At 48.0% G+C, this 1,153,433-nt stretch overlaps 1 protein-coding gene across 2 annotated transcripts; it reads right to left on the reverse strand.

Annotated features, from left to right (window-relative positions):
• Positions 1-256,898: 256,898 nt before the first annotated feature.
• Positions 256,899-974,251, reverse strand: XPO1 (exportin 1). 2 transcript variants are annotated; one of them, XM_069234402.1, is made up of 25 exons: positions 973,959-974,251; positions 967,469-967,600; positions 937,134-937,235; positions 920,026-920,098; positions 886,811-886,872; positions 886,669-886,713; positions 826,389-826,570; positions 775,220-775,268; positions 716,451-716,570; positions 680,593-680,721; positions 677,556-677,714; positions 656,635-656,832; positions 611,246-611,384; positions 520,651-520,832; positions 457,577-457,733; positions 420,216-420,379; positions 395,874-396,008; positions 379,752-379,935; positions 349,071-349,177; positions 332,467-332,661; positions 332,209-332,377; positions 319,213-319,347; positions 299,264-299,423; positions 299,088-299,184; positions 256,899-257,908 (listed from the first exon to the last, which is right to left on the reverse strand). In XM_069234402.1, the coding sequence occupies exons 2-25, from the start codon at positions 967,592-967,594 to the stop codon at positions 257,762-257,764; spliced, it is 3,216 nt and encodes a 1,071-aa protein (XP_069090503.1). In that variant the 5' UTR covers positions 967,595-967,600; positions 973,959-974,251; the 3' UTR covers positions 256,899-257,761. The 2 variants fall into 2 exon arrangements, with proteins under 2 accessions (XP_069090503.1, XP_069090502.1); XM_069234401.1 differs by having other exon boundaries at positions 973,931-974,068.
• Between the last annotated feature and the right edge of the window lie 179,182 nt (positions 974,252-1,153,433).

Raw genomic sequence — 1,153,433 nt, forward strand, 5'->3', positions numbered from 1 at the left:
TCTTTTTGAAAGAATAGAATGGACTGTGAGGTGCATAGACAGCAACAGTATTTTACACAATGTATAGGTGAACGAGAATAAACAAAACACAGGTCGTTTTTGTACATAGATTAAAATTGATTGTACATGTACATTTCGTCGGCGTATCGCCTGTTTACAATCGAACAAATGTTAGCACAACAGACAAAGATTTGATGTTGCCAAACAGGGCGTAGTATATGGCACATGAAGAACTTATAAGAATGTTATGGAGAGATAATAGTAATGGAACAACAATAGATAAAATGTAGAAATACAAAAAAGGGAGAAAGTTAAACTTGAGCAGCAACTCACTAACATACGAGTAGCTTGATAAGTGACTGTTCGTCGTTTAGTACTCAATCGTAGGGGGCTGCGAGAGGAAAATACGTCACAAAATGTCATGTATTTCAGACAGAAAGAAACAACGATCTCAAAGTGAGTGCATAATACGGAAAAGGGCAAGGCCATCTCGATTAGAGAAATACATGTAGGTCCTTATGTATATTGAGGCCTTGTTCCACCGCTCGCAGTTTAATGATCCACCTGCTCTCAAGGCATCTTAGAGCCAATGTGCGGTTGCCTCCTCAAGGCATCCTATTGAGAGAGTCAATCCCATGGATATGGATATCCAAAAGTTCTCTATGCCCATTGGTCTCATTATAGTGAGTCGCGAAGGGATAATTAATGTTAGATGACCGAATGGCTCTCAAATGTTCTTGAATTCTCTTTTTTAAAGGTCTGATGGTGCTTCCAACATATATGAGCCCACATATGCAAACAATGCAATACACCACAAAACTAGTGTTACAGTTAATAAAATGTTTAAGTTTGTATGTGATTTAGGTGTTGTACTGAAAACTTACTGTCTTGTCTTTGCTATAATTACAGATGTTACAATGTCCACATTTGTAAGTGCCAACTGGCGGTCTAGGCAGACAAGTATCCCTATTCACAGGTGGTAGAAAGCTGTGACATAATTGGTCCCGTAAGGTGATACCCTTCTTGTAGATGATGCTGGGGTTTGTAGTCGGACCATTTTTTAATGTATCGTCTGTTAGTAGTAGTGGCCTTTGTTAACGGACAGCAATCTTCATACGACGGGTGAATGGGTCTGACGGACTTGTATGGCTACTATTGGGCCACCCACACTGCTACAATAAATGGCTGGCTCAATGGCAGTTGGGATGACTCCGCGTACGGCATAGAAGTACACCTACTGGGCCTACATGGCCTGCTGGGCATCCTCGATGGGAATCCAGTTCCTCCATACCCAGACTGTATCCAGGTGAATTTGCTCAGTTGGAGAGTGGCACTGCATCTCATTTCATGGGACCATAAATTCACCTGTAAAACTCCGTTGTGGCAGGACACCTGGCTGCACCAGGTAGCTGAGCTGCAGGGTTTTGCCCTATGGGCCAAAATAGGAATTTTCCATCTGGAAGATATCGGCCGATAGAGCCATCCCAATGTCCTTTCAGGAGCTCTGGGTACACTACTGGCTTTCCCCTACACAGTACTACTGCTACCTTCAACTACACCATGGATTGACAACACACATTCCCACTGGCACACCCATACCTGACTTCAACTATCTTGAGGGCAAGATTTTGATGGGAACGGGCAGGGGTGTTTCTCTCATTTACCGAGCCCTCATCATTAACACCTGCGACTGATTCACCGCTCTCCTTTGGAGGTGGGAGACATTGGTGGGGGAGCTGGATGATGGCGACTGGAGCACTGCCCATATGGCCCCAAGACGTCTGACTATTTCTGCCTGATTAAGAATGGTTCAACTCAACTATCTACATATGGCCTATTTGACTCTCTAGCATTTACACTGAGCTGGGAGAACCTCACATGCCCACTGCGCTAGCTGCTCTCTGCCTGAAGCTGACTTCTTTCATATGGTTTCGCCTGTTTTTTAATCTCTTCCTTTAGGACTGAAATTGGGAGGGAATTATCCCGGGTCCTGGGGCGTAAGATAGCACTTACTCCTAGGGTGATGCTGCTGGGACTCCTGGGAGATAACAGAGGGCTGAGGTTGTAGAGAATATTTTTGGGGGTGGTCACACTGGCAGCCAAGAGGGACACTGCCCGCAGGTGGAGTCAGCTGGACCCTCCATCGTTGATGTAGTGGAGAAGGGGGTGGACTGGTGCACTTGCTTAGAACAACTAATCTTCTAGGGAATATCCTCGAAAACATGATCAAATCTGGGGTAAATGGGAGTGTCACGTACTAAATGAGGGACCATGATTGTGCCTATCAGTCAAATGCTGCCGAGTATATCATACTTTAGGGTGAAAGAAATTGACTGTAATGTTCAATTTGAAAAACATTAACATTTGGTTATAAAAAAAACACCGCCATATCTAAATGTACCTTGGGGACAGAACCAAGTAAATTCAACCTATTTTAAGATGAATGCCCGAACCTCATTCATTAATACTGAGTACAAACTGCCTCAGAGGGAAACCTCTAAAATCAGCCTGCTCTAATTCAGGCAGCTCTGGTTTGGAAAAGAAGTTCTGAAGAATAGTTCGACAGAGATGTCACAGGTGGTCCGGCAGTATCAATTAGCAAATACTACCATCATATTATTGAAAGAAATAGAAGGTAGAAGCCCTAGCAGTGGGATGACCAAAATATTAATTAGATATAGACCATGCGTTAGAAACTGATATCCACGGGTGTGGTAGGGATCGGGCTTTGTCCACCTCTGGGTCTAGTTTTGTATTGAAATCCCCTCTTTCCCTCAAAAACACAGAATAAGACTGAGAGACCTCAAGCGACGTATATCAGCATGAAGACTCAGAAAGATTTGGGGCGGTCTACATAAGGGCTGTAACTACTCAGGAACATGAGCATAAAATTCTTTGTAGCATGCTAGGCTTTAATATAATGCCCCTCATGGTCAGTACAAAGTAGAGTGTAATTTGTTTATGTATTAGAATTGCTACGCCATGGGCACGTTAAGTACAGGATACAAAGTTAAACGGAGAAGCATATATGGCACGAGTTGTTTAATTTGTGACATCCAAAAACGGAATAAAGCTAATTTTTTACATAAAGGCGGTATAGTATGCAGAGCAGAGATAGTTGTCACATTTCTATGCAAATAATAATACTGCTGAGCAGCAAGATGCGTTTCAAGTAAAAAATGCAACATTAGTCTTATGCTTCTCTAAATATCCAGCGCCTTTCAGGCAATACTGAGACCCTGCGCATTCCGATGATCAGACTTAGTTGAGCATCACCCCATTGTCAATTTTCTTATGTTAAAATTGTTTGACATCTTTGAAATGCCCCATTTCGTACTGTTCGTTGCTGGCCAACAGTTCTCACCCAGTAGAGAGGTGCTACCTATCCACCTAGATGTGGAAGTACAAACAATCTATCCTTCACCATCCGCATCAATTACCTCAATGAACAATTAATTACATTGTCTTACTCTTGTAGCCCAATACGAGCAAAACAACGTGTTAATAAACATGCTCATCTTGAAGGAAAAAGAAAAAGAGATCTCTTTAAACCAGTGGTAACCAGTGCCAGTCACCATTCCTTCCCTCAGACCTTGCCTGACTGCAAGTGATGTTTCCTCTCCTAGTTAATCGCAGAAAACCACCAATAATTAAGTTTTGTGTGCTGGATGGGTATGATAAAAGGAACTGAGAGTAGGTTATTAGACACATCCCCTAGATTCACTTGAGGAAATGATGTAGGGGGAATATTCTGTTCTACTCAGTACTACAGAATGAGCCAAAATAAGAAGTAATTTGAGCACATAAAACGTTGGCGAGGTCCATTTTAGACAAGTCCGTACATAAACAAGATTGTTTATTGTCAGTAAGGCCTTCGCTCTGTGAACTGGAAATTGGGGGTTTCTGCAGCATTCCCCCATCTGCTTATAACGGCCACTGCAGATTGTATCATTAAAAGGAGTATCTTTCCCTTCACATGCAGTGTAAGGTTTGCTTGAACTTAGAACAGCACATTATATTTCTGGTGTTTTTTTTTTTTTTTTTTTTTTGTACGCTTGTGTGCTTCTACGCTTCATTAGTGAAAGAAGGATAAAGACACACTGTTTTGTACCTGCTCCCATTTCTCCATTGTTAGCCGTAGCACCAAATCACTGGTCCTGTAGTTCAGGAAAGGAGTGATGATCGGGTGAACCTGGACATCTGAAACCAGACTAGGAATATGTGTATCTTGAGCAATCACTACAATAAACATCGAGCAGAATAGCAAACTGCTAAAAAGTTCAAAGTGTGAATGAAGGTTTTCAGCTTGCTTATGTTTACTGACCCAGGAATTTCTATAATTCTTGCATTATTGCAGCAGGATTGGGCTTACATAGCCTTGTTTTTTGTTTTGATGATTTATAATGCCTTCTCCATTTAGAGTAATTTATTTTTCCTTACAGTGTTTGGTATCTGCGATACAATGCTTGGTCATATTAGGATGCATTGCCTGTTTATAAAACCAATCTCATGTCTGCACAAGCTGTGAACGTGTTTAGTCTTGAAAGAACGTAGCTTGGCTGTGCCACTACATATCTGAAACAAGAACGTGAAAGGGTGGTCACTTCTTGGAGGTCACATTTTGTATAACATGATGAAGTGCTTTTATATAATTACTACACTGCAAAGCATATGAGTGAAATGCACCATGCATATAACATTTAAGTAACGGTTCATGTATATCTGTTTGAAACTGATGCTTTGAAAGTATTAGTCTGAATAATCTTTTTTGTATATTCTCACATGTAATGCTTATAATTAATTTAATCTGAAGGTATCGTCATGTTTATGTACTTGGCTGGAGTGAAGGCCTACACATATATTTTTCATCTCACAGTTAACTTTCAAGTGAAGTGGTTTTTCCTGAACACTTTCTCTCCGAGATGGAGGTGTTAGTAGCTGAGACGGAGTTAACAAGAATCTTATTGTGGGTGAGAGATAAGAGAGCCTGAGACGAGCTGTGCAAGGACAAAGAAGATTATACTAGAAGTTGGCAGCCATAACTCATTTGAAATTGCTGATACCAAAGAGTATCAAGATCGGATATGAGGTCTCTGAAAGTTGTAACTTCTAATTAAAATTAATTGGGAGTTCAGTCGAGAAGGTTCTATTGTGATGTTTTTCGTCTTGGGAAACTTTGATTTAAAGAAGGTTTAGTTAGTGAGAGAAGTAGATTCTTTTCACCCTTTGAGCTGAAGGGACCCTTCTGGGGTACAGACCTCATATTTTCTATGTGTGTTTATGCCACCGCACCTCTCTTAACAGAATATTCTAGTGAATTTCTTTTTGCAGACCCTTTCTTAAATACTCTTTTAGAATAGTTAGGTTTTAGTTTCAATGTTAGGAAAAACTTGGTTCTGGTGCCCATAAACCACACGCTTTTTCTGATTTTCTGTATTATGGCAATAGAAGTCTTGGTGTTGTATATGCTGACTAGGTTTAACATAGTCTGATGCTTTAACTTTTCATTGGCGATTTTATATATCTATTCTATGGTTTTGAGACTCATTTATGTACAGTTGACTTTGAGTCTGTAATAAAGCTCCTATGAATCCCTGATTTGACTCAGGATATTATTGTTTGGCATTTAGGTTGCATATACATTGATTGAAATTATTTAATAAATGTCTCTCTCTACCCTTTGGAAGTGAAAATTAAATATTCATTGGACCCTAGAAATGGATATAGGGCCCCAGGCTCCATCTGTCTTGTTAATCGTTTTCAGGTTGTGGCTCTTTTCAAGGGGGCGGGCTTTAACATAAGTCAGTCTTTTTCCAGGCTTTTCTCCAAACATCTGCAAGGCAGAGGTTATTTCTATTCTTCTAATCCAGCATAATGAGTCACTTAGCAATTTGGTCTCTTTCAGATTACTTTTACCCATTGTCAGCATTAGTAAGGTAACCCAGGCCAGGCGGGGTTAAAACTGAAGGACTAAACCACTTTTTCAGTGTTAAATGAGGAATGCCACAGCAAGGGTCCAGATACCCCCAAATCTGCCAAGATAGAGGCGGCTTCCACCTCAGCTGTAGTGCATAACTTAGCCAAAAAATACAGAGCAGAGTGTTGTAGTTTCACCTCAAATAACACCAAAACGAGGATGAGTAAAAGAGAGATTTATTGTAACGCCACAACTCTCTGCAGCGTCAGAATCAACTGCCACTACAGAGAACATTCACAACAATCCCCCCCTCCAAAGCATTCTACATTATGAGGAAGAATACTGAAGGGAATACAACATCATCCCACAGAAGCCTCAAAATGCCTAACGTTCTGGCGCCAAAACAATGTGTGACAGAGCCATCACTACATATCACTCATTTCCAGTGTTCCATTGAAGCAGTGTAGTTTATGGCCCCTAGTAGTGAAATGTACAGCAGTAACAGCCAACCAGCAATTGGTGTCTTAGTACTACATTCGGGGTGAAGCTCACTAGATGGCTTCATCAGGCAGAATCAAACCTCCAGGCCTGTCATGGGGCAAGAATAGTCCGCCCAGAAAGCAGGTCCACAGGCTTCCAGTAAATCAAGATTTAAATCAAGATGCCAGTAAATCAAGATGTAGCTACCTGCCATATCAGCAGAGATGGGGGGTCAGCCTCCACTGAGGCAGGATACCTTTTGAGTCCACAAAAAGTCGACACCCCCACCTTCTCCAATCTCTGCCTCTGTGGTCATGGGGAAGACCTAAGCGATCCAGCAGGACAAAGCAGCACCACATCCAGGTTACTGTCTCCACTCCAGTTCTCCCTCATGTAGACGCTGCACGCACTGCACCCCTCTCTTAGTTGGTTCTGCCACGCAATGGTCCCCAGTCGTTCACTAGAGACGAGGGAGCTCCACGATAGTCACAGGTCTGCAACTCGGTGGGCTGCTGTCATCTGTTCAGGTAGGCTGTCTCCAGCACCACATCCGTTTGACCTGTAACAGAGCCTGCCACACCGCTGTCAGTTGTGCAGCCACCCACAGCCAAGCAGAAGCAGTGAGCAGACTTACACCACTCAAATAGAGACAGATCCACACATATTATGTAGGACTGCAGGGAAGGAAGGAGGAGCCTCAAGTTAGTGTAGCAACCTTGGTTCCTCCAGTGCCATTGATTCTAAAGTAAATATCAGTCAGCAGCTGGCATAAAGTATAAGGGGTAACGTTTGCTGTCAAGACTTATTGGGTGTTTTTATACACGAGGCGAGAATGGTGAGGGCCAATGAATAGGTTGAAGAAACATGGTTGCAAAGACTCTGTAGGCACTAAATGTAGCCTCTAACTATACTGTATTATTTTCATAGCCTCCTCGTGCCTTGCATGCTTCTTCCAGATTACCTTATTACCCAGTTACCTCGGTTTTAATGCAGATGAACCTGATAAACTTAAAAAACTAAGTGGACACCGGATCTGAAAATGACCATCTGCATCCTATTCAACATACAGGGCCTGATTCTAACTTTGGAGGACGGTGTTAAACCGTCCCAAAAGTGGCGGATATACCACCTACCGTATTACGAGTCCATTATATCCTATGGAACTCGTAATACGGTAGATGGTATATCCGCCACTTTTGGGACGGTTTAACACCGTCCTATAAAGTTAGAATCAGGCCCACAGTGTAGAATGAATTGTGAAGACCACCAATAGAACAGTGTTCAACTTGACCATGACTGGAAAGGAGGTCTCTCAAGTAGCTGAAACAATTTTGATCCAAAAACAAGATAAAAGATAGCCTGGTGTCCCCAAACAGAAAAACTGATTTATTCATACATAGGTCCTTGAACTGATTATCTGTGACATGGCTTTCTCATCTCCTGATCTATAGAACCTGTCAACTAGGGATGGCTGATGATGCAATAATTCAAAAGGGACATTGGTGTCTTGTTACAGGGTTTAGAGATATTCATCTTTTATCTATACAATTTACCACAAAAGTATGTTCCTAAATCAGCCAGTTAGAGATTTCATCAGCTGAGCACACACAAGCATGATAAATTAGCTGCCAAATGCACAGCACTACAGGAGTAGCAGTGAGGCACTCCAGAACAAGGTGATGATGCCAAGAATAAATCCCAAAGGAATAATCTACAAATTGAGGGTATAAAGAAGGACCTAAAAACATATGTCCAATACATATTTAGAGAGAGTAGATCTCAGATTCTACTTACAGTTTGAGGGATGGTTTCCACTGTGATCATGACTTGTAGTCTGCTGGAAGATCTATTCAGACTGTAGGTTTTTGTTTGTCTAGTCAGACAAACTCTTGAATTAGTACAGTACACACTTTTCAGACCTATTCATGAATTCTGTTACCAGAATGGACAATATCTAATTCAAAACAGGAAATGCCACACATTTCTTAGCAGCATATTTGTATCTGTTTTAAAGATACAATGTAGTTACCCCTGGGGTCCATCTGCCAGTGTTCTGATTTATGAGCTCCTGTTTCATATAGAGGAGGTCGTGTGTTTAATCTATAACAGAGCCTGTTCCCTCTCTTGTAGTGGTACTTTAGCCTCCTGCAAGGTCCCCACCTTCACTTGCTCATCGCTGATTGCCGTTTAGATTTTGCTGTTTTACGTCATGCCTGAACAGTCATTCATAGAAATCAGTGAACCCAGTCTTCCTGTTGCATGTTTGATCCCCACTTGCTGTTTGCCATTGTGATGCCGGTGCACTGGGGGCATGTTTATTTGCCAGTGTTTCAGGTCTCCTCACCCTTTTGTTTGTTTAGGAGTTCCATTCATGACCTAGTGGGTAAGATCTCAGAATCTTAGCCTGCAAGTTGAGTTCAAGGCCTATTACAGCTTTGAGCATGCGGGTGCTTGGAGAACTGTTCAATAATAAAATGTTTCTGTAATAAGTGACAAGTCATTGAGTTTCGTATGAAGAAGTGTTGCCTACAATGGTTGTTATGAAGCTTTTCATAAGGTCATTTTAGCCAATTGGTCCTTTTGTTTGTTCTGGGGTTGTTACAATGAGTATTTTGTGATATTTTGGCTCTATTCTACTGTCCACGCTCTGTAATGGGAGATGTCCCTTTTACATTGACTCAGCGTATCTTCTGTATCTTTTTTTTTTTAGTTAATGAGGATGAGCTGTGTGATCTATTCCTCTACCTTTCTTTTTTCTGTACTGAAAGTGTTCGGTGGATAATTCCTTGTCCACCTTGAACACTCTGGCACAGAAGTTTTGGAGATTTTGGCTGGTAGGCTGCTTGAGCTCAAGGTTTCTGGACTACACTCAGCTATATCCTTCAAGTTTTCATGCTATGTTGGGCATTATTACAGACTTCTGGAAAAACTCTAGTTAGTGAGGTATGCTTCACCCAGATCAGTTACGAAGCAGGCCTAAGTCTCATCATCCAACAGTGAGTTATTAACAAGCATCTGCAATGCAATATGTCTCGCATTTTCTTGAGTTAGAGCTATTGGCATTGTAAATTCAGAACTGGGCTTTTCTTGCCACATAAATTGGTCAACCCTGTCTCATAATTGCGTCTTTTCCTGCCATGTTTTGGTGGTCACTGGCAGCTACTGACCTCAGAAATCACAAGCCCTTCAGGAGAGATGAGAAGATGACTGCCTTACCTCCAGTTGTGTAAGTGTCTGAACAGAAATTGGAAAATAAGGCTGGAAAAGTATTTTATTTTTATTTTAACAGAATGAAAAGTCTTGCAAGCATTCTTGCCTCTCATTTCGGCAAGCAGAGCAGCCAGAGTAGATCTATGGCCCCAATAAAGGAGATAAGCAATGCCCTGTGTGCGATGGCATGAGTGCTGGGAGGGAGGGGCCCTGAATAGAGAGACTCAAGATGCAATAAAAGGCAAAGCAAGTTTCACATCATTGCTTCTAGGTTTAGCTACATTATACCAGAAAGAGCGTAATGTGGCTTTCGTGAGCAGTGAGCTAAAGGACCAGGTGTTTCTTTTGTAAAATCAGCTTACTTTAGGAGCCTGAGGTAAAGGAGGACAGCACTGGAATAATGCCAAAACAAATGTCAGCGACATTGGAGGAATAGAATGCTGCAATAAAAGACAGGCAGCTACCAGCATAGAACACCCAGAGTGAAAGGGGAACACCAAAGAAATAACAAAAATGGTCTGTCACAGTAACAGATAAAGAAACCAAAGTAGACTAATACAGTAGTTGGTCACTGCTCTGAAACAGAAAAAGGCAGAACTGACTACTAGCATTTTTCTAGGACACTGCAACCAACAAATGAAATCACTTTGAGCCATAAGAAGTATAGTAAAAGTATACACAAGGTCGAACGGTTATGCTCAACCTAAAAAAGAGAGGGTTGGCTTTTGGTTCTCCTTGAATAATATTGGGCCAGGTGTACAAACATTAGGAATTCCGATTTCCTAATTGTGATTTTCCCCAAATTGCAATTAGGAAATCGGTATTCCTAATGTATGAAACTTATTGAGTTTCATTTAGGGTTTCCTTGTGGGTCTCAAATCGACCTACCTCATGAATATTATTGAGGTGGGTGCAGTTTGCGACCCATTAAGAATGACAGCCATCAAAGCCATCTGCTGAGATCAGCAGATCACCAAGTCTGTGATTGCTTTCTAATAAAGCAATAAAAAAAAAATGCAACACGTTTTCCTTAAACAAAAACAGGATTCTTTTATAACATACCATATCGATTTAGTATATGGAAGGGACACCCTAAACACGCCCCTTCCAATTATCAAATCACAAACGTGATTCGGTAATGTTACTGAACTGCTTTTTGCACTTTGTACATTTGAAAAAGCGCGTTTCAGGGCTCAAAGGGCCCATTTCTGCTAATTGGGCTGTTTGCGACTGCAAAAATGCTAAGTATATGTGGCCGTTAGACAACTTCACAACTCACCGAGGCCATCAGAAGTTCAGGATTGGTATGCTGGAATCAGTCCTTCTAGTGCACTGCTTCTCAGTTTGATCATGCGTTTCAGTGAACTTTGGTGAGGCCATTCCCTTGCAGATCCCTTGCTTTCCTTAGTACTCCTTCCTGTCTTTTCTCCCTGTGCAGGTGGGGCCACTATCTCTCTTTATACCAGGTAAGAGCTTTTCCTCTCTGCTTTTGAACCATTATTTCTTAGACATCGATCCTCAAAGGGCTCTTGCAATTTTTTTCTGGTAGCGTTGCACTAGTTCTGCTGTATAATACTTTGTGTTCCCTTTCTGTGATGACAAATGTTCAGATGGCCCTAAACTATTTAGATTCCTGTTGCACGAGGGAGACTCTTGCATTCTCAAATAGTCGCACATCCCTTTTCTCAAGCCCGGTTGACTTTCCAATCCTTCAGAGCTCTGCTTCCTCTCTTTGGTTGGTTTGATCTTGCTTCTGGCTGAGTGCACTCTATTTTATGAGGCTTAATGGGTTAGTTCCCTATCTTTCCTTCTGGGTCTGTTGCTTGTGGTGTCATTCCTTATGGGTTTCTCCTGACGGTCTTTGGCATTCGAGTCTCCTGGACATTCCTGTTTATACCATTTCAAGGTCCTCAAGATGTAAGGACTGGGACCAGGAAGAGAGACGAGGAGGTAATGCCTCGATTACTTACTGCTAATATTAATTTCTCTGTGTCCTAGTCTTCCGGGTCCAGTCCTAAATACCCACTCTCCCAGTCTGATTGGTTTTGACTATTGTGCCTCTGACCTGTATGGTATTTTAGGAGCTATGGTAGGTCAAGCTCTTTTTAATGACTCCCAGGCAGTAGGTGAAACTTAAGTTAGAGACTGGGTATAAGTATTTGTTTTTATGTTTATTTGAGAGTTACAATAGAGATATCCTGTCTTTGTACTGAGACAGACCTCAAAATTTAAAGACTAGGACACGCAAGATGGATGACAAGGTAATTGGTTGTTCCAAACTCTTGCTTTGATGCAGTGCCCATTGGGAGAGGCAATTTTATCTGAACTGTAGTCTGTTGTTAGTGTTGATATATTTATTGAAATGTTCAAACAGCTATATCATTGTAATGTTGTTGTCCCATGCCTTTCAAAGAAACTTTGTAACAACTAAACAAACATATCATCTTAGTTTTGCTTGCCTGTGTTGTTTGGGTGGGCACTTGGCTTCCACTCAAGGTCATATATTTAACACTGAGGGTCACTGGAATTATGCAATTCTGTGTCCGCTCCTTTTTTCGCATAATTCTAATTTTACCGCATTAGCTACAAAAACTATCATCTGCTGCATAATCTGCAGATTTTAACAAAAAAATTGCTTCTAGCTCAAATGGCTCAAAAGTTACCAAAAAACCTGGCAACGTGTGTTCGTGCAGATTGGAAAGTCCTTTGTAAAAGTTAACTGGTCACCTTGTGGTTGCTTTTTTACTACTGTATTTAGTTTTTAAACTGGTACTATGAGGTCAAATCTTTCTTTGCCCAGACAGTGTTAGTATGTATAATGACAAAATAATGAAACAATAATACAAACAAATGTGCCAAATTATGCTGCATAATTAGCATTTTCTTGCTGCATAATTCATTAAACCCTGCCACATAATTTGGTACTCCCCTGCCATATAATTCTAATGGCACTGGTAATACTGTATGGAAATATGGGAAATAAATATAAATACTACCTAGACTCTATCATTAACTTGTTTCTTTAGCTGATTTGTAAAAATAAGACCTACACAAACAGCATGGCTTGGGCAGGCCAGTTTGTCACATGGTAAGAAAAATATAAAAAACAACAAAAATTGTAATTAAGGACACTTTACTATAATGCTAATGCTGTATATATGCAGTGGGCAAGCATGGACTGAGTTAAACTAGACAAGCAATCAGTGATCAGCTCCACCAACACATCGAGGACAATAACATACTGGACAGCTCCCAATTAGGATTCAGAACGAATCACAGAACTGACACTGCCCTGCTTGCCACCATAGATGACATTTGCTCTCTCCTCGACCGCAGCCGAACTGCGGCCTTCATCCTACCTATCAGCCGCCTCCGATACAGTGTCCCATTGCACCCTATGCGCCAGACTCCACACAGCAGGAATACGTTGCAAGGCCCTTCTGTGAATACACTCCTACCTGACTGGCAAAATGCAGAGAGTCAGGCTCCTGCCACACCTATCAGAACCTACAGTAATCAGCTGTGGAGTACACTCCGCTCGCCCCAATCATCAGTAAGTACGGTCTGAACATTGTCTCCTATGCTGATGACGGGCAGCTGATCATCTCCCTGACTGAAAACCCCTCAACAGCCAAGAAGAAATTCAAAGACAGGATGAAAGCAGTTGCCGTCTGGGTGAAGGACAGCTGCCTAAAGCTGAACTCCGAAAAGACCAAGATCCTCATTCTGGGACCATCCTCCTCAGCCTGGGACGACTCCTGGTAGCCCTCAACACTTGGCAGTCCCCGGACCCACATAGACCACGCATGAAACCTCTGCGTCGTCCTCAATTCAGCATTCACCATGACAACACAGGTCAATTCCGTCACCTTCACCTGCTTCCACGCCCTCCGACTCCTACGGAAGATCTTCAGATGGATCCCAAGTGACTGCTGCAAAACTGTAACACACTCCATGATCACAAGCAGACTTGACTACTGCAATGCCCTCTATACCAGAACCACCAAGAAGAAGCTGAGCAAGCTGCAACAAATTCAGAAGGCTGCTGCCAGACTTGTCCTGAACACACCCCACTGAGAACACATCCCAGGACAACTGAGAGACCTCCTCTGACTCCCTGTCGAGAAGAGGATCAATTTCAAACTCCTCTTACACGCCTACAGGGCAATCCACAACCTTGGACCCAGCTACCTCAAGCACTGCATCACCTGTTACTACCCTGCCAGACCTCTCCGGTCCTCCCAGCAGTCGCTCACCACCGTACCCCGCATAAAGAAGTACTCGGCTGGAGGAAAATCGTTCCCCTATCTTGTGGCAAAATGTTGGAACAACTTACCTCTCCTCCCTTAGACATTCACCATTTCTACCTCAATTCAGGAAGGACCTCAAGACCTGGCTCTTCAACTAAACCCTGAGGACCTACCCCAAAGCGCCTTGAGACCCTATGGCTGAGCAGCACACTCTAAAAATGACTGATTGATTGATAGGTTGTAAGCCCATCAGCCCCCTAAACACTCCAGTTGTATTTAGTTCCCTTATCCTTGCTCTTAACTCCATAGCTTTCTTCAATATCCGGCCTTAGACACTTGCATCACCCCTTGCACAACTCATTCATTTTCCTGATTCACTCACTGACATTTAACTCTCTTTTCTACCTCTGTTCTCTACCTAACCCATTCACTTGTCTAACTTTATTATAATGTTATTTTTAACAGGAAATCAAAATACAGATATAAGAAACCTCATGTGGAAAAACAGTTCCCATGATACAGCTAACTTCGGAATGTCTACTTACAAAGAAACTGGGAAAATACATTTTACAATGTCCACAACAACTTACTGCAAACTGAACTGTAGTGGCCTAAGACCAAGCAGTGATCTGAGAGGATAGGTACGGGAAGGGATAGTCAGGGGAAGAGTACTGATGCAGTATAAAGAATGACCAAAGGGACTAGGATTTTGGTATTTGGTTTATTAGTCCTTCATCGTGTTACACTAGTAGGGATACTGTGCTTCACCAACTCTCAATTTAAAGACTGATGTCTATTAAACTCTTACATTCTGCTCCTATGGGGTTACTGGAGAGCCTTCTTACAGGAGTAGGCTTTTAGTATTTTGCCATTTGCTCATGGTATGCTGAGCCTTTGTGACGTTGGAGAACAAGAGTATGTTTTTTTTTTTTTTTAATAAATCTTTTTATTAAGTTTAAAGACATACAACATAACAAAGCCAGTAAAGCATTATCATGGAATCCCCACAGGGTATTGTCTCAATGAGGCTACCTTGTATCAATTATCACATTCAAAGTGTCACACAGTAATGATCTCATCAGCAATCTCTCAACAGAATCCAAAAAAGTGTCCCTGCTATGGGCTCTGGGAACCCTCAACGGATCCCTCCTCCTCCACCCCTCGGTGTAAGCGCCACAGGAACCAAATTGTCACCCATTTTTGGGGACACCCCCTGCCCAAATAGATCATTTTTTCAGCTAGCATGCACTATTCCATGTCATGCTCCGATTCCGATACAGTTGGTGCTTCTTGCACCCCCCCACCCCCAACAAGTGTGCTATATTTAGTTTTACCACTGAGTGGCCTAGGGATGCCAACCATTTGTTATATCTCAGGGGTGGTTAACAGAGGTCAAGGCACACGTGAGTTGATAAGTAGGATCTGTAGTTCATAAGTACTACATTAACAATTCAATGATCAAGTCTGAATAGATGTGCAGGTTGGCAGAAATTTCAATTAAGTCCTTAAGGTATCAAGTTCGTCCTTTAATGAAACAGAGAACCAGCAAGAACATCCAACACGTGTTTCGTCATAGGAGAGAATACTCCCGGCGACTTCCTCAAGGCTGTAGAAGATACCAAAATCAAATAATTACAGGACACAAAGTACATACATCAAATAAAATAACTTTTAACCTCAGATTTTATGAACACAAAAGAGAAAACCCCGGTGACTCAGTGAGAATCACATTATGTACATCGCAAAGTGCTCACAACAATATGTGTAACCAAAAGTAATGAGATAAAACATTTCTCTCAAAAAGAAAGGAAACTGCCCGAACAGGAGAAAGCGACAAACCCTACGACACCACGTCGAAGAAGAAGAGAACCATTCCATCTCCAGATTCCAAAAAAACAATTAAAATTACTTGCAAAAAGAGGAAAACAACAGAAAAAGCCTCTCGTAAAGAACCCCTAAGTATTGAAATTAAGATGGCCCTAAGTCATGCCGTAAAGCTAATAACTCTAAGGCAGAAAAACATACCTCAATAACACTAAGTGCCCAGTTTAGAGTCATAGGTGGTTGCGTATTTCTTTTAAGCCTTTAGAATCCATAACTGTGAACAAAAGTAAGTTGCCAAGTAAAATTATAAAGGAGACAAGCTCCAGGTGATATATCAAAGCGTAGTGCATAGATTAGTTCCCGCTAGACTTTAACAGTTACCAAACACAGGCCCGTGCGCCATCTTGGCCGGCATACAAGATAGAAAATTACTAAGAAAAAACAGGTGCCATCTTGTAGTGTCAAAGGAACTACTCTATTTAGATAAACCCCATAACTTTATAGATAAGAGTTAAATAGCGAAGGACCCAAAATCAATAAAAGACAAGTAAGTTCAAAGCCAATAAGAGGAAAGAAAAGGGGAGATTGACAAGTTGCACCCATAAGTGTACCACTGTTAAGGCAAAATATAATCAATATGTGATGTATAATTCCCCCAGTGTCTGTACCAATTACCTGCCCCAAACAGTTCGGATAGTTTTACATATTGTTTTACAGTTAACCCTTGCCAACACTATCGGGTTTACAGAAAATACATTATATGAAAAAAGAGAAAAAAGAGAAGAGGGTAGAAGAAGCAACATAGTGATATACATTGAAATTCTTTTGTTAGGACAGTAATATTCTCCAGACTAAATAACCATAACATAGCAGTTACACAGCCGAATTGAAATAAGACTCACAGTGGTTCTATAACAGAATTCTGTAGATTAACCCCCAAAACGAAAACTAACTATGTGCAACAGTATAAGTGACACATACATTGACATAATGGTAATTACAATAGTTATACATTACTAATAGCAATCCTTCATCTAATACCCAAGTATCAACAGGAACAGTATTTTATGCTAATGTAATAATACATTGAGTGACAAATAACGTTTGTGATAACTCAATATTAGCTCAAAAATATTCCATCTCATGGTTAGTGTTAAGGCCCATCTCCACCGCCCTGAGTTTAAGGATCCAATAACACTCTCTTTTCCTGAGTGCTAGCTCCCTATTGCCTTCCGCGGATTCCTATGTACACTCTCAAAGCCCAAATATTCAAAGCTCTGATTTTGACCCTGTTTAGGGCATAGACGTATGTGTGTAGCGATGGGATATCGTTCATCCCCCTGTCTAAGGGCCCTGTAATGTTCACTCACTCTCGTTTTTAATGGCCTGATAGTGCTGCCCACATAATAAGTCCACACTTACAGACAATCATATATATCACAAAACTACTCTCACAAGTGATATTTGTGAGAATACAAAATCGATCACCCGCCTGGCTATTAAAAGTGGAAATCCCAGACTGGGTCCATTTGCACATACCGCAACGTCCACACTTATAGAACCCCTTGTTACGACGTGTAAGCCAATATTCATGTTGACGCATAAGCGGATAGCTAGGACACAATATGTTTTTAAGAGTTCTACCTCTACGGTACGTGAAAGTAGGTGAGTCCAAAAATAAACCCTTGAGGGTATTATCAGCCTTAAGAACGTTCCAGTGTTTAATCATGCATTTTCGTAGATTAGCCGAAGCATGTGTGTAGTTGACTATACACTGTAGATTGGTGTTGGTAGTTTTAGCCTTTTCTCTAAGGGTGTCCTCCCTAGTTAGGTGCACGGGTCTGTTGCTTACTTTATCCAGAATACTGCGAGGATACCCCCGTGATTTGAACCTAACCTCCATATTTTCAATGGTTTTCCTAAAGTCCACATCCAAACTACAATTTCTTCTTGCTCATACCATTTCACCATAAGGAATCGAGTTAATGTGATGTCTAGGATGTGAGCTTGTTGCGTGCAGTATTGAATTGCAAGCAGTACTTTTTCTGTAAAGACGACTCTCAATTCTATCATTGTGGATAAAGAGTTCTACGTCCAAAAATGTAATGTTGGTCGTGCTATGTTCCAAAGTGAACCTAATGTTCAAATCATTGGAATTAAGATAAGTGATGAAATCATTAAGGGGGTCATTTTGACCTCAGCGGTCTTTTAAAAAGACTGCTGAGGGACCGCCGTGCTGAAGACCGCCAGTGGTGGCGGTTTTCCACTTGGCGAATTATGACTGCTGGCAGCTCTCCGTCCTTTTTCGGACGGAGAGCTGCCAGCAGCCATACTGGCGGGCGGCGTGGAAGTGGAGGTTGTTCCACGCGCATGTCAACAGAACACCGCCCACCGAATCACGTCCTGTGATTCGGCGTGGCGGTGTTCTGTTGACGGTGTGGTGGCGGGGGAGCTGCCCCATGGATCCCGTCCCCTCCCGGAGGATCAACGGACCAGGTAAGTTGATCGTCCGTTAGGGGAGGGGGGTGGGGGGGTGTGTTGTGTGGGTACATGGGGGTGTGCGTGTGTGCATGTATTGGGGGTGTGTGAGTGCGTGTATGCTTGCGGGGGTGTTGTGTGTTTGGAAATGAGTGCATGTATGTCTGTATGGATGTGTGCGTGTATGTCTGAATGTGGGTGTGCGTGAATGACTGTGTGTGTGGCTGTTCGCATGTATGTTGATGTGTGTGCGGGTATGTGTGTTGGTGGTGCCTGTGTGCGTGTTGGCTGTGTATGTGTGATGTGATGTTGGGGGTTGGGGTGGGGAGGGGGTTCCTGCCACCTTTGGGGGGTGGTGGGGGGTGTAGGGGAAGGACTTGGGGTGGGGGAGACCCCTATCACTGCCGGGAAATGAATTCCCCGGCACTGATAGTGCTTACTGCCATAGATTTCATGGCGGTTCAAAACCCCATGAAATCCATGGCGGTCAGCCGGGTCAAAATACCGCCGGCGGTATTGTGACGACCGCCGGGCCGGAGACTCAGGTCTCCAGCCCAGCGGTCGTCTCCTCCCTGGCGGGCAGAACGGAGAAGTGGCGGATGACCATGGCGGTAACCGCCATGGTCATAATTGCAAAAATTTTACTGCCAGCCTGTTGGTGGTAAGACCGCCGCTTCTTCGCCGTCCGCCAGGGTCGTAATGACCCCCAAAGTTTGGTGATTTCTCCCGTCCATATCATAATGCAATCTTCGATATATCGACCCCAAAAAAGTATCTCTGAGTTCCAGGTGTTACCTGGCTTTCTCCAAATTACCATCTGTTCCAAGTACCCCATAAAGAGGTTGGCATACGCTGGTGAGAAGCGAGAACCCATAGCTACCCCCCTTTTTTGGCAAGGAAAAAATTGTTAGCCAAAATCATTTGAACCATGTCTAGTATCATATCCGTTTGTCCATATAAGCTAGCTGATTGGTTATATAGGAAATGGCGCAAAGCAGTCATTCCCCAATCATGCTTAATACTTGTATAAAGGGAAGTCCTATCTAAGGTCACCAGCATCATCCCCTGTTCCCAAGTGATATCGGTAAGGATACTAAGAATATGTTTGGTGTCCTTAATGAAAGAGGGGAGGTTAGTTACAAAGGGTTGTAAGAAGATATCGACATATTCAGAGAGTCTCTCTCAGTCGGACCACCCATGCCCGAAACAATAGGTCTACCGGGTGGGAAAGAAGAATTCTTTTGAATCTTTGGTAACGTGTACAAGCATGGGTATCTGGGTCTGAGAACTCGTAAATATAAGTACTCGTCCTCCCTCAATAGTTGTTGTTCAAAATACAAACGTAAGAGTTTATTGATCTTATTAGTAAGACTGGGTATTGGATTTGAATCAATCTTTTCATAGCAGGATAGGTCCCCTAGTTGGCTAATGATCTCTGATTCGTAATCCTGAGTATCCATAATCACAATATTCCCACCCTTGTCTGCCTCCCTAATAGTGATATCATTACGAGAGCGCAAATGTCTCAGAGCCTCTAGTTCCCTTTGGTTCAAGTTATTAGATTGGATGTGATGATGGACGCGGTTCTTATGTTCCAGTTTATTGAGATCTCGCCATACTAATTTAAAAAAAGTGTCTACACAATTCCCGCTGCTGAGAGTGGGTGTCCATTTGGATTTAGACTTCAATCCACTCAACAGTGTATCAGATAGAATATCCAAATCATCCAAGATCTTTGAAATGGAAGTGGGATCCTGTTCAGTCAGTAATGATAATAATGTGACTGTATCTAGTATTTCCTTGATAGAGAGAGGATGGTGATCCTTACTGTGATCATACATGTTACCCCTATCCTTAATCTCAGTATGAATACTGAAAAATTTCTTAAGTTTAAGACGTCTGATATATTTGAAAAAATCAATTTTAGTTTTTTGATAGTCACCAAATTCCCCCGGACAGAACCCAAGGCCCTTACTCAGTAGTGAGGTGCGCTGCGTAGTAAGCTCTAAGTGGGAAAGATTAACAATAGAAATTGATTTGTCTTTCGCTTGTTCCAAGACCTGGTTTGCATCCCTTTCTTTTTTTCTGTTTGACCCCCCCTCTTTTACCCCTCCTTGTTTTGCGGGGTCTTCTTTGCACCTGTTTGCCTCCCACTGTCCCTGTCTGATCCTTTGGACCTCGGCTAAAAAAGATGTGGTGCCTTGTTGAGCCGTAATGTCATGTCTAGAGATATTGAAAATGTCACTAAGGTCACTACTGCTGACTGAGGTGTTGCTAAGTGAAGATTGAGAGCCCTCTTGTCGTGTGCGTACAGTATCCACTAACTTAACTAGATGATCATATTTGTGAGAAAATGTAAAGATCCTGCCACTACTGTAGTCCTGTTCATCACGTTTCAATTTACGTGCCTTCTTACGTGTTACTTCGTTTTGGTGTTGATTCATGATTTCATTCAGAATTGCATAGTTCTTGACGGTTGCTTCCTCCATGTTCATATCTTTAATTTTAATTTCTAAATCGTATATCTCTTCCTGAAGCTTTGTTACTTTCCTTTCGGAATTTTCAATAAGGATATTCATCAGTCTTAGTGAGCTTGAAATCAATTTCTGGTCCCAACCGTTTAATAAATCTGGGTCCAGATCATCAAACGTGGGGAAAATATGAGATCTTAAACCTCTGGGTAGTCTCTTTAATTTAACATAGTGTTTTAATGTGCTCCATCCCACCACTTCGAGACCTCCTGTTTTTTTAGTTTCTCTAGTTTGATAAATATATCGCGTAAGCCAACCCTCACAGGTTGATTGCCAGAAGAGTTGGATGTCTGAGCATCCTCCATTGATTTGGAAATCCCCAAACAGATCCGCTGCCAACTTGGCACGGTCCATAATTAGTCAAAGATAAAGAAAATGAAAATTTATATATACTTAATAGGTGTTCGGAGCTGCTCACCCTTATATATACAGCTAAACAATAGACAGCAAGAAAGGGAAGAAAAACAAGGGAATGTAAGCGCTCACAAAATTCACCCTTTCTTATTCGATGAGTTCAAACTATTTTTAGGAACGGTGCTCTTGGCCGGAGGATCTTCCCCCTTCTCCAAACTTATCTCAAAGAGAAACTACTCTATTTAGATAAACCCCATAACTTTATCTATACATTTATGGGGTTTATCTAAATAGATTAGTTCCTTTAACATTACAAGATGGCACCTGTTTTTTCTTAGTAATTTTCTGTCTGGTATGCCGGCCAAGATGGCGCACGGGCCTGTGTTTGGTAACAGTTAAAATCTCGCAGGAACTAATCCAGCCCAGCGATACTTCAACGGAGGCAGGCAGAACGCCACCTGCATACCGATCGACCGGAGCCTTGATTTTGGCTCCGTAACATAGTACTCTATGCGTTCTCTTCACAGCGAGGTGAGCGGGGGTTAGTCTTGTAATACACGCATTGGTTGCATGTAAAAAAAGAGGGGTTTACGTCGGTAACCTTGACAACCCGGTGATGATTTCTTTTTCACGCAGTTCTGATGGTGTGTAATCTCACACCATTCATATCTATCTCGCACGGACTATGTTTACAGAGCCAAAGAACTTGGTATGTTTTTCTTTGGTATGTACTACCCATTGATATATCACATGGAGCTTGTCTCCTTTATAATTTTATTTGGCAACTTACTTTTGTTCACAGTTATGGATTCTAAAGGCTTAAAAGAAATACGCAACCACCTATGACTCTAAACTGGGCACTTAGTGTTATCGAGGTATGTCTTTCGGCATTACAGTTATTAGCTTTACGGCATGACTTAGGGCCATCTTAATTTCAATACTTAGGGGTTCTTTACAAGAGGTTTTTTCTGTCATTTTCCTCTTTTTGCAAGTAATTTTAATAGTTTTTTTAAAATCTGGAGATGTAATGGTTCTCTTCATCTTTCACGTGGTGTCCTGGGGTTTGTCGCTTTCTCCAGTTCGGGCAGTTTCCTTTCTTTGTGAGAGAAATGTTTTATCTCATTACTTTTGGTTACACATATTGTTGTGAGCACTTTGCGATGTACATAATGTGATTCTCACTGAGTCACGGGGGTTTTCTCTTTTGCGTTCATAAAATCTGAGGTTAAAAGTTATTTAATTTGATGTATGGACTTTGTCTCCTGTATTTATTTGATTTTGGTATCTTCTACAGCCTTGAGGAAGTCGCCGGGAGTATTCTCTCCTATGACGAAACACGGTGTTGGCTGTTCTTGCTGGTTCTCTGTTTCATTAAAGGACGAACTTGATACCTTAAGGACTCAATTGAAATTTCTGCCAACCTGCGCATCTATTCAGACTTGATCATTGAATTGTTAATGTAGTACTTATGAATTACAGATCCTATTTATCAACTCACGTGTGCCCTGACCTCTGTTAAGCTTGTGTTTTCTCTTTGAATTCTTGCTCTCTATTGTTTATCTCAGGGGTGGGTTATCTTCCCAAATGTGCAGAAGACATCTTTTGGCCAAATTCTGTATCTCCACTCCCATGACCTCTCCCGTTAGTTTCTGTATTGTCAGCCAGTAGGGCTGTATCACCGGGCATGGAAGAATGTGCCCCTCTCCCCACAATCTCTAAGGCATAGGTCTGTTGGGTTGTGCCCTATGGAATGTACATCGATGCGGGAGTAATAGGAGCGATGTAAGATGCATAGGTGTATGAGACAGAGCCACACATTGATTGCCACTTCCTTAAAGGCTCCAGTGGCCTCTGCCCTTTCAACCTTTTTGGTAGGGGCTCTGTGAGGAAGGACTCCAAGGGTGTGGTGTCCTCAACAAGAGTGTGCATGGGGATATGTGACTGTAACGTGTGACGGAGCTGGATATATTTAAAGGCTTCTTTGGGCTTTGGGTCATATTGGGCTTGCAGGTAGGCTAGACTAATCATTGAGTCCCATTTGCAAACATCTTCCAATGTATCTATGCCAATGAGGCTCCATTTTGTGAACCCTTGTATTTTCCATCGAATATCACTTGACCACAGGGGTGGTCATCTTCGTTTGGTTTCACTTTCCACCCCAAAAAGACCGTTGACGCCCTCCACACACACCCCACGATCAAGGTTTGAAGCAAAAGCATACGAATAGTGGATGATTTGTAGAGTACCCCTTGGTAGCCTGCATTTCCAAACTAAAATCTCTCCAGTCTGTGTGTGCTGGGTCATCCCAGGTGCTGAACGCCCAATCATTGACCACTGGTAGTTGTGTGGGCCAGTAATATTTTTTAATATCCTCCCGTCATAGATCCCACGTGTGAGTTTTGGAAGAGCTATGTGAGGTGGGCTTGTATTCCATAGGAGTAGATGGATTAAAGACTCCGTCTTTCGGAAGAATTCATCAGGTATCTGATATGGACTGTTTTGGAGGGTGTATAGCATCTGAGGTAACGTCATCATCATAAACAGCACCACTTTGCCCAGGAGGGAGAGCGGCAAACACCTCCAGTGCTGTACATCTGCTGTGAGGCGGTCCAAAAGAGGAATCAGATTAAATTGGTAAATGAGATGGGGGTCCAACATGACATGAGTCCCCAAGTATTTGAAGCTCCCTGTGGCTATGGACATTTGGATGCCCCTAGGCAGGACGGGCATAGGGCCCGTAATCATATGTATAAGGGACTTCTCACAATTGATGGTGTATCCTGAGTGTTGCTAAAAAAATGAAGGATCTGTGGCAGCCGGGTAATCATCATGTGGGGATCAGTATCATGAAACAGGATATCATCAGCATATAGGGAGATACACTCTTCCCAATGCTCCCCTCAATGAATACCTTGTACCAGTGGGTCACCACTAAAGGTTCTAAGGCCAGGATGAAAATCGGCTAGGAGAACAAGCACCCTTGTCACTCCCCCTGCAGAGGAGAAAACTCCGGGAGATCATCCCATTCACCTTGACATGGAACATGGGCCATGGGATCCCTGAATAGTAAGCGCAACCAACCTAGAAGTTGGGTCCAAAGCCCATCCGCTCTAGTACCCTAATCATGTAGTTCCACTCCAATGTGTCGAATGTCATAGAGGCGTCCATAGACATCACCAGCGTGGATATAGCCTGTAGGAAAGAACCCTCTTTTTGGCATGTTACCCCCAATTTCTGCCTGATGTCAGTGTGTTTGACTGTGGTCACTGGGATCCTGCTAACCAGGACCCCAGTGATTATGCTCTCTCCTCAAAATTTTGTCACTGCATACTGGTAACCCAGTGTCTCACCCAAAATTGGCATACTGGTCACTCCTTATAAGTCCCTAGTATATGGTACTTAGGTATCCAGAGCATTAGGGTTCCAGGGGATCCGTATGGGCTGCAGCATTACTTTTGCCACGCATAGTGAGCCCAAGCAAAGGTTTCTACAGGACTGCCATTACATTCAGCAAGCACCCCTCTGCATCGACGACTGGTGGCTTAGGTCCCCTCTCCTGAAGAAGTGCGTGGATCCAACAACACTGGTGGTGGACTGAAGTGGTCCGATGGTCCAGACATCCAACTGTCCAAATGTATGGAGGTAAGAGCTTGCCTCCTCACGCAAGACAGTACACCTGTGCACCATGTGTTCTGCAGTTGCTAAGGCGTGTTGGCATCCTTCCATGAAGTTCTTCCTGCAGCTCTGGCCCGCAGCACTCCTTCATGTGACGTACAGCCTCCTGCATGGCTCTCCGGCGGCGTGGGATCCCTTTGTGTAGTGCTGCGTGGGCCTCCATTTGCACCTTCTTTGTCCTTGTGCTGTGGGACTCCTGTCTCTGCTGCCTGGTCTTCTGAGGGCTCTCTGAGTTACTGAGAGCCCCGTCTGTCTCCCTCTCTTGGGTAGAGGCCACTAGATCCCTCCTGGTCCCGGGCAGCGCTGTTTTCCACTAACCGTGAGCTTTGGTGTTTTCTAATACTCTGTGCACCCCTCTACACACTACACTTGCCTAGGTGGGAAACAGACTTTCGGATTCCACTTTCTTAGTATATGGTTTGTGTTTCCCCAGGCCCATTTCTAACTATTGTGATTTTCACTAATTGCACAGTTTTCACTGCTATTTCTGCATACTAGTGTATATAATGTGTGTATTACCTCCTATGGTATTTTTGGCATTTGTGTAACCAAAACAAAGTACCTTTATTTTTGTAACACTGAGTATTTTCTTTCATGTGTGTGAGCACTGTGTGACTACAGTGGTATTGCATGAGCGGTGCATGTCTCCTAGTTAGGCCTTGGCTGCTCTTCCACACTACCCCTAAAGAGCCTGGCTTCTAGGCACTGTCTACATTTCACTAGTAAGGGATAACTGGACCTGGTATAAGGTGTAAGTACCTTAGGTACCCACTACAAACCAGGCCAGCCTTCTACACAGCCCTAACCATGGACCCCGCCATGATTCCGTAAAGTATACAGAGATTCAGCCTTGTCCCTCTATTTGGCATAAAGCAGGATTGATCAAGATGAACTAGCGATGTTATCACCTGGCATAGACGATTGGCCAGGAGTTTAGCAAGGAGCTTTATCTCCACATTGAGGGAGATGGGCCGATACGAGCTCCATTTGTCCTGGGGTTTCCCTGCCTTGTAAAGTACTGCTATTGTTGCCTGTCTCTGGTCCTCCGGGAGGGAATCTGCGGCCCGTGCCTCAGACCACAAAATTCAGAATGTGGGAATCTAGGTGACTGGCTAGGCACTTATATAGGTCGATTGATAGAACTTTTGGGCCTATCGCTTTGCCGGAGTTGCAGGCGCGTAACCCTTGGCCTGCTTCATGTATGTCTGCTTCTAGGAGTTGTTTTTGCTCTTCAGCGAGTTGGGCGAGATTGATGTCCATTAGAAAGGCCTGAATGTTGGAGGTAGTGCAATGTGTTTTGGTGGAATAAAGATGTTTGTGGTATTCTGCAAATGTTTCAGCTATTCCCTCAGGGTCTGATATGGTGTCCCCCCTCACATTAGTGATCTGCAATACCCAACTACGTGCTTAGTTTCTCCAGCCAAGCCAGCATTTTTCCCGCTTTATTACCTATGTCATAAAGTCACCTTTGGGCCAGTATGTGGCATGTTTTCACCCTTTCTTCTGCTAGGTCCCTGTATACCTTTTGTTTAAGTTTGAGGGAGTGAACTCGCCAAACGTTCATTTCCGGCAGGTTCATTTGTTACAGGGCCATTATGTCCAGTTCTAGGGCAAGGAGTTGGTCCAGCCGTTGTTTCCTTCCCCCACAGTGAGGCAATAGGCCAGATCACCGTTTTGTATGCTTTCCATAGCACTGATTGTGAATCGACTGATCCCTCGTTTACCTCACAGTAGGAGACCGTGGCCAATTCCAGTTCATGCATGAGTGATTTGTTTGTGAAATACAAGGCATTAACAGGTTGGGGTCCTAAAGATCCAGAGGACCGTCCTCATAGCTCTAACCACACTGGGGAAGATCAGATATCCCTCTAGCTAAGTGACATATATCCGCAACGTGAGTCATGTTGGCGGTTTGAGTGAATATATAGTCTAAACTTGAGAGGCTGTGGTGTGCACAAGATAGAAATGTGCATTGGTGCAGTGGCGGAGGCACCAAATGTCTGCAAGTCCCATCGCCCCAACGAAGGTGGCCAGTAAGGGGTCCCAGTGTGTGAGTCGGGCCTGCGTGTATCAGTCTCGATCTGCAGATAGAGTGGCATTGAAGCCCCCCTCCATAACTAGTATCCCTTCAGGTAGCTGCAGTAAGATGTCTCCCAGCCCAGGCAGCTTGAGAAGTTGGCGGCGGAGTGGATCATATATCAAACATAAGTTAATGGAAATTCCCCCCCTATGTGCCCGACTGGGCTACATAGTTCCCTTGGGAGTTGGTCCAGGTTTTCTGTGAAATAAATGGGACCAAGTTTTTAATCAGGATCCCCACACCTCTGGAGTCAGTGGTGTACTCCACATGTGCTACCGTTGTGTATCCCCCTTTAGTCATGGACTAACAAGAGTTACCTAGGAGATGAGTCTCATGTAAGAGTACTATGTCGGGACTGTGTATTTTGTATATTGAAGTACCATCCCCGTTTAATTTTATCGCCTAGGCCTACTGCCCATAAGAACATGATAGTTAACTTATAACTGGGGGTGAAAACGTTCCAGCTAGGCCCCCCTTTCTACCTCCCTCCACAGCGGATCAAAACCAATTTGTCCCCTCTGCATGTATCTGAAACCATAATACCACACAGTTCCAGTCTGTGGTACCAGTCTTGTTGTCGTGACAAAGTTCCCGGCCCATCATTTGCAGTAGGCGTGGACCACCTGTGACAGCTGACTGGTCTGCTTGTGTGCACCTCAATCACACTGCGCCGTTGCCAGCCCCTTCGTTCGAGGTCCCACCTCGGTGGCACCTCTCTTTCTGCTGCCTGGGGCCGGACGCCATCTCTCCAGCCACTCCCAGGCTGCCTCTGGAGAATCAAATTGCCATGTTTTCCCCTCAGAGATCAATTGCAGCCTTGCAGGTAAGAGCATCATGTATTTAATGTTCTGATTCCGGAGTTCCTTTTTGACCTCTGAGAGCTGTGGTGCTGTTGTTGAACCCTGAGCATAGAGGTCTGGCTAGAAGTTGACTGTGGAATTTTCAATTTTCAGACCCTGTTTGCGGCATGCCACCTGAAGTATAGCGTCTCTGTGGTTAAAGATTCTTGCATTGATGATACAGGAGGGCGCCCCAGGACTAGGAGCAGTCATGGGCACCCTGCAGGCCTGCTCAACAGAGAAAAATAAAAGCTAAACACAAATGATGGACGGAATGCGGAACCAATCAAACATTCACCCCCAGTCACAGATCTGGGTTTAATCCATCATTTCTTTGCTCACCATGCCACCCCAGTTTAGACCCAGCCGTATGCAAATCAGTCTTGACCCGGCTCCTCATGGGAACAGTCCAGCCCGAACTGCCAAGCCAGGTCCTCCCTGGATCGGAAACAAGCATCCTGGGACCGGTTTCAGGGTTTCACCCTTCATCAGCCAGGTGTTCTGCTTTCCTTCTTATCTCGTATCAGAGCTTACAGAACATATCAAGAATGCACTTCTGAGTTCAAAGAAGACCTTTATTGTTGTTAATTCTTCCCCACCCACAAGTTCGTGAGAGACGAATTAATAGATTTCAAGCACACGTTCAATGAAAACAAAACATATCACAGTACTTCTCAGTTGCAATGTACACAGCAGGATATATATATATATAATGCAAAGCAAAACAAATACTTCACCGTGTGAGAAACTATTTACAGCTTCATCTTTCTGGGGTCTGCAAGTTGATGACTCCGGTCAACTGCGAGAAAGAGATTATCTACCCACACGGGAGACTGGTAACTGGCACCAAGTTCCAGTCCGAAGTCAGGCAGATTCGAATCTAATTCTCTGTAGCCCGAGTCATCCCTACAAAAGCGTGCCCCCTCCTCTCAGACTCGGGAAAACTACGCAAGCCTTTGGAGACTGGCCAGATCTCCTAGACTTCTCCTCTTCCCAAGCCTGAGCAGAAAGGAAAACACCAAATGTACTCTCTCTTATCAGGTCTAGTCTACTGTGCGAAGAAAACAGCTTGGTTCATCTTGTGGAAAAACACAGCTTGGAAAAATACAGCTTGGATTCTCAACTGCAATGTCTAACTCCACATTAAAGGCAATAGGCAGCTAACCTAAATATCAAATGTAATGTCTAATGTCATGTCAAAGCCAATAGGCAGCTGAGCTGAATACAAAATGCAATGTCTAATATCATGTCAAAGCCAATAGGCAGCTGAGCTGAATACAAAATGTAATGTCTAATATCATGTCAAAGCCAATAGGCAGCTAAGCTGAATACAGAATGTAATGTCTAATATCATGTCAAAGCCAATAGGCAGAATACAGAATGTAATGGCTAATGCCATGTCAAAGCCAATAGGCGGCTAGGCTGAACAAAACATATAGGGGGTGATTCTAACTTTGGCGGGCGGCGGAGGCCGCCCGCCAAAGTTCCCCCAACAGAATACTGCTACGCGGTCATAAGACCGCCGCGGTTATTCTGTGTTTCTCGCTGGGCTGGCGGGCGACCGCCAGAAGGCCGCCCGCCAGCCCAGCGGGAAACCCCTTCCCACGAGGAAGCCGGCTCCGAATGGAGCCGACGGAGTGGGAAGGGTGCGACGGGTGCAGTAGCACCCGTCGTGATTTTCAGTGTCTGCATGGCAGACACTGAAAATCTTTTAGGGGCCCTCTTACGGGGGCCCCTGCAGTGCCCATGCCATGCCAATGGCATGGGCACTGCAGGGGCCACCAGGGGCCCCATGACACCCCTCACCGCCATCTTGACCGCCAGGAACAGGATGGCGGTGAGGGGGTCGGAATCCCCATGGCGGCGCAGCAAGCTGCGCCGCCATGGAGGATTCCTCAGGGCAGCGGAAAACCGGCGGGAGACCGCCGGTTTTCCGTTTCTGACCGCGGCCATACCGCCGCGGTCAGAATGCCCTTGGGAGCACCGCCAGCCTGTTGGCGGTGCTCCCGCGGTCAATGACCGCCAGGGTCAGAATGACCCCCATAATGTGCTACTGGTGAACATTGAGCAACTAATATGCGCAGTGGTGAAACACAAAGTCATTGGTCAAACTCCATTAATAGCATCACACCAGGCTAGCTTGAATCCAGTGGCATAGTTGGCCCAGGACCCTAGTCTGGGCATACCCGCGCACTTAGGGTTGCAAAAGCAAAGCAAAACACAAATGATGGATGGAATGCAGAACCAATCAAACATTCACCCCCAGTCACAGATCTGGGTTTAATCCATCGTTTTTTTGCTCAGCATGCCACCCCAGTTTAGACCCAGCTGTATGCAAATCAGTCTAGACCCTGCTCCTCATGGGAACAGTCAACTGTTCTTTTTGCAACAGAGAAAAATTTGCAGAGACGATTAGGCTGCAAAACATTCATAATAAAGCCCTCTGCAAAGAGGTCTGTGCATGGCTCCTCCATGTGTTCGGACACCCCCATCAGACTGATGTTATTGCGCCTGGATTTACATTCCTTGTCTGCCAGTCACGCCTGCATGGGGGCATTACCTATTTGCAGGCGATTTACTTGTTTCTGAAGCGCAGTTGTTATGTCAGGACTGTCCGCTACGTTCTTTTCTGTGTGTCTTAGGCGCTCCTTTTATTTATTGGCCTTGGTGCAGAGCAGTGACATTTCTGCCACCACTGAATCCAGTTTGGGTTTGAGAGTTCCCTATATACTTTGGATTGCGATCATGATTTCCCTAAGAGTCCACTCTGGTGCTTCATCACCCTGACCCCGTTGAGCCTCGCCGGGAGGGGAGGGGGTTGGGAACTTTGCCCTGCTTCTCTACGCACTTTGGAATAGCATATCTGTCTGTTTGGTCTGCTGCACTTTTTTGTCGTCTTTGCCACACGCCATGTCAGGTAAGAGCCACCGGATCAGCGCCCCTTCTCTTCAGAGCCACTCCTGCCCCTACTCTACGCCGTCCGCTAGGCCCGGGGCCGTGCAACACAGATATGCGTCTCCTCTGGGGGGTTGTCCTAAGCCTGGTTGGCGTTTATGCCCCTTGCTTTCCCTCCGGAAGGGCCATCCGGTGGGCTTCCAGCATGCCCAAAACACTCACCACCAAGGGGCTAATATGTCTGTATGCGGGTCCTGTAGACACTGGGGTGACCTTCAGCCCAAAGCATTTTCAAATCCCTAGGGCCCCATGCAGTCACTCTCCAGCACTTCTCACACCTTTGGGGCCACTCTCTATGCCAGGTCCGCCCACTCAAGCACCCCCCTGGTGGGCTCGGGTCTCACTGTAGTCTGCCCTCAATGGGGCCACAGCACTGGCCAAGGGGGAGAAGGAGCATACAATCCATCTTTGCCGAGCCCCCTCCCCCACCTCCGAGCGCTCACCCTGAAGACTGGGTCTGTGTGTGGCTGTCGATGCGAAGGCCAATAGGGCCTATTCCACACAGGTACGAGGGTCCAGGGGGGTGGGGTCTCAGCACCAGAGCACAGTAGGCGCCGGCAATTACTCATTCCTCGTGTGTCCGTGCCAGGACAGGCCCCACAGCTCCAAGTCGCCGCCTTGTCCAGAATGTCAGGGGCCGGGCTGATTGCCCCAGCCCCGCGGCTCTCTGCAGGATAAAAGTGAGAGCTTTGCGACAGTCTCGCCGGGTGAGGCCTTCAGGAGCATGCCACGTTCCTCACCTTCTCCACAGCCTCAGGTCTCCTCCCGAGCAGGCCACTGTAACTTGCTGGGCGTGATCTGTCGGCTGCCCGTCACGGCCTCCATGGCCGATGGGCCGAGGGCGCCACTGGGTTGTTTGTCTTTTGGCAGGCTCGCAGGGATAAACAAGCATTTGAAATGCAACAGGTCTCGCATTTCTCCGAGTTGGAGCTATTAGCAGTATAAACTCCCAACCAGACTTTTCTTGCCTCGTTAAATGGAAAAAAACAGCGCGATTGCGCTGCTACAGTTTACTCATCAGCAAAAGTGCAATTATCTACGTTACCCGCAAAAGTGCAATGAACTATGTAACAGGGTCGATGTGATGCAAATCGCTCTACTTCTGCTATACTGATCGCGCTGCGAAAAAGGAGAAAAAGTAGTCTACAAACCGGACCGAAAACAGCGAGTCTCTTATGTTTTCAGTACTTGGACGCTGCGCTCGAGGAGGGCTAACCACTGGAAAAGGCATGACGTATACATGCCTTACACTAATGAAAACAAGCAGATTTTAAAAGGCAAGCCCATGAACCAATGAAAGACACTGACGTTACATGGACGGGGCTCTACAGCGTCTCACAAGCGATATGCATGCGCGAGCGCATGCTAGCGCAGGCTCTACCCTAAAAAGGAGTGGGAATTATTTCTGATGGTGACTGATTTAGATGGATTGCAGCTCGGGGTCAGGAGCTCCGCTAACTTTTGACCGTCATGTTGGGTCACGCCCCCCCCCCAAAGAGGATGTTATTGAGATTTTGGTATGACCTTTCAAAACTTAATAAGCGACATGACAAAGGGTGTAGGAATGTGGGAGGGTTAAAACTGGGATTCTAACCTAACAAAAAAGTTTGCTCCCAGTGCACACCTTCAACCTTTTTTGTGACATTCTCACACACACTAGGAGTGGTCCTCTGTCCTGTAACAGGGTTATGACTTGAATTCCCCAATTAACACCACCAACAGAGGAAACTCAGGCAGCACTCTGCTACTTGGAATGTGGCATGAGGGAATAGTGTTGCTAGCTCTCTGACAGTTCTGCAGTGTTTGTTGTCTCTCCCCCTCCGTATTAGTCTCGGTTTCTTCATCGGCTGGTGCCTGTCTTACTTCTGTTTCTTTTTGGCACTGTAGCCTTTTTTCTGCCAGGGTGTGTTCAGCCTCTCAAGGTTGTCTCCAGCTGAATTCCTGCCTTCGTGTTTTGATGATAGCTTAACATAGCTTCCAGAAGAGACATGTTGCTGATAGCTGCCTGACCTCATGTGTCTCTTTTCTCCGTGCTCAGCAGCCCCTGCCGTATCCTGTGTGAGAAACAGAGGGATTTAACCAGGTGACGTCTGCAAAGGATGGTGAGTTGAAGAATAAGCCCTGCCTCAAATGCCCCTCCATACCTTTGGCAGGTAGGCAATCGGAAGCACGAAACAAAATCTACATTTGATATTGACATCCTTTCTGATGAATCATTTGGAATGAAAATGGAGCACCAAGAACCAGTCCAAAAGTTAATGTTTGAAGTCCTTATTGCAGGCTAGTCAAGTCAATGAAAAAAGCAGAAACAGTGGTTCCCTCTGAGTAAGTATAACGATTTTACTTCCTTGTAAAACAAAAAATAATACAATTATGTGTACCCAATAAAGTGTCATTTCAATCACGGTCGCAACAATAATAACCATATGTACAAATATGTATGTAGGCACTGTAGAACAGTGATAGTGTTTTGTGAAAAATGTGAACCAAGGCGTGCTAGTGTTTGAAAGGAAAAAAGGACAATGTTGACTGAATGATTGTTTTAGCACAGGTTTCAAAATTTAAATGTATATTGTTACAGTCAACATCTAAGTACGTCAAGGTTTCAACCCTCTGCAAAAGATTCCTAACTGTGTCTCCAAAGCATATATTATCACCCTGTTGCATAAACAAAACAACTGAGAAAGCATATTTGTGCGACTTGAGGGAAATTTTACCTCATTAAAATTGTTTCAAAGGCAGTAATAAATCCATTTGAATCTAAGGACGATTAATGTAATAGGGTCTTAGTAAAGCAACAATGGACCCGAATGATGTCACAAATGTAATTTGACTGTGTCTCTAAAAACACGTATCAGAAGTCGTATACCCACAAGGAAGCAGATGCTTGTATCTAGTGAAACCCCTACTCTGAGGTCTGTTCCTTACTATTTATGGAGACTGAAAAGGAAAAACTGGTGACCCCTTGTTTGCTGATGTGGGGAAAATACTTTGATGGATCAGTATATATATATCAAAGACCTTGGTCATGCATACCATCTAATGTGAGAGAAAATAGCACATGAAGTGGAATAAAAAGGCCAGCTTATACCTTAAGCTTACATTGAGAAAAAAATAACACTGCATAGGATGAAGTGCCAATGTATTTGAACGACTTTGTAACAAAATTGAGGGAATCCAATAATCCACTCACCTGATTTTTCAGACCATCCTGTGTCTAATCTCATGAGTCTAAAAAGAAGATGGAAAAGAACATCCTAAATTACCACAAAAATATAAAAATTAATTCTACAGTATGTGTTTATGTTGCCATCAAGTGGAGTGTGACAATACTGGGGAACTTGCAGCGCAGTCTCAGACGCCATCACTTCCATCGTAGTTTCGACCACCCACAAGTCAGCTCACATCTGAAGAGGCAGAAAGTCAGTGTTGTGCGCACACTTGCTGCTGCAATTAAACTGTCTCAATGGTGCAAGACATTTGAGAGAAGGGGTACCTTGAAGGAAAGTGAACCTTATTGCTGTGGGGGTTTCACTTTCAATTGTCTGTTGAAATCAATCATCACCATATCAATCAGCACTACAATGGAGCTACAAGAAAAACTAGCACATTATCGTAGGATGGCATCAGCTTATCTTGATCCTTAGGCAGAGAGTGTCTGCCTAGCAGGGGACTTTCATCTGAACACCTGGCTACTTCACACTGGTGTCTCAGAGGCACAATACTAACACAGTGAATTGGGATTTCCAGGTTTCTCTCTTTGGGCACTTGACTGTCTTTAGCTAGTAAGATTTAGCAGTCATTGCTTAACTCTGCAAGTGTGGAGTGTAGACAAACATCCTAATTATCGTTGGTAACAATCTTCCTGCAGACTTTTCGCAATATGAATCTCGACCAGGTACTAAACCAGATCTGAAAATCTTGTAACACCTCCCAAGTGCCAGCAGGTAGTATCACTTCGTTCTAGTCCAGAACTGTATAAGGGGCAACCTTCTGTGCAGACATCAGTTCCCATTCCCACACAATAGCATGCAGCCTACTGCCATCTACCAGCAAACAAAAGGGAAGAACACCATTATATCCTACACAAGACATGTACCCCAGTATACAAACAAGCAATTTGCTAACAGCAAATAGTTCAATTTATAGACTTCTTTTTTTCAATAATCCTCAGATTATGCAAGTTAAGCACTCTCCTTGTGAAGACATTACCAAGACAAATAACTACTTCACTGAGAAAACCGTTTTATTTACAAAAGAAAAGGTAGTTGTGAAGTAAATATTTTTAAAGTAAACCAACAAATATTTTTTCCTATATTTAGTTGTAATGAAATTAATTACATTTGTTTTCAGTTGTAATAAAAATACTTATAGTTGTATAATACTCCATTTTTTACTTGTTTATACTTTCAAATTCATAGAACATCAACATAAAAGAAAACTCCGAAGCACTTCAAATAACAGCAGTTCCCTTAACTCATTAAGTGCGGATGTCGGCTGACACCTGCACTACCTTCCCAGGGCATCTGGCATTGTCCGACACTTGGGAGATGTATAAAGGCCCCTCTGGTGCTCTGTGCCAGAGGGAGTCTTTTATTTTATTTTTAGCTTGGGCTGCTGGGAAGAGCTTCCCGAGCAGCCTGAGTGTTTTGTTTTTGTTTTATTGTAATGACGATATGTCACGACCTACTAGCAGTCTGTGTCTGTGGCCCACAGGAAGTGTGGTGGGATTCTTGTTCTTGTAAGTTCTGCCTTGGCCCAAATAGAGGCGACCCTTTCTGGTAGCCATGGTGCTGCTGACGAAGGGAACACCAAATGCAGTCCGTGCCCCCCAGAAGGAGTCCCAGAGGGAAAAAAACCCAAAAGGGGAAAAAACCTCAACAAAAGTGAACTCCTGAAACAAAAACAAAAGTAAAAGATAATCGGAACAAAAAGGAAAAAATGACAAGGAAAAAACTGTAACAAAAGCAGAATATCAATATCTGACGCAGAAGAACAGGAGCGAAGACCACAACCAAACAGGAAGTGTTGCAGCGCAAGGAGAAAAATAAGCACACACCTTATATACCCAAGGAACAGGAAGTGACCAACAGGAAATAAAAAGGTGCCATCTTGAATTGGGATCAAGTCATAGAATTCCATAGAAAAAACACCATAGTGAATAGGGAACCAGTGCATGCAGGGAGAAGGAAAGCATGCTGGGAAAAGAGAAGGAAACGTGGGAAAAAAAGTAAGTATAAATGTAGAAGAGAACAAGATCGACAGAAAAGAAGAAAAAAGAATAGGAGAGGTGAGTGGGGAAGCAGGACCTAACGGGGGAGCGCTGCGCCAAAGGAAAAACGAGGCCCCATGCCCAATTTGGGGCCTCTACAAATATAAGAAAGGCTCACGCAGCAGCACGTCCTGCTGCTGCGGCGCGTCCCGGCACGCTGCGTGACACAATAGTTGTGTAGGATGTGCTTTTGTCATTGTAGTAAAAGTGAAAGTAAAATAAGCCAATTAACTTTTTTTACTTTCACTGGATCAGTGCTCGGAGCTGATCTCAGGACTGAGCGTTGATTCTCATGGGGGGGCGGTATCGTTAGAAAGGGTTAGCCCTTCCAATGGTATTTCTGCCCACTAGATCCCTGCTTGCAGATCACCATAGGACAGTGATCGACAAGCACTGATCTAGCAAGCAGATATCAGGGATAAGGGGTGCAACCCTTAGGCAAGAGCTTGTGATCCCCCAAGCCCCATTTGAAGTTTTGGACCCTCATTACGAGTTTGGCGGTCTGCGGGCAAGACCGCCATGCAAAATCCCACCACCATCCAGCCAGTGTTGGGAGTACAGTGTCCACCGTATTACGAGTCACAAACACCAAGCCGACAAAACACAGCCAGAAATCCAACACCGCCAGTGCCACTGATAGCGAAAGAGCGACTGTCCGTCCGCCGGGCCCGCCACGCCAACTCCATTCCGCCTGCCATATTATGAGTCACAATTCAGCACAGCGGAACATGCATGGCGGTAAACCATTGGTGGTGCACACCGCAGCAGGCTAGAAAATCACCACCAATAGAAGGCAACACCAAATTGGACAGCCCGAATACCCCACACCTGAAACACATACACACACCACACACACCTGTTCACCGCACTATAATACACACCCTCTCACCCCCCTACAAACCCTTGCGAATATCACCACGAGCCAGACATATACAACCCACGAACAATGATTTGCGGGTCATTGTCATTGTGGACGAGATCATCAGAGTTGAGCCACAACTGCTGGAGCATAAGTACAGCAAACATCAATAGCCAGGGAAATCGAGCTATGGGTGAGGATCGTCGACAGGGTGAATGCAGTCAGCAGCTACCCACGCACAAAGGAAGACATCAGAAAGAGGTGGAAAGACCTCAGGGGGAAGGTCCGTTCCATGGTGTCCAGACACAACATCGCCCTCAAGAAGACTGGCGGTGGATCCCCACCTTTTCCCTGTGACCTGACAACCTAAGAGGAGAAGGTCTTGGACTTTATGGATCCTGAGGGTCTGATAGGAATCATTGGAGGGATTGATACTGGTAAGGATCCTACACCCCCCTGAGCACTAACCAGTCGTGCATGCCTCCCATGCACCTACCACTCTCCATCATATCACAAACCACAAGAATGCACCCCCCACTAACACCCCACCTTCCTACTCTGCATGCCACATCACCCCTCTCCACACACCCACCCTGCACAATGCATGCTAAACCTTCACTATCTCTTCAACTACCATTCCCAAAATCCATCACTAGGCATGCTGGATCTGAGTCACACTCGCACCTCACAATGGTGCGCCTGCATGGACATGCATCCCACAGCCCACCCTGACTTGTAGCCAACACCACCTCACTACCAATGCCAATTACAGCCATGTCAAGCAGCAAACCCACAACTACAATTGACATGCCAAGCATGGCCCAAAGGCCATTCACCATGCATTGTCAGCATTGCTGAAAATGTCATTGCCATCCCTGGGTAACTATTCCAAGCACTGCAAGCGGCACACCATGATACTAGAATGAAATTTCCACGTAATAACTCTCACCCTTTCCATCCACAGCAAACCTGCTACTGCCATCCTGCAGGGGATGCCAGGGTCAGACAGCCCTTCCCAGGATGAAGGCCCCAGTGGATGTCTGGAGGACAACTAAATGCCTGGGCCATCTGGGGCAACTGGCCAGTCCACCTCCAGCAGCCCCAACCTAGACACTCCGGACTCACCCTCCCAAGTGGCTACTACACCACAGCTAGCCCCTCCCCCCCAAACCTGTGCCTCAGGAACCATTCAATAAGAGGCGTGCCCCACAGTTCCAGGGCCTGAGTCAAGGTCACCCGCCCCAGGGCCTTGATGTTACTGGGAGTGGGCATAGGGAGGGGGCAGCAACAACATCCGACTGGCCAGGAGGCCCTCAACCTGGTCCTGGGTGCATACCACCAAACCTAGGACACCATGGCCCAGATCCTCACTACCCTGCACGAGACCCAGAGGCTATAGAGGGAGAGCCATCAGGAGGCCATCCAGCAGTGGAAGACTCACAATGCCATCATAGCAAGGGTGCTGATGGAACTTACCACCATCCAGCGTCAGTCCACCTCCCATCAGCAGGCCCATACTATAATCCAGATCACATCTTAGCCCTCCACGTCAGCCGCAACCAGTGGAATGGAGGCCCTGCCAAGGACACGCAAGACACCAGCACCTCTTCCCCTGTAGCTGACGAGCCTCCACTGATGCCAAGACCCAAGGCCACGGCCGGCAAGTGAGCCACTTCAGAACATACCACCTTGTGTGTCACAGCAACACCCTGTTGACTGTCCACTGTCATAACACTTTTTTCACATGGCCATCATACTGGACAATGACTCCCCACAGGTGGGCTAAGTACTCTGATGATCCCTCTCGCCAACACCCCACTCATCAACCCTTGCACTTGTATCATAAAAATAAACACCTTTGAGCACAGTTTCTGTCTACGTCTTTATCTAACATGAGTACATTATGAACAGCCATCACATATGTAACCGGAAGACCATTGACCTACTAATCAATGTGACAGAGCCAGAAGGGGGAGCAATAATTTACAAGTTTTGTAATACAGTTAACAGCACCACATTTAAAGTAATTTGTACACACTACACCCACATTGAATACACAACCCTGGTAGCAGCCCTGCACACGGCAGACAATGCTACTGGTTACATAGCATGGCTCTGACACATACTTGTATGTCAGTGGCAGTATTGTTGTATCAGCTCTGCTCTGGAATCAGCTGCATCCCCGTCATCCTCCTCATCACTCCCCATGTCCCCTTCATCAGCCACTGGCACAGTTGCACCCTCCACAGCATCCAGTAATGGGATGTGATGTCTGATACCCAAATTGTGCAACATACAGCATGCTACAATGATCTGGCACACTTCAGCTGGTCTGTACAGTAGGGCCCCTCCAGTAAGGTACAGGCACCTGAATCTGGCTTTCAGCACTCCAAAGGTGCGTTTGATTATCAATCGGGTCCTACCATGGGCCTCATTGAAACAGTTTTCTGCTGCTGTAGTCTGATGCCTGAGAGGCGTCAGTAGCCATGGCAGGTTGGGATAACCAGAGTCACCTGTGTGCACAGAGGTAATAGGTATATTAAAAACTGTCGGTAAACCTGGAAGGTGGTATAGAGTGTGCAGAAAACAGAGGCACACATATGACACGATACATACCGATGAGCCAGGCACGATCCCTTGCAGTGGTGCCATCAGGTGTGGGATGCTGCTGTTCCGCAGTATGTAGGCATCATGCACCGACCCTGGGAACTGGGCTGTGACTTGAGTGATGTAGAGGTCTGCAAGACATTCCACCTGAACATTGGTTGAGTAGAAGTTTTTACAGTTCCTAAATACATGTTCACTCCTCCTGGGTGGCACCAGGGCAATGTGGGTCCCATCAATAGCCTCAATCACATGTGGCACATGTGCCACAGTGTAGAAGGCTGCTTTAACAGTGAGCAGATCGTCACGTTGGGGGAACCTGAAATAGCTGCCAATATGTTTCAGTAGGGCACATAGGACGTTCTTCAAGACTTTACTGAACATGGGCTGGGACATTCTGGCAGCCCAGCCCACTGTTATTTGGAAGAAACCTGAGGCAAGGAAGTGGAGGACTGCCAACACCTGTACTGTGGGTGTGATGGCATTAGGATGATGGTCTGACGGTTGAGCCGATAGCACTGAATGACGTGCCTCTCTTCAAGGGTGGCAAGATCAAAAAGGGGCCTGTAGACAGGAGCATTCCTCACAATCATTTTCCACCATACCTGGGAAGAGGAGGGAGTGGCAATCATTATGGGCATTAAGGACTGTTTGGAAGCAGCGGAGCTGTGCATAGGTCACTTTTAAACATCCATGATGCACCTCGTAAACTCCCTCTGTACACATTGTAGTAGTAAAATGGCAGCCGCCTGCCCTGCATGCACTGGACAGATGGAAGTGAAAGTTCCGCTGGCGTAAGACGTTATGGCGATAGGCGGTCACAACCGCCGTGCAACTCCTTATTGGTTAACATGGTTGCCTACGGGAGAGATGAGCCAATGGCGATCACTGCCGGTGGTGACGGTGAGGTCCGCGGCGGCCGTGACCGCCATTTAATGTGCTCATGTTCACTTGACTCCTGGTACGCATGCTGAGTATACCTCCACTCCGTGTGCTGCTGTGTTCTGCCACTTGTAGCCAAGATGCCACGTGCTGCAGGGGATAGGGCCCCAGCCTTCACACAGGAGGAACTTGAGAAGCATGTGGAGGATTTCCTACCCCTTTATGCGCAGTTGTATGGGGCACCGGGCAACAGGTGAGTGCACTATGATTGTACTGCCTGTCAGTGGTATGAATGTGGATGTGGGCCTTGAGATGAGGATGAGTGATTTGTGGAAGGACCTGGGTGTGGGCTGTGAGGACAACTGGAAGGTTGTAATGTGTGTCTGGTCAGGGGATGTGTTGTGTCCCATGCAGTCCCTAAGATGCCACGCTACATGACTGTCTCCTTTTCTCTGTGTTACCCGTGCAGGTGAGCGCCCACCAAAAGAAGGGGATCTGGCGTGCCATCGCCAAACAAGTGTGGACCCTGGGGGTTCATGCCGGGCAGAGCACCCACTGCAGGAAGCGGTGGGATGTCCTTCGATGCTGGGCAAGGAAGACCGGTGAGGCCCAGCTGGGGACTTCCTCCCAACGAGGGAGGGGTGCCCGTCAGACCCTGACTTCCCCTTTATGTCCCGCCTTTTGGCAGTAGCTTACCCTGAGGTGAATGGGCGCTTGAGGGCAGCACAGCAGCCACAAGGGGTTATATGGTGAGTGATAGGTGCAGCCTGTGCAGTGTGTAAAGGCTGTAGAATGTGTGCTAGGTACCTACTGTATGACTAGGCTTGAGACACATCATTGCTGGATGTGCTACATACATGTGTTCAGATGCCGTGCCGGATGTGAGTTGGGGTTACCTTTACTGCTAAGTGGCATCGATGACAGGGTAACTGTGTAGTACATGAGCAGGGTCTCAGATGTGGACAGGGTTCCTGCTTCTGGAGTTCACACACATTGTACTCCAAACTATTCAATCAGTGTTTCTGAGGCCATATCCCTATTTGCTGTTTGCTGGCATGCGGTGTATGTGTAGTCTGTAAAGTCTGAGGTTTCACATCATACAGCTATATGTGCTTGGGTTATGTGACTGTGTTAGTATGCCTCCGAATGCCTATAGAGTACAGATTTTGGGTGTAGTGATCGTATGGAGCCATGAGCCAATGGGGTGGGTCAGACGTGTTGAGGGTATGGCTTTCATCCTGGCAAAGGAAAGGGGCACCGGCAAGTGGGGAAGCTGCATCCCATGGGACCCAGGAGGCTGATATCAGCGCAGCCAAGGGGACCAGTGGGACGGAGGGCGAGTGGAGCACCACAGGGGAGACTGGAACCTCTACACCATCATCAGATTCTTCCTGCGATGGGGACTCCCTGGTGGTGGCGGATCCTTAAGGCCCTATGCCACATCATCCATGTCTGCCACCCCCTTACCAGCACCGCTCTCCCTGTAGCTCTCCACCCAGTTGCTTGTGCCCGCTCACCCAGGAGCATGCAATTTCTGCCAATTACTCGATCCTGGGCACACAAGTATACGCCCACGGAGCTAAAAGATTTCAAAGACAAATACCGTGAGCCTTCAGCCCCCATTTTTGGCTCGGCTGATCTAATATTAATATTGATCAAAATCGCACATGCTGACCAGGCCTCAGCACTTCCACGACGATTTACAGCTTACCATAGATTTTAAGACGTATCTGAGTAGAAGACCTTGATCCTTCACTGGAATCTATAGGTGCATCCTAACAGAATATCCCCAGTCCTAATGATGACCCTCTATTGATTTATGTCTACAAACGGGGTCGAAACATCAACATGATTCTGAATGTGGATTACAATTCTAAAGACATTTTATGTGACTTCAGGGCTTCCTGGATTGACAGAGCCGTTAGAAGTCCATATTTTTCTTAAACCACCTTCTGTACATATTGTATATATCACCATCACTTCTTTGCACAATATTCACCTTCACTGTGTTTTTACTATCCAGAGCACCTACCACCAAAAGTAAAAACTATTTCTTGTTGTAAAAAATGTATAATACATACTGCTGAAAATCTTGTTTAAAAAGTATGACAGTGAGCAGATCGTCACGTTGGGGGAACCTGAAATAGCTGCCAATATGTTTCAGTAGGGCACATAGGACATTCTTCAAGACTTTACTGAACATGGGCTGGGACATTCTGGCAGCCCAGCCCACTGTTATTTGGAAGAAACCTGAGGCAAGGAAGTGGAGGACTGCCAACACCTGTACTGTGGGTGTGATGGCATTAGGATGATGGTCTGACGGTTGAGCCGATAGCACTGGATGACGTGCCTCTCTTCAAGGGTGGCAAGATCAAAAAGGGGCCTGTAGACAGGAGCATTCCTCACCATCATTTGCCACCATACCTGGGAAGAGGAGGGAGTGGCAATCATTATGGGCATTAAGGACTGTTTGGAAGCAGCGGAGCTGTGCGTAGGTCACTTTTAAACATCCATGATGCACCTCGTAAACTCCCTCTGTACACATTGTAGTAGTAAAATGGCAGCCGCCTGCCCTGCATGCACTGGACAGATGGAAGTGAAAGTTCCGCTGGCGTAAGACTTTATGGCGATAGGCGGTCACAACCGCCGTGCAACTCCTTATTGGTTAACATGGTTGCCTACGGGAGAGATGAGCCAATGGCGATCACTGCCGGTGGTGACGGTGAGGTCCGCGGCGGCCGTGACCGCCATTTAATGTGCTCATGTTCACTTGACTCCTGGTACGCATCCTGAGTATACCTCCACTCCGTGTGCTGCTGTGTTCTGCCACTTGTAGCCAAGATGCCACATGCTGCAGGGGATAGGGCCCCAGCCTTCACACAGGAGGAACTTGAGAAGCATGTGGAGGATTTCCTACCCCTTTATGCGCAGTTGTATGGGGCACCAGGGCAGCAGGTGAGTGCACTATGATTGTACTGCCTGTCAGTGGTATGAATGTGGATGTGGGCCTTGAGATGAGGATGAGTGATTTGTGGAAGGACCTGGGTGTGGGCTGTGAGGACAACTGGAAGGTTGTAATGTGTGTCTGGTCAGGGGATGTGTTGTGTCCCATGCAGTCCCTAAGATGCCACGCTACATGACTGTCTCCTTTTCTCTGTGTTACCCGTGCAGGTGAGCGCCCACCAAAAGAAGGGGATCTGGCGTGCCATCGCCAAACAAGTGTGGACCCTGGGGGTTCATGCCGGGCAGAGCACCCACTGCAGGAAGCGGTGGGATGTCCTTCGATGCTGGGCGAGGAAGACCGGTGAGGCCCAGCAGGGGACTTCCTCCCAACGAGGGAGGGGTGCACGTCAGACCCTGACTTCCCCTTTATGTCCCGCCTTTTGGCAGTAGCTTACCCTGAGGTGAATGGGCTCTTGAGGGCAGCACAGCAGCCACAAGGGGTTATATGGTGAGTGATAGGTGCAGCCTGTGCAGTGTGTAAAGGCTGTAGAATGTGTGCTAGGTACCTACTGTATGACTAGGCTTGAGACACATCATTGCTGGATGTGCTACATACATGTGTTCAGATGCCGTGCCGGATGTGAGTTGGGGTTACCTTTACTGCTAAGTGGCATCGATGACAGGGTAACTGTGTAGTACATAAGCAGGGTCTCAGATGTGGACAGGGTTCCTGCTTCTGGAGTTCACACACATTGTACTCCAAACTATTCAATCAGTGTTTCTGAGGCCATATCCCTATTTGCTGTTTGCTGGCATGCGGTGTATGTGTAGTCTGTAAAGTCTGAGGTTTCACATCATACAGCTATATGTGCTTGGGTTATGTGACTGTGTTAGTATGCCTCCGAATGCCTATAGAGTACAGATTTTGGGTGTAGTGATCGTATGGAGCCATGAGCCAATGGGGTGGGTCAGACGTGTTGAGGGTATGGCTTTCATCCTGGCAAAGGAAAGGGGCACCGGCAAGTGGGGAAGCTGCATCCCATGGGACCCAGGAGGCTGATATCAGCGCAGCCAAGGTAACCAGTGGGACGGAGGGCGAGTGGAGCACCACAGGGGAGACTGGAACCTCTACACCATCATCAGATTCTTCCTGCGATGGTGACTCCCTGGCGGTGGCGGATCCTTAAGGCCCTATGCCACACCATCCATGTCTGCCACCCCCTTACCAGCACCGCTCTCCCTGTAGCTCTCCACCCAGTTGCTTGTGCCCGCTCACCCAGGAGCATGCAATTTCTGCCAATTACTCGATCCTGGGCACACAAGTATACGCCCACGGAGCTAAAAGATTTCAAAGACAAATACCGTGAGCCTTCAGCCCCCATTTTTGGCTCGGCTGATCTAATATTAATATTGATCAAAATCGCACATGCTGACCAGGCCTCAGCACTTCCACGACGATTTACAGCGAACCATAGATTTTAAGACGTATCTGAGTAGAAGACCCTGATCCTTCACTGGAATCTATAGGTGCATCCTAACAGAATATCCCCAGTCCTAATGATGACCCTCTATTGATTTATGTCTACAAATGGGGTCGAAACATCAACATGATTCTGAATGTGGATTACAATTCTAAAGACATTTTATGTGACTTCAGGGCTTCCTGGATTGACGGAGCCGTTAGAAGTCCATATTTTTCTTAAACCACCTTCTGTACATATTGTATATATCACCATCACTTCTTTGCACAATATTCACCTTCACTGTGTTTTTACTATCCAGAGCACCTACCACCAAAAGTAAAAACTATTTCTTGTTGTAAAAAATGTATAATACATACTGCTGAAAATCTTGTTTAAAAAGTATGAAAGCAATAAAACACAATTGAAGCAACATAGATTGGACATACATAATTGCCTAATCAATAAATTATTGTGGAAGTCTAGGAATACTTCCCCCTTTTTTGACCACATAACATTTACCTTTGTTCATTACCCTGGTCACAAGGGTTAAGAGGGTATTACCTCATTGTCTTACACCACCCAGGAGGGTGGGCATCTCCTTCGCCGCAGGCACGTCTGCCCCCGCCCCAGTCAGCCCTGCTGCCCTCAGTGAGGAGGCTCTTGACCTCCTGAGGTCCATCTCTGTTGGGCAGACAACCATTGTGAAAGCCATCCAGGGACTGGTGTCCCAGATGCAACAGTCAAATGCGTTCCTGGAAGGCATTCACAGTGCCCTGTCTGCCCTTCAGAGATCGTTTCAGGCTCTGGCCTCCTCATTGACGGCAGCCAGTGTTTCTTCTTCTTCCGTCCCGCCTCCAACTACCTGTTCCTACTGCCACATCTCTCTCCCATTTCCCATCCAAAGCACACTTTCATACCGGCATGCATCCCCACCACCAGACCCAGATCGCAAGGACATTCACATGCACCACAAATGCCACCACCGCCATGCGCACACCCACCATTCAGACGCACACACACCAACATCCACTACCTACCCTGACTCCCCCCACCTGCTCCCGCTTCACAGTCACATCGCTACTCACACATGCAGACACCACATCATCAGTCCCAGGTCCAGACACGTGTCCTGTCACTGCCACAGTCGCCATAACAGCTGACCCCTATGCATGCACCCCATACACCACATCCGCACGCACCACAACAGTCAACACAACCACATCCACCCTACCTGCACACACCATCCCAACATTCACTCACACATCCCCTGCCATTTCCCTGTATCTCCTCCATTCCTCCTCCCAGTACACATTTACGCCCACACTCATCCACCCAACACACACCCAGCACACAAATTTCATACACCCACGCACCAGCACCCAAACCATATCCACGTACACACCTATCAACCATCCCCTCTCTCTCCACTCCCAAACGCCTAACCCATGACCTACCCGCTGCCCCTAAAAAGAGATTCCTGCATGAGTGTTCCCTGTTTCCGTCTCCTGATCCGATGCCTGTTCCCCCCAAATGCCCTGCTACCCTTCCCAGACCCCTGCCTTCCACCTCCCTGTCCTCCTCTCGGCTGAGCCATGCCCACAGTCAGCAGTCTGCAGTGCTGCCACAACAGGCACACCTGCCCCTCACACCTCCAGCCGTGGTAGCCTCCATCTGGGTCCCCTGCTCTGGTGGCCTCCACTGCCTAATCACCTAAGAAGGCAGGAAAGGGGGGCAAGACTAAGGCGTCCCCCGACAGCAGGACAGTAGGGGGGAAGGCTGATAAGAGGAAGGACCCCCCATCCAAACCCTGATCACATCCCCCCACCCCTCATCCCTGAGGTGCCTGCATGCCCCATTGACGCCCCTGCCCTGTGGAAGTCTGCACATTGCAGGCAGGAGTCAAGTTGAGTAGCCCTCACATGCCCAGTGTGCCCGGGACATTTGAACAATGAAGCACTGACCCTTGTGGCATTTTGTATATAGTTGTTGTCATGAATTTTTTTATTTTTACAATACTATTTACCTACAACGGCACCGTTGGTGTCGATGCTACATAGCTTGTCTTGGCTTTCCTTGTGCATATATGTATGGTGACTGTGCGTTTGTGTGTGCGTGTGTGTGTACTAATGTCCTTCCCTCCAGTGTGTGCTAGGATGGGGTACTTAAGGCTGGTGTCTATGTCGGCATCGCTCGTCCTGGATGTCAGTGGCCAGCAGGAGCATTGGAAATACTTGCAATTCGCGTGCCATGGCACCTACGGACGTGCCTGTGTTCCAGAAGGTGGGTGCTTCCTTTTATGTTGTTCCTTTCCGCCATGGTTTTCGTGGCGATTAGACCGCCCCAAAAGTCTTGGCGGTGTGCAACCTTATAATACGGTTGAAACTGTCTGAGCGCCATACTGAAGGGGCCTTCCGCTGGAAACAGCAGTCCGTCCACACTGGTGGTCCGGACAGAAACTTGACTGTGTTCTGCAGGTGCCTTCCCAGTACTCGTAATATGGCAGTCTATACCGCCAGTCCTGCGGCTGTGCAACCTCCATCTCCACCACGACGGTCCACTGACCGCTAAACTCGTAATGAGGGCCTTGGTGTTTCTCCCCTCTAAGGGGGCAATTGGGGGTTGTTAAACCAATATGCCCTCGGGGGAGGAAGGGAGGGCACAAAGCCCACTAGACACCATGGTCAATAAAAAAATATAGGGGCGGGGGCTCCCCACTATGGGCATGGTCATGCCCCCACACCTAAAAAATATGGTGACAGTCTTTCTACTGCCCAGGAGGGCCATATGGGGGCAATTGCCCCCAGTCTGGCCCTGGATGGGGCAGCAGGGAGGAGAGAAATCCCACTAGACACCAGGGAATGTCTTTTCTGTTTTTCCTTTTTAATTTTATATAAAGGTGAGGGCTGACCACCCTGGGCATGGCCGTGCCCCACCCCAACTGGAGGACAGACAGTCTTTCTCGCAAGGGCTCCTATTGACCTTGTTTTGTTCCGTTCCTGTTGCGGACACTAGTCCCAGCCATACAAGTGGCACAAGTGAGGTAATGCTGGGTGGTAGGATTTTTGTGGATTCCTGTGGAATTCCGGAAGTTTCTATTATAGAATTGTAAGAAAAATATGTGCTTGCAGGCATAGTTTGAGGTTTGCAGGGCATTGCGGATAAGAAAAACAAATGGTATCCATGCAGGGCATACCACCCTGGAATCTTCTGGTTGTCTAGTTTGAAAAAATGTCTATGGGTCGTAGTTTTGCATGGGTGGTACCACAGCATAACCCCAAATATTGCAGCTACCCAACTGCTTATCTCTTAATATAGCACTTTAGGGCTTTTTTGTGTTGTGGTCTCGTGGCTCACCCACACGAGGGACTCCCTTGTTTGCGTAGTTTTCAAAAATGTGCAGGTCTGATAGGTTTCCCTAGGTGTGCCTGAGCTAAGGCCCAAAAGCCACAGCAATCAAAGGGCCAGTTTTCACTGGAAAAATGTAATGTATCCATGTTGCGTTTTGGACCGTTTCCTGTCATGGGCACTAGGCCTACCCCCCACAAGGTTTGCCAGGGATTCTAAGTAAAAAAAAAAAAAAGAAACTTGCGTGAGCCATGCAAGTGTGAGAAATTGGGCTGTTGATTGAGGTGTAAGTCCTGGTCAAGCAATAGCCCCATTCCTTGCAGGGTGAACCACAAAAAGTCACTAAATTAACCTGTGCTTAATCCTGGGTCGCTTGGCACAAAAAGCAGTCAGTAGTGGCAGTGTGTAAAGTATTTATACAGCACAGGACAAGTGATAAAGTTAATAACAAAGTTAAACCACTACACAAAATAAATCCCCAACCAATTTAGAGAAATAGAGAACATTTTATTAAACTATTTGACACCAAAAAAACTAAAATCCAATCAGAACTAGAGTTAGGAATTTTGACTTTTTAAGATTCAACATTGCGCCTAAAAGATCAAAGGGCCAACCACAGACACTTGGTCACCTTTAGCACCACAGCTAAAGGTCCAGGACAAGCAGACATGATGAGAAAAATAAAATATAGTGGAGCACTCAAGATCTATCTAAGACCCTCTTATAATAATCAATGAAGCCATAGAAAAGGGGAATTAGATCAAAATGTATCCAACTACGAAAAACATAAACAATTGAAGAAAAAATCATTAAGGTGTTGATTATATATGTTATCCTCAATTTTAATAGTAAATTAGCTATAATTACATTGTGCAATATATTGAAATATCCTATCCTAATATAAAAACACATAAGAGTTACCCAAAAACAATGCTGCAAAATGAATACCTGTCCATGAATGTAAGGATTAACTTGATACTTTAAACCCAACAGTTCATTCTTTGTAAGTCTTCAGAAATTCCAAGTGATCCTCAATCCAGGTGTGAAAACCAAGAATCCAATGGGCTATTGAGCCCCGTTCTTCAATTTTTATGAATCTTCCACCAAAAAAGAAAGAATTTCATTCCATGCAAAAATTTGCAGTCTTTCTAGGTCTTCCACCACTCGAGAACCAGTTACAGTCCATATGAAGTTATGTTTGCCTTTCAGCCCATATAGGTTTTTTCCATCACCTGTTTTGTCACGTTATGGGACTTTATCAAGGCTGATAAAATAATGAAGTCAAAAGAGACAAAGAAACTGTTTATCTTATAATATCCATATCTGTTATTGAGAAATAATGTTAGGTAAACTGCCAGCGGGGCAAACCACCTGTTTGTCCAATGTTCCGTGAAATTCTTATGTGTCAAATCATCAAATCCAAAATATATGAAAGTGATTTGCTTAACAAGAGGATACACACTAACACCTAGAAATGGAGAATGAATGTAACAATCAGATGACCCATATTAACCTTTTGGTACATAGAACATGCTAACATCCTTTGTTGTTAATAGTGATATCAAAACAGAATATCCAATCCCCAACATACACATAAAATTACATCACATAGAGGATTTTAGAGAAAATACTTTGTATTTGGTATCTAACGATCATCCAGTTTTCAGGTCATATGAGGTTCAACTCTGCCAAATTTAATAATCCACATAATGTAAGGTATCTAACATTCGTGTGCAACCATTTATAGCCCCCAAATTTTTATAGTCCAATCAATTCTGGTAATCTGTTTAAGAAAGTAACCCAGTGCATAACTCAAAATTATTATTATTTGTTTGGTAATATATATTTACAACAATGTGGAATAATAGAAAGGTGCCTTGCAGAAAAAAGTTTACCTCAGCAACAATATCTACGTATATCGCTTACATTGAGTCTTACCTCTAAATAGCATTTTATCTCACCTTCCTAACTACACATCAGTGACATTTCAAATGAAGCCACGTTCGATGCGACGGGCAGATTTTAAATGCTTCGCTATCTAATCCTCACACAAAATATGTTTTACGACATGAAAAATAAACTGTAATCGATGTTAGTCATCAATGCAACTGCCATTGCTGCTTATTATTCTATATATAGTCATAAACATGTTCACCTCTGGTATCGTTAATACGAAGTAAATCATAATCATAGGTAGGATATTTCAATAATTGCACAATGTATTTATAGATAATTTACTATTAAAATTGTGAATAACATATATAATCTCAACACCTTAGTGATTTTTTTCTCGTAGTTGGTTACATTTTGATCTAATTCCCCTTTTCTATGGCTTCATTGATTATTATAAGAGGGTCCTAGATAGATCTTGAGTGCTCCGCTATATTTTCTTTTTCTTGTTATTTACTGGTTTTTGCTTTGGTGATTCCAGGTTACACATGGTGGCAACACATGTGTTATAGTGTTTGAGTACTTTGTAGAGATATTCTGTACATTATTTTAGATGTGCAGCTACTTTAATCACTGTTGCCTTCTTTTGTTTGTAGTTTTGGTGACAGCTTGCACTCTTTGACAGGAGACTACATTGGTTACTCAACAAGACTAGAACTTATTCAAGCCTAAATTATGGATACATTTGGGGATGAAAGAGACAAGCTATTTCAAGAAATGTGTTTGCATAAATCAGGGGGGAATAGCACAAGACAGTCAGGAGAAAAACAATCAGAAGTTATGAAAAAGAAATATATACGTTTAGAAAAATTTCGCAAACATGAATTATCCCGTTGGTGTGATTCTACGATACTTAAGAAATATATAATGGACAAAAAAGTTCCACGAGGACTAAGAGTAGTGATATTCCCTTCATTTGATGATTTATCACTAAAACACATGTTCGAGTGGGAACAATTGCTTTTTGAATCATCAAAAGGAATGATGAAGATCCTGATAAAACATGCAGAAGGAAAAAGGGAAAACCTGTTGAGATAAAGACGTGACTTCGAAGTGGAAATTGACACTTTGAATTTACCGGAAGTGAAGCTTAAAAATGATAAGATCCTTCGAGAGGTTCTGGAGAAACACCAAATGTACATCAAGAATAAAAAAAAAAATTAAATACAAAGAGATGACTGGGACTATGAGAATGGGAGGGTTTATACCTTTGCTAGTAAATGTGATGGTATCTCTGCAAAGTTGGATATGAATAGTAAACAAGATGTGGGACAGGTATCAGAAAGTGAGTGAATTCTCAATTACGTCAGGAGAATCAGAGAATGATGTCAACTAAATGATAACATAAGTGGGACATCTAATACTGGCCAATTAGCTTCTTCGAATTTTCTACAAGAAGCCAAACGATATTGATTAGGTAATAAAAAACATTTTTTAGAACAAACCATCCCCAAACAGAAAGAAGAACGCATAGGGGTCAGAAGAAAAGGAGATATCGAAAGAAATTAAGCAATGGGAGTAAAAACCAGGGCTGCCAGCACCAAATTGCAGAAAAATTGACAATGTGTCTTTATGAAGGGAATGCAAGCTGTGACACTAGACAAAATAAAAACATTTTGATTTCTGAATCTATCAGAATGTAACTTATCGGAGGAACAAATTAATGTACTGGGCAAAGGATTACGATTCTGTCTTTTGAGTTATTGTAAAATAACACCAGTTCACATAGATTTGTTTAAGTTTTTGCGACAACTTAAACTTAAAAAACATTTCTTTTAAAGGACAGATAGGCATTATATGGCTACCATATGAACGTTACCCAGTAAATATATAATAAAAGATATAGAGGACATTCAAATCTTGCTCTCTTTGGACTTAAGAGATGGTAATGATATAGACAGACAACAACTGTTAGATGATTTGAGAATTCAGCAAGATCTTAACTTAAATAGCAATCTTAAACTGAAATCAAAATTTACACCAGTTTTGCCCCCTGATAATGTTATAGACACTTTTGGAAGATTGGGCAAAGAAGATTTGGACAGATTAGACCAAAGGATCAAAGTGGGTAAGTCATATATAGCACATAATATAAGAACAAAAGAGAAATTAGCTTTACAACAGCTATGTGACAATTCCAAATTGGTCGTGAAAGAGGCAGATAAGGGTGTTAATATAGTTATCCTAAACAGATGAGATTATGTCAATGAAATCAATCGCCAGCTATCGGATACGACAGCTTATGTAAAATTAAAAGAGAATCCTATATACTTAATAGTAAAAAAACTTAACATCCTGTTACGAAAATAAAAGGATGAATGTTTATTGTCCGACTTGGAATTTAGGTATATTCTAAATCCACAGCCGGAAGCACCATGTATTTATATGCTACCTAGAATACCTAAAAATAGAACGTCACCTCCAGGAAGATCTATATTATCAGGGATAGATGCGCCTACCGAAAGACTCTCAGAATATATCAACAGTTACTTACAACCTATTGTTAAAAACCTGCCATCATATTTGCAGGACACAAATGATGTGCTTATGAAACTAGGGGATATCACATGGTCACCTGAAATGACTTGGGTAACAATGGATGTTACATCACTCTATACATGTATACCTAACAAAAAGGGCTTAGAAGCAGTATGTTTTTTTCTTTCTAACCGTTCTGCTTCACGTTTAGAACATACAAACATGTTGTTACAAATGATAGATTTCAAATTGGACAACAATGTTTTTGTACACGAAGATACATGGTATCGACAAGTCCAAGAAGTAGCCATGGGCTTTCGTTTTTCTCCATCATATGCTAATCTATATACGGGCCTATTTGAAAAAATACACATTTGGCAAAAATGCTCCTTCATTTTGACTGAACACATTCTGTTTTGGGGCAGATATATCGATGACATACTGTTAATTTGGACAGTATTAGTTCCATTACTTTAGGAATTCTGTAATCATGTTAATATAAATGACTTCAACAAAAAAATGACATATGAATTCAGTAAGAATTGTATACATTTTCTTGATTTGGAAATTTACAGTATTAAGAATACAGTACAAACTAAAATTTATTGCAAACCCACTGCATGTAATTCTTCACTGCCTGCATCAAGCAATCATCCCAAGGCCCAAATATCAGCCATCCCTTTTGGTGAGATGATTTGCATGAAAAGAAACTGTAGTCAAATAGAATCAGTAGAGATGGAGTTGAATCTTTTAGAGAATAGATTTCTTCAAAGAGGTTATTCTAAGCAATCATTAGTAACTGCCAGAAGAAGGATTAACAAAATACCAAGAGAATTATTATTGAAAGCATCTAATAAAACAAAAACTAACCCATTGCAAAAACCATCATCTTTCTGCACATCGTATAGTCAAAATAGTGATGAGATTTACAGAATCTTATGTAAACATTGGAGGATTTTACAAACTGATGGGACACTACTTGGCATACTTCCTTCTAAGCTTAAAATGATTCATAGGAGGGGCAGGACTATTAGAGATTTGGTCTGTAAAAGTTATTTACCTCCGATAAGGGAAAACATAGCAAACTGGCTTCCGAACAATATCTGTGGTTTCTACAAATGTGGACTTTGTAATATGTGTAGTATGGCTCTACACAGAACGTTAGACTTCAACTTTAACGGAAGTAGGAAAAACAAAGTGGAGACATTTATTTATAAATTGTAACACCAAATTCGTTGTGTATATATTGCTATGTGAATGTGGGGAAATCTATGTGGGCAGCACCATCAGACCCCTTAAGGAAAGAATTCAGGAATATATATGTTCCTTATGTAATAATGATCCCACATCCCCATTAATGCGTCACATTAGTAAAAAACATGTGATATCAGAGACCCCAATAGTTAAGTATATGGGGATAAGCCATACCCCTGTACATCCTAGGGGTGGTGATAGGGAGATGGACCTCAGAAAAAATGAGGCTAGATGGATAATTAGACTTAAATCTGTAGAATTGGGCATTAACATAGATGATGAAATGCATTATTTTTTATGAACATCAGGTATAAACTATGATATATTTGGTAGTAAGATATTGAGGACCTTGTTCTGAACAACTAAATATATACAACAGTCATTTATTAATTCCATCATTTACATTTTAATGTCTAAAAACTTTTCCTTGACTTGTGATCTAAAATATTTAATGCCTAGTATAGAACTACTATCATTTAGGGTTTAAAAATGACAGTTGCCTTTTCTCATCTATATGTTGCAGTATCTGAACTAAGAATTTGCACCCTATATAACATTTCTGCCTTAGTAGTGATGAAATCTGGGGTGCCATGTCTCACATGTGACAAGTTGCAATTTATGTACAAATCGGTTAGTGGATTCCATTTAAGTACACTTACTTGGTTAATTCTCATTCTTTAACTACATTGACAACATGCTGATATTGCTGCTGATAAGGTATATTCAAGATAATGGTTGAAGCATATTTGGAAAACGTAACATAGGTCTCAAAATGACATTGGCCTGTCTCTCTTTTCAAATATTGAAGCATTAGGTTTATAAGCTTGCCCACTACAAAATGGCCGCTTTATTAGTGAAAATAAAATCGGCGTTTCTATGTTACATATGTGACAACATATAATTCACGTATAAATGGATTACATTCCATGTAAGCGCTATGATAACTAACTTCGTGCACAAAATGGTTGTTTCGGGAATGTTAAACATCCGTTGGTTTAATACTCATTTAGATCTAGTCATCATGACATTCTAAGGTTGTTAATGATAGGTTTGTCCGCTACAAAATGGCTGCCGCACTAATGTTTAACATTGACCATATCATACCTTTAACAATAACATATATTTGGCGTGAAGATGGGTTGGTTTAGTACTGAGGCCCTCATTACAACCCTGGTGGTAAAGGCTGCTGACCGCCTTGCTGACGGCCACCAACATACCGTGGCCGCGGAGGAAATCCGCTACAGGTATTATGACCCACATCTAGAAATCCGCCACAATACAGACACCCACACAAGTCCGCCACACCAAAGGTCAGTGATAAACTGGCGATAGCAAAACCCACAACGTTACGCCAACAGGAATATGCCTGCACTATCACGACTCACGAATCAATGCGGTGGTCTTTCAACCGCGGTAAACCATTGGCAGTACACACCGCTGCGCTCAAAATACACACACATGTCCAAAACACAACCAATTGGACAATTCGAAATACACACACCTGACACACATACACACACCACACCCACACCACTATAAAACACACACCCACATTACCCACAAGCCCTTACAACAACATTTTTGGAAGAAGCAGAGAGCGAGAATAGCAAAAACAACACAAACATCCAGAGGCACACAACACCATCACTCATACACCATCCACGCACCTCAAAAAGCACACCCCAACACATCACAGCACACATCACATCAACCATCACCTCACACATCTCCCACACCACATCATGGCACCTCAAAGACATCCCAGGTTTTCTGAGGAGGAGCTCAGGGTCATGGTGGAGGATATCATCCGGGTAGAGCCACAGCTATTCGGATGACAGGTGCAGCAGACATCCATTGCAAGGAAGATGGATCTATGGCGGAGAATTGTCGACAGGGTCAACGCAGTGGGACAGCATCCAAGAACACGGGATGACATCAGGAAGAGGTGGAACGACCTACGGGGGAAGGTGCGTTCCGTGGTATCCAGACACCAGGTAGCTGTACAGAGGACTGGCGGTGGACCCCCAGTTCCTCCCCCACAACTAACACCATGGGAGGAGCAAGCCTTGGCGATCATGCATCCTGAGGGCCTTGCAGGAGTAGCAGTAGGACTGGACTCTGGTAAGGCAAATGTTTACTACTATATCCCCCACCCTACCTGCATGACATCACAAACTCCTACCCCTACCCTCACCCCCATCACTCCACTACCTCACATATACCCCACTATCACAACCCACACGTACCAATACCAAGCCCTGCATGTCACAACAAAGCATGGGCACCCATCAGAGACCTACATGGACACCCATTACCAAAGCATGTCCAGTAGAGAGACTCAGCCAGGGCACACAATCACCACTCACACAAGAGCCAAGGCGATAATGCAAGCACAGGAGTAGAGGGGAAACACACCCACTGCACAAGATGGCACAGACAGATACAATAACTATGCATTTACACCCCAACAGGACCCCTACCCAACGTCACCGGACAGGAGGTGCCAGCCATATCCAGTCCCCCCACAGAAGAGGCCCACAGTGACAACAGCAGCTCTGCACGCCTAGATCAAGATGACCAGCCCGGCCCATCAGGGACCTCTAGACAGTTGGTTCCCCTACCAGTCCCAAACCACCACTGAACCAACCCCCCTTAGAAAACACCACAACAGCACCCACCCAGCGGGCCCATGCCACTGTCCCCAGGACACGTCCATCAGCAGTGTGTCCACCACTACAGAGACCCCAGGCAAACCCACTAACCCAGGACGATCAGGGAACTGGGGTCAGTGGGAGTGGGCACTCACTCTCCACAAGGCACTCTCAAACATCATGGGAGCATACCACCATTCCCAGGAGACCATGGGCACTGTACTAGCCAAGTTTCAGGAGACCCAGCGGCTGCAGGAGGAACCATGCATGGGGATCATGGAGGACTTGAAGTCCATTAACACCACCCTGGTCACCATAGCAGGGGTGCTGGCAGACATGGCCAACACCATGAGGGAGACAGTGGCACACCACCGGGCCACTGACACCAGCCTAAACGATGAACAGCCCTCCACGTCCGCCGGCACTAGTGGACAGGAGGTCCAGCCACAGGACCAACAGGCCACCAGCACCCCACCCCCTGCAGAAGGAGAACCACCCCGCAAACGGTCCATGCGATCCAGGCACAAGACAGAGAACATTGCCAAGACCCCCGCCAGGAAATAAGACTCTCCTGATTGTCACCCTTCTACCCCACTATTTCACCCTGACCACCTTGAACTGCCATTGCTCCACTTCCTATGCCCCCTTGGACATTACACCTGTGATACAAAGAGACTGGACTCTGCCATGGATATTCCTCCACCATTACCCCAGCCCATTGCACATCCCCCTCCACTTATTAGCACTTAAATAAACACCCTTGAATCACAAAACAATCTGGAGTCAGTCTGTACTTTCACAAATGTGCTATTACATCCTCTTTGACAAATATCAATGTTAATGTTCATTTGCACATACAAAAGTATGACAGTTGTTGGGCAGCAGTGAACATAGCAGAAGGCAGAATGTGGTACCCAGATCTGTGAAAATGAAAGCCAAAGTGTACTGTCAGGGTCCATACACATAGGTAAAAAGGCAGACTTATACAATGTCCTACAATAGTCTGATATGAGAGGAGCAGTGCCAGTCTCTTACCTGGGTCTCATTGGAAGTACTGCATTATGATGTTGCTTCGGTTGTCAATATCTTCTTCTTCTGCCTCCTCTTCTTCACTGTCCACAGGCTCCACTGCTGCCACAAGACCAACATCAGGCCCATCCTCCAGCAGAAAAGGCACCTGGCGTCGCAGAGCCAGGTTGTTCAACATACACCATGCCATGATGATCTGGCACACCTTCTTCGGTCAGTAGTATAGGGAGCCACCTGTTAAATGGAGGCACCGGAATCTGGCCTTCAGGAGGCCAAAAGTCCGCTCTATAATCCTCCTAGTTCGCCCATGTGCCTCATTGTAGTGTTCCTCTGCCCTGGGACTCCTCACTGGGGTCAGTAGCCACGACAGGTTGGGGTAACCAGAGTCACCTGCAAATGTCGAGGGATACCTGTTAGACATACAACAACCCTTAGGGACTATTCCATACCCAGACACCTATTCATACTGTGTGGGGACCTTGGGCTCTCCTATTAGCCACACACGGTGCCTCTGGAGTTGCCCCATCACATGTGGGATGCTGCTATTCCTCAAAATGTAAGTGTCATGCACAGAGCCAAGATACTTGGCACTCATATGAGAGATGTACTGGTCTGCCAAACACACCATCTGCACATTCATGGAATGGTAGCTTTTACAATTTCTGTACACCTGTTAATTCCTGCGGGGGGGGTGGACAAATGCCACATGTGTACCATCAATGGCACCAATGATGTTGGGGATATGTCCCAGGGCATAGAATTCAGCTTTCACTGAGGGCAAATCCTCCACCTGGGGGAAAACGATGTAGCTGCGCATGTGTTTCAGCAGGGCAGACAAAACTCTGGTCATGTCACTACCTACTCGCAGTCTGTGTCTGTGGCCCACAGGAAGTGTGGCGAGATTCTTGTTCTTGTAAGTTCTGTCTTATCCCAAATAGGGGTGACACTTTCTCGTAGCCACGGTGCCGCTGATGGAGGGAACACCAAAGGCAGTCCATGCCGTCCAGAAGGAGTCCCCGAGGGGGAAAAAAAAACAAAAGGGGAAAAACCTCAACAAAAGGGAACTCCTGAAACAAAAGCAAGAGTAAAAGATAGTCAGAACAAAAAGGAAAAGATGACAAGGAAAAAACTGGAACAAAAGCAGAATATCAATATCTGACGCAGAGGAACAGGAGCGAAGACCACCACCAAACAGAAAGTGTTGCAGCGCAAGGAGAAAAAGAAGCACATAACTTATATACCCAAGGAACAGGAAGTGACCGACAGGAAGTAAAAGGGTGCCATCTTGAATTGGGATCAAGTCTTAGAATTCCATAGATAAAAACACCATAGTGAAAAGGGAACCAGTGCATGCAGGGAAAAGGAAAGCATGCTGGGAAAAGAGAAGGAAACATGGGAAAAAAAAGTAAGGATAAATGTAGACAAGAACAAGATCAACAGAAAAGAAGAAAAGGAATAGGAGAGGTGAGTGGGGAAGCAGGACCTAACGGGGGAGTGCTGCGCCAAAGGACAAACGAGGCCCCATTCCCAATTTGGGTCCTCTACAAATATAAGAAAGGCTTGGGGTGCGGCGCGTCCTGCTGCTGCCCGCCGCGTCCTCCCCCCCCCGGAGCCCCTGGTTTGTGCAGAAACAACTGGAAAAAGTGACGAATCAGAAGAGGGGCGTGAACAGAAGTGGCATCTTCCCACAAACTTCCACTAAGAGGATAGCCCTTCCAATGAATTAGATACTGAAGACGGTTCCAGAATAAACGAGAGTCACATATGTCCTGTACTTCATATTCAGGTTCACCATCCACCAACAAAGGGGGAGGACAAGTATAATGCTGAGAAAAGGATCAGGTATATAGAGTTTCAACTGGGAGACGTGAAAGACTGGATGGATTTTCCAAGTTCGAGGTAAACGGAGATGGAAAGTGACAGGATTGATTTGCTGTAGAATACAAAAGGGTCCGTAGTACCGAGGTTTGAACTTATTTTGGGAGAGACGTAGGGGCAAAAATTTAGAAGATAACCAGACTTTATGTTGGATGTGATACACTGGAGCCTTACTGCGCTTCTTATCAGCCAGTCTTTTCATATACCTTTTAGTGCCTAATAAATTAGAACGAATCAGTCTTTGAATCCCTTTTAGTTGTTTGGAAAGAGAGGTGATAGCGGTAAGATTAGAGGAAGTCTTAGGAGCAGTAAGAAAAGTGGTAGGATGGAATCCATATGAACAGAAAAAAGGAGTGACCTTGAAGGCACTGTGGACGGTATTATTGTAAGAAAGCTCTGCAAGTGGAAGATAAGTGCGCCAGTTACTCTGAGTGGAGTTACAGAAACAACGCAGATATTGCTCTAGTCCCTGGTTGAGACGTTCGGTTTGCCCATTGGTTTGAGGATGAAATCCAGATGATAACGCTACACTGATGTTCAAGATCTCACAGAAGTGTCTCCAGAACCGTGAAATATATTGAGGTCCCCTGTCTGACTCAATACTTTGGGGGAGACCATGGAGGTGAAAAATGTGTTGAATAAAGATCTGACTTAATTCTTGTGAGGTGTATAATTTCTTCAAGGCAGTAAAATGGGCCATCTTAGTAAAGGAATCTACCGTTACCATTATAACCCGGTTTCCAGCTGATGGAGGTAATGAACACATGAAGTCAGTTGGTATTGTGTGCCAAGGAGCTGGTGGAACTGGCAATGGTTGAAGTAATCCTGCCGGCCTTGTACGGGGTACCTTATTTTGAGCACAAATAGGGCAAGATTACACATATCATTCGGAGTCTTGTTTCAATGTAGGCCACCAGAAGGATCGAAGAAGTAATTCTTGGGTGGCTTTAATACCAAGATGGCCAGCTACTGGGGAATCATGGCACATCTGAAGGGCCTTTCTTGCACTTTCTTAGAAGGGAGAAATAAGGTGTCATTGTGATAATAGTATCCTCTATGTTTGCGTATCTTGGAACGCAGATCCTTTAGCTCTTGGTCTGGAAGGGTTGAATATTAAGATTGTACTTCCTCGAGTAATGACTGAACTACACCTATGATCTTGTCTGGTTCAAGTAGATATGGTGACTAGGTATGAACGCTATCGGGGTAATGGCGAGATAGGGAATGGGCCAGAATGTTTTGAGATCCTGGAATATAAGTAACATAAAAATCGTACTGACTAAAGAAAAAGGCCCAACGAGCCTGATGACTCTTTCGGCACTGAAAATTGCATAGGCATTTCAGATTTCGATGATCCGTTCTTACTTCAAAAGATTCCTTAGAACCCATGAGAAACTTTTTCCACTCTTGGCATGCAGTTTTTAGAGCCAATAGTTCCCTTTCCAGTACTGAATAATGTTGTTCGGAATCATAGAGTACATGGGATAGGTAAAAGATGGGATGTTCTAAACCATCATCGTCTTGTTATTGTAGTAACACCGCCCCAATGGCTCTTTCAGAAGCGTCCGTTACAACAATAAATTGTTTATTGGTGTCTGGATGTCTCAGTATGGGTGCTTGGGTGAAGGCCTGTTTTAGGTTGTGAAAAGCCGCCTCCGCCATGTCTGTCCAGATGAACCCATTTAGCAGATTCTCGTTTTTTAGAGTTTGTGAAATTTGACTGGTTTGTTTCACAAAGTCCAGGATGTCTTTGATTAGAGGTAGGGGATAACGATCCTTTATGGTGATTTTATTTCATCCACAGAAGTCTATGCAGGGGCGAAGAACTTTCGTCTTTTTAGGTATGAAGAAAAGGGGAGCGCCTGCCAGAGAAGAAGATGGAGTGATAAGGCCACTGTGTAGATTTTCTTGTAGATAATCTTTGAGTACCTTTCTTTCTGGTTCAGTGAGACAATACATTCTCCCAAAAGGAACAATTGCTCCGGGTTCCAGAGGGATGGCACAATCATAGTCTCTATGTGGAGGTAATATAGGCTTAGATGGTTTTTGAAGTACGTCTTGGAATTCCAAATATTGGCTTGGTATCTCCTCTGGACTGCATTTATGGAAAGGCTTATGTTAGGTTCCAAGGTTATGATCTTTTTGGGAGACCAATAGGTGTCTGAAGCATAACAATATTTGTGACAGAACTGAGAAGACAAAGAGATGGTTCTGGTTTCCCAGTTAACATATGGATTGTGTCTTATTAACCATGGAATCCCTAAGATTATGGAATGATTCGGAGAGGAGATTAAATCAAAGGAGCCATCTACAGTGTGCACTTGTTCGGGAACTTCTTTAGGCAGTGTTGGAATTTGTAGTGTTTTAGCCCAAGACATGTCCATATAAATGCCACCTGCTCCACAATCTAATAATGCCAGGGTTCTTTCTTTACGACCATCAGGTAATTGCAGGAGAACAGGTAACATAAAAAAGATAGTGGCATTTTCCTTGGAAGAACTGATGGAAGGTATAGCCGATGATCCGTCCCATCCCTTCTCACAGAGGACGGGAAGCAGCGTTTCCCGAAGACTTCATAGGACGAATTGGGCAGGTACGGAGCAAATGACCAACAGCTCCACAATAAAGGCACAATCCTCTTTGTCGTCTTTCTTCACGTTCCCTGTTAGAAAGTGGACCTCGAGCAGTGTCTTCCTGCATAGGTTCTGCTTCAGGCTCTCTGGATATGGGTCGAGGTTCTTCAGGACGATGTACAAAAAGATGTGAGGTACTTGGCTGGGAAGGTCCTCGATTCTTTCTTTTCTCCAAACAACGTTCTTTGAGACGATATTCTATCGAGTGGGCTAAATCCACAGACCTCGAAGATCTTCTGCTCGGCAAAGTGTACTAATTCGTCTTTGATTTCTTCTTGAAAAACCCCTATGAAACAAAGTTACCAGAGTACGCTCGACCCAGGTTGTCTCAGCCGCTAATTGTCTGAAGCGTGTGATGTATTGTAGAACATCTTGAGTGTCTTGTTGAATATCACAGAGTGCTTCCTCGGCTGATGCTTCCAATCCCGGGCGTTCAAACATTTGCTTGAATCTGTTCACAAAGGCTGAATAATCAGACAACACAGGGTCGTTGGAGGCTACTATCGGGGTCGGCCAGGCCAAGGCAGGGCCTGATAATGTACTGATGAGATAACCCACCTTTGTCTTATCTTGTGAAAATTGTGTGGGTCTGAAAGCAAAGTAGACAGTCAGAGCATCCAGAAATTCTCTCAGCTTATGTGGGTCTCCTGAAAACCGAGGAGTAGTAGTAGGGACAGTAGGAACATCAGTACTTCGAGATGCAAAGGCTTGTCGCAAAGCCACATTTTCATTTCTTAATTGTTGCAGTTCTTGGGCCTGTTGCTGAATAGTTACGATTAAGGACTGGTCAGGATCTGCAGCCGCCGTTACTGTATCTTCCATTCCGCTTGACGAGGTCTGGTTTGTTGGGCGCTGCAATCTGTCACGACCTACTCGCAGTCTGTGTCTGTGGCCCACAGAAAGTGGCGAGATTCTTGTTCTTGTAAGTTCTGCCTTGGCCCAAATAGGGGTGACCCTTTCTGGTAGCCACGGTCCTGCTGACGGAGGGAAGGCCAAAGGCAGTCCGTGCTCTCCAGAAGGAGTCACCAAGGGGAAAATACCCCAAAAGGGGAAAAAAGCTCAACAAAAGGGAACTCTTGAAACAAAAAAAAAAGTAAAAGATAATCAGAACAAAAAGGAAAAAATGACAAGAAAAAAAACTGAAACAAAAGCAGAATATCAATATCTGCGCGACAGGTCAACACGTTACAGAACATTGGCTGTGACATCCCTGATGCCATGGCCACTGGTGTCTGAAAGGAACCACTGGCCAGGAAATGGAGCACTGACGACATCTCAGCATCTGCCCCAGCAGATGTGCCCTATGGAGGAGAATGGTGAGCAGAGGGTCATGAACCACATAGGTTGCACAAGGGTGTTTAGCACTATTGTAATGTAATCGGTGTGTGGCGCTGTCTGTCCGTACTACTGCCTAAATGTGCTGTGACGTAGTCAGGGGCCCTGCCATGTGCCCCCCTGAAATGGCGGCTGCCTGACCTGTAAGGAGGGACAAGGGGAAATGAGGTAACTGCGCTGGCGTTGTGCAGCATCGCAGTAGGCGGGCAAAGACCGCCGCGCAATTCAGCATTGGTTATCATTGGGCCCAATGGGTTCCAGGAGCCAATGACGATGTACGCCGGCGGTGACGGAATGCCTCGCCACGGACGTGACCGCCATTTTCTATCTGTTCACTCACTTGATACCTGACCTTCAACAGGAGAGGACCTACACTGCAAGTGCTGCTGTGACCTCAGTCTGGAAGCAAAAATGGCTCGAGTGTCTGGGGAGTGGGCCCCTGCCTTCACCACAGAGTAGTTGGACAAACTGGTGGATGGGGTCCTCCTCCAGTACACGCTACTCTACCTTCCTCCAGACAAACAGGTGAGTACACTGTGAGCATGATGGATGGGACATGAATGAATGGAGTGGTCTGGATGGAAGATGCCTATTGGTGGGGGGCTGTGGCCTGCTTGTGAGGATGGTCAGTGTATGTGTTTCAGGGCATGGGTGGGAACTGGTGGGCAATGAGTAAGAAGAACCGGACGGTGGAGTAAGTTGCATTCTTACTTTACCTTTCCTCTAGGTCGGCGCCTACCAGAAGAAGGGTATTTGGCGTGCTATCGCCAAGGAAGTGCAGACCCTTGGGGTCTATCACAGACGGAACACCCACTGCCGCAAGAGATGGGAGGACCCGCGCCGCTGGAGCAAGGTGGCGGCGGAGGCCCAGCAGGGGATGGCATCCCAACGTGGAAGGGGTTCCCGTCGCACCATGACCCCCCTGATGTTCCAGATCCTGGCGGTGGCATATCTAGAGTTGGATGGGCGCTTGAGGGTGTCACAGCAGCCACAAGGGGGTGAGTACAGTCTCATTCAGCTGACTCTGCGTGCTTTACAGGGTGTCTGGGTGGGGGATGTGGGCTGTGGGTTCCCCTAGGCCAGGGCGAACTTGCTAGGGTAGGTCCCTTGTTAGGCAGGGTCTGTGCCCCTTCAGCCCCAATAATGGTAGTGGTCATCTGCAATTAGTCAGGCTCCTGTGGGTTCCAGGTGTGCAGCAAATGGGGTTAGGCATTGTCCCCCATGGGCAGCTGATTTTCCTAAGAACTGTTAGTGCATGGGCTAGTGCATAGGGCTGCTCCCTGTGTGTTGTGTCCGTCAATGGTAGTGGTGTTGCTGGCATTGACCATGTGTCTCCTCTGTCTCTTCCCGCCCCTTCTTGTTTTGTCACCTGTCCTTATGTGCATTAGCATCATCTGGCGGAGGAGCAGTGGCACCGGAGCAGGAGGGACCTGCAACCCACATGACCCAGGAGGGTGAATGTACGGAGTCTGAAGGCACCAGTGGGACAGAGGGTGAGGGGAGCTCCACGACGGGGGCAGGAGGGGGCACCAGCGACTCCTCCTCTGATGGGAGCTCCCTTGCCGTGGCGGGCACTTCTGTGCCCACTGCAACAACAGGTACAGCCGCCACCCCCCCTGCCAGCACCGCCCCCCCAGCAGCCCCTCAGCGTGTTTCCCGTGCCCGCTCACCCAGGAGGGTGGGCATCTAATTCGCCCCAGGCACCTCAGGCCCTGCCCCAGTCAGCCCTGCTGCCCTCAGTGAGGAGGCTATTGACCTCCTGAGATCCCTCACTGTTGGGCAGTCAACCATTTTGAATGCCATCCAGGCTGTCAAGAGGCATTTGCAGCAAACAAATGCATACCTGGATGGCATTCATTCGGGCGTGGCGGCCCAACAGACAGCATTTCAGGCTCTGGCCTCAGCACTGATGGAAGCCATTGTCCCTGTGTCCAGCCTCCCCCCTCCAACTTCCTCTACCCAGACCCAATCCCCTGTACCTCAGCCTATCCCAAGGACACCATCAGACCAGCATGCACACACATAAACACACAAAAGTGGCTCAGGCAAACATAAGCACCACACATCCCACAGGCACTCACACAAGCACCGTACCCATGCAGACACACCAACATCCACTGCCTCCACTCTGTCCCCCTCCTCCAGGTCCTCCACATCCCTCCCAGTCTCGTCTCCACTTACACCTACATGCACTACATCCTCAGCCACTACCTCCATCACCAGCATGCCCATCACTACACACCGTTCACGTGCAATCACCACCCACACTATAATTCACACGTCCCCTGTGTCCACACCCAGTGTGTCTGTGAGCCCTCCTCCCAAAGTACACAAACGCCGGCACTCACCCACTCAACAGCCATCCACCTCACAACAGCCTCCAACCCATACAGCTTCACCCAAACTCAGCAGACGTACACCTCCTACAACCACTACCTCTTCCTCCACTCCCAAACCCCCTACATCTTCCCGTCCCAGTGTGTCTAAGAAACTTTTCCTGGCTAGCATTGACCTCTTCCCTACACCTCCCCCCCCCGTCCTTCCCCTAGGGCCAGGTTGTCTAGAGGCCCTGACCAGCACCCCAGTCACCAAATCCTTGCCAGTGTGGTCCCTGCAAGGCTGGGAACATTGAAGGGGGCACCCATCAGGACTGCCAGTGTGCCACCTAGTGAAGCCAGGGACCACACTATTCCACCACATGCCAAGGTAAAGAATGGGCCAGATTGCAGAGGAGAAAAGCCGCACCAACCACCTAGCAAGGCCTCTTCCAGAACCAAAGAGGACAATGCCAAGGTTCCAGCAGCGACTTCCAAGGTGGGGAAGGGACACAGGAGCAAAGGGAAGTCAGCTCAGGGAACGGAGCCTCCTGGTGAGGGACTGGTGTCACCCCTTCCTCAAGACAGCCCAGCAACCTGTACCGCGATGGGCACCACTGCAACAACCGCCACCTGCACGGCAGATGCCTCAACTACAGTCACCAGCCTCATCCCTAGTGGGCAGCCTTCCGAGGCTGCAGGAGACGGCCTGGTGTCTCCCTCCACAAGTACAGACACCTGCACCACCGGCAGCATCTCCGCCGCAGCCACCGCCACCTGCCCCATGACGTGCCCAGCCAGTGCCACTACAGCGCACATCAGCAGCATCCCCAGTGGGTAGGCGTCCGAGCCTGCAGGAGACGTCCTGGACCCGGCACACACTCCATGAGGCACCAGCACTGGCACTTCCAGCAGTTTGCAGCCTTAGTCATCGCAAGGAGGAGTGTGGCTCTGCCTCCATGGAGTATCATGCTACCTGTACCGGTAAATCTCATAGCTCAGACAACCATGTGAGGGAATGGGAACTGCCACACCACTGGTGCAGCATCACTGGGCACCATGCCCCCTCCAGAACCAGTGGAGAACAGCATCCACTACCACAGTCTTTGGCAGGATGAAGCACTCTGGGCACCATGCCCTCTCCAGAACCAGTGGAGAACAGCATCCACTACCCCAGTCCTTTGCAGGATGAAGCATTCTGGGCACCATGCCCCCTCCAGAACCAGTGGAAAACAGCATCCACTACTATAGTCCTTTGCAGGATGAAGCACTCTGGGCACCATGCCCCCTCCAGAACCAGTGGAGAACAGCATCCACTACCCCAGTTCTTGGCAGGATGAAGCATCACTGGGCACCAGGCCCCCTCCAGACCCAGTGGAGGAAGGCATCCACTCAAGAGGCTGTGGCTTTGCACTCCGCCGGACCAACCAGTGGGTAACCCACCCACTTGAGAGACTGTGGCTTTGCACTCCCCAGGGCCAATCAGTGGGCAACCCACCCACTTGAGAGACTTGAGAGACTGTGGCTTTGCACTCCCCAGAACCAATCAGTGGGCAACCCACCCACTTTAGAGACTGTGGCTTTGCACTCCCCAGTACCAAACAGTGGGCAAACCACCCACTTGAGAGAGTGTGGCTGTGCACTCCCCAGGAGCAAGCAGTGGGCATGGAGCCCCCTCGAGGAGCACTGGCGTCGTCCCATCATCCGGCTGAGGTGTCCCCCCCTCCCCTTCCCCCTGAGGTGCCTGTGTTTTTTTTCAACCTGATGCCCCTGCAGTGTTCTCTCCGTTTTGAAGCAGGTGTCATGTGTGGGCTTCGCCCATGCTTTTTGGGACCACTGGTCCACGGACCTTTAATGGAACAGTGTACGGACTTGTGTACTTGCTGTAAATATTTGTATATATTGATGATTTGAAGTTATCTTGGGCTACCTGTTTGTTCGAATATTACACTTGTTAAACTCATTTCATTTGGTCCTTGCGTTCTTCCAGGGGGTGACGGGGTGTATCTGTGATGTAATTGGATGTGTGTGTGTGTGTTTGTTGTGGGTGGGGGGTGGATGTGTTGCATGTTGCATGTGTGTGTCACTCTCTTTTCCCTCCCCTCCCCTGTGTACTAGGTGCAGTACTCACCGTCATCGCCGCCGCCGTGGTCTTTGATGTTCCTGGTAGATGAGGAGGTAAACCAACATTGGTAACACCTGTAGCTCGGGCTCCATGGCGTCCTGGTACCTCGTTGGGTGTCGAGAGGTGAGTGGTTTCCCTTCCATGTACTGTTTCCGCCCTGCTTTTGATGGCGTTGGTACCGCCCTGGAAAAGCTGGCGGATTGGTGCCTTGTAATAATGTGACTGGTACATTGTCTTCCACCTGGCTGTTGGCGTTTACTGCCGCAGTGTTTGTTTCTACCGCCGTGGCGATCGGAGTGTTAAAGTGGCTGTCTGTGTTGGCGGTTTCCGCCGCTTTATCACCGACCGCTAGGGTTGTAATGAGGGCCCTAGTGTTTATCTTGTGCATTGAATGCAGCTTGATTAGAAACAATTCACTTAGTTATTGTCATACGTAGACGCTGACAATGACAAGCTTTGCCCAATATAAAATGGCTGCAACAATAGTAAGAAATACCGATCATATTGCAATTTTCACGCGATAATACATATCCTACGTGATGATTGAATAACGGGCATTTAAAATCTGCCTTCTACATAGAACGCGGCTTGATCACCAATGATGTTTTTTGTGGACTGTGTAGCCAGTTAAGACAATATTTAGAGGTAAGAACCAATGTAATAGTTATGTGCAGACAGCCCTGTTGTTGATGATGCTCTCTGCAGGGCATTTTTCTGATACTTGAATAGCCAATACAACTATTTTACACACGACGAACAAGCAGGCAAAATGTGTTTCCATAGATTATTCCCAGCAAGGGAGTCCATCTATGATTATGATTTACCTCATATTAACGATACCAGAGATAAACAGCATGTTTATGACTATATATAGAATAATAAGCAACAATGGCAGTTGCATTGATGACTAACATCGATTATAGTGTATTTTTCACGTGGCAAAACATATTTTGTGTGAGGATTAGATAGCGAAGCATTTAAAATCTGCCGGTAAACTTTTTTCTGCAGGGTACCTTTCTGTTATTCCAACTTGTTGTAAATATATATTATCAAACAAATATTAAGAATTTTGAGTTATGCGCTGGGTTACTTTCTTAAAAAGATTACCAGAATTGATTGGACTATAAAAATTTGGGGGCTATAAATGGTTGCACATAAATCAATGGTAGATACCTTACATTATGTGGATTATTAAATTTAACCGAGTTGAACCTCATATGACCTGAAAATTGGATGATTGTTAGATACCAAATACAAGGTATTTTCTGTAGAATCATCTATCCAATGTAATTTTATGTGTATGTTGGGTATTGGATCTTCTGTTTTGATATCGCTATTAACAACAAAGCATGTTGGCATGTTCTATGTACCAAAAGGTCACTATGTATCACCTGATTGTTGCATTCATTCTTCATTTCTGGGTGTTGGGGTGTATCCTCTTGTTAAGTAAATCACTTTCATATATTTTGGATTTGATGATTTGACACATAAGAATTTCACACAGGTGGTTTGCACAGCTGGCAGTTCACCTAACATTGTTTCTCTATAACAGATATGGACATAATAAGATAAACTGTTTCTTTGTCTCTTTTGGCTTCATTATTTTATCAGCCTTGATAAAGTTCCATAACGGGATGAAACACTTGTCGTCAAAAAAACCTATATGGGGTGAATGGCAAACATAACTTCATATGGATTGTAACTGGTTCTCGAGCGGTGGAAGACCTAGAAAGACTGCAAATATTTGCATGGAATGAAATTCTTTCTTTAGTGGTGGAAGATTCATAAAAATTGAATAACAGGGCTCAATAGCCCATTGGATTCTTGGTTTTCACACCACCTGGATGGAGGATCACTTGGAATCTTTGACAACTTATGAAGAATGAACTTTTGGGTTTAAGGTATCAAGTTGATCCTTACATTCATGGACTGTTATTCATTTTGCAGCATTGTTTTTGGGTAACTCTTATGTGTTTTTATGATATTAGGATAGGATATTTCAATATATTACACAATGTATTTATAGCTAATTTACTATTAAAATTGTGGATAACATATATAATCTCAACACCTTGATTTCTTCAATTGTTTATGTTTTTCGTATTTGGTTACATTTTGATCCAATTCCCCTTTTCCATGGCTTCATTGATTATTATAAGAGGGTCCTAGATAGATCTTGAGTGCTCCACTATATTTTCTTTTTCTCGTTAATTACTGTTTTTTGCTTCGGTGATTCCAGGTTACTCATGTGGCAACACATATGTTATAGTGTTTGAGTACTTTGTATAGATATTCTATGCATTTTTTTAGATGTGCGGCTACTGTAACCACTGTTGCCTTCTTTTGTTTGTAGTTTTGGTGACAGCTTGCGCTCATTGACAGGAGACTACATTGGTTACTCAATAAGACTAGAACTTATTCAAGCCTAAATTATGGATACATTTGGGGATGAAAGAGACAAGACATTTCAAGAAATGTTTTTGCATAAATCAGGGGGGAATAGCACAAGACAGTCAGGAGAAAAACAACCAGAAGCTATGAAAAAGAAATACATACGTTTAGGAAAACTTCGCAAACATGAATTATCCCGTTGGTGGGATTCTACGATACTTAAGAAATATATAATGGACAAAAAAGTTCCACGAGGACTAAGAGTAGTGATATTCCCTTCATTTGATGATTTATCACTAAAACACGTTTCAAGAAGACATGATGGACTGGGTCACAACCTAATGCAGCTATGTTGCAGGAGCGGGAAACTGCTTAATAGACATGGGCGTAAAGAAGCGAGGAGAGTAGGGGGGTTTGTCTATGACTCACCATACAACCATGATAACAGAATGAAACACGACAGAGGACACCTTTATTTAACACTGACTTATCGATAATTTCAGGCTGGACATGGAAGGTTAAGGGGGGTGAGTAAGGGATCACAGGAGGGGTGTTCAAGGTCATTTCATAGTTTAAATGATTACAATGTAAGCTGTTCAACATGAAGACAATACAATTATGATTTTAGTAATCTATGCAACAGAGTATAGGATTCATAACAGACTCTTTTACTTGTGCAGATACTGTTTAATAAATATATATTTTTTTTTTAGAAACTAAGGGTCCAAGAGTGGATAAAGTCCTCTTATGGGGGCGGGGGGTGCAGGGCTCACTGTGGCTGGATCCAGGTGTGGCATCATGAAGATGGGAGCCTGTTATGTCCCTGTAGTGCTGAACTGGAGGCCAGCAAACCAGCCCTTGGAATCACTTTTGGTAGCCCTGGATGCAACTGTAGAAGCAGGGCTCAACACCAGGGCTGGGCTCTGAGGGTTGAAAGGCAGGCTGTAGGTAGCAAAGCAGTCCTTCCAGGTACAGCAGCAGTCTGGCAGAGTGCACAGAAGGTTGCAGCAGCAGGCAGTCCTCTGAGAGTCCTTGTAAAGATCCAGTAGTGAACTGAAGAGTGGGACTGAGATCTTTTTTTTATATACCTTGATGCTCTGCTCCCAGAAGGTGGGATAAGTTTCCAGAAATGTTCTTTGAAGTTGTGTGTTTCCCGCCTCTCCTTCCCAGGCTCCAAGCCGGCTGCACTGACAATACAGGTTTGTTAAGCCTAATGTGAGGGGGGCAGTCCACAGCCTATTCAGGTGCAAGGGGAGTAGTACTCAGCTCTGTTCCCCCAACCCCATCAAGCCATTTAATGGTCCATTCATGCTCTGCTAATCCCTCTATTGTATGACTGTCTAGGAAGAATTTCCAAGTCCTAATTGGCAGCTATACTCAGTTATGTGACCCAAGACGGGTTGCAGGTCCAAAGGGTTAATGGGAGGAAAATGCCAACTTTCTAAAAGTAGCATTTTCAAAATTGTATTGATAAATCTGACTTTACCTTTAAAGCGGGTTTATCATTACCATTCCACAGGTACTTCCCTCCTCTTTTTTAGGAATTACAGCTTATTAAATGTAATAAGGAATTCCCAATGTTATCCTATGGGAGGGGTAGGCTTCACAGTGGTGAAAAACGAATCTGGGAGTTTTTCACTACCAGGACACGTAAAACTTAAAAGTTCCTACCTTTTTATTACAACCCCCCTCTGCCATATGGACTATCTAGGGTCTACCGTAGATGTGACCTACACATACATGTAATAAAAGAGGAGTTTAAGGCTTGGATAGGAGTTTTAGATGCCAAGTCGACATGACAGTGTGGCACTGCAGTCAGGCTGCAGTGGAAGACCTGGAACATGTTTTAAGGTGCTGCTTGAGTGGGTGGCACAATAAGTGCTGCCGGCCCACTAGTAACATTTAATTTACAGGTCCTGGATATATGGTATGTAGGAAAGTGCCTCTTTTGACATGGTCACCCCCACTTTTTGCCTGGTTTCTGGTGTAATTTTGACTGAAAGTGCACTGGATTCCTGCTAACCAGGATCCAAGTGCCAGATTTCTTCCTCCCAAAACTGCGCAGTCGCTTTTCCCAATTGGCAAAACCTTTAGTACCCACTGCAAGGCCCTAGTGAATGGTGCCTAGGGCCTGGAGTACCAAGGAGGGTCCCTAAGGACTGCAGCACGAATTGTGCCACCATAAGGGACCCCTCACCAAGCACATGACAGACTACCATTGTAGGCTGCATGCCTTGGTGCAGACACAAGTGAAAACACAACATGGCACACAGCCTGTGTGCCATGTCAGCTAAATACTGCTTGCAACATATGTAAGTCACCCCTCTAGCAAGCCTTACAGCCCTAAGGCAGGGTGCATTATATTGCATGTGAGGGCATATCTGCACAAGCAGATGTGCCTCTGCTATGTATTTGTTGTATCTCAGACATAATAGGTGACAATGGAAGCCATTTTAAATGCATGTGCTAGGCACTGGTCACTACAAGTTTCCTAGCTACATGATGGCTTCTCTGCACATAGGGATGTTTGGTATCAGCATCTCAGATTTATGCCAGTGAGGGATTTATTAATAACTGCGCCCAGAGGCCACCTTAGAGGTGCCCCCTGAAAAGCTACCAGTGTGGCGACTGACTGGTCCTGTCCAGTTCAGGCACCTTGTGCCACCCCAAGTTGAGAGCCAGTGATTTTGAAGGCTAGAGGCAAAAGCCTGCACTGGGCACGGGTGTTAGCCCCTCACCCAGGCAAGATGGACATTCCAAGGTGGGTGGCTTCTAAGGCCTTTGTAAGGCCTTTGTAAAGCCACCTTTATAATGCGACCCAGGTCTCTCCAGATGGTGGCGATGTCTGACCACCCCTGTCCTGACCCCACTTTTGGTGGCAGAACAGGTGGGAACATTTGTCATATTAGGAGGTGTGCCCACTTCAAGCCAGTCCCACTCCTAAGGTTGATGAGCTGAAGTGGACACTACTTTTTTTAAATTCCTCCATCGTGTTTGAAAGGAAATAGGCCACTAGGGTTAGGGTTATGCGCACTTCCCATAGGAAGTGGTCATAAGAAGGGTATAGTCACCCCATAGGTGGTCAGGCGAGTGGCTACCATCTGGCACTCCCTGTAATGCCCCTAAAGTGAGTATTTAAGTGGCACTCCTGATCGCTAGAACTCAGATCCCGACTACCTACAAAGAAAAGGACACAGATGAGTCGCACCTGCAGAAGAGGAAAAGAAGAAGCACCTGACTTGGTATCAGCTCCACTGGCCTGGCTGCTGACCTTGATGCTCTCTGCCCAAAAAGATGACTCTTCCTGCAGCTGAACCGCCAAGAAACCCAGAGGACTGTCCACCTTCCATAAAGACTCAGACTCCTCTGAGCAGCTGATCTGCTCTGCAACAAAGCCTCAAGAAAGGACTCTGCAGCCTACGGATCAGCAAAGACCCGACACCCGAAGTGACCGCTGCACTGACATCCACGACCCAAGGTGAAGTCAACCAACGGTGCCAGCAAGGTTCCTCAGCTGTCCAGAATCCAAGATCACTCTGGTTTCACCCCTCTTGGACACTCCCAAGTTGACTGCAGCCACTGCATGCAGGCCCCCTCTCCCGCCACCTTGTGGTGAGAGGAAACCCAACACCTCCACCAACCACTGCACTTGTCGCCCACAACCCAAGCTGGGGTGGATCATTGGTGCCAAAGACGTCCCCTGGGTCACCTAAGCTAAAGTGCACCCTGGTTTCACCCTGCTGGACTCCCTGATGCCTGCAGCCTCAATACACAGGAGCCCCTGACAGCGAGTGCTTTCGGACAGACAAACCCGATGCCTAAGGTCACGCCTGCATCTGTCTGCCCTGAGGAAAAGGACCAAAGGTGCACCTCTGTCCCCGAACACCTCAAGTCTACAACCTACCTGCTTATTGTCCCTGACTGGTTTCCTAGCCAGAGCCTGTAGCATGTTCTCACTAGGACCAACTCCCATAGACAACCATTGGGCACCCACAGCCTTATTCCACCCCTGCACCCGGCCGCCTCAGTGTCGCCTGGAGAGACCTGCTAGTGTTGTTCTGAGCAGTGCCCAGTACTTACCTTAACTCTCTGAGATCGGCCTCATAAGTCGTTGTTAATATTGAAGAACTCTGAAATTGCACTGTTAATTTTTTTAACTAAAAAGTATTTATGCTTGGAGTTCTTGGGTTTAAAGTATATATAAACAAAAGTATTATTTTTCTAAATTGGTCTCGGATTCATTCTTTGACTGTGTGTGTCTCATTTATTGCCTCTGTGAGTACAACAGATGCTTAGCACTACCCTCTGGTAAGCCTAACAGCTCACCCACACTACCACAAAATAGAGCATTAGTCCTATCTACTTTTGCCTCTGCAAACCAATTGGGGATCCACTGGACTCTGGAAAGGGACACTTCTTTTTAATGCACCATATAGAGAGCCAGCTCCCTACAGTATTCCACTCTACAAAGGACATATAAGTAAATTGAGTACGTCAATCAGGTATATGCCAATCAAACCAGGTTTAGAGGAGTGAGCACAAGCACTTTAACACAGGTTAGCAGTGGTAAGGTGCACAGAGTCCTAAGGCACACAAGCAAAAATCTAGCAAAAATAGGAGGAGAAAGGCAAATTGTTTGGGGGTGATCCTGTGGATAGGGCCATTTCCAACAGCAAGTCATTCCATCCTGGATTCCCCTACGTATCTAGTTTACAAAATGTGGAAGTTTGCTAGGTGCTGGGTGAGCTAGGGCTCAAAGTCCAAAGCTACCCACTTTGCAAAACAAGGGTCAGTTTTGAGTGGAAAAATTTGATGTGTCTATGTTGTGTTGTGGGCCATTTTCTTATCGCGGACACTAGGCCTACACACACAAGTGAGGTACTTTTTTTATCCAGAGACTTGGGGGAATGCTGAGTGAAAGGAAGTGTGTTGCTCCCCACAGATTCTAGAACTTTCCATTACAGAATTGTGAGGAAAATGTACTTTATTTGGTCAAATTCTGAGGTGTGCAAGGGGTTCTAGGTACAAAATCCTGGTGAGCCACTCAAGTCATCCCACTCTAGATTCCACCAGGTGTCTAGTTTTCAAATATGTACAGTTGTGATAAGTTTCCCTAGGTGCTGGCTGAGCTAGGGCTCAAACTCCACAGCTACCCATTTTGCAAAAAAAAAGGGTCTGTTTTCAGTGCAAAAATGTGATGCATCCAAGTTGAGATTTGGGCCGTTTCCTGTTGCGGGCACTAGGCCTACCCACACAAGTGAGGTAGCATTTTTATCATAAGACATGTGGAAGTACAGAATATCAGAACATTTATTATGACCAATAGGATTTCGCTGCATTTGGCCTTCCAAATGTAAGCCGGCGTCTAAGAAAGAAGACATTTTAAAAAATACCCTCAAAATTGCATGCTAGTACAGGTACCCACAAATTCAGAGATGTACAAATAACCATTGTTCCTAAACTCCATATCTTGTGCCCATTTTAGAACTACATAGTTTTTCACTCTATATTTTTCACTATGGAATTGGTCTATACTCGGAATACAATGAAAAACCATTGTCCGATGCACCTCAGTTGTTAACTCTGTGTACCATGGGTTCATGGAGAACCTACAAACCTTGTGTATATACCTGCAACCAGAGGGGTCTAGCGGACGTAATAGTGCATTGCTTTTGTAAATCAGATATTGTGACAAAAAGGTACAGATGAAAATGTCACATATGGCAGGTTTTTTTCCTACTCATTTTTAATATTTCTTTCTTTCAACAGTTAATTTCTTTGGGAAAACCTTGAAGGATCTACACATATAATCCCTTGCTGGCGCAGGGAGAGGTCCAGCAGTGAAGGGGTTAAGTAAGTGGTATATATAAGTGTAGGAAAATGGCTCCTTGTTGCAGTTGCCCTCCACTTTTTGCCTGATATTGATGCTGACTTGACAGAGTGTGCTGGGACCCTGCTAACCAGGCCCAGCTCCAGTGTTCTTTCACTAAAAATGTACCATTGTTTCCACAATTGGCACACCCCTGGCACACAGATAAGTCCCTTGTAAAAGGTACCAGTGGTACCAACGGCCATGTAACCAGAGAAGGTCCCTAAGAGCTGCAGCATGTGTTGTGCCACCCTAAGGGACCCCTCACCTAACACATGCACACCTCCATTGCAGATTGTGTGTGTTGGTGGGGAGAAAAAGGCAAAGTCAACATGCATCCACATGGCAGCCATGCATACCAAACACCGCCTGTGGCATAGGTAAGTTACCCCTCTAGCAGGCTTAAAGCCTTAAGGCAGGGTGCACTATACCACAGGTGAGGGCCTAGCTGCATGCGCAATATGCCCCTAGAGTGGCTAAGCTAATTCTTAGACATTGTAAGTACAGTGTGACCATATTAAGTATATGGTCTGGGAGCTTTTCAAAACGAACTCCACAGTTCCATAATGGCTACACTGAATACTGGGAAGTTTGGTATCAAACTTCTCAGAGTATTAAACCCACACTGATACCAGTGTTGGATTTATTAAAAATGCACACAGAGGGCATCTTACAGATGTCCCCTGTATTGTACCCAATTCTTCAGTGCAGGACTGACTGGTCTGTGCCAGACTGCCACTGAGATATGAGATTCTGACCCCATGGGGTGAGAGCCTTTGTGCTCTCTGGGGCCAGAAACAAAGCCTGCATTGGGTGGAGGTGCTTCACATCTCCCCCCTGCACGAACTGTAACACCTAGCGGTGAGCCTCAAAGGCTCAGGCTTAATGGCCCAGGGCACTCCAGCTAGTGGAGATGCCCAGCCCACCGACAAAGCCCCACGTTTGGTGGCAAGTCCAGTGGGATAATAAGGAAAACAAGGAGGAGTCACCCCCTCAGCCAGGACCACCCTTAAGGTGTCCAGAGCTGAAGTGACCCCCTCCTTGAGGAATCCTCCATCTTGCTTTGGAGGATCAGGGCCAATAGGGATAGGAATGTGCTCCCCACCTCAAAGAAAGTGAACACAAGGAGGCTGTAGCCACCCTCAGGGACAGTAGCCATTGGCTACTGACCCCTGACCCTAACACGCCCCTAAATGTTGTGTTTAAGGGCTCCCTGAACCAAGAGATTTAGATTCCTGATGACCTACAAAGAAGAAGGTTTGCTTAGCTGAAAAACCCCTGCAGAGAAGAAGGAAGAAGATAACTGCTTTGGCCTCAGTCCTACCGGCTTGTCTCCTACTTCAGAGAACCTGCATCAGTGACGTCTGCCGACTCAGAAGACTGCCCCGGAACCTAAGAAGGATCAAGAACTCCCATGGACAGTGGACCTGTCCAACCAAGAAAGAAGAAACCATCTTTAAAGGGACTCCCACCTCACTCCAGAAGCGTGAGTCCCCAACACTCTGCACCAGACGCCCCTGGCCCGTGTCCAGAGAAACCAATGACCCAGAGAGGATCCCCAGGCGACTCTGACGAAGTATCCACCCTAGGTTAACCTCTCTGCACCCCCAAGACGACACCTGCAGAGGGAATCCAGAGGAGCCCCCTGACCACAACTGCCCGGGACAAAGATATCCAACACTTGGAGAAGCACTGCACCCGCAGCCCCCAGGCCCATGAGAAACCGTCCACCAGTGCAGCAGTGACCAGCAGGTGGCACTCACTCTTGCCCAGTGGATAGCTGGCCCTAGAAGCCCCCCTGTGCCCTGCCTGCAATGTCTGAGTGACCCCTGGGTCCCTCCATTGAATCCTGTTACAAACCAGACTCCCTGTTTGCCCACTGCACCCGGCCGCCCCTGTGCCGCTGAGGGTGTGTTTTGTGTGCCTACTTGGGGGGGCCCCTCCCAGTGCTCTACTCAACCCCACTGGTCTGCCCCGTGTGGATGTGGGTACCTACCTACCAGCAGACCAGCCCCAGAGCACCCCTTGTCTCCGTAGGCGCCTATGTTATTTGGGCTCCTGTTTGACTTCTGCACCTGACCGGCCCTGTGTTGCTGGTGCTGGGTATTTGGGGTTGACTTGAACCCCCAACGAGGCATACCTATGCCCTGGAGACTGAATTTGTAAGTGCTTTACTTACCGTAATAACTAAACTGTACATACCTCCCACAGGAACTGTTGAAATTGCACTGTGTCCGCCTTTAAAATAGCTTATTGTCATTTTATGAAAAACTGTGTACATTACTGTTTTGGTTCAAAGTTCTAAGTATTACTATGCAAAGTACCTTTCATTTAATGTACTTACCTGCAATCTGAATCTTATGGTTCTAAAAATAAATTAACAAAAGAATATTTTTCTGTATAAAAACCTATTGGCCTGGAGTTGTCATTGTGTGTGTTCTCTCTTATTGCTTGTGTGTGTAGAACAAATGCTTAACATTACCCTCTGATAAGCCTAACTGCTGGACCACACTACTACAAATAGAGCATCAGTATTATCTATTATTGCCTCTGTCAAGCCTCTTGGGGAGCCCCTGGGCTCTGTGCACACTATATCTCATTTTGATATAGTGTAAACCGATCCAGCGTCCTACAATCGGCATCCTTATTCTAATACAAAGCATCTTTAATTGATTTCACTCCTAGCAACAGTCATGGCCGGTTCTAGGATTTGTGAGGTCCCAGGCTGAATAGAAACATGCGTGGCTGATCTAAGAAGTGACATCACATGAGGTGACATTACAGTAAGTGACATCAATTGATCATTCATTTTTCTTGCATTGTTGAAGTAGCTTTAGAAGAAGCTAGTTACCTACAGTGGTTTTCACTATAATGACTAAAAATATATATATATATATATATATATATATATATATATATATATATATATATATATATATATATATATATAATAACCCTCATACAAAAGTACATATATGTTAAAGCTGTATTGCGTGGGAACATATTATGCCTATGTCTCCCCAAAACTGACATGACTGGTCCAGTCTAGTGGCTATATTGCACAGTGAAAACTAACTGGAAAATCTAGGATCCATTCCGGCTTCCCTGATTGATTAAAATGTGTCAGCCTAGGCAAATGCTCTAATTTATAAGCCTCAGTTGTGTTCATTATCACACATTAGAGCACTTTCAATATGTGCATTTGGTGTATGTGCTGTACAGACACTGATTGTGTTTGAAGTATATATCCATATGTAGTAGGAACCTAGCGCACATATAGGGTACTTATGAATCCTGACATGGCTCTTAGCTCATTATTACCATTATAGTAAGAGTGGGGGCTGTAATGTTTTTCAGTTGATGTTTTAAAACTCACTTTTAATGCCTATTGTGATTTAGTTGTGAACCTAGCAGGACACCCTGCTTTTAAGGGCAAGGCTCTCTTCGCACATAAGGGCACTTCAAGTACTCATCTAATTACTGTTATCATGTGGATGTAGCAGTTAGATTTATGAAGCCCTTTCAGCTCATGGCTGTGAGCCCTTCCCAAGGCACCACTACTTTCCCTGGGCCTCGTAACACTGGAGTCTCCTGAAAGGTATTGAACTTGTGCGGGACACCGTGGTTGTGAGCAGGGGTGGGTGGTGGGGCACGGGCTGGGAAGCCGCACATACAGCCCATGCCAAGGGCTGGATGTGGTCGAAATATAATATTAAAGTGAAACCATTGGTAAAAAAGTTAAAATAGAGCACAATAATAACAGTTTGCTTTTTCAGGAGAAATGGAAACAGTGCTTATCAAAGCAATTTTCTCTCAATGATTAACATAAACATGTTTCCCTCAGAGATAATTGGACAAATTAGAGACAAAAAACATTTCGCAATTTTATTTCTTTTTATTCAGAGATGAGATTTACATCTGTAAGCCACAGACTAAATAATGAATAAATATGAGGATATTTATTTTAAACATGAAATTAGTAAAATTTTACATTTTTTTAACTTTTACAATGGAAGGCATGCCTTCAGCCAGCGCTGTTCAATCCAAAAGGGGGCTATTAATTGTTAAAATACCAAGATTGCATATATTGTGAGGAGCCCCGGACTCCTTGGAGGTGTCTCGATTACTATTCAAATACTGACAGAGCAGTTACTGTTAGGGACCGTGTTGTGAGAACCACTGAACTTAACCACTCTGATTCAGTAACAGAGTATGTAGTTCGAGACACTGTACAGCAAATTAAAACATTAGCTGGCACCTCAAGTGAGCCCTGTAGATCACTGTTAAGGAATGTCTCAAGTAACATTTCTATCAATGTTGCCAGAGACTGACCCGCCATCCAAATTTAAAATGAATGAGTCATAGAAAAAGACAGGTGAGTACAACACTACCTACTCAACAAAAAACGTTCAATCATATCCTAATACCACCTATACTAAGTGAAACCTTTATCCATGCACATTCCTGTTATACGACAACCACAGCCCTAAAAAAATACTAATCTTTGATGCTCTGTACAATCTCTTAACTAGGGGTGTGCGGGAAGCTCCACTCCGCTGATGGAGCTAATGGAGTTTTTGGAGCTTGGAGCACAGAGTTATCCAAATACTCCTCCAGGGGAGCGGAGCTCATCCAGTGCACCCAGTATGGACAGTCTGCGCTTGTGCTGTGTAGCCCATAACTGGGCTGCAGCGTGCACCGGAGCAGAGGCCAGAGGGAAGCAGCAGCTGAAGACTCGTCGCTGTCAGATGACGACGAGGAGAGGAAGACCCAGGTAAGGCTGCGTCTCTTTCTTTTGTTGTCGGTGTTTGTGCATACTGGTGAACAAACAAGGACTGAAACTGCAGCTTTCGCAGTCTACGGCCCTGGCCTGAATTCAGGCCGGGGCCGTACGCAGTGAAAGCTGCAGTTTCAGGTCTCTAGTACACCGGCAGCCCTGTGTGAACTGCACACGGGACAGGCCGGTGCACAAGAGGCCTGAAACATCAGCTATCACTCCCTATGGCCCTCTCTTGAATTTACCCGATCTCGGTAGCGTTAAGCAGGGTCGAGCCTGGCTGACCAGGCCCGACCCTGCTTAGCACTTCCGAGATCAGGCACATTCAAGACTCTGTGGGTTGTGGAACTCCACCTCTGCAGAATTCCATGGAGTTTTTTTTTTTCAGCTGCGCGGAATTCTGCAGAGTTGGACTCTGAACTCCACCCACTACTATTAACCCTAGCAAGTAGCGAAACATGGATGACACATAGCATGTTTAAAACAATCCCCTATCCGTTCACGATAATTTACCCAATACATGCCAAAATTAACAATAGTATGCCTATAATATATGCATTTCTGCGAGACAAAAATATTCTACCTACTACAATTGTTTTCAATTATCAAACAAAAAACATTAATAAAACTCTTGTGAAAATAATAATTGACTCTGAAGATGTGATGATTCCAACAATAAATAAAGGATTCCCTGGAATACATATTCAGTGATGTTTTTTCCATTTTGCACAGGCCAAATGGCATGAACTACAAAAAATCCTTACTTGGAGATTAAGGCGGTCATTCTGACCCTGGCGGTCAAAGACCGCCAGGGCGGAGGACCGCGGGAGCACCGCCGACAGGCCGGCGGTGCTCCAATGGGGATTCCGACCGCGGCGGTAAAGCCGCGGTCGGACCGGCACCACTGGCGGGCTCCCGCCAGTGTACCGCCGCCCCATTGAATCCTCCACGGCGGCGCAGCTTGCTGCGCCGCCGAGGGGATTCCGACCCCCCCTACCGCCATCCAGATCCCGGCGGTCCGACCGCCGGGATCCGGATGGCGGTAGGGGGGGTCGCGGGGCCCCTGGGGGCCCCTGCAGTGCCCATGCCACTGGCATGGGCATTGCAGGGGCCCCCGTAAGAGGGCCCCTAAATGTATTTCACTGTCTGCTGCGCAGACAGTGAAATACGCGACGGGTGCAACTGCACCCGTCGCACAGCTTCCACTCCGCCGGCTCGATTCCGAGCCGGCTTCATCGTGGAAGCCTCTTTCCCGCTGGGCTGGCGGGCGGCCTGAAGGCGACCGCCCGCCAGCCCAGCGGGAAAGTCAGAATTACCGCCGCGGTCTTTCGACCGCGGAACGGTAAGCTGACGGCGGGACTTTGGCGGGCGGCCTCCGCCGCCCGCCAAGGTCAGAATGAGGGCCTAAATGTCTGATAGAAAGATTCAATTTGGACTAACCATATGTAGAAAACTGGGCTTCTTTGCAGCTGTCCTCCCACTTTTTGCCCCCTTTAGAGTCACTTGGTGCTAGTTTTCGACTCTGATAGTGCACTAAGGCCTGCTAACCAAACCTCAGTGCCTGTGCTGTTTCCCCTAAAACAAAGTAAGTCTGATTGTTTTACAACTGGCACAGGACTTTAGCACACCTGTAAGTCCCTAGTAAAGGGTACCCCTAGTACCTAGGGCATGGGTACTAAAGAGGGTCCCTAAGGGCTGTAGCATATCTTCTGCCAACCTAAGGGATCCACACACAAATTGCACACAGCCTGCCATCACAGAACGCGTGTCAGGGTGCAAGCCCTGAGTAAAAACACTACATGGCACACTTGTTGTGTGCCATGCCAAAGTCACAGCATGAATTATATATGTCACCTCTACAACTGGCCTTAAGAGCCCTAAGGCAGGGTGCATTATAATACATGTGAGGGCATGTCTGCATGAGCAGATATGCCCCTGTGATGTCTAGATTTATTACTGAATATTGCAAGTGACCAGGCAGTTATCTTAGAACATGTACTAGACGCTGGTCATCACCAGTGACCCGGCTACATGATGGCTGCATGCAAAATATTGGTGTTTGGTATCAAACACCTCATCTTAATACATCCACACTGATGCCAGTGTTAGATTTATTAATACATGCACCCAGAGGATACCTTAGAGGTACCCTCTGAAACTTTTTAGTCCTCTAGTATACTGGCTGACTGGTATCAACCAGGCTGCAACTACAGATGAGTTTCTGACCCCCCAGGAGGTGAGAACACCCCACTCTCAGGGGTCAGAAACAATGTCTGCTCTGGCAGGGGTTGTTACCATCTCCTCCAGTAGGATTCTTAGTAAATCTGCATACCAAGGCCAGGGATTTCAAAGTCCCTGGTGCCTTTGGCATTCGACCCCAGCTTCCCCCAGACCTGGGAGAGGCAACCCCCTCCCTGAGGCCCATTTGGCACCAGGACAGGCGATAAAATAAACTAGTCAGGAAGCGTGTAACACTTGTAGGCTGAGCACACCCCTAAAGTGGGCAGCCTGAAGTGAACATGGAAAAGAGAATTCCACCATCTTGTATGTGGGATAATTAGGAACCCTGGTGCAGGGTGATGATCATTGCCCACAGGAAGTGGTCATCTAAAGATTGTAGTGACCGCAAGATTAAGTCGCCCATTGGCTACCACCCTTCACTTCCTTTAATGCCCCTAAATTGAGTGATTAGGGGGCCCCCTGATACCAGAAAAGCAATTCAAGTCAAGACATTCCTACTGGGAACCGAGGAAGTAAGGGGGACCAATAGAGCGATAACTGAAGACCTGCACCAAGAGTGGCGCAAAACCCTGCCAGACTGCTTGCACTTCAACCATTGCTGGGACCGACTTCGCAAAGAGCTGGATACCCTCCCCAAAACTCTTGAAGACTGCCCAGCCCCTCAACAACTGGGACAGATCTCCCTTGGAGCTGAGGAGCTGCTTCCCTGCATCTGCAGGAACCGCTTGCAAAGTCTTGTTCTCTGTCCTGTTGGCCATCGGGCCCGCCGAGGGAACAGTGAGCCAGGAGAAGATTGTTCAGAGCCCAGGAGGTAAGCCCTACCACTTCACCGAAGTCCAGAGACGCTGACCCCTGCCAGAGTCTCCCTACATCTATACCTGGGGTACTAGACCCCTTGCAACAACCAAGGCTTGTTGATGGTCAAATCCAGACTCCAACAGCACCAAAGCAGACCTACCATCGATGGACATTGGGATCCACATGGCCAGTCAGGAGAGTGACCCCACTGCTCTGCTTCCCCTCTTCACCAGATCACTGAGACACAGAGTGAGTGTCTGACCACCGCGACCCAGAAGCCTGAAAGTACCATTGGACCCGAGCTCCACAGTCCGAGTCCAGGCAAGACAACAGTGCCATTGGAGTACTGAGACCCTTAGCAGCTGAGTCCACATTTGGGTTTGGCCTGACTGGTCCCCCAGTTGCTCTCTGCAGCCTCTTGCTGCAGGGACCGAAAAGCATGAGTGTGCAACCCAGTGCCTCAGAGCATCACTACATACAAGCCCCCCCAGCCAGAGTTCAAGTCAACTGACAGTGTCCCTGGATGCCCAAGACCCTCATGACCTGAGCCCACCTTTGGGTTCACCCAGACTGGTCCCCCTTGCAGCCTCTTTGTCCCAGGACTGTTTGACATTGAAGTGAATGGGGCACCCAGTACCGAAACACACCTCTGCACCTGGATGCCTAAGTGCTCCCTGAGGTGATCTGTTGGTCCAGAAGAACAGTCCTCTAAGCATTGCTAAGTGACACTGTGCAGTACATGTTTAATTCTGATCGGATAACATTACCGCTTGAAGTCACAGTACAGGTGTATAATATTGTGATTTACAAAGTGGTAACTCAAAAAGTACTTACCTAATTATGGGATGATCTTGATGTCTAAATTAATATAAAATTAATATAAAATCTGTATAATTTTTATCAATTGGCATCAGATTTCTTTATTAAGGGTGCGTCTCGCTTACTGGCTCTGTGTGCAATAAACATTATCCTCTGATAAGACTAACTGCTCACCCACACTACCACAAAAGAGAGCTTTTTTGGAATATAATTTTAACCCCTGGAAATCAATAAGGCTCGCCCTGGACTATCTGCATAGTGTCCCTTTACATTGTTACACTACTTAGATAGCCAGCATCCTACACAATATTATTCCCAAAATGAAGAAACGTTGTCTCTATTACTATATCACTTTAAACAAACATGGAATGGCCATCTAAGCAGACTGGGCTCACGTGTCCTCCATGATACAGAACTCACTTGTGAACTGCTACTCGGTCTATATATTTGGTCTATATATTTGGTGGGGTGCAAAAACTAACGTTGCCCTAGAGGAATGACACAACTCTTTCTCTAGTTCCCCTGGGAAAACTCACCCCGTAATGTACCATTTCCTAGAAATTTTGAAAAAGGAGCAAAGTTTCAAGGAAATGAGACAAGCACAATCTTTTGCAAATAATCTACAGCCCTGAGTAGCTAAAAGGACTAAACAGATGAATGAACAACTCCCTTTTAAAACCCAACATGTAGGGGTGTTTGGGGAAAGAGTCAGGTGTGCAAAATATGTCCAATGTTTTTCAAATAGTCTATGAAACACGATAAAAAAACTAACCATGCATTATTTTTTGTTTTGACACTATCCTTTCTTTTAAAATCCCTAAACAGTTTCTACAAATGTTAAAAAATAACATTAAAATGTTTCCCATTCTTCTTCCCTGTATATACAGCATAAATGAAGTGTTTAGTCCTACCCGAAGAAGTCTTCTACTTTCAAGTGTTGGAAAGATTTTAAAATGCTCTTGCCAGCTCTCACAGGTAATCCCCTATAGATCCACATATTGTTGACATGGAATCCCAAAACATTTTTTCATTTACAAAAAACATCCTTTGCAAAAACTAGAAAAGTAAAATGTATATAGGCAGGTGCCAATAAATGAATTGTTGATCTCAAAGCCCACCTATATACTATGTCATCAACCATCTTTGGAAATATTTAGAAATAAACCACAAAGCTAAACCATAAAAAATCGAAAATATTATTTTTTTTAAACTAAAAAAGTCCCTTTACAAGCAAGAAAAGAAATAGATTAACAAACCCTACATACAAGTAAACTAAACCATTTGAAAAACCCACCAACAAAAAACTCAAATTCAAGAACCTGGTAAGAAAATGTCAAGAATAAAGCGTTCTTAAATAACATGAAAAAATTAAAAAAAATAAACACCACTACCTAACCTCCCTTACTATCATTTACGCCCCCGCCATGCACAGTTATCTCATTAATTATTTCACTGCAAATGTTAGTGATATTATCAATGATGTCATAGAAGCTGTCATGAGTGATGTAATGTGTGGGGTAATTTGCAGTGCATGGCAAGGGCGTGAGTTATAGCTACCTTAGGGCAAGATTTATAGTTACTTGGGATAACTGTCTCAGGTTTTGTATGTGTAAAATCTGCACCTGACTATAACGTCCCTGTAACTTTTGGCTTTCTTGGTACATTTCTAAGGATTTTTTAAATTTTATTCCCTAACTATAACGTCCTGGAAGCTTTGTTTTTTAGTGAATTTCTTTGTGTTTTTTTAATGCTATTTCCTAATAATAATGCACCTGTAACCTGGGTGTGTGAGTGCGTGTGTGACTGGCTGTGTGGGTCTGTAAGTGGCCGTGGGAGTGGCTGTGTGAGTGGGTGTGTGAGTGATTTTGTAGGTCTGTGAGTGGATGTGAGTGGCTGAATGGATGTGTGAGCAGTTGTGTGAGAGAATGTGTGAATGGCTGTGCATGTTTTTTTTGTGTGTTTTTTTAATTGGGGTCTACATCTGCAAATCCACTTGAATCTGGATGGATCCTTGAATGCTAAAAAACGTTTTTGGACAATTTAGACCCCCTCAATCAGTCCCATGAGGCCCCTTCTATCACTTTTAAATTTTCATTTCCCCGCTGGGAACTGAGTCACAATGAACAAAATGGCATCCACAACTTTCCTCTCAGGTTGCAGCCAGCCAATCACAGCATTGCTGTTGGCACGTGGATCTGCAAATCCACCCGAATCTGCAGAGGATCTGCATCTAAACATATACATATATCTTTTTACTTTAATAAATACAGCTCTTGGAGTTACCAAGGCCCTCCTGGTTATCTTTTCCATGGTGGGCGTCCCTAAGGTGGTTATATCTGACAGAGGTGCAAACCTCATGTTTGGATACCTCGAAGCAATGTGGTTTAACCTACAAATTCACCACTCCTTATCATCCACAAGGAAATGGGTTGGTTGAAAGATTCAACAAAATCCTCAAAGGTATGATCATGGGACTCTCTCAAAAACTCAGAAGGAGATGGGGTGTCCTACTATCTTGCCTTATTTTTGCCCACAGAGAGGTTCTGCAGAAGGGAGTGGGTTACAGACCATTTGAGATTCTCTTTGGACACGCAGTTAAGCATCCCCTCTGCCTTTTGAAGGAGGGATGGAAGCAACCTCTTAAACCCCCCAAACAAGACGTTTTTGAGTAGGTACTAAGCCTGCATTCTCGCATGGCAGAGTACATGAAGAAGGCCACGGAAAACCTTGAGGCCAGCCAAGAGCTGCAAAAGCAATGGCATGACCGAAAGGATGTACTGACTGTTTACCAGCCAAGACAGAAAGTGTGGTCTTTGGAGCCTGTGTCCCCAAGAGCACTCCAGGACAAGTGGAGTGGCTCCCACACAATTGTGGAGAAAAAAGGTGAGATTACCTATTTGGTTGACCTGGGCACTGCAAGAAGCACCCACAGGGAGCTTCATGTGAACCGACTAAAACCTTACTTTGACATGGCTGGTGTGAGCTTGCTCATGGGCACTGACAAAGAGCAGGAAGCAGAGAGTGACCCTCTCCCTAACCTTCTCTCCCACAACCCTGTTGATGATTCAGTGGATGGAGTAGTCTTTGCTGATTGCCTTTCTGAATAGCAACAAACTGACTGTAGACAAGTTCTCAGTCACTTTTCAGAACTCTTTTCCCTGACACCAAACCAGACAACCTGGTATGCCTATGATGGGTAAACAGGTGATAAGCTGCATGTTAAGAGTAAAATCTACAGGCAGCCTGACCATGTCAGAGATTGCGTCAGGGCAGAAGTCCAAAAGAGGGAAGAAGTCCAAAAGATGCTTCACTTGGGAGTTATTGAGCCTTCAAATAGCCCTTGGGCTAGTCTTGTTTTTCTGTGCCAAAATCACATTCTCAGGGCAGAAAGAGAGAGATGAGGTTTTGTGTAGACTACAGAAGCCTCAATTTAGTCACTAAGATTGATGCCCATCCTATCCCCAGGACAGGTGAGTTGATTGATACGTTGGTTGCATCCAAGTATCTCAGCACTTTTGATTTGACTGCAGGTTATTGGCAGATCATATTAACTGATGCTGCTAAACCTAACACAGCATTTTCCGCTCCTGGCGGGCATTATCACTTCACAGTGATGCCCGGGCATACACACATTGGTAAAAACTAGACCACCTAATGCTCTAAATTTGATGGTAGCTTGGTCAAGCAGTTAGGCTAATCTTGGAGCAGTGCAAAGCATTTGCTGCACTCACAGTATCAATAAAGCAAGACACACACTCAAAAGAATAACTCAAGACCAATTTACACATTACTTCAGATTTTAAGACCAAGATCATCCAAATCGTGTAAGTACTTTTCAAGCTATGAATTTTTACAGTTTAGAAAATGTCTCAGTTCTGTGCGTAGTTACGCACCATAGGAATCAATAGAGAAATACTTTAAAAATGCATATATAATCAGGGAATGTGTTTACCAATGTCTCCTTTTGCAGGTATGTCGAGGTCATAGGTGCACCCTGTGAACCAGCACGAGATATTTGGGCAGCTCCCGGTTTTGACAGGAGCAGCTGTAGAATGTCATTGGAGCTGGTGCAAGGCCATTGCTGGGGACCACTTAGAAAAGCACTACATAGGTGGACTTCAAGGTGAGTCCGGTGGGTCGCCTTGGAGTGTCGAGGTTGCAAAGGATGGAGGACCCTTAGGGCACAGCTGGATCTTCAGTGCAGGGCACAGGGAGGCCGGGTGCAGAGCGAATCAGTGAGCCAGGAGCTGTGCGCAAAAGTGCCCTTGGCAGCAGGAGGCAGGTCACATTGAGAGTCACTTGCAGGTCAGCAGGGGCACTCTGTTGTGAGGTCCTTGTGTTTTCTGAAGTCCCTCAACTGGGGCTTTCTCCTGGTCCTTTTTCAGTCTGGAATGCACTGTCCTTCTGGGTGTCTGACGTGGAATGACCAATACCTGGGGCTATTGCACAGTTTAGCCACTGGAGGTCATAGTACCACCAAGCTTGGCACACTTGCAGGGTTGGTCCTCCTGGTCTGTCGGGTGGAGTTTGGTTTGGCTGTGGTATCCGGTGCCCTGGTCAGCAGCCGGTCAGTGAAGTGCACTTCACTGGTCTTCTGATCTTTGTTGCAGGAGAGTGATGCCTTCACTCTGGAGGGAGATCTTCGGCAATTTTCAGAGATGTGGAGGTTCTCTGGGGATTTGTAGAGTCCATCCAATGTCCAAGCAACCCCTCAATGGTGATTGTCAAGTCCTGGGTGCAGCAGGCAGGGTTTGGCACCTTTTTCTTGGTGCATTAGGACTTCTGTTCTTGAGCCTTGTGTCTTCTTTGTTGCTGGTCTTCTTTTGTCCTTGGAATCTAAATCTCTGGTCTAGGAGTGCCCACTAAATACTCTATTTAGTGGGCATTTGGGGGAGTACCCTGTAGTGACCAATGGGTTGTCTACTTTAGGGTGGCTACACCCACTAAGTGACCACTTCCAGTGGGCAGAGGTCACTTCCCTACACCTGATTGGCTATTTTTCTTCCATGCAAGATGGAGAAAAATCAAATGGAGGGATCACCTCGCATGCAGCACCTTAGGATTGGTGCAAGCTGGAGCTGACCATTCCTCCTGTCCTTTGTGTGTTTTCCTGTTGTTGCTCCCGCCAAAAGTGAGGGTATGCAATGGGGGTGGCCATCTGCTGCTAGCAGCAGGGCTGGGAGTAGAGTTTCAAAGGCGGCAAGTCTTTTTAAGCTCTCAGGCGGGGCTGTGCACATTCCTGGGTGGAGGAGGTGTAAGACCTCTGCCCAGGAAGGGCTTTGCTCTCTGGACCAAGAGAGCAGAGGCTCTCACCACAGGGTTCCAACTTCTTGACTGGTGGTGGCAGGCTGGTTGTGACTGGCCAGCAACCATGCCAGGGTTAGTTAGATGTGCAGGGGTCACCGGTAAGGTGGTCCCTGGGTACAGTATGTAATAAATCCAATACCGGCACCAGTTTGGATTTATTATTCTAAGCTGTTTGATACCAAACAACTCGGGGTTCAGAGTGGCCAGCATGTAGCTGGGAAACACGTACTGACCAGTGTCCAGCACATGCATTTAAAATGGCTGCTCTGTTTACTTATAACATCCCAGGTTTGGCAAGGACACAGTAGGGGCATATTGCTCATGCACCTGTGCCCTCACATGTAGTATAGTGCACTCTGTCTTAGGGATGCAAGGCCTGCCAGAGGGGGGACGTACCTATTCTGCATGCAGTTTGTAGTGGACAGGGCACACGTGTGCCATATCGAGTTTCTATTTTAGGATTGCTCCATGACACTCAGCCTGCAATGGCAGTAATAGGTGAATCTAAATTCAAGGGCCTAGAGGGTGGCACAATCTGTGCTGCTGCCCTCAAGGGCCTGCCCTTAGTACCCCATGCCCTGAAAACTGAAGTACCGTTTACTAGGGACTTGCAGTGGCAGCTAAGAGTGTTGCCAATTGTGTCAATGCATCACAACAGTTTAGGAAAGAGATCTGGCCTAGGGAACCTGGGCCCTGAGCACTAACAACTTTGATACCACATCAAATATCAGGGGAAAAAGTGAGGGCTAACCATAACAAAAGAGGCCTTTTCTCACGACCTCCAAAACAATGCCTAAAAAGGTACAATGGACAGTTAGCTGTCGAGGAATTTGAATCCCTGAAAAAGGCCATGTCCTCAGCTCAAATTCTTAATAGCCATGACTACTCAAAACATTTTTGTCCAGACAAATGCTTCAGAAATAGGAATAGGAGCAGTACTGTCTCAACTTAATGAAGAGGTACAGGATCAACCAGGATCAACAAGTAGCTTTTATCAGCAGACAGTTGAACACCAGAGAGAAACGCTGGTCAGCTATTGAGAGGGAGGCCTCTGCTGTGTTCTGGGTGCTGGAGAAGTTGATGCAATACCTTTTTGGCACTCACTTAATTGTTCAGACAGACCAAAAGCCCATCTTGTGTCTTAAACAGATGAGTGGTCAAAATCCAAAACCTTTGAAGTGGTCCATTTCCCTATAAGGGATGGAGTTTTCAGTGGAACATAGACCTGGGAGTAACCATGCCAATGCAGATGGACATTCCAGATATTTCCACTTAGAAAAGTAAGACTCACCTGGGTAAGGCTAGTCTTATCCTCATTCATTTGGGAGGAGGTTATGTAGGAAAGTAGCATCGTTCTAGCATAGTTACCGCCACATTTTGCCATGAGGGCCCATGAAAACTGTGACTACAGGCCTGCCATTGCAGCCTGAGTGAAATGGTGCATGCATCTTTTACTTCAGATTTAAGGTTTGCCTTATATCATGGTCACTGCACTCTGACCCTGTAAGTCACCTCTAAGGTAAGCCCTTTAGCCCAAGGGTAGGATGCATTAGTCCTGATTGTGAAGGTACCCCTGTGTGAGCAGAGGTGCCCCTACAAACCCCAGGCTCCATTTCTTGGGCTTTGTAAGTGTGAGGAAGTCATTTTAAGGTATGTAGTGGACACTGGTCAACACAAGTAGTCCAACTACATAATGGCCTCTCTGAATCTAGGCACGTTTAGTATCGAACATGTTGGAATCATGAAACTACACCGATTTCAATGTGAGTTGCATGATACCATGTATTCTGGGGGTTCCTTAGAGGATCCCCCAGATCTGCCTGTACAGCCTTGCAGGGTCTGCATGCCAGCCTGCACTGTAGCTACCCCTAAACACTGTTCTGTCCTCCTGCTGATGAGCCTAACTCAAGAAGGGGAAGGCAGAACAAAGGATTTCCTGTAGGCAAGAGGTGTGACCACCTCTCCCTTTAAAAATGGGTGTCTCTGGACTTGGGTGGGGGCAGACTGCTTTGAAGGGCACATTTGGTGGCCTCCTTGCATAACCTCGTTCACACCAGTGCAGGAACCCTCAGTTCCCGCTCTGGTGCAAAACCCCACAAAGGAGAGGGAAGTGACCACAACCCCCCTGTCCAGCTCCTACCCTAGGGAGGTGCACAGAGCCCTTCCAGATGGCCACTTGATTCTGCCAGCTTGAAACAAGATGGGCAGAGGCTCCTGGGAGCATCTGACTGGTTAGGCCTGATAGGTGATGTCCCTGACCCTCTCTGATAGGTGGGTCACCGCAATGTCCAGCCCCATTTCTGGGTTACTTGAGGGTAGAACCCTAGAATCATCGAGCAAGACTCTACAAAGAAACTCTCTGGAAGACTTTTCTGCAAACCTGGCCTCCGGAACCGCTGCTGGTCTGCCTTAGAAACTGAAACAAGGTTGTATCCTGTTGGAAGGGCTCCTACAGCAACATTGTTTCTCCAACTGCTGCAAGAATTCTGCAACATCTGTGGCTGTGCATTCTCCAGGGTCACAAGGAATCTGTTTGCACCAGAAAGCAAGAAGGAATATTCCTTGGACTGAAGGAGTCACTCCCCTGCATCCACAGGCAGTCAATGACAACGACCGGCTGGTGGATCCTGCTGTCCCACAGACCTCAAAAAAGCTCTGCAACACAATTGTTGGTTCTGTGGTCCTCTCCATGTCCAACGTTTTTTATTAAACTTGTGAGATGGTGGGCCTTTGCTGTGGCCACTGAGATGGAACCCATATGCACTGCATCTATTGCTGTTATCTAGGCTTGTTGACTCTTCCTCCATGAGATCTTGGAGCTTCAAGGACCCCCTGCCCCACGCTTTGCAACTCCAAGAACTGCATCCACCTTGCAACTCCTGCAGCATGGGACTCCTTCTTTGTTGTGCTGCTGGGGCCTCCCCATGACTCCCTGTAAATGCTGCCAGTGGGTCCTTGTTGGGGCTCCAACGATTCCTTCTGGCTCTTCTGCTTGCTGAGTGCCAGCCCTGACTCCCCTCCAAGGGTCGAGTGATCCAGGCCTTGCTGGTCCCCAGAGTCCTGCAAATTTTCTTGCAGCAGCTTCCTGCTTTTGCCAGTGCTTGTTGGTGGTTCTGCTGACTACTCGTGGGTGGCTTCAAGTATCTGCCTGCATCACCTGGACTCCCCAGCTGTACTCCTTCCTTCACTAACCTGCAGCACTTCTGCCAAAAAGGGTGGGCATTGACTACCTGCACCGCCTAGACAAATCCGAGTCATCTGGACACTGTCCCCTTCTTTTCAAGTACTTCTTGTTGAAATCCACCTTTGGGTTCCACCACCCTGGTCCACAGGTTGCAACAGCAGCTAGGCAAATAAGGCTTCTATTGACTCCAATGAATGTTTCTGACATCATTTGACCGCTATGCAGACCGGGCTGCCTGGTGTAAGTACTCCACTTGGGTATTCACGGGTGGGGGCACTATCAAACTTTCATTGTGCCAACTGGTTTCCTCGGGGGCTGCTGGGAGGGATCCTGAATCCTGAAAATTCCAACCACGACCGTCCTGTGTTAGCCTATGGGACAATCAGCTAGATCACCACCTCTGCACATGGGTGCCTGGAGAATTTCTGTTCTTTACTTTGGGTGATTTTGTACTCCCCTACCCCTGGGATCCTAACCCGCGTACATTGATTGGGCACCTCCATTCTTATTCCACTTTCTTGGTATGTGGTTTGCCCTCCCCTCTCCCCCCCAGGGTCCCATGTATAGGGTCCTCAGTACTTCTATGGTTTCCTGTTTATTTCTTAGTATATTTTCTGTGGGTAGATATCTCCAAGTGGAGTTATACTAACACTAGCATTACAATAAAGAATACTTTATTTTTGTAACACTTAGGTGGTCATTACAACCCTGGCGGACGGTGTTAAAGCTGCGGTAATACCGCAAACAGACCGGTGGACAAAAAAAGGGAATTATGACCGTGGCGGAAACCGCCAACATAGACAGCCACTTTAACACTCCGACCACCACGGCGGTACAGACAAGCAGCGCGGCGGTCACCGCCAACAGACAGGCGGAAGACAATGTACTGCCCACAGTATCACAACCCACCAATCCGCCACCTTTTCCGGGGCGGATTCACTGTGGATAAAAATACGGCGGAAAACAGCTTTTGCAATGGGAAAACGCTCACCTTCACACACTCCACGAGGAAGGAGGCCACCATGGAGCCTAAACTCCAAATACTCCCTGCGCTTGTCTTCCTGCTCCTCTACGAACACCAGCAACGGCAGCGCCGAAGTCAACGGTGAGTACAGCACCTACGACATAGGAGAGGGGGGAGGCAAAAGTCAGGGGGACACACACGCAACACCCCCACCCCAACCCGACCCTCGCACACTACAACACACACACCAATGCATTTCCAAACATCTCAGTAACAACCCACAACCCCCCCGGAAGAATGCAAAGACAAAACCAAATTAGTTGAACCATTGTAATGTATCCAAATACAGTAAGCTCATATATACAGAAATATATACACATTCCAAATATATACATCACGATTAGTAGTGCAGGTATGCACATTTCAATGTCCGTGGACCACTGGGCCCACAAAGCATGGGCGAGGCCCACAGTAGGGGCCATATTTATACTTTTTGACGCAAAACTGCGCTAACGCAGTTTTGCGTCAAAAAAATTAGCGCCGGCTAACGCCTTTCTGAAGCGCCATGCGGGCGCCATATTTATTCAATGACGTTAGCCGGCGTTAGCCGCCGGCGCTGTCTGGTGTGCGTTAAAAAAAATGACGTACACCAGGCAGCGCCGGCGTAAGGGAAAATGGAGCTTGGGCGCCAAAAAATGGGGCAAGTCAGGCTGAGGCCAAATTTGCACCGCAACCCGATTTGCGCCATTTTTTTTTTACTCCCAACCCCCATTGACATGACTCCTGTCTTAGCAAAGACAGGAGTCATGCCCCCTTGCCCAATGGCCATGCCCAGGGGACTTATGTCCCCTGGGCATGGTCATTGGGCATAGTGGCATGTAGGGGGGCACAAATCAGGCTCCCCTATGCCACAAAAAAATAAATAAAAAAATACTTATCTGAACTTACCTTAATGTCCCTGGGATGGGTCCCTCCAGCCTTGGGTGTCCTCCTGGGGTGGGCAAGGGTGACAGGGGGTGTCCCTGGGGGCATGGGAGGGCACCTCTGGGCTCCTTCCGAGCCCACAGGTCCCTTAACGCCTGCCTTTTCCAGGCGCTAAAAAACGCTGCAAAAGCGGCCGTACGTCATTTTTTTTGACCCGCCCACTCCCGGGCGTGAATTTTGCCCGGGAGTGTAAATACGGCGCACATGCCTCAGAGTCAATTTTTTAGGCGGGAACGCCTACCTTGCATCTCATTAACGCAAAGAAGGTGTCCACGCTAAAAAATGACGCAAACTCCATGGACTTTGGCGCTAGACGCGTCTAACCCCAAAGTATAAATATGGAGTTAGTTTTGCGTCGGAATTGCGTCAAAAAAAACGACGCAATTCCGGCGCAAACAGAGTATAAATATGCCCCTAGATACCTGTCCACAAACGGAGAGAACACTGCCGGGGCATCAGATAGAAATACAACAGGCACCTCAGGAGGAAGGGAAGGGGGGGCACCTCAGCCGGATTGCAGCACCACGCCAGATCCACGACGGGGCTCCATGCCCATTGATGTATCCTGGGGAGTGCAAAGCCACAGTCTCTCAAGTCTCTACAGTGGGTGGCTTGCCCACTGTTCAATCCTGGGGAGTGCAAAGCCACAGTCTCTCAAGTCTCTACAGTGGGTGGCTTGCCCTCTGTACCATCCTGGGGAGTGCAAAGCCACAGTCTCTCAAGTCTCTACAGTGGGTGGATTGCCCACTGCCATATCCTGGGGAGTGCAAAGCCACAGTCTCTCAAGTCTCTACAGTGGGTGGCTTGCCCACTGTACCATCCTGGGGAGTGCAAAGCCACAGTCTCTCAAGTCTCTACAGTGGGTGGCTTGCCCACTGTACCATCCTGGGGAGTGCAAAGCCACAGTCTCTCAAGTCTCGACAGTGGGTGGATTGCCCACTGCCATATGCTGGGGAGTGCAAAGCCACAGTCTCTCAAGTCTCTACAGTGGGTGGCTTGCCCACTGTACCATCCTGGCGGTGGTCTCCAGACCTGTGACAATAGTAATGGCGGTGGCGTCCCGGCCAGCGGGGAGGATGGCGGGCTTCTCCGCCGTGCTGCTCTTACCAGACTTTGGAGACTTCTTCTGCCCCTTCACCACCTTGGGAGGAGTCACCGCTGACTCGGCACTCCCCCCGGACCCTTGTGAGCTGTTTTGCCAGCAGGAGTCTTCACCCTCTCCCGTCGGTCACTGTCCAACTTAAGGTGCTTTACAGGGGGTGTACTGGCAGTGCTTTGGCTCCGTGTCACACTGGCTGCCCTGGTGGCCGGTGCACTCCACAGACCTCTAACACGCACCACTGGTACCTGACTTTTTTTGGCTGAGGTGCTACTACGGGACCTATGAATTGGAGGGGTGGGGGTGGTGGGACAGAGGTCAAGGTTGCTCAGGAAAGGTTTCTGACGAACACTGGGATGGGTAGCTGGAGGGGGTCTGGGAGTGGAGGAAAAGGAGGTGGTTGTAGAAGGTGTAACTTTAGATGATTTGGGTGCAGGTGCAGGTACTGGATGCTGTCGTGAGGTGGCTGGATGTTGGGTGTGTGGGTGCCCACGTTTGTGTACTTTGGGAGGGGGCATCACAGACACACTGGGAGAGGACACAGGGGACGTGTAAATGGTAGTGGGGGTGGTGAGTGCAGGTGAGCGGGGTGTGGTGCTGGGTGTTCTGGTGCGAGTCCTAGTGCCTGTAGATGTAGTGCATGCAGGTGAGAGTGTAGACAACACTGGGAGGGATGAGGGAGACGACGACGAGGGGGACACAGTGGAGGCAGTAGATGTTGCTGTGTCTGTATGTGGGCGATGCTTGTGTGAGTGCCTGTGGTATGTGTGGTGCCTGTGTTTGCCTGAGCTACTTTTGTGTGTTGAGGTGTGTGCATGCTTGTCTGATGGTGTGGTTGGGATAGGCTGGGGTACAGGGGATTGGGTCTGGGTGGAGGAAGTTGGAGGGGGGAGGCTAGATACAGGGACAATGGCTGCCATCAGTGCTGAGGCCAGAGATTGCAGGGTTCGATGATGGGCAGCCTGACAAGAATGAATGCCCTCCAGGAATGCATTAGTGTGCCTGGATGGCATTCACAATGGTAGACTGCCCAGCAGTGAGTGACCTGAGGAGGTCAATGGCCTCCTCACTGAGGGCAGCAGGGGTGACAGGGGCAGGGGCTGAGGTGCCTGGGGCAAAGGTGATGCCTACCCTCCTGGGTGAGCGGGCACAGAGCGAAGGCTGAGGGGCTGCTGGGAGGGTGGTGCTGGTTGGGGGGGTAGCGGCTGTACCTGTAGAAGTGGGGGGCACAGATGGTGCCACCACCACAAGGGAGCTCCCATCGGAGGACGAGTCCGTGTCGCTGTTTGCTGATCCGGTGACCGACATGAAGCTCCCCTCGCCCTCCGTCCCACTGGTGTATTCTGAGTCCGTGGTGTGGCCCTCCATGGCCATGTGGGATGCAGCTCCCTCGTGCTCCGGTGCCACTGTACCTCCGCCTGATGATGCTGATGCACAAAAGAACAGGGAGAACACAAAAAGGGGTGGGGAAACAGAAGAAAGACAGGTTGAGTGCATGGCTCACCGCTACCGTTGGCGGACAATACAGACACAGCAGCCCCCTGCACTACGCCGTGCTCTTGGCCTCTACAGATGCAGTTCCTGGGATATGGCCTACATGGCTATGAGTGTCATCTGTCCACATAGATGACACAGGGGCATGTATACCTGTACTTGGCACTCTACAGAGGTGGGGTGGAGTGGCACATGGGCTGCATTCTGGAGGGGCCTAGCCTACGTAACTCGCCCTGGCCTAGGGAAACCCACAGCCCTCCTCCCCCACCCAGACCCCTCCACTGCACGCAAAGTCTTCACAATGTGAGTGTACTCACCCCCTTGTGTCTGCTGTGATGCCCTCATGTGCCCATCCAACTCAGGGTAGGCCACCGCCAGGATCCGGAACATCAGGGGGGTCATGGTGCAATGGGCACCCCTCCCACGTTGGGAGGCCATCCCCAGCTGAGCCTCCGCCGTCTTCTTGCTCCAGCGGCGAATGTCCTCCCATCTTTTACGTCAGTGGGTGCTCCGTCTCTGGTGGACCCCCAGGGTCCGGACGTCCTTGGCGATGGCACGCCAAATATCCTTCTTCTGGTGGGCGCTGACCTACATGACATGTACAGGGGAAGAAGAGAAGTCATTACCAACTGCACCGTTGAAGTGAGTGGCCCCCATCCCTACCCTTGCCATGTGGCACATGCATTCACAGTCCTTCATGCTCGCAGAACTCTGCCCCCTTCCTACTGACATCCAGCCCTCTCCACCCAGGCATAGCCCATACAACGTGCTCCCTGTGTACTTACCTGTTGGTCTGGAGGACCGTAGAGTAGCGTGTACTGGGGGAGGACCCCGTCCATGAGCTTCTCCAACTCCTGTGCAGTGAAGGCAGGGGCCCTTTCCCCAGACGCACCAGCCATTGTCTCTTCCAGACCGAGGTCACAGCAGCACTTGCAGTGTAGGTCCTCTCCTGTTGAAGATCAGGTATCGAGTGATCAACAGATAGAAAATGGCGGTCACGTCCACGGCGGTCACGTCCGCGGTGGTGCGTATCATCACCGCTGGCGCACTTCATCATTGGCTCCTGGGACCCATAGGGTCCAATGTTAACCAATGCAGCATTGCGCTGCGGTCTACGACCGCCTACCGCGACGGTGTACAACGCCAGCACAGTTACCTCACATCCCATTGTCCCAGTTGAGAGGTCAGGCAGCCGCCATTTCAGGGGCCCATATGGCTTCATTTACTACTGCGTCACACATACCTAGGCCTACACTCAGCACACATACCGGAAGAATTTTGTATTTAGTGTTGTGTTCTGTGTAGCTGTGGGTACATACCTGAGAATTTGTTGACTCTGTGGTCGCTGTTGTCCTTCTTAGGCACCGTCAGCTGGGACTTTTGAGGAGATGGCGGAATCCTCTGGTGTACCGACCGCTGGTGGACCTGTTAACAATGGAGGAGCGACATTTGATCATCACCTACAGGTTTGACCGTGCCACAATCCAGGAACTGTGTACCCAGTTGGAGCCAGACCTGATGTCACCAATCCACCATCCCACAGGAATCCCCCCTGAAGTGCAGGTGCTATCAGTGCTCCATTTCCTTGCAGGTGGGTCATTTCAAACAACAGTGGCCATGGCATCAGGGATGTCCCAGCCTATTTTTTCCAACGTGTTGTCCAGAGTGTCTGCCCTGCTGAAACATGTGAGGAGCTACATCGTTTTCCCTCAGGTGGAGGATTTGGCTACAGTTAAAGGTGACTTCTATGCCCTGGGACATATCCCTAACATCATAGGTGCTATTGATGGCACCCATGTAGCTCTGGTCCCCCCTCCGCAGGAGTGAACAGGTGTACAGGAACCGGAAGAGTTATCATTCGATGAATGTACAGATGGTATGTTTGGCAGACCAGTACATCTCGCAGGTAAATGCTATGTTCCCTGGCTCTGTGCATGACGCCTACATCCTGCGGAATAGCAGCATCCCGTATATGATGGGTCAACTCCAGAGGCACCGTGTGTGGCTATTAGGGGACTCTGGTTACCCCACCCTGTCATGGCTACTGACCCCAGTGAGGAATCCCAGGACCAGGGCAGAGGAATGCTACAATGAGGCCCATGGGCAGACTAGGAGGGTGATCGAACGCACCTTCGGCCTCCTGAAGGCCAGATTCAGGTGCCTCCATATGACAGGTGGATCCCTATTCTACTCACCAAGGAAGGTGTGCCAGATCATCATCGCCTGCTCTATGCTTCACAACTTGACTTTGCGACGCCAGGTGCCTTTTCTGCAGGAGGATGGTCCAGATGACGGTGTTGTGGCAGCTGTGGAGCCTGTGGACAGTGATGAGGCGGAAGCTGAGGAAGAAGACATTGACAACAGGGAGTCAGTCATACAGCAATATTTCCAGTGACACACAGGTGAGAACACAATCCTGCCTACTACAAGTACTTTCACACTTCTACCTCTATCCTGTCTGTCAATTTGAAGTAGTATTTGCTAACTGGGTGATACATTTCCATTACAGTTTCACAGGTGTGGTTACCAATGTGTGTCATCTGCTTGCATCCTTCTTGGACTTGTGATGTGTGACATAGGTATGTTGACATTACATTTTCAAACTGATTTTGTCATTGTCATAGCTAATACACATTTTCAAAATCACAGACTGACTCCAGATTGTTTTGTGGTTCATTGGTGTTTATTGAAGTGCTAATTATTGGAGGGGGTGGTAAAATGGTCATGGGTGATGGTGGAGGAATGTCCATGGCAGAGCCCAGTCTATTAGTCTCACAGGTGCTTTGCCCATATGGGCATAGGGAGTGGAGCTGGGGCAGTTGCAATCTGGACAGGGTAACAAAGTGGGACAGTGGGAGGACAATCAGGGTGGTCTCATTTCCTGGTGGGGGTCTTGCCATCTTGGTCTGTCCTGTTCCTGGATCTCAGGGACCGCTTGCGGGGTGGTTCTCCATCTGCAGGGGGTGGGGTGCTGGTGTGGTGGTCCTGTGGCGGGGCGTCCTGTCCACTAGCGCCGGTGGAGGTGGTGGGCAGTTCATCGTCCAGGCTAGTGTCAGGGGCCCCTTGGAGTGCCACAGTGTCCCTCATGGTCTTTTGTATGTCCTTCAGCACCCCTACGATGGTGCCCAGGGAGGAGCTGATGGTTCTGAGCTCCTCCCTGAAGCCCAAATACTGTTCCTCCTGCAGGCGCTGGGTCTCCTGAAACTTGGCCAGTACCATAGCCATCGTCTCCTGGGAGTGGTGGTATGCCCCCATGATGGAGGAGAGGACCTCCTGGAGAGTGGGTTCCCTTGGCCTGTCTGTCCCCTGTCGCACAGCAGCCCTCCCAGTTCCCCTGTGTTCCTGTGCCTCCGTCCCCTGGACTGTGTGCGCACTACCACTGCCCCCAGGTCCCTGTTGTTGTTGGGGTGGTGGGTTATCCTGGGTTCCCTGTAGTGGTGGACACACAGCTGATTGACGTGTCCTGGGGACGGAGGTATGGGCCCGCTGGGTGGGTGCTGTGCTGGTGTTACCAGAGGGTGGAAGGTCAGTGTTGGGCTGTGCCTGTGCAAGGGGAACTGACTGTCCCGAGGCCCACGATGGTCCGGGCTGGTCATCTGGATCCAGTTGGCCAGAGCTGCTGTCGTCACTGTGGGCCTCTTCTGTGGGTGGAGTGGAGATGTCTGGACCCTCCTGTCTGGTGACGTTAGGTAGTGGTCCTGCAGGGGTATAAAAGCATGATTATTGCATGTGTGTGTGTCATGGTGTGCAATGGGTGGGTGTGCGTGTACCCCAGTGAAAGCATTCCTGTGTGGGGGCTTGTGTGATGATGGTTGGTGGGGTGTTATGGGTATGTGCAGTGGGCATGCTTTAGTGATGGGTGTCCATGCTTTGTTGTGTCATGCAGGGCTTGGTGTTGGGATGGGTGGTTTGTGTTATTAGTACATTAGTGAGGAGTTGGAGTGATAGGGGAGGGGAGGGGGTGAGGGTGGGGGTGTGTGATAGCATGCAGGTAGGGTGGGGGATATGATAGTTAAGATTTGACTTACCAGTGTCCATTCCTCCACCGACTCCTCCGAGGACCTCTGGATGCATGATGGTCAAGACCTGCTCCTCCCATGTTGTTAGTTGTGGGGGAGGAAGTGGAGGTCCGACGCCAGTCCGCTGAATCGCGATGTTGTGCCTGGAGACCACTGAACGCACCTTCTCCCGTAGGTCTTTCCACCTCTTCCTGATGTCCTCCCAATTTCTTGGCTGCTGTCCCACAGCGTTGACCCTGTCCACGATTCTTCGCCATAGCTCCATCTTTCTGGCTATGGAGGTGTGCTGCACCTGTGATCCAAATAGCTGTGGCTCTACCCGTACGATTTCTTCCACCATAACCCTGAGCTCCTCCTCGGAAAACCTGGGGTGTCTTTGGCGTGCCATGGGGTGGTGTAGGTGATGTGTGGGGTGGTGTATGTGTTGATGTGTAGTGGTGTGGGGTGTTTTGTGCGTGGATGTTGTATGGGTGATGGTGTTGTGTGCCTCTGTGTGGTGGGGTTGTCTATTGCTGTGCTCTCTGTCTGTCGCCTTCATCTATAGGTTTTGGTCGTAGTGGTTTGTGGGTGATGTGGGTGTGTGTTTTATATTGTATTGATTGTGTGGGAGTGGTGTATGTATGTGTATCAGGTGTGTGTATTTTGAATTGTCCAATGTGGCGGCGTTTTGGAGATGTGTGTGTATTTTGAGCGCGGCGGTGTGTACCGCCAATGGAATACCACGGTTATAAGACCGCTGCGTGGATTCGTGGGTCATAATAACTTGGGCGTGTTCCTGTTGGCGTGACGGTGGAGGATTTCTTATCGCCAGTTTATCACTGACCTTTGGTGTGGCGGACTTGTGTGGGTGTCTGAATTTCGGCGGATTACGAACAGTGGGTCGTAATAGCTGTGGCGGAATTCCGCAGCCACGGCGGTGTGTTGGCGGTCTTCTGCACGGCGGAAAGCGGCTTTTACCGCCGATGTTGAAATGACCCCCTTAATGTAGTTCTTTCTTGTGTGAACATCACTGACTGGCTACTGTGGTATTGTAAGTGCTTTACACTCCTCTCTGATAAGCCTGAGCTGCTCTCCAACGCTACCCCTAGAGAGCTTTGGTTATCTAGGCACCAAAACACTATTAAGAAAGATTGCCTGGACTTGGTATAGGGTGCCACATCATAGGTGCGCACAACATACTGAACCAGCCTCCCACGCTTGCGTTGGTGGAGGTCCACTTCACTCCCTTATGTATGCCCTTCCATTCGTAGTCTGTATGTGGGTAACCCAGTAAAAACTGCCACTTACCCTGATCTACCAGGGTACGCACTGGGACATCTTCCAGCAGTGTCCTGTAAACATGTGAAACCAGTTAGTAAGCAAGGTCACCCATATGTGTGATTCGTGGGGGGCATTGGGAAAGGATGGCCATATTCTCCTTGCTGTGGCCCTTATCTTAGCAAACTGCATAAATTGCCCTGGTCCCAAGTTAAAATCTTCCACAGCAGTAGTCAGGGTAATACATTTATCCTTGGGATCGAGCTCCACAAGGGTGTCACAAGCCCCATCACGCCACCGGTCCACAAACATCCACAAAATCTGCGCAGTGTTCCAGGGCACAGGTCCACTTAGGGAGTGCGCTCTAGCACCTGACGGCCTACCCTTTTCCAAATACAACACACCTGCCTGACCACAAATGTGACTGAGTCTGGAATCCTAACACCCAACATTTGGAGTTCTCATAAGGGTACACTCTCCATATGGATACTCCAACAAACTCTTCTCCCAATTGTTCCCTTCATCAAACCAGTGCACTGTATGCTGCAGGTGAACTGCCAAATAATAGAGCTCCAAGTAAGGCAATTCCAGTCCCTCTTACTATTCTTCCATACTGCTATTTGCTGTGGCTGCACACCCAGACACCCTTCCTATGCACCCAAACTCTTCTCCTGTACATTGAACGTCAGCAAAAGCTGCTGCTTAACACTGTGCACCACCTTCATGCATCCTCTCTTCAAGACCACCTTCATAGCACCCCATTTATTAGCCCTGGCAGTCGTGCTGTTCGAGTTCTCCTTAAAATATGGTACAGCACTTTAGAAACAGTGTGTGCAAAGACTGGATCCATGAAGTCCTCTGCTTGTGGCTGGCTTAGTATATAGTGTAAACCTATAGGTGAGGCACCCTGTAAAGAGTCCAGGCAACCCATAGAGATAGTGTTGGTGGCTCTAGATAACCAGAGCTCTCATACGGGTAGCTGTGGAGAGCAGGCTTATCCAAGAGGGTGAAAACGTGGTTGCAAAAACCACACAGGTCAGTCAGTGAAGTATACACAGGAAAGAACCACACCAGTGTTAGAAAAATATGTATTGTATTGTATTGATTTATTTATAAAGCGAGTTCCGGCAAGACGCATCGAAGCGCTAAACTGGGCAACTCAACGGAAAATCAGAAGGCTCCCTACAGGAAGAATAACACGCCTATTGAGAGAAAACCCAGGTTTTAAGATTTTTTCTGCAAATAGTGTGGGTAGCTGTTTGACGAAGCACAATGGGTAGAGCATTCCATAGCGTTGCGGCTTCCACAGTAAAAGCTCGATCCCCCCATCTAGCCCTATTAGAGCGGGGCACCGTAATCAAGTGTTTGGAAGAGGATCTCCGGTTTCTGGTAGGTTGGTACTGTTGAAAGGTAGACTTCAAGTATTCGCAGCCCTCTGACTGTATAGCTTTATGAGTTAGGCTGAGGGATTTGAATGTAATTCTCTTATTAATAGGTAACCAATCTAGCAATTTCAAGCTGCTACTAGCAGAAGAGGACTGAGGAAGATTCAGTATAAGGCGCGCCGCAGTGTTCTGGATAGTCTGCAGTTTAAAGGAAGTTTTGTTAGCATTTAACAAAAGGGCATTGCAGTAATCTAATCTTGACGTGACTAGTGCCAACACAACAGGAATTCTCAGGTCATCCTCTAAAAGATGCAAGATTTTTCTGAATGTTTTCAGGGTCCAGAAACAGACTTTAATAGTTTGATTAATCTGTAAGTCAAAAGAAAGAGAAGTATCAAATATAATGCCAAGCCGAGAGGCAAGGTGTTGGGCATCCCCGCAGTCTTCTGGCCACCAACTACTGTCCCAGGGAATATTATAACACACACTTGTAGGAAGTTGGCTCTGTATGCACTATTTCAAAGTAAGGAATAGTATGCACAGAGTCCAAGGGTTCCCCTTAGAGGTAAGATAGTGGCAAAAAGAGATAATACTAATGCTCTATTTTGTGGTAGTGTGGTCGAGCAGTAGGCTTATCAAAGGAGTAGTGTTAAGCATTTGTTGTACATACACACAGGCAATAAATGAGGAACACACACTCAGAAACAATTCCAGGCCAATAGGTTTTGTTATAGAAAAATATATTTTCTTAGTTTATTTTAAGAACCACAGGTTCAAATTCTACATGTAATATCTCATTTGAAAGGTATTGCAGGTAAGTACTTTAGGAACTTTGAATAATTACAGTAGCATATATACTTTTCACATAAAACACAAATAGCTGTTTTAAAAGTGGACACTGCAATTTTCACAGTTCCTGGGGGAGGTAAAGTATTGTTATTTTTAGCAGGTAAGTAAATCACTTACAGGTCACAGTTTTGGGTCCAAGGTAGCCCACCGTTGGGGGTTCAGAGCAACCCCAAAGTTACAACACCAGCAGCTCAGGGCCGGTCAGGTGCAGAGGTCAAAGAGGTGCCCAAAACACATAGGCTTCAATGGAGAGAAGGGGGTGCCCCGGTTCCAGTCTGCCAGCAGGTAAGTACCCGCGTCTTCGGAGGGCAGACCAGGGGGGTTTTGTAGGGCACTGGGGGGGACACAAGTCCACACAGAAAGTACACCCTCAGCAGCGCGGGGGCGGCCGGGTGCAGTGTGCAAACAAGCATCGGGTTCGCAATGTAAATCAATGGGAGACCAAGGGGTCTTTTCAGCGGTGCAGGCAGGCAAAGGGGGGGCTCCTCGGGGTAGCCACCACCTGGGCAAGGGAGAGGGCCTCCTGGGAGTCACTCCTGCACAGAAGTTCCGTTCCTTCAAGTGCTGGGGGCTGCGGGTGCAGGGTCTTTTCCAGCCGTCGGGACTTAAGGTTCAGGCAGTCGCGGTCAGGGGGGAGCCTCGGGATTCCCTCTGCAGGCGTCGCTGAGGTGTTGGTTCTCCACCAGTCGAGTCGGGGTCGCCGGGTGCAGTGTTGCAAGTCTCACGCTTCTTGCGTGGAGTTGCAGGGGTCTTTAAATCTGCTCCTTTGAAACAAAGTTGCAGTTCTTTTGGAGCAGTGCCACTGTCCTCGGGAGTTTCTTGTCTTTCTTGAAGTAGGGCAGTCCTCTGAGGATTCAGAGGTCGCTGGTCCTTTGGAAAGCGTCGCTGGAGCAGGTTTCTTTGGAAGGCAGGGTGCACTATACCACAGGTGTGGGCATAAGTGCATGAGCACTATGCCCCTATAGTATCTAAGCAAAACCGTAGACATTGTAAGTGCAGCGTAGCCATAAAGAGTATATGGTCTGGGAGTTTGTCAAACACAAACTCCACAGTTCCATAATGGCTACACTGAAATCTGAAAAGTTTGGTATCAAACTTCTCAGCACAATAAATGCACACTGATGCCAGTGTGGGATTTATTGTAAAATACACCCAGAGGGCATCTTAGAGATGCCCCCTGAATACCAGTCCTAGTCCTAGTCCTAGTCCTAGTGCTAGGCTGAGCAGTTTCTGCCAGCCTGCCACAACCAGACGAGTTTCTGGCCACATGGGGTGAGTGCCTTTGTCACTCTGTGGCCAGGAACAAAGCCTGTACTGGGTGGAGGTGCTTCTCACCTCCCTCTGCAGGAACCGTAACACCTGTCAGTGAGCCTCAAAGGCTCATGCATTTTGTTACAGCACCCAAGGGCATCCCAGCTAGTGGAGATGCCCGCCCCTCCGGCTACTGCCCCCACATTTAGCGGCAAGGCTGGAGGAGATAATGAGGAAAACAAGGAGCAGCCACCCAACAGTCAGGACAGCCCCTAAGGTGCCCTGAGCTGAGGTGACTCCTGCCTTTAGAAATCCTCAATCTTGAGATTGGAGGATTCCCCCAATAGGATTAGGGATGCACCCCCCTCCCCTCAGGGAGGAGGCACAAACAGGGTGTAGCCATCCTCCAGGACAGTAGCCATTGGCTACTGCCTCCCAGACCTAAACACACCCCTAAATTTAGTATTTAGGGACGACCCTGAACCCAGGAAATCAGATTCCTGCAACCTACACAAAGAAGAAGGACTGCTGACCTGAGAGCCCCGCAGAGACAACAGAGACACCAATGACTTGGCCCCAGCCCTACAGGCCTGTCTCCAGACTCAAAGAACCTACACAGCGATGCATCCGACAGGGACCAGCGACCTCTGAGGACTCAGAGGACTGGACTGAACCCGAAGGACCAAAAAACTCCAGAGAACAGCAGCACTGTTCAAAAACTGCAACAACTTTGCAACTTTAAAGCAACTTTCAAAAGAACTCTCTCTTCCCACCAGAAGCGTTAGACTTCACACTGCACCCGATGCCCCGGCTTGAGCTCCAGAGAACTAACACCACAGAGAGGACTCCCAGGCGATTGCGATGAGTGACCTGAGGCGACCCCCCTGCACTCCTACAGCGACGCCTGCAGAGAGGGTCCAGAGGCTCCCCCTGACCGCAACTGCCCGGTAACAAGGAACCCGATGCCTGAACCAAGCACTGCACCTACAGCCCCCAGGACCGAGAGGAACCACCTTTCAGAGAAGGAGTGACCAGCAGGCGGCCCTCTTCCTAGCCCAGTCGGTGGCTGGCCTGAGAAGCCCCACTGTGCCCTGCCTGCATCGCCTAAGTGACCCCCGGGTCCCTCCATTGTTCCTATAGCAAACCCAATGCCTACTTTGCACACTGTAATGCATCCGGCCACCCCAGTGCCGCTGAGGGTGTGTTTTGTGTGCCTGTTTGTGTCCCCCCCAGTGCGCTACAAAAAACCCCTGGTCTGCTCCCCGAGGAGGCTTACCTGCCAGCAGACCGGAACCGGAGCACCTTTGTTCTCCGCCTATGTGTTTTGGGCCCTCCTTTGACCTCTGCACCTGACCGGCCCTGTGTTGCTGGTGTGGTGACGTTGGGGTTGCCTTCACCCCCCAACGGTATGCTGCCTATGTCCAGGAGACTGTGTAAGTGCTTTACTAACCTGCAAAACCTAACCAAACTCACCTCCCCAGGAACTGTTGATTGTTTCACTGTGTCCACCTTTAAAATAGCTTATTGCCATTTTAACTAAATCTGTGTGTACTACTGCTTTGAATCAAAGTTATATACTTTCCTGTGTGAAGTACCTTGCATTTTATATACTTACCTCACATCTTGAATCTTGTGGTTCTAAAATAAATTAAGAAAATATATTTTTCTATATAAAACCTATTGGCTTGGAGTTAAGTCTTTGAGTGGGTGTTATTAATGTATTGCCTGTGTGTGTGTGTGTGTGTGTACAACAAATGCTTAACCCTACCCTCTGATAAGCCTACTGCTTAACCACACTACCACAAAAAAAAAAATATTAGCATTATCTAATTTTGCAACTATCAACCTCTAAGGGGAACCCTTGGACTCTGTGCACACTATCTCTCACTTTGAGATAGTATATACAGAGCCAACTTCCTACACCAGGGAATAGAGTCTGGGGTTTGTCGGGGCACCTCTGCTCATGCAGGGCTACCCTCACACTTAGAAACGCCTACCTTAGGGGTGATTTGCAGGGTCAGAGTGCAGTGACCATGGCATCAGGCAAACCTTTTATTCGGAGTGAAAGGTGCATGCACCATTTCACACAGGCTGCAGTGGCAGGCCTGTAGTCACAGTTTGCATGGCCCCCCCATGGGTGGCACAATACATGCTGCGGCCCATGGGGGACCCCTGGTGTACCAATGCCCTGGGTATCTAAGTACCACATACTAGGGACTTATATGGGTGCACCAGTATGCCAATTGTGGGGTGTAAAAGTTACCTTACCTTAGAACTATATTTAGGGGCAAGAGCACTGACACTGGGGTCCTGGTTAGCAGGATCTTAGTGTCCTACAGTCTAAACACACTGACACCAGGCAAAAAGTAGGGGTAACTATGCCAGAAAGGTGCTACTTTCCTACAGCCTCCCCCCTTAGTCTCCAGAGCAGGATCCTGAGAGCACTCGTACCTATACTGTAAGCAAGCAACAAGGGGGAATGATCCAATAGATAACGTGCCAGATTTGAAACATTAACTACTTTCTGTCTCTGTTACCTGATTGTAACCGAAATAAGTATGGTCCTGAGGATGACGCACCCTCCATACATCTTGTAATCTTAGTTCCCCCATGATCTTCCGGAGGGCTTCAATCATGGCTGGCTTTGTGTCGGTCTTAGGGGGTCATCAATCTACAGCCCCATCCAACATGCTGTTGAGATCTCCCACAAACAGCACCTCCGATCAAAGATACTCAGCAGCTGCTCTCATAAAATCAGCATCATCTACGTTGGGCACATACACATTTATCAAACAAAGATCCCTGGCATCCAAGGTTCCAGAGACGGTCTTGTACCCCCGCCCACTTTCACCTCTTTAGTGGAAAACGGAATCCCAGGAGCCATCTAAATTAAGCTCCCCTGGCATAACTAGAGTAAGAGGTCATATATAACTGCCCCCTCCACTGCCGTCTCAACTGCCCAACACAGTCCCCCCAGTATCTGTCTCTTTTAGAAAGGCCTCTGAGATCCCATAGCGCTTTAGATAGGAGTACACTTTGTGCTGCTTTGCGGGCTGCCCCAAGTGGCAGACGTTTCATGTTGGGAAATTGCATGTGGGATCCATCATGCAGTATGTTTCACAGTGCTCAGGACTTTTCGCCCCCCCTGTAACATTGAACGTGCCCAAGAATTAACTTGTCCCAGTATGGCAGATCAACCCCAGAACACCATAACAAGCATTAACAGTAACTCCCTAATGAACCCTCCCACCCTCGGGCAGTGAACCCAAACACCTACAGCCCATAACCTCTGGGCTGACACACAGCATCCACTGTCCCATCCACCCCAGTGAAGCCTCAGCATCCTCAACTATATTATGCAGAGGGCCAGCATACCATAGGGACGGCAAGCCCAATAGCACTCAAACCACCCCTCAGTACTTCCCAGATACCTGCCGGCCTTTACTTGAAGGCTGTGAACAATTACATATTAAAGCCACATTTATACATTCTCCCTCAAAATCTCAAAATTCTTCCACTACATATATTCTGCCAACCGCCAACTATGTACATGACTCTACTGTCCGCAAAGCTACCGACTAACATCCTGTAAGTCCTCAAAATGTCATTGAGTCATCAGTCTCAGAAGCAACAACCCAGCAAGTAATTACCACCAGGATCTGACTAGGGAGCTGACAAAGCACCACAGCACCAGCACCACTGTCCACCCCATACTTCAGCCCAGATTTTTGCTGTCACTCAGTGAGTCTCGATCTCCTCTGCGGCACAAAAAGCATTTACGAGTCTCAGGCACAAAGGCCGAGCCCTCCAGAGTACCGTCTGGGCAGTCCACGATCCGTCCTGTCTGCTCGATCCCTTTGATGACCTTCAATCTGACTGAATGTCTCTGTAAATGTGCTGATTGGCAGCTCGGACCACTGCCAGAGGGCCTACACCATGTATATTATTTTCTGTTGTGCTGCGCCAACTGTGTCCAACCAGTCTCCAGCCTCCTCGGGCATGGTGAAGAAGAATGCCCTTCTGTTATGCTGAACTCAAAGTTTGGCCGGGAACATTAAATTGTAACACAGGTTCAGGTTGTGCAACCTTTTTTTTAATTGGCATTTAGTCCTTACGAAGGTCCTGCACTTTGCATGTGTAATCAGGGAATACCATAATGTTTCTACCATCATATTCGATGACCCATGGGCACTGACATGTTGAAGGATAGCTTTGCGTTCCCAAAAATTGAAGAGGCGAGCCATGATGGCTCATGGCGACGCTTCTAGCTTAGGTACCAGCGCTAGTGCCTGGTGGGCTCTTTTGATTGCAAAAAACTTTGGTTTCAAAGAGTTTGCAATACAGTCTTCCATGAATAACTCAGCAGATTGCCCCTCCACACATTCCGGAAACCCCACAAACCTCAGGTTGTTCCTACAGAAGCATCCCTCTGAGTCTTTGACCTGATTCTCCATATGAGCTGAGTGGTATTGCAGCATAGCCACCATCTTCTTCAGGCTGGCCAACTCCTGTTGAGCTCATTAACCGTCCCCTCTGCTTGGGTGCAAGGCCTGGAAGGAGCTCACCCCTGTCTCAATGGTCATTTGGGGCCTCCTTCACCTTGGCGGACACAGGCATTAAACTCTGGGGGTGGGGTCCATGGGCTAAGGAGGATCACTCTCTCTCGCTCCCTGCAGGCCACTATCCTCATTCAGCTACCCCCTCCAGTCACAGGGCTATGGCCACAAGGTGTGCCTATCCAGGTCTCTCCCTCAGGCCCCCAGGAGTTCAGTAGTCTCCTGAGCCTGACTTGCTCATCAACAAAGGGGGCAAAAGCAAGAGCTGGCTTCGATAGATGGTGTGACCTTACTGCTGATTCTCACAAGCTGCTCGATCAATGCCGCTGCATCCACATGGCCACTCCTGTCCAGTCTACTAAGCCATGAGAGGCAGTAAGTGGGGTTGAGACCTTGATCGATTAGCTTTTAGAGACTGGAGCCTTGTTCTGCTCTCATCCCCACCATCGTTTGTTGTGATTTTTATTGGGTGTTGGGGGCAGCACACGGACATATATCAGGGCATTGGCAGTTTTTAGGTAATTTATATCAGGTGCATTAAGCACAGTTTTTACCTTTTTGGCCATCTTTTATTCTCACAGTTACCTGGCTGGTGACATTACGTTGGTTTTTCGGCCACCTGCTGCTTCGGTTTGCAGGGTGAAGGGCCTGTTAGAGCTCTCCCCCCTTTTGTTAGGCAGCGGCAGACATCTTGGAGCTAGGGAATTGGGCTAGCAGTCTAGCTGCGATATCGGCGCGCCCTTTTTGACCACCATTCGGCATTTAAGCTGAAGGGGATGGGGCCAAGCAGCGGAGAGGCAATAAGTGGGGTTGAGACCTGGATCGATTAGCTTTTAGAGACTGGAGCCTTGTTCTGCTCCCGTCCCCACTATCGTTCGTTGTCATTTTTAATGGGGGGTTGGAAGGCAGCGCACGGACAGATATTAGAGCATTGGCAGTTTTTAGGTAATTTATATCAGGTGCATTGAGCACAGTTTTTACATTTTTGGCCATCTTTTATTCTCACAATTACCTGGCTAGTGACATTACGTTGAGTATTAGGCCACCTGCTGCTTTTGTTTGCAGGGTGAAGGGTCTATTAGAGCCCTCCCCTATTTTTTTTAGGCAGCGGCGTCCATCTTGGAGGTAGGGAATTGGGCTAGCAGTCTAGCTGTGGTATCGGCATGCCCGTTTTGACTACCATTCGGCATTTAAGCCGACTGGGATGCGGCCGTGCAACAGACGAGCCAAAGGCGCGCCTAAGGCAAGCCCATCTGCGCCTGTCCGAGTCCGAATGTGCCCGGGGGCCGGACATTATGCTTCTGGGAGAGGAGCCTCCCTTCCTCTGCGGTATACTAGACAGGACCTCATGGACATCTCTTCAAGGCAGACCCATGAGGGATGTGATCGAGCCAACCTTGATCAGCTTAAGGGCTGGAGGTTTGGGGCGTGCACCTGGAAGCCTGAATTAGCACATTGTAGAGGTGGTCACTGTACTAAACATCAGGACCTGCCTCCGCAAGCTAAATTAGAGGGCAAGGTGAACAAATATGGAAATTAGGGGCATGATAGAAACCTTTAACTTAGATTGCCTCTTCATTACAGAAACGTGGGCCAGAGAAGACTCTAACCTGGATTTTCTCACAGCTTCTCCTCCTGGTTATTCGTTTTCTAGACTTGATAGAACTGGAAAGAGGGGAGGTGGTTTAGCGGCAATTTTCAGGTGCAATTTGCACTGCGCACTTGAATCTATCAATGTTAGTCCAGATATTTGTGAAGAGGGCTACTTCAAGTTGCGAATTCAACACACAATACTTATTGAGGGCCTTCTTATATATCGTCCCCCGGGCCTCAAGAATGCCTTTCTTTCTCTCTGGCCTGCTATTATTGAACCTATTGCCATTGCCCTGAAGGCCGTGGTGTTGGGAGACTTTAATATACATCTTGAAGATAAACATGACACGGCCACGGGACCTAATGTCAAGCCTTGACTGGAATCTCACAGGCATGTCGGCCACACATTGCGCAGGACATGCGTTGGATGGTGTATTTATCCGTCACTATAATTACACCCGATTTGGAAAACATTGCTTTGGATTGGACAGATCATCACTTGCTGACCTTTAAGGTAGCAAGCGCAATTATCCCTACCAATGCACCCCCTACCCAAATGCCATCCAGGCAATGGCATAGGGTGGAGGAGCAGAGCCTGGCTAAGGCCCTTAAGTTAGGCTGGGATCAGGCCAGAGAACGGGGATTTCTAAGTGGGAGAGCTTTGAGTCGGTGCTCAGGTTGGCCATTGATTCTCTCGTTCCTCCTGATTAAATTCTGTTCTAAGCTGGGGAGGACCCTTTTTTCTCCTGGGTACTCAGAGGAACTTAAAAACATACCAAGACTCTACAGACAACAGGAACGCAGATGAAAATTCCACCAGAATGATGCGGAGAAAGCTAAGCTTAGGTTCACTCTTGAGGACTACAAATTAGCTATTAAAAAAGCGAAATCTGATTATTTCTCCTGCAAAATTAAGGAAGCGGACACTGGACCCAGGGAACTTTTTAAGGTGGTCCGCTCCCTGATTTCTCCTCCCTCATCCCCGGTGTTGGAGAATTCTCTCGCATTTTGCCAAAAGGTTGCAGATTTTTTTTTTTATAAAATAATTCAGCTCCATGCCAACTTCCTGCAGCCCCCGCTGGAGCTGAGCAGTGGAGCTCAGTGGGGAGCCCTGGCCTCAGAAATCCGACCCAAGCCCACCTATTTTCAAACCTTACAGGCAAATAGAATTAAAAAATTGATGTGTAGAGTTAAATCAGGATCTCCTAATGACCCTTGCCCTCCTAAGATACTTAAGCTAGTACCCGACCTGGTCTCTGCTGTGCTTGAACTGGTCTACATCTTGAAGGAAGGGTGTTTTCCTCCATCCTGGAAGCAGTCCATTGGGATTCTGTTTACAAGGAAACCGGGTGGCGCATGAAACGATTTGAAAATTCTACGACCCATTTCTTTACTTCCTTCCACGGCCAACATTTTTGAGAAACATCTAAATATCGACCTGGCTGGCTTTCTTCAGGCCAGTGGTGGATTAGACCTTTCCCAACACAGGTTCCGTAAAGCACATAGTACGGAATCCACTCTTGTTTCTACAGCTGACATTATTCGGAGATTAGTGGATCAGGGGGAGGGTGCCATTCTTGTTCTACTGGATCTCTCTGCGGCGTTTGATACAATCTCCCATCAATTGTTGATCCAACGCCTCTCTCAAGCAGGAGTTAAAAGATAAGGCCCTAGACATCTCAAAATCCTTTCTGTTGGATAGATCCATCACAGTAAGCTGTGGCGATCATAAGACTACCCCCGTTTCAACTTCCCTGCGGGGTTCCACAAGGATCTTTGCTTAGCTCTCTGTTTACTCTCTATGTTGCCCCACTGGCCATATTGGTCCGCTCGTTCGGTTTTCAGGTGGTCTCTTATGCTGATGACACTCAGTTGATCATACCTGTCAACCAGAACTGGGAGGAGGTGGCAGACAGATTTCATAATTGCATAATTGGCTCAAAATGAACGGAGAAAAGACGGAAATTCTTTGAATTAGACACTAATTTATGGAGCTCCCGCTGGTGGCTGCCATCTTGCAATGAGTGTCCAGTTCCGACGACCAGAAACCTCAGAATTGTATTTGATAAGATTTTTTCTTTTGTGCAACAAGTGAACCACACCGTTAAATGTTGTTACTGGTCTCTGAGAATGCTTAAGAAAATCTTTTCTTTTCTTCAGGAGGAACATAGAATCACGTTGATCTTAGCTTTAGTTAGCTCTAAACTGCCAGTAGCAGTCTGAGGCAGCTGCACTGGTTACTAGTGGAAAAGCGTATTATTTTTAAGACACTCTGCCTCACGCACAAAGCTTTCCGTTTGGAAGGCTGAAATATCTTGGTTCTTCCTTACAGCAATATTTGCCAGATTTTCTGCTTATAACCTAATTTCAGTGCCCCGCTGTCGAAGGGCCAGATGGGGGGGATAAAGCCTTCTCGGGGTGGCGGCAAAACTCTCCCGCTGTCCATTAGACAGGAGGAGACCTACCTCTTTTTTCAGAAACGGCTCAAAACGTGGCTTTTTTCTAATTGAGGAGGATGTTCTTTTCTTTTAGTCACAATGATCTGTTTTGTTTATACTGGGTTCCCCCGGCTTACTCGCTCCTTAGCGCTTTGATGCTACGGCAGGGATGCGCTCTATAAATACTATACAATACAATACAACACGACTACGTCTCCCTAAACCAGGTCCGATCAAGGAGAATGTGGCCTGACAGTAGCCCCCCAAACTGGTAGCACAGTCCTCACAATAATTGTAGCACTTATGGTGGGGTTAGATGTCGCAGGCCCAGGACATTGTCAGATTCTGCTGAGGCCAGTGGAAGCTGGTCAAGAGTACATCTAAACGGCCATCTTCCATGTCACAAATGTGTCCCAGTGTAAATGGATTTTGAATAAGGAGACCTTGCCATGAGGATGACATTCACTACTTTAAGAGGAAGATAAAGTGCAGTCAAATGTCATTGGTTAATCTCCACACATGGAGGTGTAGATTGCAGAGTCCCAAGTGCAAGATCCTGCCCGACTGCTGCACAGAAGACCCTGTTGAAGTGGTAGGCTCATTGGAGGACAGGTGCTCATCCCAGAATTATCACACTCTCCTGGCCCAATCCAGAGCAAGTAGGATGACTTGGACTTGGCTTTTCAGGACTCTGGGTAGACGGAATAGTGGGGGAAAGGCATACAAGAGGCCCGTGCTCCACTCTAAAGGAATGAGTCTCAGTGAGAGAACCTTCTTGGGAACTCCCCTGTGCAAAATGATTGACATTGCACATTTTCAGGTGGCCTACAGATCAAGCCAGGGTTCTCGCTGTTGTTGGAAGATGCACTGTATCATCGTTACATGCAACCCACATTTGTGATCCACTAGGCATCGTTAGATGAGTTTATCCACCCTGGCGTTTAAAGATCCTGCCACGTTGTGCATGAGCAGGGACGTACTTTGACAATCCATCCTTTTTCAGAGGTGCAAGGACTCCTAGTACAGGGACTTCGACCAAACTCTGCCCTGTTTTTTGCATTACCACATTGCGGTGGTCTTGTCCAAAAAGTCCTTACCCAGCCTCTCTTGATGGATGGATGGAAGGACTTCAATGCCAATTGAATGGCCTGCAACTCCAATAGGCTGATGTGCAGATGGTTCTCCGCAGGAGACTGGACGCCTCTGATCTTTACTTTCCCAGATGACCTCTACAACCGAGAAGTGATGCATCGCCACAACCCTCAGATTTGCATGGAGTAGGAAGAGAGGTCAGTCTCTAGTCCAAGAGCAATCGAGCACCCACTATTGCAGATCTTTTGCAGTCCCCTCCAAAATCTGAATGGAATCCAGGTTCTTTTGGTGCTGAGCCCATTGAGACTTCAGATCCCACTTAAAAGCCCCTATGTGCACCATGCATGGTCATTGACCATGATGCAGGAGGCCGATAGACCATGTTCCATGTTCACTGAGGCCAGAGCCTGAAACATAGAGATCATAGCCTGTATATCCTGGACTCTCTGATGTGGACTGAACGCTTAAAAATGCACTGTGTCTAGGATGGCTCAGATAAAACAGTAAGGCTAGTTGAAGAGAGCATATGTTTCCCAAATGCCTCAAGTTTCTTTTTCTTTTTTTTTTTAATTTCTTTTTATTGAGCATTTATAATAAACATAACCATCATCTCCCAGTCAGGAGGCCAAAAAGTTATTCTTACAGCCAAATTAACAGGCAGACAAAGGTTAACACATTCCGCAACCAATCAAGAACAACACATTGGAGCAAGTTCCCACCTAAAACATCTCAACAAATCGATGTTCTATAGCCTCCCGCCAGGTCCACTGGGAGATTAAATGCCTCAAGTTTCTTTGACTCCCTAACTGGAGGGGTATGGGAAGCTGGCTCTTTATATAGTGGACCAAAATGAGGTACAGTGTGCAAAGAGTCCAAGCAATCCTTAGCGGTATCACAGAGGCACAAATGACATCCCAAATGCTCTCTTTTTGAGTAGTTTGGTTGAGCAGTTAGGCATATCAGAAGGTAGTGCTAAACACGTAAGGCACACACTCATGCAGTAAGTTAGACTTAAATTCAATAAAGAAAGCTGACATCAATTTATAAAAATAACATGTACTTTTATATAAACTTTGATACCAAGAACACCGGAGTCAGATGAGTACTTTTCGAGTTATGAATTTTTAGTTTTTAAAAGGAGACAGTACATTTTTCATGAAGCTGCAATGCAATCCTATGGAGGAAAACAGAGACAACAAACCAGGTAAAGTACAGCGAATTATGAGACCAATATCCTAGTCCTAAAGTGAGTTAAAAGTCCAAGGCCACACTAACAGGTCACCTGGGGAAGCTCTGTTGGGCTTTGGTCGTCTCATTGAAGTCTAAGGGGATGATAGGTCCGATTACGAAGTTGCTGCGGGAATGGACTAGAAGGGCAGTCCAGGGGAACCCACGGGGGGCTTGACCCTTGAGGTCCTCGGGCAAGTAGAGACGCAGTCAGTCCACTCCTCTTCGGGCTGTAGGGATCCGAGTGCAGGGGTGTCTTCGGGTGTAGGATCCAGTACTGGAGTTCCTTGCAGTAGCAGGGGGGCCCTCAGAAACACCCTGCAGGTATGGACTGGGGGTCTAGTCTGACCGAGCCAACAAGTGGTCTCATGTCTCCGAAGGTGGGGAGATGTGGAGACACACTTTGCTCTTTTCTCCTGGGTCTGGGGCAGACGGGTGTAGAGGTGTCCTAGGGCATCGGGTCTTTGTATCCTGGTCACTCGAGGTTCTGGGGAGGTCTGCAGAAACAGTCTACTGACACCCCTGTGAAGTCCACAGTTAGCAAACGCAGGGTGGGCTTCTTTTCTGAAGGGCTAGTGGACCAGGCTGACACAGTTGGCCCACTTAAATACAGGCCTGGCGGCTCGGGTGCAGTGGTCATGTCCGGTGTTGGGATTCTGGCGGTCCCGGTCCTCTCAGGTCTTTCTTGGTTGTCTGCGGATGCAGAGGAGCAGCTTCTCTACTCCAAGGTATTCCTCCTGGTGATTGGCGAAGCACTGGCAACTCTTCCAGTTTCTTGGAGGCTGTAGCGGCAGGACAGGTCAGTTGCTCCTCGAGGTTTGGGTGCAGCAGGCAGGCTGGCAGGGTTGACACCAAGTCAGTCGTGCTCCTTGGTTCTGGGGTTCAGCAAGCTTCTTGTCCGCTCCTTCTTTTCGGGTCCAGCGAAGATCTTAGGATCTGGTATCAGAGGGTCCCCTAAATACTCAATTCAGGGGGCATTAAGGGCAGTAAAAGGTAGTAGCCAATGGGCTATGTACCCTGGGGGTCTCTACACCCCCTAGATGTCCACTTCTTGTGGGCATCACCATGTCTAGAGTTCCTAAATTCCACCACATGCAAGATGGCGGAATTTTCGAAGTCATGTCCACTTCAGGCTGGTCATCCTGGAAGTGTGACACTCCTCCTGAATAGCTAATTTTCTTACCTGTCCAGGTGCCAGATGGGCAACACAAAAGGATGATGGACGGAGTGCTGACATTTTTCAAATACTCACCCCCCAGTCAAAGATCTGGGTTTAATCCATTGTTCTTTTGCTCACCATGCCAACCCAGTTTGGGCCCAGCCATATGCAAATCAGTCTTGACCCTGTTCCGCATGGGAACAGTCCAGCCCAAACTGCCAGGCCAGGTCCTCCTTCGGCCAGAAACAAGTATCCTGGGACCAGTTTCAGGGTATCACCCTTTATCAGCCAGGCTAGCTTGAATCCAGTGGCACAGTGAACACAGGACCCAGATCTGGGCATACCCTTCCCACTTAGGGTGACTTTAGCAACACAAAAGGATGCTGGACAAAGTGCTGAAACTTTTCAAACACTCACCCGCAGTTACAGATCAGGGTTTAATCAATGTTTCTTTTGCTCACCATTCCACCCCAGTTTGGACCCAGCCATATGCAAATCAATCTTGACCCTGTTCCCAATGGGAACAGTCCATCCCGAACTGCCAGACCAGGTCCTCCTGGGGCAGGGTTTCGGTATCTTCCTCTGAGGAAGGCCAGATCTGCATACTAAAGGCAGTGGGCATCCTGGATGTTCCCTGCCGTGGAATGCAGATCATCCTGTGTGGAGGGGTGTGTAGCCCGGACAGTCTTTTTTTCTGATCTCTTGTGAGGTCAGATTCTCATCTGTAGGTGGCAAACTGCCCAGAACTGGTCAGTGAGCTCCCCAGCAGTTTGTAGGTTTTTTAGGGTGCATTTCTATGGTGCCCTCTGAGCCCATGTATTAATACGTCCATCACTGAAATCAGTGAGGGTTAATTAATACAAGATGTATGATACCAAAAATCCCTATGTTCAGAGAAGCCATCATGTAGCTGGGGAAATCGTAGTGACCAGTGCCAGCACACGTGTTTAGAATGGCTTCCCTGCACATTTGCTATGTCTAAGAATCGACAAATACATAGATGGGGCCTATTTGCTCATGCATATATGCCTTCACTTGTAATATAATGCACCCTGCCTTAGAGTTGAAGGCCTGCTATGGGGTGACTTACAGATATTATAAGCAGTGTTTTAGGAGATGTGGCACACAAGTGTGTGTCATATTGTGTTTTCACTTTTGGGAGCACATTATCATGCAGCCTGCAATGGCAGCCTGCATAAGGTTGCTGCTGGGTAACTCAGAATGACACAAGTTGTGCTGCAGCTCTGAGAGGCCCTCTTCAGTACCTATGGCCTAAATACCAGGGGTACCATTTACTAGGGACTTATAGAGGTGCTAAAGGGCCTGGTCACTTGGAGGCCTGAACCCTTAGGCTCTCTGGAAAAAGGGTAATGTTTCAAAATGCAGGAATGCCTACAGCATGTCTGTGACCACATGCTCATTTTTACAGTGGATAGGAACAAGGTTTAGCCCAGGTCCCTATGAGGGTACCAGTCAGGGCTTTGTTGAAAGACAGCACAGGCTCAGACGAGGTCAGTATATTGGTTTTCACTTCAGCAGATGGCAATTGTAACTGTAGGACTTAAGCTCCCTGTCTGATGAGTGCAGCAAATGAGGCTCTCTCTTCTTTTGATGGACCAGTAGGAGAACCCAGTGCCATGTCAGGGGAAGTGTCCAGTCCACTGGCCTCATGTAGGTCCAGATAGAAACTGTCATCATACTGTGGGGCACATCCATCTCCATCATCTTGATCACCACCAAAAGCTGGCTGGCTTTGGTTAGAATCTGATCTGAAAAGTTGTTGGAGCTCTAGAGGGCAGCTCCTAGGCAAAGGTGCTGTTTTGTCTGAGTGAGAGCAAACAGGGGCTGGTTGCATAGGGACTGTTCCTGGACGCCACCTCTGTCAAGACGATTCAGTTCAGAGTTGGACACAACAATAGGATCGGTGTCTTCCTCAGGTGTCGGTGCCAGCATGCCACGAACTGCTGCAGATTGTGGTGCTGGATGTGGAGTTGGCTCTGCAGTTGAACTGAACCCATAGCAGGTTCAGGAGGCAAAGAATGTGCAGAGGTAACTGGAGGCCTCCATAGATCCTTGCCCCCCCCCAAATGCAGGCCACAGGGTACCAGCATGGTGCCATATATTCGCAACATGACTTCCTTTAAGACCTCAACCAGTTGTGGCATCACCAAGAGCCCTGGAAATTTAGGATGCAACAGTATCTTGCTGCGGGATGGGCCATTGAGCAAGTGACCGGAACTGACATCTCAAGAGTGTTGCGAGGTGGGAATGAAGCCCACCTACGCTTCTTATGGTTATTTTTAGATTTCAAAAGATATGTTGTGGCAGCAGTCTCAAGAGCTGAAACAGGGCCACACTCTAAACCGGTGGCAGGACTTATGTGACCTCTTCCGGTGTACAGTGAAGTACATCTTGCATAAGGGCACCCTCCTCACATGACTTGGTTTTAAGCCTGAACCCTAACACCAGAGATATACTTCAGGGGGAACTGTCACACACATCTGCTTGTGACAATCCCTACAAGGCTTAAGCCCTGTAATTTTAGGAGGGATAGGTTCTGTTGCACAATAGAAAAAAATTGTCAGAAAAAACTCAACTGACAACAAAAACATAGGAACTACCTCCAGATCCACATACAGAGGCGCAGAAAGAAAGGAACTGACGTCAGCAAGCATGAGGCTTAATTTGCCACTTCAGGGGCAGAGCGGGGTCGATGCTGAGCCATATAATAAAACCTGCTAAAAAAGTTTATAGATTCAGTCTGGACCCTTGATATATTCTAAAAGTGTGGTATCTGTGGTAAGAAGTATCCATCAGAAATGTAAGTACGATCCTATGCTTAGGGCATAGCAATTTCCATATCAGTAAGCAATTCTACAAACTCCACATACATACTGTTCTATAAATATGGCTTTGTGCAGCGTGTAAGTGGCACTAAGCATAAATACTCCAGGGCTTGCGCTACAGAACAGGGATTTTTTTAAGATAAAGACTTCAAAGCTCTAAGAACTCACACCAACGTTTTAGGTGACTCCACTGCACACATAGTGGAGCTCAACACCCTTTTACATTCAAAAAGACATTACAAAAGCTGATCCATTAGTCCTCTAGTCAGAGTTAGATTCAGCACTCTGTGCTCAAGGTTATAATGTTGATTTAGCACATTGATGTTTGAATGTATTTCAAGATTAAAAGCAAAGACAATAAATGATACGCAGCTTCAGTAGTAGGTGGCCGCACTACAGAACAAGCTACCCTTGTTCCATCTACAACATACAGTTGGACATAAAAATGAAGAAAACCATGTTAAAGGAAACTGTGTGGCTGACCTAGCTCTGTAGACAGCAGTACAAGCTTTCAAGGTTGCTTCTGTGACTATCTCTAACTAAGATTGGCACACAAATAATGGTGGCAAAACATGCAACATTAAAAGGGGAAAAGTCCCCTAATGACTTCCTCTCCAAATATTCAATTTACCTCACTAAGGACAATGTTCTTGTGGATTTTACCAGAAATTTAAGACAGGGACATAGCTAATGAGAAAGCTAGATTAGATTTGATTAGCATGGTGCGTTAGGGTTGGCCTCTGCTGGCATCCGTTGATGTGCTTCTTGAATTTTCTAGAGCATGTTTTTCTAGACACCTTAGTTCTAAGGACTTATACAATGTGCCATCCAAAGACAGAAAACCAGTTGGACCCCAACTACCTCTGAAAAGTCACAGCGATAGTTAGTGGAAATCCAAACCCTCTTTCATTTAAGAAGAGCACACTCAAGAACACTAGGAAACCATGGATACATTCTAAGATTTATTTTTAAAATCAAAACACTATCCTAGTATACACAATAAGAACTGTTACTACAATAAAGACAAACAGATTGGTAACTGCAACATGTATTTGAAGTGTGAAAGGCTATAAATATTCAATCATATTAGTAGAGTCTTTTATAACCACTCCACCCTCATTTCTGTATTTATTTTACTTAGATTAATCGCAGCACCAAAAGAAGGCCTAACTCGAGTTTCAGATGGTTCACACCTGCATATCTGTTTGAAAAAGAAGTCTTTATTTCAGTATAATATCAAGGTCTGCTTATTTTTTTATCCTCTCACAGTTGAGTTGATAAGCTCAGCAAATGAAAGCAGAATGCCTCCTGTTATTCTTCAGAAAGGATGGGTGATACGATTCAGGAGGGCCATTCTCATTTGAGTTGCCTGGTACGGGGTTCCTTTTCTAATGCTTCACATTATGTGCTGAGTGTATATAACATCATTTAGTCATTGTTGAACCCGCAAAGATAAACCTTTAGGCGAACATGGCCTGGTGAACAAGTTACTTACAAGTCGATAATTCCTTATCTGGTAAAGACTCTATGTAGCTGGTAATTCCTTACCTTAGAATATACCCCGGGTGTTAGAATGGATCCAGAATATATTTGACCAATACCCCAATACCCCTGTGTACCAGTAGATGGTGTTGTTCAGCTCAGCATCGTTCAGCTCGGCCTCTGTCGGAAGTGACTTACATAGCACCAATATAGGTGCCCCACGGTGCTCTGAGTCAGTTACTTTCATGACTTTCCATGCCAGGAGCATGCGTCCATTATGAGAACTAAAACAAAGGCCCTGAGAAGGGTGTCTCTTACACCGTAATCAGATTGTGGGGAGGATGGGAGGGCCAGTAAGGAATCTGAAGCTTACTGTTGGTAACATCCTTCAGGTAGAGACTATCTAACCGCAGATTCTTCACTAACCAACTCACCTTCCCGTTCTGTGGCACGGAACCTTACAGTCTGCTAACAAGATCTCAGGTCTCTGTTCTGCACACTGCTATTCTGATTTATATTGGCTCTGCATCCACCAGTGCAGATGGAGATTAGAAAGAAAGACATCAACTTGTGGAGATGAAGCAGATATAGCGATCAGGCACACCCAGGGCAGAACGGATCTGTCCTGGAGCCACTGGATGCTACCTACCGACGTCCAGCGGAGACTTGCTTCAAAAGTTCCAGCTCCATTTTCAGGTCTAGTTTGGCACTTGTCAAAATTCGTAAGGTAAGGAATTTGCAATTAGAGTCTCTACCAGAAAGAGAGTTACTGAAGTAACTTGTTGCCTTTGGTGCTAGTCACTGTATAAACATGTTAACATTACACTTCTCTGTAATCTACTTTTAAATACCATATAACATGCACCCTGCCTTGTGAGATACAAAACCTACCTAGACGTGATGTGACTTAATATTTAAAAGGGAGGTTTTTACTTTTTTTTAAAAGGGTTTATTTTGACAGGTCTAATAAATAAAACATTACTTACCTTTTCGCACGCCGTATCTGGTAGGGTCTATGTAGCTGCAGATTCCTTATCTTAGATTATTTCCCAGGCATCAGACTGCATCGAGAAACTTTTCATGAAACGCGGCCCCTGTGCGCCAGTAGGTCGAAATGTTTAGTTCCGCATGATGTAGTTGGTGTGGTCCACGCCAGAAATTATGTGTGCGGTGTCAAAATAGACGCCATCACTGCATGCTGATGAGTTTTTTTTTTTTTTTGTATGACTTTTCATGCCAGAAGCGTGGAGCCAAGAGGAACACTGATCATTGGTGTGTAAAGCTAGGGCCCCTAAAAGAGTTAATTCTTTAAACTATAATCAGTTCGCAGAGCGTGGAGGATTGATAAGGAATTTGTGGCAAGAGAGTCTCTACGAGATAAGGTGTTAACAAAGGTAAGTAACTTGTTCATCAGTAGAGACTTCTATCCACAGATTCCTTTCCTTAGAATAGATACTCAGGCAATACCTCCCCAGAGGTGGGTCTGTGAAAAAAAGGAAAGTCCTGCAGGACCGTATGAGCAAAGTTCTCATCTCTATGGACCCAAGTGTCCAGGCCAGGCAGTAGTATTTGGTAAATGTGTTCAGAGATACCCATGTCGCTGCCTGACAGATGTCCAGGACATGGACTCTGTGTGCTAACCCAGGTTTTGCCTCCTTGGCTCAGGTGCAGTGAGTGTGCAAGCCCTCAGGGGGTTGCTTCATGGCCAATGTGTGACAGATCCTAATGCATAGAATGATCCATCTCGAGATGGTCCATTTCTGCGCAGTCTTCCCTTTTTTAGCTCCTACATAGCCCACAAAAAGTTGATCCTCCACCCAGAACTCTCTTGTGGAGTCCAGACAGCTCATTTTGGGTCCAGATGGTGGAGTTTCTCCTGCTCTTTAGAGGTATAGAGTGGGCCAAAAAAGGTAGGCATGGTGATGCTCTGGCCTACATAGAAGGGAGTCACAACCTTAGGAAGAAAGGAGGCCAGCTTGTCACCATGGAAAGCAATGTGAGGATGGTCCACTGAAAGTGCCTGTAACCCCCTTACCTTCTCTGGCTGATGCTAGCAGATAGCAGGGTGAAGAACCTCCCCTGTTGCTGTGACGGAAGATACTCTTGAAGAGGCAGCCTGACTGGAGGACCGATGGACATGCTCATCAGCTCGGGATACCAGACCCTCTGTGCCCAATCTAGAGCCACAAGAATAACCTGGGCCCAGTCATTCCTTATCCACCTCCTTATCCACCTCCTTATCCACCTATGATCCACTAAGCATTGTTGGCTGAGTTTGTCTGCTCTGGCGTTCAGAGAGCTCACCAGTTGTTTAACCTCAAGAGAAATGCCCAGACGTTCCAGCCCTGTCCAGACTCACAGGGCCTCTTGACACAGGGTCCATGATCCCATCCCACCCTGTTTGTTGCAGTACTACATAGCATCCATGAATATCTGCACCAGCCTTCCCTTGATCAAAGGAAGAAAAGCTTTTAATGCCCATCGAATCGCACGAAGCTCCAAGAGGTTATGTGGAGCTCAGACTCCACTAGAGACCAGAATCCTCTGATCTCTACTTTTCCTAGATGGCCACCACAGCCCAGGAATGAACATCTGTCACCACCATTAGATCTGTTTGGGGAATTGAGAGGGGTCTGCACAGACCCAGTCGAAGTTCATTAGCCACCATTGCAGATCGTTTGTAGTTCCCTCCGAGATCTGGACAATATTTGAGAGATTCCCCTGATGCTGCACCCACTGGACCTTCAGGTCCCACTGCAGAGACCGCAAATGCCAATGGCTATGTGTTACCATCAGGATGCAGGAGGGCATGATGTCCAACAGCCACAGAGTCATTCTCACCAAAATCCAGGATAAAGGCTGAAACATTGGTATCAAAGCCTGAATATCCTGGGCTTGCAGCTCAGGAGGATAGGCCCAAAACTGCACCGTGTTTAGAATGGCTCTGACGAAAGGGAGCACCTGAGAGGGAGTCAGGTGCTGCTTCGGCATTTTGATAGTAAACCTCAGTGAGTGCCAAACGTTCACTGTAGTCTGACGGTGGGTGACTACTGACTAACGGGGAACCAGTTATCAAGGTATGGTAGGACTGGAATCCCCGACCTCCGCAGATGAGCTGCAACCACCACCAATACCTTGGTGAACCCCTAGGACCACGAGGCTGAAAAACAGGACAGCATACTGAAAGTGAACCGCAGATAGCATCTATGGGCTGGCATGACAGGGATGTGGAAATAGGAGTCCTGCAGGTCCAATGCTAATATCCAGTCTTTTGGGTCTAGGGCAGGCATTTTGAACTTCTCCTTTTTCGGGAAATGTTTGAGAAGGTGCAGATCTAGGATAGGACGATGTCCTCTGTCCTTCTTTGGCACCAGAAAGTTGTGGGAATAGCAACCACAACCTACTTCTGATGCAGGTGTTCTCTCTATGACCCCCCTTGGCCACGAGAGCTTGCACATCTTGACAGAGCAAGGAGAGACAATCCTCTGTCAGCTGATTGTAAATGGGTGGTATGGGTGTGTCACAAAGGGGAGGGAGTACCCCCTCTGGACTGTTTGATGTTACTGACTGCCAGTGGGAGAGGTGCTGGTGTATCCTGCTTCCCACTGGATGCCCATGATGGGCTGACTAAAGAGGTTTGGAGGCAGTGGCTGCTGGAGTGGTGGTGGATTGACCTGACCTCCTGTTCCACGTGGTCTTTGGGACTCACGCCCCTTGCCAGGAAAAGGCTAGGTAGCCTGCTAGCCATGGTGGCTGGGAGGGTAGGAGTGTGGTTAGAGACAAAAGGGGCAGGAGGCAGATGGTGTTTGACCAGAGGCTGTAGACAAGCCCAAGGACCTGGCCATAGCCCTGCTGACCCATTGGCTAACCCATTGGCCTCTGTCAGTTCCTCGTACCGGTTGTCCCGTTCCTCATTAGGAGTTTGGTACTCATATGCATAGACCCCTCGCATTTGTCTCCCTCTCCAGGTCTATCAAACAAATAAGGCACTGGCTCCAGTCTGGGAAACATGGGTCTGGTCTGTGCTGGACAATACCTATCCAGCTCTGTGTTGGATTTGGGAATAAAGATGGGGCTGGCACCGCCTAGGGGCATCCGCACTGGAGTGGGCACAGAGTAAGTCTTGTCGACTGCTCCGCTTCAGATCTAGCATGGTATCCATGGGGCCCAACTGGTGCTGAGGGCAAACCTGCCGGCATGGATCCAGTAGGGGCCCCTCCTGCGTCTGAAGTCACTCCAGAGGGGGTGGGCTGTCCAAATGTGAGGCGCAAGGCCATATAGAACTCCTTCAAATGGGGATGGGTGATCTGTTTTGGGAAAATCATAGAAGCACAAAGCGGACCCAGGTTCAGATTCCGTCGATTCGTGTGGCTTGGAGTGCCAATGGTCCTGCTTTGACTTTGATGGACGTGGAGAAAACGAAGACTTCTTCAACTTCTTGGATTGTTGTATGCTGGTGGTGCTTACCTGATGATTTAGAGCGTGATGATTGCACTCGAGACAGGCTCCTCGAATGATCCTGGAATCTTCCGCTATCGGGACCTTGAGCATTGGGGTCATCCAGCGCCTGGTGGCAAGGAGTTTCAGGGAGTTCCCCCGTAGCACTTTTGTGTGTATGGGCAGCAATCCTTGCAGGTCTTGGAGTCGCAGCCCTGCTCCAAGCACCACAAACACACCAAGTGGGGGTCTGTCCCTGACATTTGCCTGTGATAGGTCCCAAATGGTTTGAAAACAACTGGTTTCTTGGGTGACGAATCTCATACAAGGACAAAACTTCTAAAAAAAAAATATTGGACAAAAAGGCAACAAAAGCTAGTCAAAAAGTGACTGATTGTTAGCTCGGCCTGGATCAGCGCCATTTGGCTCAGAAAAGAAATAACTAACCTTAGAGTGCTTGGGTGGCACTTATATAGGTACTACCAGATGCTTCTTTACTTAATGTCACTCAAGAATATATTCTTTGAGTAAAAATAACAAATGAAAAACAAGAATATCAGCTTTTAATGGAACTTTGTTCACAACTTAATAATAACCATTTAGAACAATTTAGCAAGCTCAGATTAAATACTGTAAATATATTTGAGCAGACTTGATTATTAAGTTTCAAAGAAAAAATATTAAAGAAATGTGCATTTCATGTTACTCATATGCATTCTTTTTCAAATGATTAATATATGTAATCTAAAAGGAGAATACCTAGAAGAGAAAAGGCTCATAACATTCCCATAATAATGCTAAAGGTAAATGTGATTAATGTATGTCTGTGTGTGTATGTATACATATATATTTATATATACAAACACATATATATCCACAAAAAACACAGTGTCCCGTAACTCCCGGACGCTTCTACTCAAACGGGAGCGGGTGCGAAAAAACTGTGATGGGCCGCTGTGTAAATGAAAAAATGTTTGGTAGTTCGTTTCCGTTACCAACAAGGAATTTGCACTCCCAGATGCACTTTAAAGGGAAAATTTATTTGGCAACGCATTTCAACAAATAGGTCTTCATCACGGACATATTACAGATCAACAGTTCCATACCACCTTTAAAAACATTCAAACAAACAATAAAAATGGTATAAAGACATAGGCCCTCATTATGACATTGGCGGTAAATCCAACTTACCACCTTGTCTACTGCCGCCAACATACCGCCGCTCCAGCGGATATCCTCTAACCATATTATGACACAAACACACACCAATCCGTCACTATTCAGCCACACACACAAATCCACCACACCAAAGGTCAGGAATAAACTGGCGGTATCAAAACCCACACTGTTATACCAACAGAACAATGCCCACAACATTATGACCCATGAATCACCACGGCAGACAGTCAATGGCGGTAAACCATTGGCGGTACATACCACTGCGCTCAAAATACACACACAAACAAAACAATACCACATTGGACAATTCAAACAACACACACCTGACACCCATACTCATACCACACCCACACAACCACACCACTATGAAACACACACCCACATTACCCACAACCCTTTACCATTACAAACAATTGCCAATAGAGAGAGACAGCAAGAGCACTCACACAACCAGAGCCACATACACCACCCACGCACCTTACATCACACACCCCAACACATCACCCTACACACCCTCACCCACACCACTCACACCACACCCATGGCACCACAACGACACCCAGGTTCTCTGAGGAGGAGCTAAGGGTCATGGTGGAGGAAATCATCCGGGTTGAGCAACAGCTATTTAGGGCACAGGTGTAGCAGACATCCATTTCTAGAAGATGGAATTATGGGGGAGTATCGTGGGACAGCACCCAAGAACAAGGGACGACATCAGGAAGAGGTGGAACGATATACGGGGGAAGGTGCGTTCCATAGCAGCAAGACACCAACTCGCTGTACAGAGGACTGGCGGTGGACCCCCACCTCCTCCCCCACATCTAACAACCTGGGAGGAGCAGGTCTTGGCAATCATGCATCCTGAGGGCCTGGCAGGAGTAGGAGGAGTACTGGACTCTGGTAAGTCAACTCTATTACTATCACCCCCCTACCTGCCTGCCATCACATACCCCAACCTCACTCCCATCACTTCACCACCTCCCACACACCCCACCATCACAACCCACTCATCCCAGTGCCAAGCCCTGCACGCACCACCAATGCATGGACACCACTCACAGACCTGCATGGACACCTATCACCACAGCATGCACATTAGAGAGACTCACCTATCCCACCAAAAAACAACTCACACAAGGCAAAGCTGCCAGGGCAATAACAACCATACAGGGTAACCCACCCATGCACAATATGTCACACACACAAACAATAACACTGCATTTATCCCCACAGGTACCCCAGCCAATGTCACCGGAGAAGAGGTGCCAGCAACATCCAGTCCCCCCCAGAAGAGGCCCACAGTGATGACAGCAGCTCTGGTCGCCTGGATCTGGATGACCAACCTTGCCCATCAGGGACCTCCAGACAGTCAGTTACCCAGGCACAGTCCTATACGACCACGGTGCCTCCCCCCTCAGGAAACACCAGCACAGCACCCACACAGCGGGGCCATACCTCTGTCCCCAGGACACGTCAATCAGCAGTGTGTCCACCACTACAGTGACCCCAGGCCACCCCACAAACACAGGACGATCATGGAACTGGGGTCAGTAGCAGTGGGCACACAGTTCAGGGGACAGAGGCACAGGTCAACAGGGAGGCTGGGAGGACTGCTGTGCAACACGGGGAGGACAGGCCCAGGGAACCGACCCTCCAGGAGGCACTCACCGTGATCCTGGGAGCATACCACCATTTCCAGGAGACGATGGGCCAGGTACTGGACAAGATGCAGGAGAACCAGCGGCTGAAGGAGGGACAGTACCTGGGGATCAGGGAAGACTTGAAGGACATCAACACCACCCTGGTCTCTCTTGCGGGGCTGACAGACGTGGCCAACACCATGAGGGAGGCAGTGGCACACCACCGGGCCCCTGACACTAGCCAAACCGATGAACAGCCCTCCACCTCCGCTGCCGCTAGTGGACAGGAGGCCCCGCCACAGAACCAATAGGCCACCATCACCCCTCCCCCTGCAGAAGGAGAACCATCCCGCAAACGTTCCCCGCAATCCAGGCAGAAGCCAGAGACTATTGCCAAGACCCCCGCCAGGAAATGAGACTCCTGTTTGTCACCCTTGTGTCCCACCCTGTCACCCTGTCCACCTTGAACTGCCATTGCTCCACCTCTTATGCCCTCTTGGACAATGCACCTGTGATACCAATAGACTGGACTCTATCCTGGACTTCTTCCACCATCACCCAAGCCCATTACACGTCCCCCTCTACTTCTTAGCACTTAAATAAACACCCTTTTAAAGTATAGAGTATGTCAAATGATTTCAGTATGTATTCGTTTAACAAGGTTCAAACATTGCAATTCAACTGTACAGTAATGTATACGTAGGAATGACCTGTAGTTGGCTGCAGTCAACACACCAGAAGCGAGAGTGGGGCACATATATCTGCAAATAGAGATGCCAAAGGGTACAGTGAGTGGCCATAGAATTGGGAAAATCAGCCTGCCAGTGACAATATCAATCACAAAACTGTCAATTAAATTTTAAGTTACACTGTCTTACCTGTGTGTCATTGGAAGTATTGACGTATGATAGCACTTCTGTTATCCTCATCCTCATCCTCTGCCTCCTATTCTTCACTGTCCACAGGGTCCACTGCTGCCACACGGCCATCTCTAGCCTTATTCTCCTGCAGAAAAGGCACCTGGTGATGTAAGGCAAGGTTGTGCAACATACAGCATGCCACAATGATCTGGCAGACCTTCTTGGGTGAATAGCACAGGGATCCACCAGTTAGATGGAGGTACCGAAACCTGGCCTTCAGGAGGCCGAAGGTCCTTTCTATTATTCTTTGTGTTCGCCCATTTGCCTCATTGTAACGTTCCTCTGCCCTTGTCCTGGGATTCCTCACAAGGGTCAGTAGCCATGAGAGGCTGGGGTAACCAGAGTCACCTGCAAATATCGAGGGATAACTGTTTGCCACACACTTACCCTTCTCCCACAACATACCCATACACCAACATACACTGGGTGGGAACCAGGGCTTACCTGTTAGCCACACACTGTGCCTCTGGAGTTGGGCCATCACATTTGGGATGCTGCTATTCCTCAGGATAAAGGCATCATGCACAGACCCAGGATACTTTGCATTTATGTGGAAGATGTACTGGTCCGCCAAGCACACCATCTGGATATTCATGGAGTGAAAACTCTATCGATTTCTGAACACCTGTTCATTTAGCCGGGGGTGGGGGACAAATGCAATATGTGTTCCATCTATTGCCCCATGATGTCAGCGCCCATCAAAAGAAGGGTATATGGCATGCCATCGCCAAGGAGGTGCGGACCCTGGCAGTCTATGGCAGAGCACCCACTGTCGCAAACTGTGGGAGGACCTGAGACGCTGGGCACGGAAGATGGCGGAGGCCCAGCTGGGGATGGCCTCCCAATGAAGAAGTGGTGCCCATCGAACCCTGACCCCCCTGATGGCCCGCATACTGGCAGTGACCTCTCCTGAGCTGGATGGGCGCTTGAGGACATCATAGCAGCCACAAGGGGTTGAGTACAGTGCCCATCATTTCAACTTACGCATGGTAGGGTGGTATCCGGATGGGGGATGTGTGTCAGTGGGTGCCCCTAGGCCAGGACTGACATTGCAGAGTAGGTCCCCTGGTGGTTAGGGTTCAGAAGGGAAAATCTTGCATCCTAGCTCGTAGACATCCACTACTGGTCAGGGCTGCGTGGGTCCCTGGTGTGCTGCATTTGGGGGTGTGTGCCCCTCCCCATGCCTTGGCTGCTAATAATTTCTCTGGCAGTGCAATGCATATTGCGTAGGCCTGTTCCCTGTGTGTGAGGGTTCTGTGTACACCAACTGTGGTGTAGATGCAGCCACTGACCCAGTGTATCCTTTGTCTCTTCCCCCCCCCTTTTTGTTTTGTCATCCTGTCCTTATGTGCATTAGCATCATCTGGCGGAGGAGCAGAGGCACCGGCGAAAGAGGGCATCAGTGGAACGGAGGGTGAGGGGAGCACCACAGCGAATACTGGAGGGGACAGTTCTGTCACAGATACCTCCTCCGATGGAAGCTTCCTTGTGGTGGCGGACACTTCTGTGACCACCCCAGCTACAGGTACAGCCACCACCTCCGTACCAGCACCGCCCTCCCAGCAGCCCCTCATCGAGTTGCCCGTGCCTGCTCACCCTGGAGGGAGGGCATCTCCTTCGCCCCAGGCACCTCAGGCCCTGCCCCAGTGAGCCCTGCTGCCCTGAGTGAGGAGGCTATTGACCTCCTGAGATCCATCTCTGTAAGGCAGTCAACCATTATGAATGCCATCCAGGGGATGGCAGCCCAAAGGTATTCCTGGAGGGCATTCACACTGGCTTGGCGGCCCAACAGAGACCGATTCAGGCTCTGGCCTCCTCTCTGATGGCAGCCATTGTTCCTGTTTCTACCGCCCCCCCCCTTCAACCTCCACTGCCCAGTCCCATTCCCCTCAACCCCAACCTATCCCAAGCACACATACAGACGAGCATGCACACAAGACAACACCCAAAAGTGTCACAGGCAAACACAAGCACCACACTTCATCCCACAGGCACTCACACAAACACCATCCAGTTGCAGACACAACAACATCCACTATTTACACTGTCTCCTTCTCCTCCTCCTCCTCCACCACACTCACACCTGCATGCACTACATCATTATCCACTACCAGCATCACCATACCAAGCAGAACACCCACCTCACTGGCAGACACCTCCACCACAGCCATGCACACGTCTCCTGTGTCCTCTCCCACTGTGTCTGTCCCCCCTCCTAAAATATACAAACGCAAGCACTCAGACACCCAGCAGCCATCCACCTCACAACAACATACAGCCCATGCACCTGCACCCAAATCCAGCATACAGACACCTCCAACAACCACTCCCTCATCCTCCACTCCCATTCCTTCTCCCTCTTCCCATCCCAATGTCCCTAAAAAACCTTTCCTATCCAACACTGACCTCTTCCCTACCCCTTCCCCCACCCCGTCCTGCACGTATGGCCAGGGTAGGAAGAACCCAGCCAAGCACCTCAGCCACACAGTCCACGGGCCCAGTTCTTACTGCACCCACTCGTGGTGGAAAGGGATCCAGCCCACATGTCCTGAAGGGGAATGAGCCTGCACCAGCCAGCCTAAAGGGGAAGGAGACTGCCCCAGCAGACAGGGAGGGGAAGGAGACTGCCCTAGCAGGCAGGAAGAGCAAGGAGCCTGCATCTGCACCCCGAAAGGCCAAGGAGCCTGCGCCAGCAGGCAGGAAGAGTAAGGAGCCTGCACCAGCAGGCAGGAAGAGCAAGAGGCCTGGACCAGGAACTGTGACGGAGCCCCCACCACCAACCATGGTTTTGTGCTGCCGTCCGAGGTTGCAGGGGATGGGCAGGAGCCTCCCCCCACCAGCAGCACCACCACTGTGCGGCCGTCCGAGGTTGCAGGGGATGGGCAGGAGCATTCCCCCCCCCCCACCAGCAGCACCACCACTGTGTAGCCGTCACCCGCCGGTGGTTGGTATGTAATCCTGCCTCCATGGGCTACTGTGTGGCCTATCCCCTCCAATATAAGTGGGTATGACACCCACCTGAGAGACTGTGGCCCATCACTCACCAGGATCAAGCACAGGGCAGGTTGCCCTCTCCAGAACCAGTGGGTATGACACCCACCTGAGAGACTGTAGCCCATCACTCCCCAGGATCAAGCACAGGGCAGGTTTCCCCTTCCAGAACCAGTGGGTATGACACCCACCTGAGAAACTGTGGCCCACCACTTCCCAGGATCAAGCATAGGGCATGTTTCTCCCTCCAAAACCAGTGGGTATGACACCCACCTGAGAGACTGTGGCCTATCACTCCCCAGGATCAAGCACAGGGCATGTTGCCCCCTGCAGTACCAGCGGGTATGACACCCACCCGAGAGATTGTGGCCCATCCCTTCCCAGGATGAAGCACAGGGCAGGTCGCCCCTCCCAGAACCAGTGAGTATGACACCTACCTGAGAGACTGTGGCCCATTACTCCCCAGGATCAAGCACAGGGCATGTTGCCCCCTCCAGAACCAATGGTCTTGTTACATCTCCCGGCTGAGTAGCGCTCCCATCCCCCTGAGGTGCCTGCCTATTTACCAACTGATGCCCCTGCAGTGTTCTCTCCGTGTTGAAGCAGGTGACATGTGTGGCCTTGGACTGTGGCCTGTGGCCATGTGGCCTATGCAGATTGAGGACTGGGCTGTGTCCCTTTTTGTGTACATATGTATATATCTATTATTTTGCCTAACTTATTTTTCATACTGTGTTGATCTCATTACAGTCACCTTTACTAAATTGTTTTGTCCTCGCATTATTCATCCGAGTTACGGGGTAAAATTGTTTTTGTAATGCATCTGGTTGTATGTGTGGGGTGTGTGGTGCGTGTGTGTGTCACTGTTGTTTTTCTCCCCTCATCAAAAATACAGGGGATTAGGAGGATTAAAGGTCCAGTGTATACCCTCCAATGAAAGTTACTATTAATACAATACACTGTTCCTAAGAGACCAAGGGGAGCCAGGGTGAGTACTCTGGGATCCTATTTGGTAGGAGCAAGAGTCCTCACACACCCAGTTGTGTGTCATGCTTCATCATCGGACAAGCTCCTCATCAGACCGGCGCTGCAATGTCTAACGGGCACCACCCATCGGGGGGCTCTTTGCCGGAGATCTTTTCTCGATGATGCCACACTATCCCGCAAATGAGTAGGGAGAAAGAAAACGGGGAGAGTTCAAAGAAGGAAAGGAAAATAAAATTGGCTCAGGACCCTTACTGCGTACTAACTTTATTCTGTCTGTGTGGGGTGAAGGCCAAGGTTAAAATATTAATCAAGAGAGTGAGATAGAGATGATGCTCAACCACTCTCTAACTGTATGTCTAATAACGGGGGGTCAGGAAACTACAAGACCCACCTCAGAATCGGGTCGACATGTTTCGCGTCTCAGTGGTCCAAAAGGATCCAATGATGCTTCTTCAGGACCTAGTGTAAAAAACTTCTCCAACTCCAAGCTCAGTTAGCTATTACATATCAAGGCTGACAGTCAAAAAGAAAAAAGGTATCGTCAGTCACTTACACGAGTCCATTATGACCCTGTATTTAGTTCCTATTCGTCACCCTGGGAAATATCAAAACGTAAATTGTATCTCAAAATACTCTTGATTCAATCAAAGCAGAACGTACGATAAACTGTGTGACACACGGTGATAGTGTTGGTGATAACACAGCCATGCTGAATAAACAGAAATGTGCTTACCCTCCCAAATTGAGTCAGGGCTTCATGGGATCACGCGGGCCATAGGCCAGATTCGCATAACACACTACTTGTCAAATAGAAGAAGATAAAGTAAGGGAACAAATACAAATGTTAAAAATGTCAAGACTCACACCCTTACAAAAAATTGAGATACTTCAAAGATATTTATCAATGCTGAAAAACACAGTGTCAGGAGGTCATTTCCCTCTATTAAATGCAGCCTTCATAGTCATTTAATAATAATGTATAAGGAAACTTCATTACTAGTACAAGAAACGGATATATGGGATTTTTATGGCATGGAGACAATTGCTGTGTACCCACTTTTGGTGTTACTGCATAGGAATGATACGGGAAGCTGACCGATCAAAGGCAACAGGTGCCTGTCAACTTAACTTAGTCTTTTAAATTTAAGATTTAAAAACACCGAACTCACTACGTTAAACAAACAAAAAGAAAAACGGAGGCCAGACCTTGGGGGCAAGTATGCCGCATTTTTGATCGTATAAGTATCCCCGGTTCTGATGACACTCAGATGTGCCGTCAAAGCCTCGCAACAGCTCTGCTCAGCGGTACACTTACTTGTATGGACCTGGCGGAGGGCGGCTAAACCTACCCTTGGACGCGCTCCCGGAGGTAAATGGGAAGCGCGAAACCAGGGGTAGAAATCCCAACGCGCCCGGAAATTGTTGTCAACGTATGACGCGCGCGTTGCTAGGTGACGAGAATACTTCCCGAGCACGGCGGTCATAGATAATAGAAACAGATGACGGGCTCGCGATGGTCCTGGCTCTGTTAGAGGCACAAAGCGGCGGCCATCTTAATGTTAAGTAATTCTAGATCAGTGTCAGTCAGAGGCTAATCCAGACGACTGTAGCAAGTATCTTTATACACTGTAATGAGAGAGAAGAGAGGAATTAAGTCCCGACTAATCGTGTGTCGTCATTTAACAGCTGATTCTTGTCCCAAACGAGATGCTGTTGATAGTCATATTTTGTGGTAATATAAAATCAAGTTGTCTCAGAAACACTCAAATGTCCCGTGGACCACCATGGCTTTTTTGAGTGTTTATAAACTAAATCAAGGGGAAAGGCTCGTCCAAGGGATGTCATCATTCAATCCCTTGCGATGGGTCCCAAGTTTAAATACCCAGCGCTGTTCTAATTCGAAGAGAGACCCAGTACCTTTCTGGGCACATGTCTGTAATACAACCCACCACATGTCATCATTTCTCCCCTCCCCTCCTTTGTGTGCTAGCTGGCTGTACTCACCATCGTCATCTTCGCTGGAGTTTGTGTTCGTGGTGGAGCAGAACGTAGAATATCATCGGGAAGACATGCAGTTCAGGTTCCATGGTGGAGTGGTTCTTCGCTGTGTCTCCAATGGTGAGTCCTTTCCCTTCTGAGCTCAGTTTCCACCAGGCTTTTGATGTCGTTGGTACCGCCCCGGAAAAGGTGGCAGATTGCTGTCTTTATATGGTGGGTGGATCATTGACTTCCGCCTGGCTGTAGGCGGCTACCACAGTGGTGGCTGTTGTTTCCACCCTGGCGGTCGGTGTGGTACATTGGCTGTCTATTGGAGATCTTTCTGCCATGGTCATAATTTGGTGGTAGTTACCGCCGGCCTGTTGGCGGTATTACCGCCACTTTATCAGCGACCGCCAGGTTCGTAATGAGGGCCATAGTGTTTTGAGGAAGGATCAGATATTTTCATGGTTCGGTGCAAACTGATTATTTTCTGCCAGATAATGTTGTTGACATAAATCTTTCCAGGAATTAAGATGTTTAAGCCACATATGGGAGAGAAGCCAATGATGACGATGATAGTGAGGCTTTAATAGCTTTTAGAACAGAGCCAACCGAGTTCCACAGCATTGGTCTGAACACGGGGTACGCACATGTTAAAGTACAACTCCAATAGCAGACACTGTTTGCAGTCTGACTCTTGATAGAGCTAGTGACAGAGCAGGTGTAGCCGAGATTGGTGGATCATCATATGATAGGGGTTTCACAGTTTCCAAATCCATTGCAGTGCAGTTAGATTGATGCAATCTAATTGGTTGAATAACATCTGTTATGTTGAAAGGTACCATAGATGGTAGATGCAGAGCGATATCCAAACCTATCCCTTAGGTTCTCACTCGAAGAGCTTAAAACAAGAGTCCAATTTACATTATTGCATTCAGTAAGTCTCCCTGAAGTAGAATGCCATATTTTCTTCTTTAATAAATTATGGGCCAGATGTATGAAAGTTTTTTTGCACTCGCAAACGGTGCAAATCGCAAAAATCAGCCGTTTGCGAGTGCAAAAATGTGGTTTGCGATGCATGAAAGGCATTCGCAGACCAAAAATAAGAAATCGCCAAAATTGCGTTTTTTCTTTTTTTTTTTTTTTGCGTTGCAACCTGGTTTTGCGACTCCATTTTGCGATTTGGTATTTCCAGTAGTAAATTGCGAGGCGCAAATTGCGAGTCGCAAAATCCAAGTCGTAAATAGATGCATCAAAAAATCGCAAATTGCGATTTTTTCACAGAATGGCATTTTGCACCTGCAAAATACCACTAAGTGAAACCAGGTGGTAACCAGGTGCAACCTATATAAAGAGGCCCAGAATGCCTCAGACTCTTTTCCACAATGGCTGCATTCTACGTCATGGCGAGGAGGATGAGGATCTTGGCAGGTTTGAGGAGAGGGAGGAGGAGACAGGAGCGCATTTTCAGAGTGCGCATTACACTTTTTAACCTGACAGAGGAAGAAATATATGAGAGGTATAGATTGAACTCAACCATGATATTTGATCTGATAGCTGAGCTACAACCCATACTGCAGCGCAGAACACAAAGGACTCACAGCATACCCACCCATGTGCAGGTATTATGCTTCCTCCACCTACTCGCCTCAGGGAGCTATCAAGGGGTCATAGCTGGAGGGGTCTCACAGAGTACCCTCTCTAGATTTTTCAATGCATTTATCAACGCCATGCTGAGCGAACTACACCAGTACATCAGATTCCCCCACACCCCACAGGAAATACAGCAGACAAAAATAGTTTTTTACCATATTGCACAGTTCCCACACGTCCTAGGTGCCATAGATGGGACACATGTTGCAATCTGTCCATCATCAGCCACAGAGTATGTGTACCGCAACCGGAAATATCAACATTCAATGAATATACAGGTGATTTGCAATGCTTCCTACATCATAACTGAACTCGTGGCCAGGTACCCAGGGAGCACACATGATTCGTACATCTTTCGCCATAGCGGCATACACACAAGACTGCTAGCTGGGGAGTTTGGAGAAGGATATCTACTAGGTATTGACCCTCTATACAATGGCGCATTATGGCGTGCTTCCAGGAGACAGTGCCTACGCAGTGTGCACCTACATGATGACGCCCTACCTCAATCCTGCAACACCTGCTGAACAGAGATACAATGCAGCACACAGGGCGACCCGCAATGTGGTGGAGCGCACATTTGGACTGCTGAAGAGTCGCTTCCGGTGCCTCCACTAAAATGGAGCGGCACTACAGTACAGTCCGGAGACCACATGTAGAATAGTGGCTACTTGTGCAATCTTGCACAATATAGCTACCACCAGGGGCATACCTGTAGAAATATATGAATCTGAATCTGATGAGGATGATGATCCATACCACCCTTGCAGCCAGCAGACAGGAGCAGTGCAGCAGAGGGAAGGCAAAGGCGTGCCGACATCACACACACACCAAGTATGAATGACACAAATGCACTGACAACTGTACCTGTAGTGAATTAAATTTATTACCTTAATGTCAGGTAATGTTCGTTCTACGAATAGCAAAAAAAAAATAAGTGATAAACTAGAGACAATAGAAGTCCAGAGTAATGCACTATTACGTCATAGTGAACACATTACCCCTCTGGCCGCTACAGTTATTTTTGGTGGCCACGCACACCACTTGGGTGCCCAGTTACCTCACTGGCACCTCTATTGTCCGCCTCAGTGGCAGTGCTGTGCCTGGCACTGCGCCGTCTGGTGTCCAATGCTGGTACAGCTACACTGCTGAGGCTGGAAGTGTCCTCTGGGTCCCCCAGTGCAAGCTCACTAGGTGTGGCTGACCTCTGTCCCAGGATGTTACCAATCACATTAGTGATTTGTACCAGTCCGTTAGCCACATCCCTGCTGCTGTGTGCTGCCTCCACTTGTGCAGCCACTGCACGACGTGCAATCAGTGACGTTGCAGTAGCCATCCAGTTCACAGAGCGACAGAAGCCCCAGAACATGTTAAGGAATCTGCGCACCTGTCTGCGGTGGCTCACCCTCTCATGGCGCAGCTCCTGGCATAGTTCATGCACAGCACAAGTAAGCTCTCTAGTGTCCTGTGAAGCCTGCACCAGTCCCTCATGATGCAGTTCTATGTTAGCATTCAGGCACTCAAGCTGGCGATGCAGGCCCCCCATGCTGCATATTTTTTTGTAATCCAAGGATCCTTTTGTTTTGTAGGCGCTGCTGCTGCAACATAGCAGCTTCCAGCCCACCAAAGAAAGAGGGACCCTCACCTGCCTCATTCTGCTGCGCACTGGCATTTGTCGCCATCCGGCGGGGTGCTGTGGTCTGCTGACAACTGTCCTTCTGCCTCTGGCTGCGCCTGCCTGTTGGGGATGGTGTAATTGGCCCTTCCTGCTGCTCATCTGAGTCTTGGCTGAGCTGTGGCAGTGCCCTGGGCCTGCGTCGGACATGCGCAATGGTGAGAGACCCTCTTGTGTTGGAATCAGAGGCTGGATGGGTGTCAGTCTCGCCTACGCTGGCTGATGCTGTGGCTGCTGGGCCTGGCCCACCTGCAACGACAATATGCAGCATGTCAGTTATGTTTGTTGCAAGTAAGGTCACAAAATGGTAATAAAGGTACAGGTACTTCTCTTCACTGTGTTGTGGGTGTTGTGTTCCTCTGGGTGTCGCTCTACTTAAATACATTGTATGTGCTACTTTCAGCTCTGGGTTGTGGACTGCCACTCCCATAATGCATTGTTGTGATGCTTCTAAGAAGTGGCATGGACTACTTCTCACAATGTATTACATTACTTGCTAATTCCTAAGGGGATTTTGTGCATACACATATGGGGTTACAATTCAATATTTCACTTACCTTGGCTGGTACTTGGCGTGCCGGAGGTGTCTATCTCTGTGACCCCAGTCACAGCTTCAGGGAGGAGTGTCAACTCCACTAGGTCCTCTAATGGGGTGGTTGGTGCCTCTGTGGGTGGACCACCTCCTGTGCCCCTGGCCTCCTGGAGTCTTCTTGCCACCCTCTCCTTCGCACGGGACCACAGGTCATACCACTTCTTCTTTATCTCGTCGACCGAGCGCTGTGCCACTCCAATTGCGCAGATTTTGGATTGAATATCTGCCCACAGTCTCCTTTTCTCACTCTCCGGCACCTGGAGTGAGCTTTTCCCAAAAAGGCGGTCATGGCTCCTGACCACCTCCTCTGTCAGCACCTCAAGCTCTTGCTCGCTGAATTTGAGCTTCCTCTTTCTCTCTCCCTTCTCCTTTCCTTGGGCTGAGGTGTCCATCCTTGCTCAGGTGTGCTGCCTCCTTCAGAGTGTTGCTCAGTGTGGCTGGGCTGCTCTCTGTGGATGCTGGTTTGGGTGTGGCACCTGAAACTGCCTGGGATGACTCACTTCCTGCTTGTGATGTCATTAGGCTCCTCCAGGTGTGCTTTCTCGAACTTTCTTGCAATTTGCGATTTTCAATTACCGAATCGCAATTTGCGAAAATGTAAATTACGATTCGGTAAATGGGCCTCGCAAACCACAAATAGCGATTTTTAAGAAATTGCTTATTCCGAATCGCAATTATTGTACATGGCCTATTGCGACTCGGAAATAGCGATTTCTTAAAAATCGCTATTTGCGATTCGCAAGGCCATTTCTTCATGCATATGGCCCTATATGTATTAGGTTTTAGAGTATAACAGAATATGTAGAATAGAAGTTGTATCTGAAGTATAAAAATTACCATGTGACAAAAAGGACCTAAAACATAGTTATGTATGTAAATACAATACAGAAATCCAAAATGCCAGATATCAACAGAGATCCTAGTCTACGGTCTCGAGTTCAGGCTATAAAGGGAGTGGAAAAACATTATTAGTACTCTCATAAATATAAGATGCAAACTGGATGTGTAGCCTGAAACATGAATATGTCAATGGACATTACAACCACATAACCTGATCCTACTCACACTTGTAGGATCTATCAGCTAGTATCAAAATGAACGACCCTGAAGAAAGGGGCCCAGATACTTTCAAAATCTAGTTTGACCATTCTGTTTCTGAATCAAAGGTTCTTATAGTTCCATTTGCACAACAGCTTTGGACCACTTTTCTAGCGCAGGGGTGGTGGCAGTTTTCCAGTATCTTAAGATGTAGACTTTAACCACTACTACAGCAGAGTTAATCCCTCTTTTGATGTGTATAGTAATTTCTGATATTTTTAATGAATCGTGCAGGAGGGCTAGATCAGGAAAGGGTACCTTTCTGATGTTCATTGTGTTCTTGAGCTGCAGCCATACAGGGTTCCAATAGGTTTGTAATAAAGGGAGCAACTAAAGTGTGTAAAACATATCGCCTGTCACTGACTTATATTTCCAGCATGTATAAGAATGTGAAAATGTGTCTCTGCACAGTTTCTCTGGAGACCAGTACCAGTCGTGAAGAACCTTAAAGTAACTGAACTTCTGTCTGCCTTCTCTTAAACTCTTATCATGATTGTACAAAAGATATGCCCAGTCCTTCTCAGAGTATAATTTTGGTTGTCATTTGTGTTGTAGATGTCCGGACGTGGATTTAGAATAAAGGCTGTCTATATATGTTTTATATGGGCCAGAGTTTAATTTCTTATAGCTGCCGCATTTGGTGATGCACAAGTGTGAAATCAATTGTTGTACGATGTGATCCCATAGCCTTATATAGGCATGGATGTAATTAAAAATATTTCTACCTTTGGCGGTGATCAAAGCGAAAATCAGCTTGAAGGTCTTTAAATGTTTTTAACGAGTTTCCACTTATCAGCTGGCCCAGTTATTGTATTCTACTATTATGCTACTTATTCCAGTTGAATAATGAACCATCAATCAATAAATCTGTGCTATGCCAGACTGTGGTCTGAAGGTTCCAACTTCCGTTTTGGCTTAAATGTTGTGGCCTTGTATCCAAGATTGCCACATTTTTACAAAATTGATATTCAGCTAGATCACTTCCATTTATGTTGGTATTTATGCTGCCTTTATTTGTTAACTGAAAGAAAAATGAGGATTGCTCAAGCAGCAATCAACAAAGTAGTTGAACATCCACCAGACTTGAAAGCAGTGAACTGAAGAACAAAGGAATGTGTCTCAAAATAGCTTTAAAACTACTCAATAAGCCGGACTCTATGCTTTTAAAAACTCAAGTTATACCTGTTATGTTTGATGAATCGAAGGTTGTGTGCATTTAACTCAATAAAAGAGGTTGTACACTATCTGTAGAAACCTTTGAATTTCAGATGCAAAATGGGCTGTTTCTGAGGCAAAGGTTTATTTCTCAGAGGTTCAAGACACCTCTTTCCTGGTTAATTCAGCAAAAAGCTTATGTAGCTGATCAGAGCACATATTTGCCATGTCTATTTTCGCCCATGAAACACTTATAAACAAATTTCAGCCATTCGCTTGGCATTGAAGGCCTTCCATCTGGCCATCAAATGGGCACTGGTGCTCATTGGAAAATAATGTTGTCCATGTTTAAAGCTGAAGATAATGGTTCCCAAACAATTTCAAAACAATTGTATTCAGTTTTTACTACAATTGTTTCAACTGTAAATCTTCTGGAGGAAGATTTGTCTTTTACAGCGAGGACAGGCTCAAAAGAAAGCTATAAAAACAGCTAAAGTGGGCATTGCAAACTTTGAAAGCTAATAAAGTGCCTTGGCAGCTCATAAATGAAAGTGCCATATTCGACCCTTATAATATGACCCCAAGGTCAAAACATTGAATACTTTCTTTAGAATCAAGGAAAAAGAGTACCCCATTTTCTGTGTCAGAAGATACACATTATGTGGTTCTTAAATAGAGTAATCTATTTACCAATCGCTGTCTTTAATTTTTATGATTGTCAAAAGCACACATCCTCAGGTTGCTATGAAAATGCGCAATGCCTTTCTTCATCATGAATGGAAATTGCCATTTGAATTTCATTGCATGACAAAAGACAAGCCAGCATCATAAGCACCTATGCATGCACTAATCCACAAGGGCATTCACTCTTCAGCGATTCCATCCCTTTGCATAGGGCTTATAACCCTTTGAAGCCTGGTTTCTCTTGTAAATTACTTGCAACACCTGCTCTCTTCGTCACTTCTTATCTTACACTCTTAGAGAATAGTTCTTATTTGATAAGGACAATGAGCGTTATAGTGGGATAACTCCCGGTTTTAACTTATTAATTGCTCAGAGAACAGTAACATTTTGAGATATTCCACACACCTTCCAAAGGCTGATGTGGGGGCGAGTTTCCACCAGAGAGCAGAGTCCTCTATCTTCACATCTTCTAGATAACCACCCTAGTCCCACAGTGATGCTTCTGTCGACACTGTCAGTTCCGACTAGGGTAGGGAGAGGGGTATACTACTGGTCCAATTGCAGCCAACCAGCTATAACTGTAGGTCTTGATGAAATCTGACAGATTCCCTTGGTCATGAGTCCACCTAGACTTCAGATCCTATAGCACAGTCCACATGTGCCACCTGGCATAGTGGACAAGCAGGATGCAAGAGGCCAGGAAATCGAAGAGCCACTCTCACTGAGACCCTGGACTGAGGTTGAAATATTAGGATCACAGCCCGAATGTCCTGGACTCTTTGAACTAGAGGATAGGCTTGAAACTGCACTATATCCAGGATGGCTCAGAGAACAGGAGATTCTATGAAGGAGTCAGGTGTTACATCATCATGTTGATTGAGAACCTATGCTATCATCTGGAGGTGGTCTATGACTGACTGGGCTGATCCCACTTTTAACAGTCAGTCATCAAGGTAAAGGAAAACTGTTATCCCCACCCTCTAAAGATATGCTGCAACCACCGCCATCATATTAGTGAACACCGGCAGGGCACTGGTGAGGCTAAAGGGGAGCACGGAGAACTGAAAGTGCTCTTGGTCCACTTTAAACCTCAGGTAATGCCTATGCGACTGCATGATGGGAATGTGAAAATAGATGTCCTGCAGGTCCAGCGCTACTACAGGATCTGGATCCAGGGCAGGTAAAACTTGAACCAATGTGAGCATCGTGAATTTTTAGTTTTTTCAGAAGAAATTGAGAGGGTGAAGAACTAAAATAGGATCAAGACCTCCATCACCAGGAAATAACAGGTGTAAGACCCAATCCCTATTACTGTTGCCAGGGCTCTCACTATGGTTCCTTTGTTCAAAGGAGTCTTAATTTCCAGCTTCAAACCGGACAAATGGTCCTCTGACAGCTCAAAAGGGGTGAAACTGTTGGGGATATTGCCCCACTGGTGCAGAAAGACCAAGGGAGCACACTGTGGCCCTACGTTTCTTGAAGAGCTCAAGGGCAGAGTCTGACTTATCTCTGAAGCTACCAATACCATCAAATGGCATGTCCATTAGGGAAGCCTGAACATCACCCAAGAAGCCTGTGGATCTATTCTGCTTATGGCATCAAAGTATCCCATTGGTATTGAATGCCATGCCCAAGCAGTTAAGTGTGTCCAGCATACAGCAGATAACATACTTTACTGCATTCTGACCATCTTGAATGATCTGCGCAAGGCTGGTGCGTTTTGGGAAAAATCTAGCTGACCATATCGCTTAACACATGTATCGTCCCAGGAGGAAACTGGCACTTCCTGAAAAAAGAGAGACGGGCTGAGGAAAACATTCTCTTCCCGAAAGCCTCCACGTGCAGTAAATGAGTTAGGGTTCAGTCTCCATGTAGGTGCCTGGACCACCAAGCTTTCAGGTGTAGAATTTTGCTGGAGGAAAGGATGCTCGCCAGGGGCAGGTCTATATCTTCCAGTGACTTGTCTATTTACTAATGGAATGATCAAGGTATGGCTCAAGTGCCTATTACTGTGTCTACCACAACTTTATTAAAGGGAGAAGTGGTTCTGTGGGCCTGTCCAGGTTGAAGGACCTCTGTTAGGACATTATTCTTAACTGCAACAGATGGAAATTGCAGGCCTAAAACTTCTCTAACCTGTCTGTTTACCACAGCAAAAGAACATAATTCCTCTGTGAGAGGACAAGAGGTAGAGTTCAAACCAGTGTCTACAGAAGTACCTGGAGCACTGGCATCCTGAAGGTCAATAAACAGACTTGACACCACACCCTCCTGGCCCAGTCTGAAGCCACCAGGATGACTTTGGCACTGTCAGTCTTGATATTATTCATAACTCGAGCCAATAGGGGAAAAGGCAAAATGGCATACAGTAGCCCAGAGCCTCACTCCAGGTGGAATGCATCGCCAAGAGAACCTTCTAGGGAACTCTAGCTTGCACAAATGTTTACATTGCACATTCTTGACTGGAGAAGGGATTGAACCACAGTTCTCATATTACTGGAAAACACCCTTCGCCATCTCTGGGTGCACCAGCTATTCGTGAACTGCTAGGCATTGGCGGCTGAATAACTATGTCCAGGTGTTTAAAGATCTGCCAGGAAGTTCACAAGCTGTGAAATGCTGTGGTAAGTCAGCCACTTCCAGGGGTGCAAAGTCTTCTGGCACTGGCCCCACTTGCCCTGTTTGTTACCATACCACATGATGGTAGTCTTTGTGGGAACCTATACCAGCATTTCTTTGATGGATTGTAGGAAGGCATACTTGTAGAAAAGTACCATCTTCCTTGACAGGTTACCCCCATTTTTACCTGTATGTTAGTATGTTTTTGCTGGGATGCTGCTGGTCAGGACCCCAGTGCTCATCGTTTCTGACCTAATATATGTGTCTGTATAGTGCTTGACTGTGTCACTGAAGTTCTGCTAATCAGAACCTCAGTGCTTATGCTCTCTCTGCTTTTCAATTTGTCACTATAGGCTAGTGACTTCATTTACCAATTTCAGTTGGCACACTGGACCTCCCCTTATAAGTCCCTAGTATATGGTACCTAGGTACCCAGGGCATTGGGGTTCCAGGAGATCTATATGGGCTGCAGCATTTCTTTTGCCACCCATAGGGAGCTCAGACAAGCCCTTGCACAGGCCTGCCATTGCAGCCTGTGTGAAATAATGCACAAGTTATTTCGCAGCCATTTTCACTGCACTTAAGTAACTTATAAGTCACCTATATGTCTAACCCCCACTTGCTGAAGGTTACTAAGTGTGAGGGCACCCTTGCACTAGCAAAGGTGCCCCCACATAGTTCTGGGCCATTTCCCGGGACTTTGTTAGTGCAGGGACGCCATTACATGCGTGCACTACATATAGGTCAATACCTATATGTAGCTTCACAATGGTAACTCCGAATATGGCCATGTAACATGTCTAAGATCATGGAATTGTCCCCCAGTTCCAAATATGGTATTGGGGAGCAAATTCCATGCATCCTGGGGGCTCCACCATGCCCCCCAAGTACTGCCTAACCAGCTATCTGAGGCTTGCACTGCAGCTAGAGCTGCTGCCACCTCACAGACAGGGTTCTGCCCTCCTGGGGTCTGGGCAGCCCAGTCCCAGGAAGGCAGAACAAAGCATTTCCTCTGAGAGCAGGGTGTTACACCCTCTCCCTTTGGAAGTAGGTGTCACAGGCTGCGGAGGGGTAGCCTCCCCCAGCCTCTGGAAATGTTTGAAGGGCACAGATGGTGTCCTCCTTGCATAAACCAGCCTACACCAGTTCAGGGGCCCTTTGTCCCCTGCTCTGGCACAAAACTGGACAAAGGAAAGGGGAGTGTCCACTCCCCTGTCCATCAGCACCCCAGGGGCGGTGCCCAGAGCTCCTTCAGACTTCAGCCGCCTTGCTTTGCAAGGTGTGGGGGCACTCTGGAGGTCTTTGAGTGGCCAGTGCCAGCGGGTGACGTCAGAGACCCCTCCTGATATATGGTACATAAGTACCCAGGGCATTGGGGTTCCAGGAGATCCATATGGGCTGCTGCATTTCTTTTGCCACCCATAGGGAGCTCAGACAATTCTTACACAGTACTGCCACTGCAGCCTGAGTGAAATAACGTCCACGTTATTTCACAGCCATTTTACACTACACTTAAGTAACTTATAAGTCACCTATATGTCTAACCCTCACTTAGTGAAGGTTAGGTGCAAAGTTACTTAGTGTGAGGGCACCCTGGCACTAGCCAAGGTGCCCCCACATTGTTCAGGGCAAATTCCCTGGACTTTGTGAGTGCGGGACACCATTACACGCGTGCACTACATATAGGTCAATACCTATATGTAGTGTCACAATGGTAACTCCGAACATGGCCGTGTAACATGTCTAGGATCATGGAATTGTCACCTCAATACCATTCTGGTATTGGGGGGACAATTACATGCATCCCCGGGGCTCCAGCATAGAGCCCGGGTACTGCCAAACTAACCTTCTGGGGGTTTTTCTGCAGCTACCGCTGCTGCCAACCCTCAGACACGTTTCTGCCCCTCTGGGGCCTAGGCAGCCCAGTCCCAAGAAGGCAGAACAAAGGATTTCCTCTGAGAGAGGGTGTTACACCCTTTCCCTTTGGAAATAGGTGTGAAGGGCCTGGGAGGAATAGCCTCTCCTGGCCTCTGGAAATGCTTTGAAGGGCACAGATGGTGCCCTCCTTGCATAAGCCTGTCTACACCGGTTCAGGGATCCCCCAACCTCTGCTCTGACAAAGGAAAGGGGAGTGACCACTCCCCTGACCAGCACCTCCCAGGGGAGGTGCCCAGAGCTCCTCCAGTGTGTCCCAGACCTCTGCCAACTTGGATGCAGAGGTGTGAGGGCACAATGGACAGCTCTGAGTGGCCAGTGCCAGCAGGTGACGTCAGAGGCCCCTCCTGATAGGTGCTTACCTCTCTCTGTAGCCAATCCTCTTCTGAGGGCTATTTAGGGTCTCTCCTGTAGGTATCTCACCAGATAACGAATGCAAGAGCTCACCAGAGTTCCTCTGCACTTCCCTCTTCGACTTCTGCCAAGGATCGACCGCTGACTGCTCCAGGACACCTGCAAAACCGCAACAAAATAGCAAGAAGACTACCAGCAACATTGTAGCGGCTCATCCTGCCGGCTTTCTTGACTGTTTCCTGGTGGTGCATGCTCTGAGGGCTGTCTGCCTTCACTCGGCACTGGAAGCCAAGAAGAAATCTCCTGTGGGTCGACGGAATCTTCCCCCTGCCAACGCAGACACCAAACTTCTGCATCACCGGTCCTCTGTTTCCCCTCTCATCCTGACGAGCGTGGTCCCTGGAACACAGGAGCTGGGTTCAAGTGTCTCCGACAGTCCAGTGGCCCTTCTGTCCAAATTTGGTGGAGGTAAGTCCTTGCCTCCCCACGCCAGACAGTAATTATGTGTACTGCGTGAATTGCAGCTGCTAATGCTTCTGTGCACTCTTGCAAGACTTCCTTCATGCACAGCCTAATCCCAGGCCCCCAGCACTCCGTCCTGCATTGCCCAACTCGCTGAGTTGGACTCCGACTTCGTGGGACCCTCCTTTGTTGTGCTGAGTCGACCGTCGTGCTCAGATCTTCTGAATGCCTGTTCAGGTGCTTCTGCAGGTGCTGCCTGCTTCTGTGTGGGCTCTCTGTGTTGCTGAGCGCCCCCTCTGTCTCCTCCTCCAAGGGGCAACCTCCTGGTTCTTCCTGGGCCCTGGCAGCACCCAAAATCCTCAACCATGATGCTTGCAGCTATCAAGGCTTGTTTGCGGTCTTTCTGCATGGAAACAACTCTGTATCCTCCAGCATGCCGTGGAACATCTTCTGACCAAAGGAGAAGTTCCTGCCACCTTCTGTTGTTGCAGAATCTTTGGTTTCTTTCACCCGGAGCAGCCCTTTTGCACCTTCATCCGGGGTTTAGTGGGCTCTTGACCCCCCCACCCCCCCGGACACTTGCGTGACTCTTGGACTTAGTCCCCTTCCTTTACAGGTCCTCAGGTCCAGGAATCCGTCTTCAGTGCTTTGCAGTCAGTTGCTGTCCTTGCAGAATACCCTATCTCGACTTTACTGTCTTTCTGGGGTAGTAGGGTAACTTTACTCCTACTTTCCAGGGTCTTTGGGTGGGGTATCTTGGACACCCTTATTGTTTTCTTACACTCCCAGTGACTCTCTACACATTACACTAGGTCTGGGGTCCAGTCGTAGTTCGCATTCCAGTTTTGGAGTAAATGGTTTGTGTTGCCCCTAGGCCTATTTTTCCCTATTGCATTCTATTGTGTTCTACAGTGATTGCACTACTTTTCTAACCGTTTACTTACCTGATTTGGGTTTGTGTGTGTATATTTTGTGTATATTACTTACCTTCTAAGGAAGTATATCCTCTGAGATACCTTTGGCATATTGTCACAAAAATAAAGTACCTTTATTTTTAGTAACTCTGAGTATTGTGTTTTCTTATGATATAGTGCTAAGTGATGTAAGTGGTATAGTGGGAGCTTTGCATGTCTCCTAGTTCAGCCTAAGCTGCTCTGCTATAGCTACCTCTATCAGCCTAAGCTGCTACAACACTACTAATCTACTAATAAGGGATAACTGGACCTGGCACAAGGTGTAAGTACCACAGGGTACCCACTATAAGCCAGGCCATCCTCCTACACCTGTGTACTGCGTGTTCTTCACCTCCTGAGGCCTCTGTGCACTATTTGCAAAATTCCTCCATGCACAGCCTGGCCCAGGTCCCCAGCACTCCATCCTGTGATGCTCAACTCGAGTTGTTCTCCGGTGGTGTGGTACCTTCCTTTGTTGTGCTGCACCAACCATGTTTTTCATCTCCTTTGTCCCAGTGTCCTGGGACTCCAGTGGGTGCTGTCTGGTGTGCTGAGAGCCCCCTCTTCCTCCTCACACAGAGTTGAGGCCTCCAGGTCCCTCCTGGGTCCATCCAGCGCCATTTTGATGCAAAACGCTCTTTTGTCGTAGCCAAGGCTTGTTGTCGACCACCAACACGAAATCACATCTGCATCCATCTTCACATCGTGGGACATTTTTGTAGGCTGCGGTTGATCTGAGCTGAGAGGATGAAGTAGTAGTTGCAGAGGATTCCTGAAGGAAACTTGCAAGCAGAATCTGAAGAGAACCCACAGGAGAGACCCTAAGTAGCCCTGAGAGGGGGATTGGCTACCTTATCAGGTAAGAACCTATCAGGAGGGGTCTCTGATGTCACCTGCTGGCACTGGGCACTCAGAGCCCTCCAGAGTGCCCCCACACCTTGCAAAGCAAGATGGCTGAATTCTGGGACACACTGGAGGAGCTCTGGGCACCACCCCTGTGGTGGTGATGGACAGGGGAGTGGTCACTCCCCTTTCCTTTGTCCAGTTTCACGCCAGAGCAGGGGACAAGCGGGTCCCTGAACCGGTGTAGACTGGTTTATGCAATGAGGGCATCATCTGTTCCCTTCAAAGCATTTTTAGAGGCTGGGGAGGCTCCCCTCCCCAGCCTGTAACACCCATTTCCAAAGGGAGAGGGTGTAACACCCTGCTCTCAGAGGATATGCTTTGTTCAGCCTTCCTGGGACGGCTGCCCAGACCCCAGGAGGGCAGAACCCTGTCTGTTAGGTGGCAGCAGCTGTAGCTGCAGTACAAGCCTCAGACAGCTGGTTTGGCAGTACTGGGGGTCCATGGTGGAGCCCCCAGGATGCATGGAATTGGTTCCCCAATAACAGATTTGGAATGGGGGGGACAAATCCATGATCTTAGACATGTTACATGGCCATATTCAGAGATACCATTATGAAGCTACAGTGTATTGTTCGCGTGTAATGGCGTCCCTGCACTCACAAAGTACCGGGAAATGGCCCAGAACTATGTGGGGACACCTTTGCTAGTGCAAGGGTGCCCTCACATGTAGTAACTTTGCACCTAACTTTCAGCAAGTGAAGGTTAGACATATAAGTGACTTATAAGTTACTTAATTGCAGTGAAAATGGATGTGAAATAGTGTGTGCACTATTTCATACAGGCTGCAATGGCAGTCCTGTGTAAGGGTTTGTCTGAGCTCCTTATGGGTGTCAAAAGAAATGCTGCAGCCCATATGGATCTCCTGGAACCCCAATGTCCTGGGTACCTACGTACCATATGCTAGGGACTTATAAGAGGGGTCATGTGTGCCAATTGAAATTGGTAAATGAAGTCACTAGCCTATAGTGACAATTTTAAAAGCAGAGAGGGCATAAGCACTGAGGTTCTGATTAGCAGAGCCTTGGTGACACAATCAAGCACTATAGAGACACACACATTAGGCCATAAACTATGAGCACTGGGGTCCTGACCAGCAGGATCCCAGTGAGACAGGCAAAAACATACTGACATACAGGTAAAAATGGGGGTAACATGCCACGGAAGATGGTACTTCCCTACACTAGCTACCTGTCCTCTGGATGTAAAGGGAGCCTTATCTGAGTGACTTCCCCTCCTACTACCAGCTACACTAGTTGGTCTGCTAGGAACAAAATCATTTGAAGAACCCTGCCTTGAACCTGGAAGATTATCCTCTATCTCAAGGGTGTTCGAGTCTCCTTCCTCCTCCTCTTCCTGGCTACCAGCATGTTCTTGGTCATCCTGAAGAAGGAGGCTCAGAAGTAAACTCTTATTAGGATACTTCCCCATGTCTAGCTTCCTCTTTGAACACAGTCCCTTCACTTCCTTGAAGGTCATGCCCTCATAAGGAGAGTCCATGACCTCAGAGCTAGGTCCAGCTGCAGACATGGTATGTGTGTTAGGGTGATGTAGGGTGTACCTAACCTCTAGTCACTCAAAAAAAGAAGTTTAGAGACTAGATTTCTGCTCTAGGTACTATGTATTGTCTCTAGGTATAGAGTAGTCTTTCCTGTGGAAAGCACCAGGTGACAGAGTGATAAGGCAATTGGAAGTACTTATCCCACCTCTGCACCACCAATGTAGGAGGCTGCCCTGGTGTGTAGTGGGTACTTATGGTACGTACACCTTATACCAGGTCCAGTTATCTCTTATTAGTGAAATGCAGGCAGTGTCTAGAAGCCAGGCTCTCTAGAGGTAGCTGTGGATGAGCAGCCAAGGCTTATCTAGGAGACATGCAAAGCTCATGCAATACCATTGTAGTCACACAGTACTCACATACATGAAAGAAAATACTCAGTGTTACAAAAATAAAGGTACTTTATTTTGGTGACACAAATACCAAAAATACCATAGAGACTATACCTCCCTCATGATGTAAGTAATACAAACATGATATACACTAGTATGCAGAAATAGGCATAACAACAGAAAACAGTGCAATTAGTGAAAATCACAATAGTTAGAAATGGGCCTAAGGGGAGCACAAACCATATACTAAGAAAGTAGAATGCGAAAGTCGGTCCCCCACCTAGGCAAGTGTAGTGTGTAGAGGGGAGCTGGGAGTACTAGAAAACCCCAAAGGTAAGTACTAGAACCTACCCAGTGACCAGAGAAGCAGAAGTAAATGACAGTAACTTTCCCAGAACACACACAGAAACGAGAAGAAGAATTATGAAAAACCCAGAAGAGACTTCCTGGATGAGAAGACCCTTGGAAGAAGGGGACCAAGTCCAAGAAGCACAGAAGAGTCCAGGAAGAGCAGGAGCCCCTGCTAACCCGGATGAAGGTGCAAAAGAAGAACCAATGTTGAAGAAAAGTCATCACTGCACCGAAGAAGACGAAGTCGGGTTACTGGAGGGTGCAAGTGATGTCCCACGCCGGATGGAGGATTGTAGTTGGGTTTGCGTCGTCGGAGTCTGCCAACAAGACTTGGCATACGCAAAGCTTGCGGTTAGCAGAAAATGGCGCTTGTAGGAAAGTACCATCCTTCTTGGCGTGTTACCCCAAATTTCTGCCTGTTTGTCAGTGTGTTTTTACTGTCTTACTGGGATCCTGCTCGTCAGGACCCCAATGCTCATAGTTTGTGGCCTATATGTCAGTATGTTTTACTGTGTTGTCAGCATGCTTGACTTTGTCATTGGAGTCCTGCTAACCAGAACTCCAGTGCTTATGCTCTCTCTGTTCCAAATTTGTCACTTTAGTCTAATGACTCCATATTTCAATCCAGATTGGCACACTGGACCCCCCTTATAAATCCCTAGTATATCGTACCTAGGTACTCAGGGCATTGAGATTCCAGGAGATTCTATGGGCTGCAGCATTTCTTTTGCCACCCATAAGGAGCTCATACAAACACTCCTTCAGGACTGCCACTGCAGCCAGAGTGAAATAGTGCAAACACTATTTCACAGCCATTTTCACTGCACCAGGTAACGTATAAGTCACCTATATGTCTAACCTTCAGTTACTGAAGGCTAGGTGCAAATTTACTGTGTGTGAGGGCACCCTTGCACTAGCAAAGTTGCCCCCTCATTCTCTAGGACCAATTTCACAGACTATGTGAGTGCGGGGAAACCATTACAAGCGTGCACTACATATATGTCAATACATATATGTTACTTCACAATGGTAACTCAGAATATGGCCATGTGAGGTGTCTAAGATTGAGAAATGGTACCCTCAATCCAGTTCTGGTATTGTGGGGGCCAGTTCCATGCACCCTGGGGGCTCCACCATGGACCCCGAGTACTACCAAACCAGCTCTCTAATGTTTCCACTGCAGCCCCAGCTGCTGCCACCTCACAGACAGGTTTCTGCCCTCCTGGGGATTGGCAAGCTCACTCCCAGGAAGGCAGAACAATGCATTCCCTTTAGGAGAGCATTGTTACACCCTCTCCCATTGGAAATAGGTGTTACAGTCATGGGAGGGGTATCCTCCCAGAGCCTCTAAAAATGCTTGAATGGCACAAACGGTGCCCTCCTTGCATAGTCCTGTCTACACCAGTTCAGGGACACCCCCAGTACCTGCTATGGCGCAAAACTGGATAAAGGAAAGGGGAGTGACCACTCTCCTGTCCATCACCACCCCAGGGGTGGTGCCCAAAGCTCCTCCAGAGTGTCCGTGGCGTTAGCCATCTTGGATTCCAAGGTGTGGGAACCCTCTGGGATCATCTGAGTGGCCAGTGCCAGCAGGTGACGTCAGAGACCCCTCCTGATAGGCCCATACCTGGTTCGGTAGCCAATACCCCTCTCAGGGCTATTTACGGTCTCTCCTTTGGGTGTTTCCTCAGATTCAGTTTGAAAGACTCCACCAGGACTCAGCTTCTGACTGTCTGATCAACTGCACACTGCTTCAGGAATGCTGTAACTGCAACAAAGTATCCAAAAGGCTACTGTAACTCTGTAACTTCAGCTCGTGCCAGCAACTGCAACAGTTTCCAGGTTGTGCACGCTCTGAGGACTGCTGTTTTCATTCTGCGCCAGAAGGATAGAAGGAATCTCCTGTGGAGTGACAGAGTTACTTCCCTGCTTCAGCAGGCACCTCTCTGCAGTGACAACTGGTACTCTGGGACTCCTCTCCTGTCGATGAGCGTGATCCCTGGAACACAGGTGGTGGACCGAAATTATCCTGACTGTCCAAAGGTCCAGCTGTCCAAATTTGGTGGAGGTAAGGGCTTGCCTCCCCGAGCCAGACAGTACACCTGCACACCACGTGTTCTACTGCTCCTAGGGCTTCTGTGCACTTCTTGTAGAAATCCCTAGTGCACAGCGTAGCACAGGTCCCCAGTACTCTATCCTGCGAAGCGAAGCTCTCTGAGTTCTTCTCTGGCGGCATGGGATCCCTTTGTGCAGTGCTGCGATGACCGCATTTTGCAACCCTTTGTCCCCATGTCCTGGGACTCCTATGGGTGCTGCCTGGTCTTCTGAGGGCTCTGTAAAGTGCTGAGAGCCCCTCTCTGTCTCCTCAGTCCGAGTTGAGACCTCCAGGTCCCTCCTGGGCCCAGGTAGCGCCTTTTCCCGCCAAACCGCAAAATTTGCGTGAGCCAAGGCTTGTTGGCGGAATCCAACGACGAAAACCAGTCTGCATCCAATGATGCAAAGTGGGACAACTCTTGCACCAAGAAGGAACCAGCAGCTGTCTTCTTTGGTGCATTTCTGACTTTTTCTTCCAACTGGAGAATCCACTTTTGCACCTTCATCCGGGTTAGCAGGGGCTCCTGTTCTTCCTGGACTCTTCATCCACTTCTGGATTTGGTCTCCTCTCTCCACAGGTCTTCAGGTCCAGAAATCCAACGTTGGTCTCTTGCAGTCTTGCTTGTTTTTTGCATAATCCTTTACCACGACTCCTAGTGTGTCCTGAGGAAACTTGCTGTACTTTACTCCTGTTTTCCTGGGCTCTGGGGTGGGGTATTTTACTTACCGTTGGTGTTTTCTTACACTTCCAGCACCCCTCTACACACCACACTTGCCTAGGGGGGAAATAGACATTCACATTCCACTATTTTATTATGTGGTTTGTGTTGCCCCTAGGCCCGTTGCTATCTATTGTGTTTTTCACTGTTTGCACTATTTTATGACTGTTTACTTACCTGATTTTGGTTGCTAGTGTATATATTATATATAATACTTACCTCCAAAAGGAGTATAGCCTCTAAGATATTTTTGGTCTTGTGTCACGGTAGGAGGCTGGCCTGGCTTATAGTGGGTGTCTTGTGGTACTAATACCTTGTGCCAGGTCCAGTTATCCCTTATTAGAAGATTAGTAGTGTTCTAGCAGCTAAGGCTGATAGAGATAGCTATAGCAGAGCAGCTTAGGCTGAACTAGGAGACATGCAAAGCTCCTACTATACCACTTATATCATATAGCACTATATCAGTAGAAAACACAATACTCAGAGTTACTAAAAATAAAGGTACTTTATTTTAGTGACAATATGCCAAAAGTATCTCAGAGGATATACTCCCTTAGGAGGTAAGTAAAATACACAAAATATACACACAACCAAAATCAGGTAAGTAAAACACTTAGAAAAGTAGTGCAAACACTGTAGAACACAATAGAATGCAATAGGAGACAATAGGCCTAGGGGCAACACAAACCATATACTCCAAAAGTGGAATGCGAACCACGAATGGACCCCAGACCTAGTGTAGTGTGTAGAGGGTCGCTAGGAGTGTAAGAAAACACTAAGGGTGTCCAAGATACCCCACCCCAAGACCCTGAAAAGTAGGAGTAAAGTTACCCTACTACCCCAGAAAGACAGTAAAGTCGAGATAGGGGATTCTGCAAAGACAACAACTGACTGCAAAGCACTGAAGACGGATTCCTGGACCTGAGGACCTGCAAAGGAAGGGGACCAAGTCCAAGAGTCACGCAAGTGTCCAGGGGGGGGGGCAGGATCCCACTATACCCTGGGTGAAGGTGCAAAAAGGCTGCCTCCGGGTGGAAGAAGCCAAAGATTCTGCAACAACGGAAGGTGCCAGGAACTTCTTCTTTATCGGTCTGCGTCCCACAGCGTGCTGGAGGACGTAGACTTGTTTCCACACAGAAAGACCACAAACAAGCCTTGCTAGGTGCAAGAGTTGCAGTTGAAGGTTTTAGATGCTGCCAGGGCCCAGGAAGGACCAGGAGGTCGCCCCTTGGAGGAGGAGACAGAGGGGGCGCTCAGCAACAGAGGGAGCCCACGCAGAAGCAGGCAGCACCTGCAGAAGTACTTGAACAGGTGTTCAAGAAATCTGAGCATGGCGGTTGTCTCAGCACAACAAAAGAGGGTTGCACAAAGTCGGAGGTCAACTCAGTGAGTTGAGCAATGCAGGATGGAGTGCTGGGGACCTGGGCTAGGCTGTGCACGAAGGAATCCTTGTAAAAGTGCACAGAAGCCCTAGCAGCTGCAGTTCACGCCTTATACAGGATTACTGTCTAGCTTGGAGAGGCAAGGACTTACCTCCACCAAATTTGGATAGAAGGACCACTGGACTGTCGTGGTGACTTGTATCCAGCCCCTGTGTTCCAGAGACCACGCTCGTCAAGATGAGAGGGAACCCAGAGGATCGGTGATGCAGAAGTTTGGTGCCTGCGGTAGCAGGGGGAAGATTCTGTCGACCCACGGGAGATTTCTTCTTGGCTTCCAGTGCAGGGTGAAGGCAGACAGCCCTCAGAGCATGCACCACCAGGAAACAGTCAAGAAAGCCGGCAGGATTAGGTGCTACAATGTTGCTGGTAGTCTTCTTGCTACTTTGTTGCGGTTTTGCAGGCGTCCTGGAGCAGTCAGTGGTCGATCCTTGGCAGACGTTGAAGAGAGAAGTGCAGAGGAACTCTGGTGAGCTCTTGCATTTGTTATCTGAAGAGGAACCCACAGGGGAGACCCTAAATAGCCCTCAGAGGAGGATTGGCTACCTAACCAGGTAAGAGCCTATCAGGAGGGGTCGCTGACGTCACCTGCTGGCACTGGCCACTCAGAGGTCTCCATTGTTCCCTCACACCTCTGCATTCAAGATGGCCGAGGTCTGGGACACACTGGAGGTGCTCTGGGCACCACCCGTGGGGTAGTGATGGACAGGGGAGTGGTCACTCCCCTTTCCTTTGTCCAGTTTCCTGCCAGAGCAGGGGCTGGGGGTTGAACCGGTATAGGCTGGTTTATGCAAGGAGGGCACCATCTGTGCCCTTTAAAGCATTCCCAGAGGCCAGGAGAGGCTACTCCTTTCAGGCCCTTCACACCTATTTCCAAAGGGAAAGGGTGTAACACCCTCTCTTAGAGGAAATTCTTTGTTCTGCCTTCCTGGGACTGGGCTGCCCAGACCCCAGGAGGGCAGAAGCCTGTCTGTGGGTTGGCAGCAGCATGAGCTGCAGTGAAAACCCCAGAGAGCTGGTTTGGCAGTACCTGGGGTCCATGCTGGAGCCCCGGGAATGCATGGGATTGGCACCCCAGTACCATATTTGGCATGGGGGGACAATTCCATGATCTTAGACATGTTACATGGCCATATTCGGAGTTACCATTGTGAAGCTACATATAGGTATTGACCTATATGTTATGCATGCGTGTAATGGTGTACCCGCAGTCACAAAGTCTGGGGAAATTGCCCTGAACAATGTGGGGGCACCTTGGCTAGTGGCAGGGTGCCCTTACAGTTAGTAACTTTGCACCTAACCTTCACTAAGTGAGGGTTAGACATATAGGTGACTTATAAGTTACTTAAGTGCAGTGTAAAATGGCTGTGAAATAACGTGGACGTTATTTCACTCAGGCTGCAGTGGCAGTCCTGTGTAAGAATTGTCTGAGCTCCCTATGGGTGGCAAAAGAAATGCTGCAGCCCATAGGGATCTCCTGGAACCCCATTACCCTGGGTACCTAGGTACCATATATTAGGGAATTATAAGGGTGTTTCAGTGTGCCAATAAGAATTGGTAAAAATGGTCACTAGCCTGCAGTGTCAATTTTAAAGGCAGAGGGAGCATAAGCACTGATGTTCTGATTAGCAGAGCCTCAGTGACACAGTTAGGCACCACACAGGGAACACATTTAGTCCACAACTATGAGCACTGGGGTCCTGGCTAGCAGGATCCTAGTGAGACAGGCAAAAACAAACAGACACACAAGTAAAAGAAAAATGGGGGTAACATGCCAGGCAAGATGGTACTTTCCTACACAAAACGAGGGACAATAAAGCTAACCTTGCCCAGATGAGTCTTCATTGTCTAAGTGGAAATATCTGGAGAGTCTATCTGCATTGGAGAGGGTACTCCCAGGTCTATGTTCCACTGTATAGTCCATTCCCTGTGGGGAGATGGACCACCTCAACAATTTAGGGTTTTCACCTTTCATTTGCTTAAGCCATAATAGAGGTTTGTGGTCTGTCTGAACAATAAATTGAGTACCGAACAGGTATGGTCTCAACTTTTTCAGTGCCCAGACCACAACATAGAGACCTCTCTATGGCAGACCAACACTTTTCTCTAGGGGTCAACCTCCTGCTGAGAAAAGCAACAGGTTGATCCTGGCCCTCAGTGTTAAGCTGTGATAGCACTGCCCCCACCCCTAATTCAGAAGCATCAGTCTGGACTATGAACTTTTTGGAGTAACAAGGGCTTTTTAGGACAGGTACAGAGCACATGGCCTGTTTTAGCTCATCAAAAGCCTTTTGACAGCTAGCCATCCACAATACCTTTTTAGGCATCTTCTTACTAGTGAGGTCATTAAAAGGTGCTACAATGGAGCCATAGTTCTTAATGAACCTCGTATAGTACCCTGTGAGGCCTAGAAAGGCTCTCACCTGGGTTTGAGTTGTAGGGGGAGCCCATTCCATAATGGTCTAGATCTTCCCCTGCAGTGGTACAATCTGTTCCCCACCTACTAGGTGGCCCCGATAAACCACTTCCCCCCCTCCCTATCTGGCACTTTGAAGCCTTGATAGTGAGGCCTGCCTTTTGCAGGGCCTCCAAAACTTTCCATAGGTGGACCAGGTGCTCATCCCAAGTGGAGCTAAAGATGGCTATATCATCTAGATATGCTGCACTAAAAGCTTCCAAACCTTGCAGGGCTGTGTTCACCAACCTCTGAAAAGTGGCAGGTGCATTCGTCAAACCAAAGGGCATAACAGTGAACTGATAGTGCCCTCCAATGGTGGAGAATGCAGTTTTAGGTTTAGCATCTTCTGATAATTTAATCTGCTAAAACCCTGCAGTTAAATCAAACGTGCTTAGATACTTGGCACAAGTCAGTGAGCATCAGTTTTGGTTACTTGATTGAGACCTCTGTAGTCAATACAAAACCTAATTTCTCTTTTACATCTTTACTGTGAGGTTTTGGGACAAGCACCACTGGGCTAGCCCATGGGCTTTTTTGAAGTCTCAATCACTTCTAAGTCCAGCATTTTCTGTACCTCGTTTTATGCAATCTCTGACATGGTCAGTGTAGGAAGTTGGCTCTGTATGCACTATTTCAAAGTAAGGAATAGTATGCACAGAGTCCAAGGGTTCCCCTTAGAGGTAAGATAGTGGCAAAAATAGATAATACTAATGCTCTATTTTGTGGTAGTGTGGTTGAGCAGTAGGCTTATCAAAGGAGTAGTGTTAAGCATTTGTTGTACATACACACAGGCAATAAATGAGGAACACACACTCAGAAACAATTCCAGGCCAATAGGTTTTTGTTATAGAAAAATATCTTTTCTTAGTTTATTTTAAGAACCACAGGTTCAAATTCTACATGTAATATCTCATTTGAAAGGTATGCAGGTAAGTACTTTAGGAACTTTGAATAATTACAGTAGCATATATACTTTTTACATAAAACACATTTAGCTGTTTTAAAAGTGGGGACACTGCAATTTTCACAGTTCCTGGGGGAGGTAAAGTAATGTTAGTTTTTGCAGGTAAGTAAACCACCTACGGGGTTAAGATTGGGGTCCAAGGTAGCCCACCGTTGGGGGTTCAGAGCAACCCCAAAGTCACCACACCAGCAGCTCAGGGCCGGTCAGGTGCAGAGTTCAAAGTGGTGCCCAAAACACATAGGCTTCAATGGAGAGAAGGGGGTGCCCCGGTTCCGATCTGCCAGCAGGTAAGTACCCGCGTCTTCGGAGGGCAGACCAGGGGGGTTTTGTAGGGCACCGGGGGGGACACAAGTCCACACAAAAAGTACACCCTCAGCAGCGCAGGGGCGGCCGGGTGCAGTGTGCAAACTAACGTAGGGTTTCCAATGGGAGTCAATGGGAGACCAAGGGGTCTCTTCAGCGGTGCAGGCAGGCAAGGGGGGGGGCTCCTCGGGGTAGCCACCACCTGGGCAAGGGAGAGGGCCTCCTGGGGGTCACTCCTGCACTGGAGTTCCGATCCTTCAGGTGCTGGGGGCTGCGGGTGCAGGGTCTTTTCCAGCCGTCGGGATTTTAGAGTCAGGCAGTCGCGGTCAGGGGGAGCCTCGGGATTCCCTCTGCAGGCGTCGCTGTGGGGGCTCAGGGGGGACAACTTTGGTTACTCACAGTCTCGGAGTCGCCCGAGGGTCCTCCCTGCGGTGTTGGTTCTCCACCAGTCGAGTCGGGGTCGCCGGGTGCAGTGTTGCAAGTCTCACGCTTCTTGCGGGGATTGCAGGGGTCTTTAAATCTGCTCCTCTGAAACAAAGTTGCAGTATTTTTGGAACAGGGCCGCTGTCCTCGGGAGTTTCTAGTCTTTCTTGAAGCAGGGCAGTCCTCTGAGGATTCAGAGGTCGCTGGTCCTGGAGAAAGCGTCGCTGGAGCAGGTTTCTTTGGAAGGCAGGAGACAGGCCGGTAGGACTGGGGCCAAAGCAGTTGGTGTCTTCTTTCTTCTTCTGCAGGGGTTTTCAGCTCAGCAGTCCTCTTCTTCTTGTAAGTTGCAGGAATCTAAATCTTTAGGTTCAGGGAAGCCCTTAAATGCTAAATTTAAGGGCGTGTTTAGGTCTGGGGGGTTAGTAGCCAATGGCTACTAGCCCTGAGGGTGGGTACACCCTCTTTGTGCCTCCTCCCAAGGGGAGGGGGTCACAATCCTATCCCTATTGGGGGAATCCTCCCTCTGCAAGATGGAGGATTTCTAAAAGTTAGAGTCACTTCAGCTCAGGACACCTTAGGGGCTGTCCTGACTGGCCAGTGACTCCTCCTTGTTATTCTCATTATTTCCTCCGGCCTTGCTGCCAAAAGTGGGGCCGTGGCCGGAGGGGGCGGGCAACTCCACTAGCTGGAGTGCCCTGCGGTGCTGGAACAAAGGGGGTGAGCCTTTGAGGCTCACCGCCAGGTGTTACAGCTCCTGCCTGGGGGAGGTGTTAGCATCTCCACCCAGTGCAGGCTTTGTTACTGGTCTCAGAGTGACAAAGGCACTCTCCCCATGGGGCCAGCAACATGTCTCGAGTGTGGCAGGCTGCTAGAACCAGTCAGCCTACACAGGTAGTTGGTTAAGGTTTCAGGGGGCACCTCTAAGGTGCCCTCTGGGGTGTATTTTACAATAAAATGTACACTGGCATCAGTGTGCATTTATTGTGCTGAGAAGTTTGATACCAAACTTCCCAGTTTTCAGTGTAGCCATTATGGTGCTGTGGAGTTCGTGTTTGACAGACTCCCAGACCATATACTCTTATGGCTACCCTGCACTTACAATGTCTAAGGTTTTGCTTAGACACTGTAGGGGCACAGTGCTCATGCACTGGTGCCCTCACCTATGGTATAGTGCACCCTGCCTTAGGGCTGTAAGGCCTGCTAGAGGGGTGACTTATCTATACTGCATAGGCAGTGTGAGGTTGGCATGGCACCCTGAGGGGAGTGCCATGTCGACTTACTCGTTTTGTTCTCACCAGCACACACAAGCTGGCAAGCAGTGTGTCTGTGCTGAGTGAGGGGTCCCCAGGGTGGCATAAGCTATGCTGCAGCCCTTAGAGACCTTCCCTGGCATCAGGGCCCTTGGTACCAGGGGTACCAGTTACAAGGGACTTACCTGGATGCCAGGGTGTGCCAATTGTGTAAAACAAAAGTACAGGTTAGGGAAAGAACACTGGTGCTGGGGCCTGGTTAGCAGGCCTCAGCACACTTTCAAATCAAAACATAGCATCAGCAAAGGCAAAAAGTCAGGGGGTAACCATGCCAAGGAGGCATTTCCTTACACAACCCCCCCCCCCAAACGAAAGAGGATGAGACTAACCTTTCCCAAGAGAGTCTTCATTTTCTAAGTGGAAGAACCTGGAAAGGCCATCTGCATTGGCATGGGCAGTCCCAGGTCTGTGTTCCACTATAAAGTCCATTCCCTGTAGGGAGATGGACCACCTCAACAGTTTTGGATTTTCACCTTTCATTTGCATCAGCCATCTGAGAGGTCTGTGGTCAGTTTGAACTACAAAGTGAGTACCAAAGAGGTATGGTCTCAGCTTCTTCAGGGACCAAACCACAGCAAAGGCCTCCCTCTCAATGGCACTCCAACGCTGCTCCCTGGGGAGTAACCTCCTGCTAATGAGAGCAACAGGCTGGTCAAGGCCATCATCATTTGTTTGGGACAAAACTGCCCCTATCCCATGTTCAGAGGCATCTGTCTGCACAATGAATTGCTTGGAGTAATCTGGAGCTTTTAGAACTGGTGCTGTGCACATTGCTTGTTTCAGGGTGTCAAAGGCCTGTTGGCATTCTACAGTCCAGTTTACCTTCTTGGGCATTTTCTTGGAGGTGAGTTCTGTGAGGGCTGTCACTATGGATCCATATCCCTTCACAAACCTCCTATAGTACCCAGTCAAGCCAAGGAATGCCCTGACTTGAGTCTGGGTTTTTGGAGCTGCCCAGTCCAGAATAGTCTGGATCTTAGGCTGGAGTGGCTGAACTTGGCCTCCACCTACAAGGTGTCCCAAGTAAACCACAGTTCCCTGCCCTATCTGGCATTTGGATGCCTTGATAGAGAGGCCTGCTGATTGCAGAGCCTTCAGAACCTTCTTCAGGGGGACCAGGTGATCCTGCCAGTTGGAGCTAAAGACAGCAATATAATCAAGATAAGCTGCACTAAAGGACTCCAACCCAGCAAGGACTTGATTCACCAACCTTTGGAAGGTGGCAGGGGCATTCTTTAAACCAAAGGGCATAACAGTAAACTGATAATGCCCATCAGGTGTGGAGAATGCTGTCTTTTCTTTTGCTCCAGGTGCCATTTTTATTTGCCAATACCCTGCTGTTAGGTCAAAGATACTTAAGAATTTGGCAGCACCTAATTTGTCTATCAGCTCATCAGCTCTAGGAATAGGATGGGCATCTGTCTTGGTGACAGAATTAAGTCCTCTGTAGTCCACACAAAACCTCATCTCTCTCTTTCCATCTTGGGTGTGAGGTTTGGGGACTAAGACCACTGGGCTAGCCCAGGGGCTGTCAGAGGGCTCAATTACTCCCAATTCCAGCATCTTGTGGACTTCCACCTTGATGCTTTCCTTAACTTGGTCAGACTGTCTGAATATTTAGTTTTTGACAGGCATGCTGTCTCCTGTGTCCAGGGGTTAGGGAAAAGAGCTCAGCAAACTGTTGCAGGACCCTCCTACAATCAGATTGCTGTTGGCCAGAGAGGGTGTCTGAGTAGATCACTCCATCAACTGAGCCATTTTTAGGGTTTGATGAGAGAAGATCAGGGAGAGGTTTACTCTCAGCTTCCTGATCCTCATCTGTTACCATAAACAGATTCACATCAGCCCTGTCATGGAAGAGCTTAAGGCGGTTCACATGGATCACCCTCTTGGGGCTCCTGCTAGTGCCCAGGTCCACCAGGTAGGTGACCTGACTCTTCTTCTCTAGCACTGGGTAAGGGCCACTCCATCTGTCCTGGAGTGCCCTGGGAGCCACAGGCTCCAAAACCCAGACTTTCTGCCCTGGTTGAAATTTAACCAGTGCAGCCTTTTGGTCATACCAAAACTTCTGGAGCTGTTGGCTGGCCTCAAGGTTTTTACTTGCCTTTTCCATGTACTCTGCCATCCTTGAGCGATAGCCAAGTACATAGTCCACTATGTCTTGTTTAGGCTCATGAAGAGGTCTCTCCCAGCCTTCTTTAACAAGAGCTAATGGTCCCCTTACAGGGTGGCCAAACAGAAGTTCAAAGGGTGAGAACCCTACTCCCTTCTAAGGCACCTCTCTGTAAGCGAAAAGCAGGCATGGCAAGAGGACATCCCATCTCCTTTTGAGTTTTTCTGGGAGCCCCATGATCATGCCCTTTAATGTCTTGTTGAATCTCTCAACAAGGCCATTAGTTTGTGGATGATAGGGTGTAGTGAACTTATAAGTCACTCCACACTCATTCCACATGTGTTTCAGGTATGCTGACATGAAGTTGGTACCTCTGTCAGACATCACCTCCTTAGGGAAGCCCACTCTGGTAAAGATACCAATGAGGGCCTTGGCTACTGCAGGGGCAGTAGTCGACCTAAGGGGAATAGCTTCAGGATACCTAGTAGCATGATCCACTACTACTAGTATGTACATATTTCCTGAGGCTGTGGGAGGTTCAAGTGGACCCACTATGTCCACACCCACTCTTTCAAAGGGGACCCCCACCACTGGAAGTGGAATGAGGGGGGCCTTTGGATGTCCACCTGTCTTACCACTGGCTTGACAGGTGGTTCAGGAGACACAAAACTCCTTAACTTTCTGGGACATGTTGGGCCAGTAGAAGTGGTTGACTAACCTCTCCCACGTCTTGGTTTGTCCCAAATGCCCAGCAAGGGGAATATCATGGGCTAAGGTCAGTATGAACTCTCTGAACGCCTGAGGCACTACCACTCTCCTAGTGGCACCAGGTTTGGGATCTCTTGCCTCAGTGTACAGGAGCCCATCTTCCCAATAGACCCTATGTGTTCCAGTTTTCTTGCCATTGGACTCTTCAGCAGCTTGCTGCCTAAGGCCTTCAAGAGAGGGACAGGTTTCTTGCCCCTTACACAACTGCTCCCTTGAGGGTCCCCCTGGGCCCAAGAGCTCAACCTGATAAGTTTCCAGCTCCATAGGCTCAGTTCCCTCAGAGGGCAGAACTTCTTCCTGAGAAGAGAGGTTCTCTTTTTGTTGTTGTGTTGCAGCTGGTTTCCCAGCTGACTTTCCTTTTCTCTTGGTAGGCTGGGCCCTTTTTCCAGACTCCAGCTCTACTTTTTCACCCTGTGCCTTGCACTGTGCCCTTGTCTTGACACACACCAGTTCAGGTATACCCAGCATGGCTGCATGGGTTTTCAGTTCTACCTCAGCCCATGCTGAGGACTCCAGGTCATTTCCAAGCAAACAGCCTACTGGGATATTTAAGGAGACCACCACCTGTTTCAGGCCATTGACCCCTCCCCACTCTAAAGTTACCATAGCCATGGGATGTACTTTAGTCTGATTGTCAGCGTTGGTGACTGGATAAGTTTGTCCAGCAAGGTATTGACCAGGGGAAACCAGTTTCTCTGTCACCATGGTGACACTGGCACCTGTATCCCTCAGGCCTTCTACACTTGTCCCATTAATTAAGAGCTGCTGCCTGTATTTTTGCATGTTAGGAGGCCAGGCAGCCAGTGTGGCTAAATCCACCCCACCCTCAGAGACTAATGTAGCTTCAGTGTGACACCTGATTTGCTCTGGGCACACTGTTGATCCCACTTGGAGACTAGCCATTCCAGTGTTAGCTGGAGTGGAGTTAGAAGTGGTTGTTGTCTTGGGACAGGCCTTGTCTCCAGTTTGGTGTCCAGGCTGATTACAGCTACGACACCAGGCCTTCTTGGGATCAAAGTTTTTACCCTTGTATCCAAAATTGTTTTGTGAAGAGGCTCTGGGCCCACCCTCCTGTGCACGTTTTTGGGGGCCTGTAGAAGACTCTTTACTATTTTTGTTTTTGGCTGTCTCACCACCCTTCCCCTGGGGAGGTTTTGTGACCCCTTTCTTTTGGTCACCCCCTGTGGAAGTCTTGGACACCCTAGTCTTGACCCAATGGTCCGCCTTCTTTCCCAATTCTTGGGGAGAAATTGGTCCTAGGTCTACCAGATGCTGATGTAGTTTATCATTGAAACAATTACTTAATAGGTGTTCTTTCACAAATAAATTGTACAGCCCATCATAATTACTTACACCACTGCCTTGAATCCAACCATCTAGTGTTTTTACTGAGTAGTCTACAAAGTCAACCCAGGTCTGGCTCGAGGATTTTTGAGCCCCCCTGAATCTAATCCTATACTCCTCAGTGGAGAATCCAAAGCCCTCAATCAGGGTACCCTTCATGAGGTCATAAGATTCTGCATCTTTTCCAGAGAGTGTGAGGAGTCTATCCCTACACTTTCCTGTGAACATTTCCCAAAGGAGAGCACCCCAGTGAGATTTGTTCACTTTTCTGGTTACACAAGCCCTCTCAAAAGCTGTGAACCATTTGGTGATGTCATCACCATCTTCATATTTAGTTACAATCCCTTTAGGGATTTTCAACATGTCAGGAGAATCTCTGACCCTAGTTATTTTGCTGCCACCATTGATGGGTCCTAGGCCCATCTCTTGTCTTTCCCTTTCTATGGCTAGGATCTGTCTTTCCAAAGCCAATCTTTTGGCCATCCTGGCTAACTGGATGTCCTCTTCACTGGAGTTATCCTCAGTGATTTCAGAGATGTTGGTCCCTCCTGTGAGGGAAGCAGCATCTCTGACTATTATGTTTGGAGTCAGGGCTTGAGAGGCCCTGTTCTCCCTAAATAGGACTGGTAGGGGGGAACTTTCCTCCAAGTCACTATCTTCATCCTCTGTGTTGCCATCCTCAGAGGGGTTGGCCTTTTCAAACTCTTCCAAAAGCTCCTGGAGCTGTAGTTTGGAAGGTCTGGGGCCCATTGTTATTTTCTTTATTTTACAGAGTGACCTTAGCTCCCTCATCTTAAGATGGAGGTAAGGAGTGGTGTCGAGTTCCACCACATTCACATCTGTACTAGACATTATGTTTCTAAAAGTTGGAATACTTTTTAAGAATCTAAAACTAGTTCTAGGTTCTAATTCAAACTTTCTCAAAACTTTTAAACACTAAAAGAAATGCTAACAGGGACTAACACAAGGCCCTAGCAGGACTTTTAAGAATTTAGAAAAATAGCTCAAATTGCAAACATCTATTTCTAATGACAATTTTTGGAATTTGTCGTGTGATCAGGTATTGGCTGAGTAGTCCAGCAAATGCAAAGTCTTGTACCCCTCCGCTGATCCACCAATGTAGGAAGTTGGCTCTGTATGCACTATATCAAAGTAAGGAATAGTATGCACAGAGTCCAAGGGTTCCCCTTAGAGGTAAGATAGTGGCAAAAAGAGATAATACTAATGCTCTATTTTGTGGTAGTGTGGTCGAGCAGTAGGCTTATCAAAGGAGTAGTGTTAAGCATTTGTTGTACATACACACAGGCAATAAATGAGGAACACACACTCAGAAACAATTCCAGGCCAATAGGTTTTTGTGATAGAAAAATATCTTTTCTTAGTTTATTTTAAGAACCACAGGTTCAAATTCTACATGTAATATCTCATTTGAAAGGTATTGCAGGTAAGTACTTTAGGAACTTTGAATAATTACAGTAGCATATATACTTTTTACATGAAACACATTTAGCTGTTTTAAAAGTGGACACAGTGCAATTTTCACAGTTCCTGGGGGAGGTAAAGTAATGTTAGTTATTGCAGGTAAGTAAACCACCTACGGGGTTAAGATTGGGGTCCAAGGTAGCCCACCGTTGGGGGTTCAGAGCAACCCCAAAGTCACCACACCAGCAGCTCAGGGCCGGTCAGGTGCAGAGTTCAAAGTGGTGCCCAAAACACATAGGCTTCAATGGAGAAAAGGGGGTGCCCCGGTTCCGATCTGCCAGCAGGTAAGTACCCGCGTCTTCGGAGGGCAGACCAGGGGGGTTTTGTAGGGCACCGGGGGGGACACAAGTCCACACAAAAAGTACACCCTCAGCAGCGCGGGGGCGGCCGGGTGCAGTGTGCAAACTAACGTCGGGTTTCCAATGGGAGTCAATGGGAGACCAAGGGGTCTCTTCAGCGGTGCAGGCAGGCAAGGGGGGGCTCCTCGGGGTAGCCACCACCTGGGCAAGGGAGAGGGCCTCCTGGGGGTCACTCCTGCAGTGGAGTTCCGATCCTTCAGGTGCTGGGGGCTGCGGGTGCAGGGTCTTTTCCAGCCGTCGGGATTTTAGAGTCAGGCAGTCGCTGTCAGGGGGAGCCTCGGGATTCCCTCTGCAGGCGCCGCTGTGGGGGCTCAGGGGGGACAACTTTGGTTACTCACAGTCTCGGAGTCGCCGGAGGGTCCTCCCTGAGGTGTTGGTTCTCCACCAGTCGAGTCGGGGTCGCCGGGTGCAATGTTGCAAGTCTCACGCTTCTTGCGGGATTGCAGGGGTCTTTAAATCTGCTCCTCTGAAACAAAGTTGCAGTCTTTTTGGAACAGGGCCGCTGTCCTCGGGAGTTTCTAGTCTTTCTTGAAGCAGGGCAGTCCTCTGAGGATTCAGAGGTCGCTGGTCCTGGAGAAAGCGTCGCTGGAGCAGGTTTCTTTGGAAGGCAGGAGACAGGCCGGTAGGACTGGTGCCAAAGCAGTTGGTGTCTTCTTTCTTCTTCTGCAGGGGTTTTCAGCTCAGCAGTCCTCTTCTTCTTGTAAGTTGCAGGAATCTAAATCTTTAGGTTCAGGGAAGCCCTTAAATGCTAAATTTAAGGGCGTGTTTAGGTCTGTGGGGTTAGTAGCCAATGGCTACTAGCCCTGAGGGTGGGTACACCCTCTTTGTGCCTCCTCCCAAGGGGAGGGGGTCACAATCCTATCCCTATTGGGGGAATCCTCCCTCTGCAAGATGGAGGATTTCTAAAAGTTAGAGTCACTTCAGCTCAGGACACCTTAGGGGCTGTCCTGACTGGCCAGTGACTCCTCCTTGTTATTCTCATTATTTCCTCCGGCCTTGCTGCCAAAAGTGGGGCCGTGGCCGGAGGGGGCGGGCAACTCCACTAGCTGGAGTGCCCTGCGGTGCTGGAACAAAGGGGGTGAGCCTTTGAGGCTCACCGCCAGGTGTTACAGCTCCTGCCTGGGGGAGGTGTTAGCATCTCCACCCAGTGCAGGCTTTGTTACTGGCCTCAGAGTGACAAAGGCACTCTCCCCATGGGGCCAGCAACATGTCTCGAGTGTGGCAGGCTGCTAGAACCAGTCAGCCTACACAGGTAGTTGGTTAAGGTTTCAGGGGGCACCTCTAAGGTGCCCTCTGGGGTGTATTTTACAATAAAATGTACACTGGCATCAGTGTGCATTTATTGTGCTGAGAAGTTTGATACCAAACTTCCCAGTTTTCAGTGTAGCCATTATGGTGCTGTGGAGTTCGTGTTTGACAGACTCCCAGACCATATACTCTTATGGCTACCCTGCACTTACAATGTCTAAGGTTTTGCTTAGACACTGTAGGGGCACAGTGCTCATGCACTGGTGCCCTCACCTATGGTATAGTGCACCCTGCCTTAGGGCTGTAAGGCCTGCTAGAGGGGTGACGTATCTATACTGCATAGGCAGTGTGAGGTTGGCATGGCATCCTGAGGGGAGTGCCATGCCGACTTACTCGTTTTGTTCTCACCAGCACACACAAGCTGGCAAGCAGTGTGTCTGTGCTGAGTGAGGGGTCCCCAGGGTGGCATAAGCTATGCTGCAGCCCTTAGAGACCTTCCCTGGCATCAGGGCCCTTGGTACCAGGGGTACCAGTTACAAGGGACTTACCTGGATGCCAGGGTGTGCCAATTGTGTAAAACAAAAGTACAGGTTAGGGAAAGAACACTGGTGCTGGGGCCTGGTTAGCAGGCCTCAGTACACTTTCAAATCAAAACATAGCATCAGCAAAGGCAAAAAGTCTGGGGGTAACCATGCCAAGGAGGCATTTCCTTACACAACCCCCCCCCAAACGAAAGAGGATGAGACTAACCTTTCCCAAGAGAGTCTTCATTTTCTAAGTGGAAGAACCTGAAAAGGCCATCTGCATTGGCATGGGCAGTCCCAGGTCTGTGTTCCACTATAAAGTCCATTCCCTGTAGGGAGATGGACCACCTCAACAGTTTTGGATTTTCACCTTTCATTTGCATCCGCCATCTGAGAGGTCTGTGGTCAGTTTGAACTACAAAGTGAGTACCAAAGAGGTATGGTTTTGCTTCTTCAGGGACCAAACCACAGCAAAGGCCTCCCTCTCAATGGCACTCCAACGCTGCTCCCTGGGGAGTAACCTCCTGCTAATGAAAGCAACAGGCTGGTCAAGGCCATCATCATTTGTTTGGGACAAAACTGCCCCTATCCCATGTTCAGAGGCATCTGTCTGCACAATGAATTGCTTGGAGTAATCTGGAGCTTTTAGAACTGGTGCTGTGCACATTGCTTGTTTCAGGGTGTCAAAGGCCTGTTGGCATTCTACAGTCCAGTTTACCTTCTTGGGCATTTTCTTGGAGGTGAGTTCTGTGAGGGCTGTCACTATGGATCCATATCCCTTCACAAACCTCCTATAGTACCCAGTCAAGCCAAGGAATGCCCTGACTTGAGTCTGGGTTTTTGGAGCTGCCCAGTCCAGAATAGTCTGGATCTTAGGCTGGAGTGGCTGAACTTGGCCTCCACCTACAAGGTGTCCCAAGTAAACCACAGTTCCCTGCCCTATCTGGCATTTGGATGTCTTGATAGAGAGGCCTGCTGATTGCAGAGCCTTCAGAACCTTCTTCAGGTGGACCAGGTGATCCTGCCAGTTGGAGCTAAAGACAGCAATATCATCAAGATAAGCTGCACTAAAGGACTCCAACCCAGCAAGGACTTGATTCACCAACCTTTGGAAGGTGGCAGGGGCATTCTTTAAACCAAAGGGCATAACAGTAAACTGATAATGCCCATCAGGTGTGGAGAATGCTGTCTTTTCTTTTGCTCCAGGTGCCATTTTTATTTGCCAATACCCTGCTGTTATGTCAAAGGTACTTAAGAATTTGGCAGCACCTAATTTGTCTATCAGCTCATCAGCTCTAGGAATAGGATGGGCATCTGTATTGGTGACAGAATTAAGTCCTCTGTAGTCCACACAAAACCTCATCTCTCTCTTTCCATCTTGGGTGTGAGGTTTGGGGACTAAGACCACTGGGCTAGCCCAGGGGCTGTCAGAGGGCTCAATTACTCCCAATTCCAGCATCTTGTGGACTTCCACCTTGATGCTTTCCTTAACTTGGTCAGACTGTCTGAATATTTTGTTTTTGGCAGGCATGCTGTCTCCTGTGTCCACATCATGGGCACACAGGTGTGTCTGACCAGGGGTTAGGGAAAAGAGCTCAGCAAACTGTTGCAGGACCCTCCTACAATCAGATTGCTGTTGGCCAGAGAGGGTGTCTGAGTAGATCACTCCATCAACTGAGCCATTTTTAGGGTTTGATGAGAGAAGATCAGGGAGAGGTTCACTCTCAGCTTCCTGATCCTCATCTGTTACCATCAACAGATTCACATCAGCCCTGTCATGGAAGAGCTTAAGGCGGTTCACATGGATCACCCTCTTGGGGCTCCTGCTAGTGCCCAGGTCCACCAGGTAGGTGACCTGACTCTTCTTCTCTAGCACTGGGTAAGGGCCACTCCATCTGTCCTGGAGTGCCCTGGGAGCCACAGGCTCCAAAACCCAGACTTTCTGCCCTGGTTGAAATTTAACCAGTGCAGCCTTTTGGTCATTCCAAAACTTCTGGAGCTGTTGGCTGGCCTCAAGGTTTTTACTTGCCTTTTCCATGTACTCTGCCATCCTTGAGCGATAGCCAAGTACATAGTCCACTATGTCTTGTTTAGGCTCATGAAGAGGTCTCTCCCAGCCTTCTTTAACAAGAGCTAATGGTCCCCTTACAGGGTGGCCAAACAGAAGTTCAAAGGGTGAGAACCCTACTCCCTTCTAAGGCACCTCTCTGTAAGCGAAAAGCAGGCATGGCAAGAGGACATCCCATCTCCTTTTGAGTTTTTCTGGGAGCCCCATGATCATGCCCTTTAATGTCTTGTTGAATCTCTCAACAAGGCCATTAGTTTGTGGATGATAGGGTGTAGTGAACTTATAAGTCACTCCACACTCATTCCACATGTGTTTCAGGTATGCTGACATGAAGTTGGTACCTCTGTCAGACACCACCTCCTTAGGGAAGCCCACTCTGGTAAAGATACCAATGAGGGCCTTGGCTACTGCAGGGGCAGTAGTCGAACTAAGGGGAATAGCTTCAGGATACCTAGTAGCATGATCCACTACTACTAGTATGTACATATTTCCTGAGGCTGTGGGAGGTTCAAGTGGACCCACTATGTCCACACCCACTCTTTCAAAGGGGACCCCCACCACTGGAGGTGGAATGAGGGGGGCCTTTGGATGTCCACCTGTCTTACCACTGGCTTGACAGGTGGTACAGGAGACACAAAACTCCTTAACTTTCTGGGACATGTTGGGCCAGTAGAAGTGGTTGACTAACCTCTCCCACGTCTTGGTTTGTCCCAAATGCCCAGCAAGGGGAATATCATGGGCTAAGGTCAGTATGAACTCTCTGAACGCCTGAGGCACTACCACTCTCCTAGTGGCACCAGGTTTGGGATCTCTTGCCTCAGTGTACAGGAGCCCATCTTCCCAATAGACCCTATGTGTTCCAGTTTTCTTGCCATTGGACTCTTCAGCAGCTTGCTGCCTAAGGCCTTCAAGAGAGGGACAGGTTTCTTGCCCCTTACACAACTGCTCCCTTGAGGGTCCCCCTGGGCCCAAGAGCTCAACCTGATAAGTTTCCAGCTCCATAGGCTCAGTTCCCTCAGAGGGCAGAACTTCTTCCTGAGAAGAGAGGTTCTCTTTTTGTTGTTGTGTTGCAGCTGGTTTCCCAGCTGACTTTCCTTTTCTCTTGGTAGGCTGGGCCCTTTTTCCAGACTCCAGCTCTACTTTGTCACCCTGTGCCTTGCACTGTGCCCTTGTCTTGACACACACCAGTTCAGGGATACCCAGCATGGCTGCATGGGTTTTCAGTTCTACCTCAGCCCATGCTGAGGACTCCAGGTCATTTCCAAGCAAACAGTCTACTGGGATATTTGAGGAGACCACCACCTGTTTCAGGCCATTGACCCCTCCCCACTCTAAAGTTACCATAGCCATGGGATGTACTTTAGTCTGATTGTCAGCGTTGGTGACTGGATAAGTTTGTCCAGCAAGGTATTGACCAGGGGAAACCAGTTTCTCTGTCACCATGGTGACACTGGCACCTGTATCCCTCAGGCCTTCTACACTTGTCCCATTAATTAAGAGCTGCTGCCTGTATTTTTGCATGTTAGGAGGCCAGGCAGCCAGTGTGGCTAAATCCACCCCACCCTCAGAGACTAATGTAGCTTCAGTGTGACACCTGATTTGCTCTGGGCACACTGTTGATCCCACTTGGAGACTAGCCATTCCAGTGTTAGCTGGAGTGGAGTTAGAAGTGGTTGTTGTCTTGGGACAGGCCTTGTCTCCAGTTTGGTGTCCAGGCTGATTACAGCTACGACACCAGGCCTTCTTGGGATCAAAGTTTTTACCCTTGTACCCAAAATTGTTTTGTGAAGAGGCTCTTGGCCCACCCTCCTGTGCAGGTTTTTGGGGGCCTGTAGAAGACTCTTTACTATTTTTGTTTTTGGCTGTCTCACCACCCTTCCCCTGGGGAGTCTTTGTGACCCCTTTCTTTTGGTCACCCCCTGTGGAAGTCTTGGACACCCTAGTCTTGACCCAATGGTCCGCCTTCTTTCCCAATTCTTGGGGAGAAATTGGTCCTAGGTCTACCAGATGCTGATGTAGTTTATCATTGAAACAATTACTTAATAGGTGTTCTTTCACAAATAAATTGTACAGCCCATCATAATTACTTACACCACTGCCTTGAATCCAACCATCTAGTGTTTTTACTGAGTAGTCTACAAAGTCAACCCAGGTCTGGCTCGAGGATTTTTGAGCCCCCCTGAATCTAATCCTATACTCCTCAGTGGAGAATCCAAAGCCCTCAATCAGGGTACCCTTCATGAGGTCATAAGATTCTGCATCTTTTCCAGAGAGTGTGAGGAGTCTATCCCTACACTTTCCTGTGAACATTTCCCAAAGGAGAGCACCCCAGTGAGATTTGTTCACTTTTCTGGTTACACAAGCCCTCTCAAAAGCTGTGAACCATTTGGTGATGTCATCACCATCTTCATATTTAGTTACAATCCCTTTAGGGATTTTCAACATGTCAGGAGAATCTCTGACCCTAGTTATGTTGCTGCCACCATTGATGGGTCCTAGCCCATCTCTTGTCTTTCCCTTTCTATGGCTAGGATCTGTCTTTCCAAAGCCAATCTTTTGGCCATCCTGGCTAACTGGATGTACTCTTCACTGGAGTTATCCTCAGTGATTTCAGAGATGTTGGTCCCTCCTGTGAGGGAAGCAGCATCTCTGACTATTATGTTTGGAGTCAGGGCTTGAGAGGCCCTGTTCTCCCTAAATAGGACTGGTAGTGGGGAATTTTCCTCCAAGTCACTATCTTCATCCTCTGTGTTGCCATCCTCAGAGGGGTTGGCCTTTTCAAACTCTGCCAAAAGCTCCTGGAGCTGTAGTTTGGAAGGTCTGGGGCCCATTGTTATTTTCTTTATTTTACAGAGTGACCTTAGCTCCCTCATCTTAAGATGGAGGTAAGGAGTGGTGTCGAGTTCCACCACATTCACATCTGTACTAGACATTATGTTTCTAAAAGTTGGAATACTTTTTAAGAATCTAAAACTAGTTCTAGGTTCTAATTCAAACTTTCTCAAAACTTTTAAACACTCTAAGAAATGCTAACAGGGACTAACACAAGGCCCTAGCAGGACTTTTAAGAATTTATAAAAATAGCTCAAATTGCAAAAATCAATTTCTAATGACAATTTTTGGAATTTCTCGTGTGATCAGGTATTGGCTGAGTAGTCCAGCAAATGCAAAGTCTTGTACCCCACCGCTGATCCACCAATGTAGGAAGTTGGCTCTGTATGCACTATTTCAAAGTAAGGAATAGTATGCACAGAGTCCAAGGGTTCCCCTTAGAGGTAAGATAGTGGCAATAAGAGATAATACTAATGCTCTATTTTGTGGTAGTGTGGTCGAGCAGTAGGCTTATCAAAGGAGTAGTGTTAAGCATTTGTTGTACATACACACAGGCAATAAATGAGGAACACACACTCAGAAACAATTCCAGGCCAATAGGTTTTTGTTATAGAAAAATATATTTTCTTAGTTTATTTTAAGAACCACAGGTTCAAATTCTACATGTAATATCTCATTTGAAAGGTATTGCAGGTAAGTACTTTAGGAACTTTGAATAATTATAGTAGCATATATACTTTTTACATAAAACACATTTAGCTGTTTTAAAAGTGGACACAGTGCAATTTTCACAGTTCCTGGGGGAGGTAAAGTAATGTTAGTTTTTGCAGGTAAGTAAACCACCTACGGGGTTAAGATCGGGGTCCAAGGTAGCCCACCGTTGGGGGTTCAGAGCAACCCCAAAGTCACCACACCAGCAGCTCAGGGCCGGTCAGGTGCAGAGTTCAAAGTGGTGCCCAAAACACATAGGCTTCAATGGAGAAAAGGGGGTGCCCCGGTTCCGATCTGCCAGCAGGTAAGTACCCGCGTCTTCGGAGGGCAGACCAGGGGGGTTTTGTAGGGCACCAGGGGGGACACAAGTCCACACAAAACGTACACCCTCAGCAGCGCGGGGGCGGCCGGGTGCAGTGTGCAAACTAACGTCGGGTTTCCAATGGGAGTCAATGGGAGACCAAGGGGTCTCTTCAGCGGTGCAGGCAGGCAAGGGGGGGCTCCTCGGGGTAGCCACCACCTGGGCAAGGGAGAGGACCTCCTGGGGGTCACTCCTGCAGTGGAGTTCCGATCCTTCAGGTGCTGGGGGCTGCGGGTGCAGGGTCTTTTCCAACCGTCGGGATTTTAGAGTCAGGCAGTCGCGGTCAGGGGGAGCCTCGGGATTCCCTCTGCAGGCGCCGCTGTGGGGGCTCAGGGGGGACAACTTTGGTTACTCACAGTCTCGGAGTCGCCGGAGGGTCCTCCCTGAGGTGTTGGTTCTCCACCAGTCGAGTCGGGGTCGCCGGGTGCAGTGTTGCAATTCTCACGCTTCTTGCGGGGATTGCAGGGGTCTTTAAATCTGCTCCTCTGAAACAAAGTTGCAGTCTTGTTGGAACAGGGCCGCTGTCCTCGGGAGTTTCTAGTCTTTCTTGAAGCAGGGCAGTCCTCTGAGGATTCAGAGGTCGCTGGTCCTGGAGAAAGCGTCGCTGGAGCAGGTTTCTTTGGAAGGCAGGAGACAGGCCGGTAGGACTGGGGCCAAAGCAGTTGGTGTCTTCTTTCTTCTTCTGCAGGGGTTTTCAGCTCAGCAGTCCTCTTCTTCTTGTAAGTTGCAGGAATCTAAATCTTTAGGTTCAGGGAAGCCCTTAAATGCTAAATTTAAGGGCGTGTTTAGGTCTGGGGGGTTAGTAGCCAATGGCTACTAGCCCTGAGGGTGGGTACACCCTCTTTGTGCCTCCTCCCAAGGGGAGGGGGTCACAATCCTATCCCTATTGGGGGAATCCTCCATCTGCAAGATGGAGGATTTCTAAAAGTTAGAGTCACTTCAGCTCAGGACACCTTAGGGGCTGTCCTGACTGGCCAGTGACTCCTCCTTGTTATTCTCATTATTTCCTCCGGCCTTGCCGCCAAAAGTGGGGCCGTGGCCGGAGGGGGCGGGCAACTCCACTAGCTGGAGTGCCCTGCGGTGCTGGAACAAAGGGGGTGAGCCTTTGAGGCTCACCGCCAGGTGTTACAGCTCCTGCCTGGGGGAGGTGTTAGCATCTCCACCCAGTGCAGGCTTTGTTACTGGCCTCAGAGTGACAAAGGCACTCTCCCCATGGGGCCAGCAACATGTCTCGAGTGTGGCAGGCTGCTAGAACCAGTCAGCCTACACAGGTAGTTGGTTAAGGTTTCAGGGGGCACCTCTAAGGTGCCCTCTGGGGTGTATTTTACAATAAAATGTACACTGGCATCAGTGTGCATTTATTGTGCTAAGAAGTTTGATACCAAACTTCCCAGTTTTCAGTGTAGCCATTATGGTGCTGTGGAGTTCGTGTTTGACAGACTCCCAGACCATATACTCTTATGGCTACCCTGCACTTACAATGTCTAAGGTTTTGCTTAGACACTGTAGGGGCACAGTGCTCATGCACTGGTGCCCTCACCTATGGTATAGTGCACCCTGCCTTAGGGCTGTAAGGCCTGCTAGAGGGGTGACTTATCTATACTGCATAGGCAGTGTGAGGTTGGAATGGCACCCTGAGGGGAGTGCCATGTCGACTTACTCGTTTTGTTCTCACCAGCACACACAAGCTGGCAAGCAGTGTGTCTGTGCTGAGTGAGGGGTCCCCAGGGTGGCATAAGCTATGCTGCAGCCCTTAGAGACCTTCCCTGGCATCAGGGCCCTTGGTACCAGGGGTACCAGTTACAAGGGACTTATCTGGATGCCAGGGTGTGCCAATTGTGTAAAACAAAAGTACAGGTTAGGGAAAGAACACTGGTGCTGGGGACTGGTTAGCAGGCCTCAGCACACTTTCAAATCAAAACATAGCATCAGCAAAGGCAAAAAGTCAGGGGGTAACCATGCCAAGGAGGCATTTCCTTACAGTCAGTCTGCCTATAAATCTTACTTTTGACAGGTAAACTGTCTCCAATGTTGATTGTGTGCTCACACCAGGTAGTTGCACCTGGTATCAGTGAGAAGAGGTCAGAGAATTGGCCTAGGAGATTTATACAGTTGTCCTTCTGCTCAGCAGTAAGGCAATCTGCAAGCACCATTCTCTCCACTAAGCCATCAGCTTCAGTGGTGGAGAAGAGGTCAGGGAGAGGGTCACTCTCTTTTTCCTGCCCCTCACCAGTTGCCATGAGCAGAGTTAAGTCAGCCCTGTCATAGTAGGGTTTTAGGCGATTGACATGGAGCACCCTAAGGGGACTCCTGGCCGTGCCCAGGTCTACCAAATAGGTAACATCACCTTTCTTTTCAACAATGCGATGGGGTCCACTCCATTTGTCTTGGAGTGCTCTTGGGGCCACAGGCTCCAATACCCACACCTTCTGTCCAGGGTGGTACTGGGTCAGGACAGTCTCCTGGTTATGCCATTGCGTTTTATGCTCTTGTCTGGCCTGAAGGTTCTTAGTGGCCTTTTTCATGTACTCAGCCATTCTTGATCTTAGGCCAAGCACATAATCCACAATGTCTTGTTTAGGGGGCTTCAAGGGTTGCTCCCACCCCTCTTTGACAAGAGCAAGTAGACCCTTAACAGGGTGACCAAATTGGAGTTCAAAGGGGCTGTTGCCCACTACTTTCTGGGGTACCTCCCTGTAGGCAAAATGGAGGCATGGCAGGAGGACAACCCATTTCCTTCTGAGTTTTTCAGAGAGTCCCATCATCATGCCTTTGAGAGTTTTGTTAAATCTCTCAATCAGTCCATTTGTTTGTGTATGATAGGGTGTGGTGAATGTATAGCTTACACCACTTTCCTTCCACACTGCTTTTAAGTATGTAGACACAAAGTTACTACCTTTGTCTGATACTACTTCTTTAGGAAAGCCCACCCTGGAAAATATTCCCAGGAGGGCCTTTGCCACTGCAGGAACTGTAGTGGCCCTTAGAGGGGGTTGCTTCTGGGTATCTTGAGGCATGGTCCACTACCACTGAGATTAATCTGTTTCTAGAAGCAGTTGGGGGGTCAGGGGGAGCAACAATATCAACACCTACCCTTTCAAAGGGCACCCCAACCATAGGCAGTGGGATTAAGGGGGCCTTTAGGGTACCACCAGTTTTGTCACTGGCTTGGGAAGTGACAAGTGTTAAAAAACTATTTTGTGTTCTCTGACATGTGAGGCCAGTGAAAGTGAGGGACAAGTCTATCCCAGGTCTTACTTTGCCCTAGATTTCCAGCCAGGGGAATATCATGTGCAAGCGTTAGGATGAATTCCCTATACTGCAAGGGAATGACCAGTCTCCTGGTAGCACCAAGTTTTGGGTCCCTTGCTTTAGTATAAAGGAGATTGTTCTCTCATTAAACTCTATGTGAGTCACTGATATCCCCAGCTTGTTGCTTGACAGCTTGCTGTCTTAGGCCCTCTAGTGTGGGACCGGTGTGCTGTGCCACACTCAGTTCCTCCGTGGCAGGGCCCCCCTGCACCCAAGAGCTCAGCTGTGTCAGCTTGAAGCTCCTCTGGTGTGGGTTCTGCCCAAGGATTTGACTCCTCCTCATCAAAATGGGAATCTTCTGGAGAGGGAGGAGTAGTGAACAAGGGTTTGCCCTTTCTACCACTTGTTTTTGGGAGCACTTGGTCCATTGTTCCAGGATCCATGTTTCGCTGTCCTCTTTGCTTCTTGGCCTGAGCCCTGGTAAGAGCAAAGATGTGCCCTGGAATGCCAAGTATGGCTGCATGGGCCTCCAACTCCACTTCAGCCCAAGCTGAAGTTTCCAAATCATTACCCAATAGACACTCTACAGTTACGTCAGTGGATAGCACAACCTTTTTAGGACCAGTAACCCTCCCCCAGTTGAGATTCACAACCGCCATGGGGTGGCTAACAGTGTTGTACTGGGTGTTAGTAACTTGGTACTGATGACCAAGTAGGTGTTGCTCAGGCCATACAGTTTCTCCATCACCATAGTGACACTGGCACCTGTGTCCCTGTAGGCCTCAACCTGAACACCATTTATTAGGGGTAGTTGCTTGTACTTATCCATATTAAGGGGACAAGCAACTAAGGTGGCAACCACCTCTACATTACAAAAGTGAGCCCAGCTACACCCTTTGTTTGGCTATTTGTAGAGTTTTTCCCACCACCACTGCTATTACTAGGGGCACTAGTGGAAGAAGTGGAGGTATTGGGAGGTTTGGTGTTTTTCCTGGGACAAGTGGGAGCACTTGTCCAGTGGCCTTTGATTTTACACAAATAACACCAAGGTTTTTTCCTGATGGTTAGAAGAGGATTTGGGCCCACCACCCCCAGAGGAAGTTTGTGGGTCTGATGAAGATTCTGACTTTTTATCTTTGTCCCCACCCTTGTCACGTGATTTACCATCCCTCTTCTTCTTGACCTTGTCACCCCCTGTATGAGCTTCTCTGCTCACCCTTGTTCTGACCCATTTGTCTGCCTTCTTTCCCAATTCTTGGGGAGAGGTCAGATCTGAGTCTACCAAGTACTGATGCAACAAGACAGACACACAATTATTCAAAATATGCTCTCTCAGGATTAGATTATATAGGCTTTCATAGTCAGTCACCTTACTGCCATGCAACTAACCTTCAAAGGCCTTCACTGAACAGTCCACAACGTCTATCCAATCTTGTGAAGACTCTTTTCTGGTTTCTCTGAACTTAATCCTATATTGTTCAGTGGTTAAGCCAAATCCATCCAAGAGTGCAGTCTTCAGAACATTGTAATTATCTAAATCACCTTCTCTGACAGTAAGAAGCCTATCTCTCCCCTTGCCAGAGAAGGACAACCACAGAATAACAGCCCACTATACCTGAAGGACCCTCTGAACTTTACAGGCCCTCTCAAGTGCAGCAAAACACTTGTAGATGTCATCCCCCTCCTTGTAATGGGGAACAATCTTATGCAGGTTTCTAGAATCACAAGTATGTTCCTTGACATTGTAACTTCTAAAACTGCTATTGCTGCAGCCACCATTGGGAACTAATTCCAACCCCTGTCCTTCCCTTTTCACAGCTAGGGATTCCCTATCCAAGGCCAATTGTTGCTGCTGTAGCCTCAGTTTGGCCTCCTCCAACCTCAGCTTTCTGAGTTCCTTATCTGGGGACTGGTCCACAGGGTTGGATGTATGGGACACCTCTGACACAGTAGTGACATGGGAATGAGCAGAGGTTGATCTTTCCCTAACTTGTGTAACCCTAGTGACCTGGCCTCTAGGTGTGAAGGGTGCCCTACTTGTGTGTTCCCCCTTCCCACTACCAGCTACATTAGGTTGTTTGTTAAGAGAAAGATCTGTGGAAGGACCCTCCCCTGCATCTTCAGGACCCTCTCCTGAATATACCTGGTTAGGTTCACCCTCTACCTCCCCCCCTGGTTGTACATGACCTTCAGGATGCTCCTGGTCATCTTGCAAGAGGAGATTCAAGAGGAAATCCTTATTGGGGTTGTTCCCAATCCTTAAGTTTCTTTCTACGCAGAGCCCCCTCAGACTTTTGAAATTAAGATTTTCATAGGTTGTCTTGACAACCCTGGGGGTAGCCTCAATAGAAGACATAGTGATAGAAAAATTAGGAAAAGGAGTAGGAAGTAAGCACAACTATTCCACCTAACTTTTTAGAGAGAAAGAAAACATTCTTTAGAGTGAGATTGAGGTTGCTAGATACAATTGTATATAGCTCTAAGTGTTAGAGTATACTTTTCTTGTGAAAAGCACCAGTGACAGAGTGATAAGGCAATTGCAAGTACTTATCCCACCGCTGCACCACCAATGTGAGAAGGTGGCCTGGTTTGTAGTGGGAATCAGAGGTACTTACACCTTATACCAGGTGCAGTGATCCACCTTAGTGAAATGTAGGCAGTGTCTAGCAGCTTAGGCCGTCTAGGGGTAGCTGTAGCAGAGCAGCCAAGGCTGAACTAGGAGAAATGCACAGCTCTTGCAATACCACTATAGTCACACAGTACTGATACACAGGAAATACAATACTCAGTGTTACCAAAAATAAAGGTACTTTATTTTAGTGACACAAGGCCAAAAATATCCTAGAGGCAATACTCCTGCTGGAGGTAAGTATTATACACAATATATACACTAGTAACCAAAATCAGGCAAGTACACAGTCAGAAAATAGTGCAAACAGTGAAAAACACAGTAGATTGCAATGGGCCTAGGGGCAACACAAACCATATACTAAAATAGTGGAATGCGAATGTTGGTTTCCCCCCTGGGCAAGTGTAGTGTGTAGAGGGGTGCTGGGAGTGTAAGAAAACACCAAAGGTAAGTAAAATATCCCCCCCAGAGCCCAGGAAAACAGGAGTAAAGGACAGCAAGTTTCTTCAGAACACACTAGAAGTCGTGGTAAAGGATTATACAAAGACCAAACAAGACTGCAACAAACCAACAATGGATTCCTGGACCTGAAGACCTTGGAGAGGGGAGACCAAGTCCAGATGTTGATGAAGAGTCCAGAAAGAACAGGAGCCCCTGCCAACCTGGATGAAGGTGTAACAGTGGATTCTCTGGTTAGAAGAAAGGTACAGAAATGCACCAAAGAAGACAGCTGTGGGTTCCTGCTTGGTGTAAGAGATGTCCCACGTTGAGTCGTTGGATTCTGCCAGCAAGCCTTGGTTCATGGAAAGACGTGTTTTGCATCAAATAGGCGATGCCCGGGCCCGGGAGGGACCTAGGGGTCTTGCTCCGGCTGAGGAGACAGAGAGAGCTCTCAGCCCTTCAGAGAGCCCTCAGAAGACTAAGCAACACCCATAGGAGTCCCAAGACACGGGGACAAAGGAGTTGCAAAGTGCGGTCATCACAGCTCCACAGAAAGGGATCCCACGCCGCCGTAGAACAACACAGAGAGCTGAGCATTGCAGGATAGAGTGCTGGGGCCCGAGCTATGCTGTGCACGAAGAACTTTTGGAAGAAGTGCACAGAAGCCCAAGGAGCTGCAGAAGATGCAGTGCACAGGGGTACTGTCTGGCACGTGGAGGCAAGCTCTTACCTCCACCAAATTTGGACAACTGGACCTCTGGACAGTCAGGACCACTTATGTCACCATCTGTGTTCCAGAGATCACGCTTGTTGACAGGAGAGGAGTCCCAGAGTACCGATTGTCGTTGCAGAGAGATGCCAGCTGAAGCTGGAAAATGACTCCACGGGAGATTCCTTTGGTCCTTCTGGTGCAGAATGAAGACAGGCAGTCCTCAGAGTGTGCACAACCTGGAAACTGTTGCAGTTGCTGGCTGGATCTGAAGTTGCAGGGTCACAGTAGCCTTTCTGGATACTTTGTTGCAGTAACAGCGGTTCCTGGAGCAGTCTACGGTTGATGCAACGGTCAGAAGCTGAAGCAGAGGATGCAGAGGAGTCCTGGTGGTGTCTTGCAAATTGAATCGGAGGAAACACCCAGAGGAGAGACCCTAAATAGCCCTGAGAGGGGGATTGGCTACCTACCTAGGTATGCACCTATCAGGAGGGTTCTCTAATGTCACCTGCTGGCACTGGCTACTCATATGCTCCCAAAGGGTCCCCACACCTTGGATTCCAGGATGGCTAATGCCAGGGACACTCTGGAGGAACTCTGGGCACCACCCCTGGGGTGGTGATGGTCAGGGGAGTGGTCACTCCCCTTTCCTTTGTCCAGTTTCGTGCCAGAGCAGGGACTCAGAGTCCCTTTTCCGGTGTAGACTGGATTATGGAAGGAGAGCACCGTTTGTGCCCTTCAAAGCATTTCCAGAGGCTCTGGGAGAAAACCCCTCCTATGCCTGTAACACCTAGTTCCAATGGGAGAGGGTGTAACACCCCTCTCTTAAAGGAAATGCATTGTTCTGCCTTCCTGGGATTGAGATGCTCAGTCTCCAGGAGGGCAGAAACCTGACTGTGAGGTGGCAGCAGATGGGGCTGCAGTGGAAACCTCAGAAAGCTGGTTTGGAAGTACTGGGGGCCTATGATGGAGCCCCCAGGGTGCATGGACTTGGCCCCCTAATACCAGATTTGTATTGGGGGTTCAATTTCACAATCTTAGACATCTGACATGGCCATATTTGGAGTTACCATTGTGAAGCTACATATATGTGTTAACATATATGTAACGCACGCTTATAATAGTGTCCCCGCACTCACGAAGTCTGGGAAATTGGTCCTGGACAACATGGGGACACTTTTGCTAGTGCAAGGGTGCCCTCAAACACAGTAACTTTGCACCTAGCGTTCAGTAACTGAAGGTTAGACATATAGGTGACTTATGAGTTACCTGGTGCAGTGAAAATGGCTGTGAAATAGTGTGTGCACTATCTCACTCATGCTGCAGTGACAGTCCTGAAGGAGTGTTTGTATGAGCTCCTTATGGGTGTCAAAAGAAATGCTGCAGCTCATAAGGATCTCCTGGAACCCCAATGCCCTGTGTACCTAGGTACCACATACTAGGGACTTATAAGGGTGTTCCAGTATGCCAATCTAATTTGGGATATGGAGTCAGTAAACTCTAGTGACAAATTTGGTAAACAGAGAGAGCATAAGCACTGGAGTTCTGGTTAGCAGAACTTCAGTGACAGTCAAGCATATTGACAACACATATAGGCCACAAACTATGAGCACTGGGGTCCTGACTAGCAGGATCCCAGTGAGACAGTAAAAACACACTGACAAACTCTGGAATGTCCATCCTGCCCGGGAGAGGAGGCCACAACTCTGCCCAGAGCAGGCCTTTGTTCTGAGTCCTCATGAGCATTGGCTCTCACCTCAGTGGGGCAGAACTCTTTGCCCACACTAGGACTTGGTAGGTTTTTCAGGGGGCACCCCCAAGGTGCCCTCTGAGTGCATTTATTAATTAATCCATCACTGGATTCAGTTAGCGTTTATTAATACAAGGTGTTTGATACTAAAGATCCCTATTGTCAGTGAAGCCATCATGTAGCTGGGGAACTTGTAATGACGATGATGGGCATGGCCTGGCATGTTGCTTTTATTAGCAGGGTACTCCTCAGGGAAGAGCTTTGCAGTGCCATTGAAAGGGAAGCTTTTGCTGTGATCTGGTCCATGAAGAAGCTGAGACCATATTTGTTTGGTACTCACTTTATTGTTCAAAATGACCACAGGCCTCTCAGATGGATGTTGCAAATGAAGGGGTAAAATCCTAAACCGCTGAACTGATCCCTCTCTCTACAGGGTATGGACTTTACAGTGGAACACAGACCAGGGATTGCCCAGGCCAATGCAGATGGATTTTTCTGGTTTTTCTACCTAGACAATGAAGACTCTTTTGGGAAAGGTTAGTCTGAAGTTTTTCGACTGAGGTGCATTGGGTCCCTACCAACCAGGTCCACAGTGCCAGTGGTCTTTGCCTAAAACAAGGTAAAAGTGTACAATTGGCACACACGCCTGTACCTCTATAAGTCTACAGTAAATGGTACCCCTAATATCTTGGGCCTATGTAGTGGGGAGGGTCCCTAAGGGCTGCAGCACCTATTATGCCACCCACAGGGATCCCTCGAAAACAAGCTGCACACAGCTGCCATTGCAGTCTGCATGTCTTGGTGAAAGCCAGTCCAAAACACGACATGGCACACCCATTGTGTGCCTTGCCCCTCACACTGCATCTACATATATGCAGCTGTACCCTACAGCAGGCCTTAGAGCCCTAAGGCAGGGTGCATTGTATATGATGTGAGGACATATCTTCGTAGGCAGACATGCCCCTGTAATGTCTAATTCAATTACTGGATATTGCAAGTGAACAAGGAAGCCATCTTAAGGTATGTACTGGACACTCGTCATTACAAGTTCCACAGCAACATAATGGCTTAACTGAACCCTATGGTGTTTGGTATCAAACACTTTGTCTTAATAAATCCAAGCTGATGCCAGCCTTGGATTTATTATGATGTGCTTCCAGAGGGCACTTTAGAGATGCCTCCTGGGACCCACTAGCCTCTTAGTTAGCTGGCTGACTTGTACTGCCCAACCTTCCACCTCAGACATGTTTCTGACCACCTGGAGGTGAGAGCCTGTGCTCTCAGGGGCCAGAAACAATGCTTTCTCCGGAGGAAGGTGTTATCACCTATTCCAGCAGGATGACTAGTGAATCTGCATACGAAGGGCAGGGACTTCAAAGACTCTGCCGCCTTTGGTATGTGACCCTGGCTTCCCCTAGGCCTGGGAGTTGCCACCCCCTGTCCTAAGGCCTATCTGGTACCAGGACAGGCTGGAAATGAGTTATTCAGTAGGCGTGCCCCCTCTTTGGGCTAGTCACACCGCTAAGGTGGGCCACCTGAAGAGGACACTCGAGGAAGGGTTCCACCATCTTGATTTTGGTGGAACTTGAAATTCTGGGACAAGGTTATGCCCACTTCCCACAGCAAGTGGTCATATAGGGGGTTTAGTCACCCCCAAGGTTAAGTAGCCTATTGGCTACTACTCTACACTCCCCTAAACACCCCTATGTTGAATATTTAGGTGCCCCCTGGCCCCAGGAGAACACATTCTTCTTACCCAAGACGAAGAGGACAAAGATTAGCCAAAGGAGCGAGACCTGGTGGACACCTGGTGGACTTTTGGTGCAGAACCCTCCCTGCCTTTTTCTATCCCGACAATCGTGACATCCCTACTCATCCTGCAGCTGTAGGGACTCCAAAAGTCTCAGAGGTTCTCCGGCACTTCTCCAGCCATCAGCATCTCACTTAGAGTGAATAAGCCACTTTCCTGCATCGTGCAGGCACCAAATGCAATGTCCGGTCCACCGATCTGCTAGCCACCAGGTTCACCGACACAGCAGCCACCCAGGAGGAGGTCACTGTGCTCCAAGAGGCCAATTCCATCTCCCACACAGTGAGAAGACATCAGGACCACCTGGAGCCGTCCTGCACCCATACCTGAGGTACTAGAGCTCTTGCAGCAGCCAAGACTTGTTGAAGTCCAATCTGTATTCCAGCCAGTGAGGGAAATCAGCACCATAAAGGACATCATCCAGCGGAGTCCAGCTGCCTTATTTTATACTTCTTCTTGAAGGTCCCCTAAAGAACAGTGGGTGCCTTGACGCAGGAGCACCAATGACTAAATTTATGCTGCACCTGAGTTCCATGGTCTGGGTCCATGACATCCGACGGTGTTCACTTGCTCCCAGGACCCCCCACTGACCTAAACCCCTATTGGGAACTGTTGGACTTGTCCCCAAGTCCCCCCCTTGCAGTCTCTTTCTAGGTGCCCTTCCTCATCACCAATCGTGTGGTGCGCAAGACACCTGACTCGACTAGTACCACTGCACCCGGACATCCAAGGGCAGATAAAATTGTATCACTGGCCTTGCTTGTGATCTTGCACTAAAAGCACATTACAATCCAGAGGGGACCCGAGAACATTTTGGAGGAACCCCTTTGCAGTAAAAGTACTGTGGAATCTTTACCGCGTAAAAGCGCATATGAGTAAAAGTGTTACTTACATGCTAAATCAATACAACTGCAATAGTACTTATCATATTTGATGTTTTCTTATCTTGAAACATTATTGTAGGAATGTAGCCTCTTTCTAGCCTTGTTACCCCCACTTATTTTAGGAGGATTGGCTACCTAATCAGGTAAAAGCCTATCAAGAGGGGTCTCTGAAGTCACCTGCTGGCACTGGCCACTCAGAGGTCTCCATTGTGCCCTTACACCTCTGCATTCAAGATGGCAGAGGTGTGGGACACACTAGAGGAGATCTGGGCACCACCCATGGGGTGGTGATGGACAAGGGAGTGGTCACTCCCCTTTCCTTTGTCCAGTTTCGCGCCAGAGCAGGGGCTGGGGGATCCCTGAACCGGTGTAGACTGGTTTATGCCAGAAGGCCACCATCTGTGCCCTTCAAAGCATTTCCAGAGGCCAGGAGAGGCTACTCCTCTCAGGCCCTTAACACTTGTTTCCAAAGGGAGAGGGTGTAACACCCTCTCTCAAGGAAAATCCTTTGTTCTGCCTTCCTGGGACTTGGCTGCCCAGGCCCCAGGAGGGCAGAAACCTGTCTGAGGGTTGGCAGCAGCTGTAGCGGCAGAGAAAACCCCAGGGAACTAGTTTGGCAGTACCCAGGGTCCATGCTGGAGCCCCGGGGATGCATGGGATTGGCACGCCAATACCAGTTTTGGCTTGGGGGGTCAATTCCATGATCTTAGATGTTACATGGCCATGTGCGGAGTTACCATTGTGAAGCTACATATAGGTATTGACCTATATGTAGTTCATGCGTGTAATGGTGTCCCCGCATTCACAAAGTCTGGGGAAATTGCCCTGAACAATGTGGGGGCACCTTGGCTAGTGCCAGGGTGCCCTCACACTTAGTAACTTTGCACCTAACCTTCACTAAGTGAGGGTTAGACATATAGGTGACTTATAAGTTACTTAAGTGCAGTGTAAAATGGCTGTGAAATAACGTGGACATTACTTCATTCAGGCTGCAGTGGCAGTCCTGTGTAAGAATTGTCTGAGCTCCCTATGGGTGGCAAAAGAAATGCTGCAGCCCATAGGGATCTCCTGGTCTTTCTGCGTGGAAACAACTATGTATCCTCTAGCACGCCGTAGGACATCTTCTGACCAAAGGAGAAGTTCCTGGCACCTTCTGTTGTTGCAGAATCTTTGGCTTCTTCCACCCAGAGGCAGCACTTTTGCACCTTCTTCCGGGGTTTAGTGGGCTCCTGCCCCCCCTGGACACTTGCGTGACTCTTGGACTTTGTCCCCTTCCTTTGCAGGTGCTCAGGTCCAGGAATCCGTCTTCAGTGCTTTGCAGTCAGTTGTTGCCTTTGCAGAATCCCCTATCTCGCCTTTACTGTCTTTCTGGGGTAGTAGGGTAACATTACTCTTACTTTTCAGGGTCTTGGGGTGGGGTATCTTGGACACCCTTAGTGTTTTCTTACACTTCCAGCGACCCTCTACACACTACACTAGGTCTGGGGTCCATTCGTGGTTTGCATTCCACTTTTGGAGTATACAGTTTGTGTTGCCCCTAGGCCTATTGTCTCCTATTGCATTCTATTGTGTTATACAGTGTTTGCACTACTTTTCTAAGTGTTTTACTTACCTGATTTTGTTTGTGTGTATATTTTATGGGGCATATTTATACTCCGTTTGCGCCGAATTTGCGTCGTTTTTTTCGACGCAAATTCGACGCAAAACTAACTCCATATTTATACTTTGGCGTTAGACGCGTCTAGCGCCAAAGTTCATGGAGTTAGCGTCATTTTTTTGCGTGAACACCTTCCTTGCGTTAATGATATGCAAGGTAGGCGTTCCCGTTTAAAAAAATGACTCCGATGCTATTGCGTCGGATTTATACTCCCGGGCAAAAATGACGCCCGGGAGTGGGCGGGACTAAAAAACCCGCATTTGCTCCGGATTTTAGCGCCTGGGTCAGGGCAGGCGTTAAAGGACCTGTGGGCTCAGAATGAGCCCAGAGGTGCCCTCCCAAGCCCCCAGAGACACCCCCTGCCACCCTTGCCCACCCCAGGAGGACACCCAAGGATGGAGGGACCCACCCCAGGGAAGAAAAGGTAAGTTGTGGTAAGTATTTTTTTTTTATTTTATTTTGGCATAGGGGGGCCTGATTTGTGCCCCCCTACATGCCACTATGCCCAATGACCATGCCCAGGGGACAGAAGCCCCCTGGGCATGGCCATTGGGCAAGGGGACATGACTCCTGTCTTTGCTAAGACAGGAGTCATGTTAATGGCGTCTGGGCGCCAAAAAAAAATGGCGCAAATCGGGTTAAGACGTTTTTTTTGCCTCAGCCTGACTTGCCCCATTTTTGGACGCCCAAATGCCATTTTTCCCTACGCCGGCGCTGCCTGGTGTACGTGTTTTTTTTTCATGCACACCAGGCAGCGCCAGTCGGCTAACGCCGGCTAACGCCATTCAATAAATACGACGCCCGCATGGTGCTTCAGAATGGCGTTAGCCGGCGCAAATTTTTTTGACGCTAAACTGCGTTAGCGCAGTTTTGCGTCAAAAAGTATAAATATGGGCCTATGTATATTACTTATCTCCTAAGGGAGTATCGGCAGAAGTATCCAGTCCACTCGCTTCACTGAGTTCATCTTACCAGCCCATATTGGACTCTTCATAGGGATGATATTCTTCAGGGCCCAGTGACACCTTCCATTCTTCCCCAAATCATAGCCCATAGGAATAGGGCTCAGGCTCTGACCTGGAAGGCATGGCTCCAGACGGTACCGGAATCGTCTTCAGTTGATGCTCCTCCAGTTCTGTACTGGAGTTGGGGATGAGAATGAGGGTGGCGCTGCCAGTGGGGGCCTGAAGAGTCACCATCAGGACCACTATCAGGACCACCATCAGGGAAGGTCGAGATGACATCATCAGTGCCAGTTCAGAACTAGGAAAGGGTCCTGGGGGCCCAACTAGAACAGAGCCAGAAGCCGCGGGTGTGGAATCAGAAGGGGCGCCTGCGGACTCCTGGAGTTCCTACCTGCCACACCAGGAGGAAAACATCAAAAATAACTTGACAAAACAGCAAAAAAAGTTAGTAAAAAATGACTAGGGGTAGCTCTTCTCAGGATTAGCTCTTACTGAAGTAGAAAGAAAAGAACTGCATCAGCGCCCCTGGGTGGAGTCTATATAGGTGCCACAGATGTAATTTCCAGTGAGGCCAACAAAAAATGCAGGGAGCCGATTGATGCCAGCTACTGGTGAACAGGAGTACTGCTCACGAAAAATCTTCAGCATCTAGTCTGACACCTGGTGAAATTCTAAGGTAAGGAATGTGCAGCTAGAAGTCTCTATCAGATATGTGATGCATGGCCCCCCTAAAGGCCTCAATGCGTAGCTATGTCACTGACTGGTCTGAAAATTCAGGCTTCGGGCTCAAACTCCGAGTTGGCTGTGTAGGAGATAGGCAAGATACGTTGACACTCAGGTGCCCACTCAGGAGTTTGTGAGTGTCTACTTCGAATGGTCACTGCATTGAGTCTTCTGATGCTTGGCAACAGTTTCCTTTTGTGGTCCTGTGTGACCTTTGAGTTCATCTGGGCACAGATGCTGTACGCCCTGGAGTTGTGCACTGAGTGATAGCCGCCTTGGAAACTCTAGCGTGCAAAATAGTGGACATTGTGCATTTTTGACGGTAGAAAACAGATCTAGCCAAGGCTCTCTCCACTCTCGAAAGAGACCGAAAAACCACCTCTAGATGGAGACGGCAATCGTAATCTGCTAGGGTTCTTCAGCTGAGTTTGTCCGCCCAGGTATGCAGATAACCCACCAGGTATTGAACCCCCCTTACGTTTCAGCCATGTGCAGGGACGCAGAGCCTCTTGACAAAGGGTCCATGACCCTACCCGACCATGTTTGTTGCAGTACCTTATGGTGATGGTATTGTCTGGGAATACCTACACCAGCCTTCCCTTGATCAAAGGAAGAAAGGCTTTCAGTGCCATACAGATTGCCTAAAGCTCCAATAGGTGGATTTGAAGCCTGGACTCTGCCAGAAGCCGTAGTTCTCTGATCTCTACCTTACCCAGATGGCTGCCCCAGCCTAGGAGTGATGCATCTGTCACTAAAGTCAGCTCTGATTGGGGAAGGGAGAGAGAGTCTGCCATTGACCCAATCACGGTTCATCAGCCACTACTGCAGCTCTTTCGCAGTTCCCTAGGATATCTGGACCATATCAGAGAGATTCCTCTGATGCTGTGCCTACTGGAACTTTAGGTCACACTGCAGCACTTGAATATGCCAGTGGGCAGGTGTTGCAGGTAGGATGCAGGAGGTTGTGAGACCCATCAGCCTCAGGGTCATTCTCACTGTAATCCAGGATAGAGGCTGAAACATTTGTATCATAGATTGAATGTTCTTGCCCCGCCACTCGGGAGGATAGACCCTAAACTGCAATGTCCAGAGCAGCTCAGATGAAAGGAAGCGTCTGAGGAAGTCAGGTGTGACTTTGGCATTTGATAGTGAGTGGTGAAGGTTTGTTGTAGTGTGGAGGTGGAAGATGACCCGCCTTCCACAATCGTCTAGGTAGGGAGAGACTGGAACCCCTGGCATCCGCAGATGTGCCATAACCACTGCCACCACCTTGGTAAACACCTGAGGGGAGCTGGTAAGGCCAAGGAGAGCATGGTGATCAAAGTGCTCCTGGTCCAACATGAAGTGCAGATAACGTCTGTGGGAAGGCAAGACGGGGATATGGAACTATGTATCCTGGAAGTTCAATACTACCATCTGGTCCATCTAGGATCCAGGGCAGTCAGGACTTGAGTGAAAGTGAGCTTTTTAAATTTCTCCTTTTTCAGGAAGAGATTGAGAAGGCACAGGTCTAGGAAAAGACAAACACCTCCATTGTTTTTGGCACCAGAAAGTAGTGGGAATAACAACAACCTATTTACGATGCCAGCACTCTCTTGATGGCTCCCACAGCTAAGAAAGCCAATACTTCCTGATGAAGCAAGGATAGCTGGTCCTCCCCTGGCTGGTCGTAAGTGGGCAACATAGGTGGAAGGGTGGTCCCAAGGGTAATGGAGTGGGCCCTTTGAACAATCTGTAAAGCTCAACCATCTGATGTTACTGACCTTCAGGGATGCAGGTGATGGCGTATCTTGTCTCCTATTGGATGCCCATGATTGTAGGAGGGTGTAGGAAGTTGGCTCTGTATATACTATCTCAAAGTGAGAGATAATGTGAACAGAGTCCAAGGGTTCCCCTTAGAGGCTGATAGTGGCAAAATTAGATAATTCTAATGCTCTATTTTGTGGTAGTGTGGTCGAGCAGTAGGCTAATCAGAGGGTAGTGTTAAGCATTTGTTATACACACACAGGCATTAAATGAGGAACATACACTCAAAGACTTAACTCCAGGCCAATAGTTTTTATATAGAAAATATATATTTTCTTAATTTATTTTAGAACCACAAGATTTGAGCTAAGTACATAAAATGCAAGGTACTTGACACAGGTAAGTATGGAACTTTGGTTTAAAACAGTAGTACACACAGTTTTGGTTAAAATGGAAAAATAAGCTATTTTAAAAGTGGACTCAGTGCAAAAATCAACAGTTCCTGGGGGAGGTAAGTTTGGTTATGTTTCTCAGGTAAGTAAAGCACTTACACAGTCAGTCTCCTGGGCATAGGCAGCCCACAGTTGGGGGTTCAAGCAACCCCAAAGCCACAGCACCAGCAACACAGGGCCAGTGAGGTGCAGAGGTCAAATGAGGGCCCAAACACATAGGCGCCTATGGAGAACAGGGGTGCTCCGGTTCCAGTCTGCTAGCAGGTAAGTACCTACGTCCTCGGGGAGCAGACTATGGGAGTTTTGCAGAGCACTGGGGTGGACACACACCAGCCCACAAAACACACCCTCAGCGGCACAGGGGCGGCGTGGTGCAGTAGGCAAAGTAGGCGTTAGGTTTGCTTTTGAAAGCAATGGAGGGACCCAGGGGTCACTTAGGTGATGCAGGCAGGGCACAAGCGGGCTTCTCGGGCCAGCCACCGACTGGGCTAGTATGAGGACCGTCTGCTGGTCACGCCTGCACTGGTAGGTGGTTCCTCTTGGTCCTGTGGGCTGCGGGTGCAGTGCTTGATCCATGCGTCGGTTCCTTTGTTACCAGGCAGTCGCGGTCAGGGGGAGCCTATGGATCCTCTCTGCAGGCGTCTCTGGTGGGGTGCAGGGAAGTCGACTCAGGGTGCCCACGACGTCGTAGTCGCCTGGAAGTCCTCTCTGAACGCGAGCCGGGGATGTCAGGTGCAGAGTGTGAAGTCTCACGCTTCCTGTCGGGAAGAGAAAGTTCTTTAAAAGTTGTTTCTTTATTGCAAAGCTGATGCAGATTTTGAACAGTGCTGCTGTTCTCGGGAGTTTCTTGGTCCTTCGGGTTCAGGGCAATCCTCTGAGTCCTCAGAGGTCGCTGGTCCCTGTTGGATGCATCACTGTGCAGATTCTTTGAGTCTGGAGACAGGCCGGTAGGGATGGGGCCAAGTCAGTTGTCTCCATTGTCTCTGCGGGGCTTTCAGGTCAGCTGTCCTTCTTGTTGTAGGTTGCTGGAATCTGATTTCCTGTGTTCAGGGTCGACCCTAAATACTGAATTTAGGGGGGTGTTTAGGTCAGGGGGCAGTAGCCAATGGCTATTGTCTTTGAGGGTGGCAACACCCTCCTTGTGCCTCCTCCCAGAAGGGAGGGGGGCACATCCCTATTCCTATTGGGGGAATCTTCCAAACTCATAATGGAGGATTTCTAAAAGAAGGGCTCACCTCAGGACAGGGCACCTTAGGGGCTATCGTGATTGGTATGTGACTCCTTCTTGTTTTCCTCATCATCTCCTCCAGCCTTCCCGCCAAAAGGGGCGAGCATGTCCACTAGCTGGGATGCCCTGGGGTACTGTACCAAAAGGCATGAGCTTTTGAGGCTCACCGCCAGGTGTTACAGTTCCTGCAGGGGGAAGTGAGAAGCACCTCCACCCAGTACAGGCTTTGCTCCTGGCCACAGAGTGACAAAGGCAATCACTCCATGTGTCCAGAAACTCATCTGGTTGTGGCAGGCTGGCAGAAACTGGTCAGCCTAGCACTGGGAGTCGGACTGGCATTCAGGGGCATCTCTAAGATGCCCTCTGTGTGTATTTCTCAATAAATCCCCCACTGGCAGCAGTGTGCATTTATTGTGCTGAGAAGTTTGATACCAAACTTCCCAGATTTAAGTGTAGCCATTATGGAACTGTGGAGTTCGTAATTGACAGACTCCCAGACCATATACTCTTTATGGCTACTCTGCACTTACAATGTCTAAGGTTTTGCTTAGACACTGTAGGGGCATAGTGCTCCTACAACTATGCCCTCACCTGTGGTATAGTGTACCCTACCTTAGGGCTGTAAGACCTGCTAGAGGGGTGACTTACCTATGCCCCAAGCAGTGAGAGGTGGGCATTGCACCCTGAGGGGAGTACCATGCCGACTTAGTGATTTTCTCCCCACCAGCACACACAAGCTGTGAGGCAGTGTGCATGTGCTGAGTGAGGGGTCCCCAGGGTGGCATAATACATGCTGCAGCCCTTAGTGTCCTTCCCTGGCCACAGGGACCTTGGTACTAAGGGTACCATTTACAAGGGACTTATTTGTGTGTCAGGGCTGTGTCAATTGTGGGAACAAAGGTACAGTTTAGAGAAAGAACACTGGTGCTGGGGACTGGTTAGCAGGGTCCCAGCACACTTTCAATCATAACTGGCATCAACAAAAGGCAAAACGTTAGGGGGTAACCATGCCAAGGAAGGCATTTCCTTACAGAGGGCAAACTAATGGTGTTTGGAGGCTGCAGCTGCTGGGGGGCAGTGGTGGACTGGCCCAACCTTTAGCTACCTGTCCCACAAGGTCTGTGGGACCCGTGTCCTTAGCCATGAAAAGGCTGGGAAGCCTATTGGCCGTGGAGACTGGGAGAGTATTGACGCGGTTGAAAACACCTTCCATGGCCACGAAAAAGGACGGGGGCAGACTGGAGTTGTTGAGGGGCCATGCAGAAGCTGAAGGACCTGGCCATAGCTATCCTTAAAGTTCTCCAGTGCTGAATCTGCCTTTTCTCCAAAAAGATGAGAGCCATCAAAAGGCATTTCCATAAGCAAGGCTTGGACATCCCCTGAAAAGCCAATGGTTCTCAGCGAGGCGTGGTGCCGAAGGGCCACCAATGATGAAATCGCTCTCCTCACTAATCTGTTGTGTCCAGTTCACATCGTATAGTGGACTTTGCTGCATCTCTGCTGTTAGGAATAGCTTGGGAGATTATGGCTCAGGCCTCCCACCAATACTGTAGGCAGCACTTGTGCAACGGAACTCCAAGATCATATGGGAGTATTAGTCGAAGAGGCACGCAGTGTTCACTGACTGCAGTGCAAGGCTGGCAGAAGAAAACGTCCTCTTCTCAAAGGTATCCAACCTCTTGGATCTCTTATCTGTTTGAGTACTAGGACTGAGCCAAGGTTGACACCTAAAGATGGACACTTGGACCACCAAGCTCCCTAGGGTAGATGCTGGGTATGGAAACTGGGGTCCCCAGGAACAGGGCTATGGCGGGCACTTGTCCTATGCACAGGAGCCACTGTGCAGTGCTTGGATCAAGCCCAGAGAAGACACTGGTAAGGATGTTGTGAGGTTATGTTAGTGGCTTTTATGGGCACGCTATTTTAGCCATAGGCCTGCAGCTTGTTCCCTTTAGCTTAGTAACAATTCATTCCTTTCAGTCTGACATTCTTTTTTTGTGCTCTGCTCAAGGCTGTACCCAATATTGTTGTCAGTACAAAGTGGAACACCCGATCTTTGCCACTTCACAAGAAACATATGTGTTCTTACGTTAGGGCAGTTTTCTCAGAACACCAGCTGTTTTACTAAAAAAAACACATCTCGGCCCCCTATGTGTTAGAGGGAGAGTTCCAGCCAAAAGATTGTCGTCACATGCTGTTGCTTCATTGCAACTGTCTGCTGAGACTTGACGTCTCCATAGGAGAGAACTCTCAGTAGACCAACAGCCCTCTTCACTACTACCATATTCAGATATGGGGGATGGTGTCGTCCTGAGGATCCTGACGGGCGGATTAGGGCTAATACTGCTTTGCTCTAGTAGTACCTTAGTGACATAGGTAGGAATTCCAACACTGAGTATTCTGACACTATGGTGGGACTTTGCTTCTGTTTCACTTTCTTTATCACCGCATTGTTAATATTATGTTTTATCATCCTATTCATTGTAGTACATGCCATTTTATCTAAAACGCAGTTGACTTAATGAAGTATATTGAACAAAATTCTGCTTCTGTTTGTCTGTGCATGCGTGTGACAAATGTAACTGAGAGAAAAGGATGAGATCTGTTACACCACAATTTCCCTGAGAAATCACAATGTCATGCGCACAGCTGCCACAAATCAGCACCACTTTTAGGTGCTGGTGAGGTAATGCTAGCTGGCCGGAAGAGTAAAGCTGACAGTTCTCACACGGTGTGGAATTGAACTCCGTTCTCCACAGCCTAGTGGCCCAGAATCCAGCAGTCTCATTTAGTATAATGAGATCCAACACGACAAGGCACAGCAAACGTTTGGTCAGGCACAGAATTACGGATCTTCCTGAGTATCTCTGTCTGACTACATGCTAAAGGCACCCCAATATTATATATGGAGTCGTCCGTGGTGTTGAGGATTTCCTCCAAAGCTAGGTAGGCAACACCTAATTTAGATTGAAGGTTGTTCAAGTTTGAACCTTAAAAGGATTAATCCCCAATTGGTGTCCTTATCTCTGAACCAGTACATTCACTATGATGAAGCCGCAATGGTTGGTAATTGCAGTAAATATGAGGCACCCCTAACTAATTATTTATTAAATAATGACCTTACAGCCCAGGGGGGTGCTGTTAAATTTGTGGTTGAGGCTCATCAAGCTCATAGAAAAGAAGTGTTCTACTCTCGGGTCAATTTTCCAGCAGTTGATGGGAACACTAATACATTTCAGCATTATATACATGCTAATGCACCAGAACAATACAGAGCATACGCAAACATAGAGCTACCTCTATCTTTTCAAGACCACCACAAATGGCTTGTTGGTGCCATACCCCATACAACACTACCTGTTAGGGTAGGTCCTCTGAATAATGATGGTCCTGCTTGGCCTCAATTGGCCACATACACACTGCATCCTGATGCATACACCTTGAGGTTTGTCGCTTATACATTGAGCTTGTTGCAATATATAGACCCTTAGTACAATTTGTAATGCAAACATTAAATACAAACCCAGCACGCATTGCTCCAGTACAACCGTACGCATTTACACCCGCCATTAACCCTGCAATGGTGCATTTAATCATGGGTAAAGTACCCGCAAAATATATATTTTTTTTAACATATTTTTATTAAATTTTCAATAAAATCAAACATTTCGATGCATCCATTTAGCAGCAGTGATAGGATGTTTACAGTTACAATAGTTTGCTGGGCGCTTATTTATTAGATTTAACAAACAACCAATAACTTTCGTACACCGCTAGATCCGCGCTTTTATGTCTGTACTTACAGGCATTGCTAGTTCGCGCGTTTGATACTATCTTTCGTGCGGAGGTTTCGATGCCTGCAAGAGTTCTAGTTCAGGGCGAACCCTAAGATGGACGGGAGAGAGCGGGGGGCGGGGGAAGGGGCAACTTAACTTCTGAAGACCCGGAGTTTACTAGTTGGGGACGATGGGCTGTGTGTATTAATTGGCTAGTGTGTATTTGGGGGTGCAGTGTATTTATATCTGTGCTTAGGCACCATTGGCAGGTGTGTGCGCTACTCATGATTACTGTGGTATTGCAACCGGGGTGAAACCTACAATTGTCTATGTTATCGCGTCTGACTGCTATTCAGGGAGGTTTTTCGTCATTCTTTGTTTCTAGTTTGGAGACCAATGTGCCCCAGGTTTCACAGCCCGAGTGTCGAGGACCACCTCGCGCCAGTTTCGTTAGTACCTGATATTCAGCACGTGTCCAGCGAAGCGTAAGAGCGAGCCAAGCTCCATGGTCAGGGGCCTTAGAGGCCTTCCAGTTCATGGCTATTAGTCTTTTGTACATTGCATAAGCCAGGTCTACGAATCTGTGCATAAATTTGCTCCTTTTTGTTCTGGTCCTGAGGCCAAGTAGACAGGATTTGGGGTTCGCGTCCAAGCCCAGGCCAGTCATTTCCGACAGTGCAGTGGTCAGCGCGGTCCACTCCCCCCTTACCTGCGGGCACTCCCAGACCATATGATAAAACTGTGCTGCTGGGGTTTTACATCTAGGGCAAGTTGGGTCCGATCCAGGGAACATACGTTTAATTCTGGCTGGCGCTAAATAAGTCTGATGTAAGTAATTAAATTGTGTGTATCGGAATCTGGGGTTCCTTGAGACCTCGCGTGTGTGGCTCAGGGCTTTTGACCATTCTGTCTCTGTGATCGGGTCAGGCAGTACGGCATTCCACCTTTCTCGGGCTTTCTGCAGATTAGACTCCGGGGGCTTATTTAGTAGTTTGTATGTATTTGAGACTACTTTTTCACGTGTGTCGTAGCTCAGCATATGGTGTAGGTTTATTGAGATGTCTGGCTCAGCGTCCCCGGGCCCCCATGTACCTCTAATTGCATGACATATAGCGTGGTATGTCAGAAATTGCCCTGGGCTGATCTCTGTGAGGGCCTGTATATCTTCGAAGGACATTAGTTTTCCTTCCTCGAAGCATTCTCCGACCGTGCTTATGCCCGCTTCTATCCAGGTTGCGGATAGGTGAGAACCAGTTGTCACCCATCCAGGGATTCGTTCTAGTGGTATGAGAGGTGAGTAGGGAATTTTTTTGGCATCTTTTTGAATATACTTCTTCCAGTATGCATGTGCTGCTGCCATCAATGGGTTTGCGCATGTGCTTTTAGTTTGCTTGCTCGAGAGCCACTCAAGCAGGGGGACTCCCCGGAGTCGGGTTACCAGCCAGGCAGCTTCCGCCGACCCCGAGTTATGAATCCAATTTGAGATCCACTGCAGCTGTGCTGCCGCAGAGTAGAGCTCAAAGTTAGGGGCTCCCAGTCCACCCGCCGCCACTGGGTGATATAGTGTGTTGAGTGCGACTCGCCTTCTGCCATCACCCCATACCAGCTGCACCAATGCAGAGTTTAAACTGTTGAAGAAACTTTTAGGAATTATGATCGGCAGGGCAGCGAAGTGATATAGCAGCCTGGGCAGCACTAGCATGTTGGCTATGGCAACTTTTCCCAATGGTGAGAGCGGTAATTTATTCCAGAAACGCAATGAGCTCTTTATAGATGTCACCGCTCTCCCCAGGTTGCCATCCCTGAGGTCTTCAGCACTGTGATAGACGTTAACCCCGAGATATTTGAATGTGTCGAAGCACCATTTTAATGGGCCTGGTGAAGTGTTCTCTCGTCTCGCTGGGGACCGGCCAACCAGTGGGAATATACAGGATTTCCCCCAATTAACTATCAAGCCCGATATCTCTCCAAACTCGCGTAGCAATGACATCACCGGGGGCAGTGCCTCCCCAACACTGCGTATATAGATCAAAGCATCATCTGCATACAATGATATGACGTGGGATGTGCCGTTCCTTACCACCCCCCATTCTTCTGTTTTTGCACGGACACGCGCGGCCAGTGGAAGTACCCGCAAAACTTGAAGAAATTCCGTTTTGGTTAGCTCAAAAAATAACCATGCTGGAAGCTGTGTTTCCCTATACAGGACCCCAAGATAAACACAGAATTCTCGCTATGTGCTTGCCATTTGGAATGGTTCCCACAGTGGATAACTGCAACACTTGGAGCACAGTGTTTGCCATGCTGTACACTACCGCGCATGGTACACCAACACTTGGCAATCTTCCGGAGGTGTAAAAACAAATTCAAGATGACTAGGGGGCTGCCCCAGCCCTAGACTTGGGGATGCAATTAATGGGCAATTTTGTTACAGTGGCCTCAATAATATTAAGTAACCTTAAAGGGAAAGCAGTAGTACTAGCAGTGCGTATGAGGCTCTGGGACTTTCCTGTACAGGACCACAAATGCAAGCTGTCTAACATTATTGCTGAAACCTATTCAAGTATAGGTTGGAATAGTTTGTGCGCCAGACCTAGTAAACCACAATTACATGATAAATCCAATTGGGATTCTACCAACCAAGCAAGCAGCTGAGGGTTGTACAAAAACGCTGAGATAAGCAAAAACAAACATTCAAAAAAGGCAGGGGAGAAGCTCTACATTCAGAGACCCCTGAGAAACTGTGAAATAGGGATAATATAAAAACTCCTTATAGATATCTATATACTGATATACACCAATTGAGTTCCTTTTAGGACTCACTGGATGAATGTAGTGAGAGGTGGGTGATCGGAACAACGAAGAGAGTATGTGAAACCGCAAAAAGATTCACAACTCTCAGCAGAAGTTGCAATTAAAAAACAAGCGAAACTTCCACAACAAGAATCCCAATTCAAAAATAAGATGGCAGCTATTGCTGCACGAAATGTAAAGCAAGATGAGAGTTTTATTGAAGAACAGGAGAAACTTCCACAACAAGAATCCCAATTCAAAAAGAAGATGTCAGCTATTGTTGCACGAAATGCCAAGCAAGATGAGTTTTATTGAAGAACAGGAACTGGGTACTGACTCTGCTAGACAGCACAGCAGGGGTCACAATCGGTATCTTCTAGAGCATCTGAGGGTGAAAGCAACTGATTTTATAGAAGTCAAGACTGAGGACATCCGTGTCTCTCCTCCCAATAGGGTATACAAAATGAAAATACAATAAAGGGACACATTGAGTTCACAATTGACATTATGGTGGTCATTATGACCCTGGCGGTCTCCAGACCGCCGGGGCAAAGGTAGCGGTTTCACCACCAACAGGCTGGCGGTGAAGACCGACACATCCCCACTCATACAGCCATGGCAATCAGACCCACGGTATTAGGAGCTGCCTGTCCACCAGGGTTTCCGCGGCAGTAGCACTGCCACGAAAACCCTTGCGGAAAGGCTACCGGTGACAGGGAATTTCTTCCCTGTCACCAGTAGACCACTCCCCTCCACCCCAGCAAGCACTAACCCCCCCCACCTTCCCTCCAGGCACAGTGCCCCCCTCCCTGCATACATGCACACGCACACAAAACACGCATGCTCACAAGCAGACAGACACGCATTCACCACAACACTCATACTCGCATACACACAATTACACGTTCAGACACGCATTGCAACCACGCATACACACATTCATGCACAAACGCAGACAACACACACTAACACACGCACACACACACCACAGCTCCCACCCACCTCCCCTGTCGGAAGATCAACTTACCTAGCCCGGGGAGGTCGTCTGGCAGGTAGCGGGAAGGGGCCCTTCCAGCTCCGGCAGCACCCCGCCATCAGGACACCACCAAGCTGTATTATTGCACATAATATGGCGGGCGAAGTCCTTCTGGCGGGGTGGGGCCGGAGGTAGAACCACCCCAGCGCCTCTGCCCGTCAACACAACTACTGCTGGATTTGTGGCAGAAATCCAGCAGTACCTGTAATATGGTGGGCAGACTTCAGGCGCCCGTGGCCTTGGCAGTCTTCAATGAAGACCGACAAAGTCATAATGAGGGCCTATATTTTGAAAACGATTAACTGGCATTTATGACATTTTGTTGGCCGAAAAAGACTGGCTGACATAATTTGTCCGTGAAGTCCCACGGGGGAAGAGATCTGTAAAGAAATGGCTCCCTGTTGCAGTTACCCCCCACTTTTTGCCTGATACTGATGCTGACTTGACTGAGAAGTGTGCTGGGACCCTGCTAACCAGGCCCCAGCACCAGTGTTCCTTCACCTAAAATGTACCATTGTATCCACAATTGGCACACCCTGGCATTCAGATAAGTCCCTTGTAACTGGTACTTCTAGTACCAAGGGCCCTGATGCCAAGAAAGGTCTCTAAGGGCTGCAGCATGTCTTATGCCACCCTAGAGACCCCTCACTCAGCACAGACACACTGCTTACAAGCCTGTGTGTGCTAGTGAGAACAAAATGAGTAAGACGACATGGCACTCCCCTCAGGGTGCCATGCCAGCCTCTCACTGCCTATGCAGTATAGGTAAGACACCCCTCTAGCAGGCCTTACAGCCCTAAGGCAGGGTGCACTATACCATAGGTGAGGGTACCAGTGCATGAGCACTGTGCCCCTACAGTGTCTAAACAAAACCTTAGACATTGTAAGTGCAGGGTAGCCATAAGAGTATATGGTCTGGGAGTCTGTTTTACACGAACTCCACAGCACCATAATGGCTACACTGAAAACTGGGAAGTTTGGTATCAAACTTCTCAGCACAATAAATGCACACTGATGCCAGTGTACATTTTATTGTAAAATACACCACAGAGGGCACCTTAGAGGTGCCCCCTGAAACTTAACCAACTATCTGTGTAGGCTGACTGGTTCCAGCAGCCTGCCACACTAGAGACATGTTGCTGGCCCCATGGGGAGAGTGCCTTTGTCACTCTGAGGCCAGTAACAAAGCCTGCACTGGGTGGAGATGCTAACACCTCCCCCAGGCAGGAGCTGTGACACCTGGCGGTGAGCCTCAAAGGCTCACCCCTTTGTCACAGCCCAGCAGGGCACTCCAGCTTAGTGGAGTTGCCCGCCCCCTCCGGCCACGGCCCCCACTTTTGGCGGCAAGGCTGGAGGGAACAAAGAAAGCAACAAGGAGGAGTCACTGGCCAGTCAGGACAGCCCCTAAGGTGTCCTGAGCTGAAGTGACTCTAACTTTTAGAAATCCTCCATCTTGCAGATGGAGGATTCCCCCAATAGGGTTAGGATTGTGACCCTCTCCCCTTGGGAGGAGGCACAAAGAGGGTGTACCCACCCTCAGGGCTAGTAGCCATTGGCTACTAACCCCCCAGACCTAAACACGCCCTTAAATTTAGTATTTAAGGGCTACCCTGAACCCTAGAAAATTAGATTCCTGCAACTACAAGAAGAAGGACTGCCTAGCTGAAAACCCCTGCAGAGGAAGACCAGAAGACGACAACTGCCTTGGCTCCAGAAACTCACCGGCCTGTCTCCTGCCTTCCAAAGATCCTGCTCCAGCGACGCCTTCCAAAGGGACCAGCGACCTCGACATCCTCTGAGGACTGCCCCTGCTTCGAAAAGACAAGAAACTCCCGAGGACAGCGGACCTGCTCCAAGAAAAGCTGCAACTTTGTTTCCAGCAGCTTTAAAGAACCCTGCAAGCTCCCCGCAAGAAGCGTGAGACTTGCAACACTGCACCCGGCGACCCCGACTCGGCTGGTGACGATCCAACACCTCAGGAGGGACCCCAGGACTACTCTAAGACTGTGAGTACAAAAACCTGTCCCCCCTGAGCCCCCACAGCGCCGCCTGCAGAGGGAATCCCGAGGCTTCCCCTGACCGCGACTCTTTGAATCCTAAGTCCCGACACCTGGGAGAGACCCTGCACCCGCAGCCCCCAGGACCTGAAGGACCGGACTTTCACTGGAGGAGTGACCCCCAGGAGTCCCTCTCCCTTGACCAAGTGGAGGTTTCCCCGAGGAACCCCCCCCTTGCCTGCCTGCAGCGCTGAAGAGATCCCTAGATCTCCCATTGACTTCCATTACAAACCCAACGCTTGTTTTTACACTGCACCCGGCCGCCCCCGCGCTGCTGAGGGTGAAATTTCTGTGTGGACTCGTGTCCCCCCCGGTGCCCTACAAAACCCCCCTGGTCTGCCCTCCGAAGACGCGGGTACTTACCTGCAAGCAGACCGGAACCGGGGCACCCCCTTCTCTCCATTCTAGCCTATGTGTTTTGGGCACCACTTTGAACTCTGCACCTGACCGGCCCTGAGCTGCTGGTGTGGTGACTTTGGGGTTGCTCTGAACCCCCAACGGTGGGCTACCTTGGACCAAGAACTAAGCCCTGTAAGTGTCTTACTTACCTGGTTAACCTAACAAATACTTACCTCCCCTAGGAACTGTGAAAATTGCACTGTGTCCACTTTTAAAACAGCTATTTGTGAATAACTTGAAAAGTATACATGCAATTTTGATGATTTGAAGTTCCTAAAGTACTTACCTGCAATACCTTTCGAATGAGATATTACATGTAGAATTTGAACCTGTGGTTCTTAAAATAAACTAAGAAAATATATTTTTCTATATAAAAACCTATTGACTGGATTTGTCTCTGAGTGTGTGTACCTCATTTATTGTCTATGTGTATGTACAACAAATGCTTAACACTACTCCTTGGATAAGCCTACTGCTCGACCCCACTACCACAAAATAGAGCATTAGTATTATCTATTTTTACCACTATTTTACCTCTAAGGGGAACCCTTGGACTCTGTGCATGCTATTCCTTACTTTGAAATAGCACATACAGAGCCAACTTCCTACAAGATCATTAAGCTTTCCTTCTTGCCTCTGGTTCCTATAGAATTAATAGAGTCATACTCATTCGGTTGGTCATCGGCACAGGCCCCTGTGCTGAATCGCAATCATGATGCATGGGATAAAGATTCTCCCTACCACATAAAACCAATTAGGTCCCAACCATTGCTTCAGCCTCAATATCCTATTAAGCATGAGGCCAAAACACCTGTGAGAGAAATACTAGCACAATTAGAATATCAGGGTGTCTCACTAATCCTCTATTTGCTGTTGCTAAACCAGACCATTCATATAGAATAGTCTTAGATTACAGACATTTAAACAGTAATACACGCACATTTGATATTCAAAATGCACATACACAGTACTCATTAACCATATAGTGCTAAAAAAATACAAAACAACGTTGAATATTTCCAACGGCTTCTTCTGCCAAAATGTAGCGACTGAAAGCAGGGATTTAACAGCATTTAGCGCCACAGGTTGGCAGAAAACAAATATTGTAGGCTCCCACAGGGGTATAAAAACAGTCCTGGGCTGTTTTCAGCATGTGTACCATCCATTTTACACAACATTGACCCTGAAGTGTGGTCTTATGTTGATGACATCACATAACCTATGATGATCTCATTCACCACCTGAAGCGTGTGGCCCGCATTGTTGTGGAATTTGCTGAATTCGGCTATAAATTCAGTTTTAAGAAAACAAAATTGCCTATCTCAGTGTACAATATTTGGGTTACAAGTTATCAGATGAAAGGAAGAGCCTAGCGCCCCACTTTCTGGAAAAGTGCACACAGCTGCAACCAGCAAATACCATAAAAAATATGTCCTGACTTTTCAAGGAAATTTTGGACAGGGGAACACAGACACATTCTCAGAGCATTACAACACAACATGCTTGCAGCAAAACACTTAAACACCAGGGACAACAAGACTCATTTGGTCACCAGAGTAATTGCTGGTGCCAAGGGACAACAAGACTCATTTGTTTACCAGAGTAATTGCTGGTGCCATTAGTTTCACCTATATAACACGTTATGAGGGTGATACCGTCCCTACTTTATACAAATCACACCTGTACGCCAAAGCTTAACAACACTTTGCTCCCACAGAAAAGATTCTGACTGCTGTTCAGATGGCTGTCATTAAAGGGAGACATCTGGCTCATAAGAAACACATTATTGTCATGCCTCTGATCCCAGCCGTCGAGGCTGTCACAAAGGGCAGTGTTCCAAACGCTAAGGCATTACATCCACGTTGGATCCAATGGGCAACGTCTTTAACAGCCACTGATGTTGACTACACTTCAATCCAAAATTACAAACTTAAGAATTCCTAAAATACAAAATGCAATATCCAATATCCGCAAACACGGCCGCTACATGAAGGCTACATGAAGAATGGTGAATTCTATCCACAAAATACTTACATGCAGACCTTAGGTGTAGGAAAGTAGCCCCTTTCTAGCTTGGTTACCCCAACTTTTGTCCTGTTTGTCAGTGTGTTTGACTGTGTCTAATCAGGTCCCCAGTAGTTATGCTCTCTCTCTCTTAAATTATGGTTGTTGCATACTGGTAACCCAGTATTTTACCCTCAGTTGGCATACTGGTGCCTGTTGGAGGCTGGCCTGGCTTATAGTGGGTACCTGATGGTACTTACACCTTGTGCCAGGTCCAGTTATCCCTTATTAGTAGATTAGTAGTGTTCTAGCAGCTTAGGCTGATAGAGGTAGCTATAGCAGAGCAGCTTAGGCTGAACTAGGAGACATGCAAAGCTCCTACCATACCACCTATATCATATGAAACACAATACTCAGAGTTACTAAAAATAAAGGTACTTTATTTTAGTGACAATATGCCAAAAGTATCTCAGAGGATATAGTGGACTGGATACTTCTGCAGATACTCCCTTAGGAGGTAAGTAAAATACACAAAATATACAAACAAACCAAAATCAGGTAAGTAAAACACTTAGAAAAGTAGTGCAAACACTGTAGAACACAATAGAATGCATAGGAGAAAATAGACGTAGGGGCAACACAAACCATATACTCCAAAAGTGGAATGCGTACCACGAATGGACCCCAGGCCTAGTGTACTGTGTAGAGGGTCGCTGGGAGTGTAAGAAAACACTAAGGGTGTCCAAGATACCCCACTCCACGACCCTGAAAAGTAGGAGTAAAGTTACCCTACTACCCCAGAAAGACAGTAAAGTCAAGACAGGGGATTCTGCAAAGACAAAAACTGACTGCGAAGCACTGAAAACGGATTCCTGGACCTGAGGACCTGCAAAGGAAGGGGACCAAGTCCCAAAGTCACGCAAGTGTCCGGGGGGGCAGGAGCCCACTAAACTCTGGATGAAGGTGCAAAAGGGCTGCCTCCGGGTGGAAGAAGCTGAAGATTCTGCAACAATGGAAGGGGCCAGGAACTTCTCCTTTAGAAAATGTCCCACGACATGCTGGAGGATGCAGAGTTGTTTCCACGCAGAAAGACCGCAAACAAGCCTTGCTAGCTGCAAGAGTCACGCTTGAAGGTTTTGGGTGCTTCCAGGGCCCAGGAAGGACGAGGAGGTCGCCCCTTGGAGGAGGAGACAGAGGGGGCACTCAGCAACACAGAGAGCCCACGCAGAAGCAGGCCGCACCCGCAGAAGCACCTGAACAGGCATTCAGAAGATCTGAGCATGGCAGTTGTCTCAGCAAAGCAAAACAGAGTCCCACAAAGTAGGAGGTCAACTCAGCGAGTTGAGTAATGCAGGACGGAGTGCTGGGGACCTGGGCTAGGCTGTGCACAAAGGAATCCTTGCAAAAATGCACAGAATCCATAGCAGCTGCAGTTCACGCAGTACACAGGATTACTGTCTGACGTGGGGAGGAAAGGACTTACCTCCACCAAATTTGGACAGAAGGACCACTGGACTGTCGGGGTCACTTGGATCCACCTCCTGTGTTCCAGGGACCACGCTCGTCAAGACGAGAGGGGACCCAGAGGACCGGTGATGCAGAAGTTTGGTGCCTGCTGTAGCAGGAGGAAGATTCCGTCAACCCACAGGAGTTTTCTTCTTGGCTTCCAGTGCAGGGTGAAGGCAGACAGCCCTTAGAGCATGCACCACCGGGAAACAGTTGAGAAAGCCAGCAGGATGAGGCGCTACAATGTTGCTGGTTGCTTGCTACTTTGTTGCGGTTTTGCAGGCGTCCTGGAGCAGTCAGCGGTCGATCCTTGGCAGAAGTCGAAGTGGGAAGTGAAGAGGAACTCTGGTGAGCTCTTGCATTCGTTATCTGATGAGAAACCCACAGGAGAGACCCTAACTAGCCCTCAGAGGAGGATTGGCTACCTAACCAGGTAAGAGCCTATCAGGAGGGTTTCTCTGACGTCACCTGCTGACACTGGCCACTCAGAGGTCTCTATTGTGCCCTCACACCTCTGCATTCAAGATGGCAGAGGTGTGGGACACACTGGAGTCGCTCTGGGCACCACCCCTGGGGTGGTGATGGACAGGGGAGTGGCCACTCCCCTTTCCTTTGTCCAGTTTCGCGCCAGAGCAGGGGCTGGGGGCTCCCTGAACCGGTGTAGACTGGCTTATGCAAGGAAGGCACCATCTGTGCCCTTCAAAGCATTTCCAGAGGCTACTCCTCCCCAGCCCTTAACCCCAGCAGGGCAGAAACCTGTCTGAGGGTTGGCAGCAGCGGTAGCTGCGGAGAAAACCCAAGAGAGCTAGTTTGGCTGTACCCGGGGTCAATGCTGGAGCCTCGGGATGCATGGAATTGTCCCCCCAATACCAGAATGGTATTGGGGTGACATTTCCATGATCCTAGCCATGTTACATGGCCATGTTCGGAGTTACCATTGTGACGCTACACATAGGTATTGACCTATATGTAGTTCACGTGTGTAATGGTGTCCCCGCACACACAAAGTCTGGGGAAATTGCCCTGAATAATGTGGGGGCACCTTGGCTAGCGCCAGGGTGCCCTCACACTTAGTAACTTTGCACCTAACCTTCACTAAGTGAGGGTTAGACATATAGGTGACTTATAAGTTACTTAAGTGTAGTGTAAAATGGCTGTGAAATAACGTGGACGTTATTTCACTCAGGCTGCAGTGGCAGTCCTGTGTAAGAATTGTCTGAGCTCCCTATGGGTAGCAAAAGAAATGCTGCAGCCCATAGGGATCTCCTGGAACCCCAATACCCTTGGTACCTAGGTACCATAGACTAGGGAATTATAAGGGTGTTCCAGTGTGCCAATCAGAATTGGTGAAAATGGTCACTAGCCTGCAGTGACAATTTTAAAAGCAGAGAGAGCATAAACACTGAGGTTCTGGTTAGCAGAGCCTCAGTGATGCAGTTAGGCACCACACAGGGAACACATACAGGGAACACTTATGAGCACTGGGGTCCTGGCTAGCAGGATCCCAGTGGCACAGGCAAAAACAAACATACATATTAGTAAAAGAAAATGGGGGTAACATACCAGGCCAGATGGTACTTTCCTACAATGCCCCCTTGTAAGTCCGTAGTATATGGTAACAAGGTACCCAGGGCATTGGGCTTCCAGGGGATCACCATGAGATGCAGCATATCTTTTGCCACCCATAGGGAGTCCATGCAAAGGCTTCTCCTGGACTGCCATTTCAGCCTGTGTGAAAAGGTGCATGCACCCTTTCACTGCCATTTACACTGCACCTGGGGCCATATGTACGAACACATTTTCCCATAGACATAGAATGGGTAAAACCCTTTGCTACATCTGGCCCCTGGTCACTTATAAGTCACCCCTATAGCATGCCCTCCAGCCCTGAGGGCAGGGTGCAGAGTACCTGTATGTGAGGGCACCCCTGCACTAGCAGAGGTGCCCCCATGACCTCCAGGGCCATTTTCCCAGACTTTGTGAGTGCGGGGAGGCCTTTTTACACATGTACTGGACATAGGTCACTACCTATGCCCAGCTACATAATGGTAACTCCGAACATAGGCATGTTTGGTATCAAACATGTTGGAATCATATCCCAAGGCTTTTGCAAGCACTGGTTGTATGATTCCATGCACTCTGGGGGCTCCTTAGAGGACCACCAGCATTGCCATTCAGCCTTCTGAGGTTTTCCAGGCAGCCCCAGCTGCTGCCACCTTTCAGACAGGTTTCTGTCCTCCTGTTGCTGAAAAGCTCAAGCCCAGGAAGGCAGAACAAAGGATTTCTTTTGGAAAAGGGGTGTTATACCCTCTCCCTTTGGAAATAAGTGTTACAGGCTTGGGAGGGGTAGCCTCGCCAAGCCACTGGAAGCTCTTTGAAGGGCACATTTGGTGCCCTCCTTGCATAATCCAGTCTAAACCAGTTCAGGGACCACCAGTCCCTGCTCTGGCACGAAACTGGACAAAGGAAAGGAGAGTGACCACGCCCCTGTCCATCACCACCCCAGGGGTGGTGCTCAGAGCTCCTCTAGAGGGTCCCTGGGTTTTGCCATCTTGGATTCCAAGTTGGCAGGGAACTCTGGGAGCATCTGAGTGGCCAGTGCCAGCAGGTGACATCAGAGCCCTCCAAGGATAGGTATTAACTGTTTAGCTGACCAATCCCCCTTTCAGGGCTATTTAGGGTCTCTCCTTTGCGTGGTTCTTCAGATTCAGATTGCAAGACTCCAGCAGGAATCCTCTGCATCCTCTACTTCACCTTCTCACTGAAGAAACTGCATCTGGACCCTTCAGGAACTCTACAAACTGCAACAAAGAAGCAAAGATGACTTTTGCAACATTGTATCTTCGGCTCCAGACCAGCAACTACAACTGTATCCCGGCTGTGCATCCTCAGAGGACAGCCTGTCTTCAGTTTGCACCAGAAGAGCAAAGGAATCTCCCTTGGGGTGAAGGAGTCACTCCCCTGCTTCACCTACTGTGACGAAGAGCGGCTGCCTGGATTCCCACTCCTGATGAGCTGTGTGGATCCTGCCCTGCATCACGGGTGCAAGACTGAAGTCGTCCTGATGGTCCTGACGTGCTACTGTCCAACGTTGGTGGAGGTAAGAGCTTGCCTCCCCACGCAAGACAGTACCCAGGTGCACTGCATGTTTTGTAGTTGCCATGGCTTGTTGGCATCCTTCCACAAAGTTCTTCATGCACCATGCAGCTCCAGCCCCCAGCACTCTATCCTGTGATGCACATCTTCCTGAGTGGTTCTCCGGCAGCGTGGGAGCCTTTGTCGTAGTGCTGCATGGGCCTCCTTTTGCACCTCCTTTGTCCCCATGCTGTAGGACTCCTGGGATTTCTGAGTTGCTGAGAGCCCCCTCCGTCTCCCACTCCTGGGTAGAGGCCACCTGGTCCTTTCTGGTCCCGGGCAGTGCCATTTTCTGCTAACCACAAGCTTTGTGTGTGCCAAGGCTTGTTGGTGGACTCCAGTGATGCACACCAGACTGCAATCCTCCATCTGGCGTGGGCCATCACTTGCACCAACCAAGTTCCCGAATCTATGTTCTTGGGTGCAGTACTGACTGTTCTTCTTCACCAGTGCTTCTTCTTTTGCACCTTCATGCTGGTTAGCAGAGGCTCCTGTTCTCCCTGGACTCTTCTGTGCTTCTTGGACTTGGTCCCCTTCTTCAACAGGTCTTCAGGTCCAAGAATTCACTGTTGGTGTCTTGCAGTCTCTTCTGGATCTTGCAGAAGCTTCTTTCTCGTGTTTCTCTGTGTTCTAGGCAGGTTACTGTGTTTGAATCCTGCTTTCCTGGGCACTGGGGTGGGTTCTAGTACTTACCTTTGGTGTTTTCTAATACTCCCAGCGCCCCTCTACCCACTACACTTGCCTCGGTGGAAAACCAACACTCACATTCCACTTTCTTAGTATATGGTTTGTGTTACCCCAGGTCCATTTCTAACTATTGTGATTTTCACTAATTGCACTGTTTTTTAACACTTTTTTGCCTATTTATGCACACTAGTGTATATAATTTGTGTATTACTTACCGCCTACGGAAGTAAGGTCTCTATGGTATTTTTGGAATTTGTGTCACCAAAATAAAGTACCTTTATTTTTGTAACCCTGAGTATTTTCTTTCATGTGTGTGAATACTGTGTGACTATAGTGGTATTGCATGAACTTTGCATGTCTCCTAGATAAGCCTTGGCTGCTCAGCTACAGCTACCTCTAGAGAGCCTGGCTTCTAGACACTGCCTACATTTCACTAATAAGGGATAACTGGACCTGGTATAAGATGTAAGTACATTTGGTACCCACTACAAACCAGGCCAGACTCCTACATTAGGGGACTGCACTGCACAGCTAGCAGATATCATGATTCTGGTCATGGCACTGGATCACATGGATCCAGAACAACTAACATTGATAGTCTGTGTTTCCTACTACTGTGTCCAGCCCTTCAATGAATATCTGCATTACTGGCATCATAAAGGGTTCAGAAATTCAAAAGGCACCATCATACACAGGTTACTGTTGGGGTAAGTAGGGGATCTGAAAGAAATGCTACCCAATGCCCATGTTGTTCATACATTGGGACATCAACTTGTATGAGTACATGTTGAAGGCAATACCTTGGCTGATGGAGTGGCCAAGTCAGCAGTAGCTACGGCTTCTCTTGCTGCAGTAACTCATACATGAACAAGGTTGAATGATGAAACATTTGGTGCTGTGAAAGCTTTGGCTGCCAGTAGGCCATTACCAAAGGCATATCCTGCCAAATATTCCTACTACATAACTAGCCTCAATACTGCCTTAGTAATAATACCAGGGGTGGGCAATCATGTGATCCCCAACCAAGATCAAAGATCTGAGTTGATAAAAGTGGCACATGAGGAAGTTGTTTTTGCCCACGTAGGTGTTGCGGCTACTATTTATTTACTACAAAACGCTATTGGTGGCCAGGTCTATACAAACAGACAAAACAATATGTCCTTTGCTGTGACATCTGTCAGAAAATAAATGGGTCCACTGTTAAATGCCCAACGCAGACACCCCTTCTAATTTCAAACAAACCACTACAATGTGTGTATCTGGACCATTGTGGTCCCCTGACGGTACATACAAATACATTCTAGTCGCTGTTTACTTATGCTCCATATTTCTATGGTTCTGGCCTCAACGATCTGCTGACCCTCAAACTGTTATTAAAGATTTGCAAGTCTTTATCGCTGCATATGTAGTTACAGCTTTCCACTTAGACCAGGGCCCAGCTTTCGCCTAAAGGGTATTCGGAGACACCATGGCTTCATTAGGGGTCCAGCTACATTTCTTGTGCCCCTACCATCCCGAGGGTCAATAGTGTGGTGGAGCGGAAGAATCGAGACTTAAAGCAATCCTTAACAGCAAGAGTATTAGGCACAGGTTGTAGTTGGTTCAGTCACCTTCGTGGAGACCAGAGCACTTATAAATCTGCCTAGAAGGCCCTTGGAAGGGCTCATCCCACATGAGGTGCTTTTCAGGACACAAATGTATGTTCCAGATCTTGATGGCTCTGGCACAGAGGCAGGAGACACACCTTTTGACATAAATGAACGTGTTACTGTCTTGCAGGACTTACAACAGTTCCATGACAAAAACACGCCTGCCTGTGTCACCTCCTTGGGACTAAGGGATGCACCAATAACATCTACTGGCTGGATTCCAAAAGTTGGGGATTTACTGCGAGAAAAGATTGCTGTGAAAAAGGAGTTTGGTCCATTATATTGTACACCGGTTCCAGTCCTGGGAATACATGGTACCAGAATTGTTATTCCACCACCGCTGCCTGGATCAAAAGAAAATCACTTTGCCTCCATTGACAATATCAAACTTCACCATGTGGCCGATCCTACACAGCAGATCTGGTGGACTCCTGGGTAGTTTCCAAATCCCTGATTAGGAAGTTCCTCTGCAGGTTCTGAGCAGCAATACTGACACTTCCCCGAACTAAGGGAAGGTGGAACATTATCTTTCATTAATACCTTTATCTTCATCTACAACAAGAAACAACAGAAACATTGAGGATAACTACACAAATGCAACTCAAGCGAATTAAATCGTCTACTATGAACCACCAAGGAACACTTCCATCTGTTCTCCAATTCTTAACACAACTCCAACTAATGCACTAACTGCTACGGATAATTTTGCCGATTGAGATTATTCCTCCTTTGTCTGGCCCAGTGCTTCCGGGACACCATTGTCAAGAGCATGTAAGCTAATAAATTAACTGAAAGATACCTATTTCATTCATCCATGGGACTATCTGTGGCTTTTACTGACTATTTTTGCCTTCCTTCTTTGGATTGGGTTTGTCATCGTCTTTTTTCTTATTGATACATAGTCATTAACTTTCTGAACGCTCTGCAGTCGAACTGGTGGATGAGGTCCTAAAACTAAATTTTTCCTCACACAAGATCTGTTGAGACTTGTCCTTAGTGAATGTTTCAGCCGTACCAGTTCATGATGGGATAATGTTTCTTTTGATGCATTTGGTCCAACGGAGGTTCTTCGAATTCCATGTTTTCAAACTTTCTTTAAATGATGTAATAACACCCGGCGTTGTTTCTGATGACCGGGATGTATAAACTGTTGATTCCATACTATCTGAGTTAAAGTACTTAACTGTATTTGAAAGTGAAGATATTCACCAAAACAAAAAAGAGAATTATGGTGATATGGTCTGTTATAATTATTATGGATATAATTTTGTTCAAAGAGAAAATAACTGAAAGACTATTTGTCATTATACACAAGGGGAACATTGTCCTACCTCACCAGTGGGGAGTTCTAAAACTTATATGGATTAGTTTACATATTTGTCTGGGAATAATGTTAAAGATGCTGCACCCTATTATTTTAAATTACCCTTCATGGAAATTAACAATGTATTGTTAACTGATAAACAATTGATTTATTCTGATTCCTTTGTTTCCCGGTTGGCTATAGAAGACTATTAATATTGTATAAAGTTGATTGACCCAAAGAGTGTTTGGGGAACTAAACATTGGCAAATACAGAGAAATGAAGCTTTATTAAGAGCATGCCTGATTCCTTCGCAAATTATATTTTAAACAACATAGTGCAGCAGACAAGTTGTTTAAGCTTGGCAAAAATGTTAGTTAAATGTGCCAAGCATCCTCACTCCCGCAAAATTTTACAAATGGCAAAAATACATTAATGCAACTGAAGAATACCTTGATGGGTCCAAATTGGAACTTTTAACACAAAACTTTAAAGTCCTGGTGGGTGGTTATTGTGGCCAGTGGACACAAATGGTTGTCATGTGCGTTTTGTAAACTCCACAAGGGGGTTTTAGAGTGATCAGACCAGGCCATCACTATATGTTATCAGAACATTCAGGTATTGTGACAACATACAGTGTAGAAAAATTATGCCAGTAACAGTTAAAAAAGTTCCTCATGAGATGCTGTAAAAGAACACCTCAGACATCCTGTCAAATAACACAGACTTACAAGACTTTCTGTACAATGTAAAAAGTGCTTCTTATAAGCAATTTACAATTAAATTTGGTGTAGGAGGCTGGCCCTCTATGTAGTGTACAAACTAGACACACTTTGTAGGGGGTCCAGGCAACAACATGTTGGTTTCTAGAGGCAAAACTAGATCACCTAATGCTCTTATTTTTGAGGTAGCTTGTTCGAGCAGTTAGGCTAATCTTGGAGAAGTCCTAAGCATTTGTTGTACTCACAGTATCAATCATGCACAACACACACTCAAGGACTAACTCGAGACCAATTTTATAAAAATACTTCACATGTTTATATAATTTTTAGGACCAAGATGGTCAAGATGCGTTAAGTACTTTTTGAGTTATGATTTTTCAAAGTTTTAATAAAGTTAGTCTTTCTGTGTGTAATTATGCACCATAAGAATCAATAGGCAGTCACTTTTAAAAATGCATTAAAAATCGTACTATTGGGTTACCACTTTCTTCTTTTGCAGAATGGTCAAAGTAGTCGGTGGGCACCTTGTGCGAGCTGGAGAGCCTCGGGTGGCTCCTGGTTCCGGCGGGAGTAGGAAAGTCTGTTGGTAAAGGCACAGGGCCACTTGGAGGGGCCACCTGGAAAAGAAGATGGAATCCCCTTGGTTCTCAAGGTCGCAAGGGGTTAGAGACCCATGGAGCACAGCTGGTTCCTCGTTGCAAGGCACAGGGAGGTTGGATGCATGGCAAGTTGGTGACCTAGGAGCTGCGTGCAATGGAGCCCTCTAGAGCTGGAAGTAAGGTTCTTAGAGGGCAGCTCACGGCACAATGGTGGCATTCTGGTGGGAGGCCCGGGTGTGTTCCTGAAGTACCTTGACTGGGGCTTCCTCCTGGTCCGGCTGCAGCTCTGGGGGAGCTGGTTTTCTTGGAGCCTGATGTGCACTGGCCAGTACCCAGGAATATTGCCACCATTCGGTCACTGGAGAGCACAGTGCCACCAAAGTTGGCATATTCGTAGGTCTCATCCGGGCTGTTGTTGGTGTGTCGTCGGCTCTGGCTGCAACTTCCAGTTGCGAGACATCAGCCGGTCAGTGAAGTGACCCTCACTGGCTTGTTGGTTCTTCCTGCTTTCTTGAATGGTGCCTCTACTCAGGAGGGAGATCTCAGGCTATTTGTGAAGCCTGGGAGGCTTCGGAGGTCAGTCCAATGGTCAGCTTCTCCATAGCTGCGATTGTCAGAACACAGATGCTGCAGGAAGTGTCTTAGCTTCTCTTATGATGCAGCAGGTCCTGGGTTCTCTTGCTGTGGTCTTCTGTGGGGCTGTCTTCCTCTATGTCCTTTGAAATCTGATATCTTGGTCTAGGGATGCCCACTAAATACTGAATGTAGTGGGCGTTTTAGGGGAAACCTGGTAGTGTCCAATGGGACACTTACCCTTGGGTTGCTCCACCCACTTTAGTGACCACTTCCTGTGGGAAGGGTCATGTCCCTTAACCTGATTGGCTATTTTCCTTCCATCAAAGATGGAAGAAAATGAAATAGAGGGTCCACTTCGCAGGCAACACCTTACGGGTGGTGCATGTCAGGTGAGGCCACTTGCCCTACCCTTTGTGTGGTTTCCCGCCTTTGTTCCTGCCAAAAGTGCGGGGTTTGCAAAGGGGGAGGTCTTTTGCTTCCCTAATGACCAAGCTGAAACACTCATGCACTGACAAAAAATCTCTGGAATGCGCTTCTTAGTCCAAAGATGACATTTATGATTTAACTTTGCAAGGTTTGTAAAAGGAGATTAGCATGCTGAAAGCACACATTTAAAAATGGTCACAGCAATTAAATGAAAACATGTACAAATGATTCTCCACTGCAGTATACACAGCAAATATATGTATCTATATTATAATGCAAAGCAAATAATGAATTAAAAATTATGCATCACCATGAGGCAAGGACACAACTGCTTCATCTCCCTCCTATTCAGCATCAGAACGCCAAAGAATCAATTGAGGAGAGAGAGATCAATTATCCTCACAGGAAGGCTGACAAACCCCAGGTTCCTGGGTATGCCTGAGATCTGAAAATACTCTCAGTCCCGGGTCCATCTGGTCTCGGCCTCTTATACTTTGAACAAACAAGAGAGGAAAATTCTAGAACCTCCCTCTCACTGCAGAAGTTTATTTATTCAAAAAATGCTGATTGCTTTAGGCCAGCTTTGAAAATAATAAGTCGGGACTTGGCCACAATCCCAAGGTGCCACTTCAAAACAAGACCGTTCCCTGCCTTCTTAGTACAGAAAAGAACACGACAAATAAAACCATGAGCACAATACAACCTGGAAAACTACTTGCAGCTTTTAACGTGGCAGTGGCTAATGCTAAAATAAAGTCAATACGCAAAATGAAGTGTTGGTGGTCACTAAAGTGATGGTGTGCTGCTAGGCTAATTGCAACGTGGAGTCACTGGTCAAAACAGAAATATCACAACACTCCACCCTTTTGACCAATGACTCATATATCCTATAGTCCTAAAATCAACTTCTCTGTTTTTTTTTTTTTTCTTTTAAAAACATTACAAGCAAATCAGGTATGCATTGTACACAACAACAAAATGAAACGACAAGATCAATCACTACAAAGCAATGGAAGTGGGATTAACTTATTGATATTATAAACAGTTAAACCAGGCACACCTACAATAAAAAGACTGAAGGTTATATATTCTGACTGAATAGTGCCTCTAGGATAACGAGTTGGTATAGAGTTAGATGGAAACATCATGAGTCCTAATCATGTAAAGATACACGGTCCACCTGTAATGTTTGCTGGAATGTAAGTAAAAGTGGGGTTCCCACACAAGAACAGCCGGCCAACTGACAGCTTAACATGTTTGATGTGACTGGCAGCAGTCACGAGATGATGACAAGCCATGTGATTTGACATATTTTTACAATGTCGGTCCATTCGGTAAAAGCACAAAACTCTGTGTTCCCACAGTATGTTTTGAGAAGTTGATGTTTTCTTTTCTAAATGCAATTGAATGCATTTTCCAACATCACGAGAATTGCAGGACATGTAATAACACACATCACCAGTAGTAATGTTGTATGTAATTATCTGAGTGAGACTGTCCCACTTCTCATCGGTTCTTTCCTGATAGTCCCTGCAATACTCATAAGGACTGAAGTGGGTTTCCACGTCATGTTCTTGCACATCTTTAGCCTGGTTAGTTGCATTGAAATACCCAAACAAAATGCTTATTGGTTTTGGTATCTCGATCAAACACGTTGACAAAACATCCACAATGCTTCTCATGGAGCCCATGCAGAAGTCTGATCTGTTTAGCACGGTCTGCGCCAAATGAATCCAAATATTGTCATTCAGATGCAGTAAAGGTATTGCATGATGTGGTCGATCAATCAAGTTGAAGTTGGGGGTGTTAGGTCTTTCGCGACCCCACACGCACAAAAGGAGACCACACGGCACACTCATGGCAAAGACAAGCTGTAGTTTGATGTAAGAAAATGGCTCCCTGTTGCAGTTACCCCCCACTTTTTGCCTGATACTGATGCTGACTTGACTTAGAAGTGTGCTGGGATCCTGCTAAACAGGCCCCAGCACCAGTGTTCTTTCACTAAAAATGTACCATTGTTTCCACAATTGGCACACCCCTGGCACACAGATAAGTCCCTTGTAAAAGGTACCAGTGGTACCAAGGGCCCTGTGACCAGGGAAGGTCCCTAAGGGCTGCAGCATATGTTGTGCCACCCTAAGGGACCCCTCACCTAACACATGCACACTGCAATTGCGGATTGTGTGTGTTGGTGGGAAGAAAAAGGCAAAGTCGACATGGCATCCCCCTCAGGATGCCATGCCCATAAAATACTGCCTGTGGCATAGGTACATCACACCTCTAGAAGGCCTTACAGCCCTAAGGCAGGGTTCACTATACCACAGGTGAGGGCATAGCTACAAGAGCAAAATGCCCCTACAGTGTCTAAGTCTATTCTTAGACATTGTAAGTACAGTGTTGACATATTAAGTATATGGTCTGGGAGTTTGTCAAAAACGAACTCCACTGCTGCATAATGGCTACACTGAATACTGGGAAGTTTGGTATCAAACTTCTCAGAATATTAAACCCACACTGATGCCAGTGTTGGATTTATTAAACAATGCACACAGAGGGCATCTTAGAGATGCCCCCTGTATTTTACCCAATCCTTCAGTGCAGGACTGACTGGTCTGTGCCAGCTTGCTGCTGAGAGACGGGTTTCTGACCCCCTGGGGCGAGGGCCTTTGGGCCCTGTGAGGCCAGAAACAAAGCCTGCTCTGGGTGGAGGTGCTTAACACCTCCCCCTGCAGGAACTGTAACACTTAGCAGTGAGCTTCAAAGGCTCCGGCTTCGTGTTATAATACCCCAGGGCACTCCAGCTAGTGGAGATGCCCGCTCCCCGGACACAGCCCCCACTTTTGGCGGCAAATCCGGGGAGATAATGAGAAAAAATAGGAGTCACCCCCTCAGCCAGGTCCAACCCTAAGATGACCAGAGCTGATGTGACCCCCTCCTTAGAAAATCCTCCATCTTGCTTTGGAGGATTTGGCCCAATGGGGATAGGGATGTGCTACCCTCCCCAAAGGGAGGAGGCACAAGGAGGGCGTAGCCACTCTCAGGAACAGTAGCCATTGGCTACTGCCCTCAAGCCCTAAACACACCCCTAAATCTAGTATTTAGGGGCAACCTTGAACCCAGAAAATCAGATTCCTGACGACCTACAACAAGAAGAAGTACTGCTGACCTGAAAGCCCCGCAGAGACGATAGAGACGACAACTGACTTGGCCCCAGCCCTACCGGCCTGTCTCCAGACTCAAAGAACCTGCACAGCAATGCATCCAGCAGGACTAGCGACCTCTGAGGACTCAGAGGACTGCTCTGCAACCAAAGGACCAAGAAACTCCTGTGGACAGGGACTCTGTCCAAGAAACAAAGAAACAACCAACTTTAAAGGGACTCCAGCCTCACTCCAAGAGCGTGAGTCCCCAACACTCTGCACCCAACACCCCCGGCTCGTGTCCAGAGAAACCAACACTGCAGAGAGGACCTCCAGGCAACTCCAATGAAGTGCACATCCTGAGACGACCTCCCTGCACCCCCACAGCGACGCCTGCAGAGAGAATCCAGAGGCTCCCCCTGACCGCGACTGCCCGCTAACAAAGAACCCAACGCCTGGAAGAAGCACTGCACCTGCAGCCCCCAGGCCCTAGAGAAACCAACTACCAGTGCAGGAGTGATCAGCAGGCGGCCTTCATGCTTGCCCAGTCGGTGGCTAGCCAGAGAAGCCCCCCCTGTGCCCTGCCTGTATCACCAGAGTGACCCCAGGGTCCCTCCATTGCTTTCAATGCAAAACCAGACACCTATTTTGCACACTGCACCCGGCCGCCCCTGTGCCACTGAGGGTGTATTTTGTGTGCCTGTTTGTGACAAAAGTGCTCTACAAAAAAAACCTGGTCTGCTCCCTGAGGACGCAGGTACTTACCTGCTAGCAGACTGGAACCGGAGCACCCCTGGTCTCCATAGGCATCTATGCTAGTTGGGCACTACTTTGACCTCTGCACCTGACCGGCCCTGTGTAGGTGATGTTTCGTGTTTAGGGTTGACTTGAACCCCCAATGGTGGGCTGCCTGTGCCCCAGAGACTGAACTTGTAAGTGCTTTACTTACCTGAAAAACTAACCAAAACTTACCTCCCCCAGGAACTGTTGATTTTTGCACTGTGTCCACTTTTAAATTAGCTTGACATTTTTGCCAAAACTGTGTACATTACTGTTTTAATTCAAAGTTCCATATTTACCTAGGCCAAGTACCTTACAATTTATGTACTTACTTGAATTCTGAATCTTGTGGTTCTAAAATAAAGAAAATAATATTTTTCTATATAAAAACCTATTGGCCTGGAGTTAAGTCTGAGTGCGTGTTCTTATTTATTGCCTGTGTGTGTACAACAAATGCTTAACACTACCCTCTGATAAGCCTACTGCTCGACCACACTACCACAAATAGAGCATTAGAATTATCTAATTTTGCTATTATCAATCGCTAAGGGGAACCCTTGGACTCTGTGCACACCATCTCTCACTTTGAGATAGTATCTACAGAGCCAACTTCCTACACCTTAGCACCAGGAATTTTGTCATTTGAACCAAAACCTCTTTTTACTTGTACTTTCAGAAGGGCTGGGGCAGTCCCCTTCCTCGCCAATCCTCCAAACACTGGACTTATGACAAGTTGGGCAATTTTGTAACCATGTAGGTCAAGACCTGCAGATTCTGGTGTGGCTCTGTAAGGAGCTGAAGCTCCAGGTTTTATTTCCCAGTACACAATGGTGTTGGTGGTCACATGTGGTTGTATCAGGAGAGTTTCAGCTTTTTGTAATCGTCTCTTATTCAGAATCAGGAGGGCTTCATTTAAATGCTCTCTCCAGTTTTTCAAAGTCCCATCAGCTCATTTTTTAGACCAGAACCCCAGGGACACTCCTGTTCTTCTCTGCTTTTGCCACCTGCTCCAATCTATATATTGTCCATGGATAGTTACATGCAACACAATGTCTCCTTCCTGCACTGTCCACCAGTCTAAAGCCTGTTGAATTATTTTGTTTGCCAAATCAAAAGCACACTGCTGCTCTTCACCCCATTCAAACTCATATTTTTTTCTTGTCACTTTGTACCAAAGGGTTAAGATTTTACTCAAATGAGGGTCATGCTGTCTCTAAAAATCAAATAATCCAATGAATCGCTGTGTCTCTTGCTTAGTGCGAGGAGTATCAAACTCCAAAATCATTTGTTTTACCTGTAGCAACATCTCTCTATGTCTTGGCCACATTTTACTCTGCAAAAGCTCCATGAATATATCGTTAATATCCTTCACTTCTTGCTGGGTGTAATCTTTAAAACAATGCATTTCAACTCCTGCCAATTTCTGTGGGCTACTCTGTATTTTTCATCTACATATTGGCTGAGCACGAACTACGTTCTGCTCATGTAGCTCACACTGGCCCCCACCTTTTTTAACCTCCTCATTACTGGAATGTGAAAAATCAGATTTCCCTGCGATGGCTTGGTAGATATCAGCCTTATCTATTAATAACTTATTCTGTCAAGACAGCACAGTTACAGTATTTTTTGTGTCAGGTTGTGTCTTTAATTTCTTATTTTCATATTCTAACTGCTTACATCTCTCATGCATTTTTCTGTAAGCAGACAAAATTATCCAAACTCTCCTGTCAAGAACAAAAGTGTCATCATTCTGTTCAAAAAGCACCTTTTTTTAAACATATAAATACAGTTAATGACTCAGTTTTATCCAAGCACCCATCCCAAAATTTAGAAAGTCCGGATAAACAAGAAAACACATTTGCCAAAACATCATAGGGCATTTTAATTTCACATGCATTTTCAGACATGGTTTGCGGTGCTTCCTTTAACTCCCTGCCACACATATTTTCACTTTTAAATCGTACACTTTCAACTTCCAATCTCCCTTTAGACTGTCCGACTACGGCAAAATGTTTTGCTTCACTAATGACCGAGCTGAAACACTCATTAACTGACAAAACTCTCTGGAATGGGCTTCTTAGTCCAAAGAAGACATTTATTATTTTACTTCGCAAGGTTTGTAAAAGGAGATTAGCATGCTGAAAGCACACGTTTAAATATGGTCCAATGCTTCTTGGACTTGGTCTCCTTCCACAGTTCTTCAGGTCCAGGAATCCATCTTTGGTGTCTTGCATTCTCTTCTGGTTCTTGCAAAATCTTCTATCAAGTGTTCTTGTGTGTTCTAGGAAAGTAACTGTTATTCACTCCTGCTTTCCTGGGCTCTGGGGTGGGTTCTGTTACTTACCTTTGGCGTTTTCTAACACTCTCAGCGCCCCTCTACACACTACTCTTGCCTCGGTGGAAAAACGACTTTTACATTCCACTAGTTTAGTATATGGTTTGTGTTCCCCCTAGGCCCACTTCTAACTATTGTGATTTTCACTATTTGCAATGTTTTCTGTTTGTTACAGCTATTTCTGCATTTTAGCATATATACTGTGTATATTACTTACCTCCCAAGGGATTATAGTCTCTAAGGTATTTTTGGCATTTGTGTCACCAAAATAAAGTACCTTGATTTTTTTAGCACTGAGTATTTTCTTTCATGTGTGTGAGTACTGTGTGACTACAGTGGCATTGCATGAGCTTTGCAAGACTCCTAGTTAGGCCTTGGCTGCTTGTCCACACTACCCCTAGAGAGCCTGGCTTCTAGACACTGACTACATTTCACTAATAAGGGATAACTGGACCTGGTATATGGTGTAAGTACCTTTGGTGCCCACTACAAACCAGGCCAGCCTCCTACATTGGCGGTGCAGTGGTGGGATAAGTACTTGCAATCGCCTTATCACTCTGTCATCGGTGCTTTCCACAGGAAAGTGAACTCTATACCTAGAGCTATACATACATATACGTAATACAGGTTCTAGTCTTTTACCCTCCTTTCTAAGAGACTAGAAGTTATGTAGAGTAGGTTTTTCTTTTTCACTTACACTACTCTAACACCCACACTACACTATGTCTACTGCTGGGACTAGCTCTGAGATCATGGCTACTCCATATGAGGGCATGACCTTAAAGAAACTCAAGGGGCTTTGCTCAAAGAGAAGCTTAGATGTAAGGAGGAGCCCTAATAAGAATTTGCTGCAACGCCTTCTCCTCCAGGATGATCAGGAGCATGTTGATCACCAGGAGGTTGAGGGGGAGGGAGATTCTGAACCCTTGAAGTCAGGGTAATTTTAGGACGTTGGCTCTGAATATATGATCTCAAAGTGAAAGATAGTGTGCACAGAGTCCAAGGGTTCCCCTTAGAGGTAAGATAGTGGCAAAAAGAGATAATTCTATGGCTCTATTTTGTGGTAGTGTGGTCGAGCAGTAGGCTTATCAGAGGGTAGTGGTAAGCATTTGTTGTACACATACAGGCAATAAATGAGGAACACAAAACTCAAAGACAATTCCAGGCCAATAGGTTTTTATATAGAAAAATATATTTTCTTGGTTTATTTTAAGAACCACAGGTTCAAGATTTACAAACAATACTTTAAATGAAAGGTATTTCACTCAGGTATCATAGGAACTTTGAATCATCACAATAGCATGCACAGTTTTGGCAACAATGGCAATAAGCTATTTTGAAATTGGACACAGTGCAAAAATCAACAGTTCCTCGGGGAGGTAAGTATTTGTTAGGTTCACAGGTAAGTAAAACACTTACAGGGTTCAAAGTTGGGTCCAAGGTAGCCCACCGTTGGGGGTTAAAGGCAACCCCAAAGTTACCACACCAGCAGCTCAGGGCCGGTCAGGTGCAGAGGTCAAAGTGGTGCCCAAAACACATAGGCTTTAATGGAAATAGGGGTGCCCCGGTTCCAGTCTGCCAGCAGTTAAGTACCCACGACTTCGGAGGGCAGACCAGGGGGGTTTTGTATGGCACCGGGGGGGGACACAAGCAGGCACAGAAAGCACACCCTCAGCGGCACAGGGGCGGCCGGGTGCAGAGTGCAAACAGGCGTTGGGTTTGCAATAGGATTCAATGGGAGACCCAGGGGTCTGTTCAGCGATGCAGGCAGGCAAGGGGAGGGGGCTCCTTGGGGTAGCCACTGCCTGGGGGTCGCTCCTGCACTGGAGTTCGGTTCCTTCAGGTCCTGGGGGCTGCGGGTGCAGTGTGTTTACCAGGCGTCGGGTTCCTTGAAGCAGGCTGTCGCGGTCAGGGGGAGCCTCTGGATTCCCTCTGCAGGCGTAGCTTTGGGGGCTCAGGGGGGTCAACTCTGGCTACTCACGGGCTCGCAGTCGCTGGGGAGTCCTCCCTGTAGAGTTAGTTTTCCGCAGGTTGAGCCGGGGGCGTCGGGTGCAGAGTGGAAAGTCTCACGCTTCCAGCGGGAAACGTGTGGTCTTTAAAAGTTGCTTCTTTGTTGCAAAGTTGCAGTCTTTGTGGAACAGGGCTGCTGTCCTCTGGAGTTTCTTGGTCCTTTTAGATGCAGGGTAGTCCTCTGAGGCTTCAGAGGTCGCTGGCCCTGGGGGATACGTCACTGTTGCAGTTTTTCTTGAAGTGGGGAGACATGCCGGTAGGGGTGGGGCCAAAGCAGTTGGGGTCTCCGTCTTCTCTGCAGGGCTTCAGGTCAGCAGTCCTTCATCTTCAGTTGCAGGAATTTATCTTCCTAGGTTCTGGGGGCCCCTAAATACTCAATTTAGGGGTGTGTTTAGGTCTGGGAGGTTAGTAGCCAATGGCTACTAGCCCTGAGGGTGGCTACACCCTCTTTGTGCCTCCTCCCGGTGGGGAGGGGGTCAAATCCCTAATCCTATTGGGGGAATCCTCCATCTGCAAGATGGAGGATTTCTAAAAGTCAGTCACCTCAGCTCAGGACACCTTAGGGGTTGTCCTGACTGGCCAGTGACTCCTCTTTGTTTTTCTCATTATCTCGTCCAGCCTTGCCGCCAAACGTGGGGGCAGTGGCCGGAGGGGGCGGGCATCTCCACTAGCTGGGATGCCCTATGGCACTGTAACAAAGGGGGTGAGCGTTTGAGGCTCACCGCCAGGTGTTACAGTTCCTGCAGGGGAACTGATACCAAACTTCCCAGTTTTCAGTGTAGCCATTATGGTGCTGTGGAGTTAGTGTATGACAGACTCCCAGACCATATACTCTTATGGCTACCCTGCACTTACAATGTCTAAGGTTTTGCTTAGGCACTGTAGGGGCATAGTGCTGATGCACCTATGCCCTCACCTGTGGTATAGTGCACCCTGCCTTAGGGCTGTAAGGCCTGCTAGAGGGGTGACTTACCTATGCCATAGGCAGTGTGAGGTTGGCATGGCACTGAGGGGAGTGCCATGTCGACGTAGTCGTTTTCTCCCCACCAGCACACACAAGCTGTGAAGCAGTGTGCATGTGCTGAGTGAGGGGTCCCTAGGGTGGCATAAGACATGTTGCAGCCCTTAGAGACCTTCCCTGGCATTAGGGCCCTTGGTACCAGGGGTACCAGTTACAAGGGACTTACCTTAGTGCCAGGGTTGTGCCAATTGTGGAGACAAAGGTACAGTTTTATTGAAAGAACACTGGTGCTGGGGCATGGTTAGCAGGGTCCCAGCACACTTTCAAATCATAACTTAGCATCAGCAAAGGCAAAAAGTCAGGGGGTAACCATGCCAAGGAGGCATTTCCTTACAGTTGGTGTGATTTCACCATTACAGAGTGGCAAGTCTGGTGGTCGAACACCAGTAGATCCTGAATGTGACCCTGTGCCTGAGACCATTGTTGAGAAAGGCACTGTTGTAGTGCTCTCATGTGAGTCTTGCACTGGGTACTATTGCTATGCATGAAGCCATCATTCCAAATAGTTTCATCACCAACTTTACTATATGTGTGTCTGTAATATAGTTTAGATATGAGATTGTGAAATGCTTGAATCCTCGCTGGGTTTAGGTATGCTAATTGTGATTGAGCTTTCAGAATTGCTCGAAGATACGGTCTGTGCTGGCTGAAGGTAAGATTTTTGATAATTGATTGTGTATGTTGTTGACACATTTGAATTGAATTGTGCTGGCTTTTATGAGCCAGTAGTCCAGATATGGGAAAACATGCATGTGTTATGTTCTGAGGAATGCTGCAACTACCGCTAGGCATTTGGGGAATACCCTTGGTACTGTTGTTACCCTGAAGTGTAGCACTTTGAATTGGTAGTGCTTTCCTGCTATAACGAATGTTAGATATTTTCGATGTGCTGGATGTATGGGAATGTAGAAATACACATCTTTTAGATCTAATGCGATCATGTAATCCTGTTTCTGTAATAGGGGAATGATGTCTTGTAGAGTGACCATATGAAAGTGTTCTGAAAGGATGTATTGATTGAGGGGTCTGAGATCTAAGATTGGTCTGAGAGTACCATCTTTTTTTGGTATGCGGAAGTATAGTGAATATACTCCGGATCCCTGTAGGCATATAGGTACCATCTCTATGGCACCTTTGGGTAGTAGTGATTGTACCTCCTATTTTAATAAATTGAGATGTTCCAGAGTAAGTTTATGTGAATGAGGGGGGATGTTTGGTGGAGTAGAGACGAGTTCTAGACAATAGCCATGTTGGATAACTGACAGAACACATTGATCTGTAGTAATGTTGTGCCATAGGTAAACATTTTCCAGTCTTCCTCTCACAGCAGATGTATGCTCTGTGGGCATGTGTAAAAAGTCACTGTTTTGTTGAGGTGGAGGAACCTTTTGGAGCGGTTGATTTACCTCTTCCTCTATAATTAGTTCATCTGTAAGAGCCTCTAAACCATGGGTACTCGCAAACATTTTCCCAGGGGCCAAAAAGTTTGGTCTGTGATGTGACCGAGGGCCGCACCAATGCCAGCGGAATGGCGGTCGGGCGAGGGGGTTGGGAGGACTGGCGGTTAAGTATTGGTAGGTGAAGTGAAGGGTATACATCTAGTGGCCGATTTGAGCAATATGAAACTAGAAAACCTGGGATTAATCTTAGCTTCCCCACTTTTTCTAATTGTGTGGCCCTAGGCAATTACTTAATTTCAGGTTCAGGGTCTGCACAGTACAAATCTGCTTCTGTGTTTGATTTAATAAACTATAATGTTGTTCTCCATAATAGGAACCCAGGACACTCAAAAAGTGCATATAACATCTGACTTGCTTGTTTAATTCACTATTGGCGTATTTGTCAGGGTAGAAGTGAAAATTAATCTTTCTAAATTCTTGTTTGAAACTATCACATTTAAATTAATACTCTCATTGCACTGATACAATAAATGATACTTATGTTAAATGGACTGCGTGTTAACTTAATACACTTTTTGAAGTGACTTATATTTGTTCACTTTTGCTGCAAGAGGTCTTTAAAAATTAACTTTCTTCTAAAGTGAAGCTCAGGACTCCCTGGTTACTTTTTCCTTAACACAGTTAACCTTGAAATAAACAATTGCCTCTTTATTTACGATCCCGTGAAGAGCAACCCTGTACTCCTGTTGTTCAGGGGGCCACATGTAAAGGTGAAGTGGGCCGCATGCTGCCCCCGGGCCGTACCAAGTATCCATGCTCTAAACGAACCTCTGTTGTAGAAGTGTGGCCCTCGTATTTGTTAGGATGTGGATGGTTCTGGGGTTGATTTGAAACCACCCTAAACTGTGGCCTTCGAAAAGTTCCCCGAGTAGGTGTAGTGTATAACGCACGCATAGCTTTAGCTGTTTCAGAGTCCTTTTTGAGATTCTCTATTGTGGTATCAACCTCTTGACCAAATAATTTTGTTTATCAAAGGGCATATTTAATACTCCTTGTATTTCTGGCTTAAAACCTGAAGCCCTTAGCCATACATGTCTTCTAATGATGATGATGATGATGCTGGTGTTGACACCCCTTGCTGCTGTATCTGCTGCATCTACAGCGGATCTGAGTTGGTTATTTGAAATAGCCTACCCTTCTGCTATTTGTTGTGCCCTTTTTTGATGCTCTGGTGGAAGATACTGCAACAAATCTTCCATTTGATCCCAATGAGCTCTATCTTACCTTTCTAGGAGTGCTTGAGAGTTTGCAATCCTCCAATGGATAGCAGCTTGAGTTTTAACTCTTACCTGCTGCATCAAATTTGTGACTTTGTTTAGAGGGGGACCATCCCTTGTAGGCTGGCTATTGGCTTGCTTTCTTGCTGCACTGACCACTATAGTCAGGTGGTAGTTGTGTTCTAATAAAAACAGGATCAGAGGGTGCAGGTTTACATTTTGTATCCACCCTGGGTGTAATGATTCTGGATTTTACTGGTTCTTTAAAAATATCTTCGGCATGTTTAAGTATGCCTGGGAGCACAGGGAGACACGTCCTCTGAGTAGATGTTACAGTGTTAAATACAAAATCATTCTCAATGGGATCTGTATGTAATTGTACATTATGATACGCAACAGCTCTGGCTATAACCTGACTGTAAGCAGTGGTATCTTCAGGGGTAGATGGCCTTGTAGGGTATTGTAAGGAAATGCCTCCTTGGCATGGTTACCCCCTGACTTTTTGCCTTTGCTGATGCTATGTTTTGATTTGAAAGTGTGCTGAGGCCTGCTAACCAGGCCCCAGCACCAGTGTGCTTTCCCGAACCTGTACTTTTGTTTACACAATTGGCACACCCTGGCATCCAGGTAAGTCCCTTGTAACTGGTACCCCTGGTACCAAGGGCCCTGATGCCAGGGAAGGTCTCTAAGGGCTGCAGCATATCTTATGCCACCCTGGGGACTCCTCACTCAGCACAGACACACTGCTTGCCAGCTTGTGTGTGCTGGTGAGGACAAAGCGAGTAAGTCGACATGGCACTCCCCTCAGGGTGCCATGCCAACCTCACACTGCCTATGCAGTATAGATAAGTCACCCCTCTAGCAGGCCTTACAGCCCTAAGGCAGGGTGCACTATACCATAGGTGAGGGCACCAGTGCATGAGCACTGTGCCCCTACAGTGTCTAAGCCAAACCTTAGACATTGTAAGTGCAGGGTAGCCATAAGAGTATATGGTCTGGGAGTCTGTCATACACGAACTCCACAGCACCATAATGGCTACACTGAAAACTGGGAAGTTTGGTATCAAACTTCTCAGCACAATAAATGCACACGGATGCCAGTGTACATTTTATTGTAAAATACACCCCAGAGGGCACCTTAGAGTTGCCCCCTGAAACCTTAACCAACTACCCGTGTAGGCTGACTGGTTTTAGCAGCCTGCCACACTCGAGACATGTTGCTGGCCACATGGGGAGAGTGCTTTTGTCACTCTGTGGCTAGTAACGAAGCCTGCACTGGGTGGAGATGCTTATTGTAGGAAGTTGGCTCTGTATGTGCTATTTCAAAGTAAGGAATAGCATGCACAGAGTCCAAGGGTTCCCCTTAGAGGTAAAATAGTGGTAAAAATAGATAATACTAATGCTCTATTTTGTGGTAGTGTGGTCGAGCAGTAGGCTTATCCAAGGAGTAGTGTTAAGCATTTGTTGGACATACACATAGACAATAAATGAGGTACACACACTCAGAGACAAATCCAGCCAATAGGTTTTTGTATAGAAAAATATCTTTTCTTAGTTTATTTTAAGAACCACAGGTTCAAATTCTACATGTAATATCTCATTCGAAAGGTATTGCAGGTAAGTACTTTAGGAACTTCAAATCATCAAAATTGCATGTATACTTTTCAAGTTATTCACAAATAGCTGTTTTAAAAGTGGACACTTAGTGCAATTTTCACAGTTCCTAGGGGAGGTAAGTGTTTGTTAGGTTAACCAGGTAAGTAAGACACTTACAGGGCTTAGTTCTTGGTCCAAGGTAGCCCACCGTTGGGGGTTCAGAGCAACCCCAAAGTCACCACACCAGCAGCTCAGGGCCAGTCAGGTGCAGAGTTCAACGTGGTGCCCAAAACACACAGGCTAGAATGGAGAGAAGGGGGTGCCCCGGTTCCGGTCTGCTTGCAGGTAAGTACCCGCGTCTTCGGAGGGCAGACCAGGGGGGTTTTGTAGGGCACCGGGGGGGACACAAGCCCACACAGAAATTTCACCCTCAGCGGCGCGGGGGCGGCCGGGTGCAGTGTAGAAACAAGCGTCGGGTTCGCAATGTTAGTCTATGAGAGATCTCGGGATCTCTTCAGCGCTGCAGGCAGGCAAGGGGGGGGTTCCTCGGGGAAACCTCCACTTGGGCAAGGGAGAGGGACTCCTGGGGGTCACTTCTCCAGTGAAAGTCCGGTCCTTCAGGTCCTGGGGGCTGCGGGTGCAGGGTCTCTCCCAGGTGTCGGGATTTTGGATTCAAAGAGTCGCGGTCAGGGGAAGCCTCGGGATTCCCTCTGCAGGCGGCGCTGTGGGGGCTCAGGGGGGACAGGTTTTGGTACTCACAGTATCAGAGTAGTCCTGGGGTCCCTCCTGAGGTGTTGGATCGCCACCAGCCGAGTCGGGGTCGCCGGGTGCAGTGTTGCAAGTCTCACGCTTCTTGCGGGGAGCTTGCAGGGTTCTTTAAAGCTGCTGGAAACAAAGTTGCAGCTTTTCTTGGAGCAGGTCCGCTGTCCTCGGGAGTTTCTTGTCTTTTCGAAGCAGGGGCAGTCCTCAGAGGATGTCGAGGTCGCTGGTCCCTTTGGAAGGCGTCGCTGGAGCAGGATCTTTGGAAGGCAGGAGACAGGCCGGTGAGTTTCTGGAGCCAAGGCAGTTGTCGTCTTCTGGTCTTCCGCTGCAGGGGTTTTCAGCTGGGCAGTCCTTCTTCTTGTAGTTGCAGGAATCTAATTTTCTAGGGTTCAGGGTAGCCCTTAAATACTAAATTTAAGGGCGTGTTTAGGTCTGGGGGGTTAGTAGCCAATGGCTACTAGCCCTGAGGGTGGGTACACCCTCTTTGTGCCTCCTCCCAAGGGGAGGGGGTCACAATCCTAACCCTATTGGGGGAATCCTCCATCTGCAAGATGGAGGATTTCTAAAAGTTAGAGTCACTTCAGCTCAGGACACCTTAGAGGCTGTCCTGACTGGCCAGTGACTCCTCCTTGTTTTTCTCATTATTTTCTCCGGCCTTGCCGCCAAAAAGTGGGGCCTGGCCGGAGGGGGCGGGCAACTCCACTAGCTGGAGTGTCCTGCTGGGTTGGCACAAAGGAGGTGAGCCTTTGAGGCTCACCGCCAGGTGTGACAATTCCTGCCTGGGGGAGGTGTTAGCATCTCCACCCAGTGCAGGCTTTGTTACTGGCCTCAGAGTGACAAAGGCACTCTCCCCATGGGGCCAGCAACATGTCTCGGTTTGTGGCAGGCTGCTAAAACTAGTCAGCCTACACAGATAGTCGGTTAAGTTTCAGGGGGCACCTCTAAGGTGCCCTCTGGGGTGTATTTTACAATAAAATGTACACTGGCATCAGTGTGCATTTATTGTGCTGAGAAGTTTGATACCAAACTTCCCAGTTTTCAGTGTAGCCATTATGGTGCTGTGGAGTTCGTGTTTGACAGACTCCCAGACCATATACTCTTATGGCTACCCTGCACTTACAATGTCTAAGGTTTTGTTTAGACACTGTAGGGGTACCATGCTCATGCACTGGTACCCTCACCTATGGTATAGTGCACCCTGCCTTAGGGCTGTAAGGCCTGCTAGAGGGGTGTCTTACCTATACTGCATAGGCAGTGAGAGGCTGACATGGCACCCTGAGGGGAGTGCCATGTCGACTTACTTGTTTTGTCCTCACTAGCACACACAAGCTGGCAAGCAGTGTGTCTGTGCTGAGTGAGAGGTCTCCAGGGTGGCATAAGACATGCTGCAGCCCTTAGAGACCTTCCTTGGCATCAGGGCCCTTGGTACTAGGAGTACCAGTTACAAGGGACTTATCTGGATGCCAGGGTCTGCCAATTGTGGATACAAAAGTACAGGTTAGGGAAAGAACACTGGTGCTGGGGCCTGGTTAGCAGGCCTCAGCACACTTCCAATTGTAAACATAGCATCAGCAAAGGCAAAAAGTCAGGGGGCAACCATGCCAAGGAGGCATTTCCTTACACAACCCCCCCCCCCAAACGAAAGAGGATGAGACTAACCTTTCCCAAGAGAGTCTTCATTTTCTAAGTGGAAGAACCTGGAAAGGCCATCTGCATTGGCATGGGCAGTCCCAGGTCTGTGTTCCACTATAAAGTCCATTCCCTGTAGGGAGATGGACCACCTCAACAGTTTAGGATTTTCACCTTTCATTTGCATCAGCCATTTGAGAGGTCTGTGGTCAGTTTGAACTAGGAAGTGAGTCCCAAAGAGGTATGGTCTCAGCTTCTTCAGGGACCAAACCACAGCAAAGGCCTCCCTCTCAATGGCACTCCAACGCTGCTCCCTGGGGAGTAACCTCCTGCTAATGAAAGCAACAGGCTGGTCAAGGCCATCATCATTTGTTTGGGACAAAACTGCCCCTATCCCATGTTCAGAGGCATCAGTCTGCACAATGAACTGCTTAGAATAATCTGGAGCTTTTAGAACTGGTGCTGAGCACATTGCCTGTTTCAGGGTGTCAAAGGCCTGTTGGCATTCCACAGTCCAGTTTACTTTCTTGGGCATTTTCTTGGAGGTGAGTTCAGTGAGGGCTGTCACAATGGATCCATATCCCTTCACAAACCTCCTGTAATACCCAGTCAAGCCAAGGAATGCCCTGACTTGAGTCTGGGTTTTTGGAGCTACCCAGTCCAGAATAGTCTGGATCTTGGGTTGGAGTGGCTGAACTTGGCCTCCACCTACAAGGTGGCCCAAGTAAACCACAGTTCCCTGCCCTATCTGGCATTTGGATGCCTTGATAGAGAGGCCTGCAGATTGCAGAGCCTTCAAAACCTTCCTCAGGTGGACCAGGTGATCCTGCCAGGTGGAGCTAAAGACAGCAATATCATCAAGATAAGCTGTGCTAAAGGACTCCAAGCCAGCAAGGACTTGATTCACCAACCTTTGGAAGGTGGCAGGGGCATTCTTTAAACCAAAGGGCATAACAGTAAACTGATAATGCCCATCAGGTGTGGAGAATGCTGTCTTTTCTTTTGCTCCAGGTGCCATTCTTATTTGCCAGTACCCTGCTGTCAAGTCAAAGGTACTTAGAAATTTGGCAGCACCTAATTTATCAATGAGCTCATCAGCTCTTGGAATTGGATGGGCATCTGTCTTGGTGACAGAATTGAGCCCTCTGTAGTCCACACAAAACCTCATCTCTTTCTTTCCATCTTTGGTGTGAGGTTTGGGGACTAAGACCACTGGGCTAGCCCAGGGGCTGTCAGAGCGCTCAATTACTCCCAATTCCAGCATCTTGTGGACTTCCACCTTGATGCTTTCTTTAACATGGTCAGACTGTCTAAAGATTTTGTTCTTGACAGGCATGCTGTCTCCTGTGTCCACATCATGGGTACACAGGTGTGTCTGACCAGGGGTTAAGGAGAAGAGTTCAGGAAACTGTTGTAGGACTCTCCTACAATCAGCTTGCTGTTGGCCAGAGAGGGTGTCTGAGTAGATCACTCCATCTACTGTGCCATCTTTTGGGTCTGATGACAGAAGATCAGGGAGAGGTTCACTCTCTGCCTCCTGATCCTCATCTGTTACCATCAACAGATTCACATCAGCCCTGTCATGGAAGAGCTTAAGGCGGTTCACATGGATCACCCTCTTGGGGCTCCTGCTTGTGCCCAGGTCCACCAGGTAGGTGACCTGACTCTTCCTTTCTAGTACTGGGTAAGGGCCACTCCATTTGTCCTGGAGTGCCCTGGGAGCCACAGGCTCCAGAACCCAGACTTTCTGCCCTGGTTGGAACTCAACCAGTGCAGCCTTTTGGTCATACCAAAACTTCTGGAGCTGTTGGCTGGCCTCAAGGTTTTTGGTTGCCTTTTCCATGTACTCTGCCATTCTAGAGCGAAGGCCAAGTACATAGTCCACTATGTCCTGTTTAGGCTCATGGAGAGGTCTCTCCCAGCCTTCTTTAACAAGGGCAAGTGGTCCCCTTACAGGATGACCAAACAGAAGTTCAAAGGGTGAGAATCCTACTCCCTTCTGTGGCACCTCCCTGTAAGCGAAAAGCAGACATGGCAAGAGGACATCCCATCTCCTTTTGGGCTTTTCTGGGAGCCCCATGATCATGCCTTTTAATGTCTTGTTGAATCTCTCAACCAAGCCATTAGTTTGTGGATGGTATGGTGTAGTGAATTTATAAGTCACTCCACACTCATTCCACATGTGCTTTAGGTATGCTGACATGAAGTTGGTACCTCTGTCAGACACCACCTCCTTAGGGAAACCCACTCTGGTGAAGATACCAATGAGGGCCTTGGCTACTGCAGGGGCAGTAGTCGACCTAAGGGGAATAGCTTCAGGATACCTGGTAGCATGATCCACTACTACCAGGATATACATATTTCCTGAGGCTGTGGGAGGTTCCAGTGGACCAACTATGTCCACACCCACTCTTTCAAAGGGAACCCCCACCACTGGAAGTGGAATGAGGGGGGCCTTTGGGTGCCCACCTGTCTTACCACTGGCTTGACAGGTGGGGCAGGAGAGGCAAAACTCCTTAACCATGTTGGACATATTGGGCCAGTAGAAGTGGTTGACTAACCTCTCCCACGTCTTGGTTTGTCCCAAATGTCCAGCAAGGGGAATGTCATGGGCCAATGTTAGGATGAACTTCCTGAACAGCTGAGGCACTACCACTCTCCTAGTGGCACCAGGTTTGGGGTCTCTGGCCTCAGTGTACAGGAGTCCATCTTCCCAATAGACCCTATGCGTTCCATTTTTCTTGCCTTTGGACTCTTCAGCAGCTTGCTGCCTAAGGCCTTCAAGAGAGGGACAGGTTTCTTGTCCCTTACACAGCTCCTCCCTTGAGGGTCCCCCTGGGCCTAAGAGCTCAACCTGATAAGGTTCAAGCTCCAAAGGCTCAGTTCCCTCAGAGGGCAGAACTTCTTCCTGAGAAGAGAGGTTCCCTTTCTTTTGCTGTGTTGCAGTTGGTTTCCCAACTGACTTTCCTTTCCTCTTGGTAGGCTGGGCCATTCTTCCAGACTCCAGCTCTACTTGTTCACCCTGTGCCTTGCACTGTGCTCTTGTTTTCACACACACCAGTTCAGGGATACCCAGCATTGCTGCATGGGTTTTTAGTTCTACCTCAGCCCATGCTGAGGACTCCAGGTCATTTCCAAGCAGACAGTCCACTGGGATGTTTGAGGAGACCACCACCTGTTTCAGGCCATTGACCCCTCCCCATTCTAAAGTAACCATTGCCATGGGATGTACTTTTCTCTGATTGTCAGCGTTGGTGACTGTGTAAGTTTTTCCAGTCAGGTATTGGCCAGGGGAAACCAGTTTCTCTGTCACCATGGTGACACTGGCACCTGTATCCCTCAGGCCCTCTATTCTAGTCCCATTAATTAAGAGTTGCTGTCTGTATTTTTGCATGTTAGGCGGCCAGACAGCTAGTGTGGCTAAATCCACCCCACCCTCAGAAACTAGAGTAGCTTCAGTGTGGACCCTGATTTGCTCTGGGCACACTGTTGATCCCACTTGGAGACTAGCCATACCAGTGTTACCTGGATGGGAGTTTGGAGTGGAACCTTTCTTGGGACAGGCCTTGTCTCCAGTTTGGTGTCCATGCTGTTTACAGCTATGACACCAGGCCTTTTTGGGATCAAAGTTTTTACCCTTGTACCCATTGTTTTGTGAAGAGGCTCTGGGCCCACCCTCCTGTGCAGGTTTTTGGGGGCCTGTAGAAGACTCTTTACTATTTTTAGTTTTGGTTGTCTCATCACCCTTCCCCTGGGGAGTCTTTGTGACCCCTTTCTTTTGGTCACCCCCTGTTGAAGTCTTGGACACCCTTGTCTTGACCCAATGGTCCGCCTTCTTTCCCAATTCTTGGGGAGAAATTGGTCCTAGGTCTACCAGATGCTGATGCAGTTTATCATTGAAACAATTACTTAACAGGTGTTCTTTCACAAATAAATTGTACAGCCCATCATAATTACTTACACCACTGCCTTGAATCCAACCATCTAGTGTTTTCACTGAGTAGTCAACAAAGTCAACCCAGGTCTGGCTCGAGGATTTTTGAGCCCCCCTGAACCTAATCCTGTACTCCTCAGTGGAGAATCCAAAGCCCTCAATCAGGGTACCCTTCATGAGGTCATAAGATTCTGCATCTTGTCCAGAGAGTGTGAGGAGTCTATCCCTACACTTTCCTGTGAACATTTCCCAAAGGAGAGCACCCCAGTGAGATCTGTTCACTTTTCTGGTTACACAAGCCCTCTCAAAAGCTGTGAACCATTTGGTGATGTCATCACCATCTTCATATTTAGTTACAATCCCTTTAGGGATTTTCAACATGTCAGGAGAATCTCTGACCCTATTTATGTTGCTGCCACCATTGATGGGTCCTAGGCCCATCTCTTGTCTTTCCCTCTCTATGGCTAGGATCTGTCTTTCCAAAGCCAATCTTTTGGCCATCCTGGCTAACTGGATGTCCTCTTCACTGGGGCTATCCTCAGTGATTTCAGAGGTGTTGGTCTCTCCTGTGAGGGAACCAGCATCTCTGACTATTATTTTAGGAGTCAGGGTTTGAGGGACCCTGTTCTCCCTAGATAGGACTGGTAGGGGGGAATTGTCCTCCAAGTCACTATCCTCTTCCTCTGAGTTGCCACCCTCAGAGGGGTTGGCCTTTTCAAACTCTGCCAAAAGCTCCTGGAGCTGTATTTTGGTAGGTTTGGGGCCCATTGTTATTTTCTTTATTTTACAGAGTGACCTTAGCTCCCTCATCTTAAGATGGAGGTAAGGTGTGGTGTCGAGTTCCACCACAGTCACATCTGTGCTAGACATTTTGCTTCTAAAAGTTGGAATACTTTTTAAGAATCTACAACTAGTTCTAGGTTCTAATTCAAACTTTTATAAACTTTTAAACTCTAAAAGAAATGCTAAACAGGATCTAACACAAGGCCCTAGCAGGTCTTTTAAGAATTTAGAAAACTTTTCAAATTGCAAAAATCAATTTCTAATGACAATTTTGGAATTTGTCGTGTGATCAGGTATTGGCTGAGTAGTCCAGCAAATGCAAAGTCTTGTACCCCACCGCTGATCCACCAATGTAGGAAGTTGGCTCTGTATGTGCTATTTCAAAGTAAGGAATAGCATGCACAGAGTCCAAGGGTTCCCCTTAGAGGTAAAATAGTGGTAAAAATAGATAATACTAATGCTCTATTTTGTGGTAGTGTGGTCGAGCAGTAGGCTTATCCAAGGAGTAGTGTTAAGCATTTGTTGGACATACACATAGACAATAAATGAGGTACACACACTCAGAGACAAATCCAGCCAATAGGTTTTTGTATAGAAAAATATCTTTTCTTAGTTTATTTTAAGAACCACAGGTTCAAATTCTACATGTAATATCTCATTCGAAAGGTATTGCAGGTAAGTACTTTAGGAACTTCAAATCATCAAAATTGCATGTATACTTTTCAAGTTATTCACAAATAGCTGTTTTAAAAGTGGACACTTAGTGCAATTTTCACAGTTCCTAGGGGAGGTAAGTGTTTGTTAGGTTAACCAGGTAAGTAAGACACTTACAGGGCTTAGTTCTTGGTCCAAGGTAGCCCACCGTTGGGGGTTCAGAGCAACCCCAAAGTCACCACACCAGCAGCTCAGGGCCAGTCAGGTGCAGAGTTCAACGTGGTGCCCAAAACACACAGGCTAGAATGGAGAGAAGGGGGTGCCCCGGTTCCGGTCTGCTTGCAGGTAAGTACCCGCGTCTTCGGAGGGCAGACCAGGGGGGTTTTGTAGGGCACCGGGGGGGACACAAGCCCACACAGAAATTTCACCCTCAGCGGCGCGGGGGCGGCCGGGTGCAGTGTAGAAACAAGCGTCGGGTTCGCAATGTTAGTCTATGAGAGATCTCGGGATCTCTTCAGCGCTGCAGGCAGGCAAGGGGGGGGTTCCTCGGGGAAACCTCCACTTGGGCAAGGGAGAGGGACTCCTGGGGGTCACTTCTCCAGTGAAAGTCCGGTCCTTCAGGTCCTGGGGGCTGCGGGTGCAGGGTCTCTCCCAGGTGTCGGGATTTTGGATTCAAAGAGTCGCGGTCAGGGGAAGCCTCGGGATTCCCTCTGCAGGCGGCGCTGTGGGGGCTCAGGGGGGACAGGTTTTGGTACTCACAGTATCAGAGTAGTCCTGGGGTCCCTCCTGAGGTGTTGGATCGCCACCAGCCGAGTCGGGGTCGCCGGGTGCAGTGTTGCAAGTCTCACGCTTCTTGCGGGGAGCTTGCAGGGTTTCTTTAAAGCTGCTGGAAACAAAGTTGCAGCTTTTCTTGGAGCAGGTCCGCTGTCCTCGGGAGTTTCTTGTCTTTTCGAAGCAGGGGCAGTCCTCAGAGGATGTCGAGGTCGCTGGTCCCTTTGGAAGGCGTCGCTGGAGCAGGATCTTTGGAAGGCAGGAGACAGGCCGGTGAGTTTCTGGAGCCAAGGCAGTTGTCGTCTTCTGGTCTTCCGCTGCAGGGGTTTTCAGCTGGGCAGTCCTTCTTCTTGTAGTTGCAGGAATCTAATTTTCTAGGGTTCAGGGTAGCCCTTAAATACTAAATTTAAGGGCGTGTTTAGGTCTGGGGGGTTAGTAGCCAATGGCTACTAGCCCTGAGGGTGGGTACACCCTCTTTGTGCCTCCTCCCAAGGGGAGGGGGTCACAATCCTAACCCTATTGGGGGAATCCTCCATCTGCAAGATGGAGGATTTCTAAAAGTTAGAGTCACTTCAGCTCAGGACACCTTAGAGGCTGTCCTGACTGGCCAGTGACTCCTCCTTGTTTTTCTCATTATTTTCTCCGGCCTTGCCGCCAAAAAGTGGGGCCTGGCCGGAGGGGGCGGGCAACTCCACTAGCTGGAGTGTCCTGCTGGGTTGGCACAAAGGAGGTGAGCCTTTGAGGCTCACCGCCAGGTGTGACAATTCCTGCCTGGGGGAGGTGTTAGCATCTCCACCCAGTGCAGGCTTTGTTACTGGCCTCAGAGTGACAAAGGCACTCTCCCCATGGGGCCAGCAACATGTCTCGGTTTGTGGCAGGCTGCTAAAACTAGTCAGCCTACACAGATAGTCGGTTAAGTTTCAGGGGGCACCTCGAAGGTGCCCTCTGGGGTGTATTTTACAATAAAATGTACACTGGCATCAGTGTGCATTTATTGTGCTGAGAAGTTTGATACCAAACTTCCCAGTTTTCAGTGTAGCCATTATGGTGCTGTGGAGTTCGTGTTTGACAGACTCCCAGACCATATACTCTTATGGCTACCCTGCACTTACAATGTCTAAGGTTTTGTTTAGACACTGTAGGGGTACCATGCTCATGCACTGGTACCCTCACCTATGGTATAGTGCACCCTGCCTTAGGGCTGTAAGGCCTGCTAGAGGGGTGTCTTACCTATACTGCATAGGCAGTGAGAGGCTGACATGGCACCCTGAGGGGAGTGCCATGTCGACTTACTCGTTTTGTCCTCACTAGCACACACAAGCTGGCAAGCAGTGTGTCTGTGCTGAGTGAGAGGTCTCCAGGGTGGCATAAGACATGCTGCAGCCCTTAGAGACCTTCCTTGGCATCAGGGCCCTTGGTACTAGGAGTACCAGTTACAAGGGACTTATCTGGATGCCAGGGTCTGCCAATTGTGGATACAAAAGTACAGGTTAGGGAAAGAACACTGGTGCTGGTGCCTGGTTAGCAGGCCTCAGCACACTTTCAATTGTAAACATAGCATCAGCAAAGGCAAAAAGTCAGGGGGCAACCATGCCAAGGAGGCATTTCCTTACACTTATCACATCCCCCTTGCAGGAACTGTAACACCTGGCGGTGAGCCTCAAAGGCTCACCCCCTTTGTTACAGCACCACAGGGCATTCCAGCTAGTGGAGTTGCCCACCCCCTCCGGCCACGGCCCCACTTTTGGCAGCAAGGCCAGAGGAGATAATGAGAAAAACAAGGAGGAGTCACTGGCCAGTCAGGACAGCCCCTAAGGCAACCTGAGCTGAAGTGACTCTGACTTTTAGGAATCCTCCATCTTGCAGATGGAGGATCCCCCCAACAGGGATAGGAATGTGACCCCCTCCCCCTTGGGAGGAGGCACAAAGAGGGTGTAGCCACCCTCAAGGACAGTAGCCATTGGCTACTGCCCTCCCCCCTGACCTAAACACACCCCTAAATTCTGTATTTAGGGGCTCCCCTGAACCTAGGAACTCGGATTCCTGCAACCTAAGAAGAAGACTGCTGAGCTGAAAAATCCTGCAGAGAAGACGGAGACACCAACTGCTTTGGCCCCAGCTCTACTGGCCTGTCTCCCCCCCCTTCTGAAGAAACTGCTCCAGTGACGCTTTCCCCAGGACCAGCGACCTCTGAATCCTCAGAAGACTGCCCTGCTCTAGAAGGACCAAGAAACTCCCGAGAACAGCGGCCCTGTTCACCCAAGACTGCAACTTTGTTTCCAAAGAAGCAACTTAAAGACAACTGCACTTCCCCCCAGAAGCGTGAGACTTGCTACTCTGCCCCCGGCTCGACTTGTGGAGAACAAACACTTCAGGGAGGACTCCCCGGCGACTACGAGACCGTGAGTAGCCAGAGTTGCCCCCCCTGAGCCCCCACAGCGACACCTGCAGAGGGAATCCAGAGGCTCCCCCTGACCGCGACTGCCTGACTCCCAGATCCCGACGCCTGGAAAAGACTCTGCACCCGCAGCCCCCAGGACCTGAAAGATCGGAACTCCAGTGCAGGAGTGACCCCCAGGAGGCCCTCTCCCTTGCCCAGGTGGTGGCTACCCTGAGGAGCCCCCCACCTTGCCTGCATCGCTGAAGAGACCCCTTGGTCTCCCATTGATTCCAATTGAAAGCCGTGCTGCTGAGGGTGTGCTTTCTGTGCTAACTTGTGTCCCCCCCCGGTGCCCTACAAAACCCACCTGGACTGCCCTCCGAAGACGCGGATACTTACCTGCTGGCAGACTGGAACCGGGGCACCCCCTTCTCCATTGAAGCCTATGTGTTTTGGGCACCACTTTGAACTCTGCACCTGACCAGCCCTGAGCTGCTGGTGTGGTAACTTTGGGGTTGCTCTGAACCCCCAACGGTGGGCTACCTTGGACCCAAACTTGAACCTCGTAGGTGGTTTACTTATCTGCAAGAACTAACAATTACTTACCTCCCCTAGGAACTGTGAAAATTGCACTGTGTCTAGTTTTAAAATAGCTATATGGGTTTAATTTGAAAAGTATATAAGCTATTGTGATTATTCAAAGTACTTACCTGCAATACCTTTCATTTGAGATATTACATGTAAAATTTGAACCTGTGGTTCTTAAAATAAACTAAGAAAATATATTTTTCTATACAAAAACCTATTGGCCTGGAATTGTCTCTGAGTGTGTGTTCCTCATTTATTGCCTGTGTGTATGTACAACAAATGCTTAACACTACTCCTTTGATAAGCCTACTGCTCGACCACACTACCACAAAATAGAGCATTAGTATTATCTCTTTTTGCCACTATCTTACCTCTAAGGGGAACCCTTGGACTCTGTGCATACTATTCCTTACTTTGAAATAGTGCATACAGAGCCAACTTCCTACAGGTATAAATCAGGATCATTGCGAAGAATGGGATCTGTGTTACATATCCCATAGACCTAGATTCTTTTGAGGATCGTACAAAACATCCGTATGTTGTGAAACATGGGATTGTGGAGAGAATTGTGAAGGTGGTGGAGAAGCAGGAAGTAAAGGATAAAGTGCTGGTGAAATGCCTTTTGTTTCTCCTTTTGTTTAAATACTTTAGTAGGTGGAGGCCTAGCTTCTAACGTTTCGTGAAGTCAATTTTCATTTGATTGTTGGAGGAGTAGAGGCTATGATCCTTTCTGTATCCTTATCTATATGGATCTTTCGCTGTTTAGCGTCCATGACCTACAATGTGAGCTGCATTTCTGATGGCTCCTCAGTAGCTGGAGCTTATCTACCATCGACAGGTTTCAGCTCCAAAAAACTTGGATACTGAATGCTTGAGTTGAGCCGAAAGTGTCAGCTCTGAAAGCAATGTTACTTTTTTCGGCTCCAAGGTGGAAGAGTCAGATTTTTGGCTTGGTACCGAAATAAATATGTCATGCTGTTTGCCGAACGCACCTTGGTCTTTTGTTTCGGTGCGGAACCCGAGGGGTGGTCATCCGAATGTATTTTTCGGGTCTGACCATGGCTCGCAGGCAGTGGAGGACCAAAGACTAATGCTTAAGTCTTTTTAATCGTCTTTGGGTGATGGGCCGGGGCTGATGTACTCACGTACTGCGCCGGTGGGATGGATTGGCTGTTGACATCGGAATCTCGATCTGAATCGGAGTCTGCGATGGAAACAGCTGTACGCTGTGCTAATTCTTCTTGTGCATGTTTGCCCCCGAAGTTGTCGGGTGTTGTGTTCTGACAATTTGGACAGAATCTCCATTCGACACGCTCTTCAATCTCTAAGAGCCTTTTTGGATTATAACGACTGGCAAGTGTCAATTTTATTCTCTGTGATAAGGAGAGAGACAGATTGCACACCAAATGTTAATTGGTGTATGGAAATTTGGTGTGACACTGAGGACAAAAGCGAAACAGTCCATGGCATCAGCCAAACATTGTTAGACTAAAAAGTGACGAAGTAGGCCCAAAAAGGATGAAGTCGCCTCTAAGGGTGTGTAATCGACCCAGACGATTACAATTGGATAGACAATGAGGTTGGAAAACGGGATCAAAACTATACCGATGTTTATAGAAAAGAAGAGAGTAGTTCAGATAATACTGAACCGAGATCTACCGGAGTGAGAGGAAACACGTTCGAACCCAACGGCGGAAAGAAAACAAAAGACTCTATGCCCATGTGCAGTATCACTGAGAGGAGTCACCACTCGATCCTGTGACTCGAAAACCTTCTTTGAAGAAAAACAACTAGTAACACTCCAACCCCAACACGAGATGGTGGACTTATGCAAGGCATGTGTATCTGCAGCTACACATGCCATCGAACATATATGGAAAATGTCACTTACCCAGTGTACATCTGTTCGTGGCATGAGACGCTGCAGATTCACATGCTATGCATATCCCGCCATCTAGTGTTGGGCTTGGAGTGTTACAAGTTGTTTTTCTTCGAAGAAGTCTTTTCGAGTCACGAGATCGAGGGACTCCTCCCCTTTCGGCTCCATTGCGCATGGGCGGCGACTCCATCTTAGATTGTTTTCCCCCGCAGACGGTGAGGTAGGAGTTGTGTAAATAGTAATAGTGCCCATGCAATGGAGTAAGTATGTATGTACATAATGTGACTAAAAGTGATATATTTACAAATTTACAAGTTTATTTTTATCAACTTATAACGGCTACAGGCTCCCGGGGAGGTGGGAGGGCGCATGTGAATCTGCAGCGTGTCATGCCATGAACAGATGTACACTGGGTAAGTGACATTTTCGGTTCGATGGCATGTGTAGCTGCAGATACACATGCTGTGCATAGACTAGTAAGCAGTTATCTCCCCAAAAGCAGTGGTTTAGCCTGTAGGAGTTGAAGTTGTTTGAAATAATGTTCGTAATACTGCCTGTCCTACTGAGGCTTGTTGTGTTGTTAACACATCTACACAGTAAAGTTTAGTGAATGTATGAGGCGTAGACCATGTGGCTGCCTTACAGGTTTCTGTCATTGGTATATTTCCTAGAAAGGCCATGGTGGCGGCTTTCTTTCTAGTGGAGTGTGCCTTTGGTGTAATAGGCAGTTCTCTCTTTGCTTTAACATAACAGGTTTGAATACACTTAACTATCCATCTGGCAATGCCTTGTTTGGATATTGGATTTCCTGTATGAGGTTTTTGGTAAGCTACAAACAATTGTTTTGCGAAACTGTTTGGTTCTATCAATGTAGTACATTAGAGCTCTTTTTATGTCTAATGTATGTAATGCTCTTTCGGCTAGAGTCTGGTTGTGGAAAAAACACTGGGAGTTCCACAGTTTGGTTTAAGTGGAACGGTGATATAACTTTTGGCAAAAATGTGGGATTTGTACGTAGAACCACTTTGTGTATTTGTATAAAGGATTCCTGTATGGTAAAGGCTTGTATTTCACTTACTCTTCTGAGAGATGTGATAGCTATTAGAAAGGCTACTTTCCAAGTTAAGTATTGCATTTCACAAGAGTGCATGGGTTCGAACGGTGGACCCATGAGTCTTGTTAATACAATATTGAGGTTCCACGAAGGAACTGGTGGTGTTCTCGGTGGAATGATCCTTTTTAGACCCTCCATAAAAGCTTATGCCTGGGATCCCAAATAGTGAAGTTGAATGTGTAATTTGCAGATAAGCTGAAATAGCTGTGAGATGTATTTTAATGGATGAAAAAGCTAACTTAGATTTTTGTAAATGTAGTAAGTAGCTTACAATGTGTGTAGCAGACGCGTGTAATGGTTGAATTTGATTATTATGACAGTAATAAACAAATCGTTTCCATTTATTTGCGTAGCAATGTCTTGTAGTAAGTTTTCTAGCCTGTTTGATGACCTCCATGCATTCTTGTGTAAGGTCTAGATGTCCGAATTCTAAGACTTCAGGAGCCAGATTGCTAGATTGAGCGATGCTGGATTTGGGTGTCTGATCTGTTTGTGTTGAGTTAACAGATCTGGTCTGTTTGGTGGTTTGATATGAGGCACTACTGACAGATCTAGTAGTTTTGTGTACCAAGGTTGTCGTGCCCAAGTTGGTGCTATTAGTATTAGTTTGAGTTTGTGTTGACTCAATTTGTTTACTAGATACGGAAGTAGTGGGAGAGGGGGAAAAGCGTAAGCAAATATCCCTGACCAACTCATCCATAACGCATTGCCCTTGGCGTGAGGCTGTGGGTACCTGGATGAGAAGTTTTGGCATTTTGTGTTTTCTTTTGTTGCGAATAGGTCTATTTGCGGTGTTCCCCAGTTTTGGAAGTAGGTTTGTAGTATCTGGGGATGAATTTCCCATTTGTGGATTTGTTGGTGATCTCGACTGAGATTGTCGGGCAACTGGTTTTGAATTCCTGGGATGTATTGCGCTATTAGCCGAACGGGATTGTGAATCGCCCAATGCCAAATCTTCTGTGCTAAAAGAGAGAGTTGTGATGAGTGTGTCCCTCCCTGTTTAAGTAATACATTGTTGTCATGTTGTCTGTTTTGACAAGAATGTGTTTGTGGGCTATTAGTGGTTGAAATGCTTTCAACGCTAGAAACACTGCTAGTAGTGCTAGTTGATTTATATGAAGTTGTTTTTGCTGAGTGTCCCATTGTCCCTAGATGCTGTGTTGGTTGAGGTGTGCTCCCCACCCTACCATGGAAGCATCTGTTGTGATCACGTATTGAGGCACTGGGTCTTGGAAAGGCCGCCCTTGGTTTAAATTTATAGGATTCCACCATTGAAGCGAGGTGTGTGTTTGGCAGTCTATCAACACTAGATCTTGAAGTTGACCCTGTGCTTGTGTACATTGTGTCGCTAGGCACTGTTGTAAGGGCTGCATGTGTAATCTTGTGTTTGGGACAATGGCTATGCATGAGGACATCATGCCTAGTAGTTTCATCACTAAGTTTACTTGATATTTTTGGTTTGGGTGCATGTTTTGTATTACGTTTTGGAATGCTTGCACCCTTTGTGGACTTGGAGTGGCAATCCCTTTTTTTGTGTTGATTGTTGCTCCTAAGTATTGTTGTATTTGACACGGTTGTAAGTGTGATTTTAGGTAGTTTATTGAGAACCCTAGTTTGTGAAGGGTTTCTATGACGTATTTTGTGTGTTGAAGACACTGTTTCTAAGTGCTGTTTTTTATTAACCAGTCGTCTAGATACGGGAATACGTGTATGTGCTGTCTTCTAATATGTGCGGCTACTACTGCAAGGCATTTTGTAAATACCCTTGGTGCTGATGATATCCCGAATGGTAACACTTTGAATTGGTAATGCACTCCTTGGATTACAAACCTGAAGTACTTCCTGTGTGAAGGATGTATGGGTATATGGAAGTAAGCATCCTTGAGATCTAATGTTGACATGTAGTCTTGTTGTTTGAGCAAGGGGATCACGTCTTGAAGTGTTACCATGTGAAAGTGATCTGATTTGATGTAAAGATTTGGTGTTCTGAGATCTAAGATGGGTCTCAGAGTTTTGTCCTTTTTTGGTATTAGAAAATACAGGGAATAAACACCTGTTCCTTTCTGATTGTTGGGTACCAGTTCTATTGCCTTTTTTTGTAACAACGCTTGGACTTCTAGTTGTAATAGATCCAAGTGGTGTTTGGACATGTTTTGTGTTTTTGGAGGCACATTTGGTGGTAATTGTAGGAATTCTATGCAATAACCATGTTGGATAATGGCTAGGACCCACAAGTCTGTAGTTATTTCTTCGCAATTTTTGTAATAATCTGTGAGTCCCCCACCACTGGTGGTGTGTGTGGGGGATTTGTGATATTGCAGTCACTGTTTAGTTTGTGGGGTCTTTGGAACTTCCCTCTGGTTTTAGGGAACTGTCCACCTCTATATTGTCCCCGACAACCTCCTCTTTGATACTGGCCCTGGTATGTGGGTCTGGCCTGTGAGGTTGAGGGTTCTGTGCTTTGGCCTCAAAACCCCACTCTAAAGTGTGGTTTCCTAAAGATGCCTCTTCTCTGTGGGGAGTAGAGCGCGCACATGGCTTTGGCCGTGTCAGTGGCCTTCTTGAGCTTCTCTATTGCTGTATCCACCTCCGGCCCAAACAACTGTTGTCCATTAAAGGGCATATTAAGCACAGCCTGCTGGATCTCTGGTTTAAGTCCGGAGGTGCGTAGCCATGCGTGTCTCCGAATAGTGACCGCTGGTGTTTACAGTTCTGGCGGCTGTGTCCGCTGCGTCTATAGCCGATCGTATCTGGTTGTTGGAGATACTTTGGCCTTCCTCCACCACTTGTTGTGCACGCTTTTGAAACTCGTTGGGAAGATGTTCAATAAAATGCTGCATTTCATCCCAATGAGCTCTGTCATATCTTGCCAATAAAGCTTGTGAATTGGCAATGCGCCATTGATTGGCTGCCTGTGCGGCAACTCTTTTCCCCGCTGCATCAAACTTTCGACTTTGTCGGGTGGTGGGGCATCTCCAGAGGTCTGTGAGTTTGCCCTTTTGCGGGCTGTGCCTACTACCACTGAGTCAGGTGTTAGTTGTTGCGTGATGTACACAGGGTCTGTAGGGGGAGGCTTGTACTTTTTTTTCCGACCCTAGGTGTAATGGCTCTGCATTTGACTGGGTCTTGAAACACTTGTTTTGCGTGTTTTAACATCCCTGGTAACATCGGCAGACTCTGGAACTGGCTGTGTGTTGATGACAAATTATTAAATAAAAAGTCATCCTCAATAGGTCCAGCATGCAGTGCTACATTGTGAAATGCAGCTACTCTGGACACGACCTGCATGTAAGCAGTACCGTCTTCTGGTGGTGATGGTCTTGCCGGATAACAATCAGGATTATTGTCAGATACTGGTGCATTGTATAGAGCCCATGCATCTGGGTCATCGTGGCTCATCCCTGTGTGCGTTGGAGATTGCATCATTGGGGGTGTTGCAATTGGTGACAGTTGCGGTGATTGCTGTGGCAATGGTGGTGGCGAAAAACGTGGTGGATTTTTTTCATTAGCCACTTTTGCTTTTGGTTGTTTATCTGTGTCTTGAAAAGCAAGTTTCCTTTTCATTTTAATAGGGGGAAGAGTTCTTATTTTCTCTGTATCTTTTTGAATATGGAGCCTTCTTGGTGTATAGTCTGGCTCCCCCATCTCTAATTCTTGTCCGAATTTATGGCCTTGTAGTTGTGCTGAAAGGCCTTGTTCTTCGGAATAGGAGCTTTGTTTCGGCTCCGATGCTGGGTGTTTCGGCACTGAAACTTTTTCGGCTCCGAAGCCACTTTTTTCGGTTTCTGGGTGCCGATCTCTCGGTGCCGACTTTTTTCGGAGCCGGTATCTCGGTGTCGAGTTTGGTCAGAGCCAGTTTCTCGTTGCCGAGTATACTCTGTGCCAGTATCTCGACCAGAGTCGGATGTCTTCGACACGTGTGTGCCCTTTTTCGGTGCCGATGGTTGGTCACCGTGTTTACGGGTGAAGCCATGGCCTGCCGGCAGTGGCGTCCCCTGGGCCTTTGTTATTTTGAGGTGAGTTTTGGCCGGGGCAGTTTTACTCACGGTTTTCGCCGGCTGCTCACTTTCGGCCTCGTCCGAGTCGGCAATGGAGAAAGTCTCCTCCTCTTTGACGTCATGGTGTCCTGACGGCGCCGATGCCATTTGAAGCCTTCGAGCTCTCCGGTCCCGTAGCGTCTTCTTCGACCGAAATGCCCGACAGGCCTCGCAAGTAACTGTGTTTGGGGGACAAATACAAATTACAGACCAAATGCTGATCTGTATAAGGATACTTATTGTGGCATTCGGGGCAGAAGCGGAATGGGGTCCGTTCCATGAGCCTTTTAGACACACGAGGTCAGGCCGACCAAGCCACGCCGGGGGATAGAAGCCCCGAAGGGCTACCGGAGCTCTTCTTTTATTCGGTGTCGATCTGCTACAACTAACCCGATACCTAACGCAAACAATACCGTCTAATTTTCCGAGATTTAACTAACTTTCCTAACTGAAACATGGAGCGAAGAGGAACACCTCCGAACCCGATGGCAGAAAGAAAACAATCTAAGATGGAGTCGACACCCATGCGCAATGGAGCCGAAAGGGGAGGAGTCCCTTGATCTCGTGACTCGAAAAGACTTCTTTGAAGAAAAATAACTTGTAACACTCCGAGCCCAACACTAGATGGGGGATATGCACAGCATGTGTATCTGGCAGCTACATATATATATGGAAAATGTCACTTACCCAGTGTACATCTGTTTGTGGCATGTTCCGCTGCAGATTCACATGCTGTGCACTGTTTCTGCCATCTTGAATTGGGCTCAGAGTGTTACAAGTTGTTTTTCTTTGAAGAAGTCTTTGAGTCACAGGACAGTGACTTCCCTATCGGCTCCATTGAGCATGGGCATCGACAATCTTAAATTGTTTTCCCGCAGAGGGTGAGGTAGGAGTGGTAGAATGAGAATAGTAAAGATGTTCATGCAATGGAATAGATATGTACGTACATAGTTTGCGCTAAAGTAGTATTTACATATATACAATTTCTAATTGCAACTTAAATGGCTACAGGCTCCCGGGGAGGTGGAAGGGCGCATGTGAATCTGCAGCGGAACATACCACAAACAGATGTACACTGGGTAAGTGACATTTTCCGTTCGATGGCATGTGTAGCTGTAGATACATATGCTGTGCATAGACTACAAAGCAGTAATCCTCCCAGAAGCAGTGGTAAGCCTGTAGGAGTTGAAGTTGTTTGAAATAATGTTCTTAATACAGCCTGTCCTACTGTGGCTTGTTGTGTTGCTAACACATTTACACAGTAGTGTTGGGTAAAAGTATGAGGTGTAGACCAAGTGGCTGCCTTACAAATCTGTCATTGGTATGTTACCCAGAAAGGCCATTGTTGCTCCCTTCTTTCTAGTGGAGTGTGCCTTTGGTGTAACGAGTAGTTCCCTTTTAGCTTTTAGGTAACAAGTTTGTATGCATTTAACTATCCATCTGGCTATGCCTTGTTTGGATATAGGGTTACCAGTATGGGGTTTCTGGAATGCGACGAACTGTTTAGTTTTACAAAATGGTTTTGTTCTGTCTATATAGTACATTAGAGCTCTTTTATGTCTAATGTATGCAGTGCTCTTTCTGCTACTGAGTCTGGCTGTGGGAAGAAAACTGGGGGTTCCACGGTTTTGTTTAAATGAAACGGTGAAATGACTTTTGGTAGAAATTTTGGATTTGTGCAGAGAACCACTTTGTGTACTTGTATAAAGGGTTCCTCAATTGTGAAAGCCTGCAACTCTGTGATAGCTACTAGAAATGCCACTTTCCGAGTTAAGAATTGGATTTGACATGAATGCATGGGTTCAAAAGGCGGACCCATGAGTCATGTAAGTACGATATTAAGATTCCATGAGGGTACTGGTGGTGTTCTTGGAGGTATGATCCGCTTTAGTCCTTCCAAGAAGGCTTTAATGACTGGTATTCTAAATGGTGATCTTGTGTGTTTAATTTGCAGTAAAGCCGAAATTGCAGCGAGGTGTATTTTGATGAATGAAAAAGCAAGATTTGCTTTCTGCAAGTGTAGTAAATAGCCTACGATGTCCTGTATGGACGCATTTAACAGTATGATGTGTTTTGCTTGGCAGTAGAAAACAAATCTTTTCCATTTATTAGCATAGCAATGCCTGGTGGTAGGTTTTCTTGCCTGTTTAATGACTTCCATATACTCGTTTGGAAGATTTAGATAGCCAAACTTTAAGATTTCAGGAGCCAGATTGCTAGATTGAGCATTGCTGGATTGGGATGTCTGATCTGTTTGTGTTGCATTAACAGGTCTGGTCTGTTTGGTAGTTTTATGTGAGGTACTACTGAGAGGTCCAACAGTGTGGTGTACCACGAATGGCGTGCCGACGTTGGTGCTATGAGTATTAGTTTGAGTTTGTTTTGACGTAGTTTGTTGACAAGAAAAGGAATGAGTTTGAGAGGGGGGAAAAGCGTAAGCAAATGTCCCTGACCAATTGATCCACAGAGCATTGCCCTTGGACTGAGGGTGTGGGTATCTGGATGCGAAGTTTTGGCATTTTGATTTGTGTTCGAACATATCTATGTCTGGTGTCCCCCACTGGCGAAAGTATTTTTGTAGTATCTGGGGATGTATTTCCCACTTGTGAGTTTGCTGGTGATCTCGACTGAGATGGTCTGCTAATTGATTGTGAATGCCTGGGATGTATTGTGCTATTAGGCGAATATTGTTATGAATTGCCCAATGCCAAATCTTTTGTGCTAACAGGCAGAGTTGTGATGTGTGTTCCCCCCTGTTTAAGTAGTACATTGTCATCATATTGTCTGTTTTGACAAGAATGTGTTTGTGAGCTAGAAGAGGTTGAAAAGCTTTTAGTGCTAGAAAGACTGCTAGCGGCTCTAAGTGATTTATGTGTAGCTGTTTTTGCTCGCTGTCCCACTGTCCTTGTATATTGTGATTGTTGAGGTGTGCTCCCCACCCAATGATTGATGCGTCTGTTGTGAGAATGGCTTGAGGCACAGGGTCTTGAAAAGGCCGCCCTTTGTTTAAATTTACGGGGTTCCACCACTGAAGCGAATAGTGTGTTTTGCGGTCTATCAACACTAGATCTTGGAGTTGACCCGGTGCCTGCGACCATTGTTTTGCAAGGCACTGCTGCAAGGGCCGCAAGTGTAACCTTGCGTTGGGACAATTGCGATGCATGATGCCATCATGCCTAGGAGTCATCACAAATCTGACTGTGTAATGCTGATTTGGTTGTATTTTTGGCACCATGCTGTGGAATGATTGTACACTTTGTGAGCTTGGACTTGCGATCGCTTTTTGAGTGTAGCTCCAGTATTGTTGAATTTGGGATGGTTCTAAGTGTGATTTTTGGTAATTTATAAAAATCCCTAGTGTGTGTAGGGTATCTATTACGTAATGTGTGTGATTTTGACACTGCTGTTGAGTGTTGGCCTTTATTAGCCAATCGTCGAGATATGGGAATACATGCATGTGTTGTCTCCTTATGTATGCCGCTACCACGGCAAGGCATTTTGTAACTACTCTGGGGGCTGTTATCCCGAAGGGTAATACCTTGAATTGGTAATGTTTTCCTTGTATAACAAACCGGAGGTATTTTCTGTGAGATGGATGGATGGTGAAAATACGCTTCTTTTAAATCCAGTGTTGACATGTATTCTCCCTGTTTTAGTAATGGGACTACATCTTGTAGTGTCACCATGTGAAAGTGTTCTGATTTGATGAATAGATCGAGAGTCCTGAGATCTAAAAAATGTCTTAGTGTTTTGTCCTTTTTGGGAATAAGGAAGTAATTCCCAGTCTTCCTCCCACCGGGGATGTGTGTTGGGGAAGGGTGATGGCAAAGTCACTGCTTGATATTAGTGGCCTGCTTTGTGGTTTGGAATTTTCCCCTGGACCATGGGAATTGTCCCCTGAAGGACCCGTGAAACCCCCCCCCCCCTCTCTGATATTGTGATTGGTAGGAGGGTTTTGGTTGAGGGGTGGATGTTTGATGACTGTGGTCTAAAACCTCCCCTTATACTGTGTTTTTTTGAATGTCCCTCTGTATTGGGACAAGTAGAGCGCTCCCATTGCTTTGGCCGTATCTGTGTCCTTTTTAATGGCCATGTCTACTTGTGTGCCAAATAGCTGTTGCTGATTGAATGGCATATTGAGGACAGCCTGCTGAATCTCTGGTTTGAAACCTGAGGATCTCAGCCAAGCATGGCGTCTAATTGTCACTGCAGTGTTCACTGTTCTTGCGGCAGTGTCGGCAGAATCTAATGCAGATCGTATTTGATTATTAGATATTGCTTGTCCCTCCTCTACCACTTGCTGAGCCCTTTTCTGGTATTCCTTGGGGAGATGTTGGATGATATCGCTCATCTCGTCCCAATGAGCTTGGTCATATCGTGCAAGAAGGGCCTGAGAGTTTGCTATGCGCCACTGATTGGCAGCTTGTGTCGCTACTCTTTCCTGCAGCGTCAAACTTCCTACTCTCCTTATCTGGAGGTGGTGCATCTCCAGATGACTGCGAGTTGGCTCTCTTTCTCGCAGCTCCAACCACTACTGAGTCTGGGGGCAGCTGCTGTGTGATGAACACTGGGTCTGACGGTGGTGGTTTGTATTTCTTTTCCACTCGTGGTGTAATGGCTCTCCCTTTCACGGGCTCCTGAAAAATTTGTTGGGCATGTTTAGGCATGCCTGGGAGCATAGGAAGACTGATAGGAAGCATGTGTCGTGGACAAAGTATTACAGAGAAAGTCGTCCTCCAATGGCTCTGTGTGCATGCTCACATTGTGGAATGCAGCAGCCCTAGCCAAGACTTGAGTGTATGAGGTGACATCTTCGGGTGGAGAGGGTTTCGAAGGATAGCACTCAGGGCTATTGTCCGACACAGGGGGATCATAGATGTCCCAGGGGTCTGTATCTTCTTGCGATTACAGTGTGTGTGGGTGGGTGACTGAGCAGCGGGCGTTGCAATAGGTGAAATTGTTCTTTGCGGAGAATGTGGAAGAGAATGTTCTGGGGAAAATTGGCATGACAGATTTTTCTCTGGGCATTTTAGCCTTTGGCTGCTCAGTGTCTGAATGTCCTTGGAAAGACAGTTTCCTTTTGAATTTGAGAGGAGGTGCTGTTTGGATCGGTCTCCTTGCCGGTGTTTCATCAAACTCCTCCATTTCGTGAAGTTCCTCCTCAAATCAGTGTCTCTTAGTTGTTTTGAGAGTCCATGTTCCTCAGTGTATGAGGCTTTTTTCGGCACCGAAATGCCCATGCTGACAATAGGCCTCGGCTCCGAAAGACTCTTTCAAGGCTTCGACGACTCGATGTTGAGTTTTTTCAGTCACGGGTTCTCGGCTCGAGTCCGAAGACTTCGGTGCTGAAGGTGTTGCTTGATCACCGCTTAATTTCTTATGGGTCGAGCCCTGGCCTTCCGGCAGTGGCGTCCCCGAGGCCTTTATTTTCATTTTGGACTGACTCTGGACTTGGGTCGGGGCAGGCGTACTCACGTGCTGGCCTGCTGTGGGTGGTTGGTCTGCGTCAGAGTCGTCCGAATCAGAACCTTGGATGGAGATAGCCCTCTCCTCTTCCTCGACGTCAAGGTGCTCTGAACTCTTCGACGTCATTTGCAGTCGCCTCGCCCTCCAATCCCTCAATGTCTTCTTCGATCGAAAGGACCTGCAGGCCTCGCAAGTATCTTCTCGGTGGCCGGTGACAGACACAGATTACAGACCCGGTGTTGGTCTGTGTAGGATTACTTGGCGTGGGAATGTGGGCAGAAACGGAACGGGGTCCGGTCTATTAGGCTTGGACGTTTTCTGCGGTTGGGCTGACCAGGCCCTGGCTGGGCGCGGAAGCCCCGAAGGGCACCCGAAGCTGTGTTTCGCCGGTGTCGATGCAAGATGTTTCGCCATCAAAAGCAATTACAATGATTTTTGGTGAATTTAGTCTTTTTCCGAATCGAATACACGGAGCGAAGAGGAACACGTCCGAACCCTATGGTGGAAAAAAAATCTAAGATGGAGTCGATGCCCATCCGCAATGGAGCCGAAAGGGAGGAGTCACTCTGTCCCATGACTCGAAAAGACTTCTTCGAAGAAAAACAACTTGTAACACTCCGAGCCTAACACTAGATGGCAGGAACAGTGCACAGCATGTGCATCTGCAGCTACACATGACATCGAACATATATATATATATTCAAAGTAATTGCTTCGCATAGAAGTAGTTCAAAAAGTTATGACTGGAAGATTAAGAATCTGCAGCAGGAAGTATCCAATAAAATAATGATGCAGAGTCACAGTGAACTTCAAAACTAACAGTGGTCCTTGCATTTTTAGGAACTTACACTCTGGTCTCTCAGGGGCTATAAACTTGCCCCTCTGGTTTCTGTACACAGGCATACCAATGAGGGGGGGGTTTCTCTGAAAACAGCGTTTTCTAAATTAACTTCTGTTCTACAATTTTTAGTCCACAGCCTTACGGTAAAACAAGGTTATATTGCCCAATCTTGAGAAAAATAGGGTACACTATATATATACAAGCATTCTCCCATCCAAACAATTTGTTGTAATCTTTAATGCTTCAACTTTAAACAAACAGATTTGAGGTTTGGAATCGGGCTTATGAACTTTAATTAGCATTTTAAAATTATTACATGCACAATACAAAAAAATAACTACAATATTCAATTTTCATATCAAAAAGATCGCACTATACAACCTCATTTTCTTTAAAATATTAAGAGATTTGTGTACTTTTATAATATACATGAAGCAGGCAGTACTATTATAGAACTGCATGCCAAAACTGTATGCATTAGCAATCCCAGGTTAGACAAATAACAAATGGTTGTCTGGAATAAAAGTATGGCATTGAAAAAATAATTTAAAAAGTTGTTTTCAAGTTAAATAAGGCAGTTTCCTGAATTGTCTGCTCTCAAGTACATTTCACAACTGTAATGCTAAATTTAGCGAACTCTAAACCCAATACTTAAGTGTTATTTAATTTTTTGTATATTGCTGCAGTTATCTATTGCACTGCCACCATTAACAACCTGGATTCTTTTCTGTTTCGGCTACGTAAAATACGTATAAAATTGTTTCAAGTAGTCCAGGCTGTAAATGCAATTTGCTGTGGTTTTAATGTTACACAGCAGGACCAAAAACAGCAAGTCCAAGATATGATTGGTTTCCATGGAATGGAAATAACAGGATTCCAAATAATCGTAGTTCATTAAAGAAGAACTCAGGAAAGAAAACAAATGTAAACCGAGTTTATTTTGCTGTCAGGTAGTGTTTTAAAGCACTACAGCATGGTAAACAATGTAAATTAGTACAGGTCATCTCAATAGCCAGAGTTTGTATGAGTTGTTAAAAAGATGCAGCCTATTCTAACAGGATAAATAGTTTTAACCTTTTCACTTCTCGTTAATCAAAGCTCACAAATGAGCAACACTCCTCATTGAGGAAAACAAAAAGCTGTTGTCGACAAAGCGACAGCACACACACAAAACAAAAAGAAATTTGTAAAAATAACTAACTGTACTGTTCCCCACACTTTCTGAACTTGCTTAATACCGGGATGATATTGATATGCACATGATCTTACTGCAAACCTGCAATTCAACCTTCAACACACTTAGCCATCTATAATATGGTTCAGTCCAAAAATATAACTGTTCAGACAATGCAGCCCCTTTCTGACAATTAGCTCAATTTATTATCTTTTCTCCTAGGCTGCAGTACAGGCTAGAAAGAAATACTAACCTAATTAAAAATTTGTATTCATTACAAATATTTTTAGAGCAGACTTTACAAATATATGTTAAATTCCATTTGCCTTTCCCTCTGCTTAGCCTCAAAATGAGCATGAAGTAATATTTTGAATGGTTAATTCACCTCCATGCAATTCTAAATAAAGATGACCAAAACATAAGCTTTTAACAGTGGAAGGATTTTTCACAGAATTTGTTTTATACAAAAAACGCATAATAAGAAAAAAGGGCCACCAGGTGACATAATTTACAAATTGGCATCATTTTGGTCAACAAATATTCAGATATTGTTCTCTTCAAGAACAAAGCAGCTGTTTAGAAAAAAGGTTCAACTTGGCTTTTGATTTTCAATCGCACATTTCTTCAGGAATTTCATGTGGATTAAGGATGCCTGGCACAGACATTTGAAGTTTGTGTTTCTCTTCCTGGGCTTGCCGAAGTGCTGTCTCCCTCTCTTCCAAAAATAGGTCTGATGTGTCTTCGCCTGCAAATTCCTATAATGGAGTAGTACACAGACAACATCATTTCATTAATATTTTAGACCACTTTTTTTTTTATCAGCAGTGTCAACTAACCAATAACTGGTTTATACAAATTCAAAGTAAAGTGTAAAAGAGGAAAATGCATGTGGAAAGAAGCATGGAGGTGCAACAGAAAAAAACTTATGAGTTTGGAGGCATTCAAACATGTTTGAATCAACAAATTAGTCAGCAGAATTTTCTGATTCTTTATTATTAATTAGTAGCATCTTTTTTCACAGAAAAGTTCACAATACTGATATGTACTGTCAATCCAAGTGACAGACATCACACATCTACATTAATCACTATCTTCAGACAGCCTTTCAAAACAAAATCAGTCCATTTATAGAGCTCCCTTCTAACAACTAACACGTTTTGTTGGATATCTTGCTTTGTTAAGTTTAAATGTACTAACCACAAACTCAAGATTCAGTCACTTGATCTGTTAAGAGGATGCATTGCAATGCCATTGTTTTTTGAATAACCTGAGTTATATTCTTTACACAAATGTTATTGAATCTCAAAAGGTTTACCAATGATGTGCTTCGGTTACCCAACCAACTGGTAAGAGAAGATTAAGTAACTATCGTAGGTGTAACAGTTACTATTTCTCATACACCATTAAATCAAGAATTATAAAATTCCAGGGACACATTTAAAAAAATATATAAATATTAACTTCGAACTCCTCAAATGTTTGAAATAAATTCGAAATTGTTCTGCATAAAACATTACTATAAAGACTGTTTCAACATAAGGCAAATGCTACTTACATGTAACCATATATCTTTGAGAATTGCATTCTGCACTATCCTATCAGCTTCCAGAAATATGCAGCCCAGGCCTTAACATTGCCACAACTGAACTTTGGCAATGACGTTCTAGCTGGGTTGCCGCGATCTATCCTCTACGATAATAATCAGCTCTCTAGTACACTGCTCGACTTCATTTCTATAAGAAATGTTAACACTTTGCCCAGAATCTCACTTACATACACTAGCTACCTACTGAGACCAAGAAAACTGTAGAGCACAATCTACAAAGCAATTCACCTCAAACACACCACCCTAACTCTTCAGTGTAGTCAGGAGACAACTCAAGTTAAAACCAACTTTCTGCTTGGAAGCCGTAGTCTCAATACACCTGCCCAACATCAATCCTTCTCAAAAGCTGTAGGTGTAAGAAACTCTTCTTTAATGGACATCAGAAACAAACACTATACTGTTTTACTGGCAGTATATAAAGACTCACCCATTCAGACTAACAATGAAAAATCTGAATTCTACTGTCTTTCCTTGTTTATGGAGGCTCTGCTCCAACGGCCAGTTCTCTCCTGTCACACTATTATCCTGTATCTCTGTCCTATTGAGTGTTTTACAGCTACTGGTCTAGCCTGCTCACTGTTCACCACTTCCTTTCAATTACCAGCCTTTATCTTTTCCCATTCTCCCTATTTTTTTTTGGGGTTAACAAATTTAAAAAAACAACAAAAACAGAAGGAAAAAAAAAAGACATACAAGTATCCAAGTGGAATGTAGTAACAGCGCAGTTATGATCCAAATGTCTGATCCATGCTGCTACCCTGACAGTCCATATTAACACCATTTACCCCAGACATTACTATGCTTTTGGGGGCTCCCTTTTGCCTCACAGACTCAGATTTTTGCACACCAGTCCACGGCCGTGCGCAATTCCACCAACAAGAGAAGACTTTGGTGCTCCAGTGGCACACAGTCAGGCTAACTAGTGTGATCTCCTGAGGTCCTCCAGGAGTACCGGCAGTGCAATGCAGGGTGTGGGTACAACAGGTCTCTCCAACAAGTGGCATAAGATGGTGATACAGGCCACCAAAAGGTTGCAATCCAAAGCTAGGTCCACACTATGTGGACGAAGTCTCCGTCATCTTGGAGTCACCTAGACCATGTGAAGGGCACCCTCTTCTGTGCATTCACAAGCTCACTGGTGACATAAGCGTTCACGTAATTTGTATGATCCGAAGTAGAGGATAGAGCAAGGGTCCGTGGGGCCAATTTGGCATTCCCTCCAATTTCTCTTTGAAATGGTCTGGTTTGTTGAGGATTTATGATCTATAAATCTGTGAAAAGACCTCTTTTCCCAACGGGCCCATCATACAAGTTACTTACCTTCAGTAACAATATATCTGGTAGAGACATATTATAGTTGCAGATTCCTTACCTTTGAATCTACTCAGACTGGATCTGGGAATTTTTCTTCGAACAGTACCCTCTGTGCGCCGCCTGGTGACGTCTGTAGGAAGTTAGCTCTGTATATACTATCTCAAAGTAAGACATAGTGTGCACAGAGTCCAATGGTTCCCCTTAGTGGTTGATAGTGGCAAAATTAGATAATTCTAATGCTCTATTTTGTGTAAGTGTGGTCGAGCAGTAGGCTTATCAGAGGGTAGTGTTAAGCATTTGTTGTACACACACAGGCAATAAATGAGGAACACACTCAGACAACTCCAGGCCAATAGGTTTTATATAGAAAAATATTATTTTGTTTATTTTAGGGATTCAAGATTTGAAATAAATACATAAAATACAAAGTACTCCATACAGGTAAGTAAGGAACTTTGAATTACAGCAGTAACATACACAGTTTTAGTTAAAATGACAATAAGCTATTTTAAAAGTGGACACTGTGCAAAAATCAACAGTTCCTGGGGGAGGTAAGTATTGGTTAGTTTTTGAGGTAAGTAAGGCACTTACAAGTTCAAGTTCCTGGACATAGGCAGCCCACTGTTGGGGGTTCAAGGCAACACCAAAGTCACCGCACCAGCAACACAGGACCCGTCAGGTGCAGAGGTCAAAGGATGGCCCAAAACCCATAGGCGCCTATGGAGAACAGGGTTGCTCCGGTTCCAGTCTGCGTCTTCGGAGGGCAGACCAGGAGGGTTTTGTAGAGCACTTGGGTGGGAAGGTGGGGGTGGGGGTGGGGAAACGACGACAAGTGACTTACCCACGAGGTCGCAGTCACCTGGGAGTGCTCCCTGCAATGTTGGTTCTCCGGAGCTCAAGCTGGGGGCGTCTGGTGCAGAGGGTGAAGTCTCACGCTTCCGGCGGGAAGAGAAGTCTTTGAAAGTTGCTAAGTTGTTGCTGTTTTTGAACAGTGCTGCTGTTATCAGGAGTTTCTTGGTCCTTTGGGTTCAGGGCAGTCCTCTGAGGCTTCAGAAGTCGCTGGTCCCTGTCAGATGCGTCACTGTGCAGGTTCTTTGAGTCTGGAGACAGGCTGGTAGGACTGGGGCCAAGTCAATTGTCTCTGTGGGGCTTTCAGTTCAGCAGTCCTTGTGTGATTTCCTGGGTTCTGGGTCACCCCTAAATACTAGATTTAGGGGTGTGTTTGGGTCAGGAGGGCAGTAGCCAATGACTACTGTCCTGACAGGTGGGCTACACCCTCTTTGTGCCTCCTCCCTGAGGGGGGGGGGGCCACACATCCCTAATCCTATTGGGGGAATCCTCCAAAACTAAGATGGATGATTTCTAAAGGCAGGGGTCTCCTCAGTTCAGGGCACCTTAGGGGCAGTCCTGACTGGTGGGTGACTCCTTGTTTTTCTCATTATCTCCTCCAGCCTTGCCGTCAAAAGTGGGGGCAGTGGCCGGAGGGGCGGGCATCTCCACTAGTTGGGATGCCCTGGGGTGCTGTAACAAAAAGGCATGAGCCTTTGAGGATCACCGCCAGGTGTTACAGTTCCTGCAGGGGGAAGTGAGAAGCACCTCCACCCAGTACAGGCTGTGTTCCTGGCCACAGAGTGACAAAGGCACTCTCGCCATGTGGTCAGCAACATGTCTCGAGTGTGGCAGGCTGCTAAAACCAGTCAGCCTACACGGATAGTTGGTTAAGGTTTCAGGGGGCACCTCTAAGGTGCCCTCTGGGGTGTATGTTACAATAAAATGTACACTGGCATCAGTGTGCATTTATTGTTCTGAGAAATTTGATACCAAACTTCCCAGTTTTCAGAGTAGCCATTATGGTGCTGTGGAGTTTGTGTATGATAGACTCCCTGACCATATACTCTCATGGCTACCCTGCACTTACAATGTTTAAGGTTTTGCTTAGACACTGTAGGGGCACAGTGCTCATGCACTTGTGCCCTCACCTATGGTATGGTGCACCCTGCCTTAGGGCTGTAAGGCCTGCTAGAGGGGTTACTTATCTATACTGCATAGGCAGTGTGAGGTTGGCATGGCACCCTGAGGGGAGTGCCATGTCGACTTACTCGTTTTGTTCTCACCAGCACACACAAGCTGGCAAGCAGTGTGTCTGTGCTGAGTGAGGGGTCCCCAGGGTGGCATAAGGTATGCTGCAGCCCTTAGAGACCTTCCCTGGCATCAGGGCCCTTGGTACCAGGGGTCCCAGGTACAAGGTACTTACCTGGAGGCCAGGGTGAGCCAATTGTGTAAACAAAAGTACAGGTTAGGTAAAGAACACTGGTGCTGGGGCCTGGTTAGCAGGCCTCAGCACACTTTCAAATCAAAACTTAGCATCAGCAAAGGCAAAAAGTCAGGGGGTATCCATGCAAAGGAGGCATTTCCTTACACTAAGGTTTTGCTTAGACACTGTAGGGGCATAGTGCTCATGCATATATGCCCTCACCTGTGGTATGGTGCACCCTGCTTTAGGGCTGTAAGGCCTGCTAAAGGGGTGACTTACCTATGCCACAGCAGTGTGAGGTGGGTATGCCACTCCGAGTGGAGTGCCATGTCGACTTAGTCATTTTCTCCCCACCAGCACACACAAGCTGTGAGGCAGTGTGCATGTGCTGAGTGAGGGGTCCCCAGGGTGGCATTAGACATGCTGTAGCCCTTAGAGACCTTCCCTGACACCAGGGCCCTTGGTACCAGGGGTACCATTTACAAGGGACCTATCTGGGTGCCAGGGTTGTGCCAATTGTGGGAACAAAGGTACATTTTAGGTGAAAGAACACTGGTGCTGGGGCCTGGTTAGCAGGGTCCCCGCACCAAGTCACCATAAGTCACCCCTATGGTAGGCCCTCTCAGCCCAGAGGGCAAGTACCTGTATGTGGGCACCCCTGCACTAGCTGAAGTGCTCCCCACAAACTCCAGATCCATTTTCCCGGGCTTTGTGAGTGCTGGGATGCCATTTTACACAAGTACTCGACATATGTCACAACCTATGTCCAGCTACATAATGGTAACTCTGAACCTCGGCATGTTTAGTATCAAACATGTCAGAATCATACCTCAATACTGTTACAAGTTTTGGAAGTATGATTCCATGCAGTCTGGGGGCTCAGAGGACCCCCCAGCATTGCTACCCCTCAGACACGTTTCTGCCCTCCTGCAGCTTGATCTGATCAAGCCCAGGAAGGCGGAACAAAGGATATTGTAGGAAGTTGGCTCTGTATGTGCTATTTCAAAGTAAGGAATAGCATGCACAGAGTCCAAGGGTTCCCCTTAGAGGTAAAATAGTGGTAAAAATAGATAATACTAATGCTCTATTTTGTGGTAGTGTGGTCGAGCAGTAGGCTTATCCAAGGAGTAGTGTTAAGCATTTGTTGTACATACACATAGACAATAAATGAGGTACACACACTCAGAGACAAATCCAGCCAATAGGTTTTGTTATAGAAAAATATCTTTTCTTAGTTTATTTTAAGAACCACAGGTTCAAATTTAACATGTAATATCTTGTTCGAAAGGTATTGCAGGTAAGTACTTTAGGAACTTCAAATCATCAAAATTGCATGTATACTTTTCAAGTTATTGACAAATAGCGGTTTCAAAAGTGGACACTTAGTGCAATTTTCACAGTTCCTGGGGGAGGTAAGTTTTTGTTAGTTTTACCAGGTAAGTAGGACACTTACAGGGTTCAGTTCTTGGTCCAAGGTAGCCCACCGTTGGGGGTTCAGAGCAACCCCAAAGTCACCACACCAGCAGCTCAGGGCCGGTCAGGTGCAGAGTTCAAAGTGGTGCCCAAAACACATAGGCTAGAATGGAGAGAAGGGGGTGCCCCGGTTCCGGTCTGCTTGCAGGTAAGTACCCGCGTCTTCGGAGGGCAGACCAGAGGGGTTTTGTAGGGCACCGGGGGGGACACAGGTCCACACAGAAATTTCACCCTCAGCGGCGCGGGGGCGGCCGGGTGCAGTGTAGAAACAGGCGTTGGGTTCGCAATGTTAGTCTATGAGAGATCTCGGGATCTCTTCAGCGCTGCAGGCAGGCAAGGGGGGGATTCCTCGGGGAAACCTCCACTTGGGCAAGGGAGAGGGACTCCTGGGGGTCACTTCTCCAGTGAAAGTCCGGTCCTTCAGGTCCTGGGGGCTGCGGGTGCAGGGTCTCTCCCAGGCGTCGGGACTTTAGGTTCAAAGAGTCGCGGTCAGGGGAAGCCTCGGGATTCCCTCTGCAGGCGGCGCTGTGGGGGCTCAGGGGGGACAGGTTTTGGTACTCACAGTATCAGAGTAGTCCTGGGGTCCCTCCTGAGGTGTTGGATCGCCACCAGCCGAGTCGGGGTCGCCGGGTGCAGTGTTGCAAGTCTCACGCTTCTTGCGGGGAGCTTGCAGGGTTCTTTAAAGCTGCTGGAAACAAAGTTGCAGCTTTTCTTGGAGCAGGTCCGCTGTCCTCGGGAGTTTCTTGTCTTTTCGAAGCAGGGGCAGTCCTCAGAGGATGTCGAGGTCGCTGGTCCCTTTGGAAGGCGTCGCTGGAGCAGGATCTTTGGAAGGCAGGAGACAGGCCGGTGAGTTTCTGGAGCCAAGGCAGTTGTCGTCTTCTGGTCTTCCTCTGCAGGGGTTTTTCAGCTAGGCAGTCCTTCTTCTTGTAGTTGCAGGAATCTGATTTTCTAGGGTTCAGGGTAGCCCTTAAATACTAAATTTAAGGGCGTGTTTAGGTCTGGGGGGTTAGTAGCCAATGGCTACTAGCCCTGAGGGTGGGTACACCCTCTTTGTGCCTCCTCCCAAGGGGAGGGGGTCACAATCCTAACCCTATTGGGGGAATCCTCCATCTGCAAGATGGAGGATTTCTAAAAGTTAGAGTCACTTCAGCTCAGGACACCTTAGGGGCTGTCCTGACTGGCCAGTGACTCCTCCTTGTTGCTCTCTTTGTTCCCTCCAGCCTTGCCGCCAAAAGTGGGGGCCGTGGCCGGAGGGGGCGGGCAACTCCACTAAGCTGGAGTGCCCTGCTGGGCTGTGACAAAGGGGTGAGCCTTTGAGGCTCACCGCCAGGTGTCACAGCTCCTGCCTGGGGGAGGTGTTAGCATCTCCACCCAGTGCAGGCTTTGTTACTGGCCTCAGAGTGACAAAGGCACTCTCCCCATGGGGCCAGCAACATGTCTCTGGTGTGGCAGGCTGCTGGAACTAGTCAGCCTACACAGACAGTCGGTTAAGTTTCAGGGGGCACCTCTAAGGTGCCCTCTGGGGTGTATTTTACAATAAAATGTACACTGGCATCAGTGTGCATTTATTGTGCTGAGAAGTTTGATACCAAACTTCCCAGTTTTCAGTGTAGCCATTATGGTGCTGTGGAGTTCGGGTTTGACAAACTCCCAGACCATATACTCTTATGGCTACCCTGCACTTACAATGTCTAAGGTTTTGCTTAGACACTGTAGGGGCACAGTGCTCATGCACTGGTACCCTCACCTATGGTATAGTGCACCCTGCCTTAGGGCTGTAAGGCCTGCTAGAGGGGTGTCTTACCTATACTGCATAGGCAGTGAGAGGCTGGCATGGCACCCTGAGGGGAGTGCCATGTCGACTTACTCATTTTGTTCTCACCAGCACACACAGGCTTGTAAGCAGTGTGTCTGTGCTGAGTGAGGGGTCTCTAGGGTGGCATAAGACATGCTGCAGCCCTTAGAGACCTTTCTTGGCATCAGGGCCCTTGGTACTAGAAGTACCAGTTACAAGGGACTTATCTGAATGCCAGGGTGTGCCAATTGTGGATACAATGGTACATTTTAGGTGAAGGAACACTGGTGCTGGGGCCTGGTTAGCAGGGTCCCAGCACACTTCTCAGTCAAGTCAGCATCAGTATCAGGCAAAAAGTGGGGGGTAACTGCAACATGGAGCCATTTCTTTACACAAGCCCCCCCCAGCCCACAGGCCAGGAGACTCAGCCAACGCTGGAAGAGTCTTCCTAGTCTGTCAGGCGAGGAAGAGTAGAGGAAATGGCTGGTTTGTTGCAGGGCCTACTCTGCCTTACATCCTCCTGTTCAGGTCATTCCCTCTGGGGAACTGACCCACTTCCACAGTGATAGGACCTAGTCTGAACTGCCTCTTGTCTGTGCTTTTTATGTCTTCACCCATTCTCTCTATTTTGAGGTCAGAGGTATCCACCTCTGCTAATCTTATCTTAGCCAAGGTCACCCCTAGCTTACCCAAAGAGGTTACCCAGAGCTGGAGTAACCCCACCATGACCAACAGGGTCAGGGGGCCTAACTTGTTATTTGGCATGGGGTCAGACCACCATGCCAAGGATAGTGCAGCCATAAAGGCTAACACCCAGCAGAGGCCACTGACAGCTGTCAGTGCCCAGAACCACACCTTTAGCTCTTCACCTAAAAGGGAAGGGGCTAAGTTACAGGCTTCTTTGGGTTCAGGTTGCCTGTCTGCTGTATTGGAGTGGGGGGTTACCACATCTTGTAGTGAACACCCTTCTTCCACTCTTTCTTCTGTTAGCTGAGGAGCCACCCACTCAGGTTTAACAGTTGCCTGACTAGCCAGGACTTCTTGTGGGTCAGGTTGGACTTTATCAGGGCCATTTTTGGAGTTCTCCCCTACTGGAGCAGAATCTCCCTGGCTTGCTGTAACCTTGGCTAAAGGTTGTCCACCCCTCCTACTCTGTTTTCTTTTCTTCTTCTTCTGGGGCCTGCTTGCATTTACTGCAGAGGCAGGATTTCCAGAATCCTTGGGAGAGGACTGGCACTGGACCAGTTCCTCTCTTGGGCTCTGACTAACCTCTGGGTAGTCATTTCCAAGGAGACAATCAAGGGGGAGGTCTGTACTGACTACTACCCTTCTCCAGCTAAGAGTGCCACCCACTTCTATGGGCACTAAAGCCACAGGCCTCTTAGTGACCCTGTCTAGGCTAACTCTTACCCTGGCAGTCTCACCTGGGATGTACTGGTTCGAGAGCACCAGCCTGTCATGCACAATAGTGTGACTGGCACAAGTGTCTCTCAGGGCAGTGGTTGGGATTCCATTCACCAGTAGGTGGTGGAAGTGTCTACTTCCCTCTGGAATCTCCAACTCACCTGTTGGGCCCTGTTTCCAGTTGAAGGCTATGAAGACCTCCTCATCTGAGGAGTCATCTCCCATGGCTACACTGGTTACCCCTGGAATTCTGTTCTGGGGTTTGTTTTTGGGACAAGAAGTGTCCTTGGTGTGGTGCCCAGACTGTTTACAGTTGTGGCACCATGCCTTAGTGGCATCCCAGTTCTTACCCTGGTACCCACCTTTGTTTTGGGTTGTGTCTTGGGGCCCACCCACCTGTTCTGGTTTTTGGGGGCCTACAGAGGACTCTTTTTCTTTGTTTCTAGTGTCACCCACTTTCTCCTGGGGAGTTTTTGTAACCCCTTTCTTTTGGTCACCCCCAGTGGAAGTTTTGGTTACCCTAGTCTTGACCCAGTGGTCTGCCTTCTTTCCCAATTCTTGGGGAGAAATTGGACCTAGGTCTACCAGATACTGATGCAACTTTTCATTGAAGCAGTTACTTAAAATGTGTTCTTTCATAAACAAATTATAAAGCCCAACATAGTCACACACTTCATTTCCAGTTAACCAACCATCTAGTGTTTTTACTGAGTAGTCTACAAAATCAACCCAGGTCTGGCTCGAGGATTTTTGAGCCCCCCTGAATCTAATTCTATACTCCTCAGTGGAGAATCCAAAGCCCTCAATCAGGGTACCCTTCATGAGGTCATAAGATTCTGCATCTTTTCCAGAGAGTGTGAGGAGTCTATCCCTACACTTTCCAGTGAACATTTCCCAAAGGAGAGCACCCCAGTGAGATCTGTTTACTTTTCTGGTTACACAAGCCCTCTCAAAAGCTGTGAACCATTTGGTGATGTCATCACCATCTTCATATTTTGTTACAATCCCTTTGGGGATTTTTAGGATGTCAGGAGAATCTCTGACCCTATTTAAGTTGCTGCCACCATCGATGGGACCTAGGCCCATCTCTTTTCTTTCCCTTTCTATGGCTAGGAGCTGCTTTTCCAAAGCCAATCTTTTGACCATCCTGGCTAACAGGGGGTCATCTTCACTGGAGTTATCCTCAGTGATTTCAGAGGTGTTGGTCTCTCCTGTGAGGGAACCAGCATCTCCGACTATTATTTTTGGAGTCAGGGTTTGAGGGACCCTGTTCTCCCTAGATAGGACTGGTAGGGGGGAATTTTCCTCCAAGTCACTATCCTCTTCCTCTGAGTTGAGGGTTGGCCTTTTCAAACTCTGCCAAAAGCTCCTGGAGCTGTATTTTGGTAGGTTTGGGGCCCATTGTTATTTTCTTTATTTTACAGAGTGACCTTAGCTCCCTCATCTTAAGATGGAGGTAAGGTGTGGTGTCGAGTTCCACCACAGTCACATCTGTGCTAGACATTTTGCTTCTAAAAGTTGGAATACTTTTTAAGAATCTACAACTGGTTCTAGAATCTAATTCAAACTTTTACAAACTTTTAAACTCTAAAAGAAATGCTAAACAGGATCTAACACAAGGCCCTAGCAGGTCTTTTAAGAATTTAGAAAACTTTTCAAATTGCAAAAATCAATTTCTAATGACAATTTTGGAATTTGTCGTGTGATCAGGTATTGGCTGAGTAGTCCAGCAAATGCAAAGTCTTGTACCCCACCGCTGATCCACCAATGTAGGAAGTTGGCTCTGTATGTGCTATTTCAAAGTAAGGAATAGCATGCACAGAGTCCAAGGGTTCCCCTTAGAGGTAAAATAGTGGTAAAAATAGATAATACTAATGCTCTATTTTGTGGTAGTGTGGTCGAGCAGTAGGCTTATCCAAGGAGTAGTGTTAAGCATTTGTTGTACATACACATAGACAATAAATGAGGTACACACACTCAGAGACAAATCCAGCCAATAGGTTTTGTTATAGAAAAATATCTTTTCTTAGTTTATTTTAAGAACCACAGGTTCAAATTTAACATGTAATATCTTGTTCGAAAGGTATTGCAGGTAAGTACTTTAGGAACTTCAAATCATCAAAATTGCATGTATACTTTTCAAGTTATTGACAAATAGCGGTTTCAAAAGTGGACACTTAGTGCAATTTTCACAGTTCCTGGGGGAGGTAAGTTTTTGTTAGTTTTACCAGGTAAGTAGGACACTTACAGGGTTCAGTTCTTGGTCCAAGGTAGCCCACCGTTGGGGGTTCAGAGCAACCCCAAAGTCACCACACCAGCAGCTCAGGGCCGGTCAGGTGCAGAGTTCAAAGTGGTGCCCAAAACACATAGGCTAGAATGGAGAGAAGGGGGTGCCCCGGTTCCGGTCTGCTTGCAGGTAAGTACCCGCGTCTTCGGAGGGCAGACCAGAGGGGTTTTGTAGGGCACCGGGGGGGACACAGGTCCACACAGAAATTTCACCCTCAGCGGCGCGGGGGCGGCCGGGTGCAGTGTAGAAACAGGCGTCGGGTTCGCAATGTTAGTCTATGAGAGATCTCGGGATCTCTTCAGCGCTGCAGGCAGGCAAGGGGGGGATTCCTCGGGGAAACCTCCACTTGGGCAAGGGAGAGGGACTCCTGGGGGTCACTTCTCCAGTGAAAGTCCGGTCCTTCAGGTCCTGGGGGCTGCGGGTGCAGGGTCTCTCCCAGGTGTCGGGACTTTAGGTTCAAAGAGTCGCGGTCAGGGGAAGCCTCGGGATTCCCTCTGCAGGCGGCGCTGTGGGGGCTCAGGGGGGACAGGTTTTGGTACTCACAGTATCAGAGTAGTCCTGGGGTCCCTCCTGAGGTGTTGGATCGCCACCAGCCGAGTCGGGGTCGCCGGGTGCAGTGTTGCAAGTCTCACGCTTCTTGCGGGGAGCTTGCAGGGTTCTTTAAAGCTGCTGGAAACAAAGTTGCAGCTTTTCTTGGAGCAGGTCCGCTGTCCTCGGGAGTTTCTTGTCTTTTCGAAGCAGGGGCAGTCCTCAGAGGATGTCGAGGTCGCTGGTCCCTTTGGAAGGCGTCGCTGGAGCAGGATCTTTGGAAGGCAGGAGACAGGCCGGTGAGTTTCTGGAGCCAAGGCAGTTGTCGTCTTCTGGTCTTCCTCTGCAGGGGTTTTTCAGCTAGGCAGTCCTTCTTCTTGTAGTTGCAGGAATCTGATTTTCTAGGGTTCAGGGTAGCCCTTAAATACTAAATTTAAGGGCGTGTTTAGGTCTGGGGGGTTAGTAGCCAATGGCTACTAGCCCTGAGGGTGGGTACACCCTCTTTGTGCCTCCTCCCAAGGGGAGGGGGTCACAATCCTAACCCTATTGGGGGAATCCTCCATCTGCAAGATGGAGGATTTCTAAAAGTTAGAGTCACTTCAGCTCAGGACACCTTAGGGGCTGTCCTGACTGGCCAGTGACTCCTCCTTGTTGCTCTCTTTGTTCCCTCCAGCCTTGCCGCCAAAAGTGGGGGCCGTGGCCGGAGGGGGCGGGCAACTCCACTAAGCTGGAGTGCCCTGCTGGGCTGTGACAAAGGGGTGAGCCTTTGAGGCTCACCGCCAGGTGTCACAGCTCCTGCCTGGGGGAGGTGTTAGCATCTCCACCCAGTGCAGGCTTTGTTACTGGCCTCAGAGTGACAAAGGCACTCTCCCCATGGGGCCAGCAACATGTCTCTGGTGTGGCAGGCTGCTGGAACTAGTCAGCCTACACAGACAGTCGGTTAAGTTTCAGGGGGCACCTCTAAGGTGCCCTCTGGGGTGTATTTTACAATAAAATGTACACTGGCATCAGTGTGCATTTATTGTGCTGAGAAGTTTGATACCAAACTTCCCAGTTTTCAGTGTAGCCATTATGGTGCTGTGGAGTTCGGGTTTGACAAACTCCCAGACCATATACTCTTATGGCTACCCTGCACTTACAATGTCTAAGGTTTTGCTTAGACACTGTAGGGGCACAGTGCTCATGCACTGGTACCCTCACCTATGGTATAGTGCACCCTGCCTTAGGGCTGTAAGGCCTGCTAGAGGGGTGTCTTACCTATACTGCATAGGCAGTGAGAGGCTGGCATGGCACCCTGAGGGGAGTGCCATGTCGACTTACTCATTTTGTTCTCACCAGCACACACAGGCTTGTAAGCAGTGTGTCTGTGCTGAGTGAGGGGTCTCTAGGGTGGCATAAGACATGCTGCAGCCCTTAGAGACCTTTCTTGGCATCAGGGCCCTTGGTACTAGAAGTACCAGTTACAAGGGACTTATCTGAATGCCAGGGTGTGCCAATTGTGGATACAATGGTACATTTTAGGTGAAGGAACACTGGTGCTGGGGCCTGGTTAGCAGGGTCCCAGCACACTTCTCAGTCAAGTCAGCATCAGTATCAGGCAAAAAGTGGGGGGTAACTGCAACATGGAGCCATTTCTTTACACAAGCCCCCCCCAGCCCACAGGCCAGGAGACTCAGCCAACGCTGGAAGAGTCTTCCTAGTCTGTCAGGCGAGGAAGAGTAGAGGAAATGGCTGGTTTGTTGCAGGGCCTACTCTGCCTTACATCCTCCTGTTCAGGTCATTCCCTCTGGGGAACTGACCCACTTCCACAGTGATAGGACCTAGTCTGAACTGCCTCTTGTCTGTGCTTTTTATGTCTTCACCCATTCTCTCTATTTTGAGGTCAGAGGTATCCACCTCTGCTAATCTTATCTTAGCCAAGGTCACCCCTAGCTTACCCAAAGAGGTTACCCAGAGCTGGAGTAACCCCACCATGACCAACAGGGTCAGGGGGCCTAACTTGTTATTTGGCATGGGGTCAGACCACCATGCCAAGGATAGTGCAGCCATAAAGGCTAACACCCAGCAGAGGCCACTGACAGCTGTCAGTGCCCAGAACCACACCTTTAGCTCTTCACCTAAAAGGGAAGGGGCTAAGTTACAGGCTTCTTTGGGTTCAGGTTGCCTGTCTGCTGTATTGGAGTGGGGGGTTACCACATCTTGTAGTGAACACCCTTCTTCCACTCTTTCTTCTGTTAGCTGAGGAGCCACCCACTCAGGTTTAACAGTTGCCTGACTAGCCAGGACTTCTTGTGGGTCAGGTTGGACTTTATCAGGGCCATTTTTGGAGTTCTCCCCTACTGGAGCAGAATCTCCCTGGCTTGCTGTAACCTTGGCTAAAGGTTGTCCACCCCTCCTACTCTGTTTTCTTTTCTTCTTCTTCTGGGGCCTGCTTGCATTTACTGCAGAGGCAGGATTTCCAGAATCCTTGGGAGAGGACTGGCACTGGACCAGTTCCTCTCTTGGGCTCTGACTAACCTCTGGGTAGTCATTTCCAAGGAGACAATCAAGGGGGAGGTCTGTACTGACTACTACCCTTCTCCAGCTAAGAGTGCCACCCATGGGCGCTAAAGCCACAGGCCTCTTAGTGACCCTGTCTAGGCTAACTCTTACCCTGGCAGTCTCACCTGGGATGTACTGGTTCGAGAGCACCAGCCTGTCATGCACAATAGTGTGACTGGCACAAGTGTCTCTCAGGGCAGTGGTTGGGATTCCATTCACCAGTAGGTGGTGGAAGTGTCTACTTCCCTCTGGAATCTCCAACTCACCTGTTGGGCCCTGTTTCCAGTTGAAGGCTATGAAGACCTCCTCATCTGAGGAGTCATCTCCCATGGCTACACTGGTTACCCCTGGAATTCTGTTCTGGGGTTTGTTTTTGGGACAAGAAGTGTCCTTGGTGTGGTGCCCAGACTGTTTACAGTTGTGGCACCATGCCTTAGTGGCATCCCAGTTCTTACCCTGGTACCCACCTTTGTTTTGGGTTGTGTCTTGGGGCCCACCCACCTGTTCTGGTTTTTGGGGGCCTACAGAGGACTCTTTTTCTTTGTTTCTAGTGTCACCCACTTTCTCCTGGGGAGTTTTTGTAACCCCTTTCTTTTGGTCACCCCCAGTGGAAGTTTTGGTTACCCTAGTCTTGACCCAGTGGTCTGCCTTCTTTCCCAATTCTTGGGGAGAAATTGGACCTAGGTCTACCAGATACTGATGCAACTTTTCATTGAAGCAGTTACTTAAAATGTGTTCTTTCATAAACAAATTATAAAGCCCAACATAGTCACACACTTCATTTCCAGTTAACCAACCATCTAGTGTTTTTACTGAGTAGTCTACAAAATCAACCCAGGTCTGGCTCGAGGATTTTTGAGCCCCCCTGAATCTAATTCTATACTCCTCAGTGGAGAATCCAAAGCCCTCAATCAGGGTACCCTTCATGAGGTCATAAGATTCTGCATCTTTTCCAGAGAGTGTGAGGAGTCTATCCCTACACTTTCCAGTGAACATTTCCCAAAGGAGAGCACCCCAGTGAGATCTGTTTACTTTTCTGGTTACACAAGCCCTCTCAAAAGCTGTGAACCATTTGGTGATGTCATCACCATCTTCATATTTTGTTACAATCCCTTTGGGGATTTTTAGGATGTCAGGAGAATCTCTGACCCTATTTAAGTTGCTGCCACTATCGATGGGACCTAGGCCCATCTCTTTTCTTTCCCTTTCTATGGCTAGGAGCTGCTTTTCCAAAGCCAATCTTTTGACCATCCTGGCTAACAGGGGGTCATCTTCACTGGAGTTATCCTCAGTGATTTCAGAGGTGTTGGTCTCTCCTGTGAGGGAACCAGCATCTCCGACTATTATTTTTGGAGTCAGGGTTTGAGGGACCCTGTTCTCCCTAGATAGGACTGGTAGGGGGGAATTTTCCTCCAAGTCACTATCCTCTTCCTCTGAGTTGCCACCCTCAGAGGGGTTGGCCTTTTCAAACTCTGCCAAAAGCTCCTGGAGCTGTATTTTGGTAGGTTTGGGGCCCATTGTTATTTTCTTTATTTTACAGAGTGACCTTAGCTCCCTCATCTTAAGATGGAGGTAAGGTGTGGTGTCGAGTTCCACCACAGTCACATCTGTGCTAGACATTTTGCTTCTAAAAGTTGGAATACTTTTTAAGAATCTACAACTGGTTCTAGAATCTAATTCAAACTTTTACAAACTTTTAAACTCTAAAAGAAATGCTAAACAGGATCTAACACAAGGCGCTAGCAGGTCTTTTAAGAATTTAGAAAACTTTTCAAATTGCAAAAATCAATTTCTAATGACAATTTTGGAATTTGTCGTGTGATCAGGTATTGGCTGAGTAGTCCAGCAAATGCAAAGTCTTGTACCCCACCGCTGATCCACCAATGTAGGAAGTTGGCTCTGTATGTGCTATTTCAAAGTAAGGAATAGCATGCACAGAGTCCAAGGGTTCCCCTTAGAGGTAAAATAGTGGTAAAAATAGATAATACTAATGCTCTATTTTGTGGTAGTGTGGTCGAGCAGTAGGCTTATCCAAGGAGTAGTGTTAAGCATTTGTTGTACATACACATAGACAATAAATGAGGTACACACACTCAGAGACAAATCCAGCCAATAGGTTTTGTTATAGAAAAATATCTTTTCTTAGTTTATTTTAAGAACCACAGGTTCAAATTTAACATGTAATATCTTGTTCGAAAGGTATTGCAGGTAAGTACTTTAGGAACTTCAAATCATCAAAATTGCATGTATACTTTTCAAGTTATTGACAAATAGCGGTTTCAAAAGTGGACACTTAGTGCAATTTTCACAGTTCCTGGGGGAGGTAAGTTTTTGTTAGTTTTACCAGGTAAGTAGGACACTTACAGGGTTCAGTTCTTGGTCCAAGGTAGCCCACCGTTGGGGGTTCAGAGCAACCCCAAAGTCACCACACCAGCAGCTCAGGGCCGGTCAGGTGCAGAGTTCAAAGTGGTGCCCAAAACACATAGGCTAGAATGGAGAGAAGGGGGTGCCCCGGTTCCGGTCTGCTTGCAGGTAAGTACCCGCGTCTTCGGAGGGCAGACCAGAGGGGTTTTGTAGGGCACCGGGGGGGACACAGGTCCACACAGAAATTTCACCCTCAGCGGCGCGGGGGCGGCCGGGTGCAGTGTAGAAACAGGCGTCGGGTTCGCAATGTTAGTCTATGAGAGATCTCGGGATCTCTTCAGCGCTGCAGGCAGGCAAGGGGGGGGATTCCTCGGGGAAACCTCCACTTGGGCAAGGGAGAGGGACTCCTGGGGGTCACTTCTCCAGTGAAAGTCCGGTCCTTCAGGTCCTGGGGGCTGCGGGTGCAGGGTCTCTCCCAGGCGTCGGGACTTTAGGTTCAAAGAGTCGCGGTCAGGGGAAGCCTCGGGATTCCCTCTGCAGGCGGCGCTGTGGGGGCTCAGGGGGGACAGGTTTTGGTACTCACAGTATCAGAGTAGTCCTGGGGTCCCTCCTGAGGTGTTGGATCGCCACCAGCCGAGTCGGGGTCGCCGGGTGCAGTGTTGCAAGTCTCACGCTTCTTGCGGGGAGCTTGCAGGGTTCTTTAAAGCTGCTGGAAACAAAGTTGCAGCTTTTCTTGGAGCAGGTCCGCTGTCCTCGGGAGTTTCTTGTCTTTTCGAAGCAGGGGCAGTCCTCAGAGGATGTCGAGGTCGCTGGTCCCTTTGGAAGGCGTCGCTGGAGCAGGATCTTTGGAAGGCAGGAGACAGGCCGGTGAGTTTCTGGAGCCAAGGCAGTTGTCGTCTTCTGGTCTTCCTCTGCAGGGGTTTTTCAGCTAGGCAGTCCTTCTTCTTGTAGTTGCAGGAATCTGATTTTCTAGGGTTCAGGGTAGCCCTTAAATACTAAATTTAAGGGCGTGTTTAGGTCTGGGGGGTTAGTAGCCAATGGCTACTAGCCCTGAGGGTGGGTACACCCTCTTTGTGCCTCCTCCCAAGGGGAGGGGGTCACAATCCTAACCCTATTGGGGGAATCCTCCATCTGCAAGATGGAGGATTTCTAAAAGTTAGAGTCACTTCAGCTCAGGACACCTTAGGGGCTGTCCTGACTGGCCAGTGACTCCTCCTTGTTGCTCTCTTTGTTCCCTCCAGCCTTGCCGCCAAAAGTGGGGGCCGTGGCCGGAGGGGGCGGGCAACTCCACTAAGCTGGAGTGCCCTGCTGGGCTGTGACAAAGGGGTGAGCCTTTGAGGCTCACCGCCAGGTGTCACAGCTCCTGCCTGGGGGAGGTGTTAGCATCTCCACCCAGTGCAGGCTTTGTTACTGGCCTCAGAGTGACAAAGGCACTCTCCCCATGGGGCCAGCAACATGTCTCTGGTGTGGCAGGCTGCTGGAACTAGTCAGCCTACACAGACAGTCGGTTAAGTTTCAGGGGGCACCTCTAAGGTGCCCTCTGGGGTGTATTTTACAATAAAATGTACACTGGCATCAGTGTGCATTTATTGTGCTGAGAAGTTTGATACCAAACTTCCCAGTTTTCAGTGTAGCCATTATGGTGCTGTGGAGTTCGGGTTTGACAAACTCCCAGACCATATACTCTTATGGCTACCCTGCACTTACAATGTCTAAGGTTTTGCTTAGACACTGTAGGGGCACAGTGCTCATGCACTGGTACCCTCACCTATGGTATAGTGCACCCTGCCTTAGGGCTGTAAGGCCTGCTAGAGGGGTGTCTTACCTATACTGCATAGGCAGTGAGAGGCTGGCATGGCACCCTGAGGGGAGTGCCATGTCGACTTACTCATTTTGTTCTCACCAGCACACACAGGCTTGTAAGCAGTGTGTCTGTGCTGAGTGAGGGGTCTCTAGGGTGGCATAAGACATGCTGCAGCCCTTAGAGACCTTTCTTGGCATCAGGGCCCTTGGTACTAGAAGTACCAGTTACAAGGGACTTATCTGAATGCCAGGGTGTGCCAATTGTGGATACAATGGTACATTTTAGGTGAAGGAACACTGGTGCTGGGGCCTGGTTAGCAGGGTCCCAGCACACTTCTCAGTCAAGTCAGCATCAGTATCAGGCAAAAAGTGGGGGGTAACTGCAACATGGAGCCATTTCTTTACAGATATCCTTTAGAGAAGGGAAGTAACACCCTCTCTTTGGAAATGGGTGTAACTGGCTTGGGAGGGATAGCCTCTCCAAGCCAATGGTTTGCTTTGAAGGGTACATTTGGTGCCCTCTGTGCATAAACCAGTCCACACCAGTTCAGGGAGCGACGACCGGCTGCATAGATCGTATCTCCTGCTGAGCTGCGTGGATTCTGCATCACGGGTGGTGGTATGAAAAAGTCTTCTTGGTACTCTGACAGCTGTCCAACTTTGGTGAAGGTAAGCCTTTGCCTTCCCACGCAGGACAGTTCCCCGTGTACCGCGTCTCTTGCAGCTGCCAAGGTTTGTTTGCATCTCCTCCAAGGGATCTTCAGGCGACATGTAGCTCCAGCCCCCAGCACTCTATCCTGCAAAGCACATCCTCCTGCGAGGAATCCTCTTTTGTAGTGGTCGTGGGCTTCTTTGCAACTCATGTCCCCGTCCTGTGGGACTCCTGTGGGTACTGCCTCTGTGACACCGAGGGTCCCCAGCAGCACCTCTTTTCCACTAACCACAAGTTTGCCTTTGACAAGGTTTGTTGGTAGAATTCCTGCACAGACACCAGTCTGCAATCTGCCTTCCATTGTGGGGCTTCATCTGCATCCATCAGGAACTCTTCTTCGGCTCCAGAGCTGCAGTGCTGACCTGTTCATCACCGACCAAATACTGCATCCACAGCAGCGTGGGTAGCAGCTCCTACTCCTGGACTCCACTGTGACTCTTGGACTTGGTCCCCTCTTTCCATCGGTCTTCTTTCTTCAGGAATCCACTGTCTGGGTGTCTTTTTTTCTTTTCCTTCTTTTGGTTGGTTTGGGGGAAAATTAAGCGTTTCACTCCTGCATTCCTGGTAGCTAGAAGGGGGGTGGGGGGAGGGAGAGAATGGTACTGTGTTACTTACCTCTATGGTTTTCTCGTAGTTCCAGCTAGGGCCCTGTGACCAGGGAAGGTCTGTAAGGGCTACAGCATATGTTGTGCCACCCTAATGGACCCATCACCTAACACATGCACACTGTCATTGCCTTTTTCTCCCCACCAACACACACAATCTGCTAAGTCGACATGGCAACCCCCTCGGGGTGCCATGCACACAAAACACTACCTGTGGCATAGGTAAGTCACCCCTCTAGCAGGCCTTACAGCATGGTGCACTACACCACAGGTGAGGGCATAGCTGCATGCATGAGGAATGTGCCCCTACAGCGTCTAAGTCCATTCTTATACATTGTAAGTGCAGTGTATTAAGCATATTAAGTATATGGTCTGGGAGTTTGTCAAAACTAACTCCACAGTTCCATAAATAAACTAAATACTGGGAAGTTTGGTATCAGACTTCTCAGTATAATAAACCCATACTGATGCCAGTGTTTGATGTATTAAATGCACACAGAGGGCATCTTAGAGATGCCCTCTGTATTTTACCCAATCCTCCAGTGCAGGACTGACTGATCAGTGCCAGCCTGCTGCTGAGAGACGAGTTTCTGACCACCTGGGGTGAGAGCCTTTGTGCTCTCTGGGGCCAGAAACAAAAGCCTGCGCTGGGTGGAGGTGCTTCACACCTCCCCCCTGCAGGAACTGTAACACCTAGCGGTAAGCCTCAAAGGCTCAGGCTTCGTGTTACAATGCCCCAGAGCACTCCAGCTAGTGGAGATGCCCGCCCCCTGGACACAGCCCCCACTTTTGGCAGCAGGTCCAGGGGAGATAATGAGCAAAACAAGGAGGAGTCACCCATCAGTCAGGACAGCCCCTAAGGTGTCCTGAGCTGAGGTGACCCCTGCCTTTAGAAATCCTCCATCTTGGTTTTGGAGGATTCCCCCCAATAGGGATAGGGATGTGCCCCCATCCCCACAGGGAGGAGGCACTAAAAGGGTGTAGCCACCCTCAAGGACAGTAGCCATTGGCTACCGCCCTCCCAGACCTAAACACACCCCTAAGTTCAGTATTTAGGGGCACCCCAGAACCTAGGAAACTAGAATCCTGCAACATGAAGACGAAGAATGACTGCTGACCTGAAGCCCTGCAGAGAAGACGGAGACACCAACTGCTTTGGCCCCAGCCCTACCGGCCTGTCTCCTCACTTCAAGAAAAAATGTAGCAGCGATGTGTCCCCCAGGGTCCAGCGACCTCGGACGCCTCAGAGGACTACCCTGCATCTAAAAGGACCAAGAAACTCCAGAGGACAGCAGCCCTGTTCCAAAAAGACTGCAACTTTGCAACAAAGAAGCAACTTTTAAAGACCACACGATTCCCGCCAGAAGCGTGAGACTTTCCACTCTGCACCCGACGCCCCCGGCTCGACCTGCGGAAAACTAACACTACAGGGAGGACTCCCCGGCGACTGCGAGCCCGTGAGTAGCCAGAGTTGACCCCCCTGGGCCACCACAGCGACGCCTGCAGAGGGAATCCAGAGGCTCCCCCTGACCGCGACTGCCTGCTTCAAAGACCTGACGCCTGGTGAAGACTCTGCATCCGCAGCCCCCAGGACCTGAAGGATCCGACCTCCAGTGCAGGAGCGACCCCCAGGTGGCCCTGTCCCTTGCCCAGGTGGTGGCTACCCCGAGGAGCCCCCCCCCCTTGCCTGCATCGCTGAAGAGACCCCTTGGTCTCCCATTGATTTCTATTGAAAACCCAACGCTTGTTTGTAAACTGCACCCGGCCGCCCCTGTGCCGCTGAGGGTGTACTTTCTGTGGGGACTTGTGTCCCCTCCGGTGCCCTACAAAAAACTCCTGGTCTGCCCTCCGAAGACGTGGGTACTTACCTGCTGGCAGACTGGAACCAGGACACCCCCTTCTCCATTGAAGCCTATGCGTTTTGGGCACCACTTTGACCTCTGCACCTGACTGGCCCTGAGCTGCTGGTGTGGTAACTTTGGGGTTGCTCTGAACCCCAAACGGTGGGCTACCTTGGACCCAAACCTGAACCCCGTAGGTGGTTTACTTACCTGCAAAAAATAACAAACACTTACCTCCACCAGGAACTGTTGAAAATTGCACTGTGTCTAGTTTTAAAATAGCTATATGTCATTTATGTGAAAACTGTATATGCTATTTTGCTAATTCAAAGTTCCTAAAGTACCTACCTGAAATACCTTTCATTTGAAGTATTACTTGTAAATCTTGAACCTGTGGTTCTTAAAAATAAACTAAGAAAATATATTTTTCTATACAAAAACCTATTGGCCTGGAATTGTCTGAGTGTGTGTTCCTCATTTATTGCCTGTGTGTGTACAACAAATGCTTAACATTACCCTCTGATAAGCCTACTGCTCGACCACACTACCACAAAATAGAGCATTAGAATTCTCTTTTTGCCACTATCTTACCTCTAAGGGGAATCCTTGGACTCTGTGCACACTATTTTCTTACTTTGAAATAGTGCATACAGAGCCAACTTCCTACATGAAGGTAGGGGTGGTAGAGTGTGAGGAGGTGGAGAAGAGGCAAGGAAAGGTGAAAGCAGTGGAGAAGGCTGATTCAGTCTTTGACTTCTCCTTAGGTTTAAAGATTTTCACCGGTGAAGGGCGAGTTTCCAAGGTTTGTTGGAATGTTAGTTTCCTTTTTGTTACAGGAGAAGGAGAGGCAATAATCTTCCCTGTATCCTTTTGGATCTGTATTCTCCTTTGTTTATGGTCCATGACCTCAATAATTGATCTAATGTCCGTTTTATCAGTTTCCTGTTCTGGAGATGCAACTGGTTTGCTTCCCACCAACGAATGCTCCGAAAGCTTGCCGATAGTGCTTTAAACAAGCTGAAAAAATGGTTTGAGCCTAGATGAAAGTTCTCGGCTCAGAGGCGGAGCATGGATGTTTCGTCTCAGAAGAGGAGCGTGGATGTCTCTGCTCCGATGTGGTATGTAGCCGTCTCAGTTCCGAAGTGGAAGCCTCCATCTTTCGACTCAATGCTGAAATAGGCATGGTAGTCTGTTCGGTGGAGTGAGTATTGGCCTTTTTCAGCACCAAACTCAAGGGTCGGTCGCCGATATGTTGTTTTTGGGTTGGACCATGGCTGGCAAGCGGTGTGAACCCAAGGTGTTTTGTGATTGATTGTTTTTGATGGGAAGGGGCTGGTGTACACTCATACTGCGCTGCGCTAATAATTTGGCTGTCCCCATCTGAGTCGCAGTCTGGGATGGAGACTGCAGTCTGTGCCGGTTACTCACAGAATGTGCTGGGCATTTGTTCCGCTGACTTCGATGCCATCTCTAGCCGTCTTGCTCTTCGATCCTGTAAAGTCTTTTTAGATTAGAAGGATCGGCACGCCTCATAGGTGTCTTTGTTGTTCGGCGAGAGGCAGAGGTTACACATCTAGTGCTGGTCAATGTAGGGGAATGTTGCGTGGCACCGAGGGCAGAATCAAAATTGAGTCAGATTCATGAGTTTGTGACGCAGTAGGCCTGAGAAGGACGTGGGTGCCCGAAAGCGTGTTTAATCGATCCCAACGCTAAATATCGGATCAAGTGTGGTCAGAAACACATTTAAAAATGATACGGATGTTGAAGGAAAAGAGAGAGAAGTTCAGATAGTACTGAACCGAGATCTTCCTGAGCGAGAGAGAACACATCGGAACCAGACGGCAGAAAGAAAACAAACAAAGGACTCGATGCTCATGTGCACTATCACCGAGAGGAGGAGTCACTCGAGCTCGTGACTCGAAAAAGCTTCTTCAAAGAAAAATACCTTGTAACACTCCGAGCCCAACACTAGATAGTGGAATATGCACAGCATGTGCATCTGCATCTACACATGCCATTAAACATTAGTAAACACAAGGAAGATTGGCCACCTTAACTGGGACCATCCCTAGGGTGCCCAGAGCTAAGGTAAGACCCCTCCTGACAGTATCTTCCATCTTGTTTTGGAGCGTATTAACCAATAAGGTTAGGAATGTGCCCCCTCCCCAAAGGGAGTCGGCACTGGAAGGGTGTAGACACCCTCTGGGTCAGTGGCCATTGGCTATTGCCATATGACCCTCCGTAACACCCCTAAATCTAGTCTTTAGGGGAACCCCTGAACCGTGCTCTTCAGATTCCTGGAGACCTTAAAGAATGAGTGAAGAGCTGCACCAGCAGAGAAGACTACAGAAGACAACTGACTTGGCCCCTGCCCAACCGGTCTGTCTGCAGCTTCAAGACTCCTGATACAGAAAGGAGAGGCATCCTGCAGGACCAGCAACCTCTACAAACCCCCAGAGGACTGCCAGCCTACCCAAGAACCAAGATCTCTAGAGGACAGTGGCCCTGTCTGTAGGAGACTGGCTTAATTTATGGTGTACACCTATGATGTGGCACCCTATACTGAGTACAAGCAACCCTTAGTGATAGTGAGTAGGTGTCCAGATAGCAAAAAGCTCTGTAAGGGTAGCTGAGGCAAGAAACTAAAGCCTATCCAGGAAGAGTGTTAAGCACTTGAAATACCACAGCAGTCAGACAGTAACTCACAAGAAAGAGCCATACAAGTGTTGCAAAAATAAAGGATTCTTTATTACAGCACTACTTCTAAACTAGCATTAGTATATCTACCTTTGGAGATTTCTACACACAATATATTCACAAAATAACCATCAGAAACTGCATAAAAATACACAGGACCCTCGGGAGGGCCAAACCATTACTAAAGAAGTTTATTGTGAAACACTGACCCCAACCAAGATAAATAAGGTAGTCAGGGAGGGGCTGGGGGTAGATAGAAACCCCAGAGTTTAGCCTCTAAGTATGTCCACAGTGACCAGGTGCAAGGTAATTACCAACCCAAACGTCCCATAGGCTAACACAAAGTTGTGGTTGGAGCTTGTGGGATTCAGGACCCTTCCCAGTGGACCCCAAGGAAATCAACACAAGATGAAGGATTGCGAGTGTTCCCACTCCACGATACCCAGAAGACAGGAGTACCTACACCAGGGACCAAGATGCAGAGGGGAGAATGAACTCTGAAGTCAGTGGATGCCTCGAATTGTCCAGCTGCTGTCAAAACCTATGGACCAGGCCAGTGGATCCCAGGGACAGATTCCAGACGTGGAGGACCTGCAAAGGAATGGGACAGAGTCCAGCACCCTTGGAGGTGCCCACCCTCTAGGAGGTGAAGGTGTTGCTAGTCAATAGAAAAATTCCAGCTGCAGGGTCCTGGAGCTACAGAATAAGCCAGGAGTCGCCTATGAGCTGTCCATAGGCGGTCACCGGATTGCAGGAGGGTCAGTAACCTGCCAGGTCACCAACAAGCACTGGCAAATGCAAGCACGAACTGAAGAAATATTTGCAACGTTATGGGGACCAGCAAGATCCAAGAGAATCTACCCTTGAGAGGGGAGTCGGGGCTACACATGAAGGCAAGCGTAAGTCGACTGAGCTCCCACGAGTGAGCCACAGGCGATTGAGACAGGGAGTCACAAGGAGGCCTTACCAGCACAATAAAACAGAAGTTGCAGGAAAGACGCTGATCTTCGAGTTGTAGAGTGCCAAGGCCAGGGCTTCTTAGCACCTGAAGATCTCCTGGAGGAAGTGCCAACAGGCCTTGGCATGAGCAACAATTGGGGTGCACAGGAGTTCCAGTCCAGCAGCAGGAGCCCACAATCTTTCAAGTTGGTCAGAAGACGAGCAGGGCCAGAGGAAGCCATAGACTCACATTCTGTGAAACAGTCTTCAGATGTCCGTGGGACAGAAAACCCCCACCAGCCTGTCGACGTTTTCTTGAGGTGTCTGCGGATGCAGGGGAGTGGCTCCTTCAATTCAAGGGAGATTCCTTTGTGCTCCCTGGTGCAAACAGTCATTGTGACCCTGGTGGATGCACAGCTTTGGATGTTGAAGAATTCTTGCAGGATCCAGAGAAACAATGTTGCAATGGGAGCCTTCTCACCAGAAGCAGACGTGTTTTGTTTCCAAAGCAGACCAGCAGCGGTTCCAGAGACCAGGAGCAGATGTCTTGCAGAGAGTTACTTGGAGAGTCTTGCTCGATGAATCTGAGGACCCACCCAAGGAGGAGCCCTTAAGTAACCCTAAAAGGGGGTTGGTCACTCTTAAGTGACCCACCTATCGGGGTGGGGGGTGGGTAAGGGCATCTACCTGGCCTAACTAGTCAGATGCTACCATTGGCCTCTGCCTACCTTGTTTCCAAGATGGCAGATTCAAGGAGCCACCTGGCAGAGCTCTGTGCACCTCCCTAGGGGAGGAGCTGGACAGGGGGGTGGTCATTCCTCTGTCCTTTGTGTAGTTTTGCACCAGAGCAGGAACTGGGGGTTCCTCAACTGGTGCAAACCAGATTATGCACGAAGGGCACCAAATGTGCCCTTCAAAGCAGTCGGGTAGTGCTCAAAGGCCACCCCAGCCCTTAGACACCTAATACACAGGAGGAGGCGGTGGTCACACCTATCCCTTGCAGGCAATCCTTTGTTCTGCCTCTTCGGCTTGAGCCTGGTTCTCCGGCATGAGGGCAGAACAGTGTCTGGGGTCAGCAGTAGCGTGGGTTAGGAGCTAGACCCCGTAAGGTTGCACAGGCAGAATTGGGGGATCCTCAAAGAGACATGCACCCTGCCCTTGGGCTGAAGGCCCTACAAGAGGGATGACTTATGTCTAAGTGCAGTGGTCAGGTTTGGTGGTGAAAAGGTACATGCACCATGTAGGAAGTTGGCTCTGTATGTGCTATTTCAAAGTAAGGAATAGCATGCACAGAGTCCAAGGGTTCCCCTTAGAGGTAAAATAGTGGTAAAAAGAGATAATACTAATGCTCTATTTTGTGGTAGTGTGGTCGAGCAGTAGGCTTATCTAAGGAGTAGTGTTAAGCATTTGTTGTACATACACATAGACAATAAATGAGGTACACACACTCAGACAAATCCAGCCAATAGGTTTTTGTATAGAAAAATATCTTTTCTTAGTTTATTTTAAGAACCACAGGTTCAAATTCTACATGTAATATCTCATTCGAAAGGTATTGCAGGTAAGTACTTTAGGAACTTCAAATCATCAAAATTGCATGTATACTTTTCAAGTTATTCACAAATAGCTGTTTTAAAAGTGGACACAGTGCAATTTTCACAGTTCCTAGGGGAGGTAAGTATTTGTTAGGTTAACCAGGTAAGTAAGACACTTACAGGGCTTAGTTCTTGGTCCAAGGTAGCCCACCGTTGGGGGTTCAGAGCAACCCCAAAGTCACCACACCAGCAGCTCAGGGCCGGTCAGGTGCAGAGTTCAAAGTGGTGCCCAAAACACATAGGCTAGAATGGAGAGAAGGGGGTGCCCCGGTTCCGGTCTGCTTGCAGGTAAGTACCCGCGTCTTCGGAGGGCAGACCAGGGGGGTTTTGTAGGGCACCGGGGGGGACACAAGCCCACACAGAAATTTCACCCTCAGCGGCGCGGGGGCGGCCGGGTGCAGTGTAGAAACAAGCGTCGGGTTCGCAAATGGAAGTCAATGGGAGATCTCGGGATCTCTTCAGCGCTGCAGGTAGGCAAGGGGGGGGTTCCTCGGGGAAACCTCCACTTGGGCAAGGGAGAGGGACTCCTGGGGCTCACTTCTCCAGTGAAAGTCCGGTCCTTCAGGTCCTGGGGGCTGCGGGTGCAGGGTCTCTCCCAGGTGTCGGGATTTTGGATTCCAAGAGTCGCGGTCAGGGGAAGCCTCGGGATTCCCTCTGCAGGCGGCGCTGTGGGGGCTCAGGGGGGACAGGTTTTGGTACTCACAGTATCAGAGTAGTCCTGGGGTCCCTCCTGAGGTGTCGGATCTCCACCAGCCGAGTCGGGGTCGCCGGGTGCAGTGTTGCAAGTCTCACGCTTCTTGCGGGGAGCTTGCAGGGTTCTTTAAAGCTGCTGGAAACAAAGTTGCAGCTTTTCTTGGAGCAGGTCCGCTGTCCTCGGGAGTTTGTCTTTTCGAAGCAGGGGCAGTCCTCAGAGGATGTCGAGGTCGCTGGTCCCTTTGGAAGGCGTCGCTGGAGCAGGATCTTTGGAAGGCAGGAGACAGACCGGTGAGTTTCTGGAGCCAAGGCAGTTGTCGTCTTCTGGTCTTCCGCTGCAGGGGTTTTCAGCTAGGCAGTCCTCCTTCTTGTAGTTGCAGGAATCTAATTTTCTAGGGTTCAGGGTAGCCCTTAAATACTAAATTTAAGGGCGTGTTTAGGTCTGGGGGGTTAGTAGCCAATGGCTACTAGCCCTGAGGGTGGGTACACCCTCTTTGTGCCTCCTCCCAAGGGGAGGGGGTCACAATCCTAACCCTATTGGGGGAATCCTCCATCTGCAAGATGGAGGATTTCTAAAAGTCAGAGTCACCTCAGCTCAGGACACCTTAGGGGCTGTCCTGACTGGCCAGTGACTCCTCCTTGTTTTTCTCATTATTTTCTCCGGCCTTGCCGCCAAAAGTGGGGCCTGGCCGGAGGGGGCGGGCAACTCCACTAGCTGGAGTGTCCTGCTGGGTTGGCACAAAGGAGGTGAGCCTTTGAGGCTCACCGCCAGGTGTGACAATTCCTGCCTGGGGGAGGTGTTAGCATCTCCACCCAGTGCAGGCTTTGTTACTGGCCTCAGAGTGACAAAGGCACTCTCCCCATGGGGCCAGCAACATGTCTCGGTTTGTTGCAGGCTGCTAAAACTAGTCAGCCTACACAGATAGTCGGTTAAGTTTCAGGGGGCACCTCTAAGGTGCCCTCTGGGGTGTATTTTACAATAAAATGTACACTGGCATCAGTGTGCATTTATTGTGCTGAGAAGTTTGATACCAAATTTCCCAGTTTTCAGTGTAGCCATTATGGTGCTGTGGAGTTCGTGTTTGACAGACTCCCAGACCATATACTCTTATGGCTACCCTGCACTTACAATGTCTAAGGTTTGGCTTAGACACTGTAGGGGTACCATGCTCATGCACTGGTACCCACACCTATGGTATAGTGCACCCTGCCTTAGGGCTGTAAGGCCTGCTAGAGGGGTGTCTTACCTATACTGCATAGGCAGTGAGAGGCTGGCATGGCACCCTGAGGGGAGTGCCATGTCGACTTACTCATTTTGTTCTCACTAGCACCCACAGGCTTGTAAGCAGTGTGTCTGTGCTGAGTGAGGGGTCTCTAGGGTGGCATAAGACATGCTGCAGCCCTTAGAGACCTTCCTTGGCATCAGGGCCCTTGGTACTAGAAGTACCAGTTACAAGGGACTTATCTGAATGCCAGGGTGTGCCAATTGTGGATACAATGGTACATTTTAGGTGAAGGAACACTGGTGCTGGGGCCTGGTTAGCAGGGTCCCAGCACTCTTCTCAGTCAAGTCAGCATCAGTATCAGGCAAAAAGTGGGGGGTAACTGCAACAGGGAGCCATTTCTTTACACAAGCCCCCCCCAGCCCACAGGCCAGGAGACTCAGCCCAAGCTGGGAGAGTCTTCCTAGTCTGTCAGGCGAGGAAGAGTAGGAGCGAGGAAGAGTAGGAGAAATAGGCTGGTTAGTTGCAGGGCCTACTCTGCCTTACATCCTTCTGTTCAGGTCATTCCCTTTGGGGAACTGACCTACTTCCACAGTGATAGGACCTAGTCTGAATTGCCTCTTGTCTGCCTCTTCAATGTCTCCACCCATTCTTTCTATCTTGGTCTTAGAGGTATCCACCTCTGCTAACCTTATCTTGGCCAGGGTTACCCCTAGCTTACCCAGAGAGGTTACCCAGAGCTGGAGTAACCCCACCATGACCAATAGGGTCAGGGGGCCTAACTTGCTATTTGGCATGGGGTCAGACCACCATGCTAAGGATAGTGCAGCCATAAAGGCTAACACCCAGCAGAGGCCACTGACAGCTGTCAGTGCCCAGAACCACACCTTTAGCTCTTCACCTAAAAGGGAAGGGGCTACGTTACAGGCTTCTTTGGGTTCAGGTTGCCTGTCTGCTGTATTGGAGTGGGGGGTTACCACATCTTGTAGTAAACACCCTTCTTCCACTCTTTCTTCTGTTAGCTGAGGAGCCACCCACTCAGGTTTAACAGTTGCCTGACTAGCCAGGACTTCTTGTGGGTCAGGTTGGACTTTATCAGGGCCATTTTTGGAGTTCTCCCCTACTGGAGCAGAATCTCCTTGGCTTGCTGTAACCTTGGCTAAAGGTTGTCCACCCTTCCTACTCTGTTTTCTTTTCTTCTTCTTCTGGGGTCTGCTTGCATTTACTGCAGAGGCAGGACTTCCAGAATCCTTGGGAGAGGACTGGCACTGGACCAGTTCCTCTCTTGAGCTCTGACTAACCTCTGGGTAGTCATTTCCAAGGAGACAATCAAGGGGGAGGTCTGTACTGACTACTACCCTTCTCCAGCTAAGAGTGCCACCCACTTCTATGGGCACTAAAGCCACAGGCCTCTTAGTGACCCTGTCTAGGCTAACTCTTACCCTGGCAGTCTCACCTGGGATGTACTGGTTTGAGAGCACCAGCCTGTCATGCACAATAGTGTGACTGGCACAAGTGTCTCTCAGGGCAGTGGTTGGGATTCCATTCACCAGTAGGTGGTGGAAGTGTCTACTTCCCTCTGGAATCTCCAACTCACCTGTTGGGCCCTGTTTCCAGTTGAAGGCTAGGAAGACCTCCTCATCTGAGGAGTCATCTCCCATGGCTACACTGGTTACCCCAGGAATTTTGTTCTGGGGTTTGTTTTTGGGACAAGAAGTGTCCTTGGTGTGGTGCCCAGACTGTTTACAGTTGTGGCACCATGCCTTAGTGGCATCCCAGTTCTGACCCTGGTACCCACCTTTGTTTTGGGTTGTGTCCTGGGGCCCACCCACCTGTTCTGGTTTTTGGGGGCCTACAGAGGACTCTTTTTCTTTGTTTCTAGTGTTACCCACTTTCTCCTGGGGAGTTTTTGTAACCCCTTTCTTTTGGTCACCCCCAGTGGAAGTTTTGGTTACCCTAGTCTTGACCCAGTGGTCTGCCTTCTTTCCCAATTCTTGGGGAGAAATTGGACCTAGGTCTACCAGATACTGATGCAACTTTTCATTGAAGCAGTTACTTAAAATGTGTTCTTTCATAAACAAATTATAAAGCCCAACATAGTCACACACTTCATTTCCAGTTAACCAACCATCTAGTGTTTTTACTGAGTAGTCTACAAAATCAACCCAGGTCTGGCTCGAGGATTTTTGAGCCCCCCTGAATCTAATTCTATACTCCTCAGTGGAGAATCCAAAGCCCTCAATCAGGGTACCCTTCATGAGGTCATAGGATTCTGCATCTTTTCCAGAGAGTGTGAGGAGTCTATCCCTACACTTTCTAGTGAACATTTCCCAAAGGAGAGCACCCCAGTGAGATCTGTTCACTTTTCTGGTTACACAAGCCCTCTCAAAAGCTGTGAACCATTTGGTGATGTCATCACCATCTTCATATTTTGTTACAATCCCTTTGGGGATTTTTAGGATGTCAGGAGAATCTCTGACCCTATTTAAGTTGCTGCCACCATTGATGGGACCTAGGCCCATCTCTTTTCTTTCCCTTTCTATGGCTAGGAGCTGCTTTTCCAAAGCCAATCTTTTGACCATCCTGGCTAACAGGGGGTCATCCTCACTGAGAGCATCCTCAGTGATTTCAGAAATGCTGGACCCTCCTGTGAGGGAAGCAACATTTCTGACTATCATTTTTGGAGACAGGGCTTGAGAGGCCCTGGTCTCCCTATTTAGGACTGGAAGGGGGGAATTGCCCTCCAAGTCACTAATTTCTTCCTCTGTGAAGTCATCCTCAGAGGGGTTGGCTTTTTCAAACTCTGCCAACAGCTCCTGGAGCTGAATTTTGGTAGGTCTGGAGCCAATGGTTATTTTCTTTATATTACAGAGAGACCTTAGCTCCCTCATCTTAAGATGGAGGTAAGGTGTGGTGTCGAGTTCCACCACATTCATCTCTGTATCAGACATTATTTTGCTAAAAGTTGGAAGACTTTTTAAAGAATCTAAAACTGTTTCTAGAATCTAATTTCAAACCTTTAACAAACTTTTAAACTCTAAAAGACAATGCTAAACAGGGACTTAACACACAAGGCCCTAGCAGGACTTTTAAGAATTTAGAAAAATTTCAAATTGCAAAAATGAATTTCTAATGACAATTTTGGAATTTGTCGTGTGATCAGGTATTGGCTGAGTAGTCCAGCAAATGCAAAGTCTTGTATCCCACCGCTGATCCACCAATGTAGGAAGTTGGCTCTGTATGTGCTATTTCAAAGTAAGGAATAGCATGCACAGAGTCCAAGGGTTCCCCTTAGAGGTAAAATAGTGGTAAAAAGAGATAATACTAATGCTCTATTTTGTGGTAGTGTGGTCGAGCAGTAGGCTTATCTAAGGAGTAGTGTTAAGCATTTGTTGTACATACACATAGACAATAAATGAGGTACACACACTCAGAGACAAATCCAGCCAATAGGTTTTTGTATAGAAAAATATCTTTTCTTAGTTTATTTTAAGAACCACAGGTTCAAATTCTACATGTAATATCTCATTCGAAAGGTATTGCAGGTAAGTACTTTAGGAACTTCAAATCATCAAAATTGCATGTATACTTTTCAAGTTATTCACAAATAGCTGTTTTAAAAGTGGACACTTAGTGCAATTTTCACAGTTCCTAGGGGAGGTAAGTATTTGTTAGGTTAACCAGGTAAGTAAGACACTTACAGGGCTTAGTTCTTGGTCCAAGGTAGCCCACCGTTGGGGGTTCAGAGCAACCCCAAAGTCACCACACCAGCAGCTCAGGGCCGGTCAGGTGCAGAGTTCAAAGTGGTGCCCAAAACACATAGGCTAGAATGGAGAGAAGGGGGTGCCCCGGTTCCGGTCTGCTTGCAGGTAAGTACCCGCGTCTTCGGAGGGCAGACCAGGGGGGTTTTGTAGGGCACCGGGGGGGACACAAGCCCACACAGAAATTTCACCCTCAGCGGTGCGGGGGCGGCCGGGTGCAGTGTAGAAACAAGCGTCGGGTTCGTAATGGAAGTCAATGGGAGATCTCGGGATCTCTTCAGCGCTGCAGGTAGGCAAGGGGGGGGTTCCTCAGGGAAACCTCCACTTGGGCAAGGGAGAGGGACTCCTGGGGGTCACTTCTCCAGTGAAAGTCCGGTCCTTCAGGTCCTGGGGGCTGCGGGTGCAGGGTCTCTCCCAGGTGTCGGGATTTTGGATTCCAAGAGTCGCGGTCAGGGGAAGCCTCGGGATTCCCTCTGCAGGCGGCGCTGTGGGGTCTCAGGGGGGACAGGTTTTGGTACTCACAGTATCAGAGTAGTCCTGGGGTCCCTCCTGAGGTGTCGGATCTCCACCAGCCGAGTCGGGGTCGCCGGGTGCAGTGTTGCAAGTCTCACGCTTCTTGCGGGGAGCTTGCAGGGTTCTTTAAAGCTGCTGGAAACAAAGTTGCAGCTTTTCTTGGAGCAGGTCCGCTGTCCTCGGGAGTTTCTTGTCTTTTCGAAGCAGGGGCAGTCCTCAGAGGATGTCGAGGTCGCTGGTCCCTTTGGAAGGCGTCGCTGGAGCAGGATCTTTGGAAGGCAGGAGACAGGCCGGTGAGTTTCTGGAGCCAAGGCAGTTGTCGTCTTCTGGTCTTCCGCTGCAGGGGTTTTCAGCTAGGCAGTCCTTCTTCTTGTAGTTGCAGGAATCTAATTTTCTAGGGTTCAGGGTAGCCGTTAAATACTAAATTTAAGGGCGTGTTTAGGTCTGGGGGGTTAGTAGCCAATGGCTACTAGCCCTGAGGGTGGGTACACCCTCTTTGTGCCTCCTCCCAAGGGGAGGGGGTCACAATCCTAACCCTATTGGGGGAATCCTCCATCTGCAAGATGGAGGATTTCTAAAAGTCAGAGTCACCTCAGCTCAGGACACCTTAGGGGCTGTCCTGACTGGCCAGTGACTCCTCCTTGTTTTTCTCATTATTTTCTCCGGCCTTGCAGCCAAAAGTGGGGCCTGGCCGGAGGGGGCGGGCAACTCCACTAACTGGAGTGTCCTGCTGGGTTGGCACAAAGGAGGTGAGCCTTTGAGGCTCACCGCCAGGTGTGACAATTCCTGCCTGGGGGAGGTGTTAGCATCTCCACCCAGTGCAGGCTTTGTTACTGGCCTCAGAGTGACAAAGGCACTCTCCCCATGGGGCCAGCAACATGTCTCGGTTTGTGGCAGGCTGCTAAAACTAGTCAGCCTACACAGATAGTCGGTTAAGTTTCAGGGGGCACCTCTAAGGTGCCCTCTGGGGTGTATTTTACAATAAAATGTACACTGGCATCAGTGTGCATTTATTGTGCTGAGAAGTTTGATACCAAACTTCCCAGTTTTCAGTGTAGCCATTATGGTGCTGTGGAGTTCGTGTTTGACAGGCTCCCAGACCATATACTCTTATGGCTACCCTGCACTTACAATGTCTAAGGTTTTGTTTAGACACTGTAGGGGTACCATGCTCATGCACTGGTACCCTCACCTATGGTATAGTGCACCCTGCCTTAGGGCTGTAAGGCCTGCTAGAGGGGTGTCTTACCTATACTGCATAGGCAGTGGGAGGCTGGCATGGCACCCTGAGGGGAGTGCCATGTCGACTTACTCATTTTGTTCTCACTAGCACCCACAGGCTTGTAAGCAGTGTGTCTGTGCTGAGTGAGGGGTCTCTAGGGTGGCATAAGACATGCTGCAGCCCTTAGAGACCTTCCTTGGCATCAGGGCCCTTGGTACTAGAAGTACCAGTTACAAGGGACTTATCTGAATGCCAGGGTGTGCCAATTGTGGATACAATGGTACATTTTAGGTGAAGGAACACTGGTGCTGGGGCCTGGTTAGCAGGGTCCCAGCACTCTTCTCAGTCAAGTCAGCATCAGTATCAGGCAAAAAGTGGGGGGTAACTGCAACAGGGAGCCATTTCTTTACACACCATTTCACACAGGCTGCAGTGACAGGCCTGCAGACAGTTTGCATGCGTTCAAATGGAGGGCAAAATATATGCTGGTGTACCAATGGTGTACCAATGCCCTGGGTACGTAAGTACCCTATACTAGGTACTTACATGGGTGCACCAGTATGCCAATTATGGGTGTAAAAAGTTACCAGCAACTAAATTTAGGGGAGAGAACACAGTCTAAACACACTGACATCAGGGAAGAAGGGGGTTAACTATGCTAGAAAGATGGCACTTTCCTTACATCCCTGTCCTGGGATCCGTGGGCCTGGTTCATGGCTGGGCCTCGAACCCCACTGTCTTGGGCGTAGGGGCTGCCTTGTTTAACTTCTTCTCAGGGGGCTGGGATTTCAAGAGTTTTTGGTGGGCTTCGTACCTTCCCGATTTGTTTGCTCTGCTTTCTTCGCCAAATTCTTCACTGCATGTTTGTCTGCGTTCCCCCATCGAGGATTTTTATGCCTGATCCCCAGTGGGCTGATTTCACACCTCCAGACTGTTCGTTATCGCTGGAGAGGCCTAGGTCCTTCAGGGACAGTTCTCGTTTTTGGCTGAACATTGCTGCATAATACTCCTGTAGGAAGCTGGCTCTATATACACTATATCAAAATGAGAGTGTGCAGAGTCAAGGGGTTCCCGAGAGGCTTAAGAGGTTAAAGTAGATAATACTAATGCTCTCTTTTGTGGTAGTGTAAACAAGCAGTTAGGCTTATTGGGGGAGGGGGAGGGGTACTGCAAAGCATTTGTTGTACATACACAGGCACTAAATGAAGCACACACTCAATAACTGTAGGGAAATGCCTCTGATGGCATGGTTACCCCCTAATGTTTTGCCTTTTGTTAATGCCAGTTATGATAAGTGTGCTGTGACCCTGCTAACCAGGCCACAGCACCAGTGTACTTTCCCTAAACTGTACCTTTGTCTTCACATTTGGCACAGCCCTGGGACACAGATAAGTCCCTTGCAAATGGTACCCCTGGTACCAAGGGCCCTGTGGCCAGGGAAGGTCTCTAAGGGCTGCAGCATGAATTATGTCACCCTGGGGACCCCTCACTCAGCACATGCACACTGCCTCACTGCTTGTTTGTGCTGGTGGGGAGAAAAAGACTAAGTGGACATGTGTAAGGAAATGCCTCCTTGGCATGGTTACCCCCTGACTTTTTGCCTTTGCTGATGCTAAGTTTTGATTTGAAAGTGTGCTGAGGCCTGCTAACCAGGCCCCAGCACCAGTGTTCTTTCTCTAAACTGTACCTTTGTCTCCACAATTGGCACAACCCTGGCACTCAGGTAAGTCCCTTGTAACTGGTACTCCTGGTACCAAGGGCCCTGATGCCAGGGAAGGTCTCTAAGGGCTGCAGCATATCTTATGTCACCCTGGGGACCCCTCACTCAGCACAGACACACTGCTTGCCAGCTTGAGTGTGCTGGTGAGGACAAAACGAGTAAGTCGACATGGCACTCCCCTCAGGGTGCCATGCCAACCTCACACTGCCTATGCAGTATAGATAAGTCACCCCTCTAGCAGGCCTTACAGCCCTAAGGCAGGGTGCACTATACCATAGGTGAGGGCACCAGTGCATGAGCACTGTGCCCCTACAGTGTCTAAGCCAAACCTTAGACATTGTAAGTGCAGGGTAGCCATAAGAGTATATGGTCTGGGAGTCTGTTTTACACGAACTCCACAGCACCATAATGGCTACACTGAAAACTGGGAAGTTTGGTATCAAACTTCTCAGCACAATAAATGCACACTGATGCCAGTGTACATTTTATTGTAACATACACCCCAGTGGGCACCTTAGAGGTGCCCCCTGAAACATTAACCAACTACCCGTGTAGGCTGACTAGTTTTAGCAGCCTGCCACACTCGAGACATGTTGCTGGCCACATGGGCAGAGTGCCTTTGTCACTCTGTGGCTAGTAACAAAGCCTGTACTGGGTGGAGATGCTTATCACCACCCCCTTGCAGGAACTAACACCTGGCGGTGAGCCTCAAAGGCTCACCCCCTTCATTACAGCACCCCAGGGCATTCCAGCTAGTGGAGTTGCCCGCCCCCTCCGGCCACGGCCCCACTTTTGGCGGCAAGGCCGGAGGAGATAATGAGAAAAACAAGGAGTTGTCACTGGCCAGTCAGGACAGCCCCTAAGGCAACCTTAGCTGAGGTGACTGACTTTTAGAAATCCTCCATCTTGCAGATGGAGGATTCCCCCAATAGGGAATTGAATGTGACCCCCTCCCCTTGGGAGGAGGCACAAAGAGGGTGTAGCCACCCTCAGGGCTAGTAGCCATTGGCTACTGCCCTCCCAGACCTAAACACACCCCTAAATTCTTTATTTAGGGGCTCCCCAGAACCTAGGAACTCAGATTCCTGCAACCTAAGAAGAAGAGGACTGCTAAGCTGAAAAACCCTGCAGAGAAGACGGAGACACACTGCTTTGGCCCCAGCTCTACCGGCCTGTCTCCCCCTTCTAAAGACACTGCTCCAGCGACGCTTTCCCCAGGGACCAGCGACCTCTGAATCCTCAGAGGACTGCCCTGCTCTAGAAGGACAAAGAACTCCCGAGGACAGCGGCTCTGTTCACTCAAGACTGCAACTTTGTTACAAGGGAGCAACTTTAAAACAACTTGCGTTTCCCGCCGGAAGCGTGAGACTTGCTACTCTGCACCCGATGCCTCTGGCTCGACTTGTGGAGAACAAACACTTCAGGGAGGACTCCCCGGCAAATGCAAGACCATGAGTAGCCAGAGTTGCCCCCTCTGAGCCCCCACAACGACGCCTACAGAGGGAATCCCGAGGCTCCCCCTGACTGCGACTGCCTGCTCCTCAGATCCCAACGCCAGGACCTGAAGGATCCGAACACCAGTGCAGGAGTGACCCCCAGGAGGCCCTCTCCCTTGCCCAGGTGGTGGCTACCCCGAGGAACCCCCCCCATCCCCCTTTGCCTGCATCGCTGAAGAGACCCCTTGGTCTCCCATTGATTTCAATTACAAACCAGACACGTGTTTGCACACTGCACCCGGCCGCCCCTGTGCTTCTGAGGGTGTACTTTCTGTGCTAACTTGTGTCCCCCCCCCCGGTGCCCTACAAAACCCCCCTGGTCTGCCCTCCGAAGACGCGGGTACTTACCTGCTGGCAGACTGGAACCGGGGCACCCCCTTCTCCATTGAAGCCTATGTGTTTTGGGCACCACTTTGACCTCTGCACCTGACCGGCCCTGAGCTGCTGGTGTGGTAACTTTGGGGTTGCTCTGAACCCCCAACGGTGGGCTACCTTGGACCCAAACTTGAACCCTGTAGGTGGTTTACTTACCTGCAAAAACTAAAACTCTTACTCCCCCTAGGAACTGTTGAAAATTGCACTGTGTCTAGTTTTAAAATAGCTATACGTGATTTATGTGAAAACTGTATATGCTATTTTGCTAATTCAAAGTTCCTAAAGTACCTACCTGCAATACCTTTCATTTGAAATATTACATGTAAATCTTGAAACTGTGGTTCTTAAAATAAATTAAGAAAATATATTTTTCTATACAAAAACCTATTGGCCTGAAATTGTCTGAGTGTGTGTTCCTCATTTATTGCTTGTGTCTGTACAACAAATGCTTAACACTACTCCTTTGATAAGCCTACTGCTCGACCACACTACCACAAAATAGAGCATTAGTATTATCTTTTTGCCACTATCTTACCTCTAAGGGGAACCCTTGGACTCTGTGCATACTATTCCTTACTTTGAAATAGTGCATAGAGCCAACTTCCTACAACATGGCACTCCCCTCAGAGTGCCATGCCCACAACCCACTGCCTGTGGCATAGGTAAGTCACCCCTCTAGCAGGCCTTACAGCCCTAGGGCAGGGTGCACTATACCACAGGTGAGGGCATAGCTGTATGAGCACTATGCCACTGCAGTGTCTAAGCAAAACCTTAGACATTTTAAGTGCAGGGTAGCCATAAAGAGTATACGGTCTGGGAGTCTGTCAAACACAGCTGAGGGCACAGGGGGGCATCTCGGGCCAGCCACCGACTGGGCAAGGGTGAGGGCCGCCTGCTGGTCACTGCTGCACTGGTGGTCAATTTCTCATGGGCCTGGGGGCTGCGGTGCAATGCTTCTCCAGGCATCTGGTATCTTCGTCCCGGGTAGTCGCAGTCAAGGGGATCTTCAGGATTCCCTCTGCAGGTGTCTTCATGGTGGTGCAGAGAGGTCAGACCAGGGTGGACACGTCTGAGTCGCCTGGGGATCCTCTCTAGGTCATTGGTTTCTCTGGACACGGGCCAGGAGCGTCGGGGGCAGAGCAGTTGGGACTCACGCTTCTGGAGGGGAGGTGAGAGTCGCTTTAAAGATGGTTTCATCTTTCTTTGGTTGGACAGGTCCGCTGTCCACGGGAGTTCTTGATCCTTCATAGGCACAGGGCAGTCCTTTGAGTCGGCAGAAGTCACTGGGTCCCCAGGATGCGTCGCTGGTGCAGGTTCTCTGAAGTAGAAGACAGGCCGGTAAGCTGGGGCCAAAGCAGTTGTCCTCTTCCTTCTTCTCTGCAGGGGTTTTCCAGTTAAGCAGTCTTCCTTCTTACTTGGTCATCAGGGATCTGATTTCCTGGGTTCAGGGTCACCCCTAAATACTAAATTTAGGGGTGTGTTAGGGCTGGAGGGCAGTAGCCAATGGCTACTGTCCATGAGGGGGGGCTACATCCTCCTTGTGCCTCTTCCCTTTGGGGGAGTGAAGGGTGGAAGCACACTCCTATTCCTATTGGGCTAAATCCTCCAAAACAAGATGGAGGATTATCTAAGGAAGGGGCTCACTTCAGCTCTGGTCACCTTAGGAGTTCCTTGTTTCTTTCATTATCGCCCCGGACTTGCTGCCAAAAGTGGGGTATGTGCCCGGGGGCAGGCATCTCCACTAGCTGGAGTGCCCTGGGGTGCTGACACACCAGGCTTGAGCCTTTGAGGCTCACTGCCAAGTGTTACAGTTCCTGCAGGAGGAGGTGTTAAGCACCTCCATCCAGGACAGGCTTTGTTCCTGATCAGAGTGCACAAAGACACTCACCCCAAGTGGGCAGAAACATGCATGGAAGTGGCAGGCTGGCAGAGAACGGTCAGCCTAGCACTAGCAGTTGCGCTGGCATGTAGGGGGCATCTCCAAAATGCCCTCTGTGTGCATTTCTCAATAAATCCCGCACTGGCATCAGTGTAGGTTTATTGTGCTGAGATGTTTAATACCAAACTTCCCAGTATTCAGTGTAGCGGTTATGGAGTTCGTTTCTGACAAACTCCCAGACCATATACTCTTTATGGCTACCCTGCACTTACAATGTCTAATTTGCTTAGACACTGTAGGGGCATAGTGTTCATGCAGCTGTGCTCTCACCTGTGGTATAGTGCACCCTGTCTTGGGGCTGTAAGGCCTGCTAGAGGGGTGACTTACCTATGCTGCAGACAATCGGTTGTGGGCATGGTACCCTGAGGGGAGTGCCATTTCGACTGTCTTTTCTCCACCAGCACACAAACAAGCTGTGAGGTAGTTTATGGGCCGAGTGAGGGGTCCTCAGGGTTGCATAATACATGCTGCAGCCCTTACTGACCTTCCCTGGCCAATTTTGGAGACAAAGGTAGAGTTTTAGGGAAAGAACACTAGTGCTGGGGCGTGGTTAGAAGGATCCCAGCACACACTGTCAAGTCAGCATCAATATCAGACAAAAAGTGGGAGGGTAAACCATGTCAAAAGGGGCACTTTCCTACAGCTCTTCTCTCAGTTTTTGGCAAGCTTTTAGAGTCTTCGGCACGGCAGGCCTCAGTCCTCATCCCCGTGGTCTCTCGGCTGGCAAAGGTTGCAGACTTTGTGCGGAACGCGTGGTGGCAGTTTTGCAAAACGTAAGGGATTTTCTCCATGACTCCTACCTTGCTTCATTCTCTAGCCACGTGGAGAAATGGGGGAGTGTTTCATTTCTCGCTCGCTCTCCTCCATCTATCTTTTGATGATCTTTGATAACTCTGGTTTTATTTTGGATTCTTCCACATTGTTTGTAAAAACTTTGGAGCTTCTAATTATGCTTCCAGATTCAACAGGGGTGAAAAGAATCTGAAGATGGTTACCACGCAAATGAGCTTCCGAGGCAACGTCTGACGTCACACAGGGGACGGACCAAGCACCAAATGGAGGACTTGATTGCGGAATAATGAACAGAATATGAATCCAGAAAAACATTGTTGCAAAGCCATCACTACCCATAAAGAGATTTATTTATGCAGTCTAATCAGCCAAAAGGAGTGGATATTGTCAATTTGAGTGATCAATTATCAACCTTTCCTCTTTTATATTCGAACATTCTTACCTTAATTTGTACAAGGAAATCCCTTAGGTGTTCCTTAAAAGCTGGAATATCTTGATTTAAACTGAAGAGTCCTGTTACAAACAGCTTAACCTGGGCACTAAAATAAAAGACAACATTTAGAGCAATATACCAGACTATTTAATTAGCTTGATCTGCACATCAAACAGAATACTTACTCTTGAAGGTGTGGAAATGCAGACTTAAGCAGATTGGCAACATACTCCTGAACAAAAAGTTGATTATTTAGTGGATTTCCAGGATTTAATTGTGCATTTATCTTTCCTTCCTCCACCAAGTTGAACATGTAAGCAAGTATTGACGCGTGCATTGTCAAACCTGCAAGTGAACAAAGTTATAAATAAGTTGGTACTGAACGCACCAGAAAGCTGTAGGCTCTCTTTCTTAGTTTTCATTATTTTTGGTTGTCTCTAAAAACAAAAACATAGGAAATAACTTGCATTCAAAAAACAAGTCACCAATCTTTTGCAAGAAAATACTATTTTTACCTAATTTTAATCTCTAGGTGATTCGAGAGATCAGCCCCACTCCCTTAATCTGCTCCTTTATCACTGTTAGTTTTTGCACATCGAGGGGAAGGTCAGCCTTCCTCAGCAGATTCTCAATGGTGGATTAAAAGTTTACTTATTTTTTCTCTTCTTTACAAGGGTATGGCACTATGCTAATTAGTCTGTCTCTGATAAAAGCCTTGTAAATACCCCAAACAATGCGCAAGGGGCAGAGCCACAGTTTAACTGGAAAAAATCCCTAGTCTCTTGCTTCAAATGATCCATGACCTGCTTATCTTAAAGCAATACCTGACTAACCCTTCATCTTGGGGAGACAGGATTAATCTAAGCTAAAGTGTAAACGTACTGCTGAATGGTCAGAGAGATGTTTTGAGATAAGTCCTACTCTTAAGATTTCTGCTTAGTTTTATGCCTATTAAAATGAAGTCAATTCTAGAATGTCTGTACTTTTTAATATGAACAGTAAACTGCAAGAAGCCGGCTCTCTATATAGTGTACTAAAATGAAGTCCCCTTTGCAGAGAGCCAAGTGGATCCCCAAAGATGTGCGGAGGTAGAAATAGATGTAAGAGGCTGGCCCTCTATGTAGTGTGCAAACTAGGCATACTGTGCAGGAGGTCCAGGCAACTACACAGTTTCCAGAGGCAAAAAGCAGATCACCTAGTGCTTCAATTTTTGAGGTAGCTGGTCGAGCAGTTAGGCTAATCCAGGAGATGTGCTAAGGATTAGTTGTACTCACAGTATCAATCATGCACCACACACACAATGAATAACCCAAGACCTAATTTCTAAAAATGAGGCTCTGGGAGAGCTGTTTTTTCTGTAGTCCGAAATGCACTGACCAGTACCTGGGGTATTGGCACAACTCTGCTACAGGAGGGTGCAGTGCCATCAAAGTTGGCACACTTGTAGGTCTCGTCCGGGCTGTCGGTGTGTCGTCAGGTCCAGCTGAAGCTTCCGGCTGGTCGGTGAAGTGACCCTCACTAGTTTTGCTAGTTTCATTTGGTTCTTGAGTGGTGCCTCCACTCAGGAGGGAGATCTTGAGCTATTTGCGAAGCCTGGAGGTCCTCTGAGTCTTGAGGTCGGTCCAGTGGTCAAGCTCCTCCGCAGTGGCGATTGTCGGGACTCTTGCAGCAAGCAGGGGTCTTGGAGCCTCTTCTGGTGCAGCAGGTCCTCTGTTCTTGTGCTGTGGGGTTCTTTGGTGCGGTTTTCTTTTCTTCCTGATGAATCTGATTTCTTGGTCTAGGGTAGCCCACTAAATACTGAATTTAGTGGGCGTTTTAGGGGGAACCTAGTAGTGTCCAATGGGACACTTATCCTTGGGTGGCTACACCCACTACAGTGACCACTTCCTGTGGGAAGGCTCACTGCCATAAACCTCATTGCCTATTTTCCTGCCGTCCGATATGTAGGAAAATGAAATGGAGGGTCCACTTTGACTGCAAGCCCCTAGGGGTGGTGCATGCTCAGTGAAACCCTCTCCTCCTACCCTCTGTGAGGTTTCCTGCCTTTGCTCCCACCAAAAGCGGGGTTTGGCAAAGGGGGGGGTTATCTGCTGCTAGCAGCAGGCCTGGGGGCTTGAGTTTCAAGGGCAGTAGCCCTTTGAAGCACACCGCCAGGGGAATGCACATTCCTGAGGGAGGGGGTGTTAGCTCCTCCACACAGGAAGGCCATTGTCTTACAAGCCAGAGAGACATGGCTCTCCCCAAAGGTTTGTATATTGGCTGTCTGGAGGTGGCATGCTGGATGGAACCAGTCAGCAACCATACCAGTTAAGTTAGAGGTGCCACCTGCAAAACCTAAGGTGATCCCTGGGTACATTTAGGGATATATCCAATACTGGTACCAGTTTGGATTTATCATCTTAAGTTGTTTGATACCACACAACCCATGGTGCAGAGTGGCCATCATGTAGCTGGGGAACTCGTGTTCGACAAGTGTCCAGCACATGCATGTAAAATGGCTGCTCTGTTACTTCACTATGTCCCAGGTTTGGCAAGGACACAGTGGGGCATGCTGCTCATGCAACTATGCCTTCAAATTAGTATTGCGCACTCTGCCTTAGGACTGGAAGGCCTGCTAGAGGGGAGACTTACCCATAACATATGCAGTTCAGGGTGGACAGGGCACACAGGCAGTGTGCCATGTCTAATGTCTTTTTAGGTTTGCCCCAGAACACTCAGCCTGCAATAGCAGTGCTGGATGCTGGGCCTTATAGGGTGACACAATCAGTGCTGCTGTCCTCAGGGGCCAACCCCTAGTACCCCATGCCCTGGGCAGAGACATACAGTGATATTTAAGAGTATCTAATTGTGCCAAGCATGACAACAGATTTAGGGCAAGAGCTCTAGCCCAGGAAACTTGGTTAGCAGGGGCTCTGGGCACCATGCAAAAAGAGGTCTCCTCTCACAATAGGTATACAGCTCTATTTGTGGAAGTATGGGTGAGTAGCTAGGCTCATCAAGCAGTCGTGTTAAGCATTTTTTGTAATCCGGCATTAAATGAGACGCACATAAAGATAGATCAATTTAGAAAACTAACAGTTGCTTTTATATATGCTGTAGGAAGTTGGCTCTGTATGCACTATTTCAAAGTAAGGAATAGTATGCACAGAGTCCAAGGGTTCCCCTTAGAGGTAAGATAGTGGCAAAAATAGATAATTCTAATGCTCTATTTTGTGGTAGTGTGGTCGAGGAGTAGGCTTATCAACGGAGTAGTGTTAAGCATTTGTTGTACACACAGGCAATAAACGAGGAACACACTCAGACAATTCCAGGCCAATAGGTTTTTTGTATGGAAAAATATATTTTCTTAGTTTATTTTAAGAACCACAGGTTCAAGATTTACAAGTAATACTTCAAATGAAAGGTATTTCAAGTAGGTACTTTAGGAACTTTGAATTAGCAAAATAGCATATACAGATTTCACATAAATGACATATAGCTATTTTAAAACTAGACAGTGCAATTTTCAACAGTTCCTGGGGGAGTGAAGCGTTTGTTAGTTTTTGCAGGAAAGTAAACCACCTACGGGGTTCAAGTTTGGGTCCAAGGTAGCCCACCGTTGGGGGTTCAGAGCAACCCCAAAGTTACCACACCAGCAGCTCAGGGCCAGTCAGGTGCAGAGGTCAAAGTGGTGCCCAAAACGCATAGGCTTCAATGGAGAAGAGGGTGCCCCGGTTCCAGTCTGCCAGCAGGTAAGTACCTGCGTCTTCGGAGGGCAGACCAGGGGGGGTTTTGTAGGGCACAGGGGGGGTTAGTAGCCAATGGCTACTAGCCCCGAGGGTGGCTACACCCTCTTTGTGCCTCCTCCCTGAGGGGAGGGGGGCACATCCCTAATCCTACTGGGGGAATCCTCCATCTGAAAGATGGAGGATTTCTAAAAGTCAGTCACCTCAGGACACCTTAGGGGCTGTCCTGACTGGCCAGTGACGACTCCTTGTTTTTCTCATCATCTCCTCCGGCCTTGCCGCCAAAAGTGGGGCTGTGGCCGGAGGGGGCGGGCAACTCCACTAGCTGGAGCACCCTGGGGTGCTGTAACAAAGGGGGAGAGCCTTTGAGGCTCACCGCCAGGTGTTACAGTTCCTGCAGGGGGAGGTGATAAGCATCTCCACCCAGTACAGGCTTTGTTACTAGCCACAGAGTGACAAAGGCACTCTCCCCATGTGGCCAGCAACATGTCTGGTGTGTGGCAGGCTGCTAAAACCAGTCAGCGTACACGGGTAGTCTTAAGGTTTCAGGGGACACCTCTAAGGTGCCCTCTGGGGTGTATGTTACAATAAAATGTACACTGGCATCAGTGTGCATTTATTGTGCTGAGAAGTTTGATACCAAACTTCAGTTTTCAGTGTAGCCATTATGGTGCTGTGGAGTTCGTGCATGACAGACTCCCAGACCATGTACTCTTACGGCTACCCTGCACTTACAATGTCTAAGGTTTTGCTTAGACACTGTAGGGGCACAGTGCTCATGCACTTATGCCCTCACCTATGGTATAGTGCACCCTGCCTTAGGGCTATAAGGCCTGCTAGAGGGGTGACTTACCTATGCCACAGGCAGTGTGAGGTTGGCATGGCACCCTGAGGGGAGTGCCATGTCGACTTAGTCGTTTTATCCCCACTAGCACACACAAGCTGGCAAGCAGTGTGTCTGTGCTGAGTGAGTGGTCCCCAGGGTGGCATAAGACATGCTGCAGCCCTTAGAGACCTTCCCTGGCATCAGGGCCCTTGGTACCAGGGGTACCAGTTACAAAGGACTAACCTGGATGCCATGGTGTGCCAATTGTGGAAACAAAAGTACAGGTTAGGGAAAGAACACTGGTGCTGGGGCCTGGTTAGCAGGCCTCAGCACACTTTCAATTCAAAACTTAGCATCAGCAAAGGCAAAAAGTCAGGGGGTAACCATGCTGAGGAGGCATTTCCTTACACATGCTTTAAACCAAAGAACTTTGTTATAAGGTATACAGTTTTTAATTGAAAAATTCTTAGCCATTTCAGAAATCAATAGTGCAATTTCCAGAGTCTTCAATGTTACACTATGGAGGGAAATAAAGATGCAGTTTCACCGTTAAGCACACAACTTACGGTCCCAGTCTTCAGGGCTTTAGGCTAACGCCAGGCAAGGTTTAGACTGGTATCCATGGTGCAGCCACAGCAGCACGGTGACAGCTGGGTGCAGAGATAAAAACTGAGGTTGGTGCCTTATGTTAGTCAACAGAGGTAAGGGGAGTTGAAGCGCTGCTCACAAGTAAGTCACCACCAAACTTACACCCACAGCATCACAGGGGCGGCCAAGTGCAAAATGCCATCACAGCGTTGGGCGTCCAATGTTTTTCAATGGAGGAGATGGCTTCCAGAAACTGACTGTAGGAAAGTTCCCCTATTTGTAGCATGGTTACCCCCACTTTTTGCCTACTGTCAGTGTATTTTGGACTATGTTCACTGGGATCCAGCGAACCAGGACCACAGTGTCTCCCCTAAATTTGGTTGTTACTAACTTTAAGCATCCCAGAATTGGCATACTGGTGCCCCCATGCAAGTCCCTAGTGTATGATATACTTATGTTGCCACAGGGCATTGGGGCACCAGGGGTTCTCCATGGGCTGCAGCATGTATTATGCCACCCAAGGGAGCAAATGCAAAATGTGTCTGCAGGCCTGCCATTGCAGCCTGTGTGAAAACGTGCATGCAACCTTTTACTACAGGTCACTGTAAGTCACCCCTATGGCAGGCCCTCCTAGCCCAGAGGACAGGGTGAAAGTATCTGTGTGAGGGCACCCCTGCATGAGCAGAGGTGCACCCACAAACTCCAGCTCTATTTTCCTGGACTTCACGATGCTACACAATGGTAACTCCGAACCTGGGCATGTTTGGTATCAAACATGTCAGAATCATAACCCAATCAAAAAGAATACATTGGGGCACACTGATGTGGTAGTTAGTCTCAGGAAAGTGCAGGGACAGGCTCCTGACACTGAATGAGGCAGATTCTAAATCCTATGACATCATGACTTAAGGCTTTGGAATTACAACTGAAGAGTGAAGGATAAAGTTCGGGGAGGATCAAAAAACCCAGAACCAGACCTAGGTAGACTTTATGTATTATTCAGTAAAGATGCTGGCTGGCTGGTTAGCTGGAAACAAGGTACAAGCTTTTGATGGGCTGTACAACCTGGTCATGAAAGTGCATCTGCTTAGTAATTGTTTCAATGATAAGCCACATCAATATCTCGTAGACCTAGGTCTGCTTTCCCCTCCCGAATTGGAGAGGAAGGAAGACCACTGGGTCAAAACAGGGGTGTAAGGAAATGCCTCCTTGGCATGGTTACCCCCTGACCTGTTTTGTCTTTGCTGATGCTAAGTTATGACTTGAAAGTGTGCTGGGACCCTGCAAACCAGGCCCCAGCACCAGAGTTCTTTCCCTAAACTGTACTTTTGTCTCCACAATTGGCACAACCATGCCACTCAGGTAAGTCCCTTGTAACTGGTACCCCTGGGCTGCAGCATGTCTTATGCCACCCTAGGGACCCCTCACTCAGCACATGGACACTGCTTCACAGCTTGTGTGTGCTGGTGGGGAGAAAATGACTCCACAGTTCCATAATGGCTACACTGAAAACTGGGAAGTTTGGTATCAAACTTCTCAACACAATAAAAGCACACTGATGCCAGTGTGCAATTTATTGTAAAATACACCCAGAGGGCATCTTAGAGATGCCCCCTGAAAACATACCCGTCTTCCAGTGTAGGCGGACTAGTTTTGCCAGCCTGCCACACACCAGACATGTTGCTGGCCCCATATCGGGGGGGGGGGGGAGGAGTGCCTTTGTCACACTGTGGCCAGGAACAAAGCCTTTACTGGGTGGAGGTGCTTATCACCTCCCCCTGCAGGAACTGTAACACCTGGCGGTGAGCCTCAAAGGCTCACCCCCTTTGCTACAGCGCCACAGGACATCCCAGCTAGTGTAGATGCCCGCCCCTCCGGCCACTGCCCCCACTTTTGGCAGCAAGTCTGGAGAAGATGAGAAAAACAAGGAGGAGTCACCCACCAGTCAGGACAGCCCCTAAGGTGTCCTGAGCTGAAGGTGACCCTTACTTTTAGCAATCCTCCATCTTGTGGATGGAGGATTCCCCCAATTGGATTAGGGATGTGCCCCCCTCCCCACAGGAGGCAAAAAGAGGGTGTAGCCACCCTCAAGGACAGTAGCCATTGGCTACTGCCCTCCCAGACCTAAACACACCCCTAAATTCAGTATTTAGCCCCCCCCCCCAGAACCTAGGAAACTAGATTCCTGCAACCTTAACAAGAAGGACAGCTGACCTGAAGCCCTGCAGTGAAGACTGAGACGACAACTGCTTTGGCCCCAGCCCTACCGGCCCGTCTCCCAACTTTGAAGAAAACTGCAACAGCGACGCATCCCACAGGGTCCAGCGACCTCTGAAGCCTCAGAGGACTGCCCTGCAACCAAGAAACTCCCGTGAACAGCAGCCCTGTTCAACAATCTGCAACTTTCTTGCAACAAAGAACAACTTTAAAGGCTTCACGTTTCCTGCTGAAAGCGTGAGACTTTTCACTCTGCACCCGACGCCACCGGCTCGACCTGGGGAAAACCAACACCTCAGGGAGGACTCCCCAGCGACTGCAAGCCAGTGAGTAGCCAGAGACGACCCCCCTGAGCCCCCACAGCAACACCTGCAGAGGAAATCCAGAGGCTCCCCTGACCGCGACTGCCTGTAACAAGGGACCCGACGCCTGTGCCTGGAACCAACACTGCACCCGCAGCCCCCAGGACCTGAAGGAACCGAACTCCAGTGCAGGAGCAACCCCCAGGTGACCCTCTGCCTAGCCCAGGTGGTGGCTATCCCGAGGAGCCCACCCCGTACCTGCCTGCATCGTGGAAGAGACCTCTGGGTCTCCCCATTGCTTCCTATACAAAACCCGACGCCTGTTTCCACTCTGCACCCGACCGCCCCTGTGCCGCTGATGGTGAACTTTCTGTGCCTGCTTTTGTCCCCCCCAGGTGCCCTACAAAACCCCCCTGGTCTGCCCCCGAGGACGCGGGTACTTACCTGCTGGCAGACTGGGACCGGGGCACCCCTGTTCTCCATTGGGCACCTCTGCATCTGACTGGCCCTGAGCTGCTGGTATGGTAACTTTGGGGTTGCCTTGATCCCCAACGGTGGGCTACCTTGGACCCAACTTTGAACCCTGTAAGTGTTTTACTTACCTCTGAACTTAACCTTTACTTACCTCCCCCAGGAACTGTGGATTTTTGCACTGTGTCCACTTTTAAAATAGCTTATTGCCATGTGTGCCAAAACTGTACATGCTATTGTGATTATTTAAAGTTCCTAAAGTACCTAAGTGAAATACCTTTCATTTGAAGTATTACTTGTAAATCCTGAACCTGTGGTTCTTAAAATAAACTAAGAAAATATGTTTTTCTATATGAAAACCTATTGGCCTGGAGTAAGTCTGGGTGTGTGTTCCTCATTTATTCCCTGTGTGTGTACAACAAATGCTTAACACTACCCTCTGATAAGCCTACTGCTCTACCACACTACCACACAATAGAGCATTAGAATTATCTCTTTTTGCCACTATCTTACCTCTAAGGGGAACCCTTGGACTCTGTGCACACTATTTCTTACTTTGAAATAGTATATACAGAGCCAAATTCCTACAGAGAGGTCTCTCCCAGCCTTCTTTTACAAGTGCTAGTGGTCCCCTTTTAGGATGGCCAAACAGAAGCTCAAAGGGGGAAACCCTACTCCCTTCTGTGGCACCTCTCTGTAGGCTAAAATCAGGCATCGCAGGAGGACATCCCACCTCCTTAAGGAGGACAAAAGGTGTTTAGGGAGCCCCATGATCATGCTGTTCAATGTCTTGTTAAAAGAGAGGTCCTGTTTCCTTTGCTGTACAGAGGCTGGGTCCCCCCCCCCCCCCCCCCCCAAGTCCTCTTACCTTTTCTCTTGCTAGGTTGTGCCATTAATTCGAGGCTCCTACACTTTTTCCCCCCTCTGCTCCGTGCTCTTGTTTTTACACTCACCAGTTCAGGGATACCCAGCGTGGTTGCATGGGGTTTGAGTTCTACCTCAGCCCATGCTGAGGACTACAAACCATTCCCTAGCAAACAATGTACTGGGATTGCAGATGAGACCACTACCTGTTCCAGGCCAGTAACTCCTCCCCATTCTAAAGTCACCATTGCCATGGGATAGACCTTAGTTTCATAGTCCGCATTGGTGACTGGATATGTTTCTCCAGCCAGATACTGTCCTGGGGAAAACAGTTTTTCTGTCACCATGGCATAATACATGCTGCAGCCCTTAGGTATCTTCCTTGGCCACAGGGCCCTTTTACCTTTACAAGGAACTTAACTGTGTGCCAGGGCTGTGCCAAGTGTGTAAACATGGTACAGTTTAGGGAAAGAACACTGGTGCTGGGGCCTGGTTAGCAGGGTCCCAGCACAACTCCAATCAAATCTGGCACCAACACTAGGCAAAAAGTGGGGGGCGAGGGTGACCATGCCAACAGTGGCATTTTCTACAGTATTGTTATGGGTGTCAGTCACTTGGTACTGATGACTAAAGTAGGTGTTGCTCATGGGACACCAGTTTTTCAGTCACCATAGTGACTGACACCTGTGTCCCTGTAGGTCTCTGTCTTAACACCATTTATCAAGGGCAGCTGCCTGCATGTACCCACATTAAGGGGACAGGCAGCAAGGGTGGCAAGGTCATGCCGCTATAAGAGACTAAAACAGCTTCTGTTGCCTGACTAAGCCAGCCCTCACTGTACTTCCTAAAGTGAGCCCAGCTACACCATCCTTGGATTGGCTATTGCTACCAGACCCACCATTACTGCCATTACTAAGGGCACTAGTGGTAGAGGTGGGGGTTATAGTGGTGGGTGGCTTCGTGCTTTTCTTAGGGCAGGAGCTGTCTCCTGGCCTATTGCCTTTGTTTCTACAAACAGCACTAAGGCTTTTTAGCATGGAAGTAAGAGAAAGAGGTTTTAGACCGACCCCTATTAGAGTTTTGTGGGACTGATGAAGACTCTGTTTTTATCCCCACCCTTGTCCTGAGACTTACATGCTTCATTTTTTTTGTCACCCCCTGTATACCCTTGTCGGCTCACCCTAGTTCGGACCCATTTGTTTACCTTCTTTCCCAATTCTTGAGGAGACGTCAGAGCTCAGTCAACCAAGTATTGGTGCAACAAGTCAGACACAGTTCTCTGGGAATCAGATTATATAAGCCCTCATAATCACTGACTTTGCCGTCATGTAACCAGCCTTCCAAAGCCTTAACAGAGCAGTCTATAAAATCAACCCAATCCTGGGAGGACTTTTTCCTGGTCTCCCTGAACTTGATCCTATATTGTTCAGTGGGGAGACCAAACCCATCTAAGAATGCAGACTTTAAAACTGTCTAGTTGTCAGCATCTTTCTCTTTGACAGTGAGAAGTCTATCTCTCCCGTTTTCAGAGAAGGAGAGCCAGAGGATAGCAGCCCTCTGTCTCTGAGGGACCCTTTGTACATTACATGCCCTCTCCAGAGCAGTGAAACACCTGTCTGTCATTCCCCACCTTTTTCTGGAGTCAAAAAAGTCCTCCCTGACCCTAGGCTCCCTGAAACTAAAGTTTCTGCCACCATGGGGTGCTAACCCCCAACCTCTCTCTCTCCACTGTATAGGCCTCCCCGTCTAGGGGTAGCTGTTGCAGCAGCCTCAGCTTGGCCTCCTCAAGCCTCAGTTGCCTGAGGTCCCTGTCTAGGGAATCTTCTACTGGAGTTCAACAGTGGGTCCCTCTGATACTGAGGCGATGTGAATTGACAGAGGAGGATCGGTTTCTATCCTTGGACACCCACTCAACCTGCCCTCTAGGGACAAAAGGTGGACCTACTCGTGTGACCCCTCCCCCTCCCCCCTTACACTGCTAACAGTGCTCTTAACAGGACAGTGGGAGTGCTCAGTGTTTCTCTGATCCTCAATAGGTTCTTACTGACCCACCTCACTAGCTAAATTTTCTTTTTCCAGCACTGAAGTCAGAATCTACTTCCTCCTCCTCCTGGCTACCTGATTGTTCCTGGGTCATCCAACAGGAGCAGGCCCAGAAACAGACTTATGGGGATTTCACCCTGTCTCAGCTTTCTCTCAGCATAAATCTCTAAGTTCTTGGAAGGTCAGGTTCTTATAGGGAGAATCCATGGCCTGAGAGGTGTCCCATCCTGAAGACATGTTAGCTAGCTAGAGTGGTGTAGGATCCTTAACTACTATAAGCCAGCCCAAAGAAGTTTGGAGAATGGGCTATGCCTAGACCCCTAGCTTATGCAAACCTAAGACTACTTCCCTGATACTAGGTACAGTGTGTACTCCTAGCCACTGAGTGATCTTTCCTGTGGAATGCAAGTGCTTATCCCACCGCTACACCACCAATGTAGGAAGCTGGACTCTTGTGTGGTGGGTACCTAGGGTACTTTAAACCTTATACCAGGTCCAGGTATCCCCTATTAGTAGAGTGTAGGCTGTAACATTAAATATATACACTCGTTATCAGCATTAGGCATAGAAAGTGATAGAAAACAGTGCAAATTCAATTAGACAATGGCATCTTTAGGGGGGAGCCCAAACCATATCCTAAAAATGGAATGTGAATACACTACCTAGGTACGTGGAATGTGTAGAGGGGAGCAGGGGGTACTAGGATACCCCAAAGTTAAGTACCACAGTGCCCCCTGGCGACCAGGAAGAAAGGAGTAGGTTACTGGATTTTCCCCAAAATACTAAAAAAATAAAAATAAAAAAAATAAAAAAAATGGAACAGACAAGACCGCAAGAAACCAGCGGTGGATTCATGAAGAGGAAGACCTGTGGAAGAAGGGGACCAAGTCCAGAAGAGTACAGGAGGAGTAGGAGCTACTACCCACCCAGCTGTGGATGCAGACGTTGGTCGACGGTAGGACGAAGACAGTCAGGAATGCAGCCCTGGAGTAGGCAAAGAATTCCTGGAGGATGCAGTTGATGTCTGCTGCAAGATTGCAGTTGGGTAGTGGTGTAAAAAGCCACCAACTAGCCTTAGCAAAGGCAGAAGTTACAGTGAAGCAAAAAGTAGAGCTACTGGAGACCGGGAGAACAACCTATTAAGGGGGGGGGGGGGGGGGGGGGGGAGAAGGGGTAGTCCCAGGGGGACCCTCAGCAAGGCAGAGAGCCCATAGAAGAAGATGCAGCCCCCACAGGAGACCCACTGGACGAGGAACCAGGAGTTGCAGAGGAGCCCACGCAGCACAACTGGAGGAAGGTACCAAGCTGCAGGTGAAGCACGCAGGGGGCTGTGAATTGCAGGAAGGAGTGCTGGGGGCTACACTGAGCCTGAGGGTCCCTTGCAGGAGATGCAAACAAGCCTTGGCAGATGCACAAGATGCAGTGCATGAAGGTACTGTCCTGTGAGGAAAACAAGGGCTTCCCGCCACCAAAGTTGGATAGCTGGCAGAGAGGACCAAGAGGACTACTCTGGACCACCACCCGTGATGCAGGATCCAAGCAGCTCAGGATGAGAGGAGATCCACACAGCTGGTCATCAAAATTTGTGCCTGCGGATGCAGGAGAGTGACTTTCACTCCAAGGGAGATTCCTTCTTCTTTCTCATGCATACCGAAGACTTGCCACCCTCAGAAGATGCAACCAGGAAAATGTTGCAGTAGCTGGAAGGAGCTGTGGAAACAATGTTGCAAGCTGAGTTTGTCGTGGATGAAAATTGTCTGTTCCTGGAGGGTCCAGTCACGGTTACAGATGATAGAAGGAATGGTTTCTTACCTGTAACTCCAGTTCTCTCGTAGGGGTATTTCCATGATAGTCATAAGCACTGAATAGTTCCCCGCGCCTGCGGGGACCCCGGAGCACTGATGTGAAGTATATTCTTAAGTGCAGATACCAGCCCTTTGAAAAAAAAGGTCTGTCAAAATCACTTAAGAATAACACTGTGCAGCCTATGTGAACAGCTACACAGGCCAAATTGTTGAAAAGAAAAACAGCTGTAGTGTAAATTCACGTTCAAACACCTATTTATTCGAGAAATGTAAAAAAAATAAATTCTCATACTTTATTTACACCTCTCATGAGAATAAAACAATGCAGGGCAGTGTAGCCCATAGGCTGCCATTATACAGAATGTAAATAGAGCTGCGCCTTTAAGAAAGTAAAGTCTACCTGTATCCCATCATGCACAGCAAAAGGCAGTTGCCTCAGTTCTTTTTGAAGGCTTGTAACCTGACATGAAGGAACACCGATACTACTATGGCAACTTTTCCTATGTCAACTCCACCGGGGAGGAGGGAGGGTTGCTTATGACTATCATGGAAATACCCCTACGAGAGAACTGGAGTTACAGGTAAGAAACCATTCCTTCTCTCGTAGGGGATTTCCATGTATAGTCATTAGCACTGAATAGACTAGCAAGCCCATCCCCATAACCGCGGTGGAGTAGACAGAATACTGAAAAACATGAATCATGCAAATAAATTCTTAAGCGAGGCCTGTCCAACCTGCGCATCTGCCCTAGCGTCTGTATCAAGGCAGTAATGCTGTGTAAAGATACGGACCGATTTCGAAGTGGCTGCCTTGCATATCTCTGCCAAAGGGATATTTCTCATTAAGGCCGCAGTAGCTGCCTTCCCTCTAGTAGAATGGGCTTTTGGCCTACCACCAAGAGATTTGTTCGCTAACTGATAACACAACAGTATACATGAAACAATCCACCTGGATAATGATTGCTTAGATGTGCCCAACCCTGTTCTAACTGGGCCATAGTTAACAAAGCTGCTGTGATTTACGCAAGCATTTTGTCCTGTCCAAGTAAAATTTCAAAACCCTCTGTACATCCAGAGAATGCAGAGTTCTCTCGGCAGGGGTAGTTGGATTTTGAAAGAAAGTTGGTAATGAAATGGTTTGGTTCGGTTCACATGAAAGTCGGAAACGACTTTTGGTAAAAATTTTGGATGAGTCCTCATCACCACTTTCGCAGAATGAAAGACCGTGTAGGGTTCTTGAGCGCAAAGGGCCTGGATTTCGCTGACCCTCCGCGCTGAAGTGATTGCAACCAGAAAGGCAGTTTTCCACGTGAGATGTTGAAGTGATGCTTTATGTATTGGCTCGAACGGAGGTAGCATCAGACGCAATAGGACAACATTCAGTTCCCATTGAGGAGATGGCCTCCTAATGGGAGGAAAGACCTTTTTTTAAGTCCTCCAGGAAGTCCTTGATAATTGGATCCTAAAAAAGGAGATTTGAGAGGGGCTCTTTCTATATGCCGTTAGAGCCGCCAAGTGCACTTTTATTGAGGTCAATTGTAAACCCGATTTTGCCAAACTTAACAAGTATGGCAGGATAGTTTCCTCTCCACAGGATACCGGGTCAACGTTGTTGTCCAAACACCACACACAGGATCTTTTCCACTTGCATGCATAAGCCGATCGTGTGGAAGGGCGCTTTGCTTCTCTCAGGATTTCCATACAGTCCTGAGGTAGGTTCAAGTGTCCATATTGCACTAGCTCAGGAGCCATGCTGCCAAACTCAACGATGAGAGGTTGGGATGAGATATCTGCCCTCTGAACTTCGTGAGCAGGTCCGGACGATGAGGCAGTCTGATGTGTGGCTTGAGTGACCGGTGAAGGAGGTCTGGAAACCACCATTGGCGTGGCCATTCTGGAGCAATTAGAATCATTTTGGACTGGGCATTGGATAGCTTCTGGAGGACTGCCGGTATCAGGGGAAGCAGTGAAAAGGCGTAAAGAAATGCTCCTGACCAGCTTATCCACAGGGCATTCCCCAGTGTCCCTGGATGGTAATATCTGGAGGCGAAGTTTTGGCATTTTTTGTTTTCTGGGGTTGCGAATAGGTCTATAGAGGGGGTACCCCATAGTGCGAAAATGGAACGAACGACGTCGTCGTGTAATACCCATTCGTGGTTCTCGTCCATTACGCGGCTGAGAGCATCCGCTTGAACATTCTGGCTGCCCGGCAGGTGAGTTGCCACTAGTGACAGGTTCCTGGCTAGAAGCCAATGCCAGATTGTCTGAGCCTCTCTGGATAATATCCTGGACCTGGTGCCTCCTTGTTTGTTTACGTAATACATGGTGGCCACGTTGTCCATCTGGAGGAGGAGAGTTTCCGTTTTCAGAGAGGGTAGGAAGGCCTTGAGCGCAAGATGGGCTGCGCGAAGCTCCAGCAGGTTGATATGATAGAGACTCTCTCTCTCTCTCTGACCACTTGCCTTGGACTCGAAGATGATCCATGTGCGCTCCCCATCCGAGCAGTGATGAGTCTGTTACGATGGTTTGAGCTGGAAGCTGTTGCTGGAAAGGAATCCCCACCAAGGGATTGTTGGGTGAACACCACCACTTGAGGGACCTTAGGGCGTGGGGAGAAAGAAGGACTCTGCTCTCCCAATCGTCCATCAGTTGACACCATTGATCCTCCAGGCATTCTTGTAAGGGTCTCATATGGAGGCGAGCATTGGGAACGAGGTGGATACAAGACGCCATCGAGCCCAGTAGAGAGGCTATTACTCTTGCAGTGGTCTGTGGAGTTCTCTCTAGTTGTTTGCACTTTTGGAGAATTGATAATAGTTGTTCCTCCGAAGGAAACACCTTTCCTAGATTGGTATCTAAAATGGCCCCTAAGTAATGCAGCCTCTGAACAGGCGTTGCTGTGGACTTCAGAAGGTTGACTTGAAGACCGAGATTCTGTAGCAGCTGTTGAGCCCATTTGAAATGTTGTTGGGCCTCTAGATAGTTGGAGGCCTTTATGAGCCAATCGTCTAGATAGGGGTAGACAAATATTCGATGTTTCCTCAAATGGGCGGCTACCACCGCCATGCATTTGGAAAAAGTTCTTGGCGCTGATTTGAGGCCGAAGGGTAGAACCGCAAATTGGTAATGACTTTTGCAGACGGTGAACCTTAGGAATTTTCGATGTTTCTTGCTCACCGGAATGTGAAAATAAACATTGCAAAGATCTATCGCGCAGAGCCAGTCGCCCTGACGAAGATGCGGGTAAATTTGGTGCAAGGATAGCATCCTGAATTTCTCTTTGCGAATCCACTTGTTTGCTGTCCTTAGGTCTAGAATGGGACTAAACTCTTGTTTGTCCTTCTTTGGCACTAGAAAATACCTCGAATAAATCCCTTTCCCGCGTTGGCTGATCGGGACGGGTTCTATAGCTCTTTTTTGTAATAGAATAGAGACTTCTAACTGAAGAGCTTCGAGGTGGTGGCTGACTGGTTTGGGTGGAACAGATGGAGGACTGGTGAATCTGAGAGCGTAACCATTTCGCACAATATTCAATACCCAGGCATCTGACGTGATGCGTAGTCACTCGTCCAGATGATTTGAGATACTTCCCCCTACCGGAGTGGATAACGGAGGAGGGGGAAGCGAAGATTCAGGGCTTAGACGCGGGAGCCAGGCGAGTTGCCTGAGTTTGCGGCGTGGAACGACCCCTTGTCGACTTTCGCTGTGTCGAGAAGGCCCTTTGAATGCTGCTGTTGCTGCTGGAGACGTGAGGACATCCAGTGTGGTGTCTGATACCTGTGGGTGAAAAGTCTCCGCTGATAGGGACGGAATAATTTTCGTTGTTCTTTTGGGCGTTCGATGCCTACCGCTTTTAAAGTGTCTAGCTCAGACTTCATTCTTGACATCTCGTCATCGGCATGAGAGCTGAATAAAGTGGAGCCTGAGAATGGTAAATTCTGAATTCTCTGCTGTGCCTCTGGTTTGAGAGATGTCAATCGCAACCATGCGTGTCGTCTTAACGCTACTCCATGAGCGTAGTTATGTGCCGACAGCACCGAAGAATCAGCAGCAGCGCTTATTACCTGGTTGGAAACCATGGCTCCCTCACCCACGACCTCCAAGAAATCTTCCCTTTTGTCCTTGGGTAGGTGTTACGCAAACTGCAGCATAGAGTCCCAAAGGGCCCGATCATATCTTCCTAATAAAGCAGTGGCACTGGCTGCTTTCATTGTGATGGCTGCGGTAGAGCATACTTTTCGGCCTGCAGCATCTATCTTTCTGCTCTCCTTATCCGGAGGCGAGGAGGAAGACGGTGATGTAGAGTGTAATTTCTTTGCCGCTACTATAACCACCGAGTCCGGCACCGGGTCCGACCTTAGAAATAGAGGATCTTGCTCCGGTGGTCGATACTTTTTAATAAGTCTGGAAGGAGCAGATTTCGTTGTGGCCAGTGTCAGAAAAATATCCATTGCTGGTTCAATAAGACTCATGACGATGGTGCCGAGAGGAAGATGAACGTCTAGAGGAATGTCTGGAATGCCTTATGGATTCCGCTGGAGTCCTCGGAACAGACTCTGAAGGAGGAGCCGGAAGAGGAGCCGTAGGTGTTACTGATGTCTGCGGCAACGGCGGCTGTTGAGGAGAGAGCTGTGGCAAAGCTGGAAGTAGGATGAGTGAGGCCGAGGATTCTGAAGTGGTATAAACCCTTCTAGGTTTCTGACTGTCGCCTCGATGTCAACACACTCCGACGTCGAAGTACGGTGACGGCGGGTGCCTCTTGATGTCGATTCCCCTCGTCGCTGAGATCCTCTCGACGACGACCTCCCTCGACGTCGATGTGATGACGGCGACCGTCTCCAACGGCGAGCACTCTCTCTCAATGCCGATCGCCCTCGCCGCGTCGATGGCGAACTGGACCCAGATCTTCGACGCCGACCGTCCTCGTCGCGTCGACAGCGACCCAGACCTTCGACGGCGAGCGTCCACGCCGTCTCAACGGCAAAACGGCTGCCGACGTCTAACAATGTTTCTTTCTCGCCGGTGAACCGGTCCTCGACGGCGAGCATGTTGGCGCCGTTCCTGGTCGAGACCTATGCCGTTTCTGAGCAGGTCTGGTAGGAGTTGCAGAGGAAACAGGGTTAGCCCTGGTAGAAGACTGACCTTCTCCTTGCTCTGTGGCAGATTGACCACTTCTCCTGTCCTCTCTTGCCTGAAGTCAAATTTTCTCCCTATCACGAAGAGTCCTTCTGGAGAAAGTTCTACAGATGTCACAGGAGTCAGGTTTGTGGCTGGATGGAAGGCAAATTATACAGACCCGGTGTGGATCTGTTTTAGCCTTTTTTCTGCCACAAGAAAGACATTTATCAAAAAGTGAAGGCATTTCTAAAATAGAAAAACCTTAAATTTGTCAGAATTTGACAGAAAAGGTTAGCAAATGTTCACTCAATATTAAAAACGTCGAGTGAAATTGAAATTCAAAAGGTTTTAAATGAATTTCTGTCAAAAAAAGGCTTTGTGAGGTAGAGCTCAATGCTTCAGGGTCCTGTCAGAAAGGAGCCGGAAAAAAGAACTGAGGCAACAACTGCCTTTTGCTGTGCATGATGGGATACAGGAAGACTTTACTTTCTTAAAGGCGCAGCTCTATTTACATTCTGTATAATGGCAGCCTATGGGCTACACTGCCCTGCATTGTTTTATTCTCATGAGAAGTGTAAATAAAGTATGAGAATATATATTTTTTATTACATTTCTAGAATAAATAGGTGTTTGAACATGAATTTACACTACAGCGGTTTTTCTTTTCAACAATTTGGCCTGTGTAGCTGTTCACATACGCTGCACAGTGTTATTCTTAAGTGATTTTGACAGACTTTTTTTTCAAAGGGGTGGTATCTGCACTTAAGAATATACTTCACATCAGTGCTCCGGGGTCCCCGCAGGCGCGTGGAACTATTCAGTGCTTATGACTATACATGGAAATCCCCTACGAGAGAAGTACAGGTTACAGCGGAGTCCTGCTGGCATCTTGCAAGATGAATTTGAGGACCCACCAAAGAGAGAGACCCTAAATAGCCCTGAAAGGGGGATTGGTCACTTAGCGAGGTGACCACCGTTCAGGAGGAGGCTCTGATGTCACCTGCCTGACCTAGCCACTCAAATGCTCCCAGAGGTCCCTGCCAGCATTGGATTCAAGAGGGGGCTCTGGGCACCAACCCTGGGGTGGTGATGGACAGGGGAGTTGTCACTCCCCTTTCCATTGTCCAGTTTGGCGCCAGAGCAGGGACTGGAGATCCCTGAACCAGTGTAGACTCTTAAGCAAGGAGAGCACCAAATGTGCCCTTCAAAGCATACCAGCGGCTAGGGGAGGCTACCGATCCCAAGCCATGTAACACCTATTTCCAAAGGGAGAGGGTGTTACCCACCTCTCCCAAAGGAAATCCTTTGTTCTGCCTTCCTAGGCTTAAGCCGTTCAAGCAGCAGGAGGGCAGAAACCTGTCTGAGGGGTGGGAGCAGCTTGGGCTGCCTGAAAACCCCCAGAAGGCTGGTAGGAGCAAAGCTGGGGGTCCCCTAAGGAGCCCCAGTAGTGCATGGAATTGTACTTCCAGTACTGGCAACAGTATTGTGATATGATTTCGACATGTTTGATACCAGACATACCTAGGTTCGGAGTTACCATTATGTAGCTGGACATAGGTGGTGACCTATATCCAGTACACGCATAAAATGGCATTCCCCGGACTCATGAAGTCCAGGAAAATGGAACTAGAGTACGTGGGGACACCTTCGCTAGTGCAGGGGTGCCCTCAGACACACAGGTACTTGCACCCTGCCCTCTGGGCTAGGAGGACCTACCATAGAGGTGACTTACAGTGACCTGAGGTAAAAAGGGTGCATGCACCCTTTCACGCAAGCTGCAATGGCGGGCCTGCACAACACTTTGCATAGGCTCCCTATGGGTGGCAAAATATATGCTGCAGCTCATAGGGATCCCCTGGAACCTCAATGCCCTGCGTACCTGTGTACCATATACCAGGGACTTACATGGGGGCACCAGTATGCCAAATGTGGGGTGAAAATTGTACAAGTTACCTAGTTAGAAAGTAGAAAGCATAATCACTCGTCTCTTGGTTAGCAGGATCCCATTGAACACAGTCTAACACACTGACAACAGGCAGAAAAATGGGGTAACCATGCCAAGAAAGAGGGTACTTTCCTACATCTATTAAGTGTTAATTTCTCATCGGAAATCCAACAAGTTTGCTGTGGTATCAAGAGAGTCTTCTAAAACAACATGGGCTGTCATAAACCTACCTGCAGTATGGGAAGTGTCTGTTACAACAGAGAAAATATGCTGAAGAATATCACAGAAGTATGTCTGATAGAAACTCTGGGCAGCTGCTTCTTCTTGTCCAACATTTTGTAATAATGTGTAAAGAATTTGAAGGCCTGCAAGAATAGGGAAAAAAACAAGAGGCTATTTAACTCAAGGTTGACAGTTCTAGTCACTCATACCAAAGTAAAATACAAGAAGCATGAAGCAACTAGTTTGACACATCCTATCCCATTTACATGCTATGCCTAATCTGGTCATCTAACAGTTGCTATGTATAACAAAAAGAATCTACTTATCTTACTAATATCAGGAGTTAAACTGGGATCCTAGGGCAGTTACTGGGCCTCAAACCGAGTGTTTGAAAACAACAATAACATTGCACTCTTGAATGGACAGCCAAGGCTCTTTCTGGGTTCTGGCCTTAGGTTACAACAGGCCACCTGTCTACACTTACTTCAGGATGTGGAGCTGCTAAGAGACCAAGAATCAGTACTACCCGGTACACAATACTAAGTAACTTCACTGTTTAGTAGAACAAGTTACTTACCTTTGGTAATGATGTATCTGGTAGAGACATATTCTAGTTGCAGATACCTTACCTTAGAATTTACTCCAGGAGTCAGACTGGATACGGAGATTTTATTTCCTTGCGCTGTCAGTCGACTCCGCAGGTGTTGTGGTCACCGTGATGACTTTGTGGTCGTATATAGGCACCACCCTGGCGTGCAGACACTTGTTTCTTTTCACAGCTTTACACACTAGTAGGGCAGAGCCATGAAGAACACTGAGAATGGTGCGCCAAAACTAGGGCACTCAAAGGGAAGTTCCTGTCCCTAGATATCAGTCCGCAGAGCTGGGAGGATGGGCGTGCCAGTAAGCAATCTGCAACTACAGTATGTCTCTACCAGATATATCATTACCGAAGGTAAGTAACTTGCCCATCTGATAGAGACTTCTAGCTGCAAATTCCCTTCCTACGAATATATATGTGAGAAATACCATCCCTGGTGGGCTGAGAATGAAGATCACACCAAAAAGTTCTGCAGGACTTAACGGCCAAAGTAGCAGTCTCTGCGGACCAGACTATCCAAGAAGTATTGTTTACTGAACGTGTGCAGGGATGCCCACGTCATTGCCTGGCAGATATCCAGGACTGGAACTCCGTGTGCTAACACTGTGGTAGCAGCAGTTGCTCTGGTGGACTGAGGATGCAAACACTCTGGGGATTGCTTTTTTGCCAAACCGTAGCACATTTTGATGCAGAGGACTACCCATAGCGAGCCGGTCCTCTTCTGCACCGCCCTTCCTTTCTTCGCACCCACATAACCCACAAAGTTTATTTTCCACCCAGAAATCTTTGGTACGATTGAAGTAGAATGCCAACACTCTTTTTGGATCCAGGTGGTGGAGTCTCTCCTCCTCATGAGAGGGATGTGTAAAAAGTAGGCAAGGTGATTGACTGGCCTACATGAAAAGGTGTCACCACTTTGGGACGGAAGGAAGCCCTGGTACGGAGCACCACTGCCAGGATGGATAGCTAGAAATGGTGGCTTTGAAGAGAGCCTGGAGCTTGCTCACTCAGCTAGCAGAGGTAACGGCAATCAAGAAGGCAATTGTAAGAGTGAAGAGCTGCGGGGGACAGTTGTAGAGCGTCTCAAACGGAGCACACATGAGATGTAAGGACCAAGTTCAAATCCCACTGGGGCAATAAGAACGGGATAGGAGGGAGCTTGTGAGCAAGTCCTTTAAGAAACCTCCCAACAGTGGGAAGTTTGAACAGAGAAGGTTGGTCTGGCAGCCATAAAAAGGCAGAGATGGCACACAAATAATCATTGGGGGTGCCTGTAGGAAGCTGGACTGGTGTGTGGTGGGTACCTGTGATACTTACACCTTATACCAGGTTTAGGTATCCTCTCAGTGAAGTGTAGGTAGTGTCTAGATGCCAGGCTCTCTAGAGGTAGCTGTGGATGAGCAGCCAAGGCTTATCTAAGACATGCAAAGCTCATGCAGTTCCACTGTAGTCACACAGCACTTACACACAGAAAAACACTGAGTTGTACAAAAAACGAAAGGTGCTTCATTTTCGGCACAAATCACCACACAATACTAGACAGGTGACCCCACCCCATAGGAGGTAAGTAATACAATAAATATATACGCTAGCTGTAGGAAGTTGGCTCTGTATGTACTATTTCAAAGTAAGAAATAGCATGTACAGAGTCCAAGGGTTCCCCTAGAGGTAAGATAGTGGCAAAAAGAGAATTCTAATGCTCTATTTTGTGGTAGTGTGGTCGAGGAGTAGGCTTATCAGAGGGTAGTGTTAAGCATTTGTTGTACATACACAGGCAATAAATGAGGAACACACACTCCAAGACAATTCCAGGCCAATAGGTTTTTATATAGAAAAATCTATTTTCTTAGTTTATTTTAAGAACCACAGGTTCAAGATTTACAAACAATACTTTAAATTAAAGGTATTTCACTCAGGTATCTTAGGAACTTTGAATCATCACAATAGCATGTACAGTTGTGGCAAAAATGGCAATAAGCTATTTTAAAATTGGACAGTGCAAAAATCAACAGTTCCTGGGGGAGGTAAGTATTTGTTAGGTTCACAGGTAAGTAAAGCACTTACAGGGTTCAAAGTTGGGTCCAAGGTAGCCCACCGTTGGGGGTTCAAGGCAACCCCAAAGTTACCACACCAGCAGCTTAGGGCCGGTCAGGTGCAGAGGTCAAAGTGGTGCCCAAAACACACAGGCTTCAATGGAAATAGGGGTGCCCCGGTTCCAGTCTGCCAGCAGGTAACTACCCACGTCTTCGTAGGGCAGACCAGGGGGGTTTTGTAGGGCACATCGGGAAAAGGGGGGTGGGGGGGCATTGGGGACGACAAGCAGGCACAAAAAGTACACCCTCAGCGGCACAGGGGCGGCTGGGTGCAGTGTGCCAACAGGCGTCGGGTTTGCATTAGGTTTTAATGGGAGACCCAGGGGTCTCTTCAGCGATGCAGGCAGGCAGGCGGCTGTGCGGGGGGAGGGGTGGGGGCGGCAGCTTCTCGTGGTAGCCACCACCTGGGCTAGGGAGAGGGCCTCCGGGGGGGAGGGGGGGGGGGAAGGGGGTCGCTCCTGCACTGGAGTTCGGTTCCTTCAGGTCCTGGGGGCTGCTGGTGCAATGTCTTTACCAGGCGTCGTGTTCCTTGAAGCAGGCCGTCACGTTCAGGGTAAGCCTCTGGATTACCGCTGTAGGGGGGGGGAGGGGAGGGGGACGGGGTCAACTCTGGCTACTCACAGGCTCGCAGTCGCCGGGGAGTCCTCCATGTAGAGTTAGTTTTCTGCAGGTCGGGCCGGGGGCATCGGTTGCAGAGTGGAAATTCTCACACTTCCGGCAGGAAACGTGTGGACTTTAGAAGTTGCTTCTTTGTTGCAAAGTTGCAGTTTCTTTGGAACAGGGCCGCTGTCCTCGGGAGTTTGTGGTCCTTTTAGATGCAGGGTAGTCCTCGGAGGTTTTAGAGGTCGCTGGACCCTGGGGGACGCATCGCTGTTGAAGTTTTTCTTGAAGTGGGGAGATAGGCCGGTAGGGCTGGGGCCAAAGCCGTTGGTGTCTCCATCTTCTCTGCAGGGCTTCAGGTCAGCAGTCCTTTGCCTTCAGGCCGCAGGAATCTATCTTCCTAGGTTCTGAGGGCCCCTAAATACTCTATTTAGGGGTGTGTTTAGGTCTGGGGGGGATAGTAGCCAATGGCTACTAGCCCTGAGGGTGGCTACACCCTCTTTGTGCCTCCTCCCTGAGGGGAGAAGGGAACATCCCTAATCCTATTGGGGGAAATCCTCTATCTGCAAGATGGAGGATTTCTAAAAGTCAGAGTCACCTCAGCTCAGGACACCTTAGGAGTTGTACTGACTGGCCAGTGACGACTCCTTGTTTTTCTCATTATCTCCTTGCCGCCAAAAGTGGGGCCGTGGCCGGAGGGAGCGGGCAGTTCCACTAGCTGGGATGCCCTGTGGCGCTGTAACAAAGGGGGTGAGCCTTTGAGGCTCACTGCCAGGTGTTAGTTCCCGCAGGGGGAGGTGAAAAGCACCTCCACCCAGTACAGGCTTTGTTCCTGGCCACAGAGTGACAAAGGTACACTCCCCATATAGACAGCAACATGTCTGGTGTGTGGCAGGCTGGAAAGACTAGTCTGCCCACACTGGAAGTCGGGTATGTTTTCAGGGGGCATCTCTAAGATGCCCTCTGGGTGTATTTCACAATGAAATGTACACTGGCATCAGTGTGCATTTATTGTGCTGAGAAGTTTGATACCAAACTTCCCAGTTTTCAGTGTAGCCATTATGGTTTGGTGGAGTTCGTGTATGACAGACTCCCAGACCATATACTCTTATGGCTACCCTGCACTTACAATGTCTAAGGTTTTGCTTAGACACTGTAGGGGCATAGTGCTCATGCACCTATGCCCTCACCTGTGGTATAGTGCACCCTGCCTCAGGGCTGTAAGGCCTGCTAGAGGGGTGACTTACCTATGCCATAGGCAGTGTGAGGTTGGCATGGCACTCTGAGGGGAGTGCCATGTCGACTTATTCATTTTCTCCTCACCAGCACACACAAGCTGGCAAGCAGTGAACATGTGCTGAGTGAGGGGTCCCTAGGGTGGCATAGGACATGCTGCAGCCCTTAGAGAATTTCCCTGGCATCAGGGCCCTTGGTACCAGGGGTACCAGTTATAAGGGACTTACCTGGATGCCAGGGTGTGCCAATTGTGGAGACAATACAGTTTAGGGAAAGAACACTGGTGCTGGGGCCTGGTTAGCAGGGTCCCAGCACACTTTCAAATCATAACTTAGCATCAGCAAAGGCAAAAAGTCAGGGGGTAACCATGCCAAGGAAAATGTCACTTACCCAGTGTACATCTGTTCGTGGCATTAGTCGCTGCAGATTCACATGCTTTGCATAGTCCGCCGTCTGGTGTTGGGTCGGAGTGTTACAAGTTGTTTTTCTTCGAAGAAGTCTTTTCGAGTCACGAGACCGAGGGACTCCTCCCAGTTTGGTTCCATTGCGCATGGGCGTCGACTCCATCTTAGATTGTTTTCCCCGCAGAGGGTGAGGTAGGAGTTGTGTATGCTAATAATAGTGCCCATGCAATGGAATAAATACGTATGTACAAAATGAAGGTTTAATGTAATATATTTACAAATGTACAAATGTTCAAGATCTACTTCTAAACGGCTACAGGCTCCCGGGGAGGAGGGTGGGCGCATGTGAATCTGCAGCGACTAATGCCACAAACAGATGTACACTGGGTAAGTGACATTTTCCGTTCGGTGGCATGTGTAGCTGCAGATACACATGCTGTGCATAGACTAGTAAGCAGTTATCTCCCCAAAAGCGGTGGTTCAGCCTGTAGGAGTGGAAGTAGTTTGAAATAAAGTTCTTAGTACGGCTTGACCTACTGTGGCCTGTTGTGCAGATAACACATCTACACAGTAGTGTTTAGTAAATGTATGAGGCGTAGACCATGTTGCTGCCTTACATATTTCGGTCATTGGAATATTTCCGAGAAAGGCCATAGTAGCACCTTTCTTTCTGGTTGAGTGTGCCTTTGGTGTAATAGGCAGTTCTCTTTTTGCTTTAAGATAGCAGGTTTGGATGCACTTTACTATCCATCTGGCGATACCTTGTTTTGAAATTGGATTTCCTGTATGAGGTTTTTGAAAGGCAATAAACAGTTGTTTTGTCTTCCTAATTTCTTTTGTCCTGTCAATGTAGTACATTAGCACTCTTTTGATGTCTAATGTATGTAGTGCTCTTTCAGCTATTAAATCTGGCTGTGGGAAGAACACTGGTAATTCCACTGTTTGGTTTAAGTGGAATGGTGAGATAACCTTTGGTAAGAATTTTGGATTTGTTCTTAGAACGACCTTATGTTTGTGTATTTGAATAAATGGTTCTTGTATGGTAAACGCCTGTATTTCACTTACTCTTCTTAGAGATGTGATGGCAATGAGAAATGCAACTTTCCACGTTAAGTATTGCATTTCACAAGAATGCATGGGTTCGAAAGGTGGACCCATGAGCCTTGTCAAGACAATGTTGAGGTTCCATGAAGGAACAGGTGGTGTCCTTGGTGGTATAATTCTCTTTAGGCCCTCCATAAACGCTTTAATGACAGGTATTCTAAATAGGGAAGTTGAATGAGTAATCTGCAGGTAAGCAGATATTGCTGCGAGATATATTTTTATGGAAGAGAAAGCTAGATTTGATTTTTGTAAATGTAGTAAATATCCTACTACATCTTTTGGAGATGCATGCAATGGTTGGACTTGATTATTATGGCAGTAACAAACAAATCTTTTCCATTTACTTGCATAGCAGTGTCTAGTGGATGGTTTTCTAGCTTGTTTTATGACCTCCATACACTCTTGTGTAAGGTTTAAGTGTCCAAATTCTAGGATTTCAGGAGCCAAATTGCTAGATTCAGTGATGCTGGGTTTGGATGCCTGATCTGTTGTTTGTGTTGTGTTAACAGTCTGGCCTGTTGGGTAGTTTGACATGAGGTACTACTGACAGGTCTAGTAGTGTGGTATACCGAGGTTGTCTTGCCCATGTTGGTGCTATTAGTATGAGTTTGAGCTTGTTTTGACTCAATCTGTTTACTAGATATGGAAGGAGAGGGAGAGGGGGAAAAGCGTACGCAAATATCCCTGACCAATTCATCCATAGAGCATTGCCTTGAGATTCGCGGTGTGGGTACCTGGATGCGAAGTTTTGGCATTTTGCATTTTCTTTTGTTGCAAATAGATCTATTTGAGGTGTTCCCCAAATTTGGAAGTAAGTGTTCAGGATTTGGGGGTGAATTTCCCATTCGTGGACCTGTTGGTGATCCCGAGAGAGATTGTCTGCTAGCTGGTTCTGGATCCCTGGAATAAACTGTGCTATTAGGCGAATGTGGTTGTGAATTGCCCAATGCCATATTTGTTGTGTTAGGAGACACAACTGTGTCGAGTGTGTTCCCCCCTGTTTGTTTAAATAATACATTGTTGTCATGTTGTCTGTTTTGACAAGAATGTATTTGTGGGTTAACATTGGTTGGAATGCTTTCAACGCTAGAAATACTGCTAACAATTCTAGGTGATTTATATGAAACTTTCTTTGATGTACGTCCCATTGTCCTTGTATGCTGTGTTGATTGAGGTGTGCTCCCCACCCTGTCATGGAAGCATCTGTTATTACGTGTTGTGGCACTGGGTCTTGGAAAGGCCGCCCTTTGTTTAAATTGGTACTGTTCCACCATAGAAGCGAGATGTATGTTTGGCGGTCTATCAACACCAGATCTAGAAGTTGACCCTGTGCATGTGACCATTGTGATTGAGCACTGTTGTAAGGGCCGCATGTGCAATCTTGCGTTTGGGACAATGGCTATGCATGAGGACATCATGCCTAGGAGTTTTAATACCATCTTTGCATGTATCTTTTGTGTTGGATACATAGCTTGTATCACCTTGTGAAAATTTTGAACCCTTTGTGGACTTGGAGTGGCTATCCCTTTTGTTGTGTTGATTGTCGCTCCTAAGTATTGCTGTGTTTGACGAGGCAAAAGGTGTGACTTTGCATAGTTGATGGAGAAACCTAGTTTGTAAAGGGTTTGTATAACATAATCTGTGTGGTGTGAACACTGTTAGCGAGTTGGTTTTGATTAACCAATCGTCTAGGTACGGAAACACGTGTATTTGCTGCCTCCTGATATGTGCAGCTACTACTGCTAGACATTTTGTAAAGACTCTTGGTGCTGTTGTTATTCCGAATGGCAACACTTTGAATTGGTAATGTATTCCTTTGAATACGAACCTTAGGTATTTCCTGTGCGAGGGATGTATCGGTATATGGAAATACGCGTCTTTTAGATCTAACGTTGTCATGTAGTCTTGCTGTTTCAGTAGTGGTATTTCGTCTTGTAACGTGACCATGTGAAAGTGGTCTGATTTGATGTAGGTGTTTAGTGTTCTGAGATCTAATATTGGTCTCAGAGTTTTGTCCTTTTTTGGTATTAGAAAGTACAGTGAGTAAACTCCTGTGTTCTTTTGTGTTTTTGGTACTAATTCTATTGCGTCTTTTTGCAGTAATGCTTTAACTTCTAGTCCTAGAAGGTCTATATGCTGTTTTGACATATTGTGTGTTTTCGGTGGGACATTTGGAAGGAGTTGGAGAAATTCTGTGCAATAACCATGTTGGATAATTGCTAAGACCCAAGTGTCTGTTGTTATTTCTTCCCATGATTTGTGGAACTGGCTTAGTCTTCCCCCCACTGGTGTTGTGTGAAGGGGTTGTGTGACCTGTGAGTCACTGTTTATTTGGAGGGGTTTTTGGACCTTGAAACTTTCCCTGGTTTCTTGGGAATTGGCCCCCTTTGTATTGGCCCCGAAAGCCACCCCTTTGATATTGTCCCTGGTAGGGAGGTGGTCTTGGTTGTGAGGTGCTGGCTTCTGTGGCTTGACCTCGAAACCCTCCTCTGAAAGTAGTTTTGCGAAATGTGCCAAATGTGCCTCTGCCCTGCGGGGAATAGAGTGCGCCCATGGCTTTAGCTGTGTCAGTGTCCTTTTTTAATTTTTCAATTGCAGTGTCCACTTCTGGGCCAAACAATTGCTGTTCATTGAACGGCATATTGAGCACTGCCTGTTGTATCTCAGGTTTGAAGCCGGATGTGCGCAACCATGCGTGCCTCCTTATTGTTACAGCAGTATTTATTGTTCTTGCAGCTGTATCTGCTGCATCCATAGAAGAACGGATTTGGTTGTTGGATATATTCTGTCCCTCTTCAACCACTTGTTTTGCCCGTTTCTGGAATTCTTTGGAGAGGTGCTCGATGAGATGCTGCATCTCGTCCCAATGGGCTCTGTCATATCGCGCTAGGAGTGCTTGCGAGTTGGCGATGCGCCATTGATTTGCAGCTTGTGCTGCAACCCTTTTCCCCGCTGCATCAAACTTGCAGTTCTCCTTGTCAGGAGGTGGTGCGTCACCTGATGTGTGCGAGTTGGCTCTTTTACGAGCTGCTCCTACGACAACTGAATCTGGTGTCAGTTGTGATGTAATAAAAGCAGGGTCTGTGGGTGGTGCCTTGTATTTCTTCTCCACCCTTGGAGTTATTGCTCTGCTTTTAACAGGCTCCATAAAAATTTGTTTAGCGTGCCTTAGCATTCCCGGGAGCATAGGAAGGCTTTGATAATTGCTATGGGTGGAGGACAGGGTGTTAAAGAGGAAGTCATCCTCGATAGGGTCTGAGTGTAGCAATACATTATGAAACTCTGCTGCCCTAGCTACCACCTGTGCATATGCTGTACTGTCCTCAGGTGGTGAGGGCTTAGTGGGGTACGACTCAGGGCTATTGTCCGATACTGGAGCATCATAGAGATCCCATGCGTCCTGATCATCTTGGCTCATGGTGGTATGTGCTGGTGATGTGGCGGAGTCTGTGCCGGCGATATATTAGTTGAGGGTGGTGGAGTTACCTTCTTTACCACTTTTGCTTGTGGTGTCTTTTCTTGTTGTTGGAAATCTAGTTTCCTTTTTCTTCTGATTGGGGGAAGAGTGCTGATCTTCCCTGTACCACTTTGTATAAAGATCCGCTTTTGCGTGTGATCTACATCTGTTGTTTGTAATTCCTCCTCAAATCTGTGTCTTTGTAGTTGGGAGGACAGTGATCGTTCCTCTGAGTAGGAACTGGCTTTCGGTTCGGTTGCTGGGCGTTTTTGCACCGAAACTGTCTTTTGTTGTTTTCGGCTCCGACGAGATCTTTCTCTTTTTCGGTGTCGTACCTTCTCGGTGTCGACCATCTTCGGTGTCGTACCTTCTCGGTGTCGACCATCTTCGGTGTCGTACCTTCTCGGTGTCGACCATCTTCGGTGTCGTACCTTCTCGGTGTCGACCATCTTCGGTGTCGTACCTTCTCGGTGTCGACCATCTTCGGTGTCGTACCTTCTCGGTGTCGACCATCTTCGGTGTCGTACCTTCTCGGTGTCGTACCTTCTCGGTGTCGACCATCTTCGGTGTCGTACCTTCTCGGTGTCGACCATCTTCGGTGTCGTACCTTCTCGGTGTCGACCATCTTCGGTGTCGTACCTTCTCGGTGTCGACCATCTTCGGTGTCGACCATCTTCGGTGTCGTACCTTCTCGGTGTCGTACCTTCTCGGTGTCGACCATCTTCGGTGTCGTACCTTCTCGGTGTCGACCATCTTCGGTGTCGTACCTTCTCGGTGTCGACCATCTTCGGTGTCGTACCTTCTCGGTGCCGAGCAGCTTCGGTGCCGCTGTCTCGGTGCCGAGCAGCTTCGGTGCCGCTGTCTCGGTGCCGAGCAGCTTCGGTGCCGCTGTCTCTGTGCCGAGCAGCTTCGGTGCCGCTGTCTCTGTGCCGAGCAGCTTCGGTGCCGCTGTCTCTGTGCCGAGCAGCTTCGGTGCCGCTGTCTCTGTGCCGAGCAGCTTCGGTGCCGCTGTCTCTGTGCCGAGCAGCTTCGGTGCCGCTGTCTCTGTGCCGAGCAGCTTCGGTGCCGCTGTCTCTGTGCCGAGCAGCTTCGGTGCCGCTGTCTCTGTGCCGAGCAGCTTCGGTGCCGCTGTCTCTGTGCCGAGCAGCTTCGGTGCCGCTGTCTCTGTGCCGAGCAGCTTCGGTGCCGCTGTCTCTGTGCCGAGCAGCTTCGGTGCCGCTGTCTCTGTGCCGAGCAGCTTCGGTGCCGCTGTCTCTGTGCCGAGCAGCTTCGGTGCCGCTGTCTCTGTGTCGGCCCTTTTGTGCGGCACTTTCTCGGTCCCCAGATTGCTGCGTGCCTGTGTCTCGACCTGAGTCGGACGATCTCAGCACCAGCTCGCCCTTTTTCGGTGCCGATGGACGGTCACCTACTTTATGGGTTGAGCCATGGCCTGTTGGCAGTGGCGTCCCCTGGGCTTTGTCTGTTTTTTCGTGTGTTCTTTCTTTCGACGTCTTACTCACGGTTGGTTGCTCGTCGACGTCGAATTCTTCGGATTCCGAATCGCGGATGGAGAAAGTTTCTTCTTCCTCCTCGAACCCTTGTTGTCCTGTCGGCGTGGAAGCCATCTGTAACCTCCTGGCTCTTCGGTCCCTGAGTGTTTTTCTCGACCGAAACGCGCGACAGGCCTCACACGACTCTTCCTTGTGCTCGGGGGACAGGCACAAGTTACAGACCAAATATTGGTCTGTATAAGGATATTTACTGTGGCATTTAGGACAGAATCGGAGCGGGGTCCGTTCCATCAGTCTCGATGTTGCACGCGGTCGGGCCGACCAGGCCCCGACGGGGGATCGAAAATACCCCTAAGGGTTACCGGAGCTCTTTAAGGCTCGGTGTCGATTTTCCCTAACTATCCCGATACCGAACGAAACAATACCGACGAATTTTCCGTTGATTCTGACTAACTTTCCGACCCGAAACACGGAGCGAAAAGGAACACGTACGAACCCGATGGCGGAAAAAAAACAATCTAAGATGGAGTCGACGCCCATGCGCAATGGAACCAAAGTGGGAGGAGTCCCTCGGTCTTGTGACTCGAAAAGACTTCTTCGAAGAAAAACAACTTGTAACACTCCGACCCAACACCAGACGGCGGACTATGCACAGCATGTGTATCTGCAGCTACACATGCCACCGAACGGAAGCATTTCCTTACAATAGCGGTCTGTCCACAAAGTAACTCCAGCAAAAGTCCCCAGAACCCCCCTGGATCTTCAAGTCCTGCCCACTCTGCTCCCAAAGCTCACGGCCCGTGTCCAGGTGTCCCACACCTGTCCAGAGCAGGTCCCCAGGTGATTCTGACCAATTGTCCACTCTCTGGGTTTACCCCTCCTGGCCAACACAACAATGCCTACATCCTAAATCTGGAGAACCCCATGACCGCGAGAGAAACAGATTTCTGATGCCTAAGGGTAACCCCTGCACCCACAGTCCCTTGGCCTTATGGAATCCAACCATCGGTCCACCAATGTTTAGCAGGCGGACCTCCTCTTTGTCCAGCCTGTAGTTTTCCGGAACCGACCCCCTGAACTCAGCCTGCAGAATCTTTGTGACCCCCCGGGGTCTCTATTGAAAAGCATTGGGAGCCCGACGCTGTGTTTGCACTATGCCTACCCTGAGGGTTTGTGTTTGGTGCTGATTTGTGGCCCCCCTGGTGCTCACGTAAACCCCCAGGTCTGCCCTTCGAAGACGCAGGTACTTAACTGCAAGTAGGCATGATTCAGAGTGCCCCCATTCTCCATAGGAGCCCATGTTAAATCTTGCATCATCTTTGACCTCTGCATCCAGCCGGCCCAGTATTGCTGGGTGTTTGGGGTGAACTTCAACCCCAACCTGTGCACATCCTGACCCCCGGAAACCGGAATTTTTAAGTCTTGTACTTACCTCAGAAACATACTAACTTCCGCCCTAGTACTGTTTTTCTGAAAATTGCACACTCAACTTTTAAAACAGATTACTGCTACTCATTCTAAAACCGTATAGCTTGCCAAATTGAAACAAAGTGGTGTTGATAAATATTTTGATACTTACTTGCAAATGTACTTACCTGCAAAACGAATCTCGTGGTTCTAGAAATAAAGTAACTAAATATATTTTTGTTATATAAAAACCATTGGCCTGGAGTTAGTCATCGAGTGTGTGCTTCCTTTACTGCCTGTGTGTACAACAAATGTTTTGCACTACCCTCTGATAAGCCTAATTGCTTGACCACACAACCACGAAAAAGAGCAGTAATAGTATCTACTTTAGCCTCTGGGGAACCCCTGGAGTCTGTGCACACTATATTTTATTTTGGTATAGTGTATACAGAGCCAGCTTCCTACACTATCCCACAAAGATTAACTGCTTAATAATTCAAATAAATCTGCTAAAAGCAATTTAAGAGAGTTTAAGGAGGGTCATTTTGCTCAGCATTATTTTAGACTTACTTCCAAGACAGCAATTCAGGACAAAGACCCAAATATAGTCACCTGTGTCTGCAACATTCCTCATTGTGTGCTTGAAGGCCCAGATAATGGAATCCAACACTAACTTGAACTGAGCAGGGGGAATAGCAAGAAATGCAGGGAAACAGTGTGAATTTACAGCCTGTAGCAGCAAGAAAAAATTTGTTCTGTGTTCCGGATACTCTTCAAAGTCCTAATGGAGAAAAACACAATAGTTAAACCTACAAGTTACCAGTAAAATGGTCCAAAACTACTTACTCTCCCTTAAAATGAATTATGTACCTTGTTTATCATATTTAGTGTGCATTCAAAAACGGCATCAAAAATTTGAGGAATCTCAGCTGTTATGTGTCCCCCAAGTTTGTTTACAATTATGGCCATTGTACTCAATACTTCAGGTTCTCTTGCTGCTGGGACATTTCTCTGATAATCAATGAGAACAGCATCAAGCAAAGGAGGGACAAAGTTTTCAGCAACCTGGAAAAGAAATGTAAATAATGTTAAGGATAAATTATTGCTTCCCAACATCTCTAACAGTCCTTTTGAAGGATAAATTATCTTTCTAAATATGCTTAGTCTTTGAATGGACTATTTTAATATAGGCAGACAGACTCCAGAAAACATCTAAGGAATTGCAGTCAGTAGCACTGCAGCAATGTCAGCTGATTAGCCAGCATTTCATCTACTTAGATGGTCATTGCATGCCCTGGCATCAGAGCAATGTCTTTTTGGGCTCCAGAGCGGAACAAACAGACAATAGTAATAAAATAATTTAAGTGAACGGAAAATGTTACTTTCCCAGTAGACATCCGTTTGTAGCATGTAGTGCTGTAGATTCACATGCTTTGCACAAGTCCGACATCTGGTGTTGGGATAGTCAAGTGTATTCAACCTTGTTACCTTAAAGCTTAAAGACAACCTACAGCTCCCAGAGCACATCTCACCACAAAAAAAGGAGCTCCTAAGGCATTTTTATTAAAAATTCCTGTAGCAGATATTTGTAAAGCTGCTACTTGGTCTACACCACACTCACGCACTCTAAGCACTATTGTGAACATGTTTTAGCTCACCAGGCAGTACCAGTTGCAGCTCGCGCGCCACTCCTCTTCCTGCAGGCACAGAGCACAGTCAGTATTGGCTGGGTGCTCCCAGGCAGACTGGGAGCCTGTGCAGGCCCTCTCCAGCCCAGCAACTGTTGCTGGCCTGGAGAAAGCCTTGTGCGCATGTGTGTTTGGCAGGCTCGAGACCGCTGACCAAACATACATGCACTCTGAGAGAGCACCCCCCCCTCACACTTGCCCACCCCCCTTTCCACTAAAACGATAATAAAACAAAGATTATTATTGTTTTTGTGGAAAACTATTGCAGCCGATGCTGCTGGTAGTGTGGCAATGCTCCTACATCCTTATGGAGGAGCCTCACCTGGGCACTTTTCTGAGCTACTTCAACTCCTACAGGCTAGCCACCACTTGATTGGAGGGGACAGCTTTACAGTCTATGCAAAGCATGTGTATCTACCGCCACTCATGTCACTGAATGAAAAATGTTACTTATCCAGTAAACATCTGTTTGTGGCATGTAGCGCTGTAAATTCACATGTGCCTCCCTCCTCCCCGGAAGCCTGTGGTCATTGTAGTAGAATTTTTGAAATATTGTATATACACTGCATGGAGATATATGGAAAATGTCACTTACCCAGTGTACATCTGTTCGTGGCATGTTCCGCTGCAGATTCACATGCTATGGATATTCTGCCATCTAGTCTTGGGCTCGGAGTGTTACAAGTTGTTTTTGTGCGAAGAAGTGTTTGAGTCACGGGATCAAATGATGACTCCTCTTAGGCTCCATTGCGCATGTGTACCGACTCCATGTTAGATTGTTTTCCCGCAGAGGGTAAGGTAGGAGGAGTAGGAGTGAGAGTGTAAGGAAATGCCTCCCTGGCATGGTTAACCCCTGACTTTTTGCCTTTGCTGATGCCAAGTTATGATTTGAAAGTGTGCTGGGACCCTGCTAACCAGGCCCCAGCACCAGTGTTCTTTCCCTAAACTGTACCTTTGTCTTCACAATTGGCACAACCCTAGCACTCAGGTAAGTCCCTTGTAACTGGTACCCCTGGTACCAAGGGCCCTGATGCCAGGAAAGGTCTCTAAGGGCTGCAGCATGTCTTATGCCACCCTAGGTACCCCCCCACTCTTCACATGCACACTGCTTAGCAGCTTGTGTGTGCTGGTGGGGAGAAAATGACTAAGTCGACATGACACTCCCCTCAGGGTGCCATGCCAACCTCCCACTGCCTGTGGCATAGGTAAGTCACCCCTCTAGCAGGCCTTACAGCCCTAAGGCAGGGTGCACCATACCCCAGGTGAGGCATATGTGCATGAGCACTATGCCCCTACAGTGTCTAAGCAAAACCATAGACATTGTAAGTGCAGGGTAGCCATAAAGGGTATATGGTCTGGGAGTCTGTCAAACACGAACTCTACAGCACCAAATGGCCACAATGAAAACTGGGAAGTTTGGTAATAAACTTCTCAGCACAATAAATGCACACTGATGCCAGAGTGCACTTTATTGTAAAATACACCCAGAGGGCATCTTAGAGATGCCCACTGAAAACATACCCGACTTCCAGTGTGGGCTGACTAGTTTCTGCCAGCCTGCCACACACCAGACATGTTGCTGGCCACATGGGGAGAGTGCCTTTGTCACTCTTTGGCCAGGAACAAAGCCTGTACTGGGTGGAGGTGCTTCTCACCTCCCCCTGCAGGAACTGTAACACCTGGCGGTGAGCCTCAAAGGTTCACCCCCTTTGTTACAGTGCTACAGGGCATCCCAGCTAGTGGAGATGCCCGCCCCTCTGGCCACTGCCCCCACTTTTGGCGGCAAGGCTGGAGGAGTTAATAAGAAAAACAAGGAGTCACCCACCAGTCAGGACAGCCCCTAAGGTGTCCTGAGCTGACACACACTTTTAGAAATCCTCCATCTTGTAGAAGGAGAATTCCACCAATAGGATTAGACCTGAAGGAACCTAACTCCAGTGCAGGAGCGACCCCCAGGCGACCCTCTGCCTAACCAAGGTGGTGGCTACCCCGAGGAGACCCTCCCTGTGCCTGCCTGCATCGTTGAAGAGGCCCCTGGGTCTCCCCATTGCTTTCAATACAAAACCAGACGCCTGTTTGCACTCTGCACCCGGCCGCCCCTGTGCCTCTGAGGGTGTACTTTCTGTGCCTGCTGGTGTCCCCCCCGGTGCCCTACAAAACCCCCCTGGTCTGCCCCCCAAAGACACGGGTACTTACCTGCTGGCAGATTAGAAACCGGGGCACCCGTGTCCATTGAAGCCTATGTGTTTTGGGCACCTTTTTGACCTCTGCAGTGGACCGGCCCTGAGTTGCTGGTGTGGTAACTTTGGGGTTGCCTTGAACCCCCAACGGTGGGCTACCTTGGACCAAACTTTGAACCCTGTAAGTGTTTTACTGACCTATGAACTTAACATTTACTTACCTCCCCTAGGAACTATTGATTTTTGCACTGTGTCCACTTTTAAAATAGCTTATTGCCATTTTTGCTTAAACTGTACATGCTATTGTGCTTATTCAAAGTTTCTAAAGAACGTAAGTGAAATACCTTTCATTTGAAGTATTACTTGTAAATCTTGAACCTGTGGTTCTTAAAATAAACTAAAAATATATTTTTCTATATAAAAACCTATTGGCCTGGAGTAAGTCTGAGTGTGTGTTCCTCATTTATTGCCTGTGTGTGTACAACAAATGCTTAACACTACCCTCTGATAAGCCTACTGCTAGACCACACTACCACAAAATAGAGCATTAGAATGATCTCTTTTTGCCACTATCTCACCTCTAAGGGGAACCCTTGGACTGTGCACACTATTTCTTACTTTGAAATAGTATATACAGAGCCAACTTCCTACAACCATTGACTGTGGAACATTCCCAGGCTTCCTCCCACCGGGGATGTGTGTTGGGGAAGAGTGATGGGCAAGTCACTGCTTGGTATTAGTGGTCTACTTTGTGGTTTGGAATTTTCCCCTGGACCTTGGGAATTGTCCCCTGAAGGACCCGCGAAACCCCCCTCTCTGATATTGTGATTGGTAGGAGGGTTTTGGTTGAGAGGTGGATGTTTCGGATGACTGTGGTCTAAAACGTCCCTGTAGGAAGTTGGCTCTGTATGTGCTATTTCAAAGTAAGGAATAGCATGCACAGAGTCCAAGGGTTCCCCTTAGAGGTAAAATAGTGGTAAAAATAGATAATACTAATGCTCTATTTTGTGGTAGTGTGGTCGAGCAGTAGGCTTATCCAAGGAGTAGTGTTAAGCATTTGTTGTACATACACATAGACAATAAATGAGGTACACACACTCAGAGACAAATCCAGCCAATAGGTTTTTATATAGAAAAATATCTTTTCTTAGTTTATTTTAAGAACCACAGGTTCAAATTCTACATGTAATATCTCATTCGAAAGGTATTGCAGGTAAGTACTTTAGGAACTTCAAATCATCAAAATTGCATGTATACTTTTCAAGTTATTCACAAATAGCTGTTTTAAAAGTGGACACTTAGTGCAATTTTCACAGTTCCTAGGGGAGGTAAGTATTTGTTAGTTTTACCAGGTAAGTAAGACACTTACAGGGTTCAGTTCTTGGTCCAAGGTAGCCCACCGTTGGGGGTTCAGAGCAACCCCAAAGTCACCACACCAGCAGCTCAGGGCCGGTCAGGTGCAGAGTTCAAAGTGGTGCCCAAAACACATAGGCTAGAATGGAGAGAAGGGGGTGCCCCGGTTCCGGTCTGCTTGCAGGTAAGTACCCGCGTCTTCGGAGGGCAGACCAGGGGGGTTTTGTAGGGCACCGGGGGGGACACAAGCCCACACAGAAATTTCACCCTCAGCAGCGCGGGGGCGGCCGGGTGCAGTGTAGAAACAAGCGTCGGGTTTGTAATGGAAGTCAATGCGAGATCTAGGGATCTCTTCAGCGCTGCAGGCAGGCAAGGGGGGGGTTCCTCGGGGAAACCTCCACTTGGGCAAGGGAGAGGGACTCCTGGGGGTCACTCCTCCAGTGAAAGTCCGGTCCTTCAGGTCCTGGGGGCTGCGGGTGCAGGGTCTCTCCCAGGTGTCGGGACTTTGGTTTCAAAGAGTCGCGGTCAGGGGAAGCCTCGGGATTCCCTCTGCAGGCGGCGCTGTGGGGACTCAGGGGGGACAGGTTTTTGTACTCACAGTCTTAGAGTAGTCCGGGGGTCCCTCCTGAGGTGTTGGATCGCCACCAACCGAGTCGGGGTCGCCGGGTGCAGTGTTGCAAGTCTCACGCCTTTTGCGGGGAGCTTGCAGGGTTCTTTAAAGCTGCTGGAAACAAAGTTGCAGCTTTTCTTTGGAGCAGGTCCGCTGTCCTCGGGAGTTTCTTGTCTTTTCGAAGCAGGGGCAGTCCTCAGAGGATGTCGAGGTCGCTGGTCCCTTTGGAAGGCGTCGCTGGAGCAGGATCTTTGGAAGGCAGGAGACAGGCCGGTGAGTTTCTGGAGCCAAGGCAGTTGTCGTCTTCTGGTCTTCCTCTGCAGGGGTTTTTCAGCTAGGCAGTCCTTCTTCTTGTAGTTGCAGGAATCTAATTTTCTAGGGTTCAGGGTAGCCCTTAAATACTAAATTTAAGGGCGTGTTTAGGTCTGGGGGGTTAGTAGCCAATGGCTACTAGCCCTGAGGGTGGGTACACCCTCTTTGTGCCTCCTCCCAAGGGGAGGGGGTCACAATCCTAACCCTATTGGGGGAATCCTCCATCTGCAAGATGGAGGATTTCTAAAAGTTAGAGTCACTTCAGCTCAGGACACCTTAGGGGCTGTCCTGACTGGTCAGGGACTCCTCCTTGTTTTTCTCATTATTTTCTCCGGCCTTGCCGCCAAAAGTGGGGCCTGGCCGGAGGGGGCGGGCAACTCCACTAGCTGGAGTGTCCTGCGGTGCTGTGACAAAGGGGTGAGCCTTTGAGGCTCACCGCCAGGTGTTACAGCTCCTGCCTGGGGGAGGTGTTAGCATCTCCACCCAGTGCAGGCTTTGTTACTGGCCTCAGAGTGACAAAGGCACTCTCCCCATGGGGCCAGCAACATGTCTCTGGTGTGGCAGGCTGCTAAAACTAGTCAGCCTACACAGATAGTCGGTTAAGTTTCAGGGGGCACCTCTAAGGTGCCCTCTGTGGGGTATTTTACAATAAAATGTACACTGGCATCAGTGTGCATTTATTGTGCTGAGAAGTTTGATACCAAACTTCCCAGTTTTCAGTGTAGCCTTTATGGTGCTGTGGAGTTCGTGTTTGACAGACTCCCAGACCATATACTCTTATGGCTACCCTGCACTTACAATGTCCAAGGTTTTATTTAGACACTGTAGGGGTACCATGCTCATGCACTGGTACCCTCACCTATGGTATAGTGCACCCTGCCTTAGGGCTGTAAGGCCTGCTAGAGGGGTGTCTTACCTATACTGCATAGGCAGTGAGAGGCTGGCATGGCACCCTGAGGGGAGTGCCATGTCGACTTACTCGTTTTGTCCTCACTAGCACACACAAGCTGGCAAGCAGTGTGTCTGTGCTGAGTGAGAGGTCTCCAGGGTGGCACAAGACATGCTGCAGCCCTTAGAGACCTTCCTTGGCATCAGGGCCCTTGGTACTAGAAGTACCAGTTACAAGGGACTTATCTGAATGCCAGGGTGTGCCAATTGTGGATACAATGGTACATTTTAGGTGAAGGAACACTGGTGCTGGGGCCTGGTTAGCAGGGTCCCAGCACACTTCTCAGTCAAGTCAGCATCAGTATCAGGCAAAAAGTGGGGGGTAACTGCAACAGGGAGCCATTTCTTTACACAAGCCCCCCCCAGCCCACAGGCCAGGAGACTCAGCCAACGCTGGAAGAGTCTTCCTAGTCTGTCAGGCGAGGAAGAGTAGAGGAAATGGCTGGTTTGTTGCAGGGCCTACTCTGCCTTACATCCTCCTGTTCAGGTCATTCCCTCTGGGGAACTGACCCACTTCCACAGTGATAGGACCTAGTCTGAACTGCCTCTTGTCTGTGCTTTTTATGTCTTCACCCATTCTCTCTATTTTGAGGTCAGAGGTATCCACCTCTGCTAATCTTATCTTAGCCAGGGTCACCCCTAGCTTACCCAAAGAGGTTACCCAGAGCTGGAGTAACCCCACCATGACCAACAGGGTCAGGGGGCCTAACTTGTTATTTGGCATGGGGTCAGACCACCATGCCAAGGATAGTGCAGCCATAAAGGCTAACACCCAGCAGAGGCCACTGACAGCTGTCAGTGCCCAGAACCACACCTTTAGCTCTTCACCTAAAAGGGAAGGGGCTAAGTTACAGGCTTCTTTGGGTTCAGGTTGCCTGTCTGCTGTATTAGAGTGGGGGGTTACCACATCTTGTAGTAAACACCCTTCTTCCACTCTTTCTTCTGTTAGCTGAGGAGCCACCCACTCAGGTTTAACAGTTGCCTGACTAGCCAGGACTTCTTGTGGGTCAGGTTGGACTTTATCAGGGCCATTTTTGGAGTTCTCCCCTACTGGAGCAGAATCTCCTTGGCTTGCTGTAACCTTGGCTAAAGGTTGTCCACCCTTCCTACTCTGTTTTCTTTTCTTCTTCTTCTGGGGTCTGCTTGCATTTACTGCAGAGGCAGGACTTCCAGAATCCTTGGGAGAGGACTGGCACTGGACCAGTTCCTCTCTTGGGCTCTGACTAACCTCTGGGTAGTCATTTCCAAGGAGACAATCAAGGGGGAGGTCTGTACTGACTACTACCCTTCTCCAGCTAAGAGTGCCACCCACTTCTATGGGCACTAAAGCCACAGGTCTCTTAGTGACCCTGTCTAGGCTAACTCTTACCCTGGCAGTCTCACCTGGGATGTACTGGTTTGAGAGCACCAGCCTGTCATGCACAATAGTGTGACTGGCACAAGTGTCTCTCAGGGCAGTGGTTGGGATTCCATTCACCAGTAGGTGGTGGAAGTGTCTACTTCCCTCTGGAATCTCCAACTCACCTGTTGGGCCCTGTTTCCAGTTGAAGGCTATGAAGACCTCCTCATCTGAGGAGTCGTCTCCCATGGCTACACTGGTTACCCCTGGAATCTTGTTCTGGGGTTTGTTTTTGGGACAAGAAGCGTCCTTGGTGTGGTGCCCAGACTGTTTACAGTTGTGGCACCATGCCTTAGTGGCATCCCAGTTCTTACCCTGGTACCCACCTTTGTTTTGGGTTGTGTCTTGGGGCCCACCCACCTGTTCTGGTTTTTGGGGGCCTACAGAGGACTCTTTTTCTTTGTTTCTAGTGTCACCCACTTTCTCCTGGGGAGTTTTTGTAACCCCTTTCTTTTGGTCACCCCCAGTGGAAGTTTTGGTTACCCTAGTCTTGACCCAGTGGTCTGCCTTCTTTCCCAATTCTTGGGGAGAAATTGGACCTAGGTCTACCAGATACTGATGCAACTTTTCATTGAAGCAGTTACTTAAAATGTGTTCTTTCATAAACAAATTATAAAGCCCAACATAGTTACACACTTCATTTCCAGTTAACCAACCATCCAGTGTTTTGACTGAGTAGTCTACAAAATCAACCCAGGTCTGGCTCGAGGATTTTTGAGCCCCCCTGAATCTAATTCTATACTCCTCAGTGGAGAATCCAAAGCCCTCAATCAGGGTACCCTTCATGAGGTCATAAGATTCTGCATCTTTTCCAGAGAGTGTGAGGAGTCTATCCCTACACTTTCCAGTGAACATTTCCCAAAGGAGAGCACCCCAGTGAGATCTGTTTACTTTTCTGGTTACACAAGCCCTCTCAAAAGCTGTGAACCATTTGGTGATGTCATCACCATCTTCATATTTTGTTACAATCCCTTTGGGGATTTTTAGGATGTCAGGAGAATCTCTGACCCTATTTAAGTTGCTGCCACCATTGATGGGACCTAGGCCCATCTCTTTTCTTTCCCTTTCTATGGCTAGGAGCTGCTTTTCCAAAGCCAATCTTTTGGCCATCCTGGCTAACTGGATGTCCTCTTCACTGGGGCTATCCTCAGTGATTTCAGAGGTGTTGGTCTCTCCTGTGAGGGAACCAGCATCTCTGACTATTATTTTTGGAGTCAGGGTTTGAGGGACCCTGCTCTCCCTAAGTAGGACTGGAGGGGGGGAATTTCCCTCCACGTCACTATCTTCATCCTCTGAGTTGCCATCCTCAGAGGGGTTGGCCTTTTCAAACTCTGCCAAAAGCTCCTGGAGCTGTACTTTGGTAGGTTTGGGGCCCATTGCTATTTTCTTTAGTTTACAGAGTGACCTTAGCTCTCTCATCTGTAGATGGAGGTAAGGTGTGGTGTCGAGTTCCACCACATTCACATCTGTGCTAGACATTATGCTTCTAAAAGTTGGAATACTTTTTAAGAAACTAAAACTGGTTCTAGAATCTAATTCAAACTTTTAACAAACTTTTAAACTCTAAAAGAAATGCTAAACAGGATCTAACACAAGGCCCTAGCAGGTCTTTTAAGAATTTAGAAAACTTTTCAAATTGCAAAAATCAATTTCTAATGACAATTTTGGAATTTGTCGTGTGATCAGGTATTGGCTGAGTAGTCCAGCAAATGCAAAGTCTTGTACCCCACCGCTGATCCACCAATGTAGGAAGTTGGCTCTGTATGTGCTATTTCAAAGTAAGGAATAGCATGCACAGAGTCCAAGGGTTCCCCTTAGAGGTAAAATAGTGGTAAAAATAGATAATACTAATGCTCTATTTTGTGGTAGTGTGGTCGAGCAGTAGGCTTATCCAAGGAGTAGTGTTAAGCATTTGTTGTACATACACATAGACAATAAATGAGGTACACACACTCAGAGACAAATCCAGCCAATAGGTTTTTATATAGAAAAATATCTTTTCTTAGTTTATTTTAAGAACCACAGGTTCAAATTCTACATGTAATATCTCATTCGAAAGGTATTGCAGGTAAGTACTTTAGGAACTTCAAATCATCAAAATTGCATGTATACTTTTCAAGTTATTCACAAATAGCTGTTTTAAAAGTGGACACTTAGTGCAATTTTCACAGTTCCTAGGGGAGGTAAGTATTTGTTAGTTTTACCAGGTAAGTAAGACACTTACAGGGTTCAGTTCTTGGTCCAAGGTAGCCCACCGTTGGGGGTTCAGAGCAACCCCAAAGTCACCACACCAGCAGCTCAGGGCCGGTCAGGTGCAGAGTTCAAAGTGGTGCCCAAAACACATAGGCTAGAATGGAGAGAAGGGGGTGCCCCGGTTCCGGTCTGCTTGCAGGTAAGTACCCGCGTCTTCGGAGGGCAGACCAGGGGGGTTTTGTAGGGCACCGGGGGGGACACAAGCCCACACAGAAATTTCACCCTCAGCAGCGCGGGGGCGGCCGGGTGCAGTGTAGAAACAAGCGTCGGGTTTGTAATGGAAGTCAATGCGAGATCTAGGGATCTCTTCAGCGCTGCAGGCAGGCAAGGGGGGGGTTCCTCGGGGAAACCTCCACTTGGGCAAGGGAGAGGGACTCCTGGGGGTCACTCCTCCAGTGAAAGTCCGGTCCTTCAGGTCCTGGGGGCTGCGGGTGCAGGGTCTCTCCCAGGTGTCGGGACTTTGGTTTCAAAGAGTCGCGGTCAGGGGAAGCCTCGGGATTCCCTCTGCAGGCGGCGCTGTGGGGACTCAGGGGGGACAGGTTTTTGTACTCACAGTCTTAGAGTAGTCCGGGGGTCCCTCCTGAGGTGTTGGATCGCCACCAACCGAGTCGGGGTCGCCGGGTGCAGTGTTGCAAGTCTCACGCCTTTTGCGGGGAGCTTGCAGGGTTCTTTAAAGCTGCTGGAAACAAAGTTGCAGCTTTTCTTTGGAGCAGGTCCGCTGTCCTCGGGAGTTTCTTGTCTTTTCGAAGCAGGGGCAGTCCTCAGAGGATGTCGAGGTCGCTGGTCCCTTTGGAAGGCGTCGCTGGAGCAGGATCTTTGGAAGGCAGGAGACAGGCCGGTGAGTTTCTGGAGCCAAGGCAGTTGTCGTCTTCTGGTCTTCCTCTGCAGGGGTTTTTCAGCTAGGCAGTCCTTCTTCTTGTAGTTGCAGGAATCTAATTTTCTAGGGTTCAGGGTAGCCCTTAAATACTAAATTTAAGGGCGTGTTTAGGTCTGGGGGGTTAGTAGCCAATGGCTACTAGCCCTGAGGGTGGGTACACCCTCTTTGTGCCTCCTCCCAAGGGGAGGGGGTCACAATCCTAACCCTATTGGGGGAATCCTCCATCTGCAAGATGGAGGATTTCTAAAAGTTAGAGTCACTTCAGCTCAGGACACCTTAGGGGCTGTCCTGACTGGTCAGGGACTCCTCCTTGTTTTTCTCATTATTTTCTCCGGCCTTGCCGCCAAAAGTGGGGCCTGGCCGGAGGGGGCGGGCAACTCCACTAGCTGGAGTGTCCTGCGGTGCTGTGACAAAGGGGTGAGCCTTTGAGGCTCACCGCCAGGTGTTACAGCTCCTGCCTGGGGGAGGTGTTAGCATCTCCACCCAGTGCAGGCTTTGTTACTGGCCTCAGAGTGACAAAGGCACTCTCCCCATGGGGCCAGCAACATGTCTCTGGTGTGGCAGGCTGCTAAAACTAGTCAGCCTACACAGATAGTCGGTTAAGTTTCAGGGGGCACCTCTAAGGTGCCCTCTGTGGGGTATTTTACAATAAAATGTACACTGGCATCAGTGTGCATTTATTGTGCTGAGAAGTTTGATACCAAACTTCCCAGTTTTCAGTGTAGCCTTTATGGTGCTGTGGAGTTCGTGTTTGACAGACTCCCAGACCATATACTCTTATGGCTACCCTGCACTTACAATGTCCAAGGTTTTATTTAGACACTGTAGGGGTACCATGCTCATGCACTGGTACCCTCACCTATGGTATAGTGCACCCTGCCTTAGGGCTGTAAGGCCTGCTAGAGGGGTGTCTTACCTATACTGCATAGGCAGTGAGAGGCTGGCATGGCACCCTGAGGGGAGTGCCATGTCGACTTACTCGTTTTGTCCTCACTAGCACACACAAGCTGGCAAGCAGTGTGTCTGTGCTGAGTGAGAGGTCTCCAGGGTGGCACAAGACATGCTGCAGCCCTTAGAGACCTTCCTTGGCATCAGGGCCCTTGGTACTAGAAGTACCAGTTACAAGGGACTTATCTGAATGCCAGGGTGTGCCAATTGTGGATACAATGGTACATTTTAGGTGAAGGAACACTGGTGCTGGGGCCTGGTTAGCAGGGTCCCAGCACACTTCTCAGTCAAGTCAGCATCAGTATCAGGCAAAAAGTGGGGGGTAACTGCAACAGGGAGCCATTTCTTTACAGTCCCCTATACTGCGTTTATTTTGAATGTTCCTCTGTATTGGGACGAGTGGAGCGCTCCCATTGCTTTGGCCGTATCCGTGCCCTTTTTCATTTTTTCAACGGCTGTGTCTACTTGTGTGCCAAATAGCTGTTGCTGATTGAATGGCATATTGAGGACAGCCTGTTGGATCTCTGGTTTGAAACCTGAGGATCTCAGCCAAGCATGGCGTCTAATTGTCACTGCAGTGTTCACTGTTCTTGCGGCAGTGTCGGCAGAATCTAATGCAGATCGTATTTGATTATTAGATATTGCTTGTCCCTCCTCTACCACTTGCTGAGCTCTTTTCTGGTATTCCTCGGGGAGATGTTGGATGATATTGCTCATCTCGTTCAAATGAGCTTGGTCACATTGTGCAAGAACGGCCTGAGAGTTTGCTATGAGCCACTGATTGGCTGCTTGTGACGCTACTCTCTTTCCTGCCACATCGAACTTCCTACTCTCCTTATCTGGAGGTGGTGCATCTCCAGATGACTGCGAGTTGGCTCTCTTTCTCGCAGCTCCAACTACTACAGAGTCTGGGGGCAGCTGCTGTGTGATGAACACTGGGTCTGACGGTGGTGGCTTGTATTTCTTTTCCACCCGTGGTATAATGAGTCACCCTTTCACAGGCACCTGAAAAATGTGTTGGGCATGTTTAAGCATGCCTGGGAGCATAGGAAGACTTTGATAGTAAGCATGCGTTGTGGACAAAGTATTGAAGAGAAAGTTGTCCTCCAATGGCTCTGTGTGCATGCTCACATTGTGGAATGCGCCAGCCCTAGACAAAACTTGAGTGTATGAGGTGCTATCTTTGGGTGGAGAGGGTTTCGAAGGATAGCACTCCGGGCTATTGTCCGACACAGGGGTATCGTAGAGGTCCCAGGGATCTGTATCTTCTTACGATTGCACAGTGTGTATGGGAGACTGTGTAGTGGGCGTTGCAATAGGCAATATTGTTCTTTCCAGAGAATGTGGAGGAGAATGTTCTGGGGAAAATTGGTGTGACTGAAATTATTCTCTGTGCACTTTAGCCTTTGGCTGCTCAGTGTCTGAACGTCCTTAGAAAGCCAGTTTTCTTTTGAATTTGAGAGGAGGTGCCGTTTGGATCTTCCCAGTATCCTTATGGATCTGTATCCATGCCTGTGTTTCATCAAATTCCTCCATTTGGTGAAGTTCCTCCTCAAATCTGTGTCTCTAAGTTGTTTTGAGAGTCCATGTTCCTCTGTATGAGGTATTTTTCGGCGCCGAAGCAGTTTTTTTTGGCACCGAAATGCTCATGCCGACAGTAGGCCTGGGCTCCGAAAGACTCTTGAGGCTTCGACGACTATGCAGAGTTTTCTCGGTCACGGGTTCTCGGCTCGAGTCTGAAGACTTCGGCACAGATTTCGCCTTTTTCGGTGCCGAAGGTGTTGCTTGGTCACCGCTTGATTTCTTATGGGGTCGAGCCATGGGCTTCCGGCAGTGGCGTCCCCGAGGCCTTTATTTTCATTTTGGACTGACTCTGGACTTGGGTCCGGGCAGGCGTACTCACGTGTTGACCTGTTGTGGGTGGTCGGTCTACATCGGAGTCATCCAAATCTGAACCTTGGATGGAGATAGCCATCTCTTCTTCCTCAACGTCGAGGTGCTCTGAACTCTTCTACGCCATTTGCAGTCGCCTCGCCCTCCGATCCCTCAAGGTCTTCTTCGATCGAAAGGACCTGAAGGCCTCTCAAGTATCTTCCTGGTGGTCCGGTCACAAACACAGATTACAAATGGTCTGTATAGGGATACTTGGCGTGGCATTGTGGGCAGAAACGGAATGGGGTCCGGTCCAATAGGCTTCAACGTTTTCTGCAGTCGGGCCGACCAGGCCCTGGCTGGTCACGGAAGCCCCCAAGGGCCACCGAAGCGGTCTTTCGCCGGTGTCGATGCAAGATGTTTCACGATCGAAAACAATACCGACGATTTTTGGTGAATTTAGTCTTTTTCCGAATCGAATACACAAAGCTAAGATGAACACGTCCGAACCCGATGGCAGAAAGAAAATCTAAGATGGAATCGATGACCATGCACAATGGAGCCGAAAGGGAGGAGTCACTCGGTCCCATAACTCGAAAAGACTTCTTTGAAGAAAAACAACTTGTAAAACTCAGAGTCCAACACTAGATGGCAGGAACAGTGCACAGCATGTAAATCTGCAGCTACACATGCCATCGAACATAGATATAGATATATCTATCTATATATCTCTATGGAAAATGTCACTTACCTAGTAGACATCCGTTCGTGGCATCTAGCGCTGGGCTCGGAGTATTACAAGCTGTTTTTGTCCGAAGAAGTGTTTGAGTCACAGGATTGTGGGACTCATCTTTCTCAGTGATACTGCACATGGGCATCGAGTCCTTTGTTAGATTGTTTTCCCACAGGAGGGTGAAGTAAGCAGTGAAGAAATGTATATGTACAGATATATATATATCCCCAGGTGGCCCTCTCCCTTGCCCAGGTGGTGGCTACCCCGAGGAGCACCCCCCCCTGCCTGCATCGCTGAAGAGACCCCTTAGTCCCCGATTGCTTTCTATTGAAAACCCGACGCTTGTTTGCGCACTGCACCCGGCCGCCCCCGTGCCGCTGAGGGTGTACTTTGTGTGGACTTGTGTCCCCCCCGGTGCCCTACAAAACCCCTCTGGTCTGCCCTCTGAAGACGCGGGTACTTACCTGCTGGCAGACTGGAACCGGGGCACCCCCTTCTCCATTGAAGCCTATGCGTTTTGGGCACCACTTTGACCTCTGCACCTGACCGGCCCTGAGCTGCTGGTGTGGTAACTTTGGGGTTGCTCTGAACCCCCAACGGTGGGCTATCTAGGACCCAAACTTGAACTCCGTAGGTGGTTTACTTACCTGCAAAAACACTTATCTCCCCCAGGAACTGTTGAAAATTGCACTAAGTGTCTAGTTTTAAAATAGCTATATGTCATTTACGTGAAAACTGTATATGCTATTTTGCTAATTCAAAGTTCCTAAAGTACCTACCTGAAATACCTTTCATTTGAAGTATTACTTGTAAATCTTGAACCTGTGGTTCTTAAAATAAACTAAGAAAATATATTTTTCTATACAAAAACCTCTTGGCCTGGAATTGTCTGAGTGTGTGTTCCTCATTTATTGCCTGGGTGTGTACAACAAATGCTTAACACTACCCTCTGATAAGCCTACTGCTCGACCACACTACCACAAAATAATTCTAATGCTCTATCTCTTTTTGCCACTATCTTACCTCTAAGGGGAACCCTAGGACTCTGAATTCAAGCTTTCCACAATCTCATAACTCAACTACAACACAATCAAATGTACACAAGGTTTATCATGAAACTTTGGGAATGATGGCATTGTGCATAGCAATAGTACCCAATGCATGTCTAAACATGAGACACCTACAACAGTGTTTCTCGCAACAATGGTCTCAGGCGCAGGGTCAACTTCACGATCTAGTCTTGTTAGACTGCTACACTTACAACTCTCTGCAATGGTGGAATCACACCAACTGTAAGGAAATGCCAAGCAGTGTGTATGTGCTAAGTGAGGGGTCCCCAGGGTGGCATAAGACAGTCTCTTGATCCAAGACTGGCACCATCACCAAAGAACTGATATCTCTGGAAGTAGCAGCTCAGTCTAGGTTGCAACACAGAAGGTAAAGGTGCCCTAGGTGAGTGGAAAGACCACAAACTTGATGCAAAATAACATCTAACCAGCCCTTTCCTTAAAAAAACATTTTCCTGGATCCGAGTCTGGAGAAGTATACAAGTTGAGGAAGGAGGTGGCATTTTAGATGGATCTGGGTCATGCACAGTAGAGAGGCATATTCACAATATTAGGGAACTACTGCTGAGAAATGACTTCCCATCTAGTCAGGCACTGTGATGACATTAAAAAATAAGGAACCTGAAGAAATACCCACTAAAAATGTTTATCAGCACTGGAGATTCAAGATTAAACCAGATTCAACTGAAAAAGGAAACAGATGGACAGAAGGAAGGAGCACAGCAATGTTAAACAGGTTTTACAACTACAAAAGGGAGTTCTGAGCCATTTGAATATAACAACTTTTATAACAGACTTTGAGCTTCACTGGCAACAAATAAATTTACAGGAAAAGCATGAATGGTGCTCAATACAATTCTCTGTATGTTAATATGACACTTAACATTCTGCATGGATTCACGACTGAAATTGGTTCGATACACATTCCATACCATAAAAAGGACATACAAGATGTCAAAACAGCAGTGGGCAATACGTAGTGCCAAGGACCTAAACACTCATGTTATGACCAACATCCTCTGGCATAGCTATGGAATAAACAGTGAAGCTGGTTAATAGGGTTTAACCATTATCACTGCTAGTCCCTGCTGTGCAAGAACACGAACAAGCTATCCGAAAGTTGAAATTGTTAAAAAAAAAAAAAAAAAAAAAGGGGGGATGGGGAAGCATGTTGTCTTGGGTGACAATTGCTGCATACAATGAGAACATTTGTGCTACAAAATATAGAACTTACCATCTGAGGATCATTGGATCTGCTCACCCACCCAGAAATAAGTTTCAAAGTTTCCCTTTTCACAGTTCGCATACTTCTGATCAAAGGTTGTTTTGTAACCATTTCACCTACACAAAAAGCAAAAGCCAGGTTTAGTCAATATATCACACATACACACCAAGTACAAAATCAATAAAAAAAAAACAGTTTACCTGTAGGTTTAGTTTTGCAGCTTGAATATTTTCTGGATTCACATGCTGTGCATTATTCCGCCATCTAGTGGTTGGGTCTTAATTTTCTACTATTTTCCTACATTTAAGTCCTTTTTTACCTACTTTTGTTTGCTGGTGGGCGCCGGAGTCTTCATTTGGTGTCTCCTTGTGATATTGTCACACTTCCTCCGGATGCCTCCACCCCAATTCGCCATGATCTGATTACTTTTTTACCTACCCATCTTCTTGGTGGAGGTGACTGGGTTGCTTGTGAATCCAGAAAATCTTTAAGCTGCGAAACTACGTTTACAGTTAAGAAACGTTTTGCAGTGTGAAACTTTTCTGGATTCACATGCTGTGCATTGATATTAAAGCAGTTTCTTCTACTGCGTGTTTGTCTATTCTATTGTCCCACCTGAACGTCTTTGTTCATTTGTAAATCAATACAATAAAATTCAGTAAAGGTGTGCACCATAAAAGAAACCATAGCTCCTTTCTTCCGTGTTGAGTGCGTTCCCGGTGCTCTAGGTAATGCTTCTCCTGCATTTGAGTGGCATAACTGAATCAGTTGTGAAATCCATTTTGCGGTGGTGTTCTTTGAAACGGCTTGTCCCTGAAAGTTTACTGAGAATGCTACAAACAACTGTTGGGATTTCCTAGAAGGTTTATTTGTCAATGTTGTACATGATGAACGTCTGGCATCCAATGTGTGCAAAGGTCTTTTCGCATGAGTCTTTGGATTTTGAAAGAAACTGGGGATCTGAATAGATTGATTAATATGAAACTGAGATGCCACTTTTGGTAAGAAATGTGGATCTGTCCTCATGAAAATCTTGTCTTTGTGAATTTGAAAATAAGGTTCTTGAATGGGGATTGCTTGTAACCCACTAACTCTGCATAATGAAGTAATAGCCACTGTAGGAAGTTGGCTCTGTATGTGCTATTTCAAAGTAAGGAATAGCATGCACAGAGTCCAAGGGTTCCCCTTAGAGGTAAACTAGTGGTAAAAATAGATAATACTAATGCTCTATTTTGTGGTAGTGTGGTCGAGCAGTAGGCTTATCCAAGGAGTAGTGTTAAGCATTTGTTGTACATACACATAGACAATAAATGAGGTACACACACTCAGAGACAAATCCAGCCAATAGGTTTTTGGATAGAAAAATATCTTTTCTTAGTTTATTTTAAGAACCACAGGTTCAAATTCTACATGTAATATCTTATTCGAAAGGTATTGCAGGTAAGTACTTTAGGAACTTCAAATCATCAAAATTGCATGTATACTTTTCAAGTTATTCACAAATAGCTGTTTTAAAAGTGGACACTTAGTGCAATTTTCACAGTTCCTAGGGGAGGTAAGTATTTGTTAGGTTAACCAGGTAAGTAAGACACTTACAGGGCTTAGTTCTTGGTCCAAGGTAGCCCACCGTTGGGGGTTCAGAGCAACCCCAAAGTCACCACACCAGCAGCTCAGGGCCGGTCAGGTGCAGAGTTCAAAGTGGTGCCCAAAACACATAGGCTAGAATGGAGAGAAGGGGGTGCCCCGGTTCCGGTCTGCTTGCAGGTAAGTACCCGCGTCTTCGGAGGGCAGACCAGGGGGGTTTTGTAGGGCCCCGGGGGGGACACAGGTCCACACAGAAATTTCACCCTCAGCGGCGCGGGGGCGGCCGGGTGCAGTGTAGAAACAAGCGTCGGGTTCGCAATGTTAGTCTATGAGAGATCTCGGGATCTCTTCAGCGCTGCAGGCAGGCAAGGGGGGGATTCCTCGGGGAAACCTCCACTTGGGCAAGGGAGAGGGACTCCTGGGGGTCACTTCTCCAGTGAAAGTCCGGTCCTTCAGGTCCTGGGGGCTGCGGGTGCAGGGTCTCTCCCAGGCGTCGGGACTTTAGGTTCAAAGAGTCGCGGTCAGGGGAAGCCTCGGGATTCCCTCTGCAGGCGGCGCTGTGGGGGCTCAGGGGGGACAGGTTTTGGTACTCACAGTATCAGAGTAGTCCTGGGGTCCCTCCTGAGGTGTTGGATCGCCACCAGCCGAGTCGGGGTCGCCGGGTGCAGTGTTGCAAGTCTCACGCTTCTGGCGGGGAGCTTGCAGGGTTCTTTAAAGCTGCTGGAAACAAAGTTGCAGCTTTTCTTGGAGCAGGTCCGCTGTCCTCGGGAGTTTCTTGTCTTTTCGAAGCAGGGGCAGTCCTCAGAGGATGTCGAGGTCGCTGGTCCCTTTGGAAGGCGTCGCTGGAGCAGGATCTTTGGAAGGCAGGAGACAGACCGGTGAGTTTCTGGAGCCAAGGCAGTTGTCGTCTTCTGGTCTTCCTCTGCAGGGGTTTTCAGCTAGGCAGTCCTTCTTCTTGTAGTTGCAGGAATCTAATTTTCTAGGGTTCAGGGTAGCCCTTAAATACTAAATTTAAGGGCGTGTTTAGGTCTGGGGGGTTAGTAGCCAATGGCTACTAGCCCTGAGGGTGGGTACACCCTCTTTGTGCCTCCTCCCAAGGGGTGGGGGTCACAATCCTAACCCTATTGGGGGAATCCTCCATCTGCAAGATGGAGGATTTCTAAAAGTTAGAGTCACTTCAGCTCAGGACACCTTAGGGGCTGTCCTGACTGGTCAGTGACTCCTCCTTGTTTTTCTCATTATTTTCTCCGGCCTTGCCGCCAAAAGTGGGGCCTGGCCGGAGGGGGCGGGCAACTCCACTAGCTGGAGTGTCCTGCTGGGTTGGCACAAAGGAGGTGAGCCTTTGAGGCTCACCGCCAGGTGTGACAATTCCTGCCTGGGAGAGGTGTTAGCATCTCCACCCAGTGCAGGCTCTGTTACTGGCCTCAGAGTGACAAAGGCACTCTCCCCATGGGGCCAGCAACATGTCTCGGTTTGTGGCAGGCTGCTAAAACTAGTCAGCCTACACAGATAGTCGGTTAAGTTTCAGGGGGCACCTCTAAGGTGCCCTCTGTGGTGTATTTTACAATAAAATGTACACTGGCATCAGTGTGCATTTATTGTGCTGAGAAGTTTGATACCAAACTTCCCAGTTTTCAGTGTAGCCATTATGGTGCTGTGGAGTTCGTGTTTGACAGACTCCCAGACCATATACTCTTATGGCTACCCTGCACTTACAATGTCTAAGGTTTTGTTTAGACACTGTAGGGGTACCATGCTCATGCACTGGTACCCTCACCTATGGTATAGTGCACCCTGCCTTAGGGCTGTAAGGCCTGCTAGAGGGGTGTCTTACCTATACTGCATAGGCAGTGAGAGGCTGGCATGGCACCCTGAGGGGAGTGCCATGTCGTCTTACTCGTTTTGTCCTCACTAGCACACACAAGCTGGCAAGCAGTGTGTCTGTGCTGAGTGAGAGGTCTCCAGGGTGGCATAAGACATGCTGCAGCCCTTAGAGACCTTCCTTGGCATCAGGGCCCTTGGTACTAGAAGTACCAGTTACAAGGGACTTATCTGGATGCCAGGGTCTGCCAATTGTGGATACAAAAGTACAGGTTAGGGAAAGAACACTGGTGCTGGGGCCTGGTTAGCAGGCCTCAGCACACTTTCAATTGTAAACATAGCATCAGCAAAGGCAAAAAGTCAGGGGGCAACCATGCCAAGGAGGCATTTCCTTACAGCCACTAAGAACAAAGTATAATGTTAATATTTGAAAGTAGCTTTGTGTAACTGTGCAAACAGTCTCCTCATGAGTTGGGTAATAACTAGATTTAGGTTCCATGCAGGCACTGGAACACTCCTAGTAAGTGCTATCCCTCTTTGCCCCTTCTAGGAATCTTTTCACCACTGGTGATGTGAAAAAAACTTCCCATTTGACCTCTTGTATAAAGCTACTATAATGGCAAGATGAATTCTGTAGGAAGTTGGCTCTGTATGTGCTATTTCAAAGTAAGGAATAGCATGCACAGAGTCCAAGGGTTCCCCTTAGAGGTAAAATAGTGGTAAAAAGAGATAATACTAATGCTCTATTTTGTGGTAGTGTGGTCGAGCAGTAGGCTTATCCAAGGAGTAGTGTTAAGCATTTGTTGTACATACACATAGACAATAAATGAGGTACACACACTCAGAGACAAATCCAGCCAATAGGTTTTTGTATAGAAAAATATATTTTCTTAGTTTATTTTAAGAACCACAGGTTCAAATTCTACATGTAATATCTCATTCGAAAGGTATTGCAGGTAAGTACTTTAGGAACTTTAAATCATAAAAATTGCATGTATACTTTTCAAGTTATTGACAAATAGCTGTTTTAAAAGTGGACACTTAGTGCAATTTTCACAGTTCCTAGGGGAAGTAAGTTTTTGTTAGTTTTACCAGGTAAGTAAGACACTTACAGGGTTCAGTTCTTGGTCCAAGGTAGCCCACCGTTGGGGGTTCAGAGCAACCCCAAAGTTATCACACCAGCAGCTCAGGGCCGATCAGGTGCAGAGGTCAAAGAGGTGCCCAAAACACATAGGCTAGAATGGAGAGAAGGGGGTGCCCCGGTTCCGGTCTGCTTGCAGGTAAGTACCCACGTCTTCGGAGGGCAGACCAGGGGGGTTTTGTAGGGCACCGGGGGGGACACAAGCCCACACAGAAATTTCACCCTCAGCAGCGCGGGGGCGGCCGGGTGCAGTGTAGAAACAGGCGTCGGGTTCGCAATGTTAGTCTATGAGAGATCTCGGGATCTCTTCAGCGCTGCAGGCAGGCAAGGGGGGGATTCCTCGGGGAAACCTCCACTTGGGCAAGGGAGAGGGACTCCTGGGGGTCACTTCTCCAGTGAAAGTCCGGTCCTTCAGGTCCTGGGGGCTGCGGGTGCAGGGTCTCTCCCAGGCGTCGGGACTTTGGATTCAAAGAGTCGCGGTCAGGGGAAGCCTCGGGATTCCCTCTGCAGGCGGCGCTGTGGGGGCTCAGGGGGGACAGGTTTTGGTACTCACAGTATCAGAGTAGTCCTGGGGTCCCTCCTGAGGTGTTGGATCTCCACCAGCCGAGTCGGGGTCGCCGGGTGCAGTGTTGCAAGTCTCACGCTTCTTGCGGGGAGCTTGCAGGGTTCTTTCAAGGCTGCTGGAAACAAAGTTGCAGCCTTTCTTGGAGCAGGTCCGCTGTCCTCGGGAGTTTCTTGTCTTTTCGAAGCAGGGGCAGTCCTCAGAGGATGTCGAGGTCGCTGGTCCCTTTTGGAAGGCGTCGCTGGAGCAGGATCTTTGGAAGGCAGGAGACAGGCCGGTGAGTTTCTGGAGCCAAGGCAGTTGTCGTCTTCTGGTCTTCCTCTGCAGGGGGTTTCAGCTAGGCAGTCCTTCTTCTTGTAGTTTGCAGGAATCTAATTTTCTAGGGTTCAGGGTAGCCCTTAAATACTAAATTTAAGGGCGTGTTTAGGTCTGGGGGGTTAGTAGCCAATGGCTACTAGCCCTGAGGGTGGGTACACCCTCTTTGTGCCTCCTCCCAAGGGGAGGGGGTCACAATCCTAACCCTATTGGGGGAATCCTCCATCTGCAAGATGGAGGATTTCTAAAAGTTAGAGTCACTTCAGCTCAGGACACCTTAGGGGCTGTCCTGACTGGCCAGTGACTCCTCCTTGTTTTTCTCATTATTTTCTCCGGCCTTGCCGCCAAAAAGTGGGGCCTGGCCGGAGGGGGCGGGCAACTCCACTAGCTGGAGTGTCCTACTGGGTTGGCACAAAGGAGGTGAGCCTTTGAGGCTCACCGCCAGGTGTGACAATTCCTGCCTGGGGGAGGTGTTAGCATCTCCACCCAGTGCAGGCTTTGTTACTGGCCTCAGAGTGACAAAGGCACTCTCCCCATGGGGCCAGCAACATGTCTCGGTTTGTGGCAGGCTGCTAAAACTAGTCAGCCTACACAGATAGTCGGTTAAGTTTCAGGGGGCACCTCTAAGGTGCCCTCTGGGGTGTATTTTACAATAAAATGTACACTGGCATCAGTGTGCATTTATTGTGCCGAGAAGTTTGATACCAAACTTCCCAGTTTTCAGTGTAGCCATTATGGTGCTGTGGAGTTCGTGTTTGACAAACTCCCAGACCATATACTCTTATGGCTACCCTGCACTTACAATGTCTACGGTTTTGTTTAGACACTGTAGGGGTACCATGCTCATGCACTGGTACCCTCACCTATGGTATAGTGCACCCTGCCTTAGGGCTGTAAGGCCTGCTAGAGGGGTGTCTTACCTATACTGCATAGGCAGTGAGAGGTTGGCATGGCACCCTGAGGGGAGTGCCATGTCGACTTACTCGTTTTGTCCTCACTAGCACACACAAGCTGGCAAGCAGTGTGTCTGTGCTGAGTGAGAGGTCTCCAGGGTGGCATAAGACATGCTGCAGCCCTTAGAGACCTTCCTTGGCATCAGGGCCCTTGGTACTAGAAGAACGAGTTACTTACCTTCGGTAACGACTTTTCTGGTGGATACATTAGCTACCTGTGGATTCCTCACCTCATGAATACTCCCATGGCGCCAGCATTCTACGGAAATCTTCTTACTAGTCTCTGCACGTCGACGAGGACGTCACTGTCTCGCACGCGACGCCGTCTGACGTCATACAGGCAATAAGAGGTCCTCGACGACGTGCGGACGTCAGTACCAATCATTTTTTACGTGCATGAGAACAACCAGGCAATGCAATGAAAGAACAAAGCAACATCCATTATAATGTAAAAATACACCACATTGTATGAATAACTGTAAATCTTTTTATGTACATATATATATATATATATATATATATATATAAAACTCTCTCTTTTAAAATATATACACACACCAAGTATATACATAAAGATATATAGACATATACCTACATATATATAAATATATTATATATATACATCTATTGCACCCTCAAAGACCAAGAGGAGCACACTCAAGGATTACTTGGCAAGACCATAAAGGCAACGGGGAGGCGGGTGGGACCGTGAGGAATCCACAGGTAGCTAATGTATCCACCAGAAAAGTCGTTACCGAAGGTAAGTAACTCGTTCTTCTGATGGATACAACTACCTGTGGATTCCTCACCTCATGAATAGAGTCCCAAAGCAGTACCACGCCCGGCGGTGGGTGCCTAAATGGTCAAACCAAGAAATCCTGCAGCACTGACCGTGCAAAATGGCCGTCCCTTCTAACCTCAGAATCTAAACAGTAATGTTTTGCAAAAGTGTGAAGGGACGACCAAGTTGCGGCCTTGCAGATGTCGACCACAGGAACACCTCTGGCTAAGGCCGAAGTGGCCGACTTAGCTCTGGTGGAATGAGCTCTAATGCCCTCAGGAGGATCCTTCTTTGCCAAAGAGTAACATATTTTAATGCAAAGAACAACCCACCTGGATAGTGTTCTCTTGTGGACTGCCTTTCCTCTCCTCTTGCCCACGTATCCAATAAACAGCTGATCCTCCAGCCTGAAATCCTTTGTTCTATCGATAAAGAAGCTCAACGCTCTCTTTGGGTCCAGACGGTGCAGTCTTTCTTCCTCTTTGGAAGGATGAGGCGGAGGATAGAACGTGGACAAAGTAATTGCCTGAGCCAAATGGAAGGGTGAAACAACCTTCGGGAGGAAAGCAGCCTTGGTCCTCAACACCACCTTATCCCCATAAAAAGTTGTATAAGGGGGTTTTACTGATAAGGCCTGCAACTCACTCACTCTCCTTGCTGATGTTATAGCTATCAGGAAGACTGTTTTTAAAACCAAATACCTCAAGGGGCAAGAATGCATAGGTTCAAAAGGGGACCCCATAAGGAAAGTCAGGACTAAGGACAAATCCCATTGCGGCATAACGAATGGCTTTGGAGGATATTGATTTAGAAGACCTTTCAAGAATCTGATAACAATAGGGGATTTAAATAAAGATGGTTGGTCTGGAAGACATATGAAGGCTGACAAGGCCGATAAATAACCTTTAATGGTAGCCACTGCACAGCCTTTCTGCGCCAGAGATAGAGCAAAAGACAAAACGTCCGATAGATGAGCATGTAAAGGATCAATCTGCCTCTCTCCACACCACGCAACAAATTTAGACCACCTATTAGCGTAGATAGATTTAGTGGAGTGTCGCCTGGCCGCTAATATAACATCCACTACCTCAGGCGGGAGAGAGAAGGAACTCAGGTTGCCCCGTTCAATCTCCAGGCATGTAGGTGCAGACTCTGGAGGTTGGGGTGTAGAACCTGCCCCTGCGACTGTGAGAGGAGGTCTGCCCTGAAAGGGAGACGGAGCGGCGGGCACGTTGAGAGTTGGAGAAGGTCGGAGTACCACACCCTCCTTGGCCAATCCGGAGCTATTAAGATTACTAGAGCCCGGTCTTGGCGAATCTTCCTCAATACTCGAGGAATCAAGGGTATGGGAGGAAACGCGTAAAGCAACTGGCCGCACCAGGTCATTTGAAACGCGTCCCCCAACGCTTCCTGCATCGGATACTGAAGGCTGCAGAACAACGGACAATGCGCGTTCTCTCGAGTGGCGAACAGATCTACCCGAGGAAACCCCCACTTGTGGAAGATTAAACGGACTTGATCTGGATGGAGACGCCACTCGTGGTCTGCCGAGAAGTGGCGACTGAGACTGTCCGCACGCACGTTCAAGACTCCGGCCAGATGGTTTGCTATCAAGCAAATCCGATGGTCCTTTGCCCAGGACCATAGTCGAAGAGCTTCTCTGCAGAGAAGGTACGACCCCACTCCTCCCTGCTTGTTTATGTACCACATCGTGGTAGTATTGTCCGTTAGGACCTGTACCGACTGACCACGAAGGGAAGGGAGGAAGGCCTTGAGAGCCAGACGTACAGCCCGTAACTCTAACAGATTGATGTGAAAAATCTGTTCCTCTGGAGACCAAAGACCTTTGATCTCCAGATCCCCCAGATGAGCTCCCCACCCTAGAGTGGAAGCATCCGTTATGACTGTGGCCACTGGTGGCGACTGCTGGAACGGCTTTCCTTGTGAAAGATTGTTGCCTGCAATCCACCACTTCAAATCCACAGCAGCATCTCTGGAGATCTTGACAGTACCCTCTAGATCCCCTCTGTGTTGAGACCACTGCCTTCGGAGGCACCACTGAAGAGCCCTCATGTGCCAGCGAGCATGCATGACCAACAGAATGCAGGAGGCAAAAAGACCGAGCAGACGAAGGACCTTGAGGACTGGAACTACCGCTCCATTTCGAAACATTGGAACCAAATCCTGAATATCTTGAATCCGCTGAGGCGGAGGAAAGGCCAGACCCAATGTTGTATCCAGTACTGCCCCTATGAACAGGAGGCGCTGAGAGGGCTCCAGGTGAGATTTGGGCTCGTTCACCGAAAAGCCCAGGTCGAACAACAACTGGGTTGTTGACTGCAGATGACGCAACACAAGCTCCGGGGACTTGGCTTTGATCAACCAATCGTCCAAGTAAGGGAATACTGCTATCCCCTTCCTTCTGAGCTCTGCCGCAACCACCGACATCACCTTCGTGAAGACTCGAGGTGCTGAAGTAAGACCAAACGGAAGGACCGCAAACTGGTAGTGTTGCGATCCCACCACAAACCGGAGATACTTCCTGTGTGACTTGAGTATCGGGATATGAAAGTAAGCATCCTGCAAGTCGACAGACACCATCCAGTCTTCCATGTTCAACGCCAAAAGCACCTGTGCTAGGGTCAGCATCTTGAACTTTTCCTGCTTGAGGAACCAATTCAAGATCCTCAGGTCCAGAATTGGTCTCAAACGACCATCCTTCTTGGGAATCAGGAAATACCTTGAGTAAACTCCTTGACCCCTTTCCTGCTCCGGGACCAACTCCACCGCGCCCTTTAAAAGGAGGACTTCTACCTCCTGTTCTAGCAACAGGAGGTGTTCTTGTGAACAATACGAAGGGCGGGGCGGGATGAGGGGCGGAAACTCCCGAAAGGGAAGGGTGTAGCCTTTTCCCACAACACTGAGAACCCAAGTGTCCGACGTAACAGTCTCCCATTTGGTGAGAAAATGCTGTAATCTTCCCCCTACAGGAGAGGAGTGAGTGGGAAATGGTGGAAGCCTAAGGCTGCTTCCCCTGCTGCACCCCGCCAGAGGATGAGGAAGAGGCAGAGTGCTGCTGAGAGGCTCCCCTGGTGCGGACCCTACCCCTCCCCCTAAAAGATCTATAGGGGTGGGAAGAGGCAGGTTGCTGATATCTTCCCCGAAAGGAAGAGGAGGAAGAGCCACGCCCAAATCCACGAAACCTCCTGAAGAATCTGGAAGAGGCCGTGGAAGAAGGAGCTTGGAGTCCCAACGACTTAGCCGTGGCCCTGCTCTCCTTAAAACGTTCCAAGGCCGAATCAGCCTTAGCCCCAAACAGTTTGTCCCCATCAAACGGGAGATCCAACAATGTGGACTGTACATCTGCCGAAAAGCCCGAGTTACGGAGCCAGGCCTGTCTCCTTTCCACCACAGTTGTGCCCATTGCTCTGGCTACCGAGTCGGTGGTATCCAGTCCCGTCTGGATAATTTGGGTCGCAGCAGCCTGGGCATCAGAGACAAGATCCAAAAGACCCTGGGGAAGCTCTGTAAACGAAGAGGAGATGTCATCCATCAGAGCATGAATATACCTCCCCAGGATACAGGTCGCATTAGTGGCCTTTAACGCCAGACTGCAGGACGAAAAAATCTTCTTGGACTGCGCCTCTAGCTTTTTTGAGTCTCTGTCCCCAGGCACCGTCGGGAAAGAACCAGGCGCTGACTTGGACGAACAGGAGGCCTGCACTACCAAGCTCTCCGGCGTAGGGTGCCTAGATAGGAAACCAGGATCAGTTGGAGCCGTCCGATACCTCCTGGCCACGGCTCTGTGAACTGCTGGGGAAGATGCCGGCCTCTTCCACACCTCTAAAACCGGATCCAGCAGAGCGTCATTAAAAGGTAACAGAGGCTCCGCCGCGGCTGAGGCCGGATGCAACACCTCCGTCAAAAGGTTTTGTTTTGCCTCCACCACCGGCAAAGGCAGGTCCAAAAAACTAGCTGCCTTCCGTACCACTGTATGAAAGGAAGCAGCTTCCTCAGTATATTCCCCCGGGGACGAAAGGTCCCACTCAGGGGAAGTGTCCAGCCCACTGGCCGACTCCAGTCCACGCAGCCCATCACCCGAGTCCTCTAGCTCTCCTTCCTCTAGGGCTCGTTGGTACTCCTGCTCTTCTAGTACCCGGAGAGCACGTCTCCTCGAATGAAGTCGTTGTTCAATACGCGGAGTCGACAATGCCTCCGCCGAAGTCGAAGATCGGCGCCGATCTTCAGAAGCCACCGACGCCGCGTCCGGCGCCACATGTAACTTCGGCGCCGACGAAAGAGCAGCTGAAGCAGATGGACCCACCGGAGTCACAGGCCGAAATCCCGACGTCGACGGGATGGAAATCCCCGGGGCCAATCCTTCAGAAGCCACCGGAGCGGCCACCGGCGCCGACACTGGCGCCGAGCCCACGTTCCCAAACGGGAGAAAGGGCATAAAGGGTGCCGGCCGAAGAGGCGCAGGATCACCCAAAGAAAAGGCCAAAGGCCCAGCCGGAGCACCCCCTGGAGCCATCTGTTGGAAGATGGCATACATCGCATTCAAGAATGCGGAACTATCGGCTCCAGGGGTGGGAAAAGCCGGATACTGGGGTGCCTGTCTCGGAGGCGACCCCGACTCCGGCCTCGGCGTCTGCGCCGGAGAAAACACTTGAGGCTCCAATACCTCAATCACCGACGCCTGTCCAGGCGAAGTTGGTGACGCCGGAGAGGGCAACGGCGTCGAAGGATGCGGCGTCACCGTGGGGCTGACCTCCCATGTCTTTCGGCGCCGATCCGGAGACCTGGAACGAGCCTCCCTTGAATGACGCCGAGATTCTCTACGGCGCCGGGAGTCTCGATGACGCCGATGTTTTGGAGAAGACTTCTTGTGATGCTTCTCCTTTGACTTGGCCATAAACAGCTTCGCCTCACGTTCTTTAAGGGCCTTCGGATTCATGTGCTGACATGAATCACAAGTCGAGACGTCGTGGTCGGAGCTCAAACACCAAAGGCAATCGGAATGAGGATCCGTCACCGACATCTTGCCTCCACACTCACGACAAGGCTTAAATCCAGACTTTCTCTGCGACATTATTTCCACGGAGAAAGAGTACGCAGCAAGATATACACTGTAACCGCAAGAGTAACAGTTGCTCCCTCGAAGATAACCGTTTCGAATGCACGGAAAAAAGGGAACTGACGTCCGCACGTCGTCGAGGACCTCTTATTGCCTGTATGACGTCAGACGGCGTCGCGTGCGAGACAGTGACGTCCTCGTCGACGTGCAGAGACTAGTAAGAAGATTTCCGTAGAATGCTGGCGCCATGGGAGTATTCATGAGGTGAGGAATCCACAGGTAGTTGTATCCATCAGAAGTACCAGTTACAAGGGACTTATCTGGATGCCAGGGTCTGCCAATTGTGGATACAAAAGTACAGGTTAGGGAAAGAACACTGGTGCTGGGGCCTGGTTAGCAGGCCTCAGCACACTTTCAATTTTAAACATAGCATCAGCAAAGGCAAAAAGTCAGAGGGTAACCATGCCAAGGAGGCATTTCCTTACAAATTCTTAAAGAAGCATAAGTATGCCCTTCTTGTAGTAGATGGGTTTAATATTTAAAACGGTCTTGTGTTTTATAATCCATTTGAATAATTATTTTCTCACACACCAAAGTGTAAATCTTTTCCATTTTGCAATATAACATTTCCTTGTTATAGTTTTCTGGCTTGTCTTAGTACAGCCATTGTGTTTTCTGGCAATTTGAAGTGTCTGAACTCAAAGTCTTCACAAGCCATGCGTTCATCTGAAATATTCTGGTTCTGGGTGCATTACCTTCCCTTCTTCCATGAATAGCACATCCTGTCTAATTGGTAGGCATCCGAGTAATGTTCTCCCTGTTGAACCACACCATTTCTTTCTGCACCTACGGCACGACAACCACTAGATCGTCCCAACTCCCCGTCGCTTGAAACCATTGACTCTAAAGCCACTCCTGGATTGGTCTCGTGTAGTCTCACATGAGAGATTTAAGGAAGGCATGATGCCATCTTTCTTTACAAATTCCCCAGAGTCCTCACTGTCAGAGCTTGCCCTTATGGCAACGGAGAGTTTCCTCTAGAGTCTGAGCCCTCTTCTCACTGGCAAACACTCATGCATGAATGGAATTCAATTGTGCTCCCAAGAACACCTTCTCTTGCTCTGGTGATGACTTCTATGTTTAACGAGAAACCTAGAGTGTGTAAAATCTCCATCACATGTCAAAGACCCAGTTTGCCTTTTTCGTAAGTGTGTGCTCTCACTAGCCAGTCACTCAGGTACAGATTCACATGTATCCCTCTCCTTCTGAGGTGTGGCACAACCACCACTAAACACTGAGCACTATTGGTGTTGATTTTATTCCAAAAACCAAGACTTTGAAATGGTAATTACTTGTCGACTACCAACCCTAGATGTTTCTGGTGTTTTCCCTTCATTAGGATGTGCACATAAGCATCATTTAAGTCTATAGTTGCCAAGTAATCCTACTTTAGAGGTTGAGGAATAACTTCCTGTAAGTTTGTCATTTAGAATTATTAGTTTTTATGAGTTTGTTGATGTAGCTGAGGTCCAGAATTGGACGAAGGGAACCGTCCACCTTTGGGATTATGGAATATGTAGAGTAATTTCCCTTGTTGAGATCTTCTTTCGGTACTCTTTCTATAGTTTGCCTGTCTAGCAACTCTAAGACTACCTTTATAAGGAGATTTGTTTCTTCCTTCAAATAAATTATTTTCTTTGGTTGCCTTGCTGGTGGAAATTTTTATTAATTCTATGCAATATCCATGTTTTATTAAGTTTAGTACCCATTTGTGTGAAGCTATTTTTCTCCTCTCCTCGAGTGAATTTTTTTTTTTTCCCCTACTGGTGAATTGTGATGTAATTTTGTATTGTTGATAAGTTCTGAAGCAGTCTTCTTTGGTGCTGCAGAGCAGTCATTTATTGGTGCTGAACTCACTCTTGATGTGTGATCTCGGGCTCTTGCTCTACCCTTAAATGCATTACTTCCTTGTTGGTGGTACTGTCAGTTTTGCTGGGAAGATGCCGATTGTGTGCTCCCTTGGAAGATTTGGTGGGTACTCCCAGCCTGCAAGGTACTCCTGGAGACTGGTCTGATGGAAAGGTGATCAAAATGACCCTCAATACTGCAATGCTCCCATTGATTTTGCCGTTTCATTGTCTCTTTAATTGGTTTAAGCAACCATCCACTTGGTTCCCAAATGACTGCTGACCACTGAAAGTGGTGTGTTATGTTAAATTGCATCTCTGGTTTGAACCCAGAAATTCTTAAACAGCAGTGTCGTCTTAATGTGACCCCCATCATTAACTAGCAGTTTGAGGTGTCTGCTGCTTCTTAGGCATATTTTAAAATGTATTTGTAATGTTCTTTCCACTATCCACCAGATGTGCAGCTCTCAAATTGTTTGGGAAGGTGTTTCATTAACTCCTCTATTTCTTCCCAATGTTAGTGAGCATTTCTGTTTAAAAGAGCATTTGAATTAGCAATGTGCCATTGGTTCAATGCACTGAGTTCAATCCTTCACCCCATGAGCGCCATCTTCTTGCTCTATCTGGATGTGGTCCTGATGTTGAGGGAACATCTGGTCTCTTCCTAGCTGTTGCCTTGATAGAGTCTGCTGGGACTGTTCCTTTTATGTAAGGTGCATTATTTGAGGAGAACATTTATTTCTCCTCTGTCCTGGGAGTTACCGCCTTTAGTTGCTGGCTCTTTAAATGCTTTCCTGTCCTGGTCCAGTACACTAGGAAGCATGGGCAGATATGGTAACAGTGTTTTTAAGTGGAAACAAGGTGTTGGTTTGTTCTCTTCTAAATGAATGTTAAATTTATCTGCTGCATTTTTTTAAATGTATTTTGCCCATGTCATCTGGGGGTGATGGTTTCTAAGGCTAGGACTCGAAACATCCTTTTCAGGAGAGTCCCCTTCCAGATGTTCCCAATGACTGTCCCAGTGCTCTCCTTCTGAAGGTTGAAAATAACCTTGGTCTTCCTCTTCCTCACAATACATCTCTTCTTGAGGCTCAAGCATCATAGGTGGGTCAAATTTACTCTTCCTCAGGTATTTCTTTTGAAGTCGGGGATTTTTGATGTATTCTGAAGGCCTCTAGACTTTCAAACTCCTTCCTCTTTTGGGTGAGTGTGGCCATCTCAGCCTCAAGCCTTTTCATTTAATTCTCCTATTCAACAGCCCGGTCTCCGGGGCTAGTTGTAGTCTGTTTTCTTTTCAACGTTGAAGTCAAAGCCTCTTTTGCAGCCTGCTCTGACAGAACTTCGATGGCTTGAGTGTGTGTCGAGGGTTTGGAATGGGAATGCGGCATCTTTGGAAAGCTTGTGCTTTTTCAAGCCCTTTTCTCAGGCTGAAACCCATTCCAGGGGGCCATGGGATTCTTTTTCTCAGGTTCTGCCTTTGGACAGCAAGCATTTCAATGCTGAGACCCCCTTTTGATGTTGCAAGTCTGAATATTTCAACTCAAGGGATTTACCAAAGGTCTGAGGCTCTCTCACCTCCTTGCGGCTCTTTTTCGGCACCTCCACTCTGATCTCCTGAAGTCTCGGTCACCCTCTGAAGTTTCTCCTTTGGCAATATTTTCTTCATCTTTGCTAGGAAGAGCAAGATCTCTTATTGAGGTCAACAATTTCCGCACTCGAAGTGCCACTCTCAATTTTTGTCTGCGTCTTCGGCAGAAAAAAACGTGCTTGTGAGATTCTTCATTCCGATGGGAAGACAAAGAATGCACACTGGATGTTTGTCTTTCTGGGCGTATTTATGACGACAATTCTTACAAAATTGAAGTGGTGTCTTAACCATTCATGGCATGCTGGGCACTCCCGTACGGACATTCAATGATTTGTTGATGAAAGGAAATAAATGCTCCGGCACCTCACTTCATTTGCTCAACAATTGTGTTTCTGCCAGAATTCTTCTCCTCTGTCAACTTACTTCACAGTTTTCTTATAATTCTTCAAAACTCCACATTAAGTTGAAGACATATCCACGAAAACATCAAAGACCCAACGGAGGGGAAAAAAAAAAATATTCTGAAGATGACAAATTGTGGTGGAGACATCCAGAGCTAGTGGGTCAACGTCACAAGAACAAACCAAATGGAGCTTCCGTAAACATCCACCAACAAACGTAGAGAAAGGAGGATTAAAAAGTATAGGAAAATAGTAGAAAAGCCGAAACAAACCACTGGATGGCAGAACAATGCACAACATGTGAATCCAGAAAAGATTCACGCTGCAAAACGTATGTCTCAAACCTGCATATTACTTTATTCTAAGCTGAAATGCCAATTATGGGATGACCAAAATTAAATAATGGTCACAGAGCATGCAGTTCTATTCATATGTTTAAAAATGATCAAGTGTAGGAATTCAGGCCTCACCCCAGGCAATCCCTCAACCTCCTTGTACAAATGCCCACAGACATCTTTTCTAGCAACACTGCAATCATTTTAGATAATATATCATTAGGCAATAGTTCATCATATCAGATTTTACTTGTCTTGATTGTTTGCTCAGTCCTCAAGTTGCCTACACTTGCGTATTTGCCAGCAGGAATATTACTTTTCTCTATCAAAAATGTTCATTTAAACTATTAATCTAGAGTAATCTGGCTAATTTGCGAGGACATGTTTTGAACCAATAGTGCTTTCCTTTTGGTAAAAAGGCAACTATTCTAAACATTGTATGTAACCATATATAGGCTATTTGGCCTATTTGCTGTTATATTTCCATTAAGATTAAGAAGGCAACTAAACTTTATCATGGGATCCTATCACTGAATTGAGAGGCAAGCTAGCCATCTAAAAATCAGAACATTAGAAGATAAAGATTTAAAAAAAGTGTCAGCCATAATAATTTATCTGATTCTGTAAGGAGTCTGGAATCATTCTAGAGAGAAATGTCTAGTGAAAATGGGCCCTTAGTTTGTGTGGGCACCTCTGCAAGTGCAGGGGTGCTCTCACACACAGGTTGGGCAGGGTGCAGGTTCCTCTGTGTGAGGGCACCCCTGCATGAGTAGAGGTGCCCCTACGAACTCCAGTTCAATGCACTGAACTTCTTAACTGCCGGGAAGCCATTTTATCCGTGTACTGGCCACAGGTCACACTACCTGTGGTCCAGCTACATATTGGTAACTTTGAATCTAGGCATGGTTGGTATCAAACATTACAGAATCATACCCCAATACTAATGCCAGTATTGGTGACATGATTCCATGTACTCTGGGGTTCCTTAGAGGACCCCTGTCCCCCAGTACTGTTCCTAACAGTCTTCCAGGGTTTGTGAGCAGCCCTTCAGACAGGCTTCTGCCCTCCTGCTGCTTTCCCATCTCAAGCAGGGGAAGGCAGAACACTGGCGTTCCTATAGGAGAGGGGAAGCAACAACCTCTCCCATGGAAATAGGTGTTACATGGTGTAGGAAGTTGGCTCTGTATGCACTATTTCAAAGTAAGGAATAGAGAGTCCAAGGGTTCCCCTTAGAGGTAAGATAGTGGCAAAAAGAGATAATACTAATGCTCTATTTTGTGGTAGTGTGGTCGAGCAGTAGGCTTATCAAAGGAGTAGTGTTAAGCATTTGTTGTACATACACACAGGCAATAAATGAGGAACACACACTCCGAGACAATTCCAGGCCAATAGGTTCACAAGTCCACACAAAAAGTACACCCTCAGCAGCGCGGGGGCGGCCGGGTGCAGTGTGCAAACTAACGTCGGGTTTCCAATGGGAGACCAAGGGGTCTCTTCAGCGGTGCAGGCAGGCAAGGGGGGGGGGGGGCTCCTCGGGGTAGCCACCACCTGGGCAAGGGAGAGGGCCTCCTGGGGGTCAATCCTGCACTGGAGTTCCGATCCTTCAGGTGCTGGGGGCTGCGGGTGCAGGGTCTTTTCCAGCCGTCGGGATTTTAGAGTCAGGCAGTCGCTGTCAGGGGGAGCCTCGGGATTCCCTCTGCAGGCGCCGCTGTGGGGGCTCAGGGGGGACAACTTTGGTTACTCACAGTCTCGGAGTCGCCGGAGGGTCCTCCCTGAGGTGTTGGTTCTCCACCAGTCGAGTCGGGGTCGCCGGGTGCAGTGTTGCAAGTCTCACGCTTCTTGCGGGATTGCAGGGGTCTTTAAATCTGCTCCTCTGAAACAAAGTTGCAGTCTTTTTGGAACAGGGCCGCTGTCCTCGGGAGTTTCTAGTCTTTCTTGAAGCAGGGCAGTCCTCTGAGGATTCAGAGGTCGCTGGTCCTGGAGAAAGCGTCGCTGGAGCAGGTTTCTTTGGAAGGCAGGAGACAGGCCGGTAGGACTGGTGCCAAAGCAGTTGGTGTCTTCTTTCTTCTTCTGCAGGGGTTTTCAGCTCAGCAGTCCTCTTCTTCTTGTAAGTTGCAGGAATCTAAATCTTTAGGTTCAGGGAAGCCCTTAAATGCTAAATTTAAGGGCGTGTTTAGGTCTGTGGGGTTAGTAGCCAATGGCTACTAGCCCTGAGGGTGGGTACACCCTCTTTGTGCCTCCTCCCAAGGGGAGGGGGTCACATTCCTATCCCTATTGGGGGGAATCCTCCTTCTACAAGATGGAGGATTTCTAAAAGTCAGAGTCACCTCAGCTCAGGACACCTTAGGGGCTGTCCTGACTGGCCAGTGACTCCCTCCTTGTTTTTCTCATTATCTCTCCTGGACTTGCTGCCAAAAGTGGGGGCTGTGTCCAGGGGGCGGGCATCTCCACTAGCTGGAGTGCCCTGGGGCATTGTAACACGAAGCCTGAGCCTTTGAGGTTCAATGCTAGGTGTTATTTCCTGCAGGGGGGAGGTGTGAAGCACCTCCACCCAGAGCAGGCTTTGTGTTTGTCCTCCGAGAGCACAAAGGCTCTCACCGCATGGGGTCAGAAACTCGTCTCTCAGCAGCAGGCTGGCACAGACCAGTCAGTCCTGCACTGAACAATTGGGTAAAATACAGGGGGCATCTCTAAGATGGCCTCTGTGTGCATTTTTTAATAAATCCAACACTGGCATCAGTGTGGGTTTATTATTCTGAGAAGTTTGATACTAAACTTCCCAGTATTCAGTGTAGCCATTATGGAGCTGTGGAGTTCGTTTTTGACAGACTCCCTGGCCATATACTCTTATGGCTACCCTGCACTTACAATGTCTAAGGGTTTGCTTAGACACTGTAGGGGCATAGGGCTCATGCACCTATGCCCTCACCTGTGGTATAGTGCACCCTGCCTTAGGGCTGTAAGGCCTACTAGAGGGGTGACTTACCTATGCCACAGGCAGTGTGAGGTTGGCATGGCACCCTGAGGGGAGTGCTATGTTGACTTAGTCATTTTCTCCCCACCAGCACACACAAGCTGGCAAGCAGTGTGTCTGTGCTGAGTGAGGGGTCCCTAGGGTGGCATAAGTCATGCTGCAGCCCTTAGAGACCTTCCCTGGCATCAGGGCCCTTGGTACCAGGGGTACCAGTTACAAGGGACTTACCTGGGTGCCAGGGTTGTGCCAATTGTGGAGACAATGGTACATTTTAGGTGAAAGAACACTGGTGCTGGGGCCTGGTTAGCAGGGTCCCAGCACACTTCTCAGTCAAGTCAGCATCAGTATCAGGCAAAAAGTGGGGGGTAACTGCAACAGGGAGCCATTTCTTTACACATGGTGTAGGAAGTTGGCTCTGTATATACTATTTCAAAGTAAGAAATAGTGTGCACCGAGTCCAAGGGTTCACCTTAGAGGTAAGATAGTGGCAAAAAGAGAATTCTAATGCTCTATTTTCTGGTAGTGCGGTCGAGCAGTAGGCTTAGAGGGTAGTGTTAAGCATTTGTTGTACACATACAGGCAATAAGTGAGGAACACACACTCAAAGACTTACTCCAGGCCAATAGGTTTTTATATGGAAAAAATATATTTTCTTAGTTTATTTTAAGAACCACAGATTAGGAGGTAAGTAAAACACTTAAGTCTCAGTCCTGGGGCATAGGCAGCCCACCGTTGGGGGTTCAGAGCAACCCCAAAGTTACCACACCAGCAGCTCAGGGCCAGTCAGGTGCAGAGGTCAACGAGGTGCCCAAAACACGTAGGCGCCTATGGAGAACAGGGGTGCTCCGGTTCCAGTCTGCCAGCATGTAAGTACCTGTGTCCTTGGGGGGCAGACCAGGGGGTTTTGTAGAGTAGTGGGGGTAGGGGTGGGGAACACAAGTAGGCACAAAACACACCCTCAGCGGCACAGGGGCAGCAGGGTGCAGTGTGCAAAGCAGGCGTCTGGTTTCAGGTAGGAAACAATGGAGGGACCCGGGGGAAGGGGAGGGGCTTCTCGGGACAGCCACCACCTGGGCTAGCAGAGGGTCGCTTCCTTCAGGTCCTGGGGGCTGCGGGTGCAGTGTTGGTTCCAGGCGTTGGGTACTTGTTACAGACAGTCGCAGTCAGAGGGAGCATCTGGATTCTCTCTGTAGGCGTCGCTGTGGGGGTCAGGGGGGTCGTCTCTGGCTACTCACGGGCTCGCAGTCGCCGGGGAGTCCTCCCTGAGGTGTTGGTTTTCCGCAGGTCGAGCCGGGGTGTCGGGTGCAGAGTGGAAAGTCTCACGCTTCCAGCGGGAAACGTGAAGTCTTTAAAGTTGTTTCTTTGTTGCAAGAAAGTTGCAGATTGTTGAACAGGGCTGCTGTTCACAGGAGTTTCTTGGTCCTTGGTTGCAGGGCAGTCCTCTGAGGCTTCAGAGGTCGCTGGCCCCTGTTGGATGCGTCGCTGTTGCAGTTTTCTTTGAAGTTGGGAGACAAGCTGGTAGGGCTGGGGCCAAAGCAGTTGTCGCAGTCTTCACTGCAGGGCTTCAGGTCAGCAGTCCTTGTTAAGGTTGCAGGAATCTAGCTTCATAGGCTCTGGGGTGCCCCTAAATACTGAATTCAGGGGGTGTGTTTAGGTCTGGGAGGGCAGTAGCCAATGGCTACTGTCCTTGAGGGTGGCTACACCCTCTTTGTGCCTCCTCCCTGTGGAGAGGGGGCACATCCCTAATCCAATTGGGGGAATCCTCCACCCACAAGATGGAGGATTTCTAAAAGTAAGAGTCACCTCAGCTCAGGACACCTCAGGGGCTGTCCTGACTGGCCAGTGACTCCTCCTTGTTTTCCTAATTATCTCCTCCAGCCTTGCCACCAAAAGTGGGGGCAGTGGCCGGAGGAGCGGGCATCACCACTAGCTGGGATGCCCTGGGGCGCTGTAACAAAGGGGGTGAGCCTTTGAGGCTCACTGCCAGGTGTTACAGTTCCTGCAGGGGGAGGCGAGAAGCACCTCCACCCAGTACAGGCTTTGTTCCTTGCCACAGAGTGACAAACACACTGTCCCCATGTGGCCAGCAACATGTCTGGTGTGTGGCAGGCTGGCAGAAACTAGTCAGCCTACACAGGAAGTCAGGTATGTTTTCAGAGGGCATCTCTAAGATGCCCTCTGGGTGTATGTCACAATAAAGTGCACACTGGCATCAGTGTGCGTTTATTGTGCTGAGAAGTTTGATACCAAACTTCCCAGTATTCAGTGTACCCATTATGGAGCTGTGGAGTTCGTGTATGATAAGACTCCCAGACCATATACTCTTATGGCTACCCTGCACTTACAATGTCTAAGGTTTTGCTTAGACACTGTAGGGGCATAGTGCTCATGCACCTATGCCCTCACCTATGGTATAGTGCACCCTGTCTTAGGGCTTTAAGGCCTGCTAGAGAGGTGACTTACCTATGCCACAGGCAGTGTGAGGTTGGCATGGCACTCTGAGGGGAGTGCCATGTCGACTTAGTAATTTTTTCCCCACCAGCACACACAAGCTGTGAAGCAGTGTTTATGTGCTGAGTGAGGGGTCCCTAGGGTGGCATAAGACATGCTGCAGCCCTTGGAGACCTTCCCTGGCATCAGGGCCCTTGGTACCAGGGGTACCAGTTACAAGGGACTTACCAGAGTGCCAGGGTTGTACCAATTGTGGAGACAAAGGTGCAGTTTAGGGAAAGAACACTGGTGCTGGGGCCTGGTTAGCAGCGTCCCAGCACACTTTCAAATCATAACTTAGCATCAGCAAAGGCAAAAAGTCAGGGGATAACCATGCCAAGGAGGCATTTCCTTCAGTATCTGTCTTACGTAAATATATTTCTTAAAGAAGCCTGACCCACTTGAGTGGGTGTTTTGGCATCTGAATCTAGACAGTAATGCCTGGTAAAAGTATGTACAGATCTCCATGTGGCAGCTTTGCAAATTTCAGAGATGGGCACATTCTTAAGAAGGGCTGTAGCTACCGCTTTCCCGCTCGTAGAGTGAGCTTTAGGTTTAGCCGACAATTCTGGTTAGTTACGTGTATTGTGACTGCATACCAGTTGGCTATCTAGAAATAATCTGTTTTGAGGCCGCTCTCCCTGTTGTTATATGTCCATAATTAACAAACAAGCGATCAGATTGTCTGATTGCCTTAGTCTTATCAAGGTATAATTTCAGTACTCTCTTCAGTAGAGGGAGTGCAAGGCTTTTTCCGCCAGAGTAATAGGTTTAGGAAAAAAATGTTGGAAGTGATATTGGTTGGTTAATATGGAAGTCTGCACCACCTTAGGCAAAAACGATGGGTGGGTTCTTAGAACTACTCTTGTTATCATGGAAAACCGTGTAGGGTTCTTTTGAACATAGAGCCTGAATCTCACTGACCCTTCTAGCTGAGGTAATGGCTACTGGAAAAGCTGTCTTCCACATAAGGTGTTGCAAAGAAGCTTTGTGGATGAGCTCAAAAGGAGCAGCCACAAGTCTAGACAAGACCACATTCAATTCCCATGGAGGTGAAGGTTACGAATTGGTGGAAGAACTTTTTTCAAACACTCTAAAAAAAATCCTTAACCACTGGCATAGTAAAAAAAAAGAAAAAGAAAAAAAAAAAAGACTTTCACGAGGGTGACTTACTATAAGCTGTAATGGCAGGTAAGTGTACCAGTATTGACGAGGCCATTCCGGGGCTATGAGCATCATCCTGGTTTTGGACCTGTAAAACTTGGTCACTGCAGGTATCGGGGGAATCGGTGGAAAAGCATAGAGAAATGTCCCTGAGCAGTCTAACAGGGCATTCCCCCCTCGTCCCTGGTCGATGGAACCCGGAGGTGAAGTCTGGGCATCTTTTGTTGATTTCGTCTGCAAACAGGTCTATTTGAGGATGACCCCCATCGATGGAAAATGTCTGCTACAATGTCGTCGTGAAGCACCCAGTCGTGGGAGCCTAGTAGACCTCGACTTAGGAAATCTGCTTTTGAGTTTTGTTCCCCCGGAAGGTGGACCGCTGTGACTGACCTCCTCCTCGCTATTAGCCAGTGCCAGGTGGTCTGACTGTCGAGACAGAGGACGAGATCTTGTCCACACCTGTCTGTTCAGATAATACATCGAGGTCATATTGTCTGTTTGGACTAAAATGGATTCCCCTTGAGGGATGGAGAAAAGGACTTGAGAGCCAGATGGTTCACTCTCAGTTCCAGCAGATTGATGTGGTAACTGTTCCTTTCTGGACCATAGGCCCTGTGCTTGGAGGGGTCCCATGTGAGCTCCCCAACCTTGTAGTGACGCATCTGTTACAAGGGTCTCGGAAGGAGTGTCTAAGGAAATGCCTTCCTTGGCATGGCTACCCCCTAACTTTTTTGCCTTTTCTTGATGCCAGTTAGGATTGAAAGTGTGCTGGGTCCGTGCTAACCAGGCCCCAGCACCAGTGTTTTCCCTAAACTGTACCTTTGTTCCCACAATTGGCACAGTCCTGGCACACAGATAAGTCCCTTGTAAATGGTTCCCCAGGTACCAAGGGCCCTGTGGCCAGGGAAGGTCTCCAAGGCCTGCAGGATGTCTTATGCCACCCTGGGGACCCCTAACTCGGCACATGCACACTGCCTCACAGCTTGTGTGTGCTGGTGGGGAGAAAATGACTAAGTTGACATGGCACTCCCCTCTAGCAGGCCTTACAGCCCTAAGGCAGGGTGCACTACACCACAGGTGAGGGAATATGTGCATGAGCACTATGCCCCTACAGTATCTAAGAAAATCCTTAGACATTGTAAGCGCAGGGTAGCCATAAAGAGTATATGGTCTGGGAGTTTGTCAAATACGAACTCCATAGTTCCATAGTGGCTAAACTGAAATCTGATGCCAGTGTGGGATTTATTGTAAAATACAACCAGAGGGCATCTTAGAGATGCCCTGTGAATACCAGTCCGACTCCTAGTGCTAGGCTGACCAGTTTCTGCCCGCCTGCCACAATCAGACATGTTGCTGGCCACATGGGGAGAGTGTCTTTGTCACTCTGTGGCCAGGAACAAAGCCTGTACTGGGTGGGGGTGCTTCTCACCTCCCCCTGCAGGACCTGTAACACCTGGTGGTGAGCCTCAAAGGCTCATGCCTTTTGTTACAGCACCCCAGGGCATCCCAGCTAGTGGAGATGCCCTGCCCCTCCGGCCACTGCCCCCACTTTTGGTGGCAAGGTTGGAAGAGATAATGAGGAAAACAAGAAGGAGCTGAGGTGACTCCTGCTTTTAGAAATCCTTGGAGGATTCCTCCAATAGGAGTAGCGATGTGTCCGCCTCCCCTCTGGGAGGAGGCACAAAGAGGGTGTAGCCACCCTCCAAGACAGTAGCCATTGGCTACTGCCCGCCCCGACCTGAACACACCCCTAAATTTTGTGTTTAGGGGACCCCTGAACCCAGGAAATCAGATTCCAGCAACCTGAATAAAGAAGGACTGCTGACCTGAAAGCCCCGCAGAGACGGATACAACAACTGAGTTAGCCCCAGCCCTACAGGCCTGTATCCACACTCAAAGAACCTGCACAGTGACGCATCCAACAGGGACCAGCGATCTCGGAGGACTCACAGGACTGCCCTGAACCTGAAAGACCAAGAAACTCCTGAGAACAGCGGCACTATTCAGAAAACAACTTTGCAACTTTTTAGCAACTTCCAAAGAACTCTCTTGCCACCGGAAGCGTGAGACTTCACACTCTGCACCAGACGCCCCTGGCTCGAGCTCCAGAGAACAAACACCGTAGGGAGGACTCCCAGGCAACTACGATGACGTGAGTAGCTTGAGTCGACCCTCCCTGCACCACCACAGCAACGCCTGCAGAGAGGATCCAGAGGCTCCCCCTCACCACAACTGCCTGGTAACAAGGAACCAGACGCCTAGACCAAGCACTGCACCCGCAGCCCACAGGACCGAGAGGAACTACCTTCCAGTGCAAGAGTGACCAGCAGGCGGCTCTCTCCCTAGACCAGTCGGTGACTGGCCCGAGAAGCCCCCCTGTGCCCTGCCTGCATCGCCTAAGTGACTCCCAAGTCCCTCCATTGCTCCCTATAGCAAACCCGATGCCTACTCTGCACACTGCACCAGGCAGCCCCTGTGCCGCTGAGGGTGTGTTATGTGCCTGTTTGTGTGTCTCTCCCCCACCCGCCACACCCCCAGTGCTCTACAAAACCCCCCTGGTCTGCTCCCAGAGGATGCAGGTACTTAACTGCCAGCAGACTGGAACCAGAGCACCCTTGTTCTCTATAGGCGCCTATGTGTTTTGGGCCCTCCTTTGACCTCTGCACCCGACTGGCCCTGTGTTGCTGGTGCTGTGGCTTTGGGGTCGCCTTGAACCCCCAATGTTGGGCTGCCTACGCCCAGGAGACTAAGTGCTTTACTTAACTGAGAAACTTAAACTTTACTTACCTCCCCCAGGAACTATTGATTTTTGCAGTGTCCACTTTTAAAATAGCTTATTGCCATTTTAACAAACTGTGTACTACTGCTTTGAATCAAAGTTGTGTGAAGTACCTTGCATTTTATGCACTTACCTCAATTCTTGAATCTTGTGGTTCTAAAATAAATTAGGAAAATATTTTTCTATATAAAAACCTATTGGCCTGGAGTAAGTCTTTGAGTGTGTGTTCCTCATTTATTGCCTGTGTGTGTACAACAAATGCTTAACACTACCCTCTGATAAGCCTACCCTTCGACCACACTACCACAAAATAGAGCATTAGTATTATCTAATTTTGCCACTATCAGCCTCCAAGGGGAACCCTTGGACTCTGTGCGCACTCTCACTTTGAGATAGTATATACAGAGCCAACTTCCTACAGAGTTCTCTGGTGAAAAGGAACCTCCGCCAACAGATGTTGACGACAAGTCCACCACTGTAATGATGTCTTTGTCACAGTTGAAAGGGTTATTCTGTCTTACCATTTGGCTGTGAGCTGACTCCACTGATCTTCCAGATACTCTTGAAGAGGTCTCATGTGCAATCTGGCGTTCAAGACAATAAAAATGCAGGAGGCCATGGAGCCCAGTAGAGATGCTATTTGTCTGACCGTAGACCTCAGGGTGTGAAGAAGTGTGTGACACTTCTGTGCTATTGATGATAGTTGCTGCTCCGAAGGATACACTTTCTAGAGTGGGGTCTAGCATTGCCCCTAGGTAATGGAGTGTGAGATGGAGTGAGGATGGACTTTTGAAAATTGACCTGCAGACCCAGAGAACTGAAGATGTTCTGAAATATGTTGAGATGATTCAAGGTTTACTCTGCAGTGATGGCTTTTAGCAACTAATCGTCTAGGTATGTGTAAGGAATTGCCTACTTGGCATGGTTACCCCCTGACTTTTTTGCCTTTGCTAATGCTAAGTTATGACTTGAAAGTGTGCTGGGACCCTGCTAACCAGGCCCAAGCACCAGTGTGGTAGTCTCCTCTGCTATCCCAGTAGACTGTTTGCTTGGAAATGACCTGGAGTCCTCAGCATGGGCTGAAGTAGAACTCAAAAGCCATGCTGGGTATCCCTGAACTGGTGTGTGTCAAAACAAGGGCACAGTGCAAGGCTCAGGGTGAAAAAGAGGTGTTGGAGTCTGGAATAATGGCCCAACCATCCAAGAGAAAAGGAAAGAAGACTGGGGAACCAGTTTCAGCCCAGCAAAAGAAAAAGAACCTCTCCTCAGGAAGAAGTTCTATCCCCTGAGGGAACTGAGCCTACGGAGTTGGAACCTTATCAGGTTGAGCTGAACCTGGTGCCACTAGGAGAGTGGTAGTGCCTCAGGAGTTTAGGGAGTTCATTCTGACCTTAGCCCATGACATTCCACTTGCTGGGCATTTGGGACAGACCAAGACATGGAAGAGGTTAGTCAACCATTTCTATTGGCCCAATATGTCCCAGAAAGTAAAGGAGTTGTGTGCCTCCTGTGCCACCTGTCAAGCCAGTGGTAAGACAGGTGGCCACCCAAAGACCCCCCTCATTCCACTTCCAGTGATGGTAGTCCCCTTTGAAAGAGTGGGAGTGGATATAGTGGGTCCGCATCAACCTCCCACAGCCTCAGGGAATCCGTATATCCTAGTAGTATTGGATCATGCTACTAGGTACCCTGAAGCAATTCCCCTTAGGTCCACTACTGCCCCTGCAGTAGCCAAAGCACTGATAGGTATTTTTACAAGAGTGGGATTTCCCAAGGAGGTGGTTTCTGACAGAGGTACCAACTTCATGTCAGCTTACCTAAAACATATGTGGAATGAGTGTGGGGTGACTTACAAATTCACCACACCATACCATCCACAAACCAATGGTCTTGTTGAAAGGTTTAACAAGACATTGAAGGGCATGATCATGGGGCTCCCTGAAAAACTCAAAAGGAGATGGGATGTCCTCTTGCCATGTCTGCTTTTCACCTACAGAGAGGTGCCTCAGAAGGGAGTAGGGTTTTCCCCCTTTGAACTTCTGTTTGGCCATCCTGTAAGGGGACCATTAGCATTTGTAAAATAAGGCTGGGAGAGACCTCTTCATGAGCCTAAACAAGATATATTGGACTATGTCTAAGGCCTACTTTCCAGGATGGCAGAGTACATGGAAAAGGCAAGCAAAAACCTTGAGGCCAGCCAACAACTCCAGAAGATGTGGTATGACCAAAAGTGTGCTATGGTTGAGTTTCAGCCAGGGGAGAAAGTCTGGGTTCTGCAACCTGTGGCTCCCAAGGCACTTCATGACAGATGGAGTGGCCCTTACCCAGTGCTAGAAAGAAAGAGTCAGGTCACCTATTTGGTAGACCTAGGCACTAGCAGGACCCCCAAAAGGGCAATCCATGTGAACCGCCTCAAACTCTTTCATGACAGGGCAGATGTAAACATGTTAATGGTTACAGATGAGGACCAGGAAGCTGAGAGTAAACCTCTCCCTGATCTCCTCTGACCCTAAAGATGGCTCAGTAGATGGAGTGGTCTACTCAGACACCCTCTCTGGCCAACAGCAAGCTGACTTCAGGCAAGTCCTACAACAGTTTGCTGAGCTCTTTTCCCTAATCCCTGGTCAGACACACCTGTGTACCCATGATGTGGACATAGCGGACAGCATGCCTGTCAAACATTTTTAGACAGTCTGATCAAGTTAAGGAAAGCATCAAAGTGGAAGTCCACAAGATGCTGGAGTTGGGAGTAATTGAGCACTCTGCCAGCCCCTGGGCTAGACCTGTGGTCTTAGTCCCCAACCCTCACACAAAAGATGGCAAGAGAGATGAGGTTCTGTGTTGACTACAGAAGGCTTAATTCTGTCACCAAGACACATGCTGTAAGGAAATGCCTCCTTGGCATGGTTACCCCCTGACTTTTTGCCTTTGCTGATGCCAAGTTATGATTTGAAAGTGTGCTATGGCCTGCTAATCAGGCCCCAGCACCAGTGTTCTTTCCCTAACCTGTAATTTTGTTTCCACAATTGGCACACCCTGGCATCCAGGTAAGTCCCTTGTAACTGGTACCTCTGGTACCAAGGGCCCCGATGCCAGGGATGCAGCATATCTTATGCCACCCTGGGGACCCCTCACTCAGCACAGACACTGCTTGCCAGCTTGTGTGCTGGTGCTGCTAAAACTAGTCAGCCTACACAGATAGTCGGTTTAGGTTTCAGGGGGCACCTCTAAGGTGCCCTCTGGTGTGTATGTTACAATAAAATGTACACTGGCATCAGTGTGCATTTATTGTGCTGAGAAGTTTGATACCAAACTTCCCAGTTTTCAGTGTAGCCATTATGGTGCTGTGGAGTTCGTGCATGACAGACTCCCAGACCATATACTCTTATGGCTACCCTGCACTTAAAATGTCTAAGGTTTTGCTTAGACACTGTAGGGGCACAGTGCTCATGCACTTGTGCCCTCACCTATGGTATAGTGCACCCTGCCTTAGGGCTATAAGGCCTGCTAGAGGGGTGACTTATCTATACTGCATAGGCAGTGTGAGGTTGGCATGGCACCCCGACGTCGATCTGGCTCGCCGCTTTTCAGAAGAGTCTTTAGAGGTCTTCTTAGTAAGAGAGGAGGATGAAGTCTTCTGTCTTTCATGTAGTCCATGCAAACACATCCTTTCGGTCTCGTGACTCGAAAAGACTTCTTCGAAGAAAAACAACTTGTAACACTCCGACCCAACACCAGACGGCGGACTATGCACAGCATGTGTATCTGCAGCTACACATGCCACCGAACAAAATGTTTAGATTATTTTCCTGGCCAAATAATGAGAAAAATGAGCTCAATGCTCCATCACAGAAGGAGCAGTAAAAAAAGAATTAACCTAACGGTCACCTCACTCTCACCCCTGAGGCATGGTGGGATACTGGAAGTTCTCATGTCTTAAAGGCACAATGACAGTTTTGATTCTGATGTGTTAACCTGTATGCAGCCTATTGGCTAATAATGCTCCTTTATATTCAATGTAGTTTTTTGGATTTTATTATACAATACTTATACTGTCTATACCTTATACTTGGATTACAGCAAGTTTTGTACCTTTAATTGAAGGTTTTAATTTATGTTTTAATATTTCACATCTTATTTTTTTCTCCATTATGTATATACACATTTTATTAATCTGCAAAATTTCACAGTTGTGGATTCCAAGTAGGTGTAAGAGGTCTCTGGACCAGAGGTTAGGAACCTACAGGTTAAGGAATAGTGTTGTCATTAATGTAAGCGATAACCTTCAATGTTAAGTACCAAAACATTTAAAGACTATGCAAAGACTGAGAAAGCTCTGCCTACTACACTGAAACAAACTATCAGGGGCACAGTAGATATTAGCATAGAGTGGCATAGAGCAGATCTGAATCAGACACATAGATTTTTCAATCTAGTCACAGAAGGGAGCCATTCATAAATCCTGTCCCTTGCATTGAGAGGACACTAAAGGAGGAGTAATAAGGCAGATAAAAGTGCCCCTTGTTCAACACCAATCTAATAGATGGCACATCACGGAAGAATAAAGCATATGTGAAAATGATGCAGGGCTGAGAGATCCAGTACATTTATTACAAGTCTTTTATTAGTCATACATGAAGAAAAAAAAAGTGATCACACAGGAGAAGGGTCGATCTCATTAAAGTAAATGAGATGCTCCCAGGACTAGTACATTATATGTTGCTATTCTGAAAGCCATATGGAATTGCTATTTTTACAAACATTTATATAGCACCCTTGATTCAGGGGCGTGAAAATTTCTATTGTAAACCTCCTTACCATTAGCCTGAATGGCTGCAGAAATATTTTCACTTAGGCACTTGTACACATTCAGCATATCTAAATATATCCTTCCAAGCTGAATTACAAATGGATGACCAACTGCTTTACAAGCTCGAACATTGGTTTTCAAAATGCTACCAAGCTGCTTCACTGTTTCCGGATCCTTGAGAATATCAACATTCTAAAGAATGAAAGAAAAATATAGGTCAGGGTAGAGAAACATTTTCTTTTCATCAGACCTTTAAGTACTTAACTAGATTGTCTTGCCTCCTTCCAATAAACTGAGTAAGATAACCCATGTTTCACTAATATCAGCACAGTAATTTCAGTAGAAAGAAAAAGTCTGAGGAAATCAGAAGGTGTAGTCTGCAGATGACATGGAAGGAATGTTACTTACCCTCTAAGCATTTGTTTGTAGCACAGTGCTGTAGATTCACAAGCTATGCCTACTCCTACCATCTAGTGTTGGGCTTGGACGTTTACAACTTGATTTTGATCTAAGTCGGGGGGTATATCGGGTCATCTAATAGCTGGCAGTGCACACGGGCATCGACTCCATAGTTCAGATTGTTTTTCCTCACAGTTGGTGAGGATGAAGATAGAGTAAGGAAAGCATAAAGATGTCCAAGCAACAGAAAGGAATATTAGGCAATAAGAAGCTACCCACAACAACCAACAGCTTCTGAAACATGTGAACCTACTACAAGCAGATGCTTTCAGGGTGTAAAGAAATGGCTCCCTGCTGCAGTTACCCCCCACTTTTTGCCTGATACTGACTTGACTGAGAAGTGTGCTGGGACCCTGCCAACCAGGCCCCAGCACCAGTGTTCTTTCACCTAAAATGTACCATTGTCTCCACAATTGGCACAACCCTGGCATCCAGATAAGTCCCTTGTAACTGGTACCCCTGGTACCAAGGGCCCTGATGCCAGGGAAGATCTCTAAGGGCTGCAGCATGTCTTATACCACCCTAGGGACCCCTCACTCAGCACAGACACACTGCTTGCCAGCTTGTGTGTGCTGGTGGGGAGAAAATGACTAAGTCGACATGGCACTCCCCTCAGGGTGCCATGCCAACCTCACACTGCCTGTGGCATAGGAAAGTCACCCCTCCAGCAGGCCTTACAGCCCTAAGGCAGGGTGCACTATACCACAGGCGAGGGCATATGTGCATGAACACTATGCCCCTACTGTGTCTAAGCAAAACCTTAAGTGCAGGGTAGCCAGTATATAAGAGTATATGGTCTGGGAGTCTGTCAAAAACGAACTCCACAGCTCCATAATGGCTACACGTTTGGTATCAAACTTCTCAGAATAATAAACCCACACTGATGCCAGTGTTGGGTTTATTAAAAAAATGCACACAGAGGGCATCTTAGAGATTCTCCCTGTATTTTACCCAATTGTTCAGTGCAGGACTGACTGGTCTGTGCCAGCCTGCTGCTGAGAGACGAGTTTCTGACCCCATGCGGCGAGAGCCTTTGTGCTCTCTGAGGACAGAAACAAAGCCTGCTCTTGGTGGAGGTGCTTCACACCTCCCCCCTGCAGGAACTGTAACACCTAGCAGTGAGCTTCAAAGGCTCAAGCTTCGTGTTACAATGCCCCAGGGCACTCCAGCTAGTGGAGATGCCCGCCCCTTGGACACAGCCCCCACTTTTGGCAGCAAGTCCAGGAGAGATAATGAGAAAAACAAGGAGGAGTCACTGGCCAGTCAGGACAGCCCCTAAGGTGTCCTGAGCTGAGGTGACTGACTTTTAGAAATCCTCCATCTTGCAGATAGTGTTAAGCATTTGTTGTACACACACAGGCCATAAATGAGGAACACACACTAAAAGACTTACTCCAGGCCAATAGGTTTTTATATAGAAAATGAAAATGTCACTTACCCAGTGTACATCTGTTCGTGGCATTAGTCGCTGCAGATTCACATGTTTTGCACAGTCCGCTGCCTGGTGTTGGGCTCGGAGTATTACAAGTTGTTTTTCTTCGAAGAAGTCTTTTTTGGTCACGGGACCGAAGGACTCCTCCCTCTTCGGCTCCATTGCGCATGGGCGTCGACTCCATCTTAGATTGTTTTCCCCGCAGAGGGTGAGGATGGAGTTGTTTGCTATAAATAGTGCCCATGCAATGGAGTGAATACGTATGTACATAAGTTTATAATAATTATTTACAAATGTACAAATGTTTAAGATTTAAGATCTACTTCTAAACGGCTACAGGCTTCCCGGGGAGGCGGGAGGGCACATGTGAATCTGCAGCGACTAATGCCACGAACAGATGTACACTGGGTAAGTGACATTTTCAGTTCGATGGCATATGTTGCTGCAGATACACATGTTTTGCATAGACTATAAAGCAGTTACCTCCCCTAAAAGCGGTGGTTTAGCCTGTAGGAGTTGAAGTAGTTTGGAATAATGTTCTTAGTACAGCTTGGCCCACTGTAGCTTGTTGTGCATTTAGTACGTCTACACAGTAGTGTTTAGTAAATGTATGAGGCGTAGACCAGGTTGCAGCCTTACATATTTCGCTCATAGGAATGTTTCCTAGAAAGGCCATTGTAGCACCTCTCTTTCTGGTTGAGTGTGCCTTTGGTGTAATAGGCAATTCTCTTTTGGCTTTAAGATAGCATGTTTGAATACATCTGACTATCCATCTAGCAATGCCTTGTTTAGAGATTGGATTTCCTATGTGTGGTTTTTGAAAAGCAATGAACAGTTGTTTTGTTTTCCTGATTAGCTTTGTTCTGTCAATGTAGTACATTAGTGCTCTTTTGATGTCTAATGTATGTAGTGCCCTTTCAGCCACGGAATCTGGTTGTGGAAAGAACACTGGCAATTCTACTGTTTGATTTAAATGGAATGGTGAGATTACTTTTGGTAGAAATTTTGGATTTGTTCTTAGAACTATTTTATTTTTGTGTATTTGAATAAATGGTTCTTGTATGGTAAATGCCTGTATTTCACTTACTCTTCTGAGGGATGTGATTGCAATGAGAAATGCGACTTTCCAGGTTAGATATTGCATTTCACAGGAATGCATGGGTTCGAAAGGTGGACCCATGAGTCTTGTTAAGACGATGTTAAGGTTCCATGAAGGAACTGGTGGTGTTCTTGGTGGTATAATTCTTTTTAGCCCTTCCATGAATGCTTTAATAACTGGTATTCTAAATAGAGACGATGAATGAGTAGTTTGTAGGTAAGCAGATATTGCTGCGAGGTGTATTTTTATAGATGAAAAAGCGAGATTCGCTTTTTGCAAATGTAGTAAGTATCCCACTATGTCCTTTGTAGAGGCATGTAATGGTTGGATTTGATTGGTATGGCAGTAGCAAACAAATCTTTTCCACTTAGATGCATAGCAGTGTCTAGTGGAAGCTTTTCTAGCTTGTTTTATGACCTCCATGCATTCTTGTGTGAGGTCTAAGTGTCCGAATTCTAGGATTTCAGGAGCCAAATTGCCAGATTCAATGATGCTGGGTTTGGATGCCTGATCTGTTGTTTGTGTTGTGTTAACAGATCTGGTCTGTTGGGTAGTTTGACATGCGGTACTAGTGAAAGGTCTAGTAGAGTTGTATACCAAGGTTGTCTTGCCCATGTGGGTGCCATCAGTATGAGTTTGAGTTGGTTTTGACTCAACTTGTTTACTAGATATGGAAGGAGAGGGAGAGGGGGAAAAGCGTATGCAAATATCCCTGACCAACGCATCCATAGAGCATTGCCTTGTGATTCGCGGTGTGGGTACCTGGATGCGAAGTTTTGGCATTTTGCGTTTTCTTTTGTTGCGAACAAATCTATCTGGGGTGTTCCCCAAATTTGAAAGTACTTGTTCAGAACTTGGGGGTGAATTTCCCATTCGTGGACTTGTTGGTAGTCTCGCGAAAGGTTGTCTGCTAGTTGGTTTTGGTTCCCTGGAATAAATTGTGCTATTAGGCGAATGTTGTTGTGAATCGCCCACTGCCATATTTTTTGTGTTAGGAGGCACAATTGTGTTGAGTGTGTTCCTCCTTGTTTGTTTAAGTAATACATTGTTGTCATGTTGTCTGTTTTGACAAGAATGTATTTGTGTGTTATTATGGGTTGAAAGGCTTTTAACGCTAGAAATACTGCTAACAGTTCTAGGTAATTGATATGAATTTTTGTTTGGTGTACATCCCATTGTCCTTGAATGCTGTGGTGATTGAGGTGTGCTCCCCACCCTGTCATGGAAGCATCTGTTATAACGTATTGAGGCACTGGGTCCTGAAATGTCCACCCTTTGTTTAAATTGTTGCTGTTCCACCATAGAAGCGAGAGGTATGTTTGGCGGTCTACCAACACCAGATCTTGAAGTTGACCCTGTGCCTGTGACCATTGTGATGCTAGGCACTGTTGTAAGGGTCGCATGTGTAGTCTTGCGTTTGGGACAATGGCTATGCATGATGACATCATGCCTAGAAGTTTTAGCACAAATTTTGCTTGTATGTTTTGGTTTGGAAACATAGCACTTATTACCTTGTGGAATGCTCGCACTCTTTGTGGACTTGGAGTGGCAATTCCCTTTGATGTGTTGATGGTTGCTCCTAGATATTGTTGTGTCTGACACGGTTCGAGGTGTGATTTTGTATAGTTGATGGAGAACCCAGTTTGTGAAGGGTTTGTATGACATATGTGGTGTCGTTTGTGCACTTTTTTACTGTGTTGGTCTTGATTAGCCAATCGTCCAGGTAAGGAAACACATGTATCTGTTGTCTCCTGATATGTGCTGCTACTACTGCTAGACATTTTGTGAACACTCTTGGTGCAGTTGTTATTCCGAATGGCAACACTTTGAATTGGTAATGTATTCCTTTGAATACGAACCTTAGGTACTTTCTGTGAGAAGGGTGTATCGGTATATGAAAGTACGCATCTTTTAGGTCTAATGTGGTCATGTAATCTTGCTGTTTGAGCAGTGGAATGATGTCTTGTAGTGTGACCATGTGAAAGTGGTCCGATATGATGTAGGTATTTAGTGTCCTGAGATCTAATATTGGTCTTAATGTTTTGTCTTTTTTTGGAATTAGAAAGTACAGGGAGTAAACTCCTGTGTTTTTTTGTTGTACTGGTACTAACTCTATTGCATCCTTTTGCAGTAGTGCTTGAACTTCTAGTCCTAAAAGTTCTAAATGTTGTGGTGACATTTTGCGTGTTTTTGGAGGGATGTTTGGTGGGAATTTGTGGAATTCTATGCAATAGCCATGTTGGACTATTGCTAATACCCAATTGTCTGTTGTAATCTGCTGCCAAGATTGGTAGAATTGGCTTAGTCTTCCCCCCACTGGTGTTGAGTGAAGGGGTTTGTGTGACTTGAAAGTCACTGTTTAGGTGGAGGTGTTTTTGGAGTCTGGAATCTTCCCCTACTCCTTGGGAATTGACCCCCTCTATATCCCCTGAAACCTCCCCTTTGGAATGAACCCTGATATGGTGTGGTTCTTGTTTGTTGGCTGGTGGTGTCTGTGGGTTGGCCACGAAACCCCCCTCTAAATGGAGTTTTTCTAAAAGAGCCTCTGCTCTGCGGGGAGTAGAGTGCGCCCATGGCTTTGGCCGTGTCTGTGTCCTTTTTAAGTTTTTCAATGGCTGTGTCCACTTCAGGGCCAAAAAGTTGTTTCTCGTTGAAGGGCATATTAAGGACAGCCTGCTGGATTTCAGGTTTGAAGCCTGAAGTGCGGAGCCAAGCGTGTCTCCTTATGGTGACAGCAGTGTTGACTGTTCTCGCTGCAGTATCGGCTGCGTCCAGTGAAGAGCGGATTTGATTGTTTGAGATCGTTTGTCCCTCTTCAACTATTTGCTGCGCCCTTTTTTGGTATTCCTGGGGAAGATGGTCTACGAGAAGTTGCATCTCATCCCAGTGTGCGCAGTCATATCTGGCCAGCAGCGCTTGAGAATTTGCGATGCGCCACTGGTTGGCTGCCTGTGATGCTACTCTTTTTCCTGCCGCATCAAATTTTCTGCTTTCTTTGTCCGGAGGTGGGGCGTCGCCAGATGTATGGGAATTTGCTCTTTTGCGAGCTGCCCCTACTACTACGGAGTCAGGTGGTAACTGCGAAGTAATAAACACTGGGTCTGTGGGTGGTGGTTTGTATTTCTTATCCACCCTTGGGGTGATGGCTCTTGATTTTACGGGCTCTTAAAAATTTGTTTTGCGTGCCGTAACATCCCTGGTAGCATTGGGAGACATTGATATTGGCTATGTGTAGCCGAGAGGGTGTTAAATAAAAAATCATCCTCTATAGGATCGGAATGCAGTTGGACATTGTGGAATTCTGCAGCCCTAGCCACCAGTTGCGAGTATGAGGTACTGTCCTCTGGCGGTGACGGCTTTGTGGGGTATGAATCAGGATAATTGTCCGGCACTGGGGTGTCATATAGGTCCCAAGCGTCTTGATCCTGATTATCTTGACTTATGGTAGTTTGCGCTGGTGAGTGCATTTGTGGCGGTGTTTGTGCCGGCGATGCCTGTTGTGGTGGAGAGGGCGGAGGTGTGACTTTTTTAACCACTTTGGCTTGTGGTTGTGCGTCATCCTTGAGAAGTCCGATCCTTCTTTTCCTCATTATTGGGGGAAGGGTTGATATCTTCCCTGTGTCTTGCTGGATGTACAGTCTCTTTTGTGTGTAGTCTGATTCTACACTTTGGAGCTCTTGTCCAAATCTGTGCATCTGGCCACTTATTCCCTGTTCCTCTGTGTAGGATGAAGGTGTGGAACTTTTCGGCGCCGAGAGAGAATCTTTTTTCGGCTTCGGCACCGACAGAATTTTTGTGGCTTTCGGCAGTGTGTCTCGGTGCCGATGTTTTTCGGTGCCGGCATCTTGTTTTTGCCTCTCGGAGCCGCTATCTCGGCTCCGAGGTTGCTCCATGGCGGTCCCTCGACCGGAGTCGGGTGTCTTCGCTATGGGCGTGCCCTTTTTCGGCGCCTTCGACGGGTCGCCGGTTTTATGGGTTGAGCCATGGCCTGTTGGCAGTGGCGTCCCCTGGGCTTTTGTCTTCTCGATGGTTTTAATTTTCGACGTCTTACTCACTGTTTGTTGCTGTTGTTCGACGTCGGAGTCTCCGGATTCTGATTCCGGAACCAAGAATGTTTCCTCTTCGTCGTCGAAACGTTGTTTTGTTGGCGTGGACGCCATTTGTAGACGCCTGGCTCTTCGGTCCCGGAGTGTTTTTCTGGACCGGAAGGCTCGACAGGCCTCACAGGTATCCTCCTTGTGCTCGGGGGACAAGCACAAGTTACAGACCAAGTGCTGATCTGTATAAGGATACTTACTGTGACATTTTGGGCAGAAACGAAACGGGGTCCGTTCCATCGGCTTCGATGTCGCACGCGGTCGTGCCGACCAGGCCCCGATGGGGGAATCAAAGCTACCCCAAAGTCTTCCGATGATCGGTGTCGATGTACTTAACTATCCCGATACCGAACGGAACAATACCGACGCTTTCTTCCGAGATTCTGACTAACTTTCCGAACCGAAACACGGAGCGAAAAGGAATACGTCCGAACCAGACAGCGGAAAAAAACAATCTAAGATGGAGTCGACGCCCATGCGCAATGGAGCCGAAGAGGGAGGAGTCCTTCGGTCCCGTGACCAAAAAAGACTTCTTCGAAGAAAAACAACTTGTAATACTCCGAGCCCAACACCAGGCAGCGGACTGTGCAAAACATGTGTATCTGCAGCAACATATGCCATCGAACATATATTTTCTTAGTTATTTTTAGAACCACAAGTTCAAGATTTGAAGTAAATACATAAAATGCAAGATATTCCACACAGCTAAGTTAGGAACTTTGAATTAGAGCAATAACATACAGGTTTTGTTAAAACGGCAATAAGCTATTTTAAAAGTGGACACCGTGGGGGAGGTAAGTAAAGGTTAGATTGTGAGGTAAGTAAGACACTTACAAGTCTCAGGTCCTGGGCATAGGCAGCCCACCATTGGGGGTTCAAGGCAACCCCAAAGTTACCACACCAGCAGCTCAGGGCATGTCAGTTGCAGAGTTCAAAGAGGTGCCCAAAACACATAGGCGCCTATGGAGAACAGGGGTGCTCTGGTTCCAGTCTGCTAGCAGGTAAGCATCCGCGTCCTCGGGGGGCAGACCAGGGGGGTTTTGTAGAGCACTAGGGGGACACAAGTACGCACACAAACGACACCCTCAGCAGCACAGGGGCGGCAGGGTGCAGTGTGCAAAGCAGGCATGGGGTTTTGAATAGGTTTCAATGGAGGGACCTGGGGGTCACTCTAGTGGTGCAGGCAGGCACAGGGGGGGCTTTTCTGGCCAGCCACAACCTGGGCTAGGTAGAGGGTCCCCTGGGGGTCACTCCTGCACTGAGGTTCGGTTTCTTCAGGTCCTGGGAATGTGGGTGCAGTGCTTGGTCCAGGCGTCAAGTCCCTTGTTACAGGCAGTTGCGGTCAGAGGGAGCCTCTGGAATCTCTGCAGGCGTCGCTGTTGGAGTCCAGGGGGGTCATCTCAGGCTATTCACGGGGTCACAGTCGCAAGGAGTCTTCCCTGTGGTGTTAGTTCTCTGGATCTCGAACCAGGGGTGTCGGGTGCAGAGTGTGAAGTCTCACGCTTCCAGCAGGAAGAGTGAGGTCTTTGAATTTGTAGAAAAGTTGCAAGTTTGTTGCTTGTTGTTGAGCAGGGCTGCTGCTCACGAGAGTTTCTTGGTCCTGGGATTTAGGGCAGTCCTCTGAGGCTTCAGAGGTTGCTGGGTCCCTGTTGGATGAGTCACTGATTGCAGGTTTTCGAGTCAAGAGACGGGCCGGTAGGACTGGGGCCAAAGCAGTTGTCTTCAGTCGTCTCTGCAGGCTTGTAGGCCAGCAGTCCTTCGTTCAGGTTGCAGGAATCTGATTTCCTGGGTTCTAGGGTGCCCCTAAATACTAAATTTAAGGGGGTGTTTAGGTCTGGAGGGTGGCTACACCCTCTTTGTGCCTCATCCCCGAGGGGAGGGGGGGCACATCCCTAATCCTATTGGGGGAATCCTCCAAAACCAAGATGGAGGATTTCTAAAGGCAGGGGTCACCTCAGCTCAGGGCACCTTAGGGGCTGTCCTGACTGGTAGGTGACGCCTTGTTTTTCTCATCTCCTCTGGACTTGCTGCCAAAAGTGGGGGCTGTGTCTAGAGGGGAGGGCATCTCCACTAGCTGGAATGCCCTAGGGTGCTGCAACAAAAGGCATGAGTCTTTGAGGCTCACCACCAGGTGGTCCAGTTCCTGCAGGGGGAGGTGCAAAGCACCTCCACCCAGTGCAGGCTTTGTTTCTGTCCTCAGCACGAAGGCTCTCACCCCAGGGGGGCAGAAACTCATCTCAGTGGCAGGCTGGCTCTGACCAGTCAGTGCTGCACTGAAGGATTGGGTAAATTACAGGGGGCATCTTCTAAGATGCCCTCTGTGTGCATTTGGTAATACATCCAACGCTGGCATCAGTGTGGGTTTATTATTCTGAGAAGTTTGATACTACACTAATAGGGGATACCTGGAATAAGGTTTAAGTACCTACCACACACCAGACCAGCTTCCTACACTGGTGGTGCAGCGGTGGGATAAGCACTTGCAATTGTCTTACCACTCTGTCACTTGATGCTTTCCATAGGAAAGACCACGTACTAGTTAGGGGTACACACTACCTACTATCAGGGAAGCGATCTCTTGGATTTGGGTAAGCTAGGGGTGTAGGCATAGCCTTTGCTCCAAACTTCTTTTGGGAGACAGTAGTAAGGGATTGTACACAACTCTAGCTAGCTGACATGTCTTCAGCAGAGCACACATCTCGGGCCATGGATTCTCCCTATGAGAACCTGACTTTCTAAGAGCTAAGGGAAGATGTGTGCTGAGAGAAAGCTTATGACTGGGAGAAATCCCAACAAGACTATGCTTCTAGGCCTACTCCTCCAGGATGAGCAGGAACATGTGGCAGCCTGGGGAGGAGGAAGATAAAGTAGACTGACAACACACCGCAATCCCCCTGCCCCCCTCTCGTGCAGGTCAGAGAAACTCTAGGTACACCGAAAGTCCTGTAAGTAGCATTGTAAGCGGTGTAAAGAGGGGAGAGGGTGTCGAAGGGTAGAAATCGATCCACCTCTGCCCACTGTCACATCTCCTAGGTATTGGAGGAGACCCACTGTTCATCCCCAGGGCAAGTTTCCCAAAATTGTCCCCCCTACAAGGTGGAGGATGTTATTTACAAGTGGTTCACTGCTCTGGAGAGGGCCTGTAAAGTACAAAGGGTCCCTCAGACAGTGGGCTGCTATCCTTTGTTCTCTTTCTCTGACAAAGGGAGAGATAGACTCCTCACCGTCAGAGAGGAATATGCTAACTACACAGTTTTGAAATCTGCACTCTTAGATGGATTTGGTCTCACCACTGAACAAGATAGGATTAAGTTCAGGGAGACCAGAAAAGAGGCCTCTCAGGATTGGGTTGATTTTGTGGACTGCTCTGTTAAAGCATTGGATGGCTGGTTACATGGCAGCAAAGTCTGTTATCAGGGGCTGTACAATCTGATTTTGAGAGAGCATATTTTAAATAACTGTCTGATTTGTTGCACCAGTACTTAGTTGGCTCAGATCTGACCTCTCCCCAAGAACTGGGGAAGGAAGGCAGACAAATGGGTCAGAAATAGGGTGAGCATAAAAGCTCACACAGGGGGCAACAGCAAAAATAAGGATACAGGTAAGTATCAGTACATGGGGTGGGGCAAGGGGAGGTGGAGGTTAGAGAAACAAAAAGATTCCTCCTCAGGCCCTGGGTGTGGGTAAAAGTCCTTTTTTTACTCCCTCTAAAAACAAGAAACCTTGCTGTTACATATGTAGGCAAACAGGCCCCAGGGCAGGTGAGAACACACCCTAAAAATAGCACCAAACCTGCTACCACTACTACTACCCTCACTACCACTAGAAACCCTAGCACCCCTAGTAGTAGCAACAGTGGCAGCAGTAATCAACCAAAACGTGTAGTTGGGTTCACCTTTAGGTCTGTAGGGGGAACTGAGGTAGGTATAGAAACCCCCAAGTCAGCGTTTGTCTCTCAAGGTAGCACTGGCGTTGCCACCCTAGCTGCTTGCCCCCTTAACAAGAATAAGTACAAGCAGCACATCCTGGTAAATTGTGTTGAGACTGAGGCCTACAGGGACACAGGTGCAAGTGTTGCCATAGTAACTGAAAAGTTAGTGTCACCTGAATAACACCTACCTGCTCACAAATACCAGGTCACTGATGTGAATAACTTGACTCCGTGCCTCCCCTTAGCTGTGGTAGACTTTTGCTGGGGTGGAGTTACTGGCCCTAAACAGGTGGTAGTCTCCTCTAACCTACCTGTTGAGTGCCTCCTAGGTAATGACCTGGAGATCTCAGATCGGGCTGAAGTAGAGTTCCTTGACTATGTAGAGCATTCCCAAGCATTTGCTCACTTTAACCTAAAAAAAAGGCTAAATGGCAAAGTAGGGAAGGGGGCCTGGAGTCTGGAATTATGGCAGAGGACACTTCTAAAAACACAGACAGGAAGGATATAAAATTACCGCCTGTCCACCGTCCCACTGAGAATCCCACTGTGGAGAAAACCACCCCCAGGGTGGTACCTGTACCACAGGAGCCAAAAGCTACCACAGCTGAGCTCCCGGGGCAAATCCCTCTGGAAGGAGCCTAAGATATAACAGCAAACCTGCCCTATCTTAGAAAACTTGATTAAGCCCTCCTGCCCTTCCAAGGAAACTTTGGGGCCACAACACTGCTCTACCCCTGACAACTTAGGACAGCAAGCCTGTCCTCCTTTAGAGAATTTAGGACAACCACCCTGTCCTGCTCTACCCCTGTTAGAACAGAAACCCTATCCTGCTCTAAAACGCTTAAGAAGTAAACCCTGTAGTGTGTTAGCTGCAGGCAGACACAGACTGGTGAACCCTGCACTAAAAGGCTAGATAAAAAGTAGGGGGCATCTCTAAGATGGGCTGAGGGTGCATTTTACAATACATCCAACACTGGCATCAGTGTAGGCATATAGTGCTGAGAGGTTTGATACCAAACTACCCAGTCTTCAGTGAAGACATCATGGAGCTGTGGAGTTCGTAATGACAAACTGCCAGCCCATGTACTTAATATGGCGACACTGCACTTACAATGTCTAAGAATGGACATAGACACTGTATTGGCATATCGCTCATGAAACTATCCCCTCACCAGTGGTATAGTGTAGCCTGCCTTATGGCAGTCAAGATGCTAGAGGGGTGAGGTACCCCCTGAAAGGAGTACCATGTTGACTATCTTTCTTCCCACAGCGCACACAATCTGCAATGGCAGTGTGCATGTGTTTGGCGAGGGGTCCCTAGGGTGGCACAATACATGCTGCAGCCCTAAAATATCCTCCCTGGTCACAGAGCCCTTGGTACCACTGGTATCATTTACAAGGGACTTAGCTGTGTGCCAGAGGGTGGCCAAATGTGGAAACAATAGTACAGTTTAGGGAAAGAACACTGGTTCTGGGGCCTGGTTAGCAGGATCCCAACACACTTAGTCAAGTTAGCATTGACATCAGGCAAAAAGTGCCTGTGTGTTTTTTTTTGGGGGGGGGGGGGGGGGGGGGGGGGGGAGGAGGAGAGGATGTAACCGTGGCAAGAGGAGAGGGAGGCTGGATTTGAGTCGTTCCGTGTTTCAACAGAGAACTACACATCGACGGATGGCGTTCAGATTCATATGAGCACATTCATCGTAGACCTTGGAGTCATGTCAGACATCTGTTTGAGACAGCCCCTCAAAGGTTTATACCTTGCTGTCTTTTGGGATGACATTTTACATTGCACACAGGAAAAATTCAAGGAAACAAGTCTCTTCAGAGTGACGAACAAAAAAGGAGGCATTACAGAGCCAAATCTGAAGGCATGGAAGGATATTAACCAACATCAATGTGTATGGGTGGCAGTCATGGTTCAATGTCACTTCCAGAGGGGTAGAGTTTATGCAGTCTCTCACTGTGCCACCTATCAGAGCACAGGAGCATTGCTTTTGTGTTTTCGGGATTCAGTCTGGCACCTGTTGATATTGACAAATGTAAGGAAATGCCTCCTTGGCATGGTTGCCCCCTGACTTTTTGCCTTTGCTGATGCTATGTTTACAATTGAAAGTGTGCTGAGGCCTGCTAACCAGGCCCCAGCACCAGTGTTCTTTCCCTAACCTGTACTTTTGTATCCACAATTGGCAGACCCTGGCACCCAGATAAGTCCCTTGTAACTGGTACTTCTAGTACCAAGGGCCCTGATGCCAAGGAAGGTCTCTAAGGGCTGCAGCATGTCTTATGCCACCCTGGAGACCTCTCACTCAGCACAGACACCCTGCTTGCCAGCTTGTGTGTGCTAGTGAGGACAAAACGAGTAAGTCGACATGGCACTCCCCTCAGGGTGCCATGCCAGCCTCTCACTGCCTATGCAGTATAGGTAAGACACCCCTCTAGCAGGCCTTACAGCCCTAAGGCAGGGTGCACTATACCATAGGTGAGGGTACCAGTGCATGAGCATGGTACCCCTACAGTGTCTAAACAAAGCCTTAGACATTGTAAGTGCAGGGTAGCCATAAGAGTATATGGTCTGGGAGTTTGTCAAACACGAACTCCACAGCACCATAATGGCTACACTGAAAACTGGGAAGTTTGGTATCAAACTTCTCAGCACAATAAATGCACACTGATGCCAGTGTACATTTTATTGTCAAATACACCCCAGAGGGCACCTTAGAGGTGCCCCCTGAAACTTAACCGACTATCTGTGTAGGCTGACTAGTTTTAGCAGCCTGCCACAAACCGAGACATGTTGCTGGCCCCATGGGGAGAGTGCCTTTGTCACTCTGAGGCCAGTAACAAAGCCTGCACTGGGTGGAGATGCTAACACCTCCCCCAGGCAGGAATTGTCACACCTGGCGGTGAGCCTCAAAGGCTCACCTCCTTTGTGCCAACCCAGCAGGACACTCCAGCTAGTGGAGTTGCCCGCCCCCTCCGGCCAAGCCCCACTTTTGGCGGCAAGGCCGGAGAAAATAATGAGAAAAACAAGGAGGAGTCACTGGCCAGTCAGGACAGCCCCTAAGGTGTCCTGAGCTGAAGTGACTCTAACTTTTAGAAATCCTCCATCTTGCAGATGGAGGATTCCCCCAATAGGGTTAGGATCGTGACCCCCTCCCCTTGGGAGGAGGCACAAAGAGGGTGTACCCACCCTCAGGGCTAGTAGCCATTGGCTACTAACCCCCCAGACCTAAACACGCCCTTAAATTTAGTATTTAAGGGCTACCCTGAACCCTAGAAAATTAGATTCCTGCAACAAGAAGAAGGACTGCCCAGCTGAAAACCCCTGCAGCGGAAGACCAGAAGACGACAACTGCCTTGGCTCCAGAAACTCACCGGCCTGTCTCCTGCCTTCCAAAGATCCTGCTCCAGCGACGCCTTCCAAAGGGACCAGCGACCTCGACATCCTCTGAGGACTGCCCCTGCTTCGAAAAGACAAGAAACTCCCGAGGACAGCGGACCTGCTCCAAGAAAAGCTGCGACTCTGTTTCCAGCAGCTTTAAAGAACCCTGCAAGCTCCCCGCAAGAAGCGTGAGACTTGCAACACTGCACCCGGCGACCCCGACTCGGCTGGTGGCGATCCAACACCTCAGGAGGGACCCCAGGACTACTCTGATACTGTGAGTACCAAAACCTGTCCCCCCTGAGCCCCCACAGCGCCGCCTGCAGAGGGAATCCCGAGGCTTCCCCTGACCGCGACTCTTTGAACCTAAAGTCCCGACGCCTGGGAGAGACCCTGCACCCGCAGCCCCCAGGACCTGACTTTCACTGGAGAAGTGACCCCCAGGAGTCCCTCTCCCTTGCCCAAGTGGAGGTTTCCCCGAGGAATCCCCCCCTTGCCTGCCTGAAGCGCTGAAGAGATCCCGAGATCTCTCATAGACTAACATTGCGAACCCGACGTTTGTTTCTACACTGCACCCGGCCGCCCCCGCGCCGCTGAGGGTGAAATTTCTGTGTGGACTTGTGTCCCCCCCGGTGCCCTACAAAACCCCCCTGGTCTGCCCTCCGAAGACGCGGGTACTTACCTGCAAGCAGACCGGAACCGGGGCACCCCCTTCTCTCCATTCTAGCCTATGCGTTTTGGGCACCACTTTTAACTCTGCACCTGACCGGCCCTGAGCTGCTGGTGTGGTGACTTTGGGGTTGCTCTGAACCCCCAACGGTGGGCTACCTTGGACCACGAACTAAGCCCTGTAAGTGTCTTACTTACCTGGTTAACCTAACAAATACTTACCTCCCCTAGGAACTGTGAAAATTGCACTAAGTGTCCACTTTTAAAACAGCTATTTGTGAATAACTCGAAAAGTATACATGCAATTTTGATGATTTGAAGTTCCTAAAGTACTTACCTGCAATACCTTTCGAATGAGATATTACATGTAAAATTTGAACCTGTGGTTCTTAAAATAAACTAAGAAAAGATATTTTTCTATACAAAAACCTATTGGCTGGATTTGTCTCTGAGTGTGTGTACCTCATTTATTGTCTATGTGTATGTACAACAAATGCTTAACACTACTCCGTGGATAAGCCTACTGCTCGACCACACTACCACAAAATAGAGCATTAGTATTATCTCTTTTTGCCACTATCTTACCTCTAAGGGGAACCCTTGGACTCTGTGCATGCTATTCCTTACTTTGAAATAGCACATACAGAGCCAACTTCCTACAACAAATTAAAGAATATGCGGTTAGAAGTATCCTTCAGAAAGGTATTGATGCAATGTAGCAGAGTCTGCTCCCCCAGGTCAAATCACATATCAGGAGAGGTTGGGGGATGTTCATCCTTGCCTGAATGCATCTCTCCAAGTGCATGGTTTAAATTTTGTCTCCTCTTTATCAGTAATGGATGCTGATGAGGTGGCATTAAAGGAAGCACTAACCATGCCTCCAGAAAGTAGAAGATGCTTCAGAAAAAATCCTCAAATTGTGAGAGCCAGTTACAGAATCACCATAATTAAGACGTGCTCTGCTATATTCAAATCAAACTCTTAATATTTAACAGCAGTTCCTGTTACTTCTTAGCAGTAATTAAATAAATAAATAAAAATATATAAAGCAGAATTCTTACCTTGGTTGCTTGCTGAATAATACTGTCCCACACTTGATTGGGTAGTAGCATATATTTTTCAATCAAATGTTCTTGCACAGTTTGGTCTGTCTGCGCACCGATCATGTATCCAACAGCTTCGTAAAACGTGTGTACCTAATGAGCAAAAACAAGAGTCTGCTTTATTGGGGTGCTTTACTTTGACAATTCACTATACCAAGTGATCACATCTCACCAATGCATTAAAAAAGTTAAAAATACCTTAGGTAAATTTGGTTCCGAATCTGTAGATTCATTAACCGTAAAGGTCCGTGCAAAGAATAGTTTACCTGTAACTCCCAGTCTCTCGTAGGGGAAGTTCCATTATAGTCATAAGCACTGAACAGTCCCACTCACGTGTCAGGACCCCAGAGTACTTCTTCATAATATATCCTCTTAAGTGGAGATATTGGCCTTTCTTGCAGAAAGGCCTGCATAATCCCTTGCAAGAGAAAATTATGCAGCCTATAGGGATAGGCTACAATGATCTCAACTCCATCTTTATTTTTTTTTTAAAAAGTGACAAAGATATTACATCTATGTATAATTTGATGTTTTAGTAAAATCGCATAAATGCCTTTCAAAAACACTTTTGGATTAACAGAATAAGCAACCTAGGACAGTGTAGCCCCACAGAATGCCATTATATGAGTCAAGATAGAGTTTGTGTCTTAGAAGCAAGAGACCACCAGTATTCCATCATGTTGAGCAGGTGAGATTGCTTCAGTTGTTTTTTGAGGCGATGTGTGTGATGACAAGAGACTACGGATTAACTTTGTCGAATCCACCAGGGAGGGTTGCTTATGACTATTACTGAAATGCCCCTACGAGAGAATGAAAATGTCACTTACCCAGTGTACATCTGTTCGTGGCATTAGTCGCTGCAGATTCACATGTTGAGCACAGTCCGCTGCCTGGTGTTGGGCTCGGAGTATTACAAGTTGTTTTTCTTCGAAGAAGTCTTTTTTGGTCACGGGACCGAAGGACTCCTCCCTCTTCGGCTCCATTGCGCATGGGCGTCGACTCCATCTTAGATTGTTTTCCCCGCAGAGGGTGAGGCTGGAGTTGTTTGCTATAAATAGTGCCCATGCAATGGAGTGAATACGTATGTACATAAAAAGTTTATAATAATTATTTACAAATGTACAAATGTTTAAGATTCAAGATTTACTTCTAAACGGCTACAGGCTTCCCGGGGAGGCGGGAGGGCACATGTGAATCTGCAGCGACTAATGCCACGAACAGATGTACACTGGGTAAGTGACATTTTCAGTTCGATGGCATATGTTGCTGCAGATACACATGTTGAGCATAGACTATAAAGCAGTTACCTCCCCTAAAAGCGGTGGTTTAGCCTGTAGGAGTTGAAGTAGTTTGGAATAATGTTCTTAGTACAGCTTGGCCCACTGTAGCTTGTTGTGCATTTAGTACATCTACACAGTAGTGTTTAGTAAATGTATGAGGCGTAGACCAGGTTGCAGCCTTACATAATTAGCTCATAGGAATGTTTCCTAGAAAGGCCATTGTAGCACCTTTCTTTCTGGTTGAGTGTGCCTTTGGTGTAATAGGCAATTCTCTCTTGGCTTTAAGATAGCATGTTTGAATACATCTGACTATCCATCTAGCAATGCCTTGTTTAGAGATTGGATTTCCTATGTGTGGTTTTTGAAAAGCTATGAACAGTTGTTTTGTTTTCCTGATTAGCTTTGTTCTGTCAATGTAGTACATTAGTGCTCTTTTGATGTCTAATGTATGTAGTGCCCTTTCAGCCACGGAATCTGGCTGTGGGAAGAACACTGGTAATTCTACTGTTTGATTTAAATGGAATGGTGAGATTACTTTTGGTAGAAATGTTGGATTTGTTCTTAGAACTATTTTATTTTTGTGTATTTAAATAAATGGTTCTTGTATGGTAAATGCCTGTATTTCACTTACTCTTCTGAGGGATGTGATTGCAATGAGAAATGCAACTTTCCACGTTAAATATTGCATTTCACAGGAATGCATGGGTTCAAAAGGTGGACCCATGAGTCTTGTTAAGACGATGTTAAGGTTCCATGAAGGAACTGGTGGTGTTCTTGGTGGTATAATTCTTTTTAGCCCTTCCATGAATGCTTTAATAACTGGTATTCTAAATAGAGACGATGAATGAGTAGTTTGTAGGTAAGCAGATATTGCTGCGAGGTGTATTTTTATAGATGAAAAAGCGAGGTTTGCTTTTTGCAAATGTAGTAAGTATCCCACTATGTCCTTTGTAGAGGCATGCAATGGTTGGATTTGATTGGTATGGCAGTAGCAAACAAATCTTTTCCACTTAGATGCATAGCAGTGTCTAGTGGAAGCTTTTCTAGCTTGTTTTATGACCTCCATACATTCTTGTGTGAGGTCTAAGTGTCCGAATTCTAGGATTTCAGGAGCCAAATTGCTAGATTCAATGATGCTGGGTTTGGATGCCTGATCTGTTGTTTGTGTTGTGTTAACAGATCTGGTCTGTTGGGTAGTTTGACAAGCGGTACTAGTGAAAGGTCTAGTAGAGTTGTATACCAAGGTTGTCTTGCCCATGTGGGTGCTATCAGTATGAGTTTGAGTTGGTTTTGACTCAATTTGTTTACTAGATATGGAAGGAGAGGGAGAGGGGGAAAAGCGTATGCAAATATCCCTGACCAACTCATCCATAGAGCATTGCCTTGTGATTCGCGGTGTGGGTACCTGGATGCAAAGTTTTGGCATTTTGCGTTTTCTTTTGTTGCGAACAAATCTATCTGGGGTGTTCCCCAAATTTGAAAGTAAGTGTTCAGAACTTGGGGGTGAATTTCCCATTCGTGGACTTGTTGGTGATCTCGCGAAAGGTTGTCTGCTAGTTGGTTTTGGATCCCTGGAATAAATTGTGCTATTAGGCGAATGTGGTTGTGAATCGCCCACTGCCATATTTTTTGTGTTAGGAGACACAATTGTGTTGAGTGTGTTCCTCCTTGTTTGTTTAAATAATACATTGTTGTCATGTTGTCTGTTTTGACAAGAATGTATTTGTGTGTTATTATGGGTTGAAAGGCTTTTAACGCTAGAAATACTGCTAAGAGTTCTAGGTAATTTATATGAAATTTTGTTTGGTGTACGTCCCATTGTCCTTGAATGCTGTGGTGATTGAGGTGTGCTCCCCACCCTGTCATGGAAGCATCTGTTATAACGTATTGAGGCACTGGGTCCTGAAATGTCCGCCCTTTGTTTAAATTGTTGCTGTTCCACCATAGAAGCGAGAGGTATGTTTGGCGGTCTACCAACACCAGATCTAGAAGTTGACCCTGTGCTTGTGACCATTGTGATGCTAGGCACTGTTGTAAGGGTTGCATGTGTAGTCTTGCGTTTGGGACAATGGCTATGCATGATGACATCATGCCTAGAAGTTTTAGCACAAATTTTGCTTGTATATTTTGGTTTGGAAACATAGCACTTATTACCTTGTGGAATGCTTGAACTCTTTGTGGACTTGGAGTGGCAATTCCTTTTGATGTGTTGATGGTTGCCCCTAGATATTGTTGTGTCTGACACGGTTCGAGGTGTGACTTTGTATAGTTGATGGAGAAACCCAGTTTGTGAAGGGTTTGTATGACATATGTGGTGTTGTTTGTGCACTTTCTTACTGTGTTGGTCTTGATTAGCCAATCGTCTAGGTAAGGAAACACATGTATTTGTTGTCTCCTGATATGTGCTGCTACTACTGCTAGACATTTTGTGAATACTCTTGGTGCAGTTGTTATTCCGAATGGCAACACCTTGAATTGGTAATGTATTCCTTTGAATACGAACCTTAGGTACTTTCTGTGAGAAGGATGTATCGGTATATGAAAGTAGGCATCTTTTAGGTCTAATGTGGTCATGTAATCTTGCTGTTTGAGCAGTGGAATGATGTCTTGTAGTGTGACCATGTGAAAGTGGTCCGATATGATGTAGGTATTTAGTGTCCTGAGATCTAATATTGGTCTTAATGTTTTGTCTTTTTTTGGAATTAGAAAGTACAGGGAGTAAACTCCTGTGTTTTTTTGTTGTACTGGTACTAACTCTATTGCATCCTTTTGCAGTAGTGCTTGAACTTCTAGTCCTAAAAGTTCTAAATGTTGTGGTGACATTTTGCGTGTTTTTGGAGGGATGTTTGGTGGGAATTTGTGGAATTCTATGCAATAGCCATGTTGGATTATTGCTAGTACCCAATTGTCTGTTGTAATCTGCTGCCAAGATTGGTAGAATTGGCTTAGTCTTCCCCCCACTGGTGTTGAGTGAAGGGGTTGTGTGACTTGAAAGTCACTGTTTAGGTGGAGGTGTTTTTGGAGTCTGGAAACTTCCCCTACTCCTTGGGAATTGACCCCCTCTATATCCCCTGAAACCTCCCCTTTGGAATGAACCCCGATATGGTGTGGTTCTTGTTTGTTGGCTGGTGGTGTCTGTGGGTTGGCCACGAAACCCCCCTCTAAATTGAGTTTTTCTAAAAGAGCCTCTGCTCTGCGGGGAGTAGAGTGCGCCCATGGCTTTGGCCGTGTCTGTGTCCTTTTTAAGTTTTTCAATGGCTGTGTCCACTTCAGGGCCAAAAAGTTCTTTTTCATTGAAGGGCATATTAAGGACAGCCTGCTGGATTTCAGGTTTGAACCCTGAAGTGCGGAGCCAAGCGTGTCTCCTTATGGTGACAGCAGTGTTGACTGTTCTTGCTGCAGTATCGGCTGCGTCCATTGAAGAGCGGATTTGATTGTTTGAGATCGTTTGTCCCTCTTCAACTATTTGCTGCGCCCTTTTTTGGTATTCCTGGGGAAGATGGTCTATGAGAAGTTGCATCTCATCCCAGTGTGCGCGGTCATATCGGGCTAGCAGCGCTTGAGAATTTGCGATGCGCCATTGGTTGGCTGCCTGTGATGCGACTCTTTTTCCTGCCGCATCAAATTTTCGGCTTTCTTTGTCCGGAGGTGGGGCGTCGCCAGATGTATGGGAATTTGCTCTTTTGCGAGCTGCCCCTACTACTACGGAGTCAGGTGGTAACTGCGAAGTAATAAACACTGGGTCTGTGGGTGGTGGTTTGTATTTCTTATCCACCCTTGGGGTGATGGCTCTTGATTTTACGGGCTCTTCAAAAATTTGTCTTGCGTGCCGTAACATCCCTGGTAGCATTGGGAGACATTGATATTGGCTATGTGTAGCCGAGAGGGTGTTAAATAAAAAATCATCCTCTATAGGATCGGAATGCAGTTGGACATTGTGGAATTCTGCTGCCCTAGCCACCAGTTGCGAGTATGAGGTACTGTCCTCTGGCGGTGACGGCTTTGTGGGGTATGAATCGGGATCATTGTCCGGCACTGGGGTGTCGTATAGGTCCCAAGCGTCTTGATCCTGATTATCTTGACTTATAGTAGTTTGCGCTGGTGAGTGCATTTGTGGCGGTGTTTGTGCCCGCGATGCCTGTTGTGGTGGAGAGGGCGGAGGCGTGACTTTTTTAACCACTTTGGCTTGTGGTTGTGCGTCATCCTTGAGAAATCCGATCCTTCTTTTTCTCATTATTGGGGGAAGGGTTGATATCTTCCCTGTGTCTTGTTGGATGTACAGTCTCTTTTGTGTGTAGTCTGATTCTACACTTTGGAGCTCTTGTCCAAATCTGTGCATCTGGCCACTTATTCCTCTGTGTAGGAAGGAGGTGTGGAACTTTTCGGCGCCGAGAGTGAATCTTTTTTCGGCTTCGGTACCGACTGAATTTTTGTGGCTTTCGGCAGTGTGTCTCGGTGCCGATGTTTTTCGGTGCCGGCATCTTGTTTTTGCTTCTCGGAGCCGCTATCTCGGCTCCGAGGTTGCTCCATGGCGGTCCCTCGACCGGAGTCGGGTGTCTTCGCTATGGGCGTGCCCTTTTTCGGCGCCTACGACGGCTCGCCGGTTTTATGGGTCGAGCCATGGCCTGTTGGCAGTGGCGTCCCCTGGGCTTTTGTTTTTTCGATGGTTTTTATTTTCGACGTCTTACTCACTGTTTGTTGTTGTTGTTCGACGTCGGAGTCTCCGGATTCTGAGTCCGGAACCGAGAATGTTTCCTCTTCGTCGTCGAAACGTTGTTTTGTCGGCGTGGACGCCATTTGTAGATGCCTGGCTCTTCGGTCCCGGAGTGTTTTTCTGGACCGGAAGGCTCGACAGGCCTCACAGGTATCCTCCTTGTGCTCGGGGGACAAGCACAAGTTACAGACCAAGTGCTGATCTGTATAAGGATACTTACTGTGACATTTTGGGCAGAAACGGAACGGGGTCCGTTCCATCGGCTTCGATGTCGCACGCGGTCGGGCCGACCAGGCCCCGATGGGGGATCGAAGCTACCCCAAAGTCTTCCGATGATCGGTGTCGATGTACCTAACTATCCCGATACCGAACGGAACAATACCGACGCTTTCTTCCGAGATTCTGACTAACTTTCCGAACCGAAACACGGAGCGAAAAGGAATACGTCCGAACCCGACAGCGGAAAAAAACAATCTAAGATGGAGTCGACGCCCATGCGCAATGGAGCCGAAGAGGGAGGAGTCCTTCGGTCCTGTGACCAAAAAAGACTTCTTAGAAGAAAAACAACTTGTAATACTCCGAGCCCAACACCAGGCAGCGGACTGTGCTCAACATGTGTATCTGCAGCAACATATGCCATCGAACCTGGAGTTACAAGAAAGAAACTATTACTTCTCTCGTAGGGGATTTCCATTTATAGTCATAAGCACTGAATGGAAAAGCAAGCTCATCCCTGCCTGAGGTAGTGGAGTGGACAAGAAACAATGCCCTTTCAAGAAAACAGATTCCTAAGGGAGGCCTGTTCAACTTGAGTATTTGCTTTGGCATCTCAACTCAAGCAGTAGTGCTTGGTGAATGGGTGGGTAGATCTCCAGGTGGCTGCTTTGCAAATCTCTGGGATAGGGATGCATAGTTATATATATATTTTTTTTAACAAAGCAGTTGTAGCTGCTTTACCCCGAGTGGAAAAGTGTGCTTTAGGCTTAGCTGGTAGTGTTTTTTTGTCAGCCTTTTGATAACGTAAATGGATGCAATAAACAATCCAAAGAGGTGGATTGTTTAAAGAGATGGACTGTTAAGAGGCCAAACATGTATGGGCCAGACCATAGTTGATAAACAGCTGGTTCGATCTACGAATTTTGTCAAAGTAGAATTTTAAAACTCTTCTTACATCCAGGGAATGGAGAAATCTTTCCACTGGAGTAAAGGGATTCTAGAAAAGGGTTGGAAGAGATATGGTCTGATGAACGTTAAAATCTGAAAATAAACCTTGGTAATACATTTCTCATAACCACTTTGTTGGAGTGGAAGACTGCATGTATATGGTTTGTGAGATCAGAGAGTCTGGACTTATCTGACCCTGCAAGCAAATGTTATAGCTACAAGGAAAGCTGCTTTTAAGGAGAGTTGTTGCATGGATGCTTTGTGAATAGATTCAAAAGGATCATACATTAGACAAGAGTATAATATTAAGCTCCCAGGGAGGTGAGGGACGCCTAATGGGAGGAAACCCCTTTTTCAAGCCTTCTGGAAAATACTTGATGACTGGGATTTTGAAAAAAAGTTTGTGAAGGACATTTTCTGTGGGCACTAAGTGCTGCCAGGTGAACCTTTATAGAGGAAAAACTGCAAGACAGATTTTGCCAGATGGAGCAAGTAAGGCAGTATGACTGTCTCCTGGCAAGAAGTGGGTTTCACATTCTTGGAGAAACACCAAATGCACTATCTCTTCCACTTGAAGGAATATGAAGAACGGATGGCAAGCCGCTTAGTCTCTTTCAGGAAGCCCATGCATTCCATTGGCAAATTCAAGGGTCCATTCTGTAATATCTCAGGAGTCGTGCTGACAAATTCAAGGAGAAGAGATTGAAGTGTAGTATCTGTCCTTGGAACTCAATCAGGAGATCTGTCCTGCATGGCAGCCGCGGCATGGAAAGGAGGACCTGTGAAGGAGGTCTGTGAACAACCATTGACCTGGCTACTCTGGAGCTATTAGGATCATCTTGGCTCTTCAGCAGGACAGCTTCATGAGAACTGCTGGTATTAGGGCAATCAGTGGAAAACCCTAAAGAAATTGGCTGGATCAGTCAATTCACAGGGCATTCCCCAGCGTGTCTGGTTGGTAATACCAGAAGGTGAAGCTTTGCCATCTTTTGGTTTCTGTGGTGGCGAACAGGTTGATGGAAGGTGTGCCCCTCAGATGAACTAAGTTGTAAATGACGTAGTTGTGCAAAACCCACTCATTGTTTCTTGCAGAATCCTGTTGAGTCAGCAAGTGCATTCTGCAAACCTATAGGATACGTAGCAATGATAGTTAGATTCCTGGCTATGAGCCATTTCCATATTGTCTGGGCTTAGTGCGAAAGTGGACCTCGTTCCTCCCAGCTTATTGAGATACTACATGGAAGTCTTATTGTCTGCTTGTAAAAGCAGGGAGTTGGTTTGAAGGATGGATGAAACGCTTTTAGCGCTAAATAGACTGCGCATAGTTCCAGAAGGTTGAAGTGGTATATTGACTCACTGACCACGTGCCCTGGATCTGGCGGGTGTCCATGTGAGGCCCATAGCCTAGATGTGAGGAATTCATCACTATTGTTTGTGAAGGAACCGCCTGAAGAAATGGCATTCTCCCAAAGCAGGTTCTTTGAGAAGCACTACTGTAGGAAAGTCTTTCTGGCATGCTCACCCCCACTTTTTACCTGTATCAGTGAGTTTAGACTTTTCGCTGTGATCATGGTAACCAGGACCCCTAGTGATTGTGCTCTCCTCTAAATTTGGTTGCTCTGGTACCCTTCACACCTCACAATTGGCATACTGGTGTACCCCTGAAAGTCTCAAGTATATGGTACTTGGATACCGAGGCACCAGGGGACCCCCACGGGTTCCAGCCTGTATTATGCCACCCATAGGAGGACATGCAAACTGTCTGCAGGCCTACCAATTGCAGCCTGCATGAAGAGGAGCATGCACCCTTTCATCACTGGTCACTGCACCAGGTCACTGTAAATCACCCCTATGGTAGGCTTAGTCAGCCCAAATAGCGGGGTGCAAGTTACTGTGTGTGAGGGCTCCCTGGCTGACGCATGACTACCTGTGGTCCAGCTACATAATGGTAACTCCGAATCTAGGCAGATTTGGTATCAAACATGTCGGAATCATACCCCAGTACTAATTAAATTACCGGTGGCCTTATTCCCACCACTCTGGAGGTTCCTTAAAGGACCCCCCCCCCCCCCCCCCCAAAGTATTGGTCCTACCAGTCTTCCAAGGTTCTGCAAGCTGCCCACAATGCCACCGCCCCTTAGACAGGTTTCTGACCTCCTGCTGCTGGACCAGCTCAAACAAGGGAAGGCAGAACAAAGGATTTTATGTGGGAGAGGTGATGCAACACACCCCCTTCCTTGGAGGTAGGCATTACTTGGTTGGGGGTGTAGTCTCCCAACTTCACAGGTTTGCTTAGAAGGGCACATTTGGTGCCTTCCTTGGATAATCCGGTTTGCACCAGTCCTGGGGACCCAGGTCCCCACTCTGGCGCGAAAGCACACTAAGAAAAGGAGTGACCACTCCCTTATCCATCACATCCCAAGGGGTGCTCCCCAGAGCTCCTCCTGGGGGCCACTTGATTCTGCCATCTTGAAAACAAGATGTGCAGAGGCCCCAAGGAGCATCTGGTTGGTCAGGACAGGTAACTAACATCAGTGTCCCCCTCTGATAGGTGGTCACCCTGCAGGATGACGAAGGCCCCTGTAAGGGCTATTTAGGGACTCCCTTGCGGTTGGGTCTCCCTGATGCGGCATGCAGGACTTCTCTGCATCGACCTTGTAGGAAGCTGGCTCTATATACTATGTCAAAATTAGATGTGTGCACAGAGTCCAGGGGTTCCCGAGAGACTTAAGAGGCTAAAGCAGATAATACTAATGCTCAGTTCTGTGGTAGTGTGATCAAGCAGTTAGGCTTATCAGAGGGTAATGCAAAGCATTTGTTGTACATAGGCAGGCAATAAAGGAATCACACACTCAAATGACTAACTCCAGACCAATGGTTTTTATATAGCAAAAATATATTTTGTTACTTTATTTCTAGGACCAAAAGGATCTTGTTGCAGATAAGTACATAATCAAGTAAGTATTATTATCAAATATATGTCTCATCAGCACTTTGTTTAGATTTGGCAAAGAAAACTGTTTTCAGGCAAGTAACACTTGGGCAGAACAAAGGATTTCCTGTGGGAGAGGGAGGTAACACCCTCTCCCTTGGAAATGGGCGTTAAACGGCTTGGGTGGGGTAGCCAGCCTGTAAGGAAATGCCTCCTTGGCATGGTTACCCCCTGACTTTTTGCCTTTGCTGATGCTATGTTTTGATTTGAAAGTGTGCTGAGGCCTGCTAACCAGGCCCCAGCACCAGTGTTCTTTCCATAACCTGTACTTTTGTTTTCACAATTGGCACACCCTGGCATCCAGGTAAGTCCCTTGTAACTGGTACCCCTGGTACCAAGGGCCCTGATGCCAGGGAAGGTCTCTAAGGGCTGCAGCATATCTTATGCCACCCTGGGGGCCACTCACACAGCACAGACACACTGCTTGCCAGCTTGTGTGTGCTGGTGAGGACAAAACGAGTAAGTCGACATGGCACTCCCCTCAGGGTGCCATGCCAACCTCACACTGCCTATGCAGTATAGATAAGTCACCCCTCTAGCAGGCCTTACAGCCCTAAGGCAGGGTGCACTATACCATATGTGAGGACACCAGTGCATGAGCACTGTGCCCCTACAGTGTCTAAGCAAAACCTTAGACATTGTAAGTGCAGGGTAGCCATAAGAGTATATGGTCTGGGAGTCTGTCAAACATGAACTCCACAGCACCATAATGGCTACACTGAAAACTGGGAAGTTTGGTATCAAACTTCTCAGCACAATAAATGCACACTGATGCCAGTGTACATTTTATTGTAAAATACACCCCAGAGGGCACCTTAGAGGTGCCCCCTGAAACCTTAACCAACTACCCGTGTAGGCGGACTGGTTTTAGCAGCCTGCCACACTCGAGACATGTTGCTGGCCACATGGGGAGAGTGCCTTTGTCACTGTGGCCAGTAACAAAGCCTGCACTGGGTGGAGATGCTATCACCTCCCCCAGGCAGGAGCTGTAACACCTGGCGGTGAGCCTCAAAGGCTCACCCCCTTTGTTCCAGCACCACAGGGCACTCCAGCTAGTGGAGTTGCCCGCCCCCTCCGGCCACGGCCCCACTTTTGGCAGCAAGGCCGGAGGAAATAATGAGAAAAACAAGGAGGAGTCACTGGCCAGTCAGGACAGCCCCTAAGGTGTCCTGAGCTGAAGTGACTCACTTTTAGAAATCCTCCATCTTGCAGATGGGGGATTCGCCCAATAGGGATAGGAATGTGACCCCCCTCCCCTTGGGAGGAGGCACAAAGAGGGTGTACCCACCCTCAGGGCTAGTAGCCATTGGCTACTAACCCCCCAGACCTAAACACGCCCTTAAATTTAGTATTTAAGGGCTCCCCTGAACCTAAGAATTTAGATTCCTGCAACCTAAGAAGAGGACTGCTGAGCTGAAAAACCCTGCAGAGAAGACGGAGACACCAACTGCTTTGGCCCCAGCTCTACCGGCCTGTCTCCCCCCTTCGGAAGAAAACTGCTCCAGCGACGCTTTCCCCAGGACCAGCGACCTCTGAATCCTCAGAGGACTGCCCTGCTCTAAAAGGACCAAGAAACTCCAGAGAACAGCGGCCCTGTTCACCCAAGACTGCAACTTTGTTTCCAAAGGAGCAACTTAAAGGCATTAGCGTTTCCCGCCAGAAGCGTGAGACTTGCAACCCTGCACCCGGCAACCCCGACTCGACTGGTGGAGAAACAACACTTCAGGGAGGACCCTCCGGCGACTCCGAGACTGAGTAACCAAAGTTATCCCCCCTGAGCCCCCACAGCGATGCCTGCAGAGGGAATCCCGAGGCTCCCCCTGACCGCGACTGCCTGACTCTGAAATCCCAACGCCTGGAAAAGACCCTGCACCCGCAGCCCCCAGGACCTGAAGGATCGGAACTCCAGTGCAGGAGTGACCCCCAGGAGGCCCTCTCCCTTGCCCAGGTGGTGGCTACTCCGAGGAGCCCCCCCCCCCCCTGCCTGCACCGCTGAAGAGACCCCATGGTCTCTCATTGAAATCTATTGGAAACCTGATGCTTGTTTACACACTGCACCCGGCCGCCCCTGCGCTGCTGAGGGTGTACTTTTTGTGTGGACTTGTGTCCCCCCCCGGTGCTCTACAAAACCCCCCTGGTCTGCCCTCCGAAGACGCGGGTACTTACCTGCTGGCAGACTGGAACCGGGGCACCCCCTTCTCCATTGAAGCCTATGTGTTTTGGGCACCACTTTGAACTCTGCACCTGACCAGCCCTGAGCTGCTGGTGTGGTAACTTTGGGGTTGCTCTGAACCCCCAACAGTGGGCTACTTTGGACCCCAAACTGAACCCCGTAGGTGGTTTACTTACCTGCAAAAACTAACATTACTTTACCTCTCCCAGGAACTGTTGAAAATTGCACTGTGTCCACTTTTGAAATAGCTGTAAGGAAATGCCTCCTTGGCATGGTTGCCCCCTGACTTTTTGCCTTTGCTGATGCTATGTTTACAATTGAAAGTGTGCGGAGGCCTGCTAACCAGGCCCCAGCACCAGTGTTCTTTCCCTAACCTGTACTTTTGTATCCACAATTGGCAGACCCTGGCATCCAGATAAGTCCCTTGTAACTGGTACTTCTAGTACCAAGGGCCCTGATGCCAAGGAAGGTCTCTAAGGGCTGCAGCATGTCTTATGCCACCCTGGAGACCTCTCACTCAGCACAGACACACTGCTTGCCAGCTTGTGTGTGCTAGTGAGAACAAAACGAGTAAGTCGACATGGCACTCCCCTCAGGGTGCCATGCCAGCCTCTCACTGCCTATGCAAGTATAGGTCAGTCACCCCTCTAGCAGGCCTTACAGCCCTAAGGCAGGGTGCACTATACCATAGGTGAGGGTACCAGTGCATGAGCATGGTACCCCTACAGTGTCTAAACAAAACCTTAGACATTGTAAGTGCAGGGTAGCCATAAGAGTATATGGTCTGGGAGTTTGTCAAACACGAACTCCACAGCACCATAATGGCTACACTGAAAACTGGGAAGTTTGGTATCAAACTTCTCAGCACAATAAATGCACACTGATGCCAGTGTACATTTTATTGCAAAATACACCCCAGAGGGCATCTTAGAGGTGCCCCCTGAAACTTAACCGACTGTCTGTGTAGGCTGACTAGTTCCAGCAGCCTGCGACACTAGAAACATGTTGCTGGCCCCATGGGGAGAGTGCCTTTGTCACTCGGAGGCCAGTAACAAAGCCTGCACTGGGTGGAGATGCTAACACCTCCCCCAGGCAGGAGCTGTAACACCTGGCGGTGAGCCTCAAAGGCTCACCCCTTTGTCACAGCACCGCAGGACACTCCAGCTAGTGGAGTTGCCCGCCCCCTCCGGCCCCGGCCCCCACTTTTGGCGGCAAGGCCGGAGAAAATAATGAGAATAACAAGGAGGAGTCACTGGCCAGTCAGGACAGCCCCTAAGGTGTCCTGAGCTGAGGTGACTAACTTTTAGAAATCCTCCATCTTGCAGATGGAGGATTCCCCCAATAGGGTTAGGATTGTGACCCCCTCCCCTTGGGAGGAGGCACAAAGAGGGTGTACCCACCCTCAGGGCTAGTAGCCATTGGCTACTAACCCCCCAGACCTAAACACGCCCTTAAATTTAGTATTTAAGGGCTACCCTGAACCCTAGAAAATTAGATTCCTGCAACAAGAAGAAGGACTGCCCAGCTGAAAACCCCTGCAGCGGAAGACCAGAAGACAACTGCCTTGGCTCCAGAAACTCACCGGCCTGTCTCCTGCCTTCCAAAGATCCTGCTCCAGCGACGCCTTCCGAAGGGACCAGCGACCTCGACATCCTCTGAGGACTGCCCCTGCTTCGAAAAGACAAGAAACTCCCGAGGACAGCGGACCTGCTCCAAGAAAAGCTGCAACTTTGTTTCCAGCAGCTTTAAAGAACCCTGCAAGCTCCCCGCAAGAAGCGTGAGACTTGCAACACTGCACCCGGCGACCCCGACTCGGCTGGTGGCGATCCAACACCTCAGGAGGGACCCCAGGACTACTCTGATACTGTGAGTACCAAAACCTGTCCCCCCTGAGCCCCCACAGCGCCGCCTGCAGAGGGAATCCCGAGGCTTCCCCTGACCGCGACTCTTTGAACCTAAAGTCCCGACGCCTGGGAGAGACCCTGCACCCGCAGCCCCCAGGACCTGAAGGACCGGACTTTCACTGGAGAAGTGACCCCCAGGAGTCCCTCTCCCTTGCCCAAGTGGAGGTTTCCCCGAGGAATCCCCCCCTTGCCTGCCTGCAGCGCTGAAGAGATCCCGAGATCTCTCATAGACTAACATTGGGAACCCGACGCTTGTTTCTACACTGCACCCGGCCGCCCCCGCGCTGCTGAGGGTGAAATTTCTGTGTGGACTTGTGTCCCCCCCGGTGCCCTACAAAACCCCCCTGGTCTGCCCTCCGAAGACGCGGGTACTTACCTGCAAGCAGACCGGAACCGGGGCACCCCCTTCTCTCCATTCTAGCCTATGTGTTTTGGGCACCACTTTGAACTCTGCACCTGACCGGCCCTGAGCTGCTGGTGTGGTGACTTTGGGGTTGCTCTGAACCCCCAACGGTGGGCTACCTTGGACCAAGAACTGAACCCTGTAAGTGTCCTACTTACCTGGTAAAACTAACAAAAACTTACCTCCCCCAGGAACTGTGAAAATTGCACTAAGTGTCCACTTTTAAAACAGCTATTTGTCAATAACTTGAAAAGTATACATGCAATTTTGATGATTTGAAGTTCCTAAAGTACTTACCTGCAATACCTTTCGAATGAGATATTACATGTAGAATTTGAACCTGTGGTTCTTAAAATAAACTAAGAAAAGATATTTTTCTATATAAAAACCTATTGGCTGGATTTGTCTCTGAGTGTGTGTACCTCATTTATTGTCTTGTGTATGTACAACAAATGCTTAACACTACTCCTTGGATAAGCCTACTGCTCGACCACACTACCACAAAATAGAGCATTAGTATTATCTATTTTTACCACTATTTTACCTCTAAGGGGAACCCTTGGACTCTGTGCATGCTATTCCTTACTTTGAAATAGCACATACAGAGCCAACTTCCTACACTGTCTCAAAGTGAGAGATAGTGTGCGCAGAGTCCAAGGGTTCCCCTTAGAGGTTGACAGTGGCAAAATTAAATTATACTAATGCTCTACTTGTGGTAGTGTGGTCAAGCAGTAGGCTTATCAGAGGGTAGTGTTAAGCATTTGTTGTACACACACAGGCAATAAATGAGAACACACACAGACTGAACTCGAGGCCAATAGGTTTTTATATAGAAAAATATTTTCTTAATTTAAGAACCACAAGATTCAGAATTCAAGTAAGTACATAAATTGTAAGTTACTTGGCATAGGTAAATAAGGAACTTTGAATTAAAACATTAAGGTACACAGTTTTGCAAAAAGCTATTTTAAAAGTGGACAGTGCAAAAATCAACAGTTCCTGGGGGAGGGAAGTATTGGTTAGTGTTTCGGGTAAGTAAAGCATTTACAAGTTCAGTCTCCGAGGTATAGGAAGCCCACCGTTAGTGGTTCAAGTCAACCCCAAACACCCAGCACAAGCAACACATGGCCGGTCAGGTGCCGAGGTCAAAATAGGGCCCAAATAGCATAGGTGCCTATGGAGTTCAGGGGTACCCCGGTTTCAGTCTGCTAGCAGGTAAGTAGCTGCATCCTCGAAAAGCAGGCCGGGTTCTTTTTTGCAGAGCACTGCGGAGGGGTCACAAACAGGCACACAAAATACACCATCAGCGGCACAGGGGTGGCCGGGTGCAGTGGGTAAAGTAGGTGTTGGATTTTAGGTTGAAATCAATGGAGAGAACCGGGGGTCATGGGCGATGCAGGTAGGGTACAGGGGCGCTTCTCGGGCCAGCCACCAACTGGGCAAGGATGAGGGCCGCCTGCTGGTTACTCCTGCACCAATGGTTGGTTGGTTTCTCTCGGGCCTGGGTGCTGCGGGTGCAGTGCTTCTTTCAGGTGTCAGGTTCTTTGTTACTGGGCTGTCACGGTCAAGGGGAGCCTCTGAAATCTCTCTACAGGTGTCGCTGCACGGAGGTCGTCTCAGGGTGTCCACGTCGTTGGAGTCACCTGGGGTCCTCTCTGCAGTGTTGGTTCTTCTGGACACGCGCCGGTGCAGTGCGAGGGACTCATGCTTCTGGAGTGAGGTTGGAGTCCCTTTATAGATGGTTTCTTTGTTGCTGGTGTGACAGAGCCGCTGTCCACGGGAGTTTCTTGGTCCTTCGGTTGCAGGGCAGTCCTCAGAGTCCTCAAAGGTTGCTGATCCCGATGGGTGTGTTGCTGTGCAGGTTCTTGGAGTCTGGAGACAGGCCGGAAGTGCTGAGGCCAAGTCACTTGGTGTCTCAGTCGTTTCTGTGGGGCTTTCAGGTCAGCAGTCCTTTGTAGGTCATCAGGAATCGTGTTTCCTGGGTTCAAGGTCGCCCCTAGATACTCAATTTAGGGGTGTGTTTAGGTCTAGGGGTGGGTGACAGTAGCCAATGGCTACTGTCCTTGAAGGTGACTACAGTCTCTTTGTGCCCCTACCGGCCTGTCTCCCAACTTCGAAGAAAACTGCAACAGTGACGCATCCAACAGGGACCAGTGACCTCTGAAGCCTCAGAGGACTGCCCTGCACCCAAGGACCAAGAAACTCCTGTGCACAGCGGCCCTGTTCAACAACCTGCAACTTTCTTGCAAAAAAGAAACAACTTTAAAGACTTCACATTTCCTGCCGGAAGCATGACACTTTGCACTCTGCACCCAATGCCCCTGGCTCGACCTGCGGAAACCCAACACCTCAGGGAGGACTCCCCGGCGACTGCGAGCCCGTGAGTAGCCAGAGACGACCCCCCCTGAGCCCACAGCGACGCCTGCAGAGGAAATCCAGAGGCTCCCCCTGACCGCGACTGCCTGTAACAAGGGACCCGACGCCTGGAAGCAACACTGCACCCGCAGCCCCCAGGACCTGAAGGAACCGAACTCCAGTGCAGGAGCGACCCCCAGACGACCCACTGCCTAGCCCAGGTGGTGGCTACCCTGAGGAGCCCCCCTGTGCCTGTCTGCATCGTTGAAGTGACCCCTGTGTCCCTCCATTACTTCCTATCTAAAACCCGACGCCTCTTTGCATAGAGGGGTGAGCCTTTGAGGCTCACCACCAGGTGTTACAGTTCCTGCAGGGGGGAGGTGAGAAGCACCTCCACCCAGTACAGGCTTTGTTCCTGACCACAGAGTGACGAAGACACTCTCCCCATGTGGCCAGCAAAATGTCTGGTGTGTGGCAGGCTGGCAGGAACTGGTCAGCCTACACTGGAAGTCGGGTATGTTTTCAGGGGGCATCTCTAAGATGCCCTCTGGGTGTATTTTACAATAAACTGTACACTGGCATCAGTGTGCATTTATTGCGCTGAGAAGTTTGATACAAAACGTCCCGGTTTTCAGTGTAGCCATTATGGTACTGTGGAGTTCGTGTTTGACAGACTCCCAGACCATATACTCTTATGGCTACCCTGCACTTACAATGTCTAAGGTTTTGCTTAAACATTATAGGGGCATAGTGCTCATGCACATATGCCCTCACCTGTGGTATAGTGCACCCTGCCTTAGGGCTGTAAGGCCTGCTAGAGGGGTGACTTACCTATGCCACAGGCAAAGTGAGGTTGGCATGGCACTCTGAGGGGAGTGCCATGTCGACTTAGTCATTTTCTCCTCACCAGCACCCACAAGCTGTGAAGCAGTATGCATGTGCTGAGTGAGGGATCCCCAGGGTGGCATAAGACATGCTGCAGCCTTTAGAGACCTTCCCTGGCATCAGGGCCCTTGGTACCAGGGGTACCAGTTACAAGGGACTTACCTGGGTGCCAGGGTTGTGCCAATTGTGGAGACAGAAGTACAGTTTAGGGAAAGAACACTGGTGCTGGGGCCTGGTTAACACTTTGAAATGAAAATGTCACTTACCCAGTGTACATCTGTTCGTGGCATCAGTCGCAGTAGATTCGCATGTTCTGCAATAGCTCGCCATCTGGTGTTGGGCCGGAGTGTTACAAGTTGTTTTTCTTCGAAGAAGTCTTTCGAGTCACGGGACCGAGTGACTCCTCCTTTTGTCTCCATTGCGCATGGGCGTCGACTCCATCTTCGATTGTTTTTCCCCGCAGAGGGTGAGGTAGGAGTTGAATTGTAGTAATAGTGCCCATGCAATGGAGTGACTAAGTATGCACCTATTTAAGGTTGAGATGATACATATATAAATAATTGAAGGTAACTTCCAAACTGCTACAGGCTTCCGGGGAGGCGGGTGGGCACATGCGAATCTACTGCGACTGATGCCACGAACAGATGTACACTGGGTAAGTGACATTTTCAGTTCGATGGCATCTGTCGCTGTAGATACGCATGTTCTGCATAGACTAGTAAGCAGTTATTTCCCCAAAAGCGGTGGATCAGCCTGTAGGAGTGGAAGTAGTCTGAAATAATGTCCTTAATACGGCTTGACCTACTGTGGCTTGTTGTGCGGATAACACGTCTACACAGTAGTGCTTGGTGAATGTGTGAGGCGTAGACCATGTGGCTGCCTTACATATTTCTTGCATTGGGATGTTTCCTAGAAAGGCCATGGTAGCACCTTTCTTTCTGGTTGAGTGTGCCCTTGGTGTAATGGGCAGCTGTCGTTTAGCTTTAAGGTAGCAGATTTGGATGCATTTAACTATCCATCTGGCTATACCTTGTTTTGAAATTGGGTTTCCTGCATGAGGTTTTTGAAATGCAATAAAGAGTTGTTTAGTCTTTCTGATGTTTTTTGTTCTGTCAATGTAATACATCAATGCTCTTTTGACATCTAATGTATGTAGTGCCCTTTCAGCTACGGTATCTGGCTGTGGAAAGAACACTGGAAGTTCCACTGTTTGATTTAGATGGAACGGTGAAATAACCTTTGGCAAAAATTTAGGATTGGTCCTTAGGACGACTTTATTTTTGTGTAGTTGTATAAAAGGTTCCTGTATAGTAAACGCCTGAATCTCGCTTACTCTTCTCAGGGAAGTAATGGCGATGAGAAATGCCACCTTCCAGGTTAGGAACTGTATGTTGCAGGAGTGCATGGGTTCAAAAGGTGGACCCATAAGTCTAGTTAGGACAACATTTAGGTTCCATGAAGGAACAGGTAGTGTTCTTGGTGGTATAATTCTCCTAAGGCCCTCCATGAATGCTTTAATGACTGGTATTTTATATAGGGAAGTTGAATAGGTAGTCTGCAGGTATGCAGATATTGCTGCAAGGTGAATCTTAATGGAAGAGAAAGCTAGGTTAGATTTTTGTAAGTGAAGCAAGTAACCCACTACATGTTCTGGAGTTGTGTGTAATGGTTGTATTTGATTAATATGGCAGTAGCAAACAAACCTCTTCCATTTACTTGCATAGCAGTGCCTGGTGGATGGCCTTCTTGCTTGTTTTATGACTTCCATACATTCTTGGGTAAGTTGTAAGTGCCCGAATTCTAGGATTTCAGGAGCCAGATTGCTAGATTCAGCGATGCTGGATCTGGGTGTCTGATCTTTTGGTTGTGCTGTGTCAACAGATCTGGCCTGTTGGGCAATTTGATGCAGGGTACCACTGATAGGTCTAGTAGCGTTGTGTACCAGGGTTGCCTTGCCCAAGTTGGTGCTATCAATATGAGTTTGAGTTTGCTTTGACTGAGTTTGTTTACCAGGTAAGGAAGGAGAGGGAGAGGAGGAAAAGCGTAAGCAAATATCCCTGACCAGTTCATCCATAGGGCATTGCCTTGGGATTGTTCGTGTGGGTATCTGGATGCGAAGTTTTGGCATTTTGCGTTCTCCCTTGTCGCAAACAAGTCTATCTGAGGTGTTCCCCAGAGTTTGAAATAAGTGTTCAGAATTTGGGGGTGAATTTCCCATTCGTGGACCTGTTGGTGATCTCGAGAGAGATTGTCTGCGAGTTGATTTTGTATCCCTGGTATAAACTGTGCAATTAGGCGAATTTGGTTGTGAATTGCCCAATGCCAATTTTTTTGTGCTAGCAGGCTTAACTGCGTGGAGTGCGTCCCCCCCTGCTTGTTTAGATAATACATTGTTGTCATGTTGTCTGTTTTGACGAGAATGTATTTGTGAACTATTATTGGTTGGAAAGCCTTTAGTGCTTGAAAAACTGCTAGAAGTTCTAGGTGATTGATATGCAGTTTTGTTTGATGTACGTTCCATTGTCCTTGTATGCTGTGTTGATCGAGGTGTGCTCCCCACCCTGTCATGGAAGCATCTGTTATTACGTATTGTGGCACTGGGTCTTGGAAAGGCCGCCCCTTGTTTAAATTTATGTTGTTCCACCACAGAAGCGAGAGGTAAGTTTGGCGGTCTATTAACACCAGATCTAAAAGGTGACCCTGTGCTTGAGACCACTGTGATGCTAGGCATTGTTGTAAGGGCCTCATGTGCAGTCTTGCGTTTGGGACAATGGCTATGCATGATGACATCATGCCTAGGAGTTGTAATACCATCTTTGCCTGTATCTTTTGTGTTGGATACATGCGTTGTATGATGGTGTTGAAATTTTGAATTCTTTGTGGACTTGGAGTGGCTACTCCTTTTGATGTGTCTATTATGGCTCCCAGGTATTGTTGTAGCTTGCGTGGCAGAATTTTGGATTTTGTGAAATTGACGGTGAACCCTAGTTTGAAGAGGGTTTGTATGATCTGATTTGTGTGATTTGAGCACTGTTTGAACGAATGGGCCTTGATTAGCCAGTCGTCCAAATATGGGAACACATGTATTTGCTGCCTTCTTATGTGTGCAGCGACTACCGCTAGACATTTGGTAAAGACTCTTGGTGCGGTTGTTAATCCGAAAGGCAGTACCTTGAATTGGTAATGTATTCCTTTGAATACAAACCTTAGGTATTTCCTGTGCGATGGGTGTATTGGTATATGGAAATAAGCATCCTTGAGGTCTAAAGTTGCCATGTAGTCGTGTAGTTTTAGCAATGGCAATACTTCCTGTAGTGTGACCATGTGGAAGTGGTCTGATTTGATGAAAGTGTTCACTACTCTGAGGTCTAGGATTGGTCTCAGTGTTTTGTCCTTCTTTGGTATCAGAAAGTACAGTGAGTAAACTCCTGTGTTTATTTGTGTGTTTGGCACTAATTCGATTGCATTCTTTTGCAATAGTGCCTGCACTTCTATCTCCAGGAGATTGGAATGGTGTGTTGTTAAATTTTGTGCTTTTGGTGGTAGGTTTGGAGGGAATTGTAGAAATTCTCTGCAATAACCATGTTGGATAATTGCTAGAACCCAAGTGTCTGTAGTGATTTCCTCCCATGCTTTGTAATAATGGCCTATTCTTCCCCCCACTGGTGTTGTGTGGAGGGGGTGAGTGACCTGTGAGTCACTGTTTAGTAGTAGGGGCTTTGGGGCTTTGAAATCTTCCTCTATTTCTAGGGAATTGCCCTCCTCTATATTGTCCCCGAAAACCTCCTCTATACTGTCCCTGGTAACTGGACGGTGTGGCTTGTGAGGTGCTGGCTTGTGTGCTTTGACCTCGAAACCCCCCTCGAAAGGGCGTTTTACGGAATGTGCTGTAATTCCCTCTGCTCTGCGGGGAGTAGAGTGCGCCCATGGCTTTGGCAGTGTCTGTATCTTTTTTGAGTTTCTCAATCGCTGTGTCCACTTCTGGACCGAACAGTTCTTTTTCATTAAAAGGCATATTGAGAACTGCTTGTTGAATCTCTGGTTTAAATCCAGACGTTCGGAGCCATGCATGCCTTCTGATAGTTACAGATGTATTAATTGTCCGTGCAGCTGTATCTGCAGCGTCCATGGAGGATCGGATCTGGTTGTTGGAAATGGTCTGTCCCTCCTCAACGACTTGTTTTGCCCTATTTTGTAAGTCCTTGGGCAGATGTTCAATGAGATGTTGCATCTCGTCCCAGTGGGCTCTGTCATAGCGCGCAAGTAGTGCCTGGGAGTTCGCGATGCGCCACTGGTTTGCAGCTTGTGCTGCGACTCTTTTACCAGCTGCATCGAACTTGCGGCTTTCTTTATCTGGGGGTGGTGCATCTCCAGATGTGTGAGAGTTGGCCCTTTTCCTAGCTGCTCCTACAACGACAGAGTCTGGTGGCAGCTGTGTAGTGATGAAAGCCGGGTCTGTAGGAGGCGCCTTATACTTTTTTTCCACCCTTGGTGTGATTGCCCTACTTTTGACCGGCTCCTTAAAGATGTCTTTTGCGTGCCGGAGCATACCAGGGAGCATAGGCAGGCTTTGGTAGGAGCTGTGGGTGGAGGAGAGGGTGTTGAATAAGAAATCATCCTCGACCTGTTCTGAGTGGAGGCTTACGTTGTGAAATTGTGCTGCTCTAGCCACCACTTGAGAATACGCGGTGCTGTCTTCTGGTGGAGATGGCTTTGTAGGGTATGCCTCCGGACTGTTATCTGACACTGGGGCGTCGTATAGGTCCCATGCGTCCTGATCTTGGTCACCCTGGCTCATGGTGGTATGAGCTGGGGAGTGTGATGGAGTTTGTGCTGGTGAGACGTTAATCACAGGCGGAGGAGAGGGTGGTGGGGTAACTCTTTTCACCACTTTTGGTTGTGGTGTCTGTTCCGTCTGGAACTCCAACCTTCTCTTTCTCCTAATGGGGGGAAGGGTGCTTATTTTTCCTGTCCCCTGCTGTATGAAGATACGCTTTTGCGTATGGTCCACATCAGTTGCTTGCAGCTCTTCCTCAAACCTATGCTTCTGCATTTGGGAGGTTAGCGAGTGCTCTTCTGTATAAGAGCCTGAAGCTGGGTCGCTTGCAGTTTGTTTCGGCATCGAAACCCTGTCTGCGTGTTTTTTCGGCTCCGAGGTGACTCTTTTCTTTTTCGGGGCCGAAACCTCTCGGCGTCGATCTGTTTCGGTGCTGCTGTCTCGGCGTCGAGCCGTGTCGGCACCGGCATCTCGGTGTCGAGGCTTGTCTCCAGCACTTTCTCGGTCCCGAGAAGGCTGCGTGCCGGTGTCTCGACCGGAGTCGGACGATCTCGGCACTGTTGGGGCCTTTTTCGGTGCCGACGGGCGGTCACCGAATTTATGGGTGGAGCCATGGCCTGGTGGCAGTGGCGTCCCCTGGGCCTTGTAAATGTTCTTCTGAGTGGATTTCGACGTCTTACTCACGGTTTGTGTATCGTCGAATCCTTCGGAGTCTGAGTCTTGGATCGAGAAGGTACCTTCTTCTTCCTGTTCCTCGAACTCCCGTTGGGCTGTCGGTGCGGACGCCATCTGAAGTCTTCTGGCTCGACGGTCTCGGAGTGTTTTTCGGGACCGGAACGCACGACAGGCCTCGCAGGTGTCTTCGCTGTGCTCAGGTGACAGGCACAGGTTGCAGACCAAGTGTTGGTCTGTGTAAGGGTACTTATTGTGGCATTTGGGGCAGAAACGGAACGGGGTCCGTTCCATCGGCGTTCTTCAGCACGCGGTCGGGCCGACCAGGCCCCGACGAAGGATCGAAAAACTACCCCGAAGGGCACCGGAGCTCTTCGATCTTCGATGCGGTGTGGAATCAAAGTACGCCGATCCCGAACGCAACAATACCGACGAAAATCTTCCGAAATTAGCTAAATTTCCGTTCCGAAACTCGGAGCGACAGGAACACGTCCGAACCCGATGGCGGAAAAAAAACAATCGAAGATGGAGACGACGCCCATGCGCAATGGAGACAAAAGGAGGAGTCACTCGGTCCCGTGACTCGAAAGACTTCTTCGAAGAAAAACAACTTGTAACACTCCGGCCCAACACCAGATGGCGAGCTATTGCAGAACATGCGTATCTACAGCGACAGATGCCATCAAACTCATAATTTAGCATCAGCAAAGGCAAAAAGTCAGAGGGTGACCATGCCAAGGAGGCATTTCCTTACAACAGTCAATCATACTGAAACCAAGCATAAAATGAGGGTAACCATGCAAGAAAGAGTACTTTACTACAGCAGGACAGACAAGAGGTTCAATAATTTTCTTTATCTACTTAAGAAACATAAATATCCTGTGGTATCAAGAATTTATCAAAAGTGAATCTTCAAGTCTATCAGCTTGATTTATAGAACAAGTTATCTTTGTGATTAGCAATAAAAATATCAGAGCTTACCTGCTGAGGCTGAAGATCACAAATTATAGTGTTAATGTTGTTCAAGATCTCATCTATGAATGGCATTACTTCACCAACTTGCACCTGCACAAAATGTCTACGACACTTCTGTGCAATTTTTATAAAAGTGTCACAAGCCATATCCTGGACGCCATCATGGGTTTCTGAAAAACAGGACATATCAATTTACACATTAAGCTAAGCTCTAAAAGGCACTGTGTGTCGACTACAAGTTATATACTGCGACCAGCTAAAACAAAGTGTATGTATACACTATGCAGAAATCATGATTTGACAGTGGGGATGCTAATTCGATCCCAGGACAGTTTCAGATGAGTTGACTGATCACCAAATGAAGTTATTTACATTCAGAAGGAAAAAGCTACTTACCCTGTAAGCCTCTGTTCATAGCGTGTAGTGCTGTAAATTATGCTCTGCATAATCTTACCATCTAGGTTAAGGAATAAATAACCGCAAGTTATGTTTCCATGTTAGTTTGTTTTAGCACAGCAGGAGAGAGCACAATGGTGTGGTGTGCATAGAGTATGGTGCATACTGTAGGAAAGTAGCATCTTTGACATCGTTACCCCCACTTTTTGCTTGGTGTCAGTGAGTTTAGAGCGTAGTACACTGGGATCCTGCTAATCAGGACCCCCAGTGTGTGTCCTTTCCTTTAAATTTGGTTGCTGGTAAACCTTTACACCCCACAATAAGCATACTGATGCACCCATGTCAGTCCCTAGTATATTGGAACTTAGGCACCCAGGATATTGGTACACCAGGGGCCTCCCATAGGGTGCAGCATGAACTATGCCACCCATGGAAGCCCACGCAAACTACCTGTAGGCGAGCCATTGCAGCCTGTGAAAACCAGTGCATGAGTCTTTCTCTTTAGATTTAAGACTTGCCTTACATCATAACCACTGCACTTGGACACTAAGTTGACCTTACGCCCAGGGTCAGGGTTCCCGAGTATGAGGATACCTCTGCACGAGCAGAGGTACCCCTAAAAGGCCCAGACTCCATTTTCTGAGCTTTATAAGTGCAGGGAAGCCATCTTAAGATATGTAGTGGAAACTGGTCAACACAAGTGTTCCAAATACATAATTGCTTCTCCAAATCTAGCCATGTTAGTCAAACATGTTGGAATCATGCAACTAGATTGTAGGAAGTTGGCTCTATATGCACTATTTCAAAGTAAGGAATAGTATGCACAGAGTCCAAGGGTTCCCCTTAGAGGTAAGATAGTGGCAAAAAGAGATAATTCTAATGCTCTATTTTGTGGTAGTGTGGTCGAGCAGTAGGCTTATCAGGAGTAGTGTTAAGCATTTGTTGTACACACAGGCAATAAATGAGAAACACACACACAATTCCAGGCCAGTAGGTTTTTGTATAGAAAAATATATTTTCTTAGTTTATTTTAAGAACCACAGGTTCAAGATTTACAAGTAATACTTCAAATGAAAGGTATTTCAGGTAGGTACTTTAGGAACGTTGAATTAGCAAAATATCATATACAGTTTTCACAAAAATGGCAAATAGCTATTTTAAAACTGGACAATTTTCAACAGTTCCTAGGAGAGGTAAGTGTTTGTTAGTTTTTGCAGGTAAGTAAACCACCGACGGGGTTCAAGTTTGGGTCCAAGGTAGCCCACCGTTGGGGGTTCAGAGCAACCCCAAAGTTACCACACCAGCAGCTCAGGGCCGGTCAGGTGCAGAGGTCAAAGTGGTGCCCAAAACGCATAGGCTTCAATGGAGAAGGGGGTGCCCCGGTTACGGTCTGCCAGCAGGTAAGTACCCGCGTCTTCGCAGGGCGGACCAGAGGGGTTTTGTAGGGCACTGGGGGGACACAAGTCAGCACAAAAAGTACACCCTCAGCGGCACAGGGGCAGCCAGGTGCAGTGTGTAAACAAGCGTCGGGTTTGCAATAGGTTTTAATGGGAGACCAAGGGGTCTCTTCAGCGATGCAGGCAGGCAAGGGGGGAGGGGGGGCTCCTCAGGGTAGCCACCACCTGGGCAAGGGAGAGGGCCACCTGGGGGTCGCTCCTGCACTGGAGGTCTGATCCTTCAGGTCCTGGGGTCTGCAGGTGCAGAGTCTTTACCAGGCGTCGGGTCTTTGAAGCAGGCAGTCGGGGGAGCCTCGGGATCCCCTCTGCAGGAGTCGCTGTGGGGGCTCAGGGGGGTAAACTCTGGCTACTCACGGTCTTGTAGTCGCCGGGGAGTCCTCCCTGTGGTGTTTGTTCTCCACAAGTCGAGCCGGGGGCGTCTGGTGCACAGTGCAAAGTCCCACGCTTCCGGCAGGAAACGTGTGTGTTTAAAAGCTGCTTCTTTGTTGCCAAGTTGCAGTCTTTGGTGAACAGAGCCGCTGTCCTCAGGAGTTCTTGGTCCTTCTAGATGCAGGGTAGTCCTCTGAGGCTTCAGAGGTTGCTGGACCCTGGGAACACGTTGCTGGAGCAGTGTCTTTAGAAGTGGGGAGACAGGCCGGTAGAGCTGGGGCCAAAGCAGTTGGTGTCACCGTCTTCTCTGCAGGTTTTTCAGTTCAGCAGTCCTCTTAGGTTGCAGGAATCTGAGTTCCTAGGTTCTGGGGAGCCCTGAAATACTAAATTTAAGGGTGTGTTGAGGTCTGGGGGTTAGTAGCCAATGGCTACTAGCCCTGAGGGTGGCAACACCCTCTTTGTGCCTCCTCCCTGAGGGAAGGGGGGCACATTCCTATCCCTATTGGGGGAATCCTCCATCTGCAAGATGGAGGATTTCTAAAAGTCAGTCACCTCAGCTCAGGACACCTTAGGGGCTGTCCTGACTGGCCAGTGACTCCTTCTTGTTTTTCTCATTATCTCCTCCGGCCTTGCCGCCAAAAGTGGGGCCGTGGCCGGAGGGGGCGGGCAACTCCACTAGCTGGAGTGCTGTAACAGAGGGGGTGAGCCTTTGAGGCTCACCGCCAGGCGTTACAGTTCCTGCAGGGGGAGGTGAGAAGCACCTCCACCCAGTACAGGCTTTGTTACTAGCCACAGAGTGACAAAGGCACTGTCCCCATGTGGCCAGCAACATGTCTGGTGTGTGGCAGTCTGCTAAAACCAATCAGCCTACACGGGTAGTCGGTTAAGGTTTCAGGGGGCACCTCTAAGGTGCCCTCTGGGGTGTATGTTACAATAAAATGTACACTGGCATCAGTGTGCATTTATTGTGCTGAGAAGTTTGATGCCAAACTTCCCAGTATTCAGTGTAGCCATTATGGTGCTGTGGAGTTCGTGCATGACAGACTCCCAGACCATATACTCTTATGGCTACCCTGCACTTACAATGTCTAAGGTTTTGCTTAGACACTGTAGGGGCATAGTGCTCATGCACTTATGCCCTCACCTGTGGTATAGTGCACCCTGCTTTAGGGCTGTAAGGCCTGTTGGAGGGATGACTTGCTTATGCCACAGGCAGTATTTTGTGTGCATTGCACCGAGGGGTATGCCATGTCGACTTTGCCTTTTTCTCCCCACCAACGCACAGTTTGCAATGGCAGTGTGCATGTGTTAGATGAGGGGTCCTTAAGGGCGGCACAACACATGCTGCAGCCCTTAGAGACCTTCCCTGGTCACAGGGCCCTTGGTACCACTGGTACCTTTTACAAGGGACTAATCTGTGTGCCAAGTGTGTGCCAATTGTGGAAACAATGGTACATTTTAGGTGAAAGAACACTGGTGCTGGTTAGCCAGGTCCCAGCACACTTCTCAGTCATGTCAGCCTCCGTATCAGGCAAAAAGTGGGGGGTAACTAACAGGGTAAGTACAGTATGGCCATTTTAGGCATATGGTCAGGGAGTTTGTCAAAAACGAACTCCGCAGCTCCATAATGGCCACACTGAATACTGGGAAGTTTGGTATCAAACTTCTCAGAATAATCACTGATGCCAGTGTGATTTATTAAAAAATTGCACAAGGAGGGCATCTTAGAGAGCCCCTTGTATTTTACCCAATCCTTCAGTGCAGGTCTGTGCCAGCCTGCTGCTGAGAGATGAGTTTGACCCCCTGGGGTGAGAGCCTTTGTGATCTGAGGCCAGAAACAAAGCCTTCATTGGGTGGAGATGCTTAACACCCCCCCCCCCTTTTTTGACGGGAACTTTAACAGCTAGCAGTAAGCCTCAAAGGCTCAAGCTTCGTGTTACAATGCCCCAGGGCACTCCAGCTAGTGGAGATGCCCGCCCCCTGGACACAGCCCCCACTTTTGGCGTCAAGTCCAGGGGAGATAATGAGAAAAACAAGGAGGAGTCACCCACCAGACAGGACAGCCCACAAGGTGTCCTGAGCTGAATTGACCCCTGCCTTTAGAAATCCTCCATCTTGATTTTGGAGGATTCCCCCAATAGGATAAACGATGTGCCCCCCCCCCCCCACAGGGAGGCACAAACAGGGTGTAGCTACCCTCAAGGACAGTAGCCATTGGCTACTGCCCTCCCAGACCTAAACATCGCTAAATTCAGTATTTAGTTGCACCCCAGAACCCAGGAAATCAGATTCCTGCAACCTTACCAAAGGACTGCTGACCTGAAGCCCTGCAGAGAAGACGGAGACGACAAATGCCTTGGCCCCAGCCCTACCGGCCTGTCTCCCAACTTCGAAGAAAATTGCAACAGAGACACATCCAACAGGGACCAGCAACCTCTGAAGCCTCAGAGGACTGCCCTGCACCCAAGGACCAAGAAACTCCAGTGAACAGCGGCTCTGTTCAAAACAAGCTACTTCTTGGCAACAAAGCAGCAACTTCCAAAGACTTCACGTTTCCCGCCGGAAGCATGAGACTTCACCCTCTGCAACAGACGCCCCCGGCTCGACCTGCAGAAAACCAACACCTCAGGGAGGACTCCCCAGCAACGCGACCCCGTGAGTAACCAGAAACGACCCCCCTGATCCCCCACAGCGACACCTGCAGAGAATCCAGAGGCTCCCGCTGACCGTGACTGCCTGTAACAAGGGACCCGACGCATGGAACCAACACTGCACCCGCGGCCCTCAGGACCTGAAGGAACCGAACTCCAGTGCAAGAGCGACCCCCAAGGCGACCCTCTGCCTAGCCCAGGTGGTGGCTGCCCCAAGGAGCCCCCCGTGCCTGCCAGCATCGTTGAAGTGACCCCCGGGTCTCTCCATTACTTCCTATACAAAACCTGATGCCTTTTTGCACACTGCACCCGGCCGCCCCTGTGCCGCCGAGGGTGTACTTTCTATGCCTTAGTGTCCCCCCCCCGGTGCCCTACAAAACCCCCCTGGTCTGCCCCCCCCCCCCCAGGACGCAGGTACACCTGCTGGCAGACTGGAACCAGGGCACCCCTGTTCTCCATAGAAGCCTTTGTGCTTGGAGACTTGTAAGTGTTTTACTTACCTTCAAAACTAACCTTTACTTACCTCCCACAGGAAGTGTTGATTTTTGCACTGTGTCCACTTTTGAAATAGCTTATTGCCATTTTTACAAAGACTGTACATGATATTGTGTTCATTCATAGTTCCTAAAGTATCTAAGTGAAGTACCTTACATTTAAAGTGTGTAATGTAAATCTTGAACCTGTGGTTCTTAAAATAAACTAAGAAAATATATTTTCAATATAAAAACCTACTGGCCTGGATTAAGTCTTTGAGTGTGTGTTCCTCACTTATTGCCTCTGTGTGTACAACAAATGCTTAAAACCCTCTGATAAGCCTACTGCTCGACCACACTACCACAAAATAGAGCATTAGAATTATCTGCCTTTGCCACTATCTTACCTCTAAAGGGGAACCCTTGGCCTCTGTGCACACTATTTCTTACTTTGAAGTAGTATATACAGAGCCAACTTCCTACAGGGATGATCAATTGGAGTGTCATCAGCATAGGAGGTAGGCATAAAGCTGAATGTATGGATTAGTCTGGCTAAAGGTGTGATATACAGATTCAATAATGTGGCGCTAAGTGAGGAGCCCTGAGGGACACCACATGGTAAGTAATATGCTGGCGACTTAAGGTCGCCACAGCTTACTGTTATCAGTCTATCTTTCAAGAAAGATTCCAGGATCTTCAAAGCAATGTCCCTAATCCCTGCTTGATTGATACAGGATATCATAATCAGCGGCGAGATAGTGTTGAACGCCGCAGAGAAGTCCAACAGGACTAATATAGCTCCTTGCCCCTCATCCAACATTCTGTGAATCGTATCAGAGGTGGTGATGAGTGCTGAATCAGTACTATGTGCCTGCCTAAAACCATGTTGGGAAGAGTATAATCCTCCTGAGGTAATTAAATTGGCTAGTTCCTTGTTACCATGTTTCTCAAAGATCTTAGCCTGAAAGGGAAGTAAAGAAATGGGCCGAAAAATTGTTAAGATCTTGTCTTGCTCCATCAGGTTTCTTTTTCGAAGGGACCACAGTAGCGGCACTCCAAGATGGAGGGTAAACTCCTGTGGTTAGATCCTCGCGAAAAAAACAGGGCTAGAGCAGTCGAAACAAGATCCGTGACCTGTTGTAAAACTTGAGGACAGGGATCGCTAGGGGAACCTGATTTGAGTCCTAAAATTTACTTTTTAATTCTCTCAGGAGGGAATGGCTTAAAGTTAGTTAACAAAGAACAATCTATATCTAGGGTGCTATTAACAGTATCAGAGACACCTTCCATCCCTTCAGAAGGTTTAAATCTTAAGTATATTTGTAGAACTTTAATTTCAAAGTAAGTAGCCAACTCATTACAAAACTCGTGGGTTTTCCAACTGTGGAGGAGGCGAGTGAGTTGTCAAGGTACTTACCACTATGAAAAGTTTTCTGGGGGTATTAGATGCCCCCTAATTTTTTTTTGTTGAGTAAAATACTCAGATTTAGCTTTATTACTCGCCTCTTTATAATTTTTTTTTAGAACAGCAGTAAGTTTCTCTTTCTCAGAAAAGTTGGGATCTAACTGCCATCGCCGTTCTTGTTGGCGATATTTCCTTTAAAGCATCTTGAGGTCCTTAGTGAACCAAGGGTGACTATTTTTTAGTTTCTCTTGAGACAGAGGACTTCAACGGAGCCAGTTGACTAACAGCAACAGATATTCCCTGATTAAAATGGTCTATGACTGACAGACAGATTTAATAACTGCCCAACCAGCCTCCAAAGCTGGTCCTAACGTTTGCTTCTTGATGCAGTTCCAGTGTCTCACCAATTTCCTCTTAAAACTGTATTGCTGGGACAGGTGGACCTCAGTAATTTTTAAGGTTAATAAATAATGATCTGTCCAGCTAAGCGAGGAGTTAGTCAACAGCAGCTGATCCTCAGAGCGAGTAAACATCCCATCTAACAGATGGCCTGCTACATGAGTGGCTGATGTGACTTTCAATTCCCAATCTAGAGCTGCCATAAAACTCAAAAATTACTCAAAATGTGGGTTCTGGGTGTCGTTGAAATGAATATTAAAATACCCTAAAATGATGGCTTTAGTTGACCTAGTTAAGAGGTTTTAATAAGTTTGGCCAATGCTGCAGAAAGTTGGAGTAGGGGCCAGGTGGCCGATAAACTAGAAGTCCTTCAAATAATGAGGAATTTTTAGACACATTTTGAAATGCATTCCTACGCACGTCTCAGAAAAGGGAGTGATCCATTCCATTGACATATAAGATGTGACCTACAAATAACTGCTAATCCTCCCCCCTCTGCCAGTAGTTCTATACAATCTGTAATATGTATAACCCAAAGGTGTAGCCTCCTTGAAGTCTGGATTAGAGTCATTTATTCCCAGGTTTCCGTAATAAAAAGGCAGTCAAGATTGTGTTGCCCAAATAAATCTTCAATTTCCATTTTATGCTTAAATAATGAGCATTTATTAGTGCGCAAATTATCGCATCTCTAGTTCAGGTCAAACCCTTTGTTTGCCTTTTACATGCCATGGAAGAGAACATACCAAGAGCCCTATCACCACCTGAAATCTGGGGAATCCGCAGGCACCAACTGCAACGGCGACCAGCTGCCTGGGTCCGCTCTCCAACTCTGCGTCCATCTTGCAACTCAGGGGGGTAGTCCCGAGGGTCCCCTTGGTCCCCTCTACCAGGTGTCCAACTTGGAAGTGGTGATTTTTGCCTCTCCTAGCAGGACAGTACCTCTGTGTAATGCAAATCTTGTAGCTACCAAGGCTTGTTGACTGTTCTTCCAAGAGATCTTCAGGCTCTGTGTAGTCCCAGACTCCAGCACCCTTTCCTGCAACAGGTGGTGTCCTGCCTGCTGCTCCAGGTGTGCTGAGTGGGCCTCACTGCAACTCGTGTGCCTGCTGCCTGTGAGGGTTACATCCACAACTTCTTGCTCTCCGGACTGCTGGGGAATGCCTGGGACTCCCCTCCTTGGGTTGAGTCACCTTGGACCTTCCTGGTCCCCACAGCTCTGCAACTCCTCTTCTGCAACTGTTGCCTTTGCCAAGGCTTGTTGCTGTTTTTCACATCACAGGTGGACTGCAACTCCATCTTGGTTTGGAGGATTAGGGATGGGAATGTGCTCCCCTCCCAAAAGGGAGTGAGCACATGGAGTGTGCAACCACCCTCAGGGTCAAAAGCCGTTGGCTACAGCCCTCTGACCCCTAAATCTTGTATTTAAGGGCTCCATGAACCAAGCTAGTCAGATTCCTGACTACCTCAAAAGAAGGACTGCTTAGCGGAAACCCCAGCAGAGAAGGAAAGGAGACAACTGACTTGGCCCCAGCCCTACTGGCCTGTCTCCTGCTTTAAAGAACCTGCAAAAGAAAGGCGACGCGTCCTGCAGGTCCAGCAACCTCTGAAAACCTCCAGAGGACTGCTTCCATCACAAAAGATCAAGAAATCCCGTGGACAGCGGCTGTCCAAAGAAGAACAGAAGAAGAAACTTCTTCTGAAGGACTCCCACCTCACTCCAGAAGCACGAGTCCTAACCAATCTGCACCCAACGCCCACGGCCAGAGTCCAGGTGGCCCAACAGACCAGAGAGGACCCCCAGGCGATTAAGTGCCCACCCGGGGCGGACCTCTCCACCCCTCCACGATGATGCCTGCAGAGGGAATCCCGAGAACCCCCCTGACCGCGACTGCTGTGGACGAAGATGACCGACACCAAAGGACCCACTGCAACCACAGCCCCCAGGCCTTGAAATCAACACCAGGTGCAGCAAAGCTCAACGGGCAGCCCACTTCCCTGTTCAACCAGTGGTGTACCTGAGGCACCCCCCTGGACCTCGCCTGCAGCACCTGAGTGACCCCGGACCACCCTCAGAGTACCATGTATTATGCCATCTGGGGACCCCTCACTCAGCACATGCACACTCTGCCTCACAGCTTGTGTGTGCTGGTGGGGAGAAAATGACTAAGTTGACATGACACTCCCCTCAGGGTTCCATGCCCACATCCCACTGCCAACGGCATAGGTAAGTCACCCCTCTAGCAGGCCTTACAGCCCTAAGGCAGGGTGCACTATACCACAGGTGAGGGCATAGTTGCAGGAGCACTATGCCCCTACAGTGTCTAAGCCAATTCTTAGACATTGTAAGTGCAGGGGAGCCATAAGAGTATATGGTCTGGGTGTCTGTCAATTACGAACTCTACAGTTCCATAACGGCTACACTGAAATCTGGGAAGTTTGGTATCAAACTTCTCAGCACAATAAATGCACACTGATGCCAGTGTGGGATTTATTGTAAAGTACACCCAGAGGGCATCTTAGAGATGCCCCCCTGAATACCAGTCTGAATCCTACTGCTAGGCTGACCAGTTGCTGCCACAACCAGACGAGTTTTTGGCCACATGGGGTGAGTGCTTTTGTCACTCTGACCAGGAACAAAGGCTGTGTACTGGGTGGAGGTGCTTCTTACCTCCACCTGCAGGAACTGTAACACCAGTGACCTCCGAGGACTGACTTGCACCCAAAGGACCAAGAACCTCCCGAGAACAGCGGCACTGTTCTGAAACAGCAACAAACTTGCAACTTTGAAACAATTTTAAAGAGACTCTCACTTCCCGCCAGAGGCGCGAGTCTTCACACACTGCACCCGACGCCCCCGGCTCAAGTCCAGGACAAACACTGCAGAGAGGACTCCCAGGCGACTCCAACGACTTGGACACCCTGAGTCGAACCCCCTTCACCCCCACAGCAATGCCTGCAGAGAGGATCCAGAGGCTCCCCCTGACGTGACTACCTGGTAACAAAGGAACCCTACGCTTGGACCAATTACTGCACCTGCAGCCCCCAGGACCGAGTAACCACCTACCAGTGCAGGAGTGGCCAGCAGGCAGCCCTCATCCTAGCCCAGTTGGTGGCTGGCCTGAGAAGCCCCCTGTGCCCTGCTTGCATCACCAGAGTAACCACCCCCTCGCTCCAATGCTTTCTATAGCAAACCAGACTCCTACTTTGCACACTTCTGCCCCTGTGCCACTGAGGGTGTGTTTTGTGTGCCTGTTTGGGGACCCCCCCCTTACCTGTTACCAGACTGGAACTGGAGCACCCCTGTTCTCCATAGGCGCCTATGTGTTTTGGGGCCTCCTTTGACCTCTGCACCTTGCCGGCCCTGTGTTACTGGTGCAGTGGCTTTGGGGTTGCCTTAAACCCCCAACAGTGCCTATGCCCAGGAGACTGATTGTGTAAGTGCTTTACTCACCTGAGATACTAACCAAAACTTACCTCCCCCAGGAACTGTTGATTTTTGCAGTGTCCACTTTTAAAATAGCTATTTGCCATTTTAACCAAAACTGTGTGTATTACTATTCTAAATCAAAGTTCTATACTTACCTGTGTGAAGTACCTTGCATTTTATGTACTTACCTCAAATCTGAATCTTATGGTTCGAAAATAATATTTGTCTATAGAAAAACCTATTGGCCTGGACTTAAGTCAGTGTGAGTACCTCATTTATTGCCTGTGTGTGTACAACAAAAGATTAAAACTACCCTCTGATAAGCCTACTGCTCTACCACACTACCACAAAATAGAGCATTATTATCTCTTTTTGCCACTGTAAGGAAATGCCTCCTTGGCATGGTTGCCCCCTGACTTTTTGCCTTTGCTGATGCTATGTTTACAATTGAAAGTGTGCTGAGGCCTGCTAACCAGGCCCCAGCACCAGTGTTCTTTCCCTAACCTGTACTGTTGTATCCACAATTGGCAGACCCTGGCATCCAGATAAGTCCCTTGTAACTGGTACTTCTAGTACCAAGGGCCCTGATGCCAAGGAAGGTCTCTAAGGGCTGCAGCATGTCTTATGCCACCCTGGAGACCTCTCACTCAGCACAGACACACTGCTTACCAGCTTGTGTGTGCTAGTGAGAACAAACCGAGTAAGTCGACATGGCACTCCCCTCAGGGTGCCATGCCAACCTCTCACTGCCTATGCAAGTATAGGTCAGTCACCCCTCTAGCAGGCCTAACAGCCCTAAGGCAGGGTGCACTATACCATAGGTGAGGGTACCAGTGCATGAGCATGGTACCCCTACAGTGTCTAAACAAAACCTTAGACATTGTAAGTGCAGGGTAGCCATAAGAGTATATGGTCTGAGAGTTTGTCAAACACGAACTCCACAGCACCATAATGGCTACACTGAAAACTGGGAAGTTTGGTATCAAACTTCTCAGCACAATAAATGCACACTGATGCCAGTGTACATTTTATTGCAAAATACACCCCAGAGGGCACCTTAGAGGTGCCCCCTGAAACTTAACCGACTGTGTAGGCTGACTAGTTCCAGCAGCCTGCCACACTAGAGACATGTTGCTGGCCCCATGGGGAGAGTGCCTTTGTCACTCTGAGGCCAGTAACAAAGCCTGCACTGGGTGGAGATGCTAACACCTCCCCCAGGCAGGAGCTGTAACACCTGGCGGTGAGCCTCAAAGGCTCACCCCTTTGTCACAGCACCGCAGGACACTCCAGCTAGTGGAGTTGCCCGCCCCCTCCGGCCCGGCCCCCACTTTTGGCGGCAAGGCCGGAGAAAATAATGAGAACAAGGAGGAGTCACTGGCCAGTCAGGACAGCCCCTAAGGTGTCCTGAGCTGAGGTGACTAACTTCTAGAAATCCTCCATCTTGCAGATGGAGGATTCCCCCAATAGGGTTAGGATTGTGACCCCCTCCCCTTGGGAGGAGGCACAAAGAGGGTGTACCCACCCTCAGGGCTAGTAGCCATTGGCTACTAACCCCCCAGACCTAAACACGCCCTTAAATTTAGTATTTAAGGGTGTAAGGAAATGCCTCCTTGGCATGGTTGCCCCCTGACTTTTTGCCTTTGCTGATGCTATGTTTACAATTGAAAGTGTGCTGAGGCCTGCTAACCAGGCCCCAGCACCAGTGTTCTTTCCCTAACCTGTACTTTTGTATCCACAATTGGCAGACCCTGGCATCCAGATAAGTCCCTTGTAACTGGTACTTCTAGTACCAAGGGCCCTGATGCCAAGGAAGGTCTCTAAGGGCTGCAGCATGTCTTATGCCACCCTGGAGACCTCTCACTCAGCACAGACACACTGCTTGCCAGCTTGTGTGTGCTAGTGAGGACAAAACGAGTAAGTCGACATGGCACTCCCCTCAGGGTGCCATGCCAGCCTCTCACTGCCTATGCAGTATAGGTAAGACACCCCTCTAGCAGGCCTAACAGCCCTAAGGCAGGGTGCACTATACCATAGGTGAGGGTACCAGTGCATGAGCATGGTACCCCTACAGTGTCTAAACAAAACCTTAGACATTGTAAGTGCAGGGTAGCCATAAGAGTATATGGTCTGGGAGTCTGTCAAACACGGACTCCACAGCACCATAATGGCTACACTGAAAACTGGGAAGTTTGGTATCAAACTTCTCAGCACAATAAATGCACACTGATGCCAGTGTACATTTTATTGTAAAATACACCACAGAGGGCACCTTAGAGGTGCCCCCTGAAACTTAACCGACTGTCTGTGTAGGCTGACTAGTTCCAGCAGCCTGCCACACTAGAGACATGTTGCTGGCCCCATGGGGAGAGTGCCTTTGTCACTCTGAGGCCAGTAACAAAGCCTGCACTGGGTGGAGATGCTAACACCTCCCCCAGGCAGGAGCTGTGACACCTGGCGGTGAGCCTCAAAGGCTCACCCCTTTGTCACAGCCCAGCAGGGCACTCCAGCTTAGTGGAGTTGCCCGCCCCCTCCGGCCACGGCCCCCACTTTTTCGCGGCAAGGCTGGAGGGAACAAAGAAAGCAACAAGGAGGAGTCACTGGCCAGTCAGGACAGCCCCTAAGGTGTCCTGAGCTGAGGTGACTCTAACTTTTAGAAATCCTCCATCTTGCAGATGGAGGATTCCCCCAATAGGGTTAGGATTGTGACCCCCTCCCCTTGGGAGGAGGCACAAAGAGGGTGTACCCACCCTCAGGGCTAGTAGCCATTGGCTACTAACCCCCCGACCTAAACACGCCCTTAAATTTAGTATTTAAGGGCTACCCTGAACCCTAGAAAATTAGATTCCTGCAACTACAAGAAGAAGGACTGCCTAGCTGAAAACCCCTGCAGAGGAAGACCAGAAGACGACTACTGCCTTGGCTCCAGAAACTCACCGGCCTGTCTCCTGCCTTCCAAAGATCCTGCTCCAGCGACGCCTTCCAAAGGGACCAGCGACCTCGACATCCTCTGAGGACTGCCCCTGCTTCGAAAAGACAAGAAACTCCCGAGGACAGCGGACCTGCTCCAAGAAAGGCTGCAACTTTGTTTCCAGCAGCCTTGAAAGAACCCTGCAAGCTCCCCGCAAGAAGCGTGAGACTTGCAACACTGCACCCGGCGACCCCGACTCGGCTGGTGGAGATCCAACACCTCAGGAGGGACCCCAGGACTACTCTGATACTGTGAGTACCAAAACCTGTCCCCCCTGAGCACCCACAGCGCCGCCTGCAGAGGGAATCCCGAGGCTTCCCCTGACCGCGACTCTTTGAATCCAAAGTCCCGACGCCTGGGAGAGACCCTGCACCCGCAGCCCCCAGGACCTGAAGGACCGGACTTTCACTGGAGAAGTGACCCCCAGGAGTCCCTCTCCCTTGCCCAAGTGGAGGTTTCCCCGAGGAACCCCCCCCTTGCCTGCCTGCAGCGCTGAAGAGATCCCGAGATCTCTCATAGACTAACATTGCGAACCCGACGCTTGTTTCTACACTGCACCCGGCCGCCCCCGCGCTGCTGAGGGTGAAATTTCTGTGTGGGCTTGTGTCCCCCCCGTTGCCCTACAAAACCCCCCTGGTCTGCCCTCCGAAGACGCGGGTACTTACCTGCAAGCAGACCGGAACCGGGGCACCCCCTTCTCTCCATTCTAGCCTATGTGTTTTGGGCACAACTTTGAACTCTGCACCTGACCGGCCCTGAGCTGCTGGTGTGGTGACTTTGGGGTTGCTCTGAACCCCCAACGGTGGGCTACCTTGGACCAAGAACTGAACCCTGTAAGTGTCTTACTTACCTGGTAAAACTAACAAAAACTTCCCTCCCCCAGGAACTGTGAAAATTGCACTAAGTGTCCACTTTTAAAACAGCTATTTGTCAATAACTTGTAAAGTATACATGCAATTTTTATGATTTAAAGTTCCTAAAGTACTTACCTGCAATACCTTTCAAATGAGATATTACATGTAGAATTTGAACCTGTGGTTCTTAAAATAAACTAAGAAAAGATATTTTTCTATAACAAAACCTATTGGCTGGATTTGTCTCTGAGTGTGTGTACCTCATTTATTGTCTGTGTATGTACAACAAATGCTTAACACTACTCCTTGGATAAGCCTACTGCTCGACCACACTACCACAAAATAGAGCATTAGTATTATCTATTTTTACCACTATTTTACCTCTAAGGGGAACCCTTGGACTCTGTGCATGCTATTCCTTACTTTGAAATAGCACATACAGAGCCAACTTCCTACATTGGTGGATCAGCGGTGGGGTACAAGACTTTGCATTTGCTGGACTACTCAGCCAATACCTGATCACACGACAAATTCCAAAATTGTCATTCGAAATTGATTTTTGCAATTTGAAAAGTTTTCTAAATTCTTAAAAGACCTGCTAGGGCCTTGTGTTAGATCCTGTTTAGCATTTCTTTTAGAGTTTAAAAGTTTGTAAAAGTTTGAATTAGATTCTAGAACCAGTTGTAGATTCTTAAAAAGTATTCCAACTTTTAGAAGCAAAATGTCTAGCACAGATGTGACTGTGGTGGAACTCGACACCACACCTTACCTCCATCTTAAGATGAGGGAGCTAAGGTCACTCTGTAAAATAAAGAAAATAACAATGGGCCCCAAACCTACCAAAATACAGCTCCAGGAGCTTTTGGCAGAGTTTGAAAAGGCCAACCCCTCTGAGGGTGGCAACTCAGAGGAAGAGGATAGTGACTTGGAGGAAAATTCCCCCCTACCAGTCCTATCTAGGGAGAACAGGGTCCCTCAAACCCTGACTCCAAAAATAATAGTCAGAGATGCTGGTTCCCTCACAGGAGAGACCAACACCTCTGAAATCACTGAGGATAACCCCAGTGAAGAGGACATCCAGTTAGCCAGGATGGCCAAAAGATTGGCTTTGGAAAGACAGATCCTAGCCATAGACAGGGAAAGACAAGAGATGGGCCTAGGACCCATCAATGGTGGCAGCAACATAAATAGGGTCAGAGATTCTCCTGACATGTTGAAAATCCCTAAAGGGATTGTAACTAAATATGAAGATGGTGATGACATCACCAAATGGTTCACAGCTTTTGAGAGGGCTTGTGTAACCAGAAAAGTGAACAGATCTCACTAGGGTGCTCTCCTTTGGGAAATGTTCACAGGAAAGTGTAGGGATAGACTCCTCACACTCCCTGGACAAGATGCAGAATCTTATGACCTCATGAAGGGTACCCTGATTGAGGGCTTTGGATTCTCCACTGAGGAGTATAGGATTAGATTCAGGGGGGCTCAAAAATCCTCGAGCCAGACCTGGGTTGACTTTGTAGACTACTCAGTGAAAACACTAGATGGTTGGATTCAAGGCAGTGGTGTAAGTAATTATGATGGGCTGTACAATTTATTTGTGAAAGAACACCTGTTAAGTAATTGTTTCAATGATAAACTGCATCAGCATCTGGTAGACCTAGGACCAATTTCTCCCCAAGAATTGGGAAAGAAGGCGGACCATTGGGTCAAGACAAGGGTGTCCAAGACTTCAACAGGGGGTGACCAAAAGAAAGGGGTCACAAAGACTCCCCAGGGGAAGAGTGATGAGACAACCAAAACTAAAAATAGTAAAGAGTCTTCTACAGGCCCCCAAAAACCTGCACAGGAGGGTGGGCCCAGAGCCTCTTCACAAAACAATGGGTACAAGGGTAAAACCTTTGATCCCAAAAAGGCCTGGTGTCATAGCTGTAAACAGCATGGACACCAAACTGGAGACAAGGCCTGTCCCAAGAAAGGTTCCACTCCAAACTCCCATCCAGGTAACACTGGTATGGCTAGTCTCCAAGTGGGATCAACAGTGTGCCCAGAGCAAATCAGGGTCCACACTGAAGCTACTCTAGTTTCTGAGGGTGGGGTGGATTTAGCCACACTAGCTGTCTGGCCGCCTAACATGCAAAAATACAGACAGCAACTCTTAATTAATGGGACTAGAATAGAGGGCCTGAGGGATACAGGTGCCAGTGTCACCATGGTGACAGAGAAACTGGTTTCCCCTGGCCAATACCTGACTGGAAAAACTTACACAGTCACCAACGCTGACAATCAGAGAAAAGTACATCCCATGGCAATGGTTACTTTAGAATGGGGAGGGGTCAATGGCCTGAAACAGGTGGTGGTCTCCTCAAATATCCCAGTGGACTGTCTGCTTGGAAATGACCTGGAGTCCTCAGCATGGGCTGAGGTAGAACTAAAAACCCATGCAGCAATGCTGGGTATCCCTGAACTGGTGTGTGTGAAAACAAGAGCACAATGCAAGGCACAGGGTGAACAAGTAGAGCTGGAGTCTGGAAGAATGGCCCAGCCTACCAAGAGGAAAGGAAAGTCAGTTGGGAACCCAACTGCAACACAGCAAAAGAAAGGGAACCTCTCTTCTCAGGAAGAAGTTCTGCCCTCTGAGGGAACTGAGCCTTTGGAGCTTGAACCTTATCAGGTTGAGCTCTTAGGCCCAGGGGGACCCTCAAGGGAGGAGCTGTGTAAGGGACAAGAAACCTGTCCCTCTCTTGAAGGCCTTAGGCAGCAAGCTGCTGAAGAGTCCAAGGGCAAGAAAAATGGAACACATAGGGTCTATTGGGAAGATGGACTCCTGTACACTGAGGCCAGAGACCCCAAACCTGGTGCCACTAGGAGAGTGGTAGTGCCTCAGCTGTTCAGAGGGTTCATCCTAACATTGGCCCATGACATTCCCCTTGCTGGACATTTGGGACAAACCAAGACGTGGGAGAGGCTAGTCAACCACTTCTACTGGCCCAATATGTCCAACATGGTTAAGGAGTTTTGCCTCTCCTGCCCCACCTGTCAAGCCAGTGGTAAGACAGGTGGGCACCCAAAGGCCCCCCTCATTCCACTTCCAGTGGTGGGGGTCCCCTTTGAAAGAGTGGGTGTGGACATAGTTGGTCCACTAGAACCTCCCACAGCCTCAGGAAATATGTATATCCTGGTAGTAGTGGATCATGCTACCAGGTATCCTGAAGCTATTCCCCTTAGGTCGACTACTGCCCCTGCAGTAGCCAAGGCCCTCATTGGTATCTTTACCAGAGTGGGTTTCCCTAAGGAGGTGGTGTCTGACAGAGGTACCAACTTCATGTCAGCATACCTGAAACATATGTGGAATGAGTGTGGAGTGACTTATAAATTCACTACACCTTACCATCCACAAACTAATGGCTTAGTTGAGAGATTCAACAAGACATTAAAGGGCATGATCATGGGGCTCCCAGAAAAACTCAAAAGGAGATGGGATGTCCTCTTGCCATGTCTGCTTTTCGCTTACAGAGAGGTGCCACAGAAGGGAGTAGGATTCTCACCCTTTGAACTTCTGTTTGGTCATCCTGTAAGGGGACCACTTGCTCTTGTTAAAGAAGGCTGGGAGAGACCTCTCCATGAGCCTAAACAAGACATAGTGGACTATGTACTTGGCCTTCGCTCTAGAATGGCAGAGTACATGGAAAAGGCAACCAAAAACCTTGAGGCCAGCCAACAGCTCCAGAAGTTTTGGTATGACCAAAAGGCTGCACTGGTTGAGTTCCAACCAGGGCAGAAAGTCTGGGTTCTGGAGCCTGTGGCTCCCAGGGCACTCCAGGACAAATGGAGTGGCCCTTACCCAGTACTAGAAAGGAAGAGTCAGGTCACCTACCTGGTGGACCTGGGCACAAGCAGGAGCCCCAAGAGGGTGATCCATGTGAACCGCCTTAAGCTCTTCCATGACAGGGCTGATGTCAATCTGTTGATGGTAACAGATGAGGATCAGGAGGCAGAGAGTGAACCTCTCCCTGATCTTCTGTCATCAGACCCAAAAGATGGCACAGTAGATGGAGTGATCTACTCAGACACCCTCTCTGGCCAACAGCAATCTGATTGTAGGAGGGTCCTGCAACAGTTTGCTGAGCTCTTTTCCCTAACCCCTGGTCAGACACACCTGTGTGCCCATGATGTGGACACAGGAGACAGCATGCCTGCCAAAAACAAAATATTCAGACAGTCTGACCAAGTTAAGGAAAGCATCAAGGTGGAAGTCCACAAGATGCTGGAATTGGGAGTCATTGAGCACTCGGACAGTCCCTGGGCTAGCCCAGTGGTCTTGGTCCCCAAACCTCACACCAAAGATGGCAAGAAAGAGATGAGTTTTTGTGTGAACTACAGAGGGCTTAATTCTGTCACCAAGACAGATGCTCATCCCATTTCAAGGGCAGATGAGCTCATTGACAAGATACAGCCAAATTCTTAAGTACCTTTGACTTGACAGCAGGGTACTGGCAAATCAGACTTGCACCTGGAGCAAAAGAAAATACAGCATTCTCTACACCTGATGGGCATTATCAGTTTACTGTTATACCCTTTGACTTTAAGAATGCCCCTGCCACCTTCCAAAGGTTGGTGAATCATGTCCTAGCTGGCTTGGAGTCCTTTAGTGCAGCATATCTAGATGACATTGCTGTCTTTAGCTCCAGCTGGCAGGATCACCAGGTCAACCTGAGGAAGGTTTTGCAGGACCAGCAAGCAGCAGGCGTCTCTATCAAGACATCTAAATGTCTGATAGGACAGGGTACTGTGGTTTACTTGGGAAAGCTTGTAGGTGGGGGCCAAGTGCAGCCACTCCAACCCAAGATCCAGACTATTCTGGACTGGGAAGCTCCAAAAACCCAGACTCAAGTCAGGGCATTCCTTGGCTTGACTGGGTATTACAGGAGGTTTGTGAAGGGATATGGATCCATAGTGACAAACCCTCACAGAACTGACCTCTAGGAAAATGCCCAAGAAAGTTTACTGGACCTTGGACTGTCAAAAGGCCTTTGACACCCTGAAGCAAGCTATGTGTACAGCATCAGTTTTGAAAGCTCCAGATTATTCTAAGCAGTTCATTGTGCAGACTGATGCCCTGAGCATGGGATAGGAGCAGTCCTGTCCCAAACAAGGAGCAGCAGCAACACAGGGAAGGTCAGGTGCAGAGGTCAAACGAGGGCCCAAAACACATAGGCACCAATGAAGAACAGGGGTGCTCCGGTCCTAGTCTGCTTACAGGTAAGTAGCTACATCCTCAGGGAGCAGACCAGTTTTGTTGAGCACTTTAAAGAGGGGGGGGTGGGGGGGAAGAATTGGTGGAGACCCACACAAGCCCACAAAACAGACCCTCAGTGGCACAGGGGTGGCTGGGTGCAGTAGGCAAAGCAGATGTTGGGATTGCTATTCAAAGCAATGGAGGGACCCGGGGGTCACTTAGGCGATGCAGGCAGGGCACAGGGGAGCTTCTCTGGCCAGCCACCGACTGGGCTAGGATGAGGGCCGCCTGCTAGTCACTTCTGCACTGGTAGGCGGTTCCTCTCGGTCCTTGGGTGCAGTGCTTGGTCCAGGCGTCTGTTCCTTGTAACCAGGCAGTTGTGGTCAGGGGGAGCGCATCTGGATCCTCTCTGCAGGCGTCGCTGTGGGGGTGCAAGGAGGTCGACTCAGGGTGTCCACATCGTTGGAGTCACCTGGGAGTCCTCTCTGCGGTGTGTGTTGTCCTTAACTCGAGCCGGGGGTGTAGGGTGCAGAGTGTGAAGACTCACGCTTCTGGGGCGGGAAGTGAGAGTCTCTTTAAAGTTGTTTCAAAGTTCTTGCAGTTTCTCAACAGTGTCGCTGTTCTCGGGAGTTCCTTGGTCCTTGGTTATTTAAGTGCAGGGAGGTCCTCTGAGTCCTCAGAGGTCGCTGGTCCCGTCGGATGAGTCGCCGTGCAGGTTCTTTAAGTCTGGAGACAGGCTGGTAGGGCTGGGGCCAAGTCAGTTGGTGTCTGTCGTCTCTGCAGTGCTTTCAGGTCAGCAGTCCTTTCCTCAGGTTGCAAGAATCTGATTTCCTGGGTTCAGGGTTGCCCCTAAATACTAAAGTCAGGGGTGTGTTTAGGTCAGGGGGGGCAGTAGCCAATGGCTACAGTCCTTGAGGGTGGCTACACCCTCTGTGCCTCCTCCCAGAGGGGAGGAAGGCACATCCCTAATTCCTATTGGGGGAATCCTCCAAACTCAAGATGGAGGATTTTTAAAGGCAGGGGTCACCTCAGCTCAGGGCACCTTAGGGGCTGTCCTGACTGGTAGGTGACTCCTTGTTTTTCTCATCTCCTCCGGCCTTGCTGCCAAAAGTGGGGGCTATGGCCGGAGGGGCGGGCATCTCCACGAGCTCGGATACCCTGGGGTGCTGTAACAAAAGGCATGAGCCTTTGAGGCTCACCACCAGGTACTACACTTCCTGCAGGGGTAAGTGAGAAGCACCTCCACCCAGTACAGGCTTTGTTCCTGAAACTCGTCTGGTTGTGGCAGCCTGGCAGAAACTGGTCAGCCCTAGCACTCAGACTTTTATTCAGGGGGCATCTCTAAGATGCCCTCTGGGTGTATTTTAACATAAATCCCACACTGGCATCATTGTGCATATACTGCGCTGGGAAGTTTGGTATCAAACTTCCCAGATTTCAGTGTAGCCATTATGGAACTGTGGAGTTCGTGTATGACAGACTCCCAGACTGTAGGAAGTTGGAATGCCCTGACTTGAGTCTGGGTTTTTGGAGCTACCCAGTCCAGAATAGTCTGGATCTTGGGTTGGAGTGGCTGAACTTGGCCTCCACCTACAAGGTGCCCCAAGTAAACCACAGTTCCCTGCCCTATCTGGCATTTGGATGCCTTGATAGAGAGGCCTGCAGATTGCAGAGCCTTCAAAACCTTCTTCAGGTGGACCAGGTGATCCTGCCAGGTGGAGCTAAAGACAGCAATATCATCAAGATAAGCTGTGCTAAAGGACTCCAAGCCAGCAAGGACTTGATTCACCAACCTTTGGAAGGTGGCAGGGGCATTCTTTAAACCAAAGGGCATAACAGTAAACTGATAATGCCCATCAGGTGTGGAGAATGCTGTTTTCTCTTTTGCTCCAGGTGCCATTTTTATTTGCCAGTACCCTGCTGTCAAGTCAAAGGTACTTAAGAATTTGGCAGCACCTAATTTATCTATGAGCTCATCAGCTCTAGGAATTGGATGAGCATCTGTCTTGGTGACAGAATTGAGCCCTCTGTAGTCCACACAAAACCTCATCTCTTTCTTTCCATCTTTGGTGTGAGGTTTGGGGACTAAGACCACTGGGCTAGCCCAGGGGCTGTCAGAGCGCTCAATTACTCCCAATTCCAGCATCTTGTGGACTTCCACCTTGATGCTTTCCTTAACATGGTCAGATTGTCTAAAGATTTTGTTCTCGACAGGCATGCTGTCTCCTGTGTCCACATCATGGGTACACAGGTGTGTCTGACCAGGGGTTAAGGAGAAGAGTTCAGGAAACTGTTGTAGGACTCTCCTACAATCAGCTTGCTGTTGGCCAGAGAGGGTGTCTGAGTAGATCACTCCATCTACTGAGCCATCTTTTGGGTCTGATGACAGAAGATCAGGGAGAGGTTCACTCTCTGCCTCCTGATCCTCATCTGTTACCATCAACAGATTCACATCAGCCCTGTCATGGAAGAGCTTAAGGCGGTTCACATGGATCACCCTCTTGGGGCTCCTGCTTGTGCCCAGGTCCACCAGGTAGGTGACCTGACTCTTCCTTTCTAGCACTGGGTAAGGGCCACTCCATTTGTCCTGGAGTGCCCTGGGAGCCACAGGCTCCAGAACCCAGACTTTCTGCCCTGGTTGGAACTCAACCAGTGCAGCCTTTTGGTCATACCAAAACTTCTGGAGCTGTTGGCTGGCCTCAAGGTTTTTGGTTGCCTTTTCCATGTACTCTGCCATTCTAGAGCGAAGGCCAAGTACATAGTCCACTATGTCTTGTTTAGGCTCATGAAGAGGTCTCTCCCAGCCTTCTTTAACAAGAGCAAGTGGTCCCCTTACAGGGTGGCCAAACAGAAGTTCAAAGGGTGAGAATCCTACTCCCTTCTGTGGCACCTCTCTGTAAGCAAAAAGCAGACATGGCAAGAGGACATCCCATCTCCTTTTGAGTTTTTCTGGGAGCCCCATGATCATGCCTTTTAATGTCTTGTTGAATCTCTCAACTAAGCCATTCGTTTGTGGATGGTATGGTGTAGTGAATTTGTAAGTCACTCCACACTCATTCCACATGTGCTTTAGGTATGCTGACATGAAGATGGTACCTCTGTCAGACACCACCTCCTTAGGGAAACCCACTCTGGTAAAGATACCAATGAGGGCCTTGGCTACTGCAGGGGCAGTAGTCGACCTAAGGGGAATAGCTTCAGGATACCTAGTAGCATGATCCACTACTACTAGGATGTACATATTTCCTGAGGCTGTGGGAGGTTCCAGTGGACCAACTATGTCCACACCCACTCTTTCAAAGGGGACCCCCACTACTGGAAGTGGAATCAGGGGGGCCTTTGGGTGCCCACCGGTCTTACCACTGGATTGACAGGTGGGGCAGGAGAGGCAAAACTCCTTAACCTTCTGGGACATATTGGGCCAGTAGAAGTGGTTGACTAACCTCTCCCACGTCTTGGTTTGTCCCAAATGCCCAGCAAGGGGAATATCATGGGCTAAGGTCAGAATAAACTCTCTGAACGACTGAGGCACTACCACTCTCCTAGTGGCACCAGGTTTGGGGTCTCTGGCCTCAGTGTACAGGAGTCCATCTTCCCAATAGACCCTATGTGTTCCATTTTTCTTGCCCTTGGACTCTTCAGCAGCTTGCTGCCTAAGGCCTTCAAGAGAGGGACAGGTTTCTTGTCCCTTACACAGCTCCTCCCTTGAGGGTCCCCATGGGCCTAAGAGCTCAACCTGATAAGGTTCAAGCTCCAAAGGCTCAGTTCCCTCAGAGGGCAGAACTTCTTCCTGAGAAGAGAGGTTCTCTTTTTCTGACTGTGTTGCAGTTGGTTTCCCAACTGACTTTCCTTTTCTCTTGGTAGGCTGGGCCATTTTTCCAGACTCCAGCTCTACTTTTTCACCCTGTGCCTTGCATTGTGCTCTTGTTTTTACACACACCAGTTCAGGGATACCCAGCATGGCTGCATGGGTTTTTAGTTCTACCTCAGCCCATGCTGAGGACTCCAGGTCATTTCCAAGCAGACAGTCTACTGGGATGTTTGAGGAGACCACCACCTGTTTCAGGCCATTGACCCCTCCCCATTCTAAAGTAACCATTGCCATGGGATGTGCTTTAGTCTGATTGTCAGCGTTGGTGACTGTATAAGTTTTTCCAGTCAGGTATTGGCCAGGGGAAACCAGTTTCTCAGTCACCATGGTGACACTGGCACCTGTATCCCTCAGGCCCTCTACACTTGTCCCATTAATAAAGAGCTGCTGCCTGTATTTTTGCATGTTAGGCGGCCAGGCAGCTAGTGTGGCTAAATCCACCCCACCCTCAGAGACTAGAGTAGCTTCAGTGTGGACCCTGATTTGCTCTGGGCACACTGTTGATCCCACTTGGAGACTAGCCATTCCAGTGTTACCTGGATTGGAGCTTGGAGTGGAACTTTTCTTGGGACAGGCCTTGTCTCCAGTTTGGTGTCCAGACTGACTACAGTTTCGACACCAGGCCTTTTTGGGATCAAAGTTTTTACCCTTGTACCCAGGATTGTTTTGTGAAGAGGCTCTGGGCCCACCCTACTGTGCAGGTTTTTGGGGGCCTGTAGAAGACTCTTTACTATTTTTATTTTTGGCTGTCTCACCACCTTTCCCCTGGGGAGGTTTTGTGACCCCTTTCTTTTGGTCACCCCCTGTGGAAGTTTTGGACACCCTAGTCTTGACCCAATGGTCCGCCTTCTTTCCCAATTCTTGGGGAGAAATTGGTCCTAGGTCTACCAGATGCTGATGCAGTTTATCATTGAAACAATTACTTAACAGGTGTTCTTTCACAAATAAATTGTACAGCCCATCATAATTACTTACACCACTGCCTTGAATCAAACCATCTAGTGTTTTTACTGAGTAGTCTACAAAGTCAACCCAGGTCTGGCTCGAGGATTTTTGAGCCCCCCTGAATCTAATCCTATACTCCTCAGTGGAGAATCCAAAGCCCTCAATCAGGGTACCCTTCATGAGGTCATAAGATTCTGCATCTTTTCCAGAGAGTGTGAGGAGTCTATCCCTACACTTTCCTGTGAACATTTCCCAAAGGAGAGCACCCCAGTGAGATCTGTTCACTTTTCTGGTTACACAAGCCCTCTCAAAAGCTGTGAACCATTTGGTGATGTCATCACCATCTTCATATTTAGTTACAATCCCTTTAGGGATTTTCAACATGTCAGGAGAATCTCTGACCCTATTTATGTTGCTGCCACCATTGATGGGTCCTAGGCCCATCTCTTGTCTTTCCCTCTCTATGGCTAGGATCTGTCTTTCCAAAGCCAATCTTTTGGCCATCCTGGCTAACTGGATGTCCTCTTCACTGGAGTTATCCTCAGTGATTTCAGAGTTGTTGGTCCCTCCTGTGAGGGAACCAGCATCTCTGACTATTATTTGTGGAGTCAGGGCTTGAGTAGCCCTGCTCTCCCTAAGTAGGACTGGAGGGGGGGAATTTCCCTCCAAGTCACTATCTTCATCCTCCGAGTTGCCACCCTCAGAGGGGTTGGCCTTTTCAAACTCTGCCAAAAGCTCCTGGAGCTGTACTTTGGTAGGTTTGGGGCCCATTGCTATTTTCTTTAGTTTACAGAGTGACCTTAGCTCTCTCATCTGTAGATGGACGTAAGGTGTGGTGTCGAGTTCCACCACAGCCACATCTGTGCTAGACATTTTGCTTCTAAAAGTTGGAATACTTTTTAAGAATCTAAAACTGGTTCTAGAATCTAATTCAAACTTTTACAAACTTTTAAACTCTAAAAGAAATGCTAAACAGGATCTAACACAAGGCCCTAGCAGGTCTTTTAAGAATTTAGAAAACTTTTCAAATTGCAAAAATCAATTTCTAATGACAATTTTGGAATTTGTCGTGTGATCAGGTATTGGCTGAGTAGTCCAGCAAATGCAAAGTCTTGTACCCCACCGCTGATCCACCAATGTAGGAAGTTGGCTCTGTATGTGCTATTTCAAAGTAAGGAATAGCATGCACAGAGTCCAAGGGTTCCCCTTGGAGGTAAAATAGTGGTAAAAAGAGAATACTAATGCTCTATTTTGTGGTAGTGTGGTCGAGCAGTAGGCTTATCCAAGGAGTAGTGTTAAGCATTTGTTGTACATACACATAGACAATAAATGAGGTACACACACTCAGACAAATCCAGCCAATAGGTTTTGTTATAGAAAAATATCTTTTCTTAGTTTATTTTAAGAACCACAGGTTCAAATTTAACATGTAATATCTTGTTTGAAAGGTATTGCAGGTAAGTACATTAGGAACTTTGAATCATTTCAATTGCATGTATACTTTTCAAGTTATTCACAAATAGCTACTTTAAAAGTGGACACTTAGTGCAATTTTCACAGTTCCTGGGGGAGGTAAGTTTTTGTTAGTTTTACCAGGTAAGTAAGACACTTACAGGGTTCAGTTCTTGGTCCAAGGTAGCCCACCGTTGGGGGTTCAGAGCAACCCCAAAGTCATCACACCAGCAGCTCAGGGCCGGTCAGGTGCAGAGTTCAAAGTGGTGCCCAAAACGCATAGGCTTCAATGGAGAAAAGGAGGTGCCCCGGTTCCGGTCTGCTTGCAGGTAAGTACCCGCGTCTTCGGAGGGCAGACCAGGGGGTTTTGTAGGGCACTGGGGGGGGGGGGGGGGGGGGGTGACACAAGCCCACACAGAAATTTCACCCTCAGCGGCGCGGGGGCGGCCGAGTGCAGTGTTAGAACAAGCGTCGGGTTCGCAATGTTAGTCAATGAGAGATCAAGGGATCTCTTCAGCGCTGCAGGCAGGCAAGGGGGGGCTTCCTCGGGGAAACCTCCACTTGGGCAAGGGAGAGGGACTCCTGGGGGTCACTTCTGCAGTGAAAGTCCGGTCCTTCAGGTCCTGGGGGCTGCGGGTGCAGGGTCTTTTCCAGGCGTCGGGACTTAGGTTTCAGAGAGTCGCGGTCAGGGGAAGCCTCGGGATTCCCTCTGCAGGCGGCGCTGTGGGGGCTCAGGGGGGACAGGTTTTGGTACTCACAGTCGTAGAGTAGTCCGGGGGTCCTCCCTGAGGTGTTGGTTCTCCACCAGCCGAGTCGGGGTCGCCGGGTGCAGTGTTGCAAGTCTCACGCTTCTTGCGGGGAGATTGCAGGGTTCTTTAAAGCTGCTTCTTTGGATAAAGTTGCAGTCTTTTTGGAGCAGGTCCGCTGTCCTCGGGAGTTTCTTGTCGTCGTCGAAGCAGGGCAGTCCTCAGAGGATTCAGAGGTCGCTGGTCCCTTTGGAAGGCGTCGCTGGAGCAGAGTTCTTTGGAAGGCAGGAGACAGGCCGGTGAGTTTCTGGAGCAAAGGCAGTTGTTGTCTTCTGGTCTTCCTCTGCAGGGGTTTTCAGCTAGGTAGTCCTTCTTGTTGTTGCAGGAATCTAATTTTCTAGGGTTCAGGGTAGCCCTTAAATACAAAATTTAAGGGCGTGTTTAGGTCTGGGGGGTTAGTAGCCAATGGCTACTAGCCCTGAGGGTGGGTACACCCTCTTTGTGCCTCCTCCCAAGGGGAGGGGGTCACAATCCTAACCCTATTGGGGGAATCCTCCATCTGCAAGATGGAGGATTTCTAAAAGTTAGAGTCACCTCAGCTCAGGACACCTTAGGGGCTGTCCTGACTGGCCAGTGACTCCTCCTTGTTGCTTTCTTTGTTCCCTCCAGCCTTGCCGCCAAAAGTGGGGGCCGTGGCCGGAGGGGGCGGGCAACTCCACTAAGCTGGAGTGCCCTGCTGGGCTGTGACAAAGGGGTGAGCCTTTGAGGCTCACCGCCAGGTGTTACAGCTCCTGCCTGGGGGAGGTGTTAGCATCTCCACCCAGTGCAGGCTTTGTTACTGGCCTCAGAGTGACAAAGGCACTCTCCCCATGGGGCCAGCAACATGTCTCTAGTGTGGCAGGCTGCTGGAACTAGTCAGCCTACACAGACAGTCGGTTAAGTTTCAGGGGGCACCTCTAAGGTGCCCTCTGTGGTGTATTTTACAATAAAATGTACACTGGCATCAGTGTGCATTTAATGTGCTGAGAAGTTTGATACCAAACTTCCCAGTTTTCAGTGTAGCCATTATGGTGCTGTGGAGTTCGTGTTTGACAAGCTCCCAGACCATATACTCTTATGGCTACCCTGCACTTACAATGTCTAAGGTTTTGTTTAGACACTGTAGGGGTACCATGCTCATGCACTGGTACCCTCACCTATGGTATAGTGCACCCTGCCTTAGGGCTGTAAGGCCTGCTAGAGGGGTGACTGACCTATACTCGCATAGGCAGTGAGAGGCTGGCATGGCACCCTGAGGGGAGTGCCATGTCGACTTACTCGTTTTGTTCTCACTAGCACACACAAGCTGGCAAGCAGTGTGTCTGTGCTGAGTGAGAGGTCTCCAGGGTGGCATAAGACATGCTGCAGCCCTTAGAGACCTTCCTTGGCATCAGGGCCCTTGGTACTAGAAGTACCAGTTACAAGGGACTTATCTGGATGCCAGGGTCTGCCAATTGTGGATACAAAAGTACAGGTTAGGGAAAGAACACTGGTGCTGGGGCCTGGTTAGCAGGCCTCAGCACACTTTCAATTGTAAACATAGCATCAGCAAAGGCAAAAAGTCAGGGGGCAACCATGCCAAGGAGGCATTTCCTTACACAGACCATATACTCTTCTTGGCTACCCTGCACTTACAATGTCTAAGGTTTTGCTTTGACACTGTAGGGGCATAGTGCTCGTGCAACTATGCCCTCACCTGTGGTATAGTGCACCCTACCTTAGGGCTGTAAGGCCTGTTAGAGGGGTTACTTACCTATGCCACAGGCAGTGTGAGGTTGGCATGGTACTCTGAGGGGAATGCCATGTTGACTTAGTCGTTTTCTCCTCACCAGCACCCACACGCTGTGAAGCAGTGTGCCATGCCAAACTCACACTGCCTATGCAGTATAGATAAGTCACCCCTCTAGCAAGGCTTACAGCCCTAAGGCAGGGTGCACTATACCATAGGCATAAGCACTGTGCCCCTACAGTGTCGAAACAAAACCTTGGACATTGTAAGTGCAGGTTAGCCATAAGAGTATATGGTCTGGGAGTCTGTCATGCACGAACTCCACAGCACCATAATGGCTACACTGAAAACTGGTATCAAACTTCTCAGCACAATAAATGCACACTGATGCCAGTGTACATTTTATTGTAACATACACCCCAGAGGGCACCTTAGAGGTGCCCCCTGAAACCTTAACCGACTACCCGTGTAGGCTGACTGGTTTTAACAGCCTGCCACACTCCAGACATGTTGCTGGCCACATGGGGAGAGTGCCTTTGTCACTCTGTGGCTAGTAACAAAGCCTGTATTGGGTGGAGATGCTTATCACCTCCCCCTGCAGGAACTGTAGTACCTGGCTGTGAGCCTCAAAGGCTGTCCCCCTCTGTTACAGCACCCCAGGGCACGCCAGCTAGTGGAGTTGCCCGCCCCCTCCGGCCACGGCCCCACTTTTGGCGGCAAGGCCGTAGGAGATAATGAGGAAAAACAAGGAGGAGTCACTGGCCAATCAGGACAGCCCCTAAGGCAACCTGAGCTGAGGTGACTGACTTAGAAATCCTCCATCTTGCGGATGGAGGATTCCCCCAATAGGGATAGGAATGTGACCCCCCCCCGTCCCCTTGGGAGGAGGCACAAAGAGGGTGTACCCACCCTCAGGGCTAGTAGCCATTGGCTACTAACCCCCAGACCTAAACACACCCCTAAATTCAGTATTTAGGGGGTCCCCAGAACCTAGGAACTCAGATTCCTGCAACCTAAGAAGAAGAGGACTGCTAAGCTGAAAAACCCTGCAGAGAAGACTGAGACACCAACTGCTTTGGCCCCAGCTCTACCGGCCTGTCCCCCCCACTTCTAAAGACACTGCTCCAGCGATGCTTTCCCCAGGGACCAGCGACCTCTGAATCCTCAGAGGACTGCCCTGCTCTAGAAGGACCAAGAACTCCTGAGGACAGCGGCTCTGTTCACTCAAGACTGTAACTTTGTAACAAAGGAGCAACTTTAAAACAACTTGCGTTTCCCGCCGGAAGCGTGAGACTTGCTACTCTGCACCAGACGCCCCCGGCTCGACTTGTGGAGAACAATCACTTCAGGGAGGACTCCACGGCGACTGTGAGTAGCCAGAGTTGCCCCCCTGAGCCCCCACAGCGACGCCTGCAGAGGGAATCCCGAGGCTCCCCCTGACTGCAAGTGCCTGCTTCTAAGAACCCGACGCCTGGTAGGGACACTGCACCCGCAGTCCCCAGGATCTGAAGGATCCGAACTCCAGTGCAGGAGTGACCCCCAGGAGGTCCTCTCCCTTGCCCAGGTGGTGGCTACCCCTTGCCTGCCTGCATCGCTGAAGAGACCCCTTGGTCTCCCATTGATTTCAATTACAAACCCAACGCTTGTTTGTACACTGCACCCGGCCACCCCCGTGCTGCTGAGGGTGTACTTTCTGTATGGACTTGTGTCACCCCCCGGTGCCCTACAAAACCCCCCTGGTCTGCCCTCCGAAGACACAGGTACTTACCTGCTGGCAGACTGGAACCGGGGCACCCCTTCTCCATTGAAGCCTATGCGTTTTGGGCACCACTTTGACCTCTGCACCTGACCGGCCCTGAGCTGCTGGTGTGGTAACTTTGGGGTTGCTCTGAACCCTCAACGGTGGGCTACCTTGGACCCAAACTTGAACCCCGTAGGTGGTTTACTTACCTGCAAAAACTAACAAACTCTTACTACCCCTAGGAACTGTTGAAAATTGCAGTGTCTAGTTTTAAAATAGTTATATGTGATTTATGTGAAAAGTGTATATGCTATTTTTGCTAATTCAAAGTTCCTAAAGTACCTACTTGCAATACCTTTCATTTGAAGTATTACATGTAAATCTTGAACCTGTGGTTCTTAAAATAAACTAAGAAATGAAAATGTCACTTACCCAGTGTACATCTGTTCGTGGCATCAGTCGCAGTAGATTCGCATGTTCTGCAATAGCTCGCCATCTGGTGTTGGGCCGGAGTGTTACAAGTTGTTTTTGTTCGAAGAAGTCTTTCGAGTCACGGGACCGAGTGACTCCTCCTTTTGTCTCCATTGCCCATGGGCGTCGACTCCATCTTCGATTGTTTTTCCCCGCAGAGGGTGAGGTAGGAGTTGAATTGTAGTAATAGTGCCCATGCAATGGAGTGACTAAGTATGCACCTATTTAAGGTTGAGATGATACATATATAAATAATTGAAGGTAACTTCCAAACTGCTACAGGCTCCCGGGGAGGCGGGTGGGCACATGCGAATCTACTGCGACTGATGCCACGAACAGATGTACACTGGGTAAGTGACATTTTCAGTTCGATGGCATCTGTCGCTGTAGATACGCATGTTCTGCATAGACTAGTAAGCAGTTATTTCCCCAAAAGCGGTGGATCAGCCTGTAGGAGTGGAAGTAGTCTGAAATAATGTTCTTAATACGGCTTGACCTACTGTGGCTTGTTGTGCGGATAACACGTCTACACAGTAGTGCTTGGTGAATGTGTGAGGCGTAGACCATGTGGCTGCCTTACATATTTCTTGCATTGGGATGTTTCCTAGAAAGGCCATGGTAGCACCTTTCTTTCTGGTTGAGTGTGCCCTTGGTGTAATGGGCAGCTGTCGTTTAGCTTTAAGGTAGCAGATTTGGATGCATTTAACTATCCATCTGGCTATACCTTGTTTTGATATTGGGTTTCCTGCATGAGGTTTTTGAAATGCAATAAATAGTTGTTTAGTCTTTCTGATGTTTTTTGTTCTGTCAATGTAATACATCAATGCTCTTTTGACATCTAATGTATGTAGTGCCCTTTCAGCTACGGTATCTGGCTGTGGAAAAAACACTGGAAGTTCCACTGTTTGATTTAGATGGAACGGTGAAATAACCTTTGGCAAAAATTTAGGATTGGTCCTTAGGACGACTTTATTTTTGTGTAGTTGTATAAAAGGTTCCTGTATTGTAAACGCCTGAATCTCGCTTACTCTTCTTAGGGAAGTAATGGCGATGAGAAATGCCACCTTCCAGGTTAGGAACTGTATGTCGCAGGAGTGCATGGGTTCAAAAGGTGGACCCATAAGTCTAGTTAGGACAACATTTAGGTTCCATGAAGGAACAGGTGGTGTTCTTGGTGGTATAATTCTCCTAAGGCCCTCCATGAATGCTTTAATGACTGGTATCTTATATAGGGAAGTTGAATAGGTAGTCTGCAGGTATGCAGATATTGCTGCAAGGTGTATTTTAATGGAAGAGAAAGCTAGGTTAGATTTTTGTAAGTGAAGTAAGTAACCCACTACATGTTCTGGAGTTGTGTGTAATGGTTGTATTTGATTAATATGGCAGTAGCAAACAAACCTCTTCCATTTACTTGCATAGCAGTGCCTGGTGGATGGCCTTCTGGCTTGTTTTATGACTTCCATACATTCTTGGGTAAGTTGTAAGTGCCCGAATTCTAGGATTTCAGGAGCCAGATTGCTAGATTCAGCGATGCTGGATCTGGGGGTCTGATCTTTTGGTTGTGCTGTGTCAACAGATCTGGCCTGTTCGGCAATTTGATGCAGGGTACCACTGATAGGTCTAGCAGGGTGGTGTACCAGGGTTGCCTTGCCCAAGTTGGTGCTATCAATATGAGTTTGAGTTTGCTTTGACTGAGTTTGTTTACCAGGTAAGGAAGGAGAGGGAGAGGAGGAAAAGCGTAAGCAAATATCCCTGACCAGTTCATCCATAGGGCATTGCCTTGGGATTGTTCGTGTGGGTATCTGGATGCGAAGTGTTGGCATTTTGCGTTCTCCCTTGTGGCAAACAAGTCTATCTGAGGTGTTCCCCAGAGTTTGAAATAAGTGTTCAGAATTTGGGGGTGAATTTCCCATTCGTGGACCTGTTGGTGATCTCGAGAGAGATTGTCTGCTAGTTGATTTTGGATCCCTGGTATAAATTGTGCTATTAGGCGAATTTGGTTGTGAATTGCCCAATGCCAAATCTTTTGTGCTAGCAGGCTTAACTGCGTGGAGTGCGTCCCCCCCTGCTTGTTTAGATAATACATTGTTGTCATGTTGTCTGTTTTGACGAGAATGTATTTGTGAACTATTATTGGTTGGAAAGCTTTTAGTGCTTGAAAAACTGCTAGAAGTTCTAGGTGATTGATATGCAGTTTTGTTTGATGTACGTTCCATTGTCCTTGTATGCTGTGTTGATCGAGGTGTGCTCCCCACCCTGTCATGGAAGCATCTGTTGTTATTACGTATTGTGGCACTGGGTCTTGGAAAGGCCGCCCCTTGTTTAAATTTATGTTGTTCCACCACAGAAGCGAGAGGTAAGTTTGGCGGTCTATTAACACCAGATCTAGAAGGTGACCCTGTGCTTGAGACCACTGTGATGCTAGGCATTGTTGTAAGGGCCTCATGTGCAGTCTTGCGTTTGGGACAATGGCTATGCATGAAGACATCATGCCTAGGAGTTGTAATACCATCTTTGCTTGTATCTTTTGTGTTGGATACATGCGTTGTATGATGGTGTTGAAATTTAGAATTCTTTGTGGACTTGGAGTGGCTACTCCCTTTGATGTGTCTATTATGGCTCCTAGGTATTGTTGTACCTTGCGCGGCAGAATGTTGGATTTTGTAAAGTTGACGGTGAACCCGAGTTTGAAGAGGGTTTGTATGATCTGATTTGTGTGATTTGTGTGATTTGAGCACTCTATGAACGAATGGGCCTTGATTAGCCAGTCGTCCAAATATGGGAACACATGTATTTGCTGCCTTCTTATGTGTGCAGCGACTACCGCTAGACATTTGGTAAAGACTCTTGGTGCGGTTGTTAATCCGAAAGGCAGTACCTTGAATTGGTAATGTATTCCTTTTAATACAAACCTTAGGTATTTCCTGTGCGATGGGTGTATTGGTATATGGAAATAAGCATCCTTGAGGTCTAAAGTTGCCATGTAGTCGTGTAGTTTTAGCAATGGCAATACTTCTTGTAGTGTGACCATGTGGAAGTGGTCTGATTTGATGAAAGTGTTCACTACTCTGAGGTCTAGGATTGGTCTCAGCGTTTTGTCCTTCTTTGGTATCAGAAAGTACAGTGAGTAAACTCCTGTGTTTATTTGTGTGTTTGGCACTAATTCGATTGCATTCTTTTGCAATAGTGCCTGCACTTCTATCTCCAGGAGATTGGAATGGTGTGTTGTTAAATTTTGTGCTTTTGGTGGTATGTTTGGAGGGAATTGTAGAAATTCTATGCAATAACCATGTTGGATAATTGCTAGAACCCAAGTGTCTGTAGTGATTTCCTCCCATGCTTTGTAATAATGACCTATTCTTCCCCCCACTGGTGTTGTGTGGAGGGGGTGAGTGACATGTGAGTCACTGTTTAGTAGTAGGGGTTTTGGGGCTCTGAAATCTTCCTCTATTTCTAGGGAATTGCCCTCCTCTATATTGTCCCCGAAAACCTCCTCTATACTGTCCCTGGTAACTGGACGGTGTTGCTTGTGAGGTGCTGGCTTGTGTGCTTTGACCCCGAAACCCCCCTCGAAAGGGCGTTTTACGGAATGTGCTGTAATTCCCTCTGCTCTGCGGGGAGTAGAGTGCGCCCATGGCTTTGGCAGTGTCCGTATCTTTTTTGAGTTTCTCAATCGCTGTGTCCACTTCTGGACCGAACAGTTCTTTTTCATTAAAAGGCATATTGAGAACTGCTTGTTGAATCTCTGGTTTAAATCCAGACGTTCGGAGCCATGCATGCCTTCTGATAGTTACAGATGTATTAATTGTCCGTGCAGCTGTATCTGCAGCGTCCATGGAGGAGCGGATCTGGTTGTTGGAAATGGTCTGTCCCTCCTCAACCACTTGTTTTGCCCTATTTTGTAAGTCCTTGGGCAGATGTTCAATGAGATGTTGCATCTCGTCCCAGTGGGCTCTGTCATAGCGCGCAAGTAGTGCCTGGGAGTTCGCGATGCGCCACTGGTTTGCAGCTTGTGCTGCGACTCTTTTACCAGCTGCATCGAACTTGCGGCTTTCTTTATCTGGGGGTGGTGCATCTCCAGATGTGTGAGAGTTGGCCCTTTTCCTAGCTGCTCCTACAACGACAGAGTCTGGTGGCAGCTGTGTAGTGATGAAAACCGGGTCTGTAGGAGGCGCCTTGTACTTTTTTTCCACCCTTGGTGTGATTGCCCTACTTTTGACCGGCTCCTTAAAGATGTCTTTTGCGTGCCGGAGCATACCAGGGAGCATAGGCAGGCTTTGGTATGAGCTGTGGGTGGAGGAGAGTGTGTTGAATAAAAAATCATCCTCGACCTGTTCTGAGTGGAGGCTTACGTTGTGAAATTGTGCTGCTCTAGCCACCACTTGAGAATACGCGGTGCTGTCTTCTGGTGGAGATGGCTTCGTAGGGTATGCCTCCGGACTGTTATCTGACACTGGGGCGTCGTATAGGTCCCATGCGTCCTGATCTTGGTCACCCTGGCTCATGGTGGTGTGAGCTGGGGAGTGTGATGGAGTTTGTGCTGGTGAGACGGTAATCACGGGCGGAGGAGAGGGTGGTGGGGTAACTCTTTTCACCACTTTTGGTTGTGGTGTCTGTTCAGTCTGGAACTCCAACCTTCTCTTTCTCCTAATGGGGGGGAAGGGTGCTTATTTTTCCTGTCCCCTGCTGTATGAAGATACGCTTTTGCGTATGGTCCACATCAGTTGCTTGTAGCTCTTCCTCAAACCTATGCTTTTGCATTTGGGAGGTTAGCGAGTGCTCTTCTGTATAAGAGCCTGAAGCTGGGTCGCTTGCAGTTTGTTTCGGCATCGAAACCCTGTCTGCGTGTTTTTTCGGCTCCGAGGTGACTTTTTTCTTTTTCGGGGCCGAAACCTCTCGGCGTCGATCTGCTTCGGTGCCGCTGTCTCGGCGTCGAGCCGTGTCCACACCGGCATCTCGGTGTCGAGGCTTGTCTCCAGCACTTTCTCGGTCCCGAGAAGGCTGCGTGCCGGTGTCTCGACCGGAGTCGGACGACCTCGGCACTGTTTGGGCCTTTTTCGGTGCCGACGGTCGGTCACCGAATTTATGGGTGGAGCCATGGCCGGATGGCAGTGGCGTCCCCTGGGCCTTGTAAATGTTTCTCTGTGTGGTTTTCGACGTCTTACTCACGGTTTGTGTATCGTCGAACCCTTCGGAGTCTGAGTCTTGGATCGAGAAGGTACCTTCCTCTTCCTGTTCCTCGAACTCCCGTTGGGCTGTCGGTGCGGACGCCATCTGAAGTCTTCTGGCTCGACGGTCTCGGAGTGTTTTTCTGGACCGGAACGCACGACAGGCCTCGCAGGTGTCTTCGCTGTGCTCAGGTGACAGGCACAGGTTGCAGACCAAGTGTTGGTCTGTGTAGGGGTATTTATTGTGGCATTTGGGGCAGAAACGGAACGGGGTCCGTTCCATCGGCGTTCTTCAGCACGCGGTCGGGCCGACCAGGCCCCGACGGGGGATCGAAAAACTACCCCGAAGGGCACCGGAGCTCTTCGATCTTCGATGCGGTGTGGAATCTAAGTACGCCGATCCCGAACGCAACAATACCGACGAAAATCTTCCGAAATTAGCTAATTTTCCGTTCCGAAACTCGGAGCGACAGGAACACGTCCGAACCCGATGGCGGAAAAAAAACAATCGAAGATGGAGTCGACGCCCATGCGCAATGGAGACAAAAGGAGGAGTCACTCGGTCCCGTGACTCGAAAGACTTCTTCGAACAAAAACAACTTGTAACACTCCGGCCCAACACCAGATGGCGAGCTATTGCAGAACATGCGTATCTACAGCGACAGATGCCATCGAACATATATTTTTCTATATAAAACATATTGGCCTGGAATTGTCTCTGAATGTGTGTTCCTCATTTATTGCCTGTGTGTACAACAAATGCTTAACACTACGACTTTGATAAGCCTACTGCTCGACCACACTACCACAAAATAGAGCATTAGAATTCTCTTTTTGCCACTATCTTACCTCTAAGGGGAACCCTTGGACTCTGTGCATACTATTCCTTACTTTGAAATAGTGCATACAGAGCCAACTTCCTACATACACCATAAATAGAGCCACCGTCCTCCACTGGCTTCCTTACAACCTGCACAAGTGCAAGAGTGTGAACCCTGTAAGACACCCCCCCCCGTCCCTTTGTCATGGAGCTCCTCCTGTGGCTCTACATGATTAACAAAACCTGTCCACAAATGCAAATTGAGCACTTTAGCTTTTCAGAGTCATGCATGGGACTTTCACCCCCAAAACACACCTACACATGACATGACACTAAAGCAAGCATTGTTACTGGACTACAAGGAGAACCCTCTCAGCAATGGAATGTGCAGAGAGGCGATTGTTACTTGCCATACCAACATTTTGCTTTATCCACCTGGGATTTAACCTTTTTTTTCATGACAGCATATTGAACTGCTAACTATCCTTCTAAAGACATGCTTTTGACTCTAACGTGCATGTTTAAAGAATACACGAGAGAGCCAAAGAGAAAACCTAACCCTATGTAGACAATTTGGCAGCTTCTGTCAAGACTGCTTCCATCTGTAGCAGACAAATGCACGGAAATGCCTCAAGATATAGTTCAGTTTGACTGAAAATCAAAGATTGCCCTTCATTTAAGCTTTAGGATTGTCACAAAAGAGCAGAAGAGAAAATACATTTTTTTTAAATGAATAAATTAGTACTTTACCGTGCATGAACTCAAAAAGCTTGTTTACTACAGTCTTCAAAAACTTCCAGTGAGCCCTCAAAAATCTTGGATATTGACCTACAATGTACATAATATTTGATGCAATAATAGCTTTATTATCTTTGCCTCGTTTTTGCTCACAAAGTCCCAGAAGATCCTAAGGGAGAAACAAATCACATTTTAAAAACACTTCCGCAAAGTGTTTTGTTACATGACAAAATGCTAGTTAATGAAAAAGTAATTAATACAATGGTAATACTTGCCACTTTGACCCCAAATTGATTACATATTTTGCATACAACCAAGTGGACCACAACATCTTACAAAGAGAATTAACTCAGAACCACAATATCTTTACAGTATGCCAACTCCTACTTAAACCTGTCACAATCACAATTGCCATTTTAAGAGACATACTAGACACTGAAAAGTCCAAAGAAAGCACATAGGGGGAGCAGGGTAGGAGGTAGTGAGATTGTAGAAAAGGTACTAAGAGTAACCAGTAAAGTTGTTTAGTCACGTGGAAATCAATGATGAGTGGATTTAACTAACAAAGTATTTACTTTTGGAAACGCATTATCTGGTAGAGACTACAACTACCTGCAGATTTCTTACCTTTGAGTTTCCCAGGCATTTGAAGGGATTTGGAAGATTTCCGTGAGCAGTGCAGTAAAGTCACTTTTTTTGCCATGGTTACCTACTGTAGGAAGTTGGCTCTGTATGTGCTATTTCAAAATAAGGAATAGCATGCACAGAGTCAAAGGGTTCCCCTTAGAGGTAAAATAGTGGTAAAATGAGATAATACTAATGCTCTATTTTTGTGGTAGTGTGGTCGAGCAGTAGGCTTATCCAAGGAGTAGTGTTAAGCATTTGTTGTACATACACACAGGCAATAAATGAGCAACACACACTCAGAGACAAATCCAGCCAATAGGTTTTGTTATAGAAAAATATATTTTCTTAGTTTATTTTAAGAACCACAGGTTCAAATTTTACATGTAATAGCTCTTTTGAAAGGTATTGCAGGTAAGTACTCTAGGAACTTTGAATCATTACTTTAGCATGTATACTTTTTACATAAAACACAATAAGCTGTTTTAAAAGTGGACACTTAGTGCAATTTTCACAGTTCCTGGGGGAGGTAAGTTATTGTTAGTTTTCACAGGTAAGTAAGTCACTTACAGGTTTAAGTTTTTGGTCCAAGGAAGCCCACCGTTGGGGGTTCAGAGCAACCCCAAAGTTATCACACCAGCAGCTCAGGGCCGGTCAGGTGCAAAGGTCAAAGAGGTGCCCAAAACACATAGGCTATAATGGAGAGAAGGGGGTGCCCCGGTTCCAGTCTGCCAGCAGGTAAGTACCCGCGTCTTCGGAGGGCAGACCAGGGGGGTTTTGTAGGGCACCGGGGGGGGACAAAAAGTAGCACAGAAAGTATACCCTCAGCAGCGCGGGGGCAGCCGGGTGCAGTGTGCAAACACGCGTCGGGTTTCCTTCAGTTTTCAATGGGAGACCAAGGGGTCTCTTCAGCGATGCAGGCAGGCAAGGGGGGGCTCCTCGGGGTAGCCACCACCTGGGCAAGGGAGAGGGCCTCCTGGTGGTCACTCCTGCACAGAAGTTCCGTTTCTTTAGGGGCTGGGGGCTGCGAGTGCAGGATCTTTTCCAGCCGTCGGGAAATGGAGTTCAGACAGTCGCGGTCAGGGGGAGCCTGGGGATTCCCTCTGCAGGCTTCGCTGTGGGGGCTCAGGGGGGACAACTTTGGTTACTCACAGTCGTAGAGTCGCCGGAGGGTCCTCCCTGAGTTGGTTGTTCTCCACCAGTCGAGTCGGGGTCACCGGGTGCAGTGTTGCAAGTCTCACGCTTCTTGCGGGGAGTTGCCGGGGTCTTTAAATCTGCTCCTTGTAACAAAGTTGCAGTTCTTTTGGAGCAGTGCCGCTGTCCTCAGGAGTTTCTTGTCTTTTTCGAAGCAGGGCAGTCCTCAGAGGATTCAGAGGTCGCTGGTCCCTTGGAAAGCGTCGCTGGAGCAGGTTTCTTTGGAAGGCAGGAGACAGGCCGGTAAGTCTGGGGGCAAGGCAGTTGGTGTCTTCTGTTCTTCCTCTGCAGGGGTTTGTCAGCTCGGCAGTCCTTCTTGTTGCAGGAATCTAGTTTCTAGGTTCAGGGAGAGCCCTTAAATACTAAATTTAATGGCGTGTTTAGGTCTGGGGGGTTAGTAGCCAATGGCTACTAGCCCTGAGGGTGGGTACACCCTCTTTGGGCCTCCTCCCAAGGGGAGGGGGGCACATCCCTAATCCTATTGGGGGAATCCTCCATCTGCAAGATGGAGGATTTCTAAAAGTTAGAGTCACTTCAGCTCAGGACACCTTAGGGGCTGTCCTGACTGGTCAGTGACTCCTCCTTGTTGCTTTCTTTGTTTCCTCCAGCCTTGCCGCCAAAAGTGGGGGCCGTGGCCGGAGGGGGCAGGCAACTCCACTAAGCTGGAGTGCCCTGCTGTGCTGTGACAAAGGGGTGAGCCTTTGAGGCTCACCGCCAGGTGTTACAGCTCCTGCCTGGGGGAGGTGTTAGCATCTCCACCCAGTGCAGGCTTTGTTACTGGCCTCAGAGTGACAAAGGCACTCTCCCCATGGGGCCAGCAACATGTCTCTAGTGTGGCAGGCTGCTGGAACCAGTCAGCCTACACAGATAGTCGGTTAAGTTTCAGGGAGCACCTCTAAGGTGCCCTCTGTGGTGTATTTTACAATAAAATGTACACTGGCATCAGTGTGCATTTATTGTGCTGAGAAGTTTGATACCAAACTTCCCAGTTTTCAGTGTAGCCATTATGGTGCTGTGGAGTTCGTGTAAAACAGACTCCCAGACCATATACTCTTATGGCTACCCTGCACTTACAATGTCTAAGGTTTTGCTTAGACACTGTAAGGGGTACAGTGCTCAGGCACTGGTACCCTCACCTATGGTATAGTGCACCCTGCCTTAGGGCTGTAAGGCCTGCTAGAGGGGTGTCTTACCTATACTGCATAGGCAGTGAGAGGCTGGCATGGCACCCTGAGGGGAGTGCCATGTCGACTTACTCATTTTGTTCTCACTAGCACACACAAGCTGGTAAGCAGTGTGTCTGTGCTGAGTGAGGGGTCTCCAGGGTGGCATAACACATGCTGCAGCCCTTAGAGACCTTCCCTGGCATCAGGGCCCTTGGTATCAGAGGTACCAGTTACAAGGGACTTATCTGGATGCCAGGGTGTGCCAATTGTGGAATCAATGGTACATTTTAGGTGAAAGAACACTGGTGCTGGGGCCTGGTTAGCAGGGTCCCAGCACACTTCTCAGTCAAGTCAGCATCAGTATCAGGCAAAAAGTGGGGGGTAACTGCAACAGGGAGCCATTTCTTTACACCTACACTTTTATCCTGGCCGGTTATCAGTGTGCTTAGTTTTCATTGGGATCCTGCTAACCAGGACCCCAGTGATTGTGCTCTCCAGCCTTGGTACAATTTACACCCCACAGTTGTCAAACTGGTGTACTCCAGTATGTCCTTGGTATATGTTAGATACCCAGGTGTCAAGACCTTTCAAACCCGTCATGCCATAACCATGAAAGGTGCAAGGAAAGTAATCAGGATGCAGGTGAAGAAGTATCCCCAGACAGCGTCGTCTTAGTTGGAGGAAGATTTGCCAAGTCGTGTTGCTCTTTTTTTACAAGGCAGAGGTCTTGAATAGGAATCCAAGATGGCAGACGCTTAGGCAGACAGTTAAGTTGTAGTTCTAGTGTTGCATACAGTCTAGTTGCTACGATACAAGTGCGCTGCTTGACAGCTTCGCTCTTCAACTGTGATCTGACAGGAGTCAGGTGTTCAGAGAGAGCGTATTTTGTGAGTAAACATTTTCGTGAGGAAAATTCAACTTCACGAGTATATTGACAGAGAAAACAAGCACTGCAGTGAACGATACCCAAGAAGCAGAAAGCAAATTCTGAGACTAACTTATTTAGAAGGTTTACAAAGATTCAGTGGTAAGAGAATATAAGACTATTCAAAGAATATTAAGAGGATATATCAACAACTCAAATGCCTGCCAGATAAACAGAACATAAGAAATCTATAGCAGGAAAATAAATACGTTATTTACAATGCAAAGGTGTTAAAAGACAGTTAACTAGGTCATTCTGCTTCGTCTGCAACCGAAATAAGAAACAAATATATATTACATATGGAAAATGTCACTTACCCAGTGTACATCTGTTCGTGGCATGAGACGCTGCAGATTCACATGCTGTGCATTATCCTGCCATCTAGTGTTGGGCTCTGAGTGTTACAAGTTGTTTTTCTTCGAAGAAGTCTTGTGGAGTCACAAGATCGAGGGACTCCTCCCATTTCGGCTCCATTGCGCATGGGCGTCGACTTAATCTTAGATTGTTTTCCCCGCAGAGGGTGAGTTAGGAGTTGTGTATATAGTAATAGTGCCCATGCAATGGAGTAAGTATGTATATAATGTGTCTAAAAGTGATATATATACACATTTATTTTTATCAACTTATAACGGCTACAGGCTCCCGGGGAGGTGGGAGGGGGCATGTGAATCTGCAGCGTCTCATGCCACGAACAGATGTACACTGGGGTAAGTGACATTTTCCGTTCGATGGCATGTGTAGCTGCAGATACACATGCTGTGCATAGACTAGTAAGCAGTTATCTCCCCAAAAGCGGTGGTTTAGCCTGTAGGAGTTGAAGTTGTCTGAAATAATGTTCTTAGTACTGCTTGTCCTACTGTGGTTTGTGTTGTTAACACATCCACACAGTAATGTTTAGTAAATGTATGAGGTGTAGACCATGTGGCTACCTTACATATTTCTGTAATTGGTATATTTCCTAGAAAGGCCATTGTGGCGTCTTTCTTTCTAGTGGAGTGTGCCTTCGGTGTAATAGGCAGTTTTCTTTTTGCTTTAACATAACAGGTTTGAATACATTTAACTATCCATCTGGCAATGCCTTGTTTGGATATTGGATTCCCTGTATGAGGTTTTTGGTAAGCTACAAACAATTGTTTTGCGAAACTGTTTGGTTCTATCAATGTAGTACATTAGAGCTCTTTATGTCTAATGTATGTAATGCTCTTTCAGCTACAGAGTCTGGTTGTGGAAAAAACACTGGGAGTTCCAGTTTGGTTTAAGTGGAACGGTGATACAACTTTTGGCAAAAATTTGGGATTTGTGCGTAGAACCACTTTATGTTTGTGTATTTGTATAAAGGGTTCTTGTATGGTAAAGGCTTGTATTTCACTCACTCTTCTGAGGGATGTGATAGCTATTAGAAAGGCTACTTTCCAGGTTAAGTATTGCATTTCACAAGAGTGCATGAGTTCGAATGGTGGACCCATGAGTCGCGTTAATACAATATTGAGGTTCCACGAAGGAACTGGTGGTGTTCTTGGTGGAATTATCCTTTTTAGACCCTCCATAAATGCTTTTATGACTGGGATTCTAAATAGTGAAGTTGAATGTGTAATTTGCAGATATGCTGAAATTGCTGTGAGATGTATTTTAATGGACGAAAAAGCTAAGTTAGATTTTTGTAAGTGTAGTAAGTAGCTTACAATGTCTCTTGCAGACGCGTGTAATGGTTGAATTTGATTATTTTGACAGTAATAAACAAATTGTTTCCATTTATTTGCGTAGCAATGTCTTGTAGTAGGTTTTCTAGCCTGTTTGATGACCTCCATACATTCTTGTGTAAGGTCTAGGTGTCCGAATTCTAAGACTTCAGGAGCCAGATCGCTAGATTGAGCAATGCTGGACTAGGGTGTCTGATCTGCTGTTTGTGTTGAGTTAACAGATCTGGTCTGTTTGATAGTTTGATATAAGGCACTACTGACAGGTCTAGTAATGTTGTGTACCAAGGTTGTCGTGCCCAAGTTGGTGCTATTAGTATTAGTTTGAGTTTGTTTTGACTCAATTTTTTTACAAGATACGGAAGGAGTGGGAGAGGGGGAAAAGCGTAAGCAAATATCCCTGACCAACTCATCCATAACGCATTGCCTTTGGAGTGAGGCTGTGGGTACCTGGATGCGAAGTTTTGGCATTTTGCGTTTTCTTTTGTTGCGAATAGGTCTATTTGCGGTGTTCCCCACTTTTGGAAGTAGGTTTGCAGTATCTGTGTATGATTCTCCCATTCGTGGATCTGTTGGCGATCTCGGCTGAGATTGTCTGCCAATTGGTTTTGAATTCCTGGGATGTATTGCGCTATTAGGCGATTGTGAATCGCCCAATGCCAAATCTTCTGTGCTAAGAGACACAGTTGTGATGAGTGTGTGCCTCCCTGTTTGTTTAAGTAATACATTGTTGTCATTTTGTCTGTTTTGACAAGAACGTGTTTGTGGGTTATTAGCGGTTGAAATGCTTTCAACGCTAGAAACACTGCTAGTAGTTCTAGCTGATTTATATGAAGTTGTTTCTGCTGAGTGTCCCATTGTCCCTGGATGCTGTGTTGGTTGAGATGTGCTCCCCACCCTACCATGGAAGCATCTGTTGTGATTACGTATTGAGGCACTGGGTCTTGGAAAGGCCACCCTTGGTTTAAAATTTACAGGATTCCACCATTGAAGCGAGGTGTGTGTTTGGTGGTCTATCAACACTAGATACTGAAGTTGACCCTGTGCTTGTGTCCATTGTGTTGCTAGGCACTGTTGTAAGGGCCGCATGTGTAATCTTGCGTTTGGGACAATGGCTATGCAGGAGGACATAATGCCTAGTAGTTTCTTCACTAATTTTACCTGATACTTTTGGTTGGGGTGCATGCTTTGTATTACGTTTTGGAATGCTTGTACCCTTCGTGGACTTGGAGTGGCAATCCCTTTTTTTGTGTTGATTGTTGCTCCTAAGTATTGTTGTATTTGACACGGTTGTAAGTGTGATTTTAGGTAGTTTATTGAGAACCCTAGTTTGTGAAGGGTTTCTATGACATATTTTGTGTTGAAGACACTGTTTGTGTGTTGGTTTTGATTAACCAATCGTCTAGATACGTGAATATGTGTATGTGCTGTCTTCTGATATGTGCCACTACTACTGCAAGGAATTTTGTAAATACCCTTGGTGCTGTTATTCCGAATGGTAACACTTTGAACTGGTAATGTACTCCTTGGAATACAAACCTTAAGTATTTCCTGTATGAAGGTTATATGGAAGTACGCATCTTTGAGATCTAATGTTGTCATGTAGTCTTGTTTGAGCAAGGGGATTACGTCTTGAAGTGTTACCATGTGAAAGTGATCTGATTTGATGTAAAGATTTAGTGTTCTGAGATCTAATATAGGTCTTAAGAGTTTTGTCCTTTTTGGGTATGAGAAAGTACAGGGAGTAAACCCCTGTCCCTTTTTGATGACTGGGTACTAGTTCTATTGCCTCTTTTTGTAACAACGCTTGGACTTCTATCTGTAATAGATCCATGTGTTTGGACGTGTGTTTTTGGTGGCACATTTGGTGATAATTGTAGGAATTCTATGTAATAGCCATGTTGGATGATGGCTAGGACCCACGAGTCCGTTATTTCCTCCCAATTTTGGTAAAAATCTTATAGGAGGGAGAGTTCTTATCTTCCCTGTCTCCTTTTGGATATGGAGCCTTCTCTGTGTTTAATCTGGCTCCCCTGCCTCTAGTTCCATCCGAATTTATGGCTTTGCATTTGTGTGGAAAGCCCTTGCTCCTCTGTGTAGGAACTTGTTTTCGGCTCCGAAGCCGGATGTTTCGGGATCGAAACCTTTTCCACCATCTTTTTCTGCTCCGAAACCATTTTTTTGTGTTTCGGTGTTCCCATCTCTCGGTGCCGAGTCGTCTCGGTATCTCGATGTCGAGATTGTTCTGACCCGGTGTCTCGGGGTAGAGTCTTTTCTGTGCCGGTATCTCGACCGGAGTCGGATGACTTCGACACATGCGTGCCCTTTTTCGGTGCCGATGGACAGTCAACGATTTTTGGGGTTAAACCATGGCCTGCCGGCGGTGGCGTCCCCTGGGCTCTGATGAATTTACCGTGAGTTTTGGCTGGGGCGGTTTTACTCACGGTTTTCGGCATCTGTTCTGTTTTGGCCTCGTCCGAGTCAGAGTCAGCAATGGAGAAGGTTTCTTCTTCCTCCAATTCTTCGTGTCCTGACGGCGCCGATGCCATTTGAAGACTTCTCGCTCTCCGGTCCATTAGCGTTTTCCTCGATCGAAACGCTCGACAGGCCTCACATGTATCCTCTTTGTGTTCGGGAGACAAACACAAATTACAGACCAAATGTTGATCTGTGTAAGGATACTTGTTGTGGCATTTGGGGCATAAGCAGAATGGGGTCCATTAGTCTTGTCGACGCACGTGGTTGGGCTGACCATGCCCCGCCGGGGAACCGAAACCCCGAAGGGCCACCGGAGCTCTTAAAAATTCAGTGTCGATCTGTGTTAACTAACCCAATACCGAACGCAAACAATCCCATCAAATTTTTTCCGATATCTAACTAATTTTCCGAACCGAAACACGGAGCGTAGAAGAACACGTCCGAACGCGATGGCGGAAAGAAAACAATCTAAGATGGAGTCGACACCCATGCGCAATGGAGCCGAAATGGGAGGAGTCTCTCGATCTAGTGGCTCGAAAAGACTTCTTCGAAGAAAAACAACTTTTAACACTCCGAGCCCAACACTAGATGGCGGGATATGCACAGCATGTGTATCTGCAGCTACACATGCCATTGAACATATATATATCTATGGAAAATGTCACTTACCCAGTGTACATCTGTTCGTGGCATGTAGTGCTGCAGATTCACATGCTATGCGTACCCCTTCCGACAACTAGTGCTGGGCTCGGAGTGTTAAAAGTTGTTTTTTTTCGAAGAATTCTTTTCAGAGTCACGGGATCGAGCGACAACTCCTCTCAGTTCCACTGCGCATGGGCATCGACTCCACTGTTACATTGTTTTCCCGCAGAGGGGTAAGAAAGGAGTGATAAAGTATAGAAATATAAAGAGATGTCCATGCAAATGTAATATATATACATATGTACAAATGTATTAACTGAAACGACTACAGGATTCCAGGGAGGATGCATGTGAATCTGCAGCACTACATGTCACGAACAGATGTACACTGGGTAGGTGACATTTTCCGTTCAATGGCATGTGTAGCTGCAGATACACATGCTATGCATAGACTACAAAGAAGTTAGTCCTCCCAAAAAGTAGTGGCTAGCCTGTAGGAGTTGAAGTTGTTTGGAATAAAGTCTTTAAGATAGCTTGGCCTACAGTGGCTTGTGGCTGTGAGGACACATCACCATAGTAGTGCTTTGTAAATGTATGAGGGGTTGTAGGAAGTTGGCTCTGTATGTGCTATTTCAAAGTAAGGAATAGCATGCACAGAGTCCAAGGGTTCCCCTTAGAGGTAAGATAGTGGCAAAAAGAGATAATACTAATGCTCTATTTTGTGGTAGTGTGGTCGAGCAGTAGGCTTATCAAAGGAGTAGTGTTAAGCATTTGTTGTACATACACACAGGCAATAAATGAGGAACACACACTCAGAGACAAATCCAGCCAATAGGTTTTGTTATAGAAAAAATATATTTTCTTAGTTTATTTTAGGAACCACAGGTTCAAATTCTACATGTAATATCTCATTTGAAAGGTATTGCATGTAAGTACTTTAGGAACCTTGAATAATTACAGTAGCATATATACTTTTCACATAAAACACAAATAGCTGTTTTAAAAGTGGACACTTAGTGCAATTTTCACAGTTCCTGGGGGAGGTAAAGTATTGTTAGTTTTTGCAGGTAAGTAACCCACCTACAGGGTTCAGTTTTGGGTCGAAGGTAGCCCACTGTTGGGGGTTCAGAGCAACCCCAAAGTTACCACACCAGCAGCTCAGGGCCAGTCAGGTGCAGAGGTCAAAGAGGTGCCCAAAACACATAGGCTTCAATGGAGAGAAGGGGGTGCCCCGGTTCCGGTCTGCCAGCAGGTAAGTACCCGCGTCTTCGGAGGGCAGACCAGGGGGGTTTTGTAGGGCACCGGGGGGGACGGGGACGGGACACAGGTCAGCACAAAAAGTACACCCTCAGCAGCGCGGGGGCGGCCGGGTGCAGTGTGCAGACACGCGTCAGGTTTTCAATGAGAGACCAAGGTGTCTCTTCAGCGGTGCAGGCAGGCAAGGGGGGGGGGGGGCACCTCGGGGTAGCCACCACCTGGGCAAGGGAGAGGGCCTCCTGGGGGTCACTCCTGCACTGGAGATCCGAACCTTCAGGTCCTGGGGGCTGCGGGTGCAGGGTCTTTTCTAGGCGTCGGGATTTCAGAGTCAGGCAGTCGCGGTCAGGGGGAGCCTCGGGATTCCATCTGCAGGCGTCGCTGTGGGGGCTCAGGGGGGACAGCTTTGGTTACTCACAGTCTTGGAGTCGCCGGAGGGTCCTCCCTGAAGTGTTGTTTCTCCACCAGTCGAGTCGGGGTCGCCGGGTGCAGTGTTGCAAGTCTCACGCTTCTTGCGGGGATTTGCAGGGGTCTTTAAATCTGCTCCTCTGTAACAAAGTTGCAGTCTTTTTGGAGCAGGGCCGCTGTCCTCAGGAGTTTCTTGTCTTTCTTGAAGCAGGGCAGTCCTCGGAAGATTCAGAGGTCGCTGGTCCTGGGGAAAGCGTTGCTGGTGCAGGTTTCTTTAGAAGGCAGGAGACAGGCCGGTAGGTCTGGGGCCAAAGCAGTTGGTGTCTTCTTTTCTTCTTCTGCAGGGGTCTTTCAGCTCAGCAGTCCTCTTCTTCTTGTAAGTTGCAGGAATCTAAATTCTTAGGTTCAGGGAAGCCCTTAAATACTAAATTTAAGGGCGTGTTTAGGTCTGGGGGGTTAGTAGCCAATGGCTACTAGCCCTGAGGGTGGGTACACCCTCTTTGTGCCTCCTCCCAAGGGGAGGGGGTCACAATCCTATCCCTATTGGAGGAATCCTCCATCTGTAAGATGGAGGATTTCTAAAAGTTAGAGTCACTTCAGCTCAGGACACCTTAGGGGCTGTCCTGACTGGCCAGTGACTCCTCCTTGTTATTCTCATTATTTCCTCCGACCTTGCCGCCAAAAGTGGGGCCGTGGCCGGAGGGGGCGGACAACTCCACTAGCTGGAGTGCCCTGCGGTGCTGGAACAAAGGGGGTGAGAGCCTTTGAGGCTCACCGCCAGGTGTTACAGCTCCTGCCTGTGGGAGGTGTTAGCATCTCCACCCAGTGCAGGCTTTGTTACTGGCCTCAGAGTGACAAAGGCACTCTCCCCAGGGGGCCAGCAACATGTCTCGAGTGTGGCAGGCTGTTAGAACCAGTCAGCCTACACAGGTAGTTGGTTAAGGTTTCAGAGGGCACCTCTAAGGTGCCCTCTGGGGTGTATTTTACAATAAAATGTACACTGGCATCAGTGTGCATTTATTGTGCTGAGAAGTTTTCAGTGTAGCCATTATGGTGCTGTGGAGTTCGTGTTTGACAGACTCCCAGACCATATACTCTTATGGATACCCTGCACTTACAATGTCTAAGGTTTTGCTTAGACACTGTAGGGGCACAGTGCTCATGCACTGGGGCCCTCACCTATGGTATAGTGCACCCTGCCTTAGGGCTGTAAGGCCTGCTAGAGGGATGACTTATCTATACTGCATAGGCAGTGTGAGGTTGGCATGGCACCCTGAGGGGAGTGCCATGTCGACTTACTCGTTTTGTTCTCACCAGCACACACAAGCTGGCAAGCAGTGTGTCTGTGCTGAGTGAGGGGTCCCCAGGGTGGCATAAGCTATGTTGCAGCCCTTAGAGACCTTCCCTGGCATCAGGGCCCTTGGTACCAGGGGTACCAGTTACAAGGGACTTACCTGGATGCCAGGGTGGGCCAATTGTGTAAAGCAAAAGTACAGGTTAGGGAAAGAACACTGGTGCTGGGGCCTGGTTAGCAGGCCTCAGCACACTTTCAATTCAAAACATAGCAGCAGCAAAGGCAAAAAGCCAGGGGGTAACCATGCCAAGGAGGCATTTCCTTACAGGTGGCTCGAAAGTCCTTGTTCCTCTGTGCAAGAAGCTTTCTTGGGATCCGAAGTTTGGATCTTTTTTGGTCCCGAAAATGAAGTCAGCTGTTTCGTCTCCAAAGCAGGACGTTGAAGCTTAGACTCCAAGGAGTGAGGATGCTTACTGGAGTCCGAGGCAGAACTTTTTACTGATTTACTCAACTCCGAAGTGGACAGAGGAGTGGCCTTCTTTTGTGCCAAACATGAAGGTCGGTCGACGACAATCTTTTTTCGGGTCGAACCATGGGCTTCCGTCAGTGGTGTACCCAAGGCATTTGAATGTTTTTTATGTAGGCATGTAAGGGCAGACGTACTCACGTGCTGGCCAGCAGTGATAGACCTGTCTTCTTCCGATTCTTGCTCGGAGGCGTTTTCTCAGATGGAGACTGCTGTCTGCGCCTGTTCTTCCAGGACGTTGCGATGCTCTGTACATTTCAACGCCATCTCTAAACTTCTGGCTCTCCGATCCCACAAGGTCTTCTTGGATCAGAACGATAGACAGGCCTCACAATCCTCTTCTCAGTGGACCGGAGAAAGACAGATTACAAACCAGGTGTTGGTCTGCATAGGGAAACTTCACGTGGCACTCAGGGTAGAATCTAAATGGAGTCCGATCCATCAGGCTTCCACACGGTAGGCCAGAGTCTGGCACGCGCCCAGAAGGGCAAAATCTATATTCAGACGGTACTATCTGTTTGAGGCTAGATGGAACGCAATCGAAACAATACTGACAATTAAATGAGTTTTCAGATTCAAAAGAAAACACGTTGGAACCCGACAGTGTAAGGAAAACAATTAAAAAATGTTGTCGATGCCCATGCGCACGATAACCGAGAAGTCACTTGATCCCTTGACTCTGAAAAGACTTCTTCGAAGAAAAACAACTTGTAACACGCCGAGCACAACACTAGATGTCGGAAGAGATATGCATAGCATGTGCATCTGCAGCTATATGGAAAATGTCACTTACCCAGTGTACATCTGTTTGTGGCATTAGTCGCTGCAGATTCACATGCTGTGCACATCCTGCCAGCTGGTGTTGGGCTCAGAGTGTTACAAGTTGTTTTTCTTTGAAGAAGTCTTTTCGAGTCACGAGATCAAGGGACTCCTCCCATTTCGACTCCATTGCGCATGGGCGTCGACTCCATCTTAGATTGTTTTCCCTGCAGAGGGTGAGGTAGGAGTTGTGTATGCTAGTAATAGTGCCCATGCAATGGAGTGAATGCGTATGTACATAATGAAGTTTAAAGTAATATATTTACAAATGTACAAATGTTTAAGATCTACTTCTAAACGGCTACAGGCTCCCGGGGAGGCGGGTGGGCGCATGTGAATCTGCAGCGACTAATGCCACGAACAGATGTACACTGGGTAAGTGACATTTTCCGTTCGATGGCATGTGTAGCTGCAGATACACATGCTGTGCATAGACTAGTAAGCAGTTATCTCCCCAAAAGCGGTGGTTCAGCCTGTAGGAGTTGAAGTAGTTTGAAATAATGTTCTTAGTACAGCTTGACCTACTGTTGCTTGTTGAGCAGTTAACACATCTACACAGTAGTGTTTGGTAAATGTATGAGGCGTAGACCATGTTGCTGCTTTACATATTTCGTTCATTGGAATATTTCCTAGAAAGGCCATGGTAGCACCTTTCTTTCTGGTTGAGTGTGCCTTTGGCGTAATAGGCAGTTCTCTTTTAGCTTTAAGATAGCAGGTTTGAATACACTTAACTATCCATCTAGCAATGCCTTGTTTTGAAATTGGATTTCCTGTATGAGGTTTTTGAAAGGCAATAAATAGTTGTTTTGTCTTTCGAATTAGTTTTGTTCTGTCAATGTAGTACATTAGTGCTCTTTTGATGTCTAATGTATGTAGTGCTCTTTCAGCTACAGAATCTGGCTGTGGGAAGAACACTGGTAATTCTACCGTTTGATTCAAGTGGAACAGTGAGATTACTTTTGGTAAAAATTTAGGTTTTGTTCATAGAACAACTTTATTTTTGTGTATTTGAATAAATGGTTCTTGAATGGTAAACGCTTGAATTTCACTCACTCTTCTTAGAGATGTGATGGCAATTAAAAATGCAACTTTCCACGTTAAGTATTGCATTTCACAAGAGTGCATGGGCTCAAAAGGTGGACCCATGAGTCGTGTTAAGACAATGTTGAGGTTCCATGAAGGAACTGGTGGCGTTATTGGTGGTATAATTGTAAGGAAATGCCTCCTTGGCATGGTTACCCTCTGACTTTTTGCCTTTGCTGATGCTATGTTTTGAATTGAAAGTGTGCTGAGGCCTGCTAACCAGGCCCCAGCACCAGTGTTCTTTCCCTAACCTGTACTTTTGTATCCACAATTGGCACACCCCTGGCATCCAGGTAAGTCCCTTGTAACTGGTACCCCTGGTACCAAGGGCCCTGATGCCAGGGAAGGTCTCTAAGGGCTGCAGCATGACTTATGCCACCCTGGAGACCCCTCACTCAGCACAGACACACTGCTTGCCAGCTTGTGTGTGCTGGTGAGAACAAAATGAGTAAGTCGACATGGCAGTCCCCTCAGGGTGCCATGCCAACCTCACACTGCCTATGCAGTATAGATAAGTCACCCCTCTAGCAGGCCTTACAGCCCTAAGGCAGGGTGCACTATACCATAGGTGAGGGCACCAGTGCATGAGCACTGTGCCCCTACAGTGTCTAAGCCAAACCTTAGACATTGTAAGTGCAGGGTAGCCATAAGAGTACATGGTCTGGGAGTTTGTCAAACACGAACTCCACAGCACCATAATGGCTACACTGAAAACTGAGAAGTTTGGTATCAAACTTCTCAGCACAATAAATGCACACTGATGCCAGTGTACATTTTATTGTGAAACACACCCCAGAGGGCACCTTAGAGGTGCCCCCTGAAACTGTATCCAACTATCTGTGTAGGCTGACTGGTTCCGGCAGCCTGCCACACTAGAGACATGTTTCTGGCCCCATGGGGAGAGTGCCTTTGTCACTCTGAGGCCAGTAACAAAGCCTGCACTGGGTGGAGATGCTAACACCTCCCCCAGGCAGGAGCTGTAACACCTGGCGGTGAGCCTCAAAGGCTCACCCCTTTATTCCAGCACCGCAGGACACTCCAGCTAGTGGAGTTGCCCGCCCCCTCCGGCCACGGACCCCACTTTTGGCAGCAAGGCCGGAGGAAATAATGAGAACAACAAGGAGGAGTCACTGGCCAGTCAGGACAGCCCCTAAGGTGTCCTGAGCTGAAGTGACTAACTTTTAGAAATCCTCCATCTTGCAGATGGAGGATTCCCCCAATAGGATTAGGGATGTGACCCCCTCCCCTTGGGAGGAGGCACAAAGAGGGTGTACCCACCCTCAGGGCTAGTAGCCATTGGCTACTAACCCCCTAGACCTAAATACGCCCTTAAATTTAGTATTTAAGGGCTTCCCTGAACCTAAGAATTTAGATTCCTGCAACTTACAAGAAGAAGAGGACTGCTGAGCTGAAAGACCCCTGCAGAGGAAGAAAAGACGACACCAACTGCTTTGGCCCCAGACCTACCGGCCTGTCTCCTGCCTTCCAAAGAAACCTGCTCCAGCGACGCTATCCCAAGGACCAGCAACCTCTGAATCCTCAGAGGACTGCCCTGCTTCAAGAAAGACAAGAAACTCCCGAGGACAGCGGCACTGCTCCAAAAGAACTGCAACTTTGTTACAGAGGAGCAGATTTAAAGACCCCTACAAATCCCCGCAAGAAGCGTGAGACTTGCAACACTGCACCCGGCGACCCCGACTCGACTGGTGGAGAACCAACACCTCAGGGAGGATCCTCCGGCGACTCCGAGACCGTGAGTAACCAAAGTTGAGCCCCCTGAGTCCCCTCAGCGATGCCTGCAGAGGGAATCCCGAGGCTCCCCCTGACCGCGACTGCCTGAACCTAAAGTCACGACGGCTGGAAGAGACCCTGCACCCGCAGCCCCCAGCACCTGAAGGAACAGAACTTCTGTGCAGGAGTGACCCCCAGGAGGCCCTCTCCCTTACCCAGGTGGTGGCTACCCCGAAGAGCCCCCCCCCCTGCCTGCCTGCACTGCTGAAGAGACCCCTTGGTCTCCCATTGAAACCTACAGAGAACCCGACGCTTGTTTACACACTGCACCCGGCCGCCCCCGCGCTGCTGAGGGTGTACCTTTTGTGCTGACTTGTGTCCCCCCCCCCCCCCGGTGCCCTACAAAACCCCCCTGGCCTGCCCTCCGAAGACGCGGGTACTTACCTGCTGGCAGACTGGAACCGGGGCACCCCCTTGTAAGGAAATGCCTCCTTGGCATGGTTGCCCCCTGACTTTTTGCCTTTGCTGATGCTATGTTTACAATTGAAAGTGTGCTGAGGCCTGCTAACCAGGCCCCAGCACCAGTGTTCTTTCCCTAACCTGTACTTTTGTATCCACAATTGGCAGACCCTGGCATCCAGATAAGTCCCTTGTAACTGGTACTTCTAGTACCAAGGGCCCTGATGCCAAGGAAGGTCTCTAAGGGCTGCAGCATGTCTTATGCCACCCTGGAGACCTCTCACTCAGCACAGACACACTGCTTGCCAGCTTGTGTGTGCTAGTGAGGACAAACCGAGTAAGTCGACATGGCACTCCCCTCAGGGTGCCATGCCAGCCTCTCACTGCCTATGCAGTATAGGTAAGACACCCCTCTAGCAGGCCTTACAGCCCTAAGGCAGGGTGCACTATACCATAGGTGAGGGTACCAGTGCATGAGCATGGTACCCCTACAGTGTCTAAACAAAACCTTAGACATTGTAAGTGCAGGGTAGCCATAAGAGTATATGGTCTGGGAGTCTGTCAAACACGAACTCCACAGCACCATAATGGCTACACTGAAAACTGGGAAGTTTGGTATCAAACTTCTCAGCACAATAAATGCACACTGATGCCAGTGTACATTTTATTGTAAAATACACCACAGAGGGCACCTTAGAGGTGCCCCCTGAAACTTAACCGACTATCTGTGTAGGCTGACTAGTTTTAGCAGCCTGCCACAAACCGAGACATGTTGCTGGCCCCATGGGGAGAGTGCCTTTGTCACTCTGAGGCCAGTAACAAAGCCTGCACTGGGTGGAGATGCTAACACCTCCCCCAGGCAGGAATTGTCACACCTGGCGGTGAGCCCCAAAGGCTCACCTCCTTTGTGCCAACCCAGCAGGACACTCCAGCTAGTGGAGTTGCCCGCCCCCTCCGGCCAGGCCCCACTTTTGGCGGCAAGGCCGGAGAAAATAATGAGAATAACAAGGAGGAGTCACTGGCCAGTCAGGACAGCCCCTAAGGTGTCCTGAGCTGAGGTGACTCTAACTTTTAGAAATCCTCCATCTTGCAGATGGAGGATTCCCCCAATAGGGTTAGGATTGTGACCCCCTCCCCTTGGGAGGAGGCACAAAGAGGGTGTACCCACCCTCAGGGCTAGTAGCCATTGGCTACTAACCCCCCAGACCTAAACACGCCCTTAAATTTAGTATTTAAGGGCTACCCTGAACCCTAGAAAATTAGATTCCTGTAACTACAAGAAGAAGGACTGCCCAGCTGAAAACCCCTGCAGCGGAAGACCAGAAGACGACAACTGCCTTGGCTCCAGAAACTCACCGGCCTGTCTCCTGCCTTCCAAAGATCCTGCTCCAGCGACGCCTTCCAAAGGGACCAGCGACCTCGACATCCTCTGAGGACTGCCCCTGCTTCGAAAAGACAAGAAACTCCCGAGGACAGCGGACCTGCTCCAAGAAAAGCTGCAACTTTGTTTCCAGCAGCTTTAAAGAACCCTGCAAGCTCCCCGCAAGAAGCGTGAGACTTGCAACACTGCACCCGGCGACCCCGACTCGGCTGGTGGAGATCCGACACCTCAGGAGGGACCCCAGGACTACTCTAATACTGTGAGTACCAAAACCTGTCCCCCCTGAGCCCCCACAGCGCCGCCTGCAGAGGGAATCCCGAGGCTTCCCCTGACCGCGACTCCTTGAACCTAAAGTCCCGACGCCTGGGAGAGACCCTGCATCCGCAGCCCCCAGGACCCGAAGGACCGGACTTTCACTGGAGAAGTGACCCCCAGGAGTCCCTCTCCCTTACCCAAGTGGAGGTTTCCCCGAGGAATCCCCCCCTTGCCTGCCTGCAGCGCTGAAGAGATCCCGAGATCTCTCATAGACTAACATTGCGAACCCGACGCCTGTTCCTACACTGCACCCGGCCGCCCCCGCGCTGCTGAGGGTGAAATTTCTGTGTGGACTTGTGTCCCCCCCGGTGCCCTACAAAACCCCCCTGGTCTGCCCTCCGAAGACGCGGGTACTTACCTGCAAGCAGACCGGAACCGGGGCACCCCCTTCTCTCCATTCTAGCCTATGTGTTTTGGGCACCACTTTGAACTCTGCACCTGACCGGCCCTGAGCTGCTGGTGTGGTGACTTTGGGGTTGCTCTGAACCCCCAACGGTGGGCTACCTTGGACCAAGAACTGAACCCTGTAAGCGTCTTACTTACCTGGTAAAACTAATCAAAACTTACCTCCCCTAGGAACTGTGAAAATTGCACTAAGTGTCCACTTTTAAAACAGCTATTTGTCAATAACTTGAAAAGTATACATGCAATTTTGATGATTTGAAGTTCCTAAAGTACTTACCTGCAATACCTTTCGAATGAGCTATTACGTGTAGAATTTGAACCTGTGGTTCTTAAAATAAACTAAGAAAAGATATTTTTCTATATAAAAACCTATTGGCTGGATTTGTCTCTGAGTGTGTGTACCTCATTTATTGTCTATGTGTATGTACAACAAATGCTTAACACTACTCCTTGGATAAGCCTACTGCTCGACCACACTACCACAAAATAGAGCATTAGTATTATCTATTTTTACCACTATTTTACCTCTAAGGGGAACCCTTGGACTCTGTGCATGCTATTCCTTACTTTGAAATAGCACATACAGAGCCAACTTCCTACATTGGTGGCAGCGGTGGGATACAAGACTTTGCATTTGCTGGACTACTCAGCCAATACCTGATCACACGACAAATTCCAAAATTGTCATTAGAAATTGATTTTTGCAATTTGAAAAGTTTTCTAAATTCTTAAAAGACCTGCTAGGGCCTTGTGTTAGATCCTGTTTAGCATTTCTTTTAGAGTTTAAAAGTTTGTAAAAGTTTGAATTAGATTCTAGAACCAGTTGTAGATTCTTAAAAAGTATTCCAACTTTTAGAAGCAAAATGTCTAGCACAGATGTGACTGTGGTGGAACTCGACACCACACCTTACCTCCATCTTAAGATGAGGGAGCTAAGGTCACTCTGTAAAATAAAGAAAATAACAATGGGCCCCAAACCTACCAAAATACAGCTCCAGGAGCTTTTGGCAGAGTTTGAAAAGGCCAACCCCTCTGAGGGTGGCAACTCAGAGGAAGAGGATAGTGACTTGGAGGACAATTCCCCCCTACCAGTCCTATCTAGGGAGAACAGGGTCCCTCAAACCCTGACTCCAAAAATAATAGTCAGAGATGCTGGTTCCCTCACAGGAGAGACCAACACCTCTGAAATCACTGAGGATAGCCCCAGTGAAGAGGACATCCAGTTAGCCAGGATGGCCAAAAGATTGGCTTTGGAAAGACAGATCCTAGCCATAGAGAGGGAAAGACAAGAGATGGGCCTAGGACCCATCAATGGTGGCAGCAACATAAATAGGGTCAGAGATTCTCCTGACATGTTGAAAATCCCTAAAGGGATTGTAACTAAATATGAAGATGGTGATGACATCACCAAATGGTTCACAGCTTTTGAGAGGGCTTGTGTAACCAGAAAAGTGAACAGATCTCACTGGGGTGCTCTCCTTTGGGAAATGTTCACAGGAAAGTGTAGGGATAGACTCCTCACACTCTCTGGACAAGATGCAGAATCTTATGACCTCATGAAGGGTACCCTGATTGAGGGCTTTGGATTCTCCACTGAGGAGTATAGGATTAGATTCAGGGGGGCTCAAAAATCCTCGAGCCAGACCTGGGTTGACTTTGTAGACTACTCAGTGAAAACACTAGATGGTTGGATTCAAGGCAGTGGGGTAAGTAATTATGATGGGCTGTACAATTTATTTGTGAAAGAACACCTGTTAAGTAATTGTTTCAATGATAAACTGCATCAGCATCTGGTAGACCTAGGACCAATTTCTCCCCAAGAATTGGGAAAGAAGGCGGACCATTGGGTCAAGACAAGGGTGTCCAAGACTTCAACAGGGGGTGACCAAAAGAAAGGGGTCACAAAGACTCCCCAGGGGAAGGGTGATGAGACAACCAAAACTAAAAATAGTCAAGAGTCTTCTACAGGCCCCCAAAAACCTGCACAGGAGGGTGGGCCCAGAGCCTCTTCACAAAACAATGGGTACAAGGGTAAAAACTTTGATCCCAAAAAGGCCTGGTGTCATAGCTGTAAACAGCATGGACACCAAACTGGAGACAAGGCCTGTCCCAAGAAAGGTTCCACCCCAAACTCCCATCCAGGTAACACTGGTATGGCTAGTCTCCAAGTGGGATCAACAGTGTGCCCAGAGCAAATCAGGGTCCACACTGAAGCTACTCTAGTTTCTGAGGGTGGGGTGGATTTAGCCACACTAGCTGTCTGGCCGCCTAACATGCAAAAATACAGACAGCAACTCTTAATTAATGGGACTAGAATAGAGGGCCTGAGGGATACAGGTGCCAGTGTCACCATGGTGACAGAGAAACTGGTTTCCCCTGGCCAATACCTGACTGGAAAAACTTACACAGTCACCAACGCTGACAATCAGAGAAAAGTACATCCCATGGCAATGGTTACTTTAGAATGGGGAGGGGTCAATGGCCTGAAACAGGTGGTGGTCTCCTCAAATATCCCAGTGGACTGTCTGCTTGGAAATGACCTGGAGTCCTCAGCATGGGCTGAAGTAGAGCTAAAAACCCATGCAGCAATGCTGGGTATCCCTGAACTGGTGTGTGTGAAAACAAGAGCACAGTGCAAGGCACAGGGTGAACAAGTAGAGCTGGAGTCTGGAAGAATGGCCCAGCCTACCAAGAGAACAGGAAAGTCAGTTGGGAAACCAACTGCAGCACAGCAAAAGAAAGGGAACCTCTCTTCTCAGGAAGAAGTTCTGCCCTCTGAGGGAACTGAGCCTTTGGAGCTTGAACCTTATCAGGTTGAGCTCTTAGGCCCAGGGGGACCCTCAAGGGAGGAGCTGTGTAAGGGACAAGAAACCTGTCCCTCTCTTGAAGGCCTTAGGCAGCAAGCTGCTGAAGAGTCCAAAGGCAAGAAAAATGGAACGCATAGGGTCTATTGGGAAGATGGACTCCTGTACACTGAGGCCAGAGACCCCAAACCTGGTGCCACTAGGAGAGTGGTAGTGCCTCAGCTGTTCAGGAAGTTCATCCTAACATTGGCCCATGACATTCCCCTTGCTGGACATTTGGGACAAACCAAGACGTGGGAGAGGTTAGTCAACCACTTCTACTGGCCCAATATGTCCAACATGGTTAAGGAGTTTTGCCTCTCCTGCCCCACCTGTCAAGCCAGTGGTAAGACAGGTGGGCATCCAAAGGCCCCCCTCATTCCACTTCCAGTGGTGGGGGTTCCCTTTGAAAGAGTGGGTGTGGACATAGTTGGTCCACTGGAACCTCCCACAGCCTCAGGAAATATGTATATCCTGGTAGTAGTGGATCATGCTACCAGGTATCCTGAAGCTATTCCCCTTAGGTCGACTACTGCCCCTGCAGTAGCCAAGGCCCTCATTGGTATCTTTACCAGAGTGGGTTTCCCTAAGGAGGTGGTGTCTGACAGAGGTACCAACTTCATGTCAGCATACCTAAAGCACATGTGGAATGAGTGTGGAGTGACTTATAAATTCACTACACCATACCATCCACAAACTAATGGCTTGGTTGAGAGATTCAACAAGACATTAAAAGGCATGATCATGGGGCTCCCAGAAAAGCTCAAAAGGAGATGGGATGTCCTCTTGCCATGTCTGCTTTTCGCTTACAGAGAGGTGCCACAGAAGGGAGTAGGATTCTCACCCTTTGAACTTCTGTTTGGTCATCCTGTAAGGGGACCACTTGCCCTTGTTAAAGAAGGCTGGGAGAGACCTCTCCATGAGCCTAAACAGGACATAGTGGACTATGTACTTGGCCTTCGCTCCAGAATGGCCGAGTACATGGAAAAGGCAACCAAAAACCTTGAGGCCAGCCAACAGCTCCAGAAGTTTTGGTATGACCAAAAGGCTGCACTGGTTGAGTTCCAACCAGGGCAGAAAGTCTGGGTTCTGGAGCCTGTGGCTCCCAGGGCACTCCAGGACAAATGGAGTGGCCCTTACCCAGTTCTAGAGAGGAAGAGTCAGGTCACCTACTTGGTGGACCTAGGCACAAGCAGGAGCCCCAAGAGGGTGATCCATGTAAACCGCCTTAAACTCTTCCACGACAGGGCTGATGTCAATCTGTTGATGGTAACAGATGAGGATCAGGAGGCAGAGAGTGAACCTCTCCCTGATCTTCTGTCATCAGACCCAAAAGATGGTACAGTAGATGGAGTGATCTACTCAGACACCCTCTCTGGCCAACAGCAAGCTGATTGTAGGAGAGTCCTACAACAGTTTCCTGAACTCTTCTCCTTAACCCCTGGTCAGACACACCTGTGTACCCATGATGTGGACACAGGAGACAGCATGCCTGTCAAGAACAAAATCTTTAGACAGTCTGACCATGTTAAGGAAAGCATCAAGGTGGAAGTCCACAAGATGCTAGAATTGGGAGTAATTGAGCGCTCTGACAGCCCCTGGGCTAGCCCAGTGGTCTTAGTCCCCAAACCTCACACCAAAGATGGAAAGAAAGAGATGAGGTTTTGTGTGGACTACAGAGGGCTCAATTCTGTCACCAAGACAGATGCCCATCCAATTCCAAGAGCTGATGAGCTCATTGATAAATTAGGTGCTGCCAAATTTCTAAGTACCTTTGACTTGACAGCAGGGTACTGGCAAATAAAAATGGCACCTGGAGCAAAAGAAAAGACAGCATTCTCCACACCTGATGGGCATTATCAGTTTACTGTTATGCCCTTTGGTTTAAAGAATGCCCCTGCCACCTTCCAAAGGTTGGTGAATCAAGTCCTTGCTGGCTTGGAGTCCTTTAGCACAGCTTATCTTGATGATATTGCTGTCTTTAGCTCCACCTGGCAGGATCACCTGGTCCACCTGGGGAAGGTTTTGAAGGCTCTGCAATCTGCAGGCCTCTCTATCAAGGCATCCAAATGCCAGATAGGGCAGGGAACTGTGGTTTACTTGGGACACCTTGTAGGTGGAGTCCAAGTTCAGCCACTCCAACCCAAGATCCAGACTATTCTGGACTGGGTAGCTCCAAAAACCCAGACTCAAGTCAGGGCATTCCTTGGCTTGACTGGGTATTACAGGAGGTTTGTGAAGGGATATGGATCCATTGTGACAGCCCTCACTGAACTCACCTCCAAGAAAATGCCCAAGAAAGTGAACTGGACTGTGGAATGCCAACAGGCCTTTGACACCCTGAAACAGGCAATGTGCTCAGCACCAGTTCTCAAAGCTCCAGATTATTCTAAGCAGTTCATTGTGCAGACTGATGCCTCTGAACATGGGATAGGGGCAGTTTTGTCCCAAACAAATGATGATGGCCTTGACCAGCCTGTTGCTTTCATTAGCAGGAGGTTACTCCCCAGGGAGCAGCGTTGGAGTGCCATTGAGAGGGAGGCCTTTGCTGTGGTTTGGTCCCTGAAGAAGCTGAGACCATACCTCTTTGGGACTCACTTCCTAGTTCAAACTGACCACAGACCTCTCAAATGGCTGATGCAAATGAAAGGTGAAAATCCTAAACTGTTGAGGTGGTCCATCTCCCTACAGGGAATGGACTTTATAGTGGAACACAGACCTGGGACTGCCCATGCCAATGCAGATGGCCTTTCCAGGTTCTTCCACTTAGAAAATGAAGACTCTCTTGGGAAAGGTTAGTCTCATCCTCTTTCGTTTGGGGGGGGGTTGTGTAAGGAAATGCCTCCTTGGCATGGTTGCCCCCTGACTTTTTGCCTTTGCTGATGCTATGTTTACAATTGAAAGTGTGCTGAGGCCTGCTAACCAGGCCCCAGCACCAGTGTTCTTTCCCTAACCTGTACTTTTGTATCCACAATTGGCAGACCCTGGCATCCAGATAAGTCCCTTGTAACTGGTACTTCTAGTACCAAGGGCCCTGATGCCAAGGAAGGTCTCTAAGGGCTGCAGCATGTCTTATGCCACCCTGGAGACCTCTCACTCAGCACAGACACACTGCTTGCCAGCTTGTGTGTGCTAGTGAGGACAAACCGAGTAAGTCGACATGGCACTCCCCTCAGGGTGCCATGCCAGCCTCTCACTGCCTATGCAGTATAGGTAAGACACCCCTCTAGCAGGCCTTACAGCCCTAAGGCAGGGTGCACTATACCATAGGTGAGGGTACCAGTGCATGAGCATGGTACCCCTACAGTGTCTAAACAAAACCTTAGACATTGTAAGTGCAGGGTAGCCATAAGAGTATATGGTCTGGGAGTCTGTCAAACACGAACTCCACAGCACCATAATGGCTACACTGAAAACTGGGAAGTTTGGTATCAAACTTCTCAGCACAATAAATGCACACTGATGCCAGTGTACATTTTATTGTAAAATACACCACAGAGGGCACCTTAGAGGTGCCCCCTGAAACTTAACCGACTATCTGTGTAGGCTGACTAGTTTTAGCAGCCTGCCACAAACCGAGACATGTTGCTGGCCCCATGGGGAGAGTGCCTTTGTCACTCTGAGGCCAGTAACAAAGCCTGCACTGGGTGGAGATGCTAACACCTCCCCCAGGCAGGAATTGTCACACCTGGCGGTGAGCCCCAAAGGCTCACCTCCTTTGTGCCAACCCAGCAGGACACTCCAGCTAGTGGAGTTGCCCGCCCCCTCCGGCCAGGCCCCACTTTTGGCGGCAAGGCCGGAGAAAATAATGAGAATAACAAGGAGGAGTCACTGGCCAGTCAGGACAGCCCCTAAGGTGTCCTGAGCTGAGGTGACTCTAACTTTTAGAAATCCTCCATCTTGCAGATGGAGGATTCCCCCAATAGGGTTAGGATTGTGACCCCCTCCCCTTGGGAGGAGGCACAAAGAGGGTGTACCCACCCTCAGGGCTAGTAGCCATTGGCTACTAACCCCCCAGACCTAAACACGCCCTTAAATTTAGTATTTAAGGGCTACCCTGAACCCTAGAAAATTAGATTCCTGTAACTACAAGAAGAAGGACTGCCCAGCTGAAAACCCCTGCAGCGGAAGACCAGAAGACGACAACTGCCTTGGCTCCAGAAACTCACCGGCCTGTCTCCTGCCTTCCAAAGATCCTGCTCCAGCGACGCCTTCCAAAGGGACCAGCGACCTCGACATCCTCTGAGGACTGCCCCTGCTTCGAAAAGACAAGAAACTCCCGAGGACAGCGGACCTGCTCCAAGAAAAGCTGCAACTTTGTTTCCAGCAGCTTTAAAGAACCCTGCAAGCTCCCCGCAAGAAGCGTGAGACTTGCAACACTGCACCCGGCGACCCCGACTCGGCTGGTGGAGATCCGACACCTCAGGAGGGACCCCAGGACTACTCTAATACTGTGAGTACCAAAACCTGTCCCCCCTGAGCCCCCACAGCGCCGCCTGCAGAGGGAATCCCGAGGCTTCCCCTGACCGCGACTCCTTGAACCTAAAGTCCCGACGCCTGGGAGAGACCCTGCATCCGCAGCCCCCAGGACCCGAAGGACCGGACTTTCACTGGAGAAGTGACCCCCAGGAGTCCCTCTCCCTTACCCAAGTGGAGGTTTCCCCGAGGAATCCCCCCCTTGCCTGCCTGCAGCGCTGAAGAGATCCCGAGATCTCTCATAGACTAACATTGCGAACCCGACGCCTGTTCCTACACTGCACCCGGCCGCCCCCGCGCTGCTGAGGGTGAAATTTCTGTGTGGACTTGTGTCCCCCCCGGTGCCCTACAAAACCCCCCTGGTCTGCCCTCCGAAGACGCGGGTACTTACCTGCAAGCAGACCGGAACCGGGGCACCCCCTTCTCTCCATTCTAGCCTATGTGTTTTGGGCACCACTTTGAACTCTGCACCTGACCGGCCCTGAGCTGCTGGTGTGGTGACTTTGGGGTTGCTCTGAACCCCCAACGGTGGGCTACCTTGGACCAAGAACTGAACCCTGTAAGCGTCTTACTTACCTGGTAAAACTAATCAAAACTTACCTCCCCTAGGAACTGTGAAAATTGCACTAAGTGTCCACTTTTAAAACAGCTATTTGTCAATAACTTGAAAAGTATACATGCAATTTTGATGATTTGAAGTTCCTAAAGTACTTACCTGCAATACCTTTCGAATGAGCTATTACGTGTAGAATTTGAACCTGTGGTTCTTAAAATAAACTAAGAAAAGATATTTTTCTATATAAAAACCTATTGGCTGGATTTGTCTCTGAGTGTGTGTACCTCATTTATTGTCTATGTGTATGTACAACAAATGCTTAACACTACTCCTTGGATAAGCCTACTGCTCGACCACACTACCACAAAATAGAGCATTAGTATTATCTATTTTTACCACTATTTTACCTCTAAGGGGAACCCTTGGACTCTGTGCATGCTATTCCTTACTTTGAAATAGCACATACAGAGCCAACTTCCTACACCCCTTCTCTCCATTGAAGCCTATGTGTTTTGGGCACCTCTTTGACCTCTGCACCTGACCGGCCCAGAGCTGCTGGTGTGGTAACTTTGGGGTTGCTCTGAACCCCCCAACGGTGGGCTACCTTGGACCCAAAACTGTGACCTGTAAGTGATTTACTTACCTGCTAAAAATAACAATGCTTTACCTCCCCCAGGAACTGTGAAAATTGCACTAAGTGTCCACTTTTAAAACAGCTATTTGTGTTTTATGTGAAAAGTATATATGCTACTGTAATTATGCAAAGTTCCTAAAGTACTTACCTGCAATACCTTTCAAATGAGATATTACATGTAGAATTTGAACCTGTGGTTCTTAAAATAAACTAAGAAAAGATATTTTTCAATAACAAAACCTATTGGCTGGATTTGTCTCGGAGTGTGTGTTCCTCATTTATTGCCTGGGTGTATGTACAACAAATGCTTAACACTACTCCTTGGATAAGCCTACTGCTCGACCACACTACCTCAAAATAGAGCATTAGTATTATCTCTTTTTGCCACTATCTTACCTCTAAGGGGAACCCTTGGACTCTGTGCATACTATTCCTTACTTTGAAATAGTACATACAGAGCCAACTTCCTACAATAATTCTCTTTAGGCCTTCCATAAAGGCTTTTATGACTGGTATCCTAAATAATGAAGTTGAGTGCGTAATTTGCAGATAAGCTGAAATTGCAGTAAGATGTATTTTTATGGAAGAGAAAGCTAGTTTTGCTTTTTGCAAATGTAGTAAGTATCCTACTATATCTTTTGTAGATGCGTGTAAGGGTTGAATTTGATTATTATGGCAGTAATAAACAAATATTTCCCACTTATTTGCATAGCAGTGTCTAGTGGTAGGCTTTCTAGCCTGTTTTATGACCTCCATACATTCTTGTGTGAGGTCTAAGTGTCCAAATTCTAGGATTTCAGGAGCCAAATTGCTAGATTCAGCGATGCTGGATTTGGATGCCTGATCTGTTGTTTGTGTTGTGTTAACAGATCTGGTCTGTTTGGTAGTTTGACATGAGGTACTACTGACAGGTCTAGTAGTGTTGTGTACCAAGGTTGCCTCGCCCATGTTGGTGCTATTAGTATGAGTTTGAGTTTGTTTTGACTCAACTTGTTTACTAGATATGGAAGGAGTGGGAGAGGGGGAAAAGCGTACACAAATATCCCTGACCAGTTCATCCATAGCGCATTGCCCTGAGACTGATGTTGTGGGTACCTGGATGCGAAGTTTTGGCATTTTGAGTTTTCCTTTGTTGCAAATAGATCTATTTGTGGTGTTCCCCAAATTTGGAAGTAAGTGTTCAGTATTTGGGGGTGAATCTCCCATTCGTGGATCTGTTGGTGATCCCGTGAGAGATTGTCTGCTAACTGATTCTGAATTCCTGGAATAAATTGTGCTATTAGGCGAATGCGGTTGTGAATCGCCCAATGCCATATTTTCTGAGTTAGGAGACACAACTGTGTTGAGTGTGTCCCTCCTTGTTTGTTTAGGTAATACATTGTTGTCATGTTGTCTGTTTTGACAAGAATGTATTTGTGGGTTATCATGGGTTGAAATGCTTTCAGCGCTAGAAATACCACTAACAGTTCTAGGTGATTTATGTGAAACTGTTTTTGCTGTATGTCCCATTGTCCTTGGATGCTGTGTTGATTGAGGTGTGCTCCCCACCCTGTCATGGAAGCATCTGTTATCACGTATTGTGGCACTGGGTCTTGGAAAGGCCGCCCTTGGTTTAAATTTATACTGTTCCACCATTGAAGCGAGATGTATGTTTGGCGGTCTATCAACACCAGATCTAGAAGCTGACCCTGTGCTTGTGACCATTGTTATGCTAGGCACTGTTGTAAGGGCCGCATGTGTAACCTTGCATTTGGGACAATGGCTATGCATGAGGCCATCATGCCTAGTAGTTTCATTATTATTTTGACTTGTACTCTTTGTTTTGGATACAAGGCCTGTATTACATTGTGAAATGTTTGTACTCTTTGTGGACTTGGAGTAGCAATCCCTTTTGATGTGTTGATTGTTGCTCCTAAGTATTGCTGTGTTTGACACGGCTGCAGGTGTGACTTTGCGTAGTTGATTGAGAAACCTAGTTTGTGTAGGATTTCTATGACATATTTTGTGTGTTTTGAACACCGTTTTAGCGTATTGGTTTTGATTAACCAATCGTCTAGGTATGGGAACACATGTATTTGCTGCCTTCTGATATGTGCAGCTACTACTGCTAGGCATTTTGTAAAAACTCTTGGCGCAGTTGTTATTCCGAATGGCAACACTTTGAATTGGTAATGTATCCCTTGGAATACAAACCTTAGGTACTTTCTGTGTGAAGGATGTATTGGTATATGGAAATATGCATCCTTTAGGTCTAGTGTTGTCATGTAGTCTTGTTGTTTGAGCAGTGGGATTACGTCTTGTAGAGTAACCATGTGAAAGTGGTCTGATTTGATGTAGGTATTTAATGTTCTGAGATCTAGTATAGGTCTCAGGCTCTTGTCTTTTTTGGGTATCAGGAAGTACAGTGAGTAAACTCCTGTGTTTAATTGTTCTTTTGGTACCAATTCTATTGCTTCTTTCTGTAGCAATGCCTGAACTTCTAGTCCTAGAAGATCTATATGTTGTTTTGACATAGTGTGTTTTCGGTGGGACGTTTGGAGGGAATTTGAGAAATTCTATGCAATAACCATGCTGGATAATTGCTAAGACCCAAGTGTCTGTTGTTATTGCCTCCCAATGTGTGTAAAACTTGGTTAGTCTCCCCACCACAGGTGTTGTGTTGGGGGATTTGTGACCTTGAAGTCACTGTTTGTTTTGAGGAGTTTTGGGACTTTGGAACTTTCCTCTGTTTCTTTGAAACTGTCCTCCTCTATATTGTCCCCGAAAACCTCCCCGCTGATACTGGCTCTGGTAAGTGGGCTTTGTTTGTGAGGTTGTGGCTTCTGTGGTCTGCCCTCGAAACCCCCCCTCGAAATTGTGTTTTTCGAAATGTGCCTCTGCTCTGCGGGGAGTAGAGTGCGCCCATGGCTTTGGCCGTGTCAGTGTCTTTAAGTTTTTCTATTGCAGTTTCCACCTCCGGCCCAAACAACTGCTGTCCGTTGAATGGCATATTCAGAACAGCTTGCTGTATCTCTGGTTTAAATCCTGATGTACGCAGCCATGCATGCCTCCTTATTGTTACTGCGGTGTTGACAGTTCTAGCAGCTGTGTCTGCAGCATCCATTGCTGATCGAATTTGATTATTGGAGATATTTTGTCCCTCTTCTACCACTTGCTGCGCTCTTTTTTGGAACTCCTTTGGTAAGTGTTTGTTGGAAAATGGGTTATTGGTAGGGCAGGTAGGTACCTACACCTAGCAACAAGCCACCAACCTCCACATAGGTATAGTTGGGTCTCAGTAAATTAATCCCAGCTCAACCCTTGGTAGCTTGGCATCGAGCGTCAAGGCTTAACTTAGGAGACAAAGTGTAAAGCATTCAAATATCACAAAACAGTAATCAAATAAAACACAGGAAACAGTTTAAAAATCCAAAACCAATTTATAAAAATAGTTTATATTTTTATCTTTAAAATGGCACAAAAACGAATAAAATCGTATAAGGGGAACCGGAGATATGAATTTTTAAAGTATTATTATTTTTCTAGCGCTTAGAAACAAAAAGCGCCAATCGGGTCATCTGGTTGCACTAGGACCGGGGCAAAGTCAAACTTTCAGGCCGACCGCGATGGAGCCCTGCTCGGCTACAGGTCGCAGGAGGCCTCGGTTAATAAGTTACCTTCTGACTTAGTCTTTATTTTGAAGTTTTTCTTCACCGGGACGAACCTGCCAGTTGAATCCGACCTCCTGGAGCCCTTGTCCGGATACGCGATGTGGGTTTCCTCGGTGGAGACTTTTACCTTCGGACTTAGTCGTTTTTTCGAGATGAAAATCCTTCGACCGGGGTAAACCTGGATCTTGATCCGACGTCCATTCTCAAATCTTTTCAAAACTTCTGGGGCTTCACCCAGATGTTCTTTTAAGGTTCTTTTGGGGTCCACAGCTCACCCCAAGGGTCCAGAAGTTCTGTGATGGTCCTTGGGGGGTGCGGACTTCAACTCCCAGAATGCACCTGGCGCAAACTCCTTTTTGGCCACTGGACAGTGGTCAGCTGGTCGCTTTCTTCAGGAGTTGGTGCAGGGGACTCTGGTTAGCAATTTTTCACCTGTAGCAAACAGGGAGTCCCTCCTTGAACCAGTTGAAGCCAGGCAAAGTCCTTCTTGTGGTGAAGCCCAAGTGTGCAGCTGGTGCAGTCCTTCTGAGTGCAGGGTCCAGGTGCAGGCCAGGGGTCCAGCAGGGCAGTCCTTCTCCTTTAGTTCCTTTCTTGTTGAAATCTGGTAGGGATCTGAGGCGTGGGTGCAGGTCTGCCAGTTTTATCCTTGCTCCTGGGTGAAAAGCAGGGGGGCCCTGGTTCTCCAATCAGGGACAGGGTTGTCCCCCTGTGATGACCACTTCCTGGGAAGTGTGGCAAAAATCCATCCCAGAAGGCAACAGTCTCTAAAAATCCAACATGGATGAATCTGATTTTTGGAGGTTACATCTGGCTGAGCCCACCCACTGGTGTGGCTAAAAATCATAAACACACCCCTCTCCTGCCCTCTCCTAATCTAATCAAGGGGGCACCTAATTGTCTGGGGTTGCAGGATGTGGGGGTGTTGCTGGGTGCTGCAAATGTCCTTCTCTGCCTTTGAAGACCAGTTTGGCCGCCCTCCCCCTTCCTGCCTCACCATCTGCTGAGGGGAGATTTCTCTCCCCCAAGCACATTCCTTTGTGTGAAGTCAGGCCACTTCACACCTCATCAAGGTAGCCTGGCAGAAGCTGCTGCAGGCTGGCCAATCAGAGCACAGCAGCAAAAACAATGCAGAGCTGAAATTGGCAACTTTTTAGGTAAAGTCTAAACTTTTTACCTGGACAAGTTATATTAAATCCAACAACTGGAAGTTGTGGGATTTATTACAACAATCAATTTGATACCAAATTCTTGGTATGTAACATTTAAGGAGACTTTAAAATTTAAAATAAAGTCTGCCCATTCAAGGCTATGAAGGCCATTTACTTCAATGAGGGAAAAACGAATTTGGCTGTTTTTACCTCACCAGGGCTTATAAATCTATTTTTATAAAGTCCCTGCTTATAGTTACATGGCACCCAGCCCTAGGGGCACATAGGGCACACCTTAGGGGTGACTTATATGTAAAAATAAGGTAGTTTAAGACTTTGGAAGTACCTTTAATTCCAAAGTCGAATTTGCATATAACTTTAATTTAAAAGCAGCCAGCAAGGCAGGCTTGCTTTTAAAATGACACTGGGCACCTCAGCAATGCACCTAGGTGTGCACCACCTATGCTGTGGTCCCTAAACCTACATGCCCTACCATATACTAGGGACTTATAGGTAGGTTAACTTAGCCACTTATAATTAGCCTAATTTGCATATCCATTTTACACAGAGCACAGGCCCTGGGACTGGTTAGCAGTACCCAGGGCACCTTTAAAGTCAGGAAAACACCAGCAAAAAGTGGAAAATGGGGGCAAAAAGTTATGGGGCCTCTGCAATCAGCCCTGTTTTCTCACAGTGTTCAATAAGGTGTTGCATCTCGTCCCAATGGGCCCTATCATATCTGGCTAGCAAAGCTTGCGAATTTGCAATACGCCACTGGTTTGCTACCTGTGCCGCCACCCTTTTGCCTGCTGCGTCAAATTTTCTACTCTTTATCTGGAGGTGGCGCGTCTCCTGAAGTATGAGAGTTGGCTCTTTTGCGCGCTGCTCCAACTACAACAGAGTCTGGTGATAGCTGTTGTGGGATGTACACTGGGTCTGTTGGTGGCGGTTTATATTTTTTATCTACTCTTGGAGTAATGGCTCTCCCTTTGACAGGCTCCTCAAACACTTGTTTGGAGTGTTTTAGCATTCCGGGCAACATCGGCAGACTTTGATTTGACTGTGCGTAGACAACAGTGTATTAAAAAGGAAGTCATCTTCAATGGGTTCTGAGTGAAGGCTGACATTGTGAAATGCTGCTGCCCTTGATACCACTTGAACGTAGCCTGTACTATCCTCTGGTGGCGAGGGTCTCGCTGGATAGCATTGAGGACTATTATCTGACACTGGTGCGTCGTAAAGGTCCCATGCGTCAGGGTCATCTTGACTCATCCCCGTATGAGTTGGGGATTGCATCTTTGGTGGAGTGGCTACCGGTGATGGTTGTGGAGAGTGATGTGGGGATGGTGGTGGTGTTACTTGTTTAGCCACTTTTGCTTGTGGCTGTTTGTCCTTGTCTTGGAAGGCAAGTTTTCGTTTCATTCTGATTGGAGGAAGAGTGCTGATCTTCCCTGTATCTTTTTGAATAAAGAGCCGCCTTTGCGTGTGATCTGGCTCTATTGTCTCTAATTCCTGTTCAAATCTGTGTCTTCATTTGTGAGGACAGTCCTTGTTCCTCTGAATAGGAACTAATTTTCGGTTCGGAGGCCGGATGTTTCGGCAACGAAACCTTTTCGGCTGCTTTTTTCGGCTCCGACTAAATCTTTTTTGCTTTCGGCGTCGTGCCCTCTCGGTGCCGACCCATTTCGGTGCTGCTGTCTCGATGCCGAATCTTTTCAGAGCCACTCTCTCGGGCCCGAGATTGCTGCGTGCCTGTATCTCGACCGGAGTCAGATGACTTCGACACCAGCTCGCCCTTTTTCGGTGCCGATGGACGGTCACCTATTTTTCGGGTTAAGCCATGGCCTGTTGGCGGTGGCGTCCCCTGGGCTTTAGTAGTCTTTTCGTGAGTTCTTTGTTTCGACGTCTTACTCACGGTTTTCGGCGTTTCTTCGGGATCGATCTCCTCCGAGTCCGAATCCTGGATGGAGAATGTTTCTTCCTCCTCCTCGAAACGCCCTTGTCCTGTCGGCGCCGACGCCATTTGCAGTCTTCTTGCTCTTCGGTCCCTGAGTGTCTTCCTGGACCGAAACGCTCGACAGGCCTTACAAGTATCCTCCTTGTGTTCTGGTGACAAACACAAGCTACAGACCAGGTGTTGATCTGTATATGGATACTTGTTATGGCATTTTGGACAGAAGCGGAATGGGGTCCGTTCCATCAGCCTTGAAGAGACACGTGGCCGGGCCGACCAGGCCCCGACGGGGATCGAAAAAACCCCGAAGGGCCACAGGAGCTCTTCTTAATTCGGAGTGGATCTGTTGTAACTAACCCGATACCGAACGCAAACAATACCGACGATTTTTCCGAGATTCTAACTAACTTTCCGACCCGAAACACGGAGCGAAAAGGAAACACGTCCGAACCCGATGGCGGAAAAAAACCAATCTAAGATGGAGTCGACGCCCATGCGCAATGGAGTCGAAATGGGAGGAGTCCCTCGGTCTCGTGACTCAAAAAGACTTCTTTGAAGAAAAACAACTTGTAACACTCCGAGCCCAACACCAGATGGCGGGATGTGCACAGCATGTGTATCTGCAGCTACACATGCCATCGAACATATATATATATATAGCAAAATTCTTGAGGAAAGAAAAAACGTGTATGGGGAAAAAATATACTCAAATTTCTCAGTTGGGAAGTGGACAATTCTTCTAATTAAAGTGAGACTTTTTTCAAGAAGTTTATCTTCATTTCAACAACAAACATTAAAACAGACAGAGAGGCAAACTTCTGAGAATTCAGGGTGAGTGATCATTACATTGTTTGCTAGCGAAAATTAGCTGTTAGTTCATCAGAAAAAGTAGTAGTATATAATAGTGTGTCCCTATTGTGACTAATCTTTCAGGCGCCGCTCTCCAGTTCAGCCAGATGGGAGTTGGCAGTCTGACTCTTAATGAAACATCGTCTCTGAAGAAGTCTCTCTAAATCCCATTCCCCTTTCCCATTCCAGGGTGCTCAATACGGACAGTAGTTTTGTTGCGAGTAGTCTGGATTGGGATAGAGGATCAATCTTCTGCTCCTGAAGAAATCAACTTAAGGTATCTGACACGAGGGCATTGGTACACCAAGGGGTCCCCACGGGCTGCAGCGTCTATTAAGCCACCCAAGGGAGCCCATGCAAACTGTCTGCAGACCTGCCATTTGCAGCCTGCTTGAAAAGGTGCATGCACCCTTCACTGCTAGTCACTACACCAGGTGACTGTAGAAAACCCCTATTGAAGGTTGTTAGACCCGCTTTTCCTGTGCTCCAGGGCACTCAGTGGCTACCTTGCTCCAACTGCATCAAATGGAGAGTCCTCCACTGGTGTCCTGGTGCCTCAGTACTAGTGAGCCCAAAATTGGATAACCAAGTACTCTCCAGCACTTGACTCTCAGGCTAGCGAGGCACGGCAGGGCAAGGCTTAATCTAGGAAGTTAGGTGGGATTAGACATTAAGAACAAAGGGTACACTGTACTACCAGCTAATTGTCAGAGCTTTACTTTCTAAAAAGAAAAGTACTTGAATACACACAAGTATAGGAAGCTGGCCTGGTGTGTGGCGGGTACTTATGGTACTTACACCGTATACCAGGTATCCCCTCTTAGTGAAGTGTAGGCAGTGTCTAGAAGGCAGACTCTCTAGAGGTAGCTGTGTGTGGAAACTTGTCTCTGTATATACTGTAAGGAAATGCCTCCTTGGCATGGTTACCCCCTGACTTTGCCTTTGCTGATGCTAAGTTTTGATTTGAAAGTGTGCTGAGGCCTGCTAACCAGGCCCCAGAACCAGTGTTCTTTCCCTAACCTGTACTTTTGTTTCTACAATTGGCACACCCTGGCATCCAGGTAAGTCCCTTGTAACTGGTACCCCTGGTACCAAGGGCCCTGATGCCAGGGAAGGTCTCTAAGGGCTGCAGCATATCTTATGCCACCCTGGGGACCCCTCACTCAGCACAGACTATGTGTGCTGGTGAGGACAAAACGAGTAAGTAGACATGGCACTCCCCTCAGGGTGCCATGCCAACCTCACACTGCCTATGCAGTATAGATAAGTCACCCCTCTAGCAGGCCTTACAGCCCTAAGGCAGGGTGCACTATACCATAGGTGAGGGCACCAGTGCATAAGCACTGTGCCCCTACAGTGTCTAAGCAAAACCTTAGACATTGTAAGTGCAGGTTAGCCATAAGAGTATATGGTCTGGGAGTCTGTCATGCACGAACTCCACAGCACCATAATGGCTACACTGAAAACTGGGAAGTTTGGTATCAAACTTCTCAGCACAATAAATGCACACTGATGCCAGTATACATTTTATTGTAACATACACCCCAGAGGGCACCTTAGAGGTGCCCCCTGAAACCTTAACCTACTACCCGTGTAGGCTGACTGGTTTTAACAGCCTGCCACACTCCAGACATGTTGCTGGCCACATGGGGAGAGTGCCTTTGTCACTCTGTGGCTAGTAAAGCCTGAACTGGGTGGAGATGCTTATCACCTCCCCCTGCAGGAACTGTAACACCTGGCGGTGAGCCTCAAAGGCTCTCCCCCTTTGTTACAGCACCCCAGGGCACTCCAGCTAGTGGAGTTGCCCGCCCCCTCCGGCCACAGCCCCACTTTTGGCGGCAAGGCCGGAGGAGATAATGAGAAAAACAAGGACGAGTCACTGACCATTCAGGGTGGAGTGAGGGGTCCCCAGGGTGGCATAAGACATGCTGCAGCCCTCAGAGACCTTCCCTGGCATCAGGGTCCTTGGTACCAGTTACAAGAGACTTACCTGGATGCCAGGGGGTGCCAATTGTGGAAACAAAAGTACAGGTTAGGGAAAGAACACTGGTGCTGGGGCCTGATTAGCAGGCCTCAGCTCACTTTCAAATCATAACTTGGCATCAGCAAAGGCAAAAAGTCAGGGGGTAACCATGCCAAGGAGGCATTCCCTTACAGGCAGGCTGGCAGAAACTGGTCAACCCCACACTAGAAGTTGGGTTGGTATTCAGGGGGCTTTTATAAGATGCCCTCTGTGTGCACTTTACAATAAATTGCACCCTGGCATCAGTGTGCATTTCTTGTGCTGAGAAGTTTGATACCAAACTTCCCAGATTTCAGTGTAGCCATTATGGAACTGTAGAGTTTGCTTTTGACACACTCCTAGACCATATACTCTTTATGGCTACCCTGCACTTACAATGTCTAAGGTTTTGCTTAGACACTGTAGGGGCATAGTGCTCATGCACATATGCCCTCACCTGTGGTATAGTGCACCCTGCCTTAGGGCTGTAAGGCCTGCTAGAGGGGTGACTTACCTATGCCACAGGCAGTGTGAGGTTGGCATGGCACTCTGAGGGGAGTGCCATGTCGACTTAGTCATTTTCTCCCCACCAGCACATACAAGCTGACAAGCAGTGGGTCTGCTGAGTGAGGGGTCCCTAGTGTGTCATAAGACATGCTGCAGCCCTAAGAGACCTTCCCTGGCATCAGGGCCCTTGGTACCAGGGGTACCAGTTACAAGGGACTTACCTGGGTGCCAGGGTTGTGCCAATTGTGGAGACAATGGTACATTTCAGGTGAAAGAACACTGGTGCTCGGGCCTGGTTAGCAGGGTCCCAGCACACTTATCAGTCAAGTCAGCATTAGTATCAGGCAAAAAGTGGGGGGTAACTGCAACAGGGAGCCATTTCCTTACATGAGGGCTGTAGGAAAGTACCATCTTTTTATAACTGTTAAACCAACTTTGTCTGCTGTTGGTGTGTTTTGACTGTTTCCTGGGATCCTGCTTACCAGGACCCCAGTGACTGCTCTCTTTCTAAATGTGGTCGTCCCTGACTTTGTGCACCCCACAGTTTGCATACTGGTGCCCTCATATAAGTCCCTAGTACCCAGTGCATTGGGGCTCTAGGTGTTCCCAATGGGCTGCAGCATGTATTGTGCCACCCCAGGGTGCCCATGCAAAATTTGTCTGCAGGCCTGCCATTCCAGCCTGTGTCAAAAAGTGCATGCACCCTTTCACTACAGGTCAGTAAGTCACTCCTATGCCAGGCCCTCCTAGCACAGAGAGCAGGGTGCAAGTACCTGTGTGTGAGGGCAACCCTGTATGAGATGAGGTGCCCCCACGAACTCCAGCTCCATTTACCTGTACTTCGTGAGTGCTGGGAAGCCATTTTACCTGTGTACTGGACATAGGTTGCTACCTATGTCCAGCTACAGAATGGTAACTCCGAACCTGGGCATGTCTGGTAGCAAACCGGTTGGAATCATACCCAAATATTGTTACCAGTATTGGTTGTTTGATTCTATGCACTCTGTGGGCTCCTTAGAGGACCTCCAACATTGCTACCTCCAGTCTTACAAAGTTTTCCAGGTAGCACAGCTCCTGCTACCCCTCAGACAGGATTCTACTCTCCTGCTGCTTGATCTGATCAAGCACAGGAAGGCAGAACAAAGGATTTCTTTTGGGAGAGGGAGGTAACACCCTCTCCATTTGGAAATAGGTTTGACTGGCTTGAGAGGGGTAGCCTCCCCAAGTGACTGGTTTGCTTTGAAATGTGCCCTCCATTAATAAACCAGTCCACACCAGTTCAGGGACCCCCAGTCCCTGCTCTGATGCGAAACTGGACAATGGAAAGGAGAGTGATCACTCCTCTGTCCATCACCACCCCAGGGGTGGTGCCCAGACCACCTCCAGAAGGTCCCTGGGTTCAGCCATCTTGATTCTAAGGTTGGCAGGGAACTCTGGGAGCATCTGAGTTGCCAAGCCGGTAATGTCAGAGCCCCCTCCCGATAGGTGCTTACCTGGTTAGGTGACCAATACCCCTTTCAGGGCTATTTAGGACCTCTTGGGAGGGTTCTCAGATTTGGCTTGCAAGATTCCAGCAGGACTCCTCCAAATTTTACTTCGACTTCTGGCCCCCGGAACTGCGTCTGGAACCTCCAGGACCAGACAAGCTGCTTCCAAGTAGAACGGACTCTTCATCAACAATGTTTCCAGGGCTCCTGACAGCTTTGCAACAATTTCCTCGTCATGCAGCCTCAGAATACTGCAACTCTTCAGCCTACATAAAAAGACTGAATCTCCCTTGGAGGGAAGGAGTAACTTTCCTGCAACCACAGGAACCAACAACAAGCGATGGCCAGCTGCGTGGATCCTGCATCACGGGTGGTGGCCCGGAGTAGTCCTCTTGGTCCTCTCTGCCAGCTGTCTAACTTTAGTGGAGGTAAGCCTTTGCCTTCACACGCAGGACAGTACCCAGGTGCACAGTCTCTTGCAGCTGCCAAGGCCTGTTTGCATCTCCTCCAAGTGATTTCAGGCGGCGTGTAGCTGCAGCCCCCATCGCTCCATCCTGCAAAGCACGGCCTCCTGTGTGGTTCTCCTGCGGCGTGGGATCCACTTCTGTAGTGCTGCATAGGCTCCCTCATGCTCCTGTGTTCCCGTCCTGTGGGACTCCTGGAGGTGTTGCCTCTGCGGACTCCGACGCTGCGGGTCCCCTGTGACTCCCCCTTCTGGGTTGAGTCTTCCTGGGCTCTGCTGGTCCACAGCATCACCTCTTTTCAACTAACCGCGAATTTGCCTTTGCCAAGGCTTGTTGGTGGTAATTCTGCAACTACACCCGTCTGCAATCTTCATTCCAGTGTGGGACATCATCTGCTTCCATCTGGAACTCTTCTCTGCTCCATTGCTGCAGTGCTAACCTGTGCTTTATCACAGTCGACCAACTCCTGCATCCAATAGCTGGGTGGGTAGTAGCCTCTACTCCTCCTGGACGCCACTGTGACTCTAGAATTTGTTCCCCTCTCTCCACAGGTCTTCCTTCTTCAGGAATCCACCACTGGTTTTCTTGAAGTCTTGTCTGGGTGTCTTCTTGTTCTTCTTTTGAGTGGTTTTGGGCAAATCTATTGTTTCACTACTACATTACTGGTTGCTGGGGGGTACTTTGTTACTTACCTCTGTGGTTTTCTAGTACTCACAGCTCCCCTGTATACATCTTACTTACCTAGGTGGGGGTACCTTGTTTGAATTCCATTTTATCAGTATATGGCTTGTGCTCCGCCTTGGGTCATTATTGGTTATTGTTATTTGTACTGTTTTCTAACCTTTTCTATGCCTGTTTCTGATTACTTGTGTATATTTGTTGTATTACTTGCCTCCTAAGGGTGGGTTACCTGTCTAGTATTCTGTGGTGATTTGTTAAAAAAAATAAAGTACCTTTATTTTTGTACAACTGAGTTTTCCTTCATGTGTGTAAGTGCTGTGTGATACAGTGGTATTGCATGAGCTTTGCATGTCTCCTACATATGCCTTGGCTGCTCATCCACAGCTGCCTCTAGAGAGCCTGGCTTCTAGACACTGCCTACACTTCACTAAGAGGGGATACCTGGACCGGGTAAAAGGTGTAAGTACATTTGGTACCCACTACAAACCAGGCCAGCCTCCTACAATGCTGAACTGTAAGAAGTGGTGTAGGAGGCTCAGAAGAAGCTTTTTAAATTACAGCCAATCAAAAAACCCCAGTAAGAAAATTAGCTACTTACCTGTAACTATAGTTCTCCAGTACTGAAATCTTTCATAGATTCACATGCTTGAATCATTCCCTGTCGTCGAGATGGCAGTACCCCGGTCCATTAAAATATCAATGTAGAAGCAACTATAAGGAAAAAAGCCCAAACGCTTTCACCTTCGTAGCCTACCCTTACCTGAGTAAAAAGGACAAAACCCAAGTCTCAGCCAATCAGGCTTCCCCTCCCTCTAGAACACTCCTGTGAGAAGCTCCATTCCCTCAAATTTTCCAAAGCACGACTGCCAAAGTATCTGAAGAGAACGGATAACGGTGAGCTTGCCAGGTAAGGAGGGAGGGTCGCATGTGAATCTATGAAAGATTCCAATACTGGAGAACTACAGTTACAGGTAACTAATTTTCTTACTCCACTATTGGAACTTTCACAGATTCACATGCTTGAATCAGAATAGCAAGCAGTAACGAAGTACATTGTATGATACATATCGCCACAGTCACTGAAATAAACATCACCATGAATGAGAAAAGAAAACATTAACTAAGCAATTAATATGCGAAGAGAAAAATCACTGTAGCATGATAAAGAATAAATACATCAAAGAAAGAAAACAATGCTATACAATGAGCGAAAAACATACTGGGCTGGAGGAAAAAATGAAATTAAGGAAATACTACCTGTAAGGAAATGGCTCCCTGTTGCAGTTACTCCCAACTTTTTGCCTGATACTGATGCTGACTTGACTGAAGTGTGCTGGGACCCTGCTAACCAGGCACCAGCATCAGTGTTCTTTCACCTAAAATGTACCATTGTTTCCACAATTGGCACACCTCTGGCACACAGATAAGTCCCTTGTAAAAGGTACCAGTGATACCAAGGGCCTTATGAACAGAGAAGATCTCTAAGGGCTGGAGCATGTGTTGTGCCACCGTTAGAGACCCCTCCCCTAACACATACACACTGCCACTGTAGATTATGCATGTTGGTGGGGAGAAAAAGGCAAAGTCGACATGGCATCCCCCTCAGGATGCCATGCACACAAAATACTGCCTGTGGCATAGATAAGTCACCCCTCTACCAGGCCTTACAGCCCTAAGGCAGGGTGCACAATACCACAGGTGAGGGCATAGCTGCATGAGCAATATGCCCCGGAAGTGTCTAAGTCTATTCTTAGACATTGTAATACAGTGTTGCCATATTAAGTATATGGTCTGGGAGTTTGTCAAAAACCAACTCCACAGCTCCATAATGGCTACACTGAATACTGGGAAGTTTGGTATCAAACTTCTCAGAATAATAAACCCACACTGATGCCAGTGTTGGATTTATTAACAAATGCACACAGAGGGCATCTTAGAGATACTCCCTGTATTTTACCCAATCCTTCAGAGCAGGACTGACTGGTCTGTGCCAGCGTGCTGCTGAGAGACTAGTTTCAGACCCCCTGGGATGAGAGTCTTTGTGCTCTGAGGCCAGAAACAAAGCCTCCACTGGGTGGAGGTGCTTCACACCTCCCCCCTGCAGGAACTGTAACACCTAGCAGTGAGCCTCAAAGGCTCAAGCTTCGTGTTACAATGCCCCAGGGCACTCCAGCTAGTCGGGATGCCCGCCCCATCCGGCCACTGCCCCCACTTTTGGCGGCAAGTCCAGGGGAAATAATGAGAAAAACAAGGAGTCACCACCCACCAGTCAGGACAGCCCCTAAGGTGTCCTGAGCTGAGGTGACCCCCTGCCTTTATGAATCCTCCATCTTGGTTTTGGAGGATTCCCCCAATAGGAATAGGGATGTGCCCCCCCCCCACCCCTGAGGGAGGAGGCACAAGGAGGGTGTATCCACCCTCAAGGACAGTGGCCATTGGCTACTGCCCTCCCGGAAGTAAACACACCCCTAAATTCAGTATTTAGGGGCACCCCAGATACCTGGAAAATCAGATTCCTGCAATCTTAACCAGAAGGACTGCTGACCTGAAGCCCTGCAGTGAAGACATACGACAACTGCTTTGGCCCCAGCCCTACCAGCCTGTCTCCCAACTTCGAAGAAAACTGCAACAGCGACGCATCCAACAGGGACCAGCGATCTCTGAAGCCTCAGAGGACTACCCTGCACCCAAGGACCAAGAAACTCCTGTGAACAGCAGCCCTGTTCAACAATCTGCAACTTTCTGGCACCAAACAACTTTAAAGACTCCACATTTCCTGCCGGAAGTGTGAGACTTTCCACTCTGCACCCAACGCCACCAGCTCAACCTGCGGAAAACCAACACTACAGGGAGGACTCCCCAGCGACTGCAAGCCTGTGAGTAGCCAGAGATAACCCCCCCCAACCCCACAGCGATGCTTGCAGAGGAAATCCAGAGGCTCCCCCTGACCGCGACTGCCTGTAACAAGGGACCCGACGCCTGGAACCAACACTGCACCTGAAGGAACAGAACTCCAGTGCAGGAGCGACCTGAAACCCGACGCCTGTTTGCACTCTGCACACGGCCGCCCCTGTGCAACTGAGGGTGTATTTTCTGTGCCTGCTTGTGTCCCCCCAGGTGCCCTACAAAACCCCCTGGTCTGCCCCCTGAGGACGCAGGTACTTAACTGCTGGCAGACCGGAACCGAGGCACCCCTGTTCTCCATTGAAGCCTGTGTGTTTTGGGCACCACTTTGACCTCTGCACCTGACCTTACCTGAGCTGCTGGTGTGGTAACTTTGGGGTTGCCTTGAACCCCCAACATTGGGCTACCTTGGACCAAACTTTGAACCCTGTAAGCGTTTTACTTACCTGTGAACTTAACCTTTACTTACCTCCCCCAGGAAGTGTTGATTTTTGCACGGTGTCCACTTTTAAAATAGCTTATTGCCATTTTTACCAAGACTGTACATGCTACTGTGATTATTCTAAGTCCCTAGAGTACCTAAGTGAAATACCTTTCATTTGAAGTATTACTTGTAAATCTTGAACCTGTGGTTCTTAAAATAAACTAAGAAAATATATTTTTCAATATAAAAACCTATTGGCCTGGAGTAAGTCTGAGTGTGTGTTCCTCATTTATTGCCTGTGTGTGTACAACAAATGCTTAACACTACCCTCTAGTAAGCCTACTGCTCGACCACACTACCACAAAATAGAGCATTAGAATTCTCTTTTTGCCACTGTAAGGAAATGCCTCCTTGGCATGGTTGCCCCCTGACTTTTTGCCTTTGCTGATGCTATGTTTACAATTGAAAGTGTGCTGAGGCCTGCTAACCAGGCCCCAGCACCAGTGTTCTTTCCCTAACCTGTACTTTTGTATCCACAATTGGCAGACCCTGGCATCCAGATAAGTCCCTTGTAACTGGTACTTCTAGTACCAAGGGCCCTGATGCCAAGGAAGGTCTCTAAGAGCTGCAGCATGTCTTATGCCACCCTGGAGACCTCTCACTCAGCACAGACACACTGCTTGCCAGCTTGTGTGTGCTAGTGAGGACAAAACGAGTAAGTCGACATGGCACTCCCCTCAGGGTGCCATGCCAGCCTCTCACTGCCTATGCAGTATAGGTAAGACACCCCTCTAGCAGGCCTTACAGCCCTAAGGCAGGGTGCACTATACCATAGGTGAGGGTACCAGTGCATGAGCATGGTACCCCTACAGTGTCTAAACAAAACCTTAGACATTGTAAGTGCAGGGTAGCCATAAGAGTATATGGTCTGGGAGTTTGTCAAACACGAACTCCACAGCACCATAATGGCTACACTGAAAACTGGGAAGTTTGGTATCAAACTTCTCAGCACAATAAATGCACACTGATGCCAGTGTACATTTTATTGTAAAATACACCCCAGAGGGCACCTTAGAGGTGCCCCCTGAAACTTAACCGACTATCTGTGTAGGCTGACTAGTTTTAGCAGCCTGCCACAAACCGAGACATGTTGCTGGCCCCATGGGGAGAGTGCCTTTGTCACTCTGAGGCCAGTAACAAAGCCTGCACTGGGTGGAGATGCTAACACCTCCCCCAGGCAGGAATTGTCACACCTGGCGGTGAGCCTCAAAGGCTCACCTCCTTTGTGCCAACCCAGCAGGACACTCCAGCTAGTGGAGTTGCCCGCCCCCTCCGGCCAGGCCCCACTTTTGGCGGCAAGGCCGGAGAAAATAATGAGAAAAACAAGGAGGAGTCACTGACCAGTCAGGACAGCCCCTAAGGTGTCCTGAGCTGAAGTGACTAACTTTTAGAAATCCTCCATCTTGCAGATGGAGGATTCCCCCAATAGGGTTAGGATTGTGACCCCCTCCCCTTGGGAGGAGGCACAAAGAGGGTGTACCCACCCTCAGGGCTAGTAGCCATTGGCTACTAACCCCCCAGACCTAAAACACGCCCTTAAATTTAGTATTTAAGGGCTACCCTGAACCCTAGAAAATTAGATTCCTGCAACTACAAGAAGAAGGACTGCCCAGCTGAAAACCCCTGCAGCGGAAGACCAGAAGACGACAACTGCCTTGGCTCCAGAAACTCACCGGCCTGTCTCCTGCCTTCCAAAGATCCTGCTCCAGCGACGCCTTCCAAAGGGACCAGCGACCTCGACATCCTCTGAGGACTGCCCCTGCTTCGAAAAGACAAGAAACTCCCGAGGACAGCGGACCTGCTCCAAGAAAAGTTGCAACTTTGTTTCCAGCAGCTTTAAAGAACCCTGCAAGCTCCCCGCAAGAAGCGTGAGACTTGCAACACTGCACCCGGCGACCCCGACTCGGCTGGTGGCGATCCAACACCTCAGGAGGGACCCCAGGACTACTCTGATACTGTGAGTACCAAAACCTGACCCCCCCTGAGCCCCCACAGCGCCGCCTGCAGAGGGAATCCCGAGGCTTCCCCTGACCGCGACTCTTTGAATCCCAAGTCCCGACACCTGGGAGAGACCCTGCACCCGCAGCCCCCAGGACCTGAAGGACCGGACTTTCACTGGAGAAGTGACCCCCAGGAGTCCCTCTCCCTTGCCCAAGTGGAGGTTTCCCCGAGGAATCCCCCCCTTGCCTGCCTGCAGCGCTGAAGAGATCCCGAGATCTCTCATAGACTAACATTGCGAACCCGACGCTTGTTTCTACACTGCACCCGGCCGCCCCCGCGCCGCTGAGGGTGAAATTTCTGTGTGGACTTGTGTCCCCCCCGGTGCCCTACAAAACCCCCCTGGTCTGCCCTCCGAAGACGCGGTGTAGGAAGTTGGCTCTGTATGTGCTATTTCAAAGTAAGGAATAGCATGCACAGAGTCCAAGGGTTCCCCTTAGAGGTAAAAATAGTGGTAAAAATAGATAATACTAATGCTCTATTTTGTGGTAGTGTGGTCGAGCAGTAGGCTTATCCAAGGAGTAGTGTTAAGCATTTGTTGTACATACACATAGACAATAAATGAGGTACACACACTCAGAGACAAATCCAGCCAATAGGTTTGTATATAGAAAAATTTCTTTTCTTAGTTTATTTTAAGAACCACAGGTTCAAATTCTACATGTAATATCTCATTCGAAAGGTATTGCAGGTAAGTACTTCAGGAACTTCAAATCATCAAAATTGCATGTATACTTTTCAAGTTATTCACAAATAGCTGTTTTAAAAGTGGACACTTAGTGCAATTTTCACAGTTCCTAGGGGAGGTAAGTATTTGTTAGGTTAACCAGGTAAGTAAGACACTTACAGGGCTTAGTTCTTGGTCCAAGGTAGCCCACCGTTGGGGGTTCAGAGCAACCCCAAAGTCACCACACCAGCAGCTCAGGGCCGGTCAGGTGCAGAGTTCAAAGTGGTGCCCAAAACGCATAGGCTAGAATGGAGAGAAGGGGGTGCCCCGGTTCCGGTCTGCTTGCAGGTAAGTACCCGCGTCTTCGGAGGGCAGACCAGAGGGGTTTTGTAGGGCACCGGGGGGGACACAAGCCCACACAGAAATCTCACCCTCAGCAGCACGGGGGCGGCCTGGTGCAGTGTAGAAACAAGCGTCGGGTTCGCAATGTTAGTCTATGAGAGATCTCGGGATCTCTTCAGCGCTGCAGGCAGGCAAGGGGGGGATTCCTCGGGGAAACCTCCACTTGGGCAAGGGAGAGGGACTCCTGGGGGTCACTTCTCCAGTGAAAGTCCGGTCCTTCAGGTCCTGGGGGCTGCGGGTGCAGGGTCTCTCCCAGGCGTCGGGACTTTAGGTTCAAAGAGTCGCGGTCAGGGGAAGCCTCGGGATTCCCTCTGCAGGCGGCGCTGTGGGGGCTCAGGGGGGACAGGTTTTGGTACTCACAGTATCAGAGTAGTCCTGGGGTCCCTCCTGAGGTGTCGGATCTCCACCAGTCGAGTCGGGGTCGCCGGGTGCAGTGTTGCAAGTCTCACGCTTCTTGCGGGGAGCTTGCAGGGTTCTTTAAAGCTGCTGGAAACAAAGTTGCAGCTTTTCTTGGAGCAGGTCCGCTGTCCTCGGGAGTTTCTTGTCTTTTCGAAGCAGGGGCAGTCCTCAGAGGATGTCGAGGTCGCTGGTCCATTTGGAAGGCGTCGCTGGAGCAGGATCTTTGGAAGGCAGGAGACAGGCCGGTGAGTTTCTGGAGCCAAGGCAGTTGTCGTCTTCTGGTCTTCCGCTGCAGGGGTTTCAGCTAGGCAGTCCTTCTTCTTGTAGTTGCAGGAATCTAATTTTCTAGGGTTCAGGGTAGCCCTTAAATACTAAATTTAAGGGTGTGTTTAGGTCTGGGGGGTTAGTAGCCAATGGCTACTAGCCCTGAGGGTGGGTACACCCTCTTTGTGCCTCCTCCCAAGGGGAGGGGGTCACAATCCTAACCCTATTGGGGGAATCCTCCATCTGCAAGATGGAGGATTTCTAAAAGTCAGAGTCACCTCAGCTCAGGACACCTTAGGGGCTGTCCTGACTGGCCAGTGACTCCTCCTTGTTGCTTTCTTTGTTCCCTCCAGCCTTGCCGCCAAAAGTGGGGGCCGTGGCCGGAGGGGGCGGGCAACTCCACTAAGCTGGAGTGCCCTGCTGGGCTGTGACAAAGGGGTGAGCCTTTGAGGCTCACCGCCAGGTGTTACAGCTCCTGCCTGGGGGAGGTGTTAGCATCTCCACCCAGTGCAGGCTTTGTTACTGGCCTCAGAGTGACAAAGGCACTCTCCCCATGGGGCCAGCAACATGTCTCTGGTGTGGCAGGCTGCTGGAACTAGTCAGCCTACACAGACAGTCGGTTAAGTTTCAGGGGGCACCTCTAAGGTGCCCTCTGTGGTGTATTTTACAATAAAATGTACACTGGCATCAGTGTGCATTTATTGTGCTGAGAAGTTTGATACCAAACTTCCCAGTTTTCAGTGTAGCCATTATGGTGCTGTGGAGTTCGTGTTTGACAGACTCCCAGACCATATACTCTTATGGCTACCCTGCACTTACAATGTCTAAGGTTTTGTTTAGACACTGTAGGGGTACCATGCTCATGCACTGGTACCCTCACCTATGGTATAGTGCACCCTACCTTAGGGCTGTAAGGCCTGCTAGAGGGGTGTCTTACCTATACTGCATAGGCAGTGAGAGGCTGGCATGGCACCCTGAGGGGAGTGCCATGTCGACTTACTCATTTTGTTCTCACTAGCACACACAGGCTTGTAAGCAGTGTGTCTGTGCTGAGTGAGGGGTCTCTAGGGTGGCATAAGACATGCTGCAGCCCTTAGAGACCTTCCTTGGCATCAGGGCCCTTGGTACTAGAAGTACCAGTTACAAGGGACTTATCTGAATGCCAGGGTGTGCCAATTGTGGAGACAATGGTACATTTTAGGTGAAGGAACACCGGTGCTGGGGCCTGGTTAGCAGGGTCCCAGCACTCTTCTCAGTCAAGTCAGCATCAGTATCAGGCAAAAAGTGGGGGGTAACTGCAACAGGGAGCCATTTCTTTACACGCGGGTACTTACCTGCAAGCAGACCGGAACCGGGGCACCCCCTTCTCTCCATTCTAGCCTATGTGTTTTGGGCACCACTTTGAACTCTGCACCTGACCGGCCCTGAGCTGCTGGTGTGGTGACTTTGGGGTTGCTCTGAACCCCCAACGGTGGGCTACCTTGGACCAAGAACTAAGCCCTGTAAGTGTCTTACTTACCTGGTTAACCTAACAAATACTTACCTCCCCTAGGAACTGTGAAAATTGCACTAAGTGTCCACTTTTAAAACAGCTATTTGTGAATAACTTGAAAAGTATACATGCAATTTTGATGATTTGAAGTTCCTAAAGTACTTACCTGCAATACCTTTCGAATGAGATATTACATGTAGAATTTGAACCTGTGGTTCTTAAAATAAACTAAGAAAAGATATTTTTCTATATAAAAACCTATTGGCTGGATTTGTCTCTGAGTGTGTGTACCTCATTTATTGTCTATGTGTATGTACAACAAATGCTTAACACTACTCCTTGGATAAGCCTACTGCTCGACCACACTACCACAAAATAGAGCATTAGTATTATCTATTTTTTACCACTATTTTACCTCTAAGGGGAACCCTTGGACTCTGTGCATGCTATTCCTTACTTTGAAATAGCACATACAGAGCCAACTTCCTACATTGGTGGATCAGCGGTGGGGTACAAGACTTTGCATTTGCTGGACTACTCAGCCAATACCTGATCACACGACAAATTCCAAAATTGTCATTAGAAATTCATTTTTGCAATTTGAAAAGTTTTCTAAATTCTTAAAAGACCTGCTAGGGCCTTGTGTTAGATCCTGTTTAGCATTTCTTTTTAGAGTTTAAAAGTTTGTAAAAGTTTGAATTAGATTCTAGAACCAGTTGTAGATTCTTAAAAAGTATTCCAACTTTTAGAAGCAAAATGTCTAGCACAGATGTGACTGTGGTGGAACTCGACACCACACCTTACCTCCATCTTAAGATGAGGGAGCTAAGGTCACTCTGTAAAATAAAGAAAATAACAATGGGCCCCAAACCTACCAAAATACAGCTCCAGGAGCTTTTGGCAGAGTTTGAAAAGGCCAACCCCTCTGAGGGTGGCAACTCAGAGGAAGAGGATAGTGACTTGGAGGAAAATTCCCCCCTACCAGTCCTATCTAGGGAGAACAGGGTCCCTCAAACCCTGACTCCAAAAATAATAGTCAGAGATGCTGGTTCCCTCACAGGAGAGACCAACACCTCTGAAATCACTGAGGATAACCCCAGTGAAGAGGACATCCAGTTAGCCAGGATGGCCAAAAGATTGGCTTTGGAAAGACAGATCCTAGCCATAGAGAGGGAAAGACAAGAGATGGGCCTAGGACCCATCAATGGTGGCAGCAACATAAATAGGGTCAGAGATTCTCCTGACATGTTGAAAATCCCTAAAGGGATTGTAACTAAATATGAAGATGGTGATGACATCACCAAGTGGTTCACAGCTTTTGAGAGGGCTTGTGTAACCAGAAAAGTGAACAGATCTCACTGGGGTGCTCTCCTTTGGGAAATGTTCACTGGAAAGTGTAGGGATAGACTCCTCACACTCTCTGGAAAAGATGCAGAATCTTATGACCTCATGAAGGGTACCCTGATGGAGGGCTTTGGATTCTCCACTGAGGAGTACAGGATTAGGTTCAGGGGGGCTCAAAAATCCTCGAGCCAGACCTGGGTTGACTTTGTTGACTACTCAGTGAAAACACTAGATGGTTGGATTCAAGGCAGTGGTGTAAGTAATTATGATGGGCTGTACAATTTATTTGTGAAAGAACACCTGTTAAGTAATTGTTTCAATGATAAACTGCATCAGCATCTGGTAGACCTAGGACCAATTTCTCCCCAAGAATTGGGAAAGAAGGCGGACCATTGGGTCAAGACAAGGGTGTCCAAGACTTCAACAGGGGGTGACCAAAAGAAAGGGGTCACAAAGACTCCCCAGGGGAAGGGTGATGAGACAACCAAAACTAAAAATAGTAAAGAGTCTTCTACAGGCCCCCAAAAACCTGCACAGGAGGGTGGGCCCAGAGCCTCTTCACAAAACAATGGGTACAAGGGTAAAAACTTTGATCCCAAAAAGGCCTGGTGTCATAGCTGTAAACAGCATGGACACCAAACTGGAGACAAGGCCTGTCCCAAGAAAGGTTCCACTCCAAACTCCCATCCAGGTAACACTGGTATGGCTAGTCTCCAAGTGGGATCAACAGTGTGCCCAGAGCAAATCAGGGTCCACACTGAAGCTACTCTAGTTTCTGAGGGTGGGGTGGATTTAGCCACACTAGCTGTCTGGCCGCCTAACATGCACAAATACAGACAGCAACTCTTAATTAATGGGACTAGAATAGAGGGCCTGAGGGATACAGGTGCCAGTGTCACCATGGTGACAGAGAAACTGGTTTCCCCTGGCCAATACCTGACTGGAAAAACTTACACAGTCACCAACGCTGACAATCAGAGAAAAGTACATCCCATGGCAATGGTTACTTTAGAATGGGGAGGGGTCAATGGCCTGAAACAGGTGGTGGTCTCCTCAAATATCCCAGTGGACTGTCTGCTTGGAAATGACCTGGAGTCCTCAGCATGGGCTGAGGTAGAACTAAAAACCCATGCAGCAATGCTGGGTATCCCTGAACTGGTGTGTGTGAAAACAAGAGCACAATGCAAGGCACAGGGTGAACAAGTAGAGCTGGAGTCTGGAAGAATGGCCCAGCCTACCAAGAGAACAGGAAAGTCAGCTGGGAAACCAACTGCAACACAGCAAAAGAAAGGGAACCTCTCTTCTCAGGAAGAAGTTCTGCCCTCTGAGGGAACTGAGCCTTTGGAGCTTGAACCTTATCAGGTTGAGCTCTTAGGCCCAGGGGGACCCTCAAGGGAGGAGCTGTGTAAGGGACAAGAAACCTGTCCCTCTCTTGAAGGCCTTAGGCAGCAAGCTGCTGAAGAGTCCAAAGGCAAGAAAAATGGAACGCATAGGGTCTATTGGGAAGATGGACTCCTGTACACTGAGGCCAGAGACCCCAAACCTGGTGCCACTAGGAGAGTGGTAGTGCCTCAGCTGTTCAGGAAGTTCATCCTAACATTGGCCCATGACATTCCCCTTGCTGGACATTTGGGACAAACCAAGACGTGGGAGAGGTTAGTCAACCACTTCTACTGGCCCAATATGTCCAACATGGTTAAGGAGTTTTGCCTCTCCTGCCCCACCTGTCAAGCCAGTGGTAAGACAGGTGGGCATCCAAAGGCCCCCCTCATTCCACTTCCAGTGGTGGGGGTTCCCTTTGAAAGAGTGGGTGTGGACATAGTTGGTCCACTAGAACCTCCCACAGCCTCAGGAAATATGTATATCCTGGTAGTAGTGGATCATGCTACCAGGTATCCTGAAGCTATTCCCCTTAGGTCGACTACTGCCCCTGCAGTAGCCAAGGCCCTCATTGGTATCTTTACCAGAGTGGGTTTCCCTAAGGAGGTGGTGTCTGACAGAGGTACCAACTTCATGTCAGCATACCTAAAGCACATGTGGAATGAGTGTGGAGTGACTTATAAATTCACTACACCATACCATCCACAAACTAATGGCTTAGTTGAGAGATTCAACAAGACATTAAAGGGCATGATCATGGGGCTCCCAGAAAAACTCAAAAGGAGATGGGATGTCCTCTTGCCATGCCTGCTTTTCGCTTACAGAGAGGTGCCACAGAAGGGAGTAGGATTCTCACCCTTTGAACTTCTGTTTGGTCATCCTGTAAGGGGACCACTTGCCCTTGTTAAAGAAGGCTGGGAGAGACCTCTCCATGAGCCTAAACAGGACATAGTGGACTATGTACTTGGCCGTCGCTCTAGAATGGCAGAGTACATGGAAAAGGCAACCAAAAACCTTGAGGCCAGCCAACAGCTCCAGAAGTTTTGGTATGACCAAAAGGCTGCACTGGTTGAGTTCCAACCAGGGCAGAAAGTCTGGGTTCTGGAGCCTGTGGCTCCCAGGGCACTCCAGGACAAATGGAGTGGCCCTTACCCAGTACTAGAAAGGAAGAGTCAGGTCACCTACCTGGTGGACCTGGGCACAAGCAGGAGCCCCAAGAGGGTGATCCATGTGAACCGCCTTAAGCTCTTCCATGACAGGGCTGATGTCAATCTGTTGATGGTAACAGATGAGGATCAGGAGGCAGAGAGTGAACCTCTCCCTGATCTTCTGTCATCAGACCCAAAAGATGGCACAGTAGATGGAGTGATCTACTCAGACACCCTCTCTGGCCAACAGCAAGCTGATTGTAGGAGAGTCCTACAACAGTTTCCTGAACTCTTCTCCTTAACCCCTGGTCAGACACACCTGTGTACCCATGATGTGGACACAGGAGACAGCATGCCTGTCAAGAACAACATCTTTAGACAGTCTGACCATGTTAAGGAAAGCATCAAGGTGGAAGTCCACAAGATGCTGGAATTGGGAGTAATTGAGCGCTCTGACAGCCCCTGGGCTAGCCCAGTGGTCTTAGTCCCCAAACCTCACACCAAAGATGGAAAGAAAGAGATGAGGTTTTGTGTGGACTACAGAGGGCTCAATTCTGTCACCAAGACAGATGCCCATCCAATTCCAAGAGCTGATGAGCTCATTGATAAATTAGGTGCTGCCAAATTTCTAAGTACCTTTGACTTGACAGCAGGGTACTGGCAAATAAAAATGGCACCTGGAGCAAAAGAAAAGACAGCCTTCTCCACACCTGATGGGCATTATCAGTTTACTGTTATGCCCTTTGGTTTAAAGAATGCCCCTGCCACCTTCCAAAGGTTGGTGAATCAAGTCCTTGCTGGCTTGGAGTCCTTTAGCACAGCTTATCTTGATGATATTGCTGTCTTTAGCTCCACCTGGCAGGATCACCTGGTCCACCTGAGGAAGGTTTTGAAGGCTCTGCAATCTGCAGGCCTCTCTATCAAGGCATCCAAATGCCAGATAGGGCAGGGAACTGTGGTTTACTTGGGCCAACTTGTAGGTGGAGGCCAAGTTCAGCCACTCCAACCCAAGATCCAGACTATTCTGGACTGGGTAGCTCCAAAAACCCAGACTCAAGTCAGGGCATTCCTTGGCTTGACTGGGTATTACAGGAGGTTTGTGAAGGGATATGGATCCATTGTGACAGCCCTCACTGAACTCACCTCCAAGAAAATGCCCAAGAAAGTGAACTGGACTGTGGAATGCCAACAGGCCTTTGACACCCTGAAACAAGCAATGTGCTCAGCACCAGTTCTCAAAGCTCCAGATTATTCTAAGCAGTTCATTGTGCAGACTGATGCCTCTGAACATGGGATAGGGGCAGTTTTGTCCCAAACAAATGATGATGGCCTTGACCAGCCTGTTGCTTTCATTAGCAGGAGGTTACTCCCCAGGGAGCAGCGTTGGAGTGCCATTGAGAGGGAGGCCTTTGCTGTGGTTTGGTCCCTGAAGAAGCTGAGACCATACCTCTTTGGGACTCACTTCCTAGTTCAAACTGACCACAGACCTCTCAAATGGCTGATGCAAATGAAAGGTGAAAATCCTAAACTGTTGAGGTGGTCCATCTCCCTACAGGGAATGGACTTTATAGTGGAACACAGACCTGGGACTGCCCATGCCAATGCAGATGGCCTTTCCAGGTTCTTCCACTTAGAAAATGAAGACTCTCTTGGGAAAGGTTAGTCTCATCCTCTTTCGTTTGGGGGGGGGTTGTGTAAGGAAATGCCTCCTTGGCATGGTTGCCCCCTGACTTTTTGCCTTTGCTGATGCTATGTTTACAATTGAAAGTGTGCTGAGGCCTGCTAACCAGGCCCCAGCACCAGTGTTCTTTCCCTAACCTGTACTTTTGTATCCACAATTGGCAGACCCTGGCATCCAGATAAGTCCCTTGTAACTGGTACTTCTAGTACCAAGGGCCCTGATGCCAAGGAAGGTCTCTAAGGGCTGCAGCATGTCTTATGCCACCCTGGAGACCTCTCACTCAGCACAGACACACTGCTTGCCAGCTTGTGTGTGCTAGTGAGGACAAAACGAGTAAGTCGACATGGCACTCCCCTCAGGGTGCCATGCCAGCCTCTCACTGCCTATGCAGTATAGGTAAGACACCCCTCTAGCAGGCCTTACAGCCCTAAGGCAGGGTGCACTATACCATAGGTGAGGGTACCAGTGCATGAGCATGGTACCCCTACAGTGTCTAAACAAAACCTTAGACATTGTAAGTGCAGGGTAGCCATAAGAGTATATGGTCTGGGAGTCTGTCAAACACGAACTCCACAGCTCCATAATGGCTACACTGAAAACTGGGAAGTTTGGTATCAAACTTCTCAGCACAATAAATGCACACTGATGCCAGTGTACATTTTATTGTAAAATACACCCCAGAGGGCACCTTAGAGGTGCCCCCTGAAACTTAACCGACTATCTGTGTAGGCTGACTAGTTTTAGCAGCCTGCCACAAACCGAGACATGTTGCTGGCCCCATGGGGAGAGTGCCTTTGTCACTCTGAGGCCAGTAACAAAGCCTGCACTGGGTGGAGATGCTAACACCTCCCCCAGGCAGGAATTGTCACACCTGGCGGTGAGCCTCAAAGGCTCACCTCCTTTGTGCCAACCCAGCAGGACACTCCAGCTAGTGGAGTTGCCCGCCCCCTCCGGCCAGGCCCCACTTTTGGCGGCAAGGCCGGAGAAAATAATGAGAAAAACAAGGAGGAGTCACTGACCAGTCAGGACAGCCCCTAAGGTGTCCTGAGCTGAAGTGACTCTAACTTTTAGAAATCCTCCATCTTGCAGATGGAGGATTCCCCCAATAGGGTTAGGATTGTGACCCCCTCCCCTTGGGAGGAGGCACAAAGAGGGTGTACCCACCCTCAGGGCTAGTAGCCATTGGCTACTAACCCCCCAGACCTAAAACACGCCCTTAAATTTAGTATTTAAGGGCTACCCTGAACCCTAGAAAATTAGATTCCTGCAACTACAAGAAGAAGGACTGCCCAGCTGAAAACCCCTGCAGCGGAAGACCAGAAGACGACAACTGCCTTGGCTCCAGAAACTCACCGGCCTGTCTCCTGCCTTCCAAAGATCCTGCTCCAGCGACGCCTTCCAAAGGGACCAGCGACCTCGACATCCTCTGAGGACTGCCCCTGCTTCGAAAAGACAAGAAACTCCCGAGGACAGCGGACCTGCTCCAAGAAAAGCTGCAACTTTGTTTCCAGCAGCTTTAAAGAACCCTGCAAGCTCCCCGCAAGAAGCGTGAGACTTGCAACACTGCACCCGGCGACCCCGACTCGGCTGGTGGCGATCCAACACCTCAGGAGGGACCCCAGGACTACTCTGATACTGTGAGTACCAAAACCTGACCCCCCTGAGCCCCCACAGCGCCGCCTGCAGAGGGAATCCCGAGGCTTCCCCTGACCGCGACTCTTTGAATCCCAAGTCCCGACACCTGGGAGAGACCCTGCACCCGCAGCCCCCAGGACCTGAAGGACCGGACTTTCACTGGAGAAGTGACCCCCAGGAGTCCCTCTCCCTTGCCCAAGTGGAGGTTTCCCCGAGGAATCCCCCCCTTGCCTGCCTGCAGCGCTGAAGAGATCCCGAGATCTCTCATAGACTAACATTGCGAACCCGACGCTTGTTTCTACACTGCACCCGGCCGCCCCCGCGCCGCTGAGGGTGAAATTTCTGTGTGGACTTGTGTCCCCCCCGGTGCCCTACAAAACCCCCCTGGTCTGCCCTCCGAAGACGCGGGTACTTACCTGCAAGCAGACCGGAACCGGGGCACCCCCTTCTCTCCATTCTAGCCTATGTGTTTTGGGCACCACTTTGAACTCTGCACCTGACCGGCCCTGAGCTGCTGGTGTGGTGACTTTGGGGTTGCTCTGAACCCCCAACGGTGGGCTACCTTGGACCAAGAACTAAGCCCTGTAAGTGTCTTACTTACCTGGTTAACCTAACAAATACTTACCTCCCCTAGGAACTGTGAAAATTGCACTAAGTGTCCACTTTTAAAACAGCTATTTGTGAATAACTTGAAAAGTATACATGCAATTTTGATGATTTGAAGTTCCTAAAGTACTTACCTGCAATACCTTTCGAATGAGATATTACATGTAGAATTTGAACCTGTGGTTCTTAAAATAAACTAAGAAAAGATATTTTTCTATATAAAAACCTATTGGCTGGATTTGTCTCTGAGTGTGTGTACCTCATTTATTGTCTATGTGTATGTACAACAAATGCTTAACACTACTCCTTGGATAAGCCTACTGCTCGACCACACTACCACAAAATAGAGCATTAGTATTATCTATTTTTTACCACTATTTTACCTCTAAGGGGAACCCTTGGACTCTGTGCATGCTATTCCTTACTTTGAAATAGCACATACAGAGCCAACTTCCTACAGCCACTATCTTACCTCTAAGGGGAACCCTTGGACACTGTGCATACTATTTCTTACTTTGAAATAGTATATACAGCACCAACTTCCTACACTACCGCTCACCGTTATTGGAATAAATGTCGCAATACAGCTTGTACTACCGCCATATCACCCTGTGGTGTTTCTCCAAACAATAATGCCTTGCAAATTTTTGCGTTGACTTCCAGGTGGCCACCCTGCAAATGTCCTGAATGGGCACTCCTGGGAAGAGCGCCATGGATGTGGCCATTGCCCTTGTTGAATGTGCATGAGTTGGTCCATGTAAAGGTTTTCCTGCCGCGGTATGACAAAAGCAAATAGAGGCTATCCATCTTGCAATCCCCTGCTTGGACAACGACTGGCCTTTTCTAGGAGCACTGAATGCCAAGAGAAGTTGATATGATTTTCTAAAATGCCTAGTTCTATCCAGATAAAATGTTATACACCTTTTAACGTCAAATGAATGAAGAGCCTGTTCCGCCGGTGTTGAAGGATTTGGGAAATACGACATTAGCAGCACCGGTTGATTAATGTGGCAATCCGAAGGAACTTTAGGTATAAACTTTGGATTGGTTTGTAACACTAACCTGTCTCTCTTGAACTATAAGAAAGGATCTTGGATAGTAAATGCTTGGCTCTCGCTCACTCTTCTGGCTGAGTTAAGAGTGAGAAGGAGAGCGACTTTCCAGGATAAAAATTAAGTCTGCCTTGTGAATCAGCTTGAACGGAGGCTTCATTAATTGGGACAACTCCAGGTTAAGCTGCCACGATGGTGGAGTAGGCCTGACTTGTGGGAAAGATCTAAACAGCCCTTTAAGAAATAGTTTTAGGACCCTTGCGGACCACAAAGGAGGTGCGTTGTCCTTACGTCTATAGTGGGAAATTGCTGCTAAGTAGACACTAATCGAAGAGTTCGCCAAACCTGATCTGGCCAGATGAAGATAAGACAGTATCTGCTCCGGTGATGGAGAAAGGATGTACCTGAGCCTGTGTACACCATGAGCAAAACCTTTTCCACTTCAGGTGATAAAATTTGTTGGTACTGTCAGCTGCAGCTCTGGCAAGGATGACTCTACAGTCCGAAGGAATATTTAGGTGTGCAAACTCATGGTGTTCAGGAGCCAGGCTGTCAAGTGAAATGAAAATTGATCTGGGTGGAGAATTTGAACCTTGCTCATTGTTAGTAGGGATGGCATCACTGGAAGAGGGATGCTGTGGCTCTTAGAGAAGAAGCAGCTCTGTATACCAATACTGCTGAGGCCACGCCGGAGCAATCAGTAGAAGTCTGCAGCGTTTACTCTTGATCTTTGCCAGTACTTCCGGTATGAGGGGAATGGGAGGAAATGCGTAAGCATAAATTCCAGACCATGCCTTCGAAAACAAATTCCCCAAAGAGACCTGATGGTGATCCCAACTTTCAAAGAAACAGCATTTTGTAATCTGTGTGGTGGCAAAGAGGTCCAGGTTCGGTTTTCCCTATAGGGAGAAAACTCGATTTGACACTCCTTGATCCAGTTCCCCTTCGTGGTTGTATGACACTGACCTGCTCAGAGTCTACTATGACGTTCTAACACCCTGGACGTGTTCTACTCGAAGGTTTAAGGTTTATTTTGTGACTGATGGACCAGTCTGAAATGCGCTGATTCTCTCGATAAGAGGAGAGATCTTGTTCCTCTCTGCTTGTTGACATAATGCAAAGATTTAGTGTTGTCTATCCGAATGAGTACTCATGAGCCCCTTACCTTTGAAAGGAGAGTGCACAGAGCTAGCCGGACTGCCTTCAATTCGAGGTAACTGATGTGAAAAGACCTCTGCTGGGGCTTCCATTTGCTCCGGACTTTTAAGTGCTGAAGGAAGGCTCCCCAACCTTCAGGAGATGCCTCGGTAGTGATAACCCACAGAGCTGGTTGGAGGAGAAAAGATAATTCCACCGACTATTGAGACTCCCGAGTCCACCAAGGCAGAGATGATATGAGTTTCGTTAGCCTAATTATATCGTCGAAAGACCCCTTGGACTGTGTCCACTGAAGGTCCAGCTGTTCCTGGAGGGGTTGCATTCTGAGACGACAGAAAGGTATCAGTGGAATGCAGAAGAACATCATTCCCAACAGGGACTTGAAGAGGCGAAATGAAACACACTTTTTGCAGGAGCCTGGCCAGGGATATGAGCGTTTTCAGCCTCTTTCCTGTAGGAGTTGCCTAGGTGGTGGATGTGTCCAATAAAGAATGGAAAGCTGATTTGTCGTGGTTGACGTTAGGCCCAGATTTGTGAATAGCTCCACACAGGTGCATGTCGACCTCGGGGCCTGAGATCTGGATTTCACCTTGATGAGCCAATCGTCCAAATACCGAAAGACCTGATGTAAGGAAATGCCTTCCTTGGCATGGTTACCCCCTGACTTTTTGCCTTTTGTTGATGCCAGTTATGATTGAAAGTGTGCTGCGCCCCTGCTAACCAGGCCCCAGCACCAGTGTTTTCCCTAAACTGTACCTTTGTTCCCACTATTGGCACAGCACCGGCACACAGATAAGTCCCTTGTAAATGGTAGTCCTGGTACCAAGGGCCCTGTGGCCAGGGAAGGTCTCTAAAGGGCTGCAGCATTTATTATGACTCCCTGGAGACCCCTCACTCAGCACATGCACACTGCCTCACAGTTTGTGTGTGCTGGTGGGGAGAAGATGACTAAGTCCACATGGCACTCCCCCTCAGGGTGCCATGCCCACCCTCTCACTGCCTGTGGCATAGCTTAGCCACCCCTCTAGCAGGCCTTACAGCCGTAAGGCAGGGGGCACTATACCACAGGTGAGGGAATATGTGCATGAGCACTATGCCCCTACAGTGTCTAAGCATAACCTTAGAGATCGTAAGTGCAGGGTATCCATATGAGTATATGGTCTGGGAGTTTGTCAAACACGAACTCCACAGTTCCATAATGGCTACACTGAAAACTGGGAAGTTTGGTATCAAACTTCTCAGCTCAATAAATGCACACTGATGGCAGTGTGCAATTTATCGTAACATACACCCAGAGGGGATCTTAGAGATGCCCCCTGAATACCTACCCGACTTCTATTGTAGGCTGACCAGTTCCTGCCAGCCCGCCACACACCAGACATGCTGCTGGAGGTGCTTCTCACCTCCCCCTGCAGGGACTGTAACACCTGGCAGTGAGCCTCAAAGGCTCACCCCTTTTGTTACAGCGCCCCAGGGCATCCCAGCTAGTGGAGATGCCCGCCCCTCCGGCCAATGCCCCCACTTTTGGCAGCAAGGCTGGAGGAGATAATTAGAAAAACAAGGAGGAGTCAACCACCAGTCAGGACAGCCCCTAAGGTGTCCTGAGCTGAGGTGACCCCTGCCTAGAGAAATCCTCCATCTTGAGTTTGGAGGATTCCCCCAATAGGATTAGGGATGTGCCCCCCTCCCCACAGGGAGAAGGCACAAAGAGGGTGTAGCCACCCTCAAGGACAGTAGCCATTGGCTACTGCCCTCCCAGACCTAAACACACCCCTAAAGTCAGTATTTAGGGGCTCCCCAGTTCCAAGGAAATCAGATTCCTGCAACCAGAAGAAACAAGGACTGCTGACTTACAAGCCCGCAGAGAAGGAGGAAGACGACAACTGCTTGGCCCCAGCCCTACCGGCCTGTCTCCAACTTCGAAAACCTGCTCCAGCGACACATTCGACAGGGACCAGCGACCTCTGAAGCCTCAGAGGACTGCCCTGGACTAAAGGACCAAGAAACCCCAGTGAACAGCAGCCCTGTTCAAAACCAGCTACTTCTTTGCAACAAAGAAGCAGCTTTCAAAGACTGCACGTTTCCCGCCGGAAGCGTGAGACTTCACACACTGCACCAGACACCCCCGACTCGAGATCCAGAGAACAAACACCTCAGGAAGGACTCCCCGGCGACTGCGAGCCAGTGAGTAACCAGAGAAGACCCCCCCCCCGAGAGACGCATGCAGAGAGAATCAAGAGGCTCCCCCTGATCGCGACTGCCTGTAACAAGGGACCCGATGCCTGGAACCAACACTGCACCCGCAGTTCCCAGGACCTGAAGGAACCGAACTTCGATGCAGGAGTGACCCCCAGGCGACCCTTTGCCTAGCCCAGGTGGTGGCTGTCCCGATAAGCCCCCCCCCCGCCTTCCAGCACCGCTATAGTGACCACCGGGTCCCTCCATTGTTTCCCATCTGAAACCAGACGCCTGCTTTGCACACTGCACCCGTCCGCCCCTGTACCCCTGATGGTGTGCCTACTTGTGTTGTCCCCCCTGCTCTACAAAACCCCCCTGGTCTGCCCTCCGAGGACGCAGGTACTTACCTGCTGGCAGACTGGAACCAGAGAACCCCTATTCTCCATAGGCGCCTCTGTGACCCCTGCACCTGACCGGCCCTGAACTGCTGGTGTGATAACTTTGGGGTTGCCTTGAACCCCCAACAGTGGGCTGCCTATGCCCCAAGACTGAGACTTGTAAGTGTTTTACTTTCCTCCTAATCTAATCTTAAATTACCTCCCCCAGGAACTGTTGATTCTTGCACTGTGTCCACTTTGAAAATAGCTTATTGCCATGTTTACAAAGATTGTACATAATATTGTTTTCATTCAAAGTTCCTAAAGTATCTAAGTGAAGTACCTTAAATTTAAAGTGTTTAATGTAAATCGTGAACATGTGGTTCTTAAAATACATTTTCAATATAAAAACCTATTGGCCTGGAGTAAGTCTGAGTGTGTGTTCCTCATTTATTGCTTGTGTGTGTACAACAAATGCTTAACACTACCCTTTGATAAGCCTACTGCTCAACCACACTACCACAAAATAAAGCATTAGAATTATCTACTTTTGCCACAATCCTACCTCTAAAGGGAACCCTTCGACTGTGCACGCCATATCTTACTTTGAAATAGTATATACAGAGCCAACTTCTTACAGTGAAGATTTGTTCTTGATAAGGATATTGCAGTGTCTGCAAATAAAAGGATTCTCTATATCCTCCTCAAAGTCTTGGCACTTCACAAGCAGTTTGTAAGGGCTATGTGCAATCCCAAACAGGCCCTCATCCTCTGAATCCTCCTCCTCTTAAAGATGTGTAGCTACCAATGATGATACCTTACTTGGTGATGTGAGCAATGGCGAAAGCAATTACTTTTTTACCGGCGTCGTGGTATAGTAGACTGTATAACTGATGGCATCACGGACGTTGGTGGTCAGTTGCGACAACGGTGAAACTCTCGTCAACGAGGCGGTCGACTACGGTAATAGTGTCATCGTCAACGATGGTCTCACCTGACTATCATCGACGGAGAAGCAATGAGTACATTGATCATCGATGTGACTGAAAAACCTGTTGACTAGGACATCGTCAAGGTAACCATTGTTTAAGTAGAACCTGCTGTAGAGATAGTCGATGTTGTGGCAGTCAACGATGAGGCTGTATACACTCCCTTTGATGCTGCCGTCGACGATCCTGCCGCCGACTAGGTCGTTGTCGTGCTTTTTCCCAGATGTTTTTTTTATAAAGTGTGTTTTACCACAGGAGGTGAAGTTAGGGGCTCAGAAAAGGCTTTTTTTTTTTACTGCGTTCTGAGGAAACTGAACGCTCTTTAAAGACTCTTTTGGATGATACAGACCTCCTGAGAGAAGAACTGGAAGGGCTGTAAGGTTTAGAAGACACTTGTTTTGTCTTTTTGAAAGCTTTTTTTAAGTGGACACTCAGAATGATGCCCTTGAGGAGATCTGCCCTTTTTGTGGAACTTTTCTTGATGAAGACGACGACTCCTCACTATCGGAACCAGAAACAAGGTTTGATCTGGATTTCAATTTTTGTAGTCAAATTAGTAGCCTGCCCTCTCTGTCCTGGAGGGTTTTGTTAGAAAATGTTCTGCATACCTTCGAGTCCTTAGCTACATGTTTAGGATAGAGGCAATAAATGCAATCCTTGTGTGGATCCTCAAAATGAAGTCTCTTCCCACAGGTTTTGCAGGCTCTAAAAAGGCTGTTCTTTTCCTTGGTAGAAAAAAACACTAGAAATAGATCCTTGCAGATTTGACTGAGCAGAGCTCAGTGTAGACTCCTTAGCACGACGTGCAGTAGAAAATCTGAGGGAATGGAGCTCATCACAGGAGGGTTGTAGAGGGAGGGGAAGCCTGATTGGCTGAGACCTGGGTTTGGTCCTTTTAACTCAGAGACAAAGATAGGCTACTAAGGTGAAAGCCTTTGGGCTTTTTTCATTATAGTTGCTTCTACATTGCTATTTTAATGTACCGGGGGACTCCCATCTCGACAACGGGGAATGATTCAAGCATGTGAATCTGTCAAAGTTCCAATACTGGAGTAAAACACTCATATCCAGCAGGACTAGATGCTTCTATCTGAGCTTTAGACCTTCACTCCAATAAAAAAAATAGAAAAATAATGGTAGACAAATATATAAAGTAAGTTAATTAGGGCACACCCAAACATGCATTTCTAATAAACCAACCATAATGAAATTTTCTTTATAGGACAAAGCTCATCACAATTCATTATCCTGAGACATTTATCAACAGTAACCATACCTTTATGACTGTGACCAAAAATCGTTTTTCATCCTCCTCATGCATGGCTCCACTTATTGAGCCGATGGCCCAACACAGTGTATTGAGATTTTTCCATGACCACTCAGTACCATTCACTTGGTTGTGCAGCTTCTCAGTCATTATTCGTTCGGTGTCAGCATAATCCAAATGAGTAAGGTACACTGAAATACAAATACTTCTAAAAATACATTGGGCAGTTACGATCTGAAACATGCCTAACAATTAATCAGCTGATTGTAATGTTGTAGATTCTCTTATTAACCGACAAATTACAACCCTCATGACATCTTTGATAACATCATTAATAAAGTCACTAACATTTGCAGTAAAATTATTGATCACATACCTGTGCATGGCGGGCTCAAGAGTTAGTTACCTTAGGTAACTAACTATAACTGTTGAATTAATATGGTTTCCTACGTTTAAAATGAAAGCCTAAATATAAACTCTAGGAATGTACTCTGTTTGGCATGGTTACCCCCACATTTTGCTTACTGTCAGTGTTTGACTTTTCACTTGGATCCTGCTAACCAGGACCCCAGTGACTGACCTCCCTCTAAACTTTGTCTGCCACATCACATCCCCCATATTTGGCATATTGGTGCCCTCACGTATGTCCCTAGTATATGGTACCTAGAGCACTGGGGCATCAGCGGTTTCCTACGGGCTGCAACATGTATTGTGCCACCCATGGGAGCTCATACAAAATGTAACCGCAGGCCTGTGTGAAAAGGTGCATGCAACCTTTCACTACAGGTCACTGTAAGTCATCCCCTATGGCAGGCCCTCCTAGCCCATAGGGCAACGTGCAAGTACCTGTGTTTGAGGGCAGACCGCATGAGCTGAGTTGCCCCCACCAACTTCAGCTCCATTCTTCTGGAATTCTCGTGTAATGAAGCCCTTTTACCCGTGTACTGGACATAAGTCACTACCTATGTCCAGATACATAATGGTATCAAACATGTCGGAATCATAACCAAATACTGTTGCCAGTATTGGTTGTATGATCCCATGCACTCTGTGGCCTCCTTAGAGGCAACTTTCCCCCTCGGCTTTGCTCCTACCGGTTTGCAGGGTTTTTCTGGGCAGCCCACACTGCTGCCACCGTACACACAGGTTTCTGCTCTCCTGCTGCTTGACCAGCTCAAACCCAGGAAGGCAGAACAAATGATTTCCAGGATTCTGCCACCTTGAATCCAGGGTGGGCACAGGCCTCTGGGAGCATCTGATTGGCCAGGTCAGGCAGGTGATGTCACAGCCCCCTACTGATAGGTGGTCACCTTGTTGGGTGACCAATCTCCCTTCTAGGCCTATTTAGGGTCTCCCTTTTGGGTGGGTCCTCATATTCGTCGTGCGAGATTCCAGCAGGATTCCTCTGCAATGTTTACTTTCAACTTCTGGCCACTAGAACTGAAACTGGACCCTCCAGGAACCAACAATCTGCATCCACAGGGATGAATGCTTGCAACATTGTTTCAACAGCTCCTTCCAGCAACCGAAACATTTCCCCGGCTGTGCATCCTTTGAGGGCGACAAGTCTTCAGTCTGTAGGAGAAGCAAGAAGGAATCTCCCTTGGAATATAGGAGTCACTCCCCTGCATCCACAGGCATCAACTGCAAGATGACTGGCTGCGTGGATCCTCTGTCCTCCAGAGCTACGTGGATCCTGCATCACAGATGGTGTTCTAGAGTGGTCCCCTTGGTCCTCTGTACCAGCTGTCCAATTTGGGAGACGGTAAGCCCATGGCCTCTCCACACAGGACAGTAGCACCGTGCAACGTGACCCTTGCAGCTACCAAGGCTTGCTTGCCTCTCCTCCAAGGGATCTTCAGGCTCCTTGTAGCTCCAGCCCTCTTTCCTGCGATGCTCAGTCCTCTGAGTGAGTCTCCAGCGATGTGGGATTCCTTTATAGGTGTGATGCATGGGCCTCACCTCAACTCATGTGCTTGTTGCCTGTGGGGGCTGCCTCGTCTTCATGCAACTCTCCTCACTGCTGGGGGTCACCGGGAACTCCCCTCGTGGGTTCAGTCCGTCTGGACCTTGCTGGTCCCTGCGCAGCATTTCTTCGCCCACAACATTTGCCTTTGCCAAGGCTTGTTAGTGGTTTTTCCACACCACTGACCAACTGCAATCCTTCTGCCAGCGTGGGACGTCGACTGCATCACGTCAGGAACTCTTCAGCTGCTCCAGTGATGCACTGCTGTCGTTGTCCACCTTCGACCTGGTCCTACATCCACAGAACAAGTGGGCAGTGGCTCCTGCCACCACCGGCACTTCACTGTGAACTGGACTTGGTCCCCTTCCTTTATAGGTCTTCCTCTACCAGGATCCATCTTTCGTTTCTTGCAGTCTTGTCCGGGTCTTGCATTCTCTTCTGAAGTTCTTTCTGAGGGTTTGGGGAAAACTAGGTTCTTCGCTCTTCTCCTGGTAGCTTGGGGGCACGCTGGTACTTAAATTTTGGGTACTAGTTCCTCCAGCTCCCCTCTACCGATTACACTTCCATGGGTGGGGGGCAGACTTTCGCATTCCACTTACTTAGCATATGGTTTTTGCCCCGACCCTACCCATCCCACCCCATCCCCCTGGGGCCTCCACCACATGGGAAGCAAGCACAGGAGTTGCAGTGAGACCACTCAGCTTTGCAGGAATGAGTGATGGGGGACAGATCTACACAGAACCTGAAGATACCTTGGAGGAGGAACAAACAAGCCTTGGTAGCTGCAAGAGTCGCAATGCACAGTGGGTACTTTCCTGCAAGGAAAAACAAGGGCTTACTGTCTCCCAAGTTGGACAGCTGGTAGAGAGCATCAAGGGAACCACTCCAGACCACTACTTGTGATGCAGGCTAACCCTCCCAAGCCACTTAACACCTATTTCCAAGGGTGAGAGTGTTGCCTCCCTCTCACAGGAAATTCTTTGTTCTGCCTTCCTCTGCCCAAGTTGGTCAAGCAGCAGGAGGGCAGAACCCTGTCTGAGGTGGCAGAAGCACCAGATGCCCAGAACACCCAAGAAGACTGGTAGAAGCAATGCTGGGGGTCCGCTAAGGAGTCCCAGAGTGCATGGAATCATATAACCAATACTGGCAACACTACTGGGGTTTGATTTTGACATGTTTGATACCAAACATGCCCAGGTTCGGAGTTACCATTATGTAGCTGGACACAGGAGTTACATTATGTACCTGTACGAAAATTGCTCCTTGTTGCTGTTACACCAGCCACCTACCTCCCCCCACCACTTTGTCTGATAGTGATGCTGACTTGACTCGAGTGTGCTGGCACCCTGCTAACCAGGCCCCAGCACTAGTGTTCTTTCCCCCAAACTGTACCTTTGTTCCCACAATTAGCACAGCCCTGGCACACAGATAAGTTCCTTGTAAAAGGTGCCAGTGGGACCAAGGGCCCCATGACCAGGGAAGATCCATAAGGGCTGCAGCATGGATAAGTTACTTACCTATAAATCCTAGTTCTCTTCCAGGGGTATCCTCATCAAAGTCATAAACATTGAATATTCCCACCCTTGTGTGGGGACCCCGGAGCATATATAAAATACACACATAAAGTATGAAATATGCACGAAAATGAAAATGTCACTTACCCAGTGTACATCTGTTCGTGGCATCAGTCGCTGAGATTCACATGGTATGCATGAGCTCGCCATCTGGTGTTGGGTCGGAGTGTTACAAGTTGTTTTTCTTCGAAGAAGTGTTTTCGAGTCACGGGACCGAGTGACTCCACCTTCTGTGCTCATTGCGCATGGGCGTCGACTCCATCTTCGATTGTTTTCCCCGCAGAGGGTGAGGTAGGAGTTGTACTATAGTAATAGTGCCCGCGCAATGAAAAATGTAAGTATGTACCTATTAAAGGATTAAGTAATATATATACAAATGTACAAAATTGAAGGTAACTTCTGAACTGCTACAGGCTTCCGGGGAGGTGGGTGGGTCCATGTGAATCTCAGCGACTGATGCCACGAACAGATGTACACTGGGTAAGTGACATTTTCAGTTCGATGGCATCTGTCGCTGTAGATACACATGGTATGCATAGACTAGTAAGCAGTTAGTTCCCCATAAGCGGTGGTTTAGCCTGTAGGAGTAGAAGTTGTCTGAAATAGAGTTCTTAATACAGCTTGACCTACTGTAGCTTGTTGTGCGGATAGCACATCTATACAGTAGTGTTTGGTGAATGTGTGAGGCGTAGACCAAGTGGCTGCCTTACATATTTCTTGCATTGGGATGTTTCCTAAAAAGGCCATTGAAGCACCTTTTTTCCTTGTTGAATGTGCCCTGGGAGTAATGGGCAGTTGTCTTTTTGCTTTAAGGTAGCAGATTTGGATGCATTTAACTATCCATCTGGCTATACCTTGTTTTGATATTGGGTTACCTGCATGAGGTTTTTGGAATGCAATAAATAGCTGTTTAGTTTTTCTGATGTTCTTCGTTCTGTCAATGTAGTACATTAATGCTCTTTTGACATCTAATGTATGTAGTGCTCTTTCAGCCACAGAATCTGGCTGTGGGAAGAATACTGGTAATTCTACCGTTTGATTTAGATGGAATGGAGAAATAACTTTTGGTAAAAATTTTGGATTAGGTCGTAGGACGACCTTATTTTTATGTATTTGTATAAAAGGCTCTTGTGTTGTGAACGCTTGAATTTCACTTACTCTTCTTAGAGATGTAATGGCGATGAGAAAGGCAACTTTCCAGGTGAGGAATTGTATTCCGCAAGAGTGCATGGGTTCGAAGGGTGGGCCCATGAGTCTTGTTAGAACCACGTTTAGGTTCCATGAAGGAACAGGTGGTGTTCTTGGTGGTATAATTCTTTTAAGCCCTTCTATGAATGCTTTGATAACTGGTATCCTATACAAGGAAGTTGAATATGTAGTTTGCAGGTATGCAGATATTGCTGCAAGGTGTATTTTAATAGAAGAGAAGGCTAGCTTTGCTTTTTGTAAATGGAGCAAGTAATTTACTATATGTTTCGGAGTTGCCTCTAGTGGTTGTATCTGATTATGATGGCAGTACCAAACAAATCTTTTCCACTTACTTGCGTAGCAGTGTCTAGTGGATGGCCTTCTGGCCTGCTTTATGACTTCCATACACTCTTGGCTAAGTTGTAAGTGTCCGAATTCTAGGATTTCAGGAGCCAGATTGCTAGATTCAGCGATGCTGGGTCCGGGTGTCTGATCTGTTGGTTGTGTTGCGTTAACAGATCTGGTTTGTTGGGCAGTTTGATGTGTGGTACTACAGACAGATCTAGCAGTGTTGTGTACCAGGGTTGTCTTGCCCACGTTGGTGCTATTAAAATGAGTTTGAGTTTGTTTTGACTCAATTTGTTTACTAGGTAAGGAAGGAGAGGGAGAGGAGGAAAAGCGTAAGCAAATATTCCTGACCAGTTCATCCATAGGGCATTGCCTTGGGATTGCTTGTGTGGGTATCTGGACGCGAAGTTTTGGCATTTTGCGTTCTCTTTTGTTGCAAATAAGTCTATTTGTGGTGTTCCCCAGAGTGTGAAGTAGGTGTTCAGAATTTGTGGGTGGATTTCCCATTCGTGGACTTGCTGGTGATCTCGAGAGAGATTGTCTGCCAGCTGATTCTGGATCCCCGGAATAAACTGTGCTATTAGACCAATTTGATGGTGGATTGCCCACTTCCATATTTTTTGAGCTAACAAGCTTAACTGCGTTGAATGTGTTCCTCCTTGTTTGTTTAGATAATACATCGTTGTCATGTTGTCTGTTTTGACAAGGATGTATTTGTGGGTTATGATTGGTTGGAAAGCTTTTAGTGCTTGAAAAACTGCTAATAATTCTAGATGATTTATATGCAGTTTTGTTTGATGTATGTTCCATTGTCCTCTTATGTTGTGTTGATTGAGATGTGCTCCCCACCCTGTCATGGAAGCATCTGTTGTTATTACGTACTGTGGCACTGGGTCTTGGAAAGGCCGCCCTATGTTTAAATTTATACTGTTCCACCATAGAAGCGATAGGTAAGTTTGGCGGTCTAGCAACACCAGATCTAGAAGGTGACCCTGTGCTTGAGACCACTGTGAGGCTAGGCACTGTTGTAAGGGCCTCATGTGCAGTCTTGCGTTTGGGACAATGGCTATGCATGAGGACATCATGCCTAGGAGCTGTAGTATTGTTCTTGCTTGTATTGTTTGGTTTGGAGACATGTGTTGAATGACCCTGTTGAAATTGTGGATCCTTTGTGGAGTTGGCGTTGCTACTCCTTTTGTCGTGTCTATTATGGCTCCTAGATATTGCTGTACTTTGCTTGGCAGAATGTTTGATTTTGCAAAGTTGACGGTGAACCCTAAATTGTAGAGGGTTTGTATGACTTGATTTGTGTGGTTTGAGCATTGTGTGAGCGAACTGGTTTTGATTAGCCAGTCGTCTAAATACGGGAACACATGTATTTGCTGCCTTCTGATGTGTGCAGCGACTACTGCTAGGCACTTTGTGAATACTCTTGGAGCGGTTGTTAAACCAAAAGGCAATACTTTGAATTGGTAATGTATTCCTTTGAATACAAACCTTAGATATTTCCTGTGTGATTGATGGATTGGTATATGGAAATATGCGTCCTTGAGGTCTAGGGTTGTCATGTAGTCGTGTTTTCTGAGCAATGGTAACACTTCTTGTAGTGTGACCATGTGAAAGTGGTCTGATTTGATGAATGTGTTTACTACCCTGAGGTCTAGAATTGGTCTCAGTGTTTCGTCCTTTTTTGGTATCAAGAAGTACAGTGAATAAACTCCTGTGTTTATTTGTGTGCTTGGTACTAATTCTATTGCATTTTTTTGCAGTAGTGCTTGAACTTCTATCTCTAGAAGTTGTGAATGGTATTTTGATAAATTTTGTGATTTTGGTGGTATGTCTGGAGGGAATTGCATGAATTCTATGCAATAACCATGTTGGATAATTGCTAGGACCCATGTATCTGTAGTTATTTTGTCCCATGCTTCGTAATATTGATGTATCCTCCCCCCCACTGGTGTTGTGTGGGAGGGGTGAGTGACGTGTGAGTCACTGCTTGTTGGTAGTGGTTTTGGGGCTTTGAAATCTTCCTCTATTCCTAGGAAATTGCCCCCCTCTATACTGGCCCCGAAAACCTCCCCTGTACTGTCCCTGGTAGGTGGGCGGTGCGGACTGTGAGGTGCTAGCTTGTGTGGCCTGACCCCGAAACCCTCCTCTAAAAGGTGTTTTGCGGAAGGTGTTATAAGATCCTCTGCTCTGCGGGGAGTAGAGTGCGCCCATGGCCTTGGCAGTGTCAGTGTCCTTCTTGAGCTTTTCTATAGCTGTGTCGACCTCCGGACCGAACAGAAGTTTCTCGTTTACTGGCATGTTAAGCACTGCCTGCTGAATTTCTGGCTTGAATCCAGACGTTCTGAGCCATGCGTGCCTACGGATGGTAACCGACGTATTAATGGTTCTTGCGGCCGTGTCTGCTGCATCCATGGAGGAGCGTATTTGATTGTTGGAAATGTTTTGACCCTCCTCAACAACCTGTTTTGCTCTTTTTTGCAGATCTTTTGGGAGATGTTCAATGAGATGCTGCATCTCATCCCAGTGGGCTCTGTCGTATCGCGCTAGCAGCGCTTGTGAATTTGCGATGCGCCACTGGTTTGCTGCTTGGACAGCAACCCTCTTCCCGGCTGCATCGAACTTCCTACTTTCTTTATCTGGGGGAGGTGCATCCCCAGAAGTGTGTGAGTTTGCCCGTTTTCTGGCAGCCCCTACCACCACAGAGTCTGGTGGCAGCTGAGAGGTGATGAAGACAGGGTCCGTAGGAGGCGCCTTATACTTTTTGTCCACCCTAGGCGTCACTGCCCTACTTTTAACTGGCTCCTTGAAAATGTCCTTTGCATGGCGTAGCATGCCTGGGAGCATCGGCAGGCTTTGGTAGGAGCTGTGGGTTGAGGAGAGGGTGTTAAATAAAAAATCATCCTCTACTTGTTCCGTGTGTAGTTCCACATTATGGAATAGAGCTGCTCTAGCCACCACTTGTGAGTAGGCTGTGCTGTCTTCCGGTGGTGATGGCCTAGTTGGGTACGTGTCTGGGCTGTTATCAGACACTGGTGCGTCGTACAAGTCCCACGCATCCTGATCTTGGTCGTCGTGGCTCATGGCGGTGTGAGCTGGCGAATGTGACGGGGTGTAAGTTGGCGAAGCCGGAGTTACAGGTGGAGGCGAGGGAGGAGGTGTTACCTTTTGTGTTGTTTCTTGCTGAGGAGTAAACTGAAGCGTTCTCTTTCGTTTGACAGGTGGAAGGGTACTGATCTTCCCAGTCCCCTGCTGAATAAAGATACGCTTTTGCGTGTGATCCACGTCAGTGGATTGCAGTTCTTGTTCAAATCTATGTTTCTTCATTTGAGAAGACATAGAATGCTCTTCGGTATAGGAGCCAGAAACAGGGTCTGATGTCGCTTTTTTCGGCTCCGAAAGCCCTGTCGATTGTTTTTTCGGCTCCGAGGTAACCTTCCTCTTTTTCTGTGCCGAAAATTCTTGGCCTCTATGGTCTTCGGCGCCACTGTCTCGGCGTCGATCGGTGTCGACACCGAACTCTCGGTGTCGATGCTTCTGTTTAGCACTCTCTCGGTCCCGAGGAGGCTGCGTGCCGGTGTCTCGACCGAAGTCGGACGATCTCGACACTGAATGGGCCTTTTTCGGTGCCGATTGTTGGTCACCGAGAATTTGGGTGGAGCCATGGCCGGTTGGCAGTGGCGTCCCCTGGGCCTTTTTTCCTTTTTTAAGGTTTGATCTCGACGTCTTACTCACAGTTCTTGTAGAGTGTAGCTCGTCGGAGTCTGAATCCTGGATGGAAAAGGATTCCTCCTGTTCTTCTTCTGTCTCGAACTGTCGACGCTCTTTTGGCGTGGACGCCATCTGCAGTCTTCTCGCTCGACGGTCGCGCAGAGTTTTTCGGGACCGGAACGCCCGACAGGCCTCGCAGGATTCTTCACTGTGCTCGGGTGACAGGCACAGATTACAGACCGAGTGCAGGTCCGTATAAGGATATTTGTTGTGGCATTCGGGGCAGAATCGAAACGGGGTCCGATCCATCGGCGTTGTCCTCCACGCGGTCGGGCCGACTAGGCCCCGACGGGGTGCCGAAATCTACCCCGAAGGGCACCGAAGCGCTTCGATGTTCAACGCGTCGTCGTATGTGTCTATCTCTAACCGGATCGCAACGATACCGTCGAAAATCTTCCGTCTTCAGCTATCTTTCCGTTCCGAAACTCGGAGCGACATGAACACGTCCGAACCCGATGGCGGAAAGAAAACAATCGAAGATGGAGTCGACGCCCATGCGCAATGAGCACAGAAGGTGGAGTCACTCGGTCCCGTGACTCGAAAACACTTCTTCGAAGAAAAACAACTTGTAACACTCCGACCCAACACCAGATGGCGAGCTCATGCATACCATGTGTATCTACAGCGACAGATGCCATCGAACATATATATATAGCATTTTTAGTAGACAAATTTTCATACTAAACTCATATATACATGTGTAAAACAGCAATGCAGACTATAATCAAACAGGCTAAAATGCTTTATTTCTATGGAGTTTTTTTTTTTTTTAAATAGTCCTTTTCAAAATTACAATAAGAAATAATATTTACCAAAGCCCCATAACTGGGCCTAGGGAAATAAGCAGTAGTAACAGAGAAAAAGAAGAAAACTACATTGAAAAACAATGGAGCATTCTTAGCTAATAGGCTGCATGCAGGTTAACACAGGAGAACCATAACAATTCTGTGTAGGAAGTTGGCTCTGTATGCACTATTTCAAAGTAAGGAATAGTATGCACAGAGTCCAAGGTTTCCCCTTAGAGGTAAGATAGTGGCAAAAAGAGAATACTAATTGTAGGAAGTTGGCTCTGTATGTGCTATTTCAAAGTAAGGAATAGCATGCACAGAGTCCAAGGGTTCCCCTTAGAGGTAAAATAGTGGTAAAAATAGATAATACTAATGCTCTATTTTGTGGTAGTGTGGTCGAGCAGTAGGCTTATCCAAGGAGTAGTGTTAAGCATTTGTTGTACATACACATAGACAATAAATGAGGTACACACACTCAGAGACAAATCCAGCCAATAGGTTTTGTTATAGAAAAATATCTTTTCTTAGTTTATTTTAAGAACCACAGGTTCAAATTTAACATGTAATATCTTGTTTGAAAGGTATTGCAGGTAAGTACATTAGGAACTTTGAATCATTTCAATTGCATGTATACTTTTCAAGTTACTCACAAATAGCTATTTTAAAAGTGGACACTTAGTGCAATTTTCACAGTTCCTGGGGGAGGTAAGTTTTTGTTAGTTTTACCAGGTGTAGGAAGTTGGCTCTGTATGTGCTATTTCAAAGTAAGGAATAGCATGCACAGAGTCCAAGGGTTCCCCTTAGAGGTAAAATAGTGGTAAAAATAGATAATACTAATGCTCTATTTTGTGGTAGTGTGGTCGAGCAGTAGGCTTATCCAAGGAGTAGTGTTAAGCATTTGTTGTACATACACATAGACAATAAATGAGGTACACACACTCAGAGACAAATCCAGCCAATAGGTTTTTATATAGAAAAATATCTTTTCTTAGTTTATTTTAAGAACCACAGGTTCAAATTCTACATGTAATATCTCATTCGAAAGGTATTGCAGGTAAGTACTTTAGGAACTTCAAATCATCAAAATTGCATGTATACTTTTCAAGTTATTCACAAATAGCTGTTTTAAAAGTGGACACTTAGTGCAATTTTCACAGTTCCTAGGGGAGGTAAGTATTTGTTAGGTTAACCAGGTAAGTAAGACACTTACAGGGCTTAGTTCTTGGTCCAAGGTAGCCCACCGTTGGGGGTTCAGAGCAACCCCAAAGTCACCACACCAGCAGCTCAGGGCCGGTCAGGTGCAGAGTTCAAAGTGGTGCCCAAAACACATAGGCTAGAATGGAGAGAAGGGGGTGCCCCGGTTCCGGTCTGCTTGCAGGTAAGTACCCGCGTCTTCGGAGGGCAGACCAGAGGGGTTTTGTAGGGCACCGGGGGGGACACAAGCCCACACAGAAATTTCACCCTCAGCGGCGCGGGGGCAGCCGGGTGCAGTGTAGAAACAAGCGTCGGGTTCGCAATGTTAGTCTATGAGAGATCTCGGGATCTCTTCAGCGCTGCAGGCAGGCAAGGGGGGGGTTCCTCGGGGAAACCTCCACTTGGGCAAGGGAGAGGGACTCCTGGGGGTCGCTTCTCTAGTGAAAGTCCGGTCCTTCAGGTCCTGGGGGCTGCGGGTGCAGGGTCTCTCCCAGGCGTCGGGACTTTAGGTTCAAAGAGTCGCGGTCAGGGGAAGCCTCGGGATTCCCTCTGCAGGCGGCGCTGTGGGGGCTCAGGGGGGACAGGTTTTGGTACTCACAGTATCAGAGTAGTCCTGGGGTCCCTCCTGAGGTGTCGGATCTCCACCAGCCGAGTCGGGGTCGCCGGGTGCAGTGTTGCAAGTCTCACGCTTCTTGCGGGGAGCTTGCAGGGTTCTTTCAAGGCTGCTGGAAACAAAGTTGCAGCCTTTCTTGGAGCAGGTCCGCTGTCCTCGGGAGTTTCTTGTCTTTTCGAAGCAGGGGCAGTCCTCAGAGGATGTCGAGGTCGCTGGTCCCTTTGGAAGGCGTCGCTGGAGCAGGATCTTTGGAAGGCAGGAGACAGGCCGGTGAGTTTCTGGAGCCAAGGCAGGTGTCCTCTTCTGGTCTTCCGCTGCAGGGGTTTTCAGCTAGGCAGTCCTTCTTGTAGTTGCAGGAATCTAATTTTCTAGGGTTCAGGGTAGCCCTTAAATACTAAATTTAAGGGCGTGTTTAGGTCTGGGGGGTTAGTAGCCAATGGCTACTAGCCCTGAGGGTGGGTACACCCTCTTTGTGCCTCCTCCCAAGGGGAGGGGGTCACAATCCTAACCCTATTGGGGGAATCCTCCATCTGCAAGATGGAGGATTTCTAAAAGTTAGAGTCACCTCAGCTCAGGACACCTTAGGGGCTGTCCTGACTGGCCAGTGACTCCTCCTTGTTGCTTTCTTTGTTCCCTCCAGCCTTGCCGCCAAAAGTGGGGGCCGTGGCCGGAGGGGGCGGGCAACTCCACTAAGCTGGAGTGCCCTGCTGGGCTGTGACAAAGGGGGGAGCCTTTGAGGCTCACCGCCAGGTGTCACAGTTCCTGCCTGGGGGAGGTGTTAGCATCTCCACCCAGTGCAGGCTTTGTTCCTGGCCTCAGAGTGACAAAGGCACTCTCCCCATGGGGCCATCAACATGTCTCTGGTGTGGCAGGCTGCTGGAACTAGTCAGCCTACACAGACAGTCGGTTAAGTTTCAGGGGGCACCTCTAAGGTGCCCTCTGGGGTGTATTTTGCAATAAACTGTACACTGGCATCAGTGTGCATTTATTGTGCTGAGAAGTTTGATACCAAACTTCCCAGTTTTCAGTGTAGCCATTATGGTGCTGTGGAGTTCGTGTTTGACAGACTCCCAGACCATATACTCTTATGGCTACCCTGCACTTACAATGTCTAAGGTTTTGTTTAGACACTGTAGGGGTACCATGCTCATGCACTGGTACCCTCACCTATGGTATAGTGCACCCTGCCTTAGGGCTGTAAGGCCTGCTAGAGGGGTGTCTTACCTATACTGCATAGGCAGTGAGAGGCTGGCATGGCACCCTGAGGGGAGTGCCATGTCGACTTACTCATTTTGTTCTCACTAGCACACACAGGCTTGTAAGCAGTGTGTCTGTGCTGAGTGAGGGGTCTCTAGGGTGGCCTAAGACATGCTGCAGCCCTTAGAGACCTTCCTTGGCATCAGGGCCCTTGGTACTAGAAGTACCAGTTACAAGGGACTTATCTGAATGCCAGGGTGTGCCAATTGTGGATACAATGGTACATTTTAGGTGAAGGAACACTGGTGCTGGGGCCTGGTTAGCAGGGTCCCAGCACACTTCTCAGTCAAGTCAGCATCAGTATCAGGCAAAAAGTGGGGGGTAACTGCAACAGGGAGCCATTTCTTTACACCAGGTAAGTAAGACACTTACAGGGTTCAGTTCTTGGTCCAAGGTAGCCCACCGTTGGGGGTTCAGAGCAACCCCAAAGTCACCACACCAGCAGCTCAGGGCCGGTCAGGTGCAGAGTTCAAAGTGGTGCCCAAAACGCATAGGCTAGAATGGATAGAAGGGGGTGCCCCGGTTCCGGTCTGCTTGCAGGTAAGTACCCGCGTCTTCGGAGGGCAGACCAGGGGGGGTTTGTAGGGCACCGGGGGGGACACAAGCCCACACAGAAATTTCACCCTCAGCGGCGCGGGGGCGGCCGGGTGCAGTGTTAGAACAAGCGTCGGGTTCGCAATGTTAGTCAATGAGAGATCAAGGGATCTCTTCAGCGCTGCAGGCAGGCAAGGGGGGGCTTCCTCGGGGAAACCTCCACTTGGGCAAGGGAGAGGGACTCCTGGGGGTCACTTCTGCAGTGAAAGTCCGGTCCTTCAGGTCCTGGGGGCTGCGGGTGCAGGGTCTTTTCCAGGCGTCGGGACTTAGGTTTCAGAGAGTCGCGGTCAGGGGAAGCCTCGGGATTCCCTCTGCCGGCGGCGCTGTGGGGGCTCAGGGGGGACAGGTTTTGGTACTCAGTCGTAGAGTAGTCCGGGGGTCCTCCCTGAGGTGTTGGTTCTCCACCAGCCGAGTCGGGGTCGCCGGGTGCAGTGTTGCAAGTCTCACGCTTCTTGCGGGGAGTTGCAGGGTTCTTTAAAGCTGCTTCTTGAAACAAAGTTGCAGTCTTTTTGGAGCAGGTCCGCTGTCCTCTGGAGTTTCTTGTCGTCGTCGAAGCAGGGCAGTCCTCAGAGGAGTCCGAGGTCGCTGGTCCCTTTGGAAGGCGTCGCTGGAGCAGAGTTCTTTGGAAGGCAGGAGACAGGCCGGTGAGTTTCTGGAGCCAAGGCAGTTGTTGTCTTCTGGTCTTCCTCTGCAGGGGTTTTCAGCTAGGCAGTCCTTCTTGTTGTTGCAGGAATCTAATTTTCTAGGGTTCAGGGTAGCCCTTAAATACTAAATTTAAGGGCGTGTTTAGGTCTGGGGGGTTAGTAGCCAATGGCTACTAGCCCTGAGGGTGGGTACACCCTCTTTGTGCCTCCTCCCAAGGGGAGGGGGTCACAATCCTAACCCTATTGGGGGAATCCTCCATCTGCAAGATGGAGGATTTCTAAAAGTTAGAGTCACTTCAGCTCAGGACACCTTAGGGGCTGTCCTGACTGGCCAGTGACTCCTCCTTGTTGCTTTCTTTGTTCCCTCCAGCCTTGCCGCCAAAAGTGGGGGCCGTGGCCGGAGGGGGCGGGCAACTCCACTAAGCTGGAGTGCCCTGCTGGGCTGTGACAAAGGGGTGAGCCTTTGAGGCTCACCGCCAGGTGTCACAGCTCCTGCCTGGGGGAGGTGTTAGCATCTCCACCCAGTGCAGGCTTTGTTACTGGCCTCAGTGACAAAGGCACTCTCCCCATGGGGCCAGCAACATGTCTCTAGTGTGGCAGGCTGCTGGAACTAGTCAGCCTACACAGACAGTCGGTTAAGTTTCAGGGGGCACCTCTAAGGTGCCCTCTGGGGTGTATTTTGCAATAAAATGTACACTGGCATCAGTGTGCATTTATTGTGCTGAGAAGTTTGATACCAAACTTCCCAGTTTTCAGTGTAGCCATTATGGAACTGTGGGGTTCGTGCATGACAGACTCCCAGACCATATACTCTTATGGCTACCCTGCACTTACAAATGTCTAAGGTTTTGCTTAGACACTGTAGGGACACAGTGCTCATGCACTGGTGCCCTCACCTATGGTATAGTGCACCCTGCCTTAGGGCTGTAAGGCCTGCTAGAGGGGTGACTTATCTATACTGCATAGGCAGTGTGAGGTTGGCATGGCACCCTGAGGGGAGTGCCATGTCTACTTACTCGTTTTGTCCTCACCAGCACACACAAGCTGGCAAGCAGTGTGTCTGTGCTGAGTGAGGGGTCCCCAGGGTAGCATAAGATATGCTGCAGCCCTTAGAGACCTGCCCTGACATCAGGGCCCTTGGTACCAGGGGTACCAGTTACAAGGGACTTACCTGGATGCCAGGGGGTGCCAATTGTGGAAACAAAAGTACAGGTTAGGGAAAGAACACTGGTGCTGGGGCCTGGTTAGCAGGCCTCAGCACACTTTCATATCAAAACTTAGCATCAGCAAAGGCAAAAAGTCAGGGGGTAACCATGCCAAGGAGGCATTTCCTTACATTCTGGCACCGTGCCTTTAAGACCCTGAGCACCTCCAGTATCCCACTGTAGGAAGTTGGCTCTGTATGTGCTATTTCAAAGTAAGGAATAGCATGCACAGAGTCCAAGGGTTCCCCTTAGAGGTAAAATAGTGGTAAAAAGAGATAATACTAATGCTCTATTTTGTGGTAGTGTGGTCGAGCAGTAGGCTTATCCAAGGAGTAGTGTTAAGCATTTGTTGTACATACATATAGACAATAAATGAGGTACACACACTCAGAGACAAATCCAGCCAATAGGTTTTGTTATAGAAAAATATCTTTTCTTAGTTTATTTTAAGAACCACAGGTTCAAATTTCACATGTAATAGCTTGTTTGGAAGGTATTGCAGGTAAGTACTCTAGGAACTTTGAATCATTACATTAGCATGAATACTTTTGTCATAAACCACAATAAGCTGTTTTAAAAGTGGACACTTAGTGCAATTTTCACAGTTCCTGGGGGAGGTAAGTTATTGTTAGTTTTCACAGGTAAGTAAGTCACTTACAGTTCTCAGTTTTTGGTCCAAGGTAGCCCACCGTTGGGGGTTCAGAGCAACCCCAAAGTTATCACACCAGCAGCTCAGGGCCGGTCAGGTGCAAAGGTCAAAGAGGTGCCCAAAACACATAGGCTATAATGGAGAGAAGGGGGTGCCCTGGTTCCAGTCTGCCAGCAGGTAAGTACCCGCGTCTTCGGAGGGCAGACCAGGGGGGTTTTGTAGGGCACCGGGGGGGGACGGGACACAAAGTAGCACAGAAAGTACACCCTCAGCAGCGCGGGGGCGGCCGGGTGCAGTGTGCAAACACGCGTCGGGTTTCCTTCAGGTTTCAATGGGAGACCAAGGGGTCTCTTCAGCGATGCAGGCAGGCAAGGGGGGGGCTCCTCGGGGTAGCCACCACCTGGGCAAGGGAGAGGGCCTCCTGGGGGTCACTCCTGCACAGAAGTTCCGTTTCTTTAGGGGCTGGGGGCTGCGGGTGCAGGGCCTTTTCCAGCCGTCGGGAAATGGAGTTCAGACAGTCGCGGTCAGGGGGAGCCTGGGGATTCCCTCTGCAGGCGTCGCTGTGGGGGCTCAGGGGGGACAACTTTGGTTACTCACAGTCGTAGAGTCGCCGGAGGGTCCTCCCTGAGTTGGTTGTTCTCCACCAGTCGAGTCGGGGTCGCCGGGTGCAGTGTTGCAAGTCTCACGCTTCTTGCGGGGAATTGCAGGGGTCTTTAAATCTGCTCCTTGTAACAAAGTTGCAGTTCTTTTGGAGCAGTGCCGCTGTCCTCAGGAGTTTCTTGTCTTTTTCGAAGCAGGGCAGTCCTCGGAGGATTCAGAGGTCGCTGGTCCCTTGGAAAGCGTCGCTGGAGCAGGTTCTTTGGAAGGCAGGAAACAGGCCGGTAAGTCTGGGGCCAAGGCAGTTGGTGTCTTCTGGTCTTCCTCTGCAGGGGTCTTTCAGCTCGGCAGTCCTTCTTGTAGTTGCAGGAATCTAAATCTTTAGGTTCAGGGAAGCCCTTAAATACTAAATTTAAGGGCGTATTTAGGTCTGGGGGGTTAGTAGCCAATGGCTACTAGCCCTGAGGGTGGGTACACCCTCTTTGTGCCTCCTCCCAAGGGGAGGGGGTCACATTCCTATCCCTATTGGGGGAATCCTCCTTCTACAAGATGGAGGATTTCTAAAAGTCAGAGTCACCTCAGCTCAGGACACCTTAGGGGCTGTCCTGACTGGCCAGTGACTCCTCCTTGTTTTTCTCATTATCTCTCCTGGACTTGCCGCCAAAAGTGGGGGCTGGGTCCAGGAGGCGGGCATCTCCACTAGCTGGAGTGCCCTGGGGCATTGTAACACGAAGCTTGAGCCTTTGAAGCTCACTGCTAGGTGTTACAGTTCCTGCAGGGGGGAGGTGTGAAGCACCTCCACCCAGAGCAGGCTTTGTTTCTGTCCTCAGAGAGCACAAAGGCTCTCACCGCATGAGGTCAGACACTCGTCTCTCAGCAGCAGGCTGGCACAGACCAGTCAGTCCTGCACTGAACAATTGGGTAAAATACAGGGGGTATCTCTAAGATGCCCTCTGTGTGCATTTTTTAATAAATCCAACACTGGCATCAGTGTGGGTTTATTATTCTGAGAAGTTTGATACTAAACTTCCCAGTATTCAGTGTAGCCATTATGGAGCTGTGGAGTTCGTTTTTGACAGACTCCCAGCCCATATACTCTTATGGCTACCCTGTACTTACAATGTCTAAGGTTTTGCTTAGACACTGTAGTGGCATAGTGCTCATGCACATATGCCCTCACGTGTGGTATAGTGCACCCTGCCTTAGGGCTGTAAGGCCTACTAGAGGGGTGACTTACCTATGCCACAGGCAGTGGGAGGTTGGCATGGCACCCTGAGGGGAGTGCCATGTCGACTTAGTCATTTTCTCCCATCAGCACACACAAGCTGGCAAGCAGTGTGTCTGTGCTGAGTGAGGGGTCCCTAGGGTGGCATAAGACATGCTGCAGCCCTTAGAGACCTTCCCTGGCATCAGGGCCCTTGGTACCAGAGGTACCAGTTACAAGGGACTTACCTAGGTGCCAGGGTTGTGCCAATTGTGGAAACAATGGTACATTTTAGGTGAAAGAACACTGGTGCTGGGGCCTGGTTAGCAGGGTCCCAGCACACTTCTCAGTCAAGTCAGCATCAGTATCAGGCAAAAAGTGGGGGGTAACTGCAACAGGGAGCCATTTCTTTACACCCACCATGCCTCCGGGGTGAAGGCGAGGCGACAGTTGGTTCACAGTTAGGTCAGTACTTTTTTACAGTGACAAGCTGTGTAGCAGATTCGAAAGAGTCTGTCCTGCACTTCTAGGAGACGTGCGTCCAGGGAGGAGGGTGGGTTGTTTATGACTTTGATGAGGATACCCCTGGAAGAGAACTAGGATTTACAGGTAAGTAACTTATCCTTCTCTTCCAGGGGATCCTCATCAATAGTCATAAACATTGAATAGATTAGCAAGCCCATCCCTTGACTCTGCGGACTGTCCAATAGAAGTGCAGGAATAGATATGTATCATGCAAACAAATTTCTCAGAGAAGCTTGCCTAACTTGGGCGTCTGCTCTTGCATCGGAGTCCAAACAGTAATGTCTAGTAAATCTATGTACAGACTTCCATGTAGCATCCTTACAAATTTCAGAGACTGGAACATTAAGGAGGGCAGCAGTAGCCTCCTTTCCTCTTGTCGAATGCGCCTTAGGTCTAGCAAGTAGTTGTTTGTTAGCCACCTGATATGCAGTAACAATACAAGAAACTATCCATCTAGATATGGTTTGTTTTGATGCTGCCTCTCCTGTTCTCAAATAACCATAATTTACAAACAAGTGGTTGGAATGTCTAATTAGCATGGTTTTATCCAAGTAAAATTTTAGCACTCTTCAAATCTAGGGAGTGCAAACCTTTCACCGCCGGATTCTCCGGATTGGGGAAAAAAGTTGGTAGAGAAGTAGTCTGATTGATGTGAAATTCTGACACCACCTTCGGTAGGAATGATGGGTGAGTTCGTAGAACCACCTCTATTCTTGTGGAAGACTGTGTACGGTTCTTTGGAGGACAAAGCCTGAATCTCACTGACCCTCCTTGCGGAAGTAATGGCTACCAAAAAAGCTGTCTTCCACGTAAGGTGTTGCAAATAGACTTTGTGTATAGATTCGAAAGGAGGGCCTATAAGTTTTGATAGCACTATGTTCAGCTCCCATGGAGGGGAGTGTTTCAGAATGGGTGGAAAAACTTTTCAAACCTTCTAAGAAATCCTTGACTACTGGTCTTGTAAAAAAAGGATTCCTGAGAAGGTGACTTACGATAGGCTGTAATGGCAGATAAATGTACCTTAATAGATGATACCTACAGACCCGATTTTGCCAAATGGAGTAGGTAAGACAGCATGACCTCCTCCTGAGCCAGTATAGGATTCTGACCTTGCTGACGACACCCTATGTAGAACCTCTTATACTTGAATGCTTAAGAACGCTGCATGGAAGGTCATCTGGACTCCTTTAAGATGTTCATGCACTCCTGCGAGAGCCCTAGGTGCCCATACTGCAGGAATTCAGGAGCTGTGCCGTCAACTCAGAGAGAGTAGGTTGGGGTGAAGTATCCTGCCCCCCAGCCTGCAAATGAGATCCGGTCTGCACGGCAGCCTCCTGTGAGGTTGTTCCGATGGGTTGAGGAGATCTGTGTACCAGAACTGACGAGGCCATTGCGGAGCTATGAGAATCATTCTGGTGCTGGATCTGTAAAGTCTGTTGATCACCGCAGATATGAGGGGGATCGGTGGAAAAGCGTAGAGAAATCTCCCTGACAGTCGATCAACAGGGTATTCCCTCGGGATCCCGGACGGTAGAACCTGGACGCAAAGTCTGGGTATTTCCCGTTTACCTCATCTGCGAAGAGATCCAATTTAGGCCGACCCCATTGAGCGAAGATGTCTTCGACGACTTCTCTGTGCAGGACCCAATCGTGGGCGTCCTTGAGATGTCTGCTCAGGAAGTCCGCCTCCACATTTTGTTGACCTGGTAGGTGAACTGCTGTAAGCGACATTCCTCTTGCTATAAGCCAATGCCAGATTGTCTGAGACTCCTGAGATAGGGGCAGGGATCTCGATCCCCCTTGTCTGTTCAAATAATACATTGTGGTCGTATTGTCCGTTTGTACTAGGAGAGATTTCCCCTGAATCGATGGAGCAAAAGACTTGAGAGCCAGATGGACTGCTCTGAGCTCCAGCAGGTTGATGTGGTTACTCTTTCGTTGTCGGACCACAGGCCCTGAGCTTGAAGGGAACCTAGATGAGCTCCCCATCCCTGAAGAGACGCATCTGTTACCAGAGTGTTGGATGGGATTACCTGGTGAAACGGAGCTCCTACTGACAGGTGAGGTCTGTGCATCCACCATTGCAACGACTGTCGTGCTCCTATCGGAAGTCGCACTCTATCCTCCCAGCGGCCTGTGCTCTGGTTCCAGTTGTTTTCCAGCGCCTCTTGAAGAGGCCTCATATGTAGCCTGGCATTTGGGACAATGAAAAGGCACGAGGCCATGGAACCCAGTAGAGATGTCACCTGACGGGCCGTAGGTGCGTCGGACTTCAGAAGGTCTTGACACTTTCTCTTTATTGATAATAGTCGTTCCTCCGAAGTATACACTCTTTCGAGCTCTGTATCCAGTATTGCTCCCAGGTAGTGGAGATTTTGCATTGGAATCAAGGTGGACTTTTGGTAGTTGACCTGTAGACCTAGAGACCTGAAAACACTGAGCACAATGTCCCGATGGCTTCTCGCCTGTAACGGAGAGGAGGCTTTCAGTAGCCAGTCGTCTAGGTATGGGTAAATGAAGATTTTTTGCTTCCTTAGATGTGCCGCTACCACTGCTATGCATTTTGAGAAAACGCGAGGGGCAGATTTCAGGCCGAATGGTAGCACCTTGAACTGATAGTGCTGTGAGGCTATCGGGAAGCGTAGGAATTTCCTATGCTTGGTAATGATCGGGATGTGAAAATACGCATCCTGCAGGTCGATGGAGCACATCCAGTCTCCCCGATGTAGCTGAAGGAAAATCTGATGAAGAGCCAGCATCCTGAACTTTTGCTTTTTTATGTACTTGTTCAGCAGTCGTAAGTCCAGAATCGGTCTGAAAACTCCCTCTCGACCTTTTTTTGCTACCAGAAAATAACAGGAGTACACCCCCCTTCCCTCTGTGCGCGACTGGAAATTTTTCTATTGTTTTTTTTCCGTAAAAAGGCGTGAGCCTCTTTGCGCAATAGGCTCATGTGACACTGATTGCATTTGGTTGGTGGCAAGTGAGGAGGAGGTTGTCGGAAAAGAAGAGTACTCATTCTCAACAATGTTGAGCACCCATTTGTCTTTTGTTATACCACGCCACCCGTGAATGAACTCTGTGATACACTCTCTCTCCCCCACCCACCCTCCTCCTCCTCCTCCAACTGGAGTGGTGCACGGTGTTAAGGGAAGCGAGTCCTCATTGTTTTGCTGGAGTCTTGGGTGTGGACTGCTGTGGTCTACTTGACCCTCAGTCCCTCGTGGCCTTACGAGATTGAAAAAGTGGGCGTCCTTGCCTCTGCTGTGGTCTCTGGGACCAATGAGGGGTTTGAACCCACTGCTGAAAAGGGCGCCTGTCGTAAGGCCTATACCTTCGCCTGAAGTCCTTTTTTCTCTCCAGGCCTACTGCTCTCATGGTATCCACTTCAGTCTTCATGCGTGCCATCTCCTCGTCTGTATGGGTACCAAACAGTGAGTTCCCGTTGAACGGAAGATTGAGGATGCGCTGTTGCGCTTCCTGCTTCAATCCTGTCAGTCTCAACCAGGAAGACGTTCTTGCACAAACCCCATGTGCGTACCCATGTGCAGCTAAGTCTGCCCCATCTGCTGCTGCGCTGATGACCTGATTGGAGACCAGATATCCCTCTTGAAGGATCTCCTGGAAATCCTGCCTGTCTTCCCTAGGCAATTTGTCTGCGAACCTGGAGAGAGTCCCAGAGTGAACGGTCATATCTGCCTAGGAGTGCAGAAGCACTGGAGACCATCATGGAAGCCGCTGTGCCACACATTTTCCTCCCCAGAGAGTCTAGATGTCTGCTCGCCTTGTCAGGTGGAACCGTGGAGGATGATGCTACTGAGTGCGTTTTTCGGGCTGCGGCCAATATGACTGAGTCCGGCAGCGGATCCGTCCTGAGAAACAAAGGATCTTGTTCAGGCGCTTTATATTTCTTCAAGATCCTAGCAGGAGCTGATCTGAGGGTGGCTGGTGCTAAAAAGGTATCCATGGTTGGTTGTAACAGACCAGGCACTAGCGGCAGCAGCTTTTTTGAAACCGCCCTACGTTGCAGGGTTTCAAAGATGACAGATGAGGAGGTTGAAGGTTCTGAAACTTCTATGTTTAGTTTGTGTGCTCCACCTGAGAAGCACCTCGTTAAAGGTTGTGATGTCATCCACCGGGGAAACTAGCTGGTGGAGAATCCGTTAAGGTGGGGGAGTATTGTCTGACAGAGGACCCAGACGATGACCAAGAAGGAGACCTTCTGTGATGGTGTGACCGTGACCTAGATCGTCTCTGGGAGCGTGACCTGCTCAGAGATGCTGTAGCAGAACGCCCAGGCCTCGCGGTCGACTGGTGAGAAGCAGAACGAGCCAGCCCCGCCCGCGCTGTTGGCGATGGTGTTCTCGGGAGAGAGGCAGAAGGAGAGTACATCGTCAAATACTGAGAGTCTGGCGAGGCAGTCTGTCTATTAAGGCTCTCCAACCACCTCAGTGACAAGTTGATGGGCGAGACATGCCCAGACGATGCAGCTCTCGACCGAGATGAACCACTTCTTATGGAGACCACCGGAGATGTTGGAGTGGTCTTATCTGCTGGCCTGCTCCCTGTAAGACAGGTAAAACCTGTGTCGATGTCGACAGCTGTAACGACGAAGGGAGTGCCGCAGGTTGCCCTGGCCTCGACGTTGACCGGCGATCCCTTGTCCGCGACCTGCTCACCATCGTGTGGCTCGCCGTCGAGTGGTGGACCGCCGACGGCGGATGTCCTCGTTCTCGCCGCTGAGGCGATTTCGACGTCGCCTTCCTTGACGTCGAGGGGTGCGAGGCCTTCGGCGCCGAATGGGCACGCCGGTGATGGCTCGACGTCGATCGGTGGGTTGCCGCCGATGGAGATCTGCCCCTGCAGTGGCCATGTTCTCTCGACGTCGTATCCTTAGACGTCAGTCGGGTCGACAGCGATCTGCGACGGTGTGATGGTGGCAGCGATTACGTCGACAGGGAACAAACAGGTACCTTCCTACCTGCTGACGTCGATCTAGCCTGTCTCTCCTGAGAATGGCTTGTTGGCTGCCTGGGAAGCGAAGATGATGATGTTTTCTGCCTCTCATGAAGACCATGAAGCCTGATCTTCTCCCTGTCCTTCAGAGTTCTTTTTGACATGTTCTTGCAGTGTTTGCAAGTGTCAGGGCAGTGACTCTGAGGCAAGCACACAATGCAGAGTGTGTGTGGATCTGACTGGGACTTCTTCCCACAGGAAGGGCACTTCACAAAAAGGGAAGGCATTTTTCAGTCAGGAAAAAACTTCCAGACTCAGACAAAGATGTTAGATGTCGAGTAAAGGTGGAAAAAATGCTGTTCTGAAGTATTTTTCTGAGAAAAACTGTGAACCAACTGTCACCTCTCCTTCACCCCTGAGGCATGGTGGGATACTGGAGGTGCTCAGGGTCTTAAAGGCACGGTGCCAGAATTTTTATGGTTCTCCTGTGTTAACCTGCATGCAGCCTATTGGCTAAGAATGCTCCATTGTTTTTCAATGTAGTTTTCTTCTTTTTCTCTGATGTTACTACTGCTTATTTCCCTAGGCCCAGTTATTGGGGCTTGGGTAAATATTATTTCTCTTATTGTAATTTTGAAAAGGACTATTTGAAAAAACAACTCCATAGAAATAAAGCATTTTAGCCTGTTTATAATTATAGTCTGCATTGCTGTTTTACACATGTATATATGAGTTTAGTATGAAAATTTGTCTACTAAAAATGCTATATATATTTTTCGTGCATATTTCATACTTTATATGTGTATATTTTATATATGCTCCGGGGTCCCCGCACAAGGGCGGGAATGAAAATTAGTTACTTACCTGTAACTGCAGTTCTCCAGTATTGGTATCTTTTATAGATTCACATGCTTGAATCATCCCCGTCGTCGAGGTGGGAGCCTCACGGTAAGTTTAAATACATAAAGCAGTAAGTCAGTAAGTTTAAAACCAGTAGGCCTTATAGGCTATTTTACAGTCTATCCACTTTGTTTTGTGGAAAGACCCAAACTTCAGTGTCAACCAATCAGGATTCAGCCCCTCCCAAACACTCCCAACAGAGGCTGAATTCCCTCTGATTTTCTAGTAGAAGTGTGAGGTTTAATATCTGTATAATAGGGGAGCCTCTGAGGGGAAGAGGGTGGGTCACATGTGAATCTATGAAAGATACTAATACTGGAGAACTGCAGTTACAGGTAAGTAACTAATTTTCTTCTCCAGTATTGGATCTTTTATAGGTTTACATGCTTGAATCAGAATAACGAGCAGTAATGTTTGAGAATTAGCGAATTAATTTGACTGTCATTTTATCGTAATTCTCTAAGTGATGTCAATCACGTTAGTATACATTTATATACATATATCTATATAAGAACAATAGAAAAAACCTGTATGGCAGAAAATGTTAACACTGTTGTTGTTTTGAGGTCTACAACATGTAAACACAAAATGAAAAAGCGTTGATATTACAGACTAATTTGAAGCACAATCTTAGATTCAACCACACTGTGATATAAAATTAGATATTAACAAGACTGAGAAACAATATCGAACATACCTTGAGTGTGGTGGTGGGATGTGTAAGAGGCTCATCTTAACGAAATAAATGCCTCAGCACTGCCTGTCCCACTGCTGTATCAACGTTACTAGTTTCCTCGAGAAAATAGTCCTTTGTAAACGTATGCTGGCTGGACCCTGTGGCCGCTGTGCAGATGCTATGTAGTGGCACCCCAGCAAAGAGTGCAGCTGAAGTGGCTACCAATCTTGTAGAATGGGCTCTCACCTTGCTGTGGAGTGGTTTACCGGCTTTTGCATGGCAGAACTGAATTGCCAGGCCAATCCATCTGGCTATTGTCTGTTTGGACACCACATGTCCCTTTCTCGTTCCGCCAAATGCAACAAATTGGTTAGACTGGCGGATGACTCGAGTTTTCTGTAAGTAAAACTTTAGACACCTTTTTATATCCAGTGAATGTAATGTCCTTTCGGCTACTGTTTGTGGATTTGGAAAAAAGGTTTTTAAGATGACTGGTTCATTCAAGTGAAACGTTGAGGGAACTTTCGGGATGAACTTAGGATTGGTTCGTAGGATCACACCGGAATTTGTAAATTGGAGTAAAGGCTGTTTGACAATGAAAGCCTGAATGTCGCTGACTCTTTTGGCTGAAGAGCTAGTAGTAACGCTGTTTTCCATGAGATGAATTTTAAATCGGCTATGTGGATCGGCTCAAAGGGAGCTTTCATGAGCTGCGTTAATACAACATTCAGGGACCATAACGGCGGAGGTTTTCGAACTGACGGGAAAACACGAAAAAGGCCCTTCATGAATTGCTTGACAATTCTTGTGGAGCATAATGAGACCATATGTGGTGATCTATGGTACCTAGAGATTGCTGCCAGATGCACTCGAATGGAGGAATATGAAAGTCCTGACTTTGCCAAGAGCAAGAGATATGGAATTATCTGCTCTGGAGGAGCGGAAAAAGGGATGTATACCTTCTGCTGCACACCATATACAAAAACGTGTACATTTAAGTCTATAGGTTTTGTTGGTAGTGTCAGCTCTAGCATTTGCTAAGATGTCTCTACACTCCGAGGAAATGTTGAGATTTAGATACTGTAAGGAAATGCCTCCTTGGCATGGTTACCCCCTGACTTTTTGCCTTTGCTGATGCTAAGTTTTGATTTGAAAGTGTGCTGAGGCCTGCTAACCAGGCCCAAGCACCAGTGTTCTTTCCCTAACCTGTACCTTTGTTCCCACAATTGGCACACCCTGGCATCCAGGTAAGTCCTTTGTAACTGGTACCCCTGGTACCAAGGGCCCTGATGCCAGGGAAGGTCTCTAAGGGCTGCAGCATATCTTGTGCCACCCTGGGGACCCCTCACTCAGCACAGACACTGCTTGCCAGCTTGTGTGTGCTAGTGGGGATAAAAAGACTAAGTCGCCATGGCACTCCCCTCAGGGTGCCATGCCAACCTCACACTGCCCACAGGTACAGATAAGTCACCCCTCTAGCAGGCCTTACAGCCCTAAGGCAGGGTGCACCATACCATAGGTGAGGGCATATGTGCATGAGCACTATGCTCCTACAGTGTCCAAGCAAACCTTAGACATTGTAAGTGCAGGGTAGCCATAAGAGTATATGGTCTGGGAGTCTGTCATACACGAACTCCACAGCACCATAATGGCTACACTGAAAACTGGGAAGTTTGGTATCAAACGTCTCAGCACAATAAATGCACACTGATGCCAGTGTACATTTTATTGTAACCTACACCCCAGAGGGCACCTTAGAGGTGCCCCCTGAAACCATACCCGACTACCCGTGTAGGATGACTGGTTTTGGCAGCCTGCCACACAATAGACATGTTGCTGGCCACATGGGGAGAGTGTCTTTGTCACTCTGTGGCTAGTAACAAAGCCTGTACTGGGTGGAGGTGCTTCACACGTCCCCCTGCAGGAACTAACACCTGGCGGTGAGCCTCAAAGGCTCCCCCCCTTTGTTACAGCATCACAGGGCACTCCAGCTAGTGGAGTTGCCCGCCCCCTCCGGCCACGGCCCCACTTTTGGCGGCAAGGCCGGATGAGATAATGAGTAAAACAAGGAGGAGTCACTGGCCAGTCAGGACAGCCCCTAAGGTGTCCTGAGCTGAGGTGACTGACTTTTAGAAATCCTCCATCTTGCAGATGGAGGATTCCCCCAATAGGGATAGGAACGAGGGAGGACTCACAAAGAGGGTGTAGCCAACCCTCGGGGCTAGTAGCCATTGGCTATTAACCCCCCAGACCTAAACACACCCCTAAATCAAGTATTTAGGGGCTCCCAGAACGCAGCAAGATAGATTCCTGCAACCTAAGAAGGAGGGCTGCTGAGCTGAAAACCTGCAGAGACGACAGACACCAACTGCTTTGGCCCCAGCTCTACCGGCCTGTCTCCCCACTTCTAAAGACACTGATCCAGCGACACGTTCCACAGGGTCCAGCGACCTCTGAAGCCTCAGAGGACTACCCTGCATCTAGAAGGACCAAGAACTCCTGAGGACAGTGGCTCTGTTCCAGAAAGACTGCAACTTTGCAACAAAGAAGCAACTTTGAAACAACACACGTTTCCCACTGGAAGCGTGAGACTTTGCACTCTGCACCCGACGCCCCCGGCTCGACTTGTGGAGAACCACCACCACAGGGAGGACTCCCCGGCGACTACGAGACCGTGAGTAGCCAGAGTTGACCCCCCTGAGCCCCCACAGCGACGCCTGCAGAGGGAAACCCCGAGGCTCCCCCTGACTGCGACTGCCTGCTTCAAAGACCAGACGCCTGGTAAAGACTGCACCCTCAGCCCCCAGGACCTGAAGGATCCGACCTCTAGTGCAGGAGGGACCCCCAGGTGGCCCTCTCCCTTGCCCAGGTGGTGGCTACCCCGAGGAGGCCCCCCCCTTGCCTGCATCGCTGAAGAGACCCCTTAGTCTCCCATTGATTTCTATTGCGAACCCAACGCTTGTTTGCACCCTGCACCCGGCCGCCCCGTGGCGCTGATGGTGTACTTTCTGTGCTGACTTGTGTTCTCCCCAGTGCCCTACAAAACCCCCCTGGTCTGCCCTCCGAAGACGCGGGTACTTACCTGCTGGCAGACTGGAACCGGGGCACCCCCTTCTCCATTGAAGCCTATGTGGTTTGGGCACCACTTTGAACTCTGCACCTGACCGGCCCTGAGCTGCTGGTGTGGTAACTTTGGGGTTGCTCTGAACCCCCAACGGTGGGCTCACCTTGGACCCAAACTTGAACCCCGTAGGTGGTTTACTTACCTGCAAAAACTAACAAACTCTTACTCCCCCTAGGAACTGTTGAAAATTGCACTGTGTCTAGTTTTAAAATAGCTATACGTGATTTATGTGAAATCTGTACATGCTATTTTGCTAATTCAAAGTTCCTATAGTTCCTACATGAAATACCTTTCATTTGAAGTATTACTTGTAAATCTTGAACCTATGGTTCTTAAAATAAACAAAGAAAATAAATTTTATATACAAAAACCTATTGGCCTGAAATTGTCTCCAAGTGTGTGTTCCTCATTTATTGCCTGTGTGTGTACAACAAATGCTTAACACTACCCTCTGGTAAGCCTACTGCTCTACCACACTACCACAAAATAGAGCATTAGAATCATCTCTTTTTGCCACTATCTTACCTCTAAGGGGAACCCTTGACTCTGTGCATACTATTCCTTACTCTGAAATAGTGCATACAGAGCCAACTTCCTACAGATACTCGTATTCAGGAGCCAAGCCGACAAATGAAGAGATGATAGATCTGGATGCCTGACATGTCCCTGGTGCATCGTCAAGAGAGTCGGACTGTCTGAGTTGCATATGTGGCTGTTCGGAGATCATTAGGAGCTCCGTGTACCAGACCTGTCTGGGCCATCTGGGAGCTATGAATAGGAGGCGACAGCCCTCTGTCTTTAGTTTGTTGATGACTCTCAGAATGAGCGGGATTGGAGGAAAGGCATAGGCATAAACCCGGGACCATATCATCGAAAACGCATTCCCCCACGAACCTTTCTGGGGAAGCCAACTTGCGTAATACTGGCATTTCTTGTTCTCGAGAGTGGCAAATAGGTCTAGGTTCGGTTTGCCCCATAATAGAAAAAGTCGATTGAGAAGTTTCTGGTCTAGCTCCCACTCGTGATAAGGTATCACTGTCCTGCTCAGGGTGTCTGCCAGAACGTTGGTTTGCCCTGGCACATGCTCCGCTTTGAGTGAAATATTGTGCTTGATGGCCCATGTCCAGATTTCTTGAGCTAGCTGCGAGAGTTGAAGGGATCTCGTGCCTCCTAGCTTGTTTAGATCAAAACATACTGGTTGTGTTGTCCACCCTGATTAAGACGCTTGAATTTTGTAGTTTTGGCAAGAAAGCTTTTACAGCCAAGTGTATCGCTTGGAGTTCTAGGTAACTGATGTGGAGTTGAACCTCTTTTGCATTCCAGGATCCGCTGATTTGCAGGTCCTGGCAGTGTGCACCCCATCCTTCGAGAGAGGCATCCGTTGTTACTATGTAACTGGGTGTTTGATGAAGGAATGAAAGTCCGTTTGACAAATTGGTTAGTGTCGCCCACCACCTCATGGTGTTTTGCATTAGAGGTGTTGTGTGAATCTTGTCTTCGAACGAACCGTTGACCTGGGTCCATTGTATGTCCAATTGCCCTTGCAGGGGTCGCATATGGAGCCTGCAGTCTGGGACTAGCGGAATGCAAGATGAGATCATCCCTAGCAATGATTTGTAGATGCGGACTGAAACAAACTTTTTTGTAGAGAGTCTGCGTGCTAAGGAGGTTAGTTTTTGTTTCCTCTCGTGAGACGGGTACGCTTTGTTGTGGACCGTGTCTAGTATTGCTCCTAAGAAGTTTAATACTTGTTTGGGGTGAAGCTGAGACTTTTGGTAGTTGACTACAAACCCCAGGCTATTTAACAATTTAAGGCAATACGAAATATGACGTATCACTTGCGGCTTTGAGGGTGCCGTTATGAGCCAGTCGTCCAAGTAAGGAAAAACCTGGATACCCGACTGGCGGAGATGCGCTGCTACCGGAGCCAACATTTTTGTGAAGATTCTGGGGGCCGATTTGAGACCTAATGGGAGAACTCGAAATTGGAGGTGTGTACCACCCACTCTGAACCTGAGGAATTTGCGGTGGTTGCGATGTATGGGAATATGAAAGTAAGCATCCTGGAGGTCTAGGGATGCCATCAGATCTCCAGCATTTAAAAGACGCAGGACATCCTGAAGTGTTACCATCCTGAACGACTGTTTCTTTAGAAACGTTAGTGCTCTTAAGTCCAGGATGGGGCACCAGTCCCCGGAGGGTTTCTTTACGAGAAAGAAGCAGGAATAGAATCCTCTGTTCTCCTGAGAAAAAGGGACTGGCTCTATCGCTCCTTTGCCCAGCATCACTTTTACTTCCTTGAGGAGTTGGTTCATCTTCGGGGGTGGTGAGCCAGATGGAGGAACAGTTGGTGGTGTTTGCGTGAATTCCAGAGTATGACCTCTGGCCACTATATCGAGCACCCATCTGTCTGATGTTATAGCCGCCCATTGAAGGAAATAGGAAGTGATGCAACCTTCGACCCTCGATATTGGTGAGGAGGGGGGGGGAAGGATGTTGGAATGACGGGCGGGTCATTGTTTTCTGCCCGTATCTCTTCCTCGGGCAGCTCCTCTTCCTCTAGTTGGATGTTTATAAGCTGCGGCCGGTGGTAATCTGTAATGCTGCTGTTGCTGGTGGTACTGGTGTCGTGATCCTGTGGAGGAAGACTGATACTGGGATCTGTACTGTTGGTATCCCCTCGAAAGGAGTAACCTCCTCTTCCCCTTGCTCCACGAAAAGGTTGTTTTTTATATTGAAGGGTACCTAGAGATTTTGCCGTATCCGTTTTGATGGCCTGTAACATGTCAACATGCTTCCCAAACAAACTCTCACCATCAAAAGGCATGTCGAGCAAGCGACTCTGGACCTCCGGTCGAAATGATGTGGCCTTTAGCCATCCTTGCCTGCGCAGCACTGCTGCGCCAGCCAATTGCCTGAAGCCAGTTAGAGAAATGTCTATTGTGCTGTCTATAATCTCTGCGGCAACTCTTTCTCCCTCCTGCAACACCTTTTTTTGCTTCCACCTTGACGTCCTCTGGCAGGAGATCCAAAAGGCAGACATGTCTGCCCACACTTGGCGATCATATCTTCCCAGGATGGCAAGGGAGTTAGCCACCTTAACTGTGACCACTACTACAGATTTTTTTTTACCAATGTTGTCTAATCTCCTCCCCTCTTTGACTGGGGGAGATGCTATAGGCGCGGAGGGGTTTCTGGAATGTCGCTGTGCTGCCTGTGATATTGCTGAATCAAGTTTTGGCTGTGACACTAAACAGGCCGGAGAATCATCCAGGGCCTTGTACTTCTTCTCTAGTCTTGGCATTTGTGAAGGCACTGTTGCAGGATTCTTCATTGCCTTCAAGCCTTCCTGCCATAAGAAATCTACTAAGGGTACCGCTCTTACCGATCTCTTTGATGGCTCTTTGAAGTTGTACAGAAAGGAAAATGTCACTTACCCAGTGTACATCTGTTCGTGGCATTATTCGCTGCAGATTCACATGCTGTGCATAGTCCGCCGTCTGGTGTTGGGTCGGAGTGTTACAAGTTGTTTTTCTTCGAAGAAGTCTTTGAGTCACGAGACCGAGGGACTCCTCCCACTTTGGTTCCATTGTGCATGGGCGTCGACTCCATCTTAGATTGTTTTCCCCGCAGAGGGTGAGGTAGGAGTTGTGTATGCTAATAATAGTGCCCATGCAATGTAATAAATACGTATGTACAAAATGAAGGTTTAATGTAATATATTTACAAATGTACAAATGTTCAAGATCTACTTCTAAACGGCTACAGGCTCCCGGGGAGGAGGGTGGGCGCATGTGAATCTGCAGCGACTAAAGCCACGAACAGATGTACACTGGGTAAGTGACATTTTCCGTTCGGTGGCATGTGTAGCTGCAGATACACATGCTGTGCATAGACTAGTAAGCAGTTATCTCCCCAAAAGCGGTGGTTCAGCCTGTAGGAGTGGAAGTAGTTTGAAATAAAGTTCTTAGTACGGCTTGACCTACTGTGGCCTGTTGTGCAGATAACACATCTACACAGTAGTGTTTAGTAAATGTATGAGGCGTAGACCATGTTGCTGCCTTACATATTTCGGTCATTGGAATATTTCCGAGAAAGGCCATAGCAGCACCTTTCTTTCTGGTTGAGTGTGCCTTTGGTGTAATAGGCAGTTCTCTTTTTGCTTTAAGATAGCAGGTTTGGATGCACTTTACTATCCATCTGGCGATACCTTGTTTTGAAATTGGATTTCCTGTATGAGGTTTTTGAAAGGCAATAAACAGTTGTTTTGTCTTCCTAATTTCTTTTGTCCTGTCAATGTAGTACATTAGCGCTCTTTGGATGTCTAATGTATGTAGTGCTCTTTCAGCTATTGAATCTGGCTGTGGGAAGAACACTGGTAATTCCACTGTTTGGTTTAAGTGGAATGGTGACATAACCTTTGGTAAGAATTTTGGATTTGTTCTTAGAACGACCTTATGTTTGTGTATTTGAATAAATGGTTCTTGTATGGTAAACGCCTGTATTTCACTTACTCTTCTTAGAGATGTGATGGCAATGAGAAATGCAACTTTCCACGTTAAGTATTGCATTTCACAAGAATGCATGGGTTCGAAAGGTGGACCCATGAGCCTTGTCAAGACAATGTTGAGGTTCCATGAAGGAACAGGTGGTGTCCTTGGTGGTATAATTCTCTTTAGGCCCTCCATAAACGCTTTAATGACAGGTATTCTAAATAGGGAAGTTGAATGAGTAATCTGCAGGTAACCAGATATTGCTGCGAGATGTATTTTTATGGAAGAGAAAGCTAGATTTGATTTTTGTAAATGTAGTAAATATCCTACTACATCTTTTGGAGATGCATGCAATGGTTGGACTTTATTATGGCAGTAACAAACAAATCTTTTCCATTTACTTGCATAGCAGTGTCTAGTGGATGGTCTTCTAGCTTGTTTTATGACCTCCATACACTCGTGTAAGGTTTAAGTGTCCAAATTCTAGGATTTCAGGAGCCAAATTGCTAGATTCAGTGATGCTGGGTTTGGATGCCTGATCTGTTGTTTGTGTTGTGTTAACAGATCTGGCCTGTTGGGTAGTTTGACATGAGGTACTACTGACAGGTCTAGTAGTGTGGTATACCAAGGTTGCTTTGCCCATGTTGGTGCTATTAGTATGAGTTTGAGTTTGTTTTGACCCAATCTGTTTACTAGATATGGAAGGAGAGGGAGAGAGGGAAAAGCGTATGCAAATATCCCTGACCAATTCATCCATAGAGCATTGCCTTGAGATTCGCGGTGTGGGTACCTGGATGCGAAGTTTTGGCATTTTGCGTTTTCTTTTGTTGCAAATAGATCTATTTGAGGTGTTCCCCAAATTTGGAAGTAAGTGTTCAGGATTTGGGGGTGAATTTCCCATTCGTGGACCTGTTGGTGATCCCGAGAGAGATTGTCTGCTAGCTGGTTCTGGATCCCTGGAATAAACTGTGCTATTAGGAGAATGTGGTTGTGAAGTGCGCAATGCCATATTTTTTGTGTTAGGAGACACAACTGTGTCGAGTGTGTTCCCCCTGTTTGTTTAAATAATACATTGTTGTCATGTTGTCTGTTTTGACAAGAATGTATTTGTGGGTTAACATTGGTTGGAATGCTTTCAACGCTAGAAATACTGCTAACAATTCTAGGTGATTTATATGAAACTTTCTTTGATGTACGTCCCATTGGCCTTGCATGCTGTGTTGATTGAGGTGTGCTCCCCACCCTGTCATGGAAGCATCTGTTAATACGTGTTGTGGCACTGGGTCTTGGAAAGGCCGCCCTTTGTTTAAATTGGTACTGTTCCACCATAGAAGCGAGATGTATGTTTGGCGGTCTATCAACGCCAGATCTAGAAGTTGACCCTGTGCATGTGACCATTGTGATGCTAGGCACTGTTGTAAGGGCTGCATGTGCAATCTTGCGTTTGGGACAATGGCTATGCATGAGGACATCATGCCTAGGAGTTTTAATACCATCTTTGCGTGTATCTTTTGTGTTGGATACATAGCTTGTATCACCTTGTGAAAATTTTGAACCCTTTGTGGACTTGGAGTGGCTATCCCTTTTGTTGTGTTGATTGTCGCTCCAAAGTATTGCTGTGTTTGACGAGGTAAAAGGTGTGACTTTGCATAGTTGATGGAGAAACCTAGTTTGTAAAGGATTTGTATAACATAATCTGTGTGGTGTGAACACTTTGTTAGCGAGTTGGTTTTGATTAACCAATCGTCTAGGTACGGAAACACGTGTATTTGCTGCCTCCTGATATGTGCAGCTACTACTGCTAGACATTTTGTAAAGACTCTTGGTGCTGTTATTCCGAATGGCAACACTTTGAATTGGTAATGTATTCCTTTGAATACGAACCTTAGGTATTTCCTGTGCGAGGGATGTATCGGTATATGGAAATACGCGTCTTTTAGATCTAACGTTGTCATGTAGTCTTGCTGTTTCAGTAGTGGTATTACGTCTTGTAACGTGACCATGTGAAAGTGGTCTGATTTGATGTAGGTTGTAAGGAAATGCCTCCTTGGCATGGTTGCCCCCTGACTTTTTGCCTTTGCTGATGCTATGTTTACAATTGAAAGTGTGCTGAGGCCTGCTAACCAGGCCCCAGCACCAGTGTTCTTTCCCTAACCTGTACTTTTGTATCCACAATTGGCAGACCCTGGCATCCAGATAAGTCCCTTGTAACTGGTACTCCTAGTACCAAGGGCCCTGATGCCAAGGAAGGTCTCTAAGGGCTGCAGCATGTCTTATGCCACCCTGGAGACCTCTCACTCAGCACAGACACACTGCTTGCCAGCTTGTGTGTGCTAGTGAGAACAAAACGAGTAAGTCGACATGGCACTCCCCTCAGGGTGCCATGCCAGCCTCTCACTGCCTATGCAAGTATAGGTCAGTCACCCCTCTAGCAGGCCTTACAGCCCTAAGGCAGGGTGCACTATACCATAGGTGAGGGTACCAATGCTTGAGCATGGTACCCCTACAGTGTCTAAACAAAACCTTAGACATTGTAAGTGCAGGGTAGCCATAAGAGTATATGGTCTGGGAGTCTGTCAAACACGAACTCCACAGCACCATAATGGCTACACTGAAAACTGGGAAGTTTGGTATCAAACTTCTCAGCACAATAAATGCACACTGATGCCAGTGTACATTTTATTGCAAAATACACCCCAGAGGGCACCTTAGAGGTGCCCCCTGAAACTTAACCGACTGTCTGAGTAGGCTGACTAGTTCCAGCAGCCTGCCACCCTAGAGACATGTTGCTGGCCCCATGGGGAGAGTGCCTTTGTCACTCTGAGGCCAGTAACAAAGCCTGCACTGGGTGGAGATGCTAACACCTCCCCCAGGCAGGAGCTGTAACACCTGGCGGTGAGCCTCAAAGGCTCACCCCTTTGTCACAGCACCGCAGGACACTCCAGCTAGTGGAGATGCCCGCCCCCTCCGGCCCGGCCCCCACTTTTGGCGGCAAGGCCGGAGAAAATAATGAGAATAACAAGGAGGAGTCACTGGCCAGTCAGGACAGCCCCTAAGGTGTCCTGAGCTGAGGTGACTAACTTCTAGAAATCCTCCATCTTGCAGATGGAGGATTCCCCCAATAGGGTTAGGATTGTGACCCCCTCCCCTTGGGAGGAGGCACAAAGAGGGTGTACCCACCCTCAGGGCTAGTAGCCATTGGCTACTAACACCCCAGACCTAAACACGCCCTTAAATTTAGTATTTAAGGGCTACCCTGAACCCTAGAAAATTAGATTCCTGCAAAAAACAAGAAGAAGGACTGCCCAGCTGAAAACCCCTGCAGAGGAAGACCAGAAGACAACAACTGCCTTGGCTCCAGAAACTCACCGGCCTGTCTCCTGCCTTCCAAAGAACTCTGCTCCAGCGACGCCTTCCAAAGGGACCAGCGACCTCTGAATACTCGGAGGACTGCCCTGCTTCGACGACGACAAGAAACTCCCGAGGACAGCGGACCTGCTCCAAAAAGACTGCAACTTTGTTTCAAGAAGCAGCTTTAAAGAACCCTGCAACTCTCCGCAAGAAGCGTGAGACTTGCAACACTGCACCCGGCGACCCCGACTCGGCTGGTGGAGAACCAACACCTCAGGGAGGACCCCCGGACTACTCTACGACTGTGAGTACCAAAACCTGTCCCCCCTGAGCCCCCACAGCGCCGCCTGCAGAGGGAATCCCGAGGCTTCCCCTGACCGCGACTCTCTGAAACCTAAGTCCCGACGCCTGGAAAAGACCCTGCACCCGCAGCCCCCAGGACCTGAAGGACCGGACTTTCACTGCAGAAGTGACCCCCAGGAGTCCCTCTCCCTTGCCCAAGTGGAGGTTTCCCCGAGGAAGCCCCCCCTTGCCTGCCTGCAGCGCTGAAGAGATCCCTCGATCTCCCATTGACTTACATTGCGAACCCGACGCTTGTTCTAACACTGCACCCGGCCGCCCCCGCGCCGCTGAGGGTGAAATTTCTGTGTGGGCTTGTGTCCCCCCCGGTGCCCTACAAAACCCCCCTGGTCTGCCCTCCGAAGACGCGGGTACTTACCTGCTGGCAGACTGGAACCGGGGCACCCCCTTCTCTCCATTGAAGCCTATGCGTTTTGGGCACCACTTTGAACTCTGCACCTGACCGGCCCTGAGCTGCTGGTGTGGTAACTTTGGGGTTGCTCTGAACCCCCAACGGTGGGCTACCTTGGACCAAGAGCTGAACCCTGTAAGTGTCTTACTTACCTGGTAAAACTAACAAAAACTTACCTCCCCCAGGAACTGTGAAAATTGCACTAAGTGTCCACTTTTAAAGTAGCTATTTGTGAATAACTTAAAAAGTATATATGCAATTGAAATGATTCAAAGTTCCTAATGTACTTACCTGCAATACCTTTCAAACAAGATATTACATGTTAAATTTGAACCTGTGGTTCTTAAAATAAACTAAGAAAAGATATTTTTCTATAACAAAACCTATTGGCTGGATTTGTCTCTGAGTGTGTGTACCTCATTTATTGTCTATGTGTATGTACAACAAATGCTTAACACTACTCCTTGGATAAGCCTACTGCTCGACCACACTACCACAAAATAGAGCATTAGTATTATCTCTTTTTACCACTATTTTACCTCTAAGGGGAACCCTTGGACTCTGTGCATGCTATTCCTTACTTTGAAATAGCACATACAGAGCCAACTTCCTACATAGGTGTTTAGTGTTCTGAGATCTAATATTGGTCTCCGAGTTTTGTCCTTTTTTGGTATTAGAAAGTACAGTGAGTAAACTCCTGTGTTCTTTTGTGTTTTTGGTACTAATTCTATTGCGTCTTTTTGCAGTAATGCTTGAACTTCTAGTCCTAGAAGGTCTATATGCTGTTTTGACATATTGTGTGTTTTCGGTGGGACATTTGGAGGGAGTTGGAGAAATTCTATGCAATAACCATGTTGGATAATTGCTAAGACCCAAGTGTCTGTTGTTATTTCTTCCCATGATTTGTGGAACTGGCTTAGTCTTCCCCCCACTGGTGTTGTGTGAAGGGGTTGTGTGACGGGGTTGTGTGACCTGTGAGTCACTGTTTATTTGGAGGGGTTTTTGGACCTTGAAACTTTCCCCAGTTTCTTGGGAATTGGCCCCCTTTGTATTGGCCCCGAAAGCCACCCCTTTGATATTGTCCCTGGTAGGGAGGTGGTCTTGGTTGTGAGGTGCTGGCTTCTGTGGCTTGACCTCGAAACCCTCCTCTGAAAGTAGTTTTGCGAAATGTGCCAAATGTGCCTCTGCCCTGCGGGGAATAGAGTGCGCCCATGGCTTTAGCTGTGTCAGTGTCCTTTTTTAATTTTTCAATTGCAGTGTCCACTTCTGGGCCAAACAATTGCTGTTCATTGAACGGCATATTGAGCACTGCCTGTTGTATCTCCGGTTTGAAGCCGGATGTGCGCAACCATGCGTGCCTCCTTATTGTTACAGCAGTATTTATTGTTCTTGCAGATGTATCTGCTGCATCCATAGAAGAACGGATTTGGTTGTTGGATATATTCTGTCCCTCTTCAACCACTTGTTTTGCCCGTTTCTGGAATTCTTTGGGGAGGTGCTCGATGAGATGCTGCATCTCGTCCCAATGGGCTCTGTCATATCGCGCTAGGAGGGCTTGCGAGTTGGCGATGCGCCATTGATTTGCAGCTTGTGCTGCAACCCTTTTCCCCGCTGCATCAAACTTGCGGCTCTCCTTGTCAGGAGGTGGTGCGTCGCCTGATGTGTGCGAGTTGGCTCTTTTACGAGCTGCTCCTACGACAACTGAATCTGGTGTCAGTTGTGATGTAATAAAAGCAGGGTCTGTGGGCGGTGCCTTGTATTTCTTCTCCACCCTTGGAGTTATTGCTCTGCTTTTAACTGGCTCCTTAAAAATTTGTTTAGCGTGCCTTAGCATTCCCGGGAGCATAGGAAGGCTTTGATAATTGCTATGGGTGGAGGACAGGGTGTTAAAGAGGAAGTCATCCTCGATAGGGTCTGAATGTAGCGATACATTATGAAACTCTGCTGCCCTAGCTACCACCTGTGCATATGCTGTACTGTCCTCAGGTGGTGAGGGCTTAGTGGGGTACGACTCAGGGCTATTGTCCGATACTGGAGCGTCATAGAGATCCCATGCGTCCTGATCATCTTGGCTCATGGTGGTATGTGCTGGTGATTGTGGCGGAGTCTGTGCCGGCGATATACGAGTTGCCGGTGGTGGAGAGGGTGGTGGAGTTACCTTCTTTACCACTTTTGCTTGTGGTGTCTTTTCTTGTTGTTGGAAATCTAGTTTCCTTTTTCTTCTGATTGGGGGAAGAGTGCTGATCTTCCCTGTACCACTTTGTATAAAGATCCGCTTTTGCGTGTGATCTACATCTGTCGTTTGTAATTCCTCCTCAAATCTGTGTCTTTGTAGTTGGGAGGACAGTGATCGTTCCTCTGAGTAGGAACTTGCTTTCGGTTCGGTTGCTGGGCGTTTTTGCACCGAAACTGTGTCTTTTGTTGTTTTCGGCACCGACGAGATCTTTTTCGGTGTCGTACCCTCTCGGTGTCGAGCAGCTTCGGTGTCGTACCCTCTCGGTGTCTAGCAGCTTCGGTGTCGTGCCGCTCTCTCGGTGTCGAGCAGCTTCGGTGTCGTGCCGCTCTCTCGGTGTCGAGCAGCTTCGGTGTCGTGCCGCTCTCTCGGTGTCGAGCAGCTTCGGTGTCGTGCCGCTCTCTCGGTGTCGAGCAGCTTCGGTGTCGTGCCGCTCTCTCGGTGTCGAGCAGCTTCGGTGTCGTGCCGCTCTCTGTGTCGAGCAGCTTCGGTGTCGTGCCGAGCAGCTTCGGTGCCGCTCTCTCTGTGCCGAGCAGCTTCGGTGCCGCTCTCTCTGTGCCGAGCAGCTTCGGTGCCGCTCTCTCTGTGCCGAGCAGCTTCGGTGCCGCTCTCTCTGTGCCGAGCAGCTTCGGTGCCGCTCTCTCTGTGCCGAGCAGCTTCGGTGCCGCTCTCTCTGTGCCGAGCAGCTTCGGTGCCGCTCTCTCTGTGCCGAGCAGCTTCGGTGCCGCTCTCTCTGTGTCGACCCTTTTGTGCGGCACTTTCTCGGTCCCGAGATTGCTGCGTGCCTGTGTCTCGACCTGAGTCGGACGATCTCAGCACCCGCTCGCCCTTTTTCGGTGCCGATGGACGGTCACCTACTTTATGGATTGAGCTATGGCCTGTTGGCAGTGGCGTCCCTGGGCTTGGTCTGTTTTTTCGTGTGTTCTTTCTTTCGACGTCTTACTCACGGTTGGTTGCTAGTCGACGTCAAATTCTTCGGATTCCGAATCACGGATGGAGAAAATTTCTTCTTCTTCCTCCTCGAACCCTTGTTGTCCTGTCGGCGTGGAAGCCATCTGTAACCTCCTGGCTCTTCGGTCCCTGAGCGTTTTTCTCGACCGAAACGCGCAACAGGCCTCACACGACTCTTCCTTGTGCTCGGGGGACAGGCACAAGTTACAGACCAAATGTTGGTCTGTATAAGGATATTTACTGCGGCATTTCGGACCGAATCGGAACGGGGTCCGTTCCATCAGTCTCGATGTTGCACGCGGTCGGGCCGACCAGGCCCCGACGGGGGATCGAAAATACCCCGAAGGGTTACCGGAACTCTTTAAGGCTCGGTGTCGATTTGCCCTAACTATACCGATACCGAACGAAACAATACCGACGAATTTTCCGTTGATTCTGACTAACTTTCCGACCCGAAACACTGAGCGAAAAGGAAAACGTCCGAACCCGATGGCGGAAAAAAAACAATCTAAGATGGAGTCGACGCCAATGCGCAATGGAACCAAAGTGGGAGGAGTCCCTCGGTCTCGTGACTCGAAAAGACTTCTTCGAAGAAAAACAACTTTTAACACTCCGACCCAACACCAGACGGCGGACTATGCACAGCATGTGTATCTGCAGCTACACATGCCACCGAACACACGGTTTCATGAGAGACAATTGAAAGGCCAAAACGCTTCGCCGCTCTCTCTATCAGATTATGAAAACCTCCTATGTCTTGAGAAGGCGAATCTACTGGACCTGCTGGAGGTGGAGATGGTGTGGGGACGAGATAATCCTCCCATTCACTAGTCACAGAATCTCCTAGCTCACCCTCTTCCCTTTCGTCGTCTGACGAGGGATGAGCTTCCTGCGTTTGGCTAGTTAATGGTATGCTAGCCTGTGGTGTTTCCGGAAAATTAGTAGTCTGGGTTTGACTAGGTGTCTGGTAGCTTTCAGGTCTAGGTGGCCTGGTCTGCGTTGATGGAGGAAACCTTCTATAGTAGTCATTAAGCATATATTGTAGGTCCGCAACTAGTGTGCTAGGCATGGAGAGGGGCGATTGTTCTGCCTGTGGGTAGGATGTTGAAGCATAACTAGGTTGGTAATGCTGTTCGTTTTCATCATCAAAATCCTGGCACTTGACATGGAGTTGAGACGGGCTACTCGCTGCCCCAAACATTCCCTCGTTTTGGGAGAATGCGTCATCATCATCATCATCTAAGAGATGTTGGGGGGGTATGGCAATACCTTGCTTGGGGAGGTATGCATTGGTAGAATATTGGAAGGTTTGTCCCCCATGGTGATAAGTGAAAGAGGTAAGAACCTGGTTGAGTCGTCCTGAGGATAAGGCAGACTAATTGACGATTAGTGCGGTGGAGTACCCAGGAGGGTCGATGGTCTATACATTGCCAGCGCTGTGGAAGATCTGCTCGTCAACGGTTCCGTCACTGACGGTGTCTTTGTCGACAGGCCCTTCGTCGACGGGCCCTTCATGGACGAATCCTTTGTCGACCGTTGTTTCGTCGACGTATCCTCTGTAGGTTCAGTCATCAGTGCCTTCTTAAACCTCATTGAGATGTGCTTCATAGACGGGAGTGCCCTGGAGGATTGGTGGACCCAGGAGGCCTCCGCCGTCGACGAAGCCTTTTAAAATATTTTTGCAGTAATTATCGTCATCGATAACGGCGACGACGTCATGATCGGTGAGACCGCCGTTGTGAACGGCGACGACACTGTAGTAGATGTCACCGTCGTCTACGGGTGTTTTTTCCCTAAAGAGACTTTTTCCGGCTCTTTCTGGGGTGACAGACAGGGATGCCTTTTTTTTTTTTAGGTACTTTTCCTATGTAAAGGCGTAGTAGGATTTGAATTAACCTTTTTTGGCAAATTTTGGTGCGTCTCTGACTGGGAAACATCCTTTTTTGTCTCAGTAGAGACTTGTTTTCTCTTTTTGGCCATCTTGCTTGGTGGCTCATCAGACACTCCCTCTCTCACCTGTTCTTTTCTGAGGGTGAGAAGCATGGGATGACGCTTCACTTTCGTCTGAGGAAGGATGCTCCATGGCTTTCTGCTTCTGCAGCCATAAGAGAAGTCTACCCTTACGGTCCTTGAGGGTTTTTTGACTAAAGGTGCGACAGATATTGCAGTCTCTCACCTTGTGGTCTGGATGGAGGCAGTAGATGCATTTCTTGTGGGGGTCATCAACATGCAGTCTCTTCTTCCCACAACTGTCACAGTCTCTGAACAGACCCTTTTTTGTCTTTTCAGACATGATAAAGCTGTAAAGCTAGGTTCCTGAGAGAAACGATTTTCAGTCAGAAATAAGGTAAACTGAGCAGAGCTCAGGGAGACTCCCTTCACACGACGTGCAGAAGAAAATCTGAGGGAATTCAGCCTCTGTTGGGAGTGTTTGGGAGGGGCTGAATCCTGATTGTTTTTTTAAAAGACCCAAACTTCAGTGTCAACCAAAGTGGATAGACTGTAAAATAGCTTATAAGGACTACTGAGGCCTACTGGTTTTAAACTTACTGACTTACTGCTTTATGTATTTAAACTTACAGTGAGGCTCCCACCTCGATGACAGGGATGATTCAAGCATGTGAATCTATGAAAGATCCAATACTGGAGGAATTCAATGTTTATGACTATTGATGAGGATCCCCTGGAAGAGAAGAGAAGTGTTGTTCCACCCTAAGGGACCCCTCACCTAACACATGCACACTGAAATTGCAGATTGTGTGTGTTGGTGGGGAGTAAAAGGCGAAGTCAACATGGCATCCCCTCAGGGTGCCATCTCCACAAACCACTGCCTGTGGCATAGGTAAGTCACCCCTCTAGAAGGCCTTACAGCCCTAAGGCAGGGTGCACTATACCACAGGTGAGGGCATAGCTGCATCAGCAATATGCCTCTACAGTGTGTCCATATTAAGTATACGGTCTGGGAGTCTGTCATAACGAACTCCACAGTTCCACAATAGCTACACGGAACACTGGGAAGTTTGGTATCAAACTTCTTAGAATAATAAACCCACACTAATGCCAGTGCTGGATTTATTAAGAATGCACACAGAGCATCTTAGAGATGCCCGCTGAATTTTACACACTCCTTCAGTGCAAGACTGACTGGTCTGTGCCGGCCTGCCACTAAGAGAAGTGTTTCTGACCCCCTGAGGTGAGAGCCTTTGTGCTCTGAGGCCAGAAACAAAGCCTGCAATGGGTGGAGGTGCTTCACACCTCCCCGTGCAGGAACTGTAACACCTAGCAGTGAGCCTCAAAGGCTCAGGCTTCGTGTTACAATGCCCCAGGGGATTCCAGCTACTGGAGATGCCCGGCCCCAGGACACAGCCCCCCCCTTTTGGCGGTAGTCCGGGGAGATAATGAAAAAAACAAGGAGTCACCACCCCTCAGCCGGGTCCATCCGTAAGGTGACCAGAGCTGAAGTGACCCCCCACCTGGAAAATCCTCCATCTTGTTTTGGAGGATTTAGCCTAATAGGGATAGGGATGTGCTCCTCTCCCCAAAGGGAGGGAGCACAAGGAGGGTGTAGTCACCCTCAAGGCCAGTAGCTACTGGCTACTGCCCTGTGACCCTAACACACCCCTAAATTCAGCATTTTGGGGTGACCCTGAACCCAGGACTTGATTCCGGACGTCCTCACAAGAAGGACTGCTTAGCGAAAACCCCAGCAGAGAAGGAAAGGAGACGAAAACTGATGTGGCCCCAGCCCTACCAGCCTGTCTCCTGCTTCAAAGAACCTGCAGAAGAAAAGTGATGTTACCTGCAGGTCCAGCCACCTCTGAAAAACTTCCAGAGGACATCCTGCTTCACAGAGGATCAAGAACTCCAGTGGACAGCGGCCCTCTCAAAAGAAGAAACCTCTTCTAAGGGACTCCCACCTCACTCCCATAGGGAGAGCCCTCACCACTCCGCATCCGACGCCCCTGGCCCATGTCCAGAGAAACCAACACCGCAGAGAGGACCCTCAGGCTACTCCAACGACATTTCCACCCTAAGCCGATCTCTCTGCACCCCCACGATGACGCCTGCAGAAGGAATCCAGAGGACCCCCTGACTGCGACTGCCCTGTAACAAAGAACCCAACGCTTGAAAGAAGTACTGCACCTGCAGCCACCAAGCCGGTGAAGAACCAACCACCGGTGCAGTGGCGACCAGCAGACGGCCCTTGCCCAGTCGGTGACTGGCCCGAGAAGCCTTGCCTGTATCATCAGAGTGACCCCCGGGCCCTTCCATTGATACCAATACAAAACCCGACGCCTTCTTAGCACACTGCATCTGGCCGCCCCTGTGCCGCTAAGGGTGTATTTTGTGTGACTGTTTGGGACCCCCGTTCACTCCCCCTCCCAGTGCTCTACAAACGTCCTCCGGTCTGCTTCCAGAGGACGCAGGTACTTACCTGCTAGCAGACTGAACCGGAGCACCCCTAGTCTCCATAGGCGCCTATGTTATTTGGGCCCCTCTTTGACCTCTGCACCTGACCGGCCCTGTGTTGCTGGGTGTTTGGGGTTAACTTGAACTCCCAACGGTAGGCTGCCTATGCCCGGGAAGACTGACCTTTTAAGTGCTTTACTTACCTGACAAGCTAACCTTTACTTACGTCCCCCAGGATCTGTTGAATTTTGCATGGTGTCCACTTTGAAAATAGCTTGTCATTTTATGCTAAACTGTGTACATTTCTGTTTTCAGTCAAAGTTCTATATTTACCTCTGCAAAGTACCTTACCATTTATGTTTTTACTTGAAATCTGAATCTTGTGGTGGTTCTAAAATAAAGAAATGAAAATGTCACTTACCCAGTGTACATCTGTTCGTGGCATCAGTCGCTGAAGATTCACATGTTGTGCATAGCCCGCCATCTGGTGTTGGGTCGGAGTGTTACAAGTTGTTTTTCTTCGAAAAAGTCTTTCGAGTCACGGGACCGAGGGACTCCTCCTCTTTGTCTCCATTGCGCATGGGTGTCAACTCCATCTTCGATTGTTTTCCCCGCAGAGGGTGAGGTAGGAGTTGTTTGTTAGTAATAATGCCCATGCAATGGAGTGAATAAGTATGTACCTATTTAAGATTTAATATATTTACAAATGTACAAAGTTGAAGCTAACTTCCAAACGGCTATAGGCTCCCGGGGAGGTGGGTGGGCACATGTGAATCTTCAGCGACTGATGCCACGAACAGATGTACACTGGGTAAGTGACATTTTCAGTTCGATGGCATCTGTCGCTGTAGATACACATGTTGTGCATAGACAAGTAAGCAGTTATCTCCCCAAAAGCGGTGGCTCAGCCTGTAGGAGTGGAAGTAGTCTGAAATAAGGTTCTTAGTACGGCTTGACCTACTGTGGCTTGTTGTGCGGATAGCACGTCTACACAGAAGTGCTTGGTAAATGTGTGAGGCGTAGACCATGTGGCTGCCTTACATATTTTGTGCATTGGAATATTCCCTAGGAAGGCCATGGTAGCGCCTATCTTTCTGGTTGAGTGTGCCCTTGGTGTAATGGGCAGTTGTCTTTTTGCTTTAAGGTAGCAGATTTGGATGCACTTAACTATCCATCTGGCTATACCCTGTTTCGATATTGGGTTTCCTGCGTGAGGTTTTTGAAATGCAATAAACAGTTGTTTAGTTTTTCTGATGTTTTTAGTTCTGTAGATGTAGTACATTAGTGCCCTTTTGACGGCTAATGTATGTAGTGCCCTTTCAGCTATGGAATCTGGCTGTGGGAAGAACACTGGTAGCTCTACCGTTTGATTTAGGTGGAACAGTGAAATAACCTTTGGCAAAAATTTAGGATTGGTCCTTAGGACTACTTTATTTTTGTGTAGTTGGATAAAAGGTTCTTGTATTGTAAACGCCTGAATTTCAATTACTCTTCTTAGAGATGTGATGGCGATGAGAAATGCAACTTACCAGGTTAGGAATTGTATTTCGCAAGAATGCATAGGTTCAAAGGGTGGACCCATGAGTCTTGTTAAGACGATGTTGAGGTTCCATGAAGGAACGGGTGGTGTCCTTGGTGGTATAATTCTTTTCAGGCCTTTCATAAACGCTTTAATGACAGGTATCCTAAATAGTGAAGTTGAATGGGTAATCTGCAGGTATGCAGATATTGCTGCAAGGTGTATTTTAATGGAAGAGAAGGCCAGGTTTGATTTTTGTAAGTGTAGTAAGTAACCCACTACATCCTTTGGAGATGCGTGTAATGGTTGAATTTGATTATGAAGGCAGAAGCAAACAAACCTTTTCCATTTGCTTGCATAGCAGTGTCTAGTGGATGGTCTTCTAGCTTGCTTTATGACTTCCATACATTCTTGTGTGAGGTTTAAGTGTCCGAATTCTAGGATTTCAGGAGCCAGATTGCTAGATTCAGCAATGCTGGGTTTGGATGCCTGATCTGTTGTTTGTGTTGTGTTAACAGATCTGGCCTGTTGGGCAACTTGACGTGGGGTACTACTGATAGGTCTAGCAGTGTTGTGTACCATGGTTGCCTTGCCCATGTTGGTGCTATCAGTATGAGTTTGAGTTTGTTTTGACTCAATTTGTTTATTAGATATGGAAGGAGAGGGAGAGGGGGAAAAGCGTACGCAAATATCCCTGACCAGTTCATCCATAGGGCATTGCCTTGAGACTGCCTGTGTGGGTATCTGGATGCAAAGTTTTGGCATTTTGCGTTCTCCTTTGTTGCAAATAAGTCTATTTGAGGTGTTCCCCAACGTTTGAAGTAAGTGTTTAAAATTTGGGGGTGAATTTCCCATTCGTGGACCTGTTGGTGATCTCGAGAGAGATTGTCTGCAAGTTGATTCTGGATCCCTGGAATAAACTGTGCTATTAGGCGAATGTGGTTGTGAATTGCCCATTGCCATATTTTTTGTGCCAGAAGGCACAGCTGTGTCGAATGTGTCCCCCCCTGTTTGTTTAGATAATACATTGTTGTCATGTTGTCCGTTTTGACAAGAATGTATTTGTGAGTTATGATTGGTTGAAATGCTTTTAATGCTTGGAAAACTGCTAGTAGTTAGAGGTGATTTATATGCAGCTTTCTTTGATGTACATCCCATTGTCCTTGTATGCTGTGTTGATTGAGGTGTGCTCCTGTAGGAAGTTGGCTCTGTATGTGCTATTTCAAAGTAAGGAATAGCATGCACAGAGTCCAAGGGTTCCCCTTAGAGGTAAAATAGTGGTAAAAATAGATAATACTAATGCTCTATTTTGTGGTAGTGTGGTCGAGCAGTAGGCTTATCCAAGGAGTAGTGTTAAGCATTTGTTGCACATACACATAGACAATAAATGAGGTACACACACTCAGAGACAAATCCAGCCAATAGGTTTTTATATAGAAAAATATCTTTTCTTAGTTTATTTTAAGAACCATAGGTTCAAATTCTACATGTAATATCTCATTCGAAAGGTATTGCAGGTAAGTACTTTAGGAACTTCAAATCATCAAAATTGCATGTATACTTTTCAAGTTATTCACAAATAGCTGTTTTAAAAGTGGACACTTAGTGCAATTTTCACAGTTCCTAGGGGAGGTAAGTATTTGTTAGGTTAACCAGGTAAGTAAGACACTTACAGGGCTTAGTTCTTGGTCCAAGGTAGCCCACCGTTGGGGGTTCAGAGCAACCCCAAAGTCACCACACCAGCAGCTCAGGGCCGGTCAGGTGCAGAGTTCAAAGTGGTGCCCAAAACACATAGGCTAGAATGGAGAGGAGGGGGTGCCCCGGTTCCGGTCTGCTTGCAGGTAAGTACCCGCGTCTTCGGAGGGCAGACCAGGGGGGTTTTGTAGGGCACCGTGGGGGACACAAGTCCACACAGAAATTTCACCCTCAGCAGCGCGGGGGCGGCCGGGTGCAGTGTAGAAACAAGCGTCGGGTTCGCAATGTTAGTCTATGAGAGATCTCGGGATCTCTTCAGCGCTGCAGGCAGGCAAGGGGGGGATTCCTCGGGGAAACCTCCACTTGGGTAAGGGAGAGGGACTCCTGGGGGTCACTTCTCCAGTGAAAGTCCGGTCCTTCAGGTCCTGGGGGCTGCGGGTGCAGGGTCTCTCCCAGGCGTCGGGACTTTAGGTTCAAAGAGTCGCGGTCAGGGGAAGCCTCGGGATTCCCTCTGCAGGCGGCGCTGTGGGGGCTCAGGGGGGACAGGTTTTGGTACTCACAGTATCAGAGTAGTCCTGGGGTCCCTCCTGAGGTGTCGGATCTCCACCAGCCGAGTCGGGGTCGCCGGGTGCAGTGTTGCAAGTCTCACGCTTCTTGCGGGGAGCTTGCAGGGTTCTTTAAAGCTGCTGGAAACTAAGTTGCAGCTTTTCTTGGAGCAGGTCTGCTGTCCTCGGGAGTTTCTTGTCTTTTCGAAGCAGGGGCAGTCCTCAGAGGATGTCGAGGTCGCTGGTCCCTTTGGAAGGCGTCGCTGGAGCAGGATCTTTGGAAGGCAGGAGACAGGCCGGTGAGTTTCTGGAGCCAAGGCAGTTGTCGTCTTCTGGTCTTCCGCTGCAGGGGTTTTCAGCTAGGCAGTCCTTCTTCTTGTAGTTGCAGGAATCTAATTTTCTAGGGTTCAGGGCAGCCCTTAAATACTAAATTTAAGGGCGTGTTTAGGTCTGGGGGGTTAGTAGCCAATGGCTACTAGCCCTGAGGGTGGGTACACCCTCTTTGTGCCTCCTCCCAAGGGGAGGGGGTCACACTCCTAACCCTATTGGGGGAATCCTCCATCTGCAAGATGGAGGATTTCTAAAAGTTAGAGTCACCTCAGCTCAGGACACCTTAGGGGCTGTCCTGACTGGCCAGTGACTCCTCCTTGTTATTCTCATTATTTTCTCCGGCCTTGCCGCCAAAAGTGGGGGCCGGGCCAGAGGGGGCGGGCAACTCCACTAGCTGGAGTGTCCTGCTGGGTTGGCACAAAGGAGGTGAGCCTTTGAGGCTCACCGCCAGGTGTGACAATTCCTGCCTGGGGGAGGTGTTAGCATCTCCACCCAGTGCAGGCTTTGTTACTGGCCTCAGAGTGACAAAGGCACTCTCCCCATGGGGCCAGCAACATGTCTCGGTTTGTGGCAGGCTGCTAAAACTAGTCAGCCTACACAGATAGTCGGTTAAGTTTCAGGGGGCACCTCTAAGGTGCCCTCTGGGGTGTATTTTACAATAAAATGTACACTGGCATCAGTGGGCATTTATTGTGCTGAGAAGTTTGATACCAAACTTCCCAGTTTTCAGTGTAGCCATTATGGAGCTGTGGAGTTCGTGTTTGACAGACTCCCAGACCATATACTCTTATGGCTACCCTGCACTTACAATGTCTAAGGTTTTGTTTAGACACTGTAGGGGTACCATGCTCATGCACTGGTACCCTCACCTATGGTATAGTGCACCCTGCCTTAGGGCTGTAAGGCCTGCTAGAGGGGTGTCTTACCTATACTGCATAGGCAGTGAGAGGCTGGCATGGCACCCTGAGGGGAGTGCCATGTCGACTTACTCGTTTTGTCCTCACTAGCACACACAAGCTGGCAAGCAGTGTGTCTGTGCTGAGTGAGAGGTCTCCAGGGTGGCATAAGACATGCTGCAGCCCTTAGAGACCTTCCTTGGCATCAGGGCCCTTGGTACTAGAAGTACCATTTACAAGGGACTTATCTGGATGCCAGGGTCTGCCAATTGTGGATACAAAAGTACAGGTTAGGGAAAGAACACTGGTGCTGGGGCCTGGTTAGCAGGCCTCAGCACACTTTCAATTGTAAACATAGCATCAGCAAAGGCAAAAAGTCAGGGGGCAACCATGCCAAGGAGGCATTTCCTTACACAACCCCCCCCCAAACGAAAGAGGATGAGACTAACCTTTCCCAAGAGAGTCTTCATTTTCTAAGTGGAAGAACCTGGAAAGGCCATCTGCATTGGCATGGGCAGTCCCAGGTCTGTGTTCCACTATAAAGTCCATTCCCTGTAGGGAGATGGACCACCTCAACAGTTTAGGATTTTCACCTTTCATTTGCATCAGCCATTTGAGAGGTCTGTGGTCAGTTTGAACTAGGAAGTGAGTCCCAAAGAGGTATGGTCTCAGCTTCTTCAGGGACCAAACCACAGCAAAGGCCTCCCTCTCAATGGCACTCCAACGCTGCTCCCTGGGGAGTAACCTCCTGCTAATGAAAGCAACAGGCTGGTCAAGGCCATCATCATTTGTTTGGGACAAAACTGCCCCTATCCCATGTTCAGAGGCATCAGTCTGCACAATGAACTGCTTAGAATAATCTGGAGCTTTGAGAACTGGTGCTGAGCACATTGCCTCTTTCAGGGTGTCAAAGGCCTGTTGGCATTCCACAGTCCAGTTTACTTTCTTGGGCATTTTCTTGGAGGTGAGTTCAGTGAGGGCTGTCACAATGGATCCATATCCCTTCACAAACCTCCTGTAATACCCAGTCAAGCCAAGGAATGCCCTGACTTGAGTCTGGGTTTTTGGAGCTACCCAGTCCAGAATAGTCTGGATCTTGGGTTGGAGTGGCTGAACTTGGCCTCCACCTACAAGGTGTCCCAAGTAAACCACAGTTCCCTGCCCTATCTGGCATTTGGATGCCTTGATAGAGAGGCCTGCAGATTGCAGAGCCTTCAAAACCTTCCTCAGGTGGACCAGGTGATCCTGCCAGGTGGAGCTAAAGACAGCAATATCATCCAGATAAGCTGTGCTAAAGGACTCCAAGCCAGCAAGGACTTGATTCACCAACCTTTGGAAGGTGGCAGGGGCATTCTTTAAACCAAAGGGCATAACAGTAAACTGATAATGCCCATCAGGTGTGGAGAATGCTGTCTTTTCTTTTGCTCCAGGTGCCATTTTTATTTGCCAGTACCCTGCTGTCAAGTCAAAGGTACTTAGAAATTTGGCAGCACCTAATTTATCAATGAGCTCATCAGCTCTTGGAATTGGATGAGCATCTGTCTTGGTGACAGAATTGAGCCCTCTGTAGTCCACACAAAACCTCATCTCTTTCTTTCCATCTTTGGTGTGAGGTTTGGGGACTAAGACCACTGGGCTAGCCCAGGGACTGTCAGAGCGCTCAATAACTCCCAATTCCAGCATCTTGTGGACTTCCACCTTGATGCTTTCCTTAACATGGTCAGACTGTCTAAAGATTTTGTTCTTGACAGGCATGCTGTCTCCTGTGTCCACATCATGGGTACACAGGTGTGTCTGACCAGGGGTTAAGGAGAAGAGTTCAGGAAACTGTTGTAGGACTCTCCTACAATCAGCTTGCTGTTGGCCAGAGAGGGTGTCTGAGTAGATCACTCCATCTACTGTGCCATCTTTTGGGTCTGATGACAGAAGATCAGGGAGAGGTTCACTCTCTGCCTCCTGATCCTCATCTGTTACCATCAACAGATTGACATCAGCCCGGTCATGGAAGAGCTTAAGGCGGTTCACATGGATCACCCTCTTGGGGCTCCTGCTTGTGCCCAGGTCCACCAGGTAGGTGACCTGACTCTTCCTCTCTAGTACTGGGTAAGGGCCACTCCATTTGTCCTGGAGTGCCCTGGGAGCCACAGGCTCCAGAACCCAGACTTTCTGCCCTGGTTGGAACTCAACCAGTGCAGCCTTTTGGTCATACCAAAACTTCTGGAGCTGTTGGCTGGCCTCAAGGTTTTTGGTTGCCTTTTCCATGTACTCTGCCATTCTAGAGCGAAGGCCAAGTACATAGTCCACTATGTCCTGTTTAGGCTCATGGAGAGGTCTCTCCCAGCCTTCTTTAACAAGGGCAAGTGGTCCCCTTACAGGATGACCAAACAGAAGTTCAAAGGGTGAGAATCCTACTCCCTTCTGTGGCACCTCTCTGTAAGCGAAAAGCAGACATGGCAAGAGGACATCCCATCTCCTTTTGAGTTTTTCTGGGAGCCCCATGATCATGCCCTTTAATGTCTTGTTGAATCTCTCAACTAAGCCATTAGTTTGTGGATGGTATGGTGTAGTGAATTTATAAGTCACCCCACACTCATTCCACATGTGCTTTAGGTATGCTGACATGAAGTTGGTACCTCTGTCAGACACCACCTCCTTAGGGAAACCCACTCTGGTAAAGATACCAATGAGGGCCTTGGCTACTGCAGGGGCAGTAGTCGACCTAAGGGGAATAGCTTCAGGATACCTGGTAGCATGATCCACTACTACCAGGATATACATATTTCCTGAGGCTGTGGGAGGTTCTAGTGGACCAACTATGTCCACACCCACTCTTTCAAAGGGCACCCCCACCACTGGAAGTGGAATGAGGGGGGCCTTTGGATGCCCACCTGTCTTACCACTGGCTTGACAGGTGGGGCAGGAGAGGCAAAACTCCTTAACCATGTTGGACATATTGGGCCAGTAGAAGTGGTTGACTAACCTCTCCCACGTCTTGGTTTGTCCCAAATGTCCAGCAAGGGGAATGTCATGGGCCAATGTTAGGATGAACTTCCTGAACAGCTGAGGCACTACCACTCTCCTAGTGGTACCAGGTTTGGGGTCTCTGGCCTCAGTGTACAGGAGTCCATCTTCCCAATAGACCCTATGCGTTCCATTTTTCTTGCCTTTGGACTCTTCAGCAGCTTGCTGCCTAAGGCCTTCAAGAGAGGGACAGGTTTCTTGTCCCTTACACAGCTCCTCCCTTGAGGGTCCCCCTGGGCCTAAGAGCTCAACCTGATAAGGTTCAAGCTCCAAAGGCTCAGTTCCCTCAGAGGGCAGAACTTCTTCCTGAGAAGAGAGGTTCCCTTTCTTTTGCTGTGTTGCAGTTGGTTTCCCAACTGACTTTCCTGTTCTCTTGGTAGGCTGGGCCATTCTTCCAGACTCCAGCTCTACTTGTTCACCCTGTGCCTTGCATTGCGCTCTGGTTTTCACACACACCAGTTCAGGGATACCCAGCATTGCTGCATGGGTTTTTAGCTCTACCTCAGCCCATGCTGAGGACTCCAGGTCATTTCCAAGCAGACAGTCCACTGGGATATTTGAGGAGACCACCACCTGTTTCAGGCCATTGACCCCTCCCCATTCTAAAGTAACCATTGCCATGGGATGTACTTTTCTCTGATTGTCAGCGTTGGTGACTGTGTAAGTTTTTCCAGTCAGGTATTGGCCAGGGGAAACCAGTTTCTCTGTCACCATGGTGACACTGGCACCTGTATCCCTCAGGCCCTCTATTCTAGTCCCATTAATTAAGAGTTGCTGTCTGTATTTTTGCATGTTAGGCGGCCAGACAGCTAGTGTGGCTAAATCCACCCCACCCTCAGAAACTAGAGTAGCTTCAGTGTGGACCCTGATTTGCTCTGGGCACACTGTTGATCCCACTTGGAGACTAGCCATACCAGTGTTACCTGGATGGGAGTTTGGAGTGGAACCTTTCTTGGGACAGGCCTTGTCTCCAGTTTGGTGTCCATGCTGTTTACAGCTATGACACCAGGCCTTTTTGGGATCAAAGTTTTTACCCTTGTACCCATTGTTTTGTGAAGAGGCTCTGGGCCCACCCTCCTGTGCAGGTTTTTGGGGGCCTGTAGAAGACTCTTTACTATTTTTAGTTTTGGCTGTCTCATCACCCTTCCCCTGGGGAGTCTTTGTGACCCCTTTCTTTTGGTCACCCCCTGTTGAAGTCTTGGACACCCTTGTCTTGACCCAATGGTCCGCCTTCTTTCCCAATTCTTGGGGAGAAATTGGTCCTAGGTCTACCAGATGCTGATGCAGTTTATCATTGAAACAATTACTTAACAGGTGTTCTTTCACAAATAAATTGTACAGCCCATCATAATTACTTACACCACTGCCTTGAATCCAACCATCTAGTGTTTTTACTGAGTAGTCTACAAAGTCAACCCAGGTCTGGCTCCAGGATTTTTGAGCCCCCCTGAATCTAATCCTATACTCCTCAGTGGAGAATCCAAAGCCCTCAATCAGGGTACCCTTCATGAGGTCATAAGATTCTGCATCTTGTCCAGAGAGTGTGAGGAGTCTATCCCTACACTTTCCTGTGAACATTTCCCAAAGGAGAGCACCCCAGTGAGATCTGTTCACTTTTCTGGTTACACAAGCCCTCTCAAAAGCTGTGAACCATTTGGTGATGTCATCACCATCTTCATATTTAGTTACAATCCCTTTAGGGATTTTCAACATGTCAGGAGAATCTCTGACCCTATTTATGTTGCTGCCACCATTGATGGGTCCTAGGCCCATCTCTTGTCTTTCCCTCTCTATGGCTAGGATCTGTCTTTCCAAAGCCAATCTTTTGGCCATCCTGGCTAACTGGATGTCCTCTTCACTGGGGCTATCCTCAGTGATTTCAGAGGTGTTGGTCTCTCCTGTGAGGGAACCAGCATCTCTGACTATTATTTTTGGAGTCAGGGTTTGAGGGACCCTGTTCTCCCTAGATAGGACTGGTAGGGGGGAATTTTCCTCCAAGTCACTATCCTCTTCCTCTGAGTTGCCACCCTCAGAGGGGTTGGCCTTTTCAAACTCTGCCAAAAGCTCCTGGAGCTGTATTTTGGTAGGTTTGGGGCCCATTGTTATTTTCTTTATTTTACAGAGTGACCTTAGCTCCCTCATCTTAAGATGGAGGTAAGGTGTGGTGTCGAGTTCCACCACAGTCACATCTGTGCTAGACATTTTGCTTCTAAAAGTTGGAATACTTTTTAAGAATCTACAACTGGTTCTAGAATCTAATTCAAACTTTTACAAACTTTTAAACTCTAAAAGAGATGCTAAACAGGATCTAACACAAGGCCCTAGCAGGTCTTTTAAGAATTTAGAAAACTTTTCAAATTGCAACAATCAATTTCTAATGACAATTTTGGAATTTGTCGTGTGATCAGGTATTGGCTGAGTAGTCCAGCAAATGCAAAGTCTTGTACCCCACCGCTGATCCACCAATGTAGGAAGTTGGCTCTGTATGTGCTATTTCAAAGTAAGGAATAGCATGCACAGAGTCCAAGGGTTCCCCTTAGAGGTAAAATAGTGGTAAAAATAGATAATACTAATGCTCTATTTTGTGGTAGTGTGGTCGAGCAGTAGGCTTATCCAAGGAGTAGTGTTAAGCATTTGTTGCACATACACATAGACAATAAATGAGGTACACACACTCAGAGACAAATCCAGCCAATAGGTTTTTATATAGAAAAATATCTTTTCTTAGTTTATTTTAAGAACCATAGGTTCAAATTCTACATGTAATATCTCATTCGAAAGGTATTGCAGGTAAGTACTTTAGGAACTTCAAATCATCAAAATTGCATGTATACTTTTCAAGTTATTCACAAATAGCTGTTTTAAAAGTGGACACTTAGTGCAATTTTCACAGTTCCTAGGGGAGGTAAGTATTTGTTAGGTTAACCAGGTAAGTAAGACACTTACAGGGCTTAGTTCTTGGTCCAAGGTAGCCCACCGTTGGGGGTTCAGAGCAACCCCAAAGTCACCACACCAGCAGCTCAGGGCCGGTCAGGTGCAGAGTTCAAAGTGGTGCCCAAAACACATAGGCTAGAATGGAGAGGAGGGGGTGCCCCGGTTCCGGTCTGCTTGCAGGTAAGTACCCGCGTCTTCGGAGGGCAGACCAGGGGGGTTTTGTAGGGCACCGTGGGGGACACAAGTCCACACAGAAATTTCACCCTCAGCAGCGCGGGGGCGGCCGGGTGCAGTGTAGAAACAAGCGTCGGGTTCGCAATGTTAGTCTATGAGAGATCTCGGGATCTCTTCAGCGCTGCAGGCAGGCAAGGGGGGGATTCCTCGGGGAAACCTCCACTTGGGTAAGGGAGAGGGACTCCTGGGGGTCACTTCTCCAGTGAAAGTCCGGTCCTTCAGGTCCTGGGGGCTGCGGGTGCAGGGTCTCTCCCAGGCGTCGGGACTTTAGGTTCAAAGAGTCGCGGTCAGGGGAAGCCTCGGGATTCCCTCTGCAGGCGGCGCTGTGGGGGCTCAGGGGGGACAGGTTTTGGTACTCACAGTATCAGAGTAGTCCTGGGGTCCCTCCTGAGGTGTCGGATCTCCACCAGCCGAGTCGGGGTCGCCGGGTGCAGTGTTGCAAGTCTCACGCTTCTTGCGGGGAGCTTGCAGGGTTCTTTAAAGCTGCTGGAAACTAAGTTGCAGCTTTTCTTGGAGCAGGTCCGCTGTCCTCGGGAGTTTCTTGTCTTTTCGAAGCAGGGGCAGTCCTCAGAGGATGTCGAGGTCGCTGGTCCCTTTGGAAGGCGTCGCTGGAGCAGGATCTTTGGAAGGCAGGAGACAGGCCGGTGAGTTTCTGGAGCCAAGGCAGTTGTCGTCTTCTGGTCTTCCGCTGCAGGGGTTTTCAGCTAGGCAGTCCTTCTTCTTGTAGTTGCAGGAATCTAATTTTCTAGGGTTCAGGGTAGCCCTTAAATACTAAATTTAAGGGCGTGTTTAGGTCTGGGGGGTTAGTAGCCAATGGCTACTAGCCCTGAGGGTGGGTACACCCTCTTTGTGCCTCCTCCCAAGGGGAGGGGGTCACACTCCTAACCCTATTGGGGGAATCCTCCATCTGCAAGATGGAGGATTTCTAAAAGTTAGAGTCACCTCAGCTCAGGACACCTTAGGGGCTGTCCTGACTGGCCAGTGACGACTCCTTGTTATTCTCATTATTTTCTCCGGCCTTGCCGCCAAAAGTGGGGGCCGGGCCGGAGGGGGCGGGCAACTCCACTAGCTGGAGTGTCCTGCTGGGTTGGCACAAAGGAGGTGAGCCTTTGAGGCTCACCGCCAGGTGTGACAATTCCTGCCTGGGGGAGGTGTTAGCATCTCCACCCAGTGCAGGCTTTGTTACTGGCCTCAGAGTGACAAAGGCACTCTCCCCATGGGGCCAGCAACATGTCTCGGTTTGTGGCAGGCTGCTAAAACTAGTCAGCCTACACAGATAGTCGGTTAAGTTTCAGGGGGCACCTCTAAGGTGCCCTCTGGGGTGTATTTTACAATAAAATGTACACTGGCATCAGTGGGCATTTATTGTGCTGAGAAGTTTGATACCAAACTTCCCAGTTTTCAGTGTAGCCATTATGGAGCTGTGGAGTTCGTGTTTGACAGACTCCCAGACCATATACTCTTATGGCTACCCTGCACTTACAATGTCTAAGGTTTTGTTTAGACACTGTAGGGGTACCATGCTCATGCACTGGTACCCTCACCTATGGTATAGTGCACCCTGCCTTAGGGCTGTAAGGCCTGCTAGAGGGGTGTCTTACCTATACTGCATAGGCAGTGAGAGGCTGACATGGCACCCTGAGGGGAGTGCCATGTCGACTTACTCGTTTTGTCCTCACTAGCACACACAAGCTGGCAAGCAGTGTGTCTGTGCTGAGTGAGAGGTCTCCAGGGTGGCATAAGACATGCTGCAGCCCTTAGAGACCTTCCTTGGCATCAGGGCCCTTGGTACTAGAAGTACCATTTACAAGGGACTTATCTGGATGCCAGGGTCTGCCAATTGTGGATACAAAAGTACAGGTTAGGGAAAGAACACTGGTGCTGGGGCCTGGTTAGCAGGCCTCAGCACACTTTCAATTGTAAACATAGCATCAGCAAAGGCAAAAAGTCAGGGGGCAACCATGCCAAGGAGGCATTTCCTTACAGCTCCCCACCCTGTCATGGAAGCATCTGTTGTTATCACGTATTGTGGCACTGGGTCTTGGAAAGGCCGCCCTTTGTTTAAATTTATATTGTTCCACCATAGAAGCGAGAGGTATGTTAGGCGGTCTATTAACACCAGATCTAGAAGGCGACCCTGTGCTTGTGACCATTGTGATGCGAGGCACTGTTGTAAGGGCCTCATGTGTAGTCTTGCGTTCGGGACAATGGCTATGCATGATGACATCATGCCTAGGAGTTGTAATATCATCTTCGCCTGTATTTTTTGTGTTGGATACATGCGTTGTATAATCTTTTGGAAATTTTGAACCCTTTGTGGACTTGGAGTGGCTATTCCCCTCTTTGTGTCTATTGTCGCTCCTAGGTATTGTTGTACTTTGCACGGCAGAATGTGTGATTTCGCATAGTTGATGGTGAAACCGAGTTTGTAGAGGGTTTGTATGACCTGATCTGTGTGGTGTGAGCACCTTGTCAGTGAGTCGGTCTTGATTAGCCAGTCGTCTAGATACGGGAATACGTGTATTTGCTGCCTTCTGATGTGTGCAGCCACTACTGCTAGGCATTTTGTGAAGACTCTTGGTGCAGTTGTTAAACCGAACGGCAATACTTTGAATTGGTAATGTATTCCTTTGAATACGAACCTTAGGTTTTTTCTGTGCGACGGATGTATTGGTATGTGGAAATACGCGTCTTTGAGATCTAAGGTTGTCATGTAATCTTGTTGCTTTAGCAATGGTAACACTTCCTGTAGCGTGACCATGTGAAAGTGTTCTGATTTGATGTATGTGTTTAGTGTTCTGAGGTCTAGGATTGGTCTCAGTGTTTTGTCCTTCTTTGGTATTAGAAAGTACAGTGAGTAAACTCCTGTATTTGTTTGTGTATCTGGTACCAGTTCTATTGCGTTCTTTTGCAGTAATGCTTGAACTTCTATTTCTAGGAGGTCCGAATGTTGTTTTGATATATTCTGTGTTTTTGGTGGTATGTTTGGAGGGATTTGTAGAAATTCTATGCAATAACCATGTTGGATAATTGCTAAGACCCAAGTGTCTGTTGTTATTTTCTCCCACTCTTGGTAATACTGACTTATTCTTCCCCCCACTGGTGTTGTGTGGAGGGGATGAGTGACGTGCGAGTCACTGTTTGGTTGTAGGTGTTTTGGGGCCTTGAAATTTTCCCCTGTTTCTAGGGAATTGTCCCCCTCTGTATTGGCCCCGAAAGCCTCCCCTTTGGTACTGTCCCTGGTAGGTGGACGGTGTTGAATGTGAGGTACTGGCTTGTGTGGCTTGACCCCGAAACCCCCCTCTAAAGGTTGTCTTGCGGAAGGTGTTGAAAGTGCCTCTGCTCTGCGGGGAGTAGAGCGCGCCTGTAAAGAAATGGCTCCCTGTTGCAGTTACCCCCCACTTTTTGCCTGATACTGATGCTGACTTGACTGAGAAGTGTGCTGGGACCCTGCTAACCAGGCCCCAGCACCAGTGTTCTTTCACCTAAAATGTACCATTGTTTCCACAATTGGCACACCCTGGCATCCAGATAAGTCCCTTGTAACTGGTACCTCTGGTACCAAGGGCCCTGATGCCAGGGAAGGTCTCTAAGGGCTGCAGCATGTATTATGCCACCCTAGAGACCCCTCACTCAGCACAGACCCACTGCTTACCAGCTTGTGTGTGCTAGTGAGAACAAAATGAGAAAGTCGACATGGCACTCCCCTCAGGGTGCCATGCCAGCCTCTCAATGCCTATGCAGTATAGGTAAGACACCCCTCTAGCAGGCCTTACAGCCCTAAGGCAGGGTGCACTATACCATAGGTGAGGGTACCAGTGCATGAGCATGGTACCCCTACAGTGTCTAAACAAAACCTTAGACATTGTAAGTGCAGGGTAGCCATAAGAGTATATGGTCTGGGAGTCTGTCAAACACGAACTCCACAGCACCATAATGGCTACACTGAAAACTGGGAAGTTTGGTATCAAACTTCTCAGCACAATAAATGCACACTGATGCCAGTGTACATTTTATTGTAAAATACACCACAGAGGGCACTTCAGAGGTGCCCCCTGAAACTTAACCGACTATCTGTGTAGGCTGACTGGTTCCAGCAGCCTGCCACACTAGAGACATGTTGCTGGCCCCATGGGGAGAGTGCCTTTGTCACTCTGAGGCCAGTAAGGATAAGTTACTTACCTGTAAATCCTAGTTCTCTTCCAGGGGTATCCTCATCAAAGTCATAAACATTGAATATTGAATATTCCCGCCCTTGTGCGGGGACCCCGGAGCATATATATAAAATACATACATATTATCATGTGTAAAAACAGCAATGCAGGCTATAATCATAAATAGGCTAAAATGCTTTATTTCTATGAAGTTTTTTTTTTTTTTTTTTTTTATATTATAAAATCACAATAGATCATAAATATCTACCTAAGCCCCCAAAAACTGGACTTAGGGAAGTAAACAGCAGTAAATAGCAGAGAAAAATAGAAAAAACTACATTGAAAAACAATGAAGCATTCTTAGCCAATAGGCTGCATGCAGGTTAACACAGGAGAACCATAAAAACTTTGGCACCGTGCCTTTAAGACCCTGAGCACCTCCAGTATCCCACCATGCCTCAGGGGTGAAGGGAAGGTGACAGTTGGTTCACAGTTAGGTCAGTACTTTTTTACGGTGACAATCTGTGTAACTGATCAGAAAGATAATCTGTCCTCCACTTCCAGGAGACTTGAGTCCGGGGAGGAGGGTGGGTTGTTTATGACTTTGATGAGGATACCCCTGGAAGAGAACTAGGATTTACAGGTAAGTAACTTATCCTTCTCTTCCAGGGGATCCTCATCAATAGTCATAAACATTGAATAGATTAGCAAGCCCATCCCTAAACTCTGCGGACTGTCTGAAAGAAGTGCAGGAAAAGATATATATTCATGCAAATAGATTTCTAAGAGAGGCCTGCCCCACCTGGGCATCCGCTCTTGCATCCGAGTCTAAACAGTAATGCTTAGTAAAGGTATGCACAGACTTCCATGTAGCAGCCTTACAAATCTCGGAAATTGGTACATTGTTAAGGAGGGCAGCAGTAGCCGCTTTTCCCCTTGTGGAATGCGCTTTTGGCCTAGCCAGTAATCTCTTATTAGCCAGTTGGTAAGAGTTAACAATACAAGACACAATCCATCTTGATATCGTTCGTTTAGACGCTGCCTCTCCTGTTCTTAAATGACCATCATTTAGAAACAAATGGTTAGAATGTCTAATCGGTTTTGTTTTGTCCAAATAGAATTTCAGCACTCTTTTCAAGTCTAAGGAGTGCAATGCTTTCTCAGCCGGAGTCTCCGGCTTGGGAAAGAAAGTCGGTAAAGATATAGTCTGATTGATATGGAATTCTGACACCACCTTCGGAAGGAAAGATGGGTGAGTTCGCAGAACCACTCTATTATCGTGAAAAACCGTGTACGGTTCTCTGCAAGACAGAGCCTGAATTTCGCTGACCCTCCTCGCTGAAGTAATGGCCACCAAAAAAGCCGTCTTCCACGTAAGGTGCTGTAAAGAGGCCTTGTGGATAGGTTCAAAAGGAGGGCCCATAAGTTTTGACAGGACTACATTCAGTTCCCATGGAGGAGAAGGTCTCCGAATGGGAGGAAAAAACTTTTTCAAGCCTTCTAAAAAATCCTTGACTACAGGTATCGTAAAGAAGGATTCCTGAGAAGGCGACTTACGATACGCTGTAATTGCAGACAAATGAACCTTAATAGAAGATACCTGCAGACCAGACTTCGCCAGATGAAGTAAATAGGATAGAATGACGTCCTCCTGAGCTCGTATGGGATTTATACCTTGTTGAGAGCACCAGATGTAAAATCTCTTCCACTTAAAAGCGTAAGAACGCCGCGTGGAAGGTCGTTTTGACTCTTTCAAGATGCTCATGCACTCCTGTGAGAGCCCTAGGTGCCCATACTGTAGGAATTCAGGAGCCATGCTGTCAAGCTCAGAGAGGGAAGGTTGGGATGTAGGATTCTGCCTTCCATTCTGCTCAGGAGATCCGGTCTGCACGGCAACCTCCTGTGAGGTCTTTCCGATAAGTTGAGTAGGTCCGTGTACCAGAATTGGCGGGGCCATTGTGGCGCTATCAGAATCATTCTGGTTCTGGAGTTGTAAAATTTGTTGATTACTGCCGGTATGAGGGGAATCGGTGGAAAGGCGTAGAGAAATGTCCCTGACCAGTTGATCAACAGGGCATTCCCTTGAGATCCCGGACGGCAGAACCTGGATGCGAAGTCTGGGCATTTCTTGTTTGTTTCGTCTGCAAAGAGATCCAACTGAGGTCGACCCCATTGACCGAAGATGTCCTCGACGACTTCGTCGTGTAGCACCCAGTCGTGCGCGTCTTCCAGATGTCTGCTCAGGAAATCTGCCTCTACGTTTTGCTGACCTGGCAGGTGTACCGCTGTGATAGACATTCCCCTGGCCAGGAGCCAATGCCATATCGTTTGGGATTCTCGAGACAGAGGTAGTGATCTTGTTCCCCCCTGTATGTTCAGGTAATACATTGTGGTTGTATTGTCTGTCTGAATTAGGATAGATTTCCCCTGAACCAATGGAGAGAAAGATTTGAGAGCCAGATGGACTGCTCTGAGTTCCAGTAGATTTATGTGATAGTTCTTTTCCTTGTCGGACCACAGACCCTGAGCTTGGAAGGAACCCAGATGAGCACCCCAACCCTGAAGAGACGCATCCGTTACCAGAGTGTCGACTGGAATCGTCTGGTGAAACGGAGAACCTATCGACAGGTGAGGTCTGTGCATCCACCATTGTAGTGATTGAAAAGCCACTGCTGGTAGTCGAACTCTGTCCTCCCAGTGACCAGTCTTTTGGCTCCAATTGTTCTCTAATGCCTCCTGAAGGGGCCTCATGCGTAGCCTGGCATTCGGGACAATGAAGATGCATGAAGCCATGGAGCCCAGAAGCGATGTCACCTGACGAGCTGTAGGTGCATCGGCTGTTAATAGTTGTTGACACTTCCTGTGGATTGATAAAAGTCGTTCCTCCGAAGGATACACTCTTTGGAGCCCTGTGTTTAGTATCGCTCCCAGGTAGTGGAGGTTTTGTGTTGGAATCAAGGTTGACTTGTCGTGGTTGATTTGAAGACCTAGAGACTCGAAAGTTCTTAGAACGATATCTCGATGTCTTCTCGCCTGATCCGGAGATGAGGCCTTCACTAGCCAGTCGTCCAGGTAGGGGTAGACGAATATTTTTTTGTCTTCGAAGGTGTGCCGCTACCACTGCTACACATTTTGAAAAGACTCGGGGTGCAGACTTCAGGCCGAATGGAAGGACTCTGAATTGGTAGTGCTGTGACGCTATCTGGAAACGTAAAAATTTCCGATGTTTGGTCGCTATTGGGATGTGAAAATATGCATCCTGTAGGTCGATGGAGCACATCCAGTCTCCCTGATGCAGTTGCGGGACAATCTGGTGAAGGGCTAGCATCCTGAACTTTTGTTTTCTTATGTACTTGTTCAGGAGCCGTAAGTCCAGAATTGGCCTGAAGAGGCCCTGTTGACCTTTTTTCGCCACCAGAAAGTAACGGGAGTACACCCCTTTTCCTTTTTGTGCCGGAGGAACCTTTTCTACAGCTTTCTTTTGCAGGAGTGCGAGAACTTCCTTGCGTAGCAGGCTGAGATGAGAAGGAAAACACCTTGCTGGCGGCAAGTGTGGAGGAGGTTTTTTGAAAAGGAGAGAATAGCCATGTTCGACAATATTGAGCACCCATTTGTCTTTTGTGATTGAGTGCCACTCGCGAAGATGATGCGTAACACTTCCCCCCACCGGAGTGGTGCACAGTGCTGAGGGAAGCATTGCCTCATTGCTTTGATGGTGTCTTTGCTGTAGACTGTTGAGGTCTACTTGACCCTCTGTCTCTTGTGGGTCTACGTGCCTGAAACAGGGGACGTCCCTGTCGTTGTTGTGGCCTCTGAGACCAGTGAGGGGTTTGAACCCTCTGCTGGAATGGTCGTCTGTCATACGGCCTGTACCTCCGCCTGAAGTCTTTTTTACGTTCCAGGCCCACTGCCCTCATCGTGTCGACTTCCGTTTTCATTCGGGCCATCTCTTCATCCGCGTGGGTACCGAACAACGAACTCCCGCTGAATGGGAGGTTCAAAATGCGCTGCTGTGCTTCCTGTTTCAGACCCGTGAGCCGTAGCCAGGAAGACCTCCTAGCGCAGATTCCGTGCGCATACCCATGCGCAGCCAAATCCGCCCCGTCCGCCGCCGCGCTGATGACCTGGTTAGATACTAGGCCCCCTTCCTGCAAGATTTCCTGGAAGTCCTGTCTATCTTCCCTGGGCAACTTTTCTGTAAATCTGTGGAGTGAGTCCCACAGAGAGCGGTCATATCTGCCCAGAAGTGCTGAGGCGCTGGAGACCTTCATAGTAGATGCCGCCGTACCGCACATCTTTCTCCCCAGAGAGTCTAGGTGTCTGCTCTCCTTATCCGGGGGGACTGTGGAAGATGATGCCACAGAGTGTGTTTTTCTGGCTGCGGCTAAGATCACAGAGTCCGGTGGCGGATCCTTCTGCAGGAATAAAGGATCTTGTTCCGGAGCTTTGTACTTCTTTTGAATCCTAGCCGGGGCAGACTTGAGTGGCTGGAGACAGAAAAGTGTCCATAGTCGGTTGCAGCAAACCCGGTACTAGTGGCAGCAGTTTTCTCGAGACTGATCTGTGTTGTAGGGTCTCAAAGATAACTGAGGATGAGGTGGCCGGCTCCGGTACCTCAATATTTAGCTTCTGCGCTCCCCTTAGAAGAACCTCATTAAAAGTGGTAATATCATCCACCGGGGAAATCCTAGCAGGTGGAGAATCTGTGAGTGTGGGGGAGTAGCGCCCAACAGACGATCCTGAAGAAGACCAAGAAGGTGATCTTCTGCGTGGTGTTCGTGACCTGGTTCTCCTTCGGGAACGGGACCTGCTCCGAGAAGCTGTAGCAGAGTGTGCAGGTCTTGTGGTCGGCTGACGAGAAGCAGAACGAGCCCGTCCTGCTCTAGCTGTAGGCGATGGCGTTCTCGGTAATGAGGCAGTAGGAGAATACATCCTAGAGTATTGTGAATCCGGGGATGCTGCCGGTCTATTCAGGCTCTCTAACCATCTGGGTGATAGAGTGATGGGAGAAACATGCCCCGATGCTCTGGAATGGGATGATGCACTCCTTATAGAGACCACCGGTGAGGGAGCTTTGTCCGCTGGCTCTACTGCCTGTGACACAGCTGAAGGTTGTGTCGACGTCGATTGTATCCTCGACGTCGAAGGTTGCGATGGCTGATCTGTTCTCGACGTCGAAGGTCTTGACGTCGGAGGTCTTGCCGTCGAGTGTCTTGACGCCGATCGCCTATCGCGGGACCTGGACCTACTCGCCGTCGTGTGTCTCGACGTTGAGTGGCGAGTGGTCGACGGCGGATGTTCATGCAGTCGTGGCGATTTTGACGTCTTGCCCTTCGACGCCACGGGGTGAGACGTTCTCAACGGCGAACGGGAGCGCCGGAGATGGCTCGATGCCGAACGGCGGCCTGCCGTCGACGGAGATGTACCCCTGTGTCCATGCTTCGACGTTTTGTCCCTCGACGTCGGTCTGGTCGCCGTCGACGGCGATCTATGCCGGTGAGACGGTGGTGCCGATGACGTCGATGGAGAACAAACAGGCACAATCCTACCTGTCGACGTCGATCGGGCCATTCCTTCTGCTGAAGGTCTGGGAAGTGAAGAGGATGTTGACTTTTTCCTCTCCTGAAGCCCATGTAACCTGATCTTCTCTCTGTCTTTGAGAGTCCTCCTTGACATGTTCTTACAATACTTGCAGGTGTCCGGACAGTGACTCTGTGGCAGGCAGACAATACACAGAGAGTGTGGGTCTGACTGGGCTTTCTTCTTCCCACAAGAAGGACATTTTACAAAAAGAGATGGCATTTTCTGTCAAAAAAGACTTCAAACTCAGACAAAAGATGTTATCTGTCGAGTAAATAGGAAAAACACTATTTTTAAGGATTTTTCTGAAGAAAAACTCAGAAAAACTGAGAGCTCAATGCTCCAGGATCCTCTCAGAAGAAGCCGGAAAAAAGAACTGACCTAACTGTGAACCAACTGTCACCTTCCCTTCACCCCTGAGGCATGGTGGGATACTGGAGGTGCTCAGGGTCTTAAAGGCACAGTGCCAAAGTTTTTATGGTTCTCCTGTGTTAACCTGCATGCAGCCTATTGGCTAAGAATGCTTCATTGTTTTTCAATGTAGATTTTTCTATTTTTCTCTGCTATTTACTGCTGTTTACTTCCCTAAGTCCAGTTTTTGGGGGCTTAGGTAGATATTTATGATCTATTGTGATTTTATAATATAAAAAAAAAAAAAAAAAAAAAACTTCATAGAAATAAAGCATTTTAGCCTATTTATGATTATAGCCTGCATTGCTGTTTTTACACATGATAATATGTATGTATTTTATATATATGCTCCGGGGTCCCCGCACAAGGGCGGGAATATTCAATATTCAATGTTTATGACTATTGATGAGGATCCCCTGGAAGAGAACAAAGCCTGCACTGGGTGGAGATGCTAACACCTCCCCCAGGCAGGAGCTGTAACACCTGGCGGTGAGCCTCAAAGGCTCACCCCTTTGTCACAGCCCAGCAGGGCACTCCAGCTTAGTGGAGTTGCCCGCCCCCTCCGGCCACGGCCCCCACTTTTGGCGGCAAGGCTGGAGGGAACAAAGAAAGCAACAAGGAGGAGTCACGGGCCAGTCAGGACAGCCCCTAAGGTGTCCTGAGCTGAGGTGACTAACTTTTAGAAATCCTCCATCTTGCAGATGGAGGATTCCCCCAATAGGATTAGGGATGTGACCCCCTCCCCTTGGGAGGAGGCACAAAGAGGGTGTACTCACCCTCAGGGCTAGTAGCCATTGGCTACTAACCCCCCCAGACCTAAACACGCCCTTAAATTTAGTATTTAAGGGCTACCCTGAACCCTAGAAAATTAGATTCCTGCAACAACAACAAGAAGGACTGCCTAGCTGAAAACCCCTGCATAGGAAGACCAGAAGACAACAACTGCCTTGGCTCCAGAAACTCACCGGCCTGTCTCCTGCCTTCCAAAGAACTCTGCTCCAGCGACACCTTCCAAAGGGACCAGCGACCTCTGAATCCTCTGAGGACTGCCCCGCTTCGACGACGACAAGAAACTCCCGAGGACAGCGGACCTGCTCCAAAAAGACTGCAACTTTGTTTCAAGAAGCAGCTTTAAAAAACCCTGCAACTACCCGCAAGAAGCGTGAGACTTGCAACACTGCACCCGGCGACCCCGACTCGGCGGGTGGAGAACCAACACCTCAGGGAGGACCCCCGGACTACTCTACGACTGTGAGTACCAAAACCTGTCCCCCCTGAGCCCCCACAGCTCCGCCTGCAGAGGGAATCCCGAGGCTTCCCCTGACCGCGACTCTCTGAAACCTAAGTCCCGACGCCTGGAAAAGACCCTGCACCCGCAGCCCCCAGGACCTGAAGGACCGGACTTTCACTGCAGAAGTGACCCCCAGGAGTCCCTCTCCCTTGCCCAAGTGGAGGTTTCCCCGAGGAAGCCCCCCCCTTGCCTGCCTGCAGCGCTGAAGAGATCCCTTGATCTCTCATTGACTAACATTGCGAACCCGACGCTTGTTCTAACACTGCACCCGGCCGCCCCCGCGCCGCTGAGGGTGAAATTTCTGTGTGGGCTTGTGTCCCCCCCGGTGCCCTACAAAACCCCCCTGGTCTGCCCTCCGAAGACGCGGGTACTTACCTGCTGGCAGACTGGAACCGGGGCACCCCCTTCTCTCCATTGAAGCCTATGCGTTTTGGGCACCACTTTGAACTCTGCACCTGACCGGCCCTGAGCTGCTGGTGTGGTGACTTTGGGGTTGCTCTGAACCCCCAACGGTGGGCTACCTTGGACCAAGAACTGAACCCTGTAAGTGTCTTACTTACCTGGTAAAACTAACAAAAACTTACCTCCCCCAGGAACTGTGAAAATTGCACTGTGTCCACTTTTGAAAAAGCTATTTGTGAATAACTTGAAAAGTATACATGCAATTGAAATGATTCAAAGTTCCTAATGTACTTACCTGCAATACCTTTCAAACAAGATATTACATGTTAAATTTGAACCTGTGGTTCTTAAAATAAACTAAGAAAAGATATTTTTCTATAACAAAACCTATTGGCTGGATTTGTCTCTGAGTGTGTGTACCTGTAGGACGTTGGCTCTGTATGTGCTATTTCAAAGTAAGGAATAGCATGCACAGAGTCCAAGGGTTCCCCTTAGAGGTAAAATAGTGGTAAAAATAGATAATACTAATGCTCTATTTTGTGGTAGTGTGGTCGAGCAGTAGGCTTATCCAAGGAGTAGTGTTAAGCATTTGTTGCACATACACAAGACAATAAATGAGGTACACACACTCAGAGACAAATCCAGCCAATAGGTTTTTATATAGAAAAATATCTTTTCTTAGTTTATTTTAAGAACCACAGGTTCAAATTCTACATGGAATATCTCATTCGAAAGGTATTGCAGGTAAGTACTTTAGGAACTTCAAATCATCAAAATTGCATGTATACTTTTCAAGTTACTGACAAATAGCTGTTTTAAAAGTGGACACTTAGTGCAATTTTCACAGTTCCTGGGGGAGGTAAGTTTTTGTTAGTTTTACCAGGTAAGTAGGACACTTACAGGGTTCAGTTCTTGGTCCAAGGTAGCCCACCGTTGGGGGTTCAGAGCAACCCCAAAGTCACCACACCAGCAGCTCAGGGCCGGTCAGGTGCAGAGTTCAAAGTGGTGCCCAAAACACATAGGCTAGAATGGAGGGAAGGGGGTGCCCCGGTTCCGGTCTGCTTGCAGGTAAGTACCCGCGTCTTCGGAGGGCAGACCAGGGGGGTTTTGTAGGGCACCGGGGGGGACACAGGTCCACACAGAAATTTCACCCTCAGCGGCGCGGGGGCGGCCGGGTGCAGTGTAGAAACAAGCGTCGGGTTCGCAATGTTAGTCTATGAGAGATCTCGGGATCTCTTCAGCGCTGCAGGCAGGCAAGGGGGGGATTCCTCGGGGAAACCTCCACTTGGGCAAGGGAGAGGGACTCCTGGGGGTCACTTCTCCAGTGAAAGTCCGGTCCTTCAGGTCCTGGGGGCTGCGGGTGCAGGGTCTCTCCCAGGCGTCGGGACTTTAGGTTCAAAGAGTCGCGGTCAGGGGAAGCCTCGGGATTCCCTCTGCAGGCGGCGCTGTGGGGGTTCAGGGGGGACAGGTTTTGGTACTCACAGTATCAGAGTAGTCCTGGGGTCCCTCCTGAGGTGTTGGATCGCCACCAGCCGAGTCGGGGTCGCCGGGTGCAGTGTTGCAAGTCTCACGCTTCTTGCGGGGAGCTTGCAGGGTTCTTTAAAGGTGCTGGAAACAAAGTTGCGGCTTTTCTTGGAGCAGGTCCGCTGTCCTCGGGAGTTTCTTGTCTTTTCGAAGCAGGGGCAGTCCTCAGAGGATGTCGAGGTCGCTGGTCCCTTTGGAAGGCGTCGCTGGAGCAGGATCTTTGGAAGGCAGGAGACAGGCCGGTGAGTTTCTGGAGCCAAGGCAGTTGTCGTCTTCTGGTCTTCCTCTGCAGGGGTTTTCAGCTAGGCAGTCCTTCTTGTAGTTGCAGGAATCTAATTTTCTAGGGTTCAGGGTAGCCCTTAAATACTAAATTTAAGGGCGTGTTTAGGTCTGGGGGGTTAGTAGCCAATGGCTACTAGCCCTGAGGGTGGGTACACCCTCTTTGTGCCTCCTCCCAAGGGGAGGGGGTCACAATCCTAACCCTATTGGGGGAATCCTCCATCTGCAAGATGGAGGATTTCTAAAAGTTAGAGTCACCTCAGCTCAGGACACCTTAGGGGCTGTCCTGACTGGCCAGTGACTCCTCCTGGTTATTCTCATTATTTTCTCCGGCCTTGCCGCCAAAAGTGGGGCCTGGCCGGAGGGGGCGGGCAACTCCACTAGCTGGAGTGTCCTGCTGGGTTGGCACAAAGGAGGTGAGCCTTTGAGGCTCACCGCCAGGTGTGACAATTCCTGCCTGGGGGAGGTGTTAGCATCTCCACCCAGTGCAGGCTTTGTTACTGGCCTCAGAGTGACAAAGGCACTCTCCCCATGGGGCCAGCAACATGTCTCGGTTTGTGGCAGGCTGCTAAAACTAGTCAGCCTACACAGATAGTCGGTTAAGTTTCAGGGGGCACCTCTAAGGTGCCCTCTGGGGTGTATTTTACAATAAAATGTACACTGGCATCAGTGTGCATTTATTGTGCTGAGAAGTTTGATACCAAACTTCCCAGTTTTCAGTGTAGCCATTATGGTGCTGTGGAGTTCGTGTTTGACAGACTCCCAGACCATATACTCTTATGGCTACCCTGCACTTACAATGTCTAAGGTTTTGTTTAGACACTGTAGGGGTACCATGCTCATGCACTGGTACCCTCACCTATGGTATAGTGCACCCTGCCTTAGGGCTGTAAGGCCTGCTAGAGGGGTGTCTTACCTATACTGCATAGGCAGTGAGAGGCTGGCATGGCACCCTGAGGGGAGTGCCATGTCGACTTACTCGTTTTGTCCTCACTAGCACACACAAGCTGGCAAGCAGTGTGTCGGTGCTGAGTGAGAGGTCTCCAGGGTGGCATAAGACATGCTGCAGCCCTTAGGGACCTTCCTTGGCATCAGGGCCCTTGGTACTAGAAGTACCAGTTACAAGGGACTTATCTGGATGCCAGGGTCTGCCAATTGTGGATACAAAAGTACAGGTTAGGGAAAGAACACTGGTGCTGGGGCCTGGTTAGCAGGCCTCAGCACACTTTCAATTGTAAACATAGCATCAGCAAAGGCAAAAAGTCAGGGGGCAACCATGCCAAGGAGGCATTTCCTTACACAACCCCCCCCCCAAACGAAAGAGGATGAGACTAACCTTTCCCAAGAGAGTCTTCATTTTCTAAGTGGAAGAACCTGGAAAGGCCATCTGCATTGGCATGGGCAGTCCCAGGTCTGTGTTCCACTATAAAGTCCATTCCCTGTAGGGAGATGGACCACCTCAACAGTTTAGGATTTTCACCTTTCATTTGCATCAGCCATTTGAGAGGTCTGTGGTCAGTTTGAACTAGGAAGTGAGTCCCAAAGAGGTATGGTCTCAGCTTCTTCAGGGACCAAACCACAGCAAAGGCCTCCCTCTCAATGGCACTCCAACGCTGCTCCCTGGGGAGTAACCTCCTGCTAATGAAAGCAACAGGCTGGTCAAGGCCATCATCATTTGTTTGGGACAAAACTGCCCCTATCCCATGTTCAGAGGCATCAGTCTGCACAATGAACTGCTTAGAATAATCTGGAGCTTTTAGAACTGGTGCTGAGCACATTGCCTGTTTCAGGGTGTCAAAGGCCTGTTGGCATTCCACAGTCCAGTTTACTTTCTTGGGCATTTTCTTGGAGGTGAGTTCAGTGAGGGCTGTCACAATGGATCCATATCCCTTCACAAACCTCCTGTAATACCCAGTCAAGCCAAGGAATGCCCTGACTTGAGTCTGGGTTTTTGGAGCTACCCAGTCCAGAATAGTCTGGATCTTGGGTTGGAGTGGCTGAACTTGGCCTCCACCTACAAGGTGGCCCAAGTAAACCACAGTTCCCTGCCCTATCTGGCATTTGGATGCCTTGATAGAGAGGCCTGCAGATTGCAGAGCCTTCAAAACCTTCCTCAGGTGGACCAGGTGATCCTGCCAGGTGGAGCTAAAGACAGCAATATCATCAAGATAAGCTGTGCTAAAGGACTCCAAGCCAGCAAGGACTTGATTCACCAACCTTTGGAAGGTGGCAGGGGCATTCTTTAAACCAAAGGGCATAACAGTAAACTGATAATGCCCATCAGGTGTGGAGAATGCTGTCTTTTCTTTTGCTCCAGGTGCCATTTTTATTTGCCAGTACCCTGCTGTCAAGTCAAAGGTACTGAGAAATTTGGCAGCACCTAATTTATCAATGAGCTCATCAGCTCTTGGAATTGGATGGGCATCTGTCTTGGTGACAGAATTGAGCCCTCTGTAGTCCACACAAAACCTCATCTCTTTCTTTCCATCTTTGGTGTGAGGTTTGGGGACTAAGACCACTGGGCTAGCCCAGGGGCTGTCAGAGCGCTCAATTACTCCCAATTCCAGCATCTTGTGGACTTCCACCTTGATGCTTTCCTTAACATGGTCAGATTGTCTAAAGATTTTGTTCTTGACAGGCATGCTGTCTCCTGTGTCCACATCATGGGTACACAGGTGTGTCTGACCAGGGGTTAAGGAGAAGAGTTCAGGAAACTGTTGTAGGACTCTCCTACAATCAGCTTGCTGTTGGCCAGAGAGGGTGTCTGAGTAGATCACTCCATCTACTGTGCCATCTTTTGGGTCTGATGACAGAAGATCAGGGAGAGGTTCACTCTCTGCCTCCTGATCCTCATCTGTTACCATCAACAGATTGACATCAGCCCTGTCGTGGAAGAGCTTAAGGCGGTTTACATGGATCACCCTCTTGGGGCTCCTGCTTGTGCCCAGGTCCACCAAGTAGGTGACCTGACTCTTCCTCTCTAGTACTGGGTAAGGGCCACTCCATTTGTCCTGGAGTGCCCTGGGAGCCACAGGCTCCAGAACCCAGACTTTCTGCCCTGGTTGGAACTCAACCAGTGCAGCCTTTTGGTCATACCAAAACTTCTGGAGCTGTTGGCTGGCCTCAAGGTTTTTGGTTGCCTTTTCCATGTACTCTGCCATTCTAGAGCGAAGGCCAAGTACATAGTCCACTATGTCTTGTTTTGGCTCATGGAGAGGTCTCTCCCAGCCTTCTTTAACAAGGGCAAGTGGTCCCCTTACAGGATGACCAAACAGAAGTTCAAAGGGTGAGAATCCTACTCCCTTCTGTGGCACCTCTCTGTAAGCGAAAAGCAGGCATGGCAAGAGGACATCCCATCTCCTTTTGAGTTTTTCAGGGAGCCCCATGATCATGCCTTTTAATGTCTTGTTGAATCTCTCAACCAAGCCATTAGTTTGTGGATGGTATGGTGTAGTGAATTTATAAGTCACTCCACACTCATTCCACATGTGCTTTAGGTATGCTGACATGAAGTTGGTACCTCTGTCAGACACCACCTCCTTAGGGAAACCCACTCTGGTAAAGATACCAATGAGGGCCTTGGCTACTGCAGGGGCAGTAGTCGACCTAAGGGGAATAGCTTCAGGATACCTGGTAGCATGATCCACTACTACCAGGATATACATATTTCCTGAGGCTGTGGGAGGTTCTAGTGGACCAACTATGTCCACACCCACTCTTTCAAAGGGAACCCCCACCACTGGAAGTGGAATGAGGGGGGCCTTTGGATGCCCACCTGTCTTACCACTGGCTTGACAGGTGGGGCAGGAGAGGCAAAACTCCTTAACCATGTTGGACATATTGGGCCAGTAGAAGTGGTTGACTAACCTCTCCCACGTCTTGGTTTGTCCCAAATGTCCAGCAAGGGGAATGTCATGGGCCAATGTTAGGATGAACTCTCTGAACAGCTGAGGCACTACCACTCTCCTAGTGGCACCAGGTTTGGGGTCTCTGGCCTCAGTGTACAGGAGTCCATCCTCCCAATAGACCCTATGGGTTCCATTTTTCTTGCCTTTGGACTCTTCAGCAGCTTGCTGCCTAAGGCCTTCAAGAGAGGGACAGGTTTCTTGTCCCTTACACAGCTCCTCCCTGGAGGGTCCCCCTGGGCCTAAGAGCTCAACCTGGTAAGGTTCAAGCTCCAAAGGCTCAGTTCCCTCAGAGGGCAGAACTTCTTCCTGAGAAGAGAGGTTCCCTTTCTTTTGCTGTGTTGTAGTTGGTTTCCCAACTGACTTTCCTGTTCTCTTGGTAGGCTGGGCCATTTTTCCAGACTCCAGCTCTACTTTTTCACCCTGTGCCTTGCATTGTGCTCTTGTTTTCACACACACCAGTTCAGGGATACCCAGCATTGCTGCATGGGTTTTTAGCTCTACCTCAGCCCATGCTGAGGACTCCAGGTCATTTCCAAGCAGACAGTCCACTGGGATATTTGAGGAGACCACCACCTGTTTCAGGCCATTGACCCCTCCCCATTCTAAAGTAACCATTGCCATGGGATGTACTTTTCTCTGATTGTCAGCGTTGGTGACTGTGTAAGTTTTTCCAGTCAGGTATTGGCCAGGGGAAACCAGTTTCTCTGTCACCATGGTGACACTGGCACCTGTATCCCTCAGGCCCTCTATTCTAGTCCCATTAATTAAGAGTTGCTGTCTGTATTTTTGCATGTTAGGCGGCCAGACAGCTAGTGTGGCTAAATCCACCCCACCCTCAGAAACTAGAGTAGCTTCAGTGTGAACCCTGATTTGCTCTGGGCACACTGTTGATCCCACTTGGAGACTAGCCATACCAGTGTTACCTGGATGGGAGTTTGGAGTGGAACCCTTCTTGGGACAGGCCTTGTCTCCAGTTTGGTGTCCATGCTGTTTACAGCTATGACACCAGGCCTTTTTGGGATCAAAGTTTTTACCCTTGTACCCATTGTTTTGTGAAGAGGCTCTGGGCCCACCCTCCTGTGCAGGTTTTTGGGGGCCTGTAGAAGACTCTTGACTATTTTTAGTTTTGGTTGTCTCATCACCCTTCCCCTGGGGAGTCTTTGTGACCCCTTTCTTTTGGTCACCCCCTGTTGAAGTCTTGGACACCCTTGTCTTGACCCAATGGTCCGCCTTCTTTCCCAATTCTTGGGGAGAAATTGGTCCTAGGTCTACCAGATGCTGATGCAGTTTATCATTGAAACAATTACTTAACAGGTGTTCTTTCACAAATAAATTGTACAGCCCATCATAATTACTTACACCACTGCCTTGAATCCAACCATCTAGTGTTTTCACTGAGTAGTCTACAAAGTCAACCCAGGTCTGGCTCGAGGATTTTTGAGCCCCCCTGAACCTAATCCTGTACTCCTCAGTGGAGAATCCAAAGCCCTCAATCAGGGTACCCTTCATGCGGTCATAAGATTCTGCATCTTGTCCAGAGAGTGTGAGGAGTCTATCCCTACACTTTCCTGTGAACATTTCCCAAAGGAGAGCACCCCAGTGAGATCTGTTCACTTTTCTGGTTACACAAGCCCTCTCAAAAGCTGTGAACCATTTGGTGATGTCATCACCATCTTCATATTTAGTTACAATCCCTTTGGGGATTTTCAACATGTCAGGAGAATCTCTGACCCTATTTATGTTGCTGCCACCATTGATGGGTCCTAGGCCCATCTCTTGTCTTTCCCTCTCTATGGCTAGGATCTGTCTTTCCAAAGCCAATCTTTTGGCCATCCTGGCTAACTGGATGTCCTCTTCACTGGGGCTATCCTCAGTGATTTCAGAGGTGTTGGTCTCTCCTGTGAGGGAACCAGCATCTCTGACTATTATTTTAGGAGTCAGGGTTTGAGGGACCCTGTTCTCCCTAGAAAGGACTGGTAGGGGGGAATTGTCCTCCAAGTCACTATCCTCTTCCTCTGAGTTGCCACCCTCAGAGGGGTTGGCCTTTTCAAACTCTGCCAAAAGCTCCTGGAGCTGTATTTTGGTAGGTTTGGGGCCCATTGTTATTTTCTTTATTTTACAGAGTGACCTTAGCTCCCTCATCTTAAGATGGAGGTAAGGTGTGGTGTCGAGTTCCACCACAGTCACATCTGTGCTAGACATTTTGCTTCTAAAAGTTGGAATACTTTTTAAGAATCTACAACTGGTTCTAGAATCTAATTCAAACTTTTAAACTCTAAAAGAAATGCTAAACAGGATCTAACACAAGGCCCTAGCAGGTCTTTTAAGAATTTAGAAAACTTTTCAAATTGCAAAAATCAATTTCTAATGACAATTTTGGAATTTGTCGTGTGATCAGGTATTGGCTGAGTAGTCCAGCAAATGCAAAGTCTTGTACCCCACCGCTGATCCACCAATGTAGGACGTTGGCTCTGTATGTGCTATTTCAAAGTAAGGAATAGCATGCACAGAGTCCAAGGGTTCCCCTTAGAGGTAAAATAGTGGTAAAAATAGATAATACTAATGCTCTATTTTGTGGTAGTGTGGTCGAGCAGTAGGCTTATCCAAGGAGTAGTGTTAAGCATTTGTTGCACATACACAAGACAATAAATGAGGTACACACACTCAGAGACAAATCCAGCCAATAGGTTTTTATATAGAAAAATATCTTTTCTTAGTTTATTTTAAGAACCACAGGTTCAAATTCTACATGGAATATCTCATTCGAAAGGTATTGCAGGTAAGTACTTTAGGAACTTCAAATCATCAAAATTGCATGTATACTTTTCAAGTTATTGACAAATAGCTGTTTTAAAAGTGGACACTTAGTGCAATTTTCACAGTTCCTGGGGGAGGTAAGTTTTTGTTAGTTTTACCAGGTAAGTAGGACACTTACAGGGTTCAGTTCTTGGTCCAAGGTAGCCCACCGTTGGGGGTTCAGAGCAACCCCAAAGTCACCACACCAGCAGCTCAGGGCCGGTCAGGTGCAGAGTTCAAAGTGGTGCCCAAAACACATAGGCTAGAATGGAGGGAAGGGGGTGCCCCGGTTCCGGTCTGCTTGCAGATAAGTACCCGCGTCTTCGGAGGGCAGACCAGGGGGGTTTTGTAGGGCACCGGGGGGGACACAGGTCCACACAGAAATTTCACCCTCAGCGGCGCGGGGGCGGCCGGGTGCAGTGTAGAAACAAGCGTCGGGTTCGCAATGTTAGTCTATGAGAGATCTCGGGATCTCTTCAGCGCTGCAGGCAGGCAAGGGGGGGGGATTCCTCGGGGAAACCTCCACTTGGGCAAGGGAGAGGGACTCCTGGGGGTCACTTCTCCAGTGAAAGTCCGGTCCTTCAGGTCCTGGGGGCTGCGGGTGCAGGGTCTCTCCCAGGCGTCGGGACTTTAGGTTCAAAGAGTCGCGGTCAGGGGAAGCCTCGGGATTCCCTCTGCAGGCGGCGCTGTGGGGGCTCAGGGGGGACAGGTTTTGGTACTCACAGTATCAGAGTAGTCCTGGGGTCCCTCCTGAGGTGTTGGATCGCCACCAGCCGAGTCGGGGTCGCCGGGTGCAGTGTTGCAAGTCTCACGCTTCTTGCGGGGAGCTTGCAGGGTTCTTTAAAGCTGCTGGAAACAAAGTTGCGGCTTTTCTTGGAGCAGGTCCGCTGTCCTCGGGAGTTTCTTGTCTTTTCGAAGCAGGGGCAGTCCTCAGAGGATGTCGAGGTCGCTGGTCCCTTTGGAAGGCGTCGCTGGAGCAGGATCTTTGGAAGGCAGGAGACAGGCCGGTGAGTTTCTGGAGCCAAGGCAGTTGTCGTCTTCTGGTCTTCCTCTGCAGGGGTTTTCAGCTAGGCAGTCCTTCTTCTTGTAGTTGCAGGAATCTAATTTTCTAGGGTTCAGGGTAGCCCTTAAATACTAAATTTAAGGGCGTGTTTAGGTCTGGGGGGTTAGTAGCCAATGGCTACTAGCCCTGAGGGTGGGTACACCCTCTTTGTGCCTCCTCCCAAGGGGAGGGGGTCACAATCCTAACCCTATTGGGGGAATCCTCCATCTGCAAGATGGAGGATTTCTAAAAGTTAGAGTCACCTCAGCTCAGGACACCTTAGGGGCTGTCCTGACTGGCCAGTGACTCCTCCTGGTTATTCTCATTATTTTCTCCGGCCTTGCCGCCAAAAGTGGGGCCTGGCCGGAGGGGGCGGGCAACTCCACTAGCTGGAGTGTCCTGCTGGGTTGGCACAAAGGAGGTGAGCCTTTGAGGCTCACCGCCAGGTGTGACAATTCCTGCCTGGGGGAGGTGTTAGCATCTCCACCCAGTGCAGGCTTTGTTACTGGCCTCAGAGTGACAAAGGCACTCTCCCCATGGGGCCAGCAACATGTCTCGGTTTGTGGCAGGCTGCTAAAACTAGTCAGCCTACACAGATAGTCGGTTAAGTTTCAGGGGGCACCTCTAAGGTGCCCTCTGGGGTGTATTTTACAATAAAATGTACACTGGCATCAGTGTGCATTTATTGTGCTGAGAAGTTTGATACCAAACTTCCCAGTTTTCAGTGTAGCCATTATGGTGCTGTGGAGTTCGTGTTTGACAGACTCCCAGACCATATACTCTTATGGCTACCCTGCACTTACAATGTCTAAGGTTTTGTTTAGACACTGTAGGGGTACCATGCTCATGCACTGGTACCCTCACCTATGGTATAGTGCACCCTGCCTTAGGGCTGTAAGGCCTGCTAGAGGGGTGTCTTACCTATACTGCATAGGCAGTGAGAGGCTGGCATGGCACCCTGAGGGGAGTGCCATGTCGACTTACTCGTTTTGTCCTCACTAGCACACACAAGCTGGCAAGCAGTGTGTCGGTGCTGAGTGAGAGGTCTCCAGGGTGGCATAAGACATGCTGCAGCCCTTAGGGACCTTCCTTGGCATCAGGGCCCTTGGTACTAGAAGTACCAGTTACAAGGGACTTATCTGGATGCCAGGGTCTGCCAATTGTGGATACAAAAGTACAGGTTAGGGAAAGAACACTGGTGCTGGGGCCTGGTTAGCAGGCCTCAGCACACTTTCAATTGTAAACATAGCATCAGCAAAGGCAAAAAGTCAGGGGGCAACCATGCCAAGGAGGCATTTCCTTACAGTACCTCATTTATTGTCTATGTGTATGTACAACAAATGCTTAACACTACTCCTTGGATAAGCCTACTGCTCGACCACACTACCACAAAATAGAGCATTAGTATTATCTCTTTTTACCACTATTTTACCTCTAAGGGGAACCCTTGGACTCTGTGCATGCTATTCCTTACTTTGAAATAGCACATACAGAGCCAACTTCCTACAGCGCCCATGGCTTTTGCAGTGTCAGTGTCCTTTTTTAGCTTCTCAATTGCCGTTTCAACTTCAGGTCCGAACAATTGTTGCTCATTGAATGGCATATTGAGCACCGCCTGCTGTATCTCTGGTTTAAAACCAGATGTCCATAGCCACGCGTGCCTTTGTATGGTTACTGCCGTATTAATTGTTCTTGCTGCTGTGTCCGCTGCGTCCATAGAGGAGCGTACCTGGTTATTGGAGATGTTTTGGCCCTCCTCAACCACTTGTTTCGCCCTCTTTTGTAGTTCTGTGGGTAGATGCTCAATGAGGTGTTGCATCTCGTCCCAGTGGGCTCGGTCATATCGCGCTAGGAGCGCTTGAGAGTTAGCGATGCGCCACTGGTTTGCAGCCTGTACTGCGACCCTTTTACCGGCTGCATCGAACTTGCGGCTCTCCTTATCCGGGGGTGGTGCATCGCCCGATGTGTGAGAGTTTGCTCTCTTGCGAGCTGCCCCCACCACAACCGAATCTGGTGGCAGTTGTGAGGTGATTAAAGCTGGGTCTGTGGGAGGTGCTTTATATTTCTTTTCCACCCTCGGTGTTATTGCCCTACTCTTGACAGGCTCTTTGAATATGTCCTTTGCGTGCCGTAGCATTCCTGGGAGCATAGGCAGGCTTTGGTAGGTGCTATGTGTGGAAGAGAGGGTGTTGAAGAGGAAGTCATCCTCGACAGGCTCCGAGTGTAGAGACACGTTGTGGAACTCTGCTGCTCTAGCCAGCACTTGTGAATATGCTGTGCTGTCTTCTGGTGGTGAGGGCTTTGTAGGATACGCCTCTGGACTGTTGTCCGACACTGGGGCGTCGTATAAGTCCCAAGCATCTTGGTCCTGGTCACCTTGGCTTAAGGTGGTGTGAGCCGGTGAATGTGACGGAGTCTGTTACGGTGAAATGTGAGCTACAGGTGGAGGAGAGGGTGGCGGAGTTACCTTCTTCACCAGTTTTGTTTGTGGTGCTTGTTCTTGATGGAATTCAAGTCTCCTCTTCCTCCTAATAGGGGGAAGGGTGCTTATTTTCCCTGTTCCACTCTGTATAAAAATCAGTTTTTGAGTGTGGTCCACCTCGGTGGATTGTAATTCCTCCTCGAATCTATGCTTTCGCATTTGAGAGGACAGTGATTGTTCCTCTGAATAGGAACCGGTAGATGGCTCGGTTGCGGGTCGTTTTGGCACCAAAACTATGTCCACGCTCTTTTTCGGCTCTGAGGCGACTTTTCTCTTTTTCGGAGTCGAACCCTCTCTGCGTCGATGCTCCTCGGTGCCGCTGTCTCTGCGTCGAGCAGCTTCGGCTCCGCTATCTCGGCATCGATCTTTGTCGGCAGCACTATCTCGGTCCCGAGATGGCTGGGTGCCTGTGTCTCGACCCGATCCGGGCGATCTCGGCACTATTTCGGCCTTCTTCGGTGCCGATGGTCGGTCACCGATTTTATGGGTTGAGCCATGGCCTGATGGCAGTGGCGTCCCCTGGGCCTTGTCAGTTTTCTTATGTGCTATCTTCGACATCTTACTCACTGTTTCATGGTCGTCTAATTCGTCCGAGTCATGGATCGAGAAGGCTTCTACTTCTTCTTGTTCTTCAAATTCTCGGTGTCCTGTCGGCGTGGACGCCATTTGCAGTCTTCTGGCTCGGCGGTCACGGAGCGTTTTTTGGGACCGGAACGCACGACAGGCCTCACAAGTTTCTTCCCTGTGCTCGGGCGACAGGCACAGGTTACAGACCGAATGTTGGTCTGTATATGGGTATTTGTTGTGGCATTTAGGACAGAATCGGAACGGGGTCCGTTCCATCAGCGTCGATGTTACACGCGGTCGGGCTGACCAGGCCCCGACGGGGGATCGAAAACTGCCCCGAAGGGCAACAGAGATGTTATCGTATCGATTCGATGTCGATGCTATCTAACCCGATCCCGAACGCAACAATACCGATGTAATTTTCCGATTTTGAGCTAACTTTCCGTTCCGAAACCCAGAGCGAAAGGAACACGTCCGAACCCGATGGCGGAAAGAAAACAATCGAAGATGGAGTCGACGCCCATGCGCAATGGAGACAAAGAGGAGGAGTCCCTCGGTCCTGTGACTCGAAAGACTTCTTCGAAGAAAAACAACTTGTAACACTCCGACCCAACACCAGATGGCGGGCTATGCACAACATGTGTATCTACAGCGACAGATGCCATCGAACATTATATTTCCCTGGAGTTAAGTCAGTGAGTGTGTGTAAGGAAATGCCTCCTTAGCATGGTTACCACCTGACTTTTTGCCTTTGCTGATGCCAAGTTATGATTTGAAAGTGTGCTGGGACCCTGCTAACCAGGCCCCAGCACCAGTGTTCTTTCCCTAAACTGTACCTTTGTCTCCACAATTGGCACACCCTGGCATCCAGGTAAGTCCCTTGTAACTGGTACCCCTGGTACCAATGGCCCTGATGCCAGGGAAGGTCTCAAAGGGCTGCAGCATGTCTTATGCCACCCTGGGGACCCCTCACTCAGCACAGACACACTGCTTGCCAGCTTGTGTGTGCTGGTGGGGAGGAAAAAGACTAAGTCAACATGGCACTCCCCTCATAGGGGCATGCCAACCTCACACTGCCTGTGGCATAGGTAAGTCACCCCTCTAGCAGGCCTTACAGCCCTAAGGCAGGGTGCACTATACCACAGGTAAGGGCATATGTGCATGAGCACTATGCCCCTACAGTGTCTAAGCAACTCCACAGCACCATAATGGCTACACTGAAAACTGGGAAGTTTGGTATCAAACTTCTCAGCACAATAAATGCACACTGATGCCAGTGTGCACTTTATTGTAAAACTATACCCAGAGGGCATCTTAGAGATGACCCCTGAAAACCTACCCAACTTCCAGTGTGGGCTGACTAGTTTTTGCCAGCCTGCCACACACCAGACATGTTGCTGGCCACATGGGGAGAGTGCCTTTGTCACTCTGTGGCCAGGAACAAAGCCTGTACTGGGCGGAGGTGCTGCTCACCTCCCAATGCAGGAACTGTAACACCTGGCGGTGAGCCTCAAAGGCTCATCCCCTTTGTTACAGCGCCACAGGGCATCCCAGCTAGCTGAGATGCCCGCCCCTCCGGCCACTGCTCCCACTTTTGGCAGCAAGGCTGTAGGAGCTAATGAGAAAAACAAGGAGTCGTCACTGGCCAGTCAGGACGGCCCCTAAGGTGTCCTGAGCTGAGTTGACTGACTTTTAGAAATCCTCCATCTTGTAGAAGGAGTATTCCCCCAATAGGATTAGGGATGAGCCCCCTCTCCCCACAGGGAGGAGGCACAAAGAGGGTGTAGCCACCCTCAAGGACAGTAGCCATTGGCTACTGCCCTCCCAGACCTAAACACACCCCTAAGTTCAGTATGTAGGGGCTCCCAGAACCGAGGAAGACAGATTTGTGCAACCTAAAGAAGGACTGCTGAAGCCCTGCAGTGAAGACGGAGACAACAACTGATTTGGCCCAAGCCCCACCGGCCGTTCTCCCTACTTCGAAGAAAACTGCAACAGCTACGCATCCCACAGGGTCCAGCGACCTCTGAAGCCTCAGAAGATTACCCTGCATCTAAAGGACCAAGAAGCTCCCGAGAACAGCAGCCCTGTTCAAGAAACTGCAGCTTTCTGCAACAAAGAAGCAACATTTAAAGACCACACCTTTCCCGCTAGAAGCTTAAGACTTTCCACTCTGCACCCGACGCCCCCGGCTCAACCTGCGGAAAACTAACGCTACAGGGAGGACTCCCCGGCAACTGTGAGCCTGTGAGTAGCCAGAGTTGACCCCCCCTGAACCCCCACTATGACGCCTGCAGAGGAAATCCAGAGGCTCCCCCTGACCGCGACTGCCTGTAACAAGGAACCCGACGCCTGGAACCATCACTGCACCCGCAGCCCCCAGGGCCTGATGGAACCAAACTCCAGTGCAGAAGCAATCCCCTGGCGACCCTCTGCCTAGCCCAGGTGGTGGCTGCCCCAAGGAGCACCCCTGTGCCTGCCTGCATCGTTGAAGAGACCCCCGGGGTCTCCCCATTGATTCCTATCAGAAACCCGATGCCTGTTTGGACTCTGCACCCGGCCGCCCCTGTGCCGCTGAGGGTGCACTTTCTGTGCCCGTTTGTGTTTCTCTCCCCCCCCCCTTTACAAACCCCCCATGGTCTGCCCTCAGGACGCAGTTACTTACCTGCTGGCAGACTGGAACCGGGGCACCCCTATTTCCATTGTGTTTTGGGCACCACTTTGACTTCTGCACCTGACCAGCCCTGAGCTGCTGGTGTGGTAACTTTGGGGTTGCCTTGAACCCACAACGGTGGGCTACCTTGGACCCAACTTTGAACCCTGTAAGTGTTTTACTTACCTGTGAACTTAATTACTTACCTCCCCAGGAACTGTTGATTTTTGCACTGTGTACACTTTTAAAATAGCCTTTTGCCATTTTGTCAAAACTGTACATGCTATTGTGATTATTCAAAGTTCCTAGAATACCTGAGTGCCTGAGTGAAATACCTTTCATTTGAAGTATTACTTGTAAATCTTGAACCTGTGGTTCTTAAAATAAACTAAGAACATATATTTTTCAATATAAAAACCTATTGGCCTGGAGTAAGTCTGAGTGTGTGTTCCTCATTTATTGCCTGTGTGTGTACAACAAATGCGTAACACTACCCTCTGATAAGCCTACTGCTCGACCACACTACCACAAAATAGAGCATTAAAATTATCTCTTTTTGCCACTATCTTACCTCTAAGGAGAACCCTTGGACTCTGTGCACACTATCTCTCACTTTGAGATAGTATATGCAGAGCCAGCTTCCTACAGTACCGGTGTCCATTAAATGGGTAAACTGGCTTTCCAGCACTTACGAAGTCCAGTGTAATTGAGCTGAAGTTTGGAGGGGCGCCTCGGCTCATGCAGGGGTGCCCTCACACACAGGTACTTGCACCCTGTGCTCTGGGCTAGGAGGAATAAAACCAGAGTTAAGTATATGGTGCTGCATGCAAGGTTTGTCTGGGGAGAGGGGCAGGCTACTGAAATCTTTCATGAGGATTACAGGTAAGGAACTTGTCCTTCTCTTCCAGGGGATCCTCATCATTAGTCAACACCGAATAGAATATGAAGTCCATGCCGTACTCGTGCGGATAAATCCAGGACAAACATCAATAGATACTTTTAATTACCAAACAAGATTAAAGGAGGCATGCCCTACTTGGGTTTCTGTCTAAATCTATGAATCTAGACAGCTAAGCTTTCTGAAAGTATGCACCAAACTCCCAGTAGGAATACCAGAGATGGGAATATCCTTCAGTAGAGTGGGCTTTGGGCTGGCAGACAATTGTTTATTTAGCGATTGTTTAGAGGAGGTGATGCCTGTCTTCAGGGCCATTTTTTTTTTTTTTTTTTTTTTTTTTTTTTTACAAACAGGCAAACTGTCTAATGTCTTTGGTTTTGTCCAGGTGAACTTTCAGTACTATCCTGGGATGTAGATTGTGTTGCGCTCTTTTCACTGGTGTGGACGGACTATGAAAGAACGAAGGCAGTGAAATTATCTAGTTAATGTGGAAATCAAACACTACCTTGGGGAGAAAACTGGGAGTTCTCAGCACTACACTGTTGGCATGAAAAACTGCGTAATGCTCTTTGGCACATAGACTATATTTCACGGACTCTGAGTGCCGAATTAATTGCCACAACAACACTCTTCTTGTCAAGGTGATACAATGAAGCTTTCTATATTGGTGGAGCCATGAGTTTTGAAAATACCAACTTCAACTCCCAAGGAGAAGAGGGGGAACGTACTGGTGGGAAAACCTTTAAAGCCTCTAGGAAATCTTTAACAGGAATTAAGAATGGCATTTCAGTACACGATTTTCTATATGGAGTAATTGCTGCAGGATGCACCTTAATAGAAGAAAAACGGTAAACAGGATTTAGCTTGATGGAGGAGGTAGGATAATATTACACCCTCCTCACAGAACTGGACGGTAGTGATTCTGAATTCACCACACATGAAACCTGTTCCACCAAAAGGAATTAGAATGTCTAGTCAATGGTCTTTTCAAATCCTTGGCAATGTTCATGCATTCCTGCAAAGAAATGGCTCCCTGTTGCAGTTACCCCCCACTTTTTGCCTGATACTGATGCTGACTTAACTGAGAAGTGTGCTGGGACCCTGCTAACCAGGCCCCAGCACCAGTGTTCTTTCACCTAAAATGTACCATTGTTTCCACAATTGGCACAACCCTGGCACCTAGGTAAGTCCCTTGTAACTGGTACCCCTGGTACTAAGGGCCCTGATGCCAGGGAAGGTCCTTAAGGGCTGCAGCATGTCTTATGCCACCCTAGGGACCCCTCACTCAGCACAGACACACTGCTTGCCAGCTTGTGTGTGCTGGTGGGGAGACAATGACTAAGTCGACATGGCACTCCCCTCAGGGTGCCATGCCAACCTCACACTGCCTATGGCATAGGTAAGTCACCCCTCTAGCAGGCCTTACAGCCCTAAGGCAGGGTGCACTATACCACAGGTGAGGGCATAGGTGCATGAGCACTATGCCCCTACAGTGTCTAAGCAAAAGCTTAGACATTGTAAGTGCAGGGTAGCCATAAGAATATGGTCTGGGAGTCTGTCAAAAACGAACTCCACAACTCCATAATGGCTACACTGAATACTGGGAAGTTTGGTATCAAACTTCTCAGAATAATAAACCCACACTGATGCCAGTGTTGGATTTATTAAAAAATGCACACAGAGTGCATCTTAGAGATGCCCCCTGTATTTTACCCATTGTTCAGTGCAGGACTGACTGGTCTGTGCCAGCCTGCTGCTGAGAGACTAGTTTCTGACCCCATGTGGTGAGGGTCTTTGTGCTCTGAGGACAGAAACAAAAGCCTGCTCTGGTGAAGGTGCTTCACACCTCCCCCCTGCAGGAACTGTAACACCTAGCAGTGAGCCTCAAAGGCTCAGGCTTCGTGTTACAATGCCCCAGGGCACTCCAGCTAGTGGAGATCCCTGCACCCTGGACACAGCCCCCACTTTTGGCGGCAAGTCCAGGAGAGATAATGAGAAAAACAAGGAGGAGCCACTGGCCAGTCAGGAGAGCCCCTAAGGTGTCCTGAGCTGAGGTGACTGACTTTTAGAAATCCTCCATTTGCAAATAGGGATGTGCCCCCCTCCCGTCAGGGAGGAGGCACAAAGAGGGTGTAGCCACCCTCAAGGACAGTAGCCATTGGCTACTGCCCTCCCAGACCTAAACAGACTGCTGAGCTGAAAAACTGAGAAGACGGAGACACCAACTGCTTTGGCCCCAGCTCTACCGGCCTGTCTCCCCCCTTCGGAAGAAAACTGCTCCAGCGACGCTTTCCCCAGGACCCGCGATGTCTCAATCCTCAGAGGACTGCCCTGCTCTAAAAGGACCAAGAAACTCCCGAGAACAGCGGCCCTGTTCACCCAAGACTGCAACTTTGTTTCCAAAGAAGCAACTGAAAGACACCAGCATTTCCCACCAGAAGCGTGAGACTTGCAACTCTGCACCCGACGCCCCCGGCTCGACTTGTGGAGAAACAATGCTTCAGGGAGGACTCCCCGGCGACTCCAAGACTGTGAGTAACCAAAGTTGTCCCCCGTGAGCTCCCACAGCGACGCCTGCAGAGGGAATACCGAGGCTCCCCCTGACCACGACTGCCTGACTCTCAGATCCCGACACCTGGAAAAGACCCTGCACCCGCAGCCCCCAGGACCTGAAGGATCGGAACTCCAGTGCAGGAGTGACCCCAGGAGGGCCTCTCCCTTGCCCAGGTGGTGGCTACCCCTAGGAGCCCCCACCTTGCCTGCATCGCTGAAGAGACCCCTTGGTCTCCCATTGATTCCTATTACAAACCTGACGCTTGTTTGCACACTGCAGCCGGCCACCCCCGCGCTGCTGAGGGTGTACTTTCTGTGTGGACGTTTGGGGTGGAATATCTTCCTGCAGTGCTTGTGTAGGATATCCCGTTTGCATACCAGTCTCTTGTATCTTCTTTCCAATAGGTGGAGAAGATCTGGGTACCACCACTGGCAGGGCCATTTTGGGGCTATCGGGATAATTTTTGTCCTGACTCTGTATAGTTTGTTGATGACTGTCTGTATCGGAGGAAACGCTCACAGAAACATCTGACCAGCCTATCAAACGGGCACTCCCCTTTGTTCCCGGTTGGTAGAACCTGGACGTGAAGTCTGGGCATGTTTTGTCTGTTTCACCCGCAAACAGGTCTATTTGAGGTTGACCCTACTCCTAAAAAATGTCTTCTGCGACTTTGCTGTTAAGAATCCCATCATGAGCCTCTGGTGTGAATTAGAGAGTCTGTTTGGGTGTTTAGTATCCCTGGTAGGTTAATGGCACAAACTGTTAGGCCTCTGGCCAGTAGGCACTTCCAGATGGCTTGTACTTCTAGAGATAGGGGATGTGAGATAGCTCCTCCCTGTTTGTTCAAATAATGCTTTGTGGTTGTGTTGTCCTTTTGAATGAGAAGGGATTTTTTTTCTTTATGGATGGCGAGAGACTTCAGCGCGAGGGACTGCATGGAGCTCCACCATGTTTAAGTGATACAGCTGCTCCTTGTCCGACCACAAGTCTTGAACGTGCGGAGAACCCATGTGAGCTCCCCAACCCTGGAGGGAAGCATCTGTGACAAGTGTGTGGGGAGCTCCTGGTGAAAAGGCACTCCTATCAGCAGGTGCTGACTGCATCCACCACTTGAGTGTCTGACATCTTGTGTGACAACCACTATGTCTTCCCCATAGGTTAAAATACTGAGACCATTGATCTTCCAGGGCTTGTTGCAGTGGTCTAGTGTAGCTATTTTAGCCATGTTCGGAGCACGTTTTAGCTAACTAGGCCTGCAGCTGTGGACTTTAACCCGATTACATTTTATTCAACATTGCTGTTTTTTTCTAGCAATAGCAACATTTGCGTCGCTGTTTTCTATTCTCTATCTCATTCTTTCACCTAAGAAAGCATTATGTTCTTAGTAGGACATTTATTTCACTTAGTGCTTTCTTCAAGGCTACAGTTAGATTGGGGTTGCCGACAAACATGGTATGCTGTGTCTCCAGCAGAAACACACACTCCTACGTGGGGACATTTCTTAGAATGTCAGCTGGTTTACTATAAAACACTCCTTAGTCCCAGACACGTTCGAGATTCCAGGCAGATGACCACGACTGTATGCAGTCTGATGCAAGCTTCGTTACACTTACTTGCTTAGACAGCTGAGCCCTGAACCAGATGGGAACGGTGTCTTTAGACCATCATCTCTCATACCTGAAGAGGCCTGAGTTCTCCCAGGGGGGAACCAGAAGGGCAGATTACACTTAGTATGCTGTGCTCATAGTTAGCGTAGGTGAGGGGCTATAGATCCACTCCCCTGTTTAGACAGCATGGTAGGACTGTTTTTGTGTTTTACATTTTTAGACACATGCTTGTTCCTATTGTTTATTATCCTCGTTATTGCTATGCACCTGCTTTTATCTAAAATGCAGATTTGTTTTAATAAACGCTTATCTAAATATATATTCTGCCTCTGTTGTCTTTGCCTGAGTGATATCTTGGTAACAACAGGATACAATCGGCTGTACCACGATTCCCTGGGGAGTCTATTTTACCATGAGCTTGGTTGCCACAATCATCTCAGTCAGAGATGGGGTGCTGCTAGATAGCCAGAAACCCCTGATTAGGCCGACATGTGTCACCTGGTGTGGAATTGCACTCAGTAACCACAACCCAGGCAAACCTAACGCCCAAATCCAGTTGCCTCCTTAATCTAATGAGAACCTACGTGACAGTCATGTGCAATCTGGCATTGGGGAAGATAAAGATGAAAGAGGCCATAAACCCAAACAGCGACACTACCTGTCTGGCCAATGGACAAGAGGTGCGGAGGAGAGCAACATTACTTGTTGATTGACGATAACATCTCTTTTAAAGAATACACTTAGGTAGTGTGAGTTCGTACTTGGGTAGACTTTTTGAAGTTGATTTGTAAACACAGATCTTGTAGTTTCAAAGCAGATCTGAGTGTTTTTTTTCTTAGGTGCTGGGGAGAAGCTCTTGATCAGCCAGTCACATAAGTATGGATAGACTAATATTTTCTTTCTACGCAGGCATGCAGCAACTACTGCCATACATTGAGAATGTTTGAGGGACTTATTGGAGTCCGAAGGGTAACACCATTTAGTCGTAGTGCTTGGATGCCACTATGAAGTACAGAAACTTCTGATTTTTTTTTCTTGCAAATGGAATGTGGAAGTAAGCATTGTGAAAATATTTGGAGCACATCCAGTCCTCCTGATGAAGGGCAAGCATTCTGAATTCCTCCTTGCAAATTAACTTGTTCAGAAGCCTTAAGTCTATACTATGTATGTACTCTCGGGTAAGGCCTTTTTTCTGGACTAGAAAGTAGCGCAAGTATATTCCTGTTACCCATTGTGAAAATGAACTGCCTCAATTGCTTCTTTTTAGAGCAGCATATCTACTTCGCTTTGTATTAGGCCTTGTAGATGACAGGAGGTCGTTCTCAGTAGGATAGCCGGAGGAGGGGACTTGAACATGAGCGAGTAATCGTTTTGAACAATGCCCAAGACCCATTTTGCATTTTTTACACTGCGCCAAATGTCTAGGAATTTGACACTACTTTGACAGCAGCACTGATGACCTGTTTGTAGGAGAGTACCACCCTCTTTTTGGCATGTTATCCCCACTGTTTACCTGCTATAAGTGCTAAGACCGTTTCCACTGGAATCCTGCTAACGAGGATCCCAGTGATTGTGCTCTCCCTCCAAATTTCGTTATCTTGGACTTTTGAACTCCCCACAACTGGCATACTTGTGTCCCCATATAAGTCCCTTGTATATGGTACTTAGGGTACTCAGGGCAGTGGGACACTAGTGGTCTGCCATGGGCTGCAGCATGCATTCTGCCACCCATGAGAGCCCATGCAAAATGTGTCTGCCATTGCAGCCTGCGTGAAAAGCTGCATGCACCCTTTCACTACAGCTCACTGTAAGTCACCCCTAACGATGGTCCTCCTAGTCGAGAGGGCAGGGTGCAGTTCTCTATGAGTGAGGGCACACCTGCATAAGCAGAGGTGCCCCCTACGAACTCCAGTCCACTGCACTGGACTTTGTAAGTGCAGGAAAGCCATTTTACCAGTGTACTGGACAGGTCATAATGGTAACTCCAAACCTGGGCATGTTTGGTATCAACCATGTCCGAATCATACCCCAATACTAATACCAATATGATTCAATGCGCTCGGGGGGCTTCCTTAGAGGACCCCCCCACTATTGCTCCTACCAATCTTCCAGGCAGCCTGCACTGCTGCAGCCCCTCAGACAGGTTTCTGCTCTCCTGCTGCTTGATCAGCAGAGGCAGGGGAAGGCAGAACATAGGATTTTCTGTGGGAGACGGAGGCAACACCCTCTCTTTTGAAAATAGGTGCAAAAAGACCTGGGAGAGCCAGCTTCCCCAAGCCACCGGTTTGCTTTGAAGGGCACATTTGGTGTCCCCTCCTTGTATAATACGGTTTGCACCAGCCCAGGGACCCCAAGTCCCTGCTCTGGCACAAAACTGGACAAAGGAAAGTGGAGTGACCATGCGCCTGTCCATCACCACCCCAGGGGTGGTGACCAGAGCTTCTCCAGGTGGCCACTTCATTCTGCCATCTTGAATGCAAGGTGGGCAAAGGCCCCTGGGAGCATCTGAGTGGTCAGGTCAGGCAGGTGACGTCACAGTCCCCTGCTGGGTGACCAATCCACCTTCCTGGGCTATTTAGGGACTCTCTCTCAGGTGAATCCTCAGATTCAACGTTCAAGATTGCAGGACGACTCCTCAGCATCGTTTATTTCATCTTCTGGCCACAGGGACTGCAACTGGACCCTCCAGGAACAGACAATCTACAACTCTAGCGACGACCCTGCTTTGCAGCATTGTTTCTCCAGCTCCTTCCAGCAACTGCAACATTTCCCTGATTGTGCATCATCTGAGGCCGACACGTCTTAAGTCAGCACCAGAAGCAAGAAGGAATCCCCCTTTGAGTGAAGGAGTCACTCCCCTCCATCTGCAGGCACCAGCAACAACGCCGAACGGCACCGTGGGTCTCCTCCTCCAGAGCTGCGTGGGTCCTGCATCACGGGTGAGGGTCCGAGTTGTCTTGGGGATGAAGTGACCAGATGCCTTGTTTTAGGGAAGGAACACTGGCAATCTGGTTAGCAGGAACCCAGTGTACTTCATTGTAAGTTACATCTAAAAACAGGGCGGGGGAGGGGACTGCTACCAGAACCCAGCCCCCTCTACACTGGGGAAGATTCAAAAGGTGACTAATTTGCAGCTAGAAATCTGACAACTCCTTTGAACAGCATCACCTTAGGCCACTGAATTATTGGAAAATATTTTTTAATCAAGTCACCTGTGAATCAGCAAAGTATGTGTTATTTTCACTACAAGACTACTGAAATTGTATGGAATACAGCTGAAATAGGTATATGAAACAGAAATAAAATGCACTTACCAAGAGTTTCTCTCATGTTCTTATACAAGTTAATAGAATCTGTATCCTTCATGAACTCGCGTACCACCTCTCCTTGATCGTTTTCTACAACAAGTACTTCCTCTGGTTTGGCCATTCGACTGACCATTAACAATCGGACCTGCGTACAACCGAAATTTTCATGAGCATTTGACTGTCAAATGTAATCTAGCAAAGATCAATTACGAGATATACTTACTTATAAACACCATTCTTACATATTTTATACCTATTTGTATGTTTCACCATAGCACTCATGTTAACTTAGTACATCAGGAATAAGCCTACAATGGCTCCCTAAGTAATCACCATATTTAGATGGTTTCCTTTTTTTCTCCTTCATTGACCTTTATTTTGGTCTCTATTTGCTTTTTATTTACAATTCCTATTTGTCACCCTCTTTCATCAGGGAGGCAAGAAATGCTTGATTACTAAAAAGCAGCAAAACTTGTTACAGGTAAATAACATGTTTCTTTTACAACATGGATGAAAATTAGTTACTTACCTGTAACTGTAGTTCACCAGTATTGGAATCTTTCTTAGATTGACATAGTTGATTCATTCCCCATTGTCAAAATGTAATAGCAATGAAATTATCGCTTTATTGTAAGAAGGTCTTAGGCCTCACTCTTTAGTAATCTATGCATGTCGATTTGAGAAAAGATGCCAAATGAAAATGTCACTTACCCAGTGTACATCTGTTCGTGGCATCAGTCGCAGTAGATTCGCATGTTCTGCAATAGCTCGCCATCTGGTGTTGGGCCGGAGTGTTACAAGTTGTTTTTCTTCGAAGAAGTCTTTCGAGTCACGGGACCGAGTGACTCCTCCTTTTGTCTCCATTGCGCATGGGCGTCGACTCCATCCTCGATTGTTTTTCCCCGCAGAGGGTGAGGTAGGAGTTGAATTGTAGTAATAGTGCCCATGCAATGGAGTGACTAAGTATGCACTTATTTAAGGTTGAGATGATACATATATAAATAATTGAAGGTAACTTCCAAACTGCTACAGGCTCCCGGGGAGGCGGGTGGGCACATGCGAATCTACTGCGACTGATGCCACGAACAGATGTACACTGGGTAAGTGACATTTTCAGTTCGATGGCATCTGTCGCTGTAGATACGCATGTTCTGCAATAGACTAGTAAGCAGTTATTTCCCCAAAAGCGGTGGATCAGCCTGTAGGAGTGGAAGTAGTCTGAAATAATGTCCTTAATACAGCTTGACCTACTGTGGCTTGTTGTGCGGATAACACGTCTACACAGTAGTGCTTGGTGAATGTGTGAGGCGTAGACCATGTGGCTGCCTTACATATTTCTTGCATTGGGATGTTTCCTAGAAAGGCCATGGTAGCACCTTTCTTTCTGGTTGAGTGTGCCCTTGGTGTAATGGGCAGCTGTCGTTTAGCTTTAAGGTAGCAGATTTGGATGCATTTAACTATCCATCTGGCTATACCTTGTTTTGAAATTGGGTTTCCTGCATGAGGTTTTTGAAATGCAATAAAGAGTTGTTTAGTCTTTCTGATGTTCTTTGTTCTGTCAATGTAATACATTAATGCTCTTTTGACATCTAATGTATGTAGTGCCCTTTCAGCTACGGTATCTGGCTGTGGAAAGAACACCGGAAGTTCCACTGTTTGATTTAGATGGAACGGTGAAATAACCTTTGGCAAAAATTTAGGATTGGTCCTTAGGACGACTTTATTTTTGTGTAGTTGTATAAAAGGTTCCTGTATAGTAAACGCCTGAATCTCGCTTACTCTTCTCAGGGAAGTAATGGCGATGAGAAATGCCACCTTCCAGGTTAGGAACTGTATGTCGCAGGAGTGCATGGGTTCAAAAGGTGGACCCATAAGTCTAGTTAGGACAACATTTAGGTTCCATGAAGGAACAGGTAGTGTTCTTGGTGGTATAATTCTCCTAAGGCCCTCCATGAATGCTTTAATGACTGGTATTTTATATAGGGAAGTTGAATAGGTAGTCTGCAGGTATGCAGATATTGCTGCAAGGTGAATCTTAATGGAAGAGAAAGCTAGGTTAGATTTTTGTAAGTGAAGCAAGTAACCCACTACATGTTCTGGAGTTGTGTGTAATGGTTGTATTTGATTAATATGGCAGTAGCAAACAAACCTCTTCCATTTACTTGCATAGCAGTGCCTGGTGGATGGCCTTCTTGCTTGTTTTATGACTTCCATACATTCTTGGGTAAGTTGTAAGTGCCCGAATTCTAGGATTTCAGGAGCCAGATTGCTAGATTCAGCGATGCTGGATCTGGGTGTCTGATCTTTTGGTTGTGCTGTGTCAACAGATCTGGCCTGTTGGGCAATTTGATGCAGGGTACCACTGATAGGTCTAGCAGCGTTGTGTACCAGGGTTGCCTTGCCCAAGTTGGTGCTATCAATATGAGTTTGAGTTTGCTTTGACTGAGTTTGTTTACCAGGTAAGGAAGGAGAGGGAGAGGAGGAAAAGCGTAAGCAAATATCCCTGACCAGTTCATCCATAGGGCATTGCCTTGGGATTGTTTGTGTGGGTATCTGGATGCGAAGTTTTGGCATTTTGCGTTCTCCCTTGTCGCAAACAAGTCTATCTGAGGTGTTCCCCAGAGTTTGAAATAAGTGTTCAGTATTTGGGGGTGAATTTCCCATTCGTGGACCTGTTGGTGATCTCGAGAGAGATTGTCTGCGAGTTGATTTTGTATCCCTGGTATAAACTGTGCAATTAGGCGAATTTGGTTGTGAATTGCCCAATGCCAAATTTTTTGTGCTAACATGCTTAACTGCGTGGAGTGCGTCCCTCCCTGCTTGTTTAGATAATACATTGTTGTCATGTTGTCTGTTTTGACGAGAATGTATTTGTGAACTATTATTGGTTGGAAAGCTTTTAGTGCTTGAAAAACTGCAAGAAGTTCTAGGTGATTGATATGCAGTTTTGTTTGATGTACGTTCCATTGTCCTTGTATGCTGTGTTGATCGAGGTGTGCTCCCCACCCTGTCATGGAAGCATCTGTTGTTATTACGTATTGTGGCACTGGGTCTTGAAAAGGCCGCCCCTTGTTTAAATTTATGTTGTTCCACCACAGAAGCGAGAGGTAAGTTTGGCGGTCTATTAACACCAGATCTAGAAGGTGACCCTGTGCTTGAGACCACTGTGATGCTAGGCATTGTTGTAAGGGCCTCATGTGCAGTCTTGCGTTTGGGACAATGGCTATGCATGATGACATCATGCCTAGGAGTTGTAATACCATCTTTGCTTGTATCTTTTGTGTTGGATACATGCGTTGTATGATGGTGTTGAAATTTTGAATTCTTTGTGGACTTGGAGTGGCTACTCCTTTTGATGTGTCTATTATGGCTCCCAGGTATTGTTGTACCTTGCGTGGCCGAATCTTGGATTTTGTGAAATTGACGGTGAACCCTAGTTTGAAGAGGGTTTGTATGATATGATTTGTGTGATTTGAGCACTCTATTAACGAATGGGCCTTGATTAGCCAGTCGTCTAGATATGGGAACACATGTATTTGCTGCCTTCTGATGTGTGCAGCGACTACCGCTAGACATTTGGTAAAGACTCTTGGTGCGGTTGTTAATCCGAAAGGCAGTACCTTGAATTGGTAATGTATTCCTTTGAATACAAACCTTAGGTATTTCCTGTGCGATGGGTGAATTGGTATATGGAAATAAGCATCCTTGAGGTCTAAAGTTGCCATGTAGTCGTGCAGCTTTAGCAATGGCAATACTTCTTGTAGTGTGACCATGTGGAAGTGGTCTGATTTGATGAAAGTGTTGACTACTCTGAGGTCTAGGATTGGTCTCAGTGTTTTGTCCTTCTTTGGTATCAGAAAGTACAGTGAGTAAACTCCTGTGTTTATTTGTGTGTTTGGCACTAATTCGATTGCATTCTTTTGCAATAGTGCCTGCACTTCTATCTCTAGGAGATTGGAATGGTGTGTTGTTAAATTTTGTGCTTTTGGTGGTATGTTTGGAGGGAACTGTAGAAATTCTATGCAGTAACCATGTTGGATAATTGCTAGAACCCAAGTGTCTGTAGTGATTTTCTCCCATGCTCTGTAATAATGACCTATTCGTCCCCCCACTGGTGTTGTGTGGAGGGGGTGAGTGACATGTGAGTCACTGTTTAGTAGTAGGGGTTTTGGGGCTTTGGAATCTTCCTCTATTTCTAGGGAATTGCCCTCCTCTATATTGTCCCCGAAAACCTCCTCTATACTGTCCTTGGTAACTGGACGGTGTGGCTTGTGAGGTGCTGGCTTGTGTGCTTTGACCCCGAAACCCCCCTCGAAAGGGCGTTTTACGGAATGAGCTGTAATTCCCTCTGCTCTGCGGGGAGTAGAGTGCGCCCATGGCTTTGGCAGTGTCCGTATCTTTTTTGAGTTTCTCAATCGCTGTGTCCACTTCTGGACCGAACAGTTCTTTTTCATTAAAAGGCATATTGAGAACTGCTTGTTGAATCTCTGGTTTAAATCCAGACGTTCGGAGCCATGCATGCCTTCTGATAGTTACAGATGTATTAATTGTCCGTGCAGCTGTATCTGCAGCGTCCATGGAGGAGCGGATCTGGTTGTTGGAGATGGCCTGTCCCTCCTCAACCACTTGTTTTGCCCTATTTTGGAAGTCTTTGGGCAGATGTTCAATGAGATGTTGCATCTCGTCCCAGTGGGCTCTGTCATAGCGCGCAAGTAGTGCCTGGGAGTTCGCGATGCGCCACTGGTTTGCAGCTTGTGCTGCGACTCTTTTACCAGCTGCATCAAACTTGCGGCTTTCTTTATCTGGGGGTGGTGCATCTCCAGATGTGTGAGAGTTGGCCCTTTTCCTAGCTGCTCCTACAACAACAGAGTCTGGTGGCAGCTGTGTTGTGATGAAAGCCGGGTCTGTAGGAGGCGGCTTATACTTTTTTTCCACCCTTGGTGTGATTGCCCTACTTTTGACCGGGTCCTTAAATATGTCTTTTGCGTGCCGGAGCATACCAGGGAGCATAGGCAGGCTTTGGTAGGAGCTGTGGGTGGAGGAGAGTGTGTTGAACAGGAAATCATCCTCGACCTGTTCTGAGTGGAGGCTTACGTTGTGAAATTGTGCTGCTCTAGCCACCACCTGAGAGTACGCGGTGCTGTCTTCTGGTGGAGATGGTTTTGTAGGGTATGCCTCTGGGCTGTTATCTGACACTGGGGCGTCGTATAGGTCCCATGCGTCCTGGTCTTGGTCACCCTGGCTCATGGTGGTGTGAGCTGGGGAGTGTGATGGCGTTTGTGCTGGTGAAACGTTAATCACGGGCGGAGGAGAGGGTGGTGGTGTAACTCTTTTCACCACTTTTGGTTGTGGTGCTTGTTCCGTCTGGAACTCCAACCTTCTCTTCCTCCTAATGGGGGGAAGGGTGCTTATTTTTCCTGTCCCCTGCTGAATGAAGATACGCTTTTGCGTATGGTCCGCATCAGTTGCTTGTAGCTCTTCCTCAAACCTATGCTTCTGCATTTGGGAGGTCAGCGAGTGCTCTTCTGTATAAGAGCCTGAAGCTGGGTCGCTTGCAGTTTGTTTCGGCGTCGAAACTGTGTCTGCGTGTTTTTTCGGCTCCGAGGTGACTTTTTTCCTTTTCGGGGCCGAAACCTCTCGGCGTCGATCTGTTTCGGTGCCGCTGTCTCGGCGTCGAGCCGTGTCCACACCGGCATCTCGGTGTCGAGGCTTGTCTCCAGCACTTTCTCGGTCCCGAGAAGGCTGCGTGCCGGTGTCTCGACCGGAGTCGGACGATCTCGGCACTGTTTGGGCCTTTTTCGGTGCCGACGGTCGGTCACCGATTTTATGGGTTGAGCCATGGCCTGGTGGCAGTGGCGTCCCCTGGGCCTTGTAAATGTTTCTTTGTGTGGTTTTCGACGTCTTACTCACGGTTTGTGTATCGTCGAATCCTTCGGAGTCTGAGTCTTGGATCGAGAAGGTACCTTCCTCTTCCTGTTCCTCGAACTCCCGTCGGGCTGTCGGTGCGGACGCCATTTGAAGTCTTCTGGCTCGACGGTCTCGGAGTGTTTTTCGGGACCGGAACGCACGACAGGCCTCGCAGGTGTCTTCGCTGTGCTCAGGTGACAGGCACAGGTTGCAGACCAAGTGTTGGTCTGTGTAGGGGTATTTATTGTGGCATTTGGGGCAGAAACGGAACGGGGTCCGTTCCATCGGCGTTCTTCAGCACGCAGTCGGGCCGACCAGGCCCCGACGGAGGATCGAAAAATTACCCCGAAGGGCACCGGAGCTCTTCGATCTTCGATGCGGTGTTGAATGTAAGTATGCCGATCCCGAACGCAACAATACCGACGAAAATCTTCCGAAATTAACTATTTTTTCTGTTCCGAAACTCGGAGCGACAGGAACACGTCCGAACCCGATGGCGGAAAAAAAACAATCGAGGATGGAGTCGACGCCCATGCGCAATGGAGACAAAAGGAGGAGTCACTCGGTCCCGTGACTCGAAAGACTTCTTCGAAGAAAAACAACTTGTAACACTCCGGCCCAACACCAGATGGCGAGCTATTGCAGAACATGCGTATCTACAGCGACAGATGCCATCGAACCTTAAGTTTCAGCCAATCAGGCTGCTCTTCCCTCTAGAACAACCCTGTGAGAAGCTCCAGTCCCTCAGATTGTTAGGCAAACTAAAGATTACTACTCAGCGGTAAACACCAAACAGTGCATTGACACGTGAACAAACAGTATTATACAATGTGCACAAAGTATAGAGCGTTGGAGGGGAAAAAAGGAAAGTACAACAGCTCACAGTTACTGGAAAAAAATTATACAACACCGCTTGTCCCACTGCTACATCATCCTGTGACATTTCCTCCAAGCAATAGTGCCTTGCACAAGTATGCGTGCACCTCCAGGTGACTGCTCTGCAAATGTCCTGGATGGGCCCCCCAGCGAATAGTGCTGTGGGTGCTGCAACTACCATTTTAGCACAGGGGTTTTCCTGTAGCCTTATGACAGACTTCTAGTTGAGGTCAGGGCAAGAATAAGAGGGACTTTCCGTGACAGGAATTTTAACTCCGCCGTCTGTATAGGTCCGAATGGATCTTTCATTAACTGGGACACAACTACGTTAACCTGCAAAGTCGGTGGTGGTGGTCTGACTGGCAGGAAAGAATGGAAAAGTTCTTTAAAAAACTGTTTGATGACCCTTGTCATTCACAAAGATAGAGTGTTCTTCTGCCGAACAGGAAATTGCAGCCAAGTAAATTCTAATTGAAGCATTCGCCAAACCTGATCTAGCTAAGTGGAGAAGAGGTAATAGCTGATCTGGCGACAGAATGAGTGCACCTGAGCTTGTTTGCAACATACACAAAACCTTTTCCATTTAAGGCAATAAGATTTGTTGCTACTGTCCGCTGTAGCTCTGGCAAGAATGACTACAGTCCGAGGGAATTCATGGTGTTCAGGAGCCATGTTGCCCAATGAAGCAACGCTGGATGAGAGGAGAATTGGACCATCGCTCACTGTTAGCAGGCACGGTGTTACTGGTAGATGGATGCTGTGGCTCTCTGAAAGGAGACGCAGCTCTTTATACCAATGCTTCCCAGGCCATGCCAGAGCGAACAGAAATATTTTGCAGCGTTCGTTCTTGACCTTCGCTAGAACTCTCGGTATGAGGGCAATGGGAGGAAAAGCATAAGCATAAATTCCTGAACATACCATTGAAAACGCATTGCGCCAAGAGCCCGGGTGGGGATTTAGACTTGCAAAGAATTGGCATTTTGCAGAGTGGCAAAAAGGTCCATGTTTGGCTTACTACACTGAGAGAAAATGCGATCTAGCACCCTCTAATTAAGTTCCCATTTATAGTTGGATGTTGTCAACCTGCTGAGAGAGTCCACTATCAATTTCTGAGAGCCCAGTACATGCTCTGTCCGAAGATGCACTCCTTGTAGGCTGGACCAGTTCCAAATAAGTTGAGATTCCCGCGATAAGAGCAGAGATCTGGTCATCAAACCCCACCTCCCCTGTTGATATAGTGCATCATTGAGAGGTGTCCATACGCATGAGCAATGATGAGTAACTTATCTTTGAAGGAAAGCTCGAAGCACTAGGCGATTTGCTTTCAATTTGAGATAACTTGTGGAAAAACCTCCGTTGTGGCTTCCACCTGCCTCCGACTCCCAAGTCTTGGAGGAAGGCTTCCCAACCTTCCAGAGATACATCAGCAGTGATCACCCATGGGGCTGGTTGAATAAGAAAAGATACCCACCGACAGGTGAAATTCCTGGGTCCACCAAGACAGATGTTATCATTGAATTAGTTACTTTGATTACATCGTCAAAAGACCCCTTAGACTGTGTCCACTGACTGTCCAGTTGCTCTTGAAGGGGTCGCATTCTGAGACAACAGAATGGCACCAGTGGGATGCAGAAGGACATCATTCCTAATAAGGAGTTGAAGAGGCAAACTGAGAGACTTTTTTTTTTAACCGGTCTGGCCAAGAAAATTATTTTTTTCTGTCTCTCCCTTGTAGGAGGTGCCTTGTTGGATGTGTCCGGAACTGCACCCAGAAATGTTATTCTTTTCAAGGGCTGAAAAGTTGTAGGAAGTTGGCTCTGTATGTGCTATTTCAAAGTAAGGAATAGCATGCACAGAGTCCAAGGGTTCCCCTTAGAGGTAAAATAGTGGTAAAAATAGATAATACTAATGCTCTATTTTGTGGTAGTGTGGTCGAGCAGTAGGCTTATCCAAGGAGTAGTGTTAAGCATTTGTTGTACATACACAAGACAATAAATGAGGTACACACACTCAGAGACAAATCCAGCCAATAGGTTTTTATATAGAAAAATATCTTTTCTTAGTTTATTTTAAGAACCACAGGTTCAAATTCTACATGTAATATCTCATTCGAAAGGTATTGCAGGTAAGTACTTTAGGAACTTCAAATCATAAAAATTGCATGTATACTTTACAAGTTATTGACAAATAGCTGTTTTAAAAGTGGACACTTAGTGCAATTTTCACAGTTCCTGGGGGAGGTAAGTTTTTGGTTAGTTTTACCAGGTAAGTAAGACACTTACAGGGTTCAGTTCTTGGTCCAAGGTAGCCCACCGTTGGGGGTTCAGAGCAACCCCAAAGTCACCACACCAGCAGCTCAGGGCCGGTCAGGTGCAGAGTTCAAAGTGGTGCCCAAAACGCATAGGCTAGAATGGAGAGAAGGGGGTGCCCCGGTTCCGGTCTGCTTGCAGGTAAGTACCCGCGTCTTCGGAGGGCAGACCAGAGGGGTTTTGTAGGGCACCGGGGGGGGGGGGGACACAAGCCCACACAGAAATTTCACCCTCAGCAGCGCGGGGGCGGCCGGGTGCAGTGTGGAAACAGGCGTCGGGTTTTCAATGTTAGTCTATGAGAGATCTCGGGATCTCTTCAGCGCTGCAGGCAGGCAAGGGGGGGATTCCTCGGGGAAACCTCCACTTGGGCAAGGGAGAGGGACTCCTGGGGGTCACTTCTCCAGTGAAAGTCCGGTCCTTCAGGTCCTGGGGGCTGCGGGTGCAGGGTCTCTCCCAGGCGTCGGGACTTTAGGTTCAAAGAGTCGCGGTCAGGGGAAGCCTCGGGATTCCCTCTGCAGGCGGCGCTGTGGGGGCTCAGGGGGGACAGGTTTTGGTACTCACAGTATCAGAGTAGTCCTGGGGTCCCTCCTGAGGTGTTGGATCGCCACCAGCCGAGTCGGGGTCGCCGGGTGCAGTGTTGCAAGTCTCACGCTTCTTGCGGGGAGCTTGCAGGGTTCTTTAAAGCTGCTGGAAACGAAGTTGCAGCTTTTCTTGGAGCAGGTCCGCTGTCCTCGGGAGTTTCTTGTCTTTTCGAAGCAGGGGCAGTCCTCAGAGGATGTCGAGGTCGCTGGTCCCTTTGGAAGGCGTCGCTGGAGCAGGATCTTTGGAAGGCAGGAGACAGGCCGGTGAGTTTCTGGAGCCAAGGCAGTCGTCGTCTTCTGGTCTTCCGCTGCAGGGGTTTTCAGCTAGGCAGTCCTTCTTGTAGTTGCAGGAATCTAATTTTCTAGGGTTCAGGGTAGCCCTTAAATACTAAATTTAAGGGCGTGTTTAGGTCTGGGGGGTTAGTAGCCAATGGCTACTAGCCCTGAGGGTGGGTACACCCTCGTTGTGCCTCCTCCCAAGGGGAGGGTGTCACAATCCTAACCCTATTGGGGGAATCCTCCATCCGCAAGATGGAGGATTTCTAAAAGTTAGAGTCACCTCAGCTCAGGACACCTTAGGGGCTGTCCTGACTGGTCAGTGACTCCTCCTTGTTTTTCTCATTATCTTCTCCGGCCTTGCCGCCAAAAGTGGGGCCTGGCCGGAGGGGGCGGGCAACTCCACTAGCTGGAGTGTCCTGCTGGGTTGGCACAAAGGAGGTGAGCCTTTGAGGCTCACCGCCAGGTGTGACAATTCCTGCCTGGGGGAGGTGTTAGCATCTCCACCCAGTGCAGGCTTTGTTACTGGCCTCAGAGTGACAAAGGCACTCTCCCCATGGGGCCAGCAACATGTCTCGGTTTGTGGCAGGCTGCTAGAACTAGTCAGCCTACACAGATAGTCGGTTGAAGTTTCAGGGGGCACCTCTAAGGTGCCCTCTGGGGTGTATTTTACAATAAAATGTACACTGGTATCAGTGTGCATTTATTGTGCTGAGAAGTTTGATACCAAACTTCTCAGTTTTCAGTGTAGCCATTATGGTGCTGGGGAGTTCGTGTTTGACAGACTCCCAGACCATATACTCTTATGGCTACCCTGCACTTACAATGTCTAAGGTTTTGTTTAGACACTGTAGGGGTACCATGCTCATGCACTGGTACCCTCACCTATGGTATAGTGCACCCTGCCTTAGGGCTGTAAGGCCTGCTAGAGGGGTGTCTTACCTATACTGCATAGGCAGTGAGAGGCTGGCATGGCACCCTGAGGGGAGTGCCATGTCGACTTACTCGTTTTGTTCTCACTAGCACACACAAGCTGGCAAGCAGTGTGTCTGTGCTGAGTGAGAGGTCTCCAGGGTGGCATAAGACATGCTGCAGCCCTTAGAGACCTTCCTTGGCATCAGGGCCCTTGGTACTAGAAGTACCAGTTACAAGGGGCTTATCTGGATGCCAGGGTCTGCCAATTGTGGATACAAAAGTACAGGTTAGGGAAAGAACACTGGTGCTGGGGCCTGGTTAGCAGGCCTCAGCACACTTTCAATTGTAAACATAGCATCAGCAAAGGCAAAAAGTCAGGGGGCAACCATGCCAAGGAGGCATTTCCTTACAGAGGTGCCTTGTTGGATGTGTCCGGAACTGCACCCAGAAATGTTATTCTTTTCAAGGGCTGAAAAGTTGACTTGTCGCACTTGATCGTTATGCCTAATTTTCCAAACAGCTCCACACAGACCTCTGTCACTCTCTGCGACTGTGACCTGGACTTGGCTTTGATGAGTCAGTCGTCCAGATATGGCGAGGTTTGTCTCTTCTGAGGAAAGGTGCAACTGAAGTTAGGCATTTAGTAAAAAATTCTGGGGTGTGATTTCAGGCTGAAAGGAAGAACTTTGAACTGGAAATACTCTCAGCTACAATCAATCCGAGTTATTTCCTGTGGGATGGCTGAATAGGTATGTGGAAACATGCGCCCTGGAGATCGAGAGTGGACATATAATTTCCAGGATTGAGAAGGGAAAGAATATCGATTAAAGTAATCATACAGAATGACTTTTCTGAAGTAAGTATTCAGGTCCGAGACCCAAGATTGGGCACCATTCCTTCCATTTGTTCTGGACCAGGAAGAAACATGAATAAATCCCCTTCCTTTTGTCCTGATCTGGAACTCTTTCTATAGTTTCCTTCCAGAGCATTGTCTTGACTTTTTGAGAAGATTTAGGTGTTCTAAATTGCGCGGAGGAGGTCGTCCTGCTAGTGTAACTTGCAGGAATTCCAGAGTATGGCCAAACTGGATAAGGTTTAACACCCATTGGTCTGAAATAATTTCTTCCCAATTATGAAAATTAGTAAATCTTTCCTCTTCATTTTGCATCTGAGTAAAGATATGTAGCCGAGTTAGTGGGAAGTCATTGCCTGCTTTCTGTTTCCTTCACGTGTGTAGGAAGTTGGCTCTGTATGTGCTATTTCAAAGTAAGAAATAGCATGCACAGAGTCCAAGGGTTCCCCTTAGAGGTAAGATAGTGGCAAAAAGATAATACTAATGCTCTATTTTGTGGTAGTGTGGTCGAGCAGTAGGCTTATCAAAGGAGTAGTGTTAAGCATTTGTTGTACATACACACAGGCAATAAATGAGGAACACACACAAACAATTCCAGGCCAATAGGTTTTTGTTATAGAAAAATATATTTTCTTAGTTTATTTTAAGAACCACAGGTTCAAATTCTACATGTAATATCTCATTTGAAAGGTGTAAGGAAATGCCTCCTTGGCATGGTTGCCCCCCTGACTTTTTGCCTTTGCTGATGCTATGTTTACAATTGAAAGTGTGCTGAGGCCTGCTAACCAGGCCCCAGCACCAGTGTTCTTTCCCTAACCTGTACTTTTGTATCCACAATTGGCAGACCCTGGCATCCAGATAAGTCCCTTGTAACTGGTACTTCTAGTACCAAGGGCCCTGATGCCAAGGAAGGTCTCTAAGGGCTGCAGCATGTCTTATGCCACCCTGGAGACCTCTCACTCAGCACAGACACACTGCTTGCCAGCTTGTGTGTGCTAGTGAGGACAAAACGAGTAAGTCGACATGGCACTCCCCTCAGGGTGCCATGCCAGCCTCTCACTGCCTATGCAGTATAGGTAAGACACCCCTCTAGCAGGCCTTACAGCCCTAAGGCAGGGTGCACTATACCATAGGTGAGGGTACCAGTGCATGAGCATGGTACCCCTACAGTGTCTAAATAAAACCTTAGACATTGTAAGTGCAGGGTAGCCATAAGAGTATATGGTCTGGGAGTCTGTCAAACACGAACTCCACAGCACCATAATGGCTACACTGAAAACTGGGAAGTTTGGTATCAAACTTCTCAGCACAATAAATGCCCACTGATGCCAGTGTACATTTTATTGTAAAATACACCCCAGAGGGCACCTTAGAGGTGCCCCCTGAAACTTAACCGACTATCTGTGTAGGCTGACTAGTTTTAGCAGCCTGCCACAAACCGAGACATGTTGCTGGCCCCATGGGGAGAGTGCCTTTGTCACTCTGAGGCCAGTAACAAAGCCTGCACTGGGTGGAGATGCTAACACCTCCCCCAGGCAGGAATTGTCACACCTGGCGGTGAGCCTCAAAGGCTCACCTCCTTTGTGCCAACCCAGCAGGACACTCCAGCTAGTGGAGTTGCCCGCCCCCTCCGGCCCGGCCCCCACTTTTGGCGGCAAGGCCGGAGAAAATAATGAGAATAACAAGGAGGAGTCACTGGCCAGTCAGGACAGCCCCTAAGGTGTCCTGAGCTGAGGTGACTCTAACTTTTAGAAATCCTCCATCTTGCAGATGGAGGATTCCCCCAATAGGGTTAGGATTGTGACCCACTCCCCTTGGGAGGAGGCACAAAGAGGGTGTACCCACCCTCAGGGCTAGTAGCCATTGGCTACTAACCCCCCAGACCTAAACACGCCCTTAAATTTAGTATTTAAGGGCTACCCTGAACCCTAGAAAATTAGATTCCTGCAACTACAAGAAGAAGGACTGCCCAGCTGAAAACCCCTGCAGCGGAAGACCAGAAGACGACAACTGCCTTGGCTCCAGAAACTCACCGGCCTGTCTCCTGCCTTCCAAAGATCCTGCTCCAGCGACGCCTTCCAAAGGGACCAGCGACCTCGACATCCTCTGAGGACTGCCCCTGCTTCGAAAAGACAAGAAACTCCCGAGGACAGCGGACCTGCTCCAAGAAAAGCTGCAACTTTGTTTCCAGCAGCTTTAAAGAACCCTGCAAGCTCCCTGCAAGAAGCGTGAGACTTGCAACACTGCACCCGGCGACCCCGACTCGGCTGGTGGCGATACAACACCTCAGGAGGGACCCCAGGACTACTCTGATACTGTGAGTACCAAAACCTGTCCCCCCTGAGCCCCCACAGCGCCGCCTGCAGAGGGAATCCCGAGGCTTCCCCTGACCGCGACTCTTTGAACCTAAAGTCCCGACGCCTGGGAGAGACCCTGCACCCGCAGCCCCCAGGACCTGAAGGACCGGACTTTCACTGGAGAAGTGACCCCCAGGAGTCCCTCTCCCGTGCCCAAGTGGAGGTTTCCCCGAGGAATCCCCCCCTTGCCTGCCTGCAGCGCTGAAGAGATCCCGAGATCTCTCATAGACTAACATTGAAAACCCGACGCTTGTTTCTACACTGCACCCGGCCGCCCCCGCGCTGCTGAGGGTGAAATCTCGGTGTGGACTTGTGTCCCCCCCGGTGCCCTACAAAACCCCCCTGGTCTGCCCTCCGAAGACGCGGGTACTTACCTGCAAGCAGACCGGAACCGGGGCACCCCCTTCTCTCCATTCTAGCCTATGTGTTTTGGGCACCACTTTGAACTCTGCACCTGACCGGCCCTGAGCTGCTGGTGTGGTGACTTTGGGGTTGCTCTGAACCCCCAACGGTGGGCTACCTTGGACCAAGAACTGAACCCTGTAAGTGTCCTACTTACCTGGTAAAACTAACAAAAACTTACCTCCCCCAGGAACTGTGAAAATTGCACTAAGTGTCCACTTTTAAAACAGCTATTTGTCAATAACTTGAAAAGTATACATGCAATTTTGATGATTTGAAGTTCCTAAAGTACTTACCTGCAATACCTTTCGAATGAGATATTACATGTAGAATTTGAACCTGTGGTTCTTAAAATAAACTAAGAAAAGATATTTTTCTATATAAAAACCTATTGGCTGGATTTGTCTCTGAGTGTGTGTACCTCATTTATTGTCTTGTGTATGTACAACAAATGCTTAACACTACTCCTTGGATAAGCCTACTGCTCGACCACACTACCACAAAATAGAGCATTAGTATTATCTATTTTTACCACTATTTTACCTCTAAGGGGAACCCTTGGACTCTGTGCATGCTATTCCTTACTTTGAAATAGCACATACAGAGCCAACTTCCTACAGTAAGTATTTGTTAGGTTAACCAGGTAAGTAAGACACTTACAGGGTTCAGTTCTTGGTCCAAGGTAGCCCACCGTTGGGGGTTCAGAGCAACCCCAAAGTCACCACACCAGCAGCTCAGGGCCGGTCAGGTGCAGAGTTCAAAGTGGTGCCCAAAACACATAGGCTAGAATGGAGAGAAGGGGGTGCCCCGGTTCTGGTCTGCTTGCAGGTAAGTACCCGCGTCTTCGGAGGGCAGACCAGGGGGGTTTTGTAGGGCACCGGGGGGGGGACACAAGCCCACACAGAAATTTCACCCTCAGCAGCGCGGGGGCGGCCGGGTGCAGTGTAGAAACAAGCGTCGGGTTCGCAATGGAAGTCAATGGGAGATCTAGGGATCTCTTCAGCGCTGCAGGCAGGCAAGGGGGGGGGTTCCTCGGGGAAACCTCCACTTGGTCAAGGGAGAGGGACTCCTGGGGGTCACTCCTCCAGTGAAAGTCCGGTCCTTCAGGTCCTGGGGGCTGCGGGTGCAGGGTCTCTCCCAGGTGTCGGGACTTAGGATTCAAAGAGTCGCGGTCAGGGGAAGCCTCGGGATTCCCTCTGCAGGCGGCGCTGTGGGGGCTCAGGGGGGACAGGTCTTTGTACTCACAGTCTTAGAGTAGTCCTGGGGTCCCTCCTGAGGTGTTGGATCGCCACCAGCCGAGTCGGGGTCGCCGGGTGCAGTGTTGCAAGTCTCACGCTTCTTGCGGGGAGCTTGCAGGGTTCTTTAAAGCTGCTGGAAACAAAGTTGCAGCTTTTCTTGGAGCAGGTCCGCTGTCCTCGGGAGTTTCTTGTCTTTTCGAAGCAGGGGCAGTCCTCAGAGGATGTCGAGGTCGCTGGTCCCTTTGGAAGGCGTCGCTGGAGCAGGATCTTTGGAAGGCAGGAGACAGGCCGGTGAGTTTCTGGAGCCAAGGCAGTTGTCGTCTTCTGGTCTTCCTCTGCAGGGGTTTTCAGCTAGGCAGTCCTTCTTCTTGTAGTTGCAGGAATCTAATTTTCTAGGGTTCAGGGTAGCCCTTAAATACTAAATTTAAGGGCGTGTTTAGGTCTGGGGGGTTAGTAGCCAATGGCTACTAGCCCGGAGGGTGGGTACACCCTCTTTGTGCCTCCTCCCAAGGGGAGGGGGTCACAATCCTAACCCTATTGGGGGAATCCTCCATCTGCAAGATGGAGGATTTCTAAAAGTTAGAGTCACTTCAGCTCAGGACACCTTAGGGGCTGTCCTGACTGGCCAGTGACTCCTCCTTGTTTTTCTCATTATTTTCTCCGGCCTTGCCGCCAAAAGTGGGGCCTGGCCGGAGGGGGCGGGCAACTCCACTAGCTGGAGTGTCCTGCTGGGTTGGCACAAAGGAGGTGAGCCTTTGAGGCTCACCGCCAGGTGTGACAATTCCTGCCTGGGGGAGGTGTTAGCATCTCCACCCAGTGCAGGCTTTGTTACTGGCCTCAGAGTGACAAAGGCACTCTCCCCATGGAGCCAGCAACATGTCTCTAGTGTGGCAGGCTGCTAAAACTAGTCAGCCTACACAGATAGTCGGTTAAGTTTCAGGGGGCACCTCTAAGGTGCCCTCTGGGGTGTATTTTACAATAAAATGTACACTGGCTTCAGTGTGCATTTATTGTGCTGAGAAGTTTGATACCAAACTTCCCAGTTTTCAGTGTAGCCATTATGGTGCTGTGGAGTTCGTGTTTGACAAACTCCCAGACCATATACTCTTATGGCTACCCTGCACTTACAATGTCTAAGGTTTTGTTTAGACACTGTAGGGGTACCATGCTCATGAACTGGTACCCTCACCTATGGTATAGTGCACCCTGCCTTAGGGCTGTAAGGCCTGCTAGAGGGGTGTCTTACCTATACTGCATAGGCAGTGAGAGGCTGGCATGGCACCCTGAGGGGAGTGCCATGTCGACTTACTCGTTTTGTCCTCACTAGCACACACAAGCTGGCAAGCAGAGTGTCTGTGCTGAGTGAGAGGTCTCCAGGGTGGCATAAGACATGCTGCAGCCCTTAGAGACCTTCCTTGGCATCAGGGCCCTTGGTACTAGAAGTACCAGTTACAAGGTGTAAGGAAATGCCTCCTTGGCATGGTTGCCCCCTGACTTTTTGCCTTTGCTGATGCTATGTTTACAATTGAAAGTGTGCTGAGGCCTGCTAACCAGGCCCCAGCACCAGTGTTCTTTCCCTAACCTGTACTTTTGTATCCACAATTGGCAGACCCTGGCATCCAGATAAGTCCCTTGTAACTGGTACTCCTAGTACCAAGGGCCCTGATGCCAAGGAAGGTCTCTAAGGGCTGCAGCATGTCTTATGCCACCCTGGAGACCTCTCACTCAGCACAGACACACTGCTTGCCAGCTTGTGTGTGCTAGTGAGGACAAAACGAGTAAGTCGACATGGCACTCCCCTCAGGGTGCCATGCCAGCCTCTCACTGCCTATGCAGTATAGGTAAGACACCCCTCTAGCAGGCCTTACAGCCCTAAGGCAGGGTGCACTATACCATAGGTGAGGGTACCAGTGCATGAGCATGGTACCCCTACAGTGTCTAAACAAAACCTTAGACATTGTAAGTGCAGGGTAGCCATAAGAGTATATGGTCTGGGAGTTTGTCAAACACGAACTCCACAGCACCATAATGGCTACACTGAAAACTGGGAAGTTTGGTATCAAACTTCTCAGCACAATAAATGCACACTGATGCCAGTGTACATTTTATTGTAAAATACACCTCAGAGGGCACCTTAGAGGTGCCCCCCTGAAACTTAACCGACTATCTGTGTAGGCTGACTAGTTTTAGCAGCCTGCCACAAACCGAGACATGTTGCTGGCCCCATGGGGAGAGTGCCTTTGTCACTCTGAGGCCAGTAACAAAGCCTGCACTGGGGGGAGATGCTAACACCTCCCCCAGGCAGGAATTGTCACACCTGGCGGTGAGCCTCAAAGGCTCACCTCCTTTGTGCCAACCCAGCAGGACACTCCAGCTAGTGGAGTTGCCCGCCCCCTCCGGCCAGGCCCCACTTTTGGCGGCAAGGCCGGAGAAAATAATGAGAAAAACAAGGAGGAGTCACTGGCCAGTCAGGACAGCCCCTAAGGTGTCCTGAGCTGAGGTGACTGACTTTTAGAAATCCTCCATCTTGCAGATGGAGGATTCCCCCAATAGGGTTAGGATTGTGACCCCCTCCCCTTGGGAGGAGGCACAAAGAGGGTGTACCCACCCTCAGGGCTAGTTGCCATTGGCTACTAACCCCCCAGACCTAAACACGCCCTTAAATTTAGTATTTAAGGGCTACCCTGAACCCTAGAAAATTAGATTCCTGCAACTACAAGAAGAAGGACTGCCTAGCTGAAAACCCCTGCAGAGGAAGACCAGAAGACGACTACTGCCTTGGCTCCAGAAACTCACCGGCCTGTCTCCTGCCTTCCAAAGATCCTGCTCCAGCGACGCCTTCCAAAGGGACCAGCGACCTCGACATCCTCTGAGGACTGCCCCTGCTTCGAAAAGACAAGAAACTCCCGAGGACAGCGGACCTGCTCCAAGAAAGGCTGCAACTTTGTTTCCAGCAGCTTTAAAGAACCCTGCAAGCTCCCCGCAAAAGGCGTGAGACTTGCAACACTGCACCCGGCGACCCCGACTCGGCTGGTGGCGATCCAACACCTCAGGAGGGACCCCAGGACTACTCTAAGACTGTGAGTACAAAAACCTGTCCCCCCTGAGCCCCCACAGCGCCGCCTGCAGAGGGAATCCCGAGGCTTCCCCTGACCGCGACTCTTTGAATCCTAAGTCCCGACACCTGGGAGAGACCCTGCACCCGCAGCCCCCAGGACCCGAAGGACCGGACTTTCACTGGAGGAGTGACCCCCAGGAGTCCCTCTCCCTTGACCAAGTGGAGGTTTCCCCGAGGAACCCCCCCCTTGCCTGCCTGCAGCGCTGAAGAGATCCCTAGATCTCCCATTGACTTCCATTACAAACCCGACGCTTGTTTCTACACTGCACCCGGCCGCCCCCGCGCTGCTGAGGGTGAAATTCCTCTGTGGGCTTGTGTCCCCCCCGGTGCCCTACAAAACCCCCCTGGTCTGCCCTCCGAAGACGCGGGTACTTACCTGCAAGCAGACCGGAACCGGGGCACCCCCTTCTCTCCATTCTAGCCTATGTGTTTTGGGCACCACTTTGAACTCTGCACCTGACCGGCCCTGAGCTGCTGGTGTGGTGACTTTGGGGTTGCTCTGAACCCCCAACGGTGGGCTACCTTGGACCAAGAACTGAACCCTGTAAGTGTCTTACTTACCTGGTAAAACTAACAAATACTTACCTCCCCTAGGAACTGTGAAAATTGCACTAAGTGTCCACTTTTAAAACAGCTATTTGTGAATAACTTGAAAAGTATACATGCAATTTTTATGATTTGAAGTTCCTAAAGTACTTACCTGCAATACCTTTCGAATGAGCTATTACATGTAGAATTTGAACCTGTGGTTCTTAAAATAAACTAAGAAAAGATATTTTTCTATATAAAAACCTATTGGCTGGATTTGTCTCTGAGTGTGTGTACCTCATTTATTGTCTATGTGTATGTACAACAAATGCTTAACACTACTCCTTGGATAAGCCTACTGCTCGACCACACTACCCCAAAATAGAGCATTAGTATTATCTATTTTTACCACTATTTTACCTCTAAGGGGAACCCTTGGACTCTGTGCATGCTATTCCTTACTTTGAAATAGCACATACAGAGCCAACTTCCTACACAAGGGACTTATCTGGATGCCAGGGTCTGCCAATTGTGGATACAAAAGTACAGGTTAGGGAAAGAACACTGGTGCTGGGGCCTGGTTAGCAGGCCTCAGCACACTTTCAATTGTAAACATAGCATCAGCAAAGGCAAAAAGTCAGGGGGCAACCATGCCAAGGAGGCATTTCCTTACAATACGCTTTTGCGTATGGTCCACATCAGTTGCTTGTAGCTCTTCCTCAAACCTATGCTTTTGCATTTGGGAGGTTAGCGAGTGCTCTTCTGTATAAGAGCCTGAAGCTGGGTCGCTTGCAGTTTGTTTCGGCATCGAAACCCTGTCTGCGTGTTTTTTCGGCTCCGAGGTGACTTTTTTCTTTTTCGGGGCCGAAACCTCTCGGCGTCGATCTGCTTCGGTGCCGCTGTCTCGGCGTCGAGCCGTGTCCACACCGGCATCTCGGTGTCGAGGCTTGTCTCCAGCACTTTCTCGGTCCCGAGAAGGCTGCGTGCCGGTGTCTCGACCGGAGTCGGACGACCTCGGCACTGTTTGGGCCTTTTTCGGTGCCGACGGTCGGTCACCGAATTTATGGGTTGAGCCATGGCCGGATGGCAGTGGCGTCCCCTGGGCCTTGTAAATGTTTCTCTGTGTGGTTTTCGACGACTTACTCACGGTTTGTGTATCGTCGAATCCTTCGGAGTCTGAGTCTTGGATCGAGAAGGTACCTTCCTCTTCCTGTTCCTCGAACTCCCGTTGGGCTGTCGGTGCGGACGCCATCTGAAGTCTTCTGGCTCGACGGTCTCGGAGTGTTTTTCGGGACCGGAACGCACGACAGGCCTCGCAGGTGTCTTCGCTGTGCTCAGGTGACAGGCACAGGTTGCAGACCAAGTGTTGGTCTGTGTAGGGGTATTTATTGTGGCATTTGGGGCAGAAACGGAACGGGGTCCGTTCCATCGGCGTTCTTCAGCACGCGGTCGGGCCGACCAGGCCCCGACGTGGGATCGAAAAACTACCCCGAAGGGCACCGGAGCTCTTCGATCTTCGATGCGGTGTGGAATCTAAGTACGCCGATCTCGAACGCAACAATACCGACGAAAATCTTCCGAAATTAGCTAATTTTCCGTTCCGAAACTCGGAGCGACAGGAACACGTCCGAACCCGATGGCGGAAAAAAAACAATCGAAGATGGAGTCGACGCCCATGCGCAATGGAGACAAAAGGAGGAGTCACTCGGTCCCGTGACTCGAAAGACTTCTTCGAACAAAAACAACTTGTAACACTCCGGCCCAACACCAGATGGCGAGCTATTGCAGAACATGCGTATCTACAGCGACAGATGCCATCGAACAGTAATGTTAGTTTTTGCAGGTAAGTAAACCACCTACGGGGTTCAGATTGGGGTCCAAGGTAGCCCACCGTTGGGGGTTCAGAGCAACCCCAAAGTCACCACACCAGCAGCTCAGGGCCGGTCAGGTGCAGAGTTCAAAGTGGTGCCTAAAACGCATAGGCTTCAATGGAGAGAAGGGGGTGCCCCGTTTCCGGTCTGCCAGCAGGTAAGTACCCGCGTCTTCGGAGGGCAGACCAGGGGCGTTTTGTAGGGCACCGGGGGGGACACAAGTCCACACAAAAAGTACACCCTCAGCAGCGCGGGGGCGGCCGGGTGCAGTGTGCAAACAAGCGTCGGGTTTCCAATGGGAGTCAATGGGAGACCAAGGGGTCTCTTCAGCGGTGCAGGCAGGCAAGGGGGGGGGCTCCTCGGGGTAGCCACCACCTGGGCAAGGGAGAGGGCCTCCTGGGGGTCACTCCTGCACTGGAGTTCCGATCCTTCAGGTGCTGGGGGCTGCGGGTGCAGGGTCTTTTCCAGACGTAGGGATTTTAGAGTCAGGCAGTCGCGGTCAGGGGGAGCCTCGGGATTCCCTCTGCAGGCGTCGCTGTGGGGGCTCAGGGGGGACAACTTTGGTTACTCACGGTCTCGGAGTTGCCGGAGGGTCTTCCCTGAGGTGTTGGTTCTCCACCAGTCGAGTCGGGGTCGCCGGGTGCAGTGTTGCAAGTCTCACGCTTCTTGCGGGGATTGCAGGGGTCTTTAAATCTGCTCCTCTGAAACAAAGTTGCAGTCTTTTTGGAACAGGGCCGCTGTTCTCGGGAGTTTCTTGTTCCTCTTGAAGCAGGGCAGTCCTCTGAGGATTCAGAGGTCGCTGGTCCTGGGGAAAGCGTCCCTGGAGCAGTTGGTGTCTTTCTTCTTCTGCAGGGGTTTTTCAGCTCAGCAGTCCTGTTCTGTAAGTTGCAGGAATCTGATTTCCTAGGTTCTGGGGAACCCTTAAATACTAAATTTAAGGGCGTGTTTAGGTCTGGGGGGTTAGTAGCCAATGGCTACTAGCCCTGAGGGTGGGTACACCCTCTTTGTGCCTCCTCCCAAGGGGAGGGGGTCACATTCCTATCCCTATTGGGGGAATCTTCCATATGCAAGATGGAGGATTTCTAAAAGTCAGAGTCACCTCAGCTCAGGACACCTTAGGGGCTGTCCTGACTGGCAAGTGACTCCTCCTTGTTATTCTCATTATCTCTCCTGGACTTGCCACCAAAAGTGGGGGCTGTGTCCAGGGGGCGGGTATCTCCACTAGCTGGAGGGCCCTGGGGCATTGTAACACAAAGCTTGAGCCTTTGAAGCTCACTACTAGGTGTTACAGTTCCTGCAGGGGGGAGGTGTGAAGCACCTCCACCCAGAGCAGGCTTTGTTTCTGTCCTCAGAGAGCACAAAGGCTCTCACCGCATGGGGTCAGAAACTCGTCTCTCAGCAGCAGGCTGGCACAGACCAGTCGGTCCTGCACTGAACAATTGGGTAAAATACAGGGGGCATCTCTAAGATGCACTCTGTGTGCATTTTTTAATAAATCCAACACTGGCATCAGTGTGGTTTTATTATTCTGAGAAGTTTGGTACCAAACTTTCCAGTATTCAGTGTAGCCATTATGGAGTTGTGGAGTTCGTTTTTGACAGACTCCCAGACCATATTCTCTTATGGCTACCCTGCAGTTACAATGTCTAAGGTTTTGCTTAGACACTGTAGGGGCATAGTGCCAGGGGTACCAGTTACAAGGGACTTACCTGGGTGCCAGGGTTGTGCCAATTGTGGAGACAATGGTACATTTTAGGTGAAAGAACACTGGTGCTGGGGCCTGGTTAGCAGGGTCCCAGCACACTTCTCAGTCAAGTCAGCATCAGGAAAAAAGTGGGGGGTAACTGCAACAGGGAGCCATTTCTTTACAGCTTGCCTTCCTGTTCTTGCCCTTTGAGCGGTCCTAGTAGATGCAGCCTGTGGAGGTTGCCTCTGTTGGTATTGAGGACAAAAAGGTTGTTCAGCCGAGGAGATAGAAGGATATTTATAGTGCTCGAATCCCACTCTGTACGATGGATATCCCTGCCCTCTGGCACCCCGAAACGGCTGTTTTCTAACTTACTGGGTGCCCGTATCGGTTTTTATAGTTGTTCACAGGGGTTTCTTGGTCCTTGGGTGCAGGGCAGTCCTCTGAGGCTTCAGAGGTCGCTGGTCCCTGTTGGATACGTCACTGTTGCAGTTTTCTTCGAAGTTGGGAGACAGGCCGGTAGAGTTGGGGCCAAAGCAGTTGTCGTCTCCGTCTTCTCTGCAGGGCTTCAGGTCAGCAGCCCTTGTTAAGGTTGCAGGAATCAGATTTCCTGGGATCTGGGGAGCCCCTAAATACTGAATTTAGGGGTGTGTTTAGGTTTGGGATGACAGTAGCCAATGGCTACTGTCTTGAGGGTGGCTACACCCTCTTTGTGCCTCCTCCCTGAGGGGAGGGGGGGCTCATCCCTATTCCTATTGGGGGAATCCTCCAAGCTCAAGATGGAAGATTTCTAAAGGCAGGGGTCACCTCAGCACAGGACACCTTAGGGGCTGTCCTAACTGGTGGGTGACTCCTTGTTTCTCTCATCATCACCCCTGGACTTGCCACCCAAAGTGGGGGCTGTGTCCTGGGGGCGGGCATCTCCACTAGCTGGAGTGCCCTGGGGCATTGTTACACCAAGCTTGAGCCTTTGAGGCTCACTGCTAGGTGTTACAGTTCCTGCAGGGGAGAGGTGTTAAGCATCTCCACCCAGTGCAGGCTTTGTTTTTGGCCTCAAAGGCTCTCACCCCAAGGGGTCAGAAACTAATCTCTCAGCAGCAGGCTGGCACAGACCAGTCAGTCCTGCACTGAAGGATTGGGTAAAATGGATAAGTTACTTACCTGTAAATCCTAGTTCTCTTCCAGGGGTATCCTCATCAAAGTCATAAACATTGAATATTCCCGCCCTTGTGCGGGGACCCCGGAGCATATATATAAAATACATACATATTATCATGTGTAAAACAGCAATGCAGGCTATAATCATAAATAGGCTAAAATGCTTTATTTCTATGCAAGTTTTTTTATATATTTTTTTTATATTATAAAATCACAATAGATCATAAATATCTACCTAAGCCCCCAAAAACTGGACTTAGGGAAGTAAACAGCAGTAAATAGCAGAGAAAAATAGAAAAAACTACATTGAAAAACAATGAAGCATTCTTAGCCAATAGGCTGCATGCAGGTTAACACAGGAGAACCATAAAAACTTTGTGTAGGAAGTTGGCTCTGTATGTGCTATTTCAAAGTAAGGAATAGCATGCACAGAGTCCAAGGGTTCCCCTTAGAGGTAAAATAGTGGTAAAAATAGATAATACTAATGCTCTATTTTGTGGTAGTGTGGTCGAGCAGTAGGCTTATCCAAGGAGTAGTGTTAAGCATTTGTTGTACATACACATAGACAATAAATGAGGTACACACACTCAGAGACAAATCCAGCCAATAGGTTTTTATATAGAAAAATATCTTTTCTTAGTTTATTTTAAGAACCACAGGTTCAAATTCTACATGTAATAGCTCATTCGAAAGGTATTGCAGGTAAGTACTTTAGGAACTTCAAATCATCAAAATTGCATGTATACTTTTCAAGTTATTCACAAATAGCTGTTTTTAAAAGTGGACACTTAGTGCAATTTTCACAGTTCTTAGGGGAGGTAAGTATTTGTTAGTTTTACCAGGTAAGTAGGACACTTACAGGGTCCAGTTCTTGGTCCAAGGTAGCCCACCGTTGGGGGTTCAGAGCAACCCCAAAGTCACCACACCAGCAGCTCAGGGCCGGTCAGGTGCAGAGTTCCAAGTGGTGCCCAAAACACATAGGCTAGAATGGAGAGAAGGGGGTGCCCCGGTTCCGGTCTGCTTGCAGGTAAGTACCCGCGTCTTCGGAGGGCAGACCAGGGGGGTTTTGTAGGGCACCGGGGGGGACACGAGTCCACACAGAAATTTCACCCTCAGCAGCGCGGGGGCGGCCGGGTGCAGTGTAGAAACAAGCGTCGGGTTTGTAATGGAAGTCAATGGGAGATCTAGGGATCTCTTCAGCGCTGCAGGCAGGCAAGGGGGGGGTTCCTCGGGGAAACCTCCACTTGGTCAAGGGAGAGGGACTCCTGGGGGTCACTCCTCCAGTGAAAGTCCGGTCCTTCAGGTCCTGGGGGCTGCGGGTGCAGGGTCTTTTCCAGGCGTCGGGACTTTAGGTTCAAAGAGTCGCGGTCAGGGGAAGCCTCGGGATTCCCTCTGCAGGCGGCGCTGTGGGGGCTCAGGGGGGACAGGTTTTGGTACTCACAGTATCAGAGTAGTCCTGGGGTCCCTCCTGAGGTGTTGGATCGCCACCAGCCGAGTCGGGGTCGCCGGGTGCAGTGTTGCAAGTCTCACGCTTCTTGCGGGGAGCTTGCAGGGTTCTTTAAAGCTGCTGGAAACAAAGTTGCAGCTTTTCTTGGAGCAGGTCCGCTGTCCTCGGGAGTTTCTTGTCTTTTCGAAGCAGGGGCAGTCCTCAGAGGATGTCGAGGTCGCTGGTCCCTTTGGAAGGCGTCGCTGGAGCAGGATCTTTGGAAGGCAGGAGACAGGCCGGTGAGTTTCTGGAGCCAAGGCAGTTGTCGTCTTCTGGTCTTCCTCTGCAGGGGTTTTCAGCTAGGCAGTCCTTCTTGTAGTTGCAGGAATCTAATTTTCTAGGGTTCAGGGTAGCCCTTAAATACTAAATTTAAGGGCGTGTTTAGGTCTGGGGGGTTAGTAGCCAATGGCTACTAGCCCTGAGGGTGGGTACACCCTCTTTGTGCCTCCTCCCAAGGGGAGGGGGTCACAATCCTAACCCTATTGGGGGAATCCTCCATCTGCAAGATGGAGGATTTCTAAAAGTTAGAGTCACTTCAGCTCAGGACACCTTAGGGGCTGTCCTGACTGGTCAGTGACTCCTCCTTGTTTTTCTCATTATTTTCTCCGGCCTTGCCGCCAAAAGTGGGGCCTGGCCGGAGGGGGCGGGCAACTCCACTAGCTGGAGTGTCCTGCTGGGTTGGCACAAAGGAGGTGAGCCTTTGAGGCTCACCGCCAGGTGTGACAATTCCTGCCTGGGAGAGGTGTTAGCATCTCCACCCAGTGCAGGCTTTGTTACTGGCCTCAGAGTGACAAAGGCACTCTCCCCATGGGGCCAGCAACATGTCTCGGTTTGTGGCAGGCTGCTAAAACTAGTCAGCCTACACAGATAGTCGGTTAAGTTTCAGGGGGCACCTCTAAGGTGCCCTCTGGGGTGTATTTTACAATAAAATGTACACTGGCATCAGTGTGCATTTATTGTGCTGAGAAGTTTGATACCAAACTTCCCAGTTTTCAGTGTAGCCATTATGGTGCTGTGGAGTTCGTGTTTGACAGACTCCCAGACCATATACTCTTATGGCTACCCTGCACTTACAATGTCTAAGGTTTTGTTTAGACACTGTAGGGGTACCATGCTCATGCACTGGTACCCTCACCTATGGTATAGTGCACCCTGCCTTAGGGCTGTAAGGCCTGCTAGAGGGGTGTCTTACCTATACTGCATAGGCAGTGAGAGGTTGGCATGGCACCCTGAGGGGAGTGCCATGTCGACTTACTCGTTTTGTCCTCACTAGCACACACAAGCTGGTAAGCAGTGTGTCTGTGCTGAGTGAGAGGTCTCCAGGGTGGCATAAGACATGCTGCAGCCCTTAGAGACCTTCCTTGGCATCAGGGCCCTTGGTACTAGAAGTACCAGTTACAAGGGACTTATCTGGATGCCAGGGTCTGCCAATTGTGGATACAAAAGTACAGGTTAGGGAAAGAACACTGGTGCTGGGGCCTGGTTAGCAGGCCTCAGCACACTTTCAATTGTAAACATAGCATCAGCAAAGGCAAAAAGTCAGGGGGCAACCATGCCAAGGAGGCATTTCCTTACACTTTGGCACTGTGCCTTTAAGACCCTGAGCACCTCCAGTATCCCACCATGCCTCAGGGGTGAAGGGAAGGTGACAGTTGGTTCACAGTTAGGTCAGTACTTTTTTACGGTGACAATCTGTGTAACTGATCAGAAAGATAATCTGTCCTGCACTTCCAGGAGACTTGAGTCCGGGGAGGAGGGTGGGTTGTTTATGACTTTGATGAGGATACCCCTGGAAGAGAACTAGGATTTACAGGTAAGTAACTTATCCTTCTCTTCCAGGGGATCCTCATCAATATCGGTGGAAAGGCGTAGAGAAATGTCCCTGACCAGTTGATCAACAGGGCATTCCCTTGAGATCCCGGACGGCAGAACCTGGATGCGAAGTCTGGGCATTTCTTGTTTGTTTCGTCTGCAAAGAGATCCAACTGGGGTCGACCCCATTGACCGAAGATGTCCTCGACGACTTCGTCGTGTAGGACCCAGTCGTGCGCGTCTTCCAGATGTCTGCTCAGGAAATCTGCCTCTACGTTTTGCTGACCTGGCAGGTGTACCGCTGCGATAGACATTCCCCTGGCTAGGAGCCAATGCCATATCGTTTGGGATTCTCGAGACAGAGGTAGTGATCTTGTTCCCCCCTGTTTGTTCAGGTAATACATTGTGGTTGTATTGTCTGTCTGAATTAGGATAGATTTCCCCTGAACCAATGGAGAGAAAGATTTGAGAGCCAGATGGACTGCTCTGAGTTCCAGTAGATTTATGTGATAGTTCTTTTCCTTGTCGGACCACAGACCCTGAGCTTGGAAGGAACCCAGATGAGCACCCCAACCCTGAAGAGACGCATCCGTTACCAGAGTGTCGACTGGAATCGTCTGGTGAAACGGAGAACCTATCGACAGGTGAGGTCTGTGCATCCACCATTGTAGTGATTGAAAAGCCACTGCTGGTAGTCGAACTCTGTCCTCCCAGTGACCAGTCTTTTGGCTCCAATTGTTCTCTAATGCCTCCTGAAGGGGCCTCATGCGTAGCCTGGCATTCGGGACAATGAAGATGCATGAAGCCATGGAGCCCAGAAGCGATGTCACCTGACGAGCTGTAGGTGCATCGGCTGTTAATAGTTGTTGACACTTCCTGTGGATTGATAAAAGTCGTTCCTCCGAAGGATACACTCTTTGGAGCTCTGTGTTTAGTATCGCTCCCAGGTAGTGGAGGTTTTGTGTTGGAATCCAGGTTGACTTGTCGTGGTTGATTTGAAGACCTAGAGACTCGAAAGTTCTTAGAACGATATCTCGATGTTTTGTCGCCTGATCCGGAGATGAGGCCTTCACTAGCCAGTCGTCCAGGTAGGGGTAGACGAATATTTTTTGTCTTCGAAGGTGTGCCGCTACCACTGCTACACATTTTGAAAAGACTCGGGGTGCAGACTTCAGGCCGAATGGAAGGACTCTGAATTGGTAGTGCTGTGACGCTATCTGGAAACGTAAAAATTTCCGATGTTTGGTTGCTATTGGGATGTGAAAATATGCATCCTGTAGGTCGATGGAGCACATCCAGTCTCCCTGATGCAGTTGCGGGACAATCTGGTGAAGGGCTAGCATCCTGAACTTTTGTTTTCTTATGTACTTGTTCAGGAGCCGTAAGTCCAGAATTGGCCTGAAGAGGCCCTGTTGACCTTTTTTCGCCACCAGAAAGTAACGGGAGTACACCCCTTTTCCTTTTTGTGCCGGAGGAACCTTTTCTACAGCTTTCTTTTGTAGGAGTGCGAGAACTTCCTTGCGTAGCAGGCTGAGATGAGAAGGAAAACACCTTGCTGGCGGCAAGTGTGGAGGAGGTTTTTTGAAAAGGAGAGAATAGCCATGTTCGACAATATTGAGCACCCATTTGTCTTTTGTGATGGAGTGCCACTCGCGAAGATGATGCGTAACACTTCCCCCCACCGGAGTGGTGCACAGTGCTGAGGGAAGCAATGCCTCATTGCTTTGATGGTGTCTTTGCTGTAGACTGTTGAGGTCTACTTGACCCTCGGTCTCTTGTGGGTCTACGTGCCTGAAACAGGGAACGTCCCTGTCGTTGTTGTGGCCTCTGAGACCAGTGAGGGGTTTGAACCCTCTGCTGGAATGGTCGTCTGTCATACGGCCTGTACCTCCGCCTGAAGTCTTTTTTACGTTCCAGGCCCACTGCCCTCATCGTGTCGACTTCCGTTTTAATTCGGGCCATCTCTTCATCCGCGTGGGTACCGAACAACGAACTCCCGCTGAATGGGAGGTTCAAAATGCGCTGCTGTGCTTCCGGTTTCAGACCCGTGAGCCGTAGCCAGGAAGACCTCCTAGCGCAGATTCCGTGCGCATACCCATGCGCAGCCAAATCCGCCCGTCCGCCGCCGCGCTGATGACCTGGTTAGATACTAGGCCCCCTTCCTGCAAGATTTCCTGGAAGTCCTGTCTATCTTCCCTGGGCAACTTTTCTGTAAATCTGTGGAGTGAGTCCCACAGAGAGCGGTCATATCTGCCCAGAAGTGCTGAGGCGCTGGAGACCTTCATAGCAGATGCCGCCGTACCGCACATCTTTCTCCCCAGAGAGTCTAGGTGTCTGCTCTCCTTATCCGGGGGGGACTGTGGAAGATGATGCCACAGAGTGTGTTTTTCTGGCTGCGGCTAAGATCACAGAGTCTGGTGGCGGATCCTTCCGCAGGAATAAAGGATCTTGTTCCGGAGCTTTGTATTTCTTTTGAATCCTAGCCGGGGCAGACTTGAGAGTAGCTGGAGACAGAAAAGTGTCCGTAGTCGGTTGCAGCAAACCCGGTACTAGTGGCAGCAGTTTTCTCGAGACTGATCTGTGTTGTAGGGTCTCAAAGATAACTGAGGATGAGGTGGCCGGCTCCGGTACCTCAATATTTAGCTTCTGCGCTCCCCTTAGAAGAACCTCATTAAAAGTGGTGATATCATCCACCGGGGAAATCCTAGCAGGTGGAGAATCTGTGAGTGTGGGGGAGTAGCGCCCAACAGACGATCCTGAAGAAGACCAAGAAGGTGATCTTCTGCGTGGTGTTCGTGACCTGGTTCTCCTTCGGGAACGGGACCTGCTCCGAGAGGCTGTAGCAGAGTGTGCAGGTCTTGTGGTCGGCTGACGAGAAGCAGAACGAGCCCGTCCTGCTCTAGCTGTAGGCGATGGCGTTCTCGGTAATGAGGCAGTAGGAGAATACATCCTAGAGTATTGTGAATCCGGGGATGCTGCCGGTCTATTCAGGCTCTCTAACCATCTGGGTGATAGAGTGATGGGAGAAACATGCCCCGATGCTCTGGAATGGGATGATGTACTCCTTATAGAGACCACCGGTGAGGGAGCTTTGTCCGCTGGCTCTACTGCCTGTGACACAGCTGAAGGTTGTGTCGACGTCGATTGTATCCTCGACGTCGAAGGTTGCGATGGCTGATCTGTTCGACGTCGAAGGTCTTGACGTCGGAGGTCTTGCCGTCGAGTGTCTTGACGCCGATCGCCTATCGCGGGACCTGGACCTACTCGCCGTCGTGTGTCTCGACGTTGAGTGGCGAGTGGTCGACGGCGGATGTTCATGCCGTCGAGGTGTTTTTGGTGTCGTGTCCTTCGACGCCAAGGGGTGAGACATTCTCGACGGCGAACGGGAGCGCCGGAGATGGCTCGACGCCGAATGGCGGCCTGCCGTCGACGGAGATGTACCCCTGTGTCCATGCTTCGACGTTTTGTCCCTCGACGTCGGTCTGGTCGCCGTCGACGGCGATCTATGCCGGTGAGACGGTGGTGCCGATGACGTCGATGGAGAACAAACAGGCACAATCCTACCTGTCGACGTCGATCGGGCCATTCCTTCTGCTGTAGGTCTGGGAAGTGAAGAGGATGTTGACTTTTTCCTCTCCTGAAGCCCATGTAGCCTGATCTTCTCTCTGTCTTTGAGAGTCCTCCTTAACATGTTCTTACAATACTTGCAGGTGTCAGGACAGTGACTCTGTGGCAGGCAGACAATACACAGAGAGTGTGGGTCTGACTGGGCTTTCTTCTTCCCACAAGAAGGACATTTTACAAAAAGAGATGGCATTTTCTGTCAAAAAAGACTTCCAAACTCAGACAAAAGATGTTATCTGTCGAGTAAACAGGAAAAACACTATTTTTAAGGATTTTTCTGAAGAAAAACTCAGAAAAACTGAGAGCTCAATGCTCCAGGATCCTCTCAGAAGAAGCCGGAAAAAAGAACTGACCTAACTGTGAACCAACTGTCACCTTCCCTTCACCCCTGAGGCATGGTGGGATACTGGAGGTGCTCAGGGTCTTAAAGGCACGGTGCCAAAGTTTTTATGGTTCTCCTGTGTTAACCTGCATGCAGCCTATTGGCTAAGAATGCTTCATTGTTTTTCAATGTAGTTTTTTCTATTTTTCTCTGCTATTTACTGCTGTTTACTTCCCCAAGTCCAGTTTTTGGGGGCTTAGGTAGATATTTATGATCTATTGTGATTTTATAATATATAAAAAAAAAAAATAAAAAAAAAAACTTGCATAGAAATAAAGCATTTTAGCCTATTTATGATTATAGCCTGCATTGCTGTTTTACACATGATAATATGTATGTATTTTATATATATGCTCCGGGGTCCCCGCACAAGGGCGGGAATATTCAATGTTTATGACTATTGATGAGGATCCCCTGGAAGAGAAATAGGGGCATCTCTAAGATGCCCTGTGTGCATAAATCCAATACTGGCATCAGTGTGGGTTTATTATTCTGAGAAGTTTGATACCAAACTTCCCAGTATTCAGTGTAGCCATTATGGAGCTGTGGAGTTTGTTTTGACAAACCCCCAGACCATATACTTAATATGGCCACACTGTACTTACAATGTCTAAGAACAGATTTAGACACTATATAGGCATATTGCTTATGCAGCTATGCCCTCACCTGTGGTAGTGTACCCTGCCTTAGGGCTGCAAGGCCTGCTAGAGGGGTGACTTGCCTATGCCACAGGCAGTATTTTGTGGGCATGGCATCCTGAGGGGGATGCCATGTCGACTTTGCCTTTTTCTCCGCATTCAACATACACAATCTACAATGGCAGTGTGCATGTTTTAGGTGAGGGGTCCCTTAGGGTGGCACAACACGCTGCAGCCCTTAAGGACCTTCCCTGGTCAAAAGGCCCTTGGTAACACTGGTACCTTTTACAAGGGACTTTTCTGTGTGCCAGGGGTGTGCCAATTGTGGGAACAATGGTACATTTTAGGCGAAAGAACACTGGTGCTGGGGCCTGGTTAGCAGGGTCCCCCCACACTTCTCAGTCAAGTCATCATCAGTATCAGGCAAAAAGTGGGGGGTAACCGCAACAGGGAGCCATTTTCCTACACATACAATATATTGTATGGATGCTGTAAGTGGATCAGTGTTTTTAGATTGACATTAGTATACAAATCTTTTCCACTTGCTTGCGAAGCATTGTTTAGTAGTAGGTTTATGAGCTTGTTTAATTACTTCCATACAATCTGGTGGAAGTTTAGGTAACCAAATTCTAGGACTTCAGGAGCCAAAATGCTAGATTGAGCGCACTGGGGTGTGGATGCCTGATTTGACCTTTGATCTGGCTTAAAAAATCTGGTCTGTTTGGGAGTTTGGAATGAGGTACTACAGACAGCTCTAGGAGTGTTGTGTACCAATGCTGGAATACCCATGTTGGTGCTATTATAATCATGGTGAGTGATGTTTGACGTAGTTTGCTGACCAGAAAGGGAAGGAGTGGGGGGGGGGAGAGGATGTGGGTGTATGGATACAAAGTTTAGACATTTTGCGTTTTCGCTTGTTGCAAATGGATCTATCTCTGGTGTTCCCCACTTTTGAAGTACTTGGGATTGAATCTACCATTCGTGTGTTTGTTGGTGATTTCTGCTTAGATCGGTCAGCTGATTGCCTATCCCTGGAATGTATTGTGCTAATAGATGAATGTGATTATGAATTTCCCATTTCTATATTGTCTGGGCTAGTAGGGACAGTTGAGATGAGTGTCACGCCCTGTTTATTGAGGTAATACATGGTTGTCATGTTGTCTGTGTAAGGAAATGCCTCCTTGGCATGGTTACCCCCTGACTTTTTGCCTTTGCTGATGCTATGTTTTTGAATTGAAAGTGTGCTGAGGCCTGCTAACCAGGCCCCAGCACCAGTGTTCTTTCCCTAACCTGTACTTTTGTTTTCACACTTGCCACACCCTGGCATCCAGGTAAGTCCATTGTAACTGGTACCCCTGGTACCAAGGGCCCTGATGCCAGGAAAGGTCTCTAAGGGCTGCAGCATATCTTATGCCACCCTGGGGACCCCTCACTCAGCACAGACACACTGCTTGCCAGCTTGTGTGTGCTGGTGAGGACAAAACGAGTAAGTCGACATGGCACTCCCCTCAGGGATAGGAATGTGACCCCCCTTGGGAGGAGGCACAAAGAGGGTGTCCCCACCCTCAGGGCTAGTAGCCATTGGCTACTAACCCCCCAGACCTAAACACACCCTTAAATTTAGTATTTAAGGGCTCCCCTGAACCTAAGAATTTAGATTCCTGCAACTTACAGAAGAAGAGGACTGCTGAGCTGAAAAACCCTGCAGAGAAGAAGACACCAACTGCTTTGGCCCCAGACCTACCGGCCTGTCTCCCTCCTTCAGAAGAAAACTGCTCCAGCGACGCTTTCCCCGGGACCAGCGACCTCTGAATCCTCAGAGGACTGCCCTGCTTCCAAAAGACCAAGAAACTCCAGAGAACAGCAGCTCTGTTCAACAAAGACTGCAACTTTGTATCCAGAGGAGCAGATTTAAAGACCCCTGCAATCCCCGCAAGAAGCGTGAGACTTGCAACACTGCACCCGGCGACCCCGACTCAACTGGTGGAGAACCAACACCTCAGGGAGGACCCTCCGGCAACTCCTAGACTGTGAGTAACCAAAGTTGTCCCCCCTGAGCCCCCACAGCGACGCCTGCAGAGGGAATCCCGAGGCTCCCCCTGACTGCGACTGCCTGACTCTGAAATCCTGACGCCTGGAAAAGACCCTGCACCCGCAGCCCAAGGACCTGAAGGATCGGAACTCCAGTGCAGGAGTGACCCCCAGGAGGCCCTCTCCCTTGCTCGGGGTAGCCACCACCTGGGGAGCCCCCCCCCCTTGCCTGCATCGCTGAAGAGACCCCTTGGTCTCCCATTGAAATCTACTGGAAACCCGACGCTTGTTTGCACACTGCACCCGGCCGCCCCCGCGCTGCTGAGGGTGTACTTTTTGTGTGGACTTGTGTCTCCCCCCGGTGCCCTGCAAAACCCCCCTGGTCTGCCCTCCGAAGACGCGGTGTAGGAAGTTGGCTCTGTATGTGCTATTTCAAAGTAAGGAATAGCATGCACAGAGTCCAAGGGTTCCCCTTAGAGGTAAAATAGTGGTAAAAAATAGATAATACTAATGCTCTATTTTGTGGTAGTGTGGTCGAGCAGTAGGCTTATCCAAGGAGTAGTGTTAAGCATTTGTTGTACATACACATAGACAAATGAGGTACACACACTCAGAGACAAATCCAGCCAACAGGTTTTTGTATCGAAAAATATCTTTTCTTAGTTTATTTTAAGAACCACAGGTTCAAATTCTACATGTAATATCTCATTCGAAAGGTATTGCAGGTAAGTACTTTAGGAACTTCAAATCATAAAAATTGCATGTATACTTTTCAAGTTATTGACAAATAGCTGTTTTAAAAGTGGACACTTAGTGCAATTTTCACAGTTCCTGGGGGAGGTAAGTTTTTGTTAGTTTTACCAGGTAAGTAAGACACTTACAGGGTTCAGTTCTTGGTCCAAGGTAGCCCACCGTTGGGGGTTCAGAGCAACCCCAAAGTCACCACACCAGCAGCTCAGGGCCGGTCAGGTGCAGAGTTCAAAGTGGTGCCCAAAACACATAGGCTAGAATGGAGAGAAGGGGGTGCCCCGGTTCCGGTCTGCTTGCAGGTAAGTACCCGCGTCTTCGGAGGGCAGACCAGAGGGGTTTTGTAGGGCACCGGGGGGGGGACACAAGCCCACACAGAAATTTCACCCTCAGCAGCGCGGGGGCGGCCGGGTGCAGTGTAGAAACAAGAGTCGGGTTCGCAATGTTTGTCTATGAGAGATCTCGGGATCTCTTCAGCGCTGCAGGCAGGCAAGGGGGGGGTTCCTCGGGGAAACCTCCACTTGGGCAAGGGAGAGGGACTCCTGGGGGTCACTTCTCCAGTGAAAGTCCGGTCCTTCAGGTCCTGGGGGCTGCGGGTGCAGGGTCTCTCCCAGGCGTCGGGATTTAGGATTCAAAGAGTCGCGGTCAGGGGAAGCCTCGGGATTCCCTCTGCAGGCGGCGCTGTGGGGGCTCAGGGGGGACAGGTTTTGGTACTCACAGTATCAGAGTAGTCCTGGGGTCCCTCCTGAGGTGTTGGATCTCCACCAGCCGAGTCGGGGTCGCCGGGTGCAGTGTTGCAAGTCTCACGCTTCTTGCGGGGAGCTTGCAGGGTTCTTTCAAGGCTGCTAGAAACAAAGTTGCAGCCTTTCTTGGAGCAGGTCCGCTGTCCTCGGGAGTTTCTTGTCTTTTCGAAGCAGGGGCAGTCCTCAGAGGATGTCGAGGTCGCTGGTCCCTTTGGAAGGCGTCGCCGGAGCAGGATCTTTGGAAGGCAGGAGACAGGCCGGTGAGTTTCTGGAGCCAAGGCAGTAGTCGTCTTCTGGTCTTCCTCTGCAGGGGTTTTCAGCTAGGCAGTCCTTCTTCTTGTAGTTGCAGGAATCTATTTTTCTAGGGTTCAGGGTAGCCCTTAAATACTAAATTTAAGGGCGTGTTTAGGTCTGGGGGGGTTAGTAGCCAATGGCTACTAGCCCTGAGGGTGGGTACACCCTCTTTGTGCCTCCTCCCAAGGGGAGGGGGTCACAATCCTAACCCTATTGGGGGAATCCTCCATCTGCAAGATGGAGGATTTCTAAAAGTTAGAGTCACCTCAGCTCAGGACACCTTAGGGGCTGTCCTGACTGGCCAGTGACTCCTCCTTGTTGCTTTCTTTGTTCCCTCCAGCCTTGCCGCCAAAAGTGGGGGCCGTGGCCGGAGGGGGCGGGCAACTCCACTAAGCTGGAGTGCCCTGCTGGGCTGTGACAAAGGGGTGAGCCTTTGAGGCTCACCGCCAGGTGTTACAGCTCCTGCCTGGGGGAGGTGTTAGCATCTCCACCCAGTGCAGGCTTTGTTACTGGCCTCAGAGTGACAAAGGCACTCTCCCCATGGGGCCAGCAACATGTCTCTAGTGTGGCAGGCTGCTGGAACTAGTCAGCCTACACAGACAGTCGGTTAAGTTTCAGGGGGCACCTCTAAGATGCCCTCTGGGGTGTATTTTGCAATAAAATGTACACTGGCATCAGTGTGCATTTATTGTGCTGAGAAGTTTGATACCAAACTTCCCAGTTTTCAGTGTAGCCATTATGGTGCTGTGGAGTTCGTGTTTGACAGACTCCCAGACCATATACTCTTATGGCTACCCTGCACTTACAATGTCTAAGGTTTTGTTTAGACACTGTAGGGGTACCATGCTCATGCACTGGTACCCTCACCTATGGTATAGTGCACCCTGCCTTAGGGCTGTAAGGCCTGCTAGAGGGGTGTCTTACCTATACTGCATAGGCAGTGAGAGGCTGGCATGGCACCCTGAGGGGAGTGCCATGTCGACTTACTCGTTTTGTCCTCACTAGCACACACAAGCTGGCAAGCAGTGTGTCTGTGCTGAGTGAGAGGTCTCCAGGGTGGCATAAGACATGCTGCAGCCCTTAGAGACCTTCCTTGGCATCAGGGCCCTTGGTACTAGGAGTACCAGTTACAAGGGACTTATCTGGATGCCAGGGTCTGCCAATTGTGGATACAAAAGTACAGGTTAGGGAAAGAACACTGGTGCTGGGGCCTGGTTAGCAGGCCTCAGCACACTTTCAATTGTAAACATAGCATCAGCAAAGGCAAAAAGTCAGGGGGCAACCATGCCAAGGAGGCATTTCATTACACGCGGGTACTTACCTGCTGGCAGACTGGAACCGGGGCACCCCCTTCTCCATTGAAGCCTATGTGTTTTGGGCACCACTTTGAATTCTGCACCTGACCGGCCCTGAGCTGCTGGTGTGGTGACTTTGGGGTTGCTCTGAACCCCCAACGGTGGGCTCCCTTGGACCCCAATTTGAACCCCGTAGGTGTTTTACTTACCTGGAAAACCTAACATTACTTTACCTCCCCCAGGAACTGTGAAAATTGCACTGTGTCCACTTTTAAAACAGCTAAATGTGTATTATGTAAAAAGTATATATGCTATTGTGATTATTAAAAGTTCCTAGAGTACTTACCTGCAATACCTTTCAAATGAGATATTACATGTAGAATTTGAACCTGTGGTTCTTAAAATAAACTAAGAAAATATATTTTTCTATACAAAAACCTATTGGCCTGGAATTGTTTCCGAGTGTGTGTTCCTCATTTATTGCCTGTGTGTATGTACAACAAATGCTTAACACTACTCCTTTGATAAGCCTACTGCTCGACCACACTACCACAAAATAGAGCATTAGTATTATCTCTTTTTGCCACTATCTTACCTCTAAGGGGAACCTTTGGACTCTGTGCATACTATTCCTTACTTTGAAATAGCGCATACAGAGCCAACTTCCTACACAGCCCCTACATGGTGTGGTGTATAAAGCCCCCATTGCTTTCATATCTGAGTCTTTTCTCAGTTTCTCAATAGTAGTGTCTTCTTCTGGGCCTAATAGATATTTCTTGTCAAAAGGCATAATAAGTATTGCCTGTTGAATTTCTGGTTTAAAACCAGAGGAGCGTGGCCATGCATGCCTTCTGATTGTAATGGCATTATTAACACTCCTTGCAACTGTATCAGCAGCATCAAGGGCAGACCTTATCTGGTTATTGCTTATAGCCGGTTCCTTTTCTACAACCTGTTGTGCTCTTTTAATGCTCATTTGAGAGGTGCTGTATAAGATCTTACATCTCGTCTCAATGGGCCCTGTCATATCTGTCTAGAAGTGCATGAGAACTGGCAATTCTCCACTGGTTAGCCGCTTGTGTGGCGACTCTTGCCAGCTGGGTCAAATGTCCTACTTTCCTTATCAGGAGGAGATGTCTCTCCTGATGACTGGCTGTTTGCTCTTTTCCTTGCTGCACTGACTACCACTTAGTCTGGAGGGACCTGATGTGTGATCTAGTCTGGGTCCACAGGAGCAGGCTTATATTTTTTGTCAATTCTAGGGGTGATGACTAGCTTTGAGAGCCTCAATAAAAATTTGATCCGCATGCTTAACCATTCCAGTCCACATCGGGGGACACTGGTACCTGGAGTAACTGGAAGACAGTGTATTAAAGTCTTCTTCCAGGGGTTCAGAATGCATAAGCACTCCATGATAAGCCGCTGCCCTAGAGATTACTTGTGTAGGCAGTGGTGTCTTCAGGAGGAGAAGGTTTAGATGGGAATTCTGGATCACTGCCGGAATGGGATCAGGGTCATAGAGATCCCATGGGTCTACTATATCTCCATTGGAATATAATGAATGTGATGGAGAAGGCAGTGGCGGTGGACTATTGTGAGGTGAAAAAAAGCTGAGGAGAAGTAGGGAGAGGTGCTGGTTTCTCCTTTTGTTTCTGCACTTTTGCTGGTGGTTGAACAGAGTCTAACTCCTCCTGAAAAGCCAGCTTTCTTTTAGTCTTTAAAGAAGGTGCAGTGATGATTTGTCGAGACTCCTTATGTATATAGATTCTCGATTGTCTTTCATCCATAACCTCTAATATTGGCTCGATATCAGTCTCCTCCTCAGAAGCTTTGTGAGATTCCAGCATGGGCTTTAAGATTTGCATTAAATTTCATCTAAAGTCCCTGTTCCTCTGTGCATGAGGATTTATTCAGCTCTTAAGTGTGGATCTTTTTCAGTCCAGAAAAGGTAGTCCGTTGTTGCGGCTCCTGAAACAGTTAAATTTTCAACTCAGAGGAATGAGGTTGTTTACTGGAGTCTGATATGGAAACTTTAACCGATAAACTAGACTCCGAGGTGGACGGAGGAGTGGCCTTTATCAGCACCAACCCGGAAGGTCGGTCGCCCGCCAACAGTCTTTTTTTCGGGCTGAACCATGGCCTACCGGCAGTAGTGTACCCAAGTCCTTCAGATGTTTTTTATGTAGGGGCAGACGTACTCACATGCTGGCCAGCTGTGATGGGTCTATCATCTTCCGATTCTTGTTCGGAGTCGGTGTCTCAGATGGAGACTGTCTGCACCTGCTCTTCCTCCATGACGTCGAGATTCTGTGCTTTGACGCCATTTCCAGTCTTTGGGCCCTGCGATCTCTCAAAGTCTTCTTTGATCCAAACGATCAACAGGCCTCACAATCTTCCTCCCGATGGTCTGGAGAAAGGCACAAATACAAACCAGGTGTTGGTCTGTATAGGGGTACTTCGCGAGGCACCGAAGGCAGAATCGAAATGGAGCCCAATCCATCAGGCTTTCCACGCGGTAGGCCCGAACAGGCCCCAGTTGGGCGCGCGCCCCTAAGGGCGAAATGAAGGTTACGACAGTACTACCGGTTCAATGCTAAATGGGAAACACAAGCGAAACAATAGCAACGAATAAGTAGGTTTTCCGATTCAAAACCTCAGAGCGAGACGAAACACGTCCAAAACCGACAGAATAAAGAAAACAATTTAACAATGTTGTCGATGCCCATGCGCACTGTAAACAATAATAGTAGTCACCACTCGATCCCATGACTCCAAAAAGACTTCTTCGAAGAAAAACAACTTGTAACACTCCAAGCCCAACACTAGATGTCGGAAGAGCTACACACAGCATGTGTATCTGCAGCTACACATGCCATCGAAAATATATATATATATATATATATATCCTTTGACAATTGATGAGGACCCCCTGGAACAGAATTTGTGATTCCGGACCACTCAATTCATAAAGCAGCTGGGGGTTGTGGTCCACAGACCTCTTGGCATCTGTGGAGGGGGACCCATGCACACCCCTTACCAGGAATTGAAAATTAAAATGTACTCCATGCGGCTGCCTCTGGGACCTGGCCCACCTTGGGGGTAATAATTGGATTCAGCAGTGGAGCTCCCCGTTCTCCATCCGTGGACAATGTCAAAGGTAGTCAGCCATCAACATGCCATAACCTGAGCCCCGCTGGACCGATTTGGATGATATTAGGATCATTTTACTCCTGGTTGCGATACTCAGCCACCTGGAGCCCTTTCCTCATGCCTCCTGGCCTCAGCAAACTCTGCAGGAAGCCGGTGCAACTGGCTCGCTGTGCCAGTCCTGTTTTTTCTGGCACTCCTCTCCTCCTTGGTAGAGAAGCCCAAGGTTTTCCCAAATGAGTCCCCAGGGGGTGCAAGAGCTCCAACTTCTCTGGTCTTGTGTGGGAGCCCCACTGGTCCTAGGGGCAACTGTCTTTACTCTAGAGCATCAAGGGGTTTTTCCTTCCAGTTATCTGGCCTTCCCGATGAGCCTGAACCAACATTACAAGGCCAAGCCCAGGTCAATATCCAATCATGCGGCGTTCCCTCGGAGCCACGCTAATGTGTGCAGCTACTGGGCTACGAACGACAGAAGCCTGCAACGCACAGGTCACACTTGTTCACATGAAACACACCAAGTGCCCCTTACCCTTGTTGCGTAGCAGTGGTTTTATCTTAAAAGAATGACACTGGTGATAAAGATTAGTTAGTTTACCTTTACTTACAACCTATGACTCACCCACAGTGAGGCTCACCCACAGTAAAGAGGTTACATACCAGGTGGAAAAAAGTACAAAAATTAAAAAATCCAGGTTAAATTTGATGGGCAGAACCGATTTCCTTACAGGTTTTGCCAGGAAGTCCTGAACGTGTAAGGAAATGCCTCCTTGGCATGGTTACTGTTAGAAATGGGGTTTCTGGTTGGCTAGGGTATGCACCTCAGCCACGCAGAACCTACCCACTCTAGTCAGGGCAAGGGGGTTACACGTCCATAATATCCCCTGCTCACCCCCTTGGTAGCTTGGCACGAGCAGTCAGGCCTATCCCAGAGGCAATGTAAAAGCGTTTGCACAACACACGAGACGCAAAATGTACACCACAAAGTAAACAACACTGAGCTATGTAAAAATAATCTGTATTGCACAAAACATAATTAGACCAACATTACACTAAGTAATACCCTGCTACCTTAGCAGTTGTCAGAATATTACGCAAGTTACTAATACCCTGCAAGCATACGCATTTGTCACAATAGAACACATAAGTACTCCGGATTCTGCAACATAAGCAGTAGTCAGGAATTACCATAAGAGTTATATGCACATTGTAAGGAACTTCCTACACACATGCCGTGAATAACCCCTAAATACCCATGAAAGGAACATTAGAAAACAGATCACAAGTCATAAAAATACATATCAGCTTGTCATGCTCATAAAACAGCACATATATATGTAATGTCATGAAAGCAGGTAGGAACATATAAACCCACCCTCTACCCTCCCCCCTCCCCCCCCCCCCCCCCCAAGGTTCATACTAGGCTCACTGAGCCAATATTCCCTAAAAAGTACCGGATTGTGATGAAGAGGCACTCCTTGTGCCTAAAGAGTGAGCATGGGGGGGCCCGACAAGGCACTCTCCCGCACCCGACGTGGTGCGCGAGTGTTCAGTTGTTCCCGGGCCACCGCAGTGAGTTCTTTCTGTGAGTCGAGGCAGCTGGTGCCTCGGGGGCGCTCCCAGGAGCGGGACGTGCCCCGGGGGCGCCGAGAGGAGCACGCTTGCTCCGTTTACTTCATTACATGCCCTGGGGCACTAGAAACAGCGCGGACCCCGCGCCAAATGAAAATTCAAAGCCTGGGTTGTGGCGGTGATTCTGGGATCCAAATAAAATCGCTTTTCAAAGCGCTAAGGCAAATCTGCAGCCCGGGTTGCGGCAGTGATTTTCTTCAGCAATTTAAGAGAACGATTTTCCCAAGCGCTTTCGCCAAAGCTGTAGAGATCGTTGCAGGGGTCAGGGGCCACAGCACCCTGCCCCTGGGAACAAGCAAGAGCACGAGGAAGCACAGGGCTCGTGGGCCCAGCTACAGGCCAGCACAAGGGGTGCAGATGGTGGCAATTCCTCCTAGTGACCAGGCAGGTCACAGGTCAGCACAGCAGCAGCAGTCCAAGGTGGTTTCCTGGTGAGTCCATTCATCAGCGTTCTGTGCCCAGTTTCAAGTCCAACGAATGTTCAAATTGTGGGGAAAATTCCCCTGTACTTATACTGGGTTTACAGTGCGTTTTACAATGGTAGGGAGAGGAGGTTCCAAGCATCAGTTGGGGGGGGGGGGGGGGGGGGGAATGGGGGATTTAACGACCCTATTGTGTGAGGCCAGGGCACAGCCTTTACAAATGCAGGTGTGCCCCGCCTCCCCCTTCTCTCAGCCCAGGAAGGCTTTACAATATGTAGATGCACCTCTGTGACACCTCCACCCTCACTGTGTTCAGGCTGTCTGAGAAGTATGCACAAAGCCCCAACTGTCAGTCTGCCCAGACGTGGATCGGAGGCAAGCTGCAAAACACCAAAGTCATAAGCACAGATAAATGTGCACTTTCTAGAAGTGGCATTTCTGTGATAGTAATAAAAAATACACCCACACCAGTAAGCAGCATTTCTCACCACTATCCCAACCATACCAAACATGCCTACACTACCCCTCATAAATCAGACAATACACCCCTACACCTAAGGCAGGGCATTTCCAATGCAATCCTATGAGGCAGCACTCACAGCAGTGAGACACCAAGTTAGGCTGTTTGTCACTACCAGGACAGGCCATGCAACATGGCACCTGTCCTTCCTTCTACATACATGGCACCCTGCCCAAAGGGCTAGCTAGGGCATACCTTAGGGGTGACTTACATGTAGTAAAAGGGGAGTGCTGGGCCTGGCAAGTACATTTAGATGCCAGGTCCCTGGGGCAGAAAACTGCGCACACAGGCTCTGCGCTAGCAGGCCTTAGAGAGGTTTGACAGGCTACTTCAGTGGGTGGCGCAAGCAGCGCTGCAGGCCCACTAGTAACATTTAATTTACAGGCCCTGGGTATAGGGATACCACTTTACAAGGGACTTCTAGGTAAATTAAATATGTCAATTATGTATAATCCATTCATACCAATTTTGTAAGGGAGAGCACATGCACTTTAACACTGGTTGGCAGTAAAAAAGTGCTCAGAGTCAAAACGTCAGCCAACAAAGGTCAGAAAAATAAGGAGGCAAAAAGCAAAAAGTCTGGGAAATTACCCTGTAAAAGGGCCAGGTCCAACAGTTGCCCCTTAACTTTTTGCCTTTGCTGATGCTAGCTTTGATTGAAAGTGTGCTGGGACCCTGCTAACCAGGCTCCAGCACCAGTGTTCTTTCCCTAAACTGTACCTTTGTTCCCACAATTGGCACAGCCCTGGCACTCCGGTAAGTCTCTTGTAACTGGTACCCCTGGTACCAAGGGCCCTGATGCCAGGAAAGGTCTGTAAGGGCTGCAGCATGTCTTATGCCACACTGGGGACCCCTCACTCAGCACATGCACACTGCCTCACAGCTTGTGTTTGCTGGTGGGGAGAAAATAACTAAGTCGACGAGGCACTCCCCTCAGAGTGCCATGCCAACCTCACACTGCCTGTGGCATAGGTATATCACCCCTCTAGCAGGCCTTACAGCCCTAAGGCAGGGTGCACTATATACCACAGGTGAGGGAATATGTGCACAAGCACTATGCCCCTACAGTGTCTAAGCAAAACCTTAGACATTCTAAGTGCAGGGTAGCCATAAGTGTATATGGTCTGGGAGTCTGTCAAACACGAACTCCAGAGTTCCATAATGGCTACACTGAAAACTGGGAAGTTTGGTATCAAACTTCTCAGCACAATAAATGCACACTGATGCCAGTGTGCAATGTATTGTAACATACACCCAGAGGGCATCTTAGAGATGCCCCCTGAAGACCAACCCGACTTCTAGAGTAGGCGGACCAGTTTCTGCCAACCTGCCGCACACCAGACATGTTGCTGTCCACATGGGGAGAGTGCCTTTGTCACTCTGTGGCCAGGAACAAAGCCTACACTGGGTGGAGGTGCTTCACATCTCCCCCTGCAGGAACTGTAAAACCTGGCAGTGAGCCTCAAAGCCTTTGTTCCAACGCCCCAGGGGATCCCAGCTAGTGGAGATGCCCGCCCCTCCGACCACTGCCCCCACTTTTGGCAGCAAGGCTGAAGGAAATAATTAGGAAAACAAGGATGAGTCACCCACCAGTAGGATTAGGGACGTCCCCCCCCGCCCCCCACCCCCCTTCAGGGAAGAGGTACAAAGAGGGTGTAGCCACCCTCCGGGACAGTAGCCATTGGCTACTGCCCTCCCAGACCTAAACACACCCCCCAGAACCCAGGAAATCAGATTCCTGCAACCTGAACTAAGGACTGCTGACCTGCAAGCCTGCAGAGAAGACGGAAGATGAAAACTGCTTTGGCCCCAGCCCTACCAGCCTGTCTCCCGACTCGAAAACCTGCAACCAGCGACGCATCTGACAGGAACCGTGACCTCTGAAGCCTCGGAGGACTACCCTGAACTAAAGGACCAAGAAACTCCTGTGAGCAGTAGCTCTGCTCAACAGCAACTTCTTTGCAACAAAGAAGCACCTTCTAAAGAACTCACGTTTCCCGCTGGAAGCGTGGGACATCCCACTCTGCACCAGACACCCCCAGCTCGGGATCCAGAGAACAAACACCACAGGGAGGACTCCCCATCGACTGCGAGCCTGTGAGTAGCCAAAGTTGACCCCCCTGAGCCACCACTGCGAAGCCTGCAGAGGAAATCCAGAGGCTCCCCCCAACTGCGACTACTTTAACAAGGAACCAGACACCTGGAACGAGCACTGCACCCACAGCCCCGAGGACCTGAAGGAACCGAACTTCAGTGCATGAGTGACAGCGCCCCCCCCCCCCTTGAGGAAGGACCAGACCGCTAGGGATATCACACAGATTTATGAAGGTCTCTGATTTTTTAAACATCCAGTTAAAGTAACTAACCAACAGAATCCACCAACCGTGATCAACCCACCATTAACACCCATCAGCCACCCTAATATGCCAACCTTGATACAACAATTTCAGAATGTAATCATCAAATATAGGAACAAGGATCATAAAGGACATTTTATTCATTCATATACATATACACACACACAGATATTTATGCTACATTCTCTGTACCTTGGAGAGAACAGGCAAATAAAGCTGTCTTCTTGGAGGAACATCAAAATGCTGACTTCCAGATAGCAAAGGTGAGGCAGATGTTGAAAACGGGCTCTCTCGATACAGTTCTGCAGCCAAGTGATTCCAATATTCCAGGCAAATTTTGAAAATTTCAGTTTCTTCTACCTCAGATACCAGCAACATGTAGTGTAGAGCCTACAGAGAAAATGCAAACTTTTAACCAATAGCATGCACAGTTATCACTTTTGATGCTTATCAAGCATGTCTCTTCCCAGAAGAAACAAAAGGCCATATGATTTCAAAAGAGCTACATTAAATGTGTATAATGCCACGATCACAGGTCAAATATATTCCACACTAATAGCTCTTAAACATTCACATCGCCCAAGGAGAAGCCAAGATTTTTTTATAATTAGCTCCGTAGGATAAACAATTGTAGGAAGTTGGCTCTGTATGTGCTATTTCAAAGTAAGGAATAGCATTCACAGAGTCCAAGGGTTCCCCTTAGAGGTAAAATAGTGGTAAAAATAGATAATACTAATGCTCTATTTTGTGGTAGTGTGGTCGAGCAGTAGGCTTATCCAAGGAGTAGTATTAAGCATTTGTTGTACATACACATAGACAATAAATGAGGTACACACACTCAGAGACAAATCCAGCCAATAGGTTTTGTATAGAAAAATATATTTTCTTAGTTTATTTTAAGAACCACAGGTTCAAATTTAACATGTAATATCTTGTTTGAAAGGTATTGCAGGTAAGTACATTAGGAACTTTGAATCATTTCAATTGCATGTATACTTTTCAAGTTATTGACAAATAGCTACTTTAAAAGTGGACACTTAGAGCAATTTTCACAGTTCCTGGGGGAGGTAAGTTTTTGTTAGTTTTACCAGGTAAGTAAGACACTTACAGGGTTCAGTTCTTGGTCCAAGGTAGCCCACCGTTGGGGGTTCAGAGCAACCCCAAAGTCACCACACCAGCAGCTCAGGGCCGGTCAGGTGCAGAGTTCAAAGTGGTGCCCAAAACGCATAGGCTAGAATGGAGAGAAGGGGGTACCCCGGTTCCGGTCTGCTTGCAGGTAAGTACCCGCGTCTTCGGAGGGCAGACCAGGGGGGTTTTGTAGGGCACCGGGGGGGACACAAGCCCACACAGAAATTTCACCCTCAGCGGCGCGGGGGCGGCCGGGTGCAGTGTAGAAACAAGCGTCGGGTTCGCAATGTTAGTCTATGAGAGATCAACGGATCTCTTCAGCGCTGCAGGCAGGCAAGGGGGGGCTTCCTCGGGGAAACCTCCACTTGGGCAAGGGAGAGGGACTCCTGGGGGTCACTTCTCCCGTGAAAGTCCGGTCCTTCAGGTCCTGGGGGCTGCGGGTGCAGGGTCTTTTCCAGGCGTCGGGACTTAGGTTTCAGAGAGTCGCGGTCAGGGGAAGCCTCGGGATTCCCTCTGCAGGCGGCGCTGTGGGGGCTCAGGGGGGACAGGTTTTGGTACTCACAGTCGGAGAGTAGTCCGGGGGTCCTCCCTGAGGTGTTGGTTCTCCACCAGCCGAGTCGGGGTCGCCGGGTGCAGTGTTGCAAGTCTCACGCTTCTTGCGGGGAGATTGCAGGGTCTTTAAAGCTGCTCCTCGAAACAAAGTTGCAGTCTTTTTGGAGCAGGTCCGCTGTCCTCGGGAGTTTCTTGTCTTTTTCGAAGCAGGGCAGTCCTCAGAGGATTCAGAGGTCGCTGGTCCCTTGGAAGGCGTCGCTGGAGCAGAGTGCTTTGGAAGGCAGGAGACAGGCCGGTGAGTTTCTGGAGCCAAGGCAGTTGTCGTCTTCTGGTCTTCCTCTGCAGGGGTTTTCAGCTGGGCAGTCCTTCTTGTAGTTTGCAGGAATCTAATTTTCTAGGGTTCAGGGTAGCCCTTAAATACTAAATTTAAGGGCGTGTTTAGGTCTGGGGGGTTGGTAGCCAATGGCTACTAGCCCCGAGGGTGGGTACACCCTCTTTGTGCCTCCTCCCAAGGGGAGGGGGTCACAATCCTAACCCTATTGGGGGAATCCTCCATCTGCAAGATGGAGGATTTCTAAAAGTTAGAGTCACCTCAGCTCAGGACACCTTAGGGGCTGTCCTGACTGGCCAGTGACTCCTCCTTGTTATTCTCATTATTTTCTCCGGTCTTGCCGCCAAAAGTGGGGGCCGGGCCGGAGGGGGCGGGCAACTCCACTAGCTGGAGTGTCCTGCGGTGCTGTGACAAAGGGGTGAGCCTTTGAGGCTCACCGCCAGGTGTTACAGCTCCTGCCTGGGGGAGGTGTTAGCATCTCCACCCAGTGCAGGCTTTGTTACTGGCCTCAGAGTGACAAAGGCACTCTCCCCATGGGGCCAGCAACATGTCTCTAGTGTGGCAGGCTGCTGGAACTAGTCAGCCTACACAGACAGTCGGTTAAGTTTCAGGGGGCACCTCTAAGGTGCCCTCTGGGGTGTATTTTGCAATAAAATGTACACTGGCATTTATTGTGCTGAGAAGTTTGATACCAAACTTCCCAGTTTTCAGTGTAGCCATTATGGTGCTGTGGAGTCCGTGTTTGACAGACTCCCAGACCATATACTCTTATGGCTACCCTGCACTTACAATGTCTAAGGTTTTGTTTAGACACTGTAGGGGTACCATGCTCATGCACTGGTACCCTCACCTATGGTATAGTGCACCCTGCCTTAGGGCTGTAAGGCCTGCTAGAGGGGTGTCTTACCTATACTGCATAGGCAGTGAGAGGCTGGCATGGCACCCTGAGGGGAGTGCCATGTCGACTTACTCGTTTTGTCCTCACTAGCACACACAAGCTGGCAAGCAGTGTGTCTGTGCTGAGTGAGAGGTCTCCAGGGTGGCATAAGACATGCTGCAGCCCTTAGAGACCTTCCTTGGCATCAGGGCCCTTGGTACTAGAAGTACCAGTTACAAGGGACTTATCTGGATGCCAGGGTCTGCCAATTGTGGATACAAAAGTACAGGTTAGGGAAAGAACACTGGTGCTGGGGCCTGGTTAGCAGGCCTCAGCACACTTTCAATTGTAAACATAGCATCAGCAAAGGCAAAAAGTCAGGGGGCAACCATGCCAAGGAGGCATTTCCTTACACAACCCCCCCCCAAACGAAAGAGGATGAGACTAACCTTTCCCAAGAGAGTCTTCATTTTCTAAGTGGAAGAACCTGGAAAGGCCATCTGCATTGGCATGGGCAGTCCCAGGTCTGTGTTCCACTATAAAGTCCATTCCCTGTAGGGAGATGGACCACCTCAACAGTTTAGGATTTTCACCTTTCATTTGCATCAGCCATTTGAGAGGTCTGTGGTCAGTTTGAACTAGGAAGTGAGTCCCAAAGAGGTATGGTCTCAGCTTCTTCAGGGACCAAACCACAGCAAAGGCCTCCCTCTCAATGGCACTCCAACGCTGCTCCCTGGGGAGTAACCTCCTGCTAATGAAAGCAACAGGCTGGTCAAGGCCATCATCATTTGTTTGGGACAAAACTGCCCCTATCCCATGTTCAGAGGCATCTGTCTGCACAATGAACTGCTTAGAATAATCTGGAGCTTTTAGAACTGGTGCTGAGCACATTGCTTGTTTCAGGGTGTCAAAGGCCTGTTGGCATTCCACAGTCCAGTTCACTTTCTTGGGCATTTTCTTGGAGGTGAGTTCAGTGAGGGCTGTCACAATGGATCCATATCCCTTCACAAACCTCCTGTAATACCCAGTCAAGCCAAGGAATGCCCTGACTTGAGTCTGGGTTTTTGGAGCCACCCAGTCCAGAATAGTCTGGATCTTGGGTTGGAGTGGCTGAACTTGGCCTCCACCTACAAGGTGTCCCAAGTAAACCACAGTTCCCTGCCCTATCTGGCATTTGGATGCCTTGATAGAGAGGCCTGCAGATTGCAGAGCCTTCAAAACCTTCTTCAGGTGGACCAGGTGATCCTGCCAGGTGGAGCTAAAGACAGCAATATCATCAAGATAAGCTGTGCTAAAGGACTCCAAGCCAGCAAGGACTTGATTCACCAACCTTTGGAAGGTGGCAGGGGCATTCTTTAAACCAAAGGGCATAACAGTAAACTGATAATGCCCATCAGGTGTGGAGAATGCTGTTTTCTCTTTTGCTCCAGGTGCCATTTTTATTTGCCAGTACCCTGCTGTCAAGTCAAAGGTACTTAAGAATTTGGCAGCACCTAATTTATCTATGAGCTCATCAGCTCTAGGAATTGGATGAGCATCTGTCTTGGTGACAGAATTGAGCCCTCTGTAGTCCACACAAAACCTCATCTCTTTCTTTCCATCTTTGGTGTGAGGTTTGGGGACTAAGACCACTGGGCTAGCCCAGGGGCTGTCAGAGCGCTCAATTACTCCCAATTCCAGCATCTTGTGGACTTCCACCTTGATGCTTTCCTTAACATGGTCAGACTGTCTAAAGATTTTGTTTTTGACAGGCATGCTGTCTCCTGTGTCCACATCATGGGTACACAGGTGTGTCTGACCAGGGGTTAAGGAGAAGAGTTCAGGAAACTGTTGTAGGACTCTCCTACAATCAGCTTGCTGTTGGCCAGAGAGGGTGTCTGAGTAGATCACTCCATCTACTGAGCCATCTTTTGGGTCTGATGACAGAAGATCAGGGAGAGGTTCACTCTCTGCCTCCTGATCCTCATCTGTTACCATCAACAGATTCACATCAGCCCTGTCATGGAAGATGTAAAGAAATGGCTCCCTGTTGCAGTTACCCCCCACTTTTTGCCTGATACTGATGCTGACTTGACTGAGAAGTGTGCTGGGACCCTGCTAACCAGGCCCCAGCACCAGTGTTCTTTCACCTAAAATGTACCATTGTTTCCACAATTGGCACACCCTGGCATCCAGATAAGTCCCTTGTAACTGGTACCTCTGGTACCAAGGGCCCTGATGCCAGGGAAGGTCTCTAAGGGCTGTAGCATGCATTATGCCACCCTAGAGACCCCTCACTCAGCACAGACACACTGCTTACAAGCTTGTGTGTGCTAGTGAGGACAAAACGAGTAAGTCGACATGGCACTCCCCTCAGGGTGCCATGCCAGCCTCTCACTGCCTATGCAGTATAGGTAAGACACCCCTCTAGCAGGCCTTACAGCCCTAAGGCAGGGTGCACTATACCATAGGTGAGGGTACCAGTGCATGAGCATGGTACCCCTACAGTGTCAGTGTACATTTTATTGTAAAATACACCCCAGAGGGCACCTTAGAGGTGCCCCCTGAAACTTAACCGACTATCTGTGTAGGCTGACTAGTTTTAGCAGCCTGCCACAAACCGAGACATGTTGCTGGCCCCATGGGGAGAGTGCCTTTGTCACTCTGAGGCCAGTAACAAAGCCTGCACTGGGTGGAGATGCTAACACCTCTCCCAGGCAGGAATTGTCACACCTGGCGGTGAGCCTCAAAGGCTCACCTCCTTTGTGCCAACCCAGCAGGACACTCCAGCTAGTGGAGTTGCCCGCCCCCTCCGGCCAGGCCCCACTTTTGGCGGCAAGGCCGGAGAAAATAATGAGAAAAACAAGGAGGAGTCACTGGCCAGTCAGGACAGCCCCTAAGGTGTCCTGAGCTGAGGTGACTCTGACTTTTAGAAATCCTCCATCTTGCAGATGGAGGATTCCCCCAATAGGGTTAGGATTGTGACCCCCTCCCCTTGGGAGGAGGCACAAAGAGGGTGTACCCACCCTCAGGGCTAGTAGCCATTGGCTACTAACCCCCCAGACCTAAACACGCCCTTAAATTTAGTATTTAAGGGCTACCCTGAACCCTAGAAAATTAGATTCCTGCAACTACAAGAAGAAGGGACTGCCTAGCTGAAAACCCCTGCAGCGGAAGACCAGAAGACGACAACTGCCTTGGCTCCAGAAACTCACCGGCCTGTCTCCTGTCTTCCAAAGATCCTGCTCCAGCGACGCCTTCCAAAGGGACCAGCGACCTCGACATCCTCTGAGGACTGCCCCTGCTTCGAAAAGACAAGAAACTCCCGAGGACAGCGGACCTGCTCCAAGAAAAGCTGCAACTTTGTTTCCAGCAGCTTTAAAGAACCCTGCAAGCTCCCCGCAAGAAGCGTGAGACTTGCAACACTGCACCCGGCGACCCCGACTCGGCTGGTGGAGATCCGACACCTCAGGAGGGACCCCAGGACTACTCTGATACTGTGAGTACCAAAACCTGTCCCCCCCTGAGCCCCCACAGCGCCGCCTGCAGAGGGAATCCCGAGGCTTCCCCTGACCGCGACTCTTTGAACCTAAAGTCCCGACGCCTGGGAGAGACCCTGCACCCGCAGCCCCCAGGACCTGAAGGACCGGACTTTCACTGGAGAAGTGACCCCCAGGAGTCCCTCTCCCTTACCCAAGTGGAGGTTTCCCCGAGGAATCCCCCCCTTGCCTGCCTGCAGCGCTGAAGAGATCCCGAGATCTCTCATAGACTAACATTGCGAACCCGACGCTTGTTTCTACACTGCACCCGGCCGCCCCCGCGCTGCTGAGGGTGAAATTTCTGTGTGGACTTGTGTCCCCCGCGGTGCCCTACAAAACCCCCCTGGTCTGCCCTCCGAAGACGCGGGTACTTACCTGCAAGCAGACCGGAACCGGGGCACCCCCTCCTCTCCATTCTAGCCTATGTGTTTTTGGGCACCACTTTGAACTCTGCACCTGACCGGCCCTGAGCTGCTGGTGTGGTGACTTTGGGGTTGCTCTGAACCCCCAACGGTGGGCTACCTTGGACCAAGAACTAAGCCCTGTAAGTGTCTTACTTACCTGGTTAACCTAACAAATACTTACCTCCCCTAGGAACTGTGAAAATTGCACTGTGTCCACTTTTAAAACAGCTATTTGTGAATAACTTGAAAAGTATACATGCAATTTTGATGATTTGAAGTTCCTAAAGTACTTACCTGCAATACCTTTCGAATGAGATATTACATGTAGAATTTGAACCTATGGTTCTTAAAATCAACTAAGAAAAGATATTTTTCTATATAAAAACCTATTGGCTGGATTTGTCTCTGAGTGTGTGTACCTCATTTATTGTCTATGTGTATGTGCAACAAATGCTTAACACTACTCCTTGGATAAGCCTACTGCTCGACCACACTACCACAAAATAGAGCATTAGTATTATCTATTTTTACCACTATTTTACCTCTAAGGGGAACCCTTGGACTCTGTGCATGCTATTCCTTACTTTGAAATAGCACATACAGAGCCAACTTCCTACAGAAGAGCTTAAGGCGGTTCACATGGATCACCCTCTTGGGGCTCCTGCTTGTGCCCAGGTCCACCAGGTAGGTGACCTGACTCTTCCTTTCTAGCACTGGGTAAGGGCCACTCCATTTGTCCTGGAGTGCCCTGGGAGCCACAGGCTCCAGAACCCAGACTTTCTGTCCTGGGTGGAACTCAACCAGTGCAGCCTTTTGGTCATACCAAAACTTCTGGAGCTGTTGGCTGGCCTCAAGGTTTTTGGTTGCCTTTTCCATGTACTCTGCCATTCTAGAGCGAAGGCCAAGTACATAGTCCACTATGTCCTGTTTAGGCTCATGGAGAGGTCTCTCCCAGCCTTCTTTAACAAGGGCAAGTGGTCCCCTTACAGGATGACCAAACAGAAGTTCAAAGGGTGAGAATCCTACTCCCTTCTGTGGCACCTCTCTGTAAGCGAAAAGCAGACATGGCAAGAGGACATCCCATCTCCTTTTGAGTTTTTCTGGGAGCCCCATGATCATGCCTTTTAATGTCTTGTTGAATCTCTCAACTAAGCCATTAGTTTGTGGATGGTATGGTGTAGTGAATTTGTAAGTCACTCCACACTCATTCCACATGTGTTTTAGGTATGCTGACATGAAGTTGGTACCTCTGTCAGACACCACCTCCTTAGGGAAACCCACTCTGGTAAAGACACCAATGAGGGCCTTGGCTACTGCAGGGGCAGTAGTCGACCTAAGGGGAATAGCTTCAGGATACCTAGTAGCATGATCCACTACTACTAGGATGTACATATTTCCTGAGGCTGTGGGAGGTTCCAGTGGACCAACTATGTCCACACCCACTCTTTCAAAGGGGACCCCCACCACTGGAAGTGGAATGAGGGGGGCCTTTGGGTGCCCACCTGTCTTACCACTGGATTGACAGGTGGGGCAGGAGAGGCAAAACTCCTTAACCTTCTGGGACATATTGGGCCAGTAGAAGTGGTTGACTAACCTCTCCCACGTCTTGGTTTGTCCCAAATGCCCAGCAAGGGGAATATCATGGGCTAAGGTCAGAATAAACTCTCTGAACGACTGAGGCACTACCACTCTCCTAGTGGCACCAGGTTTGGGGTCTCTGGCCTCAGTGTACAGGAGTCCATCTTCCCAATAGACCCTATGTGTTCCATTTTTCTTGCCATTGGACTCTTCAGCAGCTTGCTGCCTAAGGCCTTCAAGAGAGGGACAGATTTCTTGTCCCTTACACAGCTCCTCCCTTGAGGGTCCCCCTGGGCCCAAGAGCTCAACCTGATAAGGTTCAAGCTCCAAAGGCTCAGTTCCCTCAGAGGGCAGAACTTCTTCCTGAGAAGAGAGGTTCCCTTTTTCTGACTGTGTTGCAGTTGGTTTCCCAACTGACTTTCCTTTTCTCTTGGTAGGCTGGGCCATTTTTCCAGACTCCAGCTCTACTTTTTCACCCTGTGCCTTGCACTGTGCTCTTGTTTTTACACACACCAGTTCAGGGATACCCAGCATGGCTGCATGGGTTTTTAGTTCTACCTCAGCCCATGCTGAGGACTCCAGGTCATTTCCAAGCAGACAGTCTACTGGGATGTTTGAGGAGACCACCACCTGTTTCAGGCCATTGACCCCTCCCCATTCTAAAGTTACCATTCCCATGGGATGTGCTTTAGTTTGATTGTCAGCATTGGTGACTGTATACGTTTTTCCAGTCAGGTATTGGCCAGGGGAAACCAGTTTCTCTGTCACCATGGTGACACTGGCACCTGTATCCCTCAGGCCCTCTACACTTGTCCCATTAATAAAGAGCTGCTGCCTGTATTTTTGCATGTTAGGAGGCCAGGCAGCTAGTGTGGCTAAATCCACCCCACCCTCAGAGACTAGAGTAGCTTCAGTGTGGACCCTGATTTGCTCTGGGCACACTGTTGATCCCACTTGGAGACTAGCCATTCCAGTGTTACCTGGATTGGAGTTTGGAGTGGAACTTTTCTTGGGACAGGCCTTGTCTCCAGTTTGGTGTCCAGACTGACTACAGTTTCGACACCAGGCCTTTTTGGGATCAAAGTTTTTACTCTTGTACCCAGGATTGTTTTGTGAAGAGGCTCTGGGCCCACCCTCCTGTGCAGGTTTTTGGGGGCCTTTAGAAGACTCTTGACTATTTTTATTTTTGGCTGTCTCACCACCTTTCCCCTGGGGAGGTTTTGTGACCCCTTTCTTTTGGTCACCCCCTGTGGAAGTTTTGGACACCCTAGTCTTGACCCAATGGTCCGCCTTCTTTCCCAATTCTTGGGGAGAAATTGGTCCTAGGTCTACCAGATGCTGATGCAGTTTATCATTGAAACAATTACTTAACAGGTGTTCTTTCACAAATAAATTGTACAGCCCATCATAATTACTTACACCACTGCCTTGAATCCAACCATCTAGTGTTTTTACTGAGTAGTCTACAAAGTCAACCCAGGTCTGGCTCGAGGATTTTTGAGCCCCCCTGAATCTAATCCTATACTCCTCAGTGGAGAATCCAAAGCCCTCAATCAGGGTACCCTTCATGAGGTCATAAGATTCTGCATCTTGTCCAGAGAGTGTGAGGAGTCTATCCCTACACTTTCCTGTGAACATTTCCCAAAGGAGAGCACCCCAGTGAGATTTGTTCACTTTTCTGGTTACACAAGCCCTCTCAAAAGCTGTGAACCATTTGGTGATGTCATCACCATCTTCATATTTAGTTACAATCCCTTTAGGGATTTTCAACATGTCCGGAGAATCTCTGACCCTATTTATGTTGCTGCCACCATTGATGGGTCCTAGGCCCATCTCTTGTCTTTCCCTCTCTATGGCTAGGATCTGTCTTTCCAAAGCCAATCTTTTGGCCATCCTGGCTAACTGGATGTCCTCTTCACTGGAGTTATCCTCAGTGATTTCAGAGGTGTTGGTCTCTCCTGTGAGGGAACCAGCATCTCTGACTATTATTTTTGGAGTCAGGGTTTGAGAGACCCTGTTCTCCCTAGATAGGACTGGTAGGGGGGAATTTTCCTCCAAGTCACTATCCTCTTCCTCTGAGTTGCCACCCTCAGAGGGGTTGGCCTTTTCAAACTCTGCCAAAAGCTCCTGGAGCTGTATTTTGGTAGGTTTGGGGCCCATTGTTATTTTCTTTATTTTACAGAGTGACCTTAGCTCCCTCATCTTAAGATGGAGGTAAGGTGTGGTGTCGAGTTCCACCACAGTCACATCTGTGCTAGACATTTTGCTTCTAAAAGTTGGAATACTTTTTAAGAATCTACAACTGGTTCTAGAATCTAATTCAAACTTTTACAAACTTTTAAACTCTAAAAGAAATGCTAAACAGGATCTAACACAAGGCCCTAGCAGGTCTTTTAAGAATTTAGAAAAGTTTTCAAATTGCAAAAATCAATTTCTAATGACAATTTTGGAATTTGTCGTGTGATCAGGTATTGGCTGAGTAGTCCAGCAAATGCAAAGTCTTGTACCCCACCGCTGATCCACCAATGTAGGAAGTTGGCTCTGTATGTGCTATTTCAAAGTAAGGAATAGCATGCACAGAGTCCAAGGGTTCCCCTTAGAGGTAAAATAGTGGTAAAAATAGAGAATACTAATGCTCTATTTTGTGGTAGTGTGGTCGAGCAGTAGGCTTATCCAAGGAGTAGTGTTAAGCATTTGTTGTACATACACATAGACAATAAATGAGGTACACACACTCGGAGACAAATCCAGCCAATAGGTTTTGTTATAGAAAAATCTCTTTTCTTAGTTTATTTTAAGAACCACAGGTTCAAATTTAACATGTAATATCTTGTTTGAAAGGTATTGCAGGTAAGTACATTAGGAACTTTGTGTCATTTCAATTGCATGTATACTTTTCAAGTTATTGACAAATAGCTACTTTAAAAGTGGACACAGTGCAATTTTCACAGTTCCTGGGGAAGTTTTTGTTAGTTTTACCAGGTAAGTAAGACACTTACAGGGTTCAGTTCTTGGTCCAAGGTAGCCCACCGTTGGGGGTTCAGAGCAACCCCAAAGTCACCACACCAGCAGCTCAGGGCCGGTCAGGTGCAGAGTTCAAAGTGGTGCCCAAAACGCATAGGCTAGAATGGAGAGAAGGGGGTGCCCCGGTTCCGGTCTGCTTGCAGGTAAGTACCCGCGTCTTCGGAGGGCAGACCAGGGGGGTTTTGTAGGGCACCGGGGGGGACACAAGCCCACACAGAAATTTCACCCTCAGCGGCGCGGGGGCGGCCGGGTGCAGTGTAGAAACAAGCGTCGGGTTTGCAATGTTAGTCTATGAGAGATCTCGGGATCTCTTCAGCGCTGCAGGCAGGCAAGGGGGGGATTCCTCGGGGAAACCTCCACTTGGGTAAGGGAGAGGGACTCCTGGGGGTCACTTCTCCAGTGAAAGTCCGGTCCTTCGGGTCCTGGGGGCTGCGGGTGCAGGGTCTCTCCCAGGCGTCGGGACTTTAGGTTCAAGGAGTCGCGGTCAGGGGAAGCCTCGGGATTCCCTCTGCAGGCGGTGCTGTGGGGGCTCAGGGGGGACAGGTTTTGGTACTCACAGTATCAGAGTAGTCCTGGGGTCCCTCCTGAGGCGTCGGATCTCCACCAGCCGAGTCGGGGTCGCCGGGTGCAGTGTTGCAAGTCTCACGCTTCTTGCGGGGAGCTTGCAGGGTTCTTTAAAGCTGCTGGAAACAAAGTTGCAGCTTTTCTTGGATCAGGTCCGCTGTCCTCGGGAGTTTCTTGTCTTTTCGAAGCAGGGGCAGTCCTCAGAGGATGTCGAGGTCGCTGGTCCCTTTGGAAGGCGTCGCTGGAGCAGGATCTTTGGAAGGCAGGAGACAGGCCGGTGAGTTTCTGGAGCCAAGGCAGTTGTCGTCTTCTGGTCTTCCGCTGCAGGGGTTTTCAGCTGGGCAGTCCTTCTTCTTGTAGTTGCAGGAATCTAATTTTCTAGGGTTCAGGGTAGCCCTTAAATACTAAATTTAAGGGCGTGTTTAGGTCTGGGGGGTTAGTAGCCAATGGCTACTAGCCCTGAGGGTGGGTACACCCTCTTTGTGCCTCCTCCCAAGGGGAGGGGGTCACAATCCTAACCCTATTGGGGGAATCCTCCATCTGCAAGATGGAGGATTTCTAAAAGTTAGAGTCACTTCAGCTCAGGACACCTTAGGGGCTGTCCTGACTGGCCAGTGACTCCTCCTTGTTTTTCTCATTATTTTCTCCGGCCTTGCCGCCAAAAGTGGGGCCTGGCCGGAGGGGGCGGGCAACTCCACTAGCTGGAGTGTCCTGCTGGGTTGGCACAAAGGAGGTGAGCCTTTGAGGCTCACCGCCAGGTGTGACAATTCCTGCCTGGGGGAGGTGTTAGCATCTCCACCCAGTGCAGGCTTTGTTACTGGCCTCAGAGTGACAAAGGCACTCTCCCCATGGGGCCAGCAACATGTCTCGGTTTGTGGCAGGCTGCTAAAACTAGTCAGCCTACACAGATAGTCGGTTAAGTTTCAGGGGGCACCTCTAAGGTGCCCTCTGGGGTGTATTTTACAATAAAATGTACACTGGCATCAGTGTGCATTTATTGTGCTGAGAAGTTTGATACCAAACTTCCCAGTTTTCAGTGTAGCCATTATGGTGCTGTGGAGTTCGTGTAAAACAGACTCCCAGACCATATACTCTTATGGCTACCCTGTACTTACAATGTCTAAGGTTTTGCTTAGACACTGTAGGGGCACAGTGCTCATGCACTGGTACCCTCACCTATGGTATAGTGCACCCTGCCTTAGGGCTGTAAGGCCTGCTAGAGGGGTGTCTTACCTATACTGCATAGGCAGTGAGAGGCTGGCATGGCACCCTGAGAGGAGTGCCATGTCGACTTACTCATTTTGTTCTCACCAGCACACACAGGCTTGTAAGCAGTGTGTCTGTGCTGAGTGAGGGGTCTCTAGGGTGGCATAATACATGCTACAGCCCTTAGAGACCTTCCTTGGCATCAGGGCCCTTGGTACTAGAAGTACCAGTTACAAGGGACTTATCTGAATGCCAGGGTGTGCCAATTGTGGATACAATGGTACTTTTTAGGTGAAGGAACACTGGTGCTGGGGCCTGGTTAGCAGGGTCCCAGCACTCTTCTTAGTCAAGTCAGCATCAGTATCAGGCAAAAAGTGGGGGGTAACTGCAACAGGGAGCCATTTCTTTACACACTCCAAGACAATTCCAGGCCAATAGGTTTTTGTATAGAAAAATATATTTTCTTAGTTTATTTTAAGAACCTCAGGTTCAAGATTTACAAGTAATACTTCAAATGAAAGGTATTTCACTGAGGTATTCTAGGAACTTTGAATAATCACAATAGCATGTACAGTTTTGGCAAAAAATGGCAATAAGCTATTTTAAAAGTGGACACAGTGCAAAAATCAACAATTCCTGGGGGAGGTAAGTATTTGTTAAGTTCACAGGTAAGTAAAACACAGGGTTCAAAGTTGGATCCAAGGTAGCCCACCATTGGGGGTTCAAGGCAACCCCAAAGTTACCACAGCAGCAGCTCAGGGCCAGTCAGATGCAGAGGTCAAAGACGTGCCCAAAAAACATAGGCTTCAATGGAAATAGGGGTGCCCTGGTTCCAGTCTGCCAGCAGGTAAGTACCCACGTACTGGAGGGCAGACCAGGGGGGTTTTGTAGGGCACCGGGAGGGACACAAGCAGGCACAGAAAGTACAACCTCAGCGGCACAGGGGCGACCGGGGTGCAGAGTGCAAACAGGCGTCTGGTGTCAGATTGGAATCAACGGGGAGACCCGGGGGTCTCTTCAACGATGCAGGCAGGCACGGGGGCTCCTCGGTGTAGCCACCACCTGGGCTAGGCAGAGGGTCGCCTGGGGGTCGCTCATGCATTGGAGTTCGGTTCCTTCAGGTCCTGGGGGCTGCGGGTGCAGTGCTGGTTCCTTGTTACAGGCAGTCGCGGTCAGAGGGAGCCTCTGGATTTCCTCTGCAGGTGTCGCTGTGGGGGTTCGGGGGGGGGGGGGTCAACTCTGGCTACTCACGGGCTCGCAGTCGCCGGAGAGTCCTCCCTGTAGTGTTAGTTTTCCGCAGGTCGAGCCGGGGGCGTCGGGTGCAGAGTGGTAAGTCTCACGCTTCCATCGGGAAACGTGTGTTCTTTAAAAGTTGCTTCTTTTTTTCAAAAAGTTGCAATTTCTTGAACAGGGGTGCTGTTCTCGGGAGCTTCTTGGTCCTTTAGATGCAGGGTAGTCATCTGAGGCTTCAGAGGTCGCTGGACCCTGTTGGATGCGTCGCTGTTGAAGTTTTCTTTGAAGTTTGGGAGACAGGCAGGTGGGGCTGGGGCCAAATCAGTTGTCATCTCGGTCTCCACTGCAGGGCTTCAGGTCAGCAGTCCTTTAGGTTGCAGGAATCTATCTTCTTCGGTTCTGGGAGCCCCTAAATACTGAATTTAGGGGTGTGTTTAGGTCTGGGAGGGCAGTAGCCAATGGCTACTGTCCTTGAAGGGGGCACATCCCTATTTCTATTGGGGGAATCCTCCAAAACCAAGATGGAGGATTTCTAAAGGCAGGGGGTCACCTCAGCTCAGAGCATCTTAGGGGCTGTCCTGACTGGTGGGTGACTCCTTGTTTTTCTCATTATCTCCCCTGGACTTGCCGCCAAAAGTGGGGGCTGTGTCCAGGGGGCGGGCATCTCCACTAGCTGAAGTGCCCTGGGGCTTTGTAACACGAAGCCTGAGTCTTTGAGGCTCACTGCTAGGTGTTATAGTTCCTGCAGGCGGGAGGTGTTAAGCACCTCCACCCAGTGCAGGCTTTGTTTCTGTCCTTAGAGAGCACAAAGGCCCTCACCCCAGGGGGGTCAGAAACTTGTCTCTCAGCAGCAGGCTGGCACAGAGATGTCACTCCTACACTTAAGGATTGGGTAAAATACACAGGGCATCTCTAAGATGCCCTCTGTGTGCATTTGTTTAATAAATCCAACACTGGCATCAGTGTGGTTTTATTATTCTGAGAAGTTTGATACCAAACTTCCCAGTATTCAGTGTTATTACTGTGTATAGCTCAAAGGTAGCCCACCGTTGGGGGTTCAGAGCAACCCCAAAGTTACCACACCAGCAGCTCAGGGCCGGTCAGGTGCAGAGTTCAAAGTGGTGCCCAAAACACAGTCTTCAATGGAGAAGGGGGTACCCCGGTTCCAGTCTGCCAGCAGGTAAGTACCCGCGTCTTTGGAGGGCAGACCAGGGGGGTTTTGTAGGGCACACAAAAAGTACACCCTCAGCAGCACAGGGGCGGCCGGGTGCAGTGTGCAAACACGCGTCGGGTTTGTCGTTGAAATCAATGGGAGACCAAGGGGTCTCGTCAGCGATGCAGGCAGGCAAAGAGGGGGGCTCCTCGGGGTAGCCACCACCTGGGCAAGGGAGAGGGCCTCCTGGGGGTCACTCCTGCACTGGAGTTCCGATCTCTCAGGTCCTGGGGGCTGTGGGTGCAGAGTCTTTTCGAGGCGTCGGGATCTGGGAGTCAGGCAGTCGCAGTCAGGGGGAGCCTCGGGATTCCCTCTGCAGGCGTCACTGTGGGGGCTCGGGGGGACAACTTTGGTTACTCACAGTCTAGGAGTCGCCGGGGAGTCCTCCCTGAAGTGGTGTTTCTCCACAAGTCGAGCCGGGCGCGTCGGGTGCAGAGTTGCAAGTCTCACGCTTCTGGCGGGAAATGCTGTTGTCTTTAAGTTGCTCCTTTGGAGACAAAGTTGCAGTCTTGGGTGAACAGGGCCGCTGTTCTCGGGAGTTTCTTGGTCCTTTTAGAGCAGGGCAGTCCTCTGAGGATTGAGACGTCGCTGGTCCTGGGGAAAGCGTCGCTGGAGCAGTTTTCTTCCGAAGGGGGAGACAGGCCGGTAGAGCTGGGGCCAAGGCAGTTGGTGTCTCAGTCTTCTCCGCAGGGTTTTTCAGCTCAGCAGTCCTCTTCTTCTTAGGTTGCAGGAATCTGAGTTCCTAGGTTCAGGGGAGCCCCTAAATACAGAATTTAGGGGTGTTTAGGTCAGGGAGGGCAGTAGCCAATGGCTACTAGCCCTGAGGGTAGCTACACCCTCTTTGTGCCTCCTCCCAAGGGGAGGGCGTCACATTCCTATCCCTATTGGGGGGATCCTCCATCTGCAAGATGGAGGATTCCTAAAAGTCAGAGTCACTTCAGCTCAGGTTGCCTTAGGGGCTGCCCTGACTGGTCTGTGACTGTTTTTCTCATTATCTCCTCCGGCCTTGCTGCCAAAAGTGGGGCCGTGGCCGGAGGGGGCGGGCAACTCCACTAGCTGGAATGCCCTGTGGTGCTGGAACAAAGGGGGTGAGCCTTTGAGGCTCACCGCCAGGTGTTACAGCTCCTGCAAGGGGGAGGTGTTAGCATCTCCACCCAGAGCAGGCTTTGTTACTAGCCACAGAGTGCCAAAGGCACTCTCCCCATGTGGCCAGCAACATGTCTCGATTTTGGCAGGCTGCTAAAACAAGTCAGCCTACACAGGTAGTTGGTTAAGGTTTCAGGGGGCACCTCTAAGGTGCCCTCTGGGGTGTGTTTTACAATAAAATGTACACTGGCATCAGTGTGCATTTATTGTACTGAGAAGTTTGATACCAAACCTCCCAGTTTTCAGTGTAGCCATTATGGTGCTGTGGAGTTCGTGTTTGACAGACTCCCAGACCATATACTCTTATGGCTACCCTGCACTTACAATGTCTAAGGTTTGGCTTAGGTGAGTGCACCAGTGCATGAGCACTGGGCCCCTACAGTGTCTATGGTATAGTGCACCCTGCCTTAGGGCTGTAAGGCCTGCTAGAGGGGTGACTTATCTATACTGCATAGGCTGTGAGAGGTTGGCATGGCACCCTGAGGGGAGTGCCATGTCGACTTACTCGTTTTGTCATCAGCGCACACAAGCCGACAAGCAGTGTGTCTGTGTTGAGTGAGGGGTCCCCAGGGTGGCGTAAGATATGCTGCAGCCCTTAGAGACCTTCCCTGGCATCAGGGCCCTTGGTACCAGGGCTACCAGTTACAAGGGACTTACCTGGATGCCAGGGTGTGCCAATTGTGTAAACAAAAGTACAGGTTAGGGAAAGAACACTGGTGCTGGGGCCTGGTTAGCAGGCCTCAGCACACTTTCAATTCAAAACATAGCATCAGCAAAGGCAAAAAGTCAGGGGGTAACCATGCCAAGGAGGCATTTCCTTACAATAGCTTATTGCCACTTTTGCCAAAACTGTACATGCTATTTTGCTGAGTCAAAGTTCCTATGATACCTGAGTGAAATACCTTTCATTTAAAGTATTGATTGTAAATCCTGAACCTGTGGTTCTTAAAATAAACTAAGAAAATATGTTTTTCTATATAAAAACCTATTGGCCTGGAATGGTCTTTGAGTGTGTGTTCCTCATTTATTGCATGTGTGTGTACAACAAATGCTTAACACTACCCTCTGATAGCCTACTGCTCGACCACACTACCACAAAATAGAGCATTAGAATTCTCTTTTTGCCACTATCTTACATCTAAGGGGAACTCTGACTCTGTGCATGCTATTTCTTACTTTGAAATAGTACACACAGAGCCAACTTCCTACAACAATGCTCTAGTCCAACCATGTAGGAAGTTGGCTCTGTATGTGCTATTTCAAAGTGAGGAATAGCATGCACAGAGTCCAAGGGTTCCCCTTAGAGGTAAAATAGTGGTAAAAAGAGATGATACTAATGCTCTATTTTGTGGTAGTGTGGTCGAGCAGTAGGCTTATCCAAGGAGTAGTGTTAAGCATTTGTTGTACATACACATAGACAATAAATGAGGTACACACACTCAGAGACAAATCCAGCCAATAGGTTTTTGTATAGAAAAATATCTTTTCTTAGTTTATTTTAAGAACCACAGGTTCAAATTTAACATGTAATATCTTGTTTGAAAGGTATTGCAGGTAAGTACATTAGGAACTTTGAATCATTTCAATTGCATGTATACTTTTCAAGTTATTCACAAATAGCTATTTCAAAAGTGGACACAGTGCAATTTTCACAGTTCCTGGGGGAGGTAAGTTTTTGTTAGTTTTACCAGGTAAGTAAGACACTTACAGGGTTCAGTTCTTGGTCCAAGGTAGCCCACCGTTGGGGGTTCAGAGCAACCCCAAAGTCACCACACCAGCAGCTCAGGGCCGGTCAGGAGCAGAGTTCAAAGTGGTGCCCAAAACGCATAGGCTTCAATGGAGAGAAGGGGGTGCCCCGGTTCCGGTCTGCTTGCAGGTAAGTACCCGCGTCTTCGGAGGGCAGACCAGGGGGGTTTTGTAGGGCACCGGGGGGGACACAAGCCCACACAGAAATTTCACCCTCAGCGGCACGGGGGCGGCCGGGTGCAGTGTTAGAACAAGCGTCGGGTTCGCAATGTAAGTCAATGAGAGATCAAGGGATCTCTTTAGCGCTGCAGGCAGGCAAGGGGGGGCTTCCTCGGGGAAACCTCCACTTGGGCAAGGGAGAGGGACTCCTGGGGGTCACTTCTGCAGTGAAAGTCCGGTCCTTCAGGTCCTGGGGGCTGCGGGTGCAGGGTCTTTTCCAGGCGTCGGGACTTAGGTTTCAGAGAGTCGCGGTCAGGGGAAGCCTCGGGATTCCCTCTGCAGGCGGCGCTGTGGGGGCTCAGGGGGGACAGGTTTTGGTACTCACAGTCGTAGAGTAGTCCGGGGGTCCTCCCTGAGGTGTTGGCTCTCCACCAGCCGAGTCGGGGTCGCCGGGTGCAGTGTTGCAAGTCTCACGCTTCTTGCGGAGAGTTGCAGGGTTCTTTAAAGCTGCTTCTTGAAACAAAGTTGCAGTCTTTTTGGAGCAGGTCCGCTGTCCTCGGGAGTTTCTTGTCGTCGTCGAAGCAGGGCAGTCCTCAGAGGATGCAGAGGTCGCTGGTCCCTTTGGAAGGCGTCGCTGGAGCAGAGTTCTTTGGAAGGCAGGAGACAGGCCGGTGAGTTTCTGGAGCCAAGGCAGTTGTTGTCTTCTGGTCTTCCTCTGCAGGGGTTTTCAGCTAGGCAGTCCTTGTTGTTGTTGCAGGAATCTAATTTTCTAGGGTTCAGGGTAGCCCTTAAATACTAAATTTAAGGGCGTGTTTAGGTCTGGGGGGTTAGTAGCCAATGGCTACTAGCCCTGAGGGTGGGTACACCCTCTTTGTGCCTCCTCCCAAGGGGAGGGGGTCACAATCCTAACCCTATTGGGGGAATCCTCCATCTGCAAGATGGAGGATTTCTAAAAGTTAGAGTCACCTCAGCTCAGGACACCTTAGGGGCTGTCCTGACTGGCCAGTGACTCCTCCTTGTTGCTTTCTTTGTTCCCTCCAACCTTGCCGCCAAAAGTGGGGGCCGTGGCCGGAGGGGGCGGGCAACTCCACTAAGCTGGAGTGCCCTGCTGGGCTGTGACAAAGGGGTGCGCCTTTGAGGCTCACCGCCAGGTGTCACAGCTCCTGCCTGGGGGAGGTGTTAGCATCTCCACCCAGTGCAGGCTTTGTTACTGGCCTCAGTGACAAAGGCACTCTCCCCATGGGGCCAGCAACATGTCTCTAGTGTGGCAGGCTGCTGGAACTAGTCAGCCTACACAGACAGTCGGTTAAGTTTCAGGGGGCACCTCTAAGGTGCCCTCTGGGGTGTATTTTGCAATAAAATGTACACTGGCATCAGTGTGCATTTATTGTGCTGAGAAGTTTGATACCAAACTTCCCAGTTTTCAGTGTAGCCATTATGGTGCTGTGGAGTTCGTGTTTGACAAACTCCCAGACCATATACTCTTATGGCTACCCTGCACTTACAATGTCTAAGGTTTTGTTTAGACACTGTAGGGATACCATGCTCATGCACTGGTACCCTCACCTATGGTATAGTGCACCCTGCCTTAGGGCTGTAAGGCCTGCTAGAGGGGTGACTGACCTATACTTGCATAGGCAGTGAGAGGCCGGCATGGCACCCTGAGGGGAGTGCCATGTCGACTTACTCGTTTTGTTCTCACTAGCACACACAAGCTGGCAAGCAGGGTGTCTGTGCTGAGTGAGAGGTCTCCAGGGTGGCATAAGACATGCTGCAGCCCTTAGAGACCTTCCTTGGCATCAGGGCCCTTGGTACTAGAAGTACCAGTTACAAGGGACTTATCTGGATGCCAGGGTCTGCCAATTGTGGATACAAAAGTACAGGTTAGGGAAAGAACACTGGTGCTGTGGCCTGGTTAGCAGGCCTCAGCACACTTTCAATGGTAAACATAGCATCAGCAAAGGCAAAAAGTCAGGGGGGGCAACCATGCCAAGGAGGCATTTCCTTACAAACCACTAATGATAAACTAGAATAGATTAATGCATCCAAAATATATTTTAAGCCCCATCCCACCATCTTCAATCTACAAAAAATAAATACATTTCCAGGATCTCTTTACGTGTAAGTTAATATGAGTGAAGGTCGTACGCTACAGAAACATAATCCTTTACATAAGAATATTGGGTTAACTGGTTATTTCTCTTTTTTATAAAAATAATTCCTTTGATTCTGAATGTTTTTTCAGAAATGTATTGCTTATTGGTGGGGGTGGTAGGAGTTAGCTATAAATAACCTCATGAATATTTACAAGCCTTATAAATTGAAATGATTCTGGACCATTCGCAAAAAATCTCACATTAGAGAAATATATTAAATTAATAATTATTACTACAGAATTTGGCACAGCAGTGTTTGTCAAATCAAGTGAACTTACCTCCATCAACGTCTCCCGAAGATTAAGTCTTTTTTCTATAAGCTGACCATGTTCTTTTAGAAACGTACAAAGAAACAAGCTGAGATTTTGAATAAAGTTTTGCTCATCATCTTTACCATTCGAGTAAGCAAGACGAATATTGGTGTTCAGAGGCAACATCTAAGAAACAAACAAAAAAAAAAAAGCATTACAATTGAGAAATAATACTTAGTGTCTTGTTCATGAAATTTTAAAATGAATGCTTGAGGGTAATAACTAAACTTGTTACGTTATTGCTACCAAAAGGTAAATCTGTTGCTTCCTTAGCGTAGGAAAGTGCCATCTTTCGGATATAGTTACCCCCACTTTTTGCCTGATGTCACTATGTTTGGACATAAGTTCACTGGGATCCTGCAAACTAGGACCCCAGTCACTGTGTGCTCTCTCTCCCCTAAATGTATTTGTTGGTAACTTTTCCCACCCAGACTTGGTATACTGGTACACCCATGTAAGTCCCTAGTACATGGTACTAACGTACCCAGGGCATTGGTACACCAGGGGTCTCTCCCCCCCCCCGCCCCCCCACCACCACCAATGGGCTGCAGCATGTATTGTGCCACCCACATGAGCCCATGCGAAATGTATCTGCAGGCCTGTCATTGCAGCCTGTGTGAAAAGGTGCTTGCACCCTTTCATTACAGGTCACTAAGTCACCCCTACAGCAGGCCCTCCCAGCCCAGAGGGCAGAGTGCAGGTACCTGTGTGCGAGAACCCCTGCATGAGCAGAGGTGCCCCTAAAACCTCCAGCCCCACTACATTGAACTTCGTAAGTGCGGAGAAGCCATTTTACCCGTGTACTGGACACAGGTCACTAGTGACCAGCTACACAATCGTCAACTCGGAACCTCTGTATGTTTGATATCAAACATGTTGGAATCATACCCAAAAAACGGTCTACACTATTGGTTCTATGCCTACACGCACTATGGGGTTCCTTAGTGGACCCCAGCATTGCTCAAACTAGTCTTCTGGGGTTTCCAGGCAGCCTGCGCTCCTTGGCCCTCCTGCTGCTTGACTAGCTCAGGCAGAAGAATGCAGAACAAAGGATTTTCTGTGGGAGAGGGAGTTATCACTCTGTTCCCTTGGAAATAGGTGTTACATGGCTAGGGGGAGTAGCCTCCCCCAAGCCATGGGTATGCTTTGAAGGGCACATTTAGAGCCCTCCTTGCATAAACTGGTTTGCGTAAGTCCAGGGAGACCTGGTCCCTGCTCTGGTGCGAACCTGGACAAAGATAAGAGGAGTGACCACTTCCCTGTCCATTACCACCCCAGGGGTGGTGCTCAGAGTTCCCCCCAGGTGGCCACTTGGTCTGCCGTCTTGAATCCAGGTGGGCAGAGGCCCCTGGGAGCATCTGAGTGGCCAGGTCAGGCAGGTGACAACACAGCCCCCTCCTGATAGGTGGTCACCAGGCTAGCTGACCAATCCTCCTTCCTGGGCTATTTAGGGTGTAGGAAGTTGGCTCTGTATATACTATCTCAAAATAAGACTTTCAACTGCAACTGGTTGCAACTTCCTACAAGTTTCTTTATGCAAAACATTTCTATAATAGAATTGATAATAGAATTCATCTTCAGCCAGTGCAACTAGACCAAAGTCAGACATGGCTACTCGGGTGATTTTTATAGGCCAGGTCACTCTTCCCTGTATGTTACACAGCAAGCTATCAAGTCTTCCTTCCAGCCTTAGGTGAGCACAGCAAGTGGCTCCACATGTTTACTATCCTGGCTCAGGGCTAGTTTGGGTTATATCAAGCATACATGGCTCTGCAGGTACACTATTCTGGCTAAAGGCCAGTCAGCTGAATGCATCATTCACACACACAATTCCTGATTTGGTGTCTGAATGCTTACAATTTGAAAGTTTACTTGTGTCCAGAAAAAAAAAAAAACAGACCAAAACCAGGCTAACAAGTTTATTATGTACCGCCCCTCCCTCCCCTCTGGGTGTCAAGATGGGATGTCACAGCTAATCAGACAGTATGTAACCCTTAAATCTGGAAGATCATCATGTTGGCTAGATGTCACAGGCTTCAAAGCCCAGAGAAACAAAATCGGATTGGTATAATGTTATGTGCAGTGGTTTAAGAGAGAAGCACAAATGTGCTCATATTACCAAACACTTGAGCACAAAACAGAAACAGACTGTTCAACCTTGGAATGGGAACACCTACACTAAACTAAAAATGATTGATCTAGAAACCGGTTGAATCTGCCAAGTACAATGTTGAGGGGGGTGGGGGGGGGGGGGAGAAGGGTTTAGAGTGGTGGTTGGAGGAGTTGCAAACAAAGGGTGTACATCTAACATGGAAAGCAGATGTGCTCTCTAGCTCCATCCAAATAAGACATCATGCAGACAGGGTGCAAAAAGGACCACCATTGACCAACCCATCCAAGACACAGTGTCTACATAAATACTATGTTCATATATGCACTACACATCTCCCACTACTGACTAGGTTTAGCTTTACAGGATATTACACAAAAGGTACTCAAATGACAAGAGGTGGGGTGGCACGGGAACACAGGGCATACTTTAGCTGTAAAAACAAAGCTCTTCCTCTGGCAAATCCTAAAACATTCAGGACCTTCAAATCGACCAACAATGCTGTCAAAATCATGGAGGAAAAAAAAAAGGGCAGTCCAGAAAATGTTCAAGGTAGCACAGTACAGTACTGGTTCACCAAATAATGCAAAAAACCCATCCTAAGACTGGTGACTCTAGGACGTTACTGGTATAAAATGTGAAAAGAATAGTTCATTAGTCATTTATGCCTCACAATCCCAAGAACAGGCCTCAATTGTGGGAATCAGGAGGATTTGGTGTACACATCTGAGTGCTCCTTGAGACGTGATGTTGCCTTTTTAGTCACTGAATAAAAAAAAATGTACCATTCTGACGTACTCCTTACCAAAGTGAACATTTTGTAGGTGTTCAATAATTTATTAAAACCCACAACGGTGCAATTTTTTAGCAAAAAAAAAACAACTATAAATATACCTGTTTAAGCTGCATCATGGTCAGTGTAAAAAGTGTTACAAATTGTTCTTCATACTGGCTGACGCTCACTCCAGCGATCTCAGTGAGGCACTTCAATGAAACATTTCGGAACATGGGGACATTTAAAAACTGAAAAATAAAATGTGTAGTGAAATTAATTTTCGCCAAGCCTTTTTAAACCATACACAATTAAACCATACACAATTAAACCTTAGACAAGAAGCACTTCGCCAAGGTCAACAAAATCAAAACTTTTAAGGATCACAGGTGTTTCGTTGGGGTGATGGGGCTTAATATGAACTACTTACTGTTAGTGACTTTGTTACAGAATCTAGCTGCAGATTTCTCACTTTTGCTGGTAGATGGAGCTGTTGGTCTCCACACAGACGCCTTTTAACTCAAGAAATGCATAGCCTATAGAGGTACCACTCCTGCGCACTGGTGTCAGTTGCTTTGGAATTTGTCAGTAATCCCACATGCACAGAACCAAAAACAAATTGGTGTGACCGGTATGCAGGTTCCTAGGCTTGGGAGCTTATTAACTGGCTGAGGCCAACCACACGACGGAGGATCGGTGAGCAAGAACAAGTTACCCACCTTCGGTAACGCATTATCTGGTAGAGAGAGGCGATTCCTTACTTTAGAATACTCCCCAGCCGCAAAATTAGATCCGGACACTTTTCACATAGCACGTCCGCATGTTGGAAGAGGGTGTCACGTGCCTCAGTATCAACGTCATCCAAAGGATGTGACATCAATGAAGTCTATATAATCCCCTTGCTGACACGCTGACATGAGCAGAGGTGCCCCTATGAACTCCAGCTCCAATGCACTTGGTTTAGTTAGTGAGGGGAAACCATTTTTTCAGTGTACTGGTCAACTTGTGGTCCAAAATCATACCCCAAAACTAATGCCAGTATTTGTGGCATGATTCCATGCACTCGGGGGCCCCTTAGAGGACCCTCAAGTATTGCTACTACCAGTCTTCTAGAGTTTTCAGGCAGTCTCAGACAGGTTTCTAATCTCCTGCTGCTTGACCAGCTCAAACAGCAGAAGGCAGAACAAAGGATTTCCTGTGGAGAGGGCAGTAACACCCTCTTCCTTAGTATTAGGTGTTACATGGCTGGATAGGTGTAGCCTTCTCAAGCCACTGGTATGCTTTGAAGGGCAACTTTGGTGCCCTCCTAGCATAATTAGGTTTGCACCAGTCCAAGGACCCCTGGTCCTTGCTCTGGCGCGAAAGCCCACAAAGGAAAGGGGAGTGACCACTCCTCTGTCCATCAGCACCCCAGTGGTGGTGCCCAGAGCTCCTCCAGGTGGCCACTTTCTTGAAGCATGCCACTGGGAGCATCTGGTTGGTCAGAACAGGTGTCTGACGTCAGTGACACCTTCTGATAGGTGATCACACTGCAGAGTGACCAATCCCCTGGTAGAACTATTAAGGGATTCTCTTTCAGGAGCTTCTCTAGATTTGGCGTGCAAGACTCGGCAAGGAGTATTGTGCAACTACCTCTTCTGCCCTTTGCCACCAGAAGCAAGCTGGACTCTTCAGGAACTAAAACAAGCCTGCAACTCCTGAGACGACCTTGCCTTCTATGGCTCTTTCTAGCAGTTGCAACACTTCCACGGCTGTGCATTCTCTGGGGTTGGCAAGGCTTCAGCTGCATCAAAGAAGCAAGCAGGAATCTCCCTTGGAGTGCATCTGCAAGCACCTAAAGTAACGACGACCGACTGCTGGGATCTTCTGCCATCCGGCTCCAGGAAGACTCTTCAACACAGGGTGTGGGTCTGAGTGGTCCTCTTGGTCCTCTCTACCTGCTGTCCAACCTGGGAGATTGTGAGCCCTTCCCTCTCCATATAGGACAGTACCCCTGTGCACTGCAACTCTTGCAGCAACCAAAGCTTGTTGACTCCTGCTCCAAGGGATTTTCAGGCTCAAAGTAGCCCCAGCCTCCAGCATGTCAAGCTTGTAAGGATAGTGTCTCTGCTGCTCCAGCGATGAGGGACTCCTCTCCAGGTGTGCTGACCGGGCCTTACTGCAACTTACTGTGCCAGCTGCCAGAGGGTTGCATGTGGGGGCTGCAACTGCTTGTGCTGGTTCTCGTGACTGTTGAAAGTCAGCCTGGACTTCACTCCAAGGGTCAATTCCCCTGGACCTTGCTGGTCCTCTTCAGATCTTCAACTCTCCTTTTTCTCCAAGTTGCATTTCTCAAAGCTTGTTGGTGGTCCTCCTGACCAGTGACCAACTGCAACCCAGCGACTCATATGTTTCACCGACATGTTTCACTAAAAATGTACCATTGTTCCCACAATTTGCACACCCCGGCACACAGTTAAGTCCCTTGTAAAAAGTACCAGTGGTACCAGGGGCCCTGTGACCAGGGAAGGTCCCTAAGGGCTGCATCATGTGTTGTGACACCCTAATGGATTCCTCAACCAACACATGCACACTACCATTGTAGAGGTGTGTGTTGGTGGGGAGAAAAAGGCAAAGTCGACATGGCATCCCCACAGGGTGCCATGCACACAAAACAGTGCCTGTGGCATAGGTAAGTCACCCCTCCAGCAGGCCTTAGGGCCGTAATGCAGGGTGCACTATACCACAGGTGAGGGCACTGCTGCATGAGCAATATGCCCCTACAGTGTCTTAGTCCATTCTTAGACATTGTAAGTACAGTGTGGCCATATTGAGTATATGGTCTGGGAGCTTGTCAAAACGAACTCCACAGTTCCACAATGGCTACACTGAATACTTGGAAGTTTGGTATCAACCTTCTCAGAATAATAAACCCACACTAATGCCAGTGTTTGTTGGATTTAAAAAATGCACACAGAGGGCATCTTTGAGATGCCCCCTGTATTTTACCCAATCCTTCAGTGCGGGACTGACTGGTGTGTGCCAGCCTGCCACTGAGAGAAGAGTTTCTGACCCAATGGGGTGAGAGCCTTTGTGCTCTCTGGGACCAGAAACAAAGCCTGCAATGGGTGGAGGTGCTTCACACCTCCCCGTGCAGGAACTATAACACCTAGCAGTGAGCCTCAAAGGCTCAGGCTTCGTGTTACAATGCCCCAGGGACACCCAGCCCCCGGACAAAGCCCCACTTTTGACGCCAAGTCCAGAGGGATAATTAGGAAAAACAAGGAGTCCCCACCTCAGCCAGGACCACCTCTAAGGTGTCCAGAGCTGAAGTGACCCCCTCCTTGAAGAATCCTCCATGTTGGTTTGGAGGATCAGGGCCAAAAGGGGTAGGACTGTGCCCACCTACCCAAAGGGAGTGGGCACAAGGAGGGTGTAGCCACTGGCTACTGCCCTCTAACCCTAAAACACCGCTAAATCTTGTACTTAAGGGATGCCTGAACCAAGCTAGACAGATTGCAGACGACCTCACAAGAAGGACTGCTTAGCTGAAACCCCAGCAGAGGAGGAAAGACGACAACAACTGACTTGACCCCAGCCCTACTGGCCCGTCTCCTGCTTCAAAGAACCTGCAGAAGAAAGGCGACCCATCCAGCAAGTCCAGCGACCTCAAACTTCGAGAATTGCCTGCACCACAAAGGATCAAGAACTCCTGTGGACAGCAGCCCTGTCCAAAGAACAGAAGAAACCTCTTCAGAAGGACTCCCACCTCACTCCAGAAGCGTGAGACTTAGCCACTCTGCACCCAACACCCACAGCCCAAGTCCAGGTGGCCCAACCGTCCAGAGAGGACCCCCAGGCGAAGGCGACTAAGTGCCCACCCTGGGCTGACCTCTTCAGGACGACGCCTGCAGTGGGAATACAGAGGACCTCACCCCCCCCAACCCACCTGCCCTGGATGAAAATAACCAATGCCAAAGTATTTGAGGTTGACTAGAACCCCCAACAGAGGACTACCTATAACCCAGAGACTGGAACTTTAAGTAGTGTACTTACCTCTTAAACTGTACTTCATTTACTTGCTCCAGGAACTGTTCTGAAAAATGCAGTGTCTAATTTTAAAATAGATATTCTCAGTTTTCTTAAAAACGGTTTACTTGACTAAAGCGAAACAAAGTTACAATGACGTCTATGCTAAGTACTTACCTGCAACAGTAATTACTTCTTAACTGAGTCCTTTGGTTCTAGTAACAAAGTAACAAAAATATATTTTTTCTATATAAAATCCTATTGGTCTGGAGTTAAGTCAGAGTATGTTTCTTCTATTGCTTGTGTGTACAACAAATGCTTAACACTACCCTATGATAAGCCTAACTGCTCGGCCACACTACCACAAATAGAGCATTAGTATTATCTATTATTGCCTCTTGGGGAACCCCTGGACTATGCACACTAGATCTCATTTTGATATAGTATATACAGAACCAGCTTCCTACAGTAATACTTTGAATTAGTAGTGCTTGCCTGCTATTACAAATCTTAAGTACTTGTGATGTGCTGGATGTATAGGAATGTGGAAGTAAGCGTCCTTTAAATCTAATGTTGTCATGCAGTCTTGTTTTTCTAACAAGGGAATGACATCCTGTAGAGTGAACTTGTGGACATGCTCGGACAGGATATACTGATTTAGAGATCTGAGATCAAGAATTGGCCTGAGTGCCATCCTTTTTTGATATGAGGAAGTATAGAGAATATACCCCTGTACCTTGTTGACTGACAGGAACCATCTCTATTGCACCTTTGAGTAGAAGAGCTTCTACCTCTTGTTTCAACAGAGCAATGTTTTTGAAAGAAAGTCGGTGTGATCTGGGTGGAATGGAGATGAGTTTTAGGCAATAACCATTGCGGATAATTGACAGTACCCATTGATCTGTTGTAATTTGTTGCCAGTGAGGATGGAAATATTGCAGTCTTCCTCCCACAGGAGATTTATGCTGTTTGGGAACGCAGAGAAGTCACTGCTTCGACGAGGTAGAAGAACCTCTTGCGGCAGGGGATTTACCTCCGGATCAAAAATTGTGTGCTCTTTAAGATCCCCTGGGATAATATGGTTGTCCCTGCTTTTGCTGGGAGGTAGAGGCCTCAAACTTGCAGTTTGAAACCTTCTCTAAATTGAGGTTTGCGAAATGAGCCCTGAAAAGGTGTTGTATAAAGGGATCCCATGGCTTTTACTGTTTCACAGTCTTTTTTTTGTAAACTTTTCTATGTTTGTGTCCACTTCCGGTCCAAATAGTTGCTACTTATTAAAAGGCATTGTAAGGAAATGCCTCCTTGGCATGGTTGCCCCCTGACTTTTTGCCTTTGCTGATGCTATGTTTACAATTGAAAGTGTGCTGAGGCCTGCTAACCAGGCCCCAGCACCAGTGTTCTTTCCCTAACCTGTACTTTTGTATCCACAATTGGCAGACCCTGGCATCCAGATAAGTCCCTTGTAACTGGTACTTCTAGTACCAAGGGCCCTGATGCCAAGGAAGGTCTCTAAGGGCTGCAGCATGTCTTATGCCACCCTGGAGACCTCTCACTCAGCACAGACACACTGCTTACCAGCATGTATGTGCTAGTGAGAACAAAACGAGTAAGTCGACATGGCACTCCCCTCAGGGTGCCATGCCAGCCTCTCACTGCCTATGCAAGTATAGGTCAGTCACCCCTCTAGCAGGCCTTACAGCCCTAAGGCAGGGTGCACTATACCATAGGTGAGGGTACCAGTGCATGAGCATGGTACCCCTACAGTGTCTAAACAAAACCTTAGACATTGTAAGTGCAGGGTAGCCATAAGAGTATATGGGCTGGGAGTTTGTCAAACACGAACTCCACAGCACCATAATGGCTACACTGAAAACTGGGAAGTTTGGTATCAAACTTCTCAGCACAATAAATGCACACTGATGCCAGTGTACATTTTATTGCAAAATACACCCCAGAGGGCACCTTAGAGGTGCCCCCCGAAACTTAACCGACTGTCTGTGTAGGCTGACTAGTTCCAGCAGCCTGCCACACTAGAGACATGTTGCTGGCCCCATGGGGAGAGTGCCTTTGTCACTCTGAGGCCAGTAACAAAGCCTGCACTGGGTGGAGATGCTAACACCTCCCCCAGGCAGGAGCTGTAACACCTGGCGGTGAGCCTCAAAGGCTCACCCCTTTGTCACAGCACCGCAGGACACTCCAGCTAGTGGAGTTGCCCGCCCCCTCCGGCCCCGGCCCCCACTTTTGGCGGCAAGGCCGGAGAAAATAATGAGAATAACAAGGAGGAGTCACTGGCCAGTCAGGACAGCCCCTAAGGTGTCCTGAGCTGAGGTGACTGACTTTTAGAAATCCTCCATCTTGCAGATGGAGGATTCCCCCAATAGGGTTAGGATTGTGACCCCCTCCCCTTGGGAGGAGGCACAAAGAGGGTGTACCCACCCTCAGGGCTAGTAGCCATTGGCTACTAACCCCCCAGACCTAAACACGCCCTTAAATTTAGTATTTAAGGGCTACCCTGAACCCTAGAAAATTAGATTCCTGCAACAACAAGAAGAAGGACTGCCTAGCTGAAAACCCCTGCAGAGGAAGACCAGAAGACAACAACTGCCTTGGCTCCAGAAACTCACCGGCCTGTCTCCTGCCTTCCAAAGAACTCTGCTCCAGCGACGCCTTCCAAAGGGACCAGCGACCTCTGCATCCTCTGAGGACTGCCCTGCTTAGACGACAAGAAACTCCCGAGGACAGCGGACCTGCTCCAAAAAGACTGCAACTTTGTTTCAAGAAGCAGCTTTAAAGAACCCTGCAACTCCCCGCAAGAAGCGTGAGACTTGCAACACTGCACCCGGCGACCCCGACTCGGCTGGTGGAGAACCAACACCTCAGGGAGGACCCCCGGACTACTCTACGACTGAGTACCAAAACCTGTCCCCCCTGAGCCCCCACAGCGCCGCCTGCAGAGGGAATCCCGAGGCTTCCCCTGACCGCGACTCTCTGAAACCTAAGTCCCGACGCCTGGAAAAGACCCTGCACCCGCAGCCCCCAGGACCTGAAGGACCGGACTTTCACTGCAGAAGTGACCCCCAGGAGTCCCTCTCCCTTGCCCAAGTGGAGGTTTCCCCGAGGAAGCCCCCCCTTGCCTGCCTGCAGCGCTAAAGAGATCCCTTGATCTCTCATTGACTTCCATTGCGAACCCGACGCTTGTTCTAACACTGCACCCGGCCGCCCCCGCTCCGCTGAGGGTGAAATTTGTGTGGGCTTGTGTCCCCCCCCGGTGCCCTACAAAACCCCCCTGATCTGCCCTCCGAAGACGCGGGTACTTACCTGCAAGCAGACCGGAACCGGGGCACCCCCTTCTCTCCATTGAAGCCTATGCGTTTTGGGCACCACTTTGAACTCTGCACCTGACCGGCCCTGAGCTGCTGGTGTGGTGACTTTGGGGTTGCTCTGAACCCCCAACGGTGGGCTACCTTGGACCAAGAACTGAACCCTGTAAGTGTCTTACTTACCTGGTAAAACTAACAAAAACTTACCTCCCCCAGGAACTGTGAAAATTGCACTGTGTCCACTTTTGAAAAAGCTATTTGTGAATAACTTGAAAAGTATACATGCAATTGAAATGATTCAAAGTTCCTAATGTACTTATCTGCAATACCTTTCAAACAAGATATTACATGTTAAATTTGAACCTGTGGTTCTTAAAATAAACTAAGAAAATATATTTTTCTATAACAAAACCTATTGGCTGGATTTGTCTCCGAGTGTGTGTACCTCATTTATTGTCTATGTGTATGTACAACAAATGCTTAACACTACTCCTTGGATAAGCCTACTGCTCGACCACACTACCACAAAATAGAGCATTAGTATTATCTATTTTTACCACTATTTTACCTCTAAGGGGAACCCTTGGACTCTGTGCATGCTATTCCTTACTTTGAAATAGCACATACAGAGCCAACTTCCTACATTGGTGGATCAGCGGTGGGGTACAAGACTTTGCATTTGCTGGACTACTCAGCTAATACCTGATCACACGACAAATTCCAAAATTGTCATTAGAAATTGATTTTTGCAATTTGAAAAGTTTTCTAAATTCTTAAAAGACCTGCTAGGGCCTTGTGTTAGATCCTGTTTAGCATTTCTTTTAGAGTTTAAAAGTTTGTAAAAGTTTGAATTAGATTCTAGAACCAGTTTTAGATTCTTAAAAAGTATTCCAACTTTTAGAAGCAAAATGTCTAGCACAGATGTGACTGTGGTGGAACTAGACACCACACCTTACCTCCATCTACAGATGATAGAGCTAAGGTCACTCTGTAAACTAAAGAAAATAGCAATGGGCCCCAAACCTACCAAAGTACAGCTCCAGGAGCTTTTGGCAGAGTTTGAAAAGGCCAACCCCTCTGAGGATGGCAACTCAGAGGATGAAGATAGTGACTTGGAGGGAAATTCCCCCCCTCCAGTCCTACTTAGGGAGAGCAGGGCTGCTCAAGCCCTGACTCCACAAATAATAGTCAGAGATGCTGGTTCCCTCACAGGAGGGACCAACAACTCTGAAATCACTGAGGATAACTCCAGTGAAGAGGACATCCAGTTAGCCAGGATGGCCAAAAGATTGGCTTTGGAAAGACAGATCCTAGCCATAGAGAGGGAAAGACAAGAGATGGGCCTAGGACCCATCAATGGTGGCAGCAACATAACTAGGGTCAGAGATTCTCCTGACATGTTGAAAATCCCCAAAGGGATTGTAACTAAATATGAAGATGGTGATGACATCACCAAATGGTTCACAGCTTTTGAGAGGGCTTGTGTAACCAGAAAAGTGAACAGATCTCACTGGGGTGCTCTCCTTTGGGAAATGTTCACAGGAAAGTGTAGGGATAGACTCCTCACACTCTCTGGAAAAGATGCAGAATCTTATGACCTCATGAAGGGTACCCTGATTGAGGGCTTTGGATTCTCCACTGAGGAGTATAGGATTAGATTCAGGGGGGCTCAAAAATCCTCGAGCCAGACCTGGGTTGACTTTGTAGACTACTCAGTAAAAACACTAGATGGTTGGATTCAAGGCAGTGGTGTAAGTAATTATGATGGGCTGTACAATTTATTTGTGAAAGAACACCTGTTAAGTAATTGTTTCAATGATAAACTGCATCAGCATCTGGTGGACCTAGGACCAATTTCTCCCCAAGAATTGGGAAAGAAGGCGGACCATTGGGTCAAGACTAGGGTGTCCAAAACTTCCACAGGGGGTGACCAAAAGAAAGGGGTCACAAAACCTCCCCAGGGGAAAGGTGGTGAGACAGCCAAAAATAAAAATAGTAAAGAGTCTTCTACAGGCCCCCAAAAACCTGCACAGGAGGGTGGGCCCAGAGCCTCTTCACAAAACAATCCTGGGTACAAGGGTAAAAACTTTGATCCCAAAAAGGCCTGGTGTCGAAACTGTAGTCAGTCTGGACACCAAACTGGAGACAAGGCCTGTCCCAAGAAAAGTTCCACTCCAAACTCCAATCCAGGTAACACTGGAATGGCTAGTCTCCAAGTGGGATCAACAGTGTGCCCAGAGCAAATCAGGGTCCACACTGAAGCTACTCTAGTCTCTGAGGGTGGGGTGGATTTAGCCACACTAGCTGCCTGGCCGCCTAACATGCAAAAATACAGGCAGCAGCTCTTTAATGGGACAAGTGTAGAGGGCCTGAGGGATACAGGTGCCAGTGTCACCATGGTGACAGAGAAACTGGTTTCCCCTGGCCAATACCTGACTGGAAAAACTTACACAGTCACCAACGCTGACAATCAGACTAAAGCACATCCCATGGCAATGGTAACTTTAGAATGCGGAGGGGTCAATGGCCTGAAACAGGTGGTGGTCTCCTCAAACATCCCAGTAGACTGTCTGCTTGGAAATGACCTGGAGTCCTCAGCATGGGCTGAGGTAGAACTAAAAACCCATGCAGCCATGCTGGGTATCCCTGAACTGGTGTGTGTAAAAACAAGAGCACAATGCAAGGCACAGGGTGAAAAAGTAGAGCTGGAGTCTGGAAAAATGGCCCAGCCTACCAAGAGAAAAGGAAAGTCAGTTGGGAAACCAACTGCAACACAGTCAGAAAAAGAGAACCTCTCTTCTCAGGAAGAAGTTCTGCCCTCTGAGGGAACTGAGCCTTTGGAGCTTGAACCTTATCAGGTTGAGCTCTTAGGCCCAGGGGGACCCTCAAGGGAAGAGCTGTGTAAGGGACAAGAAACCTTTCCCTCTCTTGAAGCCCTTAGGCAGCAAGCTGCTGAAGAGTCCAAGGGCAAGAAAAATGGAACACATAGGGTCTATTGGGAAGATGGACTCCTGTACACTGAGGCCAGAGACCCCAAACCTGGTGCCACTAGGAGAGTGGTAGAGCCTCAGTCGTTCAGAGAGTTTATTCTGACCTTAGCCCATGATATTCCCCTTGCTGGGCATTTGGGACAAACCAAGACGTGGGAGAGGTTAGTCAACCACTTCTACTGGCCCAATATGTCCCAGAAGGTTAAGGAGTTTTGCCTCTCCTGCCCCACCTGTCAATCCAGTGGTAAGACAGGTGGGCACCCAAAGGCCCCCCTCATTCCACTTCCAGTGGTGGTGGTCCCCTTTGAAAGAGTGGGTGTGGACATAGTTGGTCCACTAGAACCTCCCACAGCCTCAGGAAATATGTACATCCTAGTAGTAGTGGATCATGCTACTAGGTATCCTGAAGCTATTCCCCTTAGGTCGACTACTGCCCCTGCAGTAGCCAAGGCCCTCATTGGTATCTTTACCAGAGTGGGCTTCCCTAAGGAGGTGGTGTCTGACAGAGGTACCAACTTCATGTCAGCATACCTAAAACACATGTGGAATGAGTGTGGAGTGACTTACAAATTCACTACACCATACCATCCCCAAACTAATGGCTTAGTTGAGAGATTCAACAAGACATTAAAAGGCATGATCATGGGGCTCCCAGATAAACTCAAAAGGAGATGGGATGTCCTCCTGCCATGTCTGCTTTTTGCTTACAGAGAGGTGCCACAGAAGGGAGTAGGATTCTCACCCTTTGAACTTCTGTTTGGCCACCCTGTAAGGGGACCACTTGCTCTTGTTAAAGAAGGCTGGGAGAGACCTCTTCATGAGCCTAAACAAGACATAGTGGACTATGTACTTGGCCTTCGCTCTAGAATGGCAGAGTACATGGAAAAGGCAACCAAAAACCTTGAGGCCAGCCAACAGCTCCAGAAGTTTTGGTATGACCAAAAGGCTGCACTAGTTGAGTTCCAACCAGGGCAGAAAGTCTGGGTTCTGGAGCCTGTGGCTCCCAGGGCACTCCAGGACAAATGGAGTGGCCCTTACCCAGTGCTAGAAAGGAAGAGTCAGGTCACCTACCTGGTGGACCTGGGCACAAGCAGGAGCCCCAAGAGGGTGATCCATGTGAACCGCCTTAAGCTCTTCCATGACAGGGCTGATGTGAATCTGTTGATGGTAACAGATGAGGATCAGGAGGCAGAGAGTGAACCTCTCCCTGATCTTCTGTCATCAGACCCAAAAGATGGCTCAGTAGATGGAGTGATCTACTCAGACACCCTCTCTGGCCAACAGCAAGCTGATTGTAGGAGAGTCCTACAACAGTTTCCTGAACTCTTCTCCCTAACCCCTGGTCAGACACACCTGTGTACCCATGATGTGGACACAGGAGACAGCATGCCTGTCAAAAACAAAATCTTTAGACAGTCTGACCATGTTAAGGAAAGCATTAAGGTGGAAGTCCACAAGATGCTGGAATTGGGAGTAATTGAGCGCTCTGACAGCCCCTGGGCTAGCCCAGTGGTCTTAGTCCCCAAACCTCACCAAAGATGGAAAGAAAGAGATGAGGTTTTGTGTGGACTACAGAGGGCTCAATTCTGTCACCAAGACAGATGTTCATCCAATTCCTAGAGCTGATGATCTCATAGATAAATTAGGTGCTGCCAAATTCTTAAGTACCTTTGACTTGACAGCAGGGTACTGGCAAATAAAAATGGCACCTGGAGCAAAAGAGAAAACAGCATTCTCCACACCTGATGGGCATTATCAGTTTACTGTTATGCCCTTTGGTTTAAAGAATGCCCCTGCCACCTTCCAAAGGTTGGTGAATCAAGTCCTTGCTGGCTTGGAGTCCTTTAGCACAGCTTATCTTGATGATATTGCTGTCTTCAGCTCCACCTGGCAGGATCACCTGGTCCACCTGAAGAAGGTTTTGAAGGCTCTGCAATCTGCAGGCCTCTCTATCAAGGCATCCAAATGCCAGATAGGGCAGGGAACTGTGGTTTACTTGGGCCACCTTGTAGGTGGAGGCCAAGTTCAGCCACTCCAACCCAAGATCCAGACTATTCTGGACTGGGTAGCTCCAAAAACCCAGACTCAAGTCAGGGCATTCCTTGGCTTGACTGGGTATTACAGGAGGTTTGTGAAGGGATATGGATCCATTGTGACAGCCCTCACTGAACTCACCTCCAAGAAAATGCCCAAGAAAGTGAACTGGACTGTGGAATGCCAACAGGCCTTTGACACCCTGAAACAAGAAATGTGCTCAGCACCAGTTCTCAAAGCTCCAGATTATTCTAAGCAGTTCATTGTGCAGACAGATGCCTCTGAACATGGGATAGGGGCAGTTTTGTCCCAAACAAATGATGATGGCCTTGACCAGCCTGTTGCTTTCATTAGCAGGAGGTTACTCCCCAGGGAGCAGCGTTGGAGTGCCATTGAGAGGGAGGCCTTTGCTGTGGTTTGGTCCCTGAAGAAGCTGAGACCATACCTCTTTGGGACTCACTTCCTAGTTCAAACTGACCACAGACCTCTCAAATGGCTGATACAAATGAAAGGTGAAAATCCTAAACTGTTGAGGTGGTCCATCTCCCTACAGGGAATGGACTTTATAGTGGAACACAGACCTGGGACTGCCCATGCCAATGCAGATGGCCTTTCCAGGTTCTTCCACTTAGAAAATGAAGACTCTCTGGGGAAAGGTTAGTCTCATCCTCTTTCGTTTGGGGGGGGGGGGTTGTGTAAGGAAATGCCTCCTTGGCATGGTTGCCCCCTGACTTTTTGCCTTTGCTGATGCTATGTTTACAATTGAAAGTGTGCTGAGGCCTGCTAACCAGGCCCCAGCACCAGTGTTCTTTCCCTAACCTGTACTTTTGTATCCACAATTGGCAGACCCTGGCATCCAGATAAGTCCCTTGTAACTGGTACTTCTAGTACCAAGGGACCTGATGCCAAGGAAGGTCTCTAAGGGCTGCAGCATGTCTTATGCCACCCTGGAGACCTCTCACTCAGCACAGACACACTGCTTACCAGCTTGTATGTGCTAGTGAGAACAAAACGAGTAAGTCGACATGGCACTCCCCTCAGGGTGCCATGCCAGCCTCTCACTGCCTATGCAAGTATAGGTCAGTCACCCCTCTAGCAGGCCTTACAGCCCTAAGGCAGGGTGCACTATACCATAGGTGAGGGTACCAGTGCATGAGCATGGTACCCCTACAGTGTCTAAACAAAACCTTAGACATTGTAAGTGCAGGGTAGCCATAAGAGTATATGGTCTGGGAGTTTGTCAAACACGAACTCCACAGCACCATAATGGCTACACTGAAAACTGGGAAGTTTGGTATCAAACTTCTCAGCACAATAAATGCACACTGATGCCAGTGTACATTTTATTGCAAAATACACCCCAGAGGGCATCTTAGAGGTGCCCCCTGAAACTTAACCGACTGTCTGTGTAGGCTGACTAGTTCCAGCAGCCTGCCACACTAGAGACATGTTGCTGGCCCCATGGGGAGAGTGCCTTTGTCACTCTGAGGCCAGTAACAAAGCCTGCACTGGGTGGAGATGCTAACACCTCCCCCAGGCAGGAGCTGTAACACCTGGCGGTGAGCCTCAAAGGCTCACCCCTTTGTCACAGCACCGCAGGACACTCCAGCTAGTGGAGTTGCCCGCCCCCTCCGGCCCCGGCCCCCACTTTTGGCGGCAAGGCCGGAGAAAATAATGAGAATAACAAGGAGGAGTCACTGGCCAGTCAGGACAGCCCCTAAGGTGTCCTGAGCTGAGGTGACTCTGACTTTTAGAAATCCTCCATCTTGCAGATGGAGGATTCCCCCAATAGGGTTAGGATTGTGACCCCCTCCCCTTGGGAGGAAGCACAAAGAGGGTGTACCCACCCTCCGGGCTAGTAGCCATTGGCTACTAACCCCCCAGACCTAAACACGCCCTTAAATTTAGTATTTAAGGGCTACCCTGAACCCTAGAAAATCAGATTCCTGCAACAACAAGAAGAAGGACTGCCTAGCTGAAAACCCCTGCAGAGGAAGACCAGAAGACAACAACTGCCTTGGCTCCAGAAACTCAAAGGCCTGTCTCCTGCCTTCCAAAGAACTCTGCTCCAGCGACGCCTTCCAAAGGGACCAGCGACCTCTGAATCCTCTGAGGGCTGCCCTGCTTCGACGACGACAAGAAACTCCCGAGGACAGCGGACCTGCTCCAAAAAGACTGCAACTTTGTTTCAAGAAGCAGCTTTAAAGAACCCTGCAACTCCCCGCAAGAAGCGTGAGACTTGCAACACTGCACCCGGCGACCCCGACTCGGCTGGTGGAGAACCAACACCTCAGGGAGGACCCCCGGACTACTCTACGACTGTGAGTACCAAAACCTGTCCCCCCTGAGCCCCCACAGCGCCGCCTGCAGAGGGAATCCCGAGGCTTCCCCTGACCGCGACTCTCTGAAACCCAAGTCCCGACGCCTGGAAAAGACCCTGCACCCGCAGCCCCCAGGACCTGAAGGACCGGACTTTCACTGCAGAAGTGACCCCCAGGAGTCTCTCTCCCTTGTCCAAGTGGAGGTTTCCCCGAGGAAGACCCCCTTTGCCTGCCTGCAGCGCTGAAGAGATCCCTCGATCTCTCATTGACTTACATTGCTAACCCGACGCTTGTTCTAACACTGCACCCGGCCGCCCCCGCGCCGCTGAGGGTGAAATTTCTGTGTGGGCTTGTGTCCCCCCCGGTGCCCTACCAAACCCCCCTGGTCTGCCCTCCGAAGACGCGGGTACTTACCTGCAAGCAGACCGGAACCGGGGCACCCCCTTCTCTCCATTCTAGCCTATGCGTTTTGGGCACCACTTTGAACTCTGCACCTGACCGGCCCTGAGCTGCTGGTGTGATAACTTTGGGGTTGCTCTGAACCCCCAACGGTGGGCTACCTTGGACCAAGAACTGAACCCTGTAAGTGTCTTACTTACCTGGTAAAACTAACACAAACTTACCTCCCCCAGGAACTGTGAAAATTGCACTAAGTGTCCACTTTTGAAATAGCTATTTGTGAATAACTTGAAAAGTATACATGCAATTGAAATGATTCAAAGTTCCTAATGTACTTACATGCAATACCTTTCAAACAAGATATTACATGTTAAATTTGAACCTGTGGTTCTTAAAATAAACTAAGAAAAGATATTTTTCTATAACAAAACCTATTGGCTGGATTTGTCTCTGAGTGTGTGTACCTCATTTATTGTCTATGTGTATGTACAACAAATGCTTAACACTACTCCTTGGATAAGCCTACTGCTCGACCACACTACCACAAAATAGAGCATTAGTATTATCTATTTTTACCACTATTTTACCTCTAAGGGGAACCCTTGGACTCTGTGCATGCTATTCCTTACTTTGAAATAGCACATACAGAGCCAACTTCCTACAGGCATGTAAAGGGCTGCTTGTTGTATTTCAGGTTTAAAGCCTGAGGTCCTCAACCAAGCATGTCTTCTAATTGTATTGCTAGTGTTTATGCCTCTTGCTGCTGTGTCAGCCGTGTCTAATGCTGACCTGATCTGGTTATTGGTAATGGCTTGTCCCTCTTTCACTACCTGCTGTGCCTTTTTCTGGTGTTCCTTTGGGAGGTACTGCAGGAAGTCCTGTATCTCAGCCCAATGTGCCCTGTTATAGCTAGCTAAAAGAGCTTGTGAATTAGCAATACATCAATACATCCGTGATTCGCAGCCTAGGTTGCCACACTTTTACTGCTACATCGAATTTGCTGCTTTTTTTTTTTTTTTTTTTTTTTTAAATCAAGGCGAGTAGCGTCCCCTGTGGACTGGCTGTTAGCACGTTTTCTGGCTGCACTGACTACAATGTAGTCTGGTGGTAACTGTTGGGAAATGAAAACTGGATATGTTGGTCCGGGTTTAGATTTCTGGTCTACTCTAGGTGGTAACACCCTAGCTTTGACTGGCTCTTTAAAAGCTTCATGTGCTTTTTTTGAGCATACCAAGCAGCATTGGCAAGCATTGGTACTGTTTGTGCTTTGAGATAAGAGTGTTAAAAAGAAAATCCTCTTCCAATGGCTCAGAGTGCATCTGCACACTATGATAGATATGTAACTGCCCTGGAAATTACCTGGTTATATGCTGTGGTATCCTCAGGTGAAAATGGCCTTGTGGGATACAACTCAGGATCATTAGGTGGGATTGGATCAGAGTCATACATGTCCCACGGATCCATGTTATAAAAACTATCACCCACATAGCACCCATGTGAAGAAGCATTAGATTGTGTGGGTAAAGATGGAGGTGGATGTTATAATATAGTTGAAATAAAACGCAGATCATGGATTGACTGGCTCAGCAGTGTATTGTAACGCTCCCCGAACTCCGTCCTTCTCTCATCTGTCACACATCCCCAACATTCTACTGTAAGCTCCAGGGTATACCAATTCTTCCACATTCTAAGGAACCACGAAAGATACCAATTCCTATTCCCACTGTATTGAATTGTCTATTTCTAAAATGAAAATGTCACTTACCCAGTGTACATCTGTTCGTGGCATTAGTCGCTGCAGATTCACATGTTTTGCACAGTCCGCTGCCTGGTGTTGGGCTCGGAGTATTACAAGTTGTTTTTCTTCGAAGAAGTCTTTTTTGGTCACGGGACCGAAGGACTCCTCCCTCTTCGGCTCCATTGCGCATGGGCGTCGACTCCATCTTAGATTGTTTTCCCCGCAGAGGGTGAGGATGGAGTTGTTTGCTATAAATAGTGCCCATGCAATGGAGTGAATACGTATGTACATAAAAAGTTTATAATAATTATTTACAAATGTACAAATGTTTAAGATTTAAGATCTACTTCTAAACGGCTACAGGCTTCCCGGGGAGGCGGGAGGGCACATGTGAATCTGCAGCGACTAATGCCACGAACAGATGTACACTGGGTAAGTGACATTTTCAGTTCGATGGCATATGTTGCTGCAGATACACATGTTTTGCATAGACTATAAAGCAGTTACCTCCCCTAAAAGCGGTGGTTTAGCCTGTAGGAGTTGAAGTAGTTTGGAATAATGTTCTTAGTACAGCTTGGCCCACTGTAGCTTGTTGTGCATTTAGTACGTCTACACAGTAGTGTTTAGTAAATGTATGAGGCGTAGACCAGGTTGCAGCCTTACATATTTCGCTCATAGGAATGTTTCCTAGAAAGGCCATTGTAGCACCTTTCTTTCTGGTTGAGTGTGCCTTTGGTGTAATAGGCAATTCTCTTTTGGCTTTAAGATAGCATGTTTGAATACATCTGACTATCCATCTAGCAATGCCTTGTTTAGAGATTGGATTTCCTATGTGTGGTTTTTGAAAAGCTATGAACAGTTGTTTTGTTTTCCTGATTAGCTTTGTTCTGTCAATGTAGTACATTAGTGCTCTTTTGATGTCTAATGTATGTAGTGCCCTTTCAGCCACGGAATCTGGTTGTGGGAAGAACACTGGCAATTCTACTGTTTGATTTAAATGGAATGGTGAGATTACTTTTGGTAGAAATTTTGGATTTGTTCTTAGAACTATTTTATTTTTGTGTATTTGAATAAATGGTTCTTGTATGGTAAATGCCTGTATTTCACTTACTCTTCTGAGGGATGTGATTGCAATGAGAAATGCGACTTTCCAGGTTAGATATTGCATTTCACAGGAATGCATGGGTTCGAAAGGTGGACCCATGAGTCTTGTTAAGACGATGTTAAGGTTCCATGAAGGAACTGGTGGTGTTCTTGGTGGTATAATTCTTTTTAGCCCTTCCATGAATGCTTGAATAACTGGTATTCTAAATAGAGACGATGAATGAGTAGTTTGTAGGTAAGCAGATATTGCTGCGAGGTGTATTTTTATAGATGAAAAAGCGAGATTCGCTTTTTGCAAATGTAGTAAGTATCCCACACTATGTCCTTTGTAGAGGCATGTAATGGTTGGATTTGATTGGTATGGCAGTAGCAAACAAATCTTTTCCACTTAGATGCATAGCAGTGTCTAGTGGAAGCTTTTCTAGCTTGTTTTATGACCTCCATGCATTCTTGTGTGAGGTCTAAGTGTCCGAATTCTAGGATTTCAGGAGCCAAATTGCCAGATTCAATGATGCTGGGTTTGGATGCCTGATCTGTTGTTTGTGTTGTGTTAACAGATCTGGTCTGTTGGGTAGTTTGACATGCGGTACTAGTGAAAGGTCTAGTAGAGTTGTATACCAAGGTTGTCTTGCCCATGTGGGTGCTATCAGTATGAGTTTGAGTTGGTTTTGACTCAACTTGTTTACTAGATATGGAAGGAGAGGGAGAGGGGGAAAAGCGTATGCAAATATCCCTGACCAACTCATCCATAGAGCATTGCCTTGTGATTCGCGGTGTGGGTACCTGGATGCGAAGTTTAGGCATTTTGCGTTTTCTTTTGTTGCGAACAAATCTATCTGGGGTGTTCCCCAAATTTGAAAGTACTTGTTCAGAACTTGGGGGTGAATTTCCCATTCGTGGACTTGTTGGTGGTCTCGCGAAAGGTAGTCTGCTAGTTCGTTTTGGATCCCTGGAATAAATTGTGCTATTAGGCGAATGTTGTTGTGAATCGCCCACTGCCATATTTTTTGTGTTAGGAGGCACAATTGTGTTGAGTGTGTTCCTCCTTGCTTGTTTAAGTAATACATTGTTGTCATGTTGTCTGTCTTGACAAGAATGTATTTGTGTGTTATTATGGGTTGAAAGGCTTTTAACGCTAGAAATACTGCTAACAGTTCTAGGTAATTGATATGAAATTTTGTTTGGTGTACATCCCATTGTCCTTGAATGCTGTGGTGATTGAGGTGTGCTCCCCACCCTGTCATGGAAGCATCTGTTATAACGTATTGAGGCACTGGGTCCTGAAATGTCCGCCCTTTGTTTAAATTGTTGCTGTTCCACCATAGAAGCGAGAGGTATGTTTGGCGGTCTACCAACACCAGATCTTGAAGTTGACCCTGTGCCTGTGACCATTGTGATGCTAGGCACTGTTGTAAGGGTCGCATGTGTAGTCTTGCGTTTGGGACAATGGCTATGCATGATGACATCATGCCTAGAAGTTTTAGCACAAATTTTGCTTGTATCTTGGTTTGGAAACACAGCACTTATTACCTTGTGGAATGCTTGCACTCTTTGTGGACTTGGAGTGGCAATTCCCTTTGACGTGTTGATGGTTGCTCCTAGATATTGTTGTGTCTGACACGGTTCGAGGTGTGATTTTGTATAGTTGATGGAGAAACCCAGTTTGTGAAGGGTTTGTATGACATATGTGGTGTCGTTTGTGCACTTTTTTACTGTGTTGGTCTTGATTAGCCAATCGTCCAGGTAAGGAAACACATGTGTCTGTTGTCTCCTGATATGTGCTGCTACTACTGCTAGACATTTTGTGAACACTCTTGGTGCAGTTGTTATTCCGAATGGCAACACTTTGAATTGGTAATGTATTCCTTTGAATACGAACCTTAGGTACTTTCTGTGAGCAGGGTGTATCGGTATATGAAAGTACGCATCTTTTAGGTCTAATGTGGTCATGTAATCTTGCTGTTTGAGCAGTGGAATGATGTCTTGTAGTGTGACCATGTGAAAGTGGTCCGATATGATGTAGGTATTTAGTGTCCTGAGATCTAATATTGGTCTTAATGTTTTGTCTTTTTTTGGAATTAGAAAGTACAGGGAGTAAACTCCTGTGTTTTTTTGTTGTACTGGTACTAACTCTATTGCATCCTTTTGCAGTAGTGCTTGAACTTCTAGTCCTAAAAGTTCTAAATGTTGTGGTGACATTTTGCGTGTTTTTGGAGGGATGTTTGGTGGGAATTTGTGGAATTCTATGCAATAGCCATGTTGGATTATTGCTAATACCCAATTGTCTGTTGTAATCTGCTGCCAAGATTGGTAGAATTGGCTTAGTCTTCCCCCCCCACTGGTGTTGAGTGAAGGGGTTGTGTGACTTGAAAGTCACTGTTTAGGTGGAGGTGTTTTTGGAGTCTGGAATCTTCCCCTACTCCTTGGGAATTGACCCCCTCTATATCCCCTGAAACCTCCCCTTTAGAATGAACCCTGATATGGTGTGGTTCTTGTTTGTTGGCTGGTGGTGTCTGTGGGTTGGCCACGAAACCCCCCTCTAAATGGAGTTTTTCTAAAAGAGCCTCTGCTCTGCGGGGAGTAGAGTGCGCCCATGGCTTTGGCCGTGTCTGTGTCCTTTTTAAGTTTTTCAATGGCTGTGTCCACTTCAGGGCCAAAAAGTTGTTTCTCGTTGAAGGGCATATTAAGGACAGCCTGCTGGATTTCAGGTTTGAAGCCTGAAGTGCGGAGCCAAGCGTGTCTCCTTATGGTGACAGCAGTGTTGACTGTTCTCGCTGCAGTATCGGCTGCGTCCAGTGAAGAGCGGATTTGATTGTTTGAGATCGTTTGTCCCTCTTCAACTATTTGCTGCGCCCTTTTTTGGTATTCCTGGGGAAGATGGTCTACGAGAAGTTGCATCTCATCCCAGTGTGCGCGGTCATATTTGGCCAGCAGCGCTTGAGAATTTGCGATGCGCCACTGGTTGGCTGCCTGTGATGCTACTCTTTTTCCTGCCGCATCAAATTTTCTGCTTTCTTTGTCCGGAGGTGGGGGCGTCACCAGATGTATGGGAATTTGCTCTCTTGCGAGCTGCCCCTACTACTATGGAGTCAGGTGGTAACTGCGAAGTAATAAACACTGGGTCTGTGGGTGGTGGTTTGTATTTCTTATCCACCCTTGGGTGATGGCTCTTGATTTTACGGGCTCTTCAAAAAAGATTTTTGCGTGCCGTAACATCCCTGGTAGCATTGGGAGACATTGATATTGGCTATGTGTAGCCGAGAGGGTGTTAAATAAAAAATCATCCTCTATAGGATCGGAATGCAGTTGGACATTGTGGAATTCTGCAGCCCTAGCCACCAGTTGCGAGTATGAGGTACTGTCCTCTGGCGGGGACTGCTTTGTGGGGTATGAATCAGGATCATTGTCCGGCACTGGGGTGTCATATAGGTCCCAAGCGTCTTGATCCTGATTATCTTGACTTATGGTAGTTTGCGCTGGTGAGTGCATTTGTGGCGGTGTTTGTGCCGGCGATGCCTGTTGTGGTGGAGAGGGCGGAGGTGTGACTTTTTTAACCACTTTGGCTTGTGGTTGTGCGTCATCCTTGAGAAGTCCGATCCTTCTTTTCCTCATTATTGGGGGAAGGGTTGATATCTTCCCTGTGTCTTGCTGGATGTACAGTCTCTTTTGTGTGTAGTCTGATTCTACACTTTGGAGCTCTTGTCCAAATCTGTGCATCTGGCCACTTATTCCTTGTTCCTCTGTGTAGGATGAAGGTGTGGAACTTTTCGGCGCCGAGAGAGAATCTTTTTTCGGCTTCGGCACCGACAGAATTTTTGTGGCTTTCGGCAGTGTGTCTCGGTGCCGATGTTTTTCGGTGCCGGCATCTTGTTTTTGCCTCTCTGAGCCGCTATCTCGGCTCCGAGGTTGCTCCATGGCGGTCCCTCGACCGGAGTCGGGTGTCTTCGCTATGGGCGTGCCCTTTTTCGGCGCCTTCGACGGGTCGCCGGTTTTATGGGTCGAGCCATGGCCTGTTGGCAGTGGCGTCCCCTGGGCTTTTGTCTTCTCGATGGTTTTAATTTTCGACGTCTTACTCACTGTTTGTTGCTGTTGTTCGACGTCGGAGTCTCCGGATTCTGATTCCGGAACCGAGAATGTTTCCTCTTCGTCGTCGAAACGTTGTTTTGTTGGCGTGGACGCCATTTGTAGACGCCTGGCTCTTCGGTCCCGGAGTGTTTTTCTGGACCGGAAGGCTCGACAGGCCTCACAGGTATCCTCCTTGTGTTCGGGGGACAAGCACAAGTTACAGACCAAGTGCTGATCTGTATAAGGATACTTACTGTGACATTTTGGGCAGAAACGAAACTGGGTCCGTTCCATCGGCTTCGATGTTGCACGCGGTCGGGCCGACCAGGCCCCGATGGGGGAATCGAAGCTACCCCAAAGTCTTCCGATGATCGGTGTCGATGTACCTAACTATCCCGATACCGAACGGAACAATACCGACGCTTTCTTCCGAGATTCTGACTAACTTTCCGAACCGAAACACGGAGCGAAAAGGAATACGTCCGAACCCGACAGCGGAAAAAAACAATCTAAGATGGAGTCGACGCCCATGCGCAATGGAGCCGAAGAGGGAGGAGTCCTTCGGTCCCGTGACCAAAAAAGACTTCTTCGAAGAAAAACAACTTGTAATACTCCGAGCCCAACACCAGGCAGCGGACTGTGCAAAACATGTGTATCTGCAGCAACATATGCCATCGAACCTTTTATTTTGACATTGTACTTGAAACAACTATATACAATTTTATCTATGGGACTACACTTTTATCTATATACACATTTTTTGTGGATTATAACATCTCCTTTCCTTAATATTTGAACATGTAGTCCTTGTGCCACAATGGGTGTCTTCTGCTCCTCGTCTCTCCACCTTGTTTTGTTTGATCATCGGTTTCTTTTTCTTGCACTTCCTCTTGTGAGTTTTCATGACCAAATCTTGGTTTTCCACTGCAGGATATTTTGTTCCTACTGCACACTTTGCCATCCTCCAGCTTGACCACATTCCTTTGTACTTCAATAATTCTTTTGTGGCTTTAAAACTTACTACCCTCTCTCCTGGTGTTCTCCGGTAGTTTGACTTTAACCCACTGCCCCACTTTCTAATGCCTATATTTGGTACCAAATTTATTGTCATACCATTTTTTATATTTACTTTGGTTTTGCTGGATAAGGGCCTTGGCTTCTTGTTGCACCATTCGAGGTTTTCCTCCACCCAACCAGTTGGGGTTTAACTTAGTACTTGGTAACCTACCTCTGAGTGACGTAAAAGGTGAAATACCTGTTACTAAATTGGGTGTGGTGTGATATGACCACAACAGTTGTTTTAGGGCTATCTCACCTGGCTCTCGAGCCACCCTTGCCATTTGTAGGCATTCTTTGATCATTCTATTGGTTCTCTCGACTAAACCATTTGATTGAGGATGATACAAGGCCGTTCTAAAATGACTGACACCAACTTTCTTTAGAAATTCTGTCATGGCGTCCGAAGTGAATTGTACCCCATTGTCGGTTATCAAAGTACTGGGAATTCCCTCAACCATGAATGCCTCTGTCAGAAAAACTTACTTCTTTTCTTATTACTTGGTTTACAGGTTTAGTCATTATCCAGTGTGAATGGTAGTCTACTAACACTAGTAAAAATTTACCACCTACTCCTTCCTGATCTAACGGGCCTAAGATATCCAATCCTAATTTGTCCCATGGTTTACTTGGGACTTCAATTGGTGACAATGGGGATTTTCGCGTGACCTTGATCTGGTCACAGGTGGCACATTTAATACATTCTTTTACATTGATTTCTACTAGTTTATCCATTGTTGGGAACCAGTAGGTGGCTCTTAATTTATTTTTAGTGAGGCTTCTTCCTAGATGCCCCTCATGTGCCAATGTAACCAGCTTGTCCCACAACACTCGGGGAGGTACTATTCTCTCACCCCTCATCACCATGTCATCTTGAATGTTAAGTTCTGTTCTTACTTCCCAATACCCCTTCAGCTCTTCTAATTCTTTTGATCTTTCTGGCCAACCATTGACAATCTTTTCTTTCAATTTTGTTAACACTAGATCATTCCTGACTCCTTCATTCCATTCACTCTTTGTTAAACCAGCCAGGTCTACATACAATACTGGCTCCAATATTTCAATGTCTTCCTCAATTTCTACCTTCCTAGGTGATCAGGACAGGAAATCTGCAATTATGTTCCTTTTCCCTTGAACATATTCTACTTTGAAATTGAAATTTTCTAAAGCTTGGATCCATTTCACAATACGAGGAGTAGCTCGCTCTCTTCCTTTGGTAGTGAACATTCCTGTAAGGGGTTTATGATCCGTTCTGATAATAAAAGGCAAATCCCATAGGAAAAACTTAGTGTTTAACAGCCCAATAACATGCTAATGTTTCTCTTTCTATGGTAGAATAATTTGCTTCCGCAACTGAAAGCGACCTTGAGGCAAAAGCTATGATATCCTCTTGTCCATTTGCGCTCTGAGATAAGGTAGCTCCCAACCCTTTTCCACTAGCATCTGTGGTCACTGTTTTTTTTCCTGAAATCAAAATTTTTCCAAATTGGGAGATTTGGCTATAGCTTCTTTTACTTTTTCAAATGCTTCCTGACAATTCCGATCCCACTCAAAGATAAACATTTTTTTTTTTAGTAGTGTTCTCATGGGGGTTGTCACCTCAACAAAGTTGTGTACAAATTTAGCCATGTACTCCGCCAATCCTAAAATCGACTTGAGTTCTTGCTTGTTAGTGGGAGCTTGGGCTTCTGTCACTGCCACAACTAGATCATATTTTGGCTCTACTCCATCTTTTGTTATTTTGTGCCCCAGGTATTCGACTGATTGCACTCCTATCTGGCATGTATCCCTTTGAATGGTCATTCCCAAACACTCCAGCGCTTTAAAAACTTCTCTCGAGGTGGAGTCGTGTTCTTCTCTTGTAACCCCATATATCAGAATATCATCCTGGAAATACAACGCTCGGTTTATGCCCTGTAATACTCTTTGCATAATACGCTGAAAAACTGCAGCTGCGGAAGCCAAGCCGAATGGCATTCTGCAGTATCTAAAGGCTCCATATGGAGTGATGAAAGAAGTAAGTGACCGGGATGAGGGGTGGAGCCCTACTTGATGATATGCTGATGATAGGTCTATCACACTAAGGAACTTAGCTGGTCCCATGGTGCTCAACAATTCGCTTATTCTGGGCAGGGGAAACCTGTCCACCCATATATTGGAGTTAAGATCTCTCAAGTCCACACATACCCTAATTCCTCTGCCCTCCGGTTTCTTAGTAATGACTATGGGAGCCAACCATAATGAGCTTTCTATGGGGTCTATGACTCCTAATTTTTCCAGTTTCTCCAACTCCATTTTCAAAGGTTCTCTCATTAGATATGGAATAGTTCTAACTTTGTGAACAACTGGTATGGCCTTTAACAAATGTTGGTAACCTTTATCAAATGTTGGTAATCCTTTAACAATCCTAATTCGTCACTAAATAATGTGGGAAATTCTTCACACACCTTTTCTCCTTCCTTGGATTTAACCACCGCTAAAACTTGCTCCTCACTATTTGGATCTAATTTAATACCCAATTCTTTTTGATGTTTCCATCCCATTAAGTTTGATCCTCTGTTAGTAAAGTACACATTACTCTTAGTCTGTCGGTCTTTAAATGTTATTTGTAGCTCTAACTTACCCTTTAAGGGTATAGGATCATCATTGTACCCTCCCGGAGAGATGTCAGCTAGCTGTAACTTGTACCCTTTTCCTTGGAAATATTTCTTGTATACTCTATACCAATGGTTCCCAACCTTTTGACTTCTCTGGACCCCCACTTTATCATTACTGGATCCCGGGGACCCCACTGAACCATTATTGGAATCCCAATGAGTCATTACTGAAAGCTGTGGACCTAATCTGCGTAATCTGTTAATATGATGTAATTTTCCAAGTAGCCGCGGACCCCCTGGGGAGGCTTTGCGGACCCCCAGCGGTCCCCAGACCACAGGTTGGGAACCACTGCTCTATACTCAATGAATGTAAACGGGGAACATGAATCAGCATATGCCTTTACCTTTACCCCTTCAAGGTCAATATCACACGTAGGCTATGAGTTGTCACACTTGTTTTCCATCACCAGTTTCTTTTAATTGTAGTACATACTTGTTTTTACTTCTTAGGAGTCTTCGATTTTGTGTATTTTTTTCGTTAATTTCACTTTTTTCATTTTTACAAACTCGTGCAAAATGTCCTCTTACACCTCATTTTCTACATACACAATTTCTAGCAGGGTACATAGGGTTGTTAGCTAGGTGTCTATTATTGCCGCATCTGAAACATTTACCTTACCCTACATCTATATTATTGGTGATATTCCTTTTTTCTGCAATTTCATGTATTCTACTCCTTTTCTGGATCTGATTCCTTGTCTTCTAGTTTATAACATGTCTTGACCTCTTTTACTTCTTCCATATTTGGAGTTTGCTTAATTATTTTCATGCATTCAACAGTGTGTTCTATGCCCTTGGCTATATCAATTGCTTCTTTTAAAGCTGGATTGTGAACTAGTAATTTCTCCTGAATTTTAAGGTTGTTAGTACACCTCACTAACTGATCTCTTATTAAAGAGTCTTCTAAATTACCAAATTCACTTGTGTTGGCCAGACCTCTAAGATATGCAATGTAACTAGCAACTTTTTCATCTTTGCCTTGGATTCTACTGAAAAACTTGTGTCTCTCCAACACTACATTAACCTTATGCCCAAAATGTTTTTCTAATTTCCTTATCGTTTTTTCATAGTCATCTAACACTTCTCCCCCATTATCCTCCTCTTCATCCAGATCTGTGAGGCTCTCGTACACCTTCCGTCCTTGAATACCTAAATTATGAAGCAATATGTGTTGTCTTCTCAATGCTGTGAATCTTTCCCCTCCTATAGCTATTAAATATGAATCAAATAATTTTATCCATTCTTTCCATGGAAGATTCGGTTAATCCAACTCACTCAGGAAAGGAGGTGGCTGTGACATACTTGCTGCTGCCATTGTGTGCCGCGTGGATGTCTATTTATGCTTGTAACTTAAATCCTTTATATGATAAATTTACTTTTTACACTCTTTCTAGTAAAAGAACCTTCAATACACTATGCCCTCATATCAGATTCTGGTATTGCAAATAAAATGGTTCTGAATTCTGCCCTCAGTTCAATGCAGTCATGCTGTCTAGTTGCTTGTAAATTCAGTTAATTGAACGTGACTCCGCCTTGTTTGTCACGTGTATTGCATGCAGTTGTTCCTGGATAACACTTCCTGTCGTGCTCCCCGACTGACCAGCCGCCTCAAGAGAAACCCACCAACAGATAAGAACCGGTCCCACTATTACAGTACGTTAAGCGGTTTTATTTTGTTTCCTTGTCTGTTTAATGTATCTTTTTTTTTTTAAAGAGCGCGTACCTCAGGAGCGCTTACTTCCTTATTCCCTCGTTAGCTGCCTGCTGCCGCCTCACGATATTCAAGAGCGCTCCCTCCTGGAATGCACTCACGCTCCAAACACCTCCTCAGCTGCTGTGCACCGCCGCAACTGCTGCCCACTCTAAGTGTTTTAAAGTGAACGAGATCTTCACGAACGAGTGCCGAACTCCTACCGCCGTTCCTGTTATCCTCGTTCGCCGCATTTGTTTCACTGCGCGCACTTTAGATTTTTCAGGAAAATCTTCTCTCCGATCGGGTCAGCCTTCACTTCATGCGCGTCCTTGAAAATGACAACAAAAGAGCTCACCGAACGTGTCTCTGCCAACACCCGCTTCTGGGTGCACTTTTAGGTAGACCCTTTTTATTTTCCGGTCTTTCGAAGGAGGAGTAACACCATCAGGGGCAGGGAGCGTTCTGTCCCCTGCGCAGTTCTTTACTCGTCGCCACAATAAGTTGTTATAATATAGTTGAAATAAAACGCAGATCATGGATTGACTGGCTCAGCAGTTTATTGTAATGCTCCCGAACTCCGTCGTCCTCTCATCTATCAACACACATCCCCAACATTCTACTGTAAGCTCCCGGGTATACCAATTCTTTCACATTCTAAGGAACCACGGAAGATACCAATTCCTATTCCCACTGTATTGAATTGTCTATTTCTAAAACTTTTATTTTAACATTGTACAACTATATCCAATTTTATCTATGGGACTACACTTATCTATATACACATTTTTTATGAGTTATAACAGTGGAGTAGGAGGTGGTGGTGAGGAGGAAAGATAAGATGAATGTGGAGGAGAAAGCTGAATCGTCTTTGGCTTTTCCTTATTGTAAGGAAATGCCTCCTTGGCATGGTTACCCCCCTGACTTTTTGCCTTTGCTGATGCTAAGTTATGATTTGAACGTGAGCTGGGACTCTGCTAACCAGGCCCAAGCACCAGTGTTCTTTTCCTAAAACTGTACCTTTGTCTCCACAATTGGCACAACCCTGGCACTCAGTTAAGTCCCTTGTAACTGGTACCCCTGGTACCAAGGGCCCTAATGGCAGGGAAGGTCTCTAAGGGCTGCAGCATGTCTTATGCCACCCTAGGGACCCCTCACTCAGCACATGCACACTGCTTCACAGCTTGTGTGCTGGTGGGGAGAAAATGGCTAAGTCGATATGGCACTCCCCTCAAGAGTGCCATGCCAACCTCTCTGCCTGTGGCATAGGTAAGTCACCCCTGTAGCAGGTCTTACAGCCCTAAGGCAGGGCGCACTATACCACAGGTGAGGGCATATATGCATGAGTACTATGCCCCTACAGTGTCTAAGCAAAACCTTAGACATTGTAAGTGCAGGGTAGCCATAAGTGTATATGGTCTTGGAGTTTGTCAAACACGAACTCCACAGTTCCATAATGGCTATGCTGAAAGCTGGGAAGTTTGGTACCAAACTTCTCAGCACAATAAATGCCCACTGATGCCAGTGTGCAATTTATTGTAACATACACCCAGAGGGCATCTTCGAGATGGCTCCTGAATACCTACCAGACTTCTAGTGTAGGCTGACCAGTTTCTGCCAGCCGGCCACACACCAGATATGTTAGCTGGCCACATGGGGATCGTGCTTTTGTCACTGTGGCCAGGAACAAAGCCTGTACTGGGTGGAGGTGCTTCTCACCTCCCCCTGCAGTAACTGTAAAGCCTGCCGGTGAGCCTCAAAGGCTCACCCCCTTTGTTACAGCGCCCCAGGGCATCCCAGCTAGTGGAGATGCCCGCCACTCCGGCCACTGTCCCCACTTTTGGCAGCAAGGCTGGAGGAGATAATGAGAAAAACAAGGAGGAGTCACCCACCAGTCAGGACAGCCCCTAAGGTGTCCTGAGCTGAGGTGACCCCTGCCTTGAGAAATCCTCCATCTTGAGTTTGGAGGATTCCCCCAATAGGATTAGGGATGTGCCCCCATCCCACAGGGAGGAGGCACAAAGAGGGTGTAGCTACCCTCAAGGACAGTAGCCATTGGCTACTGCCCTCCCAGACCTAAAAACACCCCTAAATTCAGTATTTAGGGCCACCCCAGATCCCAGGCAATCAGAGACCTGCAACCTGAAGAAACAAGGACTGCTGACCTACAAGCCTGCAGAGAAGGAGGAAGACACCAACTGCTTTGGCCCTAGCCCTACCGGCCTGTCTCCAACTTCGAAAACCTGCTCCAGCGACACATCCTACAGGGGCCTGCGACCTCTGAAGCCTCAGAGGACTGCCCTGGACTACAGGACCAAGAAACTCCAGTTTACAGCGGCCCTGTTCAAGACCAGCTACTTCTTTGTAACAAAGAAGCAGCTTTCAAAGACTGCACGTTTCAAGCCGAAGCGCGAGACTCTACACTCTGCACCCAACACCCCTGGCTCGACCTGCAGAAAACCAACACCTCAGGGATGACTCCAGAGCGACTGCGAGCCCGTGAGTAACCAGAGACGACCCCCCCTGAGCACCCACAGCGACACCTGCAGAGAGAATCCAGAGGCTCCCCCTGACCGTAACTGCCTGTAACAAGGGACCTGACGCCTGGAACCAACACTGCACCCACAGCCCCCAGGACCAGAAGGAACCGAACTTCGATGCAGGAGTGACCCCCAGGCGACCCTCTGCCTTGCCCAGGTGGTGGCTGTCCCGAGAAGCCCCCCTTGTGCCTGCCTGCACCACCAGAGGGCCCCTCGGGTCCCTCCATTGAAACCTATACAAAACCAGACACCTGCTTTACACACTGCACCCGGCCACCCCTGTGCCGCTGAGGGTGTGTTGTGTGCCTACTTGTGTCTCTCCTCCTCTCCCCCCCCCCCCCCGGCCCAGAGGTGAAGCCAACCAACGGTGCAACGCAGGTCCCTCAGTCACCCAGAAACAGAGTCCAGTGTGGTCTCACTCATCTTGGACTCTCAAGATGCCTGCAGCTTCAGCACGCAGGTCCACTCTCCCACAGGCTTGTGGAGAGAGAAAATCTGACATCTCAAGTAACCAGTGCAGCAGTGACCCCCTGACCCCAGCTGAGGTGGGTCACCAGTGCCAATGACGTCCCCCAGCTCCTAAAAGCCAGAGTCCACCCTGGGCCCACCTGTGACGGACTTCCCGATGACCCATGCAGCCTCAAACACAGGAAACCCTGACAGTGCTCCCGAATGTGAAAACCCAATGCCTAAAAACACCCCTGCACCCATTGCCACTAGGCACAGGAGAAGAGGACCAAACATGCACCTATGGCCGTGAGCACCCCAAGTCTACTTCTCATCTGCTTCTTGTCCCAGTCTGGCTTCCCAGCCATAGCTTGCAGCCGATCTTCACAAGGACCAAACTCCCACAGAAAACCATTGGGCACCCGACACCTTCGCATGCAGGTGCCCCAGTGCTGCCCGGTGTGACCCATTCATGCAATTCTGAACAGTGCCCAGTAATTGCCATAATTCCATGAAATTGGCTTCTTAAGTCATTGTTAAACCTGACTTTGCTGAAAATTATTTTCCTCCATTGGATAACATTGAGAGAACTCTGAAAACTGCACTAATTCTGAATCTGCAGCACATTTATGCTTGAAAGTCTACTTATCTGATTACAAAGTTCTTGGGTTTGAAGCATATAAAAAATAATTGTTATTGTTCTAAATTGGTCTCTGATGTTTTCTTCTAAGTGTGCATCTCATTTTTTGCCTCAGAGTACAACAAGTGCTTAGCACTACCCTCTGATAAGCTTAACTGCTCACCCACAACAAATAGAGGATTAGTCCGATCTACTTTTAACTCTGCAATACTAATGGGGATCCACTGGACTCTCTGCACAGTGTACTTCATTTTAGCGAAGTATATAGAGACCCAGCTTCCTACAGGTCCTTCCAAAGAAACATTTTAGGCCCAGAGTTAATGCATTGTTTACAGTGGCTTTCACTTATTTTCCAGAATAAGATTGTAGGAAAGTACCTAATTGTATGATTACACCCCGTTGATTCATTATGCTGGGTAAAACCCAGGGCTTTCACCATCTTGGATTTGGGTACAGGGGGATACCACCCTGAGATTGTTTGGAAGCCAACCCACCCCAGGAAGTAAGGAAAAGTGGAAAGGATAGCCTTGTGGATCTATTGCCCCACTGCCTAGTGAGTCCACACCCAAAAACTAGTATGCATAAAAGTGGCACCCCAGACCCCCAGTCCTCAGATTACTTCAGGCAGGACTGCCCGGCTGCTCCTGGAACCCAGGAAAGCGGGTGTACCAAAGTCTGGATTGCACTTGCTTCAGCCAAGGGACCCACAGAAAGGACTGTGCCTGCTGTTCCCACCAGTGGAAAAGATGCCCACATGTGCCAGGATGCAGCAAGTGACTCCAAGGACTAGGTAGCTAGCCTCTCAGTAAGGGTCAAGGCCACCAAAAGCTAAAGAAATCAGCAAAGTTGAAAGGTCAGCTGCCAGGAATGCCTGCCTGCTGTTGGACTATGAAGTGCCTGCTGTGCAATACAGTCCAAAGGTGTCTTCAAGCCTGTGGGGCCTATCAGCAGATTGTAGTCAAGCAACCTTTTGGTATGGTTAGCCCACACTTTTCTTCTGGTATCGGATGTGATTTTGACTGAAAGTGCACTTGGTTCCTGCTAAACAGGTCCAGAATGCACGATACCTTTGCCTAAACTGTGCAACTGTTTCTCCCAATTGGCACAACCTTAAACATTCTCAAAGTCCCTAGTAAATGGTACTCCTTGTGCCTGGAATATTGAAGGTCCCATAGCGTCGCAGCACGAATTGTGCCTCCGTCAAGAACCTCTCACCAAATGTGCAGTGCTGCCATTGCAGGCTGTGTCTTGGTGCAAATAAAAGTGAAAACACAACATGGCATACCTCCCCAAATGCCCCCTGGCAGGGATTCCAGCTCTAAAGGCAGGGTGCATTATATTACATGTGAGGACATACTTTCATGAGGAGATAGGCCGAAGCAATGTCTTTCTTGTTTCTCAGACATAGTAGGTGAACAGTGAATTATTTTAAGTACATGTGCTGGGCATTGGTCAATACGGGTTCCCCAGCTACATGATGGCTTCTCTGAACATAGGGATGTTTGGTATCAAAACATCGCATATTAATAAACCCTCAATGATTCCAGCAACTCATTAATACAAGCGCACAGCGGTCACCTTAGAGGTGCCCCCCTGAGAACCTAACCGACTGCTAGTGTGTTGGCTGACTGGTCTGAACTAGCACAGCCACCCTAGTTAGATGTCCGACCTCCTGAGGTGAGGGCCAGTGCTCGGAGGCCAGGCACCCGAGAGCACGGAGATGTTATCACCTCTTACAAGCAGGATGGACATTCCAGGGTGTAAAGAAATGGCTCCCTGTTGCAGTTACCCCCCACTTTTAGCCTGATACTGACTTGACTGAGAAGTGTGCTGGGACCCTGCTAACCAGGCCCCAGCACCAGTGTTTTTTCACCTAAAATGTACCATTGTCTCCACAATTGGCACATCCCTGGCATCCAGGTAAGTCCCTTGTAATTGGTACCCCTGGTACCAAGGGCCCTGATGCCAGGGAAGGTCTCTAAGGGCTGCAGCATGTCTTATGCCACCCTAGGGACCTTAGACATTGTAAGTGCAGGGTAGCCATAAGAGAATATGGTCTGGGAGTCTGTCAAAAACGAACTCCACAGCTCCATAATGGCTACACTGAATACTGGAAAGTTTGGTACCAAACTTCTCAGAATAATAAACCCACACTGATGCCAGTGTTGGACTTATTAAAAAATGCACACAGAGGACATCTTAGAGATGCCACCTGTATTTTACCCAATTTTTCAGTGCAGGACTGACTGGTCTGTGCCAGCCTGCTGCTGAGAGATGAGTTTCTGACCCCATGTGGTGAGGGCCTTTGTGCTCGGAGGACAGAAACAAAAGCCTGCTCTGGGTGGAGGTGCTTCACACCTCCCCCCTGCAGGAACTGTAACACCTAGCAGTGAGCTTCAAAGGCTCAGGCTTTGTGTTACAATGCCCCAGGGCACTCCAGCTAGTGGAGATGCCCACCCCCTGGACACAGCCCCCACTTTTGGCGGCAAGTCCAGGGGAGATAATGAGAAAAACAAGGATTCACTGGCCAGTCAGGACAGCCCCTAAGGTGTCCTGAGCTGAGGTGACTGACTTTTAGAAATCCTCGATCTTGCATATGGAGGATTCCCCCAATAGGAATAGGGATGTGCCCTTCTCCCCTCTGGGAGGAGGCACAAAGAGGGTGTAGCCACCCTCAAGGACAGTAGCCATTGGCTACTAACCCCCCAGACCTAAACACACCCCTAAATTCAGTATTTAAGGGCTCCCCAGAACCTAGGAAGACAGATTCCTGCAACCTAAGAAGAAGAGGACTGCTAAGCTGAAAAACCCTGCAGAGAAGACTGAGACACCTACTGGCCTGTCTCCCCACTTCTAAAGACACTGCTCCAGCGACGCTTTCCCCAGGGAACAGCGACCTCTGAATCCTCAGAGGACTGCCCTGCTCTAGAAGGACCAAGAACTCCTGAGGACAGCGGCCCTGTTCACCAAAGACTGCAACTTTGAAACAAAGCAGCGACTTTGAAACAACTTGAGTTTCCCGCCAGAAGCGTGAGACTTGACACACTGCACCAGACGCCCCCGGCTCGACTTGTAGAGAACAATCACTTCAGGGAGGACTCCCCGGCGACTGGGAGACCGTGAGTAGCCAGAGTTGACACTGAAGGATTGGGTAAAATACAAGGGGCATCTCTAAGATGCCCTCTGTATGCATATTTTAATAAAGCCAACACACTGGCATCAGTGTGGGTTTATTATTCTGAGAAGTTTGATATCAAACTTCCCAGTATTCAGTGTAGCAATTAAGGAGCTGTGGAGATCGTTTTGACAGACTCCCAGACCACATACTTAATATGCCCACACTGTACTTACTATGTCTAAGGATAAACAGACACTGTAGGGGCATATTGCTCATGCAGCTACGCCCTCACCTGTGGTATAGTGCACCCTGCCTTAGGGCTGTAAGGCCTGCTAGAGGGGTGACTTACCTATGCCACAGGCAGTATTTTGTGTGCATGGCATCCTGAGGGGGATGCCATGTCAACTTTGCCTTTTTCTCCCCACCAACACACACAATCTGCAATGGCAGTGTGCATGTGTTAGGTGAGGGGTCCCTTAGGGTGGCACAACATATGCTGCAGCCCTTAGGGACCTTCCCGGGTCACATGGCCCTTGGTACCACTAGTACCTTTTATAAGGGACTTATATGTGTGCCAGGGGTGTGCCAATTGGGGAAACAATGGTACATTTTAGGTGAAAGAACACTGGTGCTGGGGCCTAGTTAGCAGGGTCCCAGCACACTTCTCAGTCAAGTCAGCATCAGTATCAGGCACAAAGTGGGGGGGTAACTACAACAGGGAGCCATTTCCTTACACACATCCACCGACAACCTCACCAGCACCCTGGTCCTGGTGGAATTCAGGGAGCTCCCAACAAACTGCTGGTAGTACTCTGGACTTTAAGCCCCTACATCTCTAAGCCCAGAAAGTGAACCCTAAAACTGACTGTACTTACATTTATCCATCATTTTCAACTCTTTACTTACCTGTAAGAAATAATAACCAAAGCTGTACTTACTCTTTTACGAAGTTCTTGGTTTAAAAAAAATGTATAAAGTGTTTTTCTAAATTTCCTCAGATTTATTCTTAGAGAGAGTCTCATTTATTACCTACAACACATGCTTCAAACTGCCCTTTGATAAATCTAACTGTTCGCTCACAATACCACAAAAGAGCATTAGTATTATCTACTTTTGCCTCCGTCAACCAACTGGAGATTCACTGGTTTCTCTGCACAGTGTACTTCTTTTAAGTGAACCATATAGAGGCAGTGTCCTACACAGATGCTGAAATGGACTCTGGATGCCCTACAAGAAAGAAACTCAACTACCAACAAACGCTGGGACCAGCAAAGAAGTTGACTAGTGGCCACTGGACCGGCACTGAACTCTAGCCGTGCACTGCCTGACACTAAGACCAAAGGTGACCCCTGAGGATGTGGATAACACAGTGGGCCCCAGGCATACTCATCGCATCTCTGCAGCATCTCCAGCATCTCCAGCATCCTTCATCACCAGCAGCAAAACCACTTCTTAGCTGGATCAAGTTAGAGGAAGAGACACTGAGCACCTGAGACTGCTGAAAACCGCAAGGTTACTGTATTCCTTGACCTAAGTGGTTCTTCTGACTGACTCTCACTCTTCAGGACCGACTTAAGGGATTACTTAAAGAAATCTAAGTGGACCTGATAAAGGTTGTGACATTACATGGTGAGGTCTCCCAACCACACCACCTAACCCAATTTCTGAAATTCAAACAAAGTTTAAAAATGTGGCATTCAGATTATTAATATTCAAACAGTGTAGCTTTGGTTAAGACTACTGTATAAGTCCAAGAAGTTGCTGGGTGAAGGTCATAGTTTAGAAGTACACACAAACTACATAAGCATTTTGATGTATTGTCTGTTTCAACTAAAAATATGAAAGGATCATACCTTGTATATTAAAGTACTAATCAGCTTTGTCTCAAATATATATCCCAGTGGAATCCAGTTAAGAAACCTCAACAAGGTTTCTAAAGTTGCATGAACAAGTGGGGCATTTTGTGAATTTTCCTGTAAAGAAACCATTAAATAGAATAGTGAAAACTGTTTTGAAAACATTCATTTTATCTAAAAAAAAAAAAGAAGAAAAAAAAACGTCACAGCAAATAAAACTAATTGGAAAGCCCATTCATACAGTATTTTAAACACAAAGGCAAAAGTAAGGATTTAATTCAAGAAATCCTGACCTTTCATAATTCAGCTAAGTTCATCTATAGCGCTGCATGGCAGGAGAAAAGGGTATTATACAGCAACAAATTCAGGCAGAATATATGGAATACTCCACACACCCCAAAATACTACAGATTATTTTCATTGGACTGTAGATAGCTTGTTGGTGCTGGTAACCAGCCCCACACTACATAGGGCTTTGTATAAAAACATGGAAGTAAGATATTTACTTGTACGATAAAGTTGCTTACTTGAAATTCTAGTTTAGCCAAGTAATAATTTTCATTAACGTATGAATTCAGCTGCCTGTTGACAGCGATCCCTGAACAAACTCAAACATGTAAATATACAGAACCATTTATCAAAAACTAAAGGCTAATCTGTTATTTCAGATTAAGCGTACATAATTCAGGGACCCTCAGACTAATCTTTGTAGAATGCTTTGGATTATTCATTTGGTGAGCCAATACTTACAACACTGCACGAAGAGAAAAAAAGAAAACACAGGAAAACCAAAAGAAAAAAACATCCTAAAATGCAGAATCAATATCAATGATTTCCATAAGGTTCTTTAAGCCAGTAGTTTTTATATTCCACTGTGACATGTACTGGCAATATCAGAATCCTCAATCACAAATAAAAGGCAAAAGAGGAATCACTTAAGATTTAAACATCCTTCTTCTGCCACTGTAGGACTTTCATTAAAATGAAACCTAACTTCACAGCCTAGGCTTTAACAAATGTTAATTGTAGGCAAGAAGTGCTGACTCCTGCAAAACAGACTTTCTAAATGACAGTGCGATATAAGGGTGACTTGCTATAGAAACCACACTCTTAAAGATAATGCCCAATGAAAAAATAAAAATTTAGCAACTAATAGAAAGAACTATATCTAGCAATCAAGACCTTACCAACATTGTACAACATATGACACTATGGATCTCAAAAATTGTTTGAAAGTAGGCAAAAGTATGGACTGGGACATAATAGGTGACAAGCATGTGGTTGGATTTCCATAAGCATTTCCCTCTGTTAAAATAGCATCTTAAGACTAGTCTCAACTGTAGGAAACTTGCTCCACTTGAGTGGGAGGATTACTGAAAAATGAAGTAGTTAACCTCTGTTTAGTTTTGCATTTTCAGGAATTTTCTGGATTCACATACGTGCATTATTCCACACCATCTAGTGTTTGGGTTCAGATATCTCCACTTTTCTGTAGCCCTTCTGTTTTTGCTTTTTGTTTTGGGGTGTCGACCGATCCTCCATTTGGTGATCCCTGTGATGTTGCATACACTCACCAGGAAGCTCCCACCTTTAGCTGCCATCTCCAGATTTTTTTTTCTTCCTTTTCTTTCCATCTTGATGCTTTGCTTCCATCTTGGTGGAGGTGGGTGAAGGGTCTTTCAAGGACCGCTGCTTGTAGTAAGCTGGGTTCTGGTTGTACTCCCCCACTCCCCCCTCCCCTCTCCATTTTTTTGCCTGGTGATAGTATGTTTCTGACTGTAGTGTACTGGAATCCGCTAACCAGAATACCAGCGCCAGTGCTCTCTCCTAAATTTAGTTGTTGGTTACCTTTCACACCCATAATTGGTATACTGGTGCACCCATGCAAGTCCCTAGTATATGGTACCTAGAAACCTTTATTACACAAAGGGTCCCCTATGGGCTGCAGCATGTAGTAGGCCACCAATAAGGGCCCATGCAAACGGTGTATGCAGGCCTGCCATAGCAGCCTGTGTGAAAGCATGCATGCACCCTTTTGCTACCAAACGTAACCACTGCCCTTAGACCCTATAAGTCACCCCTCTGGCAGGCCCTTCAGCCCAAGGGCAGGGTGCACATCTCCAAGTGTGACAGAACCCCTGCATGAGCAGGGCACACCTACAGAACCTAGGCAAATTCCTGGACAATGCAAGTGCAAGAAAGCCCTCTTAAGATATATAGTGGACACTGGTCAAAACACAAGTGGTACAACTACATAATGGCTAATCCAAACCTAGGCATGTTTGGTATCAAACATGTTGGAATCACGCAACTACACCAATTCCAGTGCTCGCTGCCCGATACCATATACTCTGGTTCAGTTCAGGCTGTGCAGCTTTAGGGGTCCAGCTCCAAGCCCATGCTGCTGCTGACCCCAGACACTGTTCTGCCCTTCTGCTCATGAGCCAGGCTCAAGCCGGAGAAGCAGAACAAGGGATTTCCTGCATGGTAGAGGTCAGACTGTAGAAGATAACCCTCTTTTGGCATGGTTACCCCCACTTTTTGCCTGCTGTCAGTGTGTTTTGACTGTTCACTGGGATCCTGCTAACCAGGAACCTGGGGACTGTGCTTTCTACCTCTAAATTTGGTTGCTTAGGACTTTCCACACCGCATAATTGGCATACTGGTGCACACATACAAGTCTCCAATATATGGTACTTACCTACCCAGGGCATTGGGACACCAGGGTTTCCCCATGGGGTGCAGCATGTATTGTGATACCCGTGGGAGCCCATGCAAAATGCATCTACATGCCTGCCTTTGCAGCCTGCATGAAAAGGTGCATGTACCCTTTCACTACAAGTCACTCCACTAGGTCACTATAAGTCATCCCTATACAGAGAGTGTGTGAGTGTGAGAGTGTTTTTTTTTTTACAGGTAAGCCAGTTTACCCGTATAGTGGAAAGAGGTCACTACCTGTGTCCAGCTACATAATGTCAACTCCGAACCTGGCCATGTTTGGTATCAAACATGTCGGAATCCTACCCCAAAACTGTTTCCAGTATTAGTTGTATGATTCCATGCACTCGGGGGGGCTCCTTGGAGAACCCCTAGCTTTGCTCCTACCAGTTTGCAAGGTTTTCCTGGTCAGCCTGTGCTACTGCCATCCTACAGACAGGTTTCTGCCCTCCTGCTACTTGACAAGCTCAAGTCCAGGAAGGCAGAACAAAGGATTTCCTTTGGGAGCGGGAGGGAACACCCTCTCCCTTTAGAAAAAGGTGTTACATAGCTTCAAAGGGGTAGCCTCCCCAAGCTACTGGTATGCTTTGAAGGGCACATTTGGTGCCTTCCATGTATAAACCAGTGCAGGAAGTCAGCTCCGTATATACTAAATCTAAGTGAGATAGATAAATATATAGATCTATATATATGTGGAAAATGTCACTTACACAGTGTACATCTGTTCGTGGCATGAGACGCAGCAGATTCACATGCTGTGCATTATCCTGCCATCTAGTGTTTGGCTCTGAGTGTTACAAGTTGTTTTTCTTCGAAGAAGTCTTCGAGTCACGAGACCGAGGGACTCCTCCTCTTTCGGCTCCATTGCACATGGGGGACGACTCCATCTTAGATTGTCTTCCCCCCGCAGAGGGTGAGGTAGGAGTTGTGAATATAGTAAAGGTGCCCATGCAATGTATTAAGTATGTATGTACATAATGTGTGTAAAAAACTATATATATATTTACAAATTTACAAATGTACAAGTTGGATAAGTTACTTACCTGTAAATCCTAGTTCTCTTCCAGGGGTATCCTCATCAAAGTCATAAACATTGAATATTCCCGCCCTTGTGCGGGGACCCCGGAGCATATATATATAAAATACATACATATTATCATGTGTAAAACAGCAATGCAGGCTATAATCATAAATAGGCTAAAATGCTTTATTTCTATGCAAGTTTTTTTTTTTTTTTATATTATAAAATCACAATAGATCATAAATATCTACCTAAGCCCCAAAAACTGGACTTAGGGAAGTAAACAGCAGTAAATAGCAGAGAAAAATAGAAAAAACCACATTGAAAAACAATGAAGCATTCTTAGCCAATAGGCTGCATGCAGGTTAACACAGGAGAACCATAAAAACTTTGGCACCGTGCCTTTAAGACCCTGAGCACCTCCAGTATCCCACCATGCCTCAGGGGTGAAGGGAAGGTGACAGTTGGTTCACAGTTAGGTCAGTACTTTTTTACGGTGACAATCTGTGTAACTGATCAGAAAGATAATCTGTCCTGCACTTCTAGGAGACTTGAGTCCGGGGAGGAGGGTGGGTTGTTTATGACTTTGATGAGGATACCCCTGGAAGAGAACTAGGATTTACAGGTAAGTAACTTATCCTTCTCTTACAGGGGATCCTCATCAATAGTCATAAACATTGAATAGATTAGCAAGCCCATCCCTAAACTCTGCGGACTGTCTGAAAGAAGTGCAGGAAAGAATACATATTCATGCAAATAGATTTCTAAGAGAGGCCTGCCCCACCTGGGCATCCGCTCTTGCATCCGAGTCTAAACAGTAATGCTTAGTAAAGGTATGCACAGACTTCCATGTAGCAGCCTTACAAATCTCGGAAATTGGTACATTGTTAAGGAGGGCAGCAGTAGCCGCTTTTCCCCTTGTGGAATGCGCTTTTGGCCTAGCCAGTAATTGCTTATTAACCAGTTGGTAAGTGTTAACAATACAAGACACAATCCATCTTGATATCGTTCGTTTAGACGCTGCCTCTCCTGTTCTTAAATGACCATAATTCATAAACAAATGGTTAGAATGTCTAATCGGTTTTGTTTTGTCCAAATAGAATTTCAGCACTCTTTTCAAGTCTAAAGAATGCAATGCTTTCTCAGCCGGAGTCTCCGGATTGGGAAAGAAAGTCGGTAAAGATATAGTCTGATTGATATGGAATTCTGACACCACCTTCGGAAGGAAAGATGGGTGAGTTCGCAGAACCACTCTATTATCGTGAAAAACCGTGTACGGTTCTCTGCAAGACAGAGCCTGAATTTCGCTGACCCTCCTCGCTGAAGTAATGGCCACCAAAAAAGCCGTCTTCCACGTAAGGTGCTGTAAAGAGGCCTTGTGGATAGGTTCAAAGGGAGGGCCCATAAGTTTTGACAGGACTACATTCAGTTCCCATGGAGAAGGTCTCCGAATGGGAGGAAAAACCTTTTTCAAGCCTTCTAAGAAATCCTTGACTACAGGTATCGTAAAGAAGGATTCCTGAGAAGGCGACTTACGATACGCTGTAATTTCAGACAAATGAACCTTAATAGAAGATACCTGCAGACCAGACTTCGCCAGATGAAGCAAATAGGACAGTATGAAATCCTCCTGAGTTCGTATGGGATTTATACCTTGTTGAGAGCACCAGATGTAAAATCTCTTCCACTTAAAAGCGTAAGAACGCCGCGTGGAAGGTCGTTTTGACTCTTTCAAGATGTTCATGCACTCCTGTGAGAGCCCTAGGTGCCCATACTGTAGGAATTCAGGAGCCATGCTGTCAAGCTCAGAGAGGGAAGGTTGGGATGTAGGATTCTGCCTTCCATTCTGCTCAGGAGATCCGGTCTGCACGGCAACCTCCTGTGAGGTTTTTCCGATAAGTTGAGTAGATCCGTGTACCAGAATTGGCGGGGCCATTGTGGCGCTATCAGAATCATTCTGGTTCTGGAGTTGTAAAGTTTGTTGATTACTGCCGGTATGAGGGGAATCGGTGGAAAGGCGTAGAGAAATATCCCTGACCAGTTGATCAACAGGGCATTCCCTTGAGATCCCGGACGGCAGAACCTGGATGCGAAGTCTGGGCATTTCTTGTTTGCTTCGTCTGCAAAGAGATCCAACTGGGGTCGACCCCATTGACCGAAGATGTCCTCGACGACTTCGTCGTGTAGGACCCAGTCGTGCGCGTCTTCTAGATATCTGCTCAGGAAATCTGCCTCTACGTTTTGCTGACCTGGCAGGTGTATCGCTGTGATATGGCATTGGCTCCTGGCCAGGGGAATGTCTATCGTTTGGGACTCTCGAGACAGAGGTAGTGATCTTGTTCCCCCCTGTTTGTTCAGGTAATACATTGGGGTTGTATTGTCTGTCTGAATTAGGAGAGATTTCCCCTGAACCAATGGAGAGAAAGATTTGAGAGCCAGATGGACCGCTCTGAGCTCCAGTAGATTTACAGGGAGTGCAGAATTATTAGGCAAATGAGTATTTTGACCACATCATCCTCTTTATGCATGTTGTCTTACTCCAAGCTGTATAGGCTCGAAAGCCTACTACCAATTAAGCATATTAGGTGATGTGCATCTCTGTAATGAGAAGGGGTGTGGTCTAATGACATCAACACCCTATATCAGGTGTGCATAATTATTAGGCAACTTCCTTTCCTTTGGCAAAATGGGTCAAAAGAAGGACTTGACAGGCTCAGAAAAGTCAAAAATAGTGAGAGATCTTGCAGAGGGATGCAGCACTCTTAAAATTGCAAAGCTTCTGAAGCGTGATCATCGAACAATCAAGCGTTTCATTCAAAATAGTCAACAGGGTCGCAAGAAGCGTGTGGAAAAACCAAAGCGCAAAATAACTGCCCATGAACTGAGAAAAGTCAAGCGTGCAGCTGCCACGATGCCACTTGCCACCAGTTTGGCCATATTTCAGAGCTGCAACATCACTGGAGTGCCCAAAAGCACAAGGTGTGCAATACTCAGAGACATGGCCAAGGTAAGAAAGGCTGAAAGACGACCACCACTGAACAAGACACACAAGCTGAAACGTCAAGACTGGGCCAAGAAATATCTCAAGACTGATTTTTCTAAGGTTTTATGGACTGATGAAATGAGAGTGAGTCTTGATGGGCCAGATGGATGGGCCCGTGGCTGGATTGGTAAAGGGCAGAGAGCTCCAGTCCGACTCAGACGCCAGCAAGGTGGAGGTGGAGTACTGGCTTGGGCTGGTATCATCAAAGATGAGCTTGTGGGGCCTTTTCGGGTTGAGGATGGAGTCAAGCTCAACTCCCAGTCCTACTGCCAGTTCCTGGAAGACACCTTCTTCAAGCAGTGGTACAGGAAGAAGTCTGCATCCTTCAAGAAAAACATGATTTTCATGCAGGACAATGCTCCATCACACGCGTCCAAGTACTCCACAGCGTGGCTGGCAAGAAAGGGTATAAAAGAAGGAAATCTAATGACATGACCTCCTTGTTCACCTGATCTGAATCCCATTGAGAACCTGTGGTCCATCATCAAATGTGAGATTTACAAGGAGGGAAAACAGTACACCTCTCTGAACAGTGTCTGGGAGGCTGTGGTTGCTGCTGCACGCAATGTTGATGGTGAACAGATCAAAACACTGACATAATCCATGGATGGCAGGCTTTTGAGTGTCCTTGCAAAGAAAGGTGGCTATATTTGTCACTGATTTGTTTTTGTTTTGAATGTCAGAAATGTATATTTGTGAATGTTGAGATGTTATATTGGTTTCACTGGTAATAATAAATAATTGAAATGGGTATATATTTTTTGTTGTTAAGTTGCCTAATAATTATGCACAGTAATAGTCACCTGCACACACAGATATCCCCCTAACATAGCTAAAACTAAAAACAAACTAAAAACTACTTCCAAAAATATTCAGCTTTGATATTAATGAGTTTTTTGGGTTCATTGAGAACATGGTTGTTCAATAATAAAATTAATCCTCAAAAATACAACTTGCCTAATAATTCTGCACTCCTTGTATGTGATAGTTCTTTTCCTTGTCGGACCACAGACCCTGAGCTTGGAAGGAACCCAGATGAGCACCCCAACCCTGAAGAGACGCATCCGTTACCAGAGTGTCGGCTGGAATTGTCTGGTGAAACGAAGAACCTATCGACAGGTGAGGTCTGTGCATCCACCATTGTAGTGATTGAAAAGCCGCTGCTGGTAGTCTTACTCTGTCCTCCCAGCGACCAGTCTTTTGGCTCCAGTTGTTCTCTAATGCCTCCTGAAGGGGCCTCATGTGTAGCCTGGCATTCGGGACAATGAAGATGCATGAAGCCATGGAGCCCAGAAGCGATGTCACCTGACGAGCAGTAGGTGCATCGGCTGTTAATAGTTGTTGACACTTCCTGTGGATTGATAAAAGTCGTTCCTCCGAAGGATACACTCTTTGGAGCTCTGTGTTTAGTATAGCTCCCAGGTAGTGGAGGTTTTGTGTTGGAATCAAGGTTGACTTGTTGTGGTTGATTTGAAGACCTAGAGACTCGAAAGTTCTTAGTACAATGTCTCGATGTTTTCTCGCCTGATCCGGAGAGGAAGCCTTCAATAGCCAGTCGTCCAGGTAGGGGTAGACGAATATTTTTTGCCTTCGAAGATGTGCCGCTACCACTGCTACACATTTTGAAAAGACTCGGGGTGCAGACTTCAGGCCGAATGGTAGGACTCTGAATTGGTAGTGCTGTGACGCTATCTGGAAACGTAAGAATTTCCGATGTTTGGATGCTATTGGGATGTGAAAATATGCATCCTGTAGGTCGATGGAGCACATCCAGTCTCCCTGATGCAGTTGCGGAACAATCTGGTGAAGGGCTAGCATCCTGAACTTCTGTTTTCTTATGTACTTGTTCAGGAGCCATAAGTCCAGAATTGGCCTGAAGATGCCCTGTTGACCTTTTTTCGCCACCAGAAAGTAACGGGAGTACACCCCTGTTCCTTTTTGTGCCGGAGGAACCTTTTCTACAGCTTTCTTTTGTAGGAGTGCAAGAACTTCCTTGCGTAGCAGGCTGAGATGAGAAGGAAAACATCTTGCTGGCGGCAAGTGTGGCGGAGGTTTTTTGAAAAGGAGAGAATAGCCATGTTCGACAATATTGAGCACCCATTTGTCTCTTGTGATGGAGTGCCACTCGTGAAGATGATGCGTAATACTTCCCCCCACCGGAGTGGTGCACAGTGCTGAGGGAAGCAATGCTTCATTGCTTTGTTGGTGTCTTTGCTGTAGACTGTTGAGGTCTACTTGCCCCTCGGTCTCTTGTGGGTCTACGTGCCTGAAACAGGGGACGTCCCTGTCGTTGTTGTGGCCTCTGAGACCAGTGAGGGGTTTGAACCCTCTGCTGGAATGGTCGTCTGTCGTACGGCCTGTACCTCCGCCTGAAGTCTTTCTTACGTTCCAGGCCCATTGCCCTCATAGTGTCCACCTCCTTTTTCATTCGGGCTATCTCTTCATCCGCGTGGGTACCGAACAACGAATTCCCGCTGAATGGGAGGTTTAAAATGCGTTGCTGTGCTTCCTGTTTCAGACCCGTGAGCCGTAGCCAGGAAGACCTCCTAGCGCAGATTCCGTGCGCATACCCATGCGCAGCCAAATCCGCCCGTCCGCCGCTGCGCTGATGACCTGGTTAGATACTAGGCCCCTGTAAGGAAATGCCTCCTTGGCATGGTTGCCCCCTGACTTTTTGCCTTTGCTGATGCTATGTTTACAATTGAAAGTGTGCTGAGGCCTGCTAACCAGGCCCCAGCACCAGTGTTCTTTCCCTAACCTGTACTTTTGTATCCACAATTGGCAGACCCTGGCATCCAGATAAGTCCCTTTTAACTGGTACTTCTAGTACCAAGGGCCCTGATGCCAAGGAAGGTCTCTAAGGGCTGCAGCATGTCTTATGCCACCCTGGAGACCTCTCACTCAGCACAGACACACTGCTTGCCAGCTTGTGTGTGCTAGTGAGGACAAAACGAGTAAGTCGACATGGCACTCCCCTCAGGGTGCCATGCCAGCCTCTCACTGCCTATGCAGTATAGGTAAGACACCCCTCTAGCAGGCCTTACAGCCCTAAGGCAGGGTGCACTATACCATAGGTGAGGGTACCAGTGCATGAGCATGGTACCCCTACAGTGTCTAAACAAAACCTTAGACATTGTAAGTGCAGGGTAGCCATAAGAGTATATGGTCTGGGAGTCTGTCAAACACGAACTCCACAGCACCATAATGGCTACGCTGAAAACTGGGAAGTTTGGTATCAAACTTCTCAGCACAATAAATGCACACTGATGCCAGTGTACATTTTATTGTAAAATACACCACAGAGGGCACCTTAGAGGTGCCCCCTGAAACTTAACCGACTATCTGTGTAGGCTGACTAGTTTTAGCAGCCTGCCACAAACCGAGACATGTTGCTGGCCCCATGGGGAGAGTGCCTTTGTCACTCTGAGGCCAGTAACAAAGCCTGCACTGGGTGGAGATGCTAACACCTCCCCCAGGCAGGAATTGTCACACCTGGCGGTGAGCCTCAAAGGCTCACCTCCTTTGTGCCAACCCAGCAGGACACTCCAGCTAGTGGAGTTGCCCGCCCCCTCCGGCCAGGCCCCACTTTTGGCGGCAAGGCCGGAGAAAATAATGAGAAAAACAAGGAGGAGTCACTGGCCAGTCAGGACAGCCCCTAAGGTGTCCTGAGCTGAAGTGACTAACTTTTAGAAATCCTCCATCTTGCAGATGGAGGATTCCCCCAATAGGGGTAGGATTGTGACCCCCTCCCCTTGGGAGGAGGCACAAAGAGGGTGTACCCACCCTCAGGGCTAGTAGCCATTGGCTACTAACCCCCCAGACCTAAACACGCCCTTAAATTTAGTATTTAAGGGCTACCCTGAACCCTAGAAAATTAGATTCCTGCAACTACAAGAAGAAGGACTGCCCAGCTGAAAACCCCTGCAGCGGAAGACCAGAAGACGACAACTGCCTTGGCTCCAGAAACTCACCGGCCTGTCTCCTGCCTTCCAAAGATCCTGCTCCAGCGACGCCTTCCAAAGGGACCAGCGACCTCGACTCGGCTGGTGGCGATCCAACACCTCAGGAGGGACCCCAGGACTACTCTGATACTGTGAGTACCAAAACCTGTCCCCCCTGAGCCCCCACAGCGCCGCCTGCAGAGGGAAACCCGAGGCTTCCCCTGACCGCGACTCTTTGAACCTAAAGTCCCGACGCCTGGGAGAGACCCTGCACCCGCAGCCCCCAGGACCTGAAGGACCGGACTTTCACTGGAGAAGTGACCCCCAGGAGTCCCTCTCCCTTGCCCAAGTGGAGGTTTCCCCGAGGAATCCCCCCCTTGCCTGCCTGCAGCGCTGAAGAGATCCCGAGATCTCTCATAGACTAACATTGCGAACCCGACGCTTGTTTCTACACTGCACCCGGCCGCCCCCGTGCTGCTGAGGGTGAGATTTCTGTGTGGGCTTGTGTCCCCCCCGGTGCCCTACAAAACCCCTCTGGTCTGCCCTCCGAAGACGCGGGTACTTACCTGCAAGCAGACCGGAACCGGGGCACCCCCTTCTCTCCATTCTAGCCTATGTGTTTTGGGCACCACTTTGAACTCTGCACCTGACCGGCCCTGAGCTGCTGGTGTGGTGACTTTGGGGTTGCTCTGAACCCCCAACGGTGGGCTACCTTGGACCAAGAACTAAGCCCTGTAAGTGTCTTACTTACCTGGTTAACCTAACAAATACTTACCTCCCCTAGGAACTGTGAAAATTGCACTAAGTGTCCACTTTTAAAACAGCTATTTGTCAATAACTTGAAAAGTATACATGCAATTTTGATGATTTGAAGTTCCTAAAGTACTTACCTGCAATACCTTTCGAATGAGATATTACATGTAGAATTTGAACCTGTGGTTCTTAAAATAAACTAAGAAAATATATTTTTCTATAACAAAACCTATTGGCTGGATTTGTCTCTGAGTGTGTGTACCTCATTTATTGTCTATGTGTATGTACAACAAATGCTTAACACTACTCCTTGGATAAGCCTACTGCTCGACCACACTACCACAAAATAGAGCATTAGTATTATCTATTTTTACCACTATTTTACCTCTAAGGGGAACCCTTGGACTCTGTGCATGCTATTCCTTACTTTGAAATAGCACATACAGAGCCAACTTCCTACATTGGTGGATCAGCGGTGGGGTACAAGACTTTGCATTTGCTGGACTACTCAGCCAATACCTGATCACACGACAAATTCCAAAATTGTCATTAGAAACTGATTTTTGCAATTTGAAAAGTTTTCTAAATTCTTAAAAGACCTGCTAGGGCCTTGTGTTAGATCCTGTTTAGCATTTCTTTTAGAGTTTAAAAGTTTGTAAAAGTTTGAATTAGATTCTAGAACCAGTTGTAGATTCTTAAAAAGTATTCCAACTTTTAGAAGCAAAATGTCTAGCACAGATGTGACTGTGGTGGAACTCGACACCACACCTTACCTCCATCTTAAGATGAGGGAGCTAAGGTCACTCTGTAAAATAAAGAAAATAACAATGGGCCCCAAACCTACCAAAATACAGCTCCAGGAGCTTTTGGCAGAGTTTGAAAAGGCCAACCCCTCTGAGGGTGGCAACTCAGAGGAAGAGGATAGTGACTTGGAGGAAAATTCCCCCCTACCAGTCCTATCTAGGGAGAACAGGGTCCCTCAAACCCTGACTCCTAAAATAATAGTCAGAGATGCTGGTTCCCTCACAGGAGAGACCAACACCTCTGAAATCACTGAGGATAGCCCCAGTGAAGAGGACATCCAGTTAGCCAGGATGGCCAAAAGATTGGCTTTGGAAAGACAGATCCTAGCCATAGAGAGGGAAAGACAAGAGATGGGCCTAGGACCCATCAATGGTGGCAGCAACATAAATAGGGTCAGAGATTCTCCTGACATGTTGAAAATCCCCAAAGGGATTGTAACTAAATATGAAGATGGTGATGACATCACCAAATGGTTCACAGCTTTTGAGAGGGCTTGTGTAACCAGAAAAGTGAACAGATCTCACTGGGGTGCTCTCCTTTGGGAAATGTTCACAGGAAAGTGTAGGGATAGACTCCTCACACTCTCTGGACAAGATGCAGAATCTTATGACCTCATGAAGGGTACCCTGATTGAGGGCTTTGGATTCTCCACTGAGGAGTATAGGATTAGATTCAGGGGGGCTCAAAAATCCTCGAGCCAGACCTGGGTTGACTTTGTAGACTACTCAGTGAAAACACTAGATGGTTGGATTCAAGGCAGTGGTGTAAGTAATTATGATGGGCTGTACAATTTATTTGTGAAAGAACACTGTAAAGAAATGGCTCCCTGTTGCAGTTACCCCCCACTTTTTGCCTGATACTGATGCTGACTTGACTGAGAAGTGTGCTGGGACCCTGCTAACCAGGCCCCAGCACCAGTGTTCTTTCACCTAAAATGTACCATTGTTTCCACAATTGGCACACCCTGGCATCCAGATATGTCCCTTGTAACTGGTACCTCTGGTACCAAGGGCCCTGATGCCAGGGAAGGTCTCTAAGGGCTGTAGCATGTATTATGCCACCCTAGAGACCCCTCACTCAGCACAGACACACTGCTTACAAGCCTGTGTGTGCTGGTGAGAACAAAATGAGTAAGTCGACATGGCACTCCCCTCAGGGTGCCATGCCAGCCTCTCACTGCCTATGCAGTATAGGTAAGACACCCCTCTAGCAGGCCTTACAGCCCTAAGGCAGGGTGCACTATACCATAGGTGAGGGTACCAGTGCATTAGCACTGTACCCCTACAGTGTCTAAGCAAAACCTTAGACATTGTAAGTGCAGGGTAGCCATAAGAGTATATGGTCTGGGAGTCTGTTTTACACGAACTCCACAGCACCATAATGGCTACACTGAAAACTGGGAAGTTTGGTATCAAACTTCTCAGCACGATAAATGCACACTGATGCCAGTGTACATTTTATTGTAAAATACACCACAGAGGGCACCTTAGAGGTGCCCCCTGAAACTTAACCGACTGTCTGTGTAGGCTGACTAGTTCCAGCAGCCTGCCACACCAGAGACATGTTGCTGGCCCCATGGGGAGAGTGCCTTTGTCACTCTGAGGCCAGTAACAAAGCCTGCACTGGGTGGAGATGCTAACACCTCCCCCAGGCAGGAGCTGTGACACCTGGCGGTGAGCCTCAAAGGCTCACCCCTTTGTCACAGCCCAGCAGGGCACTCCAGCTTAGTGGAGTTGCCCGCCCCCTCCGGCCACGGCCCCCACTTTTGGCGGCAAGGCTGGAGGGAACAAAGAAAGCAACAAGGAGGAGTCACTGGCCAGTCAGGACAGCCCCTAAGGTGTCCTGAGCTGAGGTGACTCTGACTTTTAGAAATCCTCCATCTTGCAGATGGAGGATTCCCCCAATAGGGTTAGGATTGTGACCCCCTCCCCTTGGGAGGAGGCACAAAGAGGGTGTACCCACCCTCAGGGCTAGTAGCCATTGGCTACTAACCCCCCAGACCTAAACACGCCCTTAAATTTAGTATTTAAGGGCTACCCTGAACCCTAGAAAATTAGATTCCTGCAACAAGAAGAAGGACTGCCCAGCTGAAAACCCCTGCAGCGGAAGACCAGAAGACGACAACTGCCTTGGCTCCAGAAACTCACCGGCCTGTCTCCTGCCTTCCAAAGATCCTGCTCCAGCGACGCCTTCCAAAGGGACCAGCGACCTCGACATCCTCTGAGGACTGCCCCTGCTTCGAAAAGACAAGAAACTCCCGAGGACAGCGGACCTGCTCCAAGAAAAGCTGCAACTTTGTTTCCAGCAGCTTTAAAGAACCCTGCAAGCTCCCCGCAAGAAGCGTGAGACTTGCAACACTGCACCCGGCGACCCCGACTCGGCTGGTGGCGATCCAACACCTCAGGAGGGACCCCAGGACTACTCTGATACTGTGAGTACCAAAACCTGTCCCCCCTGAGCCCCCACAGCGCCGCCTGCAGAGGGAATCCCGAGGCTTCCCCTGACCGCGACTCTTTGAACCTAAAGTCCCGACGCCTGGGAGAGACCCTGCACCCGCAGCCCCCAGGACCTGAAGGACCGGACTTTCACTGGAGAAGTGACCCCCAGGAGTCCCTCTCCCTTGCCCAAGTGGAGGTTTCCCCGAGGAAACCCCCCCTTGCCTGCCTGCAGCGCTGAAGAGATCCCGAGATCTCTCATAGACTAACATTGAAAACCCGACGCTTGTTTCTACACTGCACCCGGCCGCCCCCGCGCTGCTGAGGGTGAAATTTCTGTGTGGACTTGTGTCCCCCCCGGTGCCCTACAAAACCCCCCTGGTCTGCCCTCCGAAGACGCGGGTACTTACCTGCAAGCAGACCGGAACCGGGGCACCCCCTTCTCTCCATTCTAGCCTATGTGTTTTGGGCACCACTTTGAACTCTGCACCTGACCGGCCCTGAGCTGCTGGTGTGGTGACTTTGGGGTTGCTCTGAACCCCCAACGGTGGGCTACCTTGGACCAAGAACTGAACCCTGTAAGTGTCCTACTTACCTGGTAAAACTAACCAAAAACTTACCTCCCCCAGGAACTGTGAAAATTGCACTAAGTGTCCACTTTTAAAACAGCTATTTGTCAATAACTTGAAAAGTATACATGCAATTTTGATGATTTGAAGTTCCTAAAGTACTTACCTGCAATACCTTTCAAATGAGATATTACATGTAGAATTTGAACCTGTGGTTCTTAAAATAAACTAAGAAAAGATATTTTTCTATATAAAAACCTATTGGCTGGATTTGTCTCTGAGTGTGTGTACCTCATTTATTGTCTTGTGTATGTACAACAAATGCTTAACACTACTCCTTGGATAAGCCTACTGCTCGACCACACTACCACAAAATAGAGCATTAGTATTATCTATTTTTACCACTATTTTACCTCTAAGGGGAACCCTTGGACTCTGTGCATGCTATTCCTTACTTTGAAATAGCACATACAGAGCCAACTTCCTACAAACACCTGTTAAGTAATTGTTTCAATGATAAACTGCATCAGCATCTGGTAGACCTAGGACCAATTTCTCCCCAAGAATTGGGAAAGAAGGCGGACCATTGGGTCAAGACAAGGGTGTCCAAGACTTCAACAGGGGGTGACCAAAAGAAAGGGGTCACAAAGACTCCCCAGGGGAAGGGTGATGAGACAACCAAAACTAAAAATAGTAAAGAGTCTTCTACAGGCCCCCAAAAACCTGCACAGGAGGGTGGGCCCAGAGCCTCTTCACAAAACAATGGGTACAAGGGTAAAAACTTTGATCCCAAAAAGGCCTGGTGTCATAGCTGTAAACAGCATGGACACCAAACTGGAGACAAGGCCTGTCTCAAGAAAGGTTCCACTCCAAACTCCCATCCAGGTAACACTGGTATGGCTAGTCTCCAAGTGGGATCAACAGTGTGCCCAGAGCAAATCAGGGTCCACACTGAAGCTACTCTAGTTTCTGAGGGTGGGGTGGATTTAGCCACACTAGCTGTCTGGCCGCCTAACATGCAAAAATACAGACAGCAACTCTTAATTAATGGGACTAGAATAGAGGGCCTGAGGGATACAGGTGCCAGTGTCACCATGGTGACAGAGAAACTGGTTTCCCCTGGCCAATACCTGACTGGAAAAACGTACACAGTCACCAACGCTGACAATCAGAGAAAAGTACATCCCATGGCAATGGTTACTTTAGAATGGGGAGGGGTCAATGGCCTGAAACAGGTGGTGGTCTCCTCAAATATCCCAGTGGACTGTCTGCTTGGAAATGACCTGGAGTCCTCAGCATGGGCTGAGGTAGAACTAAAAACCCATGCAGCAATGCTGGGTATCCCTGAACTGGTGTGTGAAAACAAGAGCACAATGCAAGGCACAGGGTGAACAAGTAGAGCTGGAGTCTGGAAGAATGGCCCAGCCTACCAAGAGAACAGGAAAGTCAGTTGGGAAACCAACTACAACACAGCAAAAGAAAGGGAACCTCTCTTCTCAGGAAGAAATTCTGCCCTCTGAGGGAACTGAGCCTTTGGAGCTTGAACCTTATCAGGTTGAGCTCTTAGGCCCAGGGGGACCCTCAAGGGAGGAGCTGTGTAAGGGACAAGAAACCTGTCCCTCTCTTGAAGGCCTTAGGCAGCAAGCTGCTGAAGAGTCCAAAGGCAAGAAAAATGGAACGCATAGGGTCTATTGGGAAGATGGACTCCTGTACACTGAGGCCAGAGACCCCAAACCTGGTGCCACTAGGAGAGTGGTAGTGCCTCAGCTGTTCAGGAAGTTCATCCTAACATTGGCCCATGACATTCCCCTTGCTGGACATTTGGGACAAACCAAGACGTGGGAGAGGTTAGTCAACCACTTCTACTGGCCCAATATGTCCAACATGGTTAAGGAGTTTTGCCTCTCCTGCCCCACCTGTCAAGCCAGTGGTAAGACAGGTGGGCATCCAAAGGCCCCCCCTCATTCCACTTCCAGTGGTGGGGGTTCCCTTTGAAAGAGTGGGTGTGGACATAGTTGGTCCACTAGAACCTCCCACAGCCTCAGGAAATATGTATATCCTGGTAGTAGTGGATCATGCTACCAGGTATCCTGAAGCTATTCCCCTTAGGTCGACTACTGCCCCTGCAGTAGCCAAGGCCCTCATTGGTATCTTTACCAGAGTGGGTTTCCCTAAGGAGGTGGTGTCTGACAGAGGTACCAACTTCATGTCAGCATACCTAAAGCACATGTGGAATGAGTGTGGAGTGACTTATAAATTCACTACACCATACCATCCACAAACTAATGGCTTGGTTGAGAGATTCAACAAGACATTAAAAGGCATGATCATGGGGCTCCCAGAAAAACTCAAAAGGAGATGGGATGTCCTCTTGCCATGTCTGCTTTTCGCTTACAGAGAGGTGCCACAGAAGGGAGTAGGATTCTCACCCTTTGAACTTCTGATTGGTCATCCTGTAAGAGGACCACTTGCTCTTGTTAAAGAAGGCTGGGAGAGACCTCTCCATGAGCCTAAGCAAGACATAGTGGACTATGTACTTGGCCTTCGCTCTAGAATGGCAGAGTACATGGAAAAGGCAACCAAAAACCTTGAGGCCAGCCAACAGCTCCAGAAGTTTTGGTATGACCAAAAGGCTGCACTGGTTGAGTTCCAACCAGGGCAGAAAGTCTGGGTTCTGGAGCCTGTGGCTCCCAGGGCACTCCAGGACAAATGGAGTGGCCCTTACCCAGTACTAGAAAGGAAGAGTCAGGTCACCTACCTGGTGGACCTGGGCACAAGCAGGAGCCCCAAGAGGGTGATCCATGTAAACCGCCTTAAGCTCTCCCACGACAGGGCTGATGTCAATCTGTTGATGGTAACAGATGAGGATCAGGAGGCAGAGAGTGAACCTCTCCCTGATCTTCTGTCATCAGACCCAAAAGATGGTACAGTAGATGGAGTGATCTACTCAGACACCCTCTCTGGCCAACAGCAAGCTGATTGTAGGAGAGTCCTACAACAGTTTCCTGAACTCTTCTCCTTAACCCCTGGTCAGACACACCTGTGTACCCATGATGTGGACACAGGAGACAGCATGCCTGTCAAGAACAAAATCTTTAGACAATCTGACCATGTTAAAGAAAGCATCAAGGTGGAAGTCCACAAGATGCTGGAATTGGGAGTAATTGAGCGCTCTGACAGCCCCTGGGCTAGCCCAGTGGTCTTAGTCCCCAAACCTCACACCAAAGATGGAAAGAAAGAGATGAGGTTTTGTGTGGACTACAGAGGGCTCAATTCTGTCACCAAGACAGATGCTCATTGTAGGAAGTTGGCTCTGTATGTGCTATTTCAAAGTAAGGAATAGCATGCACAGAGTCCAAGGGTTCCCCTTAGAGGTAAAATAGTGGTAAAAATAGATAATACTAATGCTCTATTTTGTGGTAGTGTGGTCGAGCAGTAGGCTTATCCAAGGAGTAGTGTTAAGCATTTGTTGTACATACACATAGACAATAAATGAGGTACACACACTCAGAGACAAATCCAGCCAATAGGTTTTTATATAGAAAAATATCTTTTCTTAGTTTATTTTAAGAACCACAGGTTCAAATTCTACATGTAATATCTCATTCGAAAGGTATTGCAGGTAAGTACTTTAGGAACTTCAAATCATCAAAATTGCATGTATACTTTTCAAGTTATTCACAAATAGCTGTTTTAAAAGTGGACACTTAGTGCAATTTTCACAGTTCCTAGGGGAGGTAAGTATTTGTTAGTTTTACCAGGTAAGTAAGACACTTACAGGGTTCAGTTCTTGGTCCAAGGTAGCCCACCGTTGGGGGTTCAGAGCAACCCCAAAGTCACCACACCAGCAGCTCAGGGCCGGTCAGGTGCAGAGTTCAAAGTGGTGCCCAAAACACATAGGCTAGAATGGAGAGAAGGGGGTGCCCCGGTTCCGGTCTGCTTGCAGGTAAGTACCCGCGTCTTCGGAGGGCAGACCAGGGGGGTTTTGTAGGGCACCGGGGGGGACACAAGCCCACACAGAAATTTCACCCTCAGCAGCGCGGGGGCGGCCGGGTGCAGTGTAGAAACAAGCGTCGGGTTTGTAATGGAAGTCAATGGGAGATCTAGGGATCTCTTCAGCGCTGCAGGCAGGCAAGGGGGGGGTTCCTCGGGGAAACCTCCACTTGGGCAAGGGAGAGGGACTCCTGGGGGTCACTCCTCCAGTGAAAGTCCGGTCCTTCAGGTCCTGGGGGCTGCGGGTGCAGGGTCTCTCCCAGGTGTCGGGACTTTGGTTTCAAAGAGTCGCGGTCAGGGGAAGCCTCGGGATTCCCTCTGCAGGCGGCGCTGTGGGGACTCAGGGGGGACAGGTTTTTGTACTCACAGTCTTAGAGTAGTCCGGGGGTCCCTCCTGAGGTGTTGGATCGCCACCAACCGAGTCGGGGTCGCCGGGTGCAGTGTTGCAAGTCTCACGCCTTTTGCGGGGAGCTTGCAGGGTTCTTTAAAGCTGCTGGAAACAAAGTTGCAGCTTTTCTTTGGAGCAGGTCCGCTGTCCTCGGGAGTTTCTTGTCTTTTCGAAGCAGGGGCAGTCCTCAGAGGATGTCGAGGTCGCTGGTCCCTTTGGAAGGCGTCGCTGGAGCAGGATCTTTGGAAGGCAGGAGACAGGCCGGTGAGTTTCTGGAGCCAAGGCAGTTGTCGTCTTCGGGTCTTCCTCTGCAGGGGTTTTTCAGCTAGGCAGTCCTTCTTCTTGTAGTTGCAGGAATCTAATTTTCTAGGGTTCAGGGTAGCCCTTAAATACTAAATTTAAGGGCGTGTTTAGGTCTGGGGGGTTAGTAGCCAATGGCTACTAGCCCTGAGGGTGGGTACACCCTCTTTGTGCCTCCTCCCAAGGGGAGGGGGTCACAATCCTAACCCTATTGGGGGAATCCTCCATCTGCAAGATGGAGGATTTCTAAAAGTTAGAGTCACCTCAGCTCAGGACACCTTAGGGGCTGTCCTGACTGGCCAGTGACTCCTCCTTGTTATTCTCATTATTTTCTCCGGCCTTGCCGCCAAAAGTGGGGCCTGGCCGGAGGGGGCGGGCAACTCCACTAGCTGGAGTGTCCTGCTGGGTTGGCACAAAGGAGGTGAGCCTTTGAGGCTCACCGCCAGGTGTGACAATTCCTGCCTGGGAGAGGTGTTAGCATCTCCACCCAGTGCAGGCTTTGTTACTGGCCTCAGAGTGACAAAGGCACTCTCCCCGTGGGGCCAGCAACATGTCTCGGTTTGTGGCAGGCTGCTAAAACTAGTCAGCCTACACAGATAGTCGGTTAAGTTTCAGGGGGCACCTCTAAGGTGCCCTCTGTGGTGTATTTTACAATAAAATGTACACTGGCATCAGTGTGCATTTATTGTGCTGAGAAGTTTGATACCAAACTTCCCAGTTTTCAGTGTAGCCATTATGGTGCTGTGGAGTTCGTGTTTGACAGACTCCCAGACCATATACTCTTATGGCTACCCTGCACTTACAATGTCTAAGGTTTTATTTAGACACTGTAGGGGTACCATGCTCATGCACTGGTACCCTCACCTATGGTATAGTGCACCCTGCCTTAGGGCTGTAAGGCCTGCTAGAGGGGTGTCTTACCTATACTGCATAGGCAGTGAGAGGCTGGCATGGCACCCTGAGGGGAGTGCCATGTCGACTTACTCGTTTTGTCCTCACTAGCACACACAAGCTGGCAAGCAGTGTGTCTGTGCTGAGTGAGAGGTCTCCAGGGTGGCATAAGACATGCTGCAGCCCTTAGAGACCTTCCTTGGCATCAGGGCCCTTGGTACGAGAAGTACCAGTTACAAGGGACTTATCTGGATGCCAGGGTCTGCCAATTGTGGATACAAAAGTACAGGTTAGGGAAAGAACACTGGTGCTGGGGCCTGGTTAGCAGGCCTCAGCGCACTTTCAATTGTAAACATAGCATCAGCAAAGGCAAAAAGTCAGGGGGCAACCATGCCAAGGAGGCATTTCCTTACACAACCCCCCCCCAAACGAAAGAGGATGAGACTAACCTTTCCCAAGAGAGTCTTCATTTTCTAAGTGGAAGAACCTGGAAAGGCCATCTGCATTGGCATGGGCAGTCCCAGGTCTGTGTTCCACTATAAAGTCCATTCCCTGTAGGGAGATGGACCACCTCAACAGTTTAGGATTTTCACCTTTCATTTGCATCAGCCATTTGAGAGGTCTGTGGTCAGTTTGAACTAGGAAGTGAGTCCCAAAGAGGTATGGTCTCAGCTTCTTCAGGGACCAAACCACAGCAAAGGCCTCCCTCTCAATGGCACTCCAACGCTGCTCCCTGGGGAGTAACCTCCTGCTAATGAAAGCAACAGGCTGGTCAAGGCCATCATCATTTGTTTGGGACAAAACTGCCCCTATCCCATGTTCAGAGGCATCAGTCTGCACAATGAACTGCTTAGAATAATCTGGAGCTTTGAGAACTGGTGCTGAGCACATTGCTTGTTTCAGGGTGTCAAAGGCCTGTTGGCAGTCCACAGTCCAGTTCACTTTCTTGGGCATTTTCTTGGAGGTGAGCTCAGTGAGGGCTGTCACAATGGATCCATATCCCTTCACAAACCTCCTGTAGTACCCAGTCAAGCCAAGGAATGCCCTGACTTGAGTCTGGGTTTTTGGAGCTACCCAGTCCAGAATAGTCTGGATCTTGGGTTGGAGTGGCTGAACTTGGCCTCCACCTACAAGGTGTCCCAAGTAAACCACAGTTCCCTGCCCTATCTGGCATTTGGATGCCTTGATAGAGAGGCCTGCAGATTGCAGAGCCTTCAAAACCTTCCTCAGGTGGACCAGGTGATCCTGCCAGGTGGAGCTAAAGACAGCAATATCATCAAGATAAGCTGTGCTAAAGGACTCCAAGCCAGCAAGGACTTGATTCACCAACCTTTGGAAGGTGGCAGGGGCATTCTTTAAACCAAAGGGCATAACAGTAAACTGATAATGCCCATCAGGTGTGGAGAATGCTGTCTTTTCTTTTGCTCCAGGTGCCATTTTTATTTGCCAGTACCCTGCTGTCAAGTCAAAGGTACTTAGAAATTTGGCAGCACCTAATTTGTCAATGAGCTCATCAGCTCTTGGAATTGGATGGGCATCTGTCTTGGTGACAGAGTTGAGCCCTCTGTAGTCCACACAAAACCTCATCTCTTTCTTTCCATCTTTGGTGTGAGGTTTGGGGACTAAGACCACTGGGCTAGCCCAGGGGCTGTCAGAGCGCTCAATCACTCCCAATTCCAGCATCTTGTGGACTTCCATCTTGATGCTTTCCTTAACATGGTCAGACTGTCTGAAGATTTTGTTCTTGACAGGCATGCTGTCTCCTGTGTCCACATCATGGGTACACAGGTGTGTCTGACCAGGGGTTAGGGAGAAAAGCTCAGGAAACTGTTGTAGGACTCTCCTACAATCAGCCTGCTGTTGGCCAGAGAGGGTGTCTGAGTAGATCACTCCATCTACTGTGCCATCTTTTGGGTCTGATGACAGAAGATCAGGGAGAGGTTCACTCTCTGCCTCCTGATCCTCATCTGTTACCATTAACAGATTCACATCAGCCCTGTCATGGAAGAGCTTAAGGCGGTTCACATGGATCACCCTCTTGGGGCTCCTGCTTGTGCCCAGGTCCACCAGGTAGGTGACCTGACTCTTCCTCTCTAGCACTGGGTAAGGGCCACTCCATTTGTCCTGGAGTGCCCTGGGAGCCACAGGCTCCAGAACCCAGACTTTCTGCCCTGGTTGGAACTCAACCAGTGCAGCCTTTTGGTCATACCAAAACTTCTGGAGTTGTTGGCTGGCCTCAAGGTTTTTGGTTGCCTTTTCCATGTACTCTGCCATTCTAGAGCGAAGGCCAAGTACATAGTCCACTATGTCCTGTTTAGGCTCATGGAGAGGTCTCTCCCAGCCTTCTTTAACAAGGGCAAGTGGTCCCCTTACAGGATGACCAAACAGAAGTTCAAAGGGTGAGAACCCTACTCCCTTCTGTGGTACCTCCCGGTAAGCGAAAAGCAGACATGGCAGGAGGACATCCCATCTCCTTTTGAGTTTTTCTGGGAGCCCCATGATCATGCCCTTTAATGTCTTGTTGAATCTCTCAACTAAGCCATTAGTTTGTGGATGGTAAGGTGTAGTGAATTTATAAGTCACTCCACACTCATTCCACATGTGCTTTAGGTATGCTGACATGAAGTTGGTACCTCTGTCAGACACCACCTCCTTAGGGAAACCCACTCTGGTAAAGATACCAATGAGGGCCTTGGCTACTGCAGGGGCAGTAGTCGACCTAAGGGGAATAGCTTCAGGATACCTGGTAGCATGATCCACTACTACCAGGATATACATATTTCCTGAGGCTGTGGGAGGTTCTAGTGGACCAACTATGTCCACACCCACTCTTTCAAAGGGCACCCCCACCACTGGAAGTGGAATGAGGGGGGCCTTTGGATGCCCACCTGTCTTACCACTGGCTTGACAGGTGGGGCAGGAGAGGCAAAACTCCTTAACCATGTTGGACATATTGGGCCAGTAGAAGTGGTTGACTAACCTCTCCCACGTCTTGGTTTGTCCCAAATGTCCAGCAAGGGGAATGTCATGGGCCAATGTTAGGATGAACTCCCTGAACAGCTGAGGCACTACCACTCTCCTAGTGGCACCAGGTTTGGGGTCTCTGGCCTCAGTGTACAGGAGCCCATCTTCCCAATAGACCCTATGTGTTCCATTTTTCTTGCCTTTGGACTCTTCAGCAGCTTGCTGCCTAAGGCCTTCAAGAGAGGGACAGGTTTCTTGTCCCTTACACAGCTCCTCCCTTGAGGGTCCCCCTGGGCCTAAGAGCTCAACCTGATAAGGTTCAAGCTCCAAAGGCTCAGTTCCCTCAGAGGGCAGAACTTCTTCCTGAGAAGAGAGGTTCCCTTTCTTTTGCTGTGTTGCAGTTGGTTTCCCAACTGACTTTCCTGTTCTCTTGGTAGGCTGGGCCATTTTTCCAGACTCCAGCTCTACTTTTTCACCCTGTGCCTTGCACTGTGCTCTTGTTTTCACACACACCAGTTCAGGGATACCCAGCATTGCTGCATGGGTTTTTAGCTCTACCTCAGCCCATGCTGAGGACTCCAGGTCATTTCCAAGCAGACAGTCCACTGGGATATTTGAGGAGACCACCACCTGTTTCAGGCCATTGACCCCTCCCCATTCTAAAGTAACCATTGCCATGGGATGTACTTTTCTCTGATTGTCAGCGTTGGTGACTGTGTAAGTTTTTCCAGTCAGGTATTGGCCAGGGGAAACCAGTTTCTCTGTCACCATGGTGACACTGGCACCTGTATCCCTCAGGCCCTCTATTCTGGTCCCATTAATTAAGAGTTGCTGTCTGTATTTTTGCATGTTAGGCGGCCAGACAGCTAGTGTGGCTAAATCCACCCCACCCTCAGAAACTAGAGTAGCTTCAGTGTGGACCCTGATTTGCTCTGGGCACACTGTTGATCCCACTTGGAGACTAGCCATACCAGTGTTACCTGGATGGGAGTTTGGAGTGGAACCTTTCTTGGGACAGACCTTGTCTCCAGTTTGGTGTCCATGCTGTTTACAGCTATGACACCAGGCCTTTTTGGGATCAAAGTTTTTACCCTTGTACCCATTGTTTTGTGAAGAGGCTCTGGGCCCACCCTCCTGTGCAGGTTTTTGGGGGCCTGTAGAAGACTCTTTACTATTTTTAGTTTTGGTTGTCTCATCACCCTTCTGCTGGGGAGTCTTTGTGACCCCTTTCTTTTGGTCACCCCCTGTTGAAGTCTTGGACACCCTTGTCTTGACCCAATGGTCCGCCTTCTTTCCCAATTCTTGGGGAGAAATTGGTCCTAGGTCTACCAGATGCTGATGCAGTTTATCATTGAAACAATTACTTAACAGGTGTTCTTTCACAAATAAATTGTACAGCCCATCATAATTATTTACACCACTGCCTTGAATCCAACCATCTAGTGTTTTCACTGAGTAGTCAACAAAGTCAACCCAGGTCTGGCTCGAGGATTTTTGAGCCCCCCTGAACCTAATCCTGTACTCCTCAGTGGAGAATCCAAAGCCCTCAATCAGGGTACCCTTCATGAGGTCATAAGATTCTGCATCTTTTCCAGAGAGTGTGAGGAGTCTATCCCTACACTTTCCAGTGAACATTTCCCAAAGGAGAGCACCCCAGTGAGATCTGTTCACTTTTCTGGTTACACAAGCCCTCTCAAAAGCTGTGAACCATTTGGTGATGTCATCACCATCTTCATATTTAGTTACAATCCCTTTGGGGATTTTCAACATGTCAGGAGAATCTCTGACCCTATTTATGTTGCTGCCACCATTGATGGGTCCTAGGCCCATCTCTTGTCTTTCCCTCTCTATGGCTAGGATCTGTCTTTCCAAAGCCAATCTTTTGGCCATCCTGGCTAACTGGATGTCCTCTTCACTGGGGTTATCCTCAGTGATTTCAGAGTTGTTGGTCCCTCCTGTGAGGGAGCCAGCATCTCTGACTATTATTTGTGGAGTCAGGGCTTGAGAAGCCCTGCTCTCCCTAAGTAGGACTGGAGGGGGGGAATTTCCCTCCAAGTCACTATCGTCATCCTCTGAGTTGCCATCCTCAGAGGGGTTGGCCTTTTCAAACTCTGCCAAAAGCTCCTGGAGCTGTACTTTGGTAGGTTTGGGGCCCATTGCTATTTTCTTTAGTTTACAGAGTGACCTTAGCTCTCTCATCTGTAGATGGAGGTAAGGTGTGGTGTCGAGTTCCACCACATTCACATCTGTGCTAGACATTATGCTTCTAAAAGTTGGAATACTTTTTAAGAAACTAAAACTGGTTCTAGAATCTAATTCAAACTTTTACCAAACTTTTAAACTCTAAAAGAAATGCTAAACAGGATCTAACACAAGGCCCTAGCAGGTCTTTTAAGAATTTAGAAAACTTTTCAAATTGCAAAAATCAATTTCTAATGACAATTTTGGAATTTGTCGTGTGATCAGGTATTGGCTGAGTAGTCCAGCAAATGCAAAGTCTTGTACCCCACCGCTGATCCACCAATGTAGGAAGTTGGCTCTGTATGTGCTATTTCAAAGTAAGGAATAGCATGCACAGAGTCCAAGGGTTCCCCTTAGAGGTAAAATAGTGGTAAAAATAGATAATACTAATGCTCTATTTTGTGGTAGTGTGGTCGAGCAGTAGGCTTATCCAAGGAGTAGTGTTAAGCATTTGTTGTACATACACATAGACAATAAATGAGGTACACACACTCAGAGACAAATCCAGCCAATAGGTTTTTATATAGAAAAATATCTTTTCTTAGTTTATTTTAAGAACCACAGGTTCAAATTCTACATGTAATATCTCATTCGAAAGGTATTGCAGGTAAGTACTTTAGGAACTTCAAATCATCAAAATTGCATGTATACTTTTCAAGTTATTCACAAATAGCTGTTTTAAAAGTGGACACAGTGCAATTTTCACAGTTCCTAGGGGAGGTAAGTATTTGTTAGTTTTACCAGGTAAGTAAGACACTTACAGGGTTCAGTTCTTGGTCCAAGGTAGCCCACCGTTGGGGGTTCAGAGCAACCCCAAAGTCACCACACCAGCAGCTCAGGGCCGGTCAGGTGCAGAGTTCAAAGTGGTGCCCAAAACACATAGGCTAGAATGGAGAGAAGGGGGTGCCCCGGTTCCGGTCTGCTTGCAGGTAAGTACCCGCGTCTTCGGAGGGCAGACCAGGGGGGTTTTGTAGGGCACCGGGGGGGACACAAGCCCACACAGAAATTTCACCCTCAGCAGCGCGGGGGCGGCCGGGTGCAGTGTAGAAACAAGCGTCGGGTTTGTAATGGAAGTCAATGGGAGATCTAGGGATCTCTTCAGCGCTGCAGGCAGGCAAGGGGGGGGTTCCTCGGGGAAACCTCCACTTGGGCAAGGGAGAGGGACTCCTGGGGGTCACTCCTCCAGTGAAAGTCCGGTCCTTCAGGTCCTGGGGGCTGCGGGTGCAGGGTCTCTCCCAGGTGTCGGGACTTTGGTTTCAAAGAGTCGCGGTCAGGGGAAGCCTCGGGATTCCCTCTGCAGGCGGCGCTGTGGGGACTCAGGGGGGACAGGTTTTTGTACTCACAGTCTTAGAGTAGTCCGGGGGTCCCTCCTGAGGTGTTGGATCGCCACCAACCGAGTCGGGGTCGCCGGGTGCAGTGTTGCAAGTCTCACGCCTTTTGCGGGGAGCTTGCAGGGTTCTTTAAAGCTGCTGGAAACAAAGTTGCAGCTTTTCTTTGGAGCAGGTCCGCTGTCCTCGGGAGTTTCTTGTCTTTTCGAAGCAGGGGCAGTCCTCAGAGGATGTCGAGGTCGCTGGTCCCTTTGGAAGGCGTCGCTGGAGCAGGATCTTTGGAAGGCAGGAGACAGGCCGGTGAGTTTCTGGAGCCAAGGCAGTTGTCGTCTTCGGGTCTTCCTCTGCAGGGGTTTTTCAGCTAGGCAGTCCTTCTTCTTGTAGTTGCAGGAATCTAATTTTCTAGGGTTCAGGGTAGCCCTTAAATACTAAATTTAAGGGCGTGTTTAGGTCTGGGGGGTTAGTAGCCAATGGCTACTAGCCCTGAGGGTGGGTACACCCTCTTTGTGCCTCCTCCCAAGGGGAGGGGGTCACAATCCTAACCCTATTGGGGGAATCCTCCATCTGCAAGATGGAGGATTTCTAAAAGTTAGAGTCACCTCAGCTCAGGACACCTTAGGGGCTGTCCTGACTGGCCAGTGACTCCTCCTTGTTATTCTCATTATTTTCTCCGGCCTTGCCGCCAAAAGTGGGGCCTGGCCGGAGGGGGCGGGCAACTCCACTAGCTGGAGTGTCCTGCTGGGTTGGCACAAAGGAGGTGAGCCTTTGAGGCTCACCGCCAGGTGTGACAATTCCTGCCTGGGAGAGGTGTTAGCATCTCCACCCAGTGCAGGCTTTGTTACTGGCCTCAGAGTGACAAAGGCACTCTCCCCGTGGGGCCAGCAACATGTCTCGGTTTGTGGCAGGCTGCTAAAACTAGTCAGCCTACACAGATAGTCGGTTAAGTTTCAGGGGGCACCTCTAAGGTGCCCTCTGTGGTGTATTTTACAATAAAATGTACACTGGCATCAGTGTGCATTTATTGTGCTGAGAAGTTTGATACCAAACTTCCCAGTTTTCAGTGTAGCCATTATGGTGCTGTGGAGTTCGTGTTTGACAGACTCCCAGACCATATACTCTTATGGCTACCCTGCACTTACAATGTCTAAGGTTTTATTTAGACACTGTAGGGGTACCATGCTCATGCACTGGTACCCTCACCTATGGTATAGTGCACCCTGCCTTAGGGCTGTAAGGCCTGCTAGAGGGGTGTCTTACCTATACTGCATAGGCAGTGAGAGGCTGGCATGGCACCCTGAGGGGAGTGCCATGTCGACTTACTCGTTTTGTCCTCACTAGCACACACAAGCTGGCAAGCAGTGTGTCTGTGCTGAGTGAGAGGTCTCCAGGGTGGCATAAGACATGCTGCAGCCCTTAGAGACCTTCCTTGGCATCAGGGCCCTTGGTACGAGAAGTACCAGTTACAAGGGACTTATCTGGATGCCAGGGTCTGCCAATTGTGGATACAAAAGTACAGGTTAGGGAAAGAACACTGGTGCTGGGGCCTGGTTAGCAGGCCTCAGCGCACTTTCAATTGTAAACATAGCATCAGCAAAGGCAAAAAGTCAGGGGGCAACCATGCCAAGGAGGCATTTCCTTACACTCATCCAATTCCAAGAGCTGATGAGCTCATAGACAAATTAGGTGCTGCCAAATTTCTAAGTACCTTTGACTTGACAGCAGGGTACTGGCAAATAAAAATGGCACCTGGAGCAAAAGAAAAGACAGCATTCTCCACACCTGATGGGCATTATCAGTTTACTGTTATGCCCTTTGGTTTAAAGAATGCCCCTGCCACCTTCCAAAGGTTGGTGAATCAAGTCCTTGCTGGCTTGGAGTCCTTTAGCACAGCTTATCTAGATGATATTGCTGTCTTTAGCTCCACCTGGCAGGATCACCTGGTCCACCTGAGGAAGGTTTTGAAGGCTCTGCAATCTGCAGGCCTCTCTATCAAGGCATCCAAATGCCAGATAGGGCAGGGAACTGTGGTTTACTTGGGACACCTTGTAGGTGGAGGCCAAGTTCAGCCACTCCAACCCAAGATCCAGACTATTCTGGACTGGGTAGCTCCAAAAACCCAGACTCAAGTCAGGGCATTCCTTGGCTTGACTGGGTATTACAGGAGGTTTGTGAAGGGATATGGATCCATTGTGACAGCCCTCACTGAACTCACCTCCAAGAAAATGCCCAAGAAAGTAAACTGGACTGTGGAATGCCAACAGGCCTTTGACACCCTGAAACAGGCAATGTGCTCAGCACCGGTTCTCAAAGCTCCAGATTATTCTAAGCAGTTCATTGTGCAGACTGATGCCTCTGAACATGGGATAGGGGCAGTTTTGTCCCAAACAAATGATGATGGCCTTGACCAGCCTGTTGCTTTCATTAGCAGGAGGTTACTCCCCAGGGAGCAGCGTTGGAGTGCCATTGAGAGGGAGGCCTTTGCTGTGGTTTGGTCCCTGAAGAAGCTGAGACCATACCTCTTTGGGACTCACTTCCTAGTTCAAACTGACCACAGACCTCTCAAATGGCTGATGCAAATGAAAGGTGAAAATCCTAAACTGTTGAGGTGGTCCATCTCCCTACAGGGAATGGACTTTATAGTGGAACACAGACCTGGGACTGCCCATGCCAATGCAGATGGCCTTTCCAGGTTCTTCCACTTAGAAAATGAAGACTCTCTTGGGAAAGGTTAGTCTCATCCTCTTTCGTTTGGGGGGGGGGTTGTGTAAGGAAATGCCTCCTTGGCATGGTTGCCCCCTGACTTTTTGCCTTTGCTGATGCTATGTTTACAATTGAAAGTGTGCTGAGGCCTGCTAACCAGGCCCCAGCACCAGTGTTCTTTCCCTAACCTGTACTTTTGTATCCACAATTGGCAGACCCTGGCATCCAGATAAGTCCCTTGTAACTGGTACTTCTAGTACCAAGGGCCCTGATGCCAAGGAAGGTCTCTAAGGGCTGCAGCATGTCTTATGTCACCCTGGAGACCTCTCACTCAGCACAGACACACTGCTTGCCAGCTTGTGTGTGCTAGTGAGGACAAAACGAGTAAGTCGACATGGCACTCCCCTCAGGGTGCCATGCCAGCCTCTCACTGCCTATGCAGTATAGGTAAGACACCCCTCTAGCAGGCCTTACAGCCCTAAGGCAGGGTGCACTATACCATAGGTGAGGGTACCAGTGCATGAGCATGGTACCCCTACAGTGTCTAAACAAAACCTTAGACATTGTAAGTGCAGGGTAGCCATAAGAGTATATGGTCTGGGAGTTTGTCAAACACGAACTCCACAGCACCATAATGGCTACACTGAAAACTGGGAAGTTTGGTATCAAACTTCTCAGCACAATAAATGCACACTGATGCCAGTGTACATTTTATTGCAAAATACACCCCAGAGGGCACCTTAGAGGTGCCCCCTGAAACTTAACCGACTGTCTGTGTAGGCTGACTAGTTCCAGCAGCCTGCCACACTAGAGACATGTTGCTGGCCCCATGGGGAGAGTGCCTTTGTCACTCTGAGGCCAGTAACAAAGCCTGCACTGGGTGGAGATGCTAACACCTCCCCCAGGCAGGAGCTGTAACACCTGGCGGTGAGCCTCAAAGGCTCACCCCTTTGTCACAGCCCAGCAGGGCACTCCAGCTTAGTGGAGTTGCCCGCCCCCTCCGGCCACGGCCCCCACTTTTGGCGGCAAGGCTGGAGGGAACAAAGAAAGCAACAAGGAGGAGTCACTGACCAGTCAGGACAGCCCCTAAGGTGTCCTGAGCTGAGGTGACTCTGACTTTTAGAAATCCTCCATCTTGCAGATGGAGGATTCCCCCAATAGGGTTAGGATTGTGACCCCCTCCCCTTGGGAGGAGGCACAAAGAGGGTGTACCCACCCTCAGGGCTAGTAGCCATTGGCTACTAACCCCCCAGACCTAAACACGCCCTTAAATCTAGTATTTAAGGGCTACCCTGAACCCTAGAAAATTAGATTCCTGCAACTACAAGAAGAAGGACTGCCCAGCTGAAAACCCCTGCAGCGGAAGACCAGAAGACGACAACTGCCTTGGCTCCAGAAACTCACCGGCCTGTCTCCTGCCTTCCAAAGATCCTGCTCCAGCGACGCCTTCCAAAGGGACCAGCGACCTCGACATCCTCTGAGGACTGCCCCTGCTTCGAAAAGACAAGAAACTCCCGAGGACAGCGGACCTGCTCCAAGAAAAGCTGCAACTTTGTTTCCAGCAGCTTTAAAGAACCCTGCAAGCTCCCCGCAAGAAGCGTGAGACTTGCCACACTGCACCCGGCGACCCCGACTCGGCTGGTGGCGATCCAACACCTCAGGAGGGACCCCAGGACTACTCTGATACTGTGAGTACCAAAACCTGTCCCCCCTGAGCCCCCACAGCGCCGCCTGCAGAGGGAATCCCGAGGCTTCCCCTGACCGCGACTCTTTGAACCTAAAGTCCCGACGCCTGGGAGAGACCCTGCACCCGCAGCCCCCAGGACCTGAAGGACCGGACTTTCACTGGAGGAGTGACCCCCAGGAGTCCCTCTCCCAAGTGGAGGTTTCCCCGAGGAATCCCCCCCTTGCCTGCCTGCAGCGCTGAAGAGATCCCGAGATCTCTCATAGACTAACATTGAAAACCCGACGCTTGTTTCTACACTGCACCCGGCCGCCCCCGCGCTGCTGAGGGTGAAATCTCTGTGTGGACTTGTGTCCCCCCCGGTGCCCTACAAAACCCCCCTGGTCTGCCCTCCGAAGACGCGGGTACTTACCTGCAAGCAGACCGGAACCGGGGCACCCCCTTCTCTCCATTCTAGCCTATGTGTTTTGGGCACCACTTTGAACTCTGCACCTGACCGGCCCTGAGCTGCTGGTGTGGTGACTTTGGGGTTGCTCTGAACCCCCAACGGTGGGCTACCTTGGACCAAGAACTAAGCCCTGTAAGTGTCTTACTTACCTGGTTAACCTAACAAATACTTACCTCCCCTAGGAACTGTGAAAATTGCACTAAGTGTCCACTTTTAAAACAGCTATTTGTCAATAACTTGAAAAGTATACATGCAATTTTGATGATTTGAAGTTCCTAAAGTACTTACCTGCAATACCTTTCGAATGAGATATTACATGTAGAATTTGAACCTGTGGTTCTTAAAATAAACTAAGAAAAGATATTTTTCTATATAAAAACCTATTGGCTGGATTTGTCTCTGAGTGTGTGTACCTCATTTATTGTCTATGTGTATGTACAACAAATGCTTAACACTACTCCTTGGATAAGCCTACTGCTCGACCACACTACCACAAAATAGAGCATTAGTATTATCTATTTTCACCACTATTTTACCTCTAAGGGGAACCCTTGGACTCTGTGCATGCTATTCCTTACTTTGAAATAGCACATACAGAGCCAACTTCTTACAGCTCCCCTTAAAAGAACCTCATTAAAAGTGGTGATATCATCCACTGGTGAGATCCTAGCAGGTGGAGAATCTGTCAGTGTGGGGGAGTAGCGCCCAACAGACGATCCTGAAGAAGACCAAAGAGGGTGATCTTCTGTGTGGTGTTCGCGACCTGGTTCTCCTTCGGGAACGAGACCTGCTACGAGAAGCTGTAGCAGAGTGTGCAGGTCTTGTGGTCGGCTGACGAGGAGCAGAACGAGCCCGTCCTGCTCTAGCTGTAGGCGATGGCGTTCTAGGTAATGAGGCAGTAGGAGAATACATCCTAGAGTATTGGGAATCCGGGGATGCTGCCGGTCTATTCAGGCTCTCTAACCATCTAGGTGATAGAGTGATGGGAGAAACATGCCCCGATGAGCCCGCTCTGGAATGGGATGATGCACTCCGTATAGAGACCACCGGTGAGGGAGCTTTATCCGCTGGCTCTACTGCCTGTGACACAGCTGAAGGTTGTGTCGACGTCGATTGCATCCTCGACGTCGAAAGATGCGATGGCTCGGCTGTTCGACGTCGAAGGTCTTGACGTTGAATGTCTCGACGCCGAGCGTCGATCGCGGGATCTGGACCTACTCGCCGTCGTGTGTCTCGACGTTGAGTGGCGAGTGGTCGACGGCAGATGTTCATGCCGTCGTGGCGATTTTGACGTCTTGTCCTTCGACGCCAAGGGGTGAGACGTTCAACGGCGAACGGGAGCGCCGGAGATGGCTCGACGCCGAACGGCGGCCTGCCGTCGACGGAGATGTACCCCTGTGCTGTCCATGCTTCGACGCTTTGTCCCTCGACGTCTGTCTGGACACCGTCGACGGCGATCTATGCCGGTGAGACGGTGGCAACGATGACATCGATGGAGAACAAACAGGCACAATCCTACCTGTCGACGTCGATCTGGCCATTCCTTCTGTTGGAGGCCTGGGAAGTGAAGAGGATGTTGACTTTTTCCTCTCCTGAAGCCCATGCAGCCTGATTTTCTCTCTGTCTTTGAGAGTCCTCCTTGACATCTTCTTACAATACTTGCAGGTGTCAGGACAGTGACTCTGTGGCAGGCAGACAATACAGAGTGTGGGTCTGACTGGGCTTTCTTCTTCCCACAAGAAGGACATTTTACAAAAAGAGATGGCATTTTCTGTCAGAAAAGACTGCCAAACTCAGACAAAAGATGTTATCTGTCGAGTAAACAGGAAAAACACTATTTTTAGGGATTTTTCTGAAGAAAAACTCAGAAAAACAGAGCTCAATGCTCCAGGATCCTCTCAGAAGAAGCCTGAAAAAAGAACTGACCTAACTGTGAACCAACTGTCACCTTCCCTTCACCCCTGAGGCATGGTGGGATACTGGAGGTGCTCAGGGTCTTAAAGGCACGGTGCCAACGTTTTTATGGTTCTCCTGTGTTAACCTGCATGCAGCCTATTGGCTAAGAATGCTTCATTGTTTTTCAATGTGGTTTTTTCTATTTTTCTCTGCTATTTACTGCTGTTTACTTCCCTAAGTCCAGTTTTTGGGGCTTAGGTAGATATTTATGATCTATTGTGATTTTATAATATGAAAAAAAAAAAAAAACTTGCATAGAAATGAAAATGTCACTTACCCAGTGTACATCTGTTCGTGGCATCAGTCGCTGAGATTCACATGGACTGCATAGCTCGCCATCTGGTGTTGGGTCGGAGTGTTACAAGTTGTTTTTCTTCGAAGAAGTGTTTTCGAGTCACTGGACCGAGTGGCTCCTCCTTCTGTGCTCATTGCGCATGGGCATCGACTCCATCTTCGATTGTTTTCCCCGCAGAGGGTGAGGTAGGAGTTGTACTATAGTAATAGTGCCCGCGCAATGAAATGTGTAAGTATGTACCTATTAAAGGTTTAAATAATATATATACAAATGTACAAAATTGAAGGTAACTTCTGAACTGCTACAGGCTTCCGGGGAGGTGGGTGGGCCCATGTGAATCTCAGCGACTGATGCCACGAACAGATGTACACTGGTTAAGTTACATTTTCAGTTCGATGGCATCTGTCGCTGTAGATACACATGGTCTGCATAGACTAGTAAGCAGTTATTTCCCCATAAGCGGTGGTTTAGCCTGTAGGAGTAGAAGTTGTCTGAAATAGAGTTCTTAATACAGCTTGACCTACTGCAGCTTGTTGTGCGGATAGCACATCTATACAGTAGTGTTTGGTGAATGTGTGAGGCGTAGACCATGTGGCTGCCTTACATATTTCATGCATTGGGATGTTTCCTAAAAAGGCCATTGAAGCACCTTTTTTCCTTGTTGAATGTGCCCTGGGAGTAATGGGCAGTTGTCTTTTTGCTTTAAGGTAGCAGATTTGGATGCATTTAACAATCCATCTGGCTATACCTTGTTTTGATATTGGGTTACCTGCATGAGGTTTTTGGAATGCAATAAATAGCTGTTTAGTCTTTCTGATGTTCTTTGTTCTGTCAATGTAGTACATTAATGCTCTTTTGACATCTAGTGTATGTAGTGCTCTTTCAGCCACAGAATCTGGCTGTGGGAAAAAAACTGGTAGTTCTACCGTTTGATTTAGATGGAACGGTGAAATAACTTTTGGTAAAAATTTTGGATTAGGTCGTAGGACGACCTTATTTTTATGTATTTGTATAAAAGGTTCCTGTGTTGTGAACGCTTGAATTTCACTTACTCTTCTCAGAGATGTAATGGCGATGAGAAAGGCAACTTTCCAGGTTAGGAATTGTATTCCGCAAGAGTGCATGGGTTCGAAAGGTGGGCCCATGAGTCTTGTTAGGACCACGTTTAGGTTCCATGAAGGAACAGGTGGTGTTCTTGGTGGTATAATTCTTTTAAGACCTTCTATGAATGCTTTGATGACTGGTATCCTATACAAGGAAGTTGAATAGGTAGTCTGCAGATATTGCTGCAAGGTGTATTTTAATAGAAGAGAAGGCTAGCTTTGCTTTTTCTAAATGGAGCAAGTAATTTACTATATGTTTTGGAGTTGCGTCTAGTGGTTGTATCTGATTATGATGGCAGTAACAAACTAATCTTTTCCACTTACTTGCGTAGCAGTGTCTAGTGGATGGCCTTCTGGCATGCTTTATGACCTCCATACACTCTTGGCTAAGTTGTAAGTGTCCGAATTCTAGGATTTCAGGAGCCAGATTGCTAGATTCAGCGATGCTGGATCTGGGTGTCTGATCTGTTGGTTGTGTTGCGTTAACAGATCTGGTTTGTTCGGCAGTTTGATGTGGGGTACTACAGAAAGATCTAGCAGTGTTGTGTACCAGGGTTGTCTTGCCCACGTTGGTGCTATTAAAATGAGTTTGAGTTTGTTTTGACTCAATTTGTTTACTAGATAAGGGAGGAGAGGGAGAGGAGGAAAAGCGTAAGCAAATATTCCTGACCAGTTCATCCATAGGGCATTGCCTTGGGATTGCTTGTGTGGGTATCTGGACGCGAAGTTTTGGCATTTTGCGTTCTCTTTTGTTGCAAACAAGTCTATTTGAGGTGTTCCCCAGAGTGTGAAGTAGGTGTTCAGAATTTGTGGGTGGATTTCCCATTCGTGGACTTGCTGGTGATCTCGAGAGAGATTGTCTGCCAGTTGATTCTGGATCCCTGGAATAAATTGTGCTATGAGGCGAATTTGATGGTGGATTGCCCACTTCCATATGTCTTGAGCTAATAAGCTTAACTGCGTTGAATGTGTTCCTCCTTGTTTGTTTAGATAATACATCGTTGTCATGTTGTCTGTTTTGACAAGGATGTATTTGTGGGTTATGATTGGTTGGAAAGCTTTTAGTGCTTGAAAAACTGCTAATAATTCTAGATGATTTATATGCAGTTTTGTTTGATGTATGTTCCATTGTCCTCTTATGTTGTGTTGATTGAGATGTGCTCCCCACCCTGTCATGGAAGCATCTGTTATTACGTACTGTGGCACTGGGTCTTGGAAAGGCCGCCCTTTGTTTAAATTTATACTGTTCCACCATAGAAGCGAGAGGTAAGTTTGGCGGTCTATTAACACCAGATCTAGAAGGTGACCCTGTGCTTGAGACCACTGTGAGGCTAGGCACTGTTGTAAGGGCCTCATGTGCAGTCTTGCGTTTGGGACAATGGCTATGCATGAGGACATCATGCCTAGGAGCTGTAGTATTGTTCTTGCTTGTATTGTTTGATTTGGAGACATGTGTTGAATGACTGTTGAAATTGTGAATTCTTTGTGGAGTTGGCGTTGCTACTCCTTTTGTTGTGTCTATTATGGCTCCTAGATATTGCTGTACTTTGCTTGGCTGAACGTTGGATTTTGCAAAGTTGACGGTGAACCCTAGTTTGTAGAGGGTTTGTATGACTTGATTTGTGTGGTTTGAGCATTGTGTGAGCGAACTGGTTTTGATTAGCCAGTCATCTAGATACGGGAATACATGTATTTGCTGCCTTCTGATGTGTGCAGCGACTACTGCTAGGCATTTTGTGAATACCCTTGGAGCGGTTGTTAAACCGAAAGGCAATACTTTGAATTGGTAATGTATTCCTTTGAATACAAACCTTAGATATTTTCTGTGTGATTGATGTATTGGTATATGGAAATATGCGTCTTTGAGGTCTAGGGTTGTCATGTAGTTGTGTTTTTTGAGCAATGGTAACACTTCTTGTAGTGTGACCATGTGAAAGTGGTCTGATTTGATGAATGTGTTTACTACTCTGAGGTCTAGAATTGGTCTCAGTGTTTTGTCCTTTTTTGGTATCAAGAAGTACAGTGAATAAACTCCTGTGTTTATTTGTGTACTTGGTACTAATTCTATTGCATTTTTTTGCAGTAGTGCTTGAACTTCTATCTCTAGAAGCTGTGAATGGTGTTTTGATAAATTGTGATTTTGGTGGTATGTCTGGAGGGAATTGCAGGAATTCTATGCAATAACCATGTTGGATAATTGCTAGAACCCATGTGTCTGTAGTTATTTCCTCCCATGCTTCGTAATATTGACCTATCCTTCCCCCCACTGGTGTTGTGTGGGGGGGGTGAGTGACGTGTGAGTCACTGCTTGTTGGTAGTGGTTTTGGGGCTTTGAAATCTTCCTCTATTCCTAGGGAATTGCCCTCCTCTACACTGGCCCCGAAAACCTCCCCTGTACTGTCCCTGGTAGGTGGACGGTGCGGACTGTGAGGTACTGGCTTGTGTGGCCTGACCCCGAAACCCTCCTCTAAAAGGTGTTTTGCGGAAGGTGGTATAAGATCCTCTGCTCTGCGGGGAGTAGAGTGCGCCCATGGCCTTGGCAGTGTCAGTGTCCTTTTTGAGCTTTTCTATGGCTGTGTCGACCTCAGGACCGAACAGAAGTTTTTCGTTTACTGGCATGTTAAGTACTGCCTGCTGAATTTCTGGCTTGAATCCAGACGTTCTGAGCCATGCGTGCCTACGGATGGTAACCGACGTATTAATGGTCCTTGCGGCTGTGTCTGCTGCATCCATAGAGGAGCGTATTTGATTGTTGGAAATGTTTTGACCCTCTTCAACAACCTGTTTTGCTCTTTTTTGTAGATCTTTTGGGAGATGTTCACTGAGATGCTGCATCTCATCCCAGTGGGCTCTGTCGTATCGCGCTAGCAGCGCTTGTGAGTTTGCGATGCGCCACTGGTTTGCTGCCTGGACAGCGACCCTCTTCCCGGCTGCATCGAACTTTCTGCTTTCTTTATCTGGGGGAGGTGCATCCCCAGAAGTGTGTGAATTTGCCCGTTTTCTGGCACCCCCTCCAACAAAGAATCTGGTGGCAGCTGAGAGGTGATGAATACAGGGTCCGTAGGAGGCGCCTTATACTTTTTGTCCACTCTAGGCGTTACTGCCCTACTTTTAACTGGCTCCTTGAAGATCTCTTTTGCATGGCGTAGCATGCCTGGGAGCATAGGCAGGCTTTGGTAGGAGCTGTGGGTGGAGGAGAGGGTGTTAAATAAAAAGTCATCCTCTACTTGTTCAGAGTGTAGTTCCACATTATGGAACTGAGCTGCTCTAGCCACCACTTGTGAATAGGCTGTGCTGTCCTCAGGTGGTGATGGCCTAGTTGGGTATGTGTCTGGGCTGTTATCAGACACTGGTGCATCGTACAAGTCCCACGCGTCATGATCTTGGTCGTCGTGGCTCATGGCGGTGTGAGCTGGCGAATGTGACGGGGTGTAAGTTGGCAAAGCCGGAGTTACAGGTGGAGGCGAGGGAGGAAGTGTTACAGTCTTTGCTGTTTGTTGCTGAGGAGCCTCTCGTGCTACAAACTGAAGTGTTCTCTTTCTTTTGACAGGTGGAAGGGTACTGATCTTCCCTGTCCCCTGCTGAATAAAGATACGCTTTTGCGTGTGATCCACTTCAGTGGATTGCAGTTCCTGTTCGAATCTGTGTCTTTTCATTTGTGAAGACATAGAAAGTTCTTCAGTATAGGAGCCTGAAACTGGGTCTGTTGGTGCTTTTTTCGGCTCCGAAAACCCTGTTGTTTGTTTTTTCGGCTCCGAGGTAACCTTCCTCTTCTTTTGTGCCGAAAAATCTTGGCCTCTATGGTCTTCGGCGCCACTGTCTCGGCGTCGATCCGTGTCCGATGCTTCTGTTTAGCACTCTCTCGGTCCCGAGGAGGCTGCGTGCCGGTGTCTCGACGGGAGTCGGACGATCTCGACACTGAATGGGCCTTTTTCGGTGCCGATTGTTGGACACCGTGAAGTTGGGTGGAGCCATGGCCGGTTGGCAGTGGCGTCCCCTGGGCCTTTTTGCCTTTTTTAATTTCTGATCTCGACGTCTTACTCACAGTTTTTGTATTGTCGAGTTCGTCGGAGTCTGAATCCTGGATGGAAAACGATTCTTCCTGTTCCTCTTCTGTCTCGAACTGTCGATGCTCCTTTGGCGTGGACGCCATCTGCAGTCTTCTCGCTCGACGGTCGCGCAGAGTTTTTCGGGACCGGAACGCCCGACAGGCCTCACAGGATTCTTCGCTGTGCTCGGGTGACAGGCACAGGTTACAGACCGAGTGTTGTTCCGTATAGGGATATTTGTTGTGGCATTCAGGGCAGAATCGAAACGGGGTCCGTTCCATCGGCGTTGTTCTCCACGCGGTCGGGGTGACTAGGCCCCGACGGTGTGCCGAAATCTACCCCGAAGGGCACCGAAGCGCTTCGATGTTCAATGCGTTGTCGTCTGTGTTTATCTCGAACCGGATCGCAACGATACCGTCGAAAATCTTCCGTTTTCAGCTATCTCTCCGTTCCGAAACTCGGAGCGACAGGAACACGTCCGAACCCGATGGCGGAAAGAAAACAATCGAAGATGGAGTCGACGCCCATGAGCAATGAGCACAGAAGGAGGAGCCACTCGGTCCAGTGACTCGAAAACACTTCTTCGAAGAAAAACAACTTGTAACACTCCGCCCCAACACCAGATGGCGAGCTATGCAGACCATGTGTATCTACAGCGACAGATACCATCGAACTAAAGCATTTTAGCCTATTTATGATTATAGCCTGCATTGCTGTTTTACACATGATAATATGTATGTATTTTATATATATATGCTCCGGGGTCCCCGCACAAGGGCGGGAATATTCAATGTTTATGACTATTGATGAGGATCCCCTGGAAGAGAACCAAAGTTGTCCCCCCTGAGCCCCCACAGCGACGCCTGCAGAGGGAATCCCCAGGCTCCCCCTGACCGCGACTGTCTGAACTCCATTTCCCGACGGCTGGAAAAGGCCCTGCACCCGCAGCCCCTAAAGAAACGGAACTTCTGTGCAGGAGTGACCCCCAGGAGGCCCTCTCCCTTGCCCAGGTGGTGGCTACCCAGAGGAGACCCCCCCTTGCCTGCCTGCATCGCTGAAGAGACCCCTTGGTCTCCCATTGAAACCTGAAGGAAACCCGACGCGTGTTTGCACACTGCACCCGCCCGCCCCGCGCTGCTGAGGGTGTACTTTCTGTGCTACTTTGTGTCCCCCCCAGTGCCCTACAAAACCCCCCTGGTCTGCCCTCCGAAGACGCGGGTACTTACCTGCTGGCAGACTGGAACCGGGGCACCCCCTTCTCTCCATTATAGCCTATGTGTTTTGGGCACCTCTTTGACCTTTGCACCTGACCGGCCCTGAGCTGCTGGTGTGATAACTTTGGGGTTGCTCTGAACCCCCAACGGTGGGCTACCTTGGAACCAAAAACTGAGAACTGTAAGTGACTTACTTACCTGTGAAAACTAACAATAACTTACCTCCCCCAGGAACTGTGAAAATTGCACTGTGTCCACTTTTAAAACAGCTTATTGTGTTTTATGACAAAAGTATTCATGCTAATGTAATGATTCAAAGTTCCTAGAGTACTTACCTGCAATACCTTCCAAACAAGCTATTACATGTGAAATTTGAACCTGTGGTTCTTAAAATAAACTAAGAAAATATATTTTTCTATAACAAAACCTATTGGCTGGATTTGTCTCTGAGTGTGTGTACCTCATTTATTGTCTATGTGTATGTACAACAAATGCTTAACACTACTCCTTGGATAAGCCTACTGCTCGACCACACTACCACAAAATAGAGCATTAGTATTATCTCTTTTTACCACTATTTTACCTCTAAGGGGAACCCTTGGACTCTGTGCATGCTATTCCTTACTTTGAAATAGCACATACAGAGCCAACTTCCTACAGTATCTTTATGGAAGAGAAAGCTAGTTTTGACTTTTGCAAATGTAGTAAGTATCCTACTATATCTTTTGCAGATGCGTGTAAGGGTTGAATTTGATTATTATGGCAGTAATAAACAAATCTTTTCCACTTATTTGCATAGCAGTGTCTAGTGGTAGGCTTCCTAGCTTGTTTTATGACCTCCATACATTCTTGTGTGAGGTCTAAGTGTCCGAATTCTAGGATTTCAGGAGCCAAATTGCTAGATTCAGCGATGCTGGATTTGGATGTCTGATCTGTTTGTGTTGTGTTAACAGATCTGGTCTGTTTGGTAGTTTGACATGAAGTACTACTGAGAGGTCTAGTAGTGTTGTGTACCAAGGTTGTCTTGCCCATGTGGGTGCTATTAGTATGAGTTTGAGTTTGTTTTGACTCAACTTGTTTACTAGATATGGAAGGAGAGGGGGAGGGGGAAAAGCGTACGCAAATATCCCTGACCAGTTCATCCATAGCGCATTGCCCTGAGACTGATGTTGTGGGTACCTGGAAGCGAAGTTTTGGCATTTTGAGCTTTCCTTTGTTGCAAATAGATCTATTTGTGGTGTTCCCCAAATTTGGATGTAAGTGTTTAGTATTTGGGGGTGAATCTCCCATTCGTGGATCTGTTGGTGATCCCGAGAGAGACTGTCTGCTAACTGATTCTGAATTCCTGGAATAAATTGTGCTATTAGGCTAATGTGGTTGTGAATCGCCCAATGCCATATTTTCTGTGTCAGGAGACACAACTGTGTCGAGTGTGTCCCTCCCTGTTTGTTTAGGTAATACATTGTTGTCATGTTGTCTGTTTTGACAAGAATGTATTTGTGTGTTATTATGGGTTGAAATGCTTTCAGCGCTAGAAATACTGCTAACAGTTCTAAGTGATTTATGTGAAACTGTATTTGTTGTATGTCCCATTGTCCTTGGATGCTGTGTTGATTGAGGTGTGCTCCCCACCCTGTCATGGAAGCATCTGTCGTTATCACGTATTGTGGCACTGGGTCTTGGAAAGGCCGCCCTTGGTTTAAATTTATACTGTTCCACCATTGAAGCAAGATGTATGTTTGGCGGTCTATCAACACCAGATCTAGAAGCTGACCCTGTGCTTGTGACCATTGTGATGCTAGGCACTGTTGTAAGGGCCGCATGTGCAACCTTGCATTTGGGACAATGGCTATGCATGAAGACATCATGCCTAGTAGTTTCATTACCATTTTGACTTGTATCCTTTGTTTTGGATACATGGCCTGTATCACATTGTGAAATGTGTGAACTCTTTGTGGACTTGGAGTGGCAATCCCTTTTGCTGTGTTGATTGCTGCACCTAAGTATTGCTGTGTTTGACACTGCAGAAGGTGTGACTTTGCGTAGTTGATTGAGAAACCTAGTTTGTGTAGGATTTCTATGACATTTTGTGTGTTGTGGACACCGTCTTAGCGTGTTGGTTTTGATTAACCAATCGTCCAGGTACGGGAACACATGTATTTGCTGCCTTCCGATATGTGCAGCTACTACTGCCAGGCATTTTGTAAACTCTTGGCGCAGTTATTCCGAATGGCAACACTTTGAATTGGTAATGTATCCCTTGGAATACAAACCTTAGGTACTTTCTGTGTGAAGGATGAATTGGTATATGGAAATATGCATCCTTTAGATCTAGTGTTGTCATGTAGTCTTGTTGTTTGAGCAGTGGGATTACGTCTTGTAATGTAACCATGTGAAAGTGGTCTGATTTGATTAATGTATTTAATGTTCTGAGATCTAGTATAGGTCTTAGACTCTTGTCTTTTTTGGGTATTAGAAAGTACAGTGAGTAAACTCCTGTGTTTAATTCTTGTTTTGGTATTAATTCTATTGCTTCTTTTTGTAGCAATGCTTGAACTTCTAATCCTAGAAGATCTATATGTTGTTTTGACATACTGTGTGTTTTCGGTGGGACTGTTGGAGGGAATTTGAGAAATTCTATGCAATAACCATGCTGGATAATTGCCAGTACCCAAGTATCTGTTATCTCTTCCCAATGTTTGTAAAATTGGCTTAGTCTCCCCCCCACAGGTGTTATGTGATGGGGATGTGTGATGTAGGAAGTTGGCTCTGTATGTGCTATTTCAAAGTAAGGAATAGCATGCACAGAGTCCAAGGGTTCCCCTTAGAGGTAAAATAGTGGTAAAAATAGATAATACTAATGCTCTATTTTGTGGTAGTGTGGTCGAGCAGTAGGCTTATCCAAGGAGTAGTGTTAAGCATTTGTTGTACATATACATAGACAATAAATGAGGTACACACACTCAGAGACAAATCCAGCCAATAGGTATTGTTATAGAAAAATATCTTTTCTTAGTTTATTTTAAGAACCACAGGTTCAAATTTAACATGTAATATCTTGTTTGAAAGGTACTGCATGTAAGTACATTAGGAACTTTGAATCATTTCACTTGCATGTATACTTTTCAAGTTATTCACAAATAGCTATTTCAAAAGTGGACACTTAGTGCAATTTTCACAGTTCCTGGGGGAGGTAAGTTTTTGTTAGTTTTACCAGGTAAGTAGGACACTTACAGGGTTCAGTTCTTGGTCCAAGGTAGCCCACCGTTGGGGGTTCAGAGCAACCCCAAAGTTACCACACCAGCAGCTCAGGGCCGGTCAGGTGCAGAGTTCAAAGTGGTGCCCAAAACGCACAGGCTTCAATGGAGAGAAGGGGGTGCCCCGGTTCCAGTCTGCCAGCAGGTAAGTACCCGCGTCTTCGGAGGGCAGACCAGGGGGGTTTTGTAGGGCACCGGGGGGGACACAAGCCCACACAGAAATTTCACCCTCAGCGGCGCGGGGGCGGCCGGGTGAAGTGTTAGAACAAGCGTCGGGTTCGCAATGGAAGTCAATGAGAGATCAAGGGATCTCTTCAGCGCTGCAGGCAGGCAAGGGGGGGCTTCCTCGGGGAAACCTCCACTTGGGCAAGGGAGAGGGACTCCTGGGGGTCACTTCTGCAGTGAAAGTCCGGTCCTTCAGGTCCTGGGGGCTGCGGGTGCAGGGTCTTTTCCAGGCGTCGGGACTTAGGTTTCAGAGAGTCGCGGTCAGGGGAAGCCTCGGGATTCCCTCTGCAGGCGGCGCTGTGGGGGCTCAGGGGGGACAGGTTTTGGTACTCACAGTCGCAGAGTAGTCCGGGGGTCCTCCCTGAGGTGTTGGTTCTCCATCAGCCGAGTCGGGGTCGCCTGGTGCAGTGTTGCAAGTCTCACGCTTCTTGCGGGGAGTTGCAGGGTTCTTTAAAGCTGCTTCTTGAAACAAAGTTGCAGTCTTTTTGGAGCAGGTCCGCTGTCCTCAGGAGTTTCTTGTCGTCGAAGCAGGGCAGTCCTCAGAGGATTCAGAGGTCGCTGGTCCCTTTGGAAGGCGTCGCTGGAGCAGAGTTCTTTGGAAGGCAGGAGACAGGCCGGTGAGTTTCTGGAGCCAAGGCAGTTGTCTTCTGGTCTTCCTCTGCAGTGGTTTTCAGCTAGGCAGTCCTTCTTGTAGTTGCAGGAATCTAGTTTCTAGGTTCAGGGAGAGCCCTTAAATACTAAATTTAAGGGCGTGTTTAGGTCTGGGGGGTTAGTAGCCAATGGCTACTAGCCCTGAGGGTGGGTACACCCTCTTTGTGCCTCCTCCCAAGGGGAGGGGGTCACATTCCTATCCCTATTGGGGGAATCCTCCTTCTACAAGATGGAGGATTTCTAAAAGTCAGAGTCACCTCAGCTCAGGACACCTTAGGGGCTGTCCTGACTGGCCAGTGACTCCTCCTTGTTTTTCTCATTATCTCTCCTGGACTTGCCGCCAAAAGTGGGGGCTGGGTCCAGGAGGCGGGCATCTCCACTAGCAGGAGTGCCTGGGGCATTGTAACACGAAGCTTGAGCCTTTGAAGCTCACTGCTAGGTGTTACAGTTCCTGCAGGGGGGAGGTGTGAAGCACCTCGACCCAGAGCAGGCTTTGTTTCTGTCCTCCGAGAGCACAAAGGCTCTCACCGCATGAGGTCAGACACTCGTCTCTCAGCAGCAGGCTGGCACAGACCAGTCAGTCCTGCACTGAACAATTGGGTAAAATACAGGGGGTATCTCTAAGATGCCCTCTGTGTGCATTTTTTAATAAATCCAACACTGGCATCAGTGTGGGTTTATTATTCTGAGAAGTTTGATACTAAACTTCCCAGTATTCAGTGTAGCCATTATGGAGCTGTGGAGTTCGTTTTTGACAGACTCCCAGCCCATATACTCTTATGGCTACCCTGCACTTACAATGTCTAAGGTTTTGCTTAGACACTGTAGGGGCATAGTACTCATGCACATATGCCCTCACCTGTGGTATAGTGCACCCTGCCTTAGGGCTGTAAGGCCTACTAGAGGGGTGACTTACCTATGCCACAGGCAGTGGGAGGTTGGCATGGCACCCTGAGGGGAGTGCCATGTCGACTTAGTCATTTTCTCCCCATCAGCACACACAAGCTGGCAAGCAGTGTGTTTGTGCTGAGTGAGGGGTCCCTAGGGTGGCATAAGACATGCTGCAGCCCTTAGAGACCTTCCCTGGCATCAGGGCCCTTGGTACCAGGGGTACCAGTTACAAGGGACTTACCTAGGTGCCAGGGTTGTGCCAATTGTGGCTCACCCCTTTGTCACAGCACCGCAGGACACTCCAGCTAGTGGAGTTGCCCGCCCCCTCCGGCCCCGGCCCCCACTTTTGGCGGCAAGGCCGGAGAAAATAATGAGAATAACAAGGAGGAGTCACTGGCCAGTCAGGACAGCACCTAAGGTGTCCTGAGCTGAAGTGACTCTGACTTTTAGAAATCCTCCATCTTGCAGATGGAGGATTCCCCCAATAGGGTTAGGATTGTGACCCCCTCCCCTTGGGAGGAGGCACAAAGAGGGTGTACCCACCCTCAGGGCTAGTAGCCATTGGCTACTAACCCCCCAGACCTAAACACGCCCTTAAATTTAGTATTTAAGGGCTACCCTGAACCCTAGAAAATTAGATTCCTGCAACAACAAGAAGAAGGACTGCCTAGCTGAAAACCCCTGCAGAGGAAGACCAGAAGACAACAACTGCCTTGGCTCCAGAAACTCACCGGCCTGTCTCCTGCCTTCCAAAGAACTCTGCTCCAGCGACGCCTTCCAAAGGGACCAGCGACCTCTGAATCCTCTGAGGACTGCCCTGCTTCGACGACGACAAGAAACTCCCGAGGACAGCAGACCTGCTCCAAAAAGACTGCAACTTTGTTTCAAGAAGCAGCTTTAAAGAACCCTGCAACTCCCCGCAAGAAGCGTGAGACTTGCAACACTGCACCCGGCGACCCCGACTCGGCTGGTGGAGAACCAACACCTCAGGGAGGACCCCCGGACTACTCTACGACTGTGAGTACCAAAACCTGTCCCCCCTGAGCCCCCACAGCGCCGCCTGCAGAGGGAATCCCGAGGATTCCCCTGACCGCGACTCTCTGAAACCTAAGTCCCGACGCCTGGAAAAGACCCTGCACCCGCAGCCCCCAGGACCTGAAGGACCGGACTTTCACTGCAGAAGTGACCCCCAGGAGTCCCTCTCCCTTGCCCAAGTGGAGGTTTCCCCGAGGAAGCCCCCCCTTGCCTGCCTGCAGCGCTGAAGAGATCCCTTGATCTCTCATTGACTTCCATTGCGAACCCGACGCTTGTTCTAACACTTCACCCGGCCGCCCCCGCGCCGCTGAGGGTGAAATTTCTGTGTGGGCTTGTGTCCCCCCCGGTGCCCTACAAAACCCCCCTGGTCTGCCCTCCGAAGACGCGGGTACTTACCTGCTGGCAGACTGGAACCGGGGCACCCCCTTCTCTCCATTGAAGCCTATGCGTTTTGGGCACCACTTTGAACTCTGCACCTGACCGGCCCTGAGCTGCTGGTGTGATAACTTTGGGGTTGCTCTGAACCCCCCAACGGTGGGCTACCTTGGACCAAGAACTGAACCCTGTCAGTGTCTTACTTACCTGGTAAAACTAACACAAACTTACCTCCCCCAGGAACTGTGAAAATTGCACAGTGTCCACTTTTGAAATAGCTATTTGTGAATAACTTGAAAAGTATACATGCAATTGAAATGATTCAAAGTTCCTAATGTACTTACCTGCAATACCTTTCAAACAAGATATTACATGTTAAATTTGAACCTGTGGTTCTTAAAATAAACTAAGAAAAGATATTTTTCTATAACAAAACCTATTGGCTGGATTTGTCTCTGAGTGTGTGTACCTCATTTATTGTCTATGTGTATGTGCAACAAATGCTTATCACTACTCCTTGGATAAGCCTACTGCTCGACCACACTACCACAAAATAGAGCATTAGTATTATCTATTTTTACCACTATTTTACCTCTAAGGGGAACCCTTGGACTCTGTGCATGCTATTCCTTACTTTGAAATAGCACATACAGAGCCAACTTCCTACATTGGTGGATCAGCGGTGGGGTACAAGACTTTGCATTTGCTGGACTACTCGGCCAATACCTGATCACACGACAAATTCCAAAATTGTCATTAGAAATTGATTTTTGCAATTTGAAAAGTTTTCTAAATTCTTAAAAGACCTGCTAGGGCCTTGTGTTAGATCCTGTTTAGCATTTCTTTTAGAGTTTAAAAGTTTGTAAAAGTTTGAATTAGATTCTAGAACCAGTTTTAGATTCTTAAAAAGTATTCCAACTTTTAGAAGCAAAATGTCTAGCACAGATGTGGCTGTGGTGGAACTCGACACCACACCTTACCTCCATCTACAGATGAGAGAGCTAAGGTCACTCTGTAAACTAAAGAAAATAGCAATGGGCCCCAAACCTACCAAAGTACAGCTCCAGGAGCTTTTGGCAGAGTTTGAAAAGGCCAACCCCTCTGAGGGTGGCAACTCAGAGGATGAAGATAGTGACTTGGAGGGAAATTCCCCCCCTCCAGTCCTACTTAGGGAGAGCAGGGCTACTCAAGCCCTGACTCCACAAATAGTCAGAGATGCTGGTTCCCTCACAGGAGGGACCAACAACTCAGAAATCACCGAGGATAGCTCCAGTGAAGAGGACATCCAGTTAGCCAGGATGGCCAAAAGATTGGCTTTGGAAAGACAGATCCTAGCCATAGAGAGGGAAAGACAAGAGATGGGCCTAGGACCCATCAATGGTGGCAGCAACATAAATAGGGTCAGAGATTCTCCTGACATGTTGAAAATACCCAAAGGGATTGTAACTAAATATGAAGATGGTGATGACATCACCAAATGGTTCACAGCTTTTGAGAGGGCTTGTGTAACCAGAAAAGTGAACAGATCTCACTGGGGTGCTCTCCTTTGGGAAATGTTCACAGGAAAGTGTAGGGATAGACTCCTCACACTCTCTGGAAAAGATGCAGAATCTTATGACCTCATGAAGGGTACCCTGATTGAGGGCTTTGGATTCTCCACTGAGGAGTATAGGATTAGATTCAGGGGGGCTCAAAAATCCTCGAGCCAGACCTGGGTTGACTTTGTAGACTACTCAGTAAAAACACTAGATGGTTGGATTCAAGGCAGTGGTGTAAGTAATTATGATGGGCTGTACAATTTATTTGTGAAAGAACACCTGTTAAGTAATTGTTTCAATGATAAACTGCATCAGCATCTGGTAGACCTAGGACCAATTTCTCCCCAAGAATTGGGAAAGAAGGCGGACCATTGGGTCAAGACTAGGGTGTCCAAAACTTCCACAGGGGGTGACCAAAAGAAAGGGGGTCACAAAACCTCCCCAGGGGAAAGGTGGTGAGACAGCCAAAAATAAAAATAGTAAAGAGTCTTCTACAGGCCCCCAAAAACCTGCACAGGAGGGTGGGCCCAGAGCCTCTTCACAAAACAATCCTGGGTACAAGGGTAAAAACTTTGATCCCAAAAAGGCATGGTGTCGAAACTGTAGTCAGTCTGGACACCAAACTGGAGACAAGGCCTGTCCCAAGAAAAGTTCCACTCCAAGCTCCAATCCAGGTAACACTGGAATGGCTAGTCTCCAAGTGGGATCAACAGTGTGCCCAGAGCAAATCAGGGTCCACACTGAAGCTACTCTAGTCTCGGAGGGTGGGGTGGATTTAGCCACACTAGCTGCCTGGCCGCCTAACATGCAAAAATACAGGCAGCAGCTCTTTATTAATGGGACAAGTGTAGAGGGCCTGAGGGATACAGGTGCCAGTGTCACCATGGTGACAGAGAAACTGGTTTCCCCTGGCCAATACCTGACTGGAAAAACGTATACAGTCACCAATGCTGACAATCAAACTAAAGCACATCCCATGGCAATGGTAACTTTAGAATGGGGAGGGGTCAATGGCCTGAAACAGGTGGTGGTCTCCTCAAACATCCCAGTAGACTGTCTGCTTGGAAATGACCTGGAGACCTCAGCATGGGCTGAGGTAGAACTAAAAACCCATGCAGCCATGCTGGGTATCCCTGAACTGGTGTGTGTAAAAACAAGAGCACAATGCAAGGCACAGGGTGAAAAAGTAGAGCTGGAGTCTGGAAAAATGGCCCAGCCTACCAAGAGAAAAGGAAAGTCAGTTGGGAAACCAACTGCAACACAGTCAGAAAAAGAGAACCTCTCTTCTCAGGAAGAAGTTCTGCCCTCTGAGGGAACTGAGCCTTTGGAGCTTGAACCTTATCAGGTTGAGCTCTTAGGCCCAGGGGGACCCTCAAGGGAGGAGCTGTGTAAGGGACAAGAAACCTGTCCCTCTCTTGAAGGCCTTAGGCAGCAAGCTGCTGAAGAGTCCAAGGGCAAGAAAAATGGAACACATAGGGTCTATTGGGAAGATGGACTCCTGTACACTGAGGCCAGAGACCCCAAACCTGGTGCCACTAGGAGAGTGGTAGTGCCTCAGTCGTTCAGAGAGTTTATTCTGACCTTAGCCCATGATATTCCCCTTGCTGGGCATTTGGGACAAACCAAGACGTGGGAGAGGTTAGTCAACCACTTCTACTGGCCCAATATGTCCCAGAAGGTTAAGGAGTTTTGCCTCTCCTGCCCCACCTGTCAATCCAGTGGTAAGACAGGTGGGCACCCAAAGGCCCCCCTCATTCCACTTCCAGTGGTGGGGGTCCCCTTTGAAAGAGTGGGTGTGGACATAGTTGGTCCACTGGAACCTCCCACAGCCTCAGGAAATATGTACATGTACATCCTAGTAGTAGTGGATCATGCTACTAGGTATCCTGAAGCTATTCCCCTGCAGTAGCCAAGGCCCTCATTGGTATCTTTACCAGAGTGGGTTTCCCTAAGGAGGTGGTGTCTGACAGAGGTACCAACTTCATGTCAGCATACCTAAAACACATGTGGAATGAGTGTGGAGTGACTTACAAATTCACTACACCATACCATCCCCAAACTAATGGCTTAGTTGAGAGATTCAACAAGTCATTAAAAGGCATGATCATGGGGCTCCCAGAAAAACTCAAAAGGAGATAGGATGTCCTCTTGCCATGTCTGCTTTTTGCTTACAGAGAGGTGCCACAGAAGGGAGTAGGATTCTCACCCTTTGAACTTCTGTTTGGTCACCCTGTAAGGGGACCACTTGCTCTTGTTAAACAAGGCTGGGAGAGACCTCTTCATGAGCCTAAACAAGACATAGTGGACTATGTACTTGGCCTTCGCTCTAGAATGGCAGAGTACATGGAAAAGGCAACCAAAAACCTTGAGGCCAGCCAACAGCTCCAGAAGTTTTGGTATGACCAAAAGGCTGCACTGGTTGAGTTCCAACCAGGGCAGAAAGTCTGGGTTCTGGAGCCTGTGGCTCCCAGGGCACTTCAGGACAAATGGAGAGGCCCTTACCCAGTGCTAGAAAGGAAGAGTCAGGTCACCTACCTGGTGGACCTGGGCACAAGCAGGAGCCCCAAGAGGGTGATCCATGTGAACCGCCTTAAGCTCTTCCATGACAGGGCTGATGTAAATCTGTTGATGGTAACAGATGAGGATCAGGAGGCAGAGAGTGAACCTCTCCCTGATCTTCTGTCATCAGACCCAAAAGATGGCTCAGTAGATGGAGTGATCTACTCAGACACCCTCTCTGGCCAACAGCAAGCTGATTGTAGGAGAGTCCTACAACAGTTTCCTGAACTCTTCTCCCTAACCCCTGGTCAGACCCACCTGTGTACCCATGATGTGGACACAGGAGACAGCATGCCTGTCAAAAACAAAATCTTTAGACAGTCTGACCATGTTAAGGAAAGCATTAAGGTGGAAGTCCACAAGATGCTGGAATTGGGAGTAATTGAGCGCTCTGACAGCCCCTGGGCTAGCCCAGTGGTCTTAGTCCCCAAACCTCACACCAAAGATGGAAAGAAAGAGATGAGGTTTTGTGTGGACTACAGAGGGCTCAATTCTGTCACCAAGACAGATGCTCATCCAATTCCTAGAGCTGATGAGCTCATAGATAAATTAGGTGCTGCCAAATTCTTAAGTACCTTTGACTTGACAGCAGGGTACTGGCAAATAAAAATGGCACCTGGAGCAAAAGAGAAAACAGCATTCTCCACACCTGATGGGCATTATCAGTTTACTGTTATGCCTTTTGGTTTAAAGAATGCCCCTGCCACCTTCCAAAGGTTGGTGAATCAAGTCCTTGCTGGCTTGGAGTCCTTTAGCACAGCTTATCTTGATGATATTGCTGTCTTCAGCTCCACCTGGCAGGATCACCTGGTCCACCTGAAGAAGGTTTTGAAGGCTCTGCAATCTGCAGGCCTCTCTATCAAGGCATCCAAATGCCAGATAGGGCAGGGAACTGTGGTTTACTTGGGACACCTTGTAGGTGGAGGCCAAGTTCAGCCACTCCAACCCAAGATCCAGACTATTCTGGACTGGGTAGCTCCAAAAACCCAGACTCAAGTCAGGGCATTCCTTGGCTTGACTGGGTATTACAGGAGGTTTGTGAAGGGATATGGATCCATTGTGACAGCCCTCACTGAACTCACCTCCAAGAAAATGCCCAAGAAAGTGAACTGGACTGTGGAATGCCAACAGGCCTTTGACACCCTGAAACAAGCAATGTGCTCAGCACCAGTTCTAAAAGCTCCAGATTATTCTAAGCAGTTCATTGTGCAGACAGATGCCTCTGAACATGGGATAGGGGCAGTTTTGTCCCAAACAAATGATGATGGCCTTGATCAGCCTGTTGCTTTCATTAGCAGGAGGTTACTCCCCAGGGAGCAGTGTTGGAGTGCCATTGAGAGGGAGGCCTTTGCTGTGGTTTGGTCCCTGAAGAAGCTGAGACCATACCTCTTTGGGACTCACTTCCTAGTTCAAACTGACCACAGACCTCTCAAATGGCTGATGCAAATGAAAGGTGAAAATCCTAAACTGTTGAGGTGGTCCATCTCCCTACAGGGAATGGACTTTATAGTGGAACACAGACCTGGGACTGCCCATGCCAATGCAGATGGCCTTTCCAGGTTCTTCCACTTAGAAAATGAAGACTCTCTTGGGAAAGGTTAGTCTCATCCTCTTTCGTTTGGGGGGGGGGGGGGGTTGTGTAAGGAAATGCCTCCTTGGCATGGTTGCCCCCTGACTTTTTGCCTTTGCTGATGCTATGTTTACAATTGAAAGTGTGCTGAGGCCTGCTAACCAGGCCCCAGCACCAGTGTTCTTTCCCTAACCTGTACTTTTGTATCCACAATTGGCAGGCCCTGGCATCCAGATAAGTCCCTTGTAACTGGTACTTCTAGTACCAAGGGCCCTGATGCCAAGGAAGGTCTCTAAGGGCTGCAGCATGTCTTATGCCACCCTGGAGACCTCTCACTCAGCACAGACACACTGCTTGCCAGCTTGTGTGTGCTAGTGAGAACAAACCGAGTAAGTCGACATGGCACTCCCCTCAGGGTGCCATGCCAGCCTTTCACTGCCTATGCAAGTATAGGTCAGTCACCCCTCTAGCAGGCCTTACAGCCCTAAGGCAGGGTGCACTATACCATAGGCGAGGGTACCAGTGCATGAGCATGGTACCCCTACAGTGTCTAAACAAAACCTTAGACATTGTAAGTGCAGGGAAGCCATAAGAGTATATGGTCTGGGAGTTTGTCAAACACGAACTCCACAGCACCATAATGGCTACACTGAAAACTGGGAAGTTTGGTATCAAACTTCTCAGCACAATAAATGCACACTGATGCCAGTGTACATTTTATTGCAAAATACACCCCAGAGGGCACCTTAGAGGTGCCCCCTGCAACTTAACCGACTGTCTGTGTAGGCTGACTAGTTCCAGCAGCCTGCCACACTAGAGACATGTTGCTGGCCCCATGGGGAGAGTGCCTTTGTCACTCTGAGGCCAGTAACAAAGCCTGCACTGGGTGGAGATGCTAACACCTCCCCCAGGCAGGAGCTGTAACACCTGGCGGTGAGCCTCAAAGGCTCACCCCTTTGTCACAGCCCAGCAGGGCACTCCAGCTTAGTGGAGTTGCCCGCCCCCTCCGGCCACGGCCCCCACTTTTGGCGGCAAGGCTGGAGGGAACAAAGAAAGCAACAAGGAGGAGTCACTGGCCAGTCAAGACAGCCCCTAAGGTGTCCTGAGCTGAAGTGACTAACTTTTAGAAATCCTCCATCTTGCAGATGGAGGATTCCCCCAATAGGGTTAGGATTGTGACCCCCTCCCCTTGGGAGGAGGCACAAAGAGGGTGTACCCACCCTCAGGGCTAGTAGCCATTGGCTACTAACCCCCCAGACCTAAACACGCCCTTAAATTTAGTATTTAAGGGCTACCCTGAACCCTAGAAAATTAGATTCCTGCAACTACAAGAAGAAGGACTGCCTAGCTGAAAACCCCTGCAGAGGAAGACCAGAAGACAACAACTGCCTTGGCTCCAGAAACTCACCGGCCTGTCTCCTGCCTTCCAAAGAACTCTGCTCCAGCGACGCCTTCCAAAGGGACCAGCGACCTCTGAATCCTCTGAGGACTGCCCTGCTTCGACGACGACAAGAAACTCCCGAGGACAGCGGACCTGCTCCAAAAAGACTGCAACTTTGTTTCAAGAAGCAGCTTTAAAGAATCCTGCAACTCCCCGCAAGAAGCGTGAGACTTGCAACACTGCACCCGGCGACCCCGACTCGGCTGGTGGAGAACCAACACCTCAGGGAGGACCCCCGGACTACTCTACGACTGTGAGTACCAAAACCTGTCCCCCCTGAGCCCCCACAGCGCCGCCTGCAGAGGGAATCCAGAGGCTTCCCCTGACCGCGACTCTCTGAAACCTAAGTCCCGACGCCTGGAAAAGACCCTGCACCCGCAGCCCCCAGGACCTGAAGGACCGGACTTTCACTGCAGAAGTGACCCCCAGGAGTCCCTCTCCCTTGCCCAAGTGGAGGTTTCCCCGAGGAAGCCCCCCCTTGCCTGCCTGCAGCGCTGAAGAGATCCCTTGATCTCTCATTGACTAACATTGCGAACCCGACGCGTGTTCTAACACTGCACCCGGACGCCCCCACACCGCTGAGGGTGAAATTTCTGTGTGGGCTTGTGTCCCCCCCGGTGCCCTACAAAACCCCCCTGGTCTGCCCTCCGAAGACGCGGGTACTTACCTTGCAAGCAGACCGGAACCGGGGCACCCCCTTCTCTCCATTATAGCCTATGCGTTTTGGGCACCACTTTGAACTCTGCACCTGACCGGCCCTGAGCTGCTGGTGTGGTGACTTTGGGGTTGCTCTGAACCCCCAACGGTGGGCTACCTTGGACCAAGAACTGAGCCCTGTAAGTGTCTTACTTACCTGGTAAAACTAACAAAAACTTACCTCCCCCAGGAACTGTGAAAATTGCACTAAGTGTCCACTTTTAAAGTAGCTATTTGTGAATAACTTGAAAAGTATACATGCAATTGAAATGATTCAAAGTTCCTAATGTACTTACCTGCAATACCTTTCCAACAAGATATTACATGTTAAATTTGAACCTGTGGTTCTTAAAATAAACTAAGAAAATATATTTTTCTATAACAAAACCTATTGGCTGGATTTGTCTGAGTGTGTGTACCTCATTTATTGTCTATGTGTATGTGCAACAAATGCTTAACACTACTCCTTGGATAAGCCTACTGCTCGACCACACTACCACAAAATAGAGCATTAGTATTATCTATTTTTACCACTATTTTACCTCTAAGGGGAACCCTTGGACTCTGTGCATGCTATTCCTTACTTTGAAATAGCACATACAGAGCCAACTTCCTACATCCGGTCTGAGTGTCTCACCAGCAGGAGGCCAGAGCAGTGTCTGGGGTCAGCAGCAGCGTGGGCTGACTGCTAGACCCCATAAGGCTGCACAGGCAGAACTGGGGGATCCCCCAGGAGACCCCTAGATTACATGATATCATTCAACTAAAAATGGAATTGTTGTAGCTGCAGGATTCTAACATACTAGATAACAAACCTCCCTAGGTTAGGAGAAGCCATTACACTTGGATACATGCACCCTGCCCTTGGGCTAAAAGGCCTACTAGAGGGGTGACTTATAATGTCTAAGTGCAGTGGTCAGGCTTGGCAGTGAAAGGCAGCATGCACCCTTTCACGCAGGGTGCAATGGCAGGCCTGCAGTCAGTTTACATTGCCTCCCATGAATGGCATAATATATGCTGCAGCCCCCGGGGGACCCCTGGTGTACCAATGTCCTGGGTAACTAGGTACCATATACTAAGGACTTACATGGGTGCACCAGCATGCCACTTGTGGGTATGACATGTTACTAACAATGTAATTTAGGAGCGAGAGCATAGTCACTGGGGTCCAAGTTAGCAGGATCCCAGTGAACTACAGTCCAGACACACTGACAGCGGGCAAAAAGTGGGGGTAACTATACCAGAAAGATGGCACTTTACTACAAAGATCCTATGCTGATCCAAGCTTTCTGCTAGAATATTTTAAGGTCATGGCACAATAGACTGAAAGTACAAACTGGAAACAATCTAAATCTGAACAGGGGAATCATTGCTTAAAGAAGTTAAGCTCACCCTTACCCGTTTGAAGATATTTCCTGACTCTATACCATATTTAGAAATTTTTGGTCATGTATATATCATCATCAATTAAATTTATAAAGCACGCTACTCACCCGTGAGGGTCTCAAGGCGCTAGGGGTGGGGGGTCTTGAGCTGCCTCGGGAAGGCAAGGTGGTCCTGAGGTGGGCGTGGAGGGAGTTCCACGTCTTGGCTGCCAGGGAGAAGGATTTCCCACCTGCAGTGGTACGGTGGATGCGAGGGACGGCGGCGAGTGAATGGCTGGTGGAACGAAGTTGACGGGTGGGCGTGTAGAAGGTGAGGCGACGGTTGAGGTATTCGGGGCCCTTGTTGTGGAGGGCTTTGTGTGTGTGGGTGAGGAGAATGAAGGTGATCCTTTTGTTGATGGTAGCCAGTGCAGGTGTCTCAGGTGGGCGGAGATGTGGCTGTGGCAGGGTACGTCAAGGATGAGGCGTGCAGAGGCGTTCTGTATTCACTGAAGAAGTTTCTGAAGTTTTGCGGTGATTCCTGCGTATAGAGTTTCCGTAGTCTAGGCGGCTCGTGACGAGGGCGTGGGTCAGTTTTTCTGGTGTCAGCGGGGATCCAGCGAAGATCTTTCAGAGCATGCGGAGTGTGAGGAAGCAAGAAGACGAGACGGCGTTGACTTGTTTGGTCATGGTGAGAAGGGGGTCCAGGATGAATCCGAGGTTGCGTCCGTGGTCTGAGGGGGTCGGTGCGGTGCCCAGGGCCGTGGGCCACCAGGAATAGTCCCAGGCGGACGGGGTGTTTCCAAGGATGAGGACTTCCGTTTTGTCTGAGTTCAGCTTCAGGCGGCTGAGTTTCATCCATTCTGCAACGTCTTTCATTCCATCCTGCAGGTTGGTTTTGGCAGTGGCTGGGTCTTTGTTGAGGGAATGTATCAGCTGGGTGTCGTCGGCGTAGGAGATGATGTTGATGTGTTTGCGTGCGATGTCGGCGAGGGGGCTCATGTAGACATTTAAGAGTCGGGCTGAGCGAGGAGCCCTGTGGGACGCCGCAGATGATCTCGGTGGGATCCGAGCGGAAAGGCGGGACATATGGCTTAAAGTGATCACATGGTCAAGTTAATCACTGTCAAGTTATCAAGCCAACACGAATTTCTAAAAAAAAAAAAATCTTCAACTTTTATATATAATAAAAAAAAAAGTTTTTAAAAAAGGTACTACAACATCTTTATAATTCCATGGGCCCGGGAACTGCTTGTGTACAGCTTCTTGGGTACTGAGCAGTGTTCTGGAAGATTGAAAAATGTAATTGGGATGCACTTTAGATAATCCCCAAATTGCTTCTGAACTTTTTAGCTTTTTTTCCCCCTGCAGGTAGCACTCATCTCAGACTTCATGGAAAAATAAAACGTGCACCTAGAATTTCCGGTGAAAAGCTGCACACAGTACCTGGTTAGAGACCCAATGTACATAACATTTGATTACCGCAATCTAGAGGCTCACCTGAATACGGTCCATTCCTTCCTAAAAAATATATATTTTTTTTATCACTCCATGACAGTTGAGCAACTTTTGGCAGACTTAATAGCTCTTTCTTCCAAATATAACCAGAGGGGTACTATCTTTCACGGGAACAACAGAAGTTTAGTATGTACATTTTAATGCGCCTGGGACACTTATTATACAATAAGGTGCAGATTGGTATTTGAACAGGCAGGCCTTTTCTAGGAGGCTTGTGCTGTCCATGAAGCCTCTGAATAAAAGGCTTTATCTGAGATCCAACTATGAAAACTTCCAGTAATGTCTGATGTCAGTGATCAGACAGTCTGCCTAGGTGTTGCTCAGAGCAAAGCTTTCAATGCGAACTACTTAAAGCTTAGAACCCCAAAGGAGTCAAATCCTTTAGAATTGTACTGACTAGCACTGGTGCACCGAATGCACAGGTCAAAAGAAGTACCACTTAATGGATCAAGTGGCCAGAATTTATCCTACCTTGGTTATCAATGGTGAAAGTCAGAGTAGCACAAGCTAGAGAGAGGAGGTGAAATTTCATAATTCTGGCAGTCAGCTTGTTCCAAATGTGATGTTTGGTGCGCCTACAAAGAATAATGCATTACAGACGAAAATGGATATTTACTTACCTGTGATTCTGAGGTTTAAGGAACTCAAATGATATCATAAGCACTAAATTAAGCAGAAAGTAGTGCAAAGAACTCAATAGAGATAAAATCCCTTAAATAACATTAAAATGCCTTACAAAATCAGCATTTTCTTTTTGTTTAAAACAAATTTTTCAAAATTGAAAATAATTCAGGGAAAGCAGACTTACCATCACAAACTGGCAAAGTTGAAATATCTGTGAGAATTCATTGCACATACTAAAAATAAAAGAAAGTTTTGTTTAAAAGAAAAAAAAAAAAAGTATAAACCAATGCTTAATGCAAACAGATTCTTCGCCATTATTGCACACTCAAGAATAACAAGAACATTTTTAAAAAATACATCGTTCCGAAAAGTGCAAAAAAATTTACATACTGGAAACTCCAGATCAGTATCCTCAGATTCACATCCAAGACTCAGTCCCAGCTATTTGGCTAGGAACCTCTAGTATTTTTTCAAGAAGTAGTAACCAAATGGTTACCAGTAGGAGTATTTTTACAGACTGAAGTGTTTTCTGGATTCACATGCTCTGCATCTATTCTTCCATGTAATTGTTAGGTGTGGAATCGTGTTTGGTCCGGTTTTATTTTTTTTGGGCTTCAACCACCATTTGGTTTTAAGTTCATCATTAGTGACGTCAGTTGGCAGCTTGGACGTTCCTGTGCATGGACACCATCTTCAGACTCCTTTTTCTCCTTGCACATATTGTTTTTCTAACATCCCGTGTCTTGAATTGCTGTTCTCCTTGCCGGCCCTCATAGAATGTGCTCTAGGGTTCACAGATAGCAGTCTTTTTGCTTTGACATAAGAAGTTTGTATACATTTAACTATCCATCTAGCTATGCCAGTTTTGGAAATTGGACTGCCTTTGTGAGGTAGTGAAAAAGCTATAAAGAGCTATTTAGTTTTCTCAAACTCTGATTCTGTCAATGTAAATTATGTGTGCTCTTAATTTCTAGAGTGTGGAGATCTTTCGCCAGCAGAGTCAGGTTGCAGAAAGAAGATGGGTAGTTCAATGGACTGGTTTATGTGAAATTGAGGAACCACTTTATGGATAGGGTTAGTGTAAGGAAATGCCTCCTTGGCATGGTTGCCCCCTGACTTTTTGCCTTTGCTGATGCTATGTTTACAATGGAAAGTGTGCTGAGGCCTGCTAACCAGGCCCCAGCACCAGTGTTCTTTCCCTAACCTGTACTTTTGTATCCACAATTGGCAGACCCTGGCATCCAGATAAGTCCCTTGTAACTGGTACTTCTAGTACCAAGGGCCCTGATGCCAAGGAAGGTCTCTAAGGGCTGCAGCATGTCTTATGCCACCCTGGAGACCTCTCACTAAGCACAGACACTCTGCTTGCCAGCTTGTGTGTGCTAGTGAGGACAAAACGAGTAAGTCGACATGGCACTCCCCTCAGGGTGCCATGCCAGCCTCTCACTGCCTATGCAGTATAGGTAAGACACCCCTCTAGCAGGCCTTACAGCCCTAAGGCAGGGTGCACTATACCATAGGTGAGGGTGCCAGTGCATGAGCATGGTACCCCTACAGTGTCTAAACAAAACCTTAGACATTGTAAGTGCAGGGTAGCCATAAGAGTATATGGTCTGGGAGTCTGTCAAACACGAACTCCACAGCACCATAATGGCTACACTGAAAACTGGGAAGTTTGGTATCAAACTTCTCAGCACAATAAATGCACACTGATGCCAGTGTACATTTTATTGTAAAATACACCCCAGAGGGCACCTTAGAGGTGCCCCCTGAAACTTAACCGACTATCTGTGTAGGCTGACTAGTTTTAGCAGCCTGCCACAAACCGAGACATGTTGCTGGCCCCATGGGGAGAGTGCCTTTGTCACTCTGAGGCCAGTAACAAAGCCTGCACTGGGTGGAGATGCTAACACCTCCCCCAGGCAGAAATTGTCACACCTGGCGGTGAGCCTCAAAGGCTCACCTCCTTTGTGCCAACCCAGCAGGACACTCCAGCTAGTGGAGTTGCCCGCCCCCTCCGGCCAGGCCCCACTTTTGGCGGCAAGGCCGGAGAAAATAATGAGAAAAACAAGGAGGAGTCACTGGCCAGTCAGGACAGCCCCTAAGGTGTCCTGAGCTGAAGTGACTCTAACTTTTAGAAATCCTCCATCTTGCAGATGGAGGATTCCCCCAATAGGGTTAGGATTGTGACCCCCTCCCCTTGGGAGGAGGCACAAAGAGGGTGTACCCACCCTCAGGGCTAGTAGCCATTGGCTACTAACCCCCCAGACCTAAACACGCCCTTAAATTTAGTATTTAAGGGCTACCCTGAACCCTAGAAAATTAGATTCCTGCAACTACAAGAAGGACTGCCTAGCTGAAAACCCCTGCAGAGGAAGACCAGAAGACGACAACTGCCTTGGCTCCAGAAACTCACCGGCCTGTCTCCTGCCTTCCAAAGATCCTGCTCCAGCGACGCCTTCCAAAGGGACCAGCGACCTCGACATCCTCTGAGGACTGCCCCTGCTTCGAAAAGACAAGAAACTCCCGAGGACAGCGGACCTGCTCCAAGAAAAGCTGCAACTTTGTTTCCAGCAGCTTTAAAGACCCTGCAAGCTCCCCGCAAGAAGCGTGAGACTTGCAACACTGCACCCGGCGACCCCGACTCGGCTGGTGGCGATCCAACACCTCAGGAGGGACCCCAGGACTACTCTGATACTGTGAGTACCAAAACCTGTCCCCCCTGAGCCCCCACAGCGCCGCCTGCAGAGGGAATCCCGAGGCTTCCCCTGACCGCGACTCTTTGAACCTAACGTCCCGACGCCTAGGAGAGACCCTGCACCCGCAGCCCCCAGGACCTGAAGGACCGGACTTTCACTGGAGAAGTGACCCCCAGGAGTCCCTCTCCCTTGCCCAAGTGGAGGTTTCCCCGAGGAATCCCCCCCTTGCCTGCCTGCAGCGCTGAAGAGATCCCGAGATCTCTCAGACTAACATTGCGAACCCGACGCCTGTTTCTACACTGCACCCGGCCGCCCCCGCGCTGCTGAGGGTGAAATTTCTGTGTGGGCTTGTGTCCCCCCCGGTGCCCTACAAAACCCCCCTGGTATGCCCTCCGAAGACGCGGGTACTTACCTGCAAGCAGACCGGAACCGGGGCACCCCCTTCTCTCCATTCTAGCCTATGTGTTTTGGGCACCACTTTGAACTCTGCACCTGACCGGCCCTGAGCTGCTGGTGTGGTGACTTTGGGGTTGCTCTGAACCCCCAACGGTGGGCTACCTTGGACCAAGAACTGAACCCTGTAAGTGTCTTACTTACCTGGTAAAATTAACAAAAAACTTACCTCCCCCAGGAACTGTGAAAATTGCACTAAGTGTCCACTTTTAAAACAGCTATTTGTCAATAACTTGTAAAGTATACATGCAATTTTTATGATTTGAAGTTCCTAAAGTACTTACCTGCAATACCTTTCGAATGAGATATTACATGTAGAATTTGAACCTGTGGTTCTTAAAATAAACTAAGAAAAGATATTTTTCTATACAAAAACCTATTGGCTGGATTTGTCTCTGAGTGTGTGTACCTCATTTATTGTCTATGTGTATGTACAACAAATGCTTAACACTACTCCTTGGATAAGCCTACTGCTCGACCACACTACCACAAAATAGAGCATTAGTATTATCTCTTTTTGCCACTATCTTACCTCTAAGGGGAACCCTTGGACTCTGTGCATGCTATTCCTTACTTTGAAATAGCACATACAGAGCCAACTTCCTACATTGGTGGATCAGCGGTGGGGTACAAGACTTTGCATTTGCTGGACTACTCAGCCAATACCTGATCACACGACAAATTCCAAAATTGTCATTAGAAATTCATTTTTGCAATTTGAAATTTTTCTAAATTCTTAAAAGTCCTGCTAGGGCCTTGTGTGTTAAGTCCCTGTTTAGCATTGTCTTTTAGAGTTTAAAAGTTTGTTAAAAGTTTGAAATTAGATTCTAGAAACAGTTTTAGATTCTTTAAAAAGTATTCCAACTCTTAGCAGAATAATGTCTGATACAGAGATGCAGGTGGTGGAACTCGACACCACACCTTACCTCCATCTTAAGATGAGGGAGCTAAGGTCTCTCTGTAATATCAAAAAAATAACCATTGGCTCCAGACCTACCAAAATTCAGCTCCAGGAGCTGTTGGCAGAGTTTGAAAAAGCCAACCCCTCGGATGATGACATCACAGAGGAAGAAATTAGTGACTTGGAGGCCAATGTCCCTCCTCCAGTCCTAAATAGGGAGAACAGGACCCCTCAAGTCCTGTCTCCAACTGTGTTAGTCAGAAATAGTGAGTCCCTCACAGGAGGGTCCCACATTTCTGAAATCACTGAGGATGCTCTCAGTGAAGATGACCTCCTGTTAGCCAGGATGGCCAAAAGATTGGCTTTAGAGAGACAGCTCCTAGCCATAGAAAGGGAAAGACAAGAGATGGGCCTAGGACCCATCAATGGTGGCAGCAATATAAATAGAGTCAGAGATTCTCCTGACATGTTAAAAATCCCCAAAGGGATTGTGACAAAATATGAAGATGGTGATGACATCACCAAATGGTTCACAGCTTTTGAGAGGGCTTGTGTAACCAGAAAAGTGAACAGATCTCACTGGGGTGCTCTCCTTTGGGAAATGTTCACTGGAAAGTGTAGGGATAGACTCCTCACACTCTCTGGAAAAGATGCAGAATCTTATGACCTCATGAAGGGTACCCTGATTGAGGGCTTTGGATTCTCCACTGAGGAGTACAGGATTAGGTTCAGGGGGGCTCAAAAATCCTCGAGCCAGACCTGGGTTGACTTTGTTGACTACTCAGTGAAAACACTAGATGGTTGGATTCAAGGCAGTGGTGTAAGTAATTATGATGGGCTGTACAATTTATTTGTGAAAGAACACCTGTTAAGTAATTGTTTCAATGATAAACTGCATCAGCATCTGGTAGACCTAGGACCAATTTCTCCCCAAGAATTGGGAAAGAAGGCGGACCATTGGGTCAAGACAAGGGTGTCCAAGACTTCAACAGGGGGTGACCAAAAGAAAGGGGTCACAAAGACTCCCCAGGGGAAGGGTGATGAGACAACCAAAACTAAAAATAGTAAAGAGTCTTCTACAGGCCCCCAAAAACCTGCACAGGAGGGTGGGCCCAGAGCCTCTTCACAAAACAAAGGGTACAAGGGTAAAAACTTTGATCCCAAAAAGGCCTGGTGTCATAGCTGTAAACAGCATGGACACCAAACTGGAGACAAGGCCTGTCCCAAGAAAGGTTCCACTCCAAACTCCCATCCAGGTAACACTGGTATGGCTAGTCTCCAAGTGGGATCAACAGTGTGCCCAGAGCAAATCAGGGTCCACACTGAAGCTACTCTAGTTTCTGAGGGTGGGGTGGATTTAGCCACACTAGCTGTCTGGCCGCCTAACATGCAAAAATACAGACAGCAACTCTTAATTAATGGGACTAGAATAGAGGGCCTGAGGGATACAGGTGCCAGTGTCACCATGGTGACAGAGAAACTGGTTTCCCCTGGCCAATACCTGACTGGAAAAACTTACACAGTCACCAACGCTGACAATCAGAGAAAAGTACATCCCATTGCAATGGTTACTTTAGAATGGGGAGGGGTCAATGGCCTGAAACAGGTGGTGGTCTCCTCAAATATCCCAGTGGACTGTCTGCTTGGAAATAACCTGGAGTCCTCAGCATGGGCTGAGGTAGAACTAAAAACCCATGCAGCAATGCTGGGTATCCCTGAACTGGTGTGTGTGAAAACAAGAGCACAATGCAAGGCACAGGGTGAACAAGTAGAGCTGGAGTCTGGAAGAATGGCCCAGCCTACCAAGAGAACAGGAAAGTCAGTTGGGAAACCAACTACAACACAGCAAAAGAAAGGGAACCTCTCTTCTCAGGAAGAAGTTCTGCCCTCTGAGGGAACTGAGCCTTTGGAGCTTGAACCTTATCAGGTTGAGCTCTTAGGCCCAGGGGGACACTCAAGGGAGGAGCTGTGTAAGGGACAAGAAACCTGTCCCTCTCTTGAAGGCCTTAGGCAGCAAGCTGCTGAAGAGTCCAAAGGCAAGAAAAATGGAACGCATAGGGTCTATTGGGAAGATGGACTCCTGTACACTGAGGCCAGAGACCCCAAACCTGGTGCCACTAGGAGAGTGGTAGTGCCTCAGCTGTTCAGGAAGTTCATCCTAACATTGGCCCATGACATTCCCCTTGCTGGACATTTGGGACAAACCAAGACGTGGGAGAGGTTAGTCAACCACTTCTACTGGCCCAATATGTCCAACATGGTTAAGGAGTTTTGCCTCTCCTGCCCCACCTGTCAAGCCAGTGGTAAGACAGGTGGGCACCCAAAGGCCCCCCTCATTCCACTTCCAGTGGTGGGGGTCCCCTTTGAAAGAGTGGGTGTGGACATAGTTGGTCCACTGGAACCTCCCACAGCCTCAGGAAATATGTATATCCTGGTAGTAGTGGATCATGCTACCAGGTATCCTGAAGCTATTCCCCTTAGGTCGACTACTGCCCCTGCAGTAGCCAAGGCCCTCATTGGTATCTTTACCAGAGTGGGTTTCCCTAAGGAGGTGGTGTCTGACAGAGGTACCAACTTCATGTCAGCATACCTAAAGCACATGTGGAATGAGTGTGGAGTGACTTATAAATTCACTACACCATACCATCCACAAACTAATGGCTTGGTTGAGAGATTCAACAAGACATTAAAAGGCATGATCATGGGGCTCCCAGAAAAACTCAAAAGGAGATGGGATGTCCTCTTGCCATGTCTGCTTTTCGCTTACAGAGAGGTGCCACAGAAGGGAGTAGGATTCTCACCCTTTGAACTTCTGTTTGGTCATCCTGTAAGGGGACCACTTGCCCTTGTTAAAGAAGGCTGGGAGAGACCTCTCCATGAGCCTAAACAGGACATAGTGGACTATGTACTTGGCCTTCGCTCTAGAATGGCAGAGTACATGGAAAAGGCAACCAAAAACCTTGAGGCCAGCCAACAGCTCCAGAAGTTTTGGTATGACCAAAAGGCTGCACTGGTTGAGTTCCAACCAGGGCAGAAAGTCTGGGTTCTGGAGCCTGTGGCTCCCAGGGCACTCCAGGACAAATGGAGTGGCCCTTACCCAGTACTAGAAAGGAAGAGTCAGGTCACCTACCTGGTGGACCTGGGCACAAGCAGGAGCCCCAAGAGGGTGATCCATGTGAACCGCCTTAAGCTCTTCCATGACAGGGCTGATGTGAATCTGTTGATGGTAACAGATGAGGATCAGGAGGCAGAGAGTGAACCTCTCCCTGATCTTCTGTCATCAGACCCAAAAGATGGCACAGTAGATGGAGTGATCTACTCAGACACCCTCTCTGGCCAACAGCAAGCTGATTGTAGGAGAGTCCTACAACAGTTTCCTGAACTCTTCTCCTTAACCCCTGGTCAGACACACCTGTGTACCCATGATGTGGACACAGGAGACAGCATGCCTGTCAAGAACAAAATCTTTAGACAGTCTGACCATGTTAAGGAAAGCATCAAGGTGGAAGTCCACAAGATGCTGGAATTGGGAGTAATTGAGCGCTCTGACAGCCCCTGGGCTAGCCCAGTGGTCTTAGTCCCCAAACCTCACACCAAAGATGGAAAGAAAGAGATGAGGTTTTGTGTGGACTACAGAGGGCTCAATTCTGTCACCAAGACAGATGCCCATCCAATTCCAAGAGCTGATGAGCTCATTGATAAATTAGGTGCTGCCAAATTTCTAAGTACCTTTGACTTGACAGCAGGGTACTGGCAAATAAAAATGGCACCTGGAGCAAAAGAAAAGACAGCATTCTCCACACCTGATGGGCATTATCAGTTTACTGTTATGCCCATTGGTTTAAAGAATGCCCCTGCCACCTTCCAAAGGTTGGTGAATCAAGTCCTTGCTGGCTTGGAGTCCTTTAGCACAGCTTATCTTGATGATATTGCTGTCTTTAGCTCCACCTGGCAGGATCACCTGGTCCACCTGAAGAAGGTTTTGAAGGCTCTGCAATCTGCAGGCCTCTCTATCAAGGCATCCAAATGCCAGATAGGGCAGGGAACTGTGGTTTACTTGGGCCACCTTGTAGGTGGAGGCCAAGTTCAGCCACTCCAACCCTAGATCCAGACTATTCTGGACTGGGTAGCTCCAAAAACCCAGACTCAAGTCAGGGCATTCCTTGGCTTGACTGGGTATTACAGGAGGTTTGTGAAGGGATATGGATCCATTGTGACAGCCCTCACTGAACTCACCTCCAAGAAAATGCCCAAGAAAGTGAACTGGACTGTGGAATGCCAACAGGCCTTTGACACCCTGAAACAGGCAATGTGCTCAGCACCAGTTCTAAAAGCTCCAGATTATTCTAAGCAGTTCATTGTGCAGACTGATGCCTCTGAACATGGGATAGGGGCAGTTTTGTCCCAAACAAATGATGATGGCCTTGACCAGCCTGTTGCTTTCATTAGCAGGAGGTTACTCCCCAGGGAGCAGCGTTGGAGTGCCATTGAGAGGGAGGCCTTTGCTGTGGTTTGGTCCCTGAAGAAGCTGAGACCATACCTCTTTGGGACTCACTTCCTAGTTCAAACTGACCACAGACCTCTCAAATGGCTGATGCAAATGAAAGGTGAAAATCCTAAACTGTTGAGGTGGTCCATCTCCCTACAGGGAAAGGACTTTATAGTGGAACACAGACCTGGGACTGCCCATGCCAATGCAGATGGCCTTTCCAGGTTCTTCCACTTAGAAAATGAAGACTCTCTTGGGAAAGGTTAGTCTCATCCTCTTTCGTTTGGGGGGGGGGTTGTGTAAGGAAATGCCTCCTTGGCATGGTTGCCCCCTGACTTTTTGCCTTTGCTGATGCTATGTTTACAATTGAAAGTGTGCTGAGGCCTGCTAACCAGGCCCCAGCACCAGTGTTCTTTCCCTAACCTGTACTTTTGTATCCACAATTGGCAGACCCTGGCATCCAGATAAGTCCCTTGTAACTGGTACTTCTAGTATCAAGGGCCCTGATGCCAAGGAAGGTCTCTAAGGGCTGCAGCATGTCTTATGCCACCCTGGAGACCTCTCACTAAGCACAGACACCCTGCTTGCCAGCTTGTGTGTGCTAGTGAGGACAAAACGAGTAAGTCGACATGGCACTCCCCTCAGGGTGCCATGCCAGCCTCTCACTGCCTATGCAGTATAGGTAAGACACCCCTCTAGCAGGCCTTACAGCCCTAAGGCAGGGTGCACTATACCATAGGTGAGGGTGCCAGTGCATGAGCATGGTACCCCTACAGTGTCTAAACAAAACCTTAGACATTGTAAGTGCAGGGTAGCCATAAGAGTATATGGTCTGGGAGTCTGTCAAACACGAACTCCACAGCACCATAATGGCTACACTGAAAACTGGGAAGTTTGGTATCAAACTTCTCAGCACAATAAATGCACACTGATGCCAGTGTACATTTTATTGTAAAATACACCCCAGAGGGCACCTTAGAGGTGCCCCCTGAAACTTAACCGACTATCTGTGTAGGCTGACTAGTTTTAGCAGCCTGCCACAAACCGAGACATGTTGCTGGCCCCATGGGGAGAGTGCCTTTGTCACTCTGAGGCCAGTAACAAAGCCTGCACTGGGTGGAGATGCTAACACCTCCCCCAGGCAGGAATTGTCACACCTGGCGGTGAGCCTCAAAGGCTCACCTCCTTTGTGCCAACCCAGCAGGACACTCCAGCTAGTGGAGTTGCCCGCCCCCTCCGGCCAGGCCCCACTTTTGGCGGCAAGGCCGGAGAAAATAATGAGAAAAACAAGGAGGAGTCACTGGCCAGTCAGGACAGCCCCTAAGGTGTCCTGAGCTGAAGTGACTAACTTTTAGAAATCCTCCATCTTGCAGACGGAGGATTCCCCCAATAGGGTTAGGATTGTGACCCCCTCCCCTTGGGAGGAGGCACAAAGAGGGTGTACCCACCCTCAGGGCTAGTAGCCATTGGCTACTAACCCCCCAGACCTAAACACGCCCTTAAATTTAGTATTTAAGGGCTACCCTGAACCCTAGAAAATTAGATTCCTGCAACTACAAGAAGAAGGACTGCCTAGCTGAAAACCCCTGCAGAGGAAGACCAGAAGACGACAACTGCCTTGGCTCCAGAAACTCACCGGCCTGTCTCCTGCCTTCCAAAGATCCTGCTCCAGCGACGCCTTCCAAAGGGACCAGCGACCTCGATATCCTCTGAGGACTGCCCCTGCTTCGAAAAGACAAGAAACTCCCGAGGACAGCGGACCTGCTCCAAGAAAAGCTGCAACTTTGTTTCCAGCAGCTTTAAAGAACCCTGCAAGCTCCCCGCAAGAAGCGTGAGACTTGCAACACTGCACCCGGCGACCCCGACTCGGCTGGTGGCGATCCAACACCTCAGGAGGGACCCCAGGACTACTCTGATACTGTGAGTACCAAAACCTGTCCCCCCTGAGCCCCCACAGCGCCGCCTGCAGAGGGAATCCCGAGGCTTCCCCTGACCGCGACTCTTTGAACCTAACGTCCCGACGCCTAGGAGAGACCCTGCACCCGCAGCCCCCAGGACCTGAAGGACCGGACTTTCACTGGAGAAGTGACCCCCAGGAGTCCCTCTCCCTTGCCCAAGTGGAGGTTTCCCCGAGGAATCCCCCCCTTGCCTGCCTGCAGCGCTGAAGAGATCCCGAGATCTCTCATAGACTAACATTGCGAACCCGACGCCTGTTTCTACACTGCACCCGGCCGCCCCCGCGCTGCTGAGGGTGAAATTTCTGTGTGGGCTTGTGTCCCCCCCGGTGCCCTACAAAACCCCCCTGGTCTGCCCTCCGAAGACGCGGGTACTTACCTGCAAGCAGACCGGAACCGGGGCACCCCCTTCTCTCCATTCTAGCCTATGTGTTTTGGGCACCACTTTGAACTCTGCACCTGACCGGCCCTGAGCTGCTGGTGTGGTGACTTTGGGGTTGCTCTGAACCCCCAACAGTGGGCTACCTTGGACCAAGAACTGAACCCTGTAAGTGTCTTACTTACCTGGTAAAATTAACAAAAAAACTTACCTCCCCCAGGAACTGTGAAAATTGCACTAAGTGTCCACTTTTAAAACAGCTATTTGTCAATAACTTGTAAAGTATACATGCAATTTTTATGATTTGAAGTTCCTAAAGTACTTACCTGCAATACCTTTCGAATGAGATATTACATGTAGAATTTGAACCTGTGGTTCTTAAAATAAACTAAGAAAAGATATTTTTCTATACAAAAACCTATTGGCTGGATTTGTCTCTGAGTGTGTGTACCTCATTTATTGTCTATGTGTATGTACAACAAATGCTTAACACTACTCCTTCGATAAGCCTACTGCTCGACCACACTACCACAAAATAGAGCATTAGTATTATCTCTTTTTGCCACTATCTTACCTCTAAGGGGAACCCTTGGACTCTGTGCATGCTATTCCTTACTTTGAAATAGCACATACAGAGCCAACTTCCTACAGTTAGTGTGAAGGGCTACCTTTACCCTATGAATCTGGAAGAAGGGTTCTTCCATGGTTAATGCCTGGAGCTCACGGACACGTCTGAGTGATGATAGCAACTAAGAAAGCCCAAAGAAGGGTATTCAAGTGGACATGAATGAAGTGGTTCAAAAGGTGAACCCAAGAGTCTAGTGAGAACAATGGTGAGGCTCCATGGTGGTACAGGGGGAAATCTAGGTGAAACAACCTGTTTAAGGCCTTCCATGAAAGCCTTAATGACTGGGATTCTGAACAAAAAGATATGTTGTCCGTTTTGGCAATTTGCAAATATAGCTGCAAAATGTAGGTGAAGCGTAATGAAAATGTCACTTACCCAGTGTACATCTGTTCGTGGCATTAGTCGCTGCAGATTCACATGTTTTGCACAGTCCGCTGCCTGGTGTTGGGCTCGGAGTATTACAAGTTGTTTTTCTTCGAAGAAGTCTTTTTTGGTCACGGGACCGAAGGACTCCTCCCTCTTCGGCTCCATTGCGCATGGGCGTCGACTCCATCTTAGATTGTTTTCCCCGCAGAGGGTGAGGATGGAGTGGTTTGCTATAAATAGTGCCCATGCAATGGAGTGAATACGTATGTACATAAAAAGTTTATAATAATTATTTACAAATGTACAAATGTTTAAGATTTAAGATCTACTTCTAAACGGCTACAGGCTTCCCGGGGAGGCGGGAGGGCACATGTGAATCTGCAGCGACTAATGCCACGAACAGATGTACACTGGGTAAGTGACATTTTCAGTTCGATGGCATATGTTGCTGCAGATACACATGTTTTGCATAGACTATAAAGCAGTTACCTCCCCTAAAAGCGGTGGTTTAGCCTGTAGGAGTTGAAGTAGTTTGGAATAATGTTCTTAGTACAGCTTGGCCCACTGTAGCTTGTTGTGCATTTAGTACGTCTACACAGTAGTGTTTAGTAAATGTATGAGGCGTAGACCAGGTTGCAGCCTTACATATTTCGCTCATAGGAATGTTTCCTAGAAAGGCCATTGCAGCACCTTTCTTTCTGGTTGAGTGTGCCTTTGGTGTAATAGGCAATTCTCTTTTGGCTTTAAGATAGCATGTTTGAATACATCTGACTATCCATCTAGCAATGCCTTGTTTAGAGATTGGATTTCCTATGTGTGGTTTTTGAAAAGCTATGAACAGTTGTTTTGTTTTCCTGATTAGCTTTGTTCTGTCAATGTAGTACATTAGTGCTCTTTTGATGTCTAATGTATGTAGTGCCCTTTCAGCCACGGAATCTGGTTGTGGGAAGAACACTGGCAATTCTACTGTTTGATTTAAATGGAATGGTGAGATTACTTTTGGTAGAAATTTTGGATTTGTTCTTAGAACTATTTTATTTTTGTGTATTTGAATAAATGGTTCTTGTATGGTAAATGCCTGTATTTCACTTACTCTTCTGAGGGATGTGATTGCAATGAGAAATGCGACTTTCCAGGTTAGATATTGCATTTCACAGGAATGCATGGGTTCGAAAGGTGGACCCATGAGTCTTGTTAAGACGATGTTAAGGTTCCATGAAGGAACTGGTGGTGTTCTTGGTGGTATAATTCTTTTTAGCCCTTCCATGAATGCTTTAATAACTGGTATTCTAAATAGAGACGATGAATGAGTAGTTTGTAGGTAAGCAGATATTGCTGCGAGGTGTATTTTTATAGATGAAAAAGCGAGATTCGCTTTTTGCAAATGTAGTAAGTATCCCACTATGTCCTTTGTAGAGGCATGTAATGGTTGGATTTGATTGGTATGGCAGTAGCAAACAAATCTTTTCCACTTAGATGCATAGCAGTGTCTAGTGGAAGCTTTTCTAGCTTGTTTTATGACCTCCATGCATTCTTGTGTGAGGTCTAAGTGTCCGAATTCTAGGATTTCAGGAGCCAAATTGCCAGATTCAATGATGCTGGGTTTGGATGCCTGATCTGTTGTTTGTGTTGTGTTAACAGATCTGGTCTGTTGGGTAGTTTGACATGCGGTACTAGTGAAAGGTCTAGTAGAGTTGTATACCAAGGTTGTCTTGCCCATGTGGGTGCCATCAGTATGAGTTTGAGTTGGTTTTGACTCAACTTGTTTACTAGATATGGAAGGAGAGGGAGAGGGGGAAAAGCGTATGCAAATATCCCTGACCAACTCATCCATAGAGCATTGCCTTGTGATTCGCGGTGTGGGTACCTTGATGCGAAGTTTAGGCATTTTGCGTTTTCTTTTGTTGCGAACAAATCTATCTGGGGTGTTCCCCAAATTTGAAAGTACTTGTTCAGAACTTGGGGGTGACTTTCCCATTCGTGGACTTGTTGGTGGTCTCGCGAAAGGTTGTCTGCTAGTTGGTTTTGGATCCCTGGAATAAATTGTGCTATTAGGCGAATGTTGTTGTGAATCGCCCACTGCCATATTTTTTGGGTTAGGAGGCACAATTGTGTTGAGTGTGTTCCTCCTTGTTTGTTTAAGTAATACATTGTTGTCATGTTGTCTGTTTTGACAAGAATGTATTTGTGTGTTATTATGGGTTGAAAGGCTTTTAACGCTAGAAATACTGCTAACAGTTCTAGGTAATTGATATGAAATTTTGTTTGGTGTACATCCCATTGTCCTTGAATGCTGTGGTGATTGAGGTGTGCTCCCCACCCTGTCATGGAAGCATCTGTTATAACGTATTGAGGCACTGGGTCCTGAAATGTCCGCCCTTTGTTTAAATTGTTGCTGTTCCACCATAGAAGCGAGAGGTATGTTTGGCGGTCTACCAACACCAGATCTTGAAGTTGACCCTGTGCCTGTGACCATTGTGATGCTAGGCACTGTTGTAAGGGTCGCATGTGTAGTCTTGCGTTTGGGACAATGGCTATGCATGATGACATCATGCCTAGAAGTTTTAGCACAAATTTTGCTTGTATCTTTTGGTTTGGAAACATAGCACTTATTACCTTGTGGAATGCTTGCACTCTTTGTGGACTTGGAGTGGCAATTCCCTTTGATGTGTTGATGGTTGCTCCTAGATATTGTTGTGTCTGACACGGTTCGAGGTGTGATTTTGTATAGTTGATGGAGAAACCCAGTTTGTGAAGGGTTTGTATGACATATGTGGTGTCGTTTGTGCACTTTTTTACTGTGTTGGTCTTGATTAGCCAATCGTCCAGGTAAGGAAACACATGTGTCTGTTGTCTCCTGATATGTGCTGCTACTACTGCTAGACATTTTGTGAACACTCTTGGTGCAGTTGTTATTCCGAATGGCAACACTTTGAATTGGTAATGTATTCCTTTGAATACGAACCTTAGGTACTGTGAGAAGGGTGTATCGGTATATGAAAGTACGCATCTTTTAGGTCTAATGTGGTCATGTAATCTTGCTGTTTGAGCAGTGGAATGATGTCTTGTAGTGTGACCATGTGAAAGTGGTCCGATATGATGTAGGTATTTAGTGTCCTGAGATCTAATATTGGTCTTAATGGTTTGTCTTTTTTTGGAATTAGAAAGTACAGGGAGTAAACTCCTGTGTTTTTTTTGTTGTACTGGTACTAACTCTATTGCATCCTTTTGCAGTAGTGCTTGAACTTCTAGTCCTAAAAGTTCTAAATGTTGTGGTGACATTTTGCGTGTTTTTGGAGGGATGTTTGGTGGGAATTTGTGGAATTCTATGCAATAGCCATGTTGGATTATTGCTAATACCCAATTGTCTGTTGTAATCTGCTGCCAAGATTGGTAGAACTGGCTTAGTCTTCCCCCCCACTGGTGTTGAGTGAAGGGGTTGTGTGACTTGAAAGTCACTGTTTAGGTGGAGGTGTTTTTGGAGTCTGGAATCTTCCCCTACTCCTTGGGAATTGACCCCCTCTATATCCCCTGAAACCTCCCCTTTGGAATGAACCCTGATATGGTGTGGTTCTTGTTTGTTGGCTGGTGGTGTCTGTGGGTTGGCCACGAAACCCCCCTCTAAATGGAGTTTTTCTAAAAGAGCCTCTGCTCTGCGGGGAGTAGAGTGCGCCCATGGCTTTGGCCGTGTCTGTGTCCTTTTTAAGTTTTTCAATGGCTGTGTCCACTTCAGGGCCAAAAAGTGGTTTCTCGTTGAAGGGCATATTAAGGACAGCCTGCTGGATTTCAGGTTTGAAGCCTGAAGTGCGGAGCCAAGCGTGTCTCCTTATGGTGACAGCAGTGTTGACTGTTCTCGCTGCAGTATCGGCTGCGTCCAGTGAAGAGCGGATTTGATTGTTTGAGATCGTTTGTCCCTCTTCAACTATTTGCTGCGCCCTTTTTTGGTATTCCTGGGGAAGATGGTCTACGAGAAGTTGCATCTCATCCCAGTGTGCGCGGTCATATCTGGCCAGCAGCGCTTGAGAATTTGCGATGCGCCACTGGTTGGCTGCCTGTGATGCTACTCTTTTTCCTGCCGCATCAAATTTTCTGCTTTCTTTGTCCGGAGGTGGGGGCGTCACCAGATGTATGGGAATTTGCTCTCTTGCGAGCTGCCCCTACTACTACGGAGTCAGGTGGTAACTGCGAAGTAATAAACACTGGGTCTGTGGGTGGTGGTTTGTATTTCTTATCCACCCTTGGGGTGATGGCTCTTGATTTTACGGGCTCTTCAAAAATTTGTTTTGCGTGCCGTAACATCCCTGGTAGCATTGGGAGACATTGATATTGGCTATGTGTAGCCGAGAGGGTGTTAAATAAAAAATCATCCTCTATAGGATCGGAATGCAGTTGGACATTGTGGAATTCTGCAGCCCTAGCCACCAGTTGCGAGTATGAGGTACTGTCCTCTGGCGGTGACGGCTTTGTGGGGTATGAATCAGGATCATTGTCCGGCACTGGGGTGTCATATAGGTCCCAAGCGTCTTGATCCTGATTATCTTGACTTATGGTAGTTTGCGCTGGTGAGTGCATTTGTGGCGGTGTTTGTGCCGGCGATGCCTGTTGTGGTGGAGAGGGCGGAGGTGTGACTTTTTTAACCACTTTGGCTTGTGGTTGTGCGTCATCCTTGAGAAGTCCGATCCTTCTTTTCCTCATTATTGGGGGAAGGGTTGATATCTTCCCTGTGTCTTGCTGGATGTACAGTCTCTTTTGTGTGTAGTCTGATTCTACACTTTGGAGCTCTTGTCCAAATCTGTGCATCTGGCCACTTATTCCTTGTTCCTCTGTGTAGGATGAAGGTGTGGAACTTTTCGGCGCCGAGAGAGAATCTTTTTTCGGCTTCGGCACCGACAGAATTTTTGTGGCTTTCGGCAGTGTGTCTCGGTGCCGATGTTTTTCGGTGCCGGCATCTTGTTTTTGCCTCTCGGAGCCGCTATCTCGGCTCCGAGGTTGCTCCATGGCGGTCCCTCGACCGGAGTCGGGTGTCTTCGCTATGGGCGTGCCCTTTTTCGGCGCCTTCGACGGGTCGCCGGTTTTATGGGTCGAGCCATGGCCTGTTGGCAGTGGCGTCCCCTGGGCTTTTGTCTTCTCGATGGTTTTAATTTTCGACGTCTTACTCACGGTTTGTTGCTGTTGTTCGACGTCGGAGTCTCCGGATTCTGATTCTGGAACCGAGAATGTTTCCTCTTCGTCGTCGAAACGTTGTTTTGTTGGCGTGGACGCCATTTGTAGACGCCTGGCTCTTCGGTCCCGGAGTGTTTTTCTGGACCGGAAGGCTTGACAGGCCTCACAGGTATCCTCCTTGTGGTCGGGGGACAAGCACAAGTTACAGACCAAGTGCTGATCTGTATAAGGATACTTACTGTGACATTTTGGGCAGAAACGAAACGGGGTCCGTTCCATCGGCTTCGATGTCGCACGCGGTCGGGCCGACCAGGCCCCGATGGGGGAATCGAAGCTACCCCAAAGTCTTCCGATGATCGGTGTCGATGTACCTAACTATCCCGATACCGAACGGAACAATACCGACGCTTTCTTCCGAGATTCTGACTAACTTTCCGAACCGAAACACGGAGCGAAAAGGAATACGTCCGAACCAGACAGCGGAAAAAAACAATCTAAGATGGAGTCGACGCCCATGCGCAATGGAGCCGAAGAGGGAGGAGTCCTTCGGTCCCGTGACCAAAAAAGACTTCTTCGAAGAAAAACAACTTGTAATACTCCGAGCCCAACACCAGGCAGCGGACTGTGCAAAACATGTGTATCTGCAGCAACATATGCCATCGAACGCTAGTTTTCCCTTTTGTGAGTGGAGCAAATAAGTTCTTTAACAGTAGCTTTCATGGGGTCAATGTGTTTGGGTTGGCAGTAGCAAACAAAACGTTTTCATTTTGCAGCACAACTAGTTCTAGTTGTGGATCTACAGGCTCCCTTGAGATGTCCATACATTCTGCAGGCAATCCCAAGTAACCAAACTGACTTCAGGAGCCAAATCACAAGGTTGAATGACTTGTGGTCTGGATGCCACATTTCTCCTTAATTTTGAGTGAGGAGCTGGGCCTGTTGGGGAAGCTTCTCGTGAGGGAGAAAACTGCCAGGTCTAGAAGTGTGGCGAACCGTACCTGACTGGCCCAAGTGGGAACTACAAGGATCATGGAGAGAGACGTTTGCCTGATCCTCTGAACCAGAAACTGAATCCGAGGGAGAGATGGATAAGAGTAAGCCAATATCCCCGACTAGTTCATTGATAAAGCATTGTCCTTGGATAAAGGATAGGAGTACCTGGAGGTCAAGCTTGGGCATTCTGCATTTTCTGCTGTGGCAAAAATGTCTGAGGAGGTCCCCACTTTGCAAAGTATGGCTGAAGGACTTGAGTGGAGTTCCCATTTGTGTACTACTTGTTGTATCCTTCTGACCCTGGGAGATACTCCTCCACCAGGTGATTGTGGTGGTGAATGGCCGACTTTCATATTGTTTGAGAGAGTTGTAACAGTTGGGACAATCATGGACCGCCCCCTATTTCAGCAGATAATACATCGCTGTCATGTGGTCTGTCCGGACAAAGACAACCTTGTGAGATGAAATGAAGGAAGGCTTTGAGGGCTAGAAAAACTGACTGACGAGAACTGATATGTAGGGAACGCTGACTCAGATCCCGGAGACCCTATACTTCTAGGTTGCGAAGGTGAGCACCCCAGCCTGGAAGTGATGCACCTGTGGTCAGAATGAGCTGAGGCACGGGGTACAGAAAAGGCCGCCCCTTCAACAGGTTGGTGGTGTTCCACCACTGCAGAGAGTGATCTGTATGGCTCAACACTAGATCCTCCTAGTGACCGTGACAGACCATTTCAGAGCAAGCTGTAGGGGGCACGTGTGTAGACTGGTAAGGCAAAAATGGCAATACCAAATGCCATCATCCATAACAGTCTCGTAATGCTCCTGACTGTGCAAGCATGATTCTTCTGAAGACAAGGGAGAAGAGGCTGGAAACTCTAGATATGGGTCGGGTTGGGGGTATGTGAACCCCAATTCCACATTCAGAAAAGCCCCTAGGTAAGGCTGTACCTGAAGAGGATAAGGTGGGAATTGAAGATCAGAGTGAAACAGTTTGTGAAGGAGATCCTGTCAACTGGGTGTCATATTGGCATGATGTAGGATACAGACTTTGACGAGCCAGTTGCCTAAAAAGAGGAACACATAGATGCTTTGTCTTCTCAGAGGTGTGCAACAACTATTGTGAAGCACTTCATGAAGACCCATGGAGTGGTGGTAACCCTGAAAGGCGTCAGGTTTGCAATGTAGTTCAATGGGAGACCCAGGGGTCTCTTCAGCAATGCAGGCAGGCTGGGGGGGGGGGGGGGGGGGGTTTCCTCGGGGTAGCCACCACCTGGGCAAGGGAGAGGGCCACCTGGGGGTCGGTCCTGCACTGGAGGTCGGATCCTTCAGGTCCTGGGGGCTGAAGGTGCAGTGTCTTTACCAGGCGTCGGGTTCTTTGAAGCAGGCAGTACCGGTCAGGGGGAGCCTCTGGATTCCCTCTGCAGGCATCGCTGTGGGGGCTCAGGGGGGTCAACTCTGGCTACTCACGGGCTCGCAGTCGCCGGGGAGTCCTCCCTGTAGTGTTGTTTCTCCGCAGGTCAAGCCGGGGGTGTCGGGTGCAGAGTGGAAAGTCTCACGCTTCCGGAGGGAAATATGGAGTCCTTTTAAAGTTGTTTCTTTGTTTCAAAGTTGTTTCTTCTTTGGAGCAGAGCCGCTGTCCTCGGGAGTTCTTGGTCCTTTTAGATGCAGGGTAGTCCTCTGAGGCTTCAGAGGTCGCTGGACCCCGGGGGACGCATCGCTGTTGCAGTTTTTATTGAAGTGGGGAGACAGGCCGGTAGGGCTGGGGCCAAAGCAGTTGGTGTCTCCGTCTTCTCTGCAGGGCTTTCAGGTCAGCAGTCCTTCGTCTTCAGGTTGCAGGAATCTAGTTACCTAGGTTCTGGGAGCCCGTAAATACTCGATTTAGGGGTGTGTTTAGGTCTGGGGGGTTAGTAGCCAATGGCTACTAGCCCCGAGGGTGGCTATACCCTCTTTGTGCCTCCTCCCTGAGGGGAGGGGGGCACATCCCTAATCCTATTGAGGGAATCCTCCATCTGCAAGATGGAGGATTTCTAAAAGTCAGAGTCACCTCAGCTCAGGACACCTTAGCGGTTGTCCTGACTGGCCAGTGACTCCTCCTTGTTTCTCATCATCTCCTCTGGATTTGCCACCAAAAGTGGGGCTGTATCCAGGGGGCAGGCATCTCCACTAGCTGGAGTGCCCTGTGGCATTGTAACACGAAGCCTGACCATTTGAGGCTCCCAGCTAGGTGTTACAGTTCCTGCAGGGGGGAGGTGTGAAGCACCTTCACCCAGAGCAGGCTTGGTCCTCAGAGAGCACAAAGGCTCTCACCACATGGGGTCAGAAACTCTCTAAGCAGCAGGCTGGCACAAACCAGTCAGTCCTGCACTAAACAATTGGGTAAAATACAGGGGGCATCTCTAAGATGCCCTCTGTGTGCATTTTATAATAAATTCAACACTGGCATCAGTGTGGGTTTATTATTCTGAGAAGTTTGATACCAAACTTCCCAGTATTCAGTGTAGCCATTATGGAGCTGTGGAGTTCGTTTTTGACAGACTCCCAGACCATATACTCTTATGGCTACCCTGCACTTACAATGTCTAAGGTTTTGCTTAGACACTGTAGGGGCATAGTACTCATGCACCTATGCCCTCACCTGTGGTATAGTGCACCCTGCCTTAGGGCTGTAAGGCCTGCTAGAGGGGTGACTTACCTATGCCACAGGCAGTGTGAGGTTGGCATGGCACCCTGAGAGGAGTGCCATGTCAACAGTCGTTTTCTCCCCACCAGCACACACAAGCTGGCAAGCAGTGTGTCTGCTGAGTGAGGGGTCCCTAGTGTGTCATAAGCTATGCTGCAGCCCTTAGAGACCTTCCCTGGCATCAGGGCCCTTGGTACCAGGGGTACCAGTTACAAGGGACTTAACTGGGTGCCAGGGTTGTGCCAATTGTGGAGACAAATGGTACATTTTAGGTGAAAGAACACTGGTGCTGGGGCCTGGTTAGCAGGGTCCCAGCACACTTCTCAGTCAAGTCAGCATCAGTGTAAGGCAAAAAGTGGGGGGGTAACTGCAACCAGAGCCATTTCCTTACAACTGGTCTGTAATAATATGGACAGGTGTTGAATGTGCGTGGGGCAGAAGGAGGTAGTCATTGCTTTGCAGTGCAGGAACAGCCACAAGAGGTGGAGCTCTTACCTCTTCCCTTATTGGTTTTACCTCTATGCAAGCCCCTGAAGTAGGTGGTTTGAGTATGTCTGGAATGGGATGAAGACACGTCAGAGGAGGTGGTTCTGAAAGAGCCTCTAAAACCGGGGCAATGAAAGTGCCTGTGTGGGGGACTGAAGAGCACACAAAGCTTTTGCAGTGTCTGTCTTTAAGCTTCACAAGGGTAGCATCCACAGGAGGCCCAAAAAGATGCTCCTTTTCGAAGGGTATAATAAGGAGCACTTGCTGAACCTCAGGTTTCAAACCTAAACAGCGCAACCAATTGAGCCTGTAGAGCAAGAAAATAGTGTTAATGTCGAAAGGGAAGCTGTGTTAGTGGCATCTAAGGCAGAGCAAGTTTAGTTATTGGGGATTGTTTGCACTTCAGCAACTATTTGTTGTCCTCTTTTGGTACTCATCTGTTGAGAACTGTAGGAGCTCCTTCATTTCAACCCAGTGAGCCCAGTCGTAACTGACCTATGCTGCTTGTGAACCGGTAATATGCCACTGATTGCTACCTGTGTGGCAACCCTTTTGCCCGCAGCCTCAATTTTCTTGCTCTCCTTCTCAGGACGAGGAAAGCCTATAGTAGCCCGGCTGTTGGCTCGCTTTCTTGCTGTGGTAGAGACAATCGAGTCGGGAGGGATCAGAGATCTAATAGATATTAGGTCAGACGGAGCAGATTTTTACTTTTTAATCAACTATAGGAATGATAACTCTAGAGCGAACGGGCTCCTTAAAAGTTTTGTCTGCGTGGCAAAGAATGCCAGGAAGCACTGGTAGAAGCTAAATATCCTGTGTGGAAGTAAAGGTATCGAAAAGGAAGTCCTGTTCGATAAAGTCTCTCAAGTTCTCCGTTATGAAATGCAGCGGATCATGCCTCTACCGGCTGGTATGAAGTGGAGCCCCCATGTGCGGAGTAGGGATTCTGACCAATAGAGGGGACAGGGTCACGATCATTAGAATCTCAAGGGATCCCACTCCAGACTCAAAACTAGATGGCAGGAGTGTGCAGAGCATGTATATCTACAGCCACACGTGCCCTCAAACCTTCAACTCTGCCTTTTGCACTAGTTTAAATGGTTCTGCCATTAGTTCTGGAACACTGTGTTCAGGTTCCAGATGGATGCTGGTGCTGCCCTTGGTGATGCCACTCTTCAATCCTCTGAGGAACCTTTCTGTTACTGGAAGTGTGAAGAGGCAGTGCCATGCTCTTCTTGTGTAAGTGACCATGGTGGGCAGGTGAACCTTTACTGATGTGTAGGTGAGGCTAGTGTCTCATAGGTGGTTAGGCATGTTACCACCGTACTATGCCCTTTCCTTACCTCTAGTCTTTTTCGTCTACACTAGTGGATGTAACTGAATCACTTGGCCATGTAGCATATGCCACTGTGTGAACATTCTATAAGAGGCAAGGAAACCAATGTCCTGAGGGGCATTAGAAGGTGCCCTAATTCTAGGTATTGAGGAGCCACACTGCTTGGTGGAGTGTGACTGGTTGTGGGTGACACACTCCCGTCACAGTAAACAGGTCCGGAGTTGCTGTGATTGGTAGGATGTGTGTGCGAGACAACTTTAGTATATCAAAATACCACTTCTGCCTGGCCCACTGTGGGACGTTTCTGGTTGTCTGGCCTTGTCCAGTAAGCTTGAGATCAGTGGAGAGGTGGGGGTTTCAGAGAAATCAGTGGAAAGGCATGGGCAAATTTCACAGACCAGTCAGTTAACAGGGCATTCCCCTCCAACTGGTAGTGAGGCAACCTGGATGAAAATAAGTTACTTACCTGTAACTGTGGTTCTCCAATATTGGTATCTTTCATAGATTCACATGCTTGAATCATTCCCCGTCGAAGTGGGAGTCCCACGGTACATAGAAAGCAATAAATAGAGATTTTTTTTTTTTTTCATTGAAGTCAATAGGAAAAAACACATTCAATTGTACAACTATCAGCCTCTTTGGAAAGAGCCCAAACTTCAGCCAATCAGGCGTGACCACCCCTTTAGAATCCTCAGCACAGAGGCTCAGTCTCTCAGATTTCTCCGCACTAGTGATTACAGAAAAGCCAAAAGAGGTGAGCCTCTCTGGGGAGGAGGGTGGGTCGAATGTGAATCTATGAAAGATACCAATACTGGAGAACCACAGTTACAGGTAAGTAACTTATTTTCTTCTCCAGTATTGATATAGATCACATAGATTCACATGCTTGAATCAGAGTAGTCAGCAGTAGGAAAAAAAATGTTTGAGTTCTGAAACACCAAAAGCATGCCTGTGTATAATTCATGCTATATGAACTCATATAGGTAACTAACATTTGTCAATCAACCGTTTAAAATATTACATATATAAATATATATATCTACACATAGATATATAAACATGAAAATATAATTCCGACAATACGTAGAGGATGGAGGGTAAGAGGTTATTGGCTCACCTTATGCAAATAAATTACGTAACACTGCTTGTCCTACTGCAGCATCCATTCTGTCCGTAGCTTCCAGGCAGTAGTGCTGGGTAAAGGTGTGAGCACGTGTCCATGTTGCTGCTCTGCAGATCTGGCTCAGAGGGACTCCTGCGAATAGAGCTGCCGAAGTGGATACCGCTCTGGTGGAGTGCGCTCTGACACTGGATGATAACGGCTTCCCTGCCAACCGGTGGCATAACTGTATGGCAGAAGAGATCCAGCGCGCTATGATCTGCTTAGTAACGGCTTTGCCTTGATTGATCCTTCCATAACTGATAAACAGTTGTTCCGATTTACGGAAGTTGCTTGTCCTTTGTATATAAAATTTTAAACAGCGTTTAATGTCCAGAGAATGTAATGCACGCTCCGCTGCAGTTAGTGGATTTGGAAAAAAAATTCAGAACCACTGGCTCATTTAGATGAAAAGACGATGGAACCTTAGGTATAAATTTTGGATTAGTTCTCAAAATGACCACCTCTGGTTTGAATTGGAGGAAAGGTGGAGAGATTGTGAAGGCTTGGATATCGCTAACCCTCTTCGCTGACGTCAAGGCCAGAAGGAGGGATGTTTTAAAAGAAATTAATTGGAGGTCAACCTTATGAATGGGCTCAAACGGATGTTTCATTAACTGGGAGAGCACAATATTCAAATGCCACTGAGGTGAAGGACGGTGAAACGGCGGAAACATCCATTTATTATTCTGGACGACCATAAAGAAGGTGACTGAGACGTTCGTCGGAAACGGGATATGGCAGCCAGGTGCACTCTAATAGATGAATGCAAAAGGCTGGATTTAGCTAAATGCAATAGATATGGCAGAATCTGTTCAGGAGAGGACCTTAGAGGATGAACGTTGGCAGTTGAGCACCATAAGCAAAACCTCTTCCAATTGAACTTATATGTCCGGTTGGTAGACTGAGCCCTGGCACAGGCAAGTACCTCCCTGCAATCTGGAGGGATATCTGGGCCGTCAAATTCATAGAATTCAGGAGCCAGGCTGATAAACGAAGAGACGTTGGGTTGGGATGACGGACCTGACCCTGATTAGTTTTTAACAAGTCCGGTAGTGTCTTCAGTCGAACCTGAGGCTGCTCCGAGAGTAATAGAAGTTCTGTGAACCAGAACTGGCGTGGCCATCTGGGAGCAATTAATAGAAGTCTGCATGGTTCCCTCTTCATCTTCTACAGAAGTCTCGGGATGAGTGGAAGCGGGGAAAAGCGTATGCATAAATCCCTGACCATCTGATCAAAAACGCATTCCCCTTTGATCCCTTCTGCGGTCGCCAGCTTGCGAAGTGTTGGCATTTCTTGTTGTCTCTGGTCGCGAACAGATCCAGATTGGGTTTGCCCCAACGACGAAAGAGACGGTCGAGAACTGACTGATTGAGTTCCCACTCGTGGCAGCTGGTTCGAGTCCTGCTTAAGGCATCTGCACAGGTGTTGGTGATCCCCGGGAGATGTTCTGCTCTGATGGATATTCGATGTTGAATTACCCAATGCCACAGCTTCTGCGTTTCTAGCGATAATGCTTGAGATCTTGTGCCCCCCTGTTTGTTGATGTAATACATGACTGTGGTATTGTCTGTTCTTATCAAGACTGAAGAATCCCAGATGTTTGTGAGGAAGGATTTGAGTGCCAAAGCAACCGCCCTGAACTCCAATACGTTTATATGAAGAGTCGACTCCTGAGTGGACCATTTCCCTCTCACTGAAAGATCCTGCAAATGAGCTCCCCATCCCTCTAGGGATGCATCTGTTATAATGTGCATCGTCTTGTCCTTCAGAAATGACAGACCTTCTGAGACGAGGGGAGTATCCTTCCACCATTTGAGAGCTTGTTTTGCTGATGGGGTTATTCGAATGACATCGTCGAAAGATCCTTCTATTTGTTTCCATTGATTGTCTAACGGCTGTTGAAGTGTCCTCATGTGCAGACGACAGTTTTCTATCAATGGAATGCAAGACAAAAGCATCCCCAGTAAAGACTTGTAAGTCCGCACAGAAGTGGACTTTCTTTTGCTGAGACGTGCTGCTAAATCTCGAAGTTTCTTCCGTCTGTCCTGTGAAGCAAAGGCTTTTGCGTGGACTGTGTCCAAGATGGCCCCTAGAAAGGTGATGTTCTGGGTAGGATCTAGGTGAGACTTGGGGTAATTGACTGTCAAGCCCAGAGTTCCGAAAAGAGACATGTTTCCGTGTCCCTGGCAGCCTTTGATGTTGTTCGTGCCTTTATTAGCCAGTCGTCTAAATACGGGAACACCTGTATCCCTAGTTGCCTGAGGTGGGCTGCCACTGGTGCCAAAACCTTGGTGAATACTCTTGGGGCCGACCTGAGGCCAAAGGGCAACACTCTGAACTGGTAGTGAGTGCCTGCAACCCTGAATCGTAAGAATTTCTGATGATTGGGGTGAATGGGAATGTGGAAATATGCGTCCTGGAGATCTAAAGATGTCATAAAGTCCCCTCGGTTGAGTAGGCGCAGGACGTCTTGAAAGGAGGTCATGCGAAAAGACTGCTTATTGAGGTATTTGTTGAGAGAACGAAGATCTAAAATAGGTCTCCAGTCCCCTGTCTTTTTCCGAATAAGGAAAAAGCAGGAGTAAAAACCTATTCCCCTCTGGCTCCTTGGTACGATCTCGATTGCGCCCTTCTTCATTAAGATAGCAATCTGTTCCATAAGCTCGTTGAGATGGGCTGGCGGGGGACCTCTTGGTGGTACATGAGGGAGAGGTTGGTTGAATTCTAGTGTATGTCCTCGGTTGACAATATCGAGTACCCATTTGTCTGAAGTTATTTTGGACCATTGGTGTAGAAACTTGGAAATTCTGCCCCCTATTAGAGTGTTGATATAGGGGGTGGGTGCAGGCATCCGATGAAGGTCAGTGCTTTGTCTCCTTGGTCTTGTAAGCCGACTTTACTCTCGCTTGTTGTCTGAAATGAGTGGATGACTGTTGTCGAAAAGAATGTGGTTGTTGCTGGCCAAAGGTGGAGCGAAACTGTCCTTGGTAAGAGGAGTATTGGCGATATTGTTGAGCGCCTCCTCTATACGAAAAGGTTCCTCTCCCTCTCGCTCCCCGAAAGGGCTGTCTCTTGTACTGTGGTGATCCCAGAGATCTGGCTGTCTCAGTGTCTGCTTTAATAGATTGTAACGCATCATCCACATGCTTGCCAAACAAGAGCTCGCCATCATACGGCATGTCCAGGATCTTTAATTGTACTTCCGGCCTAAAAGAAGTAGCTTTCAGCCACCCCTGGCGCCTGAGCACGGCCGCTCCGGCCAACAGGCGAAAACCTGTAGACGAGACGTCTATGGCGCAGTCTGATTTCAGCCGAAATCTTTTCACCTTCCTGTAGAATCTTGCACGCTTCTACTCTATCCTCAGGTAACATGTCTATGAACTGCGACATATCAGACCACATCTGGCGGTCGTATCTCCCTAGGATTGCTAGGGAATTTGCTGCTCTAACTGTAGTGGCTGCCATCGTTGAGAAATTCTTCCCTATGGAATCCAAATCGACGTCCCTCTTTGTCTGGGGGGGCAGTCAGAGATGCCGATGGATTCCTGGACCTCCTCTGAGCAGCCTGCGATATGACTGAGTCCGGTTTAGGATGACTAACCAGACATGCTGGAGAATTGTCCGGCGCCTTATATTTCTTCTCAAGTCTCGGTAAGACTGGGAATGGAGGATGGAGTCTGCATGACCTTAAGGCCTTCCTCCCAAATGAAGTCAACAATGGGTATGGCCCTTACAGACTTCCTAGTATCTTCTTTGAAGTCATAAAGAAAACAGTCTGACTGCTTTGATGTTATTGGCAGCTGGAATCTTTTCGCAGCTCTTTCCATCACACTATGGAAGCCACCAATATCCTGCGGTGGAGAGTCCACTGGTGGTGGCGTAGATGGAGATTGAATTTGATACTCATCCCATTCTGGATGGAGTGAATCCGTGTCCTGAATTTCACCTTCTTCCTGCTCGTCCTCAGATGAAGGTGGAGCAATATCTTGTCCAGATGAAGGAGCTGTGGTAGGACCAGGAAATTCAGATGGTCTAGCAGGGGTGGACACTGGTGTCTGCGGAGGTTGCACCGGGGTAGACGAGCCAGGTGGAGGAAATCTTGAATAATAATCCTGCATCATCTGTTGAAGATTGGCTATCAACGAGACAGGCATCTGAACTGTCTGTTCCTGTTGCCCTTGAAGTTGTAGGTGACTCTGATCTTGCTGGTCCGAATAAGGTTGAACATCTTCTTCTTCATCTTCCTCCTGACACTTAATGCGTAGTTCAGATGGACTACGTGCCACCGGAAAGAAACCATCATCAGAATAAAGATCATCGTCATCCTCCTCGTCAGCAAAGAGATGCTGCGGAGGTACTGGTGTGACCTTACTGGGTGATGTATGCGATGGAAGTAAGAGAAGACTTGCTCTTTAGAGGTAGAATTCTCTGTGGCAGGTAAGGAGATGCTCCAAAATGTTTAGGTATCGGATCAGGATATTGAGCCGTCGTCGACGGAGCCGCAGTCGACGGTGTTCTCGTCGACGGTGCCGTCGTCAGTGGAGCCGTTATCGGTTCCGTGAGCGTCGACGAAGTTGCCGTTGACGGTGCCAATGTCGACAAGGTTTCCGCCGACGGGGCTGCCGCCAACGGGTGCGTCGTCACAATTTCAGTCGGTGAGAGCGACGGAGATGTTCTGAATTTACTCGTCGATGAGTGCGTCGACGGTAAAGATTTCATCTTCTTACCCGTCAACGGCTTCTTTGTAATCTTCAGGGTGTGAGCCGACGATGGACCATACTTCAGGCTCACCGACGTTATCGTCTTAGATGACAGTGGAGACGAGGTTACGATCATTGGCGACAATGGAGCCGTAAACGTGGCCGTCGCTGTTGTCGTCTATGAAGGAAGGCCTGCCGTCGATGCGCTCGTCGGTGTCGTCGACAGTGTGGATTTTCTGGACGCCGACGGTGGTAGTGAACTTGAAGGTCTTTTGATTTCTTTGATGAAGAAGCAGGGGTGCATGGCTCTGAGCGAACCTTACCACACATTACCTTGGATGTTGAAGCTTGCTCCTCCGGCCTGTCCTCGAATGCATGCAGCTTCTTAGCTGACTTACTCCTCTTGGGGGAGAAGCTCTCCACAGACCTCTTCCTTTTCTTTGAGGCCACTGAAGTGTCACTGTCTTCCTCCTCAGAAAGAGCTCCTCTGGCCTTTCTTTTCTGAAAGAAAGTAGGAGCCTGGCTTGTCTGTCTCTCAGAGTCTTGTTGGGAAAGGTCCTGCAGATCTTACAGTCCTTGACCTTATGCTCTGGATGTAGAAAGTAGATACTTTCCTTGTGAGGGTCCTCACAGTGAAGTCTTAACTTTCCACAGGTCCCACAAGGTCTAAATAAACCTTTTCTTGCTGTAGACATGATGGAATAATACTACAGTAAGAACAAAAGTGAAAAATTGAAGATTTTCTCTTGAAGAGATAGAAAAACTGAGCAGAGCTCAGGGAGACTCCCTTACACACGACGTGCGGTAAAAAATCTGAGACTGAGGCTCTGTGCGGAGGATTCTAAAGGGGTGGTCACGCATTATTGGCTGAAGTTTGGGCTCTTTCCAAAGAGGCTGATAGTTGTACAATTGAATGTGTTTTTTCCTATTGACTTCAATGAAAAAAAAATCTCTATTTATTGCTTTCTATGTACCGTGGGACTCCCACTTCGACGACGGGGAATGATTCAAGCATGTGAATCTATGAAAGATACCCCAATCAGATCTGTGGTTGCTGTTCCCCACTGTAAGGAAATGCCTCCTTGGCATGGTTACCCCCTGACTTTTTGCCTTTGCTGATGCTATGTTTTGAATTGAAAGTGTGCTGAGGCCTGCTAACCAGGCCCCAGCACCAGTGTTCTTTCGCTAACCTGTACTTTTGATTCCACAATTGGCACACCCTGGCATCCAGATAAGTCCCTTGTAAGTGGTACTCCTGGTACCAAGGGCCCAGATGCCAAGGAAGGTCTCTAAGGGCTGCAGCATGTCTTATGCCACCCTGGAGACCCCTCACTCAGCACAGACACACTGCTTGCCAGCTTGTGTGTGCTGGTGAGAACAAAACGAGTAAGTCGACATGGCACTCCCCTCAGGGTGCCATGCCAGTCTCTCACTGCCTATGCAGGTATAGATAAGTCACCCCTCTAGTAGGCCTTCCAGCCCTAAGGCAGGGTGCACTATACCATAGGTGAGGGCACCAGTGCATGAGCACTGTGCCCCTACAGTGTCTAAGCAATACCTTAGACATTGTAAGTGCAGGGTAGCCATAAGAGTATATGGTCTGGGAGTCTGTCAAACACGAACTCCACAGCACCATAATGGCTACACTGAAAACTGGGAAGTTTGGTATCAAACTTCTCAGCACAATAAATGCACACTGATGCCAGTGTACATTTTATTGTAAACTACACCCCAGAGGGCACCTTAGAGGTGCCCCCTGAAACCTTAACCGACTATCTGTGTAGGCTGACTGGTTCCAGCAGCCTGCCACACTAGAGACATGTTGCTGGCCCCATGGGGAGAGTGCCTTTGTCACTCTGAGGCCAGTAACAAAGCCTGCACTGGGTGGAGATGCTAACACCTCCCCCAGGCAGGAGCTGTACCACCTGGCGGTGAGCCTCAAACGCTCACCCCTTTGTCACAGCACCGCAGGACACTCCAGCTAGTGGAGTTGCCCGCCCCCTCCGGCCACGGCCCCCACTTTTGGCGGCAAGGCCGGAGGAAACAAAGAAAACAAGGAGGAGTCACTGGCCAGTCAGGACAGCCCCTAAGGTGTCCTGAGCTGAAGTGACTAACTTTTAGAAATCCTCCATCTTGCAGATGGAGGATTCCCCCAATAGGATTAGGGATGTGACCCCCTCCCCTTGGGAGGAGGCACAAAGAGGGTGTACTCACCCTCAGGGCTAGTAGCCATTGGCTACTAACCCCCCAGACCTAAACACGCCCTTAAATTTAGTATTTAAGGGCTCCCCTGAACCTAAAACTTTAGATTCCTGCAACTTACCTGAAGAAGAAGACTGCTGAGCTGAAAAACCCCTGCAGAGGAAGAACAGAAGACACCAACTGCTTTGGCCCCAGTCCTACCGGCCTGTCTCCTGCCTTCCAAAAGAAACCTGCTCCAGCGACGCTTTCCAAGGGACCAGCGACCTCTGAATCCTCTGAGGACTGCCCTGCTTCAAGAAAGACAAGAAACTCCCGAGGACAGCGGCACTGCTCCACAAGAACTGCAACTTTGTTTCAAGGAGCAGATTTAAAGACCCCTGCAACTCCCCGCAAGAAGCGTGAGACTTGCAACACTGCACCCGGCGACCCCGACTCGACTGGTGGAGAAACAACGCTTCAGGGAGGACCCTCCGGCAACTCTACGACTGAGTAACCAAAGTTGTCCCCCCTGAGCCCCCCACAGCGACGCCTGCAGAGGGAATCCCGAGGCTCCCCCTGACCGCGACTGCCTGAACTCCATTTCCCGACGGCTGGAAAAGACTCTGCACCCGCAGCCCCCAGCACCTAAAGAAACAGAACTCCTGTGCAGGAGTGACCCCCAGGAGGCCCTCTCCCTTGCCCAGGTGGTGGCTACACGAGGAGCCCCCCCCCTTGCCTGCCTGCAACGCTGAAGAGATCCCTTGATCTCTCATTGAAAACCATTACAAACCCGACGCGTGTTTGCACACTGCACCCGGCCGCCCCGCGCTGCTGAGGGTGTACTTTTTGTGCTGACCTGTGTCCCCCCCGGTGCCCTACAAAACCCCCCTGGTCTGCCCTCCGAAGACGCGGGTACTTACCTGCTGGCAGACTGGAACCGGGGCACCCCCTTCTCTCCATTGAAGCCTATGCGTTTTGTGCACCTCTTTGACCTCTGCACCTGACCGGCCCTGAGCTGCTGGTGTGGTAACTTTGGGGTTGCTCTGAACCCCCAACAGTGGGCTACCTTGGACCAAAAACTGAAACCTGTAAGTGACTTACTTACCTGTTAAAACTAACATTACTTTACCTCCCCCAGGAACTGTGAAAATTGCACTAAGTGTCCACTTTTAAAACAGCTTATAGTGTTTTATGTGAAAAGTATACATGCTAATGAAATGATTCAAAGTTCCTAAAGTACTTACCTGCAATACCTTTCAAATGAGATATTACATGTAAAATTTGAACCTGTGGTTCTTAAAATAAACTAAGAAAAGATATTTTTCTATAACAAAACCTATTGGCTGGATTTGTCTCTGAGTGTGTGTTCCTCATTTATTGCCTATGTGTATGTACAACAAATGCTTAACACTACTCCTTTGATAAGCCTACTGCTCGACCACACTACCACAAAATAGAGCATTAGTATTATCTCCTTTTGCCACTATCTTACCTCTAAGGGGAACCCTTGGACTCTGTGCATACTATTCCTTACTTTGAAATAGTGCATACAGAGCCAACTTCCTACACCCACCGACAGGACATGCTGTCCAGTACTTCCTGTTTTACCTCTCACAAGAGGGAGGCATTCTCTTGCCTGCTCCGCCTGTCTTCAGTGTTCTGCTTCCCAGGAACACACATTGTTACCAGGGTTGTGCTTCGTTGGATCACCCACTTCCACATCTCTTAAGCTAATTTTGACAGTGGGAATTACTTACTTCCACCCTGCTTGTTGAGGAAGAAAATAGTTGTGTTCTCTATAAGCACCAGCTGTCCTTTCACGCTTGAAATGCTCTCAGAGCTAGTAAGACCGTCTTTAGTTTCTGATTGTGTTTCAAAAATGCCATAGCACCCCAGAAGCTGCTGACCCTCAGATTACCCATGTGTGCGCCACTGCTCTTGTGGGACGCATCTATTTTTCTAGTCACCGTGGTAGATGTTAGCTTGAAAGGTCTCCCTACACTCAGATTTATTGGGTTCAATCATTCTATCTCCCTCTGAATCCTTTATGCGGCAACCACAAGATCCTCCCAGCTCCCCATGGCTTCTGACCATCAGTTTTGCTGATGCCCTCCTGGGGACTGGGTATACTTGTGCTGACAGAGTCCCGTTTTTGCAGCAGGAGCACCTTCACCCACCCCAGGAGAGGAGATCTGTTTCGTTTTTTTATTCTAAACCTGAGGTTCTGAACCATATTGCTGGCTGTTTGGGAAAGTGCCTCTTTTGACATGGTCAATACTCCCTCACACATACTTTTTGGCATTCCTTTAGCCACCACTGTAAATCCCTAGTAAAATGGTACCCATGGTACATAGGGCATGTGTAAGGAAATGCCTCCTTGGCATGGTTGCCCCCTGACTTTTTGCCTTTGCTGATGCTATGTTTACAATTGAAAGTGTGCTGAGGCCTGCTAACCAGGCCCCAGCACCAGTGTTCTTTCCCTAACCTGTACTTTTGTATCCACAATTGGCAGACCCTGGCATCCAGATAAGTCCCTTGTAACTGGTACTTCAAGTACCAAGGGCCCTGATGCCAAGGAAGGTCTCTAAGGGCTGCAGCATGTCTTATGCCACCCTGGAGACCTCTCACTCAGCACAGACACACTGCTTGCCAGCTTGTGTGTGCTAGTGAGGACAAAACGAGTAAGTCGACATGGCACTCCCCTCAGGGTGCCATGCCAGCCTCTCACTGCCTATGCAGTATAGGTAAGACACCCCTCTAGCAGGCCTTACAGCCCTAAGGCAGGGTGCACTATACCATAGGTGAGGGTACCAGTGCATGAGCATGATACCCCTACAGTGTCTAAATAAAACCTTAGACATTGTAAGTGCAGGGTAGCCATAAGAGTATATGGTCTGGGAGTCTGTCAAACACGAACTCCACAGCACCATAATGGCTACACTGAAAACTGGGAAGTTTGGTATCAAACTTCTCAGCACAATAAATGCACACTGATGCCAGTGTACATTTTATTGTAAAATACACCACAGAGGGCACCTTAGAGGTGCCCCCTGAAACTTAACCGACTATCTGTGTAGGCTGACTAGTTTTAGCAGCCTGCCACAAACCGAGACATGTTGCTGGCCCCATGGGGAGAGTGCCTTTGTCACTCTGAGGCCAGTAACAAAGCCTGCACTGGGTGGAGATGCTAACACCTCCCCCAGGCAGGAATTGTCACACCTGGCGGTGAGCCTCAAAGGCTCACCTCCTTTGTGCCAACCCAGCAGGACACTCCAGCTAGTGGAGTTGCCCGCCCCCTCCGGCCAGGCCCCACTTTTGGCGGCAAGGCCGGAGAAAATAATGAGAAAAACAAGGAGGAGTCACTGGCCAGTCAGGACAGCCCCTAAGGTGTCCTGAGCTGAGGTGACTCTGACTTTTAGAAATCCTCCATCTTGCAGATGGAGGATTCCCCCAATAGGGTTAGGATTGTGACCCCCTCCCCTTGGGAGGAGGCACAAAGAGGGTGTACCCACCCTCAGGGCTAGTAGCCATTGGCTACTAACCCCCCAGACCTAAACACGCCCTTAAATTTAGTATTTAAGGGCTACCCTGAACCCTAGAAAATTAGATTCCTGCAACTACAAGAAGAAGGACTGCCTAGCTGAAAAACCCCTGCAGAGGAAGACCAGAAGACGACAACTGCCTTGGCTCCAGAAACTCACCGGCCTGTCTCCTGCCTTCCAAAGATCCTGCTCCAGCGACGCCTTCCAAAGGGACCAGCGACCTCGACATCCTCTGAGGACTGCCCCTGCTTCGAAAAGACAAGAAACTCCCGAGGACAGCGGACCTGCTCCAAAGAAAAGCTGCAACTTTGTTTCCAGCAGCTTTAAAGAACCCTGCAAGCTCCCCGCAAAAGGCGTGAGACTTGCAACACTGCACCCGGCGACCCCGACTCGGTTGGTGGCGATCCAACACCTCAGGAGGGACCCCCGGACTACTCTAAGACTGTGAGTACAAAAACCTGTCCCCCCTGAGTCCCCACAGCGCCGCCTGCAGAGGGAATCCCGAGGCTTCCCCTGACCGCGACTCTTTGAAACCAAAGTCCCGACACCTGGGAGAGACCCTGCACCCGCAGCCCCCAGGACCTGAAGGACCGGACTTTCACTGGAGGAGTGACCCCCAGGAGTCCCTCTCCCTTGCCCAAGTGGAGGTTTCCCCGAGGAACCCCCCCCTTGCCTGCCTGCAGCGCTGAAGAGATCCCTAGATCTCCCATTGACTTCCATTACAAACCCGACGCTTGTTTCTACACTGCACCCGGCCGCCCCCGCGCTGCTGAGGGTGAAATTTCTGTGTGGGCTTGTGTCCCCCCCCGGTGCCCTACAAAACCCCCCTGGTCTGCCCTCCGAAGACGCGGGTACTTACCTGCAAGCAGACCGGAACCGGGGCACCCCCTTCTCTCCATTCTAGCCTATGTGTTTTGGGCACCACTTTGAACTCTGCACCTGACCGGCCCTGAGCTGCTGGTGTGGTGACTTTGGGGTTGCTCTGAACCCCCAACGGTGGGCTACCTTGGACCAAGAACTGAACCCTGTAAGTGTCTTACTTACCTGGTAAAACTAACAAATACTTACCTCCCCTAGGAACTGTGAAAATTGCACTAAGTGTCCACTTTTGAAACAGCTATTTGACAATAACTTGAAAAGTATACATGCAATTTTGATGATTTGAAGTTCCTAAAGTACTTACCTGCAATACCTTTCGAACAAGATATTACATGTTAAATTTGAACCTGTGGTTCTTAAAATAAACTAAGAAAAGATATTTTTTCTATATAAAAACCTATTGGCTGGATTTGTCTCTGAGTGTGTGTACCTCATTTATTGTCTATGTGTATGTACAACAAATGCTGAACACTACTCCTTGGATAAGCCTACTGCTCGACCACACTACCACAAAATAGAGCATTAGTATTATCTATTTTTACCACTATTTTACCTCTAAGGGGAACCCTTGGACTCTGTGCATGCTATTCCTTACTTTGAAATAGCACATACAGAGCCAACTTCCTACATTGGTGGATCAGCGGTGGGGTACAAGACTTTGCATTTGCTGGACTACTCAGCCAATACCTGATCACACGACAAATTCCAAAATTGTCATTAGAAATTGATTTTTGCAATTTGAAAAGTTTTCTAAATTCTTAAAAGACCTGCTAGGGCCTTGTGTTAGATCCTGTTTAGCATTTCTTTTAGAGTTTAAAAGTTTGTAAAAGTTTGAATTAGATTCTAGAACCAGTTGTAGATTCTTAAAAAGTATTCCAACTTTTAGAAGCAAAATGTCTAGCACAGATGTGAATGTGGTGGAACTCGACACCACACCTTACCTCCATCTACAGATGAGAGAGCTAAGGTCACTCTGTAAACTAAAGAAAATAGCAATGGGCCCCAAACCTACCAAAGTACAGCTCCAGGAGCTTTTGGCAGAGTTTGAAAAGGCCAACCCCTCTGAGGATGGCAACTCAGAGGATGAAGATAGTGACTTGGAGGGAAATTCCCCCCCTCCAGTCCTACTTAGGGAGAGCAGGGCTTCTCAAGCCCTGACTCCACAAATAATAGTCAGAGATGCTGGTTCCCTCACAGGAGGGACCAACAACTCTGAAATCACTGAGGATAACTCCAGTGAAGAGGACATCCAGTTAGCCAGGATGGCCAAAAGATTGGCTTTGGAAAGACAGATCCTAGCCATAGAGAGGGAAAGACAAGAGATGGGCCTAGGACCCATCAATGGTGGCAGCAACATAAATAGGGTCAGAGATTCTCCTGACATGTTGAAAATCCCCAAAGGGATTGTAACTAAATATGAAGATGGTGATGACATCACCAAATGGTTCACAGCTTTTGAGAGGGCTTGTGTAACCAGAAAAGTGAACAGATCTCACTGGGGTGCTCTCCTTTGGGAAATGTTCACAGGAAAGTGTAGGGATAGACTCCTCACACTCTCTGGACAAGATGCAGAATCTTATGACCTCATGAAGGGTACCCTGATTGAGGGCTTTGGATTCTCCACTGAGGAGTACAGGATTAGGTTCAGGGGGGCTCAAAAATCCTCGAGCCAGACCTGGGTTGACTTTGTTGACTACTCAGTGAAAACACTAGATGGTTGGATTCAAGGCAGTGGTGTAAGTAATTATGATGGGCTGTACAATTTATTTGTGAAAGAACACCTGTTAAGTAATTGTTTCAATGATAAACTGCATCAGCATCTGGTAGACCTAGGACCAATTTCTCCCCAAGAATTGGGAAAGAAGGCGGACCATTGGGTCAAGACAAGGGTGTCCAAGACTTCAACAGGGGGTGACCAAAAGAAAGGGGTCACAAAGACTCCCCAGCAGAAGGGTGATGAGACAACCAAAACTAAAAATAGTAAAGAGTCTTCTACAGGCCCCCAAAAACCTGCACAGGAGGGTGGGCCCAGAGCCTCTTCACAAAACAATGGGTACAAGGGTAAAAACTTTGATCCCAAAAAGGCCTGGTGTCATAGCTGTAAACAGCATGGACACCAAACTGGAGACAAGGCCTGTCCCAAGAAAGGTTCCACTCCAAACTCCCATCCAGGTAACACTGGTATGGCTAGTCTCCAAGTGGGATCAACAGTGTGCCCAGAGCAAATCAGGGTCCACACTGAAGCTACTCTAGTTTCTGAGGGTGGGGTGGATTTAGCCACACTAGCTGTCTGGCCGCCTAACATGCAAAAATACAGACAGCAACTCTTAATTAATGGGACTAGAATAGAGGGCCTGAGGGATACAGGTGCCAGTGTCACCATGGTGACAGAGAAACTGGTTTCCCCTGGCCAATACCTGACTGGAAAAACTTACACAGTCACCAACGCTGACAATCAGAGAAAAGTACATCCCATGGCAATGGTTACTTTAGAATGGGGAGGGGTCAATGGCCTGAAACAGGTGGTGGTCTCCTCAAATATCCCAGTGGACTGTCTGCTTGGAAATGACCTGGAGTCCTCAGCATGGGCTGAGGTAGAGCTAAAAACCCATGCAGCAATGCTGGGTATCCCTGAACTGGTGTGTGTGAAAACGAGAGCACAGTGCAAGGCACAGGGTGAAAAAGTAGAGCTGGAGTCTGGAAAAATGGCCCAGCCTACCAAGAGAACAGGAAAGTCAGTTGGGAAACCAACTGCAACACAGCAAAAGAAAGGGAACCTCTCTTCTCAGGAAGAAGTTCTGCCCTCTGAGGGAACTGAGCCTTTGGAGCTTGAACCTTATCAGGTTGAGCTCTTAGGCCCAGGGGGACCCTCAAGGGAAGAGCTGTGTAAAGGACAAGAAACCTGTCCCTCTCTTGAAGGCCTTAGGCAGCAAGCTGCTGAAGAGTCCAAAGGCAAGAAAAATGGAACACATAGGGTCTATTGGGAAGATGGGCTCCTGTACACTGAGGCCAGAGACCCCAAACCTGGTGCCACTAGGAGAGTGGTAGTGCCTCAGCTGTTCAGAGAGTTCATCCTAACATTGGCCCATGACATTCCCCTTGCTGGACATTTGGGACAAACCAAGACGTGGGAGAGGTTAGTCAACCACTTCTACTGGCCCAATATGTCCAACATGGTTAAGGAGTTTTGCCTCTCCTGCCCCACCTGTCAAGCCAGTGGTAAGACAGGTGGGCACCCAAAGGCCCCCCTCATTCCACTTCCAGTGGTGGGGGTGCCCTTTGAAAGAGTGGGTGTGGACATAGTTGGTCCACTGGAACCTCCCACAGCCTCAGGAAATATGTATATCCTGGTAGTAGTGGATCATGCTACCAGGTATCCTGAAGCTATTCCCCTTAGGTCGACTACTGCCCCTGCAGTAGCCAAGGCCCTCATTGGTATCTTTACCAGAGTGGGTTTCCCTAAGGAGGTGGTGTCTGACAGAGGTACCAACTTCATGTCAGCATACCTAAAGCACATGTGGAATGAGTGTGGAGTGACTTATAAATTCACTACACCTTACCATCCACAAACTAATGGCTTAGTTGAGAGATTCAACAAGACATTAAAGGGCATGATCATGGGGCTCCCAGAAAAACTCAAAAGGAGATGGGATGTCCTCCTGCCATGTCTGCTTTTCGCTTACAGGGAGGTACCACAGAAGGGAGTAGGGTTCTCACCCTTTGAACTTCTGTTTGGTCATCCTGTAAGGGGACCACTTGCCCTTGTTAAAGAAGGCTGGGAGAGACCTCTCCATGAGCCTAAACAGGACATAGTGGACTATGTACTTGGCCTTCGCTCTAGAATGGCAGAGTACATGGAAAAGGCAACCAAAAACCTTGAGGCCAGCCAACAACTCCAGAAGTTTTGGTATGACCAAAAGGCTGCACTGGTTGAGTTCCAACCAGGGCAGAAAGTCTGGGTTCTGGAGCCTGTGGCTCCCAGGGCACTCCAGGACAAATGGAGTGGCCCTTACCCAGTACTAGAGAGGAAGAGTCAGGTCACCTACTTGGTGGACCTGGGCACAAGCAGGAGCCCCAAAAGGGTGATCCATGTAAACCGCCTTAAGCTCTTCCACGACAGGGCTGATGTCAATCTGTTGATGGTAACAGATGAGGATCAGGAGGCAGAGAGTGAACCTCTCCCTGATCTTCTGTCATCAGACCCAAAAGATGGTACAGTAGATGGAGTGATCTACTCAGACACCCTCTCTGGCCAACAGCAAGCTGATTGTAGGAGAGTCCTACAACAGTTTCCTGAACTCTTCTCCTTAACCCCTGGTCAGACACACCTGTGTACCCATGATGTGGACACAGGAGACAGCATGCCTGTCAAGAACAAAATCTTTAGACAGTCTGACCATGTTAAGGAAAGCATCAAGGTGGAAGTCCACAAGATGCTGGAATTGGGAGTCATTGAGCGCTCTGACAGCCCCTGGGCTAGCCCAGTGGTCTTAGTCCCCAAACCTCACACCACAGATGGAAAGAGAGAGATGAGGTTTTGTGTGGACTACAGAGGGCTCAATTCTGTCACCAAGACAGATGCTCATCCAATTCCAAGAGCTGATGAGCTCATTGATAAATTAGGTGCTGCCAAATTCCTAAGTACCTTTGACTTGACAGCAGGGTACTGGCAAATAAAAATGGCACCTGGAGCAAAAGAAAAGACAGCATTCTCCACACCTGATGGGCATTATCAGTTTACTGTTATGCCCTTTGGTTTAAAGAATGCCCCTGCCACCTTCCAAAGGTTGGTGAATCAAGTCCTTGCTGGCTTGGAGTCCTTTAGCACAGCTTATCTTGATGATATTGCTGTCTTTAGCTCCACCTGGCAGGATCACCTGGTCCACCTGAGGAAGGTTTTGAAGGCTCTGCAATCTGCAGGCCTCTCTATCAAGGCATCCAAATGCCAGATAGGGCAGGGAACTGTGGTTTATTTGGGACACCTTGTAGGTGGAGGCCAAGTTCAGCCACTCCAACCCAAGATCCAGACTATTCTGGACTGGGTAGCTCCAAAAACCCAGACTCAAGTCAGGGCATTCCTTGGCTTGACTGGGTACTACAGGAGGTTTGTGAAGGGATATGGATCCATTGTGACAGCCCTCACTGAGCTCACCTCCAAGAAAATGCCCAAGAAAGTGAACTGGACTGTGGACTGCCAACAGGCCTTTGACACCCTGAAACAAGCAATGTGCTCAGCACCAGTTCTCAAAGCTCCAGATTATTCTAAGCAGTTCATTGTGCAGACTGATGCCTCTGAACATGGGATAGGGGCAGTTTTGTCCCAAACAAATGATGATGGCCTTGACCAGCCTGTTGCTTTCATTAGCAGGAGGTTACTCCCCAGGGAGCAGCGTTGGAGTGCCATTGAGAGGGAGGCCTTTGCTGTGGTTTGGTCCCTGAAGAAGCTGAGACCATACCTCTTTGGGACTCACTTCCTAGTTCAAACCGACCACAGACCTCTCAAATGGCTGATGCAAATGAAAGGTGAAAATCCTAAACTGTTGAGGTGGTCCATCTCCCTACAGGGAATGGACTTTATAGTGGAACACAGACCTGGGACTGCCCATGCCAATGCAGATGGCCTTTCCAGGTTCTTCCACTTAGAAAATGAAGACTCTCTTGGGAAAGGTTAGTCTCATCCTCTTTCGTTTGGGGGGGGGTTGTGTAAGGAAATGCCTCCTTGGCATGGTTGCCCCCTGACTTTTTGCCTTTGCTGATGCTATGTTTACAATTGAAAGTGTGCTGAGGCCTGCTAACCAGGCCCCAGCACCAGTGTTCTTTCCCTAACCTGTACTTTTGTATCCACAATTGGCAGACCCTGGCATCCAGATAAGTCCCTTGTAACTGGTACTTCAAGTACCAAGGGCCCTGATGCCAAGGAAGGTCTCTAAGGGCTGCAGCATGTCTTATGCCACCCTGGAGACCTCTCACTCAGCACAGACACACTGCTTGCCAGCTTGTGTGTGCTAGTGAGGACAAAACGAGTAAGTCGACATGGCACTCCCCTCAGGGTGCCATGCCAGCCTCTCACTGCCTATGCAGTATAGGTAAGACACCCCTCTAGCAGGCCTTACAGCCCTAAGGCAGGGTGCACTATACCATAGGTGAGGGTACCAGTGCATGAGCATGATACCCCTACAGTGTCTAAATAAAACCTTAGACATTGTAAGTGCAGGGTAGCCATAAGAGTATATGGTCTGGGAGTCTGTCAAACACGAACTCCACAGCACCATAATGGCTACACTGAAAACTGGGAAGTTTGGTATCAAACTTCTCAGCACAATAAATGCACACTGATGCCAGTGTACATTTTATTGTAAAATACACCACAGAGGGCACCTTAGAGGTGCCCCCTGAAACTTAACCGACTATCTGTGTAGGCTGACTAGTTTTAGCAGCCTGCCACAAACCGAGACATGTTGCTGGCCCCATGGGGAGAGTGCCTTTGTCACTCTGAGGCCAGTAACAAAGCCTGCACTGGGTGGAGATGCTAACACCTCCCCCAGGCAGGAATTGTCACACCTGGCGGTGAGCCTCAAAGGCTCACCTCCTTTGTGCCAACCCAGCAGGACACTCCAGCTAGTGGAGTTGCCCGCCCCCTCCGGCCAGGCCCCACTTTTGGCGGCAAGGCCGGAGAAAATAATGAGAAAAACAAGGAGGAGTCACTGGCCAGTCAGGACAGCCCCTAAGGTGTCCTGAGCTGAGGTGACTCTGACTTTTAGAAATCCTCCATCTTGCAGATGGAGGATTCCCCCAATAGGGTTAGGATTGTGACCCCCTCCCCTTGGGAGGAGGCACAAAGAGGGTGTACCCACCCTCAGGGCTAGTAGCCATTGGCTACTAACCCCCCAGACCTAAACACGCCCTTAAATTTAGTATTTAAGGGCTACCCTGAACCCTAGAAAATTAGATTCCTGCAACTACAAGAAGAAGGACTGCCTAGCTGAAAAACCCCTGCAGAGGAAGACCAGAAGACGACAACTGCCTTGGCTCCAGAAACTCACCGGCCTGTCTCCTGCCTTCCAAAGATCCTGCTCCAGCGACGCCTTCCAAAGGGACCAGCGACCTCGACATCCTCTGAGGACTGCCCCTGCTTCGAAAAGACAAGAAACTCCCGAGGACAGCGGACCTGCTCCAAAGAAAAGCTGCAACTTTGTTTCCAGCAGCTTTAAAGAACCCTGCAAGCTCCCCGCAAAAGGCGTGAGACTTGCAACACTGCACCCGGCGACCCCGACTCGGTTGGTGGCGATCCAACACCTCAGGAGGGACCCCCGGACTACTCTAAGACTGTGAGTACAAAAACCTGTCCCCCCTGAGTCCCCACAGCGCCGCCTGCAGAGGGAATCCCGAGGCTTCCCCTGACCGCGACTCTTTGAAACCAAAGTCCCGACACCTGGGAGAGACCCTGCACCCGCAGCCCCCAGGACCTGAAGGACCGGACTTTCACTGGAGGAGTGACCCCCAGGAGTCCCTCTCCCTTGCCCAAGTGGAGGTTTCCCCGAGGAACCCCCCCCTTGCCTGCCTGCAGCGCTGAAGAGATCCCTAGATCTCCCATTGACTTCCATTACAAACCCGACGCTTGTTTCTACACTGCACCCGGCCGCCCCCGCGCTGCTGAGGGTGAAATTTCTGTGTGGGCTTGTGTCCCCCCCCGGTGCCCTACAAAACCCCCCTGGTCTGCCCTCCGAAGACGCGGGTACTTACCTGCAAGCAGACCGGAACCGGGGCACCCCCTTCTCTCCATTCTAGCCTATGTGTTTTGGGCACCACTTTGAACTCTGCACCTGACCGGCCCTGAGCTGCTGGTGTGGTGACTTTGGGGTTGCTCTGAACCCCCAACGGTGGGCTACCTTGGACCAAGAACTGAACCCTGTAAGTGTCTTACTTACCTGGTAAAACTAACAAATACTTACCTCCCCTAGGAACTGTGAAAATTGCACTAAGTGTCCACTTTTGAAACAGCTATTTGACAATAACTTGAAAAGTATACATGCAATTTTGATGATTTGAAGTTCCTAAAGTACTTACCTGCAATACCTTTCGAACAAGATATTACATGTTAAATTTGAACCTGTGGTTCTTAAAATAAACTAAGAAAAGATATTTTTTCTATATAAAAACCTATTGGCTGGATTTGTCTCTGAGTGTGTGTACCTCATTTATTGTCTATGTGTATGTACAACAAATGCTTAACACTACTCCTTGGATAAGCCTACTGCTCGACCACACTACCACAAAATAGAGCATTAGTATTATCTATTTTTACCACTATTTTACCTCTAAGGGGAACCCTTGGACTCTGTGCATGCTATTCCTTACTTTGAAATAGCACATACAGAGCCAACTTCCTACAGCATGGGATACTAAAGGAAGGCCCCTGAGGGCTGCAGCACAAATTGTGCCAACCTCAGGGACCCTCTCAGTAAGCGCACACAGTGCTGCTTTCGCAGGTGGAGTGTCTTTATCCACAGCTAAAATGAAAACACGACATGTCTCACAGCCTGTGCGCCCCGTCACCCCACTAGCAAGCCTTCCAGACCTTAAGTCAGGGTGCATTACATTACATCTGATGGCATACCTGCATGAGCTGATATGCCCCTATGTCTTTGTCGATTCTCTGATAGTAAGTGAACAGAAAAGCCATTTTAGGTACATGGGCTGGATACTGGTCATTTATAGTTCACCTTCCATATGATGGCTTCACAGACAATGGCGAGGATTGGTATCAAACATCTCATATTAAGAAACCCTCAGTAAATCCGGTGATGGATTTGTTACTATATTCACTCAGAGGGTACCTTAGAGGGGCCCCCTAATAACCTACCAACTCTTGCCTTGGGCACTAACTGGTCAAAACCAGAGCAGCCACCTGAGATAGTTCTGCACCCCTGAGGTGAGAACCAATGCTCTTGAGTGCTCAGAATAAAGGCACGCACTGGGCAGGTGTGATCTCTCCCAGGCAGGATGGACATTCCCCCGTGGGGATCTTCAAAGGCCTTACTGCCTTTGAAATGTGACCCAGCATCTCCAAATGGTAGAGCAGGTCGACCCCCAGTTCCTAACCCCACTTTTGGCAGCAGGACTGGCAGGAAAATTAGTTAAATTAGGAAGAGCAGCTGCTTCTGCCAGTCTCACCCCTACAGTGGACAAGCTGAAGTGGAGACCACTATTTAAATTCCTCAATCTTTTGTGGAAGGAATTAGGCCAATTGGGTAAGAGCTATGCCCACTTCCCAAAAGAAATTGTAATAAGGGTTTAGTCACCCTAAAGGTGAGTAGCCCATAGGCTACCAATGGCACTCTCTGTAACTCACATATATTCAGCATTTAGGTGGGACCTCTGAATCCTAGAACTCAGATTGCAGAGGTCAAAGAGGTGCCCAAAACGCATAGGCTTCAATGGAGAGAAGGGGGTGCCCCGGTTCCAGTCTGCCAGCAGGTAAGTACCCGCGTCTTCGGAGGGCAGACCAGGGGGGTTTTGTAGGGCACCGGGGGGGACACAAGTCCACACAAAAAGTACACCCTCAGCAGCGCGGGGGCGGCCGGGTGCAGTGTGCAAACAAGCGTCTGGTTTCCAATGGGAGTCAATAGGAGACCCAGGGGTCTCTTCAGCGGTGCAGGCAGGCAAGGGGGGGGCTCCTCGGGGTAGCGACCACCTGGGCAAGGGAGAGGGCCTCCTGGGGGTCACTCCTGCACTGGAGTTCCGATCCTTCAGGTGCTGGGGGCTGCGGGTGCAGGGTCTTTTCCAGCCGTCGGGATTTTAGAGTCAGGCAGTCGCGGTCAGAGGGAGCCTGGTGATTCCCTCTGCAGGCGTCGCTGTGGGGGCTCAGGGGGGACAACTTTGGTTACTCATGGTCTTGGAGTCGCCGGAGGGTCCTCCCTGAGGTGTCGGTTCTCCACCAGTCGAGTCGGGGTCGCCGGGTGCAGTGTTGCAAGTCTCACGCTTCTTGCGGGGATTGCAGGGGTCTTTAAATCTGCTCCTCTGAAACAAAGTTGCAGTCTTTTTGGAACAGGGCCGCTGTCCTCGGGAGTTTCTAGTCTTTCTTGAAGCAGGGCAGTCCTCTGAGGATTCAGAGGTCGCTGGTCCTGGAGAAAGCGTCGCTGGAGCAGGTTTCTTTAAAAGGCAGGAGACAGGCCGGTAAGACCTGGGGCCAAAGCAGTTGGTGTCTTCTTTCTTCTTCTGCAGGGGTTTTCAGCTCCGCAGTCTTCTTCTTCGGTAAGTTGCAGGAATCTAGTTTCCTAGGTTCTGGGGAGCCCTTAAATACTCAATTTAAGGGCGTGTTTAGGTCTGGGGGGTTAGTAGCCAATGGCTACTAGCCCTGAGGGTGGGTACACCCTCTTTGTGCCTCCTCCCTGAGGGGAGGGGGGGCACATCCCTAATCCTATTGGAGGAATCCTCCATCTGCAAGATGGAGGATTTCTAAAAGTCAGTCACCTCAGCTCAGGACACCTTAGGGGCTGTCCTGACTGGCCAGTGACTCCTCATTGTTTTTCTCATTATCTCTCCTGGACTTGCCGCCAAAAGTGGGGGCTGTGTCCAGGGGGCGGGCATCTCCACTAGCTGGAGTGCCCTGGGGCATTGTAACACAAAGCTTGAGCCTTTGAAGCTCACTGCTAGGTGTTACAGTTCCTGCAGGGGGGAGGTGTGAAGCACCTCCACCCAGAGCAGGCTTTGTTTCTGTCCTCAGAGAGCACAAAGGCTCTCACCGCATGGGGTCAGAAACTCCTCTCAGCAGCAGGGTGGCACAGACCAGTCAGTCTTGCACTGAACAATTGGGTAAAATACAGGGGGCATCTCTAAGATGCCCTCTGTGTGCATTTTTTAATAAATCCAACACTGGAATCAGTGTGGGTTTATTATTCTGAGAAGTTTGATACCAAACTTCCCAGTATTCAGTGTAGCCATTATGGAGCTGTGGAGTTCGTTTTTGACAGACTCCCAGGCCATATACTCTTATGGCTACCCTGCACTTACAATGTCTAAGGTTTTGCTTAGACACTGTAGGGGCATAGTGCTCATGCACATATGCCCTCACCTGTGATATAGTGCACCCTGCCTTAGGGCTGTAAGGCCTGCTAGAGGGGTGACTTACCTATGCCACAGGCAGTGGGAGGTTGGCATGGCACCCTGAGGGGAGTGCCATGTCGACTTAGTCGTTTTCTCCCCACAAGCATACACAAGCTGGCAAGCAGTGTGTCTGTGCTGAGTGAGGGGTCCCTAGGGTGGCATAAGACATGCTGCAGCCCTTAGAGATCTTCCCTGGCATCAGGGCCCTTGGTACCAGGGGTACCAGTTACAAGGGACTTACCTGGGTGCCAGGGTTGTGCCAATTGTGGAGACAATGGTACATTTTAGGTGAAAGAACACTGGTGCTGGGGCCTGGTTAGCAGAGTTCCAGCACACTTCAGTCAAGTCAGCATCAGTATCAGGCAAAAAGTGGGGGGTAACTGCAACAGGGAGCCATTTCTTTACAATCCTATACTGTCAGACCAAACCCATATAACAGTGCTGATTTAAAACTAATTGTCGGCATTATCTTCTCACACAGTGAGCAGTCTGTCTCTACCTTAGTCCCAAGTGACCCTCAGCAGTGAGGCGAGCCAGAAGTCAAGGATGCAGCCCCCCACAGGCAACTCACAGGCAGCAGGTACAGGAGCCACAGTGAGGCCCACACAGTGCAGCTGGAAAGGAGTTCCATGTCGCTGGAGCAGCAGTAAGGATACTACGCATTGCAGAGAAGATTACTGGAAGCTACGGCTATACTAAGCCTGAAGATCCCTTGGAAGAGCCCAAAAGCCTTGGTAGCTGCAAGGGGTACGGTCCTGCAAGGGGAGGCAAAGACCTCCAAAGTTTGACATCTATTAGAGGGGACCAAGGGGACCACTCAAGACCACCATCTGTGTTGCAGGATCCCCGCAAAGTTAAGAGATTGGACCCATGCAGCTGGTCGTTGTTGCAGTTGGTGCCTGTGGATGAAAAGAAGCAAGAAGGAATCTCCTTGGAGTGAGACTGCAGACTTACCCCCCTCAGAGGATGCACAGCCGACAAAATCTTGCAGTTGATGGATGGAGCCGGAGAAACAATGTTGCAGAGCCAAGTCGTCACTGGAGATGCAGATTGTAGGTTCCTGTGAAGTCCACTTGCGGTTCCAGTGGCCAGAAGTCGAAGTAAATATTGCAGAGGGATCCTGCTGGAATCTTGCAAGTCAAATCTAAGGACCCAACCCAAGAGGTAGACCCTACATAGCCCTAAAAGGGGGATTGGTTACCTATCAGGGTGACCACCAATCAGGATGGGCTGTGACGTCCCTTGCCTTACCTGGCCACTCAATGCTCCCAGAGACCTCTGCCCATCATGGATTCAAGATGGCAGAATCAAGTGGTGTAAGGAAATGCCTCCTTGGCATGGTTGCCCCCTGACTTTTTGCCTTTGCTGATGCTATGTTTACAATTGAAAGTGTGCTGAGGCCTGCTAACCAGGCCCCAGCACCAGTGTTCTTTCCCTAACCTGTACTTTTGTATCCACAATTGGCAGACCCTGGCATCCAGATAAGTCCCTTGTAACTGGTACTTCTAGTACCAAGGGCCCTGGTGCCAAGGAAGGTCTCTAAGGGCTGCAGCATGTCTTATGCCACCCTAGAGACCCCTCACTCAGCACAGACACACTGCTTGCCAGCTTGTGTGTGCTAGTGAGGACAAAACGAGTAAGTCGACATGGCACTCCCCTCAGGGTGCCATGCCAGCCTCTCACTGCCTATGCAGTATAGGTAAGACACCCCTCTAGCAGGCCTTACAGCCCTAAAGCAGGGTGCACTATACCATAGGTGAGGGTACCAGTGCATGAGCATGGTACCCCTACAGTGTCTAAACAAAACCTTAGACATTGTAAGTGCAGGGTAGCCATAAGAGTATATGGTCTGGGAGTTTGTCAAACACGAACTCCACAGCACCATAATGGCTACACTGAAAACTGGGAAGTTTGGTATCAAACTTCTCAGCACAATAAATGCACACTGATGCCAGTGTACATTTTATTGCAAAATACACCCCAGAGGGCACCTTAGAGGTGCCCCCTGAAACTTAACCGACTATCTGTGTAGGCTGACTAGTTCCAGCAGCCTGCCACACTAGAGACATGTTGCTGGCCCCATGGGGAGAGTGCCTTTGTCACTCTGAGGCCAGTAACAAAGCCTGCACTGGGTGGGGATGCTAACACCTCCCCCAGGCAGGAGCTGTAACACCTGGCGGTGAGCCTCAAAGGCTCACCCCTTTGTCACAGCACCGCAGGACACTCCAGCTAGTGGAGTTGCCCGCCCCCTCCGGCCCGGCCCCCACTTTTGGCGGCAAGGCCGGAGAAAATAATGAGAATAACAAGGAGGAGTCACTGGCCAGTCAGGACAGCCCCTAAGGTGTCCTTAGCTGAGGTGACTAACTTTTAGAAATCCTCCATCTTGCAGATGGAGGATTCCCCCAATAGGGTTAGGATTGTGACCCCCTCCCCTTGGGAGGAGGCACAAAGAGGGTGTACCCACCCTCAGGGCTAGTAGCCATCGGCTACTAACCCCCCAGACCTAAACACGCCCTTAAATTTAGTATTTAAGGGCTACCCTGAACCCTAGAAAATTAGATTCCTGCGACAACAAGAAGAAGGACTGCCCAGCTGAAAACCCCTGCAGAGGAAGACCAGAAGACGACAACTGCCTTGGCTCCAGAAACTCACCGGCCTGTCTCCTGCCTTCCAAAGAACTCTGCTCCAGCGACGCCTTCCAAGGGACCAGCGACCGCTGAATCCTCTGAGGACTGCCCTGCTTCGAAAAAGACAAGAAACTCCCGAGGACAGCGGACCTGCTCCAAAAAGACTGCAACTTTGTTTCAAGGAGCAGCTTTAAAGACCCTGCAATCTCCCCGCAAGAAGCGTGAGACTTGCAACACTGCACCCGGCGACCCCGACTCGGCTGGTGGAGAACCAACACCTCAGGGAGGACCCCCGGACTACTCTACGACTGAGTACCAAAACCTGTCCCCCCTGAGCCCCCACAGCGCCGCCTGCAGAGGGAATCCCGAGGCTTCCCCTGACCGCGACTCTCTGAAACCTAAGTCCCGACGCCTGGAAAAGACCCTGCACCCGCAGCCCCCAGGACCTGAAGGACCGGACTTTCACTGGAGAAGTGACCCCCAGGAGTCCCTCTCCCTTGCCCAAGTGGAGGTTTCCCCGAGGAAGCCCCCCCTTGCCTGCCTGCAGCGCTGAAGAGATCCGTTGATCTCTCATAGACTAACATTGCGAACCCGACGCTTGTTTCTACACTGCACCCGGCCGCCCCCGCGCTGCTGAGGGTGAAATTTCTGTGTGGGCTTGTGTCCCCCCCGGTGCCCTACAAAACCCCCCTGGACTGCCCTCCGAAGACGCGGGTACTTACCTGCAAGCAGACCGGAACCGGGGCACCCCCTTCTCTCCATTCTAGCCTATGCGTTTTGGGCACCACTTTGAACTCTGCACCTGACCGGCCCTGAGCTGCTGGTGTGGTAACTTTGGGGTTGCTCTGAACCCCCAACGGTGGGCTACCTTGGACCAAGAACTGAACCCTGTAAGTGTCTTACTTACATGGTAAAACTAACAACAACTTACCTCCCCCAGGAACTGTGAAAATTGCACTAAGTGTCCACTTTTGAAATAGCTATTTGTCAATAACTTGAAAAGTATACATGCAATTGAAATGATTCAAAGTTCCTAATGTACTTACCTGCAATACCTTTCAAACAAGATATTACATGTTAAATTTGAACCTGTGGTTCTTAAAATAAACTAAGAAAAGATATTTTTCTATAACAAAACCTATTGGCTGGATTTGTCTCTGAGTGTGTGTACCTCATTTATTGTCTATGTGTATGTACAACAAATGCTTAACACTACTTCTTGGATAAGCCTACTGCTCGACCACACTACCACAAAATAGAGCATTAGTATTATCTATTTTTACCACTATTTTACCTCTAAGGGGAACCCTTGGACTCTGTGCATGCTATTCCTTACTTTGAAATAGCACATACAGAGCCAACTTCCTACAAGTGGCCACCTGGAGGAGCCCTGGGCAATACCCCTGGGGTGGCGATGTACAGTGGAATGGTAACTCCCTTTTCCATTTTCCAGTTTCAAACAGGATTGTGCAATGAGGTCACCAAATGTGCCCTTCAAAGCACTGCAGTGGCATGGGAAGGCTACCCCAAACAAACCATCGAACACCTACTTCCAAAGGGAGAGGGTGCTGCCTTCATCTCCCAAAAGATATCTGTTCTGCCTTCCTCGGCTTTATCAGATGAAGCAGCATGAGGGCAGAGACCTGTCGATAGGATGGCAGCAGCAGGGGCTGCCTGAGAAAAAACAGATAACTGGTAGGAGCAATGCTGGGGGTCCTTTAAGCAGCCCCCACAGTATCATACAACCAATACTGGGAAGAGTATTGGGGTATGATTACCACCATGTTTGACACCAAACATGCTCAGGTTCAGAGTTACCATTATGTAGCTGGACACAGGAAGTGACCTGTGTCCAGTACATGGGTAAAATTGCTTTCCCGCACTTAAGCCCAGGAAAATGGAACATGAGTTCGTAGGGGCACCTCTGTTCATGCAAGAGGCCCTGCCATAGAGGTGACTTAGTGACCTAGTGTAGTGATCTGTAGTGAAAAGTTGTATGCACTTTTTCATGCAGGCTGTAATTACAGGCCTGCAGACATTTTATATGGGCTCCCGAGGGTGGTGTAATACATGCTACAGCCAATGGTCAACCCCTGGAGCCCCAATGCCCTGGGTACGATAAACTATTGACTTATATGGGGGCACCAGTATGCCATTTGTGGGGTGTGCCAAGTCATAAACAACCAAATTTAGAGAGAGCGCACAGTCACTGGGGTCCTGGTTAGCAGGATCCCAGTGAACAGTCAAAAAATAGACAGCGGTCAAAAAGTAGGGGTAAGCATACAAAAAGAGAGGGTAATTTTCAATAAACATGCCTTGTGATCAGTGTGGAATAGTCTTACTGATATACTGTGAAAGATTGTGCTACTGCTAGCTCAATCATTGGTTTTGAATTTCTCTGTGATAAATTCAACATTTTAATTAATTACAAGATAGTTCCAGTTTGTGATGTTTTCTGGCTGACCGAAATGAAAGTGGAAGGTGAACAAACTTTTTTTTCTTCTTTTTAAGATACTATTGTATAGCTTCCTTAGACCTATAATAAGCACATATTTTAATCAAAGAAAATAATCAGCACTATTTTCAGACAGTTTTTATAACCAAAATCATGAGATCCAATCAACTTGCCTGTCCTTCAAATGTTTGGCTTTAACTTGAGTAATCTGTCCACTGGAAAAATCGAATACCTCTTCACTCAGCAGTTTAAGAATGACCATGTTGTTTTGGCAAAGACTTTCACTGGTCCTGCTTGCTCCCACAATGTCGCTAATGAAAGTTGGCCAGTGTTTGGGCCATTCCTGTTTCAGTATCTATAAAGCAAACGAGCATACATTTAAAATTTCACCAGGAACAAAAAGTAATGTGTTGACTTGCTAAACAGGCACAAGCGTTAATTACCTCTTAACAGATTTTTCTTCCACTAAACCCGCTGACACTAGCAGCGTACACTGAAGCTCCAGTAGCTAATCCTTGAAATACAAGGTATGGTACACAGTGTTACACTGCATACCTTTGGCTACTGGACACTTCAAGAACAACCAAACACAATTTCATGCTTTCACCCAGAAGACTATGGATCCACGTAGGCCAGAACACTAATCTTTCCACACAATCCAGGCCTACCCAGTTAAAGACCTAACTATGGTATTCAGTACTCCGTAAGAACAAGAAGCAGCAGGCCTGAAGAGCACGCATCAATCCCTGAAGAAACCCAGTAAGGTACAACAGTTATTCGAAAAGTTATGGTGTGCAACTCCACCCAGGCACCTGCTGCAAAAAAGGAGCCCAAGGGACACAAGAGGCCCCGACAAAACAAAAACATTCAGGGGGTGCACCACTCAAGAAGATCCAGCAATAATAGTACACAGGAAAAGTTCAATACAGTTGAAATGAAAACTGTGCAAGACTTCGCTCAGTTGCCTTCTAAAAGCTTCTTTAATTGGAATGAAGGGCTTTTTATGACATGCAGTTCATACAGAAAAAACAGCCAACACGTTTCGCCCCATGAAGATGGGCTTCCTCAGGACTGTAAAGTAACATAACCATGAAAAAGATGATATAACATTAATACAACACCGAAAAGCACCATATTAACAGAGACACTTTTTACATGCTGGTAGCTGAGTAAAGACAATTTCAAATAATACATCAAGAAATACAGTGCAACCGAGTTTAACTAATATAAGATTGATCTAAGCCAAAGACTTATACATAGCCAAAAAGAAGAACCGGCAAGGAACGAATTTGAATTAAAATATGGTATTCAGTACTCTCAACATTGCACATTAAACACTAGTCACTGGATGCGGTCAGAAAAAAATGCAGTGACATTAGAATACCTTTAACAGCATTGGACCTTTTAACGGTGTGCATGATTACATTTCCTTCACCACCTGACTGGGACTCTCAAAAACATTCTAAAACTAACAATTTTGTCATGGTCATAAAAAACAAGTTACTTAAGAAAAGTCTCCATTTGATAGTGAAACTGCAAATTCCTTACCTTGAGACTATATTCCTACTCAAGATTGGATCCAGATAACTCCAAAGCAGAGCTTCTGCATGCCAAGAGATGGTACTATGCAACTCCATGTCAACACCAGAACTGACTAACAAAGTTCGCATATATGCACCACCCATGCATGCGGACGTCTCTCGTTAACTCATCTGCCCCCTTAGGTGGGGAACTACCAGCATTTTGAAAGAGTCAGTCTACAGATTATTAGATCCGTATTTTTCTCCAGGTGAAGACCATGCCAGAGAACTGTTGTATCCACAAGAAAGAGCTCTACCAATGATAAATAAAAAAATGGTTTCTTACTTGTAGTAGTTTTGGCGCTTGAAGAGCTTATTGGATTCATACGCTGTGCATCATTGGGCATTATCCTACCATTTAGCGGCTCAGTACAGAAAGTTGTGTTTTAGTCTCATTCCCCTATTGGGCGTCAACCACCATTTGATGCTTAGTCTGTCCACTGAGCGACAAACTGCTCCCAGGAAGTTCCTGTGCGTAACCTTCATCTTATTATTTTTTTGCCTCCCACCTGTGTGCTTCTTATCCCTATTCTTGGTGGGTGGCTTGCACGTGGACCCAGAAAACGTTTCAAGCTGCCAAAGGAAACTAACTTTCCCAGCAGACATCTCCTCGTGGCATGTAGTGCTGTAGATTCACATGCTTTGCATAAGACCGCTATTTAGTGTTGGGCTGGGAGTGTTGCAAGTTTTTTTTTTGTTTTGGAAAATCTTCAAGTCACGAAACCTGTAGGAAAGTACCCTCTTTTTGGCAAGGTTACTTCCACTTTTTGCTTGCTATCAGTATGCTTGGACTGTTTTCACTGGCATCCTGCTAACCAGGACCCCAGTGATTGTGCTCTCTCCCCCTAAATTTAGAGGCCTGGGACTTTGCACACATCACAATTGGCACACTGCTGCACCCATGTAGTTCACTAGTATATGGTACTTAGGTACCCAGGGGACTGGGTCACCAGGAGTTCCCACGGGCTGCAGTATGTATTGTGCCACCCATGGGAGCCCTTGCAAAATGTGTCTGCAGGATTCCCAATGCAACCTGCGTGAAAATGTGCATGCACTCTTTCACTACAGGTCACTACACCAGGTCACTAAGTCAAACGTAAGGTAGGCCCTCCTAGCCCAGAGGTCTGGGTGCAGGTACCCGTGTGTGAGGGAACCCCTCCATGAGCAGAGGTGCCCCTACGAACTCCAGCTCAATTTTCCTAGACTTCGTAAGAGAATGGAAGCCATTTTACCCGTGTACTGGACACAGGTGTGTCCAGCTACATACTAGTAACTCCAAACCTGGGCATGTTTGGAATCAAACATGTCAGAATCGTACCCAAATACTGTTGCCAGTATTGGTTATACGATTCCATGCACTTGGGGGGGCTCCACAGACGACCTTCAGCACTGCTCCTACCAGTCCTCTGGGGGTTTTCCAGGCAGCTCACGCTGCTGCCACCCTACAGACATGTTTCTGCCCTTCTGCGGTATGACCAGCTCAGGTAGAGGAAGGCAGAACAAAGGATTTACTTTGAGAGAGGGAGGCAACACCCCCTCCTTTTGGAAATAGGTGTTACATAGCTTGGGAGGGGTAGCCTCCCAAGCCACTGATATGCCTTGATAGGCACATTTTGAGCCCTCCTTGCATAAACTGGTTTGCACCAGTCTAGAGACCCCCCCCCCCCGCCACCTATCTATCACCATCCAAGGGGTGGTGCCCAGAGTTCCTCCAGTTGGCCACTTGATTCTGCCATCTTGAATCCAAGGTGGGCGGAGGACACTAGGAGCATCTGAGTGGCCAAGTCAGGCAGGTGACTTCACAGCCCCCCTTCTGATAGGAGAACAATCCCCCTCACTGGGCTATTTAGAGTCTCCTTTTAGGGTGGGTTCTCAGATTTCATATGCAAGATTCCAGCAGGACTCTTCTGCATCGTTTACTTCATCTACTGCCCACTGTGACAGCAACTGGACCCTCCATGAACCAAAAATCTGCAATTCCAGCTACAACTTCGCTCTGCAACATTGTTAGTCCGGCTCCTTCCAGCAACTGCAACATTTCCCTGGCTGTGCATTCTCTGAGTCTTCAGGCTGCAGAAGAAGCATGAAGGAATCTTCTTTGGAGTGAAGGAGTCACTCCCCTGCATCCACAGGCGCCAGCTGAAACGACGTCCAGCTGCGTGGGTATTCTCTCCTGCAAAACTGCGTGGATCATGCAACACAGATGGTGCCCTGGTGTGGTCTCCTCAGTCCCCTCTACCAGCTGTCCAAATTGCGAAACTGTGAGCCTTTGACTCTCCTTGAGGACAGAACCCCTGTGCACCGCGACTCATGCAGCTACCAAGGCTTATTTGTTCCCCCTCTAAGAGGTCTTCAGGCTACGTGTAGCCCCGACCTCCAGCTCTCTTCCCTGAAAACCACAGCCTCCTCCTGCCTGCTGCTTAAGAAACGTAGGACCCCTCGCCAGGTGTGCTTAGTGGGCCTCAATGCAACTCCTGTGCCTGCTGCCTGTGAGTTGCCCGTTGGGGCTGAATCCTCGTCTTCAGACTCTCCACACTGTTGAGGGTCACCTGGGACTTGCCTCCTTGGGTTGAGACCCCCTGGATCTTACTGTTCCACGGCAGCTCTGCAACTCATCTGCGACTTTTGCCTTTGCCAAGGCTTGGGGTGGTTCTCCCCCAACATCACTGACTGCAACTCTTCCTTCTCTGTGGGACATCGTCTGCATCAATTCTGGAACTCTTCTCCTGCTCCAGTTCTGCACAGCTCACTACTCCTCTACACCATCAACCTGGTCCTGCATCTCCAGAAGGGTGGGTAGTCGCCCCTGTCCCAAACAGAACCTACAACTCGAGCTGGACTTGTTCCCCTTCTTTTGCAGGTCCTCTTCTGTCAGTATCCACCTTTGGTTTCTTCCAATCTTGCTTCGGTCTTGCAAAGTCCTTTTCCAAATTATACCTGTAGGTGTGAGTAAAAACCATAGACTTACCTCCTCTCCTGGTCGATTTGGGGGGGGGGGGGGGAGGGGGACCAGGCACTTGCGTTTTGGGGTTCCTAGTTCCTCCAGCTCCCCTCTACACTTCCTTGGGTGTGGGACTGCCTCACACATTCTACTTAGTACATGGTTTGGTCTCCCCTAGGGTCTCCATTACTTTCTATTATTTTACTGTTTACTATTGCTTTCTATGCTAATCCCGACTTCTAATGTGTATATAATAGTTTGTTTACTCAGCTCCTAGTCAAGTATTGCCTATACAGAATTTTAGTATTTGTTTTACCATCATAAAGTACTTTATATTTTTTATAACACTGTGTGGTTCTTTCATGTGTGATAGCCTACAGGCTTTGTGTAGCCCCATCCCTTCTTCCTGCCAAGCCCGGACTTCCCTCCTTCTGTCGCGTCCCCTGGACCTTGCTAGTCCTCTACAGCCTTACAACACTTTTCAACCTCTTGCATTTGCCAAAGCTTGTTTGTGGTCTTCCTGCCCCACTGACCACGACAGCAGATGTGGTACACCATCTGCATCGCTTCAATGACTCCTTCATGTCCTGTGCTGCACTGCTGGTCTTTGTCCGCCGTCGACCTGGTCCTGCATCCACAGAAGGGGAGGTAGTGGCTACTGCCACGATCGGGCACTCCAACACGAACTGGACTTGGTCACCTTCCTTTGCAGGACCTCTTCTGCCGGAATGCACCTTTGGGTTCATCCATCTGGTTGGAGTCTTTCATAATCCTTTCCTATGTCCTCCTGTTGGTTTTGGATAAAGCCAGGTACTTAATTCTCCTCTCCTGGTCGCTAGGTGTCACTGTGGTACCCATATCTTGGGGTTCCTAGTTAGCCCAGCTCCCCTCTAACGAATCCACATCCTTGGGTAGGGGACTGCCTTTCACGTTACGCTTTCTTAGTATATGGTTTGGCCCTCCCCTCCGGCCCTCGCTGTTGACCTATACTTTTGCAAAGCTTGTTGCTCTTTATGCTCCTCACTGATTGACAATGCGTATATAATGTGTTTACTTACCTCCAAGACTGCCTAGTAGAATTCTAGTATTTGTGTTACCATAATAAAGTAACTATTTTTTATAACACTGTCTGGTTCTTTCATATGTGATAGTGCTGTACGACTGTTGCGGTATTGCATAAACTTTGCCTGTGGCCAAATAAGTCTTGGCTGCTCAGCCTCAGGAATATCTAGAAAGACCCAACTTCCTAGACACTGCCTACACTTCACTAATAGTGTGCAGGAAAGTTCTCTCTTTCTTAACATGGAGACCCCCATTTTCTGCCTTTTCTCAGTATGTTTGACTGTGTTTACTGGGTTCCTCCTAACCAGGACCCCAGTAGTTTTGCTCTCCCCTCTAAGTAGTACCTTTTTCAACCCACAATTGGCATACTGGTCCCCCATCTAAGTTCCTCATATATGGTACCCAAGGAATTGGGGTTCCAGGGGATCCCTAAGGGCTGTAGCAGTTATTCTGTCACCCATAAGGAGCCCTTGCAAAAGGTTCTGCATTCCTCCCATTGCAGTCTGCGTGAAAAGAGTGCATGCACCTGGTTTCACTACAGGTCTCTGCAAGTCACCCCTATGGTAGGGGCTCTCAACCGAGAGGGACGGGTACGGTACCTGGGTCTGAGGGTACCCCTGCAATAGCAGAGCTGTCCCCACGAACTCCAGACCCATTTTACTGGACTTCGTGAGTGCGGGGACGCCATTTTATATATGTACCACACATAGGTCTCTACCTATATCCAGCTGCATAATGGTAATTCCGAACCTGGGCATGTTTAGTATCAAACATGTCGGAATCATACCCCAAAATACTGTTGCAAGTTTCAAAAGTATGCTTCCATGCACTCTGGGGGCTCCTTAGAGGACCCCCAGCATTGCTACCACCAGTCTTACAGGGTTTTCCGGGCAGCCCAGCTGCCACCCCTCTCACAGGTTTCTGCCATCCTGCTGCTTGACCCGATCAAGCTCAGGAAGGCAGAACAAAGGAATTCCTTTGGGAGAGGGCAGTAACACCTACTTCCTTTGGAAATGGGTGTTATCAGCTTGGGAGTGATATCCTCCCTAATCCACTGGTTTGCACACCGTTTTAGGGACCCACAGTCCCTATTCCAGCAGGAAACAGGACAATGGAAAGGGGAGTGACCACTCCCCTGACCATCACCACCCCAGGGGTGGTGCCCATAGCTCCCCCAGAGGGTCCTTTGGTTCTGCCATCTTGGTTCTGAGGTTGGCAGGGAACTCTAGGTCCATCCAAGTGGCCAAGCAGGTGATGTCAAAACCCCCTCCGGATAGGTGCTTACCTGGTTAGGTGACCAGTCCCCCTTTTCAGGGCTATTTAGGGTCTCTTCCCATGGGTGGGTGTAGAAAGTTGGCTCTGTATGCACTACTTCAAAGTAAGGAATAGTATGCACAGAGTCCAAGGGTTCCCCTTAGAGGTAAGATAGTGGCAAAAAGAGATAATATTAATGCTCTATTTTATGGTAGTGTGGTCAAGCAGTAGGCTTATCAAAGGAGTAGTGTTAAGCATTTGTTGTACATACACACAGGCAATAAATGAGGAACACACACTCAGAGACAATTCCAGGCCAATAGGTTTTTGTATAGAAAAATATATTTTCTTAGTTTATTTTAAGAACCACAGGTTCAAATTTTACATGTAATATCTCAAATGAAAGGTATTGCAGGTAAGTACTTTGAATAATCACAATAGCATATATACTTTTCAAATAAAACCCATATAGCTATTTTAAAACTAGACAGTGCAATTTTCACAGTTCCTAGGGGAGGTAAGTAATTGTTAGTTCTTGCAGGTAAGTAAACCACCTACGGGGTTCAGATTTGGGTCCAAGGTAGCCCACCGTTGGGGGTTCAGAGCAACCCCAAAGTTACCACACCAGCAGCTCAGGGCCGGTCAGGTGCAGAGTTCAAAGTGGTGCCCAAAACACATAGGCTTCAATGGAGAAGGGGGTGCACCGGTTCCAGTCTGCCAGCAGTTAAGTACCCGCGTCTTCGGAGGGCAGACCAGGGGGGTTTTGTAGGGCACCGGGGGGGACACAAGTCCACACAGAAAGTACACCCTCAGCAGCGCGGGGGCGGCCGGGTGCAGTGTGCAAACAAGCGTCGGGTTTGTAATAGGAATCAATGGGAGACCAAGGGGTCTCTTCAGCGATGCAGGCAGGCAAGGTGGGGGCTCCTCGGGGTAGCCACCACCTGGGTAAGGGAGAGGGCCTCCTGGGGGGTCACTCCTGCACTGGAGTTCCGATCCTTCAGGTCCTGAGGGCTGCGGGTGCAGGGTCTTTTCCAGGTGTCGGGATCTGAGAGTCAGGCAGTCGCGGTCAGGGGGAGCCTCGGGATTCCCTCTGCAGGCGTCGCTGTGGGGGCTCAGGGGGGACAACTTTGGTTACTCACAGTCTCGGAGTCACCGGGGAGTCCTCCCTGAAGTGTTGTTTCTCCACCGGTCGAGTCGGGGTCGCCGGGTGCAGGGTTGCAAGTCTCACGCTTCTGGCGGGAAATGCTGTTGTCTAAGTTGCTTCTTTGGAAACAAAGTTGCAGTCTTGGGTGAACAGGGCCGCTGTTCTCGGGAATTTCTAGTCCTTTTAGAGCAGGGCAGCCCTCTGAGGATTCAGAGGTCACTGGTCCTGGGGAAAGAGTCGCTGGAGCAGTGTCTTCAGAAGGGGGGGGAAGACAGGCCGGTAGAGCTGGGGCCAAAGCAGTTGGTGTCTCCGTCTTCTCTGCAGGGTTTTTCAGCTCAGCAGTCCTCTTCTTAGGTTGCAGGAATCTAGTTTCCTAGGTTCTGGGGAGCCCCTAAATACTGAATTTAGGGGTGTGTTTAGGTCTGGGAGGGCAGTAGCCAATGGCTACTGTCCTTGAGGGTGGCTACACCCTCTTTGTGCCTCCTCCCTGAGGGGAGGGGGGGCACATCCCTAATCCTATTGGGGGAATCCTCCATCTGCAAGATGGAGGATTTCTAAAAGTCAGAGTCACCTCAGGACACCTTAGGGGCTGTCCTGACTGGCCAGTGACTCCTCCTTGTTTTTCTCATTATCTCTCCTGGACTTGCCGCCAAAAGTGGGGGCTGTGTCCGGGGGCGGGCATCTCCACTAGCTGGAGTGCCCTGGGGCATTGTAACACGAAGCCTGAGCCTTTGAGGCTCACTGCTAGGTGTTACAGTTCCTGCAGGAGGGGAGGTGTGAAGCACCTCCACCCAGAGCAGGCTTTGTTTCTGTCCTCAGAGAGCACAAAGGCTCTCACCACATGGGGTCAGAAACTCGTCTCTCAGCAGCACGCAGGCACAGACCAGTCAGTCCTGCACTGAACAATTGGGTAAAATACAGGGGGCATCTCTAAGACCAAACTTCCCAGTATTCAGTGTAGCCATTATGGAGCTGTGGAGTTCGTTTTTGACAGACTCCCAGCCCATATACTCTTATGGCTACCCTACACTTACAATGTCTAAGGTTTTGCTTAGATACTGTAGGGGCATAGTGCTCATGCACCTATGCCCTCACCTGTGGTATAGTGCACCCTGCCTTAGGGCTGTAAGGCCTGTTAGAGGGGTGACTTACCTATGCCACAGGCAGTGTGAGGTTGGCATGGCACACTGAGGGGAGTGCCATGTCGACTTAGTCATTTTCTCTCCACCAGCACACACAAGCTGGTAAGCAGTGTGTCTGTGCTGAGTGAGGGGTCCCTAGGGTGGCATAAGACGTGCTGCAGACCTTAGAGACCTTCCCTGGCATCAGGGCCCTTGGTACCAGGGGTACCAGTTACAAGGGACTTACATGGGTGCCAGGGTTGTGCCAATTGTGGAGACAATGGTACATTTTAGGTGAAAGAACACTGGTGCTGGGGCCTGGTTAGCAGGGTCCCAGCACACTTCTCAGTCAAGTCAGCATCAGTATCAGGCAAAAAGTGGGGGGTAACTGCAACAGGGAGCCATTTCTTTACAGTGGGTACTCAAGATTCGGTTTGCAAGATTCAAGCAGCACCCCCTTTCCACTAACTGCGAGTTTGCCTTAGCCAAGGCTTGGTGGTGGAAATCCAGCACTGACACCCGTCTGCAATCTTCCTTCCGGCATGGGACATCTGCTGCATCCATCTGGGACTCTTTTCCGTCTCCTGGTCTGTAGTGCTGGCCTGTTCTTCAGAACGGTCAATCAACTCCTGCATCCACAGCTGGGTGGGTAGTACCTCCTACTCCCCCTGGAGTCGACTGACTCTTGGACTTGGTCCATTCTCTCCACAGGTCTTCTTTCTTCAGGAATTCACCGCTGGGTTGCTTGTAGTCTTCTCTGGGTGTCTTTCTCCTTTTGGGTGGTTTGGAGAAAATCCAGTGTTTTACTTCACCAATTCTGGTTGCTAGGGGATACTTACCTTTGTGATTTTCTAATACCCCCAGGTACCCTCTACACATTTTACTTACCTAGGTGGGGGTAGCTTGTTCGCATTCCTTTTTTTAAATGTAAGTATATGGTTTGTGGTCCCCTATGATCATTATTGGTTATTGTTTGAACTGTTTTGTAACCTTTTCTACACCAACTTCTGATTGCTAGTGTATATATTTAGTGTAAAGTACCTTTATTTTTGTCCAACTGATTGTTTTCCTTCATATGTGTAAGGAAATGCCTCCTTGGCATGGTTGCCCCCTGACTTTTTGCCTTTGCTGATGCTATGTTTACAATTGAAAGTGTGCTGAGGCCTGCTAACCAGGCCCCAGCACCAGTGTTCTTTCCCTAACCTGTACTTTTGTATCCACAATTGGCAGACCCTGGCATCCAGATAAGTCCCTTGTAACTGGTACTTCTAGTACCAAGGGCCCTGATGCCAAGGAAGGTCCCTAAGGGCTGCAGCATGTCTTATGCCACCCTAGAGACCTCTCACTCAGCACAGACACACTGCTTGCCAGCTTGTGTGTGCTAGTGAGGACAAAACGAGTAAGTCGACATGGCACTCCCCTCAGGGTGCCATGCCAGCCTCTCACTGCCTATGCAGAATAGGTAAGACACCCCTCTAGCAGGCCTTACAGCCCTAAGGCAGGGTGCACTATACCATAGGTGAGGGTACCAGTGCATGAGCATGGTACCCCTACAGTGTCTAAACAAAACCTTAGACATTGTAAGTGCAGGGTAGCCATAAGAGTATATGGTCTGGGAGTTTGTCAAACACGAACTCCACAGCACCATAATGGCTACACTGAAAACTGGGAAGTTTGGTATCAAACTTCTCAGCACAATAAATGCACACTGATGCCAGTGTACATTTTATTGCAAAATACACCCCAGAGGGCACCTTAGAGGTGCCCCCTGAAACTTAACCGACTATCTGTGTAGGCTGACTAGTTCCAGCAGCCTGCCACACTAGAGACATGTTGCTGGCCCCATGGGGAGAGTGCCTTTGTCACTCTGAGGCCAGTAACAAAGCCTGCACTGGGTGGAGATGCTAACACCTCCCCCAGGCAGGAGCTGTAACACCTGGCGGTGAGCCTCAAAGGCTCACCCCTGTGTCACAGCACCGCAGGACACTCCAGCTAGTGGAGTTGCCCGCCCCCTCCGGCCCGGCCCCCACTTTTGGCGGCAAGGCCGGAGAAAATAATGAGAATAACAAGGAGGAGTCACTGGCCAGTCAGGACAGCCCCTAAGGTGTCCTGAGCTGAGGTGACTAACTTTTAGAAATCCTCCATCTTGCAGATGGAGGATTCCCCCAATAGGGTTAGGATTGTGACCCCCTCCCCTTGGGAGGAGGCACAAAGAGGGTGTACTCACTCTCAGGGCTAGTAGCCATTGGCTACTAACCCCCCAGACCTAAACACGCCCTTAAATTTAGTATTTAAGGGCTACCCTGGACCCTAGAATGAAAATGTCACTTACCCAGTGTACATCTGTTCGTGGCATCAGTCGCAGTAGATTCGCATGTTCTGCAATAGCTCGCCATCTGGTGTTGGGCCGGAGTGTTACAAGTTGTTTTTCTTCGAAGAAGTCTTTCGAGTCACGGGACCGAGTGACTCCTCCTTTTGTCTCCATTGCGCATGGGCGTCGACTCCATCTTCGATTGTTTTTCCCCGCAGAGGGTGAGGTAGGAGTTGAATTGTAGTAATAGTGCCCATGCAATGGAGTGACTAAGTATGCACCTATTTAAGGTTGAGATGATACATATATAAATAATTGAAGGTAACTTCCAAACTGCTACAGGCTCCCGGGGAGGCGGGTGGGCACATGCGAATCTACTGCGACTGATGCCACGAACAGATGTACACTGGGTAAGTGACATTTTCAGTTCGATGGCATCTGTCGCTGTAGATACGCATGTTCTGCATAGACTAGTAAGCAGTTATTTTCCCAAAAGCGGTGGATCAGCCTGTAGGAGTGGAAGTAGTCTGAAATAATGTCCTTAATACAGCTTGACCTACTGTGGCTTGTTGTGCGGATAACACGTCTACACAGTAGTGCTTGGTGAATGTGTGAGGCGTAGACCATGTGGCTGCCTTACATATTTCTTGCATTGGGATGTTTCCTAGAAAGGCCATGGTAGCACCTTTCTTTCTGGTTGAGTGTGCCCTTGGTGTAATGGGCAGCTGTCGTTTAGCTTTAAGGTAGCAGATTTGGATGCATTTAACTATCCATCTGGCTATACCTTGTTTTGAAATTGGGTTTCCTGCATGAGGTTTTTGAAATGCAATAAAGAGTTGTTTAGTCTTTCTGATGTTCTTTGTTCTGTCAATGTAATACATTAATGCTCTTTTGACATCTAATGTATGTAGTGCCCTTTCAGCTACGGTATCTGGCTGTGGAAAGAACACTGGAAGTTCCACTGTTTGATTTAGATGGAACGGTGAAATAACCTTTGGCAAAAATTTAGGATTGGTCCTTAGGACGACTTTATTTTTGTGTAGTTGTATAAAAGGTTCCTGTATAGTAAACGCCTGAATCTCGCTTACTCTTCTCAGGGAAGTAATGGCGATGAGAAATGCCACCTTCCAGGTTAGGAACTGTATGTCGCAGGAGTGCATGGGTTCAAAAGGTGGACCCATAAGTCTAGTTAGGACAACATTTAGGTTCCATGAAGGAACAGGTAGTGTTCTTGGTGGTATAATTCTCCTAAGGCCCTCCATGAATGCTTTAATGACTGGTATTTTATATAGGGAAGTTGAATAGGTAGTCTGCAGGTATGCAGATATTGCTGCAAGGTGAATCTTAATGGAAGAGAAAGCTAGGTTAGATTTTTGTAAGTGAAGCAAGTAACCCACTACATGTTCTGGAGTTGTGTGTAATGGTTGTATTTGATTAATATGGCAGTAGCAAACAAACCTCTTCCATTTACTTGCATAGCAGTGCCTGGTGGATGGCCTTCTTGCTTGTTTTAGGACTTCCATACATTCTTGGGTAAGTTGTAAGTGCCCGAATTCTAGGATTTCAGGAGCCAGATTGCTAGATTCAGCGATGCTGGATCTGGGTGTCTGATCTTTTGGTTGTGCTGTGTCAACAGATCTGGCCTGTTGGGCAATTTGATGCAGGGTACCACTGATAGGTCTAGCAGCGTTGTGTACCAGGGTTGCCTTGCCCAAGTTGGTGCTATCAATATGAGTTTGAGTTTGCTTTGACTGAGTTTGTTTACCAGGTAAGGAAGGAGAGGGAGAGGAGGAAAAGCGTAAGCAAATATCCCTGACCAGTTCATCCATAGGGCATTGCCTTGGGATTGTTTGTGTGGGTATCTGGATGCGAAGTTTTGGCATTTTGCGTTCTCCCTTGTCGCAAACAAGTCCATCTGAGGTGTTCCCCAGAATTTGAAATAAGTGTTCAGTATTTGGGGGTGAATTTCCCATTCGTGGACCTGTTGGTGATCTCGAGAGAGATTGTCTGCGAGTTGATTTTGTATCCCTGGTATAAACTGTGCAATTAGGCGAATTTGGTTGTGAATTGCCCAATGCCAAATTTTTTGTGCTAGCAGGCTTAACTGCGTGGAGTGCGTCCCTCCCTGCTTGTTTAGATAATACATTGTTGTCATGTTGTCTGTTTCGACGAGAATGTATTTGTGAACTATTATTGGTTGGAAAGCTTTTAGTGCTTGAAAAACTGCTAGAAGTTCTAGGTGATTGATATGCAGTTTTGTTTGATGTACGTTCCATTGTCCTTGTATGCTGTGTTGATTGAGGTGTGCTCCCCACCCTGTCATGGAAGCATCTGTTGTTATTACGTATTGTGGCACTGGGTCTTGGAAAGGCCGCCCCTTGTTTAAATTTATGTTGTTCCACCACAGAAGCGAGAGGTAAGTTTGGCGGTCTATTAACACCAGATCTAGAAGGTGACCCTGTGCTTGAGACCACTGTGATGCTAGGCATTGTTGTAAGGGCCTCATGTGCAGTCTTGCGTTTGGGACAATGGCTATGCATGATGACATCATGCCTAGGAGTTGTAATACCATCTTTGCCTGTATCTTTTGTGTTGGATACATGCGTTGTATGATGGTGTTGAAATTTTGAATTCTTTGTGGACTTGGAGTGGCTACTCCTTTTGATGTGTCTATTATGGCTCCCAGGTATTGTTGTACCTTGCGTGGCAGAATTTTGGATTTTGTGAAATTGACGGTGAACCCTAGTTTGAAGAGGGTTTGTATGATATGATTTGTGTGATTTGAGCACTGTATGAACGAATGGGCCTTGATTAGCCAGTCGTCTAGATATGGGAACACATGTATTTGCTGCCTTCTTATGTGTGCTGCGACTACTGCTAGACATTTGGTAAAGACTCTTGGTGCGGTTGTTAATCCGAAAGGCAGTACCTTGAATTGGTAATGTATTCCTTTGAATACAAACCTTAGGTATTTCCTGTGCGATGGGTGTATTGGTATATGGAAATAAGCATCCTTGAGGTCTAAAGTTGCCATGTAGTCGTGCAGTTTTAGCAATGGCAATACTTCTTGTAGTGTGACCATGTGGAAGTGGTCTGATTTGATGAAAGTGTTCACTACTCTGAGGTCTAGGATTGGTCTCAGCGTTTTGTCCTTCTTTGGTATCAGAAAGTACAGTGAGTAAACTCCTGTGTTTATTTGTGTGTTTGGCACTAATTCGATTGCATTCTTTTGCAATAGTGCCTGCACTTCTATCTCCAGGAGATTGGAATGGTGTGTTGTTAAATTTTGTGCTTTTGGTGGTATGTTTGGAGGGAATTGTAGAAATTCTATGCAATAACCATGTTGGATAATTGCTAGAACCCAAGTGTCTGTAGTGATTTCCTCCCATGCTTTGTAATAATGACCTATTCTTCCCCCCACTGGTGTTGTGTGGAGGGGGTGAGTGACATGTGAGTCATTGTTTAGTAGTAGGGGTTTTGGGGCTTTGAAATCTCCCTCTATTTCTAGGGAATTGCCCTCCTCTATATTGTCCCCGAAAACCTCCTCTATACTGTCCCTGGTAAGTGGACGGTGTTGCTTGTGAGGTGCTGGCTTGTGTGCTTTGACCCCGAAACCCCCCTCGAAAGGGCGTTTTACGGAATGTGCTGTAATTCCCTCTGCTCTGCGGGGAGTAGAGTGCGCCCATGGCTTTGGCAGTGTCCGTATCTTTTTTGAGTTTCTCAATCGCTGTGTCCACTTCTGGACCGAACAGTTCTTTTTCATTAAAAGGCATATTGAGAACTGCTTGTTGAATCTCTGGTTTAAATCCAGACGTTCGGAGCCATGCATGCCTTCTGATAGTTACAGATTGTAAGGAAATGCCTCCTTGGCATGGTTGCCCCCTGACTTTTTGCCTTTGCTGATGCTATGTTTACAATTGAAAGTGTGCTGAGGCCTGCTAACCAGGCCCCAGCACCAGTGTTCTTTCCCTAACCTGTACTTTTGTATCCACAATTGGCAGACCCTGGCATCCAGATAAGTCCCTTGTAACTGGTACTTCTAGTACCAAGGGCCCTGATGCCAAGGAAGGTCTCTAAGGGCTGCAGCATGTCTTATGCCACCCTGGAGACCTCTCACTCAGCACAGACACCCTGCTTGCCAGCTTGTGTGTGCTAGTGAGGACAAAACGAGTAAGTCGACATGGCACTCCCCTCAGGGTGCCATGCCAGCCTCTCACTGCCTATGCAGTATAGGTAAGACACCCCTCTAGCAGGCCTTACAGCCCTAAGGCAGGGTGCACTATACCATGGGTGAGGGTACCAGTGCATGAGCATGGTACCCCTACAGTGTCTAAACAAAACCTTAGACATTGTAAGTGCAGGGTAGCCATAAGAGTATATGGTCTGGGAGTCTGTCAAACACGAACTCCACAGCACCATAATGGCTACACTGAAAACTGGGAAGTTTGGTATCAAACTTCTCAGCACAATAAATGCACACTGATGCCAGTGTACATGTTATTGAAAAATACACCACAGAGGGCACCTTAGAGGTGCCCCCTGAAACTTAACCGACTATCTGTGTAGGCTGACTAGTTTTAGCAGCCTGCCACAAACCGAGACATGTTGCTGGCCCCATGGGGAGAGTGCCTTTGTCACTCTGAGGCCAGTAACAAAGCCTGCACTGGGTGGAGATGCTAACACCTCTCCCAGGCAGGAATTGTCACACCTGGCGGTGAGCCTCAAAGGCTCACCTCCTTTGTGCCAACCCAGCAGGACACTCCAGCTAGTGGAGTTGCCCGCCCCCTCCGGCCAGGCCCCACTTTTGGCGGCAAGGCCAGAGAAAATAATGAGAAAAACAAGGAGGAGTCACTGGCCAGTCAGGACAGCCCCTAAGGTGTCCTGAGCTGAAGTGACTCTAACTTTTAGAAATCCTCCATCTTGCAGATGGAGGATTCCCCCAATAGGGTTAGGATTGTGACCCCCTCCCCTTGGGAGGAGGCACAAAGAGGGTGTACCCACCCTCAGGGCTAGTAGCCATTGGCTACTAACCCCCCAGACCTAAACACACCCTTAAATTTAGTATTTAAGGGCTACCCTGAACCCTAGAAAATTAGATTCCTGCAACTACAAGAAGAAGGACTGCCTAGCTGAAACCCCTGCAGCGGAAGACCAGAAGACGACAACTGCCTTGGCTCCAGAAACTCACCGGCCTGTCTCCTGCCTTCCAAAGATCCTGCTCCAGCGACGCCTTCCAAAGGGACCAGCGACCTCGACATCCTCTGAGGACTGCCCCTGCTTCGAAAAGACAAGAAACTCCCGAGGACAGCGGACCTGCTCCAAGAAAAGCTGCAACTTTGTTTCCAGCAGCTTTAAAGAACCCTGCAAGCTCCCCGCAAGAAGCGTGAGACTTGCAACACTGGACCCGGCGACCCCGACTCGACTGGTGGAGATCCGACACCTCAGGAGGGACCCCAGGACTACTCTGATACTGTGAGTACCAAAACCTGTCCCCCCTGAGCCCCCACAGCGCCGCCTGCAGAGGGAATCCCGAGGCTTCCCCTGACAGCGACTCTTTGAACCTAAAGTCCCGACGCCTGGGAGAGACCCTGCACCCGCAGCCCCCAGGACCTGAAGGACCGGACTTTCACTGGAGAAGTGACCCCCAGGAGTCCCTCTCCCTTGCCCAAGTGGAGGTTTCCCCGAGGAATCCCCCCCTTGCCTGCCTGCAGCGCTGAAGAGATCCCGAGATCTCTCATAGACTAACATTGCGAACCCGACGCTTGTTTCTACACTGCACCCGGCCGCCCCCGCGCCGCTGAGGGTGAAATTTCTGTGTGGACTTGTGTCCCCCCCGGTGCCCTACAAAACCCCCTGGTCTGCCCTCCGAAGACGCGGGTACTTACCTGCAAGCAGACCGGAACCGGGGCACCCCCTTCTCTCCATTCTAGCCTATGTGTTTTGGGCACCACTTTGAACTCTGCACCTGACCGGCCCTGAGCTGCTGGTGTGGTGACTTTGGGGTTGCTCTGAACCCCCAACGGTGGGCTACCTTGGACCAAGAACTGAACCCTGTAAGTGTCTTACTTACCTGGTAAAACTAACCAAAACTTACCTCCCCTAGGAACTGTGAAAATTGCACTAAGTGTCCACTTTTAAAACAGCTATTTGTCAACAACTTGAAAAGTATACATGCAATTTTGATGATTTGAAGTTCCTAAAGTACTTACCTGCAATACCTTTCGAATGAGATATTACATGTAGAATTTGAACCTGTGGTTCTTAAAATAAACTAAGAAAAGATATTTTTCTATATAAAAACCTATTGGCTGGATTTGTCTCAGTGTGTGTACCTCATTTATTGTCTTGTGTATGTACAACAAATGCTTAACACTACTCCTTGGATAAGCCTACTGCTCGACCACACTACCACAAAATAGAGCATTAGTATTATCTATTTTTACCACTATTTTACCTCTAAGGGGAACCCTTGGACTCTGTGCATGCTATTCCTTACTTTGAAATAGCACATACAGAGCCAACTTCCTACATTGGTGGATCAGCGGTGGGGTACAAGACTTTGCATTTGCTGGACTACTCAGCCAATACCTGATCACACGACAAATTCCAAAATTGTCATTAGAAATTGATTTTTGCAATTTGAAAAGTTTTCTAAATTCTTAAAAGACCTGCTAGGGCCTTGTGTTAGATCCTGTTTAGCATTTCTTTTAGAGTTTAAAAGTTTGTAAAAGTTTGAATTAGACTCTAGAACCAGTTGTAGATTCTTAAAAAGTATTCCAACTTTTAGAAGCAAAATGTCTAGCACAGATGTGACTGTGGTGGAACTCGACACCACACCTTACCTCCATCTTAAGATGAGGGAGCTAAGGTCACTCTGTAAAATAAAGAAAATAACAATGGGCCCCAAACCTACCAAAATACAGCTCCAGGAGCTTTTGGCAGAGTTTGAAAAGGCCAACCCCTCTGAGGGTGGCAACTCAGAGGAAGAGGATAGTGACTTGGAGGACAATTCCCCCCTACCAGTCCTATCTAGGGAGAACAGGGTCCCTCAAACCCTGACTCCAAAAATAATAGTCAGAGATGCTGGTTCCCTCACAGGAGAGACCAACACCTCTGAACTCACTGAGGATAACCCCAGTGAAGAGGACATCCAGTTAGCCAGGATGGCCAAAAGATTGGCTTTGGAAAGACAGATCCTAGCCATAGAGAGGGAAAGACAAGAGATGGGCCTAGGACCCATCAATGGTGGCAGCAACATAAATAGGGTCAGAGATTCTCCTGACATGTTGAAAATCCCTAAAGGGATTGTAACTAAATATGAAGATGGTGATGACATCACCAAATGGTTCACAGCTTTTGAGAGGGCTTGTGTAACCAGAAAAGTGAACAGATCTCACTGGGGTGCTCTCCTTTGGGAAATGTTCACAGGAAAGTGTAGGGATAGACTCCTCACACTCTCTGGACAAGATGCAGAATCTTATGACCTCATGAAGGGTACCCTGATTGAGGGCTTTGGATTCTCCACTGAGGAGTATAGGATTAGATTCAGGGGGGCTCAAAAATCCTCGAGCCAGACCTGGGTTGACTTTGTAGACTACTCAGTGAAAACACTAGATGGTTGGATTCAAGGCAGTGGTGTAAGTAATTATGATGGGCTGTACAATTTATTTGTGAAAGAACACCTGTTAAGTAATTGTTTCAATGATAAACTGCATCAGCATCTGGTAGACCTAGGACCAATTTCTCCCCAAGAATTGGGAAAGAAGGCGGACCATTGGGTCAAGACAAGGGTGTCCAAGACTTCAACAGGGGGTGACCAAAAGAAAGGGGTCACAAAGACTCCCCAGGGGAAGGGTGATGAGACAACCAAAACTAAAAATAGTAAAGAGTCTTCTACAGGCCCCCAAAAACCTGCACAGGAGGGTGGGCCCAGAGCCTCTTCACAAAACAATGGGTACAAGGGTAAAAACTTTGATCCCAAAAAGGCCTGGTGTCATAGCTGTAAACAGCATGGACACCAAACTGGAGACAAGGCCTGTCCCAAGAAAGGTTCCACTCCAAACTCCCATCCAGGTAACACTGGTATGGCTAGTCTCCAAGTGGGATCAACAGTGTGCCCAGAGCAAATCAGGGTCCACACTGAAGCTACTCTAGTTTCAGAGGGTGGGGTGGATTTAGCCACACTAGCTGTCTGGCCGCCTAACATGCAAAAATACAGACAGCAACTCTTAATTAATGGGACTAGAATAGAGGGCCTGAGGGATACAGGTGCCAGTGTCACCATGGTGACAGAGAAACTGGTTTCCCCTGGCCAATACCTGACTGGAAAAACTTACACAGTCACCAACGCTGACAATCAGAGAAAAGTACATCCCATGGCAATGGTTACTTTAGAATGGGGAGGGGTCAATGGCCTGAAACAGGTGGTGGTCTCCTCAAATATCCCAGTGGACTGTCTGCTTGGAAATGACCTGGAGTCCTCAGCATGGGCTGAGGTAGAACTAAAAACCCATGCAGCAATGCTGGGTATCCCTGAACTGGTGTGTGTGAAAACCAGAGCACAATGCAAGGCACAGGGTGAACAAGTAGAGCTGGAGTCTGGAAGAATGGCCCAGCCTACCAAGAGGAAAGGAAAGTCAGTTGGGAAACCAACTGCAACACAGCAAAAGAAAGGGAACCTCTCTTCTCAGGAAGAAGTTCTGCCCTCTGAGGGAACTGAGCCTTTGGAGCTTGAACCTTATCAGGTTGAGCTCTTAGGCCCAGGGGGACCCTCAAGGGAGGAGCTGTGTAAGGGACAAGAAACCTGTCCCTCTCTTGAAGGCCTTAGGCAGCAAGCTGCTGAAGAGTCCAAAGGCAAGAAAAATGGAACCCATAGGGTCTATTGGGAAGATGGACTCCTGTACACTGAGGCCAGAGACCCCAAACCTGGTGCCACTAGGAGAGTGGTAGTGCCTCAGCTGTTCAGAGGGTTCATCCTAACATTGGCCCATGACATTCCCCTTGCTGGACATTTGGGACAAACCAAGACGTGGGAGAGGTTAGTCAACCACTTCTACTGGCCCAATATGTCAAACATGGTTAAGGAGTTTTGCCTCTCCTGCCCCACCTGTCAAGCCAGTGGTAAGACAGGTGGGCATCCAAAGGCCCCCCTCATTCCACTTCCAGTGGTGGGGGTGCCCTTTGAAAGAGTGGGTGTGGACATAGTTGGTCCACTAGAACCTCCCACAGCCTCAGGAAATATGTATATCCTGGTAGTAGTGGATCATGCTACCAGGTATCCTGAAGCTATTCCCCTTAGGTCGACTACTGCCCCTGCAGTAGCCAAGGCCCTCATTGGTATCTTTACCAGAGTGGGTTTCCCTAAGGAGGTGGTGTCTGACAGAGGTACCAACTTCATGTCAGCATACCTAAAGCACATGTGGAATGAGTGTGGAGTGACTTATAAATTCACTACACCATACCATCCACAAACTAATGGCTTGGTTGAGAGATTCAACAAGACATTAAAAGGCATGATCATGGGGCTCCCAGAAAAACTCAAAAGGAGATGGGATGTCCTCTTGCCATGCCTGCTTTTCGCTTACAGAGAGGTGCCACAGAAGGGAGTAGGATTCTCACCCTTTGAACTTCTGTTTGGTCATCCTGTAAGGGGACCACTTGCCCTTGTTAAAGAAGGCTGGGAGAGACCTCTCCATGAGCCTAAACAGGACATAGTGGACTATGTACTTGGCCTTCGCTCTAGAATGGCAGAGTACATGGAAAAGGCAACCAAAAACCTTGAGGCCAGCCAACAGCTCCAGAAGTTTTGGTATGACCAAAAGGCTGCACTGGTTGAGTTCCAACCAGGGCAGAAAGTCTGGGTTCTGGAGCCTGTGGCTCCCAGGGCACTCCAGGACAAATGGAGTGGCCCTTACCCAGTACTAGAGAGGAAGAGTCAGGTCACCTACTTGGTGGACCTGGGCACAAGCAGGAGCCCCAAGAGGGTGATCCATGTGAACCGCCTTAAGCTCTTCCATGACAGGGCTGATGTGAATCTGTTGATGGTAACAGATGAGGATCAGGAAGCAGAGAGTGAACCTCTCCCTGATCTTCTGTCATCAGACCCAAAAGATGGCACAGTAGATGGAGTGATCTACTCAGACACCCTCTCTGGCCAACAGCAAGCTGATTGTAGGAGAGTCCTACAACAGTTTCCTGAACTCTTCTCCTTAACCCCTGGTCAGACACACCTGTGTACCCATGATGTGGACACAGGAGACAGCATGCCTGTCAAAAACAAAATCTTTAGACAGTCTGACCATGTTAAGGAAAGCATCAAGGTGGAAGTCCACAAGATTCTGGAATTGGGAGTAATTGAGCGCTCTGACAGCCCCTGGGCTAGCCCAGTGGTCTTAGTCCCCAAGCCTCACACCAAAGATGGAAAGAAAGAGATGAGGTTTTGTGTGGACTACAGAGGGCTCAATTCTGTCACCAAGACAGATGCCCATCCAATTCCAAGAGCTGATGAGCTCATTGATAAATTAGGTGCTGCCAAATTTCTAAGTACCTTTGACTTGACAGCAGGGTACTGGCAAATAAAAATGGCACCTGGAGCAAAAGAAAAGACAGCATTCTCCACACCTGATGGGCATTATCAGTTTACTGTTATGCCCTTTGGTTTAAAGAATGCCCCTGCCACCTTCCAAAGGTTGGTGAATCAAGTCCTTGCTGGCTTGGAGTCCTTTAGCACAGCTTATCTTGATGATATTGCTGTCTTTAGCTCCACCTGGCAGGATCACCTGGTCCACCTGAGGAAGGTTTTGAAGGCTCTGCAATCTGCAGGCCTCTCTATCAAGGCATCCAAATGCCAGATAGGGCAGGGAACTGTGGTTTACTTGGGCCACCTTGTAGGTGGAGGCCAAGTTCAGCCACTCCAACCCAAGATCCAGACTATTCTGGACTGGGTAGCTCCAAAAACCCAGACTCAAGTCAGGGCATTCCTTGGCTTGACTGGGTATTACAGGAGGTTTGTGAAGGGATATGGATCCATTGTGACAGCCCTCACTGAACTCACCTCCAAGAAAATGCCCAAGAAAGTGAACTGGACTGTGGAATGCCAACAGGCCTTTGACACCCTGAAACAGGCAATGTGCTCAGCACCAGTTCTCAAAGCTCCAGATTATTCTAAGCAGTTCATTGTGCAGACTGATGCCTCTGAACATGGGATAGGGGCAGTTTTGTCCCAAACAAATGATGATGGCCTTGACCAGCCTGTTGCTTTCATTAGCAGGAGGTTACTCCCCAGGGAGCAGCGTTGGAGTGCCATTGAGAGGGAGGCCTTTGCTGTGGTTTGGTCCCTGAAGAAGCTGAGACCATACCTCTTTGGGACTCACTTCCTAGTTCAAACTGACCACAGACCTCTCAAATGGCTGATGCAAATGAAAGGTGAAAATCCTAAACTGTTGAGGTGGTCCATCTCCCTACAGGGAATGGACTTTATAGTGGAACACAGACCTGGGACTGCCCATGCCAATGCAGATGGCCTTTCCAGGTTCTTCCACTTAGAAAATGAAGACTCTCTTGGGAAAGTTTAGTCTCATCCTCTTTCGTTTGGGGGGGGGGGGTTGTGTAAGGAAATGCCTCCTTGGCATGGTTGCCCCCTGACTTTTTGCCTTTGCTGATGCTATGTTTACAATTGAAAGTGTGCGGAGGCCTGCTAACCAGGCCCCAGCACCAGTGTTCTTTCCCTAACCTGTACTTTTGTATCCACAATTGGCAGACCCTGGCATCCAGATAAGTCCCTTGTAACTGGTACTTCTAGTACCAAGGGCCCTGATGCCAAGGAAGGTCTCTAAGGGCTGCAGCATGTCTTATGCCACCCTGGAGACCTCTCACTCAGCACAGACACCCTGCTTGCCAGCTTGTGTGTGCTAGTGAGGACAAAACGAGTAAGTCGACATGGCACTCCCCTCAGGGTGCCATGCCAGCCTCTCACTGCCTATGCAGTATAGGTAAGACACCCCTCTAGCAGGCCTTACAGCCCTAAGGCAGGGTGCACTATACCATGGGTGAGGGTACCAGTGCATGAGCATGGTACCCCTACAGTGTCTAAACAAAACCTTAGACATTGTAAGTGCAGGGTAGCCATAAGAGTATATGGTCTGGGAGTCTGTCAAACACGAACTCCACAGCACCATAATGGCTACACTGAAAACTGGGAAGTTTGGTATCAAACTTCTCAGCACAATAAATGCACACTGATGCCAGTGTACATGTTATTGAAAAATACACCACAGAGGGCACCTTAGAGGTGCCCCCTGAAACTTAACCGACTATCTGTGTAGGCTGACTAGTTTTAGCAGCCTGCCACAAACCGAGACATGTTGCTGGCCCCATGGGGAGAGTGCCTTTGTCACTCTGAGGCCAGTAACAAAGCCTGCACTGGGTGGAGATGCTAACACCTCTCCCAGGCAGGAATTGTCACACCTGGCGGTGAGCCTCAAAGGCTCACCTCCTTTGTGCCAACCCAGCAGGACACTCCAGCTAGTGGAGTTGCCCGCCCCCTCCGGCCAGGCCCCACTTTTGGCGGCAAGGCCGGAGAAAATAATGAGAAAAACAAGGAGGAGTCACTGGCCAGTCAGGACAGCCCCTAAGGTGTCCTGAGCTGAAGTGACTCTAACTTTTAGAAATCCTCCATCTTGCAGATGGAGGATTCCCCCAATAGGGTTAGGATTGTGACCCCCTCCCCTTGGGAGGAGGCACAAAGAGGGTGTACCCACCCTCAGGGCTAGTAGCCATTGGCTACTAACCCCCCAGACCTAAACACACCCTTAAATTTAGTATTTAAGGGCTACCCTGAACCCTAGAAAATTAGATTCCTGCAACTACAAGAAGAAGGACTGCCTAGCTGAAACCCCTGCAGCGGAAGACCAGAAGACGACAACTGCCTTGGCTCCAGAAACTCACCGGCCTGTCTCCTGCCTTCCAAAGATCCTGCTCCAGCGACGCCTTCCAAAGGGACCAGCGACCTCGACATCCTCTGAGGACTGCCCCTGCTTCGAAAAGACAAGAAACTCCCGAGGACAGCGGACCTGCTCCAAGAAAAGCTGCAACTTTGTTTCCAGCAGCTTTAAAGAACCCTGCAAGCTCCCCGCAAGAAGCGTGAGACTTGCAACACTGCACCCGGCGACCCCGACTCGACTGGTGGAGATCCGACACCTCAGGAGGGACCCCAGGACTACTCTGATACTGTGAGTACCAAAACCTGTCCCCCCTGAGCCCCCACAGCGCCGCCTGCAGAGGGAATCCCGAGGCTTCCCCTGACCGCGACTCTTTGAACCTAAAGTCCCGACGCCTGGGAGAGACCCTGCACCCGCAGCCCCCAGGACCTGAAGGACCGGACTTTCACTGGAGGAGTGACCCCCAGGAGTCCCTCTCCCTTGACCAAGTGGAGGTTTCCCCGAGGAATCCCCCCCTTGCCTGCCTGCAGCGCTGAAGAGATCCCGAGATCTCTCATAGACTAACATTGCGAACCCGACGCTTGTTTCTACACTGCACCCGGCCGCCCCCGCGCCGCTGAGGGTGAAATTTCTGTGGGGACTTGTGTCCCCCCCGGTGCCCTACAAAACCCCCCTGGTCTGCCCTCCGAAGACGCGGGTACTTACCTGCAAGCAGACCGGAACCGGGGCACCCCCTTCTCTCCATTCTAGCCTATGTGTTTTGGGCACCACTTTGAACTCTGCACCTGACCGGCCCTGAGCTGCTGGTGTGGTGACTTTGGGGTTGCTCTGAACCCCCAACGGTGGGCTACCTTGGACCAAGAACTGAACCCTGTAAGTGTCTTACTTACCTGGTAAAACTAACCAAAACTTACCTCCCCTAGGAACTGTGAAAATTGCACTAAGTGTCCACTTTTAAAACAGCTATTTGTCAACAACTTGAAAAGTATACATGCAATTTTGATGATTTGAAGTTCCTAAAGTACTTACCTGCAATACCTTTCGAATGAGATATTACATGTAGAATTTGAACCTGTGGTTCTTAAAATAAACTAAGAAAAGATATTTTTCTATATAAAAACCTATTGGCTGGATTTGTCTCTGAGTGTGTGTACCTCATTTATTGTCTATGTGTATGTACAACAAATGCTTAACACTACTCCTTGGATAAGCCTACTGCTCGACCACACTACCACAAAATAGAGCATTAGTATTATCTATTTTTACCACTATTTTACCTCTAAGGGGAACCCTTGGACTCTGTGCATGCTATTCCTTACTTTGAAATAGCACATACAGAGCCAACTTCCTACACAGATGTATTAATTGTCCGTGCAGCTGTATCTGCAGCGTCCATGGAGGAACGTATCTGGTTGTTGGAGATGGTCTGTCCCTCCTCAACCACTTGTTTTGCCCTATTTTGGAAGTCTTTGGGCAGATGTTCAATGAGATGTTGCATCTCGTCCCAGTGGGCTCTGTCATAGCGCGCAAGTAGTGCCTGGGAGTTCGCGATGCGCCACTGGTTTGCAGCTTGTGCTGCGACTCTCTTACCAGCTGCATCGAACTTGCGGCTTTCTTTATCTGGGGGTGGTGCATCTCCAGATGTGTGAGAGTTGGCCCTTTTCCTAGCTGCTCCTACAACAACAGAGTCTGGTGGCAGCTGTGTTGTGATGAAAACCGGGTCCGTAGGAGGCGGCTTATACTTTTTTTCCACCCTTGGTGTGATTGCCCTACTTTTGACCGGGTCCTTAAATATGTCTTTTGCGTGCCGGAGCATACCAGGGAGCATAGGCAGGCTTTGGTAGGAGCTGTGGGTGGAGGAGAGTGTGTTGAACAAGAAATCATCCTCGACCTGTTCTGAGTGGAGGCTTACGTTGTGAAATTGTGCTGCTCTAGCCACCACCTGAGAGTACGCGGTGCTGTCTTCTGGTGGAGATGGTTTTGTAGGGTATGCCTCCGGGCTGTTATCTGACACTGGGGCGTCGTATAGGTCCCATGCGTCCTGATCTTGGTCACCCTGGCTCATGGTGGTGTGAGCTGGGGAGTGTGATGGCGTTTGTGCTGGTGAAACGTTAATCACGGGCGGAGGAGAGGGTGGTGGTGTAACTCTTTTCACCACTTTTGGTTGTGGTGCTTGTTCCGTCTGGAACTCCAACCTTCTCTTTCTCCTAATGGGGGGAAGGGTGCTTATTTTTCCTGTCCCCTGCTGAATGAAGATACGCTTTTGCGTATGGTCCACATCAGTTGCTTGTAGCTCTTCCTCAAACCTATGCTTTTGCATTTGGGAGGTTAGCGAGTGCTCTTCTGTATAAGAGCCTGAAGCTGGGTCGCTTGCAGTTTGTTTCGGCATCGAAACTTTGTCTGCGTGTTTTTTCGGCTCCGAGGTGACTTTTTTCCTTTTCAGGGCCGAAACCTCTCGGCGTCGATCTGTTTCGGTGCCGCTGTCTCGGCGTCGAGCCGTGTCCACACCGGCATCTCGGTGTCGAGGCTTGTCTCCAGCACTTTCTCGGTCCCGAGAAGGCTGCGTGCCGGTGTCTCGACCGGAGTCGGACGATCTCGGCACTGTTTGGGCCTTTTTCGGTGCCGACGGTCGGTCACCGAATTTATGGGTCGAGCCATGGCCTGGCGGCAGTGGCGTCCCCTGGGCCTTGTAAATGTTTCTTTGTGTGGTTTTCGACGTCTTACTCACGGTTTGTGTATCGTCGAATCCTTCGGAGTCTGAGTCTTGGATCGAGAAGGTACCTTCCTCTTCTTGTTCCTCGAACTCCCGTTGGGCTGTCGGTGCGGACGCCATTTGAAGTCTTCTGGCTCGACGGTCTCGGAGTGTTTTTCGGGACCGGAACGCACGACAGGCCTCGCAGGTGTCTTCGCTGTGCTCAGGTGACAGGCACAGGTTGCAGACCAAGTGTTGGTCTGTGTAGGGGTATTTATTGTGGCATTTGGGGCAGAAACGGAACGGGGTCCGTTCCATCGGCGTTCTTCAGCACGCGGTCGGGCCGACCAGGCCCCGACGGAGGATCGAAAAACTACCCCGAAGGGCACCGGAGCTCTTCGATCTTCGATGCGGTGTGGAATCTAAGTACGCCGATCCCGAACGCAACAATACCGACGGAAATCTTCCGAAATTAACTATTTTTTCCGTTCCGAAACTCGGAGCGACAGGAACACGTCCGAACCCGATGGCGGAAAAAAAACAATCGAAGATGGAGTCGACGCCCATGCGCAATGGAGACAAAAGGAGGAGTCACTCGGTCCCGTGACTCGAAAGACTTCTTCGAAGAAAAACAACTTGTAACACTCCGGCCCAACACCAGATGGCGAGCTATTGCAGAACATGCGTATCTACAGCGACAGATGCCATCGAACAATTAGATTCCTGCAACAACAAGAAGAAGGACTGCCCAGCTGAAAACCCCTGCAGAGGAAGACCAGAAGACCACAACTGCCTTGGCTCCAGAAACTCACCGGCCTGTCTCCTGCCTTCCAAAGAACTCTGCTCCAGCGACGCCTTCCAAAGGGACCAGCGACCTCTGAAGACTGCCCTGCTTCGACGACAAGAAACTCCCGAGGACAGTGGACCTGCTCCAAAAAGACTGCAACTTTGTTTCCAGAAGCAGCTTTAAAGAACCCTGCAACTCCCCGCAAGAAGCGTGAGACTTGCAACACTGCACCCGGCGACCCCGACTCGGCTCGTGGAGAACCAACACCTCAGGGAGGACCCCCGGACTACTCTACGACTGTTAGTACCAAAACCTGTCCCCCCTGAGCCCCCACAGCGCCACCTGCAGAGGGAATCCCGAGGCTTCCCCTGACCGCGACTCTCTGAAACCTAAGTCCCGACGCCTGGAAAAGACCCTGCACCCGCAGCCCCTAGGACCTGAAGGACCGGACTTTCACTGGAGAAGTGACCCCCAGGAGTCCCTCTCCCTTGCCCAAGTGGAGGTTTCCCCGAGAAAGCCCCCCCTTTCCTGCCTGCAGCGCTGAAGAGATCCCTTGATCTCTCATAGACTAACATTGAAAACCCGACGCTTGTTTCTACACTGCACCCGGCCGCCCCCGCGCTGCTGAGGGTGAAATTTCTGTGTGGGCTTGTGTCCCCCCCGGTGCCCTACAAAACCCCCCTGGTCTGCCCTCCGAAGACGCGGGTACTTACCTGCAAGCAGACCGGAACCGGGGCACCCCCTTCTCTCCATTCTAGCCTATGCGTTTTGGGCACCACTTTGAACTCTGCACCTGACCGGCCCTGAGCTGCTGGTGTGGTGACTTTGGGGTTGCTCTGAACCCCCAACGGTGGGCTACCTTGGACCAAGAACTGAACCCTGTAAGTGTCTTACTTACCTGGTAAAACTAACAAAAACTTACCTCCCCCAGGAACTGTGAAAATTGCACTAAGTGTCCACTTTTAAAACAGCTATTTGTGAATAACTTGAAAAGTATACATGCAATTGAAATGATTCAAAGTTCCTAATGTACTTACCTGCAATACCTTTCAAACAAGATATTACATGTTAAATTTGAACCTGTGGTTCTTAAAATAAACTAAGAAATGAAAATGTCACTTACCCAGTGTACATCTGTTCGTGGCATCAGTCGCAGTAGATTCGCATGTTCTGCAATAGCTCGCCATCTGGTGTTGGGCCGGAGTGTTACAAGTTGTTTTTGTTCGAAGAAGTCTTTCGAGTCACGGGACCGAGTGACTCCTCCTTTTGTCTCCATTGCGCATGGGCGTCGACTCCATCTTCGATTGTTTTTCCCCGCAGAGGGTGAGGTAGGAGTTGACTTGTAGTAATAGTGCCCATGCAATGGAGTGACTAAGTATGCACCTATTTAAGGTTGAGATGATACATATATAAATAATTGAAGGTAACTTCCAAACTGCTACAGGCTCCCGGGGAGGCGGGTGGGCACATGCGAATCTACTGCGACTGATGCCACGAACAGATGTACACTGGGTAAGTGACATTTTCAGTTCGATGGCATCTGTCGCTGTAGATACGCATGTTCTGCATAGACTAGTAAGCAGTTATTTCCCCAAAAGCGGTGGATCAGCCTGTAGGAGTGGAAGTAGTTTGAAATAATGTCCTTAATACGGCTTGACCTACTGTGGCTTGTTGTGCGGATAACACGTCTACACAGTAGTGCTTGGTGAATGTGTGAGGCGTAGACCATGTGGCTGCCTTACATATTTCTTGCATTGGGATGTTTCCTAGAAAGGCCATGGTAGCACCTTTCTTTCTGGTTGAGTGTGCCCTTGGTGTAATGGGCAGCTGTCGTTTAGCTTTAAGGTAGCAGATTTGGATGCATTTAACTATCCATCTGGCTATACCTTGTTTTGAAATTGGGTTTCCTGCGTGAGGTTTTTGAAATGCAATAAAGAGTTGTTTAGTCTTTCTGATGTTTTTTGTTCTGTCAATGTAATACATCAATGCTCTTTTGACATCTAATGTATGTAGTGCCCTTTCAGCTACGGTATCTGGCTGTGGAAAGAACACTGGAAGTTCCACTGTTTGATTTAGATGGAACGGTGAAATAACCTTTGGCAAAAATTTAGGATTGGTCCTTAGGACGACTTTATTTTTGTGTAGTTGTATAAAAGGTTCTTGTATAGTAAACGCCTGAATCTCGCTTACTCTTCTCAGGGAAGTAATGGCGATGAGAAATGCCACCTTCCAGGTTAGGAACTGTATGTCGCAGGAGTGCATGGGTTCAAAAGGTGGACCCATAAGTCTAGTTAGGACAACATTTAGGTTCCATGAAGGAACAGGTGGTGTTCTTGGTGGTATAATTCTTCTAAGGCCCTCCATGAATGCTTTAATGACTGGTATTTTATATAGGGAAGTTGAATAGGTAGTCTGCAGGTATGCAGATATTGCTGCAAGGTGAATCTTAATGGAAGAGAAAGCTAGGTTAGATTTTTGTAGGTGAAGCAAGTAACCCACTACATGTTCTGGAGTTGTGTGTAATGGTTGTATTTGATTAATATGGCAGTAGCAAACAAACCTCTTCCATTTACTTGCATAGCAGTGCCTGGTGGATGGCCTTCTTGCTTGTTTTATGACTTCCATACATTCTTGGGTAAGTTGTAAGTGCCCGAATTCTAGGATTTCAGGAGCCAGATTGCTAGATTCAGCGATGCTGGATCTGGGTGTCTGATCTTTTGGTTGTGCTGTGTCAACAGATCTGGCCTGTTGGGCAATTTGATGCAGGGTACCACTGATAGGTCTAGCAGCGTTGTGTACCAGGGTTGCCTTGCCCAAGTTGGTGCTATCAATATGAGTTTGAGTTTGCTTTGACTGAGTTTGTTTACCAGGTAAGGAAGGAGAGGGAGAGGAGGAAAAGCGTAAGCAAATATCCCTGACCAGTTCATCCATAGGGCATTGCCTTGGGATTGTTTGTGTGGGTACCTGGATGCGAAGTTTTGGCATTTTGCGTTCTCCCTTGTTGCAAACAAGTCTATCTGAGGTGTTACCCAGAGTTTGAAATAAGTGTTCAGAATTTGGGGGTGAATTTCCCATTCGTGGACCTGTTGGTGATCTCGAGAGAGATTGTCTGCGAGTTGATTTTGTATCCCTGGTATAAACTGTGCAATTAGGCGAATTTGGTTGTGAATTGCCCAATGCCAAATTTTTTGTGCTAGCAGGCTTAACTGCGTGGAGTGCGTCCCTCCCTGCTTGTTTAGATAATACATTGTTGTCATGTTGTCTGTTTTGACGAGAATGTATTTGTGAACTATTATTGGTTGGAAAGCTTTTAGTGCTTGAAAAACTGCTAGAAGTTCTAGGTGATTGATATGCAGTTTTGTTTGATGTACGTTCCATTGTCCTTGTATGCTGTGTTGATCGAGGTGTGCTCCCCACCCTGTCATGGAAGCATCTGTTGTTATTACGTATTGTGGCACTGGGTCTTGGAAAGGCCGCCCTTTGTTTAAATTTATGTTGTTCCACCACAGAAGCGAGAGGTAAGTTTGGCGGTCTATTAACACCAGATCTAGAAGGTGACCCTGTGCTTGAGACCACTGTGATGCTAGGCATTGTTGTAAGGGCCTCATGTGCAGTCTTGCGTTTGGGACAATGGCTATGCATGATGACATCATGCCTAGGAGTTGTAATCCCATCTTTGCCTGTATCTTTTGTGTTGGATACATGCGTTGTATGATGGTGTTGAAATTTTGAATTCTTTGTGGACTTGGAGTGGCTACTCCCTTTGATGTGTCTATTATGGCTCCCAGGTATTGTTGTACCTTGCGTGGCAGAATTTTGGATTTTGTGAAATTGACGGTGAACCCGAGTTTGAAGAGGGTTTGTATGATCTGATTTGTGTGATTTGAGCACTGTATGAACGAATGGGCCTTGATTAGCCAGTCGTCCAAATATGGGAACACATGTATTTGCTGCCTTCTTATGTGTGCAGCGACTACCGCTAGACATTTGGTAAAGACTCTTGGTGCGGTTGTTAATCCGAAAGGCAGTACCTTGAATTGGTAATGTATTCCTTTGAATACAAACCTTAGGTATTTCTTGTGCGATGGGTGTATTGGTATATGGAAATAAGCATCCTTGAGGTCTGAAGTTGCCATGTAGTCGTGTAGTTTTAGCAATGGCAATACTTCTTGTAGTGTGACCATGTGGAAGTGGTCTGATTTGATGAAAGTGTTCACTACTCTGAGGTCTAGGATTGGTCTGAGCGTTTCGTCCTTCTTTGGTATCAGAAAGTACAGTGAGTAAACTCCTGTGTTTATTTGTGTGTCTGGCACTAATTCGATTGCATTCTTTTGCAATAGTGCCTGCACTTCTATCTCCAGGAGATTGGAATGGTGTGTTGTTAAATTTTGTGCTTTTGGTGGTATGTTTGGAGGGAATTGTAGAAATTCTATGCAATAACCATGTTGGATAATTGCTAGAACCCAAGTGTCTGTAGTGATTTCCTCCCATGCTTTGTAATAATGACCTATTCTTCCCCCCACTGGTGTTGTGTGGAGGGGGTGAGTGACATGTGAGTCATTGTTTAGTAGTAGGGGTTTTGGGGCTTTGAAATCTTCCTCTATTTCTAGGGAATTGCCCTCCTCTATATTGTCCCCGAAAACCTCCTCTATACTGTCCCTGGTAAGTGGACGGTGTTGCTTGTGAGGTGCTGGCTTGTGTGCTTTGACCCCGAAACCCCCCTCGAAAGGGCGTTTTACGGAATGTGCTGTAATTCCCTCTGCTCTGCGGGGAGTAGAGTGCGCCCATGGCTTTGGCAGTGTCCGTATCTTTTTGGAGTTTCTCAATCGCTGTGTCCACTTCTGGACCGAACAGTTCTTTTTCATTAAAAGGCATATTGAGAACTGCTTGTTGAATCTCTGGTTTAAATCCAGACGTTCGGAGCCATGCATGCCGTCTGATAGTTACAGATGTATTAATTGTCCGTGCAGCTGTATCTGCAGCGTCCATGGAGGAACGTATCTGGTTGTTGGAGATGGTCTGTCCCTCCTCAACCACTTGTTTCGCCCTATTTTGGAAGTCCTTGGGCAGATGTTGAATGAGATGTTGCATCTCGTCCCAGTGGGCTCTGTCATAGCGCGCAAGTAGTGCCTGGGAGTTCACGATGCGCCACTGGTTTGCAGCTTGTGCTGCGACTCTTTTACCAGCTGCATCAAACTTGCGGCTTTCTTTATCTGGGGGTGGTGCATCTCCAGATGTGTGAGAGTTGGCCCTTTTCCTAGCTGCTCCTACAACAACAGAGTCTGGTGGCAGCTGTGTAGTGATGAAAACCGGGTCCGTAGGAGGCGGCTTATACTTCTTTTCCACCCTTGGTGTGATTGCCCTACTTTTGACCGGCTCCTTAAATATGTCTTTTGCGTGCCGGAGCATACCAGGGAGCATAGGCAGGCTTTGGTAGGAGCTGTGGGTGGAGGAGAGTGTGTTGAACAAGAAATCATCCTCGACCTGTTCTGAGTGGAGGCTTACGTTATGAAATTGTGCTGCTCTAGCCACCACCTGAGAGTACGCGGTGCTGTCTTCTGGTGGAGATGGCTTTGTAGGGTAGGCCTCCGGGCTGTTATCTGACACTGGGGCGTCGTATAGGTCCCATGCGTCCTGATCTTGGTCACCCTGGCTCATGGTGGTGTGAGCTGGGGAGTGAGATGGAGTTTGTGCTGGTGAAACGTTAATCACGGGCGGAGGAGAGGGTGGTGGTGTAATTCTTTTAGCCACTTTTGGTTGTGGTGCTTGCTCCGTCTGGAACTCCAACCTTCTCTTTCTCCTAATGGGGGGAAGGGTGCTTATTTTTCCTGTCCCCTGCTGAATGAAGATACGCTTTTGCGTATGGTCCACATCAGTTGCTTGTAGCTCTTCCTCAAACCTATGCTTTTGCATTTGGGAGGTTAGCGAGTGCTCTTCTGTATAAGAGCCTGAAGCTGGGTCGCTTGCAGTTTGTTTCGGCGTCGAAACTTTGTCTGCGTGTTTTTTCGGCTCCGAGGTGACTTTTTTCCTTTTCGGGGCCGAAACCTCTCGGCGTCGATCTGTTTCGGTGCCGCTGTCTCGGCGTCGAGCCGTGTCCACACCGGCATCTCGGTGTCGAGGCTTGTCTCCAGCACTTTCTCGGTCCCGAGAAGGCTGCGTGGCGGTGTCTCGACCGGAGTCGGACGATCTCGGCACTGTTTTGGCCTTTTTCGGTGCCGACGGTCGGTCACCGAATTTATGGGTGGAGCCATGGCCTGGTGGCAGTGGCGTCCCCTGGGCCTTGTAAATGTTTCTTTGTGTGGTTTTCGACGTCTTACTCACGGTTTGTGTGTCGTCGAATCCTTCGGAGTCTGAGTCTTGGAACGAGAAGGTACCTTCTTCTTCCTGTTCCTCGAACTCCCGTTGGGCTGTCGGTGCGGACGCCATTTGAAGTCTTCTGGCTCGACGGTCTCGGAGTGTTTTTCGGGACCGGAACGCACGACAGGCCTCGCAGGTGTCTTCGCTGTGCTCAGGTGACAGGCACAGGTTGCAGACCAAGTGTTGGTCTGTGTAGGGGTATTTATTGTGGCATTTGGGGCAGAAACGAAACGGGGTCCGTTCCATCGGCGTTCTTCAGCACGCGGTCGGGCCGACCAGGCCCCGACGGAGGATCGAAAAACTACCCCGAAGGGCACCGGAGCTCTTCGATCTTCGATGCGGTGTGAAATCTAAGTACGCCGATCCCGAACGCAACAATACCGACGAAAATCTTCCGAAATTAGCTAATTTTCCGTTCCGAAACTCGGAGCGACAGGAACACGTCCGAACCCGATGGCGGAAAAAAAACAATCGAAGATGGAGTCGACGCCCATGCGCAATGGAGACAAAAGGAGGAGTCACTCGGTCCCGTGACTCGAAAGACTTCTTCGAACAAAAACAACTTGTAACACTCCGGCCCAACACCAGATGGCGAGCTATTGCAGAACATGCGTATCTACAGCGACAGATGCCATCGAACATATATTTTTCTATAACAAAACCTATTGGCTGGATTTGTCTCTGAGTGTGTGTACCTCATTTATTGTCTATGTGTATGTACAACAAATGCTTAACACTACTCCTTGGATAAGCCTACTGCTCGACCACACTACCACAAAATAGAGCATTAGTATTATCTCTTTTTACCACTATTTTACCTCTAAGGGGAACCCTTGGACTCTGTGCATGCTATTCCTTACTTTGAAATAGCACATACAGAGCCAACTTCCTACAATATGTGTAAGTGCAGTTAGACCACAGTGGTACTGCATCAGCTTTGCAGCTCTCCTAGGTAAGCCTTTGGCTGCTCATCCACAGCTAGCTATAGAGAGCTTGGCTTCTAGACACTGCCGACACTTCACTAAGAGGGGATACCTAGACCTGGAATAATCTGTAAGTACCTTGGGTACCCACCACACACCAGGCCAGCTTCCTACATTAGGGGTGCAGCAGTGTGATAAGCACTTGCAATTCCCTTCCCATTCTGGCACTTGGTACTTTCCACAGGAAAGACCACTTACTAGCTAGGGACATACAAATACACCCAGTATCAGGACATCGTCTCTAGGGTTTGGGTAATAGAAGGGTCTAGGTATAGCCCTTACTCCAAACTTCTGTTTGGAGAGACTAGAAGTTAGGGAGGTTAGGCACACCGTACACCACTCCAACATGCCTTCAGTACCTAGCACCTCTCAGAACATGGGTTCTCACTATGAGGACCTTACCTTTCAGGAACTGAGGGAAGTGTGTAAGAGTAGGAAACTTAAAACAGGGAGGAACCCTAGCAAGAGTATATTCTTGTGACTTCTCCAGGATGACCAGGATCAGGCTGGTAGCCAGGAGAAGAAATCGAGAGATCGACTCTAACCCTCCAGTGTTAGAAAGAGAGGATCTAGACACTGAGGAGGGTCAGGAGGGTCCCTCAGAGAATCGTAGGGTCTATAGTAGGCCCCTGGTGTAGATTGGAGCACTACAGGTAGTCCCATAGGTGGCCATGTTAGTAGGCCAACCTTTGTTCCCAGGGGACTAGTTCAGAGAGTTACCAATCCTAGGGACAGATCCTCATCCGGCCCATCATGTCACCTCTGTATCAGAGGGGACAAACTGCTCAACTCCAGAAGATCACCCCTTAGATGGAGAACGTAGGAAACAAACTGAGGCTAGAGGAGGCCAAGCTGAGGCTGCAGCAGCAACATCTACCCCTAGCTAGGGAGGCCTTGGCAGTGAAGAGAGGCAGGAGTTGGGGTTAGCACTCCCATGGTGGCAGCAGCTTTTGTTTCAGGGAACCTAGGGTCAGGGAGGACTCTTGATTCCAGAAATCTTAGAAAGGTTGTTCCCTCATACATAGGTGGGGGATGACATTCATAAGTGGTTTTCTGCTCTGGAAAGGGCCTGTAAGGTTCAGAGACCCTCTGTAAACTTTTACTCCATATTCTCATCTTTGGGAAAAATGCTAGAAAATGCAATGTCCTAAAACTCATTCAGGTTAGGTAAAATCTGTTGTGGATGTTTACAAATGTCAATAAATAGTTTTGGATTGTATCATTGGCTTCAGTCATATAAAGGTGCTAAGGTCGATTTCCTACATTCTCTATTTATACACTGCCCCTCCATTCCGTTAATGGGTTTTTCAATTTTTTTTAAAATTAATTGAAGAATAGTACCCGGATTGTCTAAGTGAGAATCCAGGTTTAAGCTTTTAAACAGATCTTTCAAATGCACAAACCATGGGATTTTTTCCCAATGTTCTAGTGTAAAGCAGTCTTTGATGACCTATTTCGTAAATAGAGTCCCTTCTTTAGACCAAATAGGGCACAGGTATTTATTAAATCTTCCACACAGGAGCAGTCCAATTCCCAATGTACCAAATAAGTTGAGGTAGTGTTTGGTACTGCTATTAGTCTACAGAGGAATTTATTCTCTAGTGCTAATGACAATCTCGGACATTAAGCCCCAAAGGGCAGAACCATATGTAATGCTATTGATTGTTTACTTTTATAAATTTGTAGCATTTCCCTAAGGGGTTTATTACCTATTGTTTTTGTTAAAAATCTAAAAAAAAAAGCCTCCGTTGCCCTAACACTTCATCTTAGTTGTTTCTAGGTGTGGTTTCCAGTGGCCCATATTAGCATACTGTACACCCAGACCTGTTAATCTATTTACCTCTTCACATTTATGGCCCTTAATAAAATAAGCTTTTTTTTTATGGCCTTTCTCTGGCCACAAGTCATTACGAATGTTTTGTTCAGATTCAGGCACATACCTCTACCCTCCATAAACTCTACAAAAACCTCAATCAGCCGCTGCAGTCCATTTGCAGTTCGTGACAACGGTACAGCATAGTCTCCATATAGGAGGACTCGAACAGGACATTCCCCTATTTTGGGTGTATCGATTGCCATGTTTTTTAAGTGGGCATCTAACCCATTGATATAGAGGGAAAATAGAAGAGGAGCTAAAACACAGCCTTGACTTACGCCTCTCCCAATCCTAAAGCCTGGGGTACATTCACCATTTCTTCCATATCTCACTTGAGCTGTTAAATGATTGTAAAATTGTGCCAAAAAACGAATTTTACCTAGGGGCGCACCGAGACCTATTAAAACTTTCCACAACTTTGCATGGTTCACTAAATCAAAAGCACTGCTAAGATCTGCAAAGAAGAGAAACACATGCCCCTTTTTTGCTATTGTGTATTTACTTATTATTAAATTAAGATTTATACACTGTTGCAAGGTACCAAACTCAAGTCTAAATCCCAATTCGGCCTCCTTAAATATATAATTATCGGTTGCCTAAAACAGTCGAAAAGGGACAAATCGGTCGGTAGAATTTGGGATAGCCTCTATTTCCCTTTTTTTAAATGGAACAATTATACTTTCGGTCTATGATGTTAAAATATATCCTCTTGCCACACTCAGAAAAAACATGGGTCAAAATAGGGCACCATAGATCCAAATATGTCAAGTTAGCATCTACTGGCACTTCATCAGGGACAGGTGCCTTCCCTTTCGAACATCTTTCAATGGCACATCTCACTTCCTCTAAACTAATCACTTTTAAAAAAGGATGGCTTGATCTCAATTATCCCAGTATTCAAAGAATGCATAATCAAGCGATCTGAATTGAAAATTATGCCAAAATGGGAGAGCCAATCCACTGATGAAACATGTACAGTAATTTCAAGTGCATCTCTATTTTTTAGGAATGGCTGGTTAATGGTTTTCCAAAATAAGGTACTATCTCTCAATGCCGCTGCTTGCTCAAGATTATTCCATGCCCTAACTCAGTTGTGCCTTCCTAGTCTCTAATGCGTGTTTATAGCTGGAGCGTTTATTAATTACTTCTTCCATGTTTCTTGGACAGGCCTGCAGAGCTCGTTTAAGTTCCTGACTCGCTAATGAGCAATTATGATCAAACCATCCCAATTTTACTCTTTTCATTCCAAGATGTTGCTTTTAGGCTCTCTGATCTAGCATTACTAAGTTCATTAAAAGAAACTAACATCTCAAGTGGGCTTTGATTAAATTCTGTACATATTAACATTTCTTGTCTATATCGGGTAACAATTTTTGTCATGAGGTCGGATTCATTTATCCCAGTCCATTTTATAACAATTCCATTTTCCATTTTTATTCATATATTTCTTGCTAATGGTTCTTCTATGTTATAGGGTTTAGCTAATCTCATAGTAAGCAACAAAGGATGGTGGTCACTACATATGGCTGGCTTAATCTTTGAAGATTCAATCAGAACTACATTATTCCTAGAGATTAGTATGCGATACACGTTGGATGCTTCACTTCCTTGGCCCCCTCTTGTTCCACCAGCTCTAGATATCATTTAATGCAATTCCATAATTATGTAAGAAGTGAGATTGGGCATTTCCCCCATCATCAACATATCCACATATTTTTTCTATTTTAGTCTGGCACGTCACAATGTTAAACTCTCCAGCCCATACTAATATATATGTAGATGTTATATCATTAACAAATAGCTGTAAATCATCCTGAAGGGTCGATGCCACTACTATCAAATTTAATATTATAATAATTGGTTAATACAATTCCTATGATGCTATTTATCCGGAAGTATAAACTGATAAGTGGAGTCAAGAAAGGATTTCACCAATATGAGCAGTACTAGTGTTGAAATCAACATTGCTAACCCTCCCACTAGATGAGGCAGAAGCTGGTGTAATAAATGCAGAGTATCCTTCAATATAGAAGGATCCCAAATGCCATGTCTCTTGTAGACAGATATGTGACAAACTTATTATACTCTGCCATTCCTTATCAGCCAGTTTAGATCTTACCCCGGTTATATTCCACAACATGAGAATAATTGAGTCCCTTATTAAGGACGTCCCATCAGAGTCAGCATTACCGTTGCAGCTCAGAATATTGGGTTTTGACTATTGTGGTGATTGGTACTTCATCCAGAGCGGGTATCCCTATTCTATTCATAGCCTCCTGCTGTCAATCCAGATCCTCCATATTACTCAAGAGGGGATAAATCAATTGAGACACTATCTGGATTACTAGGTACTTTCTTTGTATCCCCTGTGCATCTTGAACGTAGAATATTCAGTGTTATATAAAAGTACCCTAGAGGGACAGCCGTAATCTCCCTTCTCATACGTTTGCAAGTTCGATATCTTTTCTACATCTAGTAGTAGATTACCCACAAAACGAGGATCACGAAAATTAACCACTATACAATTTCCCTCTTCTTCATCCAGGTATCCCACCCACTGGACTCACCTTCCATATAAAATTTCACAAAATTATATATCTGGAGTACATTTATTCATCGACATCCAATGTACTACTTTATTACGTAATTATGGCCAGGTCTCAATGATATTTGGCCCCAATTTGGGAACGTTTTTAAGAATGATTGTATATGGAGTTGCATCTGGGGGTAGTTGTAAATCCTCTTTCACAGATCTATCTCTATTCACACACTGCCATTTATGGTTTACACTTAATTGCCTCGCTTGGTTATTAATAGGTGCCTTAAGTTCAGATGATTCACTCTGGGTGGGTTAACGGCATCCCTTGCCTCTTCTTTTAGAGTCCACATTCCCCGTCAAGTTTTTAGCATTAATCACAGAGTTGACGCTTACTTCTATCTTGCTAATACATTCTTTTATCTCCTTGATTTCTGACAATACTTTGGACTAATTTCTTAAACAAAGTTTCCATACTTTTTAATAGGGGGCCATGGTGGCCTAATGATGCAGCTAATGGGTAACCTCCATGCATTTCCATGGTTATTTTACCACCCTTAGAAGGCTGTGGTGGTGGTACGAGATTAGATTTAGTTATCTGTCTAGCTCTCTTCTTCGGTGGCGGAGAGGTTGGGTCATCTATGCTAGTCAAAGGTTCAATTTCTAATATTGTGTATTGGAGTGCTAATGGGCCTAAAGAAGACCTAGAGACCACCCCAAAAAGGCTTTTCTTTGGAGATTCTAGTTCAATAATAGACTCTGCAGCCTCAGTACTCCCTTCTATAATGGCCTCTTGTAGAACATTTTTGGTTGCCACTAAACGTGCTTCAGCATTAATAATATCTTCATTAAGTTTCCCCATTGCATCTGTGTAAGGAAATGCCTCCTTGGCATGGTTACCCCCTAACCTTTTGCTGATGCTAAGTTTTGATTGAAAGTGTGCTAGGACCCTGCTAACCAGGCCCCAGCACCAGTGTTTTCCCTAAACTGTATCTTTGTCTCCACAATTGTCACACCCCTCGCACTCAGGTAAGTCCCTTGTAACTGGTACCCCTTATGCCAGGGAAGGTCTCTAAGAGCTGCAGCATGTCTTATGCCACCCTGGGGACCCTTTACTCAGCACATGCACACTGCCTCGCAGCTTGTGTGTGCTGGTGGGGAGAAAATGACTAAGTCGACATGGCACTCCCCTCAGAGTTCCATGCTAACCTCACACTGCCTGTGGCATAGGTAAGTCACCCCTCTAGCAGGCCTCAAAGCCCTAAGGCAGGGTGCACTATACCACAGGTGAGGGAATATGTGCACGAGCACTATGCCCCTACAGTGTTGGTATCAAACTTCTCAGCACAATAAATTCACACTGATGCCAGTGTGCAATGTATTGTAACATACACCCAGAGGGCATCTTAGAGAAGCCCCCTGAATACCAATCCGACTTCTAGGGTAAGGTGACCAGTTTCTGCCAGCCTGCAACACACCAGACATGTTGCTGGCCACATGGGGGGAGTGCCCTTTGTCACTCTGTGGCCAGGAGCAAAGCCTGTGCTGTGTGGAGGTGCTTCTCACCTCCCCCTGCAGGAACTGTAACACCTGGCGGTGAGCCACAAAGGCTCACCCCTTTTGTTACAGCACCCCAGGGCATCCCAACTAGTGGAGACTCCCGCCCCTCCCGCCACTGCCTCCGCTTTTGGCAGCAAGGCCGGAGGAGATAATGAGAAAAACAAGGAGTCACCAAACAGTCAGGACAACCCTTAAGGTGTCCTGAGGTGACCCCTGCCTTTAGAAATCCTCCATCTTGAGTTTGAAGGATTCCCCCAATAGGACTGCCGCAATAAGATTAGGGATGAGCCCTCCGTCCCCACAGGGAGGAGGCACAAAGGGGGTGTACCCATCCTCAAGGACAGTAGCCACTAGCTACTGCCCTCCCAGACCGAAACACACCCCTAAATTCAGTATTTAGGGGCACCCCAGATCCCAGGAAATCAGAGTCCTGCAACCTGAAGAAACAAGGACTGCTGACCTACAAGCCTGCAGAGAAGGAGGAAGACAACGACTGCTTTGGCCCCAGCCCTACCGGCCTGTCTCCAACTTCGAAAACCTGCAACCAGCGACGCATCCGACACGGTCCAGCGACACATCCAACACGGACCAGCAACCTCTGAAGCCTCAGAGGACTGTCCTGGACTAAAGGACCAAGAAACTCCAGTGAACAGCGGCCCTGTTCAAAACCAGCTACTTCTTTGCAACAAAGAAGCAATTTCCAAAGACTGCACGTTTCCCACCGGAAGCAAGAGACTCTGCACCGACGCCCCGAGCAACTGCGAGCCCGTGAGTAACCAGAGGCAACACCCCCCCCGTGACCCCACAGCGACACCTGCAGAGAGAATCCAGAGGCTCCCCCTGACCGCGACTGCCTGTAACAAGGGACCCGACACCTGGAACCAACACTGCACCCGCAGCCCCCAGGACCGGAAGGAACCGGACCTCAGCGCAGGAGTGACCCCCAGGCGACCCTCTGCCTAGCCCAGGTGGTGGCTGTCCCGAGAAGCTCCCCCTGTGCCTGCCTGCACCGCTAGAGTGACCCCCAGGTCCCTCCATTGTTTTCTACCTGAAACCCGACGCCTGCTTTGCACACTGCACCCAGCCACCCCTGTGCCACTGAGGGTGTGTTTTGTGTGCCTACTTGTGTGTCCCCCAGTGCTCTACAAAACCCCCCATGGTCTCTCCCCTCCCCCCCACCCCCAAGGACGCAGGTACTTACCTGCTGGCAGACTGGAACCGGAGCACCCCTCTTCTCCATAGGCGCTTATGTGTTTTTGGCACCTCGTTGACCTCTACACCCGACAGGCCCTGAGCTGCTGGTCTGGTAACTTTGGGGTTGCCTTGAACCCCCAAAAGGTGGGCCGCCTATGCCCCAGAACTGAGACTTGTGTTTTACTTACCTCCCCCAGGAACTGTTGATTTGTGCACTAAGTGTTCACTTTGAAAATAGCTTATTGCCATTTTTTTTTTTACCAAGACTGTATGTGATAGTTTATTTTAAGAACCACACTTTGAATAAAAGCAATAAGAAAAGATATTCAATATAAAAACCTATTGGCCTGGAGTAAGTCTTTGAGTGTGTGTTCCTCAATTATTGCCTGTGTGTGTAAAACAAATTCTTAACACTGCCCTCTGATAAGTCTACTGCTCCACCACACTACCACAAAATAGAGCATTAGAATTATCTACTTTTGCCACTATCTTACCTCTATAAGAGGAACCCTTGGACTCTGTGCACACTATTTCTTACTTTGAAATAGTATGTACAGCACCAACTTCCTACAATCTGTAAGATAGTTAGTGATCATATTAATTGTACTAGAGGTGTTGGTACTATACCGCTCCACACTTGGTTTTGCTTCTTTTTCCCCCATTGTAAATATAAAATGTACTTTCTATATTAAGCAATCTTTACTAATCTAGACCGGATGTATACAAATCCTCAGACAAAAAAAAACACCAAAGTATGCCCAGCCTTCTCTGGGTGCAGGCAGGCCCACTCTTGGCCCGGTCTTTGCCTGGGCACGTCTGGCGGAGCAGGCTTGCAGCGTCCTTTTCACCACGCCTCTGGAGCATGTAGTTCAGGCTCCCCACAAGCAAGGAGAATATTTGTCCAGGTTTGCAGAGTCCTTTTCACCGTGCCAGCTTCCTTTTCACCATGCCTCCGGGCGCAAAATAGCAGCCGGCTGCTCTAGTGCCGCTAAGGAGTCTGGGGCTAGTAGTTCAGAGTCTCCTCAAACACCCCCCCCCCCCCCCCAACAAAGCATGGATAAATTTAGTCTTACAACTTTTTAAGAACAGAATTAAGAGTTCAGGAAGACCAGGAAACAGTCCTCCCAGGATTGGGTTGATTTTGTGGACTGCTCAGAAATCCTTGAAAGGCTGGTCACATAGGAGGGCTTGTATAACCTGATTTTGAGAGAGCATATACTTAACTGTGTGTCCGATTTGTTGCACCAGTACTTGGAAGACTCAGATCCACACTCTCCCCAAGAATTGGGAAGGAAGGCAGACAAGTGGGTCAGAACAAGGGTGAGCAGAAAGGCTCACACTGGGGGTGACTAGGACAAGAAAAAGGAAGCAGGTAAGTTTCATGACAAGGGTGGGGGACAAAACTAAAACGTCTTCACCAGGCCTACAAAATTCCTGTGGGGGTTGGTCCAAAACTTCTTCCTCGTCCATTAACAAAAAGCTTTGGTGCGGTGTCTATAGGAACAATGGACATAGGCCAGGAGACGGCTCCTGCTCTAAAAAATGCCAAGCCACCCACCACTACAGCCCTTACCTCTACCACTAGTGCCCCTAGTAACAGTAGTGGTGGGTCAGGCAGCAATAGCCATTCAAAGGATGTAGCTGGGCTCACTTTAGGAAATGAATTGGGGGCTGGCTTAGTTAGGGAAACTACTGAGGCTCTTTACATGTGGGTGCATTGATTTTGCCACCCCTGCTGCTTGTCCCCTCAATATGGATAAGTACAGGCAGCTGCCCTTTGTAAATGGTGTTTAGGCAAAGGCCTACAGGGACACAGGTGCCAATGTCTCTAAGGTGACTGAAAAACTGGTGTCCCCTAAGCAACACCTACTTCGTCACCAGTACCAAGTGACTGACACCCTCAACACTGTAAGAGGTCCACTTGCACTTGTTAGCGAAGATTGAGGGCAACCTCTCAAGCTCCCTAAATAAGACATTGTGGATTATGTGCTTGGCCTCAGCTCCAGGACGGCTGACTACATGAAAAAGGCCACTAAAATCAATTTACTGGCACCTGCCACTTTCCAGAGGCTGATGAATGCAGTTGCCTATACTGCAGCTTATCATGACTATGTAGCTGTCTTTAGCGCCACCTGGCCCACCTGTGGAATGTTTAGGAGGCCCTGCAAAAAGCAGGCCTCACTATCAAGGCCAGTAAGGGCCAGATAGGACCGGGGAAGTTGTATATCTGGACCACCTGGTAGGTGGAGGCCAGATTCAACCATTGCAGGGGAAGATCCATGCTGTCTTAGACTGGGCTCCTCCTACAACACAAACACAGGTAAGAGCCTTCCTAGGCCCCACTGGGTACTACAGGAGGTTCATTAAGTATTATGGCTCCATTGTAGCCCCTCTTAATGACCTCACATCCAAAAAGATGGCCAAGAAGGTTTTGTGGACAGGTAGCTATGAAAGGACCTTATTACTACAAGACATTCATTGTCCAAACTGATCCTTCAGAGGTAGGGGTGATGGTAGTTAATTCCCAGCTCAACACTGAGGGCCAGGATAAACCAGTTGCTTTTATCAGCAGAAGCATTGGTCAAGTATAGAAAGGGAGGCCTTTGCTGTGATCTGGGCCATGAAGAAGCTGACTTATTGTCTACTGGGTTCCTTTTAACCCCAGTAGTTTTGCTCTCTCCTCTAAATTGTCCCTTTTTCTTCCCACAATGGCATACTGGTCCCCCATGTAAGTCTCTAGTAAATGGTACTGAGCACTGGGGTTCCAGGGGATCCCTACAGGCTGCAGCAGTTATTCTGCCACCCACAGGGAGCCCATGCAAAGGTTCAGAAAGCCTGCCTTTGCAGTCTGCATGAACCGGGTGCACGCAGCCGGTTTCACTACAGGTCACTGCAAGTCACCCTTATGGTAGGCACTCTCAGCCCAGAGGGCAGAGTGCAGGTACCGGTGTGTGAGGGCACCCCTGCACTAGTAGAGGTGCACCCACGTACTCCAGCACCATACTGGACTTCGTGAGTGCGGGGATGCCATTTTATATATGTACTGGACATAGGTCACTACCTATGCCCTGCTACATATTGATAAAAAAAATGCCCAGGTTCCGATTTATCAAATTTGTCGGAATCGTATACCAATACTATTGAAAGTATGATTCCATGCACTCTGGGGGCTCCTTAGAGGACCCCCAGCATTACTACCCAGCCCAAGAAGGAAGAACAAAGGATTCCCTTTGGAAGAACAAAGGATTCCCTTTGGAAGAGGGAGTTAACACCCTCTCCCCCTTTGGAAATAGTTGCGATTGGCTTGGGAGGGGTAGCCTCCCCAAGTCACTGGTTTGCTTTGAAGGGCACATTTGGTGTCCACCGTGCATAAACCAGTCCACACCGGTTCAGCTGTGTGGGCTTCTTCTGTGGCTTCTGTGTCCCTAGTCCTGTGTAACTCCTGTGGGTGCTGCCTCTGCTCCTGTGGGCTCTGATGCAGAGGGTCCCCTGTGACTCCCCCTCTTTGGTCGAGTCCTCCTGAGTCTTGCTGGTCCCTGGCAGCACCTCTTTTCCACTAACTGTGAGTTCGCCTTTGTCAAGGCTTGTTGATGGAAATCCAGCACAGACAACTGTCTGCAATCTTCCTTCCTGGGTGGGACATCATCTGCATCAATCTGGAGCTCTTCACCAGCTCCTGGGCTGCAGTGCTGACTTGTTCTTCAGAACCGTCGACCAACTCCTGCATCCACAGCTGGGTGGGTAGTACCGCCTATTCCTCCTGGACTCCACTGTGACTCTTGGACTTGGTCCCCTCTCTCCAAAGGTCTTCTTTCTTGAGGAATTCACCACTGGTTTGCTTGCAGTCTTCTCTGGGTGTCTTATTTTTCTTCTTTTCCTCCTTTTAGGTAGTTTGGAGAAAATCCAGTGTTTTACTCCCACATTCCTGGTCACTGGGGGGTACTGGAGTACTTACCTTTGTGGTTTTCCAATACCCCCAGGTCCCTGCTACACATCTTACTTACCTAGGTGGGTGGACCTTGTTTGCATTCCATTCTTCTACTGTATGGTTTGTGCTTCCCCTAGAGTCACTATTGGGTATTACTGTTTGCACTGTTTTCTAACCTTTTCTATGCTTATTTCTGATTGCTAGTGTATATATTTAGTGTATTACTTACCTCCTAAGGGTGGGTCACCTGTCAAGTGATTTGTAATCTGTGCCAAAAATAAAGTACCTGAATGTTTTCCGTCATGTGTGTAAGTGCTGGATGACCACAGTGGTATTGCATGAGCTTTGCATGTCTCCTAGATGAGACTTGGCTGCTTATCCACAGCTACCTCTAGAGAGCCTGGTTTCTAGACACTGCCTACACTTCACTCAGAGGGGATACATGGACCTGGTATAAGGTGAAAGTACCTTGGGTACCCACCACACACCAGGCCAGCTTCCTACACTGTGGAAGAGGGAGGTAGCACCTTTCCCTTGGAAATCTGTGTTATATGGCTTGGGAGGGGTAGCCTCCGCAAGCCACTGGTATGCTTTGAAGTGCACATTTGGTGCCCTCCTTGCATAAACGGGTTTGCCCCGGTGACCACTCCCTTGTCCATCACCACCTGAGGAGTGGTGCCCAGAGTTCCTCCAGGTGACCACTTGATTGTGTCATCTTGAATCCAAGGTATACAGAGGCTCCAGGGAGTATTTGAGTGGACAGAACATAAAGGTGACGTAACAGCCCCCTCCTGATAGGTGGTCACCCTGTTAGGTGACCAAACCCTACTTCCTGGGCTATTTAGGGTCTCCCTTTAGGGTGAATCCTTAGATTCGATGTGCAAGATTCTAGCAGGACTGCTCTGCAATGTTTAATTCACCTTCTGGCCTCTGGCAACTTGGCCCTCCAGGAGCCGAAAACCTGCAACTCTAGCAACAACACTGCAACATTGTTTCTCCGGCTCCTTCCAACAACTGCAACATTTCTCCGGCTGTGCATCCTCTGAGGGTGGCGAGCCTTCAGCCTGCACAAGAACTAAGCAGGAATCTCCCTTGCAGTGGAGGAATCAATTCTCTGCATCTGCAGGCACCGTCTGCAACGACAACCGGCCATGTGGATCTGCTCTCCTCCAGAACCGCGTGGATCCTGCATCACAGGTGGTGGTCTGGAGGTCCACTTGGCCCTCTCTACCAGCTGTCCAACTTGGGAGACGGTAAGCCTTTGCCTCTCTTTCCAGGACAGAACCTTTGTGCACAGAGACTCTTGCAGCTACCAAGCCTTGTTTGCTCCACTTCCTAGGGATCTTCTTGCTCCATGTAGCCCCAGCCTCCAACACTCCTTCCTGCAAAGTACAGTCTCCTGCCTGCTGCTCCAGTGATGTGGGACTCTTCAGGTGTGCTGGGTGGTTCTCACTGAGACTCCTGTGCCTGCTGCCAGTGGGTTGCCTCTGGGGAGCTGCCTCCTCTTCTTGTGACACTCCCAGCTGCTGAGCGTTATCCCGGACTCCCCTCCTTGGGTCAAGCCCCTATACGTTGCTGGTCCTCTCCAGCCTTGCAAACCTTCTCAGTCTCTTGCATTTGCCAAGGCTTGTTGGTGGTTTTCCAGCACCACTAACCACTGCATCTCGACGGCTGACATAAGCCATCACTTGCATCACTACTGGAACTTCTCTTCATCTTCTGTGCTGCACTGCTGACATTCTTTGTCCACCGTCAACCTGGTCGTACATCCATAGAGGGGTGGGTAGTTGCTCCTGCCACAATCGGACAGTCAAACTGGACTTGGTCCCTTTCCTTTGCAGGTCCTCTTCTGTCAGGATCCACCTTTGGGTTCTTCCAGTCTTGGTTGGGTCTTGCATAATCATTCTCCGAACTTCTCCTGTTGGTTTTGGGGAAAGACAAATATTTACATCTGCTCGTCTTTGGGGGTCACTGATACTCCCCTCTTGGGGTTCCTAGTTCCTCCAGCTCCCTTCTCCCGATTCCACGGTGGGTGGGTGGGTGGATGGAGAGGAGGATGGACTACCTTTCACATTAAAAATAGTATATGGCTTGGCCCTCCCCTAGGGCCCTCACTATTCGCTATTGCTCTTACCAGTGCCTATTGCTTTCTATGCTATTTGCCAAGTGTATATAGTAGTGTGTTTACTTACCTTCAGTTGGACGATTGCCTATTCAGTATTCTAGTATTTGTGTTACCATAATAAAGTACCTTTATTTTTGTGACACTGTGTGTTCTTTCATGTGCGAGAGTGCTGAATGACTATAGAGTTATTGCATAGCTGTGCATGTCTTCTAGAGAAGCCTTGGCTGCTCATACATAGGTACCTCTAGAGAGCCCTGGCTCCCCCTAGACACTGGTTACATCTCACTAATGAGAGATACCTAGAATAAGGTTAAAACACCATAGGTGCTCACCACAGACCATGCCAGCTTCCTACAATTGGGTACTCGGTTGGAGTGCATGGTTAAAAAGGGTGCAAATTGCTGGGTGAGGTGCCTGAGATTTGGAGGGGTCTTCAAGCCTGGTGAATAGGGCAATGGAAGAAAAGAAGCGGAGGTTAACGGTGCAGTGATAACATGAGAGTTCTGTTAAGGAAATTGTGAGTGAAGGACTGCATCTTGTATTTGTATTATCAAGAATCCAGAGCAAAAAATTACAATGAGTTTCAATACCATGTTGTCACAACTCCGGTTGAATCTACAGTAGACCTGAGGCATCCCAGCTCCAAATCACTGCAAATTCTGGGCCATATTTATACTCCGTTTGCGCCGAAATTGCGTCGTTTTTTTTGACGCAATTTCGACGCAAAACTAACGCCAACTAACGCCATATTTATACTATGGCGTTAGAGGCGAATAGCGCCAAAGTTCCCGGAATGTGCGTCATTTTTTAGCGTGAACCCCTTCCTTGCGTTAATGATATGCAAGGGAGGCGTTCCCGTCTAAAAAATGACTCCCAGGCCTTTACGTGGTATTTATACTCCCGGGCAAAAGAGACGCCCGGGAGTTGGCGTGGCTAAAAACGGCGCATTTGCGCCACTTTTTAACGCCTGCTCAGGGCAGGCGTTAAGGGGCCTGTGGGCTCAAAATGAGCCCACAGGTGCCCTCCCATGACCCCAGGGACCCCCCCTGCCACCCTTGCCCACCCCAGGAGGACCCCCAAGGATGGAGGGACCCACCCCAGGGACATTCAGGTAAGTTCAGGTAAGTATAATTTTTTATTTTTTATATTTTTTTTTGGTGGCATAGGGGGGCCTTATTTGTGCCCCCCTACATGCCACTATGCCCAATGACCATGCCCAGGGGACAGAAGTCCCCTGGGCATGGCCATTGGGCAAGGGGGCATGACTCCTATCTTTACAATGATAGGAGTCATGTTGATGGGGGATGGGCGTCGTTAAAAAATGGCGCAAGTCGGGTTAAGACGATTTTTTCGACGTAACCTGACTTGCCCCATTTTAAGACGCCCATGCGCCATTTTCCCCCTACGCCGGCGCTGTCTGGTCTACGTGGTTTTTTCCCACGCAAACCAGGCAGCGCCGGTCTGATTGCGCCGTCTAACGCCATTCCATAAATACGGCGCCCGCATGGCGCTTCAGAATGGCGTTAGACGGCGCAAAACTTTTTGATGCTAAACTGCGTTAGCGCAGTTTAGCGTCAAAAAGTATAAATATGGGCCTCTGTGCCTTAACTCGGTCAGAGTGCAGAATGATGTTAGGGAGACATTAAGGACAACTGTACATAGGCAATTTTGTATCAGTTAGCCCACAAGATGACTATGCACAACTGGGTAATAGTGGCTATTTGGTTGGTTGCCTAGTTCTTTAGTGAGGCTTTACAACATCCATGTAGGAAAAGACCTATTACATAGAATGGCAGACAGCTGCTCTGCCCAGGATGGCTGCTGAGCTACCAAAGAAGAGGTACTCCAATTTGTGTGATGTACACGTGCATGCTGGAAATCCTGATGTGCCACAAGCTTTGTGAAGATTGGCAAAATACATTTCTGACAGAGGGTTGCAGGATTGTTGTCTGTCACATAATAGATTAGTATCTTCAGGTAAGTTTTTGTAGAGTTTCAAACTGCTTGGTTTTTATACCAAAATATTTTCCCAACCTTAGCTCTGGAAATTAAGCCATATTCTTTGAGATGAAAGCTCTTGGTAATGTTGTGGGTGGAACATTTCTGATTCAGAACAATTATTTTGTTAACTTCTATAGTAAGTCAATTTGTGCTGGACATGTTAGTAATGAACTTTGTGACAAGGGTTTAATCGATACAGGACTGATAACACAGGTTCAGTTTGTCATGAAGGATCTCAATATTTTAATTGTCTTATCCAAGGATATTTTGTTAGATTTTAAAGATTTTAGGTCTGTTGGTGAACACGCTTGAGACTTTGATGGGACGTTATGCAGGTCTTCATTTAAATATTATCAAGAACAGCTGTTAACCAGTGGTGCAACTGTTCAATTGAGATAATCGAATTATTAGTTTTACTTTTTTTATTTTGGCTACTAATATAGAATTGGCAGCAGTGGACTATGTTAAGGAGGTGATATTAAACAGATCTGCCAGTGGGTGGTATTTGTCATTCAATGTGATGAGTTTAGAGGCTGACATTGCAAAAGGAGCAAGCTCAGCTGAATGGGCAGCAGAGATAAAATAAAAGACTAAGCAATTCCAGATTGAACAGTGGACATTTGTTTCCTCCATGGACAAATCAGAACTGTCACCACACAAGTCCCCAAAAGTATGCAGAGTTTGGTATTTTTTTTACAGTGATCTATGTGAGAAAATCCATTAAGAGGTCAGAAAATATAGTATTGTATGTGGACTTCTGCAGGTAACAAGTCAATGGAATGTGGGGTAGGAGACTACGGGATTAACCTATCTGTATAGTGTAGTGTACTGTGGATTTTCAAGTATTAGCATTCACTGAGGAGTAGTTTATCTATGAAGACTTGTATTGTCAAAGTACTATTCTGACAACCTGGGAACAACTGCCTGTAACGTCACTCACAACTTTTGTCCTGACAAAATGGTTTAACATTCATAAAACTAATGGGAGGTTAGGCGAGGCCAGTCCAGCCAAGACACGAAGCCCTAATGCTCAGTATGTGGTCTGCTAATTAGCCCTAATCTGGGTCAAAAATCTGACATCGAGCTAACTGGCGGGGCCAATCAGCTCCGTAAAGCTCCCTTCAATATGCCTTGGGACCCAACACCAACTTGGGATGACTTGACAGGCCGCAGCAGCGATCCCCGCGGTGCCAGGCTTAATGACAAGTGAAATTGCACCGACTGCCGTGTTGGACAGACCCTCACAACCCTCCCGGTGATGCTGGAGCAGGAGCAACGCAACCTCATTGCGTGCCCAGAAAACACAGCAGGCTGCTGTCAGAAGGCAGACTTCTGAGACCTCTAGGTGGATCTTACTTCGCAGCTCCCACCCCACTTCTACTACCACCCTGCATCTGCACCAGACTCTGCGAACAGGGTTGCTCCCACCCCTGACCTAAATGGGTCCTTTCTACTATCTGCGAGGACATCCTGGGAACCTCAGGACCCCCACCTGGTCTCCCCATTACCAACCCCCACAGATAGGCACAGAGTGAGAGGGGCACAATGCACACCTGTGGTCGGTTCCCATACTCACTACACACCTCTGACAACCCTTGAGCCCGTCAATTCCACCCTCTTTGCGCAGCTCTTGAACCTGCATCCGCCATTCCTAATCTGCTCTCCAAGGCCACTCAGCATGGACAGCTGACCATCACTCAGTCGACAAATCCAACATAAGCACCTCCGCTCCCCTTCTTAACCTTCACTGAGTAACAACTGCCTAGTTCTCCAGCCCCCATCCTGTTCTCTCTTAAATACTCCCTGGGAGTCGCCCAGCAGTATTAAAATGGGTAGATAGCGCTCCACAGCTTTGGCTTAGTCGTGGGATAGGCGGACCCAACTTCTATCATCCCTGGCACACAATTGCAAGAAGCCACCTCCCAACTTCCCATGTCAGACAAATTGGACAAGGCGGCGTTGGCGGCTATACAACACTCCAGGGTCTCCATGGAGACCAGATTGGGTTCCTTAGCCACTGAGCTCATCTTCCTGAGGGACGACCTCCAAAAGGGCTTGTACAGGGTTTCAGGTGGTGAGAAAACTCTATAGCCATTGGTGACAGCCAACCAATCCACCATCCAGTACCTACAGGACCGTGTTTAACATTTAAAGGACAGAGCTGAGGACACCCATAGGAGCAACATTCGTAACCTGGGACCGCCTGAGGAGATTTGAGGGCCAGGAATCTTTTGCATACCTGCAAACCTGTTTCAAATCTTTTTCACCATTTGATTTTACCACCTTCCCCACAGAGGGCCCATAGTGTTGCTACTTCATGCCTGGCACTGGGAGTCTCTACACTTCAGAAACTACAAGGTCATTTTCCATGCTGCCAGATCAGCAGGCTGGTTCCGGGTGGAGGACAAGACAGTCATGTCAGATTACACCAGAGCAGTATAGCACTAACCCTCCTAGTGTCTGGAAGTCAAACGCAGTCATTGCCAAACACTACAGGGAGTGCAGAATTATTAGGCAAATGAGTATTTTGACCACATCATCCTCTTTATGCATGTTGTCTTACTCCAAGCTGTATAGGCTCGAAAGCCTACTACCAATTAAGCATATTAGGTGATGTGCATCTCTGTAATGAGAAGGGGTGTGGTCTAATGACATCAACACCCTATATCAGGTGTGCATAATTATTAGGCAACTTCCTTTCCTTTGGCAAAATGGGTCAAAAGAAGGACTTGACAGGCTCAGAAAAGTCAAAAATAGTGAGATATCTTGCAGAGGGATGCAGCACTCTTAAAATGGCAAAGCTTCTGAAGCGTGATCATCGAACAATCAAGCGTTTCATTCAAAATAGTCAACAGGGTCGCAAGAAGTGTGTGGAAAAACCAAGGCGCAAAATAACTGCCCATGAACTGAGAAAAGTCAAGCGTGCAGCTGCCACGATGCCACTTGCCACCAGTTTGGCCATATTTCAGAGCTGCAACATCACTGGAGTGCCCAAAAGCACAAGGTGTGCAATACTCAGAAACATGGCCAAGGTAAGAAAGGCTGAAAGACGACCACCACTGAACAAGACACACAAGCTGAAACGTCAAGACTGGGCCAAGAAATATCTCAAGACTGATTTTTCTAAGGTTTTATGGACTGATGAAATGAGAGTGAGTCTTGATGGGCCAGATGGATGGGCCCGTGGCTGGATTGGTAAAGGGCAGAGAGCTCCAGTCCGACTCAGACGCCAGCAAGGTGGAGGTGGAGTACTGGTTTGGGCTGGTATCATCAAAGATGAGCTTGTGGGGCCTTTTCGGGTTGAGGATGGAGTCAAGCTCAACTCCCAGTCCTACTGCCAGTTCCTGGAAGACACCTTCTTCAAGCAGTGGTACAGGAAGAAGTCTGCATCCTTCAAGAAAAACATGGTTTTCATGCAGGACAATGCTCCATCACACGCGTCCAAGTACTCCACAGCGTGGCTGGCAAGAAAGGGTATAAAAGAAGGAAATCTAATGACATGGCCTCCTTGTTCACCTGATCTGAACCCCATTGAGAACCTGTGGTCCATCATCAAATGTGAGATTTACAAGGAGGGAAAACAGTACACCTCTCTGAACAGTGTCTGGGAGGCTGTGGTTGCTGCTGCACGCAATGTTGATGGTGAACAGATCAAAACACTGACAGAATCCATGGATGGCAGGCTTTTGAGTGTCCTTGCAAAGAAAGGTGGCTATATTGGTCACTGATTTGTTTTTGTTTTGTTTTTGAATGTCAGAAATGTATATTTGTGAATGTTGAGATGTTATATTGGTTTCACTGGTAATAATAAATAATTGAAATGGGTATATATTTTTTTTTGTTAAGTTGCCTAATAATTATGCACAGTAATAGTCACCTGCACACACAGATATCCCCCTAACATAGCTAAAACTAAAAACAAACTAAAAACTACTTCCAAAAATATTCAGCTTTGATATTAATGAGTTTTTTGGGTTCATTGAGAACATGGTTGTTGTTCAATAATAAAATTAATCCTCAAAAATACAACTTGCCTAATAATTCTGCACTCCCTGTAGTACAATATTCACTGCTCCAGCCCACCTCCAGATCGTCTCAGATGGCAGCAACGTCTTTCACAGAAAAACTGAAGCCTGGGATTGGGCCAAAAAACACCATAGACGGTGGACATCAAACCACACAGGACATGCACCAGGCTCCTCCAAACCAGAAGGCAATCAAAGAGGCATACAATGCCCTAAGGCCTCTCCGTCCCCTACCCGGCAAACTCCCCTACCCTGGAGCAGATCATCGAAGACTGGCAAAGAGCCATTCAGACCAAATCCCCCTTAGAAGCCAATGCTATGCCCACAGATAAGAAAGGGCTGCATATCTTCACCTCAGACAATTGTCACCCTTCCATCTGATTACTCGGTGGGGATCCCAGACTCCTCCCCTGGTGACAAGTCAAAACATTCGGTTACTCACTACCATGCTGCTTTCATTGCACTTACCTGCTCAAAGTTGATGTTTACCATGTTACTGCTTGGCCCACCCATATGGCGAAGCCCATCACCACCCACATACTCTGCTTGATCCCACTGTGCCTCTCACCGTCTGCCATTGCAGTCCCACCTTTTTTGTTCTTCACTGCACACCTTAGAGGCTCTGGGGCCCTTGGAGGCTCGCACCAGGACTGACATGACAACTCTTACAGCACAGGGCACTCAGGACACCACACTACACCCAGACACCTTGCCACACCCTCAAATTACACAACAATATTTTTTACTATGAATTGTTTGGACGCACTGCCAACTGCAGTGGTCCCCCACTGTTTGAGTTTATCCCTTTTCACCACAGTTGCGTCCACCTTCTCCACTTCCAATACCCCACAGTTCTTGGTAGGCTTGCCTCATCCTCTGGGGCACAGGCTGGGTGGGCTACTACGGCTAAGCTCAACCAATGTGACCCCTCTTCTCGCGCTGACTGCTGCCCCCTCTCTGCTCAATGGCTCCCATGAATGACTGTTTCCTCACCCTCAACGTCAGAGGCATGCGCACCGCCAGTAAGCGCTATGCAGTTTATTCCTATATCAAACACCAACACGCACAGACAGCCCTTCTTACGGAAGCACTGAAGCACCTCCACAAACGTTGGCGTGGCCTGATATAGGCAAAAGTATACTCTGCGTATGCAGGAGGCTCCATGATTTAGATCTGGCCTGTAGTTCTCTTCCAAGGGGTGGGCACAGTGGTGGACAAGGAAGAAAGGCTTTGTACACTTTAAAGGCCACTTGGATGGCTGACTTCTGCCAATAGGGAGCATTTACACCCTCAATTCATATCATGGTGCCTTTTAGGACACCTTTTCTGCAGTACTAGCCCATAAGGCAACACTTCATGGGTGCTGGGAGGGGGATTACAACATTTTGCTCGACCTTAACCTTGACACATTTCGTCTTCCACTGCCCTATTTTACACAGGTGACAGCTTCCAGAACTGGACGTGTCACTGGTTGCTATTGACTCCTGGCAGTTGCAATACCCAACGAGCAGCTCTACTCCTTCCACTGGACAGCCCATAACCGCCATAGGCACCTAGATCAGCTTCTTTGCTCAGCCCACCCCCGATACCTCGTCAGCATGCTGATTACTTGGGATGTGTAGTATCAATCATGACGCCCACATGCTGGCTCGGATAGGCATCCCACTTCAGACTTTCAGGTGAAAGTCTAGAGAGAATGTTTTAAGGATCCGATCTTTCGCAACAAGCAGGGAGACCATATTTGCAGTACATCAGAAAATCACAACACAGCCTCTCACAGGGCACTAGAGTGGGTCGCTTTAAGGTGGTGACATGAGGCATCTGTAAACAGAAAAAAGTAGGGGTCCACCATACCTTGGGTAGGGACACAGGCTAGTGAGATGCTGCTCAGCATCCACTGAGTAAAGCAACGACCTGCGACCCTGTTCTTATCCCACAACCTGCTGATGGAAGAACACCACCCTCACGGAGCGCATGCCGCACTTCAATTTCTCAGCCCATAAAACCAAAGACGACAGGGAGGGTGATAAATCAGGCGGACTCCTGGTCTGGCAAATCACACAGAAGCCTCCCATCCCTCCTATAAGTGTGATGGCTGCCCCCACGGGTGCCACCGACTGCACACAAGGCAACATTTTGCAGGCTTTCTAGGACTATTACTCTTACATCTATCAGGCACCACTAGACACCTCAGAGAGGAGCGCCAATACTTTCTCGATGGATAGTCCCCTTCCGCGTATATCCTCCCTGTAAGGAAATGCCTCCTTGGCATGGTTACCCCCTGACTTTTTGCCGTTGCTGATGCGAAGTTTTGATTTGAAAGTGTGCGGAGGCCTGCTAACCAGGCCCCAGCACCAGTGGTTTTTCCCTAACCTGTACCTTTGTTTTCACAATTGGCACACCCTGGCATCCAGATAAGTCCCTTGAAACTGGTACCTCTGGTACCAAGGGCCCTGATGCCAGGGAAGGTCTCTAAGGGCTGCAGCATATCTTATGCCACCCTGGGGGCCCCTCACTCAGCACAGACACACTGCTTGCCAGCTTGTGTGTGCTGGTAAGGACAAAACGAGTAAGTCGACATGGCACTCCCCTCAGGGTGCCATGCCAACCTCACACTGCCTATGCAGTATAGATAAGTCACCCCTCTAGCAGGCCTTACAGCCCTAAGGCAGGGTGCACTATACCATAGGTGAGGGCACCAGTGCATGAGCACTGTGCCCCTACAGTGTCTAAGCCAAACCTTAGACATTGTAAGTGCACGGTAGCCATAAGAGTATATGGTCTGGGAGTCTGTCATGCACGAACCCCACAGTTCCATAATGGCTACACTGAAAACTGGGAAGTTTGGTATCAAACTTCTCAGCACAATAAATGCACACTGATGCCAGTGTACATTTTATTGTAACAGACACCCCAGAGGGCACCTTAGAGGTGCCCCCTGAAACCTTAACCAACTACCCGTGTAGGCTGACTGGTTTTAACAGCCTGCCACACTTGAGACATGTTGCTGGCCACATGGGGAGAGTGCCTTTGTCACTCTGTGGCTAGTAACAAAGCCTGTACTGGGTGTAGATGCTTATCACCTCCCCCTTGCAGGAACTATAACACCTGGCGGTGAGCCTCAAAGACTCACCCCCTTTGTGACAGCACCCCAGGGCATTCCAGCTAGTGGAGTTGCCCGCCCCCTCCGGCCACGGCCCCACTTTTGGCGGCAAGGCCGAAGGAGATAATGAGAAAAACAAGGAGTCACAGGCCAGTCAGGACAGCCCCTAAGGCAACCTGAGCTGAGGTGACTGACTTTTAAAAATCCTCTATCTTGCAGATGGAGGATTCCCCCAATAGGGATAGGAATGTGACCCCCTCCCCTTGGGAGGAGGCGCAAAGAGGGTGTAGCCACCCTCAGGGCTAGTAGCCATTGACTACTGCCCTCCCAGACCTAAACACACCCTTAAATTCTGTATTTAGGGGCTCCCCAGAACCTAGGAACTCCGATTCCTGCAACCTAAGAAGAGGACTGCTAAGCTGAAAAACCCTGCAGAGAAGACGGAGACACCAACTGCTTTGGCCCCAGCTCTACCAGCCTGTCTCCCCCCCCTTCTGAAGACACTGCTCCAGCGACGCTTTCCCCAGGGACCAGCGACCTCCGAATCCTCAGAGGACTGCCCTGCTCTAGAAGGACCAAGAACTCCAGAGGACAGCGGCTCTGTTCACCCAAGACTGCAACTTTGTTTCAAAAGGAGCAACTTTAAAACAACTGTGTTTCCCGCCGGAAGCGTGAGACTTGCTACTCTGCACCAGACGCCACCCGGCTCGACTTGTGGAGAAACACTTCAGGGAGGACTCCCCGACGACTGCGAGACCGTGAGTAGCCAGAGTTGTCCCCCCTGAGCCCCCACAGACGCCTGCAGAGGGAATCCCGAGGCTCCCCCTGACCGCAACTGCCTGTCTCCCAGATCCCGACGCCTGGTAAAGACTCTGCACCCGCAGCCCCCAGGACCTGAAGGATCGGAACTCCAGTGCAGGAGTGACCCCCAGGAGGCCCTCTCCCTTGCCCAGGTGGTGGCTACCCCGAGGAGCCCCCCCTTGCCTGCATCGCTGAAGAGACCCCTTGGTCTCCCATTGATTCCTATTACAAACCAGACGCTTGTTTGCACACTGCACCGGCCGTTCCCGTGCTGCTGAGGGTGTACTTACTACCCCCCCACAAAACGCCCCTGGTCTGCCCTCCGAAGACGCGGGTACTTACCTGCTGGCAGACTGGAACCGGGGCACCCCCTTCTCCATTGAAGGGTGTGTGTTTTGGGCACCACTTTGACCTCTGCACCTGACCGGCCCTGAGCTACTGGTGTGTTAACTTTGGGGTTGCTCTGAACCCCCAATGGTGGGCTACCTTGGACCCAAACTTGAACCCCGTAGGTGGTTTACTTACCTGCAAAAACTAACTCTTACTCTCCCCAGGAACTGTTGAAAACTGCACTGTCTAGTTTTAAAATAGCTATATGTGATTTATATGAAAACTGTATATGTTATTTTGGTTATTCAAAGTTCCTAAAGTACCTACCTGCAATACCTTTCATTTGAAGTATTACATGTAAAATTTGAACCTGTGGTTGTTAAAATAAACTAAGAAAATATATTTTTCTATACAAAAACCTATTGGCCTGGAATTGGCTTTGAGTGTGTGTTCCTCATTTATTGCTTGTGTATGTACAACAAATGCTTAACTACTCCTTTGATAAGCCTACTGCTCGACCACACTACCACAAAACACAGCACTAGAATTATCTCTTTTTGCCACTATCTTACCTCTAAGGGGAACCCTTGGACTCTGTGCATACAATTCCTTACTTTGAAATAGTGCATACAGAGCCAACTTCCTACACTTCCCCCAGTAGGTTCTCCCTAGATGCTATCATCACCTCCGCAGATGTGGCACAGGTGATTCAGGATCTCGCTCAAAACAAAAACGCCGGGGTTGGACGATCTACCCTTGGAATACTAAAGCACCTTCTAATCCTTACCACCAGTCTTGCGGAGCTGAACGAGGCAGCCTTTCATACCGGCAAGCTCCCACACTCCCTCCCTAAACCAGATAGGGACCCTACACAATTAACATCCTATAGACATATAATATAGCCCTTCTCGGGGCTGATAATTTTTTGAAAAAAATCTTGGCTTTGAGATTCATACAGATTCTCCTGGAGCTAATCCACTCTGATCAGAATAGGTTGGTCCTGGGGCATAGCACCTGCCAAACATCTGCCGCCTATTTCATGTGCAAGACTGTCAGGACATTATTCTCTCAGACGACCTGTCTCATACTAGATCTAGAGAAGGCGTTCAATGCACTGACTTGGCTTTATCTATTCCCGGTCCTAGCCTGGAAGGGAGTCAGCCCGAGGCTTCTTGCTTACTGTACACTAATCTGACCTCTCGAATATAGTTGAGCAGACTCATCACTGCTCACTTCCCGGTGGGCTGTGGGACCAGTCCATGGTAGCACTCTATAAAAAGTCACTTCCAGGAAAATTGTAGATGGTAAATAGTTTCAAGACATTGCTGGTGTGCTGAGGAATTCCTTGCTGGAGAACCGGAGACATACAGCTCTACGTGTCGGGAATAACTTCCTTGTTTGATCTTAAAGTCAGTGCCTAGTCAACTGAATTTTTGGTGCCTATTAAATTTGAAATAACAGAATTATGTAAAAAACTTTTTCTACAATACATTAGAAAGTTTGAGCTACGGATACCTCTGAAAGGAGAGCCCTCAATTTTCTACCTAACTAGCTAATGTTTGGCTACAATAATCCACTAACAGCAATCAACAGGTATGTTTAGCATCATTCACTAACAAATCAATACTGAGACATCTCTGGCTGACAATGGATAATATAAAATGTACATTAATAAAAAGATACCATTGCTTGAGAAATCAGAGAACCATTTGAAGTCAAGTTCCCAAATTGTGCCCCTATACAAATACCAATAACATAACTAGCAAAGGAGAACATCCTGCACAGTTAACATACACAAACGTACCTGAACCAGAATCATGTTCAGTTTTCCAATGTAAACCTTCTCCTTCTGGAACAGGGAAATAAAATACTGCACGTTATTCACCTGCTACATGAAGATTTATTACATTCTATAACTTTAAAACAATGAGGGAATACCTATTTACCTCCACAGATGAAGCATCAGATGAAGTCTTAATTATCAATCCCACAACATACTTTTTTATTCCTACAAAAGAAAAGACAATTACCCATATGAATCAGGACATTTTGAACAAGTTTACACATTGTCATCAGGCCAAAACAATAAGGAAAAGTTGCTGGCCTATAATCCTAGTTCTTCAGGGAACAGTCCATTGAAATTATAAGCGCTTAACAGTCCCACTCATGTGGAATACTCAACCACTTAAAAATAAATATAAGCATTTAGGGAAGAGGATTTATTTCCTTTCAAACTAGGACAAACAAAATTACAGCCTATTTAAAACTATTGACATTTTTCTTTAAAACAACCAGAAAAAAAGACAGACTTTAAATATCAAAGCAGCATATTTAAAAATGATCCCCTAGACTAACTATAGGTGCATTCCACGCTTCAGCAAAATGGCAGCGTTGATCAATGGTAGCATGCATCAACAGCAGATCTGATCCTGCATTTCCATATTTAAAAGCAACACAGATGAATATGTTTCAGATACAAGCCACACAAGATACAGGCACTACTGGTTGTATATGTTAAAACTATTACACACATACTTATCCTTGACCCACTGAACATAAATGGAATCTTCAACGTGCCACACGAACAACTGAAAAAACAGTTCTTTGCATCTCACTCAATACCAGGACAAGACCGTGTTATCAAAGCCTGACTCAGCTTTCTGGATTTTGACAACACAACAGTCTACGCTATTAAACTACATAAGACTCTATATCAAGGTCACAAATGTCCGACATGTTCACTGCCCACCCAAAGTAGGTAATAACGTTTGTGAACCCTATGCAACTCCAACCTAGCTCCCAATATACCTGCTGGGCTAATAAATTTATCTACCACAATATTACAGGAGTTCAATCCTCAACTTCACTTCCGAATCCTGAAAATGTTCTCTCCCCATTGCTATCTTAAATGCAACTAGCAGGCTGCTCACTGAGCGAAACGTGCTGAAACCTCCATTTGACCTCAACGACACCCTTTTCAAATATCCACAAACACTAGACTATAATAGATCATCCTCTTCCTAATTCCCCTATTAAGAGCAGATGATCTTTCAAACCTAGATCGGACTAGATCCACCTAAAGAAACAGATCTTCTGCAGCTAGAAATGCAAGGCCTCAGGATAAAGTTCCAGAATTTTAGACCAAACTGAAGAGAGACAGCAAGAATTCTTAAAATCGAAGATCACTTAACTGCTCAACAAAAGAGAAACGTAAGAGGCAACGTCAATTTTTTTCTTACCTAAGAACAAGAAAAGGGTGGGGTGCTGTGCCTCTTTCCTATATACATGGATACAACATATTTCCCAGCTTAATGATCTTCAGGCCCATGCATTATCAATATACAAAAATATACAGGACCAAAGGAGGAAATTAAAATCTATCATCTGGAAAGGGTACAAGATTGTAATCTTACAGGACTATGCTAAAGTTCCTGTAGCTCACAGAAAAGGATTAGCTCTGAGGCACAGGAAAAAAGTAATTGAACATATCCATATCCTTTGCGAGCCCTTTGAAAATGAGGATCATGGCTAAAGGGAAATCATCAATTTGACTAATCCACCAAGCATGCATTTTCTTGACAACATATTACAAATTGAAAATGATTTGTAATGTATACTTTGTACATTTGTTTTCATTTGTGCTCAAACAGATGACTATTACACTGAGGTATGTCTGGTATATTTGTCATTCCTAATTCAGGTGAATGTACTCCACCATAGTATCGTTCATGAATTCTAACTGTTTCTGCATGTCTAACGCTAACTCAAAGAACTCATTGTAGTCTTAAAACATTACCATTTGATCAAACTTTCACACCAATTAACTAATTTAGTCACACCCATGATTCGAATCAGCATTAACCCAACTAGTATTACAACTCGTACAAAATCAAGATATTTGGTTTCTGCTCTCTAATAAAAAATAAAAAAACTTTCCTTAACACTAAACATGCAACCAGCTTACTGATGGCTGTAGCACAATCTTGTTTTTAAATTATGGAGCCATTTCTCTCACGCAAGTCCATTTTATAGACTATCTTGTTGAGCTGGTTTACCTTAAGACAGTTACCTTCGATACAGTTATTGACCTGTAATATGGACTTATTATACTTGCACCGATTATCTAAAAACCGTTAGATTAGGTGGTATTTTATGGCTGCTTAGTTACCCCCTCTCACCACTAGCTAGTTGTTGACCGTTTCAAAATCGCTTAAAGTATCTCTTACCAATTGGCCTCACTGTTTGCTGTGCTAGTTTTCAGCACTCATTAACAAGGTGTTTCCATTGTTTCCACTGTTATACTTGCTTGCATGTTATGTCATGTCATTTAACGTAATGCAAATAGCTCTTTGTTTACAGTGCTTTCAGAGCACCATGAGATTCAGCCTCCTGGGGCCTCCACTGCTCTGCCTCACTCTAGATGGAATGAGTGGGTTTTGGGTGGTCTATTTGCTCCTGTCCTACTTCTATCTGAATCCCTTTCCATCTCTTCTTGCTTAGGTAAATCTCTTTCCCAACACTTCCCTTCCAACTGAGATGCTCTCCCTGAACCAAATAAGCAAGCATTACCACCACAATTGGAATGTAACTCAATTTCTTTAACATAATTACAACACCTCGGTACTATTATGAAAACTCCCTTGAAAAATTTTGAAAATCACCAAGTCTAGCTAATTCTCTACCAAGAACTACGACACCACAACTTGGGAATCTCACAAACTGGAGAATTCTGAGACAGGTAATTTAAGTAATAGAAACCAAAACTGGCAAGGTATAGCTAAATACCCCAAAAGGGCACCAATGGAACGGTAAAAATATCTCCCTTAATTAAAATTTGCTCACTTATTCTCAAAGGAAGTAACCACTTAGTTAAAGTAAGAAAATCTGACTAGATTTACACTTAAAGCAGACCGAATACTTCTGCCAAAAATAAAATAAAAAATAAAAGCAGATGTCCAAGAATGTAACAATGGAATATCACTGGGTCCAGAGTTAAACGGGCTTCCAGGCCCATACAACGGGGTACGGACTAACATTGAATAAAGGTGCTCTCACTAGCCTACAAAATGTCCATGATAGCGGCATAAGATGGTTAATCGAAGATGCTAGCAGCACCTCTACCTTCCATATAGTGAATACCTATGGCCCAACGGCTGATGACTAATTTTTGGATTACCAGAAATAAAAATTAAGCAAACTATCTAAAGAGTCAGGTATCAAAGTATACGTGGATCTCCATCTCCCTGAAGTAATTACATTAGCTAGAAGCTCCTCCTGCAACTGTAGGCCCAATAAATTCTACTAACAAATTAAAAATCTATGTAAACATCACTGCTTAAAGGAAATAAGGAGACTATATATTCCTACTGGGAGTGAAATTCCTTTCTAATCCCATCCACAGAACACACTATACAGAATGGATTACATTTTAGTAAGCATCCGTACACCAAAAGCTAAAAATCCCAACATCTAGCCAAATTTAGTCTCTGACCACGACTATCACCCTAGAACTAAAATATCCCAAAAAAATACCCCTAAAGAAAAATGTTTTTCTTAAATTCTTAAATGAAAATATTAATATCAACTTAGTGATTAGAACAAGAAATTTCTTAACCAATGCATTGCCTTCTCTGAAATCCAAAGCGCAATTACCTCTCAAGTATGGGAAAGCTCCATAACTCGTGAGCTGTAACAAAAACTACCAAGACAACATACTACCTCATATGGAGACCTTTCTAACACTTCAATAACTCTAGGAAAACCTCAGGTTCAGTATTAGCAGTCACAATCGCCAATGTAGTTCACAAACTATCATCCAATTCCCCTATTAAATGTAGGATGCAAGATGTATGCAAATATTCTGCCACGGAAACTAGAAAGTCCTTCCACTACTAGTTCACCGCTTCCAGACTGGCTTTGATAAAGGAAGGCTTGGCTTTGACTAGAGATTCTCTTTTCATATAGAAAAACATAATACACTACCCCACACCCACCCCTCCTAATGGCTATGGCTCTGGACCTAGAAAAAGCCTTTGATGAAGTTTTCTGGACCTTCCTCTGTTCGGTCATGCACAGACAAGTTGGGCAACAAGTTTGAGTGGATGGCATCTGCCCTTTACGCCCAACCTTCCACCTCGATACAAGTGAATGGATACCTTTCTAGTCAAATACATCTTTCCAACTGGACTATACAAGGACACCCACTAGGACCACAACTATTTTTGCTAGCAACAAAACCTTTGCTATCACCAATAAGAAGGAATATCCAGCAAGGGTATCCCCAGTCACTAATGACACCTATTAATTGACAGCATATGCAGACAATGTGCTAACTTTAAAACAAGGAGAGCAAACAGTTGCTGTAATCTTATACATCTGCATAAAGGGTAATTCTGTATAAGGTTACTTATCAAACCTAGATAAAACAGACATTTTCCCTTTACAGATTCTACGTTAACCAGCAATACTAACAAGAAACTACGGTGGCAATCAACCCAAATTAATTAACGTGAGATACAATTCAGAAAAAAACTTGAGGACAAAAGAAAGCAGAAGACAGTCTCAATAAAAAAAAATATAAGATTTACTCTCCAAATAGTCCTTAAAACTTATGAATTTAGTGGGAGAAGTGTAGATTAAGCAAATTATAGTAGCTCTTTGATAAATCTGAAGGTGGAATTAGCCTTCTAAACTTTTTTAATCATCACATAACCTTTTCAATGGACAAAAATGAAGATCACATAAAACCATTCTCCATAAACAGTGAAAAAAACTTAAATTCAACACATCTACAATATCAGAGATATGTTGGGACTCGAAACTCTAGCCAAAAAGGATAAGTTACTTACCTGTAAATCCTAGTTCTCTTCCAGGGGTATCCTCATCAAAGTCATAAACATTGAATATTCCCGCCCTTGTGCGGGGACCCCGGAGCATATATAAAATATATACACATTATACATGTGTAACAAACAGTCATGCAGGCTATCATGTTAAAAACAGGCTAAAATGCTTTATTTCTATGAAGTTTTTTTTTTTTTTGTTTTTTTTTTTTTTAAATACTACAATAGAGCATAAATAAGTACCCAAGCTCCTAAAACTAGGCTTGGGGAAGTAAGCAGTAGTGAAAAAATAGAGAAAACTGCATTGAAAAACAATGAAGCATTCTTAGCCAATAGGCTGCATGTAGGTTAACACAGGAGAACCATAAAAACTTTGGCACTGTGCCTTTAAGACCCTGAGCACCTCCAGTATCCCACTGTAAGGAAATGCCTCCTTGGCATGGTTGCCCCCTGACTTTTTGCCTTTGCTGATGCTATGTTTACAATTGAAAGTGTGCTGAGGCCTGCTAACCAGGCCCCAGCACCAGTGTTCTTTCCCTAACCTGTACTTTTGTATCCACAATTGGCAGACCCTGGCATCCAGATAAGTCCCTTGTAACTGGTACTTCTAGTACCAAGGGCCCTGATGCCAAGGAAGGTCTCTAAGGGCTGCAGCATGTCTTATGCCACCCTGGAGACCTCTCACTCAGCACAGACACCCTGCTTGCCAGCTTGTGTGTGCTAGTGAGGACAAAACGAGTAAGTCGACATGGCACTCCCCTCAGGGTGCCATGCCAGCCTCTCACTGCCTATGCAGTATAGGTAAGACACCCCTCTAGCAGGCCTTACAGCCCTAAGGCAGGGTGCACTATACCATAGGTGAGGGTACCAGTGCATGAGCATGGTACCCCTACAGTGTCTAAACAAAACCTTAGACATTGTAAGTGCAGGGTAGCCATAAGAGTATATGGTCTGGGAGTTTGTCAAACACGAACTCCACAGCACCATAATGGCTACACTGAAAACTGGGAAGTTTGGTATCAAACTTCTCAGCACAATAAATGCACACTGATGCCAGTGTACATTTTATTGTAAAATACACCCCAGAGGGCACCTTAGAGGTGCCCCCTGAAACTTAACCGACTATCTGTGTATGCTGACTAGTTTTAGCAGCCTGCCACAAACCGAGACATGTTGCTGGCCCCATGGGGAGAGTGCCTTTGTCACTCTGAGGCCAGTAACAAAGCCTGCACTGGGTGGAGATGCTAACACCTCCCCCAGGCAGGAATTGTCACACCTGGCGGTGAGCCTCAAAGGCTCACCTCCTTTGTGCCAACCCAGCAGGACACTCCAGCTAGTGGAGTTGCCCGCCCCCTCCGGCCAGGCCCCACTTTTGGCGGCAAGGCCGGAGAAAATAATGAGAAAAACAAGGAGGAGTCACTGGCCAGTCAGGACAGCCCCTAAGGTGTCCTGAGCTGAAGTGACTAACTTTTAGAAATCCTCCATCTTGCAGAGGGAGGATTCCCCCAATAGGGTTAGGATTGTGACCCCCTCCCCTTGGGAGGAGGCACAAAGAGGGTGTACCCACCCTCAGGGCTAGTAGCCATTGGCTACTAACCCCCCAGACCTAAACACGCCCTTAAATTTAGTATTTAAGGGCTACCCTGAACCCTAGAAAATTAGATTCCTGCAACTACAAGAAGAAGGACTGCCCAGCTGAAAACCCCTGCAGCGGAAGACCAGAAGACGACAACTGCCTTGGCTCCAGAAACTCACCGGCCTGTCTCCTGCCTTCCAAAGATCCTGCTCCAGCGACGCCTTCCAAAGGGACCAGCGACCTCGACATCCTCTGAGGACTGCCCCTGCTTCGAAAAGACAAGAAACTCCCGAGGACAGCGGACCTGCTCCAAGAAAAGCTGCAACTTTGTTCCCAGCAGCTTTAAAGAACCCTGCAAGCTCCCCGCAAGAAGCGTGAGACTTGCAACACTGCACCCGGCGACCCCGACTCGGCTGGTGGCGATCCAACACCTCAGGAGGGACCCCAGGACTACTCTAAGACTGTGAGTACAAAAACCTGTCCCCCCTGAGCCCCCACAGCGCCGCCTGCAGAGGGAATCCCGAGGCTTCCCCTGACCGCGACTCTTTGAATCCTAAGTCCCGACACCTGGGAGAGACCCTGCACCCGCAGCCCCCAGGACCTGAAGGACCGGACTTTCACTGGAGGAGTGACCCCCAGGAGTCCCTCTCCCTTGATCAAGTGGAGGTTTCCCCGAGGAACCCCCCCCTTGCCTGCCTGCAGCGCTGAAGAGATCCCGAGATCTCTCATAGACTAACATTGCGAACCCGACGCTTGTTTCTACACTGCACCCGGCCGCCCCCGCGCCGCTGAGGGTGAAATTTCTGTGTGGGCTTGTGTCCCCCCCGGTGCCCTACAAAACCCCCCCTGGTCTGCCCTCCGAAGACGCGGGTACTTACCTGCAAGCAGACCGGAACCGGGGCACCCCCTTCTCTCCATTCTAGCCTATGTGTTTTGGGCACCACTTTGAACTCTGCACCTGACTGGCCCTGAGCTGCTGGTGTGGTGACTTTGGGGTTGCTCTGAACCCCCAACGGTGGGCTACCTTGGACCAAGAACTAAGCCCTGTAAGTGTCTTACTTACCTGGTTAACCTAACAAATACTTACCTCCCCTAGGAACTGTGAAAATTGCACTAAGTGTCCACTTTTAAAACAGCTATTTGTGAATAACTTGAAAAGTATACATGCAATTTTGATGATTTGAAGTTCCTAAAGTACTTACCTGCAATACCTTTCGAATGAGATATTACATGTAGAATTTGAACCTGTGGTTCTTAAAATAAACTAAGAAAAGATATTTTTCTATACAAAAACCTATTGGCTGGATTTGTCTCTGAGTGTGTGTACCTCATTTATTGTCTATGTGTATGTACAACAAATGCTTAACACTACTCCTTGGATAAGCCTACTGCTCGACCACACTACCACAAAATAGAGCATTAGTATTATCTCTTTTTGCCACTATCTTACCTCTAAGGGGAACCCTTGGACTCTGTGCATGCTATTCCTTACTTTGAAATAGCACATACAGAGCCAACTTCCTACACCCACCATGCCTCAGGGGTGAAGGAAAGGTGACAGTTGGTTCACAGTTAGGTCAGTTATTTTTACGGTGACAATTTGTATAATTGAATCAAAATACTGTCTGTCCTGCACTTCCAGTAGACGTGTGTCCGGGGAGGAGGGTGGGTTGTTTATGACTTTGATGAGGATACCCCTGGAAGAGAACTAGGATTTACAGGTAAGTAACTTATCCTTCTCTTCCAGGGGATCCTCATCAATAGTCATAAACATTGAATAGATTAGCAAGCCCATCCCTAAACCCAGCGGACTGTCCGATAGAAGTGCAGGAATAGACATGTCTTACGCAAATAAATTCCTTAGAGAGGCCTGCCCCACTTGGGCATCCGCTCTTGCATCTGAGTCTAAACAATAATGCCTTGTAAAAGTATGGACAGACTTCCATGTAGCAGCCTTACAAATCTCAGATATAGGAACATTGTTAAGGAGAGCAGCTGTAGCCGCTTTTCCCCTTGTGGAATGCGCTCTAGGCCGCGCTAGCAATTGTCTATTAGCTAGCTGGTAAGTATTAACAATACAAGAGACTATCCATCTTGATATTGTTCGCTTAGATGCTGCTTCTCCTGTCCTTAAATGACCATAGTTCACAAACAAGCGGTTAGAGTGTCTAATCAATTTTGTCTTGTCCAGATAAAATTTCAGCACTCTTTTCAAGTCTAATGAGTGCAATGCTTTCTCAGCCGGAGTTTCCGGATTGGGAAAGAACGTCGGTAAAGTTATGGTCTGATTAATATGGAATTCTGACACCACCTTCGGAAGGAAAGATGGGTGAGTTCGCAGAACTACTCTATTGTCATGAAAAACCGTGTACGGTTCTTTTGCAGACAAGGCCTGGATCTCACTGACCCTCCTCGCTGAAGTAATGGCCACCAGAAAAGCCGTTTTCCACGTAAGGTGTTGTAAGGAGGCCTTATGGATAGGCTCGAAAGGAGGGCCCATAAGTTTTGCTAGGACTATGTTCAGTTCCCACGGAGGAGAAGGCCTCCGAATTGGCGGAAAAACTTTCTTCAAACCTTCTAAGAAATCCTTGACTACAGGTTTCGTAAAGAAGGATTCCTGAGAAGGTGACTTGCGATAGGCAGTAATAGCAGACAAATGTACCTTAATAGATGATAACTGCAGACCGGATTTCGCTAGGTGAAGCAAATAGGACAGTATGACGTCCTCCTGCGCCCGTATGGGATTATGGCCTTGCTGACAGCACCATATGTAGAATCTCTTCCACTTAAAAGCGTAGGAACGCCGCGTGGAAGGCCGTTTGGACTCTTTCAAGATGTTCATGCACTCCTGCGAGAGTCCTAGGTGCCCATACTGCAGGAATTCAGGAGCCATGCTGTTAAGCTCAGAGAGGGTAGGTTGGGATGCAGAATCCTGCCCTCCATTCTGCTCAGAAGATCCGGTCTGCACGGCAGCCTCCTGTGAGGTTTTTCCGACAGGTTGAGGAGATCCGTGTACCAGAATTGTCGAGGCCATTGTGGCGCTATAAGAATCATTCTGGTCCTGGATCCGTAAAGTTTGCTGATCACTGCCGGAATGAGGGGAATCGGAGGAAAAGCGTAAAGAAATGTCCCTGACCAGTCGATCAACAGGGCATTCCCTCGAGATCCTGGACGGTAGAACCTGGATGCGAAGTCTGGGCATTTCCTGTTTACATCGTCTGCGAAGAGGTCCAGTTGAGGCCGACCCCATTGCGCGAAGATGTATTCTGCGACTTCGTCGTGCAGGACCCAATCGTGAACGTCCTCCAGGTGTCTGCTTAGAAAGTCTGCTTCTACGTTCTGCTGACCTGGCAGGTGAACTGCTGTGATTGACATTCCTCTGGCCAGGAGCCAATGCCATATCGCTTGGGACTCTCGTGAAAGGGGTAGGGATCTCGTTCCCCCTTGTTTGTTCAAGTAATACATCGTGGTTGTATTGTCCGTCTGTATCAATAGAGTTTTCCCCTGAATTAGCGGTGTGAAAGACTTGAGAGCCAGATGGACCGCTCTGAGTTCTAGCAGATTGATGTGGTACTGCTTCTCCTTGTCTGACCACAGACCCTGCGCTTGAAAAGGACCCAGATGAGCCCCCCATCCCTGAAGAGACGCATCCGTTACCAGAGTGTCGGATGGAAGTACCTGGTGAAACGGAGCGCCCACTGACAGGTGAGGTCTGTGCATCCACCATCTCAATGACTGCAGTGCTACCTCCGGTAGCCGCATTGTGTCTTCCCAGCGACCTGTTCTTTGGCTCCAATTGGCCTCCAATGCCTCTTGGAGGGGTCTCATGTGGAGTCTGGCATTTGGGACAATAAAGATGCACGATGCCATGGAGCCCAGAAGTGATGTCACCTGACGTGCCGTAGGTGCGCTGGCTCTCAACAGGTCCTGGCACTTCACGTTTATTGAGGACAGTCGTTCCTCCGAAGGATACACTTTTTGTAGTTCTGTGTTTATGATAGCTCCTAGGTAGTGAAGACTCTGCGTTGGAGTCAAGGTTGACTTCTGGTAATTGACCTGAAGACCTAGAGCTTCGCAAACTCCTAGTACAATGTCCCGATGGCTTCTCGCCTGCTCCGGAGAAGAAGCCTTTAGTAGCTAGTCGTCTAGGTATGGATTGAAAATGTCACTTACCCAGTGTACATCTGTTCGTGGCATCAGTCGCAGTAGATTCGCATGTTCTGCAATAGCTCGCCATCTGGTGTTGGGCCGGAGTGTTACAAGTTGTTTTTCTTCGAAGAAGTCTTTCGAGTCACGGGACCGAGTGACTCCTCCTTTTGTCTCCATTGCCCATGGGCGTCGACTCCATCTTCGATTGTTTTTCCCCGCAGAGGGTGAGGTAGGAGTTGAATTGTAGTAATAGTGCCCATGCAATGGAGTGACTAAGTATGCACCTATTTAAGGTTGAGATGATACATATATAAATAATTGAAGGTAACTTCCAAACTGCTACAGGCTCCCGGGGAGGCGGGTGGGCACATGCGAATCTACTGCGACTGATGCCACGAACAGATGTACACTGGGTAAGTGACATTTTCAGTTCGATGGCATCTGTCGCTGTAGATACGCATGTTCTGCATAGACTAGTAAGCAGTTATTTCCCCAAAAAGCGGTGGATCAGCGTGTAGGAGTGGAAGTAGTCTGAAATAATGTCCTTAATACGGCTTGACCTACTGTGGCTTGTTGTGCGGATAACACGTCTACACAGTAGTGCTTGGTGAATGTGTGAGGCGTAGACCATGTGGCTGCCTTACATATTTCTTGCATTGGGATGTTTCCTAGAAAGGCCATGGTAGCACCTTTCTTTCTGGTTGAGTGTGCCCTTGGTGTAATGGGCAGCTGTCGTTTAGCTTTAAGGTAGCAGATTTGGATGCATTTAACTATCCATCTGGCTATACCTTGTTTTGAAATTGGGTTTCCTGCGTGAGGTTTTTGAAAGGCAATAAAGAGTTGTTTAGTCTTTCTGATGTTTTTTGTTCTGTCAATGTAATACATCAATGCTCTTTTGACATCTAATGTATGTAGTGCCCTTTCAGCTACGGTATCTGGCTGTGGAAAGAACACTGGAAGTTCCACTGTTTGATTTAGATGGAACGGTGAAATAACCTTTGGCAAAAATTTAGGATTGGTCCTTAGGACGACTTTATTTTTGTGTAGTTGTATAAAAGGTTCCTGTATTGTAAACGCCTGAATCTCGCTTACTCTTCTTAGGGAAGTAATAGCGATGAGAAATGCCACCTTCCAGGTTAGGAACTGTATTTCGCAGGAGTGCATGGGTTCAAAAGGTGGACCCATAAGTCTAGTTAGGACAACATTTAGGTTCCATGAAGGAACAGGTAGTGTTCTTGGTGGTATAATTCTCCTAAGGCCCTCCATGAATGCTTTAATGACTGGTATCTTATATAGGGAAGTTGAATAGGTAGTCTGCAGGTATGCAGATATTGCTGCAAGGTGAATCTTAATGGAAGAGAAAGCTAGGTTAGATTTTTGTAAGTGAAGCAAGTAACCCACTACATGTTCTGGAGTTGTGTGTAATGGTTGTATTTGATTAATATGGCAGTAGCAAACAAACCTCTTCCATTTACTTGCATAGCAGTGCCTGGTGGATGGCCTTCTGGCTTGTTTTATGACTTCCATACATTCTTGGGTAAGTTGTAAGTGCCCGAATTCTAGGATTTCAGGAGCCAGATTGCTAGATTCAGCGATGCTGGATCTGGGTGTCTGATCTTTTGGTTGTGCTGTGTCAACAGATCTGGCCTGTTGGGCAATTTGATGCAGGGTACCACTGATAGGTCTAGCAGCGTTGTGTACCAGGGTTGCCTTGCCCAAGTTGGTGCTATCAATATGAGTTTGAGTTTGCTTTGACTGAGTTTGTTTACCAGGTAAGGAAGGAGAGGGAGAGGAGGAAAAGCGTAAGCAAATATCCCTGACCAGTTCATCCATAGGGCATTGCCTTGGGATTGTTTGTGTGGGTATCTGGATGCGAAGTTTTGGCATTTTGCGTTCTCCCTTGTCGCAAACAAGTCTATCTGAGGTGTTCCCCAGAGTTTGAAATAAGTGTTCAGAATTTGGGGGTGAATTTCCCATTCGTGGACCTGTTGGTGATCTCGAGAGAGATTGTCTGCGAGTTGATTTTGGATCCCTGGTATAAACTGTGCAATTAGGCGAATTTGGTTGTGAATTGCCCAATGCCAAATTTTCTGTGCTAGCAGGCTTAACTGCGTGGAGTGCGTCCCTCCCTGCTTGTTTAGATAATACATTGTTGTCATGTTGTCTGTTTTGACGAGAATGTATTTGTGAACTATTATTGGTTGGAAAGCTTTTAGTGCTTGAAAAACTGCTAGAAGTTCTAGGTGATTGATATGCAGTTTTGTTTGATGTACGTTCCATTGTCCTTGTATGCTGTGTTGATCGAGGTGTGCTCCCCACCCTGTCATGGAAGCATCTGTTATTACGTATTGTGGCACTGGGTCTTGGAAAGGCCGCCCCTTGTTTAAATTTATGTTGTTCCACCACAGAAGCGAGAGGTAAGTTTGGCGGTCTATTAACACCAGATCTAGAAGGTGACCCTGTGCTTGAGACCACTGTGATGCTAGGCATTGTTGTAAGGGCCTCATGTGCAGTCTTGCGTTTGGGACAATGGCTATGCATGATGACATCATGCCTAGGAGTTGTAATACCATCTTTGCCTGTATCTTTTGTGTTGGATACATGCGTTGTATGATGGTGTTGAAATTTAGAATTCTTTGTGGACTTGGAGTGGCTACTCCCTTTGATGTGTCTATTATGGCTCCTAGGTATTGTTGTACCTTGCGCGGCAGAATGTTGGATTTTGTAAAGTTGACGGTGAACCCGAGTTTGAAGAGGGTTTGTATGATCTGATTTGTGTGATTTGAGCACTGTATGAACGAATGGGCCTTGATTAGCCAGTCGTCCAAATATGGGAACACATGTATTTGCTGCCTTCTTATGTGTGCAGCGACTACCGCTAGACATTTGGTAAAGACTCTTGGTGCGGTTGTTAATCCGAAAGGCAGTACCTTGAATTGGTAATGTATTCCTTTGAATACAAACCTTAGGTATTTCCTGTGCGATGGGTGTATTGGTATATGGAAATAAGCATCCTTGAGGTCTAAAGTTGCCATGTAGTCGTGTAGTTTTAGCAATGGCAATACTTCTTGTAGTGTGACCATGTGGAAGTGGTCTGATTTGATGAAAGTGTTCACTACTCTGAGGTCTAGGATTGGTCTCAGCGTTTTGTCCTTCTTTGGTATCAGAAAGTACAGTGAGTAAACTCCTGTGTTTATTTGTGTGTTTGGCACTAATTCGATTGCATTCTTTTGCAATAGTGCCTGCACTTCTATCTCCAGGAGATTGGAATGGTGTGTTGTTAAATTTTGTGGTTTTGGTGGTATGTTTGGAGGGAATTGTAGAAATTCTCTGCAATAACCATGTTGGATAATTGCTAGAACCCAAGTGTCTGTAGTGATTTCCTCCCATGCTTTGTAATAATGACCTATTCTTCCCCCCCACTGGTGTTGTGTGGAGGGGGTGAGTGACCTGTGAGTCATTGTTTAGTAGTAGGGGTTTTGGGGCTTTGAAATCTCCCTCTATTTCTAGGGAATTGCCCTCCTCTATATTGTCCCCGAAAACCTCCTCTATACTGTCCCTGGTAAGTGGACGGTGTTGCTTGTGAGGTGCTGGCTTGTGTGCTTTGACCCCGAAACCCCCCTCGAAAGGGCGTTTTACGGAATGTGCTGTAATTCCCTCTGCTCTGCGGGGAGTAGAGTGCGCCCATGGCTTTGGCAGTGTCCGTATCTTTTTTGAGTTTCTCAATCGCTGTGTCCACTTCTGGACCGAACAGTTCTTTTTCATTAAAAGGCATATTGAGAACTGCTTGTTGAATCTCTGGTTTAAATCCAGACGTTCGGAGCCATGCATGCCTTCTGATAGTTACAGATGTATTAATTGTCCGTGCAGCTGTATCTGCAGCGTCCATGGAGGAACGTATCTGGTTGTTGGAGATGGTCTGTCCCTCCTCAACCACTTGTTTTGCCCTATTTTGGAAGTCCTTGGGCAGATGTTCAATGAGATGTTGCATCTCGTCCCAGTGGGCTCTGTCATAGCGCGCAAGTAGTGCCTGGGAGTTCGCGATGCGCCACTGGTTTGCAGCTTGTGCTGCGACTCTTTTACCAGCTGCATCGAACTTGCGGCTTTCTTTATCTGGGGGTGGTGCATCTCCAGATGTGTGAGAGTTGGCCCTTTTCCTAGCTGCTCCTACAACAGAGTCTGGTGGCAGCTGTGTAGTGATGAAAACCGGGTCCGTAGGAGGCGGCTTGTACTTTTTTTCCACCCTTGGTGTGATTGCCCTACTTTTGACCGGCTCCTTAAATATGTCTTTTGCGTGCCGGAGCATACCAGGGAGCATAGGCAGGCTTTGGTATGAGCTGTGGGTGGAGGAGAGTGTGTTGAACAAGAAATCATCCTCGACCTGTTCTGAGTGGAGGCTTACGTTGTGAAATTGTGCTGCTCTAGCCACCACCTGAGAGTACGCGGTGCTGTCTTCTGGTGGAGATGGCTTTGTAGGGTATGCCTCCGGGCTGTTATCTGACACTGGGGCGTCGTATAGGTCCCATGCGTCCTGATCTTGGTCACCCTGGCTCATGGTGGTGTGAGCTGGGGAGTGTGATGGAGTTTGTGCTGGTGAGACGTTAATCACGGGCGGAGGAGAGGGTGGTGGTGTAACTCTTTTCACCACTTTTGGTTGTGGTGCTTGTTCCGTCTGGAACTCCAACCTTCTCTTTCTCCTAATGGGGGGAAGGGTGCTTATTTTTCCTGTCCCCTGCTGAATAAAGATACGCTTTTGCGTATGGTCCACATCAGTTGCTTGTAGCTCTTCCTCAAACCTATGCTTTTGCATTTGGGAGGTTAGCGAGTGCTCTTCTGTATAAGAGCCTGAAGCTGGGTCGCTTGCAGTTTGTTTCGGCATCGAAACTTTGTCTGCGTGTTTTTTCGGCTCCGAGGTGACTTTTTTCCTTTTCGGGGCCGAAACCTCTCGGCGTCGATCTGTTTCGGTGCCGCTGTCTCGGCGTGGAGCCGTGTCCACACCGGCATCTCGGTGTCGAGGCTTGTCTCTAGCACTTTCTCGGTCCCGAGAAGGCTGCGTGCCGGTGTCTCGACCGGAGTCGGACGATCTCGGCACTGTTTGGGCCTTTTTCGGTGCCGACGGTCGGTCACCGAATTTATGGGTCGAGCCATGGCCGGATGGCAGTGGCGTCCCCTGGGCCTTGTAAATGTTTCTTTGTGTGGTTTTCGACGTCTTACTCACGGTTTGTGTATCGTCGAATCCTTCGGAGTCTGAGTCTTGGATCGAGAAGGTACCTTCTTCTTCCTGTTCCTCGAACTCCCGTTGGGCTGTCGGTGCGGACGCCATTTGAAGTCTTCTGGCTCGACGGTCTCGGAGTGTTTTTCGGGACCGGAACGCACGACAGGCCTCGCAGGTGTCTTCGCTGTGCTCAGGTGACAGGCACAGGTTGCAGACCAAGTGTTGGTCTGTGTAGGGGTATTTATTGTGGCATTTGGGGCAGAAACGGAACGGGGTCCGTTCCATCGGCGTTCTTCAGCACGCGGTCGGGCCGACCAGGCCCCGACGGAGGATCGAAAAACTACCCCGAAGGGCACCGGAGCTCTTCGATCTTCGATGCGGTGTGGAATCTAAGTACGCCGATCCCGAACGCAACATTACCGACGAAAATCTTCCGAAATTAGCTAATTTTCCGTTCCGAAACTCGGAGCGACAGGAACACGTCCGAACCCGATGGCGGAAAAAAAACAATCGAAGATGGAGTCGACGCCCATGCGCAATGGAGACAAAAGGAGGAGTCACTCGGTCCCGTGACTCGAAAGACTTCTTCGAAGAAAAACAACTTGTAACACTCCGGCCCAACACCAGATGGCGAGCTATTGCAGAACATGCGTATCTACAGCGACAGATGCCATCGAACATATGTATATCCTTTGTCTTCGTAGATGCGCCGCCACCACTGCTATACATTTCGAGAAAACTCTTGGAGCAGATTTCAGGCCAAAGGGTAGAACCCTGAACTGGTAATGCTGTAACGCTACTCGAAAGCGCAGGAATTTGATGCTTTGGAGCTATTGGGATGTGGAAATACGCATCCTGCAGGTCGATGGAGCACATCCAGTCTCCCTGATGCAGTTGAGGGAAAATTTGGTGAAGCGCTAGCATTCTGAACTTCTGCTTTCTTATGTATTTGTTCAGCAGTCTTAGATCCAGGATTGGCCTGAAAACGCCCTCTTGACCCTTCTTTGCTACTAGAAAGTAACGGGAGTAGACCCCCTTTCCTCTGTGGGCAGGTGGAACCCTTTCTATGGCATTCTTTCTTAGGAGGGCGAGAGCCTCCTTGCGTAGCAAGGTGAGATGAGCCGGATTGTGTTTGGTTGGTGGCAAGTGTGGTGGAGGCTGCTTGAAAAGGAGAGAATAGCCATGTTCGACAATATTGAGCACCCATTTGTCTCTTGTGATAGAGTGCCACTCGTGAAGATGAGCAATAATACTTCCCCCCACCGGAGTGGTGTACAGTGTCGAGGGAAGCGAGACTTCATTGCTTAGTGGGTGCTTTTGGAGTGGACTGTTGAGGTCTACTTGACCCTCGCTCCCTTGTGTTTCTTCGCTGAAACAGAGGGCGTCCCTGTCGTTGCTGAGACCTTTGCGACCAATGAGGGGTTTGAACCCTCTGTTGGAAAGGGCGTCTATCGTACGGTCTGTACCTCCGCCTGAAATCTTTCCTTCTTTCGAGGCCTACCGCCTTCATGGTATCCACCTCGGTCTTCATGCGGGCCATCTCTTCGTCTGCATGGGCACCGAATAGAGAATTCCCGGCAAATGGGAGATTCAGGATACGTTGTTGTGCCTCCTGTTTCAAGCCAGTGAGCCTCAGCCAGGAAGATCTCCTCGCACAGATACCATGTGCGTACCCATGAGCCGCCAAATCCGCCCCATCCGCTGCCGCGCTGATAACTTGGTTAGATACCAGGCATCCTTCCTGTAGAATCTCTTGGAAATCTTGCCTGTCTTCTCTGGGCAGTTTTTCTGTAAATCTACTGAGGGAATCCCACAGAGAACGATCGTACCTGCCCAGGAGCGCAGACGCACTAGAGACCTTCATTGCTGAAGCCGCTGTCCCGCACATCTTTCTTCCCAGAGAGTCTAAATGCCTGCTCTCTTTATCCGGGGGTACCGTGGATGAAGATGCCACCGAGTGGGTCTTTCGGGCGGCAGCTATGATCACTGAGTCTGGTGGCGGATCCTTCCTAAGGAATAAAGGGTCTTGCTCTGGAGCCTTGTACTTTTTAAGAATCCGAGCCGGGGCAGACTTAAGCGAGGCTGGGGCCAGAAAAGTGTCCATGGTCGGCTGCAACAAACCAGGCACTAGAGGCAGCAACTTTTTCGACGCTGATCTCTGTTGTAGTGTCTCAAAGATGATTGATGAGGAGGTAGATGGTTCTGGAACCTCTATATTGAGTTTCTGTGCTCCTCTTAGCAACACCTCGTTGAAAGTGGTTATGTCATCCACTGGTGAGACTCTAGCAGGTGGTGAATCTGTAAGAGTAGGTGAGTAACGCCCGACAGAAGAACCTGATGAAGACCAAGAGGGTGATCTTCTTGAGCGCGACCTGGATCTCCGTTGAGAGCGAGATCTGCTGCGGGACGCTGTAGCCGAGCGCCTAGGCCTCGCGGTCGGCTGTCGAGGAGCTGAACGAGCCCGTTCTGCCCCGGCTGTCGGCGATGGCGTTCTTGGCGGGGAGGCAGTGGGTGAATACATTCGCGAATATTGCGAATCTGGGGAGGCCGCTGGTCTGTTGAGGCTCTCCAGCCATCTCGGAGATAGGTTGATGGGCGAGACATGCCCAGGAGATGCTCTTGACCGAGAAGAGTCGCTCGGTATGGAGACCACTGGAGACTGAGCCTTGTCTGGCGAGGGGCGATGTTCTGCTCCCTGTTGGACAGGTAAAACCTGCGTCGACGTCGATGGCTGTTTCGACGTCGAAGGACGCCCAGTCGGTTGGTCCTGCCTCGACGTTGATTGCCTCGACGTTGAGTGCCTTGACGTCGAACGGCGTTCCTTGGACCTCGACCTGCTCGCCGTCGTGTGCCTCGACGTGGAGCGATGGGAGGTTGACGGCGGATGTTTCCCGTGCCGTCGTGGAGATCTCGACGTCGTGTGTCCTGACGTCGGGGGGCGCACAGCCTTTGGCGGCGACCGGGCATGCCGGCGGTGGCTCGACGTCGATCGGCGGGCTGCCGTCGACGGAGACCTGCCCCTGCTCTGATGTTCCCTCTACGCCGTTCCCTTCGACGTCGGGTGCGTCGCCGTCGATCTATGCCGGTGGGACGGTGGTAGCGACGACGTCGACGGTGAACAAACAGGTATTTTCCTACCTGTCGACGTCGACCAGGCCATTCTCTCCTGAGAATGGCCTTCTGGATGCCTGGGGAGTGAGGACGACGATGTTCTTTTCCTCTCCTGAAGCCCATGAAGTCGGATCTTCTCTCTGTCTTTCAGAGTCCTCCTAGACATGTTCTTACAGTACTTACAAGTGTCAGGGCAGTGACTCTGAGGCAGGCACACTATGCACAGAGAGTGGGGATCTGACTGGGCCTTCTTCCCACAAGCAGGGCATTTGACAAAAAGAGAAGGCATTTTTCTGTCAGAAAAAACCTTCCTAGCTCAGACAAAGATGTTACTTGTCGAGTGAAAAGTGAAAAAACGCTTTTTTAAAGAATTTTTCTGAGGAAAACTCAGAAAAACTGAGAGCTCAATGCTCCAGGATCCTCTCAGAAGAAGCCGGAAAAAAGAACTGACCTAACTGTGAACCAACTGTCACCTTTCCTTCACCCCTGAGGCATGGTGGGATACTGGAGGTGCTCAGGGTCTTAAAGGCACAGTGCCAAAGTTTTTATGGTTCTCCTGTGTTAACCTACATGCAGCCTATTGGCTAAGAATGCTTCATTGTTTTTCAATGCAGTTTTCTCTATTTTTTCACTAGAGTTTGCTACTGCTTACTTCCCCAAGCCTAGTTTTAGGAGCTTGGGTACTTATTTATGCTCTATTGTAGTATTTAAAAAAAAAAAAAACTTCATAGAAATAAAGCATTTTAGCCTGTTTTTAACATGATAGCCTGCATGACTGTTTGTTACACATGTATAATGTGTATATATTTTATATATGCTCCGGGGTCCCCGCACAAGGGCGGGAATATTCAATGTTTATGACTATTGATGAGGATCCCCTGGAAGAGAACCTACAATTCAAGGCTCAGAGTAAGCCTCTCTGGGAAATACAAAAATGACGATATTATTCAAGTCTTCGATGTCATCGAATTGGACAGAAAAGTACATCTTATATACCAAGGAAGTAGGACCCTCTGCAAAGTCAAACATTTGCTGAGCTACAATGTGCTCGTAACAAACATTACTTTTTACGGCTTCTTAAACTCAGGCTAGCATCGAACTAACACAATAGAACACGTGTATCAGATCTCAATCGGCTAATAAAATCATCCGCCCTACCACATGCTGCTGCCAGAACTTAAATAGTCCAACATCAAAAAAAGCTCACCTTAGAGATCCAAAATGGAGGCAGAATACTCCAAACCCTAACCCCCGACTATCTGAAAATTTCTGAAGTATTTAGAAATCTTCATTCTAAAGCTCTTATCTTACCTCCGTGTAATCTATTGACACTACATAAGTCCTACTGGACACAAGAAGCTTTTCAAAACTAGCATTTCTGAACCTGACCAATGCTGGTATTGCCACAATGCATCCGGGGGGGGGGGTGGCAAGTCCACACAGAAAGTAGACCTTTAGCGGCACGGGGGCGGCAGGGTGCAGTGTACAAACAAGCGTCGGGTTTGTAATAGAAAGCAATGGGAGACCAAGGGGTCTCTTCATCGATGCAGGTGCTCCTCGGGGTAGGCACCACCTGGGCAAGGGAGAGGGCCATCTGGGGGTCGCTCCTGCACTGGAGGTCGGATCCTTCAGGTCCTGGGGGCTGCGGGTGCAGTGTCCTTACCAGGCGTCTGGTTCTTAGAAGCAGGCAGTCGCGGTCAGGGGGAGCCTCTGGATTCCCTCTGCAGGTGTCGTTGTGGGGGCTCAGGGGGTCAACTCTGGCTACTCAAGGTCTCGCAGTCGCCGGGGAGTCCTCCCTGAAGTGATTGTTTTCCACAAGTCGAGCCGGGGGCGTCGGGTGCAGAGTGCCAAGTCTCACGCTTCCGGCGGGAAACGCGCGTTGTTTCAAAGTTGCTTCTTTGTTGCAAAGTTGCAGTCATTGGTGAACAGAGCCGCTGTCCTCGGGAGTTCTTGGTCCTTCTAGATGCAGGGCAGTCCTCTGAGGCTTCAGAGGTCGCTGGTCCCTGTGGAAAGCGTCGCTGGAGCAGTGTCTTTAGAAGTGGGGAGACAGGCCGGTAGAGCTGGGGTCAAAGCAGTTGGCGTCTCCGTCTTTTCTGCAGGGTTTTTCAGCTCAGCAGTCCTCTTCTTATGTTGCAGGAATCTGAGTCCCTAGGTTCTGGGGAACCCTTAAATACTAAATTTAAGGGTATGTTTAGGTCTGGGGGGGTTAGTAGCCAATGGCTACTAGCCCCGAGGGTGGCTACACCCTCTTTGTGCCTCCACCCTCAGGGGAGGGGGGGCACATCCCTAATCCTATTGGGGGAATCCTCCATCTGCAAGATGGAGGATTTCTAAAAGTCAGTCACCTCCGCTCAGGACACCTTAGGGGCTCCCCATGTGGCCAGCAACATGTCTGGTGTGTGGCAGGCTGCTAAAACCAGTCAGCCTACACGGGTAGTCGGTTAAGGTTTCAGGGGGCACCTCTAAGGTGCCCTCTGTGGTGTATGTTACAATAAAATGTACACTGGCATCAGTGTGCATTTATTGTGCTGAGAAGTTTGATACCAAACTTCACAGTTTCCAGTGTAGCCATTATGGTGCTGTGGAGTTCGTGCATGACAAACTCCCAGACCATATACTCTTATAGCTACCCTACACACTTACAATGTCTAAGGTTTTGTTTAGACACTGTAGGGGCATAGTGCTCATGCACTTATGCCCTCACCTATGGTATAGTGCACTCTGCCTTAGGACTGTAAGGCCTGCTAGAGGGGTGACTTATCTATACTACATAGGCAGTGTGAGGTTGACATGGCACCCTGAGGGGAGTGCCATGTTGACTTAGTCGTTTTATCCCCACTAGCACACACAAGCTGACAGGCAGTGTGTCTGTGCTGAGTGAGGGATCCACAGGGTGGCATAAGATATGCTGCAGCCCTTAGAGACCATCCCTGGCATCAGGGCCCTTGGAACCAGGGGTACCAGTTACAAGGGACTTACCTGGATGCCAGGATGTGCCAATTGTGGAAACAAAAGTACAGGCTTAGGGAAAGAACACTGGTGCTGGGGCCTGGTTAGCAGGCCTCAGCACACTCTCAAATCAAAACTTAGCATCAGCAAAGGCAAAAAGTCAAGGGGTAACCATGCCAAGGAGGCATTTCCTTACAAGAAGGTTGATTGTAAATCCCAGAGCGTGCAGAAGGTACACTTTTGGATAGTATTGGCTTTGATGAGCCAAAAACCCCAGCATGGAAAAAAAACAGGAATATGTTGTCTTCTGAGGAATACTGCAACTACCACTGAGCATTTTGTAAATACCCTGGGAGCAGTTGTAACCCCGAATGGTAGAACCTTGAATTGATAAGTGTATACATGCAATGACAATACGGCGATATTTGACATGAGTTTGATGTATGGGAATGTGGAAATTAGCATCTTTGACATCTAATACTGGCATATAATCTTTCTGCTGTAATAGGGGAATTAACATCTTGCAGTGTGACCAAATGAAAATGCTCTGAATGTATGTATAGGTTGAGAAGTTTGAGGTCCAGAATTAGTATTAAGGAGCTGTCTTTCTTTAGTATAAAGAAGTAAAGGGAATATACTCCTAACTGAAGAACAGGTTCGATAGCCTCTTTAAGAAAGGCTTGTATCTCTTCCTTTAAGAAATTGAGATGGGGGTACGTAAATTTGTGAGCGTGAGGGGGAATATTTGGTGGAATTGAAATTTCTAGACAGGAACCAGGTTCGATAATTGATAGAACCCATTGATTTGTGGTGATACTGGACCATTGGGATAGAAATGGAGTAGTCTTCCCCTTAGTGGAGTCATGTGCACACCTGGAAGGTCTAGCCAGTCACTGGCGTGTATTTGAGGCAGAACCTCTAGAGGTGGACGCCTTCCCTCTACCATTGGCAACTCTAAGCAACCTCTATTATAATAGTGTGTGGCTTGTTTTGTTTGGAAGGTGGAGCGCTTAGTAGATGACGTGAAGCCTACCCTAAATTATGGGCAACGCAAAGTACCCTTTTGTGGTGCGGTGGATAAGGCCTCCATGGCCTTTGCTGTTAGAGTCTTTTTTCAGGTTCTCTATAGTGGTGTCAACCTGTTGGCCAAATAAATATTACTTATCAAAAGGCATATTAGGCACTACCTGTTATTTCAGGGTTAAACCCAGAGCATCTTAAGCAAGTATGTCTTCTAATAATGCCAGTATTAATGCCCCGTACGCGTGTATCTGCGGCATCAGTGGGGCACCTAATGGCATTATTGGAAACAGTTTGGCCCTCAGAAACTATCTCCTATCCCCTTTTACGGTGTTCTTCTGAGACATACTGGCGAAGGTCTTCCATCTCGTCCCAGTGGGCCCCATTATATCATGCTAGCAAAGCTTAAGAATTGACAATACACCAATAATTGGCTGCTTGTGCCACTACCTGTTTACTTGCGGCATCTAATTTCTTACTTTCCTTATCAGGTGGAGGTACATCTCCTGTTGACTGACTGTTGGCACCCTTACATGCCGCCCTAACCACAATGGAAAACCGGGGCAATTGTGACCTAATGTATATAGGGTCTGTAGGGGCTGCCATGCATTTTTGTCAACCTTTGGAGTAATTACTCTAGATATGACAGGCTCTTTAAAAAAAAATAAAAAAAGTCTGTAATGTCTAAGCATGCTAGGTAGCATGAGAAGAAATTGACTTTCCATGTGTGTGCGCCAAATAAAAAAAATAAAAAATCTTCCTTAATTGGGTCAGAATGCACTCGTACGTTATGATAAGCAGCTGCCCGCACTATGACTTGCTGATCGGATGTTGCGTCTTCAGGAGGTGAAGGCAGTCCAGGATATAAATCAGGGTAATTTGGGAGTATGGGATCTATATCATAAGAATCACAAGGGTGTATGCCCGGTGGAATGTCTAAGTCATCTCCCTGAGGTTTTGGTGAATAATAGGTGGAGGAGATTGTGGAGATGGAGGAGTAAGAGGAAGTACAGTAGTGTGGAGGAGAAGGCCTAGGTTGCACTGCAGCCTTGCCTTTGGAGAGTCTTAGGCTGAGCAGCAGTGTCCAAAGGTTCCTGGAAAGTAAGTTTCCTCTTAATTGAAACCGGAAAGAAGCAATAATTCGTCCTGTTCCTTTTTGGAAATGAAGCTGGCACAGACCAGCATCCTTTATTTCAAGGATAGGCCCCACTGTTCAGTGAGGGGAAAGATTAGTCTTTTGAAGGGGAGATTTTCGATTCTGAAACTGAGCCTTTTGTCAAATAGAAGCCTTCGACTCTGAAAAAGAGGTACAAGGTTTTTTGGTTGATGCCAAAACACTCTGGTCGAGGGTTTGACTCGATCCCGAGGCTGAATGAGGTCAATGCCGAAGACTTTTTAGTCTTGGCTATTTTCGGTGTTGAGCACGAAGTTGAGGCATCAGAACATAATTTTTTGGATCTGACCATGGCCCGAAGGCAGTGATGGACCGACAACCGTCTTATGTGGCTTCTTTAAAGTCTTTAGATTTGGGGGGTGGAGGGGTAGGGGTAGTACTCACAGGGTGTGCAGAGGTATGAAGCTGGCTTTCTATGTCCGATTAAATATTAGAGTCCAAATCACCTATGAAAAAAACCTCTTCTTGGTAGATCTCCTCTTGCGCATGCTCTTCTCCCAAGATATCAGGGGTGTCATCGGGAGTCTTCGACGACATCTCCAACTAACACGCTCTTCGGTCTCGTAGGGTCTTCTTGGAACAGAAAGACTGACAGGCGTCACTGGTTCTTTCTCTGTGGTTCCATTAGCCTTGCATTTCTCGACACCGCGTGGAGTAATAGGACCGAGATGGGTGCTGGCATCCCGAAGGGCTGTTAAACCGACCCCGGATGTAGAAATTAGATTCAAATGCATCAAAGAATAAGCAATCGAAATACAATACAGTAGCTGAAAGAAAGATGTAAAGAAGAGCTCAGAATAGACCGAGCCAAGGAATGCCAGAGCAAGAGGAATACACGTCCGAACCAGACAGCAGGGAGTAAATCTAACAAAGAACTCTATGCCCATGCACACTAACACCAAGGTTGCTCCCAACACCACCTCCCCTCACAAGGGCAAGGGGATCCCAAACAGGCTGTCCAAACGAAAGCACAAAGGGGCTGTAGCTGTAGCCCACTCGTTTTTGTGGCACCTCATTGTAGGAGAAGAGGATTCAAGGCAATAGGACATTCCATCAACTCTTGAGTTTTTCTGAGAGCCCCTTGATCATGACTTTGGGGATTGTTGAATCGCTCAACTAACCCATTCCTTTGTGGAAGGTAGAGGGTGGTGAATGTGTTTGTTACACCACTCCTTCCACATGGCTTTAAGGTATGCAGACATAAAGTTGGCACCTCTGACACCACCTCCGTAGGAAAACCCACCCTGGAATAGATTCCCAGGAGGACCTTGGCCATGCAGAGGTGTAGTGGTCCTAAGAGGAATTGCTTCGGGGTAGCTGGTGGCATGGTCCTCCAGTATAAACCTGGTCCCCGAGGCAGTTGGAGGGTCCTGGGGGCCAAAAATGTCCACCCCCTGCCCTCTCAAAGGTACACCAACCACTGGTACTGGAATTAAGGGACCTTTGGAGTGCCACCTGTCTTGCCACTGGCTTGCACAGGAGCAACAAAACTTTTGGATCTTCAGAAATGTGGGGCCAGTGAAAGTGAGGGAAGTGTCTGTCTCAAGCCTTGCTCTGCCCCAAATAGCCTGCAAGGGGAATGTCATTTGCCAGTAGCATTGAACTAGATTACTTGTAGGCAATCCACCAACTGCAGGCAAGTACACACTACACACACACTACTTATTAGGAATTAGCATATAGAAACATCAAGCATTGCCAAGAAATAGCTAGGGCCTTCTAGGGAACAGACCATATAGTGGAATACAAAGTTAGGTCCACCACCCAAGGATATGAAATAGTTAGAAGGGAGTTGGGAGAACTCTGGACCCCCCCCACCCCCCCCTCCCCACAGGTGAGTACCTAGGCGACCCCCAGCAATCAGAGAGCAGAGATAAGTTACCTGGTCTTTCCAAGGAATAATGGGGGGAGAGTCATGGGCTAAACTGAGGAGGAACTCCCTAAACTGCTGGGGCACTCTCTGGTCTTGGTGTATAGGAGTCTCTCCTCCCAACAGACCTTGTGGGAACCTCTAACAACTTCCTTCTCCTGTGCAGCTGCTTGCTGCCTCAGGCTGTCAAGAGTGGGACACCCCTCAAACAATCTGCTGGCAACATTTTCGGTGCTCATCTGGGAGAAATTGGAGGAGCTCCTGCATCTTATTCCAGTGAGCCCGTTCATACCTAGAGCGCGAAGACCTGTGAATTGGCAATACACCAATGATGTGCCGCTTGTGCAGCCACTCTTGCCTGCCGCATCGAGCCTCTTGCTCTCCCTTTCTGGTAGACAAGAGTCCCCAGCAGGCTATTAGCTCTTTACTTGGCTGTGGTAGACACCTTGGAACCTTTTGGGATGTGAGTCCTGATGAATAGTGGGTCAGAAGTGCAGGCTTGTATTTCTTGTCCACCTTGGGTGTTAAAATCTTAGAGCGGACAGGCTCTGGATCATAAGGGTCCCAAGAGTGTCGATGTCTGTGCCCTAAGTACTCCCGTATAAAAGGTGAACCCCCCCCCCGAGGGGTGAGGTCTCCTGCAGTGGGAGAGGCAAGAGAATAAAGAGAATGAGGTGGATGAGAAGCAGGAAGCAGTGGTGGTGAATGTGTTTGTTCAGAAGGAGGAGGAAGTAAAGGCTCGGTTGAAGAAGTGGTAACTATTTTGTGGTAGTGTGGTCGAGCAGTAGGCTTATCAAAGGAGTAGTGTTAAGCATTTGTTGTACATACACACAGGCAATAAATGAGGAACACGCACTCAGAGACAAATCCAGCCAATAGGTTTTGTTATAGAAAAATATCTTTTCTTAGTTTATTTTAAGAACCACAGGTTCAAATTTTACATGTAATCTCTCATTTGAAAGGTATTGCAGGTAAGTACTTTAGGAACTTTGAATCATTTCATTAGCATGTATACTTTTTACATAAAACACAATAAGCTGTTTTAAAAGTGGACACTTAGTGCAATTTTCACAGTTCCTGGGGGAGGTAAGTTATTGTTAGTTTTAACAGGTAAGCAAGTCACTTATAGGTTTCAGTTTTTGGTCCAAGGTAGCCCACCGTTGGGGGTTCAGAGCAACCCCAAAGTTATCACACCAGCAGCTCAGGGCCGGTCAGGTGCAAAGGTCAAAGAGGGGCCCAAAACACATAGGCTTCAATGGAGAGAAGGGGGTGCCCCGGTTCCAGTCTGTCAGCAGGTAAGTACCCGTGTCTTCGGAGGGCAGACCAGGGGGGTTTTGTAGGGCACCGGGGGGGACACAAGTCAGCACAAGAAGTACACCCTCAGCAGCGCGGGGGCGGCCGGGTGCAGTGTGCAAACAAGCGTCAGGTTTGTAATGGTTTTCAATGAGAGATCAAGGGATGTCTTCAGCGTCGCAGACAGGCAAGGGGGGGGCTCCTCGGGTAGCCACCACCTGGGCAAGGGAGAGGGCCTCCTGGGGGTCACTCCTGCACAGAAGTTCCGGTCCTTCAGGTGCGGGGGGCTGCGGGTGCAGGGTCTTTTCCAGCCGTCGGGAAATGGAGTTCAGACAGTCGCGGTCAGGGGGAGCCTGGTGATTCCCTCTGCAGGCGTCGCTGTGGGGGCTCAGGGGGGACAACTTTGGTTACTCACAGTCGTAGAGTCACCGGAGGGTCCTCCCTGAAGCGTTGTTTCTCCACCAGTCGAGTCGGGGTCACCGGGTGCAGTGTTGCAAGTCTCACGCTTCTTGCGGGGAGTTGCAGGGGTCTTTAAATCTGCTACTTGGAACAAAGTTGCAGTTCTTTTGGAGCAGGGCCGCTGTCCTCGGGAGTTTCTAGTCTTTCTTGAAGCAGAGCAGTCCTCAGAGGATTCAGAGGTCGCTGGTCCCTTGGAAAGCGTCGCTGGAGCAGGTTTCTTTGGAAGGCAGGAGACAGGCCGGTAAGTCTGGGGCCAAGGCAGTTGGTGTCTTCTGTTCTTCCTATGCAGGGGTTTTTCACCTCAGCAGTCCTTCTTCTTCAGGTAAGTTGCAGGAATCTGTTTTCCTAGGTTCCGGGAAGCCCTTAAATACTAAATTTAAGGGCGTGTTTAGGTCTGGGGGGGTAGTAGCCAAAGGCTACTAGCCCTGAGGGTGAGTACACCCTCTTTGTGCCTCCTCCCAAGGGGAGGGGGTCACATCCCTAATCCTATTGGGGGAATCCTCCATCTGCAAGATGGAGGATTTCTAAAAGTTAGAGTGACTTCAGCTCAGGACACCTTAGGGGCTGTCCTGACTGGCCAGTGACTCCTCCTTGTTGTTTTCTTTGTTTCCTCCAGCGTTGCCGCCAAAAGTGGGGGCCGTGGCCGGAGGGGCGGGCAACTCCACTAGCTGGAGTGTCCTGCTGTACTGTGACAAAGGGGTGAGCCTTTGAGGCTCACCGCCAGGTGTTACAGCTCCTGCCTGGGGGAGGTGTTAGCATCTCCACCCAGTGCAGGCTTTGTTACTGGCCTCAGAGTGACAAAGGCACTCTCCCCATGGGGCCAGCAACATGTCTCTAGTGTGGCAGGCTGCTGGAACCAGTCAGCCTACACAGATAGTCGGTTAAGTTTTCAGGGGGCACCTCTAAGGTGCCCTCTGTGGTGTATTTTACAATAAAATGTACACTGGCATCAGTGTGCATTTATTGTGCTGAGAAGTTGGATACCAAACTTCCCAGTTTTCAGTGTAGCCATTATGGTGCTGTGGAGTTCGTGTTTGACAGACTCCCAGACCATATACTCTTATGGCTACCCTGCACTTACAATGTCTAAGGTTTTGCTTAGACACTGTAGGGGCACAGTGCTCATGCACTGGTGCCCTCACCTATGGTATAGTGCACCCTGCCTTAGGGCTGTAAGGCCTGCTAGAGGGGTGTCTTACCTATACTGCATAGGCAGTGAGAGGCTGGCATGGCACCCTGAGGGGAGTGCCATGTCGACTTACTTGTTTTGTTCTCACCAGCACACACAAGCTGGCAAGCAGTGTGTCTGTGCTGAGTGAGGGGTCTCCAGGGTGGCATAAGACATGCTGCAGCCCTTAGAGACCTTCCCTGGCATCAGGGCCCTTGGTACCAGAGGTACCAGTTACAAGGGACTTATCTGGATGCCAGGGTGTGCCAATTGTGGATACAAAAGTACAGGTTAGGGAAAGAACACTGGTGCTGGGGCCTGGTTAGCAGGCCTCAGCACACTTTCAATTCAAAACATAGCATCAGCAAAGGCAAAAAGTCAGGGGGTAACCATGCCAAGGAGGCATTTCCTTACAGTAACCTTGTCCTTTAAGGTCTTTTTTTTGGATGCTGTGAGGTGTCCAAGGCCTCCTGGAAAATTAGCTTCCTCTTAAAAGTAAGAGGAGGGTAGCCACAATACGTCATGTTCCTTCTTGAATATGAAACTAGCACTGTTTAGCGTCCACGGTCTCCAATATCAACTGAATAGGAGACTGTGCAATGAAGGATTGGCTAGAATCCAACTGCTCTGAAGGTGCAGTGCCTTGAGTTTTCAGAGCTGATTTTCGTTGGTGGACCTTTTTCGATGCTGAAACGGATTCCGAGGTGCTTGGAGCTGATACAGTCGGTGCTGTAAGTTTGGTGGTTGGCCTTCAGACCGAAATGGAGGTCGATACTGAAGACAAGGCAGCAGTCTTCATTCTTTGCTGTGCAGAGCAGACGGGTGGGGCAGCAGACATGTCCTTCCAAGACAGACCAAGCTCTGGTGGCATTGGTGGTCCACTGTCCTCGGTAAGGCTTTTTTTTTTTTAAATGAGTCTCAGTGAGGGCAGGAGGGGCTCCCGTAATCACTTGCTTGAAGTCTGAATCTTGAATGGAGGTGGTCTCCTCCTGTTCTGGCTTCTCCTGCACGTGCTCATCCCCAAAAAAGTCTTGAGTGTCCTCTGGGGATTTATGCACCATCTCCAACCTGAACGCTCTTCGGTCACGATGGGTTTCCTTGATATGAACTATCAGCACAAGTCGCAGGTGGCCTCATGGTGTTCTGTGTGGGGGGAACTTTGAGTAGCACCAATGACCGAAACTGAACAGTGTCTGTTCCATCAGTTCAGCACTTTCTTCAGTGCTGCGTGGAGATAGGTCTGAGGCCGGACGAGGCCCACTCTGAGGGGCGAACGGAATGTACTGTTCCCGACATACTGGAAAGTACAAACGCAATATGGAAAACGTGATAGAAATAACAAAATTGTCAAATAAAGATATAATAAACAGAAGGCCTCGGGACAGGAGAGAAGAGGGTCAACTTGCTTTTCTGCACACATTTCCACAAACGTGTCACAGCAGCAGACATACTGTCTTGGTGGAGGGACGCCTGCCTGCCAGAAAGACATTGCAGACTTCAGGCAGATAAAAAAGCTGGTCAGGTGTCGTTGCTCAATCTGCACACATGAAGGTAGATTCTTGATATGCTTGGATGGAGAACCCTCCCCCACTGGTGCAACGAAGAGCTTCCCAAGGGGGAGCCTGATAGGAGGACCAATGGTCATGCTCAGCAGCTCAGAATGCCGAATTCTCCTGAGCCCAGTGCTGATCTCTGGGCAGAACTCGGGACAGGATAGATATGGGCAAAAAAAGCGCACAGGAGGCTAGATCTAACCGATCTAACCAAGACTCTTTCCACTAGTGAAAGACCTTACACCAACTCCAGATGGAAATGCCATTCATGATCTCCTAGGTATCTGAATTCTTCCGCCCTAGTCTTCAGAGCGCCCACCAGGTGCTGAACCACAGGGGGACAGCTGCACAATGTTCCAGCATGTCCAAAGGCACAGGGCCTCTTGACAAAGGGCCACAATCCCACCCCACCCTCTTTATACAACACCACACAGCAGTGGTGTTGTCTGAACACCTGCAGGAGCCTTTCCTTGGTAGAGGATCACCTGGCGATCCAGTAGGTTGACGTGCAGTCCACCATTGACTAGAGGCCTCTGATTGCCACCTTCCCAGAAGACCATACCATCCCAGGAGTGACACATCAGTCACCACTGTCAGATCTAGTTGGGTAAGGGAGAGGGAGGTTCTGCCGCTGACCCAGTCGTGGTTCGTTAACCACTAATGCAGATGTTTTGCAGTTTGCTCCAAAATCTGGACCATATCGAAGTGATTCCCCAAGTGGCAGGAAAATGGGAAACAAGAGAAGTTTAATATCTATCTTGTTTTACAACAAAAGCTATTGCTTGGACTGATTCCTGGCAAATGAGGCTACAGCGTTGATGGCAGACAGAAACCTTATCAAGGATAGGACTTCTTAAGGATGGAGGATCAGAGAACCTCAAGTACCAACAAACCAGTCCAGGACTCCCTGTTTTAAGGCTCGTAACATTCACTACACCACGTTTCATTGAGGCAACATAGAATGGGTAAAAACATCAGTTTAAAAAGTTATTACTTAAGATAATGCAATTAGTCACAAGGGAGGCCAGAATTAATACAAATAAAATCAAAAAAATGTCTCCTGGTTCTTTGGTTTTCATCTTGCCCATTACACAACTACTGAGGTGTGAGTAGTTCCAACAATGAGACTTGGGCATTACTCAACAAATGATGTGGAATCTGCCCAGGCGTTTAATGCAATGTTCATGACCACCTTATTTTGGCTAAGTGATAAAGCCAGTATTAAATGTCAAGTCTGCAGTGCCTGGCTAATACTTTCCCATGGAAGTACATTTAGAGAGGGAGGTTGTGCGTTTGTGTTCATCCACCCCATTGATTTGCAAACCTTTTTGGGATGTCACTTGCAACCCCCCCCCCAACTTAACTGAGCCTGCTACCAAGCACTCATAAGTACAGGTGTAGGGGATTGCAAGGCAAAAGAGTACATTTTCTTAAATTTCCTTTTAACACTTGACTCAAAAGTAGCAATTACAAGTGTACTCCATGGTGTGGAAGAGGGCTAGCCACTCAGCTACAGCATAAAACTTTGTGAAATGTATGTCTTTTCTAGGTACTTGCGGCTTAATTTAGAAGGCAGTATGGCCCTGTGAAAATGTTTGGGAATACCAATGGTTAAGTGGTCAACATGAACTACCAAGGGCACTTCTCAAAGTCCTCACAGCATTAAGGGGTCTACTGGATCAACCACTTTGTGACAAGAGTGTCATCATGACTTAATGTTATTACAGTAGGGTCTACAGAACCATTTCATATGCAGATATGAAAAACTAATATTAACAGACCACCAGAGGTGGTAAGGCATTAACCAAGTAACAGGGAGAACAAGGTCGATTCCCTCCAATGTAGGACAATTACAAGGCATAATTAAACTGAATATGGCTTCACCAATGTACACTATGTAGGGCTCCACATGGGCTCTAGAGGCGAGGCAAGGCAATCTTAATGTGCAGCAGACCCTGCAGGCCACCCACGTCAATGCAGACCAACTGGGATGAGTCAAAGAAACTATGGCAGGCATCTCAGTGCCGCCTTTATGAACAAAATAGAACTGTGATATTATTTCAGTAGGGTTTTTCTAAAAAGATGAATATAAAGACATTGCCATTGATGACGAAAACTGTGCCACTCTTCAGAACCGAAAATCCACAGCCGAGATGTTGGCACATCATTAAGAGACATCGTACAAAGGTCCCTTCTACTACTTTGACAGATCTCCCTGATTGCATCACTGTTAGGCTCACAAATCCTCCCTCTCAGTCAGAAGAATTAGACCATACCATCACGACAGTCAAAATAGTGCATACAATTTTGCAGCTTTCAACCAGAAACCTCCAGACATCAATGGGCTTCCCATGGAGTTTCAACCGCCAGACTGACATATTGACCAAACCCCTTTAACTCCCCTATGAGGAGGCACGCAGACTAGGTAACCTCACCCAGGACTTTGGTCCACACATAGGTGCACACACCAAGAGAAGTAAGTCGACCTACAAATGGGTCAACGCCACAATAGACAGTCTCTTATGAGATTATCACATCTCAGTTATAAATGAGTGGATATATGGCCCCATCAATAAAGATTAGAGCAATCGATCACGGGCAAGTGTTCCTGGTCTATAAATCACTGATCACGTATGTGCTTGATATTTTGCTATCCATTAAAGCTGTATGGGAATGTTTTAACTGGTTCACTTGTAGAATTAACTATTTGTAAAATGTATAATGCAAACAGCATATTAAGGTAATATTTCGCAAAGTTAAAGAATGGCCAGGCTTAGACTACCTTCACATTGGTTCCTTGGAAGAATCTTCCATCTGGTTTTTATCACGTTCTCCAATATCTGTAACCCATAATACTGAAAATATAAAATTACAAATTCCATTATTACTTTACATTAATTATAAACGACCATTTTATGGTTATTCTTTACATTTAAGGATATACATTGAATAGTTTTAACTGTCAAAGTTTAACTGAGTATTCATAAAAAACGTGCACCATAATAACTAGTAGCTCCAGACTATGCTTAATGCCGAGGCTGTTCAGTAAAGACATAGTTCATGCAGCCTACCATTAGACTGTAAAACCAAACCCCTACAAATGAACGTTCTCCAAATACCAAGACAAATTAAAACCTGCTTGGCAACCATGCATTTTACAGGTAGGATAGCAGACAGAGTGTAGGAAGTTGGCTCTGTATGTGCTATTTCAAAGTAAGGAATAGCATGCACAGAGTCCAAGGGTTCCCCTTAGAGGTAAAATAGTGGTAAAAATAGATAATACTAATGCTCTATTTTGTGGTAGTGTGATCGAGCAGTAGGCTTATCCAAGGAGTAGTGTTAAGCATTTGTTGTACATACACATAGACAATAAATGAGGTACACACACTCAGAGACAAATCCAGCCAATAGGTTTTGTTATAGAAAAATATATTTTCTTAGTTTATTTTAAGAACCACAGGTTCAAATTTAACATGTAATATCTTGTTTGAAAGGTATTGCAGATAAGTACATTAGGAACTTTGAATCATTTCAATTGCATGTATACTTTTCAAGTTATTCACAAATAGCTACTTTAAAAGTGGACACTTAGTGCAATTTTCACAGTTCCTGGGGGAGGTAAGTTTTTGTTAGTTTTACCAGGTAAGTAAGACACTTACAGGGTTCAGTTCTTGGTCCAAGGTAGCCCACCGTTGGGGGTTCAGAGCAACCCCAAAGTCACCACACCAGCAGCTCAGGGCCGGTCAGGTGCAGAGTTCAAAGTGGTGCCCAAAACGCATAGGCTAGAATGGAGAGAAGGGGGTGCCCCGGTTCCGGTCTGCTTGCAGGTAAGTACCCGCGTCTTCGGAGGGCAGACCAGGGGGGTTTTGTAGGGCACCGGGGGGGACACAAGCCCACACAGAAATTTCACCCTCAGCAGCGCGGGGGCGGCCGGGTGCAGTGTAGAAACAAGCGTCGGGTTCGCAATGTTAGTCTATGAGAGATCAACGGATCTCTTCAGCGCTGCAGGCAGGCAAGGGGGGGCTTCCTCGGGGAAACCTCCACTTGGGCAAGGGAGAGGGACTCCTGGGGGTCACTTCTCCAGTGAAAGTCCGGTCCTTCAGGTCCTGGGGGCTGCGGGTGCAGGGTCTTTTCCAGGCGTCGGGACTTAGGTTTCAGAGAGTCGCGGTCAGGGGAAGCCTCGGGATTCCCTCTGCAGGCGGCGCTGTGGGGGCTCAGGGGGGACAGGTTTTGGTACTCACAGTCGGAGAGTAGTCCGGGGGTCCTCCCTGAGGTGTTGGTTCTCCACCAGCCGAGTCGGGGTCGCCGGGTGCAGTGTTGCAAGTCTCACGCTTCTTGCGGGGAGATTGCAGGGTCTTTAAAGCTGCTCCTCGAAACAAAGTTGCAGTCTTTTTGGAGCAGGTCCGCTGTCCTCGGGAGTTTCTGGTCGTCGTCGAAGCAGGGCAGTCCTCAGAGGATTCAGAGGTCGCTGGTCCCTTGGAAGGCGTCGCTGGAGCAGAGTTCTTTGGAAGGCAGGAGACAGGCCGGTGAGTTTCTGGAGCCAAGGCAGTTGTCGTCTTCTGGTCTTCCTCTGCAGGGGTTTTCAGCTAGGCAGTCCTTCTTCTTGTAGTTTGCAGGAATCTAATTTTCTAGGGTTCAGGGTAGCCCTTAAATACTAAATTTAAGGGCGTGTTTAGGTCTGGGGGGTTAGTAGCCAATGGCTACTAGCCCTGAGGGTGGGTACACCCTCTTTGTGCCTCCTCCCAAGGGGAGGGGGTCACAATCCTAACCCTATTGGGGGAATCCTCCATCTGCAAGATGGAGGATTTCTAAAAGTTAGAGTCACCTCAGCTCAGGACACCTTAGGGGCTGTCCTGACTGGGCAGTGACTCCTCCTTGTTGCTTTCTTTGTTCCCTCCAGCCTTGCCGCCAAAAGTGGGGGCCGTGGCCGGAGGGGGCGGGCAACTCCACTAAGCTGGAGTGCCCTGCTGGGCTGTGACAAAGGGGTGAGCCTTTGAGGCTCACCGCCAGGTGTTACAGCTCCTGCCTGGGGGAGGTGTTAGCATCTCCACCCAGTGCAGGCTTTGTTACTGGCCTCAGAGTGACAAAGGCACTCTCCCCATGGGGCCAGCAACATGTCTCTAGTGTGGCAGGCTGCTGGAACTAGTCAGCCTACACAGACAGTCGGTTAAGTTTCAGGGGGCACCTCTAAGGTGCCCTCTGTGGTGTATTTTACAATAAAATGTACACTGGCATCAGTGTGCATTTATTGTGCTGAGAAGTTTGATACCAAACTTCCCAGTTTTCAGTGTAGCCATTATGGTGCTGTGGAGTTCGTGTTTGACAAACTCCCAGACCATATACTCTTATGGCTACCCTGCACTTACAATGTCTAAGGTTTTGTTTAGACACTGTAGGGGTACCATGCTCATGCACTGGTACCCTCACTTATGGTATAGTGCACCCTGCCTTAGGGCTGTAAGGCCTGCTAGAGGGGTGTCTTACCTATACTGCATAGGCAGTGAGAGGCTGGCATGGCACCCTGAGGGGAGTGCCATGTCGACTTACTCGTTTTGTCCTCACTAGTACACACAAGCTGGCAAGCAGAGTGTCTGTGCTGAGTGAGAGGTCTCCAGGGTGGCATAAGACATGCTGCAGCCCTTAGAGACCTTCCTTGGCATCAGGGCCCTTGGTACTAGAAGTACCAGTTACAAGGGACTTATCTGGATGCCAGGGTCTGCCAATTGTGGATACAAAAGTACAGGTTAGGGAAAGAACACTGGTGCTGGGGCCTGGTTAGCAGGCCTCAGCACACTTTCAATTGTAAACATAGCATCAGCAAAGGCAAAAAGTCAGGGGGCAACCATGCCAAGGAGGCATTTCCTTACACAACCCCCCCCCCCCCCCCAAACGAAAGAGGATGAGAATAACCTTTCCCAAGAGAGTCTTCATTTTCTAAGTGGAAGAACCTGGAAAGGCCATCTGCATTGGCATGGGCAGTCCCAGGTCTGTGTTCCACTATAAAGTCCATTCCCTGTAGGGAGATGGACCACCTCAACAGTTTAGGATTTTCACCTTTCATTTGCATCAGCCATTTGAGAGGTCTGTGGTCAGTTTGAACTAGGAAGTGAGTCCCAAAGAGGTATGGTCTCAGCTTCTTCAGGGACCAAACCACAGCAAAGGCCTCCCTCTCAATGGCACTCCAACGCTGCTCCCTGGGGAGTAACCTCCTGCTAATGAAAGCAACAGGCTGGTCAAGGCCATCATCATTTGTTTGGGACAAAACTGCCCCTATCCCATGTTCAGAGGCATCTGTCTGCACAATGAACTGCTTAGAATAATCTGGAGCTTTTAGAACTGGTGCTGAGCACATTGCTTGTCTCAGGGTGTCAAAGGCCTGTTGGCATTCCACAGTCCAGTTCACTTTCTTGGGCATTTTCTTGGAGGTGAGTTCAGTGAGGGCTGTCACAATGGATCCATATCCCTTCACAAACCTCCTGTAATACCCAGTCAAGCCAAGGAATGCCCTGACTTGAGTCTGGGTTTTTGGAGCTACCCAGTCCAGAATAGTCTGGATCTTGGGTTGGAGTGGCTGAACTTGGCCTCCACCTACAAGGTGTCCCAAGTAAACCACAGTTCCCTGCCCTATCTGGCATTTGGATGCCTTGATAGAGAGGCCTGCAGATTGCAGAGCCTTCAAAACCTTCTTCAGGTGGACCAGGTGATCCTGCCAGGTGGAGCTAAAGACAGCAATATCATCAAGATAAGCTGTGCTAAAGGACTCCAAGCCAGCAAGGACTTGATTCACCAACCTTTGGAAGGTGGCAGGGGCATTCTTTAAACCAAAGGGCATAACAGTAAACTGATAATGCCCATCAGGTGTGGAGAATGCGGTTTTCTCTTTTGCTCCAGGTGCCATTTTTATTTGCCAGTACCCTGCTGTCAAGTCAAAGGTACTTAAGAATTTGGCAGCACCTAATTTATCTATGAGCTCATCAGCTCTAGGAATTGGATGAGCATCTGTCTTGGTGACAGAATTGAGCCCTCTGTAATCCACACAAAACCTCATCTCTTTCTTTCCATCTTTGGTGTGAGGTTTGGGGACTAAGACCACTGGGCTAGCCCAGGGGCTGTCAGAGCGCTCAATTACTCCCAATTCCAGCATCTTGTGGACTTCCACCTTGATGCTTTCCTTAACATGGTCAGACTGTCTAAAGATTTTGTTTTTGACAGGCATGCGGTCTCCTGTGTCCACATCATGGGTACACAGGTGTGTCTGACCAGGGGTTAAGGAGAAGAGTTCAGGAAACTGTTGTAGGACTCTCCTACAATCAGCTTGCTGTTGGCCAGAGAGGGTGTCTGAGTAGATCACTCCATCTACTGAGCCATCTTTTGGGTCCGATGACAGAAGATCAGGGAGAGGTTCACTCTCTGCCTCCTGATCCTTATCTGATACCATCAACAGATTCACATCAGCCCTGTCATGGAAGAGCTTAAGGCGGTTCACATGGATCACCCTCTTGGGGCTCCTGCTTGTGCCCAGGTCCACCAGGTAGGTGACCTGACTCTTCCTTTCTAGCACTGGGTAAGGGCCACTCCATTTGTCCTGGAGTGCCCTGGGAGCCACAGGCTCCAGAACCCAGACTTTCTGTCCTGGTTGGAACTCAACCAGTGCAGCCTTTTGGTCATACCAAAACTTCTGGAGCTGTTGGCTGGCCTCAAGGTTTTTGGTTGCCTTTTCCATGTACTCTGCCATTCTAGAGCGAAGGCCAAGTACATAGTCCACTATGTCTTGTTTAGGCTCATGAAGAGGTCTCTCCCAGCCTTCTTTAACAAGAGCAAGTGGTCCCCTTACAGGGTGACCAAACAGAAGTTCAAAGGGTGAGAATCCTACTCCCTTCTGTGGCACCTCTCTGTAAGCGAAAAGCAGACATGGCAAGAGGACATCCCATCTCCTTTTGAGTTTTTCTGGGAGCCCCATGATCATGCCTTTTAATGTCTTGTTGAATCTCTCAACTAAGCCATTAGTTTGTGGATGGTATGGTGTAGTGAATTTGTAAGTCACTCCACACTCATTCCACATGTGTTTTAGGTATGCTGACATGAAGTTGGTACCTCTGTCAGACACCACCTCCTTAGGGAAACCCACTCTGGTAAAGATACCAATGAGGGCCTTGGCTACTGCAGGGGCAGTAGTCGACCTAAGGGGAATAGCTTCAGGATACCTAGTAGCATGATTCACTACTACTAGGATGTACATATTTCCTGAGGCTGTGGGAGGTTCCAGTGGACCAACTATGTCCACACCCACTCTTTCAAAGGGGACCCCCACCACTGGAAGTGGAATGAGGGGGGCCTTTGGGTGCCCACCTGTCTTACCACTGGATTGACAGGTGGGGCAGGAGAGGCAAAACTCCTTAACCTTCTGGGACATATTGGGCCAGTAGAAGTGGTTGACTAACCTCTCCCACGTCTTGGTTTGTCCCAAATGCCCAGCAAGGGGAATATCATGGGCTAAGGTCAGAATAAACTCTCTGAACGACTGAGGCACTACCACTCTCCTAGTGGCACCAGGTTTGGGGTCTCTGGCCTCAGTGTACAGGAGTCCATCTTCCCAATAGACCCTATGTGTTCCATTTTTCTTGCCCTTGGACTCTTCAGCAGCTTGCTGCCTAAGGCCTTCAAGAGAGGGACAGGTTTCTTGTCCCTTACACAGCTCCTCCCTTGAGGGTCCCCCTGGGCCCAAGAGCTCAACCTGATAAGGTTCAAGCTCCAAAGGCTCAGTTCCCTCAGAGGGCAGAACTTCTTCCTGAGAAGAGAGGTTCCCTTTTTCTGACTGTGTTGCAGTTGGTTTCCCAACTGACTTTCCTTTTCTCTTGGTAGGCTGGGCCATTTTTCCAGACTCCAGCTCTACTTTTTCACCCTGTGCCTTGCATTGTGCTCTTGTTTTTACACACACCAGTTCAGGGATACCCAGCATGGCTGCATGGGTTTTTAGCTCTACCTCAGCCCATGCTAAGGACTCCAGGTCATTTCCAAGCAGACAGTCTACTGGGATGTTTGAGGAGACCACCACCTGTTTCAGGCCATTGACCCCTCCCCATTCTAAAGTTACCATTGCCATGGGATGTGCTTTAGTTTGATTGTCAGCATTGGTGACTATATAAGTTTTTCCAGTCAGGTATTGGCCAGGGGAAACCAGTTTCTCTGTCACCATGGTGACACTGGCACCTGTATCCCTCAGGCCCTCTACACTTGTCCCATTAATAAAGAGCTGCTGCCTGTATTTTTGCATGTTAGGAGGCCAGGCAGCTAGTGTGGCTAAATCCACCCCACCCTCAGAGACTAGAGTAGCTTCAGTATGGACCCTGATTTGCTCTGGGCACACTGTTGATCCCACTTGGAGACTAGCCATTCCAGTGTTACCTGGATTGGAGTTTGGAGTGGAACTTTTCTTGGGACAGGCCTTGTCTCCAGTTTGGTGTCCAGACTGACTACAGTTTCGACACCAGGCCTTTTTGGGATCAAAGTGTTTACCCTTGTACCCAGGATTGTTTTGTGAAGAGGCTCTGGACCCACCCTCCTGTGCAGGTTTTTGGGGGCCTTTAGAAGACTCTACTATTTTTATTTTTGGCTGTCTCACCACCTTTCCCCTGGGGAGGTTTTGTGACCCCTTTCTTTTGGTCACCCCCTGTGGAAGTTTTGGACACCCTAGTCTTGACCCAATGGTCCGCCTTCTTTCCCAATTCTTGGGGAGAAATTGGTCCTAGGTCTACCAGATGCTGATGCAGTTTATCACTGAAACAATTACTTAACAGGTGTTCTTTCACAAATAAATTGTACAGCCCATCATAATTACTTACACCACTGCCTTGAATCCAACCATCTAGTGTTTTTACTGAGTAGTCTACAAAGTCAACCCAGGTCTGGCTCGAGGATTTTTGAGCCCCCCTGAATCTAATCCTATACTCCTCAGTGGAGAATCCAAAGCCCTCAATCAGGGTACCCTTCATGAGGTCATAAGATTCTGCATCTTGTCCAGAGAGTGTGAGGAGTCTATCCCTACACTTTCCTGTGAACATTTCCCAAAGGAGAGCACCCCAGTGAGATCTGTTCACTTTTCTGGTTACACAAGCCCTCTCAAAAGCTGTGAACCATTTGGTGATGTCATCACCATCTTCATATTTAGTTACAATCCCTTTAGGGATTTTCAACATGTCAGGAGAATCTCTGACCCTATTTATGTTGCTGCCACCATTGATGGGTCCTAGGCCCATCTCGTCTTTCCCTCTCTATGGCTAGGATCTGTCTTTCCAAAGCCAATCTTTTGGCCATCCTGGCTAACTGGATGTCCTCTTCACTTGAGTTATCCTCAGTGATTTCAGAGGTGTTGGTCTCTCCTGTGAGGGAACCAGCATCTCTGACTATTATTTTTGGAGTCAGGGTTTGAGAGACCCTGTTCTCCCTAGATAGGACTGGTAGGGGGGAATTTTCCTCCAAGTCACTATCCTCTTCCTCTGAGTTGCCACCCTCAGAGGGGTTGGCCTTTTCAAACTCTGCCAAAAGCTCCTGGAGCTGTATTTTGGTAGGTTTGGGGCCCATTGTTATTTTCTTTATTTTACAGAGTGACCTTAGCTCCCTCATCTTAAGATGGAGGTAAGGTGTGGTGTCGACTTCCACCACAGTCACATCTGTGCTAGACATTTTGCTTCTAAAAGTTGGAATACTTTAAGAATCTACAACTGGTTCTAGAATCTAATTCAAACTTTTACAAACTTTTAAACTCTAAAAGAAATGCTAAACAGGATCTAACACAAGGCCCTAGCAGGTCTTAAGAATTTAGAAAACTTTTCAAATTGCAAAAATCAATTTCTAATGACAATTTTGGAATTTGTCGTGTGATCAGGTATTGGCTGAGTAGTCCAGCAAATGCAAAGTCTTGTACCCCACCGCTGATCCACCAATGTAGGAAGTTGGCTCTGTATGTGCTATTTCAAAGTAAGGAATAGCATGCACAGAGTCCAAGGGTTCCCCTTAGAGGTAAAATAGTGGTAAAAATAGATAATACTAATGCTCTATTTTGTGGTAGTGTGGTCGAGCAGTAGGCTTATCCAAGGAGTAGTGTTAAGCATTTGTTGTACATACACATAGACAATAAATGAGGTACACACACTCAGAGACAAATCCAGCCAATAGGTTTTGTTATAGAAAAATATATTTTCTTAGTTTATTTTAAGAACCACAGGTTCAAATTTAACATGTAATATCTTGTTTGAAAGGTATTGCAGATAAGTACATTAGGAACTTTGAATCATTTCAATTGCATGTATACTTTTCAAGTTATTCACAAATAGCTACTTTAAAAGTGGACACTTAGTGCAATTTTCACAGTTCCTGGGGGAGGTAAGTTTTTGTTAGTTTTACCAGGTAAGTAAGACACTTACAGGGTTCAGTTCTTGGTCCAAGGTAGCCCACCGTTGGGGGTTCAGAGCAACCCCAAAGTCACCACACCAGCAGCTCAGGGCCGGTCAGGTGCAGAGTTCAAAGTGGTGCCCAAAACGCATAGGCTAGAATGGAGAGAAGGGGGTGCCCCGGTTCCGGTCTGCTTGCAGGTAAGTACCCGCGTCTTCGGAGGGCAGACCAGGGGGGTTTTGTAGGGCACCGGGGGGGGACACAAGCCCACACAGAAATTTCACCCTCAGCAGCGCGGGGGCGGCCGGGTGCAGTGTAGAAACAAGCGTCGGGTTCGCAATGTTAGTCTATGAGAGATCAACGGATCTCTTCAGCGCTGCAGGCAGGCAAGGGGGGGCTTCCTCGGGGAAACCTCCACTTGGGCAAGGGAGAGGGACTCCTGGGGGTCACTTCTCCAGTGAAAGTCCGGTCCTTCAGGTCCTGGGGGCTGCGGGTGCAGGGTCTTTTCCAGGCGTCGGGACTTAGGTTTCAGAGAGTCGCGGTCAGGGGAAGCCTCGGGATTCCCTCTGCAGGCGGCGCTGTGGGGGCTCAGGGGGGAACAGGTTTTGGTACTCACAGTCGGAGAGTAGTCCGGGGGTCCTCCCTGAGGTGTTGGTTCTCCACCAGCCGAGTCGGGGTCACCGGGTGCAGTGTTGCAAGTCTCACGCTTCTTGCGGGGAGATTGCAGGGTCTTTAAAGCTGCTCCTCGAAACAAAGTTGCAGTCTTTTTGGAGCAGGTCCGCTGTCCTCGGGAGTTTCTTGTCTTTTTCGAAGCAGGGCAGTCCTCAGAGGATTCAGAGGTCGCTGGTCCCTTGGAAGGCGTCGCTGGAGCAGAGTTCTTTGGAAGGCAGGAGACAGGCCGGTGAGTTTCTGGAGCCAAGGCAGTTGTCGTCTTCTGGTCTTCCTCTGCAGGGGTTTTCAGCTAGGCAGTCCTTCTTCTTGTAGTTTGCAGGAATCTAATTTTCTAGGGTTCAGGGTAGCCCTTAAATACTAAATTTAAGGGCGTGTTTAGGTCTGGGGGGTTAGTAGCCAATGGCTACTAGCCCTGAGGGTGGGTACACCCTCTTTGTGCCTCCTCCCAAGGGGAGGGGGTCACAATCCTAACCCTATTGGGGGAATCCTCCATCTGCAAGATGGAGGATTTCTAAAAGTTAGAGTCACCTCAGCTCAGGACACCTTAGGGGCTGTCCTGACTGGGCAGTGACTCCTCCTTGTTGCTTTCTTTGTTCCCTCCAGCCTTGCCGCCAAAAGTGGGGGCCGTGGCCGGAGGGGGCGGGCAACTCCACTAAGCTGGAGTGCCCTGCTGGGCTGTGACAAAGGGGTGAGCCTTTGAGGCTCACCGCCAGGTGTTACAGCTCCTGCCTGGGGGAGGTGTTAGCATCTCCACCCAGTGCAGGCTTTGTTACTGGCCTCAAAGTGACAAAGGCACTCTCCCCATGGGGCCAGCAACATGTCTCTAGTGTGGCAGGCTGCTGGAACTAGTCAGCCTACACAGACAGTCGGTTAAGTTTCAGGGGGCACCTCTAAGGTGCCCTCTGTGGTGTATTTTACAATAAAATGTACACTGGCATCAGTGTGCATTTATTGTGCTGAGAAGTTTGATACCAAACTTCCCAGTTTTCAGTGTAGCCATTATGGTGCTGTGGAGTTCGTGTTTGACAAACTCCCAGACCATATACTCTTATGGCTACCCTGCACTTACAATGTCTAAGGTTTTGTTTAGACACTGTAGGGGTACCATGCTCATGCACTGGTACCCTCACTTATGGTATAGTGCACCCTGCCTTAGGGCTGTAAGGCCTGCTAGAGGGGTGTCTTACCTATACTGCATAGGCAGTGAGAGGCTGGCATGGCACCCTGAGGGGAGTGCCATGTCGACTTACTCGTTTTGTCCTCACTAGTACACACAAGCTGGCAAGCAGAGTGTCTGTGCTGAGTGAGAGGTCTCCAGGGTGGCATAAGACATGCTGCAGCCCTTAGAGACCTTCCTTGGCATCAGGGCCCTTGGTACTAGAAGTACCAGTTACAAGGGACTTATCTGGATGCCAGGGTCTGCCAATTGTGGATACAAAAGTACAGGTTAGGGAAAGAACACTGGTGCTGGGGCCTGGTTAGCAGGCCTCAGCACACTTTCAATTGTAAACATAGCATCAGCAAAGGCAAAAAGTCAGGGGGCAACCATGCCAAGGAGGCATTTCCTTACACAGAGGATGATCAAAAAACAAAATTTTGAAGTTGCAGGGATATTTTAACTTCAAGAAATAACAGCATGATAATCAGTTACAAGTGCAAATAAGAGGAGTTTAACATTCAGTTAGCTGGAGAAATATTTTTAACAAATTGACATTAGTTGGCTTTTCAAGAAAACCAGTCTCAGGACCAGGCATACTATAGTCAACTGAACTAAGTAATGAGTAAAAGCACAGGAATAAAAGCCCAGAATGAGTTACAAATGCCAGGCCAGCAGAAAAAAGTGAACACTAAGTAGCACTGCATGTTTAGAAAAAGATTCTCACATAAAACATGAACAGGTTGTCCTGATAAAGTGGGATGCATGTATTTATAAAAAAAAAAAAAAAAAAAAAAAAAAAGGAAAATACCACCCTGTGCAATAAACAGAACTAGGTATCACTGATTAAATTCTAGGGAGGTATCTGTTGCAATATTATACCATGTTCAAAGGCAAAGCCTTTAGATTTTGAAATAAAAAAATTCCAGTAACTAAGTAGGAACCCCAAGATTATACGGTATGAAGGCAATAAACACCACAGGACTACTCCACGTTAGGTCAAATATTTTTAACAGCTAACAAGACAATCACATAATTATAGAACACAAATTAATTAGACAAATACTAAAGTTAAATAAACAATTACTTTACATTGAAATTGGATGAGGAGGCTAGGCAGCAAACATACTTTCAAAACAATACAATGACTGTACCTCAGATGACAGTTTTTTTTTTTTTTATCTACGCATTAAGGCACACATACCTATGTGACCCCAGTGTTTCAACCAAAGCACAGAAGTGGGCTTCTGGTCACCTCATCCAGTGATCACACCCCTCTTGTGACCAGTGTCAACACAAAACCTTGCAGAGTGGAGACTAAAGGGGACACACTGAGAAGGGAGTTTGGTGAGGTCTGGGGACTTGGAGTAGCTCCAGGACCTGGTCACATGGCTACTAGAGGGCCAAATCTTGTCTAAGAACAATACAATGTATACTAATTTACGTTTGTTACGGTTTCAAAAATTGGTCAGGAGAGACCCTCACATAGATGTGCACTTCTGTGGAAGTGACTATGATGAGAAAACAAAACAGCATACTCAGCCCATTCAAACGCAGTATTAAGGCTGCATGTAGTGCTTAATGAATACAGCAAGTTATGACTGATGCTCTCAGGAAAAGGGATAGGACAAATGAGTCGCATTGATGTACGCCAACGCCAGGTTCGCAGAGTAACGTGTATATCTGACCCATTCAAGGTTTGCCAGGAAACACGGCAGGAATGCCCTCTTTCTCCCATGCTGTTCACGCTGGCAATCAATTGCCTGTAATGTCTGGACAGCCACGGTGGGTGGATTCTGCTACATGATGAAAGAGCATATTACTGTATGCAGACATGTTGGTATTCCTGAGAGATTTTTAAACCGCTGTCACCTGGAGTGCTGTCTTGTTAGACACCTCCACACAGGTCCATGGCTGAAATCCTGTGCTTTTTCAGTCTTTTTTTCGGGGGGGGGGGGGATTTTTCAAGAATTTTGGGGGAATTAAGGTATACCATTGACACATCATACAGGCTAATCTCAGCAGGATAATGTAGGCAATTTCGGAGTAGTAGTACCCATGAAGGTGGACGACCTACCACGTTTGAACGTGAAACGGGAGGGTGTTATCAGTAGATCCTTTACCGGGAAGGAATGGTATCAGACCCCAGAGCAACCCTGAACTTTAACAAGCAAAACACACACACACACAGTGATTTGAGCTGTCCAGATGCGCCCTGACTGATGCAGACTTTCTCCACATGGTATGGAGAACTGCTGATCACTGAATGTTTCCAGTAATGGGTCTCATAAGATATGGAACACAGTGGGTCGCAGCCACCAACATGCAGTAGAGATGTGACTACTTCAGCTATATGCCGGGCGGCCCAAGAGAAAAGCTGGTAATAAATTCTCATCCCTCTCCCAAGCCTCTTCTGCGCGAGGTGACAGGTTTATGTTCAAGGCCGAGTTGTTCTTCTTGTGTTACTCTTTATATGGGTAGATACGGGTCCGAATATGCACTTCTGCCAACTGTAAAACAAGGTGATAACCTATGGCATAGGTAATTAGAGGCAGATGCCTTGCAACAGAACTTGAGATACACGCTATTGCAGAAGTACAACCAAGACATTGTGTTAAAACTGCACAATATATTTGAGGTCATATTACATGCATCTAATTATTGTTTGTGAACATATTTATATATTGCTTTTAAAAAAAAAAAAAAAAGAAAATTTGAAAAAATAGTTAAAGGAAAAAACAAATTTGTTGAAAAAAAAAATGTCTTCAATGAAGCTATGGCTAGGTTCAGTTATACTTCTTACAATTTCTTTAAAAACTTCAGTTTATTATAGTTTTTCCTTTCAAACCTGATCTAATCCGGCTAGAAGTGTTTACAATGTGTGCTAGAAATACTCAGTGGCACCAGTCCAAGGTGACAGTCTCGATGGAAATTTGCTAATTTTACAGTTTTGAAGAATGCTGTTTTGTCTAATACTCTCCTCCCAACTAAGGAAACCAATATCTAAGATTAAAGTGATTCTTAAAACTTGCACAAATTACGTTACTAAGGAACAGAAGATGGTCACGGCAACCAAATTTGATAATTAACAGCAGTGAAAAGGTTTGACGTTTGCCATTTCATTTAGTGATTATAATTACCTTGTGCACCAAAAAGAGCGTTGCGGTGCAGAGTATGACAAGCCACATTAAAAAAAACAAGAGAAAAAAAGACATTAAATCATCCGCATCGAGGGCCCTTAAATTTTTTTTTTTTTAAATAAATGATGCTGAATACCACAAATATATTAGGTGGATTCAAATATTCAGCCCAACGGGGCTGACTAGTAAAATGCTTGCTTCTCCACTACGGGATATTATTTAGTAGCCATAAGCAATGTATTGAACAGCAATAGAAATTCAGCTATTATTATAGTTAAGTGTTATTTCAAGTAACTAACCGGCACCCTTGCCATGCAGTTATCTCATCAATAATTTTACTGCAAATGTTAGCGAATATCAATGGTGTTATAAAAGATGTCATGAGTGCTGTAATTTCTGGGGTAATTAGCAGTCTATGGCAAGAGCGCGAGTTATAGTTACTTGAGATAGCTCTAACTATAACAGGTAAATTTGTATGGTTTACATTTAAAACGGGAGTTTAACTACCATGTCCCTGTAACCTTTTTTTTTTCCTAAGTGAATTTCTATAGTTAACAAAGTAATTTTATTTACTATACGTTAATCCATGCACTGCAGATGGTTACAGCCAAAACCCAGTAATCACCCGACCCAGCGCTACAAACTTCCTTCGACCGTGAATGGCAGAGTATGGCCTGCGGCTAACCCCCTAAAGCCACACCAACCCCCACGCCACAAATGGCATTTGGCTGTACACCACAGAGGTTGACCTGGGCACGGTCAACCCCTTTAAGCTCCAAACCCAGCACCACGCACTGCCAAATCCCCCCCTTGGGCGACCCCCCCCACCTCCGTGTGACCTTTTTGAAAATATTGATATGAGGTGCGCCAAAGACTGCCCCCATCTGGGCCTCGGCAACCACCACCTCCCAAGGGCCAAACACTTTTGATAAAGGGGGTTCAGTGGGGGGCTCCACGTTCCTGGAGACCAAGGGTGAGAGCGACAGAGCGAGTGCGAGAGAGAGAGAGGGAGGATGCACCAGAGACCACATGCCAGAGACCGAGAGCACGTGCATCAACAGAGAAAGAGATAGAGAGAGAAACAAAGACACAGAAAGAGAGAAACAAAGAGCGAGACAGACAGACAGTCCTACAGATACAGAGACACACAGACAGAACAGAGAGGGAGGGAACAGAGAGGCAGAATGAGGCTGATCAAGAGAGAGAGATGAGGCGGACAAAATAGTGACAGAAGGATTAAAGCATGCCCTATGTAAAAGTGTTGCAACTTTTGGAAGAAAAGAAGCTTGGGTGCTCAATACCAACTTATTAGAACTAAGTGGCACAAGGTGAAAGAAGGAGAGAGCATGAAGGTCAGTCATGTGTCAAGATGACATCATGGCAATGAGAAAGACAGTTTTAGAGGGTCAGGAGACGTAATTGGCAAATGTGGATCTGTTCAAATTAAGGATTTATTCAAAAAAGTACCAAAATAAATGCTGTGGCATCCTAAAGGGCTTTGGTGGGAATAAATGTTGTAGAACCTCCAAAAGTCATACCACAACAGGTAACAGCAGGGCCAACAAGCAACAGTGCCCTAAACAAGCCCTTGTCCAGCCAAAGACAAAGCAAACAACAAAAAGGGCAAGTAACTTGTCCTGCAATAGCTTTTTCTGATGAGTGCACCAAACTACTAATTTGTCCCAACAAATGGCATACAATGATTTTGTAGGAGGACATAAACGACAAGGTAATGTCAACCACTCAGAAATAAGTCAAATGAGGTCAACTGTTGCTGCTCAATCGCAAAGCATGACAATGCACACAGGTGCAGCACCCAGCCATGATGCTGCAACAGGAGATACTTCTGAAGTAGCAGCTTGGTTAAATGACATATGCTCCAGGTACCAGTCTCCTGGCCCAATCCGGTGCCACTAGGATGACTTGAGCTACCAGAAGTACAGGAGCACTGCTATAAATGTTTCTGGGGAATAATCACTAAGTGAAGAATCCATCAAAAATGACATTACCTAAACATGCTTGCTATGACTTTATATAAATTATGAACTCTAAAAAGAATTTGACATCACTATGTGTTGTCAAGTGCTATTATTTACAGTTATAAATATTGGAGACAAAAATTACATCTGGTGCGCTAGTTATGATCGTCACAGAAGGAATGCAACCTACAGTCTCCAGAGAAAAATAAATGTGCAATTTCCGGGAAGGGTTTTGCTTTTTTTGCTTTTCTTTTTTTTCAAAGAATCAGGATGTTTAATGTGAATTTCAGATACTTTTTTTGACCGCACACTAAGTTTATGACCAAAGCTAACCATACCATCATACTAATTATTTTAGATGGAAAGTTACTTTTTTACTGGTTATTGTGTGGATGATAGGTTGGTATAAGGTATGCGTGGTTATTAACATAAATGCCTTAGTATTGCAACCCAAAGCCCTTTTTTCGTCATGGATTTCAGCAGCAGGTGGTTGACTGAATTCTCAATATTCATGAGTCACTGCCAAATTGTGTAATCACCAAAAGCTTTTACCAACGAATTATTTTTTGTAAACTATAGACTCCTTTCACCCTCCCACCACCTATCAGATGTGAAACCAGAAATCCCTCCGTTATACTTAACATGCTAGACAGCTGTAAAATCTCATTCAAATTCATGAAGTAATGACAAAATTAACAGCAAAATCAACACTTGGCCTTCCTTTAACTGCCACCCCGTCCATCGAAATGCTCAAAGCTAGGGATGTGCAAATATATAGAACTGCACATCTCATGGATCTTCATGTAGCTTTCTATACCCACAGCTAAATGTCTGCAGAATTTAACTGGGTTTGCTAAAAGGTGGCAGAATTATCACATATCTGCAAAGGTTAGCCTAAGAACCTGTCAAGCTGCATACAAATGGGTCAATTACAATTAGCGCATAATAATAGGCAATTTGGACACACATAACATCTAAATTTTAACTCATCAATGCCCATCCACAACATTTTTCAAATGCTGATCTCCAAAAATATTTAACGGATTTACCCCCTCACAAGAAGCAAAGGCACAATTTCGACTACGAAGGGAGATCAGAGTGGCAGTTATTTATCCATCTTTGACAATCAGGTAAAAGGAAAAAATTACCAAAAATCACTTTATTTAAAGAAGGCACTTGAATTGTGAACTCCAGGGCATTAAACTTAACTCGTGCATTAAATAGATGTTCAAGATCAAACAGGTTACAATGAGACTAGAAGAATATACACCTTATTATTGCAACGATAGGCAGTAGAGTTCCGGAAAGTAACATCACTAAGTAATTTCCTATTAACAGTAGAGACTATCATCGTAGTAAATAAGAAATGTATGCAAATAGTTAATCTTTAAAGGGTAATATACCAAGCCAGGTATGCCTAATAATTGTCCAAGGTACACATTAGAATACAAAATAGAAAGCCATTCAACTTTAAAACGACTTAGATTAGATGATTTAGGAGTTAAATCTTTAAAAAAAAAAAAAAAAAATCCCAAAACAGCCACTTGCTTACTTTGGTATTCATGTTCTGCGAGAACTCCAATATAGTATCGACTCTTGTCCATGCGTCTGGATGCTCCTTTAAATGAGTCAACACCTCCTGCGCCATTCTTTGCTAAAGTCATAGAAAAAAATGTCTGTTAAGTCTCCAGGATATAACTAGGGGAAAAAAATTATATGTGTAATTTTCAAAACGGCAAAGGCCTTAACTCAAGCCCTGCAAGAATCATCGTTTTACATTCTTTCGAACATAAAGACAGACATTACTTTCGAGTAGGCCAACAAATAGCAAATGTCATTATTACTGAGGTCAAGGACGCAGCAACTTCTAATCTTTATTCGCAACAACGGTATTTTACATTGTGGACACGAAATCCTAAAAATACTGCTATACGAGTTTAGTTTGTTCTGTTCAGTACTGTTTTGGGATCGTGTGCAGTAAAAAATTACCTTCGTTCAGCAACATTCTTTGATGTGTATGCATCTTTCAGCAGAGTGCTTACCTTAAACCCTTGTAAGTAGTTAGCACCCAGAACACTAATAAATCCCTCACCTATGCCAGGTGCTGCGGTTTCCGAAGCAACCCAGAGTAGAGACCCTAACCATAGATGATTTAACAGGACTCTGCAGGCTATGCCCAGCACCACGAGTTCAGCCTTCTATCTTGCCCGCCAAAACAGAAAGCAGGCCTAAAAGAATAATCATTAAGTATTGGCATAAACAATACAGTGACACTAAAAAAGTAACCATTGTATACAATTTTAGTGGAAGTTATAGGTGCTTCTAAGCAGGCATGTGTATTTATAACTGTTAGAGAAATGTTTTAAATGCGTTAAATACATTAAATAATGTCTTACCAGGAGAAGAACAATCTAATTGATGTTTTCATCAAGTTTATGAAACAGACACTAACATGTAGCTGACAAGAGAAAATGCAAAAAAGTAGTGTAGGAAAGAAGCCTCTTTTTAGTACTGTCACCCCCACATTTTGTCAGTGTGTTTGACTTTGTTCACTGGGATCCTACTAACCAGGACTCCAGTGCCTATGCTCTCTCCCTTCTAACTTGGTAACTTAATTGCATGTCCCCAGGTAAGATCCTAGTGTAGAGTACCCAGGGCATTGGGGTACCCAGGGCATTGGGGTACCCAGGGCATTGGGGTACCAGGGGTACCAGGGGATCCCCCCCCCCCCCCCCCAAGGACTGCAGCATGCATTATGCCACCCATGGGGAGCCCATGCCACTGGCATGGTTTGAAGAGCACATTTGGTGCCCTCCGTGCAAGAACAGGTTTATGCCGTTTCAGGGACCTCCAGCCCCTGCTCTGGTGTGAAACTGGAAAATGGAAAGGTGAGTGACCACTCCCCTGTCCATCACCACCCCAGGGGTGGTGCCCAGTGCTGCTCCAGAGGGTCCCAGGGTTCTGCCATCTTGAATCCAAGGTTGACAGGGACCTCTGGGAGCATCTATTTAGGGTCTGTCTTGGGTGGGTCCTCAGATTTGGCTTGCAAGATTCCAGCAGGACTCCTCTGCAACCTTACTTCAACTTCTAGCCACTGGAATCAGGACTGGACACTCCAGGAACTAACAATCTGCATCCACAAAGACGACTCTTCTTGCAACATTGTTTCCACGGCTCCTTCCAGCTCCTGCAACATTTCCCTGGCTATGCATCCACTGAGGGCAGCAAGTCTTCAGTCTGCACGAGAAGGAAGTCACTCCACTGCATCCGTAGGCACCTACTGTAAAGACAGCAGGCTGCGTGGATCTCTTCATTCCTGAGCTGCATGGATCCTGCATCAAGGGTGGTCGTCCAACGTATTTTTCTTTGTCCACTCTGCCAGCTGTCACATTTTGGTGAAGGTAAACTGTTGCCTTCCCACGCAGGACAGTACCCCTGTGCATGCATCTCTTGCAGCTGCCAAGGTTTGTTTGCATCTCCAAGGGATCTTCAGGGTGCGTGTAGCTCCAGCCCCCAGCACTCCTTCCTGCAAACCACTGAGTGGTTCTTCTGCAGCATGGGATCCTTCCCCAGTTGTGCTGTCCTGTCTCCCCATCCTGTGGGACTCCTATGGGTGCTGCCTCTGCCCCCGTGGACTCTGTTGCTGAGCGCCCCCTCTGACTCCACCTCCTGGGCCTTGCTGGTCCTCAGCAGCTCCATTTTTCACCAACTGCGACATTTGCCTTTGCCAAGGCTTGTTGGTGAAATTCCTGCACCAACACCTGACTGCAACTCTTCTTTCGGCATGTTACGTCTGCATCCGCCAGGAAGTCTTCACCGACTCCAGGGCTGCAGTGCTGACCTTCACCTCACAGTCTACCAACTCCTGCATTCACAGCTGGGTGGGTAGTAGCTCCAGCACCTCTGGGACTTTTCTGGGACTTCCGGACTTGGTCCCCTTCTTCCATGGGTCTTCCTCCTCTGCAATTCACAGCTGGTTTCTTGCAGTCTTGTCTGGGTGTTGCATTTTCTTCTTTTTCTTCCTTTTGGGTGGTTTGGGGAAAATCCATTAACTTATTCCTCTCTTCCTGGTTGCTGAGGGGTACTGTGGTACTTACCTTTCGTGTTTCTTTGTACCCCCAGCTCCCCTCTACACATTCCACTTACTTAGGTGGGGGTTCTGTGTTTGCATTCCATTTTTTTTTTTTAGTATAGTCACTATTGTCTATTTGCACGGTTTTCTATCACTTTCTATGCCTATTTCTGGTAACTAGTGTAAAAGTGCGCCTCCCCAACACCGCTGCAAACCTCTGGACTCTGTGTCCCAGGAGGCCAGTGCAGGAGGGGGTAGAGCTGGAGAGACCAAGCGCTTCAAAAGCGCAGCCACAACACCGCTGCGCAGGTCGCGAGCGGCCCGTCCCTTGCCCGCCACCGGCAAGAAGAGGCAGGGCTGGGCCACCCCTCTTAGTCTCGGCAATAGGGGGTAAATGTTTAGATTTTATATGGATTTTTTCATAATCCCCTTCTCAGCTAATTGTTACGGTGGAGAGAAGCTTCTCTTTTTGAGATATCAGTAATCTAAATTGTGGGTGCTTTTTGTGGCAGACTCAAGAGACCCCAGAGGTAATCTGTGAGGATGGGCAGGAGAAGGTCACTGCTAAATTGGGATCAGCGTGGAAGGGAAAAGGGGAAAACAAATTCAACATTAGATCCCTTTCTTGTGCGTGCTGTTGGGGTACTCACGAGGGAGATCGACCTGGCAGAAAGGAGGCTCTTGTTGGAGATGGGTCACTGGCAACAAGCTTCCACAGAAGATGGTGGGGTTGGGGGGGGGGGGGGGCATTGAGGTTGAGGAAGGACAGCCTCGGATTGGCCAGGGGTGATCTGCCCAAAACCCCAGTGCAAGCAGAAACCAGGGCTTTAGGGGCAAAGGGCTTGGAAGGAGGTATAAGTAAGAGGTTTTTGATGGTTTCTCCTCCTGGCAGCAGCAGTCCTCCTTCGAAGAAGGAGATTGTAAAAAGACCTGGGAAACAAAATTGTCCCTGCCTGCCAACCCTAACCTGATCCCCTTGGGTACTGTGGATCAGTGCTCAGGTCCCGGTTTAGAAAACCTATTGCTAAAATTTACTTAAAGATATGATTGAGTCCTGTATAGCCCGGTTATGGAGAAACTGAGAGTGCTTGAAACTGCAGTTGCCAGGATGAGTAGAAAAGAGGCCAAGGTTGGCTTCTGCTGAAGGGGGCCTCTTGAATTCTAGGTGTCACTGTAGTTTGGTCGAGGGGGTGCTTCAACAAGAAGAAAACCCTAGCCCCCTGTTGAGAGAGAGGCAACAACCTCTAAGCTGTCTAATCTTGAGGGTCGCTGGACACTGTGCACCCTATGTGGTGGTGATCACCGATGTTCCCCCCCCCCCCCCCCCCCCTTGGCGTTGGGAACAAGCGAATCCACGGTCCAACTAAAGAACAAGACCTTCCACTAAAACTGTGACTTTGTAAGGATTTTGAGGATATTCTGTATGTCAGAAGAATTGACTGGGTCGGGCCTCGGGTAAAGGTTGGCAATGGGGATTGAGTCATTGTAAGTTGTAGATATCCAGGCCTGGCCCAGAGGATCCTTTTGTCACAACGTTTGGCATTCAGGCTGAAGAGTAAGATTGGTATGGTCCCTTTGCTTTTTTTTTTTTTTTTTTTTTAAATCATACCCAGCTGAGTGACGATCTATGAACCAGGAACTCTTACCCAGGGCAGGGTGTTTTACAGCCAAATAGTACGGGCTATGATTTTTCTACCTCCCCTGATTTGGAGAGGGTGGCTTGACGCTATGTACAGAGACATGTAGAGTGGGGGATAAAATCTCCTTCCGATGCCTTGATCACTGGAGGTCGGGATGGATTAAACGTAAAGTGTTGCCTTATTTCATGGAATGTAGCAGGGTACGAGTCTAAGCTTTCGTACAGCAACTGGCTAAAGTTGGTGGCACACTATGATTTCATCTTACTTCAAGAGACCTGGTCGGACGGGCTGGCTGGCTGTGTGGGATGGTTTTCAAAGATTTGCAGTCCCGGCCGTAAGGTCTCAAGGCAGTCGCCATAAAGGGGGCTTAGTCACCCTAATTCGATTTTCCAAAATAACGAGAGCCTATCAAATTACTTTTAAACATCAGGGCTTCTTAATCACCTGGGTAGTCTTTTCAAAAGAAATTTAATGTTGCTGTTTGGGACTCTGGTTGCCAAATTGAGGCCCTTTTTTTTGTTTTGCAGAAATTGAAGTGTAGACTGGAGGGGTTTGGGCTGGCTTTCTGTGCTGTGGTGTCAGGGGATTTTAATGCCGAAATAGGGATCTACAGTACTACAATGAACCCTTTTGAGCAGGACTAGGAGATACTCAGCCGAGGGATCACACAATGCGAGGGGTGGGGCTCTAATTAAAGGCCTAAGGAGTTTGGGTCTTTTGAACATCTGCAACCTAGAAGTGGTGGGTACACATCAGGCCCCTACTTTTGTAGGTAGGGGGGTTGGAACAACAATTGACTATATTTTTGTGCCCCCACCCATAAAGAACATGGTCAAGGATGGTGAAGTAGTAGTGCAGCATTTCAGTGATCACAATCCCCCTCCGGATTTATTTCAATTTTCCTGAGTCAATGCGGAAATCAGTGTGGGGTGGGCCAGTTTCGATGAGACCCAAAGATCAGGACAGACGACTTGGCTGGAAACAGGTTAACATCCAGCAAGTAACAGAGGGTAGTGGGTAAAAATCTAAACCTGATTTTAGGTACTCTTGACTGATCCTTCCAGTACAGGGGAAGTCATGGACTCCATATTTAAAGTAAATGTAGCCAAAGAAGATATGACTGCAGCTGTTCAGCCTCCCGGTTTAGTAAGCCCCGTTATGAGCTAAGAAATCTTTGAGGAAGGCATAAAAGGAACAATGAGAGAAAGTTCTTGTAAGAGATGAGGGCCCGCTATAAATCTATTGTGAGGGACAGGAAGTAACAGCTTAAGAAGCAGGCGTGGGAGGAGTTGGAATGTGCATCATTACTCAAGAACCCAGGCCTGTTCTGGAAGGTGGTCAACAGGGGCTCTATTGAGACGGAAACCTCTGAGGCTTTGGCCTGCAATATCGCCTCTGAGACTTGGGCGGCCAATTTGTGGGATCTTTTTGGGGTGCCTTATAGGGGACTTAAGAGGTGATCAGCAGGGACACCCCAGAGATTTAGCTATTAGGTTTAACCTTGAGGAGGTAAAGGAGGCGTTGCAATGCAGTGCTAGCCATAAAGCCCCTGACCCAGATACTATTCCTATGGATATATACAAACATTGTCCACAGTTGTGGGCACCCATTCTGCTTAATGGCCTCAATGCAGCAGTAAGTGTAGGAATTCCGGCTACCTGGAGATCGGCATGTATTGTACCGGTCTACAAAAAGGGCAATCGTAATGACCTGAAGTCGCATCGTCCAATCTCACTACTTGATTCCTCAGCAAAAATTCTGGGTCGGATTATCCTAAGGCATATTGAGGACTGGATGTCTGAAAATACAATCCTAAGTAGGGTTCAGTACGGTTTTAGGGAAGGGTTAGGTATCCTAGAGCAGTTCCTAAATATGCTTATGTTGATTGGCAAATATACACAAGTTAAGAGGGGTACCCTGTATCTTGCCTTTATGGACTTAGGTTGCGGCTTTGATAAGGTAAATCGCAGTAAGCTCTGGGATAGGCTAACCCCGATGGGCATGGATTCCCACTTTGTGGAGCTGCTTCGCTATCTCCATTCAGGTATTAATGCAAACGTGAGGGTTGGGCTGCATGTTGAAAGTACGGAGCTGTTTGAATTAAATAGGGGCGTGCAACAGTGGTGTGTTTTGGCCTTACCCTTTTTCTGTTATATACAAATGGGCTGTATGATTTTTTTTAGTTGAAAGATGTAAGGACACTCCTAAAATCGATGGCAAGAGTATCCCAGTATTGATCTATGAGGGCGATGCAGTTCTTATGCCCGCACCAGAAACAGACCATGTTAGGCAGTTAAAGCATATGAAACTTATGTCAGCCTTAGATTTAGAGATACACTGTAGTAAATCACATTTTATGGTCTATGGTAAACCATTGAGCAGGGTGGGCGCACTGAAAATAAACGAGCAGGTGATTGGAAAAGTACAGTGTAAGGAAATGCCTGTCCCTAAGTCTGAGGTTATCAATGCATGAGTAGGGTACCCCCTACTGTAAGGAAATGCCTCCTTGGCATGGTTACCCCCTGACTTTTTGCCTTTGCTGATGCTAAATTTTGACTTGAAAGTGTGCGGAGGCCTGCTAACCAGGCCCCAGCACCAATGTTCTTTCCCTAACCTGTACTTTTGTTTACACAATTGGCACACCCTGGTAAGTCCCTTGTAACTGGTACCCCTGGTACCAAGGGCCCTGATGACAGGGAAGGTCTCTAAGGGCTGCAGCATATCTTATGCCACCCTGGGAACCCCTCACTCAGCACAGACCCACTGCTTACCAGCTTGTGCGTGCTGGTGAGGACAAAACGACTAAGTCGACATGGCACTCCCCTCAGGGTGCCATGCCAACCTCACACTGCCTATGCAGTATAGATAAGTCACCCCTCTAGCAGGCCTTACAGCCCTAAGGCAGGGTGCACTATACCATAGGTGAGGGCACCAGTGCATGAGCAATGTGCCCCTACAGTGTCTAAGCAAAACCTTAGACATTGTAAGTGCAGGGTAGCCATAAGAGTATATGGTCTGGGAGTCTGTCATACACGAACTCCACAGCACCATAATGGCTACACTGGAAACTGGGAAGTTTGGTATCAAACTTCTCAGCACAATAAATACACACTGATGCCAGTGTACATTTTATTGTAACATACACCCCAGAGGGCACCTTAGAGGTGACCCCTGAAACCTTAACCAACTACCCGTGTAGGCTGACTGGTTTTAGCAGCCTGCCACACTCGAGACATGTTGCTGGCCACATGGGGAGAGTGCCTTTGTCACTCTGTGGCTAGTAACAAAGCCTGCACTGGGTGGAGATGCTTATCACCTCCCTCTTGCAGGAGCTGTAACACCTGGTGGTGAGCCTCAAAGGCTCACCCCCTTTGTTACAGCACCACAGGGCATTCCAGCTAGTGGAGTTGCCCTCCCCCTCTGGCCACGGCCCCAATTTTGGCGGCAAGGCCGGAGGAGATAATGAGAAAAACAAGGAGGAGTCACTGACCAGTCAGGACAGCCCCTAAGGCAACCTGAGCTGAAGTGACTGACTTTTAGGAATCCTCATCTTGCAGATGGAGGATCCCCCCCCAATAGGGATAGGAATGTGACCCCCCTCCCCTTGGGAGGAGGCACAAAGAGGGTGTAGCCACCCTCAGGGCTAGTAGCCATTGGCTACTGCCCTCCCTGACAAACACACCCCTAAATTCTGTATTTAGGGGCTCCCCTGAACCTAGGAACTCAGATTCCTGCAACCTAAGAAGAAGAGGACTGCTGAGCTGAAAAACCCTGCAGAGAAGACAGACACCAACTGCTTTGGCCCCAGCTCTACCGGCCTGTCTCCCCCCTTCAGAAGAAACTGCTCCAGCGACGCTCTCCCCAGGACCAGCGACCCCTGAATCCTCAGAGGACTGCCCTGCTCTAGAAGGACCAAGAAACTCCTGAGGACAGCGGCTCTGTTCACCCAAGACTGCAACTTGGTTTCCAAAGAAGCAACTTCAAGACAACTGCGTTTCCTGCCGGAAGCGTGAGACTTGCTCTTCTGCGCCCAACACCCCCGGCTCGACTTGTGGAGAAACACTTCAGGGAGGACTCCCCGGCGACTCCAAGACTGAGTAACCAGAGTTGCCCCCTGTAAAGAAATGGCTCCCTGTTGCAGTTACCCCCCACTTTTTGCCTGATACTGATGCTGACTTGACTGATCAGTGTGCTGGGACCCTGCTAACCAGGCCCCAGCACCAGTGTTCTTTCACCTAAAATGTACCATTGTTTCCACAATTGGCACAACCCTGGCACCTAGGTAAGTCCCTTGTAACTGGTACCCCTGGTACCAAGGGCCCTGATGCCAGGGAAGGTCTCTAAGGGCTGCAGCATGTCTTATGCCACCCTAGGGACCCCTCACTCAGCACAGACACACTGCTTGCCAGCTTGTGTGTGCTGATGGGGAGAAAAATGACTAAGTCGACATGGCACTCCCCTCAGGGTGCCATGCCAACCTCCCAATGCCTGTGGCATAGGTAAGTCACCCCTCTAGTAGGCCTTACAGCCCTGAGGCAGGGTGCACTATACCACAGGTGAGGGCATATGTGCATGAGCACTATGCCCCTACAGTGTCTAAGCAAAACCTTAGACATTGTAAGTGCAAGGTAGCCATAAGAGTATATGGGCTGGGAGTCTGTCAAAAACGAACTCCACAGCTCCATAATGGCTACACTGAATACTGGGAAGTTTAGTATCAAACTTCTCAGAATAATAAACCCACACTGATGCCAGTGTTGGATTTATTAAAAAATGCACACAGAGGGCATCTTAGAGATACCCCCTGTATTTTACCCAATTGTTCAGTGCAGGACTGACTGGTCTGTGCCAGCCTGCTGCTGAGAGACAAGTGCCTGACCTCATGCGGTGAGAGCCTTTGTGCTCTCTGAGGACAGAAACAAAGCCTGCCCTGGGTGGAGGTGCTTCACACCTCCCCCCTGCAGGAACTGTAACACCTAGCAGTGAGCTTCAAAGGCTCAAGCTTCGTGTTACAATGCCCCAGGGCACTCCAGCTAGTGGAGATGCCCGCCTCCTGGACCCAGCCCCCACTTTTGGCGGCAAGTCCAGGAGAGATAATGAGAACAACAAGGAGGAGTCACTGGCCAGTCAGGACAGCCCCTAAGGTGTCCTGAGCTGAGGTGACTAACTTTTAGAAATCCTCCATCTTGCAGATGGAGGATTCCCCCAATAGGATTAGGGATGTGACCGCCTCCCCTTGGGAGGAGGCACAAAGAGGGTGTACCCACCCTCAGGGCTAGTAGCCATTGGCTACTAACCCCCCAGACCTAAACACGCCCTTAAATTTAGTATTTAAGGGCTCTCCCTGAACCTAGAAACTAGATTCCTGCAACAACAAGAAGAAGGACTGCCGAGCTGACAAACCCCTGCAGAGGAAGACCAGAAGACAACAACTGCCTTGGCTCCAGAAACTCACCGGCCTGTCTCCTGCCTTCCAAAGAACTCTGCTCCAGCGACGCCTTCCAAAGGGACCAGCGACCTCTGAATCCTCTGAGGACTGCCCTGCTTCGACGACAAGAAACTCCAGAGGACAGCGGACCTGCTCCAAAAAGACTGCAACTTTATCCAAAGGAGCAGCTTGAAAGAACCCAGCAATCTCCCTGCAAGAAGCGTGAGACTTGCAACACTGCACCCGGCAACCCCGACTTGGCTGGTGGAGAACCAACACCTCAGGGAGGACCCCCGGACTACTCTACGACTGAGTACCAAAACCTGTCCCCCCTGAGCCCTCACAGCGCCACCTGCAGAGGGAATCCTGAGGCTTCCCCTGACCACGACTCTCTGAAACCTAAGTCCCGACGCCTGGAAAAGACCCTGCACCCGCAGCCCCCAGGACCTGAAGGACCGGACTTTCACTGCAGAAGTGACCCCCAGGAGTCCCTCTCCCTTGCCCAAGTGGAGGTTTCCCCGAGGAAGCCCCCCCTAGCCTGCCTGCAGGGCTGAAGAGATCCCTTGATCTCCCATTGACTTCGATTGCGAACCCGACGCTTGTTCTAACACTGCACCCGGCCGCCCCTGCGCCGCTGAGGGTGAAATTTCTGTGTGGGCTTGTGTCCCCCCCGGTGCCCTACAAAACCCCCCTGGTCTGCCCTCCGAAGACGCGGGTACTTACCTGCTGGCAGACTGGAACCGGGGCACCCCCTTCTCTCCATTGAAGCCTATGCGTTTTGGGCACCACTTTGAACTCTGCACCTGACCGGCCCTGAGCTGCTGGTGTGGTAACTTTGGGGTTGCTCTGAACCCCCAACGGTGGGCTACCTTGGAACAAGAACTGAACCCTGTAAGTGTCTTACTTACCTGGTAAAACTAACAAAAACTTACCTCCCCCAGGAACTGTGAAAATTGCACTAAGTGTCCACTTTTAAAATAGCTATTTGTGAATAACTTGAAAAGTATACATGCAATTGAAATGATTCAAAGTTCCTAATGTACTTACGTGCAATACCTTTCAAACAAGATATTACATGTTAAATTTGAACCTGTGGTTCTTAAAATAAACTAAGAAAATATATTTTTCTATAACAAAACCTATTGGCTGGATTTGTCTCTGAGTGTGTGTACCTCATTTATTGTCTATGTGTATGTACAACAAATGCTTAACACTACTCCTTGGATAAGCCTACTGCTCGACCACACTACCACAAAATAGAGCATTAGTATTATCTCTTTTTACCACTATTTTACCTCTAAGGGGAACCCTTGGACTCTGTGCATGCTATTCCTTACTTTGAAATAGCACATACAGAGCCAACTTCCTACACCCCCCCCCTGGGCCCCCACAGCGACGCCTGCAGAGGGAATCCCAAGGCTCCCCCTGACCGCGACTGCCTGACTCCCAGATCCCGACGCCTGGTAAAGACTCTGCACCCGCAGCCCCCAGGACCTGAAAGATCGGAACTGCAGTGCAGGAGTGACCCCCAGGAGGCCCTCTCCCATGCCCAGGTGGTGGCTACCCCCGAGGAGCCCCCCCCCCCCTTGCCTACATCGCTTAAGAGACCCCTTGGTCTCCCATTGATTCCTATTACAAACCCAACGCTTGTTTGCACACTGCACCCAGCTGCCCACGCGCTGCTGAGGGTGTACTTCCTGTGTGGACTTGTGTCCCCCCCGGTGCCCTACAAAACCCCCCTGGTCTGCCCTCCGAAGACGCGGGTACTTACCTGCTGGCAGACCGGAACCGGGGCACCCCCTTCTCCATTGAAGCCTATGTGTTTTGGGCACCACTTTGAACTCTGCACCTGACCGGCCCTGAGCTGCTGGAGTGGTAACTTTGGGGTTGCTCTGAACCCCCAACGGTGGGCTACCTTGGACCCAAACTTGAACCCCGTAGGTGGTTTACTTACTTACAAAAACTAACAAATACTTACCTCCCCCAGGAACTGTTGAAAATTGCACTGTCTAGTTTTAAAATAGCTATATGTGATTCATTTGAAAAGTATATATGCTATTGTGATTATTCAAAATTCCTAAAGTACCTACCTGCAATACCTTTCATTTGAAGTATTACATGTAAATCTTGAACCTGTGGTTCTTAAAATAAACTAAGAAAATATATTTTTCTATACAAAAACCTATTGGCCTGGAATCGTCTCCGAGTGTGTGTTCCTCATTTATTGCCTGTGTGTACAACAAATGCTTAACACTTTGATAATCATACTGCTCGACCACACTACCACAAAATAGAGCATTAGTAATATCACTTTTTGCCACTATCTTACCTCTAAGGGGAACCCTTGGACTCTATTGTGCATACTATTCCTTACTTTGAAATGGCCTACGCAAGAAAGGTAGCCAGTGCATTGGGGCAATTAGAAATTTTTGATGCACCAGAGGGTTTATCTAGCGCAGACAAATGGTGGGTGAAGGAGAATTTCTCCAAAAATTTTGCGGCCAAGAGGGAGGAGGTGGAGCTAAGGAAAAAAATTAAATCTGTGAGGGACTTTATTATGATAAAGATGGGGGTGGGCCCAGAGACCTACCTCTTAGAGGTTACAAATGTATGGGTAAGGACTCATTATGCAATTTCGTTTGGGGGTAATTATAAGTAATTTGTGCTCCCCGCTAGGGCAGTTTGACCAGAACTCTCTAAAATTGTGTCCGTGTGATGGTGTATCCCCCACAGACCCTAACTCATTTTACTATGTTTTGTGAGCTTTATGCACCTTTCAGGCAACGCCATTTAAGTCCCCCTTTTGAGGGACAGGGGTTTTGTGCAATACCGCCAAGCCTTTATGTGGTTGTGTATGACTTCTGATGCTTTGGTGTGGCAAGGGATAGGTTCCTTTGTAAAGGGAGCTATAACTTGGCAGAACAGTGTTAATTTGTAATCTTGGCTAGTGTTTATATAAACTTTTATTCTATCATGGAACCACAAATTGAGTATTGTAATTTTGAATGTCATTTTCCTTTTAATTGTTTTTAAAATTAATTGGGGGTTTTAGGGTTTGAGCGATTGTGATGTGTTTTATTAATATGTTTTTATGGTTGAAAATATTTTTCCCGAATAATGTGATTTGATGATGATGATAGCTAGTGTAAATATTTAGTGTGTTACCTCCTATTGGAGAGTTGCCCCTCTAGTACTTTTTGGTATTGTGTCACTAAAATAAAGTACCTTTATTTCTGTAACACTGTTTTCTTTCATGTGTGTGAGTGCTATGTGACTCCAGTTGTATTGCATGAGCTTTGCATGTCTCCTAGATAAGCCTTGGCTTCTCACCCACAACTATCTCTAGAGAGCCTGGCTTCTAAACACTGAATACACTAATAGGGAATACCTGGACCTAGTATAAGGTTTAAGTACCTTAGGTACCAACCAGGCCAACTTCCTACAAGTAGGTATGGTACAATAACTGTTCACCAGCGGAGAAGCATAAAACACACCTTAAGACGCCCACTGAAAACAAAGAACAACGTCAAAGACGTAAGATAGCATTCAGATGTATGACAAAAGAATGAGCCCGCTTACTGATCCAGAAACAAGTAAGTCTTCTAGGCCAATACAGTTTTGAGAAACCCAATTATGGGACTTTTAGGTGTGCATGAACTGGTTTGATGTGTATGGAAAGAGCCCTATATACCTTCTTGTATTGTTGAACAATGTCACCAGATCTTACGGCCAATTTTTCACATGACATACAGTGTTACACTTGCGACCAGTACAAGCCCTTGCTCTAAAACCTGGCGCCTTTAAATTACGCAGGGCTCAAAAAATCCACTCGACCACTCGCATTGGCAAGTCTTATTTGATAAGGTCGAGCTATTTTTAATACTTGCTCGTCCCTTCCGGGAAGTTGACACTGAACATGTATTCTGTTGAGAAGTGAAGGGGCAATAAAAGATGCCTTTAAATCTTGTTCTTATATCACATTTGCACTGTCTTCACAGACAGAGGTCAAAAGTCAGTTTTTCTTACAATAAATTTTCCTTCTGACTGCAGAGTTCCAGGACTTCAAGGTGAACTGTGTGACCTGTTGCTTAGAATGTAAAATAAAAGGATTTAGGGTGTCAGGTTTTTCCTAACACACCAAAAACAACAAGTGATGGACGGAATGCTGAACATAGTCAAACATTCACCCCCAGTACAGTGATCTGGGCCTAAATCCATAGTTTTTTTGCTGCCCATGCCATTCCAGTTTGGACCCAGCCATATGCAAATCAGTCTTGACCCTGTTCCCCATGGGAACAGTCCAGCCCGAACTGCCAAGCCAGGTCTTCCCTGGACCGAAAACAAGCATCCTGGGACCGGTTTCAGGGTTTCACCCTCCATCAACCAGGATCGCTTGAATACAGTGGCACAGTGTGCAAGGGACCCACGTCTGTGCATACCCTCCCCACTTTATTTGCTCCTTACCGAAAACGTTTGCTTGCTGCAGCAGTGAAGCTTCTTCCTACACATCCCCTTGTGTAGGCCACCATCGCTGCTAGATTTTCCTTTAAGTGACACTTAACTTTGGCTTTCTCCCAACATGTGTAAGATATCTGGTGACTGTAGTTTCACCCGTCCTGTCCTGAAACAGACCAGATCTCTGGCACCTTGATATCTATCTTTCCCATTTGGCTATGTAACATTTCCTAGTTGTTGATCTTATTGCTTTCCTGAGTATTGCCATCGTTTTTTCTAGCAGTCCCAGATGACTAAATGTTTGAATCTTCAGGAGCCATGCTGCTATCAGTGTGTTTGGTTCTTATCACAGAACCTTCCCACCTTGCATGGAAAGCAGGTCTAGCGACACCGGAAGTCTCTGTATATTGTGTGCCATCGCCATCATATCTAAGAATCAAGTCTATCTTGCCCACTGGGGAGCTGTGAGTATCAGCATCCTCGATAATCTCCTGCTGATCACCATTGGCAATAATGGGATCGGGAGAAGCGCAAGCAAATTTCCCTGAACAGTCTATTTTATCATTCCCATGGAAGTGGGCATGTATGTGTCTGCATTTTCTTGTTTTTAATTTTTTCGCATCCAAACAGGTCTACTTCTAGTGTTATCCACCTTTTGAACACCACCTATATCACCGTCTGACTCAACTCCCACTTGAGTGAGGCAGATGCTTGCCTGCTCAGTTTGTCTGCTTCCACGTGGTCTACTTCCAGTAGATGTATTGCTCTCATGGTCATCTGTCTCTGGATGGCCCACCAAATCTCCTGTGCTAATCTTGAGGGAGCAAAGGAATGTGTTTTCCCTGGTTTGAACACCGTTGTTGTATTGTCCATATGAGCTTCGATCCCGTATGTGAGGCGTCCATGGTGATGGTCACTGCTGGTGATTGTGGTATGAAGGGTGTTCCCGCGGTTACATCATTATCTCAGTTGCTTGACAACCAGTAGATCTTCCCAGCTCACAGTCACCTGTGACCATTGGTTTTGAACCCATTCCTGGATCAGTCTCATTTGTCACCTTGCATGCATTATTAATACTATGCAGGGAGCCATTCCTAGTATTTTCTACAAAGTTCTTGCTGTCAGATTTCCCTTCCTAGTAACGGAGAGAGTATAGTACTACAGCCAGGACACATGTCTCGCATGAAAATGCCTTTGCTTGTACTGCGTTTATTTTTGCTCTCAGGACTATCCTCTCCTGCTCTGATGTGATTGAAGACTTTTCCATGTTCATTGTGAACCCCAGTCTGGTCTTCACTATTCTTCTGTGGTCTCTGAACTTGTGTGCAGAACTTGCCCACACCAGCCAGTTGGTTAGTAGGGGTACCCATGTATTCACTTTCTTCTCAGGTGAGTGGCTACAGCCGCCAGGCACTTTGTGAACACTCTGGGAGTTGATTTTATACCAAATGGTAGCACTCTGACTTGGTAGTGTGCTTTGTGAAGTAGTGCCATGCCAACCTCACACTGCCTGTGGCATAGGTAAGTCACCCCTCTAGCAGGCCTTGCAGCCCTATGGCAGGGTGCACTATACCTCAGGTGAGGGCATATGTGCATGAGCACTATGCCCCTCCAGTGTCTAAGCAAAACCTTAGACATTGTAAGTGCAGGGTAGCCATAAGAGTATATGGTCTGGGAGTCTGTTGAACACGAACTCCACAGCACCATAATGGCTACACTGAAAACTGGGAAGTTTTGTATCAAACTTCTCAGCACAATAAATGCACACTGATGCCAGTATGCACTTTATTGTAAAATACACCCAGAGGGCATCCTAGAGATGCCCCCAGAAAACATACCCGACTTCCAGTGTGGGCTGACTAGTTTTTGCCAGCCTACCACACACCAGACATCTTTCTGGCCACATGGGGAGAGTGCCTTTGTCACTCTGTGGCCAGGAACAAAGCCTGTGCTGAGTGGAGGTGCTTCTCACCCCTCCCCCATGGGCAGGAACTGTAACACCTGGCGGTCAAAGACCATCCTTCAACTTGTATTAGGTGGCTTCTCCTTCAAAATGGGCATCCTTTTGCCATTACAGGTTTCAAGTCTAGTGTCTTATCTGTCTCGCCCTACCGCAAGGGTGGTTGAGTGGGTGTTGAAAGGTATGGAAGCCAGATACCCCTGGCTAATTCTAGGATGCCATACCACCCCTCTACACCGTCCCAACCCTCGCAGCCAGCATTCTGGGACAGTCCAACATAGCAACTTCAGGTTGTCTCGAATATAGCCTCCAATAGCCTAAAATCCACCCTTGGCTGAAAGCAACCTAATTCATTTCCAACAAAACTTCAAAGACAAGTCCCTTCCTTCGCTCCATATGGAGATTATGCTCTCTCCTTTTTAACTTGGTTTTTACAACTCACATTTGGCACACTGGTGCTCCCATGCAAGTCCCTAGTATATGATACCTAGGTACCCAGGACATTCGGGTACCAGGGGATCCCCATGGGCTGCAGCATGTATTATGCCACCCATGGGGAGCCCATACAAACCTTTCTTCAGGCCTGCCATTACAGCCTGCGTGAAAGGGTGCATGCACCCTTTCCACTACAAGTCACTGCACCAGGTCACCCCTATGGCAAGCCCTCCTAGCCCAGACAGCAGGGTGCAAGTACCTGCATTTGAGGGTACCCCTGCACTAGCAGAGGTGCCCCCACGAACTCTAGCTCCATTTTCCCGGACTTCGTGAGTGCGGGGACGCCATTTTATGCAGGTACTGACATAATGGCAACTCCAAATCTAGGCATATTTGGTATCAAACATGTCGGAATCATACCTTAATACTATTGCAAGTATTGGAAGAATGATTCCATGCACTCTGAGGCTCCTTAAAGGACCCCCAGCATTGCTACCACCAGTCTTCCAGGGTTTCCAGACAGCCCAAGCTGCCACCACCCCTCAGACAGGTTTCTGCCCTCCTGTTGCTTGATCTGATCAAGATCAGGAAGGCAGAACAAAGGATTTCATTTGGGTGAAGGAGTTAACAGTGTCTCCCTTTGGAAATAGGTGTGACCGGATTGGGAGGGGTAGCATCCCCAGGCCACTGGTATGCTTTGAAAGGCCAGTCCACACCAGTTCAGGTATCCTCAATCAGTGGGGGTCCCAACAACAGACAAGTCACATTTTCCATTATCGTGGGGCAGGCAACAGCAGGTGGGGAGAATAAGTAAGTCTATAAGGATCCAATGGCTCATGGAGAAGGGGAGGTCCCCCTCTCTATGTTCTGATGGTGCTGGGTGATATACGTTTGCTTCACAGGTGTACAGTCTCTTTATGGCGCTTGTCATTGCAGTGGGATTGTACTGTGTTCTAATGAGGTTGCAGAGTGTCACATGAGGGCAATCATGGTGGGGTTGGGCTTTCATCTCATGGGTTCGTTGGCAGTTTCAAGAGTGGTGGCGCTTCCATGTGAATATAAGAGTAAAGGGGTGGCCCCACTGGAAGTAGATGTTAAGTTGTTGCTATTTGTGGCTGATAAGCTTGAGGACCCGGTGGTCTCACAAGGTAATGGGTGAGTGTAAAGAAATGGCTCCCTGTTGCAGTTACCCCCCACTTTTTGCCTGATACTGACTTGACTGAGAAGTGTGTTGGGACCCTGCTAACCAGGCCCCAGCACCAGTGTTGTTTCACCTAAAATGTACCATTGTTTCCACAATTGGCACAACCCTGGCACCCAGGTAAGTCCCTTGTAACTGGTACCCCTGGTACCAAGGGCCCTGATGCCAGGGAAGGTCTCTAAGGGCTGCAGCATGTCTTATGCCACCCTAGGGACCCCTCACTCAGCACAGACACACTGCTTGCCAGCTTGTGTGTGCTGGTGGGGAGAAAATGACTAAGTCGACATGGGACTCCCCTCAGGGTGCCATGCCAACCTCACACTGCCTGTGGCATAGGTAAGTCACCCCTCCAGCAGGCCTTACAGCCCTAAGGCAGGGTGCACTATACCACAGGTGAGGGCATAGGTGCATGAGCACTATGCCCCTACAGTGTCTAAGCAAAACCTTAGACATTGTAAGTGCAGGGTAGCCATAAGAATATATGGTCTGGGAGTCTGTCAAAAACCAACTCCACAGCTCCATAATGGCTACACTGAATACTGGGAAGTTTAGTATCAAACTTCTCAGAATAATAAACCCACACTGATGCCAGTGTTGGATTTATTAAAAAATGCACACAGAGGGCATCTTAGAGATACCCCCTGTAATTTACCCAATTGTTCAGTGCAAGACTGACTGGTCTGTGCCAGCCTGCTGCTGAGAGACGGGGTTCTGACCCCATGCGGTGAGAGCCGTTGTGCTCTCTGGGGACAGAAACAAAGCCTGCTCTGGGTGGAGGTGCTTCACACCTCCCCCCTGCAGGAACTGTAACACCTAGCAGTGAGCTTCAAAGGCTCAAGCTTCGTGTTACACTGCCCCAGGGCACTCCAGCTAGTGGAGATGCTCGCCCCCTGGACACAGCCCCCACTTTTGGCGGCAAGTCCAGGAGAGATAATGAGAAAAACAAGGAGGAGTCACTGGCCAGTCAGGACAGCCCCTAAGGTGTCCTGAGCTGAGGTGACTGACTTTTAGAAATCCTCCATCTTGCAGATGGAGGATTCCTCCAATAGGATTAGGGATGTGCCCCCCTCCCCTCAGGGAGGAGGCACAAAGAGGGTGTACCCACCCTCAGGGCTAGTAGCCATTGGCTACTAACCCCCCAGACCTTAACACGCCCCCAGCACCTGAAGGATTGGAACTTCAGTGCAGGAGTGACCCCCAGGAGGCCCTCTCCCTTGCCCAGGTGGTGGCTACCCCAAGGAGCCCCCCCTTGCCTGCATCGCTGAAGAGACCCCTTGGTCTCTCATTGAAACCTATTGAAAACCAGACGCGTGTTTGCACACTGCACCCGGCCGCCCCAGTGCCGCTGAGGGTGTACTTTTTGTGTGAGCTTGTGCCCCCCCCGGTGCCCTACAAAACCCCCCTGGTCTGCCATCCGAAGACATGGGTACTTACCTGCTGGCAGACTGGAACCGGGGCACCCCCTTCTCTCCATTGGAGCCTATGCGTTTTGGGCACCACTTTGAACTCTGCACCTGACCGGCCCTGAGCTGCTGGTGTGGTAACTTTGGGGTTGCTCTGAACCCCCAACGGTGGGCTACCTTGGACCCCAATTTGAACCCCGTAGGTGGTTTACTTACCTGCAAGAACTAACATTACTTTACCTCCCCCAGGAACTGTGAAAATTGCACTGTGTCCACTTTTAAAACAGCTAAATGTGTTTTATGTAAAAAGTATATATGCTACTGTAATTATTCAAAGTTCCTAAAGTACTTACCTGCAATACCTTTCAAATGAGATATTACATGTAGAATTTGAACCTGTGGTTCTTAAAATAAACTAAGAAAATATATTTTTCTATAACAAAAACCTATTGGCCTGGAATTGTTTCTGAGTGTGTGTTCCTCATTTATTGCCTGTGTGTATGTACAACAAATGCTTAACACTACTCCTTTGATAAGCCTACTGCTCGACCACACTACCACAAAATAGAGCATTAGTATTATCTCTTTTTGCCACTATCTTACCTCTAAGGGGAACCCTTGGACTCTGTGCATGCTATTCCTTACTTTGAAATAGCACATACAGAGCCAACTTCCTACAGTGAGATCCTGAAAAAGTTGAACTGTGTGGCACTGGAAAGTCAAGCCAGCTTTGCTCCTTGCAGCCTTCAGAATAGCCTCTATTTCAGTAAAGTGCACCCATGTAAGAATATCCAGTATGGATTCAGGGTGGGCGCGCTGACAATGAAGCTATACTGTGCGCTCTGTAGAGCGAGGGGGGCATAGTCATCTTCTCTGAACATGGAGCAACTCTGCAGTGAAGATCATGATATTGTTGCCCTCTGCTGCCCTAGTCTGCCCCCCCAACACAAAATACGAACGTTTTTCTTGCAGCTCCTGTTTTATAAGTCCCCCTGACTCATGTGCAATGAGCTGATGCTCCCCCAGCACTGTCAACTGGCACCACAGTGCCTCCTGGTCTTACATGCATACATACACTGTGCGTTCAAGATCTACTTAGACCCCAGTTCATGGACGTCACATTTAACATCCTGAATGTGAGATTTAGGGTCTGTGTTGTGGGAGCCAATTTCAGAGCGAATTTCCTGCAGAAAGCAATCCTTGTAGGCCTGGGACATGGATGGGTGCTGGTGTTGAGTCGCAAACTGCATCAGTAGTTTAAGGGTAGGTGAAAGACATGTTTTTTGGGGGGTGGGGTTTATGCCACATTTAAGTGACTGGACTGTCTTATGATTGCCCAATGGAGGAGTCTTTTGTAGTTTTGCCACAAGCATCAGACACACCAGCAGGGACTTTGGGGAGATTAGCAACACACCATGCTCAGCTCAGCCACGCCCTATGGACCGTTTATCAGTTCTTTGACTTTCGCCGTAGTTGAGGGAGTTTGTGTTCCCTTAATGGTCTTTTTAGGGGAACTGGCGGAGTTGTATTGAGTTCTATGCAGTACCCACGCTTTATTATATTTAATGACCAGTTGTCCGCGACAATTCCTCCCTCTCATCTTCTCCCCAATTGTTTGCTTGACCCCCCCAACCCCCACCTCCCTCTGCAGGTTGGCCTCTCCATCTTGGTTTTCCAAGAAGGCATGGAAATCCCAACCTACTTGTCTCCAAGAGGGCATTTCTCCTCTCAAAGGACCCCCTGACCTGCAATGCTCCCTCTTTCGGGGTTTTGTTATTTTTTTCTGCTGTAGTGCCTCATCCACAGTTGCTCTAAAAAAAATTAAAAAAAAGGGGCCTCTCCTGGAAAGGGCATGTTGATCACCAATGCCAGTAACTCTCCTTTGAATCGAAGCTCTTAGCAAGATGGGCCTTCTGAGAGTAGTACTTGTGCACACCTGCCTGTTGGCAGTGTCCGCTGCATCCAACACTTATTTGAGGCACGAGTTGGGAATGTTCCTGTTCTCCTGGATCACTGGCATAGCCCCTTTCAAACCCTCCTGGGCAGTGTAGCAGGAGCCTCCCCCACCCAGGCCCCCATCCGTAAGGGATGGAGAAGACCCCCCCACCCCCTCGCCTTCGTCCAAGCTTTTCTTGTCTCCCATTGGGCGGTTTCTTGGCGGGATAACTTCAGTGTTCACTGTTTCGAAGAAAATGTTCAGAGCTCATCCATTATGCTACCAGCCCCAAAGGCAGAAAAAAAGAATCTGAAGATGGTGATCACACACAGGAACCTCCGAGGCACACTTCTGACATTACACATTAGATAGACTTACTACCAAATGGTAGTTGACAAGTCGACAATGGTAGTCAGCAAGGCACCCTCAAACACAGGAGTTGGGGTGTAGCATCAGGGTAATAAGAGACAAGCCCCAGTTTATTGCTACATACTGAGAAGGGTGGTGCATACAGGTGGTAGGCAAGCTATTTTTTTTTTTAACAGATAAAGGGCTGTTTTCAGGCAGTGATTCTCAAGGTTTCTTTTAAAAGGTTCAAGGCTTAGACCAACTATTGTAATTATTCGGGGTTGAAGGCAGCGATCATAAGGATTCTAGCACCAGCTTTGGAAGGTATAGGCTTGCGATCCATTAGTTTCTTTTTAATGTTACAGCCTAATGAACGAGTTACTTACCTTCGGTAACGACTTTTCTGGTGGATACATTAGCTACCTGTGGATTCCTCACCTAATGAATACTCCCATGGCGAAAGCATTCGACGGAAATCTTCTTACTAGTCTCTGCACGTCGACGAGGACGTCACTCTAGCCCACGCGACGCCGTCTGACGTCATACAGACAATAAGAGGTCCTCGACGACGTGCAGACGTCAGTACCAATCATGTTTTACGTGCATGAGAACAACCAGGCAATGCAATGAAAGAGCAAGGCAACATCCCATTACATTGTAAAAATACACAACATTGCATGAATAACTGTAAATCTTTTATATATATATATATATATAAATAACTCTCTCTTTTTAAAAATATATATACACATCAAGTATATACACAAAGATATATACATATATATATATATAAATATAATATATACAACATCTATTGCACCCTCAAAGACCAAGAGGAGCGTACTCAAGGATTACTTGGTAAGACCAGAAAGGCAACGGGGAGGCGGGTGGGACCGTGAGGAATCCACAGGTAGATAATGTATCCACCAGAAAAGTCGTTACCGAAGGTAAGTAACTCGTTCTTCTGATGGATACAACTACCTGTGGATTCCTCACCTAATGAATAGAGTCCCAAAGCAGTACCACGCCCGGCGGTGGGTGCCTAAATGGTCAAACCAAGAAATCCTGCAGCACTGACCGTGCAAAATGGCCGTCCCTTCTAACCTCAGAATCCAAACAGTAATGTTTTGCAAAAGTGTGAAGGGACGACCAAGTTGCGGCCTTGCAGATGTCGACCACATGAACACCTCTGGCCAAGGCCGAAGTGGCCGACTTAGCTCTGGTGGAATGAGCTCTAATGCCCTCAGGAGGATCCTTCTTTGCCAAAGAGTAACAGATTTTAATGCAAAGAACAACCCACCTGGATAGTGTTCTCTTGTGGCTGCCTTTCCTCTCCTCTTGCCCACGTATCCAATAAACAGCTGATCCTCCAGCCTGAAATCCTTTGTTCTATCAATAAAGAAGCTCAACGCCCTCTTTGGGTCCAGACGGTGCAGTCTTTCTTCCTCTTTGGAAGGATGAGGCGGAGGATAGAACGTGGACAAAGTAATTGCCTGAGCCAAATGGAAAGGTGAAACAACCTTCGGGAGAAAAGCAGCCTTGGTCCTCAACACCACCTTATCCCCATAAAAAGTTGTATAAGGGGGCTTTACTGATAAGGCCTGCAACTCACTCACTCTCCTTGCTGATGTTATAGCTATCAGGAAGACTGTTTTTAAAACCAAATACCTTAAGGGGCAAGAATGCATAGGTTCAAAAGGGGACCCCATAAGGAAAGTCAGGACCAAGGACAAATCCCATTGCGGCATAACGAATGGCTTTGGAGGATATTTATTTAGAAGACCTTTCAAGAATCTGATAACAATAGGGGATTTAAATAAAGATGGTTGGTCTGGAAGACATATGAAGGCTGACAAGGCCGATAAATAACCCTTAATGGTAGCCACTGCACAACCTTTCTGCGCTAGAGACAGAGCAAAAGACAAAACATCCGATAGATGAGCATGCAAAGGATCAATCTGCCTCTCTCCACACCACACAACAAATTTAGACCATCTATTAGCGTAGATAGATTTAGTGGAGTGTCGCCTGGCCGCTAATATAACATCCACTTCCTCAGGCGGGAGAGAGAAGGAACTCAGGTTGCCCCGTTCAATCTCCAGGCATGTAGGTGCAGACTCTGGAGGTTGGGGTGTAAAACCTGCGACTGCGAGAGGAGGTCTGCCCTGAAAGGGAGACGGAGCGGAGGGCACATTGAGAGTTGGAGAAGGTCGGAGTACCATACCCTCCTTGGCCAATCCGGAGCTATTAGGATGACTAGAGCCCGGTCCTGGCGAATCTTCCTCAATACTCGAGGAATCAAGGGTATGGGAGGAAACGCGTAAAGCAACTGGCCGCACCAGGTTATTTGAAACGCGTCCCCCAATGCTCCCTGCATCGGATACTGGAGGCTGCAGAATAACGGACAATGCGCGTTCTCTCGAGTGGCAAACAGATCTACCCGAGGAAACCCCCACCTCTGGAAGATTAAACGGACTTGATCTGGATGGAGACGCCACTCGTGGTCTGCCGAGAATTGGCGACTGAGACTGTCCGCACACACGTTCAAGACTCCGGCCAGATGGTTTGCTATCAAGCAAATCTGATGGTCCTTTGCCCAGGACCATAGTTGAAGAGCTTCTCTGCAGAGAAGGTACGACCCCACTCCTCCCTGCTTGTTTATGTACCACATCGTGGTAGTATTGTCCGTTAGGACCTGTACCGACTGACCACGAAGGGAAGGGAGGAAGGCCTTGAGAGCCAGACGTACAGCCCGGATCCAGCAGAGCGTCATTAAATGGCAAAAGAGGCTCCGCCGCAGCTGAGGCCGGATGTAGCACCTCTGTTAGAAGGTTTTGTTTAGCCTCCACCACCGGCAAAGGCAGGTCCAAAAAACTAGCTGCCTTCCGTACCACTGCGTGAAAGGAAGCAGCCTCCTCAGTATATTCTCCCGGGGACGAAAGATCCCACTCAGGGGAAGTGTCCAGCCCACTGGCCGACTCCAGACCACGCAGCCCATCACCAGAGTCCTCTAGCTCTCCTTCCTCCAGGGCTCGTTGGTACTCCTGCTCCTCTAATACACGGAGAGCACGTCTACTCGAATGAAGCCGTTGTTCAATACGCGGAGTCGACAATGCCTCCGCCGAAGTCGAAGATCGGCGCCGATCTTCAGAAGCCACCGACGCCGCGTCCGGCGCCACAGGTAACTTCGGCGCCGACGAAAGAGCAGTCGAAGCAGATGGACCCACCGGAGTCACAGGCCGAAATCCCGACGTCGACGGGATGGAAATCCCCGGGGCCAATCCCTCTGAAGCCACCGGAGCGGCCACCGGCGCCGAGCCCACGTTCCCAAAAGGGAGAAAGGGCATAAAGGGTGCCGGCCGAAGAGGCGCAGGATCACCCAATGAAAAGGCCCAGCCGGAGCACCCCCTGGAGCCATCTGTTGGAAGATGGCATACATCGCATTCAAGAATGCGGAACTATCGGCTCCAGGGGTGGGAAAAGCCGGATACTGGGGTGCCTGTCTCGGAGGCGACCCCAACCTCGACGTCTGCAACGCCGGAGAAAACACCTGAGGCTCCAATACCTCAATCACCGACGCCTGTCCAGGTGAAGTCGGAGACGCCGGAGAGGGCAACGGCATCGAAGGATGCGGCGTAACCGTGGGACTGATCTCCCATGTCCTTCGGCGCCGATCCGAAGACCTGGAACGAGTCTCCTTTGAATGACGCCGAGATTCTCTACGGCGCCGGGAGTCTCGATGACGCCGATGTCTTGGTGAAGAAGACTTCTTGTGATGCTTCTCCTTCGATTTCGCCATAAACAGCTTCGCCTCACGTTCCTTGAGGGCCTTTGGATTCATGTGCTGGCATGAATCACAAGTCGAGACGTCGTGGTCGGAGCTCAAACACCAAAGGCAATCGGAATGAGGATCCGTCACTGACATCTTGCCTCCACACTCACGACAAGGCTTGAATCCAGCCTCTCTCTGCGACATTATTACCACAGCGAAAGACTACGCAGCAAAAATACACTGTAACCACAAAAGTAACAGTTGCTCCCTCGAAGATAACCGTTTCTAATGCACGGAAAAAAGGGAACTGACGTCGGCACGTCGTCGAGGACCTCTTATTGCCTGTATGACGTCAGACGGCGTCGCGTGGGCTAGAGTGACGTCCTCGTCGACGTGCAGAGACTAGTAAGAAGATTTCCGTCGAATGCTGGCGCCATGGGAGTATTCATTAGGTGAGGAATCCACAGGTAGTTGTATCCATCAGAAAAGATAAATGTTACTGTCAATGGTCTGCCTAATGTGCACAAATATGCTTACATTTTGCAATGCCTGAAGGTATTTAACCCAAGTATAACTTTCTTTCAGGAGACACATTCAAAATCAAATGACCTTAAGTTGCAAATTCCGAGGTACTCCTCCCATACATTTTTAGCAGCATCGGAAGCTGCTGTAAGAGGGGTAGTCAAGCACAATCAGCTAAGCAGATGCATTTGGGCGTCTGTTTCCCTGGAAGGCCAGTTCTATAACAGTAAAGTATGGGCTCACTGATGACAAAACTTCATTGCAAAAGCTTTATAATTTTGCAAGGAGTGCTGCTGGCCGATAAATATGAACTGAAATGTTCATCTCCTTTAAAATTTGGCACGTGATTCAGCTTGCAGTGTGAAATGACTGACGAAACAAGTCATTCATAGAATGATGAGATTATGCTTTTATCAATCCTTAGAGTTGTTACAACCCCACTTTAAAACGCTACTTGTTTCTCTAAACAATTCAATTTGACTTAATTTTTTCTTATATCCAACGTATAAAACTTGAAAAGGCTATTCTACGCTGGGTGATTTTCAGATCATTCCATAATTATGCTCGAAATGAACCTAATTTTAGATCAATTTTTACCTCTAGATGGCAATATACCATTGGATGATAAGGCCTCCTTTATGTTATCGGTACAGAAGTCGCAGTGCATGATGTCTAGCCTTTACCAGAGACCGGTGGACATGTTGAAACGGGAACAATCACCATCGAGTACTTCACCCATTCCTGTGGCAGCTGTCGCCTTAACCATTGTGCCCGAGTAAGCAACGAGATAGCAAGCAGGTCACAAAAGTAGTTAAGAACAACTCCAATTATGATCACACTCCACGAATAAATTGACAAATATTAAGGTGAAAGGATGTAGAGTAAACAAAAACAAATCCCCATTCCAAGTGGTCTGCTAATTAACGGGGGAAAAGCTTTGCACCAGTTATTCTTTTTTGAGGCAAAGCAGGAAAGGTAAAAAGTCCAAGATCTGGAGGATCGCACTATACATTCCAATATCAGAACTCCTGGGATACCAGCAAAAGGTGGCAGGTTCTCATTCTGCACCAAAACTATTCTAGACATTTTTAAAGCCAAATTCTCAATACCACATTATTCAACAGGTGCATGCAACACAAACAAAACTAAAATCCGCATATAACACACCTCGACACACCCATCCGCCATTGACAAGATAGGTAGAGCCAGCAAAGAAAAATGCTACAGAGGATACATCAAAATATTGCGTGCACCAGTTTTTTTTTGTATGAGACTAATCAATAACAGGAGACCGTTCTTATCACTACTCTCGCACCAAAGGAAAATAGAAATATGGGTTGGGCTTCTCGAACATGCAAAAACGCTGGTGACAATCAACGGAAAAACGCAAAATAGCAGAATCACCCTGAATTAGAGAGGATCTATGAGAAAATTGAAGAAACCAGAAAGCCACTGGGGTAACATTGTGCAACAACTTGCACATGAGCAAAGTAGAGGAGTCAAGGCAAACATGTTTCATGTGACATCCTGATCATCAGCCCAGGTGTCTGAAAAAGACCTGCCAGGGTCATGACAAAGCTATAAGACTGAATTATATAGTGACCAAATAAAACACAATATTGCACTAATACCAAGTATCTTCAGCGGGGGACTGGATATCAATATAATCAAACCTGGTTATGTGCATTTACCAGTATAAGGAACCACTACAGGATAAAAAGGGTTCTTTAAAACTATGAATTAAGCACCTTTTGCGTGACTATGGCAGAGGGGGCCATCACAGTCTCAAAATAAAGAATTATGATAACAGGAAACAAAGTGAGTCAGGTATTGGCCCTTCAGCTAACGGTCTTAAGCTGTACTACACCAATATGGAAAACAGGTTGAATAGTAACCCACCCTAATGAAAGACCACAATTTTCTACTTTTTAGTCGACTTTGTACTTCTTCGTATAACAATCATTAGAACCGAAAAACAATTTCCTACGAGCATTACAACTTCATTAACGGAAATAACTGAAGGTATCAAACCGATGTAAACTGAAATAGGCCCCTCGAGGATACAGATTTCCTATCATTGTCTGTAAGGCCAAAGTAAATTTGGCAGATCCACCTAAAGAAGAGCTTTGAGCGGAATTCAACATATCTGTCACTTCATTTTACACCCAAAACTGGAAAAGATCATATCACTAATCAACTCCAATACCATAGTCATAGCTACCAGTACTAGATACATGACAAAAAAAATTATACCCAGGCCAATGCACAGAAACCAATAGGGATTTGTTGTAGAAAGAAGTCTAGACACCACATGAGGGTGCTGCTGCAGAACCCAACATGAAGAGATAGGAATACTTAGGATGGAGTAAGTGTCCTCGTCTTTGGATGCAGAAAAGGACTTTGGAACCTTCTCTCCAGAGTGCCAAGAAGAGCGGAATTGGGCTATTGCTTCATTCAAAAAAGTAAGGCCGCCATACTACCTACCCACAGCATCAATACACTGTAGTGGATTACATCAGCGCTACTCCAATCTAGGGATGCCCGCTCTTCCCACTGCTGTTGCTACTGGAATTAGGGGCTGCTGTTCGGGTCTATAGTAAAGTGAAGGACATACCCAACACCAAAGGTGGTGAAAATAATGTATGCAGATGACAATCTGCTTACATGATCAGGCCCCATGAACTCAATACCAATGTTATTAGTTTTATCACCTCGTTACCCAAGTCACCATGAAATGCTGAACATCCCAGCAATTTGATATATAGGGGCCTCCTTCAATACTTTAATATATTTGACATTGCATGGGACAAGTAACCACAAGAGAAACATCCTCATTTGAAATATGGGGTGGGGGTAGAGGGTCCTAATATATTCGTTATAGCTGGTAATGTTTTACACACTGCTATACCATGCAAAGGTCTAAAAGCACACAGCTCTATACATATACTTTATTTACAAAGCAATGATGCACTACTGTAACCCAGATACTCTGGTGAGGTGTGGGAGTTGGAAATTTAATAGCATTCTCAACCAGATGAAGAGAAACGCAATACAGAACAAAGCCAAGCGTTATATGGATCACAATTTTAAGCAAAAGTAGACACTTATGTAATGAAGGTAATGGTTATCAGTATGTGTCGAGGTCCTGGTTCTCAAGAGCATACCATGCTGGCATTAATAGGGGTTTGCGTGGTGCAGCAATTCTAATCTACAAAAATAAAAACTGCACTAGAGCTAAATTACACAAAGACTGATAGATTTGACCGAAATGTGGTTGCTGGGTTATTGTACGGTTCTCCTGATACACTGGTGTCTAGTTGCCCCACGGACAACTCAATCATCCTTGGGAAACCTCCATCATATACTTGCCTACCCACCTGGTCTTACTGTGGTGGGTGGCATCTTTGTCTTAACGGTGATCTTGACAAAGCTGGCTCACTCTAGGGCCCATCTGCCCTGCCATTTTTTTTAACACTCTACATCTTACCTACATCAGGATTCACATTAATACAGAGGCAACAGATATACATGCCTATCAGAAGTACACAAATCATTCTCCTGCCTAGACTACTGCTTTACCCCCACTGCCCAAGCTACACTGCACCTCCACAATGAGAACACATGCAAGATTACGCCCCAATCAAGATCCAAATAGCACGCACTAACCCAAGTAGTTCTTATGTCTGGAAGCTAAGCAGCTGGTGGTTCACAACTAGAATTCCTCACCATACTTAAAGGGAATTGCACTGTATTTCTTGGCTGCAGGCGAAGCCCAAAAATTATGCTCTTTCGTAAAAGCATGCATTCTTAACTACCCACTCCGCTTGCCAAGTTCAGCCCTCACTTCTATAACCAGGTATTTGCTGATCTTTAATTGGCACGGCAAACCGCCCAGAAAGAACTTTCACAAAATGTTGTAAATCTATTTACAATGATCTTGCCAGAAAGGATCCCCGATTTTATTACTTGATGGCAAATTTAATCATCAATAGAGGGATATAGAGCCTGGCTGACGATCCTGCACTCCGTGAGTAATTATGGGCAATTTAGAACAAACATCTGTTAAATTACACCAGTACAGATTAAATCACCCTCGGCCACTTGCACAGTTCTACATTTCTGGAACAGAGCCCTTAAACTGTCTAACTGAAAAGAAATTAACAGTAAAAAGTCTCTCCGATCGATGTCAATAAAAAGGTACAGTAAAGGGAGCACCACTTAAAACGTGAGCTGAATTCAACACCACTTAGAATCATAGAGACCTTATTCTCAGTAGATTGTCCACAAGAAAATACAAGCAACTGGGCCAATTTTAGGCTACCACTAAGAAGCAATCGAACATCTGAGATCAAATCACTACATTGGAAGGCGATAGCACCTTATGGGTTTCTTTGTAGCTCTTAATTTTAACTCCCAAGTGTTACTCATTTTGATACTATCACTTCTTTAAACGTCACAGCATACTTCCACAGATGGCCGGCCATTACAACCGTTAACACTAGGAGACTCACATCAGTGGATAAAGAGATGGACAGGTTCCAGTGCGAAAAACTACCCTGTATATGAGTATGTGAAGTAGACCACGCCATAACACACACACAAGACACCTGGCAAATAATGAAAAACATGAAAACAAATTTTGATTTTATTTTGTGAACTTTCAGCATTTGCAGTAAGTTAGCTTCATGTAACAAACAAAAAGGGGTTTAACTTACCTGTGCACCTTCTCCATGGTATAGGCAATTCACAACATTATCCAAAAGATTGATGTCTAACTTTTGGCTGAAGTCCAGCAGCTGACGCGCTGCATGGTCCGCTAACATGGTCATAATTGCTGGCATAGATTACTGCAAGACAAATTTTAACAATTTTTCATTTCAAATATCCAACTGTGCTTAAGAAAGTATTATTCTACAATTCAATTTCGTTTATCAACTTGCACATGTATAAGAAGGTTCAATCAAATGTTATATGGAGCACTTCATATTTTCCAATGGGTTTCTTCCCACGTTTGCAGTTCTTTGGAGCCCCTATTGTAACACCATCATTAATGTATAGAAACAATGTTAATCTAGACAGGGGTGCCAAACTGCAGCAGGTAACAATTATATTGGAGAAAGCCCCTCAAGTGAAGAGAAGTGTAGGAAGCTGGCTCAGTTTATGATGTACATACATGGTGTGGCACCCGATACTGAGTCCAGGCAAGAGGTATCCAGATATCAGAAGCTCTCTAGGGGTAGCTGAGGCAAGCAGCTAAAGCTTGTCCAGGAGGAATGTAAAGTACTTGGAATACCACAGTAGTCAAGACAATAACTCACAACCATATGTGGTGTGAAAATAAAGGATGCTTTTTACAGCACTTATACTAAAAATATGATGGTATATCTCCCTTTGGAAATATTACATACAATAACTACCAGAAATAGCGTAGAAATATAGAGGGCCCTAGGGAATGCCAAATCATACACTAAAAAAGTGGAATTTTAAAGAGTAACCCCCACCAAGGCAAGTGTGGTGGTTAGCTAGGGGGTGGGGCAGTTAGGAAGACTAGAGTTAAATAAAGTAAGCGACATCAGCAACCAGGAGTAAGTCAGTTATCCACCCAGTTGTCCCATAGGCTAACAGAGAGTAGTGGTTGGAATTTGTGGAATTCAGGGCCCTTCCCAGTGGACCACGAGGAAACCAACAGGCAGGAGGATGGATGGAGAGTGTCAATATCACAAGATGCCCACAAGACAGGAGTACATACACCAGGGACCTGTATACAGAGGAGAGAAGGGACTCTGAAGACTGTGGATGCCTCAGATTGTCCAGCTGCTGTTGCGACCCTCTGGAACACAAGGATGGATTCTGGACACAGAGGACCTGCAAAGGAAGGGGACAGATTCCAGCACCATTGAAGGTGCCCACGTAGTGCAGGTAGCAATCCCCACCCTTCTAAAGATTAAATCCTTTCAAGTTGGTGGAAGAAGTCCAACTGCGTGGTCCAGGAATTGCAGAATATCCCAGGAGTCGCCTATGTGCCTACCAGCCAGGTCACCACCAAGCACTGACAAGTGCAATCAGAAGCAGAAGGGGAGTTTGCAAAGTTTTGGGGACCAGCAAGGTCCAGAAGACTACCTCAGGCGCCAGACATAGGGAGTCACGAAGAGACCTTATCAGCCTAGCAAAATAGAAGTCTCACGTTGCAGGACAGGAGCTGATCTTCTGTTTGCAGAGTGCTGAAGGCCATGGTTTCTTGGACCCTGAAGAATTCCTGAAGGAAGAGTCAACAAGCCTTTGCAAGTGCAACAGTTGCGGTGCACAGGGGTGCCAGTCCAGTGGCAGGAGCAAGGGGCTACAGTCTCCCAACCTGGACAGAAGACAACCAGCACAGAGAGGATGCCACAGACTCAGCACCTGTGAAGCACAGTCTTTGGATCTCCAGGGACAGCAAACCCCACCAACAGGTCGAAGTTGCCTTGAGGTGCCTGCGATTGCAGGGGGTGGGGTGATTCTTTCACTTCAAGGATGATTCCATTGTGCTTCCTGGGGCAAACAGGTTTTGTGACCCTGGAGGCTGCACCACCTTGGATGTTGCAGAATTCTTGCAGGATCCAGAGAAACAATGTTGCAATGGGAGCCTTCCCACCAGAAGCAGACTTGTTCCGTTCCAGAGGTCAGGAGCATATGTCTTGCAGAGAGTTCCTTGTAGAGTCTTGCTTATCGGATCTGAGGACACACCCGCAAAAGGAGCTGTTAACTCTAAAAAAGGGCTGGTCGCTCTCTGCAGTGACCCACCTATCATAGGGGGGTCAGGGACGTTACCTACCAGGCCTAACAATTCAGGTGCTCCCAGGGGCCTCTGCACATCTTATTTACAAGATGGCAGTATCAAGCAGCCACCTGGCAGAGCTCTGTGCATCTCCACAGGGGAGAAGCTGGACAGGGGGTCAGTCACTCCCCTGTCCTTTCTGTGGTTACGCGCCAGAGCGGTAAACCATGGGTTCCTGAAGAAAGGCACAAAATGTGACCTTCAAAGGAGTCTGGTGATGCTCTGAGGCCACTCCACCCCAGCCCATAGACACCTATTACACAGGGAGAGAAGGTCATTCCTCTACCTTGCCGGAAATCCTTTGTTCTGTTCCTCCGGCCTGAGCCAGTCTCACCAGCAGCAGGACAAAAAAAAAGTGCCTGGGGTCAGCAGCAGCATGGGCTGGTAGCGAGACCCCATAAGGCTGCAAAGGCCGAACCTGGGGGAACCCCCAGATTACATGGTATCATGCAGCTAACACTGGAATCTGTGTAGTTGCATGATTCCAACATGTTTGATATCAGATATGCCTAGGTTCTGAGTAGCCATTATGTAACTGGACCACTCATTTTGACCAGTGTCCACTAAATACTGTAAGATGGCTTCCTCGCCCTTAAGAGTCCAGGAATTGGCCTGGGGTCTGTAGGGATACCCTTCTCATGCAGGGGTAACCTCACACTTGGAGAGATGCACCCTGTCCTTGGGCTCAAGGGCCTGACACAGGGGTGACATAGGGTCCAAGTGCAGTGATAAGGTTTGGCAATGAACTTTCACGCAGGCTGCAATGGCAGGCCTACAGTTACAGTTTGCATGTGCTCCTATGGGTGGCATAATACACGCTGCAGTCCACAGAGGACCCCTGGAGTACCAATTCCATGGGTATCTAGGTATCACTTACTAGGGGCTTACTTGGGTGCACCAGTATGCCAACTGTAGGGGGTGAAAAGTAACCAACTAAATTTAGGTGAGAGAGCACAGTCACGAGGGTCCGGCTTAGCAGGATCCCAGTGAACTATAGTGCTATCACACTGACATCAGGCAAAAAGTGAATGTGACTATGCCAGAAAGATGACACTTTCCTACAAGAAGCATTCGGATAATTTTACTGTAGAAAATGTGATGTATTTATTATTTTAAAAATATATATATATCATGCTTCTACCTCCGCCCAGAGCAGGCTTTGTTTCTGGCCTCAGAGAGCACAAATGCCCTCAACCCATGGGGTTAGAAACTTGTCTGCTAGTGGCAGGCTGGCACAGAGCAGCCAGTCCTACACTAGAAGATTGGCTAAAATACAGCAGGCATATCTAAGATGCCCTCTGTGTGCTTTTTAGAATAAATCTGACACTGGCATCAGTGTGGGTTTATTGTGGTGAGAAGTTTGATACCAAACTTCCCAGTATTCAGTGAAGCCATTATAGAAGTGTGGCATTCGCAATGACAATCTCCCATACCATATACTCAATATGGCCACACTGTACTTACAATGTCTAAGAATGGACTCACACTGTAGGGGCATATTGTTCCTGCAGCTATGCCCTTACCTGTAGGTATAGTGCACCCTACCGTAGGGGAGGAAGGCCGGCTAGAGAGGTGACTTACCTATGCCACAAGCAGTGTTTTGTGGGCATGGCACTCTGAGGGGTGGTGCCATGTTGACTTGGCCCTTTTCTCACCACCAACATACACAATCTGCAATGGCAGTGTGCATGTGTTTAGGCGAGGGGTCTCTTAGGGTGGCACAACATGCTGCAGCCTTTAGGGACCCTCCCTAGTCACAGGGCCCTTGGTAACACTGGTACCTTTTACTATGGACTTAACTTTTCAGACACTTGCCCGTCTCACAGATCCGGGTTAAATCCATTGTGTCGCGCCACTGGATTCAAGCTAGTCTGAATGATGGATACTGTGAAACCGGTCCCAGGATCCTTGTTTCTGGTCCATGTGGGACCTGGGATGGCAGTATGGGATGGACTGTTCTCAGGGGGTTCAGGGTCAAGACTGATATGCATATGGCTGAGTCCAAAATGGGGTGACAAGCACAACAGCAGTGGATTAAACCCAGATCTGTGACTAGGGGTGAGTGTCTGGAAACATTTAACATTCCACCTATCAATTTATTTTGATTTTCCTATGTGCGCTGCTAGTGGTAAAAGTATGCCCAGACGTGGGTCCCTTGCTCACTGTGCCGCTGCATTCAAGCTAGCCTGGCTGATATGGGGTGATACCCATAAACCGGTCCCAGGATACTTATTTCCGGACCAAGGAGGAGCTGGCTTGGCAATTCATGCTAGACTGTTCGCAGGGGAAGCAGGTCAAGACTGATCTGCATGGCTGGGTCCAAACTGGGGTGAAGTGGTGAGCAAAGTAACAATGGGTTAAACCCAGGCCTGTTACTGGGGGTTGAGTGTTTGAAAAGTTTCATAACTCCATCATTTAGAGAACACATTGAAGCCTGGATTAGCAATGTCCACCCAAGCTAAATTACCTCTCTGATGAACAAAAAATTCAAAAATGAAAAACATTTTTTTTAACTAAGGTATTGCTTTAAAGTGTAAAAACCACACAATGTTGAAAGGGCAGACTTAACATCTTGGGGCACTGATTTATTGTCTTATTCGGTGATGGCAAATTTGATTTGCTATACTAAAAACATAAGAAAATGCATTAAGAGCATGTATGCTAGAATCTGCTGCAACAGTCACTGCTCTTTAACGGATGCTTAGTGGATACCTCATAGTATGCATAAAGAATTATTTATATTCGTAAGCATACAGAAACTCGTGAACCACATGTTCAGTATAAACAGTGTGGCAAGATAACGCTCTTCCATTATTAGCATGAACGAGCAACAATGAATACACACTGTAGGTGGGCTCATACAACTTAAGAGGAGCCTTTAAGTTACTGGAGATACTTCTCAGAGGAGAAACGCTCATCACCAGAGTGCACTCAAAGACAATGTCTGACAGAGCGAAGCAGTCACCGAACACTTCCACAAAAGGTGTGTAGTGGGAATCTTATTTCATGAATTATTCTTCTGTGACCAGTTTTGCCACGTGTATGCGCATTCACTTCTAAAGAATCGGTAGTGGTCTCCTGATCCTGATGAATGGAAAGCTATCAAAGCTCGACATTAGGACAATGTCGTCAGCACACACAAGCACAGGGACCGAACAACTGGCGTATCAGCCGACAGGGGGCAATCAACACCATTTATAAACTATGGTTGTGACTGGGTTATTTTTAATTCTCTAAGGGCCATATGTACGAAAGCTTTTTCCCATAGACACAGAATGGGTAAAATCCTTTCGTACATCTGGCCCTAAGTTACTTATTAAAAGAACTGGAAGAGAAAAAATAATTATGCCAAATTAAACTAGGATTTACCTGGAGAAACAGGTGTCGCATAAGACTTGCGAAATTCTGTCAAAAAAAAACCATCACCTAGGTTCTAGAATCAGTGCATCAAACTCCAGGAAAGCCTAGTTACCTCGAAGTAGCAGACATTACTTGCACGAAGGCCGTAAGTTCCAGCGTCCAATGCCTCTAGAGCCCGCATAAAAAATATCTAGCGGTGCCTACTTTTGTGCAACTAAATAAACGAATGCTTTATTCACCAGTTCTTGCTTACGACTAAGGATCGGTCTCGTTTACAAATCCAGAAATCAACGTACGCATACAGAGATAGCAACAAAGCCCAGAGGACGGTCCAAGAACTGAAACAACAGTAGTACGAGCATTTGCTGCACGACAAGCAGAGACAGCCGCGCAGTGCTTAAGTTTTCAACATGTGTTCGCCGCCCCCGGCCCCACCCCCCACACTCGCACAGCACTTGTGGGAGTAAAGTTCAGAGTTGAAGGGATTTCCTGTTTAGCGGTGCCGCAAAATCCACGATGCCTGAGGGGGCGTGACAGCAACCAAGAGGGTGCAAGAGCACATTACCGCGCAGCATTGGCATCTCGCGCCGTCAGGGCCGCGATACCGCCCTCCCCGTGCGCATGGCCCCGCCCCTCCAGGCACGTGACGCCCTGCACCAACACACTCGTCCACTTCTGGAAATTTCCACTACACAACTCATCCTCTTCTCCGTCCCTGCCTAACCGGGCACCTTAAAATCAACGCTAACCTCACAGCACCTGCAGGGACACGCTGACACCAGCACTTCACCGCCTAAAAATACTACCAAAGGAACTCCAAAGCAACACTCAACACTGACAACTGTCAAACCTCCCGCGTGTCTTCCATTCAAAAACAAGACCTACCAATGTGACGCTACTACACATCCCTTATCAGGCACCCAAGGCTCCCCCTTAGCCATCTGACCAGGCACTGCCTGCCAAGTTTCCGACACACTCCTCAAGCTCCAGAGACTGCACCCACCTCTTCACTCACACTGGTGGGTTCTTACCAGCGGCAGTGGTTCCGGCGCGGTCTCTAAGCGGAGGCTGTGCCTCTCCTATCCGGGCGTGGTATGCGGCGGGCTCGGATTGTGTGAGGTTGGGCGGCGTGTTTCTCTCAGTTACGGTGCTTCTCTTAGATTGGATGTTGTTTAACTGGGCCTGTTAGCGGGTGTTGCGCTGCGTTACAAGCGGTGGGGCACTGGGGGGAGTGCGGGAGGCGCTGCTTCCCCTCCTAATGCTACAAACTAGGAACCGGCTGAAACCGGTTCAGACTGGGAGATTCCATCTCGGTTTAGTTTTCAGCCCATGGCGCCGCCGAGCGTTTGGAACCAGGGCCACACCCCTCGCCAGCATCCATTGGTGGACTGCGGTTAGGACGCACGCCCCCTGCATGGCAATTGGCCCTACAGATTGTCGCTCGCGTTCGAGTCTCGTACGCTCCCTCCAAAAACGGTCCCGCCCCCCTGTAGTTTTTACCCCCCTTCGTATAAACGATGGCAGGGCAGAGTACAAGAAAGGGGAGTGCCGCTATTTGCTACCCATTCTGTCAATCTACATATGTTCTTGGTGGCTGTGGTAACGGGCGAAGCCCACCCCCTGCCAAGTACGTCATCTACCTAAGTCTTAGAAATAGGGATAACAGATGTGTATTTGGCAGTGAACATAGAGAAAGTACAAGAAAGAAACGCACTGCTAAAGCTTCCGAAGTCGGCAGCCATGTTGAAGTATGGGCTTAAAGTCGTTTGAACCCCAATTATTAACCTTCCATAGAAAAATGGGACGCCAACAAAAGTCTGCATGCTATTGTCAAGACAGTTTATTTTTTTTAGCCATTGACACGACCCATAAAATAACATTTAACACAGGCTTAATCGAGTTTAAGTTACACATTCAGTAATTGCCCTGGTCAGCGAGAGCTACATTCAGCTTTCTTCGCTGCTTCAGTAACGACTGCCATGTGCGTCTTGTTCGCCATATCTATCCATTCCTAGCTTAATGTGTCACTGGCACTCTCGCGCCACTTTCAGTAACTAAGCCCCTCGTTAATTGGCCAAGCGCCGTGAGGACGTACGTGGGCACGTGACCCTGCTGCTTAGTGACAGTGAAAACACTGCAGTAGTAATGGCTACCTTCGTGTGAGGCTGGTGCATGAGCAGAGACAACAGTAGGCATGGCTTCTTTTACTGCGTGATTTTTTTTATTCTATATTGTTGGAAGTTTTTTTTTTTTTATATATCTCAATCTTCAGATGTAATAAACAAATAACCCCTGCCAGTGGATGTATGAACCTTTGTTCGTGGACAATGCGATGTAAGGAGCAATCCAGCTGCATGAAATAAATCAAAAGACTTTCTTTCCAATCAATAAAGAATATTTGTGTATATTAAAGGGTTTTATTTTGAATCCTTCAAGTCTTTAATCATTAGGTACTAAACTTTTGATTGTATTTATTGTGCGATTTTATATAGCGCAGACATGGCCCAAAGACATCAGAGTATTTTACAACACAGAATACAGGGTCACAGCGGGTTACAGGAATGGTAGTTAAACTCGTATGTTAACATCAGTGGGTTTGTACAGGAGTTACTCTGAGAGACAGATGCAACAATTGGGCATATGGCATACACAGTTAAAGCATTAAAAGTTAACATCCATAAATCGATATTTCATTATAAAATTGAACAGGCCCAGGACAAGACTCAGGTCACATACACCAAGCCACCAGTCTCTATAGACATCACTTTGGGATCTCCCTAGACTGAAGGACCACCACCAACGTGGCTCTTGCAGTATCTATTGATTTACTGAGGGAACAAAGAGTCTGATATAGGTCTTGGCAGAGGGGAATTCTCCATCACAAACGTGATAGATATCCCGTCTGCCTAATAATGATCCTATGATATCCTCTTGAAATGGTAATAAGGCGGAAGGGATATTTGTCACGTTTTTGACAAAGTATTCCCTCCGCCGAGACCTAAATCAGTCCCAGAGTGTGTTGATTTAGCACTAAGAGCCCAGTAGCTCCAAAATCCTTTGATATTATAGAGATAAGAATAGATACAACCCCCTCCTTGCAAACTATCTCAAATTTAAAATAGAAATATTGGCTGTCAAATCGATTCTTAATGCACAAGGTTGTGCAGGTTTCAAAAATTCAGAGATTGGGAATAGTTTTTTTTCAATATTCCATGAATCTCCACTCTCCTATTTATAACACTATCAAATGACATATTGGATATTTATTTTAAACATATGAAAACAGTACAGAACCTCTTGATTTTTCCTCCCTTGAAAAGCCTCTGACTAATAATGAAATACTTACTGCACTTAAAAAACTCCTCACAAACAAAAGTACCTGGTTCTGATGGGTTTACAGTAGAAATTTGTACACATGTTTTAAATGCTTCTAAGGGATCCTTCACAAAAGCAATGACATGCCTTATATTGATGAAAGGAAGAAATTCCCACATTGGCCAACATTCTAGACCACTATCTCTTATAGATAGTGACTGTAAACTATGTGGTAAGGCCCTTGCACTGGGATTGGAAAAGTATTTTGCTCACTATAATTGGGCTAGAACAAACAGGTTTTGTATAAGGTCGCAATATAGAAGATAACTCTTGTACTTTTCTTAATATTATTATTAATGATGCTTCTAATCTAAGACACTTTATGACTGCCCTTTCTTTAAATGCTGGAAAAAACATTTGACAGAGTTAACTGGCAATTTCTGAGGAACGCTTTATTATGGCATGGATGTGGCCCTAAATTTCTAGTCTTAATATATTTATTGTATTCTGCTCTTTCAATGTTTGTTAACGCTACACAGTCTGCCTATTTTCCTTTACAGAGAAGTATTAGACAAGGTTGTCTCTTATGACTTCCCATCTTTACTTTAGCATTCAAGTTTGTCACGCAAGTTGTTAGAAATTGGGTTTCTGGATGGCAGAGGAATGCAGCCTGTCCAGGCAGGAACCACAGTCCTAGTCAGAGTAAGTTACAAACACTCCCTAAATTAACCTGTGCTCACTCACTGGTAACATGGCACCGAGCAGTAAGGCTTAACTTTAGAGGCAATGCGTAACGTTTTTGTGCAACACTACAAACACTAGTGGTTCTTTTTTTTTTTTAGGGGAGTGGTTATGACAACACCAAAAATTAAAACACATACAGTATTTTGGAACATGGTAGCAACATCAGATGTGCGCGATCATCCACCAACTTGACAGCACATTTTTGGACTGTGCAACACCACGAAGATGACCTGAGATCTGAGGTCATTGAACAACCTACCACTTATGGGAATTAGACAACAGTTTTTAGACAACAACAAAGTAGATTTTCAGTCTTAAAGCCAATTTCACAGGTCTGAAAGATGAAATCCTGTGGACGTCATTACAATCATGTCCAGTGTCACTAAATGCACTTTCGAGATCTATAATGCATATGTTATCTTAGCGATGACTCCAAACTATACACCATTGACACTGTCTCTTATGACTTCCCATCTTTACTTTAGCATTCAAACCATTTTTTATCCAACTCATATGTTCTCTAAATTTCACTGGGTTTGATATTAAAGATCATCATACAAATCTCACAGCTTATGCTGATGACATTTTATTTTTTATGCTATCAACCATATAGTTTTTTTTTATTAACTTAACAGATATACACAAGTCTCTCAGTATAACTCAGTATATCTAAAACTAAAGTTTTACCCCTTAAGAAGTTCTGTGGTAAAGAGTCCTTTTGTCACGCAAGTTGTTAGAAATTGGGTTTCTGGATGGCAGAGGAATGCAGCCTGTCCAGGCAGGAACCACAGTCCTAGTCAGAGTAAGTTACAAACACTCCCTAAATTAACCTGTGCTCACTCACTGGTAACATGGCACAGAGCAGTAAGGCTTAACTTTAGAGGCAATGCGTAACGTTTTTGTGCAACACTACAAACACTAAAGCAGTGAAAACACCACACAATAAGAAATGACACCTAATTAGAAAAACAGAGCTTAATTAAATAAATAAAACAAGACCAAAAGAACCAAAATCCAGTTTGTAGAACCGGAGGTATGAATTTTAAAACATTATACTGAAGAATAGAGCTTTGAAGCAAAAAGCACCAACCAATGATACCTGATCGTGCTGGACTGTGACAAAGTCAAAAGTTCAGGCGAACTACAATTGGCCCGCTGCAAAGTACCTTAGTCACGTCATTGTCAAAGATGAGCTGCAGGGTGCAGTTGAGGCAATGTTTGGTCACTGGACCACAAGGAAAGGCAATACGCCGGTTCAGAGTCATGCAATGGCATTGATGGAGTCGATCCTCCCAGCAGCTGCTATGCAGCTAGAATAAAGAGATGCAACAGTTCTGAGACCTTGCATCGACAACGATGCAAGGATTATGCTGGAGAAGCACTTCAAACCCACTTCCAAGGGTCCAGGACTGGGTTGGCACCACTTGGTAGGGCAGACTCTCCTTCTCTGACATTTCTGCAAAGTTTGATATACCAGTGCAACACTATCCCAGATATTCTATACTGAAGGACATTCTTCACTCCACACTGCATGCTATATTATTGTCTGCTAAACACAATTGTTCGCATACAAGTTTGATCCCTTAGGACACTGTGTATGCAAAAGATTCTGTAGGAAACTACATAATTCTTTGGGCTCTACAAGACCAAAATTCAATATTGAGTGTTGTTGGGAAACAGAATTGGGTTGTTCATGGATTATACATTTTTGGGACAAAATATGGTTGAAATCACATTCTACTGCACATTTTGCTAGTTTGTTAGAGACTCATGTTGTCTTCTTTAACCAGATAAATTATCCTTCAGACAAATTATCTGAATTTGTCTTGGTGTATCAAGAGACTTGGTGGAGATTTGATAGTCTTGATGTGTTATACATACATATATTTGCTACTTGTTCCAAAGTTATTGCATTTTGGAAAGAAGTATAGTTTAAAATTATTGTATTCACTATAGTGTTATCACTCTTTTCTTTACAAAAATATTTTGGTTGGAGTACATGTTATCATGTCACAACATGTATTGCTGGTAAAACTGGTTGATTTATTAATTGCATTTTCCTTCCAGGTTATTACTTCTAATTTTAAAATGAAAGAAAATGTTTCAATTCAAGTATGGTTGAATCTAATGTGTCAAAATAATAGATTAGGCACATATAATTTGAAGTCCGTTCCATTGGCCACAAAACATGAACAATTATGGCTACCAGTGATCAATAACATATGTAAGCAAAACTCTTAATTTAGTTCTTCGTTTATATATTTTCTTAATAGGTATTTGTTATTCATATTGATTTATTCCTTCTTAGTTAAAGAAATGTTTTGTATATTCCGTTTAGCATCTATCATATGTATTTACTTGGATGCCTTTTCCACGTTCTTGCCAATTTTTATCTTTTACCTTTTTCTTCTCTTTTTTTACCTCATTTTTTCCTTTCTTTTCTTTCTTCCTCCCCTTTAAATCTAATACTATATATTTCCCTATTTCAGATATGTTGATGCTACCTTCCTATTCTCAACAAACCACATTGACATAGTTAATGTTCCTACTTGGATTTTATATTGTTCTTTGTGTACAGTTTCTATATGGCTCTAGCTGTAGTATATGATTTAATAAATAAATTGATCTTAAAATAATGTTTACAGTAGTGACATTTCCCATGGTGTGGGGTTTGCCAGTTTTTAGAGAAATACAATTCATATGTGGTGAAATGCTGCACAGACCGAACTTCATAGGTATTCAAATATATTGTAATGCATCCTCTCATATTTGTGCTCTGGATCGGTGCGGGCCAAGGAATAAAGACACTCCTGGCCCATCATCTTTATATTGAGGATGCAGAAAAGGGCAGAATCAGGCACAGATGTGACACTGCTTCTAATTCACAAAGAAATAAATCACTGTATGTATGTGAGGTGAGTGAAGACGTCTCTGCTACACATGGTTGGCCTGCATCCCGCCCATCATATTTTCTTGGCTTTATGGATTATAGACAGTGGTTCTTTTTTTTTTTTTAGGGGAGTGGTTATGACAACACCAAAAATTAAAACACATATTTTGGAACATGGTAGCAACATCAGATGTGCGCGATCATCCACCAACTTGACAGCACATTTTTGGACTGTGCAACACCACGAAGATGACCTGAGGTCATTGAACAACCTACCACTTATGGGAATTAGTCAACAGTTTTTAGACAACAACAAAGTAGATTTTCAGTCTTAAAGCCAATTTCACAGGTCTGAAAGATGAAATCCTGTGGACGTCATTACAATCATGTCCAGTGTCACTAAATGCACTTTCGAGATCTATAATGCATATGTTATCTTAGCGATGACTCCAAACTATACACCATTGACACTGTATCTATGTCCCTGATACTATAGTTGCCCACATTGTTCTCACTACTTTGACCTTCAAAAGGCATATTGAGACTGAGATGGTTGTAACTCATTTACCACATAAGCAATTCTGTTTTCGAAAGTAGTGGCCTATACATCTGTAGGTGTCTGTAATGAGTCAGCTCGCGCTATAAAGCCTTTCTCGCTTATTCATTTTATCACTACTGGAAATAGTCTCCAGTTAAAACTCCTAATCATTTCCAACCTGCGTTGTGGTTGTCACAGTACAACCGTAGATTGTGTCTTACGAACTTAGGACATTTCCCTTTGGTTCTCCTTTGTCGGCTGTGCAGCAACTATCGTATTACTCGAAATACACAAATATACCACCCTTCTTTTTTAAAAAAATCACTCTGGCCCCATAAACTACAATTCCCAGGTACCCTCTGACTTCCGGGTTAGTGAGCTGTCAAAAACACACATGTATTACAAAAAAAAACAGATCTACCAATACAGATACTACTCCTACGCCCCGGAAGATGGCAAACTTTAGGATAACATAGGCACATCACAAACCTTTTTTAATGTTTTACCGTTTCTTTATCCTCGACTGCATGCTCAACTGTGCCATTTTCGGACAATATGGCACTTTTATAAGTCATGTAGGGGCTCTGAACGTATTACCGTCCTAACTTGACTATGTCCATCTTGAACTTTATTACTGCCTGTCTGCAGCGTAACAATTCTTTCATGTGTATAGTTTTCCGCACCAGACGGTCTATTGAGTGAATATGTTCTTAGGCACGAGCCTGGGTTTTAAATAACGTCTGCACACAGTAGTTGTATTTGTGTACGAGTACCATGGGGGAATTCATTGTTTGGGCTGGAGAGTGTGGCGGCTTTGTCTATGACTCATCTATTTTTGTGATTACACATTTGTAACTTACAAATATGTCCGTATTTATCAAATTACAATTCATATGTGTATTTCTGCTCGCTCTGTGCCAACACACGTTTTTGCGAGCAACATGATTTAGCATTTAAATTTGCTGACCATTATACCCTCCACCTGAGCCGTTCACACCCCCATTGTAGCCAGATACTGCCTCCCACCCAGGCAAGGAGCAGCCCATAATTTGAAGACCCATGGCAAGAACCGAATATGCACAAAATTGACAATCTCACTGAAGATTTATACAAAAACATTTTTATTAGAATTTTATATTCATAAAATGTTGTAAACGTATTTCTACCATTAAAAGCCACAAACTATGTATATTCTAGATATGACATGAGTTCAAATTCACCAATTATTTACATCCCGTAGCATTATTATATTAATATTATGCTTAAAGTTATTAAACACCTGTGTTTAATTGCGATTTTGTTTTTAATAGTCGACACGGTGTTTCAGTGCCAAAAGTACTTCAGCACCATCATCCTCAGGACAAGCACATAATCTCTCTCCCCCCTCTCAATTTTCTAAAGTGGTAAAAGGGAATAATACGTACACATTTCTATACATTTTTTAAAAAAATGGGCAGATTATCATGCTACTACCTCAGGTGTACTGCCCAAAATGTGTTAAACATTTTAAAATACAATTTAGTACCCTGTATTTTACAAATATAGGCTACAGTGTACTTTCCATTTTTAACATATTGAAATATTCAGTAAAATTTCTATGGATACCACATTAACAGCTACAAATTGTCACGCTACTTAAAAACCATTGTAGAAATATATAGAAAATTATAAATACATTTCTTTACCTTTTAACACGTTAATAAAGTGTATTAGGTAGGGAACAGCAATAAACCTCCTACTTACCTAGATCTAAGAACCCTAACCCAGAATGCAATGAAACGTAGATAAAATGTTCTGAAAATGACATGGCTGTCTTTTACCTTTGGTAAACACCACAATCCTTTAGCCGGTCAGATACTGCCTTATCATGAAGTTTACCACAGCACAATATATAACTAAATATTTTAAAAAATATAAATGTAACACTACTTGCACTATTCACACATACTACCAAAAATTACCATTTAGTGTAACATGTTCTTCTTTGATGATGTGGCCATGATGGTGGTGGTTTTGACCTCATTATGAGATGGGGAAATGCTGTAGTCTCGATGATAAATGAATGGGTAAATGGGTGACCGGTATTGACTGGTGCATGAGGACTAAGAAACCGGTGTACTAGGCAAGGGGATGCCCCTAAAAATGTAATAACATCTGTGGCCGAGGACAAACGGCGGAGGACACATGCATATGAAACTCTTGGGGGAGCCTTGGCAGAGGGTGTGGACTATATTTGACTCCTCTATAAACTAATCCTTTATGCGACATTCCACTTCACCACACTCCGCTCTACGCATCAACACCACTACACTGTACACTGTTACACTCTACACCACTCCATTTTATGACACTCCAATGTACTTCAGTACACTGTTTGCTCTTCCACTCTACACTACTGCACTGTAGGCTATCCCACTGTACGCAACTCCACTCTTCGCTTTTCAACTCTATGCCACTCCACTGTACGCCACTTCAGTCTATACCACTGCACTTTATGCTATTTCTTTATAGGCCACTGCACGTTATGCCACTCCACTGTACGTCACTGTAGGAAAGTAGCCACTTCCTAGCTTGGTTACCCCCACTTTTGGCCTGTTTGTCAGTGTGTTTGACTGTGTCTACTGGGATCCTGCTAACCAGGACCCCAGTAGTTATGCTCGCTCCCTTAAATTTAGTTGTTGGTTACTGTTATCACAGTATTTCACTCACAATTGGCACACTGGTGCCCCATTATAAGTCCATAGTATATGGTACCTAGTTTACCAGGGCATTGGTGTTCCAGGGGATCCCTGTGGGCTGCAGCATATATTTTGCCACCCATAGGGAGCCCATGCAAAGTCTTCTGCACTTCTGCTATTGCAGCCTGCTTGAAAAGGTGCAAGCACCCTTTCACTGCCATTTTTCACTACACCAGGTCACTTATAAGTCACCCTTATGGTAGGCCTGCTAGTCCAGAGGGCAGGGTGCAAAGAACCTTTGTGTGAGGGCCCCCCTGCACTAGCAGAGGTGCCTCCATGAACTCCAGGCCCATGTTCACAGACTTCGTGAGTGCAGGGATGCCATTTTACGCGTGTAATGGACATAGGTCACTACCTATGTCCAGCTACATAATGGTAACTCCGAACATAGGCATGTTTGATATCAAACATGTTGGAATCATACCCCAAGGCTTTTGCAAGCGTTGGTTGTATGATTCCATCCATTCTGGGGGCTCCTTAGAGGGCCCCCAGAATTGCCGTTACAGTCTTCTGAGGGTTTCCAGGCAGTCTAAGCTGCTGCCACCTCCCAGACAGGTTTCTGCCCTCCTGTTGCTTGAGAAGCTCGAGCCCAGGAAGGCAGAACAAACGATTTCCTTTGGGAGAGGGGTGTTACACCCTCTTCTTTTGGAAATAGGTGTTACAGGCTTGGGAGGGGTAGCCTCCCTAAGCCATTGGAAATGCTTTGAAGGGCACATTTGATGCCCTCCTTGCATAAACCAGTCTACCAGGTTCAGGGACCCCCAGTCCCTGCTTTTGCATGAAACTGGACAAAGGAAAGGGGAGTGACCACTTCCCTGTCCATCACCACCCCAGGGGTGGTACTCAGAGCTCCTCCAGAGGGTTCCTGGGTTTTGCCATCTTGGATTCAAGGTTGGCAGGGAACTCTGGGAGCATCTGAGTGGCCAGTGACAGCAGGTGACGTCAGAGCCCCCTCCTGATAGAAGGCCACCTAGCTAGGTGACCAATCCCCCTTTCAGGGCTACTTAGGGTATCTCCTTTGGGTGGTTCCTCGGATTCGGATTGCAAGACTCCAGTAGGAATCCTCTGCATCCTCCACTCCGACTTCTGGCTGAGGAAACGGAATCTTGTCTCTTCAGGACCCTGCAAGCTGCAACAAACAAGCAAGACGCCTCCTGCAACATTGTATCTCCTGCTCCTTCCAGCAACCGCAACATATCCCCAGTCGAGCATCCTCTGAGGACAAGTCCATCTTCAGCCTGCATCAGAAGGAAGAAGGAATCTCCCTTGGGGTGAAGAAATCTCTCCCCTGCTTCTGCAGGCACCAACTGCGACGACGACTGGCTGCGTGGATCCCCTCTCCTGCTGAGCTGCGTGGATCCTGCATCACAAGTGGCAGACTGAAGTGGTACTGATGGTCCTCTCTTCCAACTTTCCAACTTTGGTGGAGGTAAGACCTTGTCTCCCTACACAAGACAGTACCCCCATGCCCAACATCCTTTGCAGCTGCCAAGGCTTGTTGGCATCCTTCCTCCAAGATCTTTGTGCATCTTGAAGCTCCGGCCCCCAGCACCCTATCCTGCGACGTACAGCTCCCTGAGTGGGTCTCCGGCAGCGTGGGAGCCTTTGTCGTGGTGCTGCGTGGGCCTCTTCTGTAATTTTCTTGTCCCTGTCCTGTGGGACTCCTGTGTGCGATGCCTGGTCTTCTGTGGGCTCCCAGTGTCGCTGAAGGACCCCTCTGACTCCTCCTCCTGGGTAGAGTCCACCTGGTCCCCGGCAGCACCATTTTCCACTAATTGCAAGCTTTGCATGTGCCAAGGTTTGTTAGCAGGCTCCGATGGCGCAAACCCAACTGTAAACCTCCATCCGGTGTGGAACATCACTTGCACCCGCTAAGAACCCCACTTCGCCTTCTTGGGTGCAGTGCTGACTCTTCACCGGTGGTTCACCTTTTGCACCTTCATCCGGGTTAGCAGGGGTTCCTGCTCTTCCTGGACTCTTCTGTGCATCTTGGACTTGGTCCCCTTCTTCCACAGGTCTTCTTGTCCAGTAATCCACTGTTGGTGTCTTGCAGTCTCTTCTGGGTTTTGCATAATACTTCTTTTCTTCTCTGTGTGTGATCTGGGAAACGTGCTGTGATTTACTCCTGCTTTCCTGGGTGGGTTGTGGCACTTACCTTTGGGCTTTTCTAGTACTCCCAGCTCCTCTCTACACACTACACTTGCCTAGGTGGGGGACCGACTTTCACATTCCACTTTCTTAGTATATGGTTTGTGCTCCCCTAGGCCCATTTCTAACTATTTTTATTTTCACTAATTGCACTGTTTTCTAACTGTTTTTATGCCTATTTCTGCATACTAGTGTATATAATTTCTGCATTACTTCCCTCCTAAGGGACTATAGTCTCTATTGTATTTTTGGTATTCGTGTCACCAAAATAAAGTACCTTTATTTTTGTCACACTGTGTGTTTTATTTCAGGTGTGTGAGTACTGTGTGACTACAGTGGTATTGCATGAGGTTTGCATGTCTCCTAGATAAGCCTTGGCTGCTCATTCACAGCTACCTCTAGAGAGCCTGGCTGCTAGACACTGCCTACACTACACTAATAAGGGATAATTGGACCTGGTATAAGGTGTAAGTGCCATAGGTACCACTACACACCAGGCCAGCTTCCTACAGTCACTCTACTATACGGTACTCTACTCCACGACAATCTACCGTACATCACTCCATTGTACGACACTACAATCTAAGCCAGTCCCCTCTACCGTACTACATTCTATGGTGTTCCACTGTACGGCATTACACTCTATGCCACTTTACTCTACAATATTCCAGTATATGCCACTTCACTCTGTCACTACACTGTACACCAGTAACATTCAACATTATTCCACTCTACACCATTCCACTGTACATTACTCCACTGTATGCCACCTCACTCTATGACACTCCACTCTATAGCACTACTCTCAACGTTGTTTAACTGTATGACACTCCTCTCTACAACACTCCACTCTACACCACTCCACAGTACATTATTACATTGTACACTCCTGTCTTCCCCACTACACTGTACCCCACTTTGCTCCACAAGGCTCCGCTCTACGTTATTCCACTCTACAACACCCCACTCTACACCACTCCACTCTACGCTACTCCCCTGTATACCACTCCACTCCAGACCCATACACTCTACACCACTATAGGTGACTCCTCTATAAGCTAATCTATTGTATGCCATTCCACTTTACCACACTCCACTCTAGCCACTCCATTCTCCACCACTACACTGTACACTATTACATTCTACATCACACCATTTTATGACACCCCAGTGTATGCCAGTACACTGTTTGCTCTTCCACTCTACGCTACTGCACTGTAGGCTATCCCACTGAATGCAACTCCACTCTACGTTATTCCACTCTATGCCACTCCACACTATGCCACTTCAGTCTACACCACTGCACTTTATGCTATTTCTTTATAGGCCACCGCACTTTATGCCACTGCACTGTATGCCACTTTACTATACAGCACTCTACTCCGTGACAATCAACTGAACATCACTCAATTCTACAACACTACTATCTACGCCAGTCCACTCTACTCTACTCTATGGTGTTCCACTCTACGGCATTCCACTCTATGCCACTTTACTCTACAATATTCCAGTATATGCCACTTCACTCCATGTCACTACACTGTATGCCAGTAACACTCAACAATATTCCAATCTCCACCATTCCACTGCACGTTACTCCACTGTACGCCACCCCACTCTATGACACTCCACTCTACAGCACTGCACTCAGCACTGCTTAACTGTATGCCACTCCTCTCTACAACACTCTACTTCACACCACTCTACAGTACATTATTACATTGTACACCTCTACTGTCTACCCTACTACACTGTAGCCCGCTCTACTCTACAACACTCCACTCTACGTTATTCCACTCTACTGCACTCCACTTAATGCCACTCCACTGTACACTCAATTCTATGTTATTCCATTGTACGCCACTACACTGTAACTCACTCCACTCTGTGCCACTCCACTTAATGCTAGTCCACTCTTCCCTACTACAGTCTACCCTATTCCACTGTACAACACTCCATTCCATGCTAGTGTACCTTAGGCTACTCCATTATAAGCCACTCCACTCTGTCACTGAACTGTATGCTCGTAACACTCAATGTTATTCTACTCTACACCACTCAACTGTATGCTACTCCACTGTATGCCACTCCATTGTACTCCCCTCAAGACCAGTACACTCTACGCCACTCCACTGTATGCCTCTCCACTATGGGTGACTCCTCTATAAGCTAATCCATTGTACACCGTTCCACTTTACCCCACTCCACTCTACCCCCACTACACTGTACACTATTAGACTCTACACCACTTCATTTTATGACGCTCCAGTATACGCCAGTACACTGTTGCTCTTCCACTCTACGCTACTGCACTGTAGGCTGTCCCACTGTACGCAGCTCCACTCTACGCTATTCCACTCTATGCCACTCCACTGAACGCCACCTCAGTCCATGCCACTGCACTTTATGCTATTTCTTTACAGGCCACTGTACTTTATGTCACTACACTGTATGCCACGCTATTATACTCGCCCCAACTCCATGACAATCCAGTGTACATCAATCCATTCTACAAGACTACAATCTACGCCAGTCCACTCTACCGTATTACACGTTATGGTGTTCCACTCTATGCCACTTTACAATATTCCACTATATGCCACTTCACTCTATGTCACTACACTGTATGCCAGTAACACTCAACAATATTCCACTCCGCACCATTCCACTGAACGTTACTCCACTGTATGCCACCCCACTCTATTACACTCCACTCTGCGGCACTACACTCAACTTTGTTTAATTGTATGCCACTCCTTTCGCTACAACACTCCTCTCTAAACCACTCCACAGTACGTTATTACATTGTACACCACTACTGCCTACCCCACTACACTGTGTCCTGCTCTATTCTACAACACTCCATTCTACATTATTACACTCTACAGCACTCCACTCTATGCCACTCCACTTTACTCCACTCCACTATTCTCCACTCGATTCTATGTTATTCCATTGTATGCCACTACACTGTAACTCACTCCACTCTACGCCACTCCACTTAATGCCAGTTCACTCTACCCAACTACACTCTACCCTATTCCACTGTACAACACTCTATTCTACACCACTCTACTCTAGGCTATTCCACTACAAGCCACTCCACTCTGTCACTATACTGTTCTCTAGTAACACTCAATGTTATTCCACTCTACACCACTCAACTGTATGCTACTCCACTGTATGCCACTCCATTGTACTCCACTTCAGACCAGTACACTCTACGCCATTCCACTGTATGCCTCTCCACTATAGGTGACGCCTCTAAAAGCTAATCTATTGTATGGTTTTCCATTTACCCCACTCCACTCTATGCCACTACACTGTACACTATTAGATTCTACACCACTCCATTTTATGACACTCCAGTGTAAACCAGTAGACTGTTTGCTCTTCCACTCTACGCTACTGCGCTGTAGGCTGTACCCCTGTATGCAGTTCCACTCTGTGCCACTCCACTGTACGCCACCTCAGTCTACAACTCCACTGTACGCCACCTCACTCTACACCACTGCACTTTATGCTATTTCTTTATAGGCCACTGCACTTTATGCCATTACACTGTATTCCACTCTACTCCACGACAATCTGCTGTACATCACTCCATTCTACAACACTACAATCTACGCCAGTCCACTCTACTGTATTACACTCTATGGTGTTCCACTCTATGGCATTCCACTCTATGCCACTTTACTCTACAATATTCCAGTACATGCCACTTCACTCTATGTAACTACACTGTATGCCAGTAACACTCATGTAGGAAGTTGGCTCTGTATGTGCTATTTCAAAGTAAGGAATAGCATGCACAGAGTCCAAGGGTTCCCCTTAGAGGTAAAATAGTGGTAAAAATAGATAATACTAATGCTCTATTTTGTGGTAGTGTGGTCGAGCAGTAGGCTTATCCAAGGTGTAGTGTTAAGCATTTGTTGCACATACACATAGACAATAAATGAGGTACACACACTCAGAGACAAATCCAGCCAATAGGTTTTTATATAGAAAAATATCTTTTCTTAGTTTATTTTAAGAACCACAGGTTCAAATTCTACATGTAATATCTCATTCGAAAGGTATTGCAGGTAAGTACTTTAGGAACTTCAAATCATCAAAATTGCATGTATACTTTTCAAGTTATTCACAAATAGCTGTTTTAAAAGTGGACACTTAGTGCAATTTTCACAGTTCCTAGGGGAGGTAAGTATTTGTTAGGTTAACCAGGTAAGTAAGACACTTACAGGGCTTAGTTCTTGGTCCAAGGTAGCCCACCGTTGGGGGTTCAGAGCAACCCCAAAGTTACCACACCAGCAGCTCAGGGCCGGTCAGGTGCGGAGTTCAAAGTGGTGCCCAAAACGCATAGGCTAGACTGGAGAGAAGGGGGTGCCCCGGTTCCGGTCTGCTTGCAGGTAGGTACCCGCGTCTTCGGAGGACAGACCAGGGGGGTTTTGTAGGGCACCGGGGGGGACACAAGTCCACACAGAAATTTCACCCTCAGCGGCGCGGGGGCGGCCGGGTGCAGTGTAGAAACAAGCGTCGGGTTTTCAATGTTAGTCTATGAGAGATCTCGGGATCTCTTCAGCGCTGCAGGCAGGCAAGGGGGGGATTCCTCGGGGAAACCTCCACTTGGGCAAGGGAGAGGGACTCCTGGGGGTCACTTCTCCAGTGAAAGTCCGGTCCTTCAGGTCCTGGGGGCTGCGGGTGCAGGGTCTCTCCCAGGCGTCGGGACTTTAGGTTCAAAGAGTCGCGGTCAGGGGAAGCCTCGGGATTCCCTCTGCAGGCGGCGCTGTGGGGGCTCAGGGGGGACAGGTTTTGGTACTCACAGTATCAGAGTAGTCCTGGGGTCCCTCCTGAGGTGTCGGTTCTCCACCAGCCGAGTCGGGGTCGCCGGGTGCAGTGTTGCAAGTCTCACGCTTCTTGCGGGGAGCTTGCAGGGTTCTTTACAGCTGCTGGAAACAAAGTTGCAGCTTTTCTTGGAGCAGGTCCGCTGTCCTCGGGAGTTTCTTGTCTTTTCGAAGCAGGGGCAGTCCTCAGAGGATGTCGAGGTCGCTGGTCCCTTTGGAAGGCGTCGCTGGCGCAGGATCTTTGGAAGGCAGGAGACAGGCCGGTGAGTTTCTGGAGCCAAGGCAGTTGTCGTCTTCTGGTCTTCCGCTGCAGGGGTTTTCAGCTAGGCAGTCCTTCTTCTTGTAGTTGCAGGAATCTAATTTTCTAGGGTTCAGGGTAGCCCTTAAATACTAAATTTAAGGGCGTGTTTAGGTCTGGGGGGTTAGTAGCCAATGGCTACTAGCCCTGAGGGTGGGTACACCCTCTTTGTGCCTCCTCCCAAGGGGAGGGGGTCACAATCCTAACCCTATTGGGGGAATCCTCCATCTGCAAGATGGAGGATTTCTAAAAGTTAGAGTCACCTCAGCTCAGGACACCTTAGGGGCTGTCCTGACTGGCCAGTGACTCCTCCTTGTTTTTCTCATTATTTTCTCCGGCCTTGCCGCCAAAAGTGGGGCATGGCCGGAGGGGGCGGGCAACTCCACTAGCTGGAGTGTCCTGCTGGGTTGGCACAAAGGAGGTGAGCCTTTGAGGCTCACCGCCAGGTGTGACAATTCCTGCCTGGGAGAGGTGTTAGCATCTCCACCCAGTGCAGGCTTTGTTACTGGCCTCAGAGTGACAAAGGCACTCTCCCCATGGGGCCAGCAACATGTCTCGGTTTGTGGCAGGCTGCTAAAACTAGTCAGCCTACACAGATAGTCGGTTAAGTTTCAGGGGGCACCTCTAAGGTGCCCTCTGTGGTGTATTTTACAATAAAATGTACACTGGTATCAGTGTGCATTTATTGTGCTGAGAAGTTTGATACCAAACTTCCCAGTTTTCAGTGTAGCCATTATGGTGCTGTGGAGTTCGTGTTTGCCAGACTCCCAGACCATATACTCTTATGGCTACCCTGCACTTACAATGTCTAAGGTTTTGTTTAGACACTGTAGGGGTACCATGCTCATGCACTGGCACCCTCACCTATGGTATAGTGCACCCTGCCTTAGGGCTGTAAGGCCTGCTAGAGGGGTGTCTTACCTATACTGCATAGGCAGTGAGAGGCTGGCATGGCACCCTGAGGGGAGTGCCATTTCGACTTACTCGTTTTGTCCTCACTAGCACACACAAGCTGGCAAGCAGTGTGTCTGTGCTGAGTGAGAGGTCTCCAGGGTGGCATAAGACATGCTGCAGCCCTTAGAGACCTTCCTTGGCATCAGGGCCCTTGGTACTAGAAGTACCAGTTACAAGGGACTTATCTGGATGCCAGGGTCTGCCAATTGTGGATACAAAAGTACAGGTTAGGGAAAGAACACTGGTGCTGGGGCCTGGTTAGCAGGCCTCAGCACACTTTCAATTGTAAACATAGCATCAGCAAAGGCAAAAAGTCAGGGGGCAACCATGCCAAGGAGGCATTTCCTTACACAACCCCCCCCCAAACGAAAGAGGATGAGACTAACCTTTCCCAAGAGAGTCTTCATTTTCTAAGTGGAAGAACCTGGAAAGGCCATCTGCATTGGCATGGGCAGTCCCAGGTCTGTGTTCCACTATAAAGTCCATTCCCTGTAGGGAGATGGACCACCTCAACAGTTTAGGATTTTCACCTTTCATTTGCATCAGCCATTTGAGAGGTCTGTGGTCAGTTTGAACTAGGAAGTGAGTCCCAAAGAGGTATGGTCTCAGCTTCTTCAGGGACCAAACCACAGCAAAGGCCTCCCTCTCAATGGCACTCCAACGCTGCTCCCTGGGGAGTAACCTCCTGCTAATGAAAGCAACAGGCTGGTCAAGGCCATCATCATTTGTTTGGGACAAAACTGCCCCTATCCCATGTTCAGAGGCATCAGTCTGCACAATGAACTGCTTAGAATAATCTGGAGCTTTTAGAACTGGTGCTGAGCACATTGCCTGTTTCAGGGTGTCAAAGGCCTGTTGGCATTCCACAGTCCAGTTTACTTTCTTGGGCATTTTCTTGGAGGTGAGTTCAGTGAGGGCTGTCACAATGGATCCATATCCCTTCACAAACCTCCTGTAATACCCAGTCAAGCCAAGGAATGCCCTGACTTGAGTCTGGGTTTTTGGAGCTACCCAGTCCAGAATAGTCTGGATCTTGGGTTGGAGTGGCTGAACTTGGCCTCCACCTACAAGGTGTCCCAAGTAAACCACAGTTCCCTGCCCTATCTGGCATTTGGATGCCTTGATAGAGAGGCCTGCAGATTGCAGAGCCTTCAAAACCTTCCTCAGGTGGACCAGGTGATCCTGCCAGGTGGAGCTAAAGACAGCAATATCATCAAGATAAGCTGTGCTAAAGGACTCCAAGCCAACAAGGACTTGATTCACCAACCTTTGGAAGGTGGCAGGGGCATTCTTTAAACCAAAGGGCATAACAGTAAACTGATAATGCCCATCAGGTGTGGAGAATGCTGTCTTTTCTTTTGCTCCAGGTGCCATTTTTATTTGCCAGTACCCTGCTGTCAAGTCAAAGGTACTTAGAAATTTGGCAGCACCTAATTTATCAATGAGCTCATCAGCTCTTGGAATTGGATGAGCATCTGTCTTGGTGACAGAATTGAGCCCTCTGTAGTCCACACAAAACCTCATCTCTTTCTTTCCATCTTTGGTGTGAGGTTTGGGGACTAAGACCACTGGGCTAGCCCAGGGGCTGTCAGAGCGCTCAATTACTCCCAATTCCAGCATCTTGTGGACTTCCACCTTGATGCTTTCTTTAACATGGTCAGATTGTCTAAAGATTTTGTTCTTGACAGGCATGCTGTCTCCTGTGTCCACATCATGGGTACACAGGTGTGTCTGACCAGGGGTTAAGGAGAAGAGTTCAGGAAACTTTTGTAGGACTCTCCCACAATCAGCTTGCTGTTGGCCAGAGAGGGTGTCTGAGTAGATCACTCCATCTATTGTACCATCTTTTGGGTCTGATGACAGAAGATCAGGGAGAGGTTCACTCTCTGCCTCCTGATCCTCATCTGTTACCATCAACAGATTGACATCAGCCCTGTCGTGGAAGAGCTTAAGGCGGTTTACATGGATCACCCTCTTGGGGCTCCTGCTTGTGCTCAGGTCCACCAAGTAGGTGACCTGACTCTTCCTCTCTAGTACTGGGTAAGGGCCACTCCATTTGTCCTGGAGTGCCCTGGGAGCCACAGGCTCCAGAACCCAGACTTTCTGCCCTGGTTGGAACTCAACCAGTGCAGCCTTTTGGTCATACCAAAACTTCTGGAGCTGTTGGCTGGCCTCAAGGTTTTTGGTTGCCTTTTCCATGTACTCTGCCATTCTAGAGCGAAGGCCCAGTACATAGTCCACTATGTCCTGTTTAGGCTCATGGAGAGGTCTCTCCCAGCCTTCTTTAACAAGGGCAAGTGGTCCCCTTACAGGATGACCAAACAGAAGTTCAAAGGGTGAGAATCCTACTCCCTTCTGTGGCACCTCCCTGTAAGCGAAAAGCAGACATGGCAGGAGGACATCCCATCTCCTTTTGAGTTTTTCTGGGAGCCCCATGATCATGCCCTTTAATGTCTTGTTGAATCTCTCAACCAAGCCATTAGTTTGTGGATGGTAAGGTGTAGTGAATTTATAAGTCACTCCACACTCATTCCACATATGTTTCAGGTATGCTGACATGAAGTTGGTACCTCTGTCAGACACCACCTCCTTAGGGAAACCCACTCTGGTAAAGATACCAATGAGGGCCTTGGCTACTGCAGGGGCAGTAGTCGACCTAAGGGGAATAGCTTCAGGATACCTGGTAGCATGATCCACTACTACCAGGATATACATATTTCCTGAGGCTGTGGGAGGTTCTAGTGGACCAACTATGTCCACACCCACTCTTTCAAAGGGAACCCCCACCACTGGAAGTGGAATGAGGGGGGCCTTTGGGTGCCCACCTGTCTTACCACTGGCTTGACAGGTGGGGCAGGAGAGGCAAAACTCCTTAACCATGTTGGACATATTGGGCCAGTAGAAGTGGTTGACTAACCTCTCCCACGTCTTGGTTTGTCCCAAATGTCCAGCAAGGGGAATGTCATGGGCCAATGTTAGGATGAACTCTCTGAACAGCTGAGGCACTACCACTCTCCTAGTGGCACCAGGTTTGGGGTCTCTGGCCTCAGTGTACAGGAGTCCATCTTCCCAATAGACCCTATGTGTTCCATTTTTCTTGCCCTTGGACTCTTCAGCAGCTTGCTGCCTAAGGCCTTCAAGAGAGGGACAGGTTTCTTGTCCCTTACACAGCTCCTCCCTTGAGGGTCCCCCTGGGCCTAAGAGCTCAACCTGATAAGGTTCAAGCTCCAAAGGCTCAGTTCCCTCAGAGGGCAGAACTTCTTCCTGAGAAGAGAGGTTCCCTTTCTTTTGCTGTGTTGCAGTTGGTTTCCCAACTGACTTTCCTGTTCTCTTGGTAGGCTGGGCCATTCTTCCAGACTCCAGCTCTACTTGTTCACCCTGTGCCTTGCACTGTGCTCTTGTTTTCACACACACCAGTTCAGGGATGCCCAGCATTGCTGCATGGGTTTTTAGTTCTACCTCAGCCCATGCTGAGGACTCCAGGTCATTTCCAAGCAGACAGTCCACTGGGATATTTGAGGAGACCACCACCTGTTTCAGGCCATTGACCCCTCCCCATTCTAAAGTAACCATTGCCATGGGATGTACTTTTCTCTGATTGTCAGCGTTGGTGACTGTGTAAGTTTTTCCAGTCAGGTATTGGCCAGGGGAAACCAGTTTCTCTGTCACCATGGTGACACTGGCACCTGTATCCCTCAGGCCCTCTATTCTAGTCCCATTAATTAAGAGTTGCTGTCTGTATTTTTGCATGTTAGGCGGCCAGACAGCTAGTGTGGCTAAATCCACCCCACCCTCAGAAACTAGAGTAGCTTCAGTGTGGACCCTGATTTGCTCTGGGCACACTGTTGATCCCACTTGGAGACTAGCCATACCAGTGTTACCTGGATGGGAGTTTGGAGTGGAACCTTTCTTGGGACAGGCCTTGTCTCCAGTTTGGTGTCCATGCTGTTTACAGCTATGACACCAGGCCTTTTTGGGATCAAAGTTTTTACCCTTGTACCCATTGTTTTGTGAAGAGGCTCTGGGCCCACCCTCCTGTGCAGGTTTTTGGGGGCCTGTAGAAGACTCTTTACTATTTTTAGTTTTGGTTGTCTCATCACCCTTCCCCTGGGGAGTCTTTGTGACCCCTTTCTTTTGGTCACCCCCTGTTGAAGTCTTGGACACCCTTGTCTTGACCCAATGGTCCGCCTTCTTTCCCAATTCTTGGGGAGAAATTGGTCCTAGGTCTACCAGATGCTGATGCAGTTTATCATTGAAACAATTACTTAACAGGTGTTCTTTCACAAATAAATTGTACAGCCCATCATAATTACTTACACCACTGCCTTGAATCCAACCATCTAGTGTTTTCACTGAGTAGTCTACAAAGTCAACCCAGGTCTGGCTCGAGGATTTTTGAGCCCCCCTGAACCTAATCCTGTACTCCTCAGTGGAGAATCCAAAGCCCTCAATCAGGGTACCCTTCATGAGGTCATAAGATTCTGCATCTTGTCCAGAGAGTGTGAGGAGTCTATCCCTACACTTTCCTGTGAACATTTCCCAAAGGAGAGCACCCCAGTGAGATCTGTTCACTTTTCTGGTTACACAAGCCCTCTCAAAAGCTGTGAACCATTTGGTGATGTCATCACCATCTTCATATTTAGTTACAATCCCTTTAGGGATTTTCAACATGTCAGGAGAATCTCTGACCCTATTTATATTGCTGCCACCATTGATGGGTCCTAGGCCCATCTCTTGTCTTTCCCTCTCTATGGCTAGGATCTGTCTTTCCAAAGCCAATCTTTTGGCCATCCTGGCTAACTGGATGTCCTCTTCACTGGGGCTATCCTCAGTGATTTCAGAGGTGTTGGTCTCTCCTGTGAGGGAACCAGCATCTCTGACTATTATTTTAGGAGTCAGGGTTTGAGGGTTGAGGGTTCTCCCTAGATAGGATTGGTAGGGGGGAATTTTCCTCCAAGTCACTATCCTCTTCCTCTGAGTTGCCACCCTCAGAGGGGTTGGCCTTTTCAAACTCTGCCAAAAGCTCCTGGAGCTGTATTTTGGTAGGTTTGGGGCCCATTGTTATTTTCTTTATTTTACAGAGTGACCTTAGCTCCCTCATTTTAAGATGGAGGTAAGGTGTGGTGTCGAGTTCCACCACAGTCACATCTGTGCTAGACATTTTGCTTCTAAAAGTTGGAATACTTTTTAAGAATCTACAACTGGTTCTAGAATCTAATTCAAACTTTTACAAACTTTTAAACTCTAAAAGAAATGCTAAACAGGGACTTAACACACAAGGCCCTAGCAGGACTTTTAAGAATTTAGAAAACTTTTCAAATTGCAAAAATCAATTTCTAATGACAATTTTGGAATTTGTCGTGTGATCAGGTATTGGCTGAGTAGTCCAGCAAATGCAAAGTCTTGTACCCCACCGCTGATCCACCAATGTAGGAAGTTGGCTCTGTATGTGCTATTTCAAAGTAAGGAATAGCATGCACAGAGTCCAAGGGTTCCCCTTAGAGGTAAAATAGTGGTAAAAATAGATAATATTAATGCTCTATTTTGTGGTAGTGTGGTCGAGCAGTAGGCTTATCCAAGGAGTAGTGTTAAGCATTTGTTGCACATACACATAGACAATAAATGAGGTACACACACTCAGAGACAAATCCAGCCAATAGGTTTTTATATAGAAAAATATCTTTTCTTAGTTTATTTTAAGAACCACAGGTTCAAATTCTACATGTAATATCTCATTCGAAAGGTATTGCAGGTAAGTACTTTAGGAACTTCAAATCATCAAAATTGCATGTATACTTTTCAAGTTATTCACAAATAGCTGTTTTAAAAGTGGACACTTAGTGCAATTTTCACAGTTCCTAGGGGAGGTAAGTATTTGTTAGGTTAACCAGGTAAGTAAGACACTTACAGGGCTTAGTTCTTGGTCCAAGGTAGCCCACCATTGGGGGTTCAGAGCAACCCCAAAGTTACCACACCAGCAGCTCAGGGCCGGTCAGGTGCGGAGTTCAAAGTGGTGCCCAAAACGCATAGGCTAGACTGGAGAGAAGGGGGTGCCCCGGTTCCGGTCTGCTTGCAGGTAGGTACCCGCGTCTTCGGAGGACAGACCAGGGGGGTTTTGTAGGGCACCGGGGGGGACACAAGTCCACACAGAAATTTCACCCTCAGCGGCGCGGGGGCGGCCGGGTGCAGTGTAGAAACAAGCGTCGGGTTTTCAATGTTAGTCTATGAGAGATCTCGGGATCTCTTCAGCGCTGCAGGCAGGCAAGGGGGGGATTCCTCGGGGAAACCTCCACTTGGGCAAGGGAGAGGGACTCCTGGGGGTCACTTCTCCAGTGAAAGTCCGGTCCTTCAGGTCCTGGGGGCTGCGGGTGCAGGGTCTCTCCCAGGCGTCGGGACTTTAGGTTCAAAGAGTCGCGGTCAGGGGAAGCCTCGGGATTCCCTCTGCAGGCGGCGCTGTGGGGGCTCAGGGGGGACAGGTTTTGGTACTCACAGTATCAGAGTAGTCCTGGAGTCCCTCCTGAGGTGTCGGTTCTCCACCAGCCGAGTCGGGGTCGCCGGGTGCAGTGTTGCAAGTCTCACGCTTCTTGCGGGGAGCTTGCAGGGTTCTTTACAGCTGCTGGAAACAAAGTTGCAGCTTTTCTTGGAGCAGGTCCGCTGTCCTCGGGAGTTTCTTGTCTTTTCGAAGCAGGGGCAGTCCTCAGAGGATGTCGAGGTCGCTGGTCCCTTTGGAAGGCGTCGCTGGCGCAGGATCTTTGGAAGGCAGGAGACAGGCCGGTGAGTTTCTGGAGCCAAGGCAGTTGTCGTCTTCTGGTCTTCCGCTGCAGGGGTTTTCAGCTAGGCAGTCCTTCTTCTTGTAGTTGCAGGAATCTAATTTTCTAGGGTTCAGGGTAGCCCTTAAATACTAAATTTAAGGGCGTGTTTAGGTCTGGGGGGTTAGTAGCCAATGGCTACTAGCCCTGAGGGTGGGTACACCCTCTTTGTGCCTCCTCCCAAGGGGAGGGGGTCACAATCCTAACCCTATTGGGGGAATCCTCCATCTGCAAGATGGAGGATTTCTAAAAGTTAGAGTCACCTCAGCTCAGGACACCTTAGGGGCTGTCCTGACTGGCCAGTGACTCCTCCTTGTTTTTCTCATTATTTTCTCCGGCCTTGCCGCCAAAAGTGGGGCATGGCCGGAGGGGGCGGGCAACTCCACTAGCTGGAGTGTCCTGCTGGGTTGGCACAAAGGAGGTGAGCCTTTGAGGCTCACCGCCAGGTGTGACAATTCCTGCCTGGGAGAGGTGTTAGCATCTCCACCCAGTGCAGGCTTTGTTACTGGCCTCAGAGTGACAAAGGCACTCTCCCCATGGGGCCAGCAACATGTCTCGGTTTGTGGCAGGCTGCTAAAACTAGTCAGCCTACACAGATAGTCGGTTAAGTTTCAGGGGGCACCTCTAAGGTGCCCTCTGTGGTGTATTTTACAATAAAATGTACACTGGTATCAGTGTGCATTTATTGTGCTGAGAAGTTTGATACCAAACTTCCCAGTTTTCAGTGTAGCCATTATGGTGCTGTGGAGTTCGTGTTTGCCAGACTCCCAGACCATATACTCTTATGGCTACCCTGCACTTACAATGTCTAAGGTTTTGTTTAGACACTGTAGGGGTACCATGCTCATGCACTGGCACCCTCACCTATGGTATAGTGCACCCTGCCTTAGGGCTGTAAGGCCTGCTAGAGGGGTGTCTTACCTATACTGCATAGGCAGTGAGAGGCTGGCATGGCACCCTGAGGGGAGTGCCATGTCGACTTACTCGTTTTGTCCTCACTAGCACACACAAGCTGGCAAGCAGTGTGTCTGTGCTGAGTGAGAGGTCTCCAGGGTGGCATAAGACATGCTGCAGCCCTTAGAGACCTTCCTTGGCATCAGGGCCCTTGGTACTAGAAGTACCAGTTACAAGGGACTTATCTGGATGCCAGGGTCTGCCAATTGTGGATACAAAAGTACAGGTTAGGGAAAGAACACTGGTGCTGGGGCCTGGTTAGCAGGCCTCAGCACACTTTCAATTGTAAACATAGCATCAGCAAAGGCAAAAAGTCAGGGGGCAACCATGCCAAGGAGGCATTTCCTTACAACTCAACATTATTCCACTCTACACCATTCCACTGTACGTTACTCCACTGTATGACACTCCACTCTATGACACTCCACTCTACGGCACTGCACTCAACATTGTTTAATTGTATGCCACTCCTTTCTCTACAACACTCCTCTCTACACCACTCCACAGTACGTTATTACATTGTACACCACTACTGCCTACCCCACTACACTGTATCCTGCTGTATTCTACAACACTCCACTCCACATTATTCCACTCTACAGCACTCCACTCTATGCCACTCCACTTTACGCCACTCGATTCTGTGTTATTCCATTGTACGCCACTGCACTGTAACTCACTCCACTCTATGTCACTCCACTTAATGCCAGTCCACTCTACCCTACTACACTCTACCCTATTCCACTGTACAACACTCTATTCTACACCACTCTACTCTAGGCTATTCCACTACAAGCCATTCCACTCTGTCACTATACTGTTCTCTAGTAACACTCAATGTTATTCCACTCTACACCACTCAACTGTATGCTTCTCCACTGCATGCCACTCCATTGTACTCCACTCCAGACCAGTACACTCTACACCACTCCACTGTATGCTTTCCCACTATAGGTGACCCCTCTATAACCTAATCCATTGTACACCATTCCACTTTACCCCACTCCACTCTATGCCACTACACTGCACACTATTACATTCTACACCACTCCATTTTATGACACTCCAGTGTACAACAGTACACTGTTTGCTCTTCCACTCTACGCTACTGCACTGTAGGCTGTACCCCTGTATGCAGCTCCACTCTACACTATTGCACTCTGTGCCACTCCACTGTACGCCACCTCAGTCTACACCACTGCACTTTATGTTATTTCTTTATAGGCCACTGCACATTATGCCACTACACTGTTTGCCACTCTACTCCACGACAATCCACTGTACATCACTCCATTCTACAACACTACAATCTAAGCCAGTCCACTCTACTGTATTCCACTCTATGGTGCTCCACTCTATGCCACTTTACTCTACAATATTCCAGTATATCTCACTTCACTCTATGTAACTACACTGTATGCCAGTAACACTCAACATTATTCCACTCTACACCATTCCACTGTACGTTACTCCACTGTATGACACTCCACTCTACGGCACTGCACTCAACGTTGTTTAATTGTATGCCACTGCTCTCTCTACAACACTCCACTCTACACCACTCCACAGTACGTTAATACATTGTACACCACTATTGTTTACCCCACTACACTGTACTCCGCTCTGCTCTACAACACTCCACTCTACGCTATTCCATTGTACACCTCTACCCTGTAACTCCACTTTGCACCACTCCACTCAACGCCAGTCCACTCTACCCACTGTACCCTATTCCACTGTACAACACTCCATTCTATGCCACTATACTGTAGCTATTCCAGTATATGCCACTCCACTCTGTCACTACACTGTACGCCAGTAACACTCAGCGTTATTCCACTCTATACTACTCCACTGTATGCCACTCCATTGTACTCCACTCCACACTGGTACACTCTATGCTATTCCACTGTATGCCACTCCACTCTATAGCATTCTACTCTACACCTCTTAATAGTACGCTATTACACTGTACGCCACTCCACTCTACTCTACAACACTCCACTCTATGGTATTCCACTGTACAGCACTCCAAGCACCTACACTGTACGCCACTCCACTCTATGCCACTCCATTCTTCTCTTATGCACTGTACGCCAATATACTGTACTTCACTCCACTCTACTCTACTGTTAATTACTCCACTGTATGCTATTCCACTCTACACCACCCCACTCTATACTATTAGATTGAGTGTACACCAGTACACTGTTTGCTCTTCCACTCTACGCTACTGCACTTTAGGCTGTACCCCTGTATGCAGCTCCACTCTACACTATTGCACTCTGTGCCACTCCACTGTACGCCACCTCAGTCTACACCACTGCACTTTATGTTATTTCTTTATAGGCCACTGCACATTATGCCACTACACTGTATGCCACTTTACTACACGACAATCCACTGTACATCACTCCATTCTACAACACTACAATCTAAGCCAGTCCACTCTACTGTATTCCACTCTATGGTGTTCCACTCTATGCCACTTTACTCTACAATATTCCAGTATATCTCACTTCACTCTATGTAACTACACTGTATGCCAGTAACACTCAACATTATTCCACTCTACACCATTCCACTGTACGTTAGTCCACTGTATGACACTCCATTCTACGGCACTGCACTCAACGTTGTTTAATTGTATGCCACTGCTCTCTCTACAACACTCCACTCTACACCACTCCATAGTACGTTAATACATTGTACACCACTATTGTTTACCCCACTACACTGTACCCCGCTCTGCTCTACAACACTCCACTCTACGCTATTCCATTGTACACCTCTACCCTGTAACACCACTTTGCACCACTCCACTCAACGCCAGTCCACTCTACCCACTGTACCCTATTCCACTGTACAACACTCCATTCTATGCCACTGTACTGTAGGCTATTCCAGTATATGCCACTCCACTCTGTCACTACACTGTACGCCAGTAACACTCAGCGTTAGTCCACTCTATACTACTCCACTGTATGCCACTCCATTGTACTCCACTCCACACCGGTACACTCTATGCTATTCCACTGTATGCCACTCCACTCTATAGCATTCTACTCTACACCTCTTAATAGTACGCTATTACACTGTACGCCACTACACTCTACTCTACAACACTCCACTCTATGGTATTCCACTGTACAGCACTCCAAGCACCTACACTGTACGCCACTCCACTCTATGCCACTCCATTCTTCGCTTATGCACTGTATGCCAATATACTGTACCTCACTCCACTCTACTCTACTGTTAATTACTCCACTGTATGCTATTCCACTCTACACCACCCCACTCTATACTATTAAATTGAGTGCAACTACACTGCACTCCACTTGATGACAGTGAAGTCTAGAACACTCTAACGCCCTCATTAAGACATTGGCGGTAAGTGCTGCCTACTGCCGCAGCGACAGTCGCCAAAAGACCGTTGCCGCGGCTAACATCCGTTCTCCAAATTATGACCACAGCCGGCTTTCTGCCGCAAGAAGGACAGAAATCTAGCTGTGGTCATACTGGCGGATGGTGTTGAGGTGGCGCTGCTACCACCAGAAGCGCTATACCAGTAGACCGCCGCCAGACATATTATGACAAATAATACGGCCTGGCGGTGTTCTGCTGGCGGGCGCATCTGGCAGTAACAGCACCCCGTCCCGTCCCCTGCCCGAAGACCCCCCTGGATGCAGGTAAGTTGTGTTTTCAACAGGGTGGGGGGTGTTGTGTGTGTGGGGCTGTGTGCATGTATGTGTGAGTGTGTGCGTGAATGCAAATGTGTGTGTAGTGTTGTTTGCGGGTGTGTACGCATGTGTGAGAATGCATGTATGAATGGAAATGTGAATGTGTGTCAGTGTGAATGTGTGTACGGATGTGCGCGAGAATGGATGCATGCATGTATGAATGCGTGTATGCCTGTGTGAGTGATTGTGTATATGCGTGGGGGGCATCTGGGGAGTGTTTGGGGGTGGTGGGTGGCCCTCCTACCAGTGACAGGGAAAGAATTCCCTGTCACTGGTAGGGCCTACCGCCATCGTTTTCGTGGCGTTTGTGGCATTCGTAACGCCACGAAAACCATGGCGGTAGGCAGGGTAAAAATGCCACCAGCGGTACATTAGCAGCTGCGGGCTGGAGATCATTATCTCCGGTCCGGCGGCTACTACCACCATGGGGGTCGGAGTGGTACTACCGCCACATTATCACCGACCCCCTAAGTGTTCCTGACTACATATGGCATCTAACTTTATGGTATTTTTGGGAATGCGCGCACCTCTCAGGCAATGTGTATTTTATTGGAGTCAGTCTCCTGCGACCATTGTGGTGTTGCTGCACCTATCTGTGGGATTCGATTCAAGTGTCCTGTTTGTGCATTTGCCTGCCAGCTATGTGTCACCCCACCTGTAACCGGTGAGTCAGTATCCCCGGGGCTAGGTCTCAAAGCATGCCTGACAACTTATCTAGTTGTCTGGGTTGACGGAGCGTTCACAACAAGGGAATCTAATAATTGTGATGCAACTTTGTTCTTATATTTGAATGTATTGTTATGTGCATCAACATCTACTATTTCAATATTAACACTATCCATTCTGGATTCTATTTACACTGACATTATGAATGACATCTTTGACGCCTCCACTACCTTTAAACTTGGCTCATGATTTTAAGCAAATTATTCTGCTTAATTTTCGATTTTTAATTTGCTCATTTGTTAGTCAACGGGTTACTTTGCTTGTTGGAGTGAACATGTTATTCCTTTTATTACTTTTGTAGTATGGGTTCTTTAGAATCTGTCTTTTCACAGCCAAGGGGAGCGTGTAGTGATGACCTTTTGGGCCCACGTTGGTTCCCTATTTTAGCTTTGTTTTATATTTCACATTTTACATGTTTTAGCTGCATTGTTTTAGCATGGCTTTTTAGCAGTGGAGTTTTAAACACTTCACTTGCATGATAATACTTTAGGAATATATTGTACGAGTTGCTTTTTTTATTTAGTTAGCCGTTTCTCGACATGTAATCAGTGCATTCTGTTCAAGGGTAGGAACACAGGACACAATGTCCTAGTGCTTGCATTGCCCATTCAGGATACAGCTTCTAACATATAGACATAGCTTCTGACACAGCAGCTGTTTATTCTATCAGTTGTGCACTGTAGGAGGCTGGCCTGGCTTATAGTGGGTACCTAGTGGTACTTACACCTTGTGACAGGTCCAGTTAGCCCTTATTAGTAGATTAGAGGTGTTCTAGCAGCTTAGGCTGATAGAGGTAGCTATAGCAGAGCAGCTTAGGCTGAACTAGGAGACATACGAAGCTCCTACCATACCACTTATTTCACTTAGCACTATATCATAAGAAACACAATACTCAGAGTTACTAAAAATAAAGGTACTTTATTTTAGTGACAATATGCCAAAAGTATCTCAGTGGCTGTACTCCCTTAGGAGGTAAGTAATATACACAAAATATACACACAGACCAAAATCAGGTAAGTAAACAGTTAGAAAAGTAGTGCAAACACTGTAAAACACAGTAGAATGCAATAGGAGACAATAGGCCTAGGGGCAACACAAACCATATACTCCAAAAGTGGAATGCGAACCACGAATGGACCCCAGGCCTAGTGTAGTGTGTAGAGGGTCACTGGGAGTGTAAGAAAACACTAAGGGTGTCTAAGATACCCCACCCCAAGACCCTGAAAAGTAGGAGTAAAGTTACCCTACTACCCCAGAAAGACAGTAAAGTCGAGATAGGGGATTCTGCAAAGACAACAACGGACTGCAAAGCACTGAAGACGGATTCCTGGACCTGAGGACCTACAAAGGAAGGGGACCAAGTTCAAGAGTCAGGCAAGAGTCCCGGGGGGTGGGGGGTGCAGGAGCCCACTAAATCCCAGATGAAGGTGCAAAAGGGCTGCCTCCGGGTGGAAGAAGCCGAAGATTCTGCAACAACGAAAGGTGCCAGGAACTTCTCCTTTGGTCAGAAGATGTCCCACGGCGTGCTGGAGGATGCAGAGTTATTTCCACACAGAAAGACCGCAAACAAGCCTTTCTAGCTGCAAGAGTCGCGGTTGAAGGTTTTCGATGCTGCCAGGGCCCATGAAGGGCCAGGAGGTCGCCCCTTGGAGGAGGAGACAGAGGGGGCGCTCAGCAACACGTAGAGCCCATGCAGAAGCAGGCAGCACCCGCAGAAGTACCTGAACAGGCTTTCAAAAGATCTGAGCACAATGGTCGACTCAGCACAACAAAAGAGGGTCCCACGAAGTCGGAGTCTAACTCAGCGAGTTGGGCAATGCAGGACAGAGTGCTGGGACCTGGGCTAGGCTGTGCACAAAGGAAGTCTTGCAAAACTGCACAGAAGCTCGAGCAGCTGCAGTTCCCGCAGTACACAGGATTACTGTCTGGCATGGGGAGGCAAGGACTTACCTCCACCAAATTTGGACAGAAGGGCCACTGGACTGTTGGGGACACATGGACCCAGCTCTTGTGTTCCAGGGACCATGCTCGTCAAGATGAGAGGGGACCTAGCGGACCGGTGATGCAGAAGTTTGGTGCCTGCATTGGCAGGGGGAAGATTGCATTCGTTATCTGGTGAGATACCCACAGGAGAGACCCTAAATAGCCGTCAGAGGAGGATTGGCTACAGAGAAATGTAAGCACCTATCAGGAGGGGTCTCTGACATCACCTGCTGGCACTGGCCACTCAGAGATGTCCATTGTGCCCTCACACCTCTGCTTCCAAGATGGCAGAGGTCTGGGACACAGTGGAGGAGCTCTGGGCACCTCCCTTTGGGAGGTGCTGGAGAGGGAAGTGGTCACTCCCCTTTCCTTTGTCCAGTTTTGCGTCAGAGCAGGGCTGGGGGGATCCCTGAACCGGTGTAGACTGGCTTATGCAAGGAGGGCACCAACTGTGCACTTCAAAGCATTTCCAGAGGCCAGGAGAGGCTACTCCTCTCAGGCCCTTCACACCTATTTCCAAAGGAAGAGGGTGTAACACCCTCTCTCAGAGGAAATCCTTTGTTCTGCCTTCCTGGGACTGGGCTGTCCAGGCCCCAGGGGGTGTGAAACCTGTCTGATGGTTGGCAGCAGCGGTAGCAGAGAAAACCCCAGAGAGTTAGTTTGGCAGTACCCGGGCTCTATGCTGGAGCCCCGGGATGCATGGAATTGTCCCCCCAATACCAGAATGGTGTGGGGGGACAATTCCATGATCCTAGACATGTTACATGGCCATGTTTGGGGTTACCATTGTGACGCTACATATAGGTATTGACCTATATGTAGTGCACACGTTTAATGGTGTCCCCGCACTCACAAAGTCCGGGGAAATTGCCCTGAACAATGTGGGGGCAACTTGTCTAGTGCCAGGGTGCCCACACACTAAGTAACTTTGCACCTAACCTTCACTAAGTAAAGGTTAGACATGTAGGTGACTTATAAGTTACTTAAGTGCAGTGTAAAATGGCTGTGAAATAACGTGGACGTTATTTCACTCAGGCTGCAGTGGCAGTCCTGTGTAAAAATTGTCTGAGCTCCCTATGGGTGGCAAAAGAAATGCTTCAGCCCATAGGGATCTCCTGGAACCCCAATACCCTGGGTACCTAGGTACCATATACTAGGGAATTATAAGGGTGTTCCAGTGTGCCAATAAGAATTGGTAAACTTAGTCACTAGCCTGCAGTGACAATTTTAAAAGCAGAGAGAGCATAAACACTGATGTTCTGATTAGCAGAGCCTCAGTGATACAGTTAGGCACCACACTGGGAACACATACAGGGCACACTTTATGAGCACTGGGGTCCTGGCTAGCAGGATCCCAGTGACACAGGCAAAAACAAACATACACACATTAAAAATGGGGGTAACATGCCAGGCAAGATGGTACTTTCCTACATGCACTGAACCAGGAGAGGCATAGGGGCACTCCAATCACAACCGCTCTGAGAGGAATGCTGTCTTGATCGGGCAAAGGCAGAGGGTACACCCGCTATGCTCTTAGTATAATCTTAGGGTTATGTAGGAACATCCAGAAATCATTTATCATGGTTGGTTTATTCATCCTCTTTATCATGTCTGTAATACTGATTACCTTGTTTTCTTTCATCTGCCTAAATATTGCAGCTCATTCTCTTTATGCAAGATTACGGTTGTTTCAATTAAAATATTGAAAACTTATTTTGTTGTGACAGAGTAACCCATCCGCCAAAATCTAAACCAGGCCCTTATTTCGTATTTCTCCTGTGTTTTGCCTGGAAATGCACGAGTAATACAACGAAAGAGTGAGATTTTTCTCAACAACTTCCTCAGGAGTCAAAGTGTCATGTTCAGGTGGCCACAATCACCTTTCACCTCAGCAGGGTTGGGGGTGTAGGTGAGGCACCGTGAGCTAGCCAGGAGTTGGTCCGGTGGTTTCTGACGGTGTGGACGGACTTAGGGCCTGAATACAACCTTGGCAGAAGGGATTACTCCATCCCAAACGTGACTGATATCCCGGTCATTGTATTACAAGTTCCATTATATTCTATGGAACTTGTAAAACGGCGAACGGCTTATCTGTCACTTTTGGGACAGACTAATCTCCTCCGCCAAGGTCGTAATCAGGCCCTCAGTTTCCCACATTTTGAAGTTTTGCTGTCCCATTATTTTAGTAGGAAGCGTATAGCACTTTCTCCTGGGGTTCCTGTTTTACCTTTTCACTCTGCCATCCCGCCCCAACCATTTATCAGTATGCTCCATTTTTCTACTTCCACTCTCCTGGTCGCAGTCAAGTGTGGGCCTCACAGTCATTAGGGAAAAATCTTTGTGTACTTAGAAAATTGGACCAGCCTTGTCTTTCTTTCTTTTTAACAGTGCCTCTAACCACGGAACAGGTCAAATGGTAATATCTATAAGTGGGGATAGTAAAAGAAAATTGAGTAGAGTGGAGAGGCATACAGTGGAGTGGCATATAGTGGATTAACTCCAAACAAAAGAGCACACTGACTACACAGCGGGTTTCAGGCCACAAAGTAATTCTCTCCTGACCACAATTAAAGGTAGTATCATGTCACCTAGTAAACCCAGCCACCTTCCTAGAGCATGAGGTTCAGGAGTGGGAGGAGACCCATGGCTGTGCAACATACACCCATAGGGAATCAGCCAGGCAGAGAAGGATCCCATCCGAGATAGTGAGGCTCTTCCATACAACACTTCCTCCATGATTGATCAAGAGACAGGTGTAAGGCACACGGGTGTAGTGGTAGTAATGGCTCGTAGCCACGCACTCTCAGAAAAGCTAAATGGAAAAAAAGTAGCCTCTTTCTAGCATGGTTAACTCCACTTTTTGCCTGTTTGTCAGGGTGTTTGACTGTGTTCACTGGGATCCTCCTAACCAGGACCCCAGTGATTATAATCTGTCCTTTTAAACATGGTTGCTGGAACCTTAATCACTCCACATTTGGCATACTGGTGCCCCAATGTAAGTCCCTACTATATGGTACCCAGATACACAAGGCATTGGGGTACCAGGGGATCCCCATGGGCTGCAGCATGTATTAGGCACCCATAGGGAGCCCATGCAAAGTGTTCTGCAGGCCTGCTATTGCAGCCTGGGTGAAAGGGTGCAAGCACCCTTTCACCACCAGGTCACTGCACCAGGCCACTGTAAGTCACCCCTATGGCAGGCCCTTCTAGCCCAGAGGGCAGGGTGTAATTACCTGTGAGTGAGGGCACCCCTGCGCTAGCAGAGGTGCCCATAGGAACTCCAGTTCCATTCTCCTGGACTTTGTGAGTGGGGGGACGCCATTTTATGTGTGTACTGGGCATAGGTCACTACCTATGTCCAGCTACATAATGGTAACTCCGAACCTAGGTATGTTTGACATCAAACATGTCGGAATCATACCCCAATACTGTTGCAAGTATTGGAAGTATGATTCCATGCACTTTGGGGGCTCCTTAGAAGACCCCCAGTATTGCTCCTATCAGCCACCTAGGGTTTTCCGGGCAGCCCAAGCTGCTGCCATCCCTCAGACAGCTTTCTGCCTCCCTGCTGCTTGAACTGCTCCAGCCCAGGAAGGCAGAAAAAAGGATTTCCTTTTGGGAGAGGTGAGATAACAGCCTCTCCCTTTGGAAATAGGTGTTACAGGGCTTGGTAGGGGTAGCCTCCCCAAGAGACTGGAATGCTTGGAAGGCCATGCATAATCCAGTCTACACCGGATCAGGGACCTCCAGTCCCTGCTCTGGCATGAAACAGGACAATGGAAAGGGGAGTAATCACTCCCCTGTCCATCACCCCCCAGGGGTGGTGTTCAGAGCTCCTCCAGAGGGTCCCTGGGCTCTGCCATCTTGTTTCCAAAGTTGGCGGGGAACTCTTGGAGCATCTGAGTGGCCAGGCCAGGCACAAGACATCAGACCCCCGCCTGAGAGATGCTTACCTGGCTAGGTGACCAATCCCCCTTTCAGGGCTATCTTGGGTAGGTCCTCAGATTCAGCTTGCAAGATTCCATCAGGATTCCTCTGCAACCGCCACTTCAACTTCTGGCAACTGGAACTGCAACTGGAGCCTCCAGGAACCGACAACGCTACAATCCATGAAGAAAACTCTTCTGCAACTTTGTTTCCACGGCTCCTGCCAGCTTTGCAACTCTTCAGCCTGAGTAGCGTGGATCCTGCATCACTGGTGGTGGTCCGGAGTAGTCCTCATGGTCCTCTCTGCCAGCTGTCCAACTTTGGTGGAGGTAAGCCTTTGCATTCCCATGAAGGAAGGTACCCCCGTGCACCACGTCTCTTGCAGTTGCCAAGGCTTGTTTGCATCTCCTCCAAGGGATCTTCAGGCCAAGTGTAGCTCCAGTCCCCAGCACTCCTTCCTGCAGTGCACGGCCCTCTGCGTGGTTCTCCTGCAGCGCGGGATCCCTTTCTGTAGTGCTGCATGGGCTCCTTCTGCAACTTCTGTGTCCCCATCCTATGGGACTCCCGTGGCTTCTGCCTCTGCTCCTGTGGGTCCTGGGTGTTGCTGAGAGTCCTCTGTGACTCCCCCACCTAGGTTGAATCCTCCTGAGCCTTGCTGGTCCCCGGCAGCACCACTTTTCCTCTAACCATGAATTTGCTATTGCCAAGGCTTGTTGATTAAATTCCTGAACTGACACCCATCTACAATCTACACTCTAGCGTGGTTCATCTTCTACACCCCTTAGAAACTCTTCTCTGGCTCCAGGGCTGCAGTGCTCACCTGGTCTTCCCCACCGTCGACCAACTCCTGCAAGTACAGCTGGGTAGGTAGTATCTCCTACTCCTCCTGGACTCCACTGACGTGTTTGGACTTGGTCTCCTTTCTCCATAGGTCTTCTTCTCTGAGAATCCACCACTGGTTTCTTGCAGTCTTGTCTGGGTGTCTTCTTTTCTTCTTTTTCCTCCTTTTGGGTGGTTTGGGGAAATTCCAGTGTTTTACTCCTGCTTTCCTTGTCGCTGGGGGGTATTGTGTTACTTACCTCTGTGGTTTTCTAGTACCCCCAGCTCCCCTCTTCACGTTCCACTTATCTAGGTGGGGGTCCTGTGTTCGCATTCCATTTTTTAGTACATGATTTGGGCTCCCCCTAGGGTCACTATTGCTTTTCTACATTTGCACTGTTTTCTAAAATTTTCAATGCCTATTTCGTACCAGTGTACATATTTAGTGTGTTTACTTACCGCCTAAGGGAGTATTGCCTTTTTTAGTAATTTTGGTATTGTGTCACTAAAATAAAGTACCTTTATTTTTGTAACACTGTGTGGTTTCTTTCATGTGTGTAAGTGCTGTGTGACTACAGTGGTATTGCATGAGCTTTGCATGTCTTCTAGATAAGTCTTGGCTGCTCACCCACAGCTACTTCTAGGGAGCCTAGCTTCTAGACACTGCCTACACTTCACTAAGAGGGGATACCTGGACCTGGTTTAAGGTATAAGTACTTTAGGTACCCACCACACACCAAGCCAGCTTCCTACACTGAAGGTCACTGCACAGCTAACTCTCCTCCCCCACCTCTCAGCACAGGCGTCAGAGCTGACAGCGTTAATTGAGGCGCTCACCCAAAGCTTGGGAAAGGCAGACTATTTACTGAGACACCACCATAGTGGACTCCAGCATAGGAAGGTAGAAAAGGCAGTGGTTTATGAAGCCAGACAGCACACCCGTCGCACACCAGGACCTCCTAGAGGTACTAAGCAATGTTCTGACCCTGCCTAAATGCGTGGCCATGGTAAAATGCGTTGCTCATACCAGGGACAAGGATTTTGTATCCCGGGGAAATTCATCAGCCATCCTTTCTGCAAAAAAGGGCAGCTTATGATACGGTTGAGGAGGCACATGTACTTCCCCTTATAACAGACATTAGAGGCGGAACCCCCTCAGGACAAGCCTTACACTGAAACCACAGGATTGTACTTGAGGGAGAAGCAGTGTTGCCTAAAGAAAAGGAGTGATGGGTAGCCAGGGGCTGCACACAGACTGTACATGTCCTCATATACCGACACACACCCATAGGGAAACCAATCATGCCGCAGAACTTAGTCAACATAGCTTTGCCCCAGTTACACATATCTTAGCAACACAAAAGGATGATGGACGGGGTGCTGAACAATGCAAACACTCACCCCCAGTCACAGATCTGGGTTTAATCCATCGTTCTTTTGCTCACCATGCCACCCCAGTCCAGCCCGAACTGCCAAGCCAGGTCCTCCATGGACCAGAAACAAGCATCCTGGGACCGGTTTCAGGGTATCACCCTTCATCAGCTGGGTGTGAATGTTTGATTTGCTCTGCATTCCATCCATCATCTTTTGTTTTTGCATTTGTCGCCCCAAGTGGGAAGGATATGCCAAGACGTGGGTCCCGTGCTTGCTATTCTACCAGATTCAAGCTAGCCTTGCTGATGAAGGTTGAGATGATACCCTGAAACCGGTCCCAGGATGCTTTTTTCTGGTCCAGGGAGGACCTGGCCTGGCAGTTCGGGCTGGACTGCTCCCATGGGGAACACGGTCAAGAGTGATTTACATATGGCTTGGTCCAAACTGGAATGGCATGGCAAGCAAAAAAACTGATGGATTAAACCCAGATCTGTGACTGGGGGTGAACGTTTGATTTGCTCTGCATTCCGTCCATCATCTGTTGTTTTTGCATTTGTCGCCCCAAGTGGGAAGGATATGCCCAGACGTGGGTCCCGTGCTTGCTATGCACCAGATTCAAGCTAGCCTAGCTGATGAAGGGTGATATACTGAAACCAGTCCCAGGATGCTTTTTTCTGGTCCAGGGAGGACCTGGCCTGGCAGTTCGGGCTGGACTGCTCCCTTGGGTAACAGGGTCAAGACTGATTTGCATATGGCTTGGTCCAAACTGGAATGGCATGGCAAGCAAAAAAACTGATGGATTAAACCCAGATCTGTGACTGGGGGTGCATGTTTGATTAGACCTGCATTCCTTCCATCATATGTTGTTTTTGCATTTGTCGCCCCAAGTGGGAAGGGTATGCCCAGACGTGGGTCCCGTGCTTGCTATGCCACCAGATTCAATCTAGCCTGGCTGATGAAGGGTGATACCCTGAAACAGGTCCGAGGATGCTTTTTTCTGGTCCAGGGAGGACCTGCCCTGGCAGTTCGGGCTGGACTGCTCCCTTGGGGAACAGGGTCAAGACTGATTTGCATATGGCTTGTTCCAAACTGGAATGGCATGGCAAGCAAAAAAACTGATGAATTAAACCCAGATCTGTGACTGGGGGTGAATGCTTGATTTACTCTGCATTCCATCCATCATCTGTTGTTTTTCCAGTTACACGTACCAGCACATACAGAGAAAGACAACGTGATAGCAGAATTTCAGATGGACTTGTTTGTTCTCAACCTTACTGAAACCGTGACAGTGTACTTAAATGAATGCTCCGTCTGCCAATTATACTCCCCCAAACCTACTCCCAAGGTTGTATCATCGGCTATCCCCAGACCAAGGGACCTTTCAGAGCGTTACACATCAACTTCATTGATATGATCAATCGAGGTGCTATCAATACCTTCTTGTAGTGGTCCGCCCATACTCTAGGTGGATTGAAGTCGGTCGTAGCATGCACTGTAACGCTAAGACAGCGGCAGTGTTCCTGGCCAGAGGAGTAATACTCAAGTGGGGGGTACCAGACGTCATCCGGTCAGACAACAGAAAACACTTTGTCAACTCCATGTTTGACCACATCTGCACCCTTTTAGGAATCACACATAAACTGGCCACCCCTAAAGCAAAGGCGTTATTGAGAGGCTCAACGGCCTGCTAAAAAATAAAATATGTAAAATTTGCGCCAGCCTTAACAAGAAGGGGCTCCACTGTCTGCCCTTAGCCTTGTTTGCACTGAGGAACACACCAAGCAGCAATACCCCCTCACACCACACCAGATATTAAACAGTAGACTGATGAGGACATCCATCCCAAAAACACGGACCAAACTGAGCGCTAAAATTAGCTTTCGAGCACTAGGGGCAGAATTACATGTATATCTCTCTGAATTAACCAAAGCAGCCAATTTCCTAACCAAGCAGGTCAACCATTGGAACTTCAAGTGCACCGCCACCAAGCTACCATATCAAAACCTCAACCTGGACGAGATTTTTACATTCAACATTTTGTACAAAAATGGAAGCAAGTCACATTTGAAGGACCTTACAGAGTAATCTTTGCCACACCTACCGATCTCAAAGTGGAGGGGAGAGATGCATGGGTCCACCTTTAAAATGTACAGCTGAAATCACCATACCAAACCCCCCATGAACTGCATCACAAACTTTTTTTGAACTGTCAAAACTCCAAAGCTCCACCCACCGGAGGGCTACAGACACCCCTCTGGAGCCATCCCTAGGTGTTCAAGAGATATGTATTTTTACACATGTGTAAATTCTCAGTTTATTATGGTTACTACATGCATTTCCAAGAAACAGCCTAGTCTAATGGAGTATATTCAGAAAATGTCACTGCACTTGCAGAGGGATCTTTCCCACATCACCTATGATTACATGGCACCCAACTCTAGCTTCCACACATGCTACACAGTGCCCTTATACACAACATGAGGTATCAGTGCATGACCGTCGTGGGTTCCCCGACATCAGCCGGGTCACGTTACGTCTGTTCGCTGATACCACATGCATTAGGCACAGATAGGCTTTACTTATCCATAGCGAAAGCCCCTCAAAAAGCAAAATGCCTTCTCCATCTATGCCTATGTAGGATTAAGGCCAAACTACAACCTAATATAATAGAGCCTCATAGGGTAGTAGTAAATCTGACCCCCTACGATACCAATCTGATAGCACTATACCTTCTCACCGAACCTAGCAGTATCCAAACTGAGCTAGATTGGATATGCAGAAAGGACACTATAGGGGAGGATGCTGTTTGGTCCTGAGATTTTCTAGAGAAGAGATTCTTGGAGGTAGCAAAACCACCTAACCAGTGCACAAACACATCCGCTGCGGCTTTTATCTGTGGTCCCAGGGTGTCCCTTAGTGTATCTGGGGCTGTCTTCATTAACAACGAGTGGACCTCAGACATGAAGTTTCAGTGCAGGGACATCCACCTCGATGATATGAAGGGAAATGGGTCTTGTAAGGGAGGGTTGAATAACATCATAGATATGCTGTGTCAGGAAATCTGGGACATTGAGATAGATAGGTATACTTGGATAAAAGGGAAGGGGCAACCCCTAATTGTATGGAAACTCAAACTATGGGGGTCATTCTGACCCGGGCGGGCGGCGGACGCTGCCCGCCTGGCGGGAACCGCCAAATGGCTGCTCCGCAGTAGGCCATTCTGACTTTCCCGCTGGGCTGGCGGGTGCCCGCCAGGGGAGCGCCCGCCGGCCCAGCGGGAAAGGCCCTGCAACACAGAGGCCGGCTCCGAATGGAGCCGGCGGTGTTGCAGGGGTGTGACGGGTGCAGTTGCACCCGTCGCGATTTTGACTGTCTGCTATGCAGACAGTGAAAATCATGCTGGGGCCCTGTGAGGGGGCCCCTGCACTGCCCATGCCAGTGGCATGGGCAGTGCAGGGGCCCCCAGGGGCCCCATGACACCCGTTCCCGCCATCCTGGCGGTCAAAACTGCCAGAAACAGGCTGGCGGGAAGGGGGTCAGAATCCCCATGGTGGCGCTGCTTGCAGCGCCGCCATGGAGGTTCAGCCCAGCCAGGGGAAATCCGGCGGGAAACCGCCGGATCCCCTTTTCTGACCGCAGCTTTACCGCCGCGGTCAGAATGGGCACTGAAGCACCGCCAGCCTGTTGGCGGTGCTTCCGTTGCCCGCGGTCCTGGCGGTCTTAGACCGCAAGGGTCGGAATGAGGGCCTATATTCCTTATGTTTCAGAGGCAAAGGGACCATTCAGCTGGGTACATATGAAAACTGTAGCACAATCCTGCATATTTCAGCCTTGCAATGGGGCACCTCCACGCTGATGGACACTTACTGGCAGTGCGGCCAGTTTGCATACACTCACCTTGTCCCTGGATGGTATGGCCTCTGCACCCTCATCACCATACATACCCCAGCCCTGGTCATTCCTGGAGAAGATCTGTCAGAACTGTACCAACACCTGCTAAGGAAGAAGACGACTCTATTGCATCAGGTTGAAAAGAAAAGAACTGCTGATTATTTTGGCTTTAGTCAGTACAAAGACATTCTAGAGGAATTCAGACTGTTCGGCGATGACCAAGTATCGCCAGGAGGGTCCATACCCTTCTTCAACTTACAGACAAAAGACATAGAGTTTCAATGCAGGGCCATCCACTTTGATGATATAAACAGAAATGGGTCCCATAGGGGAGGGTTGAATAACAGCATAGATACCCTGTGTCAGGAATTCTGGGACACCGAGATAGATAAGTATACGTGGATAGAAGGGAAGGAGCAACCGCTAATTGTATGGAAACTCATGATGTATTCCTTATGTTTCAGAGGCAAAGGAACCATTCTCCTGGGTACAAATGAAAACTGTGGCACAATCCTGCACATTCCGGATATTCAATGGGGCACCTCCACGCTGATGGATACTTACTGGCAGTGCAGCGAACCTGCAAACACTCAGCTTGTCGCTGGATGGCATAGCCTTTGCACCCTTGTCACCATATATACCCCAACCCTGGTCATTCCTGGAGATGATCTGTCAGAACTGTACCAACACCTGCTAAGGAAGAAGACAACTCTATTGCATCAGGCTCAAGAGAAAAGAACTGCTGATTATTTTGACTGGTGTCAGTACAAGGACTTTACAGAGGAATTCAGACTGTTCACCGACATGCAAGAATCAGTGGGAGGTTCCATACCCTTCTTCAACTTACAGGCAAAAGCAAACACACTCTGATTGGAAATAACCAGGGGGGAAATGCTCAAAATGATGAACTGCACTGAGCTCGGCCTTAGTGCCATCTGCCTCATGGTGATGCAACATCAGTATGTGTTGGACTTGATGACTGCAGTGGAGGGTGGGGTATGCTCGAAGATCGGTGAATCCTGCCGCAACTTCATACCTGGCAATTACATGGACAATGAAACTCTGACTCTTGCCATCCAAGCATTGCACCAACTACAAAAAGACATGCATAAATAGAGAGGTGTCCCTGAGCAGGTGTGGTTCACGATCTGGTTCTCTTGGCTCCCCTGGTGACTGACCGGTTTGTGCACGCCATTGTTGCCAGTTTTCATTGTTTTACTGTTTCTGTGTGGTTTCCTACAAATGGCGGTTTCCTGCTGTAAAAACACAGTCCTCACATTGGGTAGAATGAAAGTGGCTAGGGAAGTGGGACAACAAGCCCCAACAATGTGACTGCCATGACGTATGGATTTGAGGATATAGTTGAAAATTCAACTATTGGGGGGAATGTTAATATTAGAATAGTCGATGTCAATGCACACAACGACACCTTCACATATAAGAGTCGCATCACCATTTTTAGATTTCCCTGTCGTGAAATCTCCGTCAACCCTGCAACTAGATACATGGTCAGGCAGTCTTTGAGACCTAGGCCTGAGGTTACTGATTGACAGGTCACAAGTGGTTTGACACGTAGCCAGCAGGCAAACGCACAAACAGGAAGCTTACATTGAATCCCACAGATATGGTCAGTGATACCACAATGGTCCCAGAAGATTAGTCCCATTAAAACACACATGGCCAAAGGGGTGCATATATTCCCCAAAACACCGTAAAGTTAGATCCCACATGTAGTTAGGAACACTTAGCCAAACAGAACACAGTACACACAGCATATGCAACAACCACGTGCCCCTCAGGCCGAACATCTGGACACATACTCGCTGGCCCACCTTAATTTATCGAACTTTTATTTATGACTCCATGACAACTGTTCACATTCTCAACCAAAAAGGGAATGTTTTTAATTACTTGATGGTACTCCGAGAAATGTATAAAACCTCACTGCAAACTGATTTACATTGAGAGACAGTCCTCAGACCCCAGTGCTGTAACTGCTTTCCCGGCCTTAATGTTTAGTTAAACAAACTGTTCCTGACAACACTTGTCTTTTGTTTTTTTTAAGGTAAATTCACATTTTAACATAAGTCCGTCCACACCATCAGAAACTGCTGGCCCAACCCCTGACTAGCTCGCAGTGCCTCACCTACACCCCCAACCCCACCGAGGTGAAAGGTGATTGTGGAGCCTGAACATGACCCGCCGACTCCCAAGGAAGGAAGTCATGGAGACAGATCTCATCCTTTCATTGTATTACACATGCATGTCCAGGCAAAACACAAGAGAGATACAAAATAAGTTTTGAATACAATTATCGAACTAATCATAATCATTTACAAAGAGTGTGAGCTGCAATAATTGTGCCAATGAAACAAAGCACGGTAATCAGTATTACAAACATGAAACCAACCATGATAAATGATTTCTGGATGTTCCTACATAATCCTAAGACTTTACTAAGAGCATAGCTGGTGTACCCTCTGCCTTTGCCCGATCTAAGGGATGAGCCTTAGCCCATTACCTCTGGAACCGCGTCAGGAGTCAGCCTGTAGTGTGGATGGCAATACTCTAAGGGAGCTATTAGATTAGCACCAGCAAAGCTTCATGTTGAAGACCGCATTCGGCCCAAAATGGTTGTGGCTGGAGTTCCATTCTGCCCCTTCCAGTTCAGTGCACAACTGTAGGAAAGTACCCTCTTTTTGCCATGGTTACCCCAATTTTCTGCCTCATGTCAGTGTGCTTGACTGTGTTCACTGGGATCTTGCTAACCAGGACCCCAGTGATTATGCTCTCTCGCCTCTAAATCTTGTCACTGCATACTGGCCAGTATTTCACCCACAATTAGCATACTGGTGCCCCCTTATAAGTCCCTAGTATATGGTACTGAGGTACCCAGGGTATTGGGCTGCAGAATATCTTTTGCCACCCATAGGGAGCCCATGCAAAGGGTTCTGCAGGACTGCCATTGCAGCTTGCGTGAAAAGGTGAATGCACCCTTTCACTGCCATTTACACTGCACCAGGTTCAACCCTATAGCAGGCCCTCCAGCCCTGTGGGCAGGGTGTAGACTACCTGTGTGTGAGGGGACCCCTGCACTAGCAGTGGTGCCCACCACAACCTCCAGGACCAATTTCCCAGACTTCATGAGTGCGGGGATGCCATTTTACCCATGTACTGGACATAGGTCACTACCTATGTCCAGCTACATAATGATAACTCTGAACATAGGCAAGTTTGGTATCAAACATCTAGGAATCATACCCCCCATGCTTTTGCAAGTATTGCTTGTATTTTTCCATGCACTCTGGGGGCTCTTTAAAGGACCCCCAGTACTGCCATTACAGCCTTCTGAGGTTTTCCAGGCAGCCCCAACTGCTGCCACCTCTCAGACAGGTTTCTGCCCTCCTGTTGCTCAAGCAGCTTGAGCCCAGGAAGGCAGAACAAAGCATTTCCTTTGGGAGAGGGGTGTTATACCCGCTCCCTTTGGAAATGGGTGATCGAGGCTTGGGAGGGGTAGCCTCCCCAAGCCCAACTGGAAATTCTTTGAAGGGCACATTTGGTGCCCTCCTTGCATTATCCAGTCTATACTGGTTCAGGGACCCCCAGTGCCTGCTCTGGTGCGAAACTGGACAAAGGAAAGTGGAGTGACCATTCCCCCATCCATCACCACCCAGGGGGTGGTGCTCAGAGCTCCTCCAGAGGGTCCCTGGGTATTGCCAGCTTGGATTCCAAGGTGGTGGGGCACTCTGGGAGAATCTGAGTGGCCAGTGCCAGCAGGTGACACCAGAGCCCTCCCCTGATAGGTGCTTACCTGTTTAGCTGACCAATCCCCCATTCAGGGCTATTTAGGGTCTCTCTCTTGGCTGGTTCTTCAGATTCGGATTGCAAGACTCTAGCCGGAATTCTCTGCATCCTTTACTTCACCTTCTTTCCAAAGAAACTGCATCTGAACCCTCCAAGAACTCTACAAACTGCAACAAAGAAGCAAAGATGACTTCTGCAACAATCTATCTTCAGGTCCTGCCAGCAACTGCAACTGTTTCCAGGTCGTGCATCCTCAGGGGACAGCCTGTCTCCAGCCTGCACCAGAAGAATGAAGGAATCTCCCTTGGAGTGAAAGAGTCACTCCCCTGCTTCAGCAGGCACCCCTCTGCAGAGACGACCGGTGGCATGCGTCTCCTCTCCTGACGAGTTGCATGGATCCAGCATCACCAGTGGTGGACTGAAGTGGTCCCGACGTCTTGACATCCTACTGTCCTACTTTGCTTCCCACACAAAACAGTACCCCGTACACCGCATGTTTTGCAGTTGCCAAGGCTTGTTGGCATCCTTTCACAAAGTTCTTCATGCGCCATGCAGCTCCGGCACCCAGCACTCTATCCTGCGACGCACAGCTTCCTGCATGGTTCTCCGGCAGCTTGGGACCCTTTGTTTTAGTGCTGCGTGGGCCTCCTTTTGTACCTCCTTTGTCCCCGTGCTGTGAGACTCCTGTGCACGCTGCCTGGTCTTCTGTGGGCTCTCTCAGTTGCTGAGAGCCCCCTCTGACTCCCCCTCCTGGGTAGAGTCCACCAGATCCCTCCTGGTCCCTAGCAGTGCCATTATCCGCTAGCCGCAAGCTTTGCGTGTGCCAAGGCTTGTTGGCGGAATCCAGCCACACCGACCAGACTGCAATCTTCCATCCAGCGTGGGACATCATCTGCACCAACCAGGAACCGGCATATGTTTTCTTGGGTGCAATACTGACTGTTGTTCCTCACCAGCGGTTTTTCTTTTGCACCTTCATCCGGGTTAGAAGGGGCTCCTGTTCTCCCTTGACTCTTCTGTGCTTCTTGGACTTGGTCCCCTTCTTCCACAGGTTTTCAGGTCCAGGAATCCACAGTTGGTGTCTTGCAGTCTCTTTTGGTTCTTGCATAATCTTCTTTCTCGTGTTCTAGGAAAGTTACTGTGATTTGCTCCTTCTTTCCTGGGCTCTGGGGTGGGTTCTATTACTTACCTTTGGTGTTTTCTAATACTCCCAGTGCCCCTCAACACACTATACTTGCCCAGTGGGGAAACCAACATTTGCATTCCACTTTCTTAGTATATGGTTTGTGTTCCCCCTATGCCCCTTTCTAACTATTGTGATTTTCACTGTTTGCACTGTTTTCTAACTGATTTTACAGCTATTTATTTCTGCATACTAGTGTATATAATTTGCATGTTACTTACCTCTTAAGGCAGTATAGTCTTTATGGTATTTTTGGCATTTGTGTCACCAAAATAAAGTACCTTTATTTTTGTAACACTGAGTATTTTCTTTCATATGTGTGAATACTGTGTGACTACAGTGGTTTAGAATTAGCTTTGCATGTCTCCTAGTTAGGATTGGCTGCTCATCCAATCCACCACTAGAGAGCCTGGCTTCTAGACATTGCCTACATTTCACTAATAACGGATAACTGGACCTAGTATAAGGTGTAAACACCTTAGCTACAAACCGGGCCAGCCTCCTACAACAACTGATGCAATAAGAAGCCACTGTGTCAGATGCATAGCTCTGATGTAATGCTATGTCCAGATGTTAGAAACTGTTTCCTGAACGGGCAATGCAAGCACTAGGACATTGTGTCCTGTGTTCCTACCTTTGAACAGAATGTAATGATTATATGTCAAGAAAAGGCTAACTAAAATAAGCAACTCATAATATATATTCCTAAAAGTGAAGTGTATAAAATGTCACTGCTAAAAAAGCAATGCTATAAACAATGCAGCTAAAACGAATAAAATATGAAATATAGAACAAAGCTAAAATAGAGAACCAAAGTGGGTCCAAGAGGACATCACTACACCCTCCACTTGGCTTTGAAAAGACAGATTCTAAAGAACCCATACTGCAAAAGTAATAAAAAGAAAAACATATTCACTCCAACAAGCAAAGCCAAAAGCTGAATAAAAAAATTAGCAAATTAAAAATATAAAAATTAAGCAGAACAATAATGGCATACAGGAATCTGTTTGATCATGGTGACCTAGGACCTTACAAGAAGTCCTGCAAATCCATGTTATCAGAGATTAGAGAGAGGTGCTTTTTCACAGCTGATTAAATGAATACTGCAACCGTTGCTGACAAAGTTTTTCCATGTTGTATTTAGTGACTACCCCTGAGTGCTGTGATTGGATATAATGAGGGTCCGCCCTTCTTGCTTAAAAACCAGGCAAGGAGTTTAGAAAAACATGCATGGCATCCATTTGTGCCCACTTGCAAAGATAACCATCTGTTGGGACCTGAACTGTAGCATTAATTGTACCATTCTGCACCATACCATTGAGTTGTTCCACAGTGTAATTTACTAAATTGTGCCAATTTTCAAAACATGCAGTTGAGGGAATAATGGGCACATTCACTTTTTTCATTTTTGCCAGACGTAGGCAAGTGGTCTGCTGCACTCTGTCATTCAGAAAAATCATCTGTAGTGTAATTAGACATGCTTTAAATAAGGCATTCATGCCTTGTACTTACCAGCTTTTTGTTCTCCAAACCGATTTTAAATTAGTTGTATCTTTCCAATATTCATAGACTTTAATTGCTTGTTAGAAAACAAACAGATTTGAATACATTAATTTTGTGTGGGTCAGCATATTTGTCCTTGTTCTTGAAATGTTGTTTTAAAACAATGGGATGCAGGACTTGAAGTATCATGCCCAGAAACACATGTACATTTGCTAAATATGTTTTTGAACTTCCCACTGGTGGAGTCAAGCAATGATCCCATTGTGTATAATTGAAAGCTGTACGTGGAGTACAAGCTTTATGTAGGTAATGGTATGCATAGTGATGGTAACAAAACACTTCACCATAATTGGCGGAATTCATGTACATATCCTCACTTTCAAATAAAGGATATTATTCAAGCTCATAAATCATTGAATGCATCGTTCTTACGTCTCATTCATCAGACATAACACCTGGGGTTATCACATCACCCAGAGCCACTTTGAAGCCATATGAAAATTGTATAGTCTCTGTTGGACCAGAAATATCATTGGGTATCCTATCCCAAACAATCCCATCAAGAACTGGAACAGCAGAAATGTTCACAAGGGACAGGTCTCATCACACTTATGAGAAGAAGAATGATGCTTCAACACCTTCAATACCAGTTTAACAGCAGAACATTCTGGAAGATAATGTCCATTTATGAGCAAGAAGTAAACAGTCACCAAATCCAGCACGAAGGAGCAAAGAACATAATGCAAGTGTAATCCACAAACAGGACCATGGACGGATCAGATAAGTGAGTTTCAACCAGTAAAGAAAACTATATACACCATTAAGTGAAGTGTGTGATGAATCGGAGTAGTCATTGTTGACAAAGAACCCAGAAGCAGTCCATGTGGAAACAGGACCTTCAGCAGGTAAACAAGATCTGTTACACACCTCCGAAAGTGGTTCTTCATAAACAACTCTGTTGTTTTCAGAAGTAGTATAAAACTGTAGACTTACATCTGGTATGTTTCTTACATTTGCAGTGGTAATAGAAATCAACAAAAGTTCATTCTCCTCCTTCCCCAGCCTGGGGGAAATAGTATGATTCAAGAAGTATTTCCTGCAGCTACTGCATATGCCCTGATAAAGACTTGCAAATCTTTAATAACAGTGCGAGCGTCTGTCGATTGTTGTGGCCACACCCAGAGGAATCTGAAGCAAGAATCTACAGCAATTAGAATTAATTTACACGCACCATCCAAATTTAATGGGCCGCAATGAGTTGCCTAACATATGTTCCTGGGAAGCCTGTGCCCAGGGCATTTACAATCGCGGAGCAACACAGAAGGTCCACGCCCGCTTGGCAGACCTTGTATTACATATTTCAAAACGCGCCTTGACCCTACACTGGTGCTCCCCTAAGGCCGCTGATCTGCAGGCATGGCAGGGCACACTGTGCAAATGGAAGCGGCAGGGGAAAATGCCGTTATGAAGATGTCCCTTGAATTCGCAAGTGACCCATTTCCTCTCAGTGGGCTACAATACAGACACACTTTACACATGTGATAAAGAATGACGACCTCCTGCCGTGATCCCCACTGTTATACCTCTACTGTGAAACTGATGAATGTCACTAGTGAACACTGTTTTAAACCAGCATACTTATACCTCACACCCTCTCCCAAAGTTGCGCTCCTTGCACTTCGATCAACAGTGTCCTCCTCCTTCCTCTACTGTATACACATCTTGTGGTGCCAGATAATAGACCAACTCTTCCTAGACCCCAAAATTTCTCTCCTTGGATATATGGCAATGCCGCCTCTGCATGCTAACCTTAACAATACTGAACTGCAGCAAGTCTCATATGTTCACAACTAACCTACAACTACTAGTCTCTTTGCTCCCCATGCACCAATCCAATGTTCTACCCTGCCCCATCTATACAGCTGACCTCCATCCCTTGATTGTTATGTATCACTGTTGTATTTGTTCTGTAAAAAAAACAATAAAAATAATTTTCTTAAAAAGAATGAGTTATGGTCTAAATTGCAGCAAAGACTGTACCCCATGTGGCACAATAGAGGGTACCATCCCAAGTGGCTAGCACATTGTGAGAAATTTATGTTTATCTTGTTGTCCCATATGGGGAAACACTGCTTCAAGCTGGTTTGTTTTTTGAGCAATTCAGAATGTAATTTCCTCCTGTCTGGTGGGTAGTTTACCCATGCTAGCATTAATGGTTACTGGTTTAATCTCAGGCAAAGCCAATTGTGGTTGAACAGTGTAAGGAAATGCCTCCTTGGCATGGTTGCCCCCTGACGTTTTGTCTTTGCTGATGCTAAGTTATGATTTGAAAGTGTGCTGGGACCCTGCTAACCATGCCCCAGCACCAGTGTTCTTTCCCTGAACTGTACCTTTGTCTCCACAATTGGCACAACCCTGGCACTCAGGTAAGTCCCTTGTAACTGGTAACTCTGGTACCAAGGGCCGTGATGCCAGGGAAGGTCTCTAAGGGCTGCAGCATGTCTTGTGCCACCCTGGGGACCCCTCACTTTCACATGCACACTGCCTCACAGCTTGTGTGTACTGGTGGGGAGAAAATGACTAAGTCGACATGGCACTCCCCTCAGAGTGCCATGCCAATCTCACACTGCCTGTGGCATAGGTAAGTCACCCCTCTAGCAGGCCTTACAGCCCTAAGGCAGGGTGCACTATACCACAGGTGAGGGCATATGTGCATGAGCACTATGCCCCTACAGTGTCTAAGCAAAACCTTAGACATTGTAAGTGCAGGGTAGCCATAAGAGTCTATGGTCTGGGAGTTTGTCAAACACGAACTCCACAGTTCCATAATGGCTACACTGAAAACTGGGAAGTTTGGTATCAAACGTCTCAGCACAATAAATGCACACTGATGGTAGTGTGCAATTTATTGTAACATACATCCAGAGGGCACCTTAGAGGTGCCCCCTGAATACCAACCTGACTTCCAGTGTAGGCTGACTAGTTTCTGCCGGCCTGCCACCCACCAGACATATTGCTGGCCACATGGGGAGAGTGCCTTTGTCACTCTGTGGCCAGGAACAAAGCCTGTACTGGGTGGAGGTGCTTCTCACCTCCACCTGCAGGAACTGTAACACCTGGGGGTGAGCCTTAAAGGCTCACCCCTTTTGTTACAGCAGCACAGGACATCCCAGCTAGTGAAGATGCCTGCCCCTCTGGCCACTGCCCCCACTTTTGGCGGCAAGTCTGGAGGAGATAATTAGAAAAACAAGGAGGAGCCACCCACCAGTCTGGACAGCCCCTAAGGTGTCCTGAGCTGAGTTGTCTCCTGCTTTTAGAAATCCTCCATCTTGAGAGTGGAGGATTCATCCAATAGGATTAGGGATGTGCCCCCCTCCCCACAGGGAGGAGGCACAAAGAGGGTGTAGCCACCCTCCAGGACAGTAGCCATTGGCTACTGCCCTCCCAGGCCTAAACACACACCTAAATTCAGTATTTAGGGGCTCCCCAGATCCTAGGAAACTAGATTCCTGCAACTTTAACAAGAAGAAGGACTGCTGACCTGAAGCCCTGCAGAGAAGACGGAGAGGACAACTGCCTTGGCCCCAGCCCTACCGGCCTGTCTCCCAACTTCGAAGAAAACTTTAACAGCAATGCATCCAACAGGGACCAGCGACCTCTGAAGCCTCAGAGGACTGCCCTGCACCCAAGGACCAAGAAACTCCTGTGAACAGCGGCCCTGTTAAAAAACCTGCAACTTCTTTGCAACAAATAAGCAACTTTATAGACTCCACGTTTCCCGCCGGAAGCGTGAGACTTCCCACTCTGCACCTGACACCCGACACTTGACCTCTCAAGGAGGACTGCCTGGCAACTGCGAGCCCGTGAGTAACCAGAGACGACCTCCCTGAGCCCCCACAGCGACGCCTGCAGAGAGAATCCGGAGGCTCCCCCTGACCGCGACTGCCTGTAACAAGGGACCCGACGCCTGGAACCAAATCAAATCAAATCATAAACATTTATAAAGCGCGCTACTCACCCGTGCGGGTCTCAAGGCGCTAGGGGGAGGGGGTTACTGCTGCTCGAAGAGCCAGGTCTTGAGTAGTCTCCGGAAAGCGGAGTGGTCCTGGGTGGTCCTGAGGATGGTGGGGAGGGAGTTCCATGTCTTGGCCGCCAGGTAGGAGAAGGACCTCCCACCCGCCGTGGTGCGGCGGATACGAGGGACGGCGGCGAGAGCGAGGTTGGCGGAGCGAAGAGGACGGGTGGGTGTGTAGAAGCTGAGGCGGCGGTTGAGGTATTCGGGTCCCTTGTTGTGGAGGGCTTTGTGTGCGTGGGTGAGGAGTCGGAAGGTGATCCTTTTGTTGACGGGAAGCCAGTGCAGGTGTCTCAGGTGGGCGGAGATGTGGCTGTTGCGGGGTATTTGAGGATGAGGCGGGCGGAGGCGTTTTGAATTCGTTGCAGACGTTTCTGGAGTTTAGCGGTGGTTCCTGCGTATAGGGTGTTGCCGTAGTCCAGGCGGCTAGTGACGAGGGCGTGGGTCACGGTCTTTCTGGTGTCGGCGGGGATCCAACGGAAGATCTTTCGGAGCATGCGGAGGGTGAGGAAGCAGGAGGATGATACGGCGTTGACTTGTTTGGTCATGGTGAGAAGTGGGTTCAGGATGAGTGCGTGGTTTGAGGGGGTCGGTGCGGTGCCAAGGGCCATGGGCCATCAGGAGACGTCCCAGGCGGTCGGGGTGTTTCCGAGGATGAGGACTTCCGTTTTGTCTGAGTTCAGTTTCAGACGGCTGAGTTTCATCCAATCTGCGACGTCTTTCATTCCATCTTGCAGGTTGGTCTTGGCGCTGGTGGGGTCCTTGGTGAGGGAAAGTATCAGTTGAGTGTCGTCGGCGTAGGAGGTGATGATGATGCTGTGTTTGCGTACGATGTCGGCGAGGGGGCTCATGTAGACATTGAAGAGAGTCGGGCTGAGTGAGGAGCCTTGTGGGACGCCGCAGATGATCTCGGTGGGCTCTGAGCGGAAAGGTGGGAGGTAGACTCTTTGGGAGCGGTTGGAGAGGAAGGAGGTGATCCAGTCCAGGGCCTGTCCTTGGATCCCGGTGGAGCGGAGGCTGGTTATTAGGGTGCGGTGACAGACGGTGTCGAAGGCAGCCGAGAGGTCGAGGAGGATCAGGGCGACTGTTTCTCCGTTGTCCATCAGGGTTCTGATGTCGTCTGTGACTGAGATAAGGGCGGTTTCTGTGCTGTGATTGGCTCGGAATCCGGACTGAGAGGGGTCGAGTAGGCTGTTGTCTTCAAGGAAGTTGGTAAGTTGCTTGTTGACGGTCTTCTCTATGACTTTGGCAGGGAAGGGGAGGAGCGAGATGGGGCGGAAGTTCTTCAGGTCGCTTGGGTCCACCGTAGGTTTTTTCAGTAGGGCGTTGACTTCAGCGTGTTTCCAGCTCTCTGGGAAGGTAGCAGACGAAAACGAACTGTTGATGATGGTCTGGAGGTGCGGGCGATGATGTCGTCGGCTTTGTTGAAGATGAAGTGTGGGCAGGGGTTCGAGGGGGCACCGGAGTGGATGGAGTTCATGGTGGCTTTGGTCTCTTCCGTGTTGATGTGAGTCCAGGCGTTGAGGGTGATGGCTGGGGTTGTAGGTTCTGTGGTGATTGGCTGGGTCTGGTGTCCGAAGCTGTCGTGTAGGTCGGTGATCTTACGATGGAAGAAGGTGGCGAGGGAGTTGCAGAGGTCTTGTGAGGGCGTGATGGCGTTGGCGTTAGGGTTGGAGAGCTCTTTTACGACGTTGAAGAGTTCTCTGCTGTTGTGGCTGTTTTTGTCCAGTCTGTCTGTGAAGAATTTTCTTTTGGCGGCGTGGATCAGTTTGTGGTGTTCGCGGGTAGCGTTCTTGAGGGCAGTCATGTTCTCTGCGGTGTGGTCCTTGCGCCACGCTTTCTCGAGGGTGCAGCAGGTTTTCTTTGATTCCTTAAGGGTGTCGGTGAACCAGAGAGGTTTTTTGGTGTTGGTCTGTCTTGGGAGGCGTCTGAGGGGAGCGAAGTTGTCTGCGCAGTTGGTGATCCAATTTGTGAGGCTGAGGGCTGCGTCGTTGGGGTCGGAGGGGAAGGTGGGTTGGTTGTTGTTGAGAGTGGATAGAAGCTGTTCCTCGGGGATTTTGTTCCACTGTCGACGTGGGATGGGTTGTGTGCGGAGGTGGCGAGTCTCGCGTCGGAAGGTGAAGTGGACACATCTGTGGTCGGTCCAGTGTATAGCGGAGGAGTGGCTGAAGGATACGTGGTTGCTGGCGGAGAAGATGGGGACGAGCGTGTGTCTGGCGATGTGGGTGGGGGTGTTCACCAGTTGCTTGAGGCCGAGGTTGGCGAGGTTGTCGAGCAGGGCGGTGGTGTTGGGGTCGTTGTTCTGTTCCAGGTGGAAGTTGAGGTCCCCGAGGAGGATGTAGTCCGGCGAGGCAAGGGCGTGTGGGGAGATGAAGTCGGAGATAGAGTAGCTGAAGAGGGCGCGGGGTCCAGGGGGTCGGTAGATGAGAGTTCCTCTGAGGGTGGTCCTGGGGTCTGTGTGGATCTGGAAGTGCAGGTGTTCGACGGCGAGGGGGGTGTCTTCGGTGGAGGTGGTGACGTTGATGGAGTCCTTGAAGACGATGGCGATTCCTCCTCCTACTTGGTTGGTGCGGTCTTTCCTGGGAATCTTGTAGCCTTCGGGGATGGCTATGGCGATGTCGGGGGCCGAGGAGGCGTTCATCCAGGTCTCAGTGATGAAGGCGACGTCCGGTGCGGTGGAGTCCAGGAGGTCCCAAAGTTCAACGGCGTGCTTGTGGACCGAGCGTGCGTTGATCAGGATGCATTTGAGGTGGTTGTTAGCGCGTGGGCTGGCGGGCGTGGTGTTTTCGCGGTGGAAGGTGAGTTTGCTGGTGTGACATACGAAGGGTCTGTGGGTAGGTTTCGGGTTGGCTTGGAAGCAGGTACTGGAGCGTCCCGGGTTGAGGGCGTGGAGGGTGGCGGGGTCGTAGCGGTGCTGCGGGGTTTGGGAGTGCTGGTGGCCAGGGGTCGTGGCGCTGGGCGCGATCCAGGCGCGGACGGGCGCAGACGGGCTTGCCTTTGTTGCGCCTTTGGCGCGCCAGCGGCGTGGCCGCCATAAGAGGGAGGAGTGGGGGGAGGAGGGGTCAGCTGGGGGCAGGGGGCGGGAGTGGGGCGACGAATGGGAGCAGGGGGGGCGGGGGCGAGCTGGAGGTGGCGGCGGGAAAGCGGAGGGTGGGGGGGTCAGGTAGAGGGGAGAAAAGATAGGGGAGGGGGGTTAAAGGTGACGGGGAGTTAGGAAGAAAAGATAGGAAGATAGGGGAGGGGAGGTTACAGAGGTGGAGGGGAGTGAGGAAGGTCAGAGAGAAGAGTCAGGAGCAGAAGAGCAGACGAGAGAAGAGAGAAGAGCCCAGAAGAGGGTAAAGAAGAAGAGGAGCAGAAGAACAGAAGAGAGAAGAGCCCAGAAGAAGGTAAAGAAGAAGAGGAGCAGAAGAGAGAAGAGAGAAGAGCCAGGGAGAAGGTAAAGAAGAAGAGGAGCAGAAGAGAGAAGAGCCTAGAAGAAGGTAAAGAAGAAGAGGAGCAGAAGAACAGAAGAGAGAAGAGCCCAGAAGAAGGTAAAGAAGAAGAGGAGCAGAAGAGAGAAGAGAGAAGAGCCAGGGAGAAGGTAAAGAAGAAGAGGAGCGAGGAGTCCAGAGCAGAAGAACAGAGGAGAGAAGATCCAAGAGGAAGGGTAAAGAAGAGGAGGAGAGAAGAGTCAAGGAAGAGGAGTCCGGCAGAACAGGAGAGCCCTGAGAAGCAGAGGATACAAAGTACACAGAAGAAGAACACAGATGAAGTACAAAGAAGAAGAGTACAGATGAAGAACACAGAAGAAGGACAAAGAAGAAGAAAGCACATGCAGGTCGCGGTGCAGAAGAGAAGGAAGAAACACAGATGAAGTATACAGAAGAAGAACACCTGACTTATGGCAATAAGCTATTTCAAACGTGGACACAGTGCAAAAATCAACAGTTCCTGGGGGAGGTAAGTAAAGGTTAGTTTTGTAGGTAAGTAAAACACTTACAAGTCTCAAAGTTGGGGCATAGACAGCCCACCGTTGGGGGTTCAAGGCAACCCCAAAGTTACCACACCAGCAGCTCAGGGCCGGTCAGGTGCAGAGGTCAAAGAGGTGCCTAAAACACATAGGGCCTGATTCTAACTTTGGAGGACGGTGTTAAACCGTCCCAAAAGTGGCGGATATACCACCTACCGTATTACGAGTTCCATAGGATATAATGGACTCGTAATACGGTAGGTGGTATATCCGCCACTTTTGGGACGGTTTAACACCATCCTCCAAAGTTAGAATCAGGCCCATAGGCTTCTATGGAGAACAGGGGTGCCCCGGTTCCAGTCCGCCAGCAGGTAAGTACCTGCGTCCTCGGGGGGCAGACCAGGGGTTTTTGTAGGGCACTGGGAGGGACACAAGAAGGCACAGAAAGTACACCCTCAGCGGCACAGGGGCGGCTGGGTGCAGTGTGCAAACAGGCATCAGGTTTTGTATAGGAAGTAATAGAGGGACCCAGGGGTCACTTCAATGATGCAGGCAGGCACAGGGGGGGGGGCTCCTTGGGGCAGCCACCACCTGGGCTAGGCAGAGGGTCACCTGGGGGTCACTCTTGGACTGGAGTTCGGTTCCTTCAGATCCTGGGGCTGCGGGTGCATTGTTGGTTCGAGGGTAGGTCGCTCCCCCTGCCGCTGCAGCTCCACCAGCCCAAGCTCCAGAAACCTCCAAGCAAGTCCTGCGAAAATAGAGTAAGTAACCCCCCCCGCCCAGCCCCTCGCCCTGCCCCGTGCTACTCACCTCCTCTCCTGCTTCTTTCTTCATCTTTGATCTTCTTCTGTGCTCTTCATCTGTATTCTTCATCTGTGTTCTTCTTTTCTTCCCTGCACCCCGTCCTGCGTGTTCTTTCTTCTGTCTTCATCTGTGTTCTTCTTCTGTATACTTCATCTGTGTTTCTTCCTTCTCTTCTGCACCACGACCTGCGTGTGCTTTCTTCTTCTTTGTCCTTCTTCTGTGTTCTTCATCTGTACTCTTCTTCTTTGTACTTCATCTGTGTTCTTCTTCTGTGTACTTTGTATCCTTTGCTTCTCAGGGCTCTCCTCTTCTGCCGGACTCCTCTTCCTTGACTCTTCTCTCCTCCTCTTCTTTACCCTTCCTCTTGGATCTTCTCTCCTCTGTTCTTCTGCTCTGGACTCCTCGCTCCTCTTCTTCTTTACCCTCTCCCTGGCTCTTCTCTCTTCTGCTCCTCTTCTTTTTTACCTTCTTCTGGGCTCTTCTCTCTTCTGTTCTTCTGCTCCTCTTCTTCTTTACCTTCTTCTGGGCTCTTCTCTCTTCTGTTCTTCTGCTCCTCTTCAGGTAGAGGGTCAGAGAGAATACTGACATGCTAAAAATCCCCAAAGGGATTCTAACAAAATATGAAGATGGTGATGACATCACCAAATGGTTCACAGCTTTTGAGAGGGCTTGTGCAACCAGAAAAGTAAACAAATGTCTCTGGGGTGCTCTCTTTTGGGAAATGTTCACTGGAAAGTGTGGGGATAGACCCCTCACACTCTCTGGAAAAGATGCCAAATCCTATGACCTCATGAAGGCTACCCTGATTGAGGGCCTTGGATTCTCAACTGAGGAATACAGGATTAGGTTCAGGGGGGCTCAAAAATCCTCGAGCCAGACCTGGGTTGATTTTGTTGACTTCTCAGTCAAAACACTGGATGGTTGGATTAATGGCAGTGGTGTAAATGATTATGAAGAGCTGTACAATCTGTTTATGAAAGAACACCTTTTGAGTAATTGTTTCAATGATAAACTGCATCAGCATCTGGTAGACCTAGGTCCAATTTCTCCCCAAGAATTGGGAAAGAAGGCAGACCATTGGGTCAAGACTAGGGTGACCAAGACTTCCACAGGGGGTGACCAAAAGAAAGGGGTCACAAAGACTCACCAGGGGAAGAGTGTTGAGACATCCAAGGGAAAAAGTAGGGTCTTCTTCAGGGCCCCAAAAACCTGCTCAGGAGGGTGGGTCCAAAGCCTCTTCACAATCCTCATTTGGGTACAAGGGTAAAAACGTTGATCCCAAAAAGGCCTGGTATCGTAGCAGTAATCAGCAGGGACTCCAAACTGGAGACAAGGCGTGTCCCAAGAAAGGTTCCACTTCTACTACTACTCCAGTTAGCACTGGAATAGCCAGTCTCCAGGTGGGATCAACAGTGTGCCCAGAGCACACCAGGCTCCACACTGAAGCTACACTAGTCTCTGAGGGTGGGGTGGACCTAGCCACACTAGCTGCCTGGCCGCCTAACATGCAAAAATACAGGCATCAGCTCTTTATTAATGGGACTAGAATAGAAGCCCTGAGGGATACAGGTGCCAGTGTCACAATGGTGACAGACAAACTGTTTTCCCCAGGACAATACCTGACTGGAAAAACTTATCCAGTCACCAACGCTGACAATCAGACTAAAGTACATCCTATGGCTATGGTAACTTTAGAATGGGGAGGGGTCACTGGCCTGAAACAGGTGGTAGTCTCTTCTGCTATGCCAGTAGACTGTCTGCTTGGAAATGATCTGGAGTCCTCAGCATGGGCTGAGGTAGAACTCAAAACCCATGTAGCCATGCTGAGTATCCCTGAACTGGTGTGTGTCAAGACAAGGGCATAGTGTAAGGCTCAGGGTGAAAAAGAAGAGTTGGAGTCTGGAATAATGGCCGAACCTTCCAAGAGAAAAGGAAAGAAGACTGGGGAACAAGCTTCAGCACAGAAAAAGAAACAGAACCTCTCTCCTCAGGAAGACGTTCTATCCCCTGAGGGAACTGAGCCTGTGGAGTTAGAACCTTATCAGGTTGGGCTCTTGGGCCCAGGGGGACCCACAAGGGAACAACTGTGCAAGGGACAAGAAACGTGTCCCTCTCTTGAAGGCCTAAGGCAGCCAGCTGCTGAGGAAACTAAAGGAAATGTCAGTGGAACACACAGGGTCTATTGGGAAGATGGACTCCTTTACACTGAGGCAAGAGATCCAAAATCTGGTGCCACTAGGAGAGTGGTAGTGCCTCAGGAGTTTAGGGAGTTCATTCTGACCTTAGCCCATGACATTCCCCTTGCTGGGCATTTGGGTCAAACCAAGACATGGGAGAGGTTAGTCAACCATTTCTATTTGCCCAATATGTCCCAGAAGGTGAAGGAGTTGTGTGCCTCTGTGCCACCTGTCAAGCCAGTGGTAAGACAGGTGGCCACCCAAAGGCCCCCCTCATTCCACTTCTAGTGGTGGGGGTCCCCTTTGAAAGAGTGGGAGTGGATATAGTGGGTCCACTTGAACCTCCCACAGCCTCAGGGAATCAGTATATCCTAGTAGTAGTGGATCATGCTACTAGGTACCCTGAAGCAATTCCCCTTAGGTCCACTACTGCCCCTGCAGTAGCCAAAGCACTCATTGGTATTTTTACCAGAGTGGGATTTCCTAAGGAGGTGGTTTCTGACAGAGGTACCAATTTCATGTCAGCTTACCTAAAACACATGTGGAATGAGTGTGGAGTGACTTACAAATTCACCACACCATACCATCCACAAACCAATGGGCTCGTGGAACGTTTTAACAAGACATTGAAGGGCATGATCATGGGGCTCCCTGAAAAACTCAAAAGGAGATGGGATGTCCTCTTGCCATGCCTGCTTTTCGCCTACAGAGAAGTGCCTCAGAAGGGAGTAGGGTTTCCCGCTTTTAACTTCTGTTTGGCCATCCTGTCAGGAGACAACTAGCTCTTGTAAAAGAAGGCTGGGAGAGAGACCTCTCCATGAGCCTAAACAAGATGTGGTGGACTATGTACTAGGCCTACGTTCAAGGATGGCAGAGTACATGGAAAAGGCAAGCAAAAACCTTGAGGCCAGCCAACAACTCCATAAGATGTGGTATGACCAAAAGGCTGCTATGGTTGAGTTTCAGCCAGGGCAGAAAGTCTGGGTTCTGGAGCCTGACACTCCCAGGGCACTTCAGGACAGATGGAGTGGCCCTTACCCAGTGCTAGAGAGAAAGAGTCAGGTCACCTACCTGGTAGGCCAATGGCACTAGCAGGACCCCCAAAAGGGTGATCCATGTGAACTGCCTCAAACTCTTTCATGACAGGGCAGATGTAAACATGTTAATGGTTACAAATGAGGACCAGGAAGCTGAGAGTGAACCTCTCCCTGATCTCCTCTCCTCTGACCCTAAAGATGGCTCAGTAGATGGAGTGGTCTACTCAGATACCCTCTCTGGCCAACAGCAAGCTGACTGCAGGCAAGTCCCCCAGCAGTTTGCTCAGCTCTCTTCCCTAACCCTTGGTCAGACACACCTGTGTACCCATGATGTGGACACAGGAGACAGCATGCTTGTCAAAAAAAACATTTTTAGAGTATTACTGTTTTGTATTGAGCAGATAGCCTAATGACACGTCATTTCTTCATTCACCTCCTCTCATTTCCTTTCAGCATCTTTAGGCGCTCTATTTCTCGAAACCGTTTTTTTAAGATCCTCTATCTCTTTTAAATCGCTAATAATGTCTTCTTGGGCTGTTTGTATTATTAGTAACATCCAGTCCCTATTGCAATTATTCACTGTTATGGTAGAGATCTTTCTTTAAGTTTTTGGTTGTCTTTCAGTAGTCAAGATTCATTACGGGCTTGTAAGCCTGCTGGAAAAACACCAGCCTTACAATGCTTGATCATAAAGTCTGCATGTAATTCTGTCCATGTTAATTTAGTCTTCATAGTAATCAATTTATTCCACTTTTCACTTTCATTGGGCAATGAAAGTGATCCTATTCATGATTTTTGAAAGTTCACCTATGTATTTATTAAATTGATCCTCATTATTAAAGTGATTTGTTTTTTTGCATTATCATTATTTACTTTAATATATTTTTGCATCAAATGTAATCCTCTTAAGAGAGTGGAATTTGCAGCTAAAAAGCTTTACTCTACTCAGTGTCACATAAAAGAGTTATCCTTCATAACCCTTCTATTGGGTTAAGGCCTGAGTTGTGCAGTTAAAACTTGTCTCCCTCCTTATTTGAATCTTTAACCCCCACATAACCATTCTCCAGACCTTCCAGCTTTCTCCCAAGCATCAGACCCTTCCTTTGCTCTCTCAGGTTAGGCGATCCTGCTGTCTACACTGTCTTCCTGCCAAGACCCCAAACAGCAGCTCAGACCCCAACTAAACCCCCTCCTAGTCTTAGCTGAATGTACATGGAGGAACTGTTGGTGAGCGATCTTAACCAAACGAGCGGCATCAACAAAAGTTGCTGACTTCTAAGACCTGTGAGCACCATCAAACCACTCTCGGCTATTAAATACTGTAAAAATCTGCCTCATGTCGTGAAGTCTACTGTAGCTTCCACTTTGTATTGAGTATGACCCCTTCACTAGTACTGTGAGCGGGGGAATGGAATGCTGCCCCTCCCTGGCAGTGTTTACTCTTTATAGATGGAGTACCAGGAGAATCTTCAACTATGTATAAAAAGTTTAAGTGACTCCATTCCTACCTTTCGGTCTACATTCAAAGGCCCTTCATAGCAAAGAGATAACTTAAGATGAGTCCCCGGAACTTTCAGATGAGCTCTCTAGACTTATAAGAGGGTGTAGGCTGTCAATGCCTATCTGTTCTGAATATCTCTTCTAACTGACGTTACCTATTAAAAGATTGTGATCATCTCACTGATGGTGCTCAAAAAGGTCAGCAAAGCATTCCAGAACTTAGAGTTAAACAGAGCATATCTATCCGTGACAATTCAGGAAGGCCGTGTAACTTTACTTCTTCTCTGTGAAAGTGCTTTGCTGGGACAAAGTGGACATGTTTAGTGCAGTATTCATTAATGACCAAAATCATATTGGTGTCTTGCGATCTAGGGGGGGTCAACAATGAATTCCATGGAGATGAGTGTGTATGGTTGTTTGGGGGTAGGTAAGGAAGCCAGGATTTTTGTGGTCATTTTTAGCTCGCCACATGTCTGGATGTGCATGTGCACGGTTTGATTAATCCTGGGCCACAAGAAGTGTCACTATAATGACTCCATAGACTTTCTGATGCTTGGATGCCCTACCACTGGGGTATTATGACACTAGGTGGCAATCACTGTTTAAATATGTGGCTCAGGTATGTGCAAGTGATCCTTGTGTTTCAGACAACTATGGACTGTGTTACGAATATCTTGGTGCCTGACATCCAAGCAGCGACAACAATCGTTTGCAGGCATTTTTAATGTATTTTAATACAGATAAAACCTCATCTTGTACTTGAGTGTTCTACCAATATGGTAGGGGCTGTCTCCTTCTCTGGCTTTCCCTCATATTTTTGTCATGAAAGTGCATCTGTCTTTCCCTGCCGATGTCCTGGATGGAAAGACACAATTAAATCAAAATATAAGGAAATGTTAGACCACCTGGCATACCTGACAATAAAACATTTCATAGACCCTAAGGAATCGAGGTATTTATGTTTGGTCCATTAAGTAATGGGATACTCAGAAACATGTAGGTAAGCTCTCCAGTGCACGAAAACCATTTAATAGCGAGAAGTGCACTGTCATACATCGTTGAATGCCTCCCTGGGGGCTGTAATGCATTTGAGTAATAGGCCGCGGTATGTATTGCTTTAGTGTTATGATGTTCCTCAGACAAAATTGCACGTGGATTTCCTGTTGGGCCTTCCTGTAGGTGACCTGGCTTGGTTATTTTCTCTTTCCTTGTGTCAGGGAGAGTTTGGTGCCTGACGTATCTGCTACTACATTAATTTCCATATTCAATCAAGAACCTACCATAGAGCTAAGTTTTTTTTTTTCCCCTGGTGTTTTTTTCCTCCTACTTAGGACATTCTTATGGAGACACGTCACACGTTTATCATGTGTTAGTAAGTGTGAGATGGCACCCTGGCTACTGTGACCAGTCACTTCTTCCTTGAGCAATCAAGAAGGAAACTTTAGAGACCTTTACTGCATTCAGTTGTTAACATTTTCTTCCCAGAGAAAAGGAGTTGCTTTTTTGTTAGCTGGGTGATTGGAATCTCTGTTCACTTTCCCGCCTTTGCATTCTGGAGTTTTTCAGCAGTGACCTCGGGTCCGTCCGCCTCTGTCCTTGAACTGGATTTAAGGCCACGAGTTTGGGCAGACTGAAGCCGAACACACTGGTCCTTGGATTCAAAGGAAGACTGGCAGAATGTGACTCCTGTGGAGCTTGAGAATTATATAGGTGTCATACATGACGGTTTTGACTTCGAGTATGGTGTAATTATTGACAGGATTAGTAAGGGCTTTGACATCTCTAAAGTCCTGCAGGTGCAAGGGGGTGAAGGGCTGAACGGACCACACCTCCCAGGCACAACGGCGGGAGGAGGCCGCCTATGATGCTCTGCAGCGCCCGAAGGCACATAAACTTGACACGCGCTTTCCGCTGCGCGCAACACTCTGCTCTTGGCCACGGGGGGGCGAAGGGCTGAAACGGACCACACCTCACAGGCACACCAGCGGGAGGAGACCACCTACGATGCTCTGCAGCACCCGAAGGCGCATAAACTTGACACACACTTTCCGCTGCGCGCAACACTCTGCTCTTGGCCACAGGGGGCGAAGGGCTGAAACGGATCATACGTTCCAAGCACACCGGCGGGAGGAGGCCACCTATGACGCTCTGCTTTCCGTTGCATGGAACATGCGTGACACATGCCAAGAGCGGACCAGTCTGAGTCTGTCTGTGGCCGAACGAAGCTGGGCTAGTCCTGCTCTTTTGGCCTTAGGATCGATTAATGTTTGATTAGGCTGTTTATAAAACGGTGAATAATCATAGGATTGCCAGGCAAGTATAGGAGACTTTCAATTGTGCTATCATTGTTTACCCTATTTGATGCCCGCTCCATGCAGCTGCAAACTGATTAATTGAAGTGAGAATTAATATATATTTCAAAACTATGGTTAAACGGAAAACTATAGTTTAGAAGGCAGATTCTGAACCATGCTGTTCAACAATTGACTCCTTTCTGGTACGGGCGGTGGGAGTTATTTCCAAGGAAATTGACCTTGCCGAAAGATGTCTATCCCTGGTGGTAGCTGGACTGAGAGAAGGTACAGAGGGACCCCCCCCCACAGACCATTAGACCTAGTAACTGATCCGAATCATACTTTAGAATTGGAGGACTTATGGAATGGTGTTGACCATGCAGGGTGTATGGACACAGTTACTGTTACCCCTATAACAGTTAATCACTCACCTGCCGTTAAAAGGAGAAAACGATGCAGAAAGGGGTCCGATAGTGAACTGAGCCCTATAATGCCAGCTAATCCTGAACCCATTTATTGGAATAACCTTATATCTGCCTTTAATGATCTGCTTAAACCACTTAGAGACAAATTGGATAGAATCGAAGGGGAGGTGGGGAAAATAATGGCTACGTGTCAGAAACTTTCTATGCCCTTGGCGGCTCCAATCCCCCTATCAACTGTTGTACAGAATGTTGCACAAAACAAGCCAGGTCCCATAGTTATATTGCAGGGCATAGAGCACATAGATGAAGATGGTTTAGCCACAAGTCCTAGGGGGAGGCATAATACCGTAGATGAGCTAAGGGTGGCCTATGGCTAAGGCCAACCTAGTGGACAGTGACAATTATTAGTAAGAAGCTGCATGGCTTGCCACCGGATGGCTGAAGAACCATTACAAATTTTATAGCACCTAGAATGCCACAGACAGGCAACATTTTGAACCTAACGTGCACTGCACCAGCCCTGTTGCAAGGGAGGGAGGCTCCTCCAACTATTAATTTACCACCAGAGCGCTGCCCCTATGTAATTATTATGGCCAATGTTCCCCCTATACGGCCAGGTCAGATCGAATCCCAAGGGACTCTGAAGAACAAAGTATTGCATTAGCTGGTCCAAAACAAACAGATAATGCCCACCAGGTCATCCTAACTCAAAGAATACACTGGGTGGGTCCTTCAGAAAAAACATGTGGGAGAGATTGTATAATTATTAACTTTAGGAGCCCTAGACTTGTGAGGGACATTTTATTTAGGGCTACCTTCCACCCACATCATGCTAATATTCCATCACTGCTCCCGTAGGGTGCATTCTATCGGCATTTGCAACCTGCACAATCAGGGCACCACCCGGTATATCACTATTTTGAGCCAATTAGACATTTTTACCATAGCCACCCAGTTCCATTAAGCAATAGATATCAGGCCTTGAGTACACTTTCAGACAACGATTGATAAAAGTATAGGGGACATGTGGATAGTTCAAAGATGGGGCCCAATATGGTGGGGTCCACTGGAAAGATAAAGTTTACTGGCCATGGTAATGTTCCCACAGAGACCCAGGGGACAGAAGGGTTGGATTCCGAGGCCTGTAGTATTAACCCGCATAGGGAATTAATCAGGATTTGTTTAAGTACCAATAGCCAAATAGAACCAAGGAATGGAGATAATGAGTTTATTAGAAATATTAAAGAATGCCATAACCTTGCTACATGGAATGTCTAAGGCCTACGGAGTAAGATTGATACAGAGGAATGGGGTTATATCATCAACAAACTTAACCTGGTATGTATTTAAGAAACATGGTGTGTTTCTCCAGTCCATAGGCAAGGATCTACCTCACACTTCCTGCCCATTCCCAATCTGGAAGGGCTAGGGGTGGGCTTCAAGTGCTTATCTCAAATAAACTCCCTATAGTGGTTAAAAGGACCTCCTGGGAGACCCCAACTTTTCAACTATTGTTTCTGAAGTATACGGGTATGATCGATGAGGTATTAATAAACTATTATAATAATGTTTTTGATTCTACCTGCTGCAGAGTAGTTCATGCACTGGATCAGAACCTACACAAATTTCTACGCTCTAGTCAGTCTATTTTTTTAATTTTATGGGTTGGTGACTTTAACATTCAATCATGTCCCCTACCAATATCCCGAACATGTGGGCTAAGCAGTTATGAGGGGGTAGAGTATGACCATTTTTATCATAATGATTATGGAGAGGTGCTCAATATGATATTGTCAAAATATGATTTGATATTAATGAAATGTAAACAGGGTGTTAATGGGGCGGTAATACCATCATTCAGAGGCACTAACTCCTCATCTGTAATTGATGATATTGTAGTGTCATCATTTGCCAATAACGTCTGCGATACCCCCTACATTGCCCAGTCATTACTGAGCGATCATGATCTGGTTATTCTTCCAACAGTATTCTGGGGCCCCAAGGAAGAGTTCCATATTATTGCAAACCAGGTAGCGGTACATAGAACAAATGTGGTGAGACTGAAATGGAAAGACGTGGATCAAGCAGATTTTTTACAGACTATTGTGCAAGGATGTTTGTCTGAAATTAATTACTGCTTACAAGAAGAAATAGAACCCTCACAGTTGCTCAGTAGATTTAGTAAAGTAATAACACATACTAAGGGACTTCTGACATATTACCCCCAACATAGACAGATTAAGAAAAATAAAGGGTGGTTTGATCATGCACGCACTAAAGCCAGGAGAGATCTTAAACTAGCCCTCCATATATCTCCCAGAGACCCAGTAGCAATCAGGTCACTACAGGTAAAATACAGGGAAGCCCTGGAGCGAAGAAAGAAAGAGTTGAGGGAAGAGGCATGGACAAATCTGGCGCTGGCGACGGATACAAATAATACCAAATTGTTCTGGGAAATAGTAAATGCCCCTTTTTTAACCAAATGGGCGCCTCCTGAACTGGGTTCTAGCGTATCCTGTGCAGCATGGGTGGACCACTTCTCAGAGGTCTTCAAGAAAAAGAGTGGGATAGTAGACATACCTAGGCAATTGGAGTTGGGGTATCCCAACCATTTACATATTACCATAGATGAGGTTTTATCAACTATCTCAGTTAGTGCTGGAGACAAGGCCACAGGCCCAGATGGGGTACCAGTTGTTGTATTTCAATATCAAAGTGATTTTTGGGTACCTATTCTGACAAGGCTGTTTAATATAGCCACGACCGGGGAATTCCCAATGTCCTGGACTACTTCCATCATTATACCTATATATAAGAAAGGTGACGAAGCTGATCCTAAAAACTACTGCCCAATATCATTGCTGGATTCATCCATGAACATTTTCAGCAGGATAATTTTGGCAAGACTCAATGACTGGGCATTGGATAATAATATCCTTTCACCTGCCCAGTTTGGATTTGGGACAGGACTGGCAACTAGAGAGCAAGTCTTAACTTAGATCTGATCATAGGGAAGTATACAAAGGCCAAAAAGGAGCTCTCCACCTCTGCTTTGCAGATCTTAGAAGTGCCTTTGACTTAATTGAGCTTACCCTTCTTTGGACCACACTACTGGATATGGGTGCCCCAAGATCCATCATTGATTTAATTGCCCACCTTTATGCAGATTTAACATGTAAAGTCTGCTTTGGTCAATTAGGAGAGTGCACTCCCCCTTTTAATATTGGTAGAGGTATTCGCCAAGACCCCATTACTGTTTTCCTTATATATTAATGGGGTGGATAAGTTTGTGCAGGACATCCAGGTGGAACCCCCTATGAGGCAGGTTGTCCCGTACCTGCATTACTCTATGCTGATGATGTTGTCCTCATTTCTAGGACCCCAGTGGGGCTTCAAAAACTAATAGATGGTCTAGAACAGTTTATGACATCAAAAGGTATGGTTATTAACAAATCTAAAACTTTTACTATGTCCTATGGCCAAAAGATGAAGAAATGAGGAGTTTTTATATCCATAACACAAAGATTACTACTGTAAAGTCTTTTAGTTACCTGGGTGTATTGTTCTCGAGCAATGGGCAATGGGAACAACATATTCATTCGGGAAAGGATAAGTTAAGAAGGAATTTCAGTGTCATTTTCAGATTCGCCAGCAAATTAGGGAGCCGCCCCATTCCTACTATGATAAACATCTATAGTGCTAGAGCATTATATACAGTAGTGTATGGATCTGGTGTATGAGGGTACACAAAAAGCACCCGTTTACTATCAGAGGAAAATCGTTTTCTAAAATGTTTGTTATGTTTACCTACTTCAGCATCTAATTGGATCGTACATCAAGAGATGGGTCTCCACTTCTTGGAGGACGTGCTGTGGGGGAGCCCTTTGCTCCTAAGGCATAGTATTTGGTCCAAGGAGGAAACTGTTTCCATAAAGAAAGCTATTCTAGATTGTTTAAAATTGGATAATGCTATGCGTATTCCATGGCTCGCTTTTATTGATTCCTTTTTCAAATCTGTTTTCAATATAAATATAAAAACAGACCCTGAGAAAGTGTTGGCATTATCAAAGAAATGTATAAAATACACTTTTTTGCAGCAGAGGGCTGACGTTAGGAAAACAAGTGAATCCATGAAAACCACTGCTGGCATATATATATGTCCCTTTCATTTGAGGCAAGTAGAGAAGGTTAGCAACTTGGTGTTACTAATATGCAGCACCAGTTTGTTCTGACAAGATTAAGACTGGGTATAGTGCATCATTTAGTAGCATTTCCAAGTATGAGGTCTTGTCCTCTTGAGACATTCTGTTGCCCCTGTGATGGGATAAGTAAACAAAGCATTGTGCATTTTATGTTATTTTGTAAATTGTATGAACATCTTATTATTTTTTTATCTTAAACCTCTTTTTAAAAACAATAGCATAAGAACCTAACTGGTGGCACTGGAATTTTGGTTAACACTTAACAATACACATGTGTGTCATAGGGTGGCATTATATATCTTAAACGCCATACAAGTCAGGTAAGGTCTTGTTTTTATTTCCGGCGAAACTGAATAAGTGCAATATATTAGCTTTTTATTATTCTTTTTATTAAATTGTAAATGTGTATTTGGGGGGGTCAATATTAATGTTATTATATATTACATATTCATGTTTTATCTATTATGGTTATTTAGTATCTGTATTATGAATTAGGATATGAATTTGTGGATTATGTATTTATATCAATGTGCTTTTCTGGCTATTTTGTATTGGCCAAATAAAGTTGACGAAACAAAATAATTGGAATCATGATTTTTCAAAAGCCTTTAAAAAGATGTCTATGAAAATCCTCAAATCTGGAAGACTTTGGACTTCTTTGACTGCCAGTGGAGAAGGCCATAAAAAACAACAGTGTTTGTATATGTGGGTTAAATATAAACAAGTGGTTCTTGTAAATCAGAAAAACCGAGACTTTATTATGACCATTACAGTTCTCTGATAACCAAACTGGGAATTCATAATTTGTATACTTTTTTAAAAGATGTTTCAATACAGTAAAGCCTGATCCGATCCTGCACTTGACTCTGTACTGCTCTTCACTCCAATAATAATCAGACCACACCTTTGTATGTCTGAGGAGCCCAATGCAATCCGAAACAACTAAGCAACTTAAATTACTATGATCAGATGGAAAGGCTGTGTACAAACTGGACTAAGTGACAGATGGTGCTGCTGGGTAGGTGTGCACACAAGGAATATTTGACCTTTCCAGATTTGGATTTTGGGCAAATCATTTCTCTGAAATATATGGGAATCAACCGGCATGATGATGATAATGCTTATTTTTAAGATATCCATCTTTTCTGCTTGGTCACTGAACATTTTTTACCTTTTTCTTGATCCTATTTTTGACGGACTGAAAACTGTGCACTGCACCACTGCTAAACAGTGGTAAAGTGCCTGTGCTTCCCCTCTAAATATGTCATAACTGGCTTAAATCTGATTGCCACAATTAATGTCTCTATAAGGCCATACTATATGGTGTAGAAATAAATCCCTGGCATGGAAGGATAAATGCCACCCGTGGACTGCAGCACCTGTTGTGCCACCCACTGCAGTGCCTATGAAAACATGGCTTCAGGCCTACTCCGTGTGGCCAGGCAGCAGCAGGGTGAACCTTGCTGCACACACCTGTCAAAATCAGCCATTTGACAGGTCGGAAATTCTGATTTTAAATAATAAATGTCACCCTATGCACACCTTGCTACCCACAAGTCAGAGTGCATAATAGCTAAGAGTAGAGCATGTGTGACATTAGAAACAGCATGTTCTTTCAAGACGAGGCCCAACCCCACATTGTCACTGGTCAATCTATAACTGCTACATAGGAAAAGTCCGAGTATAAATTAGACTTCTTGACCTAGAACTTTTGATCTGTCCCAGCTACAGACTCTATTCAAAGACTTATGTTTATATATCTAATACAAATATAATCTAATGGTAAAGTTAGATTTTTATTAAATACATGGGGAATGTAACTTTTAGAAGTTAGCTTTTTCTGCTTTAATCTTTGAAGATGAATATCTCCTGCACCATGGGGACAAATGTCTTCATTTTTGGCTCGTTTGCTCCTAGTGGCAAGTTCTAGCCATTAGGAACAATTGTAGTGGACCTCTTGGCCTCTAAAGGGGCGCATGTGTGGCAGAGCTAGATATTCTGTCTCCCTGCACCAGCCTTCTCTACTGTGTGGCTCATGGTGGTCCTCTCTTGCCGGTGGAGGCATCTTGCACAGCCCATTTACTGCCAGCTAGCAGAACACCCTCCTGTCCCGTGCTTATCAGGCCCCAGAGACTCCTGGCTGTCTTGCAGGATAGCTGTGGGAGGCTTTGGAGTCCAGGCATTTCCTCCAGCTTGTCTTCAGGAGGCATAAGAGGGCCAGCGCCACTGGTCCTGGAGAGACCCATCCTAATCGTTGGGGTCAACTGGTGACAAAGTCCTTAGTCCATCTTAGCAGGGCATCAGGTGGTTTCTCTTTGCAGTTGGTGACCCTTTCCACCATTTTCAGCTCACAGGTCCAGGGTCTTCTCAACTGTCTCTCCATTGTGCAAGGGTTTTTAAATGGGGTGGAATGTTCTAGATGTCAGGAAACCTTGGCCAATCATAGGGAGCCACACCATCTCTCCACCCCGTCCCAACCATAAAGCACAGCATTCTGGGGTAAGCCATCATGCCAACTTCAAGATTTCTATTAAAAGAGCTCCTCTGAGGGCCTCCTCTGCTCTCCTAGCTGACATCACAGCTTGACCCACAAACACACAAAACTTTAAAGGCAAGCCCCTCCTGTGTTGTCCCCAGAAGTCTATCTCTCCCCCATTTTGTTGTGGTAGGCTGACTAGTCTCATCCCAGGTGCAGTGTGACAGGGGGACAAAGGCCTGATATCTGCTATGAGTGACCCAGAGAAATATGACAATTCCCGAAATTCCATAAGATATGGATTTTGTGTGTTAGGAACTGCAAAATCAAACTTGGCGTGCCGGTTGACGACATTTTGACACCTTTCTGGACTGTGTTGGCATAAGTGGAGCACATCTGCACTTTAATGCTGATTTCTCCAATATTTAATAATACAGTGAAAGCACTACAGATTTTCCAGGAAGCCCTACTGACCTTTCTATGGATGCCCACTAATATTATAAGGCCTACCTCAGGTCAGCATCAATCCTTTCAAAGTCGCTTCTGCACCAGTTACTAGGATCTCACAATGGTAGTCTCACAATCACAGCAAGACACATTTTCTTACGTTTGTTTACCACGCTCAGTCTAATTACTGTGAAATTACCATGAGGGAGACTCAGGCAATGAGACACAGCCACAGTAAAGGTCCAAAAACAAGGTAGTCAAAAGTGAAAAATCCTGATGGACTAAATGGACAGAACCTATTTGCTACAGTAGGCAGTCACTCTCCCCAAATAATAATTCATTTTTCTACAGTACAATAATCAGAACATGGTTTTGTACTGGTTGGGATACTGTACTAAATACAATTCTTGTCGAAGCTGCCACTAACCACGATTGGCAGAATTGCTCTAATTAAAATAATTGTACTGCTGATATGTTTCCACATGTTTAAGGGAGTCTTTTGCCTGATCCCATTGAGTGTGTCCCGAAAACATGATAACTTGTTGGCATCTTTGATGTACACCCCCCCAGGGGCATGGATGGGCAGCTGGATTCACTTATATCCACATATATGAAGGGTGGACTGGGTACCAAATATCAAATGCTATTACCTGGTTGCTCAGCTACAGCTCCAACCAGAGGAAGCTGGCAGTTAAAAGGCAAGCACAGCGATAGAGAACTAGCTCAGTCATCTGTTTCTTGCCCTAACAAGTTTCAGTGGATATTCTACTTTGTCATCCTGGTGTCGCCCAGTGCGGGAGCAAGTGGCCAAAAGAGTTGTGAATGGAACCCCATTTGCCTCCCAAGCACCATTGTGCTACATGGGTTGCAGAAATTATATTTAGAGGCCAGAGCAGTGAGCTGGATAGTTATTGGGTGCCAACGAATGGCTGATATATTCAACGTGAGACTCTTTGCACTTTTGAAGGGAGAGATGGGAGTCGGGGTGCAAGGTGGGTGGGAACGTTTTGCTATATCCCAGATTATAGCAAGCAACTTGTGATACATGGGATGGATTTTTAAGAGGGTCATTTTAGTCCAGTACTCTGGTGGAACTCATGTTTTTAACCTAGGAGGGAGACAGTTGTCTTTATTACATGGGGCAGTGTGCAGAGACCACCGAAGACATGAACTGACAGTTAAGATGAGGTGGAGGGAAGACTGCAGGGTTCAGTTGTCCTATAAGGAATGAGGTTGAGCACTAATATACATTTAAAGGCAACAATCAACAGTAGATTCAGATTCACACTTTAGATATCTACATAGGTCATACCTCACCCCTTTCATATTGCATAGAATATACCACACAGTATCCGAGAATTGTCCAGGACGCCAACATGAGGAAACAAACACGATTTACATGATCTTGACATGCAAGGTTGTTCAAATATTCTGGAGCAGGTTGTTACAGGTCTACAAAAAGCCGTGGGATCTTTGAGACAGTTTTATGCTAAGCACTGCTTGTGAGACAACTCATGCATGAAGGTAAATTATATACATATGGTATGGTTGTGCTGGGTGTCCTGTTGGCAAAGAGGCATAAAGCTGTTCACTGGATGCAGACAACGTGTCTCGTCTTTGCCCTATGGTGGAATGATATTGGGGAGTGGACACACTGTGATGCCTGAACTGCGTTTTATCTTTCCATATTTCAAGAATATGTAATTGATGTGTGCATGCTGTGCCCACATCATTACTTAAGTGGTTGAATTGCAATATATCTCAAAGTTGATTGTGTTTCTGCATGCATCGAAAAATGCCAATAAAATGTTTATTAAAAAACAAACCTGCACTCAACATGCACTCGACTTTAAAACACTCACTCATGGGCGCTAGAAGTAAGGGCACGGGGAGGAGGGAGGTGCTGCAGCACCCCCAAAAATAACCATGCTAGAGTTCAGGTGGTGACAAAGATGTCTTTAAATGTTCGCTGTGTGATTAAAAACAAAGGCAAATTTCTGGCCATGTCTTCTAACAAATAGCCACTCATTCTGAAACTGGTGCTTACTTATATTTTCTGACTGCAAAGTGAGAGGATTTTGGTAAAGTAACCTAGGTGACTATCTTGCTGGGGTACAGTAAGTGAAAGCAAAGGCTATATATATATGACGTCAGTTGTTTTCTAACACACAATGACATTTAAATACTGATAAATTATGGCCTGTACAGATATTTCAAAATATATCAGCAATTAGGAAAGCACAAATGCACCACATTTTTTGTAATTCTGGAGTGTGATGGAAACAAAGATTTTAATAGGATTAAAACAAATCAACACCCGTTACTTGGTGATGCACGAATGATAAACATTCCCTGAAGCCCAATTCCACACATTATCGTTTGTGCGCTATGTACTTTTATCAGTAAAACTGCTTGTCTATGCAAATTTAGTACTGATTTCAATGGAAAATGTGCTGTCTGTAAATGATAGTGCGTTATCCCAGCAGTGCTCCAAATTACACTACTGATTACATAACGCATACTTACCACTCTCACGCTGAATGCGTCTGGCACATTTGCTAAACATGTTTTTAGCGGGAGGCTTGGATTGTTCACAATCTCTAGTACTCCGGTGATATAACAAAAATGGCAGCACCCCCACTTTGAAAATTGTTCCAGCACCACTGTGTTCAACTGTTCCAAGAAACCCTTATTCAATCGGCAAGCCCCAAAATCCCTCTGGCAGAGGCCCAACTACTGACAACCCCTGCTCAGGAAGGTTCTGTTGCCCATACACCATTCCCTTCCAGCAACAGTTTGGAGTGTCCGACCTCATCGACAACCCCTTATATTTGCAAATGTACGCCACTTGATCAGCTTTTTATCAGTTAACAGTCACAATACTGTCATTATTGTTGTTTTTACTAATTTCTATAATCTGGCAATTCTCTGCTAAGTCTGTGGTTGTTGTTACCCTTCCTGATCCTCTTCCTGGTTTTTGGGTGTCACACCCTCTATGACTTTTCTGCCGTTCTGAGAGTTCTATCTTGTACCCTGGGGGTGTTTCACTGCTGTTCAATTTGTCCCCTCTCACACCAGCTCTGTTGAAGCCTTCTTCATGTCACTTGTTTCCCCCAAAGTCCTCCGGAGACAATCACAAGTAAAAATGTCCTATTTTAATTTGTTCATTGTACAGACGGCTATGGAATGTCGGATGAAACCCCTCATAAGATTTTCTTCCAAGTAGATTTTTAACACTGCATCGTCCTTTGGTGGAAAAGGATGTATTGTCCCATGTAGTATTTTAGCCTGTGTGATCAGATTGATGGTCCACGATATGGGGGAAAGGGGAATTTTTTGCCCTTTTTCTTGCTTAACTCATCTCTGAAGTCTTAGTACCTGAGGGAATCAGAACATGTTCTTTGACTCAGACTCCCAAATAGGTGAACAGCTGTGCACAGGCAATTTCAACAGCAGTAGGTCGAGGCAGCATCATGTATTCTTCTGCCCAGTCTTAACCATAACTTTCTGAGGACTGATTGAAACATACATGTTGCAGTAACACTGAGGGCCATATTTATACTTTTCGACGCACAACTGCGCCAACGCAGTTGTGCGTCAAAAAATCTAACGCTGGCTAACGCCATTCTGAAGCACCATGCGGGCGCCGTATTTATTCAATGACGTTAGCCGGCGTTAGCCGGCGGAGCAGCCTGGTGTGCGTAAAAAAAAATGACTTACACCAGGCAGCGCCGGCGTAGGGGAATATGGAGCTTGGGCGTCAAAAGATGGGGCAAGTCAGGCTGAGGCAAAATTTTCGCCTCAACCCGATTTGCGCCATTTTTTTTACTCCCTACCCCAATGAAATGACTCCTGTCTTAGCACAGACAGGAGTCATGCCCCCTTGCCCAATGGCCATGACCAGGGGACTTATGTCCCCTGGGCATGGTCATTGGGCATAGTGGCATGTAGGGGGGCACAAATCAGGCCCCCTATGCCACAAAAAAAAAAAAAAAAATACTTACCTGAACTTACCTTAAGTTCCCTGAGATGGGTCCCTCCATCCTTGGGCGTCCTCCTGGGGTGGGCAAGGGTGGCAGGGGGTGTCCCTGGGGGCATGGGAGGGCACCTCTGGGCTCCTTCCGAGCCCACAGGTCCCTTAACGCCTGCCCTGACCAGGTGTTAAAAAATGACGCAAAAGCGGCTGGATGTCATTTTTTTTGACCCGCCCACTCCCGGGCCTCATTTTTGCCCGGGAGTGTAAATACGGCGCACATGCCTCGGAGTCATTTTTTAGAAGGGAACGCCTACCTTGCATATCATTAACGCAAAGTAGGTGTCCACGCTAAAAAATTACGCAAACTCCATGAACTTTGGCGCTAGACGCGTCTAACGCCAGAGTATAAATATGGAGTTCGTTTTGCGTCGAATTTGCGTAAAAAAAAACCGACGCAAATCCGGCGCAAACAGAGTATAAATATGGCCCTGAATACTTATGGCTCTGCTTGTCCCTTTTCCAGCACCATTTTTATGGATTGTGTTTTGAAGACAATGCCGCCTTAAGAGAGTGATTAGCTGCCAATGCCATGGATTGCTTCTGCCTTAATTTTTGCTGGTGTAGGAAAATAGCATCTTTCTAACATAAGTACCCCCACTTTTTGCCTGCCTTGTATCAGTGTGTTTAGACTGTAGTGCACTGAGATCCTGCTAATCAGGACCCCAGTGTCTGAGCTTTCTCCTCTAAATTTGGTTGCTAGTAAACTTTTAAACCCCACAATTGGCTCACTGGCACACCCATATAAATCCCTAAGATATGGTACTTAGGTACCCAGGGCATTGGTCAACAGGGGAATCCCATGGGCTGCAGCATGTATTGTACCAACTATGGGAGCCCATGCAAATTATGTTTGCAGGCCTGCCATTTCAGCCTGCATGAAATGGTGCATGCACCTTTCACTTCAGATATAAGGCTTGCCTTATATCATGGTTGTAGGAACCATGGAAGTTGGCTCTGTCTATACTATCTCAAAGTAAGAGATAGTGTTCACAGAGTCCAAGGGTTCCCCTTAGAGGTAAGATAGTGGCACAATTAGATAATTTGAATGCTCTATTTTGTGGTAGTGTGGGCGAGCAGTAGGCTTATCAGAGGTTAGTGTTAAGCATTTGTTGTACACACACAGACAATAAATGAGGAACACACACTCAAAGACTTAACTCCAGGCCAATAGTTTTTATATTGAAAAATATATTTTCTTAATTTATTTTTAGAACCACAAGTTCAAGATTTGAAGTAAATACATAAAATGCAAGGTACTCCACACAGGTAAGTTAGGAACTTTGAATGAAAGCAATATCATGTACACTTTTTGTTAAAACGACAATAAGCTATTTAAAAGTAGACAGTGCAAAAATCAACAGTTCCTGGGGGAGGTAAGTATTGGTTAGATTGTGAGGTAAGTAAGACACTTACAAGTCTCAGGCCCTGGGCATAGGCTGCCCACCGTTAGGGGTTCAGGGCAACCCCAAAGTTACCACACCAGCAGCTCAGGGTCAGTCAGATGCAGAGGTCAAAGAGGTGCCCAAAACACATAGGCACCTATGAGAACAGGGGTGCTCTGGTTCCGGTCTGCCAGCAGGTAAGTACCCAAATCCTTGGGGGGCAGACCAGGGGGGTTTTGTAGAGCACTGGGGGGGACACAAGTAGGCACACAAAACAAAACCCTCAGCGGCACAGGGGTAGCTGGGTGCAGTGTGCAAAGCAGGCGTCGGGTTTTTGATAGAAATCCTCTGGATTCTCTCTGCATGCGTCGCTGTGGGGGCCCAGGGGGGTCGTCTCGGGCTACTCATGAGGTCGCAGTGGCCTGGGAGTCCTCCCTGTGGTGTTTTTTCTCTGGATCTCGAGCCGGGGGCATCGGGGCAGAGGGTGAAGTCTCATCCTTCCGGCGGAAAGAGTGAGGTCTTTGAAGTTGTAGAAAAGTTGCAAGTTTGTTGCTGGTTGTTGAGCAGAGCCGCTGCTCACGGGTCATGGGATTCAGGGCAGTTTTCTGAGGCTTCAGAGGTCGCTGGTCCCTGTTGGATGTGTCGCTGGTTGCAGGTTTTCGAGTAAGGAGACAGGCCGGTAGTGCTGGGGCCAAAGCAGTTGTTGTCTTCCGTCTTCTCTGCAGGGCTTGTAGGTCAGCAGTCCTTCCTCTTTGTTCAGGTTGCAGGAATCTGATTTCCTGGGTTCTTGGGTGCCCCAAAATACTAAATTTAGGGGTGTGTTTAGATCTGGGAGGGCAGTAGCCAATGGCTTCTGTCCCGGAGGGTGGCTACACCCTCTTTGTGCCTCCTCCCTGTGGGGGGGGGAGGGCACATCCCGAATTCTATCGGGGGAATCCTCCAAACTTAAGATGGAGGATTTCTAAAGGCAGGGGTCACCTCAGCTCAGGACACCTTGGGGGCTGTCCTGACTGGTGGGTGACTCCTCCTTGTTTTTCTCATTATCTCCTCCAGCCTTGCCACCAAAAGTGGGGGCAGTGGCCAGAGGGCCGGGCATCTCCACTAGCTGGGATGCCCTAAGGCGCTGTAACAAAAGGGGTGAGCCTTTGAGGCTCACTGCCAGGTGTTACAGTTCCTGCAGGGGGAGGTAAGAAGCACCTCCACCCAATACAGGCTTTGTTCCTGGGCACAGAGTGACACAGGCACTGTCACCATGTGGCCAGCAACTCGTCTGGTTTGTGACAGGCTGTCAGGAACTGGTCAGCCTAACACTAATAGTCGGATTAGTATTCAGGGGGCATCTCTAAGATGCCCTCTGGGTGCATTTTACAGTAACATCCACACTGGCATCAGTGTGCATTTATTATGCTGGGAAGTTTGATACCAAACTTCTCAGAGTCCAGTGTAGCCGTTATGGAACTGTGGAGTTCGTGTTTGACAAACTCCCAGACCATATACTCTTATGGCTACTCTGCACTTACAATGTCTAAGGTTTTACTTAGACACTGTAGGGGCATAGTGCTCATGCACATATGCCCTCGCCTGTGGTATAGTGCACCCGGCCTTAGGGCTGTGAGGCCTGCTAGAGGGGTGACTTACCTATGCCACAGGCAGTGTGAGGTTGGCATGGCACTCTGAGGGGAGTGTCATGTCGACTTAGTCTTTTTCTCCCCACCAGAACACACAAGCTGTTAGGCAGTATGCATGTGCTAAGTGAGGGGTCCCCAGGGTGGCATAAGACATGCTGCAGCCCTTAGAGACCTTCCCTGGCATCAGGACCCTTGGTACCAGGGGTACCATTTACAAGGGACTTGCCTGAGTGCCAGGATTGTGCCAATTGTGGAAATAAAGGTACAGTTTAGGGAAAGAACACAGGTGCTGGGGCCTGGTTAGCAGGGTCCCAGCACACTTTCAATCATAACTTGGCATCTGCAAAGGCAAAAAGTCAGGGGGTAACCATGCCAAGGAGGCATTTCCTTACAATGGTCACTGCACTTATACACTGTAAGTCACTTCCCTGGTAGGCCCTTCAGCCCAAGAGCAGGGTGCATGTCCCTAAGTGTGATGGTGCCCCTGCATGAGCAGGGTATCACTACAAACCTCAGACTCCATTCCCTGGGCTTTGTAAGTTCAGGGAAGCCATCTTAAGATATGTAGTGGACACTGGCCAACACAAGTTGTTCAACTACATAATGGCTTCTCCGAACCTAGGCATTTTGGTATCTAGCATATTAGAATCATGCAACAGCACTGATTCCAGTGCTAGTTGCATGATCCCATGTACTCTGGGGTTCTCTTATAGGATCTCCCAGTTCTGATTGTGCAGCCTTACGAGGTCTGGCTGCCAGCTCACACTGCTGCCAAACCTAGACACTGTTCTGCCCTCCTGCTGATGACCCTAACTCAAGCAAGGGAAGGCAGAACAAAGGATTGCCTGCAAGGGAGATGCATGACCACCTCTCTCTTTGAAATAGGTGGCTCTGTGCTGGGGTGGCCTCTGTGCCCCACCAGAGTGCTTTGAAGGGCACATTTGGTGCCCTCCTTGCATAATCCTGTTTGCACCAATTCAGGAACCCCCGGTTCCCCTCTGGCACAAAACCACACAAAGGACAGGGGAGTGACCACCCCGTTGTCCAGCTCCTCCCATAGGGAGGTGCACAGAGCTCTGCCAGGTGGTTGATTGATTCAGCCATCTTGGAATCAAATTGGGCAGAGGCCCCTGGAAGCACCTGTCTGGTTAGGCCAGGCAGATGACATCCCTGACCCATTCTGTTAGGTGGGTCACTACAGAGAGTGACCAACCCACTTTTAGGGTTACTTAAGGGCTCCCCCAAGGGTGAGGCCTCAGTTTTGTCAAGCAAGATTCTTCAAGGAACTTTCTGCAAGACATCTTCTGCTCCTGGCCTCCGGAACCGCTGCTGGTCTCCTTTTGGAAATGAAACAAGAATGTATCCAGTTGGGAGGGCTCCCACTGCAACATTGTTTCTCCATCTCCTGCAAGATTTCTACAACATCCGTGTATGTGCATCCTCCAGGGTCACAAGCATTCTGCCAGCATCCAAGAAGCAAGAAGGAATCTCCCTTTGAGTGAAGGAGTCATTCCTCTGCATCTGTAGGCACCTCAAGATGACCTACTGGTAAATCCCGCTTTCCCATGGATAACATAAAGGCTCTGTTCACAGGTGGTGGTTCCATGGTCCTCTCTGGGTCCAACTTCTCTTCTGGCCAACTTGGGAGACAGTGGACCCTTGCTGCAGCCATTGGAAAAGAACCCCTGTGCATTGCAACTGTTGCTCTTGCCAAGGCTTGTTGGCTCTTCCTCCAAAAGATCTTCAAGCTCCTCGAAGCTCCAGCCTCCAGCACTCTGTAACTATAGATTCAGCTTCCCCTCTGCAGCTCCTGCGACATGGGACTCATATTTGTTGTGCTGCTGAGGCCTCCCTGCGACTCCCTGTGCCTGCTGCCAGTGGGTCACTTGTGAAGGCTCCTCCAACTCTGGCTGGCTATCCTTCCTGCTCAAGCCCTTCCCTGACTCCCCTCCAAGGGTTGAGTCACTAGGACATTGCTGGTCCTCCAAAATCTGCAAACTTCCTTGCAAATGCTATTTGCATTTGCCAAAGCTTGTTGGTGGTCCTGCTGGCCACTGACCCTCCTGTAATCCGATGTCTGACATGGGACAGCTCGTGGGTGACTCCAACGATCTCCTGCATCCCCCCTGGACTCCGCAGATGGACTTCTTCTTTCACTGTCCTGCAGGAACTTCACCCCCTAGAGGGTGGGCATTGCCTACCTGCACCGCCTGGACATCTCCGCGTAGTCTGGACACTGTCTTTTTCAGGTTCTTCTCATCTGGACTTCACCTTTGGGTTCCACTGGTCTAGTCAACGGGTCGCGACAGCAGCTGTATATCTGAGGATTCCATTGACTCCAATGAGGGTGTCCGACACCACTTCACCCCTATACAGCTGGAATTCCTGGTGTAGGTACTCCGGTTTTCTGGGTTTCCACTGTTAGGGGCACTCCCCAACCTTCTTTATGCCAACTAGTTTCCTTGAGTTCCGCGGAGAAGGATGTTGAATCTATAAAAATCGAACCACAACGGTCCTATGTTAGCCTATGGGACACCAAGCTTGATAACAACTTTGCACCCGGGCGCCTGTGGGATTTCTAGTACTTACCTCTGGTGTTTTCCTACTCCTCCAGCCCTTGGGAGCCTAACACACTTAAATACCACTTTCTTAGTATATGGTTTGCCCCCCTCCCCACAGGGCTCCATGTATTTTTATGCTTTTGCAGACTGTTGCTCTAGGAGGCTGGCCCAGTTTATGGTGTACACCTATGGTGTGAACCCTATACTGAGTCCAGGCAACCCTTAGTGATAATGAATAGGTGTCCAGAGTGTAGCTGAGGCGAGCAGCAAAAGCTTATCCAGGAGGTATGTAAAGCACTTGCAATACCACAGTAGCCAGACTGTAACTTACTCACAAGAAAGAACCACACAAGTGTTGCAAAAATAAAGGATACTTTACTATAGCACTACTACTAAACTGACATTGGTATATCTCCCTTTGGAGATATTACACCCCATATATATACAAAATAACCATCAGAGATACTATAGAAATATACAGGGCCCTAGGAGAGGGCCAAACCATATACTAAAAAGGTGGAATGTCAAATAGTCACTCCAGCCAAGGTAGGTGTGGTAGTTAGCTAGGGGCTGAGGCCAGTTAGGAACACCAGAGGTAAGTACAGTAAGTGACCTGCACCCAGGAGTAAGGTAGTTACCCACCCAGTTGTCCCATAGGTTAACACAGAGTGTGCTGATTGGAATTTTTGGAATTCAGGACCCTTCTCAGCGGACCCCTGAGGAAACCAGGAGAGTGCCCCCACCCCAGGATACCCGGAAGACAGGAGTACCTACACCAGGGTCCCAAATGTAGAGGGGAGAAGGGACTCTCTCTGACGACTGTGGATGCCTCAGATTGTCCAGCTTCTGTCATGACCCGTGGACCAGGCCAGTGGAATCTAGGGACAGATTTTGGATGTGGAGGACCTGCAAAGGATGAGACAGAGTCTAGCACTCTTGGAGGTGCCCAGGTGGTGCAGGTGGCAATGCCCATCCTCCTGAAGATGAAGTTCCTGCAGGTAGGTGGAAGAAGGAGTCCAGCTGCGGGTTCCATGAGTTGCAGAAGATCCCAAAAGTCACCTGCGAGCTGTCCCTCGACGGTCGCCGGATTGCAGGAGGGTTAGTGACCAGCCAGGTCACAAACAAGCACTGGCAAATGCAAACAGGAGTTCCAGAAGGGTTTGGAAAGTTTGGGGACCAGCAAGGTCCAGGAGACCAGGAGGATGCAGGAGGGGGCGTCAGGGCTGGCCCTCAGCACACTGGAAGGACAAAAGAAAGCGATGGAGCCCCCACGAGTGACCCATAGGTGCTGGACACAATGAGTCACAAGGAGGCCTTACCAGCCCAGCAAAACAGAAGTCCTATGTCGAAGGAGTTGCAGGACGGGAGCTGATCTTCAGTTTGCAGAGTGCTGGAGGTCAGGGCTTTTTGGAGCCTGAAGATCTCCCAGAGGAAGAATCAATAAGCCTTGGCAAGTGCAACAGTAAAGATGCATAGGAGTATCAGTCCAGTGGCAGGACAGGACCCCACAGTCTCCCAAGTTGGATAGAAGACACACAGGACCCAGAGGAGGCCACCAACTCATCACCTGTGTTGCAAGATCTTCAGATGAACGTGGGCAGCAGACTCCACCAGCCGGTTGACATTGTCTTGAGGTGCCTGCGTTGCAGGGGAGTGACTCCTTCTCTCCATGGAAGATTCCTTCATGCTTCCTGTTGCAAACAGAGCCCTTGTGACCCTGAAGGATGCACAGCCTCATGTTGCAGAATCCTTGCAGGATACAGAGAAATAATGTTGCAATGGGAGCCTTCCCACCAGAAGCAGACTTGTTCGGTTCCAGCGAAGACCAGGAGTGGTTCCAGAGGCCAGGAGCACAAGATGTCTTGCAGAGAGTTTCTTGTAGAGTCTTGCTTGATGAATCTGAGGGCCCACCCTCAAGGGAGCCCTCAAATAACCTAAAAGGGGGTTTGTCACTCTCTGCAGTCATCTACCTATTAGAGGCAGTCAGGGTTGTCATCTTCCTGGAATAACTAGTCATATGCTCCCAGGAGCCTCTGCACATCTTATTTTCAAGATGGCAAAATCAAGTGGCCACTGTCAGAGCTATATGCACATCCCTAGGGGAGGAGTTGGACAGGGGGGTGGTCACTTCCCTGTCCTTTGTGTAATTTCGCACCAGAGCGGGAACCAGAGAGTCCTGAACTGGTGCAAACAGGATTATGCAAGGGGTGCACCAAATGTGACCTTCAAAGCAGTCTGGTGGCACTCAGAGGCCACCTCACACCAGTCCTTAGACACCTAATACACAGGGAGAAGTGGTCACATGTTGGTTCTTGCAGAATTCTTGCAGGTTCCGGAAAAACAATGTTGCAATGGGAGCCTTCACACCAGAAGCAGACTTGTTCGGTTCAAGTGAAAACCAGCAGTGGTCCCAGAGACCAGGAGCAGAAGATGTCTTGAAGAGAGTTTCTTGTAGAGTCTTGCTTGATGAACCTGACGGCTCACCCGCAAGGGAGCCCTTAAGTAACCCTAAAAGGGAGTTGGTCACTCTCTGCAGTCACCTATCAGAGGGGGTCAGGGACATCATCTACCTGGCCTAACCAGTCAGATGCTCCCAGGGGCCTCTGCATATCTTATTTTCAAGATGGCAAAATCAAGTGGCCACCTTGCAGAGGGGCCTCTGCATATCTTATTTTCAAGATGGCAAAATCAAGTGGCCACCTTGCAGAGCTCTGTGCACATCCCTGAGGAGGAGCTGGACAGGGGGGTGGTCACGCCCCTGTCCTTTGTGTAGTTTTGCACTGGAGCGGGAACTGGGGGTTCCTGAACTGGTGCAAACAGGATTATGCAAGGAGGGCCCAAATGTGCCCCTCAAAGCAGTGTGGTGGCACTCAGAGGCCACCCCAGGCCTTAGACACCTAATACACAAGGAAAGTTTGTCACACCTCTCCCTTGCAGGAAATCCTTTGTTCTGCTTCTCCGGCCTGAGCATGGCTCACCGGCAGGAGGGCAGAACAGTGTCTGGGGTCAGCAGCAATGTGAGCTGGCAGCTGGACTCCGCAAAGCTGCACAGGGAGAACGGGGGATCCCCTAGGGAACACCCAGAGTACATGGTATCATGCAACTAACACTGGAATTAGTGTAGTTGCATGATTCCAACATGTTTGATACCAAACATGCCTAGATTCAGAGTAGCCATCATGTAGTTGGACCACTCGTGTTGATCAGTGTCCACTGCATACCTTAAGATGGTTTCCCCCCACTAACAGAGTCAAGGAATTGGCCTGGGGTCTGTAGGGGCACCATGCTTTTGCAGGGGTTCCCTCACACTTAGAGACATCACCCTGCCCTTGGGCTGAAGGGCCTACCAGAGGGGTGACTTTTAATGTTTAAGTGCAATGTTTAGGTTTAGCAGTGAAAGGGTACATGCAGCATTTCATGCAGGCTGCAATGGCAGGCCTGCAGGCAAAGTTTGCATGGGCTCCCATGGGCGACACAATGCATGCTGCAGCCCATGGAAGTCACCTGGTGTACCAATGCCTGGGGTACCCAAGTACAATATACTAGGGATCTACATGGGTGCACCAGTGTGCCAATTGTGGGGTGAAAAAGTTTAACAATGACCACATTTAGAGGAGAGAGCACAGACACTTGGATCCCGGTTAGCAGGACCCAGTGTACTACAGTCTAAACACACTGACACCAGGAAAAAAGTAGGGGTAACTATGTCAGAAAGATGCTACACTCCTACAACTAGGAGTCATTTTCAACAGAAGACTTATGCTATAGTTCCAAACAAACTTCTTGGCCAGGAGTGCCCTGTCCCAACTCAGATCACTTTGGGGCATCAGCGTCTAATTAAGGCTAAGAACCTTGACTCATAAGAAAAATATTTGTTATGGAAACAGCAGCAAGGACCACTAAACGTCTAACTTCTAAGTGCCGGGTGCACAACCAGTTTCCCTCCCTGCTACCAAAAGGCCAGATATAAGGTACCCAGAATCCACTGTGTGGGTTCTTTATGCACATATGGCATTTCTAATCTTGCCTTTCCATACTTGATAATGATAGATACTCTGTGTTGGACAAGAGCAGAAGTTCTCCTCATACCGGCACAGATAATGTTTTAATGACCCTAGTTGAAAGACAAACAGATATAGCGTATGAGTCATGAGATGCTGACAGTTAGCCTCAGAGAACACTCAAGTACACAAGATTCACGTCTTGAAGTCTCTGTCCTGGCTGCACTTGCAGGAGACCTGGAATCAGGCAAGTCAAACCTCTGGTTGTCTATTAAAACATCAACAACAAAGACAGTTAAGCATTTAGCGAAAAAGTGTGCTACGTGGAGTTAGCTAGTGTTCTTAAACAGAAAGTAAAGATTGGACCAGAGGGGAGTGTTGGGCCTGATCCTGAGTGCACGAGGACAACGGTTGGACAAGGACTTCTAAGTTATTAACAAGGTTGTAAATGCGTGTGCAGCGGTTCTCTGTGTCCCTCCAGTGCTCAGTGAGAGCCCATCCGTATTGAAGATGAGAAAACGGGCACAGGAGTGATTGAGTTACTGAGCCTCTTCATTAAAACAGAAGTGTGATGAGGGCCAGGTCTAAAAGAGATTGATAAACTTGATGATGGTGTAAAGTTTGTGGTATGAAGATTAGACAGGGAAATAGGCAAACAATAGTGGCCTAATGACTCAAGTTCTTTTGTTTGCTGGTGTGATCGCATGAGACTTGGATAGGTTCTGCTAATTCAGCTAATTACACATTGATGAAGTCACCCTAATTATGTCCCCATGCAATTTACTGTATTCCTAGTGCAGACAGATCCAAATGTCATAATGAATTTCCTTTTTAAACCCATAATAATTCCTTGAGGTTCGATTAACCTGTTTCCCACAAGATTCTCTCAGCTAATTAAATTGTCAGTGCAAACTTATTCCTCGCGGGATCTTGCTATTGCTGTAAGCACAGCGTGGCAGAAACATTTGATACCCACAATAATAAGTTGTGAGAGCAAGAGAAAAATTGCAATTTTCTTCACCCTGCTGTAAAATTCCTTAACCCGTGCAATTACTGTGCTCCTGAAATAAGGCTGGGCAGCATCAGGAATAGCCAGGAGAGACACTGGGGGGAATCTTCAGAGGATTTTCTGTGTAAATGTCCTTGTCTCTTGTATGCTATAGATGGGTCGTCGTCAGCGTGTCCCGGTAACCACGTATAACATGATCCAATCTTCACTCACTTGCATGCTGCTTAAAAAATAGCTTTTCCACTTTTGAATGTAGTTCTCTACTCTAGATTGTATATTTTATGTAAAGGACAGCCAGAACAGATTTTACCTGACAGTGAGAAGAAAATTCACTGTCTTAATGTGACATATGCTCAGATGGAACAGCTTTAAGACTTAAACCTTGGCTGGCACCAGACATGATAAAATATTGCAGTGCTAGAAGGAGTCTGGATTTTGAATGAAGGACCTGCTGGTGCTGCCAGTGAGTTATGATTCTTTATAATCTCCTACCCCACTTATTTAATTATCGCCTGTGTTACACTTGTTAATATACAGGGGGTATATGTGTTTTGTCAGGCCAGAGCTGCAAAGTGAGTTTAAAAGCTCCTGATGGGATTGGTTGGGCACCGTGTGTCCTGAGGTAGATTGCACTCATACCTCGCATTTTTAATGTTCGGCTATTGTGGTCTGCGCAACAGGTGACCATACTAAACTCGATACTAAACTCGAAGTATGGCTTAGACAGCACAGCTCTTGGGAGATCACATCAAGATGTGTCTGGTACTAGCACATTCCATATTGGTCAGAACCAGCCATGAGGAATGCAGCACATGGTTCATGAATGGAAATAAAAGACATCACTGACATTGATTGAACATCACATCCCTGGTAGGTTCAAGACGGTGATAGGTGTGGTGTAATTTGACAGGCACCGTAAAAATATAGTAAGCCAAAGTCACCCAGCAGCTAATTAACTACTGGATGAGTGAAACTTCCAACGGCAGTCATTGAGTGTATCAAAAATATGTTTTTAGAGGAAAATCAGACGAAGGAGCAGTAATTTATTAAATCTCACAATCAAAATTGAATGAGCATAAATCACTGTAAAGAAAAAGACAGAAAAGGTTCCCAGATTGAAAGAAGATGTGAGGGTGTATTGGGAACCACCAATATCAGAGTATGAGGTCTTATTGCGAATGAGGTCAGAGCACTGAGAGAGGGCCCACAGACCAGATACAATCGCATAATTTGGTTGGGCTCACTTACATAATAGGGCATTTTTTGTGCTGGTCCTGAAGAAGCTCGAAATGACCTTGACAGATAGATGGGTGTCAAACATGTAGACCATTCGTGGCTAAAAAAACAACTAATGTTTAATTGGTGCCTTTGTGTAGGAATGTGCCCTCTTTCTTGGCATGGTTACCCCCATTTTCTGCCTATTGTCAGTGTGTTTGATTGTGTTCACTGGGATCCTGCTAACCAGGACCCCAGTAATTATGCTCTTTCCCTTCCTTTTAACTTGGTAACTGTACCTTTTTCTTCCCACAATTGGCATACTGGTCCCCCCATGTAAGTCCCTGGTATATGGTACCTAGGTTCACAGGGCATTGGGGTTCCAGGGGATCCCTATGGGCTCCAGCAGTTATTCTGCCACCACAGGGAGCCCATGTGAAGGGTTCTGCAGGCCTGCCATTGCAGTCTGCGTGAAATGGGTGCATGAATCTGTTATCACTACAGGTCACTGCACCAGGTCACTGTGAGTCACCCCTATGGTAGGCCCTCTCAACCCAGAGGGTAGGGTGCAGGTACCTGCGTGTGAGGGCACTTCTGTACTAGCAGAGGTGCCCCCACAAACTCCAGATCCATTTTCCTGGACGTTGTGAGTGCGGGGACGCAATTTTACATGTGTACTGGACATAGGTCACTGCTTATGTCCAGCTACATTATGGTAACTCCGAACCTAGGCATGTTGTGTATCAAACATGTTGGAGTCATACCCCAATACTTTTGGAAGTATTGATTGTATGATTCCATGCACTCTGGGAGCTCCTTAGAGGACCCCCAGCATTGTTTCCCGAGCCTTCTGAGGTTTTACAGGCAGCCCCAGCTGCTGCCACCTCACAGACAGGTTTCTGCCCTCCTGTTGCTTGAGCAGCTCAAGCCAAGGAAGGCAGAAAAAAAAAATTCCTTTGGGAGAGGGGTGTTACACCCTCTCCCTTTACAAATAGGTGTTATATGGCTTGGGAGTGGTAGCCTCCCCAAGCCACTGGTATGCTTTGAAGGGCACATTTGGTGTCCTCCGTCATAAACCAGTCTACACCAGTTCAGGGACCTCCAGTCCCTGCTCTGGCGCTAAACTGGACAATGGAAAAGGAGGTGACCACTCCTCTGTCCATCACCACCCCTGCGGTGGTGCTCAGAGCTCCTCCAGAGGGTCCCTGGGTTCTGCCATCTTGTTTCCAAGGTTGGTAGGAAACTCTGTAGGCATCTGAGTGGACAGGCCAGGCCGGTGACGTCAGAGCCCCCTCCTGATAGGTGCGTACCTGGCTAGGTGACCAATCACCCTTTCAGGGCTATTGAGGGTCTCTCTCTTGGGTGGGTTCTCAGATTCGGCTTTCAAAACTCGAGCAGGACTCCTCTGCAACCTCCACTTTGACTTCTGGCCTCTGGAACTGCGACTGAAACCTCAAGAACCCGACAAGCTGCCTCCAAGAAGAAGAACTCTTTTGTAAAAATTGTTTCCAGGGCTCCTGCCAGCAATGGCAACATTCCCACCGGCTGTGCATCCACTGAGGGTGGTGTGTCTTCAGTCTGCACTAGAAGAAAGAAGGAATTTCCCTTGGAGTGAAGGAGTCACTCCCCTGCATCCCTAAGCGGCTGCTGCAACGACGACCGGCTGCATGGATCTCCTCTCATCCTGAGCTGCGTGGATCCGGCATTGTAGGTGGTGGTCCATAGTAGTCCGCTTGGTCCTCTCTGCCAGCTGTCTAACTTTGCTGGAGGTAAGCCCTTGCCTTTCCAAGCAGGAAAGTACCCCCATGCACTGCATCTCTTGCAGCTGCCAAGGCTTGTTTGCATCTTCTCCAAGGCGACATGTAGCTCCAGTCCCCAGCACTCCTTCCTCCGAAGCACAGCCCTCTGTGTGGTTCTCCTGCGATGTGGGATCCCTTTCTGCAGTGCTGCATGGGCTCCTTCTGTGACTCCTGTATCCCCGTTCTGTTGGACTCCTGCGGGTGCTGCCTCTGCTTCTGTGGACTCTCTGCAGCATTGATGGTCCCTTGTGACTTCCCCTCCTGGGTTGGGTCCTCCTGGGCCTTGCTGGTCCCCGGCAGCACCACTTTTCCACTAACCGCGAGTTTGCCTTTGCCAAGGCTTGTTGGTGGAATTCCTGCACCAACACCCATCTGGAATCTTCACTCCGACGTGGGACATATTTTGCATCCATCAGGGACTCTCCTCCGGCTCCAGGGCTGCAGTGCTGACCTGTCCTTCGTCACCGTCAGCCAACTCCTGCAATTACAGCTGGGTGGGTAGGAGCTCCTACTCCTCCTAGACTCGACTCACTGTGACATTTGGACTTGGTCTCCTCTCTTCATAGGTGCTCTTCTTCAGAAATCCACTGCTTGTTTCTTGCAGTCTTTTTTGGGTGTCTTCTGTTTTTCTTTTTCTTCCTTTTGGGTGGTTTGGGGAAATTCCAGTTATTTACTCCTGCTTTCCTGGTCGCTAGGGGTACTGTGTTACTTACATCTGTGGTTTTCTGGTACTCCCAGCTCCCCTCTACACATTCCACTTACCTAGGTGAGGGTCCTGTTTCGCATTCCATTTTTTTAGTATATGGTTTGGGCTCCGCCTAGAGTCACTATTGGTTATTGCTATTTGCACTGTTTTCTAACATTTTCTATGCCTATTACTGTTTACTAGTGTATACAATTTATGTATTACTTACCTCTTATTGGAGGGTTGCCCTTCTAGTACTTTGTGGTGTTGTATTCCAAAAATCAAGAACCTTTATTTTTGTACAAATGAGTGTGTTTTTCATGTGGGTAGGTGCTGTGTGACTACAGTGGTATTGCATGAGCTTTGCATGTCTTCTAGATAAGACTTGGCTGCTTATCAACAGCTACCTCTAGAGAGCCTGGCTTCTTGACACTGGCTACACTTCACTAAGAGGGGATACCTAAACCTGGTGTAAGGTGTAAGTACCTTAGGTACCCACCATACACCATGCCAGCTTCCTACACTTTGCTTTTAATCTTTTCATAGAAAACTATAATTTATTAAAGACTAAGCTCAGTGTTCTCTACAGGCAATTTAACATATTCCCATTGCACTCACTATGTTTTTACTACACTAACACTGGACATATAAGAGATCTCCACCAGAGAGTGGAAAAAAATACAAAATAATGAATTAATTCCTCTCACTCAATGTACGAGTGGAATGTCTCAGAACATCACACACTTGGTCATAGGATTACATGTGTAAGAGAACGTGTGATGGATTGAATCAACCTCCCGCCTACCCCTTTTTGTATAAGTGCCCGTGTTTCTTCTGGTTTCTAGTGGCATTTATGCAATAGCAGGAGATAAACCCTTTCACTTTCCTAAATCATGCCCTTCTCATAGCCCCCTCTGTATAAATAAAATAGTGTTGTGCTAAAAGGGTTGAAAGTGTGTGTAAGAGGCTGGCCTGGATTATAGTAGGTACCTGATGGTACTTACACCTTGTGCCAGGTCCAGTTATTCCTTATTAGTAGATTAGTAGTGTTCTAGCAGTTTAGGCTGATAGAGGTAGCTATAGCAGAGCAGCTTGGGCTGAACTAGGAGACATGCAAAGCTCCTACTATACCACTTATATCATATAGCACTATATCATAAGAATCACAATACTCAGAGTTACTAAAAATAAAGGTACTTTATTTTAGTGACAATGTGTCAGAAATATCTCAGAGGATATACTCCCTTAGGAGGTAAGCAAAATACACAAGATATTCACACAAAATCAGGTAAGTAAACCATTAGAAAAGTAGTACAAACACTGTAGAACACAACAGGATGCAATAGGACTAGGGGCAACACAAACCATATACTCTAAAAGTGGAATGCGAACCACGAATGGACCCCAGGCCTAGTGTAGTGTGTAGAGGGTCACTGGGAGTGTAAGAAAACACTAAGGGTGTCCAAGATACCCCACCCCAAGACCTTGAAAAGTAGGAGTAAAGTTACCCTACTTCCCCAGAAACACACTAAAGTCGTGATAGGAGATTCTGTAAAGGCAACAACTGACTGCCATGCACTGAAGACGGATTCCTGGACCTGAGGACCTGTGAAGGAAGGGGACCAGGTCCAAGAGCCACGCAAGTGTCCGTGGGGTGGCAGGAGCCCACTAAACCCCAGATGAAGGTGCAAAAGGGCTGCCTCTGGGTGGAAGAAGCTGAAGATTCTGCAACAACAGAAGATGCCAGGAACTTCTCCTTTGTACAGAAGATGTCCCACGGCGTGCTGGAGAATGCAGAGTTGTTTCCACGCAGAAATCCCGCAAACAAGCCTTGCTAGCTGCAAGAGTCGCAATTGAAGAAAATGGGTGCTGCCCGGGCCCAGGAAGGACCAGGAGGTCGCCCCTTGGAGGAGGAGACAGAGGTGTTGCTCAGCAGAACAGAGAGCCTACGCAGAAGCAAGCAGCACCCGCAGAAGCACTTGAACAGGCGTTCAAGGAATCTGAGCACGACGGTTGTCTCAACACTACAAAATTGGGTCCAATGAAGTCGGTGGTCAACTCAGCGAGTTCAGCAATGCAGGACGGAGTCTGGGGACCTGGGCTGTGCCGTGCATGAAGGATTCCTTGCAAAAGTGCACAGACGCCCTAGCAGCTGCAGATCATGCAGTACACAGGATTACTGTCTGACCTGGGGAGGCAAGGACTTACCTCCATCAAATTTGGACAGAAGGACCACTGGACTGTCGGGGTCACTTAGATCCAGCTCCTGTGTTCCAGGGACCACACTCGTCAAGATGAGAGGGGACCCAGAGGACCGGTGTTGCAGCAGTTTGGTGCCTGCGTTAGCATGGGGAAGATTCTGTCGACCCACTGGAGATTTCTTCTTGGCTTCCAGTGCAGGGTGAAGGCAGACAGCCCTCAGAGGATGCACCACCAGGAAACAGTTGAGAAAGCCGGCAGGATTAGGCACTACAATGTTGCTGGTAGTCGTCTTGCTACTTTGTTGCGGTTTTGCAGGCGTCCTGGAGCAGTCAGCGGTCGATCCTTGGCAGAAGTTGAAGAGAGAGATGCAGAGGAACTCTGGTGAGCTCTTGCATTCGTTATCTCAAGAGAAACCCACAGGAGAAACCCTAAATAGCCCTCAGAGGAGGATTGGCTACCTAACCAGGTAAGCACCTATCAGGAGGGGTCTCTGATGTCACCTGCTGGCACTGGCCACTCAGAGGCCTCCACTGTGCCCTCACACCTCTGCATTCAAGATGGCAGAGGTCTGGGACACACTGGAGGAGCTCTGGGCACCACCCCTGGGGTGGTGAAGGACAGGGGAGTGGTCACTCCCCTCTCCTTTGTCCAGTTTCACGCCAGAGCAGGGGCTGGGGGATCCCTGAACCGGTGTAGACTGGCTTATGCAAGGAGGGCACCATCTGTGCCCTTCAAATCATTTCCAGAGACTGGGGGAGGCTACTCCTCCCCAGCCCTTAACACCTATTTCCAAAGGGAGAGGGTGTAACACTCTCTCTCAGAGGAAATCCTTTGTTCTGCCTTCCTGGGACTGGGCTGCCCAGACCCCAGGAGGGCAGAAGCCTGTCTGTGGGTTGGCAGCAGCGGTGGCTGCAGTGTAAACCCCAGAGAGCTAGTTTGGCAGTACCCGGGGTCCATGATGGAGCCCCGGGGATGCATGGGATTGGAACCCCAATACCAGATTTGGCATGGGGGACAATTCCATGATCTTAGACATGTTACATGGTCATATTCGGAATTACCATTGTGAAGCTACATATAGGTATTGACCTATATGTAGTGCACGTGTGTAATGGTGTCCCCGCACTCAATAAGTCCGGGGAAATTGCCCTGAACTATGTGGGGGCACCTTGGCTAGTGCCAGGGTGCCCTCACACTTAGTAACTTTGCACCTAACCTTCACTAGGTGAGGGTTAGACATATATGTGACTTATAAGTTACTTAAGTGCAGTGTAAAATGGCTGTGAAATAACGTGGACGTTATTTCACTCAGGCTGCAGTGGCAGTCCTGTGTAAGAATTGTCTGAGCTCCCTATGGGTGGCAAAAGAAATGCTGCAGCCCATAGGGATCTCCTGGAACCCCAATACCCTGGGTACCTAGGTACCATATACTAGGGATTTATAAGGGTGTTCCAGTGTGCCAATCAGAATTGGTAAAAATGGTCACTAGCCTGCAGTGACAGTTTTAAAGACAGAGAGAGCATACGCACTGAGGTTCTGGTTAGCAGAGCCTCAGTTACACAGTTAGGCACCACACATGGAACACATTCAGGCCACAACCTATGAGCACTTGGGCCCTGGATATCAGGGTCCCAGTGAGACATATAAAACACACTGACAAATAGGGTTTCCACTATGAGCACTGGGGTCCTGGCTAGCATGATCCCAGTGAGACAGTAAAAACACCCTGACATATACTCACAAACAGGCCAGAAGTGGGGGTAACAAGGCTAGAAAGAGGCTACCTTCCTACAGTTTGCAACCCTGTGACGTCATTTAAGGTCAAGGGTGCGCAATGTCACTTAGAATGTTCCTGGTAATTTGGTGAGTCCACTTGCGTGAATCAGTGCCATATATGTTGTAGAAATAAAACGTAATCTTATTTTGTTGTACTGTGCACACTGTTTATGTGAATTATTTGTATATTGTGGTGAGTAGGGAACAACCAAGCACCTTAGTTGCATGACATCTAATTTTAACTGATATGTAAACTCATCATAGACAGGCCACAGGGGTTATGGTTTGGGCTGGATCTTGATGGAGTTTCTTGGCTGTGCTGTGATAGCACATAGGAGTTTTAAGTGAACTTAAAAGGAGACACGCCTATGTCGATGAACCTTTGGACCACGCTCGGGGACTTCTCAGGACGAGATGTCTTTTTGGCATCACACATCAATGGATCAGTAACCCAATCAATAAACACAGTAACTAATCAACAAGCTAATCAATAACATTTAATAAGAATCAATGAGTTAAACACACCATGACCTTTCAGTCACAAATAACCACAACAAGTTAGTTAAGTGTTAGGATATTTATTTCCCTATTTGTTACAATCTAATATCATGTTTGTTAATCTCAATAGCAATAAGCTCATCAAAACCCACTATTATTTGGCAATCAGAACACAACTTAATTAATGCATAGATTATGATCATATAGTACTTAAGCACATCATTGATATGTATCAACTTAGCAAAGTCTCATTAGTACATAATTCAACAAAGCAAGAACTCAATCATATGTCTATTTGCGTCAGATTATTTGTGAACACCTTAACTAACCTCGAATTAGCATCAGTATGTTGGGCTTCATGCAAAACAATTTAGTAAACACGAATTTAGAAAACATCTAAACTATGGCCTCTATCAAAATAGCAGTTGGTACCTAGAAAGGAAAGTCAAACAGACAATTACAATTTTGCATCAGATAGTTACCAATCCAATGGATCAGCAAGCAGCGTCAGTCTTCATCCTCAGGACATCAGTCGATTCATCATCAGCAGAGATAGGATGGAGTAAAGTCTCAATATAGCATATCTAAGGAATAGGATCTTCCCTCATAGGGAGGAGAAGTAAGTATAAGTAAGAATGGATAGATGATGATTCAAAGTATCAGGACAAACAAATGCCAAAATCTTAAAAGAATGGGGACTAGACAGCTCAGCAGAATGGCTAAGGATGGCGAACAATGGGATCGGGAAAATGGCTGATTTCTCCTGAGGTCATGCAGTTAAATCAAAACTGTCTAATCTGTCTTTAATTTCTCATTGGGTAATAATTGGTGCATCGTTATCTCTGTCCAATAATTCTCCACGCACTTCACCTGAATTTTCCACAAACCACAGTTCTCACGTCGCTGATTGGTTCATGTTATTGACGTCTTCATCAGTTAGAATGTCAGGTAAGAAAAGTTACACTTTACGCTCCAGTCAGTGGTTCCATTGTCTTCCTCTACTCCAGGCAGCCTTGCACCTTTTCCGAAGTACACTGTTGCATTCAGCAAGAATGTCTCCTTGAGCAAGTCGAGTCCCATGAGAAAGAATTTACTATAGCTACACACTCATCTAATTTCTGGAGAAGTACAGCTTTGTGTCCTTGCAGGAAAACAGCACATTGCACGTTAGAAAAATACAGTTTAATATGAGACCAGGCAACTAGGCCCAGACCCTCGCTAAGCTAAGGCCTTCAAATTTAAAAAGCAACTTCTAATACATAACTCCAATTATAATATGCTAATATAAATTCAAAACATTAGTACATAATCAATTCATCATTAATAAGATTCATTAGTCTTCATATACATTGGTAGCCACTCCCCATGGGCACATTCCAAACACGTGCATTATTTCTATGTTAACACATTTTCTATTTAGTTTCATCGCACAATATATTCCAAGCTTTTCAGGTTAATATTGCTTTTGAAAAACACACTCCAACAATCCCTCCTCTGATGACTCTTGTCATCACACAAACCTTTCCCCAGAAATTTTACATATTAAAATTCTCTCATCTCAATTTCAGCCCTTATTGGTTTCCCTTTGTATTTTGCCCTGTACAATTTTTCCCTTAGTTTTTCTTCCCTCCTCTTATTATTTTTCACCATTTTCAATTTTATTCTTTTACTAATTTTACATGCCACCCACAATCCAAACAAGCAAGCTATAACAATCAGTATTCCCTGTATTATTTTAGACAATATCCCATGACAAATGTTACTAAGCCAATTCCCCACTGAAACAAATCCCTTACCAACCTTTTCCCAAACACCTGTTTTTTTAAATTCCTTCAAGTCGGTACTATCTCTAGTCAAGTTAGTAAGCATACTTCTAATCTCATTACTATTATCTGGTATGTAGGCACAACAATGACACTCATTAAGCATCTTACAAACTCCGCCATTTTTTGCTAAAAGAATGTCTAAAGCAAGCCTGTTTTGAAGAGTCATAGCCCTCTCTGCAGCAAGTTCAGTATCCATCAGAAGTATAGCCCCTGAAAAATTTGTCACCATGTTATCCACAATAGTAGACAACTTTCGAATCTTTATGGAGTTTAAGATAACTCCCACTGAGGGAATTATTGCCCCAAATATGTCTCCTACTACACCAGCAGCTGTTTCTCTCTTCTGTCTAGTACGATGTAATTCAGACAATTTCGAAAACCCCTTCAAATCATCAAGTTGATATATCTTTGGGAAAACTATCCCCCAATAACATGTCCCAAACCATCCCTTTGGAAGACGGTAATACGCATTAAGTCCACATATATCATAGATCTCTGGGATAGCAGGATCCTGTCCATTCAATATGAATGTCCACTTACTCCGAAACAAAAACACATGCTTACATTCACTCGTTCCCACAAACACATTGTCATAATATGATTTCGGCCTAGATACGCAGAGCTTCCGTACATGTAATGCATCTAAAGCTAGCTTCCCCTGTTCTCTAATTGCTCCATAACCTTCACTACTAGCAAAAGCCCGCTGCCGCAATCCTTTTTCTAATTTGCCCTTTAATGCCCTTCTTCTATCTTCTGTGTGATCTAGAAAGGTTTTCTCTACAGGTATAAGCAAGCATGTCAAGTTATTGCGGTGTGCATAAGACGTACTAATTGTCAATGCTGACTCAAAGAAGCCTTTAACTAACTTTATACTATAGTATCTAGCTCCCTCACTCAAATCCTGTATTATATGCACATAAGAAAACACAAGATCATAATTTGAATAAAAGTATTGAATCTCTTCCTGGTTATAGAATCTTGTTAGTAGCAGACTACAACTAATCCCATACGTTAATGGCAGACTATGATAGGTAACTCCCTCTTGTACTGAAACAGGAATCTGTGTACACACAAAGCAATCCTTCGCATCCATTGTGTCAACATACTCACTCAGCAAGCGATAGAAAACATTAGTAGAGAGTTCCCCTTTTGCGTTAGTTCCCTCGTGCAAATATCTCGTATCCTGCTCAATCCTCTCCCAAGCCGTTAGTGCAGTGGTAGTTTCAGGAATTGTAGCATTGTTAGCCCCACTCTTATCCATTAGTGTCATACCCACAACCACAATCATAATGAATATCACGCACACAACACCCAAACCAACACCCAAATATTTACAGCTCCTACTCCCTTTATTATCCTGACTAGTGTTATCCATGATCTGTAAAGAATCAGAAAGTGAAGGATGGTTAATACAAACAACAACAGGGGATGGTTAGAAAAATCTTCTTTCTTTTTTTTTTTCTTCTCTTCGCAGTAAAAGTCAAACAAACAAAAGTCTTTCTTCAGCAATTATATACAGCTTGCATTTGCACTCCCAGGATCCTTGTCAATTCAGGTTAGCAGCTTGTCAAAATCGGGTTCAAAGTCAATTCAGGTTATCAAAGTCTCATCCGGTAAATTCTCAGTCTCTTTACTCAATTTTGTTTTTCTTTACTTTATTTTGATCTTTACACCAATTCAGTCTCTTCAGCCAGATTCAGGTGCCAAAGTATTGACCTGGAATTTCTCGATCAAAGCAAAACGCCAAGAACTCTTGTTGCCACTCAGCTGTCGTAGCATACGCCCATTCAGGACCCACATATCTTCTGTTTGCTCCTCTCTTTCTTTTCAACCTGTGATCACCTTGCAACTCTCCTTCACTTAGATCTTCTCTCCTTGTTGTGTCGACTTCTTCCTCTATTGCATCTTCGACAACCACTTCTCCCTTTTTCACTTGCATTTCTGGCCACTTGTCTCCTTTCAGTATCTCTCTGGTCTTGGATCTTTCCTCCCACAACCTTTTGCCCTCTCTTGGCGCTATAGTGTTTTCTCTTGATGGACCTGCAATCTGCTCTGGAGGAGTTTGGACACTCCGATTCGCTTCCGCCTCACCTCCTTTGCCTTCTGAGTCTGTCAAATGCTCTAGATCATTCCCATAATCGCCTGCTTCTGGGAGAACCCCTCTCTTATTAGGCTCTCCTGTCGCCTCAGTTGAGATAGGCTCACTGTCACCCCTCTGGATCTCTTCTCCTTCGTCTCTTACTGGAGCGACCAAGCCGCCCTCAACAGGCTCTCCTTCTGTCTCAGTTCCCCTTCGATCACTCTCCAGCCCTGAGACTTCCTTTTCTGTTGTTAGTACTTTCAACAACTCAACTTCCTCATGAGTTGGACACGTCACCTTCTTCGTGTGACTGGCATGGATCCAGTTCAGAATTCCTGCACACTTCACAACAGTAGTAGTCATCAGTATCACTTGGTATGGCCCCTTCCAACGTGGCTCCAAACACGTTTTCCTTACGTGTTTCTTGATGACAACCCAGTCACCAGCTTTCAGGTTGTGTCCTGGATCATTTATCGGTGGGAGGGTGGTAGCTTCCACCTGGTGAGAAAAAGAGCAGACCACATCAGCCAGACCCTTGCAGTAGTCCAACACCATATCATCCGTGATATTAACAAGAGCATTCGCAGGCACTGCGGGCAATCTCATAGCTCGGCAATCTCACTGCAGGCAATCTCATAGCTCCTGTTTTCTTGTTTGGCATATTTCTCATTGACATTAACACCAAAGGTAATGCATCGGGCCATTTCAAATTTGTGGCTGCACACATTTTTGCCATTGTAGACTTCAGGGTACCATTCATCTGCTCCACTAGTCCTGATGCTTCAGGGCAGTAACTACAATGCAGCTTCTGTTCAATGTTCAATGCTGCACACAATAGCTTAACCACCTCATTGTTGCAGTGACTACCCCTATCTGATTCTAAAGAGATCCGATACCCGAAACGTGGTATCAGTTCCCTAAGCAGCAGCTTTGCTACTGTGAGGCTGTCATTCCTGCGTGTAGGGTACGCTTCAATCCAATGACTAGAGATACACACAATCACCAACACATACCTCAAACCTCCACACATAGGCATCTCAATAAAATCCATTTGCATTCTGCTAAATGGACCTCCAGCTCTTCCAATGTGGCTCAAATTCACCACTGTCCCTTTCCCCGCATTCATCTGCTGACAGATGATACACCTATGGCAAATCACTTCTGCAGCTTGTCTAAACTTCGGATTAAACCAGTCAATCTTGAACAACCTGATCATGGCATCCCTCCCAATATGTGCTTGACCATGCTAAAACCTCGCAAATTGTAACAAAAGACTGTTCGGCAGGACCATTTTCCCTTCATCTGAGACCCATAAGTCATCTGGTCTTTGCACGCATTGCATCCAAACCCAAGAACACTTTTCATCCTTGCTAGCACGTCCCTGCAACAATCTCAGTTCTTCTAACGTATCAATCACCCTTAAGGCGTAATCTGTGCATGTCTCATTTTCTGTTTCAGGTAACAATTCCCACTGATCTTTAAACGATATACAGTTCAATGCACAAAACCTTGCGACTTGATCCGCATATCCATTTCCCATTGAAACAAAGTCTTGTGACTTCAGGTGAGCACTACATTTCACCACAGCAATTTCATGAGGTAACTGAATCGCGTGCAACAACTCTTTAATTCTCTCACCATTTTTCACTGGTGAACCAGAAGAGGTCAAAAAGCCCCTCTGTGACCATAGTTGGCCAAAATCATGGACAATTCCGAATCCGTATCGGCTATCAGTATAGATAGTCACTCTCAACTGGACAGCGGCATGGCAAGCTCTAGTAAGAGCGACCAGTTCAGCTACTTGGGCAGAATATACTCTTTGAAGCCAAGATGCTTCCAAGATGCCAGAAATCGTGCATACAGCATATCCGGCTCTCAGTATTCCTACTGAGTCTCTCAAACATGAGCCATCGACAAAGATAATTTGGTCATTTTCTTCCATTTGGGTATCTTTAATATCAGGCCTCGGTTTGGTACACATTTCGGTTACCTCAAGACAATCATGTTCTTCATCTTCGACATTTTCAACCTCTGTGTTTTCATTTGGAAGCAAAGTTGCCGGGTTCAACACTCTACATCTTTTTAGCGTTACATTTGGTGACCCCAATATAATAGTTTCATATTTTGTCAGTCTTGCATTCGCCATGTGCTGCGTTTTAGTATCAGTCAACAGTATTTCAACTGAGTGAGGGACCATGACTGTTATAGGATGTCCCATCACTATACCTTCACACTGTCTGAGGCTTTGTCCAACTGCTGCTACTGCGTGCAGACAACCCGGTAAGGCTGCTGCAACAGGGTCCAAAGTAGCTGAAAAATATGCTACTGGTCGGTTTACACCTCCATGGACCTGTGTCAGGACAGACAAAGAACATGCATCATGTTCATGACAAAACAGAACAAAAGGCTTCGTGTAATCAGGCATACCTAAAGCTGAAGCCCTGCACAGGCTCTCTCTTAACTCAGTAAACACTTTCATTTCCTTCTCTTTCAACACTATGACATCTGGCCCTTCCTTGACCGTCAGTCTCACCAATGGCTTGGAGATGACTGAGAAATTCGGGATCCACTGACAACAGTAACCTACCATTCCCAGAAACATTCTAACATCTCTCCCTGTTGTTGGGGGATTCATCTGTAACAGTGCAGTTACTCTTTCCCTGGATAATTTCCTCAACCCTTTCTCAATTTGATGCCCCAAGTACTTCACCTCTTTCTGGCAATATTGCAATTTCTTGGGGACACCTTGTGTCCGTTCTTTCCCAGGTGATTCAGTAAGGCAATCGAATCATACTTGCACTCCTCCCTTGTCTTAGATGCGACCAACAAATCATCAATGTACTGCACTAAAATCGATTGAAAAGGCAATTCCAGTGACACCAAATCTTTCTTCAGGATCTGATTGAATATGGAAGGTGATTCTGAAAACCCTTGAGGAATTCGACACCAACTGTAAACCTTGTCCAGGATTTTAAAACTGAAGAGAAATTGTGTAGGAAGTTGGCTCTGTATGTGCTATTTCAAAGTAAGGAATAGCATGCACAGAGTCCAAGGGTTCCCCTTAGAGGTAAAATAGTGGTAAAAAGAGATAATACTAATGCTCTATTTTGTGGTAGTGTGGTCGAGCAGTAGGCTTATCCAAGGAGTAGTGTTAAGCATTTGTTGTACATACACATAGACAATAAATGAGGTACACACACTCAGAGACAAATCCAGCCAATAGGTTTTGTTATAGAAAAATATCTTTTCTTAGTTTATTTTAAGAACCACAGGTTCAAATTTTACATGTAGTATCTCATTCGAAAGGTATTGCAGGTAAGTACTTTAGGAACTTTAAATCATAAAAATTGCATGTATACTTTTCAAGTTATTGACAAATAGCTGTTTTAAAAGTGGACACAGTGCAATTTTCACAGTTCCTAGGGGAGGTAAGTATTTGTTAGGTTAACCAGGTAAGTAGAACACTTACAGGGCTTAGTTCTTGGTCCAAAGTAGCCCACCGTTGGGGGTTCAGAGCAACCCCAAAGTTACCACACCAGCAGCTCAGGGCCGGTCAGGTGCAGAGTTCAAAGTGGTGCCCAAAACACATAGGCTTCAATGGAGAAGGGGGTGCCCCGGTTCCAGTCTGCCAGCAGGTAAGTACCCGCGTCTTCGGAGGGCAGACCAGGGGGGTTTTGTAGGGCACCGGGGGGGACACAAGCCCACACAGGAATTTCACCCTCAGCAGCGCGGGGGCGGCCGGGTGCAGTGTAGAAACAAGCGTCGGGTTTGTAGTGTTAGTCTATGGGAGATCTCGGGATCTCTTCAGCACTGCAGGCAGGCAAGGGGGGGGTTCCTCGGGGAAACCTCCACTTGGGCAAGGGAGAGGGACTCCTGGGGGTCACTTCTCCAGTGAAAGTCCGGTCCTTCAGGTCCTGGGGGCTGCGGGTGCAGGGTCTCTCCCAGGCGTCGGGACTTAGGATTCAAAGAGTCGCGGTCAGGGGAAGCCTCGGGATTCCCTCTGCAGGCGGCGCTGTGGGGGCTCAGGGGGGACAGGTTTTGGTACTCACAGTCTTAGAGTAGTCCTGGGGTCCCTCCTGAGGTGTTGGATCTCCACCAGCCGAGTCGGGGTCGCCGGGTGCAGTGTTGCAAGTCTCACGCTTCTTGCGGGGAGCTTGCAGGGTTCTTTCAAGGCTGCTGGAAACAAAGTTGCAGCCTTTCTTGGAGCAGGTCCGCTGTCCTCGGGAGTTTCTTGTCTTTTCGAAGCAGGGGCAGTCCTCAGAGGATGTCGAGGTCGCTGGTCCCTTTGGAAGGCGTCGCTGGAGCAGGATCTTTGGAAGGCAGGAGACAGGCCGGTGAGTTTCTGGAGCCAAGGCAGTTGTCGTCTTCTGGTCTTCCTCTGCAGGGGTTTTCAGCTAGGCAGTCCTTCTTCTTGTAGTTGCAGGAATCTAATTTTCTAGGGTTCAGGGTAGCCCTTAAATACTAAATTTAAGGGCGTGTTTAGGTCTGGGGGGTTAGTAGCCAATGGCTACTAGCCCTGAGGGTGGGTACACCCTCTTTGTGCCTCCTCCCAAGGGGAGGGGGTCACAATCCTAACCCTATTGGGGGAATCCTCCATCTGCAAGATGGAGGATTTCTAAAAGTTAGAGTCACCTCAGCTCAGGACACCTTAGGGGCTGTCCTGACTGGCCAGTGACTCCTCCTTGTTGCTTTCTTTGTTCCCTCCAGCCTTGCCGCCAAAAGTGGGGGCCGTGGCCGGAGGGGGCGGGCAACTCCACTAAGCTGGAGTGCCCTGCTGGGCTGTGACAAAGGGGTGAGCCTTTGAGGCTCGCCGCCAGGTGTCACAGCTCCTGCCTGGGGGAGGTGTTAGCATCTCCACCCAGTGCAGGCTTTGTTACTGGCCTCAGAGTGACAAAGGCACTCTCCCCATGGGGCCAGCAACATGTCTCTGGTGTGGCAGGCTGCTGGAACTAGTCAGCCTACACAGACAGTCGGTTAAGTTTCAGGGGGCACCTCTAAGGTGCCCTCTGGGGTGTATTTTGCAATAAAATGTACACTGGCATCAGTGTGCATTTATTGTGCTGAGAAGTTTGATACCAAACTTCCCAGTTTTCAGTGTAGCCATTATGGTGCTGTGGAGTTCGTGTTTGACAGACTCCCAGACCATATACTCTTATGGCTACCCTGCACTTACAATGTCTAAGGTTTTGTTTAGACACTGTAGGGGTACCATGCTCATGCACTGGTACCCTCACCTATGGTATAGTGCACCCTGCCTTAGGGCTGTAAGGCCTGCTAGAGGGGTGACTGACCTATACTTGCATAGGCAGTGAGAGGCTGGCATGGCACCCTGAGGGGAGTGCCATGTCGACTTACTCGTTTTGTCCTCACTAGCACACACAAGCTGGCAAGCAGTCTGTCTGTGCTGAGTGAGAGGTCTCCAGGGTGGCATAAGACATGCTGCAGCCCTTAGAGACCTTCCTTGGCATCAGGGCCCTTGGTACTAGCAGTACCAGTTACAAGGGACTTATCTGGATGCCAGGGTCTGCCAATTGTGGATACAAAAGTACAGGTTAGGGAAAGAACACTGGTGCTGGGGCCTGGTTAGCAGGCCTCAGCACACTTTCAATTGTAAACATAGCATCAGCAAAGGCAAAAAGTCAGGGGGCAACCATGCCAAGGAGGCATTTCCTTACACAACCCCCCCCCAAACGAAAGAGGATGAGACTAACCTTTCCCAAGAGAGTCTTCATTTTCTAAGTGGAAGAACCTGGAAAGGCCATCTGCATTGGCATGGGCAGTCCCAGGTCTGTGTTCCACTATAAAGTCCATTCCCTGTAGGGAGATGGACCACCTCAACAGTTTAGGATTTTCACCTTTCATTTGCATCAGCCATTTGAGAGGTCTGTGGTCAGTTTGAACTAGGAAGTGAGTCCCAAAGAGGTATGGTCTCAGCTTCTTCAGGGACCAAACCACAGCAAAGGCCTCCCTCTCAATGGCACTCCAACGCTGCTCCCTGGGGAGTAACCTCCTGCTAATGAAAGCAACAGGCTGGTCAAGGCCATCATCATTTGTTTGGGACAAAACTGCCCCTATCCCATGTTCAGAGGCATCTGTCTGCACAATGAACTGCTTAGAATAATCTGGAGCTTTTAGAACTGGTGCTGAGCACATTGCTTGTTTCAGGGTGTCAAAGGCCTGTTGGCATTCCACAGTCCAGTTCACTTTCTTGGGCATTTTCTTGGAGGTGAGTTCAGTGAGGGCTGTCACAATGGATCCATATCCCTTCACAAACCTCCTGTAGTACCCAGTCAAGCCAAGGAATGCCCTGACTTGAGTCTGGGTTTTTGGAGTTACCCAGTCCAGAATAGTCTGGATCTTGGGTTGGAGTGGCTGAACTTGGCCTCCACCTACAAGGTGGCCCAAGTAAACCACAGTTCCCTGCCCTATCTGGCATTTGGATGCCTTGATAGAGAGGCCTGCAGATTGCAGAGCCTTCAAAACCTTCTTCAGGTGGGCCAGGTGATCCTGCCAGGTGGAGCTAAAGACAGCAATATCATCAAGATAAGCTGTGCTAAAGGACTCCAAACCAGCAAGGACTTGATTCACCAACCTTTGGAAGGTGGCAGGGGCATTCTTTAAACCAAAGGGCATAACAGTAAACTGATAATGCCCATCAGGTGTGGAGAATGCTGTTTTCTCTTTTGCTCCAGGTGCCATTTTTATTTGCCAGTACCCTGCTGTCAAGTCAAAGGTACTTAAGAATTTGGCAGCACCTAATTTATCTATGAGCTCATCAGCTCTAGGAATTGGATGAGCATCTGTCTTGGTGACAGAATTGAGCCCTCTGTAGTCCACACAAAACCTCATCTCTTTCTTTCCATCTTTGGTGTGAGGTTTGGGGACTAAGACCACTGGGCTAGCCCAGGGGCTGTCAGAGCGCTCAATTACTCCCAATTCCAGCATCTTGTGGACTTCCACCTTGATGCTTTCCTTAACATGGCCAGACTGTCTAAAAATTTTGTTTTTGACAGGCATGCTGTCTCCTGTGTCCACATCATGGGTACACAGGGGTGTCTGACCAGGGGTTAAGGAGAAGAGTTCAGGAAACTGTTGTAGGACTCTCCTACAATCAGCTTGCTGTTGGCCAGAGAGGGTGTCTGAGTAGATCACTCCATCTACTGAGCCATCTTTTGGGTCTGATGATAGAAGATCAGGGAGAGGTTCACTCTCTGCCTCCTGATCCTCATCTGTTACCATCAACAGATTCACATCAGCCCTGTCATGGAAGAGCTTAAGGCGGTTCACATGGATCACCCTCTTGGGGCTCCTGCTTGTGCCCAGGTCCACCAGGTAGGTGACCTGACTCTTCCTTTCTAGCACTGGGTAAGGGCCACTCCATTTGTCCTGGAGTGCCCTGGGAGCCACAGGCTCCAGAACCCAGACTTTCTGCCCTGGTTGGAACTCAACCATTGCAGCCTTTTGGTCATACCAAAACTTCTGGAGCTGTTGGCTGGCCTCAAGGTTTTTGGTTGCCTTTTCCATGTACTCTGCCATTCTAGAGCGAAGGCCAAGTACATAGTCCACTATGTCTTGTTTAGGCTCATGAAGAGGTCTCTCCCAGCCTTCTTTAACAAGAGCAAGTGGTCCCCTTACAGGGTGGCCAAACAGAAGTTCAAAGGGTGAGAATCCTACTCCCTTCTGTGGCACCTCTCTGTAAGCAAAAAGCAGACATGGCAAGAGGACATCCCATCTCCTTTTGAGTTTTTCTGGGAGCCCCATGATCATGCCTTTTAATGTCTTGTTGAATCTCTCAACTAAGCCATTAGTTTGTGGATGGTATGGGGTAGTGAATTTGTAAGTCACTCCACACTCATTCCACATGTGTTTTAGGTATGCTGACATGAAGTTGGTACCTCTGTCAGACACCACCTCCTTAGGGAAACCCACTCTGGTAAAGATACCAATGAGGGCCTTGGCTACTGCAGGGGCAGTAGTCGACCTAAGGGGAATAGCTTCAGGATATCTAGTAGCATGATCCACTACTACTAGGATGTACATATTTCCTGAGGCTGTGGGAGGTTCCAGTGGACCAACTATGTCCACACCCACTCTTTCAAAGGGGACCCCCACCACTGGAAGTGGAATGAGGGGGGCCTTTGGGTGCCCACCTGTCTTACCACTGGATTGACAGGTGGGGCAGGAGAGGCAAAACTCCTTAACCTTCTGGGACATATTGGGCCAGTAGAAGTGGTTGACTAACCTCTCCCACGTCTTGGTTTGTCCCAAATGCCCAGCAAGGGGAATATCATGGGCTAAGGTCAGAATAAACTCTCTGAATGACTGGGGCACTACCACTCTCCTAGTGGCACCAGGTTTGGGGTCTCTGGCCTCAGTGTACAGGAGTCCATCTTCCCAATAGACCCTATGTGTTCCATTTTTCTTGCCCTTGGACTCTTCAGCAGCTTGCTGCCTAAGGCCTTCAAGAGAGGGACAGGTTTCTTGTCCCTTACACAGCTCCTCCCTTGAGGGTCCCCCTGGGCCTAAGAGCTCAACCTGATAAGGTTCAAGCTCCAAAGGCTCAGTTCCCTCAGAGGGCAGAACTTCTTCCTGAGAAGAGAGGTTCTCTTTTTCTGACTGTGTTGCAGTTGGTTTCCCAACTGACTTTCCTTTTCTCTTGGTAGGCTGGGCCATTTTTCCAGACTCCAGCTCTACTTTTTCACCCTGTGCCTTGCATTGTGCTCTTGTTTTTACACACACCAGTTCAGGGATACCCAGCATGGCTGCATGGGTTTTTAGTTCTACCTCAGCCCATGCTGAGGACTCCAGGTCATTTCCAAGCAGACAGTCTACTGGGATGTTTGAGGAGACCACCACCTGTTTCAGGCCATTGACCCCTCCCCATTCTAAAGTTACCATTGCCATGGGATGTGCTTTAGTTTGATTGTCAGCATTGGTGACTGTATAAGTTTTTCCAGTCAGGTATTGGCCAGGGGAAACCAGTTTCTCTGTCACCATGGTGACACTGGCACCTGTATCCCTCAGGCCCTCTACACTTGTCCCATTAATAAAGAGCTGCTGCCTGTATTTTTGCATGTTAGGAGGCCAGGCAGCTAGTGTGGCTAAATCCACCCCACCCTCAGAGACTAGAGTAGCTTCAGTGTGGACCCTGATTTGCTCTGGGCACACTGTTGATCCCACTTGGAGACTAGCCATTCCAGTGTTACCTGGATTGGAGTTTGGAGTGGAACTTTTCTTGGGACAGGCCTTGTCTCCAGTTTGGTGTCCAGACTGACTACAGTTTCGACACCAGGCCTTTTTGGGATCAAAGTTTTTACCCCTGTACCCAGGATTGTTTTGTGAAGAGGCTCTGGGCCCACCCTCCTGTGCAGGTTTTTGGGGGCCTTTAGAAGACTCTTGACTATTTTTATTTTTGGCTGTCTCACCACCTTTCCCCTGGGGAGGTTTTGTGACCCCTTTCTTTTGGTCACCCCCTGTGGAAGTTTTGGACACCCTAGTCTTGACCCAATGGTCCGCCTTCTTTCCCAATTCTTGGGGAGAAATTGGTCCTAGGTCTACCAGATGCTGATGCAGTTTATCATTGAAACAATTACTTAACAGGTGTTCTTTCACAAATAAATTGTACAGCCCATCATAATTACTTACACCACTGCCTTGAATCCAACCATCTAGTGTTTTTACTGAGTAGTCTACAAAGTCAACCCAGGTCTGGCTCGAGGATTTTTGAGCCCCCCTGAATCTAATCCTATACTCCTCAGTGGAGAATCCAAAGCCCTCAATCAGGGTACCCTTCATGAGGTCATAAGATTCTGCATCTTGTCCAGAGAGTGTGAGGAGTCTATCCCTACACTTTCCTGTGAACATTTCCCAAAGGAGAGCACCCCAGTGAGATCTGTTCACTTTTCTGGTTACACAAGCCCTCTCAAAAGCTGTGAACCATTTGGTGATGTCATCACCATCTTCATATTTAGTTACAATCCCTTTAGGGATTTTCAACATGTCAGGAGAATCTCTGACCCTATTTATGTTGCTGCCACCATTGATGGGTCCTAGGCCCATCTCTTGTCTTTCCCTCTCTATGGCTAGGATCTGTCTTTCCAAAGCCAATCTTTTGGCCATCCTGGCTAACTGGATGTCCTCTTCACTGGAGTTATCCTCAGTGATTTCAGAGGTGTTGGTCTCTCCTGTGAGGGAACCAGCATCTCTGACTATTATTTTTGGAGTCAGGGTTTGAGAGACCCTGTTCTCCCTAGATAGGACTGGTAGGGGGGAATTTTCCTCCAAGTCACTATCCTCTTCCTCTGAGTTGCCACCCTCAGAGGGGTTGGCCTTTTCAAACTCTGCCAAAAGCTCCTGGAGCTGTATTTTGGTAGGTTTGGGGCCCATTGTTATTTTCTTTATTTTACAGAGTGACCTTAGCTCCCTCATCTTAAGATGGAGGTAAGGTGTGGTGTCGAGTTCCACCACAGTCACATCTGTGCTAGACATTTTGCTTCTAAAAGTTGGAATACTTTTTAAGAATCTACAACTGGTTCTAGAATCTAATTCAAACTTTTACAAACTTTTAAACTCTAAAAGAAATGCTAAACAGGATCTAACACAAGGCCCTAGCAGGTCTTTTAAGAATTTAAAAAACTTTTCAAATTGCAAAAATCAATTTCTAATGACAATTTTGGAATTTGTCGTGTGATCAGGTATTGGCTGAGTAGTCCAGCAAATGCAAAGTCTTGTACCCCACCGCTGATCCACCAATGTAGGAAGTTGGCTCTGTATGTGCTATTTCAAAGTAAGGAATAGCATGCACAGAGTCCAAGGGTTCCCCTTAGAGGTAAAATAGTGGTAAAAAGAGATAATACTAATGCTCTATTTTGTGGTAGTGTGGTCGAGCAGTAGGCTTATCCAAGGAGTAGTGTTAAGCATTTGTTGTACATACACATAGACAATAAATGAGGTACACACACTCAGAGACAAATCCAGCCAATAGGTTTTGTTATAGAAAAATATCTTTTCTTAGTTTATTTTAAGAACCACAGGTTCAAATTTTACATGTAGTATCTCATTCGAAAGGTATTGCAGGTAAGTACTTTAGGAACTTTAAATCATAAAAATTGCATGTATACTTTTCAAGTTATTGACAAATAGCTGTTTTAAAAGTGGACACAGTGCAATTTTCAAAGTTCCTAGGGGAGGTAAGTATTTGTTAGGTTAACCAGGTAAGTAGAACACTTACAGGGCTTAGTTCTTGGTCCAAAGTAGCCCACCGTTGGGGGTTCAGAGCAACCCCAAAGTTACCACACCAGCAGCTCAGGGCCGGTCAGGTGCAGAGTTCAAAGTGGTGCCCAAAACACATAGGCTTCAATGGAGAAGGGGGTGCCCCGGTTCCAGTCTGCCAGCAGGTAAGTACCCGCGTCTTCGGAGGGCAGACCAGGGGGGTTTTGTAGGGCACCGGGGGGGACACAAGCCCACACAGGAATTTCACCCTCAGCAGCGCGGGGGCGGCCGGGTGCAGTGTAGAAACAAGCGTCGGGTTTGTAGTGTTAGTCTATGGGAGATCTCGGGATCTCTTCAGCACTGCAGGCAGGCAAGGGGGGGGTTCCTCGGGGAAACCTCCACTTGGGCAAGGGAGAGGGACTCCTGGGGGTCACTTCTCCAGTGAAAGTCCGGTCCTTCAGGTCCTGGGGGCTGCGGGTGCAGGGTCTCTCCCAGGCGTCGGGACTTAGGATTCAAAGAGTCGCGGTCAGGGGAAGCCTCGGGATTCCCTCTGCAGGCGGCGCTGTGGGGGCTCAGGGGGGACAGGTTTTGGTACTCACAGTCTTAGAGTAGTCCTGGGGTCCCTCCTGAGGTGTTGGATCTCCACCAGCCGAGTCGGGGTCGCCGGGTGCAGTGTTGCAAGTCTCACGCTTCTTGCGGGGAGCTTGCAGGGTTCTTTCAAGGCTGCTGGAAACAAAGTTGCAGCCTTTCTTGGAGCAGGTCCGCTGTCCTCGGGAGTTTCTTGTCTTTTCGAAGCAGGGGCAGTCCTCAGAGGATGTCGAGGTCGCTGGTCCCTTTGGAAGGCGTCGCTGGAGCAGGATCTTTGGAAGGCAGGAGACAGGCCGGTGAGTTTCTGGAGCCAAGGCAGTTGTCGTCTTCTGGTCTTCCTCTGCAGGGGTTTTCAGCTAGGCAGTCCTTCTTCTTGTAGTTGCAGGAATCTAATTTTCTAGGGTTCAGGGTAGCCCTTAAATACTAAATTTAAGGGCGTGTTTAGGTCTGGGGGGTTAGTAGCCAATGGCTACTAGCCCTGAGGGTGGGTACACCCTCTTTGTGCCTCCTCCCAAGGGGAGGGGGTCACAATCCTAACCCTATTGGGGGAATCCTCCATCTGCAAGATGGAGGATTTCTAAAAGTTAGAGTCACCTCAGCTCAGGACACCTTAGGGGCTGTCCTGACTGGGCAGTGACTCCTCCTTGTTGCTTTCTTTGTTCCCTCCAGCCTTGCCGCCAAAAGTGGGGGCCGTGGCCGGAGGGGGCGGGCAACTCCACTAAGCTGGAGTGCCCTGCTGGGCTGTGACAAAGGGGTGAGCCTTTGAGGCTCGCCGCCAGGTGTCACAGCTCCTGCCTGGGGGAGGTGTTAGCATCTCCACCCAGTGCAGGCTTTGTTACTGGCCTCAGAGTGACAAAGGCACTCTCCCCATGGGGCCAGCAACATGTCTCTGGTGTGGCAGGCTGCTGGAACTAGTCAGCCTACACAGACAGTCGGTTAAGTTTCAGGGGGCACCTCTAAGGTGCCCTCTGGGGTGTATTTTGCAATAAAATGTACACTGGCATCAGTGTGCATTTATTGTGCTGAGAAGTTTGATACCAAACTTCCCAGTTTTCAGTGTAGCCATTATGGTGCTGTGGAGTTCGTGTTTGACAGACTCCCAGACCATATACTCTTATGGCTACCCTGCACTTACAATGTCTAAGGTTTTGTTTAGACACTGTAGGGGTACCATGCTCATGCACTGGTACCCTCACCTATGGTATAGTGCACCCTGCCTTAGGGCTGTAAGGCCTGCTAGAGAGGTGACTGACCTATACTTGCATAGGCAGTGAGAGGCTGGCATGGCACCCTGAGGGGAGTGCCATGTCGACTTACTCGTTTTGTCCTCACTAGCACACACAAGCTGGCAAGCAGTCTGTCTGTGCTGAGTGAGAGGTCTCCAGGGTGGCATAAGACATGCTGCAGCCCTTAGAGACCTTCCTTGGCATCAGGGCCCTTGGTACTAGCAGTACCAGTTACAAGGGACTTATCTGGATGCCAGGGTCTGCCAATTGTGGATACAAAAGTACAGGTTAGGGAAAGAACACTGGTGCTGGGGCCTGGTTAGCAGGCCTCAGCACACTTCAATTGTAAACATAGCATCAGCAAAGGCAAAAAGTCAGGGGGCAACCATGCCAAGGAGGCATTTCCTTACAAATTGGCTATCCTCATGAAGAGGCACAGAAAAGAATGCTTGGGACAAATCAACTACTGTGAACCATTCTGCTTCACATGGAATCTGAAACATAATCACAGCTGGATTTGGCACCACTGGGCAGCATTTCACAACTATGTCATTGATCTTTCTCAAATCTTGGACAATTCGAACCTTCCCACAGGGCTTTCTCAGTCCCATTATTGGTGAATTACATGGGCTGCTCATCACTTCCTTCAAGACTCCCTGCTTTACAAAGTCTGCAATTGCAAAACGTTTATAAGGACATCTTGCACCATATGATAATGCGGTACCTGGGGAAACACAGCATTTGCCTTCACACTGACTTTAACTGGTTCTACTCCTTTTATCAGTCCTACTTCTTTCCCTGTCAAATCCCACACTTTCTCTTGCACTGTTCCCTGCAAGTCTGCCGGGAGATCAGCCACTGTGAACATCGGGATGAAGTTAATCAGAGGGTACTCCTCGTCTATAGTCTCGGTTTCAGGCTCTGAAACTTGTTCCTCTTCTCCCTCATCATCACTGTTTCTCTGAACCTCAATTCCCTCATTTGAACAGGTGATTGAATACCTTGTTTTGCACAGTAAGTCTTTTCCCAGTAGGGACACGGGACTTAAATCGCAGACCATGAATCTATGCAGCCCCTGGAAAGTGCCAAGCTCAACCTGAACTGGATCTGTGATCGGGTTAGTCATGAGTTGGTTTGCTACTCCCACTACCTTAACTGTACGTCCTGAAAGAGGCAGCTTCAGAACCTCTGCACTTCTGACTGTAGAGCGTGTAGCTCCTTTGTCAACCAAGAATGAAACCTTGTGACCCATCACCTTCCCCTGAACATAGGGCCCTTTCTGATCTACCTCTAAGGACGCTGCAAGACTACACTCCTCACTATCTGAACCCTCATCCGACCATTCATCGTTTATTCCATTCTCACCACGCAATGGGAACTGTTGTACTGTGTTATTTTGACTCATTCTTTGACCTGTGACCTGTTGAGAAAGCATCACCTGCTGCTGTTCCATTGGCGCTATAGGTACTTGCATTTGCTGTCTAGGTACCATGGGAACCTGCTGTTGCATTTGTTGTAACTGCATCGGCTGTATACGTGGCATCTGCACCTGCTGCATGGGTTGAAAACATTGCATCTGATTCATATTATTTTGAAAATTTGGATTCAGGCCTTTCAATCTCGGTCCTCTCACATAGTGGAATGAACTGACATCATTGCTTTGTTGAACAACACCCTCCTGCACCATCATCGGGCACTCCCGTTTCCAATGGCCATTGACCCCACAGGCATGACAAGGCAACATCTTCTTCATCCCCTGCACATCATTTTGAACCACTACAGTGTTCAAATCTGGACTTCGATTCACAAAACCTCTGCGACCTCTGCCTCTCACTTGCGCTTGAAACATCCCGTTCCCTTGCAGCCGTTGCACCATCTGCTGTAGACAATCTCCCTGCATTCATGACTGTGCTGCCTTAATTTGCATCACCATCGCTTTCTCCTTCAACTTTCTCTGCTTCAGCTCGATCTCTTCACTACAGTACTTCGCATACTGCAACACCTCATCAATCGGTTTTGCTTGCCAGCAAATCAAGTGACTCTTAATCATTTGACTAATCTCAGGTCTCAACCCTTCAACAAATCTAAACACAAGGTGATTCATGTCCTTCACCTCAACAACCTCTGTACTACTGTAGTGCTTAAACGCCTTCAACAACCTCTCATAATAGGCATGTATCGACTCCTTGGCTTCCTGAGCCGTCCGATCAATCTTTTGCCAATCAATATTCTTCAGCGAAACCCTCGATTTCAGGAACTCAATCACCTTATAGTAATACTTCATCACCTCAGGAGACAGTGCTCCTGTGATCCTGTCCCTTGCCGGTTCCTCAGTCGGCCAATCCACGCCCCTCTTACACTCAAGCCACAAATCAGCTGGGACTATGATCTCAAAGAGAGTATTCAGGTCTTCCCAGAGGCATTTTGCTAGCTTCACAATCCTATCCGTCTGCTGATACCACTCTATTGGCTTCTCCCTCAGCCTGGGAAAGTCATTCGTAAATGAAAGGATGTCACCTCTAGTCCACGGCACATGGACAAGAACCCCTCCGGCAGTCTCTCTCATTGGTAACATCTTTACTGCACCGGTATCCGGTAATGCCTTTGTTGACTGCTCTATGCAATAGCCTTTCCTCTTATCTCTTTTCTTAACCCATCTGCCTTCCCACTTTTCTAAAGCTCCCCAGACTTGTGCACTCTGCAGTATCTCCTTGAGGTGTGCCTTCATCCCAGTAAACCTCATATGTTCAAAATCCCTAGGCTCAATGTCTAACCTGTAACTCCTCTTCAGATGCTTGGAATTTTCTAAATCTATTCATTATTTATCTGCCAAATTTGCCAACCTCTGGTGCACCCTGTTCAATTCTTTAGTTATCTTTGGACACAGGTATCTCAGTTCTGCTTCCGTGTATGACTCTAACCTGTTCACTCCCATGCTCCCTTCAACAACCTCATTTGCCTCCATGCCCAACCTCACAAAATTCAGGTACTCTTCTCCTTCCGTTCTCCCTGCTGCTGCAGGAGTAGTCTGTGGAGTATTAAGCTTGTCTAACCAGTCGTTCAACTGTTGTGCTGTTAACCCTTGTAAGGAGATATTCCCAGCCTGCGCTAAAGGTGTCTGCGGTATATTCGCACTCGAGATCTGCGGAGTTAACAGTCTCGAACCTGTCTGTCTCATGGCCTCTGGAGGAACCCCAATCGGACTGAAGTCTAACAAAGACCTAGATCCTTCAAATGTTGGCTCCACTGGAGTCATCCCTTGAGAGCTCCCTATGAACCCTCCTCTTGTCATCTCTTGAGTCATTACACCTTGTTCGCATACACCAGGCTTCGCCTGCGCATACAACGGTACTGGTGGACCAACTGTAATGGGCAAAGATATGGCGGCTGGTGTCTGTCTGTTTCCCAAAACCTGTGGGGTATTAACTCCCATGTTCTGGTTCATTACTGGTGCCATGGTAGACTGCGGTCCCATGACCAAAGTGTAATTTGGAATCATTTGTTGCTGTACCTGGGGCAGTAAAGGTGGAGTGGGATCAGTCTGAATCAACTTTGGTCTTGAATATGCCATCTCTGTTGGCACCATCAGGTTTGTTGTAGTCTCTAAGATTGGGACATCCGGGTAAAGTCTCTGAACCTGTGGTGGTTGCAGTTGAGATTGCATACCTTGAGCATTGGACACACTAAAACTACTCTGCACCAGAACTGGTGTCGAGGCAGGGCTAGCCTGTATCGGGCTTGTCGCCACCTTGTCTTAAGTCGAACCTGCAGGACATGTACTAGTACTCGGTCTATTGTCGTCTATTGCATATGGTGGTGGTCGGTCATTCAGCAACTGGTTAAGGAACTCCTCATCGTCCGAGCCATCTAACTCTGACCACGGCTTCCTAGCCTCTTTGTCCTTGGAGGGACTTTTGTCAGGCTTACATGTAGCTTTCCCCCTTTTGTCTTCACCTTCTTGAGCTATTGCTGGAAACATCCTGACCCCATCTATTGTTTCTCTCCTCCAAACTCTCTGTGCACTGTCCCACCTAGCCTCTGCTAGTGTCTTTTCTGCTTTCCTCATTCTCTTCTCAAATTTCTGTTGCTGTTGTCGTATTGCCATCAGCTCCCAAATTGCTGTTGTCATATTGCCATCAGCTCCCAAATTGCTAATGCCTCAAACTGTGCTGGCCTCGGAGGTGGCTTTAACTCATTTAGCACCCTCAGCAAATTTTCCAAAACCCTCAAATTGAACGTTCCGTGCTCCGGAAACGCCAAACACCCTTCCTTCTCTGTCGCTTTGCAACATTGCTTTAGCCAAAGACATGGGGCAACACCCCTTTCCTCCATTACAACATAAGCCGGTGTATCCTATGGCGGTGTAACTTCCCCTACACTCGCGGTAATATATACGTCTCCCCTCAAAGCGCTCTTTAAAGCCTTGAAAATTTTCATTTTTACGTTGTTTATTTTGCTTACAATCAAATCAGGAAGTGACTTTAATTTCCAGAACTCTCTTCGCCTACCTTCTCAACCAATTGCCTCTCACGGACGGCTGCCAATCCGTATGCGACCCTTCTCACTAACTAACCTATCCCAGTGCGGCTCCACTGACGTCACACTCACACACACTGAGGCTGACAAAGTCTTGAGGCTTGCCCCCCTCACTCTCTCGATTCACACAAAACTAATGCAATGTATTGCGAGCACCAACCAAAATAAACTCAAATTTGCCGATTTACTACAGGAAAGGGTAACACAATCGCTTCAAAACTTTACAGAGATTTTGCTTAGCCTCGGCCGCTACTCTCTCTTCAGATCCCAAACTCGCAAGCAAAATTTGACCCGCAAATTTTACTTTCGACTTGTCAATGGGTTGTTCTAGTTCACTTTAGAACTCACCAAATCTCCATCGAAGTTTTCATTCACTCACCTTGACTTAAACTCGACTCGTCGATTTCACCATCGGCTTATTAAACCGCACAAATTACAACATAAACCAAGTGTCAATATACTCCGGAGTCTTAGACCACGCAGGGCCTGTACATCATCAACAACCACGTGGACATTTTTTTTGCACAAAGCGCCACACTCACATGAAGTTTGCCAACTTCCCTACTCTCATTCTGCGGAGTACGCACACTCCTACTAAAACATCATCATTTGGCCTAAAATCCTCACACATTTCACAATTCACCTGCAGTATGCATAAGCTGTGCAAGCGCAAAACCTACTTCATTCACACTATCACTAGAACGCCGAGAACATATTCAAACTCTCTTCAGCAAGCTCCGAGATTCCGGGTAAGTCATTTGGGACTTAGGGGCACATCGTCTCTTCAATTTGCATCATTAAAAAAGAATAATTTTTCCCGAAACTCAATTTTCCGATACACCTTGCTTACTTCCAACCCTACCGGACCTTTAGAACCATCAACTCTATCAAACCGTAGTCCCTCGCCCTGGGGCCCCAAAGGGCCAAACCATCCACACTGCTACCAAAAACTGATAGCGCGTCGGAGCCTTGATAAGTGAACTTACAAGGAGACAAGCATATGTCGATGACCCTTTGGACCACGTTCGGGGACTTCCCAGGACGAGATGCCTTTTTGGCATCACAGATCAATGGATCAGTAACCCAATCAATAATCACAGTAACTAATCAACAAGCTAATCAATAACATTTAATACAAATCAATGAGTTAAACACACCATGACCTTTCGGTCATGAATAACCACAACAAGTTAGTTAAGTGTTAGGATATTTATTTCCCTATTTGTAACAATCTAATATCATGTTTGTTAATCTCAATAGCAATAAGCTCATCAAAACCCACTATTATTTGGCAATCAGAACACAACTTAATTAATGCATAGATTATGATAATATAGTACTTAAGCACATCATTGATATGTATCAACCTAGCAAAGTCTCATTAGTACATGATTCAACAAAGCAAGTACTCAGTCATATGTCTATTTGCATCAGATTATTTGTGAACACCTTAACTAACCTTGAATTAGCATAAGCATGTTGGGCTTCATGCAAAACAATTTAGTAAACACGGATTTAGAAAACATCTAAACTATGGCCTCTATCAAAATAGCAGTTGGTACATAGAAAGGAAAGGCAAACAGACAATTACAATTTTGCATCAGATAGTTACCAGTCCAATGGATCAGCAAGCAGCATCAGTCTTCGTCCTCAGGACATCAGTCGATTCATCATCAGCAGAGGTAGGACGGGGTAAAGTCTCAATATAGCATAGCTAAGGAATAGGGTCTTCCCTCATAGGGAGGAGAAGTAAGTATAAGTAAGAATGGATAGAGGATGATTCAAAGTATCAGGACGAACAAATGGCAAAATTTCAAAAGAATGGGGACTAAACGGCTCAGAAGAATGGCTAAGGATGGCGAAGAATGGGATCTGAAAAATGGCTGATTTCTCCTCGGGTTATGCAGTTAAATCAAAACTGTCTAATCTGGCTTTAATTTCTCATTGGGTAATAATTGGTGCATCATTATCTCTGTCCAATAATTCTCCACACACTTCACCAGAATTTTCCACAAACCACAGTTCTCACGTCGCCGATTGGTTCATGTTATTGACGTCTTTATCAGTTAGAATGTCATGTAAGAAAAGTTACACTTTACGCCCCAGTCAGTGGTTCCATTGTCTTCCTCTACTCCAGGCAGCCTTGCACCTGTTCCGAAGTACACTGTTGCATTCAGCAAGAATGTTTCCTTGAGCAAGTCGAATCCCATGAGAAAGAATTTACTACAGCTACACACTCATCTAATTTCTGGAAAAGTACAGTTTCGTGTCCTTGCAGGAAAACAGCACATTGCACGTTAGAAAAATACAGTTTAAAATGAGACCAGGCAACTAGGCCCAGACCCTCGCTAAGCTAAGGCCTTCAAATTTAATAAGCAACTTCTAATACATAACTCCAATTATGATATGCTAATATAAATTCAAAGCATTAGTACATAATCAATTCATCATTAATAAGATTCATTAGTCTTCGTATACATTGGTAGCCACTCCCCGTGGGCACATACCAAACGTGTGCATTATTTGTATGTTAACACATTTTCTATGCATTTTCTATGCAGTTTCATCGCACAATATATTCCAAGCTTTTTCAGGTTAATATTGCTTTTGAAAAACACACTCCAACAGCTGGAATATCGCTATAGTGTTGTATTAACTCTCTGGTGATAGTTATGGGGTAGGCTCTTTAAGGATTATACCTGGCAGAGGGATTCTGTAGCGTCTTGATTGGATGGGACTGGATGTCATGAGATGGCTCTGAATCATATCATTTGAAAACAATGTCTGATCGTCAACACCCTTGTAGAACTGCTTTTGGACAAATGTACTTCTAAAGCCCCAGATCAAGTTCTTCAAAATGTGTTGGGGAGCACACTCTTTGTACACTAGCAATCAGTGGTTGGATTGACATTAAAGAAGTGTAGGCAGAGTACTAATCAATCAATCAATCAATGAATCACTGCATTTGTAAAGCGCGCTACATACCCGCGAAGGTCTCAAGGCGCTGGGGAGGTGGGGGTGCTACTGGTCGAAGAGCCAGGTCTTGAGGAGTTTTCTGAAGGCCAGCAGGTCCTGGGTCTGTCGTAGGATGATGGGGAGAGTGTTCCAGGTCTTGGCGGCGAGGTAGGAGAAGGATCTGCCGCCGGCGGTGGTTTTTCGGATGCGGGGGACTGTGGCGAGGGCGAGGTTGGCTGAGCGGAGGCTTCAGGTGGGGATGTGGAAGCTGAGTTGGTTGTTGAGGTAGGTGGGTCCGGTGTTGTGCAGTGCTTTGTGTGCGTGGATCAGGAGCTTCAAGGTGATCCTTTTGTTGACGGGGAGCCAGTGCAGGCCTCTCAGGTGGAGTGTGATGTGGCTGCGGCGGGGGACATCGAGGATGAGTCGGGCCGAGGTGTTCTGGATGCATGGGAGTCGTCTCAGGAGCTTGCTTGTAGTTCCTGAGTACAGGGCGTTCCCGTAGTCGAGTCTGTTGGTGATGAGGGCCTGGGTAACGTTTTTTCTCGTGTCGAGGGGGATCCATTTGAAGATCCTGCGGAGCATACGGAGGGTGTTGAAGCAGGACGCGGAGACGGCGTTGAGTTGCCTGGTCATGGAGAGAGTGGAGTCGAGGATGACCCACAGGTTGCATGCGTGGTCCGTGGGTTCCGGGGCTGTGCCTAGTGACGTGGGCCACCAAGAGTCGTCCCAGGCTGATGGGGTGGGTCCGAGAATGAGGACCTCCGTCTTGTCTGAGTTCAGCTTCAGTCTGCTGTCCTTCATCCAGTCGGCTACGGCCTTCATTCCTCGGTGGAGGTTAGCTTTGGCGGTGTGGGGATCTTCGGGAGGGATATGATCAGCTGGGTGTCGTCGGCGTAGGAAATGATGTTGAGGTTGTGTTGTCGTGCGACGTGGGCTAGGGGGGCCATGTAGATGTAGATATTGAACAGTGTCGGGCTGAGGGAGGATCCCTGTGGGACGCCGCAGATGATCACGGTGGTTTTGGAGCGGAAGGGTGGGAGGCGGACGCTCTGGGTTCTGCCGGAGAGGAAGGATGTGGTCCAGGCCAGGGCCTTCTCTTGGATACCGACGTCATGGAGGCGTGCTGATAGGGTGCGGTGGCAGACCGTGTCAAAGGCTGCTGATAGGTCCAGGAGGATGAGTGCGGCTGTTTCTCCTTTGTCCATCAGGGTCCGGATGTCGTCAGTGGCGGCAATGAGGGCGGTCTTGGTGCTGTGGTTACTGCGAAAACCGGATTGGGAAGAGTCCAGGATGTTGTTGACTTCGAGGTAGCAGGTCAGCTGTTTGTTGACAATCTTCTCGGTCACTTTTGCCGGGAAAGGGAGCAGGGAGATGGGCCGGAAGTTCTTGAAGTCCTTGGGGTCCGCCTTGGGCTTCTTCAGAAGGGCGTTGATCTTGGCGTGCTTCCAGCTTTCTGGGAAGGTTGCTGTCTCGAAGGAACAGTTAATTGTTTTCCGGAGGTGGGGCACGATGGCTGCGCTGGCTTTGTTGAAGACGTGGTGAGGGCAGGGGTCCGATGGGGATCCGGAGTGGATGGAGTTCATGGTTTTGATGGTGTCTTCATCGCTGACGCAGGACCAGACGGTCAGGCGACTGGTGCTAGATGTAGTCGCAGGGGCGGTGGACTAGGTGGTGGGTGCAGGGGGGTCGGGGTTGAAGCTGTCGTGGATGTCGGTGATCTTGCGGCGGAAGAAGGTGGCCAGGGAGTCGCACAGGTCTTGAGATGGAGGGATGTCGTTGGTGATGGAGCTGGGGTTGGAGAGTTCTTTCACGATGCTGAAGAGCTCTTTGGTGTTGTGTGAGTTGTTGTCTAGGCGGTCCTTGAAGGCGGTCTTCTTGGCGGTCCTGATGAGTTGGTGATGTCTGCGGGTGGCGCTCTTGAGGGCTGTGTGGTTGTCTGGTGTTCTGTCGTGGAGCCATTTCTTCTCCAGCTTCCGACAGGTGTGCTTGGAGATCCGGAGGTCCTCGGTGAACCAGGCGGCTTTCTTGTTGGTGTGGTTGGTTGTAGAGGTCTTGAGAGGGGCGAGGGTGTTGGCGCAGTCGTTGATCCACTGTGTGAGATTGGTCGCGGCGGTGTCTGGGTCGGTGGGTGGTCTTAGGGCGAGGGCGGTAGTCAGTTGGTCCTCGGTGACCTTGCCCCAGCAGCGGCGTGGTAGCTGTTGGGTGCGGTGGTGTGTGGTGGGTTTTTTGAAGGTGAAGTGGACGCATCTGTGGTCGGTCCAGTGTGGTTCGGTGGTGTGGTTGAAGGAGACGTGGGGGCTTGCGGAGAAGATGGGGTCGAGCGTGTGTCCAGCGGCGTGAGTGGGTGACGTTACGAGCTGTTTGAGTCCGAGGTTGGCGAGGTTGTCGATCAGGTCGGTGGAGTTGGCGTTGTTGTTGTTCTCGAGGTGGAAGTTCAGGTCCCATGAGGAGGATGTAGTCCGTGGAAGCGAGGGCGTGGGTGCTGATGAGGTCGGCGATGGTGTCACTGAACTGTGGGCGGGGTCCGGGAGGTCTGTAAATGAGAGTTCCTCTGAGAGTGGTTTTGGGGTCGGTGTGGATCTGGAAGTGCATATGCTCGTCAGTGGTCAGGGTGTCATTGGTGTTCGTTGAGATTTTGATGGAGTCTTTGTGGATGATGGCGATTCCTCCTCCCACTCCGTTGGTGCGGTCTCTGCAGAAGATCTTGTAGCCCTGTGGGATGGCTATGGCGATGTCTGGTGCTGAGGTGGCGTTCAGCCAGGTCTCCGTCAGGAAGGCGACGTCGGGCGGTGGAGTCTAGGAGGTCCCAAAGTTCGATGGCGTGGGAGGTGGGAGCGGGGCGGCCAATGGGAGTGAAGGGGGCGGGGCAGCAGGGGCTCAGCGGCGAGGGAAAAACCCGGGGAAAAAACTTCGGGAAAAGACGGCAGGAGAGGGACAACAGAGCACAGGGGTACAGAAAGCACAACACAGGGGCACAGAATGAAAAAAAAACTAAGTGGCACAGAAGCCAAGCGCAGGGGTACAGAAAAATGGGAGCGAGTAGTCAGGCGGCAAAAGCGGCAACGGAGGTTCAACCCACAGGGGGCTGCGTGGCAGATGGGGGGAGCGACCTGCCTGGTGACAGGGTCAACTGACAAGAGCATGTACTCTACCACTGAAAGAATTGAACCCACACTGAGAAGTGCAGGTACTCTCCCTTTAAAATGAAAGGCGTGCAGGTACACAGTACCTGTAAGTACCTTCCCATTTAAAGCACTTCTAACAGTATGGTATCCTACTTGGTGATCTATGCGTCTCCTCTGCATACTTAACATGCTTTAATCTCCACAAGGTTTCTTAACAAATTACAGTGGTAAACAACCAATCGTAGACATAATTCCTATTCAGTTTCTGGGTACTCGTACCAATCCATTGCACTTAAAAATGGACCATCTCTATTAAAACGGTCTCGTTATTTAAATTCAGAATTTGAATCTCAAGTACACGTCGGTCACGTTTATTTTTTAGCGTGTACTCGACTCAAGTTATTAGAGCGCTTTACATGAACACCAATTACATTCAATCTTTTTTCGGCGCGGAGAATGATTGTGTGATTTGCTCAGAAACACAGGACCTTGAACCGACACCGAACCTCGAACCCGGTTCTCCAGTTTAAAGTCGGCAGCTCTGGCCATAACGCCACATCTCTCTAGGCAGCAGCCTTTTTTTAATTGTATTTTTTTATTTATCGCACACGCTTTCAATAAACAATATCAGACAATAACCATGCACCACCTTGCTAATATCGGATCTTTTGGCCTTGCCAATGCTTATCTCTTACTGGCCTGATCTTTGAAATGCTCCAATAGGCACCCATTTTCCATCAAAGCTCTGCCTCCCCTCCAAGTTTCCCGCGCCTAAACAGCGTGTCATGGTTTACGAGTATACCCCACGTTTGTTTCGAGTAGCCCTGGTCTATTTTTCTCTTTCGTAGTCAGGGAGTGAATCAGTATTTGAGAAATCTGTATTTTTAATTCTGAAGTCGGAAACGTTGTATTGTTTTTCTGGAGCTATGCACGATGCAAAACGTCACGCAGATGCCTTGTGCAACCTTTGTTACAGCAACTACGTCCTTTTTTTCTTGTCTGTTGCACCCTCTAGCGTCAAAATGCCAGACACAGTGTTACAATGTATTTAAATCTTGGTAAACTGGAAGGGCATCTCACAGATGTCACATTTTATTCTGAAATCCACCTTGCTGCACTTGTAAAGTATTTACATACATACTCACATTAGGGTGACCAGACGTACCGGATTTCCCCGGACAGTCCCGGTTTTTAGAGACTGTCCCGCTTCTCTTAGTTTTAAATAAATGTCCCGGTTTTTGGGACACGGGTGAGATTATTAATTAATGTCCCGGTTTTGGGGACAAAAATCAGATTACCTAGGGAACCATAAATTAACGAGGCTTACAAACTATGAAATAATTAAAGTATTTCATATGCTACTGTCAGGCCACACAGTCCCCTGTCTGCTCTCAGCAGAGATATGGAGTGGGAAGCAGAGATGTGGGTGGGGACGGGTTGAGGTGCAGGGTGGAAGGTCAAGCCATAGCTAATTGTATATATGTAGTCTTGTAAATGTGTGTGTATAGATATATGTGTGCGTGTACACACACACACACACGGACAACACACCTTCACAAAGCTACGCAAAAAAAGGGACAGGCCAGATATAAAAGTGAGATTAATGTATTTAGTCTTTCTTTTATGTTTGACCGGTCCCGGTTTTTGCTCCTCAAAATCTGGTCACCCTTAATTTACCGGCCCGAGTCAGGCGGGATACTTCTGATCACTAGAGACAAAAATAGCTACTTTTTAGCTGTCTCCTGCATGGAATTGCCTGGGCTTTAATATGCCGATGGGGAAACAACATTTTATGTGCACTATCTACCACTGTCCCGTTTTGAAATGTTGTCATGTATGTATTTACAATTATTTTCACAACAGCAACCTACATAAATGGCTGCAACTCCAGAGGAGAGCTTTGCCAATGTGTGTTGATTTTTAACTTACACATCAAAATTATGGGTTTGTGGAGCACAGACAAGATCCTAAATGTAATTTAAGAAAATAAATGCATCAGACATTACTGTTAATATTTTAAAAATATATAATGTACAAAGTACAAATTAAAGCAATAGTCAAGTAGTCATATTCTTTCAAATACACACACACACACACACACACACACACGTATATGTATATACAATTATAATTTCATATTTCATTTGTTTTCCTTTGAGTGATTGGGGGGGGGGGGTGCTCCCTGGACCACCTGTTTTTAATTTATTCCTATCCTCCCTTTACTACTTCCCACCCCTACACGCTAAAATTATCCACAACTTCCTTTACCACTAAGCTCTACATGATAAAATTAAGTTGACCTCTTTTTACCACTATCTACTCATAAACCCTAAATTAACCCCTGTCTCCCTTTACCACTACCCAACCCTAAACCCTAAAATTAATCTTACCTCCCTTTACCACAGCCCACCTCTAAACCCTAAAAATGTAATTTACCTCCCTTTAGCACTGCCCACCCTAATACTAAAATTACCCTTACCTACCTTGACCATTGTCCACCCTTAAATTTACCCTTTCCGTCCTTTACAATTACTCACTCCTAAACACTATATTTACTCCTACTTCTTTTTACCACTACCCAACCCTTAATTCAAAATTTCCTCTAAACCCTTATATTACCCTTACCTCCTTTTATCACTACAAAAAAAGCTTACCTGCCGATAAAGGTATTCATGATATAGGCACAAATACTTACTTGTGTGGTATTTTTACATGGTAAAAGCAGTTCATTGTAAAAACTGTGTTGTAAAGACCGTCTCTCTGCTCAGAGAATCATTCCAGAATCTTAAATCATGAGCCAAAAAGACTGGCATTTTGTTCTCTGAAAAGGGTGGAAAAACAAGCCAATAGGCAGCTGCTGAGGCTAGTGGGTAGAACCTCCAGCCAGCCTATGGCGTCAAAAGAAGTGAATACAATGCCTTGAAGCTCTCTACTGCTCCACAGAGTCTGGACAGCTGCCAGAGAAATCAGCTGTTACATGTGCAGATGCGAAGTAATCCTGCATGGTGAGTACAATCTGTTCTTCACTTGACCTTGCTGTGTGCAGTGCTCCAGCACCAAGTTTGCTAACTAGCTTGCTGAATCTAGAGATATTTATCAATGGTGAGCCCTGCCTGTTTTGTGGCTTGTACCCTTTGTCATGGGCCTGTTTTTGTGTGCCACCCTTTCTCACTGTTGTTGTTCTCTTTGAAGTCAGGAACCATTGACCCGGAGCATTGAGGTGTATTAGATAGTGAGATATACAGATCCCCGCTCTGGCGCGAGACTGGGAGGGGGAGTGGGGGGATGACCGCTCCCCTGTCAATCACCACCCCAGGGGGGGTGCCCAGTGCTCCTCCAGGTGGCCTCTTGATTCTGCCATTTTTAAAACAGGATGTGCAGGGGCATCTGGGTGGCCGGGTCAGGCAGGTGATATCACAGACCCCTCATGATAAGTGGTCACTATTTTAGGGCTATTTGGGGACTCCCTTGTGGGTGGGGTCCTCGGATTCGACGTGCGGGATTCCACCAGGACCCCTCTGCATGGTTTACTTGGTCTTCTGGCCATTGGAGCCACGGCTGGACTCTCCAGGAACCGACAATCTGCAATTCCAGCGATGACTCCGCTTTGCAACTTTGTTTAGCCTGCTCTTTCCGGCAACTGCGGCGTTTCCCCCTCTGTGCATCCTCTGGGGTTGGCGTGACTTCAGCCTGCACCAAGAAGCAAGAGGTAGTCTCCCTTGGAGTGAAGGAGTCACTCCCCTGCATCTGCAGGCCCGACTCCAATGATGACCGACTCCGTGGATCTGCTCTCCTCTGGAACTGTGTGGGTCCTGCATCACGGGTGGTGCTCTGGATCGGTCCCTTTGGTCCTCTCTGCCATCTGTCCAACTTGGGAGACAGTGGGCCCTTGCCTTTCCTTGCAGAGCAGTGCCCTGTGCGCTGTGACTCTTGCGGCTGCCAAGGCTTGTTATCTCCTGCTCCAGGGGGTCTTCAGGCTCCGTGTGGCCCCGGCCCCCATCGCTTCTTCCTGCGGGGCACGGTCTTCTCTCTGCTGCTCAGGTGACGTGGGTCTCCTCCTTGGGTGTGCTGACTGCGCCTCACTGTGACTTACTGTTCCTGCTGCCAGTGGGTTGTCTGTGGGGCTGTGACTGCTTCTGTTGGCTCTCTCGACTGCTGAGGGTCATCCCGGACTCCCCTATAAGGGTTGAGTCCCCTGGACCTTGGTGGTCCTCTTCTGCCTTGCAACGCTCCTTTGCTTCTTTTACATTTGCCAAGGCTTGTTGGTGGTTGTCCTAAACCAGTGACCATCTGCAACCCGACAACTGATGTGGGACACCATCTGGACCACTCCAAGGAGTGTTCTTCAGCTCCTGGGCGCCACTGCTGGTCTTCCCCCAGCGACTCGGATCTTCATCCATAGAAGGGTGGGTAATGGCTCCTGCCATTGTGGACTGGACTGTCCTCTTCTTTTGCAGGTCCTCTTCTTCCAGAATCCATGTTTAGTTTCTTCTAGTCTGTTCCTGTTCGTGCGCAACCCAGTTTCTACGTCCTCAAGCTTCCTTACTAGAGCAGAATCTCCATGACTTACTTGAACTTTGGCTAAAAGTTGCCCATCTTTCCTACACTTCTTGCTCTTCTTTTTCTTCTAGGTCCTACTTGTGCTCACCATAGGGACAACACTTCTAGAATCCTTGGAAGAGGGCTGGCACTGGACCATCTCCTCTTTTTGGCTCTGACCAACCTCTGGGAGGTCATTACCAAGGAGGCAATCAGAATGGGGTTGGAGGGGTTTACTCACTATCGCCCTTCTCCAGCTAGGGGAACCAGCTTTTTCTAGGGTCACTAAAAGCACGGGCCTGGTAGTGACCTCCCCTGGGATTATCCTTACCCTGGCATCCTCACCTGAGATATACTGGTTTGAGAGCACCATCCTGTCATGCGCAACAGTATGACTGGCACAGGAATCTCTCAGGGCCGTGGCTGGGATTTCATTCACCAGTAGGTGGTGGAAGTGTTTAGTCCCCTCTGGAATCTCCAACTCACCTGGGGGGCCACTTTCCATTAAAAGGCTAAGAGGACCTCCTCATCAGGGGAAATCATCCCCTATGGCTACACTGGCAACCCCTGGGGGTTTACTAGTAGGTTTGTTTTTAGAAGTGTCCTTGGTGTGATGCCCTGTCCTCAGTCATGGCACCATGCCTTAGTAGTATTCCAGTTTTTACCCTGGTATCCACTGTTTTTTTGTGTGGTGCCTTGAGACCTACCCTCCTGTGCAGATTTTTGGGGGGCCTACAGAGGACTCCTTTTCTTTATTTTTAGGGTTGTCCACGTGTAGGAGGCTGGCCTGGTGTGTGGTGGACACCTATGGTGTTGGCACCTTTATACCAGGTACAGGTAACCCATGTTAGTAAATTTTCGTGTCTAGGAAGCCAGGGCTCTCTAGTGGTAGCTGTGATGAGCAGCCAAACTTATGTAGGAGGAGTGTTAGGCACTTGCAATACCACAGTAGTCACACAGTAACATATCGCACATTAAAGGAAACACACAGTGCTGCAAAAATAAAGGTACTTTATTATAGTAACACTGAACTAGAATACTATAGGCAGTCCCCCCTCCTGGACGATCTCAGACCACCTCCTCAATTATGCAAGGAAGTTAAAAACCTTGAAATCACTATGGATTCCAAGTTAACTATGAGTGCCCAAGTGGACAAATTAGCACGAACAAGCTTCATCACCTTGAAGACTTTACGACGCATCTTCCCCCACATCGGATTTCCACACAAGGTGCAAGCTACTATCTTGCTTGTACTATCCAAACAGGATTATGCCAATGGCCTCTACCATGGATCATCTCTATCTATTATGAAAAAACTACAACGTATCCAGAATTCTGCAGCCAGGCTACTATTGCATGTAAAGCCGCAAGCCCACATCTCTCCTGCCTTGAGAGCACTACACTGGTTACCCGTTGCCAGAAGATGCACTTTCAATCTGCTTTGTATCACCCACAAAGCTATACATGGAACAGGACCGCATTTTATCAGAAACAAAATAACCAAATACATCCAACAAAAAAACCTCAGCTCAAGATTGGCACCCCGCCTTAGAACACCACCATACAAGAAAAAGACTATAGGTGGTACATCCTTCTCCGTTCAAGCAGCCAAACACTGGAATTCATTACCCCCAACTATAAGAGCCACAGATAACTTTCTTGTCTTCAGAAAACTACTCAAGAGTTGGCTCTTTCCTTCATAACCACCATATTCAAACAACTATGGACTGCATATGCCTATGTTGCTAAATATTTTTCAGATTATGTGTATATTTCTGGTTATGTATAGTTCTTTAGAAAATATGTATCGCTACTATACCATAACAATAAAATACACACACACTCTTTAAACCTGTTTGACTAAGTATATTTTACCCATGGTTCTAATTATGTATTGTATGTGCATATGTGTGTGTATTCATGTGTGTTTGTATGTGTGTGTGTATGTGTGTATGTATATATATATATATATATATATGTATATGTATGTATGCGTATATGTTGTTTCTGTGCTTGGCATGTTCTTGGGTCATTGGATGGCTCCTGGGTGGGTTGTTATACTAGATATCTATGAATTCCTGCTCTCATCTTATCACACTTATCTACCCATCATCATATGTCATGTCTCTATCAAACTATCCTCCATTCTCACTCTGACTCATCCCAAATCCTTTCTACTACTTTCATCTACTAAATAACTCTGCCTAAGCTCTTCCCTCCGCTTCCACATCTAACTCACCAAACCTCACTCTACTACCGTGATCTTCCACACAACCCTACTAAATTCTCCCGCATTTATCTCACCCTGCAACTACGCTCTCCCTAACCCTTCCACATACTCTTCCCTCCTCCATCCCCCTTTAGTCATCCCAAGCCTTTGGGTTGAGTAAATGAAGGATATACTCCCAATTAACACTTCTGGATTTCTTTCCTCCTCCACCCCTCCATTACTCCAGTCAATCTAACTAACAAACTCTCATATCCGTGGCTCAAATTAACTCATAATAATACTAAAACTGTACTCATTATTTCCCGATACTAATCCATCACTAATTCTTGTTGGGTTCCAGAGTAGCGTGCTACTCACCGAAAAGCACTTTGACGCCTCGTCAGGGGTAGTAAGCGCTATATAAATACGATTACAATACAATACAATACAATATCCCATCATGTGTGATTAGCATCCCTTGCCTTAAATCAGGAAGTCGGCATACCTCCCTGGTAACAGTAACCTGCCCATGAAATCGAGACACCACCACCTTCCTTTGCAGGTTACAAACGTTACTGTTGATGGATTTGCCAATATATTTCCTTTGTTTCTGTACTACTTAAGATGGTTGTAAACCTTACGACCACAGACCTTAAGCGTTATGAAGTGCTACAAAGTAAGTGGTTTTCGAGGAAGATCACATTTTGCTTCCAATCGTTGGTTATGAGGAGAAGCTTTTTGCTACCACTTTGTCACTGTTTTGTACCTGTTTAGCACTGCTTTGTGTTGGTTTTAGGCTTATTTTTTAAGGTGTGTTCCCAGCATTGTGGACATCAGAGCTTTGTAAGTAAGATTATAGGACGCTTAGCCTGGTACCTTAGTTTTACTGCTATATGTTTTTTTTACTGAATTCATTCTGAATTGCGTTTTGTGTAATTTCTATATCCTGGCGTTCTGCTCGTACTGTGAAGATATTTATGTATAATTATTAATGCCAAAACTAACACTTGTGCTCTGCACCTGGAACAAGAAAGGCTGCAGTTGGTTCAATGTTAGGTTCGACTTTCTGGCGGTGAATATTGAATCCTGGTTTGAGGGTTAAGAAATATCACAATCGGGTGCCCGACCTGGGGTTGCAGTGGAGCATGTCATTGGCATCACACTTGTTGGGAACCCATTCCAAAGTGGCAGCCTCATTTTTGTAATAGAACATCTGGACATAGAATAATCCCAATCAAATATGGCTACTACTAAGAGACTAACATCTGTTGATCTTCTCATTCCCGTTCGGGGTCCTGAGTAGCAATGACTGTATAAACTGGCAGGGATGGAAAAGAACACTGGCTGCAACAATGCAGCCGTTCTTGCATGCAGTTTGTCACCCAGCTCCTTCCTTGCTGACATTTGATGTTTTCTTCACCTCTCTTCTGTCGGTTTAGACCTGGCTGGAATTAGTCCTTGTTTTTTGGTGTTTGCACTTTATTACACTTACCAGTTATTTCCAGTGGAGCCAGTCTCCTTCATTTCCTCTGGGCCGCTATCCCTAGGCCTTGTATTCAAATACCTTTCAACTGTGATTACTGCATTGTTGTTTAACATTTTGAACTGAATTAACTTTGTGTTATCATCATCTATCCCATATAGCCCTGTTGTTTTGCCCATTTTATCCTTGTTTTGTTCCTGTGTACCGTCGGCCATCTCTTTACTACTATATCAATTACACATATTGTGTCCTTGAGGGAATGTGGCTGCTCGGAAACTGAGGGTTATCTTAGGTGCACTCTCCCTCTATTCCTTATTCTTATCAATTTGCCAGGCCACAGTAGATACAACAAGCACCCCTCTTTTGGTATTGTCTTGAGCCACCGAAACAATAAAAATAGATATGAAAACCACTCGGACTGAACAAGCAATCTTATTGGATCAAGTCAATCACTTTACAAGCAGGCTCAAACCATTGCCATTGGACTTGCTACCTATAGGACCTTCTCTGAGGACTACTGTGGCTTCCTCTGATACAGATACTGGTCATCTTGTATTACAAGACTCAAAGGCAATTGCATGTATTGTTTTTGCTGTTCTTTTAGAGTAAGAAAACCCTTGCTTGGGCTACTCTATTAATAGTGAAAAAGCCGCAGTATTACAAAACTGTGAATGAATCCTAATCCGTTCAAGGTGACATGTGCAAGAGACACACATGGGATTACTTACTTTTCAAAAGGGTTCCCAAGATTTTATTAAGTATATCACCCAGTTTCAAAGACTTTGTTTGGAGGCGTCTTAGATTCATGAAGTAGCAGGAACTGCATTTTAACAGGGTCTGCAGGAGGATCTTAAAGATGGTTTGCGAATGTCTTTTAACTGACCGACCACCTCTTCAGCTTTCATTGATCTATTTTTTGTCCTATCGAGTATCTTCTTAATACGGTTTCCAACCTTGCTTCTGCATCAATACCCAGTGAGGAATCGATGCAAATTGGACATTTGATGAAGTTAGCAACAGCAGAAAAGTGCCTGATGCCATAGAAACAAATTATATTTATCCTTCTGGACATGCACACTTGTTCAGTTGACATAAAACTCATCATCTCTGAACAGTAGACAGAAACCAAGTATTAAGACACCTACTACACGTAGTGCTCATTTGTTACTGAAATGTTATTACTTCATCAAGGCCCATTGAGGATATATATCCTCCTTATTCATACTCAGTTTGCATCTACTTATGGTATGTCACTTCTTTTCAAAGACAAAGCAGAACCTAATTGTGTCATAAAAGATGCACCATTTTCTTAGGAGGCGCAACACAAGAAACAGCTTATTTTTCTAGTATTTTGTGGTCATGTTGAAGTTCTCACTGGTGTTATCAATGTCCCAGCCTTCTTTGTCATGTTGGTTAAAGAAACACAGTGTTTTAATAGACAGGCTAAAGGTACAATATGCCTTTTCTCAAAACGTCATGAAATTATTTTCCTGCAGAGCATGAATGCTCTAAAATGATTGCAGCTAATACCTCACCAATATCGATGAATGGCATATGCAGATTCTGTGATGTGTTTTCTAAAAGAAAGCAGAGAAGTTACCATCGCATCAGCACTATGATTATGTTACCAAATTAGTTTCTGGTGCCAGCATAACTCATAGAAGAATCTGTGCCCTAACACAACAGGAAGAAACAAAGTTGCAGAACTACAACATGATAACATGAAAATGGTTTTATCAGGTACTCTACCTCTCCAGCAGGAGCCTCCATCTATTTTGTTCCCAAACAAATATTGAGCAGAGACACTGGATTACCGATAATTAAATTAGCGTTGAGGACGTGGCTTGAGGAGCCATCATGGGGGACGCTCTTTAGAGGAGCTCCGCAGCGCCACGGAGTTATCCTGCACGATACGACTGGCATGAGGAGAAGTGTCGGTAAACAACAGCACGCATGGAGTGCTGTGGTGCCATAGCAGCGGAAACTGGCCCCTTCGTTCCCCTTGGAGATTGTACGCGCTTGTGAGGGCCCTGCGGGAGCAGTGCAGCCCATACGACAAAAAGGCGCATGGAGCGCTGGGCTGGCCCTTGGTATAGCTGGGGCTGCGCAGCGCCCGGGCGCTCTGCAGGAGCTGGCCGAGAGGTGCAGCGACGCCGCCCCGGGCGTGGGGCTAAATAGTTGAGCTGCGCTCAGGGACTGCCTGGTGGAGCAGAGACGAGCGAGGCCGCACAGATTATTGTAACATGCTGGGGCGTCGCGGAGTGCCCTGCTGCAGCGGCGGAGAACAAGAGACGTCTGGCAGTGCCTGGGGCCTACGGAGCGGACCCCCGGTGGTGGAGGGGGAGTTCGGATGTGATTTCCTACCGGCATTGTTGTGGAGCTCACTGACAGTGGTGTCCCCACTGCATGGGTGCGGGGATCACACCGGTGTGCCTCGGTTGTTCTGCTGTCAGGCTTTCTGGGGGGCAGACTGTGCTCTAACTGTGGGACTGTAGCGCTGGACATCGGGAGGCATCGTTGGAGGAATCCTGGCGGATGGGTGCAGCCCGCAGAGGCTGCATGTATCGAGGCCCTTAGCCCCGCTGGTATCAAATTGCACGCCTATGGCTCAGCAGGCATGATGGTGTTATGGAACATGGCCGGGACAAATATACTGTGCAATAGCTTTTGAGGGGGCGACCTGCTGAAAACATCATTGCACCTTTATCCCTGGATGACAGGCGCGCCCCGGCAGCAGCTCAACCCTGCTGTTATTAAGTCCCCTTTAGGAGTAAACATTACAACATGAGGCACTGACGGGCATAGAATTTGCAGTGTTGATTCATCGCCTTTCACATAACACTGTACTGTTAGCCATGGTTCGTCAGTGGCCTGGGGGCAGCCACCTACATCTCAGCGCCGGGGGACTCCACTGACTCCAACTATTTCAATGGCGAAGGCGGAGCGCCCCAGCACCCTAGAAGAAAAGCTAGATGCTGTACTACTAGCTATTGATGGCACTCAGACTTCGCTGGAGTCTAAGATAGACACAGGGGGTGATTCTAACCCTGGCGGTCGGTGTTAAAGCGGCGGCCAACCCGCCAACAGGCTGGCGGTCAAAAAAATGGAATTCTGACCCTGGCGGGAACCGCCAACACAGACAGCCACTTTAACACTCCGACCGCCACGGCGGTACAAACAAACAGCGCGGCGGTCACCGCCAACAGGCAGGCGGCAGACAATGTACCGCCCACACTATCACAACTCACCAATCCGCCACCTTTTCCGGGGCGGGAGCACCGCCGATAAAAACACGGCGGAAACAGACTACGAACGGGAAAACGCACACCACTACGCACTCCAGGAGGAAGGAGGACAGCATGGAACCCGAATTAAACATCCTACCTGCTCTCGTCTACCTTATCATCTACCACGAGTACGAAGTCCGGCGCAGACGACAACGGTGAGTACTGCACCTACGACAAACGGGAGGGGGAGGACGAAAGGTTACGGCCACACACATATGCGACCCCCCCCCACCCCCAACTATGTACACACCAATGCAGAGCAACAAGTCACAGTGACACCACCCAAACACCATTGAAAAATGCTATGACATAATCAAATTTGGAATAAATATTTATGTACAAAAAAGCTCCTGAAAATTATCGTACAACCATGAAAGATATTTACAAGAAAACAAATGATATACACATCAGTGTATAACTGAAGTAACAAGTCCTGCACATCCTACGAATTCATCATGTCCGTGGGCCAAAGTTTTGAGAAACAAGGGCAAAGCCCACACAGGAGACCTGAGTCCTTTGGAGAGAACACTGCAGGGGCATCAGATGTAAAAACTACAGGCACCTCAGGGGAAAGGGAAGGGGGGGGGCACCACAGCCACATGAGTCCACGACGCCAGATCCACGAGGAGCCACCATGCCCACTGTACCATCCTGGGGAGTGCAAAGCCACAGTCTCTCAATGTCTCTACAGTGGGTGGGCTGCCCACTGTACCATCCTGGGGAGTGCCAAGCCACAGTCTCTCAATGTCTCTACAGTGGGTGGGCTGCCCACTGTACCATCCTGGGGAGTGCCAAGCCACAGTCTCTCAATGTCTCTACAGTGGGTGGGCTGCCCACTGTACCATCCTGGGGAGTGCAAAGCCACAGTCTCTCAATGTCTCTACAGTGGGTGGGCTGCCCACTGTACCATCCTGGGGAGTGCAAAGCCACAGTCCATCAGGTGGATGACAGTCTCCACTGGTCAAGGAGGAGGCATGGTGGGCACAGTGAACCATAAACAGTGCTTGAGACGGCGGTGCCCAGCGGAGCGGTGCTTGAGACGGCGGTGCCCAGCGGAGCGGTGCTTGAGACGGCGGTGCCCAGCGGAGCGGTGCTTGAGACGGCGGTGCCCAGCAGAGCGGTGCTTGAGAAGAAGGGCCCAGCGGAGCGGTGCTTGAGAAGAAGGGCCCAGCGGAGCGGTGCTTGAGATGGCGGTGCCCAGCGGAGCGGTGCTTGAGAAGAAGGGCCCAGCGGAGCGGTGCTTGAGACGGCGGTGCCCAGCGGAGCGGTGCTTGAGATGAAGGGCCCAGCGGAGCGGTGCTTGAGACGGCGGTGCCCAGCGGAGCGGTGCTTGAGAAGAAGGGCCCAGCGGAGCGGTGCTTGAGAAGAAGGGCCCAGCGGAGGGGTGCTTGAGAAGAAGGGCCCAGCGGAGCGGTGCTTGAGAAGAAGGGCCCAGCGGAGCGGTGCTTGAGAAGAAGGGCCCAGCGGAGCGGTGCTTGAGACGGCGGTGCCCAGCGGAGCGGTGCTTGAGACGGCGGTGCCCAGCGGAGCGGTGCTTGAGACGGCGGTGCCCAGCGGAGCGGTGCTTGAGAAGAAGGGCCCAGCGGAGCGGTGCTTGAGACGGCGGTGCCCAGCGGAGCGGTGCTTGAGACGGCGGTGCCCAGCGGAGCGGTGCTTGAGACGGCGGTGCCCAGCGGAGCGGTGCTTGAGAAGAAGGGCCCAGCGGAGCGGTGCTTGAGAAGAAGGGCCCAGCGGAGCGGTGCTTGAGACGGCGGTGCCCAGCGGAGTGGTGCTTGAGAAGAAGGGCCCAGCGGAGCGGTGCTTGAGAAGAAGGGCCCAGCGGAGCGGTGCTTGAGACGGCAGTGCCCAGCGGAGCGGTGCTGGAGAAGAAGGGCCCAGCGGAGCGGTGCTTGAGAAGAAGGGCCCAGCGGAGCGGTGCTTGAGACGGCGGTGCCCAGCGGAGCGGTGCTTGAGAAGAAGGGCCCAGCGGAGCGGTGCTTGAGACGGCGGTGCCCAGCGGAGCGGTGCTTGAGAAGAAGGGCCCAGCGGAGCGGTGCTTGAGAAGAAGGGCCCAGCGGAGCGGTGCTTGAGACGGCGGTGCCCAGCGGAGCGGTGCTTGAGAAGAAGGGCCCAGCGGAGCGGTGCTTGAGAAGAAGGGCCCAGCGGAGCGGTGCTTGAGACGGCGGTGCCCAGCGGAGCGGTGCTTGAGAAGAAGGGCCCAGCGGAGCGGTGCTTGAGATGGCGGTGCCCAGCGGAGCGGTGCTTGAGATGGCGGTGCCCAGCGGAGCGGTGCTTGAGATGAAGGGCCCAGCGGAGCGGTGCTTGAGATGGCGGGGCCCTCTTCAGCGGTGCCTATTTTCACGGCGGGGCCCTCTTCAGCGGTGCTCTACTGCACGGCGGGCCCTGTTCAGCGGTGCTCTTCTGCACGGCGGGCCCTGTTCAGCGGTGCTCTTCTGCACCGCGGGCCCTCTTCAGCGGTGCCTATCTTCACGGCGGGGCCCTCTTCAGCGGTGCTCTTCTGCACGGCGGGCCCTGTTCAGCGGTGCTCTTCTGCACCGCGGGCCCTCTTCAGCGGTGCCTATCTTCACGGCGGGGCCCTCTTCAGCGGTGCTCTACTGCACGGCGGGCCCTGTTCAGCGGTGCTCTTCTGCACGGCGGGCCCTCTTCAGCGGTGCTCTTCTGCACCGCGGGCCCTGTTCAGCGGTGCTCTTCTGCACCGCGGGCCCTGTTCAGCGGTGCTCTTCTGCACCGCGGGCCCTCTTCAGCGGTGCTCATCCAGCAGGTCAAGGGAGCCAGACCTGTGCTGCACTCCCTGCTCAGTCGCCCTCGGACCGTGACGTTTCTGGACCCTTCGGGGACGGACTCCTGGCCTCTTTAGTGTCCTCCTTCCCAGCTGGGATGTGACATGTGGGGTCCACCTTCTCCGCGCTCCTGCTGCCCTTCCGCTCCTTTGATGGGGCTCTCGGGCCCTTGCCTCCCCTAGATGGTGTGGCTGGTGAAGTGGCCGCACATTGCTCCTTGGGGGCAGCCCTGTCAGTCCTCGCACGGCGGCCCTTGTTTTTGCGGGTCCTCTTGCCGGGGGGGGGGGGGGGCTGGACGTGTCCTTGCTGCTGATCGATGTGTCACTGCTGGCAAAGGGTGGACTCCAGAACCCATGCACAACAGTGACACTCGAAGCTGGGCTGGTGGTGGCTGCGGTGCTCTTGGGACTCTTTGCAGATGGAGGGGGGAGCTCATCGGAGGGAAAGAGGTTAAGATTAGCCAGGAAAAGCTTTTTAGGTCCAAGGTAAAGGGTAGGAGAAGTGGTGATGGGAGTGGAGGAAGAGGATGTGGTTGTAGGAGAGTCAGGTGTGCTGTCATTGGGTGAAGGTGCTGGTGCTGTAGGCTGACGTGAGGTGGATGGCTGTTGGGTGGGTGGCTGCCTGCGTTTGTGTGTCTTGGAAGAGGGGGTGACAGACACAGTGGGAGAGGACACAGGGGACGTGTAAATGGCAGTGGGGGTGGTGACTGCACGAGTGTGGACTGTACTGGAGGGTGAGGTGGTGATGGAAGCACTGGCTGATGTTGGGGTGCATGCAGGTGTGAGTGTAGACGTCACAGGGAGGGAGGAGGGAGACGAGGAGGAGGGGGACACAGAGGTGGTTGTGACTGCTGGAATGTCTGCATCTGTGTGTTGCTTGGGTGAGTGTTTGTGGGATCTGTGGTGCTTGTGTCTGGATGAGCTGCTCTTGGGTGTTGAGGTGTGTGCAGGCTGGTCTGATGGTGTGGATGGGATAGGCTGAGGAACAGGAGACAGAGACAGGCTGGAGGCAGTCAGAAGAGGGAGGCTGGAAACAGGGACAATGGCTGCCGTCAGTGCTGAGGCCAGAGCAGTGAACGCTCGTTGATGGGCAGCCTGACCCGAATGAATGCCCTCCAGGTACGCATTGCTCTGTTGCACCTCCCTTTGCACACCCTGGATGGCATTCAAAAGGGTAGTCTGCCCAACAATGAGCGTCCTCACCAGGTCAATGAGCTCCGCACTGAGGGCAGCAGGGGCAACAGGGGCAGGGGCTGAGGTGCCTGGGGCGAAGGAGACGCGCGCCTTCCTGGGCGAGCGGGCACGGAGCGTAGGCTGAGGGGCTGCTGGGAGGGCGGTGCTGGTGTGCTGGGTGGCGGCTGTACCTGTAGAGGCGGGGGGCCCGGATGTTGCTGCCACCGTTAGGGAGCACCCATCCGAGGACGTGTCTGAGTCGCTGGTCTCACCACCGGTCCCCGTTGTGGTGCTCCCCTCGCCCTCCGGATCACTGGTGCCCTCGGTGTCTGTTCTTGGGCCCACCAGGGCCTTGTGTCCTGCAGCTCCCTCGTGCTCCGATGCCAAATCTCCTCCGCCTGATGATGCTAATGCACACATGCACAAGAAGATGAAGAGAAAGGGTGGGGGGAGAAAAAAGAAGACCAGGTTGAGTGCATGCAATGTCAACACCGTTGGCGGAGAGGACAGACACAGGAGCCTCATGCACTAAGCCGCGCATTCGGGGTACACTACTCAGTACTACTGACTAGGACAACAGGCCAAGAGACGTCAAACGCGCACATGGGTGATGCTGGACCATCAAGGGCTGTACTTGTCACCCTACAGAGGTGGGGGCCGGGGGCACAGGGCCATGCCTAAGGGAGAGGACTACACTACAGAAAGCGCCCTGGCCTAATGTCACCCACAGCCCTCCTCCCCCACCCAGACGCCTCCACTGCGCAGAAAGATAGGAGAATGTGCTGATACTCACCCCCTTGTGTCTGCTGTGATGTCTTAAAGCGCCCATCCAATTCAGGGTAGGCCACCGCCAGGATCCGGGACATCAGGGGGGTCATGGTGCGACTGGCACCCCTCCTAGGTTGGGAGGCCATCCCCAGCAGTGTTTCTGCGGTCTTCCTTGTTCCGCGGCGGATGTCCTCCCACCTCTTGCGGCAGTGGGTGCCCCGTCTGTTGTGGACCCCCAAGTTCCGGACTTCCTTGGCGATGGCACGCCAAATCTCGATCTTCTGATGGGCGCTGACCTATTTGACATGTACAGGGTGGAAAGGAGGAAATCATCAATGACCTGCATGTTAGATGTGATTGGCCCCCCCCACCAACTTTGCCATATGGCACATGCTCTCATCTGTCGTGCGTTGCACTCCTCATTCGCCCCCCACCCCACCAACTTACATCCACCCCAATCCACACAGGCATAGCCCATTCCATGTGCACCCGGTGTACTCACTTGTTGGTCTGGAGGACCGTAGAGTAGCGCATACTGGGGGAGGACCCCATCCACGAGCTTCTCCAACTCTTCAGACGTGAAGGCAGGGGCCCTTTCCCCAGTCGCAGCAGCCATTGTCACTTCCAGACCGAGGTCACAGCAGCACTTGCAGTATAGGTCCTCTCCTGCGGATGATCAGGTCTCGAGTGATCAATCAGCTAGGAAATGTCGGTCACGCCCGCGGCGGTGCGTACCGCGGCGGTGCGTACCGCGACCGCCGGCGCACATCGTCATTGGCTCCTGAAACCCATAGGGTTCAATGTTAACCAATGCGGCTTTGCGCCGCGGTCTTCGACCGCCTACCGCCACAGTGTGCCCCGCCAGCGCATTGACCTCACATCCCATTGTCCCACTTCACAGGTCAGGCAGCCGCCATTTCAAGGGCCTACATGGCTTAATTTTGACTGCGACACACAGGCCTAGGCCTTGCATTGCCACACATACACGCCTTTCAACCCATTGCCATTCTTTAACTGTGCAAGCTGTCTGTACGTACCTGTGGTTTGCCTGACTCTGTGCTCCATGTTGTCCTTCCTAGGCACCGTCCGCTGGGACTTGCGAGGAGAAGGATGAATCCTCGCGTGTACCGACCGCTGGTGGACCTGTCGACAATGGAAGAACGCCATATAATACTTCGATACAGACTTGACCGTGCCACTATCCATGAACTGTGTGCCCAGCTGGAGCCAGCCCTAATGTCCCCCATCCGCCAACCCACAGGGATTCCCCCTCTGGTGCAGGTTTTGTCAGTCCTCCATTTTTTGGCAAGTGGGTCATTCCAGACAACAGTGGCCATGTCATCTGGAATGTCTCAGCCTATGTTTTCAAAGATTTTGAGCAGAGTGTTGTCTGCCCTGATGAAACTCATGCGGAGCTACATCATTTTCCCAGAGGAGGGTGACTTGCCTACAGTGAAGGGTGATTTCTATGCCCTTGGACATATCCCCAACATCATTGGTGCCATTGATGGGACCAATGTGGCTTTGGTACCCCCAAAAGACGATGAGCAGGTGTACAGAAACAGGAAAAATTATCATTCGATGAATGTGCAGGTGGTCTGTTTGGCTGACCAGTACATCTCCCATGTAAATGCCAAGTTCCCAGGGTCAGTGCATGACGCGTATGTTATGCGAAATAGCAGCATCCCCTATGTGATGGAGCAGCTACAGAGACAACGTGTGTGGCTAATTGGTGACTCTGGTTACCCCAACCTGCCTTGGCTACTGACCCCAGTGAGGAATCCCCGGACCAGGGCAGAGGAACGGTACAATGAGGCCCATGGGCGAACTAGGAGGATCATCGAAAGGACCTTTGGCCTCCTGAAGGCCAGGTTTAGGTGCCTGCATATGACAGGGGGATCCCTGATGTACTCACCAAAGAAGGTGTGCCATATCATCGTGGCCTGCTGTATGCTTCACAATCTGGCATTGCGATGTCAGGTTCCTTTCCTGCAGGAGGATGGTGCAGATGGTGGTGTTGAAGCAGCTGTGGAGCCTGCGGAGAGTGAAGAGGAGGAAGACTCAGAGGACGACACAGACAACAGGGACAGAGTAATAGAACAGTATTTTCAGTAGCACACAGGTAATAATCACCCATGCCATTTTACATTTCGTGAAAGCCTCCTGCATCTCAACTTTGTCGATTTCCCCCCAGAACTATAAACATGATGTTTGATTTTCCCTTCCCTTTTCTGTGCTGTATGAGCCACTGCGTGACCTCGGCTTGGTTGGCCCATGGACTAATGCTAAGTTACCTCGGTATGTGTAATTCACAATGTTAAAAATACGTAATTGATATGTAATGTGTCATACATTTGTAAATAAGACAGGCTGAGTCCTGATTGATTTCAGTGCAATGTGTGATTTATTATTAGTGCATAGATATTGGTACATGATAGTGAAACAGTGATGGGTGGGGGTGGAGTAATGTCCATGGCAGAGTCCAGTTCTCAGTCTGACAGGTGCATTGTCCATATGCCTGTGGCAGGATGGAGCAGGGGCAGTTCAAGGTTTGACAGGGTGGCAATGTTGAACAGTGGGAGGACTTCAGGGGGTATGTGATGCTGGCGGGGGTCTTGACATCCTACTCTGTCGGTTTTTTTGATCTCAGGCTCCTTTTGCGGGGTGGTTGTTGTTCAGCAGGAGGTGGGGTTCTGGTGGGCTGTCGTTGTGGTGGGGCCTCCTGTCCACTAGCGCCGGCGGAGGTGGTAGGCTGTTCCTGTTCCTGGCTAGTGACAGGGGCCCTGTGTGATGCCACATGGTCCCGAAACGTGTCCTCTATACGGTTCAGGGCCTGGACTATGCTCCCCATAGCGGTTGAGATGTTGGTGAGTTGGTCGCTGAACCCCATGTAGCGTTGCTCCTGCTGTGCCTGGATCTCCTGGAACCTGGCCAGTACCGTCGCCATCGTCTCTTGTGAGTGGTGGTAGGCTGCCATGATGGTGGTGAGGGCCTCTTGGAGAGTGGGTTCCCTGGGCCTCTCCTCCCCCCCCTGTCGCACAGCAGCCCTCCGAGTTGCCCTGTTTCCCTGGGCCTCTGTCCCCTGGACGGTGTGCCCACTCCCACTGCCCCCAGGTCCCTGTTGTTGTTGGGTTGGTGGGTTACCCTGGGTGCCCTGTAGTGGTAGACACACCGCTGCTTGACCTGTCCTAGAGACAGAGGCATGGGCCCGCTGGGTGGGAGCTGTGCTGTTGTTCCCAGAGGGGGTTGGGTCTGCAGTGGCCTGTGTCTGGGTGAGGGGAACCGACTGCCCAGAGGTCCCCGATGATCCGGGCTGGTCATCAGGGTCCAGGTCGACAGAGCTGCTGTCATCACTAGGGGCCTGTTCTGGGGGTGGGATGGACATTTCTGGTCCCTCCTGACCGGTGTGTTGTCGTTCGGGTCCTGCATGGGGTAAGAGGGTATGGTTATTGTTTCTGTGTGTGCATTAGCTTGCGTTTTATGGGTGCCCTTGTCCCCCAGTGCTGGCATTCCCTTGGGGAAGGTGTTGTGAGGGTGTTTTGTGGGGGGGGGGGATGGGTATGTGCAGTGGTCATGCTTAGGTGATGGGTGTCCATAGTTTGGGGATGGCATGCAGGGGTTGGTGTTGGGTGGGTTGTGCTGGAGAGACATTCTCAGGGAGGATGTGTGCTGGGGGGTTGGGGGTGAGGGTGGGGGTTAGCATGCTGGGGGGGGGGGGTGAAGTGGTTGGGCTTGTACTTACCAGAGTCCATTCCTCTGTGTACTCCAGCGAGGCCATCAGGATGCAGGATGTTTAGTACCTCTTGCTCCCATGCTGTGAATTCGGTTGGAGTGGGTGGGGGTCCCCCACCAGTCTTCTGCACTGCGATGTTGTGTCGCGAGACCATCGATCGCACCTTCCCCCGTAGGTCGTTCCATCGTTTGCGGATGTCGTCCCTATTTCTGGGATGCTGTCCCACCGCGTTGACCCTGTCCACGATCCGCTGCCAGAGCTCCGCCTTCCTAGCTATCGTGGTGTGCTGCACCTGTGTGCCGAAGAGCTGGGGTTCAACTCTTATAATTTCCTCCACCATGACCCGGAGTTCTTGGTCCGAAAAGCGTGGGTGCCTTTGTGGTGCCATGGGGTGGTGTGTATGAGGTGTGGGGTGGTGTATGTGATGATGTGTGTGTTGGTGTGTGGTGCTTTGTGCTTCTATGTGGTGTGTGTGATGTTGTGGTGTGCCTCTGTGTGTCTGGCTCTCTATTCTCTGATGTGTCTCTCTCTCTCCTTCGTCTCTGGTTTTTGTTGGTAGGGGTTTGTGGGTGATGTGGGTGTGTGTTTTATATGGTATTGGATGTGTGGGAGTGGTATGTGTATGTGTTTCAGGTGTGTGCCTTTCAAATTGTCCAATGTGGTAGGGGTTTGTAAAGGTGTGTGTATTTTGACCGCGGCGGTGTGTACCGCCATTGGAATACCGCGGTTGAATGACCGCCGCGTGGATTTGCGGGTCATAGTGGGATGGGCGTATTTCTGTTGGCGTGGCGGTGGAGGTTTGGTCTTCTCCAGTTTACCGCTGGCCGCTGATGTGGCGGACTGCAGTGGAGGGCGGATTTTTGGAGGTTTTGCAGTTGTGGGTCAGAATGTCCGTGGCGGCTGACCGCGGCCGCAGCGGTATTGTGGCGGCCTTCTGACCGGCGGTAAGCAGCTTTTACCGCCGAGGTCAGAATGACCCCCACAGTCTCTTCGGACCTGGGCCTCCTTCATGTGGACCATAGAAAGCTAGCGGATAGGGTGGCTTTGGTGAAACAAACTGTCACGACCTTGCCACCCAGAACATCCAACCTGGAAACCTCCTTGAAGGAGCTGTCAGAAAGGGTGTGCATACTGACGCAGCGGGCGTAGGACTCAGAGGGCAGATCCCGCAGAAACAATGTTCGCCTGGTAGGCCGCACACGGTTCTCCCCCGGATGCCGTTACCCATTTCTTCTCCATTGAACGGGCACACAGGGTGTCAGAGTCACCAGATCCTCGGGGTCTGCGCACATTCCCAACATGTCCACCACAAGACAGCTCCAATACTCTGATTAGAATATCACAGAGTCTAAGAGAGTCCAAGTGGGGAAAAGGGGATTAGGTAGGGAACAGCTAGGAAGGAGACCTGTAGGAAGCAAGAGGTTAAACAACACAATTTCAGACTATAATCACATTGACTTTCACTAGAATATGGTTCTAAGAATTGTCTTACTGTAACCATGGAAAAACTAACAACTAGGCCTCAAGAACTCTGGTTACCTGGAATAAATCAAGAATGATTCATACAATGTTTCATATGAGCATTCATAAAATGTCACATAATGCTTAGAAATACATGAACCTTCTGGAATACAGTTTTCAGAATAAATACTACTTTTGTAACCGAAGTCAATCTGAAAAAGGTTCCCGAAAAAACAATTGGAATTGTACCGGCGACTAAATATACACAGAGAACATCACATTTTGAATTTAGCGTCTTCACAGGAAAACCATAGACTCAGAATAAATGTGTGCACTTCAACAAACATTACATATCAAAGTTTTAGTTGCCATGAAATGATTGTGCACACCTTTGCCGATTTGAACACCAAGTTTAACATGCGGGACATGAATCGCGCACACAGAACATGTAAATGCCATGAAATGATCGCGCAAGCCTTTGCCGATCCGAACACCAAGATTTACTTGTGGAAAATGATTTGCGTACTCTGAAAGTTTCTCGGGTAGGCCCAAAAACTCAAGAGTCTTTTTAGAACAGGGTCGGGGGCCCAGCCCGACCACCGCCTTACCACCCTGCTCAAGGATCACCAAGATAATGCGGGGCAGGCCTGGAACTTCAAGGTAGGCCTCCGGAACAGGAGCTCAGGAAATTGTTGCTGCTCTGCACCGGGACCTCTGAATAGTGAGCACGTGGAGCTGGGCTGGCTCCCTTATATAGAGTCTGGCCCAGCCCACAAACCACACCCAGTCATGCTGCAGAGAAAACTTCTAGAATGTCCTAGAAGGGACCACACGCTAACACACTCTGTAAGTCTGCAGCAATACCTTGCAAATGAACAGTTATTGCAAACATCATTAATAGTGTTTTTCAAGGTTAAAGTCTGTAATGCAAAAGGTTAACAAACTGCATATAAACACAATGCATGAATTATGCTTTTGCATAAAGGCTGTGTTTTTGCATTTTTGTCGCCAGTAGAGCGCGCACTGTCCTGATGTTGACAGCACTTCCCTCTCCCAAACGTGCTCTAGGGCCTGGTTTGTCTGGGTTAAGACAATGAAAACGTCTCACTAGTCGTGGAGCATGAACATCAGATGCGGACCCATGAGTTACTTTCAGGACCGTAACCTTTCCAAGAAATCAGATACCACAGGTTACGACCTCTAAGTTTGGAATCCAACACCTGTTTAACTTCGTATTCCACTTCCCCCTGTACTAGAACTGGAGCTGGTTGGGGTCCTGGACTGCTTTGTTCAGGAGGGAAGTATGGAACACCAGATGAATACGCAGTGACCGGGGCAACTGCAGTTTGTAGGTGACTGGATTAATTTGCTGGAGGACAGTGTAAGGACCTATGAATTTGGGATTAAACATCTGTAAGAAAATGCCTCCTTGGCATGGTTACCCCCTGACTTTTTGCCTTTGCTGATGCTAAGTTATGATTTGAAAGTGTGCTGGGACCCTGCTAACCAGGCCCCAGCACCAGTGTTCTTTCCCTAAACTGTACCTTTGTCTCCACAACTGGCACAACCCTGGCACTCAGGTAAGTCCCTTGTAACTGGTACCCCTGGTACCAAGGGCCCTGATGCCAGGGAAGGTCTCTAAGGGTTGCAGCATGTCTTATGCCACCCTAGGGACCCCTCACTCAGCACATACACACTGCTTGCCAGCTTGTGTGGCTGGTGGGGAGAAAATGACTAAGTCGACATGGTGTTCCCCTCAGAGTGCCATGCCAACCTCACACTGCCTGTGGCATAGGTAAGTTACCCCTCTAGCAGGCCTTACAGCCCTAAGGCAGGCTGCACTATACCAGAGGTGAGGGCATATGTGCATGAGAACTATGCCCCTACAGTGTCTAAGCAAAACCTTAGACATTGTAAGTGCAGGGTAGCCATAAGAGTATATCGTCTGGGAGTCTGTCAAACACGAACTCCACATCACCATAATGGCTACACTGAAAACTGGGAAGTTTGGTATCAAACTTCTCAGCACAATAAATGCACACTGATACCAGTGTGCACTTTATCTTAAAATACACCCAGAGGGCATCTTATTGATGCCCCCTGAAAACATACCCGACTTCCAGTGTGGGCTGACTAGTTTTTGCCAGCCTGCCACACACCAGACATGTTGCTGGCCACATGGGGAGAGTGCCTTTGTCACTCTGTGGCCAGGAACAAAACCTGTACTGGGTGGAGGTGCTTCTCGCCTCCCCCTGCAGGCACTGTAACACCTGCCGGTGAGCCTCAAAGGCTCACCCCCTTTGTTATAGCGCAACAGGGCATCCCAGCTAGTGGAGATGCCCGCCCCTCTGGCCACTGCCCCCACTTTTGGCGGCAAGGCTGGAGGAGATAATGAGAAAAACAAGGAGGAGTCACCCACCTGTCAGGACAGCCCCTAAAGTGTCCTGAGCTGAGGTGACTCTTACTTTTAGAAATCCTCCAGCTTGTAGAAGGAAGATTCCCCCAATAGGATTAGGGATGTGCCCCCCCTCCCCACAGGGAGGAGGCCCAAAGAGGGTGTAGCCACCCTCAAGGACAGTAGCCATTGGCTACTGCACTCCCAGACCTAAACACACCCCTAAATTCAGTATTTAGGGGCCTTCAGAGCCTAGGAAACTAGATTCCTGCAACATAAAGAAGAAGAAGGACTGCTGACCTGAAGCCCTGCAGTGAAGACGACAACTGATTTGGCTCCAGCCCCACCGGCCTTTCTCCCTACTTTGACGAAAACTGCACCAGCGACGCATCAAACAGGGACCAGCGACCTCTGAAGCCTCAGTGGACTGCCCTGCATCTAAAGGACCAAGAAACACCCGAGAACAGCGGCACTGTTCAAGAAACTGCAACTTTCTGCAACAAAGAAGCAACTTTAAAGACCCCACGTTTCCCGCCGGAAGCGTGAGACTTTCCACTCTGCACCCGACGCCCCCGGCTGGACCTTCTGAAAACTAACACTACAGGGAGGACTCCCCAGCGACTGCGAGCCCGTGAGTAGCCAGAGCTGACCCCCGTGAGCCCCCACTGCGACGCCTGCAGAGGAAATCCAGAGGCTCCCCCTGACCGCGACTGCCTGTAACAAGGAACCGGACGCCTGGAACCAGCACTGCACCCGCAGCACCCAGGACCTGAAGGAACCGAACTGCAGTGCAGGAGCGACCCCCAGACGACCCTCTGCCTAGCCCAGGTGGCGGCTACCCCGAAGAGCCCCCCCTTGCCTGCCTGCATCGTTGAAGAGACCCCTGGGTCTCCCCATTGATTCCTATCTGAAACCCGACACCTGTTTGCACTCTGCACCCGGCCGCCCCTGTGCCGCTGAGGGTGTACTTTCTGTGCCTGCTTGTGTGTCCCCCCCCAGTGCCCTACAAAACCCCCCTGGTCTGCCCTCCGAAGACGCGGGTACTTACCTGCTGGCAGACTGGAATCGGGGCACCCCTATTTCCATTGAAGCCTATGTGTTTTGGACACCTCTTTGACCTCTGCACCTGACCGGCCCTAAGCTGCTGGTGTGGTAACTTTGGGGTTGTCTTGAACCCCCAACGGTGGGCTACCTTGGACCCAAATTAGAACCCTATAAGTGTTTTACTTACCTGTGAACTTAACATTTACTTACCTCCCCCAGGAACTGTTGATTTTTGCACTGTGCCCACTTTTAAAATAGTTTATTGCCATTTTTGTCAAAACTGTACATGCTATTGTGATTATTCAAAGTTCCTAGAATGCCTGAGTGAAATACCTTTCATTTGAAGTATTACTTGTAAATCTTGAACCTGTGGTTCTTAAAATAAACTAAGAAAATATATTTTTCTATATAAAAACCTATTGGCCTGGAATAAGTCTTTGAGTGTGTGTTCCTCATTTATTGCCTGTGTGTGTACAACAAATGCCTAACACTACCCTCTGATAAGCCTACTGCTTGACCACACTACCACAAAATAGAGCATTAGAATTATCTCTTTTTGCCACTGTCTTACCTCTAAGGGGAACCCTTGGACACTATGCACACTATTTCTAACTTTGAAATAGTGTGTACAGAGACAACTTCCTACAACATGTGCTTTTTCTTGAAGTCTATATGTCTTGTAGAAAGCCATACTTTATCACCTGGTTGATACTGAGGTCCTTCACAATGTTTCTTGTCATAGTGCTTTTTGTATTTTTGTTTAACTTTTTCTAAATGCTGTTGAATCCGTTTCTGGGTTTGATGGAGGTGTTGAATCGTTTCCGACACAGCTGGTGTAAGAGAACTTTCTTGGGGAATCGTGATGGGCAAAGTGTCAGGATGATAGTCAAACAAGCCAAAAAAAGATGTGACACCAGTGGAGGTGTGAAACGAGTTATTGTAAGCTAACTCAGCTAACCAGAGCATTGATGTCCAGGAATGAAGTGCTTTCTCAGCGTAAGCATGCAGATATCGCTTCAATGTCTGATTCAGTCTCTCAGTTTGACCATCTGTTTGAGGATGATGGCTAGTAGATAGTGTGGATGTGACTTGAAGCGTTTTGCAGCACGTTTTCCAGAAGTTGGAGGCAAATTGCGATCCTGGATCGGAGCAAATCATTTTCGGCAGCCCGTGATAACGGACCACTCTATTCAGTAGGATGGTTGCCAGTTCACTGGAGGTGGGCAATTTCTTACAGGCAATGAAAAGTCCGTATTACGTGAGACTATCTACCATCACCAGGATCACAGAGTGCTGTTGAACCACTGGTAATCCTGTAATGAAGTCTAAAGAGATGTGTTCCCAAGATCGACTTGGAGTTGGGAGCATATGCAACAGACCTTTCGGTTTTGAATGACTTGTCTTCATGCGAGCACAAACTTCGCAGTGATTTACCATTGTTTTGACATCTTTTGTCAGAGTAGGCCACCAAAAGTATCGTTGGATTAATTCAAGAGTTTTAGGAGTCCCTGGATGACCTGCCGTAGGTATAACATGCAACCAATGAAATACTAACTTGCGAAGCTTGGTAGTGGGCACAAACAAACAAACGTCATGGAAAGGCAGTCCTTGCTTGATAGATCTTTTGGGATCTGCTTGAGCCCATGCCTGCCATTTCTCAATAGTGAAAGAATTACGGATGTCTTCAAAGAAGTCTTCGGTTTTTATTATGCATAGGACTTTGTCTGGAGCAATAATAGCTCTGGAAGGCTGGATTGTAGGCAACATGGTAGACTCTTGGCGGGACAAGGCGTCTGCTTTGCGATTGTCTTTACCAGGATGAAAAGTTACCACAAAATCGAATTCGGCAAAAAACAGCATCCAGCATAATTGCCCAGGAGTCAAAAGTCTAGCTGAACTCATGAATTGGAGATTGCGATGATCAGTATATACTGTGATAGTGTACTTGGCACCCAACAGATGATATCTCCACTCCTTAAAGGCGTCACAGATCGCCAGAAGCTCTTTTTCAGCAATGACATAGTTCTGTTCGGCTTCGTTCAGCTTTTGAGACATGTAGGCTACAGGATGAAGTTGGCCAGTGTCTTTACTTTGTTGTGACAAAACTGCACTGATTGCCACATCAGAGGCATCTGCTTCAACTATGAATGGACGATCCACATCAGGGTGAGTCAAGACTGGGGCAGTGGAAAAAGCTTCTTTCACAGTTAAAAAAGGCTTGGTCAGCTTCTGGAGACCATACCATTTTTTCTTTCTTTCTCAATAACTTGGTGATTGGCGCCACTGTTTGAGAGAAAAGGTTTATAAACCTGCGATAAAAGTTTGCAAATCCCAGGAAGCATTGTACATCTCGAACAGTCTTTGGAGTGGGCCAATCAGATACAGCTTGTACTTTCTTTTCTGCCATGACCATACCTTGAGGGGTAAGGATAACCCCTAGAAACTCAACTGTGGTGCTGCATGGAACTCACACCTGGTCAGTTTGCAATATAAATGATGCTTTCGGAGAGCTGTGAGAATTTTCTTGACATGTTGTACATGTTCGGTTTCATTGTCAGAGTAGATCAAAATGTCATTGATATAGACTATTGCAAATATGTTGAGATACTCTTTAAGAACATCATTCAGGAAAAATTGAAATGCTGCTGGAGCATTGCACAGGCCAAAAGGCATGACAGTGTATTCAAAGAGACCATATCTTGTCTTGAACGCAGTTTTCCATTCGTCGCCTTCTCTCATTCTGACTAAATGGTAAGCACCTCGTAGATCGAGCTTAGTGTACATTTTTGCTTTTTTTACTTGATCCAACAAGACAGGAATCAGAGGCAGGGGGTATTTGTTCTTGATTGTGACCTTGTTCAAACCCCTATAGTAAATACATGTTTGAAGGTCCCCATTCGCCCTAGGGACAAAAAACAAAGGAGAGGCTGCAGGAGACTTGGAAGGGCGGATGAAGCCATTCTCTAAGAATTGATCTAGGTACTTTCGTAAGTGCTGATTTTCATGTTCTGACAAGGCATATAAACGATAGCTAGGGAGTATCGCACCTGGAGTTAGATCAATTTGACAGTCATAAGGTCTATGAGAAGGCAAGGTTTCTGCTTCTTTTTCATCGAATACATCTTCATAGGACAAATACTCCCTAGGCAACTTTACTTCTTTCTCCGCTGCAGTGGCTATGTAAGAGTTGCAATTTTTGATGACTTGAGATGTCTGGAGGCATTTCTTATTGCATAGGGCGGAAGAGAACACGACTTTCCGTTCTGCCCAATTAATCTCAGGGTTGTGATGAGTTAACTATGGTAAGCCAAGGAGAATTCCATACTGAGCAGCATGGATCACGTCAAAGATGAGCTTCTCTTTGTGTTTGGTTCTTTGATCTCCCCCATCACAGATCACCGACAAGGGGACAGTCTGAAGAGTTACTGGGCCTCCAGTCAAGAGCTTTCCATCTACTGCTTGTATTATCTCTGGAGTCTTCTTCTCGGTACATGGGATCCCCCATGTGCGAACCAATTGGGCATCAACAAAATTCCCGGTGGCCCCAGAGTCTACGAGGGCCTTCTTGAAATAGATCTTTTTCTTTACTTGAACTTTTATGCCCAGCTTGAGATGTCTCGACTGTGAAGGGTCCACGGTGACACCCAAGACCAACCCTTCTTTACATCTTGGGTGATTTAGTTTTCCGACTCGACTTGTGCATTGGCTGCAAGTTTCTGGACAGGACCTCTTTTGCTCTTTGGTTTGATTGGACAATCTTTGGCGAAATGACCCTTGCGCCAGCAATAAAGACATTGTCCATTCTTTCTACATAGGTCCTTTTCGTCTTTGGTCAAGGGTCTCCTGATTGTTCCGATTTTCATAGGTTCTGGAGTTCTCTCTTTCGGGGTTCTTGATTCTCTATGATCGTGAACACGGCAGGAATATTTCTCAGTCTTTTTTGCGTGTTCCCCTTTGTTCGGCTAGACGATGATCCAGTCTCAAAACTAGGTTTATTAGATCTCGACAATCTGTAGGCTGCGGGTCTATCTGGGCAAGAATGTCCTTTAGCTCGTTCTTGAGTCCTTTGTAAAACAAGGCAGCTTGCCTTTCTTCATGTCAGGATGTCTCGGCTACCAGTCGATTAAAGTTAGCTAAGTAAGAAACAAGATCCTGGTTACCTTGTAGCAAGTCTTATAGTTCACGGTCTGCTGACAATGTCACATTTCTTCGATCAAACACTCGTTCAAACTCACAAACAAAATTTCTCCAATTGTAAAGCAGGGGACTGTCTTTACGTACCAGAGGGATTGCCCAGGTGGCTGCGTCCCCAGTCAGATAAGATAACAAGAAAGCCACTCTGGACTGGGCATCAGGGAAAGTGTTTGGACAGCAGGTAAAATGTAATTCCACTTGAACCAGGAAAGATTGTGCTTTCAGGGGATCGCCTGAAAAACATTCTGGAGGAGCTAGGGGAATAGCTGAAGGAACGTTGAGGGAAATATTTGTAGGAGGATTACCTCCAGAAGCTTGAGAAGAAGGACCAGGCCAAGACACACCCAACGGATTTTGTTCCTTCTTTTCTACCCTTTCCTGCAACTGACTCACTCTCTCAGCTAAGCTGGCTGCTATATCCTTTGATGACACTATCTCTGCTTGGAGCTGCATGATAACCTTGACTAGGTCGTCCAGTGTGGCCATGCTGAGAACACACGCATACCAGGAGGATAATACATTTGTGGGCTCACTGCTCTGTCAGAGTCACTAGATCCTCGGGGTCTGCGCACGTTCCCAACATGTCCACCACAAGACAGCTCCAATACTCTGATTAGAATATCACAGAGGCTAAGAGAGTCCAATTGGGGAAAAGGGGATTAGGTATGGAACAGCTGGGAAGGAGACCTGTATGAAGCAAAAAGTTAAACAACACAATTTCAGACTAAAATTACATTGACTTTCACTAGAATATGGTTCTAAGCATTGTCTTACTCTAACCATGGAAAAACTAAGAAGTGACTTAAAACTAGGCCTCAAGAAGTCTGGATACCTGGAACAAATCAAGCATGATCAATACAATGTTTCATATGAGCATTCATAAAATGTCACATAATACTTAGACATACATGAACCTTCTGGAATACAGTTTTCAGAATAAACACTGCTTTTGTAACATGAGGACCGAAGTCAATCTGAAAAAGGTTCCTGAAAAAACAATTGGAATTGTACCGGGGACTAAATATGCACAGAGAACATCACATTTTGAATTTAGTGTCTTCACAGGAAAACCATAGACTCAGAATAAATGTGTGCACTTCAACAAACATTACATATCAAAGTTTTAGTTGCCATGAAATAATCGTGCACACCTTTGCCGATTTGAACACCAAGTTTAACAAGTGGGAAATGAACCGCCCACACAGCCGATTCCAACAAGAATATGTAAATGCCATGAAATGATCGCGCAAGCCATTGCCGATCCTAACACCAAGATTTACTTGCAGAAAATGAATCATGCACTCTGCTGATTCTAACAAGCATATGCAAATGCCATGAAATGATCGTGCAAGCTTCTGCCGATCTGAACATCAAGTTTTACATGCGGGAAATGAATCGCGCACTCTGCTGATTCTAACAAGAATACGCAAATGCCATGAAATGATCGCGCAAGTGTCTGCCGATCTGAACATCAAGTTTTACATGTGGGAAATGAGTCGCGCACTCTGCCGATTCTAACAAGAAAATGCAAATGCCATAAACTGATCGCGCAAGCTGCTGCCGATCTGAACATCAAGTTTTACATGCGGGAAATGAATCGCGCACTCTGCCGATTCTACAAAGAATATGTAAATGCCATGAAATTATCGCGCAAGCCTTTGCCGATCAGATCAGCAAGATTTACATGCAGTAAATGAATCGCGCACACTACCGATTCTAACAAGAATATGCAAATGTCATGAAATGATCGCGCAAGCTTCTGCCGATCTGAACATCAAGTTTTACATGTGGGAAATGAGTCGCGCACTCTGCCGATTCTAACAAGAATATGCAAATGCCATAAACTGATCGCGCAAGCTTCTGCCGATCTGAACATCAAGTTTTACATGCGGGAAATGAATCGCGCACTCTCCCGATTCTACCAAGAATATGTAAATGCCATGAAATTATCGCGCAAGCCTTTGCCGATCAGATCACCAAGATTTACATGCAGTAAATGAATCGCGCACACTACCGATTCTAATAAGAATATGCAAATGTCATGAAATGATCGTGCAAGCCGTTGCCGATCTGAACATCAAGTTTTACATGCGGGAAATGAATTGCGCACTCGGCCGATTCGTACAAGTATATGCAAATGCCATGAAATGATCGGGAAAGCCTTTGCCGATCTGAACACCAAGATTTACATGCAATAAATGAATCGCGCACACTGCTGATTCTAACAAGAATATTCAAATGCATGAAATGATTGCGCAAGCCTTTGCCGATCTGAACACCAAGGTTTATATCAGAGCAATGATTCGCGTAGTCCTTTGCCGATTTGAACACCAAGTTTAACAAGCGGGAAATGAACCGCCCACACAGCCGATTCCAACAAGAATATGTAAATGCCATGAAATGATCATGAAAGCCTTTGACGATCTGAACATCAAGTTTTACATGCGGGAAATGAATCGCGCACTCTGCCGATTCTATCAAGAATATGTAAATGCCATGAAATGTTCGCGCAAGCCATTGCCGATCCTAACACCAAGATTTACATGCGGAAAATGAATCGCGCACTCTGCTGATTCTAACAAGCATATGCCATGAAATGATCGCGCAAGCTTCTGCCGATCTGAACATCAAGTTTTACATGCGGGAAATGAATCGTGCACTCTGCCGATTCTAACAAGAATATGCAAATGCCATGAACTGATCGCGCAAGCTTCTGCCGATCTGAACATCAAGTTTTACATGCGGGAAATAAATCGCGCACTCTGCCGATTCTAACAAGAATATGTATATGTAAATGCCATGAAATGATCGCGCAAGCCTTTGCCGATCCTAACACCAAGATTTACATGCAGTAAATGAATCGCGCACACTGACGATTCTAACAAGAATATACAAATGCCATGAAATGATTGCGCAAGCCTTTGCCCATCTGAACATCAAGTTTTACATGCGGGAAATGAATTGCGCACTCGGCCGATTCGGAGAAGTATATGCAAATGCCATGAAATGATCGGGCATACACACACCACTCCCACACATCCAATACAATATAAAACACACACCCACATCACCCACAAACCCCTACGACCACAATTGCGACTGAAGGCCAGAGAGAGACACCACCAGAAACAACAGTAACATCCACAGGCACTCAACACTATCACTCACATAACATCCACGCACCTCAAACAACACACCTCTAAATATCACCTCACACATCACAACACACACCACCCCATGGCCCCACAAAGACACCCCGGGTTCTCTGAGGAGGAGCTCAAGGTCATGGTGGAGGAAATCATCTGGGTAGAGCCACAGCTATTCGGATCACAGGTGCAGCACACCTCCATAGCTAGGAAGATGGAGCTATGGTGCAGAATCGTGGACAGGGTCAACGCAGTGGGACAGCATCCAATAACTAGGGATGACACCAGGAAGAGGTGGAACGACCTATGGGGGAAGGTGCGTTCCGTGGTCTCAAGACACCATATCGCGGTACAGAGGACTGGCGGCGGACCCCCACCTCCTCCCCCACAACTAACAACATGGGAGGAGCAGGTCTTGGCTATACTGCATCCTGAGGGCCTCGCAGGAGTAGCTGGAGGAATGGACTCTGGTAAGTCAAATCTTAACTATTACATCCCCCACCCTACCTGCATGCCATCACATACCCCCACCCTCGCCCTCAACCCCATCACTCCAACTCCTCACACATGTCCCAATATCACAAACCACACATCCCAAACCCAAGCACTGCATGCAACACCAAAGCATGGACACCCATCACCAAAGCATGGCCACTGCACATACCCATACACCCCCCTAAACCATCATCACACAAGGTCCTACACAGGAATGCAAGCACTGGGGTACACGGTCACCCACCCATTGCACACCATGGCACACACAGATGCAATAATCATGCTTTTACACCGCTGCAGGACCCCTACCCAACGTCACCGGACAGGAGGGTCCAGACATGTCCACTCCACCCACAGAAGAGGCCCACAGTGATGACAGCAGCTCTGTCCAACTGGATCTAGACGACCAGCCCGACCCATCTGGGACCTCGGGACAGTTGGTTCCGCTCACACTGGCACAAGCCACTACAGACCTTCCCCCCTCTGACGTCAATCAGCAGTGTGTCCACCACTACAGGGAACCCAGGCTAACCCACCACCCCAACAACAACAGGGACCCAGGGGCAGTGGCAGTGGGCACACGGTTCAGGGGACAGAGGCCCAGGAACACGGGAACTGGGAGGGCTGCTGTGCGACAGGGGGAGGACAGGCCCAGGGAACCCACTCTCCACGATGCCCTCTCCAACATCATGGGAGCCTACCACCATTCCCAGGAGACGATGGCAACGGTACTGGCCAAGTTTCAGGAGACCCAGCGGCTGCAGGAGGAACAGTATTTGGGCTTCAGGGAGGAACTCAAATCCATCAATTCCGGACCGGGGAACCCTTGTAGGGGTGCTGAAGGAACTCATCAACACCAGGAGGGACACTGTGACACAACAAGGGGACCCTGACACTAGCCTGGACAATGAACTGCCCACCACCTCCGTCGGCACTAGTGGACAGGAGGCACTGCCACAGTACCACCACACCAGCACCCCACCCCCTGCAGAGGGAGAACCACCCCGCAAACGGTCCCTGAGATCCAGGACAAAGACAGAGAACGATGCCAAGACCCCCGCCAAGAAATGAGACCGCCCTGATTGTCATCCATTTGTCCCACCTTGTCACCCTGTCCATCCTTAAACTGTCCCAGCTCCACTTCCTATGCCCCTTTGGACAATGCACCTGTGAGACTAATAGACTGTACATGGACATTCCTCCACCATCACCCCTCACCATTTTACAACCCCCTCCAATATTGAGCACTTAAATAAACACCCTTAAAGCACAAAACAATCTGGAGTCTGTCTGTGATTTCGAAATAGTGTATTAGCAATTACAGTGGCAAAATGCTCTTTCAAATGTAATGTCAACATACCTACGTCACACAGCTCTAGTCCATGAGGAAACAAAGCAGATGTCACACAGTGGGACCCACATCTGTGAAATCGTAAGGGAAAGTGACAACTCAGTGACCATACACTGGGTGAAAATGACAGACAGTAGAGAGGTAGTAGATTCAAATAAGATGTGGCAGGCAGTGGTGTCTTCTTACCTGTGTCTCACTGGAAGTATTGCAGGATCACTGTGTTCCTGTTGTTGATGTCCTCTTCTTCTGCTTCCTCGTCTTCACTGTCCACAGGCTCCATAGCTGCCACAACACCTCCATCTGGACCATCCTCCTGCAGAAAAGGCACCTGTCGTCGCAAAGCCAAGTTGTGAAGCATACAGCAGGCCATGATGATCTGGCATACCTTCTTTGGTGAGTAGAATAGGGAACCACCTGTCATATGGAGGCACCGGAATCTGGCCTTCAGGAGGCCGAAGGTCCGCTCTATAATCCTCCTAGTCCGCCCATGGGCCTCATTGTAGCATTCCTCTGCCCTTGTCCTGGGATTCCTCACTGGGGTCAGTAGCCTTGACAGGGTGGGGTAACCAGAGTCACCTGCAAATGGCGAGGGACAACTGTTAGACACACACTAACTCATAGGGACATCCAGAGTGCTGTTGAACCACTGGTAATCCTGTAATGAAGTCTAAAGAGATGTGTTCTCAAGATCGACTTGGAGTTGGGAGCATATGCAACAGACCTTTCGGTTTTGAATGACTTGTCTTCATGCGAGCACAAACTTCGCAGTGATTTACCATTGTTTTGACATCTTTTGTCAGAGTAGGCCACCAAAAGTATTGTTGGATTAATTCAAGAGTTTTAGGAGTCCCTGGATGACCTGCCGTAGGTATAACATGCAACCAATGAAATACTAACTTGCGAAGCTTGGTAGTGGGCACGAACAAGCAAACGTCATGGAAAGGCAGTCCTTGTTTGATAGATCTTTTTGGATCTGCTTGAGCCCATGCCTGCCATTTCTCAATGGTGAAAGAATTACGGATGTCTTCAAAGAAGTCTTCGGTTTTTATTATGCATAGGACTTTGTCTGGAGCAATAATAGCTGTGGAAGGCTGGATTGTAGGCAACATGGTAGACTCTTGGCGGGACAAGGCGTCTGCTTTGCGATTGTCTTTACCAGGATGAAAAGTTACCACAAAATCGAATTCGGCAAAAAACAGCATCCAGCATAATTGCTGAGGAGTCAAAAGTCTAGCTGAACTCATGAATTGGAGATTGCGATGATCAGTATATACTGTGATAGTGTACTTGGCACCCAACAGATGATATCTCCACTCCTTAAAGGCGTCACGGATCGCCAGAAGCTCTTTTTCAGCAATGACATAGTTCTGTTCGGCTTCGTTCAGCTTTTGAGACATGTAGGCTACAGGATGAAGTTGGCCAGTGTCTTTACTTTGTTGTGACAAAACTGCACTGATTGCCACATCAGAGGCATCTGCTTCAACTATGAATGGACGATCCACATCAGGGTGAGTCAAGACTGGGGCAGTGGAAAAAGCTTCTTTCACAGTTAAAAAAGGCTTGGTCAGCTTCTGGAGACCATACAATTTTTTCTTTCTTTCTCAATAACTTGGTGATTGGCGCCTCTGTTTGAGAGAAAAGGTTTATAAACCTGCGATAAAAGTTTGCAAATCCCAGGAAGCATTGTACATCTCAAACAGTCTTTGGAGTGGGCCAATCAGATACAGCTTGTACTTTCTTTTCTGCCATGACCATACCTTGAGGGGTAAGGATAACCCCTAGAAACTCAACTGTGGTGCTGCATGGAACTCACACCTGGTCAGTTTGCAATTTAAATGATGCTTTCGGAGAGCTGTGAGAATTTTCTTGACATGTTGTACATGTTCGGTTTCATTGTCAGAGTAGATCAAAATGTCATTGATATAGACTATTGCAAATATGTTGAGATACTCTTTAAGAACATCATTCAGGAAAAATTGAAATGCTGCTGGAGCATTGCACAGGCCAAAAGGCATGACAGTGTATTCAAAGAGACCATATCTTGTCTTGAACGCAGTTTTCCATTCGTCGCCTTCTCTCATTCTGACTAAATGGTAAGCACCTCGTAGATCGAGCTTAGTGTACATTTTTGCTTTTTTTACTTGATCCAACAAGACAGGAATCAGAGGCAGGGGGTATTTGTTCTTGATTGTGACCTTGTTCAAACCCCTATAGTCAATACATGTTTGAAGGTCCCCATTCGCCCAAGGGACAAAAAACAAAGGAGAGGCTGCAGGAGACTTGGAAGGGCGGATGAAGCCATTCTCTAAGAATTGATCTAGGTACTTTCGTAAGTGCTGATTTTCATGTTCTGACAAGGCATATAAACGATAGCTAGGGAGTATCGCACCTGGAGTTAGATCAATTTGACAGTCATAAGGTCTATGAGAAGGCAAGGTTTCTGCTTCTTTTTCATCGAATACATCTTCATAGGACGAATACTCCCTAGGCAACTTTACTTCTTTCTCCGCTGCAGTGGCTATGTAAGAGTTGCAATTTTTGATGACTTGAGATGTCTGGAGGCATTTCTTATTGCATAGGGCGGAAGAGAACACGACTTTCCGTTCTGCCCAATTAATCTCCGGGTTGCGATGAGTTAACCATGGTAAGCCAAGGATAATTCCATACTGAGGAGCATGGATCACGTCAAAGATGAGCTTCTCTTTGTGTTTGGTTCTTTGATCTCCCCCATCACAGATCACCGACAAGGGGACAGTCTGAAGAGTTACTGGGCCTCCAGTCAAGAGCTTTCCATCTACTGCTTGTATTATCTCTGGAGTCTTCTTCTCTGTGCATGGGATCCCCCATGTGCGAACCAATTGGGCATCAACAAAATTCCCGGTGGCCCCAGAGTCTACGAGGGCCTTCTTGAAATAGATCTTTTTCTTTACTTGAACTTTTATGCCCAGCTTGAGATGTCTTCTCGACTGTGAAGGGTCCACGGTGACACCCAAGAGCAACCCTTCTTTACATCTTGGGTGATTTAGTTTTCCGACTCGACTTGTGCATTGGCTGCAAGTCTCTGGACAGGACCTCTTTTGCTCTTTGGTTTGATTGGACAATCTTTGGCGAAATGACCCTTGCGCCAGCAATAAAGACATTGTCCATTCTTTCTACATGGATCCTTTTCGTCTTTGGTCAAGGGTCTCCTGATTGTTCCGATTTTCATAGGTTCTGGAGTTCTCTCTTTCGGGGTTCTTGATTCTCTATGATCGTGAACACGCCAGGCATATTTCTCAGTCTTTTTTGCGTGTTCCCCTTTGTTCGGCTAGACGATGATCCAGTCTCAAAACTAGGTTTATTAGATCTCGACAATCTGTAGGCTGCGGGTCTATCTGGGCAAGAATGTCCTTTAGCTCGTTCTTGAGTCCTTTGTAAAACAAGGCAGCTTGCTTTTCTTCATGTCAGGATGTCTCGGCTACCAGTCGATTAAAGTTAGCTAAGTAAGAAACTAGATCCTGGTTACCTTGTAGCAAGTCTTATAGTTCACGGTCTGCTGACAATGGCACATTTCTTCGATCAAACACTCGTTCAAACTCACGAACAAAATTTCTCCAATTGTAAAGCAGGGGACTGTCTTTACGTACCAGAGGGATTGCCCAGGTGGCTGCGTCCCCAGTCAGATAAGATAACAAGAAAGCCACTCTGGACTGGGCATCAGGGAAAGTGTTTGGACAGCAGGTAAAATGTAATTCCACTTGAACCAGGAAAGATTGTGCTTTCAGGGGATCGCCTGAAAAACATTCTGGAGGAGCTAGGGGAATAGCTGAAGGAACGTTGAGGGAAATATTTGTAGGAGGATTACCTCCAGAAGCTTGAGAAGAAGGACCAGGCCAAGACACACCCAACGGATTTTGTTCCTTCTTTTCTACCCTTTCCTGCAACTGACTCACTCTCTCAGCTAAGCTGGCTGCTATATCCTTTGATGACACTATCTCTGCTTGGAGCTGCATGATAACCTTGACTAGCTCGTCCAGTGTGGCCATGCTGAGAACACACGCAAACCAGGAGGATAATACATTTGTGGGCTCACTGTTCTGTCAGAGTCACCAGATCCTCGGGGTCTGCGCACGTTCCCAACATGTCCACCACAAGACAGCTCCAATACTCTGATTAGAATATCACAGAGGCTAAGAGAGTCCAATTGGGGAAAAGGGGATTAGGTATGGAACAGCTGGGAAGGAGACCTGTATGAAGCAAAAGGTTAAACAACACAATTTCAGACTAAAATTACATTGACTTTCACTAGAATATGGTTCTAAGCATTGTCTTACTCTAACCATGGAAAAACTAAGAAGTGACTTAAAACTAGGCCTCAAGAAGTCTGGATACCTGGAACAAATCAAGCATGATCAATACAATGTTTCATATGAGCATTCATAAAATGTCACATAATACTTAGACATACATGAACCTTCTGGAATACAGTTTTCAGAATAAACACTGCTTTTGTAACATGAGGACCGAAGTCAATCTGAAAAAGGTTCCTGAAAAAACAATTGGAATTGTACCGGGGACTAAATATGCACAGAGAACATCACATTTTGAATTTAGCGTCTTCACAGGAAAACCATAGACTCAGAATAAATGTGTGCACTTCAACAAACATTACATATCAAAGTTTTAGTTGCCATGAAATAATCGTGCACACCTTTGCCGATTTGAACACCAAGTTTAACAAGTGGGAAATGAACCGCCCACACAGCCGATTCCAACAAGAATATGTAAATGCCATGAAATGATCGCGCAAGCCATTGCCGATCCTAACACCAAGATTTACATGCAGAAAATGAATCATGCACTCTGCTGATTCTAACAAGCATATGCAAATGCCATGAAATGATCGTGCAAGCTTCTGCCGATCTGAACATCAAGTTTTACATGCGGGAAATGAATTGCGCACTCTGCCAATTCTAACAAGAATATGCAAATGCCATGAAATGATCGCGCAAGCTTCTGCCGATCTGAACATCAAGTTTTACATGTGGGAAATGAGTCGCGCACTCTGCCGATTCTAACAAGAAAATGCAAATGCCATAAACTGATCGCGCAAGCTTCTGCCGATCTGAACATCAAGTTTTACATGCGGGAAATGAATTGCGCACTCTGCCGATTCTACCAAGAATATGTAAATGCCATGAAATTATCGCGCAAGCCTTTGCCGATCAGATCAGCAAGATTTACATGCAGTAAATGAATCGCGCACACTACCGATTCTACAAGAATATGCAAATGTCATGAAATGATCGCGCAAGCTTCTGCCGATCTGAACATCAAGTTTTACATGTGGGAAATGAGTCGCACACTCTGCCGATTCTAACAAGAATATGCAAATGCCATAAACTGATCACGCAAGCTTCTGCCGATCTGAACATCAAGTTTTACATGCGGGAAATGAATCGCGCACTCTGCCGATTCTACCAAGAATATGTAAATGCCATGAAATTATCGCGCAAGCCTTTGCCGATCAGATCACCAAGATTTACATGCAGTAAATGAATCGCGCACACTACCGATTCTAACAAGAATATGCAAATGTCATGAAATGATCGTGCAAGCCGTTGCCGATCTGAACATCAAGTTTTACATGCGGGAAATGAATTGCGCACTCGGCCGATTCGTACAAGTATATGCAAATGCCATGAAATGATCGGGAAAGCCTTTGCCGATCTGAACACCAAGATTTACATGCAATAAATGAATCGCGCACACTGCTGATTCTAACAAGAATATTCAAATGCCATGAAATGATCGCCCAAGCCTTTGCCGATCTGAACACCAAGGTTTACATCAGAGCAATGATTCGCGTAGTCCTTTGCCGATTTGAACACCAAGTTTAACAAGCAGGAAATGAACCGCCCACACAGCCGATTCCAACAAGAATATGTAAATGCCATGAAATGATCATGCAAGCCTTTGACGATCTGAACATCAAGTTTTACATGCGGGAAATGAATCGTGCACTCTGCCGATTCTAACAAGAATATACAAATGCCAAGAACTGATCGCGCAAGCCATTGCCGATCCTAACACCAAGATTTACATGCGGAAAATGAATCGCGCACTCTGCTGATTCTAACAAGCATATGCAAATGCCATGAAATGATCGCGCAAGCTTCTGCCGATCTGAACATCAAGTTTTACATGCGGGAAATGAATCGTGCACTCTGCCGATTCTAACAAGAATATGCAAATGCCTTGAACTGATCGCGCAAGCTTCTGCCGATCTGAAAATCAAGTTTTACATGCGGGAAATGAATCGCGCACTCTGCCGATTCTAACAAGAATATGTATATGTAAATGCCATGAAATGATCGCGCAAGCCTTTGCCGATCCTAACACCAAGATTTACATGCAGTAAATGAATCGCGCACACTGCCGATTCTAACAAGAATATACAAATGCCATGAAATGATTGCGCAAGCCTTTGCCCATCTGAGCATCAAGCTTTACATGCGGGAAATGAATTGCGCACTCGGCCGATTCGGAGAAGTATATGCAAATGCCATGAAATGATCGGGCATACACACACCACTCCCACACATCCAATACAATATAAAACACACACCCACATCACCCACAAACCCCTACGACCACAATTGCGACTGAAGGCCAGAGAGAGACACCACCAGAAACAACAGTAACATCCACAGGCACTCAACACTATCACTCACATAACATCCACGCACCTCACACAACACACCTCTAAATATCACCTCACACATCACAACACACACCACCCCATGGCCCCGCAAAGACACCCCAGGTTCTCTGAGGAGGAGCTCAAGGTCATGGTGGAGGAAATCATCTGGGTAGAGCCACAGCTATTCGGATCACAGGTGCAGCACACCTCCATAGGTAGGAAGATGGAGCTATGGTGCAGAATCGTGGACAGGGTCAACGCAGTGGGACAGCATCCAAGAACTAGGGATGACATCAGGAAGAGGTGGAACGACCTATGGGGGAAGGTGCGTTCCGTGGTCTCAAGACACCATATCGCGGTACAGAGGACTGGCGGCGGACCCCCACCTCCTCCCCCACAACTAACAACATGGGAGGAGCAGGTCTTGGCTATACTGCATCCTGAGGGCATCGCAGGAGTAGCTGGAGGAATGGACTCTGGTAAGTCAAATCTTAACTATTACATCCCCCACCCTACCTGCATGCCATCACATACCCCCACCCTCGCCCTCAACCCCATCACTCCAACTCCTCACACATGTCCCAATATCACAACCCACACATCCCAAACCCAAGCACTGCATGCAACACCAAAGCATGGACACCCATCACCAAAGCATGGCCACTGCACATACCCATACACCCCCCTAAACCATCATCACACAAGGTCCTACACAGGAATGCAAGCACTGGGGTACACGGTCACCCACCCATTGCACACCATGGCATACACAGATGCAATAATCATGCTTTTACACCGCTGCAGGACCCCTACCCAACGGCACCGGACAGGAGGGTCCAGACATGTCCACTCCACCCACAGAAGAGGCCCACAGTGATGACAGCAGCTCTGTCCAACTGGATCTAGACGACCAGCCCGACCCATCTGGGACCTCGGGACAGTTGGTTCCCCTCACACTGGCAAAAGCCACTACAGACCTTCCCCCCTCTGACGTCAATCAGCAGTGTGTCCACCACTACAGGGAACCCAGGCTAACCCACCACCCCAACAACAACAGGGACCTAGGGGCAGTGGCAGTGGGCACACGGTTCAGGGGACAGAGGCCCAGGAACACAGGGGAACTGGGAGGGCTGCTGTGCGACAGGGGGAGGACAAGCCCAGGGAACCCACTCTCCACGAGGCCCTCTCCAACATCATGGGAGCCTACCACCATTCCCAGGAGACGATGGCAACGGTACTGGCCAAGTTTCAGGAGACCCAGCGGCTGCAGGAGGAACAGTATTTGGGCTTCAGGGAGGAACTCAAATCCATCAATTCCGCCCTGGGAACCCTTGTAGGGGTGCTGAAGGAACTCATCAACACCAGGAGGGACACTGTGGCACAACAAGGGGACCCTGACACTAGCCTGGACAATGAACTGCCCACCACCTCCGCCGGCACTAGTGGACAGGAGGCACTGCAACAGTACCACCACACCAGCACCCCACCCCCTGCAGTGGGAGAACCACCCCGCAAACGGTCCCTGAGATCCAGGACAAAGACAGAGAACGATGCCAAGACCCCCGCCAAGAAATAAGACCGCCCTGATTGTCATCCATTTGTCCCACCTTGTCACCCTGTCCATCCTTAAACTGTCCCAGCTCCACTTCCTATGCCCCTTTGGACAATGCACCTGTGAGACTAATAGACTGTACATGGACATTCCTCCACCATCACCCCTCACCATTTTACAACCCCCTCCAATATTGAGCACTTAAATAAACACCCTTAAAGCACAAAACAATCTGGAGTCTGTCTGTGATTTCGAAATAGTGTATTAGCAATTACAGTGGCAAATTGCTCTTTCAAATGTAATGTCAACATACTTATGTCACACAGCTCTAGTCCATGAGGAAACAAAGCAGATGTCACACAGTGGGACCCACATCTGTGAAATCGTAAGGGAAAGTGACAACTCAGTGACCATACACTGGGTGAAAATGACAGGGTGGGGTAACCAGAGTCACCTGCAAATGGCGAGGGACAACTGTTAGACACACACTAACTCATAGGGACATCCAAAGACCCAGACAACTATTCCCACTGTTTTGGGTCCATGTGCTCACCTAATAGCCACACCCGGTGCCTCTGTAGTTACCCCATCACATAAGGGATGCTGCTATTCCGCAGGATGTAAGCGTCATGCACTGAGCCAGGGAATTTTGCATTAACATGGGAGATGTACTGGTCTGCCAAACACACCATCTGCACATTCATGGAATGGTAACTCTTCTGGTTGCTGTACACCTGTTCACTCCTGCGTGGGTGGACCAAGGCCACATGTGTCCCATCAATGGCACCTATGATGTTGGGGATATGTCCCAGGGCATAGAAATCACCTTTCTCTGTAGGCAAATCCTCCACCTGAGGGAAAACGATGTAGCTCTGCATGTGTTTCAGCAGGGCAGACAACACTCTGGACAACACGTTGGAAAACATAGGCTGGGACATCCGTGATGCTATGGCCACTGTTATTTGAAAAGACCCACTTGCTAGGAAATGGAGTACTGACAGCAACTGCACTTGAGAGGGGATTCCTGTGGGATGGCGGATAGCTGACATCAGGTCTGGCTCCAACTGGGCACACAGTTCTAGGATTGTGGCATGATCAAGCCTGTAGGTGATGAACACATGTCGCTCCTCCATTGTCGACAGGTCCACCAGCGGTCTGTACACCGGAGGATGCCGCCATCTCCTCACATGCCCCAGCGGACGTTGCCTATGGAGGAGAACAACGAGCAGAGAGTCAACCAACTCTGAGGTACGTAAACACAGCTTACTCTGAAAATATTCATAAATCGAAATTTGCCTGTATGAGTTTAGGCAAGGCCTAGGTATGTGTGACGCAGTCAAAAATAATGCCAGGTGGCCCCCTGAAATGGTGGCTGCCTGACCTGTAAGGTGGGACAATGGGATATGAGGTAACTGCGCTGGCATTGTACACCGTCGCAGTAGGCGGTCGAAGACCGCAGCGCAATTCTGCATTGGTTAACATTGGACCCTATGGGTCCCAGGAGCCAATGACGATGTACGCCGGCGGTGACGGTACGCACCGCCGTTGACGTGACCGCCATTTTCTCTCTGTTCAATCACTCGATACCTGATCTTCAACAGGAGAGGACCTACACTGCAAGTGCTGCTGTGACCTCAGTATGGAAGAGACAATGGCAAGTGTGTCTGGGGAAAGGGCCCCTGCCTTCAGCACGGAGGAGTTGGAGAAACTCGTGGATGGGGTCCTCCCATAGTACACGCTACTCTACGGTCCTCCAGACAAACAGGTAAGTACACTGTGAGCATGCTGTATGGGCAATGCCTGCGTGGAGTGGGATGGATGAAAGATGGGGTGGGTGAGAATGAGGCGTGCATGAATCGACGGTGAGTGCATGTGCGTCATGGCAAGGGTAGGGATGCGGGCCAGTGACTGTGACGATGCAGTTGCTAATTACTTCTCTTTTTCCCCTGTACAATTCATGTAGGTCAGTGCCCACCAGAAGAATGACATTTGGCGTGCCATCGCCAAGGGCGACCTCTGACCTGTTTTCGGTCAAGAGCTCGCCCCCCATGGCTGCAGCACCACCTTGCTGTGTCCGTGTCCCTGACCCCCGCCCATGCTGCTGCTAGCGTGTTCGAGGCCCTCCTCCACCCGCAGGCATCCACCTGCGCCTCATCACTGGTGTCTAGTGGGCTTCTGGTAAGCGTCGCTAGACTCGTGTGCATTGTGCCGTTTTCACCGTATTTGTTACTGTATTCTGTGCCTTGCTTTATTGTGCCTTTTGCTCCATTTTGCTTCCATTTGTGCTTTTGCTTCCATTTGTGCCTTTTTAGATAGTTTTTCTGCTTTTTCGCCCCTTGTGCGCTCCCCTTTGCCGCTTTTCCCCTGCCGCTGCCTCCCTGCTGCCCGCCCCCCCTCACGCCCCCATTCGCCGCTCCCTCCCACCTCCCAGCTGCTCCTCCCTCCCCCTCCCTTCTTAATGGCTGGCGCTGCGCGTCGAGGGTGAGCGACCTCTGACCTGTTTTCGGTCAAGAGCTTGCCCCCCCACGTCCGCAGCACCACCTTGCTGTGTCCGTGTCCCTGACCCCCGCCCACGCTGCTGCTAGCATGTTCGAGGCCCTCCTCCACCCGCAGGCATCCACCTGCGCCTCATTCCGGGTGTTTAGTGGGCTTCTGGTAAGCGTCGCTAGACTCATGTGCATTGTGCCGTTTTCGCCGTATTTGTGACTGTATTCTGTGCCTTGCTTTATTGTGCCTTTTGCTCCATTTTGCTTCCATTTGTGCTTTTGCTTCCATTTGTGCCTTTTTAGATTGTTTTTCCACTTTTTCGCCCCTTGTGCGCTCCCCCTTGCCGCTTTCCCCTGCCGCTGCCTCCCTGCGGCCCCGCCCCCCTCGCGCCCCCATTCGCCGCTCCCTCCCGCCTCCCAGCTGCTCCTCCCTCCCCCTCCCTTCTTAATGGCTGGCGCTGTGCGTCGAGGGTGAGCGACCTCTGACCTGTTTTCGGTCAAGAGCTCGCCCCCCCACGTCCGCAGCACCACCTTGCTGTGTCCGTGTCCCTGACCCCCGCCCACGCTGCTGCTAGCGTGTTCGAGGCCCTCCTCCACCCACAGGCATCCACCTGTGCCTCATCCCTGGTGTCTAGTGGGCTTCTGGTAAGCGTCGCTAGACTCGTGTGCATTGTGCCGTTTGCGTCGTATTTGTGACTGTATTCTGTGCCTTGCTTTATTGTGCCTTTTGCTTCATTTTGCTTCCATTTGTGCTTTTGCTTCCATTTGTGCCTTTTTAGATTGTTTTTCAGCTTTTTCGCCCATTGTGCGCTCCCCCTTGCCGCTTTTCCCCTGCCGCTGCCTCCCTGCGTCCCGCCCCCCTCGCGCCCCCATTCGCCACTCCATCCCACCTCCCAGCTGCTCCTCCCTCCCCTCCCTTCTTAATGGCTGGCGCTGCGCATCGAGGGTGAGCGACCTCTGACCTGTTTTCGGTCAAGAGCTCACCCCCCCACGTCCGCAGCACCACCTTGCTGTGTCCGTGTCCCTGACCCCCGCCCACGCTGCTGCTAGCGTGTTCGAGGCCCTCCTCCACCCGCAGGCATCCACCTGCGCCTCATCCCTGGTGTCTAGTGGGCTTCTGGTAAGCGTCGCTAGACTCATGTGCATTGTTCTGTTTTCGCCGTATTTGTGAATGTATTCTGTGCCTTGCTTTATTGTGCCTTTTGCTCCATTTTGCTTCCATTTGTGCTTTTGCTTCCATTTGTGCCTTTTTAGATTGTTTTTCCGCTTTTTCGCCCATTGTGTGCTCCCCCTTGCCGCTTTCTCCTGCTGCTGCCTCCCTGCGGCCCCGCCCCCCTCACGCCCCCATTCGCCGCTCCCTCTCGCCTCCCAGCTGCTCCTCCCTCCCCCCTCCCTTCTTAATGGCTGGCGCTGCGCGTCGAGGGTGAGCGACCTCTGACCTGTTTTCGGTCAAGAGCTCGCCCCCCCATGTCCGCAGCACCACCTTGCTGTATCCGTGTCCCTGACCCCCGCCCACGATGCTGCTAGCGTATTCGAGGCCCTCCTCCACCCGCAGGCATCCACCTGCGCCTCATCCCTGGTGTCTAGTGGGATTCTGGTAAGCGTCGCTAGACTCGTGTGCATTGTGCCGTTGTCGCCGTATTTGTGACTGTATTCTGTGCCTTGCTTTATTGTGCCTTTTGCTCCATTTTGCTTCCATTTGTGCTTTTGCTTCCATTTGTGCCTTTTTAGATTCTTTTTCCGCTTTTTCGCCACTTGTGCGCTCCCCCTTGCCGCTTTTCCTTGCCGCTGCCTCCCTGCGGCCTGCCCCACTCGCGCCCCCATTCCCCGCTCCCTTCCGCCTCTCAGCTGCTCCTCCCTCCCCTCTCCCTTCTTAATGGCTGGCGCTGCGCGTCGGGGGTGAGCGACCTCTGACCTGTTTTCGGTCAAGAACTCGCCCCCCCACGTCCGCAGCACCACCTTGATGTGTCTGTGTCCCTGACCCCTGCCCCTGCTGCTGCTAGCGTGTTCGAGGCCCTCCTCCACCCACAGGCATCCACCTGCGCCTCATCCCTGGTGTCTAGTGGGCTTCTGGTAAGCGTTGCTAGACTTGTGTGCATTGTGCCGTTTTCGCCGTATTTGTGACTGTATTCTGTGCCTTGCTTTATTGTGCCTTTTGCTCCATTTTGCTTCCATTTGTGCCTTTTTAGATTGTTTTTTCCGCTTTTTCGCCCCTTGTGCGCTCCCCCTTGCCGCTTTTCCCCTGCCGCTGCCTCCCTGCGGCCCCGTCCCTCTCGCGCCCCCATTCGCCGCTCCCTCCCGCCTCCCAGCTGCTCCTCCCTCCCCCTCCCTTCTTAATGGCTGGCGCTGTGCGTCGAGGGTGAGCGACCTCTGACCTGTTTTCGGTCAAGAGCTCGCCCCCCCACGTCCGCAGCACCACCTTGCTGTGTCCGTGTCCCTGACCCCCGCCCACGCTGCTGCTAGCGTGTTCGAGGCCCTCCTCCACCCACAGGCATCCACCTGCGCCTCATCCCTGGTGTCTAGTGGGCTTCTGGTAAGCGTCGCTAGACTCGTGTGCATTGTGCCGTTTTCGTCGTATTTGTGACTGTATTCTGTGCCTTGCTTTATTGTGCCTTTTGCTTCATTTTGCTTCCATTTGTGCTTTTGCTTCCATTTGTGCCTTTTTAGATTGTTTTTCAGCTTTTTCGCCCATTGTGCGCTCCCCCTTGCCGCTTTTCCCCTGCCGCTGCCTCCCTGCGTCCCGCCCCCCTCGCGCCCCCATTCGCCACTCCATCCCACCTCCCAGCTGCTCCTCCCTCCCCTCCCTTCTTAATGGCTGGCGCTGCGCATCGAGGGTGAGCGACCTCTGACCTGTTTTCGGTCAAGAGCTCGCCCCCCCACGTCCGCAGCACCACCTTGCTGTGTCCGTGTCCCTGACCCCCGCCCACGCTGCTGCTAGCGTGTTCGAGGCCCTCCTCCACCCGCAGGCATCCACCTGCGCCTCATCCCTGGTGTCTAGTGGGCTTCTGGTAAGCGTCGCTAGACTCATGTGCATTGTTCTGTTTTCGCCGTATTTGTGAATGTATTCTGTGCCTTGCTTTATTGTGCCTTTTGCTCCATTTTGCTTCCATTTGTGCTTTTGCTTCCATTTGTGCCTTTTTAGATTGTTTTTCCGCTTTTTCGCCCATTGTGCGCTCCCCCTTGCCGCTTTCTCCTGCTGCTGCCTCCCTGCGGCCCCGCCCCCTCACACCCCCATTCGCCGCTCCCTCTCGCCTCCCAGCTGCTCCTCCCTCCCCCCTCCCTTCTTAATGTCTGGCGCTGCGCGTCGAGGGTGAGCGACCTCTGACCTGTTTTCGGTCAAGAGCTCGCCCCCCCACGTCCGCAGCACCACCTTGCTGTATCCGTGTCCCTGACCCCCGCCCACGATGCTGCTAGCGTATTCGAGGCCCTCCTCCACCCGCAGGCATCCACCTGCGCCTCATCCCTGGTGTCTAGTGGGATTCTGGTAAGCGTCGCTAGACTCGTGTGCATTGTGCCGTTTTCGCCGTATTTGTGACTGTATTCTGTGCCTTGCTTTATTGTGCCTTTTGCTCCATTTTGCTTCCATTTGTGCTTTTGCTTCCATTTGTGCCTTTTTAGATTGTTTTTCTGCTTTTTCGCCCCTTGTGCGCTCCCCCTTGCCGCTTTCCCCTGCCGCTGCCTCCCTGCGGCCCCGCCCCCCTCGCACCCCCATTCGCCGCTCCCTCCCGCCTTCCAGCTGCTCCTCCCTCCCCCCTCCCTTCTTAATGGCTGGTGCTGCGCGTCGAGGGTGAGCGACCTCTGACCTGTTTTCGGTCAAGAGCTCCGCCCCACCACGTCCGTAGCACCACCTTGCTGTGTCCGTGTCCCTGACCCCCGCCCACAATGCTGCTAGCGTATTCGAGGCCCTCCTCCACCCGCAGGCATCCACCTGCGCCTCATCCCTGGTGTCTAGTGGGCTTCTGGTAAGCGTCGCTAGACTCATGTGCATTGTTCTGTTTTCGCCGTATTTGTGAATGTATTCTGTGCCTTGCTTTATTGTGCCTTTTGCTCCATTTTGCTTCCATTTGTGCTTTTGCTTCCATTTGTGCCTTTTTAGATTGTTTTTCCGCTTTTTCGCCCATTGTGTGCTCCCCCTTGCCGCTTTCTCCTGCTGCTGCCTCCCTGCGGCCCCGCCCCCCTCACGCCCCCATTCGCCGCTCCCTCTCGCCTCCCAGCTGCTCCTCCCTCCCCCCTCCCTTCTTAATGGCTGGCGCTGCGCGTCGAGGGTGAGCGACCTCTGACCTGTTTTCGGTCAAGAGCTCGCCCCCCCACGTCCGCAGCACCACCTTGCTGTATCCGTGTCCCTGACCCCCGCCCACGATGCTGCTAGCGTATTCGAGGCCCTCCTCCACCCGCAGGCATCCACCTGCGCCTCATCCCTGGTGTCTAGTGGGATTCTGGTAAGCGTCGCTAGACTCGTGTGCATTGTGCCGTTTTCGCCGTATTTGTGACTGTATTCTGTGCCTTGCTTTATTGTGCCTTTTGCTCCATTTTGCTTCCATTTGTGCTTTTGCTTCCATTTGTGCCTTTTTAGATTCTTTTTCCGCTTTTTCGCCACTTGTGCGCTCCCCCTTGCCGCTTTTCCTTGCCGCTGCCTCCCTGCGGCCTGCCCCACTCGCGCCCCCATTCCCCGCTCCCTTCCGCCTCTCAGCTGCTCCTCCCTCCCCTCTCCCTTCTTAATGGCTGGCGCTGCGCGTCGGGGGTGAGCGACCTCTGACCTGTTTTCGGTCAAGAACTCGCCCCCCCACGTCCGCAGCACCACCTTGATGTGTCTGTGTCCCTGACCCCTGCCCCTGCTGCTGCTAGCGTGTTCGAGGCCCTCCTCCACCCACAGGCATCCACCTGCGCCTCATCCCTGGTGTCTAGTGGGCTTCTGGTAAGCGTTGCTAGACTTGTGTGCATTGTGCCGTTTTCGCCGTATTTGTGACTGTATTCTGTGCCTTGCTTTATTGTGCCTTTTGCTCCATTTTGCTTCCATTTGTGCCTTTTTAGATTGTTTTTCCGCTTTTTCGCCCCTTGTGCGCTCCCCCTTGCCGCTTTTCCCCTGCCGCTGCCTCCCTGCGGCCCCGTCCCTCTCGCGCCCCCATTCGCCGCTCCCTCCCGCCTCCCAGCTGCTCCTCCCTCCCCCTCCCTTCTTAATGGCTGGCGCTGTGCGTCGAGGGTGAGCGACCTCTGACCTGTTTTCGGTCAAGAGCTCGCCCCCCCACGTCCGCAGCACCACCTTGCTGTGTCCGTGTCCCTGACCCCCGCCCACGCTGCTGCTAGCGTGTTCGAGGCCCTCCTCCACCCACAGGCATCCACCTGCGCCTCATCCCTGGTGTCTAGTGGGCTTCTGGTAAGCGTCGCTAGACTCGTGTGCATTGTGCCGTTTTCGTCGTATTTGTGACTGTATTCTGTGCCTTGCTTTATTGTGCCTTTTGCTTCATTTTGCTTCCATTTGTGCTTTTGCTTCCATTTGTGCCTTTTTAGATTGTTTTTCAGCTTTTTCGCCCATTGTGCGCTCCCCCTTGCCGCTTTTCCCCTGCCGCTGCCTCCCTGCGTCCCGCCCCCCTCGCGCCCCCATTCGCCACTCCATCCCACCTCCCAGCTGCTCCTCCCTCCCCTCCCTTCTTAATGGCTGGCGCTGCGCATCGAGGGTGAGCGACCTCTGACCTGTTTTCGATCAAGAGCTCGCCCCCCCACGTCCGCAGCACCACCTTGCTGTGTCCGTGTCCCTGACCCCCGCCCACGCTGCTGCTAGCGTGTCGGAGGCCCTCCTCCACCCGCAGGCATCCACCTGCGCCTCATCCCTGGTGTCTAGTGGGCTTCTGGTAAGCGTCGCTAGACTCATGTGCATTGTTCTGTTTTCGCCGTATTTGTGAATGTATTCTGTGCCTTGCTTTATTGTGCCTTTTGCTCCATTTTGCTTCCATTTGTGCTTTTGCTTCCATTTGTGCCTTTTTAGATTGTTTTTCCGCTTTTTCGCCCATTGTGCGCTCCCCCTTGCCGCTTTCTCCTGCTGCTGCCTCCCTGCGGCCCCGCCCCCTCACACCCCCATTCGCCGCTCCCTCTCGCCTCCCAGCTGCTCCTCCCTCCCCCCTCCCTTCTTAATGGCTGGCGCTGCGCGTCGAGGGTGAGCGACCTCTGACCTGTTTTCGGTCAAGAGCTCGCCCCCCCACGTCCGCAGCACCACCTTGCTGTATCCGTGTCCCTGACCCCCGCCCACGATGCTGCTAGCGTATTCGAGGCCCTCCTCCACCCGCAGGCATCCACCTGCGCCTCATCCCTGGTGTCTAGTGGGATTCTGGTAAGCGTCGCTAGACTCGTGTGCATTGTGCCGTTTTCGCCGTATTTGTGACTGTATTCTGTGCCTTGCTTTATTGTGCCTTTTGCTCCATTTTGCTTCCATTTGTGCTTTTGCTTCCATTTGTGCCTTTTTAGATTGTTTTTCTGCTTTTTCGCCCCTTGTGCGCTCCCCCTTGCCGCTTTCCCCTGCCGCTGCCTCCCTGCGGCCCCGCCCCCCTCGCGCCCCCATTCGCCGCTCCCTCCCGCCTTCCAGCTGCTCCTCCCTCCCCCCTCCCTTCTTAATGGCTGGTGCTGCGCGTCGAGGGTGAGCGACCTCTGACCTGTTTTCGGTCAAGAGCTCCGCCCCACCACGTCCGTAGCACCACCTTGCTGTGTCCGTGTCCCTGACCCCCGCCCACGCTGCTGCTAGCGTGTTCGAGGCCCTCCTCCACCCACAGGCATCCACCTGCGCCTCATCCCTGGTGTCTAGTGGGCTTCCGGTAAGCGTCGCTAGACTCGTGTGCATTGTGCCGTTTTCGCCGTATTTGTGACTGTATTCTGTGCCTTGCTTTATTGTGCCTTTTGCTCCATTTTGCTTCCATTTGTGCTTTTGCTTCCATTTGTGCATTTTTAGATTCTTTTTCCGCTTTTTCGCCCCTTGTGCGCTCCCCCTTGCCGCTTTTCCTTGCCGCTGCCTCCCTGCGGCCCGCCCCACTCGCGCCCCCATTCCCCGCTCCCTTCCGCCTCTCGGCTGCTCCTCCCTCCCCCCTCCCTTCTTAATGGCTGGCGCTGCGCGTCGAGGGTGAGCGACCTCTGACCTGTTTTCGGTCAAGAACTCGCCCCCCCACGTCCGCAGCACCACCTTGATGTGTCTGTGTCCCTGACCCCTGCCCCTGCTGCTGCTAGCGTGTTCGAGGCCCTCCTCCACCCACAGGCATCCACCTGCGCCTCATCCCTGGTGTCTAGTGGGCTTCTGGTAAGCGTTGCTAGACTTGTGTGCATTGTGCCGTTTTCGCCGTATTTGTGACTGTATTCTGTGCCTTGCTTTATTGTGCCTTTTGCTCCATTTTGCTTCCATTTGTGCCTTTTTAGATTGTTTTTCCCCTTTTTCGCCCCTTGTGCGCTCCCCCTTGCCGCTTTTCCCCTGCCGCTGCCTCCCTGCGGCCCCGTCCCTCTCGCGCCACCATTCGCCGCTCCCTCCCGCCTCCCAGCTGCTCCTCCCTCCCCCTCCCTTCTTAATGGCTGGCGCTGCGCGTCGAGGGTGAGCGACCTCTGACCTGTTTTCGGTCAAGAGCTCGCGCCCCCATGTCCGCAGCACCACCTTGCTGTGTCCGCGTCCCTGACCCCCGCCCACGCTGCTGCTAGCGTGTTCGAGGCCCTCCTCCACCCGCAGGCATCCACCTGCGCCTCATCCCTGGTGTCTAGTGGGCTTCTGGTAAGCGTTGCTAGACTTGTGTGCATTGTGCCGTTTTCGCCGTATTTGTGACTGTATTCTGTGCCTTGCTTTATTGTGCCTTTTGCTCCATTTTGCTTCCATTTGTGCCTTTTTAGATTGTTTTTCCCCTTTTTCGCCCCTTGTGCGCTCCCCCTTGCCGCTTTTCCCCTGCCGCTGCCTCCCTGCGGCCCGTCCCTCTCGCGCCACCATTCGCCGCTCCCTCCCGCCTCCCAGCTGCTCCTCCCCTCCCCCTCCCTTCTTAATGGCTGGCGCTGCGCGTCGAGGGTGAGCGACCTCTGACCTGTTTTCGGTCAAGAGCTCGCGCCCCCATGTCCGCAGCCACCACCTTGCTGTGTCCGCGTCCCTGACCCCCGCCCACGCTGCTGCTAGCGTGTTCGAGGCCCTCCTCCACCCGCAGGCATCCACCTGCGCCTCATCCCTGGTGTCTAGTGGGCTTCTGGTAAGCGTCGCTAGACTTGTGTGCATTGTGCCGTTTTCGTCGTATTTGTGACTGTATTCTGTGCCTTGCTTTATTGTGCCTTTTGCTTCATTTTGCTTCCATTTGTGCTTTTGCTTCCATTTGTGCCTTTTTAGATTGTTTTTCAGCTTTTTCGCCCATTGTGCGCTCCCCCTTGCCGCTTTTCCCCTGCCGCTGCCTCCCTGCGTCCCGCCCCCCCTCGCGCCCCCATTCGCCACTCCATCCCACCTCCCAGCTGCTCCTCCCTCCCCTCCCTTCTTAATGGCTGGCGCTGCGCATCGAGGGTGAGCGACCTCTGACCTGTTTTCGATCAAGAGCTCGCCCCCCCACGTCCGCAGCACCACCTTGCTGTGTCCGTGTCCCTGACCCCCGCCCACCGCTGCTGCTAGCGTGTCGGAGGCCCTCCTCCACCCGCAGGCATCCACCTGCGCCTCATCCCTGGTGTCTAGTGGGCTTCTGGTAAGCGTCGCTAGACTCATGTGCATTGTTCTGTTTTCGCCGTATTTGTGAATGTATTCTGTGCCTTGCTTTATTGTGCCTTTTGCTCCATTTTGCTTCCATTTGTGCTTTTTGCTTCCATTTGTGCCTTTTTAGATTGTTTTTTCCGCTTTTTCGCCCATTGTGCGCTCCCCCTTGCCGCTTTCTCCTGCTGCTGCCTCCCTGCGGCCCCGCCCCCTCACACCCCCATTCGCCGCTCCCTCTCGCCTCCCAGCTGCTCCCTCCCTCCCCCCTCACTTCTTAATGGCTGGCGCTGCGCGTCGAGGGTGAGCGACCTCTGACCTGTTTTCGGTCAAGAGCTCGCCCCCCCACGTCCGCAGCACCACCTTGCTGTATCCGTGTCCCTGACCCCCGCCCACGATGCTGCTAGCGTATTCGAGGCCCTCCTCCACCCGCAGGCATCCACCTGCGCCTCATCCCTGGTGTCTAGTGGGATTCTGGTAAGCGTCGCTAGACTCGTGTGCACTGTGCCGTTTTCGCCGTATTTGTGACTGTATTCTGTGCCTTGCTTTATTGTGCCTTTTGCTCCATTTTGCTTCCATTTGTGCTTTTGCTTCCATTTGTGCCTTTTTAGATTGTTTTTCTGCTTTTTCGCCCCTTGTGCGCTCCCCCTTGCCGCTTTCCCCCTGCCGCTGCCTCCCTGCGGCCCCGCCCCCCCTCGCGCCCCCATTCGCCGCTCCCTCCCGCCTTCCAGCTGCTCCTCCCTCCCCCCCTCCCTTCTTAATGGCTGGTGCTGCGCGTCGAGGGTGAGCGACCTCTGACCTGTTTTCGGTCAAGAGCTCCGCCCCACCACGTCCGTAGCACCACCTTGCTGTGTCCGTGTCCCTGACCCCCCGCCCACGCTGCTGCTAGCGTGTTCGAGGCCCTCCTCCACCCACAGGCATCCACCTGCGCCTCATCCCTGGTGTCTAGTGGGCTTCCGGTAAGCGTCGCTAGACTCGTGTGCATTGTGCCGTTTTCGCCGTATTTGTGACTGTATTCTGTGCCTTGCTTTATTGTGCCTTTTGCTCCATTTTGCTTCCATTTGTGCTTTTGCTTCCATTTGTGCATTTTTAGATTCTTTTTCCGCTTTTTCGCCCCTTGTGCGCTCCCCCCTTGCCGCTTTTCCTTGCCGCTGCCTCCCTGCGGCCCGCCCCACTCGCGCCCCCATTCCCCGCTCCCTTCCGCCTCTCGGCTGCTCCTCCCTCCCCCCTCCCTTCTTAATGGCTGGCGCTGCGCGTCGAGGGTGAGCGACCTCTGACCTGTTTTCGGTCAAGAACTCGCCCCCCCACGTCCGCAGCACCACCTTGATGTGTCTGTGTCCCTGACCCCTGCCCCTGCTGCTGCTAGCGTGTTCGAGGCCCTCCTCCACCCACAGGCATCCACCTGCGCCTCATCCCTGGTGTCTAGTGGGCTTCTGGTAAGCGTTGCTAGACTTGTGTGCATTGTGCCGTTTTCGCCGTATTTGTGACTGTATTCTGTGCCTTGCTTTATTGTGCCTTTTGCTCCATTTTGCTTCCATTTGTGCCTTTTTAGATTGTTTTTCCCCTTTTTTGCCCCTTGTGCGCTCCCCCTTGCCGCTTTTCCCCTGCCGCTGCCTCCCTGCGGCCCCGTCCCTCTCGCGCCACCATTCGCCGCTCCCTCCCGCCTCCCAGCTGCTCCTCCCTCCCCCTCCCTTCTTAATGGCTGGCGCTGCGCGTCGAGGGTGAGCGACCTCTGACCTGTTTTCGGTCAAGAGCTCGCGCCCCCCATGTCCGCAGCACCACCTTGCTGTGTCCGCGTCCCTGACCCCCGCCCACGCTGCTGCTAGCGTGTTCGAGGCCCTCCTCCACCCGCAGGCATCCACCTGCGCCTCATCCCTGGTGTCTAGTGGGCTTCTGGTAAGCGTCGCTAGACTCGTGTGCATTGTGCCGTTTTCGCCGTATTTGTGACTGTATTCTGTGCCTTGCTTTATTGTGCCTTTTGCTCCATTTTTGCTTCCATTTGTGTTTTTGCTTCCATTTGTGTCTTTTTAGATAGTTTTTTCCGCTTTTTCGCCCCTTGTGCGCTCCCCCTTGCCGCTTTCCCCTGCCGCTGCCTCCCTGCAACCCCGCCCCCCCTCGCGCCCCCATTCGCGCTCCCCTCCCTCCTCCCAGCTGCTCCTCCCTCCCCCCTCCCTTCTTAATGGCTGGCGCTGCGCGTCGAGGGTGAGCGACCTCTGACCTGTTTTCGGTCAAGAGCTCGCTCGTCCCACGTCCGCAGCACCACCTTGCTGTGTCCGTGTCCCCTGACCTCCACCCACGCTGCTGCTAGCGTGTTCAAGACCCTCCTCCACCCGCAGGCATCCACCTGCGCCTCATCCCTGGTGTCTAGTGGGCTGCTGGTAAGTGTCGCTAGACTCGTGTGCATTGTGCCGTTTTCACCGTATTTGTGACTGTATTCTGTGCCTTCCTTTATTGTGCCTTTTGCTCCATTTTGCTTCCATTTGTGCTTTTGCTTCCATTTGTGCCTTTTTAGATTGTTTTTCCGCTTTTTCGCCCCTTGTGCGCTACCCCTTGCCGCTTTTCCCCCAGCCGCTGCCTCCCTGCGGCCCCGCCGCCCTCGCGCCCTCATTCGCCACTCCCTCCCCGCCTCCCAGCTGCTCCTCCCTCCCCCCTCCCTTCTTAATGGCTGGCGCTGCGTGTCGAGGGTGAGCGACCTCTGACCTGTTTTCGGTCAAGAACTCGCCCCCCCACGTCCGCAGCACCACCTTGCTGTGTCCCGTGTCCCCTGACCCCCGCCCCTGCTGCTGCTAGCGTGTTCGAGGCCCTCCTCCACCCGCAGGCATCCACCTGCGCCTCATCTCTGGTGTCTAGTGGGCTTCTGGTAAGCGTCGCTAGACTCGTGTGCATTGTGCCGTTTTCGCCGTATTTGTGACTGTATTCTGTGCCTTGCTTTATTGTGCCTTTTGCTCCATTTTGCTTCCATTTGTGCTTTTGCTTCCATTTGTGCCTTTTCAGATTGTTTTTCTGCTTTTTCGCCCCTTGTGTGCTCCCCCTTGCGCTTTTCCCCTGCAGTTGCCTCCCTGCGGCCCCGTCCCCCTCGCGCCCACCATTCGCCGCTCCCCTCCTCCCTCCCCCCTCCCTTCTTAATGGCTGGCGCTGCACGTCGAGGGTGAGCGACCTCTGACCTGTTTTCGGTCAAGAGCTCGCGCCCCCACGTCCGCAGCACCACCTTGCTGTGTCCGTGTCCCTGACCCCCGCCCACGCTGCTGCTAGCGTGTTCGAGGCCCTCCTCCACCCGCAGGCATCCACCTGCGCCTCATCCCTGGTGTCTAGTGGGCTTCTGGTAAGCGTCGCTAGACTCGTGTGCATTGTGCCGTTTTCGCCGTATTTGTGACTGTATTCTGTGCCTTGCTTTATTGTACCTTTTGCTCCATTTTTGCTTCCATTTGTGCTTTTGCTTCCATTTGTGTCTTTTTAGATAGTTTTTCCGCTTTTTCGCCCCTTGTGCGCTCCCCCTTACCGCTTTCCCCTGCCGCTGCCTCCCTGCGACCCCGCCCCCCTCGCGCCCCCATTCGCCGCTCCCTCCCGCCTCCCAGCTGCTCCTCCCTCCCCCTCCCTTCTTAATGGCTGGCGCTGCACGTCGAGGGTGAGCGACCTCTGACCTGTTTTCGGTCAAGAGTTCGCTCGCCCCACGTCCGCAGCACCACCTTGCTGTGTCCGTGTCCCTGACCCCCACCCATGCTGCTGCTAGCGTGTTCGAGGCCCTCCTCCACCCGCAGGCATCCACCTGCGCCTCATCCCTGGTGTCTAGTGGGCTTCTGGTAAGTGTCGCTAGACTCGTGTGCATTGTGCCGTTTTCACCGTATTTGTGACTGTATTCTGTGCCTTGCTTTATTGAGCCTTTTGCTCCATTTTGCTTACATTTGTGCTTTTGCTTCCATTTGTGCCTTTTTAGATTGCTTTTCCGCTTTTTCGCCCCTTGTGTGTTCCCCCTTGCTCTTTTTCCACTGCCGCTGCCTCCCTGCGGCCCCACTCCCTTCGTGCCCCCATTCGCCACTCCCTCCCACCTCCCAGCTGCTCCTCCCTCCCTTCTTAATGGCTGGTGCTGCGCGTCGAGGGTGAGCGACCTCTGACCTGTTTTCGGTCAAGAACTCGCCCCCCCACGT

This window comes from Pleurodeles waltl, chromosome 5 (assembly GCF_031143425.1).
Source record: "Pleurodeles waltl isolate 20211129_DDA chromosome 5, aPleWal1.hap1.20221129, whole genome shotgun sequence".
Taxonomy (NCBI): domain Eukaryota; kingdom Metazoa; phylum Chordata; class Amphibia; order Caudata; family Salamandridae; genus Pleurodeles; species Pleurodeles waltl.

Bases quoted from the DNA above. Each gene is read 5' to 3' on its own strand.
- XPO1 (XM_069234402.1), bottom strand. From the start codon at position 967,594: ATGCCAGCAATTATGACCATGTTAGCGGACCATGCAGCGCGTCAGCTG. The intron at 677,715-680,592 runs GTATATTTATAG...TTTGTTTCTTAG, and splicing joins CCATGATGCAGCTTAAACAG to ATGTTGCCTCTGAACACCAA. The intron at 257,909-299,087 runs GTAAGAATGTTC...ACTCCATTATAG, and splicing joins ATTTCCTTGTACAAATTAAG to GAATTTGCAGGCGAAGACAC.